This window comes from Staurois parvus, unplaced genomic scaffold, assembly GCF_062004578.1.
Source record: "Staurois parvus isolate SC_StPar_1 unplaced genomic scaffold, SC_StPar_1.0 ptg000019l, whole genome shotgun sequence".
In the NCBI taxonomy this organism is placed as follows: domain Eukaryota; kingdom Metazoa; phylum Chordata; class Amphibia; order Anura; family Ranidae; genus Staurois; species Staurois parvus.
The window spans coordinates 9,372,816-10,526,248 of record NW_028317815.1 but is presented as its reverse complement, the minus strand read 5'-3'; the positions used below and the strand labels follow the sequence as shown (position 1 = coordinate 10,526,248).

Here is a 1,153,433-nt window from a genome sequence, read left to right as displayed (position 1 = left end):
TGCCCCCCATACACCAGCCACCATGGCGAGACAGAGAAAGACACTCGCCTTCACAGCTCCGGATATCCCTGGGAACAAAAGTGGAGCTGTGCATACATCATCATGAAACCAGCAGCCTCTCTCGGAACCCTCCAGGTTCCCATGCTGCGTGTGTCCCTTCTTCTGAGGGGCAGTGCTGCCCCCCCCCCCCCCCCCCGAGAAACGCTGCCCTAGGCAAATGCCTTGTTTGCCTTGTGGTAAATACACCCCTTCACCCACCCACTGCCCTTGACCCACAGAGAAGGCTACAGATAATGGAGCCATGTATTAGAACACACTTGATGCAACAAGTTACTTTATGGACATTAAACTGCCTTACGTTAAAGCATTTGTGAACACACAACTACTAAAAGACATTCTAACAAAGCATACATTACTTCTTTAAAAAGAAACTTTTAGTTCCTTTATCCAGAAGTAGTATTCTGTAGTCATGTGAACGCATAGTAGGCAGGTGAGTGGGCACGTTGTTATGTCATACACAATGTGGAAGAATGCTCCCTGTCTGTGTTCTGCAGTTTTGATAGTGAGGCTCCTGCTGGGAGCCACTGTCAATCATCAAAGGGGTGTGACAACTAAAATGAGACACAGGCACATCATCCTGAAACAGAAATTCAAGAGACATCAGAAGAGAAGGGCTGGGTGGGGGGCACCCAAACTGACTACAGGAGATACAGGCTTGTCACACATTGGTACAGTGTCCTGTATCTCCTAGGAGCAATTCCAAGGATGCAAACTGACCACACCAGCATGATCTGCTTTCTTGCTTGGTGTGGTTAGTTGGATAAAATAAGCAAGGGGAACTCTAAAGATCACAATCATAACAGAAACGTACAGGCCAGAAGTCAGCCAAAACAGGTTTTTTGTTTTCACTTTGGATACAGTAGGCCGTAATGGAATCTATCAAGTTTCCACTGCTGTAGCTAGTTTTTAAAAAACAGCATTTTTTTTTCTTTTTTTTTTTTATAGAGAGAGTAGAGAAAAACTAGAACCCTTGCAAGATACTTATTGCAAATTGTGTGCCTGTTGCAAATTTTCCCCAATGTCATGTCTGGTGACACCATTTTCACAATAATAGTAGGGGAGGGGAAAACGTAGCCCTGGATAGCAGTACAACTGGACAGGATTTTAATCCTTCCCCCCCACTCTGCGAAAAGCTAAAAAGATATACCATATTTTCCAACGTATAAGATGACCCCCTACTTTTCCTGTTAAAATGTAGTGTTTGGGCTATACTCGCCGTATAAGACTACCCCTCTTCCAATGCACACCAGTGGGAAGAATCGTGCCCCATCATTGGTGTCAGTGTGAGGAATAGCACCCAATCATTGGTGTCAGTGGGAGGAATAGCGCCCCATCATTGGTGTCAGTGGGAGGAATAGCGCCCCATCATTGGTGTCAGTGGGAGGAATAGCACCCCATCATTGGTGTCAGTGGGAGGAATCGTGCCCCATCATTGGTGTCAGTGGGAGGAATCGTGCCCCATCATTGGTGTCAGTGGGAGGAATAGTGTCCCAACATTGGTATCAGTGGAAGGAATAGTGTCCCAACATTGGGGTCAGTGGGGGGTGGAATAGTGCCCCATCATTGGTGTCAGTGGGGGGTGGAATAGTGCCCCATCATTGGTGTCAGTGGGGGGTGGAATAGTGCCCCATCATTGGTGTCAGTGGGGGGGGGGGGGGGGGGGGGAGGAATAGTGCCCCATTGTTGTTGTCAGTGGGGGGGGAGGAATAGTGCCCCATCGTTGGTGTCAGTGGGAGTAATAATGCCCCATCATTGGTAACAGTGACACCAATGATGGGGCACTATTCCTCCCACTGACACCAATTACACTTGCTGACCCCTGTTCTAGTATGGTGCTGCTGCAGCCAGCATATGTGGTTGCAGCAGCACCTCTGGACGGCACACTTACCGGCCGCTCCTTCACTCGATTTTCGCGGGCCCCTCGGCTCCGCCTCCTCACCGGTGATTGGCCGCCTGTGTGCCTTTCCTGAGCTACAGTTCTGGCGGCCAATCACCGGTGAGGAGGCGGAGCCGAGCAGCCACGTGAACATCCAGTGGCCGAACCGAATGAAGGAGCAGCCGCGCTTCCTGGACCGGATCGTCGTGGGACCGGAGGCAGGTAAGAGACAGCAGCCCCTGCCCACCCCTGTACTTAGTGTCCCTTCCGTTGGAAGGGGGGGCGCGGCGGCGGCACCGCGCCGCCCCCCTAAAAAGTGTCAGCATGCCGTATACCGGCGTATAAGACGACCCCCGACTTTAGAGAAGATTTTCAGGGGGTAAAAAGTATATATATACACACACACACACAATATTGCCCACCCTTTGCAACTATAACAGCTTCACCTCTTCTGGGAAGGCTGTCCACAAGGTTTAGGAGTGTGTCTATGGGAATGTTTGACCATTCTTCCAGAAGTGCATTTGTGAGGTCAGGCACTGATGTCAGACGAGAAGGCCTGGCTCACAGTCTCCACTCTAATTCATCCCAAAGGTGTTCTGTTGGGTTGAGGTCAGGACTTTGTGTAGGCCAGCCAAACTATTCCCACAAAGTTGGGAGCATGACATTGTCCAAACTTTCTTGGCATCCTGACTTCTTAAGAGTTCCCTTCACTGGACCTAAGGGGCCAAGCCCAACCCCTGAAAAACAACCCCACACCATAATCCCCCTTCCACCAAACTTTACATTTGGCACAATGAAGTGAAGCAAGTACAGTTCTCCTGGCAACCGCCAAACCCAGGCACATCCATTGGATTGCCAGACAGAGAAGCGTGATTCATCACTCCAGAGAACACGTCTCCACTGCTGTAGAGTCCAGTAGCAGCGTGCTTTACACCACTGCATCTGACACTTTGCATTGCACTTGGTGATGTAAGGCTTGGATGCAGCTGCTCGGTCATGGAAACCCATTCTATGAAGCTCTGTATGCACTGTTGTGCTAATCTGAAGGCAACAAGAAGTTTGGAGATCTTTAGTTATTGACTCTGCAAACATTTGACGACTTCTGCACACTGTGCACTTTAGCACGCACTTACCTTGCTGTCATTTTACATGGCCCACCACTTCGTGCCTGAGTTGCTGTTGTTCCCAGTTGCTTCCACTTTGTTATAATACCACTATCAGTTTACCGTAGAATATTTAGTAGCAATGAAATCTCATGGATGGACTTATTGCACAGGTGGCAACTGTGACGGGAGTGACTTTTGGGGGTGGGGGGACCTCTGTATCATCTCCCCAAATTCTTATGTTTAAGTGACCCTGTGCCTGTTAGGGTGCAGGGTGTGTAAATGTGAATGTCCCAGTCTTGTGTATAGTGTGTGTTCCTTTGTTCTCGGCCACATGGCTGTCCATTGTTTGTATGCCATGTGCTTCATCCCATTGTTCTGTGTCTTGGTTGGATGGGGAGGGGTGATGAGGTGTTTCCTGCAGCCTCCCACTGATGGGGCGGGCTGATGATGTGTTTCCTGTCCCTGGTTGTCTTTCCCCGCCCACTGTATAAAACATGTTGTTTGTGTACAATAAAGAGAGTTGGCTTCCTGTATTAAGAAGAGCTGGGTGTTGTCTATTTCCTGAGGGATTTCAAGTGTGTGTTCCGTGGATGGTGTTCGGACAGGGGAAGGTGCGGTATAACGGAATATACCCAAGTGCGGTCGGGTACTGGTTCCGTTACATTGAGTTGCTGTTGTTCCCAGTTGCTTCCACTTTGTTATGATACCACTATCAGTTTACCGTAGAATATTTAGTAGCAATGAAATTTCATGGATGGACTTATTGCACAGGTGGCAACCTATCACATTACCACGCTTTAATTCACTGAGCTCCTGAGAGCGACCCATTCTTTCATAAACTGTTTGTAGAAGCAGTCTGCATGCCTAGGTGCTTGATTTTTTACACCTGTTGCCATGGAGGCGATTGGAATACCCAAATCCAATGATTTGGAGGGGTGTCCCAATACGTTTGGCAATATAGTGTACATTATATATACACACACACATATATATATATATACACACATATATACACACACACACACACACACACATACACACACCCTGTATATAATTCTGATTAAATTACTTTTATGGAAAACAGCAACAGTTCTCCTTTAAATACCATAGCATGTAAAAATTGGCACATCTCTTTCTAAAGCTAGCCATACACGGATTAAAATTTGGAAGGGTAAGGCTTCATGTACACTAAAGCTCCCTTGGATGCCAAGCTCTCCTGGCCGCTGAAAAATGCAAAATGTGTCAAAAGCACGTGTAACTGCGGTACCACATTTAGCACTTGGGCCTTTATTTATTTCACTGGCCAGAGTACTTGCCATTGAAATTAATAAATGCCCAAGCTCTAAGATCCGCTAGCACTTAGACATGTTTTTTGCCCAAACCATTCCTCTCCTGAAAGCAATTTTTCTGTGTTCAGGAGAGGGACATTTAACTGCCCCTAAATGCTGCTGTTGCTAAACTCTGGTAAAAGCCTATGTGTGCATGGACTCATAGGCTTTTATTGAGTTGAGTTTAGGGGCTTTGGCAAAAACAAAAAAAAGCCAAAAGCTCCTAAACATGCATCAGTGTACATGAGGCCTTAGCAGGGATTAGCTGAATTTAAGCGTGTGGCCATTCTCTCTTGACGGAAGTGGATTGTTTGTTCAAACTGGAAAATTGTCCATGATCAGCGACTGCAGCTTCTGCAACAATGTGTTCTGAAAGCAGCAGGTTTCAGCATACAATGACTCGGCAGAGGGGGATTCTTCCGTCCACCACATTTATATGAAGGGAGGAAATCTGTTTTTTTTTTCCTTTTAGCCCGCTGTGTGTGTCCAGCTTTAATCATATGGAAAACAATCAGATCAAAAAGATATAATTACACAGAGTGTTTGTTTTAACAGATGACTACAAGTATTAGCCAGCTGAAAAAAAAAAAAAAAAAAAAAGAAGATTGCATAATCCACCTTTTGACATACAACTCAACAATAAAACACAAGCAGTAAAGTGGGCTGTAAATCGGCAAATGGTGCTGCAAGATAAAGCCAATTGTGTGAAATCTCACCCAGAACAAAGCACCAGCTTTAAAAACCTAGGAGACAGTACCTCATTCACATGGGTGTAAAAAGTTAATGCTCAAAATATGCTGGATTTTTTTCCTGCCCAAACTTGGCAGAAAAAATTGCCTCTAAAACTGGCCACACATGGATTGAAATTCCATGTATGGGCAGGCTGATTGGATCGACTTGATCAAATATTTCACATGTGATTACTGCCGGCTATAGCCGCTAGCTGTAATCGTGTTCTGCTGGCCAGGAAGGCTCCCAGCACCCCCCCGACAGAACACAATAGCACGGTGGAAGGAAAAAAATAAATGGTCTGCCTAAAGCTGGCAGTACACGTGTAGATTTTTGGATGAGAATATTCGGATGAAAAGTCGTACGAAAATTCTTTGAACATTCGGTGAATGGACAAATGTCGTTTGAAAATGGTCTTTTGCTTTTAACATTCGAGTTTAAAACGAATGTAATTTCTGAACAATAACCACATATACTGGCCAAAAATTTGTTTGTTAGAGAAAATTTTTCCTTCCTGCCACTTCAAATTTCCTGTCACTGCGGTCGAAAACAAACATCGATTTGGACCCACTAACGAAAATTCTTGCCCGAAAATCCATACGTGTATGGCCAGCTTAAGGGTGTACGTTTATAAGCTTATGGCGTTGGAACATAGATTCAAATGGTCAGAATATTTATTCTGGTCATTGGAGTACATTTACGCGTGTGTTTATGCACATAAGGTATTCTCAAAAGCTTCACTCAGAACTCACCTTTGGTGGACCAAAAACCACGTACTGCTGCCTGGACCCCAGTCAGCCCACACTGCTCTATTGTCCCCCACCCCACGTCCTTGGCTGGCACCTCTCTGGAGTCTCCCCCATCCCTTCCCGGGCACATGTGGAACACAGCTGAACAGCTCCAGGAAGGCCAGCCCCCTTGAAAGCAACGCAGCCCCCCCAGAGCCCATGGAGCGGAGGACGCAACCTCCCACACTGACCGCCCCATCCACACCACAGACCCCATCAATTCTGCCTTCAAATGCGGCACTAGTCCCTACCAGAGGACCGGAGTCACCAGGGCCACCAAGTCCCACCACCTGTGCAATAGCAGACAGCCCGACCTCCAGCACAGTGCCAACCCCCTTCAACCAACTACAACAACCAGGCGGACCAGGCTGCCCCCCACCTGTCCTGTTGTACACCACTTGTGACACTGCCCATCTGTCCCACTCCTGTGACACTGTCCCCCACCTATCCTGCTGCCCAATTTGTGTGTTGCTGCCCCCTCCTGTGATGCTGCCTGCCCCCCCATCTATTCCACTGCCCCCTTCCTGTGATGCTGCCCCACTCCTGTGACGCTGCCCCTCGCCTGTCCCTCTGCCTCCTCCCATGACAATTCCCCCTCCTGTCCTGATTCCCCCCTCCTGTCTCGCTGGCCCCCATTGATTTTGCTGCCCCCCTTCCTTCTGTCCTGCTGCTCCCCTCCTGTGACACTGCCACCCCCTCCCCTCCTGGCGCCTAACTTTTTTTAGCTGGCTCCTAGATTCAAAGCAAATTTGTCAAGCCCTGCTGTAATCACCTGGTGAGTATGGCCACATAGGCTAACATACAGCTGCATTTACAAATAAACGCTAAACACCTGAAGGGGTACTTGAAAAATACATCATCATTAAAGTGTTACTAAACTCAAAAACTAAAAAGCATTACATTTCAGCTTAACAATTTTTAGACATGGTGGCTGCATTAGCACACCCCCCCCCCCCCCCATTTACTTTCACCTAGTTAAGGCAGCCAGTAAGTCTGTTATTTTTCAACCTTGTGTATTTGGCGTGGAAAACGTGACATGTTCCGGCTCCTGCCTCCTCTCCCCCCAGTCACCTCCTTCCTGTAGCTAGCGAGCGGGGGATTCTCCCCTGCACCTGCTGTCAGAATTTAAAAACAGTACGGCTCCGCCCACACGGCCGCGTCATTCATTCACAGAGTTCTGTGAATGAATGGACTACAAGTCCCATCAGCTGCAGCGGCTGATAGCTTGTAGTTCTCGATGAACTACGAGGATGCTGGAGAGAGCTCTCGTAGCTTATTGATTTACTGGTTTTACTGGGTGCAGTGAAAAAAAAAATAATAAATGCTCAATTTTAACTGCAAAAAGATGTGCATTTACTAATTTTATTTATAAAAGGTGAACTTCGCCTTTAACAGAAGATTGCAAGGGGCCAAAAATCGATGCATTTCATCAGCGCACCACAAAACAAAAATGCTATTATTAATATTCAAATGCAAACTCACCCATCTATCCAAGCATTATTTTGCTGAGAAATCACTTTGAAAAACACTCCCTAGCATTTCTGGTTGTGGCCATTTTGAGCATGGGCAGATGATTCATATAGCATTTATTTCCTAGAATCCATCTGCCCTAACCTCAGGCATGCAGGCAGAAGGTTGTGCTTAGCTGAGAGAGCACCTCCTACCCTCCTGAAGACTCCTGAGATGTATGACATTTGCCTAGGCATGGAAACCAGGAAGTAATTAAAGAAATGTAAAAAAAAAAAAATGTAAACAAGTAAACATGATATACTTTTCTATCTATTTACTAATGCTAGCAGCATAGGGCTTGAAAATAGTCAATGTTGACAGAGAGTGAAGTTGCACTGTAATCACTCCCCCCTATAATGGTCATTAAACAGCACCCAATATGGTTCAGTTCTCAGGCTTTCAAGGTGCAGTAACCAGGGGGGGCTCCGGCCCCTCTGTCAGTGCAGGATGTGGTCAGCACAGAGAGGTCGGCTGGTGCTGTAATCTTGGGCTGGTGGCAATATCAGGCTCTTAAAAAAAAAAAAAAAAAAAATCCCATTCCACAGAGATAGAACCCATTCTGGGGCATTAAGGCTACTTTCACTGCTCCATTTAAAAAATGCGGTTAAAGAGCAAATGCATTTTTACTGCATTTTTCCGCATTTCCAGGGCATTTTGCACCGGTGAAAAAGGACATGCGACTCAAAAAAAGAGACGGCAAGTGCATTTTTGGTGCGCTTTTTTACTTTTTTTTAATGACAAAAACAGAAAGAAAACTGATCAGCGTGAAAGCAGCCTTACTGGAGGATGGGTGGGGGGGCTGCAGTACAGGACTACCAACCTGCAGCTAAAGCTTAGCACATCAGTGCCTGTTGTGGTGACAGTATAGTAATGAGACAGTGAGGTAGCAACATAGAAGATAATGTGACTGTACTCATTAGCTCAGTCTCTCTCATACGTCAGCAGGACTTAGCTCCGTCTGTCTCCTGCCACCCTGGCTGTCTATACAGTCACGTTAGCGGCTACATATTCACACATTGCCAGCCTCAACTAACAATAGCTACAGCAATATTTCAACGAATCTGTCACCGGAGTATTTCTAGTCACCAAGGGGATCGGGAATTGTCCAGACCAGCTCTATTTATATGAACAAACAGAAATTAGGGAAGTCATACAACATGCAGTGAATAGTTGACAGCATTTCTGATAAAGAATCTTTCTGGACAGTTGACTTCCAAATAAACTGAGCACCATATTTATGGCTTACTATATCCTACCAAGCATTGAGGTAGCCAGGTGCAGCAGCTGTCTGAACACAACAGCGACAGTGGAGACTGCTCCATCTATGCTGTTTAGCATTGATTAACTGATTAGAATTCTCTTGTTCAGCTCACAGACGGCTGTCCCTTACTGCAGGTAAGAGCTAGGTGTGTGTGGATACATGCAACAGTGTTTTTCAGCTAGTCTCTGATTTGTACAGGCTGAGCAGTCACTGCTGTTTCCATACATCTTTGATCCCAGCCGCAGGAATCTGCTGTATGCACATAATCTCTTGAAGGAGGCCTGAGGCTAAAAATATATTATGCAATCTGATTGTACAATCTCCTTTAGATCAGTCATTAACTATATAGTATAAGGACCTGCATGATTTGATACCTTTAACAGGATTTGTTTAGGTTTATCATATTACATACTTGTGGTAAAGTTACAAAAGTTTGGTGTATGGCCATATTAACACTTCCTATCAAAGCTGCTTCTCTATGGACACATTCCATTGAGTGAGCACTCTTCCCCAGACAGGAAGTGTGTTACTAGCAGGATAATCTGCCAAGAGTAAAGAAAAAGCCAGAAAAATAAAAAAACAAATGCAGCCACCACATCTAAGGACAGGTAATTAAATTTGTATTCTTTGATTTAGTAACACTAACCGCTTCATGATGGAAGGTAAAACTAATTCTAACGCCTGAACACAACTTTTGCAACTTTGGCATGTGTTAGTAAAACTGTACATATCACAACTACTAGTGTATCCAGGTAGATTATACCTTTTTTCCCAGACAAATTATGCCTTCATTTGGTGGTAATGGTTATTGTCTGATTTTTTTTTATTTTTAAAGTGTTACTAAACTCAAGACTCTGCATTCACTGCATATCTGGTCTCCCACAGTATACAGAACATGGGAGTGCAATTATTTTAGTAAATAGAAACTGCTAAATACCTTTTCTCATCAGCAGTTTTGTGTCTTTTATCAGTGTCTAGCCGAGAACTAGTTAAAGCTTGCAGGAGGAAATTTCTGTTCTAAAAAGGATGCAAAACCCCTGACCTCTGTCTGGACAGCACTGATTGGCTCTGTGCTGATCACATGCACTCTCCCAAGAAAGAAAAGAAAAAAAAACCCTCTCTAGCAATACACACTAAATTCAGCAGGTGCAGAATGGCTATGTTCAGTCTCTCTTATCAGGAGATAAGACATGGACATTTAAACAAGAGGAGGAGCAGTGAAATCAGACAGCCTTTTTACATAATGCAGAAGATTAACCTCTTAGGTCCCACAGTGAGTACAACAAGCATGCCTTAGTGCACATACAGACTGATTTTACTGCTGTGGGTTTAACACTTTAACGGACTCCCGCCCGCCATATAAGGAAATGATGGATGGGCGGTGGTTCTCTCGTATTGACCTCCTCCCACTCTAACTGCGCGTGCACGCCCCAGTGGTGCATCACAGCAATCGGTGGTGCGCTGTGTCCCTGGGACACAGCAGATCACCGATCATCAGAAAGTGCCAATGACTTCGACTGTCATGTGATCAGCTGTGTCCAATCACAGCTGATAGCATGTACATAAGGAAATGCTGGTAATCAGCATTCCTCAGAGGGGACATCTACACTGATCATTAGGGCACTGATGATCAGTGCCCTGATGAGCAGTGTAGCCCCATCAGTGCCACCTGTCAGTGCCCATCAATGCCACATAGTGCACATCAATGCCACATATCAGTGCCCATCTGAGTTGCTTTTCAGTACCGCCTATGAGTGCTGCCAATCAGTGCCACCTATCAGTGTAATATATGAGTACTGCCTTTCAGTGCCCATCAGTGATGTCTGTCAATGCCCACCAGTGATGCCTGTCAATGCCCTCCAGTGCCACCTACCAGTGCCTCCTCATCAGTGCCACCTACCAGTGCCCATCAGTGCTGCCTCATTAGCGCACATTAGTGAAGGAGAAAAATTACTCATTTACAAAATAAATCAACAAACTAGGAAAAAAAACTTTTTTTTTTTTTTTTTTTTTTTAAATTATCGTTTTTGGTTTGTTTAGAAAAAATAAAAAACCCAGTGGTGATTAAATACTATCAAAAGAAAGCTTGATTTGTGTGAAAAAAAAATTATAAAAATTTCATATGGGTACCGTGTTGCATGACCGCGCAATTGTTATTCAAAGCCTGGACATGAAAGGGTGAAAGTGCCCGGTAGACAAGTGGTTAAGAAAAACTGCCACAAACCGGTTAAAAATATTTTTTTTAAATGTAGATGTATATTTTTTGCTACCATAACACACCACCAATAGCACACATTTTGCTTTTTTTTACCCTACCCAAAACACACTGACACTGATATTAACTTTTAAAAAATGTTTTTTTTAATCCTACCTAAAATAAACTGACTCTGACCCTAAAGCCCTGGACACACAGGCTGAATATCAAGTGGTATCAGCCAGTTCAATAGACACCAGCCGGTTGACATTCGACCTGTGTGTACAGCAGCCAGTCCAGCTTCTGTTGAAGGGGCATGCCTAAAAAAGGTCTGCATATCGGCATCTGACCGACTGGCATTTTCTTGGGGAGAAGGGGGAGTCCCCTTGTCAGAACACAATAGCTCAGCGGGGAGATCGCTGTACTAACATCAGATTGTTAGTACAGGATCTCCACCCGAGCTCTTCAGTTTGTTTCATTCAGCCGCTGAGTTGAACAGGAAAAAATATATATATAGGATAGCGTGTACTAGGTTTGACCCTGACCTAGCCATTTTATCTTTATTTCAATACTATTTTACTGACTTCTTTGTTTGCAATTTTCCTGTCTAGCAAGGAGAAAAAGATACAATGGGGTTGATCTACTGAAACTGGAGTTTGCAAAATCTGGTACAGCTCTGCATAGAAACCTATCAGCTTCCAGGTTTATTTTTGTCAAAGCTTAATTGAACAAGTTGAAGTTATTTTGGTAATACATGGTTAGAAAATCGTTCAAAAAAAGCATTTGATGAGCTTGATTGTTTGACTTTCAAGGTGTTAGCGGGCTAACTTCGATTATTGAAATGTAAAGTTTAATTGCAAAAAAAGAAAAAAAAAAAAAAAAACAACTGCTATGTCGGATTTTTTGACCCAAACCAATTAATTTTTTAAACCTTAGTAGTGGAATCGACCGAAAAATTGTTAAAATGTAATGGAAGAACAAGCAGAAAAAAATAAAGATCTTTCTTTTAAATACAGTGGGTAAGTGGGAGGGTTCACAAACGTAAAAAAAATCTTTACATCATTTCTGCCAAGCGATGAAAAATGTACTGTTTTGTTGTTAATATGTCGACAATTGGGTGAAATACAATGATGGCGTTATTGCATGCATGTTGAACAGATTTCTCATAAATCTGACCATTTTTTAAAGTAATTTTGTAACAATATTTGGCCAGCATTAGAAGAATTGGCTACCATGCACAGCTGAACCAGATACTGCACTCTCCAGTTTTAGTAAATCAACCCCAATGTATCTTTTTCTCCATTCAAGAGGGGAAAACACAGGGGTATGCTGTACAGTGACGAATCACTGCGATAGCTAATCAGAGGCTCTCACAGCAATCAGGTGATCAGGAACCAGGCCTCCCAGTTGCCAATCGGTAGTACGAGATCCAGAACTCTTAGGCCCCATGTACACGGGACACTTCTGAACAATAGAAACTGACTGCTGGAAAACGTAGGTTAAAAAACATCTGTTTAGCCGCATTTGCACAATGCGTTTATGTGCGTTTTTTAAAGATAAGCACAGGAGAACCCCCCAAATGCCCAGAATGCACTGAAAAGTGGTACATTATTAACCATTTCAGGCTGTTTCAAAGAAATACAGAGAGTAGAAGCAGAGAGAGCAGTATGTGTTGAAATTAGCTTAGGTGTGAGTTGCTCATTAACATTTCTTTTGTTTCCAAGGGTGGGAAGGTGTCTGCTGGAGTGAGTCATTAAAGCCACCTTGCAGGGGGTATTCATGAGGAATTTGATGTGTGAATGGTCATTAACATATCTTTTGTTTCCAAGGGTGGGAGAGGTCTGAGGTGTGAATTGGTCATCACAATGTGTGACAAGCTTGGTTGGAACATCCTGTGTTCAGTGTTTTGTCCATCTGAGTACCTTGAAAATGCTTTGCATGTATTCTTCATGATGAAAAAAGGCTCTGGACAGCATGGGGAACTGGAAGAATTAATAAAAAATTTCAAAGGCAAACGCTTAAGCGTGATTTGCCGCATTTACAAGCGTTTTACGTTTGAAACGCTGATAAAATCAACTGCAGAATGCATGTTTTCTGTGTTCAAAAAAACGACTGTAAACTCAAATGCCTGTAAATGACTGTAAACGAAGATGTGTACATGGACACATAGGAAAACATTGGGGAGAGTTCAGGGGCTGCTGAAAAAAACGCTGAACAGCTCCTAAACGTGAGTTTATCAGCTGCAGTGTACATGAGCCTTCAGTGAGAGCTTGGCCTCTGTGCTGGGAGTGCACTGTGCAGCACGATTCCAGCACAAACACAAGTATGTATACATGCAGCCCCATGGAGGAAGACCCAATAAAGTGAGGACACAGATTGTATGTGTACAATCGTCACGAAGGGTTTAAAGTAGTTCAAAGCCCAATTTCTCAAATCTCATACCATTTTTAATGTATTAATGTAATCCCAAGGCACAATCTCAAGTCTTTTTAAATACAGCTTTCTTGACCGTGATTCTGCCATGAAGGTCCTTACTCAGGCATGTTTATTTGTGAGTTGGCAACACTGTCCTGTCATTCATTTGTTTTACTGCGCTATCACCCTGGCACATTTCCAGTAGAGACTACTACCACCCGTTCCAGCATTTTCTGCCATTGTCACCATCAGAAGCTGGTCAAGAGCAATGATATGCAGCTGCATCTGGAATGCATGGGCAAAGACATGAAGTGGCTGTAAAAAAAATCCAGGAGATCAGCAAACCAGAGAAGCTAAGCAGGAAAGGTGAAAACTAAATCAATAAAAAAACATGGCCACTGTTAATGACACTCAGCATATCAACCGGTTATGGTTTAGATATACTTTCCACAGCAGTTTTCCACTTTTGAAGTTAAATTCCCACTATATGGTAACTCCTTGGCACCTATGGTACGCAAATATGCAGCCTCTTGGCGGCTGGTCCTTGATGCCAAAAGGCCACATATTTACGTACCCACTGTAAACAAACGTGCTGAGAGCGTGCCCCGCGCACTCCCCACACATTCACCAGTGCCTCACAGAAAGGTCCTGATAGCTACTTCCAATCAGGAGCTTTCCGATCATGTGACCGCTGTGACAGCCAATCACTGCAGTCACATGGCCCTAAACCTCACCCCACCTCTCGGTGTCACAGACCACGTAAAGGGCCAGGAGGCCCCGGCTCCAAGGAATTAACTATGTACTTCAATTCACACAGTATATCTAAAAATGTTCTTAAAATATCTTACTTTTCAAGTTTCTTTGGAGTAGATTAATACATAGGACACTATAGGCAACTTAAAGTGCTTTGAAAGGATGGCAATGTAAAGATAGGATAGCAAAGTAGGGACAATTATTTTTACATACAATGTACTACCCAAGCCTTGAGATTTTTACCCATTTTTCAGGGCAGAAAGTGTACACATCTAGTTTACAACTGATAATGAGATCAGTCAACACAGCACAGACTCATGGTAAACATAACTCCCTAGTTTCCTTCTTAATCTCTTGTCGACCATGTAGTGCATATGTGTAGCGGCAGGGTGGGTGGGCATTAAAGCCCACAAACTGCACATATGCCTCCATGGGGGCTGTGATTTCTGTGTGGAGAGCGTGGTCCCAGCATAGTGAACAAGCTGTCACAGTCGGCTCTGTTAACGATTAGGAGCTAACAGGATGGGCTCCTGAATGCAAGACCACTGTGCCAGTCAATTGCAGTGATCATGTGATTGGGAAGTCCGTCCTGCCTCCTCCATCAAGTTTTGAAATGTTGGCAACAGGTATTCATAAGTCATGGTGAATGGCTGCTTACCTAATCCACTCCAAATTCTAAGGCTAGGTTCACATGTTTCCAAAGACATGTTGCAGAATACATTTTGGCTTAAATTTATGAAGAAATTTGATTTTTACATATTTTTTTATTGGATATGTTTTATAGTAGAAAGTACAAAATATTGGGGGTTTTTTTCCCCAAAATTGGTCTTTTTTTTACTTATATAATAAAAAAAATAATCAAATACCACCAAAAGAAACCTCTATTTGTGTGAAAACAATGACAAATAGCACACAGCCCAGCTAGGGAGCGAGCGTGCACATTTGCCCCCGTAGCAAGTGGCATGCTATGGGGGAAGACACAGAACTGGAGCACAGGGCCCTGGCAGGGGACCACAGAAGAGGGGGAAAGGGGCTTCTCTCTGCAGAAACATTGCACAGAGCAGATAAATATATAGTTTTTGTTTTTAAATAAAAACAGTGAATGAGTTTCTAACCACTTTAAGCAGGTGTGTTGTCATGTTTCAATGTGCATTTCCTTTGTGTGATGACATGAGCTTGGATGCGTTCACAGTACAGCAGGTCAGGAACATGCTCAGGACCACACACATTTCCGACCTGCAGGTAACAGCACCTCTCTTTAGCAGACACATGGGACTGCCATTAATTCTTAATAGCACACCCAGGTACCTGCAAACGCATGCTCCAAACCACATGATGCTGCATGATTTAAAAAAAAAAAAAAAAAAAAAAAAAAAAAAAAGGGACTGGGCTTTCTTTCCCCACTTTTCCGCAGGTAGGGCAGCCCAATGAAATGAATAGGCTGCCTACACTCACAACCCAGGTCATAAATAATTAATTGGTTTATGTGAAACTTATAGCGTTCACAAACAATGGTATATATACTGTATTTTTTTTTAAATACTAGTAATGGTGGTAATGAGCGACCTATAGAGGGACTGTGATAGTATGGCGGGCAATCTGACACTAAGGGGTTTATTTACTAAAGCTGGAGAGTCCAAAATCAGACTCCCTTCTGCATAGAAACCAATCAGCTTCTAACCTCAGCTTGTTCAATGAAGCTTTGGCAATGAAACCTGGAAGCTGATTTGTTTCTATGCAGAAGGGAGTCTGATTTTGCACTCTCCAGCTTTAGTAAATAAACCCCTAACTGACACTTTATGAGAACTGGCTAATTTGCATCACCAGTGACACAAACAGTGAATGGTGATAATACTAAACTAATACTGCACAAGTGACACTGGCTGGAAGTGGGCTAACATCTAGGGGCAAAGGATTAACTGTGTGCCTAACAAGTGTAAAGTGTGCTGGATTTACTATACAATATGATTGTTTTCACTCCTTGCTTTGTAGGGAGAAAAAAAAAAAAAACAGCCACATCGCTGTAGTCTGTAGAAAGCCCTGTGTTGTTTGCCAACACAGGGCTCTCTTTTGTTATTTGCTCAGCTGACCAGCAGCTCCTGACCATAAATCATTGGCCGGTATCCACTGATCAGCTTGTGCTGTAGCAAATGACAGCACAGCCGAGGCGGCAGGCACGCCCCCTACCCAAAAAAGCTGGATCATGTGCATGTACATGATTCAGTGCATCAGGGCTGTTCTGCCGCAGTAAAACTGCGGTAAGCACTCCCTAAGTGGTTAAGGTGAAAAAAACCTTCTGAGTCTCAGAATCCCCTCTTATACTTACATGAGCCCAATCTCAATCCAGTGTTGTGCCCGAGAACAGCGTCTCTCTCCCCCTCCGCACAGTGTCAGCAGTGGGGGCCACTGGCTCCTGCTGTAGTCAATCAAATCTTGTGACGAGGGAACGATGGGAGGGGGTCTGAGCCACGCAGTCTGTGTCTATAGATGCAGAAAGGGTGGCTTGCGATTGGGATCAAGCATGCACAAGTGCCCTCATAGGAGCATCATTGGTAGGGGACCACAGAAGAGGATCGAGGCTGCTCTGTACAAAACCATTACATGTTTATTATTAAAAAAAAAAAAAAAAGGGGGGGGGTTTACAATCAATTTAAAGTGTTACTAAACCCATGACCCTGCATTCACTATATCAGGTCTCCCACAGTACACAGAACATGGAAATGCAATTATTTTAGTAAATATGAACTGCTAAATACCTTTTCTCATCAGCAGTTAGAGCAGTCTTGTGGCTTCTCTCAGTGTCTGGCTGAGCACTGGTTAAGGTGGTTGTAAAGACTCAAGGCTTTTTACTTTCATGCATTCAATGCATGAAGAGAAAAAAAAAATTCTATCTGCAGCACCCCACCCTCTCTCGATCCAGCGACATGCACTGGAGTCTCAGCATTCCCGTGACTCCCTCTCCTCATTGGCTCCCAACGCTGTCAATCACAGCCAGTGAGCCAATGAGAAGAGAGGGGGCGGGTTGAGCCATGGCTGTGTGTGTGTATGGACACACGGAACAGCAGCTGGGGAGTGCACATGCTCAGGTGCACCCATAGTAAGCTGGTTGCTGCGGGGGCACCCAACAGGAGGCAGGAGCCAGGAGTGCCAGCAGTGGACCCAAGAAGAGGAGGATGCACACGGCAGGTAAGCACAGACATGTTATTTTTTTAATTAAGCCTTTAATTCTCTCATGATTGTCTTATGATGCTGCAGGACCCCTGACCCTCTGTCTGGACAGTGCTGATTGGCCCTGTGCTGATCACATGCACTCTCCCAAGGAAAAAAAGAAAACTCTTTAGCAATACAGTACACACTAAACTGAGCACGTGCAGAGTGACTCCTAGAGCTCTGTACTATCAGCAGTTGGATTGGGAACAGTAGAAGGGGAGGATCAGAGAACACAGGATCAAACAGCCTTTTTACACAATGCAGAGGATTAACCCCATAGGTTCCACAGTGAGTATAACAAGCATATGTTTGTAACACTAAGGCCATGTTCACACTGGCATTGAAAGCAAGTGTTTGAGGGATGTTCTCAACGCTCCTTGAATGCCTAGGCAAATGATACTATGGGCAGCACAGAGTGCTGTTCATATTATCAAAACATGAAGCGTTAGCGTCGCTTCAAACTTGAAGCCTCATGTCAAGCCAGAAGTTTAAAGCCTTTCAATTCCTCCTATTCAGATCTATGGTGACACTCCTCAAACTTACTGGCAGGCATTTGGGAGGCATTTGTGTGCGGTCGTGTTAATAACATGACAGTTTTAGTTTGTGGTGTGGTTTTAACACTTGTCAAATGCTTAGAAAACACTTCAAAATTCCACATAGGAGGTTTGGGGAGAGCTTTTAACGCTTGTAAAAAGCTGATGTGATACCCATACTGAACCTCATTAACGCCTGTCTAATGTCCATACTAAAGCTATAGGAGGGTTTGGGAAGAGTGAGAAATGTAGTCAAGTGGGAACATGCCCTGAGATAAAAAACACAGCCTTAGAACCACTTCAGTGCTAAAAAAGTGCCCTGTAGACCAGCCTCTCTTAACCAGGGTTCCCAAGCACCCCGGGGTGCCTTGATGTTTCTTCATGGGTGCCTTGGCAAAATGTCTACAAACTGCCCAAAACTTGTTTACAAGCCAGCGGGTGGAACAAACCTGCCTTTTAGTTACAAAAAGCCATAGGTTTTTATTGTGCACCATTACGACCTTCTAACCGCCAGCGTCCTGACAACCAATGACATCATCAGTTGATAAGGAGGATGTCAGCTGCCTGCACAGCATCCTAGTTTCCCCCTCCCCTGCCCCTCTCCATCAGTGCTGGGGTCACATTAGCTCAGTGATGGAGAAAAACTGAGGGAGAGGAGAAACACTGGAAAACTAGTCAGTACCAGTCTGCAAAAGTGTATTTGCTTTAGAAGAATAAATCACCTCCAATGTTGGGTGTCCTTCATGTGTGGATGTTGCTGCATTATAGAAAACAAGTAGAATAGTTTTTCACATTTTAAAATGGGGTGTCTCAAGACTGTCCATAATTATAAAGGGTGCCTTGACTGAAAAAGGGTGAGAAACACTGGTCTGGGGACACGCGCACACCGGTCTGGGGACACGCACACACCGGTCTGGGGACACGCGCACACCGGTCTGGGGACACGCGCACACTGGTCTGGGGACACGCGCACACCGGTCTGGGGACACGCGCACACCGGTCTGGGGACACGCGCACACCGGTCTGGGGACACGCGCACACTGGTCTGGGGACACGCACACACTGGTCTGGGGACAGGCACACACTGGTCTGGATGGCCCATAATGAGGAGTCAGGGATATACAGTAACGATCACACACAGCACTGCTGACTATACAGATGACAAGTGTAAAGGAAACAAAGTAGACGGGGGAGGGGAATGATCCAATGTCAGCACATCAGCTGAGGACAGTTCTGTTATCACAGTGCAGAGTGGAGGAGACAACAATGGGGCCCACACAGCTGTCTGCCCCGAGTACACAATACAGCGCCTGCCCGGCTATGTCCACCCCACACACACCATACACAGGCCCCCACACGGCTCACCAGCTCTGCTCCGCTCTCTGGCCGACCTCCGCGGCCTGACTTCCCTCCAGGAGAGCAGCCCGACTGCTGGGTCCAGGGTCACCTCACAGCTGTGACTTCTCACGGCCAGCACGGAGCACAGCACCGGAGGAGGAGAGGCCGGCTTGTCGGTCTCCATCGTGCCACAGCCCCGCCGCCGGTAATGTCATACCCCGCCGGTGCCCGGACCTCCTCCGCACATCACTCACATGGCCCCCCCTTCGCTCAGCTAGCGGTCCACCACAGCCATTGTCTATTCGGGCAGCTTCGGAAACCCCGCCCACCGCGTCACCACGTATGGAAATGAGCCAAGGAGGAGGCCGAGCGACCGGCGGGGCTCAGTGTGGAGGGAGGCGGAGAGGGCACAGTGATGGCAGCAATGTCAGGGGAATAACAGGAGTCACTCACAGACAAGCCGCCCTCACCTGAGAGTTCTCCTGGGTGCAGCCTGAGGAGGGAATGGTTCTCCTCAGCTACTTGTGTCCTGAGAGGATGTCTGTCCACAGTGTCAGCATTGGTGGCCATGAAGAAAGTTTGGAGATAAAGTATCATTTATTTGTTTTAGTTTTGGATATAGCTGAGAGGAAATAAAACATCTGTCAGTATTTATCGCCGTGTACCAATGAGGCAGAGTCACTATTTGTCTCTTTACCAACCGAGGGACAGAACATGGGTTGTCACTAGGACAGGAGGAGAAGGAAGGTTGCTTCGGGGACAACCAGGGATTCCCTTACTTCCTGTTTTGGCTATTGAGCAGGAAGTGAAATGAAATCTCCGTTAAGGAAAGCTTCCATCAGGAAGGGAAGGGAAATCTCCCATCAGGAAGGGAAAGCTCCCATCAGGAAGTGATGGGAAATTTCCCATCAGGAAAGGAAAGCTCTCATCAGGAAGGGAAGGGAAATCTCCGATCAGGAAGGGAAGGGAAAGCTTCCATCAGGAAGGGAAATCTCCCATCAGGAAAGGAAAGCTCCCATCAGGAAGGGAAGGGAAATCTCCCATCACGAAAGGAAAGCTCCCATCAGGAAGGGAAGAGAAAGCTCCCATCAGGAAGGGAAGGGAAAGCTCCCATCAGGAAGGGAAGGGAAAGCTCCCATCAGGAAGGGAAGGGAAAGCTCCCATCAGGAAGGGAAGGGAAAGCTCCCATCAGGAAGGGAAAGCTCCCATCAGGAAGGGAAGGGAAATCTCCCATCACGAAAGGAAAGCTCCCATCAGGAAGGGAAGGGAAAGCTCCCATCAGGAAGGGAAGGGAAAGCTCCCATCAGGAAGGGAAGGGAAAGCTCCCATCAGGAAGGGAAAGGTCCCATCAGGGCAAAAAAATAACCCTCTCCTATTAGTTCTATGTTAAAGCGGAGGTCCAGTCATAATTAAAAAAAAAAAAAGACAGCAGCTACAAAAACTGTACAAATACGGACTCTCAGCTGTCTCTCGATCTAGCAGTGTCCTCACACAGGTTAACCGACCATCCTGTCTTCTTGGCACCGGTATCTTCAGTGTGGGCACCCGGATGTGACAGCTTGCGGCTTCACAGCCCGGTGCCCACTGCACATACTTGAGCAGGGCGGCTGTTAGAAACGGGGCCCATACAGTCAACCTGACGGCCCCTCCCTAAGACAAAAGTTTAATGTGCTTCAGTTATGAATGAGCACAGTGAGTGATCAGGACTGATCACTTATTGCGCTCATTCAGGAAAGAAATGGACTGGTAATTATGACATGTTTATCAGACCCTTCCCCCACTCTTCATCCTGAAGGATCCTATTGTGTGCTTGCAGCTGTTGGTAAGAATGAGAGGAAGGAAGCCGGCAGCACTGTGGGAGTACACAAAGGGGCCTGGGCAGCAGGGGAAAATGTAGCATGCACAGGGAAGGTAATGTGCATGGTGGGGGGGCAATTACATGAACAGATCCCCTGTATGGCTCTCTCTGCAGCAGCTGAAAGCCAGCGGGAGGAAGAGGAGAAGAAGCCAGCTGCTGCAGAAGGAGCTATACAGGGTTTCAGTAATTGCCCCCCCTGCCGTGCTGATCACCCTGCCTGCTCACATCCAATTCACCCAGCTGCCTGGGCCCCCTCTGCTGGCCTGGCCCCCATACAGGAGGACTGGTGGTAACCCCTTATCCACAGTCCTGTGCACGAGTAGCACTGCACTTTGTGAATGGTCCCATAGTCTTCTGGGACCTGTCGTGTCCCAGAAGACTACAGAGAGGGAGGGGGACAACTTCCACTTCCGATCGCCTAGGCCAGGGGTTTTCAGACTTCCAAAGGGCCAGTTTACTATTCTTCAGACTTTAGAGGGGCCGGACTGTGGGCATTGGAAGTAGAAAATGCACTGACATCAGTGGGAGTAAACAATGCCCCATCTTTGATGTCTGTGAGAGGTACTGAGCCCCCTCGTTGGTATCATTAGTTGGGAAGAATCATGCCCCATCATTGGTATAATTGGGAGGAATTGTGCCCCATCATTGGTGTCATTGGGAGGAACTGTGCCCCATCATTAATGTCATTGAGAGGAATTGTGCCCCTTCATTGGTTTCAGTGGAGGGAATAATGCCCCATGGTTGGTGTCTGAGGATGAAATATTTCCCCAAGGGCCAGATAATAGCTAGTAAAGGGCACATCTGGCCTCAGGGCCACAGTTTGGAGACCACTGGCCTAGGCAATCACAGCGGAAATGGGAGCAGGTAATTGTCAAATTCGGGTACCCCCTTCACCCCACTCCCCAAAGGTGACAATCCTAACAGGGATCGGGGGACAAAGCCTTAAAGTGGACCTTCCCATTTTGGGTGGAGCTCCACATTAAATATACAGTGATCAGCCATCATTTATAACCACCCACCTAGAATTCAGTAGATCCTCCAATTACCACCATAACAGTCCTGAGCCATGAAAACATGGATGTCACTAAATCTCTGAAGGTATGCGGCGGTATCTGGCACAAACCACCAGTAGCAGATCCTTTAAGTTGTGAGATGAAGCCTCCATAGAGAAGACTTGTTTTTCCAGCACATCCCACAGATGTGTAATTGGATTGAGATCTGGATAATATGGAGACCAAGTCAGCGCCTCCAGCTTGTTGTTGTGTTCCTCAAATTATCGTTGAACAAGGATTGCAGTGTGGCAGGGTGAATGATCCTGCTGAAACAGGCCACTGCCATCAGAGAAATCCTGCTTCCATGAAAGGGTGTACTTGGTCATCAACAACGTTTAGGTAGGTGGTACCTGTCAAGTAACATCCACATAAATGGCAGGACCCAATGTAATCGCAGCAGAACATTGTCACACTGCATCCACCAACTTCGGTTGAATAGGCACACTGGAAAAATCATATCAGTTAGCGGCTGCAGTTGCCAATCAGTGTGTTCTGACAGCAACAGAAGGCAATTTTTATTGGATAGAGTAGGGAAGTGTTAGATCAATTATAAAGGGATTTTTTAAAAATAATAAACCAATACTTCTGGCTCCCCCCTGCTGAGTGCCACATTGCAAACCATTTGCTATGGGAGCACTCGTGCAGGCTTGCTCCTGAGCCACCTCTGTGTGTCCATTGGCTCCTGCTGTTGCTTCTGAGTCAGTAGGATGGAGGGAGCAGTGATGTTACTCTCTTGCACATTGCTGGATCAAGATCAGGCTCCACTTTAAAGCGGAACTAAAGCTCTTTTGGCTGTACTTCTCCTGTGAATCACAGAACTGCAGTTCATTCTGCACTCCTCTGACCTGTTTTCAGCTGACAGCAAGCTAAAGTTCGTTGTTAGCTGACATCACTCTGCCGGTCCAGGCTGGGGGAAAGATCCCGACTTTAAAGTCAGGATCAGGGGCGGACTGACAACTCATGGGGCCCCCAGGCAATAGGGGATCATGGGGCCCCTGAGTCCTTGCCCAAACTCAAAGCACACCCAAAAATGCCTGTAAAAGGTATACCCAGGGCATTTCATGGGGCCCCCCTACTGACCCCAGGCCCTCGGGCAGAGCCCGAGTGCTCGAATGGTCAGTCCACACCTGGTCAGGATCCACCCCAGAGTCTGGAGCGGCACTTGGTTCAGCCTCTCAGTGATCCTCTAAGAGCCTAAGCCAGCCACTTCCTCCCCTCTCCAGTGAGCGCTGGGGAGGCAGAGCAGATAGCAGTGACTGATGGTCACTTCTCTCTGCTCAGAGTGGCTGTAAGAGCTCAGCGGTCATGTGATCGCTGAAATCACATACTTAGAGCTGGCAGGGGACAGATGCAGCATTGGACCAATGCCATATCCACCTAGGTAAGTATGAGTTTTTAAAAAAATAAAATCCCACACTTCTCTTTTAACAGTTTGGAAAAACAGTTACAGTACATTCCCGGCATGCCGAGAATGCTGTCACATTTACATTTACTACAACCAAACTGTCAAACCATCAAATGTCTAATATCATAACTGACCACATGTGTAGCACCATGGCAGTTGGAGATCAAACAGATGGCAGCTTCCTTGGCTGAAAAGGATAGGAGGGTTTAATTCTTCTTTAAGCTTTTATTGCTGCCTGAGCTTTCCTCCTCTCTTTGTCCTGGTGACCATTCTCACTGAGACAGAAAGTGAAGGGGACATCCAAAAATTATGAGCAAGTGGTGAGGGAAAATCCTGCAATAGAGGTACTTCTTTGTGCAATAGCTCTTTAATATGGGAATTTCATTCACTTTGCAGTGATTTCCTCTTATTTTCTGTTGTGTCTGCAGGATAGGTCTTCAGGAAACACAGGAAGGGTCTTCAGGAAAAAAATAGAGAGGCACACATAGAAACCAAATCAGTTCTTTGGTTTCTTCAGATTAGTTACTATGATTTTTTTTTTCTTTTGCTGCAGTTTTAATAAATCCTCAGACAGTACTAAAGAAGTATTAAAACATATGTAAACCTGCACCTTGTAAAAACAGCCTATTCAGTTTAAAACAGGAATGAAAGGCAAACCATTTGTGTATAGATATTAAAAACAGTGTAAATATGTTTTTTTTTAATTTTTTATAAGTGATCACATACACTCTAAGCTCCTTATGCAGCTGGGGAAGAGTAACAGCAGTACATTGAACGCCCCAGTCAATGGCTGTCCAGGGGGGGAGCATGTGAGCAGATTTTTGATCATTGGAGGAGAGCACACTGAGTTACCCAGCACAGCTAGAGAACTGACCACACTATCTTTTCCTGTCTAGTGTGGTCAATTTTTAATAGGAAAGCAGAGGGACTAGTAGCAACACCAGGGACTTCACACAAAGGAAGCAATACAAAGAGATACTTTTTCATACACGTACATAGTACAGCAGGTACATATTAGGAATATGAAATGTTTGGTTTATATACTCTTTAAACCTAAAAAACAAACATTTTTTCTACTGCATTAATTTTCTTTTTAGGCTTTCTTTCATCTATTTTCATCCTATGAACCAGCCAGCAAGTCCGTTGTTTTTCAAAAGCTCAAACTCTCCAGCAGAATGTATTAGTTACAGAGATGAAACACACCATTTAAAACTGGCAGGGGTGATTAAAATGAACAGCTTTTATTTATTTATGTAAAACCTTTATCCCCAAAGGAAAAAAATTTAACTGATTATAAAGTGTGAGCTGGAGTTTGGCTTCAATTTTTTAGTTTATTAAATCTGATTATTATTATTATTATACAGGATTTATATAGCACCAACAGTTTGCTCAGCTCTGTACATTATAAAGGGAGACAGTACACGAGACAGTACAGTAACAATACGATTCAATACACGAGGGGTTCGAGGGCCCTGCTCCTTTGAGCTTACAATCTAGGAATACATTTAACACTCCCCTCCCCTCAGACTGACAATGGTGCTGTCTACTGTCACCCCTGTGCTCATTCCTCCAGAGTTGTGTCTCACTAATATGGGAGGTGTGTTACTGGCCAGATTACCAGATGAAAGCTAAAGAAAAGAAAATGGATGCAAACACCACATCTCATGATTGGTAACCTGCAATAGACAGTATTATATATTTGATTTTGGGTTTAATACCGCTTTATTCTGCCGATCTTCATTTACTATGCATTAATAATAAAAACAAAACCGTGTCAATAATACAGTTCCAATAATAATGCAATTGTTTTTATACCTATTTGGGAATAAATATCTTACTAATAAATACTTGAAAAACATGTATATTAATAAAGCTTTTTTTCATGAAGATGTACAGTTAAACAAATAGTCCTTTGTAAGCAGATTTTTTTTTCCAGGATCTAAACCCCTGACATGACGGAAAGGTAAATATCGCCACGTCACATGTATAAGCTTTTTACAGAAAATACTTCAGGAAAAAGTAGAAGTAAACCATTTTGGTATATTGTACAAGTTACAAAGTTTCCATGTGTTTGATGTACAATAAAATGTTAATTAAACACACAGGAGTCACACATTATTAAGAAGTTTTGTCACCTGAATCTTTATTCCACTGGCAGAAATAATATTTTTAAGTGTGCGAAGTTCATATCCTATCCTAACCTACAGTATTGTTAACTCAAGCGAAACTAAACCCATCAATTTAACAGAAAAAAAAAAACAGTTACATTCCCAGCATGCCAGGATTGCTAACTGTCATATTTGCTTGTGTTCTTAACCCAACTGTCAAACCATCAAATGGCTGGAGTCATAACTGATCACATGTGCTGTTCCTTGGCAGTTGAAGATCAAACAGAGGCTAGGATGGCAGCTTCTTTGGCTGAAAACAATAGGGGGTTTGGTTCCACCTTAAACATAGTTTTTTTTCTTAGAGGATTATGCCATATTTGTTACAAGTGCACATTGCACAGTGCAGAACCAGATCTCAGTGATCAGCTGTAACCAGGGGCGGACTGACAACTTATGGGGCTCCCGGGCAATAGAGGATCATGGGGCCCCTGTGTCCTTGCCCAAACTCAAAAAAGCCTATGAAAAGGTACTAGGGGCATCTCATGGGGCCCCCTACTGACCCCGGGCCCTCGGGCAGTGCCCGAGTTTCTAAATGGTCAGTCCGCCCCTGGCTGTAACTAGCTTTTTCCATCACATCCAAGGCTACATGCACACAGAGAGTTTGGTCACCAGGAAAAATTAGCTGATAGTACTAAATGCCTCCTGCAATCAGCAGCATCTGTCAGAGAAGCCTGACAGATTAGTACAAGTAAAAGGACAGCATCACCACTGTTCACATGTAATAGTTCATCTGAGCAGTTACATGCAAATAGAGCCTCCTACTGAACCTGTAAGCAGATGGTATGCATCCAAGGTTGCTCTGGCCACACACAAACTAACCCCAGCTTGTATGCTGCCATTACACAAAGCATTGCTGCATCCAGAGGCAGCATTTATCTTCTTCTGAGGGCTGCTTCACACCAGATGCAGTCCAATGTGTTTCTATTCTGCATCAGAAACGCATTGACAGTGTTTACTATGGATTCCAAAGTTTACAAAAGTGCAGTGTGTTCCAGTGCAGTCAGCAAAAGTAGAACATGTTGCATTTTTTGATATATGGAATGCTGCAAAGTTCATTAAAAATCCTCTCAGCCGCCATATAAGAGAATGACGGATGGGCGGTGGTTCTCTTGTTCTTGGAGGACGTCATATGACGTCCTCCCACTCTAACCGCACATGCGCGCCCCCGGCGATTGGTGGTGCGCTGTGTCCCTGGGACACAGTCCCTAGCAGTCCCTAGCTGTCATGCTGACAGCTCGTGAGGAGAGGAGAGCTGGTAATCGGCATTCCTCAGAGGGGAAATGTACACTGATCATCAGGGCACTGATGATCAGTTCCCTGATGATCAGTGTAGCCCCAGTAGTGCCACCTGTCAGTGTCCATCAATGCTACCTGCCAGTGCCCATCAGTGCCACATCAATGCCACATATCAGTGCCTACCAGTGCATATCAATGCCACATATCAGTGCCCATCTGAGCTGCCAATCAGTGCCGCCTATCAGTGCTGCCAATCAGTGCTGCCTATCAGTGCCAGTCAGTGCCACCTATCGGTGCCCATCAGTGCTGCCTAACAGTACCAGTCAGTGCTGCCTAACAGTACCAGTCAGTGCCGCCTAACAGTACCAGTCAGTTCTGCCTATCAGTGCCATATATGAGTTCTGCCTTTCAGTGTCCATCAGTGATGCCTGTCAATGCCCATCAGTGCCACCTACTAGTGCTGCCTATCATTGCCCATCAGTGCAGCCTCAGCGCACATCAGTGAAGGAGAAAAATTACTTATTTACAAAATTTTATAACAGAAACTAAGAAAAAACTTTTTTCCCCAAAATTTTCAGTTGATTTTGGTTTGTTTAGCAAAAAATAAAAAAAACCAGAGGTGATTAAATACCACCATAAGAAAGCTCTATCTGTTTAAAAAAAATCATAAAAATTTCATATGGGTACAGTGTTGCATGACCGTGCAATTGTCATTCAAAGTGCGACAGCACTGAAAATTGGCCTGGGCAGGAAGGGGGTGAAAGTGCCCTGTAGGCAGGTAGTTAAAGGATAAATTCACCTACCTTTTAGACAAAAATAATAAATGCACATTTTTTGCAGGTAAAACAATTTCATTTATTATTCTTGTCTACAGAAGCCTGGAAAGCATTGCAGCAGTGATCAGTAGATCCCTGATCCCATGCAGGTCTCATGCAGACCTGTCAGAATAGCTTCAATGAACTACCACGGTGCTCCACATTGCTGTGGTTGTTCATTAAAAACTACAAACCAACAGCCGCTAAGGCAGTTGGGACTTGCAGTTCATTCATTCATGGAAGTCTGTGAATAAATAATGCAGCCACTATTTGACAGATAGTACAGGGAAAAGTCTTCCTGTACTATCTGTCGGGGAGCGCTGTGGCTATGGGAGCATGTTACATACAGTCTAAAAGCGGGTGGAACATGTAACATACTCCCAAAGGTGAACTTATCCTTTAATTAAGATGATGAAAAAAAGAGTCAAAAATGCACCTGAATCCATTAAAAACGCACATGCAGGAACACATCCGAAATGCAGAAATTGTGGTGTGAACCAGCCCTGAATGCAGCAAACTATCAGCACCCATGTCTAATTGCTTAAAGGATCTCTGAATCTCTATTGTTTTTTTTCCTTAATTTGGACAAGTTAAACATTTATAAGCAGCCTTACTTGAACTGCTAAATGACATATTCCTATTCAGGGTACTGTTTGTCCGTCAGCTTCTTAACACCCATGACTCACACCTGCCCAATCTATTCGGCTGTCAGACAGAGATTCCTGGCTTACTGATGAACAAAGGGAAGGAAATGTGTAAGAAAAAAAAAGTGTGAGGCTCCGACTATGATTCACATTCAGTCTGGTATGGATTTTAAGTAGGAACCACATGCAAAAAAACAAAAACCTTATCCTTGCATGCAGTCTGCCTAGCTGCATGCTGCCCCCCCTGTGCTCATCTACTCCATTTTCCAGGTATGGATTTTGGGGGGCACCACCCTTTTGCCTTGTTTTCATGCATGGAGCTCCTCCTTAACCAGTTCAATACAGGGCACTTTCACCCTCTCCCTGCCCAGGCCAATTTTCAGCTTTCAGTGCTGTCGCACTTTGAATGACAATTGAGCGGTTATGTAACACTGTACCCAAATTACATTTTTAGCATTTTTTTGAGATAGATGAAGCTTTCTTTGGGTAGTATGTTATCACCACTGGAGTTTTTTATCTTTTGCTAAACAAGCGAAAAAACACCAAATTTTTTTTTTTAAAAAACTTTTTCTCCATTTCTGTTATAAAATAAGTAACTTTTCTTCTTCAGAGATGTGCACTCAAGAGGACGCACTGATAGGCTGCACTGATGGTCACTGATAGGCTGCATTGATGGTCACTGATAGGCTGCACTGATGGGCACTAATGAGGCTGTACTGATGAGGCAGCACTGATGGCCACTGATGAGGCAGCACTGATGGGTACTGATAAGCTGAACTGATGGGCATTGATGAAGAAGCACTGATGAGGCTGTACTGATGGGCACTGATAGGCAGCACGAATATGCTACACTAATGGAAACTGATATGCTGCACTGATGGGCACTGATATGCTGCACTGATGGGGCTGCACTGATGGTCACTGATATGCTGCACTGATGACCAAGGCACTGATTATCAGTGTAAATGTCTCTGTCACAGGAAACCTAGTTATCGGCTTTCCTTTCCTCAGACAGTGACATCGCTGAGGAAAGGAAATGTCGATAACCAAAATTTGTTAACATGTGATCATCTGTGATTGGATATAGCTGATCACATTGTAAAGAGCCAATGTCATTGGCTCTTTACCCTGACTGGTGATGCGCTCTGTCAGGGGGAGACAGGTCACCGATCCCCGTCCTGCGTGGCCTCAGGGGCGTGTATGCACAGGATGAATGGGAGGATGTTATATGACATCTTCCCAGAATGAGAGTGGTCCCACCCAGACGCCATTGTACAATAGGCTGAGTGGGAACCAATTAACGTGTAGAAGTGTCTGATATAGAATATGGGGGAATCCCAACACTATTTTTTGTGGTGTCCACTTTAAAACCCATACCAGGGTCTGATGTAAATCTTAGGGGGGTCCCCTTGTCATTTTTTAAATTGTATTTGGCATAATGCTATCAAATCAATTCTGTAACAAGTAACGTATGTCCTTTTCATACTGCTACATTATTTTCTTTTAAGGACAATTCCAATTATTCTTATTTTGTACAGTTGTAAAATACCAAATGCCTACGAGTTATATACATTTTTTTTTAGTGAATTGACTTCACTGATATACAGTATCTCAACATTTTGTACAGTATTTACAGCACTTATTTACCAAATTTGCAGTATATATTTCACTTTATTGAAGTGGCCCTTTTATTATCGAATACAATATTTCAAAGAAACACAAATATCACGACTATACTTTCAGGGATCATTTCTATAGTTTTTGACTTTGGAATGTGCTCCAAAGTGTACAAAGAAACACAAATATCATAATGCAATACCAATTAGTGAATTGAGCTCAAAGTGATGCTGATTTACTAAAGGAGTTAAGAATCTTCACACAATAAATCGTGTGAATATTAACTTCAGTCATCCAATCTTGTAAAAAGATCATTCCTATTTACTTATGTTATCAGCACATGAATTAATAAAAGTTATTATTCATCCAATTTCTTTTGTACACGCACTATAGTAAAACTGTTACAAATAATAACTACTTGAATTTGTTGCACAAGTCAGTACTAACAATTTACAAAATATTGCAGAATATCAGGGCCCTGACTGCATCCAAATGCCTTATTGAATTGACTGCATCCAAGTGAATTACTGAGTTGCCCTGATTGTTCCTTTAGCAATGTCCAAAACTGTAAGCCTAGTGTTGTACGTCTTTCCACAGTGTCTGCGCTAACTTCAGTGGCATTTCCTTCACCCTGTCTGCAGTATTTTCTTCAATAGCCCCCACTGATATGTGCTCTGACAGTTCTTCCCCCGCTTTTCACAATACATTCTCTGGCAATGTCTCCCTCCTGACAACACTATGGAGGGAAGTTATCAAAACTGCAGCAAACAAAATCTGGAGCAGCTGTGCATTGCAACCGATCAGCTTCTGTATTCAACTTGTCCAGGTAAGCTTTGAAAATTAAAGATACTGTAGAAGCTGATTAGTTGCCATACACAATTTCTCCAGATTCTGGCTGCTCCAATTTTGACAAATTTTGGATGGCACAGTGGCTAAATGGTTAGCATTTCTGCCGGGCAGTACTAGGGTTGCTGGTTTGAATCCCAACCACGGCACCACCTGCCTGGAGTTTGCATGTTCTTCCTGTGCCTGCGTGGGTTTCCTCCGGGTACTCCGGTTTCCTCCCACACTCCAAAGACATGCTGGTAGGTTAATTGGATCCTGTCTAAATTGGCCCATGTATGTATGAATGTAAGTTAGGGACCTTAGATTGTACACCCCTTGAGGGTTAGGGACTGATGTGAATGTACAATATATATGTAAAGCGCTGCGTAAATTGACGGCGCAATATAAGTACCTGAAATAAATTACATACAGCTCATCTTACCTTTTTATACAGCTACCCTCACTGTCCAGACCACATTCTCTGGCAACTTTCCCCCTGCTTTGTTGTCAAGCAGCTACTCTCCTTCACCATACATTATCCATTCTTTCACCCTGTCATCCATACTATATGGAGCTCTGCCCTCACAGTTCACAGTTGCTGCCAAGCCAGTCTCCACTAATCCTGTGCCTGTTTCCCTGCCATTTTCCCACTGATCCTGTGCCTGTTGTCTAGGCAGTCTCCGCAGATCCTGTGCTTTTGTCCAGCCAGTCTCCTCTGATCCTGTGCTCACTGCCCAGCCAGTCTCTGCTGATCCTGTTTTCACTGTCCAGCTAGTCTCCTCTGATCCTGTGCTTGCTGCCCAACCAATCTTCACTGATCCTGTTCTCACTGCCCAGCTAGTCTCCTCTGATCCTGTGCCTACTGTTTACCTAGCCTCCACTGATCCTGTGCTCACTGCCCAACCAGTCTTCACTGATCCTGTTTTCACTACTCAGCTAGTCTTCTTTGATCCTATGCTCGCTGCTCAACCAGTCTTCACTGATCCTGTTCTCACTGCCCAGCTAGTCTCCTCTGATCCTGTGCTCACTGCTCAACCAGTCTTCACTGATCCTGTGCTTGCTGCCAGTTAGTCTTTTCTGATCCTGTGCCTGCTGTCCAGCCAGTCTCCACTGGTCCTGTTCTTGCTGCCCAGCCAGTCTCTGCTGAACCTGTGCCTGCTGTCTAGCTGCACCAGAGCTGCTGGTACAGAGGAGGGCTAAAGAGAGCAGCTGGCACTTGAACAGGCTGGACTGGAACATTTATCACTTGAACAGACTGCCCTGAGGCAGCAGACATGGAGACAGGCTGATCTGAAGAAGCAGATGTGAAAGCAGGAAATGGCACAGGATCAGACTGAAAATTAGTTGAGGCTGTAAGAGCTAATTCACACATGTGCGGTGCATATTGAAGCTCACAGCTAATGGACACAGTAGTTGTTCAGCCGTCATGTCAGGTTTACATCAGGTTCAGGACAAGATTAGGTCAGGATTTTATCCTGTTCACATATATGCATTTTAGGAACGGTTCCCATACAAGTCAATAGACTGTAATCAGCACCTGAACCCACTGCTCAGAAATCATAGAGGACTCTATTTCAAACTGTAATGAATCCACTCTAAATCTGCACCGCTAATGCATCGGACGTACTGTATGTGAACAGGCACCATAGGAAGCAATGTAATTCCACATGTCATGCAGATTGGATGCGGTTCAAACTGTATCCAATCCGCATACTGTATATGGGAACGGGCACATAGAACTAGAAACTTGAGTCCTGCGAATGGTTCCATATGGAAGAAAAATATATTTGAAATATATATTTTAAATACTACAATTTTGTCCATATTCAATATATTTCAAAATATATTTCAATAAATAAATATATATATATATACTGTATGTTGACATGCATTTTTATTACAAAATACAGTTGTGCTCAAAAGTTTGCACACCCTGGCAGAAATTGTGACATTTTGGCATTGATATTGAAAATATGACTGATCATGCCAACAAATGCTCTTTCATTGAAGGGCGATGATCATATGAAGCCATTTATTATCAAATAGTTGTTTGGCTCCTTTTTAAATCATAATGATAACAGAAATCACCCAAATGGCCATGATCAAATATTTACATACCCTGGAATGTTTGGCCTTGGTACAGACAGGCAAGGTGACACATACGGGTTAAAATGACAATTAGAGGTTAATGTCCCACATCTGTGGATTTTTAAATTGCAATTAGTGTCAGTGTATAAATAGTCAATGAGTTTGTTAGCTCTTACGTGGAAGCACTGACTAGGCTAGATACTGAGCTATGGGGATCAGAAAAGAACTGTCAAAAGTCCTGTGTAACAAGGTAATGGAACTTTATAAACATGGAAAAGCACATAAAAAGATGTCCTTCATCCTTCAATAAAAGAGCATTTGTTGGCATGATCAGTCATATTTTCAATATCAATGCCAAAATGTCACAATTTCTGTCAGGGTATGCAAACTTTTGAGCACAACTGTATATGAAAAATATTTTTAAAAATACATTTCAAATATGTTGTAACATATAAAAAGCACATTTCATATATATATATATATATATATATATATACACACACACACACACACATATATATATATATATATATATATATATATATGTGTGTGTGTATATATGTCTGTATACATATATTGCATGCTGAAATGCGTTTTTTTTATATATTGCAAAATACAGTATATGAAAAATATTTTTTTTAAATATATATTTTTTAAATATACTCTTCAGATTTTTTTTAACATATAAAAAAGTCATTTTAACATATACTTTTACATATATTTGTAAATGCACTCCACAAATGTAGATTTGTATATTTAAAGACATACAGTATATTTGAAAATGTCTTTCTAAAAATATTATTTATATATTTTGTAATAAAATCACATTTCAACATACGGTATATATACCGTATATATGTATAGGGAGCCCTCAGTGGATTAAATGAAGTTGGGTTGAAACTTAAGTGGGAACAGGGTACTGATATACAGTTTGAGCAAGGAGTACTTAGTAACAGCTGTGGTAGCCCAGAGTAATAAAGCAAGGGCATCTTGGTGTGCAGAGGCAGGACAGAATTGATGTGAACCAACTGAGCCTGGAGATAGTACAAATCTCTAGCCGGGCTTGGAGCAGGGCTGAACAAAGTTCAGTTTGCAGTTTCCTTATCAAACTAGAGATTGCACAGCAGCACTCTAACAGAGCCATTTGTGAATAAATTGAGTAAGAAACATTTGCTAATTTTTTGTTTTCTTCCATTTTTAAAATTGTATTTCTTTTTTAAAGGCCTCACCACCATGGGGTGTTTGATTCATACATGTAAACATGTGTAGCATTGCTGCCCGTGTTCCTACTGGGAACAAATCTTCACATAAACAAAAGCTTTTCCGTAGTTATTGTAGAAAAAAACTGAAATAAATGCAACTTTATATATGTTTATTTGACACTGCGAGAGAAGAGGCGGGAGGGGCCATCAACACCAACAACAGTGGGAGGGGCCATCAACAGCGGCAACAACGTTCTGTGAATATTTGATCTGTGCAAATGAAAGTGCTTGTGTGCAGGAAAATATTCTATTTTTTTCCTTTCACTTCTTCCACTTTCCTTTTGGCACCGCACTTAAACAAAAATGCTAAGTTTTTTCAGAGATATCACTGGGTTTTCAGCTGTCTTCATTTTTCAGTGTTTATGGAAGAATCTCTGGTGGAAATGAACAATCTTTTTTCGGGTCACAGTTATTTGGACCATGCAAAAAAAAAAAACAATTTTTTTTCATTCAGCATTCACACAAATACTACACTTTTAATACAAATCGACAACATTTTTCCAACATTCTCCTTTGATTTTTTTCTAACCTACTTGATGAGAATTGAGGGTGTCAGTACTAATGGACTGAAAATCGAACAATTGGCCCAAAAAAATCATTTGGTACATTTATAGCTTGTCTAATAATTAAAATAGTAAGATTTGTCATCCTCCAGCACTCATAGTAGGGACTGAGACATATTAAAGGGAGGAAAAAAGTCACCATGGCTGTGAGGTGTACCAGGCAAAACTAACTCAGAAAAAATTTGAATCAAAGGCTTTACTTTTCTAAATTAAAATCTGTCCTGATCAACGGAGTGCACCACCTGAATGTAATCCAGCAACTTTTCACTAGTGAATCAATGCAGAACTTGGTAGCAAAAATCTTTGTGTGCCAGTGACACACAATATATACCCTCCTCTGGATGCAACTTGAAGTGTTACTAAACCCAGGACCCTGCATTCACTATATCCAGTCTTCCACAGTACACAGAAAATGGAAATGCAATTATTTTAGTAAATATAAACTGCTAAATACCTTTTCTTATCAGCAGTTAGAGTAGTCTTGTGACTTTTATCAGTGTCCAGCCGAGCACTGGTAAAGCTTGTAGGAGGAGTTTTCTTTCTGTTCTAGGAGGATGCAAAACCCCTGACCTCTGTCTGGACAAGGCTGAATGGACCTGTGCTGATCACATGCACTCTCTCAAGAAAGAAAAAAAGCTTTCTAGCAATAAATATCAAACTGAGCATGTGCAGAATGACTCCAAACTTCTGTTCTATTAGGAGATAATAGGGGGGACACTGGAAGAAGGGGAGGATCAGGGCAGACAGGATCAAACATCCTTTTTACACAATGTGGAGAATTAACCCCTTAGGTTCCACAGTGAGTATATCAAGCATGATTTACTGCATATACAGACTGATTTTACTGTTGTGGGTTTACTAACACTTTAACATTAAGGACAGTAGATACTATTATCAGATACTGCCCAGTTTCCAAGTCCAGTGAATCTGGTCATTATGGTAGGATACTGAGTGCAGGTATCTGGCAACGGCAAGAGTAACTGGATCTGTTGGCTGAAAGGAAGGAAGCCAGGACCAGCTGTATTAAATAATAAAACAAAACCCATGAACAGTATACAGTATACAAGGCAAAAGTGAAATATATGTGAACAGTAAACCAAGTGTCAGAATACCTAACAAGCAACCTAACTGTAATACAACATATTCAAATGGAGGGGCAACATGAATAAACAGGGAAAGATAGGAAGTGAGAGGAACAATTAGGAGACAGATCAGGAAGGGGACCAAAACTGGGATCAGGAATAAGGGGGGCAGATAGGATGTAGCAGAGTTCAGGATGAGGTACTGGAACAGGATTGCAGTTGAAATCAGGATTGAAGTCAAGATCAGGGGTTACATACCTTCCCAACAGCCAACATCGGGTGCAGACTTATTACTCGGAACTGCTGGCTACTGGGAGAAGTATGCTGGTACACTGGAAAGAAATCTAACAGAAATGGAATTCATAGATTATTCTCCCCCCCTCCCCCCCTGCCGCTGAGCTATTCTGACAGGTGTAATGCCAGCTGTCGGAATACCTGAAAAGTGTTCGCAACTGATTCGCTGCAAATGTTATTCGGTCAACAATTTTTGGCCTGGCTCCTTCAACAAGAAAAGGTTAAGTAACCAAGTTTTGCTGATCAGGCAAGGTCACCTACTGATAGAATTTCAGCCAATGCCTCTGAATCGGGCAAAGTTCTAACACCATATGCCCAATCACTGACCTGGAACAAATGAGAAGCTCAGAAAAATCTGAATTAAGTCAGAACTCCTGCTCTGCATACTTTTTTTTCAGATCAAGTGACCCAAAAACTATTGCAGGCATTAGATCAATATCACAACAAAAGATCAAAAGGAGGAGTTATCAATGGTATCCTCTATATTCCCATGGTATAGGTTTCCTATGATACCTACTCAGGCAGGTTTGGTTACTAGTCTGAACCCACCCGAGCTATCCCACCAGGAAACTTTCACTGAGGACTGCCAATCATAAGTGATTGAGGCATTCCCCACCCCGCAGCCACACACAACAAAGGGTGTGTATAAGGGCTGCTGTGGGGTGGTGAATTCCTCAGTTGCTCATTAGTGGCGGTCCTCAGTGACCACTTCCTGGTGGGATAATTATGGCAGGTTCGAACTAGTATCCGAGCATGCATGAATTCATCCCTAGTCCAGAGTGCTAATTGAAGTAATACACTGATTGAGGCAAGGCCAAAACTTTTTTTAATTTGATGTAATTTCAAAATAACAATTAGGGCGGAGTGCTAAGCCTCTCATGATGACATAGAGCAGTCCAGCTACACTGTCAGGATCTATTGAGCTAACGGCCAGATCAGCTATGTATGGTAGCTGTGGGGAGAACCCTTCTCCAAATTTGTCCACAGAAAAAGCTACATTGTTTGTTTTTATTGTGCATGCAATTTTTAATAAATATGTCATGGTTTGTGAGAAGCAGTGAGCGCTATGTGTAGTTTATATCTTTTTATGGATGGTAATGAAGTATTTGGTCCTCCAGTGGTGACATAGAGCAGTCCAGCTACACTGTCGGGATCTATTAAGCTAACAGCCAGTGGATTCTTATGAGTGGGAGATTTTCAATTCTCCAGTGCATCTGATCCCAACTGTTTAAAGGAGAACCAGCCTGATTTGACCTTTTATCATTTAAAAATTCAGTACAGAAGGCAAGATTCTGTCCTTGTGCACGCTCCCTGGGAGTGCGCAGCACCGCGATCCGGTGCCCACTGTGTCCTCCAGGCACAGTGGAACACCTATCGTCGGACGGGACCTCTGTGCGAGGTCCCGATCATGTGATCACTGATTGGCCAATCAGTGATCACATGCAGAGTAGTAAGCAAGATGTCACTTCTGACATCATTGCTTACTACTTGTGAAATCTGTGAATGATCACAGAGGTCACATGGTACAAAGCTATTCACAACAGCCTTGTACCATGTGACAAGCTGTGACCAATCACAGCTCACACAGTAGTTCTCAATGGCTGCAAGAATGCAGCTAGAGAGGAGAAATTATTGCTTTTACAGCCTTTATGGGTGTAAAAGCAATCAGTACTGCTAGGGTGACAGAATGTAAAAAAAAATTAAAAATAAATAAACCATAAATAATAATATTAAAAAAAAAATGTAAGAAAAAATGTTCAAAAACTGTAATTTTGGTTATAAACTAATTTGGGTTTTTTTTTATAACAGAATAAATTTTGGCCAAGATTTATGATGAAATACTATTTATTTGCAAAATTTTATAAGAAAAACACTTTTTTTCAAAATTTTTGGACGTTTTCATTTACATAGCAAAAAAAATAAAAATCCCAGTGGTGAATAAATACCACCAAAATAAATCTTTATCTTTCTAAAAAAAATGCTAAAAAATTCATATGGGTACAGTGTTGCATGACCGTGCAATTGTCATTCAAAGTGTGATAGCACTGAAAGCTGAAAATTGGCCTGGACAGGAAGGGGGTAAAAGTGTCTGGACTGGAAGTGGTTAAAAATACAAATCTACATTTTTGGAATGCATTTACAAATCTTTGTAAAAAATATATGTTAAAATGACTTTTTTTATATGTTAAAAAAATCTGAAGAACATATTTAAAAAAATATATATGTTTAAAAATATGTATTTTTAAAATATATTCTTCAGATTTTTTTTGCAGTGTGTCCCATGGTGTCCCATGTGTCGCTGGTGCCATGTTGCATTTTATCACAGAACACAGTACAGTATCGCGCAGAAGTGTACAGCAGTGCAGAACATCACTCTGCTATACAGTGCCTCAAATGAAATGTATATTTTGTATACTTCAAATAAAGTTTGTACAAAACAAAACTTTACTGCAGCTGTAAAGTGTGAACCCAACCTTAAACATTGTTTCCTAACTGCAGATTACCTGGCACACCTAGTTGTTTGATGTTAGTCTGTGTTTTCAGCGAGGTACAGTTTTGTGCATGTGATTTTGAACGTTTTATATAACTATGACTACTGCAGCTCAAGGTAGTATTCACATCATTTGCAGAATGGTGGCAAGGATTTATTTTTAGTATCCAAACATGCCTGAACTCATCCCTAGTCCAGAGCAATGTCTGAAGCCATACACCAATTATGGCAGGACCAAAAATTTTTAAAAAACAGTGCATTTATAAAGCAAAGAAGACACAATCAGCTTTTCACACCACAAGTTTATTTTCTAATATTGTATTTTGCCTACTCTTGTCCATTAGTAAGCATAATAATAAAAAAAAATCTACAATGTGGCTTTTGTATGTGCTATTTTTTTTTTAATTTGTTTTATCTGAAATGATACTTTTGGCATTTCTATTAAGTGAACAGTGACAAATATTCCGACTAAGCTTTAAATCATAAAGGCTGTGCTGTATGTGGAAAGGTCACATGTTGTTTTCAAGGGAATTTTTAATCTGCATAAACCACAGATATACCGCTGGAGACCTCTATATTAAAAGTCAAACGTAAGCTAAATTTCCACCTAAATGTGTGCGTTTAGCTGCTAGACGCCTTTTCTATAACTTGATAAATAGCCCCCAAAGTGTCATAATATTCAGCGTTATGAATTCACAAGCAGCCCAAGCTTAGCTGCTGTGTGTGAGTCGGAATCAGGTGGCAGGCAGTCTCTCAGCTGCACTGGGGACTTTCTGCTGAATACTAAACAACAAGCGCACTCTAAAACCTGCACAGCCTCGCAGGAACTAGGCAGCACTCGATGATTTTGCTCAGCTTCTTTCAAAATTTCTCTTTTCTCTGAAGAATTTAACGTTAAGCAGTCCTGAATATTTGCAAGAAACAATGTGCCATAAATTTGTCTCTTCTGGCAAACTCCGGCATTTATATTGCACGCTGTGATAATATTACATCTTCACAGTTTGTCACTAGAGAAATTAAAGAACTTAAGAAACTGTGACTATCTAAATGTTTTTAAATCCATCTTGCAAAACCTCCCGTGGCTCTATTTTCATATTCCAAATACTTTTCTCACTGAACGTGAATTTAGGGCCCAAAGCAAATGTCAACATCTAACAAGTGAAGAATCTAATTATTAATATAAAACAGAGCTGCCAAAGAGTTGAAGGATTAGAAATACAAAGAGAACTGAAGAGGCTAAACTTTGGGCATTGTGTAGAAACAAGTTCAGGGCAGCATAGTCAAGTTTGACCATAATGTTTCCTTTTACTTTTCTCACTAACGTGAATTTAGGGCCCATAGCAATTGTCAACATCTAACAAGTGAAGAATCTAATTATTAATATAAAACAGACCTGCCAAAAAGTTGATGAAGGATTAGAAATACAAAGAGAACTGAAGAGGCTAAACTTTGGGCATTGTGTAGAAACAAGTTCAGGGCAGCCTAGTCAAGTTTGACCATTAGGTTTCCTTTTACTTTTCTCACTAACGTGAATTTAGGGCCCATAGCAATTGTCAACATCTCACAAGTGAAGAATCTAATTATTAATTTAAAACAGAGCTGCTAAAAAGTTGATGAAGGATTAGAAATACAAAGAGAACTGAAGAGGCTAAACTTTGGGCATTGTGTAGAAACAAGTTCAGGGCAGCCTAGACAAGTTTGGCCATCAAGTTTTCTTTTAACTAATTAAGCATCCTTCATTTTCTCCAGAAACTTTCAAACTAGCAGTACATCACTGACATTTCCTGGTATAAGGCAATCGTTTCTACAGTTTGCAAAAAAAAACAAAACAAAAAAAAACCCACTAAGGGCATAGCTGCTCAGTAATTTCATGCCTGCTATGCTTTCTGAAGATCTTCAACAAAATTTCTGCATGTATGTCAAGGTCAGAGTGTTTCATATTGATGTGACGTCCAATGAATTCAACTGTTTGCAGCTGAGTGCTTCTTGTGAGCTCTAAAAGAGCTTGTGCTGAAGTCTACAATTTACAAATTAGTTTCTAGCCGGTTTCAAGACTTCGTGCATGGATGTATGATTGGTTGAAGTTGGATTAAACATATCTTTTGTAATGGATAATTTGTTGTAAAAAGCAGAAGCAGGAAGCAGGACGCTGGGCATGATTCATCAGTCCATAACAGCACTTACGCCATGCTAAAGTTACTGTTCAAAAAATGTTATTTTTACTTTATGCGCATCACTGAAATTTGTGTCTTGCACAAGTCCCTCTATCAAACGTAAATTACCTCACTTGTTTGTATTCATAAAAACTGTGAAAACCAAAAGCCTCATTAGAGGTGAAACTGCCAAATTTAAAAGTATGGAATAGAGGTGGGAAGACCTGGAGAAAAACTGAAAAATTGGGAAAAAAAAGTTTTTTCCAAAGCTGTTTTTTGGGGGGGGGTTCCAGAATAATAAAATGATAAATGTACAATGATAAATAATATATATATGACATGGTAGTCAAACTACAATGCTCAAAAAAATTAAAGAAACACTTTGAAAACACATCAGATCTCAATGGAGAAAAATATCGTGCTGTATATCTATACTGATATGGACTGGGTAATGTGTTAGGAACGTAAGGATGCCCCATCGTTTGATGGAAATGAAAATTATCAACCTACAGAGGACTGAATTCAAAGACACCAGGAAAATCAAAGTGAAAAAAATGATGCAGCAGGCTAGTCCATTTTGCTGAAATTTCATTGCAGCAACTCAAAATGGTACTCAGTAGTTTGTATGGCCCCCACGTGCTTGTATGCATGCCTGACAACATTGGGCCATGCTTCTAATGAGATGACAGATGGTGTTCTCGGGTATTTCCTCCCAGATCTGGACCAGGGCATCACTGAGCTCCTGGACAGTCTGTGGTGCAACCTGGCATCGTCGGATAGACTGAAACATGATATCCCAGAGGTGTTCTATTGGATTTAGGTCAGGTGAGCATGGGGGCCATTCAATGGTATCAATTCCTTTATCCTCCAGAAACTGCATGCATACTCTTGCCATATGAGGCCGGGCATTGTTGTACACCAGGAGGAACCCACCAGCATAGGGTCTAACAATGGGTCCAAGGATTTCATCCCGATACCTAATGGCAGTCAGGGTGCCATTGTCTAGCCTGTAGAGGTCTGTGCATCTGTCCATGATTATGCCTTCCCATACCATCACTGACCCACCACCAAAAACGGTCATGCTGAACAAGGTTACAGGCAGCATAATGTTCTCCATGGCTTCCCCAGACCCTTTCATGTCTGTCACATGTTCTCAGGGTGAACCTGCTCTCATCTGTGAAAAGCACAGTGTGCCAGTGGCGAACTTGCTAATTCTGGTGTTCAATGGCAAATGCCGAATGAGCTCTATGGTGCTAGGCAGTGAGCATAGGGCCCACTAGAGGATGTCGGGCCCTCAGGCCACCCTTATGAAGTCTGTTTCTTATTGTTTGGTCAGAGATATTCACACCAGTGGCCTGCTGAAGGTCATTTTGTAGGGCTCTGGCAGTGCTCATTCTGTTCCTCCTTGCACAAAGGAGCAGATACCGGTGCTGCTGATGGGTTAAGGACATTTACGGCCCTGTCCAGATCTCCTAGAGTAACTGCCTGTCTCCTGGAATCTCCTCCATGCTCTTAAGACTGTTCTGATAGACACAGCAAACCTTCTGGCAATGACATGTATTGATGTGCCATTCTGGAGGAGTTCGACTCCCTGTGCAACCTCTGTAGGGTGCAGGTATCGCCTCATGCTACCAGTAGTGATACTGACCCTAGCCAAATTCAAAACTAGTGAAAAACAGCCAGAAAAAATTAGTATGGAAAAAATGTCAGTGACCTCCACCTGTAAAACCATTCCAGTTTTGGGGGTCGTCTCATTGCTGCCCATCTAGTGCACCTGTTGTTAATTTCATTAACACCAAAGTAGCTGAAACTGATCAACAACCCCCTCTGCTACTTAAATGACCAGATCAATATCCCAGGAGTTTAATTGACTTCATGCTATAATCTGATTTAAAAAGTTTCTTTAATTTTTTGAGCAGTATATATATCACATGAAGACCTTAATAAAATATTTCTGGGACTGTATGCAAGTCTTAAATTGCAAGTTCTCTCAGTTGAAGACAAGAAAATCCTGGAACACAATTCAAGTATCACTGTACTTCTTAATACAGTTCTCAAACAAGGGAAATATGCATTTCTGCCACTAGGGGGCACTGCAGGGGAAAGGCTCCAGTTTGCTTGTGGGCTCCAACCTCCTACAGTTGGTTGGTTGTTGGGATACAGCAGATCAGTGATAGGGAAATTTCATAATTCATTATTAATGTTGTCTCACAATACCTAAGGAAGCAAGTTTCCAAAGTCTAGTTAGACTTCATACCAGAGGAATGTCATTACAAACTGACCAAATCCTTAAAAGGTCATGTTGCTCTAAAGGGGGTTAGCCATTTCTTTATATACAAATCCTTTATATAACACAGCTAAAACTTGTCATATTTAGTCTCAGAGCTACGTTAGGCATGCGTCTAATCTCATCATCTGTGCCACTCCTCACAAGCAGGCGGGACTTTGTGGTGAAAAGGCATCTTTAGTTAAGTATTCTTATTCTATTTTCTAATATTATTCAATTTTTTTAAATATCTCTCATTACACTGTTCAACAAATTTTGATTTTTTGCCAGTTTTGGAAACAAAAGGATCCATTTCTTAATGAATTTCACATTCTGAGTTCAAATATAACAATGAAATTTGTCAATTGGCTCTAGTTGTTCTGTAAACGGAAAGTTTTCTACTATAGGCGTAATGACTACATAATGCACAATAATTATATAGATAGATGTCTTTCCACAAATATAAAGCAAGTGATATTGACTACATAACAAAGCCTAAATGGCATAATATATTGCATAGGATTACCAAGAAAAATTTTAGCCATAAGCTAAGTTGAATCATTTTAATACTTAGGATTCTCACTAGTTTTGTCTTCAGTTTGTGTCGGTTTTGCTTCTCTTGGCTTTTCTCTTGTATTCGAGGAAAGGGCTATCTCTTACAACTGCACGTGACTACACGCTTCAGGTTCTTCCTCACTTGACTCAACCACGAAGGATTCTGGTGCTTTAGGAATTGGTAGCCCCTCTCCATGAGGAACTGGACATATTGCCGATGGAATATTTGGATAGTGCACAGATAACTTTTTCTTCTTATTTAGCCCTTTTGTTGGAGGCACCATACAAAAGTAACAATTACTACCATGATCTGTTGGCTCTCTCCAAATCATTGGCACAGCGAAAGGCATAGATGCCTTTTTTCCATTCAACCATTGCTCCAGTGCCGTCCCACAAGAATTGCACCATATATGTGGTGCCCAGCTCTTGTCCTGGTCTCCTATCTTGCAGCCAAAATACAAGTTGTAGGCTTTCTTAATCATTCCTGTTATCCTCCTTTTTTGTGAGATAAAAGTTATTTCACCGCAGATATAGCAGAAATTATCTGCTTTATTCACACAAGTTCGAGGCATTACTGAGTAGCCTATATAAGCATAAAACGAAATGTAAAGACGCTGTCGAACTACAATCAGCTACAGATACTGCAGCTTTTATGCAGTGAAGTGATGCAATTAAAGGCTAATATTGCATCATCTCAGTATACATGCAATTTTCTATTGGTCACCAGTATCAATTGCGCAATATGCAGCTGAAGTTGCATCATAATTTTGAATGGCTTACGTCATTAGATGGGTGAATATATCATGGAAACTAGAGCCAATCAACATTTTTTAGGGTCATTTTCGTTTTCAGCACCCCAAAATTATGTAAGATTAGCTAATTTTATGCCCAAAACTTTTTACCTGTTGAACAGTGTTATTTATTTAACTTTTATACTTATACATTTTTGTGTGATTTTGAATACAACACCAAGAATGTAAACTATCATGTAACCTTGTTAAAACAATCAGTAGTCTCCTGTGGGCCGGATGCGGCTCTTTGCTTGCCTTCATCCAGCCTTTCTTCTCACTGATAATACAGGTGAAACTCAAAAAATTAGAATATCGTGCAAAAGTTCATTTATTTCAGTAATGAAACTTAAAAGGTGAAACTAATATATGAGATAGACTCATTACATGCAAAGCAAGATAGTTCAAGCCGTGATTTGTCATAATGTTGATGATTAGGGCTTACAGCTCATGAAAACCCCAAATCCACAATCTCAGAAAATTCTAATATTGTGAAGAGGTGCAATATTCTAGGCTCAAAGTGTCCCACTCTAATCAGCTAATTAAGCCATAACACCTGCAAAAGGTTCCTGAGCCTTTAAATGGTCTCTCAGTCTGGTTCAGTAGGAATCACAATCATCAGAAAGACTGCTGACCTGACAGTTGTGCAGAAAACCATCATTGACACCCTCCATAAGGAGGGAAAGCCTCAAAAGGTAATTGCAAAAGAAGGTGGATGTTCCCAAAGTGCTGTATCAAAGCACATTAATAGAAAGTTATGTGGAAGGGAAAAGTGTGGAAGAAAAAGGTACACAAGCAGCAGGGATGACCACAGCCTAGAGAGGATTGTCAGGAAATGCCATTCAAAAGTGTTGGGGACTTTCACAAGGAGTGGACTGAGGCTGGAGTCAGTGCATCAAGAGCCACCACACACAGATGGATCCTGGACATGGGCTTCAAATGTCATATTCCTCTTGTCAAGCTGCTCCTGAACAACAAACAATGTCAGAAGCATCTTACCTGGGCTAAAGAAAAACAGACCCGGTGTCAGGGCAGGGGCCGAGGAACGGACAGGCAGGCCTAACAATGTAACGCACTGGCTGACGACAACCACTACCCACAGACCGAAGTCCCTCAGAGCGCGGAGTCTAAGTCCCAGGCTGCCCTTCACCAGGGCCCCTGATGGTGGGGATGGACTTGACGCAGCCAGGAACCAGGTCGCAGCCCCCGAGACACCTCAGCTGCGGTAATGGCCGCCGCCAATGGCGTGTAGCTGGTGGAAGAGACAAAAGAGTAGTCAGACAAGCCGGGTCAACAACAACAGGACAAAACAGTACAGGACAGCAGACGAGAATCACAGGTCACGAGCCAGGTTCAGCAACAGAGGGTCAGATCAAGGGAGAATACAAAGAATAGTCAAGTCACAAGCCGAATCAGATAGCAGGAGAGTCACGAGAGTCAAAACAGAGTAATAGCAACACAAAGACACAAGACACAAGTGCAAAGAGCATGTGCGGGCCACAGGCTTATATGTCATCAGCCACACCCCTCTGGGGGATGGACCACAGAGACCTGAAGGCATAAAAGGATTCCCATCATGCACAGCAGAATCCAAGATGGACGCCAGCACATGGAGTAACATAACCTCAGGGAAAAGGTAGGACCTTGACACCCGGTCTGTTGCTCAGTGGTCCAAAGTCCTCTTTTCTGATGAGAGCAACTTTTGCATCTCATTTGGAAACCAAGGACCCAGAGTATGGAGGAAGAATGGAGAGGCACACACTGCAAGATGCTTGAAGTCCAGTGTGACGTTTCCACAGCCTGTGTTGATTTGAGGAGCCATGTCATCTGCTGGTGCTGGTCCACTGTGCTTCATTAAGTCCAGGGTTAATGCAGCCGTATACCAGATTTTGGAGCACTTCATGGTTCCTTCCACAGACGAGCTTTATGGGGATGCTGACTTCATTTTCCAGCAGGACACTGCCAAAAGCGCCAAAACCTGGTTCAATGACCGTGTGATTACTGTGCTTGATTGGCCAGCAAACTCGCCCGACCTGAACCCCATAGAGAATCTATGGGGCATTGCCAAGAGAAAGATGAGAGACATGAGACCGAACAATGCAGAAGAGCCAAAGGCCGCTATTGAAGCATCCTGGTCTTCCATAACACCTCAGCAGTGCCACAGGCTGATAGCTTCCATGCCACGCCGCATTGAGGCAGTAATTGCTGCAAAAGAGGTCAAACCAAGTACTGAGTACATATGCAGAGTTCTTTTTTCCTTAGAAGTTATATTGTTTGTGTCAATAAGGACTTTTAGAACAGTTTTATATGTACCTGGAGAATTTGTGAAAAAATGTTTTGCTTGGCCCTGTGTGCCTTGAGCCACTCTTCTAAATCGAGAAAACAAACCAGATCATTCTCCTAATTAACCAAGGGTGCACAGGCCCTTTTCTTAAACAGTGACTTGCTAAATTCTAAAACAGCCAGTTATATAGATATTGGGCATCATGGCACCAATATTTGTAAGACATACAATACACTTGCTGGTCATCTTGTTGTTATGGCAGTGTAACTGCTAGTTGCTCCACCAAACCATTGCACCAGGAACTGTACAAAATACTGATCCTGTTTCTCTAAAATTAATACCATATTTTGGCCAGCTCCCAACTGTCCCTCATTAGCAGAGACTGTACTTCTATTGGAACCAAATTCTTTGTCCTTTATTTTGCCTCAAATGTCCTTATTTTTGGTCTGGTGTCCACTTGCAGACCAGCAACGTACCTGGTACGTCACTGGACTTAAGGTGGTTATACCAGAGTGATGCCTCACACTGGTACCGTTTTTAGAGTCGGCAATCAGCTCATTGGAAAAAGCAATAGGAGTGGTTAACTAGCCACTTGATTGCATATGCAGAGGTCCGATACTGTTCTATGTACAATCCTTGTTTTATTGATTGCATGTAATATTCTAATTTTCTGAGATTGTGGATTCGGGGTTTTCATGAGCTGTAAGCCATAATCATCACAATTATGACAAATCACAGCTTGAACTATCTTGCTTTGCATGTAATGAGTCTATCTCATATATAAGTTTCACCTTTTAAGTTGCATTACTGAAATAAGTGAACTTTTGCACGATATTCTAATTTTTCAAGAATCAGCTGTAAATACGAGGCACATCCAACAGTGAGGCATAATTTCAGCTACTGACAGCAACAATGGGGTACTATTTGTCCCACTGACACCAACAATGGGGCACTATTCCTCCTACTGCCACAAACGATGGGGCACTATTGCTCTCACTAATACCAATGAATACTGACCACTGGAGCTATGCATTTTTTTTTTACTCCCGTTGACCACCAAGCCTGAGGCATTGATTACTCCCTGTGACGGTGGGGTATTTTCTACCCCCTCTGGCCAAGGTTCGGCCCACCTGAAATTTAAAGGACAGTAAACTGGCCCTGTATATGGAAAGTTTTGAGACCCCTACAGTATATAATTTCTGTCCTCCTCTCAGGCTTTAATTGACAGGTAAGAGGGTACATTTGTTTGACAAATTCGTTTTTCAACATATACAGTCCTTGTTATTCCATTTGTAATTTAAAAAAAAGGTAAAAACCAAGTTTAGTTTAAAACTGAATAAGCTGTACTTTTTAATTCAAGCATAATAGTTGTATATACACTGCATTTCATGTTCCTAGTGTAACAAAATGACTTTCAATTTATAAAAATACACAATGAATTTGTTTTGGTAATTTTTTAACAGAGAATTTCCATTTTCTGGAAAAAACAGGAAAAAAAGTTTTTTTCCTATGGTTTCAAAATTTCTAGAAATGTTACATCTCTAGTCTGGAAACAAATATTTTCAAATTCTTTTAATGCTCAGGTGCTCATTAAACATGCAAACTTTTTTGTGCTCCCTTCTTCATGATTAGGCTTTAAAATCAGGCAGCCTGCCAAGTTCTTCTGAGTAGGACCCACTTAATTCCAACTGCTGATCTTCATCAAGGGTTGTTATCAGCCAAGCTAACATCTACTACCAAATACAAGCTGTTTCCACACAGCAGAACTTTTCAGGTTGCCTGATTTTTTTTTTTTTTTTGCCTGAAAAAGGGGACATCTACAATGAAAATGTATTAGTGATGATTAAAATAATTTTGCATTTTTTTCTATGTTTTGGAGTTTACTGGGCATCCTCATTACACCCTAGGTGCATGTCTTTGCAAGGATTTTGCACACTTCCTAGCAGCCAGTCAGTAGGATATAGGTGGTTTGCATACTCAATATCATTTTCTTTAATTTTATGATACTGTAAGTGCATTGGAGAGATAGAAATCAATAGCTTAGACACTTAATAGAACTTAAAAACAACTTGCTGCCTAACAGTGCTCCAGGGGAGTAGTGGTCTCTTTTATCACCAGTACATCAATATCATGAGTAGACCCTTTCTTTTTTCCTTAGAAGTTATATTGTTTGTGTCAATAAGGACTTTTAGAACAGTTTTATATGTACCTGGAGAATTTGTGAAAAAATGTTTTGCTTGGCCCTGTGTGCCTTGAGCCACTCTTCTAAATCGAGAAAACAAACCAGATCATTCTCCTAATTAACCAAGGGTGCACAGGCCCTTTTCTTAAACAGTGACTTGCTAAATTCTAAAACAGCCAGTTATATAGATATTGGGCATCATGGCACCAATATTTGTAAGACATACAATACACTTGCTGGTCATCTTGTTGTTATGGCAGTGTAACTGCTAGTTGCTCCACCAAACCATTGCACCAGGAACTGTACAAAATACTGATCCTGTTTCTCTAAAATTAATACCATATTTTGGCCAGCTCCCAACTGTCCCTCATTAGCAGAGACTGTACTTCTATTGGAACCAAATTCTTTGTCCTTTATTTTGCCTCAAATGTCCTTATTTTTGGTCTGGTGTCCACTTGCAGACCAGCAACGTACCTGGTACGTCACTGGACTTAAGGTGGTTATACCAGAGTGATGCCTCACACTGGTACCGTTTTTAGAGTCGGCAATCAGCTCATTGGAAAAAGCAATAGGAGTGGTTAACTAGCCACTTGATTGCTTGTACAAGAATCGGGAGGAAACTTCCTCCCCTCCCACCGCCTTCTACAGCTCCCTCAAGATTTCTGTCCCACCGGGAGACCCAAATAACCAGCCAATAATTTTAAAAAAATGTAAAGTGCCCCCGTCCCACCACACTCACACACAAAGAAATACGCATGTATCGGTCTTGTATGCAGGAGACCATCGCAAACAGCAATTGTCCCACACATGTGAGGTATCGCCGCAAAGTCAGATCATGGACAGTAATTCTAGCACTAGACCTCCTCTGTAAATCTAAAGTGGTAGTCTATAAAGGCTTTTATAGCGTTGCCTATGAATAGTAAAATATATGTCATTTGTTGCTGTAGCACGAGTGTGCTGTTGCACGAGTGTGTAAAGCGTGACATGTTTGGTATCTATTTACTTGGTTTAACAGTATCTTTTATATTTTACAAAAACTTGGGTTATGTATTGTGGGTTTTTTTGCACTAAAATTTTAAAAAGTGTATTTTTTCCCAAAAAAATTGCATTTGAAAAACAACTGTGCAAATACCGTGTGACATAAAAAATGTACAAACCACCAATTTATTTTCTATGGCCTCTGCTTGAAAAAAATATATAATCTTTTGGGGTTCTAAGACATTTTCTAGCAAAAAATACTGATTTTAGCATGTAAACAAAAAGTGCCAGAAATGGCCTGGAGCTGAAGTGGATAAAGAAGTTACTACTTAACCACCTCTTTACCTCCCTAATTAAAAAAAAAACGGCAGGGTGGTTGTTTTTTTCTGAAGTGCCATATATAAACAGTGCTTCAGAAAACACACTTATGCAGCTAGTGCACTTGTAAATGCCAGTGATTTTAGCGGTCATTGAACAGCTCAGATCAAAGTCAGGTTGCAGAGAGCCAATCAGAGCAGCTCTATACCTTGTGATCACTGTGAACCTCACATATCCATAAAAAATATAAACATTAGTGGAAGAAGCTACCCTACCTCCATTGTGAATAAGCGGACTGCTTGTAAACACAGGCAGGATGGAGGATTGGCATATCGAAGGTGGGGGTCTTAAAGTGCAACTGACTACCAGTGATTGTGAGATTGGGGGGGGGGTTAATGTGCCAAAGCCACCAATATTTGTGGGATTTTTCTATAAAGGGAAAGAGATTAAAGGTAAATCTAAGCAAACACAAATGTTACGTCTTTTTCCTTTATACATATTAAAAAAAAAAAAAAAAATTTAAATACATCTAAAAAAGTTTAATCTATCTCAAAAAAGATATGCTATTAAAGTGGTTGAAAACCCTTACATACACCAATTGAAGTGACTAGTATAAGATAATACATAGAGATTAAACAAATCCTCTAACATATGTTTATCTGCAGCCCATTTTTTCTACAGTCTTCTAAACGTACATTTTACACAGCATTTCTCAACTCTGAAATGAAGGGGGGGCAGGGATTTGAAATCTCACACTGCAGAACTCAGTGAGGAGAGCTCTGAGCCCTGATTGGAGAGAAGGGACAACACCCCTCCTCCCAGTACACTGGGAACATGTACAGCTGATGCTGTGAATCACAGGTGGTGTGCTGGAGCCCTCTTCTCCAATCACCAATTATCTCTTGGAGTCCGGAAAAACTGTCAGAAGTGACTTGTGCAGATAAAATAGGAAGAAGGCAGCAGAAAGAAATCACACTCAGTGCTTTGGATAGAAGCAAGTACACGGTAAAGAAGAATGTTCTTTGTTCATTTGTCATGTCTGAGGGTTACAACCACTTGGGGTATAGTATTAGATCACTGAGTAATTGTCAGTCAAGTACAGCACTGATAACTGAACAATGGCCTGGTAATGAAGAGGTATATACAGACTAGTACTTAAGTGGTTAAAGCAGAGGTCCAGTCAAATTTAAAAAAAAAATAAAAGTCAGCAGCTACAAAAACTGTAGCTACTGACTTTGAAAACACAGTTTCCTGTCCTTTGATCCAAAGGTGTCCTCATTGTAGCCGGGTTCACCGGCCGTCCTCTCTCCCCGGCGCCTGCATCTTCAGTGTGGGCACCCGGCTGTGACAGCTTGCGGCTACACTGCCCACTGCACATGCATGAGTAGCAGTGTGCTTTGTGAATGGTCCCATAGTCTTCTGGTACCTGTCACATGTCCCAGAAGACTATGGGGAGGGAGGACAACTTCTGTTCCGATCGCCTAGGCGAAGTGGGAGCAGGTACCTGTCAAATTCCGGTACCCCTCCCCCCCTGCTCCCCAAAGGTGCCAATCCTTAACGGGGAGCGGGGGAAGAAGCCTTAAAGTGGAACTTCCCCTTTTAACTGGAGCTCCGCTTTAAGATTCCAAAAATGTTATACAACACTAAACATTTCATCAAACCTCAAAATTATTGCCTTTGTTATTTTAAAAAGCTAGTATAAAGAAAAACAAATGTTGAAAAAAAAATGTTCATATTAATTTTTCAGTCAGCAAAACTAAGGGCATGACAGTAATGTATCAGCCCCAATACTGTGTCCTGTGTGCTTTTGTCCCTTTATCTTATCTCAGAAACCTGGAAATTATGTTGGCATATGCTCCTGAAGATGCGCAATCACAAGAAACATCTGTAGAGCAGACTGATATGCCAGAAGCCCGGCCGCCACTCTTATATTAGATTGGTGATATCAGCGGTGGACATTTTTTTATGATTTTATTGTTTTATTTTGATATATGAGATCTGAGTCACCAATAAATACTGCACTATAAGTATTTTCTTTATTGCTGGTGGTTCTATCTGGATGAGTGGGCCATATTTTATGAATTCATGAGATTCAGTACTGAAAAAAGAGATGACTGGGCAGATCGTATCAGATATGGAGTGAAAAGAGTGCCAAGTTCCTAGAGGAAGCGACACTACAGTACTGAGCATATTTTGCTGTTCTACATTTCTAGACAGCAATATGTTTTGGTGAGTGTATATTTCCACTTAAGGTGGAGGCACAACACTGTGGATAACAATATGTGGTGAAGGACTGGCTACAAGTTATCCTGAAGCTCACTTTATTATTGGACTTTTTGATCGTTAATGTATACAGACACTTTTATCATTTGCACGGGTGTAATTACTTTTATATTGAAGCTCTGCATTTCTATGTATATGTTTATTTAGGTTTTTCTGTATATCTACACCTAATGCACACAGCTTTATTACATCACAGAGCACAGGCACACTTTTAGAGATTAATATACAGGCACTTAAGTGGTTCCAAAGTTCCAAAAATGTTATACAACAGTAAACCTTTCATCAAACCTCAAAAATGTTGCATTTGTTATTTTATAAAGCTAGTATAAAGAAAGCAAAAGTTGAAAAAAAAAACTTAAGTTCCAGAAATATTATACAACAGTAAACCTTTCATCAAACCTCAAATTTCATTTTAATTTTTCATAGTCAGTAAAACCGACAGCATGACAGTAATGTATCAGACACAATACTGTGTGCTTTTGTCCCTCTATCTTATTTCAGAAAGCTGGAAATTATGTTCTTGTCATTTTACAGTAATTATCAATCCATAGATACCTAAAGGGAACATGTGATTTGCCCTAGTTCATGGCCACCTTCTGCAAATACAGACACTTACCTTTCCTAGGAATCATGTGAACCACTCCCCTTCTTTCATGTGACAGCACTGGGTTTGTTTGACCGTACACTGTTGAACAGAGGAGTCAGCCTTGAGTAATATACACTTGGGATCCCTATGGAAGATGCATTTGCCAAAGTCCACTCCAAAACTGCAACAACCAGAGTTTTTGTAACAATGCACCACTCTAAGATATACACACAAAAAAGGCTCAATGTATTATTATTATTATTATACAGGATTTATATAGCGCCAACAGTTTGCTCAGCGCTTTACATTATAGTGGGAGACAATACAGTAACAATACAGTTCAATACAAGAGGGATTTGAGGGCTCTGCTCCTTGGAGCTTACAATCTAGGAGGGAGGGCTGAATGGTACAATAGGTAATAACTGTGGGGGATGGAGTGGTTGGAAGAGTAGAGGATTCCAGTACTAGCAGAGGGCGGGATAGGTGTCCCTGAAGAGATAGGTTTTTAGTGATTGCCTAAAGGTAAGTAGAGTAGGTGATAGTCTGATAGATTGGGGTAGGGAGTTCCAGAGGATGGGTGATGCCCTGGAGAAGTCTTGGAGATGAGCATGGGAGGAGGAGATAAGGGAGCTAGAGAGCAGGAGGTCTTGCAAGGAGCGGAGTGTATGGTTTGGGTGATATATAGAGATAAGATCGGTTATGTAATTTGGGGCAGTGTTGTGGACGGCTTTATATGTCATTGTTAGTGTTTTGAATTTTATCTGTGGGCAACTAGGAGCCAGTGGAGGGATTGGCAGAGAGGGGTGGCAGATACAGAACGGTTAGTGAGGTGGATGAGTCTGGCAGCAGCGTTCATGATAGACTGGAGGGGGAATAGCCTGCGATGAGGTAGGCCAATGAGGAGGGAGTTACAATAGTCGAGGTGTGATATGACAAGGGAGTGGATGAGTTGCTTAGTGGTTTCCAGGGTTAGGAACGGTCGTATCTTGGAGATAATGCAGAGGTGAGTCTACATGAATGTGTCAGCGATTGGATCTGGGGCTGGAAGGACAGATGGGAGTCTAGGATTACACCTTTTACCCTGGCATGAGGGGATGGACTGAGGATGGTGTTATCAATATTTATGGTGAAGTCAGTGGGGGTGGTGCGGGTAGGGGGAATACTAGGAGCTCAGTTTTGAAAAGTTTGAGTTTGAGGAAGTGGAGTGACATCCAAGCCGATATGTCACTTAGTAGGCTAGCGATGCTGGTGGAGACTGAAGGGGTGAGGTGAGGGGTAGACAGATAAATGTATTATATACAAACGTATTCATGCATATTAATTGATTAGAAACCTTGGTTCTGCTGCAATCATTTTGATCCGATACCAGTTTTTGGGTTTTTTTTAGAAACGCAAATGCATTCACTGTACATAATACCAACCTTAGGGCCATATTTAGAAAGCATAAGCAAATGAAGGTATACTTGCCGGCCTCAGTTTGTCCACCATCCCTCGCTACGTTTGTAGGATTTACTTCTTAACAGCAAATTTACCATAGGATAAATGTAAATTAAGGGATTAAAATTGTTTGTAAATGTGAGGCAAACGAGCAGTTCTAATCTTCATACGTATTCATGGGTTTGTAGCATCTTCCTCTATATAAATATAGTTCATATTACTGAAACTAGTATTTTACAAGGAAAGAAGAGGAAGTTCAGAAAATGATGAGAATGATAATGGAAATCGTGTTTTTTAAATCAGGTGTACAAATGTGTGGTGCTGCTCAGATGATTCTGAGATCTAGACCCTTTATAATTAGTCTTCTTATATATTTATTAATATATATTTAAAGTGGTTTTAAAGCCTTAAAGTGTTTTACCTTCATGCATTCTATGCCTGAAGGTGAAAAACCTTCAGTATGCAGCCCCCACTTACCCTAGGTTCACTCCTAAGTGTTTTCCGCAATGTTTTGCGTTTTGCAGAAATGCACTACAGTCCATTTAACATGATTTCCTATGGGACACATTCATATCTCTGCGTTTTCACCCAGTGCGTTTTTTGGAAAGGGTCAGGGACTTTTTTTAACTCAAAAAAGTTGCATTTTTGGTTCTATAGACTTCAATGGAAAAGCTGCAGAAAAGCATGTAGTGCATTTTTGTTGCGTTTTTGCCATGTTTTTGATGCATTTTGCGTTTTAAATCTGTCTAGCAACAATAAATAAATAAAAATGCAAAACACGGCAAAAACGCAGGTGCAAAATTCAGAACGCAATGCAGAAACAAGTCAACCGCTCTGTGTGTCTCATAGGAGCTTGCTCTGGGAGCACTCAGCAGGAGAGAGGGGCATGGAGCACAAGCGGGGGACTAGAGAAGAGGAGGATTGGGGCTGCTCTGTGCAAAACCATTACAAAGAGCAGGTAAGTATGAAATGTTGGTTATTTAAAAAAAAAAATCGGAACCTTTACAATCAATTTAAATGTTTGATTTTTTTTAAGCAAATTGCATACCCATGTGTAAAAGAAAGATTTAAAGGAAATGCAAAGGAACATATTTAACATTGAAAATGCCCACTATTTCTTTACTCTTTTTGGCAGCTTAAATGAGAGATGCCAGCGAATATGAATATAAAAGAAAGGGCTTCCGATTGGAGGTGTTCACACCAGTGTGTTACTGAGGTGCGCTGCTATATGCTGAAGAAAAAGTATGCTCTACTTTTTTCAGCATCACGCAGTGCAGCACATGTACTGTAAACCACATATAAACATACCACAATGCCATTGTTTACATGGGACACAACATCAGCACAGCAGAAGTTTGGCAATTCAGCTGTGTATTTGTCCCGGGCAAGTTCTACGAATTGATGAGAGAGCCTGCTACTGGTTTTGTACTGCACAATGTGCAGGTGAATGGCAAGCATGGCATCAAGAAAGTAGCTGGATGTGAATGCTTTAATAACCCTTGCATAGGATCACTCCAAATTGTGTGATACACAGAATCATTTATATATGGACAACAGGAGGAAGACTCAAATCTAGTAGCAAATAGCTGCCCAGCTGGACCCAGACTTGGAAAACCTTACCAAGAGTAATCAAGCTGCTACCTGTGAGTAAACATATGATTATTTCTTCACTTTAGGTGCAAGCCACACCCTGTGATATAATAAAAAAGAATAAATAAGACCAAAAAATACATTTGCCATAGAAATGCTTTTTAGTAAACAACAGATCATGGTACAACATAATCCAAAATCCTAACACAATACAAAATAATTATTGTAGGCAACAATGCAAATGATTTTCAGAAATGCAGTACTATGAGGCAAAACTTTCCTGCCATGTAATCTGCCCAACAGGTGATATAAAATATTCAGCCATCTGATCAAGAATCTTATGTGGCTAGTGTGGCAACACTCCATTCAATATGGTCAAGGTTATGGTTTAGGGCAGGGGTCCTCAAACTTTTTAAACAGGGGGCCAGTTCACTGTCCCTCAGACCGTTGGAGGGCGGGACTATAGTTTAAAAAAAAAAACTATGAACAAATGCGGACACAGTACAGGAGATGACCAGAGACTGTGGACACAGTACAGGAGATGACCAGAGACTGTGGACACAGTACAGGAGATGACCAGAGACTGTGGACACAGTACAGGAGATGACCAGAGACTGCGGACATACTACAGGAGATGACCAGAGACTGCGGACACAGTACAGGAGATGATCAGAGACTGCGGACACAGTACAGGAGATGACCAGAGACTGCGGACACAGTACAGGAGATGACCGGAGACTGCAGACATACTACAGGAGATGACCGGAGACTGCGGACACAGTACAGGAGATGACCAGAGACTGCGGACATAGTACATGAGATGACCAGAGACTGCGGACACAGTACAGGAGATGACCAGAGACTGCGGACATAGTACAGGAGATGACCAGAGACTGCGGACACAGTACAGGAGATGACCAGAGCCTGCGGACACAGTACAGGAGATGACCAGAGCCTGCGGACACAGTACAGGAGATGACCAGAGACTGCGGACACAGTACAGGAGATGACCAGAGACTGCGGACACAGTACAGGAGATGACCAGAGACTGCGGACACAGTACACGAGATGACCAGAGACTGCGGACACAGTACACGAGATGACCAGAGACTGCGGACACAGTAAAGGAGATGGCCAGAGACTGCGGACATACAATGGCGGCGGGAATACTAGGCCGGCCGCTCCATAAGATGCACAGACATTTCCCCCCAAGTGTATCTTATGGAGTGAAATATACGGTAAATGCAGGACACCTTGTTGGGTCAGATTTGTGTACAATGTAAAGAGAGATAGGGGGAGAGATAAGGAGGGGGGAGAGAGAGAGAGAGAGAGAGAGAGATAGGGGGAGAGATAAGGAGGGGAGAGAGAGAGAGAGAGGAGGGGGGAGAGAGAGAGGAGGGGGGTAGAGAGAGAGGGGGGAAGAGAGAGAGGAGGGGGGGTAGAGAGAGAGGGGGGAAGAGAGAGAGAGAGAGGAGGGGGGAGACGAGGGGGGAGGGAGGGAGAGAGGAGGGGGAAGAGAGGGGGGAGGTGGAGAAAGAGGAGGGGGAGAGAGAGGAAGGGGGAAGGGGGGGAGAGAAGGGGGAGAGGGGAAGGGGGGGAGAGGAGGGGGGAAGGGGAGAGAGAGAGGAGGGAGGAGAGAGAGGAGGGAGGAGAGAGAGGAGGGGGGAGAGGGAGAGAGAGGAGGGGGGAGAGGGAGAGAAAGGAGGGGGGGGAGAGGAATGGGGGAGAGAGAGGAGGGGGGAGAGAGGAAGGGGGGAGAGAGAGGAGGGGGAGGGAGAGAGGAGAGAGGGGGGAAAGAGAGAGGGAGGAGATCGATCATCTATTGCGCTTATCTAGGGTCCGTGGCCGTGATACCCGACAGGCAGCGATGGAGTATCCTCTCTTGCTCCCCCTCTTCATGGTCAGCTCTAGGCTCCGCCCTCCGGCCGTAACGGTTGCATGCACTGATTAGAATAGATGGCCGGCTGGCTGCAGAGAGGCCAGGTGAGTGGTGCGGGTTCATAAGCCGAGCCCACCTTCCCCTGTTCTAGAATTGCTGATCCCGCCCTCCTGCCTCCCACCCGAGCCCTGCCAAGCTCTCCCGACCTGCCAAACCCTAGTCCCTTGCCTCGCGGCAGATACGCCCCTGCCCGGTGGGCCAGATAAATGTCCTCGGCGGGCCGCATGTGGCTCGCGGGCCATAGTTTGAGGACCCATGGTTTAGGGTCTCATCAAAGTTATAGTCATCCCTCTCCCTCACATAGTTGTGGAGCTTACAGGTGGTCTTTATGACATTTGTCACATACTGTGTGGGAACTTGCATGGCTGTGTGTAGTGTACGCCATTTGTTTGCTAGAATACCAAACATGCACTCAGCCATTCTGCGTGCATGAGTGAGGCGTTAAATATTCGCCTTGCAGGTGTTAGATTATAGCCGCATAAGATGTTCTCCTAGACAAAATGCCTCATTGTCCACAAAATCAAATGGGTAAGCTGGCTGAGTGGCTCCAGCCTATGGTCTATTTGGTGGAATATCTAGTTGCTTATCAAGCAATCTCTCAGTAAGTGTTGATTTCTTAAAGCTGCTGAGTCACCACTGCTTCCAAAAGCCAGAATATCAATCTAAGTGAAGTGGTAATCAGCATCTACAACTGCTACAAGGACCGCAAAAAAAAAGGCTTTTTTGATTTGCAAAAGCTTCCCATCAATTGCACCAAGAAAATTAGGGAAATTGCATCATGACCAAAATAATTCCGCAATATCCTTTCATATTGCCACTGTTCGCTTCCTGCTGATGTCACTTGACGAAATGTACGTCAAGGCGTAACTTCCAGTCCCGTCACTTCCAGTCCCGGACATCTAGTAATTGGAATGCATGACGGCTCTAGGACATGAGTGGAGTGGCAGCATTCCCTTTGGCAATACTACAAGTGATATTTACTGTGCCTATGAAGCACTTTTAAATGAGCCAAATTTTACCTGCCTGTCTACATTGGTTTTAATAAATATACTGCACTATATTAGCCTTTTCTTTGGTTTCTATGGTGGAGTGGAGAAGCCACAATAGGATAAAGATTTCCTACCTTAGTGCAGTAGGCGGAGTATCATAAAGCAAACAAGCGCATGATGACCTTATTTATTAAAGAGGTCATTTTGGTCTGACACTACAGTGCCAAGGCAAACCACAAGCAGTCCAGTGGCTTCCAGTGCTTTGACAAACTCCATTTTTCAATGACCCTTAGGAAGGAAGTGCCCTGTCACAGTTTGGTGGATAAGCATAAAAATGACCTACTTTGGTATTACATTAGAACTCTCCGCCAAGGTCCAGTGGGTCCATCATGTCTGGTTGTTGGTGTTGCTCAGTTGTTTTTATTTTATTTGTCATTATCACTGAATGTTTCTAGAGGGTTCATTCAACAGATGCTAATCTAACGATTGGCTTCCATTGAGGTCTACACACATATTAAAATTTGCTCGGTCCCTGACAACCTGGACAATTTTCACTCCATGTGTACTCAGCTTTAACAAACCAGACGATATTCATTCTGTGTTGGGGCAGCATTACAAAATTAAAAAATAACATATAAAGTATTAGAAACTTGCCAGAGATAAAGTATTAGAAACTTAAAGGAGAAGTACAGCCAGAGCATGTGGATCACAGGAGTGCAGTTGGTTCTGCAGTCCTGTGACCCATTTTCAGCTGACAGTAGGTTAAAGTTTGCTGTCGGCTGATGTCACTCAGCTGGTCCAGGCTGGAGAAAGTTCCTGACCATATTGGCGGGATCCACTCAGGAGCCTGTACTGGCACCTGGCTCAGCCTCTCAGTGATCCACTGAGAACCTGAGCCAGCAGCTCCCTCTCTCCACAACCCAGCACTCCAGTGAGCACTGGGGAGGGCAGAGCGGACAGTGGTGACTGACAATCACCACTCTCTGTTCTGAGCAGCAAAGAGGACTGAGCAATCAGTGGTGTCTGATTGTTCATTTCTCACCCTTAGAGCCAGCGGGGGACAGATGTTCTCTTTTAACAGAGTGTTAGCAGAAGACGTTCAATGGGTGACAGAGCCCTCCTGTAATTTGTGTCCTGCAACTGTAGACCAGGCGTCAGAATTTGAAGAAGACTGTAAAACCTGTCATGAAAAGGAGGTAGTTAATGATAAAGATTGATCGGTATGGATCATGCACACACACCATATTGCATGATATATGCTATATGAAATTACGTTGATATTACTTGCTATCAAAATATTTTGCAAACATCATCTTACCTTTCAACTGACATGTAGGTATATTCATAAACCTTTTCTTGATGTGATTGCAGATCATGGTATAAGCCCTTCTATTTTCTCTCTATCAAAGAATGATGCACCAATTAATACCACCTCTGATATCTACGTCATAGGATGGCAATAATTATGACTGGAATTATGTTTATCAGAGGTGACATTGCTGCCAAACAAATGAGCTTATGCACTGGGCATGCAGTTACAGACACCAAGAAGCAGGAGGTGACCTCCTGGAAATGTCTTCAAAAGTTTCCTGTGAAGATTATTGATAATTGAAAAAAAAAGTAACACAATGCAATACAACGAGATAGGCAAGTACGATCAACGCACCTCCATGTGTTTGAGTGCTGATGGCTAGAGTGCGATGTGAATAGCTTTTATTTGAACCTAAATTCTGTTTTTTACTGTTTGTATGTTCCAGCTAATATCTGTTGTAGTAATGTGGTTTAGAAATCAAACTGAATAAGTGAGAGAGTGAAGAGTTTCTGCTTTATAGATGCTACATGGAGAGTAAACTTTAGAAACACATACTCACATATTGAATTGTTACAGTATTGTAGATGACTCAAGAGTTTCCCTTGATCTAGTTTTTGCCACTTATGCATTGTCTTCTTTTAAAACCCTATTTATCTCTGATGTGCTTTATGTTCTTTTTAACCTTCACATCCCTTTCCACTTTCATTAAAGGGTCTTGACATTTTAAATACAATACAGATTAATCCTCCAAATTTTTCAAAAGAAGAAATTGTACAAGAATACATTCCACCTTTTCATTTTTATTTTTTAGATATAATATGTCATTTCTAACAATAAATTCCTTTGTTCCAAGAGCAAGCTGCTTGAAATATTTATTCAATTCCCTATACTGTATACCTTTTCTTCATTATTTTCATAATTCAACTGTAAATTCCTTCTTAAGCAGAGAGGTATCAAATCCTCTGGGAGTGCACTTTTTATACCTATATTATGCTCAAATGATATTGATTGAGTATAATTATGCTATGGGGTTTTATCAAGTATAATAACTTGGTTTGTAAAAGTGAACTTGACCAAAGTTTGCTGCTTTAGTTTTAGCCCACAGCTACCAGCTCCAATGTGTGCTGCAAAACTGAAATGATTTGTGTTTGTCTAGCTGACATTAACTTCTCTATTTCTACTGAATTACAGTGGACCTAAGTTATCAGAAGGACCTTTATCCTTAACAATCTGTTATGCAAGCTAAATTGTAAACTGCATTAAACACCTAACAAAAGCTTAGTCTAACTGTGGGTTCTATCCATGGCCTAGAAGCAGTAACATAAGCACCAGTCAATGGTTCTGCTTTAATACAATTTCTGATTAATCTCAGTGCTTACATGATCCTCCAGTCAAAATCAACAACTGGACTGAGGCAAAATCAAGGAAGTAATAAAACCTGATTGCTTAAATTTTACATATTAGCAGGGATTGTTAAAAAGGAACTTACTCTACCTAAAATGAAATTCTTTCTGTCTCGTAACTGTCCCTAAATGAGAATAAAAAAGCAAACTTACTAGTCTATAGAGTCCAACATTGTCTAATTTGCAGCTGAGGTGTACCTTGTGCTGTTCTACTCCATGCAGCCATTTTGGGACTCCTCTCGGTCAAGACTTGCTTGTATGCATCTGCTGCTAGATTTCATGCATGCACAATAATTTTGGATCTGACTAGGACCTGCATTATGTCTGTGCATGTGCAAGTAGAGAGAAAGAAAGAAAGAAAGAAAGAAAGAAAGAATTACGTCAATGCACAGATAAGTTGTGGTTCTTGGTCAGGTTCAAAATACCTGGAAGGTGTGTCATGGCATGTCTGCACATACGCCAAATCTTGTGGCACACATGTCATACTCACTAAAACATTACCTTTTGAGATGTGTGATGTGGACATTGTAAGATACAGTAGGGGCAATCCTATGTCATCCTCGTCTAGGTGAGAAGCCAGAAAGTGGTGGGCAGCACCACTCAAAAAGGTATTTAAAAAAAGAAATTCAACAATCCTTGGGTTGGGGAAAAGGTCCTTTTGCAGGTCCATATAAAAAAGGGTGCAAGTAAGACTTTAAGGTATCCTCTTGTGTGATAGATGACTTTCTATTATACTGCATGCAAGGTCAGAAAAAAAATTATAGTATACACAAAATTAAAACTTTTAGTAAAAGCATTGTTCTAATGATTATCACATTTTAACTAAATGTATACATCTACCAGACAGCAAGTTTAAAAGTTCCCCAGGACTATCGCAGATCTTGTATAAAAGATCTCAAGCAGAAAGATCCAGGGTCCTATGGAAGATGAGCATGCAGTAGAAGGTGAGCATCAAGGTCCAGATTAGATTGAAAGGACAGCAGCAAAGAAGTCAGCAGGAGAGCTTACAAACAAAGCATGCAGAAAGAAAACCCAATTACAAGCCAACCATGCTGCACAGGGCCACCAGGTGTTTGACTAGAAACCCTTCCAGTGGGTCCCCCTAACATGATCCTAGAAGATAATGTTAACTACCAATTTGAAGCAGAAAGTTAGTCTGTTAGGTTAAAGAGTTAACTCCACTGATCTCTTTATAAGCAGAGAGACGATGTGGCACAGCCTTTGGGGTGCTCAAGTAACTCGTTCCAAAGCTGGGATGGATCAAATCTCGGCCTGTTCAGCAGGGACCGGGTGACATTTAATCCATGTATGGGCAGGCTGGTTGTAGTGAAGTTGATCCATTGACCAAGTTCAGTACAGCGAGTCTGTCAGATTATTTTTGTATGAGATTACTGATGGCAGCTATAGCCACCAGCAGTGATCACTGTATTCTCCTGGCAAAACACAATAGCTCAGTGGGAGGCATTCCATCATCAAAACCGACTGTGTTGATTTGGGACTCAAGCTATTTTATTTCCTTCCATTCGTGGTGGAAAGAAAGACAGTCATATCATCTATGGCCTGCTTAAATTGACACTAAAGCTTAATTTATTTATTTTTTAATAACAAACATGTCTATACTTTTCTATACCTTCTCTGTGCAGTGATTTTGCACAGAGCAGCCCCAATCCTCTTCTTTTCAAGTCCCCACCAGCTCTCCTAGCTCCTCCCCCTTGAGCAGTGGCCCCAGGGAAAGCCGCTCGCCCTGGGGGCACTGCTGCATGCTCATCCCTGTATAGGCACATAGAGCCGAGGCTTGGCCCCAACCCCTTGCTCTCTCCTCATTGGCTCACTGGCTGTGATTGACAGCAGATGGAACCAATGGGCTCCAACAGCTGTCTCAGCCAATGAGGAGGAAGAGTCCCCAGGCAGTGGAGGCTGTCGAGAATGTCGCTGGATCGGAGGGGACTCAGGTAAGTATTGAGGGGGGCTGGGGGGACCACTGCACACAGAAGGTTTTTTTTACCTTCATGCTTAAAATACATGAAGGTAAAAAACCTTGAGCTTTTAGAACCACTTTAAATAAAGGATGTGTGAGTCAAGTAAAAGCGGAATCTCTTGATACTGACAACATTTACAAGCAAAGTTTAAATAAATAAAATGCTCACCACCAGTTAAACCACTTTCCCACCGCCTCCTATAGCAGAATACCACTACAGGGCAGCAGGGGTGCGCAAAATAATGTGTGCATATATATACATATATGATTTTGCATTTCCGGGTGGGGGTGCACGCGGGCCAAAGCCTCAGCTGTCAATCACCGGATCCCGGCCGGTGATTACTCACCGGCACCCTGTGATCGCCGAGTATTACCGACAGGGAAGAGATCTATATGTAAACAATACAGTTCTCCCTCCTGTCAGCTCAAAGCCATACAAAGCAGTGTGCTTACATAGTAAAGCACAGCACACAGTAAAACAGCATACAGTTCACCTTTTGATTGCCCCACAAGTTAACCCCTTTCTGCCCAGTGCCATTAGTACAGTGTCAGTGCTTTTTATTAGCACTGATCACTGTATTGGTGTCACTGGGGATGTCAGTGGCATCAAGTCAGTTCCCCCAGTGTCAGAATTCCTGCCGCAGTCCCACAGTCCCGCTATAGGTCGCTGATTGCCACCATTACTAGTATAAAAAAAAAATCCAGTATATATACCGCCATTTGTAAACGCTATAACATTCACGTAAACCAATTAATTTACACGTATTGGGATTTTTTTTAGCAAAGACATGTAGCAGACTACATTTTGCCCTAAATATATGACAAAAGTTTTTTTTTTTTTTCTCTTTTATTGGACATGTTTAATAGCAAAAAGTCAAAAATGTTATTTTCTCAAAATTGGACATGTTTAATAGCAAAAAGTCAAAAATGTTATTTTCTCAAAATTGTCAGCATTTTTTTGTTTATAGCACAAAAAAATTAAACCACAAAGGCAATCAAATACCACCAAAAGAAAGCTCTATTTGTGGGAAAAAAGGGCGTAAATTTGCAGTGCAATTTTCAGTTAAAGTAACGCAGCGCCTTAACGCAAAAAATGGCCTGGTCAAGAAGGGGGGGAAATCCTCAGGAGGGCAAGTGGTTAAAAAAGAGCAGAAGGCAAAAAAGTAATAAATATGTAAAGTGAAAAGGGAAATAATTGTGTGTTTTTTTTGCTTTTGGTCATACCAAATATAACAAACTAATGTTCTGTCCCAGAATTTTGGATTCCGAACAGACTACTAGCCATTACATAATGTGTATTGATCCAGGAGAAAACTGTTCCTTCAACAGTTAGAAAAATGACCCTCAAGTGAACAGGTCTAATATATAAATGATGGTTTTCAGTATATACAGTAGATACTGCACTGAAATAATAAAAAAAAAGAAACTGTGCATTACCTGACATTAGAAGATTTGGGGTTTTTTTGCTATCCTGATGGGGGGTATACCTTGAGGTTCATGTTTTCCTGAGTAAGTCAAGTTTTTTTTTTAACTTTTTGTACACTATGTTGCAACTTGAAATTTACTAGATATAAATGAAATACATATTTGTTCCACACTCTTCAAATAGTATATCCAATTACACACACCCAAATCCTGTGTTTGGTGTCATCATTTATGTTTTCAACCATGGTCAGAAGATTCAGTTCAGTGCCCCTATAATCCTATTTAACCTTTATAACAATGCAGTATTCATACATTTTCTAAGGAATAATAAGTAACAGAGTTGTCGCAGTTCCCATTTTCCTCCAGGTCCATAGTGAGCATAGTACATGCACGTTATCAGAAATACCTAGTCTGTGCCCTGTTGAGCAGATAAAACAGCAGAATTTCATGGTGCTGTTGAAATGATCATATATTTATGGCTCATTATAAGAGTCTGATGTCCTACTGTTCTTTCTTTTTTTCTGGAAGCCAAGAGTGTAATAAATTATTCCTATTTGCGGTGCAATATATCATGTAGAGATGTAGGCACCTAGTACTGGAGTGGAAAATGGATCTGTTTAATTAATATTTCAACTTGCAACAATATTTTTTATAAAGTCCTTACAGTATTCACAGCTGTATGTAGAAAGACAATGCTGACACTGGGATGCGAAGAGAACAAATGTGTCCCAAATCTGTATACTGGTATACAGTATGTTTATAGCATATGTCATCTATATAAATGCACAATCTGTTATGCTAGCATGGATAAGAATTTAAGAAAAGCCTTCACAGCAAAAACATAATGTTGGATTATTTATTAGGGTATGTGAGTGATTTATATTTGGTCTTATTTTCTTCTCGCAAATTGCAGATACAATACATACATGTAGTTATGTTTAATATTAGGGCAAGTAAATAGTTTGCTGACTAAGTACTGTATATTGAAAAGAGTACGACATGTGTAAGTCATTACCACCATTACAAGAAATATCTATTTGCATCTTCCTGGCATTTTAACCAAATTTGTAGTTCCAGGTTCCTTATCAGTTAGCACTACCACCTTGGGGAAGAGATGGGCTAATGACTGTCATGTGAAACATCTCAAGCTTTGCCTTACTCACCAGCAATCTATACACTGATGTCTATGGGGTGGTTGGTCTAAGGAGGTCTGAGTTGTGTTTTTGCCACTAGGCAATGCTGGATTATAATATAGAATACCTACAAATCTACCTCTGTCCCAGTCTGTATATTGAATCGGGACTCAGAGATCATCCGTTTCTCAAGTTATAATTTAAGCTAGCGTCCTCGGCGATGGCCGAGTGCCCTGCCCCATTAACAATGTGGTGGTATCTCTACGACATGTGAGCTCTTCTGACTTGCTCTATGTACTTGCTCCACAGACATCACTATGGCCCGTTGACTGTTTTTCTTCAGGGAAGTATGACTCTCTCAGTTTTGGGGGGCCGGGAGGGGGGTGGGGTGTTTATGTTTTTTAGTCCTTTTTCTCTGTTGCAAGGTACATTTGATTTCTTCTGTGATTCAGTCTGTGTATGGTATCAAGCTATTATACTGGTTCTTCTGATGCCTATTTTACAGTTCTATGTTTTCTTCCAGGGGTTCACCCTGAATGGTCACAACTTTGTTTTCATATACTTATTTTATGGCTCCCCCTGGTTTGAAATGTATCTCCTGGAATGTGCGGGGCCTCAACTCCTCGGTCTTCCAGTTTCTCAAATCCTGTACTCCACATATTTGTATTTTGCAAGAAACCCACCTAACGGGACGTAGGGAACTGGGCCTAAAGAGTGTTTGGGTTGGTCACTATTATAATGCCACATTCTTTTCTTATGCTAGAGGTGTCAGTGTCCTTATACATAAATAAGTACAGTTCACTCCCCTCCATCTCAGGCTGGATCCCAAGGGTAAATACATTATGATTTATGCAAAGATCAACTGCTTTGAAATGGTAATTGTTCGGCTCTATTTTCCGCCTCCTGCTTCCGCGCGGTTGTTGCCTTGACCCCTCTCCTGGCCTCACATCCCACATTCCATGTTCTTCTTGCTGGTGATTTTAATCTTACTCCGGACCCTAGTGTTGACAAATTATACCCTGATGCCAGTGGGGAGTCGGAGTTGGCCAAGTGGGTGGGGCTTTACCAGTTCATGGATGTATGGAGGTGGAAAAATCCTAAGACCAGGGCCATACCTGTCACTCGGCATCACACAGAACAATGTCTAGAATTGATCTTTGTTATGTTACGCCTGCACTTTTAGCGAGGGTTCGGGAGATTTCTATCCTTCCAAGAGTGATTTCTGATCATGCTCTATTTCTTCTTCTCTTAAGTATTAATGATGCCCCGGGGGAAAATATCTGGAGGCTGTCTTGGTATTGGATTACTGATCCTGACGTAGAACCACCTATAGGCAAGGTACTGGAGCAATATTGGGACTCTATTGAGAATACTGCAGTGCCTACTACTATCTAGGAGGCATGTAAGGCTACCCTTAGAGGACAGTATTGGACCCTGATTGGGGGGCTACAGGTTAGATGGTGGCAGAAGTGGACTTGGTGGACCAGAGGGTGCAGGAAGCTGAATCCAATTATGTGCTCAGATCCTGTTATTCACCATGACTTACAACTAGCTACTAGGGAAGCTTTATTGTTACGCATGGAGGCCTCCAGGAAGGCGATGCTCCATCAAAAACAGTATATTTTTAACAGCGAGATAAAGCGGGCCGCCTATTGGCTTGGTTGGCTAGGGAACAATCTGCCCTATCCTATACTGCCCTTATACAGGCTGAGGACGGTTCCAGGATCCTTGATCCACTCTCAATCAACCGTTGTTTTGCCCACTATTACATGAGTTTATTCTCCTCCAAAGCTGCCTTCATGCCACAGGATTTGTCCCGTTATTTGGATCATGTTGACCTGCTGTCTCTCTCCCTGGTCCAGAAGGAGTAGTTGGAGGCACCGATTTCCTTGGAGGAGATACAGCAGGCAATTGGTGCTCTCCAATCTGGCAAAATGCCAGGTCAGGATGGATTCCTAATTGAATTCTATAAAATATACATTGAACAAATGGCTCCCCACTTTCAAACACTTTTTAACGCACTACTTAAGACAGGAACATTGCCCTCTGATATGCTCCAAACAGTGATAGTGGTGATTTTGAAGCTAGGGAAGGATCTGACCCACTGCTCCTCCTATCGGTCGATCTCCCTGTTGAACACTGATGCGAAAATACTCGCTAAGGTGCTTGTACTCGATTATCTCTACGGTGGTACACCATGACCAGGCAGGTTTTATGCTGAGTAAGGGCACTGACATCAACATACGGAGACTGTTCACCCACATTTCTGTGGCTCGTGACAGCGACGACCCTGGAGTGGTACTGTCCCTGGATGCTGAAAAGGCCTTTGATTCAGTCGAGTAGGAATATCTATGGGAGACTCAGTGATGCTTCGGATTTGGCACCAATTTAATTTTTGGATCAAATGCTTATAGTGCACCACTTGCAAGAGTACGTACTAATAACATCCTTTTCCCCTTTTGCTCTTCATAGGGGCACTCGGCATGGCTGTCCACTTTTCCCAGGCCTGTTTGCCCTGGCAATCGAGCCTTTGGTCTGCCTGATCCGCTCTTCCAATTCCTTGCATGAGCTATTGGGGGATGACTGGGAGAATAGAGTATGCGGACTACACTCTCTTATATTTTAAGGACTGTAATTCATCTCTTAGAGCGGCGCTGAGTCTTATCAATCGCTTCGGTAGATACTCCGGTATATGCATAAATTGGGAGAAGTCAATATTGTTTCCTCTTGCACCGGGACCCTTGCCTGACATTTCCTTTGCCCCTATTAGATCAGTCTCTCAATTTAAATCCTTGGTGCAGCGTGACTTGATGAAGCACCTAGCATACAATCTTCACCCCTCCTACAGCAGTTGCAGACTAAATGTAGTCCATAGCATTCCCTTCCTATTAGCACCATAGGCCGGGTAATCTTTTTAAAATGATATTTCTACCTACGTTTATCTATATTTTTCAGCATACGCCAGTACAAATCCCGCAATCCTTTTTCCGTCGCATGGATGGTGTTGTCTCTGTGCTTATTTGGGCTGGAAGGAACCCTAGACTTTCCCGATCTAATCTGCACTTACCTATTAATTGTGGCAGCCTGGCATTTCTTAAACTGCTTTTATATTACTAGGCAGCTGTTCTGATCATGGTGTGCTGGTGGCTCTCTAAGCCTAGGGATAATGCTGCGGTGATCCTAGAGGCGGCGATATTGGGCCTGTATGCAGATCTTCGTAACCTAGTTCATAAAGGTCCAAAATCCAACTCGGCCATCACTCTTCCCATGCTGACAACTCTGAGGGTGTGGAGACAGACTAGAGTTCAATTTAGTGTAAATAACTCCTACTCCCCTCACACGCCGCTCTGGGGCAATCCTGCCCTCCCCCATCTGCACATGATACCAGATCCTGTGGTGTGGGCTTGGTTTGGCATTAAAAAGTTGCACGATATTATGCCTTGCGGTGTCCTGCTCTCCTTTGATGAACTCAAACACATTCATGGCCTGCATAACCGGATGTTCTTCTGGTTTTTACAATTGCGACATGCGGTGGCTGCTCAATTTCCTTCTCCCCCTACCATCCAGACTGATCCTTTAGAAAACCTGTTGCTAATGGAGGACTTGCCTAAACCATTATCCTCTCTTCATTCCCTGTTGCTACCCCTATCTACCCTTAGAATGCAGTTGCTTTACGATAAATGGCACACAGACCTCCCATCTCTGTCAGAGGATGATTGGAAGGATTGTCTTTTACAGTGCCTTCCTACCATGATCTCAGCCAGGGACCGCTTCATACAGCTGAAATTTATCCATAGAGTATATTACACCCCGCTGCGATTGGCTGCGATATATCCTGATAGATTGGCAATATGTCCTCATTGTGATATGGTGGTAGGCACGTTTCACCAATGTTTTGGGAATGTACAAAGCTACATCCCTTTTGGGCCGGGGGGCTAGATACTATCAATGCTGTTGGTAGATTGTCTATTCCCATGGATCCGCTGATTATGTTGTTGGATCTCCTGGACCTTGTGGAGAAGTGTAAGCATAATAAATTGTTTGTCTTCTATTCTCTCTATTATGATAGAAGAGAAATTTTGTTGAAATGGAAGCTGTCTACCCTGCCAACGATCTCGGGCTGGAAGTTAGCAATCAATGGTGCGCTTCGTTTGTATAAACTTGCTTCTATGAGTTGTAACTGTCCAGCTAAATTTAATAGAATATGGGCTGGGTGGGTGGAGACACAGGGCCCTACGGTACAATACTTGGTGGTTTTTACCTTGCGGGTGTGTCAAGTTTGAATTATTTCTCTGACTGGCTAATGTTTGTGAACTGTCTTCCTTCTTTACACTTTCCCTTCTCCCCTCCTCTCCCCCTCCCCTCCTCTCCCCCCCTCCCCTCCTCTCCCCCCCTCCCCCTCCCTTCCTCCTCCCCTCCTCCTCCCCCTCCCCCTCCCCTCCTCTCCCCCTATCCTCTTCCCCCCTCCTCTTCCCCTTCCCCCTCCCCCTCATTCCCCATCTTGTCCTATCCGCTCTTTTCTTTTTATGCTCCAGCTCACGCCCTGAGATCTTTTTCTCAACGTCTATCTGGTGGGTAATGGCCATCTAAATTGTAATATGTATGCTTTTCCTGACTTGGCTCAGGATGACAGGTTGAATCTGTATGATTTTCAGCATTAGAAGTTTATGTGTATTCTGTTTCTACTTTATGCCACAAGCTTGATTGTTCTCATGTACCTTGGTTTGTTTATACTTTTGTAGGATTTCAATAAACACAACTGTTAGAATACCCACAAATGATTGTAATTTCTTCTTTTCATGTAGCATGCAGTGCTCTGTAAGCCTATTTTTTTAAATATATTTGCATTAATTGCTTAATTTGGCACTGTTCACATCTCAACATTTTCATTCAGAATCACTTCTGTCATATAGTCAATTGGAACTGTAAAAAGCATTCACCAAAAACACACATACCATACATGCGTTTAAATAAAGGTAGCATAGCAAATGACCAGCATTACAGACTACGTTTTTTTTTAAAAAGGCAGCTTTATTAATTTATTCAGGTAAAAGCACCAAACTGCTTAGGTGTTCTGAACAAGTAGCTTTTCCTCAAAGTAGTAAAAACTATGAAACCATGTAGATAAATTGTATACATACAGTATAACAGAAAATTTTACTGGCTTTATCAGTTTTGGTAATCAAATAAGTGTTTGTGAAATACATTATATACTATAATAAAATCACAAAAGTAATAATTAAAAAAAAAACAAATATAGAAAATACAGATACTCTAAATAGATTAAATTAATGGAAACAAATTTAAAATTCTACACATAGTACTGTCATCCAATGTTTCCAGGTGAAACCATGAAATACTTTGAGCAACTGTAAATGGATAATTCTTTTATGGCTTACATCTTTTGAACACTGTGTGGCTAGTTTAAAATCCAAAATAAACCTTCAGTCCTGTTCTGTGATACAAACAACCTTTTCAGTCCCTGTAGACGATGACAGGATGACCAGCAACAACTGATCCAACAGGATTAGTTGATCAACTTCTGTACAGTGCCACATACATGGATTGAAATTGTGTTGGTCCCTGCTGAACTGGCCAAATCTTAATCCATGTATGGCTAGCTTAATGTTGACAGGGTTTCTAAACTACCTGAACTTTGGTACTTGTGTGCATCTTCTGTACCAGAGCAATTTTGAAATTTTAGCTATAGGCCCACTTTATGGAAATAATTTTGTTATCACTTATGATACCAAAGTATTACATATTGCATTTTATGGGTTAGGAAAATTAGCTTTTTTAATGGTATTGTATTCCATAAATATTTATTTTTTTATTTGTTCTAAAAGCAAAAAGATGCAAATAAAATAAATAAACTGGTGGTAATTTTAAAAACATCACATTTTTTGATTTGTGTCATGAGCCCAACTGAGCTACTGGTATACATTATCCCATTTTTAAAATATCAGGTGAACATTATAGCAAGATAATGTGCATATGAAGTTGAAAAACATACTTTTGTTAACAGCACAATCTTAGCTCTACTGCTATCTATATTAATGAACAGTTAAAACCCCTCACTGAGATACTTCCCTCTTTCTCAGCAAATCTTATGCATTCTCATTAATTAATAATACTCCGAAGAGCCAAGAACCCTCAAGCCCCAAGATCAAACAGGGAAGAGGTGGGAGTTGATTTAGGAACATTGCCAACTTCTGTCATTATGACATTGCAGCTGTTTGGTCACAGATCAAAATGCGTGTAGGTAGGTTTATTTTGTTCACATGGAGGGCATGTGTAAGGCAAATTTGTGCATTATATTTAAATATTCATAAAAGAAAAACAAAAAGACACAAGAAATGCTTAAATAATATTAGTTTAAACGATCTTAGTACTTACCAGCACTCAGCCACATGAGAAACAGATAAAAAAAAAACATATAATTGAACTTATAAATATTCATTTGTATTCAGAGCATCAAAAGTATATGTTTTATGCAGACTCTAGAATATTTTTTTTATTTTAGATGGAGATACAGAGAAGAGGTAGAACCTTTATCATTTGTTTTGCTGTCTGTTAGGGGTTATTAGAGACATTTATGAGATTTTAGTAAATGAGTTCACATATTCATTAATTAGGTGATTCTCTATGAACTCAGTGGAATCGTATGCCTGGTCATGCGCAAAGATATGTGTATGCACATAATAGGACTAGAAAAAACTAGTCGTGCCCTACTTGTGCATGCACATTAGCAAGAGCAAGCATGGGTGTTTAGCGCCCACTTCTCTATTTAAAGCAACACTATGGACCATAGGATTGCTAAGTGGTCATCAGCTTCTACCATCTGTGACTTTCTCCTGTGCTCACTCCTGTGTTTACTCGGCCTGTTTGACTCTGCTTGTTCCTGATACTCTGTTGCTGGCTCCGGCTTGTGATCTGACTCTCTCTTTGCCTGCTGATCTGGTACCATCTCTGCTCACCCAATACTGACCCCAGCATGGTTCTGATTCTGCTTTGGGTGCCACCAACTCCTTTTTGCCTGACCACCCAAGATCCTGCATGCCAGCTGACCCTGATGAAATCACGTGACAGTGATGTAACCCATAGGTCGGAGAGCGGAATGTGGTGATGTCATTTCTGACACGAACGGCCACAGCCGTATTGGTACACCCATATCAACACATGTGATTGATGCTTTGTTTGATCTGTTCCCATGTAAGTGCGCATTTGTCTTTACAATAAATTTGATTCATTTACAATATTACACTATGGAAGCACTTTTTCTTGTCTCCCTGGGAGTGCTGTGAGCTGGATGTTTTTTCTGGTCCAACGAATCCCTGGCAGGAGTTCTGTGCGCTGGCGGATTTCCGTGCCCAACGGTGAAAGATTATTACCACCGCTGAAGAGTATGGTCCACAAGTGAGGGGGATATCATCCCAACATTGCCGTCTGGGATTCCACTTAAAGGGCCCTTGCAGTGAGTGACCTGAAAGCCTTTTGGCCCCTTGGGGTCTGGGCGCCGAGGTGAGGAGGCAATTTAGCAGGTGAGGGTTTCAACAATCATTTACCTATACACGTTGTGTTTTTTTTTTTATGCGTTTTTGTTGGAAGTTTTTGCACATGGACTTTATGTCGCATTTATTATTTTTTTAGTCACATGTTATTTATTTCTTCATTATGTTATTGTATTTTACGGTGCACAGTAATACATTCATTTGGTTTCACTGTGCGTTTGTATCACCATTTTCTGTTTTATACTAGTTGCATTCTATATATAATTGCCACATTTACGTATTTATGGTATTTATATGGTCACTTATTAGTTGTTTTATGTCACATGGCCTTTTGATGCACATTGTGTTATGACTCTTTAGTCGCATGGTCACAATTTTTGGCCTCACTGTGCATTGTTATTGTCATTCTTCTGTGATAAGTGGTTTGTCCACTTTCAATATTAAGCACTTCATTTTGTATTTTTCACATTTTGCTCCACTTTCTCATCAGTTGTATTCACTTTATTTAATTTATGTTGTGATGGACTCATAAATCCCATTATTAATGTGATTTAGTTAATATTTTATTTTTCCCTGATAATTTCCATGCATTTTGCCTGTCTGTTACACCTTTTGGTCCTCATTTTGGACCTTTATTATTTCACCTTTCCCTTCACTCCCATATTCCTTCTATTTACTGATTGTGTTATGGTGTATTATCTATTGTCTTCTCATCTCAGCTTGCTTGCTGTCTGCTGTTCTAAACCTGCTACATTGACTCTGCACTTGCCAGTTCACCCTACATCTGCCATCTTGTCAGCTTTCTTACTGCTGTTCTGCACCTGCTACAGTGTCTCCACATCTGTCAGTTCACCAATCTGCTTGCCACTCGGCACCTATTGCAAAGTATCTTTCTGCCAGGATCTCCTACAAGGCATCCATGCCACTCTGTGACCTGTTATATCCTGCTATCACCTTCAGGAGAAACAAGACAGAATTTGGGAAACTCCTCTCATCAGCCTCGACCAGATTATTATTATACAGTATTTATAAAGCGCCAACAGTTCGCTTAGCGCTGTACATTACAATGGGGGACAGTGCATACATCTTTCAATAAATTGTTCATTCATAAATGGACCATATAGTAAACTCTAGGTAGAAAGTTGTTCATTTTAAGGTCATTGCAAAAAAGGCACAGAGGCACACTAAACACCTTGAGGAAAAGAGGTTTAAAGTGTATGTTACCGCAAATATTCATTTTTTTCTATGTGTGCATTCACATGTGTTTATAAACCATAGTATCTATCACTTTCATCTATTTGAAGTAACTGGTTTATCCTGACAGTCACATTTCTTCCTTGTTGACCACACAAAGCACAGAAATTGATCTGTGTTAATGTGGTCAGTCTTCATCCTTTGGTTGGCCATCCAAAGGTATGGGACACTGTGCAGACATACAGCATGCCTGTATCGGGTAGTGACCAAACTCATGACCGAAGGACTGGCCAATCTAAAACCGCTATGTCACGTGTGTAACAATGCCACGCCCAGCTGCACCCTGCACAACGATTTTCCAGCTAATTGGACCACAATCTATGTACCGGCAGCCTGGGAGCGATTGTTACTGGGTCAGGTTAATTACGCAATTAACCTTTCACACTGCCACCACCTCCTTTTTGTACAGAGAAAGAGGAAACTCGGCAATATCCGCAATAACACTATAATGGTTGAGGTAATCATCTGTATAACACGGTCACCGCAGGCCGGTTATACAGAGGGTTAAACAAACTCAGTAGCACTCTTTTAGAGGCAGCAATTCGTAAATTGCAATAAAGAGCTATAGAAACAGTTCAACACTTTCAGAAGGAAAGATTTATTACTAAAAGGTCAAACAGGGTGCAATAAAAATATTTACAGAAAAAAGATGTAACCAATATATATATAAATATGAAGAGAGCCACAGCATAGCAAAGAGATAACAGAAAGAAATTAGAGGGTTAAAGTACTTGCCAAAGTCCTGAGTTAGCAGATCAAGTTTCAGAGCGAAAGGGTATGGGTCTCCCAAGTTGGTTCTGATGTTAAACTGGAGAATTCTTCAACTTCCCTCTCTTAGGCCTGACAGCTCATTTTGTAGTTCCCCAGCAGGGGGTGTCTCTGAAGTCAAGGGCCAATACCCCATTTAGGGCGTGAAAGTCTGGGCGTAGACCTAAACTAGAGCCAAAATCTCTTTTAGTTCATATTTTGGCTCATAACTTTCCATCTGCACAAGTGACACTCCACCCGCAGGTAGATTATTATGCAGACACGTCTGAGGATTGATTAGATATGAAATATGAAATTATACACTGAATGGTTCATGAGATCTACTTTTCTGCTTTCCTATCTATCCCTGCCAAGGAGAGTGACCTATCAAATTGTTCGACTCCTCTTGGCCAATCTGACGATATGCCTGGTTTTTATGTAAGTCCCTCATATTCCAAGATATATATATATATATATAGGGTAAAAATTGATTTTTAGAAGTGTTATCTGGTCCTGCTTTGTTGGAATCTCTTTGAACTCCTGGGAAGGCTTGTGTTAGCTTTTACGAGGTGCTAAATTGCACAGCTCTCTCAGACAACCAGGCACCTTCGGTCAAAAATGTTTTATAGCTCTGGGGTTCCCTGCTGTGCCCTGCCCGGCCTGTGACCCTTCCAACACACATGTCCCTGTGGATTAACAGAGAAAAAAAGGGGAGAATGAGGGACAACATGGGGATTTCTTAACAAAATGAAGGACTGTGTCAGTCTCTGGGTGTATGCTTGCGACACACCACACCTTCCGACCAATCACAGCCTGGTTCTGGTGCACACCTACTACCAATCACAGACTGCCTTTTGAACACACCCCCTGCTCAAGCATAGCCTGCATCTTCTTGCATCTAGCTAAACAGACTATGGAATACAGCCACTGTGTGTGTCTGTACAGTGTCCTGTAAGCCCCTCCCCCTATTATCAGGAAAAAGAAATGCAAGGTCACATGACAGAACTTTTTAACCTTGCAAAAAGCTAATTTCTGAAACTAAGCAAACTCAGTTATGGTGTCTGCATAGTTATACCTGTATTAGAAATGTCTAAAACATTGTATGTTCACAACTACTTTAACCTTCCACAGGAGTCAGTTTTATCCAACTCTGTAAATTACTTAAAATATGGGCTGCATGTATTTCTACATACAAACTAACACTATAGAATGCTGAATCAGAGAGTATCAGACCACCTGTGGGGATAAGAAAACATTTTTTCTGTTAAGGCATATTGGATCACGCTTTGTGAGGGTTTTTTCCCTTCCTCAATATCATAGATTTGTAGAGATGGGTTTAGGTTTTGTTCACACCAGTGTGATTTTTCAATGGTGCCCAATCACATCAATACAACTGAGCACATCACGATTTTGGAAAAGATTCCTTAACTACTTTGGTGTGATTCCAGTGCAATTTTGTCCCTGTAGAATATGAAAACCATACTTAGGTTGCACTACATAATCACACTGAAAATCAGATGAAATTTAGACCACAGTAGTGTGAACCTAGCTGTAGACCAGTGTTTCTCAACGTTTTTTTCAGTCAAGTCACCCTTTAAAATTATGGACAGTCCCAAGGCACTTTTTTCTAAAATGTGAAAAACTATTCTAATAGTTTTTTATAACACAGCAACATCCACACATGTAGGATACCCAACTCTAGAGGTGATTTATTCTTCCAAAGCAAATACACTTTTGCACACTAAGTAGTATTCCAGTGTTTCTCTTCTCCCTCAGTTTTTCTCCATCATTGAGCTAATGCGAACCCAGCGCTGATGGAGAGGGGCAGAGGAGGGTCAAACTAGGATGCTGTTCAGGCAACTGACATCCTCCTTATCAACGGATGATGTAATTGATTGTCAGGACACCAGCAACTAGAAGGTCATAATGGTGCGCAATGAAAACCTTTGGTTTTGTGTAACTAAAAGTTAGGCTTGTTCCACCCACTGGCTTGTATATAACTTTTGGGCAATTTTTAGACATTTTGCCAAGGCACCCCTGAAGAAACCTCAAGGCACCCCAGGGTGCCTGGGCACCCTGGTTGCGAAAGCTGCCTTAGAGTACTAAGGATGCAGTTTTTTTTATTGAACTTGATGGACTTGTTTCTTTATGCAACTACTGTATATATATATACAGGGGCGGACTGACCATTTGGAAACTCGGGCACTGCCCAAGGGCCTGGGGTCAGTAGGGGGCCCCATGAGATGCCCCTGGTACCTTTTTCATAGACTTTTTTTGAGTTTGGGCAAGGACACAGGGGCCCCATGATCCCCTATTACCCGAGGGCCCCATGAGTTGTCAGTCCGCCCCTGGGTCAGATGAGACCAAAATTGAGCTCTTTGGTATTAACTCGACTCACCGTGTTTGGAGGAAGAAAAATGCTGACTATGACCCTAAGAACACTATCCCTACAGTCAGGCACGGAGGTGGAAACATTATGTCGGTACAGGCCGACTTTGCCGCATTGAGGGGCCAATGAATGGGGCCATGTATTGTAAAATCTTGGATGAGAACCTTCTTCCCTCAGCCAGAACACTGAAGATGGGTTGTGGGTGGGTCTTACAGCATGACAGTGACCCAAAACATACCACCAAGGCAACAAAGGAGTGGATCAAGAAGATGCACATTAAGTTCATGGAGTAGACAAGCCAGTCTACAGACCTTAATCCTTTAGAACATTTAAAGAGGGAGCTGAAACTTCGAGTTGCCGAGCAACAGCCAAGAAACCTTAAGGATTTAGAGAAGATCTGTAAAGAAGAGTGCACCAAAATCCCTCCTGTGCAAACCTGGTAAGCAACTACAAAAAATGTCTTACCTCTGTGCATGCCAACAAGGGTTTTTCCACCAAATACTAAATCATGTTTTACTTGGGGATCAAATACTTATTTTACTCACTGCACTGCAACTCAATGTATAACATTTGTATCATGTGTTTTTTCTGGCTTTTTGGTTGATATTCTATCTCTATCATTTAAAATACACCTATGATAAAAAAAATATAGACCCTTCTTTTCTTTGTAAGTGGGCAAACTTACAAAATCTGCAAGGGATCAAATAATTATTTTCCCCACTGTATTACCTTTTGCTCCACGAGGAGCCCCTCCCTATTAGATTGTAAGCTCCCAGGAGCAGGGCCCTTCTAACCCTCTTGTATTGAACTGTATCATTACTGTATTGTCTCCCTTTATACTGTAAAGCGCTGAGCAAACTGTTGGCGCTTTATAAATCCTGTATTATAATAATATTATTATTATTATTAATAATAATAATAATAATAATAATAATATATGAGAACTTGCTCAATCTAAATGCACTTGTTTCTTTATAACCCTGAATTTTACCCAGGTTCCGAAATGCAGCATAACACAACTAGTGTAAGCAAATCTTAAGAGTAAATCCAGCCATAGACAGATTGAAATTTGACTGGTTCAGCAAGAATCGAACAATAGTCAGGCTGGTTGTGTTCAAGTCAATCTATCTATCAACTTTAGTACAACCAGACTTCTGGGTTTTTTTGGTACGATTACTGTCTGCTGCTATAGCTACCTGCAGTGATCATTGTATTCTGATAGAGGGGAAACCTTCCACTGTCAGAATATAATAGCACAGCAAGAGGGATTCCCCAATCAACACTGACTGTATTGATGGGGAATCAAGTAATTTTCTTTCCTTCAACCCATAATTGAAGGAATCTATGGCTAGCCTAATATTGGGACCATAAATATAGTTGTGCTGTAAAATAAATCTGTTCTGCAAGACTGCAACGGTTGACCTCTCTTCCTAAAAATGCTAGTTGCCTGACATTCATGCTGACATTCTAGCTTCAACAACTGTACTAACCCCCAACAAGTGAGGAGATATGGAGTCCTGACTTCATTGTGACTTCACTTGCTGCAACCTTGCTCCAGGTCAATGACCTAAAAATGATTAAGTCTGCAGGGTCACTCTGTCACCAAACAAACATTAATTTCATAGGGAGGTCAGCAATGGCAGCCTGTATATTTCTCTCATGACAGCTTTCCTTTAATAGTCCAGTTACTAAATACTTCACTAGTGGTTTGAGTTCATTTTCAGTGTCAAATGTCTGGATCAGTGTAAGGACAAACCTATTAATCAGGTTGCCCTCCACAAATGTACTGCAGTGTGTGATCTGTGCTAAAATCATCATCACTAGACAATTCTGGATTGTTGAAGTCTCAGCTGCAAAACTAGAACAATAGACTACAATCCGATTAATAATACAAAGAAAGATGTGTCTGTGAGAAATGGACTATTCTCTCTTGATAAATCATTAGCCATTTCTTAACCATGGTTTTCCCCACTTCGAAACGTATAGTTTGATTAATAGTGATCTAGAATTCCTGGGGTAACGTCTTGTGGATCCTGAAGTAGTTAATATTCTGAACAGCTTGTTAGCTTATCATCCTGACAGGTAGGTAAATATGCCTGTCTTTGGGACCTGACAATATTTTTTTGCTGAATAGGCAGGCCTGCTTGATCATTAGCTCAATAAATATTGCTTTCAAAGCTGTACATTAACTGTGTGTAACACTTTTCTCATCTCTAAGGGTTGGCTTTCTACAGCCATGGGAACCAGCAATGTAAATGTAGGAAAGTCTGCTGTAAAATTAATCATTTGAGGATTAAAGTTGCCAGGCTTCAGGCTCATTACAATGTAATGTTTATAAAGTTATGCGCTATTATGCAGATGCTGTTTCAATGCTTTAAAAGGTGGCATGTCTGTCGGGGCAAATTTACTTCCATATACCACCTGAATAATCAGGGACGTTTAAAAGGGGGTGAAGTGAAAAGAAGAAAGAGCAAAAGAAGGTCAGACATGGCATCAAAATACTTTAGTGGTATACAAAGAACACGGGATGTATTTTTGCATTCAGCAGGTATCTGGATGCTGATCGTCTTATTGATTTTCACTAAGACTATAATGACATGACTGACATAACCCAGATACCTCAGGCTAAAGTCATAAAACTATTGTGATTAATCTGAGGATATCATCAGTTTGCCTGTTTTCGTCTTTGTTCATATCAGTAGATATGTTTTATGCTTTATCTTATTCAGGATAAATGTTTGTCCTCATGGCTTTTTAATTGCTGTTCCAAGGCTATGACCTCAGATACAGAAGAAATACCATAGAAATACAACAGTGTTTTGATCTGTAAAAGTTATTTTTCTTGCACTTTACGTAATGAAATATAGATTTATTTATTACAGATTTTTTTAAAGCCCCACACTGGGCTGCTGTTAAAATCATCCATGCATCCGTGCAGTGATGTCTCTCTTGCATTGCATGGGTTAAATGCATATTTGGAGAGGGGTAAAAGGAATAAGTACAAAATGTAACTGCAGGCTTCCTCCTCTCAGTGTGACTTGTTCTCTGAAGCTATATCACTTTACTACCCAACCGAATGCAGCTCTCTGTCATCATCATGTACAATGCAAGACACATCCTGGGAACATCAAACAGATAAGAGTGCCAACTGCCAGGGGAACCAGCTATAAGGTAAGCACAGTATTTGTACTGAACACTATTTTCCTATTCAAACAGGCATTTAACCCATATAGAGTGGGGGAAGGAAACCCCACTGCATGGGTAAATTGAACAGCAGCCTATAGTGGTGCTTTAATGTAAGAATGTAGAGGGAGCAATGATTTGCAGTAGTCACCAACAACCAGTTAGATTTCACCAGTTTAGAGCAAATCACTGAACAAAGTAAATTGTTGATAGATTACTATTTGCAAATTGCTGACTGCCTTATTGTCATTATCTGCTTTCCATATACTGTACATTGTAAAGAAAATAACTTTATAATTTACTGAACTTACCCAACAATATTTAATTATTTCTAGTCCCAGAAAGATATAGTAAAACACCAGTTTGCTTATCTGAATCAGCTGTATCTCTTTCAGCAATGGAGAAAGGCTAGCACAAGATGCTTTTCTGTGGAGCCAGCAGGATGTCATGACACCAGTACCGTAGCAGTAGAGCACCATGTGATTGACCATTCTGGCCACCAATGGGCAGTTTCCAAATCATGAGGATGCGACGTGGGTGATTCAAAAAGTATCCTACCACAATGTGGTCAAGAAGAGAGAAGAATTGAGATGCAGCTTGCCACTGTAGCTTAAAGTGAAACTAGACCTTTTTATCTTTTACAGCCAAGAACGTTACCATCTAAGCCTTTGCTGATATGCAGTTAAGAGCACAAGCAACTGTGACAGTTATCCTTCACGCCATACATTGAATGTAAATGTTTCGGGAAACAGTTAAATTAATGGGTTTAGTTCTGCTTTAAAGAATTCCAAAGAAACAGAAAAATACACAGCTAACATCTGTATATGAGAGCTGTTTCACCTGCCAAAGGATTTGTATTTCTCTCCATCTAGTCCTCCCACAGCTCTGGCACTCAGTACAGTTCTACCTGGCGGCGAGGTTGAACTAATTTTTCTCTGCTGCAGTTTAATTTTCAATTCCAGGTCTCCTTCCCAAGTCCACCCTGTAACTGGATAGTGAAAGAAGAAACAGCACACTTATGAGCTCATCCTTTCATAACTCTTCTCTCTCCTCCAATCAGCATGCAAAAGGCTAATACCAGGTCAATTTCAAGTACTTATGCTGCCTGAATTTAAAAAAATACATTTAATGATATATAAATTAATACAGAGCTGAAATAATATGACTTTTTTTTTTTTTTAAATATCTGAGGTTATTCAGCTTTAAGGCTAGAAATTAGGGTGTTTAACCCATTCCCGACAATGCCTCACAGCCCTTTAAAAGCTTCTAGATGCCGGGAGGTGGAGACAGGCATTTGGGCGATGTGACCGCTGTGATTAGCTGTCACAGCGGTCATATGATCGGAAAGTTCCCAATGGCAAGTATGCAGCTTTCCGATCCCTGCCAGCTACCATGCTGTGAGCGTGCTCTCAGCACGGAAAGTTGTTTATACAGGGTCACATATATGTGGCTGCTTGGTGTAAGGCTCACCTGCCAAGAGGCCACATATACAGTTAGGTCCATATGTATTTGGACACAGGCACAATAATAATTTTTTTTTAGGTATTTACCAAAACATATTCAAGCTATAGTTCTATAATGGATATGGGCAGAAAGTGCACACTCTCAGGTTTAATTTGAGGGTATGTACATCCAAATTGGAGGAAGGGTTTAGGAATTACATCCTTAAGTGTAGCCATCCCCCCTTTTTCAAAGGACCAAAAGTAATTGGACAAATGAATATAAACATAAATAAAATGTTCATTTGTAATATTTTGTTGAGAATCCTTTACTGGCAATGACTGCCTGAAGTCTGAACCCCATGGACATTACCAAAGACTGGGTTTCCTCCTTTCTGATGCTTTGCCAGGCTCTAACTGCAGCTGTCTTCAATTGTTCTCTGTTTGTGGGACTTTCTGCCTTTAGTTTTGCCTTCAGCAAGTGAAATGCATGCTCAATGGGGTTGAGATCAGGTGATTGACTCAGCCATTGCAGAATATTCCACTTCTTTTCCTTCAAAAGCTCCTAGGTTGCTTTTGCAGTGTGTTTTAGATCATTGTCCATGTGTAGTGTGAAGTACTGTCCAATCACCGTTGCTGCATTTGGCTGAATCTGGGCTGACAGTATATCTCTAAACACTGCAGAATTCATCCGGCTGCTTCTGTCTTCTGTCACATCATCAATAAACACCAATGACCCAGTGTCACTAGAAGCCATGCATGCCCATGCCATCACACTGCCTCCACCATGTTTTACAGATGACGTTGTGTACTTTTGGATCATAAACTGTTCTAAGCCTTCCCCACACTTTTTTCTTCCAGTCATTCTGGTACAGATTCATCTTAGTTTCATCTGTCCAAAGAATGCTTTTCCAGAACTGGTCTGGCTTTTTTAGATGTTTTTTGGCAAAGTCTAATCTGGCTTTTCTATTCTTCAGGCTTATGAATGGTTTGCACCTTGTGGTGAACCCTCTGTATTTGCTCTCATGAAGTTTTCTCTTGATTGTAGACTTTGACAATGATACGCCCACCTCCTGGAGAGTGTCCTTCACTTGTCTGGATGTTGTGAATGGGTTTTTCTTTACCATAGAGAGGATCCTGCGATCATCCACCACTGTTGTCTTCCATGGACGTCCATGCCTTTTTATGTTGCTGAGTTCACTGGTGCGTTCTTCTTTCCCCAGAATGGACCAAACTGTTGATTTTGCCACTCCTAATGTTGCTGCTATTTCTCTGATGGATTTGTTTCATTTTTGAATCTTTACAATGGCCTGTTTCACTTGCATGGAGAGCTCCTTTGAACGCATAATTTAGGTTCACAGCAATAGATTCCAAATGCAAACACCACACTTAGAATCAACTCCAGACCTTTTACCTGCTCAATTCATGAAGAAATAATGAAGGCGTAGCCCACACCTGGCCATGAAACACCTTTTGATTGAATTGTCCAATTACTTTTGGTCCCTTGAAAAGGGGGGATGGCTACTCTTAAGAGCTGTAATCCCTAAACCCTTCCTCCAATTTGGATGTACATACCCTCAAATTAAACCTGAGCATTTTCACTTTCAGCCCATATCCATTATACGACTATAACTTGAATATGTTTTGGTAAATATCTGAAAAAATCTAAAATTGTGCCTGTGTCCAAATCTATATGGACCTAACTGTATGTGTGCAGTCAGCGCAAAGGAGTTAATATTATTTTGTAAACAAAACGATACATTTCTTAATAGTACATGGAGTACAAGGAACACTTATTTTTTTTACTTTTACATGCCCAGAGTCCTGGCACTTCAGGGGCTCAAGAAATGTATTTATAACAGGTACTTATATAGCGCAGACAATTTACGCAGTGCTTTATATATATTGTACATTTACATCACTCCCTGCCCTCAAGGAGCTTACATTCTAAGGTCCCTAACTCATGTTCATACAAAGATACAGGGGTTAGACAAAAAGAAACTTAGCTAGCAGTTGGGAAGCCTCACTTTCGTCATTCATTGCATGCGCTGCTAGTAATACAGAATCATTTCAGAGCTTACTGAGCTTCAAAGAGGGCAAATTGTTGGTGCCTCTTAGCTGCTGCCTCTGACTGAAGTTGCTCATTTATTTGCAGTGTCGTGAGGTACAGTATCAAAGGTTATGATGGCATTTCGGGAAAACATCATCTGATAAGCAAAAGTGCGGTCGACATGGTCAACTAATCAAAAGAGACAAAAGGACATAGCGCAGGACTGTGACCCAGAATAAGAAAACAACTGCTGCAAAAGTGACTGCAGAGCTCAATCTTAGTCCCACGAAGGCTGAGATTGAGCTCTGCAATCACTGCAGCTCCTTTGATGTTGGGCTCCTCTATGCATCTAGGCTGTGAATAAAGTCTCACACATGTGGTATCCCCATACTTGGGAAACGTAGCAGAATGTGTTTGGGAGTGTAATTGTCAGTCTGTCTATGCCGTGTATGAAAAATGGCTTGTTAAAATGATATCTTTGTTAAAAAAATATTTATTTCTTAATTTCCAAAAAATTGTGATAAAAAATTACAACTTCAAAAAACTCACCATGTACTGTCCTGGAATTTTGGGGCCTCAATAATTGCAATAGGTATTCAGGATTGATCAATGTTCAATTACTGTACAGTATATTTACTATAGTTTGCAGACTTTATAGCTTTCACATAGGCTAAGTAATATAATATAATATATTTTTTTCACCAATGAAATGTAACAGAATATGTAGCATTTTGGCCTAACTGTATGAACAAAGATTATTTATTTGCAAAGTTTTATAATGTATTTTTTCAAAAATGTTTTTTTTTCCCTTTATATAGTGAAAAGTAAAAAGAAAACAGTGGTGAATAAATACCAGAAAAACAAAGCTCTATCTGACTCAAAACTGTACATTGCTGCATGGCAGAGTAATTGTCATTCAAAGTGTTCAATGTGTGCACTGAAACCTGAAAAATCACCTGCACTGGAAGGGGGTGAAATAGTCCGGTCTTGAAGTGGTTGAACAACCAATCAAGCGAAAGAGATCTGTTATCCAAAATTTCCTATAACTCCATTGAATGTTTGCAGTGCACAAAAATCTTCTTAAAGTGTTACTAAACCCACAACAGTAAAATCAGTTTGTACATGCAATAAAATATACTTATTATACTCACTGTGTAACCTAAGGGGTTAATCATCTACATTGTGTAAAAAGGCTGTTTGATCCTGTCTTCTCGGATCCTCCCCTTCTCCTACTGTACCCAATCCATTTGCTGATAATACAGAGCTCTAGGAGTCACTCTGCACATGCTCAGTTTAGTGTGTAATTGCTGGAGAGTTTTTTTTTTTCCTTTGGGAGGGTGCATGTGATCAGCACAGGGACAACCAGCGCTGTCCAAACAGAGGGTCAAGGATTATGCAGCCTCATAGTACAGTCAGAGCAGAATAAAAACTCCTCCAAGCTTTAACCAGTGCTCAGCTGGACACCGTTAGACATCACAAGATAGCTATATACTGCTGATGAGGAAAGGTATTTAGCAGTTTATATTTACTAAAATAATTGCATTTCCATGTTCTGTGTGCTGTGGAAGACTGTATATAGTGAACGCAGGGTCCTGGGTTTAGTAACACTTTAAGCTTGCTTAATACTTTAGTAAATCAGTCCTAGAATCACTTTGCTTCAGTGCACATCACCTCACTTCACTGCTTTTCACACTTTAGCAAATCAGAATCTGCATCTGAAGAGGACTGTTGAACTTAGTTGGATCTGACAGAAGAAGCAGTCTTTGCTACAAAAAATTGAAGCTGATAATGAAAATGGAAAATGATCCATCTGTCATTAGTTATAAAAATATATTGCTTTAAACGGCATATCATTTTTACAATTATGAACAAGGTTGCGTTTTCATTATTTTTCAAATCACTTTTAAATCTTAAAAATATACTTAGACTGTGCCCTGGGGATTTTCCTTAGACTTTTTAAATATTTGATAATGTTATAAAAGTGCCTGTGATCTTGTTTGCATCAATGTATCAAATGTTCTTTTCCCCTTTTAGCCTTGTATGTCACTTTTGATTTAGTAAGTCTCACACAGGAGGATTTAGGGAGGAGTTAGGAATAATAAAGTATGGTGAAATCTGTCAAATTCACAATCTGTAAAATAAGAACAAAGTCTGTCAGCCAAGGATTTCTCAAAATAAGTATTTTGTCTTGCAAACTATTATGTAGGTCAGAACAGTTTTTTAAGGTTGTCAAAAATAAATGCTTTTGCTTGCACATTCATTTAGCAAATCAAGGGAAGGACTGGACCTGCAGGTTGGTAATTCTGGCATTTATGGAAATAGCTTTGTATGTGTATTAGTGGGCTTTTATTATCTGTGATCTATATAGTCTATCCTATGCAAACACTCTATTTAAATATTATTTAAACCAGCAGTGCTAGATAATTTCGGATAGCTCTGGTTTACAGCCAATTTTAAATATATAAAAGGTATTGCACTAAAGGTGAACAACATAAACCAAACAATATATACAGAAAGCACAATAAAGTGTACTAAATAAATAGATAATGGCAGTCCATACAGGACCCTGAAGTGCTGAAAGTCCTCAAATGTGAAAGATAGTTGCAAAACAGTCTATGTGAATGAAGAAATTATCTCAACGTGCAAATAATCAAAATATTCTTCATTTCAACCAGAAATTACCCATGTGAGTGGACACCACCATGTAGGGCAAACCGGAGGCTTACCAGATCACCAGACCCCTTTTTACAGGAGGTTTAGTTAGGCTCAATGTGAATAAGTCTCTGTCAGGAAGATGGACTATACTGAGACCCACCACTCCTCTCCAACCATTTTGGGTTAAAGATCAGTATTGGCTCATAAAAGATGATAAAGAGGTGCCTCTCATAGTGTTTTTTCTCCAGTAATTTTAGTTCTTGAAAACCTTGGAAAAACCAGCCTCACTGTCTTCAGAGCAGCTTAAGGTTTCCATTGAGTTCCTTGTATGATGTTAGGGAAGCCACTAAGCATTTTCTACAGGCTCTGCCCATGGCCCAGCAAACTGTGGGAGAAAAGGGAGATGAATGGTTATGGGACAACAGCAATATAAAGTATCTTACTCATTACTTTTTCATTAAGGAATGTAGGGATATGTGATGTTGTTAGCACCTAGTGTCATTGTGTGTTCTTTATGTCCTACAGGTCAAATATTTTAGAACACACCCATTTTCCAGTTTTTATTGAAATGTATATATTAATGTCTCAATGTACTCTGAAAATAAAGCATAGACCAAATAAACAATTGGACTTAAAGAGAAATCACATAATTGTTTTCTTTAACAAAATGTAATCTAAATTTTTGACTCAAAGTAGCCACATTTTACAGATATAACAGCCAAACACACTCATGGCATTATTTCTACAACGGAAATCAAATATTGTTTGGTAAGGTTTTCCCAACACTATTGCAGAAGTTCCCAAAATGTGTTGCACTTGTAGGGTGGTTTACTTTCACCATTCTGTCCAGTTAATTACAACCCAACTCTATGGGGTTTAAAGTGGTTCTAAAGGTCCAAGGTTTTTTTACCTTAATGCAAGCAGCTCCCCCCTAATTCCCCCTTTACACTGACCTGATGAGGGAGCCATAGGTGGGGCTGAGCCAACTCTGTGGGAGAAATCTATGCATGCATGTCTAGCCTTAGAACCATGTTGATGAAACCGTGAAAGTTTAATTAATCAATAGAGTAGTATCGAGGGGTGAAGACTGCATTCTGTATTGAAAGAGAATATGTGAGTCGGGCAAGCATCGTGTCCTTCCTCCTGGAATCCGCCATTGTTCCCTCTGGAAAGAGAGGAGTAAAGTGACTGGCGGTTTATGCTTGATTGACCTCCTATGATACCAGGAGTCCATGTTACCAGAAGAGAGTGTTCATATGCTGGAAGATTAGATTCTATTCACTGGCTGAACATTTAAGACTTTTTTGGACTTTATCATTTCTCATAAAGTATTGTGATATTTAGGTGCACAATATTTATAGGGATTATTGCATCATATTATTTAAATTTTTTCATATACAGTGCTCAACATAAATGAGTACACCCCAACAGATTTGTCAGAAAACCTTTCCTTTCTTTTCAGAATCAACATTTTCTTTAGGACAATATACTATAAAATGCTCCCACAAATGCGGGCTATTGATTACAAACAAGATTTGTTAATTTGCACACACAAAAAGTATTTTTCCTAACAAATTCATTCAAGACCATGTTGCAAAAATTAATACACCCCAATGAAAGTCTAAGGAGCAAAGCTAAATTTTAGATAACAAAATCCTAATTGACAAGAATTAAACTACAGGTGAGTTTAATTATTCATTAAACAGGTGTCCAGCAGACAGTTGATTATAAAGGGGCATTAATTAACAAAGAAAACCCCTTCCCATTTCATGTTGTCAGCAATGGCACCACATGGAAGAGAAATGTCAGAAGGCCTGAGAAAGAAAATAATTTCTTTACACGAGAAAGGTAAAGGCTACAAGAAGATCAGAAAAGCTTTGCTTATCAGTCAGAATACTGCAGAAAAATTGATACAAAAATTTAACAAAGATGGAAATGCAACCATCTCACAGAAAAGTCCAGACCATCCACAGGAGTAAACACCTTGACAGGAGTGTCTTCTGATGAGTAGGGTTGAAGAAAATCGCCTTGCAAGGTCACTGCATTTAGCTAAAGAAGTAGAAAGCCAAACTGGGGTGATTGTTTCCTGTGACACAATACAGCGTACACTGCAAAGGAATGGCATGCATGGGTGTCATCCATGAAGGAAGCCTCTCCTAAAACCCGTACACGGAAAATCCCTCCTAGAAATTGCCATGACCAATGCTGAAAAAAAAGACTAGTGGGACTCTGTACTCTGGAGTGATGAGACCAAGATAAATGTTTTTGTAACTGATGGCTTCAAAACTGTATGGAGTCGCAAAGCTGAGGAGAGCAAAGAAAAATGCATGGTACCCAGAGCGAAACATGGTGGTGGCAGTGTCCTTCTGTGGGACTGCATGAGTGCTGCTGGTGTCGGGGAGCTGCATTGCATTGATGGTATTATGAATTCACAGATGTACTGCTCTTTTTTGAAAGAGAAGATACTACCATCTATTCGTGCCCTTGGTCGTTGTTCACTTTTCCATCATGACAATGATCCAAAACACAAATCTAAGGCCATAGTTGCATTTCTGAAGAAGAACCGGGTGAAAGTGATTCAGTGGCCAAGTATGTCTCCTGATCTGAACTCAATCAAACACCTATGGGGAATTCTGAAGGGACAAGATGAGCATCACTCCCCATCCAGCATCCAGGCTCTAATAGAGGTTGTTCTTGAATAATGGAAAACAATAGATGTTGCAATATGTTGCCAACTTGTTATTTCCATGTCTAGAAGACTTGGTGTTGTCCTTACAAAATACTAGATGTAGTAGTTTTTGTTGTGGAGTGTATTAATTTTTGCATCAACTAATTTGGGTAAAAGCGAAGATTTTGTAATCTAAGTTATATTATTAACCTTACTTTCATGTAATGAGCAAAACAAATGTTCTATAAAACTCAGTTTTGTCAAAATTATGGAAATTGTTCTTGTGTTCATTGAGATATTGATTAAAATCTTACTTTTCAAAAGGAGTATACTCATTTATGCTGAGCACTGTATCTGGAATTCTGTTGGGAGTTTTTATATGGAGTATAGTGTATGAATATAGATAGAGGGAGCGCTGCGCTTATCTATTTTTTTATTTTGTTTGTTTGTGGGAAGCACGATTTGGTGTTAGCAGCTCTCAGTTATAACATAACCAGAACTGATAATAGCAGCATGGGGATTTGTGTAGTTTTTTTTACAGTAATGTTTTAGCTTTGTACTAAGCACAGAAGACTTTTTTGGTATACTAGTTCATCATCATATAGATGTAGGACATGATAGAAGGTACAGATTAGCAATAAAACTAATATTAGTGATGAAACAACTTAGAAAAGAAGAAATGAATACAAGATATTAAGTAATTCAGCTTTACTGCATTTAAAATCAATAGGAAGAGCATGTAAAGTGACTTTCTTAGCTCAGCCCTCATTGTGATTCTTACATTCTGTAGCAAAATGATTAAAAGGTAATATATGAAATATTTAGGTGTGAGTATTGAGGAAATGGGAATCAAGTGAAATATTTAAACAGGAAATTTTTATCTAGCTGCATACTAGCTAGTTTGTTAAACATTTATGATATAGAAAAGTATATTGAAATACAAATGCCTTGACTCAAGATTAAGGTGATACTAAACTCTGGATTTAAAAAATTATTTTCAAGTATATATTCCTAACTCCAAAAAGTACCTTCTATTGCTCTCAGCCTCCTTCAAATCTCAGAATTCTTGCTTTGTTTTTGCTTTTTGTATTTTTGTTTTTGTTTTTTTGTGATCTAACTTCCTGTTAGCCACCCACTTTTGCTCACTTCTGAGATGGACTAGGGACTATGAGCTATGAATTATTAGATTTGTAGTGTGCATAGACCAAATGACTGAAATTGAGATGCACCATTCCAAAATATCAAAATTGAGGGGCAAAAGGAGACATTTAGAAGTTCCAGGAGGGCATTACAAGGCAGAAAAACAGCAAGACATTATTTTATGGAAAATAGATTAGAGGACCATTAGGGGTGGATAGGTATGGATTATAAAAAATAATGTTTAGTGTGACTTTAAGGTCTTCAATCATGAATGGAATGCTGTGGTTTTTGTAATAGTCTAACACACTGATTAAGTAAAAATGTGCCTGTCCATACTGTCCATACATGACTATGATTTCACAGAATCACAGATATAAACGTGATGAAGGAGTTTACCAGCTCAATAAGGTGGATGGCACAAAATTCTTTACAGCATGGCATCATTTGATCAAGTACATTTAAATGTTGTAATACCAAGAACACTTTCCCTTAGAGAATGATCCATTAGTCACACAGGCAACTTATTCATGGACTATACTATATATCTGCATCCCTCTTACTAGAATTCCTATCATTACCCCTTTTTCTCTTTCCTCTTCTTCTTTCTCTCTTTCAAACTTCTTTTTCTTGCACTTTTTAGTTATCATCCCTGCACTTTACCCCCATCCAATAAACCTACCTCCTAAAAAGGAATGAGTTTCACGTTCGGGTAGAACTCAGCTTGTTTTTGTTTCCCAGAAATATCTGAACAAAGTGGTCAAATAAGGCCAGTTTTTCTGCCCGAACAGAAATAATTTGATTCTGTATTGATATGAGATCAGCATTAGGGAGACCATAGTAAGGGCCCCACACCTAAACAATTTCAGTCTTCAAAAATAAAAAGTTCAAATACGACACAAGGCTAAATAGGGTATTAATTTTACAGGAAGACAGAAACTTTACAAGAAAACCTCATCAAAATAATGGAGTGGGAAACTACATGGCAAATGAGGTTTAATGATGAAAAATGTATTGTAATGCACTTAAGGTCTAAAAATATGAACTCAAATTACTCGCTAGGGGGAGAACTTATGGGGAAATCCAGGGTGGAAAAAGATCTGCGGTTCTAGTAGATGACATGCAATGCCAAGCTGCAGCAAGCAAAGCTAGCAAAATATTAACATGCATTAAAAAGGAAATTGACTCCAGAGATAAAACTATAATCCTGCCACTTTATAAAACTCTGATTCAGCCACATCTGGAGTATGCTGTCCAGTTCTGGTTACTGATCCTCAGGAGGTACTGGAGAGAGTTCAGAGAAAGGCAGCATAGTTATTAAGAGGACTGAAGGACCTCAGTTATAAGAAACGACTACAAATATTAAACTTATTCTCCCTGGAGAATAGACGCTTGAGAGGGGATATGATAGTGATACACAAATATATTAATGGTGGTTATTGCATAGGGAATAAACTATTCAGTCTCAGGGTGTAAGAAGACACATGGCCACTCAATGAAATTGGTGGAGAAATGTTTAACCTTAAACTGTGTAGGGGGGTTTTCACTGACAGGGCAGTAAGGATGTGGAACTCACTTCCACAATTGGTGGTGTCAGCAGGAAGCACTGATAGTTTAAAAAAAATTCTATGTAACAAGGGTATATTGGGCCCTTCTATACCTTAAAGGTTCTGGTAAAGTAATATTGGGATAGGTAGTCTAAGTGAAGTGAATCTCATCCTGGTAAATAAAAGTTGAACTCTTATGTCACTTGATTTCTTTCTGTCTGGTGTAAATAAACCTTTGATACCTCAATTAATAGAAACCTTTGATTAGCAAAAATTAATCATACCTTTCCAAAGTGTTAGATGGCAAGGTCATTTGCTTCTACAAGAGCCTACTCAAAAATTATCTTATATAATCGATAACCTCAGTATAAAAACCTCAGTATAAAATTTGGTCCATCCTACATAACCATCCCACATGTTTCTTGGCTCCTGTAACAGACAAGATTGGATATATCTTGTATGATTCTGGTCTGCTGGCTAGTGATTATTTCCATTATTTCCACTGATCAGTCCACAACAGCAGGAACTGGGGATATTCATGCACATCAGAGAGGGGTGTAGATGCAGGAGATTCTACTTTCTCTCATAAACACTTTGTCAGGTTTCTATGGTAGTGAGCCCTTATAAAAAGCCAACTCTGGGTTTCCCGGGGCGCATAGTCTAAGCCCCAGCCTGCTTCTTCACTGGGGTCCCTGATGGTGGGGATGGACTTGCAGAAAACTGGAACCAAGTCGCAGCCTCCAGGTATGCCTGCCTGACGATGTGGAGACCACTCACCTTTGCAAAGTACAGATAGCAGGCAACAGAAGAGGATCTGAGAAACACGCTGAAGTCAGGGCCGGTGGCAGGAAAGTGAAAACAGTAGACAAAGCAAGGGTTGGCAAGTCGGTAGTCAGGCACAGAACACAAGTAACACAAGGAAAACAAGGAGCACAGAGAGACTAGGAAGTTTCTTGGGCAACACGGGCTACTTAAACATGTCTATATATAAGAAAGCAGATAGGGAGGTGGGCCAAGAAGTGATAGGGGAGGAGATATAAATCCACAGTAGAAGAGGTGATGCCCATAGGTGAACACAGAATCCAGCAGCATGTGCATGGAATCACAGGTGCAGCAGAACCACTGCAGCAAGGAGGTAAGAATTTTACAAACAGGAAACTGCAGGCTAGGCTGATACACTTTTTATCACTTGCTGTTCTAGAGACACAAAAGTAATTGGGAGTAAATCTCTGAAAAGTGAGAGAACTGTGGCCATTGGAACAGGTATCCTCACTGAAATACTTCCCCTCACTTTCTGTTCCAGTGAAAAAAATATTTTAATTGCTATCACTTTTTCCTTGCTGACAATTAGAGATGAGCGAATCGAACCAGGCGAACCGGAATTCGAGTCGAATTTCAGGAAATATTCGATTTGCGTCGAATCCGAAATTTTGCCTACTTCGGGTGCGCGAATCGAATATTTCCCGATCAGCCGGCAAAAGTGTCCCTGCAGTGAGCTCCGCTATTTCTGACAGTTCTCTGACAGAAGGAACACATGTTTAGCGGTTGAAACATTGTATCTATTAGTTTCCATTTAGGATACAGATGTTTCAACCGCTGTACATGTGAAGAAGCTGTCAGAGAACTGTCAGAAATAGAGGAACTCTGCACATACACTTTTTGCCGGCTTGGAATTATTCTTATTTTCATCCTACTTCTTCTTCTTCTTCATCCTCATCCTCATGCTCTTCTTCTGAGGATGAGGATGAAGAAGAAGAAGAAGTAGGATGAAAATAAGAATAATTCCAAGCCGGCAAAAAGTGTATGTGCAGAGTTCCTCTATTCTGCAGATACACTTAGAGGAGCTCTGCACATACACTTTTTGCTGACTTGGAATTAATCTTATTTTCATCCTACTTCTTCTTCTTCTTCATCCTCATCCTCAGAAGAAGAGGATGAGGATGAAGAAGAAGAAGAAGAAGAAGAAGAAGAAGAAGTAGGTTGAAAATAAGAATAATTCCAAGCTGGCAAAAAGTGTATGTGCAGAGTTCCTCTATTCTGCAGATACACTTAGAGGAGCTCTGCAGATACACTTAGAGGAGCTCTGCACATACACTTTTTGCCGGCTTGGAATTAATCTTATTTTCATCCTACTTCTTCTTCTTCTTCTTCATCCTCATCCTCATCCTCAGAAGAAGAAGAAGAGGATGAGGATGAAGAAGAAGAAGAAGAAGTAGGATGAAAATAAGAATAATTCCAAGCCGGCAAAAAGTGTATGTGCAGAGTTCCTCTATTCTGCAGATACACTTAGAGGAGCTCTGCACATACACTTAGAGGAGCTCTGCACATACACTTTTTGCCGGCTTGGAATTAATCTTATTTTCATCCTACTTCTTCTTCTTCATCCTCATCCTCAGAAGAAGAAGAGGATGAGGATGAAGAAGAAGAAGAAGAAGAAGAAGAAGAAGTAGGATGAAAATAAGAATAATTCCAAGCCGGCAAAAAGTGTATGTGCAGAGTTCCTCTATTCTGCAGATACACTTAGAGGAGCTCTGCACATACACTTAGAGGAGCTCTGCACATACACTTTTTGCCGGCTTGGAATTAATCTTATTTTCATCCTACTTCTTCTTCTTCATCCTCATCCTCAGAAGAAGAAGAGGATGAGGATGAAGAAGAAGAAGAAGAAGAAGTAGGATGAAAATAAGAATAATTCCAAGCCGGCAAAAAGTGTATGTGCAGAGTTCCTCTATTCTGCAGATACACTTAGAGGAGCTCTGCACATACACTTAGAGGAGCTCTGCACATACACTTTTTGCCGGCTTGGAATTAATCTTATTTTCATCCTACTTCTTCTTCTTCTTCTTCATCCTCATCCTCATCCTCAGAAGAAGAAGAAGAGGATGAGGATGAAGAAGAAGAAGAAGAAGTAGGATGAAAATAAGAATAATTCCAAGCCGGCAAAAAGTGTATGTGCAGAGTTCCTCTATTCTGCAGATACACTTAGAGGAGCTCTGCACATACACTTAGAGGAGCTCTGCACATACACTTTTTGCCGGCTTGGAATTAATCTTATTTTCATCCTACTTCTTCTTCTTCATCCTCATCCTCAGAAGAAGAAGAGGATGAGGATGAAGAAGAAGAAGAAGAAGAAGAAGTAGGATGAAAATAAGAATAATTCCAAGCCGGCAAAAAGTGTATGTGCAGAGTTCCTCTATTCTGCAGATACACTTAGAGGAGCTCTGCACATACACTTAGAGGAGCTCTGCACATACACTTTTTGCCGGCTTGGAATTAATCTTATTTTCATCCTACTTCTTCTTCTTCATCCTCATCCTCAGAAGAAGAAGAGGATGAGGATGAAGAAGAAGAAGAAGAAGAAGAAGAAGAAGTAGGATGAAAATAAGAATAATTCCAAGCCGGCAAAAAGTGTATGTGCAGAGTTCCTCTATTCTGCAGATACACTTAGAGGAGCTCTGCACATACACTTAGAGGAGCTCTGCACATACACTTTTTGCCGGCTTGGAATTAATCTTATTTTCATCCTACTTCTTCTTCTTCTTCTTCTTCATCCTCATCCTCAGAAGAAGAAGAAGAGGATGAGGATGAGGATGAAGAAGAAGAAGTAGGATGAAAATAAGAATAATTCCAAGCCGGCAAAAAGTGTATGTGCAGAGCTCCTCTAAGTGTATCTGCAGAGCTCCTCTAAGTGTATCTGCAGAATAGAGGAACTCTGCACATACACTTTTTGCCGGAAACGGCTGTATGGAGGGAATGTCCCAGAACTGTCAGAAATAGACTATTTATGACAGTTCTGGGACATTCACTCCATACAGCGGTTGAAACCGCTGTATGGAGGGAATGTCATAGAACTGTCAGAAATAGACTATTTATGACAGTTCTGGGACACTCACTCCATACAGCGGTTGAAACATTGTATCTATTTGTTTCCATAAATGACATTCTGCAGATACACTTAGAGGAGCGCTGCAGATACACTTTTTGCCAGCTTGGAATTAATCTTATTTTCATCCTACTTCTTCTTCTTCTTCTTCTTCATCCTCATCCTCATAAGAAGAAGAAGAGGATGAGGATGAAGAAGAAGAAGTAGGATGAAAATAAGAATAATTCCAAGCCGGCAAAAAGTGTATCTGCAGCGCTCCTCTAAGTGTATCTGCAGAATGTCATTTATGGAAAAAAATAGATACAATGTTTCAACCGCTGTATGGAGTGAATGTCCCATAACTGTCAGAAATAGACTATTTATGACAGTTCTGGGACATTCACTCCATACAGCGGTTGAAACCGCTGTATGGAGGGAATGTCATAGAACTGTCAGAAATAGACTATTTCTGACAGTTCTGGGACACTCACTCCATACAGCGGTTGAAACATTGTATCTATTTGTTTCCATTTGTTTTCATCTCCAAGGGCATTTAAATTAAAGGTACAGTGTTCTGCACTAATTTAAAGGCTCTCTGAAGCCTAGAAACCCTTTTAATAAGTTAAATTCGTAGCGAATTAATTCGCATCAAATCGAATTTCATACTGGAATTCGCCGAATCAGCCGAATCGAATTTTTGAGAAATTCGCTCATCTCTACTGACAATAGTCACAGGGATATATAGAGAGGGTGAAACTTCCCCATGAGGACAAAAGTATAAATCTACAGGGATTTTAAAACTTTCCCACAAAACTAAAAAGAAAAAAGTTTTGGCTTCACATATACTTGAAAGAGTATTTTAGTACACTAACATGATGGTTATGTTTACATATTTCACATGAGCTCTGTGGTGTACATTCCATTTTAAGCTCTTTGCTTCCCAGTCTTTGCAACTCTTATATCCCATATTTATTTAGTGTACTGCTAAATCTCTATCCATAAGAAGACTTATGTACAGTGTCCTGCAAGGGAACTAATAGCTAGGCATACGAAGACAAAGGAAGATAAAGAGATGCTGTGTTTAAGCTTGAAGTTCCATAATACAATTTCTTGCCCAAAGGGAGTTTTGAAAACTTACATAAGGGAGCGTATTTCATGAGAGAGACAAGTAGCGTGTAGCAGAACTTTCCCCTTGGGAATTATCTGCTATGAGAAAGTCTTTCGTCTTTGACATTGGCATTTCTGCACTACAATGAAACACATTTTTTTCAATCCCCCAAGTCAGTTGCCTGGATACGGCGCTCTTTTGTGAGATTTTAGCTGAAAGAACTACTGCAGCAACTTAGCAACTTGAGTTTAACTAATTAGATATTGCTCGAGTAAGTTATAACTCCTTCTGTCCACTAAAATGTATCTTTTTGAGCTCATAAAAGGTGACATATTAAATTATATCCCTGCAATCTGTCACTCTCTTCCTGTGCCTTAGGCTTATTTCGAAGCTGCTTGGATGCTTTGTGCCAAATTAGAAGACGATGCTTTTACAAAGTCTAAAGCATACAGATAAGACAAACGTGTATGTGCTCTTCAGCCTTTATGTGAGCTTCTTGTAGTCGTACAAACATGTAGCTAAAGCTTTGCTACATTACTGCAAAGTATTTAATGCCACAAAATCCCACTTATTGATCTACTGTGCGTGTGCATCAAGTTTGCTAACTTTAAATTATGTGTAAAGGCAAATCTCAACTCCAGGGATGCCATATAAGACTCATGAATATGCATTAAGAGGTTTTACATTTTTGCCTCTGAATCTGCTTGTTTTAATATTTTGCTTTTGCATAGGCAAAGCAAGTTAGACATTTGAATCCATGCATGTTGAATACAATTGAGAAATAGGTGAGAAATTAAACACTTTATAGTTAACCTTCAGCAGATCAGTTAGTTGCAATGCTCATCTGATGACATGGATGTCACTGCTAGAAGATATTAATTGTTTGATAGGAATTTGGGATGAGGGACAGGACTTGCACACTTGAGGAATCATGGCAAGCAAACTCTAATAGTAAAGAGAGATACATACTGTATATCCTAGTAGAGTAAGTGCTAATATTATATATCCTAGATATGCAAAGTTTGCATAGGATTCAGGTGGCAGAAACATAATAAAAGTCAGATTGAAAATAAGCCTTGAAATGCCTAAAAAACAGAGCCTACCTTCTCAGGACTTAGGTTTTCCATCTAGTTCATCCATTACCTTTTGTTGCTAGCCAGGTGATCTGTAAATTGCCTTTTTTACTTGTTCATAATGCAACTGCCAGTGGTAAATTCACTAGAGCTGCTTCACCACAGCCACCAGTTAGCACAAAACCTGCTATGAAGCTGTGAATTCAATTGGTGTTATATGAAGCAGAGAGAGTGATTAAAGTGATTCTAAAGGTTTGCTTATTATTTTTGAAAAAATGTTATACTTACCTGTTCTGTGCAATGGTTGTGCACAGAGCAGCACCGATCATCCTCTTCTCGTGTCCCCCTCTGGCACTCCTTGCTCCTCCTCCCCACTGAGTGCCCCCATAGAAAGCTGCTTGCTCTGTAGGCACATGAGCATGCTAGCTCTCGAGCCTCCTATGTGTGTCCATAGGACTTTTTGTATTGTTGTTTTGATGTATATAACCTTTACATTTGTTTTCTCTGAGATCGCTCCCATCTCCCCCCCAAAACCCACAAATATTATCGTCCCTTCTAAGCCACTTGACCACAGTTCAAAGGCCATGAAGTACCTTATTGGTAACAGGCTTCCAATGGCTGCATTGGTTCACCATTCACCATGGAACCTGTTCACTGTGCATGTCATAGTGGGGAGCAAGAAAACTACTTGTTTGGTGAAAGCCAACACACATGTGGTGACACCAAGTTTGAGTTTTCCTCATTGACAGTTAGGTGCCTGGGCAGTTAGCTGTTTCATATTGGTTAGTCAGGGCCCAGTGTGTTAGTTAGTCATCAATGTGGCTATGGTATATTTTCTGGTTTTCTTTTTGCTTTGCTGTTTTGATGCCTGTATTGTTATATTGTTAATAGATTATTTAAATAGACTGTGTTTTCACCAAGACCCCAAAGAAAACCCCTATAGTGGTGAATAGCCACATTCATTCGACAGTCTCACAAACTGCGAATGACTTGGGTTTACATCTAACTCAGGTCCAACCCCAACTCGAAACTCATTTCTACTGGCCAGCACCAGCATTGTCACATGGGGATGTAGAGAAAGCTTCTAGCCTTTTCACAGTTTGGGGCTCATACAGGTCTCCTTCTGCACTCCAGATGGCCTTTAAGTCTGGAGGAGGAAGAAAACTAAAGTGAATATAATTGGCTGGTAGAAGCCATCATTAAAGCCCATCATAGACAAAATGTTATATTCTGTATAGTTCTGAATAAAGTGGAGAAAGGCCAAAATTTTTTTGTGGTCTATGTTCACTCTGGTTCAGTTCAGCACTCTATTTGTTCTGGTGACCACCATCATCAAGATAGAAAGTAAATGGAAAACTTCCATTTTAGAGTTTTTCTGAGAGCAAAAAGGCAAGAGGAAATTTCCAATGGTGACACATGTTTTGGTGACAACTGTCTAAGATAGATTTCCCCCCTTACATTTCTTTTAGATTACTGTTGCATTTCCAAGAAAAAAAATGAGAATTAACATTCAAAGCGGGATATTGCTCTTCAGCTACTGCAGGTATTTCACACATATAGGCTTGTAGACTAGCCTTTTCCTCTGCCACACAGAGTGGTTCTTCCCACTGGCTTGTATGTCATACATTCAATTGTATATTCCACAGCAGGAAGTAGTATATTACTCTCATAATGTTAATAAAAATGCAACTAAACAAGGAAGATAGACAGACCATTATAACACTTAAATTGGTTCTAAAGGCTTAAGGTTTTTACCTTAATGCATTCTATGTAATAAAAAACCTTCATGTACCAGCTCCCCCCAGCTCTCCTCTAGATACTCGACATGCTCCTCTTTTGATCCAGCACTGTGCCTGAGAGCAGCATCACTGATCTCTCTCTTCTTACAGGACTCAGACGCAGCAGTGGCAGCCATTGGCTCCTGCTACTATCAATCAAATTCTTGAACAGTCAGTGGAGATATTTTTCTTTGAATGTCATTGCGTAGGCATAGAGAAGGTAGAGCAATGTCCTGGTTGAAGTGAAAAGAAGGAACTATCTTGGGAAAAAAGAGGCCTCAAGACAATCCTGACTCTGCACAGACAAATAAATGGCTCATAACAGGTTAAGGCTGTCAGCTCAGAAACTCGCCTGGAAGAGTTTCACGTCCCCACCCAATACTACAAACCACCAAGCACTAAAGGATCATAAGCTACAAAACTCCCAGAACTGCTGCCTCACTCTTATGGCAGAAGGGAGCTCAGGTGAATGTCCAGAGGATCATGAAGGCTGTGCATAGGCAGAGGAGATGGCATGAAGGTAACAATGTCGGAACACTTATGGAAAAATGTGAGAACCCCAGTGGGAGACTCATACAGAAGCAGTATTGCCAAAGAGCCTGTGCAACACAATAGAAGTCCACTAGAGTGCCAAATTCAAATGTGGCATAGTTTCCCTTCCTGCCTTCAGCCATACAGCCAATAGTGTCATAGCAGGAGCCCACGCAAACTAACTCATTAAGAGAAGAACCAGAGCAATGCAAGCACCATCAAGGTTTGCACACACATGGGCCAATGACCAGGCTCAATGATTTCCTGAGAGGCCCTGCAGTTCCCACATAGGCACACTGGGGATAGACTGGAAGGATCTAGGGAACATGATGTTTCCACTAGTTTAACTTCTCCAGTGGACACACTCACTGAGGAGCCTGCAGGGACTGGGTTCCACCAGATGGGTCCACCATGGCTATGGACCTGTAAAAGCCTTCTACAGCTGACTTACACATTATGTACAGATGCCCAGTGCTCAAGGATGTATTACAGGCTGGCCCTGCTTCTTCCTCTTAGCAGGGTCTGGGTATGGCTTCTTCTTCTTCTTCTTCTTCATCCTCATCCTCATCCTCATCCTCAGAAGAAGAAGAAGAGGATGAGGATGAAGAAGAAGAAGAAGTAGGATGAAAATAAGAATAATTCCAAGCCGGCAAAAAGTGTATCTGCAGAGCTCCTCTAAGTGTATCTGCAGAATAGAGGAGCTCTGCAGATACACTTTTTGCCGGCTTGGAATTATTCTTATTTTCATCCTACTTCTTCTTCTTCTTCTTCTTCCTCTTCATCCTCATCCTCATCCTCTTCTTCTTCTTCTGAGGATGAGGATGAAGAAGAAGAAGAAGAAGAAGTAGGATGAAAATAAGAATAATTCCAAGCCGGCAAAAAGTGTATCTGCAGAGCTCCTCTATTCTGCAGATACACTTAGAGGAGCTCTGCAGATACACTTTTTGCCGGCTTGGAATTATTCTTATTTTCATCCTACTTCTTCTTCTTCTTCTTCTTCTTCTTCTTCTTCATCCTCATCCTCATCCTCAGAAGAAGAAGAAGAGGATGAGGATGAAGAAGAAGAAGAAGAAGAAGAAGTAGGATGAAAATAAGAATAATTCCAAGCCGGCAAAAAGTGTATCTGCAGAGCTCCGCTATTTCTGACAGTTTTGTGACATTCACTCCATACAGCGGTTGAAACATTGTATCTATTTGTTTCCATAAATGGATCCATTTATGGAAACAAATAGATACAATGTTTCAACCGTTGTATGGAGTGAATGTCACAGAACTGTCAGAAATAGGCTATTTCTGACAGTTCTGGGACATTCCCTCCATACAGCGGTTTCAACCGCTGTATGGAGTGAATGTCACAGAACTGTCAGAAATAGGCTATTTCTGACAGTTCTGTGACATTCCCTCCATACAGCGGTTTCAACCGCTGTATGGAGTGAATGTCACAGAACTGTCAGAAATAGCCTAAGAAATAGCGGAGCTCTGCAGATACACTTTTTGCCGGCTTGGAATTCTCCTTCTTCTCATCCTTCTTCTTCTTCTCATCCTTCTTCTTCTTCTCATCCTTCTTCTTCTTCTCATCCTTCTCCTTCTTCTCATCCTTCTCCTTCTTCTCATCCTTCTTCTTCTTCTCATCCTTCTCCTTCTTCTCATCCTTCTTCTTCTCATCCTTCTCCCCTCTTCTCATCCTTCTTCTCATCCTTCTTCTCATCCTTCTCCTCATCCTTCTTCTCATCCTTCTCCTTCTTCTCATCCTTCTCCTTCTTCTCATCCTTCTCCTTCTCCATCTTCTCATCCTTCTCCTTCTCCTTCTTCTCATCCTTCTCCTTCTCCTTCTTCTCATCCTTCTCCTTCTTCTCATCCTTCTCCTTCTTCTTCTTCTCATCCTTCTCCTTCTTCTCATCCTTCTCCTTCTCCTTCTTCTCATCCTTCTCCTTCTCCTTCTTCTCATCCTTCTCCTTCTTCTTCTTCTCATCCTTCTCCTTCTTCTCATCCTTCTCCTTCTCCATCTTCTCATCCTTCTCCTTCTCCTTCTTCTCATCCTTCTCCTTCTCCATCTTCTCATCCTTCTCCTTCTCCTTCTTCTCATCCTTCTCCTTCTCCTCCTTCTCCTTCTCCTTCTCCTTCTTCTCATCCTTCTCCTTCTTCTCATCCTTCTCCTTCTCCTTCTTCTCATCCTTCTCCTTCTTCTCATCCTTCTCCTTCTCCTTCTTCTCATCCTTCTCCTTCTCCTTCCTCATCTCCAAGGGCATTTAAATTAAAGGTACAGTGTTCTGCACTAATTTAAAGGCTCTCTGAAGCCTAGAAACCCTTTTTATAAGTTAACTTCGTAGCGAATAAATTCGCATCGAATCAAATTTCTTCCTGAAATTCGGCGAATCAGCCGAATCGAATTTTTGAATAATTCGCTCATCTCTAATCCTGATGGCATAACCAAAATATATGAAATATAGAGAATAGTAATTGTTATAAAAAAATTATTACACTTTGGTTTCATTTGTTCCCTGCTAACCTTAAAGGACAAATTTACTAATTCTATAACTCCCCCCCAAACTTCTTAACTAGCCAAAAGCTGACTATTTGTCCCCAAGGCTGTTTATATTCTTGGGCATCCTGCACATCTCTTAAAGATTCAAGTGGTACGCTCTCTTGCAGTATGTCTATGACCTATTTAAATATTTAAATCTATATGACATTATTGAGCCCTAGATTTTTACTGCCCAGAATATAGACAACAGAAGAGGCCACTGCTGTCAGATGATAAGTAAGCACCTTGGGGGAAAACTGTCAGCTTAGGCTAATTAAGTGGTTAGAAAGGGATTGGAGCTGTAGGAGTTTTATAGAATTAGTAAACTAGTCCAATAATTATATGATCTGTTTAATTGTTACCTCCAGAAATTCTGTAGAAGTGTAACTCGTAAGTGCTGGAAAGGTTCCCATCCAGAGGCGGACTGACAACTCATGGGGCCCCCAGGCAATAGGGGATCATGGGGCCCCTGTGTCCTTGCCCAAACTCAAAAAAGCCTATGAAAAAGGTACCAGGGGCATCTCATGGGGCCCCCTACTGACCCCCGGCCCTCGGGCAGTGCCCGAGTTTCCAAATGGTCAGTCCGCCCCTGTTCCCATGATATATTCTAGTATGGGTGGTAAAGTAGCTATATACACAGCAGAAGATTGATGAGATTACTGATGTAAAAAAAATCACTAGCTACCTTCAACTTCCTTCAACTACCTTCAGCATCCCTTAACTCCATAAGGTCTTTATAGTTCAGGTTAATACAGCTGCATCATAGTTAAAACACATGTAGCCTACACATTACAAGACACAGCCAAATCCACCTGGATGTAATTCAAACTGTATTAGAAGCCTAACCTAGATTACACTCCTGTGTTCTCAATAATAGCTGGGCTTTACTATAGGAATAGTTATATTGGAAACATTATAATCCCCCCACAAATCACTCATCCCACCCAGTCAAACATTGTCACTAGAGATGAGCGAAGAAATGAAAAATTCGATTCGACTGATTCGGCGAATTCGTGGACAATATTCGATTCGAGTCGAATAAATTCGCTGTGAATTTAACTTAAAAAAGGGTGTTTCTAGGCTTCAGAGAGACTTAATATTAGTGCAGAACACTGTACCTTTAATTTAAATGCCCTTGGAGTCTGCTGGGGAAGAGAAATAATACTGTCAGTCAGTATGACATGCAGATGAGTGCCGTCGATCTTAGAATCACCGCACACTTCACTCATTTGGGCAGTCACGGGGCCAAAACCAGAGTGTGGAGCCACAGTGTGGCGGTGGAGGCAGCAGCAATGGGAGGCCATACAGCACCCTATGACAAAAATGGAAACCACCAGCAGTGTGAGGAGACCTGAAAGTGGCACATGGCAGAGTGTGGCGATAGAGACAGCAGCAATGGGAGGCCGTACAGGGACCCATGACACACTCTGGACCTGGCAGCAGCATGAGGAGGCGGTACAGGGGCCCATGACAGATTACGGGCCTGGCAGCAGCATGAGGAGTCGGTACAGGGGCCCATGGCAGATTACGGGCCTGGCAGCAGCAATGGGAGGCCGTACAGGGACCCATGACACACTCTGGACCTGGCAGCAGCATGGGGAGGCGGTACAGGGGCCCATGACAGATTACGGGCCTGGCAGCAGCATGAGGAGTCGGTACGGGGGCCCATGACACACTCTGGACCTGGCAGCAGCATGAGGAGGCGGTACAGGGGCGCATGACAGATTACGAGCCTGGCAGCAGCAACTTGGACAGGAGGACGTTCAGCTTCTGCACCGTCGGGTGCGTGCTCGCAAACTGTTGTCTCTTGGAAACGGATTCCAAGAAAGACTGCTGACGGAATCCGTGAAGATGAGTAGCAGGAGAAGGAGCATCTGAACGAGCGGAATATGCCAACAAGCGACAACAGGGGCCCATGACAGATTACGGGCCTGGCAGCAGCATGAGGAGTCGGTACGGGGGCCCATGGCAGATTACGGGCCTGGCAGCAGCTATGGGAGGCCCGTAATCTGCCAGCACCCTATGACAAAAAATGGAACCCACCAGCAGTGTGAGGAGACCTGAAAGTGGCACATGGCAGCAGAGTGTGGCGATGGAGACAGCAGCAATGGGAGGCCGTACAGGGACCCATGAGAGACTCTGGACCTGGCAGCAGCATGAGGAGGCGGTATAGGGGCCCATGGCAGATTAGGGGCCTGGCAGCAGCTATGGGAGGCCCGTAATCTGCCAGCACCCTATGACAAAAAATGGAACACACCAGCAGTGTGAGGAGACCTGAAAGTGGCACATGGCAGAGTGTGGCGATGGAGGCAGCAGCAATGGGAGGCCGTACAGGGACCCATGAGAGACTCTGGACTTGGCAGCAGCATGAGGAGGCGGTATAGGGGCCCATGGCAGATTAGGGGCCTGGCAGCAGCTATGGGAGGCCCGTAATCTGCCAGCACCCTATGACAAAAAATGGAACACACCAGCAGTGTGAGGAGACCTGAAAGTGGCACATGTTTGGGGCATGATTCATGGCGGATTTAGTCAGTTGTGTCAGGAACTGGTGGTTTGAAATCCAGACTAATCCACGCCTGATTCATTTTCACAAACGTGAGTCTCTCCACACTTTGGGTGGACAGTCGTGTCCTCCGCGGAGTTGCAATACCTCCTGCCGCACTAAACACGCGCTCCGATGCCACGCTACTGGCCGGGCATGACAGCCTTTCAAGGGCAAATTCAGCTAGTTGGGGCCAAAGGTCAAGTTTCGTTGCCCAGTAGTCAAGGGGATTGTCTACCTCGGTTGGCAGGGTGCTGTCCAAGTAGGCCTAAGCCTGTTGTTTGAGGTCCTGCTCCAGGTCCACCTGATGCTGCTGCTGCTGCTGCGGCTGGTTAGTAGTTTCCTCACTGCGCTGGTGAAGAAAGCTACTCATCATCGACTGCAGACTGAGGCAGCCGCTGCTGGTGGAGCTGCCACTGCTCCTACCACCCCACCCCTCCCCTGCTGCCATGGCAGCGGAACACGAGCGCACAGGGCCCACAGTGTCTGAGGATGGACGTTGGCGCAGACAGGCAGAGACCAGCTGACTACATAGGTGTTTTTTATAGTACGTTATTTTGGCCTCCCTCTCAGCAGGTGTGAAAAAGGCCACCATTTTTGAACGGTAGCGAGGGTCCAACAAGGTGGACAGCCAAAAGTCATCCCTCTGTCTGATGGTTATTATTCGGCTGTCGCTACGCAAGCAACCGAGCATGCTATGGGCCATTTGTGCCAAGGAATGCGAGGGACTCCCTGCCTCCATCTCCACAGCATACTGCCACGGTGCGTCTAGGTCCTCTGTCTCCTCTTCCTCCTCCTCTACCAGATGCTCCTGCTCCTCCACTCCTGTCCGCTGAGTGGAAAAACCACCCATTTCACTCAATAATTCCTGAGCACCAATGTCCTCCTCTACCTCCTCCTCTTCTTCCAGTCCTGCCCCCACAGGGGCCATGTGGCGTTGAGATCTGTGCGCCACGTCTACCGCACCCTGACCAGCCATTGTTAACAGCATTTGTTCCAGGACGTGCAACAGAGGAATGACGTCGTTCATCCCATAGTCCTGCCGACTCACGAATAGCGTGGCCTCCTCAAAGGGCCTGAGCAAGCGCAGGTGTCACGCATGAGCTGCCAATGGCTGACATCTAAGTTACACAGGGAGTACCTTTATCTGCTTTTAACATCAGGAAATCTGTGATGGCCTTTTGCTGTTCGTAAAGGCGGTCTAACATATGTAGGGTTGAATTCCACGTTGTTGCAACGTCACAGCATGAGGAGTCGGTATAGGGGCCCATGGCAGATTAGGGGCCTGGCAGCAGTTATGGGAGGCCCATAATCTGCCAGCACCCTATGACAAAAAATGGAACACACCAGCAGTGTGAGGAGACCTGAAAGTGGCACATGGCAGAGTGTGGCGATGGAGACAGCAGCAATGGGAGGCCGTACAGGGACCCATGAGAGACTCTGGACCTGGCAGCAGCATGAGGAGGCGGTATATAGGGGCCTACGGCAGATTAGGGGCCTGGCAGCAGCTATAGGAGGCCCGTAATCTGCCAGCACCCTATGTCAAAAAATTCAACACACCAGCAGTGTGAGGAGACCTGAAAGTGGCACATGGCAGCAGAGTGTGGCGATGGAGACAGCAGCAATGGGAGGCCGTACAGGGACCATGACAGACTCTGGACTTGGCAGCAGCATGAGGAGGCGGTATATAGGGGCCCATGGCAGATTAGGGGCCTGGCAGCAGCTATGTGAGGCCCGTAATCTGCCTGCACCCTATGTCAAAAAATTAAACACACCAGCAGTGTGAAGAGACCTGAAAGTGGCACATGGCAGCAGAGTGTGGCGATGGAGACAGCAGCAATGGGAGGCCGTACAGGGACCATGACAGACTCTGGACTTGGCAGCAGCATGAGGAGGCGGTATATAGGGGCCCATGGCAGATTAGGGGCCTGGCAGCAGCTATGTGAGGCCCGTAATCTGCCTGCACCCTATGTCAAAAAATTTAACACACCAGCAGTGTGAAGAGACCTGAAAGTGGCACATGGCAGCAGAGTGTGGCGATGGAGACAGCAGCAATGGGAGGCCGTACAGGGACCCATGAGAGACTCTAGACTTGGCAGCAGCATGAGGAGGCGGTATATAGGGGCCCATGGCAGATTAGGGGCCTGGCAGCAGCTATGTGAGGCCCGTAATCTGCCTGCACCCTATGTCAAAAAATTAAACACACCAGCAGTGTGAAGAGACCTGAAAGTGGCACATGGCAGCAGAGTGTGGCGATGGAGACAGCAGCAATGGGAGGCCGTACAGGGACCATGACAGACTCTGGACTTGGCAGCAGCATGAGGAGGCGGTATATAGGGGCCCATGGCAGATTAGGGGCCTGGCAGCAGCTATGTGAGGCCCGTAATCTGCCTGCACCCTATGTCAAAAAATTAAACACACCAGCAGTGTGAAGAGACCTGAAAGTGGCACATGGCAGCAGAGTGTGGCGATGGAGACAGCAGCAATGGGAGGCCGTACAGGGACCATGACAGACTCTGGACTTGGCAGCAGCATGAGGAGGCGGTATATAGGGGCCCATGGCAGATTAGGGGCCTGGCAGCAGCTATGTGAGGCCCGTAATCTGCCTGCACCCTATGTCAAAAAATTTAACACACCAGCAGTGTGAAGAGACCTGAAAGTGGCACATGGCAGCAGAGTGTGGCGATGGAGACAGCAGCAATGGGAGGCCTTACAGGGACCCATGAGAGACTCTAGACTTGGCAGCAGCATGAGGAGGCGGTATATAGGGGCCCATGGCAGATTAGGGGCCTGGCAGCAGCTATGTGAGGCCCGTAATCTGCCTGCACCCTATGTCAAAAAATTTAACACACCAGCAGTGTGTGAGGAGACCTGAAAGTGGCACATGGCAGAGTGTGGCGATGGAGACAGCAGCAATGGGAGGCCGTACAGGGACCCATGAGAGACTCTGGCACTGGCAGCAGCATGAGGAGGCGGTATATAGGGGCCTATGGCAGATTAGGGGCCTGGCAGCAGCTATGGGAGGCCCGTAATCTGCCAGCACCCTATGTCAAAAACCTGAACACACCAGCAGTGTGAGGAGACCTGAAAGTGGCACATGGCAGAGTGTGGCGATGGAGACAGCAGCAATGGGAGGCCGTACAGGGACCCATGACAGACTCTGGACCTGGCAGCAGCATGAGGAGGCGGTATATAGGGGCCTATGGCAGATTAGGGGCCCGTAATCTGCCAGCACCCTATGTCAAAAAACTGAACACACCAGTAGTGTGTGAGGAGACCTGAAAGTGGCACATGGCAGAGTGTGGCGATGGAGACAGCAGCAATGGGAGGCCGTACAGGGACCCATGACAGACTCTGGACCTGGCAGCAGCATGAGGAGGCGGTATATAGGGGCCTATGGCAGATTAGGGGCCCGTAATCTGCCAGCACCCTATGTCAAAAAACTGAACACACCAGTAGTGTGTGAGGAGACCTGAAAGTGGCACATGGCAGAGTGTGGCGATGGAGACAGCAGCAATGGGAGGCCGTACAGGGACCCATGAGAGACTCTGGACCTGGCAGCAGCATGAGGAGGCGGTATATAGGGGCCTATGGCAGATTAGGGGCCTGGCAGCAGCTATGGGAGGCCCGTAATCTGCCAGCACCCTATGTCAAAAAACTGAACACACCAGCAGTGTGTGAGGAGACCTGAAAGTGGCACATGGCAGAGTGTGGCGATGGAGACAGCAGCAATGGGAGGCCGTACAGGGACCCATGAGAGACTCTGGCACTGGCAGCAGCATGAGGAGGCGGTATATAGGGGCCTATGGCAGATTAGGGGCCTGGCAGCAGCTATGGGAGGCCCGTAATCTGCCAGCACCCTATGTCAAAAAATTCAACACACCAGCAGTGTGAGGAGACCTGAAAGTGGCACATGGCAGAGTGTGGCGATGGAGACAGCAGCAATGGGAGGCCGTACAGGGACCCATGACAGACTCTGGACCTGGCAGCAGCATGAGGAGGCGGTATATAGGGGCCTATGGCAGATTAGGGGCCCGTAATCTGCCAGCACCCTATGTCAAAAAACTGAACACACCAGTAGTGTGTGAGGAGACCTGAAAGTGGCACATGGCAGAGTGTGGCGATGGAGACAGCAGCAATGGGAGGCCGTACAGGGACCCATGAGAGACTCTGGACCTGGCAGCAGCATGAGGAGGCGGTATATAGGGGCCTATGGCAGATTAGGGGCCTGGCAGCAGCTATGGGAGGCCCGTAATCTGCCAGCACCCTATGTCAAAAAACTGAACACACCAGCAGTGTGTGAGGAGACCTGAAAGTGGCACATGGCAGAGTGTGGCGATGGAGACAGCAGCAATGGGAGGCCGTACAGGGACCCATGAGAGACTCTGGACCTGGCAGCAGCATGAGGAGGCGGTATATAGGGGCCTATGGCAGATTAGGGGCCTGGCAGCAGCTATAGGAGGCCCATAATCTGCCAGCACCCTATGTCAAAAAATTCAACACACCAGCAGTGTGAGGAGACCTGAAAGTGGCACATGGCAGAGTGTGGCGATGGAGACAGCAGCAATGGGAGGCCGTACAGGGACCCATGACAGACTCTAGACTTGGCAGCAGCATGAGGAGGCGGTATATAGGGGCCCATGGCAGATTAGGGGCCTGGCAGCAGCTATGTGAGGCCCGTAATCTGCCTGCACCCTATGTCAAAAAATTAAACACACCAGCAGTGTGAAGAGACCTGAAAGTGGCACATGGCAGCAGAGTGTGGCGATGGAGACAGCAGCAATGGGAGGCCGTACAGGGACCATGACAGACTCTGGACTTGGCAGCAGCATGAGGAGGCGGTATATAGGGGCCCATGGCAGATTAGGGGCCTGGCAGCAGCTATGTGAGGCCCGTAATCTGCCTGCACCCTATGTCAAAAAATTAAACACACCAGCAGTGTGAAGAGACCTGAAAGTGGCACATGGCAGCAGAGTGTGGCGATGGAGACAGCAGCAATGGGAGGCCGTACAGGGACCATGACAGACTCTGGACTTGGCAGCAGCATGAGGAGGCGGTATATAGGGGCCCATGGCAGATTAGGGGCCTGGCAGCAGCTATGTGAGGCCCGTAATCTGCCTGCACCCTATGTCAAAAAATTAAACACACCAGCAGTGTGAAGAGACCTGAAAGTGGCACATGGCAGCAGAGTGTGGCGATGGAGACAGCAGCAATGGGAGGCCGTACAGGGACCCATGAGAGACTCTAGACTTGGCAGCAGCATGAGGAGGCGGTATATAGGGGCCCATGGCAGATTAGGGGCCTGGCAGCAGCTATGTGAGGCCCGTAATCTGCCTGCACCCTATGTCAAAAAATTAAACACACCAGCAGTGTGAAGAGACCTGAAAGTGGCACATGGCAGCAGAGTGTGGCGATGGAGACAGCAGCAATGGGAGGCCGTACAGGGACCATGACAGACTCTGGACTTGGCAGCAGCATGAGGAGGCGGTATATAGGGGCCCATGGCAGATTAGGGGCCTGGCAGCAGCTATGTGAGGCCCGTAATCTGCCTGCACCCTATGTCAAAAAATTAAACACACCAGCAGTGTGAAGAGACCTGAAAGTGGCACATGGCAGCAGAGTGTGGCGATGGAGACAGCAGCAATGGGAGGCCGTACAGGGACCATGACAGACTCTGGACTTGGCAGCAGCATGAGGAGGCGGTATATAGGGGCCCATGGCAGATTAGGGGCCTGGCAGCAGCTATGTGAGGCCCGTAATCTGCCTGCACCCTATGTCAAAAAATTTAACACACCAGCAGTGTGAAGAGACCTGAAAGTGGCACATGGCAGCAGAGTGTGGCGATGGAGACAGCAGCAATGGGAGGCCGTACAGGGACCCATGAGAGACTCTAGACTTGGCAGCAGCATGAGGAGGCGGTATATAGGGGCCCATGGCAGATTAGGGGCCTGGCAGCAGCTATGTGAGGCCCGTAATCTGCCTGCACCCTATGTCAAAAAATTTAACACACCAGCAGTGTGAAGAGACCTGAAAGTGGCACATGGCAGCAGAGTGTGGCGATGGAGACAGCAGCAATGGGAGGCCGTACAGGGACCCATGAGAGACTCTAGACTTGGCAGCAGCATGAGGAGGCGGTATATAGGGGCCCATGGCAGATTAGGGGCCTGGCAGCAGCTATGTGAGGCCCGTAATCTGCCTGCACCCTATGTCAAAAAATTTAACACACCAGCAGTGTGAAGAGACCTGAAAGTGGCACATGGCAGCAGAGTGTGGCGATGGAGACAGCAGCAATGGGAGGCCTTACAGGGACCCATGAGAGACTCTAGACTTGGCAGCAGCATGAGGAGGCGGTATATAGGGGCCCATGGCAGATTAGGGGCCTGGCAGCAGCTATGTGAGGCCCGTAATCTGCCTGCACCCTATGTCAAAAAATTTAACACACCAGCAGTGTGTGAGGAGACCTGAAAGTGGCACATGGCAGAGTGTGGCGATGGAGACAGCAGCAATGGGAGGCCGTACAGGGACCCATGAGAGACTCTGGCACTGGCAGCAGCATGAGGAGGCGGTATATAGGGGCCTATGGCAGATTAGGGGCCTGGCAGCAGCTATGGGAGGCCCGTAATCTGCCAGCACCCTATGTCAAAAACCTGAACACACCAGCAGTGTGAGGAGACCTGAAAGTGGCACATGGCAGAGTGTGGCGATGGAGACAGCAGCAATGGGAGGCCGTACAGGGACCCATGACAGACTCTGGACCTGGCAGCAGCATGAGGAGGCGGTATATAGGGGCCTATGGCAGATTAGGGGCCCGTAATCTGCCAGCACCCTATGTCAAAAAACTGAACACACCAGTAGTGTGTGAGGAGACCTGAAAGTGGCACATGGCAGAGTGTGGCGATGGAGACAGCAGCAATGGGAGGCCGTACAGGGACCCATGACAGACTCTGGACCTGGCAGCAGCATGAGGAGGCGGTATATAGGGGCCTATGGCAGATTAGGGGCCCGTAATCTGCCAGCACCCTATGTCAAAAAACTGAACACACCAGTAGTGTGTGAGGAGACCTGAAAGTGGCACATGGCAGAGTGTGGCGATGGAGACAGCAGCAATGGGAGGCCGTACAGGGACCCATGAGAGACTCTGGACCTGGCAGCAGCATGAGGAGGCGGTATATAGGGGCCTATGGCAGATTAGGGGCCTGGCAGCAGCTATGGGAGGCCCGTAATCTGCCAGCACCCTATGTCAAAAAACTGAACACACCAGCAGTGTGTGAGGAGACCTGAAAGTGGCACATGGCAGAGTGTGGCGATGGAGACAGCAGCAATGGGAGGCCGTACAGGGACCCATGAGAGACTCTGGCACTGGCAGCAGCATGAGGAGGCGGTATATAGGGGCCTATGGCAGATTAGGGGCCTGGCAGCAGCTATGGGAGGCCCGTAATCTGCCAGCACCCTATGTCAAAAAATTCAACACACCAGCAGTGTGAGGAGACCTGAAAGTGGCACATGGCAGAGTGTGGCGATGGAGACAGCAGCAATGGGAGGCCGTACAGGGACCCATGACAGACTCTGGACCTGGCAGCAGCATGAGGAGGCGGTATATAGGGGCCTATGGCAGATTAGGGGCCCGTAATCTGCCAGCACCCTATGTCAAAAAACTGAACACACCAGTAGTGTGTGAGGAGACCTGAAAGTGGCACATGGCAGAGTGTGGCGATGGAGACAGCAGCAATGGGAGGCCGTACAGGGACCCATGAGAGACTCTGGACCTGGCAGCAGCATGAGGAGGCGGTATATAGGGGCCTATGGCAGATTAGGGGCCTGGCAGCAGCTATGGGAGGCCCGTAATCTGCCAGCACCCTATGTCAAAAAACTGAACACACCAGCAGTGTGTGAGGAGACCTGAAAGTGGCACATGGCAGAGTGTGGCGATGGAGACAGCAGCAATGGGAGGCCGTACAGGGACCCATGAGAGACTCTGGCACTGGCAGCAGCATGAGGAGGCGGTATATAGGGGCCTATGGCAGATTAGGGGCCTGGCAGCAGCTATAGGAGGCCCATAATCTGCCAGCACCCTATGTCAAAAAATTCAACACACCAGCAGTGTGAGGAGACCTGAAAGTGGCACATGGCAGAGTGTGGCGATGGAGACAGCAGCAATGGGAGGCCGTACAGGGACCCATGACAGACTCTGGACCTGGCAGCAGCATGAGGAGGCGGTATATAGGGGCCTATGGCAGATTAGGGGCCCGTAATCTGCCAGCACCCTATGTCAAAAAACTGAACACACCAGTAGTGTGTGAGGAGACCTGAAAGTGGCACATGGCAGAGTGTGGCGATGGAGACAGCAGCAATGGGAGGCCGTACAGGGACCCATGAGAGACTCTGGACCTGGCAGCAGCATGAGGAGGCGGTATATAGGGGCCTATGGCAGATTAGGGGCCTGGCAGCAGCTATGGGAGGCCCGTAATCTGCCAGCACCCTATGTCAAAAAACTGAACACACCAGCAGTGTGTGAGGAGACCTGAAAGTGGCACATGGCAGAGTGTGGCGATGGAGACAGCAGCAATGGGAGGCCGTACAGGGACCCATGACAGACTCTGGACCTGGCAGCAGCATGAGGAGGCGGTATATAGGGGCCTATGGCAGATTAGGGGCCCGTAATCTGCCAGCACCCTATGTCAAAAAACTGAACACACCAGTAGTGTGTGAGGAGACCTGAAAGTGGCACATGGCAGAGTGTGGCGATGGAGACAGCAGCAATGGGAGGCCGTACAGGGACCCATGAGAGACTCTGGACCTGGCAGCAGCATGAGGAGGCGGTATATAGGGGCCCATGGCAGATTAGGGGCCTGGCAGCAGCTATGGGAGGCCCGTAATCTGCCAGCACCCTATGTCAAAAAACTGAACACACCAGCAGTGTGTGAGGAGACCTGAAAGTGGCACATGGCAGAGTGTGGCGATGGAGACAGCAGCAATGGGAGGTCTCCCATTGTCCCAACATGGCCCAAATAGTCCCAACATGGGCCCCCTGGCCACGCTTGACTTTCTGGCCACATAGTCGACATACGGCTACGTTTACTTCCTCGGGCGGCTTGACGAAATATTGCCACACCGCCGAGTAGGAAACTTTGCCCCCGATACTCCTCACTGGCTGACTGCTGCTTCCTCCGTGCACACCGGCACCACTACTGGCCGTGGTGGTAGGCTGCAGTGGAGCTGGTGCTCTACTCCGTGGCCGTTTGGCTCCACTGACACTGCTTCCACTGACACTGCTGCGACCCTGCTGCTGTCTCCTGGGCAACCCACCGACTGTTTCGCTCACTGCCAAGCTGCCACCCTCTTCTCCTGATGATGCGGAAGAAATTGCCTGATGACGACGAGGCTGCCAAGTGCGATCAACCTCCTCATCATCAAGTAGGGTCTCCGCCTCACTACTAGCCCCCTCGGCTGCGTCTGGGTCAGGAGACAGACCTGTCTCCAGACCGGCTACCGGGCCACTCTCCTCGCCACTACTTCTTCGCCTAGCTGCTGAAAAGGCGGATGTCTCCCCCCGTTCCTGACCGCCCTCTGTTAGCTCTTCCTCACTGTACAGTGGGGCTGAGCCCACAGCATGCGATACTTCGCTTGGTGAGGGAACACCAAAGGACAGGGGCAGGTAGAGGACACGTGATTTCAGTGGGCTAGGTCCCGGGCCATGCCAACTAACGTTTGTGTCTGACGTACCCACCGACCGTTGGCTGTAGGTGTCAGAGGTGACCTGGAAAGAGGAAGACGACCGAGCCAACCAATCGATAACGGCAGGGTTGTCGGTGGAGACACGACCGCTGGATGACACCGGGAGCACTGGCCTCTGGCTGCGAATAGTGCTGCCTCGACCCCTTCCTCTGCTGCCACGTCTGCTCGCTCCTAAAACATTGCCTCCTCTGCCACTCCTCTGCATGTTGTCTGACATACTATTTAATTCAACGATTATGTGTCCCTGAGTAACAATTCTGTGTCCCTGAGTAACAATTCTGTGTCTGTGCGAGTAACAATTCTGTGGCCCTAAGTAACAGTTCTGTGGCCCTCAGTAACAATTCTGTGTCTGTCCCTGAGTAACAATTCTGTGGCCCTAACTAAAGTTTCTGTGGCCCTAAGTAACAATTCTCTGGCACTCAGTAACAATTCTGTCTGTCCCTGAGTAACAATTCTGTGGCCCTAATAACGTTTCTGTGGCCCTAAGTAACAATTATCTGGCACTCAGTAACAATTCTGTCTGTCCCTGAGTAACAATTCTCTGGCACTCAGTAACAATTCTGTCTGTCCCTGAGTAACAATTCTCTGGCACTCAGTAACAATTCTGTCTGTCCCTGAGTATGAATTCTGTGGCCCTGAGTAACAATTCTGTGTCTGCGCGAGTAACAATTCTGTGTCTGTGCAAGTAACAATTTTGTGTCTGTGCGAGTAACAATTCTCTGGCACTCAGTAACAATTCTGTCTGTCCCTGAGTAACAATTCTCTGGCACTCAGTAACAATTCTGTCTGTCCCTGAGTAACAATTCTCTGGCACTCAGTAACAATTCTGTCTGTCCCTGAGTAACAATTCTCTGGCACTCAGTAACAATTCTGTCTGTCCCTGAGTAACAATTCTCTGGCGCTCAGTAACAATTCTGTCTGTCCCTGAGTATGAATTCTGTGGCCCTGAGTAACAATTCTGTGTCTGTGCGAGTAACAATTCTGTGTCTGTGCAAGTAACAATTTTGTGTCTGTGCGAGTAACAATTCTCTGGCACTCAGTAACAATTCTGTCTGTCCCTGAGTAACAATTCTCTGGCACTCAGTAACAATTCTGTCTGTCCCTGAGTAACAATTCTCTGGCACTCAGTAACAATTCTGTCTGTCCCTGAGTAACAATTCTCTGGCACTCAGTAACAATTCTGTCTGTCCCTGAGTAACAATTCTCTGGCGCTCAGTAACAATTCTGTCTGTCCCTGAGTATGAATTCTGTGGCCCTGAGTAACAATTCTGTGTCTGTGCGAGTAACAATTCTGTGTCTGTGCAAGTAACAATTTTGTGTCTGTGCGAGTAACAATTCTCTGGCACTCAGTAACAATTCTGTCTGTCCCTGAGTAACAATTCTCTGGCACTCAGTAACAATTCTGTCTGTCCCTGAGTAACAATTCTCTGGCACTCAGTAACAATTCTGTCTGTCCCTGAGTATGAATTCTGTGGCCCTGAGTAACAATTCTGTGTCTGCGCGAGTAACAATTCTGTGTCTGTGCAAGTAACAATTTTGTGTCTGTGCGAGTAACAATTCTCTGGCACTCAGTAACAATTCTGTCTGTCCCTGAGTAACAATTCTCTGGCACTCAGTAACAATTCTGTCTGTCCCTGAGTAACAATTCTCTGGCACTCAGTAACAATTCTGTCTGTCCCTGAGTAACAATTCTCTGGCACTCAGTAACAATTCTGTCTGTCCCTGAGTAACAATTCTCTGGCACTCAGTAACAATTCTGTCTGTCCCTGAGTAACAATTCTCTGGCACTCAGTAACAATTCTGTCTGTCCCTGAGTAACAATTCTCTGGCACTCAGTAACAATTCTGTCTGTCCCTGAGTAACAATTCTCTGGCACTCAGTAACAATTCTGTCTGTCCCTGAGTATGAATTCTGTGGCCCTGAGTAACAATTCTGTGTCTGTGCGAGTAACAATTCTGTGTCTGTGCAAGTAACAATTTTGTGTCTGTGCGAGTAACAATTCTCTGGCACTCAGTAACAATTCTGTCTGTCCCTGAGTAACAATTCTCTGGCACTCAGTAACAATTCTGTCTGTCCCTGAGTAACAATTCTCTGGCACTCAGTAACAATTCTGTCTGTCCCTGAGTAACAATTCTCTGGCACTCAGTAACAATTCTGTCTGTCCCTGAGTAACAATTCTCTGGCACTCAGTAACAATTCTGTCTGTCCCTGAGTATGAATTCTGTGGCCCTGAGTAACAATTCTGTGTCTGTGCGAGTAACAATTCTGTGTCTGTGCAAGTAACAATTTTGTGTCTGTGCGAGTAACAAATCTCTGGCACTCAGTAACAATTCTGTCTGTCCCTGAGTAACAATTCTCTGGCACTCAGTAACAATTCTGTCTGTCCCTGAGTAACAATTCTCTGGCACTCAGTAACAATTCTGTCTGTCCCTGAGTAGGAATTCTGTGGCCCTGAGTAACAATTCTGTGTCTGTGCGAGTAACAATTCTGTGTCTGTGCAAGTAACAATTTTGTGTCTGTGCGAGTAACAATTCTCTGGCACTCAGTAACAATTCTGTCTGTCCCTGAGTAACAATTCTCTGGCACTCAGTAACAATTCTGTCTGTCCCTGAGTAACAATTCTCTGGCACTCAGTAACAATTCTGTCTGTCCCTGAGTAACAATTCTCTGGCACTCAGTAACAATTCTGTCTGTCCCTGAGTAACAATTCTCTGGCACTCAGTAACAATTCTGTCTGTCCCTGAGTATGAATTCTGTGGCCCTGAGTAACAATTCTGTGTCTGTGCGAGTAACAATTCTGTGTCTGTGCAAGTAACAATTTTGTGTCTGTGCGAGTAACAATTCTCTGGCACTCAGTAACAATTCTGTCTGTCCCTGAGTAACAATTCTCTGGCACTCAGTAACAATTCTGTCTGTCCCTGAGTAACAATTCTCTGGCACTCAGTAACAATTCTGTCTGTCCCTGAGTATGAATTCTGTGGCCCTGAGTAACAATTCTGTGTCTGTGCGAGTAACAATTCTGTGTCTGTGCAAGTAACAATTTTGTGTCTGTGCGAGTAACAATTCTCTGGCACTCAGTAACAATTCTGTCTGTCCCTGAGTAACAATTCTCTGGCACTCAGTAACAATTCTGTCTGTCCCTGAGTAACAATTCTCTGGCACTCAGTAACAATTCTGTCTATCCCTGAGTATGAATTCTGTGGCCCTGAGTAACAATTCTGTGTCTGTGCGAGTAACAATTCTGTGTCTGTGCAAGTAACAATTTTGTGTCTGTGCGAGTAACAATTCTCTGGCACTCAGTAACAATTCTGTCTGTCCCTGAGTAACAATTCTCTGGCACTCAGTAACAATTCTGTCTGTCCCTGAGTAACAATTCTCTGGCACTCAGTAACAATTCTGTCTGTCCCTGAGTAACAATTCTCTGGCACTCAGTAACAATTCTGTCTGTCCCTGAGTAACAATTCTCTGGCACTCAGTAACAATTCTGTCTGTCCCTGAGTAACAATTCTGTCTGTCCCTGAGAATGAATTCTGTGGCCCTAAGAATTCTCTGGCACTCAGTAACAATTCTGTCTGTCCCTGAGTAACAATTCTCTGGCACTCAGTAACAATTCTGTCTGTCCCTGAGTAAAAATTCTGTGGCCCTAATAACGTTTCTGTGGCCCTAAGTAACAATTCTCTGGCACTGAGTAACAATTCTGTCTGTCCCTGAGTATGAATTCTGTGGCCCTAACTAGCGTTTCTTTGTCCCTAAATAACGATTCTGTGGCCCTCATTAACAAGTCTGTGTCCCTGAGTAATGGTTCTCTGTCCCTAAGTAACTTCTCTCTGTCCCCAATTCTCGTTTCTGTGGCCCTAACTCTGTCCCTGTCCCTAGTACAGAGCGGTCTGCCTCTGTTCAATGACTGCAGGCAAATGAAGATTTCCAAAATGGCCGCTATATATACCTCGACCATTACACAGTGCTGGCTGGCTGGCTGCTGATTGGCTGATGCGATCACATGTCGTTGAGGAATGCATTATGGGGCAGCGCGCCTTGTCTGCGCGCCTTCCCCGACATCCCCGCTCCGTCGCCGCACATGTCAGCCGCCATTTTCGGAAAAATTTCGATTCGCGCGTCCGAATTAGGCTGTTTTTCGGATTCGGCACGAATCGAAATTTTTCCGATATTCGACTCGAATTCCACTTCGGATGCTTCGATTCGCTCATCTCTAATTGTCACAAAAGTTTCAACAAATTGCAAAATTTAGCAATATTTTTGCAGTGTTGTGCTTGGGCATCTCTTGCAGTCTTCTCTCTTATTATATGTTCATGTTTTCTTCACATTCCCGTTTTATTTCTTGATTACTTTTTTCAGACATTAATACAGTTTGCTAGACCATTATGTACTTTTGCCTGCCTTTATTTTTATGTATAATTTGGAACTTCTTTAGGAAATGGATTGGTAGTTTTTCAGTTGTTTTGAAGCAGTATTGACTTTTTATGGCTAAAATACTTTCCCCTTTAAAGTGTTCAAGTGGAACTCTTAGACTACTTTTCTTTTGTTTTGGATAGAATGTAATATGATTTAATATCTAATGCATTTAACTCTGTCTGTGTCTGGCTTGCAAGCTTTCCTCACCCTTCTTGTCTCAGTGACCATAAAAGGAAATAATTTTCCCAAATGGGGACAAATACAGCAATAAAATATTAATATAGGCTCCAAATATTTCCTCCTCTATCCAAACCTAAAAATAAGCAAGATAATTCAAGTTCATCTCTTCCACATTAAAAAAAATGCAATTTACTGCAATTTTAAATAACTTCTGTGGATATTGCTTAACTATTGCTTAACTATAGACTTTTCTTATTAGAAAACAGCTTACTTCATGAAAATCATTGATGCATGAATATTTAAACGCAGCCTGTAGCACTTGCAAGCAGTGACTGTAAGATATTTGTTGAAAATGAGCACAAAATTGCATCTTGTTAGTTTCTAGCTTATTTTAAGAGAAAGGAAGATTTCTTGAATGTGTATGTGAGCAATACACTTTTTCCTTTTTGTTGATAAAAACCTTCTAAATTACACTTATGTAGCACTCCCCTAGTTTAGGTGCTAGGCAAATTTAGACTGTTATACATCACAAACAGCACAAAATAATTTGTTAAAGTGCTCAATCAATATGTAAAAAATATTAAATATGAAATATAGTCCCACTCCAAAATATGTGAAGAAAAATATGACAAGTAAAATGAAAATTGAAAAAAATCCTTAAATATTCAGAAAGTACTCATTCCAAAGAAGTGTGCTTCCACCAAAAATTAGTGCTCAAATCAATATATACTGCACTCACCAGATTCTGGTGAAATAAACTCCTTTTAGGTATTTGTGGGATCCTAGACCCTTATGATATGCCTCCAGAACTCCACTCCACCACAGAAAGCTTTCCTTCAATTTCCAATACCACCAGGTTCCACTTCCCAGAGAAACTCAAAGTAATGTAGGAGAGATAAAATAACATAGCGCACTTCCGGTTCCGCCGTCCTACGTCATTTCTGGTGAGTGGAACGCACGCTGGTGCTTTGCGTTCCAGGTGGTCATCTTGTGTATGGGAGAATATTCACATTGTCATCTGCTGCTGACTGTGGGATTTTTGAAAACCACCCGAAGTTTATGACGTTGTGGATTAAATAAATATGCTGTTTTTTATCTTATATAATGTGAGTGGCCTGCTGTTTTGTTGTTTGATATAGCCAGGTGTTGCAGTATCACACTGTTATTTTATCTCTCCTACATTACTTTGAGTTTCTGTGGGAAGTGGAACCTGGTGGTGTTGGAAATTGAAGGAAAGCTTTCTTGTGGTGGAGTGGAGTTCTGGAAGCATATCATAAGGGTCTAGGATCCCACAAATACCTAAAAGGAGTTTATTTCACCAGAATCTGGTGAGTGCAGTATATATTGGTTTGAGCACTAATTTTTGGTGGAAGCACACTTCTTTGGAATGAGGACTTTCTGAATATTTAAGGATTTATTTAAATTTTCATTTTACTTGTCATATTTTTCTTCACATATTTTGGAGTGGGACTATATTTCATATTTAATATTTTTTACATATTGATTGAGCACTTTAACAAATTATTTTGCGCTGTTTGTGATGTTATAATTTTTGGTGTAAGTTACACTTATGCACAGCAGCATTTAATTTGGTTTTTATAATTTTATGTATTTTTATTATTTTTTGGTGCTGGTGATTTATGGTTATATAAATTTAGACTTTTGGCTCTGCTGTTAGAATTGGAGACATAATTGTGTTTTGCCTATTCTGAGTTCCGCAGCTGCAGGCTGGCCTATCTCCCCCTGTCTTTCCAGAACTCTCTGGAAACATAGTGAGCAGAAGACAGAAGAGTCTGAACTGCCCCTGTATACAGACTCAGCCAGTCCCTGGTCAAGAAGAGTGACCAGCAAGGGGCTGAGTGAGGTATGTAAGGGTGGGAGCAGGGCCCTTCGCCTGCTGGAGATTGACCCAGCCTGGACGTTCTGTCAAACCTTCCAAGGCTTAGAGAGGCCTAAAGGAGTTCCAGATGACTCTAGCTCACCAAGGTGCAGAAGAGTCATCTCCTAAAGTCGCAGGAACAACAAAGCAACATCTGGTGAGAATCTTTCTGCGATACCTTGTGTCAGAGTCAGCTGAAGTAAAGGATGCCTTCAGTCTGCACAGATCACAGTGAGTAGGTAACAGAGAATCCTGAGGGAGAGAGACTGCTGCTTATGCAACCCTTCTGGATAGAGGGACTGTTCCAGACCTAGCTGCTAGGGTTGCACCTTAGAGGAAGAGCCCCTGTGCTAAAAGTTGATACTACCCTTTTTGTGGGGGAAACTCTGTTTTGTGTCATTCATCTGTTTAAAGATAGTGTCCTCAGCCAAGTTCTCTAGTTCCAGGCATTCCAAAGCTTTTCCCAGTACTCTGTTCCAGTTCTTCAAAAAAAAAAAAAAAACAACTAAAAAGAACAACTCCTGCCTGGTCACTGTCTAAGGATTGAATGAGATGTAATACTCCTAGACATAAATACCTTGTGCCTGGCTGCTTGTACTATTAAGGGATTGAAACCTGAGTTTAACAGCAGGACCAATCACTGGGTCTGCGCTACACTTATATAGTTCATCCTTCAAAATGTAAGCACTATTGTACCCTATTGAGGTTAAGCTTTAGGTCTGGGTGAAACGAAAGATTTCACAGTTTACCTAAATGGGTGAAATAAATAGCCAGATTTGACTGGTTCTTCCACCCACCTGCTGAAACCTCTGGCTGCTGAAGCCGGTAGTCATTCATTTTAGTGGTGGTAAGACTACTGACACTAAATGACAGCTTCCGGTGCCAGGTAGTATCATACCTGGGTGGTCTGTTGACATTCTGCACCTGGCCAGACACTGCTATTAGTGCTTGTGTAAACAGACTATCTGTGTATGGCTCACTGTGATTGACCTTGGATCTGCATCACTAGAAGATGTGTTGGATTCAAATTGTGGAAGGCCCTCTTTTTAGATTTTGATAAGACTGGAATGGATTTTGAGGGGAACCCCATGCCATATTTTTCTTTATTTGCATGGGGTCCCCCTCAAAATCCATACATAGTTACATAGTTTTTAAGGTTGAAAAAAGACACAGGTCCAACCTATTTGTATGTACAGGATGTGTGTTTGATTTTTATTCTCTAACAATTCCCATAGCATAGGTATATTCTGCTTCCAAAAGAAGACATCTAAAAGCTGTCCATGCTCATAGCTAGTACCACTTCCTGGGGGAGGAAGTTCCACATTTAACTGCTCCAACAGTAAAGAACCCTTTCCACAATCTAAGGTTAAACCTCCCTCCTTCTAACCTGAAATCATGGCCATGTGTCCTCTTCATGGACTTTGGAGTAAACAGTTTATAATAGTTACTAAAGCCACCTTTAATATATTTGTACAATGTAATCATATCCCCCTTAAGCACTTCAGAGTGAATAACTGTAATTTATCTAATCTTTCCTTATAACTGAGGTTTTCCATCACCCATATTAATTTTGTTGCCTTTTGCTGAACTGTTTCTAATTCAAAAACTCTACACCAATTAGACTACCACTGTACTGCATCCTTTATATATACCCAAAACGAATAGAATAATACAGATTATGTTGCTCCATAAGATCAAACCATGAGGCATACAAAATTAATAAACATATATAATTTAATAAATCCATTAAAACCACATATATCAAAACAAATATAAAACACCTAAGAAAGGTGAGTACATAAACGACCACCCCAGACACCCAGGACTAGACTGAAAACCAAAAAAACCCCAAAACATCAATGCATGCAGATTCCCCAAATCCTAATGCCAGGAGACACAGGAGAAGTTCATAATAAAGTCCAATATCGTATGATACAATGCAAATGAGTCCATATAGCACTAGTGCAAGCTCTTGTGGCTCTAGCAGGCTCTGGGTGAAGATACAAAAGGAGAAAAAAAGGCTCTTCTAAGTGCAGTATGTAAAACATTTATTGAGGAACAATGTAAAAAATACTCACAAGGTGAAGGGATAAAAGAAAGTTTTGGTATATAAAATAGAAGACATGGCCGAGTCCTCGCTGTAATAGCCATAGTCTATGCTGGGGGAGACTCTGGATGTACAAGAGAAGCCGGTTGGCATTTGTAAGTCTTGGAAGATGGCGTTTGGAGGGCACCCTGGAGTGCAACATTGGCGTCAGCGTGATAACATTGGGGAGACCAGCATGAAATGCGATGCGTTTCGCGGTCCACCGCGGCCCCAGGTCCCGACGGCTTTTCTGGTCTTTATTATAAGAAATTCTCAGCCTTGTTGGCGCCCTTTTTGGCTGACTATTTTAATGCATTCCAACAGGGCTCCTTGCCCTCTCCAGATGCGCTTAGAGCGCATATTGCCATGATTCCTAAGACGATCGATGATGTACAGGAACCGCAATCCTTCCGGCCCATTTCTCTTCTTAATGAAGACCTGAAGATATTGGGCAAGATCCTTAGCTTTCGCATCAATAAATATTTGCGTAGCCTGGTCCACAGGGACCAAGTAGGGTTCATCCCCGGGAAGCAGGCGGGTGATAACGTTCGTAAGGTGGTCCATCTTATACATTTTCTGCAACAGCGGAAAATCCCGAGATTCTTACTGTCTTTAGACATATATAAAGCCTTTGATTCTCTATCCTGGGAGTATCTGCGGTTTGTGCTGTCTCGTTGGGGTTTTGGGGATTCTATTCTTTCTTGGATTCAGGCCTTGTATTCTTCTCCTTCGGCCTCTGTTAAATACGCTGGGTATTTTTCAGATCCCTTTCCTACTGGGCGAGGGACGAGACACGGTTGCCCCCTGTCCCCAGTGCTCTTTTTCCTGGCGCTTGAGCCGCTGGCTTTAGCGCTTCGGACTGATTGCAATGTATTGGGGGTTCCTTATGCTGGACAGGAGTTCAAACTGAACCTGTTTGCGGACGATGCCCTCCTGACTCTTACTAACCCCCTGACGACGCTTCCTAATTTGCAACAGGTTCTTGAGCGCTTCTCCTTGATCTCTGGTCTCCGTATCAACTTGGATAAGACTGTCGCCCTCAATATTACTTTGGCTTTAGATTTGGTTTCGCGCCTACAATCCCACTTCCCTTACAAATGGGCTTCCTCTTCTCTTGAATACTTAGGCATTCGCTTGACCCCCACTTATGACTCCTTGTTTGCTGCAAATTATTATCCATTGCTTAGCTCTCTATCCTCTCTTATGCATTCTTGGCAATTTCCGCACCTGTCTTGGATAGGACGGGTTAATTCGGTGAAAATGACCATCTTGCTGAAATTGTTGTATTATTTTCGCACACTCCCTCTCATTTTCTTCGGTTGCTTCAGGCAAAGTTAATGCGTTTTATCTGGGCCGATAAGCACCCCAGAGTATCCAGAAATACGTTTTTTGCCCATAGACTTCAGGGTGGTCTTGGGGTGCCTAATGTAATTAAGTATTATCAAGTGAGCCAGATTGCCCCACTGTCTATGTTGCACGCCTCTTCTGACGTCCCCCTCTGGGTCCTGTTGGAACTACCTAATTGTGCCCCTATCGCTTCTATGGCTTCCCCCTGCCCTGCGCCCTATGGCACTGAGTCCGATGTTACTTCATGGCTTACAAGTCTGGGACTTGGTACGTTACTCTGGTGGCCTGATGTCACCTTTTCTGCCTTTGCTCCCAATTATTAACAACCCTCTTTTCCCACCGGGTTTAGATCACCCAGGGGCATTTTCTTGGTGGGCGACTAATGGTTTTTCGCAGGTGCGACACTTTTTGATTTTTTGGTCCTTTCCCACCTGGAACTCTCTTCGGGAACCCCGGAATATCCCCCCGGCGGAATTATTTCAATATCTTCAATTGTGACACTGGCTGCTCTCGCTGCAGGGCACTTCTGCTTTCCCGTACCAGAAATCTGCCTTTGAATAGCTTTGCCAACAGCGTCCGGGCGCTCCGGGCCTTATATCCTTTCTTTATGCAGCTCTGAACAGACGCTCGTCGCATACTTCTCTTTCATATGTTGTTCAGTGGGAACGCTACCTGGGAGTGGCTGTGGATCCAGAGGACTGGAATAAGGCCTGGTCACTCATAGGTAAATGCTCATTTAATACGACCACACTGGAGGCAGCCTATAAGGTATTGTTTCGTTGGTACTGGCCCGGGCTAACCCTGCCTGTAGTGATCAATGTTTTCGGGGTTGTGGCCATCGTGGAGATGTATTGCATATCTGGTGGTCATGCCTGAGACTGTTTCATTTTTGGTCTCATGTGTTTGGCCTCCTTTTCACCTTGTACCATCTCTCTATAGGCCGGGATGCTCGGTATGCCCTGCTTCATTGCCCCATACCGGGCCTCTTGGCTCATCAGCAGAAGTTGGCTTCCTATTTGTTTTTATCGGCCACTAGAACAATTGCTCAGGCCTGGAAGAGTCAGTTTGTCCCTCTTCAGGGGGTGCAGGATTGTATGACCACTATGATGCTCAACGAACAGATGTCGAGTATCCGCAACGACTCCCAACGTAAATTTTTGAAAATATGGGAGCCGTGGTTGCAATATGCCTTTCCCTCACTCCCCCCGGCTAGTCTGGGGATGTAATGGCGTTCGGTATTGGCGCTCTTGGACCCCTGCTCTTTGCCCCCTTTTTTTTTTTTTCCTCTTTCTTCCTTTTTCTCTCTCTCTCTGTTTTTGGTGTGACTGGGCAGCTGCATTTAGTTGTTATAGTCAGTTACATTAATGTTTTGTAACTTATGTGCCATTGATAGCCCCTGCGTGGGCGTACCTTTTGCCCTGTTGGCGTTAGAGCACTGTTTTTCCTTTTTTTTATTTTGCATTTTTTTTATCTGTACAATTGATAGCCCCTGCGTGGGCATGTTTTATTGCCTCTGTTTTATACTGTTTATAAAATTAATAAAAACCAATAAAATAGAGATGCGATGCGTTTCGGAGCATGAGCAAGGCCACTAGCAGGCAAAAGCGAGCTCCCTTCTCAAGCATAAGCTGAAACGGAGGATGTGAATGTGTGTGTATATATATATATATATATATATATATATATATATATATATATATATATATATATATATGGAGTCCTGATGACAATTAACAATAATAAATGGCAATTGTAAAACACATCATGGGTTAAAGGTATATAGCTAAGAATTACTGCTGGAAGTGATGAGGAAAAATAAAGATAAAAATAATAGAGATTATATTAATAGGAAAATTAAAATAAAAATAATAATAGTAAAATAAATAATGAAATAATTATCAAATTAAAAATAAATAAAAAAATAAGAAAAAATACCAAGAACAAAGAATAAAAATAATGAAAAATAATAAATAACAAATATGCTGGTCTCCTCTATGTCATCATGCTGATGCCGACATTGCTCTCCTGGGTGCACTCTAAACGCCATCTTCCAAGACTTAAACATGCCGGACGGCTTCTCGTGTACATCCAGAGTCTTCCTCAGCACAGACCACTGCTATTACAATGAGGACTCGGCCATGTCTTCTATTTCATATACCAAAGCTTTCTTTTATCCCTTCACCATGTTAGTGTTTTTTACATTGTTCCTCAATAAATGTTTTACATACTGCACTTAGAGATGCCTTTTTTTCTCCTTTTGTATCTTCACCCAGGATCAGACACCTGCCAATCCTAACAGTCATAAAGGTATATAGTTTGTATCTTGTAGTGTGTGACAGGCGTCGTTGGTGCGGCCCCCCCCCCTTTCCCCGGAAGAAGGGACTCACTTGGCAGGTGACAGAAGATGGGGACCAAGTGAGGCACTGCCTGAGCTCAACCATTGGATCCTAGAGAGGCTGCGGGCTTGCGCAGGGTGTAGGTATAGGCGGACTCTTGTTCCTGCACAAAGGCGACACTGGGGATTGCTGGCTCCTTTAATTCCGGAGAGGTGTGTAGCAATCATGCGCACAAATATGGACGCGGACGTCCATGTTGCTAAGGATTTTCCATCTTGTCATTCTCACTCCAAAATCAGCCCCCATCCCTTTCTGTTGAGTGACATGTGGTCTGTGGGTGTGCTGAGTTCAGGAGTGCACAGGGCACGGCTGGATACCCATGATGGTTGTAAACCCAATTAGCTGATGCCAGGGTGTCTGTCCCACTCTTGCTCTGAAGCTGAACGTAAAACTATAAACCTGTCAGTCACTGGACTTCAAACGCATTCCGGGATAGCAGTAAAACATATATACCATGTGGAAAACTTTTTCATACAATTTTGTAATTTCTCGTAGGTAATACATACAATGAAACAAGACATATATTCAGAGAGTTACCTGGTACCTTACATCCCTAGATTACGTCTACCCGAGATCAGAAAGCGATATCTCCTTAAGCGTCACAGCAGACATGTCATATGTGATGTCTGGACGTTCAGAATATCATTCTGCATATTATCCTGCCAGTGGATAGGATGCTACATGTACCTAGGGAAGGTTATTGACCATGATATAAACTGTGAGGGATTTGGTCATAGCCTGAGTTCTTTAACTAAAACACCACTTCCCAAATGAGGCGATTGGTTGTCTGCTTTAAGGAGACACCCTGCTGGGTTCCTAGAAAAAGGCTGTTATGCTTGGAGAAGTAAGATGAAGAATTCTCCCTTTTAAACATCAGGAACCAACTTGGGAGAACGGTACCCTTTTGTTCAGGACCTTGATGTGCTTAAACCAAGGCTGAAGGCAAGTATTCTACCTCTCTAAACTTCTTTCTGTTATCTCTCTGTTGTGGTATTGTTCTCTGTTTATATATATACAGTGGGGATCGAACATTTGGGCACCCCAGCTAAAAATTTGCGTTAATGTGCATAAAGAAGCCAAGGAAAGATGGAAAAATCTCCAAAAGGCATCAAATTACAGATTAGACATTCTTATAATATGTCAACAAAAGTTAGATTTTATTTCCATCATTTACACTTTCAAAATAACAGAAAACAAAAAAGTGGCGTCTGCAAAAGTTTGGGCACCCTGCAGAATTTATAGCATGCACTGCCCCCTTTGCCAAGCTGAGATCTGCCAGTGTCATGGATTGTTCTCAATCATCGTCTGGGAAGACCAGGTGATGTCAATCTCAAAGGTTTAAATGCCCAGACTCATCTGACCTTGCCCCAACAATCAGCACCATGGGTTCTTCTAAGCAGTTGTCTAGAAAACTGAAACTGAAAATAGTTGACGCTCACAAAGCTGGAGAAGGCTATAAGAAGATAGCAAAGCGTTTTTCAGATGTCAATATCCTCTCTTCGGAATGTAATTAACAAATGGCAGTCATCAGGAACAGTGGAAGTTAAAGCAAGATCTGGAAGACCAAGAAAAATATCAGACAGAACAGCTCGCAGGATTGTGAGGGAAAACAATTCAAAACCCACGTTTGACTGCACGATCCCTCCAGAAAGATCTGGCAGACACTGGAGTTGTGGTACACTATTCCACTATAAAGAGATACTTGTACAAATATGGTCTTCATGGAAGAGTCATCAGAAGAAAACCTCTTCTACGTCCTCACCACAAAAATCATCGTTGGAACTTTGCAAATGAACATATAGACAAGCCTGATGCATTTTGGAAACAAGTTCTGTGGACCGATGAGGTTAAAATTGAACTTTTTAACCGGAATGAGCAAAGGTACATTTGGAGAAGAAGGGGCACAGAATTTATTGAAAAAAACCTCTGTCCAAATGTTAAGCATGGGGTTGGATCAATCATGCTTTGGGGTTGTGTTGCAGCCAGTGGCACAGGGAACATCTCACGAGTAGAAGGAAAAATGGATTCAATAAAATTTCAGCAAATTTTGGATGGTAACTTGATGCCATCTGTGAAAAAGCTGAAGTTAAAGAGAGGATGGCTTCTACAAATGGATAATGATCCTAAACACACCTCGAAATCCACGGGGGATTACATCAAGAGGTGTAAACTGAAGGTTTTGCCATGGCCTTCAAAATCTCCTGACCTCAACATAATTGAAATTCTATGGATAGACCTTAAAAGAGCAGTGCGTGACAGACAGCCCAGAAATCTCAAAGAACTGGAAGACTTTTGTAAGGAAGAATGGGCAAAGATACCTCAAACAAGAATTGAAAGACTCTTGGCTGGCTACAAAAAGCGTTTACAAGTTGTGATACTTGCCAAAGGGGGCAGTACAAGATATTAACTCTGCAGGGTGCCCAAACTTTTGCAGACGCCACTTTTTTGTTTTCTGTTATTTTGAAAGTGTAAATGATGGAAATAAATCTAACTTTTGTTGACATATTATAAGAATGTCTAATCTGTAATTTGATGCCTTTTGGAGATTTTTCCATCTTTCCTTGGCTTCTTTATGCACATTAATACAAATTTTTAGCTGGGGTGCCCAAACTTTCGATCCCCACTGTGTGTATATATATATATATATATATATATATATATATATATATATTGGCTACATCTTTTTCTGTAAATATTTTTATTGCACCATTTTGACCTTTCTAGTAATAAATCCTATTTCCTGAAAAGTGTTGAACTGTTTCTAAAGCTCTTTTATGCAAACTAAGAATCCCTGTCTCTGAAGAGCACTACTGTGTGTTTTAAACTTCTGCATACATCTGCCTGCGGTGACAGACACTTATTCAAACATCATAGTGTTACTGCTAAGATTGGCAAGTTTCCTCCTACTCTGTACAAAAAGGTGGTGGTGGCAGTGTGAAGGGTTAATTGCGTAATTAACCTGACTTAGTGACAATCGCTCCTAGGCTGCAGGTACACAGATTGTGGTCCATTAGCTGGAAAATCTTTGTGCAGGGTGCAGCTGAGTGTTGCATTGTTACGCATGTGACAGCACGGTTTTAGATTGGCTAGTCCTTCGGTCACAAGTTGGTGAGAAGGGCTGGGGGTCTGACGCCGCGCCCGTCACAAGGTGCAGATGAGTGCTGAAAGAACTCATCACTCTGTCCGTGGATCCGGGGATGGCCGGCTGCTTTCTCTCTCTCCCCTCCTTTTTTTTTGAGGGGGGCACCTGATTTTTGTATTGCCTAGTGCAGCACAAAAATAAAATACACCACTTTTAACAACACTTATGGCGTGTTAGTGAAGCATTTATGAAATGTTAGCTTAGAATTGGGAGATGGACAGTGAAGGCTCCTGTATTGTGGAATGCACTGGGAAATAATAGAGAACTAGAACTGCCTGCTTGTACAGAATAGCTGTGCAGTAACTCTATTTGCTTCTGTGTATGGGCAAAAGCATCAACCAGCCGGCAATACTGACAGTGCCAGGCAGGAGCAGTGGCACTGAGCATTATTGTGAGTGGCAAAAAATTTTTTGTCAGCAAAAGACCTCATCAACCAGTGTCAGTACATGGAAGGGACAGTGACAGCAAGTGTCATGAAGGCTGATATTAATGTATTAGTACTCATAGAAGAGGTGGAACAGCACCCAGAATGATACGACTCAATTATCCCAAGCTATTGTGGCGCATACAAAAAAAAAAAACAGATCTGGCAAAATGTATTGTCCTTAGATGGGAAAAACTGTCCTCTAGGAGAGAAATAGTGACAATGATTACATGGCTGTTGTTTTTCATTTTATATACTTATTGTGATACAGTATATCCTAAATAGACATATCACATTAGATCTACATCACTTCCCCTTTACACACTTCCCACTAGAGAAGCAAATCAAATATATAATATTAAAAAACATGCATACAACCCCTGTGGTAAAAGGTGGACCAAGCAGTCAACCTAATGCCTGGGTATTGCAAACATCAATCAAAGTGTACTAAATAAAGGCAGCGCTACACCCCAAAAAATTAAAATTAAACAAATTATTGAAGAAATTAAAAAAAATAACTATAAACAAACTCATGCATAAATGATTATCATAAACAGTGTAGACGAACAAAGAGAAGTGCATCACTGAAAATATATAAATGAACAATCAAATCAGTACTGTTCTTAGTGTGAATATAACAATCAATGTGAAAGAAAATACGATCCTTGAATGCTGCTAAACATCATCAGTGCTTTCCACCACACTACACATTCTCAGAATACCACAATGATGTAGCACAAATTAAATAAATAAAAAATATTTTAAAAGTATAAAAATAAATAAAAGTCCAAACTTTCAATGATCATGCACAGACGGAATAGCACAGGTTGTGGATGGAGGATTATACATTTAAGGCTGTCATTGTATCCTTACCTGTGAGTCTGGAGCTGCTGGAGGAGGAGAATACAAACACATTCTGGAGGAGACATCCCCATGGTGTTGCTGATTTAAACATTTTTGATCTTGATATTATATTGGGGTTCACATTTTGAGGTAAGCAGATATATTGCACTGGGTGGTTTGAGACACAGCATGAAATTTTGGGAAGTATATAACACAATGGTGATGGACTATTGATCATTGGAAGATTGGATTTTTGTTTATTTTTGTAATTTTTTTTAGATATTTTGTATTTCTTTTGTGTGTGCAACATCATTGTGGTATTCTGAGAAGCGGGTCACTGTTCTCCCACGCACTAATATAGCTAGCGTAAAAAGTTCCAATACAATATAGATTTTGGTGGGAAATACACTATATTGCCAAAAGTATTGGGACACCCTTCCAAATCAGTGGATTCAGATGTTCCAATCACCTCCATGGCCACAGGTGAATAAAATCAAGCACCTAGGCATGCAGACTGCTTCTACAAACATTTGTGAAAGAACGGGTCACTTTCAGGAGCTCAGTGAATTGAAGTGTGGTATCTTGCTTGGTACCATGATAGGTTGCCACCCCAAGTCCATCCGTGAAATTTCCTTGCTACTAAATATTCAATGGTCAACTGTTAGTGGTATTATAATAAAGTGGAAGCAGCTGGGAACAGCAACTCAGCCATGAAGTGGTAGATAACGTAAAATGACAGAGCGTGGTCAGTGCGCAGAAGTCGCCAACTGTCTGCAAACTTTGTGTGGCCTTCAGATTAACACAACAACAGTGCGTAGGGAGCTTCATGAAATGGATTTCCATGGCCAAGCAGCTGCATCCAAGCCTTATATCACCAACTGCAATGCAGTGACAAATCACGCTTCTCTGTCTGGCAATCCGATGGACGTGTCTGGGTTTGATGGTTGCCAGGAAAACGGTACTTGCCTAACTGCATTGTGCCAAGTGTAAAGTTTGGTGGAGGGGGGATTTTGGCCCCTTAGTTTCAGTGAAGGAAACTCTTAAGGTGTCAGCATACCAAGACATTTTGGACAATTTTATGCTCCCAACTTTGTGGGAACAGTTTGAGGAGGGCCCCCTCCAACGTGACTCTGCACCAGTGCACAAAGCAAGGTCCATAAAGATATGATGAGTGAGTTTAGGGTAGAGGAATTTGACTGACCTGCACCCTCACCTCCTGACCCCAACCTGATAGAACACCTTTGGGATGAATTAGAGCGAGGGCTGCAAGCCAGGCCTTCTAATCCGACATCACTGCCTGACTTAACAAATGCGCTTCTGGAAAAATGGTCAAATATGCACATAGACACACTCCTAAACCTTGTGGACAGCTTTCCCAGAAGAGTTGAAGCTGTTATAGCTGCAAAGGGACGGCCAACTCAATATTGAACCCTACGGACTAAGACTGGGATGCCATTAAAGTTCATGCGTGTGTAAAAGCAGGCGTCCCAATACTTTTGGAAATTTAGTGTATTTACACATGCTTACCATGATCACTCAATTCTAGAGGGTCATGGTGCTCTGGTAAGCTTTTAGTAAGCATTTGCTGAACTGCGGAATGGTGGAAGATGTCACCAGTGGAGCACTATATATTTTAAGGAATGATGTATATCACTTTCACATTGGACTCTATATTGTATTGGAGCTTTTAATATTAACTATATTAGTGCATGGGAGAACAGTGATGCACTTCTGTTTTTTTGTCTACACTGTTTATGATTATCATTTATGCATTAGTTTGTTTATTGTTATTTTTATTCATTTATTTACTATTGTGTTCATTTGAATATTTTGGTATGTAGCGTTGCCTTCATTTAGTACACTAGAAATGCAACACTCCCATGGGCATATAATAAGCATTCTTGAAGCATTTTCAGCGCTTCATAAACACAAAGAAAACACATCATAAACACATCAAGAATACCACTGGAGCATTAATGATATGAATATACTGTATGAATATTCACCAATTATTTCTGAACTGCAATGAGTAAAGAAAGATAAGCTGATAGGGAAGCTTTAGGACTGTAATCAGGAATAATACATATAAATTAAAGTATAAGAACAGCAGGTACCACCACAGGGTGAATATAAAGAGTTAACTGCAGACACACCCCTATTTAAGGTGGTGTTCTATGGACCTAATGTACCATAAAGTAAACTAGAATGGTGCAAGAAAGATAACTTGCATCACAAAGTGGTCCCACATAAGGATGAGCTGCAGTGTAAAGGCAACAAATGTTATTGATGAACAAAATTAAAGAACAATAGATATTGGGATCGAGACTTTCACCATGCACAAATAAGAAACATATTTTCAGTGTTATTGGTTTCATTATTATATCCAAAATATGTTATAAATTGATTTACACACACCAAATAAACCTTTTTGTTAAAATCTTAGAATGAAACTGCATGATGTTTTGCCAGCCTGTAATGTTAGAAAGGAAAAAGACAGAGAAAAAAGCTAGAAAACTTTACCAAGCCTGTATATTAGTTTTCAATCAAAGACTGTATCATAGTCCCCATGGGTCCACAACATTTAATCACGTATGAACCATAGCTAGTTCAGGCAGCAGAGTGGAGACAGCTGTGTTCATCGTGTTTTGAAACCATGGGGGCTATGGTGCAGTCTTTGATCTAAATTATAAATCTATATGTACTCAGTGAGCAGAGATTGACAGGAGCTGGCTATCAGGGATATTGATGTACATTGAAATATTCCCATGTATGAAGGTGTATTAGTGTCTGTCCACCCTGTATCCAGCTCCTGTATGCTTTAGTGATACCAGCGTTCTCCAGTGTCATTAGTGATTCTAGCCTGCATCCTGCCTTGTTCACTCCAGCCTATGTCCATGTGCCTACTCCCGTGAGCCTCATGTGTGACGGAACGCGGCGTCCAAGCCCCGCCCTTCTCAATAACTCATGACTGAAGAACCAGCCGATCCTGCACCATGCTGTCACTTGCGTAACAATGGCACTCTCAGCTGCGCCCTGCTCAAAGATTTTCCAGCTCGTGGGACCACAATCTATGTGCCAGCAACCTGAGAGCATTTGTCACTGGGTTAGGTTAATTACGCAATTAACCCTTCACACTGCCACCACCACCTTTTTACAAAGAAGGAGGAAACTCACAAATCCTAGCAATAATACTATCATATTAGCATAAGCGTCTGTAACATACACTGTCACCACAGACAAGTATGTTCAGAGGATTATTACATACAGTAGCACTCTTCAAGAGACAGGGATTCTTTAGTTTGCATTAAAAGCTTTAGAGAGAGTTTCAACACTTTTCATAATAGGGTTTATTACTGAAAAGATTGTAAGCTCCAAGGAGCAGGGCCCTCCTTTCTCTCATGTATTGAACTGTATTGTTGCTATATTGTCTCCCATTCTATTGTAAAGCGCTGAGCAAACTGTTGGCGCTATATAAATCCTGTATAATAATAATAATAATAATAATAAATAATAATAAAAAGGTCAAAATGGTGCAATTAAAATATATACAGAAAAGATGTTACAAAGACATAAAGAGAACAATAAAGCAACAGAGAAATAAAAGAAAGGAGTTAAGAAGGTAGAATACTTCCAATGTCCTTGGTTTAAGCAGAGTCCAATTGTCCGAGCAAAAAGGTTGCCTTCGCGCTCAAGTCCGTTAGATGTTTATTGATTGATGTTAAACGAGACCTCTCTTCTCCAGGCCTGTCAATCTTTTTCTATGATATTAAAAGGGTATTGCCTAAGAACAAATGACCAATCATCCAGTTTGGGGATGGGTGCTAGGCGGCCCCCAAGTTAATGACCAAGTCCCAACTGCAGTTTCATACTAATATTAATAACTTCTAGCATGTGCAGGTGGTATTCAAGCAGCTGGCAGATTAATATTCAGAATTATATGTTAAACCCAGGGATGCCAAACACAGCATACCTTGTCACCCAGGAGGGAAGAGACTACTTTCTTCTCACCTATGTGCTAATATGTATGGGCTTGTTTGACTTGCATTAAAATGATCTATCCAAATAAATACCTAACATTAATGTGCCCAGTTTCTGCTGAACGTTATGAATTGTATGTGAAATGGTTACATGTGGAATGGACGTTTTATGGCATGCTCTGCATCCTAGAGCCCTAGTGGCCTAACAAGTCATGGCTGACTGAGTTATTGTTTTACAAAAGGAGGAAAGTGGTTTTCAAAGCAGACCTTCTGCACAGACTAATTATCGGTTTAGAGCTCTGGAGCTTCATCTATCTGTGTTTTATTTAAGATAAGAGGCCCTTTTAAAGTCCGTTCAACTTGCAGCTACAAATTCCATTTCAAGAGAGAGGAAGGAGGAAAGGAGAGACAAAATGGCTGAGGCCTAACAAGATGGCTGTCACATACAGAGTCCATGTCGCTATTGTGCACAATCGTCACATCATGTTCCCTACTCTGTGTTCTGTTCCTGTGACCCTATATATTCCTGACAGCATCCAGTCTTCCCTCACCACTGTGCCTCCCTCTGTACTTCAGTCAGTTACCTGCTTCTCTTCACCAATGCATTTTCTCATGACTCCCAGCTAGCCTGTTGTTATTAGCACCTGTGCAGTCCCAGTCTGTGCTTCTTATCTGTGCTTCTATGTTTTCCCCTGTACTCCTGCTAATACTCCTGTGTTACCTGCTGCCTAGTGAATCCAGAATCCCAGCTGGATTCACATGCTGTCAGCTATGGTCTGCTTGAAGACCGTAACCTGGGTATAACAAGCAGCATAACATCTCCTCTTCTAGGAGCTTCGGTGCATGGTAAAGTTAATATTGTATGTGTACTTGAAGATAGCACATGGTAGAATTTTTTTTTTATTATTGCAGTTAGCCCTGCATTATTATTTCTTACCAGCTTTTAAGACAGAAACCCCTCTGATTGGCTTTAAGCTGGCAGTTGCACACAGAGGGAAAAACCCGGTGCTGGAGCGTAAAACAGGTTAGTGTGAGATCATCGCTGTTCAGGTTCAAGTGTTTTATCAATTTTTGGCCTATTCAAATGAAATGCTGATGAATCAAACACAGACATGTTCTAGCAACACTAGTATTTATTAGAGTGCAAATCTTAATCTTCAGTCTCTGCAATACAGCCAAGTAATACTGTATTATGTTGCCTGGCCAGTCCTATAATGTCCCGCATCAAGCTTGAATACAATGATAATGCTCTAGAATTTAACTAGGGGATTGTATTGTTCCAAGCTAATGGTACTCAGCCATAAAAAATATGACTTAAAAAAAAGGTTAGTATACTTACCCTGGTGTTTTAAGTTTTGTGAATAGTCTAATACAGCCATTCTCAGCCAAGGTGCCCAGGGGTGCCTTCAGGCTTCTTCAGTGGTGCCTTGGCAAAATTCCCAAAAATAGTATACAAGCCAGCAGGTGGATCCATCCTGCCTTTTAGTACACCAAGTCAAAGGTTTTAATTGTGCACTTTTATAACCAGTCAATGACTGAAGAGGTAGGGTGCATGGAAGCCCCCCCCCCCCCCCCCCCGCCAAGGTTAGGCAGTGAATGAAAGTGAGACCTTAACCCCTGACTGCTGCGATAGGAATAAACAGATAGAACTTCGATGAAACTCATATGTCCTTTTTATCACAAAAATGTGCTGCTTGGATGCTCTAGAAAAATCCTGCTGCAGAATTATCCTTCCTATCACTGACTTCAAGCTATAGATCTAAGATCTAAGCTCATTTTTTCTCAAATCTATTGACGTTTCAGCTGCCATGACACAAGGGACAGAAATCATAACGGTGCTGTCAACAGTCAAAGAATCTGGTCTTCTGGAGAAGATTCATGGTACAGGATCATAGGATCAGAAACAGGGTATAAGATCTTTGGAGCAGAGTCAGGAAGTGGAACAACTATAAAGAATGGTCAAGGACCCCACTTGCCTAAATGAGTGAGTCTGCCCAAGGGTGGAATCACACAGAGAGGAGGCTGGGGTGCTTACATTTCCAGATGTAAAGTGACAGCAGCTATAGCAGAGGCAGACACGGGAGCAGATTGACTAAAGTCCTGCCTTCTTTTTTGATGAAACAGGTCAACCTCACAAATTATATGTAGAGGAAAACCTAAAAGTACATATCACAGCTGCTACAGATTAAAGATCTTCAAAAAAAGATTTTTCCTCATGCCTCTCAGAAACAGAGAGAACCACTGGCTTATTTTAGAACCAGAGCCTCTTGGCTTGTAAATGTCATTAAGAAGTGGTACAGGATCAAATACCCTCCAACACAAAAAGCAAGGGCAATGGGGTGGTAGCATCATGGACAACATTCGCCAGGGTCTCCACCAAGACCAGCCGCAAAGCAGCAACATGCTTCTCAGGAAACACTTTTGTTAATCACCACAAAATTGATCCAGCTGCACTTGCAACAATTGATTTTTGGAGAAGCGCGTTAGTAGTACTCACCCTAGTTGCATATCAATAAATCTCATTTTGCGCTACCATGACACACCAAGAAACCAGGACCAGGACCCGGAACACCTGCTGGTGGCATTGTGGTTCCCAGAGTAGAAGGCTGTATTTCTGTGGCCACCAGCAGGGTTCTCCAGTAGCCAGCTGATCCCAGTATTAAATCTCAACCTGAAGGTTGCTGGGAAGGTATAGAGCCCTTTCCCTAACTTCCTTCACTTGCTCAATATTTTGCCTGTGTGTTGTCTATCTGGTTATTGATGCAGTGCTCCAGACTGTGATCCTAATGTTTGCTGTGATTCTGTTCCAGTACCTGCATCCTGTGTCCTGCTACTTCATAGCTGCTCCACTTGTTCCTGATCCCAGTTTTGGCCGCCTTCCTGATCCATTTCCTTGCAGCTTTTGTCTTACCCTGTTTATCCTTGTTCCCTAGTTGGATATTTTTTCACCTGGTTTATGGTTCATTAGTATCTTCATGTTTTCTGTATATTCTCTTTTCTGGTGTTTAATGGGTTTTGTTTAATTTTTAATAAATCTTACTTTAAAGTGAAACTATAGTCAGAAAATTAAGTCCTGCTAGATCTCTCCAGATTGGCCCCCTTTGCAGGTATGTAACACAACAAAAATAAGTGCCTATACTGTTTAAAATACAGTAATACACTGTCTCAGCCTGCTCTGCACATGCTCAGTTGCTCTCTATATTTGGTACTGTGCTAAAATATAGAGGTCTATCTGCTGACAACCTAAAGAATTACTGCTTCTCACCGGCTCTGGGCTTTAACAAAATGGCAGGCTCCGCCAAGAAGAAACAGGGACAATGCTGAAGGCAATTTACAGCATATACCAATTCCAGTAGCATAATTATTAATGTGGAATGTATGTTCCTTGCTAAATAACATTATTTTTCATCAGGTTGTTATGGGTAAAGTTCCGCTTTACTCATACATAGTTGCACATCATCAATTGATGTGCATTTACATGCATTGGGTTGTGTTAAAATGTATACATGTGGTATTATAATGCAGTGCACCACACTATACATGACACCAGTGTTGTGGGGTGAACAGGACACATAGAAAACAATTGATTTCTATGTGTCCTTGCAGTGACCTGCATTCTTCACTGCGGTAAAATGCAGGTCACTGCAGTAGGTGTGCACAGGGCCCTAAGAAAGACTGTGTATAGGTGCATGCTTGCCTAACAATGTTGCTGATGATTTGCTGAATATTGTAGTAGGCTATCAACGAAGGGGATGCCATTACTGTCTCCTGTTCTTTGATTGCGTCAGTCACATGTCTTTGCCCTGTTAACGCATTTGGGTACCATGGGACATTGATATTTGGCAGAGGAGGAGCTATTAGCAGAGTAGCTAATATGCCCTTATACATTCTCACTGAGGGAAAGACCATCACTTCACACAGCTAAGCAGTTCCTAGGATGATTAAGTTTCTAGCAGCCAAGCTCAAACCATGGGCTGAGTTTTAGGAATAGAATGAAAAATGTTTACTGCACACTGCAGCTTTCAGGAGTCAAAATCTAGTACCGCAATAAAAATAATGGCTGGGCTTACAAAAAATGTTAGGAGGAAAGCCCAAGGACATGGCCTGTTAGATCATTTGATGATCTGTCCACCAATCATGGAGGGTCAAATATACTACCAATGAAAGGAAATGTGTGCATTGTGCATACGCCAAAGCCAAAAAAATATAGGCATGCAAAGGATACATCTATTTCCCACAAAGGAATGAATGTAAAACCAATTTGATTGCCTTTTTGGAGCAATGGGGATATTCCACACAAAGCATCTGTACAGATAAGAAATCTACAAACATTTGGTGCATGCTGTTGCTGCACATTTGAAAATACATAGGATTCCACATTTATGATTAGCTGGTGTTTTGTAACTAGCGGTTGTGTGCAGTTATAAACATTAACGACAACTTTTTTTCAACTCCTATGTTAAAAGAGAAGTTTTGAGGTTTTTTTAAAATTATATTTACCTAGGTGGATCTAGCATCGATCTGATGCTGCATCTGTCCCCCGTTGGCTTTAAGGCTGAGAACTGAGCGATCACTCAGTTCTCCCTGCCTATCTGAACTGAGAGCAGTGACTGTCAGCCCCCCCCCCCACCTCATCACTGGGCTGTGACGGGGCAGAAGCTGTTAGCCCAGGCTCTCAGCAGAGAGGCTGAGCCAGGTGCTGGTCCAGGCACTTGGGTGGATCCCGACCATATGGTTGCTATCTTTCCCTAGTCTGGACCGGCTGGGTGACATCAGCCAAGAGCGGACTAAAGCCTGCTGTCGGCTGAAAAACAGGTCACACTAGTGCAAAATAAGCTGCACTCCAGTGATCCACAGGATAAGTACAGTCAAATGAGCTTTGGCTGTACTTCTTTAAATCAGGGCCATTGCTTTGTTGAGAACAGGCCCTTTGACATAAATGCATTTTTTTAAGTAACATGCAGTTTGTTCATTTTACAGATTGGTTTGAATTGCATCTGGTTTGAATGAGCCCTAGAGACCTTCAAGACACAGAGACTACTAGTCATCCAATGACATCTTATTTTGAATTCAAATATATTATCTCTTCATATAAGTAGAGAATATTTGTGTGTAGTCAGGGGACACTTCCACTTTTGCAGAGCATTTGATTGCTGGATATGAACTTAATAAACCCCTCATACAAAAAAGCTAAATTTATTGTCTTTAATGCTCTCTGCCACTAAGACATTCTGAATTAAATTTTATTCCTGAAGGATTTTCACCAAATGAAATATCAGGCTTTTGAACATATTGTCAAGGTCTTCAGTGATTTTAACTATCATTTTTGTAGTTTGCACCCTGACACCTCTCTTTCAATCAAAGAACATAACCGCCAGGTGATCCTCGACTACATAGCTGAACAGCTGAGTCGTGAATGCCAAACTAAACAAAAATGCAATAGAATCTGTAGACAATACTGTCACCTATGAGGAGTTAGAATTAGACGTTTCTAGAACACCAAAAGGCAAAAGTTTCAGGCCTTAATGGTTATGGGTGACTAACTTCTTACAGTTTTTGTCCCTGCATTTTAATACTTTCAGTTTTTTAACTTCAAGTGATAATCCTCAGCAGCTACCTACCAAGGTGCACAAGGCACATACTGTATCTCTGTTATCTCTAAAGCAGGCAAAGATCTGCTTTCCATTAACAGTTATAGGCAAAATTCCCTTCTAAATTAAATGTAAAATTGCTAATATCACCAAAACAGTCTCCTGTTAACTTCTATGTTATTATAGGTAAGATTTCATTCCTTACTGAGAAATGAAGGATGAAACAGTCAGAATATTAGTCTTGTAACAATATACAGGTCATTGCATGTACAGAATTGTGATTTATGACATAAAATAATGTAACTGATCTAAGATAAAAGTGTTGTACCCCAGATGCAGATCTAGGATTGTCACTCTTCAAATTTGCATTAGCATGCGGATAAGGGGGGAAAGGAGCAACCAGGGAAGGCAAAATATTTAGCATACTAAACATCAGCATTAACTTGTTTTTTAAAATTATATAACATTTTTGATTAAAGATACCAGGGGCGGACTGACAACTCATGGGGCCCCCGGGCAATAGGGGATCATGGGGCCCCTGTGTCCTTGCCCAAAAGCCTATGAAAAAGGTACCAGGGGCATCTCATGGGACCCCCTACTGACCCCGGGCCCTCGGGCAGTGCCTGAGTTTCCAAATGGTCAGTCCACCCCTGAAAGATACTGTTTTACACAGTTTTGCAGAATATGACAATACATGAAAGATGTCTCCAAATCCAAGCTGACCTAGAAATCTACATGGCAAATGGGATAGTTCAGTGAGGATAAAGTTGTGCATTTGGAACTTAGAAGTATTCATGCAACATGCAATCTGGTAAAAATGTATAAATTAATAATAGAGTGGGATATTGTCCTTAGATTACAGACTACATAAAAACATGAAAAGCTAGTCTGCAGCTGTAAAGATTGATAAGATTTTCTCTTGTAATAATATTCACTTTGCTAAGTGGACAAGATCTGTTCCTTTAGAAAATCAACACTCTAGGTCAATGATCTCCAAACTGCGGTCCAAGAGACAGATGTGGCCCTCTGCCTGCCTTTATGTGGCCTTTGGGGCACTATTATTCCCACTTTGTTCTTAACACCAACGGTGGGACATGATTTCCCCAACTAACTGCAATGATGGGGCACTATTCTGCCCACTAATATCAATGATGGGGCACTATTCCGCCCACTAATATCAATGATGGGGCACTATTCCATCCACTGATACTATTGACTGAGCACTATTCCTCCCACTGATGGCAATGATGGGTACTATTCATCCCAGTAATACCAGTGACGGGGGGACTATTCCTTCTCCTACTGACCACAGGCACTATACAGCTGAACACCACACCTGAGACATTGCTTAAGCTCATTGATGCGTGGCCTAGGACATCATTTTCTACCTTCATTGGCCACAATCCAGCCCCCAAAAGACTGAAGGACTGTAAATTGGCCCTTTGTTTGGAAAGTTTGGAGACCCCTGCTCTAGGTCCCTGGAGCCCACCCTGTGGCCCGAAGGCTGCATGCGGCCCTTTGGTATATGATGTGTTGCCCTCGGACCTCAGCCGTTTGTAGTGGGAACATTGATTGGGGTAAAAGCAGTGATCACTACCAACCTCATGTAACATGTTCCCAGTTTTTTTTGTATTGTCATCTGCAGCAAATTGCCAGCCACATAGGGGTAATAGCAGTGATCACTATTAGTCTCTGGTACAAATTTTAAGGGGAATCCCAAACCAAACATTTTTTTAAAAACCATTGTGGCACCCCCCCCAAAATCCATACCAGGCCCTTCAGGGGGGGCTCGCTCTTCCCCATTTCCTGGCCTGCCAGGATGAATGCTGGGATAAGGATCTGGTATGGTATATCTTGGGGGGACCCCCATGCTGTTTTTTTTAAATTGTGGCGTGGAGTTCCCCTCAAAATCCTAACATATGTACCAGACCCGAAGGGCCTGGTAAGGATTAAGGGGGAAACCCCCAATCCCAAAAAAAGTTTTGCGTCTTGTTCTACTTTAGTACTGCTTTAATTGTTCAATACCATTTGTTTAATAAAGACATGTTGACTGCATTCTTTGCTAAATAAGACTGCCTTTATTTATTCTTACAACATAGATTATAATCAGATCATACTTGATTTTCTTTGTTTGCTTGACATGTGTGGGTGTTAAAATGGGTGAAATACAGAAGTCATAGTATATGTACTTAAAATAAAATGATTTACTGTACTTTCATGTTAGAAAATAGTACATAACACAATCACTATTTGCTGACCAATCACAGCAACAAATTAAAAAAATGTGTATTCAAGCCAATTTATTACATAATCTATACTTTTGCTCCCTAGGTTATTGTGCCATGCAAAGAAAAAAGGAGAGACCAGCCCTAAATCTCAATCTCCATCTAGTTTTGGTAACTTTGATCACTCTGATTGTTGGCCAATTAAAGATCCTAAAACTGACCCTGCCTAAAGCTTACTAGCCTGCATGTGTGTGACAGTTGTGATATCAACAAGAAGTGGGAAGACAAGAATTAGCTGTAATGAGAACAGACAGCTAGCAGATGCACTCCTAGTGTGATTAATGATGAGATCATTTATGGCACTTAGTGAGAAGTGAGATAAGTTACTGACAGGACAGCTGTACTGATCACTGCAATTTAACATATGAACTTTAACTGTGATATTAGGATATAATGAGTGAGAGCATTTCCCCAGTGCACGCTACTACCATGAAGTATCGTACCATTAGGCACTAGGCATCTTTAAGTGGTCTAGTTTAAAGTGTTCCATTTTGAGAAATCTCCACTATATATAGTATTTGTTATGTGTTCCCATTCACATAGCATATCTATAAATGTTTAAAAACATTTGTCTTACCTTCTGGATATTTCTCAGAAGGCCTCATTGTAGACTATTAGCATTTCTAAGGGCCAGCTTCTAAATCGTTAACCCTTTTGTAAGACAAACACTGTTCAAATCTACACTGCTCATAAAAATTAAAGGAACACTTTGAAAACACATCAGATCTCAATAGGGAAAAACATCATGCTGGATATCTATACTGATATGGACTGGGTTATGTGTTAGGAATGTAAGGATGCCCCATTGTTTGATGGAAATGAAACATTTTAACCTACAGAGGACTGAATTCAAACACACCCCGAAAATCAAAGTGAAAAAATTATACAGCAGGCTAGTCCATTTTGCTGAAATTTAATTGCAGCAACTCAAAATGATACTCGGTAGTTTGTATGGCCCCCACATGGTTGTATGCATGACTGACAACGTTAGGGCGTGCTCCTAATGAGACGACGGATGGTGTCCTGGGGTATTTCCTCCCAGATCTGGACCAGGGTATCACTGATCTCCTGGACAGTCTGAGGTACAACCTGACGGTGTCAGGTGGACCGAAACATGATATCCCAGAGGTGTTCTATTGGATTTAGGTCAGGCGAGTATTCAATGGTATCAATTCCTTCATCCTCCAGGAACTGCCTGCATACTCTCTCCACATGAGGCCGGGCATTGTCGTGCACCAGGAGGAACCCAGGACCCACTACACCAGCATAGGGTGTGACAATGGGTCCAAGGATTTCATCCTGATACCTAATGGTAGTCAGGGTGCCATTGTCTAGCCTGTAGAGGTCTGTGCGTCCCTCCATGGATATGCCTCCCCAGACCATCACAGACCCACCACCAAAATGGTCATGCTGAATGATGTTACAAGCAGCATAACATTTTCCACAGCTTCTCCAGACCCTTTCATGTCTGTCACATGTGCTCAGGGTGAACCTGCTCTCATCTCTGAAAAGCACAGGGGGCCAGTGGTGGACCTGCCAATTCTGGTGTTCAATGGCAAATGCCAATCAAGCTCTGTGGTGCTGGTCAGTGAGCACAGGGCCTACTAGAGGATGTTGGGCCCTCAGGCCACCTTCATGAAGTCTGTTTCTGATTGTTTTGTCAGAGACCTTCACACCAGTGGCCTGCTGGAGGTCATTTTGTAAGGCTATGGCAGTGCTCATCCTGTTCCTCCTTGCACAAAGGAGAAGATACTGGTCCTGCTGATGGGTTAAGGACCTTCTACAGCCCTGTCCAGCTCTTCTAGTGTAACTGCCTGTCTCCTGGAATCTCCTCCATGCTCTTGAGACTGTGCTGATAGACACAGCAAACCTTCTGGCAATGGCACATATTGATGTGTCATCCGGGAGCAGTTGGACTGCCTGTGCAACCTCTATAGGGTGCAGGTATTTCCTCATGCTACCAGTAGTGACACTGACCCTAGCCAAATGCAAAACTAGTGGAAAACAGTCAGAAAAGATGAGTAGGGAAAAAATGTCAGTGGCCTTCACTCGTAAAACCATTCCTGTTTTGGGGTTCATCTCATTGTTGCCCATCTAATGCACCTGTTGTTAATTTAATTAACACCAAAGCAGTTAAAACTGATTAATAACTCCCTCTGCTACTTAACTGATCAGATCAATATTCCAGGAGTTTAGTTGACTTGATGCTATACTCTGATTAAAAATTGTTCCTTTAATTATTTTAACCAGTGTAGTTTACAACTGGTAACGAGATCTGCCAACACAGTGCTGACGTGTATTAATATGGCAAATACAGCTCCTCAGCCCCTTATAAAAAAAGAGAACTAAGTAGGATTTTTCAGTGTTGGAGTTATCAGAAAAGAGCATCTAAAATGGTAAGCAGCAAGTTATGCTATGTGAATGGAAATATGTAACAAATATAAAGTAGGTGTTATCCCAATTTGGCTGCAATAGCGGAATTGTACTGAAATGTGCTTAGAAATTATATCTGCTGTTCTCTGAAATACTTTTATTGGTTTTGTGTCTAATAACATGACTGCCTTTCTAATTGGCTCTGGTAAAGAACACAAGTGGAGAGCATCAAAGGCGACTGGAGTAGGCTGCAGAGTATAAAATTGCTGTGAACCTTTATAAAATTGTGGATATCAATTTTAAGACCCTGTTCAATTAATCAAACCGCAAGTGAACCATTTAAAATCACATTTACTGAGAATCCTTTGACTTCACAGTGAAACCAGCTAGTATAGCTGCATAGTTTTAGCCTACAGTCTTGGCAGTCAACCCTTGTTTGTAGGAAAGAAAATATCCCGTGTGAACAAGACATTTGTGCATTGAGTTCTGAAGTGCCTTTTAGAGATATATGGAGTTTCCTTTTGCTGACTTTCCCTTTTGTGCAGACAGTGCAGCTGCATGCCTTCTGGCACTTTGTGGATCATTTATACTAGATGTAAGTTAGGCAGTTACTGGGACCCTCTCCTCCTGTGACAGACATGACCCTGTTCATTTTTAGGGCAAGTAAGAATAGGGAACATTCTTCATGATGGGTTAATTGTGCTACAAGTTCACAATGAATAAATGTGTTTAGTTTCTGAATTATTCATCATTTTTGTTACGTTAGAATGATTAATTTTTGGAATTTGTTTTGTATATTCGTTGTTCCAAATCGATTTGTATTTTGGAAGTTATTTTGGAAGATTCGGATTTATTATGTTTCCAGTGTGACTTTGCATTGCGACTTACTTGCGAGTTTGATTTGACTTGCTTGCAACTTGCTTATGACTTCAGTGCAACTTGCTTGTGACTTCTGCTTGTGACTTTGATGTTTCGCAACTTTGGCTTTGGCCAATCATAACAATACAGAGTGTGATACATATTGCTGAAATTACAAAACCCTCTAAAGTCACAAATAAATGAGACAAAGGAATAGAAATTAATTAGTTGTTTTCATTATAATTTATTTTGGATTCGCTAAAATTCATTAGTATTCTGATTTAGACATTCTGATACATCTGAATCTCCAAATAATGAAAAGTTTGTCCGAATTTCGATGCATAACAAAACGAATCACACATGTCTAATATTCAGTGGTGGGCCGAACACCCCCATGTTCAGTTCACGGTCGAACTTTTGAACCTAATGAATGTTCATCTGCAAACTTCCAACTCAATGCAAGTCTATGTCACTGGAACTTGTAAATTAAAAAGTGCTCATTTTGAAGGCTTATTTGCATTTATTGGCCATAGAAAGTGTATGGGGACTTGGGTACTGCCCTGAAGGGCATAAATCAGTGAAACATAAAATCTCAAAAAGTACCATTTTTAGAGGCAGACAATTTTTCATTGTTTAAAGTAAAAAAAAAAGAAAGAAAAAAAAATTCCTTTCAATATGCCTGGGGTGTCCCCTTAAAGCTGCACATCTGTACAATGTATAGAACATGCTGCAGCAGGACAGACATTGGTTTTAAAAAAATGACATATTTATTTAAAAAAAAAAAAGTATGGGGTCCCCCCACTCCATACCAGACCCTTTAGGTCTGATAGGAAGGTTAGGAGGGACCCCATACTAAGAGATTTTTTTTTTTTAAAGTGCGTGGGGTTCCCCCTAAAAGCTATAGAAGGCTCTTAAGGCCTGGTAGGAATTTTAAGGGGAAACCCACCCCCAAAACATGGGGAAAAAAGCATGGGGTCCCCCCTAAATTCCTACCAGATCCTTGATCTGAGCACAGGCCTGGCAGGGCAGGAAAGTGGGAGGGCGATCGAGCGCCCTCCCCCCGTGGCTTACCAGGCCACATGCCACTTGACGGTGTCCCCATGCCGATGGGGACAAGGGCCTCTTCCCCACAACCCTGGCCTAGTGGTCTGCAAGCAGGGGGAGGTCATTACCATCAGGATACCCTTTTAAATAAGGGGGCACCCTGATGCTGCCCCCCCTTGTGAATGAGTAATGGGTGTGACGATTGCGGCGTCAGACCCCCAGCCCTTCTCACCAACTTGTGACCGAAGGACTAGCCAATCTAAAACCACGCTGTTACATGCATAACAATGCCACGCCCAGCTGCACCCTGCACAAAGATTGTCCAGCTAATGGACCACAATCTGTGTACCTGCAGCCTAGGAGTGATTGTTACTGGGTCAGGTAATTACACAATTAACCCTTCACACTGCCACCACCTCCTTTTTGTACAGAGAAAGAGGAAACTCAGAAATATTAGCAATAACACTATGATGTTTGAATAATTGTTTGTATACACTATGTCACCGCAGAAAGATGTGTGCAGACATTTTAAAACACACAGTAGCACTCTTCAGAGACAGGGATTCTTAGTTTGCATTAAAGAGCTTTAGAAACAGTTCAACACTTTTCAGATAATAGGATTTATTACTAAAAAGGTCAAAAGGGTGCAATAACAATATTTACAGAAAAAGATGTAGCCAATATATATATATATAAATACAGAGACGAAATACACAGCAAAGAGATAACAATAATAAAGTTTAGAGAGGTAAAGTACTTGCCGTCAGCCTTGGTTTAAGCAGCGTTCAAGTGTCAGAGCAAAAGGGTACCGTTCTACCAAAGTTGGTTCCGATGTTAAAAGGGAGAATTCTTCAACTTCAACTTAACTCTCTGCTCCAAGCATAACAGCCTTTCTAGGAACTCAGCGGGGTGTCTCCTTGAAGCAGAGAACCAATCACCTCATTTGGGGAGGGTGTTGAAGGTAGAGACCCAAGCTAGAACCAAAATCCCTCTCAGTTTATATCATGATCCATAACTTACCCTTGGTGCATGTAGCAGCCTTGCCACTAGTAGATTATTATGCAGAAGCATCTGCTGAACGTCTAGATAGTAAATATGACATACCTGCTTAGGACGGTTAAGGAGATATTATTTTCTGCTCTCCTGTAGATTTCAGCTAGTAGGTGTAATATATCAGCTGACTTGTATTAAAGTGACCGATCTGAATATATGCCTGGTTTCCTTGTAAGTCTTCCATATCTCCAGATATAAAATTATATGGAAAAGGGGATTTTTAAATGTGAGTCTGTTTTACAGCTAGCTGGAATGTCTTTGAAGGTCAGTGAAGGATTGGTTTATGGTTTTATGATATCTCAGATGGAGAAGCTAACAGACACCCGGGCACCAGCTAGTGTGGGATTTATAACCATGTAGCTCTCCTACTGTGCCTGTGATCTCTGGCATCATACAGACCACATTCCTGAGGGAGGGTGGAAATTGGAGGGAAGCTGATTTGGGAGTAGAAATGATACAAGATGGAGGATCCTTAGCAAGATGGATGACCGCGTTCTTCTCTGTATGCACAATTGCTACAAGGAGTACTTGTACCTTTACACATTCACTAAAGGGTCACATTTATTTAAAAAAATGCAAATAAATTCCTGATTCCTAATTGAACAAAAGAAAAACAATAGTTTTTGACAAGTCCTTTAATGAAAACAAAAAGGAAAAAAAAATGTTCATTGTAATCCATCTTCAATTATGGTGTCCAGCATTGTCACACCACCGCCGCCACCTTGCCGTAATTTAGAAAACACCCCGATGCCCGCCAAGCCGTCCGCACCCGCCGAGCACTCACCACAATCTGACATTTGCTGGTCAAATGTAAGCAATTGGGCGGAGATAGTGATGATGCCACCACTAGCTCCGCCTAATTGTGCTGTGATTGGCCTAAGCATTGCACCTGACCTGTGTTCAGGTGCATTGATTTGGCCAATTATGGCTCTCACAGTGCATTGTGGGGCGCGGCGGGTGAATAGCCCTCCGAATGCCCTTACCATTCATTTACCCATCTATCTAATAATTTACTGTGAATAAATGTTTCTACTTGGGCACTGGTTAAATGAGGGCCCAAAATTGTTCCTGCATAGGGCCCTTTGGTGATTTTTCCACTGATGCTGACTTCAATACTTTTTGAGGCAGTGACCCAAAACTAGCATACAGTTCATAAAATCAGAATTCCTAATCTGCACACTCACTCTATATAGGTGACAAAGCAAGTCCTGATTCCAAGGCATCAGCATGACATAGAATTTGTATTTTCAAAATGGGAGGACAGTAATGGCAGCTTCCATACTTAATAAAGTACTGACTTCCTTTAAACAGTGTCTTTGTGTATTTTGCTACAGATAAAAAACGCGCATGCCTTTCTTAGCCTTAAAATATTTTCTTGCTTTGGTAAAGAGTACGTAATATGTTAGATATGGACAACATAAGTCTACACACTGCTATGAATGAGGTCAGGATACGTCTATAAATACCATTTTGGTCAACAGAATGGAATGACAGAGTAAACAGGCTTTCTGTAATAAGACTACCAGTACTGTATTTATGGAGAAAATATCAAGATAAATGGATGTCATAAAGGGACCCTTTCAAAGAAAGCATTAATGTATTTTCTCTGAACAAAAATTTGATATCTAGGATTTATTTCTATCTTTTGTTGCTCAGAATAATCCATAGATTTTCCAAATGGTCCATACCTCCCTCAAGTATTCTGTACTTTGTTCAAAATAAATCCCCCTATAGAAAGTCCCTTTGAAGCAGGTGTTTGCCGAATAAAAAGAAGTCATGGCAACATACTTATGGTGTAACCGACTGCTATATCTACAGAAAACTGGAGCATTTTAAAATACCAAAAACAATTTGTTAGGGAGACTATATTAAAGAAAATATTAAAGAAGGAATGTATAGGTGAAGTAATTAATATGAAAAAATAAGGGTACAGACATCCCCTATGATTAGGAAATTAAACTAGTGTTTCATTTATACATTAAAGAAGTACAAAAGGTTATTTTTTACAATCTAAAACTAAAGTATCAAAAAATGTTATACAAAAGAAAGCACATATACAAATAATAAACATCACTTTCTTCCTCTACTTTGGGGCTGAAAATAGTGAAGATAACAATGGTACAAAAGTAGAATTCATGCCAAAAAAGACTATTAAGTTTTATACTCCCAGCTAAACACTGATATGAGCAACAGTTATAACATTTGCTGCAAACTTAGAAAGAAATGGTGGACTCATAATTTCTCTTTTTGATATTTTTGATGTTTAAGTTCTAGTATGTATAAAATCAAATCTAATATATACGCACATTTTTCTAATTGTTAATACAATAAAACATTTCTGTTATACATAATGTGAGCAACTTAAAGTAGATGTCCAAATCACACATCAAATGCAGTGCCGAATAAAAGAAAAACAATATACTGTATGTGAAGCCACCTTTGGCACAGGGAGGGGCATCAGCTTTAAAGTGGTTGTAAAAGCTGAAGGTTTTCTACCTTCATGCTTTCTATGCATGAAGGTAAAAAACCTCCAGTGTGCTGCACCCCCCACAGCTCCTCCAATACCTATTTGAGCCCCAGCGGTCCAGCGATGTGCACAAGAGCCTCAGCTCTCTTGGGTCTCACTCTCCTTATTGACTGAGACACAGCAGTGGGAGCCATTGGCTCCCGCTGCTGTCAATCACAGCCAGTGAGGAAGAAGCTGGGGTGAGACTGAGCAACGCTCCACATAACACCATTAATAGGCAACCTTCCAAATCATCACTAGTACTGAAAAATTATGCCTGTGGAGCTTATAATAAAATCGTGCATACAAGAAGACTTTCTGTAGACCACGGCAAACATTAGGATTTCTTGTTTAGTATTCAAACCATGGACTGTAGAAATAACAGATGGAAGCTGTTTGGCAGCAAAAATACATTTCCTCATGTGTTTGCAAACCCACCAAATTTTCTCTGTTTTTGTGTAATAGTGATAACTAGGTTACCTTTTTTGTGTCCTATTTAAAAAGTAGTGAAATTGAAATTGCACTAGTTTTTTTGTCTATTTTTCACCTTTTTTGACTGAATAGTTAAAATCAGCTATTTGATTTCCCTGGTATTTTACTGCTTTTTAATGTATTCCTTTCTAATGGATTTTAAACAATTTTTACATCAGTGAAATATATATTCCACCTGATTTAAAGTAATACTAAACACACACTATTTAATTTACATTATCGCTTCTCTTTATGTATATGGATGATGGCATTGTTTTTATTTTTATTAAAAAAAAACCTAAGTACCTTTTTTCATATTCGGTATACAGCTATAGTTATGTGAACAGGCTCTTTCCCAGGCCATTCACAGAGAAACAATGGTGGGAGAAGCTTCTATGTTGTCTTATGCAACAGGAGACTGGAGCTAATCCTCTGGAAGCGTTTTATAGATGACATCCTTTTGATTTGGGATGGGGACAGTGATTATTTGGCTTACTTTTTAATTTTTTTAAATGACAATCAGAGAGGAATAGTCCTCAGTTACAAGGCTAGTGCTAGCCTGGTGCACTTTTTGGATTTAACTATTTCAATAGTGGATGGTGTTATTACCAGATCTACTTATTAACAAAAACAGACAGAAATGGATATATCTCACTGGATTCCTGTCACCATCCCTCATGGCTATCTGCAGTACCAAAGGGGCAATTTTTGTGTCTCAGATGTAACTGCACATATAAAGATGACTACATGAAGGAAGCCCTAGTATTTAAATCAAGATTTTTGGAAAAGGTGTATAGAGCAGAGGACCTTGATAAATTAGTTCATGAGGTAGGATGTCAAAATCATGAACAACTTATTGCAGATAAGGAGCAGACCTCCTGATCAATTTGGCTTGGCCTTTTTTACTACTTTTTCCTGCCAACACTATGTTATTAAAAACATCAGTAGAAAATACTGTTCTGAAGAATGATTTTGGGCTCAATTCTACCTGAGCATTCCACAGTCATATTCAGGGTCGGAAGTTTGAGAAATAAACTGGCGCTGAACGTGCTGGATCCACCAACCAGGCCTACATTCTTTGTTAACATGGATGGTAGTCATCTATGTGGGAAATGTAAGGCATGTCGGGGGAACTCCTTCAGAGGGAGAGAAATTACCAATTTTGTGTCTTCACAAAACTGGTAAAACATGCAAAATACATTTACATTTCACGCGCAACCAAAAATGTGTACATGTTGAGGTGTCCATGTGGTTTAGAATATGTGGGGTGCACCACGTGGGCACTACATATTCATCTGGTTGAGCACATTGACAATATTAAAAAGGGCTACAAAGAACATAGTGTGTCCAAGCATTATGTTTTGAAGCACATAATGCCACCTTTATTGCACTAGAAAAATACATACCTAACTGGAGAGGCAGTAATACCAAGAAAAGCATTTCTAGAGCAGAGACCAGTTGGATTTATCAGCTCAAAACTTATATTTCGTTGGGTTTAAATATAGATTGGGATATCAATCGCTTTGTTAACACCAGGTAGCTATTGTTTGTATCTCCAGTTTACTTTTTGTGCAAAAGGTATGTAATCTCCCCTCTTGTCATCATGTCTTGTAGGTCTTTGATTTTGGTATAAACACTGTATATTTATTATGTATTATCTGTGCATAGATATTGTCTCTCTATTCTCTTTTTTACTGTTAAGACAAAGTAGGATTCAAATTAAAAAGGAACTTTTTATGATTTTTAATTTGTTTTTAAGATTTATTTAGTACTTTATTTTTACTGATTTAGTAATTATTGTTAGTTAGTTTACCTAATTTTCCAAAAGATGGAGCTGTGGTACATGTATGTGTTGATTGCTTATGTGGGGCCATTTACCAATTTCATAGCGGTTTCAGTTTGGTTTCTCACCACGAAATGGCACTATGGAATATTTATGTTCTGTGGGGAATTAGTTGCGAAAGTCCATGCACTAAGCTTCAGGTGTTGGTACTTCCCCCCTGATGTTTATCAGCCTATGGCAGAGATCCTGTCTGGCCGTTTCCTCTATATATGAGTGTTGTGCGGCATGTGTGAGTACCCCTGATGACGTTACATGTGATGAAACGCGTAGAGAGGAGCCAAGCACACATGCTACCAGACACAAGCAACCAGCTGGCAGCTATCTTGGATGTTGGAAAGAATTCCCTTTGTTGTTTTTTCATGCTGACTTTATCAGTTGTTATGTAAGTGCAGTTTTATTTAACAAACTTCCCAGTATTGACAGTTTCACACTATGTGGAGCATTTGTTAATTGCATGTGTTCTGCTGCAAGTCCTAATCTTATTGATTCTGATTGGAGGGTCTGGAGCCATTGTCAAGTAAAGAGGCGGTTTAGATTATTATTTGTTATTTCGGGCTTTCAGCTAAAGCTGAAAATTGGCCTGGGCAGGAAGGGGGTAAAAGTGCCCAGTAGGCAAATGGTTAATATTCATTGACTTGAATGATATCCCAGGAGTCAACAGGAATTGAGACTATGTCATTCACCAGTCAATGATTAAGGTATGTGGAGTGCAAAAAATGTTTTTATCCAATTATGTTGTAGAAGGGGGAAATAATTACAATTAGAAGAACTTTACAAACAAGGTGACATTTTTTTAACAGCCTTAATTGCTGAGGCTTTGGACAACACAGAATAGTTACTTAAGATAAATGTTAAATCAGACTCTGTAAGCTTGGTTTGTTCCTAAGCTCTCTTAGAAAAAAAAAGAAAATAAACCAATCAGAATCTCTTGTTTATTATATAATATTCTATTTTTAATATGAAAAGGAAAATCTGTCTGGTTATTAGGGCAATAAAAATTGTGAATCATTCAATTTTTAAATCAACTTTTGTTGAGCTTGGCGGTGCGTGCAGAGCTTGAATTTTGGCAGGGATCAGCCAAAATTCAAGCCCTGCAAGCACCGCCAAGCTCGACAAAAGTTGATTTAAAAATCAACTGAGCCGGGTGGAATCCTATCAGATATATGTACTGGTGCTGCAGCCGCCTGAATGCATTAGCCAGCAATGAATATTCCTCCATCTCTATGTGAACATGCATGGAGGAATCAAGTGATTTTCTCTTATTCAGCCCTTTGCGAAATTCAAGCCATGTATAGCACCTCTAAGTCTATATCACATTTATTTATTTTGCAAGGCCTGTGTATTGCTAGCATATTTTGTCCAAGTTGCATTCCCAAAATGTTGATCAAAGTTTAATAAGAGATCAATGATTAATTGATTTGTAGCACCTTTCTAGGGCAGCTAAGGGGAGCTAGTTGATTTTTTTGTAGAGGTTGCCTGGTGGAATAGTCAGAGGGGAGCTGAGAGGCAGAGGAGAGGAGCCTACCTGCAGGCAGAAGGGCTGGAAGGGAGGATCTCCCAGCCTCGCCATCCCCTGAGAGAGGACAGCCTGGGAAGCAAGGAAGGAGTCAGCCCAGCGTAAGGCCTGAACGCAGCCACTAACCCACAGGCTTGCAGGGCTCCTGGGCTGGATGAGGGGAAAGGGCATTCGGGAGGTAAACCTGACTAGCCCTCCCCTGGGATTGATTTTGTTTAAAGTGGCAGCTTCTGGGACCTCTTGGCCAGGAACTCCCTCAGGCAGCTGGGTGAAGAGGAGATTTAATCTGGGGTTTGAGGAGGTACACAAGGAGAGGCTGGCTAGCTCTCCAAGAAGAGTAGAGAAAATCCCTTCTGACTACTTGTACATAGTTCCAGGAAGTTGTCCTCAGTTTAAAAGTTCCTTGGGCATCCCATATACCCCTCTTCCCCAGCCAAGTTAAAATCCCCTAACAAAATCCCCCAAAAAACAAGTCCAAAGATTGTTTTCTGTCTCTGGAGTGCAAGTTTGAAAGAAAATGCTGGTGCCTTGCTGTGTAGGATTATAAGGGGACCCAAAACTCAGCGACTCCTAAGACAGTAGTGCTACAGATCCACAAGAATATAATTAGATTGTGTAAATTCTGAAATGTTTATAGATTTAGATGTAAAGTCAACATTTTTAAACTTTACATTATGCATGCTTTAGAATGCATCCACAATCTTCCAAGGGAAAATGTATCCTCCTTTTCCACAGAGAATTTGTAAGCACTAGAAAGAAGTCCAATTTAATATGTGCCATATGGACAAGAAATGATACTGTCTTTGAGTCCATATTCTATCACAGAAGGTGTAATAGTTCAACAATGCATCATAATTTCGTAAAGATAAAAAGTAGCCACACCATCAAATACAAAACCGAGTCCAGATGGTGATGTTTGGATTATGTGAGAACAAGAAGAAATGTGCAAGTGCCTAAATAAAAAGGAAACAACTGCAGAGGAAGAATAGTAAAACAGCACGTATCAAATTGAATGCAACAGCAAATGTGTACCAGCAAAAGGAGCACAACAGGAAAGTGGAAATAGTAAAATCAGCTGACAGTGAAAAAAGGGCAACAAAAACAAATTAATAGTAAAAGACATGGGGATGTCTACACAAACTAATGAGCTATGTTCAGACAAAAAGCAATGTGTGATATAAAGTGAAGGGGCTGATAGGGAAAGGTAATACAAAGCACCAGAAGCTGAACACGCGCACAAGAGTATCAGATAATTCAAACTATTGGTGTTCTTGCTAAGAATAAATCTCTCTGCATCCACATGCTTATATAATGAATTCCCTGCCAGCAGTTAGGTGCTGGTCCAGCTGGATCCTTTACATCAAAAAGAAAAAGTTGACAATACAGAGAGGAAGCACAATCCGCTATAACTTATGAGATCAGTACAGACTATTTCTTGTTTAAAAAACAGATCAAACACAAGTAATTCTTCTTTTTCACGCTGACACCTAAACTATTAAATGACCATTTTTATTCGTATTCATATGTTACGCAAATCTGCTGCACAAATTTGATGTGTTTTTTTTTAATATCGCTTTGAACTATTTTATTCACTTACTACATAAATTATGCTGGGGATTTGTTAGCAACTTTTGTGCTCATAACATATATTTGAGATACTAATGTATCTATTTGCATTTCCTTCCACTTGAATGTGGTTTTGAACTTCCCTTAGTAAAAAATATGTGGCTGTAGAAAAAAAATGTCATTGAAATGAAGCATGCCAGACTCATTTCATGCTATGCTATATAGGCACTGAAATGAAAATTGTTTTTTTTATGAGGCACTAGTTCTCAATTTCTGTTGATGAAACTTGAAAATTGAAACTTCAAAGTATAGCAAGCTTATATTATTTTCTTTACTCTGTGTAGCTTTGTCCCTCAAAACCTTCAAGAACCAAGGTAAAATTCCACTACCTGTAGGATCTAATAGACTGTAAGCCCTTGTACACAAGATCTTCGTTCCATGTGTTCTGTGCTTTACTGCATATGTGCTTATTGTTCATCATTGTGGAATATGCTGGCAAGTTATGAAAAGGTATTACTACATATAACATCTTGCTAGGTGTCATGACCATCTTCCCTGTTGCTGCTTTACCTAATACATGCTTTGATTTAAAGAGACCCTGTCACCAGAGAAGATTTGAAGTGATAGCAGTATGAAAAAAATGTGGGAAAAGTATTTACTATCCATGATGTTACTTTGCCAAAATGTGTTTCTTATGTCATCTAGAGTCTCAGCTTATGCAGAATAAATGATTCTGGGGGTCAAATCGTATAGATATAGATTTTTTTTCTTCCTGCTTCCCTAGTATTTATTGTGACTTGCCTGCCTATTTTTGCGCAGGTTTTTCTTTATTCGTTCATCCTTACCCTGGATTGTTTTGTGAATACACAATATGATTCTGTCTGAGAATCATAGAACAAAGAACGCATATTCCTATGCTGTATTCATCTTAAAGTGTCTGCAGTAGTGGCAAGGTTTCTTTAAATTATTTATTTAGACAGTACCAATATACCTAAATTATATAGCATTTTCTGGACAGCATTAACTATTCACATCAGATCCCTTCCTAAAAAGGTTCACAATTCAAAGTTTTTGTGACAGCTTTGCAAGAAATCACACATTAGGGACCATAAGGCCAACGTATAGTTAACTTACCATTATAACCAGATGGTGAGGGAAAGCTAGAGCATTCCGATAATATTTGCATAAAAGCTATTCTGTCATTAATTTTAGCTTCTCATTCCAGTTAAAAAATTTCACACTGCTTAGATCAGGGGTCTCCAAACTTTCTAAGCAAAGGGCCAGTTTACTGTCCTACAGACTTTAGGAGGGCTGGACCGGAAAATGTCCAGGCATCAGTGGGAGTAATCAATACCCCATCTTTGGTGTTAGTGAGAGGAATTGTACTCCATTGATGGTGTCATTGTGAGAAATTGTGCCCCATCATTGGTGTCATTCTTGGTATCATCGGGATAAACTGTGCCCCATTGTTGGTGTCATTGGTGGGAATTGTGCCCCATCGTTGGTATCATTGGGAGGAATTCATTGGTTTCAGTGGATTAAATAGTGCCCCAAAGGCCAGATAAAAGCAAGCAAAGGGCCACATCTGGCACCCTGGCCACAGTTTGGAGACCACTGCATTAGATAATTGGTAAAAAAAAAGAACTACATTATAATGTAGGGATATTGGAAGAGAATCATACAACTTTACAATGAATTGGCCTGATTAATAAAAATTAGGTTTTTCAACAGGGAAAGTCTGACCAGTAATGGCATATAGGTACATGAATGCAATAAGATTACACATAATCTGCAATCCCCCTGCCACTGTGTTGCATTGACATTAAAACAGGAGATGGATCATTCATAAAGGCTGTAGACCACTAGCAAGCCAAAATGAAATGTATGGATCTTATACACAAAATATATTTTACACACATCTGCACCAGTTTTCAGCTTACTCCAAACTGATATAGAAGATACAAATTAAAAAAGTGATTAATACATTTTGTTGTAAATAATAATCCCTGTGCTAATAGTGCCTTTCTCTCTCCACAAATATGTGTGAGCACAAACAAGTGCAATAAAAATGCAGTAGAATCAAAAATAAATAAAATTTAAAAAACGTTTTAAATTCAAATTTAAGAGTTTCTGCCACTAAATAGTGAAATCACAACACATATAGACATATAATAATCAATTATGAAAAAGGGAAGCACTCCCCTACAGTTTTGGGGGGTGGAAAACATTCAAAAGCATTAAAGAGGGGGCAATTACATCAGGAGGTTAAGTCATAATGAATCCTGGTGGATTATTAATACGAAGCTTCTATCTCCTGGAGGTGTGAATATTGAGTTCGACCCAGAGGCATAACTAGAACCCTCAGGGCACCAGTGCAAAAAAACCACGAAGGGCCCCCTGACCACAACTAGGGTTATTCCCACTGGGCCTGGGGCTCTTCACACTGATCCTGGGGCCCTTTACTCCCATTGTAGGGCCTATTATTATGGTCCCACAGTGGGACCATTTCACATGTTCTGCAGTGGGCCCCCTTCCCGCTGTCTTGGATCCAACCACGTCGTGGAATGGCAGGCCCCAGTTGCAAGTGTGATGTTTGCAACCATGGTAGTTCGTCCACTGGTGTCATTAGTTTTTCATTTGTTATTTAATTTTTTTTACAATTTTCTTTTTTATAATTTTTTTGGTGAAATATCAGAGGTCTAAACAGACCTTTGATGTTTAACCTTTGAGACAGAGAAAGAGATTGGTACTGATCATAGACACTTCCTAGAAAGTGGTGTAGCACAATGACGTCAGAAAGAGGCTTCACCCATTGCATTTCTTCCTCAAAAGATGTCCTCCAGGGCAACAGAAGACGTCTTTTGATGATGAAACTTGTTGACTGGAGCCTTTTGCTGACGTCATTGTACTTAACCATATTCTAGGAAGTGTCTCTGGATGCCGGTCTGGTATATTTGTTTACATGCGCATGTATTTTTTATTACAAGTGAGTGCAATTTTTTCATACAAATAAAGGTTTTAAGAGATTTTACAGTATGGATGGGGCTTTCTCTTCCATCTTGCATAATGGATATGGTGATAATTGGTTTACACATGCATGAGTGACAGAGTTCCTAGGTTTAATTGAGATGGTTACTGGAGGGGAGTGGAACGCCCTGAGAGATCACACAAGCACTTTAAGACCACTTTTTTGCTTAAGTGGGTCATGGAGAGTTGGTAAGAGACCATCCTTATATCACCTTGGGTGTCGGATTGGTGTTGGTGGCACTTTAGATACAAGAATTGGAGAAGAATTGTGGTTTCATAACCCTGTGAACTTTACATATATTTTTATACTTTATTGATATTTTATAGTTTTCTATCAGTCTTTTACATTTAATAAAATATTGTAGAACATGGGAAGTTGGGAATGAGCCACGGTATTTTTAAAATATTTTTAGTTTTTAGATTTTAATTCTTTTATGCAGGATATGGATTAAATGTATGGAAGTATTTTTATGATTATTATTATTTACTTTTGCTATGTAATATTGTTGTGGCTGTATATTTATGCATGTCAGTAGAATAGATTATCATGTCAGTTTAGGGCATTGTGAGCTTCTGGAATATGGCACCTTTGTTTATTTGTTTCCATGGTGATGGAATCAGACAGAGAAATACACATGATGCTGTTGACAATTCCCCAACCTTTGAGAAAACCTGGTAGGGGCACAATGCACCAGGCAGGCGCTACGTCATGATGTCATCATGCTGGGCAGGGACCAGGTGCCATCTTGCTTTCACATTCACTGATGCAAAGCTAAGTATCCCTATATTATTGATACATTACGTTAAAAAATCCTGTGAGTGCATTTTATCGTTTTTCCATAAATTTTGAAGCGGTTTACACTATGAGGTCTTCCCTGTGTTTCTACTTTATGAATGCTGCATAAGGAGGATCGGGGTGCTGGAGAGAAGATCTGATAGCTGAGGGACTATATCTCTACTGAAGCTTTATTTGACCTCCCTCTGTCATGAACCTGGGGTTGTGAGCCCTTGTAGACCGCAAACTCAGGGTCCCCCAGGGCACGGAGTCTAAGCCCCAGCCTGCTTCTTCACCAGAGCCCCTGATGGTGGGGATGGACTTGCAGCAAGCTGGAACCAAGTCACAGCCCCCAGGTAAGCCCAGCTCAGGATGCGGAAACCAATCACGTGAGCAGAGTGTAATCTAGGAGACAACAGGGAAGTCGATAAACAAGCCAAGATCAGGACGGGTGGAGATCAGCACAGTCAGTTTAGAAAGCCGGGGTCGGTGCATGGGTAGTCAGATACAGGATACAAGCATAGCAACAGACAGGAGCTCAGAGAACTACGAAGTTGCTCAGGCAAAGATGACTAGACTGAGCATGTCTTGTATAGACAAGCAAACTAGGAGGCGGGCCAGGAAGTGATATAAGGGAAGGAAATAAAACCCAGAGGATAGCAGACAACACCCATAGGTGAGCACAGACAAACCACACATGTGAAAGAAATCAGGAGCAGCACTGCAGCAAGGAGGTAAGAAAACACAAATAGGAAACTGCAGGCTAACTTGCAACACCCTCATTAGAAGTGAGGTCCATCTTGTCAGGTGAGGGGACACCCACTGGGGCATGGTGGTGGGTTTGCTGTGGGGAATCACGGTGAAGACTATTTTAACCAAATTGATTTTGCTGGGACACTTGTATTATTGTGATTTGTTTACAAATTGGTCATATTTTGGATTGTTTATGGGACTTTTGCAAGGACTGAGAATCATTCTTTGTGTATTTATGAAAATATTTATTGTAAGGAGTTATATTATCTTAGGGGAGCAATTCACTTTTCTTAATTATTACATTTATTACCAAATTTTTTATTGATAGCAGCCTCCTAGAAAAGGCATCTAGGTAAATCTAGTTTTTTGTTCTTTTAGCAATCAAAGGAGCAGTAATTATTTGTCCTGGCCTGTTCAGGGTTTCACAGGCTGGGAGTTTGATTGCTTACCCCTGTTTCTGGAAAAAGCTTCCAGAGCTTAGGACAGGCAATTCAAATAACCATCCTAAATGTTTATCATGCTTCAACCAATCCCTGGAAAAGAGTGTCCAGAAGGAGGCTGGAATGGTGAAAATAGTCTGAGACACTGCAGAGCTGGGTTACTTCTCCCTAGGAGGATTCAAGAGCCTGATGGGCTGCTGCCCTCAGGCAGCCCATGGACTGTGCAGCTGTTCTTGTGGTTTCAGTGGTACGAGGGCTGAGGCCAGGATGGAACTGCTTAGAAGCTGATTGCAGGACCTCATCACAAGGGATATGGGCTGAAGAAAGACTGTCTCATCCATTGGACTGTGTCCGAAGGAAGCTGAAAGGTGGCAGCTGTCCTGCGGACTTGTGAGTAAACACCATAAACTGAACCCTATGATTGTGCAGTGTTCTGGAAATTACATTTATTTCCAGTAGTTGTGTATAGGCACAAGTTAACCAAATGCCAAAGAAACTTACCTCATGGTCTTCAGCTGTGAAGCCTTAGACTGCTCAGAAACTTGCCTCATGGTTATGAGATCTTATCCTGTTCAGAAATTACCTCATGTTATTCAGCTGTGGGGGGTTTAGACTGTCCAACAGTCACATCTAATTAAGTCGAAGATTGTCCTCTAATTGCCATGTGCTAATCATTATGAAGTATCCTATGCCCTAACCCCTCTTGTTAAAGTTTCTTCAAGCAGTAAATATCAAAAAGACATTCCCTAGACTTTGTTACTGGAACAGTTCTGAATGAACTGGTGCTTGCGGTGGTGGTCAAATTCTTGTGAGCTGCTATGCCGAATCAGTGATACAAAATAATATTATAAAATGACAATAGAAAATGTTAATAATAAAATTGTGAATCGCTCACACTATTCACATTCCCATACAAAATACGTTATATAACATAAAATATCAATCAAGTGCCGAGCTTCACTTCTGAACCAAAACAACCAGCATAAATGTCTTTTTATAAGTGTCCATGTATTGATATTCTATATAGTTGTGTATCTTCACAGATGCTTGAATTGCAAACAACTTCTTGAAACACCTTGAGCGACTGAACGCAGCAAACCAATGTGTATACACCTCCACCTGGTGTATATGACCAAACCGCTAAGTGAGGTCATATATAGCTTGTGTTCCTTGTATGGACTAATATATGATGTCCGATGAGCATGAGTCTCCTCCACTCTCCCAGCTGTTCTCTTCCATCAGATAAATAGGATGATCAAAACATAGTGCTTTATTTTTACAAAACATTTATATGTATGATGTATAATATCGCATCTTATGAAGTAACTCTAAAAAGGCACTGCCACTAATATGGATCCTCCAACATCTCCTCTGCAGCCACCTGTACTGCACTCTTCTATCCACAGCACGTTGAGTATCCCCAGTACAGGTCACATGGAGGGTGTCAGGCTCCAGCAGTTCCTCAGCCTGTAGTTCATGTGTGTGAATGGCAGCCTCTGTACTTTTGGGAAAAACAGTTACTACCAGCAACCCCTACAGGGGTAGCACTACCTATTCAACGAGTATACAGTAAATGTAGTGCTATCCCAGAAGGAACCGCTGAATTGTTTTGTGATTTCTTTGCACACATTAAGATGACACACCTCACTCATCCAGCACTTACTGACACACCTTTTGGCACTTCAAAGAATTAATTAGACCAAGTATAGCCTAAAAGAAAAGATAAATATCAAGTACACTTATACAATCATCAACACAATAACATTACTCTCAGAGGTATAGTTAAACACCTGCAGTATTCTGACTAACAGTAATTAACAGAACTAAATTACATTTAACAAGAAAAAGTATATAAAGTCCTACATTGCTATAACTGTCCCTGCTTTGTCCAAGGTACATAAGTATCTGAAAGTTTTTCATGGATACAATATAGTAAAGTCTCAGCATTATAGTCTTCACACACGAGAATAGGCAAACAAAAGGTCAGATGTTCAGCAATCTGGAAACCTAGATAAAGCCAACACAAAGAGGTCTAACAATGGGTAAAGAAAAAACATAATCACCTGACTATCTGGTTAACAATTTGTGTGAAGTAGTAACCCCTGAAATCGTCATAAGGCCCCTTTCACACAACTGTTCCAATCAGGTCCACCTGTCAGATTTTCAGGAGGGCCTGCTCAGACGGACTGGCGGGTGTAAATGGGCTAGTGTCCATTTACACCCACCTACCTCCGATCCAGTCCACTAAAAGGAAATGGAAGAGGGTCTGTCCTCTTCCATGTAGTTGGATTGGATCAATGGTAGTCTGGTGTAAACAGACAGCCAGTCCATTTACACACAACCATTCACAGAGCAGAGCAGGCTGTGTTTGTGTCCACTCTACATAAACTGAGTGGATACTGACCTGTCATCCGTCCTCTCTGCTCTTCTCAGCGGGGGACCAGTGGACAGATCCTCTGCTGAGAAAAGCGGATCCACTTTGTGTGAAAGGGGCCTTGGACTATAATGACATTTACAGCACTATTTATAAGTTAGTAGTAAAGATAAGATCTGTAGCTTTTGTTATATCTGTATACAGCTCCAGTTGTAGTACGTATTGGGATTATCTGTCCAGAAGTCTTCTGTTTTTATGGGACAGAACCCATCCTTGGGCTTTAGACCTGCCAGTAGACTTGACCATCCTTCAGTTACTCATACATACATTCAGTACATACATAAAGTAAAGGGGGCAAAACCTAAAGCTGACATCTTGGTACAGAAGATTCCAGAGGTAATAGCCTGTAGTGTTTATCAGCATACTCCATTTCCTCAGCCACTAAATTTTCTCTTTCACAGTTTTTCAGCATAGCAATAAAGTTGAATTGTTAAGTTGAACATTGGTGCATGACTAACTTTATCTTTCAGAAATGTTTTATAGAACAATATATACATAAGCAAACAACAAGATGCAGTATATATGCATCAGTAAACAGCTTCTGTGTTTTGTAAGTGATGTTACTCACTGGAGCTGGAGCGACTGGGTAAGCTGGCATGGATCAAAATACAATCAGTTCATCAGAGACCAGCCAAATTTCAATAAATGTTTGACCACTGTGGTTGAACAGAAGTCAATCTGATCGACTTCCGTTCAACCATCCTGTTGATGTTATTTTGCTTGATCAGCACTGCAGGCAACAGCACTGATCTGTGTATTATGCCAACAGGAGAGTCTCTTCACTGTCAGAAAGCACAGCAGGGAGGATTCCCCCATCCACCTCAAATACGTAAATGGGGGAATCAGGTCAGTTTTTTCATTGATTGAATGAAAAAAACTGAGGCATGAATGGCCAGATGTACTTTAGTAAAGAGGATGGGGGTGGGTATAACAAGTAGTGGGGCATTTTGTACCTTAACTACTTGCCTACAGGGCATTTATACCCCCTTCGTGCCCAGGTTAATTTTCAGCTTTCAGCGCTGTTACACTTTGAATGACAATTGCACAGTCATGTAACACTGTACCCTTATGACATATTTGTAATTTTTTTTCACACAAACAGAACTTTCTTTTAGTGGTATTTAATCACCACTGGGATGTTTTATTTTTTGCACTATAAACAAAAAGAGAGCAACAAATTTGAAAAAAAAGTTTTTCTTTGTTTCTATTATAAAATTTTGCAAACAGGTAATTTTTATCCTTCACTGATGTGTGTTGATGAGGCTGCACTGATAGGCAGCACTGATGGGCACTGATAGACACTGATGAGGTGGCACAGATAGGGAGCACTAAAGGGCACTGATAGGCTGCACCGATGAGGTGGCTCTGATGATGCGGCACTGATATGCAGCAATGATGGGCACTGATAGGCAGCACTGATGGACACTGATATGCGACACTGAAGGGCAACACTGACGGGCGGCGCTGACTGACAGCGCTGACTGGCGGCACTACTGGGTGGTACTGATGGGCACAACTGCTTGTACAGCACTGATGGGGTTCACTGCTGGGCACTGGTGAGTGGCATTGCTGGGCACTGTTGGGAGGCACTGCTAGGCACTGGTGGGTGGCACTGCTAAGCGGCACTGCAGGGCACTGATCATCAATGCCCTGATGATCAGTGCTGATCTGTTCTGTCACATTTGCCATTTATCAGCAGTGCTTTCCTCACGCTGTGACAGCATGAAGAAAGTGCTGCCTATAACTGGCAACTGTATTTACTCCACGATCTTCTGTGTCATTGGACACAGTTGATCACGTGGTAGAAGGCCACTGTGATTGGCCTTTTACCTCATCACATGATAAGCTGTGTCTGTAGGACACAGTGATCTCAGAAATCGCCAGGTGCGTGCCACTGGGGGTGTGTGGGAGGCCATGCTCTGGGAAGACATCATATGAAGCCCTTCCAGAACTGGACAACCGCGCTGTAGCAGTCATTTGGCTATAGCGCGGTTAGAATGTGGTTAATAATGCAGAGAATGCATTAAAGTAAAAAAATCTTTTGACTTTAGAAACACTTTAATATACTGAGAGCACAGTATGGAAAAATGTGTTTATGGCATGTGCATAAGCATGCAGTCTTAAGAATAAAGTGTTTAAGTTGTGGAAGGTTTTTTTTATTGATGTACAGTATGTGCCATTGCCAGGAAAATGTATTATTGGTCCTGGTTACCATTGTCTCCAGTACAAATACTGTATGGGTATTCCAAACTTTTTGAGCTGTCGCAAGAAGGAAAGGAGAAATCTACCAAAAGGAAAACCTGTTCTGGTGACAACTGTCTATAAGGGGATGCCCCCCTCACTTTGGAGAAGACTCCTCTTACTTCTTGGAGAAGAAGGGAAATCTCCTAGATGGGACACCAACTTGGAGGGTTCAGAGATCCTAATCCTAACCAAAACTATAATAAAATTGGCTTTACATACACATTAGTAGCATGCACCCGATCACCCATTACCATGAATGATATATATACATCCTCCTCAAGATCATTAGTTAGACATGTATACAGACATGATGATACTTGATGTCAGCAGGCAGACGCTAATAAATAACGGCATGGACACTGAAAGACAAGAGGTCAGTTAGTTCAGCTAATGAGAGAAGCGAATGATAAGTGTCTTATAAGAGGCCTCTTTAGGGCTCTTTAATTAAAGTAAAGGAAGAGGAAACATAAAGAGAAAGTAGCTTTTATATAGTATAAGTCAGGTCCAATGCACACACAAAGAATGGAGTGCCAATTACCTGTATGCGTTAAAGTAAACTACAATGAGTAATAATTCAAGGTAAATATTAGCCGGCAGAAATTTTCCCACCACTAGTTTGAGATTTGCTAAAAAATAAGGCTTTCAACAAATAATGTATTGCTTTATAAGTAAAAATGAATGCAAGAAGTATCATACATCATGTATGCTTTAGAAATCTTAGGATTCTGTGGAATGATACAGAGTCAGCTTTGTGCAATTAGGGTTTAAATCAATGTGAAAGAATCTTTAAGTTTCAGTGTGAAAAGCAAAAAATGAGATGAATAAGTGTCTTTTCACACTAGTGTGACTTGTCATGCGACTTTGGAGCCCATTGACTTCATGGCACTCGTTTCAGTCTATTTAACTTAAAGTGACTTTAAAAAGGTTCCTGCACTACTTTGATGTGACTTTCTTGTGACTTGAATGCCAGAGAGTGTAAAGTTGCATGAAAGTTACAGAAAGTTGCACTCCAAGGTTACACTCCATAGTCACACTGGAAATCGTGGGACTTTGGGTCACACTAGTGTGAACCCAGCCTAGCTCAGTTTTCAAATCAGGCAAATCAGTGCAATGCATTTTTTTCCTTTCCTGGATATATGCATGCAAAAATTTGCACTTTGTATATAATCATTCAGTGGATATGTGCATCATATTTGCTTGGATTACTTGGGTGATTCTCTGCAAATCAAACAAATTTACATGCAAACATTCAGGAAAATCAAAACTTGATGAACCATCAATTCTCCAACCTGAGATTTGTTGGCAGAGTGTATCCAGTGGAGAGTCTCCCCCAGTGGATTCTGTCATGGCTGAGTGGTACTGTCCTACCTAACTGAAGTCCAAGTGGTAAGGGCAGCATAACTTTCAACTTGGCCTGAATGAGCCTGATAGTAGTAACAGTGGACATGGAGGAGACAGAGGAACATGAGTGCTGAAGACGCATCTGTTTCCGTACAGGCCAATAGGAATGACAGAATGAGCTGGTACCACAGACAGTAGCAACTAGTGCAGAGTCAGGCAGGTGGTCAGGAAACAAGACAGTAACCAAGAGCATAGTCAATCAGAGCCAAGGGTCAATAATGATGGTAGTGAGAACAAACTCAGAAGGCAGAAGCATAGTCCAGGAACTAAGCTGAGGTTGGCATCAAGAGGTCAAAGAAGAAACAGAAATAATTCAGAAGAGTATGCTAGGAATGAATTGGAGTCAATAGCAAGTATCCATGAATGATCAGGTAAGTACAGGTACTGCGGGTGTCCCATCATTAAGATGATGTGAGTCTACAACAGGAAGTATTGTTACTGTTAGTTAAGAAACTTTGCAAGAGATAAAAAAAAGAAATAAACTCCTTAGGATTACTGTATACAGTAAGGTATGAAAGCAAGCATACTTCAAAAATAGATTTAGGGTTAACATACACTTTCATGACATTTGCTACTTGTGAGCATATCATGTCTGTCTTTTGAGGAAGATCTGCCCTAGGAATTGTGGGCCCCGGTCATCAAGGGAAATCAGGAAAGAGTCCCCTACAAATCTGTCAAGAGCTCTGACAAAGGGAACTTGTAAATGAAGCCTGACACCCAAATATAGATACACAAGGTATAGACTTGTAACACCCATTGTAGTCTATATATTTGAATTTGAAGCATTATTAGCTAAAATGTGCTAATTTAATTGATCGTAAGTAGTTTGTATTCCAACCAGTGAACAACAATATTAATACGATAAAGGTTATTTCTTAAACACTAATTAAATTAAACATATCTCTGTTTAAATATATTCCCAACAAGAAAAATCAAGGTTAGGCTATTAAGCTCTTTCAGATTACTGGGCTTGCAAGCACTGAGCAGCTGATCTCTGCTGAAAACCCAACAGAGAAAGTGGAATGCATTATGCAGCAAGTGCATCCAGCACAGTGCTGTTAATTACTTATTAAAAAAGGATAAGCTATTGCACTTAGCATGTTGTGAATGTGAGTAATAGATTTCATGAACTCATAAAGTCCACTGACTGCGAAAAAACATAAATAAGCAAGCGAAATCTAAGCCAAAAAGCTGACCTTAAAATGTAAAATTGTGGTGTTGACATTCTGCTCGTTGACTAGATCAGAATATTTTTTCTAGTTTGGCATTCAAATGAACTCTGTAACATAATTTAGCAGCAAGTGCCAAGATTTCTGAAATAAAACATAAAATCTACTGCTCTGAACAAAATAGGTAAGTAAACTTTAGCCTGTAGCTTTTCATTAAATCTTGCTGAACAAAAATTAGATTCAGACCATTAACATTGTATACTGTAATAAATCAGTATATCTAATTAACTGTCTTATTGTCTCTCACTTTAGAATTCATTAACCTGTTTTAAAATCAAGATCATGCTTACATTTTACTTTGGTAAATTCTCACACCATTGCCTAATTTTTCTGCAAAATAAAGACATTTTGTAGACTATGTAATTACCTGGTTTATTGCTAAGCTATGATAATTAGAACTAAATATTCACCAAATAAAGATCCTGTTCCTGATGACTTTTGTTGACCTAGAATCACTTTAAGGTACACTCAACAACCACTTTATTAGGTACACCTTGCTAGTATCGGGTTGGACCCCTTTTGTCTTCAGAACTGCCTTAACCCCCCTGGTGGTATTCCTCGGGGTTGACTTTCAGTACCAAAAGCGGTGACCCCAAGCTACACTCAGTATTACACTGCAGCGTTGCTCAGGGATTCCTTCTTGCACTTACCTTGTCCTGCGCTCCTGCGATGTCCCCCCTGCAGCGTCTCCGGCCAGCTCCTCCGGCCGATGCCAGCATCCGTCTTCCGGATTCCGTTCCCTGCGAGCGTCGGGACGTACGGGGGACGGAACCAGCGTGAAAGTCAAAAATGTTAAAAAGTGACATTTGCTAAATGCACTAAAATCACATAGTAAAACATTACTGTATCAAACCATTTCACATACATTTTGTCCCTACTGCTTTGTCCTGTGCCCTGCCTGCATTTTTACTGTTCTTTCTGCCTGGAAACTGAGAAACTTCCATGGTGTCCAAAAAGTGTCTCTTTAGGTCAAAAGCGGTTTTAGACCACCTAGAGAACAGCGATAGTAAATTAGAATCACTTGCAGAATTGAGTGATAATGATTCGTGGAGAAATTCGTCATCAGACACTGAAAACGATTTTGAGACTAAGCTGAGTGATATGCGAACTTGACGCTCTATTTCAAATTTCAGTGTTTTTGGTTTGATTATATTATTGAATTAAATGTATTATTATTATATTATTATTTTTTATGATTACTTATTATATTATGATTTCATGTTTCAAATTCTATCATACCCGGGATGTTTACTAGACTCTTGTTCGAACAGATTTCAGTGAGTTATTCCTAAGAATTACAGGCCTACAATAAAAAACAACATATTTCCATGCAAAAAAATGTACCACTTTGAGCACAGAAATATTGACATAATCAGACCGCTAGGGAGGTTATTTCTTCATGGCATAGATTCAACAAAGTGTTGGAAACTTTCCTCTGAGATTTTGGTCCATATTGACATGATAGCATCATGCAGTTGCTGCAGATTTGTCAGCTGCACAGCCATGATCCGAATCTCCCGTTCCACCACATCCCAAATGTGCTCTATTGGATTGAGATCTAGTGACTGTGGAGGCCATTGGAGTACAGTGACCTCTTTGTCATGTTCAAGAGACCAGTTTGATATGATTTGAGCTTTGTGACACGATGCATTATCCTGCTGGAAGTAGCCATGAAGATGGATACACTGTAGTCATAAAGGGATGGACATGGTCAGCAACAATACTCAGGTGGGCCATGGCATTTAAACAATGCTCAATTGGTACAAAAGGTGCCAAGAAAATTTCCTTCACGCCATTACACTACCACAAGCCTGAACTGCTGATACAAGGCAGGATGGATCCATGCTTTCATGTTGTTTATGCCAAATTTTGACCCTACCATCTAAACGTCACAGCTAAAATTTAAACTCATCAGACCAGGCAACATTTTTCCAATCTACTATTTTCCAATTTTGGTGAGCCTGTGCAAATTGTAGCCTCTGTTTCCTGTTCTTAGCTAACAGGAGTGGCACCCGGTGTGGTCTTCTGCTGCTGTAACCCATCTGCTTCAAGGTTTGATGTGTTGTGTGTTCAGAGATGGTATTCTGCATACATTGGTTGTAACGAGTGGTTATTTGAGTTACTGTTGCCTTTCTATCATCTCAAACCAGTTTGCACATTCTCCTTTGACATCAACAAGGCATTTACGTCCACACAACTTTTGCTCACTGGATATTTTCTCTTCTTCGGACTATTCTCTATAAACCCTAGAAATGGTTGTGTGTGAAAATCCCAGTAGATCAGCAGTTTTTTAAATACTCAGACCAGCCATCTGGCACCAGCAACCATGCCAAGTTCAGAGTCACTTAAATCCCCTTTCTTCCCCAATCTGATGCTCAGTTTGAACTTCAGCAAGTCGTCTTCACCACATCTAGATGCTTAAATGCGTTGAGTTGCTGCCATTTGATTGGCTGATTAGCAATTTGTGTTACCAAGCAATTAGACAGGTGTACCTAATAAAACTTTTTAGCTTTGGATAGAGCAAGAAGGGTAAACAAAATTGAGGAATACCCTTCTTAAACAACTGTCACTGGAAAAATGTCTCCCATTGGCAGTTTTAGCTCCACATAAATTTAATGATAGAAAAATAATAATATTTTGAGCATTGTTTAATACAAATGTAGTTATAAAATCTGTTTTGTAGGTTTGTAAGCCCTTAGAAATTTTCTGAATTGGCTCTTAAATTGTGATCTTCATCTAAATCATAATTATATTTAAGGTGGTCTTAATTTAATGCTATATAAAAACCGAAAGCCAAAAATGTAATATGTTGCAGTTTACCAATTCTTACATGTGTTGGCAGCATTAGTCTTCTTTTTTTTAGTAACACACCTCCTGTATTAGAGTACCACCACTATGGATGAATGGGCATAGGGGGCATCTTTGGACAGCAGTATTGCCAGTCTGGGGGGAGGGGAGTGTTAGATTTACTAGCAAGTCTAGGTACACTGACAAACTGAAAATGAAATCCAGCTAATACTTTATTAGCAGTTACAGCAACGTTTTTTTAATCCTTTAGGGATAAAGGTTTTACATGCAGTAAATAAAAGCTGATTATCATAAGCACCCTTGTCAAGTGTTAAATGGTGTGTCCTAACCATCTACCTGATACATCTGCAGCTTGTTCTGTTGAAAAACAACAGACTTACTGGTGAAAAGGAAAAAAAAAAGCCTAAAAAGAGAACAAATGCAGCCATTACATTTAAGTCTACATGTACACTGGAACTGCTTTTAGATGTTCACTGGCAGCAGAAAGCTGCTAAATGTGGCAAAAACCCATGTAAATGTGGTACCCCGTTTAGCAGCATTTGGCCGCATTTGGCACTTGGATATTTATTCATTTCATTGGCCAGAATTACTTGCTATTCAGGGTAGCACATAGGCACGTTTACATGTAGCTTTGCCACATTTGGCATTTTTTGGCCAAAATGTTCCTCTTCTGAATGTGATTATTCTGCAGTTCTTCTTGCTGCTGCTAAACTTCGATAAAATGTGTGCATGAACACATAGGGGTAGATTTACTAAAGGAAAATAAACTGTGTATTTTGCAAAGGGCAGTTGCTGCAGAGCTTAGTAAATGAGGTAAAGCATCACTTTGCAAAGAATACCCAATCACGTGAAAGAAAAATTAAAAAAAATGCGTTTTTGCTTCCACATGACTGGATAATGGAAAGCAGCAGAGCTTCTTTTATTAAGCTCTGAAGCAATTGCTCTTGTAGAGTGCAACGGCACTTTGCATAGTTCATAGTCTTGTTGCCTTTAGTAAATCCACCCCATAGGCTTTAATTTAGTCGAGTTCAGGGGCTTTGGCCAAAAAATTCTGTTTAGGAGCAGCAGTGTACATGAGGCCTAAGTAAGCTGCAATATGATAAGGGATCATGCACACTTAGCATTTTCTCAGCAGCTCTAAACGACATTTCTCCTGGCAGGAGAAAAGCTGCTTAAAAACATGGCAAAGCCATTTTTTGCACACGCGTTTATGCATGTTTGCGCGCTTTTATGCACTTTACATGTGCTTTTCTGCCCAAAAGCTTCTCTCCTTAATGCACTGGTGAGGGTGTTTTTTGGCTATAAATGCTTTTTTAAAACACCTGTAAATGCCAATGATTTTTCACAAAAACAAGTCTGCCAAATGTGAACCACAAACCTCCCTACATGTAGTTGCCGTCACTAAAACAAATTTTGCTCATTATATAGTAAACAGAATTATGACTGCACTACTGATAAAGTGCAACAATATAGAAATAATAAATATAACTTCAAACTCAAATTTCAGATTTTAAAAACCTATAAAAGCATGATATATGTGAGCTTCTACATTGATCAAAAAAATTCATAGATTAAACCAGATACAGTATATGTAAAATTAATTTAAATTGTCCATCATCATAAATAATTCGTCCCCTCTCACACAGCTACCCCCTCATCCCCCCTCTCCCTCGACATAACCCGCAGGGACTTCATCACTGCTCAAACTCCCTCCAACCCTGTTCCCCCTCACTCAGCTACCGCCTCATCACCCCTCTCCCACGACCCCACCACTGCTCTGACCTCCACTTCCACCCCACCCTACATTCCTCATACTGAAGCCCCCTCAACACTCCGCACCTTCGACCTTACTACCATAGAGGAAGTCTCCAAGGTCCTCTCTGATGCCCACCTCACCACCTGCCCCCTCGACCCTATCCCCTCACAACTCCTACAACCTCCTTCCCCCTCCATCCTATGCTCCCTCACCCACATCTTTAATCTCTCCCTCTCCTCTGGCACTTTCCCCTCCCCTCTGAAGCATGCACACATCACCCCCACACTTAAAAAGCCCTCCCTGAACCCCAATGACCCGAACAACCTCAGACCCATCTCCCTGCTCCCATTCACATCCAAACTCCTCGAGCGCCTAGTCTACACCCGCCTAAGCTCTCACCTCAACGACAACAACCTCCTCGATCCCCTACAGTCCAGCTTCCGTCCCCTACACTCCACCGAAACTGCCTTACTCAAACTCTCCAACGACCTGCTAACCGCCAAAGCTAATGGCCACTATTCAGTGCTCCTACTCCTGGACTTCTCCGCGGCCTTCGACACAGTTGACCACCCCCTCCTCCTCAAAAAACTACACTCCCTCAGCCTCAGAGATTCTGCTCTCTCCTGGCTCTCATCCTACCTGTCACAACGCTCTTTCAGCGTTACCTATAATGCTACCACCTCTCCCTCACTCCCCCTCTCTGTTGGAGTCCCTCAAGGCTCCGTCCTCGTGCTCCTTCTCTTCTCCATCTACACCTCCTCCCTTGGCCAACTCATACACTCTCACGGCTTCAACTACCACCTATATGCCGACGACACACAAATCTATCTCTCAACCCCCCACCTCACCCCCTCAGTCTCCGCCCGAGTCACACACCTACTGAGCGACATATCAGACTGGATGTCGCTCCACTTCCTTAAACTGAACCTCTCCAAAACCGAGTTTCTTGTCTTCCCCCCAGCCCGGACACCACCCCCCATTGACTTCTCCATCACATCCAACAACGTCACCATCAAACCCGCCCCGCAGGCCAGAGTACTTGGTGTCATTCTGGACTCCAACCTATCCTTCCAGCCCCAAGTCCAATCTTTAACAAACTCATGCAGACTCCACCTCTGCAACATCGCCAAAATCCACACGTTCCTAACCCCAGAAACCACTTAACAGCTCATCCACTCCCTCATCATATCACGACTCGATTACTGCAACTCCCTCCTTACTGGCCTGCCTCGCCACAGGCTATCCCCGCTTCAGTCGATCCTGAATACGGCTTTCAGACTCATTCACCTTTCCAACCGCTTTGTTTCCGTCACCCCCATCTGCCAACCCCTCCACTGGCTTCCGATTGCGCAATGGATCAATTTCAAAATCCTAACACTGACGTACAAAGCTGTCCACCATACTGCCCCGAACTACATCACCGACCTAATATCCAAGTACCACCCAGCACGCACACTCCGCTCCTCACAAGACCTCCTTCTCTCTAGTTCCCTGGTCTCCTCCTCCCATGCCCGCCTCCAGGACTTCTCCAGGGTGTCACCCATCCTCTGGAACTCCCTGCCCCAACTCATCAGATTATCACATACTCTCCTCTCCTTTAGGCGCATCCTGAAAACCCACCTCTTCAGGGAAGCCTACCTCACCCCCTGCTAACTTGCCGACGTCCTCCACTCTTCCTACCACTCCGTCCCCCACAGCTTTCTCCTCCTGTGCCACCATCCCCTCCCTCCTAGATTGCAAGCTCGAAAGAGCAGAGCCCTCGATCCCCTCCTGTTTTGCATTGTATTGTTATTGTTCTGTCACGTGTTCTGTCCCCCTTTGTAATGTACAGCGCTGAGCGAACTATTGGTGCTTTATAAATACTGTATAATAATAATAATTGAATGTCCAGTGCATCCTTTCTCAACCTTTTTACCCTAGAGGAGCTGTTGCAATAACTTTCAGGGGGACCCCTGCTAAAATTCATTGGCGGTCAGAGGGAAAAATAATACCACTTACATTTGTGGCCAGTGCAAAGAATGCCACCCTTACAGTGTTGATCAGAATGTCACCCCTATAGAAAACTAAAAAGATCATTGATGTCATACAGCTTGTTCTGACAAAGTGGCATTGGCCCTGGAACTATGCAGTCATCCAAACACTCCCGCACTCAAACCAAGGTGCTCCTGATAAATTCCTGGCTCATTGTGCTTCACGTCATGCAGCTTACAGATGGGTTATGATTGGCCCAGATGGGTTATGATTGGCCCAGTCTGTACATGTGATCACTGTGATCAATCACAGCTCAAAGCAGAGTTGTAAGCAATGAATGGCATGAAAGGAAGCCATTAATTGCTTAAAACTGTCATGTGATCTGCTGTGATTGGTCACAGGGATCACATGACATTGGCAGCTGGCCGGTATAGTGATCTGTCATTGGCCGTGTCACGTGGACACAGCCGGTGACAGATCGCGCTGGAGCGTGGCTCGTGAGGCACGTGCAAGGCGCGGTCCTGGGAGGGCGTCATATGACGTCCTCCCAGGATAATAGGGTTCCTGCTTGGCTGTCATTGTACAATAGGCCCAACGGGAAGGAGTTAAAAGCACTGGGAAAAATTGGACTCCCAGCAAAAACACAATTGCACATCTATGTGTTTCTTAGTGCATTTGCAGATCTGCAGAAATACACGCTCCATTTAACCCTATTTCCTAAGGGGTCCAACTCACATCTTTGCAATTTCTACAAGGTGTTTTTTGGAAAGGTGCAGAGACTTTTTTACATGCAGCACAGTGCGTTTTTGGCTTAATAGACTTCAGTGGAATTGCATCAAAATCTTATATACATACATTTTCAGTGCACTGTGAGGCATTTTCCTGTATGACAACAGACGCCTGTTCCTAGCAACATCAACACTTTGCTTGTCTTTGGCCAAAACAAAAAATGCATTAAAAATACATTAAAAAGAGTATGAAAAAACATAAAACGCTCTAGAAGACACTCCATAAATACTGTACACAAAGCTTGGAATCAGGGACAAACAAATTTCAGGTGGTATTAAACCCAAAACCAAAAATATAATATATCGTAGCTTACCAATGATTAAATGTGGTAGCTGCAACAATTTTCTTTTTTCACTCTGTTTTCACCTAGTGATAACATACCTCCTGTATTAGAGTTCCCCCACTCTGGATGAAGGAACCACAAAGGGCCCCTTTGAAGAGCAGTATTGTTAGTCTGGGGGAGGGTAGTGTTAGAATAGCAGATTTACTGACAAATTGAAACTAAACTCCAGCTAACACTATATAAGCAGTTGCAGAAAACATTTTATTTCTTTGGGATAAAGGTTTTACAAAAATAAATTAATCGTTGTAAGCATCTCTGCTAGTGTTAAACAGTTTGTCTGTTCTCTGTAACAGATACATTCTCCTGAAGAGCTTGTTCTTTTGAAAAACAACAGACTTACTGGCTGGATAACCAAGTAAAAATAGAAGAAAGAAGGCCTAAAAAAGAAAATGAATGCAGCCATCACATCTAAGAATTGGTAAACTGCAATGTAATAAATGTTTGTTTTTGAGTTTAATATCACTTTCATATCAAAATCACAATCTCCTGAGGAATGAGAAATGAAAAAGAGACAGTCTCCGCTGAGAAGAGTAAGAACTGCTGACTCATTACATTAAACAATATTGTATTGCATTTGTTGGGACATGACTACCTTATAAAGGAAAGCCACATAAACTTTCAGAGATTGCTATAAAGGATAAGTTCACTTTGAAAAAAATAAATAAATAAATGCAGATTTTTTTAAATGCAGGTAAAATAGGTACAACAATTATTTTATTTTTTAGGAGCCTACCTAGCATTGCACCCACGATCAGCAGATTGTGTGTGCAATGTCAGGCTCCTGCAGACTCTCAATACAGCTGAGTGCCCATATCTCTGTACTTCGACAGTGGCAGACAGTACTCTGTGAATGAGTAATGTGACTGTGTTGCTGCAGCCCTGCACAGCCACCCTCTTTTAATTTGTGACATCCTGAATATGGGTGTAGCATATAAAATGTTACTAAAGGTGAACATATCCTTGAAATAGCTGTTTTCACAGCAGCCACCAATAAAGGAGTAGACAGACACGCGCAATAGTCCACACCAGGGGTGGACTGACCATTTGGAAACTCGGGCAATGCCTGAGGGCCCGGGATCAGTAGGGGGCCCCATGAGATGCCCCTGGTACCTTTTTCATAGGCTTTTTTGAGTTTGGCCAAGGACACAGTAGCCCCATGATCCCCTATTGCCCAGGGGCCCCATGAGTTGTCAGTCCGCCCCTGGTCCACACGTAGTTTATGGGTTAGAAATGCTTATAAGTACAGAGCATATTCATTTGGTTTTGGTACATTAACATGTTCTGGCCCCATTTGTAAATATAATATTTTTTAAATTTGTTTTAAATACAGTATATTACATTGCACATTCAACATACAGTAAACATTTTAGTTAAGGCAATATTTTATGGTACAAAAGAGTTTAATTATACCTTGTGTTGTGGTCTGATAAGCTTCAATATGTGTTTGTGATAATGCTGTGTTGAAAGTAGCTCCCTAGTCAAAACATTACGGAGTTGATTTACTAAAGGCAAATAGACTGTGCACCATACAAGGTGCAGTTGCACTCTGCAAGTGCAATTGCTCCAGAGCTTTGAAAAAGAGCTAAAGATTTACTTTGCAAGGAATACCAAATCACGTGCAAGGAAAATTTAAAAAAAAATCACTTTTGCTTGCACATGATTGGATGATGGAAGTCAGCAGAGCTTTTTCTCATTTATTAAGCTCTGGAAGAACTGCTCTTTGGAGAGTGCAACTGCAGTTTGCAAAGTGCACAGTCTATTTGCCGTTAGTAAATCAACCCCTTTGTCTAAGTTTGGGTAAAATAAGAACAACAGTAAGGACCTAACAGAAGTTCTAACCCTTACCCATGCTATACAAAATGAGAAACAAAGGAATGCTAGAATTCAGCTTTAATGGTTTATAAGTGATAAGTGTGATCTTCCCTGAATCATCAGGGTTGATTTGCTAAAGGCAAATAGACTGTGCACTTTGAAAAGTGCATTTGCACTCTCCAAGTGCAGTTGCTCCAGGGCTTAGTAAATGAGCAGAAGCTCTGCTGACTTTCATCATCCAATCATGTGCAAGCAAAAATGCTGTTTAAATTTCCCTTGCATGTAGTTGGGTATCCTTGCAAAGTAGAGCTATACCTCATTTACTAAGCTCTAGAGCAGTGGTTCTCAACCTTTCTAGCGCCGCGACCCCTTAATACAGTTGCTCATGTTGTGGTGACCCCCAACCATAAAATTATTTTCGTTGCTACTTCATAACTGTAATTTTGCAGTAGGAGGAATAGTGCCACGTCATTGGTGTCATTGGGAGGAATAGTGCCCCATCATTGGTATCAGTGGGAGGAATAGTGCCACGTCATTGGTGTCAGTGGGAGGAATAGTGCCCCCTTCATTGGTGTCAGTGGGAGGAATAGTGCCCCGTCATTGGTGTCAGTGGGAGGAATAGTGCCCCGTCATTGGTGTCAGTGGGAGGAATAGTGCCCCGTCATTGGTGTCAGTGGGAGGAATAGTGCCCCATCATTGGCGTCAGTGGGAGGAATAGTGCCCCGTCATTGGTGTCAGTGGGAGGAATAGTGCCCCGTCATTGGTGTCAGTGGGAGGAATAGTGCCCCGTCATTGGTGTCAGTGGGAGGAATAGTGCCTCGTCATTGGTGTCAGTGGGAGGAATAGTGCCCCGTCATTGGTATCAGTGGGAGGAATAGTGCCCCATCATTGGTGTCAGTGTGAGGAATAGTGTCCCATCATTGGTGTCAGTGGGAGGAATAGTGCCCCATCATTGGTATTAGTGGGAGGAATAGTGCCTCATCATTGGTATCAGTGGGAGGAATAGTGCCCCATCATTGGTGTCAGTGGGGGGGAATAGTGCCCCATCATTGGTGTCAGTGGGAGGAATAGTGTCCCATCATTGGTATCAGTGGGAAGAATAGTGCCCGATCATTGGTGTCAGTGGGAGGAATAGTGCCCCATCATTGGTATCAGTGGGAGGAATAGTGCCCCGTCATTGGTATCAGTGGGAGGAATAGTGCCCCGTCATTGGTGTCAGTGGGAGGAATAGTGCCTCGTCATCGGTGTCAGTGGGAGGAATAGTGCCTCGTCATCGGTATCAGTGTGAGGAATAGTGCCCCGTCATCGGTATCAGTGGGAGGAATAGTGCCCCATCATCGGTGTCAGTGGGAGGAATAGTGCCCCATCATCGGTGTCAGTGGGAGGAATAGTGCCCCATTCACAGTGTCAGTGGGAGGAATAGTGCCTCATCATTGGTATCAGTGGGAGGAATAGTGTCCCATCATTGGTATCAGTGGGAGGAATAGTGCCCCATCATTGCTGTCAGTGGGAGGAATAGTGCCCCATCATTGGTGTCAGTGGGAGGAGGAATAGTGCGCCATCATTGGTGTCAGTGGGGGGAGGAATAGTGCCCCATCATAGGTGTCAGTGGGGGGAATAGTGCCCCATCATAGGTGTCAGTGGGGGGAATAGTGCCCCATCATAGGTGTCAGTGGGAGGAATAGTGCCCCGTCATTGGCGTCAGTGGGAGGAATAGTGCCCCGTCATTGGTGTCAGTGGGAGGAATAGTGCCCCGTCATTGGTGTCAGTGGGAGGAATAGTGCCCCGTCATTGGTGTCAGTGGGAGGAATAGTGCCTCGTCATTGGTGTCAGTGGGAGGAATAGTGCCCCGTCATTGGTATCAGTGGGAGGAATAGTGCCCCATCATTGGTGTCAGTGTGAGGAATAGTGTCCCATCATTGGTGTCAGTGGGAGGAATAGTGCCCCATCATTGGTCTTAGTGGGAGGAATAGTGCCTCATCATTGGTATCAGTGGGAGGAATAGTGCCCCATCATTGGTGTCAGTGGGGGGGAATAGTGCCCCATCATTGGTGTCAGTGGGAGGAATAGTGTCCCATCATTGGTATCAGTGGGAAGAATAGTGCCCGATCATTGGTGTCAGTGGGAGGAATAGTGCCCCGTCATTGGTATCAGTGGGAGGAATAGTGCCCCGTCATTGGTATCAGTGGGAGGAATAGTGCCCCGTCATTGGTGTCAGTGGGAGGAATAGTGCCTCGTCATCGGTGTCAGTGGGAGGAATAGTGCCTCGTCATCGGTATCAGTGTGAGGAATAGTGCCCCGTCATCGGTATCAGTGGGAGGAATAGTGCCCCATCATCGGTGTCAGTGGGAGGAATAGTGCCCCATCATCGGTGTCAGTGGGAGGAATAGTGCCCCATCATCGGTATCAGTGGGAGGAATAGTGCCCCATCATCGGTGTCAGTGGGAGGAATAGTGCCCCATCATCAGTGTCAGTGGGAGGAATAGTGCCTCATCATTGGTATCAGTGGGAGGAATAGTGTCCCATCATTGGTATCAGTGGGAGGAATAGTGCCCCATCATTGCTGTCAGTGGGAGGAATAGTGCCCCATCATTGGTGTCAGTGGGAGGAGGAATAGTGCCCCATCATAGGTGTCAGTGGGGGGAGGAATAGTGCCCCATCATAGGTGTCAGTGGGGGGAATAGTGCCCCATCATAGGTGTCAGTGGGGGGAATAGTGCCCCATCATAGGTGTCCGTGGGGGGAGGAATAGTGCCCCATCATAGGTGTCAGTGGGGGGAGGAATAGTGCCCCATCCTTGGTGTCAGTGGGGGGAGGAATAGTGCCCCATCCTTGGTGTCAGTGGGGGGAGGAATAGTGCCCCATCCTTGGTGTCAGTGGAGGGAGGAATAGTGCCCCATCCTTGGTGTCAGTGGGGGGAGGAATCGTGCCCCATCCTTGGTGTCAGTGGGGGGAGGAATCGTGCCCCATCCTTGGTGTCAGTGGGGGAGGAATAGTGCCCCATCGTTGGTGTCATTTGGGGGAGGAATAGTGCCCCATCGTTGGTGTCAGTGGGAGGAATAGTGCCCCATAATTGGTGTCAGTGGGAGGAATAGTGTCCCATCGTTGGTATTAGTGACACCAATGATGGGGCACTATTCCCACTGACACCAATGATACTTACCTTGCAGACCCCTGCTCCAGCCTGGGCTCGCTCGCTCCCTCCCTCTCCCATGGTACCGACACTTATCTGTCAGATGTCTTCCTTCTCCGGCCGCTCTCCTCCTCTTCACTCGCTCGATCTTCGCGGTGTCGCTCGGCTCCTCCTCTCCAAGCTCCACTTCCTTGCCGGTGATTGGCCGCCTGTGTGCCTCTCCTGAGCTACAGTGCCGGCGGCCAATCACAGGCGAGGATTGATCTCGAGGTGTGTCCAGATGACAGGGGCGGCATGTTATCCCGCCCACACCTGGAGACGGCGGTGGCGGCGGCGGCGGCGAGGAGCGGTGTCTCGGTTCCTAAGACCATCGGAAATATGTGTTTTCCGATGGTCTTAGGCGACCCCTGTGGAAGCGTCGTTCGACCCCCAAAGGGGTCGCGACCCCCAGGTTGAGAACCGCTGCTCTAGAGTAACTGCACTTGCAGAGTGAACTGCACTTTGCAAAGTGCACAATCTATTTGCCTTTAGTAACCCAACCCCATAGTGTTGAAGGGGTACCCAGTCTTGGCAATGGACCCTATAAATGGAGGTTTGGCTACACGTCACTCACAGAACTCTTTGGGGGTTATTTACTAAGCCCAAATAGAGTGTTCATATTGCAAGGGAAGTTGCACTTTGAAAGGGAATTTTCAGCAAAGCTTGGTGAATGTGGAGATACTCCACCTGACCCTAACCCTTCCATCACCCAATCATATGCAAGCAAAAAATAATGTTTTTTTAAATTTTCCTTTGACTTGACTGGGTATTCTTTGTAAAGCAGAACTTCACATTTACTAAGTTCTGTGGCAAATTCCATTGCAAAGTGTAACTACACTTACAAAGTGAACAGCCTATTTACTGTTAATAAGTCAACCCCACTGTCTGCCACAATGACAAGTGCTAACTAGCTGAAAGACAACTGGAAAAACTACTGAACTGTCATGGTTATAGGCTACCAGTGTTCAGGCATGATGGTATCCCAGGTAGGTAATTGATGCCAGCAGCAGGCAAACAGCTCAAATCAAAGGATAGGCTAAGGTGAATTTTTGCCTGCTTGTATATCTTATAATGAGATTGGGGAATTTTTCTGTATTCAATATGCAAGAGGTCCTGCTTGAAATCCACAAAACCCAATATTGCCATTGAACCCCATTGAAGTCTATAGCGGTAAATCTTGGTATTAAATTCTGGCCTTTTTTAGGACTAAGCCCTCATGCATGTGAATGACAACACTTAAAATCCCAAGAGCGTTTCTGAGCCAGGGGAGCCTCAGGAACTAATATAGCTGCCAATATCATGGTTACAGGCAACCAGTGTTCAGGCAGGATGGTATCCCAGGTAGGTAATTGATGCCAGCAGCAGGCAAACTGCTAAAATCAAAAGATACGCTAAAGTGACTGTGTCGGAACCATTCCGCCTGGGCTTCCTCGTGCAGAGCGATACGTCACACCCAATGGTCCCCTTTTCCAGCAAGTCTTCCAGCACTCTGCGAAGGCAGGTATTAGAGCTCAAAGGCAATCCTTCACCTATATCCCAAACCACGAGTCGGAACTTCGTGTAGGGTGAAATCAATGACTCTTTATTAAACACAGCTCAGTATATACAGCTTCACACCCACCCCCACCAGACACCCTGGCACCGGGTTTTCCCCACCCACAACAAAACCCTACAAGTAACAATACAGTATGAATTCTATAAAAGTGAAAGACTATAAGGTCATATTTCCCTAAACAAACAGTGTAGAATGTCTGTCTACATAACAGAGCTTTGCAAAAGGGAGAAAACTGAACCAGAAAGGGCAAAATGTTATCACAAAGGGACGATTTGTCATAAGGTGTAGCAAACAGGATCATAGTGCAGTTGACAAAGTACTTACTGTCTGATGTCACTTGTCCCTGTTCCTAGCAATAGCATGAATACAAACCTAGTAACTTAAAATACTAATTCAAGGGGAAAGATGACTGTGTGGATGCCTACCTACTGAACAGAGGCCAGTGAAGTGACTAGCCACAGATGACACACAGAGATAAAACAAATCCTCCTGCATACGTTGTTCCTGTTTATCTGCAGCTGTCCCCCCTACATCACTTCAAAATACACAGATCAAATTACTTTTCTTAGCAGCAGAAGGCCAAGGCAGGGATTTGGTGTCACAAAATGCACAGGTAGAGCACAGAGTTCTGTGTAATCTGACAGTTAAGTGGAGAGATGAGACCCCCCCTCTACATCGGCTCATAGGGAGAAATATACATCTGAGGCTGTCAGGACGGGGGGAGGGGGGTCTGTCACCTGATATTCTGTTGTGTCTGCTTAACGTATTAGTAAATTAGTAGTGATTAATTCAGATAGCAAAGGGGAGAGACAGCAGAGAGAAATTACATCCAGTGCTTTGGCTAGAGGCAAGCACACACTATAGAAGAATATACTTCATGTTCATTTTTTGTGTCAAAGGATTACAACTGCTTTATGAGATCTGGGGGATCTGTCTGGTCCGTATAGTGTTTTTATGCACACGAATACATAAAAGTCTAGATTTGTACAAAGTCCATTAGACTGGAAGTGGACCACTTCTCTAGATTCTTTTTTTCTGTTAATATAGCTATTTAGGTTATAGTTGTGAATTTTATCATAAAACTATTTTATATTACACAAATCACATTATTATTCTGGAAAATGTATATTTTATAGCAGCGGCTCTACTGCTATCATTGCAAATAAGTTATGGACTGATCTTCACTAACATGTAAAGGTTCCTTTACAGTTTGCTTTACATATATTTATGCCTCTCGTGTATTTATTTGCATATCCTACATGATTTCTTATAATAAGTGTTTTTCTCTCACAGAACTGTTTGTCTGACATATTATAACATCTTTGTTTTTCTTAGGACAAGCTGTTTTGGGCTCTCAAGAAGCTGTGTTTTCTGAATTATTTATGACAAAATCATGGTTCATATGTTGTAATGTACTGAAAAATTCAACCGGCTGTGTTGGTTCAGAAGAAAACTGGATTACAAGCAAGCTGTTTTCCATTCTTCCAGAGCAGCCAGGGTCCCTTCAATATATGCTGTAATGCTGGCTTGCTGTTTTATTGCAAAGAAACAGATTTGGAGAAGATAAGACAAATGTCATCAAATATTTCTGAACTTCAAAATATTTGCCTTCTTAAATACATAAAGGGATGGGGGAATTTTCCTGTGTTCAATATCAAGATGTCCTGCCTGAAATCTGCAAAATCCAATCTTGCCATTGAACCCTACTGAAGTCTATAGCAGCAAATCTTGGTATTAAATTCTGGCCATGTTCAGTGCTAAGGCCTCATACATGTGAACGCTTACATGCTGACAACTCTTAAAATCCCAAGAGTGTTTCTGAACCCGGGGAACCTCAGGTAATGGATGCAGCTTCCAATATGAGTAAAGGACTGTACATTTCTGCACTGTTGTTTACCAACACAAGTACAGCATATTTCTCCAAACAAGAAAGAGGAAAATGTGGGGAAATATGCTATATAAACATGTGGCCATATACAGCCATTCACTTGTATTGGCTGCTGTATGCAGCACCTGTGACTCCCCGGATGCAGCTTTTACACTAGAAGACTTGTCAGTTAGTAAGCATCCATGTCTATGAGACATGATAGGCAGCCTATTATCAAAAAAGGCACAGACACTGAACAGCAAATAGAAGGTAATGAGACAGGTTTTATCATTCAGTAAACATTAGATTGTATTATTTGAGACAACAACCACAAATATTGTTTAGTGACTGAACAATATGTAAGCTGCTTTGTTAGGCAACAATATCAAAGGGAGAGAAGAGTCAGGTTTACTCTTGAAAATAAACCTAAATAAAGCGTTTTATTTGTAGACAATAGCCACAAAAAAGAACAGTGGTTGGATAATCTGTAAGCAGCTTGGTAAGGCCAAAATGTAAGAGGTAAATGTGAGGCAGGTTTTATCTTGAAATAAACATTGCACTACATAATTTGAAAAACAAAGACCACAAATATTGTCCAGTGGATGGACAGTATGCAAACAGCTTGGTAAGGCAGTAATGTAAAAAGATTAGATTTTTTTATTTCTTTGAAAATGAAATATAACACTCAAATCACTCAAATCTGTCGGAAAAAAAAATCAGTAAACTTGCAAAAATCAACATTGAATAATGATTATTGGAGTCAAAAGAGAACCATTAAAGTGATACTATGGAAAATGACATAAATAATGCAGTCTAACAATTTAATTAAAGTAATAATAAAGGTTAGAATTAAAAAAAAACAACAACCATGCTACTTACCTGCTGTGTGCAAAGGTTTTACACAGATTAGCCCCAATCCTCCTCTTCTCAGGTCCCCCTGCCAGCGCTCCTGACTCCTCCCCCCTGCTAAGGGCACTTGGTGTTGTCAATCCTGAGCCACTGACACACAAGGTGCAGCTTGGCACTGCCCCCCACTCCCTCCTCACTAACTGTGACTGACAGCAGCGGGAGCCAATAGCACCCGCTGCTGTGTCTCAGCCAATGAGGAGGGAGAAACCTGGAAGAGCTGCTGCTCTAGTGCACATTGCTAGATTGAGATTGGTCTCAGGTAAGTATTAAGAGGGCTAAGGGGGAAGCTGCCCACCAAAGGTTATTTTACCTTCATGCATAGTGTAAGGGCTATCTCTCCAGGTGATATGTTACCTTCACACTGCATGTTTTAATCCCGTAAATCGCGCACTACCATGCCACATCCCATACAACAGATAGTATAATACTGTGGCCATGAAGCAAAGCATTGTGGCCATGGTATGTGTACACCCCCAGCCATGCAAAAAAGTGCTAAGTCTGCTCATTTTCAACTTCCTTAAACAGGCCAAGCTCTCCAGCAAAAAAGACAATTAGAGGGCTGAGGAAAACCATTTCAAGGAGACATGGGTGCTTACAATAGTCAGGTGAAAAAACAGTTTTTTCAGAAAGTAAGTGTTAGCAGCAGTGGGTTCACACCGGTGCACTGCAAATTGGGTGCAGTGCAATTGTATCTACATTTTACAGTGGGTTTTAAGGTGCGATCCCAATGACTTCTATTCATGAATACACATTAAAGTCCTGCATGCTGCATCTACGATGTGTTTTCAGAAAATGTGCAGTCTAATAGAAACCAATGGGATCGCACCTAAAATTGTATGTAAAACATAGGATACTATCGAGCTGCACCCAAACTACAGTGAACCAATGTGAACTCAGCCTTAGTTAGTCAGTCACTTATGCAAAGTCTATCTAAATTTACTAGTCCATTTATTACCACTCCATTTACTACCACTTCCACATTTTCATAGTCCTGCTTTGCAAAGGTGGATAAGATATGGTGGAGAACTGTGGCCACCTTAATACAGGGAATTAGTCACTGGCTGGATCACCAGGTGAAAATAAAAGGAAAAAACAAACGCAATCATCACATCTAAGGGCTAATGAGCTGCAATATAATCAAAGTTTGTTTTTGGGTTTAGATACACTTTATTGGCTGGGTGTATGCAATAATTTGACTATTCGGTCTTAAAACTAAATTGGAAGCAAATACAAAAATAATAATAATAATAATAACAATAACATCATATTCAAAAATGCATCGTGCTTTCCTTGTGATGCTGCTCCTTCAAAGTCCAGTCAGAAAGAGTAAATGTGTAAGTAATCAAACTGCGCTCCCGTATAAAATGAAGATCTCTGTTCTGGATTTGCTGCATGGCAAGGGTGCCTGGATTACAAAACTGGCTGAATAGAACTAAAAACATACTGACCATTATCCAAATTTAACATTAAAGCCCTTGAAAAAAAACGTAATCCCATGCAGTGTGGGCTGTGTCTGCACTGGAAAGGTTAACTTCTGGGCAATGGGCAAATAACTTTTTATTTGCCTAATCCTCCATTCCTCTAGCAGACAGCACTCGCCTATGTTCCAGTATTATTATTATATAGTATTTATAAAGCGCCAATGGTTCGCTCAGCGCTGTACATTACAGTAGTGAACTGACCTTCAGCGTCCTCATATGCAATGTAGAGCTATGGGCCTTGTATTGGTCTTGGTAATGTCAGAGGACCTTAGATTACTGGAGTGCAGGGGTGAAGACACTGCAGGGAGTGGGCTAGCGGCACTGAGGAGCCTGTGGGAGTGGAGGATCAGGTAAGTAAAAGGGTTTTAACCCTAGCTAGAAATTACCCTTTAGCCTTTGCATAGTGGGTACAGCCCCACTGCATGGGAGGACCTTTTGTTTTCCTGGAGTTTAGCTTTATATAATTATACTTGAGCAGTCTTATAAAAATCATATTTGCAAAACTTTTCTGACAGTATAACAGTTATAAAATACTAAGACCAGTAGTTCTCTATGTTTTCTTTAAAACTGAACTCATGTCAACCTTTAGGCTAAGTTTACATCTATGCAGGCTGTGGTTGATGCGTTTTTCTGATGTGTTTTTAAACACTCATTTTTTATGCATTTTGGATGCGTTTTGCTTTTGTTTTTGGTTAATAGGAAAGTATGACAGTTCTATTCATGTAGTGGAACTGTGATTAGACTTTGATGCTATCTGAGTGCCAGAGAGTGCAAAGTCCCATCAAAGTCCTACTTTTCTTCCTACCTATTGCAGCGTTCCTTTAGCGTTACCTATAACTCTGTCTTCTCCTCTCCACTTCCTCTTTCTGTAGGGGTCACTCAAGGTTCTATCCTTGGACCTCTTCTCTTCTCCATCTACACCTCCTCCCTTGGTCACTTGGTACCATCTCTATGCTGATGACCAGGGGCGGACTGATCATTTGGAAACTCGGGCACTGCCCGAGGGCCCAGGGTCAGTAAGGGGCCCCATGAGATTCCCCTGGTACCTTTTTCATAGGCTTTTTTGAGTTTGGGCAAGGACACAGGGGCCCCATGATCCCCTATTGCCCGAGGGCCCAATGAGTTGTCAGTCCGCCCCTGCTGATGACACACAAGTCTATCTTTCTACTCCTCAACTCACCCCTTCAGTCTCCTCTCGCATTACTAACCTATTAAGTGACATATCAGCATGGATGTCTCTCCACTTCCTCAAACCCAATCTGTCCAAAACAAAGCTCATACTATTCCCTCCAGCCCGTGCCCCCTCCCCTGACTTCTCCATCAAGATCAATAACACAACCATCAGTCCCTCCCCTCATGCCAGGGTACTAGGTGTCAGGGGCGGACTGACCATTTGGAAACTCAGGCATTGCCCGAGGGCCCGGTTTCAGTAAGGGACCCCATGAGATGTCCCTGGTACCTTTTTCATAGGATTTTTTGAGTTTGGGCAAGGACACTGGGGCCCCATGATCCCCTATTGCCCGGGGGCCCCATGAGTTGTCAGTCCGCCCCTGCTAGGTGTACTCCTAGACTCCCATCTGTCCTTTCAGCCCCAAATCCATTCACTGTCCAAATCTTGTAGACTTCACCTCCACAACATCTCCAAGATACGCCCATTCTTAACCTCTGAAACCACTAAGCAACTTATTCACTCCCTTGTTATCTCTCACCTTTACTATTGTAACTCCCTCCTCATTGGCCTACCTCATCGCAAGTTATCCCCTCTTCAGTCTATAATAAATGCTCCTGCCAGACTCATCCACCTTAGTAACCATTCCATATCTGCCATCCCTCTCTGCCAATCCCTCCACTGGCTTCCCATTGCCCAACTAATAAAATTCAAAACATTAACAATCACATATAAAACCATTTATAACTCTGCCCCAAATTACATCACCAATCTTGTCTCCAAATATCACCCAAACCGTCCTCTCCACTCCTCCCATTACCTCCTGCTCTCTAGCTCCCTTGTCTCCTCCTCCCATGCTTGTCTCCAGGACTTCTCCAGAGCCTCCCCTATCCTCTGGAACTCTCTACCCCAATCTATTTATCACCTATTCTGCCCACTTTTAGGCGATCTCTGAAAACCTATCTCTTCAGGGAAGTCTATCCTGCCTTCAGCTAATAACGGAATCTTCTATTCCTCCTATCAGTTCATCCCCCACAGTTATTACCTTTTGTACCACCAGCCCCTCCCTCTTAGATTGTAAGCAGAGTAACCCCAACTTGACCATCTAATAGCTTCAGGGAAGCAGTTTCTGGTTATGACAACCAGTTACCCCTGCTCTTTTCCCACTGGGGAAGGTAACTTTGTTTCCCCCCCCAAGGCTAGGTTCACACTTGTGGGCTGGTTGAGAGCGCAGGAATTGCACCTGTTCCCACATCCACAACCACTCGCAGCCAAAATGACCATGTGGTTTTCCTGTGGCCAAAAAACAACGGAGAGGTCACCGTACTAACTATGCAATGTTAATCCCATGGTCTCCCCTGAGCTACTGTGTTTGGAAAGGAGGACTGCTTTCCCCGCAGAACACACTGATCAGCACACACATCCATTGGCCACAAGTACTGATCAGATGTTGGTTTTCCAGCATGCCCGTTTGATAAAAGCCAGCCTTTAGACCAGCTTCTGTTGGACAGGCTGCTGTACACACAGGCCAAATGTTTCTGTTGAATGGCCAATACCGGCCAATATTTGGCCCATGTGTACCAGCATTTAGGTTTCCACTCTGGATGGAGGAGCTACAGAAACACCTTTAGATAGAAGCATTGTCAGTCATGGAAGAGGGTAGTATTAGATGCACTAGCTGATTAAGATGACTAACAATTTAAAGCTGAACCCCAGCTCACACTCTTTAAGCAGTTACAGCAACAGTTTTTTGTTCTTTTTGAAATAACAGTCTTACATATATTGGCTAAAAGCTGACTAATGTAAGCATCCCTGTCAGTGGTAAATGGATTATCTAAATCTTCCAACTGACACTTTTGCTTGAAAGCTTGCTCTGTTAAAATAAGCTGAAAAGTATCAGATTTACTGGCTGGATCAATAGGTGAAATAAGCCCCACCCCCCAAAAAATATGTTGCCACCATATTTAAATCAGAACTAAACTCTCCTATCCTTACGGTCAATGGGTTTGCATCTTAGCCTCTGTTTGATCTTCAGTGGCCACTGTGCTGCACATGTGATCATTTATAACACCAGCCATTTGATGGCATGACAGTTCGGTGGAGAGCACAAGCAGTTGTAGCAGCTATCATTCACAGCATGCCTTGAATGTAACTGTTTTGGGAAAGAGTTAAATCAATGAGTTTGGTTCCACTTGATGGATTGTAAGCTGTAATATATTCAATTTTTGTTTTTGGTTTAATAATTCTTTAAGCCTTAACTTTCTCGCTATTATGTACGGTTACTGTATTCCTATACTGAATATGGTATTAGAATTTAATAAAGCCATAAGGGACCCCAGGGAATTACCTCTCCGGAGCTTATTGCTAGTTTAAAACTGTTCTAAGCACAGATCCTCACTCTTTCCCCTGCCAGAGGAAGAAGTGATAGGAACTCAAAAATATTTAATTATTGAATAGTGAAGCCCTTTTTTCTCTAACATACAAGAAAAAAATGATTTAAACATTCATATGCAAATCTACTTTATTAATATCCCAGCAGGGAATTAAGAGCCCAGCTGGGATGGTTTTAATTTTGCATCCTAAAACTGTTTTGTTTTAAAGCTTGCTTCCTCAAAGTACAGTATATAGAATACAAAATATCAAGCTGATACAGAGAATAAGACTGCAATAAAACCAACACTGCAACTTTATAAATAGTTTAATCAGTTTGCACAAATGCACTTTTCATTGGAAAATTTGTAATGATATCAACATTCAAAGTCTTCACTAAAAACAGCAGAAAAAAAGATTATTGTGCAAAGTGCAAGAAAACAATTTAGATTTAAAAATAGCAATTAAAACATACAAATAGATCCCTTAAAGTGGAACTAACACATTAATTTAAATGAGAAGTATGGGATTTAGGAAACAAAAACATTTATATCTCACCTAGGTGGATGCAGCATCGATCTGATGCTGCATTTGTCCTCCACCGGGTATCTGCTCTGCCCCGCCAGCACTCACTAGAGTGCTGGTCTTTGGAGGGGAGAGAGAGACTGGCTCAGGCTCTCAGCAGATCATTGAAAGGCTGAGTCAGCTGCTGGTCCAGGCATCTGGATGGATCCCAACCATATGGTCAGGATCTTTTTAGAGCCTAGACGGGTTCTGTGACATTAGCAGACAGCAGGCTGAAAACAGATCACATGAGTGCATAACTAACTGCATTCTCATGATCCATAGGAGAATTAAAGTAAAAATAGATGTGGTTATACTTCTCCTTTAACTGCTTCCACGCCGCCCTATAGCAGAAATACTGTTACAGGGTTGCACGGGTGCACAAAATAATGTATATATACTTGATTTTGCAGTTCTGTGTAGGGGGCATGCACCACCGGCACCCAGCAATCCCCGAGTATTACCGACAGGGGAGTGACCTGTATGTAAAAAATACAGATCTCTCTCCTGTCACCTCCTGCACACTGCTTTGTATGGCTCTGCATAGCAGAGCCATGAAAAGCAGTGTTCTTACAGTGAAACACACACACAGAGCACATAGAAAACAGCATACAGTTAACCCTTTGATCGCCCCACATGTTAACCCCTTACTGCTCAGTGCCTTACTGTGTTTTTTATTAGCACTAATCACTGAATTGGTGTCACTGGGGATGTCAGTTCCCCCCACTGTCAGAATGCCCGCTGCAGTCCTGCTATAAGTCGCTGATCGCCGCGAATACTAGTAAACAAAAAAAATCCAGTATATATTCCGCCATTTGTAAACGCTATATCTTTCATGTAAGCCAATTAATTTAAACGTATTGGGATTTTTATTGGGATTGGAAAGACATGTAGCAGAATACATTTTGGCCTAAATTTATGATGAAATTTGATTTTTTTTTTTTTTTTTTTTACTGGATATGTTTAATAGCAAACTGTCCAAAATGGCCTGGTCAGGAAGGGGGGTAAATCCTCTGGAGGGCAAGTGGTTAACTGTTAATTCAAGGCATGCCATTAATGATAACTGTTACAGCTGATTTTGCTTTCAACCAAACTGTCAAGCCATCAAGTGGCTGGTTTGAACTCGAAATTCTGGATGAACTCTCTGCACACTGCTATATACCATTTCTAGCAAACTTTGCTTTATAAAACAGGGACTTTTAGTTTACACATATTGCAATATATGTTTAAGCTGGCCAATTATGCCAAAAGTAATCCTTCTATGGCCAGTTCTACTATACTATGCAAATGCTGCTGTAGACATAATGCCAACATGGGGCAAACAGACACAAAATGGGGGAGAACTACTAGGTTCAGGTCTGGACACTGACCTGCAATGCAACAGAAATAAGAACTACTTGTGCTCAAATCCCATCAGCTTGTACATGCATATAATTTATCAGGATTTGAGCACAGGTGTACCTTTTTTTTCTGGTGTCATAACTGATTGCATATATAGTGCCATGACAACTACAGATCAAACAGAGGCTAAGGCTGGCTCATTTTGAGTCATTTTTTTGTTCAACCAAAAGCTGAACAAAAAAAAATGACCCAATTCCCCAATCCATACATGGTGGATGGGGGACTCCTCCCCACTGTGTTTTCATATTCTAACAGCAGTGAGACATCCCCACCATCAGAATACACTAATCAGTGCTGCAGTCTATTTCCTTGTGCTGATTATGTGGAAAAATAAGGTCAGAGCTGTTGAATAGAAGTTGATACATAGATCAACTTCTATTAAATTGCAGTGGCCACACCTTGATTGAAATTTGTCCGGTTCCTGCTCAACCAACTGAATTTTGATTCATGTATGGCCAGCATAAGATGGCAGCTTCCTCGCCTGTAAAAGATAGTTCTACTTTAATGGTTAAAACTAAACAAAGGGGTACAGGTAACTTTTATATAAACGAGTGGCAATGAAAGGACACCACACACCACTAGATCAACAATTGCTGTGGAAATGTAAGCAGCCTCAGCTATGAGCTCCTCCTAAGCCATGCACTGACACATTTCACCTCATCCCTAGGACTTAATCATAGACTGCACTACTAAAATAATTTAACATTGAAGATTCAGATACATGCATACATTCAGTTATGATGTACAGCATATATAATTCTGTTGAGCTAATAAGCTAAATTTAAATCAAATACACATTTTAAAAAGTCCAGATGTGAATCCACCATAAATGAGAAGTCCTTTTAGACCAAATCAGACTCCATGAATGGCTCCAAGGAGACACTGAGGTGATTCCACCACCACAGATAATTATGACCTTACCAAAGTTTTTTGACCCTCTAACCAGAGAAGTCAAAACCAGCATGGGAATATCATGAACTACACCAAGCTCCCTTCCACGTCATGCCTCATACATGGACCAACCAAACAAGGAAAGGTTCCACCAATAGATTACTCCATTAAATATCTCCCCTTCCGATGAATGCTCAAAGGAAAGAAATATGCTCAGTCGCTTCCTAGTACGAGGTGACGGCAGCATGCTAAGCACTGAATGACTAATATGTTGGTAGGCATGACGGTTGAGCTAACATGCTTTGCTTCATTTTGAAATGCAGTGTGGATTTTGAAGTGTAGATTATGAGAACCACTAGCATTCTATTATTACAAACATTTAAACACTTTGAAATTGCAAAATCTGGTGCAGCTCTGCATAGAAACCAATCGGCTTCCAGATTTTATTGTCAAAGCTTAATTGAACAAGCTGAAGATAGATGCTGATTGGCTACCATGCACCATATTCCGACTGCTCCAGTTTTAGTAAATCCCCCCCTATGTGTCTCATGACTTTCTCAATAGGGTTACCAACTGCTGTGTAGGCATAGAGGCAGGACCCAGGATTCTCTATGACCTATTAGGGCTGATCTCTGCTGGCTTCACAGCTTAGAGGTCAGAGCCTTTCCGTACCTCCGTCTTAGCTTGTGCTTTAAAACCTGGGTAACATGTAATAGCATTTGACAGAGTCCAGCTATGAAAGGTTGGGAGATAATATCAGATTTCACTTTCAGCAAGGTTAAAGGCAAAATCATTAATCCCAGCAACATGTGGGATGGCGCAAAAAAGACTTCAGATGGAAAAGTGTAATTTTCACTTATTTCAACATCCCTTTAACACATTTCTATTATTTTCCATCTGAATCCTGGATGAACAACTCACAGTTTGCAGTAAATGAATTTCCAGCAGCTTGCTTTGAAACATTTCAATTAAACTATCGGACTGGATACTGGTCAATTTCGGCAGTTTCCACTTCTAAGTCATTTACAGCAGTAAAGTTATATGCATATGGAAGAAGGAAATTTTAACATCTGCACATAGCAAAGTCTGTACAAATGTAGAGACATAATGAAATTACTAATGGATTTTCATATCCAAGGTACCTAGTTTCAAAAAAAGCCTTAACTTTCCCAATTTAAAAAATAAAGCTGCAGTGACTGCCTTAGGGTGTCTCATTATGACTCCTGCTTCCTCATTTTAATGAATATCCTATATGTAATGAATATTTAATCTTAATTTAGATACTAATTGTAAAGAGAGCCACTGAGGTAAGAACTTTAGCAACCTCATAAATGTTATGGGAAAATGATTTGTTATGTACAGTATGAGCATTATAAGTTTGCATTCATTCATGAACCAAATTAATAAAGTAATGTCTACCTGCAAACTACTTATCCAAGTAGTCCTAGTAGTCTCCAGAGTATATTAATTACAAGCAAGATTCCATGAATTACAGCAAAATATACATGAAAGAAACAGAGCATATAGGCTTCCTCAACATGCACGTAAGCTAAAAAAACTGATTGTATATATACAGTACTTCTACATTGCATTTATAAAGTATTCAGACCCCCTTCACTGGTTTCAATTTTGTTTCATAAAAAGAGAGTGCGCACTCTATCTGTTCCTAGGATTTTTCATCTCTCTCACAACCACTGATCTGGGATGAGGACTTTTCATTTCCTACTGATTAGCGCACTGTTTATCATTGTATCACATTTTGCATCTCTTTGATCATTGGCATTTAGATGCATATATAATTTATAGAGAATTTTTTCTGTATTCTGATTATAGCGCTGCACCTATTTTTTCTTTTTATTGATTATTGTAAGGTTGGTTGGTTGCCTTCTTTGTTGTTCTAGCTGCTTATACATTCCTGTCTGTAGCGCTCGCTATACCATTTTCACAATTTTGTTTCATAGTTAATCTGGTTGAAAAAAGACACGTTCATCCAATTCAACCAACAGAGGCTATTGCAGCCTAATACTACAGTTTTTTAAATTCATTTTTCTTTCTCACTACTCTACACTCAGTATCTCATAATGACAATAAGTGAAAACAGAATTTTAGAAATGTCTGTGAATTTATTCATTTCATGACTTTACATGTTACACCCTGAATATCAGACCATGTACTTTTTTGAAGCACCTTTGGCAGCAATCAAGTCTTTTTGGGTATGACGCAGCAAGCTTCGCACACCTGGATTGGGGGATTTTCTGCCATTCTATTTTCCAAACCCTCTCAAGCACAGTCAGGTTGGATGGGGGCTGTTTTCAGGTCTCTTCAAAGATGTTCAATTGTGATCAATTCAGGACTCTGGCTGGGCAACTCTAGGACATTCACAGTGTTGTCCCTAAGCCACTTCTGTGTTGTCTTAGCTGTGTGCTTAGGATCATTGTCATGTTGGAAGGTGAACCTTTGGCCCAGTTAGAGGTCCTGAGCATTGCAGAACAGGTTTTTATTGAGGATATTGCTGTACTTTGCTCCATTCAGCTTTCCCTCAACCCTGACCAGTCTCCCAGTCTCTGCTGCTGAAAAACACCCCCACAGCATGAAGCTGCCACCACCATGCTTCACTATTAGGATGGCATTGCTCAGGTGATGAACAGTGCCTGGTTTCCTCAAGACATGATGTTTAGAACTGAGGCCAAACAGTTCAATCTTGGTTTCATGAGACCAGAGAATCTTGTTCCTTACAGTCTGAGAATCCTTCAGGTGCTTTTTTGCAAACTGCAAGCGTGCTTTCATGTGTTCTGCATTGAGGAATGACTTCTGTCTAGCAACTCTTCCATAAAGTCAAGATCGGTGGGGGCTGTAGTGATGGTTTTCTTTCTGGAACTTTGTCCCATTTCCACACAGGATTTCTTGAGCTCACTCAGAGTGACCATCGGGTTCTAAGTCACCTCTCTTTCTAAGGCCCTTCAACCCCAATTACTCAGTTGGCAGGGAAACCAGCTCTTGGAAGAGTTCTGGTTGTGCCAAACTTCTCCCATTTGAGAATTATAGAGGACAATCTGCTCTTGGGAACCTTCAGTGCAACAGATTTTTTTTGTAGCCTTCCCCATATCTGTGCCTTGGAATATTCCTGTCTTTGTGCTCTGCAGCCGTTTCCTTTGACCTCATGGCTTTTGTTGTGATACAGTATGCAGTGTCAGCTGCGAGGCCTTTTATAGAGAGGTATGTGCCTTTCCAAATTATGGCCGATCAATTTAATTTACCACAGGTGCACTCCGATCAGGGCATAGAAACATCTCAGCAGTGATCAAGAGAAATGGGAGGCACCTGAGCTCATTTCAAGTGTTGCTTTAAAGGGTCTGAATACTTATGACAATGTGATATTTCAGTTTTTCCTTTTTAATATATTTGCAAACATTTCTAAATTCTGTTTCAACTTTGTCATTATGGGATACTGAGTGTATATTAATGAAAAAAAAAATTTAAACAACTGTAGTATCAGACTGCATTGAATTTAAAAAAAGGGGGTGTGAATACTTTATAAATGCACTATATATACATATATATATATGTATGTATAATGCAAATGAGTGCTTTTTTAGAAACATTTTGGAAGGTGGGGTGCTGCCTAAGATTTGATAGTGAGTGTCAAGTCTATTTACTTGATATTCAACATATCAAGCCTTTAAAATGTGCACACCTGTGAAATGGTGAAAACCTATGGTACCCAAAATTGTCAATAGACGATGCTTTATAAACTTTTACAGGTTTTACATTTTGGAGTTACCTGTGAATTATGGCCCTGCAATTATTGCTCTCACTCTGACATTTGTGGCGATAGTTAAAATCTGTTGAGCAATTGCCATTTACATGTACATGCATACACTACACATGAGCTTGCATTCAGGTGTGTGGGAGGGATGACAGGGGTGCTTTTACTTTTTTATCATTATTTTTATGTATTTAACTATATATATATATATATATTTTTTTTTTTTTTTTAATTTACTTTCTTTATTTAACTTTATTGCTATCACAAACCCCTATGTGATAACACTGGGTAGGTGACAAGTCCTTTATATGGACACATATGGGGTCTATTAGACCCCAAATGTCTCCCCTGCCCTCCAATGTAGCTGATCTAGCTTTCCCAGCTATTAAATCCTCACTTCAGGACTTCCGGTTCCGGCGCTGCATGGATAGGAAGTGATCTTCAGAGACCACTGAACACCACTCCTTACAGGACAAGAACTGAGCTGATTACCACACAGCTGACTTACAGTTCCACACTGCAGTCACCTGGACTGTAGATGGAACGTTTCTGATTGAGAACAAGGAGTAGATCTCACTCCCTCCCTCCCTTTTCGGCTCTTAGACATAACAGCCGACACGGATCCCAAGATGGCTGCTGGGTTGAGCAGAGAGAAAGCTAAGGAAGTGCTGGGAGCCCCTGCTGAAATCTCTTCAGTGAAAACAGCTCAGGGTGAGGATAAAACACATAATAAGATAGCCCAGGCGGTGGTGGATCTGCTAACCCCAAAAATAACACAGGTGGTGGACAGAGCGATGTCACAGGGATTGCAGCAATTTCATAGAGACATATCAGAGCATTCACAAAGGCTTACACAAACAGAGGAAATAATTTCAAGTCTGGAAGATGAACTACAAGAAGCTAATCTTACTATATCTAAACAAAATAATACTCAACAATTTCTTCTGGATAAAGTGGAAGATCTTGAGAATCGTTCCAGAAGGAATAATTTGAGAGTAATTGGTCTTCCAGAATCATATAAACCAAATTTACTTTTGGACATTTGTTCTAAAAGCATTCCTAAGGCCTTGGGAATCAATAAATCTTGTACGGTAGAAAGAGCACATAGAGTGGGTAATCAACAACAAGGCCGTACATCTCCTGTACTAGTTATTGTGAAATTTCTTAATTACATGGATAAGATGTCCATTCTGCAAAACTGCAAGAAACATAAATCACTACAGAAGTAACGCGTCAGCGTAAAGCCTTTGCACCAATATGCACCAATCTTTTCCAAAATTGTAGAAAATTTACTTTGGCTTACCCGGCTATATTATATGTACAATCTCCAACAGGTGATAATCTATCTTTTAAACTCCATCTGAAGCTAAAGAATATATTGAATCACTTACAAATTAACCTCAAAGTCCATCTCATTCTTCTAAAAATATTGGAGATTCTCCTTTAGCAAGCACAACCTGTTCATCTAAACAGCAACGCAGTCCAAGGAAAACACCAGCTAAGCGGTTTTGCCCTGTTGGGCAGACAGGACAAACAAAAACCAGATAAACAATTATTAACACTACATTCATATTGAGATAAAGTTGTGTTCTCTATGTTTCTAAATTCCACGTGACATAATGTTATTTTGGTTAAGTGGCAGCTCTGGGGAGTTTAGATCTATACAAAGTTTTATCCATGCAGAAAAAAGTGAAGTGCCTTAAAGGTTCTAGTTTTCTTTTTTCACTAAAAATTTACATTACACTAAAAATTTTTATTCTTTTTTTCTATTGTATATCAGTGGATGCAATCGATTTTTTGATAGTATTTACGATCAAGTCATTGATATACTTGCTATGTGTAAATCTCAAAACTTTCCGGGATATATGTTGTTTAACATTACTGTATAAATGCTTATATTGCTAATGGTAGGTGGAAGTCCTCTATTGAAAAAAATTTTTACTATTCCATAATAGTATGCAAATAATTTCCTGGAATGTCAAGGGGTTGAGGTCTCCTAATAAGAGAATGAAAATCTTGCGACATCTAAAATGCCTTCATGCGGATATAGTTTTGTTGCAGGAAACACATCTTTCAGACACTGATATAAAACGTATGAAGAAGCTATGGGTGGGAGAGGTCATAGGTTTCTCTAGATCTAGCCGGAAGGCAGGGGTAGCAATACTATTGCATAAAAATTGTCTTTATAAGCTACATTCTTATGAAGTGGATGATATGGGACGTCTATTGACAGTTCATTTATCCATATCTTCTTATCAATTTGCTATAACGAATGTTTATGCCCCCAACTCCCCTGGAAAACAATTTTTTCAGGGACTGACTGAATGGTTATTGAAAGTTCCTGAGAAGTTACATATTGTAAGGGGAGACTTCAATTCTGTGATGGATGTTTTGGAAGATAGGTCACTGTCCCAGAGGGGTTTGCATAAAAACCTTAATTCAGGACAAACAGCTTCCTCGCTTTTAAAGCAGACTATCTCTTTCCTCGATCTTTCATATATATGGCGATTGACAAACCCTTTAGATAAAGATTTCACTTTTCACTCACACCCGCATAATTCCTTTTCTAGGATTAGAATAATAAGGTAGTGCAATGCTAAGAACAATTTAAAAAGAAATAAATCTAAAACAAAAGTGCAATATGTAAACGAATAGTATAAACACACATCAATGATGGATGCCTTATAATTTTAAAAAACTCGCATATCAATTATAGGTGCGTCTTGGACATGTTAATGCATAAATAATTAATAAAGTCAAATAGTAATATGCAAAATAAATAGTCTAAATGCGTAATAATCTCGGAATGTCCTTAAAAATTAAAATTCAGGTCTCCAGATGACTCAGTTAGGTCCCAGTGTACATATAATCCTCAGGTGCATGTGCGGATAAATGTATAAAGTGCGCACTCACCAGATGCACTAATAAAAAGCGTGTTGTATCAATTATTGTTGATCAGCCACGGGTCCCTTCTAAGGGTAGTCCGGGATATAGCCTGGGGGTTGATGGCCTTCCTCTAGAGACTGGATTGGAGTAGCCAGTAAAGGTAGTTCGGCCTCTTCCAGGCGCTAGGACTTTCGCTGGGGATCGCTAGGGGATTAAGGTGCTCAGTGCAGAGCTAAAGAATAGGGATAATCCCATAGTGTAGTATTTTTCAATAGTACTTTAATGGTGATAAGGAATAAATCCAAAAAACTTACAAATACTGCAGTGTCGGATAGGAGCAATATAGTGACAATTGCACACAAATAAAACTAACCAGCTGGTCCGATGGCTTGACGTCAACTGCTTGCAGGGGCTTCTCCTTGACGCCTTTCATACTAAATGTACTTTGTCAAAAGGGGTATGCCTTAATGCAGCCTGACTTCTTAACTGTGCTATTTATAACATCTAAATTTGAAAAAAGTGCCAAAGAATAATCAGACGCCATCATGCCGAAGACCAGCGCAAGTGCGCATGAGCAGAACCGCGCCAAAGAATCGTCAGGCTCCATCTTGCCGAAGACCAGCGCAAGTGCGCATGCGTGGAACCACGGGCACCATTTTGCGTTAGTCTGGAGCAAGGTGAATACACAGCCAAGTGACGGCGGTGCATTGTGCGTGCGCGGGCACCATTTTCCCTTGGTTTGGAAAGGGGAAGCAATGCAGACGGCGATGTGTATTCATCATCGCGGCCAAGGAGGCCTTTATCTTGGAAAACATTTAATTTAATTTAAAAGATGCCATGACTATGTTAACTAATACTGATAAAAGCTAAAGATATAAAAAATTAATTAAAATACGCGCCGCCGTTTCTAGGTGCGAATACGCATGCGTGGGCTCCATTTTCCCTGTGTTTCTAAGGGGAAAGATTTACGAGTATATTCCAGAGACACAGTAGTCTCAATGTCAAATCTATAGTTGATATGATCAAGAACACAAATTTCATAATGGATGAAACATACAAAAGGAGTCACTTACATAAATGATTTAAAAGTATGTGCTGACATATATAATATAAATATAAAAAAGCAAATTCCCTATATAAAAAATCATGGATAATGTATCTGTAAAAAGCATAAAACAATGTATATATGCATAGTGCATCAATAATCTGCATAAAATACACTATGACCAACTGGTATCCCATATTAATGTAAAATACATGTTGCAATTGTATGAGTACATATTAAGCATCAATATACATAAGATATACAAAAAAATATGAATAAGAAAAATAAAAAAATAAAAATTAATGTAAAGATATTAATATAATAAAATGCTATCTGCTAAATATGTAAAAACATATTAAAAATAAATATGGAAATACAAATGGAGAATAACTAAAATGAAAAATGGGGGTCAATATCTGAAACATGATATAATCCTCAGGTTTAAAGACCCGTAGAGTGCCAGAAAACCTCAAAATTATGTATGCGAGGAGGAAGGGTGATATATATTGTATAAAAAATATGTGTAAAAAATATTATCATAATAAAAAGACAATGACTAAAAATAATATAGGCCTCAAATAAACCCATATAGACCAGGATAGCTAAAAAGCCTACTACTCACTAAAAAGAATGTAAAAGGCTAAATCCGTACATCTAATGAATTATATATGTGATGAATATCTCATGTGAGAACACAAATAACTATTGTCAAAAAAGAGTTTAAGTCAATATCTACATTATGTCCGGCTGGGGTAAGAGTCCCCATATTAAATATCCATTTGGTCTCAGCCTGTGAGACTTGTCTAGTTTTGTTTGACCCTCTCCAGTGATTTTCAATAATCTCTATACCCATAAACTTGAGTGTTGAGAGATCACGGTTGTGGTGGTACCGATAGTGTTTGGACAAAGAATGCTCTTTATTTTTTAATATGCTTTTAAATATTTAGCAGATAGCATTTTATTATATTCATATCTTTACATTAATTTTTATTTTTTATTTTTCCTATTAATATTTTTTGTATATCTTATGTATACTGATGCTTCATATGTACTCATACAATTGCAACATGTATTTTACATTAATATGGGATACCAGTTGGTCATAGTGTATTTTATGCAGATTATTGATGCACTATGCATATATACATTGTTTTATGCTTTTTACAGATACATTATCCTTGATTTTTTATATAGGTAATTTGCTTTTTTATATTTATATTATATATGTCAGCACATACTTTTAAATCATTTATATAAGTGACTCCTTTTGTATGTTTCATCCATTATGCAATTTGTGTTCTTGATCATATCGACTATAGATTTGACATTGAGACTACTGTGTCTCCGTTATATACTCATAAATCTTTCCCCTAGAAACGGCGGCGCGTATTTTAAATAATTTTTTATATCTATAGCTTTTATCAGTATTAGCTAACATAGTCATGGCATCTTTTAAATGAAATTAAAAGTTTTCCAAGATAACGGCCTCCTTGGCCGCGATGATGAGTAGACACAGCCGTCTGCATTGCTTCCCCCTTCCAAACTAAGTGAAAATGGCTCCCGCGCCACCGTCACTTGGCTGTGTATTCACCTTGCTCCAGACTAACACAAAAGGGCGCCCGCGGTTCCATGCATGCGCACTTGCGCTGGTCTTTGGCAAGATGGCGCCTGACAATTTTTTGGCACTCTTTTTCAAATTTAGATTTTATAAATAGCACAGTTAAGACGTCAGGTTGCATTAAGGCATACCCCTTTTGACAAAGTACATTTAGTACGAAACGCGTCAAGAAGGAGCCCCTGCAAGCCATTGACGCCAAGCCGTCGGATCGCGGAGGTCCGGCGGCCACCTAATAACACCAGCTGGTTAGTTTTATTTGCTTACTATGTGTGAAATCGGTGAATGATCACAGAGGTCACATGATACAAGCCTATTCACAACAGCCTTGTACCATGTGACAAGCTGTGACCAATCACAGCTCACACAGTAGTTCATAATGGCTGCAAGAATGCAGCCAGAGAGAAGGAGAAAGGATTGCTTTTACAGGCTTTATGGGTGTAAAAGCAATCAGTGTAAAAAAAAAAAAAAAAATCTTCATCACCCCCCCCCCCCCCCACCATGGTGACATTGTACTGCTAGGGTGACAGTATGTAGAAAAAAAAACATAAATAATAATATATAAAAAAAATAATAATATATAAAAAAAAAAAATTAAAAATTTTTTTTTTAAATTATAATTTTTGGTTATAAACTAATTTGGTTTTTTTTTTTTACTAAAAAGATAACAGAATACATTTTGGCCAAGATTTATGATGAAATATTATTTATTTGCAAAATTGTATAAGAAAAACACTTTTTTAAAAAAATTTGGGACTTTTTCATTTGTATAGCAAAAAAAAATCCCAGTGGTGAATAAATACCACCAAAATAAAGCTTTATCTGTCTCAAAAAAGTGCTAAAAAATTAATATGGGTACAGTGTTGCATGACCGCGCAATTGTCATTCAAAGTGTGATAGCGCTGAAAGCTGAAAATTGGCCTGGACAGGAAGGGGGTAAAAGTGTCCGGGCTTGAAGTGGTTAAAGATCACACAGCAATAACTTCTGATGTAAACTAAGAGTGACACTCTGGGTTCAAAGATTGTCAGCATAAACTGTAGCTTTTTCCACCAAATGAACAGCCAAAGGCAACCATGAACTAGCATCATTGAAGTTACGACTAGGTTTCCTAGGATCACTTAAAGTGGGGGTGCTAGGACTAGGCCTCCTATGTAAATGCAAAAAGAAAAATATTGCAGCAAGTTATTGCCATGATGTTAGATACCCCGCGTGCCTATCATGGTTCCAGCGTTAGCCCTTTAATTCATTCATTATTTACTAGGTACATAGTGCATGATTTTAGTCAAAAATTATTATCATTATTTATTTCTCCCCCCCTTTTTTATTTATGTTTATATCAATACCTATACAAAAAGTTATTCTATTATCTTTTCAAACATTAATAGTCTTTCTAGCATCTCTTATTCTTCCTAGAGTCATGCTTTTTAAAGATTTTGTTGTCACATATTATTTATGAATGCACCATATGTAAGGTGGACCCGATCATCTGGCTGCATGACCCTTCTTTTCCCCATTTTTTTTTCATCATTCCTTTTCTTTTTATCATTTTCCTTTCCCCCCCCCCCCCTCCGCCAACCACCTCCTCCTCTCCTTTCCCTCTGCTTATCGATTATAACCACTTCGGTCATTCGGACAGTTATGATATATTGATCTGGTTTGTTATTAATGTTTCATTCATGTCCTCTGATGATTTCCAGAGATCTTCCACTTGCGGTCTCCTTCCCTTCTATACTCCTCTCTCCCCTCCTAATCTGACAGCTCATTTATATCCTTCTGCTATAGGGGTGGGCCTGCTTGACAAAGGAGGCGGGGCTTCTGAAACACGCTGCGGCCCTCCCACTCGCCATTCACAACACCTGTCACATCTCCCAATCACTTGGTGGGACTATACGGAGAGACGCCGCGGTGTCAATAGTAGCAGGTCTCTCTCCCCAGACTATGCAGTGATCATTGGCTCCACTATCCTAATGACCCTTGGCTCCACTGTTCCTCCTTATTGCACGAATCCTGGATGCTGAACGAGGAGGATTTACATGTAAGTGCTCTTGTAATAAAGTCTGAATGTTTTAACCCTGATCTGGCTCCCTGCTTGTTCTTTTGCATGTATATGCAGTAAATTATGCTGTTATACTCACTGTGGAATCTAAGGGGTTAATCCTCTGCATTGTGTAAAAAAGCTGTTTGATCCTTTCTTCTCTGCCCTTACTCTTGTTCAAATAACCACCTGATACAGACCGAATCCGTAGTCACATGCACATGCTCAGTTTGGTGTGTATTGCTAGAGAGGTTTTTTTTGTTTTCTTGGGAGAGTGCATGTGATCAGCACAGGGCCAATCAGCACTGTCCAGACAGAGTGTCAGAACTTTCACATCCTCCTAGAGCAGAAAGAAAACTCCTCCTACAAGCTTTAACCAGTGCTCTGCTGAAGTCACAAGACTGCTCTATCTGCTGATGAGAAAAGGTATTTAGCAGTTTATATTTACTAAATTAATTGCATTTCCATATTGTGTGTACTGTAGGAGACCAGATATAGTGAATGAAAGGTCTGGGGGTTAAGTAACACTTTAATGTCCGCAATAGATAGTATCACAGACACTGACACTGAGTCTGATAATGGGTTGGAGTGACAAAGGGATGATTGCTCACTTACCAAAGTCCCAATTACTGCAGGATCAAGCTTGCTTGTAGTGATCTAGCAGGCTCCCTTTGAAGAAGGTGTAGGTTCCCAGGCGATTCTCCACCGAATCGGTGATGCAGCTGTGAGTCACCACTGTGGCTTGTGATGATAGCGACAAGGCTCAGCTTAACTGTGTTTGCACCATGGTTCCCCAAGCAGCTTTGACAGTAGGTCTCAGTGCGGGACTTGAGTATATGCAAAGGGGTGCAGGTTCTAAGGTGGTCCGACAAGCACAGCTATACTCCCTGCTTTCCGGTGCCAGCAGATACTGATACCAATACAATACAATGTACAATCATATCAAAGTATTTTCCTTATAAATAGTAGCATCAACATCAATGCATAAGGTAATCAATTACAATGTGAAATTCAATCATAATCTAGTTTAATACAACTATAAAACCAACTGGAGCTCTCAGAATCTGGAACAGCTGTGCATGATCTGGTGCAATTTCTAACTTTAGCTTGTTCAATTAAGCTTTGGCAATAAAACCTGGAAGCTGATTGGTTTCTATGCAGAGCTGCACCAGATTGTGTATTCTTCAGTTTTTAGTAAATAACCCCCTCTATGTCAAAATTTGATCCAGGTAGCTATGCTCACCAACTGCTAATGGATTAAACAAAATAATCAGTAGAAATATATATCCTGAATCTTATAGTCTCTTGTGGAAGAACGTTATAAGAATGATATCCCTGCTGACATAACTACATCTCCCACAGGTCAGTGCTTTGGCTGAGAATAAATCAGAGCCACAGAACTCCATCTTGTGGTAGAAGAAAGCTACTTCTTGCATAACTGTTAACTGTAACAGTATATTTGCATATTCATTTACAATGGTTCTTGTTATACTTTCACACTGTTTATTATAGAGCTGAGTGCTAGCATGATGTCAAAGAGATCTTCATAACTGGGTTAGCCTATTCTGATATTTTTTCCTATTGGAAATCTGGAGAGTCAAAATGTGCATATAACCTTTATATGCACTGGGGGTAGATACCACAACACAAGTACATTTGAGGTGGATTTCAGAACACGTGGTGCTGTGGATAATTTACTTGGTCAAAGGTTGTGGATCCATTTCCAAGGACATTTATGTGTGGTGAATGAAACACAGACTTTGCAACATTGTATATTATTTGTAGCACATATTTATGTTTTAGTGCTGGTTAGGTGGATATAGCATTTTTTGCTATTGTAATATTATTATAGTGGTTGTAAAGGCTCAAGGTTTTTTTTTACCTTCATGCATTCTATGCAAGAAGGTAAAAAACCTTCTGTGTGTAGCAGCGCCCCAGCACTTACCTGAGCCCAACCTGATCCAGCGATGTCCACGAGATCCTCAGTTCTCTGGGGCTCTCACTCCTGATTGGCTCCCACTGCTGTCAATCACAGCCAGTGAGACAATGAGGAGAGGGAGGGGGCGGGGTCTACCCACAGCTCTGTGTGTGAATGGACACCCAGAGACACAGTTCGGAAGCAAGCAAGCCTGCTTGGGTGTCCCCATAGCAAGCTGCTTGCTGTGGGGGCACCTGACAGAAGGGAGGGGCCAGGAGCACCAGCAGGGGACCCGACAAGAGGATCCAGGCTGCTCTGTGCAAAACCACTGCACACAGCAGATAAGTATGACATGTTTGTTATAAAAAAAACCCCAAAATAACAGAAAAAATAACCAAGACTTTAGTATCACATTAAGCAGCAGTTGATCTGTGCTTAGTACTTGGTGTCAAGGATTATCATCAACACTACTGGATATATGATTTATATGGTTCATTACTGTCAGGGATAATAAAAAGGATCAGGATGGCAAAACTAGCAACCTTTAAAAACGCTGCCACTTTTTTTTTTTTTTAATTTTACCAAGGATAGATGTGTTGTATGGGATGCTGGGAACAGGTCCTGAACAGCAGGTATATTTACCTGTTATTTACATTGTGGTCCATTTAAGGGGGAACATAAAAGACATTTTGTGTACTCAGGGGTTCTCAGCTATGCAGAATGAGGGGTTTGGCTGTAGTCCAGTTGGAAAGAAGAGGACTGATTGGCAGTTTTCTCAGGATCGGTAAATTCTCATTTGTGACTCTGAATTTGGAGGCTCAGAGAGACTTTGGGTGGGAAAGAGACTTCAAACCCTGATTACAAGGACTTTGGTCTTGAAAGGGTTAACCCGCTTGCAAGAAAGACTTGAAAAGAAGAAGGAAGGAGTCTGCACCTTTCTGTGAAGTGGAGTAGTTCACAGCTGTACAAACGTGTGAACTTTTTGGCAATTGAGACATTGTTATGCAGATCTACTACAGACTTTGCGGTACCCTGAAGCAGATGGGACCCCCAAACTGTAGTGTGGGACTAGTATACTGGTGGTGAGCCATTCTGTTGGTTTCATTATACCAGAATGATGGACTGTTTGCTCTGAAGAAAAAGCAGTTTTTTTGTATTGCTTGTTTTTGAAATAGCAATAAAGACTGTTTGCTTTTACAAGTGACTGGCTGGTGATACTGGGCTCTCCGTATTAATATATATATATATATATATATATATATATATATATATATATACAGAAGCATTATAACAGATGCATTTAAGATAGTTCCTTAGACTTACTTTAAGTCCTCCCAGGTTATTATTGAACATAGTAGTATGGGTTTGAGAAGACAACAGCATATGGATTAGTCTTTTGAGAACATTTTGTGAAGAAATTGCCACTACAAAGTCAAAGGATTTTAATGGCTAGGAGAACTGAAGCCTCTTATTTAGTTAAACCAGATCAAGCACATCCATCTATAGCCTGTATTACGATAGATGCATATTATACTCTGCTGAAGATACTATGGCAGCAATTCTATTTCTCTTCCACATTATACAGTATAATATATATATATATATATATATATATATAAGCACAGTGTACACAATTAGAACTAACAATTTATATAAACTTCCCTTTCTTTAGATGCCTCACAACAACCTTTGACAGACAAAAAGCTATCAATGGCACATAGTAAATTCTCAAAACACAAAGTGCTGGTGTTAGATGATTTCCCAGTGGAATGGTAATGCAGATTCTCTGAACTCCTCACCCCATGCCTTTTGAAAGTCTATAAAAAGAATAGGATCTTCTCACCTATTATGAGAGAGGCCCTAATAGTCATTATTCTGAAAACTAAAAGGGACCCATCTCTACACATGTCCTATAGGTCTATAGTATAGGCATATGACATACTATGGGCTGAAGTGTACTTCAATTTAAAAAAAATTGGAGACCTTGGCCTGAATCTCATTACAACAGAGTAACAGTAAAACACAGAGAGTTAAGCTGCATTTAGTAAAATACCTTAATAACATGAAATATTATACACATGTCTGCAGGGTGTGACCTGCCACCATATATATATATATATATATATATATATATATATATATATACCGTATATATATATATACAGGGGTGGACTGACCATTTGGAAACTCGGGCACTGCCCAAGGGCCCGGGGTCAGTAGGGGGCCCCATGAGATGCCCCTGGTACCTTTTTCATAGGCTTCTTTGAGTTTGGGCAAGGACACAGGGGCCCCATGATCCCCTATTGCCCGGGGGCCCCATGAGTTGTCAGTCCGCTCCTGTGTATATATATATATATATATATATATATATATATATATATAGTGAGATTGGAAAGGGATATGGAAAGGAGGCAGGATTCTCAAGGATATGGTTTGAGAGGCTCCAGTGTGTGTATTATGAGCAGGGAAAGCTGTGTTCTGAGTTTTCTCTGGGTTTGGTAGCCCCGGATCGGGGCCTAGAGTTTGAAGGCTCCAAAGTGTCTTGGGCTGGGATGGAACCTTCAATTCTGTGTTCGGATTTTGTGAAACACTTGCAGCCTGTGTGAGTGCACAGGTGTGCAGGGTTGTTATATACCAAGTCTGAGAGTAGCTTAGTGCAGTTGCAGTTGCTGCCATTTCAAGAAAGAGCCATGTCAGCAGGAGTTCCTGCTGGAGATTAAATCCCTTGTGAGGGGGATTCCTTGCCCAAGGACTGAGAAAGTTGGGACAGCTACGCTGGGAGGCTGAGAAAGCTAAGGTGGCTAGCGGGTCTACGGTGCTGGAGGGAATCTGTAAGTCTCTGGAGAGAGCAAGCTCGAGGTCTGGAAAAGCCTGTCAGGAGGCGGCCTGTATAGCAAGCTGCTGCAACCAAGGCTGAGAGAGCCTGAAGAGCTCGAGGTCTGTGAGACAAAAGAGAGCAGTGGTGCTGCTGACTAGGTGGCTTGGTATTTTTCAGTGATCTGTTGTTTTGCTGTAGCTGGAAAATTCCCTACGTGAGAATCTATGTTGGAACTTTGCTTTTGCCTAATTAAAATGGGGTGCCATACCCTTAAAATGGAATGGACCAATAAGTTCGGACTGATGTGGACTCACTTATAATGCTCACCACCACTGAGTGAACCAAACGCATAAGGACTATCTACAATATAAATGAAGAGCCTTTGAGTTAGACTTTTATAAAAAAAATTATCTTTCTGTCTTATTTTCAGTGTATAGGCTGATTAAAATTTGTTGCCTTGTATAAAAAGCATTTGGAATACAACAAAATAAATTAAATATTATTTTAAATAGACATTGGTGTAAAGGGAATTGAACAGCATAACAAATTGTAACATTTTAAACAAATTAGCTAAATGTACAGTTTTTTCCTTTGTATTATGTTAAGCATGGGCAATTCCTCTAAGCATTTCAGTCCAAATGATACATTTACCTGTGTGCAGGGGCGGACTGACAACTCATGGGGCCCCCGGGCAATAGGGGATCATGGGGCCCCTGTGTCCTTGCCCAAACTCAAAAAAGCCTATGAAAAAGGTACCAGGGTCATCTCATGGGGCCCCCTACTGACCCCAGGCCCTTGGGCAGTGCCCGAGTTTCCAAATGGTCAGTCCGCCCCTGCCTGTGTGTAATTTTCTGGTGTCACTGATATTACTGTGATAGTGACAAATCTGGTACTGTATATCCATACCCAAATACAGTGTAACTATTCCATGCCAATTAAAAAAAGGAGGGTGGAAACAGGTAGGAGGTAGAAACTACAATCAAAATAGAGAAAATAATGTTTCAAAATGTAATGTCTGAACTTTATTCAAAATGCAATTGAAGTCACAATAGAGTGAAAAAAAAGACATATGTTGTTTTATCTTCAATCAATTAAACACAGAAAAGATAAATACAAATTAGAAGTGATATATATATATATATATATATATATATATATATATATCTTTGAGACCTAAGCTGCATATTGTGTTATCTTGATACCCTCAGGAATTTCTTTATGTTCTGCACTGTACTGTCAGGAGCTAAGCCATATGCTTCATCAGTCGCTGTCAGCTCATGGAAGTGGGACTTGCAAAGTCTGTAAGATCAGTGGCACTAAAATGGTATCTGACAGTGCAGATATTGTTTCCACTGAGTGTAAGTACACTCCAGCATTTCCAGCTTTCAGTCTTTCAAGAACAATCATACTGGTGCCAGTTTGTGATGGCAGATCCTGCCACATACATAGAAATAGTATAGAAAATAGAAAGTCCTGCTGTTCTTTTATTGGCAAAGCTGATCTCAGAAGCTAAAAAATACACTAAGGCCTCTTTCACACTGATCTGGTGTGCTTTTCCCGCAGTGTGCCTGTAGTTTTCGTGCGGGCTGGCTGCACTTTGCCATAGACTTCTATTATGTCCCATGGTTTTGGTGCGCTTTCTAAGAACCATGGGACATAATAAGAACCTATGGCAGAAAGCAGGCATAGGTCTCCAAACTACGGCCCACAGGTCACACCTGGCCCGCTAGGAAATTTTTTCTGGCCCACTGCAGATTCCTCAGACTAATTGTAGGCACGGTCTTTGCTGCTGCAACCCAACAAAGCCCACCCCTCCCAGCACCTTACTGAGTTGTTGGTTGCCACTAATGAAGTACTTCAGTGCTGACCTGCTACACCTCCCAGCTACTGCTCTGCTGTTAACATCAGTGCATCAGTGTCCTTTACACCTGTAATTTTGCATACAGCACGCTTGTGTAACAGTGGTGCAAGAGCTGGGTGGTGCAGCAGATCTGCACCAAAGCCAGTCATTGCTTGCTAGTTGTTTCGGAGGCACACTGTACAGTTGTAGTGGATACTGATATAAGTGTGAAATGTGAGGCGGACACAAATGTGCAGGGAGACTCTGATGAGGACACAAATGTGTGGGTGGTGTGCTCTGATGTGGACCCAAATGTGTGGGGCTCCAAGGTTCTGATGCAGACACAAATATATGGGAGGTGGAGCTGATGGGGACACAAGTGTGTCAAAAGACTCTGATGGGACACAAATGTGCAGGGGGTGTGTGACGGCAGTCACTTTGGGTGGGGGGCTAATGGAACCCAGCTTACTTTGCAGAGGTTGAGAGACCCCTGTCTCAGCTCCCCATATCCCTCTTATGTGCAAGTCACCCTGTGTCTCTTAGGGGCACAGGGTGACTAATGGACGCTGAGAATGCGGTTGGAAATACTTCAGATGGGACAGTAATATTTATCAGCCATATGAAGACTATTTCTGGTTGTTGATTCTGGACTAGACATGTGAATTGAAAGAGCTGATCACCATGCTGGCCTCTCTTCTACTCCAGCGTAGGAGCCGGACCGTCTGCTCTGTAGTGAGATCCTAATTCATCAGACCATTGTCTAGGTGTGAATTCCCATTCACCTTTTGTTTTGGTCACCCAGCTAGATAACCTAATTAACTTACTGTTTAGAGTGTTAAGTCTATTTCTGTATATAGCTGTTTTGCATGTGATCAGTCTCAGTGTGTATTGTATACAGTAAAAAGACAGTTTGAGTTTAAAATAAAGAGTTCCATGTTCAGACAGACTGGTGTCATCTAGTCTTGTATGGTCGGCTGTGGTGTCTATTGTCGGTGTTTGGACGGGGAAGCGGTATTCTAATGGAAGTACTCAAGTGCAGTCTGGGTCGGTTCCATTACATTGGTGGCAGCAGTGGGATGCTTCCTGCAGTCTGGGACATCCAAACCTCCACCGGGATCCAGGATTCTGATAGCAGGAGAGGAGAAAAACAGATTCCACCCGCAGCTATGGAAACGGAGGTCTTAGGGGGGATGCAGCAAGTGCTGGCTTACCTAGACGATCCTGTTTCTGCACGGGACGAGCTTGGATGGAGGAATGCATCTGTCCAACAGCTGTATGAGAGTATGGAAGATGGAGCAGTTAGCACATCCCTCCAATTACAGATCCCAGAATGTATAGATCTAATGGATTTTTCACTGAAGGATGTTATGGGTGATGAGTCACCTGCCAAAGTGCTGGCACTGGGCCCAAGGACCACCAGCCCATACCCTGGACATTTAGCCATTCCAGAGACTGGGGATTTGATAGAGTTCTCTGCTGAGGAAAAACAACTTGGTGTGCCTCCAGCAGAAGAGCTGGCAACAGGGCCAAACATTACTGAGCTCTACCCAGCACCAACAGCAGCTTCAGTCTCCCTGAGAGAAGAGGCTGCCGGCCTTTCTCCTACACCACTGACAGGGACATGGGATTTCCTGCCAACAGCATCTATGAAGGTAAAAGAAACATCTCCAGCTGAAGCACTGACAACCGGACAGAGGGTCCAGGACCTCTGCCCCTCACCTGCGGTAGTTTCAGAGGCCCAGGGGGAGAAGGGAGAGGAGGTTGTTGTCCTCCCTCCCCCACAGTCAGCCAGAGTGGAGGAAACTGTTTTCCCTCCAAAGACAGGATCTGTGCAGCAGGGGGACAGTGACAGAGGAATATCATCCCAGCAGCAGATCCACAGTCTGGGAGTGGAGGTAGCCGGCCTCTCTCCCCCACGGTTAGCCGGAGCAGATGTGGGGTCCCCAGCAGAAGTGCTGGCAACAGGACAGAGTGCCACTGGCCTCTGCCTAGCAACTACAGCGTCTCCACAGCATGAGGGAGCTGGGGCAATTGGCCGCTCTCCCCAGCAGCAGACTGAGCTCCAGAATGTTCAAAACCATACAGCCAAAGCGCTGGCAGCTGGACAGAGAGTCAATGACCTCTGCCCCACCCCCACTGAAGACAACTACCCCTTGCAGTTGAGAATAGAAATCAGGTTGATCATCTATGTGATTTCACTCTGCCCTCAACTAACCAAAGATGTATTTCCCACTACAGTCTCCACTGGTATACCCCAGGGATGCTGGGCAGTCGGCCCAGATCCCCAACAGCATGATGTTCGTATATTCGTATGTCTCTCGTATGTTATACGAGAGAGGCAGAGGTTGGCTGGGTGAGTAATTCTATGTTTGGGACAATGTGTTTGGGGTACTGTGTGGATATGGGCAGTGGGGGACTGGGACTACGAACCAACGTCAACCCATCTGGGGTTTCCTCCGGTTTTAGTACCACGTCCGACCATACAAGACTAGATGACACCAGTCTGTCTGAACATGGAACTCTTTATTTTAAACTCAAACTGGTTTTTTACTGTATACAATACACACTGAGACTGATCACATGCAAAAGCAGCTATCCGAGGGTACCCCGAGGAAGTCACGAGTAGACAGTGACGTAACACGTAGGTTCGCGAGTCCGCAGTTTCCGGTACGTGGTGACGCACTTCCGGCGTGCGACGCCATCTTGCTGCACCTAGGAAGTCCCATTCACATGCAGTGTACCCACACATCGGTGAGGAGGGTGGACTGCCAGGAAATGTGAGTGTTGCTACTCTATACTTTTAAATAAAGGAGTCATTAATACTGCACTTAGAGGGCATTCTCTTTCTTGGCTCACTGGATTGGTGAGCCATTGTTCTTCAGAGACATCTTGGCTGAGTAAGAGAAACAGGAGTCTCACAAAGGGATCTAATGAAGGAGGAAAGCTGCTGGCCTATTTGAATTAGGGATCCAGGGTGATCCTGCAAGCCTGCTGGCCCCTAGGGGTCACCAGGAGGAGGTGAGGAGGCAATCTAGCCACCTTTAGGAGAGGAGTTTGGCACAAATCACTAATTTTTTATCACCACACATCGCATGGTTAAACCTATCACCTGATGGACTGTGTTTTCCAAAAGTTTGAACAAATGTTTTTTGCACCTGTTTTGGAACTTTAGCACTTTTTTCACTTTGTATAGGGTGCAATATTACTTGGTCACTAAATATATTATTTTTTATGTATAAGCATGATTTTGATCATTTATCCTAGACACTAGATTAATTGTATATGTGGTCACTTGAGGTCTATATGATACACAGTTATTCATTATGTATTGATATTCATTTTATGTCATTGTTTTTGGGAGTATTTCATGGATTACACTATATGAATTGGTCACATATTTATATTTTCATGTTTATTTATTCATTTATTTATTTTGTCACATATTTATATTTGCATATTTATCTCTTCATTTATTTATTTATTTTGAGTGCCACACTATTTATTTATGGAGTTTACACTGTACTAGGTATCAGCAGGGGAGTGTTGGCAGCTTAAGGTTGGTCTTTCACCATTTATAGCGCAGGAGGATTTCTGATTATTTATAAACCTATAGTGGGGTTTTCTCAAATTTGACTGCAAAACTGCAAATACACATTAAGCTGTAATTTTATTCCTCTTTATTTTAGTTACTGACCACCATCCCAATACACTGATTACCTAGAAAGGCTTATTTAATTCATAACAATGTATTTTTCCTGCAAGTACTGTATAGTAAAGCTAGGAACTGCAGCAAATATCTCAGATAGGAATTTTGTAATTCACTCAAAAAGATTGATGCCTTTCTCATTCACTATCCCATACTTAATACAGTTTTGGTGCAGAAGAAGGCAAAACAAAATCCCATGTTTAACAGATAACTCCACTTTTGTGTGAAAAAAAATATTGCATATACAATTGCAACACAACCCATATTGTAATATAACATTATTAAAAATTACCTTTCCTTTTTAATCTGCAGCACTGTAATTTTGCAATATGGCAACCTGTACACAGATGGTGTACAGAATGTCCCCAGAAATGTAATTTTCTGCTTGTGTGATTGGCTTACTGATTTTCCCAGAAGTCTGCACTAGGATACAAGCCAGATTTTGAGCATCCTCTGCAACAAACATGCCATTTTTGGTGAGATACTCCCAAAGGGTTAATCAAGTTTAAGGCTAGGTTCACATCTGTGCGGGTGGTGATGCTGTGGATCCACACGAAAATCTGTGCAGCCGCACCACTCACACAGAGGAATGCGGATCTGCAGGAGGGTGCCATTAGTTCTAATGGCATGCCGCCAGCACTAGAAAATGCAACCGCACTGGGAACCGAGGTTCCTGTGCGGGCTGTGTTCTGAAAACACAGGGACTTCTTCTCTGCATGTCACAGGGCAAATGAATGAATGGGCTCTCGTGCCCGTGCAAAACGCAGCACGTATATATGTGAACCAGGGCTAAAGGGATTCAGACCTTGTCACTTTCCTCATTAGAACCCTGCAAGTGCAGCAGCTGATCAATAATTATAAAGTCACTCCCAATTCACATTCACTTTGCACATGGACACAGACAAACAGTTATTTGTGCAGAATAGCAAAAGACAGGAACCTGCAACAAAGTTTGTTAAAATCCCTGAATTGTACATAGATCACCCAGAAGGGAATTTTTTTTCTCAGTGAAAGTGGTAATACTCTTACCATTGCCAATTTTGCCACATAAGAGGAAAAAGTTACTTCCTAATCCCTCAAGGGTAGTCTGATCAATTCTCCAGATCAATATATTGTATAATTAGTCTTATAATGGTAATTGGATAATGTCTGACAATCATTCAGTCCTTTTTTCAACTACAGTATTGTTATCGCCATTACAACATCATGCAATAAAGCATTTCATGTAGGGTTTCCACCTTATCCCTTTAAAATCGAACACATATTAATTACACAGGTTCTGAGGCTAATTTAATGCAGATGAGTGAGTTTACTTACCACCTTAATCAGCCACAGAACCTGTGTTCAGTTTTAAAGGGATGAGGTGCAAACCCTAAGATTCACAGCTTAACCACACTCACTGTTAAACAAGCCTTATGTTGCTGAACTGGTTCTTACTTTTAGTGGGATGCTTTTGTTAGCATCCAAACACTGATAAATTAAATGACTCATTGTTTTACCCTCTAGTTTAAACAGCTTGTGCACAGGGCCATTTGGAAACAATTAGACTAATAATATACTGTCATTTTTATTTTGTTTTGCAGTGCCATAAATTTTTCAGCTCTTTATGAAATACCTAGAATCAAATACATTATATAGGGTTATGTGGGTTTTCTTTGTATCCGCATGCATATTTCACTAATTGTAGGTAAAGTGGCAGATTTTCCATTCTTTCCCTCTGATTTGTTTTTACCTTGAGACAAATATGCGAAACTGGCATATTCATATTTTTTCCATAGGATGTACAATACTGTCTAGAACGCCTACAGAACAATAAGCAGTGCAGTATTTCTCTTGCTTGACAACCAAATGAGACTCACCCTTATACCTAGGAGGGACCAGGGGCAGACTGACAACTCATGGGGCCCCCCGGGCAATAGGGGATCATGGGGCCCCTGTGTCCTTGCCCAAACTCAAAAAAGCCTATGATAAAGGTACCAGGGGCATCTCATGGGGCCCCCTACTGACCCCGAGCCCTCGGGCAGTGCCCGAGTTTCCAAATGGTCAGTCCACCCCTGGGAGGGACACATGGCATGAAAATCCAGTAATAATAATCTGGTGCTTATTCCTCCCCTAACTTGACTGCCAACCAAAAAATTATTTTGATGCTAGAATAGAGCTACAGCTGATGGCACTTTGGGGTTTAATTACTAAAACTGGAGAGTGCAAAATCAGGTGCAACTCTGTATAGAGACCAATCAGCTTCCAGGTTTTATTGTCAAAGTTGAATTGAACAAGCTAGAAGCTGATTGGCTACCATGCACAGCTGCACCAGATTCTGAGTGCCCGTTTTAGTAAATTGACCCCTTTGTGCCTAGAAAACAAATCTTGGGTCACCAACATGTAGATGATAGTATTTAACAAAAGTTTAGGTATGACCATTGATATGCATATGCATATGTGCAGTTACTTGTTTTTTTGCTCATGGCAAAAAGGGAGCTGTGTGATGCGATAAAATGCGTTTAATACATGCATGCTGCCACAGTCCAACATTGCTGTATGGATAAGAGCATTTTGGGCTGCAGCATAGTGTGAATGGGCCCTAAAAAACAAACTTGCTTTTAAATACAATATATGGTATATCCATTTATCCTTATTTAACCCCTTATTAACTAGCTGCCGACCGCAGATAGCCGAATGACGGCTGCACTGCGGCCAGCCAGTTCTGAGTGGACATCATATGACGTCCTCCCAGAACGCGCTCTCCTGCGCGCCCCAGGGGGCGCGCACCCGGCGATCTCCGTGATCGCTGTGTCCTACGGACACAGCTGATCACGTGATGTGGTAAAAGGCCAATCACAGCGGCCTTTTACCACGTGATCAGCGGTGTCCAATGACACGCTGATCAGAGGGAAATGCAAGTGCCGGTTCTCGGCTGCACTTTCCTCACGCTGTCAGATCGTGAGGAAAGTACTGCCGAGAACCGGCAGTTGTCAGAGCGGGGATCGGCACCGATCATCAGGGCACTGATGATCAGTGCCCTGATGATCGGTGCCCAGCAGTGCCACCCGCAAGTTCCGCCCACCTGTGCCCAGCAGTGCGCCTACTAGCTCTGCCCACCCGTGCCCAGCAGTGCACCCACCCGTGCCCAGCAGTGCACCCACCTGTGCCACTCTGCAGTGCCACCTACCTGTGCCCAGAAGTGCCACCTACCTGTGCCCAGCAGTGCCACCCACCTGTGCCCACCAGTGCCACCCACCTGTGCCCACCCACCAGTGCTGCCCACCAGTGCCACCCACCAGTGCAGCCCAGCAGTGCTGCCAGTCAGTGCCACCAGTCAGTGCCCAGGGGTTGTGCCAGTCAGTGCCGCCAGTCAGTGCCCAACAGTGATGCCAGTCAGTGCCGTCTATCAGTACCCATAATCAGTGTCACCTATCAGTGCCGCCTATCAGTGCTGCATATTAGTGCCACCTATCCGTGACACCTCATTAGTGCTGTCTATCAGTGCCGCCTATCCGTGCCACCTCATTAGTACTGCCTATCAGTGCCCTTTAGTGCTGCCTATCAGTGCCCATCAGTGCCGCCTATCAGTGCCCATCAGTGCTGACTCATCAACGTACATCAGTGAAGGAGAAAAAATACCTGTTTGAAAAATTTTATAAAAGAAACAAAGAAACTTTTTTTTTTCAAATTTTTTGCACTTTTTTTATTTATAGCGCAAAAAGTAAAGCACCCAGTGGCAATTAAATACCACCAAAAGAAAGCTCTATTTGTGAGAAAAAAATGATCAAAATTTCATATGGGTACAATGTTGCATGACCGCGCAATTGTCAATCAAAGTGCGGCAGCACTGAAAGCTGAAAATTGGCCTGGTAAATAAGGGGGTATAAGTGCCTGATAGGCAAGTGGTTAAACAATAGTTAGCCCTAATCAGCCCTAAGAAATTCCATTCTATTCTCCCCTTGGTTATTATTTATCTGCTGATTTTAAATTTTTTTTTTATTACTATTTTTGTTTTGGCATTAATGTTTACATTTCTGTCTGCATATGGCATCAGCTAAAAAATTTAAACTTTTTGCTGTATGAATGTCACAAGCATTTGTCCAGTTTTCTTGATGTCTGACCACATATTACCTAATACAGTGATACCCTAAATTTCGAAAGCACCATGGTGTGGCCACGTGGTATGTCATACCAACGTAAGAGTGAAGTTTTTTGCCCATTCTTCTTTGCAAAATAACTCAAGCTCTATGTCAGATTGGATGGAGAGCGTCTGTCAACAGCAATTTTCAAGTCTTGCCACAGATTCTCAATTGGATTTAGACTTTGACTGGGCCATTCTAGCACATGAATATGCATTGATCTAAACCATTCCATTGTAGCTCTGGCTGTATGTTTAGGGTCATTGTCCTGCTGGAAGGTGAACCTCGGTCTTAGTCTCAAGTCTTTTGCAGACTCTAACAGGTTTTCTTCTAAGATTGCTCTGTATTTGGCTCCATCCATCTTCCCATCAACTCTGACCAGCTTCCTTGTTCCTGCTCAAGAAAAGAATCCCCACAACATGATGCTGCCACCAACATGTGTTCACAGTGGAGACAGTGTGCTCAGCGTAAAGTGCAGTGTTAGTTTTCTGCCACACATAGTGTTTTACTTTTAGGCCAAAAAGTTACAGTTTGGTCTCATCTGACCAGGGCACCTTCTTCCACATGTTTGCTGTGTCCCCCACATTGCTTCTCACAAACTGCAAACGGGACTTCTTATGGCTTTCTTTCAACAATGGCTTTCTTCTTGCCACTCTTTCATAAGGCCAAATTTGTGGAGTGCACAACTAATAGTTGTCCTGTGGACAGATTCTCCCACCTGAGCTGTGGATCTCTGCAGCTCCTCTAGAGTTACCATGGGCCTCTTGGCTGCTTCTCTGATTAATGCTCTCATTGCTCGGCCTGTCAGTTTAGGTGGACGGCCATGTCTTAGTAGCTTTGCAGTTGTGCCATAATCTTTCCATTTGTGGATGATGGATTGAACAGTGTTCCGTGAGATGTTCACAGCTTGGGATATTTTTTATAACCTAACCCTGCTTTAATTGTCTCCACAACTTTATCCCTGACCTGTCTGGTGTGTTCCTTGGTCTTCATGATGCTGTTTGTTCACTAATGTTCACTAACAAACCTCTAAGGGCTTCACAGAACAGCTGTAATCATAATGAGATTAAATTACACACAGATGGACTATATTTACTAATTAGGTGACTTCTGAAGACAATTGGCTCCACTAGATTTTACTTAGAGGTATCAGAGTAAAGGGGGCTGAATACAAATGCACGCCACACTTTTCAGAGATTTATTTATACAAAATAGTGAAAACCATTTATCATTTTCCTTCCACTTCACAATTATGTGCCACTTTGTGTTGGTCTATCAAATAAAATCCCAATAAAATACATTTGTTATTGGTTGTAACATGACAAAATGTGGAAACTTTCAAGGGGTATGAATACTTTTTCAAGGTACTGTATTTTATGGACATGTGACACTGAAGCACTTTGATTATATTTTGAGTACTAAAATTTTGTAATATTGGTCACGTAATTTACAGTTAATTACCAGATACTATTATTTGTTTAAACATTTTATATGTTCACCATGTTAATTGCAGCATTATAAGTACTTACTATTTTATTTTGTACTCATATTTTAGCACCCAGTTTGGGACTTTCTTGGGATGTTTCTTGGCTTCTTTGAAGAGATATATCTAAACTAAATGACGTTAACAACTATTCATGCTGCTTATTTATTTAGTATATTTTCTCCTACTGGTCTTTTTTCTTGTGTTTTCAGATATTTTGTTAGTTTTCAGTGTATGCAGTTTAAGTTTATAGTTTTCTTATTTTCATTGCCCTATCCAGCTTGTGTGTCCCTCCAGCAGCCATGAGAAGCATCATTTTGTCTGGGCTATACAGAGGATTGAATGTCCAATCTATCTATATGACACTTTAGCCATTATTATCTCGTATATCGTTCACAACTCATGAGATATGTATGAATTGTTTGGTAAGTGGCCCTCCATCAACTTTTGAAACTGGTAGTTTTGCATATATGTATGATGTATATTATGCATAGTTTGTAAAGATCTGAACTTGTTTTGATGTTCGATATATGAATACAGTATATGTAACTTGTTGGCATATTTAGTAATTAATATGAATCTGTTGTAGGTGTTATATAAATATCTCCTGAAGAAGCTAGAAATAGGCGAATATTGAGAAATATTACACCAAAACACTCTTTTTTGAATGAGTACAACCAATCATGTTTGGATATTGAAGTGTATTTCTTTTATACAATATTTTAAATTGATTAATTAATAAATATTCTAAAGTTTAGCTTTTGTTGTTGCTCTATTACTGTATGACACTCTAAAAATCTCGTTATCGCCCCTCAATTTCGGGAGGTTTCCCCCTCCCCCCTTTTTTCTTTTTCTTGTTATTTTGTTCAAATTTGGGATGTGGTGCCATTGAGCTCCTCTCTGAACATTACTAATCTTGTTTCTACAATAAGATTACCTTTTTTTCATTTTTATTGATTACAGATTTAGCTCTACAGATTAAGCCCTGCTTATTATATATATATATATATATATATATATACATACAGTGAAGGAAATAAGTATTTGATCCCCTGCTGATTTTCAATGTTTGCCCACTCACAAAGAAATGATCAGTCTAAAAATCGAATGGTAGGTTTATTGTAACACTGAGAAACAGAATAGAAACAAAAAAATTCAAAAAAAATGCATGTCTAACAAATTATGCACTGATTTGCATGATCATGAGGTAAATAAGTATTTGATCCCCTATCATTCAGCAGGATTTCTGGCTACAAGGTATCTTTCATATAGGTAACAATCTGAGATTAGAAGCAACCTCTTAAAGGGAGTGCTGCTAATCTCATTTTGTTACCTGTATAAAGACACCTATCCACAGGAGCAATCAAACACTAAGATTCCAAACTCTCCACCATGGCAAAGATCAAAGAGCTGTCCAAGGATGTCAGGGACAAGATTGTAGACCTACACAAGGCTGGACTGGGCTACCAAACTATCTCCAAGCAGCTTGGTGAGAAGGTGACAACAGTTGGTACAATAATTCGCAAAAGGAAGAATCACAACACAACTGTTAGTCTCCCTAGGTCTTGTGCACCATGCAAGATCTCACCTCGTGGACTGTCGATGATCATGAGAACAGTGAGGAATCATCATTACAGAACTACATGTGAAGATCTTGTCAATGATCTCCAAGCAGCTGGGACCACAGTCACCAAGAAAACAATTGGTAACACACTACGCCAACAAGGATTGAAATCCTGTAGTGCCTGCAAGGTCCCTCTGCTCAAGAAAGCACATGTCCAGGCCCGTCTGAAGTTTGCCACTGAACATCTGAATGATCCAGAGGAGGACTGGTTGAAAGTGCTGTGGTCACATGAGTCCAAAATCAAGCTCTTTGGCATCAACTCAACTCGTCGTGTTTGGAGGAAGAGGAATGCTGCCTATGAGCCCAAGAACACCATCCCAGCTGTCAATCATGGTGGTGGAAACATTCTGCTTCGGGGGTGTTTTTCTGTTAAGGGGAAAGGACAACTGCAGGGCATCAAAGGGATGATGGATGGGGCAATATACCATCAAATCTTGGGTGAAAACCTTCTTCCCTCAGCCAGGGCATTGAAAATGGGTCGTGGATGGGTGTTCCAGCATGACAATGACCTAAAACACACGGCCAAGGCAACAAAGGAGTGGCTCAAGAAGAAGCACATTAAGGTCCTGGAGTGGCCTAGCCAGTCTCCAGACCTTTTTCCAAATGAAAAGCTGTGGATGGAGCTAAAGGTTTGAGTTGCCAAACGTCAGCCACCAAACCTTAATGACTTGGAGAGGATCTGCCAAAAGGAGTGGGCCAAAATCCCTCCTGAGATGTGTGCAAACCTGGTGGCCAACTACAGGAAACGTCTGAGCTCTGTGATTGCCAACAAGGGATTTGCCACCAAGTACTAAATCATGTTTTGTGAAGGGGAACAAATACTTATTTCCCTCATGAACATGCAAATCAGTGCATAATTTGTTAGACATGCATTTCTTTTAAATTTCGTGTTGCTATTCTGTCTCTCAGTGTTACAGTACACCTACCATTTAATTTTTAGACTGATCATTTCTTTATAAGTGGGCAAACATTCAAAATCAGCAGGGGGTCAAATACTTATTTCCTCCACATACTGTATATATATATATATATATATATATTTTTTTTTTTTTTTTTTTTTTTTTAAATGCTTGCTGACCCAGTGAGATACATCTCTTTTATAAATCACTGATAAGAATCTTGCAAGAAAGGCAGAAATATTTCTTAATACTTATGGAATTTCAAAATAATGTTGTGTAAAAAAAGAGGGCAGAAAGCTATAGAATACCCTGTCTTCATGGATTCTTTTATATAGAGCTCCAGTAGAAAGGGCTTGCAATTCTCCTGGCTGGTGCTATGGCAGAAAGGCCGTTTTTAGAGTAAAACATTTCAGAGTAAATTTCAATAGGGGCCCAGAGGCTTTGTTAAAGATTCAGGCAGTTTTCAAAGATAACTGTATTTTTACTTGAGTTATCCTTACAATCCAATTGAACTTTCAGTTTAAGGGCTCATTCACAGGGGTGCAGAGAGAGAGTGTGTTTATGTTCCCAGGAGAGACAGATCTTCTATGGAGCTGTAGTCTGTTAAAGTGGAAGGCAAGTCTAAGGCTGCATTCACACTTGAGCGTTTTGTAGCTTGAATCTCCAAAAAAGCTCAGCCTTAAAAAAATCAACTGTTCTCTATGGTGCCCATTCACACCTGATTGCACGTATAAGCACCATAGAGAACAATTGATTTTTTTTAGCATTTTTGGAGCTTCGAACTTCAAGCTACAAAACACTCAAGTGTGAATGCAGCCAAAACCCAACTACACTTAAATCTACTCCCATCCTAACCCTCTTCTATCTACCCTGTAAAAGGAAAGATGCCTAAACTTACTTATTCTAAAGTTGGCAAAACTCTCCGGCAGCCAACTTCAGTGTAGAGAAGAGATCTCCAACAACAACTGCAGAACCTATGCAGTGATGTCACCCATAGGCTTCCTATGGGGCGTCTTTTGTCAGCTGTTCCTCCTTTACATGGAAGAGGGTGCTGGGACCCGATCATGTGACTGAACTGGAGCAACTTCAGAATAGGTGAGTATAAACATCTTTCCTTTTACAGGATAGATAGAATAGGCTTAGAATGGGGTGGGGATAGATTTAAGCTTAGTTAGGTTTTGACTTGCCTTCCATTTTAAAAACCAAAGAGAGACTGAAAATGCAGTGGCTTTATGGATTTTCCCACACATTAAGTTTGTCTGTGTCCAGAGTCGTGGATCAGTCCGTGTACAAGTGTAAATACTTGAAAGTGTGGAAAACTCAATACAGCCACTGTGTTTGTCAGTCTGTGTTTGATTTTTAACAGGTTGCACCTACATGGAACATCATGGAGCTAATGGTGCAGAATCTGGTGTGATCCACATTAACAAAGTACATAGATCTGTTTTAGGTCTATCTGTATCTACCGTGCAAGTTTCTGTTTCAGAGTGACCTGGCATATGGGATGTGAGCTGTCTGTGAGCAACCTGGCAGACAGCTCACAAGTCTATTTCTGCTTGTGCGTTGAACACACTACACGGGCAGAGCCTGCAAATAGATAGGGGTAGCAAATGTAGGATTAGCAGTCCTTTAACAGAGGGAGCCGGAGCAAGCAACGCCCACTCTCCTGCTCTCAATGCTGTGTCTGGGGCAGACACAGAATAGAAAACTGAGCAGATTATGCCTAATGCACTTGGGTTTGGTCTGAACCGATGTTAAGTCCTGGAAAGACGCTGTCAGTGCGTGGTTACATTTTGGTTAACAGTAATGGGGGCTTATAACGAGATGAACAAACAGGATGTGTGACTAGTCACTTTATACACTGCACACATATACCACAGTCCTTGTACCCACCAAATGCTTCTAATTGCTGTTCCCCAAGTCACAAACTCATATGAACCTTGGGACCAATGATCATTTTTTTTTCTGAGCTTACCTTAAAGAAAGCAAGAAGTTAATTAAAATCAGCAACTGTTGAGAAAATTAACACTTAACATAGTGTATGGGATGCAGGGATCAGAAGTAAGTAACATACTAAATAACATATAGAGTGCATCAGCCAGGACAAGCCCCCTGTTCACATTAGAGTCCCCCGAGTCCTCCCTTAGATCACAGTCCCCATCAGAATCCCTCTTTACATCACAGTCCCCATAGTTCCCCCTTACATCAGATCCCCCCTTACATAGTTTCCCCCCCTTATATTAGACTTCCCCCTAACATCAATGCCCCCTCTTAGATCAAAGTTCACCTTTTCCCCACCCCCTTACATCAAGGTTACCCCTTCCATTAGAGTCTCTCTTAAATCAGTGTGCCCCCTTACATCAGTACCTCCCTTTATATCAGTGTCCCTATTGACATCAGGGTTTCCCTTACATCAGAACCCCCCTCCTGTTACATCAGGGTTCCCCCTTACAGCAGGATACCCCCCCTTAAATTAGTGTCCCCCCCTTACATCATAGACCCCCTTTGCATCAGACTTCCCTCATATTCCAGTTCCCCTTACATCATTGTCCACCCTTATATGTGTTCCCCGTTCCATTTGTGTCAACCTTACATCACATTCCCCGCTTATATCAGTGCTCCCCCCTTACATTAGAGTTCCCCATTCCATCAGGGTCCCCTATTAAATCAGTGCCCCCCCCCCCTTATATCAGAATACCCCTTTATATCAGTGTCCCCCTTACATCAGAGTCCCTTCTTACATCAGTGTTCTCCCTTACATCAGAGACCCACCTTACATCAGAGTCCCCTCTTACATCAGGGTACCCACATCTATCAGAGTCACCTCCTTTATCAGTGTACCGCCAGTACATCAATGTACCCCTTACATCAGAGTTCCCCTTTACATCAGAGTCCCCCCTTACATGATTACCTCAAAGTTCTCAGCAAGGTGGAATATGGCAGACAGAGCAATAGGAAGCATGGGGGTCTGGAGGAGGAACTCCATTCCCCTTCTCTGAATGTTTGCACCAAGGGCAAGCACATCATTGGTTGCCAGGACACCAGGTGGTCCTAGCAACCAAGAACCAGTGTTCATGAAAGTAGAGCCTGTACTGGTGAATACAGAGGGAGCTAGCCAGGGTATTTTCATGGACAGTCTTTCCCAATAATTGAATTGGATGGGAAAAAATGGGGGTGTGGGGGGGAGGGGTTACAGACTGTCCATGAAAATGCAGTTGGCGCAAGTACAGAAAGGGGCAGGGATTCTCATAGCATTCTTGACCTATCATTGGGCATGCGGCCACATTATGCCCTTTGTTTACATGCAGCTGTGAGGTGAGGCATGTCTCAGACACAGCTGATTGGCTCGGCACAAGTGGGTTTCTTCTGTTTTTGGCCAAAGCCAAGCTCATTCCTTCTCTTTATTAACAAACCGATGACTGAACCCATCCTAGTCTGTCCACAAAGTTTAGGAGGGTGTCTGTGGGAATGTTTGATCATTCTTCCAGAAGTGCATTTGTGAGGTCAGGTAGTGATGTCGGACGAGAAGGCCTTGTTCCCAGTCTCCACTCGAATTCATTCCAAAGGTGCTCTATCGGGTTGAGGTCAGGATTCTGTGTAGGCCAGTCAAGTTCCTCCATCCCAAAGGTGCTCTATCGGGTTGAGGTCAGGACTCTTTGCAAGCCAGTCACGTTCCTCCACCCCAAACTCACTCATCCATATCTTTATGCACCTTGCTTTGTGCACTGGTGCGCAGTCATGGTGGAACAAGAAGGGGCCATCCCCACTGTTCCCACAATATTGGGAGCATGAAATTGTCCAAAATGTCTTGGTATGCTGACGCCTTAAGAGTTCCCTTCACTGGAACTAAGGGGCCAAGCCCAACCCCTGAACAACAACCCCATACCATAATCCCCCTTCCACCAAACTTTACACTTGGCACAATGCAGTAAGGCAAGTATTATTCTCCTTGCAACCACCAAACCCAGACATGTCCATTAGATTGACAGACAGAGAAGCATGATTTGTCACTCCAGAGTACAGTGGCAGCGTGCTTTACACCACTGCATCCGATGCTTTGCATTGCACTTGGTGATGTAAGGCTTGGATGCAGCCACTCGGCCATGGAAACCCATTCCATGAAGCTCTCTACGTACTGTTGTTGTGCTAATCTGAAGGCCACACAAAGTTTGGAGGTCTTTAGCTATTGACTCTGCAGACAGTTGGCGGCTTCTGTGCACTGTGCGCTTCAGTATCCGCTGACTCCGCTCTGCTGTCATTTTACGTGGCCTACCACTTTATGGCTGAGTTGCTGTGGAATATTTAGTAGCAAGAGAATTTCACAGATGGACTTATTGCACAGGTGCCAACCTATTACGGTATCACGCTTGAATTCACTGAGCTCCTGAAAGCGACCCATTCTTTCACAAATGTTTGTAGAAGCAGTCTACATGCCTAGGTGCTTGGTTTTATACATCTGTGGCCATGGAGGCGATTGGAACAGCTGAATCCAATGATTTGGAGGGGTGTCCCAATACTTTTAGCAATATAGTGTGGATCCCCTGCAGCCAGAAACAATAGATCCCCCAGCAAAAATGGACCTCCCACAACAAAATACCACACCAGCAACAATAGATCCCCAACAGCAACAACAGATCTCCAATCAGCAAGCACCAATAGACCCTTCCCTCAACAGTAGATCCCTTTCACCAACAATTATTTATTATTTATTACAGGTACTTATATAGAGCTGTCAATTTACGCTGCGCTTTACATATACACATTGTACATTCACACCAGTCCCTAACCCTAAAGGGGCATACAATTTAAGGTCCCTAACTTACATTCATACATACACATACTAGGGCCAATTTAGACAGGATGCAATTAACCCACCAGCATGTCTTTGGAGTGTGAGAGGAAATCGGAGCACCCGGTGGAAACCCATACAGGCACATGGAGAACATGCAAACTCCAGGCAGGTGGTACCGTGGTTGGGATGACCTCCCAGCAACAACAGATCCTTCTCCAGCAGCAATAACTACCATACAAAAATAGATCCTCTCCAGTGACAATAGATCCCCCAGTAGCCAGCATCAATAGACCCTCCAGCACACCCCAGCACCCCTTGTCATTACATACATTTAGTGTTGGAGGTGACGGAACTGTGTCCCCCCACTTTCCCGCTGAAAAAAAGCCTGGTCTGTTCCGTTTTAAAGGGTTGAGGTGACAACTCTACTCCCAATGTCTTGGAATGAAAGGATATTACAAACAATGGCAGCCTGAATTGTGATTACAGATGTACTTTCAATTGGAATGTATATCTTTACAGGTGTGTGGTGGTGCCAAGTTCTCTGTCATCCCCCGGTCACACCGATCCTGACTTTGAAATTGTGGGACTTACAGTGAACTTGCATGATTTCAAAGTCGGATATCATTCCGACTTGTGTTGCGACTTGCAAGACATCTGCCTAGCAGGGGCGGACTGACCAATCAGGCACTGCCCGAGGGCCCAGGGTCAGTAGGGGTCCCATGAGATGCCCCTAGTACCTTTCATAGGCTTTTTGGGGTGTGGCTTGAGTGTGGGTGAGGACACAGGGGCCCCATGATCCCCTATTGCCCGGGGGCCCCATGAATCAGTCCACCCCTGCTGCCTAGATGTCTATGCATGCACTAATTTAGAAATCGGTGTGGCTCCAACCAAGTCAGAACCGCACCTATATGACCATTTTAATTGCGGACAATAGGGTGCGACTTTGCATGTGATTTGCAAGTACAGACAGGGTCTTAAATGAAAAAATAAATGAATAGCGTGGCTGTATAATCATGAAAAGATCAATATCTCAGAACACAAAAGTCTGCGAACTCATCTACCACGTGACTGGAACATGAAACGAAGAACTTTTACTTCACATTCCATTATATTACAGAACGCCTGCCTTCTCTTCCCCATGAGATAACCATAAAAATGGCGGTATCCTCGGCGGAGACACTATTTTTTGACGCTCTCGTCACTCTCATGTGATGATCCCTGACGTAGAAGTGGGCGGAACGCCGGTCTGCGGGACGTCAGTAATACATTACAGGGACCTTTAAGTGCTGGCAAAAGTTTGTTGACTTCCGTGATGCTAAGCATCGCCACTTCTGATTGGGCGACGTCTCCCAGGTTGTCAGTTCGACCAATGGCAGGGTTGGTTGTTGCCTGTCCAAACATGGCGACTTCCAGACACAGTGGATAGGAGGTTTTGGGGAAAAAAATTGAACAGCCGGGTGCGATCCGTCTATTTTTCACGGGAGGTCGGTGATGTGGAGAGGAAATGGCGAGCGACGCGGGGAGAAAGCAGTTCTGGAAGAGGAACGTCTCTAAAGTACCGGGGAGGTGCGTACTATGGGGACAAATGTCTCCTCTCCTGACACTGGTGTCACCAGGACTTCCCTGTCACCATCCGCACAGCCTGAGGGGCTCCAGAAGGCAGCAGAGCGGGGGGGGGGGGCCCTGACAATCTGTGCTCTGTGGACAGGTGTGATCCTGATCAGGGTTGTGTGATGACAGCCATCCTCAGGAGGCAGAACAAGCAGAAATAGTACATGTTAGAGACAGGGGTGGTGACAGCATGGGGGGGGTCCAATGCTTCACTCCAATATTAGACCTTGCTTTATTTAACCCTTTCCCTCCCTCCAACATCTACAGTGGCGACTATCTTGGTTTGTGTTTTATTTCTCTTACACCTCAGTCTTCATTTAGGCGTGCGTTAGGGGAGGCAGCAAAACTGCGCGTTTGAGCCATGCTTTTGCCACCTGACAACTGCCCCCCCTTGAGCTGCAATAGGCAGCAGATGTGGTGTTTCATGCTGCCATCATGATGCTTCGCACCCACAGCAAAGGTTACCTGACATGGTTAGCACTCCCGCCTGGCAGTACTAGGGTCGTTGGTTCGAATCCCAACCACCCCAAAACCCTGTGTGGGTTTCCTCTGGGTACTCCGGTTTTCTCCCACATTCCAAAGACATGCTGGTAGGTTAATTGGATCCTGTCTAAATTGGCCTTAGTATGTGTATGTATGAATGTAAGTTAAAGCGGAGTACCACCCAAAAGGGGAAGTTCTGCTTTAAAGATTGCCCCCCCCCCCTGCTCCCCATTAAGGATTGGCACCTTTTGGGGAGCGGGTACCTGAATTTGACAGGTACCTGCTCCCACTTCTGCTTAGGCGATCGGAAACAGAAGTTGTCTTCCTACCCTCCCCGAAGTCTTGTGGGACATATGACAGGTCCCAGAAGACGACGGGGCCATTCAGGAAGTGCAGCGCTACTCGTGCATGCGCAGTTGGCACCCGGCTGCGAAGCCGCAAGCTGTCACAGTTGGGTGCCCACACTGAAGATCCCGGCGCCTGGAATACAGGATGGCTGGTGAAACAGTCTGCTGTGGGATTGTGGGACAGGTAAGTGGCTGTTTCTTAAAAGTCAGCAGCTGCAGTTTTTGTAGCTGCTGACTTTTATTTTTTTTACAGAGTGAGTGGAACTCCGCTTTAAGGACTTTTGATTGTACACCCCTTGAGGGTTAGGGACTGATGTGTATGTAACATATATGTAAAGCGCTGCGTAAACTGACCACGCTATAGAAGTACCTGAAATAAATAATAATGTCGCAATCTGTAGGCCGCAAACTCATCAAACACTACACGCTCCAACAAACGGGAAAGTCACAAACGCCCCTCAACCACATGCAAGGCATGCAGTTGTTGCTCATTTCTTGGCAAAAATGGGGGTAAAATCTACAGGTGAGGAGGCATCACATCACTCCCTCACTGCCTGTCAGTAGCCTCTGAAGGGCAATTCAAATGCAGATTAAAGTGTTACTAAACCCTGGACCCTACATTCACTCTATCTGGTCCCCCACAGTACACAGAACATGGAAATATAATTATTTTAGTAAATATAAACTGCTAAATACCCTTTCTCATCACCAATATATAGCAGTCCGGTGACTTCTATCAGTGTCCAGCAAAGCACTGGTTGAAGCTTGTAGGAGGTGTTTTCATTCTCCACTGATGGTCCTATGAGGCTGATTGGCCCTGTGCTGATCACATGCTCCCTCCCAAAATAAAAAAACTATAGCATTACACACTAAACTGAGCATGTGCAGCTTGCCCCCAAGGTTCTGGTCTATCAGCAGATTGATTGGGGACTGTGGAAGAAGGGGAGGGTCAGGGAAGACAGGATCAAACAGCCTTTTTACACAATGTGGATGATTAACCCCTTAGGTTCCACAGTGAGTATAACAAGCATGCTTTACTACATATACAGGCTGATTTTACTGTTGTGGGTTTAGTAACACTTTAAGCTTCATAGGAAAAGGAGATTTAAGCACATGTCTAAATCTACCCTTAGATTGTTCAGGGGGGTTTGGGGTGGTAGAAAATGTCCGCACTTCCATAGAAAGGTTTTTTTTTTTTAAACTTCCTGTCTCTAGCTGAGTGTGTGCATGGACAGATGTCTGCTAGCAGTGGGCTTGTTGAAATGATTCTAAAGGTTTTTTTTTTTTTTTAAATAACAAACATGTTATATTTGCCTGCTCTGTACAGTGGTGTTGCACAGAGCTGCCCCGTTCCTCCTTTTCTTTGGTTCCCCACTGGCTCTCCTGGCCTCTCTCACCCCTCCACGAGTGCCCAACATAGCAAGCCACTTGCTCTGGAGGCACTCATGTGGGCTCCCTCCCGAGCCACCCCTGTGAGTCAGTAAGACACATAGAGCATGGTTCAGTCCCGCCCCCCACTCCCTCCTCACTGGTTGTGATTGCCCACAGCAGGAGCTAATGGCTCTTATTACTGTGCCTGAACCAATGAGGAGGGAGAGAGCTGAAAGAGCCTCAGCTCTTGTGCAAATTGCTGGATCCAGCTACACCCACTGCTTGTGCACATCACTGGATCAGGGTAAGTATTGGTGGGGGCTGCACTCAGAATGCATGAAGATAAAAACCTTAAGACTTTAAGGAGACACCTGTGTTTGCATGCTCCCTGCTGGTGCTGTGATCGTCTGTAGTCTATATTGACTAGAGATGCGCTTGGGTGTCCCTTGAACTCATCTCCAGCTGAACACCAAACCCACACATTTTTTTTTTTCACCCTGATGAGCTGTCTTTCTTGCCGTGCAGCCCACCTCTGTATATGTGAGCTGCTAGTGAGAATGACCTGGCACGAAGCTCATTGACTTAAAAGAGAAATGAACGCAAGTTTGGGTCGAGATGAGTTTGGAGGATTCCCAAGCTCATCTCTAGTCCATATACAGAAATAGTGCCTGGTAAGCCATGTCCTTGCTCCCTCCACCAAGTAATTTGACTGGGGGCAGCAGTCGCTTCTTTTAGTGCCTGCCTCCAGAACCTAGAAGATCGGCAAAGTGGCAAAGAGGGCGAACCAGAGCTGGTGACTACAGACCGCAGGTAAGTGTGTGGAATTAGGGCACAGAAAGGTACTGGGGTATTTTTATCCTAATGCAGAGAATGCATTGAGGTAAAAAAAATGCCAAGCATTTAAGTGTTCTGTTCTGAACCGCCCATTGGCTTGATTCTCAACACTCATGAAGCCTTATGGAATATGCATGTCATGTATCCCAGGACCCTTCATCTGCAGTACATTGGTCAGAGGAGCGCAAATCTGGCACACATTATTATTAATGATAGAAGAAGAGATGCTGGTGCAGGCTGTGTGTCAGATCCCAGCAAACCAATGCTGGATTCGCCAGGTTGAAGATAACCCAACTTAAAAGTGTAAGAGGGCATTAAAAACCCCAGGGGGGGTAGTGAAGCTCTTTTTTTAAAGGAGATGTGTGAGATTACAAAAATATAAACATTCATACTCCCCTATATACTGTAGCATTGATCCCCTGCTAGCTCTAAGACCAAGCACTGAGCGATCACATGACTGCTGATCGCTCAGTTCTCAGTCATCACTGAATAGAGAGTGGTGACTGTCAATCACCGGCTCTCTGCTCTGCCCTTCCAGGCTGGGGAAGTGGCTGGCTCAGGCTCTCAACGGCATGCGAAGAGACTGAGCCAACTGTCTGTCTGGCATCTGGGTGGATCCCGACATTATTGTCAGGATCTCTGATGAGTCTGGACTGGCTCGGTGATGTCAGCTGACAGCAGGCTTTAACTCACTGTTGGCTGAATTTGGGTTACAGGAATGCTGAAATAAGTGCTCTCCTGTCACCCCAAAGAGAAGTATGGCCTTAAAAGCTTTGGCCATACTTCCCTTTAAAAAATAAAGCTGTTGAAATGTTGCATCTCCATCCTGCTGATCATATACATCCTTATTGCAGCCATTTCCTATCCACCTGCATGTACTCCAGTGATGGCAACATGACATTTCTCAGGGCAGGTTCCCTGATGGTGAGAACAGTGAACCATGCTGGTGTAGAAACATCACTGGTAGTCTCCATTCAAAGTCTGTGTGGCAGGATGACAATGTAAGCACACAACTGCATGACAGGGATAGTGTTGTCACCCTATAATTCCAAGCATTGACCTGTTCTACATAGTTACATTATTCCAGCTTAGACCAATGTAACTACTGTATGCATATACCATAGATATAACATAGGATATGAGGCGAGCGCAGATAATATGGTAGCCACTAGCACAAAAGGTAAGGTAACAAACCCACAGTAATCTATTCAAATGTAAGTGCAGTGCTAAAGCATAAGGGACAAATGCAATCATAAAGTGCTTATGTGAATAGAAGTGTTCATACAATATTCCAGTGAAATAAAGAAAAGTCTCAGATCACATAGAATCATAAAAAACTAACATTCTGAATATAAATAGTGGATATACCGTGGCACTGCAGGTTGCAGAAGTGCCAAGTGATATATGTGTGCTTATTTAGCAATAATGGTGATTATACATAGTCTGTGGCACTACAGGTCACAGCAGGGATCCCTATTTATTGCTTCCTGAGACCCCCCCCATAAGGATCAGCATTAATGCTATTATACAAGTAGCGTTCTGGTGAGTGCACATCCATATAAGGTGGTGGATTCCTATGTTGGATCATCAGCACTCTTGAGCATCCCGGTTGGTATTGCTGCACCTTGTAGTTCCATGAACACCGGGCATTGCTGTGACCTGTAGTGCCACAGACTATGTATAATCACCATTATTTCTAAATAAGCACACATATATGACTTGGCACTTCTGTGACCTGCAGTGCCATGGACTATCCACTTTATATTCAGAATTTTTTTTATGATTCTATGTGATTTGAGACGTTGTATTTGATTTATTTCACTGGAATATTGTATGAACACTTCTATTCTTCTATTCACATAAGCACTTTATGATTGCATTTGTCACTTATGCTTTAGCGCTGCACTTACATTTGAATATGAATATACCATATCTGGCCAATGCCTCTGGAAGCTGCAAATTGCTGAAAAAGACTTCTATACGCTAATGATCTCCTCTTGCTTCTGGGTCCTATGCTGAGCTGCCGGCCTAATGCTTTGTGAACACAGGAGATCAGCCACTCAGCAGGGGTACCATTTGGAGAATGCTTTGCATTTTCTGAATTAATGCCAAGCATTCTCTGATTTATGAGGTGGAGAGAGTGACATTACCACCCCACCTTTTCCCATCAGAGAATGCTTTTCATTGATATAGAAAATGCAAAGCATTCTGTGAATGGCGACTGTGCCGAACAGCCGACCTCCTGTGTTCACAATGCAGAAGTGCGCGGGATCCAGAAGCAAGGTGAGAACAGAAGAGTAGTGGTGCATACTTCAGTGATTTCTAGCTTCCAGCGGCATTGACCAGATATGGCATATATGTAGTTACGTTGGTTCAAGCTGGATGCATGCTACCCTGATCCCTGGAATTATTCTTTAACCCCTTCATCCCTAAGGGTAAAACAAATGTTAATGCCTACGCACAATTTTGCAACTTTGACATGAGTTAGTAAAACCGTACACATCATCACAACTACTTTGTGCATCTAGGTGGATTATACCTTGTTTTTGTCAGGACAAATTGGGCTTTCATTTGGTGGTAAATGGTAATCGATATCTCCTGATTTATTTATTTATTTTATTACCAAAGGAAAACTAGGCCAAAATCGTAAAAAAAAAAAAGTCTTGTAAAATTTAGCTGTATATTTCTACTACCATAACCTACCACCAAAGAACAACCCAAAAACGTTTCTCCTGCTCCTGACGATTGCAGTGATACCACATACTGTATGTATATGTTAGTTGTTGTATGTACCCATAGTACATCCCAGGAACAATAGTGCGCAATTTGCTTTTTTTTTTTTTTATTCTACCCACTAACTGACACGGATACTAATTTGAACATTAAAAGAAAACCCTGACCAACAAAAACAAAACTGACCTTGATCTTTGACCCTGACCTTGACCCAAACACTAACCCTGGCACAGACCTAGATCAAACCTTGATCTAGGTATTTTTGTTTATTTTTTTATTGTTTTATTTAGTTTTGTACACAGACTTTTTTTTCCCTCTCTGAAAGAACCGCGAGTAAGAATTTATCTCTCTCCTCCATTCAGAGAGAGAAAACAAGGGGGGCGGGCTTCACAGTAACTGATCACTGTGATAGCCAATCAGAGGCTATCACAGCAATCAGGTGACGCGGAAGCGCGAGTTCTGGGTCCCGATCGTTAGAATACTACTACATTATGGCATAACCCACCTGGGGGCCCCTAAAAAGAAGAAACGAAAGTGGACTTTACTACCACTTTAAAGGTTTACTTCTTTTTTTTTTTCAGTGACAAACATGTCATACTTACCTGATCTGTGCAATGGTTTTGCATAGAGTAGCCCAATCCTCCTCTTCTCAGGTCCCCTATCGGCACTCCTCCCCCTGTCGAGTGTCCCGAGAGCAAGCCGTGTGCTATGGAGGCACTGGTGCATGCTCGCTCCTGAGCCCCGCTGCGTGTGCTCATAAGACACACAGAAGAGGCTCAGCACTGCCCCCGCTCCCTCCTCATTGGCTGTGATTCACAACCACTTTAAAGCTAAACAAATTTCATGAACAACCACTATAATATTCATCTAAAGTAGAAGTCATTTTACAATAGACTGCGAGCAGGCAGGCTATTATCACAGAAGAAACAATGTCCCTTTTGCAATAAAAATGAACCTATTTGCCTGCTCACAGTCTTGGGCGGCATGTAAACTGAGTTGCCCACACAATACCAGGAAGAAACTGAAGAAATGTAAAAACAAGGTTAAAAGTTAAAACAAGTAAATATAATATACATTCCTATTTACTAATGCTAGCAGCATAAGAATTAAAAATAGGTCATGTTGATTGAGAGAGTAAAGTTCCGCTTCAAGAAAAAAGGACTTTATTGAATTAGTCTGATTGCCTTCATAAGGGGACTCATAGGATCTTCGATATGTGAGGCTAGCTACTTTAACCTCCCTGGCAGTATTCCCAAGTGTAGCTCGGGGTAAAGTTTCAGCACCACAAGCGGTAACCCCGAGCTACACTCGGGAATACCCTGCAGCGTTGCTCTGGGATCCCTTCTGCACTTACCTTGTCCTTCACTCCCGCGATGTCCTCCCTGCAGCGTCCCCGGCAATGTTCGGCATCTTTCTTCTGGGTTCCGTCCCCTGCGATGTCAGGACGTACGGGGATGGAACGGCGGGAAATTTAAAAATGTGAAAAATACGCTAAAATCACATAGTATAACATTACTGTATCAAACCATTTCACATACATTTTGTTCCGAGTGCTTTGTCCTGTGCCCTGCCTACATTTTTACTGTTCTTTCTGCCTGGAAACTGAGAAGCGTCCAAAAAGCGTCCCTTTAGGTCAAAAGCTAGAGACCAGCGATAAGAGACTGAGCCAACTAGAGAACAGCGATAGTAAATTAGAACTACTTGCAGAATTGAGTGATAATGATTTGAGGGGAAATTCGTCACCGACACTGAAAACGATTTTGCGACTTTGCTCAGTGATGTGCGAACTTGGCGCTTTATTTCAAATTTCAGTGTTTTTGGTTTGATTATATTCTTGAATTACATTTATTATTATATTATTTTTTATGATTATTTATTAAATTATAATTTATGATTTGTGTTTCAAATTTTAACATACCCGGGATGTTTACTAGACTCTTGTTCAGACAGATTTCAGTGAGTTATTCCTAAGAATTACAGACCTACAATAAAAAAAAAATACATATTTCCATGCAAAAAAATGTACCGCTTTGAGCTCAGAAATATGGACATAATCAGACCTTTAGGGAGGTTAGTACGAAGTGTTTATGAAGCCAGTTTTGTTTTATTTTTTTTTAAGGCTAGGATCTTTTATGAAAACAATAAATACACATCTTTTATCAGGTAAAAACAAAAAAATGAAAAAATGTCTACAATCACAAACCACAGGTGTAATATCAAGATACTGCAGACACTCAGTACAGCTGTCTGCCCATACCCCCCATACTGGCAGACGGTTAATGAATTGCAGGAAGAATCAATGAACTACAAGTACCCTCACCAGCACCCTCGTAGTTCATTGAGAACTACAAGCCATTGGCCACGGCAGCCGACAGTACTTACAGTTCATTCATTCGCAGAACTCAGGTAATCTTCCAATGAGGACACTTGTTGCAATAATACCTGTCCAAGAGAGGATTTCCCTTATTTTGGAGAGATTTCCTGGGTTTGTGGGGAAGGTAGGACATTTCAAGCACTGCGCGAGTAGAAGCCCCTGTTAGTATTTACAGGGGTGCTCTAATGTGGCTTGAAACCCCAAACCAGGGAAGTGGATGCCTGAGGCTGACAACCCATTGATCGCGATCTGAGCTTGCTGACTCCCCTTCCCAGAGCATCAGAGTGCAGTGAGCTGGTTCCAGCAGCGGAGGGTGCAGGACCGTGTAAGCTGATTCTTCCTCTGTAGCACTGGCTCCTGTCCTAGGTGGAGTAATACAAAGTGCATTGTGCCTCTAATCCTTTCTAGCAGCCTGGAGAGGGATGCCTTTAGCGGCTACAAAAGGAAAAAGAAAGTCTGTGTATTAAACAAAACATACACTGGGCATAATAACACATAAAGGGTTAACAACTATTAGGCTGATTGAACACTGATCTGCACCTGCGGCTTTCTTGTGCATTATTCACGGAGCTCTAGACTTCTGTATTATCCTGCAGGTTTGTTCTGCTTTCTGAAAGCACACCAAAACTCTTGAGTGCAAGAGTGCGCTTTCAGAAAGTGCACAACACCCGCAAGATGTAATAGAAGTCTATGGCAAAGAGCAGCTAACCCGCAGGAAAGCCACAACACATCAGTATGAAAGCAGCACATAGGGGGCTCAAGACAGTAATGCAGGCCATAGATGGGTCCAATTAACCGATAATGGGTTAATTGGTTGGCTGTTTTTCTAGATTTTGGCACTTTTTTTAATTGGTAAAGTTGGAAAAAAATCGGCCGATTTTGCCGATCGGCCAATTTTCGCGGCAATGATGGGCAAATCGGCTGATCTTTTTACCGATAAAAAATCTGCGCATGAGCCGTGACCTGCAAGAAAAAGAAGAAGAAGAATTCCAGTCCGCTATTATATTTGACATGAAAAAGTATTGCAGTTGCAACAATGTATCCATTTGTATCCGAATAAAAACATCTGTATCCGAAATGGCTACAAATAGATACAATGTTGTAACCTCTATACTTTTTAACTTCAAATATAATAGCGGAGCTCTCTGCAGGGACAGAAGTAATTAAATGCTGGCCGTAGACGGGACGAAAATTGGGCAATTTTTTTTTTTTTTTTTTTTTACTGTGGGTGGTAACGTCGGCCTATCGAACGACCGATTTTTTTGTTTTTAAAAAAACCCCGCTGGTTTTCAACCCATCTATGGCCTGCATAAGTGCTCATTTACAGCTACGGTTGGGGGGGCGGTAAAACCCCCATAGTTCATTGTGGCCCATGACCAGTTATCAAATCACTTACGTGGCCTTCATTCTTCAAAAGGTTGAGAACCCCTGCCCTAAGGTATCATTTACACTGGCATTGACAGACCCGCATTTATAGGACATTTTTAAATTGTGATATATTTAAATGCATGTCATGATTTTACATGGTATAAGCAACACTATGGGGTTGATTTACTAAAACTGGAGAATGCAAAATCAGGTGCAGCTCTGCATGATAGCCAATCAGCTTCTAACTTTGCCTGTACTGCTGTGGAATACAGTGCCTCATACTATATGTAGCTAATATTACTGCAGTAAATGACAGCGACCACATAGGAATGTAAAGGAAATAGGTTTTTTTTTTTTATGCCATCTTTGCCCAAAAGTTAAAGTAAAGCTGGAATTCTACATAAAAATAAATGCAAGTCATCTGTGTAAAAAGGAAACCTATACAGAGTAAGTATGGGGGATATTATCTTTAACCTGCTTCTACTAGTTCTCTGCTTTTAATTCTGATTCCGTGGCCTGTAAATGTTCAGTCACTGACCCAGAACAAGTAAGCTGGTTTTTCTGATCATCATGTTTGTTTTGGGTTAGGCCACGTTCACATTAGGCGATTTGGAATCACGGGGAGAATCGCAGTGATGGCAACTGCAGTTATACACATTACATGCATTTGGTTGGCATTGTTCTTAATGGCTCCCCAAACATGGTGTGATTCTGCCACAATTGTTGAGCGACAGAATCGCGCAGCAGTTGTGGCAAAACGCACATTTAAAAATTGCACTAAGCTTACCACTCGAGCAGGAGCTTCTTTTGGGCAACATACATGCATAGGGCAGCCCACTGAAGTGAATGGGCTTCAATATGCACGACACATGGAAATTTTTCTTTCAGGATTGCAAGCAGGTACGCTAGTTCCTGTAACACAATATCTGAATGGGACCTTACACTTTCAGATTTATTGATACAAAGACAGCCAGGCAATTGGCATTTTCAGAATGAGGTCAGCAATGGTAACTTTCCTTTTTCTTTACTAGAAAACATATAGGCTGCTATTGCTGCTTTTACCTTTGAAAATGCTGTTCACCTGAATTATAATGCTTATCTCCTGCCTTGCACAAACCTGGAACAAGCAAGCAGGAGTGCTGACTTCATTTGTTTCATACATATTTTGAGTCAGTGATTCAGAAAGTATTCAAGTCAGAGGATCAGCATGACATCTAGACACGTGCACGCCAGAAATTTTTGTTTCATTTAGTTTCAGGTGCATTTGTTCATTGAAGAATTTTGTTTCATCATATTCGTTATGTTTGATTTGTTTTTTTAAATTAATTTTGTATCTTTGGCATTCGTTTCGTATATTTGTTGGTCCCGGTGGATTTGAAAAATTTAGCATTTTTTATGGAAGTGTGCTATATATTTAGTAGTATTATTATTATTATACAGTATTTATATAGCGCCAAAGGGTATACTCAGCACTGTACAGTAGCAAGGGGGACAGAACATGAGACAAGACAGTAACAATACAACACACGAGGGGGTCGAGGGCCCTGCTCTTTCGAGCTTACAATCTAGGCGATTAGTATTCGTATATTATCAAATGGGAAGGATTTGATATTTTTGGATGCTAGTCCAACCCCACCAAGAGAAATGACATGAGCTGATTGGACAATATTGACTGGCATCATGTGCATCTGAATTAAATAATGGAATTAAATTTGGATCCATTTGTCATTCGAATCATTTGAATTTGATAATTTAATTTCCCCATGGGCCTGAAGTGTAATCGCATCATGTGATGTCATCTGAATGAAACAAATGCGTTTGTTAATTTCATTATAACTACATCGCATTCATCGACATTTAATTATGTCCATATTAACAAATCTGCAAAGATATTTTATCCATATCAAAACAAAATGCACATGTCTAGAGACAACCATATATTTCCGAGGAGTCAGCAGTGGCAGTCTGTATTTCTCATGACAGACTATATTCTAGAATTGCACACAACAAGATGATAGCTGGTAGGAGTGAAGCTTGAGTTGTCTTGTGATATGTAGGGGAACAGTTTTGCAGAAGTACACTGAAATGGATTTCACAAATTTCTTTAGAAAATGGATGGATAACAGTAAGCCTTATACAGCGAGGTGTAGATTAAAAGAGGAAGAGGAGATTCTCGGAAAAATGAAGAACAATACACTAGAAAAATCGGTTTCTGAAAAAAGACACAATATAACTCTCAGACCAAACTCACAGAGATGAATGTATTGCACTGCTTGAATGTACAAAGCTGTCAGTGCTATTTGTGTTCTTGACATCAGTACCTATAGTACAGAGTCGCATCAGAACGTTTTATCGCTGCATTCATTTTAACATTTATCTAAAAGCAAAGTGCTTTTTTTTTTTGGGATATGATAATTAAGTTTAGACGGTTATAGACAGAGTCTATATGTTAGAGTTCTCACCACAACAGAAGGTGAAGGGGTATCTTTCACCAGGGCACTTGTTCTGGTGGTAACTATGTCACAGAGAATTTCCCTTTTGTCTTTGGAGAAATTTCCTCTTACCTGATGTTGTCTCTATAACAGGAAGAATAAGGCAAGCTCTCCAACAGGACACATGCAGGAAAAAAAAAACCTGATGATGGTTTTAACTAGTGGCGCACCGAAATGAAAATTCTGGTGCTGAAACCGATACCAAAAATTCAGAATGTATGTGGCCGAAAACTAAACCGAAATATCTGCGTATGTGGGGGTGGAGAGGATCCAATTTTTTTTGTATTTTTTTTCTACTTGAGTGACAGGCCATCTTTGGTCGGGGGGGGGGGGGGTGGCAGCAGTGTGTGCAAGGAGGGGGCAGGAGAGGAGCAGTGTATACAGTGAGGTAGCAGTGTATACAGAGAGGCTCCCTCACTGGCCGGTTTTTAAATGCAATTGCCGGCTTTTTGTTTTCTTCATTATAGCTCAGACAATGAATGAAACTTTGTTTCTTTTAGCTCAGGAAAGAAACTAAAAAGAAACTGTTTCTTTTAGCTTGGGGAAAGTGACAGCTGATTCTCTGAGCTATAGTGAAGGAAAAAAAACCCCCCCGCCAATTGCATTTAAAAACCGGCACTGACATATAGGGTTTATTTACTAAAGCTGGAGAGTCCAAAATCAGACTCCCTTCTGCATAGAAACCAATCAGCTTTTAACCTCCGCTTGTTCAATGAAGCTTTGGCAATGAAACCTGGAAGCTGATTGGTTTCTATGCAGAATTGAGTCTGATTTTGTACTCTCCAGCTTTAGTAAATAAACCCCATAGTGACAGCCAGTCACTGTATACACTGCTCCTCTCCTGCCTTTCTCCGTTGCTCCCCCCTGCACATGCAGTGGTGTGACTGTAGCGCAATGGATGGTTTGGACATGAGGCTTTAGTGTATGTGTGTGCTATTCATGAAATAGGCTGGTTTATGCACAAAAGGCAGAAAAGACACATAAATCCAGTTAAAGTGGAATTCCGGGCTAAAGTTAACTAATCTTAAAGCTGCTCCCACCCCCTCAACACCTATACAAACTACCCTGTGGGAGAAAGATGCATATACAGTTAGGTTCATATATATTTTGACACGGGCACAATTTTAGTTTTTTTTTAGGTATTTACCAAAACATTCAAGCTATAGTTATATAATAGTGACTGGGAAGAAGCGCCTTAGTAATAAACAATTGTAAAGCTGCTATGCACAAATGAGGTACCAATAACCCCTAGAAGACAATACTAAACATAAAATAAAGTGCAGCGCTAAACATATATAGGTACTGACATATACACAATCAGATTGTGTATATGTCAGTACCTATATATGTTTAGCGCTGCACTTTATAGTTATATAATGGATATGAGCTGAAAGTGAACACATTCAGGTTTAGTTTAAGGGTATATACTTCCAAATTAGTGGAAGGGTTTAGGAATTACAGCTCTTAAGAGTAGCCATCCCCCCTTTTTCAAGGGACCAAAAGTAATTGGGCAATTGAATCAAAAGCTGTTTCGTGGCCAGGTGTGGGCTACTCCTTCCTTATTTCTTCATCACTTAAGCAGGTAAGAGGTCTGGAGTTATTTCTAAGTGTGGTATTTGCATTTGGAATCTATTGCTGTGAACCTACATCATACGTTCAAAGGAGCTGTCCATGCAAGTGAAAAAGGCCATTGTAAGGCTTCAAAAATGAAACATATCCTTCAGAGAGATCGCAGCAACATTAGGAGAGGACAAATCAACAGTTTTGTACATTCTGAGGAAAGAAGGACGCACTGGTGAGCTTAGCAACATAAAAAGGCATGGACGTGTACGGAAGACAATAGTGGTGGATGATCATAGGATCCTCTCTATGGTAAAGGAAAACCCATTCACAACATCCAGACAAGTGAAGGACACTCTCTAGGAGGTGGGCGTATCATTGTCAAAGTCTACAAGAGAAGATTTCACGAGAGCAAATACAGAGGGTTCACCACAAGGTGCAAACCATTCATAAGCCTGAAGAATAGAAAAAATTAGACTTTGCCAAAAAACATCTAACAAAGCCAGAGCAGTTCTGTAAAAACATTATTTGGACGGATGAAACTAAGATTAATCTGTACCAGAATGACAGGAAGAAACAAGTGTGGAGAAGGCTTGGAACAGCTCATGATCCAAAGCACACAACATCATATGTAAAACATGGTGGAGGCAGTGTGATGGCATGGGCATGCATGGCTTCCAGTTGCACTGGGTCATTGGTGTTTATTGATGATGTGACAGAAGACAGAAGCAGCCGGATGAATTCTGCAGTGTTTAGAGATATACTGTCAGCCCAGATTCAGCCAAATGCAGCAAAGTTGATTGGACGACGCTTCACAGTACAGATGGACAATGATCCAAAACACACTGCAAAAGCAACCCAGGAGCTTTTAAAGGGAAAGAATATTCTGCAATGGCTGAGTCAATCACCTGATCTCAACCCAATTGAGCATGCATTTCACTTGCTGAAGGCAAAACTAAAGGCAGAAAGAACAACAGAAGACAGTTTCAGTTAGATCCTGGCAAAGCATCTGAAAGGAGGAAATCCAGTCTTTGGTAATGTCCATGGGTTCCAGGCTTCAGGCAGTCATTGCTAGTAAAGGATTCTCAACAAAATATTAAAAATTAACATTTTATTTATGATTATATTCAATTGTCCAATTACTTAGGTCCCTTGAAAAATTGGGGATGGCTACTCTTATGAGCTGTAATTCCTAAACCCTTCCTACAATTTGGATGTACATATCTTCAAATTAAACCTGAGAGTGTGCACTTTCAGCCCATATCCATTATATAACTATAGCTTGAATATGTTTTGGTCTATACTGGAAAAAAAACTAAAATTGTGTCTGTGTCCAAATATATGGACCTAACTGTACTTACCTATTTTCAGCCAACTCCAGTCCAGTCACCTCCCTGTGTCAGGCAATGCTGGCTGGGGAGAGGAGGGGAGAGAGTGCCCCAACAACGGGTGGAATGCCTGAGCGGTCATGTCATCCATAGGCTTACTGTGGAATATACCTTGTTGGCTCTCCTTTCCCTCCCTTGAAGCCCCTGCTGGATGACACAGGGCACCAATCATGTGACTTGACTGGAGTCTCCCGAAAATAGGTAAGTATACAGATATTTTTACCATATCAGGAGCATGTGATCTGGGCCTAATAGATAATTCCACGTTGTGGCACCATCAAAGAAGAAGTTTACAATAAAAAAACGAAAGTGAATCCCACTATCTGGTACCAGATGGGGATATCCCACTAACTAAAGGGACTTTACATGTGGCTAGCAGTGAGAGACATATACATACAGTACAAATAGATAAAAATCAAATATTAAATATCCAGATAAAAAAGATTAATTATCCATGAAAACATGTAACATCAAGATCCAATTGTGTCAGCATATTATAAAAGTGTACAACAAGCATAGAAGATCAAAGCTTTTCCCTATATTTGCTTCCTCAGGAGGAGCACCGAAGGTCAAATTCTCAGCCAGTCCCAAGTAGGTGTATATTCCTCTACTCCCATTATTTAGCTCAACATGAGCATATCCACCCTACATTAATTTTCTATGGTGTCACCTGTTGGCTCATGTGATTTATGCCGTTCATAATTGATGGTCTGGCTGATTTAGTAATATCGGGTGACATTGTAGAAGATTTATGCAGGGTGGATATGGCATGTCAAGCTAAATAAAGGGAGAAGTGGAGGAATATACACCTGTTTGGAACAGTCTCATTATATTTGACCTTTGGTGCTCCTCCTCCTTTTGATTAGACCTGGTAAATAGAGGACCTGTGTGCTGGCTTGCTGTATATTACCTTCCATTTTCTATATGGGAAGGGGACACTCCACATTGATGAAAGCCATACATTTATGATTGCATTCTGTTGATGTGTCTGGAATAGTGATTTGTTTCAAGCGTGCATCCTGAAAAAGCAAATATAGCGAAACATGTCGATCTTCTATGCTTGTTGTACACTTTCTATAATGTATTGACAAAATTGGATCTTGATGTGACATGTTTTTATGAATACTTAAATCTTTTTTTTCATCTGCATATATGAATAAGAATGATTTTTATCTATATTGTATGTATATGTCTCCATTGTTAGGCACATGTACAGTCCCTTTATTTAGTGGGATACCCCCATCTGGTGACAGATAATGGGTCCCGCTTTCTCTTTTTTTAAGTATACAGATATTTTTTCCACAGGGTAGTTAGGTGTTAGCGGAGGGGTGGGAGCAGTTTTAAGATTAGTAAGCTTTAGCCCGGATTTCAACTTTAAGGAAATTATTTATGAGTTCATAAGCTCTCAAGCGATGCTATATATTTTTTTTTTCTCCTATGGTAATATTGTTTATGACATTAGCATCACACATCCTTAGAGGTGGCATGTTTCTTATAGAAGCACAAATACTTTTAGTGAAAATTCTATTATTCCGTTAATATAGGAAAAGATCCCTAATGTTTTTAAGTCTTTTATTTATTTATTTTTTGTATGACAGTGTATTGACAGTGTTGTATTTTTATCCCCTCTCAAATTAGCATTCAACATGTATATGGTGCCCAGCATCCTCCTTTTGATCCACTGCTTCATGGAACGTAAGTCAAGTTTTTCTCTTTAAGTGCTTTCATCTTTTTTTTATATTAAAAATAGAATAAAGCATATGAAGAGTCTTTTAGCTTCGTTTTCTGTTTTGTGGACAGTTGACCTGTTTGTGTTTGCTTTTACTTGTTATGGAAGTCATAAAAATCTAGATTGTAAGTTGCCAAAGTTCAACAATTTGTATGAACGATGTGAAAGTTCATTCTTTGTGTACTTCTGAGAGCTGTGTAATAAATTATTCCAATTTACTTACACAGTCTTAAAATATGCTTTAAGTTTTGTAATAATTTTTTTTTTTTTTTTTTGTTAAACCATAATAAAAACAGCAGAACCCAAAGGTAAGTGCATTCATGTGAGACATACAGTACTTCAATCAGTATTTAAAGAGGCACGTAAAGCAGAAATAATATACGTACTGTATATGTTTAGAGGTTTACCTGTCAAATTATTTGCTGTATTGTTCACCCACTTTTATGATTCATAAGTCTTGCCACATAGTGTACGCAGGATTGCGACATCACTAATTCCTGCTCCTATGCTGATTAATTGCTACCCACAGTTAAGAGGGTTTAATGGACCACTTATTACTTTATTTTTGCTCAAGTACTGTAAGGAAAAAAAAGGTAATCTGCATTATTTTTAAGTAAGTAATTGTAAAATTGTTTTTACACTTTAGATCAGCGGTCTCCAAACTGCAGGCCAGGGCCGGATGTGGCCCTTTGCTTGCCTTTATCTGGCCCTTGGGGCATTATTCCCTTCAGTGTCAGCAACAGTAGGGCACTGTTTCTCCAAATGACACGAATGATGGGCACTATTCCTCCTGCTGACACCAGTGAGGGGCACTATTCCTCCCAGGGGCACTATTCCTCACACTGACACCAGTGAGGGGCACTATTCCTCCATCACTGGTGAGGGGCACTATTCCTCCCACTGACACCAGTGAGGGGCACTGTTCCTCCCGCTGACACCAGTGAGGGGCACTGTTCCTCCCGCTGACACCAGTGAGGGGCACTGTTCCTCCAGCTGACACCAAAGATGAGGCAATATTCCTCCCACTGATGCCCACTAAGGGGCATGATTACTTCCACTGACACCTATAATAGGACACTATTACTCCCCCTAGTACCAATGATGAGTTATTGTTTACTCCCACTGATGCCAGGACATTTTCTTCTCCCATTGGCCACAGTCTGGCCCCCTAAAGTTAGACAGTAAATTGGATCTTTGTTTAGAAAGTTTGGATACCCCTGTGTTAGATATTGAATTCAATGATCATTCTTTAAAACCTAAATAAAAGTGGAACTGCAGCTTTACAAAATCAAGTAAACAACAATTGGGTGCAACAGGGGAAAACAATAGTGTCAGACATACTGGGTGGTAAAATCCAAGATGACCTTGTAGGTCAAAAACAATACACTAGGAGGCAGCTTGTGGGATAGAGCAGAAGATCACTCTGTAAGTTAAATAAGGGAAAAGAACAAGCGCCATCTAGGTTTGGTAATAAAACAACGTTTTAATAGTCACAAAGTAATACACTCACAAAGGAAGCTATAAATGGGTATATCTTGCTGTGTATGGGAGGAATAGTGCCCATCACTGGTGTCAGTGGGAGGAATAATGCCCATCACTGGTGTCAGTGGGAGGAATAATGCCCATCACTGGTGTCAGTGGGAGGCACAGCGCCCATCGCTGGTGTCAGTGGGAGGCACAGCGCCCATCGCTGGTGTCAGTGGGAGGCACAGCGCCCATCGCTGGTGTCAGTGGGAGGCACAGCGCCCATCGCTGGTGTCAGTGGGAGGCACAGCGCCCATCGCTGGTGTCAGTGGGAGGCACAGCGCCCATCGCTGGTGTCAGTGGGAGGCACAGCGCCCATCGCTGGTGTCAGTGGGAGGCACAGCGCCCATCGCTGGTGTCAGTGGGAGGAATAGTGGCCATCACTATTGTATACACTAGAGGACTGCTATCTTTTAATCATTTGTAAAAGCGATTGCCACGCATTTTGTCTTTCCACCATTATTGCTTCATTCAATAAACCAGATATAACATTGGAAAGTACCTAGACTTTGGGGGGAGGGGTTGGCAAGGGAAATACAAAACTACATTTCAGATCAGCATGGCCTGTAATTTTTCATGCCTGTGATATTTTTTCCCGGTAAAGTAACTCTAGAAGAGCTTTACTGTATTTTTTTTTTTTATCATAAAAATACATTTCCAGCAATTTAAAGCGATCTTACAGTCATTAGCCATCCTGTGATTACAGCAGTTGATGTCTCTTCTTTGCTTCCTTGAGGGCTGTTTAACAGCAGTTGTTGAGGCAGGGTTGTTGTACAGCAGAGTTTTCCTGCTCTGTGTCCAGGTATTTGAAGGTTTATAGCAACTATGTTTGGAAATCTGTAAGTTCAATAAAGTGAAATTTGTCGTGCTGTTTTCCAAATGTTCTCCCTGTGAAGCCTACCTTCAACACAGCAGTTTTCTGAGCATACGGAGTTCATTTGTTTACAGTATAGCAATTTAATATTGATAAATTGGAATGCACAAGCTTGTTCTCCTCCTTTATGGCTGTAGCTAAATAGAAGCTGCAATGTAAAATGTGTTGTAAACAACGTTTCTGCTTTTTTAAGAACATAGTGCTAAGCTATCTCTGTGGTGAAATCAATCATTGTACATGGTTTGTCAAATTCTAAACCTGTTTTCAGACTCTTCTGATGCTTTAATCCACAGCAAAAAAAACTTTAAGCATTTAGTTGGCAAAATACCAGTGTTTCTGGCCAGTGGACCTGATTAACACATGCCAGATCTTTGTTGAATTTAACAGAATTCATTGGGTTCAAAAAGTTGCCCATTAAGGTCAGCTTCTCCTAACTGCCTTCTCTGTGTTTCTCTCTGAGTTCAGATGTGTTAGTTTGGTATCCAAAGTTTTTCACAATTATAATAATGTATTTATATATACAGTACTGTGCAAAAGTTTTAAGCAGATTTGAATAATGCTCTAAATTAAGGAAGCTTTCAGAGATAGAAGTGTATTATTTTTTCAATTAACAAAATGGAAAGTAAAATTTGCCTTCAAAACAGCATCACTTCTTCTAGGTACACTTGCACACAGCTTTTGAAGGAACTTAGCAGGTAGGTTGGTCCAAACATTTTTGAGAACTAACCACAGATCGTCTATGGATGTAGGCTGCCTCACATCCTTCTGTCTCTTTATGTAATCCCAGACGGATCCCATGATGTTGAGATCAGAGCTCTGTGGGAGTCCAACCATTACTTCCAGGACTCTTTGTTCTTTTTGCACTGAAGATAATTCCTAATGACATTGACTGTATGTTTGGAGTCATTGTTCTGCTGCAAAATTAATTTGTGACCAATCACATGCCTTCCCGAAGGTATGGCTGGATGGATAAGTATGTCCTGGAAGTGACGGTTTGGCCCCCACAGATCTCAACTCCATCATCGTAACTCTGTTCTGTTGGTTCTCTAGAAACCACCCCTTGAACTTATCAGGGATATTCCCCTGTCTACTTACAAATTTGACTTGCTTATTGCCATCGCTTTGGCAAGGCAATTCTTTTTTGTGCTTCACAGAGACAAGGTTATCTTGAGGCCTTAGGCCTCTTTCCTTCCCAAGGTGGTTTGTTTCTTCTACCTTAACTAGAACATTGTTCTCCTATCTCTTTGCACTGTTCCCTGACATTTGAGGGAGACTTTCCTACACTGTCTGGATGTGACATGTACTGTTTGAGTCTATCTTGCAGCTACAGCTTCGTTTAGACAAACTGACTCCCTTTCCTGTTATTTCTGAGGGTCCAGATGGATTTAACGACTCACCATTCAGGCCTATAGACTTAAAGTGATGCTAAACCCAGGACCCTGCATTCACTATATCTGGTCTCCCACGGTATACAAAACATGTAAATGCAATTATTTTAGTTAATATGAATTGCTAAATACCTTTTTTCATCAGCAGTTAGAGCAGTCTTGTGACTTCAGAAGAGCACTGGTTAAAGCTTGTAGGAGGAGTTTTCTTTCTGCTCTAGAAGGATGTGAAACCCCTGACCCTCTGTCTGGACAGTGCTGATTGGGCCTGTGCTGATCACATGCACTCTCCCAAGAAAAAAAAAACAAAAAAAAAAAAACCTCTAACAATACACACTAAACTGAGCATGTGCATGTGACTACAGATTCAGTCTGTATCAGGTGTTCATTTCAACAAGAGGAAGGGCAGAGAAGAAAGGATAAAACAGCCTTTTTACACAATACAGAGGTTTAACCCCTTAGGTTCCACAGTGAGTATAACAAGCATGTTTTACTGTATATACAGACTGATTTTACTGTTGTGGGTTTGGTAACACTTTAAGGATTAGGTTCCAGCTATTCCTGTCAAAGCACACTTCACTAAGATGGTTAGTGCTTCATGAGCTTTTCAGGATCAGGTATTTGTTTCTCCTGGTCTTGTGTTCACATGTTTTCAGGTTTCACCCGGGTCATCTTCAGGTTCATGTGATACTAGCTTTGGATGTAAGGTTCTTTAAGTGACTATGTAAGCTTTACTGATGCCCCTAATGGTCACCTCCTGTTGCCTGTGGGCCTGTTAGTGTGTTGTTTGCAGACTTTCCTACCCCAAAGTTGGACTGCTTAGAAAGTTTCTATGTACTTGATTACCATCCTGTGTCTCCTAATGTATGGATAAGACATTAAAGCAGAACAAAACCCTCCTATGCTTTACAGCCAAGGAAGCTGCCATTATATCCTTTGTTTAGTTTGCAGTTATGATGGTGCATGGTACATGCTATTATTTTTATTTATGACACCACCCATTTGATGGCTTGACAGTCAGTTGGGAGAACAAGCAGCTATGACAGTTGTTATACAGTGCATGCCTTGAATGTAACTGTTTTGGGAAACTATTAAATGTTTTCTTCTGATTTTTGGGACACCGGTCCCTTCTATCTGTTCTTATGATCCACTCCTGCTATTGCTTTGCTGTAAAACTGGAATGTGATGTGAGTGGTTATACCAGGTTTTCCTTACTGTTTTATTCTGCATACCCTTATATGCCTGAATTGCCATCCTATGCCTCCTTCAAAAAGTATGAGCAGTTACCTAGTTTTGGTAGACAGAATTAAATAACAAATACACAAGACACAAGATTTAAAGATAATTTGATTACTAGTTGGCAAAAGAAATTCTAAGAGATATAGATGGTTATGAAAAGGTTGTATTTTCCAGTGGAAATGTAATCAAAATAAAAATATGGATGAAGAGACTAGCAACACTATGAATAAAAACAAACTCAATGTAAGAAAAACCCTAAAACGGCTAACACAAAGAGAAAAGCACAATCAGTGTGATATCTAATAGTAACCCTGATGCAAAGCATGATAATCAATAGCAGTCACAAAAAAGAATTAATAAAATCCCAGCCAAGTAAAGAGTACGTATAAAATAATCTTTATCAACCTCGCTGAAGGAATATGTGTGTGTTTATCTACACAAACACCCAATCTCACAGAAGTGAGTACACCCCTCATGATTTTTGTAAATATTTTAATATATCGTTTCATGTGACAACACTGAAGAAATTACACTTTGCTACAATGTAAAGTAGTGAGTGTACAGCTTGTATAACAGTGTAAATTTGCTTTCCCCTCAAAATAACTCAACACAGCCATTAATGTCTAAACTGCTGGCAACAAAAGTGAGTACACCCCTAAGTGAAACTGTCCAAATTGGTCCCAAAGTGTCAATATTTTGTGTGGCCATCATTATTTTCCAGCACTGCCTTAACCCTGTTGGGCATGGAGTTCACCAGAGCTTCACAGGTTGCCACTGGAGTCCTCTTCCACTCCTCCATGACAACATCACAGAGCTGGTGGATGTTAGAGACCTTGCGCTCCTCCACCTTCCATTTGAGGATGCCCCACAGATGTTCAATAGGGTTTAGGTCTGGAGACATGCTTGGCCAGTCCATCACCTTTACCCTTAGCTTCTTTAGCAAGGCAGTGGTCGTCTTGGAGGTGTGTTTGGGGTCGTTATCATGTAGGAATACTGCCCTGCCTCTGAAGGGAGGGGATCATGCTCTGCTTCAGTATGTCACAGTACATGTTGGCATTCATGGTTCCCTCAATGAACTGTAGCTCCCCAGTGCCGTCAGCACTCATGCAGCCCCAGACCATGACACTCACACCACCATGCTTAACTGTAGGCAAGACACACTTGTTTTTTGTACTCCTCACCTGGTTGCTGCCACACACGCTTGACACCATCTGAACCAAATCAGTTTATCTTGGTCATCAGACCACAAGATATGGTTCCAGTAATCCATGTCCTTAGTCTGCTTGTCTTCAGCAAACTGTTTGTGGGCTTTCTAGTGCATCATCTCTAGAAGAGGCTTCCTTCTGGGACGACAGCCATGCAGACCAATTTGATGCAGTGTGCGGCATATGGTCTGAGCACTGACAGGCTGACCCCCCACCCCTTCAACCTCTGCAGCAATGCTGGCAGCACTCATGCGTCTGTTTACTAAAGACAACCTCTGGATATGACACTGAGCACGTGCACTCAACTTATTTGGTCGAACATGGTGAGACCTGTTGTGAGTGGAACCTGTCCTGTTAAACGCTGTATGGTCTTGGCCACTGTGCTGAAGCTCAGTTTCAAGGTCTTGTGAATCGTCTTCTAGCCTAGGCCATCCTTATGTAGAGCAACAATTCTTTTTTTCAGATCCTCGGAGACTTCTTTGCCATGAGGTGCCATGTTGAACTTCCATTGACCAGTATGAGAGAATGAGAGCGATAACACCAAATTTAACACACCTGCTCCCCATTCACACCTGAGACCTTGTAACACTAATGAGTCACATGACACCGGGGAGGGAAATGGCTAATTGGGCCCAATTTGGACATTTTCACTTAGGGATGTACTCACTTTTGTTGCCAGCGGTTTAGACATTAATGACTGTGTTGAGTTTTTTGAGGGGACAGCAAATGTACACTGTTATACAAGCTGTACACTCACTACTTTACATTGCAGCAAAGTGTAATTTCTTCAGTGTTGTCACATGAAAAGATATAATAAAATATTTACAAAAAATGTGAGGGATGTACTCACTTCTGTGAGATACTGTACACACACACACACACACACACACACACACACCCCTTTGATTAAACTATCAATATCCTCCTATTCCTAAATTCCACAATAATTCAGAACATTCTGCCAGATGACCAATCGCTACTAATATGAATGGGCTCACAAAAGGTCTTCCACAATACATTTGATTCTTCGTGCAACCTATAATTTTTTTTCTTTACTGGCATATATCAAAATTGCACTAATTTATTAGACCCATTACAACATTATCCCTGGGATACAGGATACTTATAGTTGTCACTAGATATGAATTTGGTATAAACCTTTATAGCACATGGTGCTGGATTGATGTTTCTTAGAGTAGAACTGAGAACCGAATGCAGAACTTTTTTTTTTCTTTTCGGATAGGTAAGGGAGGGTTATAACCCTTTCCAGATTGTTTTACTATCGATTTCCCATTGGGAAAAATTACCTTTACTTCATGTCCCATAGCCAAAACTGGAGAGAAAATCCTTCCAAAATAAGGCAATCCCCTGCTGACTCTAGAGCTTTTGCCCTCACTAGTAGGTTTCCCCTCTATTCCTGTTCTCATGGCAACCCAAAACTTTTAATTTTCATGCACTTTTACGCTCAGTGATCATGATAAAAAGGACACATAGAATGGGTGAATCCCTCTCCACACTATCAAAATGTTTTGCCTTTAGTTATACATTAATTATTGTCTTTATATAGATCAAAACACCACAACATAATTGAATAGAATTACTTTCAATCTACAGATTATTATATTTACAGACCTCTAAGACTGCAGCATGGGTATATTTTGCACCCTACTATTCAGATTTATTCATGGATTTCCAGGAATAAACAGTTCATCGGAGAAAATACTATTTTGCACAAAATCAAGTATTTTAAGGTCAACACATCACAACTCGCCATACAAAGTTTTTGCGAAGGCTTGACCTGTAGTATTACAGGACCCCAAACTAAAACGTTCTGCATAAGAGACTGAAAACTATTTTTCTTAGAACAAAAAATATTGAAATTGCCACAAGCATGATGTCAAATAAGAAGCCCTTTATCAATACTACTTCTACATTTCTAAACACCCAAGCTACCTGTCACTGTAAAAAAAAAAGAAAAAAAAGAAAAAAAAAACTGTTTAGCCTGCAAGTTTATCTCCCATGACCAGACAAGTTTCTAGGATAATGAAGGAAAAGGCCATACAATGAATGTTGTTTTCCTGTTCCAGCAACTTTTTGTTTTTTATGATTTTTAAATATCCATGTAATTTTATATTTTATGTAGGGTATACAGTAAGATTAATGTGCATGAGATTTCAAATCAGTGAGTGTTTATTGAAAAGAGGAAGAGTACAAATGTAAACACTGATCATAGTGTTTCACAATACTTGGATTATTAAATACTCGTAGAGATGGACATGTTCATTAGCAAAAAAAAAATAGACATGTTGTAGTATTGTACCACCTTAAATGTTATAACACAGAAAGAAGAGAACAGAAGAAAAAGAAAAGGGGAATAAGCCTTTACGTCTGATCTCGATGTGCTTATGAATTCCCAAGGATCTCTAAAACAGATCAGGATTTCAGTAGTAACCCATTGTGTATGGGGTCAATGGTGAAACCAGGCCCCTTTGATACAAAGGGAAATTGGGAAGGTGTTTTCCACTGTCACTTTTTCATAATGTCAAGACAATACCTCACCCTAGGGTGAGTATTATGTGAAACAAATCTAGTAACAAGATGCTGAATTTTTTGTAGGTAGGCTCTTGGTGAAAGGATAGGGACCATTTGGAATAAATATAAGAATTTGGGCAAGATATCCTCTTTAATCATGTTAATTCTGCCTAATCATAACATTGAAGAGGGCCAAACAATCTGATTTGATGGAATTAGGTTGACGCATATAGTTTAGGGTATAAAGTTTGGAAAGGTTGGAAGATATTTGTACCCCAAGGTATTTTTATATATTTTTTTCTATATACACAAACAAGTGTAGTGTAATCTTTTCATATATACAACAATGTGATAAGTATTAAATACTTAAAACATAATATTCCCAATGAATAATACAATTGTGGAAAAACATTTTTTGTATCAGTCTTTATTTTAAACACTTTTATATTCAAATATGTGTTAAAGTCCAAAGTATTCCTCCATGCGTGTGACAAAACTGCAACATCTGCTGCTGTTATATTCTCCAGGTGAGTCCCACCACCATTCACATGTGCTCACCTCAACTCCATTGACCTACATGTATGAATAGGTTATTATGTGTTGTTTTTTTTTTTTTTCTCCCAAAGCCTTGGTGATGTTATTTAGAGCCTTCTCATCCACTACTGGTACAGTCTAGTATTAGTTATCACCCTTTTTTATGTTTGAGCTCCCCCACTCAAAAACATAAAAAAAAAGCAATATAGTACTTCACTTTGTAAAACTACTTTATTCAACATAAAACCCAATAATAAACAAATAAACACTTGCAAAGCTAGTGCACTTTTCAATCCAAGTTCACTATGTATTACCACATTAGGAATTACATGGGGATGTCCCCTAATGCCTGAAGATTGAAAATAGCTTATTACACATTCTACGGCTGCTCCTACTGACGCGTTTTGTCACTTCTGCCTGTGGCTTGTATAAGGGAAAGGACCTCTGTGTCTGGTACCGATTTTGGAGGGGTCCTCAAGTAGTGTAGGGTATGGGTTATCTGGGACGTATTAGGTGGATAGATGTTTGCAACTGTAAAAATATAATGCTGCAGGGAAAGTTTAGAAACAAATATCTATTCATTGGATTTATCTTGGTATTGATCATTTACCATAGAATATTTAATTGAGCAAGGTAAACAAGACCACAGTATTCCACGTCGTCAATAAAAACACAGCAGGTTTAGATTTATTTGGTGTTGAAGCCATAGCTATTTCTCAAACATATTAAGATAGACAGTATGGTACCAAATATGGTTGGATGAAGAATTATTGAGTAATACTACTGTATAATATAATCTATCTGTTCATATGACATATCTTTTAATGTCCTCTAAAAGTATATATATATATTTTTTTGTTTAATCACAGTAGCATATTTTTGGTAGATACTAATCTCATCACTGAAAGAGAAAAGTTCATCGTTTTACAGTTTTATATTTTACATAGAAACAAAGTATCCTTTTAAATTAGACCAGGGTTTCTCAGCCAGGGTTCTGTGGAATCCTAAGATTCCTCCACAGGATGCTAGGGTGTTTCTTTTCTGGGTATTATATTATTGACATACAGGACAAGGGCATATAGAACAAATATTTTAGGTATGTCATATTCTTTATTTTACTTTCAACAACTTACCCTTACTCATCATGCTATTTCATTGCTAAATGTACATAACATTATTTCAAGCAGGGGTTTCCTGAATCCTGAAAATTATTTCAAGGGTTCCTCCAGTTTAAAAAAATTGTACAAGCCCAAGTTCATACCTGTGCTTGAAATTTTAAGCGTTTCTATACACATTTTGCACATTTTGCTTTTCAGGCTTTAGCATTGGGTGTTTTTTTTTTTTTTTTTTTTTTTTTTTTTTTTAGTCAATGAAAAGCTAGTTACTAGGAGAAGGGACATTAAATCACACAAAATGCGCTTTTTTAGGTGCTCTCATTGAAGTCTTTGACGACCAAGAACGTGACTCTGCTCCAAAGAAGCTTCTGCACTTTTTCCATCAATAGGTGAAAAGCTACAAGCAACAGAGCTCTGCAATATGAGCTACTGACATGAGCTGGGGCTATTGACATGAAGACAATGGCAATAAAGGCTAGGTCCTTTACTGTCATTTTATTGATTTTTTTTTAATTATATATATATATATAAAAACATCTAATATTTTATTTATTTAGTTTTTAATAAATGATTTTTAGCTAATCTTATTATTTTACTAGTATAATCAATTTTATTCAAATTATGTGGCCCTTCATTTTTTGTTGATTTTATTGTTTTTACTCGTATGTCCTTATAACCTTTTATGCATTATGAAAAATATTGTATATGGTGTGTTTGTTTTATTTTACAATATTGCAATGTGTTATAATGTTCCCATGCGGTGCAAAAAAGTTGATTAATGTGTCTATTTGTCAAATTGCCCAATGTAATGCCACTGCCTGCAAAGCATTGGCATGGTTACAATACAGAATAAATAGGCAGAGCCCCTGTCATACCATAGCTCCTGCTTGGAGTATGCAGGTAGACTCAGGTGCATGTGATCTTCTCTCGCAAGTGTGGAGCAGAGGATCGCTGCTCCCCGGTAACTCTCATCTGTCCTGCTAAAGTATGAGTGTGTTAAATGAGAGTTTACTTGAAATGGCACCAGATCCATTCTCTCTCATCCTTCTTATCTCTCACATCGTAAGAGTGCATCTTTAAGAGAAAGGAAAGAATAAACAAATATTGTACCACTGTGTCTGACCCCAAGTTTTGTCATAAATGTAGGCCAAAATGTATTATGCTACATGTCTTTTGCTTAAAAAATACCAATACGTGTAAATTAATTGGTTTACTAGAAAAGTTATAGCGTCTACAAATGGCGATATATATACTGGGATTTTTATTTTCTTATACTAGTAATGGCAGCGATTAGCGACTTATACTGGAACTTTGGTGGGCATTCTGACATGGGGGGGATCTGATTAACTGTCACTGACATCCCCAGTGACACTAATACAGTGCTAACAAAAAGCACTGACACTGTACTATCAACACTGGGCAGGAAAGGGTTAACATCTGGGGCGATCAATGGGTTAACTGTGCTGTGTGTGTGTGCTTTACTGTGTAAGCATGCTGCTTTGTATTGCTCTGCTATGCAGAACAATACAAAGCAGTGTGCAGGAGCTGACAGGGGAGAGATCTGTATCGTTTACATACAGACCTCTCCCCCGTCAGTGATACTTGGCGATCGCTGGGTGCTTGCGGGGAATCACCGGCCGGGACCCAGTGATCGATAGCTGATGCTGCCAATGGTGGTGCAGGTAGGATGTGTGCCCCCTACCCGAAAATGCAAAATCACGTGTGTATATATACGTGATTTTGCGCAGCCCTGCTGCCCTGTAGCAGTATTGCAACTCAATTATTTGTAAACCTGCATTGGGCCAGCTTGGCTAGCATCTGATATTTGGTGGACCACTGGGGATTCTGTTAATCTGTACTAGTAGTCGGTGCTATACACAGTGATTAGCCATGATCTTTTGGGAGCTGGTCCAGTGGCCTTCCCTTTGCACATTGAACACGGAGATTCACTTGCTCTGCACCATACCATTCATTGAACGACTTATGTTTTCTCAGTGAATACAAGCTGTTCTGATTGCATGAGGTGGACAGTAGCGGTGATAATGTCACTTTTTTCCACCATATCTATTAATATTATTATAATACAGGATTTATATAGCGCCAACAGTTTGCGCAGTTCTTTACAAAATTAATATCTAATCAAAGGATGCCTTTTATTCATTGAAAAAAAATGCAAGATGTTCTATGAATGGCAAAAGTGCCACGTGAGCGACCCCACTGTGGTTGGTGTGCAATGGGGAAGCCACTGGCACTGAACTCAGAAAATCCATGCCATCTCTGTGTGTAGATGGCCTGATGTGAGTTTGCAAAAAAATACAGGGGCTGTACCAATGTAATGCAAAAGTTGACAGCTTGTATAGGTTGTTCAAATTTCACATGAACTCTTCCTCTATAATAACGCTTATTCTTTTTCATTGCTGGTTAATAATGGATTTCTAGCAGAAGTACTGTTCCATCATTGAGCTCTTGATGAAGGAGGGGTGACGGCTGTTTTATGGGGATTTCTTCAGTGCTGGTTTACCCTTCTTTAAATTTCCCAGTCAATCTATGCACATTGCTCTTGTCAGTGGCGTCATCTCCATAAACATTTAGTAGCCTTCTGTGGATGACAGACAGCCTGCACCCCTTCTTCGTCAAGGACTCAATGGTGGCATGTTGCTTCTGCTTGGGATCTATTATTTACCTGCAGTGGAAAAAAAGAAGAGTTAGTCTACCAAGGTATGAACATTGAATGGCCAATGTAGGTTAATAAAAAGTTATGTCCACTTTTGCATTACTTTCACAAAGGTACTCGTATCATTCCTGGGTCAGGCTGCTGACCTAGAGAAAAGGGTAACGCTGGGATGTTCACTACTAAGAGAGTTTTTGGCTTTTTCAAGCTCTCCTATGAGGTTTTACAGAATAACGTTCGTTTTAGTGCTTTTGGAATATACTCAAAGTGAAAGCTTTATTTCTTTTTGTGATACAACACAAGGCTTCTGTATGAGGACAGTAGAATCCTATGCAAAGATTACAGCAAATCCTACTGTAGTTGTATTGCTGGAAAATGAAAACTCCTATCTTTTTTCTGAACATTGAAAACTGTAGCGGAAAACATAATACAGAAGAATTTCACAAAAGGAGGGCAGAGGGTTGGGCTGAGGTTACAGCAGTACAAACCTGAAGAGCCAAGTCATCTGAAGGACGGACATTTCTTACACAGAAGGAAAAAACACTTACTATGGTTCTCTTAAGATTGTTATGGATTGTCTAGCTTCACTTTAATCATAGAGAGCCAGTGATTCTTCACGCCAACCCATTTTGTTAGTTATGATGTAAAAGGTATATATCCATCTCAATTCCCTATTTACAATTGTTGTTATACATGTGACCCTATTAGGATATGTTTCATGTTTTTGTTCAGGACTGGAAATCATTTCTTTTTATGCAGTTGACTTAACTCTGCTTCTCAGCTATAAATAAAACATTTTTCTCAAATATCATTGATCCAGGAAATTCGTGTATATACTTTTTCAACACATTTAACACATCGCTATTCATTGTGAGGCATCCTACAGAGCAATAAGTGCTTTGAGAATCCAGTGTACAAACTGCATGGAGTTCAATTAACTTAGTAATTCCCTCCAGGTTATTGATCAGAAGCCAGAAAAATGTAACTTTCTTGAAATGTTAAATTTTTGCTGGTTTTATGCATGAGTAGCAGTGATGTTATTGACCAATATGCAGTAGTTCTATGGATTCTTACAAACTCCATGACTTTGCAGCTAATGTGACTGGAAGTGGTTAAATCAGTGCTCCTTCCCTATATAGTGACCCCACTAAGTGGCTTATTTTTATACAATTGATTGAAAAATAGATTATATAGACATGCTTCAGCATAAGTGTTGCTTTTCATTTATTACATCTCTTGCTTCCTGAATTACAGTAAAAAAAACAAATATAATGTGACTATTTTTTCATTTATTTCTAAATGCTAGGTATTTTTCTTCAGTTATTCAGTTGTGATAATTGTATTTGTCAAATAACTTCCATCATTTAGAAGCTGTGCCCCAAAAGGCAGGCAGAGGGCAAATGACTAGTCACCAATAATGGCCCTGGACATCCAACATCTTATCTTTTTCCCCATTGATTTGCAGTCCCTCTTTTTTGCACTTTTTTTCTATGTGTTAGCAGCCATCTTGGTAGAGACACAGTTTTCATTCCTTATGTCAGAGTCTCCAGCAAGGAGAACACTGAGCAGCACAACAGTGCCATCATCTTATCTCATGGGGGTAGTTGTTAAAGGCACATTGTCTTATATTGCTTGTTGCAGATTTATACTGTAGCTATGAGGTTGTATGTACAACTGTGCCTAGGCACCCTCACATGCCCTTGAAATGCATTTTGTTTCAAAATGAATTCAAGACCAAATGTACCTTTTCAAGGCACTGCATATGCACAATTCACTTTTTTTTGAAGTTCCGTATAGCACGAGTTCAATCCCACTCTGAAGTCAGGCTTGTTTGCATTTTGTTGGAACCATCCTTAGCTGTAATGCACACTTGGTTTTGATAACGCTGGTAACGTTAGCTGTGTAAAGTCATGTTAAAAACGTGTGTTTTTGCATTAGCGTTTAGCGGCCTTTTTCCATGTTTGCAGCTTTTTTTTTCACCCAAAAATATTTTTTTTGGTCAAAAAACTTTCACAAATGGCATTTTGTGGCGTTTTGCAGCGTTTTTCAGTGTTAGAGCATTTTTACAGCTAAAAAACTCCTCTAGAAGCCCACTTGTCCAGGTTTTTTTCAAGCCAAAAAATGTTGATTACAGTCTATGTGTGCATGGACACATAGGACAACATGCTGGGGAGTTTACTGGCTGTAGAAAAAAACGTCAAAAGCCAAAAACTGCAGCTGTAAAAACGTCCAGTGTGCATGAGGGCTTAGTCTTTTTATCCAGATCTTATTCTGTTATCATTTTATGGGTTAAGCATGGTGGTTATCACTTAGCTGCTGATTGGTGTACTGCTGTCCTATATGTTCTGTTTTATCAAGAAACAGTAGAGTTAGGCTGAGTGAAAGAACAAATGAATGGATTCCTTCATCCATACAATCTACATTTATTGAGGAATCTTCCCTACAGAGACATTGTATTCTTACAGACTCTCTGCTGTCAGAATACACTGATCAGCGGCTGCAGCCCATTGGGTGCACCGATGATAAAAACATTTTTTCCAACAAGCCTGTTCAGCAGAAGACAATCATCAAATCGACTTTTGTCGAGCAGGAATGGCCAGCTTTAGGGTTCTTGTACATGGTACTGATGTATGACCATCAGATTTGTGGAAGAAAATTCCTGTGTAAAAACACGAGGATGGGTCGTATATTAAATGTGCATAGTCACGTGTTTTCACACATACATGCACATAAAAATTCTTCTAGCTTTTCTTGAGTGTGTCATACACTCAGGCTACATTCATTTCCTGAGCTGAGCGTTTTCAGGCGTTTTTCAAGTGTTTTTTTTTTTTTTTCAGGTGTTTTTGAGCAGAATTGCAAATATGTCTGGCTTTTTTCATTTAGGTGTTTTTGATGTGGCCAATAGAAACCTGTGTATATGTGTCCATTGAAAACCTATTCACATGTGACATAAGATGAGGATGAACACATTGTGCAAGTATATCACTTTGCTCTACTTTCTGGAAAACATGCAGCTAAGGGCTCACATACACGGGGCATTTGGAAAACTCTTCTGAACGATGGAAACTGCTGTAAAACGTAGGTTAAAAAACGTTTAGCTGCGTTTATTTGCATTTAGAAGTATTTTTAAAAGATAACCTCGGGAGACCTTCCCAAATGCCCAGAATGCACTGAAAAGCAGTAAATAACTATTTCAGACATTTTGAGAGAAATGGAGAGAACAGAAGCAGAGAGAGTAGTATGTGTTGAGATTACCTATCTTTTTCTGGTTGTATTCACTATAGATCCCATCATGAGCATAATGCAGCACGTTCTATCATTTTTTCCTTCACGCGAAATCTGGAACACATGGAAAACACTTTGCATGCATTTCTGATGATGAATAAAGGCTCTGGACAGCATCCGGACATGGAACAGTTATAAAACTTCTCCCCCTTCAATGCTGATCTTGTACAAAATTATTGCTGATGTAAGACAGATGGAGTATTTGACTGCCCTACATACTTGTTCGCTTGCTGTGTTTGAGGCAGTATGGAACCCATGGGATACCTTCATTTCTTCTTTACCAGCCCAAAATGTACGTTCCTAATAACCTCTACACTGTTATTTTATGACATTATTTGTCCTGTACCTATGCAGTTTTTTACCATCGATGTACCTTCTTTTTATGTTTTTTTTTTTTTCTCAAACACGCTATTTGTATACTTACGTGAAAAACAAAAAAAATTGTTAATGACAAAAAAAACTCTTCTAAAAATAAACGCGGTTAACTGCGTTTGCACACGTTTGCAACGCCAGTAAAATCTACTGAATGCAAGTTGGGTGCATTCAAAAAAATGACTGGAAACTCAACTGTCTGTAAACGACTATGTGTACATGAACACATGGGAAAACATTATGATGATTTCAAGGGCTGCTAAAAAAAACCCCACTGAACAGCTCCTGGGTGTCAGTTTAGGAGCTGCAGTGTACATGAGCCCTAAAATCTTGCAGAAAACTTCTAGGCAGGTTTTACACAGACAACACAGGATGGAGAAAACTAATCACATGGCTGAATTACACTTCTGGATAAGAAGACAGCTGCAAGTTTCCACAAAGGTTCAAGATAGGAAGTGGGAGATCATGCCAGAATGTCATGCCTGTAAGAAATGCTGTAGAAAAGTCCTAGGCACATACAACAGGAAACCCAGAATCAAGGCCGTGGCTGCTGTACACAGACGCTCTGTACCTTTCTCCTTGACCTGGGGAGCAGTGTTGCTGTTCCACTGCGGCAGCAAGCTTCATTCCATTTCCTCCCAGGCTCTGGTGGTTCTTGCCCAGCTCTTCTAATGGGGATCATAGATGCAGGGGTGGCCATAAATTAGACCAATGACGGTCTCTTCTCATGCTCTTCTCTGTTTGGAACACCAGATGTATGTTTATAAGGTGTTCAGTGATTCTATAAAAGGGGAGGGGAGCTGCTGAAAACGCTTGATAAATAGCTCAAAACGTTAATTTCTCACTGTTCAGATATTTTCCTTTGAAATGTATGAGGACAAAAACACTCAATTATGCCTGAAAAGTAGCTTATGTACTTTTCTGAGTGACAGGTGTTTTGCTACAGGTGACAAAATGCTCCAATTTGCACAATTGTCATTGAAATGAATGGAATTTTCATTGCTGAGCGTTTCTGAGATTAAGCCCGGGTTCACACTGATGCGGTGCGGAATTCGCACCAGTTTCTGTGCGATTTCTGCACCGTGTCATGATTCATGCGAACTGCTGCGGGTGTGTATGTTAAGCAATATTGTACCACTGTGTCTGACCCCACCGTGTACAGACAATTTTTTCCCTTCCTGCAGCCCTTTTGGCAACAGTGATTTGTTTTTTTTTTTGTCCTAATTGTTCTGCTCTGTTACAGATATGTAATTATTTTATTTATTATTTATTTCAGGTACTTGTATAGCGCCGTCAATTTACGCAGCGCTTTTACATATATATTGTACATTCACATCAGTCCCTAACCCTCAAGGGGTGTACAATCTAAGGTCCCTAACTTACATTCATACATACAAATACATACATACTAGGGACAATTTAGACAGAAGCCAATTAACCTAGCAGCATGACTTTGGAGTGTGGGAGGAAACCGGAGCACCCGGAGGAAACCCACGCAGGCACAGGGAGAACATGCAAACTCCAGGCAGGAGGTGCCGTGGCTGGGATTTGAACCAACTACCCTAGTACTGCCAGGTGGAAGTGCTAACCATTTAGCCACTGTGCTGCCCATTGTATTGTTTACCCACTTGCTCTCCAGAGGATCTACCCCTTTTCCTGACCAGGCCATTTTTTGCTTTACGGCGTTGCGTTACTTTAACTGACAATTGCGTGGTTACTGCACCCAAATGAAATTTGTTCTTTTTTTCCCACAAATGGAGCTTTCTTTCGGTGGTATTTGATCACCTGTGTGTTTTATATCTTTTGCGCTATAAACAAAAAAAAGACTGACAATTTTGAAAAAAAAAAAAAAAACATTATTTTTGACTTTTTTCTTTAAAACCTATCCAGTAAAAAATTTTAAAAAAATCAAATTTTGTCATAAATTTAGGCCAAAATGTATTCTGCTACGTTTTTGCTAAAAAAATACCAATACATGTAAATTAATTGGTTTACGTGAAAGTTATAGCGTTTACAAATGGCGGTATATATACTGGATTTTTTCTTAATTTTTTTATGCTTGTAATGGAGATCAGTGACTTATGGTGGGACTGCGGCGGGCATTGTGACACTGGGGGGGGGGGGGGAACTAATTGCCACTGACATCCCAATGAGACTAATACAGGGATCAGTGCTAAAAGCACTGACCCTGTACTAATCACACTGGGCAGGAAGAGGTTGACATCTGGGGTGATCAAAGGGTTAACTGTGTGCTGTTTTACTATGTTTGCTGTATGTGATTTACTGTGCAGAGAAATCCACAGCAGCATGTTATTGCTGGCAGGAGAGAGACCTGCGTTGTTTACACACAGGTCTCTCTCCTGTCAGTGTTACTTGGCGATTGCCAGGTACCAGCGTGGAATCTCTGAATGGGACCCGGTGATCGACAGCTGTAGCCGCCAATGGCGACGTACGCCCCCCCCTACCCGGAGATGCTAAATCACGTACATATACGCGATTTTGCGCAGCCCTGCTGTCCCGTAGCAGTAGTTCTGCTATAGGGCGGTCAGGAAACAGTTAAGTTAACCTGCAATTGGTTCACAAACCGTGATGAACAGAAATATATGGCTCAAATTTCAGCGCACAGAAATTGCATGTGATTCGCACAGGAATGCGGTGCGGTTCCTGTGTAAATCACATGCGATGTGCTGCACCGCATCAGTGTGAACCCGGGCTCAAGCTACAAAATGCTCAAGTGTGAACGGAGCTTTATATATAAGCACATTTGCGTAAATTACTGTCCAGCAGTGCAGATTCATTTTTTTTTATTTTACTGAGCTGTACACATGCAAGTTTACTTGTCTGTGTGTACAGGCCCATTAAGAACAATGGACTGCATTTATATCATTTAAAAAAAAGAAAAACTAACAACTGAGCACCTAAAAAAACCTGGCTTTTTTTAGGCATTCGTGTGCAAGAGTCCTCACTCTGTTATACTTCTTGAACCTCAACTAAAAGATAGCTGGGATCTGTTTGAATATATACATTTTCTTTCCAAGTGCATATTTTTTGATTGTTTACACTATAGACAGAAACAAATAAATATTCTGATGAATTCTTTTTTTGCTCATGGTTTCAGTTTCATGCTTGCTTATTTTGATCTTGCAGTCAAATAAAGGCTAGTGGGAGCAGACAGTACTTCCTAAAACCCAGCTCATCTGACATCTTAAAAATGATGACTTTTAGAGCGTCATCATTCAGGAGATTTACATTTTGGGCATAGGACTTTAATAATGGTTTTAGTTGATCATATTTATTTTTATGTTTGTAGTTTGCTTGGTGAATAGTTTCATGGAAACATAATATAGGTGAATGAAGCTTCTGCCCTATTTACTAAACTGGTAATGTATCGCCAAATTTAATTCTTCCAGAATATAGCTCACAATCTTTTAAGCTGCATGTCATCTTATTTGTTATCTAAAAACTTAAACTAAAATACTTTTACTATTTTCTGGTTAAAAGAAATATTTCTTACCAGAAGCTGTACATGACTTCTTCTTAAACTTTAATGCTTTCACAGCTGATTTGTGCTGCTCTAAGCCCCCAAAGGTTATAGCTTGCAACTTTTTTAGTAAAGTACAAGTTGGAAGCGGATGTTTTAGAATCATGTATAAGACCTTAATCACACAAGCTTTCTGCATTTGTTTTATTTAAATACAGGAGAACTTCATCTGGGTGATATAGTGTGAGCAGTTTACATGCCTTTTAGGTGTTCCATACAGGCTTTCCCTTCTCAATGTCCTTTTTTTTGCATTTACATGCATTTAGCTGTGTTCTGAGCATCTAATTTGTCCCTGGATGTACAGATTTCTATTGCTTTAAACACAATTAAACAGCATGTACCTGAACAAACGTAAACACACGGTGTGCATTATATTATTTATAATCCTTAAATGCATTTATGTATGTTTAGAAGTGTCCTATAAATTCACATAAACCTGCATGTCCTAGCCTATGTAAATGAGGCTTAATACAGGGTTGTTTATCTGACAGTGGCCCATCATGGGACCCTGCAAGGCTTCCTTTGTTTCCTTCTGAGCTTTGAATCAATAGGAGTTGTAGTTCAAAAGAATCTCAAGTACTTTTCTGAGCTAAAAGCTTCAAGCGACACTATACTCACTTGAACATATATAATTGAAAACCATTGGATTTTGGATGAGCGTGCTAGAGCTTCCATATATAAAAATACTCCGGTTTGAATGGGGCCTGATTGTCATATTTTCAGTGTTGCGGAAGAGAATGAAGTTGGAATATGCAGCAGTATTGACTTATTGTTAATGTCCAGTTCTAAGATTCTATGCCACCTTGCTAGTGAGGGAGATTCAGCAGCGTTCTGGGGAAGCAAGAAGAAAACCCACAGTCAAAACTAGAAGTCTCTGATTCTGCTCACACAGCATAGCTGGAAATGGAACATTGTGGGATGTCTGCGTGACATCTCAATAAAGTTTGTAAAAAAAAAAAACAGTGCAATGCTCTAAACTCATTACATCATTACTGCTCTGATCTCACCCCATCGCACCACAGACTAGCCGCTGCATTGCAATGCAGGAGTCACTAATAGTGATGGGTCCTCTGTTCTCACCTCTCTTTGTAGCAGACCTCAACCCCTCTGACACCTCATATTATAATATCTCTGCCAGCTTGAATTTGTGAACTGTCGGCTGTGTGGGTACCCATGTGTCATTGGTGTGCTTGATAAAAGCTGACCACACCTGCACACAATGGGGTGGTAGTGAGCTATACAGTCTAGATCGAGGTACAAGGCAGTAGACTGAGCACATGTAAAGCCAGTATAGACACTGCAGACTAGCAAGGCAGGATGAGGGATACCTGAGTGAAATATGACTTGTGTAGGGGGAGAACTCTAAATTAGGTCAGTGAACCACTCTCCAGCTCCTTGACTCAAGCTGTCGGACCGCAGTGCTGGAGGGGCCCCTAGGAGGAGTTGGGTTCCCTGATATCCCCATATCAACTTGGTGGCTGGCAGAATAGGCTAGTGCAATGCATGAGGTGCACCAAGTGATGACAACTTAGTGGGTGTAGTGAGTTGGTCAGCTTTGTGCATTAGGAAACCGGCTGTGAAGCCACAAGGCTTCACTGCTAGTTTCCCTTAATCAAGATGGCGGTGCTAGCAGCCGATTGAAGAATCGGCTCGGGTGAGGACGCCGCTGGATGCCTGGACAGGTAAGTGCCCTAATATTAAAAATCAGCAGCTACAGTATATGTAGCTGCTGACTTTTCATTTTTTTTTTTTGGGGGGGGGGGGACTCTTCTTTAATAAATCATAGATAACAGAATAAATGGCATCTGAAAGTGCTGCATTGAGACTTGTTTAATTTACCATATCTTTTAGATATCAGTATCACTGTTGGTGGCTAAATCTGTTATTGATGGAGACTACCTGGCCATATATGACCAGTTTTAAGGTACCATTCTTGTATCTGCATGTTACTGCAGATATTACATTAAAGTAGAAGTAGAGACACCACTTTTTTTTCATTTTGGATGAAGTAAGGGATGATTATTACCCCTGTTTTTTTTTTTTTTATTTAATGCCATCGCATTGGAGAACTTTACCTTCACTTCCTGTCCCATAGCCAAAACAGGAAATGAGAGGAAATCCTTGCAAATTAAGGGAATTCATCGGGCCCCCAGGTTCACCAGAACTAGTATCCCCATTGGAAGATTTCCCTTCTATTACTTTTCTGGGGACAGCCCAGAATGTTAGATTTTATTTTACTTTCACTTGCAATGATAATTGTAAACAGGACAAATGGGGAAGATGAATTTCCCTAACAGGGACAGACAGTAATAGAACCCTAATGTGTTCCAAACCCCTCTCCACTCTATCCAAAAAAAAAATATAAATAAATAAAGTTTTGCCTGCAGTTATACTTTAACTGGTCGATATGTGGTGTACAAACAATGTTATCAAGAGACTAGTGTTAAAATTAATTGAATAAAATAAATAAATAAATAAAATTTTGCTTGTAGTTATACTTTAACTAGTTGATATGTGGTATACAAACAATGTTACCAAGAGACTAGTGTTACAATTAATTGACTGTCTTTGCATTTTTTTTTTAATCTAACATTCTATTGAAATCTGCATACCTAATAGAGTCAACCTCATTGCTTCTTGCTCATTTGGTGGTCTGAGCAGATCTATTCTATCTTTTTATGCTTCCCAAAGTCCTGCCAGTCCTGCCAATATATCTGAGATCTGTCTGTTACCATAATAATTTCTGGGCTCTTGTGGTGACACTTTGATGCCTCTGACGCAGAGAATTTCTATCTTATTGTAGTTTTTTTCAGTGACTCAAGTGTAATTTTTATCATGCTGATTATAACATAAGGAGCTGAGACTTCCATTTTATTTATTTAATTTTTTGTCTGTGGTCGTTATTACAAAACTCAGTTTGTGTTTTTGTTGTAGACTATTGGAATTCGTATAAATACATTCACATTGATTTTCATTTCTATTCTCATAGCTTGACAAAAACTATTCAAAAGCCTCCAACAACACCTATAAAGTTAAAAAAGGTAACCACTTTCCAAGAGTTTGAAAGCAACACAAGCGATGCATGGGATGTTGGAGAGGACGATGATGAACTGCTAGCCATGGCAGCAGAAAATTTAAATACTGAAGTTGTATTAGAAACTGCAAACAAAGTCATCCAAAACCATACGAAATTACAAGAGCAGAACAAATTCCAAGAAAATAAACAGCTGGGAGACAGACCTGTGGCACCTGAAGAGCTTTCCTCTCATGTGACCAGCGATAACAAGATTGTGAAATCAGCCAGTGAGAGCCAGATACCCAAATCATCTGGTATGTACTCAAATGTGTCATGTTATATTACTTAGATCTTTTATATAGGGGTGTGCCATTGTGGAAACTAATCTCTGTGTACTCAGGACTGTGCAATCTTTTTTTTTTCTTTTAAATGAAAAGCCAGATGGATATGTTACATTTGCAACTGTAGAGCTACCGAGTTACTACTACATAACAATTTTTTGTTACTTTGGGGTTTATTTACTAAAGCTGGAGAGTGCAAAATCAGGCTCACTTCTGCATAGAAACCAATCAGCTTCCAGGTTTTATTGCCAAAGCTTGAACAAGCTGAGGTTAGAAGCTGATTGGTTTCTATGCAGAAGTGAGCCTGATTTTGCTCTCTCCAGCTGTAGCAAATAAACCCCAATGTGACAATTCTTAGTTAGTACTAGTTTAGGTGCAGAGAATGTAGAATACCCTTTCTGATTACGGCCGTGATGTAATCAAAGTGGGCAGTACTGTACCGACTGCTGAAGTGAGTACTTGTGATACAACTTATACTATAATAAGTTTTTAACTTTTTAGGAACCATGTTTTTCTTTTAAAAAGACTTAAACAAAGAGATATTAAACCCCAAAACAACTATTTATTATATTGCAGTGTACCAGTTTTTTAGATGTGGTGGATGCATTCGTTTTCATTTTCTGAGGCGTTTTTCCTTTATTTCCACCTGTTGCCAGGTCTGTCGGCCAGTAAGTCTGGTACTTTTAAACTTCCTTTAACACATCAAGCTATTTAGCAAAAGTGACAGAAAAAGTGCTTGAAACCCCTTAGGGTCCTTTCACACTGGTATAGTCCCTTCAGTCATGTTTTTTCAAAGAAAAAAAAACTGATTCAGTTTACATTTTTATTTTGTATGTTTCTCTTTAAATGTTTAAAACTTTTTTTTTTTTTTTTTTTAAACACTACTTCATTGACCAATAACCCCCTATATCAGGGGTGGACAACTGTTGCCCTCCAGCTGTTGTAGAACTACAAGTCCCATGAGGCATGGCAAAACTGACCGTTACAAGCATGACTCCCAAAGGCAGAGACATGATGGAACTTGTAGTTCACCAAAAGCTGGAGGGCCACAGTTGCCCACCCCTGCCCTATATGATAGCATATCAGTAACAGGTCCTATTTGTGGCAAGGGGGGAGCAATGTGTGTGCAAGGAGAGGAGCAGTGTTTACAGCGAGGGAGTAGTGTGTACATACAGGCTCCCTCACTTGCATGACTCTGAATGCAATTGCTGTCTCCCATGTTTACTTTAGAAAGAGCAGTCATTTGGCCCACCACTAAAGTATACAGTTTGGGGCCAAACGACAGCTCCTACAACCACTTTAAAGGATTGCAAACCATTTAACACTGACAATGGATGGATTTTATTCATTTTTGTAAAACTCCCAAAGTTAAAAAGGTTATATCTGTATCTGCCTTTAGCTGGAATTTGTCTACATTTGTCAGTCAATACCATCTAAATCCGTGTATAACATTACCCTCTTCCCATATGAATAATTCTGCTGCCCAAAGTTGGTTCTGTTGCTCCTCCTTACAAACAAACAGAAACGTTTCAAGCACACTTATCAGCCTGAAAAAAAAAAATCACTAACAGTTTATATTAAAAACCGAGATATTAGTTGCACACATTTGCAGATATATGTTAAGTTGCACTGCCTTACCAAGTGACCTCTGTAAAGTGTAGTCCTAACTCTCTAATTTGAGAATCTCCAAGTTGGAGCATACAGTTAGGTCTATATATATTTGGACACAGGCACAATTTAAATTCTTTCAAGTATTTGCCAATACATATTCAAGCTATAGTTATATAATGGATATGGACTGAAAGTGCACACTCTCAGGTTTAATTTGAGGATATGTACATCCAAACTGGAGGAAGGGTTTAGGAATTACAGCTCTTAAGAGTAGCTATCCCCCCTTTTTCAAGGGACCACAAGTAATTGGACAATTGAATCAAAAGCTGTTTCATGGCCAGGTGTGGGCTACTTCTTCATTATTTCTTCATCAGTTAGGTAGGTAAAAGGTCTGTAGTTGATATGAAAGTGTGGTATTTTCATTTGGAATCTATTGCTGTGAAGCTACGTGTGTTCAAAGGAGCTGTCTATGCAAGTGAAACAGGACATTGTAAGGCTTCAAAAATGAAACAAATCCATCAAGGAGATCGCAGCAACATTAGGAGTGGACAAATCAACAGTTTTGTACATTCTGAGGAAAGAAGGATGCACTGGTGAGCTTAGCAACATAAAAAGGCATGGACGTCTGCTGAAGACAACAGTGGTGGATGATCGCAGGATCCTCTGTATGGTAAAGAAGAATCCATTTACAACATTCAGACAAGTGAAGGACACTCTCCAGGAGGTGGGCGTATCATTGTCGAAGTCTACAATCAAGAGAAGACTTCACAAGAGCAAATACAGAGGGTTCACCACAAGGTGCAAACCATTCATAAGCCTGAAGAATAGAAAAGCCAGATTAGACTTTGCCAAAAATCATCTAAAAAAGCGAGAGCAGTTCTGGTTAAGCATTCTTTGGATGGATGAAACTAAGATTTAATCTGTACCAGAATGACAGGAAGAAAAAAGTGTGGAGAAGGCTTGGAACAGAAGACAGAGGCAGCCGAATGCATTCTGCTGTGTATATTGATATACTGGCAGCCCAGATTCAGCCAAATGCAGCAAAGTTGATTGGACGGTGCTGCACAGTACAGATGGACAATGATCCAAAACACACTGCAAAAGCAACCCAGGTGCTTTTGAAGGGAAAGAAGTGGAATATTTTGCATTCATTATATAACTATAGCTTGAATATGTTTTGATAAATACCTGAAAAAAACTAAAACCGTGCCTGTGTCCAAATATATATGGACCTAACTGTATATAGCAGAGGATAAATTAAGGGCAGGTATGCCTGGGGGGGAGCCCATTCCTCCTTAAAGACACAGGGAACTCCTCCATCCAGAGTTCAACCTCCCTAAGGCAGTAAGCGGCTGATTTGCTAAAACTGGAGAGTGCATAATCAGGCACATCTGTGCATGGTAGCCAATCAGCTTCTAGCTTCAGCTTGTTTAATTGAGCTTTAACAATAAAACCTGGATGCTGATTGGTTTCTATGCAGAGCTGTACTAGATTTTGCACTCTCTAAGTTTTAGTAACTCAACCCTTAAGTGGCTGGATTTCCAGATGATATAAAATGTGCAGTCACCATATTTAAGTATAGTTAAGCTGCAAAATATTTAGTTTTTGTTTTGGGGTTTAGTACTGCTTTAATAGTGTCATTCCTATTCTTCCTATTCTTTGTAATTGACACATGCTTGAATCTTTCTTTTTGAGAGTGAATAATTCATGAAGCTCATATAGCAGACATGTACTGTAGTTCTTATTATAATGGTGTAATCGACAAAATACTTGTACAGTATACAGTATTTAACCATTGTTGGCAATCATTTATACCATAATGATTCTATTTCTTTGTTAAGGGTTAGATTTTACTAATTTACATATTCCATACCCAGGAGATTTAGTCTGGCCCCATCACTTTACAGTACTTTTTCATCTAGTGCTAAAAGCCACATTAAAGATTTCATATAGGATCTCAGTGGGTTGCAACAAGTTGCTTTAAAGTTATGGAAACCAGTTGCAATAAACCCAGTGAATTGACTGTCTTTACACAGAGATGAAACAAATCTTCCTGCATAAGTTGTATCTGTATATCTGCAGAATTTGTTGTACATCTTCGTATAACGCAGATTTTACACAGCACCTCTCTGAAGGTGAGCACTGAGTCCTAGTTGGAGGAAAGGGACACACATCTCACATCACAGTACACAGGAACTTGCGCAGCTGTGGCTGACAGTCACGGGATATGTGCTACAGCTGTCCTCCCTATCACTAATTATCTTTTAGAGTTGGAAAGATTTGTTAGAACTAGGCAGCAGAGAGAAATCATACTCCGTGCCTTGGTTAGTAACAAGTTCACAGTATAGAAGGATATGCTTCTATACTGTGAACTTGCACAGCTGTGTCTGACAGTCACAGGATATGTGCTACAGCTGTCCTCCCTATCACTAATTATCTTTTAGAGTTGGAAAGATTTGTTAGAACTAGGCAGCAGAGAGAAATCATACTCCGTGCCTTGGTTAGTAACAAGTTCACAGTATAGAAGGATATGCTTTCTTCATATTTCATGTCAGAGGTTTACAATCGCTTTAAGCTCATCTCTGTCATTGTGGACAGGTGTGGAGAAACCTTTCCTGCTCTTTTATTTTGTTTTCTTTTTGCTCTCATGCATCTTGGTTAGATTTCTATCCATTTTGGATCCATACATCTGTTGATTGTATAAGCACATGATAATAATATCATATTATGTTGTTGTGTATGGCTAAAGCTATAGCTTTTCATTAACTGGTCATTTGGTACATAATTTCCTTTATTACCAATTTTTTAATCGAAGGAAACTTGTATTGAGGATGTATGGAAGCTGCCATGGTTGACCTTTTAGTTTAAATCTGCATCAGTGGCTTTACTCCATTGAGCCCCTAAGCTGAAACAAGTGTAAACAAAAAGTGTTTGCTCTCACTGTGTTTCTTAAAGCAGAGTTCCACCCAAAAGTGGAAGCTCCGCTTATCTGCCTCCCCCCCCTTTTCTGCTGCCACATTTGGCACCTTTTGGGAAGGAGGGGTGAGCAGGTGCCTGAAGCCTGAAGTTTTCTGTTTCTCTTAGTAAAGATGGTGGCGCCTGACTACTGATTGAAGAATTGGCTCGGGGTGAGGACACCACTGGATCGCTCTTTGTAGCTACACTTTAATGTGCTTCTATGTTCAGGTCTGTTTCTCTAAAAATATTGAAGTTGGATATGTATGTTGGCCCGGCTGCTAGCATTTTAGGAAAGTCAGCAATGGAAATTTCTATATTTGCTTCATATCCCATGTGCATTTCCTCTGCTTCTGTCTCGTTACAAGTAGGTTAACTTTAACTTGCCCTTAAAGGATACCAATAACTTTCAGCTCATGCGAAAGCCACCATTATTTTACCTATATGTGTTAAAAGCAATTCCTGTGGCCAATCTGTCTCTGTCCTGATGTCAAGCAGGCAGTTCAAAAAATACAGGTGTACAATGATAGCCTCTATATATGTCTGATCTTTGCACCTCAGTTGTCTTCCTTTTATTATGAAAGAAATATTTAGCACCAAAGTTCCTGAAATTGGAGTTTTTTTCTTTTGATAACCCTTCCAATATTATTTAATTATATAGAAAGTTCACCTTTCATTAAAATATACTAGATGCACACCATTTTGCAGGTAAAAAAATGTGCATTTACTATTTTTTAACATAGGAGCCTGCAAAGCATTGCACTCGCGATCAGCGGATTACAGGTCCAATGTCAGGCACACACTGCCTGCAGCCCTGGTGTCCGTACCTCTGTATGGGCTGTCATTTTCAGAGTTGTTGGCAGATTGAATGAACTATGCATGTGCTGATTAGCATGCCCACAATTCATTAAGGCCTCGTTCACACCCATACGTGCATAAAAACCTATGGAAAAACTGTGCAGATTTGACTTGCAGAGCCACAAGCTTACATCAGTTTTCATGTGAATTTCTACACTGCTGTCACGTCAGTTTTTTCTGCACAGAAATATGTAACATAAATTCTCTGCAAGAGCACAAAAAAACAATTACTTTCTGTGTGTCCTTTTCACACCACAATGTTGATGTCATGTCAGTTTTTTCTCATGCAGAAAATTGCATACACATTGTAGATTCCGGAGCATAAAAAATCCAAACTATACTAGTGTTGTGGTGTGAACAGGGCACATAGAGAACAATTGATTTCTTTGTGCTCGTGCAGAAAGTGTGCAGTAAACGCACATCTCTGTACATGGTGTGAACGAAGCCTGAAACTGCCAAAACATATGTCATGGTGGCAGACAGAACTTGTAGTTTTTCATTCACAGATTCCTTTGAATGCATTATGTGACTGTGTGGGCAGAGCCCCGTCAGCCTGATGGTTCTCAATGGGTGCGGGGAGAGGAACTCCCGCGCGCTGTCACACTGGGCAGTGAGAGGGTGAGGAGCTGAACAAAAACATTTTGCATGTTACACCCTAAAAATGGGTGTATCATGTAACATGTTTTAAAAGGTGAACTTATCCTTTAAAGTTGTTCTAAAGCCTGAAGGGTTTTCTTGTACCTTAATACATTCTATGAGCATGCACTCTATGCGGCTCTCCTGCCTTTGTCCCTCCTCACTGAGGAGATCGATAGCAGCAGGAGCCATTGACTCTCGCTCCTGTCAATCAATTTGAATGAGGAGGGAGGAGAGGGCGGGGCAGAGTCCTGCTGTCTGTGTCAACAAAATAGTTCTCTCCCATGTCAGCTCCTGCACACTGCTTTGCATGGCTGTGCATAGCACAGCCATGCAAAGCAGTGTGTTTACAGTGAAGCACAAACACACAGTAAAACATACACACAGCACACAGTTAACCCTTTGATCACCCCTCATGTTAACCCCTTCCTGCCCAGTGCCATTAGTACAGTGTCAGTGCTTTTTATTAGCACTGATCACTATACCGGTGTCACTGGGTATGTCAGTGACACCAAGTAAGTTCCCCCCAGTGTGAGAATGCCTACCGACGTCCCGCAGTCTCGCTGTAAGTCGCTGATGGCCGTCATTACTAGTAAAAATGAAAAACAATCCCAGTATATACTCTGCCATTTGTAAATGCTATATATTTCATGTAAACCAATTAATTTACATGTATTGGGGTAGAATACATTTTGGCTTAAATGTATGATGAAATTAGATTTTTTTAAATTTTTTACTGGACATGTTTAATAGCAAAAAGCTAAAAATATTGTTTTTTTTTCCTCAAAACTGTCTTTTTTTTTTCATAGCGCAGAAAAGTAAAAAATGCACAGCGATCAAATACCACTGAACGAAAGCTCAATTTGTTTTAAAAAAGGACCTAAATTTCATTTGGGTGCAGTGTTGCATCACTGCGTAGTTGTCAGTTAAAATAATGCAGCACCGTAACGCAAACAATGGCCTGGTCAGGAAGGGGGGTAAATCCTCAGGAGGGCAAGTGGTTAATTAATACATGGTCCAAAATACAGAAAAAAAAACATTATTTTTATAGTGTATTCAAAACCTTTTGTTAATATGTTTTATAGTTCTTGTCTTTTGGGAAGTGTACTAGTTCTTTGGGAGTGAACGGCATTACATGTCTATTTCATCAGCGGTGGACTGGGACCCACTGGTGAAAGTCACCACCCTGTCAAAATTTTCAACACAACTACAGTTTTCATCCAACAATATTGCCTGTATTTCTGATGCCACAATTTAACAAAAAAAACAAACTACAATTTGCTTTGTATTTGCAACACTTTCATGCAATTATCAGATAAAAGATGCATCTTTTTGCTCAGTGAGCAACATCAAAGATATAACATTGAAGCCCTATACAATACAGTACCACATATTATAATTAGTGACAGTTGTTTCACCTTTTAATGAGGATGACCAGTAATTGGTAATGCTAGTGTCACTAGTATGATGAGGATGATTGGTACTGAGCTGAAATCATTGGGTTAGCAGTCCTCAATATGTTGACAGTTGTGCAAATATGACAACACAAATGATCCCATTGGATTTCTACATGTTTGTGCTCATTGAACAACATCCAAGATTCACATAATAGCAAAGAAATTTCTGACAGGTATGTTAGATGCACAGTAATTGGTCAAGCAACTGCCAATTATTATGATGAGGATGACCAATAATTAATTGCACACTAATAATTAATGCACAATAGTGTAGAGCTACAATGCCTTGAAAAGGTATTCATACCCCTTGAAATTTTCCACATTTTGTCATGTTGCAACTAAAAACGTAAATGTATTTTATTCAGATTTTATGTGATAGACCAACACAAAATGGCAAATAATTGTGAAGTGGAAGGACAATGATAAATGGTTTTCAAATTTTTATACAAATAAATGTATGAAAAGTGTGGTGTCCTTTTGTATTCAGCCCCCGAGTCAGTACTTTGTAGAACCGCCTTTCGCTGCAATTACAGCTGCAAGTCTTTTTGGGTATGTCTCTACCAGCTTTGCACATCTAGAGAGTGAAATTGTTGCCCATTCTTCAGATTGGATGGAGAACGTCTTTGAACAGCAGTTTTCAAGTCTTGCCACAGCTTCTCAATTGGATTTAGGTCTGGACTTGGACTGGGCCATTCTAACACATGAATATGCTTTGATCTAAACCATTCCATTGTAGATCTGGCTGTATGTTTAGGATCATTGTCCTGCTGGAAGGTGAACTTCCGCCCCAGTCTCAAGTCCTTTGCAGACTATTAACAGGTTTTCTTCTAAGATTGCTCTTTATTTGGCTCCATCCATCTTCCCATCAACTCTGACCAGCTTTCTTGTCCCTGCTGAAGAAAAGCACCCCCACAACATGATGCTGCCATTGCCATGTGTCACGGTTGGGATGGTGTGTTCAGGGTGATGTGCAGTGTTAGTTTTCTGCCACACATAGCATTTTGCTTTTAGGCCAAAAAGTTAAATTTTGGTCCCATCTGACCAGAGCACCTTCTTCCACATGTTTGCTGTGTCCCCCACATGGCTTCTTGCAAACTGCAAAGGGGACTTCTTATGGCTTTCTTTCAACAATGGCTTTCTTCGTGCCACTCTTCCATAAAGGCCAGATTTGTGAAGTGCACGACTAATATTTGTCCTGTGGACAGATTCTCCCACTGGAGCTGTTGATCTCTGAAGCTCTTCCAGAGCTACCATGGGCCTCTTGGCTGCTTCTCTGTTTAATGCTCCTCTTGCCCGGCCTGTCAGTTTAGGTGGACGGCCATGTCTTGGTAGGTTTGCAGTTGTGCCATATTTTTTCCATTTTTGAGTGATGGATTGAACGGTGCGCCGTGAGATGTTCAAAGCTTGGGATATTTTCGTATAACCTAACCCTGCTTTAAACTTCTCCACAACTTTATTCGTTACCTGTCTGTTGTGTTCCTTGGCCTTCATGATGTGGTTTGTTCACTAATGTTTTCTAACAAACCTTTGAAGGCTTCACAGACCAGCTGTATTTATACTGAGATTAAATTACACACAGGTGGACTCTATTTACTAATTAGGTGACTTCTGAAGGCATTTGGTTCCACTAGATTTTAGTTAGGGGTATTAGAGTAAAGGGGGCTGAATACAAATGCACACCACACTTTTCAGATATTTATTAGTAAAAATTTTTAAAACCATTTATCATTTTCCTTACACTTCATAATGCCACTTTGTGTTGGGCTATCACATAAAATCCCAATAAAAAAATTTACGTTTTTGGTTGTAACATGACAGAATGTGGAAAATCTCAAGGCATTGTGTAATTTTTGTATCAAACAGTCCACCGGATGTTAACATTAGTTTATAGACTTTTTATATATATATATATATATATATATATATATATATATATAATTAGTCTTTCTAGTGAGTGAAGGAGAATGAGAACTTTAACCGCTTCCTGTCTGTCCATAGCAGAAGTACTGCTACAGGGCGGTATAGGTGCGCAAAATCACGTGTATGTATGTATGTGTGTGTGTGTGTGTGTGTGTGTGTGTGTATATATATATATGTATATGTGTATATATATATATATATATATATATATATATATATATATATATATATATATATATATATATATATATACATATACATATATATACAGTCATGGCCGAAATTGTTGGCACCCTTGATATTTTTCCTGAAAATCAAGTATTTCACACAAAAAAGGTATTGCATTAACACATGTTTTGCTATACACATGTTTATTCCCTTTGTATGTATTGGAACAAATATAAAACAGAGGCAGAAAAGCAAATATGACATAATGTCACACAAAACCCCAAAAATGGGCTGGACAAAAGTATTGGCACCCTTAACTTAATATTTGGTTGCACACCCTTTGGAAAACATAACTGAAATCAGTCGCTTCCTATAACCATCAATAAGCTTCTGACACCTCTCACCCGGAATTTTGGACCACTCTTCCTTTGCAAACAGCTCCAGGTCTCTCTTATTGGAAGGACACCTTTTCCCAACAGCAATTTTAAGATCTCTCCACAGGTGTTCAATGGGATTTAGATCTGGGCTCATTGCTGGCCACTTCAGAACTCTCCAGCGCTTCTTTGCCATCCATTTCTGAGTGCTTTTTGACGTATGTTTGGGGTCATTGTCCTGCTGGAAGACCCAGGATCTTGGACGCAAACCCAGCTTTCTGACACTGGGCCCTACAGTGCGACCCAAAATCCTTTGGTAATCCTCAGATTTCATGATGCCTTGCACACAGTCAAGGCACCCAGTGCCAGAGGCAGCAAAACAACCCCAAAACATCATTGAACCTCCACCATATTTTACCGTAGGTACTGTGTTTTGTTCTTTGTAGGCCTCATTCCGTTTTCGGTAAACAGTAGAATGATGTGCTTTACCGAAAAGCTCTATCTTGGTCTCATCTGTCCACAAGACGTTTTCCCAGAAGGCTTTTGGCTTACTCAAGTACATTTTGGCAAACTGTAGTCTTGCTTTTTTATGTCTCTGTGTCAGCAGTGGGGTCCTCCTGGGTCTCCTGCCATAGCGTTTCATTTCATTTAAATGTCGACGGATAGTTCGCGCTGACACTGATGCTCCCTGAGCCTGCAGGACAGCTTGAATGTCTTTGGAACATGTTTGGGGCTGCTTATCCACCATCCGGACTATTCTGCGTTGCAATCTTTCATCAATTTTCCTCATCCGTCCACGACCAGGGAGATTAGCTACAGTGCCATGGGTTGCAAACTTCTTGATAATGTTGCGCACTGTGGACAAAGGCAAATCTAGTTCTCTGGAGATGGACTTGTAACCTTGAGATTGTTGATATTTTGCCACAATTTTGGTTCTCAGGTCCTCAGACAGTTCTCGTCTCCTCTTTCTGTTGTCCATGCTTAGTGTGGCACAGACAGACACACAATGCAAAGGTTAAGTGAACGTCTCTCCTTTTTATCTGCTTTCAGGTGTGATTTCTATATTGCCCACACCTGTTACTTGCCCCAGGTGAGTTTACAGGAGCATCACATGCTTGTAACATTCTTATTTATCCGCAGTTGTGAAAGGGTGCCAATACTTTTGTCCAGCCCATTTTTGTCCCAATACACACAAAGGGAATAAACATGTGTATAGCAAAACATGTGTTAATGCAATACGTTTCGTGAGAAATACATGATTTCCTGGAGAAATATCAAGGGTGCCAACAATTTCGGCCATGACTGTATATATATATATATATATATATATATATATATATATATATATATACATACACATACACGTTTGATTTTGCAGTTCCGGGTAGGGGGCGCGCCCTACCCGCATCGCCATTTGTGGCCACGGCTGTCAATCTCCGGGTCCTGGCCGGTGATTACTCGCCAGCGCCCGGTGATTGCTGAAGATCTCTGATGGGTGGAGAACTGTTTATAAACAAAACAGTTCTTCTCCCTGTCAGCTCGTGCATACCGCTTTGCATGGCTGTGCACAGCATAGCCATACAAAGCAGTGTGCTTACAGTGAAGCACAAACACATGGCCCCCTAGTAAAACACACCCAGCACAAAGTTAACCCTTTCACTTTCTAAAGAAGATGGTCAACCAAACCCCACCATTTACAGTCCAGAAAAGACCTCAATAAACTATAGCATTCTTACTGTGCCACAGGATATATTTGTAGCCAGTCACTTTTAATTTTTCATAGCAGTCTGGAGATGAGTTGCTAACGGTCATATCATTTATACACTACTGTACACACTACTGTACACAGGATACGATTTGGTTATTTTTTTTCCTCAGAAAGATATTGAAATTACTTTAGGCTTTTCTGGTTCATGTAGCAAATATGGCTATAAAAATCCCACAAATCCTGGCATCAGCTGTCAACAAATGAATGAATGATCATCCAAATAAAATACTGTATACCACTCTTACTGTGCTATTCCCCAACTCAGAATATGATGTGTTAATCTTTTTCACTTACTGGAGAAGATGGCCACCCTCCACACCTCTCCTTCCTGGATACCTGGCCCCTCCACACAGCCAGACACCTCAGCAGCTCCCAGAGCTGCATGCATGGCTTGTTTTTTTTGTATTTGATTTGCGGAGAGGTTGCATATGGGAAGAGGTCAACTAGTCTGACTTGATGCTGTAGGTCGCTACTAGTGACCTTACTGTTTTAGTAACGCATGCTACTGGCCCAGGCGCAGTGGTACAGGGAGGCCAGGCAGCCAGCTGTTCAGGACTCTTGCTGAGTCGTTATTACTGTCCATGGATGGGAAAGGGGTGACTGAAGAAGACAAGGAGCATGGAAGTTTGAGTTGGACAGCACAGAGACAGGAATGGTATCACAGGTAGAAATGTTAGACCCCAACTAGGTACTTTTTACTTTGGGTCCCTCCTCTGCTCCCCCAAGCCAGTCCAACCTTGCACAAATTACTTGTCTTCATTTCTTTTTTTAATCACAAACTCAAATTAAAGTTTTAACAAAAAAAAATTAAATAATTAACTTTTGCAACCACAAACCAAACAGAGTCACAAAGCCTAAAAGCACTTTTTTTTCTAGTTGAAATGATAAACGTATTGCTGTTTTGTCCCTTGTGTATTTGTACTTGTTGGGCTTCTGACTAGTTGCGGAGGGCAGTATTCCCTATTGTTTTTACTCAAGGCTCGTGTTACATTATATACAAGACAAGAATGCTAACTAGGAGATCCCAGTAAAATACTAAAAAATCAACTAAAAAGCCTTCTTGAGAAAAGCATTAAGCAAAAAAAGTTTAGACAAAAAAAGAAAGTAGGTACTTGGTGCCGGATGCACTCAAAATGCCAATCCTGTACCAGGTACCGAAAATTCTTAAGAGCATTAAAAAACCACCTGGTAGGCCCATTCTTAAGGTGGGAATACACGATTAGAAAATTGTCCGATCGCTCATCCAACAAACGAGAGGCGTTCGTTCGTTGGTCGAAATCGTGGCCCACATTAACCAATCTAAAAAAATTGTTTGTCGGGCAATACGTAGTGTTGACGTCTTCCGTACAAGTGGAAGTGATGCAGTGTGTGTGTGACCTTGTAGCCACTCCCTTCCGGTCAGAACGAGTGATATACACAACAATTAACAGCAATGAGTATAATATAGTTTATTACATTATCTATATACATAAATAGTGATACATAAAAATATAATATGCAGAATTCTGGTTATTATCTCATTAGGCCAATCTACTTTTAACATTTGGATTTTTTGTTCGTGTTTATGAAGATTCCTTGGACATAAACATCCGAGCCATCTTTTGTTTCCGCTCATGCGTGATAGTGCTTGATAGATTTTTTTTTTTTGCAAGACCGTCATACCACCGCATAGAAAATTGGTCGTTCGTATGCGAAACAACAACATTTTTCACTGTTGTTCAGCTGGATTTTTTCGTTCACAATATCGTAATCGGGTAAAACATTCTGCTTATCAATGAAGAGAAGATCGTTCAGTCAGCGGTTCCGCAAAATTTTTAGTACGATTTTCTTATCGTGTGTATGGGGCATTAGTGGGATAGACTCTTCTTTTTTTTTTTTTCTTCAAGGTTGGGAGAATATTTAGATTTATATCCCCAGCCTATAGTAAGGGTCTCTCCTACTTGAAGGATAGTAAAGATGTAATCAATAAAGTCACCAATATTAGGATGGATGATTCTAGCCTCTTGATTACAATAGACGTGCAATCACTGTACACTAATATCCAACAGAATGACACCAGTAATGCAATCATGTGGGCCCTTAAGAAGTATACGAACTTAGAAAAGGTACAAAGAAAATTTATTCTGGAAGGGCTTAATCTGGCAATGACTAACAATTTTTTTTGGTATGATGGCCATTATTATAACCAAATTAAGGGAGTCTCCATGGGGGCCAAATATGCCCCGAGTGTGGCTAACGTTTTTTTGAATAAATGGGAAGAGGTGGAAATCTATGGAAAAACCTGGCCAGAGCTATACGTTTACCAGAGATATATTGACAATATCCTGGTGGTATGACAGGGGACCAGGGAATCTTTAGATACATTTATTACCAGCATCAATTCCAATGTATATGGAATCCAGTTCACTGCGAATATTCAACAAAGCATATATTTCCTAGACCTCACTATATTTAAATATGGTGAAATATTAGGGACTAAAACATCAGCACAGATAGGAATGGATACATACCACTGAAAAGATGTCACCACCCAAAATGGAAGAGGGCTATCCCTAAAGTACAATTTATGAGGATAAGGAGGAATTGTCTATTGAAAGAAGATTATGTAGAACAAACTTATATCCTTATTGATAGATTTAAGGAAAAAGGGTATAAATTGGAAGAATCAAGCAAAGTGAGAGGAAATAGACCTCTTAAATAAAGAAGATTTGCTGGAAGGGAAGAGAAATAAATTACTAAGGTTCAAGATACTGCCTTCATCACTTGTTCAATAAGCAATACAAGGAATTAGAAAGATGTTTTAAATGACATTGGCCTATTTTATGTAAAGATCCTGTATTAAAAACTATACTCCCAAAAAAAACATCCTTTATTTATAGACTGGCTCCAGGTTTAAGAACTAAACTAGTCCACAACATCCCGGATCCCCCAAGAAAAATGTCTCCCTCTTTCTGTAAGGAGGTTTTATCAAGTGTAGTAGATGTAGATACACCAAAAATTGGCAAGGAAAATTACTATGTTTATGTCACATCAAACTCTCAAACAGTATACTATCAAACCATTTATCACATGTCAAACTACATTTTTAATAGTATGTTATTAAAGTTGATTACAACAAATGAATGGGTATGCTATAGTAATGTCATTTACGGTAGTAGTTGTATGAAGCCCATTAATGTGCAGCACTGAATGTACTCTGCAATATCAGTTTTGTATAAATTAAATTAACATTCAGCTGATGGGCATAAATATCATCACCAATATGCTGGATTTTGCACTTTCTGAAGACGATCTTTGATCGAACTGCGTTGAGGTTTGACGACGCAACTTCCTCCAACGTCACATCCGCCCTATGGAACACACGACGCTCTGAGGAGCATGGAGTACAGTGGCTTCCATACTATTAGGAGCAATAAGGCTGAGTACACCAGGCACCGGGCACAGGCACTTTATTTGTGAGTGAGCTTTTGTTACATTTACCCCCCAATAAAATATCTTACGGTTTTACAATATGGGATATCCTTTTTTTTGGTGACATGCTTTGCCTAAACTTGCGGAGAACTGGAGGCAACTGTTCCATTGGGGAATGCCCCACAAGCGTTATAGACCACTCTAGAATTAGATGGTAGTTGGCTAAGAGTGAGTTTTAGTCCATATGGGGCACCTTGTTGAGCACAGTGAAGCACTTTGATCTAACTGAAGAAATTAAGCACTTCAGTTAAGTTGAGCACAAGCACTTGCACTTGTTTCACTATTTGGGACTTTATTAAAGGCAATTTATGCTGTTTGCTAAATGTTTGAAACATATACACACATGATTATATGCTTATTATTGAAGAGTGGTCCGTTTTGATTTTTGGTAACTCAGAATTTTGTCTCATTCTTTTATTGTAATCATTATGTATTTACTTGGTAAAATCCGTAAATGCAAAGTGAATATAGTGTACACGTCTGTGGGGAAAAAATGGTCTGCTTTAAATAGTACAAGTATTTTACAGACTTCATTCTGGTCTCTTACCTCCTGCTTTTTGGTTGAAATTCCTATATGAAATCTGTTCCTCTTTCCCATGTGCTAAGTGGGAGGATCTGCCTACTAAAGTCACATGATTTGTTTGAGCCAATGTATTCTGGGAAATCAGTGAACCAATCTCTGTTCATCGTGTTCTGTACAAAAATAGTGAAGACATCTGGTGGCCATGTTAGCAGGGGACAATCATTATATTTTTGTCAGTTTAAAAAAATCATGTTGGGTTGAAATAGCTGGCAATGTTAATAATAAATGTTGGCAATGTTAGTAATTAAAAAAAAGACTTGTGTAATAGGTATAGAATTTTTTTTTTAAGATTTATTATTTCAGCTTCTGACAATTCTGAGTGCTTACATGTACTGTGTACACCATCAATATAACTCTTCCTTTTTATGAAACGTAGATGTCAGTGCATGTTGTCACTGTTAATTCTCTAGATGCTGTGGTCAGGTGAAAGCTGAGTAAATACCCTATGAATATGGTAATAGTGATAATGCTTTAACTTCTATTTATCTTTCAGTTTAATAATAGCTTTAAAGTGTGGCCAAGTAACAAGTGAGACATAAAATAATTGTTGGCATTGACAGCACCAACATGAAGGTTTACAGCATGCAAGACGTTCCTGAGAAGTGCCAGTAACTGCCATATGTGTAGGTTAAATCAGCCTTTCCTGTGCAGTCATCATCTGTCAGATACTGAACAGACAGAATGGAAAAGCATGTTCCTACAGCACCTTTGCCTTTTGTAAAGGCTTATTGTGCAGCTGCTTTTTACATGGTCCAGACACTGGACTGAAATGATGATTGCCGTTATCTGTCAGATGATCAGTTTATGAAAAAATGGGTACTCTGAACATAATCTTTGTTTTAGGTTATCCTGTCATTAATTTTAGCTCCAGAGGTGCCTTTACATTAGCCAGATATCTAGCCAATAACACCAGTGAAAATTACTTTCACAGCCAGTAGATATCACTTCTGTTGCTATCCAAGCAGTTTAAAAAATGTGGTTGTACTGTATAGTAACTGAAAATATATTTTTATTTATTGCAGAACACTGATAAGAATGTAGTAAAAAAGAAATTCCACAGAGAAAGTAAAAAAAAATGTTACTATGGTCATTCTTGGGGTGGGGGGTGCATTTTGAAAAATGCCATATACATAAATAGACATATCACAACGGGTGGTATATGTGACAGAGCTGCAGGAGTAAAAGCCTTTCAAAGGTAATTTTTGTATCTCCAAGAACCTAGGAAACTCGTATACCTGAATAACGGTTTCCTTTTTTTCTTCGTTTTTAAAGCTTTGTTTCTCGATTCCTAAAAGAAACTTTAGAACAATGTATACTGTTATGAATGTAAAGCTGGTTCCTGAGGAACTGGACAAAGTTCAGTTTGAAAAAAGTTCAGTTTGAAAAAATTGTCAGCCAAACAGTGACTGCATCAGATACAACCGCTGTTCAGGTAGTCTGATATTGGCTGCAGTTTACAGTAGCCCCAATGGGAAATAGTAAAAAAATAATAATTATTTTTTAAAATTTAGCTGTGTGTTTCTTGTTACTACCATAACCTACCACCAAAGAACAACCCAAAATAAATTTCCCAGTTCTTGACGATTGCAGCAATACCATATATGTGTATGTTATTTATTGTTTGTACCCGTAGTACAGCCAAGAAACAATAGTGCGCATTTTGCTTGTTTTTTGTTTGTCCTACCTAAAACACTGCCACAGATATTAATTAAAAAAAAAAAAATCCTGACCTTTGACCCTGACCCAAACACTAACCCTGATCTAGGTTTTTTTTTTCTTTATTTTTTAATATTTTTAATATTTCTTTTTTTTTTCTCTCTTCTCCATTCAGAGAGAGAGAAAACACGATGACAGACTTTACAGTGACTGATCACTGTAATAGCCAATCAGATACTATCACAGTGATCAGATGACCCGAAATCGGGAGTTCTGTGTCCCGATCGTTAGTCCGGGACCCAGGGATTTCGGTGACACCTCAGTATTTGTGCTGGGAGCGTGCCATACTGCTCGCTCCCATCACAAAGACAGATACACAGATTTGGAGCCCCACGGAAAAAAGCCCAGTTCTATGAGGCTGCATATTTGTGTGATGTTGACGCCAAGAACTTAAGGTATTTACTATTAAAGAAGTCCTGTATTAAAAGAAATATAGTGGCTGTCATTCCTTACCTCCTATTTAGAACAAGTTGCTGGTTGTTTGTCTTCAGTACTTACTGAATGGAAACAGCTGAGTAAAGTCACAACTTCTAATCTGCAAACTTTTGCTCTAGGTGATTGCTGAAGTTAGCAACAACACCCACCATTTTTTAAGGGCAGATTAATTTATTTTAGGTAACGGGTATAGAGCAGGTCTGATCAGTAAAGTGTTCTTCCAGCTGAGGTCCGAATCCATCCGTCCCCCTCACCATTCACATCACAAACCCCCACGTCACATCAGTTTTCCTTTCACAACAGGGTCCTCAGCTCCTTCACAGTAGTGTTCTGACCCCACTTGACATCACCCCCCACGGTAGTGAATTCTGCTCCTTCATAGCCTACCCTCTGTCCCCTTGACATCACCCCAACAGCTTTGTCCTCTACCCCCTTCACTCTCCTGAGAACTAACAAGAGAAAGATGATTATGGGAACCTACAATGTAATGATCACAGTGATAACCGAAAATAAGTGAGTGGGTGTCACCACAAAATAAATAACTAATAATTAGGAAAAAAAAGGTGGAAAGGGACAACAACTTGATGCTGTCTGATTAAATAAGCATACAATATATATTGAAAAGTATACAAAGTCCTCCAATCTATAGACAAATATAAAATCCTAAGGGCAACAATATAAATCTATCACAGTTTAAATAAATCTAATGTACATGAAACAAAATCCCAAACCAGAAGAAGCATAAAATAAATCATAAAATCATAAATAAATATAAAGACATGCATAACTGAAGCAATTCACTACAAATCAGTCAATGTATGAGCCTCCTGGACCTCCCCTGGCTTTTGGAGCAAATTTCACAGAAAAGAAAACTTTTCTTCAGTCTCATACCTTATGCCGGTATTCTGGGCAGAGGGTGGGAGGCACAGCAGCACTGGATGGAGGGTGGGAGCAGGAGCGTTTCCAAGCATCCGGCAGGTGATTGGTTGCTAGGACACAGGGCGGTCTTAGCAACCAATCACCAGCTTCTTTAATATGACAAATTAACTCAGCCAGCTCCCGCTCCCATCCTCTATCCAGTGCTGCCATGCCTCCTGCCCCCGAAACAGAAGTGTACTTCCTCCGGCTCTCCGCTCTGCTGTGAGAATGACTGCAGAGGAGGCTGGAGGAAAGAAGCGGATCCTTAAGTGGCGAGACTGTAATGGTCCGGATGGGACAATGACCCAGTCTGGATATGGACAGCAGTCCGCCATTTAATGGTGCCTGGTGTAGAGTGAAGAAACACATCTTGTCTTTTTTTTTTTTAAGGGCAGATAGGGTAAATACATTCATTTTAGGTAAAAACGTGTCAACTGGATGAGAGAAGAGTTTTTAAAAATATTGATAAAAGACTGAGGAGATAATGTTGGGATGAGAGGTTACCTAGCCTTCAGGCATATTGATGCAGAATAATATGTTGAGTCTCTCCATGTTTTCAAGTTTTGTCAGGATCAGTAACCCTTCCATAGAATGTGGCTTGGCTTCATTAAAGTCTTTGTAGGTCTGGCTGTAAAAAAATGGCATCGACTTGTGTCTTTTATAGGTTTTGCTAGGTAAAGAGATGGATGTAGTTAGTTTGTTGGTGTGAGTGTACTGAGTTTATATCCCAGGTTGTTAGGAAATATTGATCTGTCCTCTTTTGTGTTTGCATGCTTGTTGAATAATGACTACTTAAATGAAAGCTGTGTGTGCAATCCAAACCATCAAGGATTATATTTGTTTATTTAATTAGTCTCAAAGTAAGACTTTATTTGATTTTGTAAATGGAATTTTACCTCTGCTTGGTTAAAAGGGACTTCCTTAATCTCAAAGATTAACTGATTGAAAGGGGATGTTAACGTTCTAAAACATGAACACTGCCTTCTGGTCAGACCGTGAACATGCAATATGTCATGAATGTAAAATAGAATAGACTGAGCTTGTTGAAGTTATGATTCAATCAATTCTTGAGTAGGATGACTGGCTAGATGAAAAGTATGTACTGTATAGCCCAGTGTTTCTCAGCCTTTCAAGGCACCCTTTAAAATCATGCACAATCTCGAGACACTGCATTCCAAATTGTAAAAAACTAAACCAGTTTTACATAACGCAGCAACATCCACACATGTAGGACACCCAATATTAGAGGAGATTATTTTTCCAAAGCAAATCCACCTTTGCACTGATTAGTATTGTAATGTTTCTCTCCCTTTTTCAGCTAATGTGACCCTGGTGCCAATGTAAAGGGGCAGGGGAGGGGCAAAAAGGATGCTGAGCAGGCGCCTGACATCCTCCTTATCAACCGATGATGTCATTGGTTGTTAGGACACAAATGGTGGGAAGGTTGCAATGGTGCACAATGAGAACACATGACTTTGTTTAACCACTTACCCTTCAGGATTTACCCCCCTTCCTGACCAGGCCATTTTGTGCGATACAGCGCTGCGTTTCTTCAACTGGCAATTGCGCAGTCATGCAACGCTGTGCATAAATTAAATTTATGTCTTTTTTCCCCCAAAAACAGAGCTTTGTTTTGGTGGTATTTGATCACCCCTACTTTTTTTATTTTTTGTGCTTTAAACAAAAAAAAGACTGACAAGTTTGAAAAAAATATAACCCCAATATTTTTGACTTTTTGCTGTAAAACATGCAGTAAAATTTTTTTTTTAAATAAAATGTCTTCATTTAGGCCAAAATGTATTCCGCTACATGTCTTTGTTTAAAAAAACCCTAATATGTGTAAATTAATTGGTTTGCTTGAACATTATAGTGTCTACAAATGGCCATATATATACTGGATTTTTTTATACTAGTAATGGTGGTGATTAGTGACTTATAGTGGGACTTTGAGGGGCATTCTGACACTGGGTGGGAACTAACTGTCACTGACATCCCCAGTGACACTAATACAGTGATCAGTGCTAATAAAAAAACACTGACACTGTACTAATGACACTGGGCAGGAAGGGGTTAACTTTTGGGCGATCAAAGGGTTAACTGTGTGCTGTGATTGTTTTATTATGTGTGCTTTGTGCTGTTTTACTAAAATCAACAAACTGATAGGGTTTATAACCTTACCTTACTCTATGCAACATAAAAAAAGTTTTGCCTTTAGTTCCGCTTTAAAGTGGTTCTAAAACCTAAAGGTTTTCTATCTTTATGCATGAAGGTAGAAAACATTTAGTGTGCAGCTCCCCCCTCAGCCTCCCCCCCTTGTAATCACCTGAGCCCAATCCCAATCCAGTGATGTGCAATCCCAATCCAGAAGCTCTCCTTTGTCTCTGCCTCCTTATTGGCTGAGGCACAGTGAGGAGGGAGTGGGGGGCAGGGCCAAGCTGTGCTTTGTATGTCTTATAGACACACAGAGGCGGCTCAGGAGTGAGCACACACCCATGCCCCCAGAGCAAGTAGCTTGCTCTGAGGGCACTCAGCAGAAGAAGCCAGTACGCTGGCAGGGGACCTAAGAGGAGGAGAATCGGGGCTGCTCTGTACTAAACCATTGCACAGAGCAGGTAGGTATGGCATGTTTGTAAAAGTTCCAATTTTTTTTTTATAAATGACAATCAGTTTAAGGCTTTTTTCTGTTTTTCCTTTATGGCTTATTGAATATGATGAATTGAGAAATAAGAGGAGAACGCACAATCATCAGTTAATGAGCACATCTTAACAATGGGATTGCCATTCTGTTTACTTTGCTCTCTCCTTCTGTCAGCAAATATATATTGCAGCAGATTCTGATTAGCGATAATTGCCAGCCCACCCTCTCCTATTCAGATTGCGACTATACTGGAGATTACAGGTGGTTTATATTGAGATTAATTACACTAATTGCACTATAAACAATGTATTGTTTGTTAATAAATACTTTCCTTCCTTATTTCTTCTGTCTAGAATTCAGTTTTAATAATTTTATTAATATTACCCAAATGCTCAAATATTGTAGTTTATAATATGCATGTTTGCCGCTGTGCTCGTCATCATGTGCAAATTTTGTTCATTGCTTAGTTGTGCTTTACAAAATTGTGCTTTGCATTCACTTTCCTAATGCAGATCTGTTAGTCAGGTCAGACCAATAAATAATATGCCTGGGTAGATAATCATGCATTCAATTTTTATCTTGGCAGTCTTTTAGCAAGATTCCTAATTTTAATATCAGACATACATATAGTAACTAAAGGATACATTTGCAGATCTTGTGTAGAAAAAAAAACTTTATCAAACCGTACAAATATACTGTATAACACTCACAATTGCTTTCAAACATTCCTTACAATAATGTGATGTGTGTAGCCACTGAATGTCTAATATGATTTCCCTTTAGCACATCTCTCTGAGATTTTCTCACATTCCATGTTCATGTCAATTTCTTGTGAATGTCTAGACATTAGCAGAGGGCAGATTAACACCTTTTCAATGGTTCCCAAGTTGAGTCATAAACATATACAGTATATCTGCAATCTGAAGATCTTACAGTGTTTCTATCAAAACATGTTTTTCTGTGCAGTGCCATTAAACATTCAATCACATGAACATTTAACATTTGGTTTGTTACTATACTGTATATAGTATATGCTCCACTCTATGTGAGCAAAATTCCTACAATACAATATTTGGCATTCTTTTAAAAATGTATCATTGTCCAAATTCCCTGATGGACTACTACAAGTGATGTTAATTTGTAGTGTCTTGGAAATTCGCTTTAACGAATTTCTCCTTACCGTGAGTACTCGCAGTTGGATGCGCAGAAATCCCCCATAAAGCTGTGCGAATCTCGCTTACCACGACTGCAGCTAAACTACACGATTCCTGCCCATCCAAATGGGTTAGCTCTGTTGAAATGTGGGTGATTGGAGCTCCGTTACCCTAGAATGATCAGGCGACACTCTCAGGATAATGTTTGAATTCACAATAGAGACTGGCTTCAGACTCAGCCCCCGGTTTTATTACAAACACACACGCCCCCCCACATGAATAAGGTCAATTCCCTCCCACAGAACAATGCAATGGGGAGTGCCTATACACAGGATGTACATTCCGATTGGAGCATAGCCTTTCCTATTATCTATCACTGGTCCTCCCCCATGAGCCCTCTGAGGTCAGCAGACTTCCTCCCCTTCCACCCATGAGCCCTCTGTGGAGAGCATATCTCCTCCCCTTCCCCCCATGAGCCCTCTATGGAGAGCATATTTCTTGTCCCAGCTCCTAGCAGTATGTTCATTCTCTGTACAAGCATTCCCTAGAAACACCAGTCTGTACCTGGATGGGCCCGATACGATCTTTATTAAAACACATCCATCCGGATATAGTTCAGGTCGGTAATGGGTTGTAAGATATGCATAAGCCTACACGCGGAGTTCGTACCGCTTGGCGCCTTGCGTTATGAAGTCCATGTGGTACTATGCTGCTGATATGTGGATACAGGCCCGCGGTCTACTGCCAGTGGCATTCGCATCAAATGCCGTGGTGGTATACACGCCGGTCTATAAGCGCAGATCCGCCATCTCATCCATTACCGAGCTGAGTACTGTAATACATACATTGTACATGCGCATGGCCCAATTGCAGCCTTCAGAGCTTTAATTAAGCCACACAAGAGACATATGAATAACACTCATATATGACACATTTAAAGTTCAACCAACAATACAAAATTTCCATGACAGTAGGTATATGCAGTAAGTTTAATTTAAAGTAGAACTGAAGGCAATATAAAAAAATATTTTGATAGAGTGAAAATAGATATGAATTGTGTGGTAAGGGTTAAAACCAGGGTGGATAAAAATCAATGATTTTTTTAAAAAAATCAAAAAAATCGGATTTTTTTTATTTAAATCAGATTTTTTTTAAATAAAATGCTTTTTCAGGAAAATATATTACCATCCAAAGGTTATTCCATAATGAAATAAAGATTAGTTTTTTAATTATGTAGAATAAGGCTGTATATGTTTAATTGTTTTGGTAAATAAATTCCATGAATCCATTCACAATGTCATGCTCTTCCAGAGGTTTTTGTAAGATTATTGGGCAGTTTCTCTGCCTACAAGATATTATCACAGATGCTTGGTTTACTTTTGCAGTTCTCAAAACTGAATTTGACTCAGCGGAGATCACATGCCTCTTCTTCACTGCAAAAATGTTATAACATGAACAGAGTTAAGAAAAAGACCTTAATCCTAACTTCTACAAACCTATGAATACAGAATCCACCCCTTCAGTGCTAAGTTTCAAGAAGTTCAGTGAATAGAATAGAAACAATATTTTTCTGATTGTTTGGAGTGGAATAGATCTGCACAAGAAGAAAGTGAAACTAAGTGTGAGGAGGAAGGGGCTGACAGTCTAAGTTTCTTAAAATATATATATTTTGTTTAGCCAAATTAGTTAACAAACATGGATGTTTGTTTAAGCAAATAACATATGCTGTAATGTTATTGTTTCAGTTGAATAAATCTATTTAAATTGTTATTATTAAGGTAATGATTATTTTTCTCCTTCCTAAGTACAACAGAAAAGTTGTCCAAATATGAATGATTAACCTATTAAACTGGGGATAAAAAAACTAATATGAAAAGTTGTTATTCTAAAAATCTTCATCTACTTGCATATTAAAGTTATACCAGCAAGAATTAGTCTTTATGTAGAAAACTATGATTTAAATCAAGCCTTACTGACTGGTGATTTAAATCGAAATTTAAATCGTGATTTAAATCAGTTTGATTTAAATCAAATCCACCCTGGTTAAAACCACTGTCAGGTTTTTAATTACTGTCTATGCCTCTATTAGGCAAATCTCTCTCTAATTGTGAATGTAAAATTTTGAATTGTCACTAGAACTGGAAGGGAGAGGAAATCTTCCAACAGGGACACTTGTTCCTGTGACAGTTGTCTAAAGGGGGAAATACTGTACCTCACATTGAAAAGAAATCCTCGTTCCAGTTCCGTTCGGACAGGGATTTGTGTTGGCAATATTCCAACATGATAACGATCGCAAACACACCTCCAAGATGACCACTGACTTGCTAAAGAAGCTGAGTGTAAAGGTGATGGACTGGCCAAGCATGTCTCCAGACCTAAACCCTATTGAGCATCTGTGGGGCATCCTCAAATGGAAGGTGGAGGAGCTCAAGGTCTCTAACATCCACCAGCTCCGTGATGTCATCATGGAGGAGTGGAAGAGGACTCCAGTGGCAACCTGTGAAGCTCTGGTGAACTCCATGCCCAAGTGGGTTAAGGCAGTGCTGAAAAATAATGATGGCCACACAAAATATTGACAATTTGGGCCCAATTTGGATATTTTCATTTAGGGGTGTACTCACTTTTGTTGCCAGCGGTTTAGACATTAATGACTGTGTTGAGTTATTTTGTGGGGACAGCAAATGTGCACTCTTATACAAGCTGTACACTCACTACTTTACATTGCAGCAAAGTGTCATTTCTTCAGTGTTGTCACATGAAAAGATATAATAAAATATTTACAAAAATGTGAGGGGTGTACTCACTTCCATGAGTCTATCTATCTATCTATCTATCTATCTATCTATCTATCTATCTATCTATCAGAATACAATGATCACTGATGGCAGCCATAGCTGGTGGCAGTAATCAGGTGAAAAAACCTTGACAGGCTGGTTGTACTGAAGTCGATTGACTTCCGTACTACAAGCCTGTTCATAGATGGGTCGAAATTAGGCCTGTTCGGCAGGCTGACTTAAGGCTGGCAATAGATGGATCTTTTTTTTTTTTCTTTAGCCAGTGGGCTGTTCAAAAAAAACCCAACAGATTTTCCCACCCACACAAGTGAAGTGAATGAAGGCATCCTCCCTGCTGCACTATTATATTCTGCTCCTCCACTGTCAGAATACACTGAGCAGTGCTGCGGCCTATTGACTGAATGAAAATTTTCCAACATTCCCATTCAAGAGAAGCTGATCATTAGATCAACTTCTTTTAAGCAGGAACAACCATAGATGGATCAAAATTTGGCTGGTTCCCTCTGAACCGGCTGTATTTTGATCCATCTATGGCTAGCTTAAAGAAAGCATCTATCTATTTATCTGTCTGTCTGTCTGTCTGTCTGTCTATCTAGTGAGATTTGTCACATTTTTAACCACTTGCCCTCCAGAGGATTTACCCCCCCATTCCCCCCCCCCCCACCTTCCTGACCAGGCCATTTTTTTGCAATATGATGCTGTGTTACTTTTACTTTACCGGGGACCGAACAGTCATGCAACGCTGTACATAAATTAAATTTTTGTCCCACAAATAGAGCTTTCTTTCGGTAGTATTTGATCACCTGTGCATTTTCTTTTTTTTTTTGAGCTATAAACAAAAAAAGACTAGCAATTTTTTACTTTTTGCTATAAAACATATCCAGTAAAAAAATTTAAAAAGTCAAATTTCATCATACATTTAGGCCAAAATGTATTCTGCTACATGTCTTTGCTAAAAACAAAAATCCCAATGCTTGTAAATTAATTGATTTACGTGAAAGTTATAGCGTCTACAAATGGTGGTATATATACTGGAATTTAAAATTGTTTTTTTTTCTACTAGTAATGGCTGCGATCAGCGACTTATAGCAGGAATGCAACGGGCACTCTGACACTGGGGGGGAACTAACTGCCACTGACATCCCAATGATACTAATACAGTGATCAGTGCTAATAAAAACACTGACACTGTACTAATGATAATGGGCAGGAAGGGGTTAAGATCTGGGGCGATCAAAGGGTTAACTGTGTGCTGTTTTACTGTGTGTGCTGTGTGTGTTTTACTAGGAAAACATACTGCTGTGTATTTCTCTGCTGTTCAGCAGCGCGGGTAGAGGTACAGGCGTGCCCCCTACCCAGGAATGCAAAATAATGTATATTTTGTGCAGCCCTGCTGCCCTGTAGCAGTAGCTCAGTCTTGAAACAGTTGAATATGGTTTTAAAGGCAAGTATTTTACTTCCACCCTTCGCTCCTCATCCTTATTCCCCTTTATACTTACCTGAGCCTGAAGTTGATCCAGCGACGTGTACAAAAGCAGAGGCTCTCTCCTTCCTCACTGCCTTAGTGACAACAGAGGGAGCCAATGGCCAATCACAATCACTGAGGAAGTAGCAGCGGGTGAGGCCAGCCATGCTCAGAGCTGTCTCAAGACAGTGCCCCCATAGCAGGCGTCTTGCTATCGGGCACTCAAGGGGGAAGAGCCAGGAGCTGCAGCAGGGGACCCAAGAAGAGGAACATTGGAGCTGCTCTGTGCAAAACCATTACACAGAGCAGGTATGTATAACATGTTTGTTATTTAGAAACAAAAACAGTAACAATGCAAATAGACTCCCTACTTCACCACGGGGCAGGAGTTACAACCTGCTACCCCTCTCATAAAACCTAAAATCTTTACCTAACAAAAATGTAACATACTGCAGCTTAACAGTCTTGAATTTGACGGCTGCATTATTTTCCTCTTTTTTTTTAATTTTTTTCAGTTTATTTAACTTGGTAATCCTATAAATAACACGCTTGCTGTCTCTGTGTGAGTCTTCCACCAGATCTGTGGAGGGAGCCATGTTCACAAGTCAGGTTGAACTTCAAAGATGTTTGCCTTTGTTCATCACATGGGGGATGGTGGGATTAGTATTTTACACAAATACAATAATAGTGTTTCATGCCTTCAGTTCATCTCACAGTAAATGACAAGGACACTGCATTTTTTTTGGCAAGATTGACAGGCCTTTTCTGTAATTGCTGAAAATGTTCTTAAAAGAGAAAACGGATTCAGTCACCACATTTAAGGACTTGCAATCTGCAATATTATATGTTTTTATTCTTGAATTTATTTATCCATTGACTGACTGTGGTAGAATATCAGTATGATAGAAGCATGATAGCAATTCTTCCACTTCTTCCAGAAAGGTGTTTTGGTGGATGACTTTATGATCTGGCATTGATTTTCTTAATGTTTTTTCAAATGTTAAAAGTTGCATATTAAAGGTGAGAATCAGAGATTTCATCCTTGGGGAGCTCAAATAGTGTTGCTGCCTATTGTCAAGAATAAGATTGAATCTATTTTATTTATAGTGTTGCTTACAAAATGAACGGACACATGCAATCAATTAGTATAGAAATCTCTCCACTTCTTTGATCTAGTATGTGTGCATTAGGTAAAGTGTCTCAAATGTGACTATACTGTTCCTATATAGAGAATATATTAATGCTAAAATAATGAAATGTTGACTTTACACTTTGTGCTGCAGGTGAGAAGCATTCTTTACAGCGACAACAGTCTGTCCCTCAGCAGACATCGGATGCAGTTGTGAACAAGCCGGCAGACCAAGTCCTCATGAACACTGCTGGATTATCAGAAAGAGAAGCATTTCGGCTAGAAAAATTCAGACAGCTTCTTGCTGGTCCAAACACTGACCTTGGTAAGTGTGTTCTGCTCCAGTAAGCTAAGATTTTCATAAGTATTATGCAAATGGAATAGCCCAAACTTTATTTTGGTCAAAGCTTCATTTTTATAGTTGAACTGGTTAATGTATAGTTTAGGAAAACTGTTTGGCCTTGTGAAAGTATATCTAGAGCCAAAACTTTTATATTTTTATTTTGATTTGAGAAGGATATTCTTAAAATGCCTGCAAGATTTTTGCCATCTGTGTCCTAATGCCCTCCTATTCCTTCTGTACTGAAATGTATTGTAATTAATTGTACTGTCTCATTTATATTGTAAAGCACTGCACAAACTGTTGGCGCTATATAAATCCTGTATAATAATAATAATAATAATATTACGGAGATATTCCTTCACTCCCGGTCTCATAGACACAAGCAAGTGACTCCATGGGAAGATTTTCCTTCTCTCTCTGTTTTTATCTGAACGTCAACATTTTCATCACTTACAGTATCAATGGCTATGGTCACAAAGAGAAATAGTAAGAGTAAAGCTCCCTAGTTGGAACAGACATCAATAAAAACCTGACAAATGTTCGATTAATCCCTACATTACTTTATGCCCAACTGGCCATGCTGCTTATGGTTACCACTATGTACCCTACCGTAATAAAGGAAAGAAGCCCTATGTAAGCTGCAGTTAATTCTGGTCAGAACTTGCAGAGGGCAGGGAATCTTTCCCCCACCCATGTAACAGTTCTGGTGACTAGTGATGGGTGGCTCACACTTCCAGTGCTGTATCATAGAAAAAGGGCAGTTCGTAACATCATGCTTCTTATACCAGTACCAGGTTTTTTGCTTTTGATCAAATGGAAAATAAGAATAAACAGGAATATTGGAGACCGCATTTTAGTTGAGTCTGTACCTCACTTGTGAATCAAAAGAATGAAATGAGTATATAATATAATCATACACGTGATCCTAAAATAAATTAAATCATCAGGGGAAAAAATACACAATGACATAAACGCAATGTGATAAATATTAAAGTGAGTGCAATCAAATAAATAAAGTGAGTGAATAAATTAATATCACAGTTTTAAACATCTTGAAACAAATGACATAAAAATCAAATATGCCACAAAAGTGAACAAATCCAATATATAGTGCACAGTACAAAACCAACTCAGTCTCCAGTCCAAAATGCAATTCAGTGTTTATTCATTCATTTATTCGGTGACAACGGCCAGTGATCACTCCAACACATGAATTTGCCACCTGCTAGCATGCACGCTCACCTCCATGCTGCGACCCCTAAGGGTCAACACACTTAAATGTAGCGCTCAGTAGAGCAATCCTAGTCACATCTGTACCCTTGGCAGCAATCCAGGAACCATACCAATAGTGGTGGTATCCCCCTCCCGACGCTAGCCAGCCAAACGACTGCTCAGGCGATCACTATAAAGACGTAGGAAACAAGAAGGACTCGCATAGTGTAGTAAACTTATAAATTTATTAAGATAACAAAAGCCAAAAACCTACTTATAAAATTAATAAAGGGTCTGCAGACCCACAGGCATAAAATCAGCAAGAAACACACAGGGCGTGCTTGCATGGGTGTAACAAGATGGCGGCTGCTGTCCAAGCCCTAAATTACGTCACCATGCTTCTGTCTTACGCGTTACGTCACGCTCTCAAGAACGCAAAACAGAAGAATTTTTTTCCTGCTTCTAAATGCTGAGCTTAAAATATCATCTAAACGAGCTAATGTGCGTGGACACATAGGATAGCATTAGTTTCTTCTACAGGCAAAACAATAAAAATCCTCTAGGAGAAGCATTTTTTTAAGACCGTGTGCGTGGACCCTGAATACTACTGTGTCTGGCAAAGGAATTGGAAGTTCTGTTTAGCCAGTCCTATGATTCACATACTCCATCCACAATGCATAGCCAGCAAAGTGATGTCATGGTTTCCTGTTTCAGCTTCAGTACCATTCTTAACCTGTTTGCACTGTGGACAATTAATCATCAGTATGATAATGCTTATTCATTGTTTAGTAAAAAGTTGGATGATGAAGGAAGTGCCAAAGCCAGAAATGAGGGATTTTATCTGCCTTTTTGTGTATTGTGGCAGTGGAATTGTATGAACCACAAGAATGGTTATCAGAAATATAAATTTGTTGGGATGAACGACAATTTAAATGTACAATATGTGGTTTTACCTGTTTGTTTGGATTATACTTTAACCACTTGAGTACTAGCTTGTACTACCCCTTAATTACCATTTAAAAAGTGCTTTCTTTTGGTGGTACTGTAAATAATAACCATTTTATTGTTTTTTTTTTTTACTATAAAATGACCATCATTTTGGGGTTCCTTACATTTGCCTTTTCTTTACTTTTTTAAAAAAGCAATCATTGTTGATTACTAACACTTTTACACCCTCCACCTTGTAATAAAGAGTTACATTATATTACTTCCAGGTTCCTGTGTTTAACTTTTCAGATATGTGGATGCTGTGCAATAATTTAAACAACTCAAAAGTTGTATAACAAATACAGGAATTACTAAGTTTGGTTTAAAGATGTAAAAATAGATAAATACAGCATCGTTCAAGTCCAGAGGAGCACGTTATTTCATTTGAAATTCCTAAAAGCGGCAGTCCCCTTTTCCTAAGGTGCTTTCTTGAGGTCCTGGGTGAACTCAAGCAGTCTTTGTCTTTAACCCGTTTACTGTACATATTGACTAGGAAACTAGTTAAAACCTTTTTCACCAAACAGAAAGGAATTTGATGATACATATGGTAAGGTCAAAGGATCACATCTAACAGAAACAGCCAGATAGATAGATATATAGATAAATACCTACACAGAAGTGGTTACCTATAACCTAACATAATTAATAACATAAAACCTATTACTAAGTTTCTTGTAAATCAGATTTCTTGTAAATCAATAACTATTGAAAACCTATATTACATTGCACACCTTCACCTTCTGTCGACTATAATCCTCCTCCCTGTAGTGTTTACAAACATTCAACTTTCCCCTTATTTCTCTTCATCTGTTATGAATAGCTTTTGAATGTATGTAATCACAGGCAGTGTTTACACATGTGTTGGCTGCTTGGATCACAGTGTTCACAAGGTACAAAGCCACTCTAATTGGCTCTGTACATATTTACTGTAATCTGTGCAAATGACAACTTGGTCATACCGTCTGAGGGTGTACTCCTCACCCTTGTGTGTTTCCTTCAGCAAAGCATTGGTTTGCTTTAACCACCCAATCCCCAGCAGCATATACTTGACCTTTATTTGCCCCCCCCCATACGGTCATCTAAATGCTTGGTGTATGAAGGGCCGTGTTGATCACTCCATGTGACAGCACTGATCCAATTGGCAGTGTCACACAGTGAATCCATAGCTATGTGTAAGCTAAAATTCTGGCGACTTACAGTGCCTTGAAAAAGTATTCATACCCCTTGAAATTTTCCACATTTTGTCATGTTATAACTGTATTTTATTGGTATTTTATGTGACAGACTAACATAAAGTGACACATAATTGTGAAGTGGAAGGAAATTAATAAATGCTTTTCAAAATTTTGTCCACATAAAATGAAAATTGTGGTGTGCATCTGTATTCAGCCCCCTTTACTCTGATATCCCTAACTAAAGTCTAGTGGATCCAGTTGCCTTCTGAAGTCACCTAAATAGTAAATAGAGTCCACCTGTGTGTAATTTAATCTCAGCATAAATACAGCTGTTCTGTGAAGGTTTGTTAGAGAACATTAGTGAACAAACAGCATCATGATGGCCAAGAAACACACCAGACAGGTCAGGGATAAAATTCTGAAGTTTAAAGCAGGGTTAGGTTATAAAAAATATCCCAAGCTTTGAACATCTCACAGTGCACTGTTCAGTCCATCATCCAAATATGGAAAGAGTATGGCACAACTGCAAACCTACCAAGACATCGCAGTGCATCTAAACTGACAGCCCCGGCAAGGAGATCATTAATCAGAGAAGCATCCTAGAGGCCCATGGTTACTCTGGAGGAACTTCAGAGATTCACAGCTTCAGTGGGAGACTCTGTCCACAGGACAACTGGCCTTTTTGGAATAGTGGCAAGTCCCATTTGCTGTTTGCAAGAAGCCATGTGGGGGACACAGCAGACATGTAGAAGAATGTGTTCTGGTCAGATGAGACCAATATTAAACTTTGTGGTGAAAAACTAACACTGCACATCACCCTGAACACACCATCCCCACTGTGAAACATAGTGGTGACAGCATCATGTCGTGGGGATGCTTTTCTTGAGCAGGGACAAGGAAGCTGTTCGTAGTTGATGAGAAGATGGATGGAGCCAAATACAGAGAAATCTTAGAAAAAAACCTGTTAGAGTCTGCAAAAGACTTGAAAATGGGGTGAAGGTTCACCTTCTAGCACGACAACGACCCTAAACATACAGCTAGAGCTACAATGGAATAGTTTAGATCAAAGCATATTCATGTGTTAGAATTGCCCAATCAAATTCCAAACCTAAATCTAATTGAGAGTCTGTGGAAAGACTTGAAAATTGCTGTTCACAGACGCTTTTCATCCAACCTGACATAGAGCTTGAGATATTTTGCAAAGAAGAATGAGCAACAATTTCACTCTTTTGGTTTGTAACTAAATGTGGAAAATTTCAAGGGGTATGAATACTTTTTCAAGGCACTGTATAGCGTACCCAGGGATTCCTATTTACTTTTGTCAGCTGAACAGAGCAGTAGGAGCAAAAAGGAAGGAAAGTATATGTTTCTCGGGAGGGAGTAAATAAAGTTAGCATGTTATTTTTTCCTGTATGGGCAAAACACAGGTTTGCTTTAAGTTTCAGTTTTTCAAAGCAGCAGTTAGAGCATAAAGGTCCTTTACATTTTATATAGCCTTGTCGAAATTTATTCACCGTTGTTAAACCAACAAAAGATGTGTTTTTAAAGTTGGCTGTGTATTCGCTTTGGAGCAGATTTTTTCTGTTGCCTTTTTTTAAATATCTTCTTTTTTATGAAAGCACTTGACATTAACATTCCTACTGATTGAAGGAACAGTCTTTTGTATTTTGGATACCTTCAATGGAAATATAGCACATACAAATGATTAGAAATACAGGCCTATTTAAATGCAACAAGCCATCAGGAACCTATTATGAGCTGTCTTTTTACAGAGAATCCACATTTGAATGTAAAAGAACATCTTGCTTTCACTGTATTGAGATATATGTAAAATACAAACTTTTTAAGTTACGCTTTCAAATTATTTGTTAAGGCTTATAGTTGGCTAGCTTTTTTATTTCAGTAGGTTATATATTATTATAATATTTGCACATGCACCTTTTAGCTGCTAAACATTGTGGAAGATTACAGAAACGGAAGGTCTGATTATTTTTTATGTAGCACAGTCATCTACTAAAGAAGAAAAATTCTCGTCCTGAAGAATTTTTATTGTAGCGATTATATTTGCTTTGTGTTTCTTGATAAATTTGGCCGGTTGGGTACACAAAGCAACACCAAGGCTTAAAATGGTTTTCTAGTATGCCAATTAAAAGGATAGTGGACATATATCCCAACTTTGCTGTTATAAAATAGATATTCATAACTTCTACAGGTATATATTTTAGAAGCCTATCTGTACTAAAATGTATGCGATAAACCCCTAAAGCCCCATTCTCCTGATGTATTTTTGCTTTTTGTTTGCATTTATACTGTATGTATTTTTGTTTGTATTTATGCTGTATGTACAAAGTGCATTTAATTTGTTGCATATTAATATGAATAGGGCTGCTTGCAGGAATGTAAGTTATTGCAATATGTGAGTGAATTGTTGCTCTGATGTTCTGCAAACTAGCTAATCTTTGCATGTACGTTCTCTAGTGTACCAAAGAAGTATGAAGGTATCCCGTAATCCTTCAGCTTTGGCCTAGCGTGTGAAGCGTGCGCGCGTGTGTGTGTGTGTGTGTGTGTGTGTGTGTGTGGGGGGGGGATGGGGGGGGGCAGATCTGGGCTGAGCAACTGCTTAGACCCCTGATTCAGTGGTGTCTGAGCAGCCCAGCTTTATCCAAGCAACAGAACAATCAAATGCAGGGGAATTACATCTGTGAGACTGCAAATTTCACAACTCTGCTGTTAAGCAAAATGGTCCCCAATGAGAATGTTTGAGCCAACAGATCACCGTAAGAAAAGCTTTCGAGTTCACTTTTGCACCCTAACCAAGAAAGCAGTGAATGCCTTACAATTGAGGAATAGCTGCCTTAGTGGATTCTTTTAAAGAATATGAGTAGAATTCTTAGAGGCATATAACCATGGTCATAGGAAATCCTGGGTCCTTGATAGTAAAAGACAAAAAAACAAAACCCTATCATGTGCCACCCAAACCAGATGTACATTTTGGATGATGTTGCTGGATGGAAGTCATCTAATCTACATCTTCATTTAGAATGCTTGGTGTACACATTGTGATACCATGAATATTCCTCCCCAGACTCCTCAGCACTGACAGTGAATGTTTGGGTGCTACAGTGCAGATATTTACCCAGAGCTGCATATACAAAGCCAAGGAATAATGCCTGTTTACACATTTTTTCTGTTGTTATATTATTTATAATATCCAGCAGCTCTGAGAATGCAAAAATATACTCTATTTCCAGTTTTAATTTTTTTTTATTGTTCTTGCACTACTAATATATTCTACAAAATGAGCATGTGAGTGCTTGAGCAGATAATGTACAATATTCTGTATGCAAAGATTAGGCCAGTCTTACATTTTTATTCTGTAATTGGCTTGCTCAAGTGCCTTCAATGCATGATCCCAGCCATTGAAGTACCATCTACCAACACATTTTCATTTATTGGTGAAATGTTCAGGAATCCTAATCAAGTACTTGGTTAGTGTTTCCTAGCTCATTTTTATTTCTATAGCTACAAAGGAATAAATAACTCTGAAGTATTTTGGATGTAGCTTGTTAAACAGTCTGTGTGCACATTGTTTCAGACAAGGATACGATAAATCAGCAATTTTACAGCACCAACATTTTGTAATACATGAAGAGTATGCCAAACTTAAGGAATTCTTCTTTAATAAAATACTGTATAAGCCAATCATCCAAGACAGTACTTTTTACATAAGGCACACTAATATAATCTTTACTGATGCTTTTGAATATGAATTAGTGAACAGGATTGTTACAAAGAATTCAGCATATCATATTAAAATGGACAGATTTTTAATACTGATATTAAATAAAATGTAGCAAGGGCCCCAGAGCAGAAAAGGTTGTGTATGTAGTTCACTATTTCTCAAGATTTGTACCTGTTGCAAAAATGTTCCCTTGCTCTTGTGTTAGTCTTCTTTCAGTACTTGCTGGTGTCTTTTTATTTAGAGCAGCCTTGTGATTGCCTAACAAAATATTCTGCCAATGATGCTTGCTAGGGCCAATCAAAGCCCCTATGGGGGCAAAAAAAATGTATATTTTGCTCATCTTGGGTAAGGGTGGGTACGTGCCTGTTGTAGGAGAGAGACTGTATATACAGGGTTGGTCAAAAATATGGAAACACATGATTTGCAGGTGTGAAAGTGACAACATGTTTCACATTGAAAGCGGAAGTGATGTAACATTCTTTTGCCTCTGCTGTGTGATGAGACATCTAGCTAACAGGTGGGAAGCCTCATTTTTGTCGTTCACTGCATGCGCTGCAAGTAATACAGAGTCATGTCAGAGCTATTTGAGTTTCAAAGTGAGCATATTGTTGGTGCCTGCCTAGCTGGTGCCTCTGTGACTGAAGTTGCCGATTTATTTGTGGTGTCGAAAGGTTATGTTCAGTATCAAAGGTTATGATAGCATATAACTTTTTCTGGAAAATGTCGTCTGATGAGCCTAAGCATGGTCAACATGTTCAACTGACCGAAAGAGACAAAAGGATATTGTGTAGGATTATGATCCAGAATAAGAAGACAACTGCTTGTGTGTGTTCCAATTCACACACCTGGTGTTGTCAAATCGTGGTTTGAGAAGCACGCAGACAGTCTCACACCTTCCCTGGGCGCCACAATTGGCAGACCTCAATATCTTAGAGTCACTATGGTCAGTTTTGGAGACTAAGGTTCCGGCTCGTTTTTCGCCTCTGGCATCTCTGCGAGAACTATAACAATTTTTGCACGAAGAGTGGTATCAGAGTGTGGTATCAAATTTCATTATCCACTATCCAAGACTTATATTTGTCAATTCCCAGACCGTTTGGGATGCCAAAGGTGAACAAAGTGTTAACTGTGTGCTGTGTGCTTTTTTACTATGTGTGCTGTGTGTGTTTCACTGTAAGCACACTGCTTTGCATGGCTCTGCTATGCAAAGCCGTGCATAGCAGTCTGCAGGAGCTGACAGGGGAGAGAACTGTATTGTTTACTTACAGTTCTCTCCCTTCGCCAGTAATGCTCCTTAATCACCGGCCAGGACCCAGTGATTGACAGCCAAGGCCGCAAATAGTGGCACAGGTTGGGTGTGAGCACGGCTTGCGGGCGCCCCCTACTCGGAAATGCGAAATCATGTATGTATACGTGATTTTGCGCACCTGTGCTGCCCTGTAGCGGTATTACTGCTATAGGGCGGACGGGAAGCGGTTAACAAAAAAAATTGGAAATTATGTTGTACCGTTCATTATAATGGCTACTCTGTTCTCCTGCTTCTCAGTGCCATGTAATACATGCTGTACCAATATGTACCTTTTAAAAGAGAATCTGACCGCTGGGAGCTGTGCTAAAAAAATGGAGCAGGTGGCAAAAGACTAGTTCCCAGTATTGACTTGGGTCTTCCTTCTGCTGTTCTTTACCTATTCCTGACTTACCATGCTTTGTTCTACACAGACTTTATGTATGGAAGCAGCCCTCTTTGTAGAGATGTCAATACCTCCATCAAGGAGATCAGTGAACAACATAGTAGATACAAATCTCCTGAGGCAGCAGTGCCTTAGATTTCACACTGCAGATAAACGGGTTTGAGGCTGTGCAGGAGTATTTAGGTACCCTAACATACCAGGAGGTACACTATGATTTTTCACTAGGAATTCCAGATTTTTTCAGGATACTGCTTAGGCACAATTAACATTTTATAAAGGTTCCCTATAAGGAAGCAAATACTTTTTTTTTTTTTTTTAATTCAGTTCCACTTTAAAATAAATTTAACATTTGATTCCAGGGAAAGGGAAGATGCACTCATGCTAATATTAGCAAACTGGGGTTGTAAAGGGTAGGGATGCTAATCAAGAGAACAATTTCTTTTAAAAATCTAATTAGTGAGCAGTATTAAGCTAAGTATTACAGATGTGAATACACTAATATGACCTACCGATGGTCTCACTGTTTCCCATTTTTGAAGGTGTCAGAATTAATTCTCTATTACTAATTAAGCTACATAGATTAGGCAACAGAGACAGACTTGCCATATGCGCTGTCAGAAGCCATAATTTTACTTGTTCTAATGGACATTAAAATGACCATACTAAGATGTTAAAATGAGATCATTTAAGTAAAGCTAATTAACGTTCTTATAGTACATGAAGTGTGGGTGCAGCTGCCTTCTCCCATTTTTACTTTAAAGCCGTATATGATGTCTTCTGTCATGTTATGGAAGTCACTGGAGAATTAACAGTTACAGTCAAATGCACTTTGTGAAGGTACAAAATACAGCTTGACAAGGCACATCGTTTTGAAATATTCATTGTAAAAAGTGTGTCAGTTGGTTAGGATGCAGTTTTTGTTCAGAATATATATATATATATATATATATATATATATATATATATATATATACTTTTATATTGCACTAGAGTAAACAAATACACAAAAGCCCTTGTTTCTATGTAAAATAAAAGTCATTTTGCTTTTCTAAAGTCTGATGAGTAAATAACATTATTCCCAGAACGGTTGTAGCTTTTACATTTGTTGGGTAGCGTTCTGTAAAATTAAGTAGCTGTATTTAATCGCTACTTGTCCAGCTTTAATGAACTATGCTGTTGGAACTGGGTAATGCAATTGGACACAGCGAACCACAGAATTGTCAATTTTTATACTGTTACTAAATACAGTGATTTAAAGCCCTTTAGGCTATAGTGAAGCAGGTTGAGAAGATTAGTTAAGGTGCTTTGATAAGACTTGGCATTGTTAGAGGCTTTTCAGTGGTTTTAGTTTGTAGCCAAGATTCACACACTTTGCTATGAAGAGTCCTAGCTTTAGCATTTGTTTGCTGAAGGATTAGGTGGTGTGAGATCTGCAATTTTTTTTCAGTCTCTGAGTTATGAAGCTATTTTTAGGATAGAGGGAATTTATTTAGCACCAGAAAAATAAGTACACTAATTGCAGTCAGGGTAATTTATGTTCCTTGTAAAAATAAAAACCTGCTCTACTTCTTCATTAGATGGATATACACCCAGCGGCCACTTTATTAGGTACACCTGTTCAATTGCTTGGTAACACAAATTGATAATCACCCAATTACATGGAAGCAACTCGATGCATTTAGGCATCTAGACATGGTGAAGACGACTTGCTGAAGTACAAACCGAGCATCAGAATGGGGAAGAAAGGGGATTTATATTATTATATCATATTATTATACAGTATTTATATAGCGCCAACAGTTTGCGTATCGCTTTACAAAATGAAGGTAGACATTGCAGTTACAATACAATTTGGTACAAGAGGAAACAGAGGGCCCTGCTCATTAGAGCTTACAATTTAAGAGCTGGAAAGGGATGACTTTTCAAAAACTGCTGATCTATTAGGATTTTCATGCACAGCCATCTGTAGGGTTTACAGAGAATGGTCTGAAAAAGAGAAATATTTTGTGAGTGGCAGCTGTGTAAATGAAAATGCCTTGTTGATGTCAGAGGTCAGAGGAGAATAGGCAGATTGGTTCAAGATGATAGAAAGGCAACAGTAACTCAGATAACCACTCATTACAACCAAGGTATGCAGAAAACCATCTCTGAACGCACAACACATTGAACCTTGAAGCAGATGGGCTACAGCAGCAGAAAACCACACCAGATACCACTCTTGTCAGCTAAGAACAGGAAACAGAGGCAACAATTCGCACAGGCTCACCAAAATTGGACAATAGCAGATTGGAAAACGTTGCCTGGTCTGATGAGTCTCGATTTCTTTAGAGATGGTTGTGTGTGAAAATCCCAATAGATCAGCAGTTTATAGAATACTCAGACCAGCCCTTCTGGCACCAACAAACATGCATTCAAATCACTTAAATCCACTTTCATCCCCATTCTGATGCTCGGTTTGAACTTCAGCAAGTCGTTTTCACCACGTCTGGATGCCTAAATGCATTGAGTTACTGCAGTTTTTGCATATTGCTCGATTTTGTCTTGATGGAGGAATCTCTCCTGCAGTGCTATTGTATCCATCAGAATAAATGATCACTGATGGCAGCCATAGCTGGCAGCAGTAATCAGGTGAAAAAACCTTGAGAGGCTGGTTGTACTGAAGTCGATCGACTTCCGTACTACAAGCCTGTTCATAGATGGATCGAAATTAGGCCAGTTCGGCAGGCTGACTTAAGGCTGGCAATAGATGGATCTTTTTTTTTTTTTTTTCATCAGCCAGTGGGCTGGTCAAAAAAAAACCCAACAGATTTTCCCATCCACACAAGTGAGGTGAATGAAGGAATCCTCCCTGCTGCACTATTATACGTCTATGGCTAGCTTAAAGCAAGCGTCTGTCTGTCTGTCAGTCCTCACCAGCCACTTTATTAGGTACATTTTGCTAGTACTGGGTTGGACCCCATTTTGCCTTTAGAACTGCCTTAGCTCTTCATGGCATAGAATCAACAAGGTTTTGGAAACATTCCTCAGATATTTTGGTCCATATTGACATGAGTTACTGTTTCCTTTCTATTATCTTGAACCAGTATGCCCATTCTCCTCTGACCTCTGACATCAGCAAGGCATTTTTGGCCACACAACTGCCTCTCACTTGATATTTTCTCTTTTTTGGACCATTCTCTGTAAACCCTAGAGATGGTTGAGCATGAAAATCCCAGTAGATCAGTAGTTTTTTTAACTACTCAGACCAGCCCATCTGGTACCAACAACTATGCCACGTTCAAAGTCACTTAAATTCCTTTTCTTCCCCATTCTGATGCTCCGCTTGAACTTCAGGGAGTTGTCTTCACTATGTTTAGATGCCTAAATGCATTTAGTTGCTGCCATGTGATTGGCTGATTAGCAGTTTGTGTTACCAAGCAATTCAATAGGCGTACCTAATAAAGTGGCCGGTGCGTGTATATCCTGCCCAGGGTTGATACATTGGCATCCTTTGAAATGTTGTGCATGTACCATCCCTGGCAGTATAGAATAATGAATGTTCATTGCAAATGCAGGCACAGATCTTAGTAGGGATTCTTTATGGTCCATTATTCTTTACGGTCTGGCCAGAACACACACTTTATTTCAGAGGTTGCTGCAGGTTAGGCAGTGAAAAGATTACATTTGTATCCAAGGTTGTATAACTGACTAATTTGATGAGGAGTGCTGGAATGGTGGTTTGTAACCCTTTGATGCCTGCTTATTGGAAAAAGATGATTTTTAACACTTAAGTTTCTTCAAGTAACTAGAAGTGTGCAGTTAAAATTTATAATAATTTATATTATTTAGTTTTTATATAGCACAAACAGTTTGTGCGGTGCTTTGACTCAGAGTTGCATTCTTGGCTGTTAACTTGCAATCATGGTATACAGTGGAAGTGCTGGCTACCTGCTGGCAATCAGAGTCTTCCAGGGGGGCCTATTATATCGTTTTACCACTTGGCTCTCCATAGGAATTATTATGGCTCCTGTAACATTACAAGCATTATCTGTTTGCCTCTGTAACTCTGGAACAGGCAGTGTATAGCTGATTGAACTCTAGATTTGCAAGTGATTAATCAGGTTCTAATGTGCATGGCCACATTTTGCTCACATGAGTCAGCTAGTGTGGAAACATCTAAATAAAACCATAATAATATGTTTTCCCATTCCACAAATGTGTTCCCAGAGTGTGATAACATAGAATAATTCATAACGAAGTTCATGTTTGGGCTGTATATTGGAATACTACTTCTGTGTGTCTGCATCAAGTGTTCAGTTCCTTGCAGGGAATGCTTATGACCTTTGGAGGCTTCTTTTCACACCAGGTATCCTAATAAAACATATAGCCTGTGTGCATTAAATTTCATCTGACGCTTTCTCACACTTAAAGTAGCAGCTAAGGAAGCAATAAGCATCTGTTTTTTCCTGTGTAATCTCCAAAGCAGCATGAGCTCTTGAATTTTTAATGGACTTTAATTAATGCTGCTGGTGCCTTGTACTACTCTATCATGAAGTTCTCTGAAAGGCAGAACCTTTACATTTGTATATTTAATGATGTATTTATGTGTACTTGAGCTTATAACTGATTATTTGCAAACTGCTATGTACAAGGCCACATTGAACAGTACTTTAATGCTTAGGCTGTCAATCATATGGTGTATATGCAAATATGCTAGTGCATGTGTGTGTGTATGTGTGTGTGTATGTGTATATGTATGTATGTGTAATATATATATATATATATATATATACAGTTAGGTCCATATATATTTGGACACAGGCACAATTTTCATACTTTTGGCTCTGTATGCCACCAGAATAAATTGAAATGAAACAATCCAAATTAATTTGAAGTGCAGATTTTCAGCTTTAATTCAAGGGGTTGAATATAAAAGGTGAAAATTTTAAGAACTGCAACCATTTTTATACATAGTCCTTCCATTTTCAGGTGCTCAAATGCATTTGGACAAATGAATATAATCATAAATAAAATGTTCATTTTTACTATGTTGTTGAGAATCCTTTATTGGCAATGACTGCCTGAAGTCTGGAACCCATGGACATTACCAAAGACTGGGTTTCCTCCTTTCTGATGTTTTGCCAGGCTCTAACTGCAGTTGTCTTTAGTTGTTCTTTGTGGTTCTTTCTGCCTTTTAGTTTTGCCTTCAGCAAGTGAAATGCGTGCTCAATTGGGTTGAAATCAGGTGATTGATTTGGCCATTGCAGGTAATTTCACTTCTTTTCCTTCAAAAGCTCCTGGGTTGCTTTTGCAGTGTGTTTTGGATCATTGTCCTTCTGTACTGTAACATGCCATCCAATCAACTTTGCTGCATTTGGCTGATTCTGGGCTGACAGTATATCTCTAAACACTGCAGAATTCATCCGGCTGCTTCTGTCTTTGTCACATCATCAATAAACACCAATGACCCAGTGCCACTGGAATCCATGCATGCCCATGACATCACACTGCCTCCACCATGTTTTACAGATGACATTGTGTGCTTTGGATCATGAGCTGTTCCAAGCCTTCTCCACACTTTTTTCTTCCCATCATATTGGTACAGATTAATCTTAGTTTCATCCGTCCAAAGAATACTTTTCCAGAACTAGTCTGGCTTTTTTAGATGTTTTTTGGCAAAGTCTAATATGGCTTTTCTATTCTTCAGGTTTATGACTGGTTTGCACCTTGTGGTGAACCCTCTGTATTTGCTCTCGTGAAGTCTTCTCTTGATTGTAGACTTTGACAATGATACGCTGACCTCCTGAAGAGTGTCCTTCATTTGTCTGGATGTTGTGAATGGGTTTTTCATTACCATAGAGAGGATCCTGCGATCATCCACCACTGTTGTCGTCCGTGGACTTCCATGCCTTTTTATGTTGCTGAGCTCACCAGTGTGTTCTTTCCTCAGAATGTACCAAACTGTTGATTTGGCCACTCCTAATGTTGCTGCTATCTCTTTGATGGATTTCTTTAGTTTTTGAAGCCTTACAATGGCCTGTTTCACTTGCATAGACAGCTCCTTTGAACGCATGATGTAGGTTCACAGCAACAGATTCTAAATGCAAATACCACACTTAGAATCAACTCCAGACCTTTTACCTGCCTAATTGATGAAGATATTACAGAGTATCCCACACCTAGCCATGATACAGCTTTTGTTTCAATTGTCCAATTTCATTTGGTCCCTTGAAAAAGGGGGGATGGCTACTCTTAAGAGCTGTAATTCCGAAACCCTTCCTCCAATTTGGATGCACATACCCTCAACTATATAACTATAGCTTGAATATGTTTTGGCAAATACTTGAAAAAAAATACATTGTGCTTGTGTCCTAAAATATCATGCTGGATATCTATACTGATATGGACTGGGTAACTTGTTAAGAATGTAATTATACCCCATAGTTTGATGGAAATTAAAATGATAAACCTACAGAGGACTGAATTCAAAGACACCCCAAAAATCAAAGTGAAAAAAATCTTTAGCAGGCTAGTCCATTTTGCTGAAATTTCAGTGCAGCAACTCAAAATGGTACTCAGTAGCTTTTATGGCCCCCACATGCTTGTACGCATGTCTGACAACATCAGGGCATGCTCCTAATGAGACGATGGATGGTTTCCTGGGGTATTTCCTCCCAGATCTGGACCAGGACATCACTAAGCTCATGGACAGTCTGAAGTGCAACCTAACAGCGTCAGATGGATCGAAAAATGATATCACAGAGGTGTTCTGTAGGATTTAGGTCAGGCGAGCGTGGGAGCCATTCAATGGTATCAATTCCTTCATCCTCCAGGAACTGCCTACATACTCTTGCAACATGAGGCCAGGCATTGTTGTGCACCAGGAGGAACCCAGGACCCACTGCACCAGCGTAGGGTCCAACAATGGGTCCAAGGATTTCATTCCGATACCTAATGGTAGTCAGGGTGCCATTGTCTAGCCTGTAGAGGTCTGTGAGTCCCTCCATGGATATGCCTCCCCAGACCATCACTGACCCACCACCAAAACGGTCATGTTGAATAATTTTACAGGCAGCATAATGTTCTCCATAGCTTCTCCAGACCTTTCCACCTCTGTCATGTGTTCAGGGTGAACCTGCTCTCATCTGTGAAAAGCCAGTGGTGGACCTGCCAATTCTGGTGTTAAATGGCAAATGCCAATCGAGCTCTATGGTGGAGGGCAGTGAGCACAGGGCCCACTAGAGGACATCGGGCCCTCAGGCCACCCTCATGAAGTTTGTTTCTGATTGTTTGGTCAGAGACTTTCACACCAGTGGCCTGCTGGAGGTTATTTTGTAGGGCTCTGGCAGTGCTTGTCCTGTTCCTCCTTGCACAAAGAGGTGATACCGGTCTGCTGATGGATTAAGGACCTTCTACGGCCCTGTCCAGCTCTCCTAGAGTAACTGCTTGTCTCCTGGAATCTCCTCCATGCTCTTGAGACTGTGCTGGGAGACACAGCAATCCTTCTGGCAATGGCAGGTATTGATGTGCCAGCCTGGAGGAGTTGGACTGCCTGTGCAATTTCTGCAGGGTCCAGATATTGCCTCATATTACCAGTAGTGACACTGACCCTAGCCAAATGCAAAACTAGTGCAAAAATGGTCAGAAAAGATAAGTAGGGAAACAAATGTCAGTGGCCTCCAGCTGTAAAACCATTCCTGTTTTGGGGGTCATCTCATTGTTGCCTACCTAGTGCACCTGTTGTTAATTTCATTATCACCAAAGCAACTGAAACTGATTAACAACCCTCTCTGCTACTTAACTGATCAGATCAATATCCCAGGAGTTTAATTGACTTGATGTTATACTCTGATTAAAAAAAGTGTTCCTTTCGTTTTTTGGAGCAGTATGTATAAATACACACACGCACGCGCGCGCACACACACTTCGAGTCAAACCGGACTTTTACAGGTATAAAAAGGAATGCTAACATGGCGGTACTACATGCAATAGTAAGTGGCAAAAGTGTCCTATTACATGTCGCCGGCCACTCCAGAAAACGTTAATCAAATTGGCAGACAACAGTGTTAGTGTGCATGAAACAGCGTGTGTTGATGAAGTTTCTTATGAACGAAGGTGTAAAACCCATGGATGTTTACAGAGGATGATCATTGATGATCCCGGCTGTGGTAGCTCCCAGCCCACAGCAGTAATTCCTGTGAATATTCAGTGCATGGAACGCCTGATCCTGGATAATTGATGCATAAGCTGTCGTGAATTTGCACAAGAGACTAATCTTTCTGTGGGAAACGGTGGAAACAATGATGACGAAGTAAACAGGCTGTCCTAGGATTCAGGCGTATTGACAAATCTTTCTATGCCGAAGCTTTCCATGCATTAATTAAATGCTGGGTCAAGTGTATAAATGTAGCAGGGGAGTATGTAAAAAAATAAATGCAGTTTCCACTCCTTGAAATTTCTTCTATTATATAAACTCAAAAATCCCGGTTTGACTTGAACACCCCTCGTATATACACAGAATGATTTTTCCTACCGCCTGCTTCACATGGAGGATTACTTTTAGTTTTGATGTCTTTTTTTCTGACCTTTCAAGTAACCTTTTGGAATTGTTTTCCAGTGATTTAAAGCCTTAAAGCAATTACATGACTTCTCCTATTTTCAACATTAAAGTGATATTAAGTGCAGGTTAACACTATTGCAGTGCGGGAAACTGCATATGATTCAGACAGAAATTGCACCTTATTCTTGTTCAAATCACATGTAATTCTTTGCAATGCAATTTGAGCCATTCGTTGTCAATTGTTTAAATCACACCGTACTCGCAGAAAAGGTTCATGCACTTTTTTTTCCCCTGCACTGGAATTGTTTTGCATTAAAGTGTTACTAAGCCCACAACTGTAAAAATAAATCTATATATGCAGTAAAGCATGCTTGTTATACTCACTGTGGAACCTAAGGGGGTAATGCTCTGCTTGGTGTAAAAAGGATGCTTGATCCTGTCTTCTCTGATCCTCCCCTTCTTTCATAGTCCCCAGTCCATCTGCTGATAGAACAGAGCTGTGGGGCAAGCTACACATGCTCAGTTTTGTGTGTTTTGCTAGAGAGAGTTGTTTTTTCTTTTCTTGTTAGGGTGCATGTGACAAGCAAAGGGCCAGTCAGCACTGTCCAGACAGAGGGTCATGGGTTATGCAGCCTCACATGACAATCCAGGGAGAATGAAAACCTCTCCTACAAGCTTTAACCAGTGCTCTGCTGGACACTGATAGGGGTCACGAGACTGCTCTAATTACTGATGAGAAAAGGTATTTAGCAGTTTATGTTTACTAAAATAATAGCATTTCCATGTTGTGTGTACTGTGGGAGACCAGATATAGTGAATGCAGGGTCCTGGGTTTAGTAACACCTTATGGTAAAAACCTTTTTGCCCTTAGAAACACTTTAATATACAAATACAGTGCTAAGGTTTTCACTAGGTTTGATGTCACTACCTCTCCTTAACATTTTTTTGTTTTATTGTCCTGGGTAAAATAAAAAAAAGTTGAATTACAGAAAAACTACTAAATATAGTGCTGAAATATTTACTGATGGTTTACTTAAGATTTTGTAATACCGCCAAGCCAAAGTTGTGACACAGCCACATGGTATAGCAAGGTCCTACAATATTTGAGGCTTCTCTGCTGACTGCTCTGAAGTTGATAAATACAACTTGGTCTAGTTCTGACCCCAACCTATTTTGGACAAAGAGCAGCAGCAACCTTATAAGATATGACTGCTTTTTCTTCTCTGACTGGTGTGTTCAGTGTTAACTCTGTGAAATGTAACAGGTCCTGACTAGCTATCAATGACTACATCCGGCGATCTCCGAGTAATACCGACGGGGGAGAGACCTGTGTATAAACAACACAGATCTCCTGTCAGCTCCTGCACACTGCTTTGTATGGCTCATCATAGCAGAGCCATACAAAGCAGTGTGCTTACAGTGTAAAGCACACAGTTAACCCTTTGATCACCCCACATGTTAACCCCTTTCTGTCAAGTACCATTCGTACAGTGTCAGTGCTTTTTTTAGCACTGATCACTGTATTGGTGTCACTGGTGAGTCAGTTCCCCCCAGTGTCAGAAAGCCCCCACAGTCCCGCTATAAGTCGCTGATCGCCACCATTACTAGTAAAAAAAAAAATCCAGTATATATACCACCATTTGTAAACGCTATAACATTCATGTAAACCAATTTACTTACACGTATTGGGATTTTTTTTTTTTTTGCAGAGACATGTACAGGAATACATTTTGGTCTAAATTTATGGAGACATTTTATTTTTTTTTTACTGGACATGTTTAATAGCAAAAAGTCCAAAATGTTTTTTTTTTTTTCAAAATTCAGTCTTTTTTTGTTTATGGCACAAAAAAATAAAAACCGCTGAGTAAATCAAATCCCACCGAAAGAAAGCTCTGTATGTAGGTAAAAAAAGGTTGTACATTTCATTTGGGTACAGCATTGCATGACCGCGCAATTATCAGTTAAAATATCTCAGTGCTGTATCGCAAAAAATGGCCTGGTCGGGAAGGGGGGTAAATCCTCTGGAGGGCAAGTGGTTAAAATACTGTATAACTTGACTGCATGTTTTTTTTTTTTTTTCCTTTTCCTGTTTAGATCTGCCTGGAGTTTAACTTTAAAGCTTACCTGCACTTTGTCAACGCAGGGAAAGGCAGCACTAGCAGACTTTTATGTACTGGCCTTATCTTTGTTCCCCCTCCGCTCTGTTTAGCTGCTGTAAGCACAAAGAAGCACATGATGTGTAATGCGCAAGTGCCTTTTGCTTTTTCTAAGCTCCAAGTTGCATCAGACATCCTCTCTTTGCTCCTGATGAATTAATGGAGTAACATAGGAGCAGAAGGATGGCAAGATTGTGAGGCTAAGGAGGGCGACAGTTAAGTAAATATTTAAGTGGATCTGTTCAGGTGATCACTTTAAATTAACGCCAAGAGAGCTACATGCTATATGACTTTATACTAGAAGCATTGATTTGAGGAATTAAATCCAAAGTGAACCCATGTTATTACTGGAATTCAGCCAGACTACCTATACAGTTAGGAATATTTCAGACTATTTTTCTTTAATATTCTAGCACCCATGATAATCTAGCACCCATGATAATACCTATGTGACAGCAGCAGGCTAGAGATCCAGATTGCTTCTCTCACAAAGAGCTTTAGTGGTTTTGTTCTCCAGCTCTCCAAATTATCTCCTGCAAAGGGATTTAATTAATAATTCTCATGCTCCCTGATCATTGCTGATTGAAGCAATGTGCAGGTTGGAGATCCTTGTTGCTGCAGCTGCCTTCTAAATTACTGCTTCTTCTGCATCTGACCTTTTCTTTTTTTGGCCATTGGGCGGCCATTGATGATGTAACTCCTGTGCACGAGCTCCGTTCTTGACATTGTATAGATGCTGGGATTGGGCTGAGAGTGTGCACTGCATTGTTCCTTAGCTGCACACAGTGTCGACATGAAAAATATGCTAGATTGGGAACAGAGATATCTGACAAAAAACCCTACAAAGTCTCTTACCCCCCCCCTAAAAAAAAACAAAAAAACTTGTCACCCCTATATTTTTTGAAAGACTTGACAACATCACTAAGGTTTCATAGTCCTGGTTGACAATAACCACTTAGTGAAAAGCTAGTAGTTCAAGGTCTACAAGCATTAGATAAATGGTACAGATGTTCTCTAATAGCATGCAACTCCAACCCATAAAAAAAGTACAGATTGAAGAAAACTAGAGGGGAGAAGAGCAGAGTGCTACAATGTGGAAAGAGGGTTTGGGGTAGTAGGGGGATTCCTGATAGCAGATCCTGATATGTATTAACCAAGACTTAGTGCCCCTTGTAGACACAGGGGGTTATTTACTAAAACTGGAAAGTGCTAAATCTGGTGCAGCTCTGCATAGAAACCAATCAGCTTCCAGGTTTTATTGTTAAAGCTTAAATGAACAATCTGAAGTTCGAAACTGGCTGGCTACCATGCACAGCTGCAATGTGCAGTGTACCTTAGCTTTAAATTATGTAAAACAACCTGTTCAGTTTAAAATAGAAATGAAAGGCAAAGTGTGTGTGTAAATGTGTGTATGTATATTAATATTATACATACTTTTTTTTTTTTTTTTTAAGTGATCATATACTCTTTGTTCTCTGGGAGGAAGAGGGTGTGGGGGGGAGTTGTCAGCATAAGTATGATTGTTGGAGGACAGGCAGGCTGTTCTTCCAGCACAGACAGAAATCCGACCATGCTGAAAAGGATGTGCTCTCATGCCTAGCATGGTCAGTTTATAATTGCAAAACAGGGGGACTGGCAGGATCACCAGTTATTTCACACAAAAGAGAAAAGACAAAGAGAACAGGATGCTTTATAACACAAATACATGGTACAGCTGGAACATATCGGGAATAGGAAATGCTGGGGTGACATACACTTTATCTTTAACTTCAGACATGAACAAATATTCTGAAAGCCTTAGTGATTGTCTGTTTTGTGGTCATTACAATATGCATCCTTCTAGCGTTTTTTTTTATTCCTTGGTTCCACTTTTTGATATAGAAACATAGAAAAGTGATGGCAGAAAAGGACTGAGTGGTCCATCCAGCCTGCTTGTTTTTTTTTTTTTTTTCTTTGGGGGGGGTTGTGTTTTTTTTTTAACGTTTTTTAGAGTATACCAAAATCACATTTTTATACTGGTTCTGAAAAATTAAACAGTTATATCTAAAGGCATTGATAGCGTTTATCGCAGCAGTATTTCTGCTGATCCAGGGTTTGAATGTTTTATATACCTGTAGTAAGTAGTGCCTATAGACTTGTGGAAGCCACCTGATCAGCAGATTCATTTAGCTTAGTTGTTACCAGCAAACCATTTGCATAACACTAATGTGAGCATTTCCAGTCTAACTTTTCCCTGGTGGGCTTTCCTTGGCCGCATAACAATGTGTTAGGTCTTAGTTTTGCCAAAGGATACCTGAACATGAATGTAAGGAAAAATTATTAATTAGCATAGTGATTTACCAAGGTCACGTAGACCATGTTCTCTGCATTTCTTCTCCGTTTCCATTCTAATCTGAAGGGGGAGCTGGTGTTCCATTCAGCTCTTATTAAATGGCTTCCTTTTAGCCTTGTGCTGCTAAATTGCTCAAGAAATTTGCTATAAGAACATAAAGCTAAATCTAGTTTATCGTTTCCATCGTTTAATTGTTCATGCAAGCCATCTCCTCATGTAGCGATTTACAGTAATCTTACTGAAATAACAATTTTGTGCCAAAGAATGAATAATGAATGTGATGAAAGAGTTGAGCTGCTGATTTTTTTTTTCTTGCTATGAATGTTTTGTACTTCTGGAAAATGTGTGCGCGTGTGTGGGCAAGACACAGCATTTTACTGAGTGTTAAATAGTTACCAGTGATAGGTGAATGTGCCCTTGTTTATCCATTAATCCTAATGTAATGAAGAATTGTTGCTATAAAAATTAGGAGGATGAATTTTATTACAGTGAACCCTCAGTTAGATAACCTTACTATGTACTAGGTGCAAATATTTAGAAATGTTAAATGGAAAAAAATAATTGAAGCCATTTTTTTCTCATTTTTATTGCTAGGGTTTTATTTGTAAATAGTATGAATTTGAGTTGGCGTTTTTAAAATATCCTTAAGTAAAAAGCTTTTAAAGAAGAATTGCCTTATACAGAATATAAAATTTAATTTTGTTCTTGCCTAATTGCTGTCAGTAGGTTGGCCAGATTTAACATGATGATAAAATAAGCAGCGCCCAAAAGCAGAACGTATTTTTTTGCTTTTGTATATTACATTTTGTTTGTATGAATTGAAAGAACAGGAATTAACTTAAAGTGTATTTCCACTTGCAGCCAAATTGGGATATCATATACTTTCTGATTAACTGGGAAAAAAATAAATAAATAGATAAAAAAACCAAAAACAAAAATTATATATATATGTGTGTGTGTGTGTGTGTGTGTATGTATGTATATATATATACTATTTTAGATGCTCTTTTCTGATAGCTCCAGCAATGAAAAATCCTTAATAGTTTTCTTTGTTTATGAGGTGGCTGGAGAGCTATTTTTGTCACAATTTCATAATTTGTCTGTACAGTGCTGTGAGAACTCATCAGTTGTAAACTAGACTAGTTTATCAGGGTTGATTTACTAGAATTGGAGAGTTCAAAATCTGGTGCAGCTGTGCATGTTAGCCAATCGGCTTCTAACTTCAGCTCATTCAATTACGCTTTGATAAAAAAAAAAAAACTGGAAGCTGATTAGTTTCTATTCGGCAGATTTTGCACTCTCCAGTTTTAGTAAATCAACCCATGTCTGTCCTAAAAAGGGGTTTAATCTAGGCTTCTTTATTGTATATTAGTAACAGTTTGCTGATTCTGTCCTAAGCCTTTCTATTGGGACAGATTTATTCTGAATCTTTAGAAATGCTTGCAGTCAGCCATGTCACCTTCTCCTAAGTAAAGGGGAAGGGGAGAAATCTAGAAGGCAAAACAATATTTATTTATTTCAGGTACTTATATAGCGCCGTCAATTTACACAGTGCTTTACATATATTTTGTACATTCACATCAGTCCCTGACCCTCAAGGGGTGTACAATCTAAGGTCCCTAACTTACATTCATACATACACATACTAGGGCCAATTTAGACAGGATCCAATTAACCTACCAGCATGTCTTTGGAGTGTGGGAGGAAACCAGAGTACCCGAAGGAAACCCACGCAGGCACAGGGAGAACGAGCAAACTCCAGGCAGGTGGTGCCAGGGCTGGGATTCGAACCAAAGACCCTAGTGTTGCCAGGCGGAAGTGCTAACCATTTAGCCACTGTGCTGCCCATTTGTTAAAAGATGTGTGCATACCGAATGAATGGGAACACATAACAAACATAGTGGGGTTTTTTTCAAATTTGACTGCAAAATTGGAAATATACTTCAAAGTATATTTGAATTCTGAACCTTTTTTAGTTTGGAATAAAAAATGGAAAGGGTTATAACCTCAGGATTTTAGTGCTTTCTGTTTCCCAGCTCAGGAGATACTCCCTCTTTGTTTAGCCCCGGAGACAATTGACACCAGGATAAAAATTTAGGGAATATTCCGAAATCTAACAATTGTCTAAAAAGGGATTTTTTCTCGCTTCTTGCTTTGTGTGCATGAAGTGAAGGGAAATCTCCCAATGGGACATAGGCAGAAAAAGAACCCGACAAAGGTTTTTAAACAGAACATCCTTTAGTGCTGGTGTAGATGGCTGTACATGTGCAAGAACTGTTTGCTGGCATCCTGTGTTAGCCAGTGGAGACAGTGGCTGTATGGACTCTCCTTACATCCTATTATGACATGCAAGAATGGGTACATGGCCTCAAACACCTACTGTCTGTGATCAGGCTTTGCACCCCTCCTTGTGTACCTGTTGAACTTGGATGTGCAGCTGAGTTTGTACAACCACTGCATCTCCATTGAGTAACATGGGCTGCTTGCATGCAGCTTCACGCTGCTCCAAATACATTAACAAGTTGCTCTTGAACGCTGTATGAGCTTCTACGCTCGTGGGAACGGGACCTTAGTCTTGTACTGTTATACAGGCTCCTATCCTATACTGAATGTGCTTACTGTTATTTCACGGAACACTCATGGTGTGTATTAGAAGCTGCAGCAATGAGATAGCGCCCACCTCATTTCCTGGCTAGAGGACATCCAGGGTCATCCAACTGATTCCTCCATAGCCATGTTGGAGATACCACATCTCATGTGCGTGCTACCTAGTGTGGTCTGTGGTCTTGGAATGTCACTTTCTCCAGACTGAACCATTTTCATTATTTCATAACTGCTCACTGCTTGCCTCAGGGCTATGGGCTCATGAAAGCAATACCGAGGCAAGATGCTGTAATGTTTTCTGGAAGCTATGTATTACACCCTTCTAGAAGGTAAAGGGAATCGTTTTATTTAAAAATATCATTAGCACAATGAAATGGTGGAAATAGTGGAGCCAGGGGAGGCTAATATAAGCAGATTAACCTTCAGCTTTAACTATTTCTGTCTGTCCTGTGACTGCTCTGCATAGACTGCAGTGCACTCCTGTAGTTTCCTCCTCATTCTTTTTTTATGCATTTCTTTTATTCATCGTTGGTGGAAGCAGATCTAATAGTAAAAAAAAAAAGTAGGTTTGGAAACCAAAGTAAACATTGACTTAACCTTGTGACATTGCTAAGAATAATTCCTAATGCTTACCCAAATATTGACACACGGCATTCGATTGAGATTGATTTCCAATCTTGCTTACAAGACTCCTAAATATTTTGCGCTGAGAGAGATGCTTTGTAGAAGGCCAGATGGGCTTGATAAATGCAAATAAAGCTTAATTTTGGGTGACACTATCAATAGTATTGCCTTTATCGGTGTAGTAAATAAGTTGTTTCAAGTTTTGGTTAGAAATATTTGTTTCTTTAAATATGTTGTTTCATGCTTTTTGTTTGAAATAATGGTGAATTTAACATTTTACTTGTTATTAAAAAAATCAAGTTGTCTATTCTTTGGCTAGTGTCACTACCAGCAGAGTGTAAACTCATCTAGTTTATTTTAATTTGGGGTCCTAGGTTATGAATGTACTATTGTATTGAAAACGTTCCTATTTGGGTTTAGTAATTGCAAAACCAACAAATGCTAATCTTCATTTTGTGTACTTTATTAGTGAATTCCAAATGACTTAGATAGAAACAATTGTGATAGACACTGAAGAATATTAGCATTTAACTTCATTAAAGTTTTATATATCAGCACCTTTTGGTATTTGTGAATGTTGAAGCCCTTTTTGGGTGGAATGCATTGGAGTGGGTGGATCACTGGCAGGATTCCTTGCTGTGAACTTGTGTTGTTAAAGTGACATTCTGTGACGTAATCAGTGTATGGCTCGTTCATTTCCTTCTTTCATGTAGTTTCCGAGTGGGGATGCGCTTTTGGGTAGGCATGCGATAATCAGCAGAGGTTCAAGAGTTTTTAGGAGCAATGTGGATTGTTACTGGTTCTACTAACATGCATTTTAACTACTTCCTACCTGTAGGATATGTCCTCAGGTTGAGGTGGTTATACCGGGGCCATGGCTGAAGCTGTACTCATGTCCCCAGTATCAGTGTTTTCAATCGGCGATGCTGAAAAAAGTAAAAGTGATCTGACTGGCTAAATAGCCTCTGAATCACTTTTACATGCGGCAGAAAAGGGGTTCCCCCCCACCTTCTTCCCAGGCTCTCTTGTTCCACCGGGGATCCTGGGACTGAAACCTATGGTTTCACCAGCTTACCATAGAGAATACTGAGGACCAAAACTTCCCCAATCATCTCTATGGTCTAAGAAACCAGAGACAACAAGTATTCTGTCACTTCCAGTTTTAATCCAATGTAAACAAGCCATCTAATATAAACTTATCCATCATACCATATCATCAGGGAGGCACTTGACTGGCTCTAAATTTATTCTGCAGCAGGGCAATACAGCCAATGTCATTAAGAACTATCTTCAACATAAAGAGGAACAGGGAATCCTGGAAGTGATGGTTTGGCCCCCACAGAGCCCTGATCTCAACATAATCGAATCTTTCTGGGATTACATGAAGAGACAGAAGGGCTTGGGACAGTCCACATACATAGAAGATCTGTGGTTAGTTCTCCAAGATGTTTGGAAAAACCTACTTGCCGAATTCCTTCAAAGACTGTGTGCAAGTGTAAAGCCTAAAACTTTTGCACAGTACTGTGTGCGTGTGTGTATGTATGCGTGTGTATATATCAGGGATGTTGAATTCCTATTGCCCGACGCCCTGGGCATGTAATGCTGGGCGGGTAGTTTTTTTTTACCTTCAGCGCAGGGCTCACCTGTCAGGTGGAAGCATTCGGGCAATAGCTTTGCTGCTCGAATGCTTCCACACTGTGCCAGCCTCTCCGTCCCCCGTGTGAAGTTCCCCCCGCCCACTGTCTCCCAGGCTCTGCTTGCCCATCTTCGGGCCCAGAAATGGCTCTCTGCCAGCGGCTAGTGGGGAGGGAGGAGAGTGGACACGTCTGCTCCCCTCCCCTTCTTGTGCTGACTCAGAAGTGACGTCATAATGCCACTTCCGGCTCCCCATTGAGAGATTCCCAGCTATTGAGGCCAGGAAGAATGTGCACTGCATTACATTCAGGGGAGCAGTGGGGAAACATCCAGGGTCTTTTAGACCTTGGATGTCTCAATAAAGATAACCTGTTGCCAAAAAATCATCACATAGGGGACATTTTTTTTTTTAATTGTAAAAAATGAAAGTTACACCAAAGCACATAACATCCCCCCCGCCAAAAAAAATTGAGCCCCCTCCCCACATACAGTATACACACGTACAAACGTAAAAGCACACGCTGGGGCGCATACGCATGAAAACGTTGATTGCAATACACATGTTACGTATCGCCGCACATGCCACATGAGAGCAATAATTCTAGCACCAGACCTTCTCTGTAACACTATACTGATGACCTAGAAGGGGCTTTAACAGCGTCACCTATAGAAAATGTAGGGTACTGAAGTTTGTCGCCATTTCACCAGTGAATGCAAATTTAACGTTTGACAAATTGGATATCTATTTACTCGCTGCAACCTCATCGTTTATATTTTACAAAAAAATAGGGTAACGTATTTTTTTTTTGTGCCCTAAAATGAACTAACTAACTAACTGAAATTTTACGGTAATATCATGCGACATAAAAAATTGGAACTACCACTATTTTACTCTCTAGGGTTTCTGATTTCAGAAAATATACCATGTCTGGGGGTTTTGTGTAATCTTCAGGCCTAAAATAATTTTTTTTACTCTTGTGCAAAACACGCAAAAACGGCTCTGGCAGTGAAAGGGATAAAGGCTAAGCCTGACACTCCCCTTTCCTGACTAGCACCCAATCAGTGCTCATTTCACTGCATGGTGTCTCTTTGCTCCCTGCTAGTCCCCGAATGCGGTGCTGGAGACAATTAGGGATGGGGGGGAGGGGATAAACAGTGCAATTTTAAAAATAATAAATGTTTAAGTCACCATAAAACCCCTTTTGTTTTTAAAGCATTCCTAATATCACCTCTGATTTAAATATTGTTTTGGTTAAAAAAAAATTTTTTTCTTATCTGGACAAGTGGATTGTCATGGGGGACAAGTAGATTGGGACACCGATTTAGTCCCTTGAGCAAGTAGTTTTTTAAAAAGTTTCCACACCCCATATATATATATATATATATATATATATATATAATTTAAAAAAAAAATTAAAGGAACACATCAGATCTTAATGGGGAAAAGTATGCTGGATATCTATACTGATATGGACTGTATAGTAATATGTTACGAATGTAAGGATGCCCCATCGTTTGATGGAAATGAGAACTATCAACCTGCAGAGCACTGAATTTAAAGACACCCTGAAAATCAAAGTGAAACAATGATGCAGCAGGCTAGTCCATTTTGCTGAAATTTCATTGCAGCAACTCAAAGTGGTCCTCAGTAGTTTGTATGGCCCTTACATACTTGTATGCGCATGCCTGACAACGTTGGGGCATGCTCCTAATGAGACGACGGATGGTTTCCCGGGTTATTTCCTCCCAGATCTGGACCAGGGCGTTACTGAGCTCCTGGACAGTTTTAGGTGCAACCTGGCAGCGTCGGATGGACCGAAACATGATAATCCAGAGGTGTTCTATTGAACATAGGTCAGGCGAATGTGGGGGCCATTCAATTATATCAATTCCTTCATCCTTCAGGAACTGCCTGCATACTCTCGCCACATGAGGCCGGGCATTGTCATGCACCAAGAGGAACCCAGGACCCACTACACAAGCATAGGGTCTGACATAGAGTCCAAAGATTTCATCCCGATACCTAATGGCTGTCAGGGTGCCAATGTCTAGCCTGTAGATTTCTGTGCATCCCTCCATAGATATGCCTTCCCAGACCATCACTATCTGTCACATGTTCAGGGTGAACTGACACATATGACCAAAAAAAAAAAATACACACGCACTCACACACTATATTGCCGAAAGTATTGGGACGCCTGCTTTTACATGCACATGAACTTTAATGGCATCCCAGTCTTAGTCCGTAGGGTTCAATACTTAGTTGGCCCAACCTTTGCAGCTATAACAGCTTCAACTGTTCTGGGAAGGCTGTCCACAAGGTTTGGGAGTGTGTCTATGGGAATGTTTGACCATTCTTCCAGAAGCACATTTGTAAGTTCAGGCTCTGATTTTGGACGAGAAGGCCTGGCTTGCAGTCTACGCTCTAATTCATCCCAAAGGTGTTCTGTCGGGTTGAGGTCAGAACTCTGTGCAGGCCCATCAAGTTTCTCCATCTCAAACTTGCTCATCCATGTCTTTATAGACCTTGGTTAGTGCACTGGCGCACAGTCATGTTGGAAAAGGAAGGGACCATTCCCAAACTGTTCCCACAAAGTTGGGAGCATGAAATTGTCCAAAATGTCTTGATATGCTGACGCCTTAAGAGTTCCCTTCACTGGAACTAAGGGGCCAAGGCAAAGCCCTGAAAAACAACCCCGTACCATATTGCCCCCCTCCACCAAACTTTACACTTGGCAAAATGCAGTCAGGCAGGTACCGTTCTCCTGTCAACCACCAAACCCAGATACGCCCATCGGATTGTCAGACAGAGAAGCGTGATTTGTCACTCCAAAGACAACATCTCCACTGCTCTAGAGTCCAGTGGTGGTGTGCTTTACACCACTTCTTTAGGCGCTTTGCATTGCACTTGGTGATGTAAAGCTTGGAAACAGCTGCTTGGCCATGGAAACCCATTCAATGAAGCTCTCTATGCGCTGTTGTGCTAATCTGAAGGCCACATGAAGTTTGGCAACTTCTGCGCACTGTGCACTTCAGCATGACCTGACCCCACTCTGTCATTTACGTGGCTGAACACTTCGTGACTGAGTTGCTGTTGTTCCCAGTTGCTTCCACTTTGTTATAATACCACTAACAGCTGACCGTGGAATATTAAGTAGCAAGGAAATTTCACGGTTGGACTTATTGCACAGGTAGCAACCTATCATGGTACCACGCTTGAATTCACTGAGCTCCTGAGCATGACCCATTCTTTCACAAATGTTTGTAGAAGCAGTCTGCTGCCTAGGTACTTGAATTTATACACCTGTGGACATGGACAGCTGATTCCAATAATTTTGAGGGGTGTCCCATTACTTTTGGCAATATTGTGTGTGTTTGTGTATATATATATATGTGTGTGTGTATATATATGTATGTGTGTATATAATCTCTACTTTAGCATCAACTTTGCCATGGACACATCCTATGTACATTTAATAATTCTTCTTGTTGAGCTCCATTTCACAATAGGCTCAAGCCTCTCGGTCTTCTCAATTTTGATGTAACTGTCTACAAACATATATTGAAAAAAACATCCTCTGAGTTTATTATTTTCCTATATGTTTTCATATTTCTCATTCTTATTTTTTAACGATAGCTGCCATTCTTGTTATTGGCATGCCTTGTCACCTAGAGATAACTAATGGGGAAGAAAGCTTTCTTTAGGCCTTCCCATGTGACTTGATGCTAAAATACTATACTTACAGTTTACTATACAGAATACAGTTACAGTTACAGTTTAGAGCTATAGTTTAGAGCTATGAATAAACTGTAGTTACAGTTACAGTTTAGAGCTATGAATTTTAATGTTTTAAATTCATTTGTTGCTCTCTGATGTCTATCTACTGCAAGTACTACAGACTTCGTTGTTTTCATTTCAGCCTTACAAATTACAGCATGTCCAGAAGAATAGTGAGGAGGGTAAATTAGATGTGATGTGTTGTGTCTGATAATTAAATATAGGTAGTTAACGGCCACTTGTATATACATTATCCTTCGAGTTTATTTATTGCACATGCAATTTCATGAAGGATGCTGCAGTCTTAAATGCAGGCAAATTTCAGGATACTTTAACAATCATTTAGTGTCCATGAAGGCCTGCTCTCACTTGAGTGGTGTGTTGAAGTGGGTTTTGAAAACACCTTGCATGCTACATTATAGGGTGTGTTGACCTACAAGTCAAATATTGGAGATGTGTAAAGTTACCTGACAATACCTATTCATCTGCATGTGTTAATGCATTCAGGTCTGGTTTTATGGAGCCTGTAGGTTAGCTTATTCAGAAAAATACTTGTTTTCAAATTTGATGTGGAGGATAGACATTAGAAATGTAAAAAAAAATCTAAAGTAAATATAGCTAATAACTGCAGTAATGCAGCTGAATATGCTTAGCTTCTTTGAAGTATTTAACATTACAGTAGAAAAAAACATACTTAGCTATATTTTTCATGCTTGGGATACCCTTAAGCTTTGGAGGAATGCAGGTACGTATTGAGACACTACTGAGTAGATGTATATGATAAGCTGGGAGAAATTTACTTGTGGCTTGCAGCTCAGAGCTTGTTAAATTGTTAAATGTGAATTCCATTCCAAAACATGACTAATCCAACTTGAACAGTTTAGAAGAAACTTTTATCCCAGAAAATAGTGGTAACTTACAAAAAATGGGATTGCCTGATTTCTAGACCTTGGGGCCATATAATGAGACAGTACAAAAAAAAAAGAAATTCTATATTTTAGATGACTTTCAGTCCTCGTTTTCATTCAGTTGCTCCTAATTTATTCTGACTATGTCTTTGAAAATCTCTCACATTTTTTATTTCAATTATTTATTGAAATGAAAGCTGTGTTTGAACATTTATTAAAGTGGACAGCATTATGAGGAATTCTGGAAAAATAACCTATTGTTATATACATTGTTATGCCAATATAACCCCCAATTCCGGAAACGTTATGCCCCTTCCCCCAGGCTATTTTTGCAGCCACTTTAGGGGCCGTCAAGCATTTTTTTTCTTTATTGCTTCCAAACGGCCCTCCATGTTATCCTATGTGTCCATGCACACATAGACTTTTAGAAGCTTTTAGTAGCGGTTATAAGCAGGAAACATATCTAGGGTCAGTGCGTACTGGAGCAGCAGCGGTTTGGCAAAAAAAAAAAGGTTGATGCGTGTAAACACAGCTAAATGCATGTTAAAGCTAGGCACGTTTAGCGCTTGAATGGTAATTAATTTCAATGGCTAGAATAATGTATTCTTCTGGCCATTGAAATGAATTAACGCCCAAGCGCTTGACTCTTGTAAATGCGCCAATATGCTTGTAAAAGCGTTAGACACTTTGAAAAGCATCAGGCGTTTTTTCTGCTAAAATGCTGCTGCCAAAAAAAGGAACATTTTTAAAACATCCTGTGTGCATGAGGGCTTAAACTGAGAAAATGTTCCATTTTTCCAAAGGTTCCAATGAAAAATATGGTAATTTTTTGCCATCAATTTCAAAATTACCTGATTTGTTTTCCTAAAATGGTACATTTTCTCAGTTGAACATTCAAAATGTTTTCTGTTGTGAATAAAATATGGATTTATGGGATTTGCAAATAATTGCAATCTGTTTTGATGTAGATTTTACACAGCGTCCCAACTTTTTTGGGATTGGGGTTGTTGATCTGAACTTTGCATTTTTTTATTTCTCTCTGGCAGACAGGCAGTATCTCTGATTGATTGCTAACCTTGGGCATTGATTGACACTGTAGAAAATTGAATGTGTTGCTCCATGTATCTGTAGAAACAGACCATGAAACATTTCTGTTGAGTGAAGATAATTCGAAATGTAGGATATCCACTTAACCATGCTGTAAGCACTGCATTTTTACATCCTTTGAGGCACACAGGAATTCCCAAACTTTTGGGATAAACTGCTCCTTTCAGGAGGATTGAATATAACCAAAAAAATTAAACATGCTTTGGCTATAACTAAATCAAAACAAAACTTAAATAATAACTGGTGCAGCTGCTCAAGTATGTTCCACTAATACTAAAAAAATTCCTTTAAAACAACTCTCATCGGTGTGAAATATCCAAAACAAACAGTGTCCTTCAAAACGTCCAAATAGACCTTCAATCCATAATAAAATGTGTGTGTCTTTTTAAAGTGTTAATAGTGACTGGTGCTCTTTAAAGTGCTCTTCAGTCCGTGACCCCTCTTTGCAACCACACTCACCAGATTAGATGTACCCTTGCTCTTGCAACAAAGAGTCAGATAGTGCTTTTTCAGGTGGTGGATAAGGGTATCTATGTTCCTGCTTCATTTCTATTACTTTTCCTTCCAGCCGTACACTCAGCATGTCCTAATATCTTAAAGAACTTCATTAAAACCAGCAACTTGTAATGAAATACCGATCCCAGGTTGTATGGGGACACATTTTGTATTCCTGAGGCTTAATGGTCAAAAGATGTGCAAATAGATGCATTTATGTGCCAGAAACACACATACTGTATGTGGAAGCAACAAAGTCTACTGTGCTTAAAACAAGTGACTGATAATAAATATTTTGTGTCTGCAATGGTGTACAGCTGGTTGAAGAAAATCTAATCTGTAGCTAGAGAAGTGTAAGGGAATTTTCAATAGATCGGTGTAGCATTAAAGCGGAGCTTTGAGGATTGGCACCTTTGGGGAGCAGAGGGAGGAGCTGGTACTCAAATTTGACAGTCACCTAATCACACTTCCAGTGCGATCGCTGAAGACAATCCAAAGCTGAATTTCTCCCCCCCACCGAGTGTTCTGGGACATGTAACAGGTCCCAGAAGACTACAGGACCATTCAGAAATTGCAGCGCTATTCACTCATGTGCAGTGGGCCACCGACTGTGAAGCTGCATGCTGCCACAGCCGGGTGCCCACACTGAAGATCCCGGCACCGGGGAGAGAAGACGGCTGGTGAAACCAGCCATGATGAGGACACCGTTGGACCAAGGGACAGGTAAGTGTCTGTATTTAAAAGTCAGCAGCTACAGTTTTTTTGTAGCTGCTGACTTTTTTTTTTTTTCAACTGGAACTCCTCTTTAAGAGTTTGAAGAATTGTTATTATTATACAGGATTTATATAGTGCCAACAGTTTGCGCAGTGCTTTACAATATAAGGGAGACAGTACAATTTACAATACATTTCAGTACAGAAGGAATAGGAGGCCCCTGCTCCTGGAGCTTACAATCTATGAATCATCAGATGTATTACAAGCCACAGAAAACCAATATATTCAGCCCCAACACGTTAATACATTTAATTTATAAATACAGCATGTTTAATTCTTTGATACTGCTGTTTTCAAATCTGTTCCTTTCCAGTATCTTTCTGTCTTTTCAGTGCCAAAAAGGTTAACCCAAACGAATCCTTAATATTGTGCAGTCTAAATGATTGGACACACTGGGGTTGATTTACTAAAACTAAGTGTAGTGAGTGCAAAAATCTGGTGCACTGAGTGCATAATCTGGGGCAGCTCTGCCTAGAAACAAGTCAGCTTCCTACTTTTTTTTGACAAAGCTTAATTGAACAAGCGGTTTGGCTACCATGCACAGATGCACCAGATTTTGCACTCTTCAATTTCAGTAAATCAGTCCCACTCTGTTTACGGATACCTTTTTTGATGTTTTTTGTATGTCTATCTATTCATGCTCTTAACTCTCTATTTGTTCTACCCACGTATTGGCCGCATGGGCACTCCCAACAAATATATAACGTAGGTGCTATTACAGGGTAGAACTTATTTATCTCATACCTTTTCAATGTAGTTTTTGATTCAAATGACGTTCTTTTCTTCTCTCTGTGTCTAACTTTTATTTAAGAATTACGTCACCCACATCTAAAAAACCCGTTTTGATCCAAAAAGGTAATCTTTTTTGGGGGCTTTCTTCTCAACAAATTTAGGTTTCTTTGGAAGTATTTTGGCCAATGTATCATCTTTCAGTAGTAGGGACCAGTGTTCATTTTACATTTTTCAAAGGCCTTATACTGCCAGTTATACTCTGTAATAAAAGCCACACCATGATCTTTGTTATCTTTTTGTTCTTTATGCTGTAGCATTTTCTCTAAATCCATATAATTACCTGTTGTTTATTTCTTTTGAGAACCTCATTCCTATAACACCTTTTTTAAACACTTCAACAAGGCTTCAGCCTTGGTCTCATAATCCCTGTCATCATCACAATTCCTTCTGATCTTCATCAATTGTCCATTGCCCCTATTCATTTGGGGTAATGACAGCTGCCCATGGGTATGTATCCCTTGTGATCTGTATCCTTGCAAAAGTACATGTGCATAATTTTCCCATGAGTTTAAAAATATCTCAATTAAATTTCACATGTCCCTATTCCAACTTCCTTAGAAAGAGATGCCATACATTTTATAATTGTTATACCACCTGAATTCCTCAAGAGATTTTACAGTACCATCCCTTGCTATGACATTATCATCTATGTAACCATTGTACATGGTTTACCATAAATCTTCACCTCCTCCCACTTGTTCATAAAAATGGTACTAGAATAAGTTACTGTCCATCCCTAATTCCAAGGGTTCAAATATGAGCTTGATTTGTTGATCTTTAAAGCTGTAACACTCAAAATCAGGGAATTATAAATTGAATCCACCAGGTCTACTGTAGCCTCCCTGTAACAGGGAGACTTTTTGCCCTTTGTGGACATCCAGGATACATACCTGTATGGCCCCATTTTTCCATCTTATCAGAAATTCACTTTACTCTGAATCCCCAGTGCTTCCAATTTTGGCTCATCCATTCAGGATATCTTCTACACCTAAGGTATTTTTCTAACTTTAATACGCTCCCAGGGGATCTCAATTGTGTGATATCTAAAAGATCTCCTGTTGAGGAAACAATCAATGAACATTTTTGCGGCAACGTGGTACTCTCTATGTAAGGGAGAATTGGGTTCCCTCCAGTACATGGAAAACAGTTTGCGCCTTTGCATGTACTTTTGCACATGGCTCTGTATGTAGGGTAACTGCATGATGATGATGATGCACCCTGCTTACTGCCTTCTGCCTTGTACTTCAGGTGCCCAGCTGTTACTCTTCTTTGTTTCCTGGACTTTGTTCTCATATCCTGATCTGGTACTACACATCTCATTTTTTCTGATCTCAGTTTGTGGCCCGACTCTGCTACTGTCTCCTGATCTGGGACCCTGATGCCCAGCTCAGTCTTCCCTTGGCTAATGCCTAAACCTTGCTTGTTCCTGTCACTTGCTTTGGTACCTCTCTGTTCCTGTACTTGGTTTCTGCTCCATGTTGCACAGTCCTCTGCTGCATGCATCTGACAGCCTCCCAGATCTGGCAGCTCTGACACTTGTGACACCCTGCGTTCTCACCCTTCTTGTCATCACCTTCAGGAGTGCTTAGCAGGAGGTGCAATATGAGGCCTCTTCATAATGCCGTCTCTACCAGGTACTTAATAGACTGTCTAGACCTTTCTGAGATTTGGCTGGGTCCTGAACCTCTAGAAGTGCTCATCGGAAAGGAGCCATAAGTCTTACCATGTCAAAAGAGATAAAGCAGATCCTTTCCTGGGCAGAGCTTCACATTTCAGCTTAGTCTTCTGTTTACATCCCAGGCTTGGACAGTTGGAAGGTAGAAATTCTCAGTTGTCAATGCCTGGACAGGTGGATGTTACACTGAACAGACTGGTCTCCAGGAATCCTCTATTGGAAGTGTTGAATGCCCTGGTTGCATCGTGGGATTAGCACAGTTGAAAATGTTTCTTTGCTTGCTTTGCAGGTTTAAGTTAGAGAACATTCTTTTTATCCTCCTAGCTTTGGCTTGAAACAGACAGGTGTGGTATTCTGACTTAATTAGACTTCTGGCAGATGCTCAGTGGCTTCTTCCAAATCATCTGAATCATCTGTTCCAAGGAATGGTGTACCATCTGATTCACGATCGCAAGCTTTAAGGGCATTTCCTCAGCCTAGGTTCTGAAAGAAAGGGGCATCTCCTTATTATGCTAAAAGCTAGGAAGACTACATCCTGAAAGGCATATTGCATAGTGTGATGCAAGTAACTTTCATCCCAGGTAGTTCCCCCTGGAACAAATCCTTGTCTTTTTGCAAATAGACCTGAACAAGAATTGTGCTCCCCCATGATTCCACGGGATCTGAGTTTACTTCTATTTTGATTTACTCTTGGCACACCAAAAAGCACCATTTGAACTGTGATCGACTCTATTACAAGGTTTCATTCCTCAATACAGTTACCTTGTGAAACAAGTCTCTGAGCTGGCATTCTTAAAGCACACTTAAGATGCCGGAGCTGGGGAGCGAGGATGGCTGATAAAACCAGCTGCGGTGAGGATACCGCTGGATCGTGGGACAGATGAGTGTCTGTTTTTTTAACGTCAGCCGCTACAGTTTTTGTAGCTGCTGACGTTTATTTATTTTTTTGTTTGACTGGAGCTCCAATTTAATCTGTACAGAACCCTTTCTGATCTTACACAGGAACACGGTGTGGGTGAAGCCCAGAATGTTCTTCCTTTCTAAGGTACTTTTGGACTTCAAACGAATATGATAGCAGAGAAGGTGCTCAAACAGGAAGCACACCTGATCCAGCAGTGTGATCCATGGCATGTGCTCTGGCTCCAAAGTGTCCTCCAAACACTAGATACAGGATACAAAAAGCAGGAAGAGCCGGCAACTCCAAAATCCTCATTTTGGAGCTTTATTAGGGATACAGGAGTGACATAAAAGCATGCTGATGCGTTTTGGCAAATAGACATGATCACAGCATAGTTCTTAATAAAAGAAATAACACACACATCTATCTATCTATCTATCTATCTATCTATCTATCTATCTATCTATCTATCTATCAAGAATTGGAGCAGGTAACTCCTGTTGCAAATCTGTTGGAGTTCTCATTAACGATGGGCTCCTATAATTCCATCCGTATAAAACATCCAAAAACAAATGAGAACGAGATCTCAATGTTGTAAAAATTCTTTCTTCAAGTGTGTCTTCATACAACAATTAGTGCTTGTAGCTTGATGAAGAGCAGTATTATGCTTGAAACTGCGCAGTTGCACTATTTTTTGTATGGAGATACACTTGAAGTGAAGAAAGAATTTTTGCAACTTGGAGACCTAGTTTTCATTTGTTTTTGGATGTTTTATATGGATGGCATTAAAGGAATTATGTATTTTTGTTCTCATTTGTGTAATCTAAATATATATATATATATATATATATATATATATATACACACACACACACACACACACACACAAAGCTCCACCCAAAAGAGGATGGGTCTGAACAATTAACACAATCACATAATTAAAAACAATATGAGCAAGGACCAGATGAGTGATACAGGTTTGGTAATATAAATCGCAGATCCAAAACTCAAATCTTCTCAATAAATCGATACCTGTAGAGATGGAAAAAGGTTAAATGAGACCCTAGGACAGTGGTTCTTAACCTTTTTGGAGGTACTGAACCCCACCAGTTTCATATGCACATTCACCGAACCCTTCTTAATTGGAAAAATAAAATATGATTTTTAAAATTCAAAACATAGGTATATATTTATACATAGGTGCACAAAATGAACAAAACCATTAAGAACAAAGAACAAAACCATTAAAACATGATTTTCACACAAAAACAAAATAATGAATATTTACCGCAAATCAGTGTGACTTCTGCTGTTGTCTTTCAGAGGCCAGTTCAGAAATGCGCGGCATTACCTTGGCAAGTGCCACTCTCATGTCATTTTCGCAACAAAGTCTGTTCCTTTTCTTCGTCTTTATGTCCAGCATCCTCGAAAAGGATTGCTCGCAAAGATATGTTGTAACAAACGGTATGAAAATTCATCCCCCATAGTAATTCATCCCCCATATAGTAATTCATCCCCCATATAGTAATTCATCCCCCATATAGTAATTCATCCCTCATAGTAATTCATCCCCCATATAGTAATTCATCCCCCATATAGTAATTCATCCCCCATAGTAATTCATCCCCCCATATAGTAATTCATCCCCCATATAGTAATTCATCCCCCCTATAGTAATTCCTTCCCCATATAGTAATTCATCCCCCATATAGTAATTCATCCCCCATAGTAATTCATCCCCCATATAATAATTCATCCCCCATATAGTAATTCATCCCCCATATAGTAATACATCCCCCATATAGTAATACATCCCCCATATAGTAATTCATCCCCCATATAGTAATTCATCCCCCATATAGTAATACATCCCCCATATAGTAATTCATCCCCCATATAATAATTCATCCCCCATATAGTAATTCATCCTCCATATAGTAATTCATCCCCCATATAGTAATTCATCCCCCATATAGTAACTCATCCCCCATAGTAATTCATCCCCCATATAGTAATTCATCCCCCATATAGTAATTCATCCCCCCTACAGTAATTCATCCCCCCTATAGTAATTCATTCCCCATAGTAATTCATCCCCCCTATAGTAATTCATTCCCCATATTAATTCATCCCCCATATTAAGTCCCCAAGTCCCCCCTGTGTCAATTCACTTACCTTTGCTCCGCGCGTTCCTCTCGCTGTATTCCCGCGCCGTTCCGGTCTTCAGGGCAGACTGTGAGAGGAGCCTAGCTCCTCTCACGTTCGTCGCGCTGCCCTGCCTACACACATCCTGACAGCCAATCACTGGCTATCAGGATGTGAGTGGCAGCGAGACTGGCCAATCATTGCATTTGAGTCCCTGCCGCCCGAGAGGAGGGAGGGGAGCGGGCGCCCGGCACACAAGAGCCGCGGCTTGCCGACCACTGGGCATGTCATCACAAATCATGAGTCGGGTGTGGGTCACCTCCGCCGAACCCCCGAGACTGACTCACCGAACCCCTGGGGTTCGATCGAACCCAGGTTAAGAACCACTGCCCTAGGATGTGTAGTGTATCTATCTATTTCAAAAAGAGATCCACATCCCATCTTAAATTCATACCAATTGCACTTCTAGGGTGAAAATCCACCAAACCTCTCTCTCTAACAACTTGCGATGGAAATAACCACCACGCAGAGATGTTTTCTCTTGGGTGGAGCTTTGTGTATGCACAAATATGTTATTTCTTTTATTAAGCACTATGCTATGATCAAGGCTACTTGCCGAAACACATCAGCGTACTTTTTATGTCACTCTTGTATCACTAATAAAGCTTTCATGAGGATTTTGGAGTTGCTGGCTCTTCCTGTTTTTTTAACTTTTGTTTTTTTTTTTTTTTTTTATAAATATTTATTAAATTTTTTCCAATTCATATACAAAACATTTCAACATTTCTATTAAAATAATTATCCCAACTGTTTTCTCTTCGTACATAAATTATCCCTGTATATGACTTGCTTTTCTTGCCCCCCCCCCTCCACCCCCCCATCTCCTCCAACCCCTCCCACGCTCAACATTCTCTTTACTCTCGTTAACTCCAAATTATTCTGTTGTTTCTAAATCTCAGTTCTAAGCCAGCTTCCAGGAATATATATATTCATTGACTTAAACCCAAAAACCCACAATTATAGTGAAAAGATCAAAACCCAAAGAGATTACCCAAAAAATAAAAAATATCAAATATATATAAAAGAACAAAAATAAATAAAGTCCCAATATGCAAAGTGTCCAAATAATGTGTCCAAACAAAGATCAAATTCTTGATAGGAAGACGCTTCCTACTCCACTGAAGAAGATGCAAATCAATCACAGGTGCTCTTCAAATACCTCAAAAAACAAAATCTCAACATAGTATATTACCTTTTAAATCCCAGAACTAAAGTGCCACACGTGTATCATGCAAAAAAACACTCCAGTGTCACAGCACTCATGTGAGAGAAAAAAAAAAAATTTAAATTTTATAAATATCACTGCAAACTATATATAAAGTGCATAATTACCCTAAAACAAACAAGTTCCAGCTTGTAATCAACCACATATGTACAGAGTGTCCTTAGATTGGTATCCTCTTGTTCCTCAGGACCTCACAAACAGACCAGGAATCAGTATGTGAATTATAATCATATATAAAATTTATTGTAGCCACTTACATATAAAAACGATAAGATCAGCAAGACAGCATCCAACTCCTCATGCCCAGTATGCGATCCCCTTTCCGTGTGTAGAGGGTCTCCCGATCACCAGGTAATTCCCCCTTGCTACTCCTATCCAGCACTATCACTTTTTAGCTCTGGGGGACACCTGAAGTGCACCGTTACTCTCCAGACCTCCAAAACACAGGGATTCCAGAATCCAAAATGGCTGCTGCAGCACTTCCGGGAACGTCACGTGCTCCGGCAGGAATATTATCTCTTCATATATTTCACCTTTTCTCTGTATTCTTCCCAGCCTTTCCATTTTTTATTATATAACTCCAGCTTGTCCTCGTGCGTGTAATACAATCTTTCTGTCCCAGAGATCTGATTTACTCTAGCCATCCAATCCTCCTCAGTTGGCACCTCTCTTTTCTTCCAGAACCTGGGTATCAGACTCTTTGCTGCGGTCAAGTAATGCTATATCCCAGAACTCTTATATGTTTTCACTGAGAGCTCTGAGATATGGAGGAGACATACTTCTGGATCTAATCCTATATTGATTTTTGTGATTTTCCCTATCAAATAAACTATCCTCCGCCAAAACACCTGTATTTCTGTACACTCCCACCACACATGATACCACGTGCCCACCTCTTAACTTTTGGACTTCACCTCAACCAGGGCATTGTTCTTCTGTCCTTCTGGCTTCAGTTCACCAGAAGGAGATCTTCCTCCATTGTTTGAATGTAGTCTGGATGGGGTGGTGTGAAATCAGGAGCATGTACTCCGTTACCACTATCAGAAAATCGCTGAACTGCACTGATGCTGAAGCTATTGTCAGGTGCAGGTAGGTTATGCACAGATTTTCGTTAATATCGTACACATCAATCAAAAAATGTATATATTATTTTTAAAGAATATTTGGAATCCGTGTTTCATATTCTGAGTGTGTACTCCAGCCACTTCTTTTATTGTACAGTTGTATTGGGAAAACTAGATAATCATTGTAATGTATGTTACTACTTTGGAACCCTAGTACTAGTTTCAGCTGAAATGGCTGCTTATACATGCACTTTTTCCATTGCTTAAAACTTGAAATGAATTATGTTTTTATTCTTTATACTTTTGTTTTGGAACAAGTAGTTATTTGTTGAACTGTAAAACGAACATCTTTAGTATTTCTGCTATTTTGGTTTTTGTTTGAAACAATAGATCGGCTTTTAACACAAAAGAAAGCTTCCCTTAATTAAATCCCACACAGTATTGGCTGCTTAATCAATTGTATTGAAGAAAACAGAGTGTGTAATTAGACCTTCTGAAGTGTTTTAAGAAAAACTGACAGGGTCTCTTGTCTAGTTTTTGTAGGTGGTAGAGACGGGGGAAGATTATACTATGAATAATGGTTCCTTATTGTTGAGACTACATGTGTCTAACTAAAATATTTTATACAAAGATTGTCACCTGATTTTTTTTTCTTTAATCAGCAGCATAATCACACTGTAATTGTTATTGTTGGTGGAAGTGAACCGGTGAATACTACAAAATTACTAAAGGGAATTGATTATAGTTTTAAAATCTTAGCTGCTCATTAAAAACAGCAAAGTTATGGTTACATAAAAAAAACAAAAAAAACCCCCACATATTTACAAAGCACAGCAATGTGCTTTACAAATGTGCTTTGTGCTTTTTGCAAGGTCTGAAGCCGGCAGAGTGCAACAGTGCTGAATGACAGTTCTGTAACAAAAAAAAAAATCTGTAACAGGATCTTAGTCTTGTGATCTGTCAAAGTCATATTATAACCTGCTGTCCTCTAATCGCAGAGTTCCTCGAGCTGATTTTTATGAATGAGATGGGCTGTGGTGCGCGTAGTTCAGTGGCGCATAACGAAGAGGGGAAAGCAGTATCCACTCTCTGGTAAAAACAAGCGCCTCAGTTTTAAAAATGAACATAGCATTTGGGGTACAGGGTTCCCAGAGCACTATGGGTTTTTTTTACAGACAGATTGCAGTTCTATTAACGTTTAAATAGTCTCTCTCCCTGTGAGGAGCTGTACAGAGTGGCTTTTTTACTTGTGGGTACATTTCATCCTAAACGGTAGAAACAGGTTTTATTTAAAGGAGTTAACTAAACGAAAAAAAAACAATAATGTAGTATATTGCAGCTTAGTGGTCTTCAGATGTGGTGACTACATTTGTTTTTGGTCTTCAGTCTTGTTTTTCTTTATTTTCACCTGGTTATCCTGCAAATAACACTTTTCCTGTCCTAGGGTGACTATGCTCACTCATGCCATGGTATTTATTAAAGGGGCTATGGTTATCACCCTAGGTTACTCCATTTCTCCATTATGCAAGGGTGGGAAATGTCTACTTTTCAGAGGACTGTTTGGAAGAAAGATAACATTGTTTATGACTTCTGTTCAATTTACAGGAAGTTACAAGGGCACAATATTTTTGGCCACAGGTCCACTGATATTTTGTTTACTTGCTGGAAATGTTCTTATCTTGAAAAGTTAAAGCAGATGCTACATCTTAATACTGCTAAGCAGCAATATTCACAATTTTTTCACTTGGTTTTAGATATCCATTAAGGGAAAAGGTAATGAGTCCCTTGAAAACATGAAAAAAACACCCACAGGCTAGTTTTTTTTTTTATTATATTTATATATATTTATACTCTGGTGTTGTTGTAGCATTACGTTTTTTCCAGAACTTAGAGCTATTCTTTGAGGGATTGCAAATTTGGGAAGCTGCACTTCATTTTTATTGATAAACATGAAAAGTAATCAAAACTACAGCCTATGGTTACAATATACAGTATTCACAGGCAAGGTTTCATGTTTACTTGAATAAAAAAAAGATTGAAGAGTTTCTTCTTTTGACATGTCCAATCAACAAACATAAGCGCTGTCATTTGGGAAGAAGGGGGAGTGAGTCACATATTTCTCCATACCTAAACCTACTAGATATTTTCTGTGCTTTCAGCAGCTGAATGAAGCAGCGGGGAGTAAAAGAAAGAATAGGTCTGGCATGGAACTGAAGTCGGTGTTTGCATGTGATGCTTATCTATATTCAGGTGCTCATGAATGAACATTTTTTAGAAGGCTAAAAGAGATTTACAGATAAGGGCTCATGTACACTGCAGCTGCTAAACTCGAGTTTAGGAGCTGTTCTGCGGTTTTTTCAGCAGCCCTGAACTCTCCCTAATGTTTTCCTATGTGTCCATGTACACATCTTCATTTACAGTTGTTTACAGGCAGTTGAGTTTACAGTGGTTTTTTTGAATGCAACAAACTTGCGTTCAGGCGTTGATTTTAGCAGCGTTTCAAACGCTAAATGCTTGTAAATGCGGCAAATTGCGTTTATAAGCATTTGCGTTTGAAATTTTTTTAAATTATTCCAGTTCCCAATGCTGTCCAGAGCCTTTTTTCATCATGAAAAATGCATGCAAAGAGTTTTCAAGGTGCTCAGATGGACAAAACACTGAACACAGGATGTTCCTACTAAGCTTGTCAAGCATTGTAATGACCAATTCACACCTCAGACCTCTCCCATCCTTGGAAACAAAGGATATGTTAATGTGCATTCACACCTCAATTTCCTCATGAAGACCTCCTGGCAGGTGAGCTTAATGACTCACTCCAGCAGACAGCTTCCCACCCTTGGAAACAAAAGAAATGCTAATGAGCAACTCACACCTAATTATCTCAACACATACTGCTTCTACTCTGTGTATTTCTCTGAAACAATCTGAAATAGTTAATAATTTACCACTTTCAGTGCATTCTGGGCATTTGGGAGGTTCTCCTGTGCTTTGCTTTAAAAAACGCTTCTAAATACAAACGCCCATAAACACATTATGCAAACACGGCTAAACAGTTGTTTTTTAACCTACGTTTTGCAGCAGCCAATTTCCAGTTTCCATCGTTCAGAAACGTCCCGTGTACATGGGGCCTAACTTGTAGATAATGCTGTTAATTTGTTAGGTCAGCTTAATAACGTTATAGAAATAACAAGCTCGGTACAAATATACTCAACAAATTGTTAAAATGTCAAGGATAAGCTGCTTTTTTTCTTGTTTGCTATTTGTACCATACTCCTTAAAATGCACTATTAGATTTCGCCAAGTAGTCTCTTCTGGGAAGTTATTGTCAAATGTTGCAGGAAGCAGACCCAAAGTTCCAGGCAGAGCTTCAGGAAGTAAAGAGAGATGCATTAGTCTGCCCTTAGTAAAAATGGCCACCTTGAGAAGAATGAGGCTGAAAAGAAAGGTATGCAAGTAATAAGAGGTCTGCAATTGTCAGTATGTATCTGTTTGTAGATTACCAATACTCTCTATAAAGGTGCATTTCTTGTAAATTTTAATAGAAGTATAAAGTTCTTCTTTAAAGGTCTCCAATAATGGAATACACACAATTTTTGTACCTATTGATATGCCTAGTTCTGATAATGCAGATAAGCTTTCATCTCAGAACCTGGGATGAGCTCCTCACAGAATACTTCTTTTTTTTTTTTTTTAATACTAAATATTAGTAGATTATTAGAGGGTTGGAAAGACCCTAAAACTGGCAATGCTTAGGCTTATTTTTTATGAATTTGTATCACATATTCAAAAGTAAACAGCTAATAGGAACACATTTTCTGTGTTGCTTGTACAATTCTGGAATGGTAGGGTATTCTTTCTATATGCATGCTTTAAACAGTAGCCAGGGCCCGAGATGTTACGATTGATTGTACTGACCGCATTTTCAAAAATTATTAACTGTTGACTTTTACTACAAGTTACAAAATTGTTTTGACTGGTTTATATTTTTCTTGTGTTTTTTTTTTTTTTATAATGATTTTATGATTGATATCAAAATAAAGTGTTTTTGCACATGAAAAATACTTCACGTGACTTCAAAGCTGCATCAGAGCAATTTGCACTGCCAATTTCATTGCGGCTTGTGGCTTCATATAACAGAAGTCTATGCAAGTCACAATGAAATCGGCAAAAAGTAGTGCAGGAAACTTTTTTATAATCGCTACGACATGAGTCACGGTGATTTGAATGGTTCCATTGCCGGCAATAGGGTGCGACTTCCCACATCTACTGAAAGTAGAGAGCCCTGGGAGGCACTCTGCACATGCTCAGTTTGGTGTGTATTGCTAGCGAGGGTTTTTTTTTTGGGGGGGGTGCATGTGATCAGCACAGGGCCAATCAGCACTGTCCAGGCAGAGGGTCAGGGGTCATGCCGCCTCATAGCTTTAACCAGTGCTTAACTGAACACTGATAGAAGTCACAAGACTGCTATATACTGCTGATGAGAAAAGTTATTTAACAGTTTATATTTACTAAAACAATTGTTTTTCCATGTTCTGTGTACTGTAGTAGACCAGATATAGTGAATGCAGGGCCATGGGCTTAATAACACTTTAAAGGAAGCCTCTTCATCCTATCCTGTTTTGGGGGAGCTGTCTTATGACTCTATAAATGTAAGTCGTTTGAAACTTTCTCCCACACAGGATTAATGTGCAGACGGCCCTGATTAAGATAACAAATGACAGCTTGATCATCCTATGCCCCTGATCACATTAGCTGCTACAGAGCTTGGGCTGGTTAAGTACGCTCCTGTTAACTATGTGCATTTTAAAAAATGACTTATTACATTTCATGTGTATTTTATAACAGTCAGCAATAATGCTAAGCATAATGTATGAGTCCTTCAGTCTATCAAAACCTTTGTCATGCTTAATATAGTTTATAGAATATTATATTTGACATGCTTTCTTAGCCTGTGTGTAATGTCCTGTAATAGTGAACGGTTCACAGTACAGCTACAGATAGCTCTGCATACAATATACCAGTACAATGAAATTGAGAAAATAACCGTCATCTAGATCATATCGTTCCTTCACCCATGACACTTGATATCTCTGATTTAAATTTTAATAGAATACTTTGTATGATTCATATGATATTATAAAATATATTTCTTCAAACTATATTGTTAATCTTTCCACAAGATTGTAACCTTGTTTGGTTCCTTCTCAGCAAGTTGTTGATGATGCATGTGCTTCAGGTAGTGTAATCCATTTCTGCAGATGTTCTAGTTGAACTGATCGCAGCTGTGACATGCTTGGAATGAAACCAGACTTCTGTAACACCATCTAATGTATAGTACTTCATTCTTGTATGCAAAAACTGTTAGGTGCTTCATGTAGCTTCCGATTGGATCAAAATATATTGGGTCTTGTAAATATGCTGGGAAATTAACTGTCGCAACTATTGTAGTTTTTTTTTTTTTTTGTGTGGACTGAACAAAAAAGAGATCCAAGCTAGGGAAACCTTCAGCTCATCTGGAGTTAGTATTATCATTGTATAGCTGTGAAATATGTTGGTCACCATTGCTAGCCACTCCTGAAAATTCTAGACTTCTGTCTGTGATATGGTTCATTCAGTTTGCCAATGGCCTTGAATATATATAAAGGTAAAGAATTCGAACATTTCTGCAGCATACATTTACTGTATATTTTAAGGATGCACCAAAATTTTGGCACCGCAACATATTGGCAGAAAATAGCCCTATCTGCATTTTTCTGATAGGAAAAATTTAGCCAATACAGGTGCCAATACAGGGGGTTGTGGGTAGGGGGGTGAGGGGGGGGGGGCAGCCGTTTAAAGGCACCGCTAAATGTCAGTGCTGGTTTTTAAATGTAATTAGCGGCTTTTTTTTCCTTGACTATAGCTCCAAGAAGGAGCTGTCAATCTCCCTGCCGCTAAAGGGAACAAAGGGGCGGGGTCACTAGGTAATGTCACTGGGTGACCCCACCCCTTTTTTTTCTTTAGCAGCGGGGAGAATGACAGCTCCTTTTTGGAGCTATAGTGAAGGAAAAAAAAAATCTGGTAATTATTTAAAAACCGGCATTGACATATAGCAGCAGCCAGGGAGGGAGACTCAGTGTATACACTGCTCCTGTCCTACCCCTTCCTTGCACACACTGCCCCCCCTACAAAAAGGAACTGTCACTCATATACTATCACATAGGGGACTATTGGTCCCCTATGTGATAGCAATAAAATCCCAAGTTAAAAAAATAAATAAAAATACACATTAAAATAAAAAAAAGTACAAAAAAAAAATTGAACCTCCTCACCCCCACGTACGCAGATGTTTCGATTTTCAGCCACATCCGTTCTGAATTTTTCGGCACCAGAATTTTCAGTTCAGTGCACCAATAGTATATTTGTTTTAGGTTAGTAACTAAAATTTGTTGAAATCTGTAACAGTCGGGCACCTAGCATTTTTCAGAAATGAAAAATGATAGCCAACTTCTCCCATTTCAGGTTTTCTTAACCGTTTCAATACCGTGCAATTTTACACCTTCCTGCCCAGGCCAGTTTTCAGGTTTCAGCGCTCTCACACTTTGAATGACAATTGCGCGGTCATACAACATTGTACCCAAACTAAAATTTGATCATTTTCTTCACACAACTAGAGCTTTCTTTTGGTGGTATTTAATCACCACTGGAGTTTTTATTTTTTGCTAAATTAACAAAAAAAGACCAAAAATTTTGAAAAAAAAACACATTTTTCTTTGTTTCTGTTATAAAAGTTTACAAATAAATAATTGTTCTTCATGAATTTAGGCCGAGATGTATTCTGCTACATGTCTTTGGTGAAAATAACCCAAATTAGGATGTACTATTTAGTTTGTAGGAAAGTTATAGAGTTCACAAACTATGGTATAGATCTGAATATTGATCAATCCTGAAGTACTGACAGCCAATCTAATATCTTGAGGTCCAAGAATGTCAGAACAGTACAGATATCCCCCAAATGACCCCTTTTTGCAGAGTAGACAGTCCAACGTACTTCATAAGAGGCATGGCGAGTTTTTTGAAGTTGTATTTTTTTGTCATAATTTTTCGGAAAATGAAAAAATTAAAAAAATTATTTTCACTATTTTTTTTTTTTACATACTGTCACCAGTGCAGTACAGCGTCATCATATAACTGGCATGGCGGTGAACAGCGACACTGACTGGTGACAGTATGAAAAAAAAAAATATATATATTTTTTTTATTTTTTTTTAATTTTTTTAATATATTTAATTTTTTATTACATTTTTTTTATTTGTTTTAAGATTTTTTTTCATATTTTACTATGACCAAAATAGTACAATGTTACCATAGTAACACTGTACTACTTTGGGGAAGTGATCAGTATTTTTTTTTTACACAATTTGCCTATAGCAAAGAATTACTTTGCTATAAGCAAGCATTTACCTGAATGAAATCGATTCATTCAGCTTTTTTTTTTTTTTTTGTGCTTAGCTGTGATTTGGTCACAGCTAATCACATGACATGTGCATGTGATTAGCTGTGACCATTCACAGCTAGGCACTAGTATACAATGGATGGCATCATGAATGAAGCCATCCATTGTATACAACTGTCATGTGACCTGCTGTGATTGGTCACAGTAGGTCACATGGTACCGGCAACGGGAGCCGGTACTCGGATCTGTCATCGGCCGTGTCCGAGGTGCACGGGCGGTGACAGATCGCACTGCTGCGTCGCTCTGCAACCGCGCAAACCGCGCATGTGCGGGAGCACGCCAAATGGCGTGCACCCGGAAAGCTGCAGCGCTTTTCAAGCCGCCAAACGGCCATTGGCCGGGCGGCTAATGGTTAAAAAAAAAAAAAAAAAAAAAAAAGATTATTCACAAAGATAATAATAAAAAATTATTTTAAATAATAAGACCCACTTTGCATAGGCATCTAAAATGATAATTGGTATATGCAGTACTGCTTCATATTAAAATGAACACTTATTTATTTTTATTTATGCATTTATGGGTACTGGCACTGAAGTACCTGTTAAACCTGCACTGACAGCAGTGAGAGATGTGGGGTGTGAACCATACTTATCTGTTCTTTAATAGGTATAGCTTTTAGCTTTCAACATTTTCATACAGCATATTCATTTTTGAATGATTCTGCTCTGGTTTGGCTTTATCAATAAAAGATAGAGCAAATCTTGTGTAGTACTGCTTAGCCATTCACGGGAAGATTTGTGTTCTATGAATGAATACAAAGCTTCCTCTGATTGACTGAGGTGGAGTAACAGTTGAATGACATCACAATCTCTGCCTCTGCCAGAGGAAGCTTTGTATCTATTCTTGGAATACAAAGCTAGCCATGAATGGCTGAAAAAAGCAGCTGAAAAAACATACCTAAAGCCGTGTTTTGCACATGTGTCTAGGCATCTCAAGCATTTAGGCAGTCATTCATTCAATTGGACAGAATATTAAAGGATAAGTTAAAATTTATAGAAAAAGTAATAAATGCACATATGTTTGCAGAATAGAGTGCTTTTATTATTTTTTCCAGCAGGAGCATGAAAAGCATTGCACCGTGATTAGTATATCACAGGTGCAATGTAGATTCCTGCAGACATGTCCTCTGGCTTTCAGCCCATACCTCTGTAAAGGCATTCTGTTTGTAAGCTGAAGGACATGTCAGTGGACTATGAGAGCAGTCATCAGCGCCCTCGCAGCCCATTGAAACTACACGTCCATCCACAGCTTTGGCAGACAGTACTTTGTCCATTCACAAGAAAACTGTGAATGGATGACAAGGCTGTGTGGGAGGAGCCACGCTTAGCCAAACTCTGTAAAAAAGTGACAGCGAGTGCGGGCAGAAGAACATCTGCTCGCTGTCACAGGGGCAGGGGGGAAATGCAGCAGGAGCTGGAACATGATACATGTTCCACCCTAAAAGTGGGTAGAACATGTAACATGATCCAAAGGTGAACTTATCCTTTAATTTATTCTAGTCATTGGAATTAATAAATGCTCAAGTAGTAAATGCTCCTAAATGCTTGTGCAAAACATGGCATTAGGCATATTTTGTCAGTGACTTTTTTACTGCTAGAAGGAAGGGCATTCAGAGGAGCTGGTCAAATGCCCAGTGTGCATGAGGCCTTATTCTCAAACACATTCACAGACATTTAGGTGCGTTGAGCATTTTTCTGCTCAAACTCTTTTCTTTTGAATGCGTAAGCTACAGTCAGGTCCATAAATATTGGGACATCGACACAATTCTAACATTTTTGGCTCTATACACCACCACAATGGATTTGAAATGAAACGAACAAGATGTGCTTTAACTGCAGACTGTCAGCTTTAATTTGAGGGTATTTACATCCAAATCAGGTGAACGGTGTAGGAATTACAACAGTTTGCATATGTGCCTCCCACTTGTTAAGGGACCCAAAGTAATGGGACAGAATAATACTCATCAAACTTTCACTTTTTATTACTTGGTTGCAAATCCTTTGCAGTCAATTACAGCCTGAAGTCTGGAACGCATAGACATCACCAGACGCTGGGTTTCATCCCTGGTGATGCTCTGCCAGGCCTCTACTGCAACTGTCTTCAGTTCCTGCTTGTTCTTGGGGCATTTTCCCTTCAGTTTGTCTTCAGCAAGTGAAATGTATGCTCAATCGGATTCAGGTCAGGTGATTGACTTGGCCATTGCATAACATTCCACTTCTTTCCCTTAAAAAACTCTTTGATTGCTTTTGCAGTATGCTTTGGGTCATTGTCCATCTGCACTGTGAAGCGGCGTCCAATGAGTTCTGAAGCATTTGGCTGAATATGAGCAGATAATATTTGCCTTAATGTGAAAGTATGATATGCATATTTTGTGCATTATAACAAGTTGTTCTAGATACTCTACATCTTCCGCACGCTCCCTATCCCAATTCCCCACATCTTTTTTACAAAAATTCAGGCAATATTGAACAAATTTCTTTGGAATTCGAAAAAGCCTAGATGTGCCACAAATCTTCTAATCCGTCCAACCACCAGAGGTGGAGCGGGTCTCCCACATGTAAAATCATATTACCTTGCCGCTCTACTTGATCAGCTCTTCTTCTGGTGGCAGCCCACAATAAACAAAACTTGGACTTTTATGGAAACTTCTCTATTCCTTCCACACACCTTATCAGATCTATTATTCATACCCCGCGGAATACACCCTACACACCCACATAACCACCCCTGCATATTAGCTTCTCTAACAGCTTGGTATGACTTTATTTCTCATACACAATTACGTAAGGACAACCTTCAAATTCTCACTCCGCTTTCGTCCCTGCACTTCCTCTGTCCTCACTTAAATCTAAATTTATGGATAAATCATGGAATACTTTACTTACAAGACCTGTACACTAACAATAAACTACATACCTTCCAAAGTATTAGAGAAAAATACCAGATTCCGGCTACTGAACACTTTACTTATATACGTATAACACATGCCCTTTGCAAAGCGCATATTCCACTTTATATAAAAAAAATTCCCAGCAACTGCACAGCATTTCTTACAAAAAACAGCCTATCCAAAAAATGGTATTTCAATGTTTTACACGGCTTTGGTTGAATCACAATTTACTACACACACATCGTCCCTAGCAAATTGGGAAAAAGTACTACACCATCCTATATCTCTCAGCACTTGGGAAAAAACTTTTGCCATTACTTACAAATCTTCAAAGTGCAGTTCACATTGGGAAACATATTTGAAAGTGCTACACCAATGGTACTTGACTCCCGTTAAACTAGCCTCATTCTATCCCCAACATTCCCAAACCTGTTGGAGACACTGTGGCGAAGCGGGTTCTCTTCTTCACTTACTATGGGCATGTAAATCCCTGACCTCTTACTGGAACCAAGTTTTTCAAATAATCTCTTCCATCACAAAGACTCCAATAACCCCAGACCCAGCTCTAGCGCTCCTCCATATTGGAATAGACGAAATTCCACTATCCTCACGCATCATTACAATACACATTTTGTTAGCTGCAAAGCTCAATATCACCAGGCTTTGGCGATCTACTAACACTCCATCTTTGTCCCGACTACTGACCGATCTTAACTTCCTTTGTGAAATGGAGAGAAGAACAGCCCTCCATAACTTCTCATATCGCAAATTTGAGACTCACTGGACCCGATAGTTACACAACCCCAACTATCTAATGAAATGATTCTGCAATATACATCCATGATATATGACTCTATCACTTTCGGTGCCTCTACCTCCCCTTCTTCCCCTCTCCCCCACTTCTGATCCCCCCTTAATATACCTACCATAGCTCAATAAGGTTCACAAAATTGAGCATACTCTCATGTAACTGAATCAAGACTATGCACTGGACTTCGGCCTCATGGCGGGGTACCACTATTCCATTCTCCACTACCCATACAATGTTTTGTATTAATTGTGAACCGTTTTCTACCATTGTTCTCACTTATTCTGTATGTTCAAACTGTTTCAATAAAAAATATTTAAATATAAAAAATATAACAAGTTGTTCTGCTGAACCCTGTCTGTCTTTTAAAGGACCTATCAGGAACTGTGACTGATTGTCCTCCCATTTAATGGTGCTTGCATTGTTCCAGAGCCATCGCTACTTGCCAGAGCCAGTTGCAGGAAACCAGTTGTCTTTTTAGCTATATGTATGGGTGGCATTCTGATCACCACTGTAAGAGGGTCAGTCTTCCCATTGGCCATCAAGGCAAAGGGCATTTTTCCCATTGACCATCGGTCAATTGGTTTTAGCAGGTATTCATAAAGACTTGACATTATTTCAAGGATTCCTGCGGGGTGAACAGGTTGGGGAAGGCTGGTCTGATAGAAGGCAAGGCATTTTGTCTTCTCTTGTGGTGAAGCTACTCGAGTCAAGCCTGGGCAAGAGACATAATCTTATTTTTTCCAAAATCTTTTGATAGTCATCTGCCATTAAGAGAATGCAGGGCTTTCTACCACATTTTTCCTATGCTTTTGCTTATTAAAAAAAAAAAAAAAGTATTTACTTCTAGGATCTATCATGGGTCTCTTTTACCCTTTCACTGCCAATCCCTGCACTCCACTTTTAAACTGAGGTGGCCAGACCATTTTTGCAATTTTTCCATTTTATTTTTCCCTTACAGCTTTCACTTTATAAAAGACCCCCAAACCTTATATTTTCCTAAAAGCCCATGACCAGTAGAATAAAAATAATGTGCTACTGATTTTCAAGGCCCATGATATTTGTGCAGGTCTTAATCAAAACAATATTTTCGCTAAAAAAATACATTAAATTTATTATTTGCAGATAAAAACACAGCAATTTCTGCAAATTCTGCTAAATTTCAACTAACTATAAAAGCTTAACCTGTTCTGAGTTATTAAATAACAAATATTTGTACATTTTAACTTGCGTCTTTTTGTGAAATGGTGTTCGTTTCTAATCAGAGCTATTGTTTTGTTCAGTAGAGTCTGCTGAACAGTTGTGCTATGAGTTCATGGTCACTGGAGTTCACCTGATTTGGATCTAAATACCCTCAAATTAAAGCTGACAGTCTGCAGTTAAAGCACATCTTGTTCATTTCATTTCAAATCCATTGTGGTGGTGTATAGAGCCAAAAATGTTAGAATTGTGTCGATGTCCCAATATTTATGGACCTGACTGTTTGTTTTTTTTTTTTTTTTTTCAGCCTCCAAACGCTCCTGTTCTAATATGCCTATGTGTGCATGGCCACATCGGCTAACGTAGAAATTGTCTTTAGAGGCTGAAAAAAAGTAAAACGTCTGTAAAAATAGCGTTGGGTCAGTAGCCAGACCTGAACCTTGTAGCTCTCCCCATTGTGTCTTTTCCCCTATGCTAGCATTGTGTCCACAGTAGCACTTGCGTAGGCAGGGCAGAGTAGGACTGGCCATAGAGGGATTACTTTGACGCAGTTGGCCAGCTTAAGCATGTATTGCAATATGTGTGAACCAAATATCCCTATTTATTGCATAGTTTGCTTGAAAGGGTATATACCAGTGTGCAGAGGGTCCTTCAGAATTTCTGTTGCATGTGCCTGTTACACAAAAAAGTTGGTATCAGAAATCTTTATTCTCACTGGCAGGAAAATTTACTAAAACTGAATCTGTAACCATTCATCTTTTAGGTTCAGCTTGTAGCAGATAAAATCGTAGCAAAGGCTAATACTATTTTTAAAAATCCTCCTTCCCTCTCCTCCTACCTATCCTGCATACTCTGTATGAAAAAGATCTGTATACTCCCCTGTATAAGGCAGGCCATAGATGATGTGATTTGCGTCACTACAACCATGGGGACAGATGAGGGGGGGCTGTCCCTGCCAGGAGAACACCGTGATTATTGCTAGTGTCAATAATCACGTGTAAAAGAAATGGGTACAATCAGTTTTCTCATAGATGGTTTGAATCTCAGCTGGTCCCTGCTGAACCAGCCAAGATTCGAACCATCTTTGGCTGAGTTTAGGGAGTGCTCGACAATGGCTTTCAATACCTGTATTACATGACGTCACCCAAAGGCATCCATGGCCCAGCTGTTGGCTTACCCTCATTTCCCATGTAGCAGGTCACACGCAGGGCCACAGGATCGCATGACCAGGGTAAATTAAAAATACGTGAAAACACCAATCTTTTTTATACAGGTTATGCAACATAGGTAGGAGTAGGGAAGAGCGGGGGGAACATTTTTAAGAATATTTAATATTAGTCCTCTTTGACTTTGAAATGGAAGAGTGAAGGGGGAGTGCCACGGGTTATTAGCTATCATTTTACTTGTCTTGATCCTCTGCTTCCCCAGTAGATGTGCTTTCCAGCGATGTGGTGGACTCGCCCTCAGCGTTCTCGCATCCAGAATAGGGATATAGACACTGCTCTGGTTTTGATGATGTCAGGTCTGTAGACCACTAGAGCATGGGGGTGCAGACGTTGCGGGGACCCGTCTACCTGCGAGTAACAGCAGAGGATCGGAAAAATATATTACCTTTTATTATTCCACTAAACATAAACAATTAACCCTTGCAGTGTAGGCGGAGCTCCACTGCAAGGGTAATTTTTGATTCACCTTCAGTTGGATTTTAACCTCTTGGCGCTAGCCGAACGCAAATGTGCAGCCTCCGGGCGTCTGGGCCTAGACGCCGAGCGGCCGCACATTTGCATTCTATTAAAAAAAACATGTGCCAAGAGCGCGCGCCCTGCGCGCTCCCAACACACATATTTGGTACTCACGGAAAGGTCCCGATCTCCTCTTTCGATCGGGACCTTTCCCGATCATGTGACCGCGAATCACGGCGGTCACATGACCCTAAAACCCGCCCCGCCTCCTGGCTTCTGCAACCCTTAAAGGGCCGGGAGGCGCCAGTGCCAAGGGGTTAAATTAAAATGACTTATTAATAGTGTTCCTTTAGAACAAATTCTTATGTTGAGATTTATTCATTGCTTTGCTGGTGCCAAGCCTTAAAGTAAACTCACCAAAAAGCTGTACAATTCAGACTGAGCACATGATTAAAAAATCATACGATGATTTTTTTTTTTGCAACTGCAGGGGGCATATTCTATGAATTATTTTGCAGTTGTGCCCCTTGTGATGCATTATTTAGAAGATTTGGACCTTGAAACCTGCTGAATAAATAAAATTCTTGGATATAGTTCTGGAGGCTCTCTTGCTTTATTTGGAATCCTGGAGCCACTGCCATGGGTTTAATGCATGTGCTATTAAATATTGTGGATTTTATGTTGGGTATTTACATGAAGATTATTGCTGCTTTTTCAGAAACAATATAATTGTTTAAGAACGGGTTAGCTGATATTGTACCATTGTTGTCAGACTTTTAATATTTGGGATCTGATTAGTCATTCTGTATTTATAATGGTTAGACAGTTTTCCACATGAATAAAATGTCTACTATTTTAAGATAGAACTCACCATTTACACCATTTACATACACTCTACTTTTGTTGCTTTGACTTTGAATTTGGCAACCACTAACTAAATAAAATAGTGAGCTGGCTTTGTTTTTATTGGTACTGGTATTTTTTTTTTTTAGATTTTATTGTATCATGGAAGCTAAGGTTATTTTCCTTGTGTCCGCATGCAAGAAAAAAAAAAGATAACATTTTTTAATGTGCTTTGGAAAGCCTTTGGAAACCATCAGAATAATTATCTGTCACAGTTCTTTTGTTTTTCATAAATGTTTAATATAGTTGTGCTGTAGAAATCCACATCAAATGCCTGAGCACTCACATGAGAGATAGAAACAAGGAAAGGTAAGTTCTAGGCATAAAATGAATTTGAAACAACTCAGTCACTGGAAAAAAATAAAACACCTTGTGAAAGGAGCATACTACTACTCTCCAAAAGGCAACAAGTTCTAACTTTACTCTCTTTAATAGCTATAAGAATCTTCTTCATGCTTCACATTTCCAGTTGTATTGGATGCCCAGTTTCCTCCAGTGCATTGTGGCTCCTTCCTTCGCCCTCTGTGGGTCAGCAAAATTTTTTTTGGTTTTTTTTGTCCCCGATTAAGAGATCTGTTTTAGGGTTTCTTTTTTAACTGCTATTCTTTCTCAGGAGAAAAAGCACATGTTCCCAACTGGGGTACAACATACAACAAAGTTTAAAAGCCATTTAAATGCTTTGTGTCTCACATGGTAGCAGCAGGACTCCCAGTGTCTCTGTCTAAGGCTACCTATTTCTCTGAGATTGTTTTCTCTTAACTTTCCACACCTCTTGAGAAAACAGCTGTTATGCACCAGGTGGGAGATGGAGAGGGGTCACCCCCTGCCTACTGCCAGGCAGCTTGGGAGTCTCTCTTCCAAAGCGCAGGTATAGAAACCATACACTTGGCAAGTCAGTAAAGTCTGGATGGCAAGTAAACCTCATCCTATATCATGCACTGTACCCACAGGGGCTCTATGTCACAGCTGTCTTTATGGATGCCAATAGTGCTTGGCTGAGGTCTTCTTTAAAGTGTCAGTAGAGTAGAGAGGGACTACTATATTTTAAGAAAAAAAAAGTTGTTACTTCTTTTACTTGTGTAACCACTTTAACTAGTTCGGCTCCAGAACAATTTCTTTTTATTATAGTCATATATGTAAAAATCTCAATTTTTTAGCAATAGAATTATTTAAACCCACAGGACATTCTTTATTTTCTGAAAGCAGAGGCCCTTCACAATACAAAGGTGATAGTTGCAAATTTTTAAGTCACATGATATTTGTGCAACTGTTTATTAAATGCAAATCTTCAGAAAAAAAAATATAATAAGAATTTGTGCAAAAACACACTATATAATACCCATTTTTTGTTAAAATACAAAATACAAGGTTGCATCGAGTAAATAGATACCAAACATTCCATGTCTTCCACAATAATGCCTCAAAATCACCATAGGTGGTGCTTTAAAAGCATTTACAGTCAACTAGGAGTACTTTTTCTAGAATTATTGTTCACACACTGATGTTCATGGCAATATGTCACACGTGTGGTGCGACTGTGGCTTACATATGTGTGCACACCCTTACCTGGAGTTTGCGCAGGTGTGCAGGGCAACGGGATTACGGTAATTTTTAAAAAAAATACATTTTAATTTTTAAAACTTAATAAAAATGTTTAAATCCCTATGTGATAGCATTGGACAGGTGGCAGGTACCCTTCATGAAGACATTAGGGGTCTAATAGATCTTATTGTCCCCCCTGCCCTTCACGCCATCTAACCAAGCACAGATTGGCCTGGTTAAATATGTCCCCTGGCTGTACTGGCGAGGAAAGGATGCATCTGATACCAGAAGTGATATCACTTTATCACTTCCGGTTTCACTGTTTGCATGGATATTGAGGCATGGAGGGGGGTGGCATCACGCTGCCATTTTTGTGAAAGTGATCAATATGGAGCTGCCACATCACTTTCACGCCAACAGCTGGTCGAACAAAAAACACACAAGCTGATGGCTTCTACTGCAGCCGTCAGCTTGTAATTAAAGGTTCACTCTTTGGATGTACGTAGTAGTCTAGACCAGGCCTTTTCTGACATTTTCTGTTTACATGTCAAAATCAGTATTTGTTTTGCTAGAAACCCTAGAGAATAAAATGGTTGTTTAAATTTTTTATGTCACAGTTCATTTGTGCAGTGGTTTTTCAAACACAATTGAAAAAAAATCCAAAAACACTTTAATGAATTTTAATGCAAAAAAATATACAAACCCTCCCACAATATAAAAATCCAATTTTTTGGTACAGTATAAAAGATGATGTTACGCCGAGTAAATAAATGTGTAACATGTCACACTTTACAAAATTGTGTACGCTCATGGAATTGCATCAAACTGTCTTACTTAAAAATGTTCTTATGCAACACTTTTACAGATTACCAGTTTTCAGTTACAAAGGAGGTCTAGAGGTAGAATTATTGCGTGGCACAAACACTGTTTACATATGTGCGTGCAGCCTATATGCGTGTTCGCTTTTGAGAGTGAGCACGGTGGGATGGAGCGCTTTAGTTTTTTTTTTAGTTATGTACAGTATTTTTAATGTTTACTGTGTCCCTTTTACATTTTTATTTTTTTTATCACAAGGAATGTAAAAATCTCTTGTGATAACAATAGGCAAGTGACATATCCTATTTACTGAGACATCTGCCCTTAACAGCATCAGATCAGACCAAGAACAGTCTGATCTGATGCTTGTACAAGCTTGTAGTAGCTTGTAAACAAAGAGCCGAAACCGGAGGTGACAAAATACATGTCACTTTTGGTTTCTAATACCATAGATCTCTATGATAAGTCGTCAGACTTGCCAGTTTAATTTCCAGGTTCACCTGTGGGAGAATTGACCACTTGCCCTCCAGAGGATTTACCCTCCTTCCTGACCAGGCCATTTTTTGCGTTACGGCACTGCATTACAATTGCACAGTCATGCAACGCTGCACCCAAATGAAATTTATGTCCTTTTTTCCCACAAACTTGAGCTTTCTTTTAGAGGTATTTGATCGCCTGCGCGGTTTTTATTTTTTGCGCTAAAAAAAAAAGATCGACAATTTAAACAAAAAAAACCTATATTTTGGAATTGTTGCTATTAAACCTGTCCAGTAAAATATTTTAAAAAATCAAATCTCATCTTAAATTTAGGTCAAAATGTATTCCTCTACATGTGTAAATTAATTGGTTTACGTGAAAGTTAGTGTCTACAAATGGCAGTATATATACTGGGATTTTTTTTTTTATTAGTAATGGTGGTGATCAGCGACTTATAGCAGGACTGCACGGGCATTCTGACACTGGGGGGAACTGACTTGGTGTCACTTACATCCCCAGTGACACCAATGCTGTCATCAGTGCTAATAAAATGCACTGACACTGTACTAATGGCACTGGGCAAGGTGTTAACATGCGGGGCGATCAAAGGGTTAACTGTGTGCTGGGTGCAGTTTTACTGTAAACTGTGTGTGCTTTCAAGCACACTGCTTTGTATGGCTCTGCATACAAAGCAGTGTGCAGGAGCTGACAGGGGAGGGAACTGTATTGTTTACGTACAGTTCTCTCCCACCCCATCGGTAATGCTCTGCGATCACCAGGTTCCGGCGAGTAATCACTGGCCGGGACCTGGTGCTTGACAGCCAAGGCTGCAAATAGCCCCATACCCAGAAATGTGAAATCACGTATATATATGAGATTTTGCGTCCCCCTGCTGCCCTTTAGCAGTACATCTGCTATAGGCAGCGGGAAAGCGGTTAATTAGCCACTTGGATTGCTTTTACAAAGCAGAGAATCGCCTGGGGATTAAAGAAAACACCAGGTTGATGATTGCAGCTGCAGTCATCAGCCCAGTATAAGCTTGCAATCTGGTGGCGCACATGTACGTCAGCTGGTCCACAAGTGATTAAAAATCCTACTAAGCTTTCCCAGTGCTGACTCTTGTCAGGTTTTATTGCTTCCTGTGAAAGTAAAAGTAAAACTCCACATTTTGGGTTCACATCGGAACAGTAGTAGAAGGGAAATCTTCCAATGGAGACATTAATTCTGGTGACAGTGAGAGATTGAGATTCCCTCACTTTGGAGGAATTTCCTCTCACTTCCTGTTTTGGCTATGGGACAGAAAGTAAAGGGAAATCTCCCTAATGGGCTACAAGATGGCAAAACCCCCCAAAAAACTGAAAAAGGTTATAACCCTTCCTTACTCTATTCAAAATGAAAAAAAAAAGGTTTTGCATTCAGTTACACTCTCTTTTGGGTAAATGTTTGTGTGGGGGGGAGGTAAACTTTTAAAAGACTAAACTGTAAAAACTAACAAAAAAGTTTTAGTACACGCATTATAGGAATATCCTAAAAGCCCTGTGTATCAGTATAACTTTTAATTCAGTTAGTCAAAGCAGAGCTATTAAGATGACTACATTATAGATGTTCAAATGAAAAGAATGCAGAAAAGTGAATAAACGTGTTTGACAGTTTCAAATAGGAATGATGAAAAGCTCTGTCTTTTGACAGAGATATTTGTTAGCACAGTTTGGTGAAGTCAGAGATACTTCCATCATCTGTACGCTTCCACTGAAATCAATAAAGTACATCAGAACCAAGGGAATAAAACAAGTAGGTTTCATAGTCATTTTTGATGTGTACAAGCTTTGAAACAAATTAAACAAGCTGTAGCATGTGATGTGCACGAAGACGACATATTAACCCCTTTGGTGCGGAGAAAGTATTCTACTTGGGATTGCACTGCTTTCTATTAGTAATGTTGCAGTCCTCAAGGTGTTAAGACCCAAATATTTACCGGAAGATGTACGTGACCTGAAATTGTGTGATAAGTTAATAGGTTTTGGGATATCTGTCTGTGAGCATTACAGTATATGTTATTTGGAATGACTTGAGTGTTAGAAATGCTAAGGCAACTTTCACCTTTCTTGTACAAGGTGATATCTCTTATAATAGCAAGGGAAAGGTTTTCCTCTAGCTATTAACGCATTAAAAATAACATGGCTAGCTTCCTCGAGCTGCCTTTTCTTCATAGCAGTAGCAGGAAGCAAAAACAACTACCACTAAACAGCCTACATATTTAAATCAAAAACAACAAAAAAATGCATCTGTCAAGTTATATTTTGGGAAACGTGTTAATAATTGTCCAGGAAATGAACATTGTCTTGGTATTGCTTACGTTGCATTGATGAGGACCTCTTTCCAGAGGATGTTTGACAAGCTGAGACATGCATTTCCACATGATTACCAAATCATGCAATTATATTGACTTATCTTAAAGAGAATGTAAATCCAAGATTTCATATTCCTGATATGTGCCTGCTGTACCATGCAGTTGTATGAAAAAGCATCCTGTTTTCTTTGTATTTCTATCTTTGTGTGAAATACTTGGTGTTCCTGCCAGCCCCTCTGTTTTCCTATCAAAAATTGACCACACTAAGCATGGAAGCACAGTGTGGTCAGTTTTCTGACTGTGCTGCTCTCCAATGATCAGACTTGTCCTGACACCCCCCCCCCCCTAAACATCCATTCACTGGGAAGATCAGTGTGCTGCTTTTTCTGCACCCCCACCTCTCTATGCAGCCGATAACAGAGGGAATGTGAGGGGGAAAAGGGTATTTATAGTGTTTTTTTAAATAGCTATACACAGTTGTTTTGCATTTCATTTTTACAAAGTGAGGGTTTACAATCACTTTAAGGGCCACTTCCACTTGAAGTGATAAACCCCTTGGGATGTAGTTGGTTTTATCTCTGGGATGCAGTTTCCCTTGAAATTTATGCCGTCTGACCACAGACACTTCTGTATTATTTGGCTCTAGGAGGTTAAAGCATGTATCAGGTTGCCCTGTCGAAATACTTTCACACGGACACAGGTTGCTCATAAGTATTTAGCAATTAGTGGCTGATCCAGCTCTGGTGTGGGCATATGTGGCCTAGATTGTGGCAAATTTACTCGTATATCCCTAATACAGGCATTTGGCACTCGCATATAATTTCAGTGCTGTCCTTATATGTTGAAGCCTTCTGGTTGGTGATGAGAGAGACCTTACTATAAGTAGTTTATTTGCAGCAGCCTAATCTTGCCAATAATTAGCAACTTTAGCTTTTAACATATTGTAATCCTGTCAAGAGCCACCTCTGCTTCTGGTACTTTTAATTACTATTAAAAGCTAGCTTCTATTTAGGAGAATGTAATTCAGTGCCTGAATAACAGGTTCAATACTTTCAAACATTGGCAGACAGTTCATATTACTGGTGTAGAAAGTGAGCTGTTGGACTCCTATGTCTACTGATTGGGCTGTTATATTTTTTAATTGTTGTCTTCATCAAAGGCGAAAATGCAGCCTTCTTTCAATCCATTATTGAGACATTCTGTCAATCTGTAGGCTAAATTTATACAAAAACAGGACATCCTTTACTAAATAATTTGTATGCATGCTATAAAAACAATCTCAATTTCTATTTTCCAAATTTATTTAAACACTCATTGATGAGCCCATTTGCCACTTTTTATGTATTTAACAGTTGCAGGATGTTACATTTCTTTTTTTTTTTTTTACATGTTTCACAGACTTATTTTCAAATATGCTTAAGTTATCTTTGGTCGGTTTAATATAAGATGTTATGTGAATAAGCACATTAGACTATTATATAAAAAAGCTCAATCACTCAGTGCTACCTTTGCCATCACTGGGAGGTAATCCTATCAGATTGGATCATGTATAGGGGATGGATTTGCACATATCTGCAGCAACTCAGAGGTGATTTAAATGGTCTAAAACCCACTCATTAGCAACATATAAAATTACACGTGCGAATCCAAAATAAAGAATATATATTGTGTATGTGTATATAAAGTCTGATTTTGGAGGTTAAACTGTAGAAAGTAAAATTCACTGGCTAATAACAAGAGGCTGAAGTGAGGCTGCCTTCTCTGGAGGGCTGGGATCCCAAGTATATTTAGACACATTTACCTAAGATAAGGTTTTTTTAATCGGTTATAGCACATACTCTGATTCTATTCTTCTAGCCACAATAATTAACTGGACACTACATGGTTAGTCATGTCCACTATTTAATCCTCAGAGGTTAACTGTGCAGCTAGGTTGAGGAAGAAGGCATAGTCCAGCCTCCAAAATGCATCCCTACTGGCTACAGAGTCCCTGGGTTTGACAGGTCGTCTGATAGCCTTCTCCTTGTGGTGGCTCCCTGGTGCCTGGCTTGGCTTCCTGCACCTCTTCACCGCTGAGGCTCTGACATCCTGCGGCTTCCACATAGATTGGACTTGCACAAGACGGCTTCACCTCCTGTCACTAAATGCCGGTTACCTCGGACATTTGTGAGTGTATTTTACCGTATATTGATGTATTTCTAATAAACAGAGCAACACTATCGGCAGCCTAACACCTCTCTTTCCCTTACTTTTGACTAATATATAAAATACTGCATGGTTCTTGCCTTAACTTTAATGAAATGTTGTATGTCCCACATTGTGCAAGCCTGCAGGAATGTCTGTCCTTTTTCTGGCTGTAAAACTTCTGGTAACCCGATGGTTGACAGTTTCAGGTCATCAGGCAGAAAAGCAGTATAGATGGTCCAGTAACCACTACCTCCTCCTCCTCCTCCCTCTCAAAAAGTTGTTTTATTAATTTTACTGCATGTAACATTTACTTTAAACCACTACCTCCTTCTCCTCCCTCTCGAAAAGTTGTTTTATTAAGTTTACTGCATGTAACATTTACTTTAAACCACTACCTCCTCCTCCCTCTCGAAAAGTTGTTTTATTAAGTTTACTGCATGTAACATTTACTTTAAACCACTACCTCCTCCTCCCTCTCGAAAAGTTGTTTTAATAAGTTTACTGCATTTAACATTTACTTTGAACCACTGCCTCCTTCTCCTCCCTCTCGAAAAGTTTTATTAAGTTTACTGCATGTAACATTTACTTTGAACCACTGCCTCCTTCTCCTCCCTCTCGAATAGTTGTTTTATTAAGTTTACTGCATGTAACATTTACTTTGAACCACTACCTCCTTCTCCTCTCTCTCGAAAAGTTGTTTTATTAAGTTTACTGCATGTAACATTTACTTTAAACCACTACCTCCTTCTCCTCCCTCTCGAAAAGTTGTTTTTTTTAAGTTTACTGCATGTAACATTTACTTTGAATGGGGAGAGAATCCTGTAACTCATCAGACTGTGCCCCATTGACAAATCATGTTACAGGCAGTGAAAGCAAAGAGAGAATTTTTCTTAATGGAGAAGTTGGGGGGCCAGGTTCTTGTCAGGAACTTTTTTACTGCTGATCTTTCTAAAGACCTGAAGCTGTTAACTAATACAGCAACGGGATTCAGAGGAAGAGGGCAGGCATTCCTGAAGTCGAGATTTACTTAGAATCCAGCTGTCTGTATGTGGGACATACCTCATTACAGTTAATTGATTTTTTTTTTAATCTAAACTTCAGCTTTTATGATTCAATGTGAGCTGAGAACTGTCCTTAGAGGGTAAAACCACTCCTTTTGCTTTAATCAATTGTTTGGATAATTTTTTCTCCTAAATTGAGTCGTGGGGATTTATTAAAACTGGAGCAGAACTGGAGATGTAGCACAAAGCAGCATCATCTGTCTTATAAAACAAGGACACTAGCGACCATGAGCAACTAAACGACTTTGGCTTTTTTATGCTCTTTAAAATCTGTTAATAAACAGTCTTAATAAGAAACTTGCTTCTTAGGGTTATTTTTTTTTCTGTCACAGATTGTTCTTTTTCATTTCTCTAGATTAGTGGTGTCCTGGGGGCCCTTGGTGACTTTTCAAGTTTACCCCCAAGGAACAAACAAAACCTTATCTTGCTGTTTTTGAGTCAGTCGACAGAGGAACTTTGCATCTGTGCAAGAAATCATTCCCAAATGGCAGATACTGAAAGCTTTACCAAATGGCAGAATAGTTGAGGAAAGAATGCGGAGAGCTTGTTGTGCCAACTGCTAGGCTTCTGTGCCAAAAAAGTCTTATTGGAAATACTTTAAAGATTATGGTTACAAAGGGAAATAACACTGTTTTGTTATAAGATGGCAGGCAACAAGAAATGAAAAAGCTATTTGACTTTTACATGCTTTAAAGGATGTGTAATACATTCTTTTAATGCACCCTGCTTAATGGAGCTGCGCTATTGGAAAACAGTGAGAACTGATGTAGGGATCGTTGAAAGTTCACCACGTTGACAGCTATTTCTCTGCTGTCTGTTACAAGTGCACTGTAATTTGTACATGTAGGTTGTATATCCACTTTTGTCATATTTTCATAAATACCTTTTCCAGCCATTGCTTGTAACAAGTGTATAAAGTTCTATTATAGCACATGAGTGACATTATGTGCAGTCTTTGCTAAACATCAAGATATTAATTATAGTTGCTGAGAAACATAGCATTAATCAGAATTATACAAAATAGAAACTCTATTTTAATTGCTAACAGAAAACAGGTATAGACAGCTAGTTTGTGTTCATTCACACTTCTCACTAAACCCTTAAGATTCCAGCATTATAAATAAAGCAAAATCTAGGTCTTTCAATCTGCAAACAATGTTTAGTTACCTACTTTCCTGAATAATGATTATACCCTCACCGTACTGTCAATGGAATAGCTTTCCCCCCCAACTTCCATGTTTTGCAGTCACATGCACTGCTCCACAGATACTACAACCCCCGATTCACTGTGCTTGCTTCAACCAATGTGCATGTGTCCATTGCCATTTATTTGCTATGCTGGCCCCGCTGCCACTCACAAAGCCCATGGGTAGTGGTGCGCGGACTGTGGAATGAATGGGAGGTTTTCAGTGCTTTTATTTGCCATCGCTGAATATGCCCCCCCCCCAGTACACATGTAGTTCGTCTTGGAAGCGTACCGAGCAGGGTGGCTACATGCATTGGGACCATGTAAAGACAAGGTAGACCTCATACTGGAACTGTGATCAGAGTTTTTTTAACATTTATATTTCTGTATGTCTTATTCAACTTTGCTATTCAAAGGTACACAGGTGAAAACAGATGAAAGTAAAAAATATTTGGGTTTTTTTTTTTGTAATGGTTTTAGTGACACTTTAAGTGTTTCAACTATTGTTCCTGCAGTAAAAACAGGAGCATGAGAGTTTGGCTATAGAAGAGTCCGGTGGATGCTCGAGTGCATCTCTAATCAGCAATAAAAGACATATAAAAGAATACTCAGCCATTTGCACATTTAATAGAGCAATGGTTGTCAACTTATGAGCTGAAGGGGGCCTTTGACATCACCGAAGGGCCGCACATAATGTTGAATATATGTAATGATTGAGAGTACTGTCAGAAACTGCAGACCTAATAGAGAGAATGAGGGTCAGAGAGTGTGGACATTTTAATTTTGTAGCTGGTATATGCTGCAGAAGACCATATGAAACTGGGAACATGTTGCATGAGGCTAGTAGAGTTCAATGCTATTACCGTAAACAATGTTCCCTCTGCATAATGCTGTGGTCCGAGGGCCGTACATCATGCAACAAAAGCCCCCACAGGTTGGGCAGCAGGGTAATCGAGTATAGGTTTTTAACTTTAAAAAAAAAGCACAAAACACATTGGTTTCTGGAGGGTTGAAAAATATTGCTGGAATTGATAAATACCAATCTCTATTTTCTTTGTGCTTATGGAAGGACTGTGGCATAGAAAATAATCAAAAAGCCTAAAATTCTTTCAATTTTTAATGCCGGTGAAGGTGAGCATATTTTTTTTCAGCCACCCCAAAACAAGTTTTGAAATAATGATAATAAGCATTGGTTGGTATTTGTAGTATTTCGTTTTACACCTTCCAGAAGTCCAGTGGCCTGCAGAACTGAGGACAAAAAAACTTCTAGCCTACTTTTAAAATATTTTCAAAACCTAATCTTTTGTAAACTTGAACAGTTCAAACCGAGCATATAAAAATGTATGAGCTGAGCAATCTCAACTCTATTTTGTTCCAAGTACCCTGCCTCCTAAGGATCTCTGTTGGTGAAAAAAATTTGCGCTCACATTAGGAAGGCCTAGGAGGTGTGAGGTTTGAATTTTACATTTGTGTTTTTTAATTTTTTGTGTATAACTTCAGCTGCCTATAGCAATGGATTTAGTTATTGGTTTAAAATTGTGTTTATTCTGTGCAAATCCGGTTTGCCTTCTACTAATTACTGATCTGATTAGTGGAATACATTAGTGTAGTGATTGAGACACTAATATTAAGGGACTCATGCAGGATTTTTCCTGTTGTAAGCTTATGGGTCCATTGTGTTACAGCAGGAATCAGAACTTGATGGACTCAATACTTACTTGTCTGTTGGCCAGCTAAGCCAAAATCTGCTGGCTTCTGTATCTTAATTCTCCAGCAAAGTCTTCAGCACCTCTGGAAGTTTTGTGATTGAAGACAGCAGAATCTGAAATCACCACTCACCTCAGAGGTAAGTATTCGGTGTCTTTTATTGCTGGAATATCACTTTAGATCTCATTTGGAAGGGTGTTAAACCATTCTACTATGTTGTTATGTGTCGTGTACGCGCGCGTGTGTGTGTGTGTGTATATATATATATATATATATATATATATATATATATATATATATATTTATTGTACGTATGTGTACACTATAACAGTAATTAAATAATTTTTTCTCATATTTCCATGTGTGATAAATGTGTGTGTATATATTTACCATGTATCAACATTTGCATAGACTTTTCATAAATCTTTTCTTTTGAAGATAACTTTTTGTTCGGGAACATTTTAACCTAATAGCCAATGATAATTGAGTTTGATTTTTCCAACCGTGTGATTAATATAGCATTAGAGGTTATCATGGATAGTTTAATTATACTGGAAGAACAAAATTCATTGTCCAATTTTTGTAGTTGACAGCACAGGGGAGGGATCACGAGTGTGAGCCGAACAGATATGGCCACTAATAAATGAGCTAGAATACACTGTGCTTCAGTTCTCTCTTTTTTTTTTTTTTTTTTTTTTTTTTTTTATATATATTTCAAGTTTGTCTCTCCAGAAATGTTAGAATATGAAAATATAATCAATGAAAATGTGATTTTTGGCAGCTTAAGATTTTACCTATGCTGAAGTAAAAAAAACCCAAAAAACTGTAATTGTAGTTAAATGTATAGAGTTTCTTAAAGTGATATCAAGCTTTGGAACTTTGGCATCTGATTTAATCACTTACTGATTATGCACCTTTTTTTATCTTTTAATTTTTGCCTATGTTCCATTTTAAGCTGGTGCCCTGACCACTGTCCCAGGTTTTTTATTTCACGGCAGCTCCTTTCTTTAGCAACATCCTATGGAGCCACCATTGCATGCAGGGACTAGAGCTTTGTTTTCTTGCACTTTGTGAATCAGTAGAAACATAGAGTCCCATTGCCTAAGATAGCTAGGGACTCCCCTGCTGCTCTCTACTCCTCCCCCTTCCCTTTCTCAAGACAACCGACTGACTAGAGATTGCACTTTCCACTATTAACTTTTTCCTGTGAAGACTGGATATTCAGGAAAGCCGCTCTGATAGAGCAGGAGCCCGCAGCATTGAAAGTTGTAAACTGCACATGCTGTGTTAAGAATTTTAACAAACAGTTTACTGGGAAATGTTTATTTAATTGTGCACGCTGTGTTAAAGTGGAACTTCACCCAAAAGAGGAAGTTCCACTTGTTCACATCCTTCTTCCCCTCCACTGCCACATTTGGCACTTTTTTGGGGGAAGGAGCAAGCTGGTACCTGGTTTTGACAGGTATCCACTTCCACCTCCGGTCAGATTGCCATGCAGATGTTCAGCCCCACCTCCTTCTCCCCCGCAGCCTTCTGGGACACATCACACGTCCCAGAAGACTGCGGGACCATTCACAAAGCACAATGCAGCTTGCGCATTCACAGTAGGAAACAGTCTGTAAAGCTGTAAGGCTACAAATACTGTAGCTGCTGACTTTTAGGGCACTTACCTATCCAGGGATCCAGCGTTGTCCTCACCCCAGCCAATTTTTCAGTCTTCTGTCTGGTGCTGGTGGCGCCATCATGACTAAGGGAAACCAGCAGTGAAGCTTTGCGGCTTCACAGCCGGTGCCTTACTGCGTATGTGTGACGGACACTACACTTTGTGAATTTGTCAAGCTCCTCTAGGATCTGTGAAATGTCCCAGAGGGCTGCGGGGGAGGCAACTTCCTACTCAGTTTGCCACAGCAAACTGAGCCAGAAGTGGGAGCAGGTACCTGTCAAAACCAGGTATCTGCCCCCCCCAAAAGGTGCCAAATGTGGCAGTGGAGGGGGGAAGGAGGCAGATAAGCGGAGCTTCCACTTTTGGGTGGAACTCCACTTTAACATGGAGACAAAAAACAGACAAACTCCAGTTAACACTTTAGTAACTGCAACAGTTTTTTTCTTCTTTTAAAAACTCTTGACTTTTGCAAGCATTTCTGTCATAGTAATATCATCTGTTTTTACCCTTGTAAAATTGTATGTTAGTGCAAATAAAAAAAAGTATCACAAACAGTACGCAATTGTTTCTACTGTTATAACTAAAACTTCTGCTTGACAGCATGAGCTGAATAATGGATATACTGGATGAATAGGTTAAAATAAGTGTGTTATGGGAGACACTGTTGACTGCTTTTTATAGATTGCAAGACATTTGTCATTTTTGTTAATTTTACCCAGAATTGCACTATAAAGTTCTTTTATAACTTATGTTCCTGCAAGGCTAGTCTGTCCCACAGAGTGACAACAGTGCTTTGTGTTTTTACTACAGAACGAAAAGCATTGTCACCCAGTTATAGGAAGTGAAAAATAACATCTAATAATATGAAAGGGGGTGGGGTGGGTGCTGTGTTAATGCTAAAGACAGACAGCATCATTTATATCATTTTTTGATTTTAACCATTATTAACACAATCTTCTGCAGTGGAACTTGTGAACTAAATGAATGGCTCTTTGCTTTTGCCTTTTCATCCTTAGGGGATTTATTAATACAGTGCTAACAACATCGCATTGTTGTTTTTTCCTCGAGGAACACTTGTTTTCTTGTGTATATCATCTGCTTAGCCAATTTTTCCAGATTTTGACTATAACAACTATGCCTGTATTTTCATCTAAGGTAAAAATGTATGAAGTTGTAGTATGCTGATAACTTTGTCAGGTTTTAAGAATTTTTCAGTCCAAAACTAGACACCATCCATTATTGTTAATAGAGAGTAGCTAAAATTAACATTTAAAGCTTTTACTTTTATATTATTTAAATAATTTACTTTGCCTTTTTTGCCCTTTAGTCTGTTTTTACGGTCCCCCCCCCAATAATTGTAATTGAAGTGGGGCAACGTGTGATGAAATAGAAAAAGCAGTTATTTTGTCAGTCTTTTAAATTGGCCCCGGAATGTTTTAATTGAACTCTGTGCTCCTGATCAGCACATATTTAAAGCATGCACTCTGCATAGGATTAGGTTTTAGTGGGTTAGATACCGGTAGCACATTTAGTTAGTTTTATAGTGTCAGTGGTATCTAGAAGGCTTGCCATTTATACTAGCAGTCAGGCTTGTTGGAGTTTTTCTTACAGTTGATGGCTTTAACTACAGTTGTACACATGTAGGTTATTTTAACACTTTGGGGGTAGTGGTGTGCTTTATATAAACTGACACTCATAATGAGATGATTGCTGTTACAAATGTCTGCAAGATACAGAAACAAATCTCACTTCATCTCACTTCAGTGATTCAGCTTATACAGTTTACTATAGTCTAATTCCCCATATCCCCCAAAAATATATATTTGACATTTTTCCTAATTCTGTATTTATATAGTGAACCTATTTCATTACCAAACCATTCACAATAACAGCAAGCCTGCAAAGTAGACAGAAGATGCCTATACCTTTACAGTTGTGTAACTTAATACAATGCAATAGGACCAGTTGAAAGTCCCTTTGGGATTCTGGTGGGTTGACCAAGTTAGAATAAAGTTGAGGTTTTTTGAGACATGTACCTGGGCTCCAGGAGCTCCTTAGGTGCACGTGAGAACATTTTTACAAATTTTAAATGTGAATGCCGAGACTTTGTGATTTTGTTTTTCACTCAGCTGAGGATAGCTTGGTAAGCTTGGAGATGAGACCGTTTCATAATAAAATAAATGCATTAGTTGAAGTTTTATTATATGAAAACTACATGTCAAATTGTAATTAGACCGAGGACATGAAACCAGCTGACGTTACAGTGCCATGAAAAAGTATTCATACCCCTTGAAATTTTCCACATTTTGTCATGTTACAACCAAAAACGTAAATGTATTTTATTGGGATTTTATGTGATAGACCAACACAAAGTGGCACATAATTGTGAAGTGGAAGGAAAATGAAAAATGTTTTTCAAAATTTTTTTTTACAAATAAATATATGAAAAGTGCGGTGTGCATTTCTATTCAGTTCACTTGAGTCAGTACTTTGTAGAACCAACTTTCGCTGCAATTACAGCTGCAAGTCTTTTTGGGGATGTCTTTACCAGCTTTGCACATCTAGAGAGTGAAATTTTTGCCCATTCTTCTTTGCAACATTCTGTATGAAAATCTCAGCATTTCCTGTAAAAGCTGAGCTTATATTCACCCTCTTCCAACTTCTGTAGTTTGCTGTTAGTAAATGATACTAACCTCACATTAGTGGAGTCAGTAGCAAATTCAAGTTAAAGTTTTACAGAAAAAATTTGGATTGCATAGACGTGAATTGCACAGAAGGGTTCCTAACAATTCTGGAAAAAAAAACATTTCAGTCCTTCTATTACAGATTATCTGTTTTTTTTAATAATGGCTAAGTAAGGACAAATGAAAGGGACTATATGTTAATTCTATAACCAGTAGATATAAATAAATACCAACAGGTAAAGAAATTTGTTTGATTTATGAAAACCATTGTTAAAAGTGAAGATATTGAAATCCATAATACTGCAGTAACAGTGGTCCTATTTATTTGTGGTATCACAATTTAAAAAAGAATTGTCAGAATTGATAACCAAAGCACAAATTAAATACATGTTGTATGATTGTCCTAATTAACAGAGAGCATCAAGAACCAGTGTTTACATGCAAGCTGTCGAAATCTTACTGTATCTGGGTTTCTACATAGCAAAGCTCTATTGTACGGGTCCCTCTTGTTGCTGCAAATTACTGGGATTTTTATGATATGCAATATTCAATTTCAAAATTTTGAAAAAAAGAGAAAAGGCAAAATATACTTGTGCTTTATTTCATATTTACTTGACAAAAATATGAAAATAAATAAATTGCATGTTTTGCCTTTAGCTTAGGTCATTTTATGTATTCTGCCATAGTGTGCCAGAAGAAAAGCATGTTGGACTCCCAAGCATTAATTTTGTAAAGGAAAAAAAAAAGTAATACAATAAGATGTTTGAATGTCCTTAACCACTTTAAGTCCGGACACTTTCACCCCCTTCCTGTCCAGGCCAATTTTCAGCTTTCATTGCTATCACACTTTGAATGACAATTGCATGGTCATGCAACCCTGTACCTGTATGACTTTTTTAGCATTTTTTTTAGACAAATAAAGCTTTGTTTTGGTGGTATTTATTCACCACTAGGATGTTTATTTTTTTACTATATAAATGAAAGTCCAAACATTTTGAAAAAAAGATTTTTCTTATAAAATTTTACAAATAAATAATCTTTCTGCATAAATCTTGGTGTATTCCTTTTTTCTTTTTAGCAACAAAATAAACCCAAATTAGTTTTTAACCAAAAAGTATAATTTTTCAAATTTGTTTTTTACATTTTTATTTCATTTTTTTATATTATTATTATTTTTATTTTAACATACTGTCACCCTAGCAATACAGTGTCACCATAGTGATTTTTTTTTTTTATACTGGTGGCTTTTACACCCATAAAGGCTGTAAAAGCAATCATTTCTCCTCCTCTCTAGCTGCATTCAAGATGAACAAGGAATCATACAACAGATACTGTGCCCCCCTCAGAACCCTGATCTTAATATTACACCAGTCTGAGTGTACTTGCAGAGACAGAATTAAGTAAGACCACTAATGTCTCCAATGGAAATGTAGCAAGTTCTCCAAGATAATCTGAACATCCTACCAACCGAGTATCTCCAGAAGGCAGTTTCAAGAAATATTGATTTAAAGTTATACTAAAGTCTTGTTTTTTTCTTTTAAAATAACAAACATGTTATACTTACCTGCTCTGTGCAGTGGTTTTGCACAGAGCAACCTGAATTCTCCTCTTCTTGGGTCCCTTGTCAGTGCTCCTGGCCCCCCCTCTTCCTGTTGGGTGCCCCCACAGCAAGCAGCTTGCTATGAGGACAGCCGAGCAGGCAGTCTCCTGAGCCATGGCTCTGTGCCCATTCACACACAGAGCCATAGCTTGGTCCTGCCCCCTCCCTCTCCTGATTCAATCACTGGCTCTGATTGACAGCTGCGGGAACCGAGGCTCTACTGGACTTCGCTGGATTGGGATGGGGCTCAGGTTAGTGTTGGGGGGGGGCGGGGTGCTGTTGCACACAAAAGGTTTTTCACCTTCATGCATTCTAAAATCCTGGAGCCTTTAGAACCCCTTTAAGTTTGTGGTTTAGTGCACTTTAGGAAGTTTTTGATTAATATTCATGGAATTCATGGAATTACATTTTCGATGTTCGTTCCTATACAGCATTTTTTTCAATCTAACTCTTACACACTACTCTATGTATGGAAAATTTACATATGCAGTATAATATCGAATAGCAAATTACTATACATTCACATTAAAGTAGATCCATGCTTTGGACGATTGGTGAGACAAGTGTATTCCATGGGGCCTGTAATACAAGGCTGGACAAAAAACCTAAGAGCAAGTCACACACACTGCACAGATACAATCAAAACCAGCACTCACACCATAGTTTTTAAGCTTGTGAGGGGCACACTACCAAGTGTAAAACTGCCCTGACACATCATGCAGCATTCACTCAGCACCCCAAGAAATAACAGAATCCAACTACAGTGTTCTTGCACTGTCAAAACCTCCACTTTTATTATCACACAACACACTGGAGGATATATCTTATGGTCATCACAATCTGCATAATAACGCACACCAATAGTAATGTGAGTATTACGGCATGAAACAAATACATCTTTTGACAGCGTCACAGCACAGAATTAATACATTACCAAAGCTACGGGAAGAAGGGAAGGAAGAGACCTCAAAGAACCACAGTGCACAGGAGATCGTGGAGAAGCCCTGAGCTCGAGCGACCAATGAGTCCATGCAGCTTCGGCAAAAGTCCCAGCATTAGAGCATCCCCTAATGCGTAGGATGGCTTCTGATCCATCGTCTTCAGGCCCCTCCTAAATATCCCGCTTAAGGGCCTCTCAATACAATCGCAGATTGGGTGGCGCCTCACCCGCTCCAAGATGCTTTTTTTATAAGATAACACTGAAAGGTCCTGCGAGGTCGCAGAGTCAAACCCAGTCACTTGTCACTATCATGCCATATAAACTACATCTGAGTTTACTTTAAGTTCAAGATGTTTACTTTTCAAAACATTTCTAACTGCACAAACAAGTCTTATCTAATACAAGCGACCTAATTCTAGCTATAACTTGTGACTCTGTAAGTTTCCCTTAGCGTAGAGAATGACGTTAATGTCATTCCCCGTGCTTCTGGCATATGGACAGCGATGCTTTACTGTAAAAATCCCCGTGTAAACCAAGGGCCCAAGATGCGCACATTTCATAGGCATTACAGGGACTATGTTGAAAAATATTTTTTTGGTTGAACTGCTTCTATTTAATTTTATGGACCTTAATTTTTATCGCCCGTCATATGTGGACTGATTGTTGTCCTTCATTCCTTGTTGCTTGGTTGTTTTAATTCCTTTGCCACCCAATTATTATATCAGTAGCAGGATTTGCAAATGTTGGTCTGGCTATGGACTGCTTTTAATGAAGAGTATACACATTAATGTTACAGGTACACTTTAATTTGTATGGATTGTTTTTTCATGAGCAGTGCAACATGCTTCGGTTACGCAAAACATTTTCCTACATTTATTTTAGAGCAAAGTCGTGTTGCAAAAAACATTGAGCACTTTAGCTGGATGTCTCAGAGATGGAAAGCAATCATAAGTCTTGGGCCATCAGTGATTTATCTTCATAAAGCCTGTTCAACATATTCAGCAACTTAACATTGCATATACACAGCAGTTTGCTCCAAATTCATTCAGTGATTGATTTGGAAGGTATGTCCTTGATTTGGCCAAAGCTATCCTTTTATTTTGACCTTGCTTTTGAGCTACAAGCATAAGGGTTTATGTGTGTGTGTATGTGTGTGTGTATATATACAAACACACATATAAAATCATTCCAGTTTTCATCAATGTCATTCTGAGAGTACTCATTAGGTCACATAATATTTTTATAAACTTAAAAATGTATTCAGAAGCTGTGCATATTTGTGCAGGCAAACCTGTATTATTAAAAAGGATTACAGTGTAGTGGAACAGGGTGATTTTTTTAGATAGAGATAAATGGTGTTTAGCCTTTTTCACGCTCTATTACACACCTTTCTTTGTTTAATGTAGTGTGGCGAAATCCATGAATATTGATGTGACTATAGTTTTGCAGAATGATAATCAGATGGGCTGTCCAAGCTCCAGAAATGACATATTTAAAACATAATGTGCCACTATGTGCAGTTTGATTGGCCTGCAGCTAGGCTTGTGGTGAATTACAGCTCTAAGTCTTCCTTTTTATTTATTTATTTATTTTGAAGGAAAAATGTAAGAGGAGAGGCTTAAAAAATCTATAAAGTCAACAGTTCTCGAAACGTGGAAAGATTATGTATAACGTTTTGACTTTTATTTCATATTTCTTGCTAATATGTTCTGATTTTTTTAAATAAAATTTATTTTCTATTAATCCTTACTCCTTGCACCTGGAAGATTGCAAACTTGAGCCAATTAAATATCAAATTGTTTACTTCTGTACTGTGAGTAGCTTGGATTGTGAGCCGAAAAGCAAAATGTCAGATTACACAAATCGCTAAATGAGTCAGAGGAGTGATATTTCTCCCATCCCTCTCTTAGGGCCAGTTCACACTACATGTGGTCCACTGTGTTTTTCTTTCTGTATCAAAAAGGCATTGATAGTAGGTTACATGGTTTCCAATGGCATAGTTCACACCAGTGCGGTCAGTTTGAGTGCGTTACAGTTCCAGAACATGCTGGATTTTTACTGTACTGGAACGCAGTAAAGCACAAGCACAACGCTTCTAAACAAACCAAAGTGCACTGGAATGCACATGTCATTATTAAGTTGAAGAAAAAGAAAGGAGAAAAAAATGAACTGAAAAGCATAAAAAATGCATTGGATTGTGCCAAAAATGTGTCAAAAACGTATCCGGAATGCATCTGGATTGCGTTTATGAACTGGCCCTTAAAGCAGAATTCTGGATTATTTTTTTTTCTGCCCATGCAGTGGGGCTGTGCCTGCACTACATGGGTTGAATATTTGTTTAGTTCTGGGGAAGAGGATACTGAAGATATACACACCTGACCTGTCAATCCTTCCCGTAATAAATGGTCCTTTTGGCTCCTTAGCCTCCCACCCGCAGTCCTGCGGTCTTGTAAATGGGCTGTTCTTGTTGTCAGCACGCTCCATAGGCAGGTGAGTATGAGCTTAGTCTTCACCCCTATTAAATAACGAGCAGCTGATCTATGCAGTGAATATACAGCCCCACTGTATGGTAAAAAAAACAATGACTGGAGTTCTGCTTTAAAAAAGATGGTACTTCTCTGGATTTCTGTCTGCTGGAATGGTCAACAAGTGCAAAGCAAGTGTTGGATTTTCTTATTAGAACAGCACTCTTTTCCTTTGATTTTACAATTGACTTCAGTTTTCCTCTGCTGTGGGGGTTGCAAAGAACAATAAGCTGGCTTAAAAATGGCAGTCAAAACAACTGTTCTCCCCTGTGGCAGGGAGCCAGTCACAAACAAGAGGTTAACTGATTATATGTTTGCTGATGTGTATTGGTTCTCTAAAAAGAGACTGTCACATTCCCATACCAATTACAAATTAACATACTTGCATATGCATGTCTATATTTATTTGGAAAAAAAAAAAAAATCCCCCCTCTGTGCTGCAAAACTGACCTCTCCTTTTTAATCACCTCCGAAACTGTGGAGTCTGCATTGCAGATGCATGCAACTGCTCTGCCTCCCCAGCCCTGATGTAAGTTCCAGGCAGGGGCTGAGGAAGCCTCACACAATTTGTTATTGAAATCTTTCCTGGCCCTTGCCAGGGACCATGGCTGACTCATGCTAGCCAGCAGATACTTTTATCTCCATTTCCAAACCATCAACAATTTTATTTCTCAATTAGGGCGAAGCCCAGTTCTACGCACACATACAAGCTCATCAGACCCTGATAAAGAGGGGCTGCTTCCAACCCCAGAAACACATTAGCTGCTTGTCATTTTGTTTAAGAAATAGGATCATCAGTTTGGACTCTAAAACTAGTAGTTTGGCACTACATCATTACATTCTTCTTTTTAGTTCCTTGACTGAGTGTAGGGCTAGGAGCAACTGTGTGCATTTGGAATGTGTAGGGAGTGTCAGAGGTGCTTAAAAAAGATTTGGTCTATTTTCTGCACAACCACAGCACAGACTTTGCAAACAAATGCAGCCTAGGATATGCCTATTTGAGTTCTTCTAAAGATGTTTATCATGGGTTGGTGACAGGGTCTCCTTAAAACGTTACTAAACACCCAACAGTAAAAACCAGTCTGTATATGCAGTAAAGCTTGCTTGCTATACTCACTGTGGAACCTAAGGGGTTAATCCTCTGCATTGTGTTAAAATGCCATTTGATCCTGTCTTCTCTGCTCCTCCTCTTGTACAAATGTCCACGTCTTATCTCCTGATAAGACAGACTGAACCCGTAGCCATTCTGCACATGCTCAGGTTAGTGTGTATTGCTAGAGAAGTTTTCTTCCTTCTTGGGAGAGTGCATGTGATCAGCACAGGGCCAATCAGTACTGTCCAGACAGAGGTCAGGGGTTTTGCATCCTCCTAGAGCAGAAAAAACTCTTCCTACAAGCTGTAACCAGTGTTCTGCTGAACACTGATAGAAGTCACAAGACCGCTCTAACTGCTGATGAGAAAAGGTATGTAGCAGTTTATATTTATTAAAATAATTACACTTCCATGTTCTGTGTACTGTGGGAGACCAGATATAGTGAATGCAGGGTCCTGGGTTTAGTAACAGTTTAAGGTCTCTTGTTTTCTGTGCATACATGAATGATTCTTCAGGCCAGGGAAAACTAAGGTCACATGCACACTGTGGGGTTGATTTGCTAAAGGCAAATAGACTGTGCACTTTGCAAAGTGCAGATGCACTCTAGAAGAGCAGTTGCTCCAGTGTTTAGTAAATGAGCAGAAGCTCTGTTGACTTTGATTGTCCAATCACATGCAAGCAAAAATGCTGTGCTGTTTTTTTCCCTACATGTGATTGGGTATTCTTTGCAAATTGAAGCTGTACCTCGTTTACTAAGCTCTGGAGCAACTGCACTTCGCAAAGTGCATGGTCTATTTTCCTTTAGTAAATCCAGTCCTTGTGTTTTTGTGCTTCTGTGGAGGCACAGGTGCAATGTTCAGCCCTGTTCAAATCAATGAAATACGTTATGGCCGAACTTTGTACTGAGTGGTACTCAAGTTTAGGGCCCTATGTGCTGAGGGATGTTTGCCCATAAAGCAGACTACCTGCATTCCAGGTATTTGTTACTGAGCGCATAGGACCCTAAACGCAAGTACTACTTGCTACAGCACCTGCCTGGGCTTCCCAGGCACATAAAAATGCCGGATTGGGATGCACAGAGGCTAAACTTCCAGAGTGCATGTGGCCTTAGAGTTTTCTATACTGTGTATTAGGTGCCACATCTGTTGTAAATACAGCTTGTTTTCTGCATGTAATTTATGAACATAATAAAAACAAGACTCAAGTAGTTTTGGTTCACAGTTCATTAGCGCAGCATTGACTGCATTCAAATAAATTCATCAGACTGTTTCTGCTAATAAAGATTTCTACAAAGTTTTTGATCTAACGGCCTTCTACATTTCATAACAGACGGCTCTGAGGAGATGTGCTTGTTTATTTTGAGAATAGGCTTTTTATATGAAAGTTGGCAGAACCACTGAGATGACAGAAGTGTGAAAATGTTTTCACAGCAGGGTTGCTTTTTGAATCTTTCTTTAAATGTAAACAATTCTAATTGTATAACTGATACACAAATCAAGTTAAGTAGAAAATTGTACAATCAAACTAAAAGCAGCCAATAAAATAGGTAGTAATTTAACCATAAGCATTAAGAATCACTGTTTACTTAAAAATTGAGTTATTGCGCTAATGTAAAAAGGAAACCTACAATAAGTTAAAAGAAATAAACAAACCAAAATAAAACACACACACACACTCACACACACACTCTCTCTCTCTCTCTACCTGGAGTTAGGTGTTAACAAATCTAGAGGTGGATTGATATGACTGCATTTGTACTAACATGCTTTATACATTTTAATTTAAAATATATAAAAAAATCAATCAGGGACAGAGGGATCCCCTTTAAATGGTTTAAGTATACAGAGATCTCAGCACTGGTGTCCTCAAGACATATAACATTTAACTCCTTAGTTATATACCCAAAACTATATGCTACTTTTGGTTGGTCTAAACCTTTAACCTTAATTTCAAAAACACTTAATTACTCATTTGCTTAAATGATTAGGACTTTTTCTACTGCTAATAATTTAAAACACATCTTTATTTAAAACACATATTGTTGCATTATATAAAACTAGCTGTACATACAAACGAGCTGTACATCATAACCAATTATCTTCTAACCAGCTTTTTTCAATTAAGCTTTGACAATAAAACCTAGAAGCTGATTGGCTACTGTGCATAGGTGCACTACATTCTATGTGCTATATTTTTAGTAAATGCCCCCCATTGTTTTAAAAGCCTACTGCGGTTCAAAAATCTAGAACTGTTAACTTGGAGACAGAACTTTACCTACTTTTCACCAGATTTTCCCAAACTTTACAGGTGCTCTGTCCTATTACTTGCAAGTTTACCTTTATATCCCCTCTATTCCTTTAAAGAACACACACAAAGCTATTTATATATTTTATTGTAATAAGGGGTAATTACCCATAAAGATAACACCAAAAAGGAATAAGATCTCACTATTTCCAGTATCCTTAAAGTATAACTAAAGGCCTAACTTATTTTTTTTAAGTTTTGGATAGGATGGAGAGAAATTAGAACAATTGTAGGGAGTTTATTGTTGTCTGTGCCCCCATTAAGGAAATTCACTCTATTTGTCCTGTTTACTGTTATCGCTGAAGGTGAAAGTAAATCTCAGATTTTGGGTTCTCACCAGAACAGGAATAGAGGGGAATCTTCCAACGGGGACACTAATTCTAGCGACAGCCAGGAATATACAGTACAGTGAGCAGCACAGTGGCTAAATGGTTAGCACTTCCGCCTGGCAGTACTAGGGTTGTTGGTTTGCATCCCAACCACGGCACCACCTACCTGGATTTTACATGTTCTCCTTGTGCCTGCGTGGGTTTCCTCCAGGTACTACGGTTTTCTCCCACACTCCAAAGACATGCTGGTAGGTTAATTGGATTATGTCTAAATTGGCCCTAGTATGTATCTGTATGAATGTAAGTTAGGGACTTTAGATTGTACACCCTTTGAGGGTTAGGGACTGATGTGAATGTACAATATATATGTAAAGTGCTGCGTAAATTGACAGCGCTATATAAGTACCTGTAATAATAATAAATATCCTCACTTTGAGGAAAGTTAAGGGAAATTGCCCTATTGGAGTACAGATGGCAAAAACAAAACTTGTATTGTAACTCTTCCTTACTTTATCCAGAATTAATTAAATTGTTGCCACTAATTGCACATAGTGAACAGAAAAACTTCATAACTTCTTCTCATTCTGTCATAGAGAATACGTATATCCCAATCCACCATTGTTAGCACTGTCACCGGTCACCAAATATCCATACACTTTCACCTGCCTTTGCCCCACTAAGATTCACGCTGATCACTTCAACACAGTCAGCTCTGCTATAGCTGTGTATTGACATACCAGGGGCAGAAAGGGAGAAAAGGGGGAAAGGAATAATAAGCAAAACCTAAAGGATCCAAAATCGTCCAAAAGCAAATTTAGTCACTACTATAAATCCATGTCACTCCCCTTCATGGCGTGCATTGTGGCTGTCCTTCAGCGGATGCTGAATATGCATGGCACTTTTATATGTGCACACACAGGTGCAGTAATAGGCTTCATTCACAAGGGTGTACTTAAGCATACACCTGTGTGAAGGGCCGTGTTTGCCTGTGTGTTCTCTGCTTTTGCATGCAGGCATTCCCATTCATGTCAATTGTGATGCATCAGCTGCACAGACACAACCACTGCTCCAAGTGGTTGTGACATCTGTGTGGGTGCGGGTGCATGTCCTCGAACACAGACCGTGTATATGTGTATACACACCCTCACCACACGGATGTTAAATTGGGAGCAGCGACTTTCTCTGTGCAGCCGCTGGGTCCCAGTTGACATGAATGGGACTTCCTGCACACATATGCATGGAACATCTGAGGCTGTATAAAGCATATACAGAGTTGCAACTGACATACAGTGGGGCAAAAAAGTATTTAGTCAGCCACCAATTGTGCAAGTTCTCCCACTTAAAAAGATGAGAGAGGCCTGTAATTGTCATCATAGGTAGACCTCAACTATGAGAGACAAAATGAGAAAAAAAATCCAGACAATCACATTGGCTGATTTGGAAAGAATTTCTTTGAAAATAATGGTGGAAAATAAGTTTTTGTTCAATATCAAAAGTTCATCTCAATACTTTGTTATATATCCTTTGTTGGCAATGACAGAGGTCAAACGTTTCCTGTAAGTCTTCACAAGGTTGGCACACACTGTTGCTGGTATGTTGGCCCATTCCTCCATGTAGATCATCATGCAGTGATATTTTGGGGCTGTCGCTGGGCAACACGGACTTTCAACTCCCTCCAAAGGTTTTCAATGGGGTTGAGATCTGGAGACTGGCTAGGCCACTCCAGGACCTTGAAATGCTTCTTATGAAGCCACTCCTTCGTTGCCCGGGCGGTATGTTTGGGATCATTGTCATGTTGGACGACCCAGCCACATTTCATCTTCAATGCCCTTTCTGATGGAAGGAGGTTTGCACTCAAAATCTCACGATACATGGCCCCATTCATTCTGTCCTGTACATGGATCAGTCGTCCTGGTCCCTTTGCGGAGAAACAGCCCCAAAGCATGATGTTGCCACCCCCATGCTTCACAGCAGGTATGGTTTTCTTTGGATGCAACTCAGCATTCTCTCTCCTCCAAACACGACGAGTTGTGTTTCTACCAAACAGTTCTATTTTGGTTTCATCTGACCATATGACATTCTCCCAATCCTCTTCTCGATCATCCAAATGCTCTCTAGCAAACTTCAGACGGGCCCGGACATGTACTGGCTTAAGCAGGGGGACACGTCTGGCACTGCAGGATCTGAGTCCCTGGCGGCGTAGTGTGTTACTGATGGTAGCCTTTGTTACGTTGGTCCCAGCTCTCTGCAGGTCATTCACTAGGTCCCCCCGTGTGGTCCTGGGATTTTTGCTCACCGTTCTTGTGATCATTTTGACCCCACGGGGTGAGATCTTGCGTGGAACCCCAGATCGAGGGAGATTATCAGTAGTCTTGTATTTCTTCCATTTTCTAATTATTGCTCCCACAGTTGATTTGTTCACACCAAGCTGCTTGTCTATTGCAGATTCAGTCTTCCCAGCCTGGTGCAGGTCTACTATTTTGTTTCTGGTGTCCTTTGACAGCTCTTTGGTCTTCACCATAGTGGTGTTTGGAGTGTGACTGTTTGAGGTTGTGGACAGGTGTCTTTTATACTGATAACAAGTTCAACCAGGTGCCATTGATACAGGTAATGAGTGCAGGACAGAGGAGCCTCTTAAAGAAGAAGGTACAGGTCTGTGAGAGCCAGAAATCTTGCTTGTTTGTAGGTGACCAAATACTTATTTTCCACCATAATTTGCAAATAAATTCTTTCCAAATCAGCCAATGTGATTGTCTGGATTTTTTTTCTCGCTTTGTCTCTTATAGTTGAGGTCTACCTATGATGCCAATTACAGGCCTCTCTCATCTTTTTAAATGGGAGAACTTGCACAATTGGTGGCTGACTAAATACTTTTTTGCCCCACTGTATATTAAATATATCACCATCATATGCTCCCAATTTTAATAGTATTGCATCAGCATATTACCATTTGCTGTCAATTATTGTTCATATTTGCCCATTTGGAAAAAATGATCATAGGGCTATATACTAGGACCTAAATAATATTATGTATGTATAATCCTTATACTTTGAAAAAAGGATTTAAGTCCTAATGCTCTCACACTCGTGACAGCCACCACTGAACACAGCTTGTTCCTTGCTGGCCCATCCATGTAAAGAAACTATGCTGCTAACGCGTTTCATCAGTGTATGACCCTTTAAGAAAGTAATACACCTATGAAGCGCATCAGTATGCCAGGTGTCTGAGAGCGGCCGCATCTTACATTATCATATGCTGTCAGCTGCTGGGAGGAGAGACTTTCACAGCACCGCTACCTATGCTTTGGCTTGGGACTGGCATGGGGAGACATCAAGAAGAAAGGTGGGAGACACTGAGAGGCTTGGTTTTATTCATGCACCCATATATCCATTTCTGGTGCAATCCTATTCTGTCTAAGCTCAGTTGATCTTATTTTGGCCATTCTTAGATGGTGAGCGTGTGTCCTTAAGTAGGTGGCGGGCTGCACCAATTTGAAATTATTGACAGTGGTGAATGTTTTAAGATGCTGTCTTGGAGTGTACACATAAGGAGTTAATGAAAAAATGGACTGTGCTCTCATTTAAGGGACATTTTGGTTTATTTGCACAGTACTTATTTTGTTCTGAACAATGTGGGATAGAGACAGTTTATACTTGTTATCACTTTCTAATGGTATTTACATTTACAAATCTTTTAATATAGCACTATATACATTAAAGCAGAACTTTACCCAAAAGGGGAAGTTCTACTTGTTTGCCTCCCCCCCCTTTTTTTTTGGGGGGTGGTATCTAGTTTTGACAGGTACCCGCTCCCATCTCCGGTCAGATGCACTGTGGCTTTCTGAACTGGACATTCGGCCCTCATCCTTGCCCCGCAGCCAATTCAGAAAGCACAGCATGCGTTGAGCAGGTGCAGTAGGAAACTGCCTGTGAAGCTGGAAGATTTTACTTTTGGCTTCCATTACTGAGGATGCCGGCATCTGCAACCAAAGCCATTGAAGAATCAGCTCGGGTGATGACACAGTATTTGCAGCTGCTGACTTTCTTTTCTTTTGGTGGAGGGAGCCTGGGGCTCCATTTAAAGGATTAGCCTTCTATATATCATCATCTATGGGTATTTATATACAGCTGCTGCTTTTTTTTTCGTTTGTGTGGCTATTAAGCGTGGAGTAGGGTCTGTTATTTTAACTCATCGACATTGATTGCATGACCCACAGGGAGTTGTACAGTACATCTCTTCGCAAGGGATCTCCCCTTTTCCCTCCTGTGCAGCTGATGGCTTGTTGTTCTGAATGGACTGCGGGGTCATTGATGAGCAGCCTCATAGTTCATTCACAAGCCCTGCAGCTAGTAAACAGTCAACCTGTATGAAGGTATGGGCTGAAAGCTGGGCTTGTTTGCAGGCATCTGATATTTCACAGGGGTTTAGTTAGCACACATTTGCAAATACATACGTAAGCCACAGAGCCACGACACGGCACCCTGATCATCTGTGGTCCTAACTCTAAAATTTATGAGTCCCCATAGTAGAGGCACATGCATTTAATGGATAGATCAAGGGCAGGTGGACCTGAGGGAGCCACCCCTCTTAAAGGCAAAGGAGTGCACTGGACCCCAGCATGTAGCACAATGGCGACCAGGGCCCTAGTGCACCCACGTACCAAAAACTCAAACATGCATAAAAGTGGCCACCCGCCCAAGTCTATAACTGGCTTATGAAGCAAGGACACATAAACAGGCATCACATAGTGAAAAAAAGGGGGAGAGAACAATGTTCTTGGACAACTTGCCAGCCAGCTTGCTAACAACCGAATTAACCTGTCTAACAGTATGCGTTTATAACAGGGGTTTAGTTAGCACACATTTGCAAATACATACGTAAGCCACAGAGCCACGACACGGCACCCTGATCATCTGTGGTCCTAACTCTAAAATTTATGAGTCCCCATAGTAGAGGCACATGCATTTAATGGATAGATCAAGGGCAGGTGGACCTGAGGGAGCCACCCCTCTTAAAGGCAAAGGAGTGCACTGGACCCCAGCATGTAGCACAATGGCAACCAGGGCCCTAGTGCACCCACGTACCAAAAACTCAAACATGCATAAAAGTGGCCACCCGCCCAAGTCTATAACTGGCTTATGAAGCAAGGACACATAAACAGGCATCACATAGTGAAAAAAAGGGGGAGAGAACAATGTTCTTGGACAACTTGCCAGCCAGCTTGCTAACAACCGAATTAACCTGTCTAACAGTATGCGTTTATAACAGGGGTTTAGTTAGCACACATTTGCAAATACATACGTAAGCCACAGAGCCACGACACGGCACCCTGATCATCTGTGGTCCTAACTCTAAAATTTATGAGTCCCCATAGTAGAGGCACATGCATTTAATGGATAGATCAAGGGCAGGTGGACCTGAGGGAGCCACCCCTCTTAAAGGCAAAGGAGTGCACTGGACCCCAGCATGTAGCACAATGGCAACCAGGGCCCTAGTGCACCCACGTACCAAAAACTCAAACATGCATAAAAGTGGCCACCCGCCCAAGTCTATAACTGGCTTATGAAGCAAGGACACATAAACAGGCATCACATAGTGAAAAAAAGGGGGAGAGAACAATGTTCTTGGACAACTTGCCAGCCAGCTTGCTAACAACCGAATTAACCTGTCTAACAGTATGCGTTTATAACAGGGGTTTAGTTAGCACACATTTGCAAATACATACGTAAGCCACAGAGCCACGACACGGCACCCTGATCATCTGTGGTCCTAACTCTAAAATTTATGAGTCCCCATAGTAGAGGCACATGCATTTAATGGATAGATCAAGGGCAGGTGGACCTGAGGGAGCCACCCCTCTTAAAGGCAAAGGAGTGCACTGGACCCCAGCATGTAGCACAATGGCAACCAGGGCCCTAGTGCACCCACGTACCAAAAACTCAAACATGCATAAAAGTGGCCACCCGCCCAGGTCTATAACTGGCTTATGAAGCAAGGACACATAAATAGGCATCACATAGTGAAAAAAAGGGGGAGAGAACAATGTTCTTGGACAACTTGCCAGCCAGCTTGCTAACAACCGAATTAACCTGTCTAACAGTATGTGTTTATAACAGGGGTTTAGTTAGCACACATTTGCAAATACATACGTAAGCCACAGAGCCACGACACGGCACCCTGATCATCTGTGGTCCTAACTCTAAAATTTATGAGTCCCCATAGTAGAGGCACATGCATTTAATGGATAGATCAAGGGCAGGTGGACCTGAGGGAGCCACCCCTCTTAAAGGCAAAGGAGTGCACTGGACCCCAGCATGTAGCACAATGGCAACCAGGGCCCTAGTGCACCCACGTACCAAAAACTCAAACATGCATAAAAGTGGCCACCCGCCCAGGTCTATAACTGGCTTATGAAGCAAGGACACATAAACAGGCATCACATAGTGAAAAAAAGGGGGAGAGAACAATGTTCTTGGACAACTTGCCAGCCAGCTTGCTAACAACCGAATTAACCTGTCTAACAGTATGCGTTTATAACAGGGGTTTAGTTAGCACACATTTGCAAATACATACGTATGCATGTTTGAGTTTTTGGTACGTGGGTGCACTAGGGCCCTGGTTGCCATTGTGCTACATGCTGGGGTCCAGTGCACTCCTTTGCCTTTAAGAGGGGTGGCTCCCTCAGGTCCACCTGCCCTTGATCTATCCATTAAATGCATGTGCCTCTACTATGGGGACTCATAAATTTTAGAGTTAGGACCACAGATGATCAGGGTGCCGTGTCGTGGCTCTGTGGCTTACGTATGTATTTGCAAATGTGTGCTAACTAAACCCCTGTTATAAACGCATACTGTTAGACAGGTTAATTCGGTTGTTAGCAAGCTGGCTGGCAAGTTGTCCAAGAACATTGTTCTCTCCCCCTTTTTTTCACTATGTGATGCCTGTTTATGTGTCCTTGCTTCATAAGCCAGTTATAGACTTGGGCGGGTGGCCACTTTTATGCATGTTTGAGTTTTTGGTACGTGGGTGCACTAGGGCCCTGGTTGCCATTGTGCTACATGCTGGGGTCCAGTGCACTCCTTTGCCTTTAAGAGGGGTGGCTCCCTCAGGTCCACCTGCCCTTGATCTATCCATTAAATGCATGTGCCTCTACTATGGGGACTCATAAATTTTAGAGTTAGGACCACAGATGATCAGGGTGCCGTGTCGTGGCTCTGTGGCTTACGTATGTATTTGCAAATGTGTGCTAACTAAACCCCTGTTATAAACGCATACTGTTAGACAGGTTAATTCGGTTGTTAGCAAGCTGGCTGGCAAGTTGTCCAAGAACATTGTTCTCTCCCCCTTTTTTTCACTATGTGATGCCTGTTTATGTGTCCTTGCTTCATAAGCCAGTTATAGACTTGGGCGGGTGGCCACTTTTATGCATATCTGATATTTCACCCCTGATCCACTGGTCACAGTTAAAATGCTTTCCAGCCTCCTTAGAGAAAAATAATAAATGCAAGTTTTTTTCATGCAAAAATATTTGCATTTTATTATTTTTTCCCAAAAGGTGAACTTATCCTTTAATGTTTGATACCATAAAAATCCCATTGAATAAGCAAATAATGTGTATTGATGTTATAAGGGATGTGGTGCCTGTGGTTAGTCATCAATTCACCGCATTGCTGGAACAAATTGTTCTTTGATAATGGGAAACAGTATTTGAAGCATTACACCTTTATTGTTATCTGCATGAGGATAATGGTCACCAAGCAGCGACAGATAAAAATAGTAAATGTGGACAGATCTTAAATGAATCCCGCACTTTTCTAGTTGGTAATTTGCTAAACTTTCAGATCTCCTGTTGTGGTGTAGTCTTCAGTACCATCTGCATTACCGGTAGCACTGTCCCTATCACCAAAATCACATCTTCATCAAAATGTCCTACTTTCAAAGGGAGGAAAGTGTAGGCATAAGTACATATAAATGCTTGTATATTTCACATATCAAAAAGCTAAGTAAAAAAGCTTTAATTAAAATAGCTTTTTAAGATACCCATGTAGGATTATTTTAATGTGTCCAAGCACAGTAACATTTGTATTTTGTCTTTGGTTTGTTTATTGTTGTAGTGTGTTATTTTTTTTTCCAAGTAAATTACATTTTGTCTTTTAATTCTTTTCAGTTCAGTACATGATCAGACATATACTTTAACAGGGAACCCTTTTTTTTTTGTGCAGTTTTTATATTTCTCTTGCAAGGTTTTACTTGTTTGTACCTTGATGTTATTTTTAATTGAAATATTGTACCTTCACCTCCCATTTAGTGAATTTAGTGCACACTGACTCCTTGAACTTTTACTGTTATGTATATAGGCTTGAAATAGTCACCTGAGATATGCGTCAGTGACTAACATAAAATAGAAAAGAAAATCTATGGTTGCAGTATACACTTTCATTTGACATCAGCATTGTAATAGCAATACAAACAAGTTATTGTTAACAATCCAGCATAAGGCCAGGTTTATATATGTGCGGGCCGCGATTTGCGCTGGCACGAGAACCCATTCATTTGAATGGACTCCCATATCCTGGGACACGCAGGGAAGAAGTCCCTGCACTTTTTCGGAAATTGCACCCCATACAGGAACCGAGGTTTCCGGTACGGTTGTGATTTCCAGTGTGGGTGGTGTGCCATTAGAATTAATGGCACCCGCCCATGGATCCCACATTGCTCTGTGTGGGTGGTGCGGCTGCAGTTATTTGTGCGGGGCCCACAGTGGCACCACCCACACAGATGTGAACCAAGTGTAAACTTACTTTCTTGAGTGCTACCTGTCTGCAGGCCACCTCTTTCTACAACTTCCTGGATTCCTTGCATGCTTTGGAGCTTCTCCTCTGCTGTTTACATTAAATTTTTAAGGACTATATATCCCATGGTACCTTGCTGCCTGCACACTGTGATTCCTATATTGACTTTGACTTTTGAAACTCCATCTCTCAGCACATGCGTAGTTCAGAAAGCAGGCTCTGTGAATTCTGTGACACAGCAGTGCCTACACACAGGGCATAATGAATGTTCCACAAAATTCAAGAAAGTAAATGTGTGGGGATCCTCACAAAGTAAGTTTACAAACTTTTTAATAAAGCAGGTTAATAGGAACAGACTAGAAATAATTGAAATACAATGAAATAATTAATATATGAATTTACAATTCATGTTGACCATAGATATGCTTTAACCGCTTTAGGACGGCCCTATAGCAGATATACATCTACAGGATGGCACCTGTGCGCGGGATATAAATGTCATTCTGCATTTCTGGGTAGGGGGCTCCTGCGAGCCCTACCCGCGCCGCCATTCACGGCCGTGGATGTCAATCAACGGGTCCCGGACGATAATTACCCGCCGGCGCCCAGTGATTACCAAGCATCTTTGACGGGGAGGAAGATTGTTTTGTTTACAAACAGTCTTCCTCCCTGTCAGCTCGAGCACACTGCTTGGGATGGCTGTGCACAGTACAGCTATCACGACCAGTGTGCTTACAAGGAAGAACACCCCCCCTGCCCCCTGGTAAAAACACTCCGAGCACACAGTTAACCCTTTGATCGTCCCTCATGTTAACCCCTTCCTGCCCAGTAGAGTGTCAGTGTTTTTTTTTTTTTTTTAGTACTGATCACTGTGATGGTGTCACTTGGGGTCAGTGACACCAAGTTAGTTCCCCACCCAGTGTCAGAATGCCCGCCGCAGTCCCGCTAAAAGTCACTGATTGCCGCCATTACTAGTAGAAAAAAGAACAAAAAACATTATCTATACCGCCATTTGTAAACTCTATAACTTTCACATAAACCAATAATTTACATGTATTGGGCTTTTTTTTTTTTTAGCAAAGACATGTCGCAGAATACATTTTGGCCTAAATTTATGATGAAATTTGATTTTTAAATTTTTTTACTGGACATGTTTAATAGCAAAAAGTAAAAATATTGTTTTTTCTTCTCAAAATTATCAGTCTTTTTTTGCTTATTGCGCTAAAAATAAACAACGCACAGGCAATCAAATACCACCGAAAGAAAGCTCAATTTGTCGGGAAAAAAGGATGTAAATTTAATTTGGGTGCAGTTTTAAATGACCATGCAATTGCCAGTTAAAGTAACGCATCGCCGTAACGCAAAAAATGGTGTGGTCCTGAAGGGGGGTAAATACTCAGGAGGGCAAGTGGGTAAATAATTTTTGGTGTGTTTATAACACTTGAGCGGATAAGCGGATAAGCGGATAAGCATAGTTTTATAGCAAAAATGCCAGATAAGGGCAATCTTTTATAGGTTGTTATATTGGATGGTTAGCTATTTTTGAATTGCAGACTAGTAAGTCTTGTTTATAAATCTTGTTTATAAATCTTTATTTGCCCTCTAGAGTCATTTCCAAGTAAAAATCTACCTATCACTTTGACATCCAAACATTTATGTAAGGAGATTAGAACTGGGGGAGCTGGGACAGCACAGAGAGTAAATAGCCACTCCCAGAAGAGTAGAAGGCTGTGGCAGAAAAAGTAAAAGGGATCTTTGCTAGTACATTGAATCTTTCTGAAGTAGTCAACATTTATAGCAAATTCAGGTTCACATTGCACATAAAAAAAAAACCTTTGCGGAAAGGAGAATTGCTGCACATAGGCATTTAAAATAGGAAGTGATAGACATGACTGACATGATATGACCCCAGGGGTGAGGCAAAACATTCTGGGGGCATGACTTGTTTGAATTGAGCCGAGGCTGCTCTTACCTGCTTATTTCTTGGGCTGGGTTATGTTTTCATATTTCTACAGCGTGCTTGGGGTCTGGATGAACCTTTACCCAGCCTGCACCCTCACTAGTCAGCTTCATCCAATTCATCGACCTTGTTAGACTGAGCAGGAGCCATTAAACATTGATCGTAGACATTTAAAATACTTGATTTTTAAACCGTGTCTATAACATAGGGGTTGTAATATCAAAGACTGATTTTGTTAGTGTTTTCTTCACCTCCTAGGGTGTTTGATTACCAAAAACTAGTCATGTCGTTATTTGTGAAAGCATTCCTCCTTTTGAGCATTTTTTGTGAGTGGCTAAGATTTTTCTTCAGTACTGTATAATCTTTAGAGAACCATATTATATAGCAGATGACTTATGATCGTGTCTTGTGTAAAATCTACCAGAGTGATGTACTGTATGTCCCAAAACAATAAACATTTTGAGATTTTAAGCACAAGCTTTGGTTTTACATGGGGACAGCGCATTTGATTTATAATACTGAAAAAAGGAAAAAGAGCTGCGTTGGCTAGAACAACCAATCAGATTACAGCTGTTCTTTTTTGTATTTTTTTTTTCTTTTGCATGTTACAATGAAGGCGTACATCTGATTACGTTGGGCTTCACAAACACTTGACCTTTTTTCATTTAAGCTTCTATTTATATTTACTGTATTTACTACTGTAGTACATGCAAATATTAAATCAATTGCTTGAACATGTTGTTTTAAAATGTTATTTGTTCTTGCACCTTTGGTTAATGCTGTCTGAACAACTCTAGCATTGTTCATTTCTGTGCTAAGGAAATAGTCATTTAGTACATGCGGCATGGGAACGAGGCCTGACTGAGTTGTTTATTGTAACATTAGCGTGTTCTTGAACCTAAGTTCCTTGGTTCAAAGCCCACGAGGTGGTGATCGGAATTGTGCTTTCTTTGGAGCTATTTGAGTATAAGGGCATTATTGACCCAGTATAAAATTCTTTGCAAGACAAAATGACTATATAATTGCCTATTTTACAGCATAATGCACGCTCTTAAAGTCCTGCAGTTAGTTGATAAGGATGTGTTGCCAATGACTAGGGTTCTCAATTAATGCAAATAATTTGAACTGTAAATATGGGAACCTTATTTATAGAAGCATGCAGGTAAATGTAATAAAAGTCATACTGCTGCTGAAGGAGAATCATAGAACATAAATAAGAGCAGTTTGCACAATGCACTATAAAATATGTTGCCTTCTAGCGGCTATGAAAATATAAATATGGCCTGCAATGCCGTTTAGGATATAGCTGAGCATAGAGCTTTTTTTCTGCCTGCTATTAAACTGCTTTAGCATATTGAACTCGGCTCTTTCTCTTCTACATCCATTTTGCAGCATTTTCATGAAATTTTATATCTTTGGAAACTCTTACAGAGATATGATTGCAAATATTTTTTTCCTGTAATTGTAGCCATTTTTTGAATCGTTGGGCAGTTGTATTAGAATTTCTGTAGACTCTAAATTCGTTGCCAGGAAATAAAAAGCATTTAGGAATGAAGCTGTGTCAGATAAAGTTCTGGATATAAACATAGCTTTGTAATTTAAAAGTAAAAATATTTCATACACACAGTATGAATATAAATTATACCTTAGGTATGCAACTTATTGATCAAATTGACCTAACAGTAAGTTTTTGGGTAACCTAGATTGTTATAAACCATATATTCTTCCATTTTTGATTTTACTTTTATTTTTTTGATGTTCTTGACCCCAGAGAGGAAATTTGTTCGATTGGTTAATGTGGGCCACAATTTCGACCAACAAAGAAACGCAGATCGGTCGTCGGATGACCGATCGGTCGATTTTCTTACCATGTATTCCTGCCATTAGTGTGCCTCAGGTGCTATCTGGGACATGCAAAAGATGGGCAGCAAGGGCCTCAGTTGTGTTAATATCAGACCAACTAGATGTGATAGAATACAGAAGAGACTTGCAGGTATACAGAATTTATTTGCTAGTAAGGCCTAATAGCAATATCCACAAGATGGATGAATTGTATAGTCTTTACAAATAAATCTCTTCTGGGCAAAGAAACTGGCAAAATCAGAACTCCAGAAATTGACTTATAAGGGTCTAGGCCTCATTTACATGGTCACAATGGCCTGCACTGCTTGAATGAGCCATTTGTTAGTTTGGTCTGCATGCAGCTTCTGGTGGCCCCAGCCATGAAAACAAACATTTCATTCAGGTTGTATGGGCCATGGTGTGAGTGTGCCCTTCAGTGTCAGAGCACTGGCAATATAGTGATAGCTATACTCCCAGTGCTCAGTATAAATGGAAATATTAAACAAAAGAGAGAAATCCACAAAGTCGCATACACCTCATTAAATTTAAAGCCTTATACTGCAAGCCGGCACATTTTTAAAAGTATTGCAATTCTTGGAGTTTGTCTGGAAAGCTAAATAAACAGTAAAAATTAATATGAGAACTGTCTAACCTGGATTTGTAAGTCGGTCTAGTTAATTAGGCACCCCTTTCTGACAGATGCAATTTCTGAACCTCTTTGCAGACTGCATTGCAGTAGAGTAATACAGCCTGGTCTCCTGTTTTCCTACAAAAAAATTGCTTTGTAAGGATAAAGTTTACAGATTATATTCAACAACCCTTTGTCTTGATACGCAAGTGGAGATTGGGCAGTATTTTTTATTTTTTTTTCAAATGGTGCAAGACCACAGGACACAGTGATTGTATCCTTATGTGTGTAATTGATGAGCTGCTGAATAAGTAAATGTCAGTCCGAATGATCAGTTTGTCATTTTAGGCAATAGTGTCTGATGAGCCTGACTTGGATAAGCCGCCCAGTAAGCCATGGCTAGTTATGGAAGTTACTGCTGTGTGATGATATGAATTTTTGAGGGTGCTATGCCTTTGCTCAAGAACTTGCATGCAAGCTCTTCCTGTTTGTGAAGCAAAAGTGGTCATATACAGTATGTCTGCTGATTCAACATTTTTATTAATTTCTGCTTGTCCTTTATACTAAAATAAATGTTATTGATTGACAATAATGTAAACCTTTTGTTGATTTATGTTACAACTTAAATTTATACAGTGTTCTGTAAGAGCTGATTCACACATGTGCGGTGCGGATTGAAGCTCAGGTTTCACAGCTAATTGATACAGCAGTTGTTCAGCGGTTCAGATCAGGTTTACATCAGGTTCAGGACAGAATTTGCTGAGTATTTTATCCTGTTTACACATATGCAGTTTAGAAACAGTTCCCATAGAAGTCAATAGCCTGTAATCTGCACCTGAACCTTAGGCTGCATTCACACTTGAGCGTTTTATAACTCGAAGCTCCAAAAAGCTCAAACTTAAAAAATCAATTGTTCTCTATGGTGCCTGTTCTCGTAATCAAGTGTGAACAGGCACCATAGAAAACAATTGATTTTTTAAGTTTGAGCTTTTTTGGAGTTTCAAAACTACAAAATGCTCAAGTGTGAATGCAGCCTTAAGGCACTGCTCAGAAATCGTACAGGACTCTTTTTCAAACTGCACTGAATCCGCACCACCATTGCACATGACATATGTGAACAGGCACCATAGGAAGCAATGTTTTTTCACATGTCATGCGCATTGGATATGGTTTAAACCTCATCCTATCTGCATATATGTGAACCGGCAGTAAAGGTGTAGTCTGGTTCAGATGCATGTATGAAACTAATATGTATAAATGTACTAAATATATATTTCTTTTTCTAGATGAGCTTAGAAAATTAAGTTGGTCTGGAATTCCAAAACCTGTCAGGTCTATAACATGGAAGCTTCTCTCGGTAAGTTAATGTGAACTGCTGTTGTAAACCTTTTTTCAAAAAGAGCATATTTTACTGGCAATGGCTGTTTTACCTAACAAACTGTAGATACATTTTGTCTCTTTTTCCATTTCTCCATTTTCCAATGTTCTGTATTATTAAAATATGGTTATTATTATAGCTATTAATGTCTTTGCGTTGTAATGTAATTGTTCATTTGTATTTTACCATCATCTCTTTTGCCATTGTACAAAGTATTTGTTGAATTAGGTTTAAGTTTGCCTTGAATAAATTATTTTATTAGAAGACATGCAGGAGACAGTTGGCAAAACGTATTAATTGTCAGTTTTCATCTTCTTTAATAGTAATGGTTTTTAACTAGTGCCTGTTTTATCTGCCAGTTTCAGCAGCTGTAGAACTCTGGACTGATTCACTTAGACTGCTTTCTCCAGAGAATGTTAAAGAGACTTTATCAGTGGATCTCGATGCACTTAACCTCTGTTTAACATTCTGTGTTGTGCACATCAGTGTTTAGCTCTTTTTTTTTGGGCTTTTTTCCCTCTTTCCCTAGAAAGATGCTTTAGACAGCTTTTCTTCTTTGGCATAAAATCAAGTGGGAAAACAAAGTGTTTACATCAGATGGAGTTTAATTTCCAATTTTTTTTCTCACTAATGAGTGCTAATATGTTTGCAGCTTAGTGGATTTTCAAATTGAGAAAAAAATGTAGATTTTAAATAAGGGTAAAGAGGAACCTAGCATAAACAGCTTGCTGCTCTGGTCTCGTTAAATAACGTATCATCAATTTCAATGCCAATACATTTTTTTAGCATTTCGAGAAGGCCAAATGCAATTTGCTTTGCATTTTCATAGGGCCAGGGAATTTTGGTGGGCTGTATTACCTTTCATATAATTTTTCTCAAGTCATTTGTACTTATTTTGTTTTATATCACCAACACATGGAGGACATGTGGCACAGATCTTCCTTGTTGTTATGGAGCCCTCCTTGCAGCTTATTGTACTAACCTTTTCATTTGAAACGTTTTGGTAGCCATTCCCACATGGGCGTATCCTTTTCTGCATCAGTTTGTATGAAAAACATTTCCTAACTAAAACTCTGGATGGCCCTGTTGTATTTTACATGTCAAAAAGTCAGGCTTTTATTGACCCTTATTGACATAACTTTGCAATCAGTGTTTGACATGATCTCCCATAAAACAATGAAAACAGATAAAAGGTTTACATTGGTCCAGTGTACAACAATAGTACCTATTGTACTAGAGGACACCTTTATGCAAACATTACAAACATTCAGATTTTTACTTGTGTAAAAAAAAAAAAAAAAAAAAAAAAAACAACAAAAAAAGAGATTTTATATGGTAGGTCTGAGAAAATGTTTTATATATAACAAATATATATATGATGTTCGTCCATTGTGTTCAATGAGGACCTTGACATCTAACAGTTAGTAGGCTGTCCATGATGTGTCCGTAGGTGGCTGGTAAGGCCTATACGGGGCATGAAATGTTCTGCCACATGTCAGGCAGATATATGTGGGCACCACTGTTGCAGCATTTGCAGCTCTGGCTTTGCGTAGTGCTTGCTTCTCTTGTGCTGTGGTTGTTCTTCTCTTCTCAAATGTCTGGCAACCTTGGTGGATCAGCGTGCTCCATGTTGATCGATCTTGTGCCAGGGTTTCAGGGGATGGTGTCAATATCCATGGACTTGAAGGAGGCTTTCAATGTGTCTTTGCATCGCTTCCTTTGTCCCCTGTTCAATTGCCTAGCATGCCTCCTGTATAAAGTCCAAGTCTCACTAGCATACATCAAGGTAGTTAGCACTACTGCTTAGTAGACTTTGAGTTTTGTGGCAAAGCTTATTCCATGGTGGTCCCACACGTTGGTCAATAATCTGCCAAATGCAGAGCTTTCCTTGGTGATTCTGCAGGTGACCTCGATGTCAATTGTCACTGCATGGGATAGGGTGCTGCCAAGGTATGTAAATTGGTCACTGCTTGCAGCTTTTGTCCCTTCACTGTGACAGTGTGGGGTTTTCTGAGCTGGCTGATGGATCACTTCGGTCGTCTTTGTGTTGATGAAGAGGCCGAAAGTTGTTGTGATATGGGTAGAGTTTTGTGTTTACTAACCAGCCTTTTCCTCCTTCAAAAAATACATGAAGCATAACAATGAATAAAAAATGCACACAAACACAGCAAAAATTGTTTAATTGTGCAGTAGCACTAGTAGAACATGGGCTTAAACAGTGAATGAAGGAATAAAGGTGAACTTAACCTAGCACTGTAGACTCATTGGGAGCAGACTAGTGATTTACATTTGCTCAGGCCACTTAATTGTCTAACCTAATCTTGCTAATTGTGAATTATTTCTCAACTGATGCATGATTCAAAGGCCAGCGCTTTACTACAGCTAATGTTGTCAGAATGTTATAGTAATGGCAGTGCAATGGTAGAAAAACCATGGATGATGCATTTTCATTCTAACTGCAGGTACTCAACTTCATAATCCAAGACTTTGTTGGTTAAAGTTTAGCATTTAATTAATATGCAGATATTCTATTTTATAAAAGGACTCTCTTTCTAAAACAAAACTTAAAAAAAATGTTCCCCCTGCAAAAAACACACGTATCTCAACTCTCCTTCTGCCAGGCTGCTGATCTTTTCATTAGTAAAGAGTACCAGCCATTAGAAGATTCTTCAGAATCCAATTCTACCAGGAATGTCAGATTTCTGTTCTCCTGCTGCACTCAGTGATTCGATTTGCTGGCCCCTATGCCTCTACTGTGTCCCTTTCCGGAAATGTCAGATTTCAGCTGACGGTTTCTCTTCATTACTGAAGAGATTGACTGCACGGGCAGCAGGAGAGATAAGTGTTCCATGTTTTTTTTTTTCAGGAGGTTAATTGATTTTAACCATTAGCCGCCCGGCCAATGGCCGTTTGGTGGCTTCAGATGTGCTTCTCCACTCCGGGTGCACGCCATTTGGCGTGCTCCCGCACATGCGCCGTTTGCGCTAATGCAGAGCGGCGCAGCAGTGCGATCTGTCACCGGCCGTGCACCTGGGACACGGCCGATGACAGATCCGAGTACCGGCTCCCGTTGCTGGTACCATGTGACCTGCTGTGACCAATCACAGCAGGTCACATGACAGTTGTATACAATGGATGGCTTCATTCATGATGCCATCCATTGTATACTAGTGCCTAGCTGTGAATGGTCACAGCTAATCACATGCACATGTCATGTGATTAGCTGTGACCAAATCACAGCTAAGCACAAAAAAAAAAAAAAAAAGCTGAATGAATCGATTTCATTCAGGCAAATGCTTGCTTATAGCAAAGTCATTCTTTGCTATAAGCAAATTGTGTAAAAAAAAAAATACTGATCACTTCCCCAAAGTAGTACAATGTTACTATGGTAACATTGTACTACTTTGGTCATAGTAAAATATGAAAAAAAAATCTTAAAAAAAATAAAAACAAATGTAATAAAAAATTAAATATAAAAAAATTAAAAAAAAAATTATATATATATTTTTTTCATACTGTCACCAGTCAGTGTCCCTGTTCACCGCCATGCCAGTTATATGATGACGCTGTACTGCACTGGTGACAGTATGTAAAAAAAAAAATAGTGAAAATAATTTTTTTAATTTTTTCATTTTCCGAAAAATTATGACAAAAAAATACAACTTCAAAAAACTCGCCATGCCTCTTATGAAGTACGTCGGACTGTCTACTCTGCAAAAAGGGGTCATTTGGGGATATCTGTACTATTCTGACATTCTTGGACCTCAAGAAATTAGATTGGCCGTCAGTACTTCAGGATTGATCAATATTCAGATCTATACCATAGTTTGTGAACTCTATAACTTTCCTACAAACTAAAAAATACATCCTAATTTGGGTTATTTTCACCAAAGACATGTAGCAGAATACATCTCGGCCTAAATTTATGAAGAACAATTATTTATTTGTAAACTTTTATAACAGAAACAAAGAAAAATGTGTTTTTTTTTTCAAAATTTTTGGTCTTTTTTTGTTAATTTAGCAAAAAATAAAAACCCCAGCGGTGATTAAATACCACCAAAAGAAAGCTCTAGTTGTGTGAAGAAAATGATAAAATTTTAGTTTGGGTACAATGTTGTATGACCGCGCAATTGTCATTCAAAGTGTGAGAGCGCTGAAACGTGAAAAATGGCCTGGGCAGGAAGGTGTAAAATTGCCCGGTATTGAAACGGTTAAAGAGTAACTCCACTCCCCTTCCACTTCCCTTCGGAGTGATGTATGTACTTTGCAAGGATTTTAACAAACTTTGTTGCAGAGTCTTACCTTTTATTATTCTGAATTAGCAGCTGTTTGTTTGTCTGTGTCCATGTGCAGAGTAAATCTGTATGGGAAAGACTTTATACTTATCAGCTGATGCACCTGCAGAGCTCTAATGAGTGAAACTGCAGGGTCTGCATGCCTTTAGACATGATTTCCCTTTGGGAGTATCTCACCAAAAATGACATTTTTGTTGGAGGGGATGCTCAAAAGCTGACTTCTATCTTAGTAGGGTTCAGCAAGTGACTAAATGGTTAGCACTTCCGCCTGGCAGTACTAGGGTCGTTGGTTAGAATCCCAACCACGGCACCACCTATCTGGAGTTTCCATGTTCTCCCTGTGTGGGTTTCTTCCGGGTACTCTGGTTTCCTCCCACACTCCAAAGACATGCTGGTAGGTTAATTGGATCCTGTCTAAATTGGCCCTAGTATGTGTATGTATGAATGTAAGTTACAGACCTTAGATTGTACGCTCCTTGAGGGTTAGGGACTGATGTGAATGTACAATACACACCCTGTTCCAAATTATTATGCATGATAAAAATAAATAAAATTTAAAAGATAAAATGATATTTTTCTCATTTACCTAAATAATTTATGTAAATAACAGTCAGCATAATTCTCATGTTATCAACTATTAAGAGTACAATTCACATTTTATTGAACAAACCTCCTAATGATAACAGTATTTTTTTGAAACATAAAAAACTTACACTGCACTGTTCTAAATTATTACGCACAGTAAGTTTCAAAACACTTTATAGGTTGTAAAGAACTGAAAATTGTCATTTGTTGTGTTTGCAGCATATTTACTGAAATCAAAAGCTATTTCAATCAAACTTTTAACAACTTTTTAACTTTTTAAACATTTTAACAGGTCACGTTACATTGTAACATAGGACCCCTTATTTGATAGCAGCTTCACAAGTCTTGCATCCATTGAACTTGTGAGCTTTTGGACAGTTTCTGCTTGAATGTGTTTGCAAGATGTCAGAATAGCCTCCCAGAGCTGCTGTTTGGATGTAAACTGCCTCCCACCCTCATAGATCTTTTGCTTGAGGATGCTCCAAAGGTTCTCAATAGGATTGAGGTCAGGGGAGGATGGAGGCCACACCATGACTTTCTCTCCTTTTTATCCCCATAGCAGCCATTGATGCAGAGGTTTTTGCAGCATGAGATGGTGCATTGTCATGCATGAAGATGATTTTATTACGGAAAGCATAGTTCTTCCTTCTGTACCAGGGAAGAAAGTGGTCAGTCATAAACTCCACATACTTTGCAGAGGTCATCTTTACACCTTCGGGACCCTAAAGGGGCCGACCAGCTCTGTTCCCATGATTCCGGCCCAAAACAGGACTCCACCACTGCCTTGCTGACGTCGCAGCCTTGTTGGAACAGGGTGGCCGTCCACCAACCATTCACTACTCCATTCATCTGGACCATCTAGGGTTGCACGGCACTCATCAGTGAACAGGACTGTTTGAAAATTAGTCTTCATTATTTTTCTGCCCAATGCAGCCGTTTCTGCTTGTGAGCATTGGTTAGTGGTGGCCGAATAGAAGGTTTATGCACAGTTGCAAGACCCTGGAGGACTCTACACCTTGATGTCCGTGGGACTCCAGAGGCACCAGCAGCTTCAAATATCTGTTTGCTGCTATGTATTGGTATTTTAGCAGCTGCCCTCTTGATCCGATGCATGGATCTGGCAGAAATCTTCCTCAATGTGCCTTTATCTGCACGAACCCGTCTGTGCTCTGAATCAGCCACAAATCTCTTAATAGTGCGATGATCACGCTTACGTTTTCGTGAAATATCTAATGTTTTCATACCTCGTCCAAGGCATTGAGCTATTTCACTCTTTTCGGCAGCAGAGAGATCCTTTTTCTTCCCCATATTGCTTGAAAATGGCGCTCTGCTTAATAATGTGGAACACCCTCCTTTAGTAGTTTTTCCTTAAATTGGGCTCACCTGCCAATCTAATTATCACAGGTGTCCGAGATTGTCTTCAGTGATCAAAAGAGCCCTGACACACAATGTCATCCATGAATTAAACTGAAAAACAAAATATTTCATCTTTGTGACACTTAAATAGAATTTGCATAATAATTTGGAACAGGGTGTATATGTAAAGCGCTGCGTAAATTGACAGCATTATGTAAGTACCTGTAATAAATAAATAGTATAGACTTCTGGGATAAACAGTAAGCCAATCACACAAACAAGAAATTACGTATCTGTGGGGCATCCCGGACACCATCTGTTCACAGAATGCTTCTAGGTAGCCATATTGCATTGCATTGCATTTTACAGAAAATTACAGCGCTGCAGATTGAAAAAAGGATGGTAATTTTTAATTACATCCAATTACAATTTGAATTGTCGCAATTGTATACGCTATATATATATATATATATATATATATATATATATATATATATATATATATATATATATATATTTATTTTTTTTTCCCCCCAAGAGTTACCCGTTATGTATTATTTTAATAATAGAGTTGCTTTATGGCAGAAGTTCCATTCTGCTCCTTCCATGTCTGCATAAGACCTGACATAGTGCCCTGTTAAAGTGATACTAAGCCCACAACCGTAAAACCAGTCTGTATATACAGTAAAGCATGCTTTTTAGACGCACTGTGGAACCTAAGTGGTTAATCCTCATTGTTTAAATAGGTTATTAAATAGGTTATTTGATCCTCTTTTCTCTGATCCTCCCCTTCTACTGTCCCCAATCCATCTGCTGATAGTACAGAGCTCTAGATGTCACTCTGCACATGCTCAGTGTAGTGTGTATTGCTGGAAAGTTTTTTTTTTTCTTTCCGAGGTGCATGGGATCAGCACAGGGCCAATCAGCACTGTTCAGACAGAAGGTCAGGGGTTATGCAGCCTCATAGGACAGTCAGAGCAGAATGAAAACTCATCCTACAAGCTCTAACTAGTGCTCATGTGGACACTGAATGAAGTCACAAGACTGCGATATACTGCTGATAAGAAAAGATATTTAGCAATTTATACTTACTAAAATAATTGCATGTCCATGTTGTGTGTATTTTGGGAGACTATATATAATGAATGCAGGGTCCTGGGTTTAGTAACACTTTTAAGAAGTTATAAGTCAGCATATGTGTACCGTTAAAGTAAGGTTTGGAGCAGAGATGAATATAAATATCTGTATTCTTCTTCCTTTATTTAAATAAAATAAATACTTGTGAGCCACTAGAAGTTTTCTTACTCTTAAAGCAATTAATTGCGTGCATAAAAAGTAATGTGAATAATATATATGTGAACTACTAAAGTATTACTAATTTATTCATTACGTGCTTGAATAAATTGTATAAAATATTAGATCGCCAGGTACTTATTACACCCTCTCCAGGTGTGTGGATGTTAGCTATATATATCAATATTGTACCGCGCTCCAATATATACAACTATGAGTGATGTTATAAGTTTTAAGTGATATTATAAATAGCTAAGTGTATCACCAATAATTCAATAATTGTCTACATTAATTATACTTAAATCCATAATTAATATAAATATATAAATAAATTATACTAATAAATGTAAAGGAATCAATTAATATTTTTAAATAAAAAATCGGAGTGCAAAAAATATTGTTGAAAAAAATATATAAAATATATAAGTAAAAAATAAAAATGGGAATATCAGTTCAGTTCATAAGAATTGAGATGGTATTGTAGTTCAATCTAATCTGTGTGATGAGTCAATGTTCACGGCGTGAACCTCTCTCTCCTTTCTCCTCTCCTCTCTCCTCAACACAGCCTTCTCAATAGGACTTTCTCCACTGGCTGCTTGGCTTATTCCTCCATATACGATACATACAGAGAAGGGAAAAGAAACATAGTGTCTTATCCAGGATAACGATTGTTTATTAAGCTTTGATCTCCCACTCACATGGTATAAACAAAAGTAGCGCTTTGTATAAAATGTGTCCAGATCCTACTACAAACAGCCTTGCAGGTGTGTTTGTCTTCATTGAATATATTCGCAGTTCCTCTGTGGATGCGTGATGACGTCACCGCCCCTCCCCTACGCGTTACACTACAGGGACTCGTAGCTTCCTCTGGGGGATGTAGTTTTTAACACTACATCCCCCAGAGGAAGCTACGAGTCCCTGTAGCGTAACGCGTAGGGGAGGGGCGGTGACGTCATCACGCATCCACAGAGGAACGGCGAGTATATTCAATGAAGACAAACACACCTGCAAGGCTGTTTGTAGTAGGATCTGGACACATTTTATACAAAGCGCTACTTTTGTTTATACCATGTGAGTGGGAGATCAAAGCTTAATAAACAATCGTTATCCCGGATAAGACACTATGTTTCTTTTCCCTTCTCTGTATGTATCGTATATGGAGGAATAAGCCAAGCAGCCAGTGGAGAAAGTCCTATTGAGAAGGCTGTGTAGAGGAGAAAGGAGAGAGAGGTTCACGCCGTGAACATTGACTCATCACACAGATTAGATTGAACTACAATACCATCTCAATTCTTATGAATTGAACTGATATTCCCATTTTTATTTTTTACTTATATATTTTATATATTTTTTTCAACAATATTTTTTGCACTCCGATTTTTTATTTAAAAATATTAATTGATTCCTTTACATTTATTAGTATAATTTATTTATATATTTATATTAATTATGGATTTAAGTATAATTAATGTAGACAATTATTGAATTATTGGTGATACACTTAGCTATTTATAATATCACTTAAAATTTATAGCATCACTTCTTCCTTTATTTGTTATGGATCTCTGTTTCCTCTTTTTGATTGTATGTCTAGTTTAGAAGTGGGAATTGTAAAGAATACATGAAATATAAAATCTGAAAATTACCTAACTTGCAAGACTCAGCAACAATTAAAATATATTTCTATGATCGCTCCTGATATAAATTAGCATTTTTTGGGGGCAAGTAGATCAATGAGGGCTGAAATTAAAAAATGTGCTGATACATTATTTGTTGAATAGAACAGTGAAAAAAGAAATAAAAGAAATTTTACTGATAAATTTGGCCTTTTTTGACATTTTCTAACATTTTAAGAGATCTGAAATGTTACATTAAGCGATCCATGACATACCCCGTAATGATACCATCCTAAACCTTAGCCATCTGCTGATTTAATTTGAATAAGTGCTTGTCATTTTATGTGCTATCATTTAAATTACAACTCCTTTCATGCTTTCTGGACAAGCAAAGATCACTGTGAGTGTAAGGAAACCTTGTAGCTCATAAACTTAGGACAGACTAAAACCTGCATAAGCATTACATCATAAAAGTTTAAATATCTCTACATTGACACATGACTTCATTTAATAATGATCAGCAAGCCATTACTTTGATTATGTTAAGCATAAAAGCAATCCTCCCATGGCAGTAAAAAAAAGGACACTATAGATTAAAAAAAATGCAAAATATACTGTATATATGTATTTCACAGTTTATTTACATTATCCTTTACAATATCTCTATGCATTTGGCGAGTCTTTTTTCACCTGTATAGGATGAAAAAAATGTAAAGAAGTCAGCATATTATGAGATTAGTGATGCAATTCTTGAAAATTAGTTTTTGGAGAGAGCTTTGATATTTTAAAGAGCAGGGGATTTTAAAACTTCTTCTTTTGGGTTTTTATAGCTGGTTGTGGTCTACTTGGGAAGCTTTTTTTCCCCTTACTTCCTGACACGCACGCACGCACACCACACCACACACACACTTTTTTATGTATATATATATATATATATATATATATATACATATATATGCATACAATGGTAAGCACCTCAACTATGCACAGAATCATAGGAGCGTGGGTGCAGAAAAATGGTAGCAAGTGCTCTGGACTGATGAGTCCAAATTTGCAATATTTGCATTTAGCAGGAGGCAGTTTGTTTGCTGAAAGGCTGAAGAGCGGTACGATCAGTTCGCAGGTAACAGTGAAGCACGGTGGAGGTTTCTTGCCAGTTTGGGGCTGCAAATGGAGTCAGAGATTTGATCAGGATCAGTGGTGTCCTCAATACTGAGAAATACAGGCAGATACTTATCATCATGCCTTACCATCAGGGAGGCGAATGATTAGCCCCAAATCTATTCTGCAGCAAGGCAACAACCTAGAGAGATTTTCATTAAGAACTATCTTCAGTGTAAAGAAAAACAAGGAGTCCTTGAAGTGATGGTTTGGCTCTCACAGAGCCCTCATCTCAACATCATCGAGTCTGTCTGGGATTACATGAAGAGACAGAGGGATTTGAGGCAGCCTCCATTCACAGAAGATCTGTGGTTAGTTCTCCAGGATGTTTGGAAAAGCCTACCTACCGAGTTCCTTCAAAAACTGTGTGCGAATGTACCTAGAACTGATGCTGGTTTGAAGGCAAATGGTGGTCACACCAAATATTGATGTGATTTGGATTTCTCTTCTGCTCATTTACTTTCCATTTTGTTAATTGATAAAAATAAACCAATAAAACTGAAAGCATTCTTAATTTACAGCATTTTTTCACACCTGTCTAAAACATTTACACAGCACTCTATACATATCAAATCTTTGTTTTATAAACTGCTAATAAATAACAAAATGGTTCTGTGACTTAACTTGGGTACCCTGAGTCCCCCCTGTTTGAATAGAAAGACACAGTGGGAGAGATCACTGCATCAACATCACTTGTGTTAATGCAGCGATCTGTCAGTTTTTTTTTCTTCAATCCGCTAGTTGAAAGAAATAAATCTGGCAGTGTGTACCCAACTTTATAGCAGCTGTTTGTAATTTTGCAACCTTGAACTTTGCCATAAGATAAGGGGTGAAGGACTAAGATAAGTAATCATATGCAGATTGCATGTGGGCTAGAAGCCTACACACAGCATTTTTCAACATGCTCTAAATTGAGATACCAATAATAAAAGGAGCCACCATTGGATAAAACAAAATAAATTATTATTATTAATAAACATTTCATATTACCTGACCTAAAATTTAAATATGACATGTTATTTCTTTTAGTCCCAATCACTTTGTAAAGAAAAAATATACAGAACATTCCCATTAAAATTAATAGAAAAAAAGCAAAGAGAAAGTTGTAACAGATTAATATAAATCCAAACATTTGTGTTTCTATCCTGTAAACTAAGTACTATTTTAAAGGACCTGAAAGCAGAATTCCAAAGTAAAAAATAAATACCCAGCACATAAAAAAACAAACACCTTCAGTTGGATGGAGAAAGGCCTCTCTGCCCCTAGATAATGCTCTTTCAGGTTCAATAAAGGCCAGCATCATTCCACCAGCCTCCTATGACTCCTGGATGTCATGGACACAACGCTTGAGGTGCATCATCACACTGTTCTGGGGTCAGGTCACAGTGCTGCACTAAACATCATTAGGTGAGTGATGTTTAGTCCTGAGGTATGGACTGTTGGCTGCCATTGACTGATATGAAGAGAAAGGACATATGAAGTTACTGGACTGGCTAGAATGCAATTGGAATTAAGGTATATGTTTTGGGACACTTTTAAAAAATACTTTTAGGGGACCATCAGGGAGCTGATGGTAGGCTTCAAGAGAAATTTATCAACTAAGGAACAAGCGCTGTTTGTACTCTGCCTTAGTTGTTGAGACAAGAATAATATTGTTTTGTATTCTCTTTTCCAATCTTTCCTGAAAAGTGTGTTTCCTATTTAAAAAATAACATTGATCAGCTATAAGATGTTGTTTTTTTCTCCTTTGGAAAAAAGGGACAGTGATACGTTTCGTAGGTGTATTCAGACATGTTTTATGGACCTTCAGATCAAATAATGGTATGGTATTGCAATTCTAAGAAAAATATTGCTAATTTGTTTCTAAATGACCCCCCTGTCAACATTCACACCAAATAGGATGTGTAGCCATTGAGTAGACTTTACTAATGATGTAAAACCATGTACAGTAATACCTCGGTTTAAGAACGCCTTGGTTAAAGTAATTTTCGGTTTACAAATGAAAATCCACTGAAATAATGCCTCGGTTTACAAATTTTGTATGAATTTGTTTCGCAATACGAAGTGTATGTCAGTGCTTTTTTTTAAATGCAATTGCTGGCTCTTTTTTTTTTCTTCGCTATAGCTCACAGAATTAGCTGTCACTTTCCCCAAAGTTAACGGAAATGTTGTTTCTTTTACGAAACTAAAAAGAGACATTGTTTGCCCCCCCCCCCCCCCCCCCTTTCCTGACCTGCCAGGCTGCATGCTCTGAAAAGGGTCTGGTATGAATTTTGGGAAGGACCCCCACGCCATTTTAGTTTTAAATTTTGGCATGGGAGTTCCCCTCAAAATCCATATCAGACACAAAGGGCTTGGTATGGATGGGAAGGGGGACCCTACGCAGTTTTTTAAATTTATTTTTTTAATTGCCAGCAATTCTTTTACATTCAGCTGTCAGTGGGGAACCCCGCTGACAGGTGAAATATTAACACATAGTTGTCACTACTAAAATGCTGCATGACTTGATAAAATAACTCATGCGGTATTTATTAGTGTTTACTTTTTTCTGATCTCCGGAACAGATTAATTGGTTTTCAATGCATTCCTATGGGAAACGGCGTTTCGGTTTAAGAATTTTTTGCTATAAGAAAAGTCCTGCAGAACGAACTAAATTCTTAAACCGAGGTATTACTGTACTTGTTCCACAGTGCTGAGTGAACCTTTCCAAGCCACCTGTTTTAATTCCATCCATTTCCTCTGAATAATACATGTAAAAAGGTGGTAATATTTATGTTAGATATTTACATGCATGGCAGGTATTCTTTTAGACTGGAAACATTTTATTTCTGCTTTATAAAATGTCACTGACACAGTCTGCTGACGGCTGTACTTAACCAAACTTCAAGCGTAAATGACATGTTAAGCAGAATCAAACATACTCTGCTGCAGAAAAAGTACCCCAAGAAAAGTAAAAGGTCACAAGAAAGTATAATGAATGCACTCATCAAGCAGTAGTTTCTTGCTGTCTTGTGTTATTTATTGTGGAATTGGTTTTATACAGCAGACATCTGTTCAACATTTTTAAAGGCTAATTAAGTTTAACACAGGAACAATATGCCTTAAATATGCTCGGCTACAGCAAATATAAAAATGCATTTTTGGAGTTGGTGCATCCACTTAATTTACTAAAACAATGTCCCATGTCGGAGCTTTGCTTCTTTTTATATGAGCCATAGAAAATGTTTCTTTGCAATTTAAACAAGGCAAGCTTATAATAAATGAGTGCTGCTACATGTCTAGATTGGAGTGTGTTGATATCTACTCTCTGCAGTGTTGTCATTAAAGAAATGTTTTTCTCTGAAGAAAATTCTGTCTTTCAAAAGAGATGTGATCAGAATATCTTTCTTTCTGGAGAACCCACATCATCATACTACTTCAAGCAAACATTTTCTTCTGTCTAACTTGGCGAAGCTTTTGCACAATTAATTATGAAGGGTTACAAAGCCTGATGAGTGGTAATGGCATTTAGACTACAGCTTGCATATTCAAGCCAAACATTAAGACATGCTTCTTAAAGTACAGGAGTTGCAGCTGTGTATGGCCTGCCGAGTGTCTTTGCTTGCCGGAAAAGAATTTTACCATCATTGTAACAAAACATGCTGAGCATCTCTAAATTTTGTATTCTTTAAATGGTTAATAATGCAAAGAGCATGAATATAAAATGAAACATTTACTCGAAGTGTAAGCTAAATCAAAGCACATCCATTAAATTTGCTTCTCCTCATTCTGAGTTATCGAAGTCATAGGTCGGCACAGCTACGAAATTCTGTGTTTTGTTTTTTTTTCCTCACACAGGCTTTTTATGTATCTTGAAATAATGCCAGTTTCACTTACATTCATTGATCGACACAGCCTTTCTTTATAATCCATGACCATAATGCCAGTATTTCCACTGCATACACTTGGATAGCAAACAGTGCATTAGTAATCTTTGGTGAAAACTAGTTTGCGCACTAAGTTTTATTAGGTCTATAGCTTTACAAGATTGTATTTTCTAGGGGCAAATGTTTCCTAACAGGGGCAAATTAAAGTAGAACCATATGCAAAACGTTTTTCATTTTAGAGTAAGGGAGAGTTATCACTCCTTCACTTTATTTCCATCTGTGCACTTTTGGGGAGATTTAACTTCACTTCCTGTCCCATAGTCAAAACAGGAAGGGAGAATTCCGTGCAAATTAAGGGAATACATTGGTACACCCCATGTCACCAGAACTGGTGTCCCCATCGTAAGTTTGTCCCTCTAGTACTGTTGTGGTGACAACCCAAAATTTGGGATCTTCTTTTACTTTTGATGATAACTGTAAACAGAATAAATAGGGTGAATCTCCCTAATGGGGGGGGGGGGCGGCGGCAGAGATAGCGATAACCTGACAAGTGTTCTAATCCCACTCCACTCTATCCAAAGCTAAAAAAAAAAAGAAAAATGTCTTTTGTTGTACTTCATCCACTTCAATATTGTGCACTTTCACCCCCTTCCTGCCCAGGAGGCTAATTTTTAGCTTTTAGCGCTGTCGTACTTTGAATGACAATTGCGCGGGCATGCAATGCTGTACCCATATGACATTTTTATCATTTTTTTTTTAGACAGATAGAGCTTTCTTTTGGTGGTATTTAATCATCACTGGGTTTTTTTTTATTTTTTTCTAAACAACTGAAAAGCAACCAAAAATCTTGAAAAAAAATTTCCTCTTAGTTCGTTATAAATATTTTATTTCTTTTTCACTGATGTGCATTTTTTGGGCACTGAAGAGGCTGCACTGAAGGGCACTGATGTATTCTGATGAGGCTGCACTGATTGTCACTGGTAGGCTGCACTGATAAGTTGGCACTGATGAGGATGCACTGATAGGTGGCACTGATATGCTGTACTGAAGGACACTAATAAGCTGGACTGATGGGCACTGATTGATACTAATGGGGCTGCGCTGATAATCAGGGCAAATGGTAGTTTATAGAAGATAGCTATGAAAGAAGATATTCTTCAGTGCAGCTCACAGAACGTGACACGGAGACTGCATTTCTGTCAAGATCAATTTATTTATTGAAAATATTCTTGGCCTGAAAAAAAAAAAGAAGAAAGCTAAGGCAGCCACTATATCTAAGGCATAGAAGCTGCAATACAGTACACTGCATTTTTGTTATGGTTGTAGTTCTCCTTTAAAGAAGAAATTCACCCACATTTTCATATATAGGAATCTCCTCTGTCTGTTTCTTGATGCACCATGGTAAATGCTTGTGCACCATACAATTTTTAATGTAGTTTCTGATTACACTATGTCTATATGTTAAGAGATACTGCAAAATACTTGCATGCGGAAATACTCCCTTGAGACACATAAAGCCTGACTTATCAGTTTGTAGTAAGAACTGGATTTGTAGTTGAGTAGATTTTTATTAAGTGACCCAAATCTCCTAGGTATATTAAACTCCTCACTTTCTGTGGAACTGGATTTGCTCTCTCACTCAGCCAGTATCAGATTCAAACAGGTCTTAAGAATTTGTAGTGGTCATGTTACAGGGAAAATGAATTTTGTTCTCAGTAGGAACATATGTTGTCCACAGCTTCTAATCAATAGAAGTAAAAAAATAAGGTGATTTCTTATAGAACACATTTTCAACTTTCTGTCTTCCCTGCATCAAGATTGCAAATAAAATATCAATGATACAGTATAAACATTATATATATGTATGCAATATAATACTTATTAAATGCCAATACCATGAAGATAATTTACATGCAAGGGTTGATAACCACATTTTTTTAGTTGTGGGTAATTCATTAAATTGTGGAGCTGTCCATGCTAGCCAGTCATCTTCTAACCTGTTCAATTAAGCTTTGGCAATACAACCCAGAGGCTGATTGGTTTCTATGCAGAGCTGCGCCAGATTTTGCACTCTCTAGTTGTAGTAAATAACCCCCTGTGTGTGTGAGCTGCAGCAATGTCTTCCCCCATCAGAACTTAATTACCCAATTATCTTGGTGGCATCCTATAAATTGTGCAGACTATTTCTACCAGTAAAGAAGGGCTGCGAGTGTTCAGGCCTTCAGCTATGTTAAACGCTCCTCGTGCCCCGAGGTACTGAGAACTAGTAATTTCCCCAACAACAGTTCCCCAAAAGGTTGTGGAAAATACCTGGGGAACACTGATGGGGAAGTCATGTGCAGCTTAAAGGTAAGTTGCCGTGTTTACCCTAATGGAGTGGTATGGCCGTCCTTTAGACCAAAAATACATAAGAGATGTTTCTTTCATTGTCTTATGCTGGCGTATCCTCCTCCTATTTTAAGTGCACCCCTTATGACATGGCTACCCAATGCTGAAGGGAGTAGGAGCATGTATTAGTATGGCAGTGGGATCCTTCTATAAGTTATCAGTTTGAACACTATGCCTGCTAATATCTTTGAGGAGAAGGATTTTGTTTTATTAAAAAAAAAGAAACATTGGCTTGTGAGAGCAGGTTGATGATCTGCTGGCAGAAATCATTTTCTATTATTCATCTTCTGTGTTGATACCTGTTTTTCTTTCTGTAAATTAGTTTTATGAATTCACACCCTCCCACTTCTTTTTTAATGTAGGGTTATCTGCCAGCAAATGTGGAAAGAAGAGAGGGGACACTAAAGAGAAAGCAGAAAGAGTACTTTGCCTTCATAGAACAGTACTACAATTCCAGGAATGATGAAACAAATCAAAGCACATACAGGCAGGTATGTGTTTGGCTGTGGGTTAGGGAAAAAAATATAACTGTTGGATTTGAAATGATGTGTGAAAAATAGAAAAAACAGCCTCAGGTAAGTGCAATGTGTTTACTGCTTGACCTGTGTACCGTTCTTTTCAAGATCCATTCCTCGTAAACTGTCTGGAGCTCAGGGGTACCAGTAGTGCAGTGTTTCCCTTTAGTGCGTTTTCTACTTCCATTCCTTAATATTTTATTAATGGTATTAAATGCTGCTACGAAAGTTTGTCAAATGCTATTTATATTTCCTGGAGCTCCATTTTAAAAGTGTGCAATAGTTATATTGAATATTGTGGAAAATTACAATTCATTCTAAAATACCTTTTGCTTAACAAACAGTTGTAATCGTCTCTTCCAACAATATTAATAAGTTTCATTGTACTGATCTGTTATCAGAACTACAATTAAACCATCCCAGCCTCTCAAAATGCCCAAGAGCAAAACCTCTTATTCATAAATATTTAAAGCAGACCTGTCAGTAATTTTACAAGTCTGCAGGAATAAATTCCTGACATATTACAATTTGTAGTAACAGTACAGTACCATCTTTCCTTTTATCATTAAATAGCTGTCCTTGAGCTCCAGTGAGTGACCTTGCTTAGGCTGAGATGATATCATCAGGAGGCAGCATTTCCTCAGTCTCCTCTTCACCAGTGATCAAACTGCAACATTGTAACTTTGCAGCAATTCACAAAGTGGAAGAAAGATGAGTTGGGTTTAATCAGAACTCTGTTCAAACCCAGTTTGGCAGAGCCTGTGCAGAGGTGTCAAACAATCGCATTCCCTCCAGATGGGGCTTTCCCCACCCTGCAGCTGCATGAACACAAAGGGGTGGATATGCTTGTGACATTGTTGACTAATATGGCCACATGGTCATATTAGGTCAATGATATTGACTAAACATGGCCATTATGACCATATTAGGTCAGTTATGTCAAGATCATCCACATCACTTTGCATACAGCTTCAGTTAGGGAAATGCCCTGACTGCAGCTGATTGGGCTGGCGGGGATGCAATCATGTAACAGCATTCCAAGGGTTCTGGCGAACTAGGTATGGACTGAACTCAGCTTATCCCTACTGCTAAATTATTTGTTAATAGATTAGGTTTACTGTAATAATACACAACTTACAATCAATGGTTACAAAGCAACTCAAGACTAGGCCATATTAATGACTAACTGGTGACCCTAATATGCCGTAGAATGACACAGGGTAGAATAAAGAGGAATCTTCAGAAGTTGGACCACCAGGCTGTGTGGAAGAAGTGCTGTGTAGGGAGGAGTTCCACGGTCCCCAAATCTTCTCAAATAGATCTTTGAAGACACCTTCCAGACACCTGTATATGCCTCTAGAAAACTTAAGAAAATGGGTTATGTGTTTTCTACAAAACCTTTCAGCATAAAAGATTCTGAAAATCAGTAAATGGTATATGCAACTGTTTAATGTTCAGGAAAGCAAAATAGGGATCCTAATACTAAGACGTTTCATGTTCTTCAGCATTGCTGAAGATTGCAAATTATAATGATTTAAAGAAACTCCCCTGATAAATTGCCTTTAAAGATGCTCACCAACCTTCATTTATAAAGTGCACAATGCAGCATTAGGATTGACTCACACCAGAATCGCACAGGAATGTTGTCTGGGTTCCTATGTCATTCCCTATGTGTTCCCCATCAGGACAATTTAGCACCCCATTCATTTGAATGGGCTGCAAATTGCACCGGATCGCACAAAAAGTGGGGCGTGTGCTACTTTTGAAAAATGTGGTACACCAGATCACATGATACTGTGGTACCATGCAATCTGGTCCCCGCACAACAAATGCAGTGCATTTGCGGTGCCTTTACTAATGTATTGGTACCTGCAGCGGATCACAAAGGCAGTGCGTTTTGAACACTGTGTGGGAAATGTGCATTGAGTGCGCCTTTCCTGCACCACGTTTTGGTGAGAACTGACCCTAAATATTTTGTTGCCAATTTAGCCATGAGCTGTTTATTGTTTTTTCTAATTATTTTAAACACAGAACTTCAGTTGTCCTTCAAATATTTCTCCTCTTTGAATCACCAGCCAGCAGAGAACTCGTAAATATGCAAATATATTACAGTGACATTAGAGGAAAGCAGCAATGTTTCACATTGTCTATATAAATCGTTCATAGAATATGCAAGGCAGAATACCATTAAGAGCATATTGATTGCATAGCAAAGCTGAAAAAAATATGTTTGACAGACTTGTACCTTGACTTTGGAAAATGTGATAACATTTAAAATACATATTATCTTTTATTGCAGATTCAAATAGATATTCCTAGAATGAGTCCTGAGACATTAATTCTTCAACCAGTAGTTACAGAGGTAAGTGTGTATCTCAGAATTAAAAGGCCTGTCAACCTATACTGTTCCACTTCATAGATTTCTAACTGACACCTGCCATGGTTTGGGAGGAGGTCTCATTTTTCCTAGAAGTAATTTAATAGCCATTTAATTTAATCATTTAATATAGGAACTGCAGAATTTGGGGAAATAAATGTAGTTTGTATAATTATATTTACACCTGTGATGCCCTTCCCAAAATGTTGGCTCTATGAAATCAACATGCATGCTTCAAATCTTTGTTCTTTTCTATGGGTAATTGAATAAATCCCAGTGGATTTCTATAGTGGTTGCAAACCCTCACATATACCCAGTGAAGTGAGGGACCTCAGGTGATACACAGAGATGAAACAAATCATCCTGAATAAGTTATACCTGTTTATCTGCAGTATTCTCTTCTCTACATCTGTCCAAAGCCCAGACTTTATAAAGCTTTAAGAGCAATCAGAAAAAAGGGGGCGAGGAGCTGAAGGTACACTCTGCAGAGCTCAGTGAGGAGAACTCTGAGAACTGATTGGAGGGAAGAGACACACACCCTTCACAAAACAAACAGAAACAGAGCTGAAGCTGTCAATCAGCTAGAGCTCCCTCCCTGTCACCTTTTTTCTCTTGGTGTCAGGAAAACTTGTCAGGAGGGACTCATGGTGATAGGAGAGGAAAGAAGCAGCAGACAGAAATGGCACTTAGGGCTCTTCATAGAGACAAGTACACACTATAGAGGAATGTGCTATTCTAACTACCCTGTAAAAGAAATAAATCTATGCTTACCTATTCTGAAGGTGCTCCGGTCCAGTCACATGATCAGGTCCCAGCACCAGCTTCATTGTAGAGGAGGAACAGTTGACAAAAGATGCTCCATAGTAAGCCTCTGGATGATATTATTGCCCAGGCTCTGCAGCCATTGTTGCCGATCTCTCCTCTTCACTGAAGCTGGCTGCTGGAGAGGTCATGTGACCGGATGGGAACACCCTCAGAATAGATAAGTATAGACTACTTTCTTTTACAGGGTAGATAGAATAGGCTTAGAATGAGGGTGGTAGTAGGTTTAGGCTTCGTTAGTGTTTGACTATACTTCCACTTTAAGGAGGAAAACTTTTGTAACCAATCAAACACACTAGTATGCTACATAAATACAAATTTCTATAGCTTTTTAAATGCGTGATGACTTCCCTTTAAGATGAAATACAGCGGTTTTTTGTTTGTTATTTCTGTTGCTTTACCAGTTACAAAGTTAACTTTTCCAGCTCCAGTTTGACCATCAAACAATTAAAAAAAGTGAAAGATTTTAATCTTCCTTGGGTGTTAATAGATGCATGAGGGAAGTAATTATCAGAATTTGCACTTCACACAAGAGAGCTCTCATTCAAAATATTTATCACTGCAAAGGAATATAAATATTATCTTTTCGGCTCATGATTGACAGATACATCAGCTTTTGTCATGGTTGATCAAAACCCTAACCAATCTCTTTATTGAAATGTGCATGTATTTTATTATCCAGTGCTTCATTTCTTGGGAAACAATGGGCTCTTCTTTTACCTAATAATCTGGGTCTTGGACTTTTTTGTGAATTGCATTTTTCACTTGTCATTTGTAGTTTGTGGCACAGACAAAAAAAAGGATTCAGTTTTATTGAAAGGTTTTAAAGTGTATCTAACATAGAATGTGAAGCCAGCTATAATATTGTGCTTTTTGGGAATGACTATCTGCTGTAATATGAGAATATGACCAAAAAATAATTTATTCTAACTAACATAAGAGGCTCTGCCATATTTAAGTAAAACACACTATGATATCAAGTAGTATCTCTCGCTTGTCCATATAATTCAAGTTATTGAGAAGTATTAGGGTCAGTTCACACCAAAACCACATGCATCCATCTGCAGTGCGAATTGGCAGCCTTTTCATTTGATTGGGCTGAAAATTTCATCGAATCGCACAGAAAATAGTGCATGCACTGCTCTGAGAAATGTTCTGCGCCAGATGCCATGGTACTGTGGTACTATGTGATCTGGAGCCCACAAATGTATTGCATTTGTGATCTGCATTTGGGGTGGCATTAATAATGTATTGGCACCTAAAACAGATCACTAATGCAGTGTGTTTTGAACGTGCAACTTTCCTACACCACCATCTGATGTGAATCGGCCCTAAAATGCTATAAGCAGTAATGGAAAATATAGTGACATGCAGTTAGGAACTTCATCCATATCACCAGTTTCTGTATTTGTTTACAGAGACTGGTTTCTATATTCCTTTCTCAGTCATTGAGGGACACAAGAATTCTAAGATTGTTGGGTTATACTGCTGCTTACAGGAGGGTTTGGACACTGGCAAGCAACAAAATGGGGGACAATCTGGTATAATCCTTTTCTCCATCATGCTTTGTTTGCTAGCTTCCTAGAAGGATGGATGACATTTCTCTGCTTTGATGGAAGAAGTCTGCTTTTTATATTTGTGAAAATCTACCCCTTTTTTTCAAATCATGATTCATGCTATATTGGTGCTTGGGCCAGCTTCTATATGCAGTTATCTGAGCTTGGGTTTTTACAGCACTAGGCTTGGAGGCCATGCCCGGACCCTGCTGGACTGGACATTGTGGGGCAAGCCTGGAATGTGACTTTTGGGCACTGGGCTTTGAATTGTGGTGCCTTCCAGACCTGAGTGTACTGTATTAGCTGCAGAATGCTCTTCAGGTTCAGAGCCATGGCAAAGCCACAGGTGTGACCTTGTCTCCGAAGATTTACTTGGTAGGTAGGCTGTCCGGGCTGAACATCGGTAGCTATCTTGTTACTAGGGCCACTGAGTATCATTTAAAATCCCTTCTTTCTGTTTACCTACTGCAGAAGGTGTTTATGATAAGGAATTCAATGCTGACAGAAATGAACTGGGTGGAGTTCCATGTCGATGTTAACATCCTCTTGTTCCAGCTTTGGGCTTAAGGTCCTCAGGCAGCTCTTTGAGCTGCAGGAAGTCCTAAGTTCTGCTGTTTTTTGTTTTGTTGTACTACATTTCGACTTCCTAACCATCTAGGCAGGGAATTGGAGGGTTTTATTGAGATTGAGCTCACCCCTTATGTAGGAGGCAGTATGATTTGAATGTCAAATTCATTTGTCCCTCAATGAGCTTCAAGAAATGGATTTTAAGTACAAAGATGCCATTATTGGTTTGTAGCTACAGTGAAGGAAATAAGTATTTGATCCCCTGCTGATTTGGAATGTTTGCCTACTCACAAAGAAATGATCAGTCTAAAAATCGAATGGTAGATGTATTGTAACACAGAGACAGAATAGCAACAAAACAAATCAAAAGAAATGCATGTCTAACAAATTATGCACTGATTTGCATGTTCATGAGGGAAATAAGTATTTGATCCCCTATCATTCAGCAAGATTTCTGGCTACCAGGTATCCTTCATACAGGTAACAAGCTGAGATTAGAAGCAGTCTCTTAAAGGGAGTGCTGCTAGTCTCATTTTGTTACCTGTATAAAAGACACCTGTCCACAGGAGCAATCAAACAATCAAATTCCAAACTCTCCACCATGGCAAAGACCAAAGAGCTGTCCAAGGATGTCATGGACAAGATTGTAGAACTACACAAGGCTGGATTGGGCTACCAAACTATCGCCAAGCAGCTTGGTGAGAAGGTGACAACAGTTGGCGCAATCATTTGAAAATGGAAACACAAAACAACTGTCAGTCTCCCTAGGTCTGGTGCACCATGCAAGATCTCACCTCGTGGAGTGTCAATAATCATGAGAACAGTGAAGAATCATCCCAGAACTACATGTGAGGATCTTGTCAATGATCTCCAGGCAGCTTGGGACCACAGTCACCAAGAAAACAATTGGTAACACACTACGCCGACAAGGATTGAAATCCTGCAGTGCCCGCAAGGTCCCTTTGCTCAAGAAAGCACATGTCCAAGCCCATCTGAAGTTTGTCACTGAACATCTGAATGATGCAGAGGAGGACTGGTTGAAAGTGTTGTGGTCAGATGAGACCAAAATCAAGCTATTTAGCATCTACTCAACTACTGTTTGGAGGAAGAGGAATGCTGCCTATGACCCCAAGAACACCATCCCAACTGTCAAATGTGGTGGTGGAAACATTCTGCTTTGGGGGTGTTTTTCTGCTAAGGGGACTGGACAACTGCACCGCATCAAAGGGACGATGGACAGGGCAATGTACCGTCAAATCTTGGGTGAGAACCTTCTTCCCTCAGCCAGGGCATTGAAAATGGGTTGTGGATGGGTGTTCTAGCATGACAATGACCCAAAACACATGGCCAAGGCATCAAAGGAGTGGCTCAAAAAGAAGCACATTAAGGTCATGGAGTGGCCAGTCTCCAAACCTTAATCCGATTGAAAATCTGGAGAGGGAGCTGAAAGTTCAAGTTGCCAAATGTCAGCCACCAAGCCTTAATGACTTGGAGAGGATCTGCCAAGAGGAGTGGGCCAAAATCCCTCCTGAGATGTGTGCAAACCTGGTGGCCAACTACAGGAAACGTCTGACCTTTGTGATGGCCAGCAAGGGATTTGCCACCAAGTACTAAGTCATGTTTTGTGAAGGGGATTAAATACTTATTTCCCTCCTGAACATGCAAATCAGTGCATCATTTGTTAGATATGCATTTCTTTTGAATTTTTGTTGCTATTCTGTCTCTCAGTGTTACAATACACCTACCATTCGATTTTTAGACTGATCATTTCTTTGTGAGTGGGCAAACATTCCAAATCAGCAGGGGATCAAATGCTTATTTCCTTCACTGTACCTTTTCTAGAGATCTTCTAACTTGCTCAGTGGTTTGCAAAGTACTTGTGGCCTAACCCATTAGGATTTAAATGTTTGGTTTTCATTTATAATACTATATCTATTGTTCACTGTATGCTAATTGCTTCTTAAAATTTACTTTTGCAGAAAACATAGTAATAGAAACTGGACTTGCATTAGATCAAATTTTTATTTTGTAGCTGGCGACCTTACTTCCTATTGAAAGGCTTGCCTTTTTGATACAGGTTACAGTGGTTTGAATGACTGTGATATACAGTAAAGACAGAATGGGAGTCACAAGCCTACCCGTCTCCCACTCGTCATTTACTTGAAATTATTCTGCTGTTGCTGGGCTTTTTCTCTGATTTCTTTTCAACATTTCCCTTTCCAATTAAAACTTTCTAAAATAGTTTTAATATGCCATTTTAAGGATCAATCATGTATAGTACAGGATGTCTGATTTGTTCTATTCAATGTTCCATAAGCTGAAACCTTGTGACCATTCAAATGTAATTACCTCTACGTTGCATCATGTTCTGCGATTCCTGTAGAATTCATGTACCACAGACTGGTTTAATGGGATAGCTCATTCTTATTACATTTACCTAACCCTTTTCTAGACATGCCAATTTGTCTTTGCTTCCATCTGCCCTCTTCCTTTTTCTCATCAGTCAGTAGTGTGACACTTTTTATGTAACATAAGCTTTAGGAATTGAAATGGATTTTATCCTTTTGTTCTGTGTTCAACTCCACTGCTTTGTCCAACTCAGCGGAGTTTGCTGACTATAGGGATGACCTTTGGGTTGCCCTGAGTGTAAAAGAGGTATTTTATGTTACAGCTCCTTTGTAACATGATATCTATCACTTTTTATATCAAACACATGTGGAATGAATGCATTTGAAGCATCTCATTTCTCTTTTATGTTTAGTGTCCTCTGAACTCCAAACCTGTTACACCTCCATCTAGTCCTGCTTCCTTATACCGCAGTGTGCTTTTCTCTCCTGTTCTAGTCTTTTATTGTTCGCTCAGCACTGGGGAACATGCAGTTTGCAGGCTGATATAAAAAAGTAGCGACTGGTGCTAAATTCCAGTTTTTCGGCACAAGTGGAGATGGACATTTATCACATAATCTTTAATTATAATTACTCATTAGTTATCACAGCCTTTTTCAACCAGGTTGCCGCCAGAGGTCTTCAGGGGTGCCGTGGGGAGAATTGCTGTCACTTGAGCCCGAGCTCCTGATCTCCAGCTCCACTGTACGTCGGTACTGGGAGCCATCAGACCGCTGAGCAAGGTGAAAGCAAAGGGAAGGGGAGTGTCTTCTGTGCTCTCTGCTTCCCCCTAGAGTGCAGTACCCGGCTGTGTGATGGAAGCTAAGATACTGTAACTTTTCATAATGCTGTATACGTGTGTGTGTGTATGTGTACCTGTGTGTGTGTACGTGTGTTTTATGTGTGTGTATATACGTGTATGTGTACATGTGTGTTTATGTACATGTGTATACATGTATATGTGTACATGTGTATTTATGTGTGTGTGTGTATACATGTGTACGTGTGTATGTGTACATGTGTGTGTACATGTTTGTATGTGTGTGTTTGTTTTCATATGTATGTATATGTATTTTACTTTTAATCTTGACCCCCTATTCCTGTCCTATCAGAACTGCTTTTTTAGGACTAGTTCGTAATAGCAGCAAGGACTTCTGCTCCTCTGAAAAGCAATCCATGATCAGATCACTTTTCAGAGGCATTTGACAGGTGGTAAAGAGGCAATATGTTGCCTCCTCACCACTTGGTTTACCCCAGCATCAATCACCACACCACACCTGTGTGCAATGCGCACACAGTTGCGGGGTGGTTTTAGTTCAACTCTATTCACCTGGAGGTATACCTCCAGCTGCTGTTTCTGCAGCTAAAGGGGGAGCAGTTGGGGGTGGTAAAAGCAGCTCAATTGCGTGGTTTTACCACCCTCCAACCTCACAGGTGAACAGGCCCTTGGTTCACATCTGTGTGGCTGTGTAGGGCAGCCCATTCATTTCAATGGGCTGCCTTACCCGCAAAAATGCAGGGAAAGTCATCCCTGACCTTAGTTTTAAAATTGCACCACACCAAAAACACCCCACATTTGTCAATGTATGAGGTACCCCAAAAGAGCAGAGCATTTGTCTGCGTGTCAGGAATGAGTGCGATTTCGCGTGCATTCTGCGACACACAGTAACGTGAACCAAGCCCTAGACAGGGGTGCCTCATGACTGAAAATACTTTTCAAGGGCGCCCCGATTGGAAAAAAGTTGAGAAACACTGGGTTCTCAAATGCATATGTACTGTATATCCTTTATTTACATATTAACACTCATGTACAAAATGCTGCTTAACACAAACTATGTATTAAAATAATTATAAAATACAGAGAGATGGATTGAGTAAAGGTTATGTGAATCCTCACCTTGTAAAACAACCCATTAAAATAGAAATTAAAAGCAAAACATTTGTGTATAGATATAAAACAAATTATAAATACCTTATTACCCTCTTTATATAGGTAATCACATACCCTCTGCCCTCAGCTGCGTAGGAAGCTTAGAGAGCTGGGGGAGGAAAAACAACAATACACTGATCTTCCCAGTGAACAGCTGTGTGGGGGGGTGGGCACAATTCAAATCATCGGAGGAGAGCAAGTTGAGCATGTACACTGACTCACTAAAATGTAATGCATGTTTTTCCTATTTCAAAACTAATCTTCAAAATGTTCAAAGCTGACCTCTAGGAATGGCACAAAGCCAACCGTGGGCTGTGGATAGCTCCTTGGCATCATCACACAGTTCAGGGCTATTAACCCTACATTGTTTGTGGATTGAGGAAGCCAGAAATAAAGTGCATGAGACACCTTACCACTGCACCCCTAAATGAGCAATTCAGCCCCTCCAGTGTGAGTGGTTTCTTTGTACTGAACATGCTGAACCTCCTCAGTTCACATCCATTCTGTCAGTACCCCGCAGAGAGCAGATCCCAATTTAGCAGTGGTAGATTACGAGCTCTTGGTAGTGAGAAAAAATGGCTCAAACAGAGGGGATTCAGCTGCAGACGCTGAGAAAAATATTGTGTCCTCTCACGTTGATAGCTGTTCTTGAGCAAGGTTTTGCAGTGACCATGCTCCAGCCCTCTTAATAGCGCTCTCCCATAGATGCGCAACATGTGGCCCTTCTTACTAAAGTATAATTTTATGCTACTATGTCTGATCTATTTCAATGGCTATCACCACCTCTGGAAATGTCAGGAAAGACCTACTAGAACAGCTGAACTTTATTTGGGGTTAATCAAAGGCACTTCCCGCCCTCCCGCCATATAAGGCAATGATGAGCGCAAGGTGGTTCTCTCGTTCTGGGAGGACGTCATATGACATCCTCCCATTCTAAGCACGCAGCGTGGCGATCCCTCGGACACAGCAGATCAATGAAAAGAGCCGAAGATTTCGGCTCGGTCATGTGATCAGCTGTGTCCAATCACAGCTGATCTCATGTAAATAGTGAAATGCCGGTTATCGGCATTTCTCTCCTCATGAGCTGTCACTCTGACAGCTCGAGAGGAGAGCCGGTAATCGGCATTCTTTGGAGGGGACATGTACACTGATCATCAGGGCACTGATCATCAGTGTGCCCTGATGATCAGTGTAGCCCCAGCAGTGCCACCTGTCAGTGTCCATCAATGCCAGCTGTCAGTGCTCATCAGTGCTACGTCAATTCCACATATCAGTGCCTACCAGTGCACATCAATGCCACATATCCGTGCTCATCTGAGCTGCCTTTCAGTGTCACCTGTCAGTGCCACCTATCAATGCCAGTCAGTGCCACCTATTAGTGCTGCCAATCCGTGCCACCTCTCAGTGCCAGTCAATGCCGCTTATCAGTGCCACCTAACAGTGCCAGTCAGTTCCACCTAACAGTGCCAGTCAGTTCTGCCTATCAGTGTCAGTCAGTGCCACCTATCAGTGCCGCCTATCAGTGCCATATATGAGTGCTGCCTTTCAGTGCCCATCAGCAATGCCTGTCAATGTCCATCAGTGCCAACTACCAGTGCCTCATCATCAGTGCCACCTATCACTGCCCATCACTGCAGCCTCATTAGCGCATATCAGTGAAGGGGAAAAATCACTTATTGACAAAATTTTAAAACAAAAACTAAGAAAAACCTTTTTTTTTTTTAACATTTTCAGCATTTTTTGGTTTGTTTAGCAAAAAATAAAAAATCCAGAGGTGATTAAATGCTACCAAAAGAAATCTCTGTCTCAAAAAAATGATTAAAATTTCATATGGGTACAGTGTTGCATGACCGCGCAATTGTCATTCAAAGTGCGACAGCACTGAAAGCTGGATATTGGCCTGGGCAGGAAGGGGGTATAAGTGCCCAGTAGGCTAGTGGTTAAATGATGTCAGGTGTGTACTGACTCCTATTTAACATGATTTTGAATGTGATTGCTTAATTCTGAACACCGTTACAACCCCAGTCATAAGAGCATGCGCACACCTATGCAACCACATTATTTTAGTTTTGTATGTTTACCCCCCAACCCCCCCCCCCCCCCCCCAAAAAAAAAAAAAAGATTTCAGTTTGTTCTTCAATTGAGTTGTACAGTTTATATGTCACATTAAAGGTGGTAAAAGTTCTGAAATGATTTATCTTTGTCTCATTTTTTTTACATCACAGACACTTGACATTTTAACAGGGGTGTGTAGACTTTTTATATCCACTGTATATAAAGTGTTAGAATTGTTGAAGTGTTGGTCATGTGGTCAAAGCTTGTTCAGTTGACTGGGCTTAAGAAAGGAGCCTTTAGTGCATGCTTTTCAAAGGTGAGCGTCTTTTTCGGAATTCCCTTGAGCAGTACCTTGAGGTTGCTGTTGAAGGAAGGGGGTTCTTACCCTACTATCCTCAATTAAAACTCCTTATTGAATATGCCTTCCCTACCTCACATGTATGATTTATTTTTCTTTTTGTTTTTTTGTTTGTTTTTTTTGAAAATTCTTTATTTTGAATTTGGGAAACGTACACTTAACACTGAGGTTCAACATGAACACATAAACAGCATCTCAGGTAACAATATGTCTTATTCCTTGTACACAGTCTTTAGAATCAAGTGAGTTGCCACATATTAGCAAGAACAACATGGAAATAAGAGAATAGTTGGAACCATCTGGGTCTAAATTGTCATTGTGCAAGCACTTTCATTTTTTACCAGCATATGTAAACAAAAAATATATCAGTAGACCTAAGTAGGTCCAGCAGAACAGCAAGAAATTCAGAAGAGGTGTACAATTAATAGATATGGAAAGGGATGGATTAGAAGTTATGAGCTAAAAGAAAGGGGGAGGGGTATTGACAAAGGAAGGGTGGGGGGAAGAAGGGGGGAGCTGTCCCCTCCTCTTTGTCATGGGTCAGATGGCCAAGGCCTTGTCCTTTACAGACCAGTCAATTACTTTGCTTCCAGTAAATGTTTATATTCCGATGTACATGAAATTTCCTTCCAGTAGTACCATTTCTTGAATTTTCCATAATAGCCCTTATTTGTTGAGGTAACGTCTTCCATTTTGTAAATTTACTTTTGCCAACCACATGGCAATGAAGGGTGTTTGTTGTTTCCAAAATTATGGCAGAAAACACCTGACAGTGGGGACCAGAAGTGTTACCATTGATAGTTTGTAAACAGACCTAGGTACAACTCCAATTTTAAAAAAGTTGGGATGCTGTGTAAAATCTACATGAAAGAAGAATGCAATGATTTGCAAATCTCATAAACCCATATTTTATTCACAATAGAAAAAAGAAAACACACCAGATGTTTAAACTGAGAAAATATACAATTAAAAAACAAAACAAAAAAAGAATTTTTTGAAATTGATGACAGCTGTACTGTGGTCATAAGAATCAAAATTTGACATTCTGTTTGGCAACCATGGTCGCTGCATCAGGTCCGTCTTTCTTTTTACATCGTTTACCAATTGCGTAAATGTATGCCAGCTATTGGTCTTATGGTCTAATCCATCTAGGTGAACATGGTGAACAGGCTTGGAATGCTGCAATCCCCTGGAAATGTAGGCTGAAATGCGTAATTGAGCTTGCCGCTTCAGGGCAGTTTAGGTAGATTGTGTTGTATAGTGATCCCAAGCAAGAGACGTCTTAAACTCTTAATCAGACCATACTGAGGAACAACATCAATAACCAAAGATCTTGGCACTAATGTTTAACAGCAAGATGACACTCAGGAAATGCTACCCTCTTTTCATCTCCATTGTGAAGTAGGCATGAGCTTGAGATCTATTTGCACACAATAAATGCAATATATTGCAGTGTAGCAGTGCACAGCATATACACAATCTTCACAGTGAGGGTAGAAATTGCTCAAGGTTTCCTGCACTGATATCAGAGATTCCCTTGGAAGTTCAAAGTCGTTTAAGCTCTTCAGGAGTTCAGAGACACATTACAGACTTCACTGTAATGTGTCTGAACTCTTGAAGGGCTTAAATGCATAAACTATAGTCACAAAGGGAGTGTTACCTGGCTGCTGCCTGGGCCTGCAGCCTGGGGCTGCAGGACATAAAAGGCATATTAATGCAGCATTATACATTGGGGAAAATAATTATTTGATCCCCTGCAGATTTTGTAAGTTTGCCCACTTACAAAGAAATGAAGGGTCTATAATTTTTGTCATAGATGTATTTTAAATGATAGAGACAGAATGTCAACCAAAAATCCAGTGAAAACACATGATACAAATGTTATAAATTGAGTTGTAGTTCAGTGAGTAAAATAAGTGTTTGATCCCCTACCAACCAACAATAATTCTGGCTCCCACAGACTGGCTATGTGCTCATGTGGTACACAGATTAGTCCTATCAAATTAAGAAGGTGCTCCTCAGGAAAACTTGTTACGTATATAAAAGACACCTGTCCACAGAATCTTTATTTCATTGAACCTCACCATCATGGGCAAATGACCAAAGAGCTGTCAAAAGATATCAGGGACACGATTGTAGACCAGCACAAGACTGGAATGGGCTACAAGACCATCAGCCAGAAGCTTGGTGAGAAGGAGACCACTGTTCGAGCGATTGTTCGCAAATAGGAGAAATACAAAATAAACCATCAATTGCTCTCAGTCGGAAGCTCCATGCAAGATTTTGCCGCCATATATTTGAAATTCTGCATGGTCCCCCTCCTCAAGAAGGCACATGTACAGGCCCGTCTGAAGTTTGCCAATGAGCATCTAAATGATTCAGAGAGGGATTGGGAGAAACTGCTGTGGTCAGATGAGACCAAAATTGAGCTCTTTGGCATTAACTTGGCTCACCGTTTGGAGGAATAAAAATGCTAACTATGGCTCTTAAGAACACCATCCCTACAGTCAAGCACAAAGGTGAAAACATGCTTTGGGATGTTTCTCTGCTAAACGTACAGGCTGACTTTGCCACACTGAGGGGCCAATGGATGGGAGCCATGTATTGAATCTTGGATAAGATCCTTCTTCCCTCAGCCGAACACTCAAGATGGGTCATGGATGGGTCTTCCAGCATGACAATGACCCAAAACATACCACCAAGGCAACAAAGAAATGGCACAAGAAGAAGCACATTGAGGTCATAGAGTGGCCTAGCTAGTCTCCAGACCTTAATACTATAGAAAATATATGGAGGGAGCTTAAACTTCGAGTTGCCACGCTACAGCCAAGAAACCCTAAAGAGTTAGAGAAGATCTGTAAAGAAGGTTTTCTCCATGAAGTACTAAGTCATGTTTTGCTTGGGGATCAAATACGTATTTTACTCACTGTACTGCAACTTAATTTATAACATTTGTATCGTGTTTTTTCTGGATTTTTGGTTGATACTCTATCATTTAAAATACACCTATGATAAAAAATTATAGACCCTTTGGGGGCATGGCCTTGCTGCTGGAGAAGATAGCTTCTTGAATACATAGCTCCGCTCCTCTGCAACACAAATAAGCGCCATCCAACGCCTCAGACCAACAGAACTGGCACCTCTGCAGAGGATTCCCTCTCTGGTCCCACGGATTATGACCCGCAAACGGCCCCAACACCAGGGATCACACAGACTCCTTGAGTTCTTCATTTGGCCCTCACAGCTCCTGGATCAACATGGCGCCGGCATGGTTCGAGGGGACCAGGAGCTACCGCCCACACCTGGGACTGAAGAAGACTCATCCCTAGAGATGGAGGAATCCGCAAACACTCCTATGCAGCAGCCTTCCTCCCCTGCTGACAGACGTAAGAGGGTTGCTAACTCCCCAGCATAGTCTCGTGCTAAACTTCCCCCTATGAAGAAGAAGCATGGCACTGAGACTTGTAGTCCCACGACCAACAGTCTTCCTACACAAACACTGGCAGCATTCCCAACTTCAGACAACCTTGCTTCAGAACATTCTTTAAAGGCCATATTACTCTCCCTGCAGGCTGACTTGAAAAATGAACTACACTCCTCTGTCTCTCAACTACATCACAAAATTGAGCTTCTAGAAGAGTGGATTGAGCATATTGAGCAGCACCTTTCCTCAGCCACCATAGCCCATAATGCGGTTGTAGATATCCAGGATGAACAAGCAGAAGCTATTAGACAACTGCGCTTAAAAGTCACAGACCTGGAGGAACGCTCCTGTTGAAAAAAATATTAAAATAAGGAAGTACCTGAATCCATAACCCTGGTTGAGTTAATACCATTCCTCCACCAACTATTTTGCAAACTCTTGCCCACGCTCTCGCCTCAAGGCATGCTGATAGACAGGGCTCATAGGATCCACAAACCGCAACACTTGCCGCTTTCTCTTCCCAGGGATATCCTAGCCCGTATCCATTTTTTCCATGTTAAGGAACAAACCATGCAGGCTGCAAGATCTATGTGACCTCTGCCTGATCCCTACACCAAATTAGCACTCTACAATGATCTCTCTGCAGCCACATCGCAAACCCGTAAGGATTTCTCACCAGTCACTTCAATCCTGATGGAACACAAAATCACTTATAAATGGGGATTGCCTGTAAAGCTGCTAGTGACCTACCAGAACCAACAAGTCACTATTCAGACCCCCAAAGACGGAATTAAACAGCTACATAATTGGGGGTTAATGTGTTGTCTTCCACCAATGCCTAAACCCAATCCGTCTTCAACAATTATGAACTGCTAGGACAAGCGATATCCACCTTAATATCTTAACAGTGCCCTCAATACTAAAATGAAGCAAACTGCTGGATGGTACACAGCTTTAATTCACACTATGTGGAGAAGTGGGTGTTTTGTTGATTTACCTCCATGCTCCATTGTTGTGTGCTAAGCATGCAGTTTTTCTTTAATTGTAACTTTGTTACTGAATTGTATACTTGGTTTGTTATTTGCTAAGTAGTATTGAGTATAACAACCCTATAGCTTTAGGTAAATCTTCTGACATTTTTGTATCCTATATACGAGCTACAATGATACTTATAACTCTCTGTTTTGTTACTTTTAACTGTCTTTTTTTTTTTTTTTGCACCATACTGGCATCTCCTCCCCACTCCTGTAATATGTCTCTCAAGATTACTTCACTAAATGCCAAAGGCCTCAACAGCCCATTTAAACTCTCCCTACTCTGGAGAGAGGCTATCTCCTAGCGCGCATATATTTTGTGTGTTCAGGAGACCCACAACTCAACCTCTAATCCACCCCAATGTACTCATAAATTATACCCTTATTGGTTTCATGCTCAAGCTAATAAAAAGGTCATGTTGACAGTGACTCATCAGGTAGATATCGAATCCATTCTGCATCTTTTAATAATAATCCTCTGATCATTGTTAACATATATGTCCCAAATACCCTCTAGAAGCCCTTCTATAAATCTATCATGCAAAAGTTACAGCATTACCCCAAATACCAAATTGTCATATGTGGAGATTTTAATGAAGTTATAGACCCCCCCTCTTATTTATATATATATATATATATATATATATATATATATATATATATACACACACACAAACACACACACACACCATTAAATTGACAGAGAGATCTTACAAAATGTCAGAAATACAGAGCACAGGTAGTCACGATCCAATTCTCTGTCCAGAAATTAACAAAAGGAAATGAAAATCATAAGGCCAATATATAATATAGTTATAACATCAATAGGCTACCAAATGATTTATTGCTGCACGGTCTTATAAATCTGTTTATAAAAGTTACTGGAGCAAAAGTAACCACTTTGGAACTGTATTATATAACTGCCTAGAAATAATAGATTATTTATTTAAAATAATACCTAGTAGTTAATAGGATGACCAAGATTCCTATTTACGGTAAAAGATATGCATAGTATCCATAACTGTATGGTGGACCCTTTCCATTCATTCACCTCCATGTAATGAAGTACCTGAGACCCTACAGAAGGAGAATGCCAGTTAAGAGCACTAGCCCAATGGATAGCACTAAATAACGTGTGTGCCAGTTTTTTTCAAGGGGGTGTTACCTCTGGCAGCTAAGCAAAAAATAAACACATTTGGTATGTTAAAGTTATTGAAGTGCCAGTCATATGAGGCACTTGATTGATGCCTGTGCCGCAGTGCCCGAAGAGCTCTGCAGCTCTAGAAGATGTGTAAATGTGTACCTCTATCCTGGCAGCCCCAGAAACACATCTCGGGTATTAGGGAATTAAATGTATGTATTTTAGCAGAGGTATAATACCATCTAGTATGAAGTTTTATCACCATAGAGCATGTGCATTTATGCACGTTTGAGATCATATCTAGCGATTCCTCTGCAGAAAACTCCTGACCCGTATCCGCTCCCCAGCTCAACATTGCAGAGGACGTGGCTAGATTGCCCTGCTCATTGAGATATTTATAAATTACTGAAATAATACCTTTGTCTGTAGAGATCTCACCACATGATCCTTCAAAAGCCCCTCTTGCATCTCCCCCCATCTGAAGAGCGATAGGCAGAATAAAAATCTCTAATCTGCAAATATTTATAATATTCAAAAATGAGGGAGAGCATAATGTTGTTTTAAAAAGGAAAGGGAGCTAAAGGGCAACTCCTGGGAAAGAGAGTATAAAGTCACTGCCTTTGTCCTCCCATCAAACAAACTCCGACCTGGAAGCATATGAAGGTAGGCTCACCTAAGTACAAGGCTAACCAGGGGGACAGGGGCAGCAAATTATATTGCAGTCTGTAGAGTGAGGTATTGGGATACCTCATTCATTGGGGCAATATCCTTCGGCCATATAGAGCGTGACCAAAGGAGACCTGGTAGGTAAATAGGTAAATATGTTGTCTTTAAATATTTTATGTGTGCAGAGTAGAAGGTTGTTTAAAAATTTGCAAATGTATGCCGTATTATCGTGCATTGATAAATGTGAAAGTGTCACAATTGTAGTAGTTACTCTATAGGCATTATTATTTAACTGCCTCCTGCCTGCCATATAACGTAATGACTGGCGGACGGCGGTTCTCTTGTTCTGGGAGTATGTCATATGACGTCCTTCCACTCTAACTGAGCATGCGCGCTATCGGGGGGTGCAGGGCACGGCGATCGGTGATGCGCTGTTTCCCTGCGACACAGCGGATCACTCTGCTCTGTCATGTGATCAGCTGTGTCCAATCACAGCTGATCACATGTAAATGGGAAATGCTGGTTATCAGCAGTCCTTTCCTCCCGCTGATAGCTCGTGAGGAGAGCCGGTAATCTACATTCCTCAGAGGGGACATCTACACTGATCATCAGGGCAATGATGATCAGTGTAGCCCCATCAGTTTCACCTGTCTGTGCCCATCAATGCCACATATCAGTGCACATCAATGCCACATATCAGTGTCTACCAGTGCACATCAATTCCACATATCAGTGCCCATCAGAGCTGCCTTTCAGTGCCAGTCAGTGTCGCCTATCAGTGCCAGACAGTGCCACCTAAAAGTTCCGATCAGTGTCGTCTATCAGTGCCATATATGAGTGATGCCTGTCATTGCCCATCAGTGCCACCAATCAGTGCCGCCTATCAGTGCCCATCAGCGCCCATCAGCGCTGCCTGTAAGTGCATCACTGCAGCCTCATTAGCGCACTTCAGTGAAGGAGAAAAAATGTTATAACAAACTAAGAAAAAACATTTTTTTTCAAAATTCAGTCTTTTTTGGTTTGTTTAGCAAAAAATAAAAACCCCTAGTGGTGATTAAATCCCACCAAAAGAAGGCTCTATCGGTCTCAAAAAAAGTTAAAAATTGTGTTTGGGTGCAGTGTAGCATGACCACACAATTGTCATTCAAAGTGTGACAGTGCTGAAAGCTTTAAATTGGCCTGAGCAGGAAGGGGGTAAAAGTGCCCTGTAGGCAAGTGGTTAAACAAACTGATTACTAATCGAATATCTGTATTTACAACTAATGCTTTTTTATAATTTATGATTCGGGTAAAGAAAAAATAATTGTCACAATTTGGCAGGATCTTTTCACAATGTGTGTATGTAACCAGTCATTTGTTGTTCACATTTTTCTGGGTAAGTGTTGAACTGACCCGACATTTCAAACAGAAAGCTAATGCAAATCAGTCTGAGTGGTTCATTACAGTATCATTCACATAAGAAATGCCCATGCAAGTCACGGGACACTTTCAAAAATGTAATACAGAAAGAAAGTGTTATCTCCTTTTCACACACCATGGGAAACTAGACATAAAAAACATAAATATACTTCTATGAATAATGCATGAATATATGCAGTTTATACTGAAATCATTGTGACTTAGCATATTTAGCTCAATAATACATTTGAAGGTGAGAAATCATTTTAGATGCCTATTATGATTCTTCAAGTGTAAAATACTAAGTTAAATGATACAGCTTGAGTATTGTGTGAGCTGTGGCTGAACTGCAGTGTCAGTTTATATAGAACATTACAAGTGTCTACACTGTTGGGGTTTATATGTTTTTGGCTATTGCACTCTCTCCCTATTCATATCTGGTTAACATACTAAATAAATGTGTACTGACACAGAAGAAATATTTTCTTGTTATTGTAACAGAGAAACTATGATGCCTAGAAATAAAACCTATTTTAGGCAGTTTATAGAAGAACTCCATGAATAATGTTACTTTAAAAAACTTACTGTTGGCCAGCTTGGTTAAAGTGAATTTTCCAGTAGCTATATCGGTATGGCCCCTGGGGACATTGACGTACTCTTTAGTAACATTTGCTATGTACAGTAAGCTTTGTGCTTATCTGGAAGGGTACGTCCAGTTTTCCCTACGCTACTGGAAATACAAGAGAAATCCTGACACATCACCTTGGCCATTCAGAAAGTGCCTTGTATTTTTATATTTGACTTATTCTCTGACTGGCCCGAGGTGGGGATCGTAAAGTTATTTGACCCGCTTCTCCACTATGGCCAATCAGAGAACACCTTGAGTTCATTGATAAATATACATGGTGCTTCCTGCATTTCCAAGGTGCTGTATAAGTAACTCTCCTGTTTCTGGTAGGAGAGTATCTTACAACATCCATAGCGATCATAGTAATATGGAATGTGGAGAATTCAATTTATCCAAGCTGGTCCACTGTAAGTTTTCAATGTGACATAATGAGTGGAGTTCTTTTTAAACTATTTTCACTGGTGCTGTTCTTTAACTTATTGATTGTTGGTAGTATTTTGGTTATTGTGTGAAAGTATAATTTACTTGCATTATTTAGAAATATAGCAGTTGGGTATTGGGAAAAGTTTGTATTGTTCTTCTCCCTTCCCTGCACCACAATTTCGGTGGTTGAAACATTTTGGCTGATACGAAAATAGACCCCAATACAGATGCTGAAAATAACCCTGCCCCTCGCCACCTGTCAAAGCTACCCAGTGGTTCTCAGCCTTACCTGAGAACCCATTTAATGATCCCGGTGCTGGGTATAGAGATCAATGAAGGAAAGATGGCCTCCACTCATCTTTATGCCCTTGGAGGACTGGAGCAACGTCATTATGTCACTTCCGGTTCTTGCGTCTTGTGAGCAAGGCCATTTTTTTTTCAAAGCACTAGATCAGTGCTTTTTTTAAAATCTAATGCAGGGGTGTCAAACTCCATTTCATCGCAGGCCATATCGGCATTATGGTTGCCCTCAAAGGGCCGGATATATCTGTAAGCCTAGATGTCCAGAGCACCCCAACCCCCATTACATCCGATGTCAAGAATCCTACACCCTCTCTAACATCACCGTGCACCCCCTTTGGGGGCAGAGCTGGAAAGCAGAAAGTGCAGGGTCTGGAGGAGGGCCAGAGGAGGAGTGGAGTCAGTTACCAGAGTCTGCTGAATGCTGAGTCCATGTCAGGGCAGGGGCCGAGGAATGGACAGGCAGGCCTAACAATGTAACGCACTGGCTGACGACAACCACCACCCACAGACCGAAGTCCCTCAGGGCGCGGAGTCTAAGTCCCAGGCTGCCCTTCACCAGGGCCCCTGATGGTGGGGATGGACTTGACGCAGCCAGGAACCAGGTCGCGGCCCCCGAGACACCTCAGCTGCGGTAATGGCCGCCGCCAATGGCGTGTAGCTGGTGGAAGAGACAAAAGAGTAGTCAGACAAGCCGGGTCAACAACAACAGGACAAAACAGTACAGGGCAGCAGACGAGAATCACAGGTCACGAGCCGGGTTCAGCAACAGAGGGTCAGATCAAAGGAGAATACAAAGAATAGTCGAGTCACAAGCCGAATCAGATACCAGGAGAGTCACGAGAGTCAGAACAGAGTAAAAGCAACACAAAGACACAAGTGCAAAGAGCATGTGCGGGCCACAGGCTTATATGTCATCAGCCACACCCCTCTGGGGGATGGACCACAGAGACCTGAAGGCATAAAAGGATTCCCACCATGCACAGCAGAATCCAAGATGGACGCCAGCACATGGAGTAACAAAACCTCAGGGAAAAGGTAGGACCTTGACAGTCCAGGGGAGGTGGAGATAAGGGGGTGCAGAGGAGTTCTATTCTCCTCTCTGCTGCCGATTGCTGAGACAAGGTGGGGGCAGAGACAAGGGGATACCTGCAGGAGAGGTGCAAGGGCCATGAAATGTCCTGGAGGGCCTAATTTGGCTCGCGGGCCTTGTGTTTGACACCTGTGGTCTAATGCTTTACATTGTAGAGGAGACATGTGGGATTTTATTGACCCCATATCTCTCTATAAAGAGGACCTGTCACTGCTTATTTCTATCACAAGGTATGTTTGCATTCTTTGTGATAGGAATAAAAGTAATTTTAAAAAAATATTAAAGGGACAGTGTAAAATATTTAATGAAATGTAATAAAAAAAAGTTTAAAGTGCCCCGTCTCCCTTTGGTAATTGCATATGTACGCCATGCCCACATATGTCAATGGTGTTCAAACCACACATGAGGTATCACCGCAAACAGAGCAAGAGCAATTATTCTTGCACTAGACCTCTTCTGTAACTTTAAACTGATAACCTGTAGAAATGTTTAAAATGTCACCCATGGAGATTTTTTAAGTACCGTAGTTTGTAGCCATTCCATGAGCATGCACAAGTTTAAAGCATGACATCTTGGGTATTAACATCATCTTTCATATTTTACAAGAAAATCGAGGTATATATTGTGTTTTTTAATTTTTTTTTTATTCATTAGAGTGTATTTTTTTCCCCAAAAAATGGCTTTAAACAATATATACATTTTTAAAAACTGTCCATTTTGGTTTCGGTTTCTGGCCAAGTGCCTCTGGAATTTTCGGCTTCGGCACCAGAATTATAATTTCGGTACACCACGACTTTAAGTGATACAAATATCCTTTAAATGATACAAATATCCGACTCATAAAAACAACACTGTGCTTTAAACTAACTTAATGAACACTAAATCCAAAGCAATATTTATTTTGATGTCACTGGGCCACTTTATCCAAAAATTATTTTTAAATACTTTAAGGGACACAGGATGAAGTATTCAATCACAATGTACATTGGGTTATGCTGTTGTCTTCAGGAGGTTGGATATTGGCAAACCAAGCTGTAAGGACAGCCCAGTATAACCCCTCCCATTCCCAGCCTGACTCTGCTTTTTGCTAGTGTCCTAAAATGTATGTCTTCTCTCTGACAGAAAAAAAACTTTCTTAATTTTTTATCAAGATACTTTTTTCCATCCAGCAAGTTTTTTTTTAGTAGCTGCAGAACTAGAAGGAGCTAATTTCTCAGCAATGCCACAGAGGCTGTGCCTGGCCCCCACTAAGAAAAAGAAATGGGGTCAGCCTGTAATGTGTCTTTAGGCACTGGACTGTCCTAAAGGTACTACCTAAGCTACTATACTGTGAAAGCTCTGTATGCTCTGAGTGCTTTGTAGGTCCAGGGCTGTGGTGCACCAGTCCCTAAAGACCTCTTAGGTCTTAGAGTGTATGCCCACTGGAGGGGTGAAGACTGCTGGGATTGGCATGCTTCTTGGATGCTGCCTCTCTATCCACTGATGTACTGGTGGGTGTGCCACAGGACCTTCTCTGGATCTGAGTATGACCATTGGATCTGCAATGAGAAGTGACATTTTACTTTTCATACAGGAAGCCTTTTGGTGCATACATTCCTGGCTTCTAAGGAGTTTATAATCTAGGCTCAGACTGTGACACTTCTGGTAGCACAGCTAGTGGCAAGAAGGGAAGCTGCTCCAGTTTGTACACTGGGTGCATAATAGCCTCTTATGCAGCATAACACACTGTGAGCCTTTCTTCTCCTATGCAAGCTCTCTCTTTAGTGACTGTACGTCTTATTAATGCAACCAGGTGCGTGTGTGTGGACTTTGTTGCCTATTCTCCATCTTGTCTGCACCTACATCAAATCTATGATCTCTAAACATGACTTGGGTTCCCTGCTGCCTTATGTCCTTAACACTTCCTACTTCAGTAGAAATTTTGTGAGTACTGTTGTGGGCATTTTCTTACTCTGTATCATAGGATGGCAAATCAAGTGTAAGGGCAGTGGTCTCGGGGACATGGCCAGCTTGAGATCTGCTAACAGTGCAGGGGGAGGAGGGGTGGGCTGTGGGGTGGGGAGCGGGTTCACTTACCTGTGATGAATATATATGCAGTTTTGTCTGTCTTTTACTCAATAAACTTTATTGAGAAGGTTGTGTATTCATGTTTTTGGTTACACCCTGCTTATACGTTTATGGTGGCACCTTCCCATGTATGTACTTTTTTAGAGGACCTGACATTAATAGCCTGGATCACTGCCCAAGTTGCAGCATTCCTCTGGCTCTTACAGGAGGAGTCTCAATCTTCAGACATAACTCTGACATTTAAGGATACCATTTATATCATTGACACAGTTTTAACATGCCTAAACTTAGAGCTACGTGTATAAACTTCACCTAAAGTCACTAATCTAGGTTCTCTTAAAAGCCCCCAGCCTTTTAAGCTTTTAAGCTGGTTCTGCCATGCAACCTAACATTGCAGCCATGTCTATCTGGCATTCCCTAGCTGTCTGGTCTAAGGTTATGTCTCAGAATCATGGTTCTATCCTAACAGATTATTCTAATTTCCAATACCTGGAGCTCATGCATGTGGCCTTACTTTATTATGTTAATGAGCGGAGAGATATTATATGCCAACTGGTTCTCCTTTCAGTACACATGCAGAGGACCCTTTGTCTCAAACGCATCAGTATAAGAAATACCTCTTGCGAATGCCCTTTGAAGGGGAATGCCTCTTTGGTGAATCCCTAGATAATATTATGAAGGAGGTCATCCAGGGGAAAGAGTAACTTTTTGCCTTCTTTTTCTGGGACAAAAAGCTACTGGGAAACCCTCTACTTCTTAGGCTGGGTTACTTTAGTTTCTCATGAGCCTCCAAGGCAAAGGCGGAAACTCTGTCCTGCTCTAAGCCTTTTCCAAGTCCTAAAAATTCATAAGCAAGTCCACCTCTCAATGAAGGGACACCCCCACTTGTCACAGTGGCAGAATGTCTGTTGGCATTTGTGGCTATCTGATCCCAGGACATTTAAGATGTTTCCATCCAGAAGGTTGTATCCAGAGCTACTAGCTGGAGCTACAAGGATTCAGGATAAATCCTAAATCTCCAGAAATCGGTGCAGGAACCGTTTCATCAACTTGGAGTGTCTGGGACTGATTTTGAATACAACCCCGTTCAATGTTTTCTTCCCCTTGACAAACTCCCAACTCTCTCCACTCCCAAATTCAGACTTTACACTTATTGGCCTCTTTATTAGGTACACCTGTTCAATTGCTTGGTAACACAAATCGCTAATCAGCCAACCACATGGCAGCAACTCAATGCATTTAGGGATCTAGAAGAGTGAAGAGTTGCTTAAGTTGAAACCAAGCATCACAATGGGGAAGAAAGGGGATTTAAGTGACTTTGAACATGGCATGATTGTTGCTACTAGACGGGCTGGTCTGAGTATTTAAAACAACTGCTTGTCTACTTGGATTTTCATGCCCAACCATCTCTAGGGTTTACAGAGAATAGTCCGGAAAAGAGAAAATATCCAGTGAGTTTCAGTTGTGTGGACAAAATGCCTTGTTGATGTCAGAGGTCAGGGGAGAATGGGCAGACTGGTTCAAGATGATAGAAAGGCAACAGTAACTCAAAAAAATCACTTGTTACAGCCAAGGTATGCAGAATACAATCTCTGAACATACAACATGTCAAACCTTGAAGTAGATAGGCTACAGCAGCAGAAGACCACACCGGGTTTCACTCCTGTCAGCTAAAGACAAGAAACAGGCTAAAATTTGCACAGGCATACCAAAATTGGACAATAGAAAGTTGGAAAAATGTTGCTGGTCTGATGAGTCTTGATTTCAGCTGAGACATTCAGATGGTAGGGTCAGTATTTGGTGTAAACAACATGAAAACATGGATCCATCCTTGTATCAATGGTTCAGGCTGGTGTTGGTAGTATAATGGTGTGGGGGATATTTTCTTACTTAGAAATCCTGGAGGAACCCTCTGCACACTGCTAATTACCCTTCCCAGCAAATGTTGCAATAAAAAATAGGTATTTTTATTTCACACATAGTGCAATACATGTTTAAGCTGGCCAACTGCATCAAAGTAATCTCTCTATGGCCAGTCCTACACTGCTCTGCCTACGCATATGCTATTGTGGACACAATGCCAACAGGGGCAAACGGACACAAAGTGGGAGAGAGCTACTAGGTTTAGGTCTGGCTACTGACCTACTATGCAACAATAACAAGATATACCTGTGCTCAAATCCCAAAGGTTTGTGCAATCTGGAGTATAGGTGGGTTGGTTTATTCTCTCCAATGCTGGGCCTCTTGCCTGTGAGGTGATCCTACCAAGATTCCTTCAGAAAATGCCACAACAGTGGCTTGCATAAACCATCAGAGTCTTTCAACTGAAAGAGAGGAGGGTCAGATTCTGGCTTGGCTATCCACATCCCAGACATAGAGGGACAGGGGTCTTTCGGATTCAGACATTCCTATGTTCTTAAAAGCTAGGGAATGGATTTGTTTTAACATCTCACTTGGAAGGCATATTTCTCTTGTGAGATGAATTCTTTCCCAGGAAGTTCTCCATGGCATGAATATTACCTTTTCTCCAGTCTTGTTTGGGTCAACAGTTTGCCTTGAGCAGAATAAATGTAAAATCTTGGCCTTAGTTGTTCTCTTCCCGAGACTGCTTTCCTTTCACTCTTTTATGAAGGCCTTCGTACAGCGTGTAGCTCACATTATCTCTCCTGTATGTTCCTCAGTGAGTCCATGAGATCTTAACCTGGTTCTGTTGGTTCTTCAGAAACCATCTATTGAACCTGTTCAGGATGTTCCTCTTTCTATCCTTAATTACAAGGTTGCCTTGTTGTTTTCAGTTCTGAGTTGGAGGTTTTAAAGTGTATCTAAACCCAAAGCTAAAAATGTAATATATTGCAGCTTACTAGTCCTTGGTATGGTGGCTGTATTTGGTTTTTTTTTTTTTTTTTGCTTTATTTTTTACCAAGTATTCCTGAAAATAACAAACTTCTTCATGGGTGGCTCGTCACTCCCTCACTGTAAGGAGGGAGCCATGATTATTGCCCTAGGCTGCTCTTCTTATATGGACTACAGACATATCTGTATCTCTTCATCTCCATTATATGGGGACAGGGCAATTTGCCATTTACAGACAATAGCTAAAAAGATATTCATTCAGTGCACTTCATAGAAAGGGACTAGAACACTGCATTCCTGGCAAGATTGGCAAGTTTTTCATCTAGCATAATACCACTGGGTAAAGATTTATAAACACAAAGGTATACTCTGGAGCATCATATCAGCATTCTTACTATTGATTCAGCTTGTTCTGAGAAGCTAGCACTATCTTTGTGGCAATATTCCTATTTCTTCCACACTTGTACTTCCACCCTTTCTCTTGTATCACTGTGGGATCCTCACGCATGCACAATACATGTAAACCAAGTCTCGTTTTCATCTAAGGTTACCAATAGACTGGTAACAGAAATAGAATACACATGTAAATATCTTATTCCTGGTTAGTTACTGCACAGCCAGCAATAGAATCAGTGCTCCTCCTCGCTCCTTGTATTGATACTGTACATCACTTTGTAAACACTCGCTGTGACATAGATCGTTACATGGAGTTTTTCAGGAACTGATGAAGGGTAAGAACTCTTGCAGGATTACAATGTAAAGCCGTAAGTAATGCTGACGTATACACTGCACATAACTGTATAGACTGATGAAACACTGAGTGACATGACAGAAAAAAAGGAGAGGATAATATCTACTAAATGGTGCATCTTGAAAAAAATTTAAAGCTACCAGATTCACCTTGAAAAAATGTTAAAGCCATCAACCAGTAAGTTATATTATGTTACACTGCTTTACATAGAGTTGAGTTGTCCAGGAGAGTTTACTACTGCTGTAGGGTGGTTTTGAGGCCCATAGCCTCTTCTTTTCCCAATGTGTTTTTTTCCTTTCACCTTAAAGTGTAAGTTCACCTTCGGCAAGATTTTCCAAAAATCCCTCTATGCAATTCTATAACCCCTGAATACCAGCAATCCTCCTGTTGTAAATGGTGTACGTCTTCCCATTACTGATGCAACAAGTGTCAGCTTTCAGGTGGAAGTGATTTGGTGACTGTACAGTGACCGGATTGCTTCCATGGACCCTTGGAATGTCTGCTGCACTTCCCCCTCCTCTGCCATGTATTTTGGGCTCCGCTATCCCACCTGCAGGCCCGGGACCTGTATGACCAGTGTCAATGGGTAGAGGGGAAGCAGACCAGTGAACGTCCATTCATTGATCCTCCCTAGCTAGTAAGAATCCAGAAACATGTGTTACATTACTTCAAGTTTTGTGTATCACTTTCCCTTGCCGCTGTGACCAGGAAGATGCTAAAAGAGAATAAGCATTAGCTTCAGAGTAGAAAAAGGACATTAGGGGGACAACAGAACCCTGATGTCTTTTTAAAGAGAACCTATTACTATAGAAAATATGGCCTCTGTATGACAGCATATAGCAAATATATAGTACATAGGGGGATAATGATCCCTTTTTGATTATGAATTAAGTTAACTGAAAATAACTGTCCTGTAAGAGCTTTTATAGGGTCCCCTATGGATAATTTTGGGTACCAAAGCTTGTCCCCATTTAATGGGCATGCATAATTTTGATGCTTGAAGTGTTTGGTATTTATATACTTAGAGCAACCTCATATTTTATATTTTACCAAAATTGGGTATTTTGCATTTGTTTTCACTTATTAACTAACATTTTTAACTGAATATTTCCTTATGATAAACTGTTGCACTAATGTCATGTGACAAAAAATGGGAGCTCCCACAATTTTATGCTCTATTTTCAGAACAGTATATTATATTTGGGGGTTTTAACTAATCTTACTAATCTTTGGGCCTAAAATTTTATTTTAACTTGTGCAAAAAAAAAAAAAAAAAAAAAAAGCAAAAACATCTCTTAGCAAAAGGGCTAAAGTGGGTCCCTGGTGCTTGAAGTGGTAAATAACATTTCAGGAAAAATGTGATTTATGTGGGTTACAGCACACCATATTTTTGCAGATTAGTATCTTTAAATGTGCCAAAAGATGCTTTTTATTGCACCACATTTTTTAACTCCGTCTTCTGTCAGGGAAGTGGAGGTATACAAAATTGTGAGTTGTTTACATGATACCTGGGTAATGGTTGATTCCTCATGGGCAACGCTTCTCTTGTTTTCCCGGGATTTGTACTTTCGTGGTTTAGCATTTTATGATGTATGCATAAGGTTATGCATACGACTGTTTGCTCTCAACTTTCATTGTTCTCTTTTTAGCTTTCTGCACATGCATGTACTGTATATGTATAGTTGTATACCTTGAAAAACAGAAATAAAGATTATATTAACAAAGAAAAATGTGCTAGAAGATGTAGTTCCCTTTACGATTAACTGCAGTTTGAACAAAAAAGCAACTTCAAAAACAGAATATGAGAAGTCATTATGGCTTCTGACCTACAGGTTGCTTGTATAACTTGTTCTGGACAGCTTCCATAATAAGTTGTAGCAATAATAAAACAAAGGCTTTCATTTTCTGAGGCTTCTGACCAGCGTGTTGCACAGCTTTGTTGTGGAAAGCTGCCATAAGTTGTAGCGATAATAAAAGATAGTTTCTATTTTTTCAGACACTGGCTTACATTAATTAAAGAGTTTTTATAGAAAACAAAATGGTTTAAGGGATTTTCTACTTTCATTACTGATGGGCAGAAGCTTCTACTCAGATACCCTGCTGTGTAAGTCATAAATAAACAGCTCAGAGGATGCTAGTATGCTCTTGAGTTGCTTGCCCATTTTTAACTGTGACTTTGTTCAGCTTCTGAGTTACAGCTATGTTTTGCTGAAAAAGGTTGTATATCCTTGAGCGTTCCAGTAGCTTTTGGCGCTAATGTTTTCTTATTACCAAAAGCTGACCATTGGAGTTTTTGACTGAGAAGGTCAATGTCATTCTGCATTAGCCTGCCAGACCATAGGTTTTCCCTCTCGTTGTTCTAAATATGTGTATATTTTGTTTTGCAGATATTTGAAAGAATTTTGTTTATATGGGCAATTCGACATCCAGCAAGTGGATATGTACAAGGAATAAATGACCTAGTCACGCCTTTCTTTGTTATATTCGTTAGCGACTATGTTGGTAAGTTTTAATATCAATAAAATATCATAATAGGTGTTAGTGTTAGTCAAATTAGGGTTCACCTGTCCACCACTCAGTTTACCTCTCTAAAATGCCTCCTCCACATACTCCTCTCCTCCGTTCCCAAAATCTCTTCTCTATATCCCTCTGCTCCTCCAAAACAACTGTACATTGCGCCCTCACTGCTTCCTTCTCCCCTCTGCGGCACTCACCACCTCCTCCTAATACTCCACTCTCCCACTGACCCGACCACCTCCACTGGTAGACTTACACGCTCTTGCTCATCCCGCTCCCGTGCCACCTTTCTCACTCTTCTTCTCCTCCTAACCGTGGTTGACATCTCCCCGAACCCTGGCCCTCCACCACCTCGCTCACCCACAAGGCACCCTCATACTTCCACGTCCTGCCGCAAGCCCCTCATACTAGTACCTGTCCCTCTGCTCCCCAAAATCACCCCCCCCATTTTCGTGTGCACTCCGGAACGCCCGATCGGTTTGCAACAAGCTCTCCGCCATCCTCGACCTCTTTGTTTCCCGCTCCCTCAACCACCTAGCGATCACGGAAACCTGTGTCCAAGCCACTGACTCTATCTCCCCTGCATCACTCTCCTATGGAGGTCTCATCTGGACCCACTCACCCAGACCCAACGGTCGAAAAGGTGGTGGGGTTGGTTTGCTCCTGTCACCGCTGAGCACCTTCCGAGTCCTCCCAAACCCCCCTCTCTATCCTTCTCCTCCTTTGAGGCCCACTGCATCCGAATTTTGTCTCCAACCCCCCTGAGGATTGCTGTAATCTACCGGCCTCCTGGACCCGTATCCCGCTTCCCTGATGACTTCTCCGCCTGGCTACCCTTCTTTCTCTCTTCCGAGCTACCCACCATCATCCTTGGAGACTTCAACATCCCTGTCAACATCAATAACCTGGCTACATCCCAACTCCTCCACTTAACCTCCTCTTTTGCACTCGCACGGTGCATACAATCCACCACCCACTCCGACGGGAACATCCTGGACCTTGTCTTCTCCCATCTCTGCACTCCCCACAACCTCACAAACGCCCCCTTCCCTCTCTCTGACCACAACCTTATTACCTTCTCTGTCTCCTCGTCCTCTAACACCTACCCCTCCAAATGTCAAACTATTACCAACCAAAACCTCCTCACTAAGGTCTTCTCTGAAGCCTCCCTACGATCTCCCTCCTCCTCCATCCTACGCTGCCTCACCCACATCTTTAGTCTCTCCCTCTCTTCTGGTGCATTTCCCTAGCCTCTGAAGCACGCGCACATCACTCCCATACTTAAAAAGCCCTCCCTGGACCCCACCGACCTGAACAACCTAAGACCCATTTCCCTGCTGCCATTTACATCCAAATTCTTTGAGCGCTTAGTCTATAATCGCCTAAGCTCCCACCTCAACGACAACAACCTCCTCGACCCTATATAAATCCTGTATAATAATAATAAAAGTCCTTAAAGCGGAGTTCTACTCAAAAGCATAAGTTCTGCTTATTTGCCTCCTCCCCTGCCATATTTGGCACTTTTTGGGGGGAAGCAGGTACCTGGTTTTGACAGGTACCCGCTCCCACTTCTGGCTTAGTTTGCCGCGGAGGCACATTGCGACTCGTGCATGCGCAGTGGGCACCAGACTGTGAAGCCGCAAGCTGTCACAGCCTGATGCTCACAGTGGAGGACAGAAGGAGAGAAGGGACTGTGCAGGTGAGTACATCGCTGGACCCCTGGACAGGTAAGTGTGTGTTTATTAAAAGTCAGTAGCTACAGTCAACAGCTGGAACTCCACTTTACAGCGTATGTCAAGACAAAATTAAAATAATTCAGCACATCTCTGCAATACATGCACATTTCCCCATGTTTTAAAGGAAAAGTTTAACTTTACCAACATGTTACTTATTACACCCGTATTTAGGATGTAACATGTTGGTTATCATGTACAAAAGAAAAGGCACAAAATTAAATTTTAACGTGTTACCGTTCAAGAAAGAATAAACAAAAACACTAGTTAAAAATATTGATTTTTATTTTAGCAATATAAAGGGTAAAATCACAGATATTAAAACAAATGTAAGCATCCTCATTTAGTACTACTAGTACCATCAAGTGGTCAACTCCAAACTGCTACTAAATCTATTCAGTTGTATTATGTTCCAAACCTAACAAACCAGGGTTCATTGTAGACATACAGTAGTCAATATACTGACTGGGGACATGGCCAAAACTCTACGCATTTCGCCTATTGTTTCTTCAAGATTTGATAAAAATCTTTAATGATCTTGCTACCAAAGAATGCTATTCTTCAGTATGCCGGTATAGGGTGCCACAAAAACCCCAAACAATGGGAAGTCATCAGAGGAGCAGAGTGAGATCAGCGGCATCCTTAGATCATTCATAATATGATGATGCTTTTGGCAAGAGAGATGGCCACCAGTTTGGCCGAGTTCACAGATGATTTAATCAGGTCAGTATGCCAAAAACACTCCACTAGAGGTACCAACTCCAGCGGCTAGTAAAGTCTCTAGCTTTTTGAGTGTTAGATTGCATGCAGTGTCAGATTTGCCAACATGTTGGTAATCAACAGCCCCTTCACTCCCAGAGCTCCTTTCCCTGTGACAGCGAACAAGGATTCGTCCCCCCACAACCGCTGCCACATTTAAAATTTCTTATGTATCTCATTTAAAATTCTCCCCACACAAATGTGTCATTCATTCACAGTGATCTGCAAAAGAATAAACTACTGTGACAGCCAAAAACAAAACAACAAATAAAGGGGCGCTCCCAACCCTGTGGAAGTCCATGGAGTCCCAAGCCCAGGAACAAATAAAATCAAAATTCACTTTAATGTTTGGTTAAAAAGAGTGACATATTGGATTGCCCAAATTGAAACATCACCAATGCAGTGGAGAAAAGAAACACACATTCCCAGAAGCTGCAAGATGACACATGATCCCTGGACCCAACAGGTTTTCTCAACCCAGGAGCCTCAGGTCAGTGGGAGGAGTGTGTGGATGGTGGCCGCTGGGATCACTGAGATGGCTTGTCCACTGGAAGTCACTTGTCCTGAAACTGGATGTGATGGTCAGATGAGGTGTTTTAGCTGCCCATACTGTGGTTATTTACATATCCCCTGGAACCTCATTGTGCTTGATATTTGCATTTATTTTTACAGACAAGCTTGTAGTTCTTAAGGGACTATGAGCACCCTCATAGTCCATTAACTCTTCTGCAGCTCAGTAACTGTCTGACCGTACAGAGAGCTGTAGGCTGTGTCAACAGGAGCTGGATACTGCACCCACGATCCACTGATCACGGATGCAATGCTTTACAAGCTCCTGTGTAATAGAATAATACATGCACATTTTTTACCTGCAAAATCATGTGCATTTATTTTTTTTTATTGACGGTAAACGTAAATTTTATTCCCTTTAAACATGATTCATTTACAGAAATATAACTGTTGATTGCCCAAAATACAGTTTTCTTCTGCATTCCTTTGTTTACATGACAACAGTGCTCTTATTTCATAAGCATGTGGTGACGATTGTGCTTACGTTAATTTCTGATGGATTGCAAAGAGCACAGATTCAATTAGTCTACCCCTCATCCCACATCTCCATAACTATAGCCATAAGGCCTTCTCTGAACGAGATGGAGATCATCACATTAACTGACAATTGTGTGGTCATACAACGCTGCACCCAAATTAAATTTATGTGCTTTTTTCCCACAAATAGCTTTCTTTCGGTGGTATTTGATCGCCTCTGTGTTTTTTTTTTCTTAGTTTTAGCTCTATAAACAAAAAACGAATGACCATTTTGAAGAAAAAAACAATCTTTTTGACTTTTTGCTATTAAACATGTCCCTTAAAAAAGAAATGTAAAAAATCAAAGTTTGTCATAAATTTAGACCAAAATGTATTCATCTACATGTCTTTGCTAAAAAAAAAACCCAATAGGTGTAAATTAATTGGTTTACGTGAAAGTTATAGCGTCTACAAATGACGATATATATATATATATATATATATATACTGGAATTTTTAATTTTTTGTATACTAGAAATGACACGACCAGCGACTTATAGCGGGACCATTCTGACATGGGGGGGGAGGGGACTGACTGCCACTGGCATCCCCAGTGACACAAACAGTGATCAGTGCCAATAAAAGGCACTGACACTGTACTAATGACACTGGGCAGGAAAGGGTTAACTGTGTTCTGTTTTACTATATGTGCTGTGTTTTCTACTATGTAAACATGCTGGTGCTGACAAGGGAGAGATCTGTGTTGTTTACATACAGACCTCTCCCCTGTCAGTGTTCCTCAGCAATCATTGGGTGCTGGCGGGGAATCTCCGGCTGGGACCCAGCGATCGACATCTGTAGCCGCAAATGGCGGCGCAGGTAGGGCGGCACACGTGCATGCCCCCTACCTGGAAATGCAAAATCACATATATACATAATTTTGCGCAGCTCTGCCGCCCTGTAGCAGTAGTTCTGCTATAGGGCAGTCGGGAAGTGGTTAAACTCACCTCTATGTTAGCCTATGTGGCTTTGCACACAAAGCCGTTTACAGGCTTAAAAAAAACTCAACACCTACGCATTCGGATGAGGAACTTAAGGTCAGAAAAAACGCTGAACGCGCCTAAACACTTAAGTGCATTTATGCTTGAGCCACAATAGCTTAATATCCTAGCCACTGTAATCAAATAATGCCCAAACATTTGACGTCTAAATGTGCCTAAACACGTTGGCAAAAACGCGACTATCCTGCTAGGAGTGTCACGGAAGGAAAAAAAGAAAGTCCTGTTTGAATGAGGCCTAACTGTGCAGCCACTGCACAGCCTCTATTAAAATCTTTGGAAATGCCCCATGCTTTTTTAGAGTCTGCGTACTGCAGCTTTCATTCATCTCAAAGCTTGCCTGCATGGATAACTGTGCCTAAATTTTTAAAATGAAATGCTCTACTGTAGTTAGAAATTAGTATAATATAAATGTTACTTAGGCTTACTGAAGTGGTAATTTAAAGTGAAGCCTATAGTTTTTTTTAAATATAATAATAATAATAAAAAACATAATAATAAACATAATAATAAACATGTCATACTCACCTGCTCTGTGTAATGGTTCTGCACAGAGCAGCTCCGATTCTCCTCTTATCAGATCTCCTGCTGATGCTCCCCTCACCGAGTGGCCACTATTGCAAGCCGCTCGCAATGGGGGCACTCGTGCGGGTTCACTGCTGAGCCCCCAGATACACAGAGCATGGCTTCGCCCCGCCCTCTCTCCCTCCTCACAGGCTGTGATGGTCTCTCTGAGCCTATGAGGAGGGAGAGAGCCAAGAGAGGCGCTGCTCTCGTGCACAGCACTGAATCAAAATTGGGCTCAGTTAAGTGGGGGGGAAGGGGAAGCTTCATTCAGAAGGTTTTTTGCCTTAATGCAGAGAAAGCAGTAAGGTAAAAACATTGAGCCTTTAGAGCCACTTTAATGCTTGGTGAGAAAATTTTTTTTTTTTTTTTAAGTCCGCAAACGTGCAACTATAACGAAAAAACCCGTAAGTGTTCACAAAAAAAGTGCAAGTGCAAAACACCACACGAAAAAGTGCACTTAGGGGTGTGCTGTGTCCTACCCCTAAAGGGGCTTGGACCGCTTACCCTGATCCCCCGGGGCACGAAGCTCCTGACGGGGACAAGGTTCCCAATTGGTCCTCCTGGCCAAAAGGCCTGGTGGACCACCGTTCCCTATGCCCAGCCGAAGCCGGACATCCAGTACTAGGCAAGGAGGCTCTCCCGAAGAAGAGCCTCCTAGGGATCAGGGGAGGAAGGAACCGTATGGCCACACATCCTCCCCCTAGACTTCAGGGTAGGCCCAAGGACCCACACCCTCCATCCGTGAAAAACACACACATAAGTAAAGTAAAAAGTGACAAAACGTGGGAGTGCGTAATAAATAAGGTAAAGATAAAGTAAAGAAAAAATAAAAAAGTGGTACCGTGCCGAATTGTGCACAGACCAGGCCCTGAGGCCCGTAGCAAAAATTGCCCTGGACTTAGCCAAAAGACCTGGTCCTTAGGGCGCTGTGCAAAAAGAAGTGAAAAACAGTGGCCATGTGTCATCTTCACACCGTGGGGTCGCTTGGTGAGATAATTGCACCACTAAAGGGACACTATGGAAGTGGGGTGTTTCATTTTACACTGGACAATTTATGTTTGCTAACATTTTTGCAATGCATCTTACTTTACCTAGTGAGGATTGTTTCCTCAACAGTGATGGAGTTCACTTTAAGACCGTACGGTAAAGCCAGTATAGTATCTTTTTACAGGCGTGTATGTCTGGAACACAGTGTGCTCCTAAATCCGACAATGTCTGTTTGACAGCACTACCGTATAATAAATAAATATGCTTTGGTTATCCCTTTATCGTTTCTCTATGTTTATGCAATTAGATTTCAAGAAAGCACTACTGTATATATTCTCTCATTGCTTTCTCTTTTTCCCGATTCACCTTTCTCTGACTTGTGATGATTACACTCTGTGTCCTAATGTCACATTTAGCTTTAATTGAAAAGGGCACACTGCCCTTGAGTTTGGATTTGCATGGAAACACCTTTTTTCTTTGTTTCCAATTCTTTTTTTCATTGGAGGTCTTTTCATTGCTTAGCAACTAATGAGAACTACTGCTGCTTACTCCCTAATCATCTCTTAAGTAGGGTAGATGCCTACTCCTGAGAGTGCTTGCAGTTTTTGCCTTTTACTCCCTCATTTGACAGGTAATGAAAATGCTCTTAATGATCCTAGAGCAGTTGGATCTCTGTTGGAAGACTTTAGAGTTGTTAATTGAAATAAGAAGTTCAGCTGAGATGTGATTAGAGAATTGATATTCCACGTTAAATAGACCATTTAATTAATGTAGTAAATAAGTTTGTCTTAACTACTTTGCCAGCAACTTGCATTGTAGGACCCGAGTGGCTGTTAATGTAGTAGCATCTGTGTCAGGATCATAGGTGAACACAAATACTTATTTATCTTCTTGGCAAATACAAGAGGGGTTTGTTTACACTGATATGTACTTCTCTGTGTCTTTCTCTATTTTGGACAATTTCACCTCAAAACATTTTGAAGTGCCAATTTCCTTCACTGATTCAGCTTGTGAGTCCATAACTAAAACAGAGCTTTTGCATTCATTTAAACATGTAAATATGTTTCAGATATTTTTAACCTTCTGACTCTGTGAGATAATTTATGGCTTGGTAAAATTTTAATTGGCTTGGTCTACCTTTTTAAGTCCTAGCACCCTTTACTAAAAATGTCCCAGAAAATAATTGGGAAAAAAAAACACTTTGAACATTAAACATTTGTCCTCTATGATTACTGAAACCTGTATAGACATTGTTTCTCACAAATGTTTTCACTTTTCTTTCTTGTCCATTGAAAAATCTATTCATATTTCCTTATCTCTTTCCTTATGCATTTTTCTTTATCACTTTGTTTCCACATATTTCTCCTTGGAACATTTTTTATTATTTTTTTAAGGAATGAGTCAAAATTGAACTCATGCAAGAATTTTAACTCTTATGCTTAAATTATATGATTACGTTGGCTTCTGTATATGAGATTTATAATTTTCCTTTGGTTTATCTTTTTTTCCTGAGGATGAGCATTGTTGTACAGTAGGCATTCCAGTAACAGTCCAAAAAAACTCAGTTAATCCAAGGTTTGTGGTCCGTTCGACTGCCAAAGCTTCTGAATTTCTTGACAATGCCTAAGTTTCCTCTATACCTTTCTGCCTCCTGCACATTCCTATTGGCTAGTGGGTTAATCCGTCTTAGTGATAGGTCAGTAGGAATGTTTGGTGGTGGGGGATAGTGGCAGCTACAGTTGCAACTACATCCTTTCAGGGGCTGCTGCAGTTATGTGCAGGTTTTTTGTGCTTGTTGGTTTTAACCAACATAATCTTTTTAATGTGCCTAGGTTCTGGTGCACATGTCATTATCCAGTTCCTAATTAATTGTAAAATTTCAAACCCAGACCCTTGTAGTTGTTTATATTGCTCTTAGCTACAGGACTTTGCTGATTCTGTTATGCACACTCAATAGACAGTGTATTTTGTCAGCATACAGTTAGAAAGTTGGGGATGCAAGGTCTTCAGGTTTTAGCTCATCTCTAATTCCTTGGCATAAAGCCCAGATAGGCTAAATAATGTTTTATAGCTAAGCTCATCCATTTAATATGTTTCAGATCTAAAATTCTGGTTGTTACATAAGCTTAAGAATGACTGGTTCTTTTTAAAATGGTCCTGAATTCAAAACTCAACCCTAGCTCTCATAGTCCCAGTTGCTTCTGCTGGTGGAAAAATGGCAGCCCAACAGCTATCTGAGCAGCCTGTTTAAGGTGAAATTTAAAGTATGACAACATTCAGTTAGACTCTGGGGCACCTGGTTTCAGGAAAGAGTTAAGTATTTGACTTTTGGATGGCCTTTTTCAAATGGCAGCAGCAATAGGGACACATTCTATTAACTTATATTAGTCTCCATATTTTAATTATTCCTTCAGGTAGCTGCCACAATCTTTGCTTGTTTGCCTTTAATTTATACTGAAACAACAAGACTATAAATACAATATGATTGAACTGGCAGGTGGGTTTCAAATGTCCGTCTACGTTAGTAAGCTCCATGAGCAGGGCCCTTGTATTCCTTCTATATTGAACTGCATTGTAATTGTCTCACATCATATTGTAAAGTGCTGCACAAACTGTTGGCACTGTATAAATCCTTTATAATAATGTCTCTTGGCCTCCGAGACTCTGCTCTCTCCTGGTTCTCCTCCTACCTATTGCAGCGCTCCTTCAGCATTACCTATAACTCTGTCTCCTCCACTCCCTCTTTCTGTAGGGGTCCCTGAAGGCTCTGTCCTTGGACCCCTTCTCTTCTCCATCTACACCTCCTCCCTTGGTCACTTGATAAACTCCCATGGCTTTAAGTACCATCTCTATGCTGATGACACACAAATCTATCTTCCTACTCCTCACCTCACCCCTTCAGTCTCCTCTCTTATTACTAACCTACTAAGTGACATATCGGCATGAATGTCACTCCACTTCCTCAAACTCAATCTTTCCAAAACTGAGCTCTTACTATTCCCTCTAGCCCGTGCCCCCTCCCCTGACTTCTCCATCAAGATCAATAACACAATCACCAGTCCCTCCCCTCATGCCAGGGTGCTAGGTGTAATCCTAGACTCCCATCTGTCCTTTCAGCCCAAGTCCAATCGCTGTCCAAATCTTGTAGAGTTCACCTCCACAACATCTCCAAGATACGTTCATTCTTAACCTCTGAAACTACTAAGCAACTTATTCACTCCCTGGTTATCTCTCGCCTTGACTATTGTAACTCCCTCCTCATTGGCCTACCTCATCGCAGGCTATCCCCTCTTCAGTCTATCATGAATGCTGCTGCCAGACTCGTCCACCTTACTAACCGTTCCATATCTGCCACCCCACTCTGCCAATCCCTCCACTGGCTTCCCATTGCCCAACGGATAAAATTCAAAGCATTAACAATAACATATAAAGCCATTTATAAATCTGCCCCAAATTACATCCCCAATCTTGTTTCCAAATATAACCCAAACCGTCTTCTTGGCTACTCCCACAACCTCCTGCTCTCTAGCTCCCTTGTCTCTTCCTCCCATGCTCATCTCTAGGACTTCTCCAGAGCTTTCCCCATCCTCTTGAACTCTCTACCCCAATTTATCAGACTTATCACCTACTCTGCTCACTTTTAGGCGATCTCTGAAATCCTATCTCTTCGGGGAAGCCTATCCTGCCCTCAGCTAACAATGGAATCTTCTATTCCTCCTATCAGTCCATCCCCCACAGTTATTACCTTTTGTACCACTAGCCCCTCCCTCTTAGATTGTAAGCTCCAAGGAGTAGGGCCCTCCTAACCCTCTTGTATTGAACTGTATTGTTGTTGTATTGTCTCCTGTTATATTGTAAAGCACTGAGCAAACTGTTGGCGGTATATAAATCCTGTATAATAATAAGAAGAATAAATAACAATAATCAGTAAGTAGGGAAGGGAATCAGGAAATAATGATTACAAAAGAGTGCCAATGTACAGAGGCCAACTTTTAACGCCTCCATCTCCAATTACCACTGCTCAGAATATGTTGAAATCACAGTATTATGCAATGCATTTGAACCTACTGCGACTGGCTTCCCGTTTATAACCTCTTAGACTGCTGGCATAAAGAATCAGAGAAAACTAATATAAAGATTTTATATATTTATATAATTATAATATTTATACTAGCAGGATTGTAAAATAATTATACTGCATTTAATATTTCCTAAGTAAATACATACCTCCGCTAAAGTGTGGATTTTGCATGTTTACTAAGTTTTAAAATACTTAAAGCTGGATCTTAGTAATTTTTATTTTTAAACAACAGGTACTATACTTACCATGAATATGGTATAGTGGCTAGTGTGCTGATGACAGCTGGTTTCCAAACTCTCAGTCCTCTGCTCCCAGATACCCCCACAGCTGTGATCTTCCAGCACTACAATATGAGCAACTGCATCTGTGGCAGGCACGTGCCAATTTTGACTTTGCCCGCCCTTTCCGACCCAGTGCTCTATTCCTAGTAGCTATACTATCAGTTTCCACAATGAAAACTGCACGATTAATGGAGGATAGGAAGGCAAATGAAGAAAAGGTAATTTGAGGATAAATAAGATCTCCTATTATGTCACCACAATGGATACATCCAGAATCATCCTTCAGGCCTTCTCTATGAAGTAAATAAGGCGTTCTATATTTTTCATAGACAATAAATAATAGAGTTATTCTCTGAGGGCCTAATAGTGGAACAGGGGGAACTTTGTTTTCCAGTATATTCCCAATGTCTCAAAAAACTATCCCTGCTCCTAAAAATCCCTTTCTTCAAAGCTTCTAAGGGGCCCAGATTTCCCAGACAAGAGCTTAAAGTGTAACTAAAGGCAAAACAATTTTTTTCAGTTTTGTCCAGAGTTGAAAAGAATCAGAACACCTGACATTTTATATTGTGGTATGTAACCCCTCTAGGGAGTTTCATCCTTTCTATTTGTCATGTTTATCTATATCATCAAAAATGTAAATAATAATCCCAAGTTTTGGGTTCGCACCAGAACAGTAGTACTGTAGAGGGGAAATCTTCCAATTGGGAAACTAGCTCTGGTGACACACTAGGATTTCCTCACTTTGGAGGGATTGTCTCTCACTTCCTGTTTTGGCTTTAGGGCAGGAAGTGAAGGGAAATATCCCCTATAGGACACATTGTAGTGTTCCTTTCCATCATATAGGATCTCTAAAAATGTGGATAATCTTTTGAAAACTACCCTTCAATATCCACAACTATACATTTTGGAGTATATACATCAATTGAGGCTTCCAGATTATCTTTATGACGTGATCTACCTACTATAGAACATAGAAGCGTACGCCAAACTTTATACTGTGATTGAAATTTACAAATTTGTGAATCATATTTAAAAAAGTATATGTCTTAGGATAAAAATAAATTACAACACCTAAATATTTAAAGGAAGTAACAATCCTAATACAAGTGGCAGAGTTGGCTAAAGGAGCTACAGGTCATTTATAGGTAGCAATTTGTATTAATCCAAAGATTAATCAGTAACGCCTTAAACTGGGGAGGCGGACATTGTCCGCATATAACACTATTTTTCCTTCATTTGGCTTTGTTGTGGTTTAAAACCTACAATGTCTGAAGAATGTCCGATCATAAATGTCAGTGGTTCTGCAGCAATCATAAATGGTAAAAGAGACTGTGGCAACCCCAGTGGGTGGTAAGTTGTTTTTTAAAATAAAGAACGTGAACCTGTTTTAAAAGTTAGGACTCAGGCAAAATGTTTTCATCACTATGCTTAAATTGGTTCACTCTATGCTGTTGATTGCCTTTAGAAACATCTAAAAACAGTAAAGCTCTAGTTCCCAAGTTATTTTGAGGTATTTGCATATTTAAGAAAGTTTGCATATTTAAGAAAGTGGACCCAACATTCAAATACATAAATATATTGCTCTACAATGCACTACAGTTTAGGGACAAGCACAGTGCATCTTTTTATTCATTGCTTAAATGTCTCTACTGGGAGTCAATCTCCACAACCATAATAACTGCAGTTTATTTCACATGTTTGCTTCACACGGATCCCTAACAAAAATGCCTCTAAAGCAGTGGTTCTTAACCTGGGTTCGATCGAACCCCAGGGGTTCGGTGAGTCAGTCTCGGGGGTTCGGCGGAGGTGACCCACACCCGACTCATATGATTTGTGATGACATGCCCAGTGGTCGGCAAGCCGCGGCTCTTGTGTGCCGGGTGCCCGCTCCCCTCCCTCCTCTCGGGCGGCAGGGACTCAAATGCAATGATTGGCCAGTCTCGCTGCCACTCACATCCTGATAGCCAGTGATTGGCTGTCAGGATGTGTGTAGGCGGGGCAGCGTGACGAACGTGAGAGGAGCTAGGCTCCTCTCACAGTCAGCCCTGAAGACCGGAACGGCGCAGGAATACAGCGAGAGGAACGCGCGGAGCAAAGGTAAGTGAATTGACACAGGGGGGACTTGGGGACTTAATATGGGGGATGAATTAATATGGGGAATGAATTACTATAGGGGGGATGAATTACTATATGGGGGATGAATTACTATATGGGGGATGAATTATTATATGGGGGATGAATTATTATATGGGGGATGAATTACTATATGGGGGATGTATTACTATATGGGGGATGTATTACTATATGGGGGATGTATTACTATGGGGGATGAATTACTATATGGGGGATGAATTACTATATGGGGGATGTATTACTATATGGGGGATGTATTACTATATGGGGGATGAATTACTATATGGGGGATGAATTACTATATGGGGGATGAATTACTATATGGGGGATGAATTACTATGGGGGATGAATTACTATATGGGGGATGAATTACTATATGGGGAAGGAATTACTATAGGGGGGATGAATTACTATAGGGGGGATGAATTACTATATGGGGGGATGAATTACTATGGGGGATGAATTACTATATGGGGGATGAATTACTATGAGGGATGAATTACTATATGGGGGATGAATTACTATATGGGGGATGAATTACTATATGGGGGATGAATTACTATGGGGGATGAATTTTCATACCGTTTGTTACAACATATCTTTGCGAGCAATCCTTTTCGAGGATGCTGGACATAAAGACGAAGAAAAGGAACAGACTTTGTTGCGAAAATGACATGAGAGTGGCACTTGCCAAGGTAATGCCGTGCATTTCTGAAGTGGCCTCTGAAAGACAACAGCAGAAGTCACACTGATTTGCGGTAAATATTCATTATTTTGTTTTTGTGTGAAAATCATGTTTTAATGGTTTTGTTCTTTGTTCTTAATGGTTTTGTTCATTTTGTGCACCTATGTATAAATATATACCTATGTTTTGAATTTTAAAAATCATATTTTATTTTTCCAATTAAGAAGGGTTCGGTGAATGCGCATATGAAACTGGTGGGGTTCAGTACCTCCAAAAAGGTTAAGAACCACTGCTCTAAAGCATCCCAGGTTGTCAAAGGTGAAGCCACAGATTTACCCTATATATAAAAAAGTTAAGATCAGAGCGAACAGAAGAACAAAAATGAAGAGTCTACCTTCTAATTTCTTTTAAATTGTATTACCAATTCTAAAAGTCACCTCAAGAAAAGCAAAGAGCGCCACTTCAAGCACCAAAACACAGCAGCTTGGTGACTCCAGTTCTGTTGAGTGCTGGCCTGCGGCAGGGCTTGCCCAGCACTCTAAAATCAGAAGAAGTAAGAACCATGTGGGGGACTTTTGGTGCCAGGTGAGGCCATCTACATCATACCATCATTGTTTGACTCCAGGGGTCAGTTTTGTCCACTTCTTCATATACCAGAAGAGGTAAAAAGCCACACACTGATATCACTGTTCAACAGGTAAAAAGTTTTGGGCATAAAATTAGCTAATCTTACATAAGTTTGGGGTGCTGAAAACGAAAATGACCCTAAAAAATGTTGATTGGCTCTAGTTTCCATGATATATTCACCCATCTAATGACGTAAGCCATTCAAAATTATGATGCAACTTCAGCTGCATATTGCGCAATTGATACTGGTGACCAATAGAAAATTGCATGTATACTGAGATGATGCAATATTAGCCTTTAATTGCATCACTTCACTGCATAGAAGCTGCAGTATCTGTAGCTGATTGTAGTTGGACAGCGTCTTTACATTTCGTTTTATGCTTATATAGGCTACTCAGTAATGCCTCGAACTTGTGTGAATAAAGCAGATAATTTCTGCTATATCTGCAGTGAAATAACTTTTATCTCACAAAAAAGGAGGATAACAGGAATGATTAAGAAAGCCTACAACTTGTATTTTGGCTGCAAGATAGGAGACCAGGACAAGAGCTGGGCACCACATATATGCTGCAATTCTTGTGGGACGGCACTGGAGCAATGGTTGAATGGAAAAAAGGCATCTATGCCTTTCGCTGTGCAAATGATTTGGAGAGAGCCAACAGATCATGTTAGTAATTGTTACTTTTGTATGGTGCCTCCAATTGTAAAAGGGCTAAATAAGAAGAAAAAGTTATCTGTGCACTATCCAAATATTCCATCGGCAATACGTCCAGTTCCTCATGGAGAGGGGCTACCAATTCCTAAAGCACCAGAATCCTTCGTGGTTGAGTCAAATGAGGAAGAACCTGAAGCGTGTAGTCACGTGCAGTTGTAAGAGATAGCCCTTTCCTCGAATACAAGAGAAAAGCCAAGAGAAGCAAAACCGACACAAACTGAAGACAAAACTAGTGAGAATCCTAAGTATTAAAATGATTCAACTTAGCTTATGGCTATAATTTTTCTTGGTAATCCTATGCAATATATTATGCCATTTAGGCTTTGTTATGTAGTCAATATCACTTGCTTTATATTTGTGGAAAGACATCTATCTATATAATTATTGTGCATTATGTAGTCATTACGCCTATAGTAGAAAACTTTCCGTTTACAGAAAAACTAGAGCCAATTGACAAATTTCATTGTTATATTTGAACTCAGAATGTGAAATTCATTAAGAAATTGATCCTTTTGTTTCCAAAACTGGCAAAAAATAAAAATTTGTTGAACAGTGTATTCAACCCAGACTTTAGTTTGTCTCCTCCCAAGCCATTTGTGGTGACTGGGCTGATTATTGGCGTACGGCTCCATACCAGGGGCGGACTGACAACTCATGGGGCCACCGGGCAATAGGGGATCATGGGGCCCCTGTGTCCCTGCCCAAACTCAAAAAAGCCTATGAAAAAGGTACCAGGGGCATCTCATGGGGCCCCCTTCTGACCCCGGGCCCTCGGGCAGTTGCCGAGTTTCCAAATGGTCAGTCCGCCCCTCCTCCATACCTTTTCCAATAGACCAATGCTAAATGCCCTGATATTTCCCAGTCATATACTCAGCCTTAAAGATTGATTGAATAACATTAGAGGAGCCAGTTGGCAAATTTATTCTAAACAATACTGAATTTAACATTGAAAAACAAGTATTATTTCTCTGTATAACCTCCATTACACTGGGACCAGTCTCTCCATATAAGTCATACTACCATATTACCTCTCTCACCTTTCTGCTTCTCCTAACATCTGGAGACATTTCCCCAAATCCTGGGCCGCCATCTTTTTCCTTTGAGCAATACACCCAGCACCCCCTATCCTCTAACAGCGGCCGCAATCCACACAATCTGGTTATTATTCCTCTTCTTCCTAGAACCAGATTCCTCTTTTACTGTGCCCTTTGGAATACCCACTCTGTCTGTAACAAACTCACCTCTGTCCATTACTTTTTATCACAAACTCCTTTAACCTACTTGCAATTACGGAAACCTAGCTTCATGAATCTGGCTTTCCCTCTCCTGCATTCCTCTCCTATGGTGGTCTCCTCTGGACTCACTCTCCGAGGCCAAGTGGACGTAAAGGAGGTGGAGTTGGAATCCTCCTATCCCCTCAAAGCACTTTTCAGGTCCTTCATTCGCCTCCCTCTCTTTCCCTTTCCTCATTTGAAGTTCCCTGTATTCATCTGTTCTCTCCAGTTTCTTTAAGAATTGCTGTGATGTATCGGCCTCCTGGACTGGTATTAAGCTTCCTAGATGACTTTTCTGCCTGGCTGCCTTACTTTCTCTCTTCTGAAATTCTCATAATCATTCTCAGTGATTTCAAAATCCCTGTTAATCTTAACACTCCTGCTACTTCTAAACTTCTGAGCCTAACCACTTCTTTTTGACCTAAAACAATGGACACATGCTTCTACTCACTCTAATAGTAACTGCCTCGACATTGTATTCTCCTATCTATGCACTCCTTGCAATGTCACCAATTTTCCTTTTCCTCTCTCTGATCACTCCCTTATTAGCTTCACTCTCTCCGTGGCTTCGTCCTCCTTATCTTCCAACTACCAAACAGTTGTAGAAACCTTTGCTATCTTAACCCTTCTCTTCTTTTTTCGGCAACATATTGTCTCTATGACAAAATATCAGCCCTGTCCTTCCCCAACCTGGTCACTTCTGTCTACAACAGTTCACTGTCATCCAACGTGGACACACTGGCCAACCCTCACTACACACAGAATTAGACCCCGACAGCTACAGCCCTGGCAAACAGACAATACCAGATGCCCTAAAAAACGTAGTCATGCTCTTGAGCATTTATGGCGTAATACTAAGACCCAGAAAGACTTTGACCAATATAAATCTGCCTTTCAAAAATACAATTCCTGTCTCCACACTGCCAAACAGACCTATTTTGTCAGTCACATTAACACCCTCTCACACAGTCCCTGTCAACTCTTTTCTACCTTTTAACTCTCTAATTCGTCCTTCATTACCTCCATCCACTAACTCACTCACTGCCCAGGAGATCGCTAATCACTTCAACAATAAGATTGATACAATTCGTCACGAGATCTCCACTGTACAGATATCTCCTTCACCCTACACTTCTTCTCCAGCTGCACAATCTATACTTCCCTTGTTTAACCCAGCTACTGTAGAGGAGGTTGGTAAACTTTTTTCTAAAGCCCACCTAACCACCTGTTCCCTGGACCCTGTTCTCTCACAAATACTATGGTCACCCTCTGGTTCTATCCTTCCCTCTTTAACTCATATCTTCAGTCTCTCCCTTTTTACTGGCATCTTCCCCAACTCTCTAAAACATGGGCTAGTCACCCCCATACTTAAACAGGCCTCACTGGACCCCACCAATCTTAGCAACCTAAGACCCATCTCCTTACTCCCTTTTGCCTCCAAACTCCTTGAATGTCTAGTCTACAACCGACTGAGTTTTCACCTCATTGAGAATAACCTTGATCCCCTTCAGTCTGGATTTCGCCCACAACACTCCACAGAAACTTCTCTCCTAAAACTCACAAACAACTTACTAACTGCTAAAACCAATGGTCACTATTGTCAGGATCCGGGTGTTCTGCGGCATCGCGTCGGGCGGCGCATGCGCAGAACACCCACTCTCTCTACCCGGCGGGCGGTAGGACCTGGCCGCGCATGGCAGCGGCGGGGTTCGCGCATGCGCACTCGGGATCACGGACGCGCGCCTGGCACCAATGACAGCGGGAGGCGGGCTATTTAAACGCAGGAACAGGTATGTTAGTTGCCGTTTGGTCTTGTATCCTGTGTCCTGTATCCTGTTCCTGTGTTGCTGTATACTCCGTTGCCGACCTCTGCTTGTTCCTGATCCTGCTTTCTCCTGTTTGACCCCTGGCTTGCCTGACTACTCTTCTGTTTGATCCCTGGTACTGTATTTGCCCGCATCCTGCTGAACCTGGCTTGTGACCTGACCATTCTTAGCTCGCTCCTCTGTACCTCGCTGCCCGCATAATACCGACCGGCCTGTCTGACCACGCATACCGTATCCATCCACCCATCCATCCATCCGGTTTGGGTCAGACCTGTGTATCTGTCTGCCTCTTCCAATAGATTCCGTTCCTGCACTCCCCTGTCAGTATTCTCTACCACCGCAGGACGCACTCGGGGGTCGCGACCTGGTTTCAGTCTGCACCAAGTCCATCCCCACCATCAGGGGCCCTGGTGAATAGCAGGCTGGGACTTAGACCCCGCGCCCTGGGAGCGTCCGTGCGGTGGGCTGCTAGAGACTCTGCCAGGCGGCTTAACAGTACCAAACGGCCAAAAGGATGACGGAACCTGGAAGAGGACCTTCCCCCCTGGAAAATATGTGCCAGCATCTGGCGGCTCTTACTCAGGCGGTAAGGGCGCTGGAGGAGGGCTATAATCACCTGGATGGTCGGATCCAGACCCTAACCACCACTATTTCGGCCCCCCAAGATCATAGTCCCTCAGCTCCGGCCAGTGGTACCACTGAAACCCTGGCCGGACCAGCAGCACCTACACCTACACTTATGCCAGAACCTCATGTTCCTGTCCCAGAACGATTCAGTGGGAATCGCACCAAGTTCAGAGCATTTCGTAATGCCTGCCTGTTGTACTTTAGGCTCCAGCCACGCACGTTCGCGACAGAAACCGTGAAGGTGGGGTTTATTATTTCTTTGCTACTCGATGAACCCCAAGAATGGGCGCATCGACTATTAGAGATCCAGCAACCACCTCAGCTGGAATCTGTGGCAGCATTTTTTGAAGCGATGGGCCTCCTTTACGATGATCCCGAACGAGCAGCATCAGCTGAATCGGCCCTTCAGTCTCTCAGGCAAGGTCGTAGGCCTGCAGAGGAGTATGCGGGTGAGTTCAGGCGGTGGATGGGAGACACGCAATGGAACGACGCTGCCTTGCGCAACCAGTTCCGCATAGGTCTGTCTGAGTCCCTGAAAGACGAACTAGCCAGGGTAGGCATACCAGCCACACTAGAAAATCTCATGACCCTGGCTATTCAGATCGACCGACGCTTGCGGGAACGCAGGATGGAGAGGTCAGGCCAGGGCCTGAGGCCTGCTTGGATGTTTCCCCATGCTCCAGGACCAGTCAGTAGCACTGCTGGGAATCGTAATCCAGAACCCCTGGATACGCCGGAACCAATGCAAGTTGGGCTAGCTCGTCCCTCCCTAACACCTGAAGAGCGTCAAAGACGCCGCCGCAACAACCTGTGCCTCTACTGTGGGGAAGCTGGCCACATGGTACGTTCCTGTCCGGTGAAGGCTGGTAAGTGCACTTCTGTTTACTCTGCCACACCTACCACAGCCAGTCACAATGTCAATTATTTAGCGGTACCCATTTCATTCCAGCTCCCCGGAAGGGTCGTGACGGCAACAGCGATCATTGACTCCGGGGCCTGTAGCTGTTTTGTGGATCTGGACTTCGCGGCTCGATTCCAGATTCCCTTACAGGTTAAAGAATGTGGGTTTAATATTTTTCTAGCCGATGGATCTCGGATCAAGTCTGGGGTGGTGGATCGGGAAACCCCGCCTCTCTGTGTGACTGTATCCGAGACTCACCGGGAATTCCTGTGTTTGAATGCTATCTCCTCCCCTCTGTTTCCAATTATTCTGGGGCTTCCGTGGCTGCGGGCCCACGACCCCCAGATTAATTGGAAAGCCGGTACCCTCCGGTTCGGCTCTCCATACTGCCAAGAGCATTGTTGTCCACATGAGCCGGAGGCCCCACGCACACTATTCTGCGTAGATACTGACATAGAGCTGACACAACACGTCCCTTCAGTTTACCATCAATACCTTGACGTATTTAGTAAGCGGGGAGCTGACAATCTTCCTCCGCATAGGGCCTACGACTGTCCAATCGATCTGCTCCCGGGATCTGAGGTACCCTTCGGGCGGATCTTCCCTCTGTCAGAAAAAGAACTAGGGGTACTAAAGGAATATATTGAGGAAAATCTTCAGAAGGGGTTCATACGCCCCTCCACATCCCCGGCCGGGGTGGGTATCTTCTTTGTTGAGAAGAAGGATAAATCCTTAAGGCCCTGTGTGGACTATAGGGAGCTTAACAAGATCACGGTAAAGAACCGTTACCCACTTCCTTTAGTACCAGAACTGTTTCAGCGACTCAGGACTGCATCTGTTTTTACGAAGTTGGATTTGAGGGGGGCTTACAATCTGGTCCGTATTCGGGAGGGAGATGAGTGGAAGACTGCCTTCCGTACTAGGTTCGGGCACTTTGAGTACCTGGTAATGCCCTTCGGTCTGTGTAATGCCCCCGCCACCTTCCAGCACTTCATTAACGATGTGTTCAGGGACTTCTTGGATATTTTCGTGGTCATCTATCTTGATGATATCTTAATTTTTTCTGCATCTCTGGAGGAGCATAGGGGTCACGTCAGGGTGGTGCTGGAAAGGCTCCGTTTGCATGGGTTATACGCAAAGGCAGATAAATGCAGTTTTGAGCAGCACAGTATCCCCTTCTTAGGCTTAATTATTTCTACTACTGGAATAGCGATGGATCCACAGAAGATCTCCTCAGTTCTGGAATGGCCGGTGCCGTTAGATAAAAAAGGGGTTCAGCGGTTCATTGGCTTTGCTAATTTTTACCGGAAATTCATTAGGAACTTTTCAGGCCTAGTATCCCCCATCACGCAACTTACCAAGCAGGGAGTGCGTTTCAAGTGGACATCTGAGGCGCAGGAAGCCTTTGAGTCCCTAAAGAGGTTATTCACCGAGGCCCCAGTACTGAGCCATCCTGACTCTTCATTACCCTACACCTTGGAGGTGGATGCTTCCGAAAACGCGGTTGGGGCTGTGCTTTCCCAAAGGAAGGGCGTCAAGGAACTGATGCATCCCGTGGCATTTTTCTCCAGGAAACTATCTTCGGCCGAGAAGAACTATGACATAGGGGACCGAGAACTCCTGGCCATCAAGGCAGCATTGGAGGAGTGGAGGTACTTGCTGGAAGGAGCCGTGCACCCGATATTAATTTTTACGGATCACAAGAACCTTGAATATTTAAGAACGGCGAAGCGCTTGAGACCAAGACAGGCTAGGTGGGCACTTTTTTTCTCTCGGTTTGTGTTTCATATCACTTATAGGCCTGGATCAAAGAACACGAAACCAGATGCTCTTTCGCGGATGTTCGAAGACCCGAAGGAGGCCCACAAACCCGACACCATCCTGTCGTCTGGTAATTTTTTGGCATTACAGACGGAGCTACGTTCCCAACTACAGGCAGCATCCATAGGGGCTCCAAATGTTCCAGGGGTGCCACTACAGAATAGAGATGGATTATGGTGGAAAGGAGAACGAATCTTGGTACCTGACGAATCTCGCACCACGGTCTTGGGCCATTGCCATGACCATCCCTTGGCTGGGCACTTCGGGGCCCGGAAGACGTTGGAACTTCTACAACGTATGTTCTGGTGGCCCAGCATGTCCAAAGATTGCGAGGCTTACGTAAAGACCTGCGCGGTCTGTCAAAGGAATAAGCCTTCCAGGAACAAGGCTTGGGGGCTCCTGCGACCCTTACCCATACCTAACAGACCGTGGGAAATGATTTCGATGGATTTCATTGTGGAACTTCCTCCATCTCAAGACCATACCACCATTTTCGTGATTGTGGACCGCCTATCCAAGATGGCCCACTTCTTGCCTCTCAAAAACACACCATCCGCTGCGGAGACGGCGCAAATCTTTGTGAGAGAGGTGGTGAGACTCCATGGAATTCCTAAGGATATAGTTTCGGATAGGGGTGCCCAGTTCACCTCCAAATTTTGGAAAGCACTATGCGAGACGTTGGAAATCAAGTTATCTCTCTCCTCGGCATATCACCCACAGACCAATGGACAGACCGAACGTACAAACCAGACCTTGGAACAATATCTCCGATGTTACACATCATTTCTCCAGGACGATTGGCTAACTCTTTTACCACTGGCCGAATTTGCTTACAACAATGCTAGCCACTCGACTACTCAGCAATCCCCATTTTTTGCCAATTACGGCTTCCACCCGACCTTTTTACCTGACACAATTCCTGAAAGTTCGGTGCCAGCTACACAGGACATGTTGCACTTCCTTTCTGCAAACAATAAGATCTTACAAGAAGCGATCCTGAAGGCCCAGGAGGGCAGTAAGAAAGCCTTTGACAAAAGGAGAAGAGGGGAGCTTATGTTACACCCAGGGGACAAGGTCTGGTTGGCCACAACAAACCTTAGGATGATATGTCCATCGCGGAAATTGGGACCGAGATTTATGGGCCCATTCCAGGTAAAGAGGAAGGTTAACGAAGTGGCGTACGAGCTCGTACTCCCGGAATCCTTTAGAATACACCCGGTATTTCATGTATCGCTGTTGAAACCCGCGGCACCGGACCCATTCCCGAACCGGAGATCTAGGCCTCCTGACGCCATAAACGTTGATGGGGAGGAGGAGTTCGAAATTGAGACTATTCTAGACTGTAGGAAGAGGGGGGGTCAGACTCAGTTTCTCATTAAGTGGAAAGGGTATGGTCCAGAGGAGAACTCATGGGAACCCTCCCAGAACATTCATGCCTCTAGATTGATTCGGGATTTTTTTGACAACCACCCACACAAGAGAGAACTGTTGGGCATCCGGCGGCTGCCCATAGGGGGGGGGCAATGTCAGGATCCGGGTGTTCTGCGGCATCGCGTCGGGCGGCGCATGCGCAGAACACCCACTCTCTCTACCCGGCGGGCGGTAGGACCTGGCCGCGCATGGCAGCGGCGGGGTTCGCGCATGCGCACTCGGGATCACGGACGCGCGCCTGGCACCAATGACAGCGGGAGGCGGGCTATTTAAACGCAGGAACAGGTATGTTAGTTGCCGTTTGGTCTTGTATCCTGTGTCCTGTATCCTGTTCCTGTGTTGCTGTATACTCCGTTGCCGACCTCTGCTTGTTCCTGATCCTGCTTTCTCCTGTTTGACCCCTGGCTTGCCTGACTACTCTTCTGTTTGATCCCTGGTACTGTATTTGCCCGCATCCTGCTGAACCTGGCTTGTGACCTGACCATTCTTAGCTCGCTCCTCTGTACCTCGCTGCCCGCATAATACCGACCGGCCTGTCTGACCACGCATACCGTATCCATCCACCCATCCATCCATCCGGTTTGGGTCAGACCTGTGTATCTGTCTGCCTCTTCCAATAGATTCCGTTCCTGCACTCCCCTGTCAGTATTCTCTACCACCGCAGGACGCACTCGGGGGTCGCGACCTGGTTTCAGTCTGCACCAAGTCCATCCCCACCATCAGGGGCCCTGGTGAATAGCAGGCTGGGACTTAGACCCCGCGCCCTGGGAGCGTCCGTGCGGTGGGCTGCTAGAGACTCTGCCAGGCGGCTTAACAACTATTCCGTACTCTTACTTTTGGACCTCTCCGCTGCCTTTAACACAGTTGACCACCCCCTCCTCAAAATAAACTATTTACTTGGCCTTCGTGACTGTACTCTCCATTGGTTCGGATCTTACCTATCTCACCACACCTTCAGTGTCACAACTCTACTTCCTCCTCTCCTTCTCGATCTATACTTCTTCCTTGGGTCAGCCCATGGTTTCCAATACCATTTCTATGTTGATGACACACAAATCTATTTCGCTACTCCTCAGCTCACCCCTTCAGATTCCTCATGTATCACCGATTTACGAACAGACATATCAGACTGGATGTCACACCACTTCCTAAACTTCACTCTATCCAAAACTGAGCTCATAATATTTCCTCCCCCATGTGCTTCTTCCTCTGATTTTTCGGTCAGCATCAATAGCACAATTATCAACCCATTTCCGCATACCAGGATGCTAGGGGTAACCCTGGATTCTGAACTATCCTTTCATGCCCACATCCAATCCCTGTCCAAATCATGCTGTTTCAACCTCCGCCACGTCTCCAGAATATGCACCTTTTTAACCAATGATACTACAAAGCTCCTAATTCACTCCCTGGTTGTCTCTCGCCTCAACTACTGCAACTCCCTCCTCATTGTCTTACCTTTACATAGACTATCCCATCTCCAGTCCATCATGAATACTGCTGCCAGGCTCGTCCACCTTACCAACCATTCAGTGTCTGCTACCCCTCTCTGCCAATCCCTCCACTGGCTTCCACTCACCCAGCAAATAAAATTCAAAATACTAACAAATTACAAACCCATCCACAACTTTGCCCCCAGCTACATCACCAACCTGGTCTCAAAATATCAACCAAACCTCTCTTTTCAATCCTCCCAAGACCTTCTGCTCTCTAGTTCCCCTGTGACCTCCTCCCATGCTTGCCTCCAGGACTTTTCCTGAGCTTCTCCCATCCTATGGAACTCCCTACCCCAAACTGTCAGGCTATCTCCTAATCTATCCACCTTTAGACGATCCCTGAAAACCTTTCTCTTTAAAGAAGCCTATCCTGCTTCTGACTAGTAAATTGCCTTTTATTTCCTCCATCTGCTCATCCCCCACAGCTATTACCTTTGGCATCAATCAACCCTTCCTCTTAGATTGTGGGCTCTAACGAGCAGGGCCCTCTGTTCCCTCTTGCACCAAATTGTATTGTAACTGTAATGTCTACCTTCATTTTGTAAAGAACTGCGCAAACTGTTGTCGCCACATAAATCCCGTATAATAGTAATAATAATGTATGCCTTATATCTGCTAACCCAATTTCCTGTAAAAGTTCTCCAAAGGGGGAAAGGCCTCTGGAGGACTGTGTCACTGGAACAAGATACTGTATATTCTTCTCTGGCAATATAACATTATTAATATCTCATACTACTATAAGAAGTCATGTTTATTCAATACACATTTTGTTTAACAATCTTACACTTGGATATGAAGGAGAGATGTACATTTTTGCAATTAAGATGTTCCATTCTAAAAATACATATTTACCTCCTTCTGGATATAAAAAAAATCCTATCAGTCTAGGTATAAGTATACTAACTCCTTGAAAATATGACAAATATTATTAGGAGTGTACACAATGACTGTAGTTTATCTTTGCAAATATTTCACTGTATCTGGTATAGCACATAAGGGGAACAGTGGAGATCAAAGAGCAAGCATTACTTGGTAAGAAACCTAACATTGCAACACTGCTATCAGGTGTTTTCAGTGTGCTGTCCAGTCAGCTAAGGTCAGTAACACAGGGAAAGCCACATAGGGATATGGGGAGAAAGTGGAGGAGAGGAAGGAGCAGGCTGATTTCAAAGAAAACATTAGAATTTATTGGTGCAGGTGGTGGCCCTTGAGCACAATATGCCTGTCTTTATAAATAGCTTACTACAAGATATCCTTTGGTATGGATAAAGGATTTTTTAGGTGCCAGTAGGCCACCATACATAGAAATTCTGCTCAATGAAATTCATCAAAAAGAAGTGAAGGGATCTGTATTCCTATCATATATCTATGTTGGGGGGCAGTGAATCCATTAACGTTGACATGTAACAATTTGTGTGGGGTGTTTTTTGGCACCTAAAAGTAATTCTTCATCCAGCCAGAGGGATGTCTTTTAGTAGGTCTCAAAGAAAAGCCATACATCCCAAGACTGATGTCGGGCACACATTTAGCTAGCAGTCACTCCAGTCAAAGAGCATCAGAACAAGATACACTACAGATGTCAGATGCCATGCTTCCTCTCATGTCTTCACATCACTGCACACCCCAATACTTGATTATTCAAGAATCTGTATGTTTATAACACACAAATGACTTGAGCACATGACCTCAGCTCGTAAGGTGCTTCAATAGCAGCTGTTTCAAGACCTGATATTGCTATGAAAAGCAGCGACAATTGAACAGCATGATTGAAAAAAAAAGACTACCTGAAAGGAAGTTCGGTGGTCTTTTGTGATTTTATTTGCACCCATTTATCCATGCACGCCTGAAACTTTTTTTTTGATCACTTTTTTTTTGGAACCAGCACTCAGAATCCCAATATACTTTGTTGAGACTCTGCTATTAGTCTGATTACTTAGACTTTGTGACAGATTCACTTTTATTACTGGCTTGGTAAATGTTTCAGGCCTCTTTGTCTGGTGTCAGGTAATTTTTAGATTGTGATGTTGTTTGTTTAAACACAGACATATGGTCTCCTGCCTAATGTATTTGCTTTGAAGCTGGGCATGATTCTTAGCTTATGAAATGAATCATTTTCAGCATTCACTTAATTATTGTTTCACTTTGACACATGATCTTATGAATGCCCAGAATTCTAAGTAGCAAATTAAATGGCTTCAGTAAGTGCATTCTATATTCCCATTAACTTTTAAATTAAGCTGTAAGTAACGTTCATGGTTTTGAAGGAACTGTCATATTATTACTCTACTATAGTGATTCCATATTTTTTAGCTAGTTAATATAATTCACAAGCTGATTTGATCAGACAGTTCATTGACAACAGTCACTTACAGGAAAAGTTTGTCAGCCTCCAGGAACTATCTGGACATAATCATTTATTGCTCTTGCTATGATCTTTACCCTAGCCTGAATTTTAAATAAGCATGTAACAAAATAACACCAACAATTATATAAATATAGTGTAGCACAACTTCAAGTGATAAAACTAATCAACCCAAGAATAAACAATTATTAAAATAAAGAAGTCTAATATATATTTGTCCCAAATGTGAAAGCAATCACCAATGTGACAAAAGTTCTCTCTCTTCAATCTTCTGCACAAAGATTCCACCCACGCACTTCGTGAGAATACAATCTGCTCACCTCCTCATTTGATATCTTTTCATACAGTGAGGTCAAATCCGCCTGCTATCTGGGCTGGTTTAAGAATGTGGGTTCCATCTCTGTCTCTTTTACAGCACAATTATGTATCATATACATGAAAGAAAAAAGGGTAACTGATAGTGTTCTCTGTATTTATTAAAATCCATATAGACTAAAAACACACTTATAAAAAGGAAAGCACCAAATGTGCTTAATACAGCATTTCACAATGCATGGTGTCATTGGCAGTGTATTGGTCTCCCTACTCAGCAATCCCATTATGGCCGCATGATGACATCATCAGATAGGCTCCGCCCATGTGCTATGGTGGGGCGGACTTCATCAGTAGGAGCTTATCAGTTCCCTCTTTTTTTTTTTCATTCATTTGAATATTTATTCTTGGACTAATTGGTTTTATTACTTGAAGTTGTGTTGCTGTACACTATAGTTATATAATTGTTGATGTCATTTAGGAGGTGTTGTGAAATCACTCTAACAGTGTGCCAAGGTATTGCCTTTTATTTATATATTAAACTGTATAGGCTATTTTACAAGAGTTCACATATACTTTAAGTCTTTATTCATACTTGAACGTTTTGTTGTGTTTTTCCCTGCAATGTTCAACATCAAGAATCCGATTGTTTTAAATTCTGCTTGTTTACATCTGAGTGCTCAGTCACTTGTAGGTCAATGTCTGTTGCTCAAAAAAGTATATGACCTTTTTTCAGGTAGAATAGAAAGTTATCAGCCCCATAGACTTTAATGGGAGTGCCTGAAAACATACGTTACAAAGATTTTTTTCAGCTGCTCCTATATTAAAACTCTGTTGCTTAAAAAAACCGCAGTCCTGCCCCAAAGAAGCTTGTGTATGGCATATCACTCCTAGAGAACTTCAGAAATGCACAAAAAAGGGCTCAAAACCATCTGCATGTACTAAGCTCAGTGTGAATGGGGCTTTATTGTTATTTATAAATAATAACTTAATAAAATAAGGACAAAGGTAGTAGACTTTTGTTTAACACTGATAAGAATTCCATGATATGTTTTAGCACACAGCGTAGGAAGATTGAAGTGATCCAAGAGTCATAATTAGTGTAACTTTGGCAAGGGAAGCAAGAGCTGAGGGTCCTGTGGGACCAAGAGGAGCAATAATGCATACAATTTACTATTGGATGGCTCTCAGCAACGCAGTTCATTTTTAACATGTTCTAATTATCAGAGTGTAAATTAAAGTTTGAATGACAGCGAAGGAAAGGAAAAACTATCGTTTATCATGTTGATAAATTAGAGCCCTGTAAAACAATTTTAGTTATTTCCATTGTTTGCATTTAATTTGTACTTGATTGCCTTTTTTGTTTTCCATGTATTTAGAGCAAAATACTATTTCAAATATGTGTTTTGTATTACTTCAGTAAATTAAGTGAATATTAGATATTTCTGTAAGAAGTAGAACATTTCTAGATTAGTTACATCTTATTGGGTTTTCTTGACAGTAAGTAGTATTATTAATTTACTTTTGGGGTAATTGCCTGTTGTAATACTATATAGGAAGTGCTTTTTAAATCGTTTTACTTTTTGTAATTGAGACTGCATTGTCATGCAATCACTGTATTAAGGACCAGTTATTTTAAAATGGCTCAAAATAAATAATTACAAAAAAAAAGAAAAACTTTAAAAGAAGATTCACAGTGTTTACCTGTCCTGCCACCCATGCATAGGACCTTCCGGGGATACAGAGCCAATATAATCTCAGGGGACAGCAGGAAAGCAACAGCCAGGAGATCATGCCCTGGGGTAACTGGTCTTTCTATATTTGCCCATAATTTGTCCTCTGATGGAGAAAACCAGGAACAAATTTGATCTAATAGGGATGCTTGATAGCCAATACATTTGGCAGAGCTAGGCCCCCTTGACATTTCAGCACATACAGAATCACAAGAGAGACTCAGGGTTTTTTTACCTGCCCACATGTATTTTCTAAGCATAGCCACCAGGCTAGAGAAGGATTTAGATGCCATAGGGATGGGAAGGATTCTAAAGTAGTATAGCAATTTAGGCAGAACCTGCATCTTGAATGCTGCAGTTCTCCCTACCCATGACATTTGAAACTTCCTTATAACGTTTAATTCTTTGAAGTTCTGTGAAGTTGGACAAGCAAGCAGGGGAAATTAACAGAGTGCAAATTAGCTGAAGGGGGGTTAATTGTACACCCAAATAAGTAATAGATTGGCAGTCCTAATTACAGGGAAACATATTTTTTAAGATCCGTATCTTAGATTCCAGGATATTTATCAGTAAGGTAAAACATTTGGCAGTGTTGATTTTATCATATAAAACAGCTCCAAACATAGCTATAAGACTTTGCACCATGGGCAAGGACAACTCAGGCTTAGAAAGGGTCAAGATAATATCATCCGCAAAGAGCCCAAACCTGTGCTCATATTCTCCAATCTTAATGCCATATACTAAAGAATCAAATTCTGCCAGAGGTTTGATAGCTAGAGAGAAAATTAGTGGAGAAAAGGGACAGTCCTGGTGTGTACCATTGGTTAACCTGAAACTATTGGACAACATCCCTGTCATGAACACTTGGGCCGATGGTAAAGTATTGTGTGACATTATGGCAGAATATGTGAACCCAGAAAAGCCATATATAACTACACTTCCATACAGGGCACTTTTACCCCCTTCCTGCCCAGGCCAATTTTCAGGTTTCAGCGCGCTCACACTTTGAATAAACAATTGCGCGGTCATACAACACTGTACCCAAACTAAAATGTTATCATTTTCTTCACACAACTAGAGCTTTCTTTTGGTGATATTTAATCACCGCTGGGGTTTTTATTCTTTACTAAATTTAACAAAAAAAGACCAAAAATTTTGAAAAAAACCCATGTTTTTCATTATTTCTGTTATAAAAGTTTGCAAATAAATAATTGTTCTTCATAAATTTAGGCCAAGATGTATTCTACTACATGTCTTTGGTGAAAATAACCCAAATTAGTATTTATTATTTAGTTTGTCGGAAAGTTATAGAGTTCACAATCTATTGTATAGATCTGAATATTGATCAATCCTGAAGTACTGACAGCCAATCTAATTTCTTGAGGTCCAAGAATGTCAGAACAGTACAGATATCTCCCATATGACCCCTTTTTGCAAAGTAGACAGTCCAACGTATTTCATAACAGGCATGGCAAGTTTTCTGAAGTAATTTTTTTGTCATAATTCTTCGGAAATGAAATTAAAAAAAAAATGATTTTCACTGTTTTTTTTTTTACATACTGTCACCAGTGCAGTACAGTGTCATCATATAACTGGCATGGCGGTGATCAGGGACACTGACTGGTGACAATACAAAAAAAAAATTGATAATTTTATTTTTCTCTTTTTATTATTTTTTCATTACTTTTTTTCTCTTTTTCTTAAGATTTGTTTTTCATATTTCACTATGACCAAAGTAGTATAATGTTACCATAGTAACATTGTACTACTTTATGGAAGTGATCTATATTTTTTTTTTCTTACACAATTTGCTTATAGCAAAGAATTACCGTATTTTTCGCTCCATAAGACGCACCTGACCATAAGACGCACCTAGGTTTTAGAGGCAGAAAACAGGAAAAAAAATTCTGAACTAATGGACTGCAGACATAGTACAGGAGATGACCAGAGACTGCGGACACAGTACAGGAGATGACCAGAGACTGCGGACACAGTTCAGGGGATGACCAGAGACTGTGGCCACAGTACAGGAGATGACCAGAGACTGCGGACACAGTACAGGGGATGACCAGAGACTGCGGACACAGTACAGGAGATGACCAGAGACTGCGGACACAGTACAGGGATGACCAGAGACTGCGGACACAGTACAGGGATGACCAGAGACTGCGGACACAGTACAGGGATGACCAGAGACTGCGGACAGCACAGGGATGACCAGAGACTGCGGACAGCACAGGGATGACCAGAGACTGTGGATAGTACAGGGGATGACTGCTGACCTTTGGGGAGGGGGGGAGCGGGTACCTGAATTTGACAGATACCCGCTCCCACTTCCGCAGAGTTGTTCTTTCATCTTACCTGTTCCTCTATCCAGCCGCGCGCTGTCTTCCCGCCTTCTGTAATGGTGCTCGGCATGACAGCCGGGTGCCCAGTGTGCATGAGCGAGAAGCACTTGCACTTTGTGATTGGTCCGGCGGCTTCTGGGATCTGTCATGTGTCCCAGGTGCCGCCTTACCATTCACAAAAAGCACCGCTTCCTGCGCATGCGCACTTGGCACCCGGCTGTCATGCCCACACTACAGAAGCCGGGAAGACCGCGCCGCTGGATAGAGGAACGGGTAAGATGAAAGAACAACTCCACGGAAGTGGGAGCGGGTAACTGTCAAATTCAGGTACCCGCTCCCCCCCCTCCCCAAAGGTCAGCAGTCATTTCTATAAGGTCCCGCTGTAGAGCTGAGCGGCCGGCCCGGTATTCTGACACGGCGGCAGTGGAAATACTGGACCGGCCGCTCCATATTCGCTCCATAAGACGCACTGACATTTCCCCCCTTTTTTTGGGGGAAACAAGTGCGTCTTATGGTGCGAAAAATACGGTACTTTGCTATAATATAAGCAAGTATTTACCTGAATGAAATCGATTCATTCAGGATTTTTTTTTATTAACTGTGATTTGGCCATAGCTAATCACATGACACAGCTGGGCTGTGATTGGCCCAGCTTGTGCATGTGATCGCTGTGACCATTCACAGCTAGCCACACTTGTGTACAATGGATGGCATGATAGGAAGCCATCCATTGTATACAACTGTCATGTGACCTGCTGTGATTGGTCACAGCAGGTCACATGGTACTGGCAACGTGGCCGGTACACAGATCTGTCATCGGCCATGTCCAAGATACACGGCCGGTGACAGATCGCGCTGCTGCGCGGCTCTGCTGGCATGCAAACTGTGCATGCCTGAAAGGACGCCATAAGGGTTTTTGCCAGCCGCTCTTCGGCCATAGGCCGGATGGGAACCAGTTAAACAAAACTTGGGATAGGTTTTCTCAATGAACCCTGTCAAATGCTTTCACTGCATCTAATGCTATTAGTAAAGCAGGCGTATTGGTGAATTCAGAATACTTAATCAGGTTGATCATCCCCTGGTGCTATCTGGGGCTTAGCGGCCTTCAACAAATACCACTTGATCTAATCCATTTAATATAGGGATAACTTCCAGAAGACAACAAGAATTTTGGCATACATTTTCAGATCAGAGTTCAGCAATGAGATTGTCCTTAAATTCTATGGACTAGAGGTGTCCTTCCCAGGCTTCAGGAGTGTAACAATAATAGCTTGAAGCATTTCCCTCGGAAAGGAACTGGAAGCTGCCTCATGATTAAACAATCTAGTAAGGTAGGGTGAGAGAATATTGGGAATCAATTTATAATACTCAGCAGACAGATCATCTATGCCAGGAGCTTTATGTTTGATCACATCTAGTATTTCTGAGGAGGTGATGGGGCTATTTAACCATGCCAGTATAGATGCATCTATGGACGGAAGAATAATATGCTGGAGAAAATTTGCTATTCCTACTTCAGTAAGTTTCTGAGTGTCAGCACTTTTGTGACAATTATGTAATGAGGCATATTAGTCACTAAAGCATTTGCAGTGTCCCTGGGGTTGTGAAATAATTGGCCAGAGGCATGATGACACAAGCTAGCAAGTTTGGCTTTCGCTTGACGCTGCCTCAATTGGGAAGCTAAACATTTGCCAGCCTTGTTTTTCCGAGAATAGTACATCTCAGCCTCTTCAAGTATTTAACATAGTTGGAGCTTAAGCCTGGGTTCACACAAATGCGGTGCGGAATTCGCACCGGTTTCTGTGTGAATTCCGCACTGCATCATAATCGCACCCCATTCATGCGAACCGCTGCGGGTGTTTATGTTAAATCCCCGAAATCGGTTTGCAAAATGCGGTGCGATGTGCAGAGTCAAATTCCCTGGGTATGAATATCCATGCAATCCAATTCTAGTGCGGACAAAAAAAGGGTCCTGCACCTTTTCGGTGCAGATGCGGTGCGATTTGAGCCATAGAAAATGTAAGGCTAAAATTGCACTGCACAGAATTCTCATGTGATTTGCACAGGAATGTGATGTGGTTCCGTTCCTGTGCGAATCTTATGTGTTGTTCTGTACTGCAGAAGTGTGAACCCGATGTAAGAGTTATCTCAATTCTTTCCTGCATAAGATCAGTCAGGGAAGCACTGTTTGATGGCACCCTTTTATGCTGTTCCTTCAGATCAGCTGTTTCCTTACGTAAGGATTGCAATTCCTTTCCCGAGATGCCAATTGAAATAAAATACCTCTAGTGAACACTTTATGAGCGCATCACACAGTTGCAGGAGAGACATCTCTGGTATCATTAAATAAGCAAAATCTCGAAGTTTAACAGCAATCTCAGAGTTGCACTGTGGCTTACACAGAATAGAAGTATTATTATTATACAGGATTTATATAGCACCAACAGTTTGTTCAGTGCTTTACAATATAAAGGGAGACAATGCAGCAACAATACAGTTCAATACAAGAGGGTTAGGAGGGCCCTGCTCCTTGGAGCTTACAATCTAAGAGGGAGGGGCTGGTGGTACAAAAGGTAATAACTGTGGGGGATGGACTGGTAGGAGGAATAGAAGATTCCATTATTAGCTGAGGGCAGAATAGGCTTCCCTGAAGAGATAGGTTTTCAGAGATCGCCTAAAAGTGAGCAGAGTAGGCGATAGATAGATTGGTGTAGAGATTTCCAGAGGATGGGGAAGCTCTGGAGAAGTCCTGCAGACGAGCATGGGAGAAAGAGACAAGGGAGCTAGAGAGCAGGAGGTCGTGGGAGTAGCCAAGAGGACGGTTTGGGTTATATTTGGAGACAAGATTGGGGATGTAATTTGGGGCAGATTTATAAATGGCTTTATATGCTATTGTTAATGTTTTGAATTTTATTTGTTGGGCAATGGGAAGCCAGTGGAGGGATTGGCAGAGAGGGATGGCAGATATGGATATTATTCCTCCACAGGTTTGCACAGTGGTTTGTAGCTGCATCTATAATAGCCATGGTAATGGGCGCATGGTCCGACCAAGTGATGTTATGAATGCATGATTGGGATACACAATGTAGTAGTTGTTTATTGCACCCACTGCATATTTTGTCACGCTGCTGGCAATGGGCTGTACATTGCAACTATGACTCCTGGGCAGCGACTTATGCTCAAATCAATGCAATGAGGCCCTTTTGTGGCCTTTTGCCTGTAGCCCTACAGTTGTGGCCAAAATTATTCAACCCCCAATGCTGTAAAGGGGTTTAGGGACTATAGTGTACATTTGGAATTGTATTCAGAATCAAATCCTACAAGGACGTTGTAACTACCCAAATGCAACTAAAATGACATCAATTGTTTATGTAATACAGTAGTAAATGGTTCTTATGTGGTTTCTTCATTGCCACAATTATTCAACCCCTTAAAGACTACCACTCTGAAGAACAGAGGTTCATACAGGTGCTTTCCATCAGGTATTGAAAACACCTGTGGATGTCACCGAGCAGCAATCAAGCATAATAAGCACCAATTAGGCAGCTTTAAAATGACTGTGATACTCAGCTCCTTCTAGACATTTACTGGTGTGGTTACAAACATGGTGAAGGCAAGAGAATGGTCCAGGAAGACAAGAGAAGAGGTGATTTCTCTTCACAGGAAGGGCAATGGCTATAAGAAGATTGCAAAGATGTTAAACATACCAAGAGACACCTTAGGAAGCATCATTCGCAAATTCAAGGCAAAGGGCACTGTTGAAACGCTACCTGGTCGTGGCAGAAAGAAGATGCTGACTTCGACTGCTGTGCGCTACCTGAAGCGTAGAGTGGAGAGAAGTCCCCGTGTGACTGCTGAGGAACTGAGAAAAGATTTGTCAGATGTGGGTACAGAAGTTTCAGCCCAGACAATAAGACGCACACTGCGTAATGAAGGCCTCCGTGCCAGAACTCCCAGGCGTACCCCCTTGCTGTCTCCAAAGAATAAGAAGAGTCGACTGCAGTATGCCAAAAGCCATGTGGACAAACCACAAAAGTTGTGGGATAGTGTTCTGTGGACTGATGAAACAAAATTAGAACTGTTTGGGCCCATGGATCAACGCTATGTTTGGAGGAGGAAGAACAAGGCCTATGATGAAAAGAACACCTTGCCTACTGTGAAGCATGGTGGAGGGTCAATCATGCTTTGGGGCTGTTTTGCTTCTGCAGGTACAGGGAAGCTTCAGCGTGTGCAAGGTACCATGAATTCTCTTCAGTACCAGGAGATATTGGATGGAAACGTGATGCAGTCCGTCACACACCTGAGGCTTGGGAGACGTTGGACCTTTCAACAGGACAATGATCCCAAGCATACCTCCAAGTCCACTAGAGCATGGTTGCAGAGGAAAGGCTGGAACATTTTGGAGTGGCCATCGCAGTCACCAGACTTAAATCCGATTGAGAACCTCTGGTGGGACTTAAAGAAAGCAGTTGCAGTGCGCAAGCCTAAGAATGTGACTGAACTGGAGGCCTTTGCCCATGAAGAATGGGCGAAGATACCCGTAGATCGCTGCAAGACACTTGTGTCAAGCTATGCTTCACGTTTAAAAGCTGTTATAACTGTAAAAGGATGCTGTACTAAGTACTAAGATTGAATGTCACTTGGGGGTTGAATAAAACTGATAATGCTGTGAGCACAGAAAAGACATTTGTGGTTATTTCATTATAACTGTTATGTTATATTTGTCTGACCTACAAGTGCCTCTTTAATGTAAATGTAAGCAAGATGACTGAATGATCAAAAGCAATGTCAAACTGGCCAAAACACTCAATTTCAGTGGGGGTTGAATAATTTTGGCCACAACTGTATATGTCTCTCTTTCAGCTTTTCTTACTTATTCCTGCTTACTCTGCATGCATCTAGCATGCATTGTTATACTTTAGCTAATCACTAAATTACATTAAACATTTCATATTACAGAGCAGCTCCCATGTCCTCAGCTCACAGATTAATTCAGCATTATATGCCTTTCCCCATATCTGCATGCCAGCTGTCTCTCCCCCCGCCTTCAGTAGCCTTTGTACAGCGGCTCTGTTACTTCTTTTTCTGTAGCATCCTACTTTGAACATCATGGTCTTTTACCTTCTTTCATTCTTGCTATCAGCTCGCTATCTCATCCACACTCTGTTTTCTCATTCTGCCATTCTCCATTCTCTTCCTAAGTGTCCATTTATGCTGCTTCTCAAACTGTGGTGGCCATCCACAGCAACCTCATCTATGAGAGCACTGTATTTTCAATTCCAAATTTCAACAGACTAGATTGGAGAAACCTCAGGCAGGTTCATTTTTAAGCTGAACCACAGGCTAGCAGCTTATGGTGGACCCCCCACAAATTAATATATCATTTACAGAAATGTAATACGTTAAAAATAGTAAAGTAACAGGTCCTTATCTGCATCGTGTTTCCCCAATGACATTTTCTCCTCTTCTTGTACATGTGCTATGATGCAAAAAAAAAAAAAAAAGACCTTTCCTCAGATCTTGTGGAATTCTGTGAGTTATTGAGAAGACTTTTTTTATTTTTCAACAGATGAATCTAAAATCATGTGGCACATGCATGAGAGGAGGCACAAATGTTACACACATTTGAAGTGCGACATAACACTTTTAGATGTTGCAGTTTGTAGATGAGATTATTCAGGGGGGGCACTAGTGACTTAGCCTCCTGGGTTACATCTGTGAGGCCCTGGTTACATCACCAGTGCCTCAAGAAAACTGGGTTAGTGACCCCCTCGTTCCCTGCTGTACTTGCCATGGGAGATGCACTGTCAGTGACCATCCAGCCAGAGTAGCTATCTAAATAATTAAAATCCTTGCACTCCTCCCTTCATTCTGCAGGGGTCCTGGACACCTCAAAGTGCTTTTGAGTGGTCAGCACTGATGTGCAGGGACTGGGGAGGGGGGGTAATTCACCTTTTGTTTTTTTTTCTGTAAAGGTGAACTAGCATTTGAATACCACTGTACATCACCTCTACTTAACAGCAATTAATATTGAGAAAGATCTATAACTCGGCAGATCTACAGCTTTACTAAATAGTTTAAACTAGTCTTAAAATAGTAACATATATTTGCACTTCAAAGTTTTAGGAAAAAATGTTGTTCTTTAATATCTCGGTTAGATAGCCAGAACCTAAGGTAATATCTTTGCCAAGTTGCGAAAGCCTTATAAACCACATCTAAAAATAATTATATAGCGTTGTTGATTGTGAGGTTGAATTAATTGGTAAGAAATTTTTGTCATCGTCATCTTTGCCTCAGATTTTAACAGTAGCAAACCTAATTTGTTTCTAAAGATTAGCACTAGATAGTGGAATGTAGTGGGAGTTTATCATCAGGAACATTAACTGAAACAGCAAGTTGGAAAAATGTTGTATCAGGGGAACAAAAAGAAAATAAGATTTTGAATAATGATGGCAGGAAAGAAAATGGAGTTGAACTGTAGCCAAAAAATGTCTGCAGGTGTCAACATTAAAGAATTATTAAGGAGTGGAAAGCTAATTGCAACTAATGCAATTGTGAACAGAGGAATGTACTTCAATGGAGTAGCATACTTTCGTTCTTGCATTTGCACATCTCAAAGCTTCCCTGTGGTATCCACCTAGTTATTTTTAATTTTTCTAGCTCCTGATATTGAACCTAATAAAATACAGTTTGCTCTTTCAAGTTGGAATTATACAGAAAGATTTTCCCATGGGTAGCAAAGATGTGCAATTGCCTTTGGCATGTATACAACATAACACCCCTCATTTCTAATAAAGGAAATAAGATCAAAATGAAAAGAAAAAAAATCAACTTTTTTCCATAGGAAATGCCAAAGAACAGTGAGTGTATATAAAAGCAAAGGTCACACCATATTTTTATCTGGTTTTGCTGAATACTGGATATTTTTATACTCTGGAAATTGGTTGCTTAAATGTTTTTGGTGAAGTGAGGTGAGTCATTGTGCCATGGAGAATGATCCAGTTATCTTTCTTTTATTGCTAATTAGCAAGACATTGTACATTAAACCTAACCACCCTAAAAAAGCTAACTTAAAAAAAAACCTCTGAATGAATATGGGCTTCCAACTTCCACACGTTCATCTTATTCTGCTACCGTGCTGACCATCATACCATATCTACACAAATGAATCTTAAATTGTAGGAATAAATATGATGCTTTTACTACAAGCTCTGACCCACTGTTTTGGGTTATATTGTTGTATTAATTTAGCAATGAATGAACTAATTTAAAGTATACATGCTGAGAATAAGGAGAAGTAAAATTGCAGTGTAAGAATCATTTAGGCCAGTGTAGGTGTCCTATGTGGAGTCAGTGATTGTTTTCCAGTGTTTGCCTCAATTTCAATTTCCAGGATAAATAATTATTCTGGCCAATGAAATGAATTGACATCCAAGTGCTTGACGCTTGTAAATATGCCTAAATGGTTGTAACGGCGTTAGATGCTTTTACAAGTGTCAATTGTTTTTTTTTCTGCCAGGAGGAAGGCTTCTTGGAGAGTTTTTTTAACGTCCTGTTTTACATGAGGCCTTAGAATTTAATTTTAATCCAAGAAACACTGCTTAATGTAATTTATGGTAAGATAGAACAAAATTAGAACTTACTAACTGTTTTTGCTAATGTGTTCAGTATATTTAACCGCTTCCACGCTGCTGTATAGCAGATATACTGCTACACGGTGGCACCTGTGCGCAAAATCACACATATATATATATATATATATATATATGTGTGTGATTTTGCACTTCCGCGTAGGGGGCGCTGGCGAGCCCTACCAGCGTCGCCTATTCACGGCTGCGGATGTCAGTCCCCGGGTCCCAGCTGGTAATTATCTGCCAACGCCCGTTGATTACCGACAGTCACTGACGGAGAGGAAGACTATTTTGTTTATAGTCTTCCTCCCTGTCAGCTCGAGCACAGTGCTCAGGATGGCTGTGCTTACAGTAAAGCACCCCCCCGCCCCCTAGTAAAACACTCGCAGAACATAGTTAACCCATTGATTGCCCCTCACTTTAACCCCGTCCTGCCCAGTGCCATTAGTACAGTGTCAGTGCTTTTTTTTTAGCACTGATGAGTTCTCCCCCAGTGTCAAAATGTCCGCCGCAGTCCTGCTAAAAGTCGCTGATCGTCGCCATTACTAGTAGAAAAGAATACATTAAAAAAATTTCAGTATCTTTATTGCTATTTGTAAACGCTATAACTTTCACGTAAACCAATTCATTTGCACATATTAGAATTTTTTTTTTAGCAAAGACATGTCGCAGAATACATTTTGGCCTAAATGTATGACAAAATTAGATTTTTTTAATTTTTTTTTACTGGACATATTTAAAAGCAAAAAGTCCAAAATATAGTTTTTTTTTCTCAAAATTGTTGGTCTTTTTTTGCTTATAGCGCAAAAAATAAAAAAAATGCACAAGTGATAAAATACCACCAAAAGAAAGCTCAAATTGTGGAAAAAAAGGACATAAATTTAATTTAGGTGCAGCGTTGCATGACCGCGCAATTGTCAAAGTAACGCAGCGCTGTAACGCAAAAAAAATGGCCTGGTCAGGAAGGGGGGGTAAATCCTCACGAGGGCAAGTGGTTAAACATTTGTTATTATTATTTAGTTTTTTATTCATTTTAGTCTATTTACACAAAAAATATCACTAAAATTTGTGCAGGTAATGCACATCATCTTATAGTTTTACACGAACAACAAGTTTTGTGATTTTTTTTTTTTTTTTTAATTTTGTTATAAAGAATCCCTGTCACAAGACCATTCATTTTGACATCAGTCTTCTCTTCAGATTATATGTGCATTGAATGTATTTTAGTCCTGTTATTTAAATCGAAGACCCTCCCATGTGTAGACATCCAAAAATCCTTGCTGAGTTCAGACCCTTTGACATGATGTCAGCAACCTCAGAACTGTCACTCAAGTTGTATTTTATAGTATTCCCCTTTTTCCTCCCCAGGCAGCTACATAAAAGGTTAAGTAGGGAGGGAAGGGAAACAGTGTATTTGCTGAACCAGCACAGAGCATATTTAAAAACTCCCAGAAAAGGAGAGGGCTATCATATGTAAGGTTAGAATGGGCTTTGCTAGGGAATTGTCGCTCCTATAGTAGTCACATTTGCTAACAAGGTCAGAGGCACATTACAAGTTTAAAAAAAAAAATAATGTATAGAAAAGAAACACGCTGCAAGTAGACCTTTAAAAAACTTTATTTTTCTGTACTATTACCTGAATTTTTTAAGTTTATGGTCATATGGCCTATGAGCATTAGCTTACTATAGTGTAGTTGGATGACCTTCAGTGTGGAAAAGTGAAGTGCAGTCAATTTGATGATAAAACATACATTAATCCTCCACGCCTGACAAACTCCTTAACAACATGGGAAAAGATGTGTGTTAACAATTCTAAAGATTCACATCTTTTATCCAAATGATATCAATATCTTTTATTGCTTTATATATCTAAGGAATTACCACTATAGAGTGAGTGAGAGAGAAAGAGAATTGGAGCAAAAGCTTTACTCTCACTCATTCTACCTCTAGTAACATAAAAACACGAGAAACTGGTTACAAATTTATTTCAAGATGTACAGAACCCCAGTTAAACTAGCACGTATGACCCAGGAGCATGCACCAATTTGTTGGGGGCCCAACCCGGAAGCTTTCTGCACTTATGGTGGCATTGCCCAAAATTACTGAAATATTGGGAAGATATCCTAACTTGGATAAAGAGAATCCAACCCTCCGTTAATAAAGATCCTCTTCAAGTTTTATTTCATAACACAGCAATGTCAGTTAAAAGAACAGTGTACTACCCTTTATTTTAAAAATTTCACACCTTGTCACTGGAGGAGTGAGAAAAGCCCTACTTTGCTGGAGTGGTGGGTAGAGTTAGACAGGATTATGGAGGCAGAATGTTGGGTTCACAAATGTAAGGGGAGTTATGAATAAAATCTGTACGATGTGGGTACATGGATTCATTACTGCCCACATATGTAATTTAAGAATAGGATTTGTAATATTATTGAATCTTATTTATGTACGCTTATGCTTCGCTATTGACTGCAAAGCAATGCACCCATGCTCAGTAGATCGTGGGTGCAATGTAAGGCTCCTGCAGACACTCCTTCCAGCTTGCCTGTCCGTATCTCCATATGGGTGGACAGGTACAAAGCTGGAGGAAGTGTGACTGTACTATGGATCTGCTTATCTGTGCCCTGGCAGTTCATTGAGGTCTAAAAGATGTCTGCTAGGGTAGCAGATAGGACTTGTAGTGTATTCATTTATAGATTGATGTAATTAATGATGTGGCTGTGTAAACAGAGCCTCACACAGTGCACTGTTTTTGTGACAGGAGGTGCGGGGAGAGAATCCCACTCTCGCTGTCACGGGGGGAGGGATTTGGGGGGGGGGGGGGGTGAGGAGGCAGACCTGGAGCATGTTACACATTACACCCTAAATATGGGTGAATCATGTTCCAAAGGTGAACTTATCCTTTAACCGCTTGCCTACCGGGCACTTATACATATGTGTGACATGTCTCTGTGCATGTGTGTAAATGTTTCTGTGTGTGTGTATGTACATGTCTGTGTGTGTGTGTATGTACATATGTCTGTAAACCTACATGTATGGGTGATTTGGACAGGTTCAGGATTATGGGTGGTAGAATATGGGGCATTTGAGGTACTGCCGGGTTGGATAGTAGGTAGGATATGCTTGGTAGAGTTATGGTTTTGAAAGTGAAAGATTATGGGGGGTTATGGTTGTATGCAGTACATGGTCTAAGTATGATGGTGTTTTTAGGGGAACATTGGAGGCTCTGATGTAATGTGGGGGGGCTCTGGGGACCCTGATGTAATGTGGGGGGACTCTGGGGACCCTGATGTAATGTGGGTAACATTTAACAGTGTGATTTCATGAAATAATTTACAAGGGCGTGTTTAGGGGCGGAATTAGGGGTGTAGCAGAGTAGGGGTTGGGCGGGGCAACTGGTGGCGAGTAACTCTTAAGGCCTGGCTAGTAGCTCAGGACTTGAAATTGTAAGCCCTGCATTAGATCTATTAACCGATACAACTGGTGAATTCAGATTTTGTGATTATTAATGAACACTGTATTATGCAAGTGCTTAGTGTAAAAAAGAAAATACTGTTCTCTATCAGGAGCACATTTAATTGTAGGGTGTGTTGTCTGAGCTTTCTCTGTTAAACTTGTATTCTGTGCTGTTTAATGAACATTAAGAAAGCACTGCTTACAGAAAGAATTACGTAGAAAACCATGTTTCAATATTTACACAGTAATTATTTTCTTATTATTTCTTTAATGCTTTTTAATTGCAAACATTTATAGAAAATGTTTTGGCAGTAAAACAACTCATTTGGTGGACTTTAAGTTAAAGCAGAACTCCGGTCAATATTAATAAAAAAATAATAAAATAAATTTTAAAAAAAGTTTTTGCTCTTCTGCCACTAGGTAGATTCTGACTTCAGGGTTGAATGACGGCCAGCGTCATTTAAACCACTTCATCTAAGCCCAGGCTGTCATGGACTATGACAGCAAACAAGAAGCAGCACAGTAATAAACTTTTCTTTCTGTTATTCAGCTTTCAACTCCTATGAACTTGTTTATTGTTAGCACATTTACTAATTGGCTCCTTGGGCTGCTTCTTCTTCTCCAAATTTAACCAAATTTAAGAGACTGCTATCAATCAAATGGAAGTGTGCAAATACAGAACTACACTAATTTGTGCTTACATGGACATAAAGTTTAGGTTTAAATATGTGTGGGCTTGCTGGATAAAAGCTCTCTTCCTCACCTTACTTAAAGGAGAATTCCAGGATTTCTTTTTCCCCCATGCTGTGGAGCTGTGCCTGCACTGCATGGGTTAACTGCTCGTTTTCGGTGTGAGGAGAGTAAAGATATACTTACCTAATCTGCCACTCCTCCGAGCGCAAGACCAGTCCCTGCTGCTTCTGTCCCCTCGCTGTCTAGTGGTCTTGTGCGGTGGACTGTCATCACACCCAAATGACCGCTAGACAGTCTTGTGCGTCATTACACCCATAGGCCGCCTTTAGACATGAGAATAGTAGGAACAGTCCATGGCTGGATGTGAGGGAATGTTTTTTGGTGGATCGAAGGATTTGGTCAATATAGACTTTCTGTGTTCTTCTGGACAAAACGCGCAGATAGCCCATGCAGTGTAGATACAGCCCCACTGCATGGGAAAAAAACTCCCAGAGTTCTACTTTAACTATATGCTAATAGCAGTGGCACTGCCGATGAGCTAAAATGCCATCACCTGATTCATGTACCTGTGGGGACGAAAAATAAAATTATAATTCTTCAGTAAAAAAAAACATGCTGTTGGGCAGTAATCTTTGATATTGAGAATAAGCCTTTGCTTAAAGTCTAACTTCAGAGCGATGTACAGATCCAGCTCACTCACTATCCATTGTGGCACTGTTACTGAGGTCCACTGATTGGATATTAGTATGGAGCAGGCATAATTCTGAGGTTGGATCTCAAGCTGTTTCCTCTAGTATGTGCTCTCATTTAGAGGGCTCATCATGTGCATAGTTAAACACTGAGAGCCGTAAGCCTAAACACGGCTCTACTCACATTTGAGAATAAACTTAGTGGGTATAGAAAGCTTCGCAAAATTAAGCTCTTTGGTTTACAGTACAATGTTTTAGTTGGTGGACATTCTGTAGACATGGAGTTTACTAAACCTGACAAGACTGGTAAAGCAAAACATGTCTTTACAAAAAAATCTTTGTTGCTCAGTTTTTACCCTGAAAAATAAAAGGTTATATTACTTTTATTTTCCAGGGCTAAATCCCAAAGAAACCAATTAATGTGTATTTTTGTAGGGGTAAGGTATTGTATGCAGAGATCCTTTACGAATCGTTGTATGTTTGAATTAGCGCCAAACTTTTGTTGTAAAATGTGCATTGAAGGTCTATAGAGTATTTTTGCTCTCAAAGTAGTTTTGTCATTTTCCACAGCAATTCAGATCAGCATATATAGCTGTAACATTCAGGTACCTCAATACCTCAATCAGGTGAAGACCACATTATGGCCGCTAGATGGAGTTGTCGATCATAGGAAATCAATGCATTATGCAAAATACATCCAGAACTCTTGAGGGCTAGGAAAATGTTTGTTACACAGTTCTCTAAATGTGAGAGATGCCCTGTAATCCCCTGTTCACACCAATGCGATTTGTCATGCGTTCAAAATTGCATGACAAGTTGTGCTCTCTTTGTTCCTATGGAACCGTTCAAATTGGTGCGACTCTGACTTGCAACCTGTCAGGAGCCGCCGCGGCGTGTAGCTCAGTGCAGGCGCAGTGTGCTGATTCGCACTGGCGTGCGGGCACTAGGTCCTGGGTGGCCGCGGTGACGGCGAAACTCGCGCATGCGCACTCGGGACCGCAGGTGCGCGCCTGGCACCAATGACAGCACAGGGCGCGGTATTTAAATCCGTTCTGCGCTGACACTGGTTGCCGTATGGTCTCATCTGATGTTCCTGCTCCTGTTCTGTGCTGATTGATTGTTGCCGACCCTGATTGTTCCCGACCGTGCTGTCTTCTCCTGCTCTGACCCCTGCCTTGCCTGACCTCTCCTTTGACGCCCCTCATTGGATCTGACCTCCCGTTACTGACCCGGCGAGTGACCCGACTATTCTCTACCTGCTGCCTTGTACCGCGCTGTCCCCATGGTTACCGACCTGGCCTGTCTGACCACGCTTCTGCTTAGCCATCCATCCATCCATTCGTCCTGCTCGGACCCATCCGCCTCTTCACATCAGGCTCTTATCCTGCAGATATCTCTGGCAGATCCCTCTACCACGGGTGGGTGTACTCAGGGGCCGCGACCTGGTCTCTGTCTGCTCCAAGTCCATCCCCATCATCAGGGGCCCTGGTGAACAAGCAGACTGGGACTTAGAATCCGTGCTCTGGGGAATCCTATCCCATGGGTTGCTAGTGGTACCACCAGGCGGTACATTACACACCCATTTTGAAAAAGGTTCCTGCACTACTCTTGGTAATTTCAGGTGCAACTTGCTTTCACATCTGTGCATGAATTCGCACAGATGTCGACAAACTGCACATAAAATCGCGCTGACCCGTGGGTTTTTTTGCACTACTTCAGCTTAAGTAGCGTGATTTCAAAGCCGCATTCAGTGTGAGCCAGGGCTAAGTGTAATTTGATTCTCAAGTAATTATAGTTTTTTCCCTTTATTATTTATTTCCCTTTGTTATTTATTAGTTGGCATCTGCAGCAAAGTTTACTGAAGTCTTTACAATGTACTGTATGTTTCTTGACATGGAGATGATGGTAGTTTGCAGAACAAATGTGCCTGTTTTACACAGTGAAAATATTTTGTGAATTGGACAATAAAATTAAAATAATTAAAATAAAATCTTGATATTATTAACTTTTAGCATGTGGTGATATCGCAGTTTGGTAAATCTGTCGTTCGATTTTCTGTGATTGATGGTTCTGCTACTATAAATTTTGTCTTAATGCAGTATATTCATATTGAAAACTTAGAACAGAAAGGTTAACTTTTCCTCATCTTTAATTACAGTTGTAAATATAAGATTTGTCTTGCATCACTTGTATTTGCAAATGTTAAACTTACATTTCTTGTACTTGTTAAAGAAGTGAGCCATGCCCTTGTTTAACTTATGGTATAATAAGTCAACCGTTTTGTGTCATTGTATTTTTTTCTTTTTAGCTTTTATTGAGTCATCATGTATTCGGTGTTCATTCAACCAAGGAGACCTGTAATGTTTGTGATAGATCATGTACTATGACAGTTTGATGTCATTTCATCAATAAATTTTCCCTCTAGTCTATTATTTGTTATGAATTGTCCAGTAAAAGCAAGAATGTATGAATCCACAAAGAACTATTAGGCAAATAGATGATATTTCGTTCATGATTTACTCCCTATATCATTGTTTCAAGCCATAATTTTCACAAAATACACATGGTGTACAGTCAGTTTAGTTTTTTGGAGAGTTTCTATAGGAAGATGACTGTTGTAATCTATTTTATTTTTTTTTTTGGCCTGTTTTTGAGTATATCATCCTTGTCACTTCCTAAATTTTTTCCCCACAGAAGGTTTCAGCAATTATGATTTACTGTATGTGTGCATATCCTTGCTGACAAATTGGTGCTTTATACAATTCTGATGTATTAGACTTTCCATTAAATTTGGCACAAAAATTGTTGACCTAGTTCTTAGCATAAGGATCTTTGTATCCACTAGTGGTTTTATGAAGAGCGAATGTTCTTGAAAAATGTTTCAGTTGAGTTTAAGTCATCCATTGTCTTTTGAGGGCTTAGCACTATAATCTCTGTGCTGGTGTTATCAGGCTTTCGTCCACCTCAGAGTTTCACAGCTGCTGCAAAATTGAATTCTGTTCCACTAGATCTCTTAAGTAATTCAATGTTAAAAATCCAGTGGCTGTATTCCTGTTTTGGGGCTACAGAATGTGGACAGAGATGCAATGCTGGTGAAGGCATTTCACCTTTAGAGTATTAGGAAGATATGAAATTAGTAGATAATTAAACAGTCTGCTACCCAAGGCTGAATGATTTAAATTATTTGGCATTTAAAGTGTTTTTTGCTGCAATTCATAGCACGTGGCCTCCCTGGATCCTGGCCTCTCTCTTTCCTCTGTTATGTGCATATGTCACTGGCAGTTTTCATTGACACCAGACAGTCCATGGTGACCCCCCCCAGAACACAGCAGATGATTAACAGTCTGTACACCTGTGTTGAGGTGATTCCATTCCCTCCACTCAGGTCTCAGATTACACTAAGCTGTCTTTGCTATGCTGCAAATAGAGATATACAGCTTATGTGATAGGATTTGCTTTATGATTATTTATCACATTAGGCCTATTGTTTCAGTGGGGCTATGTAATTTATTTTTTTTGTGAATAGACAATAACTTATTAATGGTTGATTGATCTTTGCTCTTGTATTGAAGCAAAAGGAACGTAATTATTTGCTGTAATTGTATTAAGTAATCTTATCAGATCTTAAAAAAAAAAAAGGTAAAGGGTTATCCCTCTTTTTTTGGGACTATCAGGATTTTTTTATTTTGCTTTTAGCAGTGATGTGAATATTGATATCATTTTGTAAAAAGTGAAAGTCATGTTATTATGTTGTGGACATTTCTGGCTGAGACACTGAAAATAAAAGTAACTTTGCAATTGCAGGAACAGATTCACAGGACATAATCACTGTGTTTTAAGTATCTGCTTTGACCACATTTATTGTTACATTCTATTTTATACTGAAGATAAGAAAGGGGGTGGTGGGAGATGTTATTAAAAACTAGCGAAAAGAAATAATGTCACATTTCATATGCCATCAACACTTTGGGGTTGATTTCCTAAAGAAAAATAGACTGTTCACTATACAAGGTGAAATTGCTTCAGAGATTTGTAAATGAGGTAAAGATCCACTTTGCAAGGAATACCAAATCACGTGCAAAGAAATTTGGAAAAAAAAGCACTTTTACTTGTACATGATTGGATGATGAAAGTCAGCAGAGCTTCTGCTCATTTATTAAGCTCTGGTGCAACTGCTGTGTGCACAGTCTATTTGCCTTTAGTAAATCAACCCCTATGTCTAGCTGTTTTAAAACTAAAACCTTGAGGTGGAGGTGGAGAGCTTCTAGCAAAGTTGTGTCTGTGTGTTAGGTGAAGGTTACGGAGCACATTTCAAAATTTAAAGCAAGGTGGAATCTATTGTGCTTAAATGAACAATACAGTGAAAGTTCATGTCGATCACCTTATGTTATGCTTCATACGTGTTTTGAAAGAGTGGATGGAAGTTGAAGATGAAGTCTGACTTAGGCTGGCAGGCGGGCCATATATTATACAATTTTCTTCTACAATTTTCCTTTAGATTTACTAAAACCATACCATATGAGGTCAAATATAAACACTTTCTGTTACAAGAAAATTGTATAATGTATGGCCAGCTTAACAATGTAACAGTAAAAATAGCAAGGAGACTGTAGCACAGCTGGATAGGTGATCAGTCCTGGGAATGGGCCTATGACCTTCAGATCAAAATTAGAGAACCCTGTTAAAGGGCTTGGTTATGGAGCAGTTCAGAACCTTCAGCTGCAGTTCTGATATATAGTTGGCAACCATGGTGGGTCAAGATTACATGGGATGGAATGGATTCCTTTTATCTTTCAGCACAACACTTACACAAGCTCTTCTCCAAATAAGATGCTACTAAAGTGTGATTCTAGTTTTGTTGAGGAAAAGATGATTTCATTTAGGTGATCTAAACACATTGCAAAATATTAAACCAAATTGCAGATATGTACCTTTTCCTGTCATGAAAAAATACTTGTCCTTTTTCACATTGTTTTTTCTTTTAATTAATTTTTATTAGTTTTTAAAAAATAGAATAAAATACAAGTACAGTATAGGCCACAGATGGCCAGTTTCAAAGGAATATAAAGTACAGAATACCAAAGCCGTGTCTATAGTTACAAAATGGCAATGAAACGTGAAACAACCATAAAACATAGAATTAAGGTTATGGTGCACCCGTTTTTTCATTACTAAACTATATTACCATCTAAGATATTACAATCAACCTTCGTATTAAAGCTATGTTGTCAGCAGGGGTGATCATATGACTGGTGGTGATTCATAATCAGAATATTAAAGAAGAAGAATACCGAGAAAAAGAGGACCCTATGACTCCCCTCACATGGGAGCTACAGTTTGGCAGATGAAATATATCTACCTGTTGAGGAAGCGAATCTGACCTCATACACGTAATGAAGCTGTACTGTTCTCACAATATCTTTTATAGAGGGAGTAATAGAGGATTTCCATAGTCTTGCTATAGAAAGTCTGGTGGCTAGGAAAATGTGTATAACAACTGTTCTAGAGCTGAATATTCTCAATATCAAGATTGAGGAGGGCTAAACATAGTGAGAGAGGGGTATGTATACCCATTAATTTGTGTAATTACTGTGAACACTGAAAGCCAGAGTTTAGATAGTTTACTACATGACCAAAATGTATGATAAATAGTTCCTAACTGGCTGCATTGTCTCCAACACAAGGGGAAGGTATTTATGAAAAATTTAGAGATGCGATACAAAATTAAATACCATCTAAGCATAAGTTTTTGTGAGATTTGCCATAGAGTGACAGTTTTAATGACAGTATACGTTGCAGTAAGGGCTTTTTGCCATTGAGTTTCAGAGAAAGCTGAATCAAGATCTTTTTCCCACGCCAGTTTGGGTGGTGATTTGAGAAATTCTGTTTTTCCTTTGATGGTAGTAAAGAACAAAGAAATACCTCCTTTGATCTTAGAGCTTAAGTTAAGATATTGAACAATTCTCCATGGTAATTTGTACAGTATTCTAATTTGGGTGATTTGTTAACTAAGGATATTATACTAAGATATGTATAATGTTTGGTGTACGGCAGGGCATAGAGCATAGAGTAGGAAATGTTTTTAATGAATCACCATTGTATAAATCTTTAATCATTTTTATGCCCAGATTTTTCCAAGCAGAGACAAATCAGGGGTAAGAGCTGTCAAGGTTGTGATGGGGATTAGTAACTCAGACATATATATCAGGCTCATAGGAGAAGATAAAAGCTCTTGCCATGCTGTTAAAGTGGCTAATACAGTTGATAGTAGGTTGGTAGGTACTATTTTTAAGTAATGGATCACATAAAGAAGTGATGTTAAGTGGTTATATGGTAGCATCGCCTGTTCCAATTCCCGCCATAATACATATGGGGGTCCTAAAAACCAGTATTTAACTTTGACATAGGTCAGTAAGACCCAAACCACCTGCTGATCTGTGTTTTATGAGTTTACCAAATGCACAACGTGCCTTTCTACCTTGCCACAAATACTTATTCAATGTAGATTGTACAGAAACAAAGTAAGTTTTAGGGGCTGGTATAGGTACAGTTCTAAAGATATAGAGAAGTTGAGGCAGGAACTGCATTTTGAATGCCACTAAGCGACCTGACCAGGAAAATTTGTGTTTAGCTGTGACAAATGATTTTTAAGTTTGCATAATAAAAGCAGGCAATTAGCTGTGTAAAAGATTCTGGGGAGGAAGTAAGTACATTTCCCAGATAAGAAATACCTTTGTCTTTCCAGTCAATTGGAACTTAAGTTGTAGATCTTTTCGGACCTTAGTCTCTACACTGAGATCTAATATGTGTCTTTGATGCATTTACCTTATAATAGGATATTTGATTGAATTTTTGCACTGACTGGTACACCGCCGGTAGAGATCTAGAGGCCTAGGTAAGCATTAGGATTATGTCATCCACAAAGAGACTGATGACATGTTTGATGGAGCCTACTTTAACTACCTCTCGCCCGCCATATAAGGTAATGACGGGCGGAAGGCAGTTCTTTCGTTCTGGGAGGACGTCATATGACATCCTTCCATTCTAACCACGTGCGCTTGGCTCCGGGAGTGCGTATTCCGGCGATCGGTGGTGTGCTGTGTCCCTCAGACACAGCGGATCACCGATTAATGGAAAGAGCCGAAGATGTCGGCTCGGTCACATGATCAGCTATGTCCAATCACAGCTGATCACATGTAAATAGGGAAATGACGGTTATCGGCATCTCTCTCCTCACGAGCTGTCACTCTGACAGCTCGAGAGGAGAGGAGAGCCGGTAATCGGCATTCCTCAGAGGGGACATGTACACTGATCATCAGGGCACTGATGATCAGTGTGCCCTGATGATCAGTGTAGCCCCAGCAGTGCCACCTGTCAGTGCCCATCAATGCCACTTGCCAGTGCCCATCAGTTCCTCATCAATGCCATATATCAGTGCCTACCAGTGCACATCAATGCCACATATCAGTGCCCATCTGAGCTGCCTTTCAGTGTCACCTATCAGTGCCAGTCAATGCTGCACATCAGTGCCCGTCAGTGCTTCCTATCAGTGTGCAGAGGGTCCTCAGAATTTCTAGTGCTTCCTATCAGTGCCGCCTATCAGTGCCATAGAAGAGTGCTGCCTTTCAGTGCCCATCAGTGATGCCTGTCAATGCCCATCACTGCAGCCTCATTAGTACACATCAGTGAAGGAGAAAAATCACGTATTTACAAAATTTTATAACAAAAACTAAGAAAAAACCTTTTTTTTCAAAATTTTCAGTTGTTTTTGGTTTGTTTAGCAAAAAAATAAAAAAAAACCCCAGAGGTGACTAAATACCACCAAAAGAAAGCTCTATCTGTCGCAAAAAAATTATAAAAATGTCATATGGGTACAGTGTGGCATGACCGCGCAATTGTCGTTCAAAGTGCGACAGCACTGAAAGCTGAAAACTGGCTTGGGCAGGAAGGGGGTATAAGTGCCCTGTAGGCAAGGGGTTAAAGCCATGAATGTCAGAATATTGCCTGATGTGTGCTGCTAATGGCTCCATAAGCAAGTTAAAGATGAGTGGGGATTGAGGACACCCTTGTTGGGTGCCATTGGTTATCTGAAATGGCTGAAATAGCATTCCCTATGAATACACTCTAGCTGATGGAGAAGTTATAGAGCTGATATGGATGAGAGAATATGGCTTGTAAACCCAAATTTAGAGAGTACTCGGGTGAGGTAGCCCCAATGTATCCGATAGAACTTCTTCTCTGCATTCAAAGGAGTAGAGAGGGTGTTCCCTTTTGTTTTGCTAAACCTATGATGTTAAGAAGTCTCCTTGTGGTGTCTGAGGATTGTCTCCCCTTACTAAAACTAGATTGGTCTGTTTTAATGAAGGCATAATATCCGTGAGGCGATATTTTTGGCATATATTTTAAGATCGTTATTAAGTAAGGAAATAGGATGGAAATTTGGGGGCTGATCAGGTGCTTTTCCTGATTTTTTCAGTGCAACAGTCGTGGCTTCCAATATCTCAGGAGGAAAAGAAGCAGAAGCCACAGCAGTGTCATAAACTTTACTAAGGTATGGACCTAGAATAGCTTTAAAAGACTTTTAGTATTCTCCTGTAAGTCCATCTGGACCCGGTGATTTGTTGTTGGGAATGGTATCAATGGTTCTTTGGATTTCAGGTAAGGTAAATGGGACATTAAGAGATTGTAGCTGTTCTTTGGATAGGGTTGGAAGATTGACATTATGTAGGAAATTGCTAATATCTTGTTAGGTTCAGATATAGTTTCATTATCTTTCAGATTACACAGTTCACTGAAATAGGAGATGAAAACATTAGCAGATCTTTGAGAATCAAATATTATGTTGTTGGAAGATGGATAGTATATAAATGGAATTTTAGTTTTTGAGTGATGACCCTGTTATTTTTGAGCTAAGAATTTACTGGCTTTGTTACCAGAGGAGTAATAAAGAATTTTTAATCTGCGTAGCTTGTGCAAATTTGTGTAAGATATTTTCTCTGAGGTTTTGTCTTAAGGGGGTTAGTTAATTGTCTTAAGGTGGTAATTTGAGGTGAAATATTTAGGATGTTTTGGGATTCAAGAGAAGAAATTTCAGAAATGATTTTATCTACTTGTTGCTGTCTCTGCCTCTTCTCCTTTACCCCAGTTGTGTAAAAACATCTCAGATGTCTTTGTGGGCATTCCACAGGGGAAATGGACTGTTCACTGATAAAGCATTATTGTAGAAATATTCTAACAAGTTATCTTCAGTTAATTTATTTGTATGTGACATTTAGATAAGCTTAGAATTAGCTTTCCATACATATGAAGAAGTAGATGGGTACTGGTCATTAATAGAGAGTAAGAAAGAAGCATGGTCAGACCAAGTAATGGTATTAATTGAAGACTTTCTGAAGGAGTCATTTGTCAGTCAGAAAAAAGTCAATCCAGGAATATGAACCATGTCTTGAAAAATAAGTTAAGTCTCTTTCATTCTCATGGTGGCAGCACCACACATCAAACAGATCGTTGGCTTGCAAAAAATTGGATAGGGAAAGAGCAGATCTGGAAGGAGTCGATGTAGAATCCATTTGTGGAACTGTAGTGATATTTAGATCACCACAGATTAACAGTGAACCCTGTTGTACTTTTTTAACTTTCTGGATCAATGAGTTTAGAAATCTATTTGATGGGTATTAGGCAGATAGGCGTTCACTAATGTGAATCTGGTTGAATTAATGTCACATATTAGGATAATGTAGCGGCATGTTGGATCTATCATCTCCTTGTGTAGAGTGAAGACAACTGAGTCTGTAACCGCTTCTTTGGCATGCTGGATATATATATGTTAGTGAAGCTCTTATGTGTGCTCTTTCGGTGGCTGATGTAGATCAAAGTGAGTTTCTTGCACGCAAAGAATATCTCATTTGTATTGAAGAGCTTCTTTCCATACAGATGCTCTTTTAGCAGGGTGATTAAGACCTCTAGTGTTAATAGATAGAAAGGTGATTCCCATTATGGAGCTGAGTATTTGCGGTAGAAAGGGATTATACAATTGAAAAGTACTCACTACTTGTAGAGACCTTCAGGTGTTCCGATATGCCAGGTAGAGAAGCAGTTGTCCTGTGTAGCTCTGTGATAGTTGATGTATGAAGTAACGGCTTCACAAATATAGCTATAGATCTGCAAAGCAAAAAAATTACAACAAACTTAGACAAACAAGAATTAAATGGATGGTCTATTTGACCTGTGTGCAGTAAAATGCTGCTCAGATAATTGGAGGTTTGAAAGTTAGGTGGCAGTGGAACTTTGAGTGAGAACAGGGGGACTGCTGTAAAACTTTTCAAAAGAGTACCTGGCTCAGGTAAATAATCATGAGTTGGTGTTTTGGTTGCGATGAGGTGGACGCCATGCATGGTTTCCTCCCACTCCTTTCTGCATTGGGCTCAATGGTGGGGAGTTTGAAGGAATGACATTTCAGGATTTAAGTAGCTGCACACCTTTATCCAGTGATGTGATAATATGTGCAATGCCTTGTTTATGAACTAGCAGCTTAGTAGGGTATTTCCACTGATACGAAATACCATTATTTCTCAGGGCTTTAGTAATAGTAGTAAGATTCTTCCTAAATCGCATGGTATATTGGGATAAATGGTTAAACAGTTGCAGTTTAGTGTAGCGGTCAGGGCGTGTCTCTGTCTTGGAGCTTGTTCTGAGATATGTGAGGGTTTAGGCAGATGATGTATAAGGTGTATTAGATGATGCTAATATATATGATATATTAGCTCAGTGAAAGTGAGATCAGGTAATATAGAGGAAAACAGTGACTTGGCATATGTTCTCAACTCTACTGATTGCATTTCTTCGGGTATCCCCCCTTATTTTAATATTGTTACACTTTGATCTGTCCTCCAAATCTGCTCATTTTGCCTTGAACCACTGGTGATCATTCTCCTTGGTGTCATGTGCATCCACTAGATCATTGCTTGTATTCGCAAATTTCCCCATGTGTCTACATTCATTACTCTCACTTTCAGCTCTGTGCTAAATTTCTGCATGCACACCATCATATCAGAATGTAGTGTACTTCTTAAAGAGATGAGAATGTCTTTGTAGTGTCTAATAGTGGCTGATTGCTAATAGGGAATCTGGTAAAGGAATCTGGTAATTCCTTAGTATCATCCTGGGAGTCTTGGTTAGAGCTCACTTCTGATTGATGATGTGTATGAACACTCATGCAAAATCTTGCTTTCTCCGGGCTTCCAGACAGTGGGCTTACAGGTTTGGAGTCCTTGTAGAGTGACTGCTGCTGGCCGTTGTTGCTGGCCTTTGAAAGAGAATGTGTTGCAGCCATGGGGAAGGAGCCAGCACCACCTTTTTCCCTTAGGGTGGCTGAGGCTGTGAGAAGAAAGCCTTGTTGCGGGGAGGTAAACCGCTGCTGTGTGGTAGGCTGAAATTGCCCTTGGAAGCTTCTGGAGCTGTGTAAGTCCCACTGTGTCCTGGATCTCTGAGTTCACCTATCCATCTTAGACGGTGGCTAGTCACGCCCCCACCCACACCCCACATTGTTTTTTTGAAAAGAACAATCTACCTTTATTATAAAAACCTGAACAAATCTCAGTATATTCATTTTATAAGTTGCAGTATCTTCATTTCGAAGAAGACACGCCTTAGGGAGTACTTCACAAAAAATGAAACTACTACTGTAGACTATACCTAAAAATTTACTTATGTCCCAATCACATTTATGGAGGTGTTATGTGCACCAGTGGTATATGACCAAGTTGTACTATTGGAAAAAAAGCACAATTTATTTTTTTTTATGGTTTTTGAAAACTACAGTGTTTGCAGATAGACAATAAAATGTTATTTTAATAACAGCAATTATTTAATGCAGCAACTATAGGTTATAAGTCTTTTTCAATTTAAGGTTGTTTTCATTTAGTGCAGGCTAAATTGTTTACAAAATTTGGGGCACCTAGGAGCTCTTTCCATTGTGTACCTGTATGCGCAGCCTTTTTTGCGCTTTATAGCACAAAGCAAACTCCTCCAGCAATGTAACACCCGGGATCTACCTTGTTGCTCCCTTGCTAGTGCTTCCATCTTCATCCAGTCTTTTTCTGAATTCAGAACTTTTGGCTGCCTTAATTGGTCGAATGCAGTAAATCTTACATAAGCACATGAGTGTTACTGTGTCTCTGCACAATATTGTGCTGAGTTGGTACATTAAGTTGCACAGTGTACACTTAGGGAAAAAGAAATGCTGACAGGTAGGGAGTAGTACTTATAACAGAAGATATACATAGTCTTTTCTGCAATACAAATTCTCACTGCCAATATTTGTTCAAAAATACCACCCAAAATGGAAAAAAAGATATGTTCCACCACATAAATAATTCCCCTAAAAAAAGTGCTTGTGTTGAATCACCTTCTTTGCTGAAGTAGAAGTTGAGGACTTAGGGCCAAGGACACACTGGACCACTCGGGCTGTGGCAGTGAAGACATAGGCTTTATATTTTATGAAATCTAGCACACCTCTAAAAAGTTCTGTTGCCACTCTTAGGCCCCATGCACACTGACACTGTTTTTGCTGACAACCAGTGTTAAAACTCACCTAAGGTGTGTTTTTTCAAGCCAGTTTAGGTAAGTTTTACAGCGTTTGGTGCTTGGGCATTTATTTAATTTATTGGCCAGAATTTCAATTTATTCTGGTCATTGAAATGACCAAATGCTGAACTGCTAAACGCACCTAGCTCTTAGGCACATTTAAACACATTTAACAGCGTTCAGCATTTTTTGTAGTCAAAATTCCCTCTCCTGAACTTGATTTTAGGATGTTCTGCTGTAAATGTCGGAGTGTGCATAGGCACATAACATAGAAGGGGATTCAGAGCCAGACAAAAAAACGTCAAAACCCACAACAACTTGAGTTTTGGAGCAGCAGTGTGCATGAGGCCTTAGATATTTAGATCCATTTGATAAGAGCAAATATATTAACTGTTCATGGAAAGCAGCTAATTGGGCTTCAGGGGCATTGTTGTCTTAGTATAGTTCTTGAAACCACTTGGGATGGAAGGGGTGGGGTGTGATCAAGCATCCAAAAAGCTTGGTGTGCAAATTGTCTAAAGAGGTTACTATAGATTTAACAGCCAGTCAGCAGTGACTGTAAACCCTCACCTTGTAAGAAACCCCATCAGTTTAAAAAAGAAATTAAACACAAAACATTTGTGTATAGATATAAAAAACATCATAAATATCGTTTCCCAATTTTTTTTATAAATAAATGATCACAATTCCTTTGTTCTCAGTTGCATAAGAGGAGAAAGAGAAATAGTAGCACACTGATCTTCCCAGGAAGGGGGGGAAGGGGGGTCAGGACAGGTCTGATCAATTGCCAGCACAGTACAGAACACTGTTATTTTTTGTATGGAAGCTTTTTTTTCATTTGTCTTAGCATGGGCCATGAGAGAGCCACTATAGGAGCTTCTAGTCTCCAGCTGAAAGAAACAAGCTCCTAATTGAGGAAGATAAGGACCTCACAATGGGGGCTCTGCACTGACTGACAACATCAGTTTGCTATGCTCCTTTGTCCCCAAGCCTTCTCTTTTGGTGTCATTGGAAGCTTTTGTCCCCTTAAATTTCCTGCTCATATATTCATTTTTATGTAAGTACTGAAAGTGACATTTTTAAATGATCGGTTTCTTTACAGAAGATTAGTTGCCTATATCCCAATTTTATTTTGTTTGTGCTTGGATCTATAAAAGCTCAGTGTACTTGGTTTGACTTAGTTCTCTGCTAGACATTTATGTGGACCATTTCCTAGGTACTAGTGTGTTTGTTTGCTAGAATTTATCAGCTTGGCTTTAGTAATACTTGCAGTGGCTATTTTTCTTGCTACTTTGTTATACCCTATATACCATCAAGATTGTGTGAATACATTTTTTACTGAAATATCTTTGTGTTTTCATGTTGATGGATCAGCCTGTCAACTTTCAATGTATGACTTTACCTGTCAAAGCCAAAATGGAATCCGTCTTCGTTGTGTTATTAGTACATAAAATGTGGACATAGAATTGTTTCTCATTATAGTGGCCAAGCAGCAATTGCTACATAAGTAAGAAAATTGTTTGGTATTAAATGTTATTCTTTGTGAACTTTTACACGCTTCATTTTTTGGTGAACAAATGTAAATAATATTTTTGTTCCCAATGTCAGCTGTGTAATTATAATTATAGAATACCATATAGATATACCTTATAAATACGATTCCGTTCTCAAAAAGCTGAAACAAGTGATGTGGCAGATGGTAAAGTTCAGTGTTACTGATTCTATATAAATCAGGATATGTTGATGTGTAGAATAAATTGAATACAACCCAGGAACTTGCCTGCACTTAAAGTGTTACTAAACCCAGGACCCTGCATGCACTATATCTGGTCTCCCACAGTACACAGAACAAAGAAATGCAATTATTTTAGTAAATATAAACTGCTAAATACCTTTTCTCATCAGCAGTTAGAGCAGTCTTGTGACTTCTATCAGTGCCCAGCTGAGCATTGGTTAAAGCATGTAGGATGAGTGTTTATTCTGCTCTGACTGTCTTATGAGGCTTCATGACCCCTGACCCTCTGTCTGGACAGTGCTGATTGCCCCCCCCCCTTAAAAAAAAAAGAAGAAAACTCTAGCAATACAAAACAAACTTAGCGTATGGAAAGTGCCTCCTAGGGCTCTTTACTATCAACAGATTGGGGACCATGAAAGAAGGGGAGGATCAGAGAAGGCAGGATTAAACAGCCTTTTTACGCAACGCAGGGGATTAAGCCCTTAGGTACCACAGTGAGTATAACAAGCATGCTTTACTGCATATACAGACTGATTTTACTGTTGTGGGTTTAGTAACACTTTAAATGTAACATGAAGCATTAAAGTGTATGTAAATCCATATGCTGAAGTTGTGTAAACATCTTCCCTTTAACTTTCTAAATTTAGTTGTGCAAGTTTTTTTTTTTCTTTTTCCATGTTTGGGTAAATGTTTCATAAATACCTGTTTCCCCTGACAACTTTTGTTCCCTTGCCTTTTTAATAGGATGACCACCAGCTCCCATATCTGCAGTGTGGTGACCATGCACTTTCATGCAATCCACTGCAGTCTGTCACAGTTCGTTACATTCCCTGCTCCAGCATTGGCATTTTATCTCTCTCCTGTGGTCATGTACACTTCTGGGTTTTGCCCGGGGTGTGCCAGGTGCCCTGCCACATTGTAGCGGTGGAAAATCTATTAAAGCTGGAGCAAGGCATACTGTCACCACTCAAGCATTGTGTCAGTGTTCGCTGGTCTCTGTGCACCTGCGCCCTTGTCGCCTGTCGTATTCAAGTCTAGCAATAGTTGCTACAGCCAGCCCTGCTGCAGTCTTTTATTGTCAGCCTGTCCTGTCATTGTCTATCACTACAGTCTGCTACATTCTGTCAAGAGACTTTAGTCCTGCTGCTTGTTTTCCAATATTGTCCAGTTCAGTCCTGTTATCTTTTCTACTACCAATGATACTAAGCCCTCGCTCCATACTGTCAGCTTCCCGGTTCTCCAGGCACCAATCCATCTCTACTTCTGCATGTACCTGTTAGGTGACCTGGGGTAGCTTGCAGCCAAGACCAGACCTCTGTGAGGGGTCCCTGGTAGAACATTAGCTGTTCCTTAGATTCCACCTTTAGGGAAAGTGGTCATATTGAGGTGCTGGGGGTCTTCTATGCCCGGCATCAACTTGAGGTAGGGTCATAATCCAGTTTATGATCCTTGCTAGTTGAATGACAGCTGGTCCAACCATTTGGCAGCAGAGAAATTGACCTCCTTTTATTGTATCTTCTCCTCTTGCTACACAGCTTGGTCTGTAACAGTTATGAAAAATGACAGAGCTATTGGTAGCATTAACATGTAATGAAACTTGTTATAAAGATACAGAACAACAAACACTATTAATGCTAGTGACAGTGTGTGTCATATACAGTATGTCATTTTTTATTTTGTCTATAGTTGCTCTGTAAGTCTCAGGATGTAAAAATGTGCTTGCATTGCTGTTCATTTTTGAGAGGTCAGTGTGCCTCCAGCTATTATTTTTAGATAGTGGTTATGGTGCACTAGTATAGAGTTGGCTGATGTCCATATGTTTAAACCATTTCTGTATAGAGCTCAGCAGGAAAAGCATAAATTCCTCAAATAAAAATTCCAGGGTGAATCCTGGCTGATCTTCAAACACTCTGTGCAACACCTCTGTGAGACTCAAGGATCTCTAGCAGTACAAAGTAAAACAGCAGAAGACACAATCTGAGTTTAGTAAGTAAATGCATGACATTTATTTAAAAAAAAACCAAAAAAAAAACCCAGCAAACTGTCAACTCACATATAGCCAGTAAAGCTAGCCTTGGGTGGTGCAGATCTCAGTAGTGAGCCAAACTCCAGTCCAGGATAAAGTGTTCAGGGCTGTTAGCTGGGTGTAGCTATAAGGCTAAGAGAACACCAGATGGTGCCAGACTAAGCGCAGCATATAAAGTGCACAACAGACTGGAAGTGACATCATTGAGCCAGCTGTGGCTTGAGCAAGAGGCTGGGCGGCCTTGAAACAAGTTGCCACACCCCCCTTTAGTGATGTTTTAGGAATTGTCTTGCAGTCTGCTGTGCGGTCTGCTAACCTCACCAGCTTTTTCCTGTTTCCATCAGCATATGGATTTTGTTGGTAAAATCCAGATGCTGATTCCACTAGCATCTAGATTCTACCAAAAAAAATCAATGCCAAACTGGGATTTTTTTTTTTTTTTGACAGGAGACACCTGATGCTGCTACTATTGAGCAGCAGACCTAGACTCTTTGATGCACATTTATTCTTCCGCATATCTGTGAGTTGCCTACTGTATGTGTGTTTATCATGCCTTTATATGCTGCAATTAGTCTGGCACCCTTTGGTGTTCTCTTAGTTTTATAAGTATACTCAACTGACAGCCCTGAACACTTTATTTTGGACTGGAATCTGGCTCACTGTTATACTGAGGTCTACACCACCCCATCCTGACTTTGATTATCAGCAAACCTTTACTGACTATATGTGAGTTGCCAGTTGCTGTTTTTATTTAAAAATGTACCTTATTCACCAGACTCTGATTGCGCCCTCTGCTTATTTTTATTTGCAAATAAAATTTTTATATGTTGGTAGATGTCCAGTAATGTTACTTTAGGCCTATTTTCATGACTGCTCTACAGTAGTGCTCAGTAACATATATCACCTGCATAGTTGCACTGGACTATTAGCATTCGGTACAAGTCATTTATGATCACTGTAATGCATTGGAAACCCATTTAAATGAATAGACTATCCCAACACAAGGCATGCCAATGCACCATGTAACACATGTTAATGGACAGCACAATGGACTTCCCAAAGTGAGGGTCATTGGAAAGTTTCCTGAAATAAAACAATATTTGGAAACTCCAGGAACAATTGGGAGCTCCAGGAACACTTCAGATCTACTCTTGCAGCAAGTCTTCCCCCTTACTGCAAGGGATAAATGCTTGTTTTTGTTTTTGGATGCAGTTTTTCTTGTCCTCCCGCAGGCTTCCTCCATTCATGCCTCTTCTCTTCAGGTTGGTTGCACTCTGACGTCATCACATACAATACAGGACCAGCAGTTCTGCATTGCAAGTGAGGATGCTGAGTGTCTGCCCACAACTCACAGAATTGGAGGGAATAGGGGAGCCCAGCTCCTAGGGAAGTGCAAAAAGTAAGGCAAGAAAAACTGCTTTTAATGGTACCCTAGAGGAAAGAGAATACAAAGTTTTGCAATTTAAATGGAGTTCATCTTTAACTAGTACAACATTTGATATCTTGGGTTGATTGTTTTTTTTGCTTTTTTTTTTTCTAGACTGATTACTAGGATGTGAACTTACTTAAAGTGGACTTTTGTTCAGAAATGTCTTAATTCTTTAGTGGTCTATCTAAACGCAAAACCTGTATTTTGCCCATGTGATGATAATCGAACAGGTTCAGTTTAATGTCTCCCTTCCCAGCAGCACATATTGTACTTACCTTTTTTCACTTCACTATTTCAGTCAACTGTCGAGAACAAAGAAAATATCAGATATTTCCAGGAATGAAGGTGCAAATATCTATTCTTCATCATCTCATGTGCCTCACTCCCCTTCCTCTAATCTGAGAGCACTTTTACTTGGTGATTGGCCCAGTGCTGTCACAGGGGGATGGATAGACCACTTCCCACCTTTTTTTGGCTTGAAGTAGAGAGTCATAGCAACTAAAGAAAATTCCTTCTGTGCTAGAATGGCCTCAGCAAAGGGGATTCTAATTGCAACCGCATTTAAAAGGAGCACTTAGAAATTGGGAACACTATTAATAAGGCCAAAAGCAAAAAATCTAAGACCTTTATTGTAAAAGTTCCTGTATAATATTACAGATAGTTGAATATAAAAAAAGGTTTCTCTTGTTCTGTGTAAAAACGTTTTCTGCTTCTCATGATGTGTGGTGCAGGAACATTGTCAAGGCATTGATATTGTGGTTTGCAACAGCTAATTTTGGGTGACTGACATTCAAGCAGGCCTGGCTAAACAACATCTCTAACCGAACAACTGTCTTTTGAAGTTAGTCCCCCACCATGTGATCAATTCATCAGTATTAAGACCAGGTATGGAAAAAACATTAGTGTCAATCAAATTTCAGGTTTGTTTAGAGAAATCCGTGAAACAAGAATTGGAATATGGAAGGTTACCAGTCTTCTTCATTAAGATGGCGCAAAAAGCAATACTAATATAACATCTCCTTAGTTGTGTTTATGGAATGTAACAAGTAGAAACCAGTATTCCCACAACCAGTTTTGCCAAATTGTGGCGAGTATGAAGTAAGTTCCTTTTTGTGTTTTGATGTATTTTTCCTATGTGGACGTTTGTGAATTATCCAAAGTTGTATGCCAACTTTCCTGCTGCATCAATTTATCATTGGCTATTACTATAGGAAGCCAATGTCCTCAAATTTAAAATAACAATTTATGCTTTGGCGACCAGACAAATAGTGATGAACATCAATAAGTATTTGAGTTATAATTTAAATTGCATGTAGAGCTAAAGAATGTGTTCTTGAATAAAAGAACAGATGATGTGTATTATAGTGGTTGAAAAGGTCTTTCCTTTCTCTTACATAAGATGTTAAATGACAACAATATAAATTATGAGACATAATTAATATGGAACAATAAGATTATAAATAATCCATAATTTGCCTTCAGTCTGAGTGATTACCTGTTCTTTGTGGTACTGGAATACTCTTTTATGGTGAAATAATTTGGCTATCTGCATCCCCACCTTAGAATATACAAATTCAGCTTTTCAGTCACAAATCCACCCCTCTGTGGCAAATTTCCTCTCTAACTTGACAGATGCTGCTGGCCTGGTACATCAAGCACATATTGGGCCGCCCAGCTCCTGCCAATGGTCTAGAATTGACACCCAGTAGACAATTAATGTGATCACTTTTAAGCGTTTTATTTACAGCTTTTAGACTTTCTTTTTTCACCTGGTGACAAGGCCAGCAAGTCTGTTGTTTTCAATTGAACTAGCTGTCCGGCAGATATATCAGCTTGAGGATTGAGATAAACCATTTACCACTGACCGGGGGGGTTTCAGTGGTCTACTTTTATTCATTTATGTAAAATCCTTATCCCAAAAGGGAAACAAAAATGTTGCTGTAAATATATAAAATGTGTTATCTGAATTTTGGCTTCAATTTGTTATTGTATCTAATTCTGCTTGAACATCTAACACTCCCCTTTCCCCAGACTGACAGTGCTGCTGTCCAAAGATATCTCTTTTAATTCCTCATCCAGAGTGTAGGCACTCTAGTAAAAGAAGTGTGTTACTGGCCAGATCACTAGGTGAAAATAGAGGGGAAAAAAGCCTTAAAAAGAAAACGAATGCAGCCATTACATCCAGTGATTGGTAAGCTGCAAAATATTAAATTTTTGGTTTTGGGTTTAAAGAGGAGCTCCAGTCCTATTTCTGAAAATAAAAGTCCACAGCCACTATAACTCTAGCTGATGACTTTTAATAAACAGACACTCATCTGTCCCAGGATCTTGAGCCAGTTTTTTCCACTGATCTTCAGTCCCTGGCACCAGCGTCTTAATTGTGAGCACCTGGCTGTAACAGCTTGCTGTTTCACAGCCAGTTGCCCACTGCACATGCATGAGCCGCACTGCGAATGGTCCTGTAGCATGTCCCATAAGGCTGCGAGGAGGGGGGAGAACTTCCGCTTGAGTCACCTAGGCAATCCAAGAGGAAGTAGGAGAGGTTACCTGGACACGGACACAGAGCAAGAAGGAGAACGTGAACAAGGCCAGTCACAATAATACTGCTGTTTAGTAGGAGAGTAAGGGTGAATATCCACGAGAACTATATATTAGTACGTTATCAAACCTTAATTGTACATCAGGGATAGACAGCCAAATAATCTGCTTTTTCTTAAATGTCATAACTGTGAAGTTCTGTAATCGTGTCAGAGACAGATGGTCTCTATAATGAGTTCCACAACCTAGTAATTGTGAGTTTTGCTGCCAAGAGTAAATGTGTGAGTACTACTCTAACTTTGGGGGAAAGGTTACGAATGCCTAAATAGAGGATAGTTAGCGAAGGGTCAGGAGTTATAGGATATCCTACAATATATCAGATATTATAGAGAAAATATTGTTCTTGAATGATCTTAGCAATTCCTCCAACAAAAGAGCCTTTTGGGAGGGGTCGAATTTGGAAATTTTATACAGATATTTTTCTGAAATAGTTCCCAGTGATTTACACAGTGGGACGAGGAGTATGCAGTAGCAAAAGCTTTTTTCCAGTTATTTTCAGGGAGGGTAATGCCCAAACTTTCGTCCCATGTGATGATGATGGTAGACTTGGAAAAACAATCATTGTCAATCTCTCTCTCTCTCTCTCTCTACTGTATGTATATATATATATATATATATATATATATATATATATATACAGTCAACAGTCAGGTCCATAAATATTGGGACATCGACACAATTCTAACATTTTTGGCTCTATACACCACCACAATGGATTTGAAATGAAACAAACAAGATGTGCTTTACCAAACATCTTGGAATCTTCAGTTTTCATCACAAGGGACTTTATGGGTTTTTTCGATATATACATGCACTATTTAATATGAGACATTTATATTGTGTGATTTATTAATATTTGTATTTAGGTCTATTTTGCACATTTTGTCTATATATTTTAAAATGTGCTTTAACTGCTGACTGTCAACTTTAATTTGAGGGTATTTACATCCAAATCAGGTGAACGGTGTAGGAATTACAACAGTTTGCATATGTGCCTCCCACTTGTTAAGGGACCAAAAGTAATGGGACAATTGGCTTCTCAGCTGTTCCATGGCCAGGTGTGTGTTATTCCCTCATTATCCCAATTACAATGAGCAGATAAAAGGTCCAGAGTTCATTTCAAGTGTGCTGTTTGCATTTGGAATCTGTTGCTGTCAACTCTCATGTTACACCGAGTAAATGATCAGGTGACTGTAGAGCCACTTGGATCACTTTTACAGGAAAACCATTGCCAACTTAAATTTGATACTGGGGTCTTGTTTACAGCCATGAAAGGAAACAATAGCTTGGTCTCAGTGGTGGGAGTCCACAATCAAATGTGCTTCAAGCACAAACATATATATGCGGTGTCCAGGAATAAAACCCACATCCTGGATGCCGCATGTGTTACACAGTTGTGAAGGGGTTAACTAGAATTAAGGACACTGCTTTTTTTTCACCAACAGAGAAAGGAAGAAGTATCCAGTGCATGGATATGTGGATGAATGTGGCCTCAGCTACTGCTGCTCCAGCCAGCCATCTATGAGGTGAAACATGCCAGAGGGCCTGGCTGGAGCCTCACTGGCTGAGGCCACACTCATCCACTTATTCATGAACTGGGATGGTGCGAGGTGCTTCTCCCTTTCTCTGATAATGCTTCTACACCCCTGAATGGTGCCTGCTCCCTTCACTGCAACCGGTGGGTGATCCTTATCTCAGTTTAGAGTGGCACTGCAAATTATACCTAGATCACTATTTTTTTCACGTTGGAAGGAGTAAAGGAAGGGTTTAACACTGTCTGGTTTTGTTTTGCCATCTGTGTCCTCATGGGTAGATTTCTCTTCATTTCCTGTCCCATAGCCAAAACAGGAAGTGAAAAGAAAAATCCCTCCAAAGTGAAGGAATCTCTGGTTTTCACCACGGTCAGCAGAACTAGTGCCCCCAGTGGATGTTCTAGGGACATTCTAAATTTTGGGATTTTCTTTCATGTTCCGTGATAATGGTAAACACAACAAATAAAGGGTGTAAATATCCTTAATGGAGGCACAGACAACATTATAAACCTGACAGATTTTCTAATCCCTCGTTACTCTGTCCAAAACTAATGAAAGTGTTTTTCCTTTAGTTATACATTCAGTCATTTACAGCTGTGTATGGATTGGAGTTCACAACACGATGGCTTTCCAAGGGTTAACTATATGCCGACCGACCGCATTTTACTACTGGCAGACGGCTCGTACAGGCACAACTGACTTCCGCTGTGATTGGACAAAGCTGGGTTTTGTCAATAGGTTTCAGTCAGTGATTCATGGCTGAGACCTGTTGATCATCTGTGTCCAATAACGGCACAGAGCCCTTTGTTGACAAATACACAGGGATCTGTATAAAGGGAACAATTTGTTTGGGAGAAGGTAGAAGCAGATATTTAAAAAAAAAAGCAGATTTTACACACAGTACTACTTAATAGGCACACATTTAACTGCTTGATTACCCTGAGATGGTAACCCCTTCCCAGCCAGTGTTATTAGTACAGTGACAGGGTATAGCATTATCACTGACCACTGTATGAATGTCACTGGTGATGTCAGTCCATTTGTGTACCTCCCAGCCAATATCCATTAGTGTCAGATTGCCCACCTCACAATCACAGTCCTACTATAAGTCGCTGATGCCATTACTAGGGTATATATATATATATATATATATATATATATATATATATATATATATATAAATTCCAGTATGTATGCCATATTTTGTAAATGCTATACCTTTCACACAAACCAATCAATATACACTTATTGGGATTTATTGTAGCAGAATACATTTTGGGCTAAATTTATGAAGAAATTAGATTTTTACAAATTTTCTTATTGGATGTTTTTTATAATAGAAAGTAAAAAATATAGTTTTTTTTAAATGTTGGTCTTTTTTTGTTTATATACTAAAAAATAAATCCAATAGTGATCAAATACTGCCAAAAGAAAGCTCTATTTGTGTGGAAAACAAATTATATAAATTTCATTTGGGTACAGTGTTGCATGACCGCACAATAACCAGTTAAACTAGCACAGTGCTAAATAGGAAACATAGCCTGGTCATGAAGGGGGTAAAACCTTCCGGTGGGCAAGTGGTTAATAGTCTTATCATGATTCATTAAAAGTTTTCACAAGATTAACTTGCAAGTAACCTGTTAACCAGTTGATGTTAGAAATTTGTACAATTTTTAAGTGTATTTTCTTGCCAACCAGTAAAACTTTAACAAAAGAATTAAAAAAAAAAAATAGTCGAGTCAAGTGGTTATGCATTTAGTAATTTGTTTATAGGTAATGGTCTGATTTGTCATGTATCCTTCCTTAATGCAAACTTATGCTGGTAGTGATTGTAATTATTTCTGTATTATGTGTCAGAGATGGGAGAGACTGTTTGCTCATACTCTGTATAATGGAGCCATTTGCTGCAGCCTATTTTCTTTTAGCTGATTGTGCATTGCCCAGTTGCTTTGAAGAACCTAGCGGATAAAAAGAAAACATAAAAGGAAGGAACACTTCAGGAAAGCATCCTTTCTTTGATGCTGGCCTAGTTTACAATGTTTCAAAAGCAGTCATCTGAAAAGAGATACATATCTGACTCATCATGCATCTGTTAAAAAGGGAAAAAAAAAATGGTGACACAGATGAGTAGATCGGTCATCTAGACATCTGACCATCAGTCTAAGCTCAGCAGCACTTCATAGTGTATAATACTTTGGCCTTTGTATGTCCCTGTGCCAGTGGGCATACTAAAACTTGCGAAGGAAATGAATGCTGTTATTTGTATACCATTTCTATAACCTTAAATAAGAATGCATTTTCACAATCTGCTTTGCCTTTTCCCATATAACACTTAATGCAATGCTAAGTAAATAGCTATATTGTTGATACCATATTAACTATATGCACAGAAAGGTTTATTAGATAATATAAAAGCCAGATCCTTTTATGTGACATGGTATGATTTGAATAAAGCTGAGGTATACTACTAGTAAATGGATGTATCTGTATTTGGTTTTCAGTTTGCCTGAGATTTTTTCTTCTCTTTTTGTACATAACATAGTTAAATGTGATATATTTTCATTGCCTCGTTTGCCTTTCTTAGTTCCTTTATGCAGTGTATATGAAAGAATTAATATGTCGATACAAAGCTCGAAAACCTGCCTTCGGGCCTCACTAGCAGTGAATGTTTTTAATTCCCCCTGAGGAACACAAATGACATTGATTGAGCAGGATTCCCTTGTGTTCTTGTGAATATAGTAATATAATGTGCAAATCTGGAATAGTTTTAAGTACTGTGTTAAGTTACTATTCTCATATCTTCCCTTATTCCCTGTAATGGGCAACCCACTCTTCCCATTGGGACTTGAATCACCTGCAGCCTTCACTTAATGGACAATATACAGCCCCACTACAGTTCATTCACTTTTTGAGAAAGATTCAGTCCTCCTATGGCCTACTATCAAACAGAGATTTAAAGCTCCTTCCTTGGAATTCATTAGATACATGCAACTTAGGCACAGGATTGTGTCATTAATACAAAATAAAGACCTTTCCGCCATTACTTTTTAAACACATTTACAATTATGCTCCCTTATTAGTCAACTACTTTCTAAAGTTTTCTCATCCACACTTATGTAGCAAAATGGGAAGAGGATCTCAAAGCAAAAACCTCTGAGAAGGACTGGCATGATACCTGGACTATATTGCAAATTGCTCTAATAATGTCACCACTCCTGAATCCACTTTCAAGGTTTTAATAAAATGGTACTTAGTATCTTATAAACTCACTCGCATATGCCATGCAGGCTTTTTCTTTTAGAGGCTGCCAGACTTTATGTAGGTGTTGTCCTCCATACTTGGTGGTCCTGTCCAATGTTAAGTCATTTCTGAACAAGACTTTCTGCACTTTCACATAAATGATTTGGTGTCTAGTTCACCATAGATCCTTGGCTAGTTTTCCTACATTTTAAATCTGCCAGCATCATAAAAACCCAGTTTAAATTGGTCCACTCAGTTCTGTTAGCCTCCAAATTGACAATAACCAGGTCATGGAAAAAAACAGTTTACATTCTTCTCTGAAGTTGAACATCATATTGACACTTTTTTCATCAATGAAAGATTGACTAGTATCCTCATGGATACACGTAACACATTTCTCAAGATCTAGGATCCATGGATCACATACCGTCACCCAACCCTTTCTACATGGAGCTTAAAACCGTGTAAGGTGCCTGGTACACTGCTGGGAATCACCTGCAGAACTCTTTCTCCCTTCCACCTCTTTTCCACTATTCTACTCATAAGCCATCTTCGTTCATCCAAATTCAATGACCTCCCCACTGTGTACTTAAACTAATTCAAAGTGCACCAAACAAATGTTCTAAATTCCTTACTGTAGAAGAACTGCACAGGGAAGCAGCTGAGCAGGTTGAATGACACTTTCCTATATGTCTTTTCTGCTTGGCCATTTGACAACAGATCAACAATTCTCATGACCAAACAAAGGCATCCCTGAGCTCTACCTCAACCCTTCATCTTCACTGTACAGCTACAAGTGACTCCATTATGTAGGGTAAATTGTATTTCAGATTTATTGGGTCAACTATTTTAGTTTTAATTTAATAATGTAAAACATTATCAATAATAGCATTTTATGTTCCATGATTGTTAACCTTTGTTACAGTTTTGCACAATAAAATGTGTTGGTAAATTTGGTTCATATTACTTATGCATTGAAAAATTAGCCCTATAATATTCTTTACAATGTAAAGGTATCTGCATAAATTTGTTGCAGAAAAGAATCAATACATATATGTATAGATATGATAGCATTTATGGTGATAGTACCTGCATGGATTATTTGGTATCTGTACTTGATGCATGGGTTGCGGGCATTTCCAACGAGGTTCTAGAAAATGTGTATGACTAAATACAGACCATTTGATTTTCCATATATAAAAGGGGGCATTCATTTCATTGTTTTTTTGTTTTTTTTTGTAAGAAAGTTTAATTGGATGGGGAAGTCTTTACACTTTTAATAACTGTAATTTCTCATTTACTTCCTAAATAGCTTACTTAGAACTGTGCCTGTGTATGGCCATCCTATTTTCTACTACGTCTTGAGAAAGATCAGGCTTCTGATAATATACAGCCTTGTTTTGTGAATTCCTGCACACTGTGCTTACAACCCTGTCTCTTCTGTGCATTTTAGCTGAAGAAGAAGAAGTGGAAAATGTTGATGTTTCCAGTCTGCCCGAAGAGGTGCTGCGGAACATTGAAGCTGACAGCTACTGGTGCATGAGCAAGTTGCTTGATGGCATTCAGGTAAATTGATTCCCTCTGTCCTCATGCATTCCCTATAACTGATTTATTTCATGAATTTGAGCTACTGCTGGGGCCCTAAGTAGAAGAACAGTGTAAGCCGAGAAATAAATACTTAAGGGAAAAGACTGTTCCATTGAGGAAATCTGTCTACTTTTTGTTATTATTCTTGGCTTATAAAATGACAAATGTGCTCACTTTGCAACATTGTTGTAGAGTGTAAGTGAGGGTTTGGGTTCAGGCCCCAGGGACACTGACTTCAGTCTCATGATATTAGTAAAGACTGCAATCACTTGCATTGTATCAGATGGATTGCTTGAAGTTTGTAGGTAATTTGAGGTTACATTTTTGAGATCTGTCCCTCGAGAGATTACACCTGACACAACTGAAAAACACTGCATGAATTCCGACTACAAAGGATGATAAACTGTCTGCATTTCAAGTATGTATACGTAACAGCTTTACAGTAAGCAAAAGATTTTGTCTGTCAAAGTTTCACTTAGGTATAATTTAATGGGTTCTTTTTAACAGCATAAATATATATATACACAAGCAAATGTAATAAATGATTACTATCTAAAAGAATGTACTAATTAAAGTTTTGATTTAAAACTGGGAAGTTGCAAATGAACAATTTTCTAAGGTTTGTTAATAATCCTCAGTATTTACTACTTGGTTCAGTTAAACTATAATCAAAAAGTAATAAAAAGCTACGATAGCAGTCTAGCATATTAGTAAAGTCATTAGCATAATCATGGTTTAAGAGTCTATTGAGACTTGTGTGTTGCATTAATGCACATTAAAGCAGGAGTGTTAGCTTAACACACAGTAATGCATGGTTGCAGAATAATAACACACAATAACACTATAGATACTTTGCGTGTGTGTGTATATATGTATATTATATGTATATAAGTATAATATATATATTTATATATATATACACACACACACACATTTATCACAAACAATTATTCATGGCTGTGGCAGCTCAGTCCACTGTGCTGGGAGTGTGCATTGAGCAGGCTCTCCACAAAGGAGCCTCAGCCACCATGAATGCATATGTGCGGCTTGTGAGGGTTAAGACTCATCTTTCCTGCTGCGGCATGCATGTCATCCAAACAGTACATTATTTTCTAATTTGGACTGCATTTTCAGCTGATTTCTGATTTGTTCTGAACTGAACCTACATTAGTTTTTGCCTCTCGTTTTATATAATATAGTTATGTGTACTCAACTGTGGGTATAGGAATATAACTTTTTTTTTTTTTTAATGGTTGAACTGGATGGACTTTTGTCTTTTTTCAGCCAGACTATGTAACTGGTCCTTTGACCCACTGCTGGATTCAGCTGTAGTTCTGAATACTAATGGTTCCCCCATTGTTGTACCAATGGAGTTATCCTTGTATGTTAAAGTGTTACTAAACCCAGGACCCTGTATTCACTATATCCAGTCTTCCACAGTACACATAAAATGGAAATACAATTATTTTAGTAAACATAAACTGCTAAATACCTTTTCTCATCAACAGTCTTGTGACTTTTATCAGTGTCCAGCCAAGCACTGGTTAATCTTAAAGCCAGAGTTTTCATTCTCTCCTCTGACTGTCCTTTGAGGTTGCATAACCCCCGAGCTGTCTGGACAGCTCTGACTGGCCCTGTGCTGATCAGATGCACCCTCCCAAAAAGCATAAAAAAAAAAACTCTCTTGCAATACACACCAAACAGAGCATGTGCAGACTTGCCACTGCTGCTCTTACTAGAGCAGATAGATTGGGGACAGCAAAGAAGGGAAGGATCAGAGATAACAGGATCAAACAGCCTTTTTTACACAATGCAGGGGATTATCCTCTTAGGTTCCACTTTGACTATAACAAGTATGCTTCACTACATACACAGACTGATTTCACTGCTGTGGGTTTAGTAACACTGTACGTATGTATATCATGTACTTATGAGCAAGTGCTATCACTGAAGTGTGTGTGTGTATATATATATATATATATATATATATATACTTTTATTTCCTTTATTTTCACTCATTTGTGTTAAATTGCTACTGAAAGAAGTATTTAATCACTTTACAAAAGTGTCCCAGAACTGCCTTTTATGCCACAACAATAAGTTACACTGTTTGTAGTTATATATATATATATATAAATAAAATAAAGTGCCATAGCATAGCACTTTATTAGATATATTGTTTAGTTGCACACTTGTGGGAACATAAGAGGTGCAGGCAGCAGTATTGACACTAGTCTTATTGTTTATACACTATTAACACTAAGGGAGCTTTTTGCTACTAAAGTGGTTTTCAGTCTGTTTTATTTTCTTTATCTTTGTTTCATTTTTTCAGTTTTAGTTTAGATACACTGGTGCATATTTAATGATAGTTGCTTAGGGGACTCTTGTACTTTGCGATTTTTTTAGTTGTTTTGGTATATTGTTTGCAGTAGTCATCCCTATCAATTGGATCTTGTTTTGTATTTTTTTTTTTTTCTTGGCATATATAGGGAATAGAGATTGGGTTTTACAGTTGATTTGTATAAAGTTGAGGCAGATCTGTTGGAGCAGTTAAGTAGTATTAAAGTGAGTTTGGAAGCAAATTTGTTGACACTTGGATTCCAATTCCAATATATAGGTGATGGAAAAAATGGTTATGTGTTTATGGAAAAAAAATATTAATTGATTTAAAAATAAATAAATATCCCTCCCTTCACAATAGTCCCTAGGTCTCTGCCAAAGCAGCAGAAGCTCTGGATGTCATGTTTGTTTCATACACTGACACAAGCAAATACAATATATATGTTATTTTTGTTTGTTCAATTTCTTTCTCTTTTTTTTTTAGCAATCACAAACCAATGAAAATATTGTGCTAATCTCTGTACATGCAAACTCAACATGCTCTTGTAAAGTTACACTAACAATTTAGGTGAAGGGCTCATTTACACCGTAATCCCCATGTTCAGTGTGCAGCACTGCATGTTTGTTTAAATACATATACAAAAAAATAAATATATATATATACGGTATATATATATATATATATATATATATATATATATATATATATGTTTTGGTTTTTTTCAAGTTGAATTTACATTTGCAGTTGCTTTCATGTGCTTTCTAGTGCAAAAACAAATGCACCACAATGATGTAAATTAGGGTCATTGAAATATATTTGTACCACATTTAAAAACTTGTCTGCCTGTATATGGTATAAACAAGCCCTTGCAGATCATCTTGTCCTGAGTGTGTAGTGATACAGCATTGAAAAGGAGACAAAAAAACGTAATAAATTCATAAAAACTCTCACATTAACCGTTATTTTTCTGCTAAATTACATTTATGGGCTGTTTTTTTTATTTTATGGTAAATATCTGGTTTTATGTAATTAGAAGTTAAATTAAAGTGGAACTCCAGGCTTTCAATATACTTAAGGTGCTGCAACATAGAAGGTATACTGTCTTGTATTCACCTCTCCTTTCCCTTTGTCCATTTACAGAATGCCTTGTGCTCTGCAAACCATTCACAAAATACATAACGTTCTGTGAATAAACATGGGGACAGCAGGGGTATATAAACAATGATAGGACTTCTGTGCATGAGATCCGCAGCTTTCATAATCGCAGCATCAGGCTTCATGAAACTGTAAATAATAAACAAAAGGCATGGGTATTGGAGGTGCCATACACCTCATAAGAGTTATTAATTTATTACAAAGCACATTTTAATATTACAGTTTAGCCTGGAGAGTTGTGTTTTAAGTAAAATTTGCTTTGGGAATATTAACAGGATTTTTTCCTCTTTATTTGTCTTTAAAAATAAAAGATATATACCGATCATTCAAAAAATTCTGACAACCCTCTAAGACCTGTCAAAACCTGTCAAAGCATAGACTCCGCTAGATCTCTGAAGGTATGCAGTGGTATCTGGCACTGAGTCATCAGTAGCAAATCTTTTAAGTCATGTAAGTTGTGAGGTGAGTTCTTCATGGATTGGTCTTGTTTTTGTAGCACACAAATCACAGATGCTTGATTGAAATGTGGAGAATTGCCGTTTTCCTCAGACCATTCTTTAATTCATCAGACCAAGCCTTCTTCTTCTATTGTTCTGTGGTCCAGTTCTGTTGCTCATGTGGCCATTGTAAGCGCTTTTGGCTGTGTATACAGGTCAGCATGAGCACCCAGACCAGTCTGCAGCTACACAGCCCTATACGCAACAAACTGCAAAGCACTGTGTGTTCGGACACCTTACCATCAGAACCAACAATAGTTTTGTCAGCAATTAGAGTCACAGTAGCTCTTCTAATGGATCAGACTACACAGGCCAGTCTTTGCTCAATTCAGTGATCCTTGTCCGCCCATGACCTTGTCACTGGTTTTCTTGCTTTCCTTCTTTGGACCACTTTTGGTAGGTCCTTACCACTGCAGACTGAGAACATCCCAAAACCGCTGCAATTTTGGAGATGCTCTGACCCAGTCATATAGCCATTATAATTTTGGCCCTTGTCAAAGTTTTTCAAATCCTTACCCTTTACTATTTTTTCTGCTTTCAACCCATAAACTTCAGGGACAACGTGTTCACTTGCTGCTTAGTTTATCTCATTTTCAGATGCCATTGTCACAAAAGATAATCAATGTTATTCAGTTTACCTGTCAGTGGTTGTAATATTATGGCTGATCAGTGTATGTATCTAAATGCTACCAAATCAACACTACATCTGTCCTGATAATATTTTTAAAGTGGTTCTAAAGACAGGACTTTTTTTTCTCTTAATGCATTTCCTGCATTAAGGTAAAAAATGACCTATTGGTTGTATCGCCCCCCTCACCTCCTTAAATGCTTACCTGAGTCCTATCTCGATACTGCATTGTGCTTGACTGCAGCAGCGCTGCTCTCTCTTCCTCTCCTCAGAGAACTCATTGTGAACAGAGGGAGCCATTGATTTCTGCTGCTGTCAGTAAAATCTTGTGAGGAGGGAGCAAGGTGCGTGTCTATGGAATCACACAGCACAACTCAGGAATGAACCCGCAGATGCACCCCTATAGAAAGCAGCTTCCTATGGTGGTTCGCTGAGAAGAGGAGGAGCCTGGAGCGCTGGCAGGGGACCCGTGAAAATGGGGTTCAGGGTAAAATGCAAAAGCTAAAAGTTATAGTAAAAGATGAAGCACTGATACATCTTAAATCAAACAAAAATAATGTTCTGGGACTTAAAGAGACCCTTTTATTAAATTAAAATTGAAATGTGATGCACCCTGTAAAAGATGTGTTTGGTCTGGTATCAAACACATCCTTCTGTAAGGTACCTCACTCCCTGCTGAATGCAGTAATTCCTCCAATTAGCTCCCTTCACAACTACAGAACATAGTAGTGACATAGCAGCCAACTGGGGGAACCACACAGTACAGTGAGAGACCAGACACCGTTGTGCTCAATAGTTAGCATACCTTGGCAGAAATCTATTTAAAGATCGTGATCAAGCAAAGCCATTTATGATATCTACTACCTAAAAGATATTTTTGTGCTGATATTGTAGTGCTAATGCTTGCCAGACAATGCTATCCTTGTTGCTCTGGCCGACCTCTGAGCTGCTTTGATTTGCAGTGATCTTGCCTTCGGGGACCTGTGGGCTGGCTTTGGGATCACTCGAGGCTCTATGACCCTTTTACTGCCAGTCACTTAGGTCTGTAGTTGATGCCTTTATTATGCTGCTGGTAGTCCTGAGACAGAAGGCATTGCACTTTTCTAGTTGGCTGCTGGCATTTGCAGTCCCTCTTCTATTTTGGATTGCCATAAGTTTCTCTCTGTATACCAGTATTGTGGTTAGCATGTCATGTTTTTGTATATTGGTGTCTGATCTGCACATCTGATTCCACATCCGGAAGCCTTACTACCACCCCCCATTAGGATTCTTCTCTCACTGAGTGCCCTGTGTGCTCAGACAGGAAACCTAGTGTTTACTACATCTAGCTCTACCCTTGTCTCTCCCGAATGCCCTCTTCCTGCTTTCTCCTGTTTATCTCCTTTGCATAGCTATTTAGGTTAGAAGGTCTTCACTCAAGGGGTGCCGCATTAACCCCCTCCCTACCCCTTCTTCCGCCTATCCTTTCCTGTGCTCTCTTTCCCTTCTCCCTCCTCTACCTTCCTGCCTACACTTCCCTCTTTTCTGGGCTTCTCTTTTGCCTCCTCGCCTATCCTCCTCTCTCTTCTTCCCTCCCTCCCCTTCCTTCCTGCAAGGTCCCATCTGTTTCTCTACCGTATCTTTCCAGCTCTTTTGCCAGAGATGGGCATTTTCAAGTTTACCTCCCTCAATGTGAGGAGCTTTAATGTCCCTCAAAAACATTCCAGACTCCTTTCAGACCTACTATGGAAAAGCAAGACATTGGTAGCCTTCCTACAAGAAACTCATTTTAGGATCGACCATGTCCCTAAACTGACCAATGGAGATTTCCCTGCTGTCTACCACAGTCCCTCGCCTATTTCTAAGTCGTAAGGGGTCAGTATTTTATTAGCTAAATAGGTTCCATGGACCCTCTTTGCAGTACAACAGGATGTTCAGGGTCATTTTCTTTTTGTTAAGGGAAAAATCAACAATTCTCTTGTCACCTTCGCCAACATCTACTTTTCTAATGTGGATCACCTCTCTTTCCTACAAGATATGATACCCAGTCTTTTGGCATTTATAGAAGGGAATCTTTGGTTGGGATATAAACTGTGCAATAGATTCCATCCTTGATGTCTCTAAAGGAACATCCCACCTTTCGTATTCCTGCCTCAGGTGCCCCAAGTCAGAGCTTCATCTCTTACATTTAGTGGACCCCGTCTTTCATATCCCCAAGAGATAAATTACTCTTTCTTCTCCCAGGTTCTTCAAACATATTTGAGGCTGGACTATTTTCTGGTCCACCATGCAGACTTGTCTCAAGTCCTGTCATCACAAATAGATGTAATATCCTTTTCAGACCATGCCCCCATCAGTTTGACTTTTGAGCTGGGCCCTACAGCTTGCTGTCCCCCTTCTTGGAGACTCAACAAAACTCTACTTCCATCTCCTGAGGTTCACTCTGAATTTGAGACTAACCTATCCAGATATTTCTCTAACAACTCCAACTCCAGGAGGAGAAAACCCTTCAGGTAGACACCCTGCTTGCCCACCTACGCCTTTGGAATCTGTCCACAAGGTGAGCTTGGCACTCTCTACCTGTCACAATCATCTTAAATTTCAAGAGGTGGTTAATACTCTCTTATAACTCAAGACTAAACAAAAACTCGCTTAGGCCCATCGCATGATGTATGAGTTCTCCAACAAGCCAGGTGCATTTCTTGCCAAGGCACTTTGTGACCACCGCACTAAGACATTCATTCCTCACATTGTTACCCGTTCAGGACACAAGTTGCCTACTTTAGACTCGATGGCCTTTGAGTTTCCCTTCTTTTTCCACACTACAACTTGAATCAGTCTCCCAACTCTAACTTCCCCTCGGGCATACCACCTGAAATTCAATCTTATATTGCATCCTCTGGGATGCCTTCCTTCCCTCCATCCATTCGTAAGGAGCTAGATATTCCAACTACTGTGGAGGAGCTGGCTGTGGCACTTGCTCACTCTAAACCGCAGAAGGCCTCAGGCTGATGTTATGACCCAACCTATTACAAAACATTTGATCTGCTCTCACTGCAATTGGTGACTGCGCTGAACTTTCCAGTGAAAGGGAAATTTATGCCCTTTGATGCTCTCAGGGCTTATATCTCTCTGGTCCCTAAAGAGGGCAAGGACCCTTCTCAGTGTGGCAGCTATCGGACGATTGCCCTTTTGATTATCGACCTGAAGTTCTTTGCAAAAATCCTGGCAAATTGGTTGCTTCCACATATCCCTCGCCTAATACATAGAGATCAAGCAAGCTTTCTGTCTAGAAATTACAAAACACTCACGATATTTTAAAATTGTCTTGAAGATGGTGTTTTCAGAACTCCAAATTACTGGTGGGAGAGGGGAGAGTTTTACATTTGTGTGGCTTGGTGTTGTACAGCTTTTCTTGAATACAAGTTTTTACTCAAGTGCACTTTAAAGAAATAGCTTTTGTTGTGTTAAAAATCTTAAGCATTTTGAGACCCTTTAAAAAGAATTAATTATTTTCCATCTCAGTTGGCAAAGAAAACTGTTGCATTTACATATATAGAATTAACATGCTGATATGAGAAAATGCCAATGCATTATCAGAATTCAGGTATTAATACTTTTTCTATGATGGATTAGTTCATGTTTTTAGACAAGGACGTTGTGCTAATTAAACTTTTATTGAATTTTTCTTCGTAAAATCTCATCATTAACTATACTAATCTTTTTTGCCAGTAAACCTATTAATAATATTTACAATTTGTATGTGACACAGGTAAGTGGTGATTTTAACACCCTGTTAGTTGATGTATATCTTATTGAACATTTGCTGTTTGTCATGTTCCACCAGCATCAAAAGCATGGTATGTAATTGACCTTACACCGTAAATCATGGTGCATATGGACTACAGAATAAAACATCAAGAAAGTATTTGTTTCAAAGTCATAAGCACACTTGACATATAGAAAGGGGCAGAGGTGATGTGACTGAAATGCAAATTTTACCTGGTATCATAGCTGCATGGTTATTTGTTATAATGCTAATGAATAGCTTATTCTCCCTGTCATAAGCTGTGAACTATGCATTTATATTACTTAATGCCCATCTCCAGACAAAGTCCCATCTATACATTTAAATGGTAAATACCTTCTGAAAACCTTAATACACTCACCTATTTCCCATCCTAATCACTTGCTATTGTGGCTCACGGAAGCATCTAGCACTGCAGTCTGTGCCCACACTGACTGATCACCTTTTTTGATATCATCATGCAGCTACAGTTTTCACCTCAATTATAGAGAGTCAATAGGAAGTGTTAGACAGTAACTTGGACATCCAATGAGTTGCCCTCCTCCTCTGCAGTGAAGAAGATACAAGGTGTGCATTTTGGGCTTTTCATGTAGGTTTTTATATAAACAAACCCAGAAATTGATTGTGGAGGAGCAAAATCTTTTTTCAACATGAGGAACTCTTGAAATAACTATGTATCAATAGTCAGTGAACTCCAACCCAATACTTTTTATTTAGTTTTGGATGGAGTATTGGAGGGTTTGAGGGTTTTAACCCATGACAGGTTTTAATTTCTTTTGTGTCCACACAAGGGAGATTGTCCCTTTCTATTTGTTCTGATGACCATTTTTACTAGGGCAGAAAGGTGAGAGGGACAATTGCCCCTGGGACGTATGTCTTGGAGAGGATTTTCTCCCACTTGAAAGTGATATCTTTTCATTTTACTGAACACAAAGTAAAGGGAAATTTCCTCAAGCGGATGCCGGGAAAGAAAAAAAAAACTTGACAGGGATTCTAAACATTATGTCCTCTATCTTTGGAGGCCCTGGAGTGCTAAGACAGTAGAAACACCCATAAAATTCTCATTTTGGAATGAAAACACCCACAAGGTCATGAGGTCATTAGTAAGTGCTAGTAGCGTGAGATACATCAACCATCATCTTCTCGGCTGTGTCTGTACTAGCCTGTTATTTTGGTCTTTTATGCGAAAGTGGATCATTTTGGAGTGCAGCCATTAAGATCTTTTTATCTTCCCTAGTGTAGTTTACAAGCTGGACTGGCTCTCATTTGGAAGGTGTGCGGGGGGTTAGCAGAGTGAGTCTACCTGGAGCAACTTTTTTTGGCAATAGTAAATTCTTACTATGTTTTTGAAAAATAAATAATTTTTTTCTTTACACAAAGTTGTCAATTAATAAGAAATTTTTAACACACAGTATGGGCATACTTAGAATTACATACCAAAACACATCTTGCTACTCCTGAATATGGGGATACCACCTCGGTCAGACTTTTTTCACAGGATAGCCACATAGAGGGCCCCAAAGTAGAAGGAGCACCCTGAGGCTTTCAAGGGGCATGCATTAGACATCTAATTTCCTGACTACCTGTCACAGTTTGGAGGCCCTAGAGTGTCAGGACAGTAGAAACATCCACAGAATTACCACATTTTGGAGAGTAAGCACCCCAAGGAATTTTTTTTCATGATTTTGGGAAATGCAGAAGGAAAATGAAAATGTATTTTATCTTTCGTTCATTGACGGACACAACGTCTTCCATTCTCGACCATAGGGTTATATCACCACCTACAGGAGTAGAACACTAGGCAGAAAAGAGAAACTGGGCCCTGCCTATGGGCAGTCCTAGCTGATATAAACTCCCTCTTTGCATAGGCAATTTAGTTTTTTCTTCCTAGTGTTCAGAAGTAGTGACTTTGCTCCGTGATGGGACCTGTGGATCCGTAGGATTTTGTCCTTTTTTTTTCTCTTTTTTTTTTTTTACCCCTATGTTTTTCCTGTTTCTTTCCTGTGGAGATCTTCAATGAACAGCCGGGCTGGGCGACTGGCTGGATAATATAGATCCAGTGGTCACCCCATCCTGGCCAGCGAGCACGTGCAGACCCTAACCAAGCACTGTGTGGGCCACGATGTGCCCTACCCTGGACCAGGGAAGCCGATGAGTTAAACACCTCACAGGGGTGCATATGACTGGGCTCTGGACATCCGCATCACAGCGCTACTTTGTCAGTAGCCCCCTACTTTGGTGGAGAGGTGGTTCTGTCTCTGGAGCATACTTGCGGCCTCCCTGGATTGGTAAGTAACATTCCCCCCTTACTTCTGGGTGCGGTGTGGGGCACGAGTGCTCCCTAGAATGGTCGGCCCTGTGGGGTCCCCTCCTCCATGCCAGACCCCTTGTATTGCCAGATTTGCTCCTAGGCCCCCCTCCACCACCCTATTTTGGTCTAGGCAACCTTCTGGGCGCTAGCAGTTACCTTGGGGCTCTGTACCAGGCTGTTCTCTAGCTCTGACAAGTTGTGTTGCTTGCCTGGCTTGCTGTGGGGGTGGTGGGTGCCATGTGATGCTGCTGCTTGATCCTGTGGCTGGTTCGGCGGGGCTTTTTTGTGTCTTTTTCCTGGCAGCCATCTTCCCAAAGACCTTGTTTCCACAAGCAGCGGCTATTTTCTTGTAACCCTGCAGCAGCCTGTTGGGCCTTGCTAGTGTCTGGGCTCTGGGGGGTGGGACTACAGCGTGAGGGACGACGTGGCAAATACAATCAGCACCTTGCAAGAGTTCAGCTGGATCCTGAACATCCAGAAATCCACTCTGACCCCAATCAGGAAGCTGGAGTATCTGGGTCTGACTCTCAACTTGACATTGGCCAAGTTGTTCCTTCCACTGGACAAGCTACAGCAGCTTCAATCAGCGGTTCGCTTCTTGCTGTACTGCAGGTGGCCCTCCCTTTGCTGTTGCATGCAAGTCCTGGGATTGATGGTCTCTGCCTTCGAGGCAGTTCCGTATGCTCAGTTTCATACAAGGACACTTCAGAGGGAAATCCTGTCCAAAGGGGACACGTCCCCCATCTCCTTGGACACCCAGGTTTGTCTGGGTCAAAAGACCAGGATGTCTCTGCTTTGGTGGCTTCGGCCTCCTGTCCTTCAGGAAGGAAAATCATTTCTTCCCTTGCATTGGACGGTGGCCATGATGGACGCCAGCCTGTTCTGCTGTGGAGGAGTGCTGGAGGCAAGCTCGGCCCAGGGTCAATGGGTGCCGAAGGAGTCCCGATTACTAATCATTGTCTTAGAGCTTCAGATGATCAGGTTCTGTCTGGAACAGTGGACGGAACGTCTTCGGAGGCATCCAGTCAGACAGTGCCAAAGCACTGGCGTTTGTCAACCACCAGGGGGGTGTGACGTCTCTGGAGGCCTCTCGCATTCTCAGGTGGGCAGAGCGTCATGTACTGGCTCTCTCTGCCATGCTCATCCTCGGCATGGAAAATTGGCAGGCGGACTAACTCAGCCGTCAAATGCTGGATCAAAGTGAGTGGTCCCTGCATCCAGACATGTTTCATCAGATTTGCCTCCCGTGGGGCACTCCAGATGTAGATCTCCTGGTGTCTCAGTTCAACAGGAAGGTGCCGAGATTCATGGCCAGGACGAGGGATCTGCTTGTGGATGCAATGGATGCCCTGGTGGTGTCATGGAGCCAGTATCAGCTCCTCTATGCTTTTCTTTCTCTCAAGCTTCTACCTCGGCTGCTGCGAAGGATAGAGGCCGAAGGCATTCCTGTCATGGTGGCTTTGGCTTGGCCTCGCTGCCCTTGGTATGCTGATGTGGTGCAGTTGGTCATGGACGTTCCTAGGCGTCTGATGCTCAGGGAAGATCTTCTGTCTCAAGGTCCGATCTCCCACCCTGCTTTACGGCCACTGGCTTTGCTGGCTTGGCTATTGAAAGCCACGTTCCGAGAGACAAGGGTCTGTCAGTCGGTGATTCCTACCATGCTGAAGGCACGGAAGTCTACTTCTAGGAAGATATACCATCGCACCTGAATGGCATATATTTCCTGGTGTGACCGTGGGGGTTCATCCACGTTCCTCTTTAGTGGCTAGAATTTTGGCTTTTCTGAAACAGGGTGTTGAGAAGAAGCTGGCGCTAAGTATCATAAAGGGCCAGGTTTCCACTCTGGCCATTTTTTTTCAACGTCCTCTAGCCTCGCACTCATTTATCTGTACTTTTGTTCAAGGAGTTAGGCATGTGGCACCTCCTGTGCGCTTTCTGTTGCCACCATGGGATCTGAATCTGGTTCTCTTATACGGTTGTCTTGAGAATACAGTTGACTGTTGAACAAACATATGCATCCCAGCAGTAGAGTTTTCAGATCTTCTACTGCCTGTAGTGCATGTATGTACCCCATGTGTAGCACAATAGAAAACAAATGTCAGGCCATTTGATTTCTATTGCTTTAAAATCAGTATAGTTTTTTAATTAGTTATTTCATTTTTCCCCTCTCTTTTGTTGAAAGCCCAGAAAAGTTTTGTACTAGGGGATTGAATTATTAATAAAAATTAGAACTATGCAATATTTATATATATTAGTTTACATTTGCCTGATTTAAAATAAAGATTCAGAACTGTAAGTAATATATATATAGGGGAAAAGTGAACGCGCGAAAGCAAACAGAGTGCTGTATTCAAGTTATTTCTAATCCTATTCATATTGGTAAATATTACATTTTTCTTCTGGTTCAATTCTGAGTATTATTTACATGGAAATTCATCAAGATTTCATATGGTCTTCTCTTTGTTCTGAATTGTAAGTCCAGCCATGTCTCCTCTTGGCTCCTCAATACTATTCCAATCTTCTAAGCATCACACAATGATTAAACTGCAGACATCAAGATTCTGGGTGTAAAGTGTGTGCACATAAAAGTGTGCCTTTGCTTTACATAGATTGCCCTAAAGCTATTGTCGGTTGCAATAAGTGGCTTCTAAAGAGCCAGTAACTCATTCTGTCTGGCTTGCAACCTGCTGCCAACTCTACAATATAGGAAAAGAGATATCCGCACTAAGTAATATACCATGTCACGTACTAATGGTATCTGTGATTGAATCTATCACAGACTGTAGCATAATGGTGAATACATGATGTTTACTACTGTGCTCACACTGGCATTCCAGAAATGTAGTATATATATATATGTATGTATTATATATATATAATATCTGCACACTTGCAAAACACAGAAGGGAAAATTTAAATATTCCTCTGCAGTTGTGTAAGCATTCACAGTGATAACAGTTTTAACTTCATGTCTTGTTACTCTACAGCTTAACAAATTTGGTGTGGCATTTCAGCTCCCCAATGTTTATCGATATTGCCCCGCATTCATTTAATTTTTTTAGTATTTGCACAATGTTAAGTGTGATTTGCAACATTTATCTAAATGTAGTTTTTTAACTAGTCCTTTTGCTTTTTATTTTATTGCAGTTACTTTTGTTGATCAATGTATTTCAAGTGTAAATTTCTGAGTTCTTCCTGTGTTTATTGCTTGAGTAGCTTATTAGTACTTTTGCTTAACTACTGTAACTTGCAGTAAGAGAGGACAGTTAGACACTGGTCATTGTGCCTTGCAGTAAAATGCAAGGTGCACCCAATTACCTATTGTATCACTCAACCCTCCCTCTTAGATTGTAAGCTCTAATGAGCAGGGCCCTCTGTTTCCTCTTGTACCAAATTGTATTGTAATTGTAATGTATACCTTCATTTTGTAAAGCGTTGCACAGACTGTTGGTGCTATATAAATCCTGTATAATAATAATTATAATAATAATAATAATAAATTGGCTTGCCCCCTCCATCTTATCACCTTGTTAGTGCTGGTAATGAACCTGAGTCCACATGCAAAAAAAAAAATAAAATAGACCATGAGCAGATCTTCATAAACCCCCAAGGCTCATAGATGAAAGAATCAATCATAGTAAGACAGAACAATGGTGACGAACCTGTAGAGGGACATAAAAAGCTAGACTTATACTAACTTTACCTTCATCTTCCACATTGCTGTGCATGTTGCTACTGTCCTTATGATAAGATTACTGGGGAATGAGGGACAGGTAAAATCTGATGAGAAGACACTGTAGTCTATTGAAAGAGCTTTTTCTGAGATTTTTACTTCTCTGTATGCCTCAGTATTTAGATGAAAAGAACACAACCTCATTCATGCCAAAGCACAGTGTGCAGAAGACCGGATGAGGGTATTCCCCTTCTTTTTTTTTTTTTTTTTTTTACAAGTACATTTTACTTGTGCTAATAGTAGGTGACACCCTTGTAAGAGGGAACATTCTTTCCACTGAGCCACCAATATAAGGGCTTTTTTTTTTCAACTGACCACCAATAAATTGGTTTTTGAAGGTTCCCTGAAGCCTATAAATTATTTTATGGGCTCTGCTTTTAAAAGATTGAGAGAGGCTGCTCTAGAATTTCTGTATGTACTGATACTTTTCATGGCTTTTCTTTTACCTGATTGGTCTATTTTCTATCATGTTTAGGGAAGCAAATGAAAAAATCTCAACAATACTTTTCTCTAATAGTGTTGCAAGACCTGCAGTTTTGTGCAGACATTTTCATGATGATTGTCAGTCAAGGTCTTTGTGTTAATGGAAGATTGACATCTATCTATATTCTTAGCAAAATAAAATAAACCGCTAGAATCATAACAAACTGATTCAATACCATATCGACAGCACCTAGAAGGTGAAATTATAATGACATTGAGATCCTAATTTTGCTACACTTTAAAAGAAAAACAGCCATCCATCTCTTTACACTGCCATCATTGATCCAGGATTGTATTGAATGACAAGGGACCATGTACGCAAATTGATATTGTCCTTGGCGAAGACATGTAGTATAATATTTTCATAAGATCTGCTTAGAACTACTTTCTTTGTCTTAAAGGGATGTGAGGAATTTCTGATTTTCTTCTGACATCAATTTGGGAATATACAGTAAACAAAAAAATTATCCTGTGCTCACTATACCAAAAGCACAAGCTCAATAACAAAGCCAAAACAAAAATGAGAACTGCTGTACTTAACCGCTTCCCGACCGCTACTGCTACAGGGCTTCACGAGTGCGCAAAAACGCGTGTATGTATATATATATATATATATATATATATATATATATATGTGTGTGTGTGTGTGTGTGATTTTGCATTTCCAGGTAGGGGGCGCGTGCCCTACTCATGCCGCCATTTGTGGCCGTGAATCAAATACTACCGAAAGAGAGCTCAATTTGTGGGAAAACAAATTCATTTGGGTGCAGCGTTGCATGACCGTGCAATTGTCAGTTAAAGTAATACAGCGCCGTAACTTAAACATGGCCTGGTCAGGGGGTAAATCCTCAGGAGGGCAAATGGTTAAACACCAGCTGGGCAGACTGTTCTAAATAATAAAACACCTGTTATAATTGCACTCTTTCCTCAATTAACGTTAAATAATTACCTCATGCTAACTGTTGGCTCACACTGAATCAGACTTTGAAATAACAAGACTTTACTTGAAGGCGCACAATTTCAAAGCCGCATGTCAGCGCGGCTTCAGATGAGACTTGGTTAACATCTGTGCAAGTTCATTCACAGATGTCTATGCAAGTCGCACCTGAGCGTTTTGTAAAAAAAGAAAAAAATGCTTGACGCTTGTAAAATTGTATACCATGTTTACACGCGATTATAAGCATCAAAATATTCGGGCATTAAATAATTTCATTGGCCAGAATAATTTATTCTAGTATTCTAATGGCTGCTGGAGCGCACACTGGTCCATTCTGGATCGCAGCGGACCAGAAGTGCATCAAATGTGTCTACTTCCAGCCATCAAACGTGCCGTAAGTGTATCACAACTTGGAAGACGAGCACTGCGCTCCACCCGGCAGACGGGGTTGGCCTTTCGCAATGGAGGATGACGATAAGATGGAAAAATAGTAACAGCAATAATGGCTAAATGAAAAATGGATAAAAACAACTTTGCCCTATCTATTGCTGTGTGCACAATATAGGATATGTAACACAAAATATGTATGTATACTCATTGCAGTTAAAATGTCTGCATAGTAATGGTGCCATAAATAAAAAATTCTAATCAATTTATGTATAAAAATATATGAAGAAAATCAATATTCTTACTCCAATATAAACCTATATAATGTGCAATTCTTTAACCATAAGAGGACATTGCATAAATATCAACTTAAAAACATATAGTACCGTATTTTCCGGCGTATAAGACGACTTTTTGACCCTTGAAAATCTTCTCAAAAGTCGGGGGTCGTCTTATACGCCGGTATACGGCATGCTGACACTTTTTAGGGGGGCGGTGCAATGCCGCCGCCGCCCCCCCCTTCCAGCGGAAGTGAAACTAAGTACAGGGGTGGGCAGGGGCTTCTGTTTCTTACCTGGCTCCGGTCCCACGACGATCCGGTCCAGGAAGTGCAGCTGCTCCTTCCTTCAGTTCGGCCACTGGATGTTCGTGCGGCTGCTCGGCTCCGCCTCCTCACCGGTGATTGGCCGCCAGAACTGTAGCTCGGGAAAGGCACACAGGCGGCCAATCACCGGGGAGGAGGCGGAGCCGAGCGGCCCCGCGAAAATCAAGTGAAGGTAAGTGTGCCGTGCACAGGTGCTGCTGCAACCATATATGCTTGCTGCAGCAGCACCATACTGAACAGGGGTCAGCAAGTGTCAGTGGGAGGAATAGTGCCCCATCATTGGTGTCACTGATACCAATGATGGGGCATTATTCCTCCCACTGACACCGACGATGGGGCACTTCCCCCCCCCCCCACTGACACCAACGATGGGACACTATTCCCCCCCCACTGACACCAACGATGGGGCACTATTCCACCCCCCACTGACACCAATGATGGGACACTATTCCCCCCACTGACACCAATGATGGGGCACTATTCCTCCCACTGACGCCAATGATGGGGTGCTATTCCTCCCACTGACACCAATGATGGGGTGCTATTCCTCCCACTGACACCAATGATGGGACACTATTCCTCCCACTGACACCAATGATGGGGTGCTATTCCTCCCACTGACACCAATGATGGGGTGCTATTCCTCCCACTGACACCAATGATGGGGTGCTATTCCTCCCACTGACACCAATGATGGGACACTATTCCTCCCACTGACACCAATGATGGGGTGCTATTCCTCCCACTGACACCAATGATGGGGTGCTATTCCTCCCACTGACACCAATGACTGGGCACTATTCCTCCCACTGATACTAATGATGGGGCACGATTCTTCCCACTGGTGTGCATTGGAAGAGGGGTAGTCTTATACGGCGAGTATAGCCCAAACACTACATTATAACAGGAAAAGTAGGGGGGTCGTCTTATACGCCCAGTCGTCTTATACGCCGGAAAATACGGTAATTAATCTATATGATATTTCTGCCCAGAAACAAACTGTCACACGCTCTCATATGCAGGCCATTTGGTTCATTCGATTGATGTTTGCTTATCAGATTCAGTCACTCTGATCTTCTTGAAGGCTAGGAAATCAACTTCTCAGAAAGTCTGCCATCACACCTGGACAGCCTATTCTGCATGGTTTGAGGCTAGGAAGGTACATCCTAAGGAATACTCCATGCAAAGCATCCTCTGTACAGTCTGGTCTAGATCAGCATCTGGCCTGGAGTATCATCAAATGATAAATATCAGCCTTGGCCATTCCTTAGTTAAAGAACAAGCTCACTTTCAGACAAAGTACACTTATTCTTTTTACTCCTGTGCCCTTACCTAAACTATCCCACCCTCACCTACCACTGATGTATACTTACTAAGATCCATCACCTGCCGTCTTCAGGGATTAATGTACATTCTGTATCAGATGATTGCTGACCACTCTTCTGCATCACCACAGACTTCTGTGAGGTCAACTATATGCAGGAGATGGACTTGGATGAGCGTGGCCAGGAGAGGGAGACTTGCAGCACAGGATCTAAACAATTCACAAAGGCCATGGGCCAGATCTTGGATTGTGCTTCATGCTGGGGATTTCTGAGTTGATGGTGTTATCCTGTTAAAATGATAGTAAATAGAGAAGTGTTAATTGCCAGAAATTCATTCACATAAATCATACATGTTATGCCACTGTATTTTGTTTTTCTTATTCCTGTACCACTGTTGTGTGGTCACATGATCTTTCCCTGTTCTTTAGCATCTGCAGTGAAAAACTCCTGGGAGGGGCATCTATCACTCTCCTGATGTATGCTCTCTATACTATGAGTCTGTGTCTGCCCTGATTGGTGCTGTGCTTGTCAAACGACTATAAAAAAAAAAGGGCAATTCAAATTAAATTAAAAATACCAAAAATAGTTTTACGCTTCCCTATAAATCTTTTTTTTGTAAATAACAATTTTTATTAAGCATTTTTGTTAAAAATACAGAGTAGAGTGGTACAAAAAAAAGTAATTATGACTGTTGACATAGCTCAGCAAAAGCCAATTCACTGTGAGAAAAAAAGGAAAATCCATAGTCAAGGTGCAAAAATACAGTAAGCTGTTATATAGGAAGTAGGCATCAACAGCTGGTGGAGCTTAGCAAACATTGTCATACAAAGATCAATGGAAAAGTAGAGTGCAATTATCACAAATGGAGTTTAATGTCATAAAGACCTTCCAAGTGCGACCTGTGACACGCATCTAACAGCTGGCATTTTAGCTATGCAACAAACCCAAATGAAATATATGTATAAGGAAAAGAAAAGAAGAAAATCAGCAGATTAGGAAAGAGGAGAAGTAAGTCCGTGCCTCTCCACTCTCCAGCCCCACTATTCACTTAGAAACGTAAATGGTCAAAAGTAAACCCAGGGGCTTGCTAAGGTAAGACTTTTTGCAAATGTCATAGCTCCCAGACCTTGTTATACCTCTACAACGTATCCACGGGGTGAGCAGTCAGCATTTCTAAAAGCTCCATATCTCTGATTGTGTAATGCCTCCTGAGAGGGAGGTGTTCTCTGTTTCCAATTAAGCGCTATTAAGCATTTATCCGCTGTAAGTTTATGCCGCAGCAGCTTTTTATGTGATTTGGAAAGATTCTGAGAAAGCTAGCCTAGCAAAAATAGCTTAGGGGTGAAAGGAATGGTACAGTCAAATAATTGTAACATTTGTGGACCACTCTCCAATAGGGCATCCCTATAAATCTTTATTGAACATCAAATATGTATTTTTTGTGCAATAATATGGTGTAAGCAAAATCAAAGATGATTGACACTATCTTTCATTTTGTTCAGATGCACCTGCATCCACGGCTCTTTTTTTTTTTTACTTTACAGGTATTAGCAATTACATTTGATATATTTAATTCTGATTTATATTAAAGCTATGCTTGTTTGCAAGTTAGTTAGTGAATGTCCTGCCTCCATAGCATTTAGCAATAGGAGGAAGAGGGAGGGAGGGGAGTATAATTTACCACTGCGTATACGCCCACGTGTGTGACTCTATACTCATATGGGCTGAGATAAAAAGGAGGAATCAACAAGTTTAGAAGGAAACTAAAACTGGAGCATGCTCAGTATATGACAACAGCTGGCTTACACAATTTCAGGCTGCAATGGGGACTCAGAGAAGATGGGAGGGACAACTGAAGGCAGGATCAACCAGGTATATTTCACTCCACACAAAATGAATGTCTTAGTGGCTTTGTGAGTATGCACACTCTGTTATATATCATGTAATGAGAGTTTTTCATTGATTAGGTTTAATGATTTCTTAAGAGCCTTTCCTAGTGTTACACAAGGACAAGGTGGCTCTGAGGCCTAAAGCCTCTTTTCTCCCTAAGGTAGATTTCTCCTTTCGCCTTAACCAGGACATCCTCTTTCCCTCATTATGCTTTGCGCTAAAATTTCTCTACACTGGTATGTGGTATTGGCATGTAGTACATGCTGTGAGAGTCTACTGCTCGGCTACAGTCGTTTTTAGACAACAAGATTCCCTTTTGGCCTTCCAGAAAGTTCCCTGCTTCTCACTCCACCATTACCAGATGGATTAGACATATCATCATTCCAGTCTATTGTCTAAAGGGAAATAGTGTTCCTCCCTTCCCTGTCAACGTGCACTCTACCAGATCTGTTAGTGTTTCCTGGGCTTTTTGGCATCCGGCATCTGTTTTACAGATTTTCAAGGCTGCCACTTGGTTGTCCATTTACACATTTGTTTTACCAAGTGGTTGTTCCAGTCTCCTCTATGGCCAGTATCAGGTGTAATGTTATCTAGTTGCTTTCTGAGTTTTGTAGAGCCTTTCTTGACCTCTTTGTTATGTGGGCCTGTTACCATTTGTTTGCTGTGTTTTCCTCCCCTTCGCTGGACTGCTTTTGGATATTTTATGGTTAAAGACTAAAGAGCCTGTGCCTGTTTTGTTGTTTTTTTTTTTTTTTGCTAGTGGACCAATCACCTAAAGGTATCAACATATAACCCATGGTTAAAGACTAAAGATCCTTTGTCCTTTACTGTAGTCCAAGAAACAGATTTTACTGGTAGGTCAAAAACCCTATTTTTTTTTCTTTATTAGAAATATTTTTGTTTGGTAATACTGATATTTGGCCTATTCATAACTAAAAAAAATAGTTGTTTTTTTTTAATGTTGGTTCTATTTTAACATAGGGAATATAATCTCCATATCAATTTCCTAACTTGTTTACGATAACTTTATACTTTGTTTTCTTTAATGGCTAAATGATGCTGATAATTAGCGTGCACCATCTGTGTACCTGCCCTTGCAGAAATGATCATGGATTTCACACTTTTGATCAGGTTAAACTAGGTTCCATGCTGCCTTATTACAGTCCAGTATTGATTTCTCTTTAGAGCTGTAAATTAACCAAATCCACATTATTAAATGTTGTTCTATTTACTTGTCCTAATGAGCTGAAGACTTTTTTTTTTTTTTTTTAATGCTCACACTAGTAGATTGGTAGGAACGCAGGCCAAGTATAAAGACTTTTTCTTGGACTCGTGTAAACACCTTTTCTTCTACATAACTTGTAGTTTACAATGGAATCTTTCTGTTTTTACTGTCCATATGGATTCTTTTTAATTAGTACATTTTCCTGCAGTAAGACCAGAATAATGAAATGTGTATATTTTTTTGATAAAGTCTGAACAATGTGCCTTCGACAGGACAATTTTAAATACAGTAATTGTTCGCTATTAACTGGAATAAGAATGTTTATTTCTGCTGATATATAAAGTAAAAAAAAAGTGTAAACTGTAAAATCAACATACTATATTTGAATAGAAATTGAACCTTAGAATGAGTATTAAAGTGGTATTAAACCCAAAAGCAAACAACATTTATTATATTGCAGCTTGACAATTCTTAGATGTTTTCTTTTTTCTCTTATTTGCACCTGGTGATACAGCCAGTAAGTCTGTTGTTTTTAAACAGAACAACTCTCTTGTAGATTTAGCACTTACTGGGTTGAGACAAACTGTTTACCACTGACAGAGGTACTTACAATGGTCACATTTTTGTATTTATTTATGTACAACCTTTACCCCAAAATTTAAAAAAAAAAATGTTGCAGTAACTGCTTATAAAGTGTTAACTGGAGTTCAGCTTGTTTGTGTATATATATCTGCTAGTCCATTTTACACTCTCCTCTCCCAAGACTGACAATGCTGCACTCCAGAGGTGCCCCTGTGCTCTTTCTTTTTTTCCACAAACAGTTTTATTGAGAAAAAATAAAGCATATACAGAACATGAGCAGAACTCAGACATAGAGGCAAGGAACTTGGTACCTTATCAGGTAAGGTCAGACTTAATACTTGTAAACAAAGCCAATGATGGTCTTGTCTCATCGGGTGAGATATCCAAATCTATCATATAGAAGTAAACATTTATGAACTCTTCCGTAAGTAAACACCAAACAGAGGATAAAACCGCATCACTGATAAGAGATCACTAGTATGCCTAGAGACTAAACTAAGGGTTGTGTTGGGAGAGCGGTTTCCAACATGTAGACCTATTGTTTCCAGTTTCAGAGGTGCTGCCAATGTTATCCATATCACAGAGAGATGTGGATTTGGTTCAGCACAGGCAGAGAGTAGGAGATGCAGGTAGTGGTAATAAAGAACGCTAAGGTACAGTAGAAAGCGGTGTAGTTTTGAGTCTGAAGTTATCACAAGAGCGAGAGCCTCCGTACACCCAAAAAAGAGAGAGATGGGGTAAAGGATACTAAGAGAGGTGTTAATTGAGAGGGAAAAGGGAAGAGAGGGAGGGCAGGGGAGGAGGTAAGGGAGAGGTGGAGGGGACCTCCCCCCCCCCCCCCCCCATGGCTAGTAGGGAGTCTTTCCAGCTCCAGAAAGCCCAATGTAAAGTTTAGTCAAGCTGCTGGGTCAGGACCACAACTGCGGTTGTGAGCAGTAAAGAGTTAGGTAGTTCTGAGTTCTGGGGTATGGTCTCTTAGATTGTAAGCTCCAAGGAGTAGGGCCCTCCTAACCCTTTTGTATTGAACTGTATTGTTGCTGTATTGTCTCCCGTTATATTGTAAAGTGCTGAGCAAACTGTTGGCACTATATAAATCCTGTATAATAATAGTAATAATAATAATAATCTAGGTTAATAGGGATCACATGAGAAATGATGTGATGCATCTCAACGCAGTAGGTTTAGAGGTGCTGGCACGACCATGTAAATGCATCCTGCAACCTGTCTGGCATCTTCAGCATATCTCTGGGATTTCCGGACAAAATGTATTTAATAATGCAGTTGTTCGCTACCAGCACACTTGAATCTTATACCCATTTTCTGATTTAGTTTGGCCGGAATGTGGTGCGGATGCAATTTAGGTAGGGAGGCCATGAGTAGGGCAGTGAAGGATGCATCCATATTGACCCAATCCTTGAGTCTATCAGCACATTCCACTCTGTGCTTCTTTCTCCAGGTTGGGGGCATTCTAATACAGAATGGTGGGCAAGGGTTACTTGTCAAATCACCAGGTGAAAATAGAGGGGAAAAAGCCTCAAAAAAGAAAACTAATGCAGCCACCACATCTAATGATTGGTAAGCTACAGTATATGACATATTTGGTTTAGGGTTTAATACCACTTTAATAGTTTATCATTAACTTGTTAAAAACAAATTGCAATAATAGCTAACTCACAGTACACCACATCTGTTTTTTTTATTAATATCTCTTTTAGTCATTAGTAATTATGCCAGGACCAGTTTTAACTCATAATCCCTTCACTTCCTTTCCTGCTGTGTTCTCTTTCTTTAGCAGTGTCTGTGTTGACACTGTATGGGCATTCTCCTGAACAAAAGCCTACAGCTGAATATCTCTCCTCTCAGTACACTAATACTCACAGTCAACATACAAAGAATGGAGGCCTGCAGGATTTAGTGCAAACACATTGTGCATGTGTACAGAAACGAAAAGGACTCTTGGGAATTGTAATTCCACCACAAGAGCATTAAAGTAAGTTCGCATGAGCGCTCCCTATCTGGTAGTTGCAGGGACTGCTGATACAGAGGAGTAATAGTGATGATGAGCCTTTTCAAAGGAAATGAAAATATTCTGAAGCAATTAATAACAGAAAGAAAGACATTTTTATAAAGTGCTATCAAACATGTAGCCGATGTTTAATAAATTAGCAAGGATTTAATACTAATTTAAGTTTAACTGCTGTATCCATGTTAAAATAGAAAATTGCTAAGACATAGGCATATTTAAAGTGGTAGGTTTTTTTTTACCTTAATGCGTGTTTAGCTCCTCCCAAACACTTACCTGAGCCCAATCTTGATCCAGGGCTGTGCTGACAGCTTAGCTCCTGCTGCTGTCAATCAAATCCTTTAAGGAGGGCGCGGGGGGCTGCGCCACGCTGTGTGTGTGTCAGTGGACGCACATAGCCCTGCCCAGGGTCAAGCACGCACAAGTGCCCCCATAGCAAGTGGCTTGCTATGAGAGCACTCTGAAGGGAGGAGGAGTCGAGGCAGGGGACTCCACAAAAGGAGGTTCAGGGCCACTCTGTGAAAAACCATAGCATAGCGCAGGTAAGTATACCATGTTTGTTATTTTATTAAAGAAAAATAAAGTTTTACAGTATCTTTAATTTCTAATGGAGTTTAGGTAGCAATAGATGCTCTGCATTATAAACGAGCCCCTAATTAAGCCACTGAGCACAAGTTTATTTGGCGTAGTTGTTCCAGATCAGCTACTTAGGGGAAATATCCATAGACCTTGCATCTTTAAATAAAGAAAAAATCCAAAATTCTGGATCTTCGTTGCCCATGTGTGTTTGTGTTTTTTTTATGTATTTCTTTTTTTTGCCACTTTTAATCCTGTTATATGCCTCACTAGGATGAATGAACTGCAGGTTTGTTAGACCAAGTATCTAATTTATTCAGTATATCATTATGAGCACTTTCTCTGTTCATGCATTATGTTGCCTCTGCAAAGTGACTGAAAGAACATTTCTAGAAATTACCAATTCGTAGGTCAAACAGAGGCAATGAAGTAATACGTTGATGCATATTCAGATGTTTTTCTATAAAAGCGGACTGTCTTCACCATGATGCTTGAAATAAAAGATGTCAACAGATAATGAAGCTTTGTATGTATTATCAACATGGCGCCAGTAGATTTGGGGCACCCACTGTAAACATTGACAGATTTTGCATTTCTGTCTTGCTGAGAAATCTGGACTGAGGCACTAAGAGCTTAATGATGGGGAAAGGAGTTGAGACTCTGCAGGGGGCTAAGTCTGCAGTATTATCTGCAATTAGGTATACAGTCCCTAATGCTTACAGATAGCTGCAGGGCAGGAAATAATGTCCTGCAAGTTGTTTCATTTTATAAACTGCCACAGGGAACAGGACAAATAGAGTGAACATTTTAAAATGAATAGTAGCAGAATTGAGCTTTAAAGTAATGACCCTGCTAGCAAAACAGACAAACTGAAGAATGATATTAAAGTGGGTGTACTATCTTAAATTAATTTACATTGCAGAATAAAAGGTAAATAGATTTAATTTATAATCTAAGTCCATGGTAAACATTGATGTTGATCTGCATGAAAAAATAGGTTTAAGGGCATTGGTAATTTTTAGCATAAATAATATTATTCAGTTATCAATGTGTGTTGAAAGTTTTAAAAACCTGTACTTCATAAACATGTACATTGGACAGCCATATTTGTTTCTGATTAGTACCGTTTGTGCTTTCTGTTAGAAGTAGCGGATGTGCTTTACTATGTCTTTCTTCCAATGGTCGTCTGTTATTATCAGCCTATGAAAGCAATAGATTTGTATAGAATGCTGTTTAAATATATCATTTTTTATATTACACATGACCCAAGGTTATAGTATTTTTGGCTCTTTTACTAGATCAATGTGCTAAGCTGATCAAATATGGTTTTAATGAAAATGTTCTTATGCATCAAATTATACATGTTTGTGTTATATTGACTTCTTTTTAAAATGTGGAAATGTATTCATATTATTATCATATGATCAAAATTACCATATTTTATTTAATTTCTGTGAAAAATCTACTAACCTATTTATTATCATTTTACAAATATGGTTCATAAAGTCATGTCTGAATACACACACAGCAGAGTTTTCCTTTAAAACAAAGCAGAGGCTCACCTCTCTAACTAGAGAAATATGGACAGAGCTCTTTTGGCCTTATCTTGTAGGTCACAGGCGTTCTCCACGCCTGTGACCCAGATTCAGCCAGCAGCATCTTTAGCCACAGAGTTGGTCCAGGATATACAGGGGTATACAATATCCCAACAATAATGTCTTGATCCACCCAGATGCCTGACCAGCAGCTGGTTTAGCCTCTCAGCTCATTGCTGAAAACCTGAGCCACTCGCTCCTGCCCCCTCCACATCTCGGAACTTCAGTGAGCGCTGGAGGGGCAGAGCAGAGAGCCAGTGACTGACAGTCTCAGCTCTCTGCTCACTGAAGACCGAGAACTGAATGATCAGCAGCCATGTGATCGCTCAATTCTCTTAGAGCCGGGAGGGGGACAACTGCAGCATTGGATTGATGTGAGGTGATAGGTGAGAATGTATGTTTGTTTGTGTTTTAAATGCCACCCTTCTCTTTAAAATCAAATTACTTCCTGAGTTTTTTTTACGTTTCATTAAGTTTTACGTGACTGGTATGTGTTTGAAGTGCTCTAATATAGAACTTTATTTTTTCTGTGCATCTAAACCTAAAAACATTAATGTAATATATTGCAGCTTTGATGTGACTTTTATGTTTAAATCCTTTTTTTTTTTTTTAATCCTGTGAATAACACTCTCTCTGTCCCTATGTGGCTATGCTCACTTCCTACTTGTATCTACAGTGAGGAAAATAATTATTTGATCCCATGCAGATTTTGTACATTTGCCTACTTACAAAAAATGAAGGGTCTTTAATTTGTATCATAGGTGTATTTTAAATGATAGAGACAGCATATCAACCAAAATCCAGAAAAAACACGATACAATTGTTATAAATTGAGTTGCAGTTCAGTGAGTAAAATAAGTATTTGATCCCCTACCAACCAGCAATAATTCTGGCTCCCAAAGATTAGTCCTGTCAATTTGCTCCTAATAACAGTTTGTTATGCGTATAAAACACACCTGTCCACAGAATCTCTTTTTTCCATTCAAACCTCATGGGCAAGTCCAAAGAGCTGTCAAACGACATCAGGGACAAGATTGTAGTCATGCAATTGGCTGCAATGGTCTTCAAGACCACCAGCAAGAAGCCTGGTGAGAAGGAGACAACTGTTGTAGAGATTATTCACAAATGGGAGAAATACAAAATAACCATCAATCGCCCTCTATCTGAAGCTCCATGCAAGATTTCGACTCATGGGCTAAGGATGATCATGATAAAGTGAGGGATCAGCTCAGAACTACATGGGAGGAGCTTGTGAATGATCTGCAGGCCGTTGGGACCACAGTCATCAAACAAACCATTGGTAACACAATACGTCGGCATGGACTGAAATCCTGCAGCGCCAGCAAAGTCCCCCTCCTCAAGAAGGCACATGTACAGGCCCATCTGAAGTTTGCCATTGAACATCTTAATGATTCAGGGAAGGATTGGGAGAAAGTGATCCCCTCTTTGATCAGCAAGACATGTGGTTCCTCTCTAATGGTTGATGAACACCACCACAGTGGCATTCTCTGACTGAATCCAGGTCAGATGGCTCGTTTGTCTGCCACACATTTTCAGTTTTACGCGTTCTCAGTTTACAGTGTTTGGGCTGTGAACAGTGATCTCTTAACCCATGGGTGTTGTGAAGACCTCTTTTGTAGGAAGGGAACACTGGATATGGATTTGTGGCTTCCAGATTCAACAACAAACTGAGAAGATTGTATTTGGGTCCAGGGACCCTCTGGCCACAACATTGGATGCCAGTGTAACTCCATGGGATTAGTTTAAAGCACAACATCTGAAATTAGAAAAACAAATATAGCCTTATCCCTCCCCCTGCACTGCAAGGGATAATTCCTTTTTAAATTTTGAGGTGGCAGGATAAGGGCAATACTTACCTTATTCCAAGCCCCAACTACATACAATACAGAGTTAATAGCCCTGTATTGTATGTGGTGATGCTGAAGAACCACCCACAGGCTGGAGCTTCGGGGAGAAAAAAAAAAGCAGAACTGGAGCAGGGATAGGTTACGCAATCCTGCCTGTTCCTGTACCCCCTATATGTAACCAACATTTTTTCTAAATTCTGGAGTTGGGCTTTAACTTGATCTATGCCTTTCCCCCTCCAAAGCGCCTTCCTTGTCTTCTTAGCAGAACTGCAATGGAGGGAATTCCAGTGATGCTTATTGCGGTTGTAGCACTCAGATCCCCTGGATCTTCTGCACCAAGGATCAGTTTACAACCCTGCTTCATGGTCGATGGGTTTAATGACTTGGCTATTGAAGTTCAGGTCCTAACCTATATGGAAGAAAAATATATTTGAAATATATTTTAAAAATATTCTTCCCAAATATATTGACATATATTTGAAATGCTACAATTTTGGCCATATTCAATATATTTCATTAGATATATATATATATATATATACAGTATATATGCAAAAAATGTGTTTTTTTATAAACTATATAAAAAATATTTTTAAAAATACATTTCAAATATACTGTATGTCTTTAAAAATACAAATCTACATTTTTGGAATGCATTTACAGATATATGTAAATATATATTTTAAGATGACTTTGTTATATGTTTATTTTTAATTATGTTTGTTATTTTTTTAAAATATGTTCTTCAGATTTTTTTTTGTTAACATATAAAAAAGTAATTTTTACATATATTTGTAAATGCGTTCCAAAAATGTAAATTTGTATTTTTAAAGACATACAGTATATTTGAAATTTTGTATATAAATATTTTTCATATATTTTGTAATAAAAACGCATTTCAACATACAGTGTTTGTATGTGTGTATATATATATATATATATGTATATATATATATATATATATATATATATATATAGTAGCATTTCAAATATATGTCAATATATTTGGGAAGAATATTTGTAAAATATATTTCAAATATATGTTTCTTTCATGTGGGAAAAGAGGGCCCTTTCTGATTCTGCTATTCCTATGCTTGTAAAAGTTAGAAAAATCTCCTCTCACAAGATTGACCCTTGCACCAGGATGGCATGGTTCTCATGGTGTGAAGCAATGAATTTACATCCCAGGAGATACTCCATGGGAAGCATCCTTTCAATTCCCAGTCTGGTGTCGATTAGCTATATGCTTTGAGTACCTTCAAAAGTCAGATCTTGACTTGGCAACTTTTTCCAAAGACCGCTTGCTTTTCATTCACTGGTGAAAGCCTTTTGTACAAGGTGTCGCTCATATAGTTCCACCAGTGAATCTGTGGGACCTAACCTGGTTCTGTTAGTTCTTCAGAAGCACCAGAGAGATTTTTCTGTCTACTCTCACTAACAGGGTAGCCTTCCTTGTTGCCATAACCTCTGCAAGGTGAGTTTGTGGATTTTTCAGGCTTCCATTATCCTTAAGGAGGTTTCCCCTTTCACTCTAGGAGAATGTGCTTCCATCTCCTCGTCCTGCACTTGTATATCGCGGGGGGATATCCCTCCATTGTTTGTATGTGGTCTCAAGTCTTTTGAGTTTATTTCTCAGCTACGGTTTCCATCATAAGGGAATGACTCCTTTTTCATTATTTCCAAGATTCCTAGAAAGGAACAACTTGCCTCTTGCTCCACTATTGGTAGGTTCTTAGGCAGCTCATCATTTAAGCTCAAAGACTTAAGGGAACAGTTTTAAGGTTTTCCTGTCAAGGTGCACTGCACAGAATCAGTGAGTGCCTCTTGGGATTGTCAGCTTCAGCCATCTATTTTTCCATACATGCCACCCTGTCTTCTATTGACATGTTTGTTATATTCTACCAGGTGAATGTTAAGGCCTCTTCTGTCAGCTTTGGTGCCTTCAGGCAGCACTTTTGGCTTTAGGCTACCCCAGTTATATACTGTTCTGTTTCATTTGCTCTGTTGCCCACTTCTCTGTTGGACTGCTTTTTGTATCAGCGATAAACATGTGTCTTCCAGTGAAAGATAAAGAAAACAAGATTTTTGTACTTATCGTAAAATCCTTTTGTTATCTGTATGTGCTTACCTGTGAAATTGACTCCTTCAGCAGTGCCCTGTCACCAAGTCTTCGTTTCATGTTCGCGGACTCCAGCCGTTTGAGTGGCTGGGCCGTGATGACGTCACTCCCAGCTGCGGCATTGTTCTCTCAGTGGATGGCATACAAACCATTGAAAGCACAGCATTCATGTACCAGTAATATCACCATCTAAATGGTGCACGTTTAAGAGATATTTGCTGTACCTACAGGTAAGCCTAGGCTTACCTGTAGGTACAAAACAACAAAGGGAGTTTACTCCCACTTTAAATTTCATATAACATATTTCGGTCCATGCTTTATACTAAGGCACTTTATTAAATATTTAGCAATTTATTTTATTTATTAGGTTCATGGTTCATATACATATTTATGATATTATGTATAAGGTGATATTAGGGAACATTGTTGAGGATTTGTATTTTCATCCATTGTTTCCACTTTATTGAGCACTGCACTTTATATAAAGAATGTGCTTATAATTGGATGATAGTACATCTATAGTCAGCAGCTGGGTATTAGTTGTTTACCATAGAGCACAGATGCCTATACTATATTCAACCTTGCTGAAAACTGTTGAGATCCCCATTTCCACTTACTGATCTCAAGAGCTTACTTGATACTACTTGCTATCCCCTATTAAATTGTTAAAAGAGTCCAGTGGACCTCCTACTTATCCACAATTTGCTTGTAATCATACAAAAATACATAGTGGTCATCTGTCTTCACTTGTCCCTGGTAGAACCTCTTCTTCAAATTCAAGTAAAAAGTGATGATCAGAACATTAAATAACAATTAAAAGTAGTAGTACCTGGGATCCTGTGAGAATTCTATAGTAATCATCCATTAGCTCTGGGGAACAGGTAAATATGTGCTCTTTTTAAATTTCTCAAATAGGCAGCATTGATAGTAATAGGGAGGGTGGGGGGAGGTAAAGAAGACCTAAACTTAATTTTGACTTTTAGGTAAACTTTCATTGTTTCCTTCATTCAGTAGATCAGTGTATGGGAACTACACTCTAGTTCTCTCCCAGGTTTCCATCGTCATAGCATTTGTGTATTTACACCTCTCTGTTTTGCTGTGTTGTAGGTGTTATTTAAAAACCCAAGTTACTGCAGCTTTGGTGTGGTTTCCATCAAAATAGATCTTTCATGGTGATGAAATTGTAATGTATGTAAAACGTGCTTAACCACTAGATGCCCGCCTACAGTAATTTTAATGCATGTGGGTGGCATAACCCAGCTAGGCAATGTACCCGTATGTTGCCTAGCACATGCACACTAGCACACCCTCTGAGGCACACAGCAACATGATCCCCGATCACAACCACACACCAATCATATGATAACGCTGTACTTACTGCACTGGTGACAGTGTGCTGAAAAAAACATTAATTTCTTAATTTTCCAAAAAATTGTCACAAAAAATTAAAGTTAAAAACTCACCATGCCTTTTACTAAATACCTTGGACTGTCTATCTTCCAAAAAGGAGTCATTTGGGGGGTTTATGTACTCTCCTGGCATTTAAGGGCCTCAAGAATTGAGATAGGCCGTCAGTACATCAGGAGTGATCAATTTTCATATATATAAACAGAGCCATAATAAGCAAACAAAGCACAACGGCAGAAACAAAGTACAGCAATATATTTATATGTACCTGAAGATAATACCTGGTTCTTCATGCAGCAACATGAAAATCATGATCACTCAATTAGGGAAGGACCGTTCCACCAAAGATTGAAGAAAATGTGTAGCTGGTTAGCTATAAATGATTACTTTTTTTAAAAATCCCTGGGCGCCAAACAAACTCCATACTACAACCTTACTCTCCATAATGGTTTAAAAAAAGACACCAATTTGGCACCTTATGTATTCAAAATGATTATTAAAAATGTTCTGATGCTATAATGGAAATCCTGCCAGTAATATTTCATGTTGTACTGAATCATAATTGTAACATTGATTTCTTTAAAGCAGGAATGTCCTCTTCATGGCATGCATTCCGTAAGTGTAATCACTTGCAATTGTGGCAGGTGTTTGCATTTATTTACTTTGTTTTTTGCATTGTCCATTAGAGGTTCACTTGACAAAGTGCTTGAGCATTCTTGGAAAATATAACACCAAACCATTTTTTAAAATCTGCAACCTTGCTGACTGATGCGTAAAAACAATGTGGATACCTATAGTGATGTAATTGTGAACAACAGAAATTTTTATTTTTTATTTATTTTTTGGTGGGCGGGTGGGTAGGCGCTATGAAGCCTTACCTGGAGTTTATCATTACACCACTGAGGCCATGTTGATGACAAAAAAACACTTTATTGTGGCAGACAGCTGACAAATCGGTATTCAGTCTAATCAGATGCAAAGTCACTGTCTCGGTAGTTTAATTTCCTGTAAGGATAAAAAGCTAAAAGACATTCCTATTAAATCTGACTTACAAGTCTTTGTCATATCGCAGTAAATACATTGTATTATGTCATTTTTTTTTACAGTGTATTGCATTTTCTACTAAATTTGTTTTTCAGAGTTTATTGTCTCTTTTAAACTCAGAAACTGCAGTTTTTCCTTTAGAACTATAGGTACATTTTGTAATTAATGATCCTATGTATTGAGCTTGAATTGGCTAAATGAATGTTCAAAATTCTTAAAACAATGTTAATTTAAGATATACAAGTTAAATGAAAAAAACAGCCCTTTTCTTGTTAATGTCATATACTCCTTTCAAAATATTTCTATTTGATTTTTATTAGGATAGTCAAAGCAAAATAGAACAGTGGATATCCATTCAGGTGGTTTAAAACAGCTGAGAAAGTCCTGACAGATAACATAAACTTTATATAAATTATTGATGATGGTTATGGAACTTTTGAGATGTGTGGATTCAGTTTGTCAGGGGGAAGACGGTTTCTGCTTCACGTTAGAGCCAACTTTGGAGGTTGATAGTTCTACAGGCAATTACATCTGCCAGTATGCAAAATTCAAGATCCAAATAGCAGAAAAAGTGACACAAGACAAAAATATGTGGAAGCCCTAAAATTTAAATGTAAATAAAGAAGTACAAGAAAGCAACACAAAAGTAGTATAGAATGGCAGGAGAGGGGGAAAACAAAGGAAAAATAGGTAAAAGAAAGGGGAGGATGAAGGGGAGTAATCTTCAGGGTATAAGGAGAATTCAGCTGAGTGACTGCTGACTCCATTAAATTCCATGTAAATCATATTTGTAGCAGCTAGAAGCCCACACTGGCTAGGGTTATGATGGCCAATTCAAGGGACCAGGTTTTTAGAAAAGAGGTACTGGTATCATTCAGATAAGCCATCATAGTACCTATGAGTCTTTGCTTGACTTTTCCAAAGCACAACAAAGAGAGAAGTTTAGTTGACTAACGATTCCGAGTTTGGACTTAGATTAATCCTCAGATATTAGTATCATCTCAGTCTAGGTAAACCTATGATTGTGTAGAATTGATTGACATGTGGCGGGGATTAAAGCGATATTCATTGCCTTGAATTTGACTTTCTTGGCAGATATTTCAATGAAGGTCTGAAGGGTGTGCATGAGATTAGGTAAGAAAAAATGAAGGGAAGATATCTTAAGCAAGATATTGTCTGCAAAAAGCAGATGTTTATAGTGTAGACATTATAATATTCATTGGTGAACCCATCTGGACCAGATGATTTACCAGATAGAAGAAAAATGATAGTGGTACATACAATGATTATCAATACAATGAACAATAATATTCAGCACTTACAAAATATAGAATAGGATGGCGATGAATGGCTAAAATTAGAAGGAAAAGTTAGGACTGACTGTACAATGGATGTGATGATGGTGGTCAAAGAGTCAATGCATCCATAGGATGGGCACAATGAGGAAGAAACGGACCAAAAAGACAAGGCACATGGGATGGGACTGGCAGCTCCTCATCACGGGTGAGGAAGATCCTGTGCAATGGATGTTGTGACAGTTGTAAAAACAGTCAGTGCGTCCTTAAGATGGAAAGAATGAGGAAGGAATGGACCAGAGGAACAAGGCACATGGGATGGGACCGGTAGTTCCTCATCAAGGATGTGGGGGATCCCTCGGAGACGAGCACAAGAGAAAGGGTGCCAGGTCAGAGTAAGTAAAAAACATTTAAACTTTATTACAGAAGACTTGCATCTAAAATTCCTTCACTCGGCATGCAGAATGAGAAGGCAGACAGAAGAGGCAGAGCTTCTGAAATGCGTTGCAGCCCCCCCACCCGCCATTCATGGCATGTGTCACGGAACCTTTCAATCCCTCCACCGCCTGGCGGGACTTTTGAAAGAACGCCGCCCAGTCCATGAGCGGCTCCCTCCATGGTCATCCATCTATCAGAGTGAACTGCGGTCCTTCTCCTCTGTGTGCCTTCTCATTCTGCATGCCAAGTGAAGGCATTTTAGATGTAAGTCTTCTGTAATAACGTTTACATGTTTTTTACTCTAACTTGGTGCCCTCTTTTCTCTTCTGCTTGTCTCAGAAGAAAAATTATAACCTTTTTAATTTCAAGTACTGTAAAGGGAGAGTTGAGCAGCTCTAATTGCTCAATTGATAGAGTAGGGAAGCGTGATTATGTCTAAAAGGACTGGATGGACGTTTCTGAGGGTTGGGGCGTAGAGGCATCTTCTTTCAAATTGTATAGTGAACTATAGTAGTCCACAAAAGCGTTTGGTATAGCTTGAGGGTTTAAAAGTTTATTTTTATCAAAAGGGTGGAATAGGTATGCAATTTGAGCTTTAGATTTTTGTTTTTTGACCCTGCTTTATTGTGGTGGGCATAAAAGTTCAGCCTAGGTGATTTGAGAAGTCTACCATGTCGATCACCTAACAACTCCTTAAGTTCAGTGAGTAAGGTAAATAAAGAGTTGGCATTAATATCAGAAGGTGATGCCTTGTTCTGCAGGTCAAGTGTATGAATTTCAGAGAGTAATTTAGTGAGACGTATATTATGTTGTTTTTTTAGCTTTATGAATAATTTGTATTATGTTGCCTCTTACAAATGCCTTATGGGCATTCCACAATGTGGAAGACTTGGTGTCTGGTAGCTCGTTATCCTGGAATACATTTTTGAGATGCTGGAAACTAGCGGGTTGGTAAGTAGGGGATTGCAAGATAGAGTTATTACAACTTCAAATGGAAATGGGAGAGCAGGGGTACTCCTCTTCTAAAGTAATAGATTTACAGATAACCACATGGTCTGACCATGTGATATCATATATGGAAGAGGAGGACACCTGTTGTAGTACACACTTATCCATGATAAACGGGTCAATGCGAGAATAACTATTGTGCCTGGTGGAATGAAACATAAAATCGTTCTTGTTCGTGTGTTGGCAGTGACAAACGTCATATAGCTTCTCCCTGTGTAGGATGTGGTACCACATTAAAATCACCACATATAATAAGGTTTACATATTGCATCTTTGAGATCTTCCAGAAAAGTGCAGATAACTCGCAATTGGTGCTTATTTGGCACATACACTGATACCTAAAGTATAAGGTTTAGCATTAATGTCGCATTGCAAAATTATAAATCTACCATCTGGGTCAGAAATTACATCTTTAAGTAGAAAGGATACTGAATCTCTAATGGCTAATAGCTCTCCTCTCTGCTTTGCTGCAGTAGATGAAAGGAATACATGAGAAACATTTTTATGAAAACATTTTGATGTAAAATCTCTATAAAAATTAGTCTCTTGGGGTGCTAAAATGTCAGCTTGGTGGTGCATTGCTTCCTGCCATAAAGAATAATACTTAGTTGGGCGATTCAACCCATAGACATTAAGAGAAGTACATTTCAATCCAAATGAAGAGATACTAGAATACTGTCTCTCTCTCTCTCTCTCTCTCTCTCTCTCTCTCTCTCTCTCTCTCTCTCTCTCCCAGATAGGAAACAAATGGATCCCTGAAAATAACAGATTGCTCAAAACAAAGAGTAGGTTGCAATAGGAACATATCCCGATGGGATGAATCAGAAAAAGAGAGGTCCCACAGAGACCAAGAGCAGTATAAACTGCACGTATTTAGGGGAGATGAAGTACGATGGCTTGTACTTCTGCAGCAACCGGGGACATACAGTGGGGCAAAAAAGTATTTAGTCAGCCACCAATTGTGCAAGTTCTCCCACTTAAAAAGATGAGAGAGGCCAGTAATTGGCATCATAGGTAGACCTCAACTATGAGAGACAAAATGAGAAACAAAATCCAGACAATCACATTGGCTGATTTGGAAAGAGTTTATTTGCAAATTATGGTGGAAAATAAGTATTTGGTCACCTACAAACAAGCAAGATTTCTGGCTCTCACAGACCTGTATCTTCTTCTTTAAGAGGCTCCTCAGTCCTGCACTCATTACCTGTATCAATGGCACCTGTTTGAACTTGTTATCAGTATAAAAGACACCTGTCCACAACCTCAAACAGTCACACTCCAAACTCCACTATGGTGAAGACCATAGAGCTGTCGAAGGACACCAGAAACAAAATTGTAGACCTGCACCAGGCTGGGAAGACTGAATCTGCAATAGGCAAGCAGCTTGGTGTGAACAAATCAACTGTGGGAGCAATAATTAGAAAATGGAAGACATACAAGACCACTAATAATCTCCCTCGATCTGGGGCTCCACGCAAGATCTCACCCCATGGGGTCAAAATGATCACAAGAACGGTGAGCAAAAATCCCAGGACCACACGGGGGGACCTAGTAAATGACCTGTAGAGAGCTGGGACCAACGTAACAAAGGCTACCATCAGTAACACACTACGCCGCCAGGGACTCAGATCCTGCAGTGCCATACGTGTCCCCCTGCTTAAGCCAGTACATGTCCGGGCCCGTCTGAAGTTTGCTAGAGAGCATTTGGATGATCCAGAAGAGGATTGGGAGAATGTCATATGGTCAGATGAAACCAAAATAGAACTGTTTGGTAAAAACACAACTTGTCATGTTTGGAGGAGAGAGAATTCTGAGTTGCATCCAAAGAACACCATACCTACTGTGAAGCATGGGGGTGGCAACATCATGCTTTGGGGCTGTTTCTCCGCAAAGGGACCAAGGCGACTGATCCATGTACAGGACAGAATGAATGGGGCCATGTATCGCGAGATTTTGAGTGCAAACCTCCTTCCATCAGCAAGGGCATTGAAGATGAAACGTGGCTTTGTCTTCCAACATGACAATGATCCCAAACATACCGCCCGGGCAACGAAGGAGTGACTTCGTAAGAAGCATTTCAAGGTCCTGGAGTGGCCTAGCCAGTCTCCAGATCTCAACCCCATAGAAAACCTTTAGAGGGAGTTGAAAGTCCGTGTTGCCCAGCGACAGCCCCAAAACATCACTGCTCTAGAGGAGATCTGCATGGAGGAATGGGCCAACATACCAGCAACAGTGTGTGCCAAGCTTGTGAAGACTTACAGGAAACGTTTGACCTCTGTCATTGCCAACAAAGGATATATAACAAAGTATTGAGATGAACTTTTGATATTGACCAAATACTTATTTTCCACCATAATTTGCAAATAAATTCTTTCCAAATCAGCCAATGTGATTGTCTGGATTTTTTTTTCTCATTTTGTCTCTCATAGTTGAGGTCTACCTATGATGCCAATTACAGGCCTCTCATCTTTTTAAGTGGGAGAACTTGCACAATTGGTGGCTGACTAAATACTTTTTTGCCCCACTGTATGTAGTCGTGAAATTTCCTTTCTTTTTTTATAAAATAATCTTTGACCATTTTTTACCCCAGTAAGTGCATAAAAAGAGGGTGGAAAAGAGGATGTCTGCTACATGCCAGGTATTATTACACTTGTTTGAACATAGGTTAAATTAACAGTGTTTACCCACACCAGTAGGTTCTGTGCATTCTACAGCTAAATAATATGTTTTTATATGTATTGCCCTTACTGAATAAAAAGAAGTATTTTCTCTTGAAATGTTTTACTTGCACAATACAGTTTGTAGCTTTTCAGATACCTTTGTTGTACAATAAGTTGTACTAACCCCATATTTTATGGTGAACAGTTCTGAAGGGGGTAGAATCTACATAAAATTTTCAGGTAATGTGGGACCTGCTTGTTTTGGTTGAATTCATAGAGGAAAAGTTGTTCAGTGATGAAGGAAATGAAAATGTTATTGAATAGTCTTTCAAGGGGCTTTTAACTTTTCTAAAAACTGAAAGTATGCAGTCAAGATCAGGTTATATAAAGGGTAAAATAAAAGTTATGGTTTTTCTGCCAATAGTGTGGCACATATTGACAATTTTGCTCTTTTCAGCTCACGTTGTACTCATTCTGTAAGGATACATTGTTTTCAGCTGTGTGAACTGTTGTGTTTTCTTTTTTGGTAAGGGAGCTAGCAGAGGATATTGAGTTCATGGATAAACAGCAGTGGAAAGGTCAGAACACAAGATGTAAAGATGTGCATTAGCATTACCGTATTTGCTGGCGTATAAGATGACTGGGCGTATAAGACGACCCCCTACTTTTCCTGTTAAAATATAGTGTTTGGGCTATATATATAAGACTACCCCTCTTCCAATGCACACCAAATAAAAATTAAAAAACATCAGATTTGATTTCAATATGGTATGGTATTTCAGTATGGTATTCCAATGATGGGGTGCTATTCCTCCCACTGACACCAATGATGGGGCACGATTCCTCGCTCTGACACCAATGATGGGGCACTATTCCTCCCACTGACACCAATGATGGGACACTGTTCCTCCCACTGACACCAATGATGGTGCCCCATCATTAGTGTCAGTGTGTGAGGAATAGTGTCCCATCATTAGTGTCAGTGGGAGGAATAGTACTCCATCAGTATCAGTGGGAGAAGTAGTGCCCCATCATTGGTGTCAGTGGGAAGAATAGTGCCCCATCATTGGTGTCAGTGGGAGGAATAGTGTCCCATCGTTGGTGTCAGTGGGAGGCATAGTGCCCCATCATTGGTGTCAGAGCGAGGAATCGTGCCCCATCATTGGTGTCAGAGCGAGGAATCGTGCCCCATCATTGGTATCAGTGGGAGGAATAGTGGCCCATCATTGGTATCAGTGGGAGGAATAGTGCCCCGTCTTTGGTGTCAGTGGGAGGAATCGTGCCCCGTCATTGGTGTCAGTGGGAGGAATCGTGCCCCGTCATTGGTGTCAGTGGGAGGAATAGTGTCCCAACATTGGTGTCAGTGGGAGGAATAGTGCCCCATCATTGGTGTCAGTGGGGGAAGGAATAGTGTTCCATCATTGGTGTCAGTGGGGGGTGGAATAGTGCCCCATCGTTGGTGTCAGTGGGGGGGGGGAATAGTGCCCCATCGTTGGTGTCAGTGGGGGGGGAGGAATTGTGCCCCATCGTTGGTGTCAGTGGGGGGGAGGAATAGTGCCCCATCGTTGGTGTCAGTGGGGGGGAGGAATAGTGCCCCATCGTTGGTGTCAGTGGGGGTAGGAATAGTGCCCCATCGTTGGTGTCAGTGGGAGGAATAATGCCCCATCATTAATACCAGTGACACCAATGATGGGGCACTATTCCTCCCACTGACACCAATGACACTTGCTGACCCCTGTTCCAGTATTGTGCTGCTGTAGCCAGCATATGTGGTTGCAGCAGCACCTCTGCACGGCACACTTACCGGCCGCTCCCTCGATTTTCACGGGGCCGCTCGGCTCCACCTCCTCGCCTGTGATTGGCCGCCTGTGTGCCTTTCCTGAGCTACAGTTCTGGCAGCCAATCACCGGTGAGGAGGTGGGGCCGAACGGCCACGCGAACATCCAGCGGCCAAACTGAATGAAGGAGCAGCCGCGCTTCCTTGACTGGATCGTCCTGGGACTGGGACCGGAGCCAGGTAAGAAACAGCAGCCCCTGCCCACCCCTGTACTTAGTGTCCCTTCCGTTGGAAGGGGGGGCGTCGGCGGCACCGCGCTGCCCCTCTAAAAAGTGCCGCCCTGACACCAATTGTCAGTATGCCGTATACCGGCGTATAAGACGACCCCTTGACTTTTGAGAAGATTTTCAGGGGTTAAAAAGTTGTCTTATACGCCGGAAAATACGGTAGTTATCTTTGCACTGGAGCTCTTGAAGTGGTTGTAAACTTCTTAACAAAAAAAAAGTCCCACCTGCAGGTTAATGTTGTAGGGTGCTAGTATGCACCGAATACTAGCACATTATGACAGACTTACCTGTAAAGTGTATCCCTCCAACAGTGCTTTGTCATTGCTGACACGGCTTCCATCTTCACCTGGTCTTCCTAACCTTGCACACTCTGGCCGTTTGAATGGCCTGGCCATGATGCTTTCACTCCCATGCATGTGCATGGAAGTCATGATCGTGGCACTGCACTGACTGCTACAAATGCGAATATCTCCTAAACGGTGCATGTTTAGGAGATAATCACTGTACCTTCGGGCAGCCTTATTATAGGCTTACTTGTAGTAAAAGTGGACTTTACTACTGCTTTAAGAAAAACTGTATTTTGCAGTTTTCATCCATGCATTGGCTTGTCCCAGCTGCCCCATTGCTGCTCTGTGTTAAGTCTAATATTTTCATGTGCATAGCCTCATACCTGAACTCCAGGCACAAAAACATTCATTAAAGTATATTCCTCAATGGCCATAAAGGATAAAAATCACATTATGCACACCATATTGAAATTTCAGGAAGGTGTGGATACAAAACCAATCACCCTCCACAGGGGGGAGAGCAGCAGTGTCTGGTCTTTAATACAGGAAGTTCCTTCACAAAGACAAAGTTACACACTGGATTACGACAAGAGATCTGGAAGACATACACAAAGCAGCCTAAGATTCAAGAATACACTTTGCTCTTGTAATTATTTGCATATCCTGAAGTCTAGCTTTAACCACTTTCCGCCTGCTAACAGTACATTTATTGCTAGGAGGTGGCACAGCCAGGCACCGCAGCGTACCAGTACATCATATTGAATTTTCTGGTTTTCAGGTGCACCCACTTCAGACCTCTGCTGTGATTAAACACAGCACAATTTTGTCAGCATGTTGCAGCCAATGATCTTGGTTGTATAGCTGCTGATTGGCTGTGGTCAATCACAACACAGAGTTCTGTGTTTACAAACACACAGAGCACCAACAGAGAACAGCAATCTGGCTGTTTCTTCTCCCTGAAGACAGCAAGTTTAGGGAGAAAGGACAGCCAGATCCTTTGATTAAAAGTGCACATACACTTTGTTAGGCACACAGTTAACCCCTTGATTGCCCTTCTGTTCACTCCTGTCACCCGTTAGTGTGATTATTACAGTATACAGTATTATCACTGAATATTTCTGCTTCAAGTAGGCAGGGTGCAGGGATATGATGTCACACACTGCGCAACACAGAGCAGAGAGCTGAATGTAATCTGACATTTGCATGAAAGGGGAGAACGCACTCTGCGCAGTTTCTCTTACCTCAATTTAAATTAAACGTTTATTATCTGTACTCAGTCAGGAAGCAGGTGATCGCAAGAGTATAAAAGTTGCCTAGCTTTAGTCTTTCTGAATTTAAAAGATATATTACATGGGCTATGGTTAATGAAAAACAATTAGCTATAATGTCAGATACCATGACTAAGTTTGAGGCTAAATTGGCTCCATGCGTACAACATTGATTTCTGGATAGCCTTCCTCACTGTCTGCACTCCCACCTCTGTCCCTGCCATTTTTGTTGCTGTCTATTTTCTCGTTCTTTTCTCTCTCAAACCTCTTCTGCCCTGTTACTCTTTGGTGCACCATCGACAATATCCCATTGTTCATTTATCCTGTGGTTATCTCAACACTGAATGGGCTTAGAGCATACGCTGGGGTTACTTACTTTTGTCTAGGTATGCTCCTTACTATACGAAAGCTCTGTTTTTGTTCTAATCATGATGGCTCTGGTGTCTTGTATCATTTTTATATTGTACAGCTTTTCTTCTGGCGCTGTTATTTGAAAATTCAGTATAAGCCTGTTGATCAAAAAGTTTAAAATGGTTAGAATAATATGCATTTTGTTGTTGTGGTTTTACTCCTGGTACCCCTTTAATAGAGTTAGTACAGGCTTTTTATTTTAACACGTAACCTCAGTAACTTCATAACTGAAATGTATTTGTTATAACAATGATTTAATACTGAATATATGCATCAGTGCTTGATATGTTGAGATTCAACATCTATAGTTTCACAGTTGATTGGTCAGAGCAGAACTTCTCAAATAGTTATCAAATGTATTGTATATATTATAACTTGCCACTTGCGCATTCACTTTTTTAAGGCAGCTATTTTTCTTTTTCATAGTATGTCAATAAAAGCACCCTAATTTGAAGTTTCTGGCAATAATCTTTTAAGATTTAAACTTTGTGCAAAAAGAATAGAGCAGAGTTGAGCTAGCTGAGGTGCTGAATTACATTTTTGCTTCACGGAAGGGAAATAAACATTAAAAGAGAAGTATGAGATTTTTTTTTTTTTATATTTGTTTTTAACTGTACTTACCTAGGTAGATGCAGCATCGGTTCAATGTGAAATCTGTCCACCACCTGTTCTAAGGGTGAGAACGTAGCGATTACATGTCTGCTGAGTTTTCACAGTCGCTCTGAGCAGAGAGCAGTGACTGACAGTCTGCTCCCCCCCCCCCCCCCTTGCTCACTGGAGCACTGGGCTATGAAGGCAAGGGAGCAGCTGGCTCAAGCTCTCAGCGGATTGCTGGGAGGCTAAGCCAGGTGCCACTCCAAAAGTCGGGATCTTTCTCCAGCCTGTACCAGCTGACTGATGTCAGCCGACAGCGGGCTTTAGCCCGCTGTCAGCTGAAAACGGGTCACAGGAGTGCAGAACAAACACAAGAGCTTTGGCTGTACTTCTCCTTTAAAGAATGTTATGGTAATCCACTCAACAGATTTTAAAGAGGCATATATGCAATTTTAGTATTAAGGGATTATGGCGGCTGCAGTGGCCAAAATAGAGTCTGATGTTCAAGTGTGGGAATAGTTTTTGCTTGTACTAAACAGTAATATGAAGTTTCCCAGGTTCTACTCATAAAACTACTTGGATCCGACTCCAGGGTCTGTGCAAAAGGACAATTTATTAAAGTCCCAAAAAAGTCCCAGTGATTGTCCACAGCTGCTTATAGATATAGCCACTTGGAAAGGTGGAAGGCAATCTCAAGACAAAATATATCCAGAAGCGCTCATTACCCAAAATACTTTACTTATAACTCTCACTGGAATAATCCTGCACCATGGGTCAGTATTGTTTTAAAACCATTCACTATCTGCTTAAACAGTTAAAACAGAGGTTATTGATAATCTATGTAGTGCCAGGCTCTGTCTTTTTGCATCAGGCAGTAGACTTGCTGATCAAGGCAAACAACTTGTTAACATTGACCATTCATTGGCCCCACAGTTAAGCATGTGCACCAGGTATGGCACTTACATGTCCCATTGTATAGCAGCAATGATGTAAATCACCTTGCACCAAAGGGTGTAATCAATGGATTAATGAAGCAGTGCTTATGCCTGGACTGGGGCTGCCACAGCCGGTGATAAACTTATTGTATAAGGCACTAAAACAAGACAGTGAAATAAACAGATGAATCAGCCACCTAACTGTTACAGTATTTGTTCACTGTATGAATTGTATTGCAGAGTTGTCCATTGTCAATCAGTTTCTCCATCAAAGATTCAATTGTATACAGCAACATAATTATAATGACCTCTGACTTTTCTTTTGAAATTGCACCAGTCAATGTTTATGGCTGTGGTTAGTTTGTGACCATACAATGCACCAGTCTGCTTTGTGATCCTGTAATAAAGGAACCTGGTTCTTGTGTTCTTTTGGTGGTTTCACGGCCTTTATAATTATTAGAGTTTAACATTGATCTGTTTTACTTCTCTGCCTAAGGCATCTAAAGAACCTCTGAAAGGCTTGTAAATGTTCAATACTATCTGTTCATTTGTGTGATTGCTTTTATTTGCTGCAAAAAGCTGAAATATTGAATGTTCTGGAAACATATTAAAATTAAGACGGGATAAGATAGTAGAACACACAGTTGGGAGTATTATTTTACAAGTCTATTATCTAATTGTCCAAATCCTAACAAATTATGCTTTTATGAATTTAAAACTGATTTAAGAAAGTTAACCTTTTCATTACTATTGGGTTGATGAGGATCATTTTTCCTTTTTTATTTTTTTTAAACACACACTGATTTATACTGATGCATAGTGTAATACATGAAAAGGCATGAATATGTGTAAACTTGGTTATGTAAATACTTTTACTGTGCCATATACAAAAGCAATTGTGCCTGCAGAGGATGGTTTCAGAGGATGTCTGACTTAGCAGATTTATTCATGAATAATGTTAAACAACTGCGATGCATCCAATTAAGCATTTCTATAGCCAGATTTTTTTTTTTTAGGTTTTGGATAGAGTGGGCAAGGATTAGAACTCCTCTAAGGCATTACGACAATTGGAAGCTCCATTGAAGAGTTCCTTCACTTCCTGTCTGGCAAAAGGTTTCTTCTCAGGACAGGACGCTCTAACAGTAGCACAGACATATCTAAAAATCACATTTTTAAAATTTAGATAGGAAAATGCTAGAACCGTTGTCAGGTTTTTGCAATTGTCCATTTTCCTTTTACAGATTTTCCCTCACATCCTTCCTCTACAGCAGATAACCTATCCACTAGGGCAAGATTACAGGGCAGGGCATTTGTGGATTACAGCTGTCCTGTATTGAGATTACAGTAGGGGATAAGTATTCTTTGCATCAGCTGGCCACCTTGGTACCTTGACAGCTTACTGTGCTAAGGGTGAGTGAACCACGATTTGCAGTAAGCACAGCCTTCTGCAGAAGCCAAATACTTATTTTTTTGCCATGCATTCAGAAGTGACACTCTACTTTGAAACTGCATGCTTACTGAGTATATGTGGGTGGGCAATAATTCGTCATTATGCCTAGCAGTGTGTCTGACCTAGGAATTTGTTTTTCTGTCCACAGCTGAAGCCAATTAGCAGAAATAAAGTGCATTGGCTCTAACAATCTAAAATGATAGGTCTGAAGAAACCTGCTGCCTCTAGCATGCTGTAGGAGAAGAGAGACTAGTGGAAGAAAGCTTGTTCTGTCAAAAGACCTTATACACTGTGTGCACAATTATTAGGCAAGTGCGTATTTTGACCATATCATCATTTTTATGCATACAGTGGGGCAAAAAAGTATTTAGTCAGCCACCAATTGTGCAAGTTCTCCCACTTAAAAAGATGAGAGAGGCCTGTAATTGGCATCATAGGTAGACCTCAACTATGAGAGACAAAATGAGAAAAAAAATCCAGACAATCACATTGGCTGATTTGGAAAGAATTTATTTGCAAATTATGGTGGAAAATAAGTATTTGGTCAATATCAAAAGTTTATCTCAATACTTTGTTATATATCCTTTGTTGGCAATGACAGAGGTCAAACGTTTCCTGTAAGTCTTCACAGACTGGTTGGCACACACTGTTGCTGGTATGTTGGCCCATTCCTCCATGCAGATCTCCTCTAGAGCAGTGATGTTTTGGGGCTGTCGCTGGGCAACACGGACTTTCAACTGCCTCCAAAGGTTTTCTATGGGGTCGAGATCTGGAAACTGGCTAGGCCACTCCAGGACCTTGAAATGCTTCTTACGAAGCCACTCCTTCGTTGCCCGTGCGGTATGTTTGGGATCATTGTCATGTTGGAAGACCCAGCCACGTTTTATCTTCAATGCCCTTGCTGATGGAAGGAGGTTTGCACTCAAAATCTCATGATACATGACCCCATTCATTTTGTCCTGTACATGGATCAGTCGTCCTGGTCCCTTTGCGGAGAAACAGCCCCAAAGCATGATGTTGCCACCCCCATGCTTCACAGTAGGTATGGTGTTCTTTGGATACAACTCAGCATTCTCTCTCCTCCAAACACGACGAGTTGTGTTTCTACCAAACAGTTCTATTTTGGTTTCATCTGACCATATGACATTCTCACAATCCTCTTCTGGATCATCCAAATGCTCTCTAGCAAACTTCAGACGGGCCCGGACATGTACTGGCTTAAGCAGGGGGACACGTATGGCACTGCAGGATCTGAGTCCCTGGCGGCGTAGTGTGTTACTGATGGTAGCCTTTTATATGTTGGTCCCAGCTCTCTGCAGGTCATTCACTAGGTCCCCCCGTGTGGTCCTGGGATTTTTGCTCACCGTTCTTGTGATCATTTTGACCCCATGGGGTGAGATCTTGAGTGGAGCCCCAGATTGAGGGAGATTATTAGTGGTCTTGTATGTCTTCCATTTTCTAATTATTGCTCCCACAGTTGATTTGTCCACACCAAGCTGCTTGCCTATTGCAGATTCAGTCTTCCCAGCCTGGTGCAGGTCTACAATTTTGTTTCTGGTGTCCTTCGACAGCTCTTTGGTCTTCACCATAGTGGAGTTTGGAGTGTGACTGTTTGAGGTTGTGGACAGGTGTCTTTTATACTGATAACAAGTTCAAACAGGTGCCATTGATACAGGTAATGAGTGCAGGACAGAGGAGCCTCTTAAAGAAGAAGGTACAAGTCTGTGAGAGCCAGAAATCTTGCTTGTTTGTAGGTGACCAAATACTTATTTTCCACCATAATTTGCAAATAAATTCTTTCCAAATCAGCCAATGTGATTGTCTGGATTTTATTTCTCAATTTGTCTCTCATAGTTGAGGTCTACCTATGAGGCCAATTACAGGCCTCTCTCATCTTTTTAAGTGGGAGAACTTGCACAATTGGTGGCTGACTAAATACTTTTTTGCCCCACTGTATGGTCCAACTCCAAGCTGTATTAAATGCTTATTGGATTTGAGCATATTGGGTGATGTGTAATGAGGGAGGGTGTGGCCTAAGGATATCAACACCCTATATCAATGTGTACATAATTATTAGGCAGCTTCTTTTCCTCAGGTAAAATGGGCCAAAAAAGATTTAGCTGACTCTGAAAAGTCAAAAATTGTAAAAAGTCTTTCAGAGGGATGCAGCATTTTTGAAATTGACAGATTTTGGGGTGCGATCACAAAACCATCAAACATTTTGTTGAAAATTGTCAACAGGGTTTCAAGAAACGTGTTTAGAAAAAAGACACAAATTAGCTGCCAAAGATTTGAGAATAAAACGTGAAGCTACCAGGAACCCTTATCTTCCAGTGCTGCAACCTACCTGGAATTCCCAGAAGTACAAGGTGTTCAGTGCTCAGAAACATGGCCAAGGTGAGGAGGGCTGAAACCCGACCACCACTGAACAAGACACATAAGTTGAAATGTCAAGACTGGGAAAAGAAATATCTGAAGACAGATTTTTCAAAGGTTTTATGGATTGATGAGATGAGAGTGACGCTTGCTGGACCAGATGGATGGGCCTGTGGCTGGATCAGCAAGAGCTCCACTTCAACTCAGATGCCAGCCAGGGGGAGGTAGGGTACTAGTAGGGGCTGGTAATATTACAGATGAGTTAGTTGGACCTTTTTGGGTTGAAGATGGACTCAAAATCAACTCCCAAACCTACTGCCAGTTTTTAGAAGACACTTTCTTTAAGTAGTGGTAAAGTCTGAATCTTAAAAGAAGACCATGATATTTATGCAAGACATTGCTCCATCTCATGCATCGAAGTACTCCACTGCATGGGTAGCCATTAAAGGCCTTTAAGACAAAAGAATAATGATATGGCCCTTCCTCAGTTGACCTAAACCCTATTGAGAGCTTGTGGGCCCTTCTTGAATGGGAAATTTACGGTGAAGAAAAGCAGTACACCTCTATTTTTTTTTTTTTGCAATGTCAGAAATGTTTATTTGTTTATTAACAGCGCCATTTTTAAATTGGGAAAGCATCTGATTATCAACGATCTTGGTGTGATCAGGTGCTTTAAAGGCAGAGGAGAGATCTAGAGTCTAATAGATCCCAGATTTCTCAGAAAATAATACCTATCATTGCCTATTTCTGTCACATGGGATATTTATATTTCCTGTAATAACAAAATAAAAGTGATTAAAAAAAATAATCAAAATTAAAAATCACCCCCCGCCCCCCCCCCTTCCTGTGCTCATACGCAAAGGCAAACACAAGCTTTGGTCCCATGTCAGTATGTAAACACAGATTGCACCATGCAGGTGAGGTATCACCATTAATGTCAGATCGAGGGCAGTAATTCTAGTTTAGACCCCCTGTGTAAATATAAAGTGGTGACCTGTAAAGGCTTGCCTATCGATGTTAATTTACATAGTTTGTCGCTGTTGCACGGGCATGTGCAATTTTAAAGCATTACAAGTTTAATATCTTTATATTCGTATATCTTTTATATTGTATCAAACAATTGTTCAATATATTGTAAAGTGCGGCGCTAATAAATATGACATAAGATCCGTAGACCCATAAGTCTCAGATAGTCAAACAAGACACTGTGATATATAACAGAAATAATGACCAGTACTTCAGATAAATAATGTAATGTCCAGGCGAATAAACGCAGGATCTTGCATAGAAGCTAATAAGCCCAGGATCAAATGGTAAAATTGCGCACTCACCGGACGCGCTATATAAAAGCGCATATGTAGTATGACCCCTGGAAATCCCTCATCAAGCGGGTACAGTGGGTAACCCTCTGGAAACAGGCGATCCTTGGTACAACAGGGACAGCTTCCAAATCCAGAGGTCCTCTTTAGCTTAGGTGAATTATTAGCGAGGAACTCCCTCCGGTGGCCAAAATAGATAAGGTGTCCTAAAAATTGTTAGCTCCAAATAGGAGCCAAAAAACACCTCATAGTGTAGTAGATAAAATCAAGAACATTTATTCCAAAATTAGTAATAGTAAAACCGGGCAGAAACACTTAATCAGTGAATGAAAAAGAAATTAATAGTGTAACTGACCAAAAGTAATATGGCCGTCGGGCCTCCTCGTGGCTCCGGGCGGCTACGATGTCACACTCTGCTAGCTCCTCCTAAGGCCTTTCGTGCTCCAGCACATCATCAGAGGGGAGGCCAACAGCAGCATGACAGACCTCTCTCCCTATATAGCGTTATGCGGCAATCGCGCATGCGTGAATCGGCGCCGCCATTTTCTCGTGGTCGGCACAAGTGCGCACGCGCGGCTCCGCGGGCGCCATTTTGCAATAGGTCTGAAATCGTATTTCAGACAGCTCTCTCCCCTATGGCCATACTATGTCACCACAGCATACCATAGTCGATCCCAACCAATCCAGACCTTGAGCACACTCTTTAATAGTACATATGGTACAACACCATTAATGTAATGATGTTGTTACCACTTGCAAGGAGTCACTTTTTAGGCACCATTTTACTGAAGGTCAGGATGAATACACATTAAACATGATCAGAAAAAATAACAGCCAAATTAAAATACAAAATGCGGACAAAGGGGCCAGTTATTTCTGGCAGCAACATCAAAATATATTATCTTACTTATGTCGTTGTAAACGACACAGAAATATTCGCATTATATCACACATTAATAATCAATATTCCCAAATATACAGGTAAGTGCCCAATATAAAATAATAATAATGAACAATATGAATATTGCTGGTACACACATATAAAGTGTAATAAAAGTATGTAGAGCAAAAATTTCCATTTAAAGTCCATATCAAGAACTGTCATAATGATACTGGCATATTTTAAATAAAATATATATAAAAAATAGAAATATGAACATCCTATAAATCAAAAAACAGCCCAGCGCTCATGTTTAGCACTGAGAACCCACCATGAATGGTTATAATAATTAATTTTAATTAATATGATTCGCAGTGACCGTTCATTTTAATCAATAATAGTAAAATTCATAATAAGAACCTAGATCATAGTACCATTAAAGATAACAAAAATAAATAATAAAAAATATAATAGGAAAGGCGTCACCCACAATGAAATATCACCAATAATGGGAAAGTAAAAGGAATAGACCTAGACCTAGAAAAATAATAGGGCGAATCCCAATATTGTTATACTATAGTTAACTATTAGCAATAAAACTATTGACGTCAATTTCGATGTTAAGTCCCAGAGGGTATAAAGTTCCCAGCTCATATACCCATCTTGTTTCCGCCTGGGACACCGCACGTGTTTTATTCTCACCCCTCCAATGGGGAGTAACGACGTCAATAGCAGTGAACTTAAGTGAAGTGGGATCCATATTATGATGTGTTCTGTAATGGTTTGATAGGGAATGATCCTTATACCCTTTTCTGATGTTTGCCACGTGTTCTCGCAAGCGGTCCCTTAACCGCCTTGTGGTGCGTCCCACGTACTGTTTTAGACAAGGACATTGAAGTAAATAGACAACATATCTACTATAGCAGGAAATGAAATTCTTAATAACATAAGTTCTACCTGTTGTGTGTGATGTAAACTCAGTGATCCTGCGTTTCCTGGTGTTATCACATCTGCAGATCACACACCTGTTACATGGACTAAACCCTTTCATATCGGAAAACAGAGAGACACGGGTTGGGGGGAGTCAATCACATTGGGTGCTAAATTATGCCTAATAGATACAGCTTTCCTAAACATGATTTCAGGTCGTTCAGGCAAGATGTTACTCAGGATTGGATCAGTAAGTAAAATATCCCAATTTCTCTTAATCAACCCACTGATGGCTTTATGCTGTATATTATAAGTAGTAACAAATGGGCAGACTTTAGTTTGAATAGGTCTGCAGTTGTCCTGTAGCATAGTATCCCTATCGGAATCTGCAACCAACTGTATTGTTTCCATCAGACTACTACTACTGTAACCCTTTTCCATGAATCTTTCTTTCAAGATCATAGCCTGGGAATAATACATGTCCAGGCTGGTACAGTTACGTCTTATCCTGGTAAATTGACCCCGCGGAATGTTCGCTAGCCAGGAAGGATGGTGACAGCTGTGCGTAGGGATATAGCTGTTACGATCCGTGGACTTGAAAAAAGACTCCGTAATTATCTTTCCTTCTACATTAGAAAGTGTTAGATCAAGGAAGTTTATTTGCGATTTACTATACACATATGTTAAACTTATATTATGTGTGTTATTTAATGTTCCAAAAAAATTCACAAGTGATTCCTCACTGCCATTCCATAGGAGGAGGACATCATCAATGTAACGCCCATAGAGTGCCAACTCGAGCCAATCTCTGGCGTAAATGATGTCCTCCTCCCATCTCGCCATGAAAAGATTAGCGAAACTGGGGGCAAACTTGGCCCCCATAGCTACACCTTTGATCTGCAAATAATAGGTCTTATTAAACCAAAAATAGTTGTTGGTCATTGCAAAATCAAGCAATTTGAGAATGAATCCTTTCTGTATAGCTGGCAAATTACTATGATGTGATAAGTAATAGTCAACTGCTTCCATTCCATCACCATGTTTGATATTAGTATATAGTGAGGCGACGTCTGCCGCACAAGGAATGTATCTGCTGATGTTGTAAAATCTTTAATTAGATTGAGTACCTGTTTAGTGTCTTTAAGGTAAGCAGGTGTTTGTGCTACTAAAGGTTGCAGAAAATGATCGATATATTCGCCCACCTTTGAGCAAAGGGATCCTATACCGCTTATTATTGGACGTCCCGGAGGTTTGGTGGGATTCTTGTGAATCTTTGGAAGTATATATAAAATGGGTAATTTGGGTGCAATTGGGATAAGAAAAGCTTTCTCCTTTTTATTTAAGATTCCGTGTTCATAGCCATAATTAACGATTTTTTTCAATGTGCGTTTATACCCAGAAAGTGGGTCGCCAAGTAGTGGAGAGTATGTCGTATGATCACTCAAAATGTTCATAACTTCTAAGATGTAATCTGACTTATTGAGGATTACGACCCCTCCCCCTTTGTCAGCGGGTTTAATAACTAGATCCTTCTTTTCAAGAAGTGATCTCATCGCTGTAATGTCCCCTGTCCTATTGTATGGTTGCTTTACGGTTAAACGTCCTAGTTCTTTCAGAACCTTATCTCTGAAGATGTTAAAGGAAGAGTGGGTTTGCGGAGGAGGGTTATATGTAGAGGCATTCCGTAGATTGGAATGCACATAAAGGTCTGCCTGCGTATTGTTAATGATAGGTTTATTGGCAAAAAATCTTTTTAGGGATAGTTGCCTGGTGAATTTATGTACAGTTGTGGCCAAAATTATTCAACCCCCACTGAAATTGAGTGTTTTGGCCAGTTTGACATTGCTTTTGATCATTCAGTCATCTTGCTTACATTTACATTAAAGAGGCACTTGTAGGTCAGACAAATATAACATAACAGTTATAATGAAATAACCACAAATGTCTTTTCTGTGCTCACAGCATTATCAGTTTTATTCAACCCCCAAGTGACATTCAATCTTAGTACTTAGTACAGCATCCTTTTACAGTTATAACAGCTTTTAAACGTGAAGCATAGCTTGACACAAGTGTCTTGCAGCGATCTACGGGTATCTTCGCCCATTCTTCATGGGCAAAGGCCTCCAGTTCAGTCACATTCTTAGGCTTGCGCACTGCAACTGCTTTCTTTAAGTCCCACCAGAGGTTCTCAATCGGATTTAAGTCTGGTGACTGCGATGGCCACTCCAAAATGTTCCAGCCTTTCCTCTGCAACCATGCTCTAGTGGACTTGGAGGTATGCTTGGGATCATTGTCCTGTTGAAAGGTCCAACGTCTCCCAAGCCTCAGGTGTGTGACGGACTGCATCACGTTTCCATCCAATATCTCCTGGTACTGAAGAGAATTCATGGTACCTTGCACACGCTGAAGCTTCCCTGTACCTGCAGAAGCAAAACAGCCCCAAAGCATGATTGACCCTCCACCATGCTTCACAGTAGGCAAGGTGTTCTTTTCATCATAGGCCTTGTTCTTCCTCCTCCAAACATAGCGTTGATCCATGGGCCCAAACAGTTCTAATTTTGTTTCATCAGTCCACAGAACACTATCCCACAACTTTTGTGGTTTGTCCACATGGCTTTTGGCATACTGCAGTCGACTCTTCTTATTCTTTGGAGACAGCAAGGGGGTACGCCTGGGAGTTCTGGCACGGAGGCCTTCATTACGCAGTGTGCGTCTTATTGTCTGGGCTGAAACTTCTGTACCCACATCTGACAAATCTTTTCTCAGTTCCTCAGCAGTCACACGGGGACTTCTCTCCACTCTACGCTTCAGGTAGCGCACAGCAGTCGAAGTCAGCATCTTCTTTCTGCCACGACCAGGTAGCGTTTCAACAGTGCCCTTTGCCTTGAATTTGCGAATGATGCTTCCTAAGGTGTCTCTTGGTATGTTTAACATCTTTGCAATCTTCTTATAGCCATTGCCCTTCCTGTGAAGAGAAATCACCTCTTCTCTTGTCTTCCTGGACCATTCTCTTGCCTTCACCATGTTTGTAACCACACCAGTAAATGTCTAGAAGGAGCTGAGTATCACAGTCATTTTAAAGCTGCCTAATTGGTGCTTATTATGCTTGATTGCTGCTCGGTGACATCCACAGGTGTTTTCAATACCTGATGGAAAGCACCTGTATGAACCTCTGTTCTTCAGAGTGGTAGTCTTTAAGGGGTTGAATAATTGTGGCAATGAAGAAACCACATAAGAACCATTTACTACTGTATTACATAAACAATTGATGTCATTTTAGTTGCATTTGGGTAGTTACAACGTCCTTGTAGGATTTGATTCTGAATACAATTCCAAATGTACACTATAGTCCCTAAACCCCTTTACAGCATTGGGGGTTGAATAATTTTGGCCACAACTGTATATCCATATAAACTTTAAATTTATCAAGTTTACTGGCAGGAGCATATTTTAGACCCTTATCTAACAAACGTAATTCATCATTATTAAGATCAATATTACTAAGGTTAAATAACCCTTTGCCAACTATATCCTTCTTTTCTTGCTTATGTCTGTGCAATCTTCTCCCTCCTCGTCTCCCTCTTCTGTGTCCTTCCTTTTTCTCACCTTGCCTTCTCCTAAAAAAGGTTGTTTAGGGCGATTGTTCCCATTATTCCCACCATTAGGATGGGTAATGTGCCTGGGGGGAGTTTGTGGTGTCCTATGTGCGTGCGGGTGGTTAGAGCGCATAGGGCTAGATCTAAAGGACCTATTATTGTTCTGGTTAGGATGGCCCTTATATTGGCATGGAGACGCATAGTATACATGATCATTCCTCCATATTTGGGGGCTGGGTTTAAAAGGCCTAATATTGTTCTGATTAGGGTGGCCTCTATACTGACGTGGGGACATATAGTGTATATGGTCATTTCTCCGTGTTTGGGGACCATCAGAATAATAAGGGTGGTTATTATAATATTGCCTAGGGGAGGCATGGAAAGTATCATTCCTTCTTTCTCCTCTTGGGGTGTCCCAATGTTGGGATCCATTCCTAGAGTCTTTATAAGGGGAATTTCTATACCCTGGTAGATAGCTATTAGGATGCCAAAAAGAGTCTCTAGACCCAATATTCTCATCATGTAAGCGTTGTATAGGCTCAAAACGACTAGTCATGGTATTGTTTGTATTGTGGTATTGAGTCTTTTTATGTGGATATTTTAAAATTGGTCTAGGTTTATTCGCATTATCAGAAGGTATGGGGGTATTAGTGAGAGGAACATGTGGAGTCTCCTTCTCCTTCTGCCATTGGAAGACTATTCCATCGGAGTAATCTTTATAGTCCCTCTGGTACTTTTTCTTTTTCTTTAATTATTGCTCTTTCTCTACCCCCTCCAGATGTGTTTTGAGTCTATCTGATTCGCTCTTATAGTTATCTTTCTCTTTAAATGGTGTAAGTTTCTCCCTTACGGAATTAATCTCCCTGTCTAAATATGTGAGTTTCTTTCTTTTCCTTAAAATAAGAAATTTAATAAGGTCACCCCTCTGATGATGTGCTGGAGCACGAAAGGCCTTAGGAGGAGCCAGCAGAGCTAATCTTTTCATGACGAGATGGGAGGAGGACATCATTTACGCCAGAGATTGGCCCGAGTTGGCACTCTATGGGTGTTACATTGATGATGTCCTCCTCCTATGGAATGGCAGTGAGGAATCACTTGTGAATTTTTTTGGAACATTAAATAACAACACACATAATATAAGTTTAACATATGTGTATAGTAAATCGCAAATAAACTTCCTTGATCTAACACTTTCTAATGTAGAAGGAAAGATAATTACGGAGTCTTTTTTTCAAGTCCACGGATCGTAACAGCTATATCCCTACGCACAGCTGTCACCATCCTTCCTGGCTAGCGAACATTCCGCGGGGTCAATTTACCAGGATAAGACGTAACTGTACCAGCCTGGACATGTATTATTCCCAGGCTATGATCTTGAAAGAAAGATTCATGGAAAAGGGTTACAGTAGTAGTAGTCTGATGGAAACAATACAGTTGGTTGCAGGTTCCGATAGGGATACTATGCTACAGGACAACTGCAGACCTATTCAAACTAAAGTCTGCCCATTTGTTACTACTTATAATATACAACATAAAGCCATCAGTGGGTTGATTAAGAGAAATTGGGATATTTTACTTACTGATCCAATCCTGAGTAACATCTTGCCTGAACGACCTGAAATCATGTTTAGGAAAGCTGTATCTATTAGGCATAATTTAGCACCCAATGTGATTGACCCCCCAACCCGTGTCTCTCTGTTTTCCGATATGAAAGGGTTTAGTCCATGTAACAGGTGTGTGATCTGCAGATGTGATAACACCAGGAAACGCAGGATCACTGAGTTTACATCACACACAACAGGTAGAACTTATGTTATTAAGAATTTCATTTCCTGCTATAGTAGATATGTTGTCTATTTACTTCAATGCCCTTGTCTAAAACAGTACGTGGGACGCACCACAAGGCGGTTAAGGGACCTTGTGAGAACACGTGGCAAACATCAGAAAAGGGTATAAGGATCATTCCCTATCAAACCATTACAGAACACATCATAATATGGATCCCACTTCACTTAAGTTCACTGCTATTGACGTCGTTACTCCCCATTGGAGGGGTGAGAATAAAACACGTGCGGTGTCCCAGGCGGAAACAAGATGGGTATATGAGCTGGGAACTTTATACCCTCTGGGACTTAACATCGAAATTGACGTCAATAGTTTTATTGCTAATAGTTAACTATAGTATAACAATATTGGGATTCGCCCTATTATTTTTCTAGGTCTATTCCTTTTACTTTCCCATTATTGGTGATATTTCATTGTGGGTGACGCCTTTCCTATTATATTTTTTATTTTTTATTATTTATTTTTGTTATCTTTAATGGTACTATGATCTAGGTTCTTATTATGAATTTTACTATTATTGATTAAAATGAACGGTCACTGCGAATCATATTAATTAAAATTAATTATTATAACCATTCATGGTGGGTTCTCAGTGCTAAACATGAGCGCTGGGCTGTTTTTTGATATATAGGATGTTCATATTTGTATTTTTTATATATATTTTATTTAAAATATGCCAGTATCATTATGACAGTTCTTGATATGGACTTTAAATGGAAATTTTTGCTCTACATACTTTTATTACACTTTATGTGTGTACCAGCAATATTCATATTGTTCATTATTATTATTTTATATTGGGCACTTACCTGTATTTGGGAAAATTGATTATTAATGTGTGATATAATGCGAATATTTCTGTGTCGTTTACAACGACATAAGTAAGATAATATATTTTGATGTTGCTGCCAGAAATAACTGGCCCTTTTGTCCGCATTTTGTATTTTAATTTGGCTGTTATTTTTTCTGATCATGTTTAATGTGTATTCATCCTGACCTTCAGTAAAATGGTGCCTAAAAAGTGACTCCTTGCAAGTGGTAACAACATCATTACATTAATGGTGTTGTACCATATGTACTATTAAAGAGTGTGCTCAAGGTCTGGATTGGTTGGGATCGACTATGGTATGCTGTGGTGACATAGTATGGCCATAGGGGAGAGAGCTGTCTAAAATACGATTTCAGACCTATGGCAAAATGGCGCCCGCGGAGCCGCGCGTGCGCACTTGTGCCGACCACGAGAAAGTGGCGGCGCCGATTCGCGCATGCGCGATTGCCGCATAACGCTATATAGGGAGAGAGGTCTGTCATGCTGCTGTTGGCCTCCCCTCTGATGATGTGCTGGAGCACGAAAGGCCTTAGGAGGAGCCAGCAGAGCGTGACATCGTAGCCGCCCGGAGCCACGAGGATGCCCGGCGGCCATATTACTTTTGGTCAGTTACACTATTAATTTCTTTTTCATTCACTGATTAAGTGTTTCTGCCCGGTTTTACTATTACTAATTTTGGAATAAATGTTCTTGATTTTATCTACTACACTATGAGGTGTTTTTTGGCTCCTATTTGGAGCTAACAATTTTTAGGACACCTTATCTATTTTGGCCATCGGAGGGAGTTCCTCGCTCATAATTCACCTAAGCTAAAGAGGACCTCTGGATTTGGAAGCTGTCCCTGTTGTACCAAGGATCGCCTGTTTCCGGAGGGTTACCCACTGTACCCGCTTGATGAGGGATTTCCAGGGGTCATACTACATATGTGCTTTTATATAGCGCGTCCGGTGAGTGCGCAATTTTACCATTTGATCCTGGGCTTTGTAGCTTCTATGCAAGATCCTGCGTTTATTCGCCTGGACATTACATTATTTATCTGAAGTACTGGTCATTATTTCTGTTATATATCACAGTGTCTTGTTTGACTATCTGAGACCTATGGGTCTACGGATCTTATGTCATATTTATTAGCGCCGCACTTTATTTTCTGTGTATTTTTGAAGGTTTTGCTGTGATTGCCTTGTGTGCATTGGCTGCTGATGTGGGAGCGCTCACTTTCTTCTTTCTGTTCAATATATTGTGTTTTTGTGCATTAAGATTCAAATAAGTGTATTTTTTCCAAAAAACTAGCCGCATAAATACTGTGTGACATAAAAAACTGCAACACCCACCATTTGGGGGGGGGGGGGGAGGCATTGCTTTAAAAATATATATAATGTTTGGGGATTCAAAGTAATTTTCAAACAGAAAAAAATATTTTTCATGTGAACAAACAGTGTCAGAAAAGTCTTGTTCTTCAAGTGGTTAGAAAAGGTGGATTATGCATGGCAAAAGCTTCTAATGTTGGCCCTGAAATGCCAGGATAGTAAACGTATCCCCCCAAATGACCCCTTTTTGGAAAGTAAACATTCCGAGATATTTGCTAAGGGGCACGGTAAGTATTTTGCAGATCTCATTTGTTGCCACAAGTTTTTGGAAAATGAAGAAAGAAAAAAAATTTCTTTTTCTTTCTTTTTTTTTTTTTTCAAAACCCTGTGACAAAAATGATATCTGCAAAATACACACCATGCCACTTATCAAATTCCTGGGATTGTCTGCTTTCCAGAAAGGGGTCATTTGGGGGGTGTTTCCTCCTATCTCGGCATTTTAGGGCCAAAACTGATAGGTAGTGAGGAAGTGATATGAGGAGATATGCCCTTTGAAAGCTTGAAAGTGGTCATTGGATTTTGGTGACCTGTATGTGGTTAGACTGACAAAAAGTCTCTCACATATGTTATCCCCAATACTAGGGAGAAGTAGCATAATGTGTTTTGGGGTGTTTTTCCACATATAGGCATGACATACGTGAGTAATATATTATTTAATTTACCACTCTGTGTAAAAAAAAAAATTTAATTTTTCAAAAATTTGTGGCAAAAAATAAAATCTTCCATGGACTCAACATGCCTCTCAGCAATTTCCTACTTTCCAAAAAGGGGTCATTTGCAGGGTCTTTGTACTGCCCTGGCATTTTAGCACCGCAAGCTGCGGAAATTCCAGTATATATACCTTAGTTTGTAGACGCTATAATTTTCACACAAACCAATTAATTTATAATTGTGGGATTTTTTTTTACCAAAAGCATGTAGCAGAAAGCATTTTGGCCTAAATTTATTACTAACTTTGAGTTTATTGGATATTTTTTCTAACCAAAAGTATAAAATATCTTTTTTTATTCAAAATATTCGGTATTTTTTGTTCATGTGACAAGAAATAAAAAACTCAGTGGTGCTCAAATACCACCAAAAGAAAGCTCTATTTGCGTGAAAAAAGGACATACATTTAGTTTTGGTATAGCATTGCATGACCGCGCAAGAATTACCAGTTGAAATAGCACAGTGCCAAATACCAAAAAAAATGGCCTGGTCAGGAAGGGGGGTAAATCTTCTGGAGGGCAAGTGTTTAAAGCTCCACAACCCCCCTCAATATCTGCCATGAGTATTATTGTCACGTACCTTGGTAGTGAGCCTGACGTGAAGAGGCAGACCTCTCGTACAACCCCGGCTCGGGAACCGCTGAGAGTGAGACAGCAGTTGCAGGAGCGGGGTAAAAGGGCCTGGGATCCGTCCGATGCAGTAGTTGGACTGGTCAAGAGCAGAGCAGGATGCAGATGGATCCGTGCAGGATGGATGGATGTGGATGCACCGAGAGGTGAATAGCAGAGTCAGACGTTTGGTAACGGATGAGGCAGAGTAGCAGGCAGGAGGGTAGTCGGGTCACAGGCCAGGTTCAGCAGCAGGAGGTCAAATGATCAGGAGCAGGAAGGAGAATAATCCAGAGACAAGCCAGGGGTCAGGGCAGGAGATGGTCAACAGTAGTCAGGAGCAGGCTGGGTTCGGCAACAGGAAACAATACAGAATCAGGAAGCACAGGCAGGGGAAATAAGACCATAAGGTAATTTGGATACTGCAGTGGCCAGTTTAAATAGCCCGCTCGGCGCCATCATTGGTGACAGGCATGCACCCGTGTGCGCGAGTGTGCATGCGTGGCCGCGAGAGTCGCCGCACGCGCCTCTGTCCTAGTGGCCGCACGCCTGTTCGCCTTGTCGGGATCCCGCGCATTCGCAGATTCGTGCGAAGCGGCAGTCCTCTCATTCCCTGACAATTATAGTGGGCACCCCTCAGTGCAGTACACACAGGAGTGGTAGCATTGTGTTAAAAATTAAGCATGGGTGCTTTCATGAGGCATGGGTGCTTATCAGCCATGTCCATTCATTTCAATAACAGAGTTATATCTCTCTGATGAATGTGGGAACACCTGAGGGGGCACAGATCTTCTCTTTCGAAGGTGTAAAGAGTTAGTAGTAAATCTGCATAAATCATGCACGTTTGAGCACAGAGCACTTTATGATTGATATGGAAAGACTATGACAGCCTTTGGACTTTGCACTGAGCACTTTAAGAACCTTTACAATCACTTTAAGTTCTTATGGCAGCCCCTGTTATCCAAGTCCTCCAGTTTGTGCTGCATCTCTATGAGGTGATGAGTATGCTGGGCTAAAACATTGTGCATGAATTGTATTTCCTCATCATGGCGGCTCTTGTCTGCTCTACATCTGCAAGATGGTCTGCTAAGCCTAGGAGGTCATCCTTGATGTTGGAAACAGCTACCGAAAGAGCATCTTTGATGTTAGCAGCAATAGATTGTAAGTCCAACATTTGTGGCATCTGCTGAATCAGGTTATGGATGGCTTCTGTCTCTCCCCAGATCTTGCTTCTCACTGCCGAGTCCTGAGATGTAGGGTAGGTAGCCAGGGAAGGCAAAAAAGAGGGCTCTGGGGACATGGTGTCTTTCATCTTCGCTGATTGTGCCCTGAATATTTTGGAGAGGTTGCTCCCCAATTGTGAATGAAGGGTCTTGGAGGAGTATATAGCGCTGCAAATTTTAACTATTCTTGAATGTGAGGCAGAAAAGTTTCTTGGGTAGTTGTACAGCTTTTGATTAAGTGTCCATCTTCATTCCAAGTAATCCACATCCCTAACCCCTTCCCACAATGCATTCTAAATTTGGGGCCCCTTGTCCGTTTGGGCCAATTTATGTAAAAGGCAAACTTAGTCTTCAACTGTTTGTGTTCTAATATTTTTACATGGCATTGTGTAACATTTTAAGACCAAATGTTATACTGAATTCTCAGTTATGTTCATAATTGCTGCAACAAATGTATGATTTACTGATTTTTACTTCTTGCACCTCTGCAGGATAACTACACCTTTGCACAGCCAGGAATTCAGAAGAAAGTGAAAATGCTGGAGGAGCTGGTTAGCCGTATTGATGGTAAGTTGTTTGGAACTGCTTCAGCTGCCACAATGTAGAGTTAAATCACAGCAAAGTGATATCCTATCAGTACAATTATTTGCCATGCCAGTCTACCTCAGTATGTCTCATATAGGATGTCATCCTCAATCAGCATGGAACAGAATGCTGTTTGAAAGATTTCTACTATGCATCATTTAAGGTCAAGATACTAGAACATGAGCTTCTTCCATTATTTTTGTATTAAGCCTACATAATAAAAATTCAATGGCAATCTCCTTGCAGCACAGCAGTGACCAGTTAAAAAAACCCCAACATCCATTTCACAGGGTGATCTGTGATTGTACAAATGTAGAAGTACTTAGGTTCTTCTGCATAGGATACTTTGAGGTTTTGTCCATTTTTTTTTTCTTGCTTGGCTTTAATACAAAAACGAACTGTTTTCGGAGCAATGTTAAATAGAACTTTTCAAGCAGTTTGAATAGCTACTGCTTCTTGCAAAATGCATTATTATTTTTCTTGGCAGCCTGTCATTGCTTATATTTTTATCCCCATGAAGTATGGCTGGAGTACCCTGAAGCGTCAGACCTTCCTTTCTGGGCCCCAAATTATTTTCTTGAAAATTTCAGCTTTGCCTCTTGAAACAAGCTGATCCTCTAAACTCTTAAAGCGTAAGTACGCACTACACTCTTAAAGAGTAACTGAAGTGCACTTCTTGGACTTTGGCCCAATCATCCATTCCAGCAGTTTTGAAAAACTGAAAAATAAAACTAAATTTGCATTGCTTCTCTTGCTCAGGGCCAGCATATTTTTTTTTAACTGTTAGAGCTCCATTACAATTAGGTCCATGCACAAGGAGATAATTAAATGGAAAGAATACAAAGGGTGTCCAGAGGTTATCCAAAATGGTCCTAGGAATAGATCATGTCAGAAGAGACTGCAGGAACATAATGAGGTTGATTTACTAAAGGTAAATATACTGTGCACTGCAAGTGCATAGCAAGTGCAATTGCTTTAGATCCGAGGGGAAGCTCTGAAATGAAGCTCTGCTCTGCTGATTTCTGTCATCCAATCATGTGCAAGTAAAAATGCTGGTTTTTATTTTCCTTGCATGTTCCCCCCCAGATCTAGAGCAACTGCAATTTCAGCGCACTTCCAATTGCACTTGGAGTGCCCTTGCAGGGCACAGCCTATTTGCCTGTAGTAAATCAACCCCATTGTGTAAATCCTTGAGAAGAGAAAGGACTTTGGAATATGATTGTAACCTTTAAATGCAGTGCATTTAGGGTGTGAATAAGGTTTGGGAGGGCAGTATTTTCAGTAAGAGAAGGAAGGGAGAGAGAGGTGCCAAGCAACCACTGGTGCAGTAAATGTTATTAAATGAAATAGCATAAAAACAGTGTGTTATGCACTCACAAACTTCTCTGTGTAGTAGGCATAAATGTGAGTCCACTGTCTTCAGGGTGTTCTCCTCTCTCTCTCATAGCTGGTAGGATCACCTAGGCATGAAGAGAAGCCAGAGTGGAGATCCAGAGAGCCGCCACTGGAATCTTCTGTGAACTTCCAAGTTCTTGAAAGTTCACAGAATTCACGTCTAAGCTGTTGATTTGCCTACTACGCAGAGATGTTCATGAGTGCATAACGCATTGTTTTTATGCTATTTCAATGTACTGCACCAGTGGTTATTTGGTGCCCCTCTCTCTTACAATGCTGGGTTCCCAGCCTGCTCAAGGAGTTTGCCTTGTTTAGTTAGCTGAGCCAGCAGATAAATGATTCGTTTTACAACTCATACCTCCAGGATTGTTGTTTTCTTTTTCAACATTATATTATTCAGTATTTGTTTTGAAAACTTCTGACATAGTTCTCCAATTTCCCCTCTTACATTGTGGCTGCTATATTTTTATATTTATACTTAATTCTGCATCTGGCCATCCCTTAGCACCACTCTTAAGCCCTGTACACTATCACGTTTTAATTGGACAGATTTATTCTCGGTCCTCTAGCATGAGGAGCACTGAGCTTATAAGTTTGTTCTTGTTACAGTATTTTCAGTATGAAGCTTAAAATTAGGAACACCAGGGCATGGCCTCAAATTTTCAGGAGGAAAGTTCAAAACTAACCTTAAACTGGCTGTACACTGATTTGAAATTCAGTTCAGCATGGACTGGACAAGTTTCGATCAGTGTGGCCATCCCTGCTCAACAGAAGTTGATTGACTTCTGTTGAAGAGACATGTTTGAAATTTTTTATCGATTGATCTCTTTCAGAATACATTCTCCTGGCAGGGGAAATTTCCTCCATCCACCTCGTTTGTGTGGATGGAGAAATCGGCTGAACAAAAAAGAACTAACCGTTTATGCCCAGCTTTAGGAAGCACCATTTTATTGAAAGAGCAGCAGACGTTTGGAAAAACCAATAAATCAACAGTAGATGATTTTGGGCATGCTTGGGATAAGCATAGGTCAATAAAGAGAAAAAAAAGCAGATTCAAATGGCCGACGGAGGGGTGGGGCCGAGCTGAACTCTGCGTGTGAATGGACACACAGAGCAGCGGCTCTGGAGCCCCCAGGGGGGAGGGAGGGGCCAGGAGTGCTGGCATGGAACCAGACAAGAGGAGGCTCGGGGCTACAAAATCATAGCACAGAGCAGGTAATTATGACATGTTTGTTTTTAAAAAAAAAAATAAAAAAACCTGCCTTTAACCACTTCCAGACCGGACACTTTTACCCCCTTCCTGACCAGGGCAATTTTCAGCTTTTAGCGCTATCACACTTTGAATGACAATTGCGCGGTCATGCAACACTATACCCAAATGAATTTTTTACCATTTTTTTTAGATAGATAAAGCTTTATTTTGGTGGTATTTATTCACCACTGGGATTTGTATTTTTTTTGCTATGTAAATGAAATGTCCAAAAATTTTTTAAAAAAGTGTTTTTTTAATAAAATTTTGCAAATAAATAATATTTCATCCTAAATCTTAGCCAAAATTTATTCCGTTATCTTTTTAGTAAAAAAAAAAAAAATCCAAATTAGTTTATAAGCAAAAATTATAATTTTTAAACATTTTTTTTACATTTTTATTTTATTTTTTTATATTATTATTTTTTATTTTTTATTTTTTTTTTACATACGGTCACCCTAGCAGTACAGTGTCACCATGGTGACACTGTACTACTTGTGAGGGGTGATAAAGATTTTTTTTTTTTTTTTTTTTACACTGATTGCTTTTACACCCATATAGGATGTAAAAGCAATCATTTCTCTTTCTCTCTGTGTGCATTCCTGCACTCATTGAGAAATACAGAGTGAGCTGTGATTGGTCACAGCTTGTCACATGGTACAAGGCTTTTGTGAATAGCCTTGTACCATGTGACCTCTGATCATTCACAGATTTCACACATAGTAAGCAATGATGTCACAAGTGACATCTTGCTTACTACTTTGCATGTGATCACTGATTGGCCAATCAGTGGTCACATGATCGGGACCTCGTACAGAGGTCCCGTCCGACGATCGGTGTTTCACTGTGTCCGGAGGACACAGCGGGCACCGGATCGCGGTGCTGCGCGCTCCCAGGGAGCGCGCACAAGCAGGGTGCGGGGAGGCCGTTTATAGACGGCCACCCGACCCTGCAGTGCCACCGTCCGGCCGTTTATATACAACGGCCGGTCGGGAAGTGGTTAATATTACTTTACGTTTCACTGTCATTTTCAGACATAATTTAGATTGTACGCCCCTTGAGGGTTAGGGGCTGATATGAATGTACAATATATATGTAAACTGCTGCATAAATTGACAGCGCTATATAAGTACCTGAAATAAATAACTGACTGCAGACAGGGAGGTAATGCATTAATGCCTGATTGCTCACTTTTCATCAGTTTTGCAGAGATGGAGGAAAATTTTATATATAAAATTACAGTAAGAAATGTAGGCTAACGAACATTTTTACTTTTTTTGTGGTGTTTTTAGTAAATACAAGCAAGCAGAATGTACGAAGAATGAACATTTGCTCAAATATGATTTGTGGTTAGGCCTCATTGCTTTTAAAAGAATTCCCTTTGAGAAAGACTAACTGTCATCGTGCCACTGCAAAATTTAATTAAAAGAAATTCGACAGATAAAGCTGGCCCATTCTCTTGATAGTTTGCTAAATTAATGAACAGGGCATTAACAAAGTGATGCCAAGCAGAACTAAGCTTTTTGTGACACTAACTTGTCAATGAAAGCAAAAAAAGATTTTTTTTTTTTTAAACTTACAGAAATAGCTTAATAGAATGTTGTAAAAGATTGATTTATTTTGTTTTTATTCTATCTACAAAATCAGATTATGCACATTGATCGCTTTCCTTACCTTTGTGTTTGAAAATAGGAAAACTATGTTCCAGAAATGAACCGAATTAGACATATAGAAGACATTTTTAGCATAATGTATAAGACTGTTGTCGGGATGATTTTTTGAATATTTACAATGTATGAAATTCTGTGAATGGACTTTTCTGATTTTGTTCCTTTGGGGTCTGTAAAATATACAATTATAAGCATTTTGTTATATCTGTTCGATAAGTTTGAAACAACACCTGTCACCTGTTGATCGTGTGAAGATGATGAGAGTGGGTGGGATTTAGTATTTTAACAAAAACAGCTGGACAGGGCTCACACCTTTCCTTGCTATTTCAGTCCAAAAAAAGGCACATGTTGTCAATCCACAACTAGAAATTAGGTGCTAAGTGCATTTTTGGTACATCAGCAGGCATTATTCTACACTTGCCAAGAATTGTATATCTCCACCTTAGAGTGGTTCAAAAAGCAGAAAGTTGTTTAACCCTAATGCATGTTAAAAACCTGCTATGTGCAGCTCCCCCCAAGCCTCCCCTTATACTTCCCTAAATCCAATCTCAATTCAGCACTGTGCCCTAGAGTAGAGCTCTCTCCCTCCTCACTTGACATGGAGGCAGCAGCAGGAGCCATTGACTCCTGCTGCTGTCAGTCACAGTTTGTGAGGGAGCAGGTGCGCGGTCCAAGACATTCTCTGTGTGTCAATAGACACACAGAGCCCAGCTTGATATTGAGCCTGCACGATTGCCCCCATAGCAAGTGGCTTGCTATGGGGGCACTCGTAAGGAGGGTAGCCAGTAGCGCTGGTGGGGGACCCCAGAAGATGAGGATCAAGGCTGCTCTGAGCAAAACCATTGCACAGAGCAGGTAAGTATAATATGTTTATTATCTTTAAAGTTTTTTTTTTTTGTTTTTACAATCACTTTAAAATAAACAGATATTTAACAAGGGCAACAATAGTACATAATTCCCACAAAGAAAAATAAAATATATTTTTCTAATAATCAGATTTTATGGGTACATGTTTAACTACCTGCCGACCGCAGATAGCCGAATGACGGCTTCACTGCGGCCGGCCAGTTCTGAGTGGACGTCATATGACGTCCCCCCAGAACGCGCTCTCCTGCGCGCCCCAGGGGGTGCGCACCCGGCGATCTCCGTGATCGCTGTGTCCTACGGACACAGCTGATCACGTGATGTGGTAAAAGGCCAATCACAGCGGCCTTTTACCACCTGATCAGCGGTGTCCAATGACACGCTGATCAGAGAGAAATGCAAGTGCCGGTTCTCGGCTGATGATCAGTGCCCTGATGATCGGTGCCCAGCAGTGCCACCCGCATGTTCCGCCCAGCAGTGCGCCCAGCAGATCACCCACCTGTGCCACTCTGCAGTGCCACCTACCTGTGCCCAGAAGTGCCACCTACATGTGCCCAGCAGTGCCACCCACCTGTGCCCACCCACCCGTGCCCACCTGTGCCACCCACCTGTGCCACCCACCTGTGCCCACCCACCAGTGCTGCCCACCAGTGCCACCCACCAGTGCAGCCCAGCAGTGCTGCCAGTCAGTGCCACCAGTCAGTGCCCAGGGGTTGTGCCAGTCAGTGCCGCCAGTCAGTGCCCAGCAGTGATGCCAGTCAGTGCCGTCTATCAGTACCCATCATCAGTGTCACCTATCAGTGCCGCCTATCAGTGCTGCATATTAGTGCCGCCTATCCGTGACACCTCATTAGTGCTGTCTATCAGTGCCGCCTATCCGTGCCACCTCATTAGTACTGCCTATCAGTGCCCTTTAGTGCTGCCTATCAGTGACCATCAGTGCCGCCTATCAGTGTCCATCAGTGCTGCCTCATCAACGCACATCAGTGAAGGAGAAAAAATGCCTGTTTGAAAAATTTTATAATAGAAACAAAGAAACTTTTTTTTTTTTTCAAATTTTTTGCACTTTTTTATTTATAGCGCAAAAAGTAAAGCGCCCAGTGGCGATTAAATACCACCAAAAGAAAGCTCTATTTGTGAGAAAAAAATGATCAAAATTTCATATGGGTACAATGTTGCATGACCGCGCAATTGTCAATCAAAGTGCGGCAGCGCTGAAAGCTGAAAATTGGCCTGGTAAATAAGGGGGTATAAGTGCCTGGTAGGCAAGTGGTTAAACAAGAACCATAATTTAAAACCAATAAATTGTATTTCCACATATTTATAAAAATCATTTTGGTCAATAAAGATTGTAAAATTGTTGGGCAAATTGTATAGATCTAATGCTAAAAATTGTCACACCATGACCGTTCTCAAGAGAATGGACCCATTCACCACATAAATGGCTTACATTTTTATAGTAAAGAAAGAGAAGGGAGGGGGATGGCTTGATAGCCCAAAAGGGGAAAGAAGCACAATCAACATATAAACATAATAATCAAAAGTCAGGATACATACACTCTATCCATTTAGACCATATTGCTTCAAATTTCCACATAGAGTTCCTAAAATAATAGGTATGTTTTTCATAAACAATATATTTATTAAGTTCTGTTATCCATTTTGAGAGAGAGGGGAGCTGAGGAGAGGTCCACCTGAGTACAATAATCTGTGGGCTATAAATAACGCTCTCAAAATGGTACGCCGTAGATTCTGATCAGTTATAGATAAATCTACATGGCCAAGTAAATAGCTGAAAGGCCAACCGACAGGTTAATCCCTAAAATTCCATCAAGGGTCTCTGCCACCTCAGCCCAATACCTTCTCAATTTGTATAACGCTATAATAAATGAATAAGAGATCCATTTACATGTCCACATTTGACACAACAGGAATTGTCTCTAAGACCGATTTTAAATAACTCAGGAGTTCTATAAACCCTATGGATGATAAATACCTATGTAAGTCGATGGGAGGGAGATAAGAAAACTCTTTGAAGAGACTGTAACATATCCTTCCAGCTGTTAGCAATAGGACCTAATTCTCTCTCCCAATGAGAACCACAAAGCAAAGGGAACCTTAAAAGCAATCGATCTAACAATAGGTGTTCAAAATCAGTCCCTTAGTTGATGACGTATTAACTATTTTATTTAGAAGAGGCATGGTAGTAAAAAAAAAAACATTTGCAAATTAGGCTGAGCTTGAATGGCATTAAAAAGTTGGAGATATTGATAAAACCACTTGGAACTGATCTTAAACTCTGCCATTAATTGTGCGAAAGATTTTAAGGTACCGCTATCGTAGATATGTTTTAGGGTACGTATTCCTGCTTTTTCCCAGCTCTGAAACTTTTTACACAATGTGGAGGATTAACCCCTTAGGTTCCACAATGAGTATAACAAGCATGCTTTATTGCATATACAGACTGATTTCACTGTTGTGGGTTTAGTTAACACTTTAATTGGGAGAAATCAATGTTGCTTCCTATAGACCCACTACCTGAAGCTCTACCTCCTTCGTTGGCACACCTTAAAGTAGTTTCTTCAGTTAAATAGTTGGGGGTTAATATGCCCAACTCTCTTAGAGATTATATCTCAGCTAATATTTTCCCTTTACTTTCCAAATTTCAAACACAATGTACGGTGTGGTGCAAACAACCTCTTTCCTTTGTGGGAAGGACTAATTTGCTTAAAATGATTTGGTTGCCGAAGTTGCTCTATTTTCTTCATAATTCCCCCATGTGGATACCCCCAAAGATCTTTGCAAGGATTATTACCATTTTTAGGGACTTGATCTAGAGAAAGAAGTCACCAATGATAAAATTAGAATTTCTACAATATTCTACAGATGCAGGCGGTCTAGCGGTCCTGAATCCAGATTTATTTTTTAATGGCCCAGCTACAACACCTAGCAGGGTGGAACTTTGGGATGTCCCTTAAATCTTCTTATAGTTTATGCTCGTCTTTGAGTCAAGGCCAGCAACCTCTATATTTTCTTGAGATGCCATTTCAAAGGGAATATAGCTCAGCTAAAATATTAGGTGAAATATAATCTCTAGGAGAGTTGGACATATTAACCCCCAAATATTTAACTGAAGAAACTACTTTAAGGTGTGCTAACAAAGGAGGTAGAGCTTCAGGCAGTGGGTCTATAGCAGGGGTGGGCAAACTGCGGCCCTCCCGCTGTTGTAGGACTACAAGTTCCATCATGCCTCTGCAAGTCATAGCTGAAACTGTCAGTTTTGCAATGCCTCATAGGAAATGTAGTTCCACAACAGCTGGAGAGCTGAAAATTGTCACCCCTGGTCTATAGGAAGCAACATTGATTTCTCCCAATTAAAGTGTTAACTAAACCCAGAACAGTGAAATCAGTCTGTATATGTAATAAAGCATGCTTGTTATACTCATTGTAGAACCTAAGGGGTTAATCCTTCACATTGTGTAAAACGTATGTTTGATCCTCTCTTCTCTGCTCCTCCCCTTCTTCCAGTGTCTCCTAAATATCTCCTGATAGAACAGAGGCTTGGGGGCAAGCTGCACATGCTCAGTTTGGTGTGTATTGCTAGAGAATTGTTTTTTTTTCTTCGGAGAGTGCCTGTGGTCAGCACAGGGCCAATCAGCACTCTCCAGGCAGAGGTCAGGAGTCCTGCATCCTACTAGTGGAAAATGAAAATGCCTCCAACAAGCTGTAACCAGTGCTTTGCTGGACAATGATAGAAGTCACAAGACTGCTATATACTGCTGATGAGAAAAGGTATTTGCCAGTTTATATTTACTAAAATAATTGCATTTCCATGTTCTGTGTACAGTGGGAGACCAGATATAGTGAATGCAGGGTCCTGGGTTTAGTAACACTTTAATAGCGAGCCCCGCACCGTCCAAAGGCATTTATCTGTCGCATAAAAAAAAATGCTAGTGTGCATGGAGCCTCAATATTGAATTTGTTTGTTCATTACTTAAATGTGATGGATCTGTATTTTTTGTATTCATCCTTGTTACTCCCATGTAATAGATAAAATAGAAGTATGATTAATGACTTGTCTGTGCTGTAGAAATTTGTACATGGTGCACCAATGTGCGCCTGTATATGTATTTTCCTAGCAGAAAGTATACTCGGAACAATAAGACAGTATTGCATACTTGTGTTCTGGCAAAACAAGTCAGATAAAATGTTGCCAGTCAGATATTCGATTAAGTGGCCAACAAGCAATTCACTCAAATATTTCAAGTGCTTGTTAGCAGCAGCCAACTGTGCTTTCAGTCTAGAACTGGCCTGCATCATCTTTATTATAGCAATAGCTAAGTGTCTTTGTAAACGCCCTGTTTTATGTAATCTCTTGAAGTCAGCAGTGGGAAAATACACTAAGGACAAATAAGATGGTTAGTTTATGTGCTTTAAGTGGCTATTTCTTTCTGTTAATGTCCTGATAACTATTCTGGCAGTGCCATCTCCACATTATTCTTCCTTGTATTTCTAACATGTGTGGCTTAGAAAGGTTAAGCAATGTTTTAACCTTCCACTTTCTGTCCTCTACCCTTCTAAATATGTTACACTTTGCACAGGCTCAGTATAGAGAGCTGGCTCTTGTGGAAATTGGAATAAATTGAGGTCTCATGTATCCAAGTTCTGCAGATGTTAGACATTTGGCAGTTCTGTTGTTTGGCTCCATCTGTACATTTGTCAGCTGATTGAAGCATATCTGGTAATTATGTTAACATTCCAGCTTTGTGACATAAATGGTTTTTGAGCAGGAATTTTCAGAGATTTACAAAATTAAATGTAAGTCATACCTGTAATGCTCTTTATCTGTTTGAAGTCATCTCTGCAATACTTTATTGAGAGACTGCATGATTTAAACAGGTAGGATTATGTAGGATATTTGTAATATAAATACATCTTTGCATATTGCTTAATAACCTTTAAAACTACATTTGATAGACTGTTATACATTTCTCCTTTGTTCTCTAAAGCAATTCATAACATAGATATTTCCTGATTTTCAGCTCCTACCTCAAAAATGACAGTGAAATACTTTATGACACTTAATATTTATGGAGGAAAGAATGAAGAGAAATTGTAGTAAGAAAAATTATTGACAGAACCCCCCCCCCCCCAACTAATCAATGGGTTAGTTATTTTTAAAAAGTTAAATAAAAATGTCCAAAATAGTTCTCTCGATGCATAGTCAGTGGTGCCCTGGGTCTTTTATCATCTTCCTTGCAGAAGAAAAGGGTCTTTGTCTGCATCACTGCTTGGCTCATGCAAATATTTCCTACTGGCTGTCCAGTGGTGGGGTCCTGTAAGGGCCCATGTACACAGGATGTTTCTGAATGATGGAAACTAACTGCTGGAAAATGTAGGTTAAAAAACGTCTGTTTAGCCACGTTTGCATAACGCGTTTCTGCGCGTTTGCGTTTAGAAGCGTTTTTTAAAGCTAAGCACAGGAGAACCTCCCAAATGCCCAGAATGCACTGAAAAGTGGTAAATTATTAACTATTTCAGACTGTTTCAGAGAAATACTGTACACACAGTAGAAGCAGAAACAGCAGTAGGTGTTGACATAATTAGGTGTGAGTTGCTCATTAACATTTCTTTTGTTTTCAAGGGTGGGAAGGTGTCTGCTGGAGTGAGTCATTAAGGTTACCTAGCAGGGGGTCTTTATGAGGAATTTGATGTGTGAATGGACATTAACATATAGTTTGTTTCCAAGGATTGGAGAGGTCTGAGGTGTGAATTGGTCATTGCAATGTGTGACAAGCTTGGTCTGAACATCCTGTGTTAAGTGTTTTGTCTATCAGAGCACATTGAAAACTCTTTGCATGCATTTTTCATGATGAAAAAAGGCTCTGGACAGCATTGGGAACTGGAAGAGTTAAAAAAAAAATGTCAATCACAAATGCTTATAAACACGATTTGCCGCGTTTACAAGCGTTTTGCGTTTGAAACACTGATAAAATCAACATCTGAACGCAAGTTTGTTGCGTTCAAAAAAAGACTGTAAACTCAACTACCTGTAAATGACTGTAAACGAAGATGTTTACATGGACACATACGAAAACATTAGGGTGAGTTCAGGGGCTGCTGAAAAAAATGCTGAACAGCTCCTAAACGTGAGTTTATCAGCTGCAGTGTACATGAGCCCTTAGGATCCAGGAGACTGCAGCAGCATGATGATGCCACAATATTATGGCCTCTATATGACACATATTGTTCATACCTTTGTTCTTATGTTCCTTGTACTCTATTTAGTACCTTTTGTATCTTGCTATACCCTTGTAGTACCTAAGTGTAACTTAATGATACCTTAATGCTACTCTACTTGTATCTTGCACCGTCTGATATTTGTCAGTAGACTATGTGCACCTCTCTTTGTAAAATAATACAAGTACACATTAATACAATAATATATAGTTTAATAAAAAAGTTATTACGGAAAAAATAAATGTCACTAAACTGTAAAAATATGTAACGGTATGGGGCAGGGATTTTTGGGGTTCGTAAGTAATAAGATAACGTCATCTGCAAACACATTTATCTTGTGGTCATATTGACCAATGTTAAATACTGTAATTAGGGGGTGAGAGCAAACTGCTTCTGCTCTTCAGAATGTCAGGAAGATGGGGCGTAGCGGGAAGGGACGGCATCCCACACAGCAACATTGGAAGTGGTTAATACAGGAGAAGGTGGCGGTGAGAGAGCCTAGAACCAGATCCATGTTATCCCTATGCTTATGATGCATTTTTATTCTGTTGCAAGGGTATGTACCTAACAATGTGAGTGGGCATTGTGGAAATGGTTTATAATAAACAAAAGGTTTTAAAGATTTCACACTATGGTAGTCTCCCTCCATCTATCCCTGCATGTTGTGTGAGACATTTAACCACTTCCAGACCGGACACTTTTACCCCCTTCCTGACCAGGGCAATTTTCAGCTTTTAGCGCTATCACACTTTGAATGACAATTGCGCGGTCATGCAACACTGTACCCAAATTAATTTTTTACCATTTTTTTTAGATAGATAAAGCTTTATTTTGGTGGTATTTGTTCACCACTGGGATTTGTATTTTTTTTGCTATGTAAATGAAATTTCCAAAAATTTTGAAAAGTGTTTTTTTTATAAAATTTTGCAAATAAATAATATTTCATCATAAATCTTAGCCAAAATTTATTCCGTTATCTTTTTAGTAAAAAAAAAAAATCCAAATTAGTTTATAAGCAAAAATTATAATTTTTAAACATTTTTTTTTACATTTTTATTTTATTTTTTTAGATTATTTTTTATTTTATTTTTTTTTTTTTTACATACTGTCACCCTAGCAGTACAGTGTCACCATGGTGACACTGTACTACTTGTGAGGGGTGATGAAGATTTTTTTTTTTTTTACGCTGATTGCTTTTACACCCATATAGGATGTAAAAGCAATCATTTCTCTTTCTCTCTGTGTGCATTCTTGCACTCATTGAGAAGAACTGAGTGAGCTGTGATTGGTCACAGCTTGTCACATGGTACAAGGCTTTTGTGAATAGCCTTGTACCATGTGACCTCTGTGATCATTCACAGATTTCACACATAGTAAGCAATGATGTCAGAAGTGACATCTTGCTTACTACTTTGCATGTGATCACTGATTGGCCAATCAGTGATCACATGATCGGGACCTCGTACAGAGGTCCCGTCCGACGATCGGTGTTTCACTGTGTCCCAGGGAGCGCGCACAAGCAGGGTGCGGGGAGGCCGTTTATAGACGGCCACCCGACCCTGCAGTGCCACCGTCCGGCCGTTTATATACAACGGCCGGTCGGTAAGTGGTTAAAAGGAAATGGTGCAGCTGGCCCAAGGAGAGGGCTGATGGTGGTTATCCATGATACTAAGCACTGTATGACTCACCTGTGATAGGTAGTCATATAAATCTGATGAGTGTTTATGGTGGAGGATTTCGGGAACACTGACACTGATTGTTGGAAATGGAGCACTTTTTTGAACAGGGACACTTTAGTAAGTTTGAAGGTATTGTACATTATACTGTGAATAACTGAAAGAACTTGGACACTTTATATGCACAGAGAGACTTTATTGAAGCACAAAGGACACTTTATTGAATCGTGATTAATTATTTGAGGATATGAGCATTTTAGAGAATATGCTTGTTTATTGCACATTTAAACAAAAACCAATAGCGCTGTATAAAAGACGGTCCTGATCATTGCAGACTGAGAACAACCCACAAGCACTACTGTTTTGGAGTTGCTTTGAACCAGTTGTCTAGCCATTGTAATTTGGCTCTTGTCAAAGTCACGCAAATCCTTAAACTTGCCCATTTCTTCTGCTTTCAACACATCAACTTCAGGGGCAACATGTTCACTTGCTGCCTAATATTTATTACTTGCTTTCAGACCCTGAAAAATTGTAAAGCGATAACCAGCGTTATTAATTTTACCTGTCAGTGCTCATACTATTATGGCTGATCAGTGTATAATCTGATGCAAATTATCATTTGGCAATAACCAGTAGAAAAGGCAATTTTGCCTAAACAATGCTTCATAATAAAAATATATATATTCCCCTACAGAGATAGTGACAAACTACTAACTTGGGCCTTGAAAATTTGTAATCTTGTTTAAAAGTATGACAACGTGACAAAAATATAGTTTGGTCCCAACTGATCCCCAGGTATGATGGACACAAACATATTTATTTGGAAACAAGCAGAACTACATATTGTACTATTATACATAGTACAGCCTCTGGGTTCTTTCGTTATATTTATTTGCTAACTGGGAAATACTTGTACTTTGTTGGATCTAATTTTGCTTCCATTTCATTGCAATGAAATCATCTAATAATGTTTTATTAAGAAATAAAAAAGCCTCACTGAACAACTAAAGTGCCTAGCTGAATGAAGATTTAAATTTGTGTTTTCTTTGTTCAGTCACTGTTGCTTCCAGGGACCTTTACTGCTGTCAGTTTCCTAGTTGTCACAGGCATTTTCAGTAAGATATCCCCAGAAGTTCTATTGGATCTGTCACCTTTTACATGCTTTAAATGACAAGCACAAGGCATCTTCACTGCTTACTTTGTTTAGAATTCTGTTTCAAAATGCTATCGATGTTTATGTTCCTTGCTGTGAAACTGTCTACTGTTGTGTTATGCTTTCCATGTAGTTAAGAATTAGCACTTGAACATTTTTTGTAGTTGGATGCAATGCAGACATAGCCTGTCTTTTGCTCTTACAACTGCTGAATAAACCAAAAGCGATTTTTTTGTTTTTTGGGAAGATTTCAAGTGGAAAAAGAAAAAAAAGAATTTTGAGACACCCACCGTGCAATACAATCATTTAATTACACATTTTTATTTACAGTTTTAATTACAAATGTTTACAAATTAAAATTAAATTATAGCAGCACAAACTGTTTATTTGCCCAAGGCAAGACCTTCATTAATTTACCCCAATCCACCACCTCCTAATTATGTAGAATGCTCAGATGTTAATCAACTCAAATGCAAAAACCAATGCATATCATTTAGTTATAGTTCCAAAGTATTGTATAAAGTAGGCAGTAACACGATAACTGCAAGATGGGGCAATGGAGGTATCTGCTAAAAGTACATATTATTGTAAGTAATAAATATATATATATACAGATTCAATATTCAATGACTAATGTGCAAAATGATTATATATAAAGAACTCTGATTCTATATAAAGAACTTGATTGTGAACTCCTTGTACAATACAACAGGTGCTCCACTGTGCTCAGTGCCCCACATGGACTGACACTCACTGTCATCCCGTGACCACCTATCTCTAGGATGGTCGTTTGCGCTTTTGGGACTATCCCAGTATGCAACAACTCTCTCCTCTCCTCCACAGGCAAAATAAGCAAGTAATCTTTTGTTGCTGACATGGCCAGCATTTCTTAACCACTTGCCGACAGGTCTATAGCCAAATGATGGCGACAGCTTGGTCATCCAGTTCGGTCACAACTGATCACAAATCATGGTAAAGGGCCAATCCCAGCGGCCCTTTACCATGTGATCAGCTGCATCCAGTCCCAGCTTATCACAATGTAAACACACTTGCCAGTTATTGGCAGTATATTCCTCATGCTCTCCCTGATTATCAGTGCAGCCCCAACAGTGCCGCCTATCAATGTCAATCAGGGTCTATCAGTGCCCATTAATGTTGCCTATCAGTGCTTCCTCATCCGTGCCTATCAGTGCAGCCTATCCGTGCCCATCAGTACTGTCTATCAATGCTCATCAGTGCAGCCTCATCAATGAACATCAGTGAAGGAGAAAAATTACCTGTTTTCACAATTGTATAATAATCTGTGTTTTTTTCTTTCCTTAGAAAAAAATAAAACACCCAGTGGTGTTTATATACCACCAGAAGAAAGTTCTATTTGTGTGAACAAATTTATAAAAATGTCATATGGGCACAGTGTTGCATGACCGTGCAATAGCCATTCAAAGTGCGACAGCTCGGAAAGATGAAAATTGGCCGGGGTAGGAAGGGGGTAAAAGTGCCCATTAGGCAAGTGGTTAAAGTCCCCTCTACTGATAACTATGTCTGTAGGAATATGGTGGCAGTGAGACTTGTGTATCTACTGTCACCACACATATCTTATATACTACAGTTCTAAATTACTTGTTTTAGTTATCTCCTTCTCCTTTTGTTTGCTCAGTTTAGCATAGTTAGCTTCCTAAAATTGTTTGACGTATAAATCCCCTGTATTTTGCGAAAAATTATAGTGTGTGGTAAAGTTAAAATATCCATTGTAGTTGTTTATTTCTGCTAGTGTTTTGCCTGAGCACATTTTAATACCATTGATTCATTGTAATGTTCATATTGAAGTGAGTCACTGATGTAGTGTATCGTGATTTCCATTATAGCAATGCACCTGTTTACCTCTGCATTTTGTTTAAAACTTTTCTAGCCGGGCTTCCAGGGAGTGTTTTAATAAGTTCTATTAAAAGCTACTGCAAATCATGAAAGTGTAATTATGTATTTAAGATATACACAGTTCATTGATGCAGAGAACTCTCTTAAGATGCTGTAATCAAAAGTTAAATCCCCTCAATAGAAGTAGAAAAGCTCGTAATGCACGGGTGCTTTGATTGTCATTTACTGATATAGTGATTTTCAATGTAAGCCGTATTTATCTAAATTTGACTTGGGAGACGAAAATTGTTATCAGTTGCATTTCATTTATTTCAAGTTTATGATTAAAAGATTACGTAATAATTGCATAAAATCCAAATTGCTTATTTATTTTTAACTGCTTATTTTACAAAAATTATGTTCGCTAAGGAATGGGTGTGAATGGTGCTGTCTTCATTTTCAAAGCAGCAGGTATTATTTTCCATCTATTTGGCATTTGTGTCTGTCTCACTGCATTTGCCATATCCATGCAAATATCATATTACAAACATTGCATTAGTTTGAATTCTAATAATAAGGAAGTTTAATATAATAATATATCTGCCAAAAAAAAGCAACTGTTGGGAATTATTCTTACAAATGTCGTGTGTATTTTTTGCTAGCTTAATTTGCTTTTGCAAGTGGTTGTAATTGCTTTTGTGATTATCATTTTAGCTCAAGACCAACATTGCTCAGAACAGCTAAACCTCCAGTGTGTGTCTCTGCCTAACCCCACAATTCAACAATGGCAGCCATATAGCATTCAGGTGTTGTCACACACTGTAAAGCATATGTTCACCATTGTAAAAAAAAAAAAAATATATAATAATAATAAATGCACATCTTTGTTCAGATAAAAAAAAATGGGCATTTATTATTTTTATTAATTAGGAGTCTACAAAGCATTGCATCTGCAATCAGGAGATCACAGGTGCAATGTGAGGCTCCTGTAGACTGTCAGTGTAGGCTGTCTGTTTGTTCCGCGTATGGGCAGGCAGTTGCAAAATGACAGTAAGTATCTCCCTCCTAGATTGTAAGCTCCAAGGAGCAGGGCCCTCCTATCCCTCTTGTATTGAACTGTATTGTTGCTGTATTGTCTTATATTGTAAAGTGTTGAGCAAACTGTTGGCACTATATAAATCCTGTATAATAATATAATAATAAAGTATCAATGAACTACCTAGAGTGCTCATCCATGCTCTGATAGTTCATTGACTACAACTAGTAGCTGACACCTGCAAAGGCTGTTGGTACATGTAGTTCTCCCATTACCAGAGCTCTGCGAATGAATGACGTGACTGGGTGGGCAGGTTTATCAAATTGGGACCACGGTTGCTGGGAGAAGTACCCCGGCTTGCTGTCACAACAAGGGGGGGTTGCATGGGCTGCTGCAACAGTAACATGTTACACCCTGAATAATTACTTTTTTTTTAGTAGTTTTTACCTAAATTTGGTGCACAGCTTTTTTAGTTGGATACAATTGGTGGCAAATGTCTGATGAATAATCTGAGTAGCATTTGTGTGTTGTACCTAATCAGTACTGTCAGTGTACTACTATATGTTTAACATTACTCAGAGTTGCAATATAATCTTATCATCCAGATATAGCAGACCTTATCCAAATAACAGTGAATTTTACAGCACTGTAAAAGGCAAATGTAAGGCATTACATTCTGGCTAATGAATTCAATGTTGTTTCTTTTTCTTGGGGTACTGCAGCATTGTTAGTCAAAATAAATTACATATTTTGCTATTTTTTTTAACAAACTTTGTTTCAGATTTCTGTCTGCTGTAATTTATGAAATTGAGAGCTGAACTGATAAATCAGCAGTGAAGAATTATTAATTGATTACAGGTACCTTTATAACACTGTCAGAATATGCAGCACGTTACATATATAGTATACATTCACATCAGTCTTTGCCCTCAAGGAGCCTACAATCTAAGGTCCCTAACGCACATTCATACTGTACATACACATACTAGGACCAATTTAGATAGGAGCCAATTAACCTACCAGCATGCCTTTGTAATGTGGGAGAGAACCAAGAATACCCAGAGGAAACCTACACAGACACAGGGAGAACATTAAAACTCCATACAGGTAGTTCTGTGGTTGGAATTCAAACCGACAACCCTAGTGCTGCTAGGCAGAAGTGCTATCCACTTGACCACTGTGCTGCCCATTGAAGTAGCCATTAAGCCCTTTCTGACTGCCCAACACATATATTCAGTGGCAAAAGGGTGGATTTTAACATCCACATGCCTCACATAGGCATTGCTGAATGGCAGACGTTTGTGTTGAAAGCGTGCTTAATGTGCTCTATGTGCTCTCCCAGCACAAAGGCTGAGCTGTTAAAGACAGCTGTTTGCCCATACTAAAGATTGGCAGTCAGCAGGATTGGCTTCGGATAATGTGGCCATTGTGAGAGTGGTCCCATGATCATTGACCCTGATGCTGATTCCTGCCCCGAGCATTCAGAATTTCTTAACCACTTGCCTACTTTTACCCCCTTCCTGCCCAGGCTGTCACACTTTGAATGACAATGACAACATTTTTATAATTTTTTGAGACAGATAGAGCTTTATTTTGCAGTATGTAATCACCACTGGGTTTTTTATTTTTTGCTAAACAAACTAAAATTGTGTAAATAAGTAGTTTTTCTCTTTCACTGATGTGCGCTAATGAGGCTGCACTGATGGGCACTGATAGGCTGCACTGATGGGCACTGATGAGGCATCACTTGTGGGCATTGACAGGCATCACTTGTGGGCATTGACAGGCATCACTGATGGACACTGAAAGGCGGTACTCATATATGGCACTGATAGGAGGCACTGATTGGAACTGTTAGGCAACACTGATGGGCATAGATAGGTGGCACTGATAGGTGATACTGACTGGCACTGATAGGTGGCACTGACTGGCACTGGTAGTTGGTATTGAAAGGCAGCTATGATGGGCACTGATATGTGGCATTGATGTGCACTGGTTGGTACTGATATGTGGCATTGATATGCACTGATAAGCATTGGTATGTGGCATTGATGGGCACTGACAGGTGGCACTGATGGGGCTACACTGATGATCAGTGTAGATGTCCCCTCTGAGGAATGCTTATTACCGTCTCTCCTCTGCTTATGCGCTGTCAGCGTGATGCGAGGACTGCCGATTTTCCTTGTTTACATGCGGTCAGCTCTGATTGGACACAGTTGATCACATGACAGAGCCGACATCATTGGCTCTTTAGTCTGATCTGTGATCCGCTGTGTCCCAAGAGGGATACAGCGCACCACCGATCGCTGAGCGCTCCCAGGGCCTTCATCCGCACTTACAGTGGGAGGACATCATATGACATCCTCCCAGAACGAGAGAACCGCCACCTGTCTGTCATTTCCTTATATGATGGGCTGGAGGTGGTTAAAGGAATGCCAGGGTGGGCTTGAAAGTGTTAATAAGGTTGAGATGTACAGTGCATCCAGAAAGTAATCACAGCGCTTAACTTTTGCCACATTTTATGTTACAGCCTTATTCAAAAATGGATTAAATACATTTTTGTCCTCAACATTCTACAAACAATACCCCATAATAACAACGTGAAAGAAGTTTGTTTTGAAATCTTTGCAATTTATTAAAACAAAAACAAAAACATGTACATACTGTAAGTATTCACAGCCTTTGCCATGACACTCAAAATTGAGCTCCGGTGCATCATGTTTCCACTAAACATCCTTGAGATGTTTCCACAACTTGATTGGAGTCCACCTGTGGGAAATTCAGTTGATTGGACATGATTAGGAAAGGCATAAACCTGTCCATATAAGGTCCCACAGTTAATAGTGCATGTCAGAGCACAAACCAAGCCTTGACATCCAAGACATTGTCTGTAGACCTCTGAGGCAGGATTGTATCAAGGCACAGATCTGGGGAAGGGTACAGAAAAATGTCTGCAGCATTGAAAGTCCCATTGAGCACAGTGGCCTCCATCATCCATAAATGGAAGAAGTTTGGAACCACCAGGAATCTTCCTAGAGTGTGTCGCCCGGCCAAAATGAGCGATCGAGGGAGAAGTGCCTAAGCCAGGAAGGTAACCAAGCACCCGATGGTCATTCTGAAACAGCTCCAGCATTTCTCTTTGGAGAGAGGAGAACCTTCCAAAAGAACAACCATCTCTGCAGCACTCCACCAATCAGGCCTGTATGGTAGAGTGGCCAGGGAGAAGCCACTCCTCAGTAAAAGACAAATGGCAGTCCACCTGGAGTTTGCCAAAAGGCACCTGAGGAACTCTCAGACCATGAGAAACAAAACTCTGGTCTGATGAAACAAAGATTGAACTCTTTGGCCTGAATGCCAAGTGTCATGTCTGGAGAAAACCAGGCACCGCTCACCACCTGGCCAATACCATCCCTACAGTGAAGCATGGTAGTGGCAGCATCATGCTGTGGGGATGTTTTTCAGTGGCAGGAACTGGGAGACTAGTCAGGATCGAAGGAAAGATGAATTCAACAATGTACAGAGACATCATTGATGAAAACCTGTTCCAGAGCGCTCTGGACCTTAGGCTGGGTCGATGGTTCATCTTTCAAAAGGACAACGACCCTAAGCACACAGCCCACATAACAAAGGAGTGGCTACAGGCCAACTCTGTGAATGTCCCGGAGTAGCCCAGACTAGAACTCGATTGAACATCTCTGGAGAGATCTGAAAATGGCTGTGCACCGACGCTCTCCATCCAACCTGATGGAGCATGAGAGGTACTGCAAAGAAGAATGAGAGAAACTGCCGAAAAATAGGTGTATTTTGATACACCTATTTTTTTTGCTTGTAGCATCATACTCAAAAAGACTTGAGGCTTTGGTGCTGAAGGTGCTTCAACAAAGTATTGAGCAAATGCTTTGAATACTTATGTACATGTGTTTTTTTTAGTTTTTTATTTTTGATTGCAAAGATTTCAAAACAAACTTCTTTCACATTGTCATTATGGGGTATTGTTTGTAGAATGTTGAGGGAAAAAATGAATTTAATCTATTTTGGAATAAGGCTGTAACATAACAAAATGTGGCAAAAGTTAAGCGCTGTGAATACTTTCTGGATGCACTGTATGTATGTATGTATGTACGAACAGAACTGCAGGTTAGGTGATCTTTTCTTTTTGGCTGAATTATATGCTTCAGAGAAGCTAGAAGACTTATGGATGAAAAAGTCCAAGTGGTCCACCAAGTCATAGCAGTCACATGATGGGAAAGCTCCCATTCACAAGTAGCAATCAGGAGCTTTCCGTTAGGCGCAGGTAACTGTATCAGGACGTGCAAGATGGCAGAGGTTTGTTTGCATTTTGGTACACATATATGTGGCCTCTCGGCATCAAGGCCCATCCGCCCAGAGGCCACAGCGTAAAGGATTTTTTTTTTTAAAAAGGAACACTAACACACTGAGAACCTGTTGAAATAGAAATACATAAGGAACCCGTGACAACTTAAAGTTGCATATACCAAGGATATCAACCTTCACTCCAGTTGGTAAATTAGGAACAAGTATGCAGGTTAGTAGTCCAAACTTCACTAATCTTTTCTGGGACAGTGATTTACTTAAAGGTAAATTGAAGATGAGAGACAAGTTAGCAGTGGCAACTTTCATATTTCTTTCCTGACAGGTTCTTTTTTGTTGAAGGAAAGCAGTAGATGTTTTCAGCACATTTTCTGTGGCTGTGATAAGTTTCTACTGTCTACTGTGTAAGTGATTAGTTTGTGTGCTTTCTATCTTTACTTGGTTAGAACTTGGAAGACATGTGTAGTTTATCAGGAGCTAACCTGTCTGATCTATGTCAGTGTGCCTATCTCTTGAAAACTTCTGAGTTTCGCTGTGCATTGTTTAGGAAGTTACTATTCTCTCATCATCGCAGTGTCTGAGATATTTTGTGATTACATTTTCTTATTGACACCTTGAAGAATACAGGTGATCATCTGTTTTTTCTACATTATAAGTCTAAATATATTCTCCATGTGTACAGAATGGCAAATATCCTCAGCCTAAAGCCCTATTTAAATCAAAGCTACTTTTTTTTTAGTTTACAATAGAATGGGAAGATAATAGGACCTCCTTCAGTTTTTTTATTGCTGTCTTGTCACTTTCTGTCTTCCTGATTGAAAATGTATAGAGGAGAATCTCTCCAATAGTCAAATCTGACTTTTCCCCATTGTTTTGCTGCCTGTGTCCCAGTTGTAGAGATTCTGCTTACTACTTAATATGCTTGCATATTAAGTAGGAGAAGGCCTTCCCATGTAGGCAGTGACTACAGTAAAAACAGATGTTCTAATCCATTCACTTGTTTTCTCTCTGCTGCGTGAGCTCAGTGCTTTTAACAGGCCCCTCAAACACTCATATAACAAATCTGATATCAGGTTTATTTGAAAGAAAACTAAACACTTTAGGGGGGATTGACTAAAACTGGTGCACTCGGAATCTGGTGCAGTTGTGCATGGTAGCCAATTAGCTTCTAACTTCAGCTTATTCAATTAAGTTTTGACAATAAAACCTGGAATCAACCAAAACAATACATTTCAGTCCAATACACATACAATCTTCTAATAAGAAAGCGAAAGAAAATTCTTCCAAATCCTTAAAACGGTTCATGCATTATTCACCCTTGATGCAATCCCGAAGTGCCCATCACCAAAACATCTGTCATGGTGTGAGGTCAGGTTCAGAGACCAGCAGCTATAGCAGCAAACCAACCAATAGGATAGGTAAAAAAGCAGGCTCACCTGAGGTGCGGGGTCTAAGCACTAACCGGTATTCACCAGAGTTCCTGATGGTGGAGATGGATTTTGCTGCATGTTATTACCAGGTCACAGTTCTCAGGATCACCCCACCAGGAAGTGAGCAAGCCAGGATCAAGTAGCAGATATGGCAGGTAGGGATCTAGCAGAACCGTAGTCAGTAAACAAGCCAAGGGTCGGTAACAAGTGGTAGCAGGTTGGGATGAGGCAAAATCGTAGTCAAGGAACAAGCCAAAGGTATGGACGGCAGAAGGAGAGACAAAGCGAGATACTGGCTGGAGAAGGCACAATAATCTGGCAAACAGGAAATGCAGAGATATGGCTTTTATCAGGAAGTTCATGGGAGGAGCAAGGGGTTCAAGGTTCAAGATAAACAAGGTCAAGGTAGGATCATCCAAATAATTGTAAAGGGAGCTGTCCAGCATTGCAGGTGGCTCAGCAAGAAGAAACATTGCCCCTCACCGCAGAAGGCCCAGGTTCGGACCCAGGCTTTGACAACGTCTCAAGGTGTCCTCTTACATGATTTGATAAGAAGGTCAAATCCCTTTTGCAAATAGATATATCACAGCTTTTGTCCACAGTTTCTCTTCCTTGTGACCGTTATACTCTCCAGCAAGAATATCACGGAAAGCATAAAGGGAGAAGGACCAATAGTGCAGCCTGCAAACCACTTTTATTAAAATATATATAAGAAATGCACTCACATGATAAAAAAAAATCATTGCAAAAACAAAACCTAAGCAAAATGGCATCCTGACCTGATGATGTCACTGCCACAGTTTGAGGATATTGCTTTCCTACTAGACTTTTTTAATACTACAATTTGGTGTTTTATTTTGAAACTATTAAGATTGTATGGTGTATGGGACTAATTCTATTGTTTTTTTGGGGTGATTTGCACATGCACAGTTTGAGGGTATTGCCTTTTGATTAGAATGTTATTGCACTAATATTTAGTGTTTTATTTTGCAGCTGTTACGTTTCTGATATTGTATTGCACAGTATTTTAGGTTATATTTATTATTTTGTATGAGGGGGGTTGATTTATTCTTTTATTTAGTTCCTAGAGCACTTCACTTTTGGTTTTTGGTATAAGGATTTGTATGGGTGTGGTGATTGAGCTTTTAGTGACAGCTGCTCTGTAACTAGTTCATTTGTATTAGCTGTATATTTCACTAATAATAGTGTTTTTTTTTTGTTTACTTGAACATATTTGTAGCCATGGTCAGAGATTTTCTAGCCTTCACAGTGAATGTGCTAGTATTGGGCTCAATTAAGGCTGTTTTATGCCTTCTCCCCCATAAATATCCTCCCTTGACTGCTTTGCAAGATATGGGAGGAAAGGGTTCTGGTGTTTCTCATATCACCATATTGTCTCAGAAGACTGTCTCTACAAGGACAAGCCTTGGTCTCTTACAAACAGACCAGACCTACTGGCCCCACAGCATAGTTGTTAAAACCAAGGTCCTAAAGGATGGGAACATTTTTGACTTGTTATTCACACTTTGATCAGAGCAATATAATCCTACTCCCATAAAATTTACCATTGCACGTGAAAAGCTTACTTTACTTAGCCAGAAGGCTAAGTCCCAGGGAATACTGTTATCACTCATATTTTGACCTTTCTTCAGTCTGGCCCTGAGTAAAGGACGGGTTTCTGCTTTATTTGTTTTATTCTAGAAATCTCTTAGCTTGCAAAACCTCGTCAAGACTTTTCTTCAGGGAGAAAACTCTCAATTCAACCTCCTGTATCACCTTGTTATCTCAGCCTGGCATTTATCTTCCTTCCCTTTGTCCTTTGTACATGAAGAGGGAATTGCCTTACATGGCCTGTATGTAGTCAGGGCCGTGAGGGTCTACCTCAAGGCCATGGCCTCTAGTCACAAGATGCCCTTAGGTTCAGAGTTCCTCCTTTCCCTATCAGAACCCATTCTACCAGAGCTGTTGGTATTTCTTGAACTTTCCAGAATCGATCATCTGCTTCCCAGATTTGCAAGGCTGCCACCTGGTCTTCTATTCACACGTTCTCCTGGTTTTACCAGGGAGATATGCAGAACATGGCTGATGCGAGCTTTGATCATAAGGTGCTTCAAACTTTATCTTAATGTTTTATTTTTGTTCAGGTTTTTTAACCATTGTTTCCTTGTGGCCTGATGGCAGTTTATTTTGTAATGTTGTTGCCCACTCATCAGCTCATCACTTAGATACATCCCATGGTCTAAGAATTTGATTCGTGTGTCCAGGAATGTATGAATTAGGAATTGTCACTTACCTGTAAATTATTTTTCTAAGTACAATATAGGGCACCCTCCCCTCACCTTCAAGTTTTTATCATTCCTTATTGCTTGCTAAAAAAAAACTGGAACCTTGTGGAGTGGATGGGGATTTATGGTGCACTCTGGGGGTGGCCTTAGCATCTTTTTGCTAGTGCCCAGGCCCCCGGAAGCTATCTGCATATAACCCATTGTCTAGGAATACAAGTTCTGTACTGTACTCCAAGATAAGAAATTTACAAACAAGTCAAAATTCCTATTTTGTAAATTTTTTTTTTTTACTATACTAGTCACCTTTGTCTAAGCAAAGCAGAGAAACTTTTACTGGCTTTGCTCTTGACAAACACCAACATGCCTGCTCTATCAGCATGTCTCGAGGCTGCCAGTTTGTGCTTGTGGTAGGTCTGGTCTCCTTCGTACAGGATTTCCTTGGCAGTACAGGTTTCTAGATGGCCCAGCTATGACAAGGCATATATATTCTACATTTTACATTGTATGACATTACACATAAAATAGAATCCATTTAATATAAGCCTATATTATCGATGGGAGTTCTGTTGTACTATAATACAAGAAGCACATTAGATAATTTCTGCATCTTGGAAAATGTCAGTAAAACATAGCAATAAACGGCTAAGGCATGTCTTTTTATTTATTTATTTATTTATTTTTTTTAACTGAAATCATTTTTGCCTGTAGCTGATTGAGAGGTGGCTTCCTTTTAATGAATGATGACCAATTAACATATGAAGTTAATTTGTAGCAGGAAAAAAATGACAGATAGCAGAAATAAAAGTGTGATTTGTTAATGAAATGCTGCAGCTGTATCTACAGTGCTTGTAATTTTGTTGATCCATGTATTAAAATACATTTTGTTAACTTCTATATTAATAAAAGTATTAACTGGTTTACTTGCTGAATGTGCTTTGTGATTGATCAAAAAAGACTGCTGTAGCATCGTGCTGTGTCTAACCAGATGATTAATGTGAAGCTTTCATTTGTGTTTAACAGGATGTTTAATAAATGAGCATCTTTAGAAAAGCATACTGTATGTAAAGTTTGTAAACCCTGTAATAAAAAAAAAAAAAATTTTTTTAATTATACAGGGGTACTTTGTGTTTATATGTTCTAGGAATAAATTATAAAATGTTTCACAGTTTGATATTGATTGGACAGTTTGAGAAACTAAACACTTTATTAATAGGCCCATTCTATGCAATATACCTGCTTTGTCTCCATTAGGATAGATATTGTATTATGTGACTCAGGGATAAAGGATAAATACACCTTTCCTAACATGTTGCATGTTACACCCATATTCAGGGTGTAGCATGTTACAATTAGACCTGCCCCTGCTCCCCCCACAAGCTGTCAAGTTAAAAAAAAAAAAAAAAAGTGGTTAGCCACATCACTCATTCACAATCCTCTGTGTATGAGAGACTACAAGTCCCAATAGCCTTAGCAGCTGTCGGCTTGTAGTCCTCTGTGAGCTCCACAGCGCCGTGGTAGTTCATTCTTTCTTCCTGTTAGTATATCTTCCCGTATGGGAAGCAGATATACTGACAGATCTGCAGGAGACCTGCATGGCACCAGCAATCTGCAATGCTCTACAGGCTCCTGCAGACAAAAAAAAAATAAATACTCATTTTCTTACCTGCAAAAATTGTGCATTTATTATATTTTACTTAAAGGTGAACTTATCCTTTAAAGGTGAATTCCAGGAATTCAGCTCCTTTGTAAAAAGTGAAGGCACACTATGAATTAAGTCCAAGGAGGTGCATGACATCTCCTGAACTTATCTCTATAATTTATATCTACCAGGTTTATAATACTCCTGGTAGACAGCTATCAATATAGTCCTGGGAGCTCAACACTGATCCTTCAGGTCTCAGCAACTTCAAAAAGAGTAATTGTAGCTGCTCGGCCTGCCCCTCCCCTCCTCCTGCCCAGTCACAGAAGCCTTTGTGTTATGTAAACTCATTCACAAAATACAAAGGCTTCTCTGAATGGGCAGAAGAGGGGAGGAGTGTGCATAGCTGCTCTGTGTGCCTGACTTTCCTTTCTCACAGGCCCAAATGTCTTGTGTATCTTTCAGCAGAGCCATAAACCTCTCAGATATAATTAATAGAGATAAGTTTAAGAGATGTCGTGCACCTCCTAGGACTTAACTCATAGCGTGCCTTCACTTTTTACAAAGTGGCTGAATTCTTGGAATTCAGCTTCAAGCTGGTCATACTGGCCAATTAATCCTAAAGCTGAACTCCAGGCAAAACAAATCTCTGGCTAACACTTTTATCTCCACAAACCTTCCATAACAGTCACAAGGCACCTATTTACTGTTTGCTAAACTGGTTACCACAGCCTTCTCTTATCACTTAGTTGTTTTAATTACCCTCTCAGAGTCTCATTGCAGTATGTGCTGACCTGGGGCTCACACTGCCTTTTCCTGGCCAGCACCACCCTCCCATTAAGTAAGGCTTCTAGCTTGTCTCCAGCTTCCCAAACCTCAGTGCTTACTTGTCTTAAGTTTATTGTGACTAGAAAGTAGTGTCCACAGGAGTGCTGTACTTGCAGTGCTAGTGTGCTGACCGTGAAACAGCTTTGCTTAATTCAATGTCTTGAACTATCTTGTAGCAATGACAGGGAAGACCGTTGCAGCCATATTCACACCCTCAGGGAGTCACATCTCTCAGGGAATCTTCAAATGAGATCTGTAGTCTCAGGTCTTAGACCTGGCCACCTTCTGCATTCATTTCAAGAGGGGATTGTTTATTCACAATAATTTTACACTACGAAAAATGTTCTGCTGTTAAAGGAAGATTCTTCACTAATCAGAGCCAGGAATTTAGAGTGAAGGTCTCAGTGCTGAAGACCTGTGGAGATTTGAGAAGCCAAAGAAGGGATTCCATAGGATCTACCCTTAACTAAGATGTACTGTACATTTTGGGGATGGACACTTAAAGGATAATTGTACTTTCTTACAGCTATCCTTTAAATGACTACCCCCCCCCCCATATGTCTTATACTCACCAGTACATGATCCTGGCTGATCCACACTGTCTGGCCCACAGGAGAACCATACAGCTGGAACTCTACTGGCCACTCCTGAAATATTCTCTTCATGTGCAGACAAAATCATATTACAATTCCTATTGAGATAGATGGCATCTTCACAGGAATCAATGGGAGAGTTTTTATTGACGGCTATGCAGTTCCCTATGGGCCACACAGCATGGATCTTGTGGACAGATGAATACAAGATGGGTTAGGGAGTCATTGCCATTTAAAGGATAGAACTTTTAAAGTGACTGGAAAGTACTGATGCTGTTTGGTAATATCTGATGATGCATGCTATATAAAATGTGCTAATTACGATCATTATTATCTTTTTCATGTTATTCACTGTCTTCCAGTACATATATATAGCATCTCTTAAGATTTCAAAATTTTTTTGGCATTTAAATAGCATTTGCTGAATGTTTATTACAGTATCACTACCAAAAGAAAAACACTAAATGTTTAAATAATGTTTAAATAAAATCTGATTTAAAATGTCTAAATCTAAGTTTTAGAAATAGAATGGGACCATTAAATCTCCTGCCATATTTATTTTTTGTTGTCTGTATCCTATTGGAGAGATTTTCCATTTACTTCAGTCCTGGAGAAACAGCAAACTATGATAGGAAATATCTACCATATTCTCCATATTCTCACTAGGACATCTGTTCACATTGGAAGATCTACCATCCATTCCTGTTCCAGAGACAGCTGTAAAATTTCAAATTTCATTTTCTGTGATAATGGACAACTAGACAAACAGGATGGACCTTTCCAACAGGAACACAGATGGCAATAAAAAGGTGCCTGGGGTTTTACCCTTCCCTACTCTATTCAAAGCTGAAAACAAAAAGTTGCGAGTTTTAAATATACTTCAGTGTAATGTAAATTAACTGAAGGCAGCAACCTTTACTCTGATCATTGAATCAATCTTAAATAACCACCTAACAATGTTTTTTATATATTATTGATTTTTAAAATATATAAAAGTGCAGCGCTGTGATGAATATAAGTATAACAATATATTCAAATCATAAAGTGATTAGTACACAATATATAAAGTGCTAATTAGTGCAATATGTGCAATAAGTGAATAAATTAATAAATGTCCATGATATTCATTCTGATATGGATAATTACCTGTTTCCTGAAATCAGAATGAATATTATGGACATATTAATTTATTCACTTAACTACATGCCGCCCAGCCACTGTACATATACGGCTGCAGGGCGGCACTCGCAGGCAAAACCACGTTTTAAAACGTGTGTTTTGTAAACAAATAGGGGGCGCGCGCAAAGCGCGCCTCCGCCCTATCTGTCCCGTGGATCACCGCCGCAGATGTCAGTCGCCGGGTCACAGCCACTTCTTAGCGGCTGTTTCCCGGCGATCGGTGGCAAACAGTGACAGAGAGCACAGCTGCAGTAGCTGTGCTGTCTGTCACTTCCCTGTCAGCTCGAGGATGAGCTGATCGAGAAAGAACAGTTTCTGTTTCTTGATCAGCCTTGTCCCGTCCAGTACACACCCCCGCCCCCTAGTAAAACACTCCCCTCACTCCTATAACCCTTCCCTGCAAAATAAAGTTAACCCCTTCCTCCTCATTGCCATTAATACAGTGTCAGTGTTTTTTTTTTTTTTGCACTGATCACTGTATTAGTGTTTTTGGGGATGTCAGTGACCCCAAGTCAGTACCCCCCAATGTCAGAATGTCCGCCGCAGTCACGCCATAAGTCGCTGGTCGCTGCCATAAGTCCCTGATCGCCACCATAATTCGCTGATCGCCGCCATTATTAGTATAAAAAAAAAACTAAAAATCGCAGTATCTTTCCCGCCATTTGTAAACGCTATAACTTTCACGTAAACCAATTAATTTACACGTATTGGTTTTTTTTTTTTAGCAAAGACATATTGCAGAATGCATTTTGGCAGAAATTTATGACTAAATTTGATTTTTGCATTTTTTTTTACTGGACATGTTTTATAGCAAAAAGTCCAAAATATATATTTTTTTTCCTCAAAATTGTCAGCCTTTTTTTTTATAGCGCAAAAAATAAAAACCGCACAGGCGATCAAATACCACCGAAAGAAAGCTCAATTTATGGGGAAAAAAAGGATGTAAATTTCATTTATGTACCATATTGCATGACCGCGCAATTGTCCGTTAAACTAGCGCAGCGCTGTATAGCAGAAAAATGGCGTAAATTGCAGTATTTATACCATAGTTTGTAGACGCTATAACTTTCACACAAAGCAATCAATATACACTTATTGGGATTTTTTACCAAAAACATGTAGCAGAATACATTTTGGCCTAAATTTATAACCAACTTTGAGTTTACTATATATTTTTTATAGCTGAAAGTAAAAAATATTGTTTTTCTTCAAAATTTTTGGCCTTTTTTTGTTTATAGCGTGAAAAATAAAAAGCGCACAGGTGATCAAATTACACCGAAAGAAAGCTCTATTTGTGTGAAAAAAAGGATGTAAATTTCGTTTGGGTGCAGCATTGCATGACCGCGCAATTATCAGTTGAATTAGTGCAGCGCCGAGTAGCAAAAAGAGGCCTGGTCATTAAGGGGGGTAAATCCTCTGGAGCTCAAGTGGTTAATGTACATATTGCACTAATTAGCACTTTATATATTGTGGACTAATCACTTTATGATTTGAATATATTGTTATACTTATATTCATCACAGTGCTGCACTGTTATATATTTTGAAAACGTCAATTGGGATTGTTGCCTATCCCCTATATTGCTAGCAGCTACCTAGAATACTTGCTTTATATTTGTTTCTTATATTTATGCAAGTTCTTAGGGGAAAACAAGCTAATTTGATTGTGTGTCAAAATAGTGGTGTTGATCCTGCCTTCACATTTTATTTTCTGAAAGTCCTACACAAGCACTGGACAGCAGGGTTGTTTGGTCCAGGTATCACCTCACATTGAGGTGCACTGGCCTCCAGTTTAAATTACAGATGAGTTTAATCAACTTTGGGAGTTTCAAAATGCCAACATTATCCAAAAAAGTAATAGATCCCATTTTCCTGAAAAGTAAAACCTTAGCAGATGCAATGTGTCCCATATTTTTCTCGTTCTAAATAATCTAGTTTTCTTCTTTATACAGTACTTTTTAGTGAAATATTTCTTACCTATCTTCTTGCACTTTTAATGCCTAGAGTATGACAAAGCACTAATCTGCTCAGCTCTGCAAGTAAAATAAATGACATGACATGCTAGAGTTTCTATGCACTTGAACTCTTCTGTCGCTTCGTACTCTCTCTGCAGCATTGACAATGTGTCTAATATCTACACGTTATCCCAGTCTGGTCAGACTATCCAAGTAACTAATATAAGAGGATACTAATGTGTGTATGTAATAGATATTAGACATATTGAAGTGCCTTGGGTTTTACAACTTCCTCCCATCAATCTGACTCCAAAAATATTAAGGCCTGTTGCACACAGGAGTAAAAAAAAAATTTACTGATCTGAAATTAAATGCATTGTTGTCTATGGAACATTGCACTCAGCTGAGTAAAGATAAGTAATAGAGCGTTGAGTACAGGAGCAGTAAAACAAAAATAGAACATTTTTCTTTTTAGTACAGTAATTTACTCGCATATGCATGTTTGCTCAAGTATAAACGAGTATATTACAATACTGGCAATGAAGAAGAATTTACTCGTCTTTATGCTTATGCACCATTACTTGCCTGTACTCAAGATTATTCAGGTCTTTACACATAGTCTTTGGCCCCTTGCACATGGGCATTACAAGTTCCTGAGTAAACATGAGAAAATTAAAGCGCCCGTGTGCAAGAGGGCCTAAATCATGACTAGACAGACATCAGGCAGGAGTGTTCTAATGCACACATATACCCTTACAGCTGATAATGTTTATTTTTTTTTTTCTTCGCAAGATGCCAGCTGGCATAACTTGGCACAAAACCCTAATCATAACACCTTTTGAAAGGCACAGTGTACGCGATCGTATTAAAATATACACAGCTACCTGTACATCTTAATACTGTTTCCCATTTTCTTTCATTTAGTGAAATCAAATATTCTACATTAATTAATATTGCTGTAAGTTTAAAGGCAGCTTTTAAAACAGTTTAGTATTCAACTGTTGACATCTTTTCCCACTGGGATTGTCCTCAGTAGTTCATGGATAAAGGTGTCACATTGTTTTATTGAAGAATAATTTATTTTTTCCCAGCATTCATCCAAATGAGAAATTCTTCAAAGCAGTCATATCTTGCAATTCCCTACAGTTGCTGGTCTGACTCTTGGCGCGTAACTTCTCTTTTCACCACAGTGCTTCAGTGCACTTTTACATGCTATAAGATGCAGGTATGACTTCCATCTAAAACGTGTACTTATAGAAACAGTATGGATGGATTAACCCTATCCTGCATGTGTTTTTGTGTACATGTGTGCATTTACAGTTCAGAGATTTATGCATCTGTTCTCCTGTTTGTGCTCTCTTTATTTTCATGCCTAGGCTGTTGATGCTGTCTAACATATTGATGAATTTGATATTGTTGCATTTTTTTTAACTTTTTAAATTATCTGATTTTCCTGTTTTCATAAAAAATTGCAAAAAGCAGAAGTAGTGCTGAAAAGTTGAATTCTAACACATCATATTGTGTTAGTAATTTGTAAGTATTGTATTCATATTTTCTGTTATGTATAGTTGTAATAAGCTTTCATCTCTACATCTGTGAACACCATTATAATTATACCTAAGAATTATTTTGGTTTAGTTTGCTTTAATAAGGTGCCTACATTTTTTTAATAACTTTTTCAAAAGTGTACAAAATGTATAAAATACAATACAACAGTGTATCAGCAACAAAGTTCGTACATTTATCATTTTTAATTCAGGGTGCCTTTGTATTAAGTATTAAAAAAAATCTTTCAAAAATAATCACATACAGTATTTTAAGTGTACATTGATCAGTCTATAAGCAATATAAATGTGCATCTACTAACTTGGCAAGCAGCTGCTGATTTTGGTTAGACATTATGTGTAGAAGATTTCACTGAAAACTTGCAGTAAGGAAATCTATTGTTAAAGGTTTTGAGAGGGCATGACTTTCTTCTGTTCATCTCAGAAAACATTCTGGTACAAGTTTTGATTCATATCTGTATTACAGTGATTTTACCGGCATACGGTATTCAACCAGAATGAAAGTCGTGTTGGGCTTCATTCTTTTCTGTACTGAAATGAACCTTTTGCCTGATGCCTGATATTACTGCCAACACTGCAGAATATGTAGCCATGGTAAATATTATATGTTACAAGGTAAAATACATGTATCAGACACCTGAAAAACAAGAAGTAATTGCTGACTCACAGGCTGTATGCTTGCTTCAGGATAGTGGGACTGAGCCCATATAGTGTGTCATTGCTCTTTAACCCACACATTTACATATACGTCTGTTAAAAGGTCTATCTACCACATTAATAAATCCAGAATAGACATACTTAACTATGTGGCACAACCATTTTTGCACCCTGTCACCCCCCCCCTCCCCCTTCCCCTCAACCTTGCCATGGAGGAAGGCACCAGTGACCTCTAGGAAAATAATTTTTAATAATTTATTTTCCTTCCATGACTCAGGATTTATTTTCAGCGGTTGCATCAGGCCCTCAGACAAATGGCCAGCATCTTGTGTGTTATGTTTGTAGGTCTCCTAGGCTAGTATACATCCTGTGAGTCACGAGTGGCAGCTTCTGGTCTTCTGATCCATTTGTCAAACTCTGTTACAGATTTCCTGTAATAGATCTAGCTGAACTCTATAGTAAAGCAGAATATTCAGATAAATGTCAAAATAATGATTCGTATGCAGTTAAATGTAACTAGCAATTAACTTGAAAAACCCAACAAATGATCAAGTAGTTTGGTGATTAAATTGGAACTTCACTGTATCTGAGTACCACAAGCCAAACATGCTATAAAATGTATTTTTATTATTCAAAACAAACACCTCTATCCATCCATGTCTCTATGTCTTAATTTGCTGAAAATTCATTTTGAAAAACACCCCCTGGCATTTCTGGCAGTGGCCATATTGAGTAAGGACAGATGATTCATGTAGCGGTTACTTCCTGGAATCCATCTGACTTTAGCTCAGGCATTGGCTGAGCTGAAAACCATCCCTCCCTGAAGACTTCTGGGATGTATGACATCATTTGCCTAGGCATGAAAACCAGGAAGCAACTGAAGGAATGCAAAAAAAGGTTAAAACAATTAAATATAATATACTTTCCTATCTATTTACTAATGCTAATGGCATACGGATTGGAAATAGTCCATGTTGATTGAGAGAGGGAAGTTCTACTTTAATAAACACATGGAAACAGTATGTATGGAAACAGACAAAGACCCTTTCACTGTATATGCCAAATATAATTGGATATCCCTTGTGGAAAAGACGTTGGAGTATGAGTATTTGGTGATCATATAATACAAAGGATGATTGCTAACCTTTTTTGACAGAATTTGCGAGATATCTGGCCATATATATCTAGTTCAATACATTATGTTTTACTTTTTCTGTGATGGATTGAAAATGCAAGCCAGCATTCTGCAGAATGAAATATGTATTATTTTCATGAGAACCTAGGTTTCCTTCTTTATTTCATTTTTTGGCCTCCTGCCAGTTTTAGTCATTGCAGTGAATGAAAAAAATAGAATTAAATAAAAGCTTGAAAAAAAAATTCAGCCTATAGAAAAAAATGAAAGTATTTTGGATGTATGATAAAGCATGACACCAAGCAAATGTGACTCTAGCCTTCCTTGCCAGGTGTTGTCATTTGTTGTATATTTATACGGCAGTGCTGGTGGCATGCTTGGGTGCACACAAATGAACAGTGCCTGCAGGTGTAATTTGTATTTTTCTACAAGTGACAGCATGACAACTGATGCAGATTACTCTTTCTAATAATTTAAAAAGTGACAAAAAAGGACAGATTCTGATTCTAGAAGCTAAGATAATCAAAATCCCCCACAAAATATAATGTAGGTGAAAATAATGTTTCACTTCGAAGGATTTAAAGCAGAATTGCTGGCAGATATAAAATACCCTAACTTATCTTGGTGAGTTATTTTGAAAAAACAAATCCTTAAATGTATTTTATCCGCATCCCCACAGCCCTAAAGCAGAAATACTGCTACAGGGCAGCAAGAGTGCGCAAAATCACGGGTATATATATTTGATTTTCCATTTCCGGGTAGGATGTGCGTGTCGCCATTCATGGCTATGGCTGTCAATCACCGGGTCCCAGATGGTAATTACTCACCATTGCCCGGTGATTTCTGATGATCACCGAAGGGGAGGAGGACTGTTTTGTTTACTAACTGTCCTCCTCCCTGTCGGCTTGGGCACACTGCTTTGGATGGCTGTTCACAGCACAACCATCCAGAGCAGAGTGATTACAGTGAAACAAACACACCGCCCCCTAGTAAAACACTCCCTGCACACAGTTAACCCTTTGATTGCCCCTCATGTTAACCCCTTTCGGCCCAGTGCCATTAGTACAGTGTCAGTGCTTTTTTATTTTAGCACTGATCACTGTATTGGTGTCACTGGGCATATCAGTTCCCCCCAGTGTCAGAATTTTCGCTGCAGTCCCGCTATAAGTCACTGATCGCTGACATTACTTATAAATTTTTTTTTTAAAAATTCCAGTATATATACCGCCATTTGTAAACGCTATAACTAAATCAATTAATTTACACATATTGGGATTTTTTTTTTAGCAAGGACATCTCGCAGAATACATTTTGGCATAAATTTATGACGAAATTTGATTTTTTAAAATTTTTTCCTGGATATGTTTAATAGCAAAAAGTCAAAAATATTGTTTTTTTTCTCAAAATTGTCGGTCTTTTTATTTTTATAGCACAAAATATAAAAACCGCATGATCAATTATCACCGAAAGAAAGCTCAATTCGTATGGAAAAAAAAAAGGATGTAAATTTAATTTGGCTGCAGCATTGCATGACCGCACAATTGTTAGTTAAAGTAATGCAGCACCGTAACGCACAAAATAGCCTGGTCAGGAAGGAGGGTAAATCCTCAGGAGGGCAAGTGGTTAAATATTCTGTCTGTTGTTATATTGGTTCTCTGCACAGCAAGACTTAGATTGGGAGAGGAAGGGGCAGTACTGAAAACCAGTAAGTCATTACCATACTGCACAATGCACAGGGAGTTTTCCAATAGAAGGGAAGAGCTCACAGTCGACCCCATTAATTTGTTAGGGTTCTCCACAATCCAGTCACATCTGGTCTTGGGATTTTTTCATGGCCAGTGTTGCATATATATTTCCTGGCTTCTCAGATCCTCACTACCTTTGTGACCAAGTATCGTATGTACTCTCCAGTGCCTCAGGATATGCACAGCCAAAAGGGAAGCCAAGGGAACCAGGACAGCGACAACCAAAGGAAATGCTTCAGGGGTGCAGCCTCAGATGGGGAGATCAGCCACTAGATAGAGAATAAATGGGTGGCGCACACACCTAGTGCATTATCCAAGGTTTATTGAAAGGAGTGAAAAATAAAAACATACTCACAGACGAAGCATGTATCTAAAAAGCATTTGCATAATGACGATAGCCACAACGGCAAGCAAGGTGTTCCAACTGTCAGTGCAGTCAAATGGCTGCATTTGTTTCAATAAACCTTGGATAATGCACTAGGTGTGTGGCGCCACCTGTTTATTCTCTACCTCTGTGACCAAGCACCAGTGAGCGGGATGCAACACATCAGAGGGCGTGGCTAGAACAGTGGCTGAGGCCATTCCCCAACATTGGACTCCTGGGATCAATTGAGCAGCATCTATTCCTTCACTTGTATTGGCTGACACTGGAATCACTCGGACTTATGCTCCCCTCTTCTCACTTGCCGGTGGCGGTGATCCTTTTCTTTTCATCCATAGCTTGGAGCAGCGCCATAAGGTATACTTTTCACTATGTACATCTGGTCTTGGCCGGGATCAAGCTGTAATGCTTTAACTTCAGAGGGAATAAATGGAGCAAGATCTTGGCAGGGCTTTCTGACAGGGTTTTCTGGCTTGGTATAGTGACAGGTTTCTAATTTTAAGACATTTCACACTTAATGTATTTCAACTGTGAATTTATTTTCCTTTATTTCCACTTTATGTAATTTTCCCTGCTATATGCTCATTATATATGAAATTGCTGCTTTCCAACCACTGACAATGAAATGTTAATAGTGCCTCTTTTTATTTCTGCCGTTTGCTGCTGCTGTTTCTCACTATAGATCCCAATTAACCAACTGTACACTGTTACTTCATGTCAGCATTTATGGCCAAACTTTTTATTTTTTATTAATCATTTGGTAGAGATAAGAAGACTTGGAACCATTATTATATTGCTATTGCAGTTTTAGCTTTGTTGAGGAGATTCACCTTAGTTCCTATGTGGTTAGCAGGTCAGAAATCTCACAAACAAGTATACAAGTAGAGAACGTTTTGAACTTTTTGTCAGGATTTTATTGCCATGTGTGGAGAGGCTCTTCTTATTTCTCTTTAGGCCACTGGGACACATATTGGAGGTAAATCTCCCCAGTGGGGATACAATAGCAGTATAAATCTCAGAGGTTCTAACTCTTCTCGACTTGATCAGAAACTTAAAGTGAATTTCCACTTTTGCAGCCAAATTGGGATGAGGCTCCATTCACACCAATGTGTTTTTTAGTTCTTTTTGTAGAAATGCACTACAGTCCATTTAACATGGTTTCCTGAGGAAAATGTTCACATCTATGCTTTTTTGAGCTGCTGCGTTTTTGGAAAGGGTCAGGGACTTTTTTAAAAGCAAAAAGCATTTTTTTTGCTACAATAGAGTTCAATGGAGAATTTACTGAAATGCATGGTAGTGCGTTTTTTGCCACATTTTGTGTTTTGCATTTTTATTCTGCCCAGCAAAAAAACACTTTAAAAAAAAAAAAAAAAAAAGCTGAACAAAACGCAAATCGCTGCAAAAACGTATGTAGAACAATGCAAAAGAACTGCGAAAAGCACTGCAAACCGAACAAAAAACAAACTACATAGGTGTGAATGGAGCCTAATACCTACATAGCATAATTTAAAGTGAAGCTTTATTCATAACAATTGATAATGTACTTTAGCAAGGAACATAATTTCCACATTATTTAGTATGCTACCAAAATTAGTGTGTGCTGTTAATTGCCACCAGCTTTGTTCCTGTTTTTTCTTGCTGGAGGCTGCCATTTTGTTGAAGCTCAGAGCCCTGAGCAGCAGTTAAAGTAGAACAAAACCCTCCTATCCTTTACAGCAAAGGAAGCAGTCATCCATGTAATCTGCAATTGCCATGGAGCTGCACATATGATCAGTTATAACACCAGTCATTTGATGGTTTGACAGTTCGGTTGAGAACACAGGCAAGTGTCCCAGTTAGCACTCCCAGCATGTGATGGTAACGTAAATGTTTTTTGAAACTGTTAAATTGATAGGTTTAGTTCCTCTTTAATCCCTAGACTGTCAGCAGATCAGCCTCTACAAATTTGGCACAGTGCCTAAAAATAGAAAGCAACTGAGCATGTGCAGAGCAGGGTGAGACAATGGGATTTTAAACCATTTAGGCACTTATTTTTAATGTTTTTCATAGCTATACCTGCATAAGGGGCCAGCCTGAAGTGAGCAAGAAAGACTTTCTTACTAAAGTTCCACTTTAAGAAAAAAGTTGCTTACCCTTTTAACTTGCTTAAAAATCCTATTTATCTTTCCACTTCTTTGTAATGTCATGACGAGTGCTGTGGAGTTATGTTTACCGAAAGTAACCTTGCCTGTACTGTGCTGTCAGGTTTCAATATTAGTTGTAAATTTGGTGTGCACACTTTCTGTCCTGACAAAGGGTTTCAAATGTGAAGGCTTGGGTGATACATTGTTAATCCAGTCCTGGTTTTGCTGATTGGATAACAGAAATAATTTTTTTTTTCAGTGATCTGCTGCTCCTTCACTATCCAATAAAAGCCTTGACCGTGCTGTACTGCTTTTGCCTTCACTTTAAAGTCCATTCCAGCTTGGGAGTTTAAAGTGGTTTTGAAGGCTGAAGGTTTTTTATAACTTCCTACATTCTATGCATAAAGGTAAAAAAACCTTCTGTGTTGAGCTCCCTCCTCAGCTTCCCTAATACAATTCATGGATTGTCTCTTATAATGGGGGCTTCATTGGTTCTACCCTGCAATATGGAGCTGATATGACTTTGGAATGATACATATTTCAATGTTTGGTTCACTATGTTCCCCAACCTTAGGGGTTTAGGATGGGATTTGTGGAGTGTGGTGCTTTATTGTTTTGTTTTGTATGTTTTTAAAGAAGTTTTTTTCATTAAAGAAGCTGCTCATTGATTAACCTCTTTACCATCAGCCTGCGTATCTGTATCTGCGTATCATGTCAATACATTATGAACAAGTATTTACATATATATAAAAAAACCATGAGTCCTGGTTGAATCCATAACCAATTTCTTCAGTTTGGTATGCATATAGGTTTTTGGTTGGGGTTTCCGAGACTACCACTTTTGAGACCTTGAGCTTTTGAGACCTTGAGGCCCTTTTTTTCTGGGAGATTTTCCCCTAATACTTACTGAACCCCGTCTCGATCCAGCGATGTGGATGGGAGCCTTGGCTGTCCCGAGTCTCTCTCTCCTCATTATTTTGTTAAGTGACCAATTAAAATGTATAATTGTGTGATCACTAAATTGCGCCAAATGAAGCTAACCAAACTTCTTACTTATTTAACTAGCTGCCACTTTTCTTTCTGTGTTAAACATACATTAAATATTACCACCCTAAATTATAGTGATCGATAGCGGCGCATTACATATAGGTCACATTAAACCCTATGTAACAATCCTGTGTGTTATTTTCTGTCTTCATTGACATTCCTGTAATGTAAACATAATGTGCACAAAATTAAAAATAAGAATTAAAAATAAAAAATATATGTGACTTCAAACTAAAGTGATATTCCCCAAATAATATACAACATGAATAATAAGTCCCTTGATGAAAAAATAAATAAAAATCCCAAAAATATTCTCCACAATGTGAGTACCCTTCAAGTGAAAAAATTATACTATATATATATATATATATATATATATATATATATATATATATGCGTTAAACCGCGTGCTGTGCCCGTCATACACCCCCCTCTCGGGTGTGCACTCACCAGAACATAGCCTTTAATCAGCCTTATCACAGATATCCAATTGTTGAGACCAAGAGGTTCCTCCAAGTATCACCCTTAACATGAATTGTTTACAGGATCATAGTAAATACTCTTCCCCATAGTTAAATAGAAAGAGAAAAAATATGCTCCAATCGTGTATTACCCAAGGTAAACAACTTTAATAAGCCAAATATTGCACTTCCAGCAATTAAAACTTCAATAAGCCTTTAAAACATATCATTTAGTGAGTCAGATGCCGCATGGTGCTCTCACCACCTCCGGATATGCCTGACAGAAAGCCGTCACATCAATTCTGGTCCGCCACACCCTAGGGAATGGGCCCTTGAAGTCACTAGACCAGACCCAACATCACTGGAGAAAGGTATGTTTTGTTAAGTTTTTTTGGACAAAGTTGCATGGCTGGGCTTTTGATTAGAGGAAGGAGACATAAGCACTGTGGAGAGGAAACTCAACACATTTAAGCAAACATTTTGTTTTTGTAATTATTTTAGACTTTTTCACATATAGTAACATCCAGTTTAAATTAATAAACTGCTACAAGTTTTATATGGTGTGTGATTATTTGTCCTGTATTACTTTATGTTTATAGAAGTGTTCATAAAATTGTTTTCTGTGTTAGAATAGGTCCATAAACATCTTAAAAACATCAATCCTACTAAAACAGCAGTGCTAGTAAATACATGGAAACTTTCCTAAAGATTTTTAAATGCATAATGCCATTTTAATGCTCTTGTCAATAATTATTTGCTGTTAAAATTATGCAAATTAAAGCTTGTAGGCAGACTGCCAACTCATAAACTCACCAATGTTTGAAGAATTTGTTTTATAGATACTGCTTAGCTGTTGAGTATATATTCTTGAAAACACGTTATTGATCAAAATTATTTTTCAGCAATGTACTGATTCATAGTAAGGTAGAGTTTGTACATTAGTGACGCCTGCATAAAGAGGCTAGAGGGTGTGACAGGGGAAATGAAAACATTATGAGGGGAATTTATCAAAACTGAAGCAGACAGAATCTGGAGCAGCTGTACATGGGAACCAATCAGCTTCTGTCTTTCATTTCCAAAGCTTAATTGAACAAGCTGAATCTAGAAACTGATTAGTTGTCATGACCAGCAGCTCCAGATTATGAATGCTCCAGTTTTGATAAATCCCACCCCTTGAACTCTCTTTGGCTGCTCTATATTTATTTGTAAGGCTTAAGGCTAGGTTCACATCTATGCAGTTTGCATTTGATCCATTTCTTCAATGCTTTTAGTGGTGCATTTTGCATTTTTGCACATGCGTTTTTGATGAATTTTACTTTTTTTTATTATCCAACTTGTTGCTGGGCAGAATAAAATATGTCAAAGGGGCATGAAAAACACACTACATGCATTTCTGCAGCATCTTCATTGAAGTCTATTGAACCAAAACGCAACGTTTTGCGTTTAGAAAAGTCCTTGACCCTTTCCAAAAAACACACTGTGTGAAAACATGGTTTCTGCAAAATGCTTAGGTGTGAACCTAGAGTAATACCCCGGTCACATCAGGTGTGATTTGGCATGCGGTTTGCATGCCATGCGACTTGCAAATCATATGCCAAGTCACACCCTATTGTCTGCTATTAGAGCGGTCATTTCGGTGCGGTTCTGACTTGGACGGAGCTGCACCGATTTCTAAAGCAGTGCTTGTACTACTTTTGGTGCGATTTGCATAGACATCTGTGTCAGATGTCTTGCAAATCGCACCTCAAATTGGCAAGTCACCCGACATTGACTTCACTGTAAGTTGCACGATTTCAAAATCGGCTTTGATGTGACCAGGATGTTACTGAAGCTAGATGCTAATTGGTTACAATGCACAGCTGCACCAGATTCTGTCTGCTTGAGCTTTAGTAAATTCTCCCCTGCAATCGCAGCTGCCGAAATTGCACAGCTGAATCAGAGATGTGTCCCTCTCTCTCGAATCAGTTGGACAAAGACAGCTACTGCTGACTGTATCTTATGTTTACTTAGCACAAAAGATTTTTAGCATCAGTTTAAAAATATTCCCTTTTGAAGTGTGTCTTCTAACAAAATATACCAAACTGTTATACATATATTGATTTATGATGTACATGTATTGATTGCAACCAAAACAAATGTTTCTTTTTTATAAAACTGAAATGGAATTAGCTTATACTGGCTAGATTTATACAATGTTAGTGCTGTATTCTGCATAGTTTTATTCACCGTACTCTTCACCTTACTTTTTGATTTTTCCTTTGATATTAACTTTAATAGTCTATAATGTATTGTAATAACATAAATCTAGAGATAAATCTAGAGCCCATTATAGCTTCTTTTTTGCTGATTGAACAGTCCAAACTACTCTTATTTTGCTGCCTTTTGATCTTCCGTAATTTCTTTACAAATTATGTTATAACTCAAGCCATTTTGCCCTCTTTTTTTGCTAATGCTTCTCAAAGGTGATTTGCCAGCAGAGGTAAGAGTACTCTTAAAGCAAACCAGTACCTGCATTTTCAGACAATGTGCAATGACAGCCTCCACATTTCTCCAATAGAAGTTTTCCATAAATGCAGCCTGATTCTGTAACAGTTTTTTTTTAAAATGTCACACATTATAATAGGAACTTAAAGTTGTATTAAACCCAAAAACAAAAGTAAAGTGTACTCTATTGCATAGTACACTACTTATATGCAGTGGCTTCAATAGTTTTTGTATTATTTCTTATTTTTAGGCTTTTTTTTTCCCTGTTTACCTGGTGATCCAGATAGTATTATTATTATTATACAGTATTTATATAGCGCCAACGGTTTGCTCAGCGCTGTACATTATAATGGGAGACAATACATGAGACAGTACAATAACAATACAATACAATATACAAGGGGTTCGAGGGCCCTGCTCCTTGGAGCTTACAATCTAGGAGTCAATCTTACAATACTTCCTCTGCATTCTCGTTGAAGTAGTAATGCAAACCCCATTAGACAACAGCATTTTCAGCCTGGGGAGAGGGTAGTGTTAGACTAGCAGATGAATTTACATGGAGTTGGTTAACAAATTGAAACAACCCCCCGGTTGCACTGGGTGCGGCTTAGCATGCTATTTGCAAATCATATGCCAAGTCACACCCTATTGTCCACAATTACATTGGTCAATTCGGTGCGGTTCCGACTTGGTGGGAGCCACATCGATTTCAAAAGTAGCACATCCACTACTTTTCGTGCGATTTGCATAGACATCTGTGTCAGATGTCTTGCAAATCGCACCTGAAGTCAGCATGTCCCCCCGATTTTGAAATCGTGCGACTTCACTGTAAGTCGCACAATTTCAAAGTTAGGCTTGATGTGAGTGGGGTGTACCGCTTAACCGCAAATGGTTGTTTTCTCCTTTGGGAAAAAAGTTTTATATAAATGAATAAAAGCTGACCATTGTAATCACCCCTTTCAGTGTTAAATGGTTTGTCTCAACCCTCTAACTGCTGCTGTCTAGACAGCTTTGTTTGTTAAAGTGGAACTAAACCCATCGATTTAAAAGATTCAAAAAACTGTTTAATTCCTGGCATGTGTCAGGAATGTAACTGTCATATTGGTTGTGCTCTCAACCAAACTATCAAACCATCAAATGGCTGGTGTCATAATTGATCACATGTGCATCATCATAGCAGTTAGAAATCAAACAGAGGCTGAAATGGCAGCTTTCCTGGCTGAAAATGATAGGAGGGTTTTAAAGGGAAAAAAAACATTAATGAGCTGTATTTTAATAAATGTTTGTTTTGGGGTTTAAGGGCCAGTTAACACCAAGACTGCACAGGACCACACTTTGCCTTCCCATGCATTTTGCATGTGGTTCTGTGTGGTGCAATTTATTTTTTTTTATTTCAGGTACTTATATAGCACCATCAATTTACGCAGCACTTTACATATATATTGTACATTCACATCAGTCCCTAACCCTCAAGGGGCGTACAATCTAAGGTCCCTAACTTACATTCATACATACACATACTAGGGCCAATTTAGACAGGAGCCAATTCACCTACCAGCATGTCTTTGGAGTGTGGGAGGAAACCGGAATAACCGGAGGAAACCCATACAGGCACAGGGAGAACATGCAAACTCCAGGCAGGTGGTGCCGTGGCTGGGATTCGAACCAACGACCCTAGTACTGCCAGGCAGAAGTGCTAATCATTTAGCCACTGTGCTGCCCATCATTTGGAATGGGCTCAAATCACACTGCACCAAAAGTAGTGCATGTACTACTTTTTAAAATACACTGAAACTGGATCGCATAGTCATTAGCTTTCAATTGATACATGCTGCAGATCGCAAAGGGAGTGTGTTTTGAATGAGGTCTGAATCTCATAGCGTGTTTCTGTGCGATTCATGCGCAGGCATGGTGTGAACTGGCCCTAATACCTCTCTAAATGCAGCATATACTGTAACAGTGTTGTATGTGCCAAACATTCTATACACAGAGTTTTGCTGCCTGCATGTGCTGTTCATTGACATATGTGCAACCAGTCATACTTGAGTTTCATATTTTAAGGAATAGTTAATTGTTTGACAATTATTTGTTTGTCTTTAGCTTTCATAATTCTTGCCTCAGAGCAAGTGCACATATGTTCTCAGTGCCATTCTTCATTTATTTCCAGTTGGATGCTTTACATTATTTCTCTTTCCATTGCACAAATTGGTGATATCATAATGTTATAAAAAGCTGTGCGATTAAGACCCTTTGTACATTGCACATTTTAATATAAACCAATAAAGAAATTATATTCAGTAATCCCTTTGTGTTAGCTTTTCATTTATGTAAGCCAGCAGCTTCTGTGATCACATTACTTTGGAATTAACACATACTAATTTCAAACTGGGTAACTGGAAGGAAAGGCTTCTATTTACTTGGATATTATAATACCTTTTCCATTCTTTGGAACAATCTGTAAATGGTTTTGCACTTCTACAAATGCAGCATATATTCTACAAATATGTCTACTCATTGAAATTGTGTTTGAAAAGCTGTTATGTTCGAAAAGGCATTTGTAAAAAGTAGACATGTAAGTTATAATATACGCATCCATTGGTATTATTAATATTGGTATACAATAGGTATAATACAAGTGATATGCATGTAAAGCATTCCATATTGAGGCACTTTCTTTTGATAGGTTAGTGGTTTTCTTCTTGAATACTAAGTAAGTTCAGGTGAGCACCACGGTATGCATGCTTATTTAAAAATAAGATTTTATATAAGAGAAGGAAGTGGTGCTATTGCCCATAGAGGTCAATTTACTAAAACTGAAGAGTGCAAAATTACTGTGCATCTTTACTTAGAACCAGCTTCCAGGTTTTATTGTCAAAGCTTAATTGAACAAGCTGAAGTTAGAAGCTGATTGGCTAACCTGCACCAGATTTTGCACTCTCCAGTTTAAGTAAATCAACCCCACAGTGTCCGGGGCCTTTTTCTGTTCCCAGCTACAAAGTAACTTGCCATTTTTCTGTTTAAGACATGTATAGAAGTACAAAAATCTGCATGACTTTGAAGGACCATGAGACAGGGATGTCCTGATGCCAGCCTCAGTCTGGCAATCTATCTATCCTGTAATTTATCAGAATGTCTTTTGTCTGATATTACTTCTGGGTTGTCTGACATTTGAAGACAGATTCTAACCTTGTGCCATGGAAAAAAATTGTCTACTTTGTTTGCTACATTTTAAATCTGAGAAGATGGAAATTGTGGTAGTACTGGTCACTGTGTACAGACTCTACCAAGTTCTCCACTTTTGTGAAATATTCTTGGCTGTATTTCTCATCCACAGAATTTTGACAGTCCAAGCTTTTGCATACAGAATGACCGCTTTATTGTAAGATCTCATGATTAATGGAAAAATACAGCCAAAACTATTTTGGCTGTACTTCTCCCATGGATCACAGGAATGCAGTTTGTTCTGCACCTGTGACCCGGTTTCAGCTGACAGCAGGCTGAAGCCCGCTGTCAGCTGATATCACTCAGCCAGTCTAGCCTTTGGAAAGATCCCAATTTTAAAGTCAGGATACACCCCAGAGTCTGGAGTGGCACCTGGCTCAGCCTCTCTGCGATCTGCTGAGATCCTGAGCCAGCCACTTCCTCCCCCTCCACTGCCCAGTGCTCCAGAGAACACGGGAGGGGGGGGGAGGTGGTGGTGGTGCCAGAGCAGAGAGCGGTGACTGACGGTCGCCGCTCTCTGCTCAGAGCGGCTGTGAGAATTCTGCAATCAGCTGTCATGTGATCGTTCAGTTCTCAACCAAAGAGCCATCGGGGGGGCAGATGCAGCATCGGACTGATGCTGCATCCACCTAGGTAAGTATGATTAAAAAAAAAAAAAAAAAGAAATAACATACTTCTCTTTTAATGGTGGGCATTTGGAATACACTAAGATCATGTAATTTTGGGAAGATATTCTTACTTTCCTCCCACAAATGTTACTGGAAATAAAAACAGAAACATTTGGAAACTCACTTTTTTGTTATATTAATTATGTATATCTGAGCTTGGTGTGAGTATTGTTCTCAAAGAGTACATTTAGAGAAACTGTTTTATGTCTAGGATATTAGCCCTGTATGCAGTGCATAATGTACTGTATAATTAGGTATTCTCCTGTCTGACAAGCTCTTTGCCAAGCTCTAATCCTTCTTTATAAACCTGCTGGAGTACTTTTTAGCCCTTTGCACACACTGGTTTGATCTTAGCAAGTGTTATTGTAATTATACGGTATGATACCTTATGGTCTATTATGTAATTACTGGATATATACACTTTTTGATGTCTGACTCTCATGTCAGATACTGGAAGATTGGCATCTTGCTGCTGTTCATGAAAGAGTGGTATGGAAACTTGGCTACCTTGTAAGCACATTTGAATTAATGGTTTGTGCTTTGTCAAAAAATGATGGCTACTTAAAAATGGCCTTGCTGGAAATGTAGAGTAGATATTCAGAACCCTGTTAGCCAAGCTTAGGTTACCCTGCTATGTGAAGGACAGTGAGCAAAGCTACTTGTGACAGATGTGAGAAAAAGGATGATTTGTCTTTTCCTGAGTTTGAGTGATTCAGGTGCTTTGGAATACACTAACTAAGCAAGAGGTGTTGAAAGGAAGACATAATTAACATTTAAGAGTACCTAGGGGACCTATACATGCTTTGACATCAGTATTTATTTTAAAAAGAAAGTCATGTTGGAGGGTAGTGCTTGCAAATAATTAAGTACCGGGCAGTCATAAATCAAGACAATTATTTTTTCCAAGTGAAATGTGTGAAGCTATGGAGTAGGCTGTAGAGGTCATAGAAACTGCATATTTTGCATATACTCTATAAGAATGTAGCACAAGTGGAAAAATAAGTGAAAGGCACATTTCCCTGTCTTGTGAAACAAGGCTTTAAATATTGGCACAAAGTATATCTGCTGCTCTGTAAATCAAAATATTATGAGATGTTCTATCAGATAGTGTGTTCTGATTGGGCTAGATGGATTGTTGATTGATTATTTTAAATATGACCGGAAGTACAGTTATGCACATATACTGTACTTGGCCTTAAAAATAGGAGGCATGTTTAATTTTTGTAGACACCAGATAGAGCGACGGGAAATGTAATAACCTATGTGTTTTTTTAGTAGCTATACTGTATACTTTGGGCAGATTTTATTCATTTATGAATGTACTTTTATTAAATGCAGTATGTTTATCAAAAAGGTCTATGAAAGTTTTTGACCTACGGTACTGTGGATGCACTAAATGTTGTACACAGTCTAATTGTTTCACAAAACTGTTCCTGTTGATATTCAGAGTTTGTATTTGTATCAGCCTGGTGATTGTTCTGCTTGTACTTGGCCTTTTGGCAGTTGTTTACTACATCTGAAATAGTGACTGTGCCCTGCATGTCACCAGAGATGATGATATATGCCTCCAAAATGCTGCATTTCCCAGTTTTCAAATAATTTAAAACTGAATTGCAATTAAAACAGAAAAATGCCAAATTTAAAACATTTTGGATTATATAGTGGCAAGGTAAGAAAGGACTTGACTATCACTGGAAACCCCAGAAATAAGAAGGCAAGGCAGTGCCTTCCACCTGAAACTGAACTCTCCTTATAGGCTGGTTTACTGCAAAAAAATTGCAATTATATTTGCTTTTCTTATTTCTTTCACAAAATTCCTTAGTCAATCTCCCTGGACCTATGTGTAAATGTGCTGCAGATTGCACGTCCAAATCTTACAGGCTTAGTTAACATTTTGCACCATATTTATAGTGTTTTTAGGGTGTAACATGGTGCAAATGCCCTTTCTCCAACCCTCAAACTGCCCCCCAGTTGGGCAGGGCTCCTTCTCCCCTGCAGCCATTGTCACATTTAAATTGGTATGGCCGTGCAGGTCACTGCCTACACAATCGCTTAATACATTCATCTGTGAAAGGATGAACTACAAGCTACTGTGGTAAACAGATTTGTAGTTCCCAGCGGACCAGGAGTGTAAAAATCTGTGCACTCCTAGCCAATTGAATCCTCCTTCAGCTCTCAAACTGACAGCCTGTACAAAGGTATAAGCAAAGAGCTGAAGGAAGTGTTTGCAGAAGCCTGACATTGCACTTGTGATCCACTAATCGCAGGTACAATTTTTTGAAGGCTCCTGTTAAACAAAAATAAATGCATGGGGTGTTTTTTTTCCTGCAACATGTACCATTTATGTATTCTTTTTTTTTCACAGGTGAACATAGCCTTTAAAGGAACCTGTGCTTGCTTTTCTAACTGGGATCAGTTTATGAAAGTAAATGTTTAAGAGAAATTAAATAGTGATACATCGTTTATTTATGTTTGGTAATTTTTTTGCCTGTACCTTATATGCCCTATATGAGTTATTGTGGCACATCATCCTGGAGCCTTGGGGCATTTCATTCATTTAATGGCCTGATAATGACAATTTGACTGCTATCCTTTTTTCCAAGCAGCTATTTTTGCATATCCAACTCAGTACCATTTAAAAGCACGGTAACAAATAGCTGTCCTGTTTAAGCAACTGGTTTGTTTGATATACAGTGATAATTAGTCTTCTTAACAGCATTGGTAGGCATCATTTATCCCCATGGAAACAAGGTGACATGTAGCGGATGGAAAATATGACTGCAAAATGTTCAAAGTGCTGAGAAATGTATTTAATGGCACTTGCTTAAGCCGTGTACATTTCAGTATTAGAGCTATCATTGCCTTTCTCTCTTGTATAATGTTATTATCATAAACTGCTGCATAAGTATTTTATGAAAAATATTTTTTTGCTTGATAGATGACAATAATTACATTTGCCTGTTCATTCATTATGTGCAAATGCTTATTTCTAGTGAGTTGGAAAATTTAAATTTAGAATTATTGCTAACCAAATTGCCTTTATCTGCGAAAGTGCATCTGCTCACAATTACTTACAAGAAGGAAGAATGAATTCATTCAGCACTTGCCATTGCGTTTCTTGATCAATAAAACTGGCGAGTGATGCTCATGGTTTAGTGGACCATTATTCATTATTGTTTAAATGCTAGTGAATCTTAGAGTCTTACAGTGCTCACATTTGAAATGATAATACTTAAACCCAACAATCAAATTTCAAGATGACTGTCATTGGGTCTTTTAAAGTAAGAAAAGTGATCATTTTAATGACAAAACACTTATGGGGCATGAAAAATACCAGTTATAGCCACAAATATTATCTTCCAGTTACAAGTGCAGACCGTCTCTACAGTGTACCCTTCATCTTGTATCCTAACACTACAGCACTGTGCTCATTCCAAGATCTTACTGTTGTGCCAGCATTTAAAGGGGCTTTTCACTTTTCTAATAGGTTTTATGTGCAACTGAAACATTTATTTTCATAGTTCTGTAGGTTGTTCACTTTAACTACTTACCTGCCACCGTATAGCAGATAAACTGCTATACAGCGACACAGGTGCGCTAAATTATGTATATATACGTGATTTTGCATTTACGGGTAGGGGTGCATGCTCCCTACCCACGCCTACCCACTCGGCCGCGGATGTCAATCACCAGGTCCCGGCCGGTGATTACCCGCCGGCGCCCGATGATTACCGACAATCACTGACGGGGAGGAAGACTGTTTTGTCTACATTACTAGTAGAAAAAAAAATCCCAGTAGCTATACTGCCATTTGTAAACGCCATAACTTTCACGTAAACCAGTTCATTTACACGTATTGGGATTTTTTTTTTTTTGCAAAGACATGTAGCAGAATACATTTTGCTGTAAATTTATGACAAAATTTTATTTTTTTTAAAAAATTTTTACTGTATATGTTTAATAGCAAAAAGTCCAAAATATTGTTTTTTTTGTCAAAATTGTCGGTCTTTTTTTGCTTATAGCGCAAAAAATATAAAACGCACAGGCGATCAAATACCACCGAAAGAAAGCTCAATGTGTGGGAAAAAGGACATAAATTTCATCTGGGTGCAGCTTTGCATGACCGTGCAATTGTCAGTTAAAGCAACGCAGCGCCATAATGAAAAAAATGGCCTGGTCAGGAAGGGGGGGTAAATCCTCAGGAGGACAAGTCATAAAACAAGCTTTTCAAAACATGGGGGCTGCCTTTGCTCACCACCCTATGAAAATGCTAGCTGCCTGAATGTTTTGTTGACCATCTGTCTTCGATACCTTCTGATACACTAGAACAAGTACGTACGTAAGGACAGTCAAAGAAAAGTCAGACAGCGTTGTCTATGAATTTGTTTTGTTTGTTTCAGGTTAGTGACTCAGAATATTGAAGCTAGAGAGTCAGCATGGCAGCCAGAAAATCAGAACTTACAGAATGAGACATCAATAATGGAAGCCTCCACATTTCCCTCTTGGAAACCTTTCCATTAAATTTCCTAGGAAGCACTTTGTATATGATCTATAGAAGCATATATGAAGGTCTGGTTTGATAATCTGCATATCGTATTGGTGACTGTAGGGTAATGGCTGCACCACTTATCCTAAAGAGTTAGTTCACTTTTGCCAAACACTCTCTATGCAGATAAGGGATGTCTGTAGATGAAAACAAGTTGTGCAGCTCGCTTGACCAAAATTGAATAATGCCCTTGCTATAGGTGTAGTCCATTTACATACCTCATGAAGCCTGGCTGGAAAACTCCCAGTATGTTGCTAGGACATTTCTAAAAGAGGCCCAGCCATTACTGTTCACCTTCACCATTACAGGAATGAGATCTTTCTCTGATTCAAACCCCATAACATGCTTTTTCTCTCCCCTGATGCAGTAGCTCTGACCTTACAGTTTGAGAGCTCACTCCTGCAATGGTGTAGGTGAACAGTTCCTTTCAACATCCTAGGAGTTTTCCAGTCAGGCTTTATGAGGTACATACATGGCCTGCACCTATAACAAGAGCATTATTCAACTTTAGTCAAAGCTGAACAGTTTGTGTTTATTTACAAATACCCTCTTACCGGCATGGACAGTTTTTTGGTAAAGGTTAACTAACTCTTTAAACTTCAAAAGAGCATGGCGGTCCATCAATGTGCCTTTCAAAGTTGGAGAATATTTTTTGTCCCCACAGATATTGTCTACATGATTTTTTTTTATATTTTCTTCCTGTGTTTGCATGGATCCCAACCCTAAGGGCTGGTTCACACCACATGCAGTCCAGTGCATTTTTTTCTGCATCAAAATCACATGCATAGTAGGTATATTGTTTCCAGTGGCATAGTTCACTCCAGTGTGGTCAGTTCCAGTGTGTTCCAGTTCCAGAAAAAAAACATGCTGCATTTTCTCTGCACTGAATACTATAACTCAGTAGAACATATAGAAAATGCACCAAACACACCTAAACACACCAAAATTGCAGTGAAATACACATGTCCTTATTTAAGGTGACGAAAAAAGGGGGTAAAAAAATTGCACTGGAATGCATCAAAAATACGTCAAAAACGTGCATGCAGAAAAGCATCCAGACTGGGCTGCAGGGCAGTATTCCAACATAACGACCCCAAACACACCTCCAAGATGACCACTGCCTTGCTAAAGAAGCTGAGGGTAAAGGTGATGGACTGGCCAAGCATGTCTCCAGACCTAAACCCTATTGAGCATCTGTGGGGCATCCTCAAACGGAAGGTGTAGTAGCACACGGTCTCTAACATCCACCAGCTCCGTGATGTCGTCATGGAGGAGTGGAAAAGGACTCCAGTGGCAACCTGTGAAGCTCTGGTGAACTCCATGCCCAAGAGGGTTAAGGCAGTGATTATTATACAAGATATACAGTGATGGAAAATAATGGTGGCCACACAAAATATTGACACTTTGGGCCCAATTTGGATATTTTCACTTAGGGGTGTACTCACTTTTGTTGCCAGCGGTTTAGACATTAATGGCTGTGTGTTGAATTATTTTGAGGGGACAGCGAATTTACACTGTTATACAAGCTGTATGCTCACTACTTTACATTGTAGCAAAGTGTCATTTCTTCAGTGTTGTCAAATGAAAAGATAAAATAAAATATTTACAAAAATGTGAGGGGTGTACTCACTTCTGTGAGATACTGTGTAGTACAAATAGTGATAGAGGAAAGTGGAATTTTACTAGTCAACAGTTATAAAATGAGAGCAGGCATTTAACAGGTCATGATATGTAACAGCATTATTTTTCTTTTAATGTGGTATTTAAACACTAACCCAGTTTAACTGGCATATTGTTTAGTTAACAAATGGGTATTTTCATGCAACCTTGAACATTGTACTCTATGATTTGTTTCACGTATAGCTATGTTGATTTTAGCATTAAATATCTATTATTTTTTTGTGTTACAGCATATTATTTAATTTGAGTTGGCTTGAATATTTTCCAATTTAATGTGAGCCTGACTTGAATTAGATTATGCGAACCCAGTGCTGAAAATAAATGCTAGTACCGCAGACATGATGATTTAAAAGCATATGCAGGGAATATTGTTTGTGATTGGCTTGAAGGTTCTCATTCAATATATTATTAGTATGTAGTAATGTGAAGTATCTTGAGATGTAACAAGTGGCTTTCTTCTTGTTTTCAGAACAAGTACATAGACACTTACATCAGTATGAGGTTGAATACTTGCAATTTGCTTTCCGTTGGATGAATAATCTTCTGATGAGAGAAATCCCCCTGCGGTGTACCATCAGGCTGTGGGATACATACCAGGTGAGTCCGAGCAGCAGGTGACCCATTGCTATTAATATCAGGTGTACAAACACCTGCTCTAGAGTTTGCCTTTCCTTTTGTTACATGTTGCCCTGACGTGAAAACAGTACATATCTACATAGCATCTTGTCTAAAACAATGCAGATATGTTATGTTTTGAAAAACCATAACAGCTTGATGTTTTAACACAGTTTGGGTCTTAGCCATTTCCTTGCTTTGCTATTCACTTATTTTTATTCTTTTATTGTTTTTTCTATTTTTTATTGCATGTGTTAGGCTCATGTCAAAGGACTCAGGGTTCACAATAGAACACAATTGTGTAGATCATTGACACTCTCTCCAGCCCTCTAATCGAAGGTTCGTACCTCGATATAGACCAGCGACTGCAGTGAGAGTCTGCAGAAGCCTGTGCCTTGTATCCATGATCCACTGATCGTGATTTCAATGATTTGTAGGCTCCTATGTAAAAATAAAAAAATACATGTACATTTTTTAAAATAAATTGGGTGCATTTATAATTTTTTGTCCCCAAAAGGTGGACTTAGCCTTTAATTTATGCATGCTAGGTTGACATTATGTGTAAAGTATGTGAACTTTCAATAGCAAGCTAAAGTTATCCTAATTAGCCATTGTGCCAAATTTTTTTTTAAAGAAATATAGTAATTTCTTTAGACCATAAAGTACATTTTCAAGACCTAAAATTTAGTTTTATAGTTTTTATTTGCCTTAAGTTGGTCATAGAATGTCAGATGTCTAGTTGAGAAGAGGCAATGGCGTAACAACTGTCCAGATCAAAAATTAAACTTGCATATGAATATTATATAATCTTGTATCCATTCAGCAGATTGAGATTTTGGCCTTGTGTTGTTAAAAGCCTGTTGTTTACACACACCAAGTTAAAATTTAAACATTTTCGTAATGGGTCTCATGCATTCTGCAACTGTCAAACACCAATTTTACAGACATTTGACTTTTTTTTTTTTTTTTTTTTTTTTTGCTGCCCCTAAACACCCTGCTATGTTAGGCTATGTGTCCATGCACACATGGGCGTTTACACATGTTTAGAAGCATGGGTGTTTAGGGACAGAAATCTTAATGCACCAAAATTACATTCAGTAAAAGCGTTTGGGCAAAAACAAACACCCAATGTGCCCTACAGCATGTAAATGTTTAGGCGTGTTTGGTGCTTGATCGTTCATTTTAATGGCCATAATAAATTAATATTATGGCCAATGAAATAGATAAATGCCCAAATGCTTGATGCATCTATACATGGCTTTAGTCATATTTTTAATGCTGATTTTCTCTCGTCAGGGGAAAAGTATTCAGAAACGCCTAGTGCCTAAAAGGGAATCACTATTGCTGTTCTTTTTGGAACCCCTTGTCATGTATAAATGTAAAATAAAACCCATCAGTTTAAAAATGTACTGGTGTTTTTAAAATACAATATAATTGGCCCCAAAAAATTGTATTTTCATTTTAAAGGTTATCCAAAAAATACCTTTTATGTAAAGAACCAAAGCTACATCTAACCATTAACTGTATATATTGAATGCATTGGTCTGTTTTTTTGCTGATTGAAAACCATGAATTTTTTTTTGCATGTAGTAATGAATATTTTGGTTCTTAAAAAAATACAAACATGGTAAGTTACATGAGCATCTAACTAATATTTCTATGTTGGCTATACATACTAGTATGTAAGAGACATACTTAACAGTTTGAAGTTTAGATTTTTTTTTCTTTAAAGCTTAAGCTGTTGTTGAGCTGTTGGCGTAATTTATATATAGTATTAAAATGCACGGAGCCAGTAGTGGATGTCTCCAAGGTGCTGTTTGTAGGAATACTCTGGGCAAACGAGATAACATAGCTTGGCAAATTGCACATAAAATTTTCTGCCTCCCAAGGAAGGTGGTATCAGATTGAGCTTGTCTTGAGGGTGGTACTGATATAATTTCATGGATGATCATTATGCTTTCTTTGGCTATAGCTTGAAAGTGAAAATAAATACATGTTTGGAAGTGAATTGTGAAAATATATTGTATTTATGTGCACTTACTGTTTGTTTTCAGTAAAATTTAAAGCATGTGAGTCATTTTAGTTTAAATTCTAGATAAAAAAAGAGGGTCCTGTGATAAGAGAGAGGTGAAACAGTAAAAAGGGATTCCCTACTCCTAGCGCCTCTCTTTTTATTGATAACAGGAGCTGTTGTGTTAGAACTCATGTGCAGTGCATTTCCTGGTGAAGGAGATGTTGTGCATTGTTTAGACAGATGTTATTTAACTCACTGCTGTGATCACAATTAAGGAAGAATGAATTCATTTGTGTAAGACTGATTTTGCTATGAGCCTTGCTGGTTCACTTCCAGTCAAGATTTGCAGATAACCAAATCTGTGGTACAATAAATAATTATACCAGCGTAAGGTTGTATAGTGGGATTGTTGTAACCTAATTGCCAATATAGAGAAAAAAACAGATTGTTAATTTCTCTTGGTGCTTCTTATGCCACAGGCAGTGGTGCTGTTGGAAGGGCAATAGTTGGGCAGACTGCATCTGGAAAAACAAGTTTGACTTTTTAAAACAAACTTGATTTGGGCCACGATGATGGTGGCATAGTTGAAAAGAAATAGGGAAGTCTTGGTGTCCACATTAGGGGATGAAAAGTACATGAGTAAAATGATACAGTATAATACTGCCTTGATTTTCCTGGATTCCGTTGTTAATGACATTGATCGTCATGCTTTTGCACCTGTCTGGTGCACATCATCATTGTTGACTCGTAACCACCAACAAAACCTGTAGACCTGTAGCTATTGGCTACTGCTGTGATGCCATGCAGCAAACCGACAATTTTGCTACAACCCCGCCCCCCCCCCCCCCGCAAAAAAATATATATTTTTTTCTGTGCAACAAAAATACACATGTTTTCTTTAGAATCAATATCCATTGTTGTTACTCAGTGCTGTGGCTGCTTAGCTCTACAATGTTCTGTCCATGCACCCCCATTTCCAAAAGAAAAAAAAAAATCAAGTGTGTTTTTATTTCCTTGGCTTTAAAACAGGTGGACTTTAACGAATATGTGAACCCTCACCTTGTAAAACAACCTGTTCAGTTTAAAATAGAGATGAAAGACAAAGCATTAGTGTATACATATAAAAAAGAATATAAATACCTTTTTTTCCTCTCTTTTTTTAATAAGTAATCACATACCCTCTGTTCAGCAGAGGGGATGTTAGCATACGTCTAATCATTGGATTAGCTCCAAGCACAGCCAGAAAACTGACCACTCTGTGCTCTCATGCCTGGTGTGGTCAGTTTTTAAGGCAAAATGATTGGCAGGAACATCAGGGATTTAAGACAAATTAAGCACTACAAAAAGAACAGGATACAGGAATATGAAATGCTGGGTTTGACCAATTGTGTGACAAATGTTTGCAGGGTGGGAGGCCCTAAGTTTTACTACAGCACAGTGTCATTATTGTCTAAAAATTGTATATTTTCAGTATAGTAGGTTTTTACCAGTATAGTTTACACCTTGCACTGATTATTGTGTACATGTTTCTGATTAGTCAGTGTTTATAGCCTTTCTCTGAAAACTGCATGCATTTTTTTTATTCTGAAAAAAAAAGGCAGTGCTCAGTATCTGAACTAAAATGGCTTTGTGGCATTACTTTACTGGACCACAACAGGTTTATATAAATAACCCTGCGGTTTTGTCAGCTTTGCCTCTTGAGAGTGGTATTAGAGATCACTCAACCAAATCTATGGCAGCTAACCCTGGTCAAGCCTTTTGAGACTTATTGTGTAAACAATGATAACGCATCATGTTTCTGAAACAGTTTTCTTTATCTGGAACTAGTGTAGCATTGTTACAACCCCTCCTGTTTTCTTCCTGATTATGTATTTATGAATTTGCACAATGTGGCTTTGTTTTAAGTAACTGCTAATTATAATACGTTTCTGAAATAGCTTTTTACATGAAATGTCTTTATAAGTCTCTTAAATGTTCTTTCTATTCTATTTTCTTTTTTTTATTTTGGGCATGAAATGCTTTGTCTTTCTGTAAAATATATTACTCCAGGGGTTTTCCTAGGGTCCTTAAAGACCCAGCTTATCTTTCTGTCCCCATTGTCAAGAAACCTTTGATGTAACCAGTGCATTACAATTTATAGTATATAAAATAAATAAATAAAAATCGGCGCTAACCTTACAAGTACATGCATAAAAAGAAAACTCCAAACCAAGGAAGGTAGACCCGAAAATGATGTCAGCAGCTTAGCCTCAGACCTAGAGGCTAAGTAGCTGACATAATGTTAAGGTCTACCTCCGAAATAATTTCCTGTTTGGTGGACCACACGCCGGCTCTGTGGTACGAGTGGTGGTGCCAAGTGATAGTCCTTTGCAAGTGAGCTGTCTATGTTGGTTGCTTCCCTGGCACCTTTTTTTGTTAGTGCAAAATGTACATACTTTTAATATCTTCCTGTTTAATAAATGCTTGCTACACTATAAGTACTTTCTCTAGGCTTTTGATTGTTTGCTCCAGATGAATGAATTGACAGTGGATTTTTCAGTGGTTTGGCCCCAGTTATCAGATATGCTGAATGTGATACATAGCGCTTGCAGGCTGCTTTGCTAGCCACATAGGTCTGGTGAGTGAGGAATTTATTCAAAACATGTGATGGAGCACATTGTAGTTAAGATGACAGAGTCACCCAGTTAATTTTCACGGTCACAGTGATTGCAGACAAACATGTATATCTGGGACTTTTTATATATGTCACCTTGAATATGTATAAACATATGTATAAGAAGATTGAATCATGGGTACTATTTGACTTCATTGGTTTGGAGTTTATGTGCTTGTAAGGTTATCTTCTATCCTTATTTATTTTTTAAGTTTTCTTTTTTTCTTTTTTTTTTTTTTTAATCATTTGAAGTGTTACACTTAAAGGGGCAGCTGCCTTAATAATGTTCATCACAACTATATGACCCTTTTTTAGGTTTGGCGCCCTCTTATATATTTTACCAGTTTATAGTATATCTAAAGGCAAAATTTAGGAGAAAGTTCTCCTCACTTGTTTACAGGACGGGGTAAAGGAAAACTCTCACAAATGGGACAAAGATGAAACAAAATAGTGTGCCACATTGTACCTAAGTCTCCTTTTTCACTGCTTAAAAAGAGAGAGTCGCTGCTTAATAGGTCAGAGTCACTGTATGTTTATATATATATATATATATATATATATATGTACTGTTTACCTGATGTACTGAAGTCCTTGTGCAGTTGCCTTTGCTGTACATGTACAGGTTCTCTGAAAATGGAACTAAACCCTCCTATCTTTTTCAGCCAAGGAAACTACCATCTTGGCCCCTGTTTGACCTGCAACTGCCATGGTGCTGCACATGTGAACAGTTATGGCACCAGCCATTTCATGATTTTACAGTTTGGTTGAGAACACAAACAAATGTGACAGCATTCCTGGCATGCTCTTAAATTGATGGGTTTGGTTCCGCTATAACTTTCCCTCCGGGAGATTTACCCCCCTTCATAACCAGGCCATTTTCTGCTATACGGCACTGCACTACTTTAACTAACAATTGTGCAGTCATGCTACAGTGTACACAAATAAAATTTATATAATGTTTTTCACACAAATAGAGCTTTCTTTTGGTGCATTTGATCACCGCTTTTTTTTGTGCTATAAATTAAAATTTTAAAAATTAAAAAATTTTCTTTTATTTACTTTTTGCTATAAAACTTGTCCAATATAAAAATAAATAAAAATTTTATTTCTTCATACATGTAGGCCAAAATGTATTCTGCTACATTGTTTTGGTAAAAAAAATATCCCAATAAGTTTATATTATTTGGTTTGTGTGAAAATTATAGCATCTGCAAGCCATAGTTATTGGAATTTAATTTTTTTTAATACTAATATTGTCGGCATTCAGTGACTAGCCGGATTGTGATAGTATTGTGATAGTATCGCGGGCATTCTGACACTGGGTGGGAACTGACTAACTACCACTAACATCTTCAGTGACACTAATACAGTGATCAGTGCTAATAAAAAGTACTGTCACTGTACCAATGACACTAGGCAGGAAGGGGTTAACATCAGGGTTAACTGTGTGTTAGGCAGTGATTTAAAGTGATACTAAAGTCTTTTTTCTTTCCTAAAAATAACAAACATATCTATACTTACCTGCTCTGTGCAGTGTTTTTGCACAGATCAGACCAGGTCCTCCTCTTCTCGCAAGAGCTCCTTGCCCCTTCCTCCTGTCGGATGCCCCCAAAGCAAACAACGTGCTATGAGGGCATCTGAGCAGGTATGCTCCTGTGCCGTGGCTCTGCGTGTTGATTCACACACAGCGCCGTAGCTCGGCCCCACCTCCTTTCTCTCCTGATTGGCTCACTGTGCTGCCTCAGCCAGTCAGGAGTAAGAGTCCCCAGAGAAGTGAGGCTCTTGTTGGACATCGCTGGATCAAGAGGGGATTCAGGTAAGTGTTGGGTGGGACTGCTACACACAGAAGGTTTTTTACCTTCATGAATGCATGAAAGTAAAAATCCATGTATCATGCATAGAATGCATGAAGGTAAAAAACATTGAGACTTTAGAACCATTTTAGTGTTTTACTAGGGGATATGTTGGTTTTTATCTCTCTGCTTTGCATGGCTGGGACCCCGTGATTGACATGTACAGGAGCCAACCTACCCAGAAAAGCAGAATCCCATATATAATATATATATATATATATATATACAGTTGTGACCAAAATTATTCAACCCCCACTGAAATTGAGTGTTTTGGCCAGTTTGACATTGCTTTTGATCATTCAGTCATCTTGCTTACATTTACATTAAAGAGGCACTTGTAGGTCAGACAAATATAACATAACAGTTATAATGAAATAACCACAAATGTCTTTTCTGTGCTCACAGCATTATCAGTTTTATTCAACCCCCAAGTGACATTCAATCTTAGTACTTAGTACAGCATCCTTTTACAGTTATAACAGCTTTTAAACGTGAAGCATAGCTTGACACAAGTGTCTTGCAGCGATCTACGGGTATCTTCGCCCATTCTTCATGGGCAAAGGCCTCCAGTTCAGTCACATTCTTAGGCTTGCGCACTGCAACTGCTTTCTTTAAGTCCCACCAGAGGTTCTCAATCGGATTTAAGTCTGGTGACTGCGATGGCCACTCCAAAATGTTCCAGCCTTTCCTCTGCAACCATGCTCTAGTGGACTTGGAGGTATGCTTGGGATCATTGTCCTGTTGAAAGGTCCAACGTCTCCCAAGCCTCAGGTGTGTGACGGACTGCATCACGTTTCCATCCAATATCTCCTGGTACTGAAGAGAATTCATGGTACCTTGCACACGCTGAAGCTTCCCTGTACCTGCAGAAGCAAAACAGCCCCAAAGCATGATTGACCCTCCACCATGCTTCACAGTAGGCAAGGTGTTCTTTTCATCATAGGCCTTGTTCTTCCTCCTCCAAACATAGCGTTGATCCATGGGCCCAAACAGTTCTAATTTTGTTTCATCAGTCCACAGAACACTATCCCACAACTTTTGTGGTTTGTCCACATGGCTTTTGGCATACTGCAGTCGACTCTTCTTATTCTTTGGAGACAGCAAGGGGGTACGCCTGGGAGTTCTGGCACGGAGGCCTTCATTACGCAGTGTGCGTCTTATTGTCTGGGCTGAAACTTCTGTACCCACATCTGACAAATCTTTTCTCAGTTCCTCAGCAGTCACACGGGGACTTCTCTCCACTCTACGCTTCAGGTAGCGCACAGCAGTCGAAGTCAGCATCTTCTTTCTGCCACGACCAGGTAGCGTTTCAACAGTGCCCTTTGCCTTGAATTTGCGAATGATGCTTCCTAAGGTGTCTCTTGGTATGTTTAACATCTTTGCAATCTTCTTATAGCCATTGCCCTTCCTGTGAAGAGAAATCACCTCTTCTCTTGTCTTCCTGGACCATTCTCTTGCCTTCACCATGTTTGTAACCACACCAGTAAATGTCTAGAAGGAGCTGAGTATCACAGTCATTTTAAAGCTGCCTAATTGGTGCTTATTATGCTTGATTGCTGCTCGGTGACATCCACAGGTGTTTTCAATACCTGATGGAAAGCACCTGTATGAACCTCTGTTCTTCAGAGTGGTAGTCTTTAAGGGGTTGAATAATTGTGGCAATGAAGAAACCACATAAGAACCATTTACTACTGTATTACATAAACAATTGATGTCATTTTAGTTGCATTTGGGTAGTTACAACGTCCTTGTAGGATTTGATTCTGAATACAATTCCAAATGTACACTATAGTCCCTAAACCCCTTTACAGCATTGGGGGTTGAATAATTTTGGTCACAACTGTATATATATATATATAAATCATTCTGCACAGAGAGGCCACCCTGTACCAGTAAAGCTGCTATAGGGCGGACAGCAAGTGGTTAACAATGCTCTAAATTTTTATCTTGGACAACTAAGAGACTGCATGAAACTTTAAATTGAATACTATAATAATAATAATAATAATGATGCATGAGTCATGCCACAAAGCAAATCACTGATGGAGCAATTTTAGTTGTGTAAACTCCTAATGCAAAAATTGCTTTGACAAATATTGATTTATCATAAAGTATTTGACTTACATCTATATATGCAAATACAGTCAGTCTTGCACTGTCAAGAGCCGTAGTGCCAAACCAACCCCTTAGTTAGGAACATCACCAACTGCAATCTTCCCCAATGCAGCGAATCTCTAAGGCATTCCTTGGTCGTTTATCCCTGATAAAGACTAGTTGTTCTGCAGTAACCTTGTGATTTGGAATGCATGCTTGACATATTTTAAGCACTGTTTTACAAGCCTACAAAATTGATGGTGGAAAACACAAACATGTATTGACATGTATAAGACTTATACAGATGAGAGATTACACTGTATTTAATTGACAATTAAATACCAGCCTAAAAATGTGACATAACAGGCAAGATGGTAGCTTAGATCCATGGTGAACAATGCAATCTAGAACTCCGCTTCTCAGGTACCTTTTCTCTAAGTAGACAAGTAGCTACTGCCCTCCATAAATGCATAGATGTAGTTAATTCTTTTGACAAGGGAAAGGTATGTCTCCTACATACGTGACTACAGTTGTTCCTGCCCATACTAATAAGCTGAACCATAAACTCATTAATTGCCATAGGATCATGCTGTTTGCACCTTTAATTTCATGTTTGCCCAGACCCTAAATACTTTGCAAAGTCTGAAAGATAAAAGATAACTTTTTTAGTTTTACTTAAATATCCTCTGCAGAAGAGAAAAAGATCAAGGGCTTACTATGATGCAGCTGAGGTTTCATAACTGAATTTTGACACCTTGCAATAAATTTCAAAAGGAGCTTGCCAACAAGGAAAAGTTAAGGTAGTAATAGGAAATTTGTACATAACATTCAGGCATTCCATTGCATCTCTACTTAAATTGCACCTGTCATCCTCCCGTAACCAGCCTCATACTTGCAGAACAAATCTTGAGATACACCATCAAGAGAACTCTGCCTTCTGAGTGTCACTTTTACAGGTTATCTGCTGCTGCATAGTTTGATACCAGCAACTCTTTTTTGCCTGGATTGTTGTGGAACTACCTGCAGTTTAGCTGGTGGCTAGTATATTGATATTGTGACATATAGTCTGGGACTTGGCTAAAGTGCAAAACTGTCAGATGTTTTTTTTCTGCCTTAGTGATGCATCTAGTGGTTTCCAAAAGATTGATATTGCTATTGCAGTGTAGTGGAAGATATTGTTGAACACCTGGCAAGCTGAGCCAGCAGACATAAAAGTAATAACAGTCACATGGTTCAGACCTTAAACATTCTGTGGCAGATCTGAAGCATGTGCGTCAGGTGGCTGGGCCTCCTAGCACCTCTACACATTTCATGTTTTTTACTGTAGCTTTTTTTTTTCATTACAAAAACAGATTAGTATTCCACCTATACCCCTTGCTTTATCACTGTACTTAAAATTGTCCATACATTTATGAAAAATAAATATACCATTTATTACGTATTTTTAAAACATGATCACAGTCTTATTCTAATTAATTTACAAAAACCACAGGGTTGTCCCAGTGCACCATTAGCAGCACCATAACAATCATTTACTTCTGGTTCATTGCCCCATTAACATAGGTTACTTTATGCCATAATCAATAAATCCTTGCTGTGGGGGTCGGTGTTTCTCAGTGTTTTGTGATACATAATCACTTCTTTAGAGGATATGGAAGAAACTTCTGTATATAAAAATCATGCTAAATATCATATCATTATCATATAAAAAATATAATTACATTTGTATTGCTAGCTCCTATTAAAGTATATATAAATTACAAGTGCGATATATTTTGCTTGGGCCAAAAATTTACTTTAAAACCATTTTCTAATGTGGCTAGCTGAGTCAAGAGGTTTATGCCATCCGTAAGTGTATGTCCTGGGTAGTGTAGCTGCATGGGTACAGGATAATAAACCAGCCCCAGCAATATGTATAGGCTGTGAAAAGGGCACTAAAAATAGTTCATATGAAATATAATATGAGGGTACTCATGGAGCCTTTCTCAGAAATTCAGCTGCTAGACTCAAGATGGAACATACACTATATTGCCCAAAGTATTGGGACGTCTACCTTTACACGCACATGAACTTTAATGGCATCTCAGTCTTAGTCCGTAGGGTTCAATACTGAGTTGCCCAACCCTTTGCAGCTATAACAGCTTCAATTCTTCTAGAAAGGCTATCCACAAGGTTTATGAGTGTGTCTATGGGAATGTTTGACCATTCTTCCTGAAGCACATTTGTGAGGTCAGGCACTAATATCGGAGAAGGCCTGGCTTGCAGTCCCCGCTCTAATTCATCTCAAAGGTGTTCTATTGGGTTGAGGTCAGGACTCTGTGCAGGCCAGTCAAGTTCCTCCACCCCAAACTCGCTCATCCATTTTTCTGGACCTTGCTTTGTGCACTGGTGTGCAGTCATGTTGGAACAGGAAGGGGTCATCCCCAAACTGTTCTCACAAATTTGGCAGCATGAAATTGACCAAAATGTCTTGGTATGCTGACGCCTTAAGAGTTCCCTTCACTGGAACTAACGGGCCGAACCCAACCCCTGAAAAACTACCCCACACCATAATCTCCCCTCCCTCCTCCAGACTTTACACTTGGCACAATGCAGTCAGGCAAGTACCATTCTGGCAACCGCCAAACTCCGACACGTTCATCAGATTGCCAGACAGAGAAGCATGACTCGTCACTCTGGAGAACACATCTCCACTGCTCTAGAGTCCAGTGGTGGCGTGCTTTACACCACTGCATCCAACGCTTTGCATTGGACTTAATAATGTGAGGCTTGGATGCAACTGCTCGGCCATGGAAACGTATTCCATGAAGCTCTTCACGCACTGTTGTTGTGCTAATTTGAAGGCCACATGAAGTTTGGAGGTCTTTAGTTATTGATTCTGCAGACAGCTGCCAACTTCTGTGCGCTTCAGCATATGCTGACCCCACTCTGTCATTTTACGTGGCCTACTATGTGGTTGAGTTGCTGTTGTTCCCAGTTACTTCTACTTTGTTATAATATCACTAACAGTTGATCGCGGAATATTTAGTACCAAGGAAATTTCACTGATGGACTTTTTGCACAGGTGGCAACCTATCACGGTACCACGCTTGAATTCACTGAGCTCCTGAGAGCAACCCATTCTTTCACAAATGTTTCTAGAAGCAGTCTGCATGCCTAAGTGCTTGGTTTTATACACCAATCACCCATTATTTTATGATCACTTACAGATTACGTGAGTAGCATTGATTATCTCATTATAGTGGCTTCTGAAAGTCAATAGGATATATTAGATAACAAGTAAATATGGTGGCCCTGAAGTTGATGTGTTGAAAGCAGAAAAAATGAGCATCACAGTTTGTTGTGTATAGGACAGCATAGCTACAGACCGGTCAGGATCATGTGAGTACCAGAACTGGACCATAGAGCAATGGAAGAAAATGGACTGGTCTGATGAATCACGTTTTATCTTACATCAGGTGGATTTCTGGGTGCATGTGTGTGTGCATCACTTACCTGGGGAGGAAATGGCACCAGAATACAGAGTCAGTGTGATGCTTTGGGCATTGTTCTGCCGTGAAATCTTGTGTCCTGCCATTCATGTGGATATTACTTGGCACATACCACCTACCTAAAGATTGTTGCTGACCAAGTACATCCCTTAATTGAAACGGCATTCTCTGATGGTAGTGGCCTCTTTTAGCAGGATAATGCACCCTGCCACACTGCAAAAATGGTTCAAGAATTGTTTGAGAAACACAATAACAGTCTGAGGTATTGAATTGACTAACAAATTCTCCAGATCTCAATCCTTCGAGTATCTGTGGGATATGAATCTATAATCAACTGACAACACGTTCTGAAGGTCAGCAACTCTAAATCTTGTAATATAGTTGCCACAATCCTCTGAACTAAACCAATATTCAAACAAATAAATTACAATAAATAAATATAAACCAAGATACACCAAAAAAGTAGTACCACTGCTGCTACCTACAAAATTAAAATGTGCATCCACTGTATTCAGTTAAATTTGAACAAAAGGCAGTGCTGTTATATATAAACCTGAAAAATTGTACATTTAAAAACATTTAAGTGATATAGTTCAATGATTGTTATCTCCAAGTTCACCACACCAGTGATAAAAAAGTGACAGTCCCCAAACAATTTTGCTCTCATATATTGCAAGTAATATTCTTTTAACTGAGTCACCAGCAAGGGGTTGGGCTTGGCCTGTTAGTACACACCACATCCCAGCAGTCCATCTCACCAAAGATATATGCCTCTCAAATTAACGATCAGCACTAGCACTTGCAATAGCCATCCGGCTTCTCCCCAGCAGCAGGTATTACTTTCTCCATAACTCCCAGTATTGCTCTCTATACTATAGAAACTATATAAAGAGAAGACAGCACTATAAATAATGCAATCCCATTAAAATTTTTAAGATTTCTTGCAGCCAGTTAAAAACCTACTCACAACTGTGTACAAAAACAGACATATCTCAAGATAATAATAGCCCTGCTGACCGATCGCCACCCTCCGGTTAGCAACCAAGTGATCAATGTCTCACCCAGCCTCTGTGTGGTAACTTCCACTGCATCACTTCCGGGGAGGCCAAGTATCTACTACTAACGGCTTGGTGCCAGATACCACAGAATACCTTCAGAGGTCCAGTCGCATTCATGCCTCAATGAGTCAGGGCTGCTTTGGAGGCGGCAATAGGGGAACCTGCTTAATGTTAGGTGAGTAGTTATACAGTTATGATATATATATATACATATATATTGGAAGATAGTTATACAGTTAATCCTATGATTGGCAATGTGTTTATGAGCAATAATCATGGATTCTTGGTCCTCCAGTAAGATAATATGTATTCAACTGTGCTGTTTGTCTGATGTTCAGTTTTATCCATGACTCCTAAAACATGTAAACATAAAGTTCTCTGCCCAAAAGCCCTTCTGAGATCTAGCGTTTATCCAGCTTGTCTGGATTTGTAGTTCCTCTATGGTAGTGACTGAATCCAGGTGATAGCCATAATATCCAGGCCAATAACAGCTTCCAAAGGAGATCAACAGTAGCAGTATTTCGAGGCAGTTCCCTTTTGTTTATATTGTAATTAACCCTTTATGTTGTGCTCTTTTTTTTTTTTTACACTGCATTATCAAAAAGTGATTAGAATACTAGTTTCCTGGAGGTTAAATTATCTTATCTGAAAATTACTGCCTACACTACTTAAGTTTTCTTTCAGTTCAAAATGTCCTTATTTGTTAACTTGGTATCCAGACTGTGTTCATCCAGTCCTGTGATTAAATCTGCTAGGATGGAAATGATTGTTATGCTTTAGTAAACTTCTTTATGCTTGTAGTGCACCTTATCTGATCTAATAAAGCTAAGTCTCAGGTGGCAAGAACTAAAATGCTTGTTGAGCTTTTGTAGCTCACATTATGAAATTTAATCTACTTGATGTGGTTTATTGTAATGCAGTGCTGTATTTCATCTCATTATGTCTGCCTCTTTTTACTGTATACAAAGGTTTGTAGACAGGTTTAATTACTACAAATTTATGTATTTTTTAGATATGCAGGAAATGAATTCTTGATTTACAGTAAACCATGTTCTCTTTTTGGTTTATAGTAAAGGTCTTTCCATTATTTAAATGGAGCTGTTTAGTTTTGGAGTCCCCCTACCTGTTCCAATAAATATTAACAGAATTAGGACCCTCAATTTTTGGTTTACATCCACTAAAAGCTGTTTTCTATAACATAATATACACATGGTCTCTGCCTATGCCTGACTGCATGTTCCTAAAAAACAAGAGTTATTGGTATCTTCTTTAGGTCATTTTCAAGTGCTCACTATTATTTTGGGCAAGGTTGGAAGCTTGAAGAAAAAAATATATAAATGGAAAACAAGATAACCTAGCGTGCATGAACACATCTCTACTTCATTGGCACTTAAAGCAGAATTAGACCCATTGATTTAATGGTTTAAGAAAAAAAAAAAACTGTTACATTCCTGGTATGCCAAGAATGCTGTCACATTTACTTGTGCGGACAGCCAAACTGTCAAACCATTAAATGGCTGGAGTTATAATTGATCACATGTGCGGCAGGCCAAGATGGCTGCTTCCTTGCCTGAAAATGATGAGGGTTTAGACAGATTCCTTTGTACTTCTTCCTACCATTCTGATGATTGCAAACTGTTGCCTAATAAACTGCCCAACGATGCTTACCATTGTTGAAGTAGAGAAATTGCTAGGAAACATCACTGTGAACATAAGGCCTGTATTATAGAAACGGGGTTTGATGAAAAAGTCCTATCTGATTATTTCCTTCTTTTGTGGTCTCTAGTTAAAAATTGGGTTTATAAAACACTTAACAGCACATTGGCTGGGAGATATATCAGCAATAGGTAATTTTTGTTTTATTTAATCCCCTGTTCAGTAGAATTGAGAGGCTACATAAAGTAACAGATGGAAGAAAAAAACTAAGTAAGTGCCATAGCCTCAAACCAAAATGTGTTTCACTGAGCCCAGTTCAGGGAGTCTTCACTGGATGCAGGCTTGTATGACAAGCACTTTCCTTTCATGTCTGTGTGCACAGAGCCTTCGTCACCTGTTTTGGAATACCAGCAGTGACACCTCCATTCACAAGCTGACTGCTGCCAAACACTTTAAACCTAGTACAGCACTGAAAAGTGGTAATTAACTCTGTACCTGTTGCTGCAATGAGATTAGGCTAATTTCAGGAGCTAACCAAAGCATGTCAGTTTTTGTTCTGCTTTAAATATGCGTTTTTAAGCTTTACTGGCATTAGGTTTAGCATCGATTTTGCTCCGTATTTGACAGATGTGCTTTTTGGATTGTTTGTTTGAGCATGTTATCATGGACAATTGATTGGCAAGGCTCACATTGATAATCTAAAGATATTCTTCACCGCCTGAATATCGATTACTTGTTTCAAGAGCACTATAAGGAAGAAAAACATAGATGCTATAATTAATTACAGCTTCTGGAAAAAGAAAAAATATGTATCTGATTGCTGTTTTGGCCATGTTTTACAGAGTTTCTGTTCACGGAAAGTAATTTGTTTTATGTTTATTGTTTAACACGTAAACATGTTTAGATTTCACCATTAAATATGTCGTCGGTTGTATCAAGTTAGCCTCTTGAATTGCCAAAATACATTTTGGCTCCTTCCTTTTTTTGACAGATTTCAACAGATGGATGTTTATAAACAGGAAACCATTCTACCTTGCCAACTTTTTTGGTTTTTAAATAATTCATTTTGATGGGGTCTGGTTTTTATTTTAACCATTAATCACGGATTTAATGTTTATTTTATTGACTGCTGCTTATGTAGTCAGCATCCTTATAGGCTGATTGATTCTAATATCTGATATACTATAAATAAAATAAGATTCAAGTTAAAGCTATGCATCTCTAACCAGGAATTTCTATCCTGGTAGTCTGTTAAAAATTGTCACTTGGCATAAGGAATAGAATCTGTAGTTTGTGTAAAGGTCTTACTGTTGTGAACAGATCGCGGAACAACTGATGGTCTGAAAATTTTATATTCAGGGGGTAACTCCTCATTTGTTTAAAACTGGGAGAACCTACAATAAATTAGTGCTACAAAAGAAATTTTTAAACATAATGTTGCTAAAAATGATCTTTTCAATCTGCAGTCGGATATCATTTTATAAAACCAGCAAACAAATTCAGATATTGTTACTTGTGACTATGGAAAGCATGACAGCAGTGAGGGCAATCTATATACTTTGTGTCATTTCCTACTCATTTGGTTGACTAGTTTTTTTCCTGTTCATCTGGTTGACTAGTTTTTTATTATTACAATACTGACACCAATTTGTCAGTAGCAGCTGGACCCTTCTATTCAGCATGCAGGAACTAGGAAGAGACTGCAGGAGGTTGGAAGTAAGTGATATCCATGTCTGCAAAGAAGTGTGTGTAAAATAATCTTTGTATTGCTTATAACTGCCCAGAATTGTAGTATTTCCTTTTTTTTCAGAAGTGATAACAGCCACTTCTGTGCAAGCTGGCATGTTAAATGTTCTAAAAGAAATGTAAGCTACCAAGTTCTCATGCACCCTGCTAAATGGGCTAGAGGGGGTGTGAGAGACTGAGCAGAAATTTTACATAAATCCCTAAGTCCCTGCAGATAATGCAGGCCATAGATGGGTCGAAAATCGGCCGATTTTTCTTTTAAAAAAACGAACAATCGGTCGTTCAAGTGGCCGACGTTACCACCAATGGTAGAAAAAAATCGGCCGATTTTCATCCCGTCTACAGCCGGCAAAAAGTGTCCCTGCAGAGAGCTCTGCTATTTCTGACAGTTCTCTGATAGTTCCTTGACATTTACAGCGGTTGCAACAATGTATCTATTTGTTTCCATTTAGGATACAGATGTTTTTATTCGGAAACAAATAGATACAATGTTGCAACCGCTGTAAATGTCAAGGAACTGTCAGAGAACTGTCAAAGAAATAGCGCAGCTCTCTGCAGAGACACTTTTTGCTGGACTGGAATTCCTCTTATTTTCATCCTACTTCTTCTTCTTCTTCTTTTTCATCCTTATCCTCTTCTTCTTCTTCATCCTCATCCTCTTCTTCTTCTTCCTCTTCTTCTTCTTCATCCTCTTCTTCTTCCTCTTCTTCTTCTTCATCCTCTTCTTCATCCTCTTCCTCTTCTTCTTTTTGTCTTCCTCTTGCAGGTTACTGCTCATGCGCAGATTTTTTATCGGTAAAAAAATCGGCCGATTAGCCCATTATTGCCACGAAAATCGGCCGATCGGCCGATTTTTTTCCAACTTTACAAAAAAAAAAAAACGGCCAAAATCCCGAAAAACGGCCGAACAAATAGCCCACTAACGATCCGAAAAATCGGCCAATTTTCGACCCATCTATGGCCTGCATAAGGCAGTGTGTTGTTGATTTACAGGGAGGTAGGTGGAGCTAGACATGGCTGTTTACTAATAGAGCTATCAGTGGTGCCAGCATCTGCAGCAGAAGCAAGGATGAAAATGCTGCATTGGTTATATTGATATATCACTATATCAAAGTAAGTGGCAGGATCAATGAGTATTTACTAAATGTTCCAAGGGCTTCTCTGAATAAAAAAGTTTGCTCTTACTAGTATGGTCAGCCTACATCACACATTTGCAAGTTTTTTAAATCTGCAGCTTTCAGTAAAAAATAAATAAATATATATGTGTGTAATCCTGCCATGGAAGTCCTTATTCAGGCACTTCCTGTTATGGGCTGATTATGCTCTGTTCCTGTCCTCCAGTTTTGCTCCTGAATTATCAACCTGTAACATGACTTAAGATGGAGGGTACAAAAGGCTGTCACCATCTGGATTTCTAACCTAAGAAATGCTATGGAGACATCACTAGAGTGCTTCCAAATAGACAGAAATTGGCTGCATCCACTTTGAATTCTGTCACTCATATACTGTACCTATTATTTATAGAAATTAATTTAATAATGCTGCTCTAAAGATCAAGTTCCTCTATATATGTATATTTCCTTATTGTCCATTGGAGGAACACAGGAATTCATAAGGTTGTTTGGACGGTTGGGACACTGGTAAACAAAAAAACGCTGACACTCCTGTATAACCACATCTCTAACTGTTGTGCCTCTATTTTTTGCTAGTTTTTAAAGTGGTTGAACACTTTTTCTCCATCTCTGCTGCAAAAAATATAACTATAAGTTTGCTCCGCTTATTATTCATTTATTTATATATATATATATATATATATATATATATATATATATATATATATATATGTACTTTTTCTCTGTTGCTTTCTAACAGGGCTTCCAAATCGTTGCATGGGCTAGTCTCTACACAGCAGCGTTTTCTCAACAACATTTTTAGAGGCTGGACCACGCTAGAGTAGAAGATTAGGAGTCTAACTTGGAATGTGACCTTCAGGCAATGGGCTCTGCATTATGGCACATTCCAGTTCTTTGTGCACAGCCTCTCGTGTGAACTTCTTTCTGAAAACTTACTTTGTGAGTAAGGCTGGTCGGGCTGAAGCTACCTTGTTGTACAGTTGTGCACTTTAAAATTTTCCCACCATTGGATGGTTTTGCAGCAGTAAGGGTTTAGGCTGCAGGACCCAATTTCTGCACTTCACTTTACCTTTCTCTTGTCATTTGGCCTAGCAAAAACAACAATTAAGGGAAGTGACTTTTGGGTCTTGTATTGATGGTGACTTTGATTTGTTAAACTGTGTCACAATAGGATCTTCACTTAAAGAATAATGGATAATGTTCACTTGACATGGGGACCAAGTGCCTTGCCAGGGGAGACCCCTCATGTTGAGGGCATGTGGACTAATATGGTTTGGAAGGGGAGCACACTCATTTTACGCCCCTCTTTTCTGGCCAGCTAGGTGGCATGCTCAGATTAAGGGTGTGGTATGGATTTTTAGGAGGACATCAGACATTTTTCTTTACTCGTGTTTGCGTGGAGTTCCTCTTTTCCAAGATCCCAGGATTTCTTTGGGGACCTCTGGGCATTTTTTTTAAGTACATCCTTTAAATCCATACCAGTCTCAAAGGGAGGGTTTGGTATCCATTTTGGGAGGGACTTTGCACCATTTTTTTTTTGCCTCTTGCTGTTGGATGTGCTAGAGCAAAAATGTCATTTACAAACGAAAAAAAAAATTACACAGTTTAGATTGCCGGCAAATAAAACTTCTTCCAGAGGTCTCCCGCAATTCATACCAGACCCATAGGGGCCTGCTATGTATTTTGGTGGACCTTTGGGGTTTGTGTGTTTTTTATAAAAAAAAAAAAGAAGCCAGGAGGGCAATGTCCTTTGCTGGCAATTTAAAACTTCCTTGTAAATGTCCTTTCTAAATGTCAGTGATGTAAAATAATAACTGCTCCTGGCCGCATGCATTCAAAAAACATTTATTTTGCATTAGTACATGTTCCCTAAAGCAGTACCCATCCCCCATGATATGTTTTCACGTTAGACCAGAAAATTTGCATTTTTTAAAAGAGAAGTGCAGGATCCCCCCCCCCCAAAAAAAAGAAAGACAAATACCTAGATGGCTGCGGCACTGATCCGAGCTGCAGTTGTCCCGTGCTAGCTCTATACCATGAACTTGGCAGTCAAAGACCGCTGATTGCTCAGTTCTTGTGTCCGCTCTGAGAAGAAAGTGGTGACTATCAGGATCCCTGCAGAGCCTGGACCAGCTGTGTGACATCAGCTGACAGAGGACTTTAGCCCACTGTTGGCTAAATCTGGATCAGAGGAGAGCAGAACTAAGTGCATTCCTGTGACCCACAGGAGAAATATGGCCAAAAGAACTTTGGCCATACTTCTCTTTTAATTTGGCAGAATCCGAACTTCATTGAAGTTTGCCAAACCATTCTTGAACTGAACCCAGGGCAGTTTGGCTCATCACTTGTCCCCACACTGAAGAGTGAGAGCTCAGGACTCAAGTGCCTCTTTTTCATCCTTGAAAGGAAGTAACCATTGCTTGGGGGGTCATGTGTTCACCTGGATGGTCAGCTGGCCTAGTGTAGGTCTAGAGGTTTTTGTAACACCTATAATGAACAGTAGATAGGCTCTCTTTCAATGGCCGTACTGCTGTCTTTGGGGAAGGCTCTTTAGATTATTTTTTCTTCTATTCTCTGTCAGTACATTGTTCCTTACAATAGCACTGGGATTCCTACCCTACACTCTTCAGCAGAGGATGCTGCAATTTCCAGGGGTTGCCTAGGTGATTCTTGAACCATATAGTTGGTAAGTGTTTAGGCAGGTTGCAGTGTGAATGTCACACCACAGGAAAACCTCTGGGTGTTGGTTGGAGGGAGCACTTCTCCTCTGTTCTTTTACACCAGTTTGGGTTACAATGTAACCTTGTGTCTACCCTTTTTTGCAGATTTTCTTGATTGTCCTGCCCTCTGCTTCATGAGATTACAGGGTTACTGTCCTTTGATTTTTCCAGATTTAAGAGCTTTTTTCATATATCCATTTAGATTTTATGCTGTGCAGGATCTCACACTCATGGCCATCTCAATACTATATTGGTTGTCTGATCAGGTAAAATCCTATTATTGACCTCCTTTTCCCCAAAGTTAAGGGTCAGGGGTCATAGGCTTAAGCCCATGATGTCAACTAGCAGATTTTCCCATTGGACATATTCTATACCAGCCTTTTTCAACCAGCGTGCCCAGGCACCCTGGGGTGCCTTGAGGTTTCTTCCTGGGTGCCTAGGCAAAATACCTAAAAATTGCCAAAAAATTTAATACACTCCAGTGGGTGGATCAAGCCTGCTTTTAGTCACACAAAGCCACAGGTTTTCATTGTGCTCTTTTACAACCTTCCGGCCACCAGCTTTCTGACAACCAATGACCTCACCATTTTTTTCTGCAGGTGACCAAATAGTCTTTCTGGTCTATATGGTATGTGTGTTTAAACTTCCATTTTAGGTAGCTGTTTTTCTCTGTGACTTGATCCAGCAAACATTTCTTCTTGTTGACCATATTAGTTGTTGGTCTGGTTTTCTCCTATTTGGGTAAAATTTATGTTTCACCTGTTTGTGAGGGAGAGTTGGTTAGTACCCTGCTTTTGCTGATTGAGGCCCACTGTTCCCTCAGATAGTACTTTTTTCTTAATTGTGATTATCTCTCTTGGTCTGCTTCACCAGGTTGATCTTTGGTTCCCTCCCTTTGGTCATAGCAGTTTGCCAATTTTGCTAGGCTATTTCTTCAATTAGCCTTGATTCAGATGTAGATTGTTTTGCAGAATGATCTCCACATCTATGTGACCTCTCAGTGGCTGTTGCCCACCCATCATTTGGACTGCTTTTAGACATCTTGACTTTTTTAAGAATTTCTGTGTTCCTGCGTCACTCAACAGAATATATAGAAAGTAACACTTTCATACTTACAGAAGAAGAGCCCGGTGTTTTTTAGTGTGGTGTAGGTTGTCAGCGCCCACGGCTTCACGCTTTACAGGCAACCAAAAATAATAAATGCACATTTTTTTTTACCTGCAAAAAGAAAGTACATTTATTATTTTTGATTAAAAGGTGAACGTATCCTTTAAGCATTTTTTTTATTGCCAATAGCAAAGAAAAAAAAATGTATGTGTGATAAATTTGCCAGACCGTGACATATTGTGATATTGTTATATGGAGGAACACCTTTTTCAGCAGCAGGAAGTGAGTGACATAGGATAAAAGGGTGACATACGTCTTTCATGGCTTTAGATCAGTGTATTTTCAAAGCACTGTGTTTTTGTAAGCATCACATTGAAAAGAAGTGTTTGTTACTGTGTGTGCAGTGTTTTCTTAAACTCATATATTTTGACTCTTATTTAAGAAATCCTACATTAAAAGAGAGCCTGACTGTCTTTAGCTTTAATACTTTCTATGTCATTGACCAGGACCAAACAAGCAGATTATAATATCAGTGGGAAGACATACCTGACTTGCATACTTGTTTCAAGGCATTACCTGAGAAAAGTATTTGAAGCCATTGGATCAGCAACAATAACCTCTTTATTCTTTTATTGCTGGTTTCATGTACTTTCAAGAAAACAAAAGCCTTCTGTTGGTGTTCAAAGGCAGTATAAAATGCCCCTGCATTGGTGATCAGTGGCAGTAAAAAAAAAAATACCCCTGCATTGGTGGACAGTGGTATTAAGAAATACCCCTACATTAGTGATCAGTTGCACAAAAACATACCCCTGTATACTGATACAGGGGTATGTTTTTGTGCCAATGATCACTAAGGTAACTCAGATTCATACATACATATACTAGGGCCAATTTAGACAGGAGCCAATTAACCTACTAGCATGTCTTTGGAGTGTAGAAGGAAACTGGAGCACCCGGAAGAAACCCATGCAGGCACAAGGAGAACATGCAAACTCAAGACAGGTGGTGCCGTGGTTGGGATTCAAACCAACGACCCTAGTACTGCCAGGCGGGAGTGCTAACCATTTCGCCACTGGGCTGCTCATATATATATATATATATATATATATATATATATATATATATATATATATATATATATATATATATATTTATTTTTTTATTTTTTCTTTATTTTTTCTTTATTTTTAAGCTATAGTTCTACTTTAAAGCATGTTTTATTGATGTCGTTAAACTGTCTGTGCCTAATGCATAGCACAAAACTGTTTTGATTTTAAAGGAATGTAATTTTTAATATTTTTTTTGTTGTTGTCACCATAAATTCCTATTATTTTTTAAGATCATCCTTGGTGGTAAAAGCCTTTGAGGTTACACATTATCAGTTGTTCTGCAGCCCAGTGTTATGCTATGAATAAATTTCCATTCCATTTTTAAATTGCATGTTACTTAACATTCACTTGTCCCCTGATGCTCATGCAGATGCAGTGTGCTTGTATACAGGTGCATGCATGTGAGAGTTGGATGTGAAACAATTCTGCCTTGGAAATCTTTTTTTAGTACTCTCCTGATAAACTTACAATGCGGAAGGTTCACGGTTTATAATCACACTGGGAGAAATAAAAGCTTGCCAAAAGACCTTGTGTAAATGAGTAAAGCTGGTATGTGTATTTCTTCTAGAAGTTACAAAGAAGAAAGATGAATCCAGCCTTTCCCTGATTTATGAGCCTTTTCATCAGCACTGTGTCTCTGTGCAGAGTGACACCCAGGAGCATGGCCATACATTCACAAATACAGTTGTGTCCAAAATTATTCAACCCCCAATGCTGTAAAGGGGTTTAGGGACTATAGTGTACATTTGGAATTGTATTCAGAATCAAATCCTACAAGGACGTTGTAACTACCCAAATGCAACTAAAATGACATCAATTGTTTATGTAATACAGTAGTAAATGGTTCTTATGTGGTTTCTTCATTGCCACAATTATTCAACCCCTTAAAGACTACCACTCTGAAGAACAGAGGTTCATACAGGTGCTTTCCATCAGGTATTGAAAACACCTGTGGATGTCACCGAGCAGCAATCAAGCATAATAAGCACCAATTAGGCAGCTTTAAAATGACTGTGATACTCAGCTCCTTCTAGACATTTACTGGTGTGGTTACAAACATGGTGAAGGCAAGAGAATGGTCCAGGAAGACAAGAGAAGAGGTGATTTCTCTTCACAGGAAGGGCAATGGCTATAAGAAGATTGCAAAGATGTTAAACATACCAAGAGACACCTTAGGAAGCATCATTCGCAAATTCAAGGCAAAGGGCACTGTTGAAACGCTACCTGGTCGTGGCAGAAAGAAGATGCTGACTTCGACTGCTGTGCGCTACCTGAAGCGTAGAGTGGAGAGAAGTCCCCGTGTGACTGCTGAGGAACTGAGAAAAGATTTGTCAGATGTGGGTACAGAAGTTTCAGCCCAGACAATAAGACGCACACTGCGTAATGAAGGCCTCCGTGCCAGAACTCCCAGGCGTACCCCCTTGCTGTCTCCAAAGAATAAGAAGAGTCGACTGCAGTATGCCAAAAGCCATGTGGACAAACCACAAAAGTTGTGGGATAGTGTTCTGTGGACTGATGAAACAAAATTAGAACTGTTTGGGCCCATGGATCAACGCTATGTTTGGAGGAGGAAGAACAAGGCCTATGATGAAAAGAACACCTTGCCTACTGTGAAGCATGGTGGAGGGTCAATCATGCTTTGGGGCTGTTTTGCTTCTGCAGGTACAGGGAAGCTTCAGCGTGTGCAAGGTACCATGAATTCTCTTCAGTACCAGGAGATATTGGATGGAAACGTGATGCAGTCCGTCACACACCTGAGGCTTGGGAGACGTTGGACCTTTCAACAGGACAATGATCCCAAGCATACCTCCAAGTCCACTAGAGCATGGTTGCAGAGGAAAGGCTGGAACATTTTGGAGTGGCCATCGCAGTCACCAGACTTAAATCCGATTGAGAACCTCTGGTGGGACTTAAAGAAAGCAGTTGCAGTGCGCAAGCCTAAGAATGTGACTGAACTGGAGGCCTTTGCCCATGAAGAATGGGCGAAGATACCCGTAGATCGCTGCAAGACACTTGTGTCAAGCTATGCTTCACGTTTAAAAGCTGTTATAACTGTAAAAGGATGCTGTACTAAGTACTAAGATTGAATGTCACTTGGGGGTTGAATAAAACTGATAATGCTGTGAGCACAGAAAAGACATTTGTGGTTATTTCATTATAACTGTTATGTTATATTTGTCTGACCTACAAGTGCCTCTTTAATGTAAATGTAAGCAAGATGACTGAATGATCAAAAGCAATGTCAAACTGGCCAAAACACTCAATTTCAGTGGGGGTTGAATAATTTTGGACACAACTGTATGCCATGTGCGTGTTTTGGTTCTGTTCTTAAACACGATTCAGCTGTTACCAGAGGCATTAATCATTAGTGTTGCAATAACATTTAATACGATGTATACTATTAAACAATGAATACCCTAGGTATACTCAAGTAAGTTAGTTGTGCTGTTTTTAATTTGGCCAGAAAATAATGTCTAGTGTCCCAAGCACATGTTGTAATGGTCATTTTGGTCTCTTCTTTTTATTAAAATTATTATTATATGTACTTATATAACGCTGACCATTTTTTCGCAGTGCTTCACATATATACAGTGGCTATAAAAAGTATACACACCCGTTAAAATGTCAGGTTTCTGTGATCTAAAAAAATGAGACAAAGATAAATCATTTCAGAACTTTTTCCACCTTTAATGTGACCTATAAGCTGTACAACTCGGTTGAACAACAAACTGAAATCTTTTAGGTGGAGGGAAGTAAAAATATAAAACTAAAATAATATGGTTGCCTAAGTGTGCACACCCTTAAACTAATACTTTGTTGAAGCACATTTTGATCTTATTACAGCACTCAGTCATTTTGGGTATGAGTCTCAGCATGGCACATCTTGACTTGGCAATATTTGTCCATTCTTCCTTGCAAAAACACTCAAAATCTGTCAGATTGCGAGGGCATCTTCTGTGCACAGCCCTCTTCAGATCACCCCACAGATTTCCAATCAGCTTCAGGTCTGGGCTCTGGCTGGACTATTCCAAAACTATAATCTTCTTCTGGTGAAGCCATTCCTTTGTTGATTTGGATGTATGCTTTGGGTTGTTGTCATGCTGAAAGATGAAGTTCTTCATGTTCAGCTTTCTAGAAGATGCCTGAAGGTTTTATGCCAATATTGACTGATATTTGTAACTGTTCATAATTCCCTCTACCTTGACTAAGGCCCCAGTTCCAGCTGAAGAAAAACAGCCCCAAATCATGATACTGCCACCACCATGCTTCACTGTGGGTATGGTGTTCTTTTGGTGATGTGCAATGTTGTTTTTGCGCCAAACATACCTTTGGGAATTATGACCAAAAAGTTCAACCTTGGTTTCATCAGACCATTACACATTTTCACACATGCTTTTGGGCTTCGTGTTTTTCTTTGTAAGAAAAAGCTTCTGTCTTTCTACTCTACCCCATATCCCAGACATATGAAGAATACGGGAGATTGTTGTCACATGTACCACACAGCCAGTACTTGCCAGGTATTCCTGCAGCTCCTTTAATGTTGATGTAGGGCTCTTGGCAGCCTCCCAGACCAGTTTTCTTGTCTTTTCATAAATTTTGGAGGGACGTCCAGTTCTTGGTAATGTCACTGTTGTGCCATATTTTCTCCACTTGATGACTGTCTTCACTGTGTTCCATGGTATATCTAATGCCTTGGAAATTCTTTTGTACCCTTCTCCTGACTGATACCTTTTAACATTGAGATTCCTCTGATGACTTGGAAGCTCTTTGCGGACCATGGCTTTTGCTGTTAATGTTTGTTTTGTTAATCAGAGGAACTTTAAATGATGCCAGGTGTATACTGACTCCTATTTAACATGATTTTTTAATGTGATTGCTAAATTCTGAACACAGCTACAGCCCCAGTTATAAGAGGGTGTGCACACTTATGCAACTGCATTATTTTAGTTTTTTATGTTTACCCCCCCCCCCCCCCCTTTCCTTAAAGATTTCATTTTTTGGGTTTTTTTTTAATTGATCCGTACAGCTTATAGCTCACATTAAAGGTGGAAAAAGTTCTGAAATTATTTATCTTTGTCTCATTTTTTTACATCACATTTACTAAAACCAGAGAGTGCAATATCTGGTGCAGCTGTGTATGGTAGCCAATCAGCTTCTAACTTCAGCTTGTTCAATTACGCTTTGATAAAAAACTCTCCTGCCTTAGTAAATCAACCCCAATATGTCAAGAAACAAAGAGATTTGTATGGGCATTTGAGATTTTTTTTAGCAGGCATACAGAATGTGGCTTACAGAAACCTAAGACTGGGGCATTTTGGGATGGGAAAAGAAAGTGAATGAGAATATATTTCTGTTCTGTGCTGCTTTAGTACTCCTAATGTGCTAAAAATGTCCTAAAAAATGCTACTGGACTTAAGTCCGGCCTTGGCCCTCCTTGCATCCTCCATAAGCATAAACAGCAGGTAGTACTTACAGTACATATTGTACCAACCATGTTTCCTACTGTAGAGCTATGACTGTTTGAGGAGTTTAGAGGGTTTTTCTCTCTGTAACATTGTGGATTGGCCAGTTTCACCCTTGGCCATGCTGCTCCTTCCTGCTTAAGACGATTGGTTTTCCTTTTAATTGAAGCCTGTTATCTCCATTTTTTACCTTATTTATAATTTAAAAATTTTTAGGAGTATTTTAGCCTATATGGTGCCAGCCTGCTTACTGTTACATGGTTTTCTCCCATGATGGGCCAATCACGTGACACCATCCTAGATTGTAAGCTCCAAGGAGCAGGGCCCTCCTAACCCTCTTGTATTGAACTGTATTGTTGCTGTATTGTCTCCCGTTATATTGTAAAGCGCTGAGCAAACTGTATAACTGCACTATATAAATCCTGTATAATAATAATATAGGCATGAGATACTGACACAAGCTTCTTTTTCTGCCACTCCTGCTTGCTATTTGTATATGAAAAGGCCACTTGGCCAGATAAACAGCAGATCAAGCACACTTTCTGCTCAGTCTTGAAAATAATACAATGGGAACATTAGGGGTCTAATAGAACCTGCTAACTGTACTTTAATTTCGCATAGGGGATTGTCTGCCTCCTTGTTATAGCAGTAATGGAAAAATACTACTCTACAATGGGTGTTCTATCTCCTTATATGTAACTTTATTCCTTGGAGCTTACAATCTAGGAGGGAGGGGCTAGTGGTACAAAAGGTAGTAACTGTGGGGGATGGACTGGTTGGAAGAGTAGAAGATTCCATTATTAGCTGATGGCAGGATAGGCTTCCCTGGTAACAATACAATACTTAAAAGTGCTGCTGTGCTCAAATGAATATAAAAAAACAAAACATAACAATATGATGAATGCCAGTATCAAAGGATGCCAGAAGTACTCATGTGCAAATTAATATTATATGCAGGTAACAAATTCTGTGCAGGGCAGTTTCTAATGCAATAAATAACTCAACTTTATGAATTTCCTTACACTGAGTTTTATATAAATTTTTTGTATATAATTATTTGCATGTGAACACTTTTGGTATCCTTTGATACTGACATTTATCATGAATTTTTTTTATTCATTTGAGCACAACAGCATTTTTAAGTATTGTGGTGTTACAGTTAAAGAGTCAAGTGTACAATCCAAACGCAAACATTCCTGCGTTAAAAATGGCTGTGTGTATAAGTGAATGCTGCAGCGACCGTCGGCTGGAACCGAACAGAATCAGCAAGGGAGAATGTCACCTGCACACTGAGGATCACCAATATCGGTCCATATTGGTGTTCTGGTGACATTCTCCCTTACATTTAAAGAGACAGCACACCCATTTTGGAGTAATATTTGAACATATTTGATATTCATGCATGGGGGTTGCAGCAGTCTTTATTTAATATTATATTTTTTTATGACATGCAATGCAGGTGTTTTTTTCCTTTCTAAATCGTTTAAATCTTTTTATTCATTTTAAATAGTTTATGAATACATATAAAAATACCCAAATACAGAAAAAAAGGAAGGAAAGAAAAGAAGAGGAATAAGACTCATACGTCACAAATAGAAAGACAATAGCAAACATTTAAGAGCGTGTATACCCTAAATCCCTTTTCTATTATCACTGCATTTCTATTCTTTTCCCTTAAAACAGGAGAAGTGGAAGTCCCCTAAATTTGAGTATGTGTGGTCCGCCTAGTCTTCAATGACTGAAACTGTGAAACTACCAAGCCCTACTGCCTAGTCCTCGTATCCTCTCTTTTAACCCCCTCTATCTCTCCCTTCCACCATCTCCCATCCACCACCTGTTTCATGTGTTGTGGCATGACAAAATCATTCCAATTGTGAAATTATTTTTTTTTAAAAGGTATCGAATCTAAGTGTTTTCTATCTTAATATTGTAAAATTATATAAAGTGTATTAAATAAACACACTCACCCCAGTCTTATCATTTACAACAATAAAATTAGGTATTATTTTGTGTTTTTATGCACTAAACTTAATTCCCATGAATTTTGAATTTATCAAACCTAACTTTAGGTTTAATGCATAAACAGTAACACAAACATTGGAAAGCAAAAATATTTCATCTACCATGATTTTATTTTTCAGTTCCTCTGCTTTTAGAAAATATATAATGTTTGGGGGATTTTCAGGCCAAAAAAAATGTGTGCTAAAAATGGATCTGGCAGTGAAAAGTCTTAATAAAAATTACTGTTTTGCATATTTTACTAGAAAGCGCAAATTTTTATTGTCCTACAGCTGTGCACATTACATTAGGCTATAATCTGAAGAAACCATTAATTTTAGAAAATTATGCTTCAGGTTTAAACTATGCAATATTCCCTGAATAAAGAAAAAAGAAAAATTGTTCTATAATGAGCAGCTGTTTTTTATAGGACTTATGGAACTTCAGATTTTACAAAACCCACCCCTGCACTCCCTGCGATCGTTATGCCCCCCACCCCAAGGCCTCTCTACCCCTTCTTTTATAGGTAGGGTTCTGGCCGGTCTGGCTATACACTGGTCTTTCTTTTTCTCCACTGGCAGCAACAGTGGGCTATCCTTCGTCCTGAAGTGAGAGGTCATATTCTGAGGCCAAGCCAGTGTGAAAATGTCCCCACAGGGTGGTGGGCCCATGAGAACCTGGGCTCAGAGGAAGTGGGTTGCTTGATAAATACTCTTTCATGGAGCTCTGCATAAAACAACTTCACCAAAAGGAGAACATAGAAAACATTGCATTTGTTAGAAAACATTTGCAGCACACAGCCAATTATTTTTTTACCTAATTATTCTTCTCGGCATCTGCCTTTTAACCTCCCTAGCGGTAATCCCGAGTGTGGTTCGGGGTTAAGTTTCCGTACCAAAAGTGATAACCCCAAGCTACACTCGAGATTACACTGTAGTGTAATTTACCTTGGCCTGCGATCCCCAGATGTCCTCCCGCTGTGTCCTCTGGCCGTGTCCTCCAGCCGATGCTGGCATCCATCTTCCGGGTTCCTTTCCCTGCCAGCGTCGCAACACAGGGGGGTGGAACCGGCAGGAGATTAAAAAAAATAAAAACAGGATATACACACAATACATTGTAATCTGTTAGGATTACATTACTGTATCAAACCATTTCACCTCAGTTTTGTCCCTAGTGCTTTCTCCATTGCCCTGCCTGCACTTTTACCATGCGTTCTTTCGGCCTGGAAACTTGAGAACGTCCATGGCATCCAAAGAGCATCCCTTTAGGTCAAAAGCAGTTTTAGAACAGCTAGAAAACAGCGATAGTGAATTAGAATCACTTGCAAAATTGAGAGATAGTGAGTCGTGGGGAAATTCGCCATCAGACACTGAAAGTGACGACAGCGACGTTTCTGCGACTGAGCTCAATGATGTGCAAACTTGGTGCTCTATTTCATATTTCTTGTGTTTTGGTTTGATTACATTATTAAATTAAATGTATCTTATTATTTATAATTATTATATTATAATTTATGATTTTGTGTTTCAAACTTTGTCATACCCGAGATGTTTACTAGACTCTTGTTTGGACAGATTTAAGTGAGATATTCCTAAGAATTACAGGCCTACAATATAAAACAACAAATTTCCATGCAAAACAATGTACTGCTTTGACATTCAAAAATATTGATGTAATCAGACCACCAGGGAGGTTAAGCAGACTTAGGTGTGTAGTGGCAGAGCATCTGGGTGTAAGGCCTTGTGTCAGACTGCTCTTTTTTTTAGGTCTGTGGAGATGCAAAACCAACTTGAAACAGGTCAAATGCAGGTCAGAAGAAGGTCAACTGTAGGCAAATGCACCTGTCAATTTCTGCATGATCTCAGAAGCATCTCAAACTGATGTCAAGCTAAAACCGTTGACTCTAGCCAAAAAAAACTGTCAAAAGAGGCTCTTAAAGGGAATATGGCTAATTTAGAGCAGTGATTTCATGACCCTTAATTCACATACTTGACATTTCTACTAATGTGAGGACAAGTGAATATCCCTGTCATTTTCAGTGAGATATCAAGTCTTAGTTACCCTAAAGGAAAGGTCTAGGGTTAGAAACTGGTTCTCATTAGTAAAAGCTTGCTGGACTGTTAAGTCAATATAAAGCCAAAAATATTTTTTTTTCTTTAGTTTTGGATAGTGTTTATAGTATAGAAGATTTGAACCATAGTTACTGCTATCTGGGACATCAATAGAGAGATTTCCCCTCACTTCCTGTTGCAATGTCAATTATTTCAAACAGCAAGTAGGGGATAATATGCAGTGAAGAAACACAAAATACAATTTCCCCACTTCCTGCTTGGCAAAACCATTGTCAGAAGGGCAGGAAGTGAGGTAATATCTCTTCCTAATTAGCAGCTAAAACTGACAAAGGTTCTAACCCTTCCTAAATCTGTTTTTTTCTGCTTTCACAAAAGTGATTTAAAGCAGAACTAAACACTCCTATCCTTTACAGCCAAGGAAGCTGCCATTTTATTCTCCGTTTCATCTGCAGTTGCCATGGTGCCACACTTGTGATCAGTTATGACACCAGTCAAATGATGGCTTCACAATACGGTTGAGAGCACATGAAACTGCAGCAGTTATCCTTCATGCCTTGAGTGTAACTGTTTGGGGAAACCATTTGGTGTATGTGATTCCGCTTTAGGTTTTCTTCAAACAGATGATCTAATACTGTAATGGTATCTCATGATGTTACAACTGCTTTTATCAAGTGGCAGTGTCTCACAAACATAATGTTGGAATCTTAAAAATGTTTTACATTTTTACATTATTTTTAGTAGGTTATTAAAACATAATAGACATATTTTGTGCATTGACCTTTACAAATATAATGCAATATAATCATACCTTTAAATCACAGTGAACTGTGCTATTTTATAATTGGCACTATAAAAGTGATAACTGTAGCAGTATGAATTCAATTCTAGACACTGATTGATTCCTGTTTGGTTTTTTGGCGGTTTGTGCCAGGATAAAGGAAAGCATGTTTTCTTGAATCAAAACTGTAAATTCAGTTTGTGTAAACTTATCGTTAACCAAAGAGTACAAACCCTTTTTTTTTTTTTTTTAACATTGCTAGGCAGTTCAGATTTACATAGTCATAAATCAAATTACTTCTCAGCCAGTAAAAAATTGTGTTTGTTGGGAAAATGGCTTTCATAATATCTCTGTAAGTACATTTCCCACTGTGATGGTCATTTTGTGCTTTTACTGTTTCCCATGTTTTAATTTCCATTAGATTTAGCATTTCTAAAATGTGACGTTTTCCATAATATGCACTAAATTGTTTTTAAGGCTCAAACTAAGTAAAAGCTACTTAGCTAGATTCAGGGGTAACTGTTTTCTGTCCGTCAGTGATGCATAGGTACCACTATACAATATATTCTTAGTAGGAGGTTGTAACAAAGCAAAGAAGTTGTCTCAGAACCTTCTGGTGGAAGCCTTTCTATAGAACATATGTATTATAAAGGAACATATATTTGGCAACTTCAAACAAGTATCTTGACCATACCTCCAGGCACCTTCAGGTGCCTGTAGCAGCCTCCAACAGCCTACACTTGCAGCTGATCATTATGCTGTTTTCATAGCAATGCTCCAGAGCTTTTGACCTTTTAAGGCCTCCAAAAATGTGATAGGTAGTCAGGAAGTTCAATTCATAATTAACGCTCCTTGAAAGCCTGAAAGTACTTATTAGATTTTGGGGGCCTATATGTGGCTAGGCTGTCAAACATTATCTCACATGTGGTATCCTCATACTCGAGAGAGTTAGGAGAATGAGTTTTGGGGGTGTAATTCCCTGTATACCCATGGCATGTGTGAGGAAATATCTCATTAAACTGACAACTTTGTGTTAAAAAAAAAATTATTTTTTTTGCCAGTTTCTAAAAGCTTGTGACAAAAAATAAAATCTTCCATGAAAATACCTTGGGGTGTCTAATTCCAAAAAGGGGTAATTCGTGGGGGTGTTTGAGCTGTCCTGGCATTTTATGCCAAAGATTAGAAGCCACACATCCACCCACTCTTATTGGGCATACATATAGGCCTGGAAAGTTATGAATTTGGATTGGCGGAAATGTAGTGTGGGGCATAGATATTACTTTGTTACACAATCAAATTGTAGTGGTCTTAGGTGAAAAACAGCTTAAAAAAGTCAAGGGGTATAATTAAGTTTGCTGTTTTCACCTGAACCCCAGGCTAGGCTGTAAATGGGGGGATAACACTTCCTGCTGAATCTAGGGGCAGCCAATTAGGGTTCACAAGCACCTCTGGAAGGCTACTATGGGTTCTACGGGCCTGTGCTCAAATTCTTGGTGGCTGCAGTTGCATTACATTACTAGCGCTAGCCACCTTGCCAGCTTGTACTGCATTACTGATGCTCACCAGCAGGGCTCAGCCATGCAGACTTGATCTTTAGCTGCGCTGCCTGCGTCCATAGACACAAACAGCATGGCCCAGCCTCGCCGCCTGCTCCCTCGTCACAAAATTTGACTGGCGGCAGCAGGAGCCAATGGCTTCCACTGCCTCAGCAAAGCTTGTGAGAGTGGGGAGAGAGGAGAGAGCCACTACAGACGGGCACAGTGCTTTATCAATTTAGGTAAGTATAAGGGGGTGATGGGGCGATACTGCTACCTAAACATTTTTTACCTTAATGCATTGAATGCAATAAGGTTAAAAAATGTTTAGGCTTTAGAACCACCTTAAGGCTGGTCATTATATAGTATAGTAATGGCCTATTTGCACTTTGGGCATCTCTGAGATGTACAGTATCCTTAGCTTACATGGTCAGGAAAGATGAAAGGTTCCTTTCAGTTTTTTGCATTACACAGTAGTCTTGTAAGCAAGTAACATGCAGTTTTCTGTTAAAAGAAATTAAGGAGGTCTGGAATAGTTCTGCTGACAATCAAGAACTTCAATCGGATCCATTCAAAAAGCTGTTAGCCAAAATGAATGGTACCCGAGCCATTTTGGATAGGAGAGAAGAATCCCTCCATAATGGAACCCTATGCAGTGTTTGTTCCGACCAATACATTTAGGCTGCACTGAAGCAGAATAGAGGCTGCATTCAGGCTGAGTTTGATGCATATGTGCTTGGCTGGTCCTGCAAAACTAGTATGAAAGCCAAGTGCAGTTAATTTTGACACAGTTCTTTAATTAAACAATACACTTCTAAAAAGCAGAGCAGTGACAGTATTGTATTACATTATTGCATGCATACCTACATAATTATTTGAACTGTATAGTTGCATAAACTGCATATATACATGCATATTTAAATACATAAACTGCATAAGTACATGCATACTTAAATGCATAAACTGCATACGTACATGCATACCTAAATGCATAAACTACATACTTACATGCATACATAAATGCATGAACTGCATATGCATACTTAAATGCATAAACTGCATATGTAAATGCATACCTAAATGCAAACTTCTATAGACTACATATACTTATATTTGCAAAGAATGCATATCTACATGCATACTTAAATGCATAAACTGCATATGTACATGCATACTTAAATGCATAAACTGCGTACGTACATGCATACTTATACTTCCACAAATTGCATACTTGCATGCATACTTGTGTGAATTGCGTACTTGTATAATCTGCATAAACTAAACTGCATAAATGCATACTTGTATACCTGCATAACTTCATACCTGTGTACCTACCGAACTACATGCCTGTATACCTGCATGCTTGTGTGATTGCATAGCTGTAGACCAACATGGCTATGAACCTGCATCCTTGTTGGACTGCATAGTCAGATCACAATATAGTTGTTACATTATTGACTTAAAGGGTCCCAGAAGGGGGAGGCAGCCGAGAGGCAGGTGCATCGCCCTCAGGTCCAGTGGATTTGGGGGGCTAGTGGACTCGGGGGGGGATAATCTGTCGGTGTTCGCATATCACGATAGACCTGTCATATCAGGTGTATCTGGGCCTCTTTGTTTGTCTGGCATTGCAGCTATACCTGGTGGCAGAGCTGCAATGGATTTTGATTGCATCACCCTAAGTGATGTCTAGACCAGCGTTTTTCAACCACTGTGCCGCGGCACACTAGTGTGCCGTGAGATATTGTCTGGTGTGCCGTGGGAAAAATTCCAATTTCATCTGTAACATGTGGCTTCGGCTCACAAATAGACCAATCATTAGAATCTAATGATTCAGTGGTCGGCAAGCCGCGGCTCGCGAGCCACATGCGGCTCTTTACCCAGTCTAATGCGGCTCTTCTGTGTGCCGGGCGCCTGCTCCCCTCCCTCCTCTCGGTCGGCCGCTCCCCTGCCTCCTCTCGGTTGGCAGCCCCAAAAGTCCGCGCGGACCTTTTAATCCGGCTTGCGGATGTGGCTGTCAGGATGTGTGTAGGCGGGGCAGCGTGCCGAACGTGAGGGGAGGGGAGCTAGGCTCCTCTCACAGTCCGCCCTGAAGACCCGAACGGCGCGGGAAGACAGCGAGAGGAACGCAAAAGGTAAGTGAATTGACACGGGGGACTTGGCTTACTAGAAGGGGGGGGGGGGGAATAGTACTGTGGGGGATGAAATACTATATGAGGGATGAATTACTTTATGAGGGATGAAATACTATATGGGGGGATGAAATACTATATGGGGGATGAATTACTATATCAGGGATGAATTACTATATGAGGGATGAAATACTATATGGGGGGATGAAATACTATATGGGGGGATGAAATACTATATGGGGGGATGAATTACTATATGAGGGATGAAATACTATATGGGGGGATGAAATACTATATGAGGGATGAAATACTATATGGGGGATGAATTACTATATGAGGGATGAATTACTGTATGAGGGATGAAATACTATATGGGGGGATGAAATACTATATGAGGGATGAAATACTATATGAGGGGATGAAATACTATATGGGGGGATGAAATACTATATGGGGGATGAAATACTATATGAGGGATGAAATACTATATGAGGGATGAAATACTATATGAGGGATGAATTACTATATGAGGGATGAAATACTATATGGGGGGATGAAATACTATATGGGGGGATGAAATACTATATGGGGGGATGAAATACTATATGAGGGATGAATTACTATATGAGGGATGAAATACTATATGGGGGGATGAAATACTATATGGGGGGATGAAATACTATATGAGGGATGAATTACTATATGGGGGGATGAAATACTATATGAGGGATGAATTACTATATGAGGGATGAAATACTATATGAGGGATGAAATACTATATGGGGGGATGAAATACTATATGAGGGATTAATTACTATGCTTACTATGGGGGAATATTACTATACTTACTATGGATGACACATACACATCATTCATCTACTCTTGGTCCGGCCCCCGGGTCCAATTATAAAATACTTTATTATTTCATAATAAAGTAATTATAAAATAATTTCTTTGTGTTTGATTCCTATTCAAGAGAATTACTTTATATATAGTCAATATAGGCACAGAGGTAAATTTTTTTAACATTTTCTAATGGTGGTGTGCCTCGTGATTTTTTTCATGAAAAAAGTGTGCCTTTGCACAAAAAAGGTTGAAAAACACTGGTCTAGACATCCTTCTGTTTCAAATGGGATTCGTCCAATCAGTGATGGTCGGTCTGCAAGAGATAGATTTCGGGTGTCCATAGTCCTCAAGATGCATGTCTTTGTGTTCCATTTTTTTTTCAGTCTCATCAAGGGTTCTGCAATTTGCAGTAAAGCATAGCTTCTTTTTGTTTGGAGGCACTTCCCTTTGGCCACCCGATAGTTCACAAAGCTCCTAGCCCCAGTGCTGGGCTTGCTGAGGACACAGGTGGTGTCAATCCCTGAATACCTTAATGTTCCTTTGCTCAGGGAGTAGTGGGTTCTACGTTTAAAGTGAAATATAAGAAGCAAAAGGTATCCTTCAATACGTCTCTGCATGAGAAAATGGTATCTACGTTGAAGCAGTTTCCTATGGATGGTTCCACACCAGGGCTTTTGTAGAGGAGCATTTTGTCTGGATCATGAAGATCCAAGCATTGGATTGCTGGAGGGTTTTGTCCCCTGGGTATTGCAAAGTCTGATTTGGTGGCTGTTTGGAATCTGGAAAAGGGGTCCTTTTCCTTCTAATGATATGCAAGATAGTGACCACCAATGCCAGTCTGTCTGGTTGAGGGGCTGGTTTGGTGGTGGCTACAGTTCAGGGGATTTGATCTCCACAAGAGAGAATTCTGCCCATCAGTATTTTGGAACTTTGGCAATATGCCTTGCTCTGGATTATTAGACAAACCAGTTGCACAGGTTTGTGGTCAGGGTTCGGTCTGACAATGCCACACCAGTGGTGTACATCAACCACCAGGGCAGCACCAGGAGTCACGCGGTTCAGTAAAAGGTAAACCACATTCTGTCTGGGGCAGAACAACATGCCCCATATCTGTCGGCAATACAGATTCCAGGTATAGAAAACTGACAGGGTTTTCTTTTCCACAGAGGTCAGCAGCTGATACAGGGAGAGTGCTCCCTGCATCCCAAGATGTGCTCGGCAGTCTGAAGTATTAAAAGGATAAAAACATGAGAACGTTCATAAAGTGACTAAAGGTGCTCATGGGAATCCTGCGTTCTCCTTAATTCGGTGCTTGTGCAATCAGGTATAGAAGAAATGCGCACTCACTGGAACGCATAATAAAATGCGCGTTTGTATAATAAATCCTGATGTCATCAAAGGTCATCTGAGACAGGACAGGAATGGGGCTGAATCATTCACAGGGTGCATGGATCCTGGGGCTTTAAATGATGATCAGGAGAGTACCAGAGTTCCCTTTAAGGGATGGATGGGTGCAGCTCACAAGGTGTACAGGAGGGTCCCTCTCTGGAGACTGGATACTGGGTTGTCTGAAAATCAATGCTCCCCAGGGGAGTTAAAGCAGAACTGTACCCATAGTGTAGTATTTACTGGTAGTTTAATAGTATATATAAAATAAGTTTTAAGATAAAACATCAATATAAAATTGTCCAGGTAAATGCAAACAAAAACTGTGCAGAGATAACCAAACAGGACTAACCGTCCACATTCAAAGATGGCCGCCAGAGCTCCACGTTGCTCCGGCGGCGTGACGTCACGGCGTTATTGGATGCTCCTTACACGTTTTGTGCACCCACATGTTGTCTGAGGGGATCACCAATAGCGCCAAGCCGTGCGCCGTCTGTATATATAGACACTGGCGCATGCGTATTCCGCAGGCGCCATCTTTAGAGAGACCGAGTCCAATGCGCACGCATGGCTAAGCGGCCGCCATTTTTCCGTGGAACCTTATTGGTAATAGTATAATGTAATGGTAACTGCGAGTGTCACCAGTAATTTATCAGGGAAAGAAAATTTAAAAAGGGATCATATTTAATAGACAAAATTACCCATGCAAATATAGGTATCAGATGGTAAGGAAACCTCTATAGAGGACGTAGATTATATTGAGGGGCGTAGATTATATTGCGGATATATTCCACGGAAAAAAAATTGTCTTTTTATATACAGAGAGATACAATTATTCAACAGGTATTAATGTGCTCTGATAAAACATATTAATATTCAAAATCATAAGTATCTAGCATGTGAAGCATAAAATATATGACAATTACTTCAGAGGATGTATATACCATAGAAGATAGTAAGGACGACCTTAAAGGTCTTTTCCTACATTTGCAAAACCTCACTAATGGGATGTGTCTTTTCTTGATAAATATATTAAAGAAAACATGGTCCCACGGTCCTTTAGATGGGACAAACCTCCAGATACAGCTGACAGTACTGGTTTATTGGAATGGTTCAGATATTTCAATAGTGCTGGAACTGAGCTTTTAAAATTTCTTATTACATGGAAAAAGAAAAAATTGACCTATCTTGACTCTGAAATTAATTAAATACAGTGGAAAGAACATCATTTCACCACCGCCGGCCCCAACCAGGTGCTCCTCATAAGATTTTTGACAAAGATTTTGAAAGTCTCTCCTAAAGCCCATGCATAAAAAAGCCCGCCTAGAATTTGCCAGGGCCCATGCTGAAAAAGCTGATGACTACTGGGACTCTGTTCTCTGGAGTGATGAGACCGAGATAATTGTTTTTGGAACTGATGCCTTCAACACTGTATGGCATCGCAAAGAAGACGAGTACAAAGAAAAATGCATGGTGCCTACAGTGAAATGTGGTGGCAGTGTCCTTCTGTGGGGCTGCATGAGTGCTGCTGGTGTCAGGGAGCTGCATTTCATTGATGGCATCATGACCTCACAGATGTACTGCTCTATATTGAAAGAGAAGATGCTACCATCACTCCGTGCCCTTGGTCGTCGTGCACTTTCCCAACATGACAATGATCCAAAACACAAATCTAAGGCCACTGCTGCATTTCTGAAGAACAGTGATTCAGTGGCCAATATGTCTCCTGATCTGAACCCAATAAAACCCCTATGGGGAATTCTGAAGAGACAAGTTGATCATCACTCTCCATCCAGCATCCAGCCTCTAAAAGAGGTCATTCTTGAAAAATGGAAAAATATATATATATATGTGTGTGTATATCATAGCAAAGTCTCAAAGGGAGCCTGGAAAAGTCATGTTTGGAATTTACACATCTGCCAGGCTCCCCTTCACCTAGAACTCAGTCAGTGCTCTTAAGCCTGGGGATCAGACAAGTCTTGTCTGTGGAAGCTGTGAAATTGTATGTAAAAGCTGACACACATGAGGCTTGCTCAGCCTGCTAGTTAGGACATGGATGTACAGTTGTGTTCAAAATAATAGCAGTCAGACATCACTAACCTGATCAATCACTGTTTTTGGTAGAAATTATATTTCTACATGGCAAATAATTTACTAGCAGGTGTAGCAGAGTAATAGAAATCCAACAGACCCAACAGTCATGACATGCATGCTGCTGATTCTGTGTAATTGAATCACTAATTGAAAGGGACATGTTCAAAATAATAGCAGTGTGGAGTTATATTAATGAGGTCATTCATTCTTTGAAAAACAGGTGGCAATTATTTCCCTTATTTAAGGAAGGAAGGCAGCAAATGTTGTACATGCTGGTTACAATGCATTTCTCTGTGAAATTCTGAAGAAAATGGGTCATTCCAGACATTGTTCAGAAGAACAGCGTACCTTGATTAAAAAGTTGATTGGAGAGGGGAAAACATATAAAGAAGTGCAGAAAATGATAGGCTGCTCAGCTAAAATGATCGCAAATGCTTTAAAATGGCAACCAAAACCTGAAAGACGTGGAAGAAAGCGAAAAACTACCATTCGAATGGATAGAAGAATAGCCAAAATGGCAAGGACTCAGCCAACAATCAGCTCCGGGAAGATGAAAGAAGGTCTAAAGTTACCTGTGAGTACTGTTACAATTAGAAGACGCCTATGTGAAGCCAAGCTATCTGCAAGAAGCCCCCGCAAAGTCCCACTGTTGAAAAAAAGACATGCTGAAGAGGTTACAATTTGCCAAAGAGCACATTGACTGGCCTAAAGAGAAATGGCACAACATTTTGTGGACTGATGAAAGTAAGATTGTTCTTTTTGGGTCTAGTGGCCGGAGACAGTTTGTCAGACGACCCCCAAACACTGAATTCAAGCCACAGTACACTGTGAAGACAGTGAAGTATGGTTGCGCAAGCATCATGATATGGGGATGTTTCTCATACTACGGCGTTGGGCCTATTTATCGCATACCAGGGATCATGGATCAGTTTGAATACTTCAGAATACTTGAAGAGATCATGCTGCCTTATGCTGAAGAGGAAATGCCCTTGAAATGGGTGTTCCAACAAGACCCCAAACACACCAGTAAACGTGCAACATCTTGGTTCCAGACCAACAAGATTGACGTTATGGAGTGGCCAGCCCAATCCCCGGATCTTAATCCAATAGAAAACTTGTGGGGTGACATAAAAAATGCAGTTTCTGAGGCAAAACCAAGAAATCGAGAAGAACTGTGGAATGTAGTCCAATCACCCTGGGCTGGAATACCTGTTCACAGGTGCCAGAAGTTGGATGACTCCATGCAACACAGATATACAGCAGTTCTCAGAAACAGTGCTTATACAACTAAATATTAATTAAGTGATTCAAAGGAAAGCAAAATCTTCAAACATTTTTCAGTTTATATAGTGAATGTTTGAGTTTGTAAAGAAGAACACTGCTATTTTTTTGAACAGTCTAATATTCACTTTTCTTCATCTTTTTTTAGAGGAACAACACAAATTTGATATATTTTTCTTCATGTTTTGATTTGGAATGGAATGTGTAGTGTTCCCAATGCATTTGTGTGTATGGAAATAAAAGCTATTAGAAGGATTTTGAGCTTTATTCACTTTTTTCAACACACTGCTATTATTTTGAACACATATGTATGTAGTTAGCACCAGGACATGGCAAAGATTTTGTTTTGGAGGTTTTTGCCTTTTTTATTGTTTGGAACACTGTACAACACCTGTAAATGGACTTGTAATTAGCACCAATAAACACTACATTGTTTGTCACTATCATCACTGGACTGGTATCTGTGCCTGAAAATGTGCTCACCCCAGCGATTTTTATACCTGCTACCTATTCTCACTCTTTATCAGATTCTGGTTCTAAAATGCTGCTGGGATATGATTGCACTTATAGCCTAATTTTTTTTAAAAAAGTTTTTCTTTTTAATTCCACATAACCTTTATTTGGAAAAAAAATGGGAGCATACCGAGATCAAAATCAACATTTTCCAAAGACTATACAGAGTAAAAATGTGAAGTTTATACACAAGCATAATGAACTTAGTGGTGTTCAGGTCTCCATCAGGGTACATGCCCTGATCATCCCTAAGAAAGTAGTAATAAAAGGCAGCGGATTGGTGAAGAGAGCAAAGAAAAAAATAATGGTTACATAATACGTAGCGTGCTAAGGGTAAACAGTATTAGGTGGACATCTATGTCAACAGAGGTGTTGAGAACCAGACTTCTGGAATAGTGAATAACATAGATTGCCAGGGGGTAAATATCTGGAAGCTATTTATATTTTCATTTTCTCTGAAATACAGTGACTATTTTAGTCATCAGTTCCTACATTCCATATTTTCTTTATTCATACATTAGTATGGTTTGGTTATTTATAAAGTTGTTTACATCAGATGGTGTTTTTTTTTTTTTTTTTGTCAAGAGCATATTGCTTACTGAATTTATATGTAGACCTAATCACTGCATCATAATTGCTTTGCAAACAAATGGGAGATCAAAGCTAGCGATTTGCCTAGAGCCTTCTGAACTATCTCACTTTGAGACTTCAGGTTGTAAACACTTTAGAAAGCACTAGTAGAAGCAGTCTAGAAACATTGTATCCATCAATTGTTAATAAAGACAATGATCAGCAATATTTACTCTAAGCACACCACCAGTGCTAATTTAAAACCTGATTACTCAGATGTTGCAATTAAAATAAATTAGTTATTTTACTGTATACTTGCTTTAGATTGACATGTTCTTTCAATTATCTTTGTCCAACAGCTGCAGGAGTGCACAAGTTTATAGATCTATAATTATGCTAAATATGTCAGAGAATTGTAATATGATCATTAGTGAGGGTTTTGTTTTACTTTGGGCTGTAATCGTTTGTTTGGAATCTTTTGGAAACATGTTAATTGCCTCCTTTGCACGAGAATGTGATCACCCAAAAATGATAATGGATGAACACCTTATGTTCCAGCTTACTGAAGAGTAAATAAGTAATAGGAAAAAGCAGAGTGAGAGTAGGCAAGTGGGAATTGATTTCTACTTTAATTGGTACCTGAGTAAGTGGGTCATAGGATAGTAACTCGGATTTGTTTGAATACTTTATATAGGTTGTCATATATTACTTAGAGTAATATAGAGGTTTTGAAGGGTTTTTTTTTTATTACATTTAAATTTATTGTTTGGTATTCATACAGATGGATTGATATTTTTTTTATTTCTGTTTGACTTTGGAAGGGAAAAAAGATTAAAGGTTTTACAGTAAAAATAATTATGAATGGACATAGTAAACTGCGAACCTCCTTTGTTTACCAGTTGGGCAGAATTCAGAGTTTCCTTTCCTTCATATTTCTTTTATCATCCCGCTGTCAGAGCTTGTGGTTGCATTACTTCCACTGTTATATATATATATATATATATATATATATATATATTTATATATATATACACATACACACACTATATTGCCAAAAGAATTGGGACACTCCTCCAAATCATTGGATTCAGGTGTTCCAATCACCTGTATGGCCACAGGTGTAAAAAAATCAAGCACTTAGGCATGCAGACTGCTTCTACAAACATGTGAACATGTGTGAAAGAATGGGTCGCTCTCAGGAGCTCAGTGAATTCAATAAGCCCTCCATGAAATTTCCTTGCTACTAAATCTTCCACGGTCAACTGCTACTGGTATTATAGCAAAGCAACTGGAAACAACAGCAACTCAGCCACGACATGGTAGGCCATATAAAATGACAGAGCGAGGTCAGCGCATGCTGAAGCGCACAGTGCGCGGAAGTCACCAACTGTCTGCAGAGTCAATAGCTAAAGACCTCCAAACTTCCTGTGGCCTTCAAATTAGCACATCAGCAGTGCGTAGAAATCTTCATGGAATAGGTTTCCATGGCCAAGCAGCTGCATTCAGGCCTTACATCACCAAGTGCAATTCAAACCGTCGGATGCAGTGGTGTAAAGCTCGCCGTCACCAGACTTTAGAGCAGTGGAGATGTGTTCTCTGGAGTGACAAATCACACTTATCTGTCTGGCAATTCAATGGACGTGTCTGGGAAACCCATTCCATGAAGCTCTCTACACACTTGACTGGCCTGCACAGAGTCCTGACCTCAACCCTCTAGAATATCTTTGGAATGAATTAGAGCAGAGGCTTCAAGCCAGGCCTTTCTTGTCTGACATCAGTGCCTGTCCTCACATATGGAAGAATGGTCAAACATTCCCATAGACATACTCCAAAACCTTGTGGACAGGCTTCCCAGAAGAGTTGAAGCTGTTATAGCTGTAAAGGGTGGGCCAACTCAATATTGAACCCTACGGACTATAACTGGGATGCCATTAAAGTTCATGGGCGTGTAAAGGTAGGCGTTCCAATACTTTTGTCAATATAGTGTGTGTGTGTATATATATGTGTGTGTGTGTGTGTGTGTGTGTGTGTGTGTGTGTGTGTATATATATATATATATATATATATATATACACACACAGTTGTGCTCAAAAGTTTGCATACCCTGGCAGAAATTGTGACATTGATATTGAAAATATGACTGATCATGCCAAAAAATGCTCTTTTATTGAAGGATGATGATCATATGAAGCCATTTATTATCTAATAGTTGTTTGGCTCCTTTTTAAATCATAATAATAACAGAAATCACCCAAATGGCCATGATCAAAAGTTTACATACCCTGGAATGTTTGGCCTTGGTGCAGACACACAAGGTGACACACATGGGTTAAAATACCAATTAGAGGTTAATGTCCCACATCTGTGGCTTTTTAAATTGCAATTAGTGTCAGTGATTAAATAGTCAATGAGTTTTTTTTTTAGCTCTTACATGGAAGCACTGACTAGGCTTGATACTGAGCCATTGGGATCAGAAAAGAACTGTCAAAAGCCCTGCTTAACAAGGTAATGGAACTTTATAAAGATGGAAAAGGACATAGCAAGAGCTAACAAACTCATTGACTATTTATACACTGACACTAATTGCAATTTAAAAAGCCACAGATGTGGGACATTAACCTCTAATTGGCATTTTAACCCATGTGTGTTACCTTGTGTGTCTGTACCAAGGCCAAACATTCCAGGGTATGTTAACTTTTGATCATGGCCATTTGGGTGATTTCTGTTATCATTATGAAAGGAGCCAAACAACTATTTGATAATAAATGGTTTCATATGATCATAATCCTTCAATAAAAGAGCATTTTTTTTGGCATGAGCAGTCATATTTTCAATATCAATGCCAAAATTTCACAATTTCTGCCAGGGTATGCAAACTTTTGAGCACAACTGTATATCTATATCTATCTATGTATACAAATACACACACACGGTAACCGACAGGAGTCGGACATTTTTAGAACAGGTAGTACACGATTAGTGGTGATGGGAGGGGGACAAGCTAGGCGTCTACAACATTGTTTGCTTACGATAGCTTTATTCAAAATGGTGAGCCTATCACAGCAACGCAGCAGCTATTTCATTGAAAATTCAATGTTGGCTGACACGGGGCCATTCCCAGTCACAACACGGTCTTCAGTTGCATTCAAGAGGATAGTCGTCACCTAAATGACATTATTTTTCATAACTGAATAAGTAACTTAAATATCATGTCTTGACCTCTGTTTTTGTAAAATTAAATACATTTCGATCTGCAGAGTACTGTTTTTTTCAAAACCGTCCGATTCCCGTCGGTCACCCTGTATGTATATCACAAGTGAAAGGATCTGTTTTCAGGTTTTGAAGTAGACGTAAAGTGAAACTACGCTGCATCTAAGCACCACAAACCAAAAAAATTATATTTCTTTAAATTTAATATTAATCATTTGTGGGTTGGAAAAATCAATATTATAAAAATAAATATACTTCCACAGATTTTATTCCTTTTTCATATGATTCCTATGGGGATCCTGGTAGGTTTCTTTTCTACATTGCTGTCTTTCCTCTCACATTATAGTTGGAAAGGGAAACCCAATAGAATCTCCCGTGATGTTCTTTGCCACTCCAAAAGATCTGGTGGTCTAGCAATACCGACCGACTCACTCAGACCTTTGAGGATGCCCAGTGGGAGGGGAGAAATGCGTTAGAGATGGTCCGTGCTCACTTCATTTCCAGTGGAACATAGGCTGGTGTGGTACTTCTTGGTTTGGTGGTTTTATGCTTGTTATTACTTAATCATTGTAAGTGCAATATATACATTTTATCCTTTGGATTTTAATAAATGGAATTACACTATGTGGTTGCCTTCCTACGTTCCTTATGTATGAGTATCCAATCGCCACAGCTGATGGATTGAGACAGGCCAATGCAGCCTGAGAGAGGACTACAAGTCACAGCAGAACCAGAAATTTTCCTCCACCAAAGCGAGTCTGACACTTTTTTGGTTATAAGAGTCCACAGGAGTCTGTGAGGGAGTGGGACCACTGGTGGGGCGCACAGATCACGGACTGCATGATTGTATGATGAGCACTGTAATATTACTTGAAAGATATAGATTTAACCAGCAAACAAGTCACAAGGGACTGTTGAGATTTATCTATGTTTGTTATTATGAGGGGAGCACACAGGGCAGCACTCATATATTTTTGATTGTACATTTGGAGGGGATCAGTACCCTTAATAGGAGCTGCAGCCATTTTTGTTGGATTCTTTATCTGAGGTTTATTGTATGTTGTAATTTTAAGGTGTTGCTGTCACAGGGTGTTATATTCACACTAAATGTTTATAATCCTGAGTGCAGGATAAAAATAATATTTATCAAGATTCTACAACTGTCTCATGTGTCAGCTATTTCCTCTAGATTGGAAGAAGTGAATTATAAATTGCCTACCAGATGGCAATATTCACCTATTAACTTCATGCAATGCACCCTGCTAACTTGCCTCTGTGTTGGAGAAAATGCGGTGGCTGTGCTAAGTACAGCCACATTTGGAAGTGTTGCCCCATGATCTACACATATTGGTGAGAGGTCACTGACATGATCTCTACAATACAAGGCGAGACTCTGAAATTTGACCCTTGGTTGATATTATTTAATGGCTCTACTAAACCAGTAGGCCAATATAAGTGGTCCATTACCCTGCACTTATTAAATGCCAAATCCCTGATCCCAGCTTACTGGGGCCAACACTCGCTCCCCTCTATATCCCAAAGGCTACGCAAAGTAGACAATTTATGCCTTGCACATTTAGCTAGGGGATCCCCTACTAAACACTCTAAAATATGGGCATGTTGGTTTAAATTTAAAAATACCTTATTTTATTTAGACAATATGGTGAGTCTCTGACGACCAGTTTTGGTTAAAATGGTATTGGTCAAATTTTTTAGGTTCTGGTTGATAAAGGAGCAATAGATCATCCGTCAGTCCCCTCTTAATTCTGTTTTTCCCCAAATTGTTTTTCCTTCTGTATTTCTTTTTTTTTTTTTCTTTACAACAAAAATCATGCTCTTATTTTTTTTGAGGCAACATCTTGACACTGGTTAAACTTGAACATGGAATGTCAGTTGTAGCCCATTATATTGTTGTTATAAATCATCATGCTTGGCCTTTATTGTCATGATATTAAACTCTGCTCTTAACATTGTACTTGCTACTCCTCGTGATCAATGCTCAATTGGTTTTTTTGTGCAGTTTTATAATTTCAATAAAAATGTATTGAAAAAAAAATGTTTTAATATTCAAAGCAGCTCCCCCCCCAATCATCCATCCATGTCTCCATGCTTTATTTTGCTGAGAAATCACTCCCTAGCATTTCTGCCTGCTGTCATCTTGAATAAAGACAGCTGCATTTACTTCCTGGAATACATCTTCCCTTAGCTTAGGCATGCAGGCAGTAGGGTGTGCTTAGCTAACAAAACCCCTTCACCACTCCTGAAGACTCATGGGATGTATGGCATCATATGCCTAGGCATGGAAACCAGGAAGTAACTGAAGAGATTCATTACAAGTAAATAGAATATATTTTCTTATCTGTTGATTGGGAGAGTGTTCCTACTTAAATTGTGGCAACACAATGGCTCAGTGGCTAACATTTCTACTTTGCAGCACTGAGGTGCCTAGTTCATATCCAGGTTTGACTAGGACGCTTTCTGCTTGCATGGGTTTCCTTCCACACTCCAAAGCCTTAGTTTGTGTGTGTGCTCATAAGAGATAAAAACCTTAGATTGTAAATTCCCAGAGAGCAGTATTAATATAAATAAATAATAATAAATAAATTGGCCCTTGTATATATGAATGTGAGTTAGGGACCCTAGATTGTACGGTCCATGAGGGTTAGGGACTGATGTGAATGTAATATGTGTGTGTGTGTGTGTGTAAAGAGCTGCGTGAATTGATGGCACTATATAAGTACCTGTCATAAATAAATAAACAAAATAAGTAAAGTACTCTGTAAATTGACATTGCTATATAACTACCTGCAATAAATAAAGTTGTGGCATGTTTAGCCAGTTCTGTATCTCTCATGTTTTTTGTGTACAGTTCCATATCTGGAAAAGCTTTTTTTTTCCTTATCACACATTGTAATATTTAAGCACCTCTTGCACTGACCTAAGCAGCAGGGAATAATAACTACAAGGAAAAATCCATCTTCAAACTAACTTTTAGTCGGCTGCAAGGTATCTAGTCATAACTGAAAGTACTGAACATTGACCACTCTGGCCAAAGGTCATTCAATGTCTGTGGCTAGCTTATAGAATCAGAGAAATTCAGGCTTATAGTGAACATTTGATGTTTGGGTCCGATAATTAAGTGACTGCTACTCACAGAGTATCAATTTTGTTAGATTTGCTTTACATCTTGCTGAAGAATGAACAGTGACTCTCTTTTTTTCTATGCATTCTTGAACAGCACAGGGAAAACAGAGGATAGTCAACTTCTGCTTACTATATTTATATGATCTTCATTTTAATATGGCTCTAGTGGAAACATTTTAATTAGTAGTGGCTGCCCAGTATTATCAGTGCAGCTGTGGGATAGTATTCCTTGGAGTCACTTGTCTTTACTATTTAAGCTGCCTTTTTGCAAAGATAAAGAATATACTGTACATGCAAAAAGTATAAAAAGTATTATTCTAAGCTTGTCATATGATAGAGCAAATGTTTACAAATACAAAATGCTTCACAAAAAGCCTTTAATACCTGGCACAGAAGACAGAACATCTTTCCCTCTGCACAGCTCTGGAGGTCATTAGTACCCCCCTGGGGACACTTTTTGCATGGCACATAGCAGCTCACAAGGTCAGGCGTTAGTGGTAGGATGGCCTTACTAGCTCAGTCCCTGCACATAGTTCCAGTTGGGGTTGTATTCTATCTCTACAGGGCCCCATCACTCTCTGTTTGAACTGTTACACCAAGTCTGATTCCCTGTTTCTGAACACTCTGCTGACCCTGCAGTTACATGGTCTTCCTCCTACTTATCTAGGGAGTACTTTTCTGTCATGGGCAGGATCTTGATCCTTTTAGAGCCTCTAAATAACAGGGGTCGCAACCAGCCCCTTCGGTCTCCCCTTTTGAATTGGATCCTTCATTCATCACAAACTAGAGCTTTTTTACTTGTTTTTTTATGCTACTGTGTGACTGGCTTAGCAGATATAAACAAATATTACACTCTATTTGTTTATTTTTATGAGGTGTTGTGAAATCACTAACACAAGTGTTTGAGCAAGCACCAATTTATTTACCAAGTAGTATTATTGATATATGTGCATACACTGAGGTTGCGCTGATTGAATCGGGTTTGATTTCTCTTAGCATATATGCTTTGCCAGATCTCCAGGATGAGCCTCCTCTGTGAGCAGAGGATTTGTTGGCTCAATCGCTGGTCAGCAGAATACCTGTTGAAGAAAAACCTTGAGTGGCTACCCTTTAAGGGAGAATGCCCAATTAGTCACTTTATGGTTAAGTACACCAAGAAGATCCCAGGGAGTAAGAATACTCTACCCCACCCCCAAAAAAGAAGGCTGGTTCTCTCCAGGTAGACCCGGGTACTCCTGAGGCTAGGGAAAGTTCTTTTCATCCCTCTCTGATCGCCAGCAGCAATTTTAAATCGGGAACAAACTTTCATCGGAAGATGTAGTCCTCCAAACCCTTTTCACAGTTATTCCCCCGCTTGTTAGAGTGAGGCAATGTCTGCCAGCCTTCTGGTCCCAGGAAATCTCAGCTGTCTGGTCCAGAGTATGTTTTCCAGGGGCTACAAATTGGAGTTTTGGAGTACTTCCCACTTCAAACATTCAAATTTGCCCACAGAGATGGGTGGATTTTCTTGCTGATGTTCAGTACTTCATCTCGCAAGGGGTCATCAACCCAGTTTCAAGCAGGGAGGAACGCTTTTAGGGTTTCTACTCAAATCTGTTCACAATTCCAGGCATTTGGCCTATTCTGGATAAAAGACTCACACTGATATTGTTGGTTCTAACCTTTTTCATAGAATCTTCTAGCTTTCTCATTGTATTCCTTTTCTCCAGGGAATTTTCTGGCTTCAGTAGACATTCAGGATCCTTAATTGCACATTCCAGTCTTTCCTTCTCATCAACACTATCTGCATTTTTCCTTTGGCCTGTCCACAACTTTTTAACTAAGGTGCTTACCTCATTCCTAGCACTGCTTTGTTCCTAGGGGATACGTGTTGTGAGTTACCTGCACAGTCTCTTGCTAAAGTATCAGTCCTCTATATCACTGTCAGCCAATATCCAGCAGACTTTGCAGACTCTGCAGAGATTTGTTTGGATCCTGAATATTCAAAACTAAAATGTTGTTGCTTGAACTGACTCACGGACTATAGTACTTAGGTCTGACATTGGATACAGCCATGTCCAGGATCTTTCTGGCCCAGGACAATGCTCACAGAGGGGGTCATGAATAATGAGTGAGGAATCCCTTGTATCAAATCTCTTATCTCTTGTATCAAATAGAAATATCGTTCTTAGTTCAAAGGTTTTCCTTTCCTGGATAGTTTTGAAATTTCCTTTAAGAACTAAAATATCGTGGTCTCCCATGCTGTGGAGGTAGTTTCATCTATCAGTGGGTTTCCTGTATATTGAGCTGTGAAGATTGTCATCCCTGATATATACTGGGGTGTCTAAGAAGTTGACGTGTGTTTGAGTATTCCATTTTTAATTTGATTGATGGATGAAAAGTGTTGATCAATGAGTAAAATTGTTTTAGGTATTCTTTACCTTCTGTCCATATGATGAAAATATCACTATAGCAATAGTATCTGTATGGTTTTTGTTGTATGCTGTTCAGGAATTTTTCCTCCAGGTCAGCCATAAATAAATTGGCATATTGGGGTGCCATTTTACTCCCCATAGCAGTACCTAGATATTGAAGATAGATGTCTTTCTTGAAGGCAAAGTAGTTGTGTGTAAGTATGAATTCAATGAGCTGTGTAACATCCTCAGCTTTTATGGTTTGGTGAGGATGATAAGGATATGTGACATGCAGCTAATCCATCCTTGTGAGGGATGTTACTATAAAAGGATACTACATCCATAGTTACTAGAAGTGTATTTTGTGGTAATTGCTCTATGTTATTGATCTTGTTCAGAAAGTCAGTTGTGTCTTGCAGGAAACTAGCAGTATTCATGACTGTTTTAAAAAAATTTCTACAAAGCCTGAGATTTGTTCGGTGAGTGTATTCATACCTGTTATGATGGGTCTGCCTGGATTTCCTGGCTTGTGGATTTTGGGCAGCTTGTAGAAGTCCCCGATTTCTGGATTATCCGGAATCGCATTGTTAAGTTCTGAATGTAGGTGGAAGTGTTTTAATGAGACCTTTTAATTGCTTTGTAAAGTCCTGGGTCAGATCATAATCCAGTCTTTTATAGTAAATGGCATTTTCCAGCTGCCTCTGGCCTGTATTTGTTTGTATCCGTCACAACAACTGCTCCCCCTTTATCTTCTGGTTTGATGGTGATGGCCTGATTGTTGCGCAAATCGTGTATAGCCCTTCACTCCAGTGGTGAAAGATTGTGCAGAATTTTCTTTTGCTGGATGGATATTAGGGATGTAGCTCACAGTTTGAAGCTATCAATAAAGGTGTCCATTTTGGGGTTGCGTCCTTGTGGAGGTGTGAAACAGCTGTTTTTTTTCTTTCCATTGCACTCCATTGTCCTAGGATTCCTTTCATTACTGTGGAAATATTCTTTGAGCCTTAGTCTCCTGAAGAATCCTCCATATCTGACAATAACTGCAAATGATCCAATTTGGTGGTTGGGCAGAAAATTGTGTTAGTGCAATTAAAAAAAGTATCACGGACAGTACTCAGTAATTACTCCAGACTGCTGAAAGTCAACGTTCTGGCAGCGTAGGAAAAAAAGACTTGTTCCCTGGGCCACACTATGCACTATGCATGTGACCTACAAGGCTAAACTTTTTCTGTCATGGTGGATTTCCAATCAAGTAACCGCTTTCTCCCAAAGATGTGAGAAATTCTCATGAGGGTTGCCAGCCTGTTGGGCTGCGGAGAAGTCCTTGATGCCCTTTTAGTACAGGGAACATGGTCATCTGAGGAATGCCTGTGTTGTCATTAACATCCTTAGAATCAGAGTGAGTTCTGGTGGCATGATGGAGGGCATTCCAGTGGTTCTCATTGCACCAAACTCGCCCAGGAGGATGTGGTTCTTGGACAGTCTGAACGTTCTATCTGTAGGTCTGGTCCACCATTCTGCTTCTAAGATACTGCTTTTAACAACTTAGCTGTTAAAGCCCAGGTTCTAAAGAACATGGTCTTCTCAGATTTGGTCATTCTAACTCTCTTGGAGGCAAAAAAAATCCACTTTTTGCAAAGTCCACTATTACACCTGGAAAGCCTGTTTTCAAGACCTGGTATGTTTATTCTCGGAAGTACTCTATGAGAAGCACCCTGTCCCTCCTCCAGTCTGGTCTAGATCAGCAACTGGACTAAAGGGCAAAACCTGATGTTGACCATTTTTTTTCAGAGACCATTGGCTGAATGAATGTGAGTAGAGGGGAGGCTCATTGCTATTTGTTAAAGATATCACTGATTTCTGTCCCCCCAATGTTCCCTTTGGACTTCGTTGGACTTTACCTGGTTCTTCAGTTTTTTATGCTTTATGCTCAAAAATGCATTGATTTTCTTTGTAGTGTATCACAGAGTCAGTAGGTTGATTTTTTTTTCATGCCCTTGGAAATACTATAATTTTTCACATCTTATTAATGTCCCACACACCTATCTATGATTTACCTAACCATATTGTATTTGTTGTCATGCATACTTTCTTCTAACAGATGGAATGCATGGGAGTAGAGGAAGGGGGTCGTTCCTAATTATGAAGGGTATCATGTACATATCTCTCCCTGTACAATCCCGTTGGACTTTGTGAGACTTTAAAGTGTTACTAAACCCAGGACCCTGCGTTCACTATATCTGGTCTTACACAGTACACAGAACATGGAAATGAAATTATTTCAGTATATATAAACTGATAAATACCTTTTCTCACCAGAAGTTAGAGCAGTCTTGTGGCTTCTATCAGTGTTCAGCCAAGCACTAACTAAAGCTTGTAGGAGGAGTTTTCTTTCTGCTCTAGGATGCAAAACCCCTGACCTCTGTCTGGGCAATGATGATTGGCCCTGTGCTGATCACTCTTCGAAGAAAAAAAAAAAACCTCTCTAACAATTCACTCCATACTGAGCATGTGCAAAACTACTACGGTTCAGTCTGTCTTATCAGACAATAAGTGGTGGTCGCTTAAACAAGGGGAGGAGAAGAGCAATCAGGATTAAACGGCCTTTTTACACAATGCAGAGGATTAACCCATTAGGTTCCACAGTGACTATAACAAGCATGTTTACTGTATATACAAGTTGAGTTTACTGTTGTAAGTTTAGTAACACTTCAACCTGGCTCTTTGGTCTTTAAGAGGCTGTCCTTCAAACCTAATAGGTTTGCATGGAGGGTCTCTGACCACCCCTCAGTTGGACTGTTTCTACACAATCCATGGGTAAATACAAAGGATCCTGTGTCCTATACTGCACTGTTAAGATTCCAGGATTTTTTTTTTACTTACCAGTAAAATCCATTGGCGTATGGAACATGACATGAGTCACACCCCTCTGTTCTTATGATCTATCTATTGCATGCTACAAAATTTAGGCTAGCTAGATGTGGGAAAGGTTTGTAAAGAGGATTTTCCTGCAAGTTTCATTTTTTTTCACCTGATTGAATCACCTGACTGTAGCATAATATAGCAACCTATAGAGACTAAAGATCGTGCCCTGTACTGTACTTCAAGAAGTAGATTTTAATGGTAAGCCAAAAATCATATTTTGTGGGCTCTGCACAAAACCCTGTGTTAGAAATCTAACACTGTTCCTCACTCTGACAGCACCATTCAGATGGATAAGCATGGTTGTGTATGTTTTAATGATGCTTTTCATTGGCAAGGACTGGGAAACGAGGTCAGAGGTTCACCTTTCACCACAATAGACTATTACACTAAACATATACAGTGAAGGAAATAAGTATTTGATCCCCTGCTGATTTTGAATGTTTGCCCACTCACAAAAATGATCAGTCTTAAAATTAAATGGTAGGTGTATTGTAACACTGAGAGAAAGAATAGCAACAAAAAAATTCTAAAGAAATGCATGTCTAACAGATTATGCACTGATTTGCATGTTCATGAGGGAAATAAGTATTTGATCCCCTTCACAAAACATGACTTAGTACTTGGTGGCAAATCCCTTGTTGGCAATCACAGAGCTCAGACGTTTCCTGTAATTGACCATTCAAAATCAGCAGGGGATCAAATACTTATTTCCTTCACTGGAGCTATAGATGCATCAACCTAAAAGAGCAACAGAAGAATAGGAAAAAAAACAGAATTAAGATCACCAAGATAGACTTATTTCAAAACACTCATAACTGTAATCGTATCTAAACATGGTTCTCTCAGGTATTAAAGGGTAACTTGTGTGGGTAAAATATGTAGCAAATTAAAAATGTCTTGCTTACGTGATTAGCTGACTGATTTTCCCAGAAGTCTGCACAAAGGTACAAGTCATATTTTGAAGCATCCTCTACAACAAAAATGTAATTTTTCGTGAGATGCTACTAAAGGATTGATCACTTCTAAAGATATGCAGACCGGCTATCCTCAGAGCACAGGAAGTGCACCAGCTGATTATTAATGAAAACATCACTCCTATTCAGATTCAGTATTAAAAAAACATAGAAGAACAGCAGCAGAAACAGGTAACATATGCAACAAAAGTTTGCTAAAATCCCTGAAACACTTTGGTCACCCAGAGGTGATTTTTTTTTTGGGGGGTGGGGGGGGGGTTTCCACAACAAAAATGGGAATACTCTTTAAGTTGGTTATAGCATGAACTTATTAAAGCAGCACATGTATGCCTTTTCTGTCTGAAAAGAAAAACACCTCCATACTGATTCCAAATCATAACATTAAAACATTTTGGAAAGTCCAAGAAAGTGAATGCCTCTTCAATGCACTGTAAAACCTTTTTTTTATTAGTCATACCCTCAAATATTTAATGACTTTCACTGTAGTGTATCACAAGGCCAATTGCTTGATTTGTGTTCATATGTGTATCCCCTTGGAAATACTGTAGTTTTTCCACATCAGTTATGTATCCCACACACCTATCTATAAATTGCCTAACCGTGTTGTATTGTCATGCATACATTTATCTACAAGATGGAATACATGTGAGTAGAGGGGAGGCTCATTGCTATTCTAATAGTGTGATAGAACTTCCTCAGGAAGACTATTGAATCTTTGGCATTCATTCCCAATGCTGATGTGATAACAGAATAAAAGAAGCTTTGCAGCTGATTGAAGTCAAGTAGCTCGGTCATTGTGGAAGCTCACTTGAAAATCTCTTCTAAATACTGTTTTTGTTGGAAGGTTGGGTCAATAATCTGTATGCACAGGACTCACTTTGTAGAAAGCAGGGTAGCATGAATAAAATAGTATGTTTTTATGGGGAATAAACAGTTTCTACCATTGCCATTTCCTGCATAGTTTAATATATATATATATATATATATATATATATGAGGTTTAACATTGGAATTCTGAAAGCAGTGTTTATACTCTTGTCTGTCATGATCAGCTAGTTTATGTAAGTCAGGTGCTTAGTTCTCCAGTAAATATATCTAAAGTAATGCCTATATTAACTTGTTTAAATGCTTGAAACACAAAATGCATACAAACCTTATGCCTGATAAGAGACATGGAGGAGCTCGGCTATGGGGAAAGATTAGCTGAATTTATTCTTTCTTGAGAATAGGCAGTTAAAGTGGATCTTTAGTCAGAAAATTAAGTCCCGCTAGGTCACTTCAGGCTGGCCCTTATTGCAGGTATAGCTATGTAAAACATTAACAATATGTGCCTTAACTGTATAAATCCAGTAATACACTGTTTCACCCTGCTTTGAACATGTTCAGTCGCCCTCTATTTTTTGGCAATGTGCTAAAAATGCAGAGGCTGATCTACTGACAGACTAAAGATTTATTGCTGCTCAGGGGCTTCGGGCTTCAGCAAAATGGCAGCCTCCGAGAGAAGAATCGGGAACAATTGTGGAGGCAATTTACAGCGCACACTAATTTTGGTAACATAATTATGTGCATTCCTTGCTAAAGAACATTACTTTTTATCAGGTTATTAAGGGTAAAGTTCTGCTTTAAGGGGGAATATGATCACCATGCATAGGTGATCAATATAGTGAACTTTGTGTGGAGTTTTTTATTTTTAGGTTATCAGAAAGGACAAAGGAAAACACTTTTTGTCTAGATGAAAAGAGATGTATCCTCCAAATATGGAAAGGCTTCTTCACAATAAGCGCTGTGAAAATGTGCAATAGACTTCCTCCAGAGTTGGTTCTGGCCATCTCAGTAGATCGAAAAAATCTATAATGGACGAGGGTGCGTTTCTCTATGCGTCAGCATACCAAGACGGTTTGGACAATTTCATGCTCCCAGCTTTGTGGGAACAGTTTGGGGATGGTCCCTTTCTGTTCCACCAGTGCACAAATCACGGTCCATAAAGACATGGATAAGCAAGTGTGAGGTGGAGGAACTTGACTGACCTGCACAGAGTCCTAACCTCAACTTCATAGAACACCTTTGGGATGAATTAGAGCGGAAACAGCGAGCCAGGCCGTCTCGTCCGACATCTGTGCCTGACCTCACAAATGCGCTTCTGGAAGAATGGTCAAACATTCTCGTAGACACAGTCCTAAACCTTGTGAAAAGCCTTCCTAGAAGAGTTGTAGCTGCAAAGGGTGGGCCAACTCAATATTGAACCCTGTGGACTAAGACTGGGATGCCGTTAAACTTCATGTGCGTATAAAGTTAGGGGTCCCAATACTTTTGACAATATAGTATATATTTATAGATAGTACTGTGTATAGATTACAGAATTATACTTTAGGTTAGCAAGAATTGCAAAGCCTGCCATTTTTTACTTTAAAGTAAGCAGTTATGCATTTGTGGAGATATAAATAAATACTGTAGCCAGAGGATTTGTATGCTAATGCAGAGATAGCCATTGTAGTGAAAGGATTGATGATAGACCTGAAATTTTACATTTGTATAAGAATGGTGTGATTTTGTGTTACTGCTACAGTATACATATTTACACTGATGGAGTAATAAAGGCTGAAGCATCTCTGCACATTAGGATACAAATTGCATAAAAGTGTTGCAAGGGATTCAACTATTAACTATTGCATGAGGCCATCAAAAGGAGGATTCACTTTGCTTTTCTTGTTGATCTAAGAGCTTACAAATTGGTGCATTGGAGAGATTCATTTTTGTACATGCTGCTAGATTTTCTATAGGTTAGCATTTTGAATAAGTTGGGAAAGAACAGGGTAGTCCTTTTGTGAGTGGAAAGAGACCAGTCTGCCTGTAGCTCTCCTGTATCCACACAGTAACAAAGCTTTGGTGATGTACTCCACATGTTCTTGAAGCAACAGAGACCAGCAAACAGAACAGTGGATTGAGCCAAATCCTTCTTCATTTGTTTTTCACAAGCTCCCCCTCCAAGACACTGCAGATCACAATGGGAGGGTTTCGGCAACAGAGGTTATCCAGAAAGCGGTGGGCAGTGGACTAGGTGCGGCCATGTGCTGTGGTGCTGATTGACTGTCAATCAGCAATAACAATGCTGATAGCCATGTCCCCTGCAACATTGTTCCACCTCACTGTAATGCACTCAGGTACACCCACATGAAGTTGACAACTCTGTTTTAAAGTGACACTAAACTCTGATTTGGCAAAAAAAGAAATTCTGCTTAAAGTACCTTCAGTTGCTCTCAGCCTCCTCCAAATTCCCCTTTTTTTAAAATATTTTACTGCTGTAATCTGAATTCCTTTTGAAAGTGTGGCTTAATTTGTTCTTCATGGTGCCACTGTATGTGGGAACATAGCCACCCTCTCTTGTTGGTTGGTGGATTATGAGATTTGTAGTGTGCATGGAGCAGTGCATATGGCCACAACTAACATGCATTGCTTGCTCCAAACAAATAGGACAGAGGGGAGAGGTTTGGGAGCTCATGAAATATGTTAAAGGAAGCAGAAAAACACAGAAGTATTTCATGAAAAATAGATTACAAAGATTAAACTAGACATACCGCTAACAACCTATGAACACCTTTTTCCCAACCTTAATGTGAAATCTTTGAGAGAAGCGGGCTACTCCAAGTTTACTGGCATTCATGCTTCGCAATTGAGGGGAAATATATACCCATTTTTTCAGATTCAGGCTTACCATGGTGCCAATAATAACTCGCGGGTGGAGGTGGATTCTAAGATTTGGCATATTTTATCGAATCCGTCAGGACTGGAAAAGGACATTTCATGGTTTTATAAATTCTTACAATATGACTCTGATTATTCAGTTATATGATATGTGGGAAAGGGATTTGGGGAGATCCTTTACTCAAGAGGAGTGGCAAGCAGTCTGGTCTTGTAATATAAGTCTTTTGAAGTGTACTAATCATTGGGAAAGCTCTTTTAAGATTTTACATCGCAGTTATATTACCCCATATAAACTTTCTAAAATTTACTCTGATGCATCGCCTTCATGTTGGAGGGCCTGTGGTGGGGTTGGAAACATATTAAATGTTCTATGGGACTGTGCGTGTATACAGGACTTTTGGAAAGATGTTTCCGCCTTGATCTCTCTGGTGTCAGGAATGCAAACAAATCCCAATCCTCTTCTGCCATTATTAAATATTACACTGAAATTATTTCTTGTCCAATTCCAAACAATCATTGCTCACATCTTAATTGCTGCCTGGTTAACTATTACTAAAGCGTGGAAATCTACTTCATCTCTTTCTATTTCGGAAGTGATTAATAGAGTACACTCCCATTATCTATATGAGAGGTCCTTTGCATTTTCAAATCATACTATAAGGGTATTTGATGTTAGATGGCTTCGCTGGAATATTTTATTCAAGCTCTCTGACCTATGAAAGTAAGATATCATATAAGATGGATGCTGGAATTTTGCTGAATCCTGTTGGATTTGTTAGATTTTTTATGTATGTGGAGTCATTGCTCTATTGTTTTTTTTATTATGTCACGTTTTTCTTTTCTTAGTTCAATTTCTGTTCGACTGTTCTCATAATAGATAAAATTCCCTTCCTTGTGTATCATATGTGTCATCTTGGGAAATGAAATGTGCATTGTCATGTTCTGAGTGTTAAGTGCAGTATTCCTGCTAACTTCTTTCGAATGGATGATGTTCCTGATACAAATCTCAGATAGTCATATGTAACCGTTGAATTTATTCTGCACAATTTTGACAAACGTGATGCTTTATTGACTATTGTTACAGTCGTCGACTGTTCTGTTATTGTCTTGAAAAACTTTAATAAAAAAAATTGAAAGAAAAATTAATTACAGAGCCAATTAACGGAAGTTTATGGGGTTTTTTTTTTACAGAATAAGGATGTTGTTTAGTGTCATCACAGGAAGCTGCATTAGGTGGAATTCACCGCTTTAGTTCTTATCTAGTAAAATATCTGTTCATTGATTTGTCTAAATTTCTATTTAGTAAAATATATTCATCAATTAAAGCTGCCATTTCAGTTATTGCTTCATGGTTGATTCTGGTTTAGTTTATAGTGTAACTTCCAAAGACATGTAAATCTTTTGGATACTGCTCTTTAAAAACTCACAAGGAAGTAATGTGATTGCTGTCAAAGAATTTATAGCTTTACATCATCTTGAGCTGCCTTACTGAAGTAGTGAAATGAAGACATTCAGATGCCAAAGTGTAGATGTCAATACAAAAATAGTTTAGTTTTTTGTATATCTTTATTTAGTTAAACATACATTGCATACTCTATAGTGGAGTTACAATGCAATTATCATGGCACATTGTGATAAAAGTCAGAATTTGCCTTCCACATGTGCATTATGATTGTATCTTGCAGTACTAGTAGGTAAAGAAAAGGTGTTTATGTTGATGCCAGCGTCATTACCATCAATTCAGATGTTTCCTCACTACATGTTTTTAGAATGTTGAGCAGTATGGTAATTTTTGCAAACAAAAAATATAGATATGCTGCAAAACACAAGACCAAACAGATGTCAATAATAATATAGTGTAACTATTGTTTAGATACTCTGGTAGATTGACTAGTTGTTTTTTTTAGAGTCAAAAGATATTTTCAGTAAGTATACGAAAGGAGAGACTGTAATTATAATATTGTAATGATAAGTGGCTATTTATTGGCAATAAAGTATATGAAAGACTATTGTCTTCTGAAGCAGCTCATTACATCAAAGAGCTCAATTGATGTATTTAATCATTAACAATTACACAGGGTGCTATTCATTACTATGCTCTTTCAGGGTTATTTTGCTTAAATGAGTTAGGATTTTCCCAATGGTGTTATTGTTTGCCCTTCTCCATGATTGCTATTAAGTTTGAAGTGATGAGTAGTTTAATATTCAATATGTAAACATCTCCTGGCTGCTAATCAGTATTGGCACAGTGTGCCTGAAATGTAAATTTTATTGTAAATGTTACGTGACATTGTAACTCAATAGGGCCATACTAGATTGTAAGCTTGTACAGACAAGCCTGTTTTTCCTTGTGTATCTTTTCAATGAATACTTTTGCTGCTAGAAGAAAATTGCACAGCATCCCACCTGGCTGGGAAGAACACTGGTAACAATAAATATTAACTGAAAAGTAGCACATACTGAAATGTTTTTCTTATGCTGTGCTATCTACACTGTCCAAAAAGATTACCATGTCCAATAAACTCTGTGAAATGTTTTCTGTTGACTGGATATTCTGTTTAATGTATGTGTTTATTATCCAGTTAAAAATATAAGAAACTATACTTCGTACTGTGGATGTATATTTGATCTTTTGCATCCTCCTTTTCCTTGTTATGGTAGAACATTGGTTTTCAGCATGCAGGTACTTAGATATTGCTATTGTGATAATAATTATTAAATATGTTTGAAATTGGACCTTGCATGATGAAATATTATTGTTATACAGCTCAAAATGAAAAAAAAACGCCTTATGTTAGAATGAAGATGAAGTAGAACTATACCCAGAAATTTTTGTGGATTGGGTTCAGTGGTTAGATTAAGTTAAGGAAAGAGTCAAGATAGGTAACATCATTTCCAGAAATCTTCCAGGACAGCAGGGAATTCCCAAGCTCTGTTTTCTAGATTATGATTATCATGTTGAACGTGCAGTATTGTTAGTTTGCTTTAAATAATTTTGTCCCATCCTCACTCTGTAGCTAGGAGGTGATCTTTATAACTGTATAACTAGTCCCACCTTCTTTTCAGTGTATCTTTAGTTTCTGTTCTGAGAACTTGTATTTTCTGGACTTAAACATACTGTGGATTTTTAACTGATGTTCATCTGTGAAGATCTGCATAAGTTTTCAATTAAAGCTTTCTACGATCCACAAAATGCCACTGTCTGCCACTACTGCTCTGATTGTAAGTTATAGCTATTTCACCACAACTGGATATGTTATAGAGATCACACTTGCAGTGCTTAGTTTGGGGAAGCAGAACAGTCAAAAAAAAAACATTTAGGCTCCAGTCAAAAAAACATTTAGGCTCCAGTCAAAAAAACATTTAGGCTCCAGTCAAAAAATCATTTAAGCTCCAGTCAAAAAATCATTTAGTGCCAGTCAAAAAATCATCTATAGCTCTGGAATATACTGTGATATATACTTTGCATATACAGTCACTTAGAACAGTGCATCCATTGTCATACAAGCCTGTACATACCTACAAGCTAATCACAGCATCCTACAGCCAAGCAATAACCCAGTGTTTTCTAATGGATCTGTGTTATGGACGTCAATTTTTGCATTGTATATGTATACAGTAGAAGCTGTCTGCTTTTCTACATGACATTCTGATATCTGCTTATAATACCTTCTCAAACAAGTGAGACAGAAAGCAGCCTGTGCTTCAACACTTAGACACAGAGCTAAGCAATTGATATATTTCTTAGAGACTGTCAGTTTACTCATCATAAAGTTTCATTGTCAAGACAGTATCTCAGCAAAGCATTAAATTTTCTTTGGAGGCTGAACACACCCAGAACCAGAATTATTTTCAGATCAGGAAGTAAGCAGACAAGGTGAACACTTGGTTAAACCAACTTGGAAGGTTCAATAGAATTAAGAGGCTGACAAAGAAGAACTGATGGTTAATGTCAATCACTTGTAGTCTAAAACAGCCTTTTTCAATCAGGCAAAATGCCTAATGAGTGTCCAAATTTTTATACAAGCTAGCGGGTGGATTAAGTCTTCCATTTAGTTACACAAAGCCACAGGTATTCATTGTGCATCATTACAACCTTCCAGCTGCCGCCGTTGTCCTAATAACCAATGACATTATTTTTTCTTAAGGGTGATGCTGGGCAGAGCATCCTTGTTTGCCCCTTCCCTGCCCTTCTCCATCAGCACTGGGGTCACATTAGTTGTGGGAGAAGAGAAACATTGTGATACTAGTCAGTACTAGTGTGTGAAGGTGTATTTGCTTTGGATCTATAAATCACCTTTAACATTGGGTGCACTACATGTGCGGATGCTGCTGTGTTATATAAAACTATTAGTTTACTTTTGTACATTTTAGAAGGTGCCTTGAGATTGTGCATAATGCTAAAGTCTGTCTTGACTGAAAAAAGGTTGAGAAACTGTGGTATAAAACAGTTGATTGCATGTCATCCCTTTGTCAACCTTTTCATGAAGTACTGTAACTAGATGACACTCTCAAACAATTCTTTGCTACCTATGAGAGTTTTCAAAGACCTAAATATGGCTTAACTATATTAACTTCCTAATGCAGTACAGCACTGAAGAGTCACAGGAAAAACTGAATGGATTCCATGAGCTTAATCTAGAGAGAGTCAGTTTTGGTACGACATACAGAAACAAAGGCAGAGGTGACATTACACAACTTCTTGAATCTAAATCTCATCACTCTGCATCTATAAGACACTTCTCGAGATTCATCAAGTCTCTACAATCAAGATACAATCAGTGCACAAGGCAAGGTCCATAAAGACATGGATGAGTAAGTTTGGGGTGGAGGAATTCGACTGACCTGCACAGAGTCCTAATCTCAACCCTATAGAACATCTTTGGAATGAATTCGAGCAGAGACAGCGAGCCAGGCCTTCTCGTCCGACATCAGTGCCTGACCTCACAAATGCGCTTCTGGAAGAACGGTCAAACATTCCCATAGACACACTCCTAAACCTTGTAGACATCCTTCCCAGAAGAGTTGAAGTGGTTTAAAGCTGCAAAGGGTGGGCCAATTCAATGTTGATCTGTATGGCCTAAGACTGGGATGCCTTTAAAGTTCATGTGCGTGTAAAGGCAGGCATCCCAATACTTTTGGCAATATAGTGTATATGAGACTGATCTTCATCTCTGCCCTGTTCAAGTTTATTTTATTTTTCTTTCTCCTTGGGCAAATTTCAAGCTGTCCATTCCCATGTTTGGACTTGGCAGTCTGGGAGCTAACTAGCCCTGTGTTTGCTTGAAGGTCTTGGGTCTTATGGGAAGTGGAAAGATACTCGTAAGGTTATCTTACTTTTTTTTGGTATCTTAAGGTATTGCTGTTGGTGTAAATGATCTGGTTCCTGGTCAGGCAGATTCTACACCCCAGAGGATCTCCACAGTCTCCTTGACTTGTAATGTAATGTAACAAGAATTTAAATGGAATATTTAAATATTCCGTATTTAAGTCTTGTGAGAGTGTTGCACACATTTCTTCCCCTGTCACCCTGTGTGACTTTAACCTAGTTCTTTTTGCCCTTTAGATGCTTCCTTTGAATCTAATGGGGATATTCCCTTAACTGACCTTGCTTTTAAGGTACCTTTCTCCTTGCCATCACCACTGCGTGTAAGATCACTTGAGTTAACCACATTGTGTAAAGAAATTTTCCTAGTATTGCACAAGGATGAGATTGTCCTGAGGAAAAAAGCCTCTTTTCTCCATAAAAGGGATTTGTCCTTCTACCTTAAAGGAGAAATACAGCCAAAGCTCGTTTGGCTGTACCTCCCCTATGGATCACAGGAGTGCAGTTCGTTCTGCACTTCTGTGACCCATTTTCAGCCAACAGCGGGAAAAAGTCTGCTGTTTGGCTGACGTCGCTCAGCTAGTCCATTCTGGGGAAAGATCCCGACCTTCGTAAGTCGTAATCCACCCAGTTGTCTGAACTTGCACCTGGCTCATCCTCTCAGCGAGTCCCTCAGAGCCTGAGCCAGCTGTCTCCCCCCTCCCCCCCACAATAACCCAGCACTCCAGTGAGCACTGTGGGGGGGGGGGTAGAGCACAGAGCTGGAGACGGACAGTCTTGACTCTCTGCTCAGGTGTTTGATCGCTCAGTTCTCACCCATAAAATCGGTGGCAGATAGATGCAGTTTCAGATCGATGCTGCATCCACCTAGGTAAGTATAAAATAAAAAAAAAATCATAAACTTCTCTGTGAAGCTGGAAAGTTTCCTCCTTTACGTATGGCCTGTACTGAAACATCCTAAGGAGATTTATCTCCACTGTCTTGATGTTGTACATGCTGTGAGAGTCTACCTCTCACCTAGGGCCAATTTTAGGCAATTAGATTCCCTTTTTGTACTTCCTGAGGGTTCCTGTAGAGGACTTCCTCCTTTTCACTTCGCCGTTGCTAGATGGAATGGACAGGCCATCGTTCGAGCCTATGCTTTAAAAGATAGAGTTCCTCCCTTCCCTGTTGAGTCACACTCTAATATATCCATGCTTCATGGGCTTTTCAGAATTGGATGTCTGTTTCTCAGACTGGGCTTTGGTTCACACACTGCTGTCTTGTGTTCTATTGAGCCCTAATTGAGCCACTTGTTACATGGGCAGGTTGGCATTGTTTGTTTTGTTGCCCACTCCTCACTTGGACTGCTTTATGAAGTTCCATGGTTCGTGACTAAAAATGCCTTGTCCTGTACTGTAAGGCTAAGAAAATGGGAACCCATTTCTTGAAGTACTGTACCGGACACTGGTCCCTTCCCTATAATTCAATATAATTTCCCTATTACTTAAGGGAGGGGTCATAGAAAGGATGTACCTGCAGCTTTTTTTTCCTTGCCAGTGTCTAATCATCTGGGTAGGTAGCTACATATAACCCTTGTTTTATAAATAAAGATCCTGTATCCTGTACTGTACACCAAGTAATTGGAAGGTCTAAAATCTAATTTTATTTTTTGGAAATTCAGTACAATGCTCTTAAAATTTCACTCATATCCTAGTGACATTGGAAACGGGGGTGAGAGAAAAATGCTAAGGGGGACACATGAAACAATAAAGCAATTCTGTTGGATTTTTATTAGTCATTTCCCATAGTTGTCACTAGGACCAGAAGTAAGGATAAATCCCCCAAGCAATGAACCATAGAGGGGATTTTAACTGTTATGCTGTTTAAACTGGTATTTATGAGTGCTCATATCTTCTCTATATGTACAGTTAAATTAGGTCCAACCATTAGAAATATCATTACATATTGGACAGCATTTTCCAGGAATAATATTTAGTTTTGTAATAATTCAAGTATGACCTTGCAGTATTGGAAAATTTAATGCATTGTTTTTAATGATTGCAAGTATCTTAAAGAGCATCACTTTATTTTCATCCTCAGCAGAAAGTGCACTTCTTCTTTTCATGTTCTAACATGCTGTAGGAAGTTGAAAGAGTGAAATGGGCAATATGTATTATTTTATATCAACATAATCCAGTCTTTGTAAAACAAGAACCATTGGGTTGCACAATACAGTTTCAATAAAACAAATCTTTCGAAAACATGCCTTTGTGTAAGGAGTTCCATTTGGCTTTAGGCAGCTTGCAGACTCCAGCTTGAAAGTTATATAGAAATCATAAGTGAACCTGACACCATTGTTTACATACCAGGTTAAACATACTATTTTACTGTATGTGATAAGTAGTTATTGAAGCTCTCTTTGGCCTGCCAATTGATTCTTCCATTTTTATTAATTAAACTCTTGACAGTCATAGATGATCTTCCTCCCAGCAGTAATGTCACTATCTTCCAAGGAAGCCCTGCATGATGTTAAAAGACTGCCTGCTTGCACACTACTACTGCTAGCCCACACTGAAATGCGCAATGTAAACAATCCATGTGAAACAATCACATGATTAAATTGTTTACTTTGCACATTCTAGGGTTGGTTGTCAATAGTTGTGTGCAGCTGCCTTTTCAGATCATATGAGACTTCCCTGATAGCTGTTGACATCGGGTGGGTGTGGGAACAATATCTGCAACTGTTGGGCAAGAAAACCTTCAAAAGTTCTGAGAGTGTTAAAGGTGATCGAAAATGTAAGAACTTTATATATAAGAAAAGGAGAATTAATTGGTAAATGAAAGGGAATATCAGTAACTGTTCAGCACCTACAGGAGTGGTGATGGTGTCACTCTAAAGCAGGTGCGGGCAACTGTGGCCCTCCAGCTGTTGTAGAACTACAAGTCCCATGAGGCATTGCAAAACTGACAGTTACAAGCATGACTCCCAAAGGCAGAGGCATGATGGGACTTGTAGTTCACCAACAGCTGGAGGGCCATACTTGCCCACCCCTGCTCTAAAGGGAAAGTTTTTCATCAAAAAAAGTATCTGATATTTCATCTCATTTCAAAACTTTCGACCCTTATTAAATCAAGTTTTTATTTACCTAATATGCTAATATGCACATCTGTTAAAAGAGAAGTATGGGTTAACAAAAAAAAAAATATATATATACATACACTTACACACAGTATTTTTACTTACCTAGGTGGATGCAGCATCGATCTAATGGTGCATCTGGCCTCCACCAGTTCAAAGACTTGATCGCTCAGTGTTCTGTGAGCAGAGAGCTAGTGACTGTCAGTCTCCAGCTCCCTGTTCTGTCCCTTCAGTGCTCACTGCAGCGTTAGGCTGTGGAGGGAGCGGCTCAGGCTCTCAGCAGATCGTTGAGAGGCTGAGCCAGGTGCTGGTCCAGGCTTTTGGGTGGATCCCGACAATGTGACATTTTTTTTTCCTAGTGATTTGCTTCCTAATGTTCTAGGCTTTGTATTGAGAAGATTTTTGCACTCTCCAGTTTTAGCAAATCGACCCCTCTGTGTATAATTACCCTATCATATGTGCAATTATACAATTATGTCCTTTATTTTGTTTCATCATTTTGTTATTCAGTATTGTAGAGTCATAAAACACAACACTGAAGAGGCAAATATCTTAAACAGATACCATTTATTCCAAACTTTGAATTAAATTATAAAAGTTGAAGCAAAGTAGAAGTAATGCTAATTGTTTTCTATCTTACAAATTTAGCAGATTTAGGACTGATAGATCTGTTCTTCTTTATTTAATTTGCTTTATTGAGGTTGTTAGTAGGGACATGATAACAGAAATAGTCTGAACAAATATCTTGGAGAACCTGCAACTCATACCAAACAGCTTTGTATTTTGGCAGAAACTGTCCAGATATAGAGGTTTCTTTATTGAGTTTCCAAACGAGACAGGTAATATTTCAGCCTGACTGATGTCTGGGTTGTTGTCTGTTAAATAGATAGTCCTTTACTTTTGGCTCTTGAATATTTATTAGGTTTGTGTGCTTCATGATTTTTGTTATTAGATATTGTGTGCCTTAAAATATTTTTTCATCTGTACTAAAAGGACAAATGCACCTATAAAAATGCTATCCAGGCTTTTTTCCATTTGCTGCTTCTTTAATAAGTGTTGCACTGCATTTTTAAGCATTTTGAGAAAGGCATATCAATGCTGCTAGTGTGAGTAAGCCTTCATGTTTTCCACCTTATTGATATACTGTATCATGGGTAGGTTGGGTTGTGTAAAGTCCATCTTGTTTGAATTGTTGACAATTAATTATTTTTACAAATGTGCAACAGTAGGGGCTTGACAAATACACTGCTCAAAAAAATTAAACACTTTTTAATCAGAGTATAGCATCAAGTCAATTAAATTCCCAGGATATTGATCTGGTCAGTTAAGTAGCAGAGGTGGTTGTTAATCAGTTTCAGCTGATTTGGTGTTAATGAAAATAACAACAGGTGCACTAGATGGGCAACACTGAGATGACCCCTAAAACAGGAATGGTTTTACAGGTGGAGACCACTGACATTTTTTCCCTACTCATCTTTTTCTGACTGTTTTTCACTAGTTTTGCTTTTGGCTAGGGTCAGCGTCACTACTGGTAGCATGATGCAATACCTGGACCCTACAGAGGTTTCACAGGCAGTCCAACTCCTCCAGGATAGCATATCAATACATGCCATTGCCAGAAGGTTTGCGGTTTCTCCCAGAGCTTGGAGTCTCAAGAGCATGGGGAAGATTCTAGGAGACAGGCAGTTACTCTAGGAGAGCTGGACAGGGCCGTAGAAGGTCCTTAACACATCAGCAGGACCGGTATCTGCTCCTTTGTGCAAGGAGGGACAAGATGAGCACTGCCACAGCCCTACAAAATGACATCCAGCAGGCCACTAGTGTGAATTTCCCTGACCAAAACAATCAGAAACAGCGTGAGGGTGACCTGAGGCCCAGATGTCCTCTAGCGAGCCCTGTAATTACTGCCTGGCACCACAGAGCTTGATTGGCATTTGCCATTGAACACTAGAATTGGCAGGTCCGCCACTGGTGCCCTGTGATTTTTACAGATGAGAACAGGTTCACCCTGAGCACATGTGACAGATGTGAAAGGGTCTGGAGAAGCTGTGGAGAACATTATCCCGTTTGTAACATTGTTCAGCATGATCGTTTTGGTGGTGGGTCAGTGATGGTCTGGGGAGGCATATCCATTGAGGGACTCACAGACCTCTACAGGCTGGACAATGGCACCCTGACTGCCATTAGGTATCGGAATGAAATCCTTGGGCCCATTGTCAGACCCTATGCTGGAGCAATGGGCCCTGGGTTCCTCCTGATGAAAGACAATGCCTGGACTCATGGCGAGTGTATGTAGGAAGTTCCTGGAGGATGAAGGAATTGATACCATTGAATGGCCCCCATGTTTGCCTGACCTAAATCAAATAGAACACTTCTGGGATATCATGTTGCGGTCCATCCGACATCGCCAGGTTGCACCTCAGAGTGTACAGGAGCTTAGTCATGCCCTGGTCCAGGTCTGGGAGAAAATACCCCAGGACACCATCTGTCGTCTCATTACAAGCATGCCCCGATGTTGTCAGTCATGCATACAAGCATGTGGGGTCCATACAGACTACCATTTTGAGTTGCTGCAATGAAATTTCATCAAAATGGGCTAGCCTGCTGCATCATTTTTTCACATTGATTTTTGGAGTGTCTTTGAATTCAGTTCTCTGTAGGTTGATAATATTCATTTCCATCAAACGATGAGGCATCCTTACGTTCCTAACACATTACCCAGTCCATATCAGTGTAGATATCTAGCATGATATTTTTCCCCATTGAGATCTGATTTCTTTTCAAAGTGTTCCTTCAATTTTTTGGAGCAGTGTATAAAGGTGAAATTCACCTTCCCTTATGGCTTGTTTGCAATTTCACAGCAGTGTGGACACTTTAGAAACAGCACAGAAAAGATGAGTTCTGGCAGAAATCCTAAGGTGACAGAATTTGTTACTGAGAGAAATTTTTTAAAAGGAGAGGTGGCATTTTGAGTGATGATTCACCACTAAATTTAGGAATCTTGCAAGTTGTAACAATCATTTTATTATTCAGATAACAGTGTAGCATAATTAATATTTTTTCTGCTTTACAATTACACAAACTATGGTACAATTTGAACATCAAATTATGCCCAGCATCAATTTATTGTAAGGTTATTAACCTCAATGTTTTTTTAGCTAAAGAGTAAAACATACTTCCGGTTCCGGCGCACATGTAGCAGACGCTACATGGTAAAAAACCTGCTACATTGCTCTGGGATGCCTGACCGAGGTCCATATTGCCTCCCCCGCTCTCCCTGGGTAAGCCTCTATGGAGCGATTTTTGGTGCCCACTGCGCCCAGCCAAGCGGCCGCCGCCAGATCCACTTCACATGATACAGGCTCACAAGCAGCCAAGATGGCCAACTGCATGGACACAGGCACACCAGACATGCAGCCCCATGCTGCAGACACTGCACTGTCTCCCTCTGAGGACCAATACAGCAAGATTGCCAAGGCTGTAGCTGCACTACTTTCCCCAATGATCACAGCAGAGGTGGACAGAGCAGTCTCTATGGGCATAGAACAACTTAGTAGGGAATTAGGCGAACCCACCAAATGGCTTCCTGGAGCTGAACAGCGGTTATCAGATCTGGAGGAGGAGGTACAAGCCTCCCAGTCCCCTGCTTAACAGGCTGCTCAAACACAGCAGTACATCCTGGAAAAGCTTGGATGACTTAGAAAACCATTCCCGCAGGAACAACATGAGGATCATAGGTCTCCCTAAATCCTACAACTCCAGCTCTGTGGCCAAAATATGCTCTACATGCATTCCTGGAGCTCTGGGCATTACTACGCCATGCATTGAGGAAAGAACGCACCGCCTGTGCTCCCCCTCCACTGAGCACCACTCTCCAAGGTCAGTGATCACTAAATACCTTAATTACTCGGACAGAGTAGCCATCTTAAAATCCTTCCGAAATTCTAGATCTTTCCAGATAGATGGCCATAAACTATTCGCTGATTATTCCCAAGAAGTATCCCGCAGACAAAAAACTTTTCAAGCCATTTGTTCAGAGCTGCATCTGAAAGGCATCAAATTCATGCTGGCATACCCAGCTACACTTCGCCTGACCAACCAAGCAGAGGAGTCCAAAACCTTTTTCGCATCCGGAAGAAGCTGCAAACTACATGCAAGCTTATTTGAATATATCTCAGGAAATGCCTAATTCTGCAACAACCTCCCACTCAGCTGGTCCCAGGGATCAATGTAGCCCACAGAAAGACCGGCTACATGGCATGGGACTTCTAGGTTCACCTAATCCTGAACCTATGGCGACATAGACCTTGTATCCTTCAATTTTCTTGAACACTCCAAATTGTGGCCTAGCTGTTGAAGCTATAATATGCAATCTACCTTGCTTCCTAGGTTGGTTTTCTGTTGCACTTATGTTAGTGGTCATGGTTGACACAGCCTTCTTGGGCTCTAGCTCTTGACGTATAGAATGGGAATGTCTCTACATTCCCTTCTTAACACCCTCTGGAGAGGCTGTGGGACGAATTACTTCTGTTATTGTCCCAGCACGTTAGCAGCAAGAGCTCCCAGTAATGCTATTCTATAGTAAAGGGTTACATGCGGAATAATGTGATGTCCAGGCTATACCTGGTTTAATTTTGCTCGCTATCCTGTTCCTGCCCCCGTTGGGCTTTATGTTCCTTTTTTTCCCCCCTTTTATGCATTGGGAACCAAGTCCATCCATTATCTCATACTATTTTTTGATAATCTAGGTCCAATGAGGTCTGTGCAGGCTGGGGCAGATGGTATTAGTATGTGGTCCAATTATGTAAGATTCGCCAACATAAAGTCACAATGACGCAAGTCATTTCATGGAATGTCAAGGGCTTACGATCCCCCATAAGCGTATGGCGATACTACGCCACCTTAAGCATCTTAAGGCTGACATAGTTCTCTTACAGGAAACCCACCTTCCCATGCATGAAAAAACTTTGGATAGGCCAGGTTTATGGATCAGTTTCGGTCAAAGGTAAAGCAGGGGTATTGATCCTTTTACACAAACACTTATCTTGTGAAATAGTATCAGCTAGTTTGGATGATGAAGGATGGATGTTCACCAATCACATCTGTCTAGCTTCCAGGGATCTTGTCATCTTCAACATATACGCTCCTAATTCCCCCACTAAAGCGTTTTTCCAAAAGGTCACCTCTTCCCTTTCCTGCATCTCCCTTTATTAATGGGAGGTGATTTTAATTCCACTATGAACTCTCAAGAAGAGAGATCAAGGGATAGAACCCTCTCTCCTCCATCCTCCTTACTCATCTCCACTCTGCTATCACATCTGATTGCGTCCCTACAGCTGATTGATGTATGGCGCCTGGCCTACCCACACCACACTTTAACTAGAATAGACTACATAGTTTGTAACTCTATCCTTTTTGAAATTTATCACCAAATCCAACATCCAGGATATAGCCATCTCAGATCATAGCCCGGTCTCCATATTGTAAATTTAACCTCTTTAAGCTCGCCGAGGATCTGGAATTTTCCATCTTATTCAGCACATAACAAATAACCTCCAAAAGACCCTTCAGGGTACCTGGGCAGATTTCGAGAATACTAATGCTGCCCACAAAAACAATCCAAATTTATTGTGGGAAACAGGTAAAGCTGTGCTGCGTGGACAGGTCATAGCCTTTGCAGCCACATACAAAAAAAAGGTCTCCCAACAGCACCGCAAAGCAAGCGATAGGCTGCGGGGCTGCCCAAGCGCACTTAGCTGAGTCAAAGTCCCATAAACACAGGAAGGCCTGGCAAGAAGCCAAAAATCAATTTGACCTCTGGGCTGCTGCCCAAGAAACAATTCACCAATCTTATACAAACCTACAGTACCACAAATTTGGAAAAAAGCCTAGGAAACTCTTTGCTCATCTCTATAAAGGTCCCTACACCTCCACTAATATCACAGCTTTGAAAGATCCCAGGGTACCCTGCATAATACTCCCAAGGAAATAAATTACATACTTGAACAATTCTATGCCAATGTATGCTGCCCAGACCCCATAGACATTGATCTAGCTCAGGAATTCTTGAATCAAATCACTCTTCCGCAGGTAGATCAAATCTCCCAGGCAACGCTCAATGCCACAGTCACTACCCAGGAAGTAGCAAAATCAATTGCTACCCTGGCTAGTGGTAAGGCCCCTGGCTCCAATCACTATACCTCTGAGTTTTACAAACTGTCAGCTACCACAGTCTTCCCAACCCTAGTTTCAGTATACCAGAACATGCAGGAGGGGGGGCAATACCTACCGTCTGGCTTCTAATCCCACATAAAACTAATAGCCAAAAAAGGCAAAGATCCCACAGATCTGGGCTCATACCTCCCAATTTCTGTTCTAAATTTAGACTGCAAAATACTGTAAAAACTCATTGCCAATAGGCTAGGTCTAATATGCCATCCATTATATACCCTTCCCAAGCTACTTTTACCAAAGGCTGATCAGCGGCATCTAATATCCATAAAGTATTGGCATTATTAGAACATGCCAGTAACAACCCGACCAGCGACTTAGCTATCATTTCCTTCGATGCCGAGAAGGCTTTTGATAACATCAGCTTCCACTTGTTAGAGTTGGTCCTCCAGAGATTTGGCTTTTCTGGCCCTTTCTCACATTTGATATATGTTATGTACTCCTCACTATCTGATAACATAATAGCGGTGGGCTGTGTCCCTAACTCCATTACTCTCCATAAGGGAACCAGACAAGGATGTCCCCTCTCCCCCCTGCTGTTTAGCCTAGCATTGGAGCCTCTCTCTCGATAATTATTATTTAAATAACATCTTCATAGGATGATAATTGGCCAGCACGACCTCTGCTTAGCACTATTTGCTGATGATATCCTGATATTTACATCTAACCCCCAGTCAGACCTGCCACATATTCACGATATATTCACTAAATTCATATTTTGTTCATGCCTGAGGATTAACTTTTCTAAGTGACATTCTTCCCCTATATCATCCCAGGTCTCCCTCTTGGGCAGTCTTGATATTCTCACTGGCCAAGGGAGATATCACTTACCTCAGCATTAAAATAGGCAAGCTTTCCTCATCTCATACCACCTTAATTACCCCAGGTAATCTAAAAAATCATAGGTGAACTAGAGACATGGATGGATCTCCCACTACCGCTGTGAGATGCCATTTTTTTTAAATGGTCAGCTTTTCCAAACTCCTCTACCCCCTTCAAACTAACCCATCTTTGCTCTGTCATCTGGACCTCTTAAAGTTGCATAAAGCTCTGACAAAATTTTTCTGGTGCAGACACCGCCCTTGCATTTCCCTCCAAAATCTATTTCTCCCCAGGAGCGAGGGGGGTCCAGCCTGCCTAATATAAGGGTATATAACCTCTCTTGTATATTAAGGGTTTGTCTCGATTGGCTCTCTCAGTCATCCAGATGTTCTAATTTTGACCTAGAGTCACAAATGTTAGAGCCATGTAGCCTACAGGCTCTACTGCACTGCAACTTGAATTCTGTTCCATCCCCACAAAAATCCTTCTTTCCCCAGTCTCAGCAGTTTTTGGCATATGCTGCATGAGTCTCCCACGGGCTCGTGGATGTAGTGCAATCATTTGATGCATCAACAGGTGTTGCTTTACCCTTCCCCCACCTCATGAAGCAGTTCGACTTGCCTTCTCACCATTTTATGTTAGTGATGTTGGTCCCAACAAACCCAAGAGATTCCACACTTCCCTCATTGATACACTACTTCAACGTTGACAGTACAAAATATCAGACATTTATGGCCTGTTAAACCTCTGATTCATTAAACCCTTGGAGTCCTCTTCCATCTCCTCTTGGGCTAAGGACTTTCACTCACCTATTGCAGTGGAACACATACTGGTGGGCTACAACTCCATCTGTGCCTTTGTAACCAACAAATTTTGACAAGAGTAACAATTTAAAATAATGCATCGAGCATACATGCCCTGTCTTATACCCAAACAACCATCATATCTACAGCTCTGCCCGCTATGCAAAGCACACAGGCCAGTTCTTCACCATAGACTCTGGACATGTACTTTTTGGGATCAACTGGAGAACTTTGTGGCAGTAGTCACTGGATGCCAACCATCCAAGGATCCCTTAATTCTTTTCTTTGGATATCTAGCTGACTTCAACCCAGCGCATTCAAGAGCCCAAGCAGTGGCTATTCAATGCAACAATGTCTGGCTTACAACCTGCTTCATGGCTGCTAGATGTGCTATCCTAAAGAAATGGACTTCCTTGACTCTTCCCACTATAGCAGATGTCAAACAAGACCTCAATTGGCTTCTCCGCAAGGAACAATTGGACTTTAATCTTTCTAGTTTTAGATCCACTGAAAACTTTCAACGTAAATAGAGCCAATACGTTACCAGAACGCTCCCCTCAAATGATGAAATTAGTCTCTTGACACAGCCTCAAACCATGACCCCAGACCCCCAGCAAACCATACCTACAGTTGTGTTCAAAATAATAGCAGTCAGACATCACTAACCTGGTCAATCACTGTTTTTGGTAGAAATGATATTTCTACAGGCAAATAATTTACTAGCAGGTGTAGTAGAGTAATAGAAATCCAACAGACCCAACAGTCATGACATGCATGCTGCTGATTCTGTGTCATTGAATCACTAATTGAAAGGGGCATGTTCAAAATAATAGCAGTGCGGAGTTCTATTAATGAGGTCATTCATTCTTTGAAAAACAGGTGGCAATTATTGCCCTTATTTAAGGAAGGAAGGCAACAAATGTTGTACATGCTGGTTACAGTGCATTTCTCTCTGAAATTCAGAAGACAATGGGTCGTTCCAGACATTGTTCAGAAGAACAGCGTACCTTGATTAAAAAGTTGATTGGAGAGGGGAAAACATGTAAAGAAGTGCAGAAAATGATAGGCTGCTCAGCTAAAATGATTGCAAATGCTTTAAAATGGCAACCAAAACCTGTAAGATGTGGAAGAAAGCGAAAAACTACCATTCGAATGGATAGAAGAATAGCCAAATCGGCAAGAACTCAGCCAACAATCAGCTCCAGGAAGATCAAGAAGGTCTAAATTACCTGTGAGTACTGTTACAATTAGAAGACTCCTATGTGAAGCCAAGCTATCTGCAAGAAGCCCCCGCAAAGTCCCACTGTTGAAAAAAAGACATGTGCTGAAGAGGTTACAATTTGCCAAAGAGCACATTGACTGGCCTAAAGAGAAATGGCGCAACATTTTGTGGACTGATGAAAGTAAGATTGTTCTTTTTGGGTCTAGTGGCTGGAGACAGTTTGTCAGACAACCCCCAAACACTGAATTCAAGCCACAGTACACTGTGATGACAGTGAAGCATGGTTGCGCAAGCATCATGATATGGGGATGTTTCTCATACTACGGTGTTGGGCCTATTTATCGCATACCAGGGATCATGGATCAGTTTGAATACATCAGAATACTTGAAGAGGTCATGCTGCCTTATGCTGAAGAGGAAATGCCCTTGAAATGGGTGTTCCAACAAGACAACGACCCCAAACACACCAGTAAACGTGCAACATCTTGGTTCCAGACAAACAAGATTGACGTTATGGAGTGGCCAGCCCAATCCCCGGATCTTAATGCAATAGAAAACTTGTGGGGTGACATCAAAAATGCAGTTTCTGAGGCAAAACCAAGAAATCGAGAAGAAAGGTGGAATGTAGTTCAATCATCCTGGGCTGGAATACCTGTTCACAGGTGCCAGAAGTTGGTTGACTCCATGCAACACAGATGTACAGCAGTTCTCAGAAACAGTGCTTATACAACTAAATATTAATTAAGTGATTCAAAGGAAAGCAAAATCTTCAAACATTTTTCAGTTTATATAGTGAATGTTTGAGTTTGTAAAGAAGAATACAAACACTGCTATTTTTTTGAACAGTCTAATATTCACTTTTCTTAAATTTTTAGAGGAACAACACAAATGTGATATATTTTTCTTCATGTTTTGATTTGGAATAGAATGTGTAGTGTTCCCAATGCATTAGTGTTTGAAAATAAAAGCTATTAAAAGGATTTTGAGTTTTATTCACTTTTTTCAACACACTGCTATTATTTTGAACACAACTGTACATCTTAACTACCAGAGGCACCAAGCCCCAGAAAAGGACAGCTTCTCTAGTTATGTCTCATTCTCCAAGCAATTTACTGTTGTCATTTACCCCAGACTTTGAAATCCACCTACTACACAAACCATCTAAAGGAGACATGGTTCCCCCTTATCTCCCCCCCTTACCTGCCCCATTTAGTTTATTCCCTTTTCGTCTATTAAGTTGTTCTCTCTCTGCTTCACTCTTTGTCATATATTTGCCAATCGAGGGTAAAGCCCAAGATGGAAACAATCATGCTAACTCCACATTCCATATACGGTGTAGTACTACCTAATATTTGACATGGATCACTCTCCACCACCTCCAGGTTCTGGAGAGCTACTCCCACTCAATTCTTCACCTTCTTAAAACCAGTTAATTAACTCCAGATCATTTCCTCTTTTACCCAATAATAAATTATCTGATTCTTCCCTCTCTCCCCATCCAAAGGGATGTAATCCTACACTCCCAGTCTCCATCCTGCACCTCACCCCCCCTCCTGCCCATATCCTTTTACCTCCCCTATACTCATACTTAATAATTACAGTCATTCTTCTTTAGGGGTAAAAGACTGGATGCTCACACTTGGTCAACTCTCATGTGCCTCAGCATGTTGTTGTAATTAATTCACATGACACTACATGCTTACTTTTTGTACTATTAATTTATCTGGGTCTATTGTCTCCCCATCTTCATGTTTTTTTTCGTTGGTGTTATGCACTTTTGTGTGTTTTGTTTTTTTTTATGTTGAAAACCCAATAAATCATCTTTAAAAAAAAAAAAAAAAGTAAAATTTTTGTGGGGAAAAAAATCAAACACAACTATGGGATGCAACTGCAAACTCTAATGTGTTTCCATCACATTAAAAGTAAATGTAAGGATTAATAAGATTCCGTATATTACAATTTCTGTTTTTGAATTTAATACCATTTGAACAATCTAGTCTTATGACAACTTTAAAAAGTACAAGTGTCTCACTTTGTTTCATAGCCACTTGTAGGGACACAGATAAAGTGAAGTCATTAGCCCGTATTTGATTATGTGTCAGTTTTTGCGAGCATTCATCCAGATTGAACATCACTGATAATAACTCGATCATGTATTGGAGACACCACAGCTGGACCAGACTTGTGACTCAGTCGCAAAGTTATTGGCTTTTTTTTCAGCCTAGATTTCAACTTTCTGGCTTTCATATGTAAAGTAAAAGTAATTTCACTGGGCACATACTAAATACTACTTTGCAATGCCAGAAAAAACATACAGAGAAGAAAAAGGAACTTTTTAACACCAAAATTACAAAAGAAAAAAAGATCTTATATAAAAAATACAACTTTATTGAACATAGTACATCAATGAAAAACATAGACACAATATATAAAACATAATTTTGATGTGGATGGTAATGATTAGGCTCTATATCACCAAAGATTTAAAATCCCAACACATTTCAATTCATTAAATTTATAATTGGAATCTTCTTCAGTAGGAAAGGTGAGATGCCATAAACAGTATTCTAAAAAATACTTCGCCATTTATAAAAACAGAAATTCAAAGGATCCTTGCTGGTTAATTCAAGGCATCGTCTATGCAAACAGACCCCTCAGTAGTCCAACTGAGTGAATGAATGCTAAACATGATCATAGAAACCATAGCTTAGATATATTAAGTCTATTGGCATTCTATGTATTATATGTGAGAACAGAGAAAAGAAACTTGCATAAAATTGTCTAATGGAGGTCAATAGGGAATTGAAAATAGTAACACACCCCTCTATCAAGCACTTAGATCAACCCAGACATCTGAAACAAAGGGAGATAATGTATAATGGGAGATTATCCCAGTACAGTGTACAGTGATCATTTTGAAGAAAACCCCTGTTGCCATTAACAAGACCTAGCCAGCACAATCACTGTAGCTTTTGTTCACAAATAGTGAAAAATAACAGTTTAATAATGTACACAAACTAATGCTGAGGAATATACAGTATATCATAGAGACCATTCAGATTTTAGTTGCCATATTTTTAATTAGGGTAGTTCAGTTATGTAATGCTTTTATTTTATCCAGTTTTTACCAATGAACTGCAGTGAATTCTGTGGTGCTGCTGGTGATATAGGCAAATGGGAGCTTGATGAGGTAGGTAAGAGTGATTGACAGTGACTTCTGCTGTCATTGCCTTTCTTGGCAGGGTAGGCTGGTCCCACCCACCACCCAGATTGTTTGGCTTCAAATAGATTGAAGCAGTCATGTGACCCTGAACCAAAAAGAATTTTGTGGAAGCTGTTTTTTAACACTTTGCTTTATTGCCTAATTTGGGAGTCCAATCCCAACCTTTGTGTAATAGGAGTTTAGGATTAAAATCACTTTAACTTTTTGCATCACTTATTTGAAGAAAATATTTCTTTAAGTCTGCTCATTTGTTTCTTCAACAGATCATTGCTTTGCATTCAAGTGTATCGCCATACATTTATTATGTAATGCACAGTAACCTCCAGTGCTATTATCATGCAAAATGCATAATATAATAAAAATTTGACCCCTTAGATCAATGCTCAAGAGACAACACAATAAAACAGTGCTTGTTGCAGTAAAATATGGTAATAGATGAATATCTGTGGGAATGGATATGATTGTGTTTTGTTTAATGGACTTAAAATTTAATGCAGTCTCAGTGGTGCTATTGTTTAATATAAAAGGTAGAAAAAAAACGGAGCCATGCAAATGAGCCTGGTTCACAGAAAGAATTGAAACAATACTGGCAGTTTCTTTATTGTGTCCATTAATTAATGCCATATTATTCTGCTTCTCTGGGAAACAAGTAAAAAAGTAATTAAGATGATACATGAGGTAAGTAGTTTGGACATCAAAATGTAAAATATGTAATAATTATATTGTTAGATTGGGGTGTAAGTTGTTTGTGATGGTGATAATTAATCTTCTCCTTTGTGGAATTGCATATTATTCAACCAGCTGGACAACTCTTTGAGGGATCTGGGACTAAAACACGTATTAGTGCCTGGGAACACCAGATAGTGGGATCCAGGAATCATACAAAGACATGTTGCATTTAGGTGATAAAAATTCACCTGGCTGTGCCGATTTGTAACTATGTAATTATATTTGCCAAAATACTTAAATTTTTTGTTTATTTGGGAGTCTTTTTTGACTTATCTTAAATTGGTTTAATGAAGGATGCTGGTACCAATTCAAATGTCTCTCCTGGGCCTATAGTGTGTTTATCAAATAAATGCTACAGTGTAATTCTAAAGTGGTTTTGATGTGGCTGTTCTCCTTTTCATAGTCCTATATTCCCGTTTACCAATTGTAGTTACTTCAACAATTATACACAGTATATTAGATGCAAGACCTGTGCCCTATAGAAATATCAGTTTAAGGCATGAGTTGCCAGTCCTAATTAAAACAGTCCTAAAACTAGTAATGCAGAGGGACACCCCAAAGAATAAACCATATAAGCTTAGTATGGTTAAAATTGCAAAGGTCCAAATTAGAGACCGAAATACCTAAATACATAGTTGAAATACACACAATGGGAAAATTTTTTCCTGCCAACGGAGTTGTTATTCTCTGTAGTCACTGTTGTGAGCCAGCTACACCTGCCAGACATCACAATGAAATCCTTAATCTCTAGTAAAACAGCAGCACAGCTTGGTCAAAAACACTGGCTCATAACTAGCGTCTAGCTTGCTGACTGGAAAATTATGTAGCAGGACATTCATTTGCTCACTCTGTTCTTTTCTCCTGTCAGTGTCTTCTCTGTCAGAAAATGGGCATGAAACAGAGACCAATTAGCTCCTAGCACTGACCCTCCTCTCCCTGTCTGCTAAATAGGGGATTATTGGAGGCGAATAAGAAGATACTTTCAGTTACGCTAACAAAAAACAAAAACATCTGCGCTACACTTAAAATATGTGATATGCAAAAAACATCCACAAGAAATCAACTGCTGGCAGACAAAAGACTGATATTTACAGTAAGTCCTTAAGATAACTTAGCAGTGCTGATAGTGAGACTCCATCACTGCAGTTCTCACAAGCAAATCTCCACCACTGTGTTGGGGAAGAACTGTGCAATGACGTCACCCCACCGACAAAATATTCTCCTCAGTATCAGTAAAGCTTCTGTAGTCACGCAGACAGATACCCCCACCACAATTACATCCAAAGTGCTTATTAGATAGTAGGACTTCAAAGCCTAGAGGTCCATATGCATATGGTACCATCCCCATATCCATATAGGATGTTTAGAATGGAACATAGCCTTTCTTGCCAGTACCTCATGATGGCCTCATTATCCATAGAATGCAAAAGAAAACTCTACCGTGTAATAAATCCAAAACTCTTTTTTAAAAAATGCTATTAAATGTTTCCAGCATAAAAACTCAACACTGCTGCTACATGTATAATTCACAGAAGGTGTAATGACGTCAGTGTCCCTAAGCCCTGCCCTAAGAGTTTTGGTATGATGGGATGCCCTCAAGGGCTATGGTTGATCATTATAATAGAAAGTAAGCCTACCCTACCATTTGCAAAAAGGGAACAGCTAAAACAGCCTCCTCCCTTTAAATACTACCTCTATTGGTATACAGCCCACTATATCCAATGAAACGCATACAAAATCAATGCCAATGTGAGATGTTTTACACCCCCTGATGAGCAAATAGAACATTGCATCATAAAACTCTTTAGATCATACAGATAAATCATATAAATAACAACAGAAATTAAATTAACAAATAGACCATAACAATATTTAACACCAAACTGGCAATAAAAGGAGGTACCATTATGTCACATCAGTATTGGGTTTTCAAGTTAATGAAATTAGACAGTGATGGAGAGACTCTTAGGGATAAGACTGATCATGCTCAAAGTATTCACATAATTAACAAATATTTAAGAGAATTATATTAATCTATATTTCACATAAAGAATTATATGCTCAATATAAATATCTGTATTTTAATGTTATACAATATACTGTGTATGTGTGTATTTTAAATTGGCAAGAATCATATCCTAAATGTACTATTTAACATAAAAATATTTACTTAACTAGTTGTAATCCATATCTCATTCTATTAGTGATACAACAGTTAATATGCCATACTATATTTTGACCAAAGTGGATGTTGGTCTTCAAATAAAAAATCAATTTAGTTTACATCCTTCAATCCTATCTTGTTCTGTTGCAACCTCTCCAGTGTGGGCTTACCTTATCTATAACCATAACATGCATAACTTAGGAAGGAGCAAAGGGGAATATTATGAGCTCAGTTTTAGAAAGTTTACATTTTAGATAGTGGAGTGACAGCCATACTGATGTCAGTTAGTAAATTAATGATGTGTGAGAAGACTGATGGAGTGAGATGAGGAGCATATTTGGAGATAGATTTGGATGTCATTAGTATAGAGATGGTTGTGGAAGCCTTCAGAGGCTATCAACTGCCCTGGGAGGATGTATATTTAGTGAAGAAAAGGAATCCAAGGATAGAGCTTTGGAGGGACCCCTACAGATGGAGAGGAGAAAATTGAGTTTTAACTGACAATGAAGGAACACTTAGGAAGGAGGAGGACCAGGAAATAGTAGAGTCTTGAGGGCCAAGTTTTTGAGGAGGAATGGGTAGTCAACTGTGTAAACGGCAGTAGAAAGTAATGGTACGGAGTAGTGGGTATTGATTTTGAAAGTTAATAGTAATGTGTGCATTTTAAAAGGGCAGTTTCAGTGGAATGTTCTAGGGAAAAGCCAGACTGTAGAGTGTCACAAAGGTTATCTTCTGTGTGGTAGCAGGTCCAGCAGTTGTGGAGAGGTTTGGAGACAGATGGGACATTCTGGAGCCACAGGCCAGTTTCTTGTTAAAAACAACTCTGTTTTACCAGCAGAAACACAGACACTCTACACAGTAGCCTCTCTCTCACAAAGTGGAGTGTCTGTACTTCTGCTGTTACAATAAATATGTTTTTAACTACGATAAACCGGTATGCATCTCCAGATTATGTTTGTGCGCTATATAGGGAGAAATCTGTAAAGTGTTCACCCACAGACCAGAGCGGGAAACAGCAGTTGTCCTTGGAGAAGCACCACACCAACAGTGAATAAATAGGAGCAAGGAAATGGGTTTTAAATGAATCAAACTGATGGGGTCCAGGGATGGCTTTATAAGTATGGAGATGATCAGTGCAAGGTTACTGTCAGGGATCCTACAGCGGTAGCCTCTAGCACTCCACAGACCGGATTCCCCCAAGGCGCGGAATCTAAGTCCCTACCTGCTTGTTCACCAGAGCCCCTGATGGTGGGGATGGACTTGGAGCAGGCCGAGACCAGGTCGCGGCCCCTGAGTTCACCCAGCTGTGGTAGGAGCACTGTTGGAGGTGTATAGCAGGTGAGAGTCTGATGTGAGGAGGTCACAAGAGCAGCGTCAGGCAAGCCGGGTCAGTAACAGTGGTGGCAGCGTGGTACAAAATCAGCAGGCAGAGGAATAAACAGGTCTCAAGCCAGGTTCGTTAACAGGAGATCAGAACGTGCAGGGTTAAGCAGGAGAATGGTCAGACAAGCCAGGGATCAGAACAGGAGACAGACAGCAAATCAGGGTCAGGCAGGGTCGGCAACAATCTACTCACAGGAACTTCAGGAAACAGGTAAGACCATACGGCACTTGAGCATTGCAAGAGCTGGGTTTAAATAGGCCGCCCAACTCCTGACAGGCGCTCCTGGGTCCTAGTACCTGCCCGGCGCCGTCATTGGTGACAGGCGCGCCTGGGTCCTAGTGCCTGCCTGCCTGTATGTCTTGTCAGGATTCTACGCATGTGCAGATTCGATCGCCGAGGCGATCTTCCCATTCCCTGACAGTTACAGTGCATATAACTGATCAGGAGGGTAACCAGAGTAGTTGTGATAGAATAAGGTCCTGGGGGCAGATGGTTAGGTGAACATCAGGGTTAAGTTTAGGGATATGGTTTAGCAAGCTTCTCCATGGCAACAGGATCAAAAGAGGAAAATTTTGAATATGGTGGTATACATGGTATGTTAAATGGGGGAGACATCTGGACAGTAAAACATTTGTCACAAATTGCATCTATCTTGTTTTTAAATGATTGGCAATGTCCTGGGCAGTAAATGAATTAGTCAGTGGAGGAGTTGAGGACATAGTAGAGCATTAAAGGTTAAAATAGTTGATTAAGATTGGATGAGAGGGGAGCATGATGTTATAGGTGTGTTTGACAGCACGGAGGGGGGAATTATATTCTATGAGGAAAGAGTTATACAGGATGATGTCTTGCAGGGATTTGTTTTGTGCCAAACTTGCTCAAGAGCTCGGCTATGTCTTTAACTCTCCAAATAAGAGCAAAACAGCATTCCTTCAGTATAGGCGACTAGAGGCGAAGATTCTCTTATTACAAGAGACCCATTTTGTAGCAGCTAATCATCCTACTTATTTTCATAAAGCTTATAAGTAGGCGTTTTACACTTTACATTCCATCAAAAGCGGGGGGGCGGCGATATTTCTTCATAACTCATTTCCGTTAGATGTTCAGCAGGTTTATAGAGATCCTGAGAGCAGATACATTATCATTAAGGGCATCCTTCTGGGGCGCGAGCTTACTAAAGCTAATGCTTATGCACAAAATTCGGCCTAAGCAACTTTTTTTTCCAAGTTTTTTAATGTGCTTGATAAGTTCCTGTCCCCTCATCTGTTGGTGGGAGGTGATTTTAATTTGGTTGCCAATACATTATTGGATAGAAGCTCCTCCTCAAATCTCTCCCTGGCCTTCCCAAAATCCCTTACTAAACGGTTAGCTTCTTTTCAGCTGCTCGCATTTTTATCTCCAAAGGCCTTTCGCTGTTGGTATGACCAATCTCTTATTAGATTATTGGATTTTCAAGAGGCGTGTCTTTTATACCCTATGAGATGCTGTGTACCTTATTTGATATGCCCCTTCGTGAATATTTTCACTATCGACAAATACGGCATTTCTTTTAGTGCCCACTTCTGATTGATGCCCTCGTCCCCGATAACTTTTTTTGAACATATTAGTCATCACTCACCCAGGGGTAGGGGTCTTATCTCCGAGTTATATCGCTCTTTTTTAAATACAATGTTTCCCTTGCCTCCTCTGTATAGACAGAAATGGGAACTTAATAACAGTAAACTATAATGGAAAAGCGAGCGTTCTCTGATAAGCAGCTATAACACCAAAGGTAACCAATAAAAAACCTTCAGAAACATATAATAAATAAATAGGTGCAGCGCTACAAAAACACATTAGTATTGTCCGTGAATATATATATGCCAAGAAAGTGACAGTCTGTGCAGGTCTAGGTGCAAATAAGCTGTAGAATCCACAAATAGTGCTCCAAATCGTGTGGTAAAATTATGCACTCACCAGATGCGTAAAGTATATGCGCATTAAATGACACTGTAGAGGTCCCCTTTAGGAATTGGATAAGATCCTAATCTGGGATAATCCTTACTCTAAGTACGGTGGTCCTTGTCTGGAGCTCACGGGCAGGTACAGGATCCAGCTGGCCAGAGATCCCTTTAAGGGATGGACGGGTGTAGAAGCCTGCTTTAAGGGACTCCCTTCTCTGGATGTTTAAGGTTGGCTGGATCAGGGAGGGCTCTATGAACAAATTGCTCCGTGCAGGAGATGAAAACATACACTTGCTTTCTTTAGCAAACCCTTTGCATAGTACCATAGAGGACTATCCTTCACTGGTTCAAAGGGATCTCTGTCCAGCTGGATCTGGTGAGTGCGTAATTTTACCACACGATTTGGAGCACTATTTGTGGATTCTACAGCTTATTTGCACCTAGACCTGCACAGAGTGACACTTTCGTGGCATATATATATTCACGGACAATACTAATGTGTTTTGGTAGCGCTGCACCTATTTATTATATGGAAATGGGAACTTGACTGTGGTATTGCATTTCTGATGAGGACTGGGATGCTATGGTGGAAAATATACGGAGAAGCTCTAGATCCCTTTCAGTCTGGGAGACGTCCCTGAAGGTTTTGATTCGGTGGTATTATACCCCTTCTAGACTTCATATCATGTTTTTGGGAACGTCGCACCTCTGTTTCAGGGGATGTGGCCTTGCCGGTACCTTGGTGCACGTGTACTGGGCCTGTCCTTGTCTTTCCTTGATCTGGCATAGGATCTTGGCGGTGGTATCTGCACTGTCGGATTCTCCAGTGGATTTATCCCTGCATGTTTGTTTGTTGGGAGTATCGCTTTCAGGGATCCCAGATAACCAAATGAGGCTGATTCATACCGTTTGCACTTCTACTTTGTGGACGATTGCCCTTAATTAGAAAGCTCCAGTGATTCCTTTGGCTGCTGTCTTGCGGAGAGTCGATTTGGCTATACTTATGGAATGTATTCACTATACGTTGCTAGATAGGTTGTACTCATCCAACAGTAAATGGGATGGTTGAAAAACACATCGACACCTATTACTCGATTAATGTCCTTAATGGGTTTTTCTGTATTTAAACTCAGGTGATTTTGTACTTGATCTGCTGATATTGTTGACTACCTTTTTCATGTACCGTACTTGTCGTCTTTTTTCCTTTTTATACTTGTATTTTGTATTTCTGTTTAATGTTCATGTATATCTCTCAAAATGTCTATTCTACCTCACTTAACGGTGCGGTTGTTGTAGTCTACCTCTTAATAAAAACGTTTTTAAACAAAAAAAAGGTCTCGGCAATGTCTACATAGTGTTGTCTATTTGTGAGGGTTGTGCAGGCTGGGGTCTAATTCTGAGTGTATTGTAGTGTGCAAGTGTGGCCAGGAAGCATGAGAGTGAGCTGTTGTAGACAGGAGTGGCCATGTCGCAGGACAGGGTGAGATTTTTTTTTTTTGTAGAGGTAGTTCATAACAGAATAGAGAAGGAAAGGGTAACTGGTTTAAGGGATAAGGAGGTGTAAGACTAGGTAGCGGAGATAAGGGTATTAGAGAGTAGCAGTAGTGCAGGGATTTTGAAGTGGTTGCAAATAGCGCAGATGAGAGAAAATACAAGCTCAAGGGTGGTGTTATCAGATTGATTAGGGATGTCAGACTATTAGGTTAATTTGAGAGAGCTAGCTAAGATATTAACATTAGTAGAGATGTTACAGTAACCAAAAATGATAGTGAGTATTTCAGAAGAGAAAACTTAGGGTAGCCAAGGAAGAGAAGCCATCAAGAAAGTCCAGGAGGCCAATAAATCACAAAAGTACTCAGAGAAACTTGAGGAAATAGAGGATGCAAGACAAAATACAACGTGTCAAGAGAAGAGAGGAGGTAAATAAAAACTGTAAAAGTGAGAACAGAAGAATTACAGTTCTTCCTAGTTTTCCTCCATTGGATCTGAGTAAGTCTAATTTAGACCACCATAGTAGAGAGCAAGCAGGAAAGGGGAGAGACAGTGTCAGGTTCCTGAAGCCAGGTTTCAGTAACAGCAAGTAGGTTAAAAGAGTTGGAGGGGTTTTTTTTTATTCATCATGTCATGTCCATATTTGTACTTAATTTGTGTAAATGCTATTATAAATGATGATGTTGTTACGAGGGAGTTGATTTGCTAAAGGCAAATAGACTGTACAGTATGCAAGGGAATTTTCCCTAAAGCTTAGTGAATGACATAAAGCTCTGCTGACCTCTCTTTCAATCATGCTCACGCAAAAAAACCTGTTTATTTTATTTTTCTTGTATGTGATTGAATATTCTTTGCAAATTGAAATTTCACCGTATTTACTAAAAAATTGAGAAAATTGCCTTGCAAAATGTGCAGCCTGCTTGCCTTTAGAAAATTAACCCCAGTATATCAACTGCTGAGAAAATACGTGTTGTTATGTTTTTTTCAGACTTTAGGCTTATCACTTGTTTTTTTATTAAAGATTGTTAATGTGTGTGAGCTTCACATAAAGCTTGAAAGTTCTTTCATGGCATCTTGATGTTTGTAATTGTAAAAATATAAATGATCTTTATTGATGGTGACAGATGGTTCAGTATAAACACGCTCCAAGTCATAAGTAATATGTTCAGAATAAGTCTTCTGGAAGGCTGTACATCTGTCTAGAGATCTTGTTTAGAGATAATAAAATGAAGGTCATTGTAGATTTTTACACCAATTTTAGGCATGTGTGTTGGTGGCCATTGTAAAGAAGTAAGGTTAAAGTGAGGTGAACATGTGAGATCTTTACAAAAGACAAAAACTGTGCAGTACTACAAAGACTGTGTTTGTGTGTGCGTGTGTGCATGTGTGTGTGTGTGTGTATATATATATATATATATATATATATATATATATACACAATATATTGCCAAAAGTATGGGGACGCCTGCCTTTACACACACATGAACTTTAATGGCAACCCAGTCCGTAGGGTTCAATATTGAGTTGGCCCACCCTTTGCAGCTAGAACCGCATCAACTCTTCTGGAAAGGCTGTCCACAAAGTTTAAGAGTGTGTCTATGGGAATGTTTGGCCGTTCTTCCAGAAGTGCATTAGTGAGGTCAGGCATTCATGTCAAACGAGAAGGCATGGCTCGCAATCTCCGCTCTAATTCATTCCAAAAGTGTTCTTTTCGGTTGAGGTCAGGACTCTGTGCAGGCCAGTCAGGTTCCTCCATCCAAAACTCGCTCATCCATGAATTTGTGGACCTTGCTTTGTGCAGATGGTGCGCAGGTATGTTGGTACAGGAAGGGGCCCTCCCCAAACTGTTCCCACAAAGTTTGGAGCATGAAATTGTCCAAAATGTCCTGGTATGCTAACGCCCTAAGATTTCCCTTCACTGAAAACTAGGGGGCCAAGGCCAATCCCTGAAAAACAACCCCACACCATACTCCCCCCTCCCTCCACCAAACTTTTCCACTTGGCACAATGCAGTCATGCAAGTACTGTTCTCCTGGCAACCGCCGAACCCAGACACATCCATTGGATTCCCAGACAGCAGACAGAGAAGTGTGATTCATCACTCCAGAGAACACGTCTCCACTGCTGTATAGTCCAGTGACGGTGTGCTTTACACCACTGCATCCAACCCTGTGCATTGCACTTGGTGATGTAAGGCTTGGATGCAGCTGCTCGGCCATGGAAACCCATTCCATGAAGCTCTCTATGCACTGTTGTTGTGCTAATCTGAAGGCCACACGAAGTTTGGAGGTCTTTAGCTATTGACTCTGCAAACAGTTGGCGACTTCTGCGCACTATGCGCTTCAGAATGTACTGACCCCACTTTTACGTGGCCTACCACTTTGTGGCTGAGTTGCTGTTGTTCCCAGCTGCTTCCAATTTGTTATAATACCACTAACAGTTGACCATGGAATATTTAGTAGCAAGGAAATTTCATAGATGGACTTATTGCACAGGTGGCTACTTATCACGCTTGAGTGCAAATGGCTCACCACCATAGTGATACGCCATGGTCATTCCTGGGACAACTTGTGTATGTCTATTCACATATATAAACTTCTTGATGTTGTACAAAAGCCCTGCTTAATGAACCAAATATTTACAAATTGATCCATCAGTCCACCAGTCTGTGTTCAGTTAAGATTCATTCATGGTTCAGTAAACATTTAACTTTTGGAATTTAGTGGTGGTACAACTTATTTGTTTAAATTCTATTGCACTTAGATGTGGGGTGGATCCTGTAAAGCTTGTGTACCATCCCTTTTTTTCCATAGTAAACATGAGCTTGAAGCAATTTGTACTCTTTACTGTTATTGCAACAATGAAGGTGAAAGAAAATCCAAAATAGTGAGTTGTCACAACAGAAATAGAGGGGAAATCATCCACTATTTCCGGTGACAATCTGGGATTCCTTCACTTTGGAGGGATTTCCTCTCAATTCTTGTTTGGCTATAGTACTGGAGGTGAAGGGAATTTATCCAAATGGAACACAGATGGAAATAAATAAAACTGACAGGGGTTATAACCCCACCTTACCCTATCCAAAAAATGTAAATAAAGTTTTGCCTTAACCTACTTTAAGCTTCTATCAATGCATTACAAACCAACATAAATTACATTTAATAAATACTAGAAATACTTTTAGAAGATTCATTTGCTTTTAGTTTGCTAATAGTACATGAAGGATCTTCCATAAGTTTCTTTATAATAATTAAAAAGAAGTAGATCCACAAATAAAAGATTATTTTCTTAAAAAAAGAATAATGTTCCTGGCACTAATCTGTCGATTTCATGTATTTCTCTCTGTCTTTATATCTAAAAATAGACAAATTTATATATAGGCTTTGTTTTAGCTGTAATGCTTTTTTCCAACTTACTTTTCTTGTATGTTTAAAAGAAAACTGTCCCTGTGGGTTTTAAGATCAAAACTTGATTTAAAAAAAAATAAAATGGAAAATGAATTTTAGTCACAGGTGTCTGAAAAGATAATGCTGAGAATGTTCAGCACTTTCCTTATTTTATTGCACCTTGATCAAACATGCTTTTTATCTCCTTAGATATGAATTTTGTAAGTCAAAGTGTGTGTCAGAAAACTAAGAACACAAGCAAGGTTTAATTTAATTGTGCTGTACAATCTAGAAGGGACAAACCAATTCAGTGTCCTGCTATTAGATGACTCTTATCAACATCATATTATTTCACCTTCTTAAATGCCTCTTGACATTGCGGGCAAGAAAAAGAATTGCATATTCCCTTGCATTTACATCTCTTGAGATGACAGGTTGTTAGGTCAGTGTATAGAACAATAGCACTCAGTCCAACCTTCACCATATTTTTTTCATTATTATAGCAAAGGTCACAGAATGTTATTAACCAAAGATGTAGTGCGATTTATTTATTCTTTTTCCTAAATAAAGAAACCTTAACTTAGCTTCCAAATCTATGGATTCATATGCAGGTCTTTCCAGCATGCTATAACTATTCTATAGTTGCTTGCTTATTGCACTGACACTTCTGTGCTGACACCACCATACCTTGATTTGTCTTCAAGTGTAGAACCACTAATTTAGAGCCGCTGACATTCATAGCAGTATGTTGCCTATTATTAGAGCTTTGAATATCCCTGAATGTTCTTCATGAGCAATTTATCAGACATAAAGTACATAGCTTGTCTGTTGAAGAGGCAGGTATAATTCTTTCATTTTGATTAACCAAGTAAAGCAATTAAAGCCCTTGTTTTAGTACTTAGAAAATATTGGCTAAATACCATAGTGAGCAGTTCACCACATGTTGATTCTGTAATCTAACTGTAGTTTGTTTTGTGTTTAAAACTGTTGGTAAGCATCTCTTTTTCCATATTAGTTAAGGTGGTTGGGTGGGGCCGAGCCGCTGCTCTGTCTCTTATGGATGCATAGAATGGGACTCAGAAGCGAGCATAAACCAGTACCCCCATAGCAAATAGCTTGCTATTGGGGACACTGGTCGAGGAGGAGCCAGGAACACCAGCAGGGGACCTGAGAACAAGAGGATCAGGGCTGCTCTGTGCAAAACCATTGCACAGAGTAGGGTAAGTGTGCCATGTTTGTTATTTAAAAAAAAAAAAGTACCATTAATATCACTTTAGCAACTTTCCCGCTGCCCTATAGCAGATATACTGCTACAGGATGCAGGGGTGCTCAAAATCACATATGATTTTGCATATCTGAATAGGGAAATTTGCTGGCTATTCGTGTGCCTCAGCTGTCAAGCACCGGGTCTGGGCTGGTGATTACTCGCCAGCACCCAGTGATCGAGGAACATTACCGAAGGAGGGAGAGAACTGTATGTAAACAATACACACCTCTCCCTGTCAGCTCCTGCACACTGTTTTGCATGGCTTTGTATAGCAGAGCCATGCAAAGCAGTGTGCTTACAGTGAAGTCACATGTTAACACCTGCCTGCCCAATGCCATTAGTCAGGAAGGGGGGTAAATCCTCAGGAGGGCAAGTGGTTATTAAGACTTTTTTCCTTGTGTATATTTGTTAAACTTGATCTGTATGTTTATTAGGAATCACAGACTCTGGTGTTTCATAAATGTCATTTTAGATTTAGTTTTTAATACCACCAAAAGAAAGCACTATTTATCTAAAAAAAATGATATAACATGCTTTTGGGTAATTGTAATTAGGGTAGTAAGTAATTGTCAGTCCAACTATCGCAGCACTGCAAACTGTAAAATGGCTTGTTAATGAAGGGGTATATAGGGGTATTTCCAGGTAAACAAATAGTTAAGGAAACCATGTTTATAGTAGATGCAGTCTTTTAAAAACTCTGATATCTGTTATGTAGTATATGATAGTCTTGTTTCAAAGAAGAATTTCAGATGTTTGTAAGCAGTCATTTTCCAGTTGCCTTGATTTGTGAATGCACTGGCATGTGCTTCTGGTTTCATAATACATCTACTTACTTTCATTAGACAAGTGAAAATGACTGCTAGCTGCTCTTCAGTTTGATATGCAGCAACTGTAAATGTGTATATGATGCCAGTATAAATAGAAATAGAGTAGAATATAAAAAGGAAAGTTATCGGTATATGTAATTTAAATTTGGTTTACTATAATCTGATTTACAGAATAAAATCTCATTAATAACAGTAAATCCCTAATTAACGTTCAAGTGTTACTAAACCCACAACAATAAAATCAGTCTGTATATGCAGTAAAACATGCTTATTGTACGTACTGTGGAGCCTAAGGGGTTAATCCTCTGCATTGTGTTAAAAGGATGTTTGATCCTGTCTTCTCTGATCCTCCCCCTCTTCTACTGTCCATAATCCATCTGCTGACACAACAGAGCCTTGGCAGCAAGCTGGACATGCCCAGTTTGGTGTGTATTGCTAGGGAGGTTTTTTTTTTATTTCTTGGGAGAGTGCATGTGACCAGCACAGGGCCAATCAGTGCTGTCCAGACAGAGGGTCAGGGGTTATGCAGCCTCATGGGACAATCGGGAGAATGAAAACTCCTACAAGCTTTAACCAGTGCTCTGCTGGACACTGATAGAAGTCACAAGATTTCTCTAACTGCTGATGAGAAAAGGTAATTAGCAGTTTATATATACTAAAATAATTGCATTTCCATGTTCTGTGTACTGTGGATTTAGTAACACTTTAAGCAGTTGTCATTTTACCTTTAGAAGAGCAGAGATATGCACATTGGAGATGAACTTATCAGTTAAAGATGTGACATTCTGTATATCAGTTCAGTGAAAAGGCAGACATTGGACCGCAGTCCATGGACTCCATAGACAACAGACCTAGTTAACATAAAATGACACAATCTTTATTAATGCACAATTCAAATAAATTAAAATCAGTTTACACTAAACTATAGTTGCATCTTGCACCCTTATGTCAATTAAGGTGGCGGCTAAATATACTGAAAAAAGTACAAGTACAATATTCAAATGATGATGTAGATATGATTGTCCAAAAATTGCCACCATCCATTTACATAAGGCTCGACATGTTAAGCGTTTTTTGCTTTTTCAGGAAAACGAGGTGCATGGTTTGGACTGGTACCTAAAGAATAAAATGCAACACAGATAGGACGTGATCCTCTGAGAGTAGGTGCCAATGCCTGCTTAGCAAAGATTGTAATTGACCATGCCGGGCTGAAAACCTGGTCACCAATTTGACCGTAGATACTGTACCTGTTCCTTCTTTTTTGTACCAAGCAGGAGTGAAGTCTGGCACTGGTTCAGAGCTTCATTATAATCTTTCCTCTGCAAAGACCTACACCTGATATACAGTTGAACAATTTTTCCCTTTCCTTGGGGGGCGTTTGTGACCCTTTTGACATATCACCTATGGGATTGTGTTTCTGCTGACACTTTTTCTAAGCGGAATGATATTAATAGTATCTGATCTAGGTTTTGTGATGGGCGCGGCGTCAGACCCCTGACCTTCTCACTAACTCGTGACCAAAGGAATAGCCAATCTAACACCACGATGTCACATGCGTAACAAGCTGCACCCTGCACACCGATTTTCCAGCTAATTGGTCCACAAACGACGTACCTGCAGCCTGGGAGCATTTGCTACTGGGTCAGGTTAATTACGCAATTAACCCTTCACACTGCCACCACCTCCTTTTTATACAGAGAAAGAGGAAACTCAGCAATACACTAGGAGGATTGGTTAATCGCCGGTATATCGCTATCTCCGCAGACAGGTTATAGAGAGGGTTAAACACTCATAGTAGCGCTCTTCAGTGGCAGGGATTCGTAAGTCACATTCAAGAGCTATAGAAACAGTTCAACACTTTCAGAAAGTAAGATTTATTACTAAAAGGTCAAAAGGGTGCAGTAGAAATATTTACAGACAATAGATATATATATATGTATATAAATAAATATACAGAGCACAGCAAACAGATAACAGAAAGAAGCTTAGGTAAATAAGTACTTGCCCACAAAGATGCCTGGGGTTAAGCAGTTTCAAGTCTGCTGAGCTAAAAAGGGATTTCTGGTCTCGACTGCTAGTTCCGTTGGTTCATCACAGGAGACTTTGCTTTCTCTCTGTCTGCTAGATGTAAAAACGCAGACGGTCTTCACTTCTCTGTCTACACACACAGCATAACAGCTTCTTTTTCTACCCAAAATCAACCGGTATCTTCCTACAACGGACAAGCCAATTGCCTTATTTGGTCAGAGGATTGTTAGGCAGGGGCTCAGCATCATACACTGATTGCATTCCTGAGGGAGGGGGGAAATCCGAGGAGGGAGACTGATTTGGAATTTAAGAGAAATACCAAAATGCAGAAGTTTGGAGCAAAATGGTAAACGCACCTCTCCCTGTGTGCATGATTGTGACAGGTTTATATTTTTTTTTCTGTCAACATCCTCTCAAAAGTAAAAGACTGTGAAGCAAAATGTTAACATTGTCACCCAGGTTGTCACCAACACATGCTATAGAGTGGACACTCCCCAATGCCACCCTTTTTTACTGTACTTAAAAAAAAAAAAAAAAAAAAAAAAAAAAAAAAAGTGTTTTCTAATTGGGTAGTCTTCATGATTCAGGCTAGTTACTATTTTTGTCATTTTGATTTATTGATGATTTTTATTTGTTAACTTGTGTTTTTTATGTATTTGGATTAACATATATTACCATTTTATTTATTTTTCTTTTAGTCTGAACCTGAAGGATTTTCACACTTCCATTTATATGTCTGTGCTGCCTTTCTAGTAAGATGGAGGAAAGAGATACTGGAAGAGAAAGATTTCCATGTAAGTGATCATATTTTACTTTTACTTGCTGAAGCATATGGATTTAAATGAGGCCTCCGCTATGTGCCTATGGTGACTGTGTAATAAATCCCCTCAACAAAGTGAAGTAAGTACAGACAGCAAGCTTAAACAATGTCACCTTTGGCTTTGCAGCCACTTCCAAGCTTGGTGATTTGTAGAGAACCGCGATTTCCAAAGTTGTTGCACAGATCTAGAGGCAATAGCTTTTAAAGTTTAGTGACACATTTCTTCATTGAAGGTTTTATTTGCAAACATGTTTTAAACAAGATTGTATGTTTAGCATATCACAAATGTATGTGTTTTAGGTCTGTGTACCATTAATAAATTGTGATAATTGACTTTAAGAAGACAAATACATTTTCGTTATCTAGCCAAATGTTTTTGTTAACACATGTGGTACATAATTTTGATCATATTTAAAGTTTAATTCTGTGTCCTATAATCACAGGTATTCTTTTCTAAGCTGACTCTGCTGTTCCCTACCACTAAATTTATTTTAGATAAAGTACCTGGTCTACATACCGTCTTTCTACAGGTATTGAAGAATAAGTTCACCTTTGGAACATGTTATATGTTCCAACTGTATTTAGGACAGCAGGTGGGATCCTCTTCCCGCACCCGCTGTCACTATTTAAATATTGCAAGGCTCCGCCCACTTGACTGAATTTTTCATTCACAGTTCTGTGAATGAATGAACTGCAAGTACCATTGGCTGCCGCGGCTGATGGCTTGTAGTTCTCAATGAACTGCGTGGGCGCTGGTGAGCATCTCATAGTACATTGATTCTTCTTGCTTTTCAGTAACTGCCTGCCCATATGGGGGTACAGGCAGACACATGACTGAGCTTGTTTTGGTTCCGTAACTTACAAATTGAAGCCTTTGGATCAAGAGTTAGGAAATTAACCCCTTTAAAGGGAGAATTCAGCAATTGTATTCTTCATATTTTATAAGATAGGTTCTTGTTTAGGCTTAAAGCCTAACTCCACATTTAAGGTCCCTTTAAATAGCTAAATTATGCCAAGCTGGCTCAAACAAACTATTTACTGCAATAACAGGTGTGCTTGCTAGGCACGCTGTATTAACTGTATGTAGAATCAGCTATATATAGTTTACAGCACTGTGTTCTGGCAGTGGGACAAGAGCTTCTGTCCCACTCCTTGAACAAAATAGAGTTGGGATCTAGAGCATCTCTCAGCCCAACTCTGTTTTGTTCCGGGAGTTGGACACGAAGCTATCTATACTGTATATAGCTGAGACTGCATACAGTTAATACAGTGCGCCCAGCAAGCACACCTGCTAGTGCAATAAATAGTTTGTTTGGGCCAGCTTGGCCCAAATTAACGATTTTAAGGGACTTTAAAGGTCAAATCTACGGCTGTTGTTCCACCGTTACTTAAAGCCAGACTCTTGGCTAATTGTTTCCTAAAATTTCTCCCAACTGTTTAAAAAAAATGTAACTCTGGCTACAATACTTACGTTCTCTCCAATGCTGTCCACCAAAGCACATCTTTTATGCCACAAGATGTCCTCAATATACCAGTCAATCATTCTGGAAGACTAAGGATCTACTCTGAGTGCAAGGTTACATGGACCTGCCCCCTAAGGGGGCATATAATGATACAGTGTAATGGCATCATCAGTGCTGTTCTCTGCCTCACAGAGGATTCCCAGCCTGGTAGAAGAGGAAGAAAACCTTGCATGTGATGTGCTTAGCCTGACAACATATGGAAAAGGTAAGTATAAAGATAAATTATTATAACATACATGTAGAGGGTTCTCCAGGGAGAGTGAAGATGACTGGTGAAGGAACTGGGCTTTGAGAACAGTAAAAAGCTTGAACTGGGAAAGAAGACCAGTAAGCTTGACTCTAAGAGAAGTTAAGTTACTGTCTACAGGCTGCAGTGAAGATTTCAGAAACAAACATACGTTCTTAATATTTGGGATGAGCAAATGTGTTTACTTCAACAAATACTGCCGTTTTCTATTAGCCAAGACATATTCTTGCAAACTTGTACCTTCTGTAAATAATAATTCACTTTATTAATCACAACTGTCTGGGCTCTTTATTTCTTGGCATGACCAGATCTGCATAAGAGTGGTCAGGTAATCCAAAAATGTGAGATTTGCGGGTTCCCCAATTCTTCAAGAAAGTAAGCAAATCACACATTTTTGGTTTGCATTCCCATGCAGATGTCTAATATACAGGGAATCAAACAACTCCAGTTCAACACATTATGAATAACAAACTGTATGATCCTCCATAGAATGAAATACAACTTCAAACATTTATTAGGCAAAGTGAAGATATTGTGGATTTTTCAATTCACCTTATTACCAAAATAAATTAACTTATTCCTATTTGGATTTATGTACTTTGCCAATAACCACCAGTTACCAGTTAATCTGTCTGTGTGTCTGTCTGTCTACCTAGCTATAAATTGACTCTCATCTTTGGCTTTATCTATATAGTCTACAGATGAGTTGTGTTTTGAATCGTCTTAAAAATTCACAAAATAGTGTGTCCTGGCATGAGTTTGGTGTAAGTTTTTTTTTTTTTTTTGCTAAATAACATTAAAATGACATTAACATTCATATATTTTAGAGTACATTTGTTGTTGTAGAGTTGTATTTATTTTAACTGGTGCTGTTCAAGGATGGTTGTAATTTCATAACAGAAAACTTATAGCCTGTTCTGCTTTTCACATATCTCTTCCTTTAGCTTCTGCAGTAGTTACTGCTTATTTTGCATGCAGGTTATATAGTTTATAGGAGTATATATGGAATCAAAATTTATTCCAGAGGTAGTTGTGCTTTAGTGTATCACTTAACCATGTAGCCAGTGTAGTAAGTTATTTTTTTATGGAGCATTAGTTCAGCATCTGTTGTCAGAACAGGTTTAAGATCTTTTGGTACAATTTTAAGATACTGCTATGGCTTTATCCTTGCTCTATTTTGTCCAGTCCAGTTGATAATGACCTTAGATACCCCTCAGTATATCTCTAAGGAAATATTGGCTGATTTGGTTTTTTATTAATATTATTCTCAGCCTAATGATATTGTTCCCCTGAAATTAGGCTTGTGTCAAACATGTCTGTGTGCATAAAAGGGAAATGGGAACTTGCATCCATACTTTTGTAGATCTTTGTATGCTGTCTCATGGCTAGGTTAACTGCACTTCTTTGATTTAGGTATGTTTATATTTTATTTGGTGTTTCCCTTGATTTTATTTGAACATGCAACACTGGTGTGATTAGGTACTCATTGTTTGCTGGGAGAGGTGGTTCCAGTTACTTTTTATTGTTGTTGCTTGTTATTACCAAATAAGGCTGTTCTTAGAAGGTGCCCAAACCTTTTCATTTAAAGTATAAAACCCTATATAACTGGCTGCTGAACTGAGTAAGGCAACTACTGCCAAAAATATTTTCTTCCATTTAATTACTTTTTAATTTACATCAGTTTTATTTGTATCAGTAGACCAAATCGCTGAAATATTGTTCATTACAGATCTCTCACAAGGTAAATATTTATTGGAAAGTGTTCATTTGAAAGAATAGAATTATGCAATTATTCAAAGCCTAAACATATTTTAATTTGAAATTTACAGGCAGACTATATTTTGCTACTGCTGCCTTTATATCATTTATTAAGTTAATTGATTTACAAGCCTTAGGTGTTATAGGTGTTAAAGCTTACCTCCAGGTCAAAATGTTTTTCTGATAGAATGTTGGTAATTTTGTACCTTTTAATTCTTTATCCTCCCATAACAGATTTTTTTTTTCTGCATTGTTGTGGTATCCTCTCCCAAAGTAACCCTTTAGAGGCTATTTCTTCAACATGTCCATTTTACGGGAATCGGGCACCTGTGCCTGGCTTATGTGCAGCAGGGTGAATGGTACCTTCAACACTCCCAAAAGCTCTAATCAGGCAGTGTTGACAACAATATGCCTACATTGCCTGCAGTGCTAGGATTATTTTACTAATCAGGCAGTGTTGACAACGTCATGCCTACATTGTCTGCAGTAGTAGGATTATTTCACTAGAGGTGGAGTCTCTTTCTAGTGATTTTTACAACTATCTGTAAATATCAGGGGCTGATAATTTGTTGTGCTGTGTTGACATTTGTTAGTGTAAAGCAGTCAACTTGTTATGGGTATGGGTCAGTGGTTCCAGATTGTGTTTATAGTGTTTAAATATTGATTGTCTTTGTTTCTAATGTTATTTTTCAGGTTGTCAGTAAAAAATGTGCTCCGTCAGTGAATGTTCCATGTTTTGTCAGTAGAAAATGCTGGAGGTTGGCAACACTGCTTTCTCACTCAGATCTTGTTCTACATTTTGTATCAAGCTTCTGCAGCTTCTTGTTACTTAGGAGCACAATGCACTGCCAGGATTGCCTAAATCATTGGCAATATGGCTGTGTCTGTTACTGTAAACTGCTCGGCAGACTCTCTTTGCCCTCTATGCCAGCTCTACTGATCTGTGTCCTGCAGCTCCTAATAGCTCAGGACATTGACAGCATGGTATAAATCATAGGCTGTGTCTGCTTGATAGCCTCTTTCCCTCTCTCCGCCCAGCAGTTCTAGTTCAGAACATTGACTGGTTGGTGTAAATCATTGGACTTCTTTGAACAAAAAAAGTGCTTGTAGTCTTTGTGTTACTTCAGCTGATTAGTGTCCAGCAGCTCTTTGAGACTGATAGCAATGCATATGCTGGGCAAACCCTTCCCAAGCATTCTCCATATGCAGCCCTGTTTCATGTAAAGCATACAGCCACATGAAGAATAGCAAACAGCAAAGCTTTTTGATTTTCAAGTTTGTTCAGTGTACCAGTGCTGACACTTGAATGGGATCTGCACAACAAATGGGATTCTTCATACAGTAGAGACCAATGAGTATCTGCAATGACAGGGGAGTTCTCTGCTTCCCTGTCAACACCCACAACTGTCTCCTCCCGCTTCTCCCAGCCTCTGCAGAAATGTGAAGCTTTAAATCTATGATGATGTCATAGGGCCAAATGATAAGCATATCTTTCTAACAGAAACAGGGAAGAAAGTACACTTTTCAGGGACCAGCTATGCACAGGGGCTGGGAGTATAGGAAATATATTGGTTTTGCCTGAAGTTCAGCTTAGAGAGCTTTATTTGCTGTGTCTGCCTCCATTGGGAACATTTCCCATCACTGCCTGTACTGGTGATCAAGGTATGAGAGGCAGGAGCTAATCTCTCAAATGGGTACAAGGCAACAAAATGAGCATTGTGAGGCTGATGATGTACATCTCTTGTTCTTCTACAACAGAGGTGCTCAACTGATGGTGTATATTTTTCAATATGGGTAACATACTGTAAGGTAGTAAGTGTTGTTTTATTACTTATGCACTCTTGCACCTGCATGCCTATCAAGTTGGAGGTAAAATATGCTTTGTTAGAGGGACTTATGGACTGGAGATGAGAACCATAATCCTACACCGTTCACTATTTTAATACAAAACGTAGACTTACAAATACATACACTGGCATAGGAAAAACACCATCTGTTATGGGACAAGAGAAGGAGAAGAAGCGCCTCTAAGTGCAGCATAACACTTTATTAAGGATCAAAGGTAGGAACACTCACATTACTGAGGTAATAGAAATGCATAAAACCGTGGTACGGTGTAACATCGGACAGGTGGATATGCAGAGTAATGAGCTGTCATCGGTATGGAGCAGTTAGTGTACCGCTGGAGCAGCGTGGTGGCTGGAGGGGGACAGCTGTGGAGCTGGCCAGCATGCATGTCCTCACTCAAAGCCAGGTGGAATGCACGCTGGAACGTAGCGTCGGCGTGAACGTGATGACGTCAGATACCCAAGGTGCACTGTGATGCATTTCGGAGCATGCACTGGCCTGGCACGGCAGGAAGTGCGCTCCTTTTTCAAGCAGGGGGAGTTGGAAGCCCAATGGTGTTTATATATAGAGATAGGGGCTGATTGGCAATCAATTAACCAATCGTTTGGGTACAAAAGTGATTATGTGTAGGAAGAGAAATAAAATTGTAGATGGATGGAAAGTATTAGGTAAAAATGGAAAAAGTGAAAAAATGAAAAGGATGGTAAAAACATGAAATCGGTTATCGATGTATATAAAAAAGATAATGCAATAAAAAATGGAAATCGTAAAAATGAAAATCATTATAAAAAAACCAATATGAATGTGATATGTTAAAAAATATCAAAAAAGTTAGAAAATAGATGATATGATAAAGGAAATCAAAATGTGGATAAAAAAAGCAGATAAAAATAAATGAATAAAAATGATGGATTAGGAGATGATGGATTAAAAAATTATTTTATTTAAAAATAGAAAAATTAAAAGTTGAAAAATAAAGCAAAATTAAAAGTTGTAGGAATTGTATAAAAATTATGTAAAATAAATAATATGTATAAAAATACGATTTAAAATAAAAATAAAGATAAAAATAAGAAATAAAATGGTATGGATAAAAATAGGGAATAAACACTACACACAATGGGGTGTGCATGGTGAGTAGCATGGGATATGAGGATCACCTTGCAACAGTGGCATACAAAGGATAAATAACAAGTGATAAATAACAGTAGTATAAGCAGGTGAGTAACATCTGCAGTTTATGCTGTTAATGGCATGATGATAATTAAATAGTGGATTACAATATAGGAAGACAGTACTGAAAATATAAAAACATAATGAAAGTGATAGAAATAATCATAATAATAAAATAATAATGATGATGATGATAAAAATAATAATAATGGTCTATGCATAATCCACCCTTTGGTGATGTTATAAAGAGATAATAAGGCTGGATGAATATATAATAAATATATATAAAATTATAGAACAATAAAAAAATAATTAAATCTATATAAAAATTTATAGAAAAAAGGAATATATAGGGATTGGGATAGTGGGGGGATGATGCATAGATATGGTGATGTGTGGCAGGGTTAGGAGAATAAAAAAATTGGAAGATTGATGATTGAAATAATAATAATAACAATTATAAAAATGAAAAAAATACTAGAATAAAAAATAAAAATAAATATAAAAATAAGAATAAAAATAGAGATAAAAAATGGATAAAAAAAAGAATAAATAAAAAAAATTAAAATAAAAATACTAAAAGTGTAAATGCTGAAAATGAAGTTAGATTATCTCAATATAAGCAAAAAAGGTATGGGGTTTAAAGGATGGTGTTGATGTCTAATTCCTCGTTAAGGCCCCCTGGGGACAGAGTATCCAATATAAATATCCAATAAGTTTTTTGGGAGCAGAGTTTGTTAAACCATTCAGATTCTGAAAGATTTTTGGGGATGGATTCTAAAATCCAGACTTGTAGGCCGTCAGTGGATTTGTGATGGTATTCCAGGAAATGGCGGGGGACACTGTGTTTGTCCTTGCCATCTTCTATGAGGCGTCTGTGCTCACCAAATTTGTTGTGGAGTGGTCTGATGGTACGCCCCACATATAAGAGACCACAGGGACAGGATAAACAATATATCACGTGGTCAGTGGAGCAATTATAAAATTATTTGAGTGTGTAGGTTTTGCCTTTGGTAATGAAAGTTTTTTGACCATATATATTTTTTGATGATTTTTGATATTTTTTAACATATCACATTCATATTATTCTTTTTTATAATGATTTTAATTTTTATGATTTCCATTTTTAATTGTATCATCTTTTTTATATACATCGATAACCGATTTCATGTTTTTACCATCCTTTTAATTTTTTCACTTCTTCCATTTTTCCCTAATACTTTCCATCCATCTACAATTCTAATTCTCTTCCTACACATAATCACTTTTGTACCCAAAACGATTGGTTAATTGATTGCCAATCAGCCTCTATCTCTATATATAAACACCATCGGGCTTCCACTTCCCCCTGCTTGAAAAAGGAGTGCACTTCCTGCCGTCCCAGGCCAGCACATGCTCCGAAACGCGTTGCAGTGCACCTTAGGTATCTGACGTCATCACGTAAACGCCAACACTGCGTTCCAGCGTGTGTTCCACCCGACTTTGAGTGAGGACGTGCACGCCGGCCGGCTCCACAGCTGTCCCCCTCCAGCCACCACGCTGCTCCAGCTGTACGTTAACCGCTCCACACCGATGACAGCTCATTACTCTGCATACCCACCTGTCCAATGTTACACCGTACCAGGGTTTTATGCATTTCTTTTACCTCAGTAATGTGAGTGTTCCTACCTTTGATCCTTAATAAAGTGTTCTGCTGCACTTAGAGACACTTCTCCTTCTCTCATCCTACAGAGTCTGCTACAGTACTTTTTGGGAGCATTGCCCTTAGTGCCATACGGATCCCCCCAATACAGTCATCCTCAACATCACCATCATTATTACCATCACCTAACACAAGGATAACCCAGGACTTTGAGCTAATTTGCGCTGATCACCTCTTTCCATTTTCTTTAATAATGGGACAAACCTAGGATAAGCAATGCCTGCTTATACCATCAGAACATGTTGTCATAAGATTACATCAGGAGAAAACAAAAATAGGCAATTCAAGTGTATATTCTTGAGTAGTGATCAGTAGAGAGAAACCAGCTAGTACAGTATGTTCATTCACTATTTTGAAGCATTGATCCTAGAATATTTTGTGGCATTGTAACAATTTTCTGTTTAATTGTCTAAAATTATGAAATTTCTAACAGCAGAAATATCCTCTGCTGTGGCAATATACATTAGAAGGCAGTTGAATTACACCTGCTTTTTATCTCCTCACACGTTTTTGCATAAATTTGCTTGTCTGAATTCTCTGGGCATTCATGTTTATAGTTGACCATAATTGTTGCAATTGGATGCAGTTCCCTTGATTTTGACAACTGCTTGCAACTATTGGGCCTTTCCTGACCTCTTTTACATACATTTCTCTATTTTTTTAATGGAATTTGTAACTGCACAGGAAGACTGTTCAACTTGTTGGAACATTTTTCTGTAAGTAGGACCTGATCTTTAACTCTACTACAAAGAAGGAGGCATATGATAAAGGTATTGTGCGAAGCTTTCTGTCACGATCAAGCAATAAAAAAATGCACTGCTCTTTGGATTTGTTTATTGCATTTTAAGCAACAGGCACAATTAAAATAACAATGTTTTTATTATTGTTGTTCATTGTGTTCTATTTTTCCAGCATTTATTTTCTATTTAATGCAATGTATAGTCACAAAAAGTGTTGACAACATTATATAACTCAATTTGCTTTCTGAACAAGTGCCTGCTTTCTTTTACATTAGCTGTCAGTGTGGCCACGCGTTTTATCATAGTTATTACTTTCTTGAAATACCTGATGCTTCATATTCCCATTTCCTTGACCTTCTTGCTTAGTCTAGGACCACCTTGCCTCTTCTAATAGTTTTTTTTTTGTTTGATGATCCTGTCTGAGGAATTGTTAAGCTGACAGTGTGATACCTTCATGATTTGTGTCACAGCATTAATAAAATAGCTACAGTGTCATTCTAAGACTCCAGATATAGAAAGATCTGGACATAGTTTTAAGGCTATACTTTCTGCTAGCATTGTCCCATTGCTTATAAGTTCCAAATATTGTTTTATTTTTAATACTCATATTGCTTGTTTTCGGCAATTAACATCAATGCAGAAATAAAAAATGTATCTTTATGCATACGTATACATATACACAATACCTATAAACATTAAATAAGTTTACATTGAAAGCGCAGAAGATGAAGTTTTACCTTTTTGCTTTCATACTGCCACGTGGTAAATTAAACCACTGCAATGTAATTGTTTTTCTGTGCTAGGCATAGCTAAGTAACTTGTGATACACCGTATGTTTACATACAGTGGGGAAAATAATTATTTGATCCCCTGCAGATTTTGCAAAGTTTGCCCACTTACAAAGAAATGAAATGTCTATAATTTTTTTATCATAGGTGTATTTTAAATGATAGAGACAGCATATCAACCAAAAATCCAGAGAAAACACATGATACAAATGTTATAAATTGAGTTGCAGTTCAGTGAGTAAAATAAGTATTTGATCCCCTACCAATCAACAATAATTCTGGCTATGTGCTCATGTGCTACACAGTTTAATCCTGTCAATTTAAGAAGGTGCTCCTAACAACAACTCGTTATGTGTATAAAAGGCACCTATCCACAGAATCTCTTTCTTCCATTCAAACCTCACCATCAAGGGCAAGACCAAAGAGCTGTCAAAGGACGTCAGGGACAGGATTGCAGACCTGCACAAGGCTGGAATGGGCTACAGGACCATCAGCAAGAAGCTTGGTGAGAAGAAGACAACTGCTAGAGCGATTATTCGTAAATGGCAAAAATACAAAATAACCATCAATCGCTCTTGGTCTGGAGCTCGATGCTAGATTTTGCCTCATGGGGTAAGGGTGATCATGAGAAAAGTGAGCGATCAGCTCAGCACTACACGGGAGGAGCTTTTTAATGATCTCAAGGCACTTGGGACGACAGTCACCAAATAAACCATTGGTAACACAATACACCACCATGGATTGAAATCCTGCAGCATCCGCAAGGTCCCCCTCCTCAAGAAGTCACATGTACAAGCCCCTTTGACGTTTGCCAATGCACATCTAAATGATTCAGAGAAGGATTGGGATAAAGTGACATGAACACGACTTGGCGTGTTTGGAGGAAGGACAATGTTGACTAGACCCTTAGAATACTATCCCTATAGTCAAGCACGGAAGTGGAAACATTATGCTTTGGGCTGTTTCTCTGCTAAAGGTACAGGCCGACTTTGCTGTATTGAGAGGCCAATGGACAGGGCCATACCGCAAAGGAAACAAAGGAGTGGCTCAAGAACAAGCACATTAAAGTAATGGAGTGGCCTAGCCAGTCTCCAGACCTTAATCCTATAGAAAATTTATGGAGGGAGCTGACAGCCAAGAAACTTTAAGGATTAAGAGAAGATCTGTAAAGGAGAGTGGACCAAAATCCCTCTTGAGATGTATGCAAACCTGGTAACCAACTATAAGAAACGTCTTACCTCTGTGCTTGCCAACAAGGGTTCCTCCACCAAGTACTAAGTCATGTTTTGCTTGGGGATCAAATACTTATTTTACTCACTGAACTGCAACTCAATTTATAACATTCGTATCATGTGGTTTTTTTTCTGGATTTTTGGTTGATATTCTGTTTCTATCTTGTAAAATACACCTATGATAAAATTATAGACCCTTTATTTCTTTGTAAGTGAGCAAACTTACAAACTCTACAGGGGATCTGATAATTATTTTCCCCACTCTATAAGGCCTCATGCACACTTGGGCTCTTGTAAATGGTTTTCCCCAGGAGGAGAAAAGTGGGTTCACAAATGCGCTTAAGGCTCATTTTTGCAAATGTGTTTAGGTGGGTCAGGTGCTTGGACGTTTATTCAATATTAATTCTAGCCATTGGAATGAAAAACCGCTCAAGAGCACTTAGATGCGTTTACCCACTTTTAGGTGCGTCTGGCTTTTTTTATGCCAAAACTTTCCTCTCTTTTACACACAAGTGATCTTTTTTGCCTCTAAATGCTCCTGCCTCTAAACTCCTGTACAGACACATAGGCTAACACAGAGGTGCATTTAGAGGAAGAAAAATAAGTCAAATGCCTGTAAAAGTGTGCATGAGGCCTAAGGGTGGTTGCACATTGATACTTGATGTGTTGAGGCTGTTTGGGATTGTTTACAATAATCTGGTTGTCTAGAGGTCTCACTATGTTAAACTTGTATGAATATAAAATGAATATCACTTATTGATATTGCAAAGTGGATGATTTGTTTTATGCTGGATGCTTCTACGTTCAAGTTGCCAAATTCAGGTAAAATGTTTTGGTGGAGTTTAAAGGCACATTATGTCATCTCCCATAGCTACAAGCGACAGGCCCCATCTGTAGACAGTCGTACATGTCATGTATACATTAAACAATTCCAATTATAATTATCCTATGTGTTTTGTATAGATTTGTAATTTCAGCATAGTCTAGCTACATAAGACAGTGCTGGCTGCCATTTAGCTTGCTTAATAAGCTTTTTTTTATGGAAGATATTTAAAGCCTAATTCAGTATTCAGGACTAACCGCTCTTCCTTGGCTTTAGTGCCAGCAGAATATTGGGAACTGTGTGTTGTAAAATCTGTCCCATAAATTATTTTCTGTAGTCTGACTATTTAAATTTTTGAAGACTGTAAGCGTGTCTATAATAATTATAATAATGAAGTTATCCTTACAACTACAGGTAGGTGTCAAAGCAGATAAACTTCTCTAAGTTTATGTACTAAATCACTAAGACGATGTAATTACATGTATGGTCTTATTTAAATGACTCAGCTAAATTCTTTCCATTGCTTATACTTCAATTTGGCACAGCCACTTAGAGAAGGCCCAGTACAAATGTAGTGTAAAATTAAATTATCTCTCACTCTTGAGGAAGTGGGGCTGCAGTCCTGTGCTAAATTCATTTGCTAGGCATTTTATCAGAAATTATATGGAAGCCCAGTGTAAAGTGAGAGGCAAGTTGCTACTAAAATCCCCAGTATACTTTCTTCTTACAATCTGTAAAATGTAATTAAGATGAGTCGTGAAGATACAACTAATGATTGTAATTAGTGTAATTTTGCTTTTAGCACTAATTGTAAAAACAGTTCTTTACAAAGCTGCACAAAGCTAAGACAATGTAGTCTTTGCTTATCACGTATTCAAAAATTCTCAGAACTGAAACCTATTTGCACATGAATAAGAGCGACCCAAGACACTTTTGTTCCACTGGTACTCTAGGGAAGACAAGTGTTCTCTCTTTATGACTACTTATTATTATTCTTTGTTAAGTCTGCTAAATTTTGCCATTTTTGCATTGTAATAAAATGTTAATTCAAATGCAAGCAAAGAGCGTAGTTGTAAAAACCGTGGACTTCGAATTTTAATTTGTTTTATTTAGTTTGTACAAGTTTGTGCATAAAGGTTTAATAAACAAATTATAGTAAGTGTAACATCATCTGTGGGAAGGTTTAACAGATTCTTATTCAGTAGGGCAGTGTGAAGAGTGGTGACAATGCACATGGTATACAAGTCTATAACTGGCAATCAGAAATCCTTATTTTTAACTTTAATATTGTCGTTCTAAAATAAACTCACTAATTGTGTGCACGCACAAGTATGTTCAAAATCTGATATTAAACTATACCTTTTTAATTTGTTACTGGAAATATTTAAGCTATTCCAGCTAAAATATCTTACCAACTCATGATTTGGTTGGCATTGACATCCTTGTCTAATGGAGATTGCAGCTATTATTCTGTATCCCTATGACTGAAAGGGGGCACTGGATAGAAGTGTAAAGTTGAAGTTGAGAGATTGGCCTTGGTTATCACTTACCTTGCTAAATATGAGGTTTTTAGACTATTTTATACATTTGTTGGAGACTAGTTTTTTAAATGAAGCATGCTAAACGTTAGTCATACGGTTTAGACTTTCTGCAACTTCAGACTTATTTTAGTAATGTTACGTGTTATATGTATATAGTATATGTGAACCCTCACCTTGTAAAACAGCCCATTTAGTTAAAAAAAAAATGAAAAGCAAAACGTGTGTATAGATATATAAAAAAATTATAATACCCATTCCCCCCCTTTTTTTTATAAGTGAGCACATACCCTTTGTTCTCAGCTACATAAGGAACTCAGGGAGGATAAACAGCAGGACACTGGTCTTCCCAGTGAATGGCTGTGTGTGGGTGTGTCAGCACAATCCTGATCATTATATTAGCTCGCAGCACAACCAGTAAACTGGCCACGCTGTGCTCTCATGCCTAGCTGGGCCAGTTTTTAATAGGAAAGCAGAATGACTGGTAGGAACCCCAAGAATTTCAAACAAAGGAAGCAATACAAAGAGAACAGGATACTTTTTCATACAAGTACATGGTATAGCAGGCACATATCAGGAATATGAAATATTTGGTTTACATATTCATTAAGCATATAGTTTGTTGTAACATGCACATACATTATGCTTTCATATGGGTACACTATATCTGTAATGAAGTGCTTTTCAGACTACAATTCAGTATCTTGTTACTTTTTGTATTTTGTTTGTTGTCTCATATGCATTCTTTTTTGTATAGTAAAAATTGCATGTTTGTTTCCATATACTATGTACTGAATCCCTTAAGCTGGCCATACATGGATCTCAGTTCATGTATGGGCACTATGATTGCACAGAAATCGATCTACTGATTAACTTCTGTCCAACCGTCCTGTCAGATTTCCCTCACTGTAGCCTGCAGTGCTGATTAGTGCATTATGATGGGAATTGTCAACGCTGTGGGAATACAATGACACAGTGAGGAGAATTGCCACTGATTGAACTAGTTGATCTTAAGCCGAAAATACATGGATAGAAAATTGGCCGGTTCAGTAGGGTCCAGACGAATTTTGATCCATGTATGGATTAGCTGGTTGAACACAAGGTTGTTCAATTAGCCTGTTAGGTTTCTCGTGAATGATCAGTGCCGCCAGTTATAGCCAGCAACACTGATGAAACACAGAAAACAATAGTTTAGCGGGAGTGATTCCTGCATCCACATTGAATGTGTGGATAGGGAAATTGGTTAATTTTTTTTTTCATTCAGCCCCAAAAAAAGGAATCGTGTATGGCCTGCATTATTCACTTGTTTAGAAATGGCAATATTGTTCTACCCGTCTCTTTGTGTGAAGACTGAGCAATTTTAACACTAATTGAACCAAAAAAAACCAATATGTCTCTAACTCTGGAACAGCTATTTTCAATGCAGAGAAGTGGGTGCAGATAGTGTTCAGTATGGGACTGCATGCATTTAAGGGAATGAGTTGGGCCATTTCCATCAGCTGTATTTTGTGGTATGAATAAAGTGAAATCCAGCTAGATTGTATTGCTGCTGCATTGAATAACCCAGAGAATTTCGATAACCATTATATTTTAGAATAGTTTTTCCTTACTTGCTATTCTTTAGCCATTTGTTTTATCATTATAGACAAAATGTATGTGGTTGCTGAACCAGGTATGAATTTACTGTTGGTCTAAAAAAAGCTTAATTTCGCAAGAGAGGAATCATAGCGCTCATAGCAATTGAAATAGAAGATGAAATGTTATTAGAAACAAAACATATGAATACAAAAATACTTTCGCTTCAAATGGATTAGCAATGTGGTAGCCACTTACAGCAGACTAAGCTGGCAGAACTGGAAGCGTGAAAGAGAGAAAGCATTTTTTGTTAGTTTACAGTGCTCATTAAATAATCCCGTTTGCAGTAAACGAAACATTTACTTTGACTAAGCAGTGAGCAGTGTTGAAATTGAGTACATACTACTGTTTGTAGCACAGATGCTCAACACTGCCCTACTTGTTCATTTGCATGATTCCTTCTTCTCCCTTACAGCCAGAGCCTTCAAGTGGAACTTCACTCTCATTATAAACATTGGTTATTTTTAATCCTTATGCTGCTATAGCATAGATAGATAGATAGATAGGAAAGTGTTTATATTTACTTGTTTTAAACAATTTTTTGTCAATTACTTCCTGATGTCTTGCCTAAGCAAATGATGTCATACATCCCAGGACTCTTCTTGGGGGGGGGGCAGTTCTCAGCTAAAGCACACCCTCCTGCTTGTATGCCTGAACTAAGAACAGATGGATTCCAGGAAGTCAGTACTACATGAATCAACTGCCCTTACTCAAGATGGCCAAGACCAAAATGCTAGGGGGTCTTTTTCAACGTGATTTCTCAGCAAAATAAAGCACGGAGACATGGATGGATGAGGATGCTTTGAATATTAAAAATTAATTAAACATCATTTTTGCTTTATAGCGCTCAGATGTGGTGTAGTACAACTTTAAAATGATACTAAAGGCTGTTTTTTTAAATATAAAATAAGATGTTACACTTGCCAAAGCACAATGCAACCCCTTACCTCCTCTTCTGGGGTCTTCCACCGGCACTCTCCACTCCTCCTCTTCTGACTAAGTCCTCATAGCAAGCTCTGCGTTATGGGGGCACACATGCAGGTTTGCGCCTAAGCAGGGCTGTGTGCATCCATAGACACACACAGCGTGGTTCGGCCCCTACCTACACTCCCTCCTCACTGGATTTGACTGACAGCAGCAGAGCCTCCAGTGAATGCAGGAAAAGGAGAAAAGAGCTGCAGCAGATGGGCACAGTGCTGGATCGAGAAAAGATTCGGGTAATTGTTTAATAGGAGGCTGCAGTGAGATGCTGTTGAAAGTTTTTTTTACCTTAATGAAGAGAATGCATTAAGGTAAAAAAAACCTTTTGACTTTAGAACCACTTTAAAGGTTGGCTGACTGTCATCTCATGTTTGTGGGTAGCTTTATTAGGTATGCCATCAAGCACACGCTGAAATAATATGCTGAAGATGACATAATATGACACAATCAAATCACAAACTCTAAATTGATTTAAATTGATTTGTTTAACCATTTTTTCTCATTTACTGGGTATCTATTACAATGAATAAAACATACACTAAAGCTAACAATCTGTCAGTAATAAGAAATAAATGTATGCCCAGCCTCTATGGATAAGTAATGAAAATGGTAGCTAGTAGATGATGGAATAAATATACCGTTGTTTTGAGTTTGCCCCATTGTTATTGTATCAATGCTGAATTGTATCATTAATGTGGGATTTATCTATACCTTGTAAAGCTGTGCAAGACATCATTCTTACTGTAAGAAAAGGCAGCTCAGAACAAGGTACCAACTTAATCAGCATGAGAAGGGCAAAGTGCAGTAACCTATAGCTAAGTGCTTTAACTTTTGGTTATTTGATTTCAGTAAAAACAAAAATGGTTACTGTGAGTTAATGGATTAGGACACTAGAGACATAAATGAGAAGGACCTGAAGACTGTTTTAGTATACTTTTGACCTTAGAATTTCAGGAGTCAGTTGAAAGAATATATTACCAGGACAACTATGCATGTCTGAAGCTTTGCAATGTCTGTATCATTATGAAACTTTTAGGCCTCGTTCACACCATACGTGCAGCAAAACTGATGGAAACAGATGCACAGATTTCACTTGCAGAGACATCAATTTTCATGAGCGCTTCAATATGTAGTATACAGGTTGCAGATTCCTGCGCAGAAAAAATCTGCATGTGATACTAGTGTTGTGGTGTGAACAGGACACATAGAGAACAATTGATTTTGTTGTGCCCTTGCAGAACACATGCAGGAAAACTGATATCTCTACACCATGGTGTGAACAAGCTCCTAAATTGTTATTGTGTTAACTTTTGTTTTAAAAAAAATCCTCCCTGGTCTGTTTATATGTATTGCTAGCATTTTGCCAAGCATCAATGGAGAGCTTTGAAATGTATAAATAAACAGCGCAAAATAGATATTAATAAATCACAAAATATCAAAATCCCATATCACTTAGTGCATATTTGTATCAAAGAAATCTTCAAATCAAAAACTCCATAAAGTCCCTTGTGATGAAAAATAAAGACCTCCAATTGAAATTTCTAGCCTTCCACCTTTCACCCGTGCACACCAACATCAAATGCACTCACCAGATTTTGGTGAATGTAAAGCCTTTGGGAATTTCCATTGACGCATTTCCGGTCCATTTGCCGTACGTCTGACGTCACTTCCGGTGAGTGGAGCGCATGCCGAGTGGTGCGTTCCAGTGGCCATTTTGCAGGATTTAGGCTGGTTATTTGCTGAGTCTCTGCCTCATCTGACTGCATTGATGTGGGAACCCTGGAGGATGTGCTGGCTGTGATCATCTGGCTGTCTTGGGCCTAATAAATGTGCCTTTATTACCTATTGAAATGTGAGTGGCCTGGAGTCTGTTCAATATGGTATTAGATTGATCTTGGCAATATTACACTATGTAAGTTTTCTTCTTTGATAACATGGTGGAGCAAGCGAGGAGGCCACGGTGAGGACCTGAAAGAAGATCTTATCTTGGGGAGGCTAACATTGAGCGGATGAAAAGAGGGCTTGGGATTCCCTATAAAATTCCCAAAGGCTTTACATTTATACATTTCACTGTTTGTGTATTCACAATTTTTGTACAGCAGCAATTTAGAAGGGTGATTCATTTAATTTGTATTGGCGCAGGAATATTTTTCTTTTATTAATGGAGAGCTTTACCTGTTCTTTTTGTGTATTTACAGAAGTAATATTATACTTCTACAAACAAAATGCTAAATGGGAAGGTATGTATAGTATAGGCACACAAGTAGAATGTGTTCATATTCCTTGCCTATTGCACTGAAGAAGAAAGCATCAGTGCAATGAGCTTAAAGATAGTAGCAGTGAGGTGTTCCTCCTCTCCAGCTAGAATGATGTCCAGCACGATTCTACCCTCTGTGTGTGAGCCCAGGGTTTCAGCTCCACCCCCACCTTGAGCTTACAGGATAATGAACTGAACTACTCTAATGACAGTATGTAAAAAAAAAAAAAAAATTAAAAAAGTTAAATAAAAAATAATTTGTTTTTGTTTTCAATTTGTTTTTTTGTTTGAATCATCCCAGAACTACACGTGAGGATCTTGTCAGTGATCTCCAGGCAGCTGGGACCACAGTCACCAAGAAAACAATTGGTAACACACTACGATTGCCAACAAGTACTAAGTCATGTTTTGTGAAGGGAATCAAATACTTATTTCCCTCATGAACATGAAAATCAGTGCATAATTCGTTAGACATGCATTTCTTTTGAATTTTGTGTTGCAATTCTGTCTCTCAGTGTTACAATACCCCTACCATTCGATTTTTAGACTGATCATTTCTTTGTGAGGGGGCAAACATTCAAAATCAGCAGGGGATTTCCTTCACTGTACATGTTGACTCTATATTTCAGCTATAGCTCCCAACATCTGCTGTTCGCGGGTGTCATGCTCTGCAGGCTCCTTAGAAAAAAATATAATAAATGCACATTTTATTAAACTTGTAAACAAATGTGCACTTATTATTTTTTTTTCCAAAAGGTGAACTTATTCTTTAAGTATATGGGTCTTTGTTTTCATATAGCCCCGTCCAGGGTTATTTTTCTATGTGCAAAGCTTCAGCTTTTCCGATCCCACATTCAGACTCTTTAGTCTGAAGAGTCAGAGCCAACCAACCCTCTGCTTTTGCATAAGGGTCTTGGGCTTAATAGTACCCTCTTTCAGAAGAGTGCCATTTGCCCATTTCTACTGCAGACCATTGCAACTCAACATTGTTTGCATAGGTCCTTCTTCTTTGTTCTTATGATCCACTCAATTGCTTGCCACTAAACTATGGCATGCTGGAAGTAGGAGGGTTATCCTGGGCTGTCCTTACAGTTTTGCTTTGACAGTGTCCAGTTCTCCTGAAGGTAGCAATATAACCTAGTGTTCAGGAATACTATCCTCTTTCCTGTACTTTTCAATAAAAATCTTATTTTAATAAATGACCGTTCAAGAGATAATAATGAAAGAGAGCCAAATTTTTTTTGCTATAATAAAATTACCATTTTGTACTTTATGATATTATTCCCCTAAAAGCCACCGTTTGGTATTCTTGATGAGCAAGTGAGCATACTGTATACACAGGAGGAAGACATTACATGCACATTGTTCTTAGTAAGCAGTTTTAATTGGCCACAGTCTGTGATATTAAAACAATTGCTTATAGCATGCTCAAGAGTCATTTCGGGATATTGCAAACACATGATCTGTCATACATCAAGCTCATCATGAAGTAAATATGCAGGAGCATCATTTACTTTTCTCATGAGCAACTTGATCAATATTTCTGTTTACATGATGATACTTATAGCTATTGAAAAAAAAATGTCTTTGCTATGTTTCCATAATCAATACAAAGCTTTACTTTCCTGTTAACAATTCTATCTTTTTCCCCTGTGTGGCTTCAATGATAATTTTATCTTCTATGTTTTGGAGGTAAACTCCTGTCCCTCACCTTGACAAGATGTGATTGAATGGATTTCATCGATTTGCTGAAAATGTTAACATTACTATTCAGTTCATACATCAAGCAATTAGATAATGACTATTACGTACCTTCTTTTAAAGGTATTGAAACACACCACTCACTTTATTCTTTAATAACTGCAATTATGGCATCTCCAGGGTCATAGGTTTCCTCAAGAAGAATCTCTGTAATTTATCTAATATGATGGATTCATAAGAACTTCAAAGTAAATACTTATTAATTTTTACATACCTCATTGGAGTTCTTATTACAAAGGTTATTGTTATAAATGTATATACTTGTTGCTAATTTCTCTACATCATTGTTTTAAATACTTTTTTTAAAACTTTATGTAAATTGTATTTTAAAGTGGTTGTAAAGGCTCAAGGTTTTTTATCTATTTATGAAGGTAGAAAACATTTTGTGGCATCAGCCCCCTCTAAAACCTACCTGAGCCCCATTTCGTTCCAGCGATGTGCACAAGAGACTCCACTCACCTGGGTCTCTCTCTCCTCGTTGGCTGAGACAGCAGTGGTAGAAATTGGCTCCCGCTACAGTCAATCACAACCAGTGAGCCAATGAGGAGAGAGTGGGGTGGGCATGGCCGAACCCTGCTGCATATGTGAATGGACACACAGAGCAGCGGCTCGGGGGCCTCTATAGCAAGCTGTTTGCTATGGGAGCACTAAGCAGGAAGGAGGAGCCAGGTGCACCAGCGGCCAACCCAAGCAGGGGAGCATTGGTGCTGCTCTGTGCATAATCATTGCACAAGGCAAGTAAGTATGACATGTTTGTTATTTTTAAACAAAAAAAAAATCTGCCTTTAATATCATTTTAAGATGGAGGTATGGTTGTGTAAAATTAATTGTTTATACTTTATTTTATGGTATGGTAAGAGTTTTAAAGTATAACTAATTCCTTTAAATGTAGAATCATAAATGATACTGCAAAGTAGTATATTTATTTGTATGCATTTTTTTAAGGCCGAAAAGGTACACCTGGCTTATTGCCATAATAAATAATTAAAAGGGGAAAGATTCTACTGTTAAAGAAATCTTTCTTTTTGAGGCCTCTCAGTAGTACTTCAGTTACTTATCAGTCTCCGGCTAGAAAGTACTTTTACCTATATTAACCTCTTGGCGCCAGCCGAACGCAAATGTGCGGCCTCCCGGCATCTGGACCTAGACACCGAGCAACCATACATTTGCATTCTATTAAAAAAATACATATGTGCTGAGAGTGCGCGTTCTGCACGCTCCCATCACACACGTTCGGTACTCACGGAAAGGCCCCGATCTCCTCTTTTGATTGGGACCTTTTCCGATCATGTGACCCTCGTGACAGCGAATCACGGCGGTCACATGACCCTAAAATCCCGCCGTCCTTCCGTCTTCTGGAACCCTTACAGGGCCGGGAGGCGTCGGCACTAAGAGGTTAAGCAGCTGCTTTCTTGGGCCTGTTTTCAAGCAGATTAGCTGTTTTGCATGGCAGATATGTTTGGCAAGACTAACTAGCCTCACTTAAAAAAATCAAGTCAAAGTATGTGATCATCACACACACTTTACGTTGCTGGATTGTCCAAAACAGGCATTTTTCTAATAAATAACAATAGTCATTTATTTTAGTCTACCCTAGTATAGGATCACAATAAAACAGTTTAGCACATGTGCAGTCCCCTAAACCACAAGTACAGAAAAATATCTTCTGAATGTGCCAGATGATGATGCTTGGAATAAAACGTAGTTGATGCTTGGAATAAACTTCCAGCAGAGTTAGTGAGCCAGTCAACAGCAAATAGCTTTAAATATGCTTGGGACAAGCATAGATCTATACTCAGACAAAAAACGTTTCCAAAAAAAAAAAAAACTCCCCTCCCCAAAAACCTCACACCCAAAAGAAAAAAACACACCAAAAAAAGAAAAAAAAAAACCAGGCACACTCCATGGACCACTTGGTCTATTTCTGCCATCACTTTTCTATGTTTCTGTGTTTAATGATCTACACTCAAAAGCGGAAGCTCTGCTTATTTGCCTCCCCCCCCTCCACTGCCATATTTGGCACCTTTTGGGGGGGAGGGGGAGTGGGTACCCGCTCCCACCCACTTCCGGCTCCGTTCACCGCAGCAAAGTGAGCCGGAGGTTCGGCCCCTTCCTTTCACAGATCCCAGAAGACTGTTGGGACCAATCAGGAGGCACAGTGTGACTTGCGCATGCACAGTGGGCACCAGGCTGTGAAGCCGCAAGCTGTCACAGCCTGGTGCCCACAGTTGAGATGCCGGCGCTGTGGAGGAGAGAAGGGGAGAAGAGACGGCGCGGGTGAGAACATCACTGGACTCTGGGACAGGTAAGTGTGTGTTTATTAAAAGTTACAGTTTTTGTAGCTGCTGACTTTAATAAACACAAAAACGGACGGAACTCCACTTTAACAACTCATTCAGTCTTAAAGCAGAACTACACTGCATCTGAGCACCACAGACTAAAAATGCTATTTAATTCATTTTTAATATTCAGAGCAAACTCACCCATCCATCCATGTCTCCATGCTTTATTTTTCATAGAAATTACTTTGAAAGACACCCTCTAGCAATTCTGGATGTGGCCATCTTGAGTAAGGGCAGAGAATTCATGTAGCGTTCACTTTCTGGAACCAATCTGCCCTTAGCTCAGGCATGCAGGCAGGAGGAAGTGCTTCACTGAGAAAACCCCTCTTCCCCTTCTGAAGACTCCTGGGATGTATGACATAATTTGCCTAGGCATAGAAAGCAGGAAATAACTGAAGACATTTAAAAACAAGTTTAAAACAAGCAAATGTGATAAACTTTTCTATTTGCTAATGCTAGCAGCATAAGGATTCCAAATAGTCAATGCTGATTGAGAGAGTGAAGCTCCACTTTAATTTCATGTTGTGAGCTGACAATATGGTGTCTTTGTTGAAATTCCAAGCAGTGTTTGTCAGCCCAGTCTGATTTTTTCTCCCACTGGAATACACAGCACCCACACCTCATCTCTATGATGTAAGGGAGAGGTGTTTTGTATTTAAACAGAGAACTCGAACCAGGTCCACGAGATTGCTTGGGATTTCAGTGCAGCTTGGGCAGAGTTGTTTATACAGAACAAAGAATTAAAAGCTTACTGAATTTCTGGCGTGACCAACAGGTATTCTTCCACATTTATGTTAAACCTTGTGCGCTACTATGGTGTATCAAAAATGCTATGTAGTATGTAGCCACTCACACTTATTCACACTCTCATATGTGTATCCAAAATTAAAGTTAAAGTGTAGTACTTATTTATATATAAAATATAATATATAAGGTATTTTTCCATAGTTACATCATTTTTATAGATGCAAAAAAAGATGAAATAAGCATGTATTACAGAGATATACTGCGTTTCGGGTTTTTTTTGCCCTGACCTGTAGTTTAAGCTCACACAAAGAAGGTGATTTGCTAAGGGAAAAGTGACTATTCATTTAGCAAAGTGGAATCATTACTTAGCTTAATGAATGAGGGGAAGCTGTGTACACCAATCATGTGCAATCAAAAATCCTGTTGGTTTAAGTTGTATTAAAAGTAAACACAGCTTCACCCTAATTACTAAGTTAAGTGAACATTAACTTGAAAGTTTATATACATTTTAATATGTGAACAGTCCCTATTCCCATTGGTAAATCAATCTCATAATGTGGAAATTATTGTTTGATTTCTGTTTTTCAGAATTTGAGATTTTATTGAATGTGTGATTTAATGCCCAAACTGTTCCTTTGTGCAGTTCATTCAATGTGGCTGTTTCCTCTGACTGCTGTTGTATCTGCCCCCCTCCTATAGTTTTCTGCAGGCAGCCTGTAGCGGGTGGACCTGTTGGGTGCCTCCAGCAGCTCTGCTCTTTGCACAGAGATTATGCTGCACAGAGATTATGGCATCTTGAATAAACTAGCGGCTTTGTAGAATGAGACACAGGCAGCACTGCTTCTTCTCGTATGCCTTGCACATTTGTGATATAATTAATGTTTTCTACAGAGAGCACTAAGTGTTTCCTTTTGTCTTTCTGATTGTCCTGGTATATGCCTGATTGGATCCATTAAAGTGGTTCTAAAGCCAAAACGCATTCCCTGCATTAAGGTAAAAAAAGTGTCTTATTGTTTTCAATCCTCCCCCTTCCCTGTGTGAGGGATAAGAGAAGGAATAAGTGATCCAGCACTGTATGTGACTGCATCTCTTCTCCCCTCTCTTCCTCTTCACACATGAACTCAGCAGCAGCAGGAGCCATTGGCTCTTGTTGCTGTCAGTCAAATGCAGTGAGGAGGAGGGGATGGAGCTAATCCCACCTGTGTGTGTCCATTGAGTGCAGCTCCATAACAAACAGTTTGGGAGCAAGCATGCACTGTGTGCCCCCATAGCAAGCGGCTTGCAATGGGGGCACGTGAAGAAGAGGAGGAGCCAAGATAGCTAGCGGGAGACCCTAGAAGAAGAAGTCTGGGGCCACTCTGTGCAAAACCATTGCACAGAGCAGGTGAGTATAACATGTTTATTATTTTCAGTTAGAAAAAGTTTACCTTTAGCGTCACTTTAAGGAATGCTTAAGCCTGACCCTAGGATTTAAAGGGACTGTTCTTGGACTTTGGGCTTGTGTTCATTACATCACGTTTGAGATTCTTCTGATTATGGATGAGTTCGGACTTCCCCTGAACTCCTCTCTAGTCGAACTTTGAAGTTGTACTTTTTTTTTTTTTCCATTCCAGTATCCTGGCCCACAGCTCATTTGAGTAGAAAAAGAGTGCAAGTTTAGAATTTGGTTAGAGCTGAGTTTAGAGGACACCTGAACTCATCTCTACATCTGGATTATTCAGAGTTCATTGACAGGTACATTTTGATCTGCAGTTGACTGTCTTTTGATCTGATCCAAAAGGGTTTTGCATATCTTAGGAACACAAAACTCGCTTGAAACTGTCAAATGCCCATCAGCACATGCCCCAAAGCATGCCCATTCAGTTTAAAATAGAAATGAAAGGTAAACCATTTGTTTAAAGATATAAGAAAACATTACAAATACCCTTTTCCCCTTTTTAGAAGTGATTATATACCCTCTGTTTTCAGCTGCATAAGAGCTAAGGGAGGAGAATCAGCAGAACACTGATCTTCCTAGTAAAATGTTGTGTGTGTATTGGGGGGTGGGTGGATTTCAGCACAAGTCTGATCATTGAAGGAGAACACACTGAGTTCTCAGCACAGCTAGTGTCACATACCGCTCTTGTATCTCCAGCCCAGGTCCTGCTGAAGGTAGAACAGAGGATACCAAGGGACAGGAGGAATTTGAGTGCCAGCAGGTGGTCATAGGAGCACTTTCAGCAAGTGATGCAGCCCCAGGCAGGCTGGCAGAACATCAAGTCAAGAACTCTAACCACGCACTGTGATCTAACTGAAGTTTAAGAGGCACTCCACCTAGGCTGCAGGTTTCAGATGTGAGGCTTGCCAGAACTCCCAGTAGACTTGAGACAGAAAATCTCTGTGGTGAGCAGAGCTTGTGCGGATGACAGCTGGGTAGGCACTCATTGGAAAAGAACCAGGAACAGAAGTGTGGTCACAGAAAAAGCTGAGGTCAGTAGCAGGCGGGCAGCGAGGTACAGAACCAACAGGCAGAGATATGGTCAGGAACTAGCGATAAGGCAGGAGCAGGATTCAAGTTCAGGTCAAACGTAAGCTGGGTCAGCAGCAGCAAGGGAAACAGCAGAGCAGTAGCAGGACACAGGGAACAGCTGAAAGACCAATCAGCACCTAAGGATGGGTAGAAGCATCCTTAACTGCTTCCCGACCACCCTATAGCAGAGATACTGCTACAGGGCAGCACAGGTGTTCAAAATCATGTGTAAATACATGATTTTGCATTTCTGGGTAGGGGGCGCATGCCATACCCACGCCACCATTTTTGGCTGAAGCTGTCAATCACCGGGTCCCGGCCGGTGATTACTCAGCGATACCCGGTGTTTGCTGAGGATCTCCGACAGGGAGCAGAACTGTATGTAAACAGTACAGTTCTCCCTTTTAGCTTGTGCACACTGCTTTGGGTGCCTGTACACAGCACAGCCATCCAAAGCAGTGTGATTACCGTGAAGCACACACAGAGCTTACTGTGAAACAGCACACAGTTAACCCTTTGATTGCCCCAAGTCAGTTCCCCCCAGTGTCAGAATGCCCGCCTCTATAAGTCGCTGATCGCCACCATTACTAGTGCAAATAAAAAATGAAAAACAAATTCCAGTATCTATATTGCCATTTGTTAACAATATGACTTTCACGTAAACCAATTCATTTACACGTATTGGGATATTTTTTGGCAAGACATGTCGCAGAATACTTATTGGCCTAAATTAATGCCGAAATTTGATTTTTTAAATTTTTTTACTGGGCATGTTTAATAGCAAAAAGTCAAAAATATTGTTTTTTTTTTTCTCAAAATTGTCAGTCTTTTTTTTTTTTTTTATAGCACAAAAAATTAAAACCGCACAAGTGATCAAATACCACCAAAAGAAAGCTCAATCCGTGGGCAAAAAAGGATGTAAACTTAATTTGGGTGCAGCATTGCATGACCGCACTATTGTCCGTTAAAGTAACGCAGCGTTGTAATGCAAAAAATGGTCTGGCCAGGAAGGGGGGTAAATCCTCAGGAGGGCAAGTGGTTAAATAGCCCGCCTGGTGCCAACATGCACAGTGCACGCGCCTGTCCATGTGCATTCCTGTGCACATGCATGCTCCTAGTCACCATTTTGCTGAGAATTCTACATGCATGCACATTTCTGTGAGCCAAACGTCTTACATGCATTTCCTGACAGCTGGAGAACTGACCATGGTGTGCTCTCATGCCTAGTGTAGTCAGCTTTTGTTAGGAAAGCAGAGGAACACCAGCAATTTCACACAAGGGAAGCAAAACAAAGATAGCATGATACTTACTTAAATAAGTACATGGTACAGCAGGCACAGATCAGGAATATGAAATGTTAGGTTTACATATTCTTTACATCTGAGATGGTGTTAGGATTTTAGTGCTGAATAAGAAAAAAAAATCCATCCTTTTTTGCATACACACTTGTTTCATGCTTTATTGGGACCTAGGAGATTTACTTTTGTAAGGATTCTGTGGTATGAAATTGATTTGGGTAGCATATAGAGATGGAAGCATGATTAGAAAATGTAGTAGAAGGGAACTGTGTGGGCGGTTTTACTTTAAACCTGTTCCTTCTAAAGACCATTCTAGTTCTGCTCAACTCCCACCAACATTAGAAAGCCAAATCACAATGTCACTGACCTTTAATGGAGAGTACACAAAACAAACGTCAAGGCATTGGTGAGTCTAGCTTCAAGAAAGTGACACCTCTGTATTTTTTTTAAGAGTGGAAACAGAAAGGAAAAAAGAACAGCGGACAGAATAAATGGTACTCAGCTTCTTGGCATCAATAGAGGAAAATGGACTTCATGAAAGGTGTTAAAAGAGAAGTATTGTTTTTTTCCCCATTATACTTACCCAGGTGGATGCAGCATCGGTCCAATGCTGCATCTGTCCTCCGCTGTACCTAAGGGTGAGAACTCAGCGATCACATTGCCGATGATTGCTGAGTTCTCACAGCAGCTCTGAACTGGGGCTCTGGGCTGTGGAGGGGAGGGAGCGGCTGGCTCAGCCTCTCAGCGGATCTTTCCCCAGCCTGAACCGACTGAGTGATGTCAGCCGACAGCATGCTTCAGCCTGCTATCATCTGAAAACGGGTCCCGGGTGTAGAACCAACTGCACTCCTGTGATCCACAGAAGTACAGCCAAAAGAGCTTTGGCTATATTTCTCCTTTAAGTGAGGTTACACACTGAGAAAAGCGGAACAAAAATTCCAATACGAGGAAGATTGTTAAATTTTTTATATACTGTGTACACAATATTTGACATCCGATTCAGACCATCCAAACAAAAATTTCTGAAGGTACAAAATCCAATATTTTTCTGGTATGTGAACAGAACTATTTTCATTTTAGGTATGTATACTGTTTTCGTACGAGAAAAAACAGATACGAAAGAAACAATAAACAAAAATAATCTATGCTACAGCGATTCTCCGTCGAACAAAAAAAAAAAAAAAAAAGCCTTGTCATTTGAGAATTTTCACACATTAACCCCCCTGGCGGTATTCCCGAGTGTAGCTCGGGGTAAAGTTTCAGTACCACAAGCGATAACCCCGAGCTACACTCGGCTTGCCATGTGGCACTGCCCCGTTATCCCTCGGTCACTTACCTTGTCCTGCACTCCCGCGATGTCCCTCCTGCAGTGTCACCTGTAATGTACTCCGGCGGATGCCGGCATCTGTCATCTGGGTTCCATCCCCTGCGAGCGTCGGGACATACGGGGGGGACGGAACGGCGGGAAATTTGAAAATTACATATTGTGACATTCACTCAATACACTAAAATCACATAGTAAAACATTACTGTATCAAACCATTTCACATACATTTTGTCCCTAGTGCTTTGTCCTGTGCCCTGCCTGCATTTTTACTGTTCTTTCTGCCTGGAAACAGAGAAATGTCCATGGCGTCCAAAAAGCGTCCCTTTATGTCAAAATTGGTTTTAGACCACCTAGAGAACAGCGATAGTAAATTAGAACTACTTGCAGAATTGAGTGATAATGATTCGTGCAGAAATTCGCCATCAGACACTGAAAACGATTTTGCGACTTAGCTCAGTGATGTGCAAACTTGGCGCTATATTTCAAATTTCAGTGTTTTTGGTTTGATTATATTATTGAAATACATTTATTATTATATTATTTTTTATGATTATTTATTAAATTATAATTTATGATTTTGTGTTTCAAAATTTAACATACCCGGGATGTTTACTAGACTCTTGTTCGGACAGATTTCAGTGAGTTATTCCTAAAAATTACAGGCCTACAATAAAAAAGATACATATTTCCATGCAAAAAAATGTACCGCTTTGTGCACAGAAATTTGGACATATTCAGACCGCTAGGGAGGTTAATTTGTTTTGAATAGTGAATAGAAAAATGGCTGCAATTGTGGATTTCAGTAGCCATTTTATCATAGCCTGTGCCCTAACTGGACATAGTACTCTTACTGGACATAGGTGGGTTAGTTTGAGCTATGATGCAGTGATACATTATCTGGCTACAAGTTGGTTATCTGTGATTTCAGTATTGATCATGTCTGGACTCTCAACCTCTCAAAATGCATGTTGCACATTGAGAACCTGTAGGATTTCTGCCCGTGTTTCTTTCTTTATGATATTTTTTTTGTTTAATTACGTCTATTTACTGTATATATACATACTGAGTGATTGTAAGCCCCTTGATTATTCCCACGTTTTAACTATTGTCAGCGGCATATAATAATGGTGTATTCCTTAAAAAAAAATAGAACAGCCCCACAGTAACTTATTTTACAATAATGGTTTTGTTTTACTCTGACTTAAATTTGTTGCTAATATACATTACAAGTCCTTTAGTGTCCACTTTTTGTATTCCAAAAGTCAGAGTCCATTCTTTTACTTTGCAACATATTGCCTGTGACAGAGATTAATTTGATTGAACCATACAATCACTCTCTGGCATATTGTTTGTGACAAACAGTGACTTATTTGATTACCCAGCAAACCAGCTGTCTAGCCTACACAATAGAAACCGGAAAATGTGGCAACAAATTATTTACACACTTAGTTCAAGTATTTAGTAATAGTCAGAAGTCTACTTATGGGATGAATAGATGTTGCAATTGTCATCCAGCTAGAGAATAAATTGTGGAGTAGTTCATCTTTGGGCTCAGGATTTCAAATCCCCCCTGTATACTACTTACTTAGCACTCATTTGGATAACCTGGCATAGCAGCTGGAGTACCTGGCATACACAATATTCATTGTTCTTACAAGTATGTAGTAAATCAAACACTTTGCTAAGTGCTCCTGTCTATTTAGCCATATGTATGAAGTGTTTATGTTGGAGGATTGAATAAATAAATGTAAAAATAAAATATAGCAAATTTGATTCCATTCTTTGAACGAGAAAATACAGAAGAGTTCTATCCTTATGAACATGAAGTCTGTGTGTATGTTTTCATTTTTTAAACAATATGTCATCATAAATGTATTTTGTAGAGATATCTGAGTTAGTTGACACATACATGTTTTATTTGATCCCCACTCTTGGCAATACTACATTTCATTGTCCTTGAGGCAAACATGGATTTCCAAGAACTATTCCAGCCACCACTAAACGTTGTCCTTAGGATTTTGATTATCAATTATACTCAGTGCTGGATACACAGGGATTAGTTTTTAAACCATGCAACATAATTTAGAGGTGGGACATCCTTTTGATGTGTGCATCTTGGACTGGATTGCTGTTCCCTGTCTGCTTCTGGTTCTTATCACAAAAACCCAGTCCCTACCAAGGTAGCATGTTCTCCCACAGCTTTTTGTCTGTTCTATTCAGAAAGCACAAAGGTGAATATATATTCTTGTAGTGATGTTTACAGACCAGAGACATATTCCCTACTATTAGATCTTGCTTTTAGGCTGAGTTGTATCCTGAGTGTCCTACACTGCATACAAACATATACGTGATGCACCTAGCCCACACCTCAGCATTGTTCTAGAATAGGAAGTCCAGTAACAAAAAGGGCATCCTAGAGATGCTGGGACTTTGATATCAGTTTAAACAAGATAGTGAGAGGGCAAAAAACATTTGGATAGCCCGTTAGCTCAGGTTAGGCTGCTGCCAACAGACAAGGCTACCCTCCAGTGGGTACCCCATCAGGTCATTAGAAAAGACATGCATATACTGGAGGACCAGACCAAAAGATAAGAATCCAAATTCACTTATTGATATTGTGTTAAAAGACAGCCAACTCATTTCAGTGGTCAAATAGAATGTACAGGTATGAGGCACTGTGTGTGACAGAGAGGATGGTGCACTGTGTAAAAACAGTCTATTTAATGCTGAATTACGTACTGCTTGTAATACAGAGCTATGAAGCACTTTATGGTATCCTTAGGTCCTTAGGTATAAAGTACTATATGTAATACACAGGTATGGGATACTTTGTGTAATGCAGCGGTATGAGGTACTGTGCGTTATACAGAGTTTTACACACAGATCTTTATGGCAGTTCTGTATGTCACTTTAACCACTTGCCCTCCAGGGGATTTACCCCCCTTCCTGACCAGGCCATTTTTTGCGATATGGCACTGCATTACTTTGACAACTGTGAGGTCATGCAACTCTGCACTCAAATTAAATTTATGCCCTTTTTGTCCCACAATAGAGCTTTCTTTTGGTGGTATTTGATCGCCTCTGCGGTTTTAATTCTTTTTTTATTTTTTGCGCTTTAAACAAAAAAAGCCCGACAGTTTTGAAAAAAAATATATATATATTTTTGACTTTTTGCTATAAAACATCCAGTAAAAAAAAAATTAAATCAAATTTGGTCATAAATTTAGGACAAAATGTATTCTGCTACATGTCTTTGCTAAGAAAAAACAAAAAACACAATAAATGTAATTTAATTGGTTTACGTGAAAGATATAGTGTCTACAAGTGCTGGTATATTTACTGGAAATTTTTTTTTTATACTAGTAATGGCGGCGATCAGCGACTTATAGCAGGACTGCGGCGGGCGTTCTGACACTGGGGGGAACTGACCAACTGCCGCTGACATCCCGAATAAAAAGCACTGATACTGTACTAATGACACTGGGCAGGAAGGGTTTAACATCTGGGAAGATCAAAGGGTTAACTGTGCTGTGAGCTGTTTTACTGTTTGTGCTGTGTGTGTTTTACTAGGGAAACATGTTGCTTTGTATTGCTCTGCTAGGCAGAGCAATACAAAGCAGCATATCGGTGCTGACAGGGGAGATATCCGTGTTGTTTACACACAGACCTCTCCCCTGTCACTTTTCCTCGGTGATCGCCGGGCGTCAGCAGGGAACCGGTTAAACAAGCTGGTAGCAGGCTTTCTACAAGCTGCAAGAATTGCTGAAGCCTGCTACCAGGCACGTGATCCGTGTTCAGATTGTGCTTCAGACAGCAATAGAAAGGCAGTGAGGAGGCATTATATTGCCTCCTCACCACCTGTTTCAACCCCCTAATTAGTGCAGCGCAACCCCATTCAGTGCCCTTCAAGAACGACAGGTGCCGGCTATGGCCATAAAGCAAAGCATCACACTGCAGCATGTGTTCACCCCTGGCTGTGGTCTCAGCAACAACAGGTGGAGCAGTTGCTTGCTTACAGCCGCAAATCTAAACAAGGCAATCGGCACTCCCATTAAGATCTATGTTCAACATGTACAAACTGAAATTGAAGGGTACTTTAAAAGCTTCAACAAAGCTTGCTGAAATCGATGCAAAAGCTTTGTAGAAGTTGATTGTTCTTATACAAGCTGAAGTTTGTGAGACAAGCCAAAGACTGTCTAAGACATTCTTTAGAACTCCAACGTGCCTCTGAACAACAAATGTCAGTGCGGGAGACAGATTCATGTACCTGTAAAGGACAGGTACATGAGTTTGGGGACACACCATGTGCGGAAGCGCACTGAGACCAGTTCCCATTTGGACACTCTGTCCTCTATGCAGCCAAGCTCCTACCTGTCACACAAGTAGCACAGCAGCCAAGGATTTTAAACCTTGGTGGACGAAGGCTAATGGAGATTCGCAGATACTAGATCCCCATCAGATCTATTTACCATTTGATTGACAGCAGGTACTGGGTGGAACCATATCCAATTGGCATCATGATATTGGTTATAGACTCCACCCACTGACTGCTGTCAATCACAAGGAGAGTGCAGAACTGATTGGGTACTGGTGTTTCCCATCAGGCTCTGTCCATTGTCATTGTCTCTGGTTTCCAGGAGGCTGTGAATCTGTTAGTGTTTAACCACTTGCCCTCTGGAAGATATACCCGTGCTCACAACCAGGCCATTTTTTGCTGTACGGCGCTAAGTTACTTTGACAATTGCGCAGTCATGCAATACTGTACACATGTGAGAAAAAGCAAAAAACACTGCTCCAAGTCGGTTCCCTCATCCACTACAGCTCACACACTGTCAGGTGCTGGCCTGTCCACAGCAGACTTCACAAGGCAAGAAAACATTTGATGGCCACACATCCAATAAAATCACCTTTATTACAAAATTCTTTGCATAAACCACTTCTAAAAGACATGGGGAACACAGTACTTCATCTTTGCAGGGAGACAAAAACTGGCACATCCCCACTGTCAGTAGAAAAATATGTGATGCTTATCAATACACACCTCTCTCTTCTGTCACTAGCTCCAATGATCAGTGGGTCCCGGCTATTAATCACTGGCCAGGACCTGCTAATCGGCATGTCAGGGAGCCATTGACTTCTACCAGAAAAACAGGTAGGGAGGGGGTAGCTGTGGCAAATTTGTCACCTGTATACAGTGTACAAGGACAGGCACTATCTATGGAACTGGAGGTAGTTATTTTTTAAATTTTGTGCTCAAATAGTGCCAATTTGAAAACGTGACACTATAAAGAACTGCTTGAATATGTTGCCTGTTAGTAAAGATACCCGAATGGGTGAAAGTGTCCCTAGGTATTTAATAAATTCCCCTGAATGCCTCCACATACCTTGAAAAATAAAATAGTCACCAGAATATACTCTATGTGTATTGCAATACTGGTTATATAATTTAAATCTGCATGTTGAAATGGTTCTTGTGGTTTTATGGTGACATAATAACGTTTCTAGATGTAGGTCTGGATGTGAATTTTAAACATACAGGGCATCTGTTTAAATACAGAGTTTCTCTGCCAAATGTAGATATTGTCAATCCATTTATAATAAATGATAAATTGTTGTTCTTCTTTTGTGACCTGGTAAATGTAAAGATGGCAACAGTAACTTAATCATTGGAGCATTACAGGTTTATCTCCTTGTAGTGACCTCCAAATATCTGTGTGCAAGTCCTAACAACCTGTTTCCATTGTATAATCTCCTGCTGACTGCTGTGCCTCAAAAAATGTTATCCTCTGTGTATATGCAAGGCTTTTGTCAGATTGTTTCTCCCCATCCTGCTTAATGAGAATCATCTGAAAAAAAGAATGACAATATCATATATATGGCTTGTTTGGCAGCTTCTTCTGTCATTTCATTGTATTTAGACTTTTGTGACCCCCCCCCCCCCCCCCCCCCGTATGTCCAGTACACTAAATTACATCTAAAGTATGTTCCAGAGTAGATACAAGATCTTATAATTTATCTGTCAAGTACTTACATACTTTATGCAGTGGTATTGCACAGAGTGGGCCCAAACCACCTCTTCTGCAATCACCCGTCGGCGCTATCCACTCCTCTTCAGTGTCTGCCCCCATAGCAAGCACCTGCTATGGGGGCAGACGTACGAGCTTGCTCCTGTGCCAGGTTCTGTGTATCGACACATTCAACTTTAATGACAAATTGAATGAACATGGTGTGGGCATGCAATTCAGTCTGACTACAGATGTAAAGCAAGTGGCATTTTTGGATGCAATAGTTTATGTGGAAGAAGGGCATTTAAATACAAATATTTATACAAAACCAACAGAAAAGAATTAAATACTACAAGTTGACAGTTTAAATCCACTGCATGTGTTCAAATTGTTCAGCAAAAGTCAATTTTGCAGGGTGATGAGGATAGTTAGTGATGCCAAGAGATGTGAGCAGAGGTTGGTTGAGCAGACAAACTAATTATTATTGTCCAGATTATTTATTAAATGCAGAGTCGGAGCATGTAGTAGGTAGAAATGATCTTGCAGTAACTGCACAGATGAATAATAAACCCAGGATCATCTTTGCAGCACAAATCCACTCACATAGTAGAACGATCTATTGACTCGTTTGAATATCCTGGCATTTGTTGTCACAGGCTTACCCAAACATCTCATTATTACAATAAATACCCATACAGGCCTTTTGCCCGTAATCAGACATTTGGTAATTGCCTGGTTGGATTGGAGTTTGCAACTCCCAGAACCCCCTGCTTCACATGCATATTTTGGTCCCAAACACATGGTCTTATATTTTCATTCCTCCCAAAACAGGTTAAACTTCAATTAAAAAAGCATCATAAATGTCATTCTTCATTTGTGATATATGTAGCACACCCCACAGGAACAACTATATTGGTAATCCCTCTAGAGTTGTACTTCATTCACTGAATTGAGTGATGTGACACTTTGACCACTCTGACACACCCTTTAAACAAATTAACCACACCAATAAAATGACCTTGAGTATATAGAGAGTATGTGAGTCAACAAAAATAAAATTATACAACCTGATAATTTTCTACTATACAAGGTAATCATAAAACAGACTTAAATCTGGAGATTTTTCACTAAAGGTGACTGGGCTATAATTGCACCACATTTATCACTTGATTTGTAACAGAGCTACCTCTGAGACTCAGGGATGGCCCTGCTAAATCCAAATTGTCTGCAAGATCTTAAAATAAATAGTGAGGAAAGTGTTAATAATTAAGACCATAGGGGATTATCCTCAAACTGTAATTTTTCTTTTCATATTGTTTTCTTTTTTTTTTTTTTTTTGCAACCTTAGTTGGGGCCCTTCTTTGATGGTGCACAAATGGTGAATCTTAGTTAGGTCTGTCTATCCTTCTAGATGTGCTTTTTAGGTAATGCTTTAGAAAAGAAACGGAACACTGATAGGTGAAGATAGTTTGAAAGAAGCTCCAACAGGAGGAGAGAGTAAGATGAATTTTATATTTATTGGATGTCTTAGGATAGGGGTGTCAAACTGGGGGCCCTCCAGCTGTTGTGAAACTACCTTATCTACCACCTGTTCAATGAGCTAAACTTCAATACTACTATTTTTGTAGCAAGCTACAACTTCCAGCACCATGATCTTCAAGATTGTATCATTCAATGTTAAAGGCCCTAATATCCCAGCTAAAAGGAACATGCCCTGGAAAGAAACTAAAACCTTGCAATGTGACGTATTATGTCTCCAGGAGACTCACTTTTCTATACAGAATCCACCTAAATTACATCATCCACACTTTCCTAACATTATCTGCTCTAATGCACCAAAGAAAAAAAGAGGGGTGACCATCCTCATCAAAGACACAATTTCCTTTGAACAAGTCCATGTTGAAATTGATGAGTTAGGTAGATATCTGATTTTGATTTGTAAAATCAATAGTGCATCCTATACAATTGTAAATTTATATGTGCCTAGCGTGAAGCAGATCTCCTTTCTGAAAGAAAAAGTGTGGAGATTGGTTCAATCTAGGTAACAAGGACATGTAATGCTCTGTGGGGATTTTAATGCTATCTCTAACAAACAATTGGACGTGTCAGACCCTCTAAGAAATTGTTACAGTAGAGCAACTTTGACTCATTTCCAAGCGTCTTATGATTTGTATGATATGTGGAGGTGTGAGCACTCAACAGAGAGGGATTATTCTTTATTTTCGAGTGTACACCATACGTACTTCAGAATAGACATGTTTCTTATTGATACATTTCTACTACAAAAATTCAGTAGCTCTGCAATATATAACGTAATGTGGTCTGACTATGCTCCAATTTCAATAACTATAACAGGTTCCCACACCGAAAGTAGAGTGAATAGATGGAGAAATAATACATTTCTTTTTGAACATCTCGATCACAAATCCAAAACTGAACATTTAATAAGTGAATTATTTGAAATTAATGCTCCCTCCATAGCAGACCCATTTGTAACATGGAATTCACATAAAGTGATAAGGTGTATATTAGAGAGTTTCTTATGAAACTAAGTAATGTGATTAAGAAACCGAGAAACCAACAGCTTAATGCCCTGATTTCCCAAATTAGCAGATTAGAAAATATTTTTAAAAAGCTCAGAATTATAAAAGCAGCTCTCAGCTGACTCAGACTAGACACGACCTCCGACTTTTACTTATATCTCAATATAACACTAAAATCATAAACGTAAAGACAAATTCTTAACGCAATGAAAACAAAGCTGTTAAGCTCTTGGGGAATCAAGTAAAAGAAAAGGTCATCAAACAAAAAACTCCCTTTATTAACCACCCCTTTTATGGGAAAAAAAACTAAAACCCAAAATACTTTGCCAGTGCATTTCGGGACTACTACAGTAGCCTGTACAACTTAAAAGAAGAATATGGAACCCCACAACCCACTGCTGAATTATTTAAGGGCTTCCTAGATTCTATATGTTTGCCCAAACTAAATTCACAAGAATTAGCGACTCTAAATGAACCCTTTACCAAACCAGAACTTTTGAAAACCATCTCCATGCTCCCTCTTAACAAGTCTCTGGGTCCAGATGGTATTTTTCAGAATATTACCGCACTTACCAATCTATCTTCTGCCCCCACATGATTCTGGTCTACAATACTGCTGTTTCCAAAGCCTCATTTCCATCGGAGATGTCTGCCATAATTGTAACTTTACCGAAACCATGCAAAAAGCCTGATCTACCACACAATTTTAGACTTATTTCTTTGCTAAATGTAGACCTGAAAGTCTATGCTAAAATCATAGCCACTAGGTTAGAAAGTATACAGCTCAGCTTAGTAAAACAGGATCCAGGTGGGTTTCGTATCAGGAAGGCAAGCACCTGGTGCCACTTGCAGAGTTCTCAATCTTATGCCCATAGTGGAATCCTCTAGGTCACCTTCTTTGTTTCTATCATTAGATGCAGAGAAGGCCTTTGATAGGATACATTTGGGCTACCTAAAACGTGCTATATAAATTTGGCATCACAGGGGCGATATTTTCAGCCATACTAGCATTATATTCAACCCCCTCTGCATACATATTTACGTAGAAAACGATTACCTCACCCGTAATACTCTCAATTCTATATTATTAGCTGATTCCTTCTTAGACATCTTCCAGAGAAACAACCATCCCACAATTCAGACAACTGTTGATACCTGGGGTCATTTTTGTATAGCAAAATATGTCAATATGAGCTTACCTGAACTCACAACGCCTTCATTGTCCCCACACATTCCAGACCTTCATTTAAAATCATGGGAAAGAAGAGGCGTTACAAAAATAGCATATTTTTTCAAAAATGGCAGATTAATTCCTTATGATACTTTTGCACAACAATTTGCACTACCTAACACAGATTATTATATGTATGTTAGAATAATATTTCTTAACCGTCACCCTACACTACATGGAGGCTTTGAAATGGGACACATACTGTCACAAAAGACATCCCCCTATTTTATACCCTTCTACAATTGAATTTTTTCTTATTTTTAAAGTCTCCTTATCTCTGAAAATGGGAATCAGACGTCTCCATATCCTTCAGCAGGGATCAATGGAAAAAAGCTATACACTACAACCTCTTCTACACCAAATCAGCTACATATTGGGAAGTAGCACAAAAAATACACCTTGGATGGTATCTTACCCCATACACTACAGCAAAATTTTAACCACAAGGGTCTAATGAATGCTGGAGAGGGTGTGGGCAAGTTGGGGCGCTAGTTCATATGCTTCGGTTATGTCCACATCTCCACAGCTGTTGGAAAAATAGTTTTCGCTTATTAGAAAAGATCACAGGAATGATTAAATAAAATTTTGATCATGCCATCCTAAATATTAATATAGGCCGAATCCTTCCAACATTTAGACCAATAGCAAGACATGTTTTTATGGCATTTTAGATTAATGATAGTCCAAAATTGGAAATTCTATGTAATCCCTGGAGTGAGTGACATTATCAGACAACTTGGGGTGTCCTTCCGCCTTGAACAAATAATGGCTCACAAAGATGGTAAATCTCAGTTCTTTTACAAACAATGGACACCTTGATTTCTGCTAGACATTATTGATACGTGATATGTTTCTCTACAAAATAAGCTATGTCTCATTAGTTGAAGAATAGGCATTAAGTCCTGGACAGCATGTTAAGATTGTCCTATAAATCAACATAATTAAATATAGCGTTAAATTATAATTCTTACTATAATTGATATATTTTTATTTTTGTAAATTCATTATATTGCATTTATCCTCACTTGGAAATGTTGATGATAAACCTGTTTCAACATTGTGGTGTATTATCTGAAAAAAAAAATTGGAAAAAATAAATGACTACCATTCTCTCCCTGATGTAATAGACGCTGCGACCTTTCTCTTCTCTGGTCTGACACAAAGCTCAACTTTCTCCTAGCTATAGACAGAGTCTAGAAACAGCACACCTCTGGTGCTCCTTTAGATGTGACAGAGCCTATCTATATCCCCAGGGCTGCTTTAGATGTGTCAGAGCCTAGAAGCAGCACACTTCCTGGGCTTCTTTAGATGTGACATAGTCTAGGAGCAGTGCATCCTCGGTGCTCCTTTAGATGTAACAGAGCCTAACTATATATACATGTTGGTATATTCCTGTAAATGTATTTATATGGGTGAGATAATGAAGTGAATAAAAGATCATATAGGCCAAAATAAACATTTTATGCAGACACATCAGTCAATGTTACCAGTGCTTAAACAGTTTATAAAACAGAATCACTCTGAAATAGACCTTAGAATTATGGTCCTAGAAGATGTTCCCAGGAACAGGAGGGGGGTAGTAGAGTATTGACTTTAGAAAAACAGGGGTTGTGGTGGAATGACCCTCTACCCACATGGATTGAACAGAAATTTTGGGACTGATTTATTATGGCAACTGTGTGCTTTGCAAGTGCAGTTGCACTAGTTTTCCCCAAAGCAAAGTGAATGTGGTGAAGCTCTGCAGATTTTAATCATCCTATCATTTGAAAGTAAAATTATGTTTTTTATTTATTTTCCTTGTGACTGATTGGGCATTCTTTAACCACTAGCCTACAGGGCACTTATACCCCCTTCCTGCCCAGGCCAATTTCCAGCTTTCAGCGCTGTCACACTTTGAATGACAATTGCGCGGTCATGCAACATTGTACCTATATGAAATTGTTATCAATTTTTGAGACAGAGCTTTCTTTTGGTGGTATTTAATCACCTCTGGGATTTTTATTTTTTCTTAAACCAAAAACCACTGAAAATTTTGAAAAAAAAAGTTTTTTCTTAGTTTTTGTTATACTATTTTGTAAATAAGTAATTTTTCTCCTTCGCTGATGTGCGCTAATGAGGCTGCAGTGATGGGCACTGATAGGCTGCACTGATGGACACTGATAGGGGGCACTGATGAGGAGGCACTGGAAGGTTGCACTGATGGGCATTGACAGGCATCACTGATGGGCACTGATACATGGCACTGATACATGGCACTGATTGGCACTGTTAGGCGGCACTGACTCGCACTGATAGGCGGCACTGACTGGCACTGATAGGTGACACTGACAGGCACTGATAGGTGGCACTGATTGGCAGCACTTATAAGCATTGACAGGTGGCACTGACTGGCACTGATGGGTGACATTGGAAGACAGCTCAGATGTGCACTGGTATGCACTGATGGGCACTGGCACGTGGCACTGATGGGCACTGGCACTGATGAGCACTGACAGGTGGCACTTCTGGGGCCACACTGATCATCAGTGCCCTGATGATCAGTGTACATGTCCCCTCCGCAGAAAGCCGATTACCGGCTCTCCTCTCAAGCTGTCAGCATGACAGCTCGAGAGGAGAAAAATGCAGATAACCGGCATTTCCGTGTTTACATGTGATCAGCTGTGATTGGACACAGCTGATCACATGACTGAGCCGACATCTTAGCCTCTTTCCGTGAGCGGACCGGCGATCGCCGCGCTGCGCACTCCCTGAGCCGCGCATGCGCAGTGAGAATGGTAGGACGTCATATGACGGTCTATCAGAACGAGAGAACCACCTTGCGCCCGTCATTGTACTATAGGGCGGACGGAAGGTGGTTAAAAAGTAAAGCTTCACCACATTCTCTAAGATCTGGGGAAAATGGGTGCAACTGCACTTACAAAGTGCACAGTCTATTAGCCTTTAGTAAATTACCCCTTTGATTGTTTTATCTCTTGCAGGTCCTTTGGGTGTGAAGCACTACTGAAGTGTATTCATACTAAGTATTGATCGTTTAGAGAGTTATATTGTATTGGACTATGTTTCCTATTGCAGGTGTGAGGTTATTGTGGTTTATTATGTGTTGTCTGAATGTGGATGGTTAATGATTTTTTAATTAGGTTTCAGCCATGCTTTCTGATGACATATTTCTTCTTATGTGTCTATTTAAGCTTACCTTCGTTTGCATATGAGGAAGGACAGGGATCCCCAAATTTGTTTTCTTATATGTTCCTGTGTACCACTTATTGGAATAAAGACTAATTTGATTTGCAGTGGAATTCAATGCTCAGATACCATGTGTGTATACATTTTATATAAAAATAAATATAAATACATATATATATATAATACTGTATGTATTTAATCTAAAAGTCTTTGCAACCCACTCCTCTTTAACAATCTACTTTTTCTTATTAGTACGTTTTTTAAGTAATACTTTATGTGGTAGTAGCTTAATATTATGTTTTTAGAAGACACTCTTAACCATGTTGTTCAGTAGCACAAAATAAAGTGTGTATTGAGTTTAAAAGAAAGCAAATAGAGGTTTTACACTGGGGAAAATTGGTAATGGAGAGGGAAGTAATAAGCATATAAAATTGTACCTCTCTTGGGATACTTGAAATTGAAATGCATAAACTTGTAAAATATTTTACATGCCTCTCTAAGTACTGGTTAATGCTAGAGGCTTTTATGGCGAGCCAGAGCCATAGCTCATTGATGGAAGCTCTGCAGATAAAGCAGAGTTTACAGTTTTATAAACCAGAAAAAGGAAATTACAAATGAATATTGTACATTCATTGTGAGATACACAATATTATGGTTTTTAACTAGTTAAGCTTTTTAAGACTTTAAACTTTTTTTTGTTATCAACTTCTGCACAGCTACTGAGAAAAATATATCAGGCATGTGTTGGGTGTATAAAATAACATTTTCCATAATTTATTATTGTCATTGTTGTATTATTAATAGCATAGATTTTTACAATTTTTTACAGACAGCATTTTAACTTGGTAGCTGATTTATATAAAGTCTGTTTTGTAGACATTCATTTTGAAGAAATAAGAAAACCTACAATCCCCCAATACTATTCTTAACTTTAGTTTGTTAAGCCCTTGTTAAAAGAATTGGTTAATGTGAATTGCTAAGAAATTAAAATAGATCAAACTGAAATGGATAGTGAAGACAACAGCACCATTTCCATGTGTTTGCTATTGCAATAATGCTGAATGGCATTATCACATTCTTTGTAATCTCTTGACATTCCCACAGTACGCATTAGAGTAATCAAAAGCAAATATTTGGGACCAGGAAGGACTGAGTAATGAGGATTGTGTATAGTATTTATATTGACATTTTTTGTTTTTAGTTAATGTATCTCACTTTTTTTTTTTTGTTTTTTTTTTATTTCAGGCTGGTTCAGTATCTTTTATAAACTTTATAATTGTATTTCACTTGTGACATAAGGGAACTGCTATACTGAGTACTATAACACATACATACAGTTATCAGAATACATGCTAAACTATTCAATATATTTGTGCATGTTTAGTGAACATTTGTCTGCTCTGCTGTCCACTGAGACTCATTTATTCTCCCACTCTGAACGTTCTTTGTGCCTTTTGCACAGCACAGGGAATGTGAGGCCAAAGATACGTCTGTCCTTCTTGTAAGATTCATGTGTCACTGGTCTCTACATACCTCTGCAGCTAGGAGTACTGATTAGAGATGGAGGTGAGGGCTTAGCAGTTGACTTTTGCCCAAAAAAAAAAGAAATCAAAATTTGCATCCACAGTGCGTGAAACTAAGTGCAGTGCATTACGATTGCTTGGTTTTAAATGGCACTTCAAGACACCTAACGAGCATATTACAAAGCATGTGAGTTTTACTGCATCACATCACAAAAATGTGAGTCATCCATGTCTTGTGGTATTCTTCTGTTTAAAAAAATGCTTTAGATTGGGGTGGTGGTTTCTCTTCTGCCAAAAGCAACAAGCCTTTACTAATCATTCAAGCTGCAGATATTGTGAAGTAATTCATCCTTCACAGCAGAAATACTTTCACTTTAAGCTACTCAGTTCATCCTGCCACCCCCACCAAGCAGTGATGTGGAAGCTTGGTAGCCTTCTAATTGCCACTGGTAATAGAGAAGGTGCACTGTAAGAGTAAAGCAGAGGAACAAAAAACACTTTTTTACAGGGTCCTTTGATCACGTCAGTTCTTCTCTTGTGAGATTTGAGGATGAATTGTTCCACAGTGCCTGCAGCTACAGAAAGTCATTTTGAGTTTAACAGTATGTAAATACTTGACTGTCCACAGCCTGGCCACAGAATGACTTTAAGCTATAGATGTGCAAGGGCAAAAATTAAATAAACATTTCCATTTGAACTACTTATTTTATTTTAATATTTTCAGAATATAACAGGCATGAAAAAACAGACAGAAGATAATACTTCAAAGACAATCATTTATAATGGATACGGTACGACCACACGGGAGTACATGTCAGGGTTTTTAGATATGTTAAAGCAGTAGTAAACCATAGCACAAAAAAAAGATTGGGCCTCGGGCAGTTTAAAGCGATTCTAAAGGTTAATTTTCTTTTTTGTAAAATAACAAACATGTCTATACCTACCTGCTGTGTGCAGTGGTTTTCTACAGAGCAGCCTGGATCCTTCTCTTCTCCAGCCCCTCGCCGGCTCTACTGGCTCCTCCTGTCTGTTGGGTGCCCCCACAGCAAGCAGCTTGCTATGGGGACACCCACTGTTCATTGTGTCCATTCACACACAGAGCCTCAGCTTGGCCCTGCCCCAACACTCTCCTCATTGGCTAACTGGCTGTGATTGACAGCAGCAGGAGCCATAAAAAAACCTTCAGCCTTCACAACCACTTTAAGTCATAATTTGCTAATATGCACCACATACTAGCACATTATGACAGACTTACCTGAAAACGAAGCCCTCTAACAGCGTGTTGTCACCGCTGTAGGTGCCTCCATCTTTACCCGGTCTTCCTCCCGGGTTCGTGGGCTTCTGTGGTATGAATGGCCTCTTTATGGCACTTGGCTCTGAAGGCATGGCACGGGTATGCTGTTCCTTCAGAGTGCATGCGCCGGTGATGTCACCAGCTGCTGCCAGAGTAAATATCTCCTAAGCAGTGCACATTTTGGAGATATTTACCGTACCTATAGATAAGCCTTATTATATAAATTCAACCAAGGGAGTTTACTCCCACTTCAAGTTAGAATCAGAATGTTGGTGTTTTAAACCTAGTCGACTATGTTTCTCTCTTGGCCCCTTTTGTGAAGTAACAAATCTAGCTGGTGAGGGAGAGCAGCTCATATTACTGTGTAAGTTGGGTTGGTTGACCTAATCAGTACATTACCTCCAGTGGTTTCTGCTCTGGGGGATATTGTTCTCCTTATCTGTCCAGGGTCTAGGTCATGTTTTGTGGTATAACAAGAATGGGGGTAAGAGAAGCTAAGTGCAAGTGAAGTCTAGTTAGGGGTGTTGAACTGGGGATATTCCCATGGACTGCAGGGGACAACTGACAGTTATCCTTCATGATTTATGGAAAGAAGATGGGTAAGTAAATGGGATGGTTAAAGGTTAGGGAAAGGAAGAGGAAATTAGGAAACGACAACAAAAAAAAAACAGGAAGGGATTAGATAAGTCCAAGAGGCATTGTCTGCAAGGAGGGAAAGAGTCACTGTCCTATTCCAACACTTATTGGAAGCTTTTGACGGTTGGGAACTCAGTTAGACCCAGATCTCATGAATTGTTCATATTCAGTGGTAGTTTTTGTAATGTAGCCAATAAGGCCAAATTTGTGTGCATTCGTGCAACCTATCTTGAGCTATGTGTATGAGTTCCTTCATCTCTGCCACATTGTTAATTCTCCTAAATGATTCCTGCATGCTTGGGGCTTGTGTTGATCTCCAGTGCAGTCAAGAGGTACATGGTTGTGCTGCATTGATCATATGTATACTGCAATTGTTGATTTCATGTGACCTAATAATTTTACTATAATTAATGTAATTCTTATCGAATTTAATCCTAGGTCTAGCCTAGAATTAAAACGTAACTAAATTCCTCAACACTTTCCTTTGCGTCAGTGGTCTGGTGCCTGCAAGCTACAGGTTTTACGTGTTAAATACATTTGTGTAAGACTTTTGTACTCTTGAGAACCCTGTAAAGAGTTTTTTTCTAAAAAAAATTAGATGTAATGTTATCGCTTTGGCAATGAAACCTGGAAGCTGATTGGTTTCTATGCAGAAGTGAGTCTGATTTTGGACTCTCCAGCTTTAGTAAATAAACTCCCCTATGTCTCTTCTACCCTAAGCTGTGCATGTGCAGCTCAATGCACATTTTTGCATATTCTGGGGTGTATGAACTCCTGCCCAGTCATGGGAGGTATTTAATTCAAACAAAGCCAGTCAAGATGTGATTCTGTGAGTGAATGACAGGAGGGAGGGGAAGGTGAATGTCATGATCTCCCCTTGTCTATTCAAAGAACTCCTTGTATTCTGTAGAAGGTATACAAAATGTGCCATGCATGGACGAGGTGCTAACAACTTAATATCTTTCAGTGTGTGCACTGTATGGGAGCCAGAACTGTAAGTTTTAATGCTTACACTGGAAATGGAATAAATAAAACTAAGAAATTAACATAACACAACAGCATCTCCTTTATTTAAAGTGATTTATTTTTACACAGAAAATATCTAAAAAAAAAAAAACAAAAAAAAAACATTTTTTTTCTTGAAGTTCAGCTTTAAAAGATAAGATTGTGGGTTATTTCCCCAAATTATACTTACCTTGATGGATGCAGCATTGGTCCACCGCTGGGTCGAAGTGTGAGCAGAGAGTGGTGACCATCGAATTTTTCTTTAGAAAATCGGAAATTTTGTGCGTTTTGTAATCCGACAGTGCCACCGTCGATTTCGAAATTCAACCAACCAAGCCTTTAATTCCACCTCATGTTGCTACAGAAAATAATTTTCATGGCCAAGAATTTTCTTTTCTTTCCAGGTCACAGCTCACGCTCATTTCTTTTTTGTTTATATTTCCTGCACGATTCTCCCATCACTGATTTGAAATGCGTTCCTTTTTCAAAACATTTCCAACATGCCCGATCATTCAAATCCAATGGTCACACGAAAATCGGCCGTTTCTGTGACCCACTAATGGTCAAAAGAAAATGATTTTGTCATTTGACCCATGTATGGCCGGCTTTATTTTCCCAATGAGATATTCATTAACATGCAAGCTCTGGTGCTTGCAATATGGGCAAAGTTGACTGGCGCAAAACTGATATATTTTTTTCTTTTTATTACCTTGCACATTGTGCTAGTAAAGATTCACAATTTAGCTGAAATATCTCTTTCTGAGAGAGGCAGAACCTTATCAGCTTATATTATATACATATCTAATAATGGTAACCCTAATATATTTTTTTTAATTATTATTTTTTTCATATAAGAAAAAGCATGTCTCTAAATGCCACTATACACTTGACCTGCCGGCCCAGATTACTGCTGCCAGATGCTGGTCCTCTGATTCAGTAGCAAAACTCCAAATGTAAAGAGCGGGTCATGCTATTGCAGTTAATAACAAGGACACAGAACTGTGACTCCATGACTAAGCCCTATCTGGGTGGTTGTGACTTATGGAAGATTGAGCTGAAGCCAGTCTTTGGATCTCTGTCATGGTGGTTAACTTCACCAGCGTGTGGCCCCACTCTTTACATTTGGAAATTATAGATTATTATCAATATTTGACATACACTGTATGATTCTCAAAGGAAATGTGATAAACTCAGACACTACTTATGACATTCAAGCACACTGAGTAATCCAACAACCACACATGAGCAACATATGTTTGGTGTCCATAACAAAGGTTTTCCAGCATAATGTGATTTGGTGGTGCACATTTTGCATTCCTACAAAAGAATAATAGGTACAGTAAGAGATGCCTTGTGTCCTCATTTAAAAACGCAAAGATGTACCAAAATAAAACTTGGTCCTTCTTCCTACTTCTACCGATGGATATACTGAAAGGTGTATGTAAGGTGAAAAGAGAGAATTTGGCAATCACACACCTCTTGCTATGGTCCTAGCATACATTTTCCTGTGCAGATTTCTAGCTACTGCCATTACACACTGGAATGAGGAAATATAACTTCGTCAAATCTGCTGCCTTAGGCTTTGGAGAATCGAAGTTACTTATTTAATTAGCTAGCAATTTATGCAGTCTGTAATAAGTGCCACTGGCGATTCCCTATACCCAGGGATTACACGTATGCTATCAAATTCATGTTTTGAGTTGGAAGCTATGTAGTCTAATTGCCACCACATGTATAGCTGGCTTCTATTTCTCCGGGGTACAAAATTTTGATATGTACTTTTGCATTATTATGGTACCTGGAAAAAAAGCAGAGCAGCATCAGATGCTTAATGCTCATGTTTCTTCATGATAACACAAAAACACCCATGCTGTAAGTGAAATCTTATTACAAATAAGCATATACTGCTCTGTGAAATCCTATGTAAATAGCTGTTGCTCCAAACTATGTACAATATATGATACATTATGATAGCTATAACATAAATTCAAAGACAAGCACTGTTACAATCACTGATAAGCTACTTTTGTATCTCACTAAATGCCATAAGTAACAAAAATACAAACCCTTTGCACTCTTATGACTTGTGAAATTTAGACCTCATTCACACTTGTCATGCAACTTCTTTGGTCTGACTTTTATGCAACTTGAAGGCCATAGGCTTCAACGTTAACCTTCAAAAGTTGCATGAAAGTCATACCTGAATGTTTTCCAGTGGGTCCGAATTTGCAGAGGAACAAGTCACAACCAAGTCACACCCATCCAAAGTTCCATCAAAGTTGCATTTCAAAGTCACGCAACTTTGGAGCCTTGAAAATGTAAATGGAGCCTTAGTGAGATACACAAGTAGTTTATTAGTGATGGTTACTTTGCTGCTTTTTTTTTTTTAAATTATGTTTTATTCATGTTTCTCCAACTACATGTAACTTTACTAACTATCCAAATGCCTACATCAGAATATAGTCTCACTCTACCATAGCTGTTATTTGAAAGTCTTGTCATAAAAAAAGCTGCAGACTTCCCAAGAAAGTACATCTTTTTTAATTATTTTTACTTTATTAATTTCCTCCTTGGGGGTAAGAAACTTGAATTGGTCCTTACTCCTTTGTAGTCATTACAGGGTATTGTATAGTCCAGAATCACTGTGTTAGCTTTATATTACTCCTGATTCCATTGACCACATTTCATATCAAGCATGATGGAAATTACAGTTATGCCCCCCCATTTATGACCTGTGCCTTTGCACTTTGCACTCATCAATTGAGCTTACATTAAAATATTCTGTTTGTCTTGACAGCCTCACTTTGTGTCATAAACTATGCTTTGTAGTTTTGTATTGTTTAAAAAAATTAATCAACCTTACAAATAGATCAAATGTTTAAGTAATTATGTTGGAGCAGTACCATCATAAAGTTCCACAGTAAGCAGTTCTCAGTGGAATTACAATAGCAGCATTGGCACATCTTGTGGCATTGGTGCAGTAAAGGCTCTTTCTGGCAACTTGACCATGCAGTTCATTTTTGTTCAAGTATTGTTTTATTGTGCTCCTTAAAAAACACTGTCTTTTTCCAGAGCAGCCTGTATTTATCTTGATGTTACCTGTGGGTTTTTTCTTTGTATCCCTAACAGTTCTTCTGGCATTTGTGGCTGCAGTCTTTCTTGGTCTTTCATACCTTGGCTTGGTATCAAGAGATCCCTGAACTTTCCACTTCTTAATAGGTGATTGAACAGTACTGACTGGGCCTATTCAAGGCTTTGAATATCTTTTTATATCCTTTTCCATCTTTATAAAGTTCCATTACCTTGTTATGCAGGTCTTTTGACAGTTCTTTTCTGCTCCCTGTGGCTCAGTATCTAGCATGCTCAGTGCATCCACGCGAGAGCAAACAAACTCACTGACTATTTATACACAGACACTAATTTGCAATTTAAAAAGCCACAGATGTGGAAAATTAATTTTTGATTGGAATTTTAACCTGTGTGTGTCACCTTGTGTGTCTGTACCAAGGCTAAACAACTGTGATAATAAATGGCGTCGTTACATCACTATCATTAAATAAAATAGTTTTTTTGGCGTAATCAGTCATATTTTCAATATAAATGCCAACATTTCATAATTTCTGCCAGGGTGTGCAAACTTTTGAGTACAACTGTATTTCCCAATACAGCACAATACAAAAAAATAATGATGTAGAATGTGCAGTAAGCCATGTCAACAAATCAGTTTACTTTTCAGAGTTGTAATTCGCACAAGACAAGTAGAGAGATGCATGTTGGTTTCTAGGGGTTAATATACTTTTTATTGCTCTTTGTCCTATTAAAAAAGCATAAACGGATCCTACAGTGATAGGTGAAGTAAAAAAGCAACAGAGTAATCGATAGAACCTCAATGTATATATTGTTATTTGGAAACAAGTATACACCAGCTATATTTTCTATTTCTGCTTCGATGACAATGGGCTTAGGAGAATTACCTTCTTTTATTGTTTTAATAGACACACAGCTTGAGAGGGTGGCTTTCAATACTTAATGTGAACATTCGTCTTAAATGTGGACCATATTGTAATTTCACAGTTGCTTAACTGTTTTGTTTCAAGGGGAAGTTATATTCCTGTCCTTATGATTTTATCCTGTATTGTGTTGCTGTCAGGTTCTAATTTTGAAAGTGATTTAGGATGAAGTAATTATTTTTCCCATCTACACTTTTCATAGATGAAGCTTGTCCCAGTGATAAGAGAACAAATCATTACTGACAGCTGCAAAACTGTTTTGATTGGATGATGGGGGTGAAGTATAACAGATGTTTTTATCACAGTGACAATGGATTTCGATGTACAAATAAATAGAAATAAAATATTTCCCTGCTTCAATAATTGCTTCCACTAAATTCATAGCCCTGCTTGTAGTATCTAAGTCAGGGCTTAAAATTTCAAGCCCTGAGCTACTAGCCAGGCCTTAGAGTTACTCGCCACCAACAAACACACACAAACAGAGACACCTGTAGACACACACAGACATGTACATACATACACACACACAAACATGTACACACGCACAGAAACACATGTACACACACACACCCACACATACAGACACGTGTACACACACAGGCATGTACAGACACGCATACACACAGATACATGTACATACACAGAAATACACACGCACAGACACATGTACATACATACAGAGACACATGTACATACATACATACACAGACACATGTACGTACATACACAAAAACACACACACACATGTACATGCACACAGACACATGTACACACACACACACATACATGTACATACACGCCAACACATGTACAATTGTATATGCATACACAGACACACAAACACACACATACACACACACCACCCCCCCCCTAAAAAGTTGCAGTACTTCATTGTTCACTCACAGAGCCGGGTACTGCACTCTAGGGGGAGGCAGAGAGCACAGCACACACTCCTTGCTTTGTTTTCACTGCGCTCAGCTATTGAGCAGTCTGACGGCTCCCAGTGCCAATGACAGATCCGACCTGAGCTCTGAGCCTGCTCAGCAAGACAGCCCTGGGGAACACGCTCACCCCCACCATAATTTCCACTCGCCATTGGTGAGCAGGCGAGTGGAAATTTCAAGCCCTGATCTAACTAAATACAGTGCTAATACCTTGATCTTTATATGCCCATTGGAAAGGATGGAATGACAGGAAATGGTGATGTTATAAAGTAGCAGTTTAAAAGAGGCAAAAAAAAAAGAAAGTATCAGATTAAGCCCGTTCACACTATGTGGCAATGCATGTAATTCGCACAGGAATCGCACTGCATTCCTGTTGCATTACATGCAAATGTCTGTGCGGTGTGATTGAGCCATACATTTTGTATGGCTCAAATTGCATTGCATTGCATCTGCACCAAAAAGGTGCAGGACTCTTCTTTAAATCCGCAACTGAATCGCATCGCATGGGTGTTCATGTGATGCGATTTCTGACGATCGCGTTTTGTGATCTGTTTAGGGGTGTCAATAATTGATCGTTGACACCTGCACCAGATCGCATGAACTTGATGAAATTGTGAGAAACGCACAGGATTCGCAGCATTTCCCGAACCGCATTGGTGAAGAAAAAGTGTGTTGGAGAATTGGAGTTTTAGAAAACAATATAATTAAACTGTTGTCATAGTTATTTGTACATAGAGAATTCAGCAGTATGCCTAAAGCCTATATAATTAGCAATTTCTCTTATCAATCATTACAGTGATTTTTTCCTGGGTGGGCTTTGTTTTTGATTAGTAGTAATTTCTCCTAAGAATAATAGAATTTGAGTGAGCAAAAATGTGTTGCAAATGGAAAAAAGTTAGCATGCTGGTCCTGTTCGTAATGGAATGCCTAAATACACAGACTAAGATTTTTAACAGTTAGTCCTATCCAGAAAACATGATAACTGTGCTTAAATTACAAATTCCACCCATTTTACCTTAAAATTTACTCAAAGCTGGAAAATTAACTGGAAAACTCCTATGGCCCCTCACTAGTTAGAAATCATGTTAAACTGCAACTCTACCTAAATTGTAAAAAAAATCCTAACAATCTGTTATAATGGTTTAAAATATTACTAAAGGCAAAAGTTTTTTAAGTTTTGGACAGAGTGGAGGTGGATTAGAACACCTATTAGGTTTCATTGCAGTCTGTGCCCCCATTAGGGAGATTCTCCCTCTCTATTTCTAATGTTTACCATTATCATCGAATGTGAAAGTAAAAGAAAACCCCAAATTTTGGGTTGTCCCCATACAAGTAATGGGAAATTTTCCAATGGGGACCCCAAGGAATTTGCATGAATTTTCTCTCCTATTTTGGCTATGGGACAGGAAGTGAAGGGAAATCTCCCCCAATGGAACACAGATGGCAAAAAATAAATTGACATGGGTTAAAACCCTTCTTTACTCTATCCAAAATGAAAAAAAAAGTTTTGCCTATAGTTCTGTGTATTAGGTTGTTAACTGTTGATCTTGCCAGAGTTGTTCGGAATCTTTATCTTCTGTGAAAGGTGAAATGATATAATGGCACTGCTGAAATTGCAACAGTTAAGTCACCTTTCTGAGCCAAAAACCTTTTATTCCTTTTGGTGGGGACATCATCACAATGGTGTCCAGCACTGTTGTTAGCTAGTAAGTAGATAGTTCTACTGAGACATCAGTCAGCCAGAACTCCACAACCTGCCAAGAAAGCAGAATAAGCCATAAAAACTAAAAGTTAAGGTGTTTACTATATTGTTTTATTATACATGTATGCCGAAAATTGTCAGCAGTGGGAGAAGGGTGATTTAAGAATTTGTGTGGCCTTTCCACCTACTTTAACCACTTGCCCTCTAGAGGATTTACCCTCCTTCCTGACCAGGCTATTTTCTGCTATACAGTGCTGTGTTACTTTAACTGACAATTGTACAGCCATGCAATGCTGCTCCCAAATGAAATTTATGTCCTTTTTTTCCCCACAAATGGAGCTTTCTATCAGTGGTATTTGATCGCCTGTGCCTTTTTTATTTTTTGCACTATAAACAAAAAAAGACCGACAATTTTGAAAAAAAATATTTTTGACTTTCTGATATAAAACATATCCAGTAAAAAAAATAACAAAAAACAAATTTTGTCATAAATTTAAGCCAAAATGTAGTCTGCTACATGTCTTTGCTATAAAAAAGCCAAATACCTGTAAATTAATTGGTTTACATGAAAGTTATAGCATCTACACATGGCGGTATATATACTGGAATTTTTATTAAATTTTTTTTTATACTAGTAATGGCGGCGATCAGCGACTTATAGCGGTACTGCGGCAGGCACTCTGACATTGGGTGGGATCTGACTTTCACTGACATCCCCACTGACACAAATACAGTGATCAGTGTTATAAAAAAGCACTGACGTTGTACTAATGACACCGGACAGGAAGGGGTTAACATCTTGGTGCTATCACTGTATACAATTGATGACTGGCGATCTAAATGCTGGGGGGGGAAGAATTAAAGAAGCATCAAGAGAGAAAGACACCCAGACAGGATGAAACAGAAGCAGAGAAATCATTAAACTGTCACTGTTTGTCCAGCTTCTCAGTAGTGATAATACCAATTCTCACTCCAAATCTCATACAAGTAGCAGTGTCTCTTGCTGTGGATACACAGCTGTGAGGCTATAGGCACCAGAGTGACTGCTGTTTTTCAGGACAAATATTATTTAGGCACAATTAACATCTGTAGATTTTTTCCTATAGGAACATACACCAAACAGCCATAACATTAAGATCTTAGTAGACTAAATTACTAATAAGTGATTTTAATTCCAGTTTACTAGTTACTAGATTCCCTCACGCCAGCCCAGAAAGCTTTTACAACTAACAACTCTGACTACATTTGGGTGAATTTTTATCTAGAAGAAATAACCAATATGCACCTTTAAGAATATTAGAAAAATGTACCCTACTTGTTTATTTATAAGTGAACTATCTTATCGATCAAATGTTAAAATTGCCATTTTGCTTTGTCAGTTCATCCTATACTAGGCAAATCTATTCTTTAGAAACTACATTAACACAAGCTGTGATGATGGCCTCTTAAATATGTGAATGAAGACTTGTCAAAACTAATAGCAATCAAGACTTCCAGCTTGGCTGACTTGCTTTGTGAGCAACCTAGTTGTAAACCAGAGGCACTGGAATGAAGATTGAAATTATAGCACAAATCTTATGGCAGCTGCAGTCTTACTATGGCATATAGCAATATTGTATAAATATGTTTGTTTTTGTAGGTATTTGTGAACTGTGAAGATATGGTCACTGCAATATAATTTTAAATCACAGAAAAGACAATGTGAATGTTGCTAATAAAATTGTTTCATTATCTGGTTTTACTTTCTGTCTGCTTGACAGAAGACAACTGTAAAGTTGAAAAGATGCCTTACTGAGCAGCAGATTTTTACAACGTGAAGAAAATTTTCTTGACCAGATTGGCCAAGTAACAGTTATCTGTCGTTCTTTTTAGTTTAAAGCAGAAACCCTGATTACATTTGGTAAGCTAGCTTGATGCCTACCTTTTCTAGCTCTCTTGCTGTATTTTTTATTAGTTTGTTTTTATCTATTAGGATCTTTACGTGTTATTGGCATATTGATTTATTTAAAACACGATCATGTTTAAAAAAAACATTTATCAAGAAACCATATGTTTAAAGAATTCTTATTAAAAGTTTGTAAATGTAGTGCCCCAAGAGTGTTGAGACTACTTCAGCAGTCTGGTGTAAATCAAGAGTAAAGTCTTTCACAGAGTTTTTGTTATAGCAGGTTATAAATTATCCCCAGTATTTATTTTTCACATAACGTATTGTAAAAGACTACTTTGTACACTAGTGCATTCTAATGTTTGAAATGTTGGATGGGTACCACTAATGATAAGCCACTTACCTCAGATACACATAGCAGGATGCAGGGTCAGGTTAACCCCACATATCTAAATACTTATACTCAAACACTTTTTTAAATGTTAGTATTACTTGTGCTATTTCTAGAGGAGGTTACCAGGCAGTAGACATATATATATATATATTGTGGGGTTAGCTCAGGTGGGGGATCACCTTTCCTGGGAAAAAGGTAGACCGCACTGCAGGCTTTCTTAAAATCTGACGGGTTGTTAGCTTTATTTAAAAGGTTTGCAACATATCAAAAATAAACAAACATCAAAATAAACCCTTGCCATCCAGGCACTAACTAAACATGAGATGTTTCCTCTCTCAGAGGTGAAGGGCTTCTCCCTGTCACCCAAAAACCAAACAAAAGCAAACCTTTTCTTGTAGGTATAGTGCACACACACAGCTCCCTCAGAATACCTCTGAGTCCCAGGCCACAAGCAACTCCTTGCTCCAGCCCTGCCTCCTTTATACCACCTGTTGGTGGTCATCAGTGGAGCACAAACTCTGGTCTGGAACCACCTCTGCCATTGTGGCCCCGAAAACCCGGAGTGGACTCCACCTTACACCTCACAGTATGACCTCATGCGAGGTGACACATATCGTCCATCCATCACTTTGCCGTTCATACTGTCACAATATATATATATATATATATATATATATATATATCTCAAATAAGACGTGCAATAAAAAGTGGGTAGGGGAAAGTATAGAGTTGCAAGTAGTTGTATTGTGTAGGTTGATGTGAAGAAGAAACTCCTAGTGTGATACAACTGTGTCAATGTAGTGTCAAAACCAGTGGAAGTCATGCAATAGCTACTATATATTAGAAAGTCCTGACCAATAATAACATAATGACCTATCAAAAGATTGTTAAACAATTTTCTGTGTGTTTTCTGTAGGAAAAAAAAGTGTTTGTTGTTAATAGATTTTCCTGTTTAACAAGACAAAACCCACTGTGTGGAATACTACCAAAACTTTAAAACCCAAATCCGTGAAATAAAAAAAAAAAAAAAAAAAGCTAAAAAATCTACCCTTACAGTAGGTCCTCCCTGCACTGCAAGGATTCATTATTTTTTAGTCGGGGGGCAGAGGATTAGGGAGGAAGTACAGTACTTACCTTACTCCGCACTCCAGCAGTCTTCCTCCACAACCATTGCAACCACTCCCCTGCAGCTGCTTTGTGAATTTTGACTGCCATCAGTCATGTTCTGGCCATCTAAACATGCAGTACGGGTTATTGTTCCTGTATCATACTTGAGGATGCTGAAGCTCCACCCATAGCCTGGAGCTTCAGGCGAAGGAAGAGAGTGCTGGAGCAAGGTGTAAGGTAAGGTGTACGCTGTTTGTACAGCAACCCCTAGGTATAATTAGCATTTACAGTTGCAAGAAAAAGTATGTGAACCCCTTGGGATTACGTGGAGTTTTGCATGAATTGGGCATAAAATGTGCTCTGAACGTCATCTAAGTCACAACAATAGAAGAACACAGTCTGCTGAACATAATACTACACAAACATTAGATGTTGCCATGGTTTAATTGCACATAACATGTAAACATTCACAGTGCATGGAGGAAAAAGTATGTGAACCTTTGGACTTAATAACTGGTTGACCCTCCTTTGGCAGCAATAACCTCAACCAAACGTTTCCTGTAGTTGCAGATCAGACCTGCACAACGATCTGGAGTAATTTTGGACAACTCCTCTTCACAAAACTGTTTCAGTGTAGCAATATTCTTGGGATGTCTGGTGTGAATCGCTCTCTTAAGGTCATGCCACAGCATTTCAATTGGGTTGAGGTCAGGACTCTGACTGGGCCACTCCAGAAGGCATAATCTGTGCTGTTGCAGCCATTGTTTTGTTGAATTACTTGTATGCTTTGGGTCATTGTCCTGTTGCATCACCCATCCTCTGCGGAGCTTCAGTTGGCGGACAGATGGTCGTATTTTTTCTGGCAAAATGTCTTGATAAACTCTGGAATTCATTTTCCCATCAATGACAACAATCCGTCCAGGCCCTGAGGCAGCAAAGCAGCCCCAAACCATGATGCTCCCTCCGCCACGTTTTACAGTGGGGATGAGGTTTTGATGTTGGTGTGCTGTGCCTTTTTTTCTCCACACATAGTGTTGTGTGTTCTTCTCAAACAACTCAATCTTGGTTTCATCTTTCCACAGTATATTTTGCCAGGAGTGCTGTGGAACATCAAGGTGCTCTTTTGCAAACTTCAAACGTGCTGCAATATTCTTTTTGGACAGCAATGGTTTCCTCCGTGGTGTCCTCCCATGTACTCCATTCTTGTTTAATGTTTTCCTTATTGTAGATGTGTCAACAAAAATGTTAGCATGTGCCAGAGATTTCTGTAGGTCTTTAGCTGACACTCTGGGATTCTTCTTTACCTCATGCAGCATTCTGCGCTGTGCTCTTGCAGTCATTTTTACAGGACGACCATGCCTAGGGAGAGTAGCAACAGTGCTAAACTTTCTCCATTTGTAGACCGTCTGTCTTACTGTGGACACATGAACATCAAGGCTTTTGGAGATACTTTTGTAAACCTTTCCAGCTTCATGCAAGTCAACAATTCTTTATCTTAGGTCTTCTGAGAGCTCTTTTCTGCGAGGCATGGTTCACATCAGACAGTGCTTCTTGAAACCAGTAAACCCTAAACAGGTGTGTGTTTTTTAAGGGCAGGACAGCTGTCAGCAACACATCCAATATCATCACACTGATTAGAGTCAAGGTTGGCTCACTCCTGGCTCCAATTAGCTCTGGGAGAAGTCATTAAGCTAGGGCCTCACATACTTTTTCCTCCCTGCACTGTGAATGTTTACATGTTATGTTCAATTAAACCATGGCAACATCTAATGTCTGTGTAGTATTATGTTCAGCAGACTGTGTTCTTCTTTGTTGTGACTTAGATGACGTTCAGAGCACATTTTATGCCCAATTCATGCAAAACTCTACGTAATCCCAAGGGGTTCACATACTTTTTCTTGCAACTTTAACTTTGGCAATATGGGGGACCCTACTACAAGGGAGATTATTTTCATGAAGTTGGGCTTTAACAAAAAAGTGGTAAAAAATTCCACATTTACAATCTGTTAGCTTTTTTATATTACAAGAAGTTTAAAGTATTCCGGTAATCGTTATTAGATAGTAGTAATGAGCTCAGACATGTTTGGATCCTAGTCCAAACACACCTGAGTGAGCCCGTCAGGAAGTTGCCACCTGTGCTGGACCAATCATCTACATCCGGCCATCTTCGGATGGGAGGAGGGGCCAAAGTGTCAACAGAATAAAAATGACAACACCAGCTAAGCTGATAGTGCAGCTAAAATGGTGAGGGTATGCTGCATTTCCAAAAATGATAAGACTATAATTACAAAAACAATTTGAAATTTCCATAAAAGCTTTATATAAAACATCAAAATTGAACAATAAATATACAAATAATACTGTTAAAGTATGATGTTGATGTTGATTATGTACAAACATGCCTAGATGTAAATACTGTGGTTAACACCGGTGTAAATATACATATACATACAGACATACATATATAGATATACATACACACACACGAATATAGATCTGTGTAAGAGCTTAGCTGGTGTTGTCATTTTATTCTGTTGACACTTTGGCCCCTCCTCCCATCCGAAGATGGCCCATCCTAGAAGGGAGGGTCCGGTTCTAATTATAGAGAGTATATATGGGAGAAAACACTCATTGTCTAGTCAAGCTCTGATAAGAAGGAACATCCTTCCAAACACGGCAGCTGATTCCTGAGTGTCCACCCCTACGATGGGACTCGCGCAGGTCTTTCCATTTCATAGTTTCTTTAAATTGTGATGACAAGGTCTCTTTAAAGCACGGCATTTTTGACCTAAACATATTGGAAAGCAAAGCAATTTTTACATTGGTGTATTTTATTGACACTTTCTAATCATACGCATATTGTTGCTTTAAATTTGAAATGCTTTGATGTTTTTATTTATCTAATGTGTTAGCTTTAGATGTCTTCAATAACTGACAATGCATTTCTAGTTTTTTCCACCCATCACTCACTTTTCATTATTTGAAGGATGTCTTGGATTTAAGTAATCCTCTTTGTAAGTGGTTTTATATCAACCATACACTTTACGGATTCACAGATCTTCTTTTGATATTGATTGGCATTACGAAACGCTGCCACAGTATAACAAAATAAATGCATAAATAAGAACCATGAAATCGCAGGACTTGTTTTAATTCATTTGAAGAAGCATGTGATTGCCAAGGTTGAAGGTCAAAAAAGGTTAAAATGCATAACTCATGAACATTTTATTTTACGGTCTTGAAAATTATATAACTGATTTTTGCTTCTTCATCCTCTCACAGATTTTACATGTTACCCATTGACATCAGCTAGATAACCGCAAAAAAAAAAAAAAACTGCTGTCTGGAACGTATTTTTAAGCAGTGCAATCTAACAAAGCATAACAACATAAACACTTTACTGATAGGTTTATATTTGTGTAAACTCCCCATATATACATAGGTTATTTCCTGTGTTCTTAATGGTAAGCCTTACCCTGACCAAAGGGGTTAGGTTTTTAGGGTATACAATGGGGAAAATAATTATTTGATCCCCTGCAGATTTTGTAAGTTTGCCTACTTACAAAAAAAATCATTTTTATCATATGTGTATTTTAAATGATAGAGACAGAAATTCAGCCACAAATCCAGAAAAAACACATGATACAAATGGTATAAATTGAGGTAAGACGTTTCTTGTAGTTGGTTATTAGGTTTGCACACATCTCAGGAGGGATTATGGTCCACTCTTCTTTACAGATCTTCTCTAAATCTTTAAGGTTTCCGGGCCGTTGCTTGTCAACTTGACGTTTCAGCTCCCTCTGTAAATTTTCTATAGGATTAAGGTCTGAAGACTGGCTAGGCCACTCCATGACCTTATTGCGCTTCTTCTTGAGCCACGCCTTTGTTGCTTTGGTGGTATGTTTTGGGTCATTGTCATGCTGTAAGACCCACCCACAACCCATCTTCAGTGTTCTGGCTGAGGGAAAAAGCTTCTCATCCAAAATTTTACAATACCTGGCCCTGTCCATTGGCCCCTCAATGTGGCAATGTTGGCCTGTATTTTTAGCAGAGAAACCACCCCTAAGTATGTTTCCACCTCCGTGCTTGACTGTAGGGACGGTGTTCTTAGGGTCAAAGCAGCATTTTTCTTCCTCAAAACATGGGCCTGTACATGTGCCTTCTTGAGGAGAGGGACCTTGCAAATGCTGCAAGATTTCAGTCCATGGCGGCATATTGAGTTACCAAAGGTTTGTTTGGCGACTCTGATCCTAACTGCCTTAAGATCATTCACAAGATCCTCCTGTGTAGTTCTGGGCTGATCCCTCACTTTTCTCATGATCATCCTTTTCCCATGAGGCAAAATCTTGCATGGAGTTCCAGACCGAGGGTGATTGATAGTTATTTTGCATTTCTTCCATTTGCAAATAATTGCTTCAACAGTTGTCTCCTTCTCACCAAGCTTCTTGCTGATGGTCTTGTAGCCCATTCCAGTCTTGTGCAGGTCTACAATCTTGTCCCTGATGTCTTTTAACAGTTCTTTGCTCCTGCCCATGCCCAATTTATAACATTTGTATCATGTGTTTTTTCTGGATTTTTGGTTCATATTCTGTCTCTATCATTTAAAATGCACCTATGATAAAAAAAATTATAGACTCTTAATTTCTTTGTAAGTGGGCAAACGTACAAAACCTGCAGGGGATCAAATAAAAATTTTCCCCACTGTATTTTCTACCTGGGTTTGTATCAGTGTCTTTCTTTACCCATTCCATAACTTTTTTTGGTTAGACAGTCTATTAACATCTATAAGTCAACACCTCAAGCTCATTGTTGTGTTCCTCAAACCATTCTTGAACCCTTTTTGCACTGTTCATTTTCGAGGTCTGTGCAGCCAGACTTGAGGATTTTGATATTGGTGACAGAATTGTATATATTCTTGCTCAGTTATGTTTGATTTTAGTACAAGTAAATCAAATGTGGAACATCATGCCCATTTTCTTGCATCTTCTGATACATAATGAAGAGGCATTGGGATAGATCTTAGCAGTTCTGGTGGTGACTAAATACCAGCCAGAGAGGACCTTGTAATTAACTTCCAAGAGTCATGTTAGAGGAGCTACAGTCTTCTGTAAAGAATGACTAAATAAATAAATAGTCATCAGCTACAATGTGAAAGCTTGGGGCATAACATTGAACTTTATTTTTTCTGCAGCAGCCAAAATAAGGAGGTATGTAGAATGTGGAACGCACACCAATATGTAACCAGTCTGGTTTATTAGCAATGGAGTAAATGTGTGACGTTTGATTACTTGAGCTACCCTGTAGTTTTTCAGGAGGTCTAGCACCTCCAATCCACCAGATGATTTGAAGTTGTTTGCTTTCTTGTAGCCAAACCTGCATTCCCTAGAAAATGTTTATGAATACTAGAATTTTTTTTACAAATCAGGGGAGGAGAAGTTGATGGGTAAGGCTCTGAAAAAATACAGGACTTTAGGTAGCAATTTCTAAAGCGTGGCTATGTCTGAGGTAAGCTTAATTCCCATTTAAGGTAGGTTATTAGATTGTCAAGAAAAGCAGTATTGATCTTTTAGGTTTGTTATAGTAGATTCCGGTAAATTGACGTTTAAGGCTCCTGACTTGTTGGGATTAACTGTAAATCCTAATATATGCCCAAATTCTCTCAAGAGTTTGAACAGATTAAGAAGAGTGATGATTGGAAAAATTATGAATAATAGTAAGTTGTCTACAAAGAAGGTACCTTTGTGGTGCGCAACTCTGCTGATGGCACCCAGGAAGTCAGAGATGTGCAGATAAGTAGAAGCATTTACAAGGGGTATTCCTGTCTAATGCCCAACTGGACTTGAATTACATCAGATTTGTGTCCTTTCAATGTGAGATTTGCTGTGGAGGTGGAATACAGAGAGCATATTATGGAGATTCAGTTGTGAAGTTCTGTTTAGTAAATGTGTAGATGTGGTGTGACTAGAATATTGTTTTGAAAGCCTTTGGTAGGTTTAGGGAGAATAATTCCCTGTCCTTCCTGCCATCCCAATAAAATCTTAATAAGGAGTTGAGATCTCCCATCTAATTTGGTTCAATGACTGTCAATTAGGAATGAAGAACAGTTGATCTATATAGATATATTGTTTTATAATGCGCAATAAATTATATTGGTCTGTTGATATTGGATTTGCAACATAGCTTAAAGGGTAACTCCACTTTCATGGGAAAAATATTGCAAATAATGTACACAATTGTGGCACAAGGCATATTGTAATTTATTGTTATTAAAGATTATATTTTCTTTTCAGTCTGTAGAGCTGTAACGTTCTGTAAAATTCAATGCAGGTTGGTGTACGGAACACCAACAGAGATGTAATTTTTTGCTTGTGTAATTGGCTCACTGATTTGCCCAGAGGTCCGCAATAAGTTACAAGTCGCATTTTAAGAATCCTGTGCAACAGAAATTTCTGTTTTGATGAGATGCTCCTAAAATCACTTCTAAAGGAATGTAAACTCTGCCACACTTCTCATTAGAGCCCTGCAAGTGCAGTAGCTGATCAAAAATTAAAACGTCACTCCCATTTAGAATCAGTCCTGTACAAGACATGATCCAACAAAGAGCTATTCCTTCAGAGCAGAAACAAGTAGGACTCTGCAATATATTATTTTACTTTTCCTTCTGTAAAGCATTGCACCCATGATCAGCAGAATGCAGGTGCACTGCCTAGATCCTGCAGGCTCTCAGTAAGCTGTCTGCCTGTACCTCACATATGGGCAGGCAGTTACTGAATGGCAGAAAGAATCAATGATCTACAAGAGTGCTCACCAACACCCTCATATTTCCTTGAGAATTACTGTCAAACCTTCATCCACAATGGATGACAGTACTTGTAGTCTATTAATTCACAGGAAACTGTTAATGAATGACACAGCTCTATGGGTGAAGCCCACCACGGCCGTGATTTTTTCAAATTGGTAAAGTGGGGACAGGGAGAGGAACCCCTACCCGCTGTCACAGAGAGGGGTGCGCTGGTGGCAGGAGGTGCATAGGAGCATGTTACATGCTTTCACACTGTTCTGTTTTTCTTCTGCTTTTGCAAAAAAATGGAAGAAAAATGTGTGACCATGTATTCTTATGGAACTCTTCACGCTGATCCGTTGCAGGTCTTGTGCATTTTTTAAAATCCTGCTTTCTGCATTTTTGATGCACGTATGGTGCAATAAAAAAACAGCACCGAAAACACACCTCCCCATTGAAAGCAGCGGAAAACGTGGCAAAAACACATCCGCGTTTGCGTTTTGTGCGGTTTTTGAGTCACGTGTCCTGTAAAAAATTCACCACAAATGTGGTAAAAACGTGGCAAACATGCATATGTGCTTTTGCCGTGGATCATTGTGGAAGTAGCCCTACACCCTAAATTTGGGTGTAACATGTAACATCCTCCTAAAGGTGAACTTAATTTAATATCAAATAGGACTTCCCCAGCTGTCATCTCTAACTCTATACTTTTCCTATGGGTCTGTAATAAGGATGGAATTTATCTTTTCTGTATTGCTGGGTCTGACTTTAGGGGAGTGTTGATGGTTTACACTGGTTTGTTTACACTGGCCTTGGTGTGGTGGCAATCAGGAACACTGTTGATGGTTTACACTGGTTTGTTTACACTGACCTTGGTGTGGTGGCAATCAGGAGCATTGTTGATGGTTTACACTGGTTTGTTTACACTGGCCTTGATGTGGCAGCAGTCAGGAGCACTGTTGATGGTTTACACTGGTTTGTTTACACTGGCCTTGGTGTGGCGGCAGTCAGGAGCACTGTTGATGGTTTACACTGGTCTGTTTACACTGGCCTTGGTGTGGCGGCAGTCAGGAACACTGTTGATGGTTTACACTGGTTTGTTTACACTGGCCTTGGTGTGGTGGCAATCAGGAGCATTGTTGATGGTTTACACTGGTTTGTTTACCCTGGCCTTGATGTGGCAGCAGTCAGGAGCACTGTTGATGGTTTACACTGGTTTGTTTACACTGGCCTTGGTGTGGCGGCAGTCAGGAGCACTGTTGATGGTTTACACTGGTCTGTTTACACTGGCCTTGGTGTGGCGGCAGTCAGGAGCACTGTTGCACACGGCACTTGCATACAGTGTCATCAGAGCAGCCTGCTAGTGTCCCTGATCACTAACCACCCCAGTAGAGTATAACCATAATCACTGATGTGGATATTGATTTGGTACACTGGCTGGCTGCACAAGCATAGTGTATTCGGAGTAGCCAGATAGTGTCCCTGATTACTAACCCCACAGTACAGTCTCATCATAGTGAGACTATACTGGGGAGGTTTAGTGATCAGGGACACTGGTTGGCTGCTCTATTGATGCTATGCAGTGTTGGGAAAAAAACCTCCTACGATCATAGAGAAAACGCTGTTTCTTTTCACAGTGGATAGGTGTGAGAGGATGCTGGCTGCAATGCGCATCCTTTGTTGTTGTGATTGCTGTTATTGGTCACAGTGATTCCATTGTACAATTGCATTTGTCCTGTACAATTGCATTTGTCCCTGTGATTGGCTGTGTTCTAGAGGGTGCGCATGAGTGGTGAGAGTGGGAGGACTTATTAAAATACCTTCCCGCTCTCTGGAGTGAGCCATCTGTCAGTTTATGTACAATGGCCAGACAGCAGATGGTTAATGTTGCAAGAAATATGGTTATATTATATAACAAGAATGTGGGAATCATCGGTCTCTTACTCTGTGGGTTACTAACACAAATGTTAATTAATAATACTAATACTTGTTAATTGTTTATAGATTTTAAGATGTTGTCAAATTTTGTGCTGCTGCCTAAAAATGTAGTTTTTGTATAAATACTTAATATCAGTGGCATGATATCCTAATGCTTCTGTAATAATAATCTTTGTCCAGTGCTGTGGTACCTTCACACGGACATTCAAAATTTAAGACACAGCATTTCATGCATAGCACTCAGAGGCAGCTAGAACATTTGCTTAATGTGTTAAGAACTCAGTGTTAAATGAATTGCTGATCATATAGAAAAGTGTTGCTGACATAGTATGAGCTCTCATTGCATATTTCTGTTTTGATCCATAACAAAGCTTCCAGCATAAAGCAAGTTTTGAGCAACATAAATATAGGAAAGTAACAGCATGACCTACCAGCATGAACCTCCAACTGTATGGTTTTAATTGATGCCTTCCATTGATTTGCCCTATAGTCCTGCTGTCTCAACAAAACAAGTCTCGGATAGTTGAGCTGTCATATTATTTTCGGTATTATGAATACATAAAGAATGCACTGTAAGGATCTCCATACCATGTTGATGTTTTCTATGGCTTAAACACTTGGAATAATCCTTTGTATTAAACTTGAACTCATGGCAAACCGCTAAATATGCATTTGAGTTCAGTTAGTGTTGTGACTCACACCCCTCTACTATGCTGCACAATCATCACTGTTTCAAGGTGTAGTTTTGAAGTTTCCTATCAGCTCCCTTTGTCTCTTTTGTGGTGAATGGACAATAAATTAATGTTTTACATTCATTCATTGGAAGTTGTATTTCACCTGTGTATTCAGCTGTTTGCTTGTAGTTTCCCTTTTAAATTACTGACCTATATAATTACAGCTATATACAAATGACGACCGGGTGGGACATCTGCCGTTCTGGGTGGACATCATATGACATCCTCCCCAGAATGTGCCTTGCATGGGACATGCTGCGGCACAGTCTGTCACCCGCCATGTCCATCAGACACAGATGAGGACAGATCAGTCTACCGGGCTGCTTTCTTTCATTACATTCATTGTGTATAGTCATGGTCAAAAATATTGGCACCCCTGCATTTCTTCACCCAGACAATTGTTGCAATTACAAATGTTTAGGCAATCTCATGTTTATTTGTTTTGTTTGTGTTGGTACGACAGAAAAGGTGGAGAAACAAAAAGCCAAATATGACACATTCCACGCAAAACCCCAAAAATGAACTGGACAAAATTATTGACCCCCTCAATTAAATATTTGGTGGTACACCCCTTAGAAAAAATTACTGAAATCAATTGCTTCCTGTAACCATCAATGCGTTCCTTACACCTTTCTACTGGAATCTTGGACCACTCTTCTTTCACCAACTGCTCCAGGTCTCTCAGATTGGAAAGGTTCCTTTTTCCAACTGCTGTTTTGAGATCTTTCCACAGGTGCTTTATGGGTGCTTCAGATTTCGTAATGCCATGCACAAGACATGTCAAAACATACAGTGCCTGAAGCAGCGAAGCAACCCCAAAACATCAGTGAACCTCCACCATGTTTGACTGTAGGGACTGTATTTCTTTCTTTAACCACTTCAAGTCTGGACACTTTCACCCCCTTCCTGTCCAGGCCAATTTTCAGCTTTCAGCGCTATCACACTTTGAATGACAATTGTACTGTACCCATATGAATTTTTTAGCATTTTTTTGGAGACAGATAAAACTTTATTTTGGTAGTATTTATTCACCACTGGGATTTTTATTTTTGTTGCTATATAAATAAAAAGTCCAAACATTTTGAAAAAGTGTTTTTTTTATAAAAATCTGCAAATAAATATTCTTTCTTCATAAATCTTGGCTAAAATTTTTTCAGTTATTTTTTTTAGCAAAGTATAGTGGGAGCTGACACAGTTGTGCCCTGTGCCTGAAGGTCAGCTTGAATTTGTTTGGAAGTTGATCGAGGTTCTTTAGCCACACTTGTGAATTTCTTCATTTTCCAAAAAATTATGACAAATTACAACTTCAAAAAACTCACCATGACTCTTACTAAGTGCCTTGGACTGTCTACTTTCCAAAAAAGTGTCATTTGGGTGATATTTGTGCTGTCCTGGCATTTCTGGGCCACAATAAATGAGATTTTTAGATATATACCATAGTTTGTGGACTCTAACTTTCCTACAGACTAAATAATATACACTGATTTGGGTTGTTTTTACCAAAGAAATGTAGCAGAATACATTTTGGTTTAAATTTATGAAGAATGATTATTTATTTGCAAAGTCTTAATAACAGAAACAAAGAAAAATTAGTTTTTCATTAAATTTGGTATTTTTTTGTTTATCAAATAAATAAAAACCCAGTGGTGATTAAATACTACCAAAAGAAAGCTGTATTTGTATGAACAAAATGATTTGAAAATTTAATTTGGGTACAGTGTTACATGACCGCGCAACTGTCATTCAAAGTGCGACACCGCTGAAAATTGGCCTGGACAGGAACGGGGTACTGAAGTGTTCATACAACTGTTTTATCATTAAAGTGGTTGTAAAGGCTCAAGGTTTTTTACTTTCATACATTCTATGCATGAAGGTACAAACCTTCTACGTACAGCAGTGCCCCCAGCCCCCTCAATACTTATCTGAGCACCATTGAGATCCAGCTATGTGCACAACAGCTTCAGCTGTCCCGGGTCATTGGCTGAGACAGCAAGCGGTAGCCATGGGCTCCCACTGCTGTCAGTCACAGCCAGTTAGCCAATGAGAAAGAGGAGGGCAGGGCCAACCAACGGCTCCTTTTGTGAATGGACACACAGAGCAGCGGGTACCCCCATATCAAGCAGCTTGCTGTGGGGGCACCCGACAGAAAGAAGGAGCCAGAAGAGCCTGTGGGGGACCTAAGAAGTGGAGGATCCAGGCTGCTCTATGTAAAACCACTGCACACAGCAGGTAAGTATAGACATGTTTGTCATTTTACAAAAAAAAAATGTAACCTTTAGAATCACTTTAAACATTTATCAAGGGTAAAGTGATCAGCATCAAACCTGGAACATTGTAATTAAACTGTCCACATCAGTGAACATTTCAAGACTAGGCCACTCACCATTGTACATTTCAGGGCTTTTTATCCAATGTTATGGCCCTAATGAAGATAACAAACGTTTCCACAGAGCGATATACTGAGCAAGACAGCAGTGTACAGCATTATACATCAGAGATTTCTCCATCCACCTCACTTGTGGTGTGGATGGAGAAATCTGTTGAAAAAAAAATCTATTACCAGCTTAAGTTTCTTTGGGTCTGTTACAGTTACAGATTTACCCACTTGACAGTCCCTTACTGTTGCTTAGATGGGGCCTGTAGACTGAGATTAATCTCTTGTGCAATTTCACGGCAGGTTTTCTGTCAGTTATGCAGGATCAGGTGTTCTACGCGTTGAATGTTCACAGGAATGACAGCTGTGGGCTGGGAACCACTATGGGTTATGATTAAGCGCGAGATCGTGTGAAATACGTTAACAGGTCCTGGTGTTTTGTGTTTCCAATGGATTAATAAATACACACTATATTCATCTATCCTCCAGTGTGCGTCTGACCCTTCTTTCTATTGCATCGTGTGTGGTGGCGAGCCGGAGCCTGCACCTGTTGTGGATTGATCTGGATTGTTTGCCTGAGCGGTATACCTTTGTTCTTTGGGAACTACCATGGCCAGGGTCGTCACTGATGGACGTATGGCCATCTTTGAAACATTTACACCATTCAGATGTCTTACTCTGGCTGAGCGTCTCACCACCATACTGAGGAAGAAACTTCATCACCACATGCGGTTCCATGAACGCACTAACACAGTTGTCTGCCATCTTGAACGTGACATGTTCACCGTCTATCAGTAATAGGACATACTACTGCTTGTAGTACTGCCACGCTAGCATACCTTTTATACCTCTAAAATGAAAAATCCCAGTTTGACTTGTACTCCCCTTGTAATAGTCTGCATCAGTACTACATCAGTCACCTCACAAACAGTGAACCAAATGCAATATCTCCTGCGCTCCGGGACCCAGGCCGGTGGTAAGTAGATGGAATCAAACTCCAAAAAGGAAGGGACCACCGGAATAGACAAGATAGTGCAGCTCCACATCAAGGCTGGGGAAGCCCAAACAAAACTGTGAAGGAGAACAACAAAAGAGAAGCGCACCAACCTTGCGCATTACCTCAGTAACCAAAAATTTTATTGAATAAAAGAATGGTACTCACAAACAGCGAATAAAAACAAGCATGTAAGTCCTCAAGGGGACTTTAGAGGCAAGATGCCAATGCGAATCCCGTCATGGAGGAAGCCACTCAGTACAGCTGACGTGTTTCGAAGGACGTGCCTTCTTCCTCAGAGCTGACTGGACTGAGAGTGTGTGTTCCCATTTATGCCTCCAGACTGAAATAGGGCCCTCCCCTAAGGGTTGGGCTGTCATGGGCAGGGAGGAGGGGCCTGGGTGTCAATCAATTGCAATACATGATCATCAAATTTTACATAGAACCATATAAAAACACAATATATATACACAAAGGGAAACAAATAGTGCTAAAAAAATGCTAAAAATTTTTTCATTCATAAATAAATGCAGTTTGTGAATGCACTAATACAAGTTATAAGATTCCAAAAATTCATTAATTAACTAGTTGCAAATATTTCATCATTATTATTATTGTCATTGGACTGACGGTCAAGTGCATGAAATAAATGAAATATAGAAAAAGAGAGAGAGGACCTCTCGCAGTTGGATGACTCATTCCTGGCCAGTGATTTCACAATTGTTATCACAAAGAGGACAATGCAGCCAAAGTGTTTTGCTACACCTGATGAGATCAATAGTGACAGTGTTGCTTTGAAAATATATATATATGATTGAACATAACTTGTAGGAGGAGAAATTATATTCATATAATCCAGCAAAGGAATAGCATCTAAAGATGGTGAGGGGGACGTAGTAAGTTCAAAACGAATCCGCATTACCTGTATTGTTGGTGTGTATTGATTGTTCAGCAGCAGAGGGAGAACTTGCCCACATGATGCGGTTATAGATGGAGTCGTTCGTGGAACGCACGCCGCTGTGGCGTGGCAGCGGAAGCGCATGCGCAGACCATCTCGCGCCTGCGCACTAGGACGGCATCAGCGCGATCACAATGGCACATATCCAGTGCCCGATGCGCACGCAACGGACACCGCTGCTCAAACCCCACAGGGTCCCTAGTTCCTCCTCCCCTACTCGCTGCTGCCCGATCAGATGCACACCGAAGGAGTATGTGTGTATGTGTCTCCGGGTTGCCTACATGCAACAAATTGTTGGTGCCAATGTCAATTCCTCTAGCTGCAGATCCGCCAACGACTCTCTACATGAAAAGTGCTTTTAAAATATACATGTGTATGCGTACCTCCACAGCAATACCTAGGCACATGCACATGAATAAATTCGATCATTGACCTAATTGAGAGAAATAAAATTATACATATATACATATATAATGCAAAAATATACATATATATATATATAACACAGAATATATAATATATAATGACCACACAGTAAAAACTGGTAAGAGTAACAAAAAAAAAAAAAAAAATAATAATAAGGGTAATCAAAAATAGAAATCAAAATAGTAAGATGGTAGACCAATAAATGCACTCTAGTGCACACACCTATGGGAAATGCCTACACCCATAACCACATATATAAATGTGTATACCTGTATATATACACATACACGCATAAAAATAATCTTTTCCACTAAAATTTAAAATAATATTAATAGAAAGGCCACGGATACCCATTTATATTATATAACGGGATATACCGGCAAAGGGACATAGAGCCATACTCATAAATATGCACTCACATGTGTATAAACATACACATATACGTACACCAGACATACGCCAGACAAATCTCTCTCCGGCTGAAGCTAGATGAGGGTATGTATTTCGAGGTCATCATTAAGGCCTCCAGGGGACAGGGTACCCAATGTGAAAATCCAAAAGCTTTCCCTCCTGGACAGTTCTTGATGTCTCCTCCCACTATCCAGGTCCCTGGTGATGGCCTCAATCCCGAACACCTTCATACCAAGATAGTTGCTAGAATGTTTTTCTTTGAAATGGCGGGGGACTGAATACTTATCTTTCCCTAGTTTGATACTGCTCTTGTGCTCACAGATTCTGATCCTAAGGCACCGTGAAGTCCGACCCACGTATAATACTGTGTGGTCATTATATAATATATTATATATTCTGTGTTATATATATATATATATATATATGTATATTTTTGCATTATATATGTATATATGTATAATTTTATTTCTCTCAATTAGGTCAATGATCGAATTTATTCATGTGCATGTGCCTAGGTATTGCTGTGGAGGTACGCATACACATGTATATTTTAAAAGCACTTTTCATGTAGAGAGTCGTTGGCGGATCTGCAGCTAGAGGAATTGACATTGGCACCAACAATTTGTTGCATGTAGGCAACCCGGAGACACATACACACATACTCCTTCGGTGTGCATCTGATCGGGCAGCAGCGAGTAGGGGAGGAGGAACTAGGGACCCTGTGGGGTTTGAGCAGCGGTGTCCGTTGCGCGCGCATCGGGCACTGGATATGTGCCATTGTGATCGCGCTGATGCCGTCCTAGTGCGCAGGCGCGAGATGGTCTGCGCATGCGCTTCCGCTGCCACGCCACAGCGGCGTGCGTTCCACGAACGACTCCATCTATAGCCGCATCATGTGGGCAAGTTCTCCCTCTGCTGCTGAACAATCAATACACACCAACAATACAGGTAATGCGGATTCGTTTTGAACTTACTACGTCCCCCTCACCATCTTTAGATGCTATTCCTTTGCTGGATTATATGAATATAATTTCTCCTCCTACAAGTTATGTTCAATCATATATATATATTTTCAAAGCAACACTGTCACTATTGATCTCACCAGGTGTAGCAAAACACTTTGGCTGCATTGTCCTCTTTGTGATAACAATTGTGAAATCACTGGCCAGGAATGAGTCATCCAACTGCGAGAGGTCCTCTCTCTCTTTTTCTATATTTCATTTATTTCATGCACTTGACCGTCAGTCCAATGACAATAATAATAATGATGAAATATTTGCAACTAGTTAATTAATGAATTTTTGGAATCTTATAACTTTTATTAGTGCATTCACAAACTGCATTTATTTATGAATGAAAAAATTTTTAGCATTTTTTTAGCACTATTTGTTTCCCTTTGTGTATATATATTGTGTTTTTATATGGTTCTATGTAAAATTTGATGATCATGTATTGCAATTGATTGACACCCAGGCCCCTCCTCCCTGCCCATGACAGCCCAACCCTTAGGGGAGGGCCCTATTTCAGTCTGGAGGCATAAATGGGAACACACACTCTCAGTCCAGTCAGCTCTGAGGAAGAAGGCACGTCCTTCGAAACGCGTCAGCTGTACTGAGTGGCTTCCTCCATGACGGGATTCGCATTGGCATCTTGCCTCTAAAGTCCCCTTGAGGACTTACATGCTTGTTTTTATTCGCTGTTTGTGAGTACCATTCTTTTATTCAATAAAATTTTTGGTTACTGAGGTAATGCGCAAGGTTGGTGCGCTTCTCTTTTGTTGTTCTACCTCACAAACAGTACCAGACATGTTTGTTACAAGGGCTATTTCTCTTTATCATGGATATATTTGTTGACCTCTAACCTCTAAAATTGAGAAATAGTCCCCATCCCTCAGTTCATCAATTTTACTGAGAACTGAGATTTGCACTTCACCTGATGGTCTAGTTTTGTACTGTGACTTTACAGAAACCGTAGGCTCCCTATAAGATCCATTGTATGTGAAAAATCAGATTTAAACCACTAGGTGCTGTTAAAATCCAGATGAGTGTCTCCATTCTTTTGTTAACAATTTTCAAAATGTTTGATTCAAAAAAGTTTGTCCAATCTTGGTTATTAACCACTTGCCCTCTTGAGGATTTACCCCCCTTCCTGTTCCCTATGGGGCATCTTTTATAATCATTGAGGATGAATTGCTCTGCAATAAAGAGTAATGTTTGGGCCTGTTTATAAAGTTTACTTGCAAATTTGTAAGAGCTTGCAAGTATTTGAATGTTCATAGTCTGGGCACAAGTTAACTTTAACCACTTGCCCTCCAGAGGATTTACCCACTTCCTAATCAGTCTATTTTTTGAGTTACGGCGCTGCGTTACTTTAACTGACAATTGCACGGTCATGCAACGCTGCACCAACATGAAGTTTACATACTTTTTTCCCACAAATTGAGCTTTCTTTTGGTGGTATTTTTATTTTTTGCACTATTAGAAAAAAAAAGACCGACAATTTTGAGAAAAAAAATATATATTTTTGACTTTTTGCTATTAAGCTTGTCCAGTAAAAAAAATCAAATTTTGTCATAAATTTAGGCCAACATGTATTTGCTAAAAAAATCCCATAAGTGTAAATTAATTGATTTACATGGAAGTTATAGTGTTTACAAATGGTGGCATATATACTGGGATTTTTCTTTTTAATAGTAATGGCAGAGATCAGCGACTTATAGCGGGACTGCGGCAGACATTCTGACACTGGGAGGGAGTGACATCCCCAGTGACACCAATATAGTTATCAGTGCTGAAAAAAAAAGCACTGACACTGTACTAATGGCACTGGGCAGGAAGGGGTTAACATGAGGGGCAATCAAAAGCCGGGGGCGGTGTCTCTGTGCTACACTGTAATCACACTTCTCTGGATGGCTGTGCTGTGCATTTTCATCATTCATTGCTGCAACGTTGCTACATGCTTGGCCATAATTAAAATTAAACTCTGATCTTGTCTTCAGCCTTGCAAAGTTGTACAGGCATCTCTCCTGCCCTGAAATGTTTAACCTGATTTCACGGCACACTGTAAGCTTTTCACAGTGTGCAGCAGAAGCTGCAGCAAGTCAGATAAAGCCTGCCTCATTTCCTTACTGGAGGATGTCCAGCACCATGTAGCCCTTTTTCTTTCAAGTCTGACTGTCCCGGGCCCACCTGTTTAATTTATAAGATTCCAGGTTTTGTAATCATGGAAGTTCAATTTCATATGCGGGCATTACCAAGGGTGGTCTGCCTAGGATTACCAAAATCTCCAGACTGACATCTGGCCAGTAAGGCATTTTGTTATTTGATTAACTCCTCCCAAAGCCACCCCACTTCTTGCATCAGGGCTGCGATCTCTATAGAGGTGTACAGAGGCAGGGTGTTGTGATGTTTTCTGCTGACCCCTCTCACCAACCTGATTTGCCTACATGATCTAGATAAGTATAGTGACATAACATATATATTATAAAAACAGGTTTTATTCAAATATTTCAGTAACATATTTGGTGGGAGGAACCAAGGAAGACAAAATATAAGCAGAATGTTGATTTTGTTTTTAATTAAGTAATTGTATGGTTGTCTAGTCTGAGACATCATAAATTTATCTTTAGGCCATGATTTTATGTGTGTATATAGTTTTTAAATATGTGTAAAAGTGTTGAGCCTTAAAACAAGTGGACAAAAAGTATTTCTTTAAAGGGTAACTTCACCCCCTCCCTTTTTTAACCACTGGTTACCTAATGCAGTGTTATGTACATTTCAGATACTTGCCCACCCAGCAGATCCAACGTTTTCCTGCTGAGATCCTCTTCTCTTCTGTCCCTGCTTACTCCTACACCTCCATCTTTTTGTGTAAAGTCATCGAGAGGCTACTGGCTCTTCTGTGTTCAGCCGGCAGCTTCCCGATGATACGACCATAGGCCCGCCCCCTTCTCCTTTGTCAGTGAAGGGCTATGCACAGTGAGCATAGTGCATGTAATTCGCCTAGGCAAGTAATGGGTGGGGGCGGACCAGAAGTTTTTTAGTTGAAAAAAAAAAGTGCCCTATTTGTGTTGTGGAGGGGAGAAGGGGTGGATAGAAGGGGACAATAAGAGGAGTTGGGAATTGAGGATATTGATGTTTTACTTTAAAGATTATTGTACTGTTAGTAAGCGTATGTTATTGTATTCAACATATTTTCTACACAATATTTTTATCTTAAAACAAGTTGTAGGTAGACTGCCTTTGAACTTGTGACAGTAGACTTTGTATGTTCTCCTCAAGCCATGAATATAAGGCATAACCTCCCTGTCCCCTTGCCTATTTAGAGTGATATGTCTTCCTGTGGACATTTATAGCAAAAGAACATAATTTGTTTTACACTGATTGTAAAGAATTTGTGAAGGTCAGTGTAGAGGAGAATTGTAGACCCTCAGCCTAACTACAGGCATTTGGTGTTAAAATATTATAGAATAGTTTCATTCAAAATCTGCTCTTACAATAATTTCCAAAGAGCGAAGGCTTTCATGTCGCAAACAAGTAAAACACATAGATGTTAAGGTTCCTTTGCTTTCACAGCGATCAGGTCTGGTATGGCAACGCTGGCATTTACCAGGTGGTCTGATGTGTATATTTTTGGGTATAAAGTTTAGTTGGCTGCCCAAACTTAGTCATCCCCTTGAAAAAAAAAAGTATACCTAGCTTCTGCTGTTAAGCCCACATAATGATGCTGAACCAACTACAGTTTTAGCACTACATGCAAAATTACATGAAAAAAAACCAACACATCTTGCCTAGCTTTGCGAAACCATTGACATCCAGGTTCATAATATTATAGTATTAGGGTTTTTTTTAAATAATTTTTTAATTAATGTTTTGTTTTTAGTACATTCTTTTTTCACAATTTTTTTTTCATAACACACTGTGACCAGAGTAGTATAATGTTACCATATTGCAGTACTCTGAGGAAGTGATATATATTGTTTTTTGCTTTTGTAACCAATTGCCATTGCTTGTACCAAAGAATTGAATTGCTATAAGTTAGCATTTCACTGAATGAAATCGATTTATTCAGGTTTTTTTTTCTTGTGATTAGCTGTGATTGGCCACAGTTAATCATATGACACAGATGGGCTGTGATTGGCCCAGTCTGTACCATGTGATTACTGTGACCAATCACAGCTAGGGACACAATTGTATACAGTGGATGGTGTGATTGGTTACAGCGGTCACATGGTACTGGCATTGGGACAGTGACAGTTCTCTCCACAGCGCAGCCCTGGAGGATGTCATATGACGCCTGCACAGATCAGCGAGAGCCCTGCTTGGCCGTCTATTTGCTATTGGTTAAAAACTGGTTAAAATTGAAATGCAAGGCAAACATTTGTGTAACATACAGTTATATACTGTATGTGTGTAGATTTACACACACAGCCACAATTTGTTTTTCACATGACCTCTGACCTCAGCTGCATAAGGGACTTGGAGAGCTGAGGGTGGAGACAGCAGTGGGCGTGTGAGCAGGTGGTGAAGGGAGAGCAGTACACTGATCTTCCCAGTGAAGAGCTGTGCATGGGGGGGGGGTGTCATCACAAGTCTGATCATTGGATTGCAGGCAGGCTGTGCTCCCAAGCTGAATGCACAGAAGACAACTGACCACATTGGGATGGATGTGCTTACATGCTAGTCAGGGTCAGTTTGAGATAGAAAAGCAAGGGGAATGGCAGAATCATCAGGGATTTCACACAAAGGAAGCAATGCAAAGGGAGCAGGAGACTATTTCATACAAGTACATGCTACACAAGGCACATATCACAAATATGAATTGCTGGGGTAATGGACACTTTAATCTATGGATTGTAGGCACAAAGGGATTTAATATAAGCCTATAAAGAATGGAGTTTAGGCGCTATGCATATGTAAGTGTTTGGACTGAGTTCCCAATATGGTTAACCCATAATGCAAAGTTTGGCTTTGTTAAATGTCATACTACTACTTTGGCTATTGATGTCATAATTAGGATGGCAGAATACAATCTTTAGTAGTTATCAGGTGTAAAAGAGTAATGGTTTTACTGATGCTTTCAAATTATCTAGGAAGCATGTGGCACAGCAGATAAAAACTCCTGGTTTATAGAAATATCGTTTGCTGTAGATTTCAAATATATTTCTGGTGTTCCCAATTTCCCCACTAGTAAAATAGACTAATGAACCTACAGTTCAGTGCAAAGACATGCAAGGTCCATTTTATTATAGGTTAACTTTTCTTTCTGTACATAGAATTTGTTGTAAAGAATTTGTTTTTAAGCAACAAAACAATATGGTGTTCAAAGTGTAAAGTGAGAGAGATTCCATTATTATAATATACTATATCTTTATTTAACTAAACCCTGTGGCAGGGATTTATACATCTAGGCTTTATTCTTTTACACTGGAGACCTCTACACATATCACAAATGGGTGTTAGGCACATTGTTAATATGCCAAGCACCCCTTGGACTCAAGGGCTTAAAGCATATGTCGCTGTAAATTGTAAATGCATGTAAGTGCTAGATGAATAATTCACTCCAGCTTGCTTTGCAGAATGTTGGCAGAGTAAACCACGCCTTTCACTCCTCATCCCCTAATTAACATTGCTCCTTCAAGGTAGCAGAACATGGCTGAGCATAATAACATATTACTATACTATTATCTGATATCACTGTTGATAATGACAATTAAGTGATATACATTTAGCTTAATTTTGTATGATGGATATGACAGGGAGCAATAATTTCCCCCTCTCTTTTTAAAGCATATGTTTCTAAACATTTTTCATCTGAATTTTCTGCACAATTATTATGTAATCAGAGTGGTTAGCATTTAAAGGTATTAGGGCAGGTTTGCTCTGCAATGCATTTCAGATTGCAAAGGTCAGAGTGTAATTTGTGACTGCACATCTTTATCTCAGCTAGGGATAAAGGCTCATTAATAATAAAGGGCCTGTTGAATTGGAATCGGCTGCACATGCACTAGAAGAGTGGGTGTTATATTATCTCTTTTCAACAAGTGTGATTCCTATATCACACCTTTTTTGGCTGTCCTACATTTTAAGATATACTTTTTACTACATTGTCTGTAGAAAGTATTCAGGGGGAAGTTTAATACTCGATTTTATGCTCTACACAGATATGTTCCTGTACTTGAAGGTAACAGTTTGCATGTTTCAGAAAGGCTTAATGCTGAACTCCAGCAGATATAAAAAAAAACACTATCAGGGGAATTCATAAAAAGTGCCTATGACACACTAGAATTTCATCATGCTTCCTAATGGAAAATGACACATTTATGTACCTGCTGCAAACAGGTGCGTACATTTGGGGCAAGTACCAAATGTGGAGGTGCAATGAGGTCAGAGTATCCATATAGACACTTGGTGCAGTGGAGCTTCCTCCCACCACTTAAGCTGTCACACAGACTGCACAGCAGCTGAAGGTTTTTTAAGTTGGGTGAACAAAGCCGATGCAGATTCAGAGACACTAGTTCCTCATCAGGTCTGTTCACATTGTGATTGACAGCAGGCAGTGGCTGGATCCATATGCAATAAACAGCCTGCTAATGGCTTTAGAATCTACCCCCTGCCTGCTGTCAGTCAGAAGGAGGAACCGACTTGATGGGGAACTAGTGTCTTAGCTACTCACATCAGATTCCTCCCACTGGTTGTACAACTGTAAAGCCGAAAGCATTCTTAAAGGATAAGGTCACCTTTGGGAACGTGTGACATGTTCCACCCGGTTTTTGGTGGAACGTGCAACATGTTCCCATAGCTGCACCCACGCCCGCCATCCCCCTCCCCCAATAGATAGTACGAGGAGAGGTTTTCCATTACTAAGTGTCAGATTTGAAAACCGCGGGGCTCTGCCCACATGGCCACGTCACTCATTCACAGAGAGCCTACAAGTCCCAGCAGCCTTCTCGTCTGTCGGCTTGTAGTTTTCAATGAACTACCACGGGGCTGTGGAGTGCTGTTGTAGTTCATTGAAGCTTCCTGTCAGAATATCAGCTTGACCGTACATCTCGTATGGCAAGTAGATATTCTGACAGGTCTGCAGGAGACCTGCATGGCATCAGTGATCTACTGATCACTGCTGCAATGCTTTCCAGGATCCTTTGGACAAAAATAATAAATGCACATTTTTCTACCTGCAAAAAAATGTGCATTTATTATGTTTGTCAAAAAGGTGAACTTATCCTTTAGCAACTAGTAACAGGAGGGGAGGGGATAGCTGCTACAAACAATGCAGCCTGCTACACAGTGTACAGAGACAGGGACTCTGTCTGTCTCTATGCTAATTTAGAGTTGGTCTTGATTACCTTTAATTTTGTTATCTATAAACTGGAGGTAAATATTTTGAATTTGATGCAAAAATAGTGCCACTTTATGAAGGGTCACTATTAAGAATTACCTGAATCTGTAGTACATTTTACAGCCTGATAGGGCTGCACACATGCTTCAGTCACAATGCTTTGCAGCTGTGGGAGTTTTAACCCAGGCTTCCAAACACTTGACTCACAGTTGCGGAGTGGTCCTGTAATGTAAAATTGTAATTTGAAAGTTAAAAAATGTAGTAAACAAAAAACAAATATTAAGAGGCAGCAGTAGCACTTCCTAAATGCCTGCCAGTCACTGCTATACCGCACTTTGAAAAGCAGTCAAACACAGATCACTTTTCAGAGGGTGGTAAGTATTACTACCTGTCTGAAAGAGTTCTTAAGTTTGTGTCAGCCCTCTCTCAAAGGACAGCCTCCTAACAGGGCAGCCTATATCTAATATAGTCATCTCTGTAATGAAAGTTTATCTCTAAAGCTGGCCATACTCCATGCCTCATTCAGCCCACCCAGCATGGACTCTCTGAGCTTCGATTATTGTGTGCTCTCCCTGCTTGAGAGAAGTCAATAATTTATTTTGCACAGATAAATATAGGAGTGCGGCGCTAATGAATAAATGTCTCAGGTTAACTAAAACACAATATGATGTATAAACAAAAAATCAGTGCATCAAATAAATAAATAATAATGTCCAAATAAATGTCCAAGTAAAAATGAAATAAAATAGAAATAAAATAGAATAGAATAGAATAAAATAAAATAAATGCAGGATCTTGCATAAAAGATGAAAAACCAGGATCCAACGGTAAAAATGCGCACTCACCGGACGCGCTATGGAAAAGCGCATATGTAGTATAACCTTTAGGAAACCTTCATCATCTGGAGACGGTGGATAGCCATCCAGGGACAAATGATCTCTGTGTAATGGACAATTTTCAATCCAGGAATCCCTTTAGAAGTTATGAGTAAGGAACTCCCTCCGGTGGTGAAAATAGGTAATTCCTGAAATATGTTAGCTCCAAGTGGGAGCCAAAAAATCTCTCATAGTGTAGTAAGTAAAATGTATTTATTCAAAAATAAGTATCATAAGTATCATAAAAGCAAGGCAGAAACACTGTGACAGTCAGACATGAAAAAACTGAAGTGTAACTGACCCACAAGTAAAATGGCCGCCGGGCCTCCTCGTGGCTCCAGGCGGCTAGATGTCACGCTCTGCTGGCTCCTCCTAAGGCCTTTCGTGCTCCAGCACATCATCAGAGGGGAGGCCAACCCCTCTGATGATGTGCTGGAGCACGAAAGGCCTTAGGAGGAGCCAGCAGAGCGTGACATCTAGCCGCCTGGAGCCACGAGGAGGCCCGGCGGCCATTTTACTTGTGGGTCAGTTACACTTCAGTTTTTTCATGTCTGACTGTCACAGTGTTTCTGCCTTGCTTTTATGATACTTATGATACTTATTTTTGAATAAATACATTTTACTTACTACACTATGAGAGATTTTTTGGCTCCCACTTGGAGCTAACATATTTCAGGAATTACCTATTTTCACCACCGGAGGGAGTTCCTTACTCATAACTTCTAAAGGGATTCCTGGATTGAAAATTGTCCATTACACAGAGATCATTTGTCCCTGGATGGCTATCCACCGTCTCCAGATGATGAAGGTTTCCTAAAGGTTATACTACATATGCGCTTTTCCATAGCGCGTCCGGTGAGTGCGCATTTTTACCGTTGGATCCTGGTTTTTCATCTTTTATGCAAGATCCTGCATTTATTTTATTTTATTCTATTCTATTCTATTTTATTTCTATTTTATTTCATTTTTACTTGGACATTTATTTGGACATTATTATTTATTTATTTGATGCACTGATTTTTTGTTTATACATCATATTGTGTTTTAGTTAACCTGAGACATTTATTCATTAGCGCCGCACTCCTATATTTATCTGTGTATTATGAGGGTTTAACTGTGATTACCTTTGAGTGTATTGGCAGCTGCTGAGAGAGCGCTCACTTTCATATTTCTCTTTTTTCAATAATTTATTTTGATTCTGTCAAAGGGACATGTTGCAATGTTTAAGGGATCAGCGACTGCAGCCAATCAGTGGAAGATACAGATCAGTTAATGCTGACAGCCACCAGTGCTGATGTCCGAATACAATGTCCTGGCAGAATGATTCCTCCACCCTGTTCATTTATGTGGATTGAGGAATGTGTTTTGTTTTTTTGTTCAGCCTGCTGTGTAAAGCCAGCCTAACATAGCTGCCTGTAATGTAACAGTATGTCTGAGAGCCCTTTTTTCAGCACTGACCACACCTTGAATGGGTGTACCTACACTCAAGAGCAAAAATGTAATATATTGCTGAATATACCCATCCCTAGTTGTAGTGGCTTCTACCTATCTATCTATCAATCTATCTATCTATCAATCTATCTATCTATCTATCTATCTATCTATCTATCTATCTATCGCGTTCAAGTCAACCCGGGACCTTTCATTTTAAATGTATAAAAAGGGATGCTAGAGTGGCGCTGCTGCACACAGTAGCAAGTGTGTCCTATTACTGATAGGCAGCACACATGTTGCGGGCCAGAGACCATTAATCATGATGACAACAGTGTTAAGTACTTGCATGGAACAGCGTGCGGTGATGACGTTTCTTGTGAATGAAGGCATAAAACACGCAGATGTCTATAGAAGACTCCAAGCACAGTATGGTGGTGAGACGCTCAGCCGCAGTAAGACATTGGAATGGTGTAAACATTTCAAAGATGGCCGTACGTCTGTCAGTGACGATCCTGGCCGTGGTGGTTCCCAGCCTACAGCAGTCATTCCTGTGAACATTCAGTGCATGGAAGGCCTGATCCTAGATAATCGACGCATAATCTGCGGTGAAATTGCAGACAAATCTTTCTGGGGGAACGGTGAGCACAATGATGACGAAGTGAAGCAGGCTGTCCTAGGATGGTCCAGGCATACTGACAAATCTTTCTATGCCACATCTTTCCAGGCATTAGTTAAATGCTGGGATAAGTGTATAAAGGTAGCAGAGGAGTATGTCAAAAAATAAATGCACTTTCCACTCCTTGCAATTTGTTCTTTTATTTTTTATTTATATATATATATACTCTTTATTTTTAGCTGATGATCCACCACACTTCCTGTGCTGGGACGGCAATGCTCATTCACCACGTTCGGTGCTATGCATATCCTATAGCCATATGTATATCCTATAACTATATTACCGATGACAATGCTAAAAATTACTTTAAAGCATATAACAAATTCTTATGAAAAAAGTCCAAAATTTATATTATGCCCAACACCAATTAAATAGTTTTTTAATATATGGTAATACTTATATATACCACTTGTGCTCAGACAGTAAAATGCACACTCACCAGAGGTGTTTGATCTCTTTTTACAAGTAGATCAATTGGCACTTTGTTCTTTAGGGTCTCTAACATTCAAAGATAATCCCCATATCATCCTACAGTCAAATGGCAAATTCACTCATAAAGCAACCAAGCAGGAGACATCATATAAAACCATCATGGTGTAGTATTTATTAGAACCCAACAATTATAAGACATTAAACATTTTGCACTCACATGTATAGGTGCCTCACAAACTGACACCAATGTATACATCTTGCATAGTATTGCCCCACTGCACCACTCTCACTGGTCGGCGTGCATTCCAAGCATCGATCTTAGGCTGGATGGAACGTCATATGGAAGTAGCGGTCCTTGCGTTTCAACATACATTTCACCAGAGCGGTGTCTTCTGGACACCTTTCTTTTGTTTTGTTTTTTTCTTTTTTATGTTTAACTGATAACAGTGCAGCAGAAACTACAGAAAGCTATTCGCTTACAAGATTTCTGGCAGGATTAATATTTATTTTTGAACGTATCAAACAGATATAAAAACACTTTCAATTGTATACTTAAAGCGGCATTAAACCCCAAAGAAAAATGTATTATATTGCAGCTTACCAACCATTAGATGTAGTGGCTGCATCAGTTTTCTTTTCCCCTCGGTTTTCATCTGGTGATCTGGTAACACTCCTCCTGTACTAGTGAGACACCACCCTGGATGCATGAGTATAGGAGACACAGCAGACAGAAGCATTGTCAGTGTGGGGGGTGAGAGGAGTGTTAAATGTATTAGCAGATTGAAACCAAACTTCAGCTCACACTTTATAATCAGTTACAGTAACATTTTTTTTTCCTTTTGGGATAAATGTTTTACACAAAAGCTGATAATTTTAATCATGCCTGCCAGTGGTAAATGGATTGTCTAATCCATGTAAGGTGATACATTCTGCTGAACAGCTTGAGTTTTTGAAAAATATCAGACTTGCTAGCTGGATCACTGGATGAAAACAGAAGAAAGAAAGCCTAAAAAAGGAAACTAATACAGCTGTCACATCTAAGAATTGGTAAGATGCAATATAATAAATGTTTGCTTTCTGTTTAACCACTTCCAGTCCGGACACTTTTACCCCCTTCCTGTCCAGGGCAATTTTCAGCCTTCAGCGCTATCACACTTTGAATGACAGTTGTGCGGGCATGCGACACTGTACCCATATGAATTTTTTACCATTTTTTTGAGACAGATAAAACTTTATTTTGGTGGTATTTATTCACCGCTGGGATTTTTATTTTTTTTTGCTATATAAATGAAAACGTCCAAAAAATTTGAAAAAAAGTGTTTTTCTTATAATATTTTGCAAATAAATAATATTTCATCATAAATCTTGGCCAAAATTTATTCTGTTATCTTTTTAGTAAAAAGAAAAATATGCCAAATGATTTTATAACCAAAAATTATAATTTTTAAACTTTTTTTACATTTTTATTTTTTTTTTATATTATTATTTATGTTTTTCTTTTACATACTGTCACCCTAGCAGTACAGTGTCACCATGGTGACACTGTACTACTTGTGGGGGGTGATGAAGATTTTTTTTTTTTTTTTTTTTTACAGTGATTGCTTTTACACCCATATACAGCCATTGAGAACTACTGAATGAGCTGTGATTGGTCACAGCTTGTCACATGGTACAAGACTGTTGTGACTAGCCTTGTACCATGTGACCTCTGTGATCATTCACAGATTTCACACGTAGTAAGCAATGATGTCAGAAGTGACATCTTGCTTACTACTTTGCATGTGATCACTGATTGGCCAATCAGTGATCACATGATCGGGAGCTTCAACAGAGGTCCCATCCCACGATTGGTGTTTCACTGTGTCCGGAGGACACAGCGGGCACCGGATAGCGGTGCTGCGCGCTCCCAGGGAGCGCGCACAATCAGGGTGCGTGGAGGCCGTTTATAAACGGCCATCCGACCCTGCAGTGCCACTGTTCGACTGTTTATATACAACGGCCGGACGGGAGGTGGTTAGTGCTTTAGCAAACCAAAATAGAACCAATTTAAAGACCTTTATTGTTCAGGTTTACATAAACTTTACCATCATTGGTGCACTTGGCACTGAGCGAATGTTTAACTTTGAGACTTGTATCCATTTCACAAATATTATTTCTCATGAAGCATTTAAACATGATGTGCCATCATTGTGATAAGGAGATGCCCTGAACACATTCTCCTGTGTTGGCCCTTGTAAGGTGCCAGCTGAACAGTGATTCTTGTCTTGCCTTATAATTTTGTCAGCCTTATTTTTTTGTGTTTTTGAACACTCTCTTGTTATATCTTGTTAATTGCTTCCGCTTGGCTGCCTCTTGCACAGAGCGTGGCAAGGACAAAGACATGGGAGGAAGCTGCTTTTGCTTTGATTGATCTGGTTTTGAACGTTTCCTATCCAGGGTTGGCAGCATCTCGTTAACCATCTGAACATTGTCTTACATCTGTTCTAAAACTGATTTTCACTGCAAAGCCATATAGGTTCAGTACAACAATGTGTTAACTTCAGAGTTACATATATCCAATCTGATGTATGTTTCCTGGAGTATATTCTTACATAGTTCCCTCTGCATTCAGGCAAAATTAGAATAGACTATTCTCTACTTGATAAGATGTCAAGGACATTACAGCACTCAAACACAGATGTCTGGCCTGTTTTCAGAATGAAGGTTGTTATTCAGATGTCACCCCATACTAAATCAATTACACTTACGATGGAATAAATCCATTTGATGAATCCACAAGTACAAGTTAGAGATCTTCATTACCAAAGTTATTTTATGTATCACATATAGTTTGTAATAATTTGCCAAGCATGACAGTCATTTCAACAAGCTCCACAGGCAAAGAAGTTCCCTTTTACATTAAATATACCCCTTCTTTGCCTGGCAATTTAGGTGCCCCGTTCAGCAGAATGTAGCAGCAGTGCTTTCATTTACTTAGTAATTCACTACTGTCACTGGGGACATTTCTCTCTAAAGAAATCCATTTTCTTAGAGTGTTTATTTCTCTGGTAGAATATGCTGAATAACAATGTCAGTTATTGGCCTTATCAGTGTATAACCCCAGAGATGAGAGAAATCACAGGAGCTTGCACACTTGACTACCAAATTCAATCAGCATGGCTGATAACGAAACAAATAGAAACTAGAAGTGTTTGGAGTATGAGCTTTATAATAGGATGAAGTGACACATGCCGCTCATTGATGACATCTGATTTAGGATAAGCTTTCTTTTCATTTTATCTAATCCTTTCTATTTCTTTCTTTGCATCCTCTTTGTACAGAATGCAGTAATTTCTATTTGCAGATTGTTATGCTGCTCCCTACATGTTATATTTCTTGGGTCTTGTTCCTTTTACCAGATTGGTTTAAATGTAATATATAAAATGTGAACAATCACTCTGTGAAAGAAACAGCTTAACATTTACCTTTGCAGCAGGTGATGTGTTCAGACTTTGCTCTCTTGCAGACCTCCAGTTGCTGCTTCTATCAAACGCAGTGGTTCCTCCTTCTTACCCCTACTACTTTATCCACGTTTCTCTACCATTTATCACTCAAAAATGCAGGACCTTGCTTGTCTGTCTTAGACATGAGATTCAGCAGAGGTAGACCTTGCCCAAACCTCACACCTAACACAAATGTTAAACTAGATACTGATCACCATAGGGGTAATATAGGCAAACTATTTTCATGAAGTGAACATTTAAGTGAACTTCCATTTCTTCATTTATTTTCCAAAGTAATAACACAGTCTTGTTCAATGTTAACTAACAATGTAGAAAGTTTGGCATTTAAAATCGATGTGAAATCTGAATTTAACCAATTTGCAGTGTATAGTGTATTCATAGAGTAATTCAAGTGTGTATGCATTTTAAGAGGTTTTCTGTGGTCACATGACTACAATTTGAGTTTTTCCTTCTTAGCATGGTCAGGAAAGAGGTCGCCTTGTGACAGACTATCTGACACCCCAACTGGATATATCCGCCAAACTATAGCTTCCTCCACACTGGAACCAGAATATAGCAAATTTACCCCAAGCATCAGACAGAACCAATGTTTGAGTAAAACAGGACTGATTTTATTAATAATTGGCACAGCATTTATACGCAAAAACCTTCCCCCCTAGACAGGTATGGTACACATTACAAGTCCTAGGAGAAAATTAAATTACATAAACAAATAAACAAGGTATGGCACACATTACAAATCTCAGGAGAATATTACATTACATAAACAAATAATCAAACACAAGAAAACAATGGATTCCTTCCTGGCACCTAGCAGTCTAGACTCTGGAGGTAATAAACAAAGTAAGAGCTCAAATAAACCTAATTACCGAAAACAGTAGTTGATGCCAGGAAACCTGTAACAGAAAATAAAGTTTCTTAATGCCACATATGCTTGAATTCATCCCCCTGCACATAACACAATGCTCCAGGATATTAGTTCACTATGCAAAGTATGTCAAGGGGTACCAGAAACAGTCCCTACAGCCCTAATTGCATGGAAAGGGTAGCTGGTATAATTCATGGCCAGCCAGGTACCCAGGGAAGTGATATAACCCTCTGGGTGAAAAGTTTCCTTCCATCCCCAGGAGGGAGGTATCCTTAGTCCTGGGCCCATAGTTGGTGGAAAGGAGGCTGGCCCCCAGGCCGCTCCAGGAGCAAGGCCCCTCCAGGAGCCCAAGTGATGGTGGTTTCCGTGGCACACATCAACTTGTCTCTTCTAGTGCAGTCACTGTTAACCTCTGGGCTTCAAGTCCCTATTGCTCCTTTAAACTGGATTAACTACATTACCCCACTCATGCAGGCATACTGTGCATCAGCATACCACCTTCAGGTTTAAAACAGGAATATGTAAAGAAGCATGACCAACAACCATGCAACATCAGAATCCAATGGGTAAGCATTTTACATATTTATAGGTGACTGCATGTAAATATATCAAATTAATGTATGAGTTTAGGTACGTTTTAAGTTATACCTGTAACTTAAAGTAGACCTGGCACCTGAAGAACCAGGTCCACTTTTCAAATGTGGCCTCTCTCCCTCTCTTGCTGAAAGAGGGGGGAGGGGGGAAGATATATAATATACTTAAATTTCCCATGGCACCTAGGTAACAGATTCCTCTTTCCACCAAGATCCTGAGGAATGCTGAGTAGCCAAAATTTGCAGATGATCCTGCTCTGTGCTGCAACGGCTTCATGCAAGTTTAAGCGTACCCCACATTCTCTACGATCTCATCAGCACACCCTACAGAAGTCAGGGAAAAAGCGAGTTTATTATCACACTGTTTTTTATTTAGCATTCCAGCAAGTGGGGGTGCACATTTAAAAACCCTGAAAGTGGAGCATTGTCTGCTTCAAAGTGGAACTATGGGCAAATAATTATCCCAGATCCTTTAACAAGTTGACAGCGCTGTTTGTTCTGCAGTAAAATCGCACACCAATATTGTCACCCTGTTCCTAATCTTGGATTATTGTGCAATTTTAGATGGACACTATCTAGGAGACAACCAAATAATAGCCTAACTCAAGCTAACACATTTTAAGTACTTATAACAGTTTTTTCCTCTTTTGGGAAAAAAAGGTTTAAACCACATGTATGTTTTCAGCATCTCTTTCAGGGTTAATTGGTTTGTTCCAGACCATCAAACTGCCATTTTGTATTTTGCCATTGTGACGGAGGGTAAGCGGGACAGAACACACAGGGCAGACGGCAAACACTTAAAGCTTTATTAAAACAGACAACAGTCACTCAATGGGGAGTAGTGCAGGGAGAGTCCAAAATACTTGTAATCCAGCCCCGGTGGGCAAAGTTAAAGTCTCTACAGCAATTTGTAATCCAAGAGGCAGTTCATAAGCAGTCAGATAGCACAGGGAAGCATACACTCACGCAAAGCTGCTGCGGTGGTCTCAGACAGAGCTGATGTGGTAGTCTCTGGCAAAGCTGATAGCGTTTCAGGCAGGGCTGATGTAGCTTCTGGGGTCCCCCTTCCTCCAATAGGGCTCAGGCAGAGCCGGGGGGCCACTAGAATCCAGCTGGACCCCTCAGTGGTTGCCCAGCAGAATGGCTCAACAAGAGAGACCAGTACTGGCCTCTTAAACCCCCTGAGCAGGATGAGAGGTGGGGGGGTCATAAGCAGGTGACAATGAAGAGAATGGACAGGAATGGAACTACAGTATAATTTGTAGCTGTAAACAGAAAATACTGGTTGGACAGGCTGGACACTGAAACAGGATAATTGGATTTGCAGCTGTAAACAGTGCAACAGTGGGGGAAATACATTAATACAAAAGTAAGGCACTAATTAGTGGGGAGGATATTAGAATTAGGCAAACGACTGGTTGAACAGGATGGACACAATAATGTAATCTGCAGTTGTAAACAGTGTAACAATGGGGAAAATACATTAATACAAAAGTAAGGCACTAATTAGGGATGTATACACTAATTGAATTTGGGACCTTTTGTGGAGGGGGAGCCTTAATTACAGCTAGAGGCCTTTGGCACACAGGAGTGAATACTAATTGAAGGAGGCTCTTCCTAGGCCAGGAGGGATTAGGAACAAGGAATTAATACCTGGGGATTAATAACTGGGCTGGCAGAGAACTCATATCGTGACACTCCGGATCAGTAAGCAGGAATTGATAATTGGCCGGGCCCCTATACTGTGACAGCCATGGTTTTCCTTTAAGGTATCACTTAAGCTGGGTACGCACTCTACATATATATATAAAATCAAAGAAATTCCAATAGAAAAATTCTGTATGAGGAACGATTTGTCGATTATCTGATCATTAGTATAGTTCTCTCGACAGACGATTTGACTGTTCAGAGGAAAAAAATGAAGGTGCAAGCTAGTAAACTTTTCTTATATGAACACTTCTGATTTTTTTCTCAATGTGTACACTAATCATACAGAAATAATCAGATAGAAACAAATGTGCATGATTAGAATAAAGAATGACCCGGAAGCAGGTGGCAACGAACACAGAAATCCTATACAAGAAAGGATGTTTGCCTTTGTCGTTCGAGAATTTTTGTACAAGTTAATACCATTGTTGGTTACATCATGACACGCACCTACATGATAAATCGGACAGCCGTTCATCTGATTTTCTCATAGTGTGCATCCCACTTAACACTCTAAACCTTCTGCATTTGTTGTCCCCTAAATTGAAATGATCCTGTTTCTAGTTATATAGGGTTGGGTAAAATTAGGGTCACAAGTTCTCAATAGGCTTTGGGGGGATGGATTTATCAAAACTGGAACAGCTGTGTATTGCAAGCAATCAGCTTCTGTCTTTCATTTTCAAAGTTTAACCACTTGCCTTCCACAGGATTTACTCCCCTTCCTGACCAGGCCATTTTTTGCAATACAGCGCTGCATTACTTTAACTGACAATTGTGTGCTCATGCAATGCTGCACCCAAATGAAAATTACATCCTTTTTTCCCCACAAATAGAGCTTTCTTTCTGTGGTATTTGATTGCCTGTACTTTTTTTTATTTTTTGCACTATAAACAAATAAAGACCGACAATTTTGAGAAAAATAAACAATTTTTTGCTATTAAACATGTCCAGTAAAAAAATTTAAACAATCAAATTTCATCATAAAGGTAGGCCAAAATGTATTCTGCTACATGTCTTTGCTAAAAAAAAAAAAAAAAAACCCAATATGTGTAAATTAATTGGTTTACGTGAAAGTTATAGCGTTTACAAATGGCGATATAGATACTTGAATTTTTTTTTACTAGTAATGGTGGTGATCAGTGACTTATAGTGGGACTGTGGTGGGCATTCTGACACTGGGGGGAATTGATTTGGTGTCACTGACATTCCCAGTGACACCAATACAGTAATCAGTGCTAAAAAAAAAAGCACTGACACTGTATTAATGGCACTGGGCAGGAAGGGGTTGATATGTGCGGCTGTTTTAGTGTGCTGTTTTACTAAGTGGGCTCTGTCTGTGTTTCACCGTAAGTATACTACTTTGTATGGCTCTGCTATGCAGAGCCATACAAAGCAGTGTGTAGGAGCTGACAGGGGAGAGATCTTTGTTGTTTATACACAGGTCTCTCTACCATCGGAGATGCTCGGTGATCATTGGGTGTCGGTGAGTAATCACTGTCCGGGATCTGGTAATTACCAGCCAAGGCCAAGAATGGAAGTGCGGGTAGGGCGCACGCGCTGCCTGCATACGCCCCCTACCCAGAACTGCTAAATCACGTATATATACTTTATTTTGCCATTTACTATGCACAGCTGTTCCAAATTCTGGCTGCTCCAGTTTTTATTAATTCCCCTGTGTCTTTAAAATGAATCTTATGTGAGAAGACATGTAGTACTAAACAGTACCTTGAAATTGCAGGTAGGTATGTTCAGGGAGCCAAACACAGGAAGGGAAATTCATAAACTGTATTAATCTTTTTGTTAAAAGAGGAAGGAGATACTTCTTTTAAAGAAAAAATATTATAAAAAGGTAAGCTGGTAGTTGTGCAGTGTTATGAAATGGGATATATTTGAAATCTTATTTATACATGATGTATTAATCATACATTTATTCCAAGCAGAGACATGAGAGGTATTTAAAAATGGTCTACACCGCATTTTAAGTACCTTATTAGAATTATTGTGTCTTCATTTCAATAAAACAGAACTGTTAAAATCAACGTTTTTTATTTTTCAAGACATAAAGTGGCATTCATTTTATTATAGTTGAATATTGCAAGTGTGTTTTATTTAAATGATTTATTCCTTGATTATTGCAATAAGAATTCCAATTCACAAAGGCAATTTATTGTGACAATATAATGGAACATTTATACTCCTGACTTGTCTTTATTCTCTTGAAATGAACCTTAAATTTATTAAATTACAGAAATCCCAGACATGACATTATTGTGAAATTAGGCATCCAGGAATTTATTAAATATAAATGACAGCTTATCCTAATGTTATCAAGAAGCTATGCATTTTTTAGATTAATTTGTGTTCCACCTTAAAAGCACTTAGTTTTTTTTATGAGGTTCTAAATAGGACATCAAATTGTTTTGTACATTGAGGTAATATTGCATGACTTATGGGCTGTAAATATTGTAATGTTTTTTTTACAGAGTTCATATGCAAACTAACTGATTAACTGATGATGATAAGAATCTTCGATGTGATAAAATTGCAGTAGGGCACATCTAAGCAGTCATTTCAGATTATTAGAATAGGTAGGATGAAACATAACAATTACACATAAGACTGAATCTCACACCACTGGGTTTCAATTAGCTGAAAGGCAGGGACATGCGGAAGACCCTCTATATCTCAGGAAAGAAGGGTTTTTCCACTTTCTGGCAATTAACAAATGCCCTTTTTCAATATCCACACACAAAAATAGTTTGGAATGGTAGACAAAAATGTAGCTACTATCTGTTTACTTAATATGTTTATATACTTTAACTTGTCAAATATATTGTAACTATTTATTTTGCTTTGGCACCACTTATCTGTAAAAAAATATTTCACAAATCCATTTGGTTTCCTATTTTAATTAGCTTTCAGTTATACTACCAAGACTTCTAATTATCATGTGCAATCAATATTACTTTAGCTTAAACCTAGTCATTTCTTAAATGACTGAAGCACTAACAAGAAGACTATCCTGAAATGATCAGAGCAATGTGTACACTGTTCTTCGTGCTTTTTTCACATCAGTAAATGTCATTTTTCAGAAATAGCACATTGTCCTGGCCTGACTTCATTCTATGATAAGTGTAAATGTTTTCTTCTGTATGTAGCTCCCCTTGATACAACAAATTCTACTACTGTATGTACTGTCAGTCAAAAATGATCAGAGCAAGGGTATTTATAACCTTTCTATGAATATATAGACTATGCATATCAGGATTTTCTCAGTGTTCTTGTAAATATGTTTGTCACATTCATATGACTGTAGTTAGCAGCTTTGCTAATATATTTAGTCAGTTACTTTTTCCTAGACTTAGCTCTACTTAAAACAATATTAAACCAAAAAGCAAACATTTATTATATTGCAGATTACCAATGCATAGATGTAATGGCTGCATTCACTTTCTTTTCTAGGCTTTCTTTCTTCTATTTTCATCTGGTGATCCAGCCAACAAGTCTGTTGCTTTTCAAAAGCACATTCTCTCCAGCAGAATGTATTAGGTTACTTGGATGGCACAAAACATTTAACATTGACAGGGGTTCTTAAAATAATCAGCTTTTATTTATTCATGTAAAACCTTTTTCCTAAAAAGAAAAAACAAATAGTTTACTGTAACTGATTAAAAAGTATGAGCTGGAGTTTGACTTCAATTTGTTAGTATGACAATGCTGCTCATGTTATACTAATTTATCCAGAGTGGTATCTCACTAATACAGAAGATTTGTTACTGGCCAAATCTCCAGGTGAAAACACAGGGAAAAAAAGCCAAAGATAAGAAAAGAGATGTTGCCACCACATTTAATGATTGGTAAGCTGCAATATATTACATTTTTGATTTTGGGTTTATTAATGCTTGAAAGATACTCTTTCACCAGAGTAAAAATATAACATATTTGAATCTGTTTCCTTTTCCAAACTTTTTATTCATGTGCCTTTGAACTTATGATTGAATTGAACCACTTCAGGAGGAATCAAATCCTGTAACACAATCCAAGTTCTCCCTTCTCTACATCCTAGCTTGCTCAAAGATGGCGGAGCCCAGCAGCAAATCATTTTGAAGAGCACCATCTGCTAGTTGCAAGTTTATTCTAGTGCATTTATGTTTTTTATAATTACCTGGTTAAAAAACCCAATAGATCGCCTTTAAATCAGTATACAATATGTTTATATGGTGAATGGTTCTAGATAAACATCCATACTCACCTCTATGGCTGCAGCATTGGTGTGATGCTGCAGCTGTCCCCCCGCCATCCCTAAGCCTGAGAACCAAACAGCCACATGCTGATGGTCAGCCAGCTAGATGGATCCCAACAGCCAAAATGTTAGAAAACAGTGGGCTTTAGCCCACTCTTAGCTGGTTCAGGGTCACAAGTAAGTTCACTTCTGTGACCCACTAAAGAAATACAGTGGCCAAAACCATTATTTTTTTTTTTCCTTTACTGAAAGATGTTAATAGTCCATGCACACTAGGTGGCTGAAAAAATGCCAGAACCTCTGGCAAAAAAAGCAGCATAAAAACACTCATAGTGGCTTATTTTGCACAAGAGTATATACTTGTTTATGGGCATTTGCTTTTATAAGTAGTTTTTTTTTTTACAAAATATTCCCCTCTGTTCATCTTGCACTATAACCAATGTACACTTGAAAATGCCAAACGTTCCTAAAGGGTTCCATGTTTATGCACGTTTAGCTGTGTTTGGCGTTCTTTATGCTCAGAAGGAGGAGCTCCTCTCCTTAAAGAAATTCTTTTGCATTCAGGAAAAAGGAGCTTTGACTTCCTCTAAGCACTGCTGCTCCTAAACCCCTGGATACTTTTTACTTAAAGTGTTACTAAACCCACAACAGTAAAATCAGTCTTTATATGCAGTAAAGCATATTTGTTATGCTTGCTGTGGAACCTAAGGGGTTAATCCTCTGCATTGTGTAAAAAGGCTGTTTGACTGTGTTCTCTGATCATCCCCTTCTTCTACTGTCCCCAGTCCATCTGCTGATCTAGAACAGAGCTCTAGGATTCATTTTGCACATGCTTGTGTATGTCTGTTCTCACGCTGCACAGTTTTGTGTATTTTGCTAGAGAGTGTTTTTTTTTTCTTGGGAGAGAGCATGTGATCTGCACAGGGCCAATAAGCGCTGCCTAGACAGATGATCAGGGGTTATGCAGCCTCATAGGACAGTTGGGGGGAATGAAAACTCCTCCTACAAACTTTAACCAGTGCTCTGCTGGACACTGATAGAAGTCACAAGACTGCGCTAACTGATGATGAGAAAAAGTATTTAGCTGTTTATATTTACTAAAATAATTGCATTTTCATGTAGCGTGTACTGTGGGAGACCAGATATAGTGAATGCAGGGTCCTGGGGTTAGTAACACTCTAGTATTACATGATATCTAAGTTATTTTAGGAAATGACTATGCTATGCAGTGAGTGCTTCTCTCCGATGTAGCACCTGAAGGGGTGACCTGTCTGTCTATAGTGGTATCAGGCAACTTTAAGTGCATTAACAAAGCTGGATGACCATATGAGAGGGTCGGGAGTTGTTGATGCAAACTCACTGCTTGCTGTCTTTTATTGGCAGCTTTGGAACTGGTAAATGCAATAATTGTGTCAATCACTAGAAGTGTCGTGCAACTCTGATGGTGGAAGTCACTAACACAAGTGGACACATTGAATTTCAGAGGACTTTATTCATTTAATCTTTTCACATTTTCTATGTGTAATTTTATTTGTTATTTCACACTTTGAATCTTCTGTGTAAGATACAATAATATTTATAGGGGATATCATTCCTTGGTTGTTTTAGGTGCTGCATTTTTTTAATAGTTTTATTGAGGTACGTCCAGGGACACGAAATGTCAGATCTAATGGTCAAAAGCAGTTATCTATTCTTTATTGTTCTATTCATTTCCTTAATATCTGTCACTTTGAACCTTCCTAAAATTGCTTTTAAAACACAGCTCTTCTGTCTTTTATGTTAATCAGTGTTGTGTTACTTTAACTCTTCATTAATAAGAAACAATATTTATACATATAAATATGATTCTGAAACAAGTGAATGTGTGTTAAGTGCTGCAGGTGATCAGATATGAGTGATGCAAGTTGGCAAATTGGTTAGTTTTTGTTAGAAGTGTTAAAACCTCTGTTGATGTCTGTGTACATTTTCTGTCTGGTCTAGTGACATTTTCCCCTCAGTTTGTCCTGGTAACTATTATTGTGGACAGAGAAAGTGATGGGAAGTCCAAAATGCTATGATTTTATTGGAACAGGAGGTTCAAAAACATTTTTCACTGGAATCTCATGTTCCATTTACAAGGAACTTACCTCTGCTTGGAGAGGTTTCCTCTTTTTTTATGTGTCTGGGAAAAGAAGTGATGGGAAATCTCCGTAATGAGACACTGAAAAAAAGCTCACAAGGGCTCTAACCATTCTTTTTTGTATTATGTAGTTCATGAAATAATTTTAGCACCAGAGCTTATGGGTAACGCTAAACTGAAGACCTGCAAGGGTATTTAAAATATTACCTATGGAAAATATAGGGTATTGACATTTCAGAACACAAGATGTGAACAATCATAACCATTTGACTTGAGCCATTAAAGTACAAAAAGCCTGGCATTAGAATTATTTATGTGCACGTAAAGGATAAGTTCACCTTTGGGAACATGTTACATTTTCCACCTGGTTTTAGAGAAGAACATATAACATGTTCCCACTGCTGCAGCCGCTGCCCGATCCTCCCCTCCCTGTGATTGCAATATGAGAAGAAGTTCCCCATACTAGCTGTCAGTTTTTTTTAATGAAACCGGCCATGCGGGGCTCCGCCCACACAGCCATGTCATTCATTCACAGAGTTCTCTAAATGAATGAACCAGAAGTACCGACAGCCTTTGCAGATATCAGCTTGTAGGTCTCAATGAATTGCCGAACACACAGATTTCACTGAGAGTCTGCAGGAGACCTGCATGGCTCCAGTGGTTTGTTGATTGCTGGTGCAATGATTTACAGGCTCAAAAAAAGTGAAAAGTGAACTTATCCTTTAAACAATGTTTCCATAGTCCTTTTGTTCTATTTGAACATGGCCACATTTCTTTATCATTGGATGATAACATTTAAGGCCCCTTTCCCAGTTGCGAACTGTTTGCCCTTTTTTCATCCATCCATTGATGGAGGAAAAATGGACATCAGTGCATGTCTATGTAAAAACAGATGTAAACGGATGATTATCCATTTACATCCATTTATGTCTGCTTCGTCAACATCCATTTTTTGTAATGGATCAAACCCCTAAGGATGAAAAATAGATGTAAACGGGCAAATGGTCCATTTTTGCATAGATTGTTAGGAGACGGCACCCGCCGCCGTCATGCATGTTGCATTTTAGCGCATCACAGGTCAACACAGCGTTCTGATGTGAATAAGACACATTGGAAATTATTGTTTTTCTGATGTCCTTCCGTTGATCTGTGTTTTAAAGCTGTTCTAAAACACCGATCAACGCACTAGTGTGAATTGGCCCTTAGTCAAATCTAACACAATATACTTAGTGGTAGCAAGATATGTTACCACACCATCACATTTTATACTAGTAAGTATTTTTACTTTTTAGACAAGTATTGAAGCAAACAGGAGCAGCCCAACTGCTTCTTCATTTACTTTAATAAAGTTTTCTCATTATAGACGGTATTGACTTTCCTTGTTCTTTCTTTAAAGCAGATCTATTTAATGTGTGTTTCTATTTCTAATATGAATTGTATTGTTTTTTAAATCATTTGGCAAAAAGAGTTTTTGTAATGAGTAATATATGTTATATTATTAGTGAACAGATAATTCCATTCTTTGAAGCTTTGATATTTTTGGTGTAGTATTACTGTAATTTCATTGACTGTATTAGGTGTCTTATTTCAGAGTTATATAAATCTGATTTGACTTTTTTATATATAGGAGCTGAAATTGCATCTTGTTAAATACCTGAAAGTGGCAACATATATTACAGACTGCAGAATCCTAGATGATAACATTTCCCATTTAATGTGGCATGGCAAAACAAACTTGCCATAACTTGTTTCTGGAGGGAAGCAAACGCTATTTTTCGCTTCAGTTCATTTATGACTTTAATCTCGCCTGTCTCCCTCTACCTTTAATTCTGTTTAACTTTATGCAAGCTTTGGGATTTGCTGGCTATAAGAGTTTTAAATCTCTCCTACATGGTTGGGACTGGTTTTACAAAGTCAGATTTGGGGAGCTTTTAAAAAATTAAGACTTGACATACGTTGACAGCATTTCTCTTGTGTTGTCTTAACCCTTTTTTAATTTTTGATGTAGTTAGGACCGGTTAAATCATTTATTTATTTGCCACTGATTGTCAAAATTGATGTAAGGCAACATAATTGGTTCCCTGTAGTAATAAAACGGAAATTAATTTACTCTTCTGTGTAACAGTATGTACATCAAACATTTTCTATAATTTTTGTATCTTTTTTCTCATATTAGCAACAGTCTTTGAGGACAGTGGGCCAAGATCCTACTTGGTCCTTGAACCATAAAGCTGGGTATAGCAAGGTTTTCATTGTTGACTTCAGCCAGTCTTCCCATCACCCTTGCAATATGATGTTCATTAATGTGTTTACCTAAATAGTTTGTGTAACATGACTATGGTAAAAAGAGCGGTGTAATATTTTATGTGCTCAGTGCAGAAAACAAACACAAAATAACACAAAACAGCAGTACACTAATCATCTGCATACTGGACAGTAAATACACAAACAAGAAAGTTAGGTGCACTGTCTCATTAAATGAAAATCAATTTGCATGTAAGTTTCAAATTATGTGAATAAATTATGACGTATGTACATAAGTGAAATCAATATATGCAATATGAAAAATTAATGGTACAAATCCCACTTAGAGGGTGAAATAAATTCACAATAAACCAAACATCAAATCTTGTAAAAAGACACATCCCATAGTATAGTATTTTTAAAATAAAATCATGTTTATTTAAAATGTCACTCACATTTTAGAGATGAAAGACCAACAAATACAAAAAACGTCGCTGTGAGTCATCCGGTGGGCTGGATGACATCACAAGCAAGCAGTGTACAAGGCGTTCTGTCTCTGCAGAGACATTTTTGCATTAATATAACAAGAACAATTAAACACACAGGCGTGCTAACCAAATGTACATATGCACACACACACGTGACAAAGAGGAACAATTAGACAGGATAACCAGTTAGGTTATGGTTGTGGAGGTAGGGAATAAAAACTCCATTCACTAAAATACTTTTTTAGAAAAACTCCGGTCAAAAAAAGTTAAAAATTAATAACTATTAAAACATAAAATAACACAACCAGCATTTGCTTTAATATTCACCTTCAATCTAGAAATTTCCCTTGCAGTGCTTTTTTTTTCTGCCACTAGGTATTCTCAATCTGATAGCCAACATCATTCAACCCACTTGCTCTGAGCCAAGGTTGTTCTGGACCCATCCCCAGTTTGTTACTGGACAATGCAAAGAAAAGCATCAGAGTGATGAGCTCACCTCTGAGAAAGTTTTCTCTCTCTTACTATAAGCATGCTTCTTATACTACTTTTTCTTCTCACACTCCAGCCCTGCTGTACAGAAACTGAACGAGGATGACACCAAATCAAAATCAGGTGCATGCACTTAAAAATGCATTTAATGATGTATTAACCCTTTTAGTGCCACCAATGTAAGGCTTACATTGGCAGCAGCAGGGTGTTTTAGACACACTTCCAGCAGCTGTAGCATGTAAACATTGCAAGCTGAATCAGGGAATTCTGTTTCAATGAAGTACTTGGTCAGCTTCCATGGGTGTACTTGGTCAGCAGCAATGTTTAGATAGGTGGTATGTGTCAAATAACATCCACATGAATGGTAGGATCACAGGATCCAAGGTTTCCTAGCAGGACAGTGCCTAAAGCATCACACTACCTCTGTCAGCTTGCCTTCTTCCCATACTGCATCCTAGTGTCATCTGTTCACCAGGTAGGTGACGCTATCACCCCAAACCAACCACATATTGTGGAAGAAAACATGAGTCATCAAACTAGGCCACTTTCTTCCATTTTTCCGTGGTTCAGTTCTGATGCTCACATGCCCATTGTAGGCACCTTTTGGATGTGGACATGGGTCAGCATAGGCACACTGACCATTCTGCAGCTACGCAGCCCCATTCACAACAATCTGTGATGTCCATTGTTACACACACACTTCCTTTCCCAGAATAATCCATAAGTCACACCATTGACATTTGGGATAAAACAAAAAATTTAAATATACACTGGCCAGCCACTGTATTAGGTACACCTGTTCAATTGCTTAGTAACACAAATTGCTAATCATCCAGTCACATGGCAGCAACTCAATACATTTAGGCATCCAGACGTGATGAAGTGGACTTGCTGAAGTTCAAACTGAATGGGGAAGAAAGAGGATTTAAGTGACTTTGAACATGGCATTGTTGTTGGTGCCAGACGGGCTGGTCCAAAACTGGTTCAAAAACTGGTGATCTACTGGGATTGTCATGCACAACCATCTCTCTCTCTTGGAGAATGGTCCGAAGAAGAGAAAATATCCAGCGAGCAGCAGTTGTGTGGATGAAAATGCCTTGTTGATGTCAGAGGAGAATGGGGAGACTGGTTTGAGATGATAGAAAGGCAACAGTAACTCAAATAACCACTTGTTACAACCAAGGTATGCAGAATACCATCTCTGAACACACAATACATCAAACCCTGAAGCAGATGGGTTACAGCAGCAGGAGACCACACTGGGTTCCACTCCTGTCAGCTAAGAACAAGAAATGGAGGCTACAATTCACACAGGCTCACCAAAGTTGGACAATAGAAGATTGGAAATATATTGCCTGGCCTGATGAGTCTCAATTTCAACTGCAACATTCAGATGGTAGGGTATGAATTTGGAGTGAACAACATGAAAGCATGGATTCATCCTCCCTTGTATCAACGGTTCAGGGTAGTGGTGGTGGTGTAATGGTGTGGGGATATTTTCTTTGCACACTTTGAGCCCCTTATTACCAACTGAGCATCGTTTAAATGCCACGGACTACCTGAATATTGTTGCTGACCCTGTCCATCCCTTTATGACTACAGTGTACCCATCTTCTGATGGCTACTTCCAGCAGAATAATGCAACATGTCACAAAGTTCAAATCATCTCAAACTGGTTTCTTGAACATGACAATGGTTAACAGTCACCAGCTCTCAATCCAATAGAGCACCTTTGGGATTCGTATCATGGATGAGCAATTGACAAATCTGCAGCAAATGTGTGATGCTATCATGTCAATATGGACCAAAATCTCTGAGGAATGTTTCCAACACCTTCTGTGCCGCGAAGGATTAAAGCAGTTTTGAAGGCAAAAGGGGGTCCAACCTGGTACTAGCAAGGTCTACCTAATAAAGTGGTCGGTGAGTATATGTATCCAAACTTGCTCCCAAATTAAAGCCCTATATGTCCTGAAACAAGAAGAAAAAAGCCTGGGAGTGCAACACAGAGGCAGTCTTGCATGGAGAGTGAACACTAAGAGCATCACGTAGCATCAATACAGATTGGGTCAATACAAATTGGGTCAATGGATGCACACAGTCTAGCTTGAGAGTGAGCCTGCACATGTGCCACCATAGGAAGGGGCTTCCTATGATGGCACATGGGGAAGGGGAGGAGCCTATATCACCAGCAGGGGGCCCCAGAAGAGGAGGTTTGGAGCTGCTCTGTGCAATACACTTGCACAGAGCTGGAAAGTTTAAAGGATAAGTTCACCTTTTGACATAAAAAAATGTTTGCGGGTAAAAATGTATTATTTTTGGTTGCAGGAGCCTGTAAAGCATTGCATCAGTGATCAGCAGATCACTGTTGCCATGCAAGTCTCCTGCAGACCTGTCAGTATATTTTCTCACCCATACATCCCGTATGGGAAAGCAGATAGATTGACAGGAAGAATCAATTAACTACCATGGCGCTGCACAGTTGGCAGTGGCTGCAGCATTGGGAACATGTTACATGTTCCAACCTAAAAATGGGTGAAACATGTTCCCAAAGGTGAACTTCTCCTTTAACATGTTTTTATTTTAATAAAAAAAAGCTTACAACTGCTTTAAAAATATATTATAATGCAGCATAAAAACAAAGCATCTACTATATGTAAGGTTTGGTAATCTGTAATATATAACATTTTTATGTTTATTGCAGCAGTGCTACTAGTTCTCATTCAATATAGAGAGAAGTGTGCACTGGTAGTTCAACATGGCTTTTAATATAATTGACTTTCTTAAACTGTTCAATAACTCTTACAGTAAATTTTTATTGATTTTTTTTTTCTTGCATAATTTGGTGTGTGATCCCCGTGGGTCTGTTTTATTGTAATTTAATCCAATAATTGTACATCTTTTCCAATGTCATATACACAAAATCATAGGTACCATTATAGCAAAATTAAAACCGCAAATAAGATAAGATATGGATCTCTAATTGATCTCTCTAACCAAACAGTTACAATGGACAATACAATAGGAACATTCATTTAACACAGCTTTCAATACACACAAAGCTTTTTAGTTTTTTCTTACTACAAATTTAAAAATATAGTGATAATAATAATCTGAAAGTGCACAATATGAATTGGATATATTGACTGGTATATTCAAAAATCATTATTTAACGATCATTATTTAAAGTGGTTCTAAAGTCAGAACGTTTTTTTTTTTTATTTTATCTTAATGCATTACATGCAGTAAAGTAAAAAAACCTTACACTAGTTGTTTCCTCCTTCCCCTTCCCTAAATACTTACCCGAGTCCTGTATTGTTTCAGCGCTGTGCCTGTCTGCAACAGTACTCCTCTCTCTATTTCTGGTCTGAGCCAATGGCTCCAGCTGTTGTCAATCAAAGGGGGTGGGGCCGAGTTGCACTGTGTGTATCTATAGATGCACACAGCCCTGCTCGGGAACTCACATGCATGTGTGCCACCATAGCAAACGACTTGCTGTGGGGAGGCACAGAGAAGAGGAGGAGTGGACAGTGCCAGCGGAGTACCCTAGATGAAAAGGTAAGAGACGTTTCTGTATATAAAACAGGTAAGTATTCACCTCTTTTTTATTTCAGGAAAAAAACTGAGCCTTTACTATCGCTTTACCTATGCGTGGCTATCATTATTAACAATACATCTAAATCTGTTATATCTGAAAAAACACTTATTTATATCTGTCCTTCCTCCAAGCTTTTTTGAAATGTGTTTTATACTTATGTATCATTTTCAAAGGGACCTTGAACTGAAAATCCAGTGTGTGCTTATTTATTCAAGCCTCCCTCATGTCAAAATGCTGCTGTTAATTTAAAGAATAAAAATCATGGGGTTCAAAAATATACATAACCTTGTTCCTAGCTTCTTCCTGCAACACCTAGATGATAGTGACATCATGATGCTTCCAGTGAAATCCTGGGGAATGCCCAGATCTTGCAAAATGGTGCTCCAGCAGAAACTTCTTGTGAGATTTGGGGTAGTAAGCACTTTAGTGCTTTGGCATGGGGGAGGCCTAAATAAAAATGTGAACCTTGCTTTGTAGTGTGTGCTTCAAGAAAATTAGTTTAGGTCTGCTTCAAGAAAATGAATTATCCCATATTATTATTATACAGTATTTATAAAGCGCCAATAGTTCGCTCAGTGCTGTACATTACAAAGGGGGACAGAACATGTGACAGAACAATAACAACACAATGCAAAACATGAGGGGATTGAGGGCCCTGCTCTTTCGAGCTTACAATCTATACTAATAAATATAGGCCCCATTGGCTAATAATGTGTGTATTGATAGTTTGAAGAAAATGACCTGCAGTAAATATAAACTAGTGAACGCTAAGGAGATTGTTTTCTGGTTTGTTGCTAGTGTTATTTATTATTACAGGTGTTTATATAGTGACAATTTAAGCAGAGCTTTACATGTACATTCACATCAGTCCCTGCCCTCAAGGAGCTTATACTCTAAGGTCCCCAGCTCACATTCATACATACACACACACACACAAAGTAGGTGCAATTTAGACAGAAGCCAATTAACCTTGGTAGGTTAATTGGCTTGTCTAAATTGCCCCTACTTTGTGTGTGTATGTATGAATGTGAGCTGAGGACCTTAGAGTATGTCTTTGGAGTTTGGGAGAAAACCTATGGAGGCACAGGGCAAACATGCAAACCCCATGCAGGTAGTTGGGATGGAACCAGTGACCCTAGAGTTGCTAGGTGAAGTGCTAACTGCTTAGCAACTGTTCTGTGTTATTATAAATAAACTGCAGACTTAAAAACATAAATTATACTAGAGAATATAAAGTCCAACAAATGACAATAGTTAGCGCACAAATTTTTGTGGTTTTAAATTTTGCAGAGATCGTATTTTTGTGAACCTTTTGCACATGTCTGTTTTTTTAAGTCATCAATGTTTTCTGCACGCTATGATTTTTTTTTTACTACATACTATAAATCTGTTTTATATCTTGCTGTAATAAAAGAAACAGACTGTATACAGAAGTAAGTAGTGAAATATGTTTACAATTAACAAGCTGATTCTGTTTGTGTATTTAGTGTAACAATTCTCATTATATTAGCCATTAATGTTACACTTATATACTTAATATAGTTTATGTCCTTTGATGATTCAAGTATAATTTGAGTTGTCTGTATGCCTTATGCACTATGTCTGTGTACATAATGTTGTAAAACCTGGACAGCTTTTCATAAACAATGTGAATGTCCAGCTCAAATAATAGACAAAACAAACCATTTCCAAATCTTGTAGGTTACATTAGGTAATCTAATACAAGTAGGGTACATGGGTCAATCTACTGAATTTAGTTTAAAAATGTATACAAATCTCTCTATACAGGTATGTGAGGTTAACAAAGTCCAGTGGTATACCTGTTAAAAAAATGATGGGCAGTCATAGTAAAGGCATAAACTTGTATGAAACATTGCTTGAATGAGCTGAAAAATGTTAAATGATACCACATGTCCTTTTTTTGTCCCACGTATGTGCTATATTTCATACAACAGAGCCACATCAACATGCAATAATTACTGTTCTTATTAGGAGAGATAATATCTAAAAAGGTTGTAAGATGATGATCTCATACACTGTGACTGTACATACCTGCTGACCATCATAAAGAAAATCAAAAACACAGATGCAATACAATTTGATTACATAATATTAGGCTGGATTGAAAGTCTTCCAACGTATCCATTTATTTTTTGTGATGTGATCATATAGATTTGATTTTCAACAAATAATATTGAACTGCATATTATTCAGCTTAGTCCATATTTTTTTTTTGTGATCATTCATTCATAATCTATTTTCATTTGCTTTGCCACATGTGTTGGGATTTGGAAAGATTTGACTTAAAAGGAATAAACATAAATTTAAGGTCAGAGCAAAATTTAAGTAAATTTAAGGTCACCAGTGGTTACATTAGTTTGTATATTGCTTTGTTATAATTTAATGCATGTCACACATTTTTAAGAATTGGTCTACCCAAAAGTAATAGTTGTTGACAGATGCTAAAAAGATTCTTTGTGGGTTCAGGTAGTGAGATTTTTTTTTTTAAATAGATGCTTAAAAATAGATTTCTTTTCGTTTTCAGCTGTGTAGCACACGTTTAAAACCTCTGTTAGTTTATTTTTACTGCCTGTGTTTCATTGGGGAGATGTCCCTTCACATATGTACAAAGACTTTCCCCCTTACACAGTTGTTACTGAACAGGTGTCCCCTTTGAAAAATTTACCCTATTCTTTTTTGGTGACAACTTTATAATTTATGATTTCCCACCACTTTCTGTCTCAGTGGCAAAGTCACTTGGACAAATGAGATTGTAATTGTACCCAACAGGGTCCCAGACAACATGTCAACCTTTTTTTTACCTGCCGTAGCCTAAAGAAAAAAAAAGCTTTGTCTATAAATACATTTTAAGGTTTTCAGGTCTGACTACATTTTTAAAGCCCACCTGAAATCACAGAAATGTTTTATAGGTTTCTCTTTTCTTTTGGAATCTGTTGGACTGGTATTCCAAATAAGAATGCCAGTCCAACAGCTACCACAGTTAGACCTTGTTATCCACTGAACTAACAGTCATAGTCAGACACCCACCTCCCTCTCTCTCTCTCCCTCGCCATATTCTGTATGGGGATACCCATAGTAAAATTTGTGAGTGTTATTTATCAATGTCAGCATAGAACAATAAAGTGGGAGAGTGGGAAAGCTCATAACATAAAAAGAAATGTGTATTTTAAAGCATCTTCAAGTAAAAATGTGTTAAAAAAATCATAACATATGGATGTACAGGGCTGTAAATATTCATACAGGGAGACTAGTTTGGTGATGATTAATTCTAGTTTATAGAGAGTACAATAGGTGGAGTGGTATTACTCTGAGGTGGGCAAAAAGGGATATATTTGCTTCTAGCCCATTTTGGAGCTTCCAGTGCTTGAAAACAAATGTAAAACTAAGAATAAACACCTATTGCCCCCCCCTTCAAGTATCAACTGTAGTCCTAAGTATCCTCTGCTGTTCCCCTACCCTTCAGATCTTCTCCCCTGCAAAGTCAACAACTGTCACATTGAATGACATGCCCCTGCCCAATGTGATATAGTTGGGTTCTGACGATTGTTTGCGCATGCCCCAGGTGCTTTATTTTAGGGGTATCCTAGCCATTGAACTTAAACACCTAATCTCTGATCCTAAAACATACATTAATTAAACCCTAAACTCCCTACTAATGTGGACAACTCTAAAAACAAATTTATCAATGAAATTATTGCCCCAGTACTTACCATGAGCTGAGTCTCAATACCAAAACATACAGTTCCATGCTATGTAGTATCTGCACTCAAACAATGACAACAAAAATAGTCAGGGATACAATGAACAGTGGGTTACAGTATAATTTATCTGTTATTTCTCATATTAACCATCATATTTTAGCTCGGTGCCCATTATTTCAAGCTTATACTCTTTGTAAGCAATCATCCTAGCTGGTTGATATGTGTTAATAATAACAATAATAGTTAATAGGGGATGACTTGGGTCCAGACACGTTTTAACCAAATTATAACTTTTGGATAGACTGGTCCTTTTAATTTAATTCTTGGTACAATGATGATGTGAAGGTGAATTATGCTGTAGCAACCAACCATACTTTTAGCCATTTAAAGCAGTTAGTGCAGTGAAATATGATTTTTGATTGGTTGCTAGGTGTTCACTTTTCACATTACACTTTATAATTCTTTACTTCAATAACCTGTGCATTTAAAAAAAACGTGTTGGTCACTAAACACAATAGCAGTATGATCATTTTGCAATATATATTTTAGACAAAACCGAGAAACCAGTAATGTTCTCTAAAGGCACGATAAGCAGTTTATTTTCACCACTATCTCATGTTTCATGTTCACTGCTTCAAATAAAAGCACTGCAGAGACCTGAATATCATTTCAGTGCTGAATGACTGGCCAACTCTGTATTTATGAAGTGAAAATTGTAAGAAAAATGTATGAGATATTTAATTGCTGCCTTAAGTGGGTCATGTCGTGATCATAAAATATATGCCCCAGCGTGTGATAAAAGAAATATGAACAGCAAAGACCATCAATGTGTCATAAGCTTTTATTTTCAGGACATAAAGGTACATTTCTCCATGGAATTTCACCTTCTCAAAAATATGAAATTAATTACACAAGCAATATACCTCCCTATGTTATCAGAAGATTAACAGAAGATTGCTCTGTCAAAGTGTCACCTTCCATTTTTCACTTTGTTGAGAGCTGTCAGCCCAAGTTGTTGACCAATTTCAGAAGCTGGCAGTTGTGTCCTATTGAGCTATCAATGTCTCTCTATTTTTAGCAGTGGTTTCTTCCACAACTTGACAAGATATTCAAACTAATAACAAGCTGTCAAAGCAATAAACTTTGAGAAGCCTCTTTCACTGATGCCTCAAGATCACAGCTTAGAAGATCTCCACCCGCATTTATAAGATCAGGGTTTGTTTGGCATTAGGGTTAGTAAAAAGTCAAAGTGCAGATTACAAGATACGCAGGATATAACCAGTTCCAATCCCCAGTTCAAACCATGGCTTTTCTATAGCTGATCTAAAAGAATATTTTGAACAGTCACTCTATCCTGATCTTATTGGGTTTGATAACATGGCAGCAAAGATTGACTTTTATCCTATTTAGAATCAAAAATGAGTGTCCAGCTTCAGATCCAAGGCAGTGCCGCATGACCTTTTTTGTCTGTAGCTAGTTTCATCTTTCTAGTGTATCAGGTTGTGTTCTCTGCTTTTTGATCCATTGACGAAAAGGTCATAGAGTGTTGCTAAAGGTTAAAAATAAGATAAATAAGGATGATCTTTTCATGAGCAATTTTCTTACAAGAAACTTTTAGACAATGGAACGCGTACCCGTTATATTAAATAAAGATCTTAAAGTGAAAACACAGAAGCAGAACACATTTCCTTGCATTGTTTTGGATGAGTGTTTAATATATTAATATAAAAGCATGTATTTAAAGCCTGAAAATGGATTTTTTTTTTTTTAAAAGGGAACTCCAGACAACCAGATAAATACACAGTTAAGTTGAAATACATTTGTCTGAACTGAGATTTATCTACTAAAATAATTGTATTCTGGTTTAGTCAGTTTTGCTATTTTCATTCCCTGCCCTACTTCATATCAGGGAGTTGGTTACCTTATTTCTGCATCCACTCTGCTCATTGGACAATACTTCTTTCTACTGAGCATGCAGTTGACATGGACAGCTGTAAACCAGGAAAATAGTAGCATTTTCCCAGCTGTATTGTCTAGCACAGGTCAAGAGAATTATAATTCCTGTGCCCAGTGAAACAATTCACGTCCATATATGCCAGATGTTTGTTGTAGCTTAACAACCCAAGAGTGTAATTGTATTTTAAATACAATGATTTTCTTTACCAAACTTAAAATATAATTACATACAAATTTTAGCATGTTCAAAAAATGTTTGCATTTTGCTTGTTTCCACTGGTGAATTATTGTGTATGAAGATAACACATTTTCTAAGATCAATTCCCAACAACCAAAGATTTCATAAAGCACAGTAGATACTTCAAGACCTTGACCAAGAGCTGAAAAACTTTTGACTATTTTTACTCTGGCATACAGTGAGGAACAGAAGTATTTGAACACCCTGTGATTTTGCAAGTTCTCCCACTTAGAAATCATGAAGGGGTCTGAAATTCACATTGTAGGTGCATTCCCACTCTGAGAGACAGAATTAAAAAAAAAAAATTCAGGAAATCCGAGTCCAAGGGAGACTGACAGTCGTCTTTAGCCTCTTCCATTTTCTAACAATTGCTCCAACAGTTGATCTATTTTCACCAAGCTGCTTGGCAATTGCCCCGTAGCCCTTTCCAGCCTTGTGGAGGTCCACAATTTTGTCTCTGGTGTCTTTTGACAGCTCTTTGGTCTTGCCCATGGTAGTAGTTGGCATCTGACTGACTGTGGGGTGGACAGGTGTCTTTAAAGAGCTCAGACAGGTGCTACTAAGTTAGATTAATGCGTGGAGTAGAGGTGGACTTTTTAAAGGTACAGTAACAGCTCTTTGAGAGCCAGAATTCTTGCTGTTTCGTAGGTGTTCAAATACTTATGTTCAGCAGTGCAAGACAAATACATTCTTTAAAAATCATACAATGTGATTTCCTGAATTTTTTTTTTAATTCTGTCTCTCAGAGTAGGAATGCACCTACAATGTGAATTTCAGACCCCTCCATGATTTCTAAGTGGGAGAACTTGCAAAATCGCAGGGTGTTCAAATACTTCTGTTCCTCACTGTATATGCAATATGCTACTCAAAAGGATTTATTCTTTAAATGCTGAGAATAAAAATTAGAATGACAATCTGAAAAAAATAAATAAAATTTGAATATTTTATGTACCACAGCTGTCATAAATAAATTAATTACATGGTTATTCATGACTCAGTAGACCTGAGTATTGAGACTTGCCGCTGGTTGATTTGGGGAATATTATTTCGTTCAGGAACAAAATCCGTTAAAAATGTATTTCTTCCTTACTAGACGGTTGCTTAAGTGCTTTGGAAATAGGAAGGATGTAATTTTTCTTTCCAAGCACCTCTGCAGCGGCGTAGATCAGACGGTCAGTATTTATCAAGATGTTTATGCTAATTAGCAAAGATAGTTGTTTTTCTTCTGTAGCTATTGCCTCATGTAGATAGTCTGTCAGTGAATGATGCCAGGTGTATTTAAATATATCTTTCTCGATGCACTTCCTAGGGGAAAAAATGCACACTAAAAATTTTATTTTCCTCCCATTAGTATCTGATTTAGTTATGGGATGAAATTTAAATTTATTTTTTTTTATATTACAAAACTATTGATTATCAATACTTTACATAGTTCTCAGCAAAGGGTTTTCACTGAGAAAAATAGGATAATCCATGTTTGAGCTATCATATCTAAACCCAAGAACAAAACTGTAATATACTGCAGCTTTCCAATCCTCAGATATGGCTGTTTTATTTTCACCTGATGATCCTTTCAATAATGCAGGGGGGAAGGGGTTAATTAACACTGCCACTGACCGCAAATGTGTGTGTTTTAAATAACACTGCCACTGACCATCAAGGGAAGGCAGTGGTTAATAGCATTGCCACTGACTATCAATAAACGGGATTTAAATAGCTCTGCCACTGACCACCAATGCTGGTGTTATTATTGTGGTCTCACATCAGTGCCTAGAAGTATTAATCTGGTCATTGACAGCAGTACCTAGAATTATTAATGTGGTCACTGACACCAGTGCAGGAGGTTATTATTACATCCACTGACATCCTTGTAGATGTTTTTATTACATGCACTGGAACCAATTGTAGAGGGTATGATTGCATCTACTAACTCTAATGCAGGAGGTTACTATTGCAGCCAGAAATACCAATGCTAAAGTTGCTGCCACTGACCCCACTGATGGAGCTTAAATAACTTCCACTTTCTTTTCAGTGTGGGTTGAAATTTTTAGGCACATTACAGCCCATCAGTGATCTGCTTACCTCCGTGTAATGCATTTCACCATATGACAACAAGCTGTTATTTTGAAGCCCTCTGGAAGTGTCGGGACATACACATGAGGGCTCCTGTAATTTTTTAGTTTACCGCCACTGTTGTATGTGCTGAACCACAAGGTATCAGATACTGTATGTTATGCTTTTTTGGAAGACCTATATAGGTAAATGCAAGTGGATCAGTTAGTCATTTATATTGTCATTTCAGTGAGTGTCATTATGACCAGGTTATCTTTGTTTGAATTAAAGTAGAACTATAGGCAAAACCTTTTTTTTGATAGAGTAAGGGAGGGTTATAACACATCAGTTTATTTTTTTGTCATCTGTGACCCATTGGAGAGGCCTACCTTCACTTCTTGTTCAATAGCCAAAACAGGAAGTGAATAGGCATTGTGATGGTATGAGGGCTGAACGGCTTGGTGCTCTTTCCCAGTGGTGGATTCAGTGTGGCAGGCCTTCCATTAAGGTGTCACACTTTCCTGGAGACTTTTTGCAGTCACCATGGAAATCTTGGAGCCTAAAATTTGTTCATTCATGATATACAGTTTATTGTAACTTAATAACTAAGAATAATTGTTAATTCTAGGCTGGTAGCAAATCGGCAAACTAGTAAATAAATAAAACAGTGATGAATTTTGGACTCCCATCAATCTTTACAAAATTTGTCTGGCAGTGTCAGACAGATGTGGGCGCTGTGGAATGGTGGCAGTGTCTGACTATTGGCTTATACGGGAAGGATGTTCATAACGTAATTGTGAGAGTCACTATCCCTTAGCTTATTCTCCACTCTCATATCTCCTTCACCATTCCACTCTTATGAGATGCTTCTTTTCCAAATCTCTTTCTATGCATATGATCAATGTGACTCATATGTGTATACAGGTGTATACAATAACGCACCCCAAACTTAAGAGGTTGGTTCTCATCTGAATAGAGTGGCAGAAGTGAAGGAGCTTATTTGTATTTCACAGGATCAATCATCACTGTTTAATAAACGATGGGTTTGCTGGGTGCAATTCAAAACTTCTAGTGAGTATCTTACTATCATGTAAATAAAATAAGTGCAGCACTAGGTGCAATTCGGACATATTTATGGTAGCAATGTTCATAAATGGGTTGTTAGTCCACAAAATAAGAGCTCAGAGGTCATATAATATTCCCACGGTCATAGTTGAAGTAAGACTCGGTGAGGGGCAAGGTATGTATAAAATGCACACTCACTGGAAGCGCAAAAAAATTGCGCAATGTATCAACACAACGGAGGTCTGCCAGGGGGTCCCTTTCAGGATACGGATAGAGCCAGCCCAGGATGAATGGGCATCGTCTTGATAAATGTTCTCAAACCGGAGGTCTACTTTAAGGACACAGGTGCAGCCTCTTCAGTACAGTGGAATGGTCTCCAGGGGGAGCTCAGCTGGTGATCAAATGACGCCGTTGGATCTCCGTGACCCGGCGGCGCGACGGTAAAGCTTGTAGGCTCTTCCAAGATGCATTTTGTACACTAGTATGTCTTCAGAAGGGGTGTGCCATGCAGCTAGACGTCTTGTGTGCTATTTATACTGTATACTGGCGATTTGCCTATTAACGGCCGCCATCTTGTCGAAGACCGGAGTGCACCGCACATGCGCAAAATGGCCACCGCGGGACGCACTGTGCATGCGCGAGTCGGTCGCCGCCATTTTGCCTTGGTCTAAAGACTATATTACTATGTGCTATGCTGGTGAATGCACATAGCTGGATGTAAAACACTGACAGCCTGCAGAGCAAGGCTACAGGCTGCATTAACACAAAGTGTGGGACAATAACAAGTGGTGGAACATACTTATGGATACAGGACAGTGTGTTTGCTACAGAAAAAAGGGGGGGCTAAAGGCAAATTATAATACAGCCTTCAGCTGTAATTATACACAATCAGAAAGTCACTTTATTATAAAGGTGCAGGACCAAATAAGGGTCCTGAATACAGATCATATAAAAATAATAAATAAAATGCCAAAACGCTGTATAAAAGCAACAATACTATACAAATGCATCAAAATATGTATAAAACCAGTATTAACTAAAAGTGATAAGCGCCGCCTGTTACCGCCTGTAATCGGGTAGCGACAAATATAATATGATTAAAATTGAAGATTATTGTCAATAATAGTATCAAAAGACATACAAATCCAAAGGCCCAAGCAAAGGAACAATAGAACACATAGATAAAATAGCTAATGAAAACTCAATAGAAACATAGAAATCAAAAGGCTAAAAATTAGGTCCTAAGATACGTTATATAAAATGTATAAAAATGAGATATCCAGTAGCGCAAAGGCCTGACTTGTCAATATAGAAAAAATAGAATAGGATAGACCCAAATAGGGTCATTAAAGTGCACAAATACCAGAATGGAGTCCTTAGAGTACCAAAATGTGTCAAATGTACATCTGAAATCAATACTAACATGTCATGAAATAACAAGGTGTATGATGTACCTTTAGATAGTATAGAATCAGATGAGATGAATACGAGGAATTGGATCAATAATAACTTTCTGTAAGTATAGTAGTCGAAAACAATGCTAAAATGTGGATATGGTGACCCAATCAATGTGCTAAAAGTGTGAAATGACTCCCTTATGCAAAAATTATTATAAAGATAAAAATAATTATAGGGATAAAAAGAATTGTTACATGTCAAAATCACTAAAAATGTTAAGATGCCAAAAATATTGCGTTGACAATAAAGGCATAATGTTATGGGTATGCAATGATCCTGGGGGTATACTCGGATATTCCATAAATAATGTATACATATGTACATAATAGAATAGACCAAAAATTGCCAACAACCTCTGTAAGAGGGGCTAAAATGATAAACTGAAGAGGATAAAAAAGTGGCTGGTATATAGACTAACTATTATCGATGAAACAAGTAATGTCAACATCGATGTTGAGACCCTTAGGATGAAAAGAATTCATATTGTAGATCCATCTGGTCTCAGCTTGTGCCACCCGTCTTTTCTTATTGGATCCTCTCCAATGGTCATCCATAACGTCTATGCCCATGAATTTTAAACAGGATGGGTCCCTTCCATGGTGATATCTAAAATGTTTAGACACAGAATGTTCTCTGAACCCCTTCTTGATATTGTACACATGTTCCCTAAAGCGGTCTCTCAACCTCCTAGTAGTTCGACCCACATACTGCTTGCGGCATGGACATTCAAGCAGATATACTGCATAACGGCTGTTACAGGTTATGAAAGTTGGTATCTCATAGGATTTGCTTGTAGCTGTCGATTTTAAATGTTTCGATTTTTCTGGGGAGATTATTGCTGTGTGAGCATATAACACATTTTCTACACTGATAAAAGCCTTTCATTGAGTTAAAAAAAGTTGGTTTACAAGGGGGGTCTATAATATTAGGGGATATTTTATTCCTTAGAATGGGAGCTTTTCTAAAAACTATTTCGGGTTTTTCTGGGATGACAGAAGACAATACCGGGTCGCCCCACAAGATGTTCCAATTTTTACTAATAATTTTATTAATGGCTCTATATTGGACTGAGAATGAAGTAATGAATGGGCAAAACTTCTCTGCTCTCTGAGTTTTGGATACCGACAACATAGTATCCCTGTTTAGATTTGCTACTAAATCCATATCTGACTCCAATTTAGCTGAATCATACCCTTCTTCCAAAAAGCTCTTGCGCAACACCATGGCTTTATCGTGGTATGCTTCCAAATTGGTGCAATTACGCCGCACCCTCGCAAACTGACCCTTGGGTATGTTCGCGAGCCAGGTGGGATGGTGACAGCTGTCTGTGGAGATATAGCTGTTCCTATTGGTTTCTTTAAAAAAAGCTTCCGTAGTGATAGAACCTCCTGAATTGATGAGTGTTACATTTAAAAAATTGATCTCCTTAGTGCTGTGTGTGTAAGTGAGCTTAATATTGAGGTTGTTATTGTTAAGGGTCCCAAAAAAGTTAACTAGGGTATCTTCATTGCCCTGCCATAGGAGGAGGATGTCATCAATGTATCGTTTGTAAAATATCAGTTCTGGCCAATCTCGGGTGTAAATCATATCCTCCTCCCACCTGGCCATGAACAAATTGGCCAGGCTGGGAGCAAACTTTGCCCCCATCGCTACTCCTTTAATCTGTAAATAATATGTATGGTTAAACCAGAAGTAATTCTGGTGCATGGCAAAGTCTAAAAGATCTAGAATAAATTTCTTTTGTGGTAGAGAGATATGGTTTGCTTCATTCAGGTAGAATTCTACAGCTTGCATCCCATCACTATGACCTATATTACTGTATAGCGATGCCACGTCTGCAGTGACCAAAAAGGTTAATTTATCAGGGTCCCATTGTAGGGTTCTGGTGTCGTTCAATACCTGTTTAGTATCCTTTAGATACGATGGTGTATTGCAGACCAGGGGTTGTAGATAAAAATCAATATATTCCCCTATTTTTAGAGCAAAGGGATCCTATACCACTAATTATGGGTCTACCAGGTTGATTGATAGGGTCTTTATGGATTTTTGGCAAGCAATATAAGATGGGAAGTTTAGGTGACTTAGGAATTGTTGATGATGTTGTTATTAAAGCCCCTATCGATTATTACTTTCAAAGACTTCTTGTATTGGAATAGTGGGTTTTTAGGTAAGATGGTATAGGTATCTTTGTCATTTAAGATGTTTAAAGCTTCCGCAAGGTAATTTGATTTGTTCAAAACTACCACCCCTCCTCCTTTATCTGCTGGTCAAATGACCAAATTCTTTCTTTCAAGTAATGTTTTAAGACCAGATTCAATACTGGTTTGGTTGTACGGGTGCCTGGGTTTAATCGCTTCCAGATCCTTCAGAACCATATCCCTGAAAACATTAATATATGTTTGGGACTGAGGAGGGGGATTGAAAGGGGAGGCATTTCTGAGGTTGGAGTGTGTCACACTGTCTCCAGTGTTACTAGTACGGACAGGATTACTGATAAAGTACCATTTTAAGGCAATGCGTCTGACAAACTTATGTATATCCACGCAAGTTTGAAACTTATTTAGACCCACTTTAGGGGCATGTTTAAGTCCCTTGTCAAGGACCATTAGTTCTTGTTGAGACAAAGTTTCTCCACTGAGGTTAAATATCCCTCTGCCCACTACATTCTCCTTTTCTTTGTTCCTACGTACTCTTTTACCTCCTCTGTTTCCTCTGCTCTTGTACTTCTTTTTCTGTTCTTGGGGCCTCCCCATAAAAAATGAGGCTGTGGCGTATGATTCAAATGATTATTCTGAGTTCTGTATTGAGGATTGTGATTACCACTCCCCCTAGAGTTCGGGTGTTGGTATGGTCTAGTATCGGTTTTAGTGTAGTAACCATGTGGTGTTCCCCAATTATTGGGGGTATTACGTTGATCATGAGAGAAATGGGTACCTTGCCTGTTGGGGGTTCTCCAGTTATTTTGAGGGTTATACCCTTGTTGTTGTCTGGAGTGCTTATTATATGTCTTTTTAGGTTGGGTCGGGTGCCATCTCATGTCCCTAGACCCAATATCTTTATCTGGTAACCGTTGTAATGGCTCAAACCTGTTCCTAGTGGGGATAGGTGATCTAAAATTTCTGTTTGGTGGCTCCAGCTCATACTCATAAGAGTCTGACCTATGTTTATAGATAGGGTGTTGCGCTGGTGCTCTGGATACTCTAGGTTGTCATCTGGTATCAGGTCTTACAACCGGGGCGTTTGTCACATTATAGTTTCCCCCTATTTGAGACTCAGGTTTAGGCATTTGCCACTTAAATACACATTTCTCCTGATAACACTGTTCAACAAATTTTTATTTTTTGCCAGTTTTGGAAACAAAAGGATCCATTTCTTAATGAATTTCACATTCTGAGTTCAAATATAACAATGAAATTTGTCAATTGGCTGTAGTTTTTCTGTAAACGGAAAGTTTTCTACTATAGGCGTAATGACTACATAATGCACAATAATTATATAGATAGATGTCTTTCCACAAATATAAAGCAAGTGATATTGACTACATAACAAAGCCTAAATGGCATAATATATTGCATAGGATTACCAAGAAAAATTATAACCATAAGCTAAGTTGAATCATTTTAATACTTAGGATTCTCACTAGTTTTGTCTTCAGTTTGTGTCGGTTTTGCTTCTCTTGGCTTTTCTCTTGTATTCGAGGAAAGGGCTATCTCTTACAACTGCACGTGACTACACGCTTCAGGTTCTTCCTCACTTGACTCAACCACGAAGGATTCTGGTGCTTTAGGAATTGGTAGCCCCTCTCCATGAGGAACTGGACGTATTGCCGATGGAATATTTGGATAGTGCACAGATAACTTTTTCTTCTTATTTAGCCCTTTTTTCAATTGGAGGCACCATACAAAAATAACAATTACTAACATGATCTGTTGGCTCTCTCCAAATCATTGGCACAGCGAAAGGCATAGATGCCTTTTTTCCATTCAACCATTGCTCCAGTGCCGTCCCACAAGAATTGCAGAATATATGTGGTGCCCAGCTCTTGTCCTGGTCTCCTATCTTGCAGCCAAAATACAAGTTGTAGGCTTTCTTTATCATTCCTGTTATCCTCCTTTTCTGTGAGATAAAAGTTATTTCACCACAGATATAGCAGAAATTATCTGCTTTATTCACACAAGTTCGAGGCATTACTGAGTAGCCTATATAAGCATAAAACGAAATGTAAAGACGCTGTCGAACTACAATCAGCTACAGATACTGCAGCTTTTATGCAGTGAAGTGATTCAATTAAAGGCTAATATTGCATCATCTCAGTATACATGCAATTTTCTATTGGTCACCAGTATCAATTGCACAATATGCAGCTGAAGTTGCATCATAATTTTGAATGGCTTACGTCATTAGATGGGTGAATATATCATGGAAACTAGAGCCAATCAACATTTTTTAGGGTCATTTTCGTTTTCAGCACCCCAAAATTATGTAAGATTAGCTAATTTTATGCCCAAAACCTTTTACCTGTTGAACAGTGTAATCATTATAGTCACGGGCGTATTTTTCTTTTTTTTTTTTTCTGTTCCTTTTCAACACTTTCAAGATATACTTTGAGTTTTGTAGACTCTGTATTATATTGTTCGGTGCCTTTAAAAGGATTACATTTTTCTCTTATCTTATTTATTTCAGTGTCTAGATATGTTAATTTCTTTTTCTTTCTAAGGACTAGAGATTTGAGTAAGTCCAATCCCATGCTGTTAAAGAATTGAAACCATTTGGTTTCACTATTAATATCTCCATTTTCTGGGGATATTTCCCATCTAAGGGCTCTGCGTACCATATTCTCTTTAATATATCTTTCCAGATAAGAGACATCCCACAGTGTTCTGATCTCTGCAGAGGTCATGTTCTGTACCTTACTATCATGTCCTGGAAACGCTCAACTCAGCTACACTGTACAAGCTGACGTGAACCCCTTTTCTCTTTAAGTCCACATTTCATTCAGTATTCTTTCAGCAACCATGTTACTTATTTTTGGCCATGCTTCAGGTTGTAGTGACAAAGGAAGGCCTAATATTGAAATTTGCACCTCCAGTGTTTCCTTCAACTCCCACTTTCCTCCTTCCAAGTCCCTCCTAGACCCCTTCCCCTCCCTCTCCTCCCCCTTTTCTACACTTTTCTCACCCTCCCCCCTTTTCTACACTTCTCACCCTCCCCCTCCCCTTTTCTAAATTCTCCTCAACCTCCTACCCTCTCTCCCTTCCCCTTATATCTATTTTTTTCTTTTCTTTCTCTTTGTTGTTTGTTTTTCTTACTATGTCTCCTCCCCTCCCCCCCCCCTCTCTTGTATTATGCTCTTGTCCTCTTTCTTTATTTCTTACATATTATTACTATGATGTAATGGTGATGTCTCACAATTCCCTAGATAGATATTTTTCCTAGAGGGCAATCAACTCAGTCCTACGGCAGAACAGACATAAATATTGTTGACACCTTGAGTAAGCATCCGGTTTATCTCTCCCTTTTTTGCCGCTTATGCCTTTTGCCCTTAGACTCAATAGTAGTCTTGGTAATAGTGAAAGCTAAATATTTGCACTCCAAAATATACCATATCCATGTTTTATGCTCCATTTGTCTATAGCTTTTATGGACTTGCCACATTTTCGACAGTTACATGCTTACAGTGTACAGTTTCATTGTTTATTATATCATCTATATGACCATGTACTGAAAGCAACTCATTTTTGTTTTGGGTTATGCAATATAAGTATACTACTGGTTTGTTTACGATGGGCATTAGAATGATGTCACTGTTCATTTTTATATGTGACTTTGTTATAAACTAAATAACAATAATGGAATAAAACAGACCTGTGTTTTAGTGCTTTGGTACGTGGGCACACATAGTCTTTTCACATGTGTGATTCAAATTATTCTGGATGACTAAGTAAGTGTGAGCATGCAGAAATCTGATGAAAGCATAATAATTAATACTGTAAATTAAACTAGTTGGATTTTAGTGCTCTTTCACTCTCATGTAGAGATGTCTTATGATGTTGTCCAACTGTACAGTAAAAAGGTACATTTATAGGATAATTAACTAAAAATGTTATTGGTTAAATTTCTCTTTGTAAGTAACATGGATCATAAATGCTGCAGTTGCTGAGTGATATTGAACATTTGGCCTGATATTGAAGCACACCACCTGCAATTCTACCATGTGCCATAATTATAAGATACAAATCAATGAGGAAACTGCCAGACATGTTGGTAAATGCGGTCATTAAATGGCTGCTGACAATACGAATTGATGTTCAGTCTTTTTGCAGACATACAAACAGACCTTTTTCAAACAAATACTACATCACAAAAACCTTCCATTCATAATGTATATAAATACACACACATATACACACACACACAATTATATATATATATATATATATATATATATATATATATATATATAATAAAAAATGTTCCTCATCAGAGAGGATTAAAGGGGGTAAGTGTACATGATTCTTTTATTACAACTATTCAAGAGCCTCTTTAAGCCTTTGGCTAGCTTGAAAAAGCTTGTAAACTTAGTAATTAGTGTTTATGTTGAGTGGGAATAAATGATAACATTTACCTTTTTATGTTAGACAGCATTAACATCTATTTTGCTCATGGTTTGCATATAAGAGATACACTTTAGGCTTTACTGGAGAAAAGAAAATACAAAGAGGTTATTATGTAAATACATATTATCTATACTCATTTTTATTTCAGCTGGTACAATACCACTATTCATCTTTTTAATAGCAATTCCTTTAATCCACAGAGGGGGTGATATTGTTTCTAATCAATATCTGCCTAGCATCAGATGTCAGAACAGTTCCCGGTATGAACAAATTTGTATTCCGAGGCACAAAGCTCACTAATGGCATAGATAAGAGTCTCATTTATTCACAATTATTCATTCTCCTCTCTCATAACTGCATACAGACGAGATAAAACAATAGCCGTTAAGATGTACATGCAAACAAGGGAGATTCAGGTTAATTGGCCTAATACTCTTTCCAATCACATCTGCACAAATTAGTTTGTGTCTTCACGTTTAGCAATGTAATGAGTCATGATGGCAATCAACTGAGAAGGATGTTTTAGTAATTAATAGGTTTTTGATGGTAAGCTGTCTGGACAGATTTCAGAGGATTTGGACTTGTCTTTTAGAAGGCTGGAGGTAGCTGTATACATCTGAATGCAAGTGAAAGATCTCTACGTAGATGCAAGGGCAGTCAGAGTTTTCTAAGGATCTCTACATAGATCTTGCATTGACCACAAAAGCTTTTGTGCTTATGAATGTTGAAGTGGCATCATTAAGAGCAGCAAGACAGCCCAAGTACCATTGTTAACTTGAACTTCAGAAAAAAGCTGACATAGCTTGGCATTCTTTGTCAGAAGGTGTGTGTGCTAATCTGTTGGTACCCAAGTACCTTTCGTAACCTATTTCACATTTTTAGGGTTGATGCTTTGTTTTAATGTGTTAGTCCAAATGTGTAGACTTTTGTCTTTTTGAAATATATACTTGTAAAAGAGATCAGCCTGACAGAATAATGTTACCAATGTGGTAATGTTTTAATAACATTTTTATCTTAATCATGCAGTACATGACACATGACTTGTATATTTAGGCCATGTGTAATATACAGCTAACCTTAGGTGTTTGGATACAGGCAAAAACGTACAAGGGCAGCCCCCAGAGTGCACATATTACCACACCCACTTCTTGAGTACTCACATTTTTTTTTTTTGCTAGTGTCCTTGGATAATGGACCTGTTCTCTAGAAAATAGGTTTTGTTTTTTAACCATTATTTTTTTTCGCTGAAGCCTCTGTCAGGAGTTGATTACTTTCTCCCATGGACTATTTTGCAATTTCTAAATCCATTACCCCTGATGTGTACCTGGACCCCCCCCCCCCATTTGTGGGCCTGTGATGTGGTGTGTAGTTAGCTATCCAGGGCCAAGGGATATTTCTTTGGTTCCCAGACCCTGAGAACCCCTTTGGGGGTATGCCTATTGATAGGGGTAAAGCTAGGACCTTGACTAGGTCTATCATTATGAATAAGATAAGACAGTTTCTTTGTGTATTTACACCTGTGTCTGGCTTTTACTAACACAATCAGTTTTCCTCTTCCTGCCTAGACCAAGTCTCATGGGGATGATGTAATTTCATTGTGCATCCCAGATGACACCTTCTTGCTCAACTTTGTCTTCCAAAAACACGCATATCACATTGCTGCACTCCTGCTGCCATTTTCTACAGAGACAGACCCACAGCAATATGGTCAGCATCTGGTTAAAGTGGCTCTATCCAGACACGTGCAACCCCATCCATTCTGCACTCATAACAGTGAGTACTCTAGGGGGAGCCCCTCACTTAGAAATGGCAGATCACAGATGCAAAAGGGCAATGTCCTATTATGACACTGCTCTCATTATCTGTCTCTGGCTCCCTCTCAGACATGCAACATACGGCTTGTTTGACAAAAGTAGACACTATGAGAGTGCTGCTCTCTGCAGCATTTAGGATCTGCCCAGCACCAAAGGAAGAAAAGCATAAGAAAGACCTGTGACATTGCATGAGAGAAGACACCTGGAAAAGTATATTTACAGTATTTTCTTTTTTTTTTTGTTTGAAGGGTGCAGGTGCTCTCCAGTTAGGAAGGGATTGTCCAAACCAAGTTGGACTTTGTAAGTTTTTTGTGTTTTTGCATTCTTTATTTATACATTTCCCAGTACAAAAGCAAGTGAATAACAAGAGAGAAATACAGGAAAGGCTGTGGGAATGGGTACATCAGGAAAGGCAAAACACTTTAAAGAACAGGTGGAGTCACATTATTGTACTATCTGCAGAAAGAAGGTCAGAAGACCTTCTGCTATGACAAAGTCCAATGAACATTGTAAGAAGGGGTAGGAGATCAAACATATGACCGGCTTCGATTTAAGTATTTCCAGAGTGAAAAGTCTGGGTGTAAGGGGGATCCAGGAGCTCATTTCAAGGAGAGGTCCCAGAGCTTATTGGGAACCACTTCATAGGCTTTCTAGAATGCCACACAGTGCCCAAGTAGCTCACAGGAATCGGATACAAAGAAAGGGTGTAAATAAGTAATAAAAAGAAAGAGAGATTTAAAAAAAAAAAAAGGAGTAGAAGGGGTGCAACTGGCAGGGACACATAGGGGTTTATTTACTAAAGCTGGAGAGTGCAAAATCAGACTCACCTCTGCATAGAAACCAATCAGCTTCCAGGTTTCATTGCCAAAGCTTCATTGAACAAGCTGAGGTTAGAAGCTGATTGGTTTCTATGCAGAAGGGAGTCTGATTTTGGACTCTCCAGCTTTAGTAAATAAACCCCATAGTGACAATGCTGTGAAGGAGGGGAACAATTGTTTTCAGTCTGACCCTGACAGATAAAGACCAACTGAGACCAATGGCCTACGCCTGACACAGCTGCAATATCATTCAGCTGTGTCAGTTAATAAATGTTTAAAGTAATCCGTACAAGAGAACTCAATCCAGTAGAATAATGTATTTCTGAGTTTTTCATGTGTATCTTTTATTGTGTTTGTGAGACTTTCAATCTCCCTAATATCCTCTACCATCCTAATCCATTGTTGGACACTAGGTATGTTGTAGCACTTCCACAATGCTGGAATACATGACCGTGCTGCAGTAACCAGGTGTCGCATAAGTTTGTAAGCTTTTATATATATATATATATATATATATATATATATATAAAAAATCTTTTACCATTTAATACTTTATGAAGCACTTTAGTTTAGCTAAAGAAACATGGCAACACAGGTAGCCTTCCTTAAGACATTGCTTTGTCTTTTTGAAACTTCTTAGGCATCTAATATGGGATGATTAATTGTGGAAAGTAATTTAGTTTTGCGTGAATGCCCCTTTGAGCTGCTGATCTTTTTACTATAGATAATAAGGAAGAAGTGAAAACCACTTTGGTATAATACATGCCTACCTGCTTAACCTAGGTTAAATCTGTTTACCCCATATAGGGTTGTTGACACTCATTAACTGTAAACATGACCCTCTGGATAGTATCTTTCCTCATCTGTGGCAATGATACTATTCTTAAGGTCTACTCATTTTGCTTTTTTTTAAATTCCTTTTACTATGATTTGCCTATAAGAATTACAATGATGTCAAGGTCCTACCTTTTCCCAGAGGTTATGTTTCTCCATGTGCTGGCATCCATGTTGGATTTCTGCAGAGCATGGTGGGAATCTTTTATGCCTTCTGGTCTCTGAGATCCATCCCCCAGAGGGGTGTGGCTGATCACATATAAGCCTGTGGTCCGCACATGCCCTTTGCACTTGTGTCTTGTGTCTTTGTGTTGCTATAACTCAGTTCTGACTCTCGTGACTCTCCTGGAATCTGACTCAGCTTGTGACCTGACCATTCTTTGTGTTTTCCTTTGATCTGACCCTCCGTTGCTGAACTCGGCCCGTGACCCGTGATTCTCGTCTGCTGTCCTGTACCGTTTTGTCCCGTTGTTGTCGACCCGGCCTGCCCGACTATTGTCTTTTCTACCAGCTACACGCCATTGGCGGCGGCCATTACTGCAACTGAGGTGTCTCGGGGGCCGCGACCTGGTTCCTGGCTGCGTCAAGTCCATCCCCACCATCAGGGGCCCTGGTGAATGGCAGCCTGGGACTTAGACTCCACGCCCTGGGGGACTTCGGTCTGTGGGTGGTGGTTGTCGCCAGCCAGTGCATTACATTGTTATTAGGCCTGCCTGTCCATTCCCCAGCTCCTGCCCTGACAAATGAATGAGCGTGTCATTTCTCTTATGATTTCTTCTCCACTGCTGCACAATCTTTGTTGCAACTTGTTTTCCGATTGTATTTCCTGATACTTTCTTTGCTATATAACTTTGTTTAAATATGATTTAATAAATATTTGAGCAAGAGAAGGAGCCTAAAGCTCCACTCACTAGCTGGCTAGAAAGGATCATAATATTAAAATGCAATGTTAAATTTTACTTGACTTTAAAAAAAGAATATTTTTAATGTCCTTTTTTAAAGGATAAGTTAACATTTTAGAAAAAGAAAAATTTTACCTGCAAAAAAATGTGCATTTATTATTTTTGTCTGCAGGAGCCTGTAAACCATTGCACCAGAGATCCGTAGATGACTGTGACTGACTGATGCGGCTGTGTGGGTGGAGCATTGCATGGCCACCTTTTTTTTAATTGGACAGTTAGCAAGGGGGAGAACATCCCCGCCAGCTGTCAAAGTCGGGATCGGGGGGGGTGAACGGGGGTTGGTCTGATCTTAACATATTACATGCTACATGCTACACTCTGTATATGGGTGTAACATTTTCCGAAAGGTGAATTTATCCTTTAACTCCTGACCATATCACTAACAGAAGAGATGTACTATATATCTCTTTTTAGGGCAAAAAAAAGCAAAATAAATGTTCCATCCTAAAAGAAAACCTAAAAACTGTAGCTGCTGACTTTTAATCAACACACACTCACCTGTCCCAGAGTCCAGCAACATGCTCACCCACACTATTTCTTCTCTCCTTCTTCTCCGCCCGGCACCGGCATCTCAACTGTGGGTACCAGGCTGTGACAGCTTGCGGTTTCACAGCCGGGTGCCCACTGCACATGCGTGAGTCGTGCTGCGTATTCCATTTGATCCGGTAGTCTTCTGGGACCTGTGAAGGTTCCCTGGAGACTGCAGGAGGAAATAGGGGGGCCAAACTTCCACCTCACTTCATTGCGGCGAACTGAGCCGGCAGTAGGAACGGTTACCCGTCAGATCCCCCCCCCCCCTCCAAAAGGTGCCAAATATGGCAGTGGAGGGAGGGAGGAAGTAAACAAGTGGAGCTTCCACTTTTGGGTGGAACTCTGCTTTAAATTAGTATAGCAGATTTGTGAACATTATTATGTACAATGATTTTGAAAGAAAAACTATTCCTTTAGCAGGCAGTCTGTGTAGGTATATATTTTGTATATTAATTGCATTCATATTTATAAGTTGTACCTGGATGCTCTTATTCTCTTTTTAAATAACATGTTAACATAGCCTCTAAGTGTTTTTCTTCATTAGGTTACCTAGGTCACTAAAGCTTTTGCAGGTCCTTGAAGCTATCCTAACTATTCATTAACTACTAGATCTGTTCAGCATTTTTACTTGTATCTTAGCACACCGAGATGCTGTTTTTTAATGATACTGCGTCACTGAAAGTTCTTGTTTAAAATATAGTTGAATATTCAATTGTTTCACTTGTTATCTTTCAGATATAAGAAAAAATCCCTTACAGAAATTAAATGGGCTGCAATGTAATTATAAATACACTGTTAGTAGTTCTGTTTCTATTCCTTTCACTGAAAACAGCAACCCTAAGGAAGTTCATTATCAGTGACCTAAAAATGTTTTATATTTAATTTTTAAACCTTATGTTCCTGCTGCCATAACTTCCTCTCAAGTTGTATTTTGTCGTCCTGCTCTCAGCCAACATCTGTAGTCTTCATACATGATAATAGGAAGATGTGACGGGAGTCACTTTGGGTGGGGGGCCCATGGAACCCAGCTCACTTTGGAGAGGTGGGGAGACCCCTGTCTCAGCTCCCCATATCCCTCTTATGTGTAAATCATCCTGTGCCTGTTACGGGTACAGGGTGATCTGTCCTAATATTGTGTGGGCTTTGTCTCAGACTGCGTAGACATGTTTAGGAAATGGGGGGGGTTGTGGATTGTTTAATGTTATCTGTAAATGAAAAATGCCTCCTGCGCTGGGGATGGATAGCCTGATAATAAGCTGATCACACTCACCTTCACCACAAGGTAAATTCAATAGAACCAGAGTAATACATATAAATAGTGGAGCGCTGATATTAACTGCTAGTAAAGGACAGGTTAACACATTGCAATATATAAATGGTGCAAAGGTGACTAATGGTGTCAAAAATACACACACATAAATACTTATAGCAGTGATACAGTGTATGTGTACATTGATCAAACTATAATTTTATTATATGAAAGTCCATGGCGAAGAACTTCCGCATAAGGTGACCAAAAGACACAGCAAGCTATGTGGGGTGATCACAGTGCCACACGTTGTATAGACAAATCCACACGTGACCAAGATGGCTCCTCACCTCCCAATTAAGACCCACTGGGTCAACTCACTGTGTGGATGACCCACAGACACCAAGAGGGATATCTCCAGGGATGAAACACAGGCAACAGTGATAAATTTGCTTCACACTCTTCTCCTATCTTGGGAATACTCAGATCCATATGGCCATTGAGAAGCAATATTAAAAACAAAACAAATCCTCCATAGCGTAATCCTGCTTTTTATTTAACATATGGACAAACAGAAAAAAGCCAAATGCCCACTCACATATAAACGAACAAAATAAGCATTTTTCCCATATCATGGGAGTATACTCATGGTTTCTGATGCTCTGATAATATTGTTCCACGATGCCTCCAAGAAAATGGCGCCGACGTCGGAAATGACGTCACTACGTGACCGGAAATGCTGTCAATACGAACCGACACGTTGCGTCACGATCCACGTGTCTTCATCAGGGTGAAACGCCCCTTCTGACAGCATTGGCTTAAATAGGCAGCAGGGGCGTGGAACCGCCCCGATTGTACCCGCCCATCCTAGTTATCTGTATTAGCTTAATGGGGGGGTGTCTCCAGCAGCCCTCCCTCCTGATGGGACTGTCTGCTGGTGTGAAGTTTGAATATCTGTGGATCTCTTGTTACTAAATGTAGATTGCCTCGCCTTGTGTCATTATGCAGGGGGGGGGATTGTCCCCTAAGTGTATATATCTTGTATCTGTGTTCAAATAAACTAGTCTACCTCCTGGTTTACTTTAAGACTGGTGTCGTCTAGACTTGTATGGTCAGCTGTGGTGTCTGTTGTCAGTGTTCGGATTGGGAAGCTGTAGTCTAACGAAAGTACTCAAGTGCAGTCTGGGTCGGTCTAGTTACATTGGTGGCAAGCGGTGGGATTGTGCTTCCTGGCTGTGAACACATCCAAACCACCACCTGGATTCAAGATCAAGAAAGTAGATGTCGGTCACCCCAGTGGAGATATGGACCTGGCATCAGAGTTCCCGGGGCTGCTGCGGATCGTTCTTGTAACATACTCCAGGACTGTGTCTTCAGATGAGTACCTGGAGCTCAGGCAGCGGATTCAGGTGGTGCTTTGGAGTGGAGCCCTCCAGGTTGCTGGTATGTACAAGGGCAAGTGCTATCCAACCCTAGGGGAATGGGCCAGGGACCAAAGGAAGTTACGGAAGCCATTCCTGGGAGAGCAACCCCAGGAGCAATGGGTGACTGAGTTGGACAGGCTGGTCCAGCAGGAGATAGAGCTGGACAACCGATATTGGGCTCTGCAATGGCACGCAGAGCAGAAATATTTAGGGGTGACAACATAATGCTCTCCGGAGGGATATGACTTTAGTGGCCCTGGATTGCTGTGGGAGAGCCTTACAGATTATTTTGTGTTTGCCGATGAGGGAGAACTTACCCTTGAGGACCTATGAGAAGACAGAGAGGCTATGTTCGGTCTCAAAGGGGTCTCAGAGCTTGAACCAGATCTGAAATACTTGCTGATGGAAGAACAGCATCTGGAAAGGGCATACAGGCAACTGGTTAAACATGTTCAGCAGCATGCCCAAGAATCGGCAGTGGAAATTCCGGAGAGTGCCATCCCCAAAGCTGAAGTGCTGACAAAAGGGCAGAGCTCTGCTCGCCTCTGCCCAGCACTTTTAACATCATCTGGATTCCACGGACAGGAGATGGTGAACCCCTATCCCCAGACACCAGTTCCAGAGACTGGGGATTTGATTGACTTTTCTGCTGAGGAGGAACCAGCCGGTGCACCCCCAGCAGAAGGGCTTGCATCAGGGCATGGCGTTGTTGACCTCTGCCCACAACAATCAGTACCGCAGGAGCTACAGGAAGAGGATGCAATCGGCACCTCACAACTGCAGCTTGACAGGAGAATGTCAGCCTTACTTTGGGGGATGTTCATCAAGTCAAAGTGTATGAGACTACAGTCACCACCTGGATACCCCAGGGATGCTGGGCAGTCGGCGCAGATCCCCAACAGCATGATGGAGTCGGCCCAGCCACCCTGTCTTCTCTCCAGCGGCTGAGAGTGCTTCAGGGAGAAGGACCAGTCCGTACTTCTCCCCAGCAGTGGGTATGTTATACGAGAGAGGCAGAGGTTGGCTGGGTGAGTAATGCTTTGTGTGGGACAATTTGCTTGGGGTACTGTGTGGGTGCTGGCATTGGGTGACTGGAAGTACAGACTAACTTTCGGAGTCAATCTGTCTGAGGTCCCCTCCTGTGTTAGTCCCCTGCCAAAAGGGGAGATATGTGACGGGAGTCACTTTGGGTGGGGGGCCCATGAAACCCAGCCCACTTTGGAGAGGTGGGGAGACCCCTGTCTCAGCCTCCCATATCCCTCTTATGTGTAAATCACCCTGTGCCTGTTAGGGGTACAGGGTGATCTGTCCTAATATTGTGTGAGCTTTGTCTCAGACTGTGTAGACATGTTTAGGAGATAGGTGGAGGTTGTGAATTGTTTAATGTTATGTATATTAGCTTAGTGGGGGGGGGGGGTCTCCGGCAGGCTTCCCTCCTGAATGGACTGTCTGCTGGTGTGAAATTTGAATACCCATGGGTCTCTTGTTACTAAATGTAGATTGCCCCGCCCTGTGTCATTATGCAGGGAGGGGGGATGTGTATATATCTTGTATCTGTGTTCAAATGAACTAGTCTACCGACTGGTGTCGTCTAGTCTTGTATGATCGACTGTGGTGTCTGTTGTCGGTGTGTGGACGAGGAAGCGGTAGTCTAGCGGAGGTACTCAAGCGCAGTCTAGGTCAGTTCTGTTACAGAAGAGAATATTGATTGTCTCTGATAAACCTTTACATCATTAACTTCTTGTTCTGTCTTGGTCTGGTTTCATACTCGGAGACAAGTGGCTGTAGCAGAAGAGAGGTTCATAGGTTGTTATCTGGAAATGTACAAGCAGATTCCTCTAGCAGATGATTTGGTCTCACCTGAGGAAAGGGGGTCTAAGCACTAACCAGTATTCACTGGATAGTATTCTATTTTGCCAAAAAATAGTACACATAGCTGCAAGGAGGAGGAGAAAGCCATGTGGTCTGTGCTCTCTCTCACCCCTCAGAGTCACAGTGCAGTGGAGTTAACACAGAGTAGCACTCTCATTCCAATGTGCAGGATTTCATTACTGCCCCTATCTCCTCCCCACCCTGCTCCTGTAGAGGCAGAGAAATTGTAGGTGGGGCAGCTAATGGATCTAAGAGCAATCTATGTTAACTCCTGGAGGGAGAGGAGTTGGAGGGGGGGGGGGGGGGCTGTGGGGAGAGAGCACAATTCACATTTGTGCTAGGAGGGAGGATGATGGGGTGTGTTAAAAGAGGGGATTTGAGGGGATTGTGCTGGGAGAGGGGATTGGGGAGTTGAAGCTGGGTTTGTACTAGGGGTGGGGATTTGGGAACAGGGAGGATTTGGGGGTGGGGGGTTATGCTAGAAGGGGAATTTGGTGGGGGATTTGTGCTAGGAGGGGGGATTTTAGGGGATTGTGCTAGGAGAGGGGATTGGGGGGGTTGGTGCAGGAATTGCACTAGTAATGGGGATTTGGCAGCAGGTGGATGTGTGCTAGGAGTGGGAATTTGGGGGAGTGTGTGCTAAGAGGATGAATTTGGGGGAGTTGTGCTAAGAGGGAAGATTTTGTGGGGGATTTATACTAGAAGGGGGAATTTGGCAGGGGGGTGCTAGGAGGGGGGGATTTGTGCTAGGGGGAATTTGGAGGAAGAAGAGCTACAACCTAAGGTCACTGAACATTTAAAAAAATGATGTGTGCAAACATGCAAAAAGTGCATGCTCGGATGCACCTTCTGTTGTGAACAAGCCTACAGACTGGTGTGCCCTGGGATTGTGCACAGTTCTAAAGGGTGCCTTGACTGAAAAAAGATTGAAAAACACTGGTATGTACACTCACTAGCCACTTTATTAGGAACACCTTGCTAGTACTGGGTTGGACCCCTTTTTGCTTTTAGAACTGCCCTAATTCTTCTTGCCATAGATTCAACAAAGTGTTGACAACGTTCCTCAGAGAACTTGGTCCATATTGACATGATAGCATCATGCAGTTGCTGCAGATTTGTTGGCTGCACATCTATGATGCAAATCTCCCATTCCACCACATCCCAAAGGTGCTCTATTGGATTGAAATCTGGTGACTGTGGAGGCCATTTGGAGTACAGTGAACTCATCATGTTCAAGAAATCAATTTGAGGTGATTTGAGCTTTGTGACATGGTGCATTATCCTGCTGGAATTAGCCATCAGAATATAGGTACACTGTAGTCATAAAGGGATGGACATGGTCAGCAACAATACTCAGGAAGGCCATGGCATTTAGACGATGCTCAGTTGGTACTAAGGGGCAAAAACTGTGCCAAGAAAATGTCCCCCACACCATTACACCACCAGCCTGAACCATTGATACAAGACAAGCCATATTCTGACTCTACCATCTGAATGTTGCAGCTAAAATCGAGACTCATCAGACCAGGCAACGTTTTTCCAATCTTCTGTTGTCCAATTTTGGTGAGCCTGTGACATTTGTAGCCTCTGTTTCCTGTTCTTACCTGACAGGAATGGCACCCGGTGTGGTGTTATACACAACTGCCGCTCACTGGATATTTTTCTCTTTTTCAGATCATTCACTGTAAACCGTAGAGATGGTTGTGCGTGAAAATCCCAATAGATCAGCAGTTTCTGACCAGCCCGTTTGGCACCAACAGCCATGCCACGTTCAAAGCCACTTAAATCCCCTTTCTTCCCCATTATGATGCTCAGTTTGAACTTCAGCAAGTCATCTTCACCATGTCTAGATGCCTAAATGCATTGAGTTGCTGCCATGTGTTTGGCTGATTAGTGATGACACAGCGGGCACAGATCCTGATGCTGCACTTTCCCAGGGAGCGTGCACAGACATCGGATGCAGGGGGGGACATTTAGAAATGTCCACCCACATTGGCACTTCTCCTGTCTGGCATTTATGTGGATGGGCCAGATGGGAAGAGGTTAACAAGTATAGGGATGTGTCAATCTTTTAGGCAAGTGTGTAGCAGTATATTGTACTTACAACTTACATAATTGCTAAAAGAGGTATAAAGGAGACAATTTACTAACATTGATTTTATGTACAGTTTGAATTAAAACAACTAGCCAGACATTCTATACTTCAGTTCCTTACTGAACACTTTGATTTTTGATGAAATATTTGATGCTCTTCTGCTGCTTATGTCAGCAAACATCTTTCATACTGTTAGGTATTTGTATTTATCTATACAACACCTTGTAAAAATTGCAAGCATATCCAGCGCTCAGATGATGATAGAATGTGATAAGGATGATGGATTAGTAGACAAGTCCATATACATAATGGTAACAATTGTCACTGAATACAATGTAGCAAAAACTTGCAATTATGCAGAGGATAATGTGTGTCAAATGATCAGTCTCTCCACATGCTGGTTAAACGAGGAAAGGTGTGGGAAATGAAGACTATACACACGCGATCATCAGCAGCTCCTTGTCAAGGATCAGGGAATCCCTCAGGAGACATGCAAAAAAGAAAAACACAGAGCAGGGCGCAGGTCAGCATGAATAAAAACAGTTGCACTTTATTCAAACGGCACTTACATTTGAATACTCCACAAACAACATCCTGAGGTGCAATGAGCAAAGACAGCTCTCTCTCCAAATCAGCGGAGCCAGCAATCGCTGCAGGGAGTGGGGAGATGAAGATACACGGCGTCCCTCCGAGCGCTCCTGACATCTTTCACATTATTAATTCCATTTATAAGGGCTAATCTCATCAAAAGGAGGACACTTCCCCTATAGGTGTAACTGCCTATTGCCTATCCTCAGAGCTTACGGTGGTGTCTTGGCCTTGAAGCTGTTTATGATGACCGGTCTCCCTTATAAATGGAATTAATAATGTGAAAGATGTCATGCAAGGAAGGGCCTATTACACAGAGAGGACTTGTCATGTGATGAAGAAAGCAGAACGGCAGTAGCAGCAGGAAGAAGGAATCACCAGAGGAACCTCTAAGCTGTGGATCTATCCAGCAGGGGTAGGCGTGCTTGATAAAGGACGCAGAGCCTCAGAAACGCATTGCGGCCCACCTATCTCTCATCCACGGCACCTGTCATACACCCCGGTTATTCGGCGGAAGCGTTCGGTGGGACGCTGTGTATCTTCATCTCCCCACTCTCTGCAGCAATTGCCGGCTCCACTGATTTGGAAGGAGAGCTGTCTTTGCTCATTGCACCTAATCACAGGATGTTGTTTGTGGAGTATTCAAATGTAAGTGCCTTTGAATAAAGTTCAACTGTTTTTATTCATGCTGACCTGGGGTCCTACTCTATGTTTTTCCTTGTAGCATTTGTATTTATCTAAAATGTTTAAAATTACCAACACATATATCATTGGTCGTATTTTTCCATTGAATGCAACATAATTTTTATAGTAATTATATCAAGGTCTGAACTCAGAGGTTCTTCAATTCTGCCAATAGCTCATCCCACTGAGCCATGTGAAATCCTGGATAACTCCCTGCCTGATCTCTGGGTCAACCCATGTATTCCTTTAAATAAAATCTGTTGAACTAGTGCTTTTTTTCAACATTGGCCTGGCACTCAAATTGGGTCATGGACATGTTTATCTTGCAAAGTAGCCTAGTTTATCCAAGCACAAAATCCATGGCAAATGATATATAAGATACTGTATAACATAGTTATCTTTTATCATATGTTTTAAAGCGTATTCTAAAACTATATGAGGTGTATGGGAACTGGAGCACAAGTGGGGCTGGGGACAGGGGGAGTTACACAGGAAAGGTTGTGACATAAAGAGACTGGCACAAAAAAAAAAGATTATTTCTCTCGTCTGACAGAAATAATGAAGATAGTCTGCAATGTATCATATGGCTATTTATAAATAGCTTTGTTAGCCTTCGCTGACATTTTGGTAATAATTCTTCTTGGGTCCCAGTATGGTAACAATTTTCTTATTTGAGTTCTCATGTTAAAGGTCATCAAATAAATATACTTTAAAATGATTGTTGCATTACATACATGTTTTATGTCCAGCAAGACTGCTAAATGTGGTCAGGAGGCATGCAGACTGCTATGGCAACAGAAAAAAGATGGAGCAAATCTATTGGCTAATGTAGAACAAAGTCAATATCAGAATTAGAGAATCTAGAATAAGATCAGGTAGTCAAGATTGCCAGAGACATACCATGGTTTGTTTGCCAGGGGACAAGATAACCGGAAAGACATGGAAATGCATGGAACATCCCTGGCACCCAACCATTAATCCAGCAAGGGGTCTATAGTCTGGATGAGATCTTCTGCATATAGTAACCTTAATCCTTTGAAACCAGTGTCCACCCACCAGTATTTGGATGCTCCCAGGAGTTAATTCAAACACCTTGCTATCTCTGGACCCGTAGTGATACCATTACCTGGAGTGCAAGAAAGAGTACATGAGAGGAACCAACATGGAACAGGACATAGATAAAAAGTGGACAGACAAGGAATAACTGATGGACACCAGGCTGGAAACACAGAGGGCAAACTGGAACTAGGAGAGATCAACAGGCATAAGACAGATAAGAACAGGGTGGAAGGAGTTGTGGGAGAGGAACCGAGCTCAAATACGGGAAAAAAAGACGAGTCTAAAACTATTTTTAAACTGTACAGTATGTTTGCTTTTCTTTAGGTTTGAACTTTTAGATTGGCAAAATGTATCACACACTTTGTGGTTCAAGGGCTTACCTCATTGGATATACTGTAAGTTGAATGGACTGTTTAGCTTGCCACTCGCACTACACAGTGTATTGTTAGTAGCATTGCTGTCATTGTCTCTTGATGTTGATATTTTTTCAGTTTTTTGGATAGGTAGTTAGAATACACGCAACAGTTAAATTTTGACTGCAACCAGATTCATTGTTTTTTCATCAGTAAATTAACGAAAGCGGTTAAGTAATAAGTAATGTCTCAACAGAAAAAAAACAGAGCACAAAATACATTTTAGCCTGTACGGATTCTTCTCCTAGAACAGAGCAGTGCCCCTGTGCAGAAATGTGCTTCCTCTTTAAATGCTAACCACAACTGCAACACAATTAGGTCTGGTTAAGGCAGCTTCTCAGATAACTCAGCAGTGCAGATAACTTGCTTCTATACCTGAACTTGGCTTTCCAGAGCTTCTCTTCAAGTGGTTATTGGTAAGCAAATCTTGGCAAAACATAACTTGCCTCTGGCAAGCTCAAGGATTAAAGATGCAGCATAGATTGGTGGCTGGATGTATAGGCACAGTCTAACCATATCTATGCTGGCAACTGGTTTACTTTACAGAGGCGCAGGGATTGCACTGCAAATACACATGTACATAATACTCCATTCCCCAGATGATGGGTAGAAATCCTTATATATTGTAAGCCCTACTGAGCAGGGCCCTCTGTTTCCTTTTGTACCAAATTGTATTGTAACTGTAATGTCTACCTTCATTCTGTAAAGTACTGCACAAACTGTTGGTGCTATATAATTCCTGTATAATAATAATAATATATTATTATAGGCATTAATATAGTGCTGTCGGGTTACACAGCATTTTTACATATTATTCTTTCACATCACTTCCTGTCCTCAAAGAGTGTGCGAGGTAATCAGGATAACTGGAAAACCCACACAAGCACATGGTAAACATGCAAACTTAATGCAATAGCATCCTGGCCAGGATTCGAACCATGGACACCAGTGTTGCAAGGCAGGAGCACTAACCACTTATCCACTGTGATTATCCACTGTGATGCACACCCCTTTAGGAATTGCTCAATGCAGGTACTTTATATGTGTACCTTTTAGAGCAGAGTAGCAAAAAAAAAGTGTGAATAAAGATTCAAGATTCGCGCCCAGCCAAGCTGGTCATAGCAATCTGGGAATGTTCAGATATGCGTACGTGAGATGACCATATCATTTGGCTCAGTTTCTTTCCTAAACAGTAATGTACTGCACATGCATTTTTGTTTAGGCAGTACTAGAAGAAAGAGGGTAGGGTTAGCAATTTTTGTGTTAATTAAACTAAACAATAGAGGTCATGCAAAGTTTCTTATCCTGTCTAATAACTTTATTTGCATACTTCATCAATATTAGATTGATGTTCTTTGGACATATATATCTGATGCCAGTTTTTTTATCAAAGTCCAACATGACGGGAAAAAACATACTGCGTGATTGTTTTTCCCAGATTTCAGTCAGCCTTTATAGTGTTTGTGCTTTCCAACTGGCCCCTAGACATAACATAATTTCCTAATCCATTATCAGTTGGGTTTTTCAATAGTCGTGTCATTAGTGTGGGCTATTGTTTATTGTTGAAGCAGTTACAAAAACAACATTAAAGCCAACAATTTTCACGATTGAATGGTTGTGTCGGAAAAGCATACAAGATATCACTGCATTTGTTAAAAAAATTGAACATCGTATATGACATGGACAGTTGTGACAAGTAGACAAATTATTGTCCAGTTGCAAAAAAGCCTTGGACTATATCCTGTGGTCGGTGCACGCAGTGAATCTACGACTATGACTAGTTTACACTGGATGTATAAATGCCAATAGGTTTCTTAATAAATGGCTTTTTTATATATGTTTTTGTAAATATGCAGGGTTTTGTGGGTTTGGTATTGACTTGTACTTACACTTTAGCCTCAAAACTATATTGCAGACAGCTACTACTATAGAGTAATATAGCCTCAGCATTCTTTGTGGGTCAGTGCACTTGTTAGAAGGTCTATGTACTTGTTAGAACAGTATGAAGTTATGCTGTTACTAATTAGCTGTCAGCATTAAAATTCTAATTTACTGAATTAAACTGCATATATCAACAGGCAGCAGCATGTAATTAGTATGTTTTATGAGAATGAACCAGCAATAGGAGCTGACAGATTTAAAAAGCATTTATACATGCCAGGATTTGCAGATCTTTAAAAGAATGACAAAATTGTAAATATCCGTGGATAAAAAATGCATCTGCAAATGTAAGGAATGAATTTATTTACCTTACTGTTATATCGCAGTCAGATTGTTCCAGTTTCTGCCAAAACCTGTTTTTCTTTTGTTTCAAAACTCTACCAAGGTTTGCTTGAAATCTGCAGACTTCTTAAATTGTGAAAGTAAGGGGTAAATCTTGACCAACAATGAGTATGTTCGGCTTGAAATCCTTCTTAGCAGCATGTCTGATTTGCTGCATAATAAATATATAGGGAGGAAGCAGGGCCAAGTTACAGTGGGTCCTCCACTAAGGAAATCATTTGTAAAATTAAAGAACTCCATCGATTATCTCTAAAAGGACAACAGGAGACAAGTGTAATATGTTTATTACCTCCATGCTGTCTTTTATGTGATACAGCTCTTGTAAAATTGACCAGAGCACAGCGGTACAGTTGGCTCAATGCTTGTGGTCCGTGCTCATTCTACTTCTGGCTGCTTTTTTCAGATGCTTTACCCTCTCCAAGCAGCGAATTTGCAAAAAGAGATCTGGCCTAGTGCAACAGTTGAATAATGTTTTCTTATGAAATGATGACTTCATACTCTCCACCATATCTGTTTTTATTTTATTGTGTTAGAATTTAGGTATACTTCTATATTAAAACATCAGTAGAATTTCAAATCTTTAAGAGTTTCTAATTATGTTTTTTGTTATCTTGTTAGAAATCAAGGGACATTTTCATACAAAGGTTTAAACTTTTACGGTTTTAATATTTTTGCATCAGTGACTTTACATCATGAAGGTGTTAAAAAAAACCTAACTCAAAATGCTAGACAATGGTGATGTTTACAGAGATTTTCTGCATCTCTGGGGCCCTATTAAGGATATAAGCTAAGTGCATTACATACAACTTACCTGCATCTCTTAGGTAAGGGTCAGGAAAGTTAGCCATGCCCCTGTCCTGTTAAACAGGTAATACAGTTCATTGCTTGCTTCCACACTAGGTTAAAAGGAATTATATACAGGAATAGAGGGCCTGCTGTTAATAACAAGGGGGTGGTTTTAACGTGGGGTTATATTATGTTACCATACAGAATTTGCCCCAAACTAACTTTTATTCGTTGAGTAAGAAGAAGGTTGCATTTTTTCACATCTTCTCATTCTGTAAATATGGAAAAGTCAGCTAAAGATGGGTTTTGCTTACTTCTAAACCAGCAAACTGGGGGCCCTGAATTATGAGGGAATTGCGGAGGGAAACATTTGGTAGTATATATTCTACATTTGTGAGCTTTCTAAGACATGCAGAGATGAGTAAAACTGTTAACATCATCAGATGGCTCAATGATCAAAGCACACAAGAGTCTGTTTACTGTTACTGTTTTTGAATCACAAGTAAGTGAAGTCCAGAGAAAGCTAACATTTCAATCTGATTGTTGCTTTACCAAGGTTAGTAGGTCCTGCCAAAGAGATTTCTTTGTCTTTTGTCCTGTCTATAATTGTGGTGGCTGTAAAAGCAGACCTAAATGTACTTAGCGGATTTTATTTTCAGGCTACAGCCTTACTATCTGTGGAGGTCAAACAAATAGAATTTTCATCTCTTTAACATTTTATAAGACAGGGGTCTGGACAGTTTCATTCACCCTTTATCTACTGAACTTGGATCCCTAAATTAGATTTTGAAATTGAGTGTGTAGCTTAGTCAGTAAGTTACCATAATGCTGGAGCACTGCATTCAACCCTAGAACTATAGAGGTCATAGTAATATAAAGTGAAATGAATTGAAAAAGAAACTCTGAAAAGGAGAAAAGTTATTTCTTTTTAGGTTTTAGCAAAGTAAGCATACGTCTTAGAAGTCATTCAACCATGCCACTGATTTATACTTTAAATTAGAGCCCAAACAGCATGATGCATACAGGTAATATCTTTGCTAAATGGGTGTTAGAACATTTTACATTTAAACAGTATTATTTTGACATTTGACAGTGTTCCCTTTTAAAAGTAAAGCTATGTATTATGAAATATATTTAATTTATAGGGGCCGTATTAATATTGCTAATTATAATGTTAAGAAAGAGAGTAGGGAAGGTAGACCCATTTATAGAAGTTAGGCAGTGAGATCTTGGTGTTACTTTTTTGGCTAACTATAGATCTTTGATGAGAGTTGGATGTGGACGCACAATTTAACTATCGGTAGTACTGTTTTTGTTGTGATGCAGACATAAACGGGAATGAGATCATCTGATTTATGCTTCTGGAAGAAGGAGTGTAAACAGATACTTTGGGGAACAGTAGTAATTTAGAATGATTTGTGCCCATGAAATCTCTCCCCTTAGGAAAAGGTCAGCTGGCAGTATCTGCCTGTGCCATATAAAACCATATATGTTTTGCATTGTCATATAAATAGTCAATGTAAGTGTGCTAAAAAGTCCTAAACAAGTCCAGATAAAAAATTATATCACTACCAAAAAAGAGTCCAGTGCAAATAAAATTATGTCAAAAATATCTTTCAGTGAAAAAGTGTATCCAAACAAAATCTATTGGAATTTGTCCCCCAGAAGCGCTGTTAGCCCTCTTATGCTTTGGGGTCTAACCTTCTGGTAAGCAGAAATTGTGTCACACCCTTGGGTACACCATGGTGATTTGGAAGGGGATTCTAATTAAATAATTTGGGGACATAGTAGATTTTGTTTGGATGCACATTTTCACTGAAATTTTTTCTACATACCGTATTTTTCGCCGTATAAGACGCACCTGACCATAAGACGCACCTAGGTTTTAGAGGCAGAAAACAGGGGAAAAAAATTCTGAACTAATGGACTGCAGACACAGTACAGGAGATGACCAGAGACTGCGGACAGCACAGGGATGACCAGAGACTGCGGACAGCACAGGGATGACCAGAGACTGCGGACAGCACAGGGATGACCAGAGACTGCGGACAGCACAGGGATGACCAGAGACTGCGGACAGCACAGGGATGACCAGAGACTGCGGACAGCACAGGGATGACCAGAGACTGCGGACAGCACAGGGATGACCAGAGACTGCGGACAGCACAGGGATGACCAGAGACTGCGGACAGTACAGATGACTGCTGACCTTTGGGGAAGTGGGGAGCGGGTACCTGAATTTGAAAGGTACCCGCTCTTACTTCCGCAGAGTTTTTGTTTGATCTTACCTGTTCCTCGATCCAGCCGCGCGCTGTCTTCCCGGCTTCTGTAATGGCGCTCGGCATGACAGCCGGGTGCCCAGTGCGCATGAGTGAGAAGCACTTGCGCTTTGTGATTGGTCCCGCTGCTTCTGGGATCTGTCATGTGTCCCAGGTACCGCCTTACCATTCACAAAGCGCACCGCTTCTCACGCATGCGCACCGGGCACCCGGCTGTCATGCCCAGTGCCCACACTACAGAAGCCGGGAAGACAGCACGCCGCTTGATAGAGGAACAGGTAAGGTCCCGCTGCAGAGCTGAGCGGCCGGCCCAGTATTCTGACACGGCCGCGGTGGAAATACCGGACCGGCCGCTCCATATTCGCCTTATAAGACGCACTGACATTTCCCCCCCAGTTTTGGGGAAGAAAAAGTGCGTCTTATACGGCGAAAAATACGGTAATTTATTTGTGCTGGACTCTTTTTTTGGTAGTGATTTCATTTTTGATCTGGACTTGTTTATGACTTTTGTATTGATTATTTATATGACAGTACAACACATATATGGTATATATTATTTGACATGTGGATAATAGTGAGTGCAACTGTCAGCATTTGATTTAATGATATTGTAGCACTGTGCAGAATTTAAATGTTTTTACTGTCTGTATCATAGACTTGACTTTATCTCCTGATAATCAGAAAATAGCTGGATCTGGCAAATTTCATCTTATGGCAATAGCCAGCTGTTATTTTGAGGTGCACTGGACTCACATACAGTGAAGGAAATAAGTATTTGATCCCCTGCTGATATTGAATGTTTGCCCACTCACAAAGAAATGATCAGTCTAAAAATCGAATGGTAGGTGTATTGTAACATTGGGAGACAAAATGCATGTCTAACAAATTATGCACTGATTTGCATGTTCATGAGGGAAGTAAGTATTTGATCCCCTATCATTCAGCAGGATTTCTGGCTACCAGGTGTCTTTCATACAGGTAACAAGCTGAGATTAGAAGCAGTCTCTTAAAGGGAGTGCTACTAATCTCATTTTGTTACTTGTATAAAAGACACATGTCCACAGGAGCAATCAAACAATCAGATTCCAAACTCTCCACCATGGCAAAGACCAAAGAGCTGTCCAAGGATGTCAGGGACAAGATTGTAGACCTACACAAGGCTGGACTGGGCTACCAAACTATCGCCAAGCAGCTTGGTGAGAAGGTGACAACAGTTGGTGCAATCATTCGCAAATGGAAGAACCACAATACAACTGTCAGTTTCCCTATGTCTGGTGCATCATGCAAGATCTCACCTCATGGAGTGTCAATGATCATGAGAACAGTGAGGAATCATCGCAGAACTACATGTGAGGATCTTGTCAATGATCTTCAGGCAGCTGGGACCACAGTCACCAAGAAAACAATTGGTAACACACTACGCCGACAAGGATTGAAATCCTGCAGTGCCCGCAAGGTCCCTCTGCTCAAGAAAGCACTTGTCCAGACCCATCTGAAGTTTGCCACTGAACATCTAAATGATGCAGAGGAGGACTGTTGAAAGTGTTGTAGTCAGATGAGACCAAAATCTAGCTCTTTGGCATCAATTCAACTTGCCATGTTTGGAGGAGGAGGAATGCTGCCTATGACCCCAAGAACACCATCCCAACTGTCAAACATGGTGGTGGAAACATTCTGCTTTGGGGGTGTTTTTCTGCTAAGGGGACGGGACAACTGCCCCGCATCAAAGGGACGATGAACGGGGAAATGTTCTGTCAAATCTTGGGTGAGAACCTTCTTCCCTTAGCCAGGGCATTGAAAATGGGTCATGGATGGGTGTTCTAGCATGACAATGACCCAAAACACATGGCCAAGGCAACAAAGGAGTGGCTCAAGAAGAAGCACATTAAGGTCCTGGAATGGCCTAGCCAGTCTCAAGACCTTAATTCGATTGAAAATCTGTGGAGGGAGCTGAAAGTTCGAGTTGCCAAACGTCAGCCACCAAGCCTTAATGACTTGGAGAGTATCTGCCAAGCAGAGTGGGCCAAAATCCCTCCTGAGATGTGTGCAAACCTAGTGGCCAACTACAGAAAACATCTGACCTCTGTGATTGCCAACAAGGGATTTGCCACCAAGTACTAAGTCATGTTTTGTGAAGGGGATCAAATACTTATTTCCCTCATGAACATGCAAATCAGTGCATAATTTGTTAGACATGCATTTCTTTTGAATGTTTTGTTGCTATTCTGTCTCTGTGTTACAATACACCTACCATTTGATGTTTACCTTGATCATTTCTTTGTGAGTGGGCAAACATTCAAAATCAGCAGGGGATCAAATACTTATTTACTTCACTGTAGGTTTTAAAGCAAAACTATGCTTTGACCATACAGGACAAAGCAACAAAATAGCTTTAATTTTCGCCTCCCCAGCAATATTTACTTTCTTTTGCTCCCCACAGCTCTGTTCAGCCGCTAGAAGTAAACACTATACCTTTTACTTTTGGCATGTAAGACCTTACATCTCACTCAGTGTGGTAGTGTTGATAATTGGCCCAGCACTGTCACATAGGAGCAGGGAGAGAGTTGTTGCCCTACTTGTTCCTCTGACAGGAACCACTGTGGGCTTACCCAGTGTCTTCCTTTACTCCCAGCAAATGAACAGAGCAGGAAGCGAGCAAAGGAAGCCAAGGATGTGTATCTTTACCCATGCAAACATGACACTTTCAAAGTATGCTCATCATGTTTAGTAAAATGTTGCCTTTATAAGTATTGCTTTTACTGTAGCTTTTAACTGGTTGCCGACCGCAGATAGCCGAATGATGGCTGCACTGCGGCCGGCCAGTTCTGAGTGGACGTCATATGACGTCCTCCCAGAACGTGCTCTCCTGCGCGCCCCAGGGGGCGCGCACCCGGCGATCTCCGTGATCGCTGTGTCCTACGGACACAGCTGATCACGTGATGTGGTAAAAGGCCAATCACAGCGGCCTTTTACCACGTGATCAGCAGTGTCCAATGACACGCTGATCAGAGGGAAATGCAAGTACCGGTTCTCGGCTGCACTTTCCTCACGCTGTCAGATCGTGAGGAAAGTACTGCCGAGAACCGGCAGTTGTCAGAGCGGGGATCGGCACCAATCATCAGGGCACTGATGATCAGTGACCTGATGATCGGTGCCCAGCAGTGCCACCCGCAAGTTCCGCCCACCTGTGCCCAGCAGTGCGCCCACTAGCTCCGCCCACCTGTGCCCAGCAGATCACCCACCTGTGCCCAGCAGTGCACCCACCTGTGCCCAGCAGATCACCCACCTGTGCCCAGCAGATCACTCACCTGTGCCCAGCAGTGCAACCACCTGTGCCACTCTGCAGTGTCACACACCTGTGCCCAGAAGTGCCACCTACCTGTGCCCAGCAGTGCCACCCACTTGTGCCCACCAATGCCACCCACCAGTGCTGCCCACCAGTGCCACCCACCAGTGCAGCCCAGCAGTGCTGCCAGTCAGTGCCACCAGTCAGTGCCCAGGGGTTGTGCCAGTCAGTGCCCAGCAGTGATGCCAGTCAGTGCCGTCTATCAGTACCCATCATCAGTGTCACCTATCAGTGCTGCATATTAGTGCCGCCTATCCGTGACACCTCATTAGTGCTGTCTATCAGTGCCGCCTATCCGTGCCACCTCATTAGTACTGCCTATCAGTGCCATTTAGTGCTGCCTATCAGTGCCGCCTATCAGTGCCCATCAGTGCTGCCTCATCAACGCACATCAGTGAAGGAGAAAAAATACCTGTTTGAAAAATTTTATAATAGAAACAAAGAAACTTTTTTTTTTTTCAAATTTTTTGCAATTTTTATAATTTATAGCGCAAAAAGTAAAGCGCCCAGTGGCGATTAAATACCACCAAAAGAAAGCTCTATTTGTGAGAAAAAAATGATCAAAATTTCATATGGGTACAATGTTGCATGACCGCGCAATTGTCAATCAAAGTGCGGCAGCGCTGAAAGTTAGCCTGGTAAATAAGGGGGTATAAGTGCCTGGTAGGCAAGTGGTTAATGTAACCACTACCTGCAGACTAGTGTGAGACAATAATGTATATAATACCATTGCTTTTCTGTTCATAATCTGGTGAATTTTCTAGTTTACAGATGAATGTAAGCAAAAAGTGAATAGAATGCAACATCTGATCACTGTAACACATACATCTATGTAAATTATTCATGCTTACAGTTCAAAATAAAGCTACAAGTATAACAGCCTGAAGCAAGTTACAGATGTTTTTATGTCTTGCCATGTCTGTCAGCTCATGTTTATGAGTTTTTTTCTTCATTTTCAGTCTCAAGTCAAAATTACAGTTTTTAAGCAAGTACAAATTCTTTGAAATTAGAAAAAACTTTATATCAACTATTTGACAACAGAAAGTAATTTAGGCTGCCTCTCTGGTGACACACTTGTTTTAAAGGAAACCTGCCATGAAAAATGAAGACAGTCAAATTTGCTTCGTTCTGTAAATACTAGTTGCTTGGCTCTCATAATTACTCCTATGTCCTATTTTACACATTTGCTTATTTCCTATTCTACACACTTCTGTGTCCAGAAAATCCCACTACAGAGCAGTACTTTAAGGTAACAGCTCACAATAAACATTTCAGGTGGAATAATTTACATATATCTGGTGGGAATAATATAATCCAAATGAATGTTCCAAATCCAAAAACAGCTTTTTGCAGCATTTATCTGTCTCTGTGCAGACCTTGGTCAAGGTCAGTTGTTCTTAATGCTGTAGGGTGTTCCAAGCCTTGATTCTTCTAGTTTGGATTTGAATGGGAGGAAAAACCTCAAATGGAATTTAGATGCAAAAGCACCCATTAACTTATTTTCCCTTGGCTATTATTTTTGCATAATTTTTTTTATACTGTAAATATTTATACTTGTCATTGTTTTGTGGCTTTTTTTCTTTAAATTGTTTAGTGACGCATTTTAAAAAAATAGCAAATATCGGAAAAATGTCTCTTTGTCTTAACCAAAAAAAAAAAAGAAGACTTTACCATGCTTTGTAATAGAAACATAATGCTAGTGTCATTATAAAGAGGACAGATTTTATAATAATATATGCAGGTTTTATCTAATGTTGTTTTTTCTTTCTTTTTATTTTTTTACACCTTTTATCTATAGATAGAAAATAAACTTATTTTTGAAAATTAATATTGCCAAGTGAAATCTAGGCATTAGCACATCAACAACAAAAGGGTACTGCTGTCCCTTTTTTTATTTTATTTTAATGACATTGAAACAGAAGCAGTGGGATGGCCCAAAGATTATCGAGATCAATGAACATTGCAAGTTGATAACAACAGATACAGGTTTATCCGAGAGAAATATGCCATGGGGTTCCTTAGACCACTAGCCTCCACTTAAGCTGAGTGAGCAATTTGCTTACCTGCAACCACCACACAGTGTTGAAGGGGGAATCCCTTCCATGGAGCCATTGTATTCTCCTGGCGGGGGAGCTGTCCCCACTGGAAGAACAGTGATTACTGGTAGCAGCAATCACATGTAAAATCCAACAGGCTGGTTGGACCCAAGTTGATTGATCAATCAACTTGAGTGCATTCAGTCTGCCCACACATGGTTTGAATCCTGGCCAACCTCTGCTGAACCGGCTGAGATTCGATCCAGTACAACTAAAATATCACTTTTGGTTGAGGTGTAAAAGATAGATCATTTTATTACCCAATTAGGACTACTGTCTTGCAGCTCTTTGACCGTGGTTCTGTTCCCACCAAGAGCACTGCGTGGAGCTTGCCTGCTCGCCAGTTTCCTCCCACAATTCAAAAGACTTAATTGGTTTCCACTCAAATTGGTCTCCACAGTGTGTGCATTTTTATTACTGAGGTAAGGACATTTGTAGATGAATTGTGGAAATAAATCTGATAAATAGTTTATTGTGAGTTGTTTCCAAATAAGTGTCGCAGCTAAAAGAATGAGTGCTATGTAATGTATTGATTTAAAAATGCATTCTCTAACCTAGTGTCCTATGCTAGTTGCCTTTTATAATGATTGGCTTCAAGCGTTTGTGTCACTGACCTAGAACAAGAATTGCAGATCAGGAAAGTCAATAAAAATCAGAAGTCCCAATGTACCTATTTGTTCAGTGTTGGTGATTTCTACCTAAAGTGACATTGGAGAAATTAAAACAATTTCTCTATTTTACCAGTGATGTTCATTTTCCTTACCACTAACCAAGATCTTGGCCTAACAAAATATCTGCTAATATCTGAATGGACAAAACTAGCCAGAATATCACTAGCAGTAAATGATTTTCCAAGGCTGTAGGTCTGGCTGATGGCATATTGTAAAATAAAATACATAAACACGTAGAGGGGATAAATTGTTATAGTTTGATTGAGGGTTGATTTACCACATAATATTCACTCCCACAAGTCTATTCCTCCATCCATATTGTTACAAGTGGACAATCTTTCTGAAATTGATATTTAATATTGATTTTCTTAGAATGTAAAGGGAATAATATTAAAATGTTGCACGTAATGGCTTTTTATTGCTAGACTGGGCTTCTTGTACATCTTGACTTTGTCATGTTTTTTTTTAATGCAAAGCAAACATTTTATACATACAGAAATATTATGGAATATTTTCAGATCATTGCTATGACAAATTTTGCTTGTATATGAACAAATGATTTCTTGGAGTTTTCAGGATAATCTATTCTGCCATAGTGTTATAAATTCAATAAAAGACCATTACACTGTAGTAGTTATTTTGCTTAGGATCCTGTTGAAGGTTTATCCAATTTTAAAGCAGTGACATGTTTAGGTTTATGTACGAGATAAAAATTAGGCATATATCAACGCACATGCTAGCTTTGCTCATCCATCAAAGCACTACCTGTACATATGGAAGATTTTTAATATGTATTCTTCATTTGTTTTCCAGGGATTATTGATCCTATTGCAGAATTTGCCAACCGCACACTGGGGGAATGAAGATATCAGCGTCCTCCTGGCTGAAGCCTACAGACTAAAATTTGCTTTTGCAGATGCCCCCAATCACTACAAGAAATGACCTGATTCAGAGCAGGCAACAGTTGAAAACCTCCCTCCTTATTAGTGATTTATATGAATATGTACAATATAAATACTTTTTTGTGCTTTTTTTATTGCAGTGATATCGTTTTCACAAATTCACAAAATAATATGGAATCATATCTACAGAACCTTAGGTGTAAATTCCGGTAGACCAGGCCCATTGTAAACATGCCATATACCAAAGAAACTTACTTTCAGTGAATTTACAGGGTAGAACAAGAGGAAAATGACATCCTCCCATTTTTGGTCCAATTCATAATGAAAGGTGTGCTGAAAGTCATCTAGATAAAAGCATCAAGTTAGAATTACACTAGTCAGGGTTATTCTTTGTATTTCAAAAATTAGTCATTTGAAATTTGTGAAATGTAAAATATAATAAGCATTAAAATCCTTCTAATATATTACTGACAATGCTGCTTGGAAGTTTCTTTCAGTTACTTTGTCCCAGTACTGCTAAATATGCAGTGGAGAAAAAGTCTTAGAAAGGGAGCTTGTTCCTGTATATGTGGCACGGTACTATTTGGTATATAGAACTGAAGTCACCATGATATAAAAAATAGGTTTTTTAATCTTCCCCTACTGTTTGCCACTGATATTTGATTTTTTAACTCTTGTACAATTAACACAGATAGACATTTTTATTCAGTGATTTAAATTTCATGAATCAATTTTTTTCAGTTTGTGATAACTGACAATTTAGACGTATTCAGTGTTCCCCTCTGTCCTTTTGCTTTTTTTAACTAATGGCTGTGGATTAAGACCTATAAAAAAAAACCATATTATTATTTTTTTCTGTTATTGTCAAAGTGGTTGATTGACAAAAAGCAAATATAAGCTGTTCAATTTGCAAGGAAATTTTCCCTTTGCTTTGTGAATGTAATGAATATTCACATTCCAAGGAATACCCAGTCATGTTCAAGGAAAATAATAACTTTCTTCTTGCTTGCACATGATTTGATGATGGAAGTCAGTTGAGCTTTACCACTTTCAATAAGGGGAAATTACCCAGTAAACTGAACTATTTGCCTTTAATAAATCAAACCCAATTTGTATGATGATATCAAGCAAGATCAGATATATGTAAACTTAAAGTGGTTGTAAAGGCTCAAGGTTTTTTACTTCCACGCATTGTATGCATGAAGGTAAAAAACCTTCTGTATGCAGCAGCTCCCCCTATATTTAACTGAGCCCCATCGTGATCCAACAATGTGCATGAGAGGCTTGGCTCTCCAGGGACTCTCCCTCCCCATTGCCTGAGCCATTTGCTCCCGCTGTTATCAGTCACAGCCAGTGAGCGAATGAGGAGAGAGAGTGGGCAGGGCCAAGTCACGGCTCTGTGTGTGAATGGACATGCAGAGCAGCAGCTTAGGAATGAGCCTGCTCATGTGCATTCATAGCAAGCTGCTTGCTATGGGGGTAGGAGGGAGGAGCCAGGAGCGCTAGCGAAGAACCCCAGAAGAGGGTTGCTCTGTGCAAAACCACTGCACAGAACAGGTATTTATGACATGTTTGTTATTTTTTTTTTTTAAACTGGCCTTTAATACTAAGTTATTTACACCAATATAGGGAAGTCAGAGGAGCTGCATACAAGCTAGACATTGTAATGCTAGGACTTGTTTGCTGAAGACCAGAGCTTGTTTGGTCGATATTGCACTTACCTATTGCTACATAGAAACAGAACATTTTTTTGTTTACTTTTTTTTCATAATATTCATAAGTAGTTTAAACAAATATTTCTGTGACCTGAAAAATAAACAATTTTGAAATGATGTCCTTAACACTCTTATGACTGCGATTCACCTTTATAATTACAGTATTGAAAACTGAAATAATTAGGAGATTCATGGAAATTCTTATTTGTTATATTTTTGTTGCTTTCTTTTGTCTTTAAATAGAGTGAAACATTCTTTAGTGGTATACCATGTTTGTAGTATCTGAAAGAAGTTGTCACTAAAGCCTAAAATGTTTCTGTCATTTTCACATATTATCAGCATCTGTTTTTATATTCAGGATTCATGAAAATTCTATAAATCCTAGTTCCTAGTTAGTAAAGAAGGCACTGAGGCATGAAGCAATGTCAATGAACTTTTGGCCACCTGCTGCAAAATCTCAGTTCCATCCTCTAAAGGGCTGGCTCAGCTATATATTCTCTACAAGAACACAGTCACAGTACGAGCAGAGCCATTTCATTATGACCTGAATTTGATAAAGGTCCTATGTGTACCTTGAAACATATAAATAGATATAGGTATTGTTATAAGTCTGCATGACATATATAATAAACTGTGAGCGGATAGTCCATCTGGTAGCCTACAGGTTGAACAAGACCTTTCACGTTATCCCTGACAGCCTCCACAAGCTGTGTGATATTAAATATTTGAATACATTGTTTATAACACCAGCACAAATCTCTAACATTTATTTGATTCATTAATTTCAGTTTGCAACTGAACCAAAGCCTCTATAGTATACGTACAGTATATTGAGCAAGATCATTTTTCTTAATAACCAGTGACCATTTTCAATAATTTCCACTGATGAGCATGAAAAAAATGAAACCCAATTCTCCCTGCATGTGTCTTAAGCCTTTGTATAGAAATACTTCTATTTTTTGTACTAGTATTATTGTTTATTTAAAATGTAATTATAACTTGTTTGAACGTTTTAAATATGATTTATAGTTAGGTACAAAATAAAAATTCTAAATAAAAATATTTGTTAGTAGAAAAGAATATGGGGTTGATTTACTAAAACTGGAGAGTGCAAAATCTGGTGCAGCTCTGCATAGTAACCTATCAGCTTCCAGGTTTTATTGTCAAAGCTTAATTGAACAAGCTGAATTTAGAACTGGATTGGCTACCATGCACAGCTGCACCAGATTTTGCACTCAATCTTAGTAAATCAACCCCAATATAACTTTGACCAAGGTAGACAAAAAGACCAAACTCCTGCGCTCAAGAGGAGTGCACTGGCAAAGGTCAATCCACAATCGTTAGCTATTCAAATAATTGCACCGACTTTGCTGCCCCCTAATGGCCAGGGAAACCCAAAAGATGTACTGCAAAAACAAGAAACAGAGAGCACACCAACCTAGTGCATTACCTTTGTGATTGCTTTATTTGTGTTAAAAAGACAGATGTATACTCACATACAACATGAGCAATAAGACACATCAGTCCACAATGTAATTGAAGCAACATGGTCACCTAGACAAGCCCCTAGCAAGAGAAGACCTTCCAAAAGGCTTACATTTTGCAAGGGGAAACCCCCTGTTCGGCAGAGCCCTCATCAAAACGCATCAGTGAGTATACATATGTCTTTGACGCAAATAAAGCTATCTTAAAAGTAATGTGCTAGATTGGTGCACCCTCTGTTCCTTGCTTTTGCATAACTTTGACCAGGCAAGGTTGATGTATGTACACTCTTCAAAAACAAAAAAGCAAGTGGCTAAGTCAGTTGTGTTAGACCTGCAGTATTTAAGTGTGGCTGATTTGTGAAAAGTGGAGCACTGAAAAAGGTGGTAGTTCCCAAAAAATCCAGTCTGCTTCCATATTTAACTTTCTAATGTACTTTATATAAGTTAACACCAGGTTTATTTGTAAAGGCAGCAAACCTATTATCCTTTATTTTAATTCTTTTTAAACATGAATTTTCTCCAGGATACTGAGACTTAAATGAAGGCAAATGTTTTGCACTGCCCTCTATGAGTAGTGTTTTATATTTGAAGTACTTTGTGTGCATGTAAGACATTGATGTTTGCAAAATGAGGAAATTTTGTAAAAGTGTTCAACCATTACCAGTCTGATTAAAAAAAAAAAACAGTCATTGCTAATGTGCGCATTCTTAATAAAAATATAGAAATGAGAAAACTGTGATGCCTTCACGTTTTGATTCTAAGATATATTCACAAATTTCCATCAGGCTGCTCTGTTAATCTACCACAGCAATGAAAAATTCCTAATTTTGCCCCCATTTTGCTCTGCTAATTATAGTAAGTATTATGAATCATTAAAAGTGTTTTCTCTATATGTTATATAAGTACAAACAAGTTGATCCTGCCAGAAATCTTGTGAGCTCATTATTTCCTGTGTAATCGGCCTTGCTTCATTGAAATCGCAAGCAGTTTTTGCCCATTACAGTTCTTTGCACTGCAGAACACTCCTAAGTTAAAAGGATGCTCTGTAGGGCTAACACCCTTTCTTTCCTATAGGTGACAATTCTGTCCCCAGTTTTCAGGATAACCAGATTTAAAAAAAAGGACTGAAAAAAGAAAATTAATGCAGCCACATCTACCCTGGTAAGCTGCGGTATGTTATTTTTGGTTCTTGGTTTTAGATGCACTTTAAGTAATGCTTGGTTTGATACCACGCATTCTGAACAAGCTCAGACAACACATGTGACAAGCCCCTTTATCCTCCAGAATCTTACAAAACCAAACTGTTTAATGATAAATGTGCAGAAAATACTCATCATAATGTGTCCATAACTACGAAGACATCCTTTTAGACTACCTTCATTTAAACAGCATCATTTTGTACATTACATTTTTCAGTGTACATGCCTCACATATATTAATGTAAACCCTAATTGAATGACATGTAGTTTACTAAAGCTTTGAGTCATAAATAATTGCTATTTCTTTTTAAATAAAATACTGTTTTAGCCTATTTTCCTTCCTTTGTTGTATCTCAGCACTGCTGACCTTCTGCAGCCTTTTTGCAGTCACTGCATATCTAAATGCATGCACTCCATGAACTTATGCACATTATTTCTCAGTGTAGGTTTCCTGTTAGTGATAACGTTGCAACATACCTGTGGATAGTGCAATTGGAATGTGAGGGTTACTATTCAGAAAAAAAAGGGAAAGAATGTTCTTACTGAGTAACAGGAAGTGCCTGCACAAGGGCCTTTATTGAAGGTGTTATGTTAATTAAATGTGCAAATTTTAAAATATTGAGAATTACTTTAAAGCCTAACTCTGGCTCAGCACCCTGCTACTTGCACTGACCCCCCTCCCCCCAGCATATATGTTACCTTTGCTCGAAAGCCTTTTTTATTATTATTATTATTATACAGTATTTATAAAGCGCCGATAGTTCACTCAGCGCTGTACATTACAAAGGGGGACAGAACATGTGACAGAACAATACCAATACAATGCAAAACATGAGGGGATTGAGGGCCCTGCTCTTTCGAGCTTACAATCTAGAAGGGATGGGATAGTGGTACAGGAGGAGATAGCTGTGGGGGATGGAGTGGTAGGAAGAGTGGAGGAGGTCGGTCAAGTTAGCAGGGGGTAGGCTTCCCTGAAGAGATGGGTTTTCAGGGTGCGCCTAAAGGAGAGGAGAGTAGGTGATAATCTGATGGGTTGGGGAAGGGAGTTCCAGAGGATGGGTGACACCCTGGAGAAGTCCTGGAGGCGGGCATGGGAGGAGGAGACCAGGGAACTAGAGAGAAGGAGGTCGTGTGAGGAGCGGAGTGTGCATGCTGGGCGGTACTTGGATATTAGGTCGGTGATGTAGTTCGGGGCAGTATGGTGGACAGCTTTGTACGTCAGTGTTAGGATTTTAAATTTGATCCGTTGCGCAATCGGAAGCCAGTGGAGGGATTGGCAGAGGGGGGTGGCGGAAACGGAGCGGTTGGAAAGGTGAATGAGTCTGGCAGCCGTATTCAGGATCGACTGAAGCGGGGATAGCCAGCGGCGAGGCAGGCCAGTGAGGAGGGAGTTGCAGTAGTTGAGTCGTGATATGATGAGGGAGTGGATGAGCTGATTAGTGGTTTCTGGGGTTAGGAATGTGCGTATTTTGGAGATGTTGCGGAGGTGGAGTCTGCACGAGTTTGTTAAAGATTGGACTTGGGGCTGGAAGGATAGGTTGGAGTCCAGAATGACACCAAGTACTCTGGCCTGCAGGGCGGGTTTGATATTGGCGTTGTTGGATGTGATGGAGAAGTCAATGGGGGGTGGGGTTCGGGCTGGGGGGAAGACAAGAAACTCGGTTTTGGAGAGATTTAGTTTAAGGAAGTGGAGCGACATCCAATCTGATATGTCGCTCAGTAGGTGTGTGATTCGGGCAGAGACCGAGGGGGTGAGGTGGGGGGTTGAGAGATAGATTTGTGTGTCGTCGGCATAGAGGTGGTAGTTGAAGCCGTGAGAGTGTATGAGTTGGCCAAGGGAGGAGGTGTAGATGGAGAAGAGAAGGGGCCCAAGGACAGAGCCTTGCAGTCTGGGATGATTTTTTTAATTTAAAAGACCAATGAGGCACAATTTTATTAAAAAATAAATAATAGTTGGTCAAAATTGTTCTTTTAGCAGCCATGAATTTGAAGGATTAATATACCTTTCTAAGTCCACTGCAAAGTCCTTTACCAAACCCTAAGACAGTAAACCTCCTGTAGAAAGTCATGGTTCAGCCTTTAGCTTTTGGTTGCATGGTCTGTTCACAGTCACCACAGCTTGAATTCTAGCTTCATTGAAAGTGCAGCCACAGAGCTCACCACATTTGCCATAGTAAAGGAGGACCTTGACATACTGTACAGAATCATAGCAGTGACACCACGCCATGCTCCAGTGTGCTGACTAGTGCTGCCATTTTCTATCACACTTCTACTGTTCAACCTACAACATGCACCTCACATTATGGTCAGATTTTGAACAGGAATGAGCAAGACTGTGGTATCTCTTGACAGGCTGCACTGCTGTAAGCTAAATTTGATCAAGGATAAAACATTACACACATTCTTACATTTATTGCTGAGACAAAATCCCCTTCTCCTTCAACACACTAGATCTCTACTCATACACTAGCCCTATTACTGTTCTGAAAAGTTGGTAGCCAAATCGGCAGTAGATTTGACTATTCATGGTGGCGACCAAAACTGATACACATGGACGATGCCAGCAGATGTCAGCCATACATATTGCATGAAGGAAGAGGAGAAATATAACATTTCTCTTACGTTATTTGACAAACACAGCCTCTTCTTCTTTATCCATTATCAAGCAGGGATGTATAGCCCCTCCTACAGGAGTAGGACACTAGTTAGAAAAAACTCGACACCTCCTATGGGCAGTCCTCTGAACATAAAACCTCCTCTTTGCTATAGGGCTCCAGTCATTCTGCCTAGTGTCTTCAGGAGTATAGATGTGATCTTATGCTGGGACCTTTGGTCCCATAGCTTTTTTCTTATCTTTGTATCTCCACGCTCGGTAGGCCACCCACAACGATGCCCCATCCTGGACCAGGGTGACCAGGTAGTTCTCGTGGGGACACATATGACCGGGCACCTATAGTCTGTGTCACACTGTTACCCCCTGGCCAACAGCCCCCCACCTCAGTGGAGAGGAGGATCTGTCATGGGAGCCTTACCCGTATGCTCCAGCTGGATTGGTAAGTAGATGCCACCTTCCCTTCCATTTTTGGATGCGGTGTGGGGCATGGGTACTCCCTGGGGTGATTGATCCCTACGGGGGGTTCTCCCTCTCCCTTTTCCCTGACTTGGTGATGGTCTACCTCATCCCCCAACCCCCTCCCCTGGGACGTGGGGTTTGGCTGTTTTGCTGGGTATTACGTGTCCTACGTGGGTTCTTTTGCTGAGCGACCTCTGCCCTGGTGGCGGGTCTGCAGGTGGGGGGGAAGCAATGCTTGCCCTGGGGAGAGGTGCCCTGCAGCGGTGGGGGAGCATGAGATGTGGGTACTCCAGTGCCCCTGGTGACTGCTTGGTCCTCCAGCTGTGTGCCTAGGTGTTTGTGGGCTGCAATCTAAAACTGGGGCTCTCCATTTGCCCGCCCTTGGGTGGAAGTGCAATATGTGGTTAGACTGGCTGCAAATTTAGGCTGCAGCTTTGCAGCCTGCTGGGAGATCTCCATCTTGACTATGGGCATCCACCCTCTGCTGCCCTGATATTGACATTCAATGTTGTGGCATTGATAGATGGGGGGGTGGATCCTGTGCAAACTGATGGTATGGTCCTGGCATCTGTCCCTTTCTGTGCTTGGCCTCTAGAGGCAGCCTCTACAGGATGCTTGCAGCAGGCTGCCTTTTTGTTGGTGCTGGTGTTGGTTTTTTACACAGCAGGGAAAAAAAAAAGAACTGTCTCTTTGCCATGTCAGATCTCCTGGCAGCTCAGACCTATGCCAGTGGCCAGAGATGAGGGGGTTAGTGCTGACTGGGCTGTGCCACACCTCTTCTGGCTCGGGAATCAACCCCCTCCCTACCTAACTCAGGCGCGGTCTCCAGGAGGAGGATGGAGCCCTCTGGGGATGCCTGGAATTTGATTACTCACCTATGCTGTGATGGTGCCTCCTACTGGTCCATTGTGACCAAGGATTTTCCCCTGTTAGCAGGTATATGGTGTCCCATGGGCAACTGCCTTCCCGGGAGGGGGGGATTCCTTATGGGGGGAGGACACTGTTGGGGTGTCCAGCCTATCGATGAGTGAGTTCCACTCGGCTGTTTGGCAGTGCTCATGGCGGATGCAGGGGGGGTTTCCTCTCCCTATGTCCCCCCTCCCTGTGGCCTCAGCATGCCTGCTGCACCTCACAGTTCCTCTGTTGGAGTGAATGCACCCTCTGTTTGGCCACACATGCTCAGGCATGGGTGCCAGCATTCTTCCCCTCAGTGCAGGGAACAGGCCTACAGGGGATATCTCGGGACTGCGAGCCCTGATGGGTAGGTCTGTTGGGGTTTTGCTTACCCTGCACACCTTTCCAGCTTGGCACGGGCCCTAGGCATGTCCATGGTGGCTTCTGTGGTCCCAGGTGCTTGGGGTGCATTTCCCCTTTGACAGGCCCTCTTATTCAGTTGACCTCCTCTCCTGTGATCCCCACTCCCACTCCTTTCTAGTTGTCTGGGTATCCATGATGCCAGGAGTGGGGCTTAATCCTTTAAGACTTTATTGCCATGGCCCTGGTGTCCCCAACACTTGTCACGTGGAGCTGCACATACCCAGTTGGAATACTGGACATGTGGATTGGATGTGTGGTGGCTCTGGCGGACCAGTTTTGGTCCAGGGCTGGAAGTGCATACGTGGCACATCTGTTGCTACTGCTCCCCTTCTCCCCAAGCTCTCCGTTCAAGGCAGTGCCTTGGGGGGTGTTGTGGTTCGATTACTGGCTGCTGACCAGGTTCCTACAAGGCCTGTCTTCCCTGCCCTGCCAGAGGTATATTTTCTGTGGTACTGCCTTGTATGGCATCCAGCTCCTCATGGCGAGTGTGGGTTCTCCTACCACTGACCACAGCAGGGATGGCATTGTGTAGGTTTTTTTTTTTCACTGCACTCAGAGGCTTTGATGAGGTTTGGCCACAACAAAGAATTTCCTTCCTATTCACCTGAGAGGCTACAAACTTGAATTTCATTCCTTTCTGCTGGTCAGGTTTTTTTCTCTAATTTGCGGGTTCGGGTTCATTAGTTCCGACTGGAATCCATTCGATCAACGGTGGCATCCCTTCATTAGGGGACTTTTCTGGCATCAATAGACATCAAGGATGCTTACCTACACATTCCCATGTGCGTGGGACATCAGTGGGGATTCACATTACCAAGTGATGGCACTGCCCTTCGGTTTGGTCTCCACTCCCCAGGTATTTAACAAGGTCTCGGCCCTGGTTCTTCCCTTGCAAAGACAACAGGATTGCTCTGCTTGGCTACCTGGATGACTTGCTTCTGCATGTGGAGTCTTGCTTGCCCCTGATGGACAGTAGAGAGATCACCATGCGGCCTTATAGGACTTTGTGTGCATCCCCACCCTCTGGAAGTCTGTGTTGACTTATCCAGGTGCTTGGAGTGTCTGTGGCTCATGCTAATTTCTGAGCAGGTTAGGGTGTTTCTCCAATCGGGCGAATTACAGGAACTATGGCAGTGATCTGCCAGCTTTTGAATTTCAAGCTGCCCTCCCTGCATTTTAGCCGGCAGGATGTGGGCTGATGGTGGCTGTCTTTGTGCGGTTCCGTATGTCCAGTTCCACGCGATAACACTGCAGTAGGCACATCCAAATGGTACAGGTCTCCTCTCCTGTGGACTTTTGCATTCACCTGGAGCAGCCAACAAGGGCCTCTCTTCTCTGGTGATTGCAGTCTCTGGCTCTGAAGAACGTAATGTCCCTCCTTCCCCTTCGATGCACTGTGGTCATGACAGATGCCAGCCCATTGGGCTGGAAAGGAGCCTTGGGATTAAACTTGGCTCAGGGTCATTGGATTCTGGAGGCGGCTTGACTGCCCCATCAATGTCCTGGACCTTTGGGGGATCAGGTTGTCGCTTACCCATGGGATGGATCACCTAAGTGGTATACTGATCGGGATCCAGTTGGACAACGCCACTGCGGTGGCATATGTCAATCATCAGGGAGCTTGAGAAGTGCAGCTGTGGCCCTGGAAGCATCTCACATCCTGAGATGGGCAGAAAGGCTCATTCCGGCTCTGTGTGCTGTGCTTGTACATGTTCTGGGGGTTGAAACTGACAAGCAGATGATCTAAGCTGTCAGACGCTCGATCAGGGTGAGTGGTCCCTGCAACCGGAGGTGTTCTCTCATCTCTGCCTTCACTGGGGGACGTCGGATGTGGATCTTCTGGTGTCCCACCTCGAACTGAAGGTTCCAAGCTTTGTGGCAAGATCATTGGATCGTCTGGCGGATGCAGCATATGTGCTAGTGACGCTGGAGAATCAGTACAATCTAATCTACACCTTCTGTCCTTCCGACTGATTCCTTGTCCATTCAGCTGGATAGAGACTGAAAGGATCCCTGTCCTCCTGGTGGCACTGGACTGGCCTCGCCATCTGTGGTGTGGAGGTGGCGGACTCTCCCTGGTAGCTGCCTATCGGGAGGACCTTCTATCTTGAGGGTGTAGATCAGAAGCTTGTGTTGGTCATGATCAAGGGTCATGGCTCTGCTCTGGCTGTTTTCCTTCAGTGTCCCTTGGCCATGCATCTTGGGTTCGCACCTTTCCCCAAGGGATTTGTTATGCGGTGTCCCCTGTGCACTTCCCCCTGCCACCATGGTAGTGAATTTGGTGCTGGCGGCTCTTCAGAAGCCTCCCTTTGGGAGCATCCAGGATATTTCCCTTTTTACTTTTTTTGCAGTAAGTTGCCTTCTTAGTTGCTATCTTTTGCTCAGTGGGTGTTGGAGTTGGCGACCTTATCTGGTTTTCCACAAGGACAAGGTGATGCTCTTGCCTTCCCCTTCTTCCCTTCCAAAGGTTGTTTCGGATTTTCACTTGTCTGAGATCATTGTTCTTCCTTCTCTGTGAAATTGGCCATGGTATCCTAAGGAGATGACTCTACACTCTTTGGATGTGGTTCCCGTGTACCTCACAGTGACGAGGTTCTCCCCTGGTGCTCACAGATGGTCTGATAAAAGGCCTGGCGGCCTCTTCTGCAACTGTTTCCTGTTGGATTGTGCAGGTGTGTGCCATTCAGAGACAGCAATCTCCCTTGCTTGGTACAGCACACTCCTCCAGTGTGGTTAGCACCTCTTGGACGTTCCAACATTAGGCATTTTAACGTTGCAAGCTGCAACCTGGTCATCTGTGCACGCATTTCCTAAGTTCTCTAAGGTTGATTTGTTGGCATCTTCAATACTGGTTGTGGCTGCAAAGTTTGCAGGCCACTAGGGCACCTCTTGGGATGGTTCTGAGTGTTGACAGATTACCTGGGATTTTTTCTTCAATAGTTGGTTTGCCCATCCCTCCTTGTGGCACTGCTTGGGGACATCCCTGTTTGGTAATGGATAAAGAAGAAGAGGCTGTGTCCGTCAATGAATGTAAGAGAAAACTGTATTTTGACGAACAGAGCACCCTCCTCTCTATGGTATTTTCTCCTTTGACACTGCTTGTGACTGACTGGCGGCCTATAGCAGAGAGTGGATTTTATGTCCAGAGAGGACTGCCTGTAGGAGGAGCTGAGCTTTTTCTGCATAGTGTCCTACTCCTGTTGGTGGGGCTATAAAAACCTGTTTGGTAATGGATAAAGAAGAAGAGGCTGTGTCAGTCAATGAACTCAGAGAAAGTGATTTTACGGTGAGTAACAAAAATCCTGTTTTTTTTCTCGCAGTGCATAAACCAATATAGTGTCCAATTTGATAGGACATACCAATAAAGTGCCCTTTGTAAGCAAAGGAAGCTTAAGACAAGCCTTCCCTGCAGATAATTTGCATCTGTATGAGCTCCCAAAAGGCTGGATTGTCAATTTTCACTCAATGGTGAATATTTGTATTTGAGTACATTTGCAAATATGTTTAAAGCTTTTATTAGAAGAAAACAGCACACCCAGCCCAACGGGAGTATGTGTGTTAATATGGGACAGCCTCAGGCAGCTCTCCTCCACCATGCCCCTTTGATGTGTTTACCCCACCCACCAGGGCTTAGTCATAGATGTTTAAAGCCACACTGTCACATTAGTTGGCACATACAGCAAGTTGTAGTTGTTTGGATTTTTTTTTAAATCATAATGATAACAGAAATTGCCCAAATGGCACTGAGTAAAAGTTTACATACACTAGAATGTTTGGCCTTGGTACAGACACACATGGTGACACATACGGGGTAATATGGCAATTAAAGGTTAATTTCCCACATGTGTAGCTTTTTAATTTGCAATTAGTGTCTGTGTATAAATAGTCATTGTGTTTGTTAGCTCTCACATGGATGCACTGAGCAGGCTAGATACTGAGCCATGGGGCAGCAAAGAACTGTCAAAAGACTTGTGCTACAAGGTAATGTAACTTTATAAAGATGGACAATGCTATGAAAAGATATTCAAAATCTTGAATATGCCAGTCATTACTGTTCAATCACTTATTAAGAAGTGGAAAATTCAGGGATCTCTTGATACCAAGCCTAGGTCAGGTAAACCAAGAAAAATTGCAGCCACAACCGCCAGAAGAATTGTTTGGGATACAAAGAAAAACCCACAGGTAACCTCAAGAGAAATACATGCGGCTCTGGAAAAAGACAGTGCGGTTGTTTCAAGGAGCACAATACGACGATGCTTGAACAAAAATGAGCTGCACAGACGAGTTGCCAGAAAAAGGTCTTTACTGTGCCAATGCCACAAAAAAAAAAACTGGGTTACAATATGTCCAATAACACATTTGACATGCCTCACAGCTTCTAGCACATTGTAATCTGGAGTGACAAGACCTTTTTAGAGCTTTTTAGTCACAACCATAAGTGTTAAGTTTGGAGAGGGGTCAACAAGGCCTATAGCGACAAGAATGCCATCCCCGCTGTGAATCATGGTGGTGGTTCACTGATGTTTTAGGGGCTCTAAAGGCTCACAGAATCTTGTGAAAATTGATGGCAAGATGAATGCAGCATGCTATCTGAAGATACAGTGGGGCAAAAAAGTATTTAGTCAGCCACCAATTGTGTAAGTTCTCCCACTTAAAAAGATGAGAGAGGCCTGTAATTGACATCATAGGTAGACCTCAACTATGAAAGACAAAATGAGAAAAAAAAATCCAGACAATCACAATGGCTGGAGTGGCAATCACAGTCTTCTGACCTTAATATCAACAAGCCACTCTGGGGAGATCTCAATTGTGCGGTTCATGCAAGACGACCAAAGACTTTGCATGACCTGGAGACATTTTGCATAGACAACAGGGCAGCTATACCACCTGCAGAAATTTGAAGCATACACAATTATTACAAAAGACTGCACGCTGTCATTGATGCTAAAGGGGGCAATACAGAGTATTAAGATCTAAGGGTATGCAGACTTTTGAACATTTCATTATTTTATTTATTATTTATTACAGGTACTTATATAATGCCATCAATTTATGCAGTGCTTTACATATATATTGTACATTCACATTAGTCCCTAACCCTCAAGGAGTGTGCAATCTGTCCTTAACACACATCCATATACTAGGGCCAATTTAGACAGTAGCCATTTAACTTACCAGCATGTCTTTTGGAGTGTGTGAGGAAACCGGAGTACCCAGAAGAAATCCAAAATAACTTACCAGCATGGCTTTTGGAGTGTAGGAGGAAACCTGAGTACCCAGAGGAAAACCACGCAGGCACAAGGAGAACATGCAAACTCAGTGGAGGTAGTGCCATGGTTGGGATCTGAACCAACAACCCTAGTGCTGCCAGGTAGGAGTGCTAACCACTTAGCCACTGTGCTGCCCCGTTTGTTTACTTGTTGCCACTTTTTTATGATTGTGCCATTCTGTTATGACCTACAGTTGAATATGAATCCCATAAGAAATAAAATGAATTTATTTTGCCTGCTCATTTTCTTTGAAAATAGAACATGCTGTATACAATTCTTAAAAGGTATACAAATCTTGGAGCATAACTTTGTGTACATATTTATACAGTGGGTACAGAAAAGAATCACCCCCTTTAAAATCACATTTTGTTTTTTTGCAGCCTGAAATTAAGATACACTGTTTTTTATTTATCCTGCTGTATTTATACTGCAACCTATAACATCCAAATGAAAGATATAACACCAATATGTCAGAAAAAATGCAACAAAAATCAAAAACAGAATCACTGTGTTGTAAAAAGGATCACCGCCTCCTAAAAATGATTTGTAAACTCAATCAGGTGTACCTAATCACCTTCTCAATGGCACACATAGCCGTTTGACTTTCAACTGTGATCAGCTGTGGTCATTTCAGTTAGCTCAGCATGAAAAGAGCTTTCCTCTAGCATTTCAGTCCCTGATAGTGGAATTGAAGCAAACAACTGTGGATGGCAAGGCACTGTCAAAAGATCTCCGGGATATAGTTGTGCATAGGCATAACTCAGGAGTGCTTTGGGTCACTGTCGTGTTGGAAGGTAAACCTGTCCATTGACAACTTTCTGGCAGGGGCAGCAGATTTTCCTCAAGAATTTAACTGTAATTTGCCATCCATTTTCCTTCTATCCTGATAAGTGCTCTAGTCTCTGCTGCAGAGAAACAGCCCTATAACAGAATTTCTTTATCGTCCATCACGGGACACAAAGCAGGCTGTTCATGACTATGTGGGTTATATACCACCTATAGGTGAATGGACACTGGCCGATCATTCAAACAGGATGTCCTCCCCTATATAACCCCTCCTACACAGGACGTATTTCAGTTTTTTGCCAGTGTCTGTGAGGCGGATGGTCACTGATGTACTGCATGTGCTCTTGGAGCATACCTGGAGGTCCGAAATGGTTCTGTGAATCAAGGACAGGAATCGAATTCATTCAGAAAGCTGTTAGCTAAAATAAATGGTAAGCGAGCCTTGTTGTAAATGGAGAGAAGAATCCTCAAGGTTCGCCTGCAATACAGCCTTACAGTGCTGGACCCTGTGTAATGGAACCCTGTGCAGTCTTTGTTCTGACAAAGGTGCTTTACAGCAGGGTGCTATACAAGGCCAAGGGCGTAGACCCTAGATATAAAGGGGACTGAGTCCTTGACGGTCTTTTATGACAGAGCCTGCTGTAATGGGTGAAGGTTGAACTCCTGTTATGATTCAGAGTCCTGTAGCGGGAGTGGTTAGTTTACATTTGCAGTGTTTCTTTGTAAATCTGACTAGTCATTCTCCCGCTGGCCACTAGGAGCAGTGTGGTGTTTGGTCTGGCTGGGCCATGCTCTGTGTGTCTCTGAAGCAGTTTTCTCCTCCAGCCATTAGAGGTCGCGGGGCCACTCTATATAGCCTACTCTTGTGCAGTGGAGACAAGTAGTTGAGGGGCAGCCATGTTGACCTATGGTTGAAGTCACATGTGGGCTGAAGGATCAGTGAGGCTCTTGGGAGTTAGCAGGGACATGGAGCAGTCTATGGCTGGATGATAATGTGCGAGTACTACCTGTGGGGGAGCTGCATGACCAGACAGGACGCAATTCTACACTGCACTAGTCTGCATAATCCTGGAGTAGTTGTACAACTGTTTATGATACACTCCTGCACAGGTATCACTGTGTTTATAGGAGTTGTTGGTCAAGAATAGCTTGCATTTGATCTGCAGGAGCTTACATTTAGACTGCACTGAAGCAACATAGAGGCTGCATTCAGGTTGCATTTGATGCATATGTGCTTGACTGTCCCTGCAAAACTAGTATGAGGTCAAGTGCAGTTAATTTTGACACAGTTCTTTGGTGAACAAATACGCTTCTAAAAAGCGGAACGGGTCAGATGCAACATTGTATTACATTATTGCATGCATACTTGCATAGTTTGCTGTACTGTATACTTGCATACGTTGTGTATTCATACTTTAAATTAATAAACTGCATATGTACATACATACTTAAATGCATAAATTGTATATGTGCATGCATACTTAACTGCATAAACTACATACATACATGCATACTCATACTTGCATAGACTGCATTTTTACTGTATAATTGCTAAACTGCATGCTTATACTTGCATAGACTGCATACTTACACTTGTATAGACTGCACATGTGCATGCATACTTGCATAAACTGCATATGTACATGCATACTTAAATGCATACTTGCATAGACTGCATACTTACACTTGTATAGACTGCACATGTGCATGCATACCTAAATGCATACTTGCATAGACTGCATACTTATTTTTGCGTAAACTGCATATGTTATGCATAGTTAAATGCATACTTGCATAGATGGCATATTTATTTTTACTTAGATGGCATTCTTATACTTGCATAAACTGCATATGTACATGCATACTTGCATAAACTGCATACTTATACTTGCATAAACTGCATACTTGCATGCATACTTGTATAAGTACTAAGCTTATGTAAGCATTCATTATCCACTTGAGCTCCTTCATTACCACCTTCATGACCAGACCATTTTTTGCTATTTCATGCTGTGCTACTTTAACCAGCAATTGAGTGGTCATGCAACATTGTCTCCAAAAGAAATGTATATCATTTTTTTCACCCAAATAAAGCTTTATTTTGGTGGTATTTGACCACCACTGGGTTTTTTGGGGTTTTTTTACCATACAAATGGAAATAAAGAACAAAAAAAAAAAATCTACTTTCTGTTATAAAATATATCCAATAAAAAATAAAATCATATTTCCTCATAAATTTAGGCCAAAATGTATTCTGCTATATGTATTTGGTAATGCAAATCCCAATAAGTGTATATTAATTGGTTTGTGTGAAAGTTATAGAGTCCAAAAACTATGGTATATATATTTGGAAATTGGTCAGATCTGATGTACTGATGGCTGATCCCATTTCTTGAGGCCCTAAAAAGCCAGGACAGTACAAATACCCCCAAATTGCCCATTTTTGGAAACTAGACAGTCTGAGATATTTAGTAAGAGACATTGTAAGGTTTTTTTTCACAATTTTTAGAAAATTAAATATATATTTTTTAATATTGTCACCAGCGCAGTACAGAGTCATCATATGAACTGGTGTGGCGGTGATCAGGGACACTTACTGGTGATAGTATATAAAAACAATGTTTTATTCAATTTTTTTAAAACTTTGTTTTTTTCTATAATTGTCTTACTATTTTTTCACATGCTATCATCAAAGCAGTTCAGTGTCATCATAGTGACATTGTGCTACTCTGGGGGTGGTGATTAGGGATTTTTTGTTTTAATACTTTGATTTGCTGTTACAGTGATGTTCACTGTAACAGCAATGTTTTGCTCTGTCATGAATGGATTATATTTTTGACAGCTGTGATTACTAGTGATACAGTATGTTATTGGCTAAAGCTAATCACATGGTACATGGTGCTGTGTGTTTGGCCCTGGTACCATGTGATAGCTGTGGGCCAATCACTGTAGAGGAATCACAGCTGTTATGAATTAATTAATTCATAACACATTTTCTGACATTGTGATCATGTGATTGCTATGCGATCACATGATCTCCCACCCACCGAAAGTGGCAGTGTACTTGTGGACCTCAGGAGGTACACCAGTGCTCATGTGCTAAGTGAAATACAGGTACATCACTTAGCCTGTAGCTTCCTCTCACCCACCCAGTCAGCAAGTGATTATGCAGAGAAATTATAAGCATGACCACTGGAGTGAGCACCTACACATTTGTATATGAAATAAAAATGTTAAATGTGGAACAAGAAGCAAAAATAAACTTTCAGGAAAAATATGGCAATAATAATTCAAAAATATGCAATGTCCATAAAATATCAAGTTATTACTTGGCTTTGCTCAGTTGTTCCATTGTTACAGTATCTGAATTTTCCAAAAGTGGTGATGCTTTAGGGCATGTTTTGAGAAAAGTTTGATTGTCTGTGGCCCTTTTAACTTTGCAAACATGAGAGTAGAGTGTGAGTGAAAAGGGGCTTCAATGTCCCTGAACCCTAAACTACATGTGCTTGTGCTGGCTTCTAAACAATCCTTCTTTCTGAAAGTGGTTATAAACATCAGAGGTGAAATCTGAACAAAGTATATCCTTCTATGCTGTGTACCTGTCTCTATCTAAAGCTGTGACTGTGATTTCTCTCTGCTGCCTCCTCTTATCTGCATAAGTCACTTTTGTGTGTTGTAGAAGGCTATGCAGGACAGATTGCTGCAGATAAACAACATACTGTATGTAGGAGGATTTGTTTCATCTCTGTGTATCACCTGAGGCCGGTCACTTCAGGCACTGGGTATATGTAAGCAACCACTTTAACTGCTTGCCCTTAACCCTGTAGCAGAAGTGCTGCTGCAGGGCTGCGCAAAATCACGTGTATATATATATGTGATTTGCATTTTTTGGGTGGGGAATTATCGGGATGGCAATCACAGGGTTCCGACCAGCAATTCCCACCCGGGACTCTGTGATCATTGGTAGGGCTAAGAGAGGAGAGATCTGTGTGTAAACAACACAGGTCTCTCTACTGATAGCATGGATATGCTGCTTTGTATCTTTGCACAGCAGAAAGATGCAAATCAGCATGTCTCCCTAGTAAAACAGCACACAATGTGAAACACAGCACACAGTTAACCCTTTGATCGCCCCAGATCTTAACCCCTTCCTGACCAGTGTCATTAGTACAGTGTCAGTGCTTTTTATTAGCACTGATCATTGTATTAGTGTCACTGGGGATGTCAGTGGCCTTTAGTCAGTTCCCACTCAGTGCCAGAATGCACCCTGCAGTCCCACTATAAGTAGCTGATCGCTGCCATTACTAGTATAAAAAAAAAATTCCAGTATATATACCGCCATTTGTAGATGCTATAACTTTCACGTAAACCAATTAATATAGACTTTTTTTTTTTTAACAAAGACATGTACCAGAATACATTTTGGCCTAAAGTTATGAATAAATTAGATTTTTTTTTTTTTTTTTTTTTTATTGGATATGTTTTACAGCAAAAAGTAAAAAATATTGTTTTTTTTTTTCAAATTTGTCAATTTTTTTGTTTATAGCACGCACACAAAAAACGCACAGGTGATCAAATACCACCAAAAGAAAGCTCTATTTGTGGGGAAAAAAATAAATTTATGTACAATGTTGCATGACCACGCAATTGTCAGTTAAAGTAATGCAGCGCCGTATCGCAAAAAATGGCCTGATTAGGAAGTGGGTAAATCCTCTGGAGGGCAAGTGGTTAAAGTTAACTTGTGCCCAGACTATGAACATTCAAATACTTGCAAGCTCTTACAAATTCGCAAGTAAACTTTATAAACAGGCCCAAACATTACTCTTTATTGCAGAGCAATTCATCCTCAATGATTATAAAAGATGCCCCATAGGGCAGTTCTAATCTGTTTCTCTGCAACTTTAATAGTGAATTGCTAGCCTTCTAAGAGAGGGAGCAGGATGAGCTAAAACCGCCGAGAAACCAACCAGGTCCCAGCTACACTGGCTTTTTGGCTACAGCATAACAAACTATTACATTCTTGTTCAGTTGCCATGGCATGGCGGATATCTATAATACACTGTGTGTATAGATTTTTTTTTTGGTATCTAATGGTCCACTAGTACTACCACTGTGCGTCTTTTCGATATAGAATTGTATTTTGATTGTTTAGCAGCCCTGGCCTAAGTAGATGTAACATTCCTGACCTCAATATGATATTTCACATTTAGCAGAGAAAATCTAAATTGCCAAACTGAATCATATTCCCTGGAAAATACTACAACTATGCTGTTTTATTTTACCATGCCTTAAATGTACACAGATGGCTAAAAAAGCAATTTTCTCTATAAAACAACATGATTTCAGTTAATACATAGCAATGAAGAAAAACACCAACTGGTCATTGCAGAGATTATTATTCAATTAGTAGGTTAAGCACCTTTCAAGTCAAAGACCAATATCACTAGATTGTTTGTGCATTAACCCATGTGGAAGGATATTGATTCCTAGAAAGGAAAAACCCTGACTCTTCAATACAACTATGACTACATGAACATATACAATAACAATCTGAGGCTACAGGTACAGGAATCAAGGCATACTTTGACAAATAATTGCTCACATTTTTTGGACAAAGAACATGTAATAGATTTCCAATTGCTTACCACACACTATGATTAAATTATTTATCCAATGTACCCTATATCGGATCAATAAAACTAGGCCTACTTTCCCAAATTAAATGTCTTTTTCGAAAATATTAAAAAAATGCAAACGTTGCAAATGAAAAACCATATTAAATACTATTTAATTCTAGTTTCTATGGTTACATACACATGTATGTGTCTGTGTTTATTGTAAAAAGCAGTGACCACAGCTTAATAAATGTCCAATACATTTGTTCAAGTATGATAGGAGTGTTTACATTTCTTGAGAAAACAATTTGTTTTTGCACAATATAAGACTTGGACATAATCTTTGCCTCTGGTGATCCTATAATGCTTTCATGAAATGTGGGACCTCAGGCACACATCAGGCCTAGGAGTAATGTTTAATGTATGTTTTCTTATTTCAACCTTTTTTGTCTGTTAAAGGCATACTACCAATATGGGTTACTCATAAACAGTGTTATTGTATGCAACAATAAATGATACAACCAGTAAATGTGTAATTCCAGCTTTAGTATCAGTAAATCTACATCAGATTCTTATGCATACAATATGTAGGGCCTGTCTCTGACACTAGTTATTATACAGGATTTATGTAGCACCAACAGTTTGCTCAGCGCTTTACAATATAATGGGAGACAATAGAGCAACAACACAGTTCAATACAAGAGGGTTAGGAGGGCCCTGCTCCTTGGAGCTTACAATCTAAGAGTGAAGATATAGATATGGCCAGCCTCCATATACATTGGCATAACATTCCAAACTCTAGAATCTCATTAGGCACCTGCACTAATATCCAACTTGTCCACTTTAATGGTTCCAAGAAGGACTTCCTTGTTTCCTTCTTGAAACATCTGTGTCCAGTTCAGCTCTAGAACAAATTTTTTTATGTTTTTTTTTTTTTGCATACATGTAAAAAATCTGTTTTTAGCAATAAAATTACTTAAACCCCCAGAACATTATATATATTTTCTGAAAGCAGAGACCCTGTAGAATAAAAAGGTGATAGTTGCTAATTTTTAGGTCACATGATATTTGCGCAACTGTTTAATAAGTGCAAATTTTTTGAAAGAAAATATCCAGAAATGAATTTTAGTGCACAATAGAATACCCATTTTTGGTTAAAATATAAAAGATGAGGCTGCAACGTGTAAATAATTACCAAATACTCCATGTCTTAAAATTGTGTGTGCTTGCTGTATTGCCAAAAACTACAGTTCCCAAAAAGCACCATAGGTGACGCTTTAAAAGTGTTTACAGCTCATCAGTTTGGAGTTAACTAGGAGCTCTTGTACTAGATTTATTGTTCTCACTCTGACGTTTGTGGTGATATGTCACACGTGTGGTGCAACCTCAGTTTAAACATGCGTGCATACGGGCTTGCGTTTGCAGGGGTAAGTGGGGTTACAGCACTTTTAAAAAAAATATTTTAGTATAATTTTAATTTTTAAAATTGTTTTCTTTTTATTATTTACTTTTACTTATTTGCTATCACCCCTAATAAACCTTTATGGCAGGGGTGTCAAACTGGCGGCCCTCCAGCTCTTGCAAAACTACAAGTTCCACCATGCCTCTGCCTTTGGGAGTCGTGCTTGTAACTGTCAGTCTTGCAATGCCTCATGGGACTGATAGTTTGGTAACAGCTGAAGGTCCACCAGTTTGACACCCATGCCCTATGGGATAACATTGGGCAGGTGACAGGTACTCTTTATGGAGACATTAGGGGTCTAATAGATCCCAATGTCTCCCTGCTGTCAGATCCTGGGTCCAAACCTAGGCCTTCTGCAGTGAATGGCAATGTTTCATCTTGCTGAGCCACCTGGAATGCTGGACAGCTCCCTTGACAATTATTTGGATGATCCTACCTTGACCTTGTTTGTTATGAACCTTGAACCCCTTGCTCCTCCCTTGAACTTCCTGATATAAGCCATGTCTCTGCACTTCCTGTTTGCCAGATGATTGTGCTGTACAGCCAGTATTGTGCTCCTTGTCATCTCTGTTGTTATCCATATTTTGCTACCACTCGTTATTGACCCTTGGCTTGTTCTCGACTACACTTCTGCCTGATCCCAACCTGCGACTGCTTATTACCGACCTTGGCTTGTTTACTGACCATGCTTCCATTTGATCCTTACCTGCTTATACGCTACTGGACCTCCGCTTGCTCACCTCCTGGTGTGGTGATCCTGAGGACTGTGACCTGGTGCTAACAAGCAGCAAAATCCATCTCCAACATCAGGAGCTCTGGTGAACACCGGTTGTTACTTAGACTCTGTACCTCAGGTGATCCCACTCCTCCGCCGCGGTGACCTGTCTGTGTACCTACCCGGCTGGTTTCAGGTGAGCCTTTCTACTGCTATAGCAACTGGTCTTCCAGCCTGACCCCTGATCGTGACACCTGCCCATCACACCAATCTGTTCGATTATTATTATTATTATACAGAATTTATAAAGCGCCAATAGTTCGCTTAGCACTGTACATTGCAAAGGGGGACAGAACATGTGACAGAACAATAACAATACAATGCAAAACATGAGGGGATCGAGGGCCCTGCTCTTTCGAGCTTACAATCTAGGAGGGAGGGGATGGTGGCACAGAAGGAGATAGCTGTGGGGGATGGGGTGGTAGGAAGAGTGGAGGAGGTCGGCAAGTTAGCAGGGGGTGGGGTAGGCTTCCCTGAAGAGATGGGTTTTCAGGGTGCGCCTAAAGGAGAGGAGAGTAGATGATAATCTGATGGGTTGGGGCAGAGAGATCCAGAGGGTGACACCCTGGAGAAGTCCTGGAGGCGGGCATGGGAGGAGGAGACCAGGGAACTAGAGAGGAGGTCTTGTGAGGAGCGGAGTGTGTGTGCTGGGTGGTACTTGGATATTAGGTCAGTGATGTAGTTCGGGGCAGTATGGTGGACGGCTTTGTACGTCAGTGTTAGGATTTTTAATTTGATCCATTGCGCAATCGGAAGCCAGTGGAGGGATTGGCAGAGGGGGGTGGCGGAGATGGAGCGGTTGGAAAGGTGAATGAGTCTGGCAGCCGTATTCAGGATTGACTGAAGCGGGGATAGCCAGCGGCGAGGCAGGCCAGTGAGGAGGGAGTTGCAGTAGTCGAGTCGTGATATGATGAGGGAGTGGATGAGCTGTTTAGTAGTTTCTGGGGTTAGGAACGTGCGTATTTTGGAGATGTTGCAGAGGTGGAGTCTGCACAAGTTTGTTAAAGATTGGACTTGGGGCTGGAAGGATAGGTTGGAGTCCAGAATGATGTGCCCCTGGCTGTATTGGCCAGGAAAGGTTGTATTGGAAACAGTAAGTGAAATCACTTCTGGTTCACTGTCTTCATGTGAGATTGAGGCATGCATTTGCCTCAGTCTCACAGCACTCTCTCTCCCTTACCCGGAGGTTGTGTTCCCAGGCTCCGGTAAGAGCAAAGATCCCGGGAACCAAGGGAGGAGGGGGGTGCCGTTGGGAGGTAGGGGCACCACACTGAACAAAAAGCACACAAGTTACACTACTAAAGTTGCAGTTTTTCTTCTCTTTCCTTTTTTCTTTTCGTCTCCCATGTTTTTTGCTCAGGTTTCCCTGGATTATTCTCTTCTCCCATTTCTGTGATTGGTCCTGTTTCACAGGACTCTGCCTACTGTATTACTGTCAATGCGGCCAATTATAATATCTTGTGGCTATATTTGCGTTAAATCATATATTAAATATATATTAGTTTCACTCCTTATCCTGTTCAATACTTTGGTTTTGTATATCTATGTCTATTTTTCTTTGATATGACATTGCAACTGTTTACTAATTTTATACGGAATGTTGGGCTTGATCTGGGTTCTCACTGGTGGATATTTATTCCCGGGGTGGATCTGGATTGAACCTTTCACATAACCTTGAGTGTCATGTATATTGTGCACTGCAGCCCTTTTTTCTTTGATGCCGACTGGGTGTTCTATTAATTGGATCGCTCACCTGTGGGTTAATGACAACTGGCATGAGTAGTATAAAGAGGCATTTGGTGACTAGATCCAGTGGGTAATGATTAAGCACTGGCAATAGTGTGGAACGTGTCTACTTGTTTGTCTACGGGTCCAACTGTAAACCACCTGTCACTTGGTCTTTTTTTTATTGTGAATAAAGTGTATCTTTGGAAGTTTAGCCATCCAGAGCTTTTTGTGTTTTAAAAAACACACAAGCTGATGGCTGTTAATGAAGCTTGTGATTAAAGGTTCACCCTTTGGATGTACATAATACGTCCACTGGTTAAGTTCACCTTGCAAAATCGGACATCTGTTACCAAAACCCCCCCTTCCCTTCCTCTTACTATGGAGAAAAGGGAGCAAAGGAATTAATGAATTGACTAGTTTCAGATCACAGATCAGTGGCAACAGCATATACTACTAACATTTTTTATCTTTTCAACCCCCTACTATACATCTAATCTCAACACTCATTTCAGTAACTTTTATAATAACCCTTCACCTCTCTTATCCTGCACATCTCTACCTTAACCTAACCCTCTGTGTGATATGTATGTATTGTATCTAATACACCATTGCCAAGCTCCATGTTTTATGAATGTCTCCTCACCTGTTGTCCCATGGAGTTGACCACTCATCTATGGACCACATTTGACCATACTCTGTCAAAGCAAGAAAGCGGAACAAATAACAATCCAAGTTGCATTATTATGGTAACCCTTTTTATCAAGGAAATGGCTGGCAGCTCCTGTGTCATTGTAGGTTGGAACTTGGGGGGGGGGGGGGGGGAGAGTTCTGGCACCACAAGTAAAGCAATTCAGAATTTCATCTTGTTTCCTGCCTGGAGTGCTTTCAATAAAATGCTGAAATCAGGACGGGTGTAGCTGGCTCTATGGAGCAAGTAGAACCATTACATTTTCATTGATTGAGAAGGAAATGCTTTCTAAATATTTGACATAGTAAATGTGACTTAGTGATTAACAGAGTTTTTAATGTGAAGTTTTACATCTTTCATGAACAATCTGCATTAAATGGTTACTTAAAATGTTTTGGAAAGGTTTTAATCCCAGGGAGAAATATGCCAACCAAGAAAGAAGCAGCATGAAGCAAAATATAAACTAGTTTAATGCCGCTTGTCACCATGAGATTCTGTTTTGCAAATCAAAACAGTAAATAAGAAATAAAGTATTTGTTATTTTGGTCATCAAGCTGTTTGCTAAGTCCTCCAAGTGTACAGGTTTAATTTGATCTAGCTTTTCTACCTGCTGACTGAAGAGAAAGCAGTGTTTGTGTATAAGCTGATTTTGCCAATTATATATGTGCATAAACAATAAGCTCTGAAGGGGATTCCATCTGTATATTCCTGCTTCATTTATATAGTGTGATATAATACTGACAGGAGGAAACTAGGAAGGTCAGTTAAAGAAAGTCACTGCAATGTTTATATACTAATTGAGTCATTTACGGACCCCAGATACCTACAGACAACATGAAATTTTAACAGCAGCAACTATACATATGCAAAACGTTATGCAAATATATATCTATATCTTGCAATTCTTGAGTTAATAACTAAATGGTAAAGTCATATTTTGTTTTAACCACTTGCCCTCCAGAGGATTTACCCCCCCCCCCCTTCCTGACCAGGCCATTTTTTGCGATACGGCACTATGTTACTTTAATTGGCAATTGCACGGTCATGCAACGCTGCACCCAAATAAAATTTACATCCTTTTTTCCTCACAAATTGAGCTTTCGTTTGGTGATATTTGATTTCCTGTGTGTTTTTTCTTTTTTGCGCTATAAACAAAAAAATACAGACGATATGAGAACAAAAACAATATATTTGACTTTTTGCTATTAAACATGACCAGTAAAATTTCATCATAAATTTAGTCCAAAATTCTGCTACATGTCTCTGCTAAAAAAAAAAAAAAAATCCCAATGCGTGTAAATTAATTGGTTTACATGAAAGTTATAGCATTTACAAATGGTAGCATAAATACTGGAATTGTTTTTTTTTTAACTAGTAATTGCGGCGATCAGCGACTTATACGGGACTGCGGCAGGCATTCTGACACTGGGGGGAACTGACTTGGTGTCACTGACATCCTCAGTGACACCAATACAGTGATCAGTGCTATTAAAACGCACTGACACTGTACTAATGGCACTGGACAGGAAGGGGTTAACGTGGGCGAATCAAAGGGTTAACTGTGTGCTGTTTCACTATGTTGGCTGTGTGTGCGCTTCACTGTAAGCACACTGCCATACAAAGCAGTGTACGTGAGCTGACGGGACAGTGTTGTTTATACACAGTTCTGTCCCCCGTCTGAGATACTCCGTGATCAGCGGGTGCTGGCTAGTAATCACCAGCCAGGACCTGGTGATTGAAAGCCGAGGCCACGCACACGCGCCCCCTACCCGGATCTGCAAAATCACATATATATACATTATTTTGCACACCCGTGCCACCCTGTAGCAGTATTTCTGCTATAGGGTGGTGCGGAAGCGCTTAAACAATAGTTCTTATACAAATACTGTTTTAGAACATAAATACATATAGTATGGAAAAAAACAAATAGCGTTCATTGAATCCTAAAATTGATTTGCAACTGCAAGAAAATACTATTTAATGAATCTGGGATATTTGTTTCTGGAAATGTAATCCCCGTGTTAATTTTTTACAGACTCTAGTTTCTGTTCAAAAATTGTCAAGCTGTCCGACTGAAGAGTGGTAATACAGTCACGGGGATGGGGTTCAAGAGAACATACTCTTCTGCTCCCACCTACTATACCCATTATATGGTCTGTAAGTATAATAATGTTGTGGATGAGAGACCAGTGGTTGCACTGTTCTGACTCGCAGATGGTTCTGCACATACAGTCAGGTCCATAAATATTGGGACATCGACACAATTCTAACATTTTTGGCTCTATACACCACCACAATGGATTTGAAATGAAACTAACAAGATGTGCTTTAACTGCAGACTGTCAGCTTTAATTTGAGGGTATTTACATCCAAATCAGGTGGACGGTGTAGGAATTACAACAGTTTGCATATGTGCCTCCCACTTGTTAAGGAACCAAAAGTAATGGGACAATTGGCTTCTCAGCTGTTCCATGGCCAGGTGTGTGTTATTCCCTCATTATCCCAATTACAATGAGCAGATAAAAGGTCCAGAGTTCATTTCAAGTGTGCTATTTGCATTTGGAATCTGTTGCTGTCAACTCTCAAGATAAGATCCAAAGAGCTGTCACTATCAGTGAAGCAAGCCATCATTAGGCTGAAAAAAACAAAACAAACCCGTCAGAGAGATAGCAAAAACATTAGGCGCGGCTAAAACAACTGTTTGGAACATTCTTAAAAAGAAGAAACGCACCGGTGAGCTCAGCAACACCAAAAGACCCGGAAGACCACGGAAAACAACTGTGGTGGATGACCGAAGAATTCTTTCCTTGGTGAAGAAAACACCCTTCACAACAGTTGGCCAGATCAAGAACACTCTCCAGGAGGTAGGTGTATGTGTGTCAAAGTCAACAATCAAGAGAAGACTTCACCAGAGTGAATACAGAGGGTTCACCACAAGATGTAAACCATTGGTGAGCCTCAAAAACAGGAAGGCCAGATTAGAGTTTGCCAAACGACATGTAAAAAAGCCTTCACAGTTCTGGAACAACATCCTATGGACAGATGAGACCAAGATCAACTTGTACCAGAGTGATGGGAAGAGAAGAGTATGGAGAAGGAAAGGAACTGCTCATGATCCTAAGCATACCACCTCATCAGTGAAGCATGGTGGTGGTAGTGTCATGGCGTGGGCATGTATGGCTGCCAATGGAACTGCTTCTCTTGTATTTATTGATGATGTGACTGCTGACAAAAGCAGCCGGATGAATTGTGAAGTGTTTCAGGCAATATTATCTGCTCATATTCAGCCAAATGCTTCAGAACTCATTGGACGCCGCTTCACAGTGCAGATGGACAATGACCCAAAGCAGACTGCAAAAGCAACCAAAGAGTTTTTTAAGGGAAAGAAGTGGAATGTTATGCAATGGCCAAGTCAATCACCTGACCTGAATCCGTTTGAGCATGCATTTCACTTGCTGAAGACAAACCTGAAGGGAAAATGCCCCAAGAACAATCAGGAACTGAAGACAGTTGCAGTAGAGGCCTGGCAGAGCATCACCAGGGATGAAACCCAGCGTCTGGTGATGTCTATGCGTTCCAGACTTCAGGCTGTAATTGACTGCAAAGGATTTGCAACCAAATATTAAAAAGTGAAAGTTTGATTTATGATTATTATTCTGTCCCATTACTTTTGGTCCCTTAACAAGTGGGAGGCACAAATGCAAACTGTTTTAATTCCTACACCGTTCACCTGATTTGGACGTAAATACCCTCAAATTAAAGCTGACAGTCTGCAGTTAAAGCACATCTTGTTCTTTTCATTTCAAATCCATTGTGGTGGTGTATAGAGACAAAAATGTTAGAATTGTTTCGATGTCCCAATATTTATGGACCTGACTGTAGTAGTCACAAATTTTGCCTTCCTAGCCTGCAAGGGCTGTCTGTAGGGGGGAGCTCACATTGTTTGGATCCAGTTAATACATCAATTTCACAATACAATTAGGCATCAGAACTATAAATATTACTTTATTGGAGTGGTATCAGATCAGCTTTTTTTAAGAAGTTATGTTGGGTTTTTATGTCTAAGAAAAAAAAATTGGAACAGACAGAGCTGCATGACCACATCCTAAATTAAAACACTTTTGTATCATGACTTGATAAAATGTATAATTAAAAGAATTCAATGTTGTAGTGCAAAGTTGTCTTCCACTTCCGTAGTTTGTCAGACAACAGTGATTAGAACAGAAATATGATTGTTTTCATCTACAATACTTTTTTTCTTTTTTTTACTCCAACTGTACTTTCTTTTTACAAAATGTTTTTTCTTCGTGATTTCTAATTTTTTACCTCCATCCAGTCTGTTCTACACTGGATACTTAGCTGAAACTAATACTGAAACAGTAATATCTCTACCTTTTCACAGTAAGATTGAACATGAAAAAAAGCCCTCAGCCCACATGTTTTTTTTTAAATTTTGATTTATTTTGCAGTATACTAAGACACATAAAAGCAACAGAAGAAAACTCAATGTAGGTATAAAATAGTAGTGTATTTTAAAAACAATGGGGTTGATTTACTTAAGAGTATGCTATCAAGTTTGAGAAAACCAGACTATGGTTTTACTATTTACTGATTTACTAAAACTGGAGAGTACATAATCTGGTGCAGCTGTAGATAATAACCAATCGGCTTTTAACTTCAGCTTGTTCAATTAAGCTTTGACAAAAAAAAATGGAAGCTGATTGGTTTCTAAGTAGAGCTTCACCAGAATTTGCACTCCAGTTTTAGGTAATCAGCCACACTATATTTGTGGAATTTGACTTTGCAAAGAATAGCCAAGTCGCATACAAGGAAACTAAAATAAAATTTTTGCTTGCGCTTGATTGGATGATGAAAGTCAGCAGAGCTTCTCCTCATTCACTAAGCTCTGGAGACTTTCCCTTGCAAAGTGAACAGTCTATCAAATAAAAAATCAACCCAATGTGTTTCTTTACTAATTTTTGTTTACAAATGTTCATGTGATGATGTACTATTTTCACTTTAATTTCATAGTATAAGAACTACCACTTTTTGTACTATTTCTCAGAAATTTCCATTTCAGTCTGAAGCTAACCACATTTTCAGTGTCTGGCACACACTTTTAAATGTCTCTTGCTAACAACCATGGCAATAGTATTGATATTACTTACAGGTTATCCTCTCTAATTTCTCCTCTAATTGATTCACTACCTCCTTCACAAACTACCTAGAGCTTCAGGCTAAATAACAGATACCCTATTGCATAAAAGCCATTATTCTATGCAATGACCCTTGTTTTATTTGATTTCAGCCTTTGTTCAGAATTCTTTGTGCCAATTTCAGAGGAAATATTCTAAGATACACTGCATTGGGATTTTATCTTTGGTGAAAAATGTACATATGTGAAGGTGCAAAAATCTTAACAAAAACCCTGCTCCAATATACCTGAATATCTAACCCCGAAAAACTAACTAAGCTGCCATCCCAAAGTGATCAGAACCACCATAAATGTATAAAGGCTATATAGGGGGCGCTAACTACCTCAAGCAAAGTGATATATAAAATCAATCACAATTGTGCATGAATGCTGTAATTAGTCTAAACAAATATACATAGTTCGGTCTAATGTAAAAAAACAAAATGTGCAATAGACCATCAATCTTAATGTGCATGTAAACATATAGAGTAGTGTCCATAAATCATTTGATTGAGTCCAAAGGAACTATGAATCCACAATATTGTAATATGCCAAAAAAATCCTTCGCCATGAAATATCCATACATCACCCAGTGGTGTGATATAACTAAATAACTGTACATGACCTCTTTAATTAAAAAGAAGGTCAGCTGCACTTGTTAATATCTCTATTTCAATAGAGACGTATAACTTGTGATGAATCCTCCGAGGCTTCCACAATACCCATTATGTTGTCAACAGTATTCATAATGTATGTGATTGTTTCTATAGATTTAGTAGGCTTGAACCTGTAGGGTTAATTGCAAATAGGAATGGGGGGAGGAGTTTTGCCATCTCTGCTCCATCCTATTGGATTTTGTTGAGCCTTATATAAGACACCATTATGATGGACGCATTAGAGGCGGGACTTCCAGTCATAGACTTCTGGTTACAGCACTTCCTGGTGCTGGAACGCACATCGGGACACAGCAGTGTGGGTTTTTTATATGCGGTTACATCTAGTGCCAATGTCTAGGCACCTTTTAATGTGAGCATTTTACTTTTGTCTTATCCATTTTTTAATAAACGTACTACACTATATGCTATTTCTATCCTTGGGTTCGGTGTGTATATTGCGGAAGCATCGGAGGAGATTGGAGGATTCATCACAAGTTATACATCTCTCTATTCAAATAGAGATATTGACAAGTGCAGCTGACCTTCTTTTTAATTAAAGAGGTTATGTACATCTGGTGAGTTATTTAGTTATATCACACCTCTGGGTGATGTATGGATATGTCATGGTGAAGGATTTTTTTTGGCACCTTACAATATTGTGGATTCATAGTTCCTTTGGGACTCAATTGGATGATTTATGGACACTATGGGGTTTATTTACTAAAGCTGGAGAGTCCAAAATCAGACTCCCTTCTGCATAGAAACCAATCAGCTTCTAACCTCAGCTTGTTCAATGAAGCTTTGGCAATGAAACCTGGAAGCTGATTGGTTTCTATGCAGAAGTGAGTCTGATTTTGGACTCTCCAGCTTTAGTAAATAAACCCCTATATGTTTACATGCACATTAACCTCCTTAGCGGTATTCCCGAGTGTAGCTCGGGGTAACATTTCAGTACCAAAAGCGGTAACCCCGAGCTACACTCGGGCTTACCCTGCGGCACTGCTCCGGCATGTGTTCTTCACTTACTTTACCCTGCGCTCCCACGATGTGTCCCCTGCAGCGTCCCCGGCCATCTCCTCCGGCCGATGCCGGCATCCGGCTTCTGTGTCCTGTCCCTGTGACGTCGGGACGTACGGGCGCCGCCGCCTCCGGCGGCGGGAAATTTAAAAATTTAAAAAAATGTCATTTTTTTTTTTTTACATTTTACATAGTAAAACATTGCTGTCTCAACCAATTTCACAAACATATTGTCCCTAGTGCTTTGTCCTGCGCCCTGCCTGCATTTTGTCTGTTCTTTCTGCCTGGAAACTGAGAAATGTCCATGGCGTCCAAAAAGTGTCCCTTTAGGTCAAAAGCTGTTTAGATCAGCTAGAGAACAGCGATAGTAAATCAGAACCACTTGCAGAATTGAGTGATAATGATTAGTGGGGGAAATTCGTCATCAGACACTGAAAACGATTTTGCGACTGAGCTCAGCAATGTGCGAACTTGGCGCTCTATTTCACATTTCAGTGTTTTTGGTTTGATTATATTATTGAATTAAATTTTTTATTATTTTTATATTATTTTTATGATTATTTATTAAATTATGATTTTGTGTTTCAAATTTTATCATACCCGGGTTGTTTACTAGACTCTTGTTCGGACAGATTTCAGTGAGTTTTTCCTAAAAATTACAGCCTACAATAAAAAAAATACATATTTCCATGCAAAAAAATGGTACCGCTTTCAGCACCAAAAATCTGAAATAATCATACCGCCAGGGAGGTTAAGATTGATGGTCTATTGCAAAATTGTCTATTTTGTTTTTTTTTTATATTAGACTGAACTATGTATATTTGTTTAGACTAATTATTGCATTTATGCATGATTGTGATTGATTTTATATATCACTTTGCTCGAGGTAGTTAGCACCCCCTATACAGGCTTTATACATATCTGAAGGTACCAAGGGAGGTTGAAAATTTCATATTACAATTCTGGACTAAATATGTGATTATAGTTGAAGATATTATAGGGAGATTTACTATGGCCCCTTTCACACGTGTTCCGTTTGTCTGTTTTTCATCCATACGTTGATGAATGAAAAACGGACATCAAAGCATCCTTATGGAAAAACAGATGTACATGGATGATCATCCATTTACATCCACATCCATCAACATCCATTTTTGGAAAGGATCAAAGCCCTATTTTTGTTGTGTTATAAAACAAGAATGGATAAAATACAGCTGTAAACGGAAAACTGGTCCATTTTTGCATTCATTTTTCCAGTGGTAGTAGATGTAAAAAACTGATGTAAAAACTGATCTGTTTTTTTTCTTTGAAAAAAAGTGACTGAACTGATTAAAAAAACAACGCCCTTGCGAAAAGACTAGAGAATGCAAAATCTGGTGCAGCTGCACATGGTAGCCAATTAGCTTCTAAGGCTGGCCATACATTATACAATTATCTGCAGATTTTCTGCCCAATTTCCTTTAGATTTACCTTCAACTATGTAGTGCAAGGGCCTGCCTAATTGGATACAACTGAAAGTGTTGTTTAGGTTTGTCCTCCTATTATATGGTTTTTGGTAAATCTAAACCAAAAATCTGCAGATAATTGTATAATGTATGGCCAGCCTAACTTCAGCTTGTTCAATTAAAGGATAAGTTCACCTTTGGAACTTGTTACATGTTCCACCCATGTTCAGGGTGGCACATGTAACATATAATAATGAAAAAATATCTTGTGAATACCAGTAAAACTCAATAGTGATAACACAGATATATGAATAGTCCGTGATTACTGAAAAAAAAAAATAACAAACTTAAAAAGTGATGGAAAGACCATGAAAAAAGTGTAATAAAGTAATCCAAAGTCCATGAAATTAGATCTTCTATTTCACCATGTGCAGCAAACTGAAAGCAAAGTGCTCCATAGGATTCCCCCACATAGATGTAAACTCACCACAACTATTTTCCTTTCACTCTCGTGGTTGGCAAACAAGTTTCCTAGGACATATTTCCCATTTAAAGATGGATTATAGATCACTGAAAATAAAGATTCCACTGCATCCAAATGGACCATGTAAAACAAACAAAAAACGCTCCAATGGTGTAGTGTGAACAAACAGATCCTTTAACCTCCCTGGAGGTATTCTCGAGTGTAGCTCGGGGTAAAGTTTCAGAACCACAAGCGGTAACCCCAAGCTACACTCGGGAATACCCTGCAGCATTGCTCCGGGATCTCTTCTGCACTTACCTTGTCCTGCTCTCCTGCAAAGTTCCCCCTGCAGTGTCCCTGGCAATGTCCTCCGGCCGATGCCGGAATCTGTCTTCCGGGTTCTGTTCCGTGATGTCAGGACGTACGGGGACGGAACTGGTAGAAAATTTAAAAATTTTAAAAGTGACATGCACTAAATTCACTAAAATCGCATAGTAAAACATTACTGTATCAAACCATTTCACATACATTTTGTCCCTAGTGCTTTGTCCTGTGCCCTGCCTACATTTTTACTGTTCTTTCTGCCTTGAAACTGAGAAATGTCCATGACGCCCAAATAGCGTCCCTTTAGGTCAAAAGCGGTTTTAGACCAGCTAGAGAACAGCGATAGTAAATTAGAACCACTTGCAGAATTGAGTGATAATGATTCGTGGGGAAATTCGTCATCAGACACTGAAAACGATTTTGCGACTTTGCTCAGTGATGTGTGAACTTGGTGCTATATTTCAAATTTCAGTGTTTTTGGTTTGATTATTGAATTAAATGTATTATTATATTATTATTTTTTATGATTATTTATTAAATTATAATTTATGATATCATGTTTCAAATTTTAACATACCCGGTTTGTTTATTAGACTCTTGTTCAGATAGATTTCAGTGAGTTATTCCTAAAAATTACAGGCCTACAATAAAAAAAGACATATTTCCATTCAAAAACAATGTACCGCTTTGAGCACAAAAATATGGACATAATCAGACCGCTAGGGAGGTTAATAAAGTGATTGGACCTTACTCACAAGAAAAATCAATAAAACAAGCCCAAACAGAATATCCTATGATAAGCCTGAAGTGAACATAGACCAGGTGCTCTCACCACCTCCGGTTTGTTGGTACTAGACGCCGTCACGTCACTTCTTGTCACTTCCGATCGCTGCACCGTCACGCCCTAGGCCCTAAACCTAATCTATCTAACCCTGTGTAGAGAGAGAAAGCTAACAGTGGCTGGGGAATGAATAGAAGATGGCATCACCCATAGACTTATTATGGGGTTTAGGCTTTGGCTGAGCTTAATCTAACGTATTTGCTTGCAGGGAGTGTTTGTTTTTATTCATTTAAACTGTGTAAGACAAAATCTCCCAGTTAGCCCTCATGTTTAAAACTTTTTAGTATGTGCAATGAAATCTCAATAGCTAACATAAAAGAAGTTGGAGCTTCATCCACAAAGAGAAACACAATTGGACTGATGTTTGCTAAGCAGAATTGGAAATAAAATAAAAAACAGATATTTTAGTTCCTCCTAGCTGCTTTGCAGTGAAGCAATTACTAATTCCTAATTGCTGCAACAAAGCAGTAGCGTGTCTACATATGAGGCATACCGTATTTTTCGCTCCATAAGACGCACCTGACCATAAGACGCACCTAGGTTTTAGAGGTGAAAAACAAGAAAAAAAATATATTCTGAACCAATGGACTGCAGACACAGTACAGGAGATGACCAGAGACTGCAGAAACAGTACAGGAGATGACCAGAGACTGCGGACACAGTACAGGAGATGACCAGAGACTGCGGACACAGTACAGGAGATGACCAGAGACTGCGGACACAGTGCAGGAGATGACCAGAGACTGCGGACACAGTGCAGGAGATGACCAGAGACTGCGGACACAGTGCAGGAGATGACCAGAGACTGCGGACATAGTGCAGGGAATGACCAGAGACTGCGGACAGTGCAGGGGATGACCAGAGACTGCAGACAGTGCAGGGAATGACCAGAGACTGCAGACAGTGCAGGGGATGACCAGAGACTGCTGACCTTTGGGGAGGGAGGGGGAGCGGGTACCTGAATTTGACAGGTACCCGCTCCCACTTCTGCGGAGTTGCCTTCCCTCTTCTTCCCGGGCCGGCTTCTGTGACAGCCGGGTGCCCACTGCGCAGGTGCGAGAAGCGCTTCGCTTTGTGAATGGCCCGGCGCCTTCTGGGACCTTTCATGTGTCCCAGAAGACACTGGATCATTCACAAAGCGCAGCACATGCGCAGTGGGCACCCGGCTGTCACAGAAGCCAGCGCGGGAAGACTGTGCAGCGCTGGAGCGAGGAACAGGTAAGGCCCTGCAGGAGAGAACAGCTGAGCGGCCGGCCTGGTATTCTGACATGGTGGCTGCAAAAATACCGGAACGGCCGCTTTATATTCGCTCCATAAGACACACTGACATTTTCCCCCCTTTTTGGGGAAAAAAGTGCGTCTTATGGTGCGAAAAATACGGTAGTTAAATTGAAACATAAAGGCGGTAGATTTACTAAAACTGGAGCACTCAGGGGACAATTCACTAAAGGTTATTGCATGCATTGTGTTGGTCATGTGACTCCATATCTCATGCAATACTGAAAATGTCAATTCACTATTGATAGTATGCGGTGTGTTTACTGCAAATAGCAAAAACGCTTGGTAAATACCGCATACAAAAACATTAAAGTCAATTCATAGAAGGAATTAAATGCATGTGGTAATTAAGCAGTGGTCAAGGTCCATGGTATGTACTGATTGTTAAGGAGTGGGAGGCCGCATCCTTAATAAACGATGAGTCATCAGCTGACAGCTGAATGTAAAAAAAAATAAAAAGAATTGCTGGCAATTAAAAATTAAGAAAAAAAAATGTGGGGCCCACATCAGTCCATACCAAGTCCTTCGGATCTGGTATGCATTTTGAGGAGAACCCCCACGCCAAAATAAAATGGCGTAGGGTCCCCCCAGATGGTGTGGGACAGTGTTTGTGGTGGTCTGCGGGTGGGGGGCTTATTGGAATCTGGCCCCAAGATCCTGCCCCCCATGAGAATGATTATGGGGCACATGGTACCCCTACTCATTCACCAAAAAAGTGTAGTATAAAAAATACAGGAGGCAGTTTTTGACAAGTCCTTTATTTAAAAAAACAAAAATTAAGAAAAAAACTCAGCATGGGCAGGGTAGGCGGGTATCATTAATGACACTGAATCTACACCAGGGGGACTTTTTTTTATTTTTAATTGCTGGCAATTTTTTTTTTGTACATACAGCTGTCAGCAGGGACCCTACTTCACCCTCCTTTCACTACTAAAATACCGCATTACTTAGTTTCATGCAGTATTTTTAGTAAATGCCAACAATTGTTTTTCAAAAATGCTGTGCGGTATATCAAAGATACCGCTTTGTGAATCTATTGTGCAGCTGTGCATGGATGGTAGCCAATCAGCTTCTAATTTCAGCTTGTTCAAACTGGCTTTGGCAATAAAACCTGGAAACAAATTGGTTTCTATGAAGAGCTGCACCAGATTTTGCACCATGCAGTTTTAGTAAATAACCCCTACTGTGAACCACTGAGTTCCATTTCCACAGCATCTCGTTAGGCCGTTTATGTGTTTACCTTGCATTATGCATTGTTTCTGAAGAAATGATATGGAATTATTGTCTACACAATTTAATAACAATACTTTGCTGTGGTTGGCAACAAAAGGGGAGTTTGTACTCCATCTATATCTGTCTGTATGGTGTAAAAAAGAAAAAGTGTTTTCACTGAGGCTACAGTAATAGTACTTTGAAAAAAATCATTTTATCTGAAACCAATGCAAACAGCCTTGCTGCACTGTGCACTTTGTCAAAATAAAATATATCCACATGCCACTTGTGTTTATGGCTTGCTTCAGCCAGCAGTTGTGTGTGCTTTCAACTAAGTTTTATGATAGAAACATTGACATTAATATAGAGAGATACAAACCAAGTAAACACTGAACTTAAGTTGTTGAAAATACTTTGTGTTATTAAATATATGTATACAGAAACAGGGCGTATATGTGGAGGCATATGGTTTTAAATGATGGGAAATCGTTTAGGATGTACCTTGAATGTGTCAGGTCTTAGAACTGATAAATCTATATATTTTCACTGACCTAGAAAACCTACATAAATATGCCAAATCTTGACAGTGGATGGCATTTATTATGTTTTACACATCAATAAAATGGCTTCCTGTCAATGAAGCATTGTTTCTTGTTGTCAGATTTGTTTATTATTGCAGACACTGCTGCATTATACATTGGAACTTTCATAGCATGATACAAACACAACTGACATGCACTGCCATGCTTCTTGGGGCTGGTTTCCCCTACTTTTTTAACTGTATTATTTTACAGGTATTTTTATGAGATCTATTTTATGTACTAATCATCTACTTACTATCTTATCATAAATGGTTTAGATGTGTAAGCCCCTGGCTTGATGATGTTTCTGTACAGATATTGAGACTGTCTATGTATGAGTCCTGGTTCACACCAGTGCTATATGCGATTTACAAATCTCACCTGAAGTCGCATCTAATGTATTTCTATGTCCTAATCAGTGTGATTGGAAGTAGCACAATTTCAAAAATAGTTCCTGCACTGCTTTTTCAGATTTCATTGTGACTTGCATTGACTTCTGTAAAAATGAAGTCACAGGTCGCAGTTAAATTGGAGGCAAAAATTGAACTGTTCTGTGTATTTGAAATCGCACTACTTCAAGTAAAGTAGCGCAATTTCAAATTCGCATTCAGTGTGTACCAGGGCTTATGGTGTAACTGGCTACCTTTTCCCTTCCTGTCATTTCACCTATGTATGACAGATCTCTAGAAGAATCTGCAAGCATTAAGGCTAATAAAGCATATTCCAATACACTAGTAGTTGGCAAGTGCCCTAAACTGGAGAACAAAAAAAGAATGTTTGTAAACCTTGGACATGAAATTTAACACTATAATGTGTACTAACCTTAATCCAAAGAGTGTGGTTCCTTTCTGATCTCTCCTCTCTCTGCTATCTGCATGAGTCTGTCCTAATAGACTAAGCCTCCCAGTAGACAACCCACCCCCTCCACTACACAGCAAATGACTCATTCACTCTTCTCTATTTTTCTCTGTGGAGAAGGAGGGGGGTGTCACTTTCCTCCATACATATCTTACATTACACTCATCTCTGTGCTCTAGCTCTGCAGTGTGTGTAATGTCAGATCCTCACCCCCTGCTTTCTGCTGCTAAGAAAAAAACCTTTCATATGTGTGTTATAGGAGGCTGAACAGAACAGATGGACCCAAATAAACAGGTACAACTTATGTAGGAGAACTTACTTTATATTTGGGTATCATTTGAGGCTAGTCAATTTATTTGGCACTTAAACTGTGTCTTAAGCAACAATATATTTGTAGTAAGTGTATTTGTGTTGACCACATGTCTAGCACTGGGAGCTGTGCAGTGTAATTGTTTGTCCCTATAAGAATAGTGTTTATAAGTAAATGTATGTTATTTACATTAATAAATTGCTGTATTTGTTCTTCCAAATAATATATCATTAAGTTCTGTATGTATTGTTGTTGTCACTTATAAATTGTTAAGGCTAGCCATACATGCATTGATTTCTTTCATTCGGCCCACATGCTGAACAAGAAAAATCTAATAGAATCCTCCATCCATGCTAAACTGCCTGGGTGGAGGAATCTCCTCTACTGGTCATTATACTCAAGCAGCTATATGAATACCCAAACAGTGACTGCATCTGATAAGTCTATGAGAATGCAAAACTCACTTGAAGCAGGCCAATTTATTCGATCATTGAATTCTGAATGATCTCAAACTGATGTAAAATTGATTCTACAAGCCCAACACCTGTAGACACAGACCTGTAAGCTGGCCATATGTTACACAATTTTCTCAATCAATTTACTTTAGATTTACCTTCAACTATGTAGTGTAAGGGCCTGTCTGGTTTTGGTCAACCTATTGTAAAGGAAAAGTTTTACAAGAAAAGTGTATAATGTATGACCAGTCTTAGAATCACAAGACAGATAACATAAACAGGTTATTTATTTCATACTTATATGACCTTGGTTATGGCTGGAGGCTTCCACACTTGCCAAGTTTAAAGCAGAACTGCAGAATTATGTTTTCTGCAGTATATAAATTGTGTTAGGAGGTATATTTCACTTTAAGTATGTTTGTGATCACTTTATTAGTTATACTTCTGTGCAACCAAAGTCCAGAGAGTGAGGCTCTGACAGCTGTGCCCACCCAACTCTCCCCTTGCCCATTTACCGAACATTTTGTATTCTCTGAATAGGTTCACAGAATACAAAGTCACATACTCCCAAAGGGTTCAATATAACGGGATTTCGAGACGACAACTTTCCTCATTAGAATGCTGGAAATGTATCAGCTGATTATTAATGAAAAAGTCACTTCCATTCAGATTCACTGAGTACAAACAGCTTTTTCTAAAGAACAGAAATAGGTAGGACACTGATATGAAGATTGGTAGAAACCTTGGAATGTACATTTATCACCCAGAGGGCATTGTTTCCCCCCCCCCCCCAAAAAAAAAAGTGGTGTTTTTCTTTAGAAAAATCAACATATTACTTAAAGAAGAAGAAAAGGCAACATATAAATAAGCTTCTAAATGCAAGGATAGACGATCCTTGAAAATGTTTTCAGGGAAACCTACCCCATCTCCACTAAGAACTGTACTTGAGTCACCTCCATCACATCATCCCCTGCTGCTATTACCTTTTGTATCACCTCCCCCTCCCTTTAGATTGTAAGCTCCATGATCAGGGCCCTCACATTCCTTCTGTACTGTATTGTAATTGTACCGTCCCCCTTTATTTTGTAAAGCACTGCATAAACTGTTGGTGCTATATAAATCCTGTTTAATATTAATCATAATAAAAATGCTACCTCAAGCATTGATTTTACCCTCATTTATGTTTAGTTATTAACCACTTGCCCTCCAGAGGAAAAAGTCATGTGATAGCATGACGTAACACGTAGGACGCGAATGTGGTGATGTACTTCCGGCGCGGACGCCATCTTGCTGCACCCAATGAGTTCCCATGCATGCTTGAAAAGCTTGTTATAATCTTACTAAATGTGAGTGGGCATTTGGCTGTGCTGTGATTTGAGAGTCCCTATTAAAACGGATTTACACTATGGGAGGTTTCTTTTTATCTTTATCCTATCTGTGAGTTGGTGGCTGGCTGCTTTATACTGGAGGGGACCTGGCTGTTCCTAGTGAGGGGGATATCTTCTACCTGAGCAGGTGTCCATTACCAGTGAAGATTCCTGGCTTCAAATAACAAAAGCGTTTTGGCCCTTTGAGGGTTGCATCAAGGAGCCGAGGGGCCATTTTAGCCACATACAGATTATTTCCATCGATGGTGATGCACATCCACAATATCACCTGCACTTAGGAGTAATTGTAAAGGTGTTGGTGTATATGCACCTATTTGGACTTGGTTGTTTTAAGTTTTTTTATTTTTTCATTTTTGTTTTTTTTTATGTTTACGGACTATTATATGTTCACTTATTTTTTTTTATGTGTTTGCTCATAAATATACTTTTTGTATGTGTGTTTTTTGCCACTATTGTATTTAATTGATCCCACATTTAGGGATTCATTTTATATCACTATTTACTTTTTGGCTTAGTTTAGCCATTATTTGTCATGATCTGCATGATATTGTTGATCCCTGTTAGTGGTTCACGTTCTCATTTTCACCATCATTTGCATGAATTTATTGATCCCTATTTAGGGATTCACGCTTACTTGTGTTTTATTTTATTTTGTGTATGATCCTATTTTGGATAGTGGGGTATTGTTTCCTGTTTTTTTTATACCAGGTGTGAACACTTTTTCACTTGAGATCCCAGAGAGGATCAATCCACTGATTTATTGGCACGTATATTTATTTTATGTCACTTTATATTGAGATCCCCAGAGAGGATCAAGCCACTGATTTTTTTGTCACATATACAGTATATATTTGTCACTTTGTTTGTTTTTGCCACATTGTATTATTTTCTTATTAGAGTAGCACTGCATCATTTTGGTTTCGTTAGTTGTACATAAATTACATTTATGTCCTTTTCCCACAAATAGAGATTTCTTTAAGTGGTATTTGACCACCTCTGCGTTTTTTTATTTTTTGTGCTATAAACAAAAAAAAGACCGACAATTTTGAAAAAAAAAACAATATTTTTTACTTTTTGCTATAAAACATATTCAATAAAAAATTTAAAAAATCAAATTCCGTCATCAATTTAGGCCAAAATGTATTCTGCTACATGTCTTTGCTAAAAAAAAATCCCAATATATGTAAATTAATTGGTTTATGTGAAAGTTATAGTGTCTACAAATGGCAGTATATATACTGGAATTGTTTTTTTTAATATACTAGTAATGACAGTGATCAACAACTTATGGCAGGGCTGCGGGGGGGCATTCTGACACTGGGTGGCAACTGACTAACTGCCACTGACATCCCCAGTGACAATAATACAGTGATCAGTGCTAATAAAAAGCACTGACACTATACTAATGACGCTGGGAAGGAAAGGGTTAACTTTTGGCGATCAAACTGTGTGGTGTGTGTATTTTACTGTGTGCTGTGTTTTACTAGGGAGGCATGCTGTTTTGTATCTCTCTGTTCCTCAGAGAGACACAGAACAGCATGTCTATGCTGACAGGGGAGAGACCTGTGTCATGTACACACAGGTCTCTCCCTTCTCAGCTTTACCTGGTGATCACCAAGTGAAAGCCAGGAATCGCCATCCGAGACCTGGTGATTGACATCCCTAGCCACCAATAGTGGCGCGGGTAGGGCTGCGCACCTGCACCCCATACCTGGAAATGCAAATCACATATATATATATATATATATATATATATATATATATATATATATATGTGATTTTGCACAGCCCTGCCGCCCTATAGCAGTACTTCTGCTATAGGGCAGCAGGAAGCAGTTTAAATTCCTTATTGTGATTGCGTGGTTTATTTTTTGGCAGTCACATGACAGCTACCAATAATTTTTAGTACTGTGCTTTGTAAGCAGTGAGCAGAACTTTTCCACTTTACTAATGTCAGGACAGGAAAGGAGAAGAGCAGGAACTGTAGTTAAGTCTCCCTTATGCAGACCATAGACGGGGAAAAAACTGGCCGGGTTTTTTTTAGAAAAACTAAAAATTGGTTGTTCAGTCAGCCAACGTTACCACTAGAGATGAGCGAATCGAACTTGGCGAAGTGGAATTCATTTCGAATATTAGGAAAAATTCGATTCGAATCCGAAAATTAGCAGACTTCGGATGCGCGAATCAAAATTTTTCCAAAAATGGCGGCGACATGTATAGCGACGGAGCGGGGATCTCTGGGAAGGCGCGCAGACAAGGCGCGCTGACCCATAATGCATTCATTCATGACATGTGATCGCATTAGCCAATCAGCAGCCAGCCAGCACTGTGTAATGGTGGAGCTATAAATTGCGGCCATCTTACAATTCTCCATTAGCCTCCGGTCATTCAAGAGAGACAGACCTCTCTGTATTAGGGACAGAGTTAGGGCCACAGATACTTTAGGGACACAGAATCGTTACTTAGGGACACAGAATTGTTACTGAGGGACACAGAACTGTTACTCAGGGACACAGAACTGTTACTCAGGGACACAGAACTGTTACTCAGGGACACAGAACTGTTACTGAGGGACACAGAATTGTTACTGAGGGACACAGAATTGTTACTGAGGGACACAGAATTGTTACTGAGGGACAGACACAGAATTGTTACTGAGGGACACAGAATTGTTACTGAGGGACAGACACAGAATTGTTACTGAGGGACACAGAACTGTTACTCAGGGACACAGAACTGTTACTGAGGGACACAGAACTGTTACTGAGGGACACAGAACTGTTACTGAGGGACACAGAATTGTTACTGAGGGACACAGAATTGTTACTGAGGGACACAGAATTGTTACTGAGGGACACAGAATTGTTACTGAGGGACACAGAATTGTTACTGAGGGACACAGAATTGTTACTGAGGGACACAGAATTGTTACTGAGGGACACAGAATTGTTACTGAGGGACACAGAATTGTTACTGAGGGACACAGAATTGTTACTGAGGGACAGACACAGAATTGTTACTGAGGGACAGACACAGAATTGTTACTGAGGGACAGACACAGAATTGTTACTCAGGGACACGGAATTGTTACTGAGGGACACGGAATTGTTACTGAGGGACACGGAATTGTTACTGAGGGACACAGAATTGTTACTGAGGGACAGACACAGAATTGTTACTGAGGGACACAGAATTGTTACTGAGGGACAGACACAGAATTGTTACTCAGGGACACAGAACTGTTACTCAGGGACACAGAACTGTTACTGAGGGACACAGAACTGTTACTGAGGGACACAGAACTGTTACTGAGGGACACAGAACTGTTACTGAGGGACACAGAACTGTTACTGAGGGACACAGAACTGTTACTGAGGGACACAGAATTGTTACTGAGGGACACAGAATTGTTACTGAGGGACACAGAATTGTTACTGAGAGACACAGAATTGTTACTGAGGGACACAGAATTGTTACTGAGGGACACAGAATTGTTACTGAGGGACAGACACAGAATTGTTACTCAGGGACAGACACAGAATTGTTACTCAGGGACACGGAATTGTTACTGAGGGACACGGAATTGTTACTGAGGGACACGGAATTGTTACTGAGGGACACGGAATTGTTACTGAGGGACACGGAATTGTTACTGAGGGACACGGAATTGTTACTGAGGGACACGGAATTGTTACTGAGGGACACGGAATTGTTACTCAGGGACACAGAACTGTTACTGAGGGACACAGAACTGTTACTGAGGGACACAGAACTGTTACTGAGGGACACAGAACTGTTACTGAGGGACACAGAACTGTTACTGAGGGACACAGAATTGTTACTGAGGGACACAGAATTGTTACTGAGGGACAGACACAGAATTGTTACTGAGGGACACAGAATTGTTACTGAGGGACACAGAATTGTTACTCAGGGACACAGAATTGTTACTCAGGGACAGACACAGAATTGTTACTCAGGGACAGACACAGAATTGTTACTCAGGGACAGACACAGAATTGTTACTGAGGGACACAGAACTGTTATTCAGGGACACAGAACTGTTACTCAGGGACAGACACAGAACTGTTACTCAGGGACAGACACAGAACTGTTACTGAGGGACACAGAACTGTTACTGAGGGACACAGAATTGTTACTGAGGGACAGACACAGAATTGTTACTGAGGGACACAGAATTGTTACTGAGGGACACAGAATTGTTACTGAGGGACACAGAATTGTTACTCAGGGACACAGAATTGTTACTCAGGGACACAGAATTGTTACTCAGGGACACAGAACTGTTACTCAGGGACAGACACAGAATTGTTACTCAGGGACAGACACAGAATTGTTACTCAGGGACAGACACAGAATTGTTACTCAGGGACAGACACAGAATTGTTACTCAGGGACAGACACAGAATTGTTACTCAGGGACACAGAACTGTTATTCAGGGACACAGAACTGTTACTCAGGGACACAGAACTGTTACTCAGGGACAGACACAGAACTGTTACTCAGGGACAGACACAGAATTGTTACTGAGGGACACAGAATTGTTACTGAGGGACACAGAATTGTTACTGAGGGACACAGAATTGTTACTCAGGGACACAGAATTGTTACTCAGGGACACAGAATTGTTACTCAGGGACAGACACAGAATTGTTACTCAGGGACAGACACAGAATTGTTACTCAGGGACAGACACAGAATTGTTACTCAGGGACAGACACAGAATTGTTACTGAGGGACACAGAACTGTTATTCAGGGACACAGAACTGTTACTCAGGGACAGACACAGAACTGTTACTCAGGGACAGACACAGAACTGTTACTGAGGGACACAGAACTGTTACTGAGGGACACAGAATTGTTACTGAGGGACAGACACAGAATTGTTACTGAGGGACACAGAATTGTTACTGAGGGACACAGAATTGTTACTCAGGGACACAGAATTGTTACTCAGGGACACAGAATTGTTACTCAGGGACACAGAACTGTTACTCAGGGACAGACACAGAATTGTTACTCAGGGACAGACACAGAATTGTTACTCAGGGACAGACACAGAATTGTTACTCAGGGACAGACACAGAATTGTTACTCAGGGACAGACACAGAATTGTTACTCAGGGACACAGAACTGTTATTCAGGGACACAGAACTGTTACTCAGGGACACAGAACTGTTACTCAGGGACAGACACAGAACTGTTACTCAGGGACAGACACAGAATTGTTACTGAGGGACACAGAATTGTTACTGAGGGACACAGAATTGTTACTGAGGGACACAGAATTGTTACTGAGGGACACAGAATTGTTACTGAGGGACACAGAATTGTTACTCAGGGACACAGAATTGTTACTCAGGGACACAGAACTGTTACTCAGGGACACAGAACTGTTACTCAGGGACACAGAACTGTTACTCAGGGACAGACACAGAATTGTTACTGAGGGACAGACACAGAATTGTTACTGAGGGACACAGAATTGTTACTGAGGGACACACACAGAATTGTTACTGAGGGACAGACACAGAATTGTTACTGAGGGACAGACACAGAATTGTTACTGAGGGACAGACACAGAATTGTTACTGAGGGACACAGAATCGTTGAATTAAAGAGTATGTCAGACAACACGCAGAGGAGTGGCAGAGGAGGCAATGTTTCAGGAGCGAGCAGACGTGGCAGCAGAGGAAGGGGTCGAGGCAGCACTAGTCGCAGCCAGAGGCCAGTGCTCCCGGTGTCATCCAGCGGTCGTGTCTCCACTGACAACCCTGCCGTCATCGATTGGTTGGCTCGGTCGTCTTCCTCTTCCCAGGTCACCTCTGACACCTACAGCCAATGGTCGGTGGGTACGTCAGACACAACCGTTAGTTGGCATGGCCCGGGAGCAATCCCACTGAAATCACGTGTCCTCTACCTGCCCCTGTCCTTTGGTGTTCCCTCACCAAGCGAAGTATCGCATGCTGTGGGCTCAGCCCCACTGTACAGTGAGGAAGAGCTAACAGAGGGCGGTCAGGAACGGGGGGAGACATCCGCCTCTTCAGCAGCCAGGCGAAGAAGTACTGGCGAGGAGAGTGGCTCGGTAGCCGGTCTAGAGACAGGTCTGTCTCCTGACCCACACGCAGCCGAGGGGGCTAGTAGTGAGGCGGAGACCCTAATTGATGAGGCTGATCGCACTTGGCAGCCTCGTCGTCATCAGGCTATTGCTTCCGCATCATCAGGAGAAGAGGGTGCCAGCTTGGCAGCGAGCAAAACAGTCGGTGGGTTGCCCAGGAGGCAGCAGGGTCGCAGCAGTGTCAGTGGAGGCAAACGGCCATGGAGTAGAGCACCAGCTCCACTGCAGCCTACAACCACGGCCAGTAGTGGTGCCGGTGTGCACGGAGGAAGTAGCAGTCAGCCAGTGAGGAGTATCGGGGGCAAAGTTTCCTACTCGGCGGTGTGGCAATTTTTCGTCAAGCCGCCCGAGGAAGTAAACGTAGCCGTATGTCGACTATGTGGCCAGAAAGTCAAGCGTGGCCAGGGGGGCCCATGTTGGGACTACAGCGTTGCGTCAGCATATGCAGCGTCGCCATTCGGTGGCCTGGGAAAACCGTGATAAAGATACGGCGGTTATGCCTGCCCCAGCCCCCGCTCCATCACCCGCTCCGTTACTTGCTCCGTCACCGGACGTCAATCGCCCTCTATCAGCCAGTCAAGGCTCCAACACCTCTGCTGAGGGGAGTTGTCGCTCGTTGGCATCTTCCGCTCGTTCAGATGCTCCTTCTCCTGCTACTCCTCTTTACGGATTCCGTCAGCAGTCTTTCTTGGAATCCGTTTCCAAGAGACAACAGTTTGCGAGCACGCACCCGACGGTGCAGAAGCTGAACGTCCTCCTGTCCAAGTTGCTGGTGCTGCAGTCCCTCCCTTTCCAAGTGGTGGACTCAGCACCTTTCCGAGAAATGATGGCTTGTGCCGCGCCGCGGTGGAGAGTGCCAAGCCGTCATTTCTTCGCCAAAAAGGCAGTGCCAGCCCTGCATTCACATGTAGAAGAGATGGTGGGCCAGTCTTTGAGCATGTCGGTCTCTGCCAAAGTGCACGGCAGCGCCGACGTGTGGAGCTATAACTACGGTCAGGGACAGTACGTGTCATTTACGGCCCACTGGGTGAACGTGGTGCCGGCACAGCCGCACCAGCAACTTGGACAGGTCACGCCGCTTTTGCCTCCACGTTTGCACGTCCTTGGTCCAGCAAAGATGTCCGCCTCTACCACCTCTTCTTCCGCCGTGTCCTCAGCCGCCACCCCCGTGCCAAGTCCCATTACCCGACCGGCATATCACATGTGCAGGGCGCAACGGTGTCACGCTGTGCTGCACCTGGTATGCCTTGGCGAACGTAGTCACACAGGGGAGGAACCTCTGAGTGTAATGAACAGAGAAATCGACAGATGGCTGTCTCCGTGCAAACTGAAAATCGGAACCATGTTGACCGACAACGGAAAGAACATGGTGTCTGCTCTGCGTCAAGGAAGGTTGTGCCATGCATGGCTCACGTGTTCAATCTGGTTGTCAAGCGGTTCCTAAAATCCACCATCCCACTGCAAGACATCCTTAAAATGTCACGTAAACTTTGCATGCATTTCAGCCATTCCTACACCGCAAAGCACACCCTCCTTGAGCTGCAGCGGCAGAACGGAATTCCACAGCATCGCCTGATCTGCGACGTTGCAACAAGGTGGAATTCAACCCTACATATGTTAGACCGCCTTTACGAACAGCGAAAGGCCATCACCGATTTCCTGATGTTACAAGCGGATAAAGGTACTCCCCTGTGTAACTTAGATGTCAGCCATTGGCAGCTCATGCGTGACACCTGCCGCTTGCTCAGGCCCTTTGAGGAGGCCACGCTATTCGTGAGTCGGCAGGACTATGGGATGAACGACGTCATTCCTCTGTTGCACGTCCTGGAACAAATGCTGTTAACAATGGCTGGTCAGGGTGCGGTAGACGTGGCGCACAGATCTCAACGCCACATGACCCCTGTGGGGGCAGGACAGGAAGAAGAGGAGGAGGTAGAGGAGGACATTGGTGCTCAGGAATTATTGAGTGAAATGGGTGGTTTTTCCACTCAGCGGACAGGAGTGGAGGAGCAGGAGCATCTGGTAGAGGAGGAGGAGGAGGAGACAGAGGACCCAGACGCACTGTGGCAGTATGCTGTGGAGATGGAGGCAGGGAGTCCCTCGCATTCCTTGGCACAAATGGCCCATAGCATGCTCGGTTGCTTGCGTAGCAACAGCCGAATAATAACCATCAGACAGAGGGATGACTTTTGGCTGTCCACCTTGTTGGACCCTCGCTACCGTTCAAAAATGGTGGCCTTTTTCACACCTGCTGAGAGGGAGGCCAAAATAACGTACTATAAAAACCACCTATGTAGTCAGTTGGTCTCTGCCTTTCTGCGCCAACGTCCATCCTCAGACACTGTGGGCCCTGTGTGCTCGCGTTCCGTTGCCATGGCAGCAGGGGAGGGGTGGGGTGGTAGGAGCAGTGGCAGCTCCACCAGCAGCGGCTGCCTCAGTCTGCAGTTGATGATGAGTAGCTTTCTTCCCCAGCGCAGTGAGGAAACTACTAACCAGCCGCAGCAGCATCAGGTGGACCTGGAGCAGGACCTCAAACAACAGGCTTGGGCCTACTTGGACAGCACCCTGCCAACCGAGGTAGACAATCCCCTTGACTACTGGGCAACGAAACTTGACCTTTGGCCCCAACTAGCTGAATTTGCCCTTGAAAGGCTGTCATGCCCGGCCAGTAGCGTGGCATCGGAGCGCGTGTTTAGTGCGGCAGGAGGTATTGCAACTCCGCGGAGGACACGACTGTCCACCCAAAGTGTGGAGAGACTCACGTTTGTGAAAATGAATCAGGCGTGGATTAGTCTGGATTTCAAACCACTAGTTCCTGACACAACTGACTAAATCCGCCATGAATCATGCCCCAAACATGTGCCACTTTCAGGTCTCCTCACACACTGCTTGTGTTTTCAATTTTTTGACATAGGGTGCTGGCAGATTACGGGCCTCCCATAGCTGCTGCCAGGCCCCTAATCTGCCATGGGCCCCTATATACCGCCTCCTCATGCTGCTGCCAGGTCCAGAGTGTCTCATGCCATGTGCCACTTTCAGGTCTCCTCACACACTGCTGGTGTGTTCAAATTTTTGTCATAGGGTGCTGGCAGATTACGGGCCTCCCATTGCTGCTGCCAGGCCCGTAATCTGCCATGGGCCCCTGTACCGCCTCCTCATGCTGCTGCCAGGTCCAGAGTGTCTCATGGGTCCCTGTACGGCCTCCCATTGCTGCTGTCTCCATCGCCACACTCTGCCATGTGCAACTTTCAGGTCTCCTCACACTGCTGGTGGGTTCCATTTTGTCATAGGGTGCTGGCAGATTACGGGCCTCCCATTGCTGCTGCCAGGCCCGTAATCTGCCATGGGCCCCTGTGCCGCCTCCTCATGCTGCTGCCAGGTCCAGAGTGTCTCATGGGTCCCTGTACGGCCTCCCATTGCTGCTGTCTCCATCGCCACACTCTGCCATTTGCCACTTTCAGGTCTCCTCACACTGCTGGTGGGTTCCCTTTTGTCATAGGGTGCTGGCAGATTACGGGCCTCCCATTGCTGCTGCCAGGCCCGTAATCTGCCATGGGCCCCTGTACCGCCTCCTCATGCTGCTGCCAGGTCCAGAGTGTCTCATGGGTCCCTGTACGGCCTCCCATTGCTGCTGTCTCCATCGCCACACTCTGCCATTTGCCACTTTCAGGTCTCCTCACACTGCTGGTGGGTTCCATTTTGTCATAGGGTGCTGGCAAATTACGGGCCTCCCATTGCTGCTGCCAGGCCCGTAATCTGCCATGGGCCCCGTACCGCCTCCTCATGCTGCTGCCAGGTCCAGAGTGTCTCATGGGTCCCTGTACGGCCTCCCATTGCTGCTGTCTCCATCGCCACACTCTGCCATGTGCCACTTTCAGGTCTCCTCACACTGCTGGTGGGTTCCATTTTGTCATAGGGTGCTGGCAGATTACGGGCCTCCCATTGCTGCTGCCAGGCCCGTAATCTGCCATGGGCCCCTGTACCGCCTCCTCATGCTGCTGCCAGGTCCAGAGTGTCTCATGGGTCCCTGTACGGCCTCCCATTGCTGCTGTCTCCATCGCCACACTCTGCCATGTGCCACTTTCAGGTCTCCTCACACTGCTGGTGGGTTCCATTTTGTCATAGGGTGCTGTATGGCCTCCCATTGCTGCTGCCTCCACCGCCACACTGTGGCTCCACACTCTGGTTTTGGCCCCGTGACTGCCCAAATGAGTGAAGTGTGCGGTGATTCTAAGATCGACGGCACTCATCTGCATGTCATACTGACTGACAGTATTATTTCTCTTCCCCAGCAGACTCCAAGGGCATTTAAATTAAAGGTACAGTGTTCTGCACTAATATAAAGGCTCTCTGAAGCCTAGAAACACCCTTTTTATAAGTTAAATTCGCAGCGAATATATTCGCATCGAATTGAATTTATTCCTCGAATTCGCCAAATCAGCCGAATCGAATTTTTGAATACTTCGCTCATCTCTAGTTACCACCATTGGTGAAAAAAAGTTGGCTGATTTTCGTCCCGTCTACAGCCGGCAATTATATAGAATATACAGAAGAAGAGGAAATAGAATATGAATAAAAAGAAGAAATAGAATATGAAGCAGAAGAAATAGAAGAAATAGAATATGAATAAAAAGAAGAAATAGAATATGAATAAGAAGAAGAAAAAGTTGCAACATTGTATTTATTTGTATCCATTTCAGATACAGATGTTTCTATTCGGATACAAATAGATACAATGTTGCTATTCTTTTAAGTGTCAAATATAAAATCGGACTGAAATTCTTTTTTTTTCTTATTCATATTCTATTTCTTCTTTTCTCCTTCCTCTTCTTCTTCCTCCTCTTCTTCTTCATATTCTATTTCTTCTTTTTCATCTTCTTATTCATATTCTATTTCTTCTTTTTCTTCTTCTTCATATTCTATTTCTTCTTTTTCATCTTCTTATTCATATTCTATTTCTTCTACTTCTTTATATTCTATTTCTTCTTTTTATTCATGTTCGATTTCTTCTTCTCATTCATATTCTATTTTTTTCCTTTTCTTCTTTTCCTACTTCTTTCATGTCACTGCTCATGCGCATTTTTTAAAATCAGAAAAAGATTGGCAGATATGTCCATCATTGCCGTGAAAATCAGCAGAACGACAAATTTGGCTGATTATTTTCCAGCAGGACCGATAATCGAAAAAGGGTAAAAATCACTAAAAACAGCCGACCAATTACCGCACTAACGATCAGAAAATCAGCTGATTTTTTTTTCGGCTGTTTTTCAGCCCATCTATGGCCCGCATCTATGCATCTCACATCTATGCATTTTGCAGTGTGTTTGCAGATTTGCAGAAACACACTACAGTCCATTTAACATTGGTTCCTAAAAGTTATATTCACATTGAGGCACTTTCTACAGATGTGTGTTTTGGAAATATGCAGATACTTTTTTTACATGCAGCACCATACATTTTTGGCTCCTTAGACTTCAATGGAATCACATTAATAACTCATGAAAAAAGCAGTACATGCATTTTTGGTGCGTTTTCCTACATGATAACAGACACTTCCTCTCAATATTAACGTGCCAGAAACAAAAAACAAATTAAAACACATCAATCAAAAATGCACATGTAAAATGCGAAAGGTACCACAAAATGGGCCTCAAAAATGCATCAACAGCACATACATAGATGTGAACCTTGCGTAAGAGTTGTCAGAGTACAAGTAATGAGTGCATGTTTAATAAACAAAAAGTCAGACAGCCAAAAGTGTATGAATGGATAATGAAGCACCACAGCTTCCAAGTCCCTATAATGCTGGGGGATCAGTGTTACAAAAGCAGCTGAATAGCGGTGTGGACTTGGGCTGAAAATAATAGAATTTACAGAAAAACGACGGGATCGCCAGATAATTGCTTTGCAATCCCTTAAGCTGTGAAAAATGAACTTATATGTTATGTGCATATTTTATTTGAAACTTGCATTAGCATTTTTTTTTTAACTTTTGCCTGAAGAAACACTTTAACATTCAAGGTAAAAACAGCTAATTTTTTTGCATCCATTTCTAAATACATGTGGAGCTGCACTGCTGCATCAGGATATTTTTGCAAAAATGTGGTCCCTAGCTAAAAATGTTCGGCGCTGCCAATCTAAGACATATATAGCAATTAGAAAATTGAGAGCAGGTATGGGTTGGAGGTACCCTTATGATCCCTAATGATACAGAAATATATATATATATATATAATATAAAGACCATATATATATATATATATATATATATATATATATATACACACACTATATATCTTTTTCACAAAACTAAACAAATTAGTTTGGTGGGTTTTTTTAAGTGCTTCTATTTCCAGTTTCAGTAAGTAATATTTTAGCAGGACACTGGATATTTTAGAGTTTAGATTACTTATATGGCTAATCTAACTGGTGTGAGGAGAGTATTTTCTAGAACTTGAAAGACAAAAGTATATTGGTCTAAATAGTATACAAAAGTTTCTTTAATGAAATGAAATGCTTTGATGTGTCTCACACGGTAAACAGTAAGAGTACACAGCTGTCATGAAGTGTTCATCTATAAACTGAATGTTATTGTTCTGCCTGATGGTGTCACTGCCAGGTAAAATCTATGATGTATTGATCTCTGAGGCACTCAATACACTATTTTAAAGATACTGATAAAATCCAAAAATATATTTATGTGCCCAAAATGTCCACACCTTCTCTGATAGAATATGTGTAAAAAAAAGGTTTTTTTTTCTCTCTTCTCTTTAGTTTGCCCCCCTTTCCTGCTCTCTTTTCTTTATCTTATCTTTGATTTCTACTGTAGGACCCCCATCTGAAAGATTTGCCTTGGGTCGATACTTTAGTCCCTCTTACTACATCTCTAAGGTTACTGGAAAGGCCCTATAATCACCTTTATGGTTTATGCAGGGGCTCCCGGTGGTATCATTACTTCTATTTTAATGGCCCATGCATTACATGCAACTCTATTGACATAGGTCTAATTATAGACCATCCACTGTATTGCCAATTTGCGCATTATTTATGTATATGCTACTTGTCTGAGAAGTGTCTTTCTTTTTTGATTAGTCCTGAAGGACCTACTGTTACACAATTCTTTTGTAATTTGTCCCAAATATCTAAAAAAAAAGTTTTTTGAAAACAATAAGTTTTTTTTTGTGTTGCTTTTGTCAAAGACATAGAGTAGCTCACTCTACTATCAATATTATACATTAGGTTCTAAACATGTATACTTCATATAATAGTCCAAAGTCTATAAAATCAGGTCTAGCTATATGGTATAAACATGAGGTTATATAGAACAAAAAAGGATATGTGTAGGGCTATAGTAAGAGAAGATAGCTGAAGTGAGTATTAGGGTTGCAAACACACACTGTGATCTCAGCAAAAGGAGAGGTTTTGGACTACCACAACATTTAAATACATTTTAGGCTTTACAGATTAATAATCTTCTGTTGTGCCTTGATGCACCCCAGTGGTTCTTGTATCAAGTCAAAGCCATAAATATATTCTACTTTTCCCATTATTAAGGTACCCATATAAAATAGATACCATTTAAACATGGTAATCTGTAAATGTTTTTTGAAGATGTTTATGCTATCACAGATTTGAATTTATAACCCATATTTAGGAGAAAAACTAGGAAAGAATCTCCATCCTATCTTATTAATCTTTGCATAATGGAGGTCTCCCAAGCCAACAGTTATGTTATGTATTTGTTGTCTGAACTACATACTTACTTTCACTTTTGTTGCATGGAAGAAAAAAATCCATATCTTCCCATTCAAACGAGTCAACCAGTTGGGATTTAAATCTCTCCCCTTTACTTCTCTGTTTATGGGTATTTATTCGATTCTGGTTTATTATATTCATGTGCAAAATTTGCCTCGGCAACATCTTTAGAATTACTACTAAAATTCATAAACTGAAAAAAGTCTTGATATATCAGAGAATATAGTATGTTTAGTTGATATTGGCAAAAAAAAAAAAAAAAAAGTTCATATCTGTAGTTGTGTCTATTCAAGTAGTTACTAAGTTTTGCCTTTACAATATGAAAGCTCAATGAGTTTTTGAAGAGGAAAGTTTACCATAGCAATTATGGTCTATTAACATTTGAGTTAAGTGTTCAGTCTTTCTTAAAACACATTATTTCTAAAATATATTCCAAAATGCATTTTCTTAGGGAAAATGACTAACAACTTACTTTAAAACCTTTTACAGATGTTACATAATGAAATCTTCACTTTAAAAACTTTTATTTTTAAAATTAGTTTATTTTATGCTTTGCTACAGCAGCCCTTGCTGCCAGTTTCCCCAAACCAAAATGAATTTTGCTTTTACTAACACACTGATGTTCCCTATGACCAAAATCCCTTTTGTGAATCTGTTTTCTATACAAACTGACTTTTTTAATATGTGATGGAATTTGATTCACTTTATCTTGCCTCAGACACACTGGTAAAGCTTTGACTGTAAATGTCCTAAAACATGTAAGCTAAAAAAATAATGAACACAACCCGAGCAAGACTGATCTGCCTAGAATTTAACATTAAGGTTTTTCTACAGTGTTACATGTGGTTGTGTCGCACTTCCATTTTTAGGTACTTATAAAAGAGTATCTGTATTACGTAGAAACATTGATAACAATGGCTGGCCTGACCAGTGCCAATACAGCAGAAGACAATTCAAGTCAATAAAAGATGAAGAATTGACAAGGAGATGACCTTTTTAGATAAAAGTATTCGTCAAACAGCAAAAAATGTCTCATTCATGATGACTGCAGTTCAGTTGTAACTGTTCTCAGTTGATAAAATTACCAGAAAGTACTTATTTTAATACCTACAAAATGGCAATACACAATTTGTTTTGTATTATAATACTATAATATCTGCTGTTTCTGAGATTAAAATGAATACTCCTGTTATTTGCTTTGAAATTGATATTTACAAGTCTTACAGAAAAAATTAAAAAAAACATGCTACACAGTATGCCATATAATTCAAAGTATAGAACTTATCCAGTTTGGGAGTAAATTACATCATCATCTGTTCAAATTAAGAAATATGACCACCAGCTCAAAGTACCCTGATACCACTGGAAAAAATGTCACTCAGTAGACATTGCAGATTCATCTGGAGTGACTCACATTTCTTAATGTGTGCTTCGAAGGGACTACAATATACCGGTACTAGAGGTTTGTTTTTACGTTTTCTGCTTTATTTACTTTGGTCTGGAGTAAAAATATGTATTTTTTATATTTTTGAAACCTAATATTTTGTATTCGAATATCCAGCCAACTGGTGGAGATATAGGCTTCTTTCCAGTTTACAGTTTCTCCTTTTGTAAAAAAAAAGTCTGTTGTCTAACAGCTTAAACAATAATTAACACACACAATGAAAGGAGCCCTCCTTCCATGTATGGCTTTGCCTAAGATTTCAGAGTTATGTGGCTGAAAGGGAACAAGTACTGATGTGCTCTCTATAAAAACAAATGCAAAAAAAAACATAGTGCTGTCACTTTGTGAATCCTTTGTCAGTAATGACAGCCTCTATTTTCTCTTATGATATATGTACTTTTAAAAAGGGTAGTAGATATCTCTGTCCTGATGTAGAAATGTGCTACAAATATTGGGCCTGCATCTATGTGCCTTGGTCATCAAGCAGTTAATCTGACCCTGATTTAAGGCTATACATGCAAAATTATCATTTGAGTTTTGCCTTATCTTTCATGCCTTTAGTGAATCTGGCTTTAAATCCAAAGAAAGTGTGCAAGTTTTATGGCAGGTTGAGAACTAACCATTTCCACTTTGCCTGTTCCCTGATGATGTGTTCATTGCAGTGCTCTCGCCCTCCAGATCCCTGGAGCCCTAAGACCTTACACCATCTGCTCTGCCAGGCTGCTGTTTAAAAACAAATACAGGTCAGAATCAGGTTATACTGTTCACATGTGAAGTCTAAAAGAAACAAACTGCTGTCTGACAGCCTGCTTCACCCTATTACAAATCTAAGATAACAGTTCAAATACCTGGAATTGTCTGCTGGTCTCACAGGGGCACAACAAGGAGGTCTGGTTTTGTGCTTGCAGTCCTGAGATTAAAGTGTATTTATACAGAGAGAGATTTCTGTTTTGTTTTGGATAGAATGGGGAAAGAAAAGAACCCCTGTTCGGTTTTACTGCTATCTAGGGCTCTTTTAAAGTGATTTCCCCCAAATTCTGCCCTGGGAACAACCTATTACCAGGCAGGACATAAGGGAAAATCTGCAAAAGAGAAACAAACAATAAAAAGCTGATAGAGAATCTCACCAACGGAGCCCCCAATGGCAGTACCACCTGACAGGAGTTCTGATCTTTCCCCACTCTATCCAGAACTATATATAAAATAAGGTTTTGGCTATAGATACAGTTTAACAAATATAGAAGCAGATCTTATTTAAATATAATGCTTCTGACCACAGTTCTGGTTTGGTTTAACCACGTAAGGACCAGCGATGTACCGGCACATTGCTGGACTTTGAGTGGTTATACTGGTATGATGCTGGAAGCTGCAGACATCATCCTCATATTGGTTTTTCAGCTGGCAGCCAGCTTTCTTGTAAACACAATCTTAGTGTCCTTCCGCGACTCTTCCAAGCTCTCCAATCCCCCCAGGAGACCCTGACCATAGAGCTGATTAGAGATCGTAATGAGCATTGCATAATTTCCAGTTTTGCTGGATGTAAACAAACCTTTAGTGGTTTGAAAAAAGCATCGGATCACACTGATCTTGGTATGATCCAAAGCTTTGAAGGGCAGAGGAGAGATCTGGGGTCTAATAGACTCCAGATCTCTCAGTAAAGAGTACCTGTCCATGCCTATTGCTATCACATGGGATATTTATATTCCCTGTGATAACAATAAAAGTGATCACATTTTTTTTTCTAATGGACAATGTAAAAATAAATAATTTTAAATAATTTTAACGTGCCCTGCCCCCCCCGTGCTTGCAAAGGTGAATGCATGCATCGGTCCTGCACACATGCATAAATAGCGATCGTACTACACATGTGAGGTATCATGGCGAACGTAAGATCAAGGGCAGTAATTCTGCCTCCATACCACCTGTGTAAATCTAAAGTGGTAACCTGTAAAGACCTTTAAAATGTCACCTATGGACAATAAAATGTATGTAGTTTGTCACAGTTGCATGGGTGTGCGCAGTTTTAAATTGTGACATGTTTGGTATCTATATACTTGGTGTAACATCATCTTTTATATTTTACCAAACAATTGGGTATTATGTTTTTTGGCACAAAAATTCTAAAAAGTGTATTATTTTCTAAAACAAAATGGGGTTGAAAAACTGTGTGCCATTAAAAATTGCAACACACACCATTTTATTCACTAGGGACTCTGCTTTAAAAAAATATATAATGTTTGGGGTTTCTAAGTAATTTTATAGCAAAAATACAGATTTTTACAAAAAGTGTAAAAAAAGGTTTGGTGTTCAAGTGGTTAAGTAAGATTGTGGTGCAGGTGTAGGCCTAAGTGCTACTGTAAATGTAATAAATGAAATGTATTTATAGATTCTTTACTGATCAAATGAGTTGAACCATGTCTGCACACCTTTTCAAGCATATTTATGACTTAATATACACAATGTAGTTACATCTTGGATACATGTAAAAGTAAGTGCTAAAAATAAAATTGGCATAATAGTTCATGGGAATGCCATTTACTACTAGATTTTGGTATACATCCTTGATTCTTTTCAAGGTTTGTTGACAAATAAAATCCTGGACATGCTAAATCCACAAACTGCTGAATAATACAAATAATTATATTTTTTACTTCATCACATTAGCAAGCTCTTCGAAACTTTATTTTACTTCATCTGTCATTAAATTCCTAGGCAGTCTATCCAAATTTTATAGCAGCGTCTTGTAGCTGTCCCTCAAAAGACAATGTCAGCTTGCATATTTCATGAGCTCCGGATCCGGGGCATCATAAAGATGTAGATATCAGGCTCTGGGCAATATAATATGAAGTAATGAAGCAATGAATCTTGGAGCAGCCAGAGATGAAATATGTGGTAATATAGGAAACATAATACGACGCTGCAATTAAAATGCTGTTCCTTTTTGAGTGAAATATATGTGACCAAAACTTACATTGCATCAGTTAAAGAATGAACACTGGTGAAACAAGAATATAATTATACAGTTCATAAAGTTAAGAAGATTGCATCATAGGTTTGACAACACATAACTGTACACTATATCAAGCAGACAATATTTTTTTTCTATACAATGACCTAATGGGGGGAAATGTGCAAAGGTGATTGATTTTCTCAAATAAAAGTAAAATCCAGTTGTAAAATAAATTAATACCACGTTTTAATGAGCTGACATTCACATTTTTTTACATAGCAAGTTGCTTTTTCCTCAGTATGAAATTATAATGTTGTTGCTTTTAGTTTATATGTACATTATGGCAACATTTTGGCTTTTCTTGCATTTTATATATACAAAATGGATCCATTTGTACATTAAAAGTGTTGCGCTACTACAGCTTGCAATGAGATGAAAGAATTTTTTTCATTTTCCAGTTTCACAAGTAATTTTATTAGTTTTTATTACTTTTGGTACAATGCAAGTCATTAGTGGAAACCACTTAGTAGCAGTACAAGTAGAAATATGGTGAAAATGTAAAATCACATATGTGTTGTAGGCTTCCATATGAGCATGTTTGGCTACTTGTTTTTTGTAAGTATTCTAGAACATTCTATAATTACCTGTGGGCAGGGCCGTGGATAAGGGGTTACCACCAGGGGCTCAGGCCATCAGGGGAACTTATGCAACCAGGTGAATTGGATGTGGGAAGGGAGGGTGATCAGAATGGTGGGGGGGGGACAATCACTGGAACCAATCCCCTGTTTGGCTCTCTCTGCAAAAGCTGAAAGCTGTCTTCTTCTCCTCCTGGCTTTCAGCTGCTGCGGAGAGAGCCATACAGGGGATCAGTTCAAGTAATTGCCCCCCAATGCACCCATCACCCTCTCTGTACACCATAAATTTTTCCCTGTTGCCCAGCCCCCCCGTGTGCCCCACTCCTGCAGTGCTGCCAGCTTCCCTCCTGTCTTTCTCACCTGCTGCTGTAAGCACACAATAGGATCCTTCAGGATGTAGAGTGGGGTAAGGGTACTGTAAATGTCCCATTTACCAGCCCCTTCCTTTCCTGAATGAACATGAGTCATCCGTACCAATCACTCACTGTGTTCATTCATAACTGAAGAATAATAAACTGTGCTTTTTCCAGGGTAGCTGGGTCCTGTCAGGTTGGCTGTATGTGGCCCCATAGTTTCTAACAGCAGCCCTGCCTGTTGATCTTGCCAGTAAAACCATTGGATAGACATTTCCTTTAATGACGTGAAACATTCCTTCTTTCGTGGTGAAATCACTGCAGTATTGTCACCCTTGCTGCTAATGCTGCTGCTGTTTGCAACAAACTCACCGCCATCCATGACCTCTTTGTTTCCCGCTCCCTCAACCTCCTAGCGATCACTGAAACCTGGATCAAAGCCACTGACTCTACCTCCCCTGTGGCACTCTCCTATGGAGGCCTCATTTGGACCCACTCACCCAGACCCAGTGGTCGAAAAGGTGGTGGGGTGGGTATGCTCCTGTCACCGCTGAGCACCTTCTAAGTCCTCCCTAACCCCCCCCTCTATCCTTCTCCTCTCTTGAGGCCCACTGCATCCGACTATTCTCTCCAACCCCTATGAGGATTGCTGTAATCTATCGGCCTCCTGGAGCCGTGTCCCGCTTCCTCGATGACTTCTCCGCCTGGCTACCTTTCTTTCTCTCCTCTGAGCTACCCACCATCATCCTTGGAGATTTCAACATCCCTATCAACATCAATAATCTGGCTACATCACAACTCCTCCACTTAACCTCCTCTTTTGCACTCGCACAGTGTATACAGTTCACCACCCACTCCGACGGGAACACCCTGGACCTTGTTTTCTCTCATCTCTGCACTCCCCACAACCTCACAAAAAACCCCGTTCCTCTCTCTGACCACAACCTTATTACCTTCTCCGTCTCCTCATCCTCAAACACCTACCCCTCCAAATGTCAAATTATTACCAACCAAAACATCCTCAACGTGAACCCTGCCCCCTTCCACTCTGCAGCTGACCAACTTTACGACAGTATCCATCCCCTGTCCTGCCCTGACCTGGCCAATACTGTTTATAACAACTTGCTGTCAACCGCTCTAGATTCGTTAGCGCCTCTAACCAAATGAAGCATTAGACCCCGACCGCTTCAGCCCTGGCAGACTGATCATACTAAAAACTCAAATGACGCAGTTGTGCGCTGGGGCGACTATGACGCAAAACCAGAACCCAACTAGCGTTCACTCGATATAAATCTGCCTTCCTCACCTACACTTCCTCCCTCCACGCTGCCAAGCAAGCCTACCTTGTGACCCTCATCAATACCCTCTCCTCCAGTCCTCGTCAGCTCTTCTCTACTTTTAACTTTCTACTCTCTCCGCCCCCACCTCCACCCAGTACCTCACTCACCGCCCACGAGATTGCCAACCACTTCAAAATCAAGATTGACGCATTTCGTAGGGACATCACCGCTGCTCAGACTTCCACCCCACCTAGCACCCCTCACACGAAAACCCCCTCAACACCCCTCTCCCTTGACCTCGCCACTGTCCAGACCTCCACCCCACCTAACATTCCTCACACTAAAACCCCCTCAACACTCCACTCCTTCGACCTTGCTACCACTGAAGCGGTCACTAAGGTCTTCTCTGAAGCTGGCCTCACCACCTGCCCCCTCGACCCTGTCCCCTCACAACTCCTAATATCTCCCTCCTCCTCCATCCTACGCTCCCTCACTCACATCTTTAATCTCTCCCTCTCTACTGGCACAATCCCCTCCCCTCTGAAGCACGTGCACATCACTCCCATACTTAAAAAACCTCCCTGGATCCCACTGACCTGAACAACCTTAGACCCATCTCCCTGCTGCCATTTACATTCAAACTCCTTGAGTGCTTAGTTTATAATCGCCTAAGCTCCCACCTCAACGACAACAACCTCTTTGATCCCCTACAGTCTGGCTTCCATCCCCTACACCGAAACTACCCTACTCAAACTCACCAAGGACCTGATAACCGCCAAAGCTAATGGCCACTATTTAGTGCTCCTACTCCTCGACCTCTTCGTGGCTTTCGACACAGTTGACCACCCCCTCCTCCTCAAAAAACTACACTTTCTTGGCCTCAGAGACTCCGCTTTCTCCTGGCTCTCTTCCTATCTTTTACAGCGCTCCTTCAGTGTTACCTATAATGCTGCCACCTCCCCCTCACTCCCCCTCTCTGTTGGGGTCCCTCAAGGCTCTGTCCTTGGGCCCCTTCTCTTCTCCATCTACACCTCCTCCCTCGGCCAACTGATACACTCTTACAGCTTCAACTACCATCTCTATGCCAACGACACGCAAATCTATCACTACCCCTTGCCTCACCCCTTCAGTCTCCGCCCGAATCACTAGCCTACTGAACGACATATCAGATTGGATGTCACTCCACTTCCTCAAACTGAACCTTTCCAAAACCGAGCTCCTAGTTTTCCCCCCAGCCCGCGCCCCCCCTGACTTCTCCAACACGACCAACAATGCCACCATCAGTCCCACCCCGCAAGCCAGAGTACTTGGTGTCATCCTAGACTCTAATCTGTCCTTCCAGCCCCAGGTCCAATCGCTGACAAACTCATGCAGAATCCACCTCCGCAACATCTCCAAAATACGTCCGTTCCTAACCCCAGAAACTACTAAGCAACTCATTCACTCCCTTATCATATCACGACTTGACTACTGTAACTCCCTCCTCACCGGTCTACCTCACCACAGGCTATCCCCGCTTCAGTCTATCCTGAATACTGCGGCCAGTATTCATCCACCTTACCAGCCGTTCCGTTTCTGCCACCCCCCTCTGCCAATCCCTCTACTGGCTTCCGATTGCCGAACGGATAAAATTCAAAATGCTAACACTGACGTACAAAGCTGTCCATAACACTGCCCCAAACTACATCACCGACCTGATATCCAAATACCACCCACAACATACTCTCCGCTCCTCACAAGACCTCCTACTCTCTAGTTCCCTGGTCTCCTCCTCCCATGCCCGTCTTCAGGACTTCTCCAGGGCTTCCCCCCATCCTCTGGAACTCCCTACCCCAATCCATCAGACTATCACCTACTCTCCTCTCCTTTAGGAGCACCCTGAAAACCCACTTCTTCAGAGAAGCCTACCCCGCCTTCAGCTAATTGCCGATCTCCTCCACTCTTCCTGCCACTCCATCCCCCACAGCTATTCCTCCCACACCTTTATCCCCTCCCTCCTAGATTGTAAGCTCCAAGGAGCAGGGCCCTCGAACCCCTTGCTTATCGCATTGTATTGTTATTGTACTGTCTTGTGTATTGCCTCCCATTGCAATGTACAGCGCTGAGCAAACTGTTGGCACTATATAAATACTGTATAATAATATATACTGGCACCACTGATTGCCCTATCAGTGAATAGCTCTACCCTAAGCACACTGTTTTATCTCCATGAAATTGGCATAAAAGAACTGTTTAGTCCTTCACACCCCTTCCAGCACTATCTAGTAAAGTTCATTTTTAATTTCTGTTTATCACTCTAAGTGGAAAAACTAGAAGTTTTAGATAGACAGAGGTAGGTTTTAGAGGATGAAGCTGTATTGCAATGATCAAAACTGGGTAACTCAGTGTGTTTCAACAGTTTCATTCAATGGGGTTCACTGCTATGTTAGTGAAAGTGGGCAATATATTTCAGCAAAAACATTTAGAGTTTTCCTGCAGATCATCTGTGAGACACACATTCTGGATAACGATAGACAACTGACTATGATCTGTCTACTTGTCTACTGTTATTTTTTTAAAACCAGTAAGAGCATTTGGTATAATATAAAAATATTGCATCATCTTGTCAATTCTGTAAGCACAATAAAGCACTCTGCTAAGGTGACCTTTCCTAACATTACTAACATGTGGTAATATTATATATCTTGGATTATGTGAGTAGACACATGCTGTATGCCCTTCAGATTGTTAACGCAACAATTTCTTATTTGCACGTTATTTCTGTGTTATTTAGAAACTCAAAATTGGTCATGTTAGATGTTAACATTTACATTATGAGTCTGTCTACTGAGCTTTCATTTAGAGAGAATATGAGACCTTTTCTCATGGAGCAGAATGCCAATTTTAATACCAAATTATGCAACTTTATGTCTTTTGTTAAGATTTTGCAAAATTTTATCCCAGATATAGAGTAATGTTGTGTGAAATTATATCATAACATATTTTTTTTGCTTCATGATCACAGGTTTGTAATCTATGCAGATGCCAGATAGCCTTTTTTTCTTAAAAGAAAACTGATGTCTTTAGTGGGGATATTAAAAGAAACCTGTACTAAGAGAATATGGATACCATCCTCAGTGACCTCTCCTGAAAATGGTAGTTGCCTGGTTGTTGTGGTGATTTAATAATGTTAATTAGAAGCGATCTGCTGCTGCACGGCTGCCTGGGATACTGGAGCTTGTCCCCACTGACCACATCCAGACCCCCCCCATTGAAAAAAGTGAAACCAAAAAGGGGAATGCATATCTAATTATGTAATAAAAGTTAAAAAAAATGTTGTCTCCCCAAATTAATCTCCAGGTTGCAAAAATAATGCTAGGGGATGAGATAACTCCACAAGCATCAAAGGCTCTCTGATATAAAACACAGTGTACTTCAAATGGTTGGCAACATGCTAATTTCTGCCTTCATCAACCTGATGGAATTTTATGTTATTGTTACACTAACAATTTACACAAACCATTTTTTTCTCCTGCATTTGCAATGTAGCATCAAATGGGAGTAAAGCTCTCCTAAAGTAATAAACCTATGTTTGCTTTACCATTCATGCTACATTACATAAGTTGCACTATTGTTATCATTTTAATCAGCAGATATTGTTGATTATATTTGGGGTAGGTATATGTGGGGATTGAAAATTAGGCATATGTTGCATTGGGGAAAATGTGCAGAACCCAAATTAAAGGGATAGTTAGGTTTGTTATGAAACCAAAAAAATTATCCGTACTTTAGGTTTTGCCCACTTTGGAGTTTGGAATGTTCTTGCCTACTTTGGCTTGTTTACATGTCTCCACCAAAAACCACAGCAGGGCTTTAGAATGGGTATCTGATACCCCATGGGAGTCCTGTGATGTACATGGTTTTCCAACTTCAATAATAAAAATGTATCAGTTTTTATGGACCCACCTATTAACCATTGCCAATTGCCAAGAATGTAAGGCTTATGTTGCAACAGAGCCACTTTCAGCTTGCCAGCTCAGTAAGCCTTATATCCTTAGCTTTCAGAATCTTCTGTAAGTTTATGGTCATCTAAGTGATCATGAACCTATAGCTATTCATTAAAATATGACACCCCCAGCCACTACTGCTGCTCTACACCCTGTGTTCCTGCCACTGTGTGGCTGCAGACCGTGTCCCTAGTGTGCCTGCTTCTCTCCATCACCCCCCTATGTCCTCCAACTCCTCCCAGGCCTCCCCCACTGATCTAATACTCTTGGCTATCCCTGTAGCTCTACCATCTTCTTCTCTTCCTCCTCCCTTCTTGTCTATCAGAAGCTGTGGGCCCATAGTGGGAAGATCAGATTTCAGGATGGAGAGATTGGTACCTATTACTCATGTGTTCATTTATTACTGAAGCATAATAAATATTGTTTACTATGTCTTCCAGCTTCAGTTTGTGAAGGATTAGCAAGGTTGTCAAAATTCCCATTATTATTACTGTCCCAGCCCATGCAGCCCTTTCTATCTGTGCAAGGAGCTGAGCCTCCACCTCTCCATTAACACTGGATAGCGTGTAACAAACTCCAATAATCAACTTTGAAATGCACACCCATATGCCGCTCCACCCATAATGCTTTAGCGTCATCACACTCTCCATTAATAAGGTCCTCTTTCAAAATTTCTCTGAGTTCACTTTATTTGGCTTTTCATTTTTCCCTGTCTCTCTGAAAGAGAGCATAGCCAGGAATATCTTCTAGATTGTAAGCTCCAAGGAGCAGGGCCCTCCTATCCCTCTTGTAGTGAACTGTATTGTTGCTGTATTGTCTCCAGTTATATTGTAAAGCGCTGAGCAAACTGTTGGCGCTATATAAATCGTGTATAATAATAATAATTTAAAGCCCAATCATGTGAAGAATAAAGTCAAGATTCAGCACTACCAATTAAGTTATACTGTAGTTCTTTTCATGCACCAACGTTTTCAACTCACCTTTGTTCTTGGCAGATTTACGGCATTGTTGAACAAACACTATAATTCACTGTCACATTTGAAGTTTTGTTTTTCATATCTTTTTTAGTAGTACAAACAGTACTATAATTGCCAATGGTTGTCTGTAACATGTGAAACTCCTTATCACCTATCATAACCCTCTCCTCTTCCTTCCCCATTCCACCCTCCATTAATGCCTGATCGACCTGTCAAACCCGTTATATTCTGTTTCTCCCTCCTCCTTCAAGCCTAGTTTAAATATTCATCTAGCCTTCCCACAAAAAGAAAACAAAGAGAAAAAAGGCTAAAAAGTAGAAACAAATACAGCCATCAAATCTGATGAGAGTAAACTGCAATATATTACATTTATGGTTTTGGAGGTTTAATACCACTTTATCTTAAAAGTTTGATCATGCCCTGCTGGAGAAAACAATTCTACTGTATGTTTCCTGCAAATTAAACACTCAGGAATTATTTTATTTATTTATTATATGTATTTATATAGCACCATCAATTTATGCAGAGCTTTACATACTTTAAATGCACATCAGACCCTGTTTTCAAGGAGCTTACAATCTATTGTCCTTATTTCACATACTAAGGCCAATTCAGATAGTAGCCAATTAACCTACCAGCATGTCTTTAGAGTGTGGAATAGGTTCTGTCTCCCAAAAACAACATGTCTTTAACTATGTGAAATATAACACATAAGGGCCCATGCTGAATCTGTCTCTTATACACATAAATTAACGAAGTAGGGAAATCAGTGTCTTAGTCCTTGACTCCACCTGCATTGTCTACACAAAATATGTTTTTGTACATGTATATGGGCACTGTATATATTTAATTTTATCTCCATTTACATAGAGGAAAATAGTTTTGGGGCAGCTTGAAGCAGGAGTAGATGTAACCCCCTCCACATTGCCATGTGGCAATGCCCAGTCCTGCCAATAGAACATTCAGGTACCAAGTTCTGTATTGTCGATGCAGGCTGGAACTTACATCTGCTTCTCCAAAAATAAAGGAAAAGAGGCTGATTTACTAAAAGCAAATAGGCTATTTACTTAGCAAGTTCATTTGTCCCAGGGGTTTGTGAATGAGGCAAAGCCTTGTTGACTTCCATCATCCAATCATGTGCAAGTAAAAATGCATTTTTTTTTATTTTTCTTGGACATGAATGGGTTTAACTTGCAAAGTGAAACTTTACCACATTCACTGGGGAAAATTCCCTTGAAAAGGTGCAACTTACCTTGTAAAGTGATCAGCCTATTTGCCTTTTTGTAAATCAACCCCATTGGCTCCAGAGTGCTATGGGAGTGCCATAGCACAGTAAAAGGTAAGATTTCCTCCCAGACCGTTAGTTGACATTTTCCTACCACAAATCCACTTTAAGTAATATGTTAATTAAACTTAGGCATGCATTGTTCCTGCAGGCTGTTCTATTATACAGTGACTCATGAATTCCAATAGACTGCTCTGTTCTTTAGCTTGCTTCCTCTGCAATTGCTCAGTTCCAGGCTTAATATATTATTCATTAAGCCATTCTTTCAACTTGGTTTTCTATAATCCTGGAATGACTGATCATCTGGGGCATCTTTGTTATTTGTAACCTTTGTTGGTATGTAGGAACACATCACGGTTTGATCCATTGGTAAACCAACTTGTTTGTTTAAACGTCAGCCAGCTGTAATTCAGCATCTCATTTTGCTGACCAGAAACTTACTTCAGAGAAGCAGAAGGTGAAGAACAAATAATTGCAAATAAGCTGTCAGGCATCCAACTTACTTTTTTTAGCTTTTCTATTTTTATCCATTGTGAAAAATGTTAAAAGCAATGTCTACAGGGTTTTATAAAGGACAACTCAAACACAATTTAGTCTTTAATATGCTATGAGAATTGTTACTACATCTTTGCTGTATTTTGTTTCTATGTGCTTTTTGTGGTAGGACCATTTGTGTAAACGCCCTCCCCCATCCTCAGGATTTAGGGGACCATTTACATTGAAAGTTGGTTAGGTGAGAATTTACTGGGATTACATGATATCCTAGACCTGAAGTATTGTTTGTTGTCTTCTGAAGGCATTCTTCTTGAAGACTTAAACAATTCTTCCCACTTGTATTGTCTGCAGCTTCCCGAATGACAATTACTAAGACCTACAGAATGCTCATAATATTCAGCACCATTTACAGCCAAAATAAACCCAAAAACATGAAAATGTAATATATTGCAGCTTACCGGTCCTTAGATGTGGTGCTGCATATTTTTATTTTTCTCAGGCTTCTTTTCCCTTTATTTTCACCTTTTTCCTGTGAATACCACACTTTCTGTTCTATGTTGCCAAGCTCTCACAATATAATGTACTTATGGAGGGAGCTATGGTTGTCACTGGGCTGCTCTCCTGATTAGGATACAAACACATCTTCCTCCCCTCATCTCCATGACATTGAGAATAGGAAAATTAGTAGTTTACAGAAGATAGCTTAGGAAGAGGATAACATTGTCTGCGCTTCTTTTGAATTCATAGTAAGAGACAAAGAAATTGGATTTCTGACAAGATCAACGGGAATTTTCTGTAAGCGCTGAAAAAGTTCATGGCCTCAAAAATAAAAACCAATGTAGGCACAGCATCTAATGGCGTAAGCTGCAATTTTTTATGTTTTGTGGGGGTTTTTTGTGTAGATATTTTTAAGCAGGAACTGCGGAGGGTTGTCTGACATCATTGGATATTATAAATGAGGACAGAGATCATCGGATCACTAAGAATGCTTTTCACTTCTTTATACCTATAAAGATCAAGCTTGGGTTGGGGTATAAGCAGTATGAGATGAGGGATACTAAAACATAAATGTATAAAAATGTTTCCCAAACAGCTGAATAGGTGAAATCTTTCAGGTACAAACCCTGCTAACAGTTATACTCCCATCAGCTATAAACTTCTCTATAGTGTTAATGGCGTACTGTATATATAACAATCCACATGTTACTATAATATTACATTCCAATAAAATAAATCTTTTATTATTTTTTTACATTACAGACCATACTGGAGGAGTATCATTACTGAGATTAGTGGTTAGCACTTCTGCCTTGCAGCACTGGTATCATCAGTTCAAATCCCAACTATGACATTATCTGCATGGAAACAACAAAACTCATTAAGAGGGTAATTAAAGCTTGTAAACCCAGTGTACCTTCACCTAAGTTAGGTACTGTCTTCGTAACCCATAAAGCCTATCACAAAAACTAATCCCTATAAAAGGGGTATAATGGTTACTTTTTGAAGACAAAACATAAGGACTAGTATAGAAAATGAATATAGTTTATTTGAAAATCTTTACATATCACATGAGAAAAACCTTTTAAAAAATTACCAGTGTAAGTGACAAGCATTGACTAGTTTAAAACATATATAGACATACATATAATGCAAGCAAACAGACAAGACAAAACATAAACAGATAATCAAAATGATTGCGTCCAGATGCCCTAATATAACTATACAAGGGATGTGCCAGGGCTGATGCAACATGTAATTAGTAATAAAAAGGTAAATAATTCCAATTGTATGGGTATCAGGGGTATATGGTAGCCTGTATTCCAAAAATAGGTCACATGATGTAATATATGACATCAATGCATTTCTCTAGGAAGTAGCGTAGCAAATCGCGTTGATGTTATACATTACATCATGTGATGCCGTGCTTACCACTGGGGTAATCCATGTTGGATAGTGGTGGCCTCCTGACACATCGAAGGACTGCGGGACATGCTAAAAACCACACGACATATTCCTTTGTATGGCTATATTAAGGCGTCCAGACACAATCATTTGATTATCTGTTTTTGTTTTGTCTTGTCTGTTTGCCTGCATTATATGTATGTCTATATATGTTTTAACTAGCCAATGCTTGTCACTTACACTGGTAATTCCTTTAAAGGTTTTTCACATGTGATATGTAAAGATTTTTGATTTATACTCAAACTATATTAATTTTCTATACTGGTCATTACATTTTTTCTTCAAAAGTATCCACTATACCCCTTATATGGGGATTAGTTTTTGTGATTATCTGCATGGAGTTTGCATGTTCTTCCTTTTGCTTGTGTGGGTTTCCTCCTTCCACTCCAAAGACTTGCTACTATGTTAACTGGCTCCTGATTAAATTGTTCATAGTAGATATGAATACAAGGTAGGAACTTTAGATTGTAAGCTTCTTGAGGGCAAGGACTAATGTGACAATGTATGTACAACATATACAGAATGCTGCATAAATTACTGACATGCAATAAATGCTCATGGGATCAAATCGATGATTGTTTTTGACAGTAGTAATGAGAAAATTCAAAGGATCAGGATGGAACATTTTCGAGACACTGGTGTAAATCATAAAACTAGCTGTGTAGAATTATCTATTCAGGTAAAAGAGCTCCAATATATTTATTTTAAGTGTTTATTTAGTTGCTTGAAGTTCAGCTTTAAGGCCACCAGATTTACATAGATTTAGCCTTTAACCTCTTTTATTATGAACAGTTCCTTATTACTGATAATATATTAAGCATATTAGTTCTCAGCCTGGATAGGTTTGAAGAATTTTTGCTTTGAATGAACTAATGTACTCCAGAGAGCATCACTATAAGTAACCATTAGAATTCTGCAGTCATTATTGAATATTAAGTCGGTTTCTGGCTCAATAAAGCAGCCTGCTTCTTTTTTATGTGGATGCATAATATTCTTGGAAAATTGGTTGTCCACATCTTTTAAGCATTGATTCCAGTCCAATTTACAATTACAATTAGTGCAACTAAATTAGCAAGTTTCTTTAATGTGAGTCTCCAATCAATGAGGTCATGAGCTTTACTGTAATCAAGTAGCAGAGTGAGAAAAACATCTCTATTTCATTAATTATGTAAAAACATTCCTAGGAGCATAAAGTTAGTTATATTAATAAATGTCTCTTCTTTTCCTATAAAAAAGTAAAGAGAGAACAAGCCATGTGTAAGCAGTTGAAGCAAATTGAGTTCTGTGCTGTTCCTTGCAAATCAAATGTGGTATGCCAAAACACAGCACTGCATCATGTGAAATGTGACAAGCATTGGCCACACTAGGAGTGAAAATCTCTCTAGGCTTCACAACGGCAATCCATGCCATCTGTACTACATAAATTTTAATTTTCTTTCAAGGTAACATAAAATCTATCAGATATATGCAGCCAGTTTGACGTGAGCTGAACTGCAACACCGTACAATTTCCAAATATTATCACACCGTACAATTAAAGTGAACATTTTTTATTTTGCTTGAAATGTTCATAAAACTCTGTTTTTCCTAGTTTATTGAGATAAATTGGTGTTTGTCCTATATCTTAACAGCTGGATAATTAACAACATTTTTCATAATGGTAAGTGATGATGTTCAGTCTACTTGCACACACAGATATACACACTCGTGTGCATATATTGTTTTTCGTGGAATATTTAGCTTTAGTACATCTTTGAAATTATTAAACTTTTAGTATCCTTTTCAATGCATTTTTCATTTTCATGCAATGCAATATACTGTAAGGTCATTCTTGCTATCTGCAATCCTAAGTTCACATTGATTCTTAAAGCCCTGAGACTCCTGCTGGGTGCCACCATCTTGGATGTGATGTCAGCAGACCCAGAGGTTTCACTCAAGTTATACTGTATACTATTTTTTAATCCTCCCCCAATAGCTACAAAAAAGCACAGAATGTAATTAGACACTCACAGAAGATGAGAGGTCTATGACATGCAAAGAAAAAGGGCCTTTGGTAGAGAATTGACTAATACATTTCTGTAGCAAAGTAATGTGCACATTGGTCTTAGACAAAAAAAAAAAATTTTTGTTTAGAAAAAAAAACACTATACAGTAAGAACTTGATTATGCTGTGATTTTACCAGCTTTTTTTGTTGAGCTGAAATCCATTTTAACCGTACGTGTGAATGACAGCAAGGGAGCTTATATCTTTTTGGCTAAATGTCTATGGAAAAGCTACTGGTATGAAAGCGTGATTTAGTGCCTCTGCCATCCTTTCTACATTTTACGGTGACTGACAGTAGTTCAGTGAAGCATAACTGAGGGTAGAGAAACTGATATTTTGTGAAATTAGATATCAAAAGTAAGTTTTATTACACATACCATATCTGCTAATGAGCTGTCTAACAGGTGAGAAGTTATTGTAATAACTATAAATTAAAGTATATCTAAAACTCAAGCTTTTTTTTCAAGGCACTTGTTTTTGGAACAGGTGTCATCATTGGAATATTTAACTTCAATTCCTATTTTGGTGGCACTGTAAGTTTAATATTTAGCATCACTTCCTGTCCCCCGGGAAAATAGTCACCACTAATAGAGGTTGATTATTTTTTAAAACTGAAAAAAATTATGAAAATTATTGAAATTATGAAGATGCACTTTAATTTAAGAAGTACTGTATATGTGACTTGAAAGATGTACTGTTCTGAGTGCCAAACAAGTAGTGGGCATGCTGTATTTTAGAGTATACTCAGAGTCATGAGATATTTATTTTTGTAGATTGTTCACCAAATGAAAAATAAGTTGTAAATGTATTGTTTTCTGCTGCCTCACAGATAACAACAGTGTTTAGTGGAGTTCTTTATTTTCTTTTGGTGCACCATATGCACCATATGCAAAATTAAACCTATATTAAGAAAAATATGGAGGCCTCTCAATTCTGACTCTTACGTTGATTCTCTTACGTTAGCAGTAGATGCTCTGACTTTTTAAAATAACACACACACAAAAAAGATCACAATTATAAAATAAAAATGCTCAAAATTATAAATACATTAAAACAATTCTAGAGAGAGAAAGAAGTGATATGAGAAGGGTAGAGAGAGGGGGAATTGGAGATTGAAAAGGTATCCTCTTTATTAAAAGTTATTTAAAAATAAATAACAATAATTAAAAAAGTATATACAGTATGTGTGTGTGTGTGTATATATATATATATATATATATATATAAACAAATGAGAGTGAGATTTCAAAGTTGCAACAATTCTTAATTTACTTCAAGTGTATCTTCATACCAAAATTCGCTTGACTGCAGAGTTTCAAGCATAACACTGCTCTTCATCAAGCTACAATTGTAATGCTAGACATAAGTTCACTCTATAACACAGGGTGTGGTTTCACAGGTACATCTCATCTGCAACACTATAGCAGAACTACAGCATTACTCTCAAAGTAGGAAATACCTTTGTATAACAAAATAGAAAATTACATAAATACATTCTCATATGTAACAGCATATTATTAACATACTGTGATTCCAAACCATTCAGTCAAAAACTGAAAAATTAATTAACCATCATCATAAATCCAAACAAAATGATACAAGAAATCCATCATTTTACACCAGCTGTTCCAATTCGCTTTTCATAGGTCTGAAAGAAATCATTGATAATCAGTGTTAATATAATTATACTACATTGCAAAAATAAATACAAATCATAATCCCTATTCAAACCAAAAGGGTGCAAAGAATTGAGCTGATTAATCCACCACACCTCCCTTTGTTTTAATTTAAGAATTCTGTCTCCACCTCTCCTATTTTTTTTTATCTCTTCCAATATCATACATTTTAAATCAGTGTCTTTATGATCGTATTCCATATAGTGTGTTTCATTTTCCAGCTTTTGTTTTTTTATAGTATGGAATCACAGTATGTTAATTATAATATACATATGAGAATGTATTTATGTTAATTTTTATTTTGTTATATAAGGGTATTTTCTACTATAACAGTAATGCTATAGTTGCAGATGAGAAGTACCTATGCAACCACACCCTATGTTTTGGTATATAGGTGTCCTTTTATCATGCAGCAGTTAATGACCTCTGCTCAGTTCTCCGGCATTCTCAGAGAAGACAGTTCTCCTCTGAATGCCTTTTTATGAAACGGTGTAGATTGTTTCTCCAAAGCGATCTACAAACACTTTCAACTCTGGAAAACGGCTGCTTTTACTATAATCTCAGGAGATTACAGTAAGAGATCAGTCAAACACAGTTTACTAAGCAGTGATAAATTATCACTGCTTCGTTTACGGTTCCTCCGATTCTCCAGCTATGGGCTGGAGAATCTGGAGGGAGAACACAGATCACCAGTGAAAGGCTGAGATCGCTTCTTCATACACTGGCCATCTGTGTGCTAAGATGATCAGCAGAGAACATGTTCTCCGCTGATCATCTCTGTTTCCCAAACCACTAATGATGGGAGATCAGCAACGATCCTCAGGATCGCTGCTGATCTCTGTTTCATAAAAGGTCACCACAGAGTGATCTTATGATGTCTAGCATTACAATTGTAGCTTGATGAAGAGCAGTGTTATGTTTGAAACTGTGCAGTTGCGCTAATTTTTGTATGAAGATATACTTGCAGTAAAAGAATGTTTGCAACGTGGATATGTAGTTCTCAGTTGTTTTTGGATATTTATATGGATGGAATTATGGGAGCCCACCGTTAACAAGATCCTCAACAGATAAGATTTTCAATATCACAGGAATTACCTGCTCTAATATATATATATATATATATAATTTTTTTTTTTTTTTTTAGGCTCCTTGGCAAAAACCCACACACCCTTCCACTCCAGAAATCAAAACTTATTTTAATATCACTGCCTCAGTATCTTCAATGCTTTGCTTCCCAGGACCACAATTCTTCTTAGCATCAGCTGTGCCTGTGCACTCACTCTCTATAGGCCTTGTCATTCCATAAGGACTTATATAGGCCCATAAACTGATATGGAACTAAGAATGCCTGCTGCAGAAAAGGATTTAAGTGCCTGTGGTTTTTTTAGGTATACTAGAGAAAAAAGAGTAAGGGTACTAAAACTAAACTAAAAATCCCCTTCTCTAACGCTATAATTAAGGTTTTGGTTTTTTTCTTACTGTGTTAGAGTTGAAGAGGGTTAGAAGTTTAACAGGACATTTTCTGGATGCCTGCAGAAACCTGCGAGAATCTGTTACATTTTCAAACTTGCACTGCAGAAATAACAGTTTGATTCTGGTTGGTTGTGATAGGGAACAATCCATTTTTTTTGTTAGCACACTTTGCATACATAAGCCCCTTGTTGGCACCACTTCTTTTGGAATTTGTATTAACATACAGAAAATAAAAATATCTGAAAACACTTAATGTCCTTTTAAGACGATCCCAACAATAATTAAAACCATTGAAGTCATTGCTAAATGTACTACTAGCACAGGTGCTTACCAAAAACAGAATGAAAATTTGTATTTTTCTTGATAATGGTAAAAGTGTCTGCTATGATCTATAAGTTTCATATTGATCAAACTGCAATGAGCAACACCGTGCTAAGTATTTTTATTGATCTTTGGGATGGAGTTCTAAGTCTATTATTACCCCAGAGGGAAAGTTCATGTAAACGTTTAACATTGGTTATGATGGCAGCTGCCTGTGAGATAGATAGCCAATAATTTTTAATCAAGAAACAATCCCAGAGGCTATGATAAATTGTTGCTTTTAAATAGTTCAATTTGGCAATAAAATAGAAGAATACTTTATATTATAGATTATGGGGTGAAACACCAATATACAAAGTACAGCATAAAATAAAGCAATTGTTTTCTTCAGCTAAGGTCTTATAAAGGGAGATTGGACATCCGCAATATCACATTATATAGCTGTCCATATATTTTATTGCACAACTTAATAAAATATCTGTATTAAATCAGATGTGCTACCTTTATTTCATTTTCATTTTCTCGCTTATTGAGTAAAACAGACAGAAATAATAATTTTGCTATGGAGGTTTAGAGTAGTGTTAAACACTGATTTTTTTTTTAATCCATTCAATGTGGTAAACATTCTGCAATACATACAAGTCCATCCAGTTCAACCATTAAAATAAAAGTTATAATCCTACACTCACAGTTTATCCAGAGGAAGGCAAAAAACCCAGCAAAGCATGATTCAATTTGCTCCTGCAGGGGAAAAAATTCCTTCCTGATCCCCCGAGAGGCAATTGGATATTCCATGGATCAACTTTACCTATAAATGTTAGTATCCAGTTATATTCTGTGTATCCAAGAAAGAATCCAGGCTTTTTTTAAAGCAATCCACTGAGCTGGCCAGAACCAACTCTTGAGGGAGTCTATTCCTCATTTTCACAGCTCTTACTGTGAAGAAACCTTTCCGTGTTTGGAGATCAAATGTGTTTTCCTCCAGACATAAGAGTGCCCCCTTGTCCTCTGTGATGACCTCAGGGTGAATAACTCTACACTGAGTTCACTATGTGAACCACTGATGTATTAATACATGTTGATCATATCCCCCCTTAATCTGCTTTTCTCAATTCCTCTAATCTTTCTTCATAGCTGAGCTCCTCCATGTGTCTTATCAGTTTGATTGCCCTTGTCTGTACTTTCTCCAGTTCACCAATGTTCTTTTTGTGAATTGGTGCCCAACATTGAACTGCGAATTCCTCATGAGGTCTTACTAATGATTTGTACAGGGGTAAAATGATATCTCTCTCTCTGGAGTTGTAACGTACATGTGACATAAATGTACAGATTTGAGTAGATAAGATGTGATCAGTAGCAATATGTAATCGTAACTGTAGGGACATTCCATTGTCATTAAAAATGTATATTCAGTCAGAGGTACTCAGACACAGAGGCATCAATTAGCGGCTGAAAAGCCCGGCTTCTGGGATGTGACACCTTTGTGTTAATAAGATTGTCACCTTCTGGTGAAACCGGTTTAAAGGAAGTGGCTCAAGACATTTCGGATTCATGACAGCAGGGGGCTCGATCTGTCTGGGGGAGCTAAAAAGTATATTCATACATCAAAAGGGGTATGTTTCATCTCTCATAAAAGCTAAAATATTAGTTGCAGAGAGATGAACATACTCCCTTCTGTTAGGGAATTCTGTGCGCCACATCGACACCTAAAAATCATCATTTGTAGATTAGGTAGAAGGCCAGGAAAATTCAGGAAATGGTTAGGTGGCGCTGGATTGTGACAGTCGAATGGTGTTTGGTACTGTCGCGATCGGGCCGATGTGCTGGTGTTCGAAATCCAATCCCCGACTTGGTGTTTCAAGCCGGTTTTAGTCTGATTGAACTTGGGCAGGTCAGCACCCAGAACATCCTGTGGGAAGGTACAGGAGCAGCCTCCATGGTCAATTGGCTGAGGACTAATGTCCCGCCTACGTCCATATCCCCATAAATGAGGTACCTGGGCATTGGGACATTTGTGATTCGTATGGAGCCAGTTCGATTTGACTGACGGATTGCTGACGCTCTAGCTTGCTCCAGTCGCAGGATAGATCTTGGTAAAAGTTTTATTCTGTTTTATTCCCTTTTATTTTATAGTGAATAGTCATTTGTGTGTCTTCTTGTATTTTTTGTATTTCTGTAACTTTTTATATTTTCTACATATTTTATGCACTGCCCACTTTCAGGAAATTAAAGCTTAAAATGAATTAGTGACTTCTGTGTATTTAAGCACGTGCTCATATCTTCGGAGAGATTAGATTGGATTAGATTAGATTTTATTGTATTTTAGTGCCTTTAAACGCTCGGTCAAGCTCATTGCCAATCAGTATGCAATTGCACTGTGTGTGGGCAGATTGCGTTCAGATTGTAAAAGGTAAGAGATCTGCCAGACAGAGATCTGTGTGTGTGGGGTGTCCCAGCAGACCGTTCTGCAGATAAACTGTTGGGTGGTGGCAGGCTACCTTTTGTGGTGTGTCTGGTGCGGGGGAGGGGGTGGACAGTGGAAGGGTGATTAGCCCAAGGGTTCAAGATGTAGGGTAGCTGGAGGGACTCTAGAAGGGTGTGTAATTACTAAGCTGGTCCTCAACTCTAATCAGTGCTTCAGATTGTATGTAAGATTTGTATCTGCCAGTGTGTGGTCAACCAGCAGTATTGGAGTGGAATCTCCATCTGGTGGTGGCCAAAAGGTAGTGCGGGCTGTGGAAGTGTATCACGGCTGATCTTATATATGGTTTTATATATTCAAAAATAAGTCCCCTTTATTCCCTCTTACCCCCAGTCACGGCCACACGTGTGCGCCTTGATTAGCTAGTCGCTGTGGGCGTGGTGTGTGGGGGATCCGTGACAGGAGTCTATACCTTTTTTAATACAAGAGAGGATTTTGCTCACTTTAGAAACCGCAGCTTGGCATTGAATGCCATTATTAAGCTCGCTTTAGAAACTACCGCTTGGCATTGCATGCCATTATTAAGCTTGTGATCTAACAGAACTCCCAGATCCTTCTCCACCATTGATTCCCCCAGTTGTACTCCCCCTAGTATGTATTATACATGCATATTCTTAGCCCCCAAGTGCATAACTTTACATTTATCAACATTAGACCTCATTTGCCACATAGTTGCCCAATTAAACAGTGCATTGAGGTCGACTTGTAAGTTGAAGACATCCTGTAAGGACGTTATTCCACTGCATAGCTTGGTGTCAGCTGCAAAGACTGAAATTGGATTTTTAATCCCAAACCCTATATCGTTTATCAACATATTAAAAAGTAAGGGTCCCAACACTGAGCCTGGGGGTGCACCACTGACAACCCTAGACCATTCAGAGTATGAATCATTAACCACTACTCTTTGCATACGATCTTTTAGCCAGTTTTCTATCCATTTACATATAGATTTTTCCAAGCCCGTAGACTTTACCTTACACATTAGCCGTGTGTGGGGAACTGTGTCAAACGCTTTTGCAAAATCCAAGTATACCATGTCCACTGACACCCCTCTGTCCAAAGTTTTGCTCACCTCCTCATAAAAAGCAATCAGATTTGTTTGACAACTTCTGTCTTTCATTAATCCATGCTGTCTGTTGCTTAAAATATTTTTTTCCAGCAAGAACTCATCTATGTGGTCTTATTAAACTCTCCAGTATCTTCCCAAGTATAGAAGTAAAACTGTCAGGTCTATAATTACTTGGTAAAGATTTTGACCCTTTTTTAAATATTGACACCATATTGGCCTTACGCCAATCCAGTGGTACTATGCCAGTCATTAAAGAGTCCCTAAAAATTAGAAACAATGGCTTTGAAATTACAGAGCTCAATTCTTTAAGGACCTGTGGGTGTATGCCATCCGGTCCATGTGCTTTATTCACCTTTATTCTGTCTAAATAATTTTGGATCATATCAGTTGTGAGCCAATGTGGATCATCTGGAGCTGTGTCAATACCATGCCCATTATGGACAAGAGTTCCCCTGTGCTTCTTTGTATACACAGAGCTGAAGAAGGTATTTCATAAATTTGCCTTCTCTTTGTCCCCAGTCACCCACTCTAGATTATTTTGTAAATGGCCTACATGCTCGGATCGGACCTTTTTACTATTAATATATATTTGAAGAATTTTTGGGGGTTGGTCCTGCTATCTTTTGCAATCTGTCATTCGTTTTCAATTTTTGTGGCATATATTTTCTTTTTGCATATTCTGTTATATTCTTTGTAATGTTTAAACGATGCTGGTGTTCCTTCATTTTTATATTTAATAAAAGCTATTTTCTTATTATTTATAATAATAATATTTTTAACTTTGGCCATAAGCCACATAGGTTTGATTTCTTTAAAACTTGTTGCTCATGGGAATACATTTTGCATTGTGTTCACATGCAGTCTTTTTGAAGAACCATTTCTGTGTTGTGTTCATTGATGACAATATTCCCTCACAGTCTAAGTCTTGGAGAGCAGCTCTCAGCCTTGGAAAATTAGCGTTTTTATTTTTCCCATATGTGCTTGCTGTTTACAGCTAACAATAAATGAAATCATGTTATGGTCACTGCTACCCAGATGTTATTTTAGATGGACATTCATAATAAGTTCTGCATGGTTTGAGATTACCAGGTCCAGCAGAGCATCATTCCTAGTAGGGGCCTCTATGAACTGTACCATAAAATTGTCCTGTAATGGGTTTAAAAATGTTTGCCCTTTAACTGTTCCTGCAGTACCATTACTCCAGTCAGTTTCCGTGTAGTTAAAATCCCCCATTATTATCACTGTCCCAGCCCTTTCGAACTGTGCAAGGAGCTGAGTCTCGACCTCCTCATTAACACTGGGAGGCCTATAACAAACTCCAATGATTACCTTTGTAGTACGCACCCCCATGTGCAGTTCCACCCATAATGCTTCAGCCTCATCACACTCTCCATCAACTAGGTCCTCTTTCACACTCTCTCTGAGATCACTTCTCACATAGAGACAGACACCACCACCTTTCCTATTTACCCTGTCTCTCCGAAAGAGAAAATAGCCAGGAATATTAATGGCCCAGTCATGTGAAGAATGAAGCCAAGATTCAACAATACCAATTAAATCAGTTCTGTTCATGTACTAAATCTTCCAACTCACTTACTTTGCTTGGCAAACTTCTGGCATTGGTGAAAAACACTTTAATTGATTGACACCCTGTGCACACGTATTTTGCATATTTTTTATTTTCATACAAATGGTACCAATTCCACTGGTTGTTTGTAACATGGGAACCTTCTTATCATCTGCCATAGCCCTCCCCCCATCTTTCCCCCTTCCACCCACTAATAAGTACTGACCCCTGTCTGATCTGTCTCCCCCGTTATAATTTAATTCTCCCTCCTCCCTCGATCCTAGTTTAAATACTCCTCCAGCCTTCCCATAAACCTCTCCTCCAGCACAGCAGACCCCCTTTTATTTAGGTGCAAACCATCTCTAGCATATAGGTTTCACCCCAATGAAAAGTCAGCCAGTGCTCTAGAAACCAAAATCCTTTGCTCTTACACCAGGTCTTTAGCCATGCATTGAGTTCTCTAATCTCCCCCTGTCTTTCCTGAGTTGCGCATGGCACAGGTAATATTTCAGAGAATATCATCTTGGAGGTCCTTCCCTTCAACTTGCAGCCTAGTTTTTTAAATTGATTGTTAAGGAGCCTCCACCTTCCATGTATTCTGTCATTGGTTCCAACATGGACCAAGACAGCTGGGTCATGCCCAGCCCCTCCCAGTAATTTATCAACCCGGTCCACCACATGCCGGTCCCTGGCACCAGGGAGACAGCAAACTATTCAGTTGAGGTGATCCTGGCAACAAATTATTCTATCAGTCCTTCTGATTATACTGTAGAATCCCCTACTACCACCATCTGTCTGGGCCTTCCTGCACTACACTCACCACCCCTCCCAGATGGTCTGCCCTCCCGACTGTTAGGGATAGCAGTGACATCCAGGGCTGCCACCCCTGAGCTTGCCACCCCCACATCTTCACCCAACTTGGCAAATTTGTTTGGGTGCACAAACCCAGGGCCAGCCTTTGTTTTCTGTGAGCCCCTACCACTCCCTCTTGTTACAGTAACCCATCTTTCTACCTGATAATCCTGATTAGCTCCTCCACCCTCCACATCAATCCCATTAGCTACCTGCTCAGAGAGCAAAAGACCCCTCACGACTAATGGAAGGCAAACACATTTACATTGGCTCCATGCATCAGTCTTCTTCCATTTACTCTCTTACCATGTGTATGAGTGTATGTACTCTATCAGTCTCCCTCCTTAATGCATTTCCTCATTCATCTCCAGATCTTCTAATAATGACATTAGAAGCAAAAACACACGTAGATGACAGACAATTAAAGGGAATTTTAGTAGTGCTATTTTTTTGGCAAAAGTAGAACACAGACTTCTTCATTACATAGATCAGATTCACCAGCGTACTAGTAGACATTACACTGATGTTGATGCTCCCCTGATCTCAAACTTGATGTCTATTTACTGTAAATGTTATCTCTGTTCTTTGTCAGGGATTGTCTAATTTTCCCCGAGAGAAAATAGCTAACATTACTGTCATCTCCATGTAAGTGGAATCCAAAATAACATTTTAAAATGTGGTAGGATAGATCTCTCTGGTTAGGAACATGACATCCACTCCCTACAGAACTTCAAGTGGAAATGAACCACATGGTCTAAAATATCTGCTCATGCTAGAACAAATCAAAAGAAAAAAAAAAAAATCTTTACTTGTAAGTGAATCTAAAAGCAAAACCTTTATGGCTTGGATAGAGAAGGGTATTTTAAAACAATGTCAGTTTTTTGTCTTCTTTGTCCTTCTGAGGAGATTTTTTTCTGTCCAATAGACACATCAGTTACTGAGAGGAAAGAGGTGTCCCATTTGAAACATTCCCCTCTATTCTTGTTACAGAGAACTCAAACATTTTGTGTTTTCCCTTTTTTAAATCATAGTGACAGAGGTAAACAAAACAAATAGAATCAGCTGATTTGACAGTGCTGCCAAGATCTGAGATTAACATTGGTTAGAGGTTTGCTCTGTTTATTTCATTGTGATGCAGCCTAACAAACAAAATCCTTATTATAAAAACTCAACGTATACCATTTTTTAGGCTACGTTACAGAAGTATTTCCTGCTCTGAGTGGTGGCAGTCTTGGCAACATGACTAAAACAGCTTCTTTTGAATCCTTCTACTGAGAAGAGACCATGGCTCTAGGAGGATCTGGGTGGATAATAGGACAAATAGCATGAACACTTCAGCAGGCAGGTGAGTTAAATCAGCTAACTATCTACTCCATTGTTTACTTGCTCCCCAAGCTCCAGTTGTTTTCTGTTAATGTGGTTGGAGGCTGTGATACGTACCAGCTTTTTCTGACTCCTGGATCTTTTCTTCTGTTTAAAACTGTGGCAGCCCACCGATCTGTTTGTGCTTTGTTGTCAATCTATACTAGAAAACTGGCAGACAGTTTGTCAAAAACATGTGTTCTGAAAGGACAAAGAAATGATAGAAATAAATTACTCACCATTAGACACATCACATGTAAAAGGAGAGATTCCTTTTCCCATTTTATTTGCAATAGACACCACATTTTTAAGCATTCTTTACTGTTTGAGATTATTAGAATAATAGTTATGAGTATTCATTTTTACTTCAAGTTACAATAAAATACACTATGCTTTGAAAATTTATGATTTTCAAATTAAAGTTTTGCCAAAGCAATCTTCCACCTGTTGTGACATCACACAACTGTTCCCCTAATTACTGCCTATGGTTTTACATGAAAACAGTTGTGCTTTTCTGCAATGAGCCAGCTGGTCAAAACTACAACACATTGACAGACTGTCAGTGATGCCAAAGTTGTACATTCATGTAGAGATGGTTGATGCAAACAGAGACAACATAAGTCAGAATAACAAGTCTAACCTGAACACAAAAGCTGTTCTTTCAGACGATACTGTCTTTGTTAATACAGGGATATTCTGCACATCATAACTATATAAATTCCAGTGTAATTTAAGAAACACAGAGAAAAGTGTTTTCCTTATCTTTTTACATAACTAATTGTAATGAAAATACACTGTTTTCTTTAGTCTATCCCAAAGAAAGAAGGGTGTTACCCAGTTATCCTTTTCTGTGTCTGTCTAATAACCCATCAGACATCAGTCTTGAGTGTATATATAGGTAGAATATTGTATTAAAAAATTAAAACGGATTTAATTAATATAACTAAAACTTCAAAACCTATAACTAATGTTCTTTTCATATAGTTTGTATTAGCTTTACTTCTTCATACAATTGTCATAGAATTGCCATAGAAGATAATGTCTGAGACCAAACCATTCACTTTGCATGCAAGGCCGCTATGCCCTGGTTACATTGAGTGAAGGTTTTTTCATACAAGTGTTGGATATTAACTCTATTAATGACATCCAAGGGGTTATGGACTAGAGTTGACAACTATTTGTATAGTAATAGTCAATCGAGCTGCTATTAGTATATGACTTACTACAGTCATTGTAAAGGTATTGTACTTATAGCTAGGCTCAATAAAGGCAGATCGAGAGAGGGGAAAATAGAAAATAAATTCTGAAAAGTAAAGGCATAACAGTTATATTTCTATTTGAAGCCAGCCATGATTTTTGCCTGCCAAAAAAAAGCAACTGGCAATGATAATTTATACACAGGACTTCTCATTATGCTTACCCCTTTTCTTGTAAGTTGTTCATTGTTTTACTAGAAGTCTGTATATAGATTCAGATCAGGAATCCCCAATATTTTCCTTGGTTTACTGTGGTTGTAGCTTTATTCTTTTTTATGACAATTGCACACACTTGTAATATAGGAACTTCAGATATTCCTGGCAGAAAACCATGAGGATGAGATGTACAGCACATGGAGGTCTGCTCTTTTCTTCCATATGCGCCCTGTTTGTGAGGGAAGGTTTTTGAGAGGAACCCATAGCTTGGAGGAGGATCTTGATGTAAGTCGGTGGAGGCAGTGGAGTATCAATATCCTGGCAGAGATATATATTATATATACAAAGCCTTGTGACCCGCAAGGGTCGAATATTGAAGGTGAGGGGGCACTTTGGCTATTTACAAGGGGAGTCACTTCAAGAGTCACGAAGAGCACAATGGCAGCATGGAGTGAAATCATTATCACAGCATATTGAACACTTTTTTTATTTTACACAGTGTGGCATCACTAATAATCATTTTTTTGATCTTGCATTATATTTTGTTTAAATATTTGTCACTTTGCACAGTCTAAGTGTCATTTTGTTGAATATCACTATTTACCACTAGGGGATGTATAATTTACGTGGGGGATTTTGCACTATATATATTTGTTGATTGATTATATTTGAAGGATATAAGTTGAGCGCTTCATCATTTATATAATTTGAATTGAGAAGTAACTCAGTCTTTCCCCAAAGAGGGAAAGGCTGAGTTTCCCCTCGTTATTATAGAATGAAGAAGTCCAGCTTCTGGATCTTTAACTCTTTGTTAGGACAGAGAATGTTGAAATCCAATATACAACTGGTAATGAGATCTGCCAGCACAGTATAGACAGGATTAATTAAGATATACATTAACTCGAAAGCACCTGCTGCATAGTGGAGGAAAACTTTCACTTTGAATTTTTCAGAAAAGATCAATTAAAATGTAAGCAGCATTTTTTAAAGCTTTTCTATGTGAATGGGAACACATAACAAACATAAAGTAAGTGTTGGTTAATTCGGCTGCAAGAATAGAAATCCAGTTGAAAGTCTATAGGCAGGATTCTTGATAACATACATGGTTTACCTATGAGTTGCATTCCATTGTATGTTTTTGCTCTACTTGGGGTTGATTTGCTAAAAGTTTTTAACTTTTCAAAGGAAGTTGCACTTTGCAAGGGAATTTGTGCCAGAGCTTAGCTGAGAAAGAGAAGCTCTGCTGACTTCCATCATTCACATTCACCAAGCTCTGGGGCAAATTCCCTTACAAAGTGAAACTTCCCTTGCAAAGTAAAGTATAATAATAGCAGCGGGTGCTTTCCTTTTGGTGAAATTGATATTTATATTTTAAATTTGTTATGTTTTCAAATAAATCACTGTGATGTTTGTTACCAGCTCATGTCCATCTAAGTTTAAAAAGAAATGATATTTCAAGTATAGCTGTGTGATCGTACACTCTCCTTCCAATTTACTAATGATTATATACAGTAGTATAAGGACCTACCTTATTGGATAGAAAACGTAATGAATTGCTTAGGTAGTCCCTCCACTACATAGCTGTTAGTAAATCTAAAGCAGATATATAAAGATTGTTCAATCCGATTTTAACATATATAGCCAGCTTTATTGTGCTACTTTTTTATCAACACAAAAAATTTGTTAACAGACAGCTCTGTACACCTGAAATAATCTATAATGTGTAATCTACATTTGATGAAATGTTGATTTAGCTATGTTTTAATCTCTGCAGATTTATAAAAGAAAACCAGCATGAAAAAAGAAAAAAAACAAATATTTTGCTAGCCCCGAGATCTTGTTACCCTTTGCTCCCTGTCTATGCTGGCTTTATACAATCTAAGGCCAGATAGGACCCTTATGCATATATATTTCATTTAGAGAAAAATATTCTTTATATTAGTTGGAATAGTTCCTATAGATTCTGTTTATTTGCTTAAACCATGACACCATGTATTAAGAGTTCTAAACTTCTCACCCTGCTGTTAGTAAATTCATAAGTGGCTGAATTTATGGACTGCTGCAGCACTGGACAGGAAACCCCAGTTTGAAATATCTAGAGCTGGCCAGGCCAGGAAGTTAAATCACAAAAACTGCAAATGGTAGTAACCCCCAGCAACAAATCAGACATTCAGTTTACAGCAGTTTAGCATGGTCAAGCATGAACAAGCAGATGTCTGATTAATTTAAAGGTTACTTTATATCACTGTTTTATGACAAATAATAATTCATTCCTCTAGGTCTTTAGAACTGTAGTTACAAAAACATAATTTCTACTCCCTACTCATAATACATTGTCACAAATTCAAAATTTGCTGCAAGCAATTTCACCATTAGTAATATGCTTTTTTGTGGTTATTTTTCATATTTTTGTTGCAATTTTTTGTTTTAATAAGCAATTTTAGCACACAATAGCCCTTTTTGCACATTAAACCATGATAATTAGTTACTTGCTTATGAAACAAAATAAATAATCTGAGAACTATAACATCTTGAAAGTGATGCATGCATAATAATTTGCATACTCTTTGTAATGTACAGCGCTGAGCGAACTATTGGCGCTTTATAAATACTGTATAATAATAATAATAATAATGGTCTAATGCAGTTCTGCATAGGGGAGGAAAGTTCTATTATGTGTTGAAAAAGAGGATTCTTTTTTAAAGCCAAAACCCAGTTTTGTTCAGTTAAAATAGTTGCTCGTATCTTTTATATACAGTGTATTGGTATCAAACTATTTTGCAGATGCCTACCTACTTCTGTTTTGTATATAGGTGTCCGTTTATGACACAGAAAATAGCTGTGATTCAGAGGATCGCAGCTATTCTTTGGTCATTCACAGTTTATGACACTCAGGAGATCAGCAGAGAACATGTTCAGCCCTTCACTGGAGATCTGTGTTCTCCCTCCAGATTCTCCAAAGAGCTGGAGAATTGGAGGGACCGCAAACTAAGCAGCGGTAATTTACCTCTGCTTAGTAAACTGATCTTTAACTGTAATCTCGCGAGATTATAGTAAAATCAGCTGTTTTCCAGCGTTTGGAGACTGTTCTTCATCGTTTGGAGACCGTTCTCCCTTAATTCGGAGAACTGCTTCATTGTTAGGACCGGAGCTGTGGAACGGACAGGCCTAATGGCAGGATCAAGCACCGACTGACGACAACCACCACCCACAGACTGCTGCCCTTCACCAGGACTCTGATGGTCGGGATGGATTTGACGCAGCCAGGGACCAGGTCGCGGCCCCCGAGACACCCCAGCTGCGGTAATGGCCGCCGCCAAATGGCGTATAGCTGGTAGGAACCAGAAGACAATAGCGTAGTCGGGCAGGCCGGGTCGAAAACAACGGGACAGACAGTACAGAACGGTAGACAAGAATAACAGGTCACAAGCCGGGTTCAGCAACGGGAGGTCAGATAAAGGGATAATGCAGAGAATAGTCTAGTCAAAAGCCGAGTCAGTTTCCAGGAGAGCCACGAGAGTATAAACAGAACTTGTTGCAACACGAACATACAAGACACGAATGCAAAGGGCACTTGCGGACAACAGGCTTATATGTGATCAACCACACCCCTCTGGGGGATGGACCGCAGAGGCCTGAAGGCATAAAAGACTCCCACCATGCTCTGCAGAAATCCAAGATGGATGCCAGCACATGGAGCAGCATAACCTCTGGAAAAAGGTAGGACCTTGACACTTCATAAAAGGCATTCACAGGAGAACTGTGTTCTCCGAGAATGCTGGAGAACTGAGCAGCGATCTATTACCGCTGGTTCTTAAACGGACACCATACTGTGATAAGTTATGCATCTACTTGCTAAAAGTGATAAATTAAGGGGATGGTCTGCCTATTACGAACACACAATCATTTTTTTTTACAATACAGAAATGTTCAGCACTTTAGGATATAAGAGTTGATTTACTAAAACTGGAGAGTGCAAAATCTGGATATAAACCAATCAGTTTCCAGTTTTTTTCTCAAAGCTTAATTGAACAAGCTGAAGTTAAAAGCTGATTGGCTACCATGCACAGCAGCACCAGATATTTCACTCTTCTGTTTTAGTAAATCAACCCCATAGTATGTTACCAAAGGTGAAGCTCTTAGTGTAGCATAAAGTCCCGTGAAGACTTTTTTTTAAAAAGCAGTGAGCCCTGGGTTGAAGATTACATGTTCTGGCCACGCAGTACCATTTATATTGTTATATGGAACTCAAATTTTATTTAGATTTACTAAATCTGGAGCATGCAAAATCTTGTGTAGTCTGTATAGAAACCAATCAGTTTCCAGGTGTTATTGTCAAAGCTTAATTGGACAAGCTGAAGTTAGAAGTTGATTGGCTACCATGCACAGCTACACCAGATTCTGAGTGTTCCAGTTTTAGTAAATCTCCCCCAATGTTTCTAATATTAAATTACAAATCAGCTTAAGTAACTATTATACCAATCACTTAGCAAACATTTAGGTTTCCTTTAACCATATTTCCTGAGAAAAGAATACAATAAAAAAGGTTGTATATTTTTTTTCCATTCAGTCATATAGTATGAAGTGGAAAGTTTATTTTTATTTTCACTTTCTTGTACCTCAATTTAAGTTCTCTATGGTTTTATAAGAAAATATATTTTTAACAAACAACCAATCTCTTTATCCTGTCCTGTTTTCTATTAGTGTAGCAGAAAGTAATACTGAAAGTTTCTCTACTTGATGTAATAAAGTTTGCTGAAAGATCAGTGAGTGTTTGGAAATTACAGGGTGTCCTATAGGGTGCCAGCCTAGCACAAAACAAGCATCTGAGTGCTTTTTAGGCTTTCAAAACCATAGTAGTAGCTGCAGAGTTGAAGGACTGGAAAAACATTATTTGCTTTATTTAAGGAGCACACTTTTTGTAGGAAAAGTAATTATTTTAAACATTTATACCTACATATATTCTGCGTATGTACATAATGTTGTTAATTTAGGTATTTTTTTAAATAACTATGCAGTTCTGTTTGGAATATTAAAAATATACAAAGATATATTCCAGTTGAATTATCCAAGCTTTCCTTGCTCAAAATAAACACTAGATATACAGTATTGTGCATTGTTTCAGGCAGGCGTTTAGGAATGCTGTGAAGTAAGAATGCTTTCAAAAATATGTATTGTAATTTTTTCATCAATTTGCAAAGTGAACAAACAGAAGAAAAATCTAAAGACGTGTAAATAAGTGAGCGCCTTCTAAGTAGCAACTGTACACCAAAGGCACCATATAAAACCTTCCAATACACAATAATACACAAAAAGGTGCAGCGCTAAAACACAAATAAATGAACGTGTATACACATGCACAAAATCATGCAAAGATATAAAGTGATACTGTGCATTCATATATATGCCACTATATTGTGGCTAATATAACGTGAGGAAAAGTTGCTATATCCAAGGATAAGTCCAACGTGAAGATGTGAACAAGATCTCAACCGATCTATGGATTTCCAAACGACACAGACTGTGCACACGGTGAAACAATGAGGGTACAGATTACGCACTCACCAGATGCGCAACCTTTATGCGCTTTTATATAATATAAAGACTTCCAATGTCTCATCAGAGGTCTGGTCAGATCTGGTCAGGTCCCCTTCGTTATCCAACGCTTTGCACTCAGCCTTCTCATTAGGTGATGACCACTCTATAAATGTACCTGGCTCCCACAGGAGCTCTGCTGCAAATGGATTCCTTTCTGTTTGGATAGAAGGAGTCTTTCAGGGATAAAGCTGTGAAGCCATTTCAAACTTAATTGAATTAGTCACACAGAGACTCAATTCAGCTTACTGATATGACGCTAAAATGTAATGTACTTCTGCTATTTATGCCTGTAGCTTTGACCCAAAAGGGCAATGTTGAGGGCCATAGATATAGTGGCTGGCCAAGGAAACTTAATGCAGCAGATGAAAGACACATCATACTTCCTTCCCTATGACATTGAAAGATGGGAACTATTCATGGAAAGCTATCGCTCTTGCCGGCGACATTCATTTCACCATCATGCCCCTGCTGATCTCTGTTCCAAATCTATTTTGGGTCCTCCCTGACTTTGTGTCCTTCTCCTGCCTCAAAACTAATTAATCCAAATCTCAGGCCATGGATGTTTCTCTATCCTCTTCTACTCTAATGTCTTTGCAATCCTCATTCTCCTTTACGTGGACCACCAACCTATCTAGGGGTTCACTGACACCCTCTTACGATACTCTATATCTGGTGAATTATGTCCCCCTTTTCAAATCTCTAGTCCCCCTTCTTCACTCTTGGTCTCAACTGCCTAGTTCTTGGATAGGCAGTTTAAATGCAGTTAAGATGTCCTTCCAGCTTTACCTGTCCATGTCCCATCAATGGTGCTGCATGTCCTACAAATCAAAGTTCTTTTATTTATCTGGTATACCACCAGGCCCCGTATTAACAGGTCTGTACTGTATAGACATAAGTATAAGGAGGGATTGGAAACTCTGCGCCTTCTTCATTATTATAAGGCAGCTCAATTAGACCCGCTCACCAAATTCCACGCTACTACTGAAATCCCCATATAGACACTGTTTGACAAAATTGACTGCGGTAACATGTCCTCTAAATCCTTGCTATGGCTACCACCATCCCAATACCCACCTTCTCTAGCTCCTTCCCTGACCCATTCTCTTAAAGTTTGGCACTTGGTCAAATATTCTGATGGCCTTCTATCTCCTTATCTTCTATTGTTGAGCCTGACAAATTGCTTTCTGTTCCCTCCACTTCCTCCACATCCACCCAAAAAATAATTTACATGATGAACTGGGAGTGTGAACTAGGAGTAGCCATTTCAGAAGAAGACTGGAAGGCTATTTGGGAGTCCACAGCCACCTGCTCAAGGATTGTAATTGCACTTGAAAACTCATATTAAGTACTTATGCGTTGGTATCTTACACTGGCCCGTATCTCTAAATTTGTACCTGGCCACTCATCTCTCTGCTTTCAGTTGTGTGGACGAGAGCACAATGGCCCAAATCTGGTGGACCTGCCTGAGAGTGTGCAGGCTCTGGATCAGGGTGTATTCCTTGACAGACATGCTTCTCCACTATAACTTGCAAATATACCCAGTTGAGGAGCTATTGCTTAAACCCATACGAGCAGTTTGTAAAAAACATGCTAAATTGATCACATTCTTGTATATCGCTACTAAGCAAACCATTGCTCACTCTTGGAAGTCACCCATCCTCAGCTTCCAGGAAGTCAAACATCGCCTGACTGGCTTCATGGTCAATTAAAAATTGACAGCCATACTGGAAGATAAGCAGGACAAGTTCTTGAAGATTTGGTCTCCATGGATAGATCATTGCCAATCTGATTTGAGAGCACTGCAACTATGATTATATTCCATTTTTTCCTCTCTCTCACTGTTGCAGGACTAAGTAATTGGGTTGCAGCGACTCTCCGATGTACCACCCTCCTCTATTTTTCCACTCTATGCTCTTCTCTACTACTCCCTCTTTTCTTCTCACCTACTCCCCTTCTGTTTTATCTCTACTGACCCTTTCCACTTCTTCCTCAGCCAGCCCCCCATTTTTCCCCCATGTTGCAATGCTGGAAGGTAATCCTGCAGGTGCCCTGTTCTAATATTCAAGCATTGCAGAGGAGTAATGCCTTGATGTGTCCACAGAGCTCTGTCTGGCCTTTACTGACACTGGTGGCCCTGGTTACCCTACTGTTATATATTACTCTTGATGCCTGCAAGGGAATGCCCCATCCTTCTCCCTTTTTTTATTCTGTATCCCTGATTTTCGTTTTATTTTTATTGTACTTTATGGTGCATTCCATTTTTGTTAACATGTAAATTCTAATAAAAGTGATCAAACTAGAAAGATGTCCAGCAGTGCCACCAGCACAGAACTGATGGAAACCGGTGGCGCCTAGGTACACCCATCTATTATGCAGAGAAGAATAGAATAGCAGTAAAAGTGAGCGCTCTTGTAATTTAAGCAGCTGGACATCCAAGGATACCAAATAAAAGCCTTGTCACAATCACATAAAAATATCTATGCCCAGCTCTAATCAATGTATACTGATAACATATAATAATATAAAATATAAAATATCCCCAATAGTAAGGGAAAACAATCTGTGACAGTCCTGATACTGAATAAAGAGTGATAGATAACTTCCAGTCCAGTGATGGTGCTCTCTGTGATAAGGTTAAAAAATGCGCACTAACCAGAAGCGTAATTGAATTACGCAGTGTATAAATCATGCAGATCCACTTCACAGGTCTAGGTCTGGACTGGAACTCAGGGTAGGGTTCTGCTTAAATCTGGTATGGATGAATAGCCCTCAATGGGTGTGGGTAGGTCCAGTAGGCCAGAGGTCCCCTTAAGGGATGGGAGGGTGAAGATTCCTGAATTACAGGTGCTTCCCTCTCTGGGTCTGGTGGGTTGGTGACTGGATCACAAGCAGGGCTCTGAAAATAGCAAAGCTCCTCAAGGGAGACCAAAGAGAGTGCCCATAGTGTAGAAATTATGTAAAAATGTATTAAATAGCAAAAAAAACTATTCCACAAAGTAAAATATGACAGTATAGCAGCATCAGGTATGTTAAAATGACTGACCATCCAGATAGCAAGATGGCCACCGGGCCTCCACGTGGCACTGGCGGCGTGACGTCACGCCTAGGGGACCTCTGGCCTACTGGATCTACCTACACCCGTTGAGGGCTATTCATCCATACCAGATTTAAGCTGAATCCTACCCTGAGTTCCAGTCCGGACCTAGACCTGTGAAGTGGATCTGCATGATTTATACACTGCGTAATTCAATTATGCTTCTGGTTAGTGAGCATTTTTTACCTTATCAGAGAGAGCACCATCACTGGACTGGAAGTTATCTATCACTCTTTATTCAGTATCAGGACTGTCACAGATTGTTTTCCCTTACTATTGGGGATATTTTATATTTTATATTATTATATGTTATCAGTATACATTGATTAGAGCTGGGCATAGATAGTTTTATTATCCAGAGAAGTCTGGCCAGAATTGAGGCCAAAAAGGCATACCTCCAATGTAGAACCATGGCTAAGCGACTCAACTATGCATGAAAACAGGAAATGGGTTGCAGAAAAATTTCAGCAGGTGCTCTGGACTGAGCATTCAAAATTTTAAATATTTGGTTGTAGCAGGAGGCAGTTTGCTAACCCAAGGGCTAAAGGGCAGTACAATAATGAGTGTTACAAAAATTAAAAGAGAAAATGATCCTACCAGGCTTATGTCTTAGAATATGTAAATGAAGGGAGGAGAACTCGCCACAAAATCCAATGTCAAAAATATTTCTCACATAAAAAATGCTTTGGCGCAACATCTCACACCCAAAATATTTGAAATATCAAGAGAAAAATCTCATTTGTGATTAAAGTATTGACAGAGATCATTGACAGCAATAATGAAATTGCGTTAATTAAAATAGGAAACAGACATAGTTACATAAACCCAATATTAAAAGAATGTTCTGGGTTAGAGGTAATGACCCTGGATCTAACGAATCAAATGTCATCCATACAATATGTTTCATTAATAATCACACTCTATAGATATATTATTAATTGGACTGAGAGCTCTCAGAGAGGAGGGACAGACATAGAGAGTAAAGAAATATATATATGAAAAAGAGTGCCCACTAAAAAATGCAGCTGCTGTATTGATGTATCTACTCCCTGTCCGTTGCTCATCTTATGTGAAGGTATGCTGGATAAACCATAAGGATCCCAGATGTAATAAAGATCAAGGAATGTACTGGTGGACATAGAGATGACCAAGTAGTAGTTTCACTGGATCGGTTGCATTAAAGAGTGACCCATTCAGGCAAAGAGCAGCTGAATGTATTCCAGAGGAGGAAAATGAGATATAAAGACTGCCTATGTATGTGGAACCACTTGCATATGTATAGACAGATACATCAGAGGCTGATGAACAAAGGGCTAAATAGCCCTGATTCAAGTCATGTAATGCATGAAGCAACCCGTTGAACGGAAGCATGGTGACGTAATTTCTGGTGTGGTGACGCCAGCCGCCATCTTTGTTTACCTTTGTGTATCTGCCTGAATTGGCTGTTTAGCCCTTTGTTCCATGTGAGTGTATTTTTTATATCTATTATTAAATATCATTATCTACTAAACTGTGAGGAGCCTCTGTGTTTCTGTTTGAGTTTATTGCCCAACCATGGTTTATCAAAGTGGACTTCTAATACTGTGACATCAAAAGTGAAGAAGGATTTCAATTGAGAGCAAGTTGACCTGGTTTCTAGGTCAGAACTGGGAGGTAAGCGCACACCCCTGGTGGAGGTGGACACAGTGGTGTTTGAAGTGGACACTTTGAAGGTTTTTTTTCACATATTATGGATTGATTATTACCTATTTGGGGCTTTATTCATCACTGTGCACTTGCATTTTATATTTCGTATAAGTTGATTATGATTTAACTTATGTTGTATATTTAATATTATTGATATCACGTCTAATTTGTATACAGTTGCAAGAAAAAGTATGTGAACCCCTTGGGATTATGTGGAGTTTTGCATAAATTGGGCATAAAATGTGCTCTGAACATCATCTAAGTCACAACAATAGAAGAACACAGTCTGCTGAACATAATACTACACAAACATTAGATGTTGCCATGGTTTAATTGCACATAACATGTAAACATTCACAGTGCAGGGAGGAAAAAGTATGTGAGGCCCTAGCTTAATGACTTCTCCCAGAGCTAATTGGAGCCAGGAGTGAGCCAACCTTGACTCTAATCAGTGTGATGATATTGGATGTGTTGCTGACAGCTGTCCTGCCCTTAAAAAACACACACCTGTTTTGGGTTTACTGGTTTCAAGAAGCACTGTCTGATGTGAACCATGCCTCGCAGAAAAGAGCTCTCAGAAGACCTACGATCAAGAATTGTTGACTTGCATGAAGCTGGGAAGGGTTACAAAAGTATCTCCAAAAGCCTTGATGTTCATGTGTCCATGGTAAGACAGACTGTCTACAAATGGAGAAAGTTTAGCACTGTTGCTACTCTCCCTAGGCGAGGTTGTCCTGTAAAAATGACTTCAAGAGCACAGCGCAGAATGCTGCATGAGGTAAAGAAGAATCCCAGAGTGTCGGCTAAAGACCTACAGAAATCTCTGGCACATGCTAACGTTTTTGTTGACACATCTACAATAAGGAAAACATTAAACAAGAATGGAGTACATGGGAGGACACCACGGAGGAAGCCATTGCTGTCCAAAAAGAATATTGCAGCACGTTTGAAGTTTGCAAAAGAGCACCTGGATGTTCCACAGCACTACTGACAAAATATACTGTGGACAGATGAAACCAAGATTGAGTTGTTTGGGAAGAACACACAACACTATGTGTGGAGAAAAAAAGGCACAGCACACCAACATCAAAACCTCATCCCCACTGTAAAACATGGCGGAGGGAGCATCATGGTTTGGGGCTGCTTTGCTGCCTCAGGGCCTGGACGGACTGTTGTCATTGATGGGAAAATGAATTCCAGAGTTTATCAAGACATTTTGCAGGAAAACGTACGACCATCTGTCCGCCAACTGAAGCTCCGCAGAGGATGGGTGATGCAACAGGACAATGACCCAAAGCATACAAGTAATTCAACAAAACAATGGCTGCAACCGCACAGAATATGCCTTCTGGAGTGGCCCAGTCAGAGTCCTGACCTCAACCTGATTGAAATGCTGTGGCATGACCTTAAGAGAGCGATTCACACCAGACATCCCAAGAATATTGCTACACTGAAACAGTTTTGTGAAGAGGAGTGGTCCAAAATTACTCCAGATCATTGTGCAGGTCTGATCTGCAACGACAGGAAACGTTTGGTTGAGGTTATTGCTGCCAAAGGAGGGTCAACCAGTTATTAAGTCCAAAGGTTCACATACTTTTTCCTCCCTGCACTGTGAATGCTTACATGTTATGTGCAATTAAACCATGGCAACATCTAATGTTTGTGTAGTATTATGTTCAGCAGACTGTTCTTCTATTGTTGTGACTTAAATGACGTTCAGAGCACATTTTATGCCCAATTCATGCAAAACTCCACGTAATCCCAAGGGGTTCACATACTTTTTCTTGCAACTGTATGGTGTTGTATTTCTGCCTAGGAGGGCTGCTGTGTGTTTATTAATATACCCTCCTTCTTTTATGCACTTTTTTTGAATGAACGCTATTTGTTTGGGATATACATTTATTTCAATTATGGTTTAATTTATATATGGGAGAATTTTATATTTGCACCAAGGAGGGCAGCCACGTGTTTATTATTAGTTTTTCCATCTGCATTCACTTTTAATTTATCACTTCATTGTTTTAATTCTTGAGGTTACCATTGGTGCATTTATTTATTTATTTTGATACTGGGTGGGGAGATTGCTATGTGTTAGCACAGCACCTTTTATATATAGTTTTTTATATATAGTTTTTATATCATAATTTGGGTGTGGGAACACCTGTTGGTGTGTGCAGCCTACACAGTTGAAGCCAGAGGGATCCATTCATCTTGCTTGGCAGTGCATTAGATTTATCTTTTTAGTTACAAATAAAGCATTGCAATGGTTTATGTTTCTTTTGGGCAAACTATGAATGTTTATTATCTAAATGATTTGCAGGTATGTGTTCACTTCAAAGTCCTTAATTATTAGTTGAATACTGTTGTAAACTACTGAGAAATTTGCATCTCTGTCATCTAGTTATCTTATTTCCAGACTTTTACATTTGAAAAGTATATGCTTTTGGATATAAATAGCTCTTTGGAGATTGCTTAAATTTGACTGTATTGTAATTATCTAAAATTGTGTCTCCTAGAGTTGAACTCTTATCGTTAGGAAACATTTGTCATGTTCCACATACAGAGAGTATTGCTTGTGTCTGTTTCTGTTTAGTTTTTATTTTTGGTTTGTTTCTGGTTGTAGGTTTTTTTGTTGGGGGGGGCAGGCCTATTCCTGGTGGATAGACACTTACATCTTTTTTGCTCCTGCTATTTACACTTACCTAATCTCTGCAATTCCTTACTGAACACTATAATCTAATGTTAGAAAGCTATTTATATGAATATATATTCTTCTAATTTTGCTTCCAGAGAACTGTGTAATGTTTAATAACACACATAACAAGCTGAATTGTATTTACCTGTTCCACCTTTAAATAGTTAAAAATGTTGTATTGTGAAGTTTTTGGGTTTTTTTTATTTTTGGCTTCAAACACATGGAAGGCTAGTTATAGGATTTATCTGCCAACAGTTTTTCAGGAATCTTTTTTTGGGCCTAACAACTAATTTTCCACTGTTTTTAATTAATGAAATACTTAAAGTGAAAATGAATAAATAATGTGTTTGGCTGTATTTTGTTTGGTAAAATTATTTTTGTAAAATTTTTACATATGCATAGAACAACACATACAAAAACAGTAAAATAACAAAAGGAACTTCAAGAGAAGTCAGCGGCCTCGCAGGGCCAAGTAACAGAACCAATTCTATACAAAACTAAAACCTCTGTCTGTATTTTTTTATATGACATAAATAATGTAGATATACTTTTAACCACTTGCCCTCCAGAAGATTTACCCCCCTTAATGACCAGGCCATTTTTACTATTCAGCACTGTGCTATTTCAACCGGTAATTGCGTTGTCATGCAATGCTGTACACAAACAAAATTTATGTCCTTTTTTTCACACAAATAGAGATTTCTTTTAGTGGTATTTGATCACCAATGGGTTTTTTTATTTTTTGTGATGCAAACAAAAAAAGAACAAAAAATGTGAAAAAAAAAATATTTTTTATTTTTGGTTATAAAAAATATATAGTATAGGCCAAAATGTATTCTGCTATATGTCTTTGGTAAAAAAAAATCCCAATACATGTATATTAATTGGTTTGTGTATTATAGTGTCTACTAACTATGGCATATATATTGGAATTTACACAGCTTTTACTTTCTGACTGCACATTTCTTGAGTTGCTAAAATACCAGGGTAGTACAAGAAAAACCCCAAATGACCATTTTTTTTTAAAGTAGAGTACCTACTTTAATGCACACAAACACAATATATTGCCCAATTGTTTGATAAAATATAAAAAATTATGTTACACCAAGTAAACTGATACCAAACATGACAGGCTTTAAAATTGCACACGCCTGCACAATGGCAGCAAATTATGTAAATTTGTAACATCCATAAGCAGCGCTTTAAAAGCCTTTACAGGTCACCACTTTAGATCTACAAAGAAGGTCTAGTGCTAGAATTACTGCCCTCGATCTGACATTCGTGGTGATACCTCATTGTAAAACTTGCATTTGCCTTTGCGCATGAGCACAGGGATGGGGTAATTTTGTTTGATTGATTAATTAATCAATCAATTAATTTTATTATTTGTTAATTAATTTATTTTACTTTTTAAAATTATTTTTACAATGTACCTTTAATTTTTTTTGTCGATCACGTTTATTGTTATCATAGGGAATGTAAATTTTCCCTGTGATAGCAATAGGCAGTGAGAGGTATTATTTTCTGAGAAATCTGGAGTATATTAGACTCTAGATTTCTCCTCTTCCCTTAAAGCATCTGATCACACCAAGATCAGTGTGATCAGATGCTTTCCTAATTTTAAAATGGTACTGTTTATATCCAGTGAAACAGAAATGATGAAATGCTCGTAGCTTCCGGTCTTTTAGACCATAGAGATTATTGGAGGCATTCTAGTCTCTGATCAGCTGTACTGTCAGTCAGCAGAACTTCCGGCTGCATTTTTGGGTTTCCAAGTGGGACATGAGAGCCCAAGAAAACCTTGGAAGGCAGCGGGAGGGGTGGGGAGGTCCCTTCCCAATGCTTGTAAAAGTGATCCAGAAGCTAATTAGTGGCTAAGATTGTTTTTACATGAAATCCAACTGCCAGCTGAAAAAAACAATACCAGGATGATGCCTGTAGCTGCAGGCATCATCCTGGTATAACCAATCAAAGTTTAGCGACGTACCAGTCAGTAAGTTGCTGGTCCATGTTGAGTATATATATAACAGCAGAGCACATGGGCATATGATGAATCTGGTCTGTGGACCAATATGACCGCAATTTATTCTTTTTTGTAATTCCCATTTTGAGGGTTAGGACCAGGGGCGGACTGACAACTCATGGGGCCCCCGGGCAATAGGGGATCATGGGGCCCCTGTGTCCTTGCCCAAACTCAAAAAAGCCTATGAAAAAGGTACCAGGGGCATTTCATGGGGCCCCCTACTGACCCCTGGCCCTCGGGCAGTACCCGAGTTTCCATATGGTCAGTCCGCCCCTGGTTAGGACTAAAAAAGTTTAAATTCAGAAACTGTGATAGGTTTCCACGTGAATTGTCTGGCAAGAGCTGAATTTGGGTGGGTATTGTTGTGCATATAAATTGCTTTGGTCCACAATAAATTGATACAAATATTGCATGAAAAACAACGGAGGGGCTAAATGTTAGTGCTGACTGTGAATGGGGCTGATCCTGCTAACACTGCTTTGTTGGAGATGCTATACAAAGGAGGCACTAGTATCCTTTTGTTCGTGATCAATATATTGATCTGTACAAACACTATGCTAGTAATGGTGGTGATCAGCGACCTATAGCATGAGTGCAATAGTCTGTGGACAATCTAACGCTAGCTGACCCTGGCTGGGTGGGGCACTAACTGACCCTGATGCTATCTGATGCCGCTAGTGGCAGTAATATAGTGATCAGTAAAAAATTCTATATACTGCCACTGTAATAATGGCGCTGGCTGGGTAACGGGGTGATCAAAGGGTTAATAGGGGCAATCAAAGTGTTAAATGTGCTAATCTAATGTGTGCATTTAAAATGTAGTGCTTTTGTAGTGTTCTTCTCTCTGTGGATGGCATAGGGGGCAGTGGGGGGGTACACGCACACTCAGAAACAGAAAGTGATGTAAGATTATGTTGCTTTGCCCAGAGCCGCAACTCGTTCACACACTGTTGGTGGGCGGGCAGTTGGCAAGTAGTTAAAACATTTTTTTTTAATCTCAATAATTTTTTTAAAAACATGTTTTACTTTTTTTAAACATTATATTTCTTTTTTTTACAATTTTTTTAAAAATACTTTCATCAGAGTTCTGCAATATTACCATAGTAAAATTATACTACTCTGGGGGTGGGGTGATCAGGGATAAATATATTTTATTTTTTTTGCAAAACCATCATTGCTCTGCAATGCAAAGCTTGCTTTGAACTGTAATGAATGTGTTAAGTTCGTGACAGCTCAATATAATAGAGATCGGCGATTGGCTCCAGCTGGTCACATGGTACAGGGTACTGTGATTGGCCCCATGTCTCATGTGAGAGCTATGGACCAATCACAGATCTCCAGGTACAGAAGCAAAGCTTTTGTGAATCAGACTGATTCATAAAAGCTTTGTTGCCATTGTGATCACGTGAGCACCGGGCCCCGATTACCAGGATTCTCATTCTGCTGTGTCCAGTTGACATAGCAGATGTACGGGTACGTCACTGGTCCTGTAGCTGCCGCCCCTTCGCAGTACATTGCAGGCAGCCCGAACGTGATTAATACTTGGTTTTTGAAGAAGTGCATTTATTTGAACTGTTCCCACATATGTGTTGAATTATGTAGCGGGGCAGGAATGTTTTATATTTCTACAATAAATTCTGCACAAAATGCATTATCCCTAAAATGCACAGCAAGATCGCATACAGATGTGTAGGGCTGATATTGGCATTATTTTATTTTATTTATTTTTTACTTTTTAAAAGATGTTTTTTCCTTTAAAGTTATAGCCGAACCCTAATCTAAGTATGCAGCCTAGGTGAGCAGAAAAGGGAAAGCAGTGAGTATGTATCCCCCTATGGACCTATGCCTGTCAACACTGGGGGAACCTTGCAAGGAGTTGAAGTTAAGCCCCCTTTAAAGGTACCTTGCCTACACATGGAAGAAAAAAGGATCTCATCCTCACATTCTGTTCATTCTGTAGTCCAAAAAGGATGTGGGGTTTTGGAGGGGAAATGTATCAGATTGTGGAAGCTCCCTTTAGAATAAGTTGGTTCATCAATATCTCCACACACCTTGGGAAACACCTTGGGTTAAATAAATCCCTATACTAAACATTTTTACAAGAAGTTCAATGTAAAGTAGCGCAGACACTTTCCATAATTTCTTTAAATGAAAGAAACAAAATATCAAGAATAATGTCATCCCCACTTTAATCCAGGGACATTCACGATGTCCACCAATGTAAGCCACATCATTCACAAAGTTCTGCAGCACGCCAATCTGTACCAACTCATCACTGCTGATGATGCGGTGCTAGCACTACAGCAATTAAACACAACTAAGACCATCCACAGTGATGCACTTTCATTGAGCATTTTTTGGGCTTAGGACTTCATTTGGCATAATGTTCTGCCAATTGGGTTCAATGGAGGCTAATTTGAACACAGATGCATCAGATAGGGTTGTTTTTCGCTTGCTAGACCAGTCACGTGAGCTTTGAAAGTCATTTGACAAACTCTGCACCAGTGATCAAGTATTATTTACTCTGCCAAACAAAGAAAAGTTGTGAAAGTGTATGTTAAAAGCAGCCACTTTGAAAACAAAATGCAAAGCATGCAAGAAATCCACATCAATTAGCCAACATTTCTTGCAGCAAAAGAGATGATTAACATATACAGTACATCTTTCATGGTAAGATATTTAGAAACATTTGGCACATAACATTGTGCTGTAAGTACAATTAATTTAGCTTCCACATATTATTGTTCAGTATATTTATCTTTATTTGCTGCTATGATTTTGGCTTTACTATGGATTGTCTTTTGCTATTCTTTTGTTTTAAGTGTGTTAATTTTTACACCAGCGGCAAACTACTTTTTTTCATCCGTCTGAGAGTAAATCAGGCCCCATATTTCCAGGAGGGGAAGCCCACAGAGGATATCAAATGGAATTTGCTCTCATTCCAAAATTAAAAATCGGGGTCAAATATAATATTGATGCTGTTGTCCCCTTATACTAAATTTTCACCAAGTATACCTGAAAAGGATCAGGTCTCCCACAATATGTTGGTATCTACAGTATATCTTTCAAAGTTTTGGATAGAATGTTCTGTTTCCCCCTTTAGGGAGATTCACCCTGTCTCTTTGTTATGTTTACTGTTCTCACCAAGAGCAAAAGTGAAAGAAAATATCAAAATTTGGGTTTTCACCAGAACAGAAATAGTGGGCAAATCTCCCAATGGGGACACTTGTTTTGGTGACAGCCAGGAATTCTTTCACTTTGAAGGAATTTCCTTTCATTTCCTGGCTTGGCTGTGGGACAGGAAAGAAAAAGGAAGTCTCCCAAATGGGATACAGGAAAAAAAACTGGGGTTTCAACCCTCCCTTACTCTATCTAAAATGAAAAAGGGTCAGTTTAGTTCTACTTTAATGCATCCAAAGGGAACACCCCATATTAAGGTAGGTTTACAGCATCTACACTGTTGACTAGGTTACATGTATTTGTGAATACACCCCAATCCTTGTAGGAGTATTTACATATATCCAGCTAGATCTGAGAGTTCCTACACAAAAGAGGTAGTTCCATCTGCAATACACATTTATTGATAGAGGTACATAATATATACAAATTACACGTTAAGCAGTATTTACAACACAATGTACAAGTTAAGTCTCTTGACTTATATGATAGTTACAATTTACCTACAAAACTATGTTTAAAATACAATGTACAATACAAGTATGAAGTTAGTTTATCTCTCAACTTCAGGTTTAGTCATCCTGCCTGCTGTGTGTGTCTCATCACAAAGAGCCCCCCAGCTGGGTGACCAGGCCTTATATCCCCCCCTCCTTTCTGTATTGTGGCTAATATAATGCTCACTAATTGGACACTGTACCTAGCCAATGTATATTGGGCATAGCCTGATTGGAAGTTCAAAGAAGGCTGCTGTTTACCACTCATGTGAGATATGCTAAGGGAACAACAAAAGGCCAAAACTTGTATAGTGGAAAACTCTCTAGAAAGTTTGATGCTGCAAAACACTCAATGGTTTAAATACTGTATATTTCCATCTAACTAAAATATACTTGTAATTAAAAGATTATTTACATCCATTAATGGAGATTTCACATAAACTCATTATCTAACAACACCTATAAATAAAACAGAATCCATTTGATCTTTATTTTATATATTTCTCCTGAATTCCAGGTATGAATGGTTATGCATAGTGCAATGCCTATGAAATGCGACGGCCTTCGGCCTTTGGTTTCCTCGGGGATTTTTACAGTAAAGAATCACTGCCCATATGCCAGAAGCATGGGGAATGACATAATGTAATTCCCTAGGCTAAGGGAAACTTACAGAGTCACAAGATATAGCTAGAATTAGTATTAGATAAGACTTGTTTGTGCAGTTAGAAATGTTTAGAAAAGTCTGGTACTTTATCTAGCCCCCGGCTGGCGGACTTATTGCTATAAGGGTTAAACATCTTGAACTTAGAGAAAACTTTGATGGCAGTATGTAGATAAGAGTTTGATCATGCATTATTTGGCCTGCTAGATGGCATGATAGTGGTAAGTGACTGGGTGTGACTCTGTTACCTCACAGAACCTTTCAGTGTTATCTGAAACAGAGCTTCATGGAGAAGGTGAGGCACCGCCCAATCTGGGATTGTGACCAGCACTGAGTGGGGATATTTAGGAGAGGCCTGGAGGCAATGTGATCAGAAGCCATTCCACGCATGAGGGGACGCTCTGACGCTAGAATTTTTGCTAGAGCTGCATGGATTCATCGGTTGGTTGTGCTACAGGCTTCTCCATGATCTCCTGTGCACTGTGGTTCAATGAGGTCTCTTACTTCACTTCTTCCCGTAGCTTTGGTAATGAATTAATTCTATGCTGTGACGCTGTCAAAAGATGTGTTTAGTTCATGCTGTAATACTCACATTACTATTGATGTGTGTTATTAGGCAGATTGTGATGACCATAAAAAATATCCTCCTGTGTGCTGTGAGATAATAAAAGTGGAGGTTTTGACAGTGCAAGAACACTGCAGTTGGATTCTGTTATTTCTTGGGGTGCTGAGTGAATGCTGCATGATGTGCCAGGGCAGTTTTACACTTGGTAGTGTGTCCTTCACAAGCTTAGAAGCTATGGTGTAAGTACTGGTTTTGATCATACCTGTGCAGTAAGTGTGACTTGCTCTACTTATGCCATACTTGAACTACAGTGAAAGAAAAGAATCATTGTAGTAATTGTCGCTACTTTAGTGATTTGTGCTGTCTTCCCAGTCCCATGCTGAGCAGCTGCCCTTCTGCATAGTAACCACAGGGGGTCACTTGCTCAACATGGGTATCATTCACAGAACTCCTTGCATTGCTTTCAATGTATACAAAGCATTCTCTGACTGGATGAGGTGAAAGGACAGGGCAATTATGTCACAATCTCCACCTAATTAATTGCTTACATATCTGACCTGGAACACAACTGACTTGACTGCAATGATTTCAAGTTGTTAAAAACCACCCATGTATCTGTAAATATAATAAAACAGACCTGCACTACTTTTTTTCAGAGCTTTACATTGTTGTGTATATCATCTAAGAAGTACCCCTCTCCAAATACCATATACTCACCTTTCAAAATGATATAAAATACTGTATCCAGAACTCATATTTTCCATCATGGTACCTATTCCTAATAGTTATCACTTACAATCCACTGCTACCATCCAAAAATAGGAGCCTGAGATCTACCATTGTTCATATAAATAAGACAGGGGGCACAGTCGCAGACGGGGGGCATGTTTCTTGTGTGAGTGCATTTTCTGCTGAAGTGTGAAGCAGCAGTTGAACACAGCAGTTTAACTAAAGCAGGATAACTCAAGCAGCAAGAAGATACAACAAAGAACTCTACTGCACGCTGGATAGACTGCAAACAAACACCCTGGAAAACATCTCCTACACGTTTGATTTCCACTCCATGTACCTTTTAATATGCCATCTCTACTCCTCAATTTTCATATTACTATCCTCTGTTCTCAAAATCTCATTTCTTTACCCCTCTGTTCCACCTCAAAGCTTATACATGTCACCCTCACTTCTACTATCTCCCTACTACTGCTCTCATCATCTCCTGCTGATACTTGACTCACCTGCTGACCCAAACACCAGGACAGGAAGGCATGTGCGCTCATATACATCCTGCTCCCACCTTACTTTCCTCACCGTCCTTCTCCTAACCTCTGGGGATATCTCCCCAAACCCTGGTCCTCCAGTATCTCACCCCCACACCAGGCACCCTCCTTTTTCAAGGAATAGCTGCAATCCACTCAATTTAATCTCAATCCCCATGCTCCTAAAAACCACCCTCCCTTTCTCACGTGCACTCTGGAATGCCCGCTCCGTCTGTAATAAGCTCACCTCTGTCCATGACCTTTTTGTCTCCTGGTCCCTTAACCTGCTAGCAATTACAGAAACCTGACTTCAAGCAGCAGATTCTGCTTCTCCCACAGCACTTTCCTATGGAGGCCTTCTCTGGACTCACCCAAACCCAGTGGTCAGAAAAGAAGTGGAGTTGGTTTGTGTCTATCCCCATTGAGCACCTTTCAAGTCCTCCATAACTCTCCATCTCTATCCTTCTCTTCTTTCGAGACTCTCTGCATTCGCCTGTTTTCTTCCTATTTCTCTGAGGATTGCAGTGATCTACTGCCCTCCTGGACCGGTGTCCCGCTTTCTTGATGACTTCTCTGCCTGGCTACCCTACTTTTTTTCCTCTGAAATACCCACTATGATTCTTGGAAATTTTAACATCCCCATTAATGTTAACAACCCAGCTACATCCCAACTCTCCAACCTAACCTCATCTTTTGACTTAACACAATGGACACAGTCCTCCACTCACTCTGATGGGAATACATTAGACCTTGTTTTCTCTCATCTTTGCACTCCCTATAATCTCACAAACACCGCTTTTCCTCTGTCTGATCACAGTCTCATCACCTTCACAGTGTCCTCCTCTTCAAACACCTATCCCTCCAAGCAGCAAACAATTACCCGCAGAAACCTTCACAACTTAAACCCTTCTCTTTTCCACTCTGCAACTGACCAACTCTATGACAGAATCTCTCCCCTGTTCTGCCCTGACCTGGCCACTGCTGTCTACAACAGTTCACTTTCATCCACAATAACTCCTCTAACTACATGAAGTATCAGGCCCCGACCATTACAACCATGGCAGACTGACGACACCAGAAATCTTAAGCGGCATAGTCGTGCACTGGATCGATTGTGGCGTAAAACCAAATCTCGCAAGCATTCACCCTATATAAATATGCTTTCTTAACATGCAATTCCTCCCTCCATGCTGCCAAACATGCCTTCTTTGTCACTCTTATTAACACCTTGTCATCCAGTCCTCGTCATCTCTTTGCTACTTTTAACTCTCTACTTTCTCCACCCAGTACTTTACTCACTGCTTATGAGATTGCAAATCATTTCAAAAACAAGATTGATGCAATTCATAGGGGCATTTCCACTGCACAGACCTCTATCCCACTTAGCATACCTTATACTAAACCTCCCACACACTTTCCTCTTTTGACCTTGCTACTACTGAAGAGGTCACTAAAGTTTTCTCAGAAGTCGTCTCACCACGTGCCCCCTGTATCCTGTCCCCTCACAACTACTACGTTCACCCTCTTCTTCTAACCTATGCTCCCTCACTCACATCTTCAATCTCTCCCTTTATAATGGTGCCTTCCCCACCCTTCTAAAGCATGCACACATCACTCCCATACTTAAAAAGCCCTCACTGGACCCCACCAACCTCAACAACTTAAGACCCATCTTCCTGCTTCCATTTACCTCTTAGAACGCTTAGTCTACAATCGCCTGAGCTCCTACCTCACTGACAACAACCTTCTCGACCCTTTACAGTCTGGCTTTTGCTCACTGCATTCCACTGAAACTGCCCTACTAAAACTCACTAATGATTTACTAACTACTTAAACCACTACTCCATACTCTTACTACTTGACCTCTCTGTGGCTTTTGATACTGTTGACCATCCCCTCCTCAAAAAAAAACTCCACTCTCTTGGCCTCCGAGACTCTGCTCTCTTCTGGTTCTCCTCCTACCTATCGCAGCGCTCCTTCAGCGTTACCTATAACTCTGTCTCCTCCTTTCCACTTCCTCTTTCTGTATGGGTCCCTCAAGGTTCTGTCCTTTGACACCTTCTCTTCTCCATCTACACCTCCTCCTTTGGTCACTTGATAAACTCCCATGGCTTTAAGTACCATCTCTATGCTGATGACACACAAATCTATCTTTCTACTCCTCACCTTACCCCTTCAGTCTCCTCTCACATTACTAACCTACTAAGTGACATATCAGCATGGATATCACTCCACTTCTTCAAACTCAATCTTTCTAAAACTGAGCTCATACTATTCCTTCCAGCCCGTGCCCCCTCCCCTGACTTCTCCATCAAGATCAATAATACAACCATCAGTCCCTCCACTCATGCCAAGGTGCTAGGTGTAATCCTAGACTGCCATCTGTCTTTTCAGCCCCAAATCCAATCACTGTCCAAATCTTGCAGACGTCACCTCCTCAACATCTCCAAGATACGCCCGTACTTAACCTCTGAAACTACTAAGGAACTTATTCACTCCCTGGTTATCTCTCGCCTTGACTGTTGTAACTCCCTCCTCATTGGCCTACCTCATCGCAGGCTATCCCCTCTTCAGTCTATTATGAATGCTGCTGCCAGACTCATCCACCTTACTAACCGTTCCATATCTGCCATCCCTCCACTGGCTTCCCATTGCCCAACAAATAAAATTCAAAACATTAACAATAACATATAAAGCCATTTATAACTCTGCCCCAAATTACATCACCAATCTTGTCTCCAAATATCACCCAAATCATCCTCTTCGCTCCTCCCACAATCTCCTGCTCTCTAGCTCCCTTGTCTCCTCCTCCCATGCTCATCTCCAGGACTTCTCCAGAGCTTTCCCCATCCTCTGGAACTCTCTACCCCAATCTATTAGACTATCGCCTACTCTGCCCACTTTTAGGCAATCTATGAAAACCTATCTCTTCAGGGAAGCCTATCCTGCCTTCAGCTAATAACGGAATCTTCTATTCCTCCTACCAATCCATCCCCCACAATTATTATCTTTTGTACCACCAGCCCCTCCCTCTTAGATTGTAAGCTCCAAGGAGCAGGGCCCTCCTAACCCTCTTGTATTGAACTGTATTGTTGCTGTATTGTCTCCCTTTATATTGTAAAGCACTGAGCAAACTGTTGGTACTATATAAATCCTGCATAATAATAATAATATAAATTCACATTACCTTCAATAAGTCCTAGATTGTAAGCTTGAAAGAGCACGGCCCTCGAACCCCTCGTGTATTGTATTGTTACTGTATTGTCTCATGTACTGTCCCCCCACTTTATTGTACAGCGCTGAGCAAACCTATTGGCGCTATATAAACACTATATAATAATAATGAGTTCATATATCCATGTGTCACATCTCTTTAAATAACACATCTAGTGAACTTGAATAGAGTCCTAAAATAATGTAATCAAAGTATCATTCTGTCCAACAAGCAAAAAATTAGGGAATAATTAGGTAATTAACCACCTAATCGCATGTTAAGCATTGCCGTCATAAACATACATTACTGGCAAACAAAATTAAATCCCAGCCAGTGGGGTAAGGCCCCCTGGATGGGCCAAGTGGTTACTTAAACAGGAAACTAGACTTCTATCAAAAGCAGTAGTTTAATATAAAAAAAAAAATTTTGTATCAAAAGGTGAAAATTGCCGTACCATATAAATTCATAAACACACTCAATACCTATAGTGTGTATCACACAACAAATGCATTAAAAACAATGTCACTAGTTGATCGTCCAGACATCAAAGTAAGATTACATATGTTGCACAATCTCAGTGGAAACAATTTCCGCTTGTCAACTACTAAATTAATACAATTAATACATAACCGCTTGGCCCATCCAGGGGGCTTTACCCCGCCGGCTGAAAAGTATCATTCTGCCCTTGTACTCAGGCACAATATTTGTACTTCAAAAACTGGTGCATATATTTGAACCTTACCCGGAAGTTCCAATTTAATGCATACAAGTGGCACCGCTCTTGCACCCTAAAAATTAATCCTCACACAGTGCAGGGAATCTAAGGTGCACTCTCCCATGTATATGCTGCACTATGCATGCCACATATAACCATGTTGCCTGACCATGCCCCCAGCATGACATTGTTACATCACACACACAAAGCTTGGGCATGTACACTAATGTCATTTTGCCCATTGCACCAGTATCAGGAGAAGACTGTAGCCAACAGAATCAATCCTGCCCTGCCTAACTGCTGCCTAAATAACAAGTGACTCCCTCTCTGGCCAGACCTCAAATTGATGAAAAGACAATAGTACAAAGCATTTAGATAGCATTTAATAAAAAAAAAAACAACATAAGGTCAGCGCTAGTCAAAAAAGTAAACAAATAATAATAAATATAGCAGCATGCAATGGATACCGCTATAACAAGATCCTATAAGTGCTAAAAAGAGAAATTGCAGAGCTAAAACACAAAAAATATTATATGATATCACTACATTTTAAAATTAACATAAAACAAAAATTATGTGTTTAAGTCCAACGGTGTTCAAATCAATGATTGTGGAATATGATATAATGAATTGAATAGTCCCACTGTCCACTGCAGCAAAATCTTCACCCAGTGATCCAGGAACAACAAACGTGCCACCACTACCAATGGCTAGAATGAAAGCTCACCAGAAGATGTTGCTGTTTAAAAATAAAACAGCACTAGCGCTTGTATAATAATATTTGATTATTTTTAAACAGCAACATCTTCTGGTGAGTTTTCATTCTAGCCATTGGTAGTGGTGGCACGTTTATTGTTCCTGGATCACTGGGTGAAGATTTTGCTGCAGTGGACAGTGGGACTATTCAATTCATTATATCATAGTCCACAATCATTGAGTTGAACACCATTGGTCTTATACACATCATTTTTGTTTTATGTTAATTGTATTTTTGTACTTGATTGAATTTATGTAGTGATATCATATAATATTTTTTGTGTTTTAGCGCTGCAATATCTCTCTTTTTAGTATTTAATATAAAATTGCCAAAAAAATATAAAACATAAACTAGTATTTTGATATGCTATATGTAACAATGTATAAAGTATATTTTTACAAAGTCAATACAGGTATAAATATTTTACAAAGTCAAATCACATAATGTGCTGCAAATTAATTTTTCCTCTATAGTAAGAGACAAGAACCTTCATGGATATTTCCGTGTATTGTTTATAAATCAGAACCAGTAGAAATGTATATGAAAAACGTATTAGCCTACAGAAATGCTTTGAAGCTTATGGATTCATTCAATTTGGGAGGGACATTCACTTGAAGTGAGTAAATCCATCTTGCCACCAGTAGCAACATTTTTTTTATCTCAATCACCACCCCTGGGATCAATGTGTAATCTATCTAGGACTACAAAATTGACCTGAGATGAGCTATGACTATGATACATGTGTGTGTTATTTAATAGATGATCTGAGATTACCAATCTGAAAGGAATATTTAGTACATAGTCATACAGTATATTATAAGCCAGAATTCTCTTCTCTTGGTCTTCTCTAAGTAATACTGTATGCTTCACATCCATAGGTAAACATGTAGACAAATCCTAGTATTTTACAACTGGTAAAGTGATTTGGTCTAACTATCTACCCATTTGGTAGAATAACTTGTTCCTGTTCATTAATATACTGACAATAGGATCATCCTCCACATTTGTGTGTATCTTGCATGGTTTCTTTCTACTGATTTCTTTGTGACAGCATTGTACCATTTAATCGATGTGGCTCTTTTATATACTAATATATTAGTTTGGGGTACTCCTGACAACCTCAATAACCAATATGCAATTTCTTTATGTTTCTTGTGGCATCATGCATTCTAGTACTGTATATTGAATGATTTTTCAAGCTTTGTCTGCATTTGTTTCCCAAATCATACATTTTTTTGTGATTTACTTAAGGTCTTCTGATAAGCTTTTTTAAAGAGTGGATTTACTGTACCCACATGCAGATATTATTTACCTAGGTCCTGCTGATAAAGTTTTTTAGGAGTGGATTTGTTGTACACATGTGCAGATATCCTAGAACTCAGTGATTCTGCTTTCTGTGGAAGGTTAGCTCAACTGAACAATTGTGCCTAATTCTCAAGTATTGACTATGAGGAATGGATGCCAGAAATTTGTCCATCCTAAAATTAGATTTGTTGTTGGTTGCTTGACATTGAAAACCAGAGATTGAGCAAATACAAGTCTAGTCTGCTAATAAACTCATCAAATACTGATGAATATGTAATCAATATACCTGTGTCATGATAACATGTAATTATTTTGCCATCTGTGTTCCATAGGGGAGATTTTTCTTCACTTCCTGTCCCATAGCCAAAACAAGAGGTGAGAGAAAATCCCTCCAAAGTGAGGGAATCTTGGCATGACACCAGGGTCACCAGAACTAGTGTCCCTGTTGGAAGATTTCCCTTTTTTGACTGTTCTGATGTCAATGATATTTCAGAATTTCAATGATAATGTTAAACAGGACAAATAGAAAGGGAGAATCTCCCTAATAGGAAACTGGCAACAATAAAAGCAGGTGTTCTAATCCTTCTCCACTCTATCCAAAACTTAAAAAAATGCCTTTAGTTACACGTTAAAGACAAAAACATTTTGACAGAGAATACATTCCCTTTACTTTCTGTATAAAATTGTTATGATCCATGTGCTCCTGACTTCTTTGCTTAGAAAGGTCTTTAATGCCTGGATCCTTAGAATGTGGATGGTATCCTCTACGTAGGAAGTCAACCATGTCTCACGTGTTCCAGTTGCAAGTGTGCATAAGACATTCTGGTTATGTTTTCTGTTCCCTCCCAGAGAAAATTAATCTTCTGGGGGGTCCTTACATTTTTATGGGCTTTCAAGGAATGGAGATATGGCACTCTGATAAATTCATTTATCCACAATATCAAAATATTTGTTGCTAAATTCCTCCTGTGCCATGCCATACACATGCTCTTATACTATGCATTGTCAATGATGACAATGTTTCCCCCTTATCTATTATCCCTTAGATTATTGAGAGCTAAATGTGGTTCTTTCATTAATGTGTACATTCTCTGAGTATCAAACATTAAAGCTGGCCATAGGCAGATCGAAATTCAAATCAGTGTGTGTCCCTGTTTGACAGGTGTAGTTCATTAGAATGACTTCTGTTGAATAGGTAAGTTGGAAAACTTTTGATCAGTATTCTGTGCATGTGATTAACCCTTGAATTGTTACAAATCTTTAATGTTTTCCTATTTACTAATTTCATCTGCACTTGATTGGGTATTTAATGTGAACAGGAATGTGCTGTTTACATGACTGGATAAAATTATATATAAACTTTATTGTTTGAAGACTCTCTTCTTTAATAAATCAGCTCAGTTGTTTTTATGTGGAGGAATGTTGGACTTCCCACCAATCCAAACCTATGCTGCTTGGAGAATAAGAAACATATTTCCATACGTCCATACAGTACAACCAATAGAAAAAATAGAATGGCTAAAAAAAAATTGAAAACCTATGTATACAGAACCCTATACCCACCAGAAGAAAAAAAATCTTACTAATTCCTTAAGTCAACCTGGTATTGCCTAGATCAACAATCTCTGGTGCTATTGCTTGTAAATGTTAATTGCTATATATATTCTGTGCGTTTGAGAATGCATCCAGAATTTTTAAAAACAATTAACTGAGCTGGCTACCACTAGTTCCTAAGGGAGTCAGTTCAACATTTTCACAGCTCTTACTGTGGGAAAGCCATTCTATATGCAAAGATTAAACCTCTTTTCACCCAGTCTCAAAGAGTGTTCACTTGTCCTTTGTAACAGCATAAAGGTGAATCACTTTGCACCCAGTTTACTATATATATATCGTTTACTGTTTATATAATAATTGTTCTGGATGGAATAAAAAGAACTATCTAAAATTAAAATATATATATTAGAATTGATTATTTTTGACCAGTTAAACCAAAGCACAGTAGATATGGCAAAAATCAATTGTAGGTAAGCACTTTAATGCAATGGGGGAAAGCAGGGAATACTTTCAGCTAAAAAGATAATAAAGAACAGGAGGAGTGTGACCTAGTGCCATAAACCAACAATTTAGAAATATGTGGTAATGCATTCAAACAAATTCTCGAAGAGGATGGTTTTTTAAATAATGGACTAATAGAAAAAACAGGGTTTGAAACTTGCTGTGCTATGGCATGTGGTGGTGGTGCTATGTTGTTGAAATTCCCATAGCATTTGGCAATGGACACATTTTAAGGAGCCACCGAGTTGAAGTGCATTAATCTTGTTGTAGCTCATATTTTATTACAATTTCTGATCTCTGTATGATAATTACTTCTAATTTGTACAGCAATAAGTTTGACAATGCCGATAATGTGGAAAATATATATAATTCTAGCAATATTAGTTCTGAGCTATTAAACTTCAATTTTCATGTCATGCATAACATTGACAGTTTCATGTACTTAAAAAAGGCCTTTTATGTAAAATATTTGATGTACTTTAAATAGATACCATACTTCATATCCATGTGCTTCTTGACACACATATGGCTACATAAACAAAATACACACTGTCAGAGGTTTTATTAAAAAGAAGAAATAAAATACTTCTCAAAAAATTACTTTTTAATCAGAGCACAGCATCAAGTCAGTTAAATTCCTGGGATATTGATCAGGTCAGGTATGTAGTAGAGTTGGTTGATAAACAGTTTCAGCTGCTTTGGTGTTAATGAAATTAACAACAGGTGCACTAGATTGGCAACAATGAGACAACCCCCAAAACAGGATTGGTTTTACAGCTGGAGGCCACTGACATTTTTTCCCTACTCATCTTTTCTGACAGTTTTTCACTAGTTTTGCATTTGGCTAGGGTCAATGTCATTACTGGTAGCATGAGGCGATACCTGGACCCTACGGAGGTTGCACAGGCAGTCCAACTTCTCCAGGATAGCACATCAATACGTGCCATTGCCAAAAGGTTTTAAGAGCATGGAGGAGATTCCAGGAGACAGGCAGTTACACTAGGCAAGTTGGACAGGGCCGTAGAAGGTCCTTAACCCATCAGCAGGGCCAGTATCTGCTCCTTTGTGCAAGGAGGAAAAGGATGAGTATTGCCAGAACCCTACAAAATGACCTCCAACAGGACACTGGTGTAAATGTCTCTGACCAAAAAATCAGAAACAGATTTCATGAGGGTTTCCTGAGGGCCCGATGTCCTCTAGTGGGCCCTGTGCTCACTGCCTGGCATCATAGAGCTTGACTGGCATTTGCTATTGAACATCAGAATTGGCAGGTCCACCACTGGCCCCCTGGGCTTTTCACAGGGGAGAGCAGGTTCACCCTGAGCACATGTGACAGACATGTAAGAGTATGGAGAAGTGATGCAGAACATTATGCTGCCTGTAACATTGTTCAGCATGACTGTTTTGGTGGTGGGTGAGTGATAGTCTGGGGAGGCATATCCATGGAGGGACACATAGACCTCTACAGGCTAGAGAATGGCACGCTGACTGCCATTCGGTATCGGTATGAAATCCTTGAACCCACTGTCAGACCCTGTGGTGGTGCAGTGGGTCCTGGGTTCCTCCTGGTGCACGACAATGCCTCATGTGGCGAGAGTATGCAGGTAGTTCCTGGAGGATAAAGAAATTGATACCTTTGAATGGCCCCCACGCTCGCCTGACCTAAATCCAATAGAACATCTCTGGGATATAATGTTTTGGTCCATCTCACGCCACCAGGTTGCACTTTAGACTGTCCAGGAGCTCAGTGATGCCCTGGTCCAGATCTGGGAGGAAATACCCTAAGGCACCATCTGTCATCTCATTAGGAGCATGCCCTGACGTTGTCAGGCATGCATACAAGCACGTGGGGGCCATACAAACTACTGAGTACCATTTTGAGTTGCTGCAATGCAAATTCAACAAAATGGATTAGCCTGCTGCATCATTTTTGCACTTTGATTTTCAGAGTGTCTTTGAATTCTCTCCGCTGTAGGGTGATCATTTTCATGTCTATCAAGCGATGGGGCATCATTACGTTCCTAACACATTGCCCAGTCCATATCAGTATAGATATCCAGCATGATATTTTTCCCATTGAGCTCTGATGTGTTTTCAAAGTGTTCCGTTCATTTTTTTTTTAGCTATATATATATATATATATATATATATATATATATCTCAAACTATTAGTGGTGTTTGCAGTTGACCTATTGTAAATCATTAGTCATTTATTTTCAGATTCTCCGGTCCATACACCAATCTGTTGTGTTATTTTAAAGATTTCTGCTAAAGATTTCTGCTTGACTAAAATTAACTCAAAATAATTAATTAAGTCAATTAAATTATTTTTATACATTATTTTTGCATTGGAGGCGCTAAATTAATCATTCAGCCATTCCTTGACAATACATGGATTATGACAGAGACAAAATCTACTACTTTAATTCTAAATTAATTCAATAATTATAAATTTTAAAAAAAAGATATGACCCTCAAAGAGCCCCATTGTATGACCTACCTATATCCAGGGCAGCACTGGTGGCATTGCCCAGCCTGTCAGCACAATGCTTTGTTATTCTGGTGCTTTATCTGCTTCAGGAAGTGGTTGGAACCTATGATATCATAGGTTGCAATAATTAGAACAAATGTAAAATAAGGAATCTAAGTTACAGAACATATCGGATTTATTTCTTTACTTCTAACATTTGCTACTGTACCATGGCTGGTCCCAAGCATCTGCTGATAAATGAGGAGGGGGAAAACAATATTTAGGAAACAACATGAAATGGCTGCTTGATGTGCTGAGTTGGGGACTGCTATTAATAGAATGTTGTAGTTAAACAACTTCTAAAAATACAATTGTTACATATAAGATAAAATGTAAGTCTGAATATATTTTATTTCCTTTGGCACAAGACCAAGAAAAAGTACCAAGAAAAAGTTGGTTAATATACACAATGGTACATAGGATAGTTTTTTGGTAAATTGTAATTCAAGGATTCAGGATTCAAACTATTTATTGTCATTATACAATCACAGATCATGCAATGAAATTCAGGTATAGCTCTACCGTACATAACACAAACACATATCAACATTTAAAAATCAGCCTTTTGGGACACGCCACAGGTTCCAGAAGAATGCGGGACCATTCACAGGGCGCAGCACTGCTCGAGCATACTGGACCTGAAGACCGGCAAAATGCTGAGTCAGGTAAGGTGCTTGATCCTGGGACAGGCAGGTGTGTGTTTTTAAGTTATCAGTTACAGTATTTGATTATTAGATGCTGACTTTTAATGATTCTTTTGATCTGATTTTTGTTTACAGGGTGAAGGTCCTCTTTAACAGCTAAAGTTTAGTATGAGCTTATGTTCAGACCAAGCTTTGAGCTCATCCTTAGTTGCCAGAAGCCTCCGGTTAACTTCTTTATTTTCAATGCAGAAACAGGACATAGGTAACATTGTGTACAGGAGGGGCATCCTACTGGGAACAGGATATAAAAGAAAGGCACTTATGTGCGATAGAAATAGGATCTTACAACTTGAGCTTGCTCTGTTCAGCTAAATTCGAGACTGAAATCTTCCTGTGATACAAGACAAAGTGCAATATATACAGTATGTGTAGTGTGCTATCCCATGCTACCTGATTAGACAAAATCCAAACTGTGTCAGTCCATCGCTAATATATATATATATATATATATATATATATAGTGTATATGCAGTACATATTTATACTGTGAGGCACTGACTGGCAAGATTGTGGATGGTGTTTTTGAGTCACTGCTAGGTTCCTCACATACACATTGTACAGGGCTTCAAAGTTTATGGCCCAAAGGATAAGTTCACCTGTATTCACGTTTGTTTATACTGCAAAATCATGTGAATTTTTTTTTTTTATAAAAGGTGAACTTATCCTTTAAGAATAGAATAAACAATACCTTTGTATTGAGTAGCTGGGTCACGTGGCAAAGAGGAATAGGTACTTGTACTGACAAACGGGCCCAGTAGTTCCTGAGGATAATAATATGTATTAAGCACTACCACCACTCTACCATTGTCAAATGAGCAGATTGTGATGATTATATTTATTTTGTTTTACTTGACATGACACTTCATGCACGGGTGATCTAGTGTCTGATTCACTAAGACAATGTAGCTTGCAGAATGAAAGTACATGATTGATGTTTTTACAGTCAAAACATCAAAAAATGAAGAAAAACATTCTGCGTCTTAAAAACAGTAATTGTTTTCTTAGAAAAAGTCTGGATGATGGAATCTTCAGTGCTCAGGGTTGGCGAACACCAAAGAAACAATCATTGATATAACCTCAATTTTGCTTACTTTGTCCCAGTTTTGTTAACACTAGCCCTCGGTCACTAACAGTCCCTAAATCTTCCTAGCCTGATAATTATTATAGTATGTGCTGTTCCTGCAAAAAAATTTTTAAAAAAAAGTATTTTCTGAATACTGCAATCCAGCAACAGAAATATGATGTGAAAATGAAGATTAGTGAGAGAAGTCTACAATGAATATGATGACTGTGAAGGGACAAAAAAGTTCTGACTAGCGCTGAGATCTGTTTAGCTTCAAATGCTCCCAAAAATAGTGAGTGCTGAGCTGCAAAATACTTTATATATGAGAGCTGTGCCTAAGAACATCCCTCTGAATGCCTGCGGGAAAGGGTGAACAGGTACCGGGGAGGATGGGAAGGCATACACGACAATGTCTGGAAGTGTACTGTGTGTTACCTGGAACTTAATATGATGTAATGTTTGTGTTGTTGGACAAAGAAGCACAATTCAACTCCAGTCCTAATTCACGTACGGTATATGTTATTTTATACTACATACAATATCTCTGAAGCACAGGCAAATACATCAAGTCATTTAGTATTTATTAGTGGCATCCAAAGGAATTTATCTTCTTTGTATTAATGAGCAGTTTCAAGTATATCTATGAAGTCTAAAAAGTGACTTAATATTTTATTCTTTTCTAATTATAACTTCATGTTTAACAGGTTGAAAAAATCTGAAGGTTTTCTGCAGATTATATTCAGTCTTGTTTGTTAAATTTCTGTTATGTTGCTGTGGTAACAAGACAATTTTGTTCTGTGCATTGTTCAGTATAATAATTGAAATATATCATTTCTAATGGAAAATAACTAGTGCAGCAGTACAGTTTATCCCATTCTAAATAATAATAAAGAAAGTATACACATTTCAGCAAAACATTTCAATTATTTACTTGTATTAAAGGAAACTTCTATTGAGAGAAATACAGGAGCAGCCAATGCTGAGATTCTTTTATTATCTATTATTTTTCTGTCTGTCTCTGGCTTCAATATTTTCTGAGTCACTGACCTGGAACAAGTATGCAGATTAGAAAGTCATAACTCCTGGTTAACATATTTTTTCCAGGTCTGTGATTTATAAAATACAAAAACTATTGGGTCAACATGGCAGCCAGGCAAGTAGTATTTTCAGAAGAAGAGGTCAGTAATCGCAGGTGTAGGGCCCTCTGCTGCCAGCTGCTAATATTACAGTGTTATGTATACAGTTGCAACACATCCAATATCATCACACTGATTGGAGTAAAGGTTGGCTCACTCCTGGCTCCAATTAGCTCTGGGAGAAGTCATTAAGCTAGGGCCTCACATACTTTTTCCTCCCTGCACTGTGAATGTTTACATGTTATGTGCAATTAAACCATGGCAACATCTAATGTTTGTGTAGTATTATGTTCAGCAGACTGTGTTCTTCTATTGTTGTGACTTAGATGACGTTCAGAGCACATTTTATGCCCAATTTATGCAAAATGCCACGTAATCTCAAGGGGTTCACATACTTTTTCCTGTCTATGGGAAACTAGCTTTAAACCCCAGAAGTGGGGGGAGAGAGAGAGAGAAAGTCTCAGCTACATTTCACGTCCGTGCTGCTGAATCCAGGCCAGAAGTATTTCGATGTTCTAATAGTTATGCCACAGCTTCCCATAGCTTCTTGAGTGTGTATCTGAATTATTATCTCACATGCACAGAGCCATATAGCTAGGTCTGTGCTGTTGTATGGTGTAGTGGTCACCTTCCAGTATATTTGTAGGTGAACCTGTTTATTGCAATAGTGTTTATATTCAGCTCTTGTTATGTTAGTTAACCCTGTCTCCTCTAGTCTGGGATTCTATCACTAGTTTTAGCTCAGGGGTCAATAACCAGCATAGACTAGAGCAGTGTTTCTCAACTCCAGTCCTCATGGACTCCCAACAGGTCATGTTTTCAGGATTTCCCTCAGATGAAACAGCTGTGGTAATTACTAAGGCAGTGAAACTGATCAAATCACCTGTGCAAAATAATGGAAATCCTGAAAACATGACCTGTTGGGGGTCCATGAGGACTGGAGTTGAGAAACACTGGACTAGAGCCAGGTTAGGCATCCGACAGCCGCTTCTGGTAGTTAGAGGTCCGATTGCATGTCAGATTAGATCTCTGCTGCTAAGAGATGCTCTGTAAAATATGTGTTTTGGAAGACTGTAGAGGAGAGAGGGCTGCAGATAAACAGATAAAACATATGTAGGAGTATTTAGTTAATCTCTGTGTATTACCTGAGGCTTGTCACTTCACTGGGTATATGTAAGGGTTTACAACCACTATAATAGTATATGCTGGTTGCAGTAGTTCCAGTTCTCCCAATTACTTAGTATGCTATCCTACTAACAGCTAGCTAACAAAACACACAGAAGCAGCGTTGTTTCATTCCAAAACTGAATTTACTTATGTGAATAGTTCTGTAAAACTGCAATACATCCCATAAACAGATGCTGCAATATGCTTGTACTCATGTCTCTTTACAAATGCATACAATTGTAAGCTCCAAGGAGCAGGGCCCTCCTAACCTTCTTGTATTGAACTGCATTGTTGCTGTATCATCTTCCATTATATTGTAAAGCGCTGAGCAAACTGTTGGAGCTATATAAATCCTGTATAATATTAATAATACAATAAACACATTTCATACAAACAGTTACCTACAAATCACATTAAATATATTGAAATGCGATCTAACTATGTCTGTGACTTTAACAAACACAATGGATGAACGTACAGGCATATTTGTATCAAAGAGAGGAGGGAAGCCTTCGCCGGTGTGTTCTTCTGGAAGCTAAACTGGAATTGAAGTGATGTGTGAGTGAAACTTTCTGTTTCCTGTTTCAGAAAATAGACTGCAGTTGCAGTGAATACCCAAATGATGACTCCTTACTCAACACCATGATGAGAATCCAGAACATTCAGATTACTGGTAATTTCCCAGAAGAGATTCCCCTCTGTTTTCAGAGGCCCTGTCCAAGGTGTAAGTGCTGCCAGCTTTATTATCAAACCCATTCTTCCACTAATTTACCTGCAGGTTTACTGCAATATCCTGTTTGAGAGGTGTTATTTTTCATAGCCCCCCTCTCCCCCCTAAAAGAGGGTTGCACATATTCATATTACATATTCTGTCAGTAGAGGTTTCCTTTAAAGTGATCCTGTCATGTTTTAAGTACTGCAGCCAAAAGTCAAGGAGAGAAGAGGTAGTATAGTTGCCACTCCAGTGACCCATGTCTCCTACCCAGGGGTGGACTGACAACTCATGGGGCCCCTGGGCAATAGGGGATCATGGGGCCCCTGTGCCCTTGCCCGAACTCAAAAAAGCCTATGAAAAAGGTACCAGGGGCATCTCATGGGGTCACCTACTGACCCCGGGCCCTCAGGCAGTGCCCGAGTTTCCAAATGGTCAGTCCGCCCCTGCTCCTACCACACCACATTGCCCTTTCCAGCCCTCTTTAAAACATGAAACTAACTGGTTTTGAATTTGCTGATATCTATTTTTATACCATACTATGTGCACTCATGTTCTAATATACATTTGTTCTGCTATAGTAAACTTCTCTGTTTAATTCCTAAAAATGTTGTTCTAGTGGAAATATACCTGATGGAATATTTTAAATATTTTAAAAGGTTTCCAATTTAGTTCCTGAGTGCTTGTCATTTTTGTTGCTCCTGTGTTCAATATTTTATTAGCTACCAACTCAGATATTACTGTATTATGGTCACTGTTGCCCAAATGTTCCATGACATGCACATTTAATGGTATCTGATCTATTAAAAAAGGCAGAATCTAGCAGAGCTTCTTGTTTGCTTTGTATGTACATTGAGAGACTCTGGATTCAAAAATGACATCGTTATGTCAAGTTTTCACTAAATTCCCTGCAGGTGGTGTACCTAAATCCAAATGTAGAAATGTTCCTGCTACCAGTCATTAGATGTCCTGACTGCATTATTTTCCTTTATTTTTGTTTACCTGATGATCCTGCCAGTGGCACACTTCCTGTCAATGCTCATTCACCATACTCTATTTATGAAGAGGCAGCATTATCACTATAGGACAGGTCTATAGACACATTCTCTTCTCCTCCTATCCAGTGGGGAGGGGTTTTGTAGTCCTTACAGATAACTAGAAACAATATAACGGATAGGGATGCAGCACAGATAGATAACACAAGAAGTATTAGCTTACAAGGTTTCCTGCAGGATCAACAGAAATTTTTTGCACTTATTGAACAGATAAAACAGAACACATGCTTTGGTATATTTAACAGTCCAAAATGGAGCAAATAAGAGAACTTCCGTGTTAGTGTTTACATACTCTTTAACTAAATACATATCATTGAAAGTCAAGCTGGAAATTGTTGTATGGAAAATCATATAGGGGGCACTAGCTAAACCTGCTCATGGCTTTTGTTTTGTTATCCTGGCAACGCTTGGGTATACTGTACCAACTACTAAATAAATGTTTACCAGTAAGTTGATGTGTGAGCACATGCAATCCATGCAGCAGAGGATTATGTGCCAATTTCAACTGCATTCAACTAGCTTGAAGTCATGGATACAGTGCAATGGATAAAGATAAACTATCACCTACAGTTTCTGTCATGTCACAGGTTTGATAGAAACTAATGGCTTGGTCTTTTTTGTGTTTTTAAATTAGCTGAAACAACTAAGTGCCTAGTGTATGGCCAGCATAAGCAATTCTGTTTGCCAAGGATTTCCAACTCCAATGAGAATTAGGCAGTATAATAAAGTGGAACTAGAGCCACCAATACTCACCTCCCTTCTGGCAATATAATGTCCACCAGCTCCCACCCTCGAACTTTCTCCTGGCCTTCTTCCAGGGTTCAGAATTTTCTGGGTTTTTGAGTGGACGGCTTCAGATGGTGTAACATCCATGCTTTCACTCGAGAGTTACTGCATCCCAAAACAAAGGCATGTGAAAAATGGACACAAATCTACTCCAGCTCAGTGTACACTCCAAAGAGAGCTTTTATTGCGGAATAGACTTTTCTTTTTTTAAGGTAAAGTTCCACTTTAGGTGGACATAAGTATAGTGACAAAGTTACCTGAGGTTGCTTTTTAACTCCTATAATAAAAAGTTTCTTTTATCATGTTCTTCTGATTTTGTAATGAGTGATGGATACAAAAACCTTCATGTAATATTTGTTATTAAAATGGCTTTCCAGAAAATAATGTTATCCAGTAAACACAAAAACTGTGCTGAATCCAGATATATATTATATTGACATGAATCTGCATTCTTTGAGAACCCCTGGAGAATAAGTACACCCAAAGGGCCAAAAGGAGGTCAACAGAGATGCATTCCTGTAGCCTGTGCCACGCAACTTCTTGTCTCTGTGCTTCCTACTTTACTAATTACCTTCAGAATTACAAAGAACACTTCAGTCTGATTGGTGACTGTGATAAATACCTCCGTACTAGCATTTTTATGTCATGCTTCCTGTATTTGAAAGGCAAAAAAGATGGTGTTCCAGCATCCCCAGCGGGTGTGATTCAGTATCTCCAGATTACAGACAAAAAAAATATGGAGTGGCCTATTACAATACACCAATATCTGGATAAAAATATGGAATCAGTCAACAGTAAGGCTATTATTTCTGTCTGAATCTCAAGATTTAATTTTCAAAGTTGGCCAGAGTGTTTGTTAATGATGTAGACAGTGTCTGCCATCCCCTCTTTTTTCCAGTATGTTTATTTTGTTTTCATTTGTTTTCAGGGGTGTGTAATTTGAAATTATATGTCATTGAGCCCTCCTGGATGAAGAAATAATATTTAAAATAATATTATGTGATAGTACTGGCACACGTTATTTACATGGAAAAAAAAAACTTCGATTACATTTCGCACTATTTCTTTCATTAGTATCTGTTTGTCAGCTAATGGTTTCTGGATCCCAGCCAGCACACATTCTGCTTGATTACAGTGATTCTGTGTTTTTTTGTCTTCTTTTTGCCATGTCACGGAACCCTTACAAACATATCCAAATTGGTCGTTTTGCTCTTTTGCTGTCAGTGTGTGTAGTAACAGTGCAGCACTGGTGTTGGCTCTGAATGATTTTATTGTAGAAATCTCTTGTGAAAACATGTAAGTTTTACAAAGCTTAGCTGAAGGGATTCCCACTGCTTGCTACTGCCCTCCTCTATTTCCTCCCACTTCCCATCTTTTATCTTGTACTTACTGAAAAATCCAATTTTTATGCTCTCCATCAGGTGTGTTTTCACAGCAACAGACCTCAGAGGAATGAAAAATGTATTATAAGCTGCTGTAGAGAAACAACTCCAGACTGTGCTGTGTCTTGACAGAGTTCTTTTGTCCTTATTTTTATCTGCCAATATTTCTGTCTAAAATTATTTAACAGCATAATCACATTTATTTGAATGTCAGCTATTTGGTTGTATTTTTAGATTCTTTTGTTTAAATTCACAGAATAAAGATAGTCTATTTTTCCCTACTGGAGCTTTAACTTTATATTCTAGAAAATAAAAACTTATATCCTATTTTAACGTAATTTGGGGATGTAAATATAATTTGCTGTTTTGCTACAGAAATGACTTAGTGCTCAAAAGGCTCCTTGCTACCCACACATGAAGATACCTCCCCCACTCTCATGCTATTAGTTTGAAAAAGCTGAACTTCAGGCAAACAGCTAAGAACAGAGATGGAGAACAGTTCTACATTTACACAGCTCTACCACACAACACAGCTCTGTATGGCAGGGAGGAAACCTGACTTTTCTCTACTGCAGTTTAATATTAATTACTGGTCTTGTGCCTTCTCCAGTTTATGACTGGGCATTGAATTGAATTGAATGCAGCATACTCATGAGCTGCCTCTCTGATCCATCCTTCTAATTAGCATGTCATGTTTCAACACTTTTGCATGCAGATCCTCATTTTTTTTTTACTTTGTAACGTAGGCTGAATTTTACATGAAAAACCTTCTGATTTCACTAGCCACACTGCTTTTTTCCTGAGGTTGCCAAGAACTTCAATATGCATGCTTATTAATTATCCTTACTGTATGGTAAGGGTAACTTCAGAAATAATTTTGCTTTGCATAGTATCTATTAAAATATTAAATCCAAGTCTGCTGTAAAATGTATATGGGTTCAACATGTATGCTTTTAGATATAATGTATAAACAAAGATGTCTTAACGTTATCTCATTCAAATCTGCACTACTTGTAATTGTATATACAGTACATCCATAACATAGATTTGTTTTTTTTCTTGTAGTTTTTATTCAAGCTTTGAGGTTACAGAATTTAATTAATGGGAATTAACCATGTAGGTAATCAGTGTATCTGTATTTAATATACCAGTTAAATACATAGTGGTTGGGAAAATATACTACAATATATGAAATACTTTGTGATTGCAGGTATGTGGGTTAGGTGCAGAGTGGTGCATCAGCAGTAATCACAATCAGGCCCAGAAAATCTGAAACCAGTGTATATAAGAATTTGTAAAACAGTTCAAAAGCCTGACGAGGAGATCACCCATCCAGGAACTCACAGTCAATGTAGCGGACAGTCAGCGGTAGTAGGCAAGAGTTTAGGACATTGCTTGCTGAGGTAGGTGAAGTGCAGCCTGGCCATTCCAAGCCAAGAGGGAAGTGTGGAAGTAGTCCCTGAGCTTTCCCTACTCCTCCAGAACCTCTCTTTAGTGCTGGTGCTATCCCTGACTGATGGGTATATTTTTCCTACACTAACCACTTTTCAGATGTGCACCAAAACTTGGAGGCAGGGACTTAAAAAGACTCTTTGTGACCCAAGATCACCACCAGGGTCACCTGGATGCAGCATAGGCAACTAGAACACTGATCGCGGAGATAAAGGATACCATAGATAATCCAAGTTTCTCTTGACTTCCCTAGCTGCAGTACTGCTTCGGTTGAACAGCACCTACAGACTGCACCTGCCTACCGGTAAGTAACAAAGTATTGTAGGATGTGACAAATTGAATCTATCCAGAATTCCTTTTTCAATTTAGGGACCCATATCTCAGGAATGTTGCTTATATGGCTCCATAAACCCTAGAAACAAGAAGCCTAAACAGTTCTCTTGAATACCAGATTGTAACAGCCAACAAGCCAGGCATAAAAGAGACTCTGTCACTTGGTGGGGGAGGGGAGTATGAAGTGCTGGGACAGGGGAGCATTGGGATGCTACTCACACCTACCTGCCATGGATTAATCTCAAGCTGTTCTGACAAACAAAGTTCAAACACTGTATCACATTTACAAGCAAGCTCCCATCTATGGCTCTATATATTTTTTAACAAATAATGACTTATATGAAGTGCGGAAGTCACAAGCATTCTCAAAATTGCAAGATAATTCACAAAAGAAAAAAAGAGCACTGGTTCTGACTGCAAAACCTCTCTGAATTTAGAAAAAACAAACAAATTCAAGCATACCTGATCACTAATATAAAATGTATATTATTTATTAGTACAAATTCAAAGATCACAAAAAGAAAACAAAAACTGCAAAATAGAAAAAGAAGAAAAATCTTGGCCAAAAGAATAATAGTAACCATATCCAGTAACATGCTGCACCTGGTAAATGTATTACCCCCACATATACAGTATATTGGTCAAAAATGAATATCCTATTTTATTATAACTTGTAGTCAGCACAAACCACAGTTCCTTCTATACAATCTCCAAGGAATTTCCAGAATATTGCATATATGTAAATTATGTGGGCTGAGCAGATAATGGATCAATCAACAACCATGACTCATGCATATATAAGAAGGCTGTTCCAAGACCTTCCGGCAGCATGATAAGCTTTCATGTATGGGCTGATAAATATAATTCAGCTCATAATTGATCAAAATAGAAGAAAGTCACTTCACTATGGTTGATGCCTAAATGCCATCATAAGGTACATATACTGAAGAATAATTCACATAACTAATTGTGTAGTCCAGTGTACTGGACAGAACTGCACCTCCAGGGGAGACTGTCTCTGCATCCGGACTAATCCTCACATAATTATCTTATACATCACAGTGGAGCGTAAGAATTCCTTGAGCAATATGGAGGGAATCAGGCAAATCTATGCATGGAACAAGAACTGATAGTCTTCCAATATATATAGTCTATAGATGTCCATAAGCCATGGTGAGGTGAAAGATATAAATAATTATTAGTTTATTGCTTCTATAACAGGTAACTAAAGGGCCACCAGAGTAGCAAGCTTGGTGGATGCCTGATCAGTTTTTCCGGTAAAGCACTGGCTGCATCAGAGGCTGAGCCTTCTTATACATGGATGAGCCATGGTTGTTGGTTCATCCATTATCTGTTCAGCCTGCATAATGTACATATATGAGATATTCTGGAAATTCATTTGAGATATTGTATAGAAGAGATTGTGATTTGTGTGCTTATATTCAAATAGGATATGAATTTCTGACCATTACATATGTGGAGTTAATGCAATTACCAAGTGTAGCAGGGTTATTGGGTTATTATTCTCTTGAACAATATTTTTAAAATGTTCTTCTTTTTCTATTTTTCATTTTTTTTCTTGTGATTTTTAATGTGTACTATGAATAACATGAATAATATACATGTTACATTATTGGTAAGGTATCCTGGTGTGCTTGAATTTTTTTTCTATATTCAGTGAGGTTTTTGCAGTCAGAACCAGATTTTGTTTTAGCTTTTTTGAATAATTCCGCAAAGCTCTATATTTTGAAGTTTGCAAATAAGGCCCTTGCTGACCAATAAGAATTCTCAGGGGGCAGGAAGGAGTCAAGCAACCTTCAAAAATTTTAGGAAATGGCAAAGTTTACACGTTAGAATGGCCAAGGCAGTAAGGTTCTGGATGTTGTTGCTGCTATGTGTAAGTACCTCTAGATTCCTTCACTTTCATACCTGTAGCTTTTTCCCCCAGTGATAGTCTCCTTGAACTTGCCTATGTGTGACTGCAGTAAAACTGTCATGCTACTAAATTAATCACACAAAGAAAAAACTGGTCACCTACCCAGGTCTATAACTGGCTTTTTAAACAGTGAACATGGAAGGCGTCACAGAGTAGAAAATAGAACTATCCAGCTCAACTTGCCAGCCTACCCCAGTCTAATAATGGCTATTGTCGGCAAGGAACATGGATAAGTATAACTTATCAAAGGAGGGGGAAAGAAAGCCAGTTCAAACTGCCAGCCAGTTAGCCAACTATCAAAAACCAAATTAACCTGTCTAAGAACATGCGTTTAAAAACAGGGGTTTAGTTTGCACACATTTGCAAATACATACGTAAGCCACAGAGCCACATCACGGCACCCTGAGTATCTGTGGTCCTAACTCTATAAATCTTGAGAGTCCTCACAATGGAGGCACATGCATTTAAATGGAAAGAAACAAGGGCAGGTGAACCTGAGGGAGCCCACCCCTCTTTAAGGTCATGGGAGCGCACCTGACACCCAGCATGTAGCACAACGGCAGCCAGGGTGTCCAATTTACCCACTGAACCTCCAAAATTAACATACAAAGAAAAAACTGGTCACCTACCCAGGTCTATAACTGGCTTTTTAAACAGTGAACATGGAAGGTGTCACAGAGTAGAAAATAGAACTATCCAGCTCAACTTGCCAGCCTACCCCAGTCTAATATTAGACTGGGGTAGGCTGGCAAGTTGAGCTGGATAGTTCTATTTTCTACTAAATTAATCAGCATTCATAATCATACTCAATGATGTTCCCGGTACAAAGAATTACAAAGTTATTTACAAGGTTAATGAAGACAAATGCAAGTCATGATAAAAAAAAACCTGATGAACAAAAGTAATGAAAATATGATAGGTGAAAGTGTTATAAGTAAGTATTGGTCCATTCACCAGCCTTGCCCAACACAGTCCCAGCACATAGATTAGACAGTTTGTCTTACGTTCTATTAGTATGGTTCATCACCATGTTTCTGTGGTGTACACGTAAAATGTAGGACATGCTGCATTTTTTTTTTAGTCCAGCATGCTGTGACACATTACACTGCATTGCACAATATATAAATATGAATGAAAAGTCATTTTGTTAAAATTCTATTAAGTTACAAAAAAAGGTAATGTGTTATGCATCATTATATTGAATGGGCACTGCTCCTTTACAATGTATACCAGTGACTACATGTTAATGTACTCTGCTGTTGTGAATTATATTATAAAGTAAAACCTTTTTTCTATTTGTAAGGAAGCCTTAACTGATATTTGGTACAATATTATTGCTGCAATGTATTTGGAGCAGTTATTTTATACACAGCTGAAAGAACTAGTCTAAGTACTTTGCTACAATAATATTGTTACCACATATTTATCAGTAACAATATCAAACGCTGTGTGAAATCAGCCTTAATAGCTTTTTCCAGGCTGTCTTAACAGAGGAGCCACTATTTACCTAGACTTAACTAGAGGTCTTACCCAGTTAACATGAAGTCAAAAGATTCTGATCACAAGCCTTAACAGAATTGAAATCTTTGCTGTTTTATCGTAGAATAACCTTAGTTGGCCTCCCCTCTGATGATGTGCAGTGGCACGTAAGGCCTTAGGAGGAGCCAACAGAGCGTGACATCTTAGCCGTCCGGAGCCACGAGGAGACCCGGCGGCCATCTTACTTTTGGGTCAGTGTCACTTCACTCCATCATTTATTGTTTAAGTGTTCCTGTCCTGTTTTTATCCACAATATATTTTTGAAATAAATTCCTTGATTTTAACTACTACACTATGAGGTGTTTTTTGGCTCCTTTTGGAGCTAATAAATTTTAGGACATCCTATTATTCATTTTCACCACCGGAGGGAGTTCCTTACCAATTCAGCCTTAAGGGGATTCCTGGATCTGGAAGCTGCTTATTACATCAGGATTATCTGCTCCCGGAGGGTTATCCATCTTCCCCACCAGCTGTGGGATTTCCAGGGGTCATACAACATATGCGCTTATCCATAGCGCGTCCGGTGAGTGCGCAATTTTACTATCTGATCCTGGCAGATTAAGTTTCTACGTAGGATCCTGCGACAATTTGACTGGACATTTTATTTGATTTGATTTACCAGTGTTTTTATCTGATGCATTAATTAGCTATTTCCTCTGTCTAGTGCTACATACCATAGCGTGTTTTTCAGATCACCTGAGATATATATGTGTTCATGTATTAGCGCCGCACCTTCTATTTATGTGTATTTTTGAAGGTTTAGCTGAGATTACCTTTTGGTGCATTGGCTGCTGATGGGAGAGCGCTCACTTTTTTATTTTGTCTTTTAATAATAGGATGTACACTCATTGTCCCTCCTTTTCTTACCCATCCAAGCTGCAATATAGGGTCTGGTATAAACTTTGGGGAGCCCTGTGCCATTTTTTGGGCGTTTTTTGCATTGGGCGCACCTTACATAACAGACCCCTATCTAGTTTATGTTTGCTTTTTTATTTCTTCTGTGTTGCATGTAGCCTGGTATACTTGCTGCTCCCTTCTTTGCTAGGCACTCAACCTACATGCCTGGATAGGTGTATATTATAGATAAAAAAATGCTGTGCGCCCCCCCCTAAAATTTATAACAAAACTTTATCCTTGATAAGGATCTGGTGTGGATTGGGAGGGGTCCCAATAAACACACAGACAGAATCAACTCATTCTCAATCATATTGTCCAGCAATATAGATCCATTGGTCATTACCATAGGTTGTCAAGGATGTCACGTGGGATCCCCCAGCTACTTTGTTTACAAACAAAAGCAAGGCAATTAAATGTCATTTAGTGGCAATTTTTTTCTTACTAAATGTTACTTTTGCTGTAGTTAATCCTCCAGATCCTGTACAGAGTTTGGGAGGAACCCCACATATATATATATTTAGCATTGGGTCCTCCTTAAATTCCATACCAAGCCCCTGTCTATTTTTTTTCTGCAGGGGATGTGGCCTAGTATGTTTCAGGATGGGGAGGGGCTGCACACACCCTGTCCCCTCCTTTCCTGGGCACTCAGGCTGCATGCCTTGATAAGGGTCTAGTATTTATTTTTTAGTGTGACCTCACTAAAAAAAAAGGGTGTAGGGTCCCTCTGAAATCCAACGCAGATCCTTATCCTTGATAAAGGCCTGGTATGGATATGGAGGAGGTCCCCGAAAGCAGGCAAGTGAAGAAAATGTCATTTGATCGCAATTTAAAATTTTTTTTTCTAAATGTCACTCTTGCTGTAGTACATTCTACAGGTGTGCCACTTTATATTTAGGTTTAAGATATATTCCCCAGTATGTCATTAAAAGGAATTACATGGTTTTATATCTCAACCTGTATTAATTTTGTTTTGGTAGAAAAAGTTAACAACAGTAATTTCTATCTATCATTACTGCAAAGAGTATTACAGCAGGATAGCAGAATCAAATGGGCACATTATCATACAAAAATGCAACCAAGACCCCCTTTTCAGTGAACCGTAGAAAACTTGCAATTTGGGCTTGAATAAAGGCCAGAAAGAAAACCTAAGATTTGGCCCTCCTAGAATTCAATAGGGTTCAAGCACTATGTTCAGAGTTTGTGATTTTCAAGTTAACATATAGAGGTTGATTTACTAAAGCTGGAGAGTGCAAAATCTGATGCAGTTATGTATAGAAACCAATCAGCGTTCTCAGTTTTTTTTTATTCCAAAGCTTATGCTTATTGTGCTTATAACATGTAAATGTAAAATCCCAAATCTGTTCTTTCTCTGCACAAACAGTTGGCTCTTTAAAAATTATGTATACAATAAATCCTGTATAATAATACAATTAATAAAATATTTAAATCAACTAAAAGTTAATTTCATGGCAGCATGTGTTTTGCATCAATTACATTAGCAACACATAAAATCTGAAGAGAGAAGTGGACAGAAAAGTTAACTTAGACATTTTAAAAGCTTTGAAGTAAACTACAGAGGTTAGCCAACAATGTTTGATTGGAAAGTGAATAGTAACTAACATTTGAAAATTATTGCCACTGAGATTTCACACATAAAGATGAGATTGTATACATCATTCATGTAGAACTGCACACAGCTCAACTCCGGCATGCACAGGAGTCAAAAAGATCCAGGAGGGGTTCAGAAAGTTAATTCATTTGGAGAACATGATCCAAAAAAACAAAAAGAGTTCTATATTGGACAGATGCCATCATGGAATAAGTACATGCACATTCCTGCCAATGATCGACTGGCACCAAGGATGGTTTTCATACTGCATGTAAAGCAATTTGCAAACTAAATGTAGAAGTATGTAACTGGCTTAACTTACTGGTTTATTAGTTACTTAAATGTATTATATTTTAGTTGTTTCACTTTTAAATCTTTAGTATTATCAATAGTAAATCTAAATAGGCTCTGCAAAACCATACAAAAAATAATAGGCGATATCAAATGAATATAGACAGAAAACTCTTCATATTACTTACTATATTTTGAGATATATTTAAATTAAATGTTAAAAGGTTTTTTAAGATTTAGTATTTAATTGCAGAAACAATCAATTTTGTATACTTGCAGAATTCATATGGAAAATTGGGTTTAAAGCGTTTCTACACCCAAAACCAAAAATGTAATATATTGCAGCTTTACCAGTCTTTGGATGTGGTGACTGAGTCAAGTTTAAAGTGGTTGTAAACCTTAGACATGCATATGAACAAAACATATCCCTCTAGTGTGTGCTTGCCTCAATCCAGAGAAGTGTAATTTCTGTCTGCTGCCTTGTTCCTCTTCTATCTGCATGAGTCACATCTGACAGGTTTTCCTAACACCAAGAGGTAAAAAGGTGACATGGGAGGGACCTCCAGCAGTGTGACAGCCTCAGCTTTTTTCCTGTGTTGTGTGCAGGATGGTGTGTCCCTTCCCTCCAATCAGCTCTCAGAGATCTCCTCACTGAGCTTTGCAGAGTGTAACTTCAGGACTCTGCCCCTTTTTTCTGATAGCTCGGACAAGCTTTATAAATTATGGACTTTGAATGGATGTAGAGAAGAGAATACTGCAGATATACAAGTACAACTTATTTGTTTCATCCCTGTGTATCACCTGAGGCCATTCACTTCAGCGGGTATATGTGAGAGTTTATAACCACTTTTTGCAGGCTTTTCCCCTTTGTTTTCACTTGTAAATCCTATAAATAACACAGTACCTGTGCTTGGGTGGATAAGCTCACTCTTCCACTGTATTAATGAGGGGAACAATAGTGTCACCCAGACTTGAATTCAAACATATCTGCCTTTGTTTACTTCCATTACACGGGGATGATAGAATTAGTAATCTACTAATAACATTGTTTAATGCTTTCAGGTTTTCCCCAGAACTAAATGATTGTGGTGCAATTTTGCTTTGCAAAGAATACCCAATCATGTGCATGAAAATAAAAAAATAGCATTTTTGCTTTCACATGACTGGATGATGGAAGTCAACAGAGCTTCACCTCGTTCACTAAGCTCCGGGAATAATTCCCTTGCAACTTCTCTTGTAACGTGAACAGTCTGTTTGCCTTTAGTAAATCAACCCCATGACTGTTATGGTTTACTGAGCCTTTGACTTTCTATTTGGTATTTCAGTCACCTTACAGCCTTTTTCATTAACCTGTAGTTTAATGATGTACATCACAATGACATACATTTTTTTGCATTCTATAAAAGTTACATTTCTGGCAGAATGCAATGCAAGCACAAAACACTGTTAGAAAATGTTTGCTTAGGAGCATCCATAAATAATGCATACACACGGGCTAATTGCAAACAAAGACTAACATTACTAGTGTAAATTAAAGTCCTTTGACAGTACAACCCTTTTCAATTTCGACCACTCTAATTGGAATGCTGTCAGGAGAACATGAAAGGAACAAGCAGATCTAAGTGTTTCTCACATATTTATTTATACTCTAAAACAAACTATTACCTTGCATAACATCAGACCACCTGTTTCAGCATCCATGAAGCAGAGCATATTCAAGATGAAAGCACTTAGTGTTGTGCCAGGCAATGAAAACTGCATCCTATACAGTGGACTAAATATATACTCCTTTGTTAATAAAGAATGTTCTTTGAGCGTTTATGTTATTATTGTGCTGCATAAAAGAGAATATATTACTGTACGGAATACATTAGCAAATGAACATTGATCTTTTCACACCTTAAAGAGCAATTAAGTGGTACACCATACATTGTAACTCTTCACATATAGTAGAGTTCCTATGTAAGGAACAATGTAATGGATTATTAATGGAGATTGCATATAACTAAGTGATTCTTAAAATCAATAAAGAAATAGGAGATTCATTAACCAAACTCAGCATCAAGCTATACATCTGCAGTTGTTTATAATACTTAATCATTTATTCCCACAGTGACCAATCAGATTCATTTTTTTATAAAAGGTGAAAACTGATTGGTTGCAATTAGTTCTCTTAGATTAATAGTTTAGGTTTTCACACTAGCACTTTCCTATTAATAACTATACATACAAATTCTATTAAGGTACAGTCAATTCACAGGGGCAGTTTTTTAAAGGATAAGTTCACTTAAAAAAAATGACCATTTATTTTTTGCAGGTAAGCAAAATGTACATTTACTATTTTTATGTAAAGCATTGCCACAAGCAATCAGCAGATCACAGGTGGCAGGAAGGACTCCTGCAGACCTGTCAGTGTATCTGTGTGCTTGTACCTCATATGGGCAAGCACATACATTCTGATAGGAAGAATCAATGAACTACCAAGGTGCTCAACATTGCAGTGGTAGGTCATTGAGAACTACAAACCAACAGCCGCAAAGGCTGTCAGGACTCGTAGTTCATTCACAGAACTCTATGAATGAATGAATGATTCGGCCGTGTGGGCAGAGCTCCACACAGCCCTACTGTTTTCAAAAAGTTACAGCTGGTGTAAGGAACTTTTCCCTGTACTGCTGTCAAAGGGAGAGAGGGCAGCGAGCAGCAGCAGCAGTGGGAACACTCTAAAAATGGGTGGAACATGTAACATGTTTCCAAAGGTAAACATATCCTTTAATGTAGCTATTTCTTGATACTACATTCCTAATACATGAAATGCGTTTTCAAAATAGGTTGTGAAGAACTAATCTGTGGACATGCAATGATGAACCAGTCAAGGTATTTGCTGCTATCAGTTGTTTCACATAAGCTATAAAATATGATCCAACTTTGGGTAAACAGAATGTATACATTTACACACTGGGCCTGGTTTCCTTAAAGGAAGTACGCACACACAACCAGAGAGTGCAAACCCTAACGTATGTGCTGATGTGTACACTGATTGGTGCATACATTTCATGATTTGTGCACTGAAGACTGAAATAATACTATTATTATACCTTATGCAGATAATCTAAATTGTCATGTATGTGTTAAAAACAGCACACAAACATTATAGGATGACAAACATCACAAACATCACTGTAAAGTATAGTATGCAGCAAACAAAAGATCATCTTGGAGCAAATAAAACAGCTTAATTGAGGATATGTATTATTACAACATTCATTTCAAATTAGCTTTATCACATAACGTTTTTCAGTCACCTTTAGTAGTATCATAGCAATGCAATATTATTACTACATACAATTCACATGTAAAACACATTTTCTTGTTACCAAATAAGTCTTGGTCTTATCTGAGCCCATGAAAATCTTAAGAAATAGTCTTTGATCAACTGAAAAAACATTCATCATCTAGACTTTTCTGAATGGAAGAAAGAAAAATATTAAAGTGTATATCTGTTTTCAAGTTTTTGGATAGATATAACAGGAAAGGATTAGAACCCCGGTCAAAGTTTCACTGCTCTCTGGGCTCTTTTAGAGAGATTTTCCCTCATCTGTTGCAATACCAATGGTAGTACCGGACAGGAAGAGAAATAATGCAACATTGAAGCAGACAGAAATAGAAATAAATAAATATATGTACATTTTAATAAAAATGTAAACATAGCCCACATCTACTCTAGAATTAAATGTTTTTAATTCTGTGTTGCTGTTGAATGATTTCCTTCACTTCCTGTCCAGTATACCTTCAACAGACAGAAAGTAAAGGGAAATCTCTGGGAGCTCCAGGGAGCAGTAAAATCTCAACACAGATTCCAATCTTTCCCTGCTCTCCTCAAAACTAAAAAATAAATTTGACATGACATATGCCTGTGGCAGTTAATTGACACCGCAGTTATTATATATTCACATCCAGTTCTTCTAACCATTTATAATAATTAATTTTTCTGCTTTTCAGGAGTGTTAAATTGACCACAAGTACTATTTCAGTAGCCATTGTTTGCTATAAAATTAACTTTTCCTTTTAGTCTATTCATCTATTTATGTTGATGCACCAAAACTAGAGCAAGTGCAACCCTTTTTTCTCACTCAAGAACAAAGGCAGTAATTGATCAGCTTTAAAGAAGGCAGAATTCAAAATTGCCATTTCTAAGGTAAGAGTGTGGTATAGTTTTTAAAATCACATCCTGACATCCTGATCCTCATCACCCCTTTTTTAGTAAATTTGACCATGATCTGTGTTATGGAAGACTTCAGCCATTTGCAGTGTTTATGCCATAGTCTATATCTTTTTAAATAATGTTTGCATCATTTTCTAACACCATAAAGTATATATATATATATATATATATACAGTCATGGCCGAAATTGTTGGCACCCTTGATATTTTTCCTGAAAATCAAGTATTTCACACAAAAAAGGTATTGCATTAACACATGTTTTGCTATACACATGTTTATTCCCTTTGTATGTATTGGAACAAATATAAAACAGAGGCAGAAAAGCAAATATGACATAATGTCACACAAAACCCCAAAAATGGGCTGGACAAAAGTATTGGCACCCTTAACTTAATATTTGGTTGCACACCCTTTGGAAAACATAACTGAAATCAGTCGCTTCCTATAACCATCAATAAGCTTCTGACACCTCTCACCCGGAATTTTGGACCACTCTTCCTTTGCAAACAGCTCCAGGTCTCTCTTATTGGAAGGACACCTTTTCCCAACAGCAATTTTAAGATCTCTCCACAGGTGTTCAATGGGATTTAGATCTGGGCTCATTGCTGGCCACTTCAGAACTCTCCAGCGCTTCTTTGCCATCCATTTCTGAGTGCTTTTTGACGTATGTTTGGGGTCATTGTCCTGCTGGAAGACCCAGGATCTTGGACGCAAACCCAGCTTTCTGACACTGGGCCCTACAGTGCGACCCAAAATCCTTTGGTAATCCTCAGATTTCATGATGCCTTGCACACAGTCAAGGCACCCAGTGCCAGAGGCAGCAAAACAACCCCAAAACATCATTGAACCTCCACCATATTTTACCGTAGGTACTGTGTTTTGTTCTTTGTAGGCTTCATTCCGTTTTCGGTAAACAGTAGAATGATGTGCTTTACCGAAAAGCTCTATCTTGGTCTCATCTGTCCACAAGACGTTTTCCCAGAAGGCTTTTGGCTTACTCAAGTACATTTTGGCAAACTGTAGTCTTGCTTTTTTATGTCTCTGTGTCAGCAGTGGGGTCCTCCTGGGTCTCCTGCCATAGCGTTTCATTTCATTTAAATGTCGACGGATAGTTCGCGCTGACACTGATGCTCCCTGAGCCTGCAGGACAGCTTGAATGTCTTTGGAACATGTTTGGGGCTGCTTATCCACCATCCGGACTATTCTGCGTTGCAATCTTTCATCAATTTTCCTCATCCGTCCACGACCAGGGAGATTAGCTACAGTGCCATGGGTTGCAAACTTCTTGATAATGTTGCGCACTGTGGACAAAGGCAAATCTAGTTCTCTGGAGATGGACTTGTAACCTTGAGATTGTTGATATTTTGCCACAATTTTGGTTCTCAGGTCCTCAGACAGTTCTCGTCTCCTCTTTCTGTTGTCCATGCTTAGTGTGGCACAGACAGACACACAATGCAAAGGTTAAGTGAACGTCTCTCCTTTTTATCTGCTTTCAGGTGTGATTTCTATATTGCCCACACCTGTTACTTGCCCCAGGTGAGTTTACAGGAGCATCACATGCTTGTAACATTCTTATTTATCCGCAGTTGTGAAAGGGTGCCAATACTTTTGTCCAGCCCATTTTTGGAGGTTTGTGTGACATTATGTCGAATTTGCTTTCTTTCCTCCCTTTTTTTGTTTTGTCCCAATACACACAAAGGGAATAAACATGTGTATAGCAAAACATGTGTTAATGCAATACGTTTCGTGAGAAATACATGATTTCCTGGAGAAATATCAAGGGTGCCAACAATTTCGGCCATGACTGTATATATATATAATGTAAAATCCATATACTGTGTGTATGTATATATATATATACCAATCTATTCTGAATTATATGAATTCCCTTTATTTACATCGTTATTATTTATGAAAATCCTGAAAATCTAAATATGAAAATCGTAAGTTATGCTTTAACTGCACTTTCTGGCTTTCTTTCACCTGTTTTTATTAATGCCTATACTTTCTGCCATTGAGCATTGAAATCCCCATATACCATTTAAAATGTGTGCCATAATTAATAACATGGTTAGTCTTAAATTCTAAACTGTATCTGTGAAAATTATGTAACTGTGCTGAGTGCCAAAAAATCCAAACAAATTGTGAACCATAAAACAAACACTGAAACAATACCTGAACTCAAAAAATACCAATACAAATACTCAATAAGTGATATCCAGTTGTTGATGTGCTATTGATAAGAAATATACTAATAGTGAGTCACTTATAGTTTAAATGTGCTCCTACCAATAACATTATTAAGTCAAAATGCATAAAACACCAAACAACGAAAAAGTCATTTGATGACAAAATCCTGATTATGAGGAACAGCTGTGTCCACAATAATCCTCCACGTGTGTGGTGAAATAGAGACTCTCATGCCCACCACCACAAAAAACACACTGCTCCTTACGGAATAGTCAGACCCCAGATTATAAGTGGTCTAACAGAGCATGATGCTGAAAATATCTTTCTTGTAACATCCTAGATGGAAAAGAGGTGTGGAAAGCTGAAGGGCAGTCATTTTCCTCTAATCCAATAGCCAGTTTGCCAATCCTAAACCTCATGAAACCCTTGTACACTAGTGGCCCTACCCCAAACATCTTTGAGCCATAATCCTACCCCTCCAACCTTATCTAGTCTCTAAGCCTGTCCTTAATCACTATTCAGAGTATTCAGTTTTCTTAATCAAATATTTTTTGTTAAGTTTTGCCAAAAAATCATAAAAGCAAAAAAAAAAAAACCTGAGGGGGTAAAAGGGAGAGCAAGGGGGGATTCTCCCCAGTCCAATAAAATAAAGTCACTTTTGTGATGGCTGCATTTCCTCTTAAAACAGAGTTTTAGATGAATTCTCTGCACTCATATACTGAAAAAGGAAAAAAGATAGAGGGTGTGGTTATCTAAGTGTAGTTTTATTAAAAAAATAGGGTTGAAAATAATATGCACTCACATGTTATAAATAGAAAATGGGCATATCATCCTGCAGTATAACGACACCACAACCAACAGACCTACAGGTTAATGAAACAAAAAATGATGCAGCGCTACCCTAATATTAAAATAATATAATATAGTATAAACAGACAAAGTGACATATATATACTGTGTATATATATACATGACAAAAAATGAGTGGATTGATCCTCTCTGGTGATCTCAATATAAGGTGACATAAATTTATAAACATGCCAATAAATCAGTGGATTGATCCTCTCTGGGATCTCTAGTGAAAAAAGTGATCACACCTGCTATAAAAACCAGGAACCAATACTCCCACTATCCAAAATAGGATCATACACAAAATAAAACACAAATAAACGTGAATCCCTAAATAGGGATCAATAAATTCATGCAAATAATGGTGAAAATAAAAAACATGAACCCCTAAAACGGATCAACAATATCATGCAGATCGTGACAAATAATGGCAAAATTAAGCCATATTTAAAGTAAATAGTGACTTAAAAATGGATCCCTAAATGTGGGATCAACTAAATACAATAGTGCCAAGTGTCATAAAACACACATACAAAAAGTATATTAATGAATAAACACATCAAAAAAATAGGTGAACATGTAACAGTCCGTAAACAAAAAAAAAACTCCAAAAATGAAAAAAATAAATAAAAATTTTAAAACAACCAAGTCCAAATGGGTGCATATACACCAAAACCTTCCAAATACTCCTAAATGCAGGTGATATTGTGGATATGCATCACCACCGATGGAAATAATCTGTATGTGGCTAAAATGCCCCCTCACCTCCTTGATACAACCCTCAAAGGGCCAAAACGCTTTTGTTATTTGGAGCCAGGAATCTTCATTGATAACACTGTTCAACAGGTAAAAAGTTTTGGGCATAAAATTAGCTAATCTTACATAATTTTGGGGTGCTGAAAACGAAAATGACCCTAAAAAATGTTGATTGGCTCTAGTTTCCATGATATATTCACCCATCTAATAACGTAAGCCATTCAAAATTATGATGCAACTTCAGCTGCATATTGCGCAATTGATACTGGTGACCAATAGAAAATTGCATGTATACTGAGATGATGCAATATTAGCCTTTAATTGCATCACTTCACTGCATAAAAGCTGCAGTATCTGTAGCTGATTGTAGTTCGACAGCGTCTTTACATTTCGTTTTATGCTTATATAGGCTACTCAGTAATGCCTCGAACTTGTGTGAATAAAGCAGATAATTTCTGCTATATCTGCGGTGAAATAACTTTTATCTCACAAAAAAGGAGGATAACAGGATTGATTAAGAAAGCCTACAACTTGTATTTTGGCTGCAAGATAGGAGACCAGGACAAGAGCTGGGCACCACATATATGCTGCAATTCTTGTGGGACGGCACTGGAGCAATGGTTGAATGGAAAAAAGGCATCTATGCCTTTCGCTGTGCCAATGATTTGGAGAGAGCCAACAGATCATGTTAGTAATTGTTACTTTTGTATGGTGCCTCCAATTGTAAAAGGGCTAAATAAGAAGAAAAAGTTATCTGTGCACTATCCAAATATTCCATCGGCAATACGTCCAGTTCCTCATGGAGAGGGGCTACCAATTCCTAAAGCACCAGAATCCTTCGTGGTTGAGTCAAGTGAGGAAGAACCTGAAGCGTGTAGTCACGTGCATTTGTAAGAGATAGCCCTTTCCTCGAATACAAGAGAAAAGCCAAGAGAAGCAAAACCGACACAAACTGAAGACAAAACTAGTGAGAATCCTAAGTATTAAAATGATTCAACTTAGCTTATGGCTATAATTTTTCTTGGTAATCCTATGCAATAAATTATGCCATTTAGGCTTTGTTATGTAGTCAATATCACTTGCTTTATATTTGTGGAAAGACATCTATCTATATAATTATTGTGCATTATGTAGTCATTACGCCTATAGTAGAAAACTTTCCGTTTACAGAAAAACTAGAGCCAATTGACAAATTTCATTGTTATATTTGAACTCAGAATGTGAAATTCATTAAGAAATGGATCCTTTTGTTTCCAAAACTGGCAAAAAATAAAAATTTGTTGAACAGTGTAATGGACACCTGCTCAAGTAGATGATATCCCCCTCTCTAGGAATGACCAGGTCCCCTCCAGTATAAAGCAGCCAGCCACCAACTCACAGATAGGATAAAGATAAAAAGAAACCTCCCATAGTGTAAATCACAGCACAGCCAAATGCCCACTCACATTTAGTAAGATTATAACACGCCTTTCAAAAGACCTCATGCTAAAGGTTTACTTGCATGGGAACTCATTGGGTGCAGCAAGATGGCGTCCGTGCCAGAAGTGCGTCACCACGCTCCTACCTACAGGTAGACCTACAGGTATATGCAGAGTTTTCCAGGGAAGAGACCAGGTGTTGCAGAGTAGCGCCAGAAGGTAGCTGTAAACCTTATGCAGAGTTCACTAAGGAAGAGTTTCCAGGTAATCCAGAGTGATGTTTCAGGAAGTGGCTGTGGGTGTATGAGCACCAATAGAACTAGTATGGAATGCACAGTGGGGCCTCAAGCCCGGTAGGAATTCCAGAATTGGGATTAAGTCATATGTACGGATATGACAATGGGAGGACATCAGTCGTAAAGGCATGGCTGCACGTTTCAGGGCCTTTCTCAAGTGTAGTAAAACAGGGAATATCTCTGATATATAGGGGAACGACATGGGTGGAATATTTATAAGGAACACACAATACAGCATATCGAGTCTAAAACAAAGGGCCAAAAGTGTATAAAGAAAAAGGCATGAGAAAACTACATTATAATTGAAGGAATAACAGAATAAAAAGAGCAAGACTGTATGATAAACAATGTAAATCCTAAGATTGAGAACATGTTTAGTATTAAATCATAAAAATATAAAGATACACATTACCAAAATAAACACTCCACTGAAACATAATAAAAGATGGTAAATAAGAAATAATAATAATATATAAAAATAATAATACAGATGTAGATCAACAACAGAATTGAATTTATAGATCTAATGAGGGAAAATCTCAGAACATTTATTTAAATAACAGTACTAGTCTCAATTTCTTTGTTAAGACCTGTGGGAGACCATGTGATTCAAAAGTCTCCTGCTCTTAGAGCTTTTTCAATCTTTCCACTTTTAAACAGGTATTGGGAATATTATCAATCACCCACACCTGTAATCCTCTTATGGATTGCTCATTTACTTTCTTAAAATGTCTTGGTACACTGTATTTTGTACTACCCTGCTCAATGTCACTCCCATGTTCCCCAAATTCCACTCTTAGTGCCATAATGGTCCTGCCCATGTACAACACGCCACATGGACTTGCCAAAGAGTAAATAAAAATGTCTGTGAAACAATTATAAAGAGCGTAGATGGAATGGGTTTTGCCATTAGCATGAACCAACTTAAGATCATGTGGTACGATCTGGCAGGTGAGACATTTTCTCTTGTGGCATTGGTACATCAGACTAACAAAAAGATTTTCCAGTTTAAAATGGATTTTATTTGTCTTTTTAATTTACTGATGGCTATCTTGCATTTTCAAGCTCCACGATATGTACACCTACATTTAGGAGGTGGTACTGATCCTAACTGCGGATCTTGAAACAATATTTCCAAGCCTTTGATTTCCATCTTTTTGTATTTAGTGTGGAATTAATAATAAACCTAATGGGGGCAGAATTATCATTTTTCAATGGACAAAAATGTCTGTAGATGTAGTTAGCCTTCTATAAACCCATAGTAAGTTTGGCATTGCTTGGTAAAATATGCCTCCATGCCTCTGCCATTAATGTAAATGTAAAACAGGTCATCTAACACAAAATAGTTGTGTTGTAAGCAATACCTTGTGGCCTCCAAAAAAAAAAAATGGGTCTGACTGTGTGAATAGGAAATGTTCAACAGCTTGGAGTCCTATGTTGTGGTGGATTAAGGTGTATGAGGAACTTACATCCAGAGACACCCAACAATTAGAAGTTTCCCAAGAAAAATTTTGTAAAATTTCTATAAAATGCATGGAGTCTTGGATGTAAGAAGGCAACTCTTTGACAAGAGGCTGTAGAAAAAAAATCTATACTGTATATTGAGATAGACACTACCCATGGAGATTATTATTATACAGTATTTATATAGCGCCAACAGTTCACTCAGCAATGTACATTACAATGGGGGACAATACATGAGACAGTACAATAACAATACAGTGCGATACACGAGGGGTTCGAGGGCCCTGCTCCTTGGAGCATACAATCCTAGGAGGGAAGGGATAGTGGTACGGGAGGAAAAGCTGTGGGGGATGGAGTGGTAGGAAGAGTGGAAGAGATTGGCAGTTAGCAGAGGGTGGGGTAGGCTTCCCTGAAGAGGTGGGTTTTTAGGGTGCGCCTAAAGGAGAGGAGAGTGGGTGATAGTCTGATGGATTGGGGTAGGGCATTCCAGAGGATGGGTGATGCCCTGGAGAAGTCCTGGAGGTGGGCATGGGAGGAGGAGATCAGGGAACTAGAGAGAAGGAGGTCTTGTGAAGAGCGGAGAGTGCATTTAGGGTGGTATTTGGATATTAGGTCAGTGATGTAGTTTGGGGCAGAATTATGGACAGCTTTGTACGTCAGTGTTAGCAGTTTGAATTTGATCCGTTGGGCAATTGGAAGCCAGTGGAGGGATTGGCAGAGGGGGGTGGTGGAAACGGAGCGGTGGGTAAGGTGGATGAGTCTGGCCACCGTATTCAGGATCGACAGAAGTGGGGATAACCTGTTGTGGGGCAGGCCAGTGAGGAGGGAGTTGCAGTAATCGAGTCATGATATGATGAGGGAGTGGATGAGCTGCTTAGTTGTTTCTGGGGTTAGGAATGGGCGTATTTTGGCGATGTTGCGGAGGTGGAGTCTGCATGAGTTTGTTAGCGATTGGACTTGGGGCTGGAAGGATAGATTGGAGTCTAGTATGACACCAAGTACTCTGGCTTGCGGGGTGGGCTTGATGGCGGCATGGTTGGACGTGATGGAGAAGTCAGTGGGGGGGTGTGCAGGCTGGGGGGAAGACTAGGAGCTCGATTTTTAAGAGGTTCAGTTTAAGAAAGTGGAGCGACATCCAATCTAATATGTCGTTCAGTAGGCTGGTGATTTGGGCGGAGACTGAAGGGGTGAGGCGAGGGGTCGAGAGATAGATTTGCGTGTCATCGGCATAGAGGTGGTAGTTGAAGCCGTGAGAGTGTATCAGTTGGCCAAGGGAGGAAGTGTAGATGGAGAAGGAGCCCGAGGACAGAGCCTTGAGAGACCCCAACAGAGAGGGGGAGGGGGGGGGAGGTGGTAGTGTTATAGGTAATGCTGAAGGAGCGTTGTGATAGGTAGGATGAGAGCCAGGAGAGAGCGGAGTCTCTGAGGCCAAGGGAGTGTAGTTTCTTGAGGAGGAGGGGGTGGTCGACTGTGTTGAATGCCACAGAGAGGTCGAGGAGTAGGAGCACTGAGTAGTGGCCATTAGCTTTGGCGGTTAGCAGGTTGTTTGTGAGTAAGGCGGTTTCAGTGGAGTATAGGAGACGGAAGCCGGACTGCAGGGGGTCGAGGAGGTTGTTGTCGTTGAGGTGGGAGCCTAGGCGAGTATAGACTAAGCACTCAAGGAGTTTGGATGTAAATGGCAGCAGGGAGATGGGTCTAAGGTTGTTTGGGTCGGTGGGGTCCAGGGAGGGACAGGTTGTTTGTGAGTAAGGCGGTTTCAGTGGAGTATAGGAGACGGAAGCCGGACTGCAGGGGGTCGAGGAGGTTGTTGTCGTTGAGGTGGGAGCCTAGGCAAGTATAGACTAAGCACTCAAGGAGTTTGGATGTAAATGGCAGCAGGGAGATGGGTCTAAGGTTGTTTGGGTCGGTGGGGTCCAGGGAAGGCTTTTTAAGTATGGGAGTGATGTGTGTGTGCTTCAGAGGGGAGGGGAATGCGCCAGAAGAGAGGGAGAGGGGTGGGCTTCAGAGAGACCTCCTCAGTGGTGGTGGGGTCGAAGGAGTGGAGTGTTGAAGGGGCTACTGTGTGAGGGATGTTCGATGGGGTTAGATGGATGTTAGATGGGGTTAGATGGATGTTAGATGGGGTGGAGGTCTGAACAGTGGTGAGGCCAAGGAGGAGGGGTGTTGAGGGGTTTGCTGTGTGAGAGGAGGTAGGTGGGGTGGAGGTCTGAGCAGCAGCGATGTCCCTGCGAATAGTGTCAATCTTATTTTTGAAGTGATTGGCAATCTCGAGGGTGGTGAGTGAGGTACTGGGTGGAGGTGGGGGCAGAGAGAGTAGAGAGTTGAAAGTGGAGAAGGGCCGGCGAGGATTGGAGGAGAGGGTATTGATGAGGGTCAGAAAGTAGGCTTGTTTGGCAGCGTGGAGGTGGAGGTGTGGAAGGCAGATTGAGAGCGGTTGAACGCTAGTTGGGACCTGGTTTTGCGCCATAGTTGCTCCAGCGCACGACTGCGTCATTTTAGAGTTTTGGTATGATCGGTCTGCCAGGGATGGAGCGGGTCTATCTGGGGAGGTCAAAGGATTACTATGGGTCTATCTGGGGGGGTAAAGGATCTTAAAGAAAAAAGGCGGCCTCTTTTTTGTTAATAACCTTATCCAAGTGAGTCTTATTAATAAGAGATCTCAGTTCCCCCACTAATTATTATTATTATTATACAGGATTCATATAGCGGCAACAGTTTACTCAGTGCTTTACAATATAACGGGAGACAATACAACAACAATACAAGAGGGTTAGGAAAAGTACAAATGTATCAAGAGGATCTTTCTTTAATTTATGATAACTATTGGGGTTTAATAACAGTCTATAGGCCTCTTGCTTATAGTCAGATTTTTTTAACACAACTATTCCACTCCCTTTATCAGCTGGTTTGGTTATAATATTTTTATGTTCCTTGAAGATTTTTAGAGTACATATTTCACATTTGGCAAGGTTGTAATCACTTTTTTGCTCCTTTGAACACATTTTTTGTAGGTCAGTATAAAAAGTTTCAAAAAAAGCCCACCACTGTGTTCCACTCTGGTATGACTGGCATTCATACACCCACAGCCGCCTCCTGATTCATCTCTTTGCATTGCTTGGCAACGCTTCCCTGGCAAGTTCTGCATAACGTTTGAAGTCACTTCAATGGGCTACTCTGCAGCACCTGGTGACTTCCCTGGCAAACTCTGCATATGCCCACAGGTCTATTCAAGTGGTTATCCATATACTGCAGGATGATGTGTCCATTTTCTATTCATCACATGTGAGTGCATATTGTTCTTTTAACCCAAAGTTTTTAATAAATCTACACTAAATGGCTGCTCCTTCTTTTTTTCCTTTGACAATGTTAAGCTGCTGCCTTAGCAGCACAGTTGGCTGTTAGGCTGCCTATCCGGTCTGTGTATGCCTCCTGAAGGCCTGATAGACTGCTCAACAACAGCTAACTGAAGCAAAGTGAATGGAAAACTGACAACCTGATTTTGCTGACTATATTTTTTTTAATATGTCTTACATATACATATCATGTTTAGCTTTTGTGGAACCTTTATTTTGTGGTGAGCTATTACTATTTTGAATTTTACAGTGGGTGTCAAACTTTTTTTTTATGAGCAAATGGGTATGATTTGGTGGATGAATAATTGTTTTGTGCTAAATTGGAACTATGGGTAAAATAAAATAAAAAATACATGTGTAATGTAGTCTGTCAATAGCTTTTACACATCAATATTTATGACACTTGTCTCCCTTGTAACATAATTTTATTACCTGTTAATCTTTACATTGATCATGCCATTTGCCGCTTTCCAACTGTCCTGTAGCAGACGTACTGCCACAGGTCATCATGGATGTGCAAAATCATGTATACAGGTGAAACTCCAAAAATTTGAATATTGTGCAAAAGTTCATTTATTTCAGTAATGCAACTTAAAAGGTGAAACTAATATATGAGACTCATTACATGCAAAGCAAGATAATTCAAGCCATGAGTTGTCATAATTGTGATGATTATGGCTTACAGCTCATGAAAACCCCAAATTCACAATCTCAGAAAATTAGAATATTACATGCAATCAATAAAACAAGGATTGTACATAGAACAATATCATACCTCTGAAAAGTATAAGCATGTATATGTACTCAGTACTTGGTTTGGGCCCCTTTTGCAGCAATTACTGCCTCAATACGGCGTGGCATGCTGAGGTGTTATGGAAGACCAGGATGCTTCAATCTCTCTCTCGTCTTATGTCTCTCATCTTTCTCTTGGCAATGTCCCATAGATTCTCTATGGGGTTCAGGTCAGACGAGTTTGATGGTCAATCAAGCACAGTAATCCCACGGTCATTTAACCAGGTTTTGGTGCTTTTGGCAGTGTGGTCAGGTGCCAAGTCCTGTTGGAAAATTAAGTCAGCATCCCCATAAAGCTCGTTTGTGGAAGGAAGCATGAAGTGCTCCAAAATCTCCTGGTAGACGGCTGCGTTGACCCTGGACTTAATGAAGCACAATGGACCAACACCAGCAGAAGACATGGCTCCCAACACAGATTGTGGAAATCAACACAGATTGTGGAAACTTCACACTGGACTTCAAGCATCTTGCAGTGTGTGCCTCTCCATTCTTCCTCCATACTCTGGGTCCTTGGTTTCCAAATGAGGTGCAAAAGTTGCTCTCATCAGAAAAGAGGACTTTGGACCACTGAGCAACAGACCAGGTCTGTTTTTCTTTAGCCCAGGTAAGACGCTTCTGACGTTGTTTGTTGTTCAGGAGCGGCTTGACAAGAGGGATACGATATTTGAAGCCCATGTCCAGGATCCGTCTGTGTGTGGTGGCTCTTGATGCACTGACTCCAGCCTCAGTCCACTCCTTGTGAAAGTCCCCAACACTTTTGAATGGCCTTTTCTTGACAATCCTCTCCAGGCTTCGTTCATCCCTGCTGCTTGTGCACCTTTTTCTTCCACACTTTTCCCTTCCACATAACATTCTATTAATGTGCTTTGATACAGCACTTTGGGAACATCCAACTTTTTTTGCAATTACCTTTTGAGGCTTTCCCTCCTTATGGAGGGTATCAATGATGGTTTTCTGCACAACTGTCAGGTAAGCAGTCTTTCCCATGATTGTAATTCCTACTGAACCAGACTGAGAGACCATTTAAAGGCTCAGGAACCCTTTGCAGGTGTTATGGCTTAATTAACTGATTAGAGTGGGACACTTTGAGCCTAGAATATTGCACCTTTTCACAATATTCTAATTTTCTGAGATTCTGGATTTGGGGTTTTCATGAGCTGTAAGCCATAATCATCACAATTAGGATAAATCACGGCTTGAACTATCTTGCTTTGCATGTATTGAGTCTATCTCATATATTAGTTTTACCTTTTAAGTTGCATTACTGAAATAAATGAACTTTTGCACGATATTCTAATTTTGTGAGTTTCACCTGTATATAGCACCGCTATTGGCTTCTCAGCATGTCAATCACTGGGTCCCAGCCACCTATTCTCGGACGGGACTTAGTAATCGAAGGCGGAGCTGACAGGGGAGAGGTCTGTATGTAAACAACACAGATCTTTCCCCTGTCAGCACAAACACAGCAGAGCAATACAAAGCAGATTGTCTACATAGTAAAACACACACTGCACACTGTAAAACACAACACAGCACACTGTTAACCTTTTGATCGCCCCATGTGTTAACCCCTTCTTCCCAGTGTCATTGACAGTGCCTTTTAGTAGCACTGATCACTGTATTAGTGTCACAGGGGATGTCAGTGGCAGTTAGTCAGTTCTCCTCCAGTGTCATAATGCCTCCGCAGTCCTGCAATATGTCGCTGATTGCCGCCTTTACTAGTAAAATAAATAAATAAATAAAAATTTCAGTATATATACTGCCATTTGTAGACACTATAACTTTCACGTAAACCAATTAATTTACATGTATTGGGATTTTTTTATAGTAAATTTTTAAAAAAAATTTAGTGGATATGTTTTATAGCAAAAAATATTGTTTTTTTTTTCAAAATTGTCAGTCTTTTTTTGTTTATAGAACAAAAAATAAAAATCACACAGGTGATCAAATACCACCGAAAGAAATCTCTATTTGTGGGGAAAAAAGGACATACATTTCATTTATATATAAAGTTGCATGACCAAGCAATTCTCAGTTAAAATAACACAGTGCCGTATCACAAAAAATGGCCTGGTCTGGAAGAGGGGCAAATCTTCTGGAGGGAAAGTGCTTAAATATATGTGTTTAGGTACATACTGTATGCGTGTGTATTTGGGGGTGGGCCCTCATTTTTTTCTTTATGTTTTTGTTATTTTGTTATATGTTGTTTTAATTTTTAAACATTTCTTTACCGTTATTGCTATTACATAGGAGGCTGATAAGCCCTTATGTGATAGAATTTATGGAGTGACAGTGTAAGATATAATTCATGGAGTGACAGGTTCTCTTTAATGAGACATCAGGGATCTATTACATCCCTAATATTTCACCTGCATTCGCATGCAGCTAACTGAGCAAAATTGTGCTGAATTAGCTGTGTTCCAGGCCAGAGTTATAGGTGAATGGCAAAGTTGAACCTGAATGTAATACACATTGCTTATGGTTTCATTCACTAGAAGGAGGATCAGCAAATTGATTTTTCACTGAACATGCTCTTTTTTACCCAGCAACACCAGCCATTTCCATTCTGGGCCCGCAGGTGGAACACCAAAGCATGGGAAACATAACAATAGTTGTTGTGAAGAGATGGGGCAAACTCTTCTGGTGGTTGTGGAAGTCCACAGTATACTGTACCTGACAATAGCACACATATTCGTTTAACTACTTTCCAACCGCAGATAGCCGAATGATGGCTACACTGCGGCTGGCCAGTTCTGGGCGGGTGTCATATGACGTCCTCCCAGCAGTGCCACCCACCTGTGCCCAGCAGTGCGCCCGCATGTGCCCATCAGTGCACCCACATGTGCCAACCAGCAGTACCACCCACCTGTGCCCAGCAGTGCCACCCACCTGTGCCCACCCACACGTGCCCACCAGTGCCACCCACCTGTGCCCACCAGTGTCACCCACCAGTGCCCATCAGTGCAGCCCAGCAGTGCTGCCAGTCAGTGCCACCAGTCAGTGCCCAGCGGCTGTGCCAGTCAGTGCCCGGCAGTTGTGCCAGTCAATGCCTAGCTGCCAGTCAGTGCCCAGCAGTGATGCCAGTCAGTGCCACCTATCAGTGCTGTCTATCAGTGCCGCCTCTCCATGACACCTCATTAGTGCCGCCTATACGTGTCACCTCATTACTGCTGCCCATCAGTGCCGCCTATTAGTGCCCATCAGTGCTGTCTCATCAACGCACATCAGTGAAGGAGCAAAATTACCTGTTTGAAAAGTTTTATAATAGAAACAAAGAAACTTTTTTTCAAATTTTTTGCAAAATTTTTGTTTATAGCGCAAAAAGTAAAGTGCCCAGCAGCGATTAATTACCACCAAAAGAAAGCTCTATTTATGAGCAAAAAAAGATAAAAATTTCATATGGGTACAATCTTGCATGACCGCGCAATTGTCAATCAAAGTGCGACAGTGCTGAAAGCTGAAAATTGGCCTGGTAAAGAAGGGGGTATAAGTGCCCAGTAGGCAAGTGGTTAAAAAGCCTTGATACTGGTCACTATTTTTTATGCAGTACTGTGCTGGGACTCAAGAGGTAAATTTGGAGGTCGCAATAGTTTTCTGGCCAGTAACAAACGTCCTGTCTTAGGGTGGCTGCAATCTATGAAGGAGCAATCCTTGGTCAGCAGCATTGTCAACCTGTGGAGAGGGTAGTGTTAGATGCACTAGCGAATTTAAATGGATTTGACTAACAAATTAAAGCTGAACTCCAGCTATAATAAAACTTTTACATGACTGACCAAAAGCTGACTCTTGTAATATCCTTGCCAGTGTTATTTTTGTTCTACCCTTTAATTGCCACTTTTGCTGCACAGCTTGGTCTGATAAAGGAAGTTGAAAATAACACACTTATTGACCAGATCACCAGGGGAAACTAAAAAAAAAAAAAGCCTAGAAAAGATAACAAATGCAGTTACCACATTTAAAGGATAAGTTAACCTTTTAGACAAAAATAATAAATGCACATTTTTTGCAGGTAAAAATGTGCATTTATTATTCTTGTCTACAGGAGCCTGTAAAGCATTGCACCAGTGATCAGTAGACTGCTGATGCCATACAGGTCTCCTGCAGACCTGTCAATATATCTGTTTGCCGTACGAGATGTATGAGTAAGCAGATATACTGACAGGAAGCTTCAATGAACTTCTACAGCGCTCAACAGTGCCGTGGTAGTTCATTGAAAACTACAAGCTGATAGCCACTAATGCAGCCCATAGATGGGTCGTTAATCGTCGGATTTTTCAGTCGAAAGAAAAATCGGCCAATTTTCATACCGTTAGTGGATTCGTTCGTCGCCCATTTTTCATGTATTTTGCACTTTCAGATTATCGGTTATGTTGGGATATTTGCGGCCGATTTGGACGATCGGTCAATTTTCCCGGCGATGATGACCAAATCAGACGATCGTTTTAACAATAAAAAATCTGCGCATGAGCTGTGACCTGAAAGGGACAGAAGTTATGGGGTGAACTTTATGATTTAGTCGGACGATTTTTTTATTCGTTGGTGGTAACGTCGGCCGAACGAACGACCGATTTTTCGTTTATCGTTCGAAAAGTCGGCCGATATTCGACCCGTCTATGGCCTGCATAAGGCTGTCGGGACTTGTAATCCATTCTGGGAGTCCATGAATGAATTATGCAGCTGTGTGGGTGGAGCCCAGCACAGGTGCTCTGTTTTCAAATTTGACAGATTGCAGGGGGAGACTTCTCCCCGTACTATCTGTCAGAGGGAGAGGGGGTGGTGGGCAGCGGCTGCGGCTATGGGAACATATTACATGTTCCACCCTAAAAACGGGTGGAACATGTAACATGTTCCCAAAGGTTAACGTATCCTTTAAGGATTGGTAAGCTGCAATATCTTATTTTTTCTTCTTTTGGGTTTATAAAAGCTTTAAGATTCACCATATGAGACAGAATATATCTAAAAACATTTAACACGTTAACCTGTCTGATAAAAGAGAGATAGTTAAAGAAGATTTAATACAATTAAAATTCAGGTAGAACACATAAGAATGTTATTATATTCTCATAAATCTTTCTGTAAGATCTAAAAATCCAACTCTTGAAAAAGCTCCTTTTTATAGTAGCAGAGCAGCTATGGCATTAAATTAGAGTACATGTTTAAAGGAGATATTACATCTGACTTATGTTAAAAGAGATTTGCAGCTGTAATATAATATAAATGGACACACATTTTCACACCAAACCAGCAAGGGAGAGATCGAAATGAACACAATCTATCATTACCTAGTTGTTTGAGCTAAAATTTGTTTTCACTTAAGAGTTTAGAAAGCTTAAATAATGGGGAATATCACGGGGGACAGTCCCCTGCTGATAAGGAAATGAGTTGCCAAGATCTGACAAATTACCTTCAAAGTCTGTCATTGAAGATACCTTTTTCCATGTCAAATTTTAACTTCTGCTGAATTTTTCTTCCAGCTACTTGCTGGGATCGGTTAAGTCGATGGCATGACTGTTTTGCTGTGAATATCTAAGGTATATATTTTCACCATCTTGTGAACCAAAGGTGATAGAATGAATTTAAATCAGATAACAAACTCCCTGCAATTTTCATCAAATCACCAGGAGGGGACTCTATCCTTATATCCCTGTGGGTTACATCCACAGCATGCTCTCATATTCTCTGCTATAATGTCGTTATCATGTTAAGATAAGCTATTGCTCTTTCTGAAATGAATCCCAATTAGATTAAGGAGGAAACAGACAGAGATAAAATCTATTTTTCTCATTCTACATGATTGAGCGGATACTTCTGACAACAAACAGTATGTTTATTAGAGGCATTTACGCATTTTATTGTTTAATGGTTTATGCAACAGAATATTTATATGGTAAAATTTGCAAGTATTACTCCATTACTACAGAAAAATGTAACTAGTATTGCAAAATGTTATTTCTATATCATTTTAAGCTTAGAGTGAGTTATCAAATTGGTAGTTTGATAAAGAAGTGATATTTATGATTATGTAATCCTCCTATTGTGCTGTCATTATGTTTTTAGCATTCATTGTTAATTACTGTAATAAACACACTATGCTTAATGTCTATTATTTTAAACAATCTTGAGCATTTACTATATTGCTTTAATATTACTGTTTGTTTTTGTAGTTTGAGAGATGTCACTTTCATGTAATTTTTTTCCTATTTTCTTATAATATTTTGTACTAATAATAAACCATTTCAGAAGTACACTTGTTTGCTCCCAGCTCCATTTTGAAATGGTGCCCAATCTCTGAGGCTGTGATGAATCTGAATATGACAGTTGTGGTCCAGAGCTAAGCTTAGTGGTTGAGGTGACATTAAATGGTATCCTTATTTTTAAAAAATAATCCGTACGCATCCAATATGTTTATTATACAGGCCTTGTAATCTATTTTCATTAAATCATTAATAATTTCTTACTGTGATTTTCTGCCTCCCTGTAACATCCTCTGTGAGACCCTTATCCTCTCCTTTTCCCCTTACTTTCATTTGTTTGAAACAAATGTGCACTGCTCTATGCATACTACGCATCCCATAGAGAAGGGGTCTCCAAACTTTCTAAACAAAGGGCCAGTTTACTGTCCTTCAGACTTTTGGGGGGCTGAACTGTGGCCATTGGGAGTAGAAAACGTTCCGATGTCAGTTAGAATAAACAATGCCCCATCTTTAGTGTCAGTGGGAGGGATAGGGCCAGATAAAAGCAAGCAAAGGGTCGCATCCAGCCCCGGGCCGCAGTTTTGAGGCCACTGCCATAGAGCATAGTCCCTAGTCCATCTCACTGTTGAGAAAGAGAGTGTGGCTATGTTTCTACTTACAGTCGGACCATAAAGAACAAACATCACCACTCTCTATCAGAAAGTCAGATCATAGCTGCAAAAGACAAGGAATTTAGAAGTTCAGAGAAGTCTTAGAACACTAGAAAGTACTTAAGAATACATAGTTGAAAAGAATATATTTTTAGAAATCAAATTTTGTGTCAATAAATCACCTCTTTTCAGCTTTAATCCTCAGGTCCCCCAAAATTACATCAAGTGCTCTGGACATTTTTACTTACATGAATATTTTTCCAAGCATAGGTCTGTAAAATTGGTGATATTTTGCTATATCTTCACCAGGCATTTCCAACTCTTTACTGTTACGTTAATGGCTAAATGGTTAGCAATTCTGCCTGGCTGCACAGGGTCGTTGGTTCAAATCCCAACCATGGCACCATCTGCCTGGAGTTTGCATATTCTTCTGTGCCTGTGTGAGTTTCCTCCCACCCTTTTTTTCATGTAAAAGAAATGTTGATTGATAAAGCTACACTATATTGCCAAAATTATTGGGACACCCCTCCAAATCATTGGATTCAAGTGTTCCAATCACCTTCATGGCCACAGATGTATAAAATCAAGCACCTAGGCATGCAGACTGCTTCTACAAACATTTTTGAAAGAATGGGTTGCTCTCAAAAGCTCAGTGAATTTAAGTGTGGTACCGTGATAGGTTGCCACCTGTGCAATTAGTCCATCCGTAAAATTTCTTTGCTACTAAATATTCCACGGTCAACTGTTAGTGGTATTATAACAAAGTGGAAGCAACTGGGAACAACATCAACTCAGCCACAAAGTGGAAGGCCATGTAAAATGACAGAGCAGAGTCAATAGCTAAAGACCTCCAAACTTCGTGTGGCCTTCATATTAGCACAACAACAGTGCATAGAGAGCTTCATGAAATGGGTTTAAATGGCCAAGCAGCTGAATCCAAGCCTTACATCACCATGTGCAATGTAAAACATGCTGCCACTGGACCAGGGGTGGACTGACAACTCATGGGGCCCCCGGGCAATAGGGGATCATGGGGCCCCTGTGTCCTTGCCCAAACTCAAAAAAGCCTATGAAAAAGGTACCAGGGGCATCTCTTGGGGCCCCCTACTGACCTCGGGCCCTCGGGCAGTGCCCGAGTTTCCAAATGGTCAGTCCACCCCTGTTTGGCAGTTACCAGGAGAATGGTACGTGCCTGACTGCATTGTGTCAAGTTTAAAGTTTGGTGGAGGGGGGGTTATGTTGTGGGGTTGTTATTCAGCATTTGGGCTTGGTCCCTTAGTTCCAGTGAAGGGAAGGGTGTCACCATATTAAGACATTTTGGACAATTTCATGCTCCCAACTTTGTGAGATGGCCCTTTCCTGTTCCAACATGTCTGAACACCAGTGCACAAAGCAAGGTCCATAAAGACATGGATGAGTGATTTTGAGGTGGGGGAACTTGACTGGCCAGCACAGAGTCCTGACCTCAACCCGATAGAACACCTTTGGGATGAATTAGAGCTAAGACTGTAAGCCAGGCCTTCTCGTCTGACATCAGTGCCTGACCTCACAAATGCACTTCTGGCAGAATGGCCATACATTCCCATAGACACTCCTAAACCTTGTGTACAGCCTTCCCAGAAGATTTGAAGCTGTTATAGCTGCAAAGGGTGGGCCAACTCAATAATGAACCCTATGGACTAAAACTGGATGCCATTACATAATAATAAATAAATAATACTTTAATTGCGCATATAGTATACTGTATATATAGTATATATCTACTAGTGCATAAACCTTATTCTGTGCACATGATATATATATATATATATATATATATATATATATATATACAGTGGGGCAAAAAAGTATTTAGTCAGCCACTAATTGTGCAAGTTCTCCCACTTAAAAAGATGAGAGAGGCCTGTAATTGGCATCATAGGTAGACCTCAACTATGAGAGACAATATGAGAAAAAAATCCAGACAATCACATTGGCTGATTTGGAAAGAATTTATTTGCAAATTATGGTGGAAAATAAGTATTTGGTCACCTACAAACAAGCAAGATTTCTGTCTCTCACAGACCTGTACCTTCTTCTTTAAGAGGCTCCTCTGTCCTGCACTCATTACCTGTATCAATGGCACCTGTTTGAACTTGTTATCAGTATAAAAGACACCTGTCCACAACCTCAAACAGTCACACTCCAAACTCCACTATGGTGAAGACCAAAGAGCTGTCGAAGGACACCAGAAACAAAATTGTAGACCTGCACCAGGCTGGGAAGACTGAATCATAGGCACTGCAATAGGCAAGCAGCTTGGTGTGAACAAATCAACTGTGGGAGCAATAATTAGAAAATGGAAGACATACAAGACCACTGATAATCTCCCTCGATCTGGGGCTCCACGCAAGATCTCACCCCGTGGGGTCAAACTGATCACAAGAACGGTGAGCAAAAATCCCAGGACCACACGGGGGGACCTAGTGAATGACCTGCAGAGAGCTGGGACCAACGTAGCAAAGGCTACCATCAGTAACAATTACGCCGCCAGGGACTCAGATCCTGCAGTGCCAGACGTGTCCCCCTGATTAAGCCAGTACATGTCCGGGCCCATCAGAAGTTTGCTAGAGAGCATTTGGATGATCCAGAAGAGGATTGGTAGAATGTCATATGGTCAGATGAAACCAAAATAGAACTGTTTGGTAGAAACACAACTCGTTGTGTTTGGAGGAGAGAGAATGCTGAGTTGCATCCAAAGAACAAAACCTACTGTGAAGCATGGGGGTGGCAACATCATGCTTTGGGACTGTTTCTCCGCAAAGGGACCAGGACGACTGATCCATGTACAGGACAGAATGAATGGGGCCATGTATTGTGAGATTTTGAGTGCAAACCTCCTTCCATCAGCAAGGGCATTGAAGATGAAACATGGCTGGGTCTTCCAACATGACAATGATCCCAAACATACTGCTCGGGCAACGAAGGAGTGGCTTCGTAAGAAGAATTTCAAGGTCCTGGAGTGGCCTAGCCAGTCTCCAGATCTCAACTCCATAGAAAACCTTTGGAGGGAGTTGAAAGTCCGTGTTGCCCAGCGACAGCCCCAAAACATCACTGCTCTAGAGGAGATCTGCATGGAGAAATGGGCCAACATACCAGCAACAGTGTGTGCCAACCTTGTGAAGACTTACAGGAAACATTTGACCTCTGTCATTGCCAACAAAGGATATATAACAAAGTATTGAGATGAACTTTTGATATTGACCAAATACTTATTTTCCATCATAATTTGCAAATAAATTCTTTCCAAATCAGCCAATGTGATTGTCTGGATTTGTTTTCTCATTTTGTCTCTCATAGTTGAGGTCTACCTATGATGCCAATTACAGGCCTCTCTCATCTTTCTAAGTGGGAGAACTTGCACAATTGGTGGCTGACTAAATACTTTTTTGCCCCACTGTATATATATATATATATATATATATATATATATATATATACAAACAACGTATAAATCCTTGTGCTATATACACAATATAAAAACTACTGAGGACATTCAGTCCCAAAAAAAATTATTTCAAAATTTCCCAATTAGTGCAAAAAGTACTCATTCTCCAAACAATTGAAGTGTTCCACTGCCAGTGCTCTTGTGCCCCATGTTGGACTCGCACTCACAATGTATAAATGACCAACTATCTCTAGTATTGTCAACAGTGCTTGTGAGGCAGCCCCCAATTGATATGAATATTTCTCCACTCCGAAGAACTTTCAGTGCTGTACTGTATTGGCAGGCAGGTTTGCTAAAAAAAGAAGAGAGGATCCCATTGCGTGAAACTGTATACCAATTTTATTAAATATTTAAAACAATTCCACTCACATAGTGCACTATAGAGTATATACAGCACGTGTGTGCATTGCACTAGTACAGTGGTGGGCAACCTGTGGCTCACCAGCTGTTGCAGGGCTACAAGTTCCATAATGCCTCTGCAAGTCATAGCTGTAATTGTCAGTTTTGCAATGTCTCATGGGAAATGTAGTTCCACAACAGCTGGAGAGCCGCAGGTTGCCCACCCTGCACTAATAGATATATACTATATAGTTTCATATTTTTGGTTATATGCACAGTTAAAGTATTATTCATTTATTCTTTGTGTGGCACATTATTATTAATTGCAGTAATCACTGTTATATAGGGACACTGTGATTAGGTGTATCTAAGACATAGAGGTTATATTTTAATCATTACGCAATTATTGTATTACTTACTGCTGGAACTATCCCTCCAATCTTTCAGTTACAGAAAATCATAAAACCCACATCACTACATCTCTGGACATGGGCTTACACCTTCCTGATACCCATGACAATTCTACTGACAACCAACCTCCTACTAGAGTTGAGGCGAAATGGCAGGTAGTGTCCTGCAAAGGAAATCATAACAATCTGTCACTGTTCTCTTTTGCTACCTACAGTATCAATACATGCCATTTTACCTCACCCCAAGGTCCCTGAAGTTCCAAAGTAACATACTTGCCCTACATTGAACATTGCCCCCACACCACTGAGGCAGGAGGTTTCTGCATGTGGATTTTTGAAGCCTTGTTCTTTCTATGATCATAACATTGTTGTTTTTTTTCTGATATTCCTTTATCTAATTAGATGTGGAGCCAAACTATCCTCTTTTATGATCCTACTATGCATCTTAGTATATCTTACTGGATTACCATGAACACCTTACCCACTGCTCAATGCCCTATCACGACAGGAACCATGTCCTGCCTTACCTATTCTTACTTGTTTAAATACATAATAGTGCGTGCAGCATCTACTCATAGCTATGATGGGTCTTAAGGTCCTATTTCTAAATGCCAAAGGACTCAACCACCCAGGTAAAAGGCACTCAATGTGGCATGAAGCAACTAACCGACACTGTGATATTTTATGCATACAGGAAACTCATTTTCATCAGAATTCTCCTCCAAAGTTCTCCCAACGGAACTTTTCCTTTATCTACCAGACAAATATGCCCGCTAAGAAACGGGAAGTTATGGTGGCTATAAAAGACACAGTTGATTTACATCTCCACAAATCAGTTTTATACCCTGCGGGTCAATATATCATCCTAATATGTTCCATGAATGATGTGAACTACACGTTGGTGAATGTTTATTCAACTTGCTTTCTTGAGGAAGCTACAAAAAAAGTAGCTAAATTACAACATGGTCTGGTACTTTTTTGTGGAGACTTAATTTAATTCCTGATAGTAATATGGACTTTACAGCTAAAAAGTCTTGCCACTCAACATGTCTACAGCCTTTTATACATACCCACAACCTGTATGATGCATGGAGATGCTGTCATGCCAATGAAAAGGACTTTACTTTCTTCAAGACATAATACATATTCTAGGATTGATATTTCTTGTAGATAAGGAACTCCTTCTTAGAATTTCTAAGGCTGAAATCCAAGAGATTACTTGGTCAGATCATATGCCCATTAGTTTGGAAATAGAAGATGGTCCCCTTACCACTACTACACATATATGGAGATCTAACCAGGCCTTGCTGCAGGATCCATTTTATCAAAATATACTGCAGCAACATCTAACAGAGTTTTTCCAAAATAACTGGATCTGTGCAGAATCCGTTTAGTTTGTGGAACGCCCACAAGGCCTTTATGTAAGGGATCTTTATACAGTTAGGATCCCAAGCAAAAAAGAGTAAGAAGCGGCAATTAGATGCCATTCTGGCAGATATAAAACACATGGAAGCACAAAATAAGGCTAATCTTTCTTCAGCTACTACTTCCCTGTTAATTAAATGCAGGCATGAGTTAAGGGCATTAATACTTGACTCTTTTGATAAGTCTATAAGAAGATTAAAAATGACCTATTATAAAACAGGGGATAAGGCAGGAAAACTCTTTGTCAAAAAACTAAGATTCCGTTTTCTTTATTCTCCAAAATCCAGCTACATGACACTCAAGAAATAGCTAACGCCTTTAGCGAATAGTATAGTTCCTTATGTAACGTAAAAGAAGATGAGTCTATTTCCCAGCCCACCCCTTCCTTTCAAAAATCAATCTACCTAGCCTTTCACATTCACAACTACATGATCTGAATGCACCCTTCACATCACCAGAAATCGCCAAAATTATTGCCAAATTCCCCAACAACATATCTCTAGGGACAGACAGCTATCCCAATGGAACTCTGTTAGGGGGATACTCCAGAAACATTGGGGCATCCTTAAAAATAGCCCAGCTCTTGCTAAAATCGTGTGTGGGTCCCCTAAAATGGTGGCTTGGCAGACTCAAAATCTGGGTGATATTCTTATTTATTCAGAATTTGCTAAGACACTGGCAAGTGATTGGCTCTATGATTTTCTGAAAACAAAAGAGATGTTCCCTTGTGGAAAATGCCAAATATGCCAATATGTGGATAGAACCAATGTGTTCATGGACTCTCTCAAGGAAAAGAGGTACCAGATCAAAGACTTAATCAATTGCTCTACAACTAGGGTGATATATATGATCACTTGCCCTTGCGATAAGATCTATGTGGGCAAAAGCAAAAGACAATAAAAAATTTTAATTGGTGAGCATTTAAGGGAGATTAAACAAAAGAACAAAAAAAAAATCCAGAATAGCCACTAGCTCAACATTTTGGTAAAGTCCATGGAGGAAGCCTGGAGGGTACAAAGGTAAAAGGTATTTATACCCTCAAACTGTCATTTTTATTCCATTCTGCTTAGGATAGAAAAATGGGGGATTTACCAGTTAAAATAATTGTCTCCACTGGGCTTGAATACAGAGATGAATCTCCAAATATTTCTAGAGGAGTAAAGAATTTAAATATAGATATAATTGGTTCTACGGTTTCTCACGTGCAGTCTTGTTGAATATCAAATTGGTGTACTTTTGGTTTGACTTGGGTTAAAATTAGTTGTTGTTACAACTGATATGGTCTCTACATTTTACACTAGCATGGAGGCCCAGCCAATGTTAAAACATTGTAAAATTTCTATAAGTATAACCTTTAAGAGATTTGTGTATAGTTCTGATAAAAGGGTAAATTGAATGAGGTTTAACTAATTTCGAATAAAAGTAAACACTAATAGCAGTCATGGGAATTGAAAAAAAGGTTGGGATTAATGGGACAATGTTTCTTTAAGGAAATGAGAATGAACATCAATGACCAGTGGAGTTACTCAATATAAGGAGCTGCTCCACGAGCTGCACATCATCCTGATGAAGCTATGCTTGTACGTAAGCAAAACATGTTGAAGTCATGAGTGCATCAAATAACATCACCTCACCATGCCCCCAACACTCTACCACCATTGTGGCTCACCACAAGGAACAGGAGTACTAGACCACTGCTGGCACTGTACACCACAGCCACTGCACGATGAACGCAGGGCAACACACTGGGGACTGAACATTATCTGGTGTGGTAAGAGATACATATATCAAGACAAGAAGCACACCTATGGCCAGCCCAACATAAGAAATGGAGAGATATATTGAATGTATGGCAAAAGCTATCAGCCACGCCTTCCTTTTGCCATGCCTCACTGGATTTTTCCATACTTGTTGCTCTCTGCTGATGCTAAGATAAAACCAGTCATCCATTGGGAAAGCAGCCTGGACTCTGTTCATATGATGGTCTAAATGATTTGAAGCTGCCAATTTAATTTAATTTCCATGGGATGAATGGCTTCATATTCACAGGCATCTCCCTTTGCCGCATTTTGCTGCCATATCTGTCATTGCAACTGTCTCCTACCTAATAGGATAGACCTACTTTGGAATTTGAATATTAAGTGCACACAGTTAGTCTGGTCTATAGCATTTTTATATGGATGCAGCAGAATGGTTTGAATGGTTTTGAAGCCCTGGGGCATATATGTGTTGCAGTATCAGCTTATGCAGATAGCCTGCGCTGTATGTTGCAACACATATATTCAAATTGATGTCTGGATCTTGATTAGATTACATTGCTTTTAATGCACTTTTTGGTGCCTTGTGCACTGTGTACGTATTGAGCACTGTGTGTTTATAAACTGAATATAACTGGAAGACTTTTAGCTTTTTTGATACCAATAAGTTGTATAGTTTTTCGTGAAAGCCTTGTTTGCTGTTTGTGTAACCTCTTTTTACCTCCCAGGAGGCTTTACCTCCAGTTTGGGAATTTTTTGGGGGGTTATTTTTGGTTACTACGCCAACACTTAATAAAAGAAATGGCAGGTATATATGTACTAACACTTCCCCTTATTTTGATCTATTTGATATATACTCCATTGGGAATATCTAGCACAAGTGTTAGGGAAATTGGGATTCTTTGGCCAGATTTACTGAGCTATCATGGCACTATATTCTTGCCCATTTGCTAGAATGTATACAAATGCTGTCCTTTCTAGTCCATTTTTTATTACTAATGCTAGTAGACAAGGATGCCCACTATATGATAATGGAACCCCTAGCTGCATACGTACAAACACAACCTGGCATCAATGGATTTACCATAACAAACACAGAACATTGAATTCATCTTTTTGCAGATGATGTCATCTTAATGTTGACTGACCCTGAATGTGATGATACATCACATTATTCACCTATTTAAGTCAGTAATTTATTACATTAATGACTCAAAGTCCATGATTTTGGATTTATAAATAACTGAATCTGTTAAGGAACCTTTATGTGCCCTATACCCTTACTCCTGGGCAGATTCTGGCATAGATTACTTAGGGATAACCTTGACTAGGAAACAGTCCCTTCTATTTAAGGAAAATTATGACTTTCTACTAGATACGCTGCGTAAAGACCTTAAATCCTTGGCTACTCACAACTTATTGTGTTCTGGAAGACTTGCATCCTTTAAAATGATAGTTCTTCACACAATCTTATAAATGCCCAGGTCTCTACCAATATGTATACCACAAACATATTTCTGTAAGCTACAGCCTATAATAATATGTATATTTGGCAGGGTAAAAAAACACACTGTGCTCATTCCAAAATCATTAAGAATAAATGGCAGGTGGGATTAGAATGATAGATATCTATGGCTACTCTATAGCTACAATTTTAGCACATAAAAAGAATGGACTTGTACCACCCCGACCACATTATGGGTTACTCTAGAAACCTACACTACTCCGGGGAAAAATCTATTGTCATGGTTGCTTAGCTCTTTATTTACAGAGCAAAAGATAGATCATCTTTCTTCTGCTGTGCAAGCTTCTCTGAAAGCCTGGAAAGTATTGATAGCTTCCACAGTAGGCGACCACCCAAAACCACTACGTATTCCCATTACTATTTCCTCATTATGCAATCCTGACCTATCATTGTCTTCTTGGTCCACTTATGGTATTACATGGCTTGAGGACCTTTACCACAAGGGGAACCTCAAAACGTTTGAATCTCTCCAACAAGAATCTCACTTACCTACTTCAGAAAACTATAAATATATACAAATCTCTACCTTCCCTAGACAATGTTAATATACATGTTAACGCATGATTATACTTATTCTGTGACCAGATGAAAGGCATTTTGCTTTTCTGTAATCTTCTTCGAGAGAAATCCATATTGATTAAATCATTGAATATGGAACACTGGGAGGGGATCTGAATTCTCAATATTCCATATCACAATGGTCCAAGGCTATTAGAGGTAATTACAAAGCTACGTCTAATGTTAATCTATGGGAATTTTCCCATAAAATTCTACTACAGTGGTATCTTACACTATCCAGTATTTCTAAATTTGCTCCTTATATGCACCAGGAATGTTGGAGACTGTGTGGTGAAAAGGACATGCTGTACCATATACTATAGTCTTGTAAAAACATCCAAGGATTTTGATCGCAAATCTTTAAAACTATAGCAGAACTGTCAGGTTTACTAACCCAACCATCTCCGAGATTAGCCTTATAGGATATTCCCTACCACCTTTTGACTATAGTCATTCATATATTATTAGCAGCTAGATTGCTGATAAATAGAAACTGGAAAACCATGCAAATCCCTAGCTTATTACCTATTTTAGGTTCAATCCACACACACTGCCAATATGAATGTTGGCCAAACTAATGCTGGTGTCAAGTAAAGGTATGTTCAGTAAGTCCATGGAAGAGTGGCTAGCATGATTGACCTAGTATAATTTAAAACTAGGATCTTAGATAGCGAGGCCATTTTTCCCTTTGTGTGTTGATGATATCCAGATTATATGATACTTAGATACAAAATTGATGCTTTTAACTCCATTTTCAAAGTGTTCTTGTTATTTGTTGAATAGCAATTGTTTTAAATACTTTTGTACTTGGTTTATTTGAACAGACCAGTAGTTTATTATGTCTTCTAACTTGAATTGGAAACTGGATTCTTAATGAGCTCTACTGTTTAAAACATTTTATACAAATTATTGAAAAAGAAAAATACCATTATGGTCTTCCCTACCAGAAGCTGTTTACTGGTTCAGAACAATGCACTTTGTTTACATATTATTTTAAATTGAGAGAAATCTTGATCTATTTGTGTCAGTTTATGTTAACTCCCCATTACTAAATGTGCAAAAAAAGTCTACATTTGTATCTAGTTTGTTATTAATAGGTAAGTGATCTATCTATCTATCTATCTATCTATCTATCTATCTATCTATCTATCTATCTATTTTATTTTTGTGAATTTGCAGAATAAATTTTAATTTAATTAAAACATTTGGTGTTTATAGGTATGCAGATTTATGTCTGAGATTCCAGGGGGTGTTTGTCAATTACACCTATAAAATGTAGATTGAGTAATAGCCTCTTGGCTTTCACAACATGCCTGAGAATTTAAATCTTCATTGGTTATATTCCAGGTGTTCTGATATTTCTGTGATACAGACTCTATAACTTTGATTGTCGAATGTAGCTAAATGTAATATCTTCTTGATTCTCTTATTTTCGCATTATAAATATAGTCTCACAATCCACAGAATTTGGCTCTTGATTACATAAAGTACTACAGGTACAGCAAGCATGTCCCCCACCATTCCTGAACCATACTAGGCCACATGCCTTTCTACATGAGAGGATACTTACCTCCATGGGTGCTGAGCTGTCCATGCCCACGCAGCCAATGTAGTGGGCTGGGGATTTGAACTCTTTGCTCTTCTCCCTCTGTGCAGCACTTCTGAGATGTATTGGTCAGTAGTGGCACAGAGCAAAACTCTAATTGGTCCCAGAAGCGCTGTACAGAGAGGAGGGAGTACAGTGGGGATTTCAAATCCTCAGTGCACTACATGGGCTGCATGGGCACTTATAACTCAGTACCCACAGAGGTAAATGTAGGGGGGACCTGGGGGTGGGGAGGGTGTACGGTGTTAGTTCCCTTTTTCATTTTTTCTGTAAAGGTGCTCTAATACTTTAATTCTAAATTCTGCATAGGATATTTGCTGAACAATGGTTCAGTCTGAATTCCTGCAACTCTCGATCAAGATCAATTTGACTTTGTTTTTGACCCGGCTACTGTCTGACCTGCTTCTGGATTATCCTTTTCTGCCTGTTTGCTGCTCGTCCTTGTTACTGATCTCGACCTGACCAAGATCTTGACTATTGAGTGTATGCACATTGCCAGCCTCTGCTTTTTCCTGAACTAGATCCTGTCTACAATTTGGTGCCTTTCGGCTTGGCTGGTATGAATCCCCTCTTCTGACCTGACTCCATTTATGTTTAATCTTGTTTTAATATGTTTTCAATACAGCAAAGTACAAAAAGAACAATGCACATGATGGACCATAGTGTACCTGACTACATTTATAACCGTAGTTGGTATCCCAGGTGCCCTATCAGATTTACTTTTGCTTATTTGATACAAGTGCTCCCAAGTTTTCTCACTGACAGCTGAATGTAAACAAAAGAATGCCGGCAATGAAAGATAAAGAAAAAAACAGCGTGAAATCCCCCCATCCATACCAGACCCTTTGGCTCTGGTATTGAATTTAAGGGGAACCCCATGCCAGAATAAAAAAAACTGCATGGGACCCCCCCAAATTCCATACCAGGTCAGGAAAGGGGGGATAAGCAAGGAGTCCCCCCCTCCTGAACCATACCAGGACACATGGCCTCAACATGTGAGGTGCTTTGGGGCGGGAGGGACCCACTGACAGCTGATGGGTCATTGGTTGTTAAGAACGTGGTGGCCGGCTTCCTGGCTCTCTCCTTAACAACCAGTTATTCTTCACTCAGAATTCAGATTGGTCAGTAAATTTTCAACCGATTCGAATTTGAATCGTTCTTAAATTTTGGAATTCATTATAACATGAATAAACAAAATGAAACTAAATTAACCACTAGCCTAAAGGATACTTATACCCCCTTCCTGCCCAGGCCAATTTCCAGCTTTAAGCGCTGTTGCAATTTGTATGACAATTGCGTGGTCATGCAACACTGTACCCATATGAAATTTTTATAAATTTTTTGTGACAGATAGAGCTTTATTTTGGTGGTATTTAATCACCTCTGGGTTTTTTCTTTTTTCTTAAACAAACCAAAAACCACTGAAAATTTTGAAAAAAAAGTTTTTTCTTAGGTTTTGTTATAAAATTTTGTAAATAAGTGATTTTTCTCCTTCACTCGTCCACTAATGAGGCTGCAGTGATTGGCACTGATAGGCTGCACTGATGGACACTGATAGGTGGCACTGATGGGCACTGATGAAGAGGCACTGGTAGGTGGCACTGATGGGCATTGGCAGGCATCACTGATGGGCACTGAAATGCAGCACTGATAGGCGGCACTGACTGGCACTGTTAGGTGGCACTGACTGGAACTGTTAGGCGGCACTGATAGGCAGCACTGACGGGCACTGATAGGTGGCACTGATGCACACTGATAGGCGGCACTGACTGGCACTGATAGGTGGCACTGATTGGCAGCACTGATAGGTGGCACTGACTGGCACTGATGGGTGACACTGAAAGGCAGCTCAGATGGGCACTGATATGTGGCATTGATGTGCACTTGTAGGCGCTGAAACGTGGCATTGATGTGGCACTGATGAGCACTGACAGCTGGCACTGATGGACACTGACAGGTGGCACTGCTGGGGCTACACAGATCATCAGGGCATACTGATCATCAGTGCCCTGATGATCAATGTAGATGTCCCCTCTGAGGGTTGCCGCTTAACTGCTCTCCTCTCCTCTCGAGCTGTCAGTGTGACAGCTCGTGAGGAGAGAAATGCCGATAACCGGCATTTCCTATTTACATGCGATCAGCTGTGACACAGCTGATCACATGACCAAGGCGACATCTTCAGCTCTTTCCGTTGATCGGTGATCTGCTGTGTCCAAAGGACACAGCGCACCGCCGATCGCTGCGCGCTCCCGGAGCAGCGCATGCGCAGTTAGAATGGAAGGATGTCATATGACGTCGTCCCAGAATGAGAGAACCGCCTTGCGCCCGTCATTGTACTATATGGAGGGCGGGAGGCGGTTAAACACATTCCAAAATGAATCTACAAAATTAAATTAGTAACAAATTTATCCAATAGGAAACTATTTTTTCCATTCTGCACATGTCTAAGCATGAGTTGTATTTTACCGTGTCATACTCAAAGCCACATTAAAAGTACCCTCTGCCTTATGTATGCTATTTCTGTAGGTAACACTTTTATTTTGCTTTCAGAAATGCCCCCCTATGGCAGTGCCCAGCTCCCCATGCAATGTTTGATAACAATTTGACTATAAGCCTTAAAATTGAAACGTGGTTTGAAGCAAGGTTCAATGAACCCCTTGTGAATCAAACCTGCCATATTCATCCTGAACCAGTATTAGTTACAAGCTCATCATACCTGGGTTCAGTTCAAGGTGGGTTCAGCAAAAAACATATTAAGTGGTGGATCCAAACTATATTGAAACCAATGGGAGCGTAATGTTAAAAACACCCATGGTAATTTTCTAGAATAATTGGCAATGAATTTTAAATAAAGGCGTGGGGGGCTTACCCAGAAGAACACAGAAAGTGGAATGGTTAAAATGCAAAACTGCATTAAATAACATACCTGGCGGAATACCCTGACCCCTCTGACTGCGAAGTGGCACATCTCTACAATGTATGCAACCTACCGCAAAATTTACATTTACAAAGAAAATACATTCTTACCCAGTATCCATATATGGGAGTACAGGATGCAATGGTATCAATTCATTAATGGTTTAATCCAAGATTTCCACAACCTTCACTCAATGGTCACATTTTTCAATTTAGCCCAATTAAAAAATGTGTGAATCTTGGGTAAAAGCATTGATAAAAACATTTAAATGTGTTTTAGAATATAAATCTATAGTAATACTGTGAAATACAATATATGTGTATATATATATATATATATATACACACACACACAATATTGCCAAAAGTATTGGGAAGCCTGCCTTTACACGCACATTAACTTTAATGGCATCTCAATCTTAGTCCGTAGGGTTCAATATTGAATTGGCCCACCCTTTGCAGCTATATTATTATTATTATTATTATTATACAGTATTTATAAAGCGCCAATAGTTCGCTCAGCGCTGTACATTACAGAGGGGAACAGAACATGTGACAGAACAATACCAATACAATGCAAAACATGAGGGGACCGAGGGCCCTGCTCTTTCGAGCTTACAATCTAGGAGGGAGGGGATGGTGGCACAGGAGGAGATAGCTGTGGGGGATGGAGTGGTAGGAAGAGTGGAGGAGGTCGGCAAGTTAGCAGGGGGCGGGGTAGGCTTCCCTGAAGAGATGGGTTTTCAGGGTGCGCCTAAAGGAGAGGAGAGTAGGTGATAATCTGATGGGTTGGGGCAGGGAGTTCCAGAGGATGGGTGACACCCTGGAGAAGTCCTGGAGGCGGGCATGGGAGGAGGAGACCAGGGAACTAGAGAGAAGGAGGTCTTGTGAGGAGCGGAGTGTGCGTGCTGGGCGGTACTTGGATATTAGGTCAGTGATGTAGTTCGGGGCAGTATGGTGGACAGCTTTGTACGTCAGCGTTAGGATTTTGAATTTGATCCGTTGCGCAATCGGAAGCCAGTGGAGGGATTGGCAGAGAGGGGTGGCGGAGATGGAGCGGTTGGAAAGGTGAATGAGTCTGGCAGCCGTATTCAGGATGGACTGAAGCGGGGATAGCCAACGGCGAGGCAGGCCAGTGAGGAGGGAGTTGCAGTAGTCGAGTCGTGATATGATGAGGGAGTAGATGAGCTGTTTAGTGGTTTCTGGAGTTAGGAACGTGCGGATTTTGGCGATGTTGCGGAGGTGGAGTCTGCACGAGTTTGTTAAAGAGTGGACTTGGGGCTTGAAGGATAGGTTGGAGTCCAAAATGACACCAAGTACTCTGGCCTGCGGGGCGGGTTTGATGGTGGCGTTGTTGGACATGATGGAGAAGTCAATAGGGGGTGGTGTCCGGGCTGCAGGGAAGACAAGAAACTCGGTTTTGGAGAGGTTCAGTTTAAGGAAGTGGAGCGACATCCAGTCTGATATGTCGCTCAACAGGTGTGTGATTCGGGCGGAGACCGAGGGGGTGAGGTGGGGGGTTGAGAGATAGATTTGTGTGTCGTCGGCATAGAGGTGGTAGCTGAAGCCGTGAGAGTGTATGAGTTGGCCAAGGGAGGAGGTGTAGATGGAGAAGAGAAGGGGCCCGAGGACAGAGCCTTGAGGGACCCCAACAGAGAGGGGGAGTGAGAGGGAGGTGGTGGCATTATAGGTAACGCTGAAAGAGCGTTGTGACAGGTAGGATGAGAGCCAGGAGAGAGCAGAATCTCTGAGGCCAAGGGAGTGTAGTTTTTTGAGGAGGAGGGGGTGGTCGACTGTGTCAAAGGCTGCAGAGAGGTCAAGGAGTAGGAGCACTGAATAGTGGCCATTAGCTTTGGCGGTTAGAAGGTCGTTGGAGAGTTTGAGTAAGGCAGTTTCGGTGGAGTGTAGGGGACGGAAGCCAGACTGTAGGGGATCGAGGAGGTTGTTGTCGTTGAGGTGAGAGCATAGGCGGGCGTAGACTAGGCGCTCGAGGAGTTTAGATGTAAATGGGAGCAGGGAGATGGGTCTGAGGTTGTTCGGGTCATTGGGGTCCAGGGAGGGCTTTTTAAGTATGGGGGTGATGTGTGCATGTTTCAGAGGGGAAGGGAAAGTGCCGGAGGAGAGGGAGAGATTGAAGATGTATATGAGCTGCAACTCTTCTGGGAAGGCTGCCCACAAGGTGTAGGAGTGTGTCTATGGGATTGTTTGACCATTCTTCCAGAAGTACATTTGTGAGGTCAGGCACTGATGTCGGACGAGAAGGCCTGGCTCGCAGTCTCCGCTCTAATTCATCCCAAAGGTGTTCTATCGGGTTGAGATCAGGACTCTGTGCAGGCCAGTCAAGTTCCTCCATAAAGAGTGCCAAACTCACTCTTAATCTTATTAAACACAGACACTAAACTATATGCAAAAGTTCTGGCAAAAAGGTTAAAAGACCATATGCCGGAATGGATAGGGTCAATAAACCCGAAAAATAAAAAGAAAGTTATAAATGAAGCAGGCATATTTAATCTCAGCAAAGCAGAATTATCAGCTGATGAGCTTGATTTATTAAACAAAGGGCTCAAATTTGCACCAAAAGTGACCCTCAACAAATTTCAAACCTACATCGACATAAGAAAATTTGTTAGGCAAATATCTCTCAAGAAATACTTTTTAAACAACCCCATTACACGTAATACTTCTTAAGAAGGTAATATTAATTCCAACTTGAGAAATGCATCGTTATTCAATCCCCCAATACAATCACTTACTTATATCAATGCATTTCGGGATACAGTCTTCAAAGACCTTAAGAACCTAGAAGTTAAAAAAGTGAGGGATCAAACAACTTGTAAAAAAGCTATAAATTCCCTTGTGGTCCGACCGGCAGATAAAGGGGGAGGGGTTGTCGTTTTATCTAAAACTGACTATATTAAAGAAGTCAATAATATTCTTAGTGACAAAAATACCTACCTTTTACTAAATATGAATCCCTTGGGCCCTTACAAAAAAATTCTCAAAACTATTATTCATAAAGGCTATGATAACAAGGTGATAAAAAGGAAAGAGATTTTCTTTGCCCCTCTGCTCCCCAACTGCCCGTCCTTTATATATTACCAAAAATACACAAAAATCCAACCAACCCCCCAGGAAGACCCATCATCAGCGGAATCGGATCATTGTGCTCAAGGGCAGGGGAGTACATAGATCATTTTCTGCAACCTTTAGTCACAAAAACACCATCATATCTACGTGACACTAAACAAGTCTTACAAGATATTAGAAACATAAAGATAGAACCCAAGGCATTTCTTGTTACTGCAGATGTCACATCACTATACACGAACATAGACCACAATGATGGCATGGAGACAGTACGTTTTTATTTGAATGATTTTACTGGGATGTCCTTTTTACACAAAGATTTTATACTCCAGCTTTTAGAATTTGCGATGACCAAGAATTCCTTTTGGTTTAACAACCAATTTTATCTACAAAAGAAGGGTGTTGCAATGGGAGCTAAATTCGCTCCCAGCCTGGCTAATTTATTCATGGCCAGGTGGGAGGAGGATATATTATATGCAGAGACTGGCCAGAGCTCTCATTTTATAGACGATATATTGATGATATATTTTTAATTTGGAATGGAGATGAGCAGACACTAGTGAATTTTTTTGGCACTTTAAATTACAATACACTCAATATCAAACTGACTTATGAATACAGCACCCAGAGTCTACATTTCCTGGATTTAACATTGTTTAATCAAGGAGGGAGGATTATAACTGAATCTTTCTTCAAATCAACAGACAGAAATAGTTACATCCCCCTCAATAGTTGTCACCACCCTATCTGGCTACAAAACATTCCAAGGGGTCAATTTCTCAGGATCAGGAGAAACTGCACCAGTATTGACACCTATTTATCCCAAGCTACTATCCTTAAAAACAAATTTACAGAAAAAGGATACGATGAGAGCACACTCAACAACACCATTAATGAGGCTGCTATGATTGATAGAGATGATATTTTGAACAAAGAGATTAAACAAAGACCATCTAAATTATGTCCCTATGTTACGAATTACTCGATACAACATAAAGCGGTTGAAAAAATGATTAAAGACAATTGGAAGATATTAAAAGCAGACCCTTCGCTATCAAGCTTTTTACCAGATAGGCTGGAGATCACGTTTAGAAAAGCCATGCCTGTACGCAATAAAATAGCCCCAAATGTGATCAACCCTCCTATCAACACTACTTTCTTTGCAGAATTAAAAGGGTTCTTCCCATGTAATAAGTGTGCAATCTGTCATTGTAATAATATCAGAAAAAGGAGACTGGAGACCTATAGTTCAACATCAATAGGCAGAACATTTACCATAGACAGTTTCATTGCATGTAATAGCAAATATGTTGTGTATTTGCTCCAGTGCCCCTGCAACAAGCAGTATGTGGGCCGAACGACAAGAAAATGAAAAGACCGCTTGAGAGAACACGTTAATATTGTTAAAAAGGAATTTAAGGATCATTCGTTATCCAAGCATTACCGCCTATGTCACAACAGAGATCCCTCATCACTTAAGTTTGCAGGGATAGATATCACCAAAGCACATTGGAGAGGCATGAATAAAAAGAGGGCAGTATCACAACAAGAATCAAGATGGATATTCGAACTTGTTACTTCATACCCAAGAGGACTCAATATAGAGTTCGATATCAATTGTTTTATTGACAATAGTTAACATTATCCATGGAGTTTTAGATTTATTTTATTCACTCATGCCCACCATTGTTTTATCATAGCTATTCTATTCTACATCATTACCATTTCAGATTTTAGATTTTATCTATTTACATCCCTATACTAACCCTTTTACTTAGACTTTTTATGTCTTTTTACCTATAAATTCAAGATTTATATATTCTTAGCTATCCTATTCTATTTAGAGATTTTGGTCTTTTATACTCAGAGCCATTTTATTCCATAAGGAGGACTTTTTATTTTTTATTTTATATTGTTTTTATCAGGGTTTTATAGTGGGCTCTTTATGACATCATGGATACATGCACATTTTCTGGTCATCGCAATTCTATTAGTTCAATATACCGTATTTTCCGGCGTATAAGACGACTTTTCAACCCCTGAAAATCTTCTGAAAAGTCGGGGGTCGTCTTATACGCCGGTGCGAGCCGGTGTCAGGGCGGCACTTTTTTGAGGGGCGGCGCGGCACCGCCCCCCCTCCTCCTCCAACGGACACAAAGTACAGGGGTGGGCAGAGGGGCTGCTGTACCTTACCTGGCTCCGGTCCTGGTCCCACGACGATCCGGTCCAGGAAGCGTGGCTGCTCCTTCTTTCAGTTCGGCCGCTCGATGGTCACGCCTCCTCACCAGTGATTGGGCGCCAGCACTGGAAAGGCACACAGGCGACCAATCACCGGTGAGGAGGCGGAGCCGAGCGGCCCCGCGAAAATCAAGCGGCCAAACTGGAAGAAGGAGCAGCCGCTCCTCTCCCCCACTGACACTAACGATGGGGCACTGTTCTCCACACTGATACCAATGATGGGGCACTATTCCTCCCACTGACACCAATGATGGGGCACTATTCCTCCCACTGTCACCAATGATGGGGCACTATTCCTCCCACTGACACCAATGATGGGGCACCATTCCTCCCACTGACACCAATGATGGGGCACTATTCCTCCCACTGATACCAATGATGGGGCACTATTCCTTCCACTGATACCAATGATGGGGCATTGTTTACTCCCACTGACACCAATGATGGGGCACTATTCCTCCCACTGACAGCAATGATGGGGCACTATTCCTCCCACTGACAGCAATGATGGGGCACTATTCCTCCCACTGATACCAATGATGGGGCACTATTCCTCCCACTGATACCAATGATGGGGCACGATTCTTCCCACTGACACCAATGATGGGGCACTATTCCTCCCACTGACTAATGATGGGGCACTATTCCTCACACACTGACACTAATGGTGGGGCACCATCATTGGTGTCAGTGGGAGGAATAGTGTCCCATCATTGGTGTCAGTGGGAGGAATAGTTTCCCATCATTGGTATCAGTGGGAGGAATAGTGCCCCATCAATGGTGTCAGTAGATGAAATCGTGCCCCATCATTGGTGTCAGTGGGAGGAGTAGTGCCTCATCATTGATGTCAGTGGGAGGAATAGCACCCCATCATTGGAATACCATACTGAAATAGCATACCATATTGAAATCAAATCTGATGTTTTTTCATTTTATTTGGTGTGCGTTGGAAGAGGGGTAGACTTATACGGCGAGTATAACTCAAACCCCTATATTTTAACAGGAAAAGTAGGGGGTCGTCTTATACGCCCAGTCATCTTATACGCCGGAAAATACGGTATGTATCATATTATTTCTTATAATCATCGCTTATTTTATTTTGGGGTCATTTTTATCTATTATGCTTATTATATGATTATATTTACTTTTATGGTTTATAGACTGATCATGATTTTAATACTGTATATGTTTTATCCATTCTGTATTTGTTCACTGTTATTACTGATATTTACATCTGCAACATACTTACGATCATCATATAATATATCTTTTATCTCTCCTAATTCATATTTAGAGTTATATAACTCTGGGGTCTATAGTTACTAATTTTTGACATATGTGCATACGCATTCTCAACAATCATGTATTATGACGATTGGGTGTGCATAAAAGGTGCGGGCTATTGCGCATGCTCATAAATTTTCACGCAAGTGAGATAAAACACATCTCACTAAATGATTATTATAATTATAGCTTTGCCCCTTTCTTTGCCTGGCATTTTAGGGAATCCTTGTATCTATATTCTCATGTATTTATATTTCTTTGATGATCTTAAGTTGTTATGGTTCACCTATCATGTCCTTTAGTCCTGATTGCGCACACAATTTAAAACATAAGTTGGCTCGTACCACAATAAAATGGCGCCAATTCACGGCGCACGAGCATAAATAGCAGACATCGTGGCGCCAGCCATACCGCGCATGCGCAAAATAGCTGGCAAAATGGCGGACGCGACTACACATGCGCCATTCACAGGCTATAAATTGGAGATACTAGACATCTGACTCCTCGCTAGCACACCCCCAATGAATACGTGCATTTAGCACAAAACGCGTAAGGGAAAGAGCTGCAGAGTCCAGACGTCACGCCGCCATGTCCCTACATGGGCTGGCGACCATCTTTAATCTGTTCATGGTCAGTGTTTTTCAATACCTATCTATGTCTACTATGGATCAATAAATTTCATTTAAACGATATCACACCATTCTGGCATCCTTTCTTGGGACTCTTGCTGAGTCCATCACCCACAGAGTCCTCAGGGAAGGGAGTCCAGAGGTGCAGTATCCAACCGGATGATCCAGAGGGAACCCCATAAAAGGATAGAAGTGCCCAGAGGGAAGCCCAGAGATGGTAGGCGTACCCATAAGATGATTCAACTGAACCATGGAGATGATACATGTTTCTATATGCATATTGGAATTATGCATCTAGTGAGTGTATAATTCGAATATTTGATCACCAGAAGTCGCACAGCGGATCACATACGTCATTTATTTATATACATAGACTTTGACACTTTAGCACTAAGTGGTCACTTTTATGTATATGCACTACTGTCACTTTTTCCATTACTAGTGGGATTATATGCTTATTAAGACTGTGCCATTGTGACTACACTGATATTAATAATTTTCTTGCCATATCAGCATTTGTATTCCATGTTAGAACACCGCTGCACCTTTGTTGTCAGTTAGGAAATTATATAGTCAACCCTCTGCAGCAATCATGGTCAACGGGGAATTATCAGAGTATTTCGGGATGCAAAACGGAACAAGACAGGGTTGTCCTCTGTCTCCACTTTTATATGTTTTTTCATTAGAATCTCTATTAGCTACAATAAGGAATAATATAGGTATAAAAGGAATCTGGATAGGAGACACAGAGCATAAGGTGGCAGCTTATGCAGATGATATGCTTTTCTATGTGGGAAACCCAAGGATAACATTACCAAATTTAATAAGAGCACTGAAAGAGTATGTGGAGCTATCAAATTTAAAAATCAATCCAACAAAAACAGAGATTTTAAATATAAATCTTCCAAATAGTGAAAAAATAGATTACAGGAGGAATTTCCCTTTGTTTGGCGAGAAAAAGAACTAAAATATTTAGGAATAAAACTAACTGTATCCTCCAAGAACTTGTATAAATTGAATTACATCACTTTGTTTAATGAGATTAAGGATGAACTAAGCAAATTAGGACGGGGTACCCCGTCGTGGAGAGGTCGTATAAATTTGATAAAAATGGTGATCATTCCAAAAATTCTATATAAATTTCAAATGATACCAATTAAACTACCAGAAGTATATTTTAGGACAATTAAAAAAATGTTAAGATGTATCTGGAGGAATAAAAAACGAGAATAAGCTATGAAATTTTAAGTAGAAAAAAAGAGAAAGGTGGACTGAGAGTACCAGACTTGAAAAGATATTATAGCTCGGTAATAATGGCGAGCATTTTTGACTGGACACATAATGCAAAAGGGAAAATCTGGGTTAAAATAGAAAATACACTAAGTAGCACCAACTTAAGTAGAATCGTATGGTTACCTCCACAATACCGAGGATTAGTAGATAGCACAAGTTTGTTCACATTAAATGTTTTAAGAGTGTGGGATGTTTTACACAAACAGATGGGATGGGAATTTAATTAATTATTAATGTCCTTAGGGGCCACAGAGTTTTTCCCCCTGGGAAAAAGGTATCACAGGGAAGTGGATAAAGAAGGAAGATGCACAATTAAGGGATATAATGGCGGGGGAGGAAATAGAATAACTTAAGGAACTGTAAAAAAATAAGAAGTTTTCACGAAAATAGATGAGTGTCGTTATTTTCAATTGAAACACTTTATAGGGAAACCTTTAAGAATAAGAGAGGATTGGAACCCTTTTGAGCATTTGTTAGATACACAGGGAGATGTGAAACACGGAACTTCTAATATATATATATATGATACTCACTGAAATAAACACTGATATAAGGCCTTCATTTATAGAAAAATGGGAAAAGGATATAGGAATAATATTGGATGCAGAAAAACAGAGGAAAATGTATAGAATAATTAATGGAAATGTAAATATGCAGGAGGTAGAGATGAATTATAAGTGTTCGACAAGATGGTATATCACACTGAGTGTGGCACATAGATAAGGTGGAACAAATGAATTTAAAAAGTCAAAGTTAAATCTAGAGTTGATGGGGGACTAACATAGAACAATATGATTTTACTCGCTTCTTCCTTTGTTGAGATTGGGATCTCCAGAAAGGAATAGGAAATTGCAGAGTTGAGGGGGGGGGGGGGGGGGAGAAGGGTGGTGCATATGTAGGAGGGGGGGATACGATGAAAAGATTAATATTTTTGATACTGTGTTTATGTTTTTATAAAGGATATGCTTGTATAACTTGTTAATCTGAAAAATCAATAAATATTTAAATAAGAAAAAAGAAACAGGAAGGGTCCATCCTCAAACTCTTCTTACAAAGTTGGGAGCATGATATTGTCCAAAATGTCTTGGTATGCTGATGCCTTAAGATATCCCTTCATTGGAACTAAGGGGTCAAGCCCAACCCCTGAAAAACAACTGCACACCATAATCTTCCTTCCACCAAACTTAACACTTGACACAATGCAGTCATACATGTACCGTTCTCCTGGCAACCGCCAAACCCAGACACGTCCATCAGATTACCAGATAGAGAAGCGCGATTCATCACTCCAGAGAACACGTCTCCACTGCTCTAGAGTCCAGTGATGGCATGTTTTACGCCACTGCCTCCGACGCTTTGCATTGCACTTGGTGATGTAAGGCTTGGATGCAGCTTCTCGGCCATGGAAACCCATTCCATGAAGCTCTCTATGCACAGTTGTTGTGCTAATCTGAAGGCCACACAAAGTTTGGAGGTCTTTAGCTATTGATTCTGCAGACAGGTGGCGACTTCTGTGCACTGTGTGCTTCAGCATGCGCTGACCCCACTCTGTCATTTTATGTTGCCTACCATTTTGGGGCTGAGTTGATGTTGTTTCCAGTTGCTTCCACTTAGTTATAATATCACAAACCATTGACTGTAGAATATTTATTAGCAAGGAAATTTAATGGGTGGAATTTTTGCACAGGTGGCAACCTATCACGGTACCACGCTTGAATTCACTCCTCCTTCTGAGAGCAACCTATTCACCTGTGGCCATGGAGGTGATTGGAACACCTGATTCAAATGATTTGGAGCGGTGTCCCAATACTTTTGGCAGTATAGTGTATATATATGTATAAATTTATATTTGTTGAGATAAACACACATCCATGTTGCTAGTGATATATTAAAACATATCTGAATACAGAATATCAATATATGTTGTGAATACTTTATCTGTGGTCTTGATTGCCTTCAGGATGAGTCCATAATTTTCTATTTCTTGCCTCATTGTATATTTTGTGTATATTTTTGCCTATCAAAGCATCTTTTATCTTTTGGTTTGTTCTAAATTAGATCTAATTCACAGCAGCGAAAAAACACTGTCACAGAGCTAGTCTCCCCCCCTATCCCCTGGTTTCTGCTTGCTACCCCCCACCCCCCAGCATCACCTCACTCTGCTGCTGCCGCAATCTGCCCCCCTGCCAAGGCAGCATCTTACTCCTCTGGCCGAGCACCAGAAAGTCTGCTCCCCTGCTCTGCCTGCATATGGATTTGCCACATGCAGGCTCCCCTCCTGTCACCCCCCTCCCTGTCTCCACGGCATGGCGCTCTCCCATGTTCCATGCCAGCCAGAGACAAAGGCCGCGCTCCCTTTATGGGGCTGGCATGGGGGGGGGGGGCGAACCCGTTGCCATGGTAACAAGTATGTGCCCGACTCAATATTTAATGCTGGAGTGGGCCCCCAGTTGGGTGGTGCGTGGCTGCTTCCTTTGTGGTGCGAGCGAAGTCTGAGCTGTGGCCAGACCCCCCAATGCCTTCCCTCACCAGTATTCTTCACGGGACTACAAGCCTGCTACAGATCTCCCTGCTCTCGTCCTGCTCCAGGCTTTCCTTGGCCAGCTGTGAGTGAATTAACCCCGTGCTGTCCGGATCTCTGCCTGTGTGGACTTAACACTCTGTGCCCTGCTCCCTGCATCCAGTGAGTGGATTAACCCTACGCTGCCCGGATCTCTGCCTGTGTGGATTTAACCCTCTGTGTCCTGGTTCCTGCATCCAGTGAGTGGATTAACCCCATGCTACCTGCATCTCTGCCTGTGTGTATTTAACCCTCTGTGTCCTGCTCCCTGCATCCAGTGAGTGGATTAACTCCGTGCTGCCCATATCTCTGCCTGTGCTGGACTTAGCACAATTCTGCCCGAAAGCCTTTCCCATGGACTCCAACTCCTGCCATACCCCCGCCGCTCTGTCCTATTGCACCCTTAGAACTCTACTGCATTGCTGTGTCCTGTGTTGTTCTGTGGACTAGCTGTTCAATTGTGTGTTCCCCCAAAAAAACTCCACAATAAATGTCCACTCATCGGGTTCTGTGCAATCTGTCAACATGTGCTCTCTCTGAGCTCCTAATTGGTCACAAACACCTAATTACATGCTACTCCCCATAACCAAACACTTACCTGCTGTCCATGTCACTGCCACCAGCTTTGGGATTGATCAGTGCCATTCCTTGTACTTCCTTGTTATACTGGAGGACAGCAGAGCGATAGACTGCTGCTGCTGTCAGTCAAATTTCTGGAAGAAAGGAGGTTTCTGGAGGGAGCAAGAGTGTGGCTTACCAGGGACCATGTGCATCACCCATAATAGGCAAGTCTGGACCTCCTTATTAATATCACTTTAATAACAATTTACACTTGACTCCTCTCAATTCTTCCTACACTTCCTGTGCAGTCATAATACGAGACCTTTGGGGCCCAAAGGAACCAGTATTAGTACACGCATTTGTAACTATTTTCATGCAACATTTAAAAAGCATAGGTAGACAATTAACTATAAGGATTATTGCGACTATAAATCCAATAATGTATAGAATAACATGTAATATGCCAGAAAACCACCCATCAATCCCTGAGAACCAGTTGAGAGGATTAAGCCATGAGAGCCAGCTCTCCCAGTTTCCTCCAACCCAAGCAGTCTCAGTATGCTCTTTATGGAAATTCAGTTTCAACTGCTGTACTCTCTCCACATGTGAAATGATGGCATATTTAGCCCTTGTATCATTTCCAATGTAATTGCAGCAAGCAGATCCCACAATGGCACACATTCCACCTTGACTAGCAGTGAGGTAGTCCAACACCAGCCGGTTTCTATTTTTAATATTATATTGTTGTTGTAACCTATAGGGTGCTAATAAAGTCTTGAAGTCGAATAAATTTGTTTCCAGTTAATGGAATGTGGTGACCCTAGTACACTTTTCCCTTCCCCATCTCCCATAAATGTTTATGTTTACCCAAGATTTCTACATTTTTCTAAGGGAAAGTCAAGATTCACTCAAAAAATGTGTGAATCTAGGGTAAATGTCAGGTTAATTTTGGGTTATAAAATCATAACTAGACCACTATATAATTAACTTAAAGTGGTTGTAAATCTCTAACATGAAAAATTATTAAAGCATATCCCTCTATGTTGTGTACTTGTCTCAATTAAGATTACTAAGCGTAATTTCTGTCTGCTGCCTCATTCCTTTGTTTTCTGCGTTTGTTATCTGAGTCACTTCTGACAAGATTTCTCGACGCCAATAGAAAAAAGGTGACAGGGGAGGGAGCTCCAGCACACAGCATGTGATTGACAGCCTCAGATCTGTTCCTGTGTGCTTTGTAAAGGGGGTATATCCCTTCCCTCCAGTCAGCTCTCACTGAGCTTTCCAAATGCTCAGACAAGCTGCATAAATTCTGGACTTTGAATGGATGTACAGAGGAGAAGACTGCAGATAAACTGGTACAAATTATGTAGAAGGGTTTATTTAATCTCTGTATATCATCTAGGGCTAGTCATTTCACTGAGTTTTGTGTATATAAGTGTTTACAACCACTTTAATGATTGGCCAAATGATTCCAAATTTCTATTTTGCTGGCATTCGTTTTTTCCTCCATAGCTCAGTTATCCTTATTGTGTTATGAATTCTAAATGATAGCATATCAAATTGTATTTTTGGGCTATAAAATAGGACATCTTTGTTTTTCCCAATTTCTAATTTCTATTTTATGATATTATGAGGTTTGGTTTTCTAAAAAGCAAATAGGCTGTTCACTTTGCAAGGAAATTTTCCCTTAGCTTAGTAAATGAAGTGGAACTCTGTTAACTTCCATAATCCTAACATGTGCAGGCAAAAATACATTTTTAAATTATTTTCCTATGTACGTGATTAGATATAACCCCACACACTGAAGAAAATGGGGAAACACAGTAAACACCCTGCAGCCGAGTGCAACATATGTGGTTTTAGGTGCGCTTGTTGGCAATAATGGGGTTAAAACAGGCAGTCTGGTTTAACCCTTTTACTTCCATAGAAGTGTGGCAAATGGACATACAGAATTGTTTCCAGCTGGCCAGATTCTCCTGATTCTGCTGAATAAATTAATATCTATGATCAGCGGATAATAAGTGATCCCCCCGCTTCTATCGCTGTCACTGCCCAGACCCATTGTACCACTGACAGTGATCCTCCCTACTGGGCGCTGGTAAAAATAAAATGCTGTGTCCCTTGCACAGTCCCCCTGTGCCCTCCAATCTCCCCCACTTCTCTCCCCACCTGCAAGGAGAAGGGAGGACTAGGTGACAGTCAGGCACGGTCAAATAACTTCACTCTCCCCTGCATAGTCCACTGTCTCTGTTGTGCCCACCGATCCCTTTGGTGCTCTTCCCCTGCCTGTAGCAGTGGAGACAGCAGGCATGTGCCAGTACTCAGCAAGGAGGATACATCTTCAGGATGGTAGAGCGGAGGATTGGTAAATATGACATGTCATATTTTCCAGTCCTTTGCCTGTCTTAAATGAAGCTCACATCGCACTTGGTGTTCATTCATAAATGACAGAGTGATATGATTACTATTAATATTATACAGGATTTATATAGTGCCAACAGTTTGCTCAGCACTTTTATGATATGGCCATTTATGTTTACAATGTCTGTCTTTGTGAATGAACAGGAAGCACTCTATACAAAGCACTTTCTGTTCAATGTGCAGCTACATAGGGCTGAAATAGAGAAGAGACTGGGGACTCTGTGTCCTCAATCTCTTCCTGTATTTCAAAAATTAAATCTAAGGGTCTGTTCAGACCCCTGACATTTCACTAAAACCCCCCTAGTAAGAAATAAATAAATAAATCTGATAATAATAATAATAATAATAAAAAAATAAATAAATACAAATAAATACATTAATTTAGAAACTTTTAAAAGGGAACAATTCCCTACCCAGTGTGATGCAAGGCCAAGCATGTCATTGCTAATGTTGTTGCAGTAACAGGTGTTGTTCTTTTTGGTGCGCTGCAGTGCCATTCGCTGTTAAAGGATAAGTCCACTTATTGCACAAAAATAATAAACTCATATTTTTTTTGCAGGTAAACAAATGTGCATTTATTATTTTTGTCTGCAGGAGCCTGTACAGCATTCGCTGGTGCCATGCAGGTCTCCTGCAGGTCTATCAGTATATCTGCTCGTCCGTATAGGATGTACGCGCAAGCAGATATATGGACAGGAAAATTTAATTAAACACCATGGCCGCTAAAGGCTGTTGGGACTTGTAGTGCATTCATTCACAAAACTCTGTGAATGAATGACATGACCTGTGGGCGGAGCCCTGCACGGCATGCTGTTTTCAAACCTGACAGATAGTACAGGGGGAGCTTCTCCCTGTACATCTTTCAGAGGGAGGGGGGAACAGCGGGCAGTGACTGTTACCCTAAAAATGGGTGGAACATTCCCAATAGTGAACTTATCCTTTAATGGCTTCCCACTCACCTTGCTAATAAATGTGATGCAGCACACCATGATACATGGTAATTTATTACAATGCATTGCAGTGCACTGCATTTTTTAAAAAATCTTTGCACCTTTTTAGTGTGATTTATATGCAATGGGCAGCCCATTCAAATCAATGCTTTGCAAAATAGCACAGTGTAAAGTTTACAAATATTTGTTATTTATTAACTCAATACAGTTTGAGCTGTCAGATTTAATTGAAATTTAACAGGAAAGTTATGTTGTGTTTGTATCCACTAATACTGATTTTAATGTATTTTTAGCAACAATTTAGTTTTGATAATTACATTTTGCTAAACATTTGAACAACTATTGTGGGACCTGAAAATTCGGTAGCACATTTTTTAAAATTCTACAAGTCCTATGTTTACAGAAAATGTATGGTTTGGAGGTCTGACAAATTCTGAAAGCTGTAAGTGAAAAATAAAGAGCAAGAGAAAATAGCAAAACTAGTCTGGCCACTTGAGTTTAAAAGCAAAACATAGAGACTGTCAGCAAAAGAGTTAAACCTTGTTTTTACTACCCTAAATTCAGATTTCTATTTTCTCTATTTTCAAACAGCTTATTTTTAAATTCTATATATTTTTTATTTTTATCTTCTGTTTTTCTTGCATATATTATTTACTATTGTTGTTTCAGTATTTTTTTTATGCATGTTCTTGCTTTTCTCTCTAGAATTTTAGACTTGCCTGTATTATTTCTTTTCTATTGCTTTTTCTACAGTCCTTATCAAACAAATCGTCATTCCTTTGTAGAGGGTGATAACCAGGAACTTTTCTGCAGATTCTATTATTACTTTCTAAATGTTCTAACATCTTTCCTCTATTCCTTGTTTATTATCTACATTTTCTGTTAGCATGAAAAAATTAAGAGTATGCATTTTCACATCTTTACTTTATTTTCAGAATATTTCCATGCAGTCCATCTCAGTTTATAAACCTCAAATCTTTTCAGTTGCCCTATTTTTATTATGTTCAAACATCATATTTTCCATACAGTATGTCATTTTTAGGAATTATAAAATAGTCAAATGCACATGTTTCTCATATGGTGACCACTTGCCCTCCAGAGGATTTACCCCCCTTCTTGACTAGGACATTTTGTGCGATAGAGAGCTGAGTTACTTTAACTGACAATTGCACGGTCATGCAACACTGTACATAAATTAAATTTATGTTCTTTTTTTCCCATAAATAGAGCTTTCTTTCGGGGTATTTGATTGCCTGCGCAGTTTTTGTTTTTTGCACTATAAACAAAAAAACCCTACAATTTTGAGAAAAAAAAACAATATTTTTGACTATTTGCTATTAAACATGTCCAGTAAAAATTTTTAAAAAATAAAATGTCATAAATGTAGGCCAAAATGTATTCTGCTACATGTCTTTGCTAAAACAAATCTCAATATGTGTAAATTAATTGGTTTACATGAAAGCTGTACCATCTACAAATGGGGGTATATTTACTGGAATTCGTTTTTTTTTTCAATACTAGTAATGGCAGCGATCAGCGACTTATTGTGGGACTGCTGGACTGTGGCGGACATTCTAACACTGGAGGGAACTGACTAACTGCCACTGAGATCCCCAGTGACAATAATACAGTGGTCAGTGCTAATAAAAAGCACTGACACTGTACTGATGACACTGGACAGGAAGGGGTTAACTTTTGGGCGATCAAAGGGTTAACTGTGTGCTCTTTGTGTTTTACTGTGTGTACTGTGTGCTGTTTTACTATGGAGACAAGCTGTTTTGTATTTCTCTGCTCTGCAGAGAAATAGAAAACAGCATGTCCTTGCTGGCAGGAAAGAGACCTGTGTTGTTGTGTCTCTCCTGTCAGCTTTGCACGGCGATCACTGGGTTCCGATGGGGAATCTCTGGGCGGCGAGGAAGCGGTTAATAGAGGTTGTGAAGGAGTAAGGGGCTTACTATACACAACTGCACATGCTATTTTGCTGGGGATATTTGATTTAACAATTTAGAGTTTTCCTTTTGCTTGTATTTTAAACTGACTGCCCACTATATATCATTTTCAGTCTCTCATTCTTAATTTAATATTTATTGTTTAACCACTTCCCGCCCGCAGTGTACTGTGGCCGGGCGACAGCTACAGGCAAAGTAACGTACCCGTACGTCACTCTGGCTGTACTAACACAAGGGGGCGCTGCGTATCCCCCCACGCTACTGCTGTGTCCAGCGGAATGAAGATCCAGGTGAATGGGACCCGGTGATCATGTGATCGCTATGCGATCGCATGATCACGATGTAAGCAAAGCTGTTATGAATCAATGTCATTCATAACAGCTCTCCTTCTCTTCCTAGTGATTGGCCCACAGCTGTCACATGATACATGGGGCCAATCACAGCACCCTGTACCATATGACCAGCTCCAGCCAATCACAGATCACTATACTAATCCGTCAAAACTTAACTCATTCATGAAAATTCATGAATGAGTTAGGTTCTGACAGCAAGTTTTGCATTGCAGGAGACATGATCTTTACTTCTCCTACAAAGCAAAGTGTAAAAAAAAAAAAAAACCCTGATCGCCCCCCCCACACAGCACAGTAGTACAATGTTACTTTGGTAACATTGTACTATTATGATAAAAGTATTAAAAAAATTAATAATAAAAATGTAAAGAAAAAAATATATTGAGAATTAAAAAAAAAAATGTTAAGAGTTTTTTTATTAACTACTTACCAACCGCTTACTCGCATTTTGCAGGTGAGCAGCAGTTCTTGGCAAAGCAACGTAATCATGTGTTGCTTCCTATTTTGGGGTATGAATGTACCTGCGCCCCTCACTGCCCCCCCCCCCCCCACCTGTTGGTCCAGGGAGAGAAGAGAGAACATGGCACCAAGTAAAATCACCACTACATTTTGCACGCATGCATTAGATTAGCACATTTAACCCTTTGATCTCCCCTAATAACCCTTTGATCACCTAGTCACCCAACAAGTGCCATTAGTACAGTGTCAGTATATAGAATTTTTCACTGATCACTGTATTCCTGCCACTAGAGACATCAGGTAGCATCGGGGTCAGTAAGCGTCCTTCCCAGCCAGGGTCAACTAGCGTTAGATTTCCTGCACACTATCTCACTCACGCTATAGGTTGCTGATCACCGCCATTACTAGTTTAGTGTTTGTACGGATCAATATAATGATCATGAACAGAACTATACTAGTACCTGCTTTGTATAGTGTCCCCAAAAACGCAAAGTCATGCCCAACATGGACCAGCAATGTACTGGTACATCGCCGGACTTTTAGTGGTTATACTGGGATGATGCCTGCAGCTACAGGCATCATCCTGGTATCGTTTGTTTCAGCTGGTGGTCGGCTTTCATGTAAAATCAATCATAGTGGCCAATTAGCTGCTCACTTATTTTTATGAGCAGCGGGAAGGGACAACCCCCCGCTTGCTTTCCACAGTTTTCTTGGGCTCTCCTGTCCCACAGGGGAATCCAAGAATACAGCAGGCAGTTCCACTTGCTGACCATAGAGCTGGTCAGAGACCAGAATGACTCCAATCATCTCTATAGCCTAAGAAATCAGAAGCTATGAGCATTTAATAACTTCAGTTTTTGCAGGATATAAAAAGCGCCATTTGTCAATTGGGAAAGGAGTCTGATAGACCCCAGATTTTTCAAAAAAGAATATATAACAATGCCCATTGAAGGTAAAGGGGATATTTGCATTCCCTGTAATAGCATTAAAAGTGATTAAAAAAAATGAAAGGGACAGTTTAAAAATGACTTAAAAAATCCAAATAACTAAAAAAAAAAAAAGGCACCCTTGCCCCCCTTGCGTGTGCAAGTGTTGACCCCGTGCTGGTATGTAAACAGTGGTTGCACTATGCATGCGAGGTATCGCCGTGAACGTCAGATCGTGGGCAGTAATTCTAGCACTAGACCTCCTGTGTTAATATAAATTGGTGACCTGTAAAGGTTTTTATTGATAATAAAATGTATGTACTTTGTTGCCATTGCATGGGCATGCGCAATTTTAAAGCATGTCATATTTGGTTTCTATTTACTCAGCATAACATCATCTTTTATATTCTATCCAACAATTGGACAATATATTGTGTTTTTTTGCATTAAAATTCAAAAAGTGTATTTTTCCCAAAAGATTTGCGTTGAAAAATCGCTGTGTAAATACTGTGTGACGTAAAAAATTTCAACACCCACCGTTTTATTCTCTAGAGCCTCTGCTTTAAAAAATATATAATGTTTGGGGGTTCAAAGGTATTTGCTAAGAGGCATGGTGAGTGCTTTGCAGATCTAATTTGTTGCCACGTTTTTGGAACATGAAGAAAGAATACAAAAAAATTTTTTTTTTCTTTTCTTTTTTTCTTTTTCAAAACCCTGTGACAAAAATGATATCTGTAAAATACTCATCATGCCTCTTATCAAATTCTTTGGGGTGTCTACTTTGCAAAAGGGGTCATTGGAGGGGGGGGGGTTGTACTATCCTGGCATTTTAGAGCCTCCAAAACTGTGATAGGTAGTGGGGTAGTGATATGAGGAAATATGCCCTTTGAAAGCCTGGAGGTGGTCATTGGATTTTGGGGGCTTGTATGTAGCTAGGCTGCAAAAAAAGTCTCTCACCTGTGGTATCCACATACTAGGGAGAAGTAGAAGAATGTGTTTTGGGGTGTTACTCCACATATACCCATAGCATGTATGAGCAATATATCATTAAAGTGACAACTTTGTGTAAAAAAAAAACATTGCCATATTCCAAAAATTTGTGCCAAAAAATAACATGCTCCATGGACTCAACATGCCTCTCTGCAAAATCCTTAAGATGTCTACTTTCCAAAAAGGGGTCATTTGGGATGGGGGGGGGGGTTTACTGTCCTGGCATTTTAGCACTTCGTAAAATGTGATGGGCAGTCAGAAAGTAAAAGCTACGTAAATTCCAATATATACCATAGTTTGTAGACGTTATAACTTTCACACAAACCAATTAATATGCACGTATTACATTTTTTTTTTACCAAAGAAATGTAGCAGAATACATTTTAGCCTAAATGTATGACTAACTTTTATAACGATTTTATAACCAAAAGTGAAAAATATATTTTTCTTCACAATTTTAGTTTTTTTTTGTTTATAGCGCAAAAAATAAAAACCGAGGTGATCAAATACCACCAAAAGAAAGCTCTATTTGTGTAAAAAAAAGGACATAAATTTTGTTTTCACGACCACGCAATTACCAGTTGAAATAGCGCAGTGCCGAACAGCAAAAAATGTGCTGGTCAGTAAGGGGGTAAATCCTCAGGAGGGCAAGTGGTTAATATACTGGATAAAATTAAAAGTGACAGTTTCTGGAAATGTTTTATTTATATATATATATATATATATATATATAAAACAGAGGATTATATTTCTTCAACATACAAATAAGTATAGCTTCTCACTGGAAGACCAATTTTACTTTGCGTTGTCTACACAGTGGGTGGCCTTTTCTGTACAATGCTTTTTATTTTCTAGTGAGCTGAATATAGGAACCTAATTTCACAGAAGTGTATAACTTGTTGAAGTTTCTCTTTTGTGTGTCAGTGAGATCTGTAAACATGTTTTGTTGTGAATGTTTTATTTGCCTACAGAGCTAATGCAACAAGCATTCAAATCTCAGAGATGTTTAACGGAGCTGAACTCTAGTCACAAAGCAAACAGAAGCAATGCAAAGCAGGTTTCTTACCTTTTCTTAGATTAGGCTCCATTTCGAGCAAAAAATTTCAGTGTTGGTAATAAAGTTTTGCAATGAATCACATCAAATGCAGCCTATAAATATATTTAGTTATTAGTGACCTGGTGGTCAGAAATGCCTACCGGTGGGTCCTTTTGGACAATGGGCAATTTTTGTACTGATGAATGATGTACAATTCAAATGGTTTTCACACCTCTCATCAAGTTCTTGGACAATCAACATCTGCCAGGACACATTTCAAGAGATTATGGAGATTGGATTCAGGTTATCAGTGTGTCTATGAAAGCTGGGGAGAAGTATGTTCAAAGCTATTTTGGACCTGTTTCTTCTATGGATCACAGGAGCGCAGTTCATTCTGCACTCTGGTGACCTGTTTTCAGATGACAGTAGAATAAACCTTACTGTTGGCTGATGTCACTCAACCTGTCCTTGGAAAGATCTTGGCTTTGCACTTGGGATCCACCCAGATAAAATGAGGTGCTAAGTGCCTGATCCAGCTACTCCCTTCCCCCCCAGCCCAGCACTCTAGTGAGCACTGGAGGGGCAGAGCAGAGAGTTGGTGACTGACAGTCACTGGCTTTCTGCTCACTGAAGGCTGAGAACAGAGCAGTCAGCAGTCTATATTGGATCAATGCTGCATCCACCTAGTTGTGTATAATTTCATATATATTTTTAAGAAAACCATACTCCTCTTTTAATCACTTGCCCTCTGGAAGATTTACCCCCCTTCATGAAGGGCCATTTTTTGCTATATGGCGCTGTGCAACTTTAACTGACAATCGCATGGTCATGCAACACTGTACACAAATGAAAGTTATTCACACAAATAGAGATTTATTTTGGTGGTATTCAATCACCACTGAGTTTTTTATTTTTTGCATTATAAATGAAAAAAGACCGAAAATTAAAAAAAAATGATATTTTTTACTTTTTGCTATTTAGCATATACAATAAAAAAAATAAAAAAAAAATTTCTTCATAAATTTAGGTGAAAATGTATTCTGCTACATGTCTTTGGTTAAAAAAATCAGTGTGTATTAAATGGTTTGCTTGACAATTATAGCATCTACAAACAATGGTATAAATACTGGAATTTTTTTTATAGCAGTAATGGTGGAGATTAGTGACTTATAGCGGGACTGTGATAGTACAGCGGGCATTATGACACTAACTGATGCTGGGTAGGAACTGACTAACTGCCACTGACATCTCCAGTGACATTAATACACTGATCAATGCTAATAAAAAGCACTGTCACTGTACTAAGGACACTACGCAGGAAGGGGTTAACACCTGAGGTGGACGTTGGTTTGAATCTCAACCACGACCCCACCTCCTGGAGTTTGCATGTTCTCCCTGTGCCTGCGTGGGTTTCTTCTGGGTACTCCGGTTTCCTCCCATACTCCAAAGACATGCTGGTAGGTTAATTGGATCCTGTCTAAATTGTCCCTAGTATGTGTATGTATGAATGTAAGTTAGGGACCTTAGATTGTACACCCCTTGAGGGTTAGGGACTGATGTAAATGTACAATATATATGTAAAGTGCTGCTTAAATTGACAGCGCTATATAAGTACATGTAATAAATCAATCAAAGGGTTAACTGTGTGTCATGGAATGTTATTGGTGTGCACTGTGTACGATATTACTAGGAGGTGTTCTTGTTTTTTATCTCTCTGCTTTGCAGGGAGATGAAAACCAGCACATCCCTGCTTTGCATGGAGATAAAAACCAGCACATCCCTGCAGATAGGAGAGAGTTCAGTGTTGTTTATATTCATGGATCTCTCTCCTGTCAGTTGCTCCACCAATCGCAGGGTTCCAGCCATAAATTGCTGTCCAGGACCCGGTGATTGACATGTACAGGAGCCAATGACAGTGTGGGTAGGCTTTTGTCACCTTCTGTTTTATTGTTTGTACTGTGTAATGCTTCACTACAGGTTATGTTGGCACTGGGAAGCCACAATAGTAATTATCTAGTAACATATTTTGACATCTGCTCTGAAACATAACTGTCGCTTTCAGCAAGTCAGCATTATTGCTAAAAAAATAAAAGCCTAAAAAAACACAACATATTTTATTTATCAAGGCTTATGTACCAGCTTGTATAAACAAAAATATTAAATAATCCACTTTATGCGGTGAATGTGTTCACTTATTATATAAATGTGAAAAGCTCTTCCTGTTTATCCAATAGTCTGAGGCATCTGAGGCTCATAAAATTGAAGTGAAGATTTACAAAGGTAAAGTGACTGAAAAATGTCCACTGCCAGTTGGTTTAATGTATAAACCTTTAACTTTAGAGCAAGATTGAAACCTGTCTGTTTTGTTGCTGGCTTCACTGAACCATGTTACGAGAGAAAAAAAAGCTCATTTGCAATTCTGCATTAAATAGTCTAGTTTAGAAAGAACATCAATTTGCACAGTTCACAGACTTTTATGTGAAATTTATGGATTGGCTATATTTTAGTAATGGTGTCTGACATTTCAAGGGTAACACTCTGGGTCTTATGGCACATCCATTTTTATAAAAGTAACTAAAGTATCCATGTAGATGGAAATAGCAGTCTTCAGAATTAATCATCTCTATATATTTAAAAGGAAGCAAAAATATGTTCATGATCTTATGCACTATTTATATGTAGATTGTTCTATCATACAAATGTATGCAGGAATAATGGGAGTATTCATAAATAAATGTGTTGTATTGTGTAATTCTGTCATGTAATATATTTATAGGTACATTGTGTTTTATTTTAAAATATAAATGAACATTGTTAGCATTGTAATATACATACATAAACTGGCTACAGCAAGATACAACACTAACTTTTATTGTGTACTCAAAGTGGAACTACACTGTGTCTGAGCACCACAAGCCAAAAAGTATATTTAATTAATTGCTTATATTCAAAGCAATCTGCCCATCCATCCATGTCTCCATGCTTAATTTTGCTGAGAAATCACCTTGAAATACACCCCCCCCTAGCATTTCTGGCCATGGTCATCTCACGTAAGGGCAAATGATTCATGTAGCATTTACTTCCTGGAATCTATCTGCTCTTAGCTCAGGCATGCAAGCAGGAGGTTGTGCTTTGAGAGACAACCCCTCATCCCCAACTGAAGACTCCTGGGATGTATGACGCAGCTGCCGGAGCCATTGGCTGTCAATCACAGCCAGTGAGCCAATGAGAGAAGAGCGGGGGTGGGGCCAAGACACACTCTGTGTGTGAATAGACAATGTCGATTCACAGGAGCAAGGCTAGAGAGCATGCCTGCTTGAGTGCCCCCATAGCAAGAGGCTTGCTATTGGAGACACTCAGTGGGGGAGGAGCCAGGACTATACAAAAGGGATAACAGGCGCATGGTGTGACAGTCCATGTATGTTTGATGAGATCCAAATATGCAGGGGAAAGGGTAGTCCAGTAGGCACTAAGGGCAAGCTGCGTTGGAGAGAAGCATAACTCTGCAGAAGGGAAACAAACACAGCGCCTCTAAGTGTGTACTGTAAAGGTATTTAATAAAGAGATAAGTAGTAACTCACATCTTAGAATTTAAAAACAGGCTCATAGGTAAAAGGGTGAGACGTCTGTAGCCAGATGTTGTTGTGTGTCTGATCCGGAAGGAGATCGATTGAGTCCGTCAGCAGGTGGTGCTGTGTATGTGCAACATGGATGGTAAGCCTGGTGGAATATCCAAGATGTCTGCCAGCAGATGGTGCTGTGCATATGCAGCATGGATGGTGGAGCCTGTCAGTCTCCAAGATGTCCGGGATCAGCACATGTGGCATCTGACGTCATCAAAATGTGACGCGTTTCTGAGCATGTGCAGAACGAGATGTCACAGTACACACTTAGAGGCACTGTGTTTCTTTGTTTCCCTTCTGAGGAGCCAGGACTGACCCAAAAAGAAGAGCATCGGGTCTATTGCTAAGAGCAGGTAAGTATTGCAGAGAGCAGGTAAGTATAACATGTTTGTTTTTTTTTAAAATACAACCTTTAAATCACTTTAAGCTTTAACCTGGTAATGTAATTTTTAGTCTTTTTAGATCTGCAGCTTTCATTATCCACTTGTGGACTGGGAACTTAATAAAAAGGCCAGGCTGCATCCCTTTGTTCCAGAAGGATGTGCCTGTACATCCTTCTTTGTCTACATCTGCACATATCCATGTTGTGAACAATGCTGGTCTTCCCATTGTCATTAGACCAATCACAGTGATCACAAGAATAGACACTGGCTACAGTGAGGCAGCCAGCACTCCAATTCCTGTCACTCACATAGACGTCCTACCAAATCACCTACAGAAATACAAAGCCGCCACCTAACCACAGTGCTCCAACCTGATTACAGGCAGCACAAGCATTTTCAGCACTGCTTATCACAGCCAGAAACACTGGAAAACTGTGATCAGCAATGCCAGAAAAGCTGTCATTAGCTGTAATTCAGTGCCAGTGTTTGAAGTGCCACTGATTGCAACCAGCTTCAGTGTTTCCAGTGTCACTGATCACAGCCAATGCCAGTGGTTCCAGCCTTGCTGATTTCAGCCAGTGCCAGTATTTCCAACAAAACTGAAAGCACCCTGAACCATTTTTTCTAAATTTGCTTTTCTGAGCCAGTGCGTGTGTTGCCTGGATCTCTGATTACTTCCAGTGACAGTGTTTCCAGGGTCACTGATCACAAGTAGTGCCAATTTTTATAGCATTGCTGACTGCCGCCAGTACCACTGTTTCTTGTTTGGCTGATTGCCAGAACCAGTGATTCCAGTGTCACCGATTGCAACCAGTGCCAACATTTTTAGCACTGATGATCACAACCAGGGCCAGTATTTCCAGTGTTGCTGATTGCAGCTGGCACCAGTGATTTCAGCTTTACTTTGTGTAAAAAAATACATTTTCATGTTCTTTGTTCATTTTCTAAAAATGTCTGATAAAAATTAGATCTTCAAAAGACTCACCGTGCCACTTTTCAAATACCTTGGGGTGTCTGCTTTACAAAAGGTAGTCATTTTATGAGTGTTTGTACTGTCCTGACAACTTTGTGTAAAAATAAATTTTCATTTTCTAAAAACTTGTGCAAACAAATCCTAAAACAACTAACCATGCCTTTTATCAAATGCCTTGGGGTGTCTTTCTGCAAAATGTTAGTGTTCCTACTGTCCTTGTACTTTAGGGCCTCAAAAATGTAATATATAGTCAGGTAATATATGCCCTTTGAAAGCCTGAAGGTGCTCCTTGGATTGTGGGCTAGGTAGCAAAAAAGTCTCACACATGTGGTATCCTCATATTTAGAAGTAGTAACAAAATGTTTTTGGGGTGTATTTGTAAGTATGCAAATTCTGTGTGTAAGAAATAACTTCTTAACATGACAACTTTGTGAAAAAAACATTCCCATAAAATTGTTGCAAACAAATGGATCTTCAAAATACTCACTGTGCCTATAACTTATTACCTTAGGAGTGTCTACTTTTCAAAAAAGTAAACATAAATTTCACATAGACAGACACACACACACTGTTATTGTTTATATATATTTTATAACGGAAAAAAACATTTTTTTCACAATGTTTGGTTTGCCTTATATAGTAAAAAATTAAAAGTGGGGTATGAAATACCACCAAAAGAAATCTCTGTTTTCTCAAAAAAATTATATAAAATAATTGTCAGTCAAATTATCACAGGCCTGGAAATTAGGGGGGTGAAACAAGCTGGTACTGAGGTGGTTAAAACAACGCAACACTCCCTAGGAGTCTTAAAGTAATACTAATACTAGGTCATTTTTTAAAATTAAAATAATAAGCATGTTATACCCACCAACTTAAAGTGGGGATCCAGTCGGAATTAAAAAAAAAATAAGTCAGCAGCTACAAAAACTGTAGCTGCTGACTTTTAAAAAAGAGACACTCACCTGACCCACGACAGGTTTACTGACCGTCCTGTCTCCTCGGCACTAGCATCTTCAATGTGGACAGCTTGCAGTTTCACAGATGCGCTTTGTGAATGGTCCCGTAGTCTTCTGGGACCTGTGACGTGTCTCAGAAGACTATGGGGAGGGAGGGGGGAAGGACAACATCCACTTCCGATTGCCTAGGTCATCACAGCGGAAGTGGGAGTGGGTACCTGTCAAATTCAGGTACCCCCCCCAAAGGTGCCAATCTTTAACAGGGAGCGGGGGACAGAGCCTTAAAGCGGAACTTCCACTTTTGGGTGGAGCTCAGCTTTAACAAAAGGGAAGAAGTTTGTCATGATTAAGTAGTCCCAAAAGGCAGGAGCAACATTTTGACCTTTAAAACAGGCCCTGTGCGGTCAGCCAGTGTTGTACTTTCCTGACTTTTCTAATGAGTTTGTAGTACAGGTCGAAGAATGGGATGTTAGATTGGTAGCTGTGCTGTCCCAGGTTTGGAATGGAGAAGAACAATTCTTTGTTTACCTCAGTAGAAAACTCAAGTCCTATGAGATACAGTAAATTATGCCACCACAGGAAAGAAGTGTTTAGCTGCAAAGTGGGCTGTATATTAATAGGCGGCACCTTGCCATCCAAGACTTCAGCTTTAAGGTTAAGCATCATCCTAGTGTTAAGATGGAGAATGCAGATGCCTTGTCCCATGTTCATATGTGCCTTGCAACTGGAGTTCCATCTGCAAAGTTGAAACAAGGAGGGGAGTGATGTGACAGAAAAACTTTTTACTGTATCCAAAGCAGAAGGCATATACTGTATGTCCTAGATTCCAGCAGTTTGTTGATTTTTCTTGTCTCGCTTAAATGAGGGAGCTGAGGTAGTTTGGGCTCATTACAAAGACAATGAACCCAGTGGAGACAGGTCTGGTAGTTTTGGGCAATATATACGCTCCCAGCCTGCTCAGGGATTTTTCTGCATCCTGGAACTAGTTACTGTGTATGTCAGAATGGGGGCTCTGAAGAACCAGTGTAATTGTTGCCAGGGGCGGACTGACAACTCATGGGGCCCCCAGGCAATAGGAGATCATGGGGCCCCTGTGTCCTTGCCCAAACTCAAAAAAGCCTATGAAAAAGGTACCAGGGGCATCTCATGGGGCCCCCTACTGACCCCGGGCCCTCGGGCAGTGGCCGAGTTTCCAAATGGTCAGTCCGCTCCTGATTGTTGCCCATATTTTGGTGAGGCACAGCCTGTGTGACAAGGACTTCATTTGCAGAGTCAGATGCCTGGGCCCCATTAGGTTGCTCAGAATCTGTTAGCCCAGCAGCCACGTACACCCCCCCGCCACCCCGCCCCCCCATCATTCACCCCTTACCTGCCCAAGCCAATTTTCAGATTTTAGCCTTGTCACACTTTTACTCAGTCATACAACACTGTACCCAAATGAAACTTTTTATCTTTTATTTACAGATAGAATTTTATTTTGGTGGTATTTAATCACCACTGGGTTTTATTGGTACATAAACAGAAAATACCAAAAATGTTATAACAGGTTGCAGATAAATATTGTTTGTTCATAAATTCTGTTCTGATACACTTTTGTGGTAAAAATAACCCAAATCAGTGAATATCATTTATTCTGTGTGGAAGTTATAAAGTCTACAAACTATTTTATTTTGGAAACTAAAGAAATTTAAAAATGTTTTTTCACTATTTTTTTAAACACTGTCACTAGAGCAGTACAGTGTCACCATATGACTTGTGCAGCGGCGATCAGAGACACTGTCTGGGGACAGTATGTAAAAACATATATAATTTCTTTAAACCATTTTTTTTTCTTTTTTTTCTTTTTTAATTTTTTACATACTGTCACCAGATCAGTACAATGTCACCATAGTTGCACTGTACTGCTCTGGGAAGGTGATCAGGTATTTTTATGCCATGAATGCTTATTATGGTGATGATCTCTGTATAATTACATTACATTACATTGAGTTTATATAGCACCAAAGGGTTTGCTCAGCGCTGTACAATAGAGGGAGGGACAATACATGAAGCATTACAGCAACTACAAACAGCACACGAGGGGTTATAGGGCCCTACTCTTTCGAGCTTACAATCTAGGAGATTGTATAAGCAATCATCTTTACACTATGTATACTCTATGTATACTATTGTGATAGCTGTTATTGACCACATCTATCACATGGTACAGGTTGGCTGTGATTGGCCCTGTATTATGTGATTACTGTGACCAATCACAGAGATCACAGTAGTAAACAATAGCCATTGTTTACAACTGACATGTGATCGTTGTGATTGGTCGCAGCAATTACATGGTACCAGTGCGGGGCATAGAAGCCCAGTATAATTTGTGTTCTGCTGTGTCCAGTGATCACAGAAGGCTACAGATCACGCTGCTGCGTGGCCACTAGGGCGCGAATGAGGAATGTCCACCCACGATAACAGAGCACCTGCCTGGCTGTTTTATTACAGTAGGCCAGGTGGGAAGTTGTTAAATGTTTTATGTAGTGCTACATGTGTTGCTAGGTGAACTTCCAAGTCCCACTGACTGGTGCCCAACATGAGGCTATGAGATGTAACATACTGTACAGCTGAACATCAATCTACCCTTTTGAAACTAGAGATTCACATCATCTGTCACTTTAATAAAAAAAAAAAATCAAAGTTAATTGTATTGCAAATAAATGGCTCATTTAAAAGACAATTTATTAGAACAAAACTATATACACTATGTAGAAGACTATGTACAGCACTAATTCTCTGCAAATAAAGCCCTTGCCACAGAGGCTTCTCACCAAGCATTGGCTGTATTTTTTTACATAGGTACTGCAGAGCTCCCCAGTGTGTCACAGAAGTGTATAGTACTACCTGAACTGCCTCAACATTGTCTAATCAGCCAGCCCAAACAACTTCAGCTCTCCCAATCGAAAAAAGAAAAATATTCAGCAAACTGTAGGCATCTGTGACATACAGTATAAACTTACTGTTAAAAACACAGCCCAAATTTTTTTATTGGTCTTCTGCCACAATATGCAGTCTATAGTATTATATATTGAATATTAGGTTTGGATTTGGATTTTGCAGTAGTAAAATACTTTCTGACAAAAAAACGATTTAAATAAGTAAATGTTTGTGTTGTGTTATTGTATTTAAACATAGTTTACGTCTTTCAATGTAAATGGTATGATGAATCTAAAATTAAATGGCAAATAAGCATATAATTCTTGTTACATTGCATTTAGAGATGAGCGAATCAAAGTAGGCGAAGTGGAATTCGAGTCGAATATTGGAAAATGCGCGCGAATCGAAATTTTTCCTAAAATGGCGGCGGACATGTGCGGCGACGGAGCGGGGATGTCTGGGAAGGCGCGCAGACAAGGCGCGCTGACCCATAATGCATTCCTTAATGACATGTGATCGCATTAGCCAATCAGCCAGCCAGCCAGCCAGCACTGTGTAATGGTCGAGCTATAAATAGCGGCCATTTTAGAATTCATCATTTGCCTCCAGTCATTCAAGAGAGGCAGACCGCTCTGTATTAGGGACAGAGTTAGGGCCACAGAAACGTTACTTGGGGACAGAGAAACGTTACTTAGGGACAGAGAAGCATTACTCAGGGACACAGAATTGTTAATGAGGGCCACAGAATCGTTACTTAGGGCCAAAGAAACGTTAGTTAGGGCCACAGAATTGTTACTCAGGGACAGACACAGAATTGTTACTGAGGGCCACAGAACTGTTACTTAGGGCCACAGAAACGTTAGTTAGGGCCACAGAATTGTTACTCAGGGACAGACACAGAATTGTTACTGAGGGCCACAGAATTGTTACTTAGGGCCACAGAAACGTTACTCAGGGACACAGAATTGTTACTGAGGGCCACAGAACTGTTACTTAGGGCCACAGAAACGTTAGTTAGGGCCACAGAATTGTTACTCAGGGACAGACAGAATTGTTACTGAGTGCCAGAGAATTGTTACTTAGGGCCACAGAAATGTTAGTTAGGGCCACAGAATTGTTACTCAGGGACAGACACAGAATTGTTACTGAGGGCCACAGAATTGTTACTTAGGGCCACAGAAACGTTACTCAGGGACACAGAATTGTTACTGAGGGCCACAGAACCGTTACTTAGGGCCACAGAATTGTTACTCAGGGACAGACACAGAATTGTTACTCAGGGACACAGAATTGTTACTCAGGGACACAGAATTGTTACTGAGGGCCACAGAACCGTTACTTAGGGCCACAGAAACGTTACTCAGGGACACAGAATTGTTACTGAGGGCCACATAACCGTTACTTAGGGCCACATAATTGTTACTCAGGGACAGACACAGAATTGTTACTGAGGGACACAGAATTGTTACTGAGGGCCACAACCGTTACTTAGGGCCACAGAATTGTTACTCAGGGACACAGAATTGTTACTGAGGGCCACAGAACCGTTACTTAGGGCCACAGAATTGTTACTCAGGGACACAGAATTGTTACTGAGGGCCACAGAACTGTTACTTAGGGCCACAGAATTGTTACTCAGGGACACAGAATTGTTACTGAGGGCCACAGAACTGTTACTTAGGGCCACAGAATTGTTACTCGGACAGACACAGAATTGTTACTCAGGGACACAGAATTGTTACTGAGGGCCACAGAACCGTTACTTAGGGCCACAGAAACGTTAATCAGGGACACAGAATTGTTACTGAGGGCCACAGAACCGTTACTTAGGGCCACAGAATTGTTACTCAGGGACACAGAATTGTTACTCAGGGACACAGAATCGTTGAATTAAAGAGTATGTCAGACAACATGCAGAGGAGTGGCAGAGGAGGCAATGTTTTAGGAGTGAGCAGACGTGGCAGCAGAGGAAGGGGTCGAGGCAGCAGTATTCGCAGCCAGAGGCCAGTGCTCCCGGTGTCATCCAGCGGTCGTGTCTCCACCGACAACCCTGCCGTCATCGATTGGTTGGCTCGGTCGTCTTCCTCTTCCCAGGTCACCTCTGACACCTACAGCCAACGGTCGGTGGGTACGTCAGACACAACCGTTAGTTGGCATGGCCCGGTACCAAGCCCACTGAAATCACGTGTCCTCTACCTGCCCCTGTCCTTTGGTGTTCCCTCACCAAGCGAAGTATCGCATGCTGTGGGCTCAGCCCCACTGTACAGTGAGGAAGAGCTAACAGAGGGCGGTCAGGAACGGGGGGAGACATCCGCCTTTTCAGCAGCCAGGCGAAGAAGTAGTGGCGAGGAGAGTGGCCCGGTAGCCGGTCTAGAGACAGGTCTGTCTCCTGACCCAGACGCAGCCGAGGGGGCTAGTAGTGAGGTGGAGACCCTACTTGATGATGAGGAGGTTGATCGCACTTGGCAGCCTCGTCGTCATCAGGCAATTTCTTCCGCATCATCAGGAGAAGAGGGTGGCAGCTTGGCAGCGAGCGAAACAGTCGGTGGGTTGCCCAGGAGGCAGCAGGGTCGCAGCAGTGTCAGTGGAGCCAAACGGCCACGGAGTAGAGCACCAGCTCCACTGCAGCCTACCACCACGGCCAGTAGTGGTGCCGGTGTGCACGGAGGAAGCAGCAGTCAGCCAGTGAGGAGTATCGGGGGCAAAGTTTCCTACTCGGCGGTGTGGCAATTTTTCGTCAAGCCGCCCGAGGAAGTAAACGTAGCCGTATGTCGACTATGTGGCCAGAAAGTCAAGCGTGGCCAGGGGGCCCATGTTGGGACTACAGCGTTGCGGCAGCATATGCAGCGTCGCCATTTGGTGGCCTGGGAAAACCGTGATAAAGATACGGCGGTTCTGCCCGCCCCAGCCCCCGCTCCATCACCCGCTCCGTTACTTGCTCCGTCACCCGACGTCAATCGCCCTCCATCAGCCAGTCAAGGCTCCAACACCTCTGCTGAGGGGAGTTGTCGCTCGTTGGCATCTTCCGCTCGTTCAGATGCTCCTTCTCCTGCTACTCCTCTTCACGGATTCCGTCAGCAGTCTTTCTTGGAATCCGTTTCCAAGAGACAACAGTTTGCGAGCACGCACCCGACGGTGCAAAAGCTCCTGTCCAAGTTGCTGGTGCTGCAGTCCTGTCCAAGTTGCTCCTGTCCAAGTTGCTGGTGCTGCAGTCCCTCCCTTTCCAAGTGGTGGACTCAGCACCTTTCCGAGAAATGATGGCTTGTGCCGCGCCGCGGTGGAGAGTGCCAAGCCGTCATTTCTTCGCCAAAAAGGCAGTGCCAGCCCTGCATTCACATGTAGAAGAGATGGTGGGCCAGTCTTTGAGCATGTCGGTCTCTGCCAAAGTGCACGGCAGCGCCGACGTGTGGAGCTGTAACTACGGTCAGGGACAGTACATGTCATTTACGGCCCACTGGGTGAACGTGGTGCCGTCACAGCCGCACCAGCAACTTGGACAGGTCACGCCGCTTTTGCCTCCACGTTTGCACGTCCTTGGTCCGGCAAAGATGTCTGCCTCTACCACCTCTTCTTCCGCCGTGTCCTCAGCCGCCACCCCCGTGCCAAGTCCCATTACCCGACCGGCATATCACATGTGCAGGGCGCAACGGTGTCACGCTGTGCTGCACCTGGTATGCCTTGGCGAACGTAGTCACACAGGGGAGGAACTTCTCAGTGTAATGAACAGAGAAATCGACAGATGGCTGTCTCCGCGCAAACTCAAAATCGGAACCATGTTGACCGACAACGGAAAGAACATGGTGTCTGCTCTGCGTCAAGGAAGGTTGTGCCATGCGCCATGCATGGCTCACGTGTTCAATCTGGTTGTCAAGCGGTTCCTAAAATCCACCATCCCACTGCAAGACATCCTTAAAATGTCACGTAAACTTTGCATGCATTTCAGCCATTCCTACACCGCAAAGCACACCCTCCTTGAGCTGCAGCGGCAGAACGGAATTGCACAGCATCGCCTGATCTGCGACGTTGCAACAAGGTGGAATTCAACCCTACACATGTTAGACCGCCTTTACGAACAGCGAAAGGCCATCACCGATTTCCTGATGTTACAAGCGGATAAAGGTACTCCCCTGTGTAACTTTGATGTCAGCCCTGTGGCAGCTCATGCGTGACACCTGCCGCTTGCTCAGGCCCTTTGAGGAGGCCACGCTATTCGTGAGTCGGCAGGACTATGGGATGCCACATTCAGGTCTCTTCACACTGCTGGTGTGTTGAATTTTTTGACATAGGGTGCTGGCAGATTACGGGCCTCCCATAGCTGCTGCCAGGCCCCTAATCTGCCATGGGCCCCTGTACCGCCTCCTCATGCTGCTGCCAGGTCCACAGTGTCTCATGCCATGTGCCACTGTCAGGTCTCCTCACACTGCTGGTGTGTTGAATTTTTTGACATAGGGTGCTGGCAGATTACGGGCCTCCCATAGCTGCTGCCAGGCCTGTAATCTGCCATGGGCCCCCGTACCGACTCCTCATGCTGTGACGTTGCAACAAGGTGGAATTCAACCCTACATATGTTAGACCGCCTTTACGAACAGCAAAAGGCCATCACAGATTTCCTGATGTTAAAAGCGGATAAAGGTACTCCCTGTGTAACTTAGATGTCAGCCATTGGCAGCTCATGCGTGACACCTGCGCTTGCTCAGGCCCTTTGAGGAGGCCACGCTATTCGTGAGTCGGCAGGACTATGGGATGAACGACGTCATTCCTCTGTTGCACGTCCTGGAACAAATGCTGTTAACAATGGCTTGTCAGGGTGCGGTAGACGTGGCGCACAGATCTCAACGCCACATGACCCCTGTGGGGGCAGGACAGGAAGAAGAGGAGGAGGTAGAGGAGGACATTGGTGCTCAGGAATTATTGAGTGAAATGGGTTTTTTTTCCACTAAGCGGACAGGAGTGGAGGAGCAGGAGCATCTGGTAGAGGAGGAGGAAGAGGAGACAGAGGACCCAGACGCACCGTGGCAGTATGCTGTGGAGATGGAGGCAGGGAGTCCCTCGCATTCCTTGGCACAAATGGCCCATAGCATGCTCGCTTGCTTGCGTAGCGACAGCCGAATAATAACCATCAGACAGAGGGATGACTTTTGGCTGTCCACCTTGTTGGACCCTCGCTACCGTTCCAAAATGGTGGCCTTTTTCACGCCTGCTGAGAGGGAGGCCAAAATAACGTACTATAAAAACCACCTATGTAGTCAGCTGGTCTCTGCCTGTCTGCGCCAACGTCCATCCTCAGACACTGTGGGCCCTGTGCGCTCGCGTTACGCTGCCATGGCAGCAGGGGAGGGGTGGGGTGGTAGGAGCAGTGGCAGCTCCACCAGCAGCGGCTGCCTCAGTCTGCAGTCGATGATGAGTAGCTTTCTTCACCAGCGCAGTGAGGAAACTACTAACCAGCCGCAGCAGCAGCAGCATCAGGTGGACCTGGAGCAGGACCTCAAACAACAGGCTTAGGCCTACTTGGACAGCACCCTGCCAACCGAGGTAGACAATCCCCTTGACTACTGGGCAACGAAACTTGACCTTTGGCCCCAACTAGCTGAATTTGCCCTTGAAAGGCTGTCATGCCCGGGCCAGTAGAGTGGCATCGGAGCGCGTGTTTAGTGCGGCAGGAGGTATTGTAACTCCGCGGAGGACACGACTGTCCACCCAAAGTGTGGAGAGACTCACGTTTGTGAAAATGAATCAGGCGTGGATTAGTCTGGATTTCAAACCACCAGTTCCTGACACAACTGACTAAATCCGCCATGAATCATGCCCCAAACATGTGCCACTTTCAGGTCTCCTCACACTGCTGGTGTGTTCCATTTTTTGTCATAGGGTGCTGGCAGATTACGGGCCTCCCATAGCTGCTGCCAGGCCCCTAATCTGCCATGGGCCCCTATACCGCCTCCTCATGCTGCTGCCAAGTCCAGAGTCTCTCATGGGTCCCTGTACGGCCTCCCATTGCTGCTGTCTCCATCGCCACACTCTGCCATGTGCCACTTTCAGGTCTCCTCACACTGCTGGTGTGTTCAATTTTTTGACATAGGGTGCTGGCAGATTACGGGCCTCCCATAGCTGCTGCCAGGCCCCTAATCTGCCATGGGCCCCTATACCGCCTCCTCATGCTGCTGCCAAGTCCAGAGTCTGTCATGGGTCCCTGTACGGCCTCCCATTGCTCCCACTCTGCCATGTGCCACTTTGAGGTCTCCTCACACTCCTGCTGTTTTCCATTTTGTCATAGGTTGCTGGCAGATTACAGGCCTCCCATAGGTGCTGCCAGGCCCCAAATCTGCCATGGGCCCCCGTACCGCCTCGTCACGCTGCTGCTGGGTCCACAGTGTGACATGGGTCCCTGTACCGCCTCCCATTGCTCCCACTCTGCCATGTGCCACTTTGAGGTCTCCTCACACTCCTGCTGGTTTCCATTTTGTCATAGGTTGCTGTATGGCCTCCCATTGCTGCTGCCTCCACCGCCACACTGTGGCTCCAAACACTGGTTTTGGCCCCGTGACTGGCCAAATGAGTGAAGTGTGCGGTGATTCTAAGATCGACAGCACTCATCTGCATGTCATACTGACTGACAGTATTATTTCTCTTCCCCAGCAGACTCCAAGGGCATTTAAATTAAAGGTACAGTGTTCTGCACTAATATTAAGTCTCTCTGAAGCCTAGAAACACCCTTTTTTAAGTTAAATTCACAGCGAATATATTCGACTCGAATCGAATATTGTCCACGAATTCGCCGAATCAGTCGAATCGAATTTTTGAATACTTCGCTCATCTCTAATTGCATTAGGTCATTTATCTTCAGAAACAAATGAAAACAATGAAATAGTGTCTGAAAGTATCATAGTTCTACAGGATCTACAAATCCACAAGGGGTAGTTTTGCCCCATTTTTACAGAAAAAACGAGAAAGAAAACAACTCCAGGCTCAAAGATATTTGCATATTATCATATCAATGTGAAAAGTGTATCCTATTCGAATAGGAATAGATACTCTAAAACATGTTTACAATAGATACACTAATGCAACTTTTACCTGTGATGTACCAGTGATATTCTCAATAACCCATCACAGAAAATAAGGATAGAGTAGTAAGATGGATCTATATAACATTAGATGGTGCTCAGCTTTGATCATATAGTAGAATTGCGTAAAAATTCTCTTTTTCTCCAAACAGTGGTGTACATCTATATCTAACAATGAAAAAATTTACATTGGCAAAAAAAATCCAAACTACACAAACATTTCCTCTAGTGTAGTTGTATTGGTTGTTTGTACCCCAGTGACAAACTGGGGCTAATTTACTCTTGCTGTGGCAAATTTGTCAGGGCTGTGGCTAGCTCGTGGACCCCTTAATTGGTCATGCAGTGCAGGGGAAATCCCTTGTTAGACAGTTGTCACTAGAACAAGTGCAAAGAGCCAAGTTCTATTGGCAAACACACATTCAGGATTTAACCTCTCTTTCATTCCTGATGACATTGATGATCAGGAGAAATAGAGAGTAAATCCCCCTAGGAGGGCATAGGCAGAAATCCAAACCTCACCACTCTAACAAAATGAAAATTTCTTAGGTCTCTAAGCCAACACTGATCAATGCACATTCTGAAAGCAAACTGCAATGCATTAGACTTTTATTTCTTTTTGTGTTTTTTGGGGTTAGTTAATGCTTGAAACATTTTATCATTAGCAGTAGGGACACACACACACACCCACACACACACTTTTATCCAGACATTCAGCCTGGGTAGCTTGGAATGAAATAGCAGTGGGCATGCATCCTTCCTGTTCCAGATCAGACCACATGCCTTTCAAAACTAGGTAGGAGAGCAGCTTGGAAGGAAAGGGCTACTAAATTCCCCCCCTGGATACAGTGTTTAGGATTTGGGACTCTGCATGTACCTCTTTGGGTATAATATCAAAGAGTATAACAATTCATAAAAGCAATATAATTATTGTTATCATATACATGTATCATACGACAAACATTATAAAAGACTTTTAAAATCAATAATATGACTTAGAATGTAACGATATATGTGGACATAAGATCCTAATTTAGAATGGCCAACTCGTTTCATGGAAGAACCACTTCCTCAGAGCCTTGGATCTTATTATTCACAGACTAGGATACAATATATGTAATTAATAGCACTGTATAATAATCATAATCTTATGGACAATCATATACAACAATTTTAAAATGTAGACATAGTATAATCAACCCCAATTAGAAATGACCCATTTTGAACTAAGTTCCCCCCTGCAAGACACCTTGTCCCAATATTGAGGGGCAAGGGTCTCATCCCCACTTATGTTCCCCCAAAAGGATATGGGGAGTATGGGGAACTTCAAATGGAATCTGGAAGCATCATTTATAATACAGGGGCTCCCAGATATTCTCCCTCCCATAGGAAAGAGTAGAAAGGTACATTAATACCCCTTTGTAAACAATCCCAACAATTAAAATGTAAATGATAACACATATACAATGAAGGAAATAAGTATTTGATCCCCTGATGATTTTGAATGTTTGCCCACTCACAAAGAAATGATCAGTCTAAAAAGCGAATGGTAGGTGTATTGTAACACTGAGAGACAGAATAGCAACAAAAAATTCAAACGAAATGCATGTCTAACAAATTATGCACTGATTTGCATGTTCATGAGGGAAATAAGTATTTGATCCCCGTCACAAAACATGACTTAGTACTTTGTGGCAAGTCCCTTGTTGTCAATCACAGAGGTCAGACGTTTCCTGTAGTTGACCACCAGGTTTGCACACATCTCAGGAGGGATTTTGGCCCACTCCTCTTGGCAGATCCTCTCCAAGCCATTAAGGTTTGGTGGCTGACATTTGGCAACTCAAACTTTCAGCTCCCTCTGCAGATTTTCAATTGGATTAAGGTCTGGAGACTGGCTAGGCCACTCCAGGACCTTAATGTGCTTCTTTTTGAGCCACTCCTTTGTTGCCTTGGTCGCGTGTTTTGGGTCAATGTCATGTTGGAACACCCATCCACAACCCATTTTCAATGCCCTGGCTGAGGGAAGAAGGTTATCACCCAAGATTTGACAGTACATTGCCCCGCCCATCATCCCTTTAATGCGGTACAGTTGTCCTATCCCTTTAGCAGAAAAACACCCCCAAAGTAGAATGTTTCCACCACCATGTTTGACAGTTGGAATGGTGTTCTTTGGGTCATAGGCAGCATTCTTCCTCCAAACACGGTGAGTTGATGCCAAAGAGCTCGATATTGGTCTCATCTGACCACAACACTTTCAACCAGTCCTCCTCTGCATCATTCAGATGTTCAGTGGCAAACTTCAGACGGGCCTGACATGTGCTTTCTTGAGCAGACTGCTTAATACAGATGCCTTAACGAATCTATTTTGGGTAACGCCTCATATTGTCAGGACATCTCCTCACATCGACAAACATACTTTGAACTCAATAAAGCAGAGGATACAAATCGGGCTATTAATTTAGCAGCCCATATGGCCTCGGTTAGGGGGAATAATAAATTCAACTCTCCTCAACTCAAATTACTCATAGAACCTTGCACACTCATTCCTCTAAAGATCTCCTATGGGGCAACTGAGATGATGAAGGGTCATTTGTCCATTATCTATGCTTCCCTTGTTGATCCACTCACTAAATTATCTTTTATGACTCAATGGGAAAGGGATTTGAATAGCTCACTGGACCTGGACATTTGGCGGAATGAGGCCCATACTCTAGCAAAGATTTCAATTAATACTGCTCTTATCGAATCCAATTACAAAACACTACTTCGCTGGTATCTAGTTCCTACACGGCTTGCTAAAATGTATCCATCAGTATCATCTAATTGCTTCCAACACTGCGGACAAGAGGGCACTATGCTCCATATCTGGTGGAAATGTCTGGTAGTGAATAGATTTTGGATCCAAATGTTTAAATTCATTTATTCAGTAACAGGAATTAATATTAGAAGATCACCGGTAGTAGCTTTATTTCATTTGCTGCCCGCTGACATTCCCAAAAAATTGACTAAATTCATTCTTTACCTCTTACTGGCAGCATGTATTACCATAGCTAGATGTTGGAGACAATCATTAATTCCACTAGACGGGGTTAAACAAAACCTAATTGGATAATGATAAATAATAAACTTACGAGCATTGTCAATAATGATACTTCTAAATTTGAGGTGATGTGGGAACCATGGATCAGATACATCTCTATTACTTAATAGTACTATGGCTGACCCTCTCTCTCCCTTTTTCCTTTTCTTTTCCCCCTTTTTTTTCTCTCCCCTTCTCCCCCCTTCTTTTCTAACCTATCCTGGATCTTTTCTTTAGATTCTTCTATTTTTAATCTTTTTTTTTTGTTTTCTTATTGTTAGGCAGTTCCATATAGATATTTACCATGTTTACAGACTGATGGAACATTTGCTACCCTGTGGGGATGGTGTTTCCTGTTTACAACATCATCGACCAATGTTTTTTCACATGCCTATATATTTTATGAATATGTTTATCCACCCCATCTCACCATGTAGGTGGGCAATGTTTCTATTTCTGTGTATACCAATTTTTCAATAAAAATATTTAAAGATAAATGTAACCAATTCAAATAAAACAAATTTAGAACATGTACAAGTTCATTGTCTTTTGAGCCCTTTACTGATATTCCCCAGGAGCTGTGAGGGATTTCCTCCAAAAACTCATCAAATCATAATTAGATTCTGGTTTCGGATCATGAAAATCTTAATCTTCAAACTGTGTCCTTTGTTCAAGTATATTGTTACAAGATAATAAGTCATAACTGCTGACTTTATCTTATTGAGGCAATCATCAGTATTTTTCATCTCAAATGTATGTGATGATTTCTACATTATACTTTTAAGCAAATCTGTGCTTTACATAGAAAGGGCAAACTGACAGGTTCTTCTTATTGCTGACCTCACCCCAACTGCTATTTTTGGCTGTCAGAATGGAAGAGAAATACATGGTTCTTCCAGCAACTCCTTCTGCTTCCATGTGACAGTGCAGGTGGTTGGACACTTAGTCTTTTAACTGTGTAAGTGACAAATGATAGCTAACATCTTCCTCTTCTGTTATTCTCAAAAAACAATCTTACTGACAATCAAATTACTGTAAGTCAAGATCTGATTGATCTTTCTTATGGCCAAAATACATTAAAGTGATATTAAAGGCAATTAAAAAAAAACCAAACATGTCATACCTGATCTGTGCAGTGGTATTACAGAGAGCAGCCCTGATCCTCCTTTTCTTTGGTCCCCCACCAGTGCTCCTGGCCCCTTCCTCCTGCTGAGTGCCCCCATAACAAGCAGCTTGCTATGGGGGCACCCAAGCAGACTTACTCCTGAGCTGCTGCTCGGCATGTTCATTTACACACAGACCCATGGTTTAGCTCCACCCCTTCTCTCTCCTCATTGGCTCGCTGTATGTGATTGACATATAGCGTATAAAAATGCGACACAAGTCATATTGTAATTGAATGTTATTAAAAATTACCTTTTGTTTTCAATCAGCAGTGCTGTAATTTTTTGTAAAATGCAATGCAATACAGTATGGCTACCTTGAGGTGTTCTGTACACAGATGGTATACAGAATGCCCCCTGAAAATGTAATTTCCTGCTTGAGCGATTGGCTTACTGATTTTCTTATAATAGCCACTAGCAATAATCACGTCTAAAATCCAACAGACTATTTGTACCCAAGTTCAACGATCGATCAACTTGGGTACATTCAGCCTGCCCATAAATGGATTGAATCTTGGCTGGTCTGATCTATGGCTGACTTTAGCCATTTGCCGCCCGTCCTATGGCCGAATGGCGGCCGGCAAATGTCATCAGCGTTCCGGGTGGACACCATATGGTGTCCTCCCGCACATGCGCAGATTGCGCTCCTTCAGAGCCGCGCAGCGGCGCGATCTGTCACCGGCCGTGTACCTCGGACACGGCCGATGACAGATCTGAGTATCGGCCCCCGTTGTCGGTACCATGTGACCTGCTGTGACCAATCACAGCAGGTCACATGACAGTTGTATACAATGGATGGCTTCATTCATGCCATCCATTGTATACTAGTGTCTAGCTGTGAATGGTCACAGCTAATCACATGCACATGTCATGTGATTAGCTGTGGCCAAATCACAGCTAAGCACAAAAAAAAAAAAAACCCTGAATGAATCGATGTCATTCAGGTAAATGCTTGCTTATAGCAAAGTAATTCTTTGCTATAAGCAAATTGTGTAAAAAAAAAAAATATTGATCACTTCCCCAAAGTAGTACAATGTTACTATGGTAATATGAAAAAAAAAATCTTAAAAAAAAGAAAAAAAATGTAATAAAAAATAATTAAAAAAAAAATATATATTTTTTTTTCATACTGTCACCAGTCAGTGTCCCTGATCACTGCCATGCCAGTTATATGATGATGCTGTACTGCACTGGTGACAATATGTAAAAGAAAAAATAGTGAAACAAATTTTTTTAATTTTTTAATTTTCCGAAAAATTATGACAAACAAATACAACTTCAAAAAACTCGCCATGCCTCTTATGAAGTACGTCGGACTGTCCACTTTGCAAAAAGGGGTCATTTGGGGGATATCTGTACTGTTCTGACATTCTTGGACCTCAAGAAATTAGATTGGCTGTCAATACTTCAGGATTGATCAATATTCAGATCTATCCCATAGTTTGTGAACTCTATAACTTTCCTACAAACTAAAAAATACATCCTAATTTGGGTTATTTTCACCAAAGACATGTAGCAGAATACAACTTGGCCTAAATTTATGAAGAACAATTATTTATTTGCAAACTTTTATAACAGAAACAAAGAAAACATGGTTTTTTTTTCAAAATTTTTGGTCTTTTTTTGTTAATTTAGCAAAAAATAAAAACCCCAGCGGTGATTAAATACCACCAAAAGAAAGCTCTAGTTGTGTGAAGAAAATGATAAAAATTTTAGTTTGGGTACAATGTTGTATGACCGCGCAATTGTCATTCAAAATGTGAGAGCGCTGAAACCTGAAAACTGGCCTGGGCAGGAAGGTGTAAAATTGCCCGGTATTGAATTGGTTAGTTAGCAAGATTTCCCATCACTTCCTGTTTTGCTGAAAATGGTTTTAACAAACAGGACATTTACTTGTTATTTTTAATTTCTGTATGGGTTGCTTTTGGAAAGTGTACATCTTTTTCTGCGTGTTACAACCTTGTCAGCTAGACAGAAGGTTGAAATTTCTGTAATGAAACCTCAGTGAGCGGTAAAAACAGACAGGGGTTTAAAAAAGGCTGAACATGCACTATTTAAAAGAATATTAAGATTTAGGATGGAGCCGTTTACAAGGAAACAACAAAAGTACACCTTACTTTAGTGCTGGGGATGCAAGAGAGAGATGAAGACAATACTTTTTTATGGAAAAGAGTACTGAAACAGTAGATGCTTGTGTCTTAAAATGGGAGACATAAATCAGAAAGTTAAAGGTAAAAAGCATTTCAGTTTTACAGAACTTTTAAGAAAGCCAACTTTATGTGTTGGTGAAAACAAACATAAAAATGTATGAATACAACTATTCAATGACCTAATACTCAATTCCAAGTCATAACTGTCATGAACAAAGGAAATCTTTGTAATTTAAAATGAACTCACATACCCCAACATTGGATGCAGAGACAGGCATGGCTCCAACAGAAGGATGCAATGGGGTTTATTTACTAAAGCTGGAAAGTGCAAAATCAGGCTCACTTCTGCATAGAAACCAATCAGCTTCCAGGTTTTATTGCCAAAGTTTAATTGAACAAGCTGAGGTTAGAAGCTGATTGGTTTCTAACTTTCTATGCAGAAGTGAGCCTGATTTTTCACTCTCCGGCTTTAGTAAATAAACCCCTGTGATTTGATCTTCTACACATTTATAAAGGAATACATTACCCAATTTGAATATGTGGCAAACATTTAGAAAAATCCCCATGTGGGCAGTTCATATTAGTTTCTAAGCTATTCTAGAGTCTGTTGTGGATATCAAAGTTTTCAAAAATAGCCAAACGTGTGTGAGGCCAAAACCATATAGGCAAACATCAAGGGCCATTTAGGCCTTTTTTCATTTCTTTGGCTTACAATAAATGTAGCTATAATTTGAAAACTTGTTCTCTTTCATGTCACTAAAGGTGTTCCTCTGATTTACATTGTATGTTTCTTGTCAATTCTTATTTTCTAAAGATCGGGGATAAGCATATCTTCTTAAACTCCAAGTTTAACATAGCATACTTCAAGGTGTGCCCAACCCAGAACTTACAGGGGATCTGTAGAGGTCTATGGCAGCTGAATGTTGTTATTAACTAGAGATATAGCTTTAAAGGTTTGTTAGTCACCATGGCATAAAACTAATCAAAAAAATGACTTTTTGTATTTTTTTTTAATTCTTAAAAATGCACACAAATACACCCCCTATCAATATTTAAAACACTATTTCTTCATTACAGCATAGCTAGCCAACCAACTATATTCTAGTGTTATACTATCTTATAAAGAAAAGTTCTGGCAATTCAAAGGGTCAAATGAGTCCAAGCACAGTTAATATATGTAAATACTGTATGATGATATGAATGATCCACAAGTGCAAGTAAATTAGTACCATTAATACGCATTTTCCGAATAAATTATATTTAAATAAACACATATACCCCTTTAAAAAGTCATTTAATTTAAATGAAACACATACATACTCCCCAAAAATATATTTACTAATTTCCCCCTGTTGTAGTCCACCATCAGTCATGTCATCCAGTGGTGTAATCCATGTCAGTCATCAATTTTTACCCGGAATACTCCTGCAACCACATGACAGATTCATGGTTCTGTATGCATTTAAATACAGAGCAGATCATCCTAGGTGACATGGAACTTTACATAGTTCAGAATCTAGCCAATTCTGACATTTCTCTCATACATATAAAAATCTGCATTTTTTTTTGCTAGAAAATGACTTAGGACCCCCAAACATTATAACATTTTTAAGCAGCATGGAAACCTGCCAGTATGGAAATGGATATAGGAATGACACAAACTTCACATTAATGCAGAGTGCACGGCTGTAGTGTGTGTATTGTAAGCAGGGAAATCTGTCTTTTCAGCTTTCTTCGGGTTTGATAGTCCTGGATCGGGGCCTGAAGGTTTCAAAGTGTCTTGGGTGGAACGAAGCCTTCAATCCTGTGTCTGAATCTTTCTGGAGACCTGCAGGCCATGTGAGTGCACAAGTGTGAAGATTTGTTTTAAGCCAGGCACTTTGTTTTAAGCCATAGTCTAAGGCTCCCATATGGGGGCAGAACCTTTGTTTGGAGATGGTGTGTGCTTAAGCCAGGAGAAGGGACCTACTCAAGAAACTGCACCTCATGCCTAAGGGATTAACAGCATAATTTTTATTTGGTACTGCAATCTCATGTTTATATAACACTGCACATGCATTTCAGCTCCTTCTTACTATCACAGACCTGTTTTTGTGCTAAAAAAGTGGCCCGTCTTTTACCTAATAATAAGTTTTTCACAGAATGAAGAAACAGTCAGTGAAAAAAATAAAGCAACAATGCAAAAAAAATTATAAAATACACAGAAAAAAACAAATATACAAAGAACAATTTATTAAAGTGGTTGTAAACCTCAGACATAAAAAATGAACAAAGCATATCCTTCTATAGTGTATATTAGCTGGAATCAGGGGCGGACTGACCATTTGGAAACTCAGGCACTGCCCGAGGGCCCGGGGGCAGTAGGGGGCCCCATGAGATGCCCCTGGTACCATTTTCATAGGCTTTTTTGAGTTTGGGCAAGGACACAGGGGCCCCATGATCCCCTATTGCCCAAGGGCCCCATTAGTTGTCAGTCCACCCCTGGCTGGAATCCAAAGCACTGAGTCTGCTTTCTCTCTGATCTCTCCCATCTCTGCTATCTCCATTAATCACTGATAGAACACTATGGTGAAACAACAGCCTACATGAAGATGGCCTGCCCCTACCCCCTCCTCAGCACACAACAGGTGACTCATAGCCTCAGCTTTGTATGTTTTTTCCATGAGTCTATGTAGAGGGGGAGTGTGCCCCTTCCCTCCACTCAACAATCAGATTACACTAAAGCTCTAGCTCTGCAGTGTGTGTGAAGTCAGATCCCTGTTTTGCAGATAAAAAGGTGCAATGTACGTAGGAGGCGATGTTTCATCTCTGTGTATGACCTGAGGCTAGTCGCTTCACTGGGAATATTTGAGGGTTTACAATGACTACTAAACTACCCCAGTACCCCTAAAAAATTCACCCTCTAAATTAAAAAAAAAACAGTTTTAACCACTTTAATGCAGGGCACTTTCACCCCCTTCCTGCCCAGGCCAATTTTCAGCTTGCAGCGCTGTTGTACTTTGAATGACAATTGGTCATGCAATACTGTAACCATAGTAAATTGTCAGCATTTTTTCACACAAGTAGAGCTTTCTTTTAGTGTTAATAATCATCACAGGGTTTTTTATTTTTTGCCAAATAAACAAGTGAAAACCAAAACCTTTGAAAAGAAAATTTGTTTTTCTTCAGTTCTGTAATGAAAGTTAGCAAATAAATAATCTTTCTTCCTAAATTTAGGCTAAACTGTATTCTGCTAAATTTCTATCGTGAAAATAACCCAAATCAGTGTTTATTATTTAGTCTATATTAAAGTTTTAGTGTCCTAAAACTATGGTATATACAGTATATCTGCAAATCAATCAATCAATCCTGATGTCCTGATGTACTGATGGCCCAAAAATGCCAAGGCAAATCCCCCAAATGATCCCATTTGGAAAGTAGACAGTCTAAAGTATTTAGTAAGAGGCATGGCAAATTTTTTGAAGTCATTTTTTGTCACTTTTTGTGAAAAATGAAGAAATTTAAAACAAAAATCATATTTTTTTTTACAAACTGTCACCAGTGCAGTACAGCATCATCATATAATTGGTGTAGTGGTGATCAGGGACACTGACTGGTGACAGTATGTAAAAAAAAAAAAATGTAATTTCTTGTACACATTATGTAACTGTTATAAGTAACCATTTTCACTGAATTAAATTGGTTCATTCAGAATTTATTATTGTGGCTAGCTGTGATTGGCTACAGCTAATCACATGGTTCAGATGGGCTGTGATTGGCCCTGTCTGTACCATGTGATTACTGTGACCAATCACAAAATTGATTCATTCAGAATTTATTAATGCAGCTAGCTGTGATTGGCTACAGTTAATCACATGGTACAGATGCGCTGTGATTGGCCCTGTCTGTACCATGTGATCACTGTGACCAATCACAGAGATCAACATAATAGTACACAATAGATGGCGTGAATGTAAGCTATTCATTGTGTACAATTGGGGCAGCACAGTGGTCAAATGCTTAGCACTTTCGCCTGGAAGTACTATGGTCATTGGTTCAAATCCCAACCACAGCACCACCTGCCTGGAGTTTGCATGTTCTCCCTGTGCCTGCATGGGTTTCCTCAGGGTACTCCAGTTTTCTCCCACATTCCAAAGACATGCTGGTAGGTGAATTGGCTCCTGTATATATTGTCCCTAGTATGTGTATGTTAGGGACATTAGATTGTACACCCCTTGAGGGTTAGGGACCGATTTGAATGTATAATATATATGTAAAGCACTGCGTGAATTGACAGAGCTATATAAGTACCTGTAATAAATAATAAAATAAATACAATTGTTATGTGATCTGATCTGCTGTGATTGGTCACAGTGATCACATGGTACCGCTAGTACACTGATCGGTCATCTGCTATGTCTGGTGGACACAGTGGGTGACCACAGCACAGCCCGTGGTATGCACATGAGGTTCTTTCCTGGAGGATGTCATGTAACGTCCACCCAGAATGGTGAATGTCCCACCCGACCATCATTTGTCTATAGGCCAAGTAAAAACTGGTTAAAGAAAATTTCATATAAGCAAATCTGTACAAATTATTTCAAACTCTTTTGCTAAAGATAGTACTGTTATATTGTTATTTAGGCATGTATTCATATAGAAAGAGATTGTGCAGCATTTGTAAGTGTACTTTTAAGTCATTTCTGTCTGAAACATTTTAGTGACCCTTGTTTTCCTTAGCAGCAAATATTACAGAAAATAGGTATGAAATGCAATGTCCAACATGATGACGAAATGTAATTCACAGCAATACTTCTATTTTCTTACAACCATCTACCAAAGTAATGGACATATAGCTGGTCATTACAGAAATTTAGCACTGCAGAGAATAATGTCAATGCACCAGATGCATGTTTGTAACCTGTATTCTCTGAGATTCAGATGCTCTTTACATGAAAGCCTTGGTCTTTTTCTTTGTTCTTTTATGTTCATCTTTTTGTTATTTTTGCTCTGTACGTAGAATAGAATATTGCAGTAGAAAGGTACTATTTTCATCAATAGTACAAAAGTATGAAAATAAAAACATCATAAAATAGATTGGGAAGATAACCACAGTTTCAGAAAACATGGGTAAAGCTCAGAAATTGTTTGTCTTCAGTATGTTTTGACAATCACCTATTTCTTCTCTAACTTTATTGCTCTGTAGACAGTCTCAGCACTATTCACTTTGTTTCTTTTTTTCAATTTTTCAACAGCCCCTGAACTCTCCCTAATGTTTTCCTATGTGTCCATGTACACTATGTCGTTTATAAGCATTTGCGGTTGAAATTGTTTTTTAACTCTTCCATTTCCAGATGCTGTCCAGAGCCTTTTTTCATCATGAAAAATGCATGCAAAGTGTTTTCCCGGTACTCAAATGGACCTGGTACACCATACTTTGAGGTTTGGCATGAAAGAAAATATATTAGACACTGCTGCAATAATTTCTGCACAGAAATAAGCTAGAACACATCCAAACACCACAAGAAAAAAAAAAGACAGCTAACCTCAACAAATACTGCTCTCTCTGCTTCTACTCTCTCTATTTCTCTCAAAATGTCTGAAATAGTTAATTTTTGACTGTTTTTCAGTGCATTCTGGGCATTTGTTAGGTCTCCTGAGGTTATCTTTAAAAAACGCTTGTAAACGCAAACACTCATAAACACGCATAAACGTGGTATGCAAACGCATCTAAACAGATGTTTTTAACCTACATTTTCTAGCAGTTAGTTTCCATCGTTCAGAAGTGTCCCGTGATGCCTTAGGAGAGGAAATCAGAGGGAGAAAAGGTGGAAATGATTTGTTAAAGGTTCACATAAAGCCTAATATTCAGCCTCTTAATAAAGTGAGGTAGAGTTAACATTTATGTCAGGTTTTTAGTTCTGAGACCCCATATAGAGATTCTTTTCCTGTCCCTGCAACACCTGTACAGGCAATGGGGGAAAGGATATCACCTGGTGACGAAGCATTAAAATATTATCAGGAGTTCTAAATGTTCTATACTATAATAAAAACATTCTTTTATGTTTGACTGTCTCTGTTGGAGAGACAACATTACTATCCCAACAAGACAAACCCGACAAAGGCTCTGACCTGCTCTCTCCAGTCCTAAATAAAATGTTTTGGATGGAGTTGGACTTTATTGTTCATTGAATGTTCGCTCTGCAAAGTAAACTAACCGCTGGAAAAAGTTGAAGCTGTTTTCCCTTTGCATACTTTGCACAGGATCTACTAGTTAATGAACCGTGGTCAAATTAATCATATCTAAACAAAACAAAAAAACATATACTGTATATATAGAAGCCTAAAAAATAAAACTGATTTGGCTACTACATCTAAGGACTAGAAAGCTGCAATATATTACAAGTTTGTTTTTGGGTTTAATTATACTATAATGCATGCTTCTGCCAAGCAATGTATCACTAATATGATACAAACTCTGGCAACTCTTTCAAAATATACGCAGCAAATGCTTGTCTTTCCTGTACACTATTCTGTAGCAAATCAATTGGGATGCTGCACTGCCCCTCCTAAAACTGTGAGATAATATTTAAAGTGATACGTGTGTATGTATCCCACTTTAAAATATGCATGGCTGTGTAAATATATTATGCTACAATACACCTCCCTCCTCAATGGATATATATGTAATCACAACTCTAAAAATGAACATAAATCACAATATTGTGTATCGTGCTACAATACACCTCTCTCCTTAATGAGGGTGCTCCTACAATCCACAGTGATGTATTGTGCTACAATGCACCTCCCTCCTCAATGAGGATACCTGTGTGACACTCTTTAATAAATTTGGTTGTAGATATATTACTTAGCGATAAAGAACATTGTCGTGCTGCAATACACTTCCCTCCTCAATGAGTAAATATGTGATCAAAACTCTAGAGATGAATGTAAATAACATAAATAATATTGTGTATTATACTAAAAAGCACCTCTCTGCTCAATGGGGCAGCACAGTGGCTTAGTGGTTAGCACATCTGCCTTGCAATAAAATGGATCATGGGTTCGATTCCCAACCATGGCACCTCCTGCATGGAGTTTGCATGTTCTCCCTGTGCTTGCGTGGGTTTCCTCCGGGTACTCCAGTTTTCTCCCACACTCCAAAGACATGCTGGTAGGTTAATTTGCTCCTGTCTAAATTGGCCCTAGTATGTGTATGTATGAATGTGAATTAGGGACCTTAGATTGTACACCCCTTGAGGGTTAGGGACTGATGTGAATGTACAAAATATATGTAAAGTGCTGCGTAAATTGACAGCGCTATATAAGTACATGTAATAAATCAATCAAAGGGTTAACTGTGTGTCATGGAATGTTATCGGTGTGCACTGTGTACGGTATTACTAGTAGGTGTTCTTGTTTTTTATCTCTCTGCTTTGCAGGGAGATGAAAACCAGCACATCCCTGCTTTGCATGGAGATGAAAGTACATGTAATAAATCAATCAAAGGGTTAACTGTGTGTCATGGAATGTTATTGGTGTGCACTGTGTGCGGTATTACTAGTAGGTGTTCTTGTTTTTTATCTCTCTGCTTTGCAGGGAGATGAAAACCAGCACATCCCTGCTTTGCATGGAGATGAAAACCAGCACATTCCTGCAGATAGGAGAGAGTTCAGTGTTGTTTATATTCATGGATCTCTCTCCTGATTGTAAGCCCCTTGAGGGTTAGGGACTGATGTGAATGTACAATATATACAGTATGTAAAGTGCTGCGTAAATTGACAGTGCTATATAAGTACCTGAAATAAATACTAATGAGGATGCTCCTACAATCCTCTGTGATATATCATGCTAGAATGCACCTCCCTCCTCAATGAGGATACCCATGCAACACTCTTGGATAAATATGATTGTAAATATATTTCTTTGGTGATAGAGAACATAAAACATATAGTGAAACCTATAAAGCAATGTGTAAATGGAAGGAACTACAGAACACCTTCCCCTATTGCAACACACTCAGATTTTGTGCTGATAATTGCCATTCAGTAATATCAATATATAACAATACAATGCATGTGTCAGTCCATTTTATAAAGTCCCGGTACTACAAAACACCTTCCACATTTTAAATACAGTGGTGACTTGGTGATATGCTGGTGATCGTAGCAGGTAATTAGTGATTCCTGCTATCACTCGTGCTCCCCCTCCAGAACCTCACTCACTGCAATGTATACCTATGCATAGGTAGGTCAAAAGCGCTTTTGGGTGCTTTCCTTCCTTAAGCCCCTGCAATGCATTGACCTCCTGTAAGCCTCTAAGATGTTTATCCACTTTATCAGGATCCTCCCAACGGAAGGAGACCTTCCGATACACCAGATGACCGTTTGTCCTCCTCTACCACAGAGATATGCAGTAGGAATAATCAAAGGGAAACTCATATGCGTCATACTGTTTTATTTGAGTAAAATCACATAAAATTGCACTTACATCATTTCCATATACATGGCACTTTAAAAACAATGTGTCCTGGAACACCGTTGCGCTCCGCATTCACCCAGTACCATATACATGGACACATTGTTTTTATAAGATCTTATAAGATGTTGTTTGTATTTGTTCCTTTTGAGAGCATGTAGTCAGTATGGAAATGCAATTTATTTGTTCCCTCTGTGCTGCACAAGGAATCATCAAATATTTAGTGCTATGTGTTTTTACTCCTAAGTACTGGGACAGAAATAGCAATTGGTACTTTAATTACTCCATATATTATTGCAACTCACCCATGAATGATGCATATCGGTTTATCAATCCACAGTAACTTTTGCATGTATATATTTTTTGAACAGAGAAAAAGTGTGAGTTGCCTAATTAGCATTGGTACAATGAACATTGTGTACTAAATCCAAGTAAAGACCATTATATAGTTGAGGAACAGAGACACAATATATATATTTCATGTTTGTATAAGTATCATAATGTCTTTTATAGTATTGCATTTAATCAACCAGATGGCATAGCCTTTCTGCAGAGGGCCTCTGATATTCATTCTAACATTTACACAGTGAAACTAGTGATTTTGCTTTTCAAGTCAGTATGACTGCCATTGTGCTTATATTCCAAATGTCTCTAAATGCAAGCTTGTGAAAAAAAAAGGTCATATGGTCCTATATTTCAGACATGGCACCATGGGAGTGTTTTTGCACATGGCAGAATCCTGTGACAAGAGACTGATGTCCTATTTATATTCTCTGTGACAAGGCTCCTGAATGTCACTGTAATAGATTTTACAAAGCTAGAGTTCCTGTCTTGCACTTCATCAAGCTTTAGAGGTCAAGTGACTGACTGCCTGGTAATGCTCCTTATTTGTTTTTCGCTATGAGATGTATTTACAAATGTTTTCACATAAAATTCACACATATTTCACCCATGTTTCACAAATCATTTCAGTTGTATCCAATTAGGAAAATGTCTGAATTTTAGATATACGTTGTGTTAATCTTGTCTGAAATAAATAAATAAATATATATACAGTGGGGATCGAAAGTTTGGGCACCCCAGCTAAAAATTTGTATTAATGTGCATAAAGAAGCCAAGGAAAGATGGAAAAATCTCCAAAAGGCATCAAATTACAGATTAGACATTCTTATAATATGTCAGCAAAAGTTAGATTTTATTTCCATCATTTACACTTTCAAAATAACAGAAAACAAAAAAATGGCGTCTGCAAAAGTTTGGGCACCCTGCAGAGTTAATATCTTGTACTGCCCCCTTTGGCAAGTATCACAGCTTGTAAACGCTTTTTGTAGCCAGCCAAGAGTCTTTCAATTCTTGTTTGAGGTATCTTTGCCCATTCTTCCTTACAAAAGTCTTCCAGTTCTTTGAGATTTCTGGGCTGTCTGTCACACACTGCTCTTTTAAGGTCTATCCATAGATTTTCAATGATGTTGAGGTCAGGAGATTGTGAAGGCCATGGCAAAACCTTCAGTTTACGCCTCTTGATGTAATCCCCCGTGGATTTCGAGGTGTGTTTAGGATCATTATCCATTTGTAGAAGCCATCCTCTCTTTAACTTCAGCTTTTTCACAGATGGCATCAAGTTATAATCCAAAATTTGCTGAAATTTTATTGAATCCATTTTTCCTTCTACTCGTGAGATGTTCCCTGTGCCACTGGCTGCAACACAATCCCAAAGCATGATTGATCCAACCCCATGCTTAACAGTTGGACAGAGGTTCTTTTCATTAAATTCTGTGCCCCTTCTTCTCCAAACGTACCTTTGCTCGTTCCGGCCAAAAAGTTCAATTTTAACCTCATCGGTCCACAGAACTTGTTTCCAAAATGCATCAGGCTTGTCTATATGTTCATTTGCAAAGTTCAAACGATGATTTTTGTGGTGAGGACGTAGAAGAGGTTTTCTTCTGATGACTCTTCCATGAAGACCATATTTGTACAAGTATCTCTTTATAGTGGAATGGTGTACCACAACTCCAATGTCTGCCAGATCTTTCTGGAGGGATCGTGCAGTCAAACGTGGGTTTTGAATTGTTTTTCTCACAATCCTGCGAGCTGTTCTGTCTGATTTTTTCTTGGTCTTCCAGATCTTGCTTTAACTTCCACTGTTCCTGATGACTGCCATTTGTTAATTACATTCCGAACAGAGGATATTGACATCTGAAAACGCTTTGCTATCTTCTTATAGCCTTCTCCAGCTTTGTGAGCGTCAACTATTTTCAGTTTCAGTTTTCTAGAGAACTGCTTAGAAGAACCCATGGTGCTGATTGTTGGGGCAAGGTCAGATGAGTCTGGGCATTTAAAACCTTTGAGATTGACATCATCTGGTCTTCCCAGGCGATGATTGAGAACAATCCATGACACTGGCAGGTCTCAGCTTGGCAAAGGGGGAAGTGCATGCTATAAATTCTGCAGGGGGCCCAAACTTTTGCAGACGCCATTTTTTTGTTTTCTGTTATTTTGAAAGTGTAAATGATGGAAATAAAATCTAACTTTTGTTGACATATTATAAGAATGTCTAATCTGTAATTTGATGCCTTTTGGAGATTTTTCCATCTTTCCTTGGCTTCTTTATGCACATTAATACAAATTTTTAGCTGGGGTGCCCAAACTTTCGATCCCCACTGTATATATATATATATATATATATGTATACCTCTTAGTGTTTTCACTACATTGTTTTAAAGTTACAACTGTAAAGATACAATCAATGAGAAACTGGTGAAAAGGTGCCACTTGTTGGGATGTCCAAAGATGATAAATGGTTGATTCAGTTAGGAACAGTTAAGGAGTTAAGTGTATAATATTTATATTGGGGGCAGGGGCGGACTGACAATTCATGGGGCCCCTAGGCAATAGGGGATCGTGGGGCCCCTCTGTCCTCGCCCACACTCAAAACACACACAAAAAGCCTATAAAAGGTACCAGAGGCATTTCATGGGGCCCCCTACTGACCCCGTGCCCTCGGGCAGTGCCCAAGTGCTCAAATGGTCAGTCCACCTCTGATTGGGGGATATTTATTGGATCCACAATGAATCCATGTCTTTTGAACCTTATTGTTTCAAGAAGGTGTGAAAAGGATCTTTTACTTCCCATTCATTTTTATGGGCATTTTTGTGATCTTAAATTTCTCATTATAATATATTTATTCTGTTTTTTGAAACGTAAAACATAATAATATTGGGGTGTTTGCTGAATTAAAGTTTCAAAATTTGTTTTTTTCATTTTCACTTTGATGTTGCTTTGTTGTTTATCTAAAGGTGCTATTTATTGTACATGTTATATTATGTGGATGTAATTGCCATTATCTCCAGTTCCTTTCCCCCTCTTTTCCCCATTTATTTGTTTATTTGTTGTTTTTCTTGTTTTAGTTCCCCTGTTCTGTTTCATTGCTGTCCTTTTGTCTCCCCGACGTGCAGAGGCCGCTATTCTTGGCAATCTGGGTTTGGACGGCCTCTATGACCCAGGGATAGCATGCAGGTGGTTTCCATCAAAGAGAGGCTTGGTTGTCCCCTCTCTGGCCGCACATCTCTCAGGATCTACCTTGTGTGTTGTTGTCGGCGTGATGTGTGATGTCATCACGCTGCCGTGCACGGTGATGCAGCATTCCTCACAGCCATGAGGCGATAGGTCGCCCTCAATAAGTCTACTTACAATGCACTATGATTGGTGCAATTCCAAGCCATCCATGTGCTATATAAACTCCATCTTGTGAATCCTTGAGTTGCATGTTCAGCCAATGGACAGTTTATTCATCATCTCCTCTGACTTGGTAGGTCTCACTTTTTGGACAGTTTGGGAGTGTTTTAGTGGCATGTCAATATGCCATTTATTGAATGAACCATTTGTGATTTTTTTTAATAGATTCAGCAATATCAGAGAACTCTCCCATCTCACTAGGATTTTGACAATATACTATTACCTAATATTGAGCCTGATCTACCACATTCCCATTCCTAGTAAGCATCTTCTTTTGTTCCTACAAGAGTGATGTTGGCTCTATTCATGTTTATGTGCACTATTATTCTCTGTCCAATTTTTTATTGCTTATTTATATATTTCCATATAGGTCATCATTTGGAACTGGGCATTCCTATTTGTCACCCCGTTGAGACTGTGAAGTGGTTCCTCTTGGAGGCAAGTGGGACAGCGTCTTATCTCCTCTTTGTCCTCTCTTTCTTTCTTCATTTGCTTGGGAGGACCTTGGAAATATTGTTCACATCTACCTTATCTATGGTTTTAGACAATTGGTGGTTTCTTCATGTTCTCTGCCTCTATGTGAGGCCATGTAAGTAAAATTTATACTCGTGAGATTGTAACTCGGTTCGGAGATATATCGAGATGCGATAATAATCATGTATTTATTACAGGTATCATGCGTGTTTAGGCACTTCTGAAGAAGAGATTGTTTCTGTCACTTATGCATTTATTGCGACAGCTATATAATGTATTACTGCCATTTTTTTGTTAATATGTTCTTTTTAACACTTTGTATAAATAAAACATGGTCTGTAAAGTTCTTACTTTTTTCTATGACTTCATTGGTTCTATCAATGTATTTTAAAACCCACAAAAAATAGGGTTTTTCCATATATGAGGTGCAGGTAATAGTTATAATCAAGCCAGGGTAACCATATTTTAAGATATTTGGAATGGGTGTTGTTCACTGTGGCAGTGAGTTTTTCATAAATCATAGGGCCCCTCACTCTCTAGTTTACCTCCCTCAAATTCCAGGTTGTTTGCCTCTAATCCGTGTCAATGGTTTGCCATGTGACTAAAAAGTTGAAGGCTATTGGCTTCCTTTCTTGCTTGGGAAGGTCAGAGGTTTGTCTGTTAAGTGAGGCCTCCCCAGGGTTTCAGAGACAGATTATGACAAACATTAAGATTATGAGAACAGTTCTAATTAAATTATATCCAAAGCTGTTGAACTTTGGGACATTGCCAGCATATGTTGAAGAGTGTACTGCATTTCCTGCATGCCAGAAAACATAGTGGAGAGGCATTAGGCGTGAACTTGGCTATGGGATCAGGGATCTTATACCAACAGAAAAGCTCCTTATATGCATTTTCTTGAGCTAAAATATTGGTGTTGCTTTTTCTGTAGCTATCCAGATCCTGTTCCACTTGGTTATGTACAGGGGTTCATGAGACCTGAGTACAACTAAGAGATTATGTCCTGTAGAGTATGCATTTTATTTATATATTATATATATATTATTTATATATTTATGTTATGCAATTATTAGTGTAATTAGAGCTCTGCACTTTATTTGAGTGTAATAAATTTAACAGAAGTCCCTGTTTGTGACATTATTGTTATATTTTGTTTTGCCCATGTTTTCACATGTAACATTTTGCTTTTCAACAACCTGTATTTACATGTATTAGATTGATTTTGTTTATGTGTTAGACGTGAAACTAATCTCTCTCTCTCTCTAAGCCTGGGTTCACATATATGCGGTGCAGTATATCGCATTGTGATTCGCATAGGACTGCACCGCATTCCTGTGCAAATCACATGCGATTTGTGTGTGGTGTGATTGGAACCATACATTTTGTATGGCTCTAATCACACCACACCCACACCAAAAAGGTGCAGGACCCTTTTTTGGGTCCTCACTAGAATCAGATCGCATGGGTATTCACACCTATGCGATCCAATTCAGCACATTGCACCCCTGTTTTAAGGACCGCTTTCAGGGTGTTGTTAACATATACACCCACAGCGCTTCGCATCAACGGGGTTCGATTCTGGTGCAGTGCAGAATTCGCACAGAAAACACTGCAAATTCCGCACCGCATCAGTGTGAACCAGAGCTAAACGTGAAGCAAGATGGAATTATTTAACTATTTGTATGAATTTTGAATGTTTATTACATATTTGAAAGCCATGAGTGCACATTTAGGTGATTACTAGAATGCATATTAATGTTCACAGCTACTCAAATACTTTATGACAAGTCTATCAATATTGTTATCCTATTACCAAAACATAATTATGTTATGGCACTAATTAAAAAATTGCCATTTTTACTCACAAGGATAAAGATCGCTTCAAATTTAGGCTTTTAGATCCTGCTGATATCATCGCTTACCATAAGAGATTATCCTCCAAGGTTTTGGATCTCTCTCTTCTCAAGAGATCCTGCCTACAATATGAAACGGTGCTAAATCACTTTAACTTTAGAGAAAATGTGAGAAAAGCTAAATAATATTAATCTATTATTATATCATTTCAAACAATTCTATCTAGTCTACAAGCCATATCAAACAATTAATTAAAGATACATTTTAAACATAGTACTTACATAAAAAAAATGTCATTTTTGATTTATGTATTAATTTACAACTCCATTTAACTGTGAACTACATTTTATCAGTTCACAATTAATTTTCATTTTCAACTTCTAACCATTCTTTAACATGACAGGTGAAAATCTCTTGAGAGATACTATTGCTATAATAAATTAAAATACCTAAGCTGTCCTTTTAAAAGTTCATCTGTAGATAAGTACCACAAAACTGTAGAAATAGATTTCAGTTAACGTGTATTACCTTATTTCATTAAATTTTCTATCGAAAGCACAAAATTGACAGATAAAATCAAATTGAAATAAATTGTTACAGAAGTTTCAGGAGACTATCTAGACCTTGGTCTTTTCAAATATAAAATATCCTAACTCAAAAGCACACCCATCACGTTTTGTTCTTGCTGCCAATAGGTAATACTCCATTAAGAATTTATTAAGACTGTATGGTATGTCTTTTAGTTGTTCTTCTGAGATGTATATACTACAAACTGGACTAAAACACTATAGTTTGTATAAGCTCTTTAAGCCAGTGTTATCTGAAAACATGCATTAGGTGCTTAATATGATTATAAAGCTAATTAAACTCCTATATGTGTATTCATTGTGCTGTATATTTCTATTCTAGTTAGGAAGGGTCTTTTTAATGTTGGCTTTCAAGTGATAGTTATTATATTGATTGCACCACAACTGTGCCTATCAGCTACAGGATGAGTAAGCAGTAATCCCTATATCTACAAACATTTTGAGAGTCCTTTTTTCTATTGGACTTCTTTGTGTTGAATATACAGTATAGTTATCTAGTAAAGAGAAGATTTTACAAATGCCAAAATTAAAGCAGTGACTGGGGACACACTGAAAATCCTTGCATAACAGTCATTCAAACAATAAAACTTAGAGACTATTCAAAAAGCTAAAAAAAGTGGTCTGCTGGCAAAGAAGAGAATTAACACTTTCCTGTTCTGCCAGCACCGCCAATCACTGACTTGAAGAGATAAACTTGCTGAAAGTGCATCCAACTCTTCCAAAAGTGGTGGTTGACTGATCCCCCTCTGTGCTCTGTGGTTTTATATGCCAACTCTTCAGGACTTCACATTGCCACATGGGCCAGTTATAGAAACCACACCACACAGTAGAAAACCTGGCATCCAACACACTTGTACAAGAAAGTGGTAGCTACCTTAGTCTATAACTGGCTATACAGCAAGGTGCATATGGAAGGGCAATGCACAGCATAAAAAAACGAACAAAAGATTTCCCTGCACACTTACTGGTCAGCCTGCAAAACAACCAAATTGGCCCTGTCTAACCGTTTGCGTTAAAAACAGAGGGTTTTGTTTGCCCACATTTACAAATATATGCATAAGCCACAGTGCCTACGCCAAAGGACCTCTGTATATACTGTGGCCCTAATTTTAAATTTCCAGAGTCTCCATAGTAAGAGCACATATAAAAATGGATAGATTAGAGGAAGGTGTGCCTGAAGGTTGCCCACTCCTCCTTAAAGGCACGGGACACACGTGAAGCCCAGCAAGAGCACAATGGTAGTGAAATCCTGTGCGTCTCTGCACCTAAATCATCCAACTGTACAAGAACGTGGCAACCACCCAAATCTATAACTGGCCATACAGCAAGGTGCACATGGAAGGGCAATGCACAGCATAAACAAACAAAGGATTTCCCTGCACACTTACCAACCAACATACTTGGAAGTGCAAAATATTCTTCGGCATACTTAGCTCATCAAGATAGCAAGCATTGGCAGTGCGGGCAGTGGGCCATGTAGATAATAAATTATTCTCTTGACAAGCAGACTTCATTTTTATTTTTTTAACTTACTATTAATAATACAATATATATATATATATATATATATATATATATATATATATATATATATATATATACACTGTATATCAGCATAGAGGCATTATGCTCATTAAATCTACATGTGCACTGCATACACTTCATTTTATAACTTTGTCATTGTAACAGTAATATAACAATAATTATTTTTGATAATCCAGTATAATATTTCTTGAAAATAATCCTTTCATGTCAAGTGCTGCCTATCTGCAGACCATTTCTTTCCACAATTTCCTGTATTCTCTGCATGGTTTACAGCTTCTCCTCTTCTGTTCACTTTCCATTTCTTAGGGCTACATATCCCATGGTACCATCTCATTGTACCTTGCTGCCTGCAAGCAGTGATTCCTGTACTGTCTCATACTCCTTAAACTCCTCCCTTTAGCACCTCTGTAGTTCGGAAGGCAGGCTTTGTGAATTCTAAGATACGGCAGTGCCTTCTCACAGGACCATGTGAATACAACCCCTGGCAAAAGGTATTGAATCACCACTCTTGGAAAATGTTCATTCAATTTTTTTATTGTATAGAAAAAAAAACAATCACGGGCATGCCTCTCATTTAACATTCTAACCTTCTGGCTTTAAGAAACACTTAAAAAAATAAAAAAGAAAGAAAAATGTTATTCACAGCAACTGTTTTTGCAGATCAAGCAGAGGAAAAAAACATGGGATCACTAAATTCTGAGGAAAATATTATGGAATCACCATGCACTTTGTAGTTCTAAAATAAACATCTGCATCAGATTACATCTGCTAATTAGTCTGCTGTTAAAAAAGAGTGCTTGCACACCTTGGTGAGCTGTTGCACCAAGCTGATTGACATGAATCATGGCTCCAACACCAGAGATGTCAGTTGAAACAAAGGAGAGAATTCTAAAACTTCTTCAAGAAGGCAAATCTTCACGGAATGTTGCAAAAGATGGTTGATCCCAGTCAGCTGTGTCTAAAATCTGGAACGAGTACAAATCAAATGGGAAGGTTGTAAAAGGGAAGTGTACTGGTCGACCAAGGAAGACATCAAAGCGTCAAGATAGAAAACTTAAAGCAATATGCCTTGAAAACAGAAAATGCACAACAAATCAAATGAGGAACAAATGGGCAGAAACTGTAGTCAATGTCTGTGACCGAACTGTAAGACATTGCCTAAAGGAAATGGGATTTACATACAGAAGAGACAAACAAAAACCATCATTACCACCTAAACAGAAAAAAACAAGGTTACAGTGGGCTAAAGAAAAGCAATCATGGACTGTGGATGACTGGATGAAAATAATATTCAGTGATGGAGCTGGATGACTATCCCAAAGCTGCCAGCATACCGCTGCACCCCCAGATGTGTGATGTGTATAACCCATGTGCATTAATACTTTTGTTCTGGTGAGTGTACACCCATCCCAAGGGTGGATTACCTTTCACGAGTTCATGTACTACTTTTAATCACGGATAAACCACACGTGCCATTCATAGGCACTCTCTGAGGTGTTACTCACACACGAAGGACATTCCATTATTCAGGAATGATTATATGAACTTTTTTTAGCACCATTTACCAGTTTACATCATTATTGCACTTATTTGCACTTTGTTGACTTTACATGCATTTATGATTGATAACATGCATTTATGACGCTGCACTATTACTTTAACATATATCTATTCTGGGACTGTTGCCAATACCCTGAGTGCTAGCTGCTACCTTCATATCTATACCTAGATTTATATTTATCTTGTGTAATACTATTTTAGTAGTCTATATAATTTTACCAGCGCTCGCTTTATCATTATTTTTAAACAATGTAACTATTCTACATTGCAGCTCAAACTCTGTCTCCTACAGTGGCTTAGTGGTTAGAACTCAGAACTTACAGCACTTGGGTCATGGGTTCTAATCCCAGTCATGGCTGCACCTGTCTGCATGCTTTCTCTGCACGCATGTGTTTCTGCCAACACTCCAAAGACATGCTGTTAGGTTAATTGGGCCTAGTATATGTCTGAGTTTCTGGTCTTAGATTGTAAGCTCCTTGACATTTGTAAATACCAAAAATATGGAGGTCAATTTCCAGGGTTCTGTCAGTGCCAGGAATATTGATCAATCATCTAAGATTTTGGCTACTGACTAAAAAATGAATCTTACCTGCATCCTGTTCTTCTGACAAGTTTGACACTTTTAATTTTCCTTCTGTTTCTATTTCATTACAACTTTGTTTATCTTCTCTAAGGCTACGTTCACACTAGCTTTGTCAGCAGGCGTCAGACAGGCATTTGGGAAGCGTTTTTTACGCTTCTCAAACGCCTATGAAAATTCTGCACATGGCAGCACACAGTGCTGTTCACACTGAAGCGTTAGCATTGAGTCAAGGCAAAACTGGCACCTCATGTCGAGCCAGGAGGAGTTGAAGCCTCCCATTCAAGTCTATGGTGCAGCTCCTCAAATGCCTGACAGATGTTTGCGGTGTGGTTGCGAGGCATTTTCGGAGCGTTCACACCATTTAACTTCATTGCAGGCATTTGTGGTGCAGTTTTAACGCTTGGCAAATGCTTATCGCATGCCTCAAAACCGCACATAGGGCATTTGGGGAGCATTTGAGGAGTGTTAAAAACGCTTCCCAAACACCTGTCAAATGCTATAGGGCCATTAGGCAAGAGTTAGAAATAAAGTCATGTGTGAATGAGCCCTTAAACCTCTCTCCTTATACAACTTGACCCCCCCCCCCGTGTCATCACCAGTTCCATCTGCAAATCTATGTATCACCGCCCCACTCTATCACCTACAGCTCAGATCTGGCATTATTATGATTCCTGATTGTATCTCACCACTAGTCTGATTGAATTCACAATTCCTGGTCAGTTCAGTTCAGTTCCCTTACCTATAATAACCTTTAGGGTCAGTTCACACTACATGTGTTTCAGTTGCTTTTTTTGCATCCAAAACGCACAGAAAGAAGGTTATATGGTTGTCAATGTCATAGTTCACATCAGCGCTTGCAGTTCCAGTGCGTTTGCAGGTGCTGCCAAAAAAGTTGAACAGGCTGCATTGTTTATGCATAGAACTGTACTGGAATGTGGTAAAATGCCCTGGAAAGCACATGTCCCTAATTAAATTGAAGAAAAAGAAAGGGGAAAAAATTAACTGGAATGCATAAAAAAATGCATTGGAACATGTCAAAAACGCATCCAAAATGCACTGGAACACACCAAAAACTCATTCAAAATGCACTGGAACACGTAAAAAATGCATCCAAAATGCACTGGAACACGTAAAAAAACGCATCCAAAATGCTCTGGAACACGTCAAAAACGCATCCAAAATGCTCTGGAACACGTCAAAAACGCATCCAAAATGCTCTGGAACACGTCAAAAACGCATCCAAAATGCACTGGAACACGCTAAACATGTATCAAAAAAGTGCATGCAAAAACGCATCTGCAACACATCTAGACTGTGTTTCTATAGTGTGAACTGGCCCTTAGGACATGTTCACACCATTTGTGGTGCAGAAACGCATGCAAGAGCACGTTTTTCCAGCACAGCAAACAAATGCAATGCCCTCTGCAGATGTGCGCAGGTACCATGATGAAAATGTAATTGCACCTCCACACGTCTAGTAAACACAGACGCATTCACAGCCACCAAAACACATGGCAGCACACTACTGTGCGGTTAGGTGCAACACACTTTTAAAATAATATGCCTGCAGTATTTTTGCATGTTACCACACGTTAGGCAGCCCATTGAAATTAATGAGCTGAGGAAAAAAAAGTAAAAAATGCCACATTCGCACAAGTCCTCTGGCCTGTACAGCATGAATGAGGGGGTTTTTCATGTGGCTGGAGCCGCCTGTTACACTATGGGGACACAGCAGCTGTATGAATTTGGATATTTTCTGTGGCGGTGGGGGGCTGTCAGGTATGCTGTACGGGGTCCCGTGATATCTAACAGTGGCCCTGGGTGTATGCTTGTGTCTGTGCCACCTGTATAGTTAGGAAGAACAATAACTTCTTCTATGGAATACTTTGAACCTCTGCTATGTACCGCAATGGATCTAGGAATTGGACATGTTTTCAACTGAAAATACAATTATTAGTAATGTTTCCCCTGCAAATGAGGATCAGCTCCTCGGTGGATAACAGCGATCTCGCCATGTCCAGATGTGGTCTAGAATTCCACAAAAGAACAATTCACAAAGCTAAAAAATAGACTTGCAAATTACCACTAAACTCTCCTAACTACACTCCCATCTACTAACACTCCCCACTACCACTTCCGGGTGTGTAAACTTCCTTCCGCAAACTTCTTGATGTATTTCTGGTATGACAGCTGTTCTAGTGCCTCCTCCAACAGCTGTCTTAGCATTTATTTGTGCACCATAGCGATTTTCCATGCGGCTCCATTGTGTATATGACATTTGCATATATATGTTTGCGGCTCTACTGTGTATATGACATTGGTGAATGTATGTTTGCGGCTCTACTGTGTATAGGGCATTGGTGAATGTATGTTTGCAGCTCTACGTGTATGACATTGGCGAATTTATAATTGCCGGTAAAGGCCCAAAGTCAACATAAATTGGGGGCCTAATTTATTACTGTTAAGAAGATTGTAGAAAAAGAATAGCTAGCTGCACATTGAACACCACCTATTCATTGAACACGACCAATTGATTGGTAGATAACATGGTCTTGTGGTGCAATAGGCGGCTTTTGGTTTGTTAGTTTGGACATACTTGCATATGTACACTCTAACAAGCTAGATTGTGACATATTATATAGGTTGCAAAATATAAGTGTTAGGGGTGCTAGTATATTGAACTTGAACATGAAATAACCCCTCCAAAAATAGTCCAAACGTTTATTGATCAAATACATATTCCACATTTATTTGGACAGCAGCAACAAGTAGGTAGTCAACAGAACATTGAACAGGGATGTGAAAGGGAACCCCATTGGCACCCCGAACGCATGTGACCCCATCCCATGTGACATCAGTGATGTCACATGGGGCGGGGTCACTCGGATGATGTCCCCGGGTGGCCCCGCCCCTTACATATTTAAGAGCTGTCACCCAAGCTCACAGCAGAAGGCTGGCAGCCAGCATTGGAAGTGGAACTTTTTTTTTTTTTCTTTTTTCAGGTTGCCGGTGGTGGGCTTTGTGATTGACGTTGGATCTACTTCGGAGGGACATTCTTTGAGATTTTTCCTTTATTAAAGGACTTGTCAAAGACCATGACCTGTGTTTTTTTTACACTACACTATTAGTTTTTTTGTGAATTAGTAGTGGTACCACGTACCCCATACTCATTCACATAGGGGGGCGGGATCTGGGGGCCCCTTGTTAAAGGGGGCTTCCAGATTCTTATAACTCCCCCGCCCACAGACCCCCACAACCACCAGCCAGGGTTGTGGGTAAGATGCACTTGTCCCCATCAACATGGGGACACGGTGCTTTGGGGGGAGCCCATCCTGCACCAAAGCACCTCCCCATGTTGAGGGCATGTGGCATGGTTCAGGAAGGGGGGGGCGCTTACTCGTCCTTTAATAAAAGAAAAATCTCAAAGAATGTCCCCCCGAAGTAGATCCAACGTCAATCACGAAGCCCCCAAAATCCATACCAGACCCTTATCTGAGCATGCAGCCCGGCAGGTCAGGAAAGGGGGGGAACGAGCGAGTGCCCCCCCTCCAGAACCCTTCCAGGCCACATGCCCTCAACATGGGGGTGTGCTTTGGGGCAGGGGGCTCCCCCCCAAATCACCTTGTCCCCATGTTGATGAGGACAAGGGCCTCTTCCCCACAACCCTGGCCGGTGGTTGTGGGGGGGGACTTATCAGAATCTGGAAGCCCCCTTTAACATGGGTCCCCCAGATCCTGGCCCCCCCACATGAATGAGTATGGGGTATATGGTACCACTACTCATTCACAAAAAACTAAAAGTGTAGTGTAAAACACTGGACACAGTCTTTGACAAGTCCTTTAATAAAATGAAAATCTCAAAAAATGTCCCCCGAAGTAGATCCAATCACGAAGCCCGCCACTTCTAATTTGGCAGTTCAAATACAATACAAAATGTCCATATCATACAGTAGGTGTGACTACACATTCAATTGTCAGATGTTTTTTGATTCATGAAAACAATCTAATATGAAATCTAAAACAAAGAGATAACAAATATAAATATGATTTAAAACTCCAAAGAAAAAAATAATGATTTATATCATGTGGTGACAAAATATCCAGATGGTTTGGCTTGTGAAAGGGCACAGTTGCCTGAAACATTGCTGTAATGCCCTTTAACGTAATGGGCAATACATTTTGGCTCTCTATGCTGCAACCCTTTTCTTATGGTGATGATTGGGGAATTCTTCGTAGAGGGAATTGACCAGAGTTTCCTGGGCACGAAAAGCATGCAGAGTGCAGCAATACATTTATTAATAGCTGGATAAAAAAGTAAACAAAGCAGAAATAAAGAAACTCAAGAACAGCAACAAAATGGGCACGCGAGAAAAGCAAGGGAAGGAGAGCCATTGTAAGTGAAAAAAAGTTCTTATACCTAGATGCAGATAAAATCTGCTCTGAGGAGGTGACTATTAATCACAAAATGCATAACTGGTGTTAAAATAAATATGTCTTTATTGTGAAAGACACATTCACATGGGACGTTTTGTCCTCATATCATACATTTCTTTGAACTGCATAATGAACTGATCCACAGGCTATGGTAGAAACTATTGGGATTTCTTCACCTGTACTAATCAGTAAGGAGTTGGAACTCTATTTTCATAGTCTGAAACTATGGATTGCTGAAAATATGATTTGACAGAAATCTGTTAGATCAAATGATTAACAGATCCAAGCCCCGAATTGTCCCATGAAAAATGATGCACAGTAAGTATAGACTAAAGGGAAGGAGAGGAAAAAAGCCTCAGTACTGACCTATCATATGCAATCTGCTCAACCTTACTGTTCAGTGATAGACTCTGGGGGACTTCAAACTGCTACTCTGAATTATTGCTAAAGAAAGGAGGTTAAGTGAAAAAGGCACTATAATTCAAAGACACAGCCATGTTTGTTCACTATCCAATGAAAGCTTTACCAGGGGAAAATAAATAGTAAACAATAATAAATGGTGCAATAAATCTTCCAAGCCTCTATTTTGGTCATTTAACCCTTTTGCTGTCACCTACATAAGGCTTACATCAGTAGCAGTGCAGGCTTATAAACATACTTCTGGCTGCTATATTCGTTTTCACTTCTCAAGCTGACTGCCAGCTTTTTGATAACTTTTTGATGAAAGTTATTTGGGCAGCTAATCACTTCACACTACACACTGTTGAAGTTACCCCCTCCCCGCCTGACTACCCCCATCATGTACCCAGGCTCCATTGCTCCTCTTATGAGCTCAGCTTGGGCATGGCAGGTGTCATCAGGTAAAGAAGAGGCAGATCAGTGAACATCTTTTTGCTGATCTCCCCTCAGATGAACATGGAAACAACACACTTTTCATCACTTCCAGGTTCAGAGTTGTCATTCCTTGGCAGCGCTGCCCAGAGGACAAGATGATCTACTCTGCTTTGCTCTTGAGCAGTTTCGGTGGGGTCTAATAGACCCTAATACCTCCTTAAAAAGAGCCTTTCAATTTACTATTCTATCATCACACAAGGCATTAATAGCCCCTATGAGTGGTGTGTGTGTGTGTTTGTTTGTATAGGGGTTGGCAGGCAAGCTTTAACACTTCCAGGTATTCCAGGTAGGTGTGTGTGTGTGTGTGTGGGGGGGGGGGGGGGGGAGTTGGGCTGAAAGCTACTACAGGTGTGTGCACATCTATTTTAAATGAACTGGAAAATTTAAAGAGCAATCTAAATAGTGATCTGAATTAAATTATCCACTTGTTTCCAGTAAGAGTGTAAATACTGTAAATATGTATTAAAATGTTCATTAATTCAAGCCATCCCACCAAAATAATACTTGAACATTTTTGCTAATAGAAGCTATTAGGGGGGTTACCAAACAGTGGTGCAAGCATAATGCTGCACCACTCGTCTAAACTTAAAGGATAAGTTAATCTTTTCACAAAAAATAATAAATGCACATTTTTTTTGCAGGTAAAGCATTGCACTAGCAGATCACTGATGCCATGCAGGTCTCCTGCACACTCTCAGTCTATCTGCTTGTTCGTACATACCGTACAGGCAAGCTGATACTTGCCGACAGAATCAATGAACTACCATGGCACTCCACAGCAACATGATAGTTCAATAAGGACTACAAGCTGACAGCCGCTAAGGCTGTCAGGATTTGTAGTCCATTCATTCACAGAACACTGTGAATGAATGACAAGGCCATGTGGGCGGAGACCAATTAGGAGCCATGAGTTCTCTGTTCTGCTGACAGCTTACATTCCATATGACAAGGTCACATCTGATGAGGCTCTGTGGCAGTTTTCTGTATGTAAAACTGCATATTCCCGCTGTTGATTAGGTGCAGGATTGCACTAGTTTCTATTTTACTCTGAAATAGGAACTGAGGCAGGTGGCATGGATACACCTGAAACCAATAAATCTGTTTACTGTAGTTAATGCGGTGCATGACACTCCTGATAGTTTCCTGCACCATTATAATGCACAGGAAGCCTAACTAATTCCACAGACTGTATCTTTCTTGTGATACCTAAATAGAGATGTTGACATCTCATAGGAATTCCCACACAGTAGAAACACTTGTGCCACTGATGTTTTCTATTGTGACTTCAGCATAAGAATGCTTTAAAATGTTCTATAGATTTGTAGAAGAAAGAAGTTTTCTGTACATGAGCTTAGTAGTACATCTTATATCATATTTTTATAATTTACCTAAGATCCTATGATTCCACCAGAACGACCGATTGTTGCTGCCATGGAGAGCATTACCACCAGCTACTCCCTGTACATTGATAATTTCCTCCAGCCTCTAGCACAGGTTCTTCCTTCTTATATTCGAGATGGTACCCATCTGCTGCAACTTCTCAAACCCTACTCTTGGGAACCAACCTAAACATGGGCTTCTTTAGACGTCAGTTCTCTCTATACATCAATTTCTCATGAGGTAGGCTTACAAACCGTGTCACATGTCCTTATAAATCATCCCTATTTAAACACTAAACAAATCAATTTTCTTCTCACAGCTACCAAATTTTGTCTGGAACATAATTATTTTCTTTTTGATGGTAAATACTACTTACAAACACAAGAAACAGCCATGGTAGCTAATTTTGCTCCCAGTTATGCTAACCTAACTATGGTCCTGTGGGAGAACCAATATATCTGGAAGAACAATCCCTTCAGTAAACATCTAGTCTTTTATGGTCGATATATCGACAATATTGTGTTAGTGGTGAAGCGCTCAACTAAAATAATCAAAAAAACGAGTGCAATAACCCCTTTAAATATACCCTGGTGAAAAAGGTGATAAATAATACCTCTTATACAAATAATACAATAATACCTAGTGCAATATCCTCATCACTGTATATTACATCCCTAGTGGTGTAGTGATAAACAACTAATAATACTTAAACTGTGCAAAAAAGATACTCAAATACAATTAATCGGACCAATTTAAATAAAATCAAATAGGATGGTGATGCCACACTGTGCAAAAACATAAAAAGTGTTCAAATAATATCACTCCATGCTGCAATAGTGCTCTTCGTGAAATCTTGACGTGACTCCCCTCAATGATAGCCAAAATGCCCCCTCACCTTCCACATTCGACCCTTGCGGGTCACAGAGCTTTTTATATATATATATATATATAATTGCCAGATTTATTCTCCTCCACTGCCTCCACCGGCCATGGTCCTCCTCCAGGCAGTAAGTAATACTCCAAAAGCTCCCTTCACAAAACGGACTCTGCCAGATATAATTCTCCTCCACTGCCTTCACCGCTCAAAATCCTCCTCTAGGCAGTCAGTTACACTCCAATACCCCTCATAGAATGGACACAGGCACAGGGCGCATATGAAAAACAGAATCACATCTCCATAGTGCAACACCGTTTAATACACTGCATCAGTAGAACCGAACATTACACTCACATGTCCTTCAGCAAGGTAAAGCAGTTCCCATGTACCATGGGTGTATACAGGTGTCCAAAGATGGCGTCCGAACCCGGAACCGGAAGTACGTCACCCCTATACGTCGACGCGTTGCGCCACAGTCACGTGGCTTCTTCAGGATCAAGATCCTGAAGAAGCCACGTGACTGTGGCGCAACGCGTCGACGTATAGGGGTGACGTACTTCCGGTTCCGGGTTCGGACGCCATCTTTGGACACCTGTATACACCCATGGTACATGGGAACTGCTTTACCTTGCTGAAGGACATGTGAGTGTAATGTTCGGTTCTACTGATGCAGTGTATTAAACGGTGTTGCACTATGGAGATGTGATTCTGGTTTTCATATGCGCCCTGTGCCTGTGTCCATTCTATGAGGGGTATTGGAGTGTAACTGACTGCCTGGAGGAGGATTTTGAGCGGTGAAGGCAGTGGAGGAGAATTATATCTGGCAGAGTCCGTTTTGTGAAGGGAGCTTTTGGAGTATTACTTACTGCCTGGAGGAGGACCATGGTCGGTGGAGGCAGTGGAGGAGAATAAATCTGGCAATTATATATATATATATATATATATATATATATATATATATATATATATAAAAAGCTCTGTGACCCGCAAGGGTCGAATGTGGAAGGTGAGGGGGCATTTTGGCTATCATTGAGGGGAGTCACGTCAAGATTTCACGAAGAGCACTATTGCAGCATGGAGTGATATTATTTGAACACTTTTTATGTTTTTGCACAGTGTGGCATCACCATCCTATTTGATTTTATTTAAATTGGTCCGATTAATTGTATTTGAGTATCTTTTTTGCACAGTTTAAGTATTATTAGTTGTTTATCACTACACCACTAGGGATGTAATATACAGTGATGAGGATATTGCACTAGGTATTATTGTATTATTTGTATAAGAGGTATTATTTATCACCTTTTTCACCAGGGTATATTTAAAGGGGTTATTGCACTCGTTTTTTTGATTATTTTAGTTGAGCGCTTCACCACTAACACAATTTGTTTCACATATCTTGGGGTATAGAGAATAGGTGATAGCAGCTCACTCACTAGGTTCTGTGGAGCGCAGGGGGATTTCTATATATCGACAATATTATCATTATCTGTGATGGCCCCCACACCCTGATACAAGAATTTGTAAATTGTTGCAACTCCAACACCTTTGGCTTAACCTTTACTCATGTGGCAGATCCCCTCCCACATTGTGTTTCTTAGACTTCCAAGTCACACATTCAGATTCTACCATCATTGCTAAAAAATTACAATAAACCCAGGGCAGGCAATTCCTTCCTCCATTTCTCTAACTGTCACCACCCCAGGTAGGTCCGCAATGTTCCTAAAAGCCAACTCCATCACCTTAGAAAATATTGCACCAGGTTGGTTGATTACAAACAACAAAGTATGGCTCTAAAGAACAAATTCCGTGATAATGGATATCCATCTGAATTAATCAAGGAAGCCTACTTTTTCTATCTTACCGATGCACCAGCTGCTCTAAAAGGAAACCATGAATCCACCATTAGATTCGTGACTCAATATCACTCTACATACAAAAAAATGGAAAATGTTTTCAAAAAGCAATGGCCCATTTTGTCCCAAGATCCACAGCTTGTATCTTCCACCCCATCTCATCCCAAATTTGCCTACAGAAAGGCACCCAGTGTCAGAAATAAGATTGCATCGAGTAAAATTCCAACTGTGACAAATAACACTACCTCCAGACAATCTACTCTCATCCCACTACTAGGGATGTTCCGTTGCAACAAAACATTATGCCTCACATGTGCACATGTTCCTCATGGCAAAAAAACTTTCCGCTCCAATGGCAAAACTTTCTCCATCAATTCATTTCACAATTGCTCATCTACTAAACAAAGAAATTGAGGTCCATACCGTTTTATAATATAATTTTTTGATCATTGTGCCCATATGCACCTTCATATCATTCAATACCTGTATCCCATTTTTCCTATATGTTTAAAGCTCTAACCTATTGTTGCAGCGCCCGTTTTTAGAGTTATTCAGCTTTATTTATGGTCAAATCCTTCAATGTCCCTGTCTTTGTTTTGACAATATAGCTACATACACATGATTATTCCTTTTTTGTTGGTTATTTTCAGTAAATATATATCTCTGTATTATGGTCTTTGAGATTGCTAGTGCTCAATTATTTGTCATTTTTTATATACATGTTCTGTGGTTCAGTTTTTTTCTGATCAGTGACCGCAAATATGTTTTAAAGTTTGTTACCATCTAGATATTAACTGTGCAATATATACATCATTCTTTTTAAATCATGTCTGCTGATCTGCACCGTTATCTCCGCCTTTTAGTATGCTACTGTCTATCTATCTGCCTAAGCCCGCCCCATCCGTTCCTCCTCTTATAAGAGAGTGACATATCCAACCAGGTCTGAAGAAGAAGCAGTTGCTTTGAAATGCATCACCTGATCCGTCCTCACCCTCCCATTGGTCGCCTGCCCTCCCAGTCCAGACTTCCATACACTCCACGCTGGGTAGCTGACGACTCTCACTCTACTCCACCTCTAGGATCTTGGCTTAGGCTTGCACTATCAGCCCCTCACTGGCCAAGCCGAGGATTAACCTAAATTCTTACTATTCTCCTATCTTTGTGAGTAGCTATTAGCTATCACATTTTAATAAATGATTTTAACCTACTGCACTTAGGTTGGTGCCCCCTTGTGTTCTTTATTATTTCCTACAGAGTATTGCTTCGCTCTATGGGGAGCTGCCACTGCTAGTGCCTATACTATGGACTATATGGACTTTATGTGACACATTTTATGTTTTTTATATATTTTATAGTTGCCTTTTTGTTACTGCATGTGTTCAATCATTTTTATTTCACCACGAGTGTCCCCCCCCCCCAGCGCCAATTATCTTACTGGTGCCTGCTGAGCTCCTGCAGATTTCTTACACTCTGAAACAGATAAGAACCCTAAGCCCAAGTGTAATATTGAGATACTGGTAGTAAGTCATTTGTGTGGCTTCATTATACCAGGATTGCGGATTGTTTTACTTTATTTTGTTATATTTGAGAGCTTTTTGTGTTTGGTTGTTTTCAAGAGACCAATAAAGACTATTTACTTTTACAAGCAGCTGGCTGATGAACTGTATCTGTACAGTATTTTATCAATGGAACTTCTCCTCTAAGCACCATATAAAATTCTGTACGCTCATCAGCGCCTGAACTCCTGTGCATTCTCATGGAGATTTGCACAGTACAATGTTCATCAATGTAAAGTTCACTGAGACTTTTTGCAATTTTTTAAAATTAGAGTTGAGCTCTATCCTCACTTTTTCTCTTCCTTACTTGCCACAAGTCTTACTGGTGTCTTGCAAGTAAGGAAGAGAGTATTCCCTTTCATGTGTTGAAGAGAGTATTCCCTTTCATATGTTGAAAGGGAGTACTCTTATTTTTCTGAACACTGTCTTCTTAGCAATACAATCTTCTAAGTTGCAGTCGACATCTTGTAGCCTCCTAACTTCTTGCTTGATTGACTACACGAGTCACCATCCCTTTCCTCAACATCAACTACCAGTCTTTTATTGCTGTTAGCTTTGTAAGGTGCCCGTCATCTTTACAAGGCATCACATGAGGTTTTGTTCCATGGGAAATGGGTGTCTTTTGTGGATGGGTTAGATACACACATATCATAAACAATTAAAAGCCCTGCACGAAGAGTCATTGAAGAGCAGAAGAGAGAAGAAGATGTGGGGAAAGGGTGAATTGGAGGAGGAATTACAAACACTATAGCAGTAACACAAATGTGAGTGTTTTTTTTTTTTGGATGGCACATTTTAAGAGAATTAGAGCATATGCGGAAGTGGACATCTAAATATTAAGAGTGGGAGGCTGGGGGGGGGGGGGGCTGAGAGTGCAGCATAAAGGGGAAAGTAACTGGAGTATGGACAAAATAAATAAAAAAGAAAATAAACTAGAGAGGAACAAAGGAGGGCAAGGTGAATTTGGAATGAATGGTGCAGGTAAAAAGAAGGAAGGTAATTAAAGTAGAGAAAAAAGTCAATAAAAAGTATAGGATTGGTATTTTTGCTATGGATGTATATGGCTTTTTGGATTTGTACCATGTCAGTCTATCTTCCCTATGTCTGGATGTGTTAAGGCGGGGTTATGTAAGGAATATCTGTACTGCAAATGGAAATAAAATAAATAAAAGAAAATAGAACCAGATAATATTTACATTGTTCGTCCTCATTGACATGGGAGGTGCATGCTACTGCTCTTGAATGAGAGAAGAAATCAATGTCAATGTATTGAGGTACAATTCTCACTGTACTGGGATGTAGCAGTGTAAAACACTGCAAGTCCCAGTGTTCTAGGAATGGACCACATTAAAGTAGCAATGCCCATGTCAATATGCAGCTTCCTACAAGCCCACACATCAGGGAGGAAAAATGTGAATTTACATGCCCATGAGCCAGCCCACTGCTTTTAAGAAATGATAAAGCGGAGTGCTGTAGTGTAGTACATTAATATCTTCTGGCCTCTTCTACAAAACAACAGCATGCAGAAAGAAAAAAGATGGCTGAAAGACCCAGTAATGACACCAAAGGGTATACAAAGAGATACATTTTAAAAAACAAACTTTTCATTTAAAAATGTTGGTTTTTTTGCTTGTTAATTGGAGGTATGGGGGAACAAAGGAAGCTTTTATATTACATTACACTTCAGCTTTAAGGTTTTTTCACAGTTTTCTATATCTTTTTATTTTTTTCTATATTTTCTATATCACAGTTTTAATAATCTTTGATCACTTGTTATGGTTTTATTGTTATATCGTATGTACAGTTAAAACTGCTAGCATCAGTTAGTTGTAAAAACAGTAGAAAAGAGATCAAACACTTATTTTAGGTATATTATATTATGGAAAAATACAGTACTGTATATTTAAAAGTAAACCACCCTTGTTCAATTTTACGTATATATGCTGTATCCTATACAATCATGTTTCTGCTTATCATAGGTACATACTAAACTCTCTCAGCATGTGATTTGCTTGTTTCTATGCTACCACAATCAGGCCCAGTGTTTCAATTCTAAAAATCAATTTCTAGCAAAAACTTTGCCCAAACTTTTTGAAGTTGATTTACTAAAGAAGTAGATCATTTTAATTTTGAAAACTAAATATCCCTCTAGCTAATAATATAAAGCTACTTTCTCTTTATTCATCCAGTCATGTCCAAGTAGATTTTTTTTTTGTTTTGCTTACCACCTCCACTTGATTGAGTAAACAATTTCTTTCCAAAAAGAAAATTATATTTCTGTTGTAGTAAATCATTGCCACGTTAACCAATGCATGCTAAAACTGCTAAATTTGCTTTGGGCATTTAGCATATTTAAATCAATACCTCTGGTCCAGAAGAGGTTAAATTACCACTAGTTTCTGATACACATTAACTTTGAGGTTGTATGAAGAAGCTGAATACAAATGCAGGAGTTTTCTTGATAAGTGCCAGAATGTTCCAAGGGTGATAATATGAGGTAAAAACATAGAACACATTGAAACATTACATGTTATGTAAAAAACATGATGTTTCTACACCTATACAACGTTTGTGCATTAAATGTTTTGATAAGAAATGTATTGTGTTATAAAATAATAAACACTAATGCATTTTTTGTACATTTTTATTGTTCAATAAACTTCTTATCACAAATACTTTTGAATCAAATATTGAAAGAATAGTTTATCTACTTTAAGTAAGCAAAAGGTACCACCTTGAAGTGCTTTCATGGATTTAGTCTGATAGTATCCTGAAACATAAAAAGGAGTGGAAGGTCAGCATCTGTTTTTTTAACATTATATTTATTGATTTTAGCAACAATGTTCAATGCAGTATATGAAGTGAATAGACTAGTCAGCCTTTCCAGAACATAATTTTAAGAGCACAATTTGTTCTTTAAGGAATGTACACATCTTTTTGTTGCTTTCATTTTGTTTGCAAAGCAGTATAATATTTAAAACAACAAACTCAACACAGTGAATATACAGTATATCAAGGTTTAAATCATTTTATGTAATTAAAAGCACAATGTTACACAAGATCAGTTTATGTGATTTAAAAAAATCTAAATTATTTATCTGCAAGCAATCATTGATTGTGCCAACGTACACTGCTTTTAATTAATTTGGTTTTTACTTTCTCATTTACAAATTTTGGCACTCATAAGGTGGAATTAAATTTTTATGTCCTATAATACCTTTTCTTTTTAATTATTTTCTTTCTGATAGTTCTTTCATTCAATATATTATCACCTGAATAACAGCTGCAAACCTGTAAAACCAGTGAAGCAGTATTCATTCATTTGTACATCTCTGAGAAGTTTAATGACATGCAAACAGCATGGTGTAGAATAGGTAAAATAATTTCATTCTAAACTCACAGGCAAATGTTTAATACTCTATATTGTAGCTTACTGGTCCTTAGATGGAATGGTGACATTAGTTTTAATTTTTTTCAGGCTAAGCACATTTTCTGCAATACAGAAAAATACCTTTTGAATATACTGGAAGTCTATTAACCTTGTAACTTCCTTTGCACTAATCTTAACCTCGTCATCATTTTACAATAGGCCGGGTGGGAATTTCATCATTCCAGGTGGACGTCATATGACATCCTCCTGGAATGCACCTGCAGAGCGGTCTGTCATAGGCTGTATCCACTTGACACAGCTGATGATTGATCACTGTGGCGGGCTGCTGCCAGTAACATGTGCTCACTGGGACCTATCAAACAATTGTAAACAATGAATGGCTTTGATTCATGCTGTTCATTGTGTACAATTGTGTTGATGCTAGCTGTGATTGGTCACAGTGATCAGATGATACATATAGGGCCAATCATAGCCCATCATTACCATGTGATTAGCTGTGGCCAATTACAGCTAATCACAAAATACACACTGAATAAATAAATTTCAATCCGTAAAAATGGTTGCTTATACCAGTTAAAGTCACTGGTATAAGAAATGAAAATGTGTAAAAAAAATCCTGATCACTTCTCCAGAGTAGTACTGTTACTGTTGTAACATTATATGGTTCTGATCACAGTGTGTTGAAAAAAATATAAAAAAGAAAAAATGTAATAAGTAAATTGAAAAATATTATTATAATTTTTTTTTATACTGTCAACTGATCACCACCACACCAGTTATAACACTGTACTGCACTGGTGACAGTATGTAAAGAAAAAAAAAACTTGTGAAAATATTTTTCAATTTCATAATTTCTAAAAAATTATGACAAAAATTACAACTTCAAAAAACTTGCCATGCCTCTTACTAAACACCTTGGGCTGTCTACTTTCCAAAAAGGGGTTGTTTGGGGGTATTTGTACTGTTCTGACAGTAAGAAATGAGATAGGCAGTGAGTACATCAGGAATGATCAATTTTCAGATATATACCATAGTTTGGGGACTCTATAACTTTCCTATAGGCTAAATAATAAACACTGATTTTGGTTGTTTTCACCAAAGAAATGTAGCAGAATACATTTTGGCCTGAATTTAGGAAGAACAATTATTTATTTGCAAAATTTTGCAACTGCAAATGTTCCAGTCTTTTTAAATTTATTTAGCAAAAAAAAAAAAAACCCAGTGGTGAGTAACTACCACTAAAAGAAAGTTATTTTTGTGTGAAAAAAATTATTTCATTTTATATGGGTACAGTGTTGCATGACCGCACAAATGTCATTCAAAGTGTGACAGTGCTGAAAGCTGAAAATTTGCCTGGGCAGGAAGGTGGTGAAAGTGCCTGGTATTAAAGTGGTTAAAGCGGAACTTTATTGCATCTGAGCACTATAAACCAAAAACACTAATTAATTTCTAGTATTTAAATCACTATGAAAAACATCCCCCTAGCAGATAATTCATGTAGCATATACTTCCTCAAATCCATCTGCCCTTAGCGCAAGCATGCAGGCAGGAGGGTGTGCTTAGCTGGGAAAGCTCCTCCTCCTCTCCTGAAGACTCATGGGATGTATGACATAATTTGCCTAGGCATGGAAACCAGGACATAACTGAAAAAATGGTAAAACAAGTTTAAAATAAGTAAATATAATATACCTTCCTATCTACAGTACTTATTAATGCTAGCAGTATAAGAATGATTAAATATGCTCAGTGTTGATTGAAAGAGTGAAGTTCCGCTTTAAATCTCAAACAATGTTAGTTGTCTTCCTAGTTCTCTTTTGTGAACTATTGAACAAATACCATGTTGTAGAGATGAGAAGAAGGGGAAATGTTAGTAGCCCAAATCGGGATAGCACCTAAGGCAAAAAACATTGATCCTCCATATGGGGGGGGGGGGGGATTTATTAAAAAGTGTGCACTCAGGCCTACTCTCTAGATTTGGAAATTGAGAATGATGGTAAATTTCCTTATACTTATTAAGCAAACTATATCAACTCCTAAACAACACATGACAGTTAAAAATGTTAGCACTATTGTTTTATTAATATTTCTTGGCATCAAATTGATGTTGATTCCTGGATAGTGGTTCTCCTTAATGATCTCTCTTTTCTTTGGGTTGTCAGTCTTTGCAATGACATGTCCATAGTTTTGATGACACTATCCAGCCCCCTTTTTTGTTGGTGATCATTGACTCCTTTTCTTCTTAGCTTTTTTAAACATAATTGAGCTGTATTTTCTCATAATATGTCCAAAATGAAACAGCTTCTCTCTGGTCACATTTTTAAAGTTTGCTCTTAATTTTAAATATTGAAATCATCTGGTGTCTATAGTCGTTAGCTCCACATTTTGTATCTAAAATGTGTATAAAATCAGCACTGAAATACAAATGTGATAAACTAACAAATAAACAAGTAGCTGCTTGCATTGTAAGTAGATATACCACCATTACTAAAAAATCACATAATAAAATGCTCACTCCAGCAAGGATTCACCAATAGACAAAAACTCCTCATAGTGTAGTATTTAATATAAACAAGAATGGGTGCAATATCTCAGTTAAAAATAAGCAAATATAATGCCGCTGTATGAAACTTACAGGGAATACTTCCAGACCAAGAGGAAATGGTGGCGAGACCTCTGGCAATACACCTTACCCAATGCCATTTTGTGCAGTAACGCGTCCTCAGGGGTACGCACACACTGTTTTACAGCAGACATATTTATGTGGCCCATCAGTCCAATGGCTGAACGTCACTTCCTGTTCCAGGGCCATATATTATTTGAACACTGTTTTTTTGTGATTATGACATTATATTTGTTGAAGATTGCATACTTCTGCACATATTGCACTTTTTTTGTTGTTCACTGGTTAATGCATGAAATCATTTGTGTACCACTTTTTTATTTGCTTATTTTATTTTTTTGTATATCAGCCTCACAGTGGTTCTAAAGGCTGAGGGTTTTTTTTACCTTCATGCATTCTATGCATGAAGGTTAAAAACTTTAAGTGTGTAGCTCTCCCCTCAGTTCCCCTAATACTTACCTGAGCCCCATTTTAATCCAGCAAGTGCATGAGATCAGCGGCTCTCCTGAGTCTCTTCCCCTTCATTGGCTGTGACACAGCAGTGGGAGCCATTGGCCCCTGCTGCTGTCAATCACAACCAATAAAGAGGGAGTGGGGAGGTGAGGCTGAGCCACACTCTGTGTGTCTGTTGGACACACAGAGGTGGCTTGGGAGCAAGCATGCATGAGTGCCCCCCAGATTAAGCATTTTTCTATGGGGGCACTCAGTGGGGGGGGCAGGAGTGCCGGCACGGGACCCAAGAAGAGGAGAAGAGGAGGATCAAGGCTGCTCTGTACAAAACCATTGTAAGTATAACATGTTTGTTATTTAAAAAAAAATTACCCTTTAGAAGCTCTTTAAGTTATCAAGGATCAAACATAATGTATTCTTAACTGATGCTCTTATCCATACAAGGTCAAAAATTACTTACATGTATTCCGTATGTTGATTGTATTAACATAATAACTCATATGTATTAAAATAAACGCGAAAACTCCTTATACAATGTTGACATATAAAATTAATACAATGTTGATGTAAATGCAACAGCCACTTATTACAGCTGTGATAAATATGCTATTAAAATTTTTTATTTATGGATACTTGTGATAAGCCTATGGTACCTTTGCTTGGTTTGAATTGAGTTTGGACCAAACACTCAGATGTACCCTAAAGCTGGTCATAGATTGATCAAACTTTGGCTAGTTTAGCAGGAACCAGCCAAATTTCAATCCATCCATGGCAGTTTCTGCTTGATAGGCGATCAATTTCTGTCTAAAATGAATCTTGGAAAATTTTCATTTAATCAGCGGCTGCAGCCAATCTTCTGATCAGTGTATTCTGACAGTCCGCACTATCAGCATACAGAAGCAGAGTGGGGAGGATTCCTCTATCCACCTCGCTTGTGTGGATGGGGGAATCTGCTTATTTTTTTTATCAGCCCTCTGCCTGATCAAAAAAAAAAGACCCATCTGTGGGCAGCCTATTAGATACGTGTGTAAATGATCATACGTGGATTACATATGTCACAAAAGAGGGTATTCCAATACATTTTCTTTGACAACAGACCATGTATCTCATCAAAACCTCTACAAACATAGAGAGAGATTGTGTTTATCATGTTCAGATTCTTTTCCACAGTATTTTAGAATACCAAAAGGCTCATTGCTGAGGCTTGCCATCATATTATGCAACATACTTGTTACCAATAGGCAACATTACTTAAACTACTACTACTAAGTGCATGTCATCCAGTTATATTTTTCCTTCAAGTTTCATGCTAAAAAAAACCCCACAAGAATAAAACCCGCCTAGCAATCTTACAGCAATCTGGCAACTGAAACCCAGTAAAGAGGAAATACATGGCAGATGGTGACAGTGAAATGGCAGAATTGTGTGAAAATTGAAATCTGGTACAAAAGTTTGCATGCATGAAACCTTCTGAATAGCATAGTTGTGAAAATAGATCGTAATCTGTGTCAAAAATAAATATAAGGTGTGACTGATCATCTACTATCTCAAAAGCACTGCATAAACCAATAACTACAGTTATGTCAAAATTAATTTACACTTTTGTATCTTCCGGCTAGACTGCTACAATACATTTTACTTTTAGAGAAATAATTACCGTATATTGATTGCAGATGGTAAAGAATGTCGTTTTTGAAACTGCTATCAAATCAGTCACATTGTTGTCCTATCATAACTTACCACAATGGCTACCTGTCAAATGATGGATTTGGTTTAAGATTGGCTTGTTGACCATTAAAGTATTACACAATGAAATCCCAACCTATATAAAAGAATCTTGGAATTCTACATCAACCCATGCATTCTTCTGTCTTAAAGCACAACAGAAGTAGCAACAAATATCCATGGCTCTAGAAATACACACTTGTAAATTGTAAACCTTTTTAGGTGTGGACAGAGAAAAGAACTGTACAGGTCAGTATTTTAAATACTCTGTATTATCTAACTTCATTGTTATACTTGTTATTCTGAAGGTTCTTTGGCAGGGCACATGCGAAGAAAAAGAATAGGAAGAAAGTCAGGAACAGAAAGTACATTGACATTTTTACCCTTTGGCCACTAAAGCCCTACTCAATTTAACCATTTGAATACCGGGCAATTTTACACCTTCCCTCCCAGGCCATTTTTCAGGTTTCAGCACTCTCACACTTTGAATGACAATTGCGCGGTCATGCAACATTGTACCCAAACTAAAATGTTATCATTTGCTTCACACAACTAGAACTTTCTTTTGGTGGTATTTAATCACCGCCGTGGTTTTTATTTTTTGCTAAATTATCAAAAAAAGACCGAAAATTAAAAAAAACACGTTTTTCTTTGTTTCTGTTATAAAAGTTTGCAAATAAATAATTGTTCTTCATAAATTTAGGCCAAGATGTATTCTGCTACATGTCTTTGGTGAAAATAACCAAAATTAGGCTGTATTTTTTAGTTTGTAGGAAAGTTATAGAGTCCACAAACTATGGTATAGATCTGAATATTGATCAATCCTGAAGTACTGATGGCCAATCTAATTTCTTGAGGTCCAAGAATGTCAGAACAGTACAGATATCCCCCAAATGACCCCTTTTTGCAGAGTAGACAGTCTGACGTACTTCATAAGAGGCATGGCGAGTTTTTTGAAGTTGTATTTTTTTTGTCATTTTTCAGAAAATGAAAAAATGCAAAAAATTATTTTCACAATTTTTTTTTTTACATACTGTCACCAGTGCAGTACAGCGTCTTCATATAACTGGCATGGCAGTGATCAGGGACACTGACTGGTGACAGTATGAAAAAAAAAAATATATATATTTTTTTTTATTATTTTTAATTATTTTATTACATTTTTTTTCTTTTTTTTAAGATTTGAATATCGTGCAAAAGTTCATTTATTTCAGTAATGCAACTTAAAAGGTGAAAACTAATATAGGAGATAGACTCATTACATGCAAAGCAAGATAGTTCAAGCCGTGATTTGTCATAATTGTGATGATTATGGCTTACAGCTCATGAAAACCCCAAATCCACAATCTCAGGAAATTAGAATATTGTGAAAAGGTGCATAATTCTAGGCTCAAAGTGTCCCACTCTAATCAGCTAATTAAGCCATAACACCTGCAAAGGGTTCCTGAGCCTTTAAATGGTCTCTCAGTCTGGTTCAGTAGGAATTACAATCATGGGAAAGACTGCTGACCTGACAGTTGTGCAGAAAACTATCATTGACACCCTCCATAAGTAAGGAAAGCCTCAAAAGGTAATTGCAAAAGAAGTTGGATGTTCCCAAAGTGCTGTATCAAAGCACATTAATAGAAAGGTATGTGGAAGGGAAAAGTGCGGAAGAAAAAGGTGCACAAGCAGCAGGGATGACCGCAGCCTGGAGAGGATTGTCAGGAAAAGACCATTCAAAAGTGTTGGGGACGTTCACAAGGAGTGGACTGAGGCTGGAGTCAGTGCATCAAGAGCCACCACACACAGATGGATCCTGGACATGGGCTTCAAATGTCATATTCCTCTTGTCAAGCCGCTCCTGAACAACAAACAACGTCAGAAGCGTCTTACCTGGGCTAAAGAAAAACAGACCTGGTCTGTTGCTCAGTGGTCCAAAGTCCTCTTTTCTGATGAGAGCAACTTTTGCATCTCATTTGGAAATTAAGGACCCAGAGTATGGAGAAAGAATGGAGAGGCACACACTGCAAGATGCTTGAAGTACAGTGTGAAGTTTCCATAGTCTGTGTTGATTTGTCATCTGCTGGTGTTGGTTCACTGTGCTTCATTAAGTCCTGGGTCAACGCAGCCGTCTACCAGGAGATTTTGGAGTACTTCATGCTTCCTTCCACAGACGAGCTTTATGGGGATGCTGACTTCATTTTCCAGCAGGACTTGGCACCTGCCCACACTGCCAAAAGCACCAAAACCTGGTTCAATGACCGTGGGATTACTGTGCATGATTGGCCAGCAAACTCGCCTGACCTGAACCCCATAGAGAATCTATGGGGCATTGCCAACAGAAAGATGAGAGACATGAGACCGAACAATGCAGAAGAATTGAAGGCCGCTATTGAAGCATCCTGGTCTTTCATAACATCTCAGCAGTGCAACAGGCTGATAGCTTCCATTCCACGCCTCACTGAGGCAGTAATTGCTGCAAAAGAGGCCCAAACCAAGTACTAAGTACATATGCATGCTTCTACTTTTCAGAGGTCCGATATTGTTCTATGTACAATCCTTGTTTTATTGATTGCATGTAATATTAAAATTTTCTGAGATTGTGGATTTGGGGTTTTCATGAGCTGTAAGCCATAATCATCACAATTATGACAAATCGCGGCTTGAACTATCTTGCTTTGCATGTAATGAATCTATCTCATATATTAGTTTCACCTTTTAAGTTGCATACTGAAATAAATTAACTTTTGCACGATATTCTAATATTGCAATTAGTATGACATATGATAATGGACATTTGTATATCTCTATCCAAACTCAATATATGTAAAAATTATTAAAGTAATTAGTAAAAAAGAAAATAAAATATATATGTATATAAAATATATAAAAAATGTATAAAATATAATTAGAAAATATATACTGTCTGGTGAACCGAATTGTCTCTTTATGTTCAGTATTCCTTAAACAAATTAAAATAAAATATAAATATATTGTACTGCATACTTGTAAAGTCAAAGATTGTTACACAAATTGCACACTTCTCATATTTTAGCAAGACCAAAGAAATAATCTGTGACAAAATAGTACTAATCTCTGTTCCCTCATTTAGCCCTCCTGTGGCCATACTAGTTAGCGTAAATATCCAAAAGATTTATCTCAGAGTTTAGAAAACTGTTCCTTTTTCAGTGTGACTATTAAGCACCACCTATATCCCAAATAAGTCTACTGGTGACATTAATGTGATACAATTTATTTTTCAAAATAACACTTTGTTGGATATAATCTTTGCCTGTAGTGCATTTGAGTTGCAAAATTTGGAACTGACCAAAAAGGGATATTCATTGAAGATGATGACAACTTTTATGATGTAATTATTAGTTACCTGTTATTTTTAAAATACATAAATTTTTGGAGAAGGGCTATAGTGAGGATCATGTAAACTAAGCATTTGAGAAATATTTGTATGGCATTGCCCCCCCCCCCCCCCACCACAAAGACAACATTCCAAGAGATAGTGCGGAAACCACTAATATCATTTCCACTTGGTATAGTGATTATTATAGAGCAATTAATACATTCAGCAATAAACATTGGCTTATTACAAGATATAAAATTAGAAAACATGTTGCCAAAAGACCAAAGTTGTATTTAGAAGAGTTAGGAATTAAAAAAATAATGTTGCCCTGAGCACAGGGGCGGACTGACCATTTGGAAACTCGGCATTGCCCAAGGGCCCGGGGTCAGTAGGGGGCCCCATGAGATGCCCCTGGTACCTTTTTCATAGGCTTTTTTGAGTTTGGGCAAGGACACAGGGGCCCCATGATCCCCTATTGCCCAGGGGCCCCATGAGTTGTCAGTCTGCCCCTGCCTGAGCAAATGAAAAACTTAAAAAACTCATCAGAGACATTCTCACATTTTTTAACATCCATGGTACATTTTGTTGCAGAAAAAGATATGTAGAGCATGCAAATTTATCGCTTTTCAGGATTCAAATGGAAACACTCATACAGTACAAATTAACATTTCCTGAACAGATCTACACAATTAATCATATCTTTGTGGATATGATATCCTTGTGGCCTCATCATATCTTGGCAGAACTATTATAGGGCAATGCGTATCAGGTTCAGTGAACATAGGAGGCTGAGGAAGTGATTTGGACCATGGTGTCTCAAGGAATTTTTTCTTGTATCACAATAGTGAAACTAGTGACCTTAGTTTATTTGGGATAAAGATAGTGCATAATAGTCAATTGAAATGGAACAGTTTTGTAAACTCTGTTACAGAGAAACCGTTTTGGTTATTTATGCTGTATGGCCCCAGGAGGGCTGAATGACAAAATAGTCACAAATCCTATTCTGTAACAGATTATTTCCGTGGTCTCATTAAAATTTAAATATTGTGAAACTTTTGTAATAATCTTTTTTTTCACTAGTGCATTGTGGTTGATTTACTAAAACTGGAGAGTGCAAAACCTGGTGCAGCTCTGCACAGAAACCTTCAGCTTCCAGGTTTTATTGTCAAAGCTTAATTGAACAAGCTGACGTAAGAAGCTGAATAGCTACCATGCACAGCTGTACCAGATTTTGCACTCTCCAGTTTTAGCAAATCAATCACAATGTATTTATTTATTATTCTCCTTTTTTAAGGAATACTTCACACAAAACTGTCTTAGTTTATCATAATTAAAAAAATGTTTAAAACAGTTATAAAAATATTTTCACATTTAAAGGTTATAGCAGCTCTACGTAAAGTTCTTAGAGCCAATGTACATGGGTTTGGATTTTAATTTTATATATGTATATATAACAATTAAATTTACCATATATATTTTCAAATTATATATATATATATATATATATATATATATATATATATATATATATATATATATATAATACATATAGTTCACAATTTTGGATAGAGATATGCAAATTTATCTGACTAATGGGTGGTATTGCAGTTAATCACCAACTCTTGGAAATAGATTCAGGTAAATGTTCATCTAAACAGAGTAGGCCTTGATGTCTTCAATTTTGGGCTTTAGGAAGGCTGTAGTTATAATGTGGGATTCAGAATTGAGTGGTCAATGTTTGACTGCTGTGCCAGGTTCTTCATGATGCCAAAATGTAAGAACATTTGTAATGTTTGAAAAGGTGGTTTAACCTTCATGTTTGCAAATACATATGATGATGTGGTGTTAATGATGGAAGTAATTACCGTGGTTTATCCCAGGTGAATAATAGTGTATAGTGACTGATGTGTACCCACCAAGCTGATTATGGCTGGTAGCTGATATGGGTTGGTTGGTGTTCATATTATGCTATTTTATTATCTTAGCCCTACTCGCACTAAGTATTAGATGTCACCTTACATTGAGCTTGATAGTATGGGCCTCATTTACGAAAGGGAAATGAAAAAGAACAGTTTTGGCTATATATACAATTCAGCTGATCTACTCATGCAGACCCTGATATTCATTACATACATTATGGTTGTGATTTGCACTGTGCATTACACTTAAAATGCTTTTGTTTGTGTTTCTTTTATGCTTCATCTAATTCTCTATCCAAATTTGTTCACCAAGTATTTTTAAGTTTTGTCCCTTAACATCATCATTCGGGAAGATTCCTCCTATTGATGTGCGTTCCCCCTTTCCAATGTATCTAATACTGTTTAAAGATATTCTGATTTACTCTTACATTACTGTTTTTCTCTGTCATTATCCAACATACACAATGGAGTGAGGGTTACAGTTGCCACCTATTAAATACTTGATTGATGGTTTAGCTTTTCTGAAAATGCTATATTTCACAGTTCCAGATGAAGCAGGTCAAGTGACTTGAGCAACTCACCCAGATCTCACAATAATAAGCAATGTGCAAAATCAATTTGATATATTTTGAATGTATGTAATATGCTGATGGGTGAGGGAAATTAGGGTAGTTTTGTGAAAGGGTGTAGTGTAGGTGATCATTTGATATGCTCTCTATGCAATGGTGTTTTTTTTTATAATAAAAGTTTTATTAACAGTGGATGATAATGAATGATAACATTTTTTAAAATTGAAAAATGAGTATGTGTTAAGGATTTGTTTAGCACCTGGAATTCCATTGGGTAATGTTTTGTTTCCTGCCTGGATTCACCAGAACTTCCACTCAAATTCATAAGATGAAAAGTTACATCTTGTGAAAAGTGTTAAATGTTTGCTCAGTTCACTGTGGAAGTATTGAATTTGTACCTGCTGGATAATGCAGTCAGAGCTGTATTTCCAGGCGCTGAGACTAAGTGAGCTATGAAAGTTGTAGCTCATTAAGTGAAGAGACCCTGTCATTTACTCTCCCTTTCCTATTCCCTTCCCTTTCAAGGAATGTTTAGTATTCTGTGAACAAAATACAATGTGTTTTTTCAACTGGACAAGGGAGGATGAGGAGTGAATAAGCAACATGATCCCTTCATAGTATGAGAGCAACAGCTTTTGTTTATTCACAGAATGCCTCTATAAAAAAAAAGTTTTTGCTGAATTCTTCTTACATGTAAAGGATAGTGTTAGGGCCCATCCACATGGGAACAGAGGCATGAAAGTACCATTTGTTTATGTGCCTGGGGTTCAGTTGTGGGTTGGGAAGTCTATAGTATGTTAGTCAATGGAGATGCAGTGGCTGTACAGACTCATCTGCACATCTGAGTTTGAAAAGCTAGCAGGAATGGTTGCGTGGCCCTAAATGCCCACTATCTGCATTTGGGGTTGTGCACGCTGCAATATCACTTCATAAGATCATGTTACCCACTGTTGGTTTTCACAAAAGAGAAGTAGATATTTTTCAAATGTTAATGTCTAAAAGGGACTTGGAGTAAAATGAAAATGCAAACCTGAAGTTAAGCTAGTTAAAATGGTCTACAAAATAACTCAGCATCTATGATGATCCTGTCCAAAAGAAGCGGTTATTGTCTACCTGTGCTAGGTAATAAAGTAGCATTTGTACATAAGCAAATCCTACATCCCAAAAAGAGAGTTCTTCCCCCCATTCCCTCAGGTGCACATACAGCATATGGAAATTATTTGAATAAATACAGTGCATATTCAGCTCAGGTTGCATATTAATGAACCTGAATACTTTTTTGTACATAAAATTCTTATGTATTATTGATGCAAATCAAGTATTAAATATGTGAGGAGAAGCCCTGCTTAGCCTCAAAGAATAAATGTAAATATAGTGTAGGCTATGCAAATTTCTATAGTGCCAGTAGTCAAAGTCTAGGGCAATTCTGTCTCATGGAACCTTTTTTCAGCATATAAAGTGTCATAATGAAGTGGATTAGATAGACATGTGCTCCATGTTTATGGACAGCTCAACTTGATTATGAAGAACATCATTTGGGGGATGTCTACTAAGAAATTATCATCTGCTTATGACTTGCAACAATTATGCAAATAATTTAATTTACACATTTGGAAGAAATGTCAGGTTCTCCATGACTGATGCCTTAAGGTTTGATTGATTGTGATGTTGCTGAATATACCAGAGTGGTGAACATTCTCCTATTATGTGAAGGAAACTTAAGTACATAAGGTACTTAAGTACTCTCTTAATCTGTCTCTTAACCTCCTAGTGGTTCTTCCCACATATTGTCTGTGGCAAGGACAAATATACTATGTACCTAGTTTCACAAGAAATTAATTTGATTATCTGGTATTGCTTGTTAGTGATGGTCGAGGAAAAATTCATAATTATTTTCTTCCTCATGTCATCCACTTTACATATAACACACTTATTGCAAGGATAAAAACCTATGAATTCCTTAAAAAGTGGAACTTTTTGTGAAGGATGAATAATATTGGAAGCTAAAAGATCTTGCTGTTTTGGTGTTCTCCCAAAAACAATTTCTGGTGAGTCTGGAAATACTTTGCTTAAAATGGGATCTGCTTTTAGTATACTCCACCTCTTTTGCATAATTTTTCTAATTTGGGAATATTTTATTGAAAAATTGGTAATCAAAGGACAAAATAGTTTATTTGCACCTCTATTTCTGGTACTAAGGACCAATAATGAACCTCTAGCTATATCAGCAACTTCCTCTATAGTCTGATTCAGGGTATCTGATTATAACCCTTCTCTAAAAACCTCTCCTTTAATATTAAAGACTGTTGTACAAATTCATCATGATCCCTGCATTTGCACCTTATTCTTAGAAATTGTCCTTTAGGGACATTTTTGAGGCACAACAGATGGTGACAGCTATTTAGGGGGCTATAGCTATTTCTATCTGAGCTTTTAAAAAAGATTTAGTATATATTTCACCATTGACTATCTTTAAATTCAGATCCAAAAAGTTAACCTCTGATTTTCTATACGTATATGAAAGGTCTATATTGTGATTATTATCATTCAGATAAGTCATATTTTAATTTAAGGATGTTTCATCACCCCTCCATAAAAATAAAATATCATCTATACATCTCTCATAAAAAAGTAGATTTTCATGCATGTTGGTATAAATGTCATCTAATTCCCACCTAGACATAAAAAGATTAGCTAAACTAGGGGAGAACTTAGCACCCATGGCTACACCTTTATTTTGTAAATAAAACTGTCCATTAAAACAACAAAAGTTATCTGACATGGCAAAATCTAATAAGTTAAGAATAAAGTAGAGAGGGTAATTTACTTTTTTGTAGAAAATAGTGGGCAGCCACCTTGTCATCCTCATGTTTAATTTTAGTGTAGAGGGAAGCTACAGCTGCTGTAACTAAAAATGTCTGATCATCTATTGCAATATTCTTAAGCTCATTAGGTACCTGCTTAGTATCTTTTAAATAGGCAGGAGTATCAATTACTAATGTTTGTAAAAATACATCTATTTATTCTCCTATTCTTGCTGTCAAAGATCATATTCCATTAATAATAGGTCTTCCAGGTGGATCTAAAGGGTCTTTGTGAACTTTAGGAAGAAAATATATAATTGGAATACGGAGTGCTTTTGAAATTAAATAATCACGTTCTTTTTTATTCAAAATCCCTAGATTATAACCGCTTTTAACAATCTGAATACTTTTTTATATTCCTTGGTAGGATCTTTAGTCAACGGGACATAAGTGGAGCTGTCATTTAGAATGTCTTGCATCTTATCCATATATTTTTAATTTTGTCCATCAAGACTATCCCTCCCCCTTTATCTGCCAGCCTGATAATTAAATCTCCTCTTTCCAAATGTTTTTTCATACCAATATGGCTCTCTCTATTTGTTCTCACTTTTCTGATATTAATATTCTCCAGATCTTGAGTAACAAGATCTTTAAACACACGTGATACATATTTGTTTGAGTAGCTTGGTTATTTATAGATTGAATTTTTTTTTAGCTTTTTTGCTTCATTTTACACATGATGGATATCTTTGAAGCTAGAACCAAACTGTCAGGGCTCTGGGTATGACCAGAGGTGCGTGGACTGACACAGGGAAACGCAGGCTTCAGATATAGTATAAACAATATAATTTATTTAAGACTAAACAATACATAAATGCAGTGCAACACTAAACATAAACACAGTGCAAACAAACCAAACCAAAACCCCCAACAGATAACAAAAGAACAATACTAAGCGTAGTTGGACGGGCCGGGTCAGGAACAATCAGGCAGACAAGGTACCAAAGGAGCAGACTGGAGAGTGGTCAGGAATAGCAGAGGTCAGGACAGGCGGAGTACAATCAGAGTCAGGGATCAAGCAGGATCAGACAGGATGCAGGTACAGGGGCTCTTGGGAAAACATACACCAAGGCCCTGATTGCAAGTCTGGCCATTCCTTATATGCACCTCCTGCAATCAGCCTCAGGTGTTTTGGCTGACTGCAGAAGTGAGCCTCTGGTTGCTGAGAGCACCTGCTGGCCAGTCCTGGTACTGCAAACCACAAGGCAGGTGAGTCCCACCACTATTGGCGAGTCCATTCCTGACACAAACATAGAATCAATACTGAGGATGTGTTTATTGCTGATGATAACTTTGAAGAAATACAAGGCATTTTTATCAAGGCATTTTTATTCATTTGAAAAACATTATGACCACAGAAGTTCATACTATGTAAGATGTTTCCTTATTAGAACATTATATTACAGAAAATATAGTCCCCCGTGCTCTTAGGTAGGATGTATCCCCAGAACTAGATGAGTGGAAAGAGGACAAGGAATGGTACCAATTTTTCAACAATGATGGTATTGATTTGCTCAAATTTTTAATTTTGAAGAAAAAGAAAAAAGTACTTACCTTATACACTAAGATTAATAAACCCAAAGAAAAACTGTTGATTTTTTAAAGATAAGGAGGATTATAAGAGAGAATCAGAAAGATTAGGAAAACTTTTAGATAAAATAGAGGAAGAACAGAAATATAAGAAGATAAAGAAATATATGAGGAATCAGAAAGATTATAAGGAATCTAGGGTGTTCAAATGGCAATATGAGATTAAAGATACTATTGCCAATGAACATGGTACCCTTGACAATCAAGTTGTAAGAGAAAAGGGATCCCATGATACTGTCAGGACATCACAAACATATAGAAGTACCCCCAGTGGAGGGTGGTTTAAGGTACCTAAACCCTTTAAAAATAGGAAATCACACTGGTCTAAATCTCCAAGGAGATCTGGTTCTGTTAATAGTGATTATTGTGACACAACTAGTCCTTATCCTGGAGAAATTCCTCTTTAAGATTAAGATTTGAACCACTGAATATTTACACTGATAATCAGATAGGAGATAGATATATTGATTGGCATCCTCAAAACCATGGAGGACCTCCTAGGGGAGGATATAGAAATTATCATCATTCATTCATAGGACACCCGAGAGGTAGAGGTAATTATCGTGGATGTGGAATTTTAATGGACCACAAAAGGGTGGATTAAATCATTATGAACATCACAGAAATCCTCCCAAACCCCCAATTATGATACTGTAGGTAGAGGGGCCTCTAAAAAAGTTGGATGGGGCCCCTCAGGAATGATAAGATTATGACAAGGAAAGGGGCTCATTAGACAATCAGAATTATGAACCTCAATCCTCTACTTCATATCATTCTACAAGTCAATAATTTTTTTGGACCAAATTACTATAAAAACAGAAAAAGAAGCATAGATCCAGAAGAGGAAGACGAGGAGAACGACGAATCAATAGACCACAAAAAAAGACAAATGTGAGGGTGAATTCAGGGATTTTCAACTTGAGCTCGACATCTTTGAGTCCTGAAGAGGAGATGATGTTGAACAAAAGTTTAAAATTTGCCCCTAAAACCCAACTGAATTAAGTTAAAACATTTATGGATATACAAAGATTTACTTGCCAAATCAGTAATAAAAAATATTTTATGCAAAACCCTATTGGTCTGAATAATAAACAACATGTATATCAACATACCACTGCAAGAAATGCCTCTCTGTTTAATCCCCCCAGTAGTGGAAATTATCATATTGATGTGTTTAAAGATCTTGTTACTCAAGATTTGTAGAATATTAATATCCTAAAAGTGAGAGAAGATAGAGAGAACCATATTGGTATGAAAAAATGTTTGAACAGACGAGATTTAATTATCAGGCGGGCAGATAAAAGGTGAGGCATAGTCTTGATGGACAAAATTAAATATAAGATGCAAGACAAGATAAAATGCAAGACATTCTAAATGACAGCTCCACTTATGTCCAATTGACTAAAGATCCTACCAATGAATATAAAAAAGTACTCAATCAGATTGTTAAAAGTGGTTATAATCTAGGGATTTTGCATAAAAAAGAAGGTGATTATTTAATTCCAAAAGCACCCCATATTCCAATTACATATTTTCTTCCTAAAGTTCAAAAGACCCTTTAGATCCACCAGGAAGACCTATTATTAGTGGAATAGGATCTTTGACAGCAAGAATAGGAGAGTATATAGATGTATTTTTACAAACATTAGTAGCTGATACTCCTGCCTACTGTATTTAAAAGATACTAAGCAGGTACTCAACGAGCTTATGAAGATTGCAATAGATGATCAGACATTTTTAGTTACAGCAGATGTAGCATCTCCCTACACTACCATTAAACATGAGGATGGCAAGGTGGCTGCCCACTATTTTCTACAAAAATAGCCATGTAGCCATGGGTGCTAAGTTCTCCCCTAGTTTGGCTAATCTTTTTATGTCTAGGTGGGAATTAGATGGCATTTATACCAACATGCATGAAAATCTACTTTTTTATGAGAGATATATAGATGATATTTTAATTTTATGGAGGGGTGGTGAAACATCCTTAAATTAATATATGACTTATCTGAATGATAATAATCACAATATAGACCTTCCATATACGTATAGAAAATCAGAGGTTAACTTTTTGGATCTGAATTTAAAAATAGTCAATGGTGGAATATATACTAAATCTTTTTTTAAAAGCTCAGATAGAAATAGCTGTATCCCCCTGAATAGCTGTCACCATCCGTTGTGGCTAAAAAATATCCCTAAAGGACAATTTCTAAGAATGAGGCGCAATTGCAGAGATCATGATGATTTTGTACAACAGTCTTTAATATTAAAGGAGAGGTTTTTAGAGTAGGGTTATAATCCAAATACCCTGAATCAGACTATAGAGGAAGTTGCTGATATAGCTAGAGGTTCATTATTGGTCCTTAATACCAGAAATAGAGGTGCAAGTAAACTATTTTGTCCTTTGATTACCAATTTTTCAATACAATATTCCCAAATTAGAAAAATGATGCAAAAGAGGTGGAGTATACTAAAAGCAGATCCCATTTTAAGCAAAGTATTACCAGACAGACCAGAAATTGTTTTCAGGAGAACACAGAATTTTCAAGATTGTTTAGCTCCAAATATTATTCATCCTTCACAAAAAGTTCCACTTTTTAAGGAATTAATAGGTTTTTATCCGTGCAATAAGTGTGTTATATGTAAAGTGGATAGCATGAGGAAGAAAAAAAATATGAATTTTTCCTCGATCATCACTAATAAGCAATACCAGATAGACAAATTAATTTCTCATGAAACTAGGTACATAGTATATCTGTGAGATAATCCTTGCCACAGACAATATATGGGAAGAACCACTAGGAGGTTAAGAGACAGATTAAAAGAGCATGTTTACAACATTAAAAAAGGTTTTAAAAATCATAGTCTTTCAGCCCATTTTCGCACATGTCATAATAGAGACCCAAAGAGTTTGAAATTTAAGGCAATAGATAAACTTAATCCACATTGGAGAGGTTGTCATTGAATGCAAGAGGTCTCTAAGTTGGAAATTAAATGGATTTAAGAATTACAATCTTTTTCCCCTATGGGGCTGAATATTGACTGGGATGTTAATGTGTTTATAGATACCAGTTAGTGGTTTTTATTTATTTATAATTTTTTATTATTTATTTTATTACATTTTATTTAGCATTATTTATTATTAATATTTTTGTGTTATAATATGTTTTATTTCAATTGTATTCTTTATCACTCTCTGTTATTTTATATGCCCATAGATTGTACTAAATAGCCCATTCGGCAATTAATTATCTTTTGCTCTCCTATATGAATATATGCACATTTGTCTGTGTTCTATGTGGAGTGTTTCCAGTCTTCTTTAACCTGGCACTGGACTGGTTATGACTGTCAAAATGGCACCGATACCGGAAATTTATATGATGTGTTCCACGTCCCCGGAAGCGGCATCATTAAGATGGCGCTGGTTCTGAAAGTGACACCAGAATGCAGTTTCGATTGGATTGTTGATGGACTAGTTAAGGTGAAAAAGTTATACCCTATGTTTGCTCCTGATGCTGCGCATTTGTGCAAAACAGCTGTAGAGAGAGATTGCTTTTTGATATGCCAGCGGTCCCTCTGACACTCTCATGCGAGTTTGGCAGCTAAGCATATAAGTAAATTCCTTTGGGTTATTTATTTTAACACATGTCCATTAATAAAACTACTACACTATAAGATCTTTTTCTATTGTTGATGGTTTTCTGTGGTTTCAAGGGGCTAAGAGAGTGGTGAAGAAATATTGGTTCATTTGGAGCATCTTTTATTGAGAAGAGCTTCACTGTCTAACAAAGCGTTATTTTCTATTCTATTCATTTAGACAGCAATTGGATCTGGTGAGTGTGCATTTAACTCAAGGTGGAGGTCAAACACTATGTAAACTATTATTTGAAGAAAATTTACAGAAAAGAAGACTGTCCTTGAATATTTGGACTGTTCACTCACACCTTTCTTTTGTCATACATTTGTCATGGGTGTTGTTTTATATATTTTTTATTTTTATTTATATTTTATAAGCACTGCAAACCATTGTATTTTAAATCAAATATTATTACTATGGTAACAATGAAAGAGATATTTGGCTGTTTATTAACTTCTAATTCTAATCTTTTATTGCTGTTTGTGCAAGCCTTGCAACATGCTCCCCTATTTCATGTACATCAGAGGACATGAAATGAAGAAAAATACCCCAATGGGATCATAGACAGAAATGAACCCTGACTCATTTCAAAAACAAATATAAAAGGTCAGATCTGGGATTTAACTTTAACAAAAGCTACTTTGCAAATTACAGCAAATGTCCACATTAATTCATAATTAGAAAGGTTGGGATTCTTTAGTGGAAGAACAGTTGCATTTTATTTATTACCTGAATATATTTTTATTTTCCACATTTGCTGTTTTTCTAAAAAAGGAAACACAAATATAGTTTTAATGAATTACACATCTATTATGGATGTGTCATGTAGCTGAGGTCATGTAAATAGAATTTAGCTGACCCAAACTTGCAATGGGTGAAAATAAGAGGCAACAGTTATATGCATAAGGTTAACTGAAAAAAATGAAAACAGTTATATCCACTTGTAGTGTTTTAGAATCAATATCACAGTGTGTTATAATATTTATTATCTAATTTTTAGATACCTAGCTGGGGGAATGGGTCAGTGACTCCTGTTTTGTAACCCCTGACAGAAAAAATATTTGTCTGTGTACATGTAAAGTATATGTCTTGGACAGATTAGGTAACAACGCAAAGGAACCAAAATATATGCTATTCTCAATTTTAATGATATACTGTAAGTGTTGCGTTTTGAAGTGTTATTGTTTATAAATAATAAGCAAGTGGATGAATTGTTTGGTCTCCCAAAGATGATTTTATCAAAACAGTTAAGATATGAATTAGAACATCTGCAGAATAAAGTTTTTTTGTTCTAGAAACTATTAAGCAGCTTTATCTTAAGTGCTAAAAAAAAGTATAAAGAGGAAGTAAAAGTTCATGAATGCAGTTATTACATTTATACCTTCTGATAGTGTTCGTCTTATAATTAAAAATTATTTCATAATATCTTATGCTCCTTCAGTCAGTATAATGCAGCCAGTTATATATATAAAACAACCAGTAAAGTAACCTTTTTCACTGGGACCCCCAAATACTTTAGTGCGAATATTAGTAAAACTCTAATATGCAAATGTAATTCCTTAGTGTGTCTGTTTGTACTGTCCTAAGCACCCAATGAAATTTGAGAAATTATTTTCAGCAGGGACAGGTCGAGATTCGATCAATCTATGGGCAGGCTGATTATACCCAAATCAGCCCATCAATCGACTTGGGTACAACCAGCATGCCGGCTTTTTAGCATGCGATTATTGCCACTGGCTATTGCCGCTAACAATAATCGAGTTGTCCTGGCAGGAACATCTCCCCATGCCCACCCCCCGAAACCCCCATCCCATTGGGAGAACACAGTAGCTCCATGGGAGGGATTCCTCCATCAACTCTGACAACCCGTGGTTGCAGGAAAGAAAATCGCATATGCCTTGCCTTAAACAACTGCTGAACATTTTAACATTTCTTTTAGTGATATTAAACATCTCCTCTAGACATTGTTTCAACTTTATTTTGCTTCTGAACTAATAATCTCATTATTATTTAAACTCATCATAAGAGTATTGGGAAATTAAAGCTGGCTTCTCGTTGCAGATAATGTTCTGTGTCTGGAAATGCTATCATAAACACTTGCATAGGGACTCATGAAAGATCAGTAGGTGGAATGGTGAGTTCACTCACAACCATTTTTTTTCTTTTAATATTTAGTAGCCTCTCAAATCAATTACTTTAGCTGCATATGGATTATGCTACTAAAACCTTCCAGAGAATATATTGGTTATAAAAATAAAGCAGCAGATAGATGTCAAACCCTTTTTCCTTCCATGAAGGTCTTAATATCAAATATAGGTTTTAAGTTCCTGCAAGTTGTTATTTTAAATGTTACAAAATTAAAGAACTTTAGAAATCCAGACCCCAGTCAGTGGTGTATATGAAACAGCAGACATGAGAAAAAAACAGGATGTATTAATGGGGAAAGAGTGTTGAACATACTGGGAGGTGAAAAAAAGAAAAAGGGAGGCTCCTCTCTCTAACATGTGAGGCCTAAGACTTCAGGACTGTATAAAGGTGTCTAGTAATCAAAGGCTAGATAGTATGTGTGTGTATATATATATATATATATATATGTATACACGCACAGGTATATATATGATCCAAGGTGTCTAGATCTTAACCTGTTCCTGCCCGGCCAATAGCAGAATGGCGGCCGAGCAGGACTCATGACGCATCATATGAAGTCCTTCCCAGACCGTGGCTCATGCGTGCCGGCAGGGCCACGCTTTGGTGAAATCTGTCACAGACTGTGTACCTCGGATGCAGCCGATGACAGATCTGTGTACCAGCCCGTTGCAGTACCATGTGACTTGCTGTGACCAATCACAGCAGGTCACATGACAATTGTAAACAATGGATGGTTTCTTTTCATGCCATTCATTGTATACAATTATGTCACTAGCTGTGATTGGACACAGTGTTCACATATACAGACTGGGCCAATCACAGCCAATCTGTGTCATGTGATTAGCCGTGCCCAATCACACCTAATCACAACAAAAAAAATCTGAATTAATGTATTTCATTCAGTTAATGCTTACTTATAGCAAAGAAATTCTTTGCTATAAGCAAACATAATGAGCAAAAAAAAAAAAAATCACTTCCCCAAACTACTACTATGGTAACATTATACTCTGGTCACAGTGTAAAAATCTTAAAACAAAAAAGTAATAATTTTTTTTTCCTACTGTCACCAGTCAGTGTCCCTGATCACCACCACACCAGTTACATAATGACACTGTCAAAAAATTATGACAAACAAATTACAACTTAAAAAAACTCGCCATGCCACTTAGTAAATACCTTGTACTGTCTACTTTGCACAAAGGGGTCATTTGAGGGATATCTGTACTGTCCTGACATTTTTGGGTCTCAAGAAATTAGATTGGCTGTCAGTACTTTAGGACTGATCAATTTTAAGATATATAGCATAATTTGTGAACTCTATAACTTTTCTATAGACTAAATAATAAATACTGATTTGGGTTATTTTCACCAAAGAAATGTAGCAGAACACATATTGGCCTAAATGTCTAAAGAACAATTATTTATTTGCCAAATGTTATAACAGAAACAAAGAAAAATGTGTTTTTTATCAAAATTTTTGTTTTTTTCGTTAACTTAGCAAAAAAATAAAAACCCCACGGGTAATTAAATACCTCCAATGAAAGCTCTAGTTGTGTGAACAAAACGATAAATAATTTGTTTGGGTACAGCGTTGCATGACTGCGCAATCGTCATTCAAAATGTGAGAGTGCTGAAAGCTGAAAATTGGCTTGTGGAGGAAGGGGATAAAATTTACCAGTATTGAAGTGGTTAAAATGTTTTTCATGTACATTTTAACAGATAAGTAGCTTTCCCTTCCCCCCATAAATTCAGAACACAGACCGAGACAGGGTTGACATCCCTGTATTCTCTTTTATATCTTGTGGAAACTTACTGATACTGCATGCACCTACTCTGTGTTGAATTGTGTACATCTGTTTCTGAACTTTGGTATGTACTAGTTTCTAGACTATGTTCTACTGTATTGAAATTTTCCTTATATGAGTGGATGTCCTATCCTTTCTCATTTTGGTCTAAATAAAGTATTTATATTAAAAAAAAGTATCAAAAAAGCCATCAGTTCATGCTAAAGGGCCCAGGAGCATTGATCATTCCCTTTGTCTCAATGCAAAGGGTGTGGGGTACACCACTTTATCTAAACATGAACCAATAAGAAGGGGATACAGGCCAAATTTTTCATCCTGATTAATGGCACAAGGGGGACTAGGATACATTTTAGGAAGTTAAGGCAGGGCCACATTTTAAAATATATTTTAATATGATTACCAAGCTTTGATCACATTAACACAAATGGTTTGCAAGTTCTATCCATGGGCACATTTCTATAATACTCTAAAGCTGTGCGCTGAACCATGGCACTTTAAATATTAAGGTGTTTTAAAAATCAAAATTAATTTGTTTAGTTTTAGATTGAGAAGGTTTATTTCTCACTGCTTGCATCTAGCTGGGGAGATTTCCTTTCACTTCCTGTTCTGGGGATGCAACAGGAAATGAGCAGTAAATCTAAAGTGAATTGAAATTCCACCTCACAGAATTTTCACATGAACAAGTGTCCCCATTGCAGGATTTTCACTCACCTCAAATTAAAACATATTTTGGAATAGAAAGTTGTACACAACTCTTCTGTTAACACTTCACAAAGCATTGATAGATAAAATTGCAAGGATAGTTGCTATGTTCAATTAAGTAACTTACATTGTGCAGTGAGTCCAGGAAAGATAATCCATAAAGTCCAGGTCCTGTGAATCCACTTGTAGCAGAACTAGATGATCCAGTGGTGAGAGTAGTAAAAAATAGGCAAATGGGCAGAGCCGAAGTGCTGGAAAGGATGAAGACGGTCTGAAAATCTACATCCACAAACACACACAAAAAAATTAGAATGACTTTATCTTTCTTTTTCTGTGACAATGGTTACCAGGTCAGATAGAAGGGTGAATATCCCCAACAGGTACACAGACATGAACGTAGACTACATGTAAAAGTTGGAGGACCACTGATACGTTTTGCACACAAGAACCAAGTGATATCAACACTTAATAAAATTCCAAGCAGATACTATCAGTATTTTAGCTCTTTGTATGTAGTAACGTGTTAAATAAAGCTGATTTCAAAGTTGGCGTGCATGGTTTTACCTATCTTTTAAGTTTAAAACCTGCTGCTTGTTCGAATGACAACATTTGAACATATAGATTAAGATATAGATTTAAAAAGACCTTTGAAAAAATGCCTTTGTGTAATTTACTGTATATCAGAGCAAAGCCAAGCAGGGGTCATGCAGATTAGTTACCTGCAAATTGCATCAGAAACCTTTTCCCTGGGCATGATAACACACATCAATATCTATTAACTAAAAAGTCAACATTATCAAAAACTTACTGTACCACAATTGTGGTATCTAGACACATTTACTAATATTTAATTAACCACTGCAGTGAGTTTATGGTTAGTATGCTGCATCATAACAATTTTAATGTTAATTTCTTACCAAATTAGTAACACATTTCTAGGAATTATTACCGCAGCATAATAGCATATAAAATAGATGCTCAAAATCAAAGCTATTATTTTCTCTTTGCTAATATGCATTTTTAGATGAGTAGATTTTGTCCTTAATGAATGCCATTTTGTTTGCTAAAGTATTGCATATCATAAACAATTACCATTTTTTCTTTTATTAAAATACTTGTTTTCACCATATTTTATCCTTTGTTGAGGCTCAGTTTTGTTGATCTCCTGCAACCTCTTTCAGTTACTTCCTGTCTACAAACTCACAAATGACTTACTAACCGCTAAAACCAATGGCCACTATTCCATAATCTTTTTCTTGGACCTCTCCACTGCCTTTGACACAGTTGACCACCCCCTCCTCCTCAAAAAACTATTTACTTGGTCTCTGTGACTGTACTCTCTGTTGGTTCGGATCTTACCTATCTCACCGCACCTTCAGTGTCACTTAGAGCTCTACTTCCTCCTCTCCTACTCCTCCTACTGTCAGGGTCCCCCAAGGTTCTGTCCTTGGACCTCTCCTATTCTTGATCTACACTTCTTCCTTGCGTCATTTCTATGCTGATGACACACAAATCTATCTCTCTACTCCTCAGCTCACCCCATCAGTTTCCTCATGTATCACCGATTTACTAACAGACATATCAGACTGTATGTCACACCACTTCCTAAAACTCCCTCTATCCAAAACTGACCTTATAATATTTCCTCCCCCACGTGCCTCTTCCCCTGATTTCTCGGTCAAGATCAATAGCACCACTATGAACCCATCCCTGCATGCCAGGGTGCTAGGGGTAACCCTGGATTCTGAACTATCCTTTCAGGCCCACATCCAAACCCTGTCCAAATCATGCCGCCTCAACCTCAGCAACATCTCCAGAATATGCCCCTTTCTAACTAATGATACCACAAAGCTCCTAATTCACTCCCTGGTAATTTCTCCCCTCGACTACTGCAACTCCCCTTATTGTCTTACCTCTACATAGGCTATCCCCCCTCCAGTCTATCATGAATACTGCTGCCATGCTCATCCCCCTTACCAACCGTTCATTGTCTGGTACCCCTCCCTGCTAATCCCTCCACTAGCTTCCACTCGCCCAACAAATAAAATTCTAAATATTAACAACAACTTACAAAGCCATCCACAATTCTGCCCCCAGCTACATCACCAACCTGGTCTCAAACTATCAACTAAACCACTCTTTTCGATCCTCCCAAGACCTTCTGCTCTCTAGTTCCCAAGTCATCTCCTCCCATGCTCACGTCCAGGACTTCTCCTGAGCTCCCCCCCATCCTATGGAACCTCGAACCCCAATCTGTACGGCTATCTCCTAATCTATCCACCTTTAGACGATCCCTGAAAACCTCTCTCTTTAAGCCTGTCCTGCTTCTAGCTAGTAAACTGCCATTTATTTCCTCCATCAACTCATCCCCTCACAGCTATTACCTTTTGTATTACTCAACCCTTCCTCCTAGATTGTAAGCTCTAACAGGGCCTTCTGTTTCTTCTTGTACCAAATTGTATTGTATCTATAATGTCTACCTTAATTTTGTAAAGAGCTGCGTAAACTATTGGCACTATATAAATACTGTATAATAATAATAACAAATATATACTCATCCAGCAGTGGCTTAATGGCATTTCTCAGCTTTTTTTTATCTGATGTTGACAATAGTTTATGCTTTATATGTTGAAATAGCCACCTGTAGTCTCCATTTGAAGGCCATGTGACTAGGACAGTTGTCAGGGATCGTGGCAGTGAGTGGGTCTGCGCATGCGCAGAATACTGATACACTTTAACCAGCGGGCGCTAGGCAGCCGCGGCAACGGCGGTGGCCACGCATGCACACTCGCAATCGCGGACGCGTGCCTGGCACCAATGACAGTGCAGGGTGCACTATTTAAACCAGCCCTGCACAGACTCACAATGCCGTATGGTCTTATTATCTGTTCCTGCATGTTTTGCCTGCTGATTGACCTTGTTGCCGACCCTGCTTGATCCTGACCTCTGCTGACCTTCTCCTGCTCTGATCCCTGGCTCGTTTGACTACTCTCCTGCATACCCCTGATTATCTGACCTCCTGTTGCTGAACCTGGCGTGTGACCCGACTACTCTTTGTCTGCTGCTCTGTACCGTGCTGTCTCCACTGTTACCGACCCGGCCCGTCTGACTACGCTTCACTACCCGGCCATCCATCTGTCCATCCATCCTGCACGGATCCGGTCACTGCTGCCCAGGTATATCTGCCTCTTCACATCAGGCTCTCTCCCAGTACATACCTCTGGCGGTTCCCTCTACCACAGGCGGGTGCACTCAGGTGCCGCGACCTGGTCACAGTCTGCTCCAAGTCCATCCCCACCTTTAGGGGCCCTGGTGAATAAGCAGACTGGGACTTAGACCCCGCGCCCTGGGGAATTCTGTCCTGTGGATTGCTAGAGATGCCGCCAGGCGGTACATGACAACAGTATTGTCACCCGTTCACAGAAGTGCCTGTTATAACTGGGAGCTTTAATGTATAATATTTTTATTAGCCCTGATCATTCCACTTACCGGCAGCTTGAAAGCCTCCAATTTTCATCCAACATCATTTTCTGATCTTTTTTTCTTATTTCTATCTTCAAATCCCATGCTTCCTATGTTGGGTAATAAACAAAAATATAAAAAAGGATCAAACAATATGGATTTGCTCTGTTGGGCTTTGCAAAGAGTGCTTAAAATGTGTCAAGTATGATTATTCACATCAACCAATTGCATTTCAATTTTCTGTGGAAAGATTACTGAAAAATGATATTTCATTAGTTGCTGGAGACTAAAGTACATTGCACATTACCATAGCTCTTTTAAATGTTGCATTGAGTAAAACTGATATAGATTAATGAACCGGAAGAAGAAATGTTCACTAAGCCTTTTCTTGAAGGTTTTTTGAATCAAATTTCCTAGTCTTGTGACCTGAACTTTCTTTACTGAGGGCAGCTGACAACCCACAGATGTGAAAAGAAGTTTGGCTCAGCGCTGTATTCATCATTGTTTCCGTACTGCCAAAGGTTGCTGTTGTGGAGATATGCTATGCTAAAGTTAATGTTCCCATTAAGGCATGACTCCTTTCTCTGGATGTATTGAGACCATACTAGTTCATATGCTCAATTAATGCCCCAGCTTACACACCAGGACAAAGATACTTTTTTTTGAAGTGACAGCTGAGTTTAAAAAGACCTGCTATTTGGCAAAAAAAAACAAAAAACATATGGTTAAAGTAAATATCATCCTTGTGTTAAAGCTCTGTGAATTGAACAACATTTCCTTGATGCTCATTGGCCCAGGCCCCTTTTTTTAATTAGGAATCATCTGTTCCCTGCACTGTGCCATGTCTGTGACAGACACCGCACAGAGAGCAATGTAATCACTGCATGAACACAGAGGAATGTGAGCTGTCTACTGACCACAAGCTACATTAAGAAGTGTAGAAACATATTGATTGGTTCTGGGTACAAAATGGTACTAGGCTACCAAATAGATAGTTTACATATCATAACATGTCTTTAGGTTTTCATAAGTTCAAGGAAAGTGTTTTTTTTCTCTTCTTTTCTACCCCTCACAGTCCTGATATAACATTTAGGCATGCAAACATAACTTGTCTTGAGTGTTATGATTATAATGAGCCAATTCCTTTATCAATGCTTTATCATGTTTTTGAAACCATGTTTTGATAGATGGAATAAAATATTATCCTCAGTTTATTGATATTAGTGATATAGCAGCCTTTAATGCTTGGATTTGGCATGCTGCGGATTGGGGTGACAAATTGTCCAGTGGGGCTGGGGAGGACCCTGCTATTATGGTACACATTAATACAAATGGCAAAGTTAGAGGAAGATGGAACATCATAAAAAATATATCAGGGACTTAGGTACTAAGTGGTAGCTTAGGGAACTAAACAGGTTTGTTGTAAGGTAAAGGATTTTGGGTTCCTGGAGAACTGTACTGACTTTTCAGTAGGATTCTGGCTCTATTTTAGGGACAGACTGCATCTTACATAGTTACATAGTTAGTCTGGCTGAAAAAAGACAAAAATCCATCCAGTTCAACCATTAAAAAAAAGGTTAGAATCCTATACCCACTGTTGATTCAGAGGAAGGCAAAAAAAAACCAGCAAAGCATGATCCAGTTTGCTCCTGTAGGAGGGGAGGAAATAGGGAGGGGCTTTTATACTAGGATTTTGGAGGAGGAATCAGAGAAGTATATGCCATATTGTGAGTCTAACGGAAAGGGATATAGAGGGCAGTGGAACAATAGAGGAGCAGAGTTCAAACTAGGCTGCAGAGAAATTACATGACCTATGCTCAATACAAGAGTTGCAGAATTAAGTTGTAACTAAAAAATTAACAATAATAGAACATTAAATACTAAAACAAAATGAAAAAGTATGTTCAAGAAAGCAACTAGTCTGCCAAACAAAATGAAAGTGTCAAAAGAACATTTTGACTTTGTGGCAAGATTGGAAACCTGGTAAAAAAAAGTCATATGACTGGAGTGGTAATATTCAGGTTTACACTCTTTTTTGGAGGGACAGAACTGGCAAAAGAAGTGGAGGGGTATGTATGTGACATAAAAGTGAATATAAGAGATAATATCACTAAGAAGAATTGTGACAGTTACTATGGCTGCAGATTCATATGAGTGCATCAAATAATAAATTATTTGTGGGAGTATATTATAGCTTCCATAACATAAAGGATGAACAAGTTTTTCAGGTTCTTTCACAGACTGAATTGGTTGGGCAACAGGGCAATGTAATTATTATGGGTAGTTTTAATTATCCTGATATTGATTGGGCAAATGGAACTGCATACTCAACAAAAGCTTGTCATTTCTTAAACTTATTGCAAGACAATTTCATGGATCAGAAATCCCAATGCTCTGTTGGATCTATTAATCTCAAACAACAGGGAGCTCATTACAGATTTGCTAGTTAGGGACAACTCGGTAATAGTGCTCATGGGGTAATTACATTTGTAGTAAGTTGCAAAAATGAGAGACAGGTTGGTATGACAAGAACACTAAATATAAAAAAACTAACTTCAATAAGCTGCAGTCTTTACTGCATGATACTCAATAGTACCGAATATTTTTAATAAAGTACACAGAAGACAAGTGGGAATGCTTTAAAGGCATATTGCACAAGTGTATTTGTCAATGTATTCTATTGGGTAATATTAAAGAACCAAATTAAAACATATGTGGCTAAATTCTAGTTAAAAAAGCAAATAGATGAGGGAAAAGAAGTCTTTAAGAAAAAAAAATTGGAAGGAACATCTGCATTTCATAATTACAATGGAACAAGAAATGCAAGGGAGCAATAAGGACAGCTAAAACAGAATGCAAAAAACACTTTGTGACAGTAAGTCAAGTAAACCCCCAAAAATGTTTAACCAATTCAATACCGGGCAATTTTACACCTTCCTGCCCAGGCCAGTTTTCAGGTTTCAGCGCTCTCACACTTTGAATGACAATTGCGCGGTCATACAACATTGTACCCAAACTAAAATTTTATCATTTTCTTCACACAACTAGAGCTTTCTTTTGGTGGTATTTAATCATCGCTGGGGTTTTTATTTTTTGCTAAATTAACAAAAAAAAGACAGAAAATGTTGAAAAAAAACCCTGTTTTTCTTTGTTTCTGTTATAAAAGTTTGCAAATAAATAATTTTTCTTCATAAATTTAGGCCAAGATGTATTCTGCTACATGTCTTTGGTGAAAATAACCCAAATTAGGATGTATTTTTTAGTTTGTAGGAAGGTTATAGAGTTCACAAACTATGGGATAGATCTGAATATTGATCAATCCTGAAGTACTGACAGCCAATCTAATTTCTTGAGGTCCAAGAATGTCAGAACAGATATCCCCCAAATGACTCCTTTTTGCAAAGTAGACAGTCTGACGTACTTCATAAGAGGCATGGCGAGTTATTTGAAGTTGTATTTTTTTGTCATAATTTTTCGGCAAATGAAAAAATAAACAAAATGATTTTCACTATTTTCTTTTTACATACTGTCACCAGTGCAGTACAGCATCATCATATAACTGGAATGGCGGTGATCAAGGACACTGACTGGTGACAGTGTGAAAAAAAAAAAATATATATATATTTTTAAATTTTTTTTTAATTTTTATTATTTTAAATTTTTTATTACTTTTTTTTCTTTTTTTTTAAGATTTTTTTTCATATTTCACTATGTCCAAAGTAGTACAATGTTACCATAGTAACATTGTACTACTTTGAGGAAGTGATCAGTATTTTTTTTTTTTGTTACACAATTTGCTTATAGCAAAGAATTACTTTGCTATAAGCAAGCATTTACCTGATTGACATAGATTCATTCAGGGTTTTTTTTTTTGTGCTTAGCTGTGATTTGGCCACAGCTAATCACATGACATGTGCATGTGATTAGCTGTGACCATTCACAGCTAGACACTAGTATACAATGGATGGCATGAATGAAGCCATCCATTGTATACAACTGTCATGTGACCTGCTGTGATTGGTCACAGCAGGTCACATGGTATCTGCAACAGGGGCCGGTACTCAGATCTGTCATCGGCCATGTCCAAAGTCCACAGCCGGTGAAAGATCGCGCCGCTGCGCAGCTCTGCAAGCATGCGAACTGCGCATGTGTGGGAGGACGCCATATGGCGGCCTCCCAGAAAGGTAGTACATTTTTCAGGACGCCATACGGCTGTTGGCCGGGCGTAAAATGGTTACCGTATTTTCCGGCGTATAAGACGACTTTTCAACCCCTGAAAATCTTCTGAAAAGTCGGGGGTCGTCTTATACGCCGGTGCGAGCCGGCGCCAGGTGTCAGGGCGGCACTTTTTCGAGGGGCGGCGCGGCGCCGCGCCGCCCCCCCTCCTCCTCCAATGGACACTAAGTACAGGGGTGGACAGAGGGGCTGCTGTACCTTACCTGGCTCCGGTCCCACGACGATCCGGTCCAGGAAGCGCGGCTGCTCCTTCTTTCAGTTCGGCCGCTCGATGGTCACGCGGCCGCTCGGCTCCGCCTCCTCACCGGTGATTGGGCGCCAGCACTGGAAAGGCACACAGGCGACCAATCACCGGCGAGGAGGCGGAGCCGAGCGGCCCCGCGAAAATCGAGCGGCCGAACTGGAAGAAGGAGCAGCCGCTCCTCTCCCCCACTGACTCTAACGATGGGGCACTATTCCTCCTCCACACTGACACCAACGATGAGGTACTGTTCCTCCCCCACTGACACCAACGATGAGGCACTGTTCCTCCCCCACTGACACCAATGATGAGGCACTGTTCTCCCCACTGATACCAATGATGGGGCACTATTCCTCCTCCCCACTGACACCAATGATGGGACACTATTCCTCCCGCTGACACCAATGATGGGGCACTATTCATCCCACTGATACCAATGAAGGGGTACTATTCCTCCCACTGACACCAATGATGGGGCACTATTCTCCCCACTGACACCAATGAAGGGGTACTATTCCTCCCACTGACACCAATGATGGGGCACTATTCTCCCCACTGATGCCAATGATGGGGCACTATTCTTCCCACTGACACCAACGATGGGGCACTATTCTCCCCACTGATACCAATGATGGGGCACTACTTCTCCTCCCCACTGACACCAATGATGGGGCACTATTCTCCCCACTGACACCAATGATGGGGCACTATTCTCAACACTGATACCAATGATGGGGCGCAATTCCTCCCACTGACACCAATGATGGGGCACAATTCCTCCCACTGACACCAATGATGGGGCGCAATTCCTGCCACTGATACCAATGATGGGGCGCAATTCCTCCCACTGACACCAATGATGGGGCGCTATTCCTCCCACTGATACCAATGATGGGGTGCTATTCCTCCCACTGATACCAATGATGGGCCGCTATTCCTCCCACTGACACCAATGATGGAGCACTATTCCTCCCACTGACACCAATGATGGGACACTATTCCTCCCACTGACACTAATGATGGGGCACTATTCCTCCCACTGACACCAATGATGGGGCACGATTCTTCCCACTGACACCAATGATGGGGCACGATTCTTCCCACTGACACCAATGATGGGGCACTATTCCTCCCACTGACTAATGATGGGGCACTATTCCTCACACACTGACACTAATGATGGGGCACCATCATTGGTGTCAGTGGGAGGAATAGTGTCCCATCATTGGTATCAGTGGGAGGAATAGTGCCCCATCATTGGTGTCAGTGGATGAAATAGTGCCCCATCATTGGTGTCAGTGGGAGGAGTAGTGCCTCATCATTGGTGTCAGTGGGAGGAATAGCACCCCATCATTGGAATACCATACTGAAATAGCATACCATATTGAAATCAAATCTGATGTTTTTTCATTTTTATTTGGTGTGCCTTGGAAGAGGGGTAGTCTTATACGGCGAGTATAGCTTAAACCCTATATTTTAACAGGAAAAGTAGGGGGTCGTCTTATACGCCCAGTCGTCTTATACGCCGGAAAATACGGTAAATGTTTAAATTGTATCAATGGTAAAAAGGTAGGGACTCACCTAAGAAAACTGATGATGGAAAGAATCTGGGGATGCTTGTAGATAACAGACTCAGCAACAGCATGTGATGTAAAGCATCAGCCAACAAAGAAAAAAAACACTCTTAAGCAAGGGCACATATTCCAAATCGAAATAATCAATTCTACCTCTTTAAAAAAACACTGATATGGCCTCATCATGAATTTTCAGTTCAGAATTGGTCACCAATCCTCATGAAAAATGTTCTTGAACTAAAAAGAGTTTAGCAAAGGGCAACAAAATGAATAGGGAGGCCAGATGACCTCAACCATGAGGAAGATTTACAAAGATTATTCTTTTTTACCCTTAAGAGGGGATATGATCACAATGTACAAATTTACCCAAGGTGACTATAGTAACTGTAATAAACTGTTTATGCTAAGGTCATAGTTTGAAGGAGATTTAGCCTTAGATTGTGAAAGAGGTTCTTTACTGTTAGAGCAGTAAAAATGTGTAAATTCCTTCCCCAAGTAGTGCTACTAGCTCATGTCCCAATATACAGGGCTATGTAAAGTTTTGGAAACCCAAAATTACACACACGTGCACAAACATAGGTTGAACTTGATGGACCTGTGTCTTTTTTTCAACCATATCAACCATGTAATAAATGGGGAATGCTTATATCAGCTTGCTTGGTGGCCAGTACACAGAAATAGAATAGAACAGGAGGAACATTTTATTGAAGAATCCTGAATATCTCAAATGTACCTTGTTAAAGTTTTCCAGAAAATTTGGGTTATAAGATACTGCCACCATATATGAGTCAATGTCCTTTACCATGAACAACCTCTCCAACGGTTAGGTAAATGGAAAGAAAGGAATGTGTCTTTTATTTTATATTCATTTAATATTTGCAGAGATACTGAGATTTCTGAATTGCCTACAAATAATATTAGACATATAATAGTAGAAAATGATAAATGTAGGAATCATTACTAAGAATGCTGAGATTGATATTTTTTAATTAACCCAAACACCAAATACAAAACAGAAATACATGTATTCTGTATATTTACTGTTTACCTTCCAAAGTATCTGTAATCTTTTCCCATTAGAACGCAGCAGGCAGGTTATACATTTTTTTCTTAGTTGTGCTTTGTAACCTCAGCATTCAGGCTGTGCACTGTGGTATAGGCGAGTGAATTACTTACAAAATCTGAAGCTTTAAATATCTCTGTAGAGGATAGCACCATGAAGGCCTTTTGACCTAGTTTCCTTTTTGGACGGGCGTCCCATTCCATCAAATACCTTGGCACTCATATACCTGAGGATCCTTTATTGATTTTTAAACTAAATTATCTTCCATTTGTTCATTCCTTACAAAAAGACTTGGACTCCTAGACCAACAATACATTATCTTGGTTTGAGAGATGCAATATCTTAAAAATGAACATGATGCTAAGACTGCTCTTCTTCCTCCAAACACTGCCTGTGCATGTTCTAAATGCCTTTTTCAGATCTCTGTGGTCCACCTTCATTAAATTTGTCTGGCAGGGCAGAGTTTCCTGGAAAGGCAGAGATGTTCTGACTAGGACAAATATAAATGGTGCAGTGGTATTGCCTGATCCAGCCTATTACTATACTGCGGTATATTACCAAGGTAATCGACTGGTGCAGATACAATGATTACAAACTTTGGGTCCCACTTGACCAATACTGCTACCCTGTCCCTCTTTTGGGACTTCCATGGGCAACAGATACCTAGTTTGCTGGATATGCATCCCCTAATATGCTCGATGCTCCACAAAATGTGACCAGCTGTTTTCGCCATTAGAGGTTGAAAGTTTTCTCTCGTCCATGATAACCAGAGTTCCTTCTGGGCCAATATGATCCAATGTATCATAAGTAGATTGCAAACAGGGTAGTGCATGCATCATAGTTTATAGCTGCATGACAATAGAAACCTCTCTCTGTGATCTCTTCAACTTGCAGAGTACTGTCATTTGATGCTTGGCTTGAATGTCAACTTTCAATTTGTTTTCATTCTCTGCCAAAGGCACTTGAGTTTATGAGGTACTTAATACTTTTTGAGGAATTGTGCCATGAGGAAGGACCTTTGCGGCATTCCTTGTCTTCTTATAGTTAAGAGCGTGGCCTCCAGTGGCAATCCATAATTCCTTACCACCTGGGAACGTGATTTACTGTCACGGTCTGGGTCAGGTTCAGAGACCAGTTGCTACAGCAGTGTAATGCTTACCTGAAACCAGCAGGGTTGGTACACCAGCGGATCACCCTGGGAATGACGCAGGCTCACCTGAGGTGTGGGGTCTAAGTATTAACTGGTTTTCCCCAGAGATCCTAATGGTGGAGATGGATTTGGCTGCTTGCTAATACCAGGTTGCAGATCTCAGGATCACCCACCAGGGAATGAACAAGCTGGAAACCAAAAGCGGATCAAACAGATTAGGGATCAAACAGAAGCGGAATCAGTCACAGGCAAAGGGTCGGTCACAAATGGTAGTAGATAGGATAAGGCAGAATCATAGTCAGTAGCAAGCCAAAGGTCGGTAACGAAAATGTAGACAGCAGCAGGAACGGTAAGCGGGATATTGCCTGGGAAGGCACAATAATCTGGCAAGGAGGAAGTGTATGGACATGGCTTTTATAGGAAGTTCATGGGAGGAGCAAGGAGTTCAAGGTTCAATACAAACAGGGCCAAGGCAGGATCATCCAAAGAATTGTCAAGGGAGCTGTCCAGCATTCCAGGTGGCTCAGTGAGAAGAAACATTATCTCTCACCGCAGAAGGCCCAGGTTCAATCCCAGGCTCTGACATTTACACTGTTTTGTCACCGAGTATCAAAGAAACAGGATTTTGATTATTTTTCACACATAGAGCATCTATCTGTAATAAATATCAGGAGATATCCTATAAGATTTTTTCCAGGTGGTATAGGAACCTGCAAAAATTTTCCCTCTACAGAATCCTAATTGTTGGCATTGCAACACTCATCCGGGCTGCCTCCTCCATATCTCTTGGGAGTTCCCTGTGCTCTGACCTTTTTGGCAACAAGTTTCCAAAATCATGGAACAAGTTTTGGGCTTTGCCCTGCCAGATGACCCCACTGTCTTTCTTCACCACCTAACACCTACAGTTGCAAAAAAAAGTATGTGAACCCCTTGGGATTACATGGAGTTTTGCATGAATTGGGCATAAAATGTGCTCTGAAAGTCATCTAAGTCACAACAATAGAATAACACAGTCTGCTGAACATAATACTACACAAACATTAGATGTTGCCATGGTTTAATTGCATATAACATGTAAACATTCACAGTGCCAGGAGGAAAAAGTATGTGAGGCCCTAGCCTAATGACTTCTCCCAGAGCTAATTGGAGCCAGGAGTGAGCCAACCTTGACTCCAATCAGTGTGATGATATTGGATGTGTTGCTGACAGCTGTCCTGCCCTTAAAAAAACACACCTGTTTTGGGTTTACTGGTTTCAAGAAGCACTGTCTGATGTGAACCATGCCTCGCAGAAAAGAGCTCTCAGAAGACCTATGATCAAGAATTTTTGACTTGCATGAATCTGGAAAGGGTTATAAAAGTATCTCCAAAAGCCTTGATGTTCATGTGTCCACGGTAAGACAGACTGTCTACAAATGGAGAAAGTTTAGCACTGTTGCTCCTCTCCCTAGGCGTGGTCGTCCTGTAAAAATTACTGCAAGAGCACAGCGCAGAATGCTGCATGAGGTAAAGAAGAATCCCAGAGTGTCAGCTAAAGACCTACAGAAATCTCTGGCACATGCTAACATTTTTGTTGACTCATCTACAATAAGGAAAACATTAAACAAGAATGGAGTACATGGGAGGACACCACAGAGGAAGCCATTGCTGTCCAAAAAGAATATTGCAGCACGTTTGAAGTTTGCAAAAGAGCACCTGGATGTTCCACAGCACTACTGACAAAATATACTGTGGACAGATGAAACCAAAATTGAGTTGTTTGGGAAGATCACACAACACTATGTGTGGAGAAAAAAAGGCACAGCACACCAACATCAAAACCTCATCCCCACTGGAAAACATGGCGGAGGGAGCATCATGGTTTGGGGCTTCTTTGCTGCCTCAGGGCCTGGACGGATTGTTGTCATTGATGGGAAAATGAATTCCAGAGTTTATCAAGACATTTTGCAGGAAAACGTACGACCATCTGTCCGCCAACTGAAGCTCCGCAGAGGATGGGTGATGCAACAGGACAATGACCCAAAGCATACAAGTAATTCAACAAAACAATGGCTGCAACAGCACAGAATACGCCTTCTGGAGTGGCCCAGTCAGAGTCCTGACCTCAACCCAATTGAAATGCTGTGGCATGACCTTAAGAGAGCGATTCACACCAGACATCCCAATAATATTGCTATACTGAAACAGTTTTGTGAAGAGGAGTGGTCCAAAATTACTCCAGATCGTTGTGCAGGTCTGATCTGCAACTACAGGAAACGTTTGGTTGAGGTTATTACTGCCAAAGGAGGGTCAACCAGTTATTAAATCCAAAGGTTCACATACTTTTCCTCCCTGCACTGTGAATGTTTACAAGTTATGTGCAATTAAACCGTGGCAACATCTAATGTTTGTGTAGTATTATGTTCAGCAGACTGTGTTCTTCTATTGTTGTGACTTAGATGACATTCAGAGCACATTTTATGCCCAATTCATGCAAAACTCCACGTAATCCCAAGGGGTTCACATACTTTTTCTTGCAACTGTATATCCAAAAAGAGATATAAAACTCCTTGCTACTCCATCTCCTAAATGCAGCCAAAGCCAATGCAGAGTAATTGGAAAAAATCGCCCCCCCCCCCGCCTCCAACAGTAGGGCAATGGTTTGGCAGCGTATATGACATTCAAACTGTGGAAGACCTTACTGCAGCTCTTAGAGATAATACTGAAGACCAGACTTAGCAGTGGGAAGACTTTAAATGCTCATCACAATACAAACAATGTAACATAGTAGGCTGAATGCACCCCCCCCCTTTTTTTCTTCCCTAGGTGGAATACTTTACCTTTTTTTCCTCTCTCTACCCTCCTAAGTCTACTTTCTGCATTCCTCAGCCCCCCGCCAACCTCGTCATAGAGGGGGAATACTCTCATATAAATATTCTAGTACAACTTGAGAGGTTTCACCAGATGCCTACTGATGTACATCATATTTTACCATGTAAGATCTGTACACATGTTCACTTGATTTATAGGATAGAAGCCTGTATTCTTACTGTACGATAATCAATCTATGCTGTGTCAGCTGATTACATGTTCTTGTATCCTATTTGGCTGTTTGTTGTATTGGTGAACCTTTATGATTAAAGAAAAAATGTTAAAAAAAAAAAGAATGGCTAAGCAGAATTGCAAATCCTTCAGGTAAAACAGCATATACGTTGTGAATTTTGCTGTTTTCTTGGAGTTCTGCTTTAACACTGATATAAGCCAAAAACATATACTTTGAATGCATTTTCATTCTTTTATGTGCATTACAGATGGACAAAATCAGTCTTATTTAATAGTACCTTCAACAGAGAAACATTTGCCAGAAAACGAATGTGCACAGCTTGTTTGCATAGTTATTCTACCATTATAGGCACAAACATTGCCTTGTTTTACCTCTCTGCTCGTGCTTTCAACTCACGGGAGCCAGAACCATAAAGCAACTTTTGAAATGGAAGATAGCCAAGTAGATGGTAAGTGGCTAATTAGTCACTAATTAGCATCCCTTGAAAGAAAACTTCAGTGAAAACTTGGCTGAATTAATATTTTCAACTATGACTATTTATTCAGTCATAAGAGTCTGCTTTCAAATTAGATGCTTTAAATTTCTATTCATGCTGAGCTCTAGACTTTGCCAGTGCACTCAGTCTATTAAGGTAATGTATGTAACTAAATAACACATGTGCATACAAATGTGCCTGTGTAAAGAAATGGCCAATAAGTATTAAGTGACATGAGCTAAAGGGTATAAACGTAAGCTAGTTAGATTTTCTAGCTTATCCATAAACAGAAAAGCAATATAAGCTGTCCAAATTTTACAATAGGCTGTGAAAATTGTGGGGAAGCTTAGCTTTTTTAAGGGAAGCTTAGCCAGAAAAACAAAGTAATATTTGCCATACAGGCAATTTTGTAATTTTGTTCTTTTTAAACTTCCGTATCTATTAAATTACAAATTTTAAATGTACAACTAAAGAACATGTGTAAGTATGCAAATAAAAAAATCTTTCTGAGAAAGCACCAGGCCCAGACAGAATACCACAGAAGAGGATAAAAGAAAGAGCACACCTTGCCAACAAGAAGAATCGCTGGTTAAAAATCGATTAACAATTTAAAATGTTTTAAAAAATTTTGATATATTTTTAAATTAGTGTAATCTGTAACTCATAAAATGAATCTATAGTATAAATGAATATATATGTATATATGATGATGGTAAAACTAAAATGAATTAATTATTTTTCTGTTAGTTTTGCAATTAAGAGCTCAATCTTTCCACCGTATATATTCTTACCCATTTTTTTCGGTTTGTATCATTATAATTATAAGTATTTTTATGCTCATTTATAGTACTACCACCGTTTATGCCATGTTTAATATTCATGTTTTATGTAACTGTTCGAGGGGATTATGTGTGTTTTTTTGAGCAGCTCTGATGAAGAAGGGATCACCCTTTGAAACGCGTTAGCTTTTATCTCCCCTTTGGATGGAATTTACAAGTGACCTGTAACCCTGTGTGGACTATTTTATGCCCGTTTTATCACTACTCTTGTGAGTATATTTCTTTAATAAAATTATTAATTT

The 1,153,433-nt window shown here is 40.1% G+C and overlaps 2 protein-coding genes, 1 long non-coding RNA gene and 1 pseudogene across 4 annotated transcripts in view; 3 read left to right on the top strand and 1 right to left on the bottom strand.

The window, feature by feature from the left end:
• The window catches only part of CERK (ceramide kinase), a 117,274-nt gene extending 97,836 nt beyond the window's left edge, over positions 1-19,438 (bottom strand). Inside the window, exon 1 of the mRNA XM_089684800.1 lies at positions 19,128-19,438. Within this exon, the coding sequence (XP_089540926.1) occupies positions 19,128-19,284 (157 nt within the window). The 5' untranslated portion in view covers positions 19,285-19,438. The remainder of the gene's footprint in view (positions 1-19,127) is intronic.
• Positions 19,439-30,005: 10,567 nt separating this feature from the next.
• LOC149472878 (small nucleolar RNA U3) lies at positions 30,006-30,084 on the top strand (annotated as a pseudogene).
• Positions 30,085-230,684: 200,600 nt separating this feature from the next.
• On the top strand, positions 230,685-872,705 carry TBC1D22A (TBC1 domain family member 22A). 2 transcript variants are annotated; one of them, XM_089684788.1, is made up of 13 exons: positions 230,685-230,899; positions 247,533-247,589; positions 270,890-271,230; positions 299,463-299,633; positions 395,221-395,291; positions 412,235-412,363; positions 414,687-414,749; positions 442,602-442,716; positions 512,582-512,694; positions 573,815-573,890; positions 627,467-627,594; positions 722,925-723,020; positions 771,825-772,220. In XM_089684788.1, the coding sequence occupies exons 1-13, from the start codon at positions 230,838-230,840 to the stop codon at positions 771,909-771,911; spliced, it is 1,509 nt and encodes a 502-aa protein (XP_089540914.1). In that variant the 5' UTR covers positions 230,685-230,837; the 3' UTR covers positions 771,912-772,220. The 2 variants fall into 2 exon arrangements, with proteins under 2 accessions (XP_089540914.1, XP_089540905.1); XM_089684779.1 differs by lacking the exon at positions 771,825-772,220 and adding an exon at positions 868,685-872,705 and having other exon boundaries at positions 230,687-230,899.
• A 122,268-nt stretch (positions 872,706-994,973) lies between these two features.
• On the top strand, positions 994,974-998,801 carry LOC149472876 (uncharacterized). Its single transcript, XR_016314137.1, has 2 exons — positions 994,974-995,013; positions 998,582-998,801. It is a non-coding gene; the product is annotated as an uncharacterized LOC149472876 (long non-coding RNA).
• The last annotated feature ends 154,632 nt before the right edge of the window (positions 998,802-1,153,433 follow it).

What these genes read in the sequence shown, in the direction of transcription:
- TBC1D22A (XM_089684779.1), top strand. Translation starts at nt 230,838, where the DNA reads ATGGCGAGCGACGCGGGGAGAAAGCAGTTCTGGAAGAGGAACGTCTCT. An exon ending in AGTTGCTTGATGGCATTCAG is followed by an intron (nt 512,695 to 573,814) that starts GTAAATTGATTC and finishes GCACCTCTGCAG; the next exon opens with GATAACTACACCTTTGCACA. An exon ending in TGGAAGAGAAAGATTTCCAT is followed by an intron (nt 723,021 to 868,684) that starts GTAAGTGATCAT and finishes TTTGTTTTCCAG; the next exon opens with GGATTATTGATCCTATTGCA.